The sequence below is a fragment of the Planococcus citri genome, chromosome 5 (genome assembly GCF_950023065.1).
Source record: "Planococcus citri chromosome 5, ihPlaCitr1.1, whole genome shotgun sequence".
Taxonomy (NCBI): domain Eukaryota; kingdom Metazoa; phylum Arthropoda; class Insecta; order Hemiptera; family Pseudococcidae; genus Planococcus; species Planococcus citri.
Genome location: NC_088681.1, coordinates 66,879,890 through 67,984,741, shown reverse-complemented (window position 1 = coordinate 67,984,741; position 1,104,852 = coordinate 66,879,890). Strand labels below are relative to the sequence as shown.

Sequence of the window (1,104,852 nt, the reverse complement as noted above, 5' to 3'; positions counted from 1 at the left end):
ACAGATATTCCAGATTGCGTTTCTATGATCTGAAAAAAAAACCTTGGCGACGGCGAAAATAATGATGGAAGGAATTACTATAAATAGACTGCAATTTATTAAAAGTAAAGCTTCGCCGAAAGAGCTAACAACGGTATGAACTTAACGGCCCTGTCAGGGTACAATAGACTCGCTTGTACAGAATAACCTTGAATGCAAAGCGATATGCTACTAAATTGCCTTTTAATCTGCACTCCGAGTCGTGAAAGTAAAATATATTGCCGAATGTCTTTTTTTTTTTTTAACTGGAGGAGATAAAATATTGAAAATGAATTGTTTTGGTCCCCCCTCCACCACAGGTCGAATGTATACCTTACTATCACCTGAAGATTTTGGTAGTTTTTAGTTGAGTTTGATCAGTGTTTACTGAAGCCCTTGGGATAGTTTTTGGTTGAATCGATGTTGTCATCGCGCTCGGGCCTGTTTTCTTTTCTTTTTGTATTTTATAATTAAAATGTTCAATATTCAAAATAGGTATTAAAATTGTAGAGCCAAAAAATGGATAGACTCATCTTTAAAAACATATCCCTCAAAATACGAATTTTTAAAAGCTTTTGCCCGCTCTACGTTCGGGCTCCTGTGTTGTTTTTTAAAATTGAATTTAAAAAAAATGTATTATTGAAATGTTAAGCCAAAAAACGCACTTTTCTCCTGAAAAAACTTCACTTCTCCAAGCAAGCTTTTGCCCTCGCTGCCAAAAATAGCTAAAAATCTCATCTTTTGTCATCAAATAGCCTCGTTTCTTGCCAAAAGTTGTCACTTTTTCGTGAAAAAATTCAAGAATTATCCATTCCCCTTCCTAAAAATTACCTAAAAACCCCGCTTTTTTTCCGAAAAAAAATGTCAACGACCAAAAAAATGTCCCCATTTTCAACCAAGATTGCGAAAAAGTATCATTTTTTTGACCAATAATTTCCAAAATTTCGTGCTTTTCCCCAAAAATAGCCAGTCTTGCTTTTCGCTTAAAATTGTCAAAATTCTCGGTTATGTGCATAAAATTCTAAAAAGTTATTTTTTTCCCAAGAATTGTGTCCAAAAGTCTTCCCTATTGCTGAAAATTCTAGCTTTATCGCGATTGAAAAGTCTCGATTTTTTACGTAGGCCCAAAAATGCCATAAGTTGCAAGTGAAAAATCTCACTTTTCAAAAAAAATTGCGAAAAAATGTGCTTGGTTTTTTTTTTAAAAAAGTTAGGTATAGGCACTGATTTTTATTAAAATCATGAAATTTTTCTTTAAATTTGACCGGTTTAGGCAGGTAAGTACTCGTATTTGCCAGAAATTGTAAAAGTAGGTATCTCTTTTTGCCAATAATTCTCACAATGTTTTTCTTTTTGCTAAAATTGTCAAAATCCTGTTTTTTGCTAAAAATTGTGAAAAAATCCTCGCTTTTTAATAAAATTTCTAAAAATAACAGTTTTTTAAAAAAATTTCGAATTTTTAATTTCTTTGAAAAAAATTGTCCAAACTTCTGGCTTTTTTTCCAGAAATGGTAAGAAATTGTCAGTCTCGTTTTATTTTTCCAAAAAAAAAAAATGAAAATACCAGATTGACCTAACAGGGAACCTCTTGAGGTGTCCGCCTCCGATTTGAACGGGACCGCGATTTATGGAAAGAGCATGTTCTAAAACCCCCAAATCCTAATTTTCAGCTGCCCAAGTTCGTTTTTCGATTTTTGGCGAATTTTTGAAAATCCAAAATTGACTATTTTGGTGATTTATGCTTTTAAAAATGATTCAAAATAAGTTCTAAAACTCATATTAACCCTCCAAATCCAAATTTCGCCATTTCCAGTCATTCTGGAGCCTCCAGCGCTATTTTTCAATTTCTCCAGAATTTTGAATTTGCTCCAGAAGGCGTGAATGTGAAGTTGGGCAGCTAAAAATCGAGTTGTGTATTATACTCGATCAGTTTAACGAGTTTATCCACATTTGAGTCGATTCTGGACCGGTCACCTCAAGAGTGGTTTTTTGACCAGCTTTTTTCATAATAAGAAATCCAAAAAAATCCAAATTTTACCGTTTGCGAGGAAATTTTCGAAATTTGCGCGAATCGCTGTATTTCGAACACAACAAACCCCCTGAGGCCGAGTTCCGCCATTTCCAGCCATTCTGGAGCCTCCAGTGCTACTTTTCAATTTCTCCAGAATTTTGAATTTGCTCCAGAGGGCGTGAATGTGAAGTTGGGCAGCTAAAAATCGAGTTGTGTATTATACTCGATCAGTTTGTAGTATAGGTCAAGTTAATTGCCTGAATTTATTTAGGTAGACTAACCTATCTACATATTTTTTCTATGATCTTGGGCTTAAGTGATGAGAGTGGGGAAAAATTGAACTTATGGACGTTAGGTAAGTCCTACCTAACGTAGTAGGTATTATTAGTAATTCGAATGCTGATTAGTACGTACGTTTTGTAGTGTTACGCGATCGCGTTGTAATTAATCATTTTCTTTTTCTCTTTTTATTTTTTCAATTATGTTTCGAGTAAGAATAAAATGAATTAATTTCGTGTGTTCATTATATTTGAATTTTCGATAATGATTTCGCGTTTATTACGATTGAATCGAGCCTAATTATGGAAGAATAAACCTGTGTCACGTAAGCCAGTAATGGCGGTGCTTAGGCACACGCTTAGATAATGGTGTGAATGTAGGGTAAATTCTTCTTAGATAGGGCTTCTATATAGTCATGGAAATTGACTCAGTCTTAGTTTAATAAATCAAAATTGTCAAGGTAATGTCAGGTTTAGAAACTAATAATTAAATATATCAGGTATGATATTTTATTAGCTCTTAGAAATTTAGATAATCGAGTAAACGATTCAATTTCATAATGTGTTTAACATAGTAATTATTCCTTCGAATAATATTTAATGATCGAATAAATATCTATCACCTAAAAGAGGTTACTATCTCAACTTAACATTTTGGAACTTTGATAGGTATTTACCTATTTGTAAATAGTCCTGTTTGATTAACCCTTTTCGATGATAGGAAATAAATTACTCTCATGTTTAGACATTTTAATTATCTGGAGTATAGGCAGGTTCCTCTTTGTTACTTTCCTGTAAAATTACCCACTTATCCTATTTAGTTATACCAGTCTAACTCCTTACCTACCTATTTGGACACGCCAAACTTTCCCCAAAAAATGATTCCTTCTTAAAATTATTTAATCCTATACCACAAGTTTAACGAGTTTATCCACATTTGAGTCGATTCTGGAGCGGTCACCTCAAGAGTGGTTTTTTGACCAGCTTTTTTCATAATAAGAAATCCAAAAAAATCAAAATTTTACCGTTTGCGAGGAAATTTTCGAAATTTGCGCGAATCGCTGTATTTCGAACACAACAAACCCCCTGAGGCCGAGTTCCGCCATTTCCAGCCATTCTGGAGCCTCCAGTGCTACTTTTCAATTTCTCCAGAATTTTGAATTTGCTCCAGAAGGTGTGAATATGATGTTGAGTAGCTAAAAATCGGGTTGTGTGTTACACTCGACCTGTTTAACGAATTTATCCATATTTGAGCCGATTCTGGAGAGGAACCCTCAAGAGTGGTTTTTTGACCAGCTTTTTTTCAAAATACTTAAAAATATCCAAAAAACAAAAATTTCCCGTTTGCGAGAAAATTTTTAAAATTTACGCGAATCGCAGTATTTTGTCATGAACTAAGCCCACGAGTGCGAATTTCGCCATTTCCAGCCATTCTGGAGGCTCCAGCGTGATTTTTCAATTTCTCCAGAATTTCTTATTTGCTCCAGAAGACGTTAATATGAAGTTGGGCGGCTGAAAATCGAGTTGTGTGTCATTCTCAACCAGTTTAACGAATTCATCTACATTTCAGCCGATTCTAGAGGGGACACCTCAAGAGTGGTTTTTTGACTAGCTTTTTTATGCTAAAAATATCCAAAAACCAAAAATTTCTCGTTTGCGAGAAAATTATCGAAAAATGCGCGAATCGCTGTATTTCGTCATTAATCAAGCCCACGAGGGTGAATTTCCCCATTTCCAGTCTTTTTGGAGACCCTGGAGAAATTGAAAAATCCCGCTGGAGGCTCCAGAATGGCTGGAAATGGCAGAACTCGGCCTCAGGGGGTTTGTTGTGTTCGAAATACAGCGATTCGCGCAAATTTCGAAAATTTCCTCGCAAACGGTAAAATTTTGATTTTTTTTGGATTTCTTATTATGAAAAAAGCTGGTCAAAAAACCACTCTTGAGGTGACCGCTCCAGAATCGGCTCAAATGTGGATAAACTCGTTAAACAGATCAGGTATAACACACAACACGATTTTTAGCTGCCCAACTTCATATTCACGCCTTCTGGAGCAAATTAAAAAATTCTGGAGAAATTGAAAAATGGTGCTGGAGGCTCCAGAATGGCTGGAAATGGCGAAATTTGGATTTGGGGGGTTAATATCAGTTTTAGGACTTATTTTGAACATTTTTACTGATCAAGTACGTACTTTTTTAAAAAAAAGCATAAATCACCGAAAGAGTCAATTTTGGATTTTCAAAAATTCGCCAAAAATAGAAAAAAGAACTTGGGCAGCTGAAAATTAGGATTTGGGGATTTTATAACATGCTCTTTCGAAAAATCGCGGTCCCGTTCAAATCGGCGCGGAGGCGGACACCTCAAGAGGATCCCCTGTAAGAACTAAAATTTGGTTTGTATCCCATTTTCCACCGATCGAATCGATTGGTGATGGTTTTATATCGTTCTACAGTCTTCGAAAATTTTCTGCAGCTTCTTCAGTTTTCGAAAAAAAAAAGTTGTGTAAATAAGTAGGTGCGAGTAGGAATAGGACGAAAGTAAAATTCAACACATGTCAACTTTGATTTCCCATCTTTGTGAATCTTTGTGACCGGAAAGAAGCTGAAACTAAATTCGTATCCTATTTCGACCTCACAAGCAGATTTGGTTTCAAACCGGTCAGGCGCCTCCTATGGATTTTAATTTTTTCTTTTTTAGTAAATCGGAGGTAACAGTTACTAAATTTCATTTTCACCCCACTCGTAGCTTTTCTTTCGAAAACTGGAGACTCTGGAAATTCGCTGAAGGCTCCAGAATGGTTTGAAATCATCACCAATTGACTCGGGAGGTCGAAAATAAGGTAAAAACAAACCTTCAGCATCTCTACGTCAATTTGGTAAAATTTTGATTTTTGCCAATTCTTGGCCCAAATTTAGGTTTAAAAAAATTCGCCAAAAATTGAAAAATGAATTTCAGCAACTAAAATTGTAGCTGGTGCGGGCCTATGCGTTTTCATTTCATACTTTTCGGCTATCGACTAACCACTTTCAAGCCAAACTGTTCTGCAGTATTGAAATACCTACTCTTACTCTCAATTTTTTTTGAGGGGGAGATTTTGAACCTAAAAAATTACCCATACTAAGTGAAAACTATTGAAAATAAGACCTTCTGTACTGTTGTTGGTGTTGTGAAAGAAACAACCATCATCGACGCGTCTTGTCTTCTCGATAGATACTTGTTTACGAGTATTATCGACGATAAACATTCAAAAAAAAAAAAAAAAAAAAATACCCCTACGTCGTAACCAAAAATTTCGCTACAAAAAAAAGGACGGAAAAACTCGCGTAGAATTTCGTTAGAATTGAAAATCCATATAAAATCACTTGCAAGGCATTACGTAGGTTGACAACAACAACAACAACAACAACAACATCAAACAGATGAACAAAATCGCACAGCGTCAAAAAAAATCATACGTCGTAGTACATATTTGTATAGTTGTTCGTCCTGCCCTCCTACTCAAACACATCGCATATATAAGCGCGATTTTCCATCTATAGCAAAAGCGAAATTCCAAATTCCATCACGCTATATACGAGCGAATAGCTTTTCTCATTCGATAATCGAAATTACAAGGTTAATATTACAATATCATCCGACGAAGGTGAGAGAAATCATTCCTATTAATAAAAATTTCCAATAAAATACACTCGACAAAAGCCAAATATAATAATGTGATTTGGTTCGTTTACTTTGAATGCAAAAAAAAAAGAAAGAAAGAAAGAAAGAAGAAAACACTATTTTATACGTATAATGCGACGATAGAACCCTTTTTCACGTCATCTCTTTACAGTATAGGTAGGTACCGTACACTAAATCATAATGATTTTGCATTGAAATATGAAAAATACACCCTTACTTAAGCGGTTTATTGAATTTTTATTACGTCGAATAATTGCCACAACATTATGGCGACGACGACGGCGAAAAAAGAATTCCGCTGAAATTTGCATTTAAAAAGAATTCCGTATGTACGAGCAAAAGTAGGTACCTATACTCTGTAAGAGTTCCCAAGTCGGTCAATGTACTTATGGATGGATACGATTTAAGTAGAATCGCTGCACGTACTAAATTCCATCGTTCGAATTTCGAAAAGCACGAATAGGTATATAGGTAAGAGAGGTATTTAGGATGGGGTATCAAATTTCAATTTGTACGACGAATAGTGTCTTAAATTATACGCACTATATAAATCGAGGTGGAAATGTATACGACAACGTGATGCCACTGCGATTGCCTTGCCAGCCTCAAGCAGAGAGCAGAATCACGACCCATTGAAATTTTGACATGAAGATTAACCTAAATCCGTAGAATAATTTCAATGCTACGAGAAAATATCGAATGTAAAACAAATATACGATGAATTTGAATAGGTGTAGGAAGATAAGATAGGTAACGTATAGAATGATAATAACGGAGCGAGGGAGGAGAGAAGGGCGAATACTACGAAAAGTAAACTTTGACGGACCAATTTGTAGCGTAATCGAGCATTGAAAATTTTCGAGTGCTTATTTCTATCATCGCATCGTCAATTTTGCCAAGGACGAGAGCGATGAAAATTGGAATTTCGAAAATTCAGCGAACTCGAACGTTGTCGTAGTAGGGTCATTTCACGTCAATTCGACCAAGAAGTGGTAAGGGGGGAAGGCGATTTTTTTGAAATTTTTTCTGTGGAAAGACCTTTCGAAGGGATGACCAATGGCGCAAATCGCAGCCCTCTAGCTCATTTTTAAAGGCAGCCAGGGGGTGTCAAAGTTTTCAGTGATCCTAAAATATCATCCATTTCAGCAGTGGATAGTTCCATAACCGCGATACCCACCGAAATAGAACTTTTTCTTATAGTTAGTGGTTTTAAGAGGATTTTTGGTGATATCATAAAAATCAGTGTTGCCACTTTTTTTCGTACGAAAAATTAGCTCGAAAAGTTTCAAAACGTAGTTTTCATATCGTTCCGACTCATAAAAATTCTGAAAAAAATATATTATGGACAACTTTTTATGCTGGACAACATATTAAAAAATTGGGATGACATTATTCGGTAAAGTCGCGATTTTAAAAAATGAAAGTTTGCGAAAAAATGTAATTTTTTGATTTTAAACGTGAAAAAAAGTTTTAATTACTGAAGTTGACCCTTTCGACCCCTATTTTTACGTATCCGTTAAAAAAATTAAAAAATCTCTTTCACTCGATAAAATAAATTCATCAGAAAAAAAATCAAAATTCGAAAAAAATTCAATTTTCAATTCCAAACATTAAATGAAGTTTTTTATTCAGTTGTCTTATTTTAACCTTTTTCTGACGTATTTCATGAAAAAGTTGATGAAAATTACACTCGTGGAAAAAACATTAAAATTCGTTAATTTTTTCAATTCACTCAGAATTTTGATTTTTTTGTGACGAGTTCATTTCATCGAGTGAAAGGGCTTTTTCAATTTTTTCAACGGAACTTCAAAATAGGGGTCAAATGGGCCAATAATTCACCAATCAAAACTTTTTTTCACGTTTAAAACAAAAAATCTTATTTTTTCGCAAACTTTAAATTTTTTTTATCCCAATTTTTAAATAATGTTGTTCAGCATCATGAAAAGTTGTCCATAATATATAGTCCGGCATATGACAATAGGAGTAATTGCCCCCCCCCCGGCCGATCCACTGGGACAACTTTTTTTTAAGGGGACATCCTAAGGAACATTTTAAAGCAAACTTGCCCAAAAGAAAGTTGGCCTTACTTACAAAATGGCGGCCATTTCGATTGACAGGTCAGCCGAAATCGCAGATTTTGCGTTTCAACGTAGGACTTGCACGAAATTTTTCAATGCAAAAATTTATCACCTGTCAAAATTTCAAGTGCTGAAGTGCGTTTTTCGATTTTTGGTGAATTTTTGAAAATCCAATTTAGGCCAAAAATAAGGGAAAAAATCAAAATTTTACAAAATTGACCAAAAAAGCTTAAATTTGGGATATACCCTATTTTCGACATGCCAAATCGATTGGAAACAGTTTAAACCCGTTTTGAGCAGTTCTGGAGCCTCCAGCAGATTTTTGGAACTCGAAATTCCCACAGAATTCCATCAAATTGAAGTTGATAAAGCTGAAATTTATTCTAAAAACTAATTTCAATACGCTACGAAGTACTGCACGTAAATTTCAAGTCGTTTTGGAGCCTCCAGCGACTTTTTGAAAATTCCTGAAGCCTCCAGCAGATTTTTGAAACTTTAAGGGTAATTCTCAGAAAAAGGTAAAAATCGTGTACCTGTGCAAATTTCTCAAAGGTTTTAGCATGAATTTTTTTTTTTTTTGGTCCATTCAAGGATCATCCCCCACACATTTCACATATGGTATTGACATTTTTAGCCCCTCCTTTCATTGGTGTACATTCGATTTTATACCCCAAATGTCCTTCGACTTGGCTGTCACACACCATGTTTTTGAAAATGAATGTTATAAAGTGTCATGAACTTCATTTTTTTGGGGAAAAATTGGCCACGTTCTCATTATCATAGAACACGAAGGTCCATTATTGTGCAAATTGCAATTGGAATAAGTCCATAGGAAGCTCACATTTCACATTTGAAAACTGTCACACACTTTTTGCGCAAATTTTTCGAGCAATTTTCAATTATTTTTGGTAGCTTCCCAATCCAATATTTTTTTCTGGTGAGTGGCTGCACTGGTTCACTGTCTTCATAAAAATGTTACCCCGCAATGTTATTCTCATAACCTACGCAATGGCTCGTTCTGATCGTACTTGTCTCTGAAAATATGATATTTCGCAAAATTGGTGTCCTTCGGCTTGCCTTTTTATTTACCCTGATGAACCCGCCAAAAACGATAATTGAGAAAGGGAAGTTATTCTACATGATAAGTACACATTTATTACGTGTTAAAAATCGAATAATGTCCAGTAGGTAAGGCTAGAAACGAAAAAACGTTGAGATTATCCTTCGGCTTGTCCAGCACTCATTTGTCCTTCGACTTGGCCAAATTTCAGACAGCTGTACTTTTATCGCGCTAGTCGACATATTACACGATAAAACAAGCAAAATTTGACATTTTCTCCCTCCCCACACCTCACCTTTACCCCTACCATAAAAATAAGTCCAGATTCGAACTTTGCGGCCTGAAAAACATAAATTGACATATTACACGATAATATAAGCAAAATTTGACATTTTCCCCCTCCCCACGCCTCCCCCTCCACCTCTACATAAAAAATAACTCCAGATTCGAATTCTACGACCTCGAAAACATATCAATCGACATATTACACATCGATGAGGGTCGAATCCTAATTATCGCTGTTTTAGGGGGGCCGGGGTCCACAGTGGGGGGGATTGAATTGAGGCCAACACTAGAACAGGGATCTGGGACACCTATACAAATGATTCCCACTTGAAATTTTCCAAAAAAATGATTTTCATTTTTCAAAATTATGCACATCAAAATTGACCTTTTTTCTGAGAATTACCCACATCGTTTTTTTTTTTCGAAAACTGGAGAAGCCGGAAATTTTCCGAAGACTATAGAATGATTTAAAACCATCACCAATCGATTCGAACGGTTGAAAATGGGATACAAACCAAATTTTAGTTCTTCAGGTCAATCCGGCAAAATTTTGATTTTTCAAAATTTCAAGTCCAAATTTGATTTTTTTAAAATTTATAAACAATTGACAGATTAGTTTCAGCATTTAAAATTTTTTTTGCGCTTGAATTTTGAATTTTTCAAAAAAAAATCATAATTTGAATTTTACAAGCAAAATAATACACTTATTATACCTATCTAAGTATTTTATCACACAGGAAAAAAAACATTGTTTTTTATACCCCTCGAAATACTGACTTTCGAGAGCTTTTGCCCTCGTTTCGTCAGGGCCAGTTTGTTTCTTTTTTCCGTAATTAAAAAATTTCAGAAATCAAAATTTTTATACATAGTCTATACGATGAATATTAGGCAAAATTATACCTTTCAAATGACAAATTATTATTTTATCTCTTACTTATTTTACTTTTAAAACTCGCCGTTTGATTTCGAAAAATTGGCATATTTTTCCTCGAATTTCATTCGAGTTTTCCATTAAATTTTTGTATTTATACTTATTTTGAAAAATCTTCATGTTGAAAAAACTTTTTTAATTTCCTAATTTCAGTACATTAACAAGAACTTTGAAGGTGGAAAACGAAATCAAAAATTTAAATGATAAAATTATATTTTCGACCGACATCCGCTTGCTTGAAAAAAATCTTGAGATTTTTGAAGACATTGGAAAAGCAAAAATTTGAATATTATGTAAATTTTTGCCTCGCTCACACCCTCCACTTCTTAAAAATTTCAAGTGTTTAAAAAAATGTCCTGCTAAAAGTCCTGCTTTTTTGTTTTGAAATTTTTTAACACACCCTGTATCAAATTATAAACAAACCAACAACATTGCTTGTAGGACGGAGGACATTTTTTTCCCTTGAAAAGGTGTTTTTAGTGCTCTGACCAGAAATGAAAAATTTTCGAAAAAGTTTTGTTTGACTTAAATTATTATGTTGGGGTACACCATACAAGTCGATCAAAATTATTTGGAAGCTACAAGTACCTATGTACATATTTAGAAGAATTTTCACTTGAAATGGGTCATTTTCGAAAAAAAAAATATTTCAACTTTGATTTGCTTATTTAATTTTTCTTGATTTTTTCCAGCACTGAGAGCTTTCATACAAATGTAAAAAACCAACTTGAGGAATTTGGGAGGGGAGCTGAAATTTGACTCGTTGAAAGAAGCTGATTTTTCGATTTTTGGTCTTTTTGAAAATGACCGAAATTAACGTGTTATTTTTTTTACAAGTTGAAAATTTTCAAGTTCAAAAAAAAAAATCAAAAAATCTTGAAGTATTGCAACAAATAACTCAAAACTTGGCTTCCTGAAGTGAACCCTATAAATCGATAGCACCAGATTAGGATTAAATTTTCTTTCAGCTACCAAAGTTCCGAAGTAGTGAAGCGTTTTGAAATTTCTGGAGAAAAAAAATTAAACTTAACTGGAAAATGGTGCCAATTGATTTGAGAGGGGGGGGGGGTCGACTTCATTGGATAGGTGAAATTTTAAGTAGGTATTTGACCTGAAAAATTTAAAATTTTGAAATTTTTTTTGTAACTTTCAACTGGTAAAAAAAGTCGCTGGAGGCTCCAAAACGACTTGAAATCCATCGGCAGTGGACTTCGTAGCGTATTGAAATCAGTTTGCAGAATGAATGTCGACTTTCCATCTCCGTTTGATGGAATTTTGGGGAAATTTCAAGTTTCAAAAATCTGCTGGAGGCTCCAGTAATTTTCAAATAATCACTGGAAGCTCCAAAACGACTTGAAATTCCCCTGCGGTTGACTTCGTAACGTATTAAAATTAGTTTGCAAAGTAAATTTTGGTTAATATCCAACTTCATTTGATGAAATTTTGTGGGAATTTCAAGTTTCAAAAATCTGCTGGAGGCTCCAGAACTGCTCGAAACGGTTTGAAACAGTTTTTAATCGATTCGGCGTGTCGAAAATAGGACATATCCCAAATTTCAGCTCCCTTGGTCAGTTTGGTAAAATTTTGATTTTTTCCCCCATTTTTGGCCTAAATTCGATTTTTAAAAATTCACCAAAAATCGAAAAATGCACTTTAGCACTTGAAATTTTGCGAGGTGATTAATTGTTGCATGATCTTTCGATCTACCTTTGTAAAGTTTGAAAAAGTTTGTGCAAGTCGTATGTTAAAACGCAAAATCTGCAATTTCGGCTGATCTGTCGATCAAAGTGGCCGCCATTTTGTAAGTATAGCCAGTTTTTTTTGAGTACAAGGGCTAGAAATGTTCCTTAGGACTCTCCCTTTAAGAAAAAAGTTGTCCCGGAGGATCGAGGGGGGCAATAGATCCTTATGCGGGCTCCCCGACTACAACGCCTTCAGGAACAATTTGAAGTTGCTATAGAAAATCCACCTTTAGCTAGAAGCTCCAGATCGACTGGAAAATGGTGTCAATCGATTTGTAAGGTCGACTTTTGTATTGTAAAACTAGTCTCACAAGGGAACCCTCCCACATGATAATCTCCGATTTGAATCAAACTTGGACTGGTGGAAAGAGGACCTCAAAAAACCCCCATCCCCCAATTTTCAGCTGCTGAAGTTGATTTTTCGATTTTTGACGAGCGTTTGAAGTTTTGTGTACACAGGTAAAGTTGTTCTGTAAATTCGAAAAATGGCCGTTTCTCCCCACTGCATGAACTTCAGCAGCTGAAATTTTGGTCAAAGGGTCTATCCTTGATACCTAATTGACTAATACTATCGCCGGCCGGATCTGGAATTATCATCAGAAATCGAATTTTTTGCCCAATTGCTTGTTTCTAAATGCCATTGAAAAATTTGAAAAATGAGTCAATTAAGCTCTTCTAATGAACTTCAAGGGCTCAAATTTTGGTCAAACAGTCTCTGCTGAATACCAAATCGACTCATGCCATCATTGGCCGGATCCGGCCATCCGTTCAGGAAACAAGATTTTTTACTGTTTTTTCCCATGTTATGAATGAATTCAAAAAATGGCCGTTTCTCCCCACCACATGAACTTCAGCAGCTGAAATTTTGGCCAAAGGGTCTCTGCTTAATACCTAATCGATAAGTACTACCGTCGGTCAAATCTGGAATTATCATCAGAAATCGAATTTTTTGACACATAACATGAGAAAAAGACGTATAAAAAATTACACAAAACTTCACACCCTCGCCAAAAATAGAAAAATCAACTTCAGCAGCTGAAAATTTAGGGATGGGGGTTTTTTGAGGTCCTCTTTCCACCTGTCCAAGTTTGATTCAAATCGGAGATTATCATGTGGGAGGGTTCCCTTGTCAGATTTTTATTTCTGTTTTCGCACTTTTTGTAGAAAATTAATGTATCAATAGGCTACTTCTGCCGTTTTCAAAATGTTGCCAAAAATCGAAAAATCAACTTTACCAGCTGAAAATAACTGCTTCCGAGGTCTGAGTGACATGCTCTTTCATGTGAGCCAAATTTCAGCTCGATCGGAGTCGTCGAGTTGTAAAGGTTTCCAAACTTTCCTTTTTTGAGGATTTTTTTGTGTTTCAGACCTAAAAGGTATTTTAGCCTAAAAATTTTGATAATTTAATTACTGCTCGATCAAAAATTATTTCAAAAGTCAAAAAACGCATATTTTCAAACGTTTTAATAGCACAGAGTTTCATCCTCTCGGGAGAGTTCCTCTTTACGCCATTACTTACCATTATTCCTACTTGGTATGCGTGTACATGCCGCATATCCGCGCAGACTGAGCAGATAGGTAGACGAAGAAAGGGTGAAAAAACTGCGCTTAAATTCATCCCGATGCGATGTGGATGTTGTCGGTTTAGCATACAGCGGAGAAAAATCCAGGCTTTAGTGCTTTTTAAAGGGCTCTTTTGAAAATATGGCCATTGTGCGAGATTTGAGCGCGAAAAGCGACTTCTTCGCACATTAGTACAAAGCTATTCGGAAACCTTTTCAAAAAAGCCGCTTATTTTCGAAGACCAATAAATTCGTGAATAATGAACGCGTTGTCGGTTCGCAGTCTATTGTGTAAAAGCGGTAAATGCCTGGCGGCGTTTGACGCGTGCAAATATTAAAGTAAATCTCGTTATTTATTGTTGCTTAACCTTTCACAATGACCTAGAAAATTCGCATATATAGGTATATACTACTCGTACACACCCTACGCGACGATGAGCCCGAGAAAGGGGTAAAAATACGCCAGAAAGACATAGCTTTAGCTATATAGCTAACGCGGCAGTGGAAGTATCATGGTCGTAGGGAGACATCGGAGGCAGGGGGAGGGGGTAAAACTAATGTGTTTTCGTGGTGGTTGTGCGACGAGTATGTTGTGTTTAAACGTTTCTGCGCAGGCTGTCGTCTCCCTCATGTAGGTACCTACGACGAAAGAGCAAAGACCGAGGGTTTTAATTTCGGATAAGTATTTTGTCGTCACCGCCACGCCGATGTGTAATTGAAAATTTTTCTTTTCGAAATTCTTATACTTACCTGTAGGTACGAGAGTTAAGGATGCGGTTTCTTTTTCAAAAACGCAAACGACGACTGCGAAGTGTTGCGAAACCTTTGAAAGGGGTTTTCACCTTTACGACGACGCGTATCTCTCCAGCAGAACCGCGATAACTTTGTATTAAAATTACGAGTCCTATAGGTACTCTCTTCCTCAGCACAGTGTGGCTGTGTGCAAATTTCAATGAAAACGCAGTCACTAAAAAGCTACACTACCTAAGGAATAATTCATATTTCTGTATCCGAGAGAGTTATGTATCGATCGCGTACCATATTATAATATATAACATTCGAGTTTTGAATACGAATAAACGATTATCTGTTGTATGCGGCACGACGTCGATGACTTGTCTCGGCAAGACGGCGTAAGTATGCGTGCGTAATACTAATTTGTGAATTTCTATACCTCCGCCTAAGACTATACAGTGTGTTCGTTAAGTCTCGATACTTTGGTGAAATTCTTTGTTGGCAGGGGAATGATCAGTGTAGCTCCAATTTTGAGAAAAGTGAAGGACCATCGGGGCAACGTTGAGGAATCGAATGTAAAAAAACACTCACGCATTCGGCATTATGCAGACTGACTTTTCGTCAAATGAAAATCTTTTACGAACGAGTAATTGATTTGCCTTTTGTTAAATGTTTGTATAGGAATTGATCTGTTTTTGAACGAACGAAACGAATCGAATCATTCACAAACGATTGGTGATTGCAAAAATTGATTTATTTCCAGGCGACTCGTTCAGGAACGGAATAATTGTTTTAGTGAATCATTCGCGAATGAATCGAATAATTTTTGACGAATCATTTGTAAAGGTTTGGTGAATCATTCGCGAACAAATTGAATACTTTATTTGCGAAATAATTTGAATAATTTTTAGCAGATTATTCGCGAACGATTTGATTCATTTGATTAATTTTTGGTGAATCGTTCACGAACGAATTGAATAATTTTTTTTGTGAATCATTTGTGAACGAATCGATTCATTAGAGTAATTTTTGGTGAATCGTTCACGAACGAATTGAATAATTTTTTGTGAATCATTCGCGAACGAATTGATTTGAATAGGTGGCTCGTTCGCAAACGAATCGATTAATTTATTCAATTTTTGGCGAATCATTCACGAACGCATTGAATGATTTTTGGTGAATTATTCGTGAACGAATTGATTCGTATAAGTGACTCGTTCGCGAACGAATCGATTCATTTGATCAATTTTTGGTGAATCATTCGCGAATGAACTGGTTAGTATAAGTGACTCGTCCGAAAAATAATCGGTTAATTTATTCAATTTTTGATGAATCATTCACGAACAAATTGAATCATTTTTGGTGAATCATTCGCGAACGAATTGATTAATGTAATATGTTCGTTTGAGAACGATTCGATTCATTTGATTAATTTTTGGTGAATCGTTCACGAACGAATTGAATAATTTTTTGTGAATCATTCGCGAACGAATTGATCCGTATAAGTGACTCGTTCACGAACGATTCGATTCATTTGATTAATTTTTGGCGAATCGTTCACTAACGAATTAAATGATTTTTGGTGAATCATTCACGATCGAATTGATTTGTTTAAATGAATCGTTCGCGAACGAATCGATTGATTTGATCAATTTTTGGCGAATCATTCACAAACGATTCGATTCATTTGAGTAATATTTGGTGAATCGTTCACAAACGAATTAAATAATTTTTTGTGAATCATTCGCGAACGAATTGATCTGTGTAAGTGACTCGTTCGCGAACGAATCGATTAGTTAAAGTAATTTTTGGTGAATCATTCGTGAATGAACTGGTTGGTATAAGTGACTCGTCCGCAAAATAATCGGTTAATTTATTCAATTTTTGATGAACCATTCACGAACAAATTGAATCATTTTTGGTAAATCATTCGCGAACGAATCAATTAATGTAAGTTAATCGTTTGCGAACGATTCGATTCGAATCATTTGATTAATTTTTGGTAAATCATTCACGAACGGATTGATTCGTATAAGTGACTCGTTCGCGAACGATTCGATTCATTTGATTAATTTTTGGTGAATCGTTCACGAACGAATTGAATGATTTTTGGTGAATCGTTCGCGAATGAATTGATTTGTACAAGTGACTCGTTCGCGAACGAATCGATTAATGTAATCGATTTCTGGCGAATCATTTACAAATGAATTGAATAATATAATTTCTAGTAAATTATTCGCGAACGAATTGATCCGTATGAATTACTCGTTCGCGAAGGATTCGATTCATTTTATTAATTTTTGGTGAATCGTTCACGAACGAATTGAATAATTTATTTGCGAGCTAATTTGAATAACTTTTATTAAATTATTCGCAAACGAACTGAATTTTTTAGGGAATCATTCGCGAACGAAGTGATTCGTATAAGAGAATCGTTCGCGAATGAATTGATTCATCCAAGTGAATCATTTGCGAACGATTCGATTAATTTGATTAAACTTTGGCGAATCGTTCGCGAACAAATTGGATTTCTAGTGAATCGTTCGCGAATGAATTGGTTCGTATAAGTAACTCGTTCGCCAACAAATCGATTAATTTAATCAATATTTGGCGAATCGTTCAGGAACGAGTTAATTGATATAATTTATTCGTTCGCGAACAATTCGATTCATTTAATTAATGTTTTGGTAAATCGTTCACAAACGAATTTAATCATTTTTGACGAATCATTCACGAAAGAATAGATTCATATGCGTGACTCGTTCGCGAACGAACTGAATTTTTTAGGGAATCATTCGCGAACAAAGTGATTCGTATAGGAGAATCGTTCGCGAACGAATTGATTCGTCCAAGTGAATCATTCGCGAACGATTCGAATAATTTGATTAAATTTTGGTGAATCATTCGCGAACGAATTGAATCATTTTTAGTGAATCGTTCGCGAATGAATTGGTTCGTATAAGTGACTCGTTCGCCAACAAATCGATTAATTTATTAATCAATTTTAGGCGAATCGTTCAGGAACGAGTTAATTGATATAATTTATTCGTTCGCGAACGATTCGATTCATTTAATCAATTTTTTGGTGAATCGTTCGTATGGGGTGAAATTGCACACGGATAAAGCGATTTCAAGGTAACAATAGTTAATCGAGTTATACCATTTCATTTTGAAAATTGGCGAAAATTGGAGCCCTTTGTACCCCACCTTTTCTTCTTCTTTTTATGAATATTCCATTTTGGAAATTAGTTTGTCGAAAGGAAGACCAAAAATGGTTTTGCTGTAATTTTTTCGAATTTTTAAATAGGTAAATTTCTAATTTTCAATTCTACCTATCGCGAAAAGTAACGATTTTTTTCTGCAAGGTCAGATTTTGAGCATTTGAAAATTTTGTGACTAAATTTGATTCTCCCATCTGTTTTTTTTTTTTTTTTTTTTTTTTTTGGAGCTTCAGGCACAAATTTGCTCTAAGTATAATCCATTCTTTAGGCATGAATGCGCCTTCGTTGCTTAAGAAAATCGTCAGAAACTCGGGTGTCGAAAGTATTGCATACTCAGTTTGCCGTAAATAATGCGGTCTGATTTTACGGCGAAACGACGAGGTATGCAATCTTATTAACACCATCCAAACATTATTTTTAAACCTATTCCAGGATATGAAGTGGAAAAATATGAGTGATTCGGGTCCTTCGATTTCGCTCATGATTAGACCTTTTATGAATGAAAAGTTGTCAACATTTATTTAGAATAAAATTTTTCTATTCCAAAAAAAAAAAAAATTTGAAATGGGGAGAAAATTCAGGCTCTGAATATTGACTTGTTTTACGATTTGATTCGTCTAAATTCCTTCTCAGGTCATTCCATATCAAATCATGCAGTCCAGTTCTAAGTTCAAGTATTACGATTTCATGCCCAATTTTTTTTGTAGGTTCCTCACTTAAGAAAGAGGGAAAATCGGCATCATTCCCTTTTTGGGTAGGTTGGGAGAAGAGGGGGAATGGTTAGTTTCTTAGCACTTCAAAATTTCTTATCACAAACGCACTGGAGAATAGTTTCAAAAATACTCGTAAAAAAATCTGTAAATTCAAGGTCATGCTTGGGGAAGGGAGAGGAAGGGTTTAAAGCCTCAAAATTTTGGTAAAACTTGGCGCAAAATGTCAAGTATCGTGTTTCTTACATTTCTGAAAGTGCTACATAAGAATCATTTTTTTGGTTTAGGTCATCTAAAAATCTTCACCGATCATCTCAAATTTCCTAAAAATTAAAAAAATGGCAGGTTTTTGAAAATTAGACTTTCAAATGAAAAAAAAACTCGACCTTGAATTTTTGAAATTATTTGAAACTGCTCTTAATTTTTGTTTGTGCTGTTTTTCACACATTTTGATCTGTTTCAAGCAATTTTTCAAAATTTCAACAACTTTTGTAACATAATTATTTACTCAATTTTCATATCACTTTCAATTAATTTGCAGTACTTTTCAAAATATTTTATAAAATTTCTTTGATTGAAAACAATTTGACAATTTTTTTTTGGAGGTTATGGTAAGGATTTTGCCATTATGTTTGTAGTTTAATGCTAGTTCAACTTGTACCTGTTAATGTTATTATGTCTACATATAGGATGAACGTCGGGTGTACCTGGCAAGGGGATGAAAATTTTCAACTTTATAAAATTGCTTCGAACCGAGCTGCTGGTAACTTTATCGTAGTAAGTATAACTTATATGTGCGTAGTGTGTAGAGACCTATATACCTACTCGTACTCATCCTACTACATACAATTTCCACTTCACATGTTCCGATGGTTGTGGAAATTCCACGTAAAATTGCAATCGGTTAGGGTTTTCTCGTCGCAACTTTTTCACACACTATCGACTAGGTCGAGCTTATCGTTTACCTTATTGCTATATATGTATACCTACTCGTACTACCTCTACTCTTAGGCTTACCTACCTATTTCACTCTGTGGAAGTTTTATCGTTCGACGATACACCATTAACCATTAGTCTCCGTATAGTACAACTTTGTGTGTGTTTTCGTAGTCCGGCCCGAAGCCGAATTTCGTCGTAGTATTTATTTTGAAATTCGACAAACTTTACTAACTTTTAATCCGTCTTCGGCCCAAGAACGCTAATTACATAGCTCCAATTGGTAAATATTTTTACTTACGCAACGATAAACACGCTTTATATGCGTGTATTGTCCCTGTCCCTGTCTCTGTCCGCGTGCTTGTGCCATGCCGATTTCAAGGTCGAAACGAAAGTATTGTCGTAGATGAAGTTTGCACTCGAGAGTCAAGATACTTACTTTACGAATTTCAAGTACCTTTGTATACCGAATCCATTCGTGTCGTCTTTATACTTGATTTCGATGTTTTAAATTTTATTTCACGTTATAAAGCTTCGCTGGACTCGTTTTTCGTACTTACCCAGTGTCTCGTTATTTGATGTAACTCTTTCAAAACGTCGATTTTGGGTGTGCCTATTCGGAGATTTATGTACATTTCCATCTTATATATTTTCAGTATTTACAAATTAAAGTTTTAAAAGATGCACAGTCGAAATGTGTTGCTCGAGAGTAATTTTATAATCGATTTTCTACGTAAAAATGATTTCAAGTTTATCGAGCAACAAATTATTTTTTATTTTTCACTTTTAAATGATTACGCTGATGAACGACTGAACCAATTTTTATGAAACTTGAAATCTCACAACTCACAAGCCCATCACCGTTCCTACAAGGGAACACAATCACCATCATTCATGAACGAATTGATAAAATTTTTTGAAAGAACCATTCGCGATCGAATTGATCAATTTATCAATATTTATGAATCAAACGAATGATTCAACAAAAATTATTCAATTCGTTCGAGAATGATTCATCAAAGGTTATTCAATTCGTTCGCGAATGATTCATCAAAAATTATTCAATTAGTTCGTGAACAATTCATCAAAAATTTAGAGAATTAATTGATTTGTTCACAAAAGACCAGAAAGGCGGAAATATGAAAAGAAACATGAAAAGACGAAAAGGCAGAAAGGCAGAAACTGAACGAGTCACTTATACAAATCAATTCGTTCGCAAACGATTCACTTGTACGAATGAATTCGTTCGCGAACGATTCACTAATACAAATCAGTTCGTTCGCGAACGATTCACTTGAACGAATCGATTCGTTTGCGAACGATTCACTTGAACGAATCGATTCGTTTGCGAACGATTCACTCGAACGAATCGATTCGTTTGCGAACGATTCACTTGTACGAATCGATTCGTTTGCGAACGATTCACTTGTACGAATCGATTCGTTCGCAAACGATTCACTTATACAAATCAATTCGTTCGCAAACGATTCACTTGTACGAATCGATTCGTTCGCAAACGATTCACTTATACAAATCAATTAGCTCGCGAACGATTCACTTGAACGAATCAGTTCGTTCGTGAAAGATTTACCAAAAATTATTTAATTCGTTCACGAACGATTCACTTATACGAATCAATTCGTTCGCAAACGATTCACTTCAACAAATCAATTAGTTCGCGAACGATTCACTTGAACGAATCACTTGAACGAGTCAGTTCGTTCGTGAAAGATTTACCAAAAATTATTTAATTCATTCACGAACGATTCACTATTCAATTCGTTCCCGAATGATTCCCCAAAAAATACAATTTGTTTGCAAATGATTCACCAACTGTTAATCAATTCGTTCGCGAGCGATTCACCTAGAAATTAATCATTTTGTTCGCGAGCGATTTACCTAGAAATTAATCAATTTGTTCAATCGCCAGTAGGTTGTGAATTGTTCGATTCGATTCGATTCGATTCATTTCGCTTGAAAACAGATCAATTCCTATACAATAGTTTTACAAAAAAAAAAAAACGAATCAATTGTAAATTAATTGATCCGTTTGTGAATGATTCACCAAGAAATCAATCAATTTTTTTAATCACCAATCGTTCGTAAATGATTCGATTTGATTGTAAACAAATCAATTGCTATACAATTATTTCAAAATAAGTGAATCAATTATTAGTTCGTAAAAGATTTTTATTTGAAGAAAAGCCGGCCTTCTCACGCATAATGCGTGAGTGTCACCCCCCCCCTATCTGTGAAAAAAGGTGCTAGTAGCCTCCCCCGTATAAAAAAAAAAACATTCAATTTATCGAAGTTTGTTGTTTCTGCGTCAGAATTTTCCCAAATAATCCCCTTTTCAAGGAAAAACTTTTCTCGGACCTTCAAACGATATTGACCCCTAATAAGGAGCCCCCCTCAAGTTAAAAAAAAATCAGAATAAATCAAAATCAGGAGGAATTTTCAGATAACATCTACATAATTTTCACATTAGGTAGAATTGTTCCACATAACACATTTTTTTCCGTTGGCCCCCAAGTTACGTTGGCTCTCTTGTGTAAAGCCCCTCCCTCCAAAGGGAAAAATAAAAAAATATGAAAAATTGATGTTCGTTAAAATTTTTTTTAAAATTTTTCATTTATGGGCAAAATCTTTCTAAATTAGCATATTTTCAAAAAAAAACTTCACCGATTTCCCAAATAATGTTGGCTCCTTATTTAATGCCCCACAAAGTCGAAATCTATACCACGTATGTACAACCGAAGCAATTTGTATGTAATTGAAATTTTCCATTTTCGGCCATTTTGAAGAACTTTAAAGCCCCACAGTTCCGCCAAAAAAAATCGAAAAAACGTCCGGTTTGCGTCATTCGTCATCGTTTGATGACCTCTACACGTGATCTGATTTTGGAAAAAATCGAAGACCCCTCGTGCAAAAATCCGCCGATTTGGCACAGAATAACCCAATAGGTAAGAATATCCAAAAAATCGAAAGTTTCCCGTTTGCGAGGAAATTTTCGGCGCGAATCGCTGTATATCGTCCAGAACTAACTCCCCAAGGGTGAATTTCGACATTTCCAGCCACTCTGGAGCAAATTAAAAATTCTGGAAAAATTTAAAGTCGCGCTGGAGGCTCCATGAATGGCTGGAAATGTCGAAATTTGCCCTCTCAGGGGGAGGGGGGTTAATCGTGGACGAAATACAGCGATTCCCGCAAATTTCGAAAATTTCCACGCAAACGGGAAACTTTTGATTTTTTGGATATTTTTACTGACTGATTTCCGGCTCAGAATGAAGGTTTCCACTGAATTTGATCAGAATCCTCCAACAGTACTTTTTTTCTCCTGTGATCCACCCAAATGTGAACTCAGTGTTTCAAGTTCTTCAACGTAGCTAAAACAATTTAAATGTTCGAATAGAAGGGACGGGCCTTACATAAATATTTGTATATGTAGCTTCATTTCAGTGGTTAGTGGTGCTCTACAATTCGAGGAATTGTTTAAATACAAGATGAATTCACCATAAAATACATTGTATGCCCACTGGCCCAGGTTAGCATTTACCTAGACGTAGCTACCTTTCTGGTAATTTTTTTCAAACCAGTAATGTTTGCAATATGTCCAAGGGCGTTAGAGACGAGTTTTTTAAAATTACAATGATATTTCGCATTCCGTTTGAAATTTCCAAGCAAAACATTATCATTTGGTTTAACGCACTAGACCCAAGTTATAGTAGGTAGGTCTAACTTGCGGTCGAACAAATTGAAAATTATTCTGAAAACGAGCGCGTACCAAATTGCCTATTTATTACCTGATAACCCGAAATATGAATTTTCATCCGAATAAGCGGGCTATGAAGGTATACACTTTCGACGATAATAACCGCATCGTCGACGCGGCGGCGCTATAATAAATGCCATAAAATAAGGAACTAAACTTTGAACTTTCATGTACCTAAAAAAAAAAAAGAAAAAACGAATAATATTCCAAATGCGTTCTCGCACCACGATATCAATTTTGGGTAAAATTTTCCACGTAGCTTGGCTTTTTAGAGGCAGATATTCGTGGAATGAGAAAGGTTCCGAGGATAAATTTTGTCTAGACTCGATATTAAAAAAAGATACTGCCAGACGAATTAAATTTCTGGGTTTGAGGTATTTCATACGTTTATAAACCTTTTTACTTATAAGAAACGTTTTAAGAATGCGGGCAACCTTCGAAGTTGAATTCGGATAGATTTTCAACTTTATTAATTGTTTTTATGTACGTTTAATCGTATTTGTGGCGGTTCGATTATTTAGATATTACTGGCTGGTAAACATATCATGTGATAAGTGACACGATTGTATTTACGTTTATCAGTTTATGATGTTACTTCAAATAATAAACATTGCAACTCTCTTGTATTTCCTACAAATTGGTGACCCCGACGTAAACATGGCCAATCCTGACGGTGACAATTTTCAAGATGCAGTTGGTCCAGTTGTAGCTCGCATTAATGTTAAATGCCCACCATTTTGGCGCGCCGATCCTACATTATGGTTTGTTCAAGTGGAGGCACAGTTTGCGAATGCTGGGATTTCTGCGGATTTAACCAAGTACAATACAATTATTGCTGCTCTTGAACATGACGTTATGTCCGAAATTACTGATATTGTCTTATCACCACCAAATCAAAACAAATACGATAATTTAAAAAACAAAATGATTAAACGGTTTTCAGACTCTGGTGATAAAAAAGTTAGCATTTTACTAAATGAAATTATTTTAGGCGATCAGAAACCTTCCAGTCTTTTCAGAAAAATGAAACAGTTAGCTGATGGTCAAGCTACAGATAATTTCCTGAAAGGTTTATGGCTGAAAAAATTACCAGAAAATGTACACACAGTTTTGGTGTCAAGAAACGATGGTATTGATGATTTACTCGAGGCAGCTGACAAAATGGTGGAGATTCCCAGAAATTACATAAATGCTGTTTCTTCATCGTCCTCTACTTCAACTCTGGAGCAAAAGGTTGAATTACTGACACAGCAGGTTGGAATACTTTTAAAAAGAGATCAAGATCGTTCTAGATCTCATTCGCGTTCACGTAATTCATCTAATTCGCGAGAAAATCGTAATCGTAATCGTAGTCGTAATTATTATTCAAAAAATGTTCGTAATCGTGAACCTACACCAGCTAAAAATAAGGATTTTTGTTGGTATCATGATAAATTTGGAAAGAAAGCTAAAAAATGCATACCTCCTTGTAAATATGAGTCATCGGAAAACTAGTTAGACAAAGCATTAATGCGGCCTCTTGCTTTGTCAATTCAACCAAATTTAAAAAAACTCGCCGCCTCTTTATTTATGATCCTATTTCTCATTTTAGATTTCTTATTGATCCTGGAGCAGATGTTTCTGTACTACCAGCCTCCATTTTCAAAGATAAAAAGTTAGCTCCTCTTGCACTTTATGGTGCAAATGATTCTCAAATCAAAACTTATGGTCAAAAAATATTACGTGTTAATTTAAATTTACAGCGCAATTTTCAATGGTCGTTTACCATAGCTGATATCTCCTGCCCAATTATTGGAGCTGATTTTATTTATCATTTTGGTTTATTAGTTGATTTAAAAGGAAATCAACTAATTGATTTAACTTCGAAATGTTCTTCTAAAGGAAAGATGTTTCAAACTGAAAATTTTAAAGTTTCAGTGATATCTGAGAAGTCATGTTATTCTGATCTTTTAAAAAAGTACTCCGCTATAACCAAGGAACGATTTTTAGATATTTCAAAAGTGAAACATTCTACCACACATTTTATTGAAACCGAAGGCCCCCCTGTATTCTGTTCTCCACGTCGTTTGAATCCTGAAAAAATGAAAATTGCCAAAGAAACTTTTGATTTTCTACAAAAGTTAGGTATTTGTCGACCCTCAAAAGGAAGTTGGGCAAGTCCATTACATATGGCTAGAAAAAAACCAAACTCTTGGCGCCCTTGTGGAGACTACAGAAATCTTAACAAAATAACAAAACCAGATCGTTACCCTCTTCCTCATATACAAGATTGCTCTAACCTACTATTCAATAAGACTATTTTTTCTACTATTGATCTTGTTCGAGCCTATCAACAGATCCCTGTAAACAAGGAAGATATTGAAAAAACTGCTATAACTACTCCTTTTGGACTTTTTGAATTTCCATTCATGCCTTTTGGTTTAAGGAATGCAGCTCAAACCTTTCAACGCTTTATGCATGAACTTACTAGGGGCCTGGATTTTCTTTTTGTATACATCGATGATATTATTGTGGCTTCTTCATCTGAAAGCGAACATCTCAAACATTTGGAAATTTTATTCAAACGGCTCGAGGAATATGGTGTTACTATCAATGTTGCAAAATGTTGTTTTGGTGTACCATTGGTGAAATTTTTAGGTCATGAAATTTCTGCCGAAGGTATTCGTCCTTTGAAAGAAAAAGTTGAAGTTATTTCAAATTTTCCAATTCCTACCCGAGTTGATCAATTGAGAAATTTTCTAGGAATGATAAACTATTATCATCGCTTTATTCCTTCTATGGCTGAAATCCAGATTCCATTGCAAAAACATGTTGCTGGAAGTAGGAAAAATGACAAATCACCCATTGTTTGGAATAAAGATTCAGACATTGCTTTTCAAAAATTGAAATCAGCTTTAATTTCCGAAGTGTTACTGGGACATTGCTCTCCCAATGCTCCTTTATCTATCATGGTAGACGCTTCTGACATTGGAATAGGTGGTGTTCTGCACCAACACATTGATGGTAAAATTCTACCGTTAGCATTTTTCTCCAGAAAATTATCATCCTCTCAACTAAATTACAGTGTTTATGATAAAGAATTGTTAGCAATATATGAGACTATTAGACATTTTCGTTACATGCTAGAGGGTAGAGAATTTCAAATTTTTACAGATCATAAACCATTAACTTTCGCATTTCAGCAGAAATTGGAAAAAGCGTCACCTCGTCAACTGAGACAACTTGATTTTATATCTCAATTCTCTACCGATATTCGCCATGTATCAGGAGAAAAGAATGTCGTAGCAGATACATTGTCTAGAATTGAAACTATTTCTCTGTCCAATAAGTTTGATTTGGATATTATTGCAAAAGAACAAAAGACTGATATTGAACTGTCTTCTTTTTTAAAATCTAAAAATAAAACTTCTTTAAAATTAGCTGCTATTCCAATTTCAGATTCTGTTTCTGTTTATGTCGATTATTCAACAGGAATTGATAGACCATTCATTCCCAAATCACTTCGTTATGAAATATTCTTAGCTTTTCATGGTATAAGTCATCCTGGTAGTCGTGCAACAAAAGCTTTAATATCCAAACGATATGTATGGCCTTCAATGAGTAAAGATTTAACGAAATGGACTAAGGAATGTCTATCCTGTCAAAAATCTAAAATTTTTAAACATAATCACAGCCCTTTTGGGGAATTCCCTATTACTTCAGAACGATTTGATCATATTCATATTGACCTGATAAAAGTAACTCCATGTAAAGGAAACTCGTTCGATTATTTAGATATTACTGGCTGGTAAACATATCATGTGATAAGTGACACGATTGTATTTACGTTTATCAGTTTATGATGTTACTTCAAATAATAAACATTGCAACTCTCTTGTATTTCCTACATATTTCATCGTTGGACGCGTTTAGGAAGATTGAGAAGTTATTAAAAGGATTTTTGCGGGAATTCGTAACATGAGCGTTAAGAATTTTCACATTCATTATGACCTAAATATTTTATGCGAAATTTGGCTTCTTTAATAGAGTGAACGAATCGTTCGATATTCGACAAGACATTTTCCGAATGAGTCGAGAGAAGTTTTCGAGATGGAGAATGAAATTTTTTTTATACAAAGCGAAAGTTTTTCAACAATAACACTCTCGTCGAGCTTGTAAGTTGACCTTTTTGAACTCACAATCTACGTTTTGAACTTTTCCAAAATTTCAGAATCTACAGTTGATTATTATGTTTTTGACGAATTTGTGAAAGTTCCACGTTAAAAACTCTAAAATGAGATTGAATTTAAAAAAAAATACACAGTAATTTAATTAATGTTTTTATTTTTCCAACTTTGCAAATCTCTGTCTCTATGTAGGTGGCCAACATTGTGGGAGGGACTGAATGAAGGAACGTTTTTCTTGAAAAAAGGATTATCTGGAAGTGTTCTGCTCAGAGATGAAAAATTTTCAAATAATTTGTACCTATACCTACAAATATCAATTTTTCATCTTTTTCGATATTTTTCAACTTTGAGGCTTCATAGAAGGGGACCAACATCATTTGGAGGACCAAGGGAGGGGTTTTCTTGAAAATGTGGTTATCTAAAAGTACTCTACCCAGAAATGAAACATTTTCAAAAAATTTTCACGGATATTAATTTTTAATTTTGATTTTTTTTCGACTTCGAGGGGCTTTCAAATAAGGAGTCAACATTATTTGGGAAATCAAGAGAAGGTTTTTCTTGAAAATACGCTTAGTTAGAAATATTTTACCCACAAATGAAAAATCTTTAAAAAATTTCGACTGATATCAATTTTTCATATATTTTTTTTTTCTGTTTGGAGGGAGGGGCTCCACACAAGAAAGCCAATGTAGTAACTTGGGGATCAACGAAGATTTTTCCTTCAAAAGGGGGTTTGTGGAACAATTCTACCTAATGTGGAAATTAGATGTTTTCTAAAACTTCTCCCTGATTTTGATTTATTCTGATTTTTTTCGATTGGGGGGGGGGATCCTTATTAGGTAGTCAATATGGCTTGAAGGGCCAGGAAAAAAAGTTTTTCCTTGGGAAGGGGATTATTTAGGGAAATTCTGACGCAGTAACAAAAAATTTCGATAGGCTAAATGTTTTTTTGATTTTTTTTCAATGGGAGTGGGGGGAGGCTACTAGCACATTTCTCCACAGATACTCAGATAGAGGAAAAATACAAAAAACTCACGCATTATGCGTGAGAAGACCGACCTTTCTATTGATTCTTTCAAGTGAGTGAATCCATCGCGAACGAATTGATTCGTATACGTGAATCGTTCGCGAACGAATTGATTCGTATACGTGAATCGTTCGCGAATGAATTGATTCATATAAGTGATTCATTCGTGAACGAATCAATTAATTTGCTCAATTTATGGTGAATCGTTCACGAACGAATTGAATAATTTTTGGTGAATCGTTCACGAACGAATTGATTAATAGTTGGTGAATCATTCGCAAACGAATTCATTCGTATACGTGAATCGTTCGCGAATGAATTGATTCGTCCGAGTGAATCATTCGTGAACGAATTGATTAATAGTTGGAGAATCGTTCGCGAACGAATTGATTCGTATATGTGAATCGTTCGCGAATGAATTGATTCGTCCAAATGAATCATTCGCGAACGAATTGATTCGTCCAAATGTACCATTAGTGAACAAATTGATTCGTTCAAGTGAATCATTTGCGAACGAATTCATTCGTTCAAGGAATCGTTTGCGAATGAATTGATTTGTCCAAGTGAATCGTTCGTGAACGAATTGATTTATATGTGATTCGTTTGTGAACGAATCGATTAATTTACTCACTTTTTGGTGAATCGTTCACGAACGAATTAAATGATTTTTTGTGAATTATTCGCAAACGAATTGATTCGTTCAAGTGAATCGTTCGTGAATGAATTGATTCACATGAGTGATTCGTTCGTGAACGAATCGATTTATTTACTCAATTTATCCTGAATCGTTCACAAACGAATTTAATGGTTTTTGGCGAATCATTCGCGAACGAATTGATTAATAGTTGGAGAATCGTTCGCGAACGAATTGTTTCGTTTGAGTGAATCGTTCGCGAATGAATTGATTCATTTAGGTGATTCGTTCGTGAACGAATCGATTAATTTACTCAATTTATGGTGAATCGTTCACAAACGAATTGAATAATTTTTGGTGAATCATTCGCGAACGAATTGATTAATAGTTGGTGAATCGTTCGCGAACGAATTGATTTGTTCAAGTGATTCGTTCGTGAACGAATCGATTAATTTACTCAATTTATGCTGAATCGTTCACGAACGAATCGAATGGTTTTTGCTGAATCATTCGCGAACGAATTGATTAATAGTTGGTGAATCGTTCGCGAACGAATTGATTCGTATATGTGAATCGTTTGTGAATGAATTGATTCGTCCATGTGAATCGTTCGCGAACGCATTGATTCGTTCAATAGAATCGTTTGCGAACGAATTGATTCGTTCAAGTGAATCGTTCGTGAACGAATTGATTAATTTACTCACTTTATGGTGAATCGTTCATGAACGAATTGAATGGTTTTTGAATTGATTTGTCCAAGTGAATCGTTCGTGAATGATTCGATTAATTTGATTAATTTTTGGTGAATTGTTCACGAACGAATTGAATGATTTTTGGGCCTGTAGGGGCATGCATATAGATAATTGATAAAATTGCATTCTTACATTAGTATGAATATTAATAAGATATTCATCCATATCCATCCATTAATCGACAATTCATTTTGTTGTTCTGTTTCACGTAAAATGAGTAATTGTAGTACCTATAGATTTCTTAATAATGGTTGGATAAACATTAGAGTAAGTCGATTCTTCTTCTTCTTGATTATTTTATAGAATAATTTATTATTAGATACTACGTACTTATTCATAAATTAAAATCGAATCGTCAGAGTGTACTCCAAATTGTGCTATCTCTGTAATTACCCCCTTTCCTTCCCTTTTTCCAATAGATAAATTTTATTAACTAAAATGCTACCTTAAATTTGTATTTGATGAGAATTATTACGAGTGAAGGATCCCTGCACTTTTTCATTGAGTAATGAACCCAAATACCTTTGAATAAATTCAGATGAACAAGTTGCCTATTTGAATATTGAAGGGACAAACACGATTTAAAATAACACACACCCCTCTCGTGAAAAATTTCTCATAGCAATCTCTCGTATTATTATTTGATATGAAATTCGAGATAAGCGAGCTCAAGTAGGATAAAATTTATCCCCAGGGGGTAATTCCTTTTCATCGAAAAGTCATACCAAACTATGAAATGAATTATACCTATCCGAGAGAACAATCATTTAGTCGAAATACGACGAATATTGGAGGAAAAAAAAGAAAAACAAATCCAACATAATCTCTAATCGAGGTGGAAAATTAAACGTTGATATCGGATTTGAATTTTCGCGTTCGTATAAGCGGACAAAAGAGCACCTTTTTTTTCGAAAAATTTTTTTTCATCGTTGTTCGTTATGCGATGGCAAAACAACACAACAACAAAACACATTCGATGATAGCATTCATTATCGATTACTCTCGCGTTACAGAGATAACGAAGCTTTCGAAGCTCTTTTTTTTTTATACCTGTTGAAAAAAAAATAATAATAAAAATCCGCTCATCGTAACAAAGGGATAAAAATGCCTCTAATTTATCACCGACATTGCAAAGTTTTAACCTTGACATAGGGACTTACAAAAATGCTTATCGATTTACCGTAAAGCTTCCAGTTTTAAAATGTTTAAAGAGGCATCGTTTCGTTAAAAATCAAATCGAGCGTTAACTTAAACATCGATTACGCAGACGATCGTTGACTTTACGGCCGGGCCCGGAAAGGATTACAAAAACGAGTTTTTTTCCTTTATCTATACGTGTCTCCCTCTCTCTCTTGCTTTCCGAATCGTTTTCTGCGTACTCGTATACGTTCTTCTTCTCACACAGCAGCAGCACCCAGCGTTGAAACGAACGCCTATAGCTACATTTTGACGGAGACATCATATTCTTGCAATTTGTCACGTCGCAAATCACCCAAAAGCGAAATAAAAACCTAGCCGAGAAATTTATTACATCCCTTCTTCTAAAGTGTCAAGTAAATTGTTGCGTTGAATTGCGCAAATGAAGCGTTTACCTGTAAAATGCGATCCGCGTACAAAAGCCACCAAACCGAAATAAAAATCGCATGGCGAGAATTTCATTCTGTGGCGTTTTGTTTGCTCTCTCAGTTTCTCTACGGTATGTTTGCTTCCTCGTATATATTGTAGTTTACGCGAAACACTGACGAACGCTGGTCAATTGACCTATCAGCACGTTCGACGAGTTGTTTATAAATTGAAGTTTCAAGGGGATCAACCTTGACATGATACATGATAAGCATAGACTTTTCGTGATCGTGAAAACACAACAGATATTTGGTCGTATTATCAAACATCCGGCCGCGATTTGCAAGTTGTAATGTGGGCTTTTGTGAAGACTCCATCATCTTAATTGACATATTATACGATTCGTTAAATGAGATGATGTGTTTTGTTTACGATTTTTCATGACAATAATAATATGAAGGTATTGAAGGTGGATCACAAAAAAAAAAAATGTCGGAGGATTTTAGTTGAAAGTCAGTCGAAAAACATTTTCCCATCTTAGGTGCCCCCGGAGGAGAGATATGGTTTCTCAAAGAGGGGACATTTTCGAAAAAATCGTGGTTTCATGGCTCTAATACCCAACCTATTTTGGGAATGAATGTCTCTGTTCCAAAAAGTGGTTTTTAAGATTCGGCATTCACCTAGGTCATTGCCATCAAAATCCAATTCTACTGTTAGCGCTTTATCAAGTAATTAGAAATTTACAAATCGCTTATTTTTGAACAAATTCGTGTTTTGAGAATTTTTGTCCTCAAAATATTTCGCGTTAATCAAGCCAAAATATCAAAATATGAAATTTCGGAAACTGAGGATATATACCTATGTGAGAATTTGGTGATGCCAATTTGCAGAAAAAAATGATAAATGACTGGTCATTTTCGCTACATTACTAGAAGTTTTTGACGAATTACTACTTACAAGGAAAGTTTCTCACCTGACAGAAAAATTTTTGAACTTGACAATAATCTAAAATCGATGAAGCATGCAAAAATACACCGACAGCCAAAATTTCAGGCACTTGAATTATTGAAAATTAAAGGAACCTCCTGCAACATTTTCAAAATTCCAGTTTTCTAAAAAAAAAATCTATAAAATTCACCAAAATTCAAAATGGTCGGAAACCATTCGCAATCACCTTGGAATGTTACAAATAAGGTGTAAACTGAATTTCATTTTTTTTTTTTTTTGGTAAATGGTGGAGAATAGGACGGATTGTCTCAAACTTTTTTTTTTGAAAATTGGAGGGAGGATTCGATAAAAAGTTATAAGGGAACTTCAAAAGACTACCTATAGGAAAAATTTTGGGATCCCATGGCTCGAACCACCATTTTTCTAGTGGTGTTTCAAATCATAATATTTACATTAGAAACAATAATAATAATAGAAAAACAGTTTTCTTGAATTTTTTTCTAGGATAAATGATCGATTATTTTGGACCTACCTATTTAAAAATTATGTAAAATGACCTAAAAATGAGAAAAAAATTAAAAAAACGTCAGTCTGATCTAATCTATAATTGTAAACATTTCCTGAAACTTCCGACTAAGAAACGTGACCAAATCAATAAAGAAATTCAAATCTTTTGTACCTACTATAAAACTATTGTTATTGACCAAGAATGATTTGACCACTTTTGTTTCCAAATCTCCCTCTCACGCAAAAAAGGTGTTCGACTTACCTCGGCCAATAAGTTACTCGTATGAGAATCTGGTGCAGGAAGTTGAGACAATTTCAATCCCAACCTCTTCCTCATCAACCATTCCCTTAACATATCGCATCGTCATGCACCTGAATAATTATATTTTTTTGAATGTTCAGATTAGCCACATTTTTCATTTTAGATTTCTTTCATCTTTTGTTGACAATTTCTGCACAAAATTATTATTTTTTTTTCAACTCCAAAATCAAAAAAGTACAATTTTAATTTTTTTATTGAAGGGAGAGGAGTGTGAAATATCCTTTATCTGGGTATTTTGTCTGCAAAAAAATCATGCAAAGTCATGCCAAAGTCATGGACTTGAATTTTCAAAATTTCAGCTGCTCAAATTTTTTTTCTTTTGATTTTGGAATTTTTAAAAATTTAAATCTGACCATTTGTGACGATTCGTGCTTTAAAAAAAAGGTACTTACGCCCATTTATTCAGTAAAAATGGTGGAAATTAGTGTTGCTATGTTAAAACTTCACCAGACGACTTGGAAATCAATTTGGGCGTGTAGAAATCCAGTTGTGGCTCATTGATTGAGCAACAGTCACCAATCAAACAATTCTGAAAAATTACCAGTATGTGAAAACTGAAAATACACTGGAAAGTGTGATTTTTTTTAGCCCCTTTCCAGATTTTAGCATCCCTTTAAAAGTTTATAAAGTGGATTTTGTAGTCGTTGTTGGGGTCAGAAGAATTTGAAAAATTCAAGGTCGTTACTTGCCTTCAAGTATTTTCGTATAACTCAAAATCAGGAATTTTTTTTTGAAAATATCTAATTTCCACATTAATTGTTCTACATAACCTTCTTTTCAAAGAAACCCCTTTATTGTACTCCCAAATCATGTTGGCTCTCTTTTATGGAAAAATGAAAAATTTCTCTTTTGTGGAAAAATGAACAAATAAATATGAAAAAATTATATCTGTAGACATTTTTTGAAAATTTTTCATTCATGGGATCGGTCTCCCAAATCACATTAATTCCCTATAAAGCCCCTCAAATTTGAAAAAAAAAATCAACAAAAAAATGAGAAATTCATATCTGTACACATTTTTTGAAAATGTTTCATATTTTCTTAGCAGAGTATTTTTAGATAATCACTTCTTCAAGAAAAACACCCTCTGATCCTTCAAATGGTGTTGGTCCCCTTTTATGAAACCCCCAAAATTGAAAAATATCGAAAAAGATGAAAAATAATTGATGTCAGTAGGTACAAGTTATTTGAAAATTTTTAATCATTCAGAGCAGAACACTTCTAGATAATTTCTTTTTCCAAGAAAAATCTTCCCTCAGTCCCCCAACAATGTTGGCTACCTAAATTATTATTTTTCTAAATGGAGGTGAACTCTCTTCTGCGAGGAAAGTCAAGTCATGGAAATCATGAATTTGTATTTTGCTTCAAACCTAAAAATTAAATCTCATTGATAGGGATTCTACACAATTTTTTCCAAGTTTTCAAAAAGTCTTACATTACAAAATGTCAGAACGTCAATAGGCCTTCTGTGAAAAACTTTTGACGGATTTAAGATCTAAACGTCCACTTCAATGTTACTCAATGTCAAAATGTCTGAAATTGGCCATTTTTCTACAAGATTTCTAAAGGCTTCCGTAGTGCTTTTCTGATAAAGATAGATCAAATCCAAGGATTAAAGTTTGGGGAAAAAATGTAAAAATATTCATTTTTTTTTTTTGTTTTTTGAAGACGGGGACAAGTTCCACTTTTTAATCATGTAGGTCAGAAATTCGTTTAACAGTATTTCTAATGAAAATGGGCCAAGTCTAAGGATTAAAACGTAAAAAAAAGTAAAAATTTCACTTTTTCGGATTTCTTATATATTTTGAGTTGGGGAGGCGGGAGGAGGGCTTACTAGCACTATATATTTTTACTAACATGATTGGAGAAATTTTTCTCATGAAACCCAACATCATTAGAGCGTCATAAAATATTTTTTTCACATGTAGGTATATAAATAAGAGCTCTCCCCTCTAATTCACTGGTTAGTCTTGGGTGGAGATAGGGGGCTAAAATTTGTACGTATATAAGTCGATTTTACTCGAGTAGGGACTTTACTGAGGTGTTAGAACTAGATGGTTCACAATTTTAAAGATTTTGTCTGATACTTCGCCTTTTTCACATTTCGTAAAATTGGTGGGTGGGGGGGGGCGTGTCACTGGCACCACTTATTTTTCACCGAGGGAGCTGAAAATTTCATGGCGTAATTTTCTCACCTGAGGTAACAACTTTAGAGGGTGGGAGCGCAAAAATACGTGAAGAAAATTCCACCATACCCAGGCTTTTTTTTTGTATTTCTTTTCTGAGGGGGACGCTAAATTGAAGTTGCAAGCCCCTAATTTTCATACCACCCCCCTCCCCCGACCACTGTACATAATTTGAACATTTGAGTCGAAGTTTCAAACTTTAAATTTTTACAAAATTTCATCAAATGGAGACGGAAAGCTGGTTAACACTTTCTGAAGACGACTTCAGGTGCGTTCAAGTAATTTTGGAGCCTCCAGCGACTTTTTGAAAATTACTGGAGCATCTGGTAGATTTTTTTGAAACTCGAAATTTCCACAAAATTTCATCAAAATGGAGTTGGAAAGCTGAAAATTATTCTGCAAACTAATTTCAATACGCTACGAAGTCAACTGCTGGTGGATTTCAAGTCGTTTTGGAGCCTCCAGTGACCTTTTGAAAGATCGTATGGCGTTTTTCGGAAAATTAAAGTTTCCAAAAAGCAGCTGAAAGCTTCAAAACCATTTGAAACCACCATGAAATTTTGTAAAAATTTAAAGTTTAAAAAATCTGCTGGAGCCTCCAGTAATTTTCAAAAAGTCGCTGGAGGCTCCGAAATGACTTGAACCCACCTGAAGTTGTCTTCAGAGAGTGTTAAAATTGGAGTGTAGAGTAAATTTCAGCTTTCCATCTCCATTTGATGAAATTTTGTAAAAAGTTAAAATTTAAAAAATCTGCTGGAGACTCAAGAATTTTCAAAAAATCACTGGAGGCTCCAAAGCGACTTGAAATTTACCTGCAACACTTTGTAGCGCATTGAAATTAGTTTGCAGAATAAATTTCAGCTTTCCAACTCCATTTGAGTTTCAAAAATTTTCTGGAGGCTCCAAAACTGCTCAAAACGGTTTGAAATAGTTTCCAATCGATTTGGCATATCGAAAATAGGGTATATCCGAAATTTCAGCTTTTTGATCAATTAGGTAAAATTTTGATTTTTTCCCTCATTTTTGGCCTGAATTTGATTTTCAGAAATTCACCAAAAATCAAAAAATGCACTATAGCACTTGAAATTTTGACAGGTGGTAAATTTTTGCATGATCTTTCGATCTAACTTTGTAAGTTTTAAAAAATTTCGTGCAAGGCCTATGTTGGAACGCAAAATCTGCGATTTCGGCTGATCTGTCAATCAAAATGGCCGATATTTTTTGAGTAGGATCACTTTTTTTTTTGAGTACAAGGGCTAGAAATGTTCCTTAGTGCTCCCCCTTTAAGAGAAAAGTTGTCCCAGAGGATCCACCGGGGGGGGGGGTGTAATAATTCTTGAGCGGGCTCCTCTCTTCGTGCAAGATGAGTACTGAGGTACAAACTTGAATGCTAAATTTTAGATTTACGAATTTTCATCGTAATTATGATCTCGTTTTCGCACTTTACTATTCTGATAATTCAACATTTTTTTTTAATAAAGTTACCAAAATTTATTCATGTTTTCATTTTTTTCTAATTCGTTCATTTTTTTAGGTTTTAAGGAAATTTTTCGATAATTTCGAACTTTTCTTTGGGGGGGGGGGAACGGCGTCCCTCTGCGTCCCCCCACAAAAAAAGCCCTGATCATACCTATATAAAAAGGTACCCAGACCTACACCCTGTACAAGATGTATAATTTTCAGATTGTTTTTCAAGTTTATTAAAACATTGAGTTTTATACTCATCCCAAATAACAAAAGATACCTACGTTTTATTTTTGATTTTTTTTTGCGGGGCTTTAATAAAAGCAAAAGCTTCTTATTATCCGTCGAACGTGTAATAGGTACCTAATCGTAATCTAGAAATTGAATGTAGGTACCTAGCTTGGTTTTCACACACATTCGAATTTTTCAATTATTCGTGACAAAATTTACAGTCTCATAGATGTCCGAAGAAACAACCTCAAAATCGTGTTATCTCGAATCAGTAATTTCCGTTTGGAAAAACATTCGCGGCAGGTCGCTGCGATGAAACATGATACATTACACCGTACATGTCCCCTGGACCGCGGCCATACTGCGGCAATTACTCGATTGGTAGTATAAATTTTGTCATTTTGCGAACTTTCGCTTTCGCTGCGTCTTTATAGTTCATTTTCACTTTTTCACCACACAGAACATCGACCGAGCTGCTCGTTTTGTTCGCCGTTTATTTCACATACGCTTCGGTTAAATTTCCCGTTCGAGTGAGTTCGAGTATAAGGTATCTTTATTAAATAATTCGACATCTCCAACGTCTTTTCGTTTTCGAAAAGTAAAAACAACTTAGGTTAGCGAGACACGAAACGAAAATCGCGAATTGTATAAAATCGCCGATGATGGTTTTCATTTAAAATCCAACCTCGTAAGCGACATTTGCCGACGACGTTGATATTAAAATTTTCAAAGCATTTTTATCTCGTCGATGGGAATCGCGAACGAGGTGTTTTAATTTAAAAGGTCATTTTTCAAACTTACTAGTCCACATACTACCTCTATCTACAACCTTGATGGTGATTAATCATTGGTAGAGCTACATAGATATAGACATCAGAGCTAACTTACGTTTATCATAATTATCTACAGCCATCAAGGTGAAAAACCACCTCGTCTTCGTTCCTGATAATATATTTGTACGACGCAACACCTTTTCTATATTAACAACCAAAATTACCTTAATGTCGTCTTAACCTTTTTACAACGATAAGCTGCAAAACGTGATTTATGTGTTAACAAATCCAAAGGCTCGAAAGCCGAAAAAAAATCTAGGTAACCATTGTCGATAGGTGAACTTTTATAAAATGTTTTCTTTCAGAACAATTCGCCACCAAAGTTATTTTCTTAACGATAGAAAAGATCAAATAAAATTCGCCATCTAGCGGATTACTCGGTATAAAAGTTTAGCCAGGTAAAGGCAAGATAAATGCTATACCAACACAACCAAGTCCGCGAAATTAAATAAATGTGGAAATAAAATTACACCGTGTCGAAACTTATCTCCACTATTCTCTCAAAGGTCTAATAAAAATACCGAGTCGTACCGACAAAATGGAAAATTCGTCCGAAAAAAAGCAAACGAACGAGGAACAACTCGAGACAGTGGAATAGGTTACATTTGCTGGGGAATTCCATTTTTAATAATTTGTAAATGCTCTTTCGCGTTCGATTCAAACAACCTTTGAAACACGGAGAAAAAATAAAACTAAATATTTCGTGAAATTTAATGCTCTCATGATCAACTTATATTTTTACTGAAATGCGAGCACAAAAAATATAAAAAAAAAAAACAGGAAAATTGTAGTCCAAAAAAAAAATCGACATCGATACAAAAATAATTCTATAAATAAAAATATATTTTTGAAAATGTTTGATGATTTGAAAAAAATGTATGCTTCGTTCAAATTATGCGGAAGCTGTCTTATTCGAATGTTTGTACTGATTGGTAATCGAACAGTATTTTTCCAAAGTCAGCTTAGCCCAAATTTTCCTTGAAGAAGAATTTTATTGCAAATTATTTCTCGATTTGTGACATCATAAATAATTATTCATTGCAGTTCTAACCAGGGAATTTTTCGAGGCGCCCATCGACTATTTAAACGGGGCCACGATCTTTGTAAAGCCTGAAACCCTCACAATCAAAATTAGACTTTTAGTCCGGCATATGACAATAGGAGTAATTGCACCCCCCCCCCACCGATCCTCCGGGACAACTTTTTTCTTAAAGGGGACATCCTAAGGAACATTTTAAAGCAAACTTGCCCAAAAAAAAGTTGGCCTTACTTACAAAATGGCGGCCATTTTGATTGACAGGTCAGCCGAAATCACAAATTTTGCGTTTTAACATATGTGACCGTCCGCGATAAAACCGACCATCCGTCGCAAAAAATCGAAAACGTTTTTTCGCCTATTTTTGGGCCTCAAATGGTTTAGGGAACAAAAATTCGCGAAAAAAAATTTTTGATTTTTTTGCGACGGATGGTCGGTTTTATCGCGGACGGTCACATATAATAGGACTTGCACGAACTTTTTCAAAATTTACAAAGGTAAATCGAAAGATCATGCAAAAATTTACCACCTGTCAAAAATTCAAGTGCTAAAGTGCGTTTTTCGATTTTTGGTGAATTTTTGAAAATCGAATTTAGGCCAAAAATGAGGAAAAAAATCAAAATTTTACCAAATTGACCAAGAAAGCTGAAATTTGGGATATACCCTATTTTCGACATGCCAAATCGATTGGAAACAGTTTCAACTCGTTTTGAGCAGTTCTGGAGCCTCCAGCAGATTTTTGAAACTCGAAATTCCCACAAAATTCCATCAAATTGGAGTTGAAAAGCTAAAATTCATTCTGAAAATTAATTTCAATACGCTACGAAGTACTTCAGTTGGATTTCAAGTCGTTTTGGAGCCTCCAGCGACTTTTTGAAAATTCCTAATGCCTCCAGCAGATTTTTAAAACTTTAAATTTTCACAAAATTTCATCAGTAATGAAAATGGAAAGTTGAAATTTACTCTATACTCCAATTTCAACACCCTCTGAAGACGACTTCAGGTGGGTTCAAGTAATTTTAGGGCCACCAGCGACTTTTTTTGAAAATAACTGGAGCCTCCAGCAGATTTTTGAAACTTTAAATTTTCACAAAATTTCATCAAATGGAGATGTAAAGCTGAAATTTATTCTAAACTTCAATTTTAACACCCTCTGAAGACGACTTCAGGTGGGTTCAAGTCATTTTAGAGCCTCCAGTGACTTTTTTGAAAATTACTGGAGCCTCCAGTAGATTTTCGCAACTTGAAATTTCCCCAACATTAATTTATCAAATGAAGTTGGCAAGCTGGAATTTACTTCGCAGACTACATGGTGGTTTCAAATGGTTTTGATGCTTCCAGCTACTTTTAGGAAATTTCAATTTTCCAAAAAACCGTCATACAACCTTTCAAAAAGTTGCTGGAGGCTCCAAAACGACTTGAAATTCACCAGCAGTCAACTTCGTAGCGTATTGAAATTAGTTTTCAAAATTAATTTCAACTCTCCATCTTGGTTTGATGAAATTTTGGGGAAATTTCTTGTTTCAAAAATGTACTGGAGGCTCCAGTAATTTTCAAAAAAGTCGTTGGAGGCTCTAAAATGACTTGAAATCCACCAGAAGTCGTTTTCAGAGGATGTTAAAATTGGAGTGTAGAGTAAATTTCAGCTTTCCATCTCCATTTGATGAAATTTTGTGAAAATTTAAAGTTTCAAAAATCTGCTGGAGGCATCAGGAATTTTCAAAAAGTCGCTGGAGGCTTCAAAACGACTTGAAATTTACTTGCAGTACTTCGTAGCGTATTGAAATTAGTTTTTAGAATAAATTTTAGCTTTACAACTCCAATTTGATGGAATTCTGTGGGAATTTCGAGTTTCAAAAATCTGCTGGAGGCTCCAGAACTGCTCAAAACGTTTTGAAACAGTTTCCAATCGATTTGGCATGTCGAAAATAGGGTATATTCCAAATTTCAGCTTTCTTGGTCAATTTGGTAAAATTTTGATTTTTCCCTCATTTTTGGCCTAAATTCGATTTTCAAAAATTCGCCAAAAATCGAAAAACGCACTTTAGCACTTGAAATTTTGAGAGGTGGTAACTTTTTGCATGATCTTTCGATTTACCTTTGTAAAGTTTGAAAAAGTTCGTGCAAGTCCTATGTTAAAACGCAAAATTTGCGATTTCGGCTGACCTGTCTATCAAAATGGCCGCCATTTTGTATGTAAGGCCAACTTTTTTTTTGGCAAGTTTGCTTTAAAATGTTCCTTAGGATGTCCCCTTTAAGAAAAAAGTTGTCCCGTAGGATCGGCGGGGGGGGGATGCAATTACTCCTATTGTCATATGCCGGACTATTTGTACGACATTTTCTACAGACGAAAACCAACATAAAATATATTTGAACCCCCCCTCCCATTAAAAATATAAAATTGGACCTTTTTTGATTTTGAAATTTCAAAAAAAAATAATTTGGTGTGGAAATTTTCAACGAAATTACATATATTTCTTCAAAAGAGATAAAAGAAATCTAAAATGAAAAATGTGGGTGATCTGAACCTTAAAAAAATATATCCAGATGCGTGACCAAGCGATATGTTCAGGGTGGGGAGGGTGAGATGGGATTACACATTTTCTCAACTTCTTGGGCCAGATTTTCCCAACTTCTTACATCAGATTATCTCAAATAATTGAACAAGGTGGTTCGAACAATTTTTTTTTGGGGAGAGGGAGGGAGATTCTTAAACAAAAATTATCAAATAATTATTTGCCAAAAACAATGGTTTTATGGTATAAAAGATTTGCATTTTTTTTATAGATTTGGTCACGTTTCTCAGCTAGAAGTTTCAGAAAATTTTTGCGATAGAATTTAGATCAGCCTGTCGTTTTTGATTTTTTTTTTTGCATTTTCAGGCCATTTTGCATAACTCAGGGTGTCCACTCATTTCTGGAAATGATTTTCCCTGACTTTCTCAGGTTTTCCATACCAATTTCTCCAATTTTTCAGATTCTTGAAAAATTAATTACGCATGCGATCAGGTGGAGGGGGGTTGAAACGTGAATCTAAACACAATGTGAGATTTCAAGTTTCATGAATAAAATTGCTCCAATCGTTCATCAGCGGACCAACATCATTTGGAGGATCAGAGGGTGTTTTTCTTGCAGGAGTGATTATTGTAAGAATACTCTGCTAAGAAATAGTTAAAACATTTTCAAAAAATTTGTACAGATATGAATTTCTCATTTTTTGTTGATTTTTTTGGTTACTTTGAGGGGTTTTATAGGGAACCAACAAGATTTCAGAAACCGGTTCCACAAAATGACAATTTTTCAAAAATTTCTGCAGACATAAATTTTTCATATTTTTTCATTTTTTGCAAATTGGTGGGGGGGGGGGTTCTTCATGAAAGAGAGCCAACATGATTTGGGGGTACAATGAAGGTTTTTTTCTTAAATATAGAACAATTATTCTAATGTGAAAAATGAGATATTTTCAAAACATTTTCCCCGATTTTGATTTATTCGAAAATATTATTGAAGGCAAGTAATAACCTTTCAACTTCTTCTGACGCCTACAAAGACTTCAAAATTCACTTTTAATAAACTTTTGAATGGGAGCTCAAAATTTAGAGAAGGACTAAAGAAATTCAAATTTTTCAGCGTACGTATTTTCAGGTTTCACCTACCTACTTACTGGTAATTTTCAGAATTTTTTGATTGGTGACCGCTGCTCAGTGGTCATAAAACCGTTTGAAAACACGATTTTCCGCCCAAAGTAGGTAAATTTTGTCAAATAATATGTATTTTGTTTCGGAATATAATCATAAAAGACGTCGAACTACACCATCAATCTGAATTAGGATCACGGGCCTGCGCTTTCTGGAAGGCCCGGCAAAAAAAGGGACCTGTTATGAAAAAAAACCTGTTTTTTTACATTCTCAAACCACAAATTTTCGAAAGATTTTACCCTCTCGTTTCACTCGAGCTCGTTTTCTTTTCTTTTTCATCTTCACCTCATTCACTCAACATGGATAAAATAGGTCCAGACATTAAACTGCGACGATATTTATCAAATATGATGAGGAAGGAGGGAGGAGGGGAATCCAGATTACATAATTTCTCACCATTAACCTTGAAAAAATTACATTATATGAAAAATCCCAATTCTTATTCGACATTTTGAGCTGGCTATAATGTTTTTTTAAGTCTTCGCTCGCGTCCGCGTCAACGTTTCACGCTGCTTCATTCCCTCTTAACTTTAAATCAAATGGAAAATTTTACGCTTGTTTTTAATTCGTTTTTCGATTCAAAATGTGGCGCCTATGTTCGCTGTTATAAGAGAAAAGCTCGCAGAGGCACGCACACACAAACACGTGCGCGTAAAAAACCAGATACCTACACGTTTAATGAAACAAATGTGCAAAAAGGTGTAAACGAAGATAACTTGGAAATGCGATTTTTCTCGACAATACTACGCGATTTTCTGGAAGAAAAAAAAAACTATTTTTATCTCGTTTTTAAATTCACGAGTTAGGTACACGGTACCGTAGTAGTACGAGTATTTTTCCTCTCGAAAACCGTAAACGAAGAAATTCTCGAAACTCGCGGGTAATTGGTTAAAAAGCTGAGAAAAAATCGCGTGTTTCTTATTCAATTTTGTATAAACATTTGTTACTTTTTCGAAATCGTTCGACGTGTGTTTAAATGATACGTACTGAACGTGAAAGATGTGCGGTATACGATATCAGAAATAGTTATCTGAGAAAAAATGAATGAGTTAGCGAGAACGTTTATTTCGAAGGGGAAACTTTCTAGAAAAATTTTAAATTCTCCAGTAAAGGAGGCTGAGCCGAAAGTCCTCAAAGTTGCTCAATTTTCGACACTTTTGGCCTTGGGTGATGTAGCATGAGCACTGAGCAGTGCCTCGCCCCCTCCCTGAAAAAGATCTCGGTTGGAGTTTTTGAGCCTCCTTAATCGACTGATGTTCTGGATGAAAATGAGAAAATTTCGATTTCTCATAAATTTTATAGCTTTTTTCGACCACAGAGATTTAGAATCTTAAATCGATATTTTTTAGGAAAGGAGGTTGACCGAGGTACTGCACAAGTTACAAGGCTCATACTTAACTGATAAAAAAAACAGTTTTGGCTCGGTCTCATGTGTGGCTAAGGGACCCAACATTTATCTGAAAAGTTTGTTTCCCACTTAAAGTAAACTTCCTTGGCAATTTTCTTCAAAATCCATTTTTTCTGCTAAATAGAAAATTAATTCAGAAATTGAGGCGGGATGGAAACCCGACAAAAAAGTCTCAGGTAAGCTGTTGAACATTTTCTACATTTTTAGGTGCTCGAAAACGAATGAAAAAAACTTCAAAAAGTTAACTACCATAGTTGTTTGGATTTTTGAGCCAATCAAACTGGGGGAATATTTTGGAAATTCCTTTTGTACTGTATTCGAGCCAAAAAGCTTCAAAAAATTTCAAATTCCTAGTTTGAAACTAAGAAAACCGTCTAGTATTTTTCTTCAAAATGTGAAACTAAACTCATTCTGTTTTTTTTTAATTTCATCTTCAAATTTTTTTGAAACTGTGGGTCAGGGTTAAAAATTTAAAGAACTAATTTTATGATGGGTTTTTCATTTGTTTCCGAACACATACTACGATAAAGTATAGAAAATATCTAACAGATCATTTAAGTCTTTTTTTGTTGGCTTTTGACCCCCCCCCCTCCTAATTTCCGTCGATAATTTTCTATTCAACTGAAAAGAACGTTAATATATTGTATTTTGAATAAGTATGAACAAATTCGTATGTTCATTAGGATGTGAATGAAAATAAAACATATCCTGGATCGGAAGTTGGCGAAAAAGTTTATTTCGAAGCAGAGACTTTCTAAAAAATTGTTAAACTCTTCAATACAGGAGGCTGAGCCAGGATTCTTCAGAGTTGGTCAGTTTTTAAAGGAAAAAAAACGGGTTCTTTTGACACTTTTGGGTGATGTAGCGCAATGTTTTTTTTTGTGATCCACAATTGTGATTCTTTGGCCTTTGTTGCGAGAGAAAATCACCAAGTTGGTTTGAAATTAAGCTCTGATCGATTTAGTGATAGAAAAAAATGTTGAAAAATCAAATATACCTATATTTAATACGAGCAGATATGACATACGTATCTGTGGTACAGAATAAATCTTAAATTACCTACGTGTACATATAAATAATTACCTGATAATGAATCGTTGATTATAGATACCTACGTAGTTCGTACTATATTATCCTTATAATATTCCTACGCATTTATAAGCAACGTTACTTTTTTTTGTTAAACACTTTTATCAATAGATCTTTACGATCCTCAAAAAATTGAACGTTGGTTCCGGGAGCTATAGGGTCTGCTTTGTATTCCACTACATCATTATACTGTTTTCCTTTACCTGCATATCGGGTTGCAAATTGTGAGTAATGGGTACCACCGCTAAAATCCAAAGGGTTTGGGTCGACTTCTTCCATAAATGTACAACGAATTAGTCGTAATGTAGTGTGTCGTGCGCTTTTACGTGTCGAGTCAAGATCCACAGCTATCGTCCTATTGTAACAAGTTGAAAAGCACAGTTTACTCGTATCCCATTTTCTCCGGAAATTATTCGCTTTGCCTATTTGGTCGCATATATCCGTAAAATAATTCGGCATAGCGCAGATGTCTGCCTGTGAATTGAATCAGTGTTATCGTTCATGGGTATAAAATGTAAAAAAAAAAGGGAGGAATCATGCTTGTAAAATATGATTTTGGCCTTCGGGTATCAGAGTTCAAGCTTTATAATTAAAGGTCGATCATCAGCCCTCAAATAGTGAGGTACGTAGTTAGTTGTTTCAAACTTATATTCCATTGCTGGAGGATAACTATTTCAATCGGATTATTTTTCGATTTTGTTACTTTTATTATTTGGGAGGGGGAGGGGGCGTGGCATGCGCATCTACATCAAAAATTTGTCTAAAAAAATAGTAATAATAATAAAAGAAGACAGTGTTGGGATTGTGTCCAAAATTTATTAGGGAACCTGTCCGGCACTCAGTTTCTAAGTTTGTTCATTTTTTTCCACCACATCATTGGGACTCATAGAGCAGTTCTCAAAAAACATTAGCTACCTGCGCCATAATTCCAAAATCAGAGAGGATACTACTCGTGAGATTGGAGGTCAAGCCAAACCCAATTGTGATAATTCAAGTGTATGCGCCAACAGCGGAAAGCAGTACAGCGGAAATTAACAACTTCTACAACAACCTAGAAGAAGTGATGAGCTGCATGAAAAACAATAATGATGTGTTTTTGATGGGAGACTTCAACGCCAAAGTTGGGAAGGATCATGGCAGCCAAGTTGCAGGGAGATATGCACTTGGAGAGCAGAACGAACGAGGTGAAATGCTGGTAGAGACCTGGTTCAAACAGAATGAAAGAAGATTATACACGCGGGTCAGTCCTGGAGATCGAGTCAGAAACCAGATAGACTACATACTCGTAAGAGAAACATTCCGGAACACAGTGAAGTACTTGTCACACATATCCTTGTGCTGACTGCAACACTGACCACAAACTATTGGCTGCAAAATGCCGGATAGTCTTGAAGAGCCAGAAGAAGAGCAAAGAACAATACCAACAAACTTGACATTGCAAAAATCAAATCAAAAGAAGTGCAAAAGAAATTCCTAGAAGAACTGGAAAAGCAAAAGGAAGACAAGTTGGATGAAGAACAAGGTATCGAGGAAAAGTGGCAAGCATGGAAGCAAAAGGTTAAAACAGCAGCAGAAAAGTCTATTCCGTTCAAAGGAAGAAGAAAACACAAACCATGGATGACTCAAGAGATACTGGATCTGATGGAAGAATGAAGAAAAGCAAACAGACCCAGTAGCGAATACATGGTGCTAAATAATGGGATCATGTGAAGGTGCAGAATGGCCAAAAACAAGTGGTATGAGGAGAAGTGCCAAGAAGAGCTGGAGAAAAGGCACAACTCTAGAGAAATGTATACTAAAGTGAAGCAGATGATGACAAGAAAAGGAGAAGTGGAATAGCATGTATGCGAGGAAAAGATGGAAAGTACTGTGTTAACAAACAAGAAACTGAAGAGGTCTGGATCAGCTACATAAGTACAAGAATTGTAGGGAGATGATACACGTCCGGCTCAAATGGAAGTTTCATCCACAGAAGAGGCACCACAAATTGAAATGTGGGAGCTGAGGAATGCGATGAAGCGAGCCAGAAACCACAAATCAGTGGGGGAAGATCTCATACCAGTAGACTTGATTAAATGTCTAACACCAGAGTATGAAAAGGAGCTGCTGAAGATAATAAACAAAATATATGATGAAGGTACGCTGCCTAAGGACTTCAAAGCAGTAAATTTTGTACCAATACCAAAAAAGAACAACTCGCAAAAATGCTCTAAATATGCTACTACTTTCCATCATAAATGCCAGAATTGAAAAGAAGATGGATAAAAATTTAAGTGAAACGCAATATAGCTTTGTAGTGAAAAAAGGGACGAGAGATGCAATTGCCCTACTGAAAGTGACCATTCAAAGAGCACTGAATGCAAATAGGGAAATCATTGCTTGCTTCGTCGATTATGAAAAAGCATTTGATCGTGTCAACCATGAGAAGATGTTGGAGATCCTGAAAAAATGCAATATTGATGACAAAGACCTGCGAATAATCAAGAACCTGTACTGGGAGCAAAGCGCTAACATCGAGATTGGATCTGAGTACTTGGAGAACGGATGTGCAATAAAGAGAGGTGTGAGGCAAGGATGCCCCCTCTCACCCAGGTTGTTCAATGTGTACGCAGAGCAAATAATGAGGGAAGCGGGAATCAAAAGAATGGGATTCAAGGTCAACGGCAAGAGAATAAATGAAATAAGCTACGCAGATGATAAAGTGATCCTAGCTGGGACAGAGGCGCAGATGTAGAAGATGATTGACAAAATTAACAGCGCAGGATTGAAATATGGTATGAAAATAAATGCAGGCAAGACCAAGGTAATGAAATTTACAAAATGAGAGGATAAAGAGGTCAAAATCAACATTGGAACACAAGAAATTGAAAATGTAAACCAATTCAGATACCCTGGAGCGCTGATAAACAACAATGGTAGAGATCATAAAGAAATTAAATCACGGATTGGGATGGCAAAACCCGCTTTCAACAACCTTACAAATGTGCTGGGAAATCGAACGATGAGTATAGGTCTGAGGAAGAGAATTATGCGATGCTACGTATGGACCATTCTGAAGTATTCCTGCGAAACATGGACCATGAGTGCGGAATGTGAGAAGAAAGTATCCGCTTTCGAGATGTGGTGCTATCGAAGGCTACTACGGATCTCATGGAAGGACTTCATTACCAACAAGGAAGTATTAGCAAGAATAGGAGAGGAGCGGAAAGTCGTAGTAGAAGATATCAAAAACAGAAAGCTAAAGTATTTAGCTCATAAAATACGAGAAAACGGTATTTTCATGCTAGCGGTACAGGGGAAAATCCAAGGAAGATCGACGAGAGGGAGGAAACGATCGGAGCTGTTAACAACAAACTCACCAGCCAACTCTCCCTGTAAGAACCTGAAAGAAACGATCAGATAAGCTAGAAACTGGCTAATATAGATGGAAATATACGCTATCTCCTGTAAAGGAGTGCGACTACAACGACGACTAACAAATAGGTACGATTAAAATTTTTAGAGATCCGATGTTTTTCAAAAATTGCTTCAAATTCCAAAAATGTAGTTAAAACATTAGAAATCTTCCTATGTAAAAATTGGTCCTTTATTCGAAATGGAACTAGATTTGAATCGGTGAGAACAGAAAAAAACATCAAAAAAAATTTGAAAGATCAATGTTTTGGAAAATTTGTTGCATTGTGAAAAAATATCAAGCATCTTCGAAAAGTATCATTTTTGCGGTTTAAAAAAAATCAAGATTTGAAAAACTGATCAAAGTACAACATTTTTGTTGCCGGCAAAGTGATGTATGTTGTGTGGGTATAAGTCCAAATCGAGTCTGAGCGAAAATCATATACTTGGGTGAAAATGGAGACTTTTTGGTGTTTGAGAATACAGTAAAAGCTCGTTATAACGCTCTTCAAGGGACCGGAGAAAAAGAGCATTATAAGCCGAAGCGCGTTATAACCGAAAGTCTCATTTTAACGCTGATTAGCGCTATACCGCGAATTCTCGTTTTAAAGCAAAAAGAGCGTAATAAAAGAAGTGGAAACGTGAACTTTATTTTGAATTCGAACAACTGTACCAGTTGGAAATAAAAAAATCTAAAATTTTACTTTGATTTTGAGGTCTGCCATAATAATATAAATGATTTTTTGACAAAATTTTGCCATAAAGGTTTTTTTTTGCTTTTTTAAAAATCAAAACTGCAAAAATTGCAAAAAAAACTGTTGTTACAGCCAAAATTTTCAGAAAGTGAGAATTTTTTACACATAAGTAAGCTTTTTTTTGCAAAAAATTGGGGTTTTGTTGTTAAAATTATGAAAAAATGTGATTTTTTCTGAATTTTAGAGCGTTATAACGCGATTTATAATCGCTCATGAGCGTTATATCGCGATTAATTTTACATTGCTTTAAATGGGGTTGTCTAGGGACCAGAGGAAATCAGCGTTATAACGAAATCAGCGTTATAACTGAAAGCGTTATAACGAGCTTTTACTGTAGTTAGGACTGGGTATGAATCATTATTTTTTCAATCAAAAATGCCTCCTGCGCATGCAAATATTTTTTTAACGATTGCACTGATAGTTGTGTTTTGGGCCCTTCATTCAATGACCGGAAACCTGTTTCTCGAAATTGTTTGGTTTTTAAATAAATCCAGTTATATGTGAGGGCGCATACGGAAAGGGACCTTACGACCAAAAGTAAAATTTCACAAGAGGAGGGTTTAAAGTTTTGCATTAAGTATTTCCCTTGTTTTAAGGTATGATTACATATGGCTATTCCAACTTCGAAGGTCCTATACATTATCACACATTCACACACACCCTCCAACGACCTGTACTGGCCAAATTAGGCACTACAAAGTTGATAAAGTGAGCAATTCTGTTGATATTATCAAGAATTTTAGGGTATTAGTTTTGATAAAAATCGTTTGCTGCTGATAGTGGCAGTGTTTTTCGGTTCAACTTGTGTTTTTTATATAGTTTCACATTAAAGTTAGTTATATATTGTTAAAAAATACATTTCGTAAATCGATACCGGTGGCTAGGTGTATGTACCTTGCCAAAAGTCTTTGATTCGAGTTCCGCTATCAGAAAATTTTTTTAATAATTTTTTCCACTCGTGTCTTATTAAAGTCACGAGTTTTTGTAAAATTTTCATTTTTTACGCGTTTTTACGTCTTTTTTCAATTTTTTTGCGTCATTATTCAACTTTTATGAATGATAAATGTATGCATGCTTCGCTTAAAAGTAAAAAAAATCGATGAGATAATAAAAATTGGGGCCTATGGAGGGTTCTACTCAATTTTTAAAGAGTCCCTACAAAAATTTGGCGAAGAAATAGAAAATTGATTTTTTGGTCGTAAGGTCCCTTTCCGTAAGTATGCGCCCTCACATATATTGTGTTTCTTGAAAAGTGCAGCAAAAAAGTGGACGAAGTTCTGTTCTACTCTCACCGATTCAATTAATCTTTTGCATGATAGTAACTACTAACTACATAGAAATTCAATTTTTTCAACAGTTTATGAAATTTTTGATCAATTTTTGAAGAATATCCATGTACCTATGTACTTGAACAATTTTTTTTGAACCTTTATCCAGATGATGGTTTTGGGTTTGAAATTTTTGTTACATTTTTTTTTTTTTTTGCTGCAAACTTACAACTTTTTATCAGCAGTTTTTTGTAATTTTTCAAAAAAAAAACCATTACGATTTTTGACTTAATACATTACATATAATTACTTACTCTTTGAAACTTGTTCAACTCCTGTAATGTATAATCTGGTGCACACGATATCATAATAGGGTAACAAAACATAATGAAACATATAATCAACGTATTGATGATTGAAATCATGACAACTAGGTATTTCTTGAATGAAAAAAAAAATTAAATTAATATCTCTTATAACTGATTCTCGCTTTCACGTATTACTCAGTACCGAGACTATGTATTCTTTCATGACTGATAGTGTAGCAAGAGGTTGCTTATATAAGCCATGGATTTTACGTACGAAATTTCCAAGTTCTTCGCCAATTTGTTGATACAAATGTGGTAGCACAAGTGAATGTACGTACCTACCTACGTAAAGCTGCTAGCTGGCGAGAAATGTGCAGATGTCGACAAATCGTTTTGCTATTTATCTTGTGTAAGACCCTGCCGTGTGCGGCATTCTATCGCATTCTTCAAAATTTTTCTCGCTTTCGAGGCATACTGTACTTGGCTGGTTTTATTGAGCTAAAGAGTATTCTACGGTAAGATAGGCGAAATGACCCTGTTCCCAGATTCAGAAAATTATGATAGAATATTGTTGGATACCTCCAATGAAAATTTTTGAGCGGAATTTCCGCCTCCCAACCCACCCCTCTTGGACAAGGAAAATTCGGTATCCGTGAGTAGTGAATAGAAAATTCTGGCACAACGCGGAATATGTAGGGGAAGTCTGGTCCTTTCAACACGATTTTTTTCAAAAATTTTTATCAGAGTGGTGGGGGTAAAATTTAGAGAAGAAAACTTTGAACCGCCACAGCTCCGGGTTGAATGGTTTATCATGAAAACTGTTTCCGCCAAAATGTGTCTTTTAACAAGTACTTTCTTCCTACCAATCCATAAAATTAGAATTTTTTCTGCAAAAGGCTCAAATTTGCAAAAAAACATGGAAATTACGCAGTTTTCGCGTTTTTTTGCAAAATTTTGCGAAATATAGGCAGGTGAAGAGGTGATTTTATTCCATACGTAGATTTTTTGCACGCGAAAGTATTTCGCAGGCATAACAAACTTTTACGTCAGCGTCTAGGCTGTGGCAGGTGCATGACTAATATTTCAGTATACTACGAGTGTGCGAATTTTTGTTGATGTAGGTGTGTGAACATCGTCGACCGAATTCATCGAAATCAAAAACACCAGCTTGCGTTTAGGTTTGATCGGATCGAATTTTCTGGTGAAATAGCGAGGAATGAAGAAATAAGTTGAAAAATTGCAGCTGTACTGAAAATTCATCCTTTAATGGTCGAGGCTTCGATCTGACTTTCGATCTACATAGACGTTACGTACAAATGAAGGCAGGGACGAAACTAAGCATTCTCTGTGGTGGTCGGGGGGGGGGGTCAACCAAAAATTTTACAGCTGATATGACAAAAAAGTATCAATTTTGCCGAATAAAAAAGTTAGCTTTTTAATGTGAAATAAAAGATGAGATGACGATTTTTTCAATTGATTTTGATACAATCTGTAGGTGATTAGGTTATATTCATAGCCTATTGTGACTTATAAAAAATCTTTGTTTTCATTTTCCAATTTTTAGAAGCCTTAAACGTAGAACTTTTTCGTTTTGTACGCTCGGGCAAAAGCTTTTGAAGATTCTTATTTTGATAAAGAGACAGAACAATGTTTTTTATAGGAGGATGTTGATTTTTTGGGTTCCAGAATTTCAGAATTTGAATGATTTTTTTTTAGAAATTAACCTTGCATTTGTTTCAACGTTTTTTGAATACGACAACCACGTTAAAATTCATTTCAAAAAGTTCAAATTTTCATGGATATGAAAATAGGGGGGGGGGGTCGTAAAAATTCTGGGAAAATATTAAAAAATCATTTTCACGTTTTTCAGAAATTTTCAGAATTCTTCCAGTGATTGTGAGTGACAAGGGAACCTTTTGAGATGTTGGACTCCGATTTGAACGGGACCGCGATTTTTGGAAACAGCATGTTCTAAAACTCCCAACTCCAAATTTTCAGCTGCCCAAGTTCATTTTGGGCGAATTTTGGAAAATCCAATATCTATTGACTATTTTGGTGATTCATGCTTTTTTTCAAAAAGTACGTACTTGATCAAAATAAGTCCTAAAACTGATATAAACCCCCCCCCCTCAATCTAAATTTCGCCATTTCCAGCCATTCTGGAGCCTCCAGCGCAATTTTTCAATTTCTCCAGAATTTTGAATTTGCTCCAGAAGACGCGAATATGAAGTTGGGCAGCTAAAAATCGAGTTGTGTGTTATACTCAATTTGTTTAACGAGTTTATCCACATTTGAGTCGATTTTGGGAGGGACACCTCAAGAGTGGTTTTTTGACCAGCTTTTTTCATAATAAGAAATCCAAAAAAATCAAAATTTTACCGTTTGCGAGGAAATTTTTGAAATTTGCGAGAATTGCTGTATTTCGTCATTGATTAACCACACGAGAGCGAATTTCGCCATTTCCAGCCTTTCTTGGACCTTCCTTTAATTTTTGGATAGGTATTTTTATAATGAAAAAAGCTGGTCAAAAACCCACTCTTGAGGTGTCCGCTCCAGAATCGGCTCAACTGTGGATAAATTCGTTAAACAGGTCGAGTATATCACACAACTCGATTTTTAGCTGCCCAACTTCGTATTCACGCCTTCTGGAGCAAATTGAAAATCCTGGAGGAATTGAAAAATCGCACTGGATGCTCCAGAATGGCTGGGAATGGCGGAACTCGGCCTCAGGGGGTTTGTTGTGTTCGAAATACAGCGATTCGCGCAAATTTCAAAAATTTCCTCGCAAACGGTAAAATTTTGATTTTTTTGGATATTTTTATTTTGAAAAAAAGCTGGTTAAAAAACCACTCTTGAGGTTTCCCCTCCAGAATCGGCTCAAATGTGAATAAATTCGTTAAACAGTTTGAGCATAACACACAGCTCGATTTTTAGCGGTCCAAATTCATATTCACGCCTTCTGGAGCAAATTCAAAATTCTGGAGAAATTGAAAAATCGCACTGGAGGCTCCAGAATCGCTAGAAAGGGTGAAATTTGGATTAGAGGGGGTAATATCAGTTTTAGGACTCATTTTGAACATTTTTACTGATCAAGTACGTACTTTTTTAAAAAAACATAAATCACCAAAATAATCAATTTTGGATTTTCAAAAATTCGCCAAAAATCGAAAAATGAACTTGGGCAGCTGAAAATTTGGATTTGGGGGTTTTAGAACATACTCTTTCCAAAAATCGCGGTCCCGTTTAAATCGGAGGCCGACACCTCAAGAAGTTTCCTTGTGAACTGCATCATCGTCACAAAACCATTAACCCTATTGGAGGTTCTCTAGGTTCCCATGTTTGGGGAACAAATTGCTTTGAAGAGTGTAATAGGGTACCCTGCCCAGTTGACCAAATTACAAAAAAGTTAAGCTTTCAAAGGAAAATTATTTTTGAAAATGAAAGTTTTGCAAAAGCTCAAATCTTTATTCCTCAATTTCCAACAAAACAAATGAGTATAAATTGAAATTTTTTTTCAAAAATAATTCAACAATATGAGTAAGAAACGTGCATTAAAAGGAAAATTCCCAATTTAAATCCATTTATTTTGTTGGCGACAAAGGATTCGAGCTTTCTCAAAACTTTCATTTTCCAAAATGATTTTTCTTTGAAAGCTCAACTTTTTTGTAATTCGGTCAATTGGGTAAAATGCTCTGTTGCGCCTTCAGAGCAATTTGTTTCCTTAACATGGGAATCTAGAGAATTTCGGAAGTGTTAAATTGAGAATTTTTAGTTTTGTGATTCGACAAGAATTCTTTTGGGGAGAGGGGGGGGGAATACGCCATATCTGTTAATAGATCTTCTGTTTCTTTTTATAATTATTTCATTGCATTGTAATGTGTTTTGGGTTTTTATTGAATTTTTCTCACCCATGGGGATTAATGACCTAGCTGAAAAAGAGTATGGAAGAAGGGCGAATGAAGGTATGAAAGATTAATACTGTGATGTAGTACTTACATCAACTTTATAGTTCAGCTCCTAAAAACCGCACGTTTACGGCGTGTTTTTACGAAGGGTTTATGACGATTTTGAACGACTCGAAAGTTTTTCGCATTTTACAAAATCCGCCACTTGTCCTCATCCATCGCCAATGATTGCAAGCGTGAGAACTACGATACGAAGTAATATATTTTATTTGGATTTTCGTTCTCGTCCTCGCAGTACCTACTACGTGTTTTTAATACGAACATGTGCAGTATCGTGTAACATCTGCATATAAGCTTTGATTGATGTAAAATTATTAAAGTAGTAAAAGACCAATAATATTACAGAGCGTAGGTGCTCGTAAACATGTAGGTAAGTACATACAACGTATGGTAGATATATGGACACGTGGTACCTAAATCAAGGTGGACATTTGTTGTTGCACCGTTCATAAATATATAGTTAGCTGTCTCGTATATAAAATTCTATTCCCAGATATTTCCTTTGGTAAAGGTAAACAAACTCTGTTAGCAGCCCCCCTAGGCGGTAATTTAATTTGGAATATCGCACTATTAAAAGGAATTAGGTACAGGAAACGATCCGCGAGTTTACATTTTTCGCTTGGTTCGTTCGTTTCCCCAAGATGGTATTTTTTATTTACAAGAAGACGACGCGAAACGTGTATAACCTTGTAGTCGATTTATTAAAATACGACGTTGAAAAGAAAATACAAAAAAAGCTCGCACCGACTTGATTGTACGACTACAACTTACAAGAACACGTTCGGTTCTCATTTAAGCTATTTTTTCTCGTTAAAGCGTATTTTAACCCTTGTAAATAAGATAATAGGTGTAGGTATTTGGTAAATCTTCAGATATTCGTCGCTAGCTTTTATTAAATTAATTTCGATACTTTAGCGCCCAGATTCGATATTCTTCGGTGCGGTTTTCATCGCTTTCATTTTAGTCGAATTTTTTCGCGATTCGTTTTGACGAGATTCGACATTTTGAGAGAACTCGAGATGAATAGGGTTTCTTTGTGTTACGTCGAGGTTGGCGATCTTAACCCATTGGGAATGGAATTGAAAGTGGGCTTGTTCGACGGTTTAAGTGCTGAAAAATTATGCTGGTAGATCATTATACGAGGCGAATCGTCTTTGATTGGTTAGAATACTATTGTGAATTGTTTCGCGAGAATACATATAAAAAAGATAGAAAAAACGCATACAAATGACTTGCTTTATTTTCACATACATAACATACAATGGATAAAAATGGACCGCCATGAGGCAGGGAAAATACTTGTCTTTCTCCAACCCGATGGAGTATATACCTTCTTTCCATAGCCCTGCAGTGAGCTGCTTTGAGAACACATGGAAAAAATCAAGCGCGCCCCTGCTAGTGCAAACCAAACGTCAGTCCGCAAAAGGTCAGTGAAAAGTCATGGGCTGCGTAATGTATGGGGGCAATCTATATATAGGGTAAATGTGCCTAAGTTTGCGCACCTAATTTTCAAACAGTCACTACTTTTTATGAAAAGGAGCTAGAATATTGAAATTTGTACAGAAGGTTCTTGAAACATTTGGCTATGATTTGCCCCAGAAATGAAATTTTTAATCGATTTAGTTTTTGATATTTTGACCAAAAACTAAAAAAAGTCGAATGCGCAAACTTAGGCATATGCCTTCCTAAGATTGCGCATTCACCTTCCTAAGATTGTGCACCAGTGAAAAACATAGAAATTCGTCAATATTGTTTAATTAATGATGAAAGCAAACAAAATGTCTCACGTGAACGTGCATTTGAAACTTCTGAGTGAATCACACTGGAAATGCGCTCATATCTGGTATTTACAGCATTACACCCATTTCTCCCTAGCTTTTGACAAGGAGTAAACTCTATACACATATAGAAGGTGTCATTTCATTCAAATAAATTGAATTCTTAATGAAAATTTCGAAAAGTATCATTATTAGTCTAGAAAAGTAACAAAAACTGAAAATCGCAATCTTAGGCACAGGGGTGCTTTTTTAAAAAATTGGAAAATTGAAACTTAATTAAAGCAGAAAATACTTGAAATATGTGCTTGTTATAATCCCCAGACAATGACGAATCTAAAAATAGCTTATTTAGATTTCTACAGCCATTTCCATAAAAATTGTCGAGTGTCGCTTTTATTGGAAAAATTATAAAAAAATTTGAGAAAAAGTTTTTCGCTTGTCAATTTGCAACACTTGGTGCTACCATCACCAAAGATCGTGAAGTATGGTCATTTTGATTCTTCTTTCAAGTAAAGGCGGTATCAAATGTTGTAACTCTCACTGGTTCTGAGAAATCGTTACTGCGCAATCTTAGGAAGCGCGCAAACTTAGGCACATTTACCCTACCTATATATATGTAATCCTGTATATGTGTAATACTGTGATACTGTAAAAGTGGAATCATGCAAATGTGTTAATGTGCAGTCATGCAAACGTGCAAACGTGCAGTCTTGCAAACGTGCAGTCGTGCAGTCTTGCAAATGTGCAGTTGTGCAAACGTGCAGTCGTGCAAACGTGCAGTCGTGCAAACATGCAGTTGTGCAAACGTGCAGTCGTGCAAACGTGGAGTCGTGCAAACGTGCAGTTGTGCAAACGTGCAGTCGCGCAAACGTGCAGTCGCGCAAACGTGCAGTCGCGCAAACGTGCAGTTGTGCAAACGTGCAGTCATGCAGACATGCAAACATGCAGACATTGTAAACGTGCAGAGGTGTGAAGGTGGGAACACCCAAACTTGCAGAGTCTTAATGTGCCACTATTTATTGGTTCTTTAATATAAAAACAAAAAAACATGGTAAACCAAAATTGAAATAAAATAGAACAATAACAAGAACCAAAAGGTGAAAAAATGTACACATTAATAATATACTCAAGCTTGATTCCGCATAAAAAATACAATTGGAATTGCAAATCCAATCTATGAAACTAGTGAGAAAACAAACAAGTAAACAGCGGTCGTGCAAACGTGTGGTTGTGCGAACGTGCAGTCGTGCAAACGTGCAGTCATGCAGTTGTGCAGTTGTGCAGTTGTGCAGTCGTGCAAATGTGCAGTCGTGCAGTCGTGCAAATGTGCAGTCCCGCAAACGTGCAGTCATGCGAACATGCAGTCTTGCAAACGTGCAAACGTGCAGTCATGCAAACGTGCAGTCATGCAAACGTGCAAACGTGCAGACGTGTGAATGTGGGAATACCCAAACTCACAGAATTAAAATAAATTTGCCTATACTTATTGACTTCAATTATTGCTTCACCTATGTGCTGGAATTGCAATTGCTTATTGGCTTAAGTAATTAAGCATCTTTCCTTATATAGTCTTAATGTGCCACTATTTATTGGTTCTTTATTATAAAAACAAAAAAATATGGTAAACCAAAATTAAAATAAAATAGAACAATAACAAGAACCAAAGGGTGAAAAAATGTACACATTGATAATATACTCAAGCTTAATTCTGCATAAAAAATACAAATGCCATGAAACTAGTGAGAAAACAAACAAGTAAACAATACATAATATAATATAATTGTTCACCTGATAGGTACTCACATGATCCTCTTATTTTATTCACCTAATCACCGCAAATACACACTCATTCTGACATTGGCCTGTAAAAAACAAAGAAATGAATTTGAAATGAAAACAATTTAAAAATGCACTCATTGTACTATAAATATTTATTAAAAAACACTCATACCCATATAATTACAAAATCTAGTCATGCAAACGTGCAGTCTTGTAAATGTGCAGTCGTGCAAACGTGCAGTTGTGCAAACTTGCAGTCGTGCAAACTTGCAGTCGTGCAAACGTGCAGTCGTGCAAACGTGCAGTCGTGCAAACGTGCAGTCGTGCAAACGTGCAGTCGTGCAAACGTGCAGTCGTGCAAACGTGCAGTCGTGCAAACGTGCAGTCGTGCAAACGTGCAGTCGTGCAAACGTGCAGTCGTGCAAACGTGCAGTCGTGCAAACGTGCAGTCGTGCAAACGTGCAGTCGTGCAAACGTGCAGTCGTGCAAACGTGCAGTCGTGCAAACGTGCAGTCGTGCAAACGTGCAGTCGTGCAAACGTGCAGTCGTGCAAACGTGCAGTCGTGCAAACGTGCAGTCGTGCAAACGTGCAGTCGTGCAAACGTGCAGTCGTGCAAACGTGCAGTCGTGCAAACGTGCAGTCGTGCAAACGTGCAGTCGTGCAAACGTGCAGTCGTGCAAACGTGCAGTCGTGCAAACGTGCAGTCGTGCAAACGTGCAGTCGTGCAAACGTGCAGTCGTGCAAACGTGCAGTCGTGCAAACGTGCAGTCGTGCAAACGTGCAGTCGTGCAAACGTGCAGTCGTGCAAACGTGCAGTCGTGCAAACGTGCAGTCGTGCAAACGTGCAGTCGTGCAAACGTGCAGTCGTGCAAACGTGCAGTCGTGCAAACAGGCAGTCATGCAAACAGGCAAATGTGTAAATAGGAAAACATGTAGCCAGGCGAACTTGTAAACAGGCAAGAAAATTTTGCAGATATTAGACACCTGTCAATTTGAAAAATCAAGCCAAAAAATAGCAAGAAATGAAGTAAAAGAAGTTTGGTAACAAAATTTGAAATTACTGATCTTTTGGAAGTCAAATAATTATCTACATAATATAGAACAAATTTACCATTCAAAAAGACACCTATGAGTAAGCAAAATTACATCTTCTGGAAGGTAGATTACTACCCACCTATAGGCTAGACTTGCCATTACCTACTGGCCTGAATCATTATGCCTATATTCATATGTACAGTCTAAACTTGCCACTATTCATTGGGTCTTGATTATAAAAACAAAAAATAACAGTAAACCAAAATTAAAATAAAACACAACAATAACAAGAACCAAAAGTTGAAAAAATGTACCCCTTGATATTAATATACTCAAGCTTATTTCCTAAAGAAAAAGTACAAATAAAATCACACATCCAATCTCTGAAACTAAAGATAAAACAAACAAGGAATAAATACATAATATAAAACACTTGCTCACTCATTAGATATGCACTTGATCCACTTATTTTATTCACCTTATCACTGCAAATACAAAGTCATTCTGACAAAAGCCTGTAAACACCAATGATGAGAATTTAAAATGAAAACAATTTAAAAATGCACACATTGTACTATAAATAATTTTTAAAACACTCATACCTTTATAACAGTCGTGCAGTTGTGCAGTCGTGCAGTCATGCAGTCGTGCAGTCGTGCAGTCGTGCAAACGTGCAGTTGTGCAAACGTGCAGTCGTGCAAACGTGCAGTAGTGCAAACGTGCAGTCGTGCAAACGTGCAGTCGTGCAAACATGCAGTCGTGCTAACGTAATCCAAACTACTTCTGACATAGCCTGCAAAAACTAAAGATATGAATTTAAAATGAAAACAATCTAAAAATGCACTTATTAGGTATAGGATAAATAACTTTTAAAAAACCCTCATTCCAATATAATTACAATATTTACTCCCCTGTCTGATACTCAACTGAACTGAATTACAAATGTGTGAATGTCTCAGTGGTGTTTGGGGCAGTTTGGGCTTGTTTGGGATTTGCACGAGTGCCCAAAGGTGTTCGGTGCAATTTGGGTGAGTTCAGAGTGTGCACAAGTGCTCAGCAGTTTTTGGGGCAGTTTGGGCGAGTTTGGGATGTGAATGAGTGCTCAGCGGTGTTCGGGGCAGTTTTGAGTGAGTTTGGGGTGTGTATGAGTAAAAAATCATTTTCATTTGAAAAAATTTTCGTTTGTGCAAATTGGAATACTATCTTATGCCGACCCCTGTATTTCAAACAGTGGGTTTTTTCAGACCCAGGTAAGGACCTGTTGTGTTTGAGACAAACACTGTGGTAGTTTCAAATTAAATATTTCCAAAAATTTCAAAAAAGTGAACAAGAAACCGACCTCACTTTCTAGCCAAAATCAAACAATCAAAAAAACATAATTTTTCAAAAAATTCCCAAAATTTTTTTTTGTACAATCAAATTTTGAGTTGATATGAAATACATGCGAGAGGGGGCAATTTTGAACTGCCATTTTTTTTTTTTTTTTTGATTCCTCTCCTATAAGCAGAGGTTGAAGAAAATAACGGAAACGATAAGTAAAATTTTCCAAGCAATAAATTCGGCTCTCGTAATAGCTGCTTGGCTACTACGCTCAATTTAAAATCCGTTTTCGTGCACTCGATACCTCTAATTTTACCTGATCGACGTGACTGCTGGGTAAAAAATTTTAATATCGTAGGGTACAGGAAACGTAGACTAATCCGCGGATTTGATTGCGCCAGAATTGCTAACGAAAAAAGTAAATATACAAAGGAATTCTCATTAGTTATTAATGATTGAATCGTGTTGAATTTGAAAAAGATCTCATTATCCAAAATAACTTTTGAAAATGTACATTGAGAAGTTCTCAAGGTGGATATAGCTATTTGCCTTTGCTACGAGAAATACTATACAAAGGTCGATTGGCGGAAAAAAATTAATTAATTGAAAGATTTGAAAGATCTTGTAATGAATTTTCGATTATATTATTATTTCAGCTATTAATTACTTTTCATAATTGAAATGTTAAAAAATATTCTGCGCAGATTTTTTTTTATTAAGAAAATATGTAAATGAAGGGCGTGTTGATCTTGAATCATCTTTTCCTTTCTTATCGACAGCGTTCAAGGTAGCTTTGTGTAAACGCAGTATTGAGGATGAGGGTGAATAAGGTAGCAGAAAGCAGAAGACTATTCCAATAGTTGGGTAAATAACTCGCTTGCCTGCGTTTGAAATCGGACGTTTTGTAGTATAAACTGACGTGGCTCTGTCAACACTTGTTGCATGTTCAATTTAACCGTTTTAATATCGCTCGTGCGAGTAACAATGGTCGAGAAATCTTTTGGAAAAACGAAGGCGATTATTTTGAAATAGTACGGGGATAAAATTTCAACAAACGTGTGATAATTCAGCGACTGGATTTCCTTTCCGAATTGATAGGTATTGTCGTCGATGAAAAAATTATACTTATAATCTCTTTTTAATGTTTCCAAATTTATAACCCTAACCCACGTTGAAAACGATTCAAATTTTTCCCTTACCTAATGGGATTCTATTTATCAAAGGTAGGTATGCGCGTATAGAAGTTTTACTTTTGTCCAAGAAATTGAAATATTTCCAAATACGAATACCATATACGTACGAAGAAATTTTCCAATTGAAACCTCAGCACATGCTTTATTAGGAACCTTGAACTTTTATACGCCGCTTTTGCTACATGTTTAACTTTTTTTCCCTACCCTTACGGCGCCCTCGTTCACCCCCTCATCCGCCCAGAATCGTATTGGTATATGAAAATTATCGAGTGGAACAATACACTTTTCATCCTATTTGTATTGTATCCTTGTCTCTCCTGCCATATTTCCTTCTCTTCTCCGTACCCTTTGCCTTATATTTGTGTACGAAACAGAGAAACGCGAAACGCGAAATATTGTGAAACTTCATAACTCGATGCTCGAAAAGAGAGAATTTCGCGGTTGCGGTTGCATGCATATTTGGATTTCCTCTTAGCAAAAGTTTGCCGAGTCGAGAGGAAAAAAAATTGATTTGGTAAAATTGAAAATTTTGCTCGGATGATGCGAGGCTGCGCTGGCTCGAGTTTTTATTTACGTTTCGGTGTTTTTTTTGGAAAAATTTCTTTGTTTGGGGAGTTTTTTTTCTCGTGTTGGAAAAGTCTTTTACGAGAGTAGTGTATTGTTGGAGGATTTCTTCACCTTTGTGTTGTGTTTGATTGGAAAGTTATAATTAGGTATTTTTTTCATGGAGTGAGACGATTTTTCAGAATGCGAAAAATATCTACATTCGATAGATCTATTGAAATAAATCAAAATTGTCAAATTGAAACAATTATTAGGTAATCTTATTGAATTGGATAAAATACTGAAGGGCCATTCCATATCAAATGAGCAAAAATTTACACGACGCGGATCACCGAGTTTTTTTTTTTGTATGGCAGAGATCATCAAACGATGAGAAATTGTGCCAAGTGGAAGTCCTCGCAATTGGGGGGGGGCGCAGGAGGGGAATTTGAAAATTTAAGAAATAGCTGCCAATGAAAATTTAAAATGTCTGTTGCGATGGTTCTGATCAACTTAACGGTTAAACTTTTTTCTCATTTTATTCTAAATTTCAAGAGCTGGGTATTTGCTGGAGATGCCAAAGTCAGTGTTACCACTTTTTGATATGTATGTACCTAATGTAAAAAAAATAAATCTGAAAACTTGAAATTGAAATCAAAATTTGAAGGCGCAAAATGAAAGTTCTGAAAAAACTCTCAAGTGCTTTTTTCGATTTTTGGTGAATTTTTGAAAATCAAATTTAGGCCAAAAATGAGGGAAAAAATCAAAATTTTACCAAATTGGCCAAGAAAGCTGCAATTTGGGATATACCCTATTTTTGACATGCCAAATCGATTGGAAACTGTTTCAACCCGTTTTGAGCAGTTCTGGGGCCTCCAGCAGATTTTTGAAACTCGAAATTCCCACGAAATTTCATCAAACGGAGATGGAAAGCCAAAATATACTCTGCAAACTAATTTCTATACACTAAGAAGTCAACTGCAGGTGCATTTCAAGTCGTTTTGGAGCCTCCAGCGAATTTTTGAAAATTACTGGAGCCTCCAGTAGATTTTTGAAACTTGAAACTTCTTCAAAATTTCATCAAACGGAGATGGAAAGCCGAAATTTAGTTCGCAAAGTAATTTCAATACGACATGAAGTCGACTACATGGTGGTTTCAAATAGTTTTGAAGCTTCTAGCTACTTTTTAAATTTCAATTTTCCAAAAAACTCTATACAACCTTTCAAAAAGTCGCTGGAGGCTCCAAAATGACTTGAAATCCACCAGCAGTCGGCTTCGTAGCGTATTGAAACTAGTTTGCAGAATGAATTTGGGCTCTCCATCTCCATATTATGATGAAATTTTGGGAGATTTCAAGTTTCAAAAATCTACTGGAGGCTCCAGTAATTTTCAGAAAGTCGCTGGTGGCTCCAAAACGACTTGAAATCCATCTGCAGTTGGCTTCGTAGCGTATTGCAATCAGTTTGCAGATTAAATTTCGGCTTCCCAACTACATTTCATAAAATGTTGTGGGAATTTAAAGTTTCAAAAATCTGGTGGAGATCCGACTCCAGTAATTTTCAAAAAGTCGCTGGAGGCTCCGAAATGACTTAAACCCACCAGAAGTCGTCTTCAGAGGTTGTCAAACTTGGAGTGCGGAGTAAATTTCGGCTTTCCATCCCCGTTTTATGAAATTTTGGAGAAGTTTCAAGTTTTAAAAATCTACTGGAGGCTCCAGTAATTTTCAAAAAGTCGCTGGAGGGTCATTCCATGTCAACTCAACCAAAAAAAGGTGATTTTGAAAGTCATGTCTTTCGATTTCGCTCAAATTTTTTTTACAATGTATATCCACCCAGTAAGTAAGAACCCCGCAATTAGTTTGATCCCAGCCCACTCAGGAGGCGGGTGGGGGGGGGGGCTTCCATTATTTTCACATTGTCTCGAGGTACTCAACTTCAGCAGCCCATTCCTCCAAAACTATGATAGTTTGATGAAAACTGATTTCACAGTTCGAAAGGGCATTGCATTTAAAACTTTTTAAGCATTTTTAAATTTTCAAAAGTTGAAAGTTCAAATTTCAAAATGGCGCTGTAAGTGGGAGCTACCATTTAAAATTTCGAAAAAATTTCCATGGATGTACCTTTTGATGTTTTTTTGAAATATTCAAGTTTCGAGATGGGATCTCTCAATGGAGGGGGAGCACCCCCACCCACAATTTTGGGCGAAACTTTCGAAAGAAAATCTGGGGCATGTGATATATCGAATTCTATGGTTTTGATGACGCTAAACACGAATATGACGTCAGATTTTTGATAGGACCCGTCCACGACCCCCAGCACCTCCCCAAAGGGGGTGACCCCCCAAAAAAGGTTAGGTACATTCGTGTGACACATGAAATAGTATGTTTTCGATATCGCTGAACACGAATATTGCCTTAGTTTTTCGAATCGACTTCACCCATGGCACCCAGAACATCCCCCAGTAGGTAAAAGTCCAAAAAAATTGTTGCGGGCCGTGGATGCGGTCCAATCAAAAATCTGACGTCATATTCGTGTTCAGCGTCACCAAAAACATAATATTCCATGTGTCACATGAACAAAACACTTTTTTGAACTTTTACCCCCGTTGGGGAGGTGCTGGAGGCCGTGTATGGGGTCCTATCAAAAATCTGACGTCATATTCGTGTTCAAGGTCACCAAAACCATAGAATTCGATGTATCACATGCCCCAGATTTTCTTTCGAAAGTTTCGCCCAAAATTGAGGGTGAGGGTGCTCCCCCTCCATTGAAAGATCCCATCTCGAAACTTGAATATTTCGAAAAAGCATCAAAAGGTACATCAATGGATATTTTTTCGAAATTTTAAATGGTAGCTTCCACTTACAGCGCCATTTTGAAATTTGAACTTTCAATTTGAAAGTTCAACTTTCAACTTTTGAAAATTTAAAAATGCTTAAAAAGTTTTAAATGCAACGCCCTTTCGAACTGTGAAATCAGTTTTGATCAAAGTATCATAGTTTTGGAGGAAGGGCTGCTGAAGTTGAGTACCTCGAGACAATGTGAAAATAATAGAAGCCCCTCCCCACCCGCCCCCTGAGGGGGCTGGGATCAAAATAATTGCGGGGTTCTTACTTACTGGGTGGGTAGGTATATATTGTAAAAAAAATTTGAGCGAAATCGAAAGACATGACTCAAAACTTCAAGAAAAAAGTTGTCCCGGAGGATCGGCAGGGGGGTGCAGGTGATCCTTATGCGAGTCCCCGACTATCAATCGATTGATGACCTCTATTGCAGAATTGGTAGCCTGTCGTGCAAATTTTGGTTGTTTCAATTGGAATGACCCATAACGATTTTACCCCTTCCTCTCCCAAAAATTGATTGGAAACGGTTTCGAATAGTTTTGAACAGTTCTGGAGTCTCTACAGAAGATTTTTCAAACTTAGATCAGATCAAATTGAGCGCATAATTATTTGAGCAAATGTGATCACTCAGATCAGATCAAATCATATCACCCTCTCTCATAAAAAAAATAATCACAGTTGATTTGGATCTATTCAGACTTGTTTTGGTCAGTTTGATAACATCAAGTCAGATTCGTTCAGACATATGTTTGATCAGATATGATCAGATCAGATCAAACGAACATTCCTTGCTCCAAAATTATTGGATCTGAACAAAACTAATTAGATTCAGGATGAAGTGCTGAGATATGATTAGAGTTTGCTGAAGGCTCCAGAACGACTCAAAATAATGCTGAAGATCTAACACAGTTGCAAAAGTATTTGTTTTGATGTACCTGTATAGCTCATTTTTCACCACCCTTCCCTACCCATTTCTAAATTTGAGACAAAATTTTAAAAATACATATATAAATATCTACCTACATCGAAGTCTTACGGTACCTATACTGAATTTTATGTGTTTCAGAGAGCAGAATACGAATGTCGAATATGGCTTTAAATTTTTCGATTCGACACTTTTTACACAATGGTGAAGCCCCTCACCCCTTTTCTCTCTCTATTTTTTTTTTTAGTAATGGAACAATTTATGATAATAAAATTTTGAAACGAGTATTTCCAATGGAGTACCTTTTAAATACTGAACGATTTCCATACTTAACAAAGCATTAAGTTTGTCTTTGAGAGAAAAAAAAAGGAATCAGTAAAATCCACAGGAGAAATTCTCTAAGAACCAAGGTACCTACAACAGTAGTAAGTATTTCATTTAAAAAAAAAACATTCGAAAAATTCAAACTCCTTATAACTAGATCTTCATTTCAAAAAGCAAAAGTGAAAAAAAAAATTAAAAAGAAACGTATAAAATTACCAGTGTAAAAAAGATACTCGAAAGATTTTTATAAAATTCACTGGAAAACTCTTCGGTATAAGGTACGCAGTTTCATTTGGAAAGTTTACCTTAGAGAATTTTTTTACCACTATTTTCAAATTAGCTTGTATAGAAGAAAAAAGAAAAGACATATTTCAGCTGGGAATTATTTTATCATCTTTGCCGTCAAAATTCGCTATAAACGAATTACCTTGACGAAAGAATTTAATTTCAAATAAAGCGTACCTCAGATTTTTCGACATTTGGAAAAAAAGTTGTTCGTTACCGCGCTAGCAAAAATTTTTCGAAAACGAGTGTTTCAGTCAAGTGTAGAGGTACTTATACTTGTCGTAGCTGTATAAAGCGAATTTAGCCAGATTGCAAAAATTTATCCCTATTGAAAAAGCAATCACGCGATGAAGTTCAGTAACCCTGCTTTATCGGATGTGCTCTCGAAACATTACACAGAGTGGAAAAATTATCCGCAATGCGTGCGAAAAAAAATTGAAAATTACTCGAATTTGTTTTCACATTTTTCCAAATAAGGGACGACGAAAGTCCTTTATGTCGAATTTCTCGCAAATTAAAATTCAACAAGTGGTTATTGGTACCGGCAGGAAGTGTTTTAATTTTATTTCGTGTCGTCGTCGTACAGACGAGAACGAATTGTACTACGTATACTAAGTAAGTAGAATGAGAAAAATCAAAGATGGTGAATTTTTAGCTCGGTGAAGGCGAAAATTTCGCCCGGAGATGTTAAAATTCCGTCTCGTTTGTATATTTTGAATTCGGCGCATAATCTAAATATTGGTAGATGGAATTTTACAACATTAAGCGAAGGGGACGCAGTTGTTAGTTTATTTGCGCGGACAAATTGCGAGAAAAGTGCTGAACCCTAAAGTTTTGCGGTTTTTACCAAAAAACTGTTATTTTAGTTTATTAAACAGTCTGCGAGAAAGTGTAGCTGCGTGAGTAGGCATATTAATGAAAGCGAAATACACGCAGAATACGGTCGAAAAACCTGCTGCTGCTATTGGCAGAGCAGAGCTGGCCTGCGAATGCGAAACTTGTCGACACATTTTACTATGCCATGGATATAGCGATACGTTTACAAATTTATTTATGTATTTTTTGCTCTCACAGTCTGAATTGTAACGGGTATTTTCACCTCCACCCTGGACGTAAATTAGCCACACAGCCACACAGGGTGTACTCTTATAAAATTGATTACATCACGAACCAAACCAATCTATTACCTATCAAACAAATGTGAAAAAATATTCCCTAATACGAATGGTCGGGGTTGACTTTACTCGTATAGTAACAAAAAACCTCTTCAACTATCCAGTTTCCATAATACAAAAGCATTACATGCGAGGTTCGTGTTTTACATTGAAAATAACAAATAAATTCCACGCGACCTATGCACATAACTTTGGTAGGTAGTAGGTACCTACCAACATATCTACCTAGCTACATTTAAAATAGCCGAAAATGATAAATGACCTAAATTTAAAGATGTTGAAAATGTAATACGGACTGCAAAACGAACAACGGAAATGGAATCGTGCATAACATACCGATCACCGTCCAGCACCGAATTTTGTTCCGTGACTGTCGTTTTCTTCGTCGTTTTTTAACTAAGCAGCCATTCCGGTAAAACGGGGCTCCTTTTTTTTCTAAACAAAATAGCTCGCAAAGTTATAAATTTCTATGCTCGATATGCTTTCTCTGGTGAATTTTCAGCGCCGATAAAGAGAGCAGGAACGGGTGACCTTGCCATAGAAATTCAATAGCTCGCTCGTTGCTCGATATATTGCACCAATAGGCTACCGGGAGAAATTTTTTTCAAATAGATTACCTATATCGATACGACGGTGAACGGTGAAAGGGTTTTTTGTATCGAGATATGTCAACCAGTCCTCTTTACTCTTATTGATATACTCAGGATGGATTTTTTTGCTTTTTTTTCAACCTGTATTCAACGTTCGTTCGATGACCGAACAATTTTCAAGGTATATTGATATGTCATTCGTCATCGTATAAGATTCTGAGTACCTACTACAGGGTAGGCATACAAGAAAATCCTCTACATTCGTTTTATACTCCTAGGTAGCTAATACAATTCTATAGAGAAGAAAGTAATTTTAAAATATTCGTCTTTTAATTGAAAAATATTAAACATCAAAGTATTTCTATTTCTCGTCTCGTTATACTTAATAAGATTCGCCTGCTTCATCGAGAGACCGTCTTCTTCGCGAAATATTTCTCGTTTCAAAATTTTAGTCGAAAATTTAATATCATAGGTAGGCATATTTACCCAGCGGTAAACGCAGAGTTCAAGTTTATTTGAATTCTCCGTTTTCATTCATTGAAAATTATGAATGAAAAATTACTTACCTAATTAAGATTCTTGAAATTCTAACAAACTTAGACGAGTATAGTTTACTTGAAGTTTGAAATTTTTATTAATTCGTGTGAAATCGAACACGAGCCTTAAGATACGTTCATATGTTTAAAAGTTGTCAAATAGAGGGGATGATTTGAAAAATTGAATTCAATTTAATAGATAGACACTCGACTTAATTATTCGTGTTCGTGTTTGATTTAATTAGCTCACTGAAAGAGCATGTCGCGCAAACCTTAGGGTCAAATTTTCAGCTACCGAAGTTAATTTCCTAATTTTTGGTGAATTTTTGAAAATGACAGAAATAGATACTCGTAATTGGTATCATATTAATTTTCTGTAATTGTATGTACTTAAGTCAACCCTTTGAATCGATCTGCATCATTTTCAAACCGATCTGAAGCCTCTAGAAAGAGTTCACTTTTCCTAAGCAATTTCAAGAAGCTCCAGACTTCAACAGCTGGAGATTTAATTCTGTGGTAAGTTCGACATTTTTAAATCGATTGAAGTGGAAGAATCGCAAATCCGAGATGAAGAGTTAAAAAATGTTCCTAAGTAGGTCTTTTGCTACTTACAACTTTGAACATCTCTTTTAAAAAATTCTGGAATCGTCCATTTTTGGCAACAAGTTTGCTCAAAGCTTCGTCTACCCCTTAAAGTAGACCTCTGGAATCAATTTTCAACATTTTCGAACTGATGTGGAGCCTCCAGAAAAAAATGGCTTCTCTCCAGCCAGGGTTGGCAAGTAGACTTCATAGTCTACTTTACATGCTTTGTCTACGTGTAAACAACGTTGCTGTAGACAACGATAGTTTACATGTAGACATTGTAGACTATGTAAACTACAAAGTAAAACGTTTTTTTGTTTTAGAATAAGCCTTTTTTACACGAATTTTGGCAGAAGATTTTGAAAATTTGTGGTTAAAATCCCAAAAGTGTTCAAAAACGAGATTCAAAAAACGTTCAAAAACTAGATTTTTGAGAATCTGCGTAAAAAAAACATACCTACTGGGTGAAAAAGTGAAAATCTTTAGCAATATTGTCGAGCTGAAAAGCGAGAATTTGAATCTTTCACAAAACAAAAGTGAATAATTTTAGCAAACCACAGCATTTTCCTAAATTTTCTCAAAAAACGATTTTTTTTGCATTTTTTGAACAATTCGTAGGAAATAAGTAATGATTTTAAAGTTTTTGCAAAAAATTCAGCGATTTGGTTGAAAAAACAAGAATTTTCATCAATTTTTGAAAAAAGTAAGAACTTCATTTTCGACCACTTTTGGAAAGAAAAAAACTTGAAAAAAGCAAAACTAACAATTTTAGCAGATGTCAATTATTAGTAAGAAAATTACACTTTTTCACAATGTTTGTTCTGAATACAAGATTTTTTTTCTTAAATTTTTCAGTTGAAAAGCAAGGGTAACTTTTTTGCAAAAAAAAAAAAAACAATTTTTAGCAAGAAGCGAGATTATTTGGGAATACACAACTTCGAAGTTGACATACATTACTCGTAGTCTACAGGAAGTCTACTTTACATGAAGTTTACATACATTACACGACAAACGTAGACTATGTAGACAAAGATAGTCTACGCATAGAGAACCAACCCTGTCTCCAGCACACTCTAGAAGGCGTTGAAATAAACTTCATCAGCTCATAATTCCAGACGAATTTTTGAAAGCTTTTGCTTCAGCTTGACTTGTTTGGGCCTCTGTGTTTTTTTTTTCAAATTGAACTTTAAAAAAAGAATCCATCGTTTAAAGTTTTTAAAAATGTTCAAACTAAACAAAATATCTAATTGTTTTTTACTTCTCGAGAAGCAAGCTGTTTTATTTTAGAAATTGCTTTGTGCTTCTTTTTCAAAATTGCGTTGTGTTTTTTTTTCAAAATTGCGTTGTACTTTTTTTTTTCAAAATCGGGTTGTGCTTTTTTCAAAATTGCGTTGTGCTTTTTTTCAAAATCGCGTTGTGCTTTTTTTTTGAAATTGTATTGTGCTTTTTTTTTGAAAACGTGTTGTGCTTTTTTCAAAATCATGTGTTCTTTTTCAATGTTGTGCTTTTTTCAAAATTGTGTTGTGTGTGCTATTTTTTATAATCGCGTTGTGCTTTTTTTTTTGAAATCTCATTGTGCTTTCAAAATCCAAATTGCATTCTGCTTTCAAATTCCAAATAGCGTTGTGCTTTTTTTTCAAATTCGCGTTGTGCCTTTTTTTTCAAATTCATGTTGTGCGTTTTTTTTCAAAATCGCATTGTGCTTTTTTTGAATTCTCCTTGTGCTTTCAAAATCAAAATCGCGTTCTGTTTTTGAAATACACACCGCGTTGTGATTTTTTTTCAAAATCGCGTTGCGCTTTTCTTTCAAATTTATGTTGTTTTTTTTTCAAATTTGAGTTGTGTTTTTTTCAAAACCACATTGTGCTTTTTTTGAATTCTCCTTGTGCTTTCAAAATCAAAATCTCGTTCTGTTTTTGAAATACACATCGCGTTGTTGTGATTTTTTTTCAAAATTGCGTTGTGCTTTTTTTTAAAAAATTGTGTTGTGGTTTTTTCAAAATCATGTGTTTTTTTTATGTTGGGCTTTTTCTCAAAATTGTGTTGTGTGTGCTATTTTTATAAAAATCGCGTTGCGCTTTTTTTTATAATCGGGTTGTGTTTTTTTTTGAAATCTCATTGTGCTTTCAAAAACCAAATCACATTCTGCTTTCAAAATCCAAATTGCGTTTTTTCAAAAACGTGTTGTGGTTTTCTTTCAAATTTATGTTGTTTTTTTTCAAATTCGTGTTGTTCTTTTTTCAAAATTGAGTTGTGTTTTTTTCAAAACCGCGTTGTGTTTTTTTTTCAAAATTGCGTTGTGCTTTATTACCAAATCACATTGTGTTTTTTTCCAAATTGGGTTGTGCTGCTTTTTCAAAATCACGTTGTGCTTTTATAACAAAATAGGCTATGCCAGGGCTGTTAAATTACCGTAATTTATTTGCTGGTAAAATACAGTATTTTATGGTATTAATGGTATTTTACTAATTTGGATATGAAGAGTTATTTTTTGTAGTTTGACTTCGAAGTTCTGAACTTCTGACCTGCCTTTGAAGTAAATTTTCATCTGTTTTAGGTGTTATTAAAGATTACAGAAAATTTTTCATAAACATTTTTTGGAAATTTATGGGGAAAATTTTTGGTAATTTTCAAATCATAAATTCCCATGGAAATTTGGAAATTTATGAAGGAAAGATGGAAAAAAAGTGTTAATTTGGCTTTTTGGTAAATAATGGTAAAATACAGTAATAAACTTTTGGTAAAATACGTTAAAATACCGCCGTAATTTACCAAAATAAATTACCTTACAGCCCTGACTCTGCCAGATATAAAACTCTTGGCGCTAGAGGAAGTTTTCTAACTTACCCCGAATTCTGACTTCCCCTGGTGCACCTTACAACTACGTCAACATAATAAACAGATCTATGCATCAAGTAGGCTCACAGATTCGCGAAATAATTAAAACACAGATTCGTTTCACCAATGTAATCATTGTAGTCAAATCACATTAAGTCTCTTAAATAATAAGGTTTTTTGAAACATACACATTCACTGCTATAAATGAGATTAGGAGAATATGCTATGTATGATTACCTAATCACGTGTCAAAATCACATTAACTATTCCTGCAAAGGAGATTGAATTGAAGTATACACGCTAGTTCTTGAGTACACCCTTTGAATTCGCGAGTACCTACTTCTTACCTTAATAAATCAAACGATCCCTAAGTTGTCAAGACCTAAAGGATTGATTTACCAAAACCTATAGGATCTCACCAACTTGGAGAATTGTTACATAATACTCTGCCAAGACAGAGAGGCCGTACTGCCACCTTATAGTACCAAAAATTACCAGTAATTTACCAAAAATTTCCAGTAATTTACCAAAAATTTCCAGTAATTTACCAAAAATTTCCAGTAATTTACCAAAAATTGCCAGTAATTTACCAAAAATTGCCAGTAATTTACCAAAAATTGCCAGTAATTTACCAAAAATGTCCAGTAATTTACCAAAAATTATCCGTAATTTACTGAAAAAAAATCAACAGTAATTTACTAAAAAAATTACCAGTAATTTACTAAAAAAAATTACCAGTAAAATTTACTAAAAAAAATTACCAGTATTTATAGGTAAAGGATGAACCAAAACTAAGGAGTCCAATAATTGGAAAAGAAAAAACTCTCTCCTTATTTTTAATGCTTTTGTTGCAAAGATCTTTTCAAAAAGTACATACAACTTCTCATCATCAGGCAAGAGATTAAAAATAAGGAGAGAGTTTTTTCTTTTCCAATTACCAGTATTTACCAAAAATTATCAGTAGTTTACCAAGTAGGTACATAGAATCACTTTTTAATTTGACAAAAAATTACTTTTAATTTACCAAAAATCGTTTTCCACTTGGCAAAAATTACCGGTGGTTTACCAAAAACAAAAAATATTGATAACAACTCTGTAGGATTTTTTTCAAGCAGAATATCTGACATTATTTTAGTAATCTGATTACATTTTGCTGATAGGGGTAGCACTATATCATCATTAGGAGGATGTTCAACTGTGGCCACCAATACCCTATAATATTATATTGTATTGTACGTGTAAATGCATTACCCACATTATGTAAAGATAATGTATTAATTCTTTCAATATTTTCGATCCGGGCAACACGATAAGAATGCGAAAGTTAGTATAAAAAGAGAGCAAAAAAAAAAAGGTTGAAACCCGAATCTGCTACACAGTCGAGACAGTGAAATGAGTTGGAAGAAGAGGTAAAAATAACGACGATAGAAGAAAAATGACAAATGTGTGTTAACATTTTAACAAGCAGATCACGTAAAAGCCATTGAAGCAAAACGATACCATTCTCTTGGTAATATACTTTGTATACAGGAATACCTATACTATACAATAGCGATGCGAAAGAAAAAAAGAGAAGAAAATACCTACGTGTATATCCTGCCAGAAAGAGAACAGAGTATATAGGGAAAAGACGCGGAAAATAATTAACCGTCGGAGAGAGAGTGCAAAAGCCGCAGCAAGGCAATCGCAGCCGTCGATAAATTTGGAAAAAATTGATAAAATATTTAAATGACGGCCATAAACGAACGGTAAAGTCAAGAAAGCTGCATATTCGTATTGGCTGTGGCCAAACTAAGAGTCTAAGACGCTCGCGATCTTTTATTTCCTCGTTATTTTTTATTACATTTACATTTATTTTATGTACACGTACAGTACGAGTTGCTGTATGTGTATAGTGTTACTATGTATTAGAGATGAGACGACGACGGTGTCTTGTCTGCACGTGGTGGTCGGCAAAGGGCAGCAGAAAAGATTGTCTTATACGTGGCTAGCCCAATAGTTATCTAGTATAGCTTTTGGAAAACGGTTTATATTCAGTTCGAAATACTACGTACGATAGGAATAAGGTAATGTGTATGAGTCGAGTACTACATTTTGTAGTACGAGGAGTAGGTATCTGTGCTGGCCACGAATCGTACGACTCGTAGTACGCTATACGTAAAGTCGTATACGACAGACGTGTACCTTGAAAAGGCCAAAATCGTCGCGCAAGCGCCTCTCCGACCAAATATACGCGCTGACGAGGTTTTGGGTGCTTTTTTTTCGCAATTTCCACATTTTGCGAGAGAAACGAACGAGATTTTTGCAACAGTAGCGTATTCGTACACTGGCTTGTCTTGACATGTGCTATATTTCTCATCCGAACGTTATCTAAACAGCGTGATGCTTAAGTTTCTAATAACGCATTCGTTCGCGCCTTTTTCGAATACCGGAAAATAAACTCAAGGTAAGATTTGACCACTTGTATTTTCTTATTTCTGGGGTTTATAGAGTGGTTATTTTTTTTTTTTAGATTTGGGAAATTCATTTTGGGGTATTTTTTTTATTTCGAAGGAATTTAATTTTCGGTGTTTTCGTTAAAATTGTGCATTAGTGTAATGACTATTTTTTTTATACTGCTGTATTACGTTGATATCGCTTTTATTCAGATTCAAAGTCGTAAATAACAAGCAATCGGTTTACATTGGCTCATTTTATATATTTACATTTGTGTAATTAATGCAAATGAACTCGACTAACGTGAATTTTTCTAATATATTCCTCCTTCTTTTGTGCGTATTTTTTAGAAGCTTACCTAATTTTCTAATGTCTCGAAGATATCGACGTTTTTTTTTTGTTTTTTTTGCAAAGTGAATGAAAATCACGAACGTTTTGTTTATTTTTCTTCGAGTAAGACGAGCGTATTCCTTTTTTAAATCAATTGTGACGGGTACTTACCTAAAAAAATATGAGAAGATTATGACCAAATTGAGTGAAAATCGTCATTTTGAGTTGAAAGTCACCTGGGAAATTTCAAACTTTGAAGGTAGGTACCTGTGGAGGAAATCGTGGTTTTTTAGCTCTAGCCCCTACCAATCAGTTTGGTTGGAGAAAATGGTCTAGTTCCAAAAGATATTCGAGAGTCTATGACGGATCTAAGCCATTAACATCAAAATCCAAGGCCACGTTCAAGGATTAGTGGTTGAAGCTGAGGAAATGTTTTGGAATACAGTGGTGCCAATTTTTTGTCCATTATCATCAATTTATTTAACTACAAAAAAAGAAGAAAAAAATTGATGATTTTTTGGCTATTTTTCTGGATTTTTTCAAAGTTGACGATCTGATTTCTTGAGGAGGATTTTTTTCCCTTCAAGTGGCCAATTATGATAGAAAAAAATTTTTCTTAATACGACGTAATATATCATGAAAGAGATCCAAGTACATCATTGACATGAATTTAGACCAAATTCGTCAACTTCTGTTACGTTTTATAATTTTTATTCAAAAAATGGAATCGTGATATGAAATTCAGTGTCTTGGTGTATTGTAAATTTTTTTCAAAAATTTCTACTATACTCCTTCTTTTGGATCTTAAGAATTATTGCCTAACTTTACTTCGACTCAATGCCTAGATAACCATTCTAAGAAGGGAGAGGGTAGGATTCCAAAATTTTTAATCCAATTAATTAATTTAGACCCTCCTTTTCACTGATTAAGTCGTTTATGGCGTAATTTTTTCAAAAGCTCAAAAAGGACCCAGAGAAGAGAGGGAATTGAGCAAAAAATGTTGAAAGTTCAGAACAAAATTTCAAATTAGGGAGGATGAGGAATCTTGCTTTTTAAATTGGGTAGGTACCTACCTAAGCGATTAACCAGATTGGAGAGTGATAAATTTTTTTCTGAGTTTTTGATTCTATTTTCTGTTTTCCATTTTTATTTTTCAGTTTTACTTTCAGGTTTTGATTTTTTTTTCAAATTTTTTGGTTTTACTTTCATTTTTGAGTTGCATTCGCAGTTTTTGGTCAAATTTTCAGAATTTTCAATTGAATTTTTTGATTTTATTTTCAATTTTCAAATTTCACTGTTAGTTTTTAATTTTACTTTCAGGATTTTTCAATTTCAGTTTCCGTTTCTGTTTTTATAGGGGTTGATTGTATTTTCTGAGTTATAATTAGCATTTTTGGCGAATTTTTGAAAACTCAAAACGTCAAAAGAAGATGACGAATTCAAAGATGTTTCATAACTACGTATGTTATGGGGAAGGGGGGGGGGGAGGTAATCATCTCATTTCAACACCCTGAAAATTGAAATGAAAAATAATTACTTTTTGAGTCGTTCTGATGCGGCTTTGGCAATTTTAGCATGAAGCAGGACTTTTTGACAATTATTGACAATGGTCATTCCACGTCAATTGGACCAAAAAGTGGTAGGTGGTTTCGGCGATTTTTTTAAAATTTTTCCTGTGGAAAGACCTTTCGAAGGGATGACCAATGGCGCAAATCGCAGCCCTCTGGTCCATTTTTAACGGCAGCCAGGGGGTGTCAAAGTTTTGAGTGAACCTAAAATATCATCCATTTCAGCAGTGAATTGCTCGATAACCGCGATACCTACCGAAATGGAACTTTTCCCAATAGTTAGGGGGTTTGAAAAGCTTTTTGGTGATATCATAAAAATCAGTGTTGCCACTTTTTTTTCGTACAAAAAATTAGCTCAAAAAGTTTCAAAACGTAGTTTTCATATCGTTCCGACTCTCAAAAATTCTAAAAAAAATATATTATGGACAACTGTCCATGCTGAACAACATATTAAAAAATTGGAATGGTACCGTGTTGCAAAGTCGATTTAAAAAAATTTAAACTTTGCGAAAAAATGCGATTTTTTGATTTAAAACATGAAAAAAAGTTTTGATAGGTGAAGTTGACCCATTTGACCCCTATTTTTACGTATCTGTTGAAAAAGTTGAAAAAACTCCTTCACTCGGTGAAATTAACTCATCACAAAAAAATCAAAATTAAAAAAAAAGCAAATTTTATTTTTTTTGCTGTGAGTGAGATTTTTATCAACTTTTTCATGAAATATGTCAGAAAGTGGTCAAAATAAGACAACTGAATAAATTTAAACTTTTTTTGATGATTGAAATTGAAAATTTTGAATTTTTTTGAATTTTGATTTTTTTGTGAGGAGTTCATTTTATTGAGTGAAAGGAGTTTTTTCAACTTTTTCAACAAATATGAAAAATAGGGGTCAAATGGGTCAACTTTACCAATCAAAACTTTTTTTCATGGTTTAAATCAAAAAATCGCATTTTTTCGTAAAAGTTTAAATTTTTTTAAATCGACTTTGTTACAAGTTACCATCCCAATTTTTTAATATGTTGTTCAGCATGAACAGTTGTCCATAATACATATATTTTTTTCAGAATTTTTGAGAGTCGGAACGATATGAAAACTACGTTTTGAAACTTTTTGAGCTAATTTTTTGTACGAAAAAAAAGTGGCAACACTGATTTTTATGATATCACCAAAAAGCTTTTCAAACCCCCTAACTATTGGGAAAAGTTCCATTTCGGTAGGTATCGCGGTTATCGAGCAATCCACTGCTGAAATGGATGATATTTTAGGTTCACTGAAAACTTTGACACCCCCTGGCTGCCGTTAAAAATGGGCCAGAGGGCTGCGATTTGCGCCATTGGTCATCCCTTCAAAAGGTCTTTCCACAGGAAAAATTTTAAAAAAATCGCCGAAACCACCTACCACTTTTTGGTCCAATTGACGTGGAATGACCCAATAAAGTGATAAGTACAATTATTTTGCTTTTTATCAAACTTTTAGGCAAAAAGTGAGACTTTCAGTAGTTTTTTTGAAATAAATCGTACATTTTGGAATTTTTGGCAAAAAATGAGACTTTTGGACAATTTTGACAAATTGTGGGACTTTTTGCTGTCTTTAGTTGAACGTGGTATTATAAAAATGTCAACCAAAGCAAGACTTTTTAGTAATTTTTGATGAGATGTTGAAACTTTTTATAGTAATTTTCAGCAAAAAAGTGACTGGCAATTTGCTAAAGAAAATGATTTTTTTGTGATTTTAGGTACCCTAAAAAAGATTCTTCAGCAATTTTGGAAAAAAAGTGATACCTTATAGTAGTAAAAAAAATTTTTCCAAAAAAAAAAACAATTTTCAGCAATTTTTGGCAAGAGACGAAACTTTTTGGAACATTTTACAAAGGACTAGTTTTTTTTTGCAATTTTTGGCAGAAAGCGAGACTTGAACAATTTAAATTATTGAAAATTAGATAGGTACTTAATCAAGATTTTGAAAATGTAACCTTGTAACTTGAGTGATTGTTCTCGCAGCGATTTCTTGATCATTAAAACTGCAAATAGTACAAATTTGGAGCTTTTATTCTGTTTGTAGGCTCATCAAAGGGGTTTTTCGAGGATGTGAAAAATCAGTGTTGCCACTTTTTTACCAAGCGAACCTTTTAAACTCACACCCTCATATTTGGATGAAACATAGCTATAGATCGAAAACATTCCTACCTCAAATCCTCGGAATCCAAAATTGCAGGTACCAAAACAAATTTTTGGATTTTTGATAAATTTTTGAAAATTTAAAAATATACGTATCCGTTATCAAAATTTCTAATACGAGTAACTAAGTACAGTCCTACACATATTAGCTCGAATTGGTGTATTTTTATGTTACGGTCACGATCTAATATCGAGTACCTATAATTCCTTATATGTAGAGAAATCTTCCCTTTAGATACGTATGTATAAAGTACACGCGTAATTTACGACAAAAGTTCAATCATGATAACGTTTTGAGGAATTTGTGCAAGAATTTCAGCAACGATCCAGCCCCTTCTCGCTTTTCCACTCTACTCGTATTTCAATCCCTCAAAGCTCTTAAATATGGTGCGTCGTACATCACGCAAGTTTCATAACGGAAACCAATGTAATCTCCGAATCGATCAAGGCAAATAGTTTTCAGCAAAGTAACACCGAAAGCATTCACGTCGCGGGCAAATTGCTTTTAAGATTTCGAAACATGTTCGATAATGGGGAAAACAATACGAAAAATAATTGACGCTCGCACAAGTTGAAATTAGAAATTTTTCACGGTTTGCTTACTCTTATAGTTGTATTTCTCATCGTAGTAGATATACCTATTCGAAGAAGGAAAAAAAAAGTTTTTATCATCTCGTTCTGCTTCAGCAAATTTTCCACCATTTGTGTAGTAGCTTTTTTTACCTCGATTCTCGTGCATTTCTTAAATCGTCGTCTTCGTCACTGCGTGTTCCTTCTCGTCGTACTTACTCGAGTTGTTTTGCATAAGATCAAGGTTAAATAAACAGATATCGGATATAAATAGGTAAACTTGGAAATGAAACCACGATCCGCAGCAACCGCCTTTATCAAACTTTACCAATTTTGAGTTCCGTTATGGTTTATGGTGAAAAATAAATTTCAAACGACCAATACCTGTCTAGGTGATGGAAAGAAAAATATCCTCCATAAACAACGCAGTAGTACCATCTGTTATTCAAATAGGTAGGTACCTATAGATGCAAAAAAATCAATGTTTTTCATAATTCGATTCCAATTAAAATTACAAACCCGTTTTGTAATATAATTTACTCGACCGATGTATAGCTAATACGTCGTAATTTTCGCAACGGAGCCTTTTTTTTTTATCGCTAGCCATATTCGATGATAAACATTTTGCAAAGCGTCACATCACGTTACAAAAAAGGTCCTCAATAAGCTTCAAAGTACACCGTCTTGTTCGATAAACGTACGCAAAATTTATTACTGCATTGAAATATTCTCAAGCAAAGTAGACAACCGAGATATTCAAACCTTCGAATTAATTTATCAAACGCGATCCTTTCCTTCCACACAGTTACCAAGTCAGTAATATAAACGATAAATAACTTATGCTCGTTTCTCTCGCCAGTAAAAAGCGCGTGTCTATGTTTCTACACTCGGTCACTATTCACGAGACCTTTTCTTTGTATACCAAAATTTGCTTTTCAATTTCTTATACCAACCAAAGTTTCGGTATGGTCTACAGTTCAACATTGGATGAAAATTTCGAATCAAAACTTTCGTTTTTTGCAATCCCAATAAGGTAAGCCTAGTTCATGAAAATGGTTTTTGGAATTTTCAAAATATTGCTGGAAAGTGAATATCAGCTTTTCAACTCTGCAATCCAAGATAGAAAAAGATCATTAAAAAAGTACCAAAAAAATCGCACTCTTGACAACCTCATTGATTTTAAGAAAAAAAGAGCTATTGCTCGCCAAATCAACTTATCTAAACATAGAGAAAGTTGGAATAATTTCATGTTGAGCATCACCCAAAGCACATCTACAAAATAAATGCGGAAAAAAGTTCAAATCCTTAAAGGAAGTTATATACCTACTGAAATACCCTACTTAGTAGATGGCAACACTGAAATAAACTCAATAGATGACATTGCAAACACCTTAGCTAGATCCTTTGCAAAAGCTTCTGCAACTGCCTCTTATAGCTCTGCTTTCCAAACACTAAAAACACAAATAGAATCCACCCCCTTAGACTTTTCATCTCAAAATCTAGAACCATACAACTCTCTTTTCTCTCTTGAAGAGCTAAATCATTGCCTAAACTACAACATTAAAGATTCATCCCCCGGACCTGATGAAATTCACCCTCACATGTTGAAAGTACCTTTCAGACACTGGAAAAGAAGATTTACTTCAGTTATATAACAAAATTTGGGCTTCTGATTACTTCACAAAATTGTGGAAAACTGCAACAATCATTCCAATATTAAAACCTGATAAAAACCCAAATCTGGCATCTATAGTTATCGCCCCATCTCCTTAACTTCAGTTCCTTGCAAAATACTTGAAAAGATGGTTATTAAACGTCTTAATTGGATTATTGATTCCTCAAACTCTCACAGCATTTATCAAAGTGGTTTCAGAAAGAAAAGATCTACCCTAGACTACCTCTTAAGTCTCCAAAAAGAAAGGGAAATATATATTTGAACGATAAAAAAGGTGGTTAGCACAATAACCATTTGAACGATAAAACGTGGCTTAGTAACGATAGTTTAGGTGGTAAACACAGCATTTTTCAACCATTGAAAAAGCTTGTTAGCCCGATAATTTTTATTGATAAACACGATATTTTTCATTGATTAGCATGATATTTTTCAATTTTTATTGACAAAAAAAAACGCTGGCACACAGTGGGACAGATTCATTTTTTAGGGTGTCAAAGATCATATTTCAGAAATGAATGCAAATTTGGACGTCAATCTTTTTGATATACAGGTATTTTGAGCCGCTGAATTCATTTTTGTTGTTATTTTGGTATGAAACCTCAAATGGGGGCCCCAGGACGAGGGTGCAAAGGGGTAAATATTTTGGAAAAGTCAAGTGGCGGGGTATCGATATTTACGTTTTTTGGGCTCCAGAATTCATTTTTGTCGTTATTTTAGTTCGAAGCCCAAATGGGGCCCCAGGAAGGGGGTGCAAAGGGGCAAATTTATGAAAAAGTCGAGTAGGGTATTGATATGTACGTTTTTTGGGTTCTAGAATTCATTTTTGACGTTATTTTGATTCGAAACCCAAATGGGGCCCCAGAAGGGGGGTGCAAAGGCCATCAAATAGGTAAAAAAATAGAATTTTTCGTAATTTTATTGAAAATCTGTGATTTTTCCAAGTCCAATTAGGGGAGAATCACTGAATCAGTACATTTTGAGAAAAAGTTTTAGGCTCAGGTGAAAATTTACTGAATTTTAATTCTCCCTTGGCAGCAGAATCCATCCCATTGGGTCAAAAACATAAACGAGGTCGTCCGGCATTATCTCGTAAAGCTTTATTGAAATAGGTACCTACTAGAACACTTCATTTTATATTCACTCGCAAAAATCTTATACTTTTTGTCGTTAATTTATCCTTATTTATCGTGGACATCACTTATTTATCGTTCATTCTGTAAACTTCTTGTGGAAATTGTTTATTTTTTATTGTTCTTTCTATCATATATATCGTGGATGCCACCTAATTTATCATTCGTTTTTTAAGAAATATTGTGAAATACACTTTTTTATCGTGCAATCCTCTTTTTCATCGTGAATACTTATTTATCGTGATAACCCACAACTGTTATTGTGCTAACCCCCTTTTTTAAAGTAACGTTAAATTGCACCCAAAAAGAAATTAGTTCGGCTTTCCAGAATAAAGAAAGTGTTCTTTCAGTCTTTTTTGATCTTGAAAAGCTGTTTGATAGAGCCCAGTGTTATAAAATTCTCCAAAAATTACATTCCATTGGAATTAGAGGACATTTGGCCTACTTTATTCAGAATTTCTTAACAAACTGTACTTTTAAGAGTGAGAGTTAACAATACATACTCAGAATTTTTGGAAATTGAAAATGGAGTCCTCCTAAGGTTCAGTTCTTAGCACAGTCTTATTTATGCTTTTGATTGATGACATTTCCAATGTTGTTTCTAGACCCATTTCTCTGAGAATCTTTGTCGATGATATAAACATTTCCTTTCGTTCAAATAATATTCAACATAGCTCTTCATGTAATCCAAGAAACCCTTGAAAAAATTGAATCATGGGCAGATTCTAATGGTCTAAACTTCTCAGAGTCAAAAACCCACTGTATACTTTTCACAAAAAAAAATAACATTCCTCCAGATCTCATTCTCAACTTCAAAGGACACTCTTTAGAATTCAAAACCACTACTAAATTTCTTGGCTTAACTTTTGATAGAAAACTGAATTGGACTTCTCATTTTCTAAAAGTACCCGCACAACAATTGTCAACGTCAGCATTTACATCTACTATGTTTTTTTCCAAAATAATGATGGAAAAGTGATCAATTAATTATTTAGTAGGAATCTTCTGTCTGTACAAAAGCCAGGTAAATGAAAAGTTTCAAAATTTTCTCATTATTTCTGATACCTCAGCATGCCATCTCGACATGTAGATGTTAAAGTTGATGCTCGAAATTTACATCTACAACTATGTCAACCAATTTTGCAGAATTAAAATTTCTGTTTTAGTGTGTAAAAGTTTAGTAAACATTCAAAAATATGATTTTGTTCAATGAGGAAAACAAATTTTTTAGGGCATTGATGAAATTATTCACTTTTCCACAGTTTGGAGTGGTAGATGATATGATGTTGATATTGTGGATGTATTTGTTGATGTCGAATTTCACATCAACATTAACATCGACATGTTGACATGAAAATGGATTAGTTTAGTACTCTTAGGTAAAGTTGTGGTGGTTTGGGAGGTCTTTACTTTGAGGGAGACCTCCGCAAGACCAGCGTGCATATAATAAGCCCAGGGAACCTAAACTTGCCCGATATCCTTGCGAAAGATATCAAATTGCAGTGATGTTGAGACACCTCATAAATGATCATAAGACCGCTAAATGTTCGTAATGTTTTATTCACTTCTCTGGTATAACACACGCGAAGACTTATAATAAAACACACTACACATTATTGAATAAAATACACTTGTAGTATCGATTACAAGCGGAAGCTCTGAACTTGCTACCTTACGCTAGCACCAGTGAAAATATACCTAACGAGCTTTCAAAGCTCAAAGCTCGGAGTGGCGCGTCTCGAACTACTTCGACAGAGTGCACTACTCGTAAGCAGTGCTGCCACTCCGACAGGAACACAACTTCCCTCTAGGTGGAAGCTGCGGGCGCATCCCCTACCGGTACATATGCCCCGCTTCCATTGAAACAGCGTGGACATCGGAGATGCTGGTACATTGAAGCCAAAAATTGGCCAATCGGACAACGGACGGTAGGGCCCCTCTGCCCCGCTTCTATGAACCCGCAGCTTCCAAGATGTTGAATAGCTAGGTTCTTCGGCATCCATCCATGACTTCCGCTAAGTCAAATTTCCAATTTTGAAACATCTCTGCTGAACTTTCACGGCACTAGCGACTTAAAATTACCTTAGGTGCAAACAATTTGTCGTACTAAAATAAATCACATCTTAGTCGCTAAAGTGCTACAAAATTCACAAACACAAAATATTTACACAAAGAGCAGAGATATGGTACGTAAATTCAAAAAATAAATCAAAAAAAACGCAATTGCATGAGAATTGCAATACAAATACGCGTTGAGCTGCATATCATCTAGTTCGACGCAAGGCCAAAAATGCGCAACTGGTAAAAAGCTCTGCCAGTGTGATAACAAACGTTTACCAACACGAAATCGACGAATTCATCTGCTGGAGTAATTAACAGGTACTTTTTAATTAATTACGCGTTCCAAGTTGTATTTCTTGATGTTGAGCTAAACAGGGACTTTCTTCTCTTTCCGCAGCAACTTTCCCGGATTCAATCGACATCGAAATAAGCTCACTGGAGCCGAACGGAGATGACTGTTTTCACCAAGAGCAGCTTCACCTTTGGTAAGTTTACGTTTTCTCTGTTTAAGTAGATTGATTGATTAATCTTGTATATTGAACGTTGCTAATTCTTTTCTTTATTATTCCAGTGATGCTGCATCAACTCCTTCTTCTTACGATGCATCAGAGAAGTTGCACTTCAACGCCAATCAGAATTCCATTAGAGATGATCCAAATTCCAACCTGCAGAATCCATATTGAGCAGACATACCGGAAAAATACTTCAATGACCGCAAAAGCATCGGATTGACAGGTACATTGAATCTTTGCTACGATTCATTTCACTTTCTCTAATGTGTTGGTGATATTTTTCAACCTCTCTGTTATCAGCAAGCTGACATTTTTCCAAATTGGAAGTTTTTTCGGAGCTGGAACCGGGACCCTTTTTTATCATCTCTGCTGCAGTAAGTACCCCGTTTACACATCTCTATTTACGTGTACAAAGTGATCTTCTTAGATTTAGTTCGTGTTGCGTTCGTTTTTCTCTCGTGTTGCATCTTATCAGTGTCATGTTATGGTCACAGACAGCTGGCCACTCGTCGCTATGTTCACACACAGCTGGGAAGATTTCGCTATTCCCACGGACAACTAGGAATATCGAGCTAATTTCACCGACAGCTGGCCAGATGATATTTTTTCCGAGTTCTGGTTTTGCGTTTTCTCTGATTTCTTCGCAATTCAGCAACTTCTCGCATTATTTTCGGCTCTCCCTCGAACTTGAATTTTGAACTTCTCTGATTTTTGCTTTTTATCACAAAAATTCCTCATTCAAAATTCCTTCAAGCACACTCAAACGAATTTTAAACTTCTCTAATAAATAAAAAAAATAATTTACAAAGAAAAATTCTAAAACTAGGTCAACTAATAGTTACGATTAGTCGAAAAATAAATTAAAATAAAATTAGTCACAGATTACACAAAACTAAATTTTATCCAGAGTGCAACTTGAAAAAAAAAAAAAAATTCTAATAACAAATTGAATAACAACGCCTAAATTAGCACTAATTACCACTATTGCGAAAAATACACATTACTACTTATCTGGGCACATCAAATCACGAATGAAAGCTTTAATATGTGCACCAAAAGTTTGCTATCAATAGGTGAGTTTTTACAAAATGGCAATTCTAATAATAAACTGTAACGTAGCTAAAATTATCTCAACTTTAATCTTATCAAAATGTTGCACTCGGAGATAGAAATATACTAAGCTACATACATGCTAAAAGTAGTTGGCCTTGAACGCAACAAAGGCTCATTTCTCACTTAGTTTGGCCTTGGGTTGATACTTTGTGAAAGCTTTCACAAAATATGCACGTTCGAAACTTTCCAACATCTCTAAGTGAATAAAATTCAAGGTCTTTTTTCGCTTCTTTTTGTTACGAGGATTATCAAGGCCATCCGGTGCATTTTTATCTCGCAAGTTCGAGCTTTCAGCGTTGGTAGGTACCTGCTTCGTTCTCGAACGTGTTTCATATCTCTCCCGCGCCGCTTCCCTCTTCTCTTTGTACTCATCTTCGTCCGGAAACGTTTGTTTGAGACAATCTTCGAGCTTTTTCTCTAGGAGGGGAGGGAGCTTTTTTCGTAATCTCTTTTTTATTTCGCGGAACTCTGCATCGTGTTTTGTAACATCTCTTTTAGGTCTCTCTGCTTGGCAATTTTGGCGAATTTTTTCCAGGGTTTTTTCAGGCTGTTTTCGCGAACCTCTTGGTAAATATTCCGGATCTCTAGGGTCATCGACCTCCTCCTCATCAGTATTTTCTTCTTCCATTTCAGCATTTCGACTTGTAGTTTTTTTCTTCGAAAAATCTCTGATTTTTTCCACCAAATCTCTGTTGTCGAATTTTGATCTCTGCTTTAGGTCATTTTTGAGCTCTTCCAACTGGTTTTTATTGAGGTATGACGTCATTTGGCGAGTGTTAACAATCTGCTCGTCGGTAGGGTCAGCTACATTTTTGACCATGTAACAATTGCTACCTACATGCTGTTCAACTGTATATGGACCATAGCGTTTTTGAAATAGCTTTTTTGAAAGTCCTTTTTCATATGATGACAGACGATGAGAAGTTAACATGACCAATTCACCATTTTCGAAAATGGTAGGGGGCCCATGTAATTTATTGAAAGCGACCTCATTATTTATTCTCTGCTGCATTCTTTTTTCGCGAATGAAATTCACTAAAGCCTGCTGCTGGGTCATATTTTCAATATTCTCATCAACCACTTCTTGGGTATATACAGCCTTTCTGGCCAATTTGTCAGCTACGAAATTATTATGATCGTATTTTCTCGCCCTTACATGTCTCAACTCGAACTCCTTGAATTTTTTAGAGAGTTCAATGACCTGCTGGAATGCTGCTTTGTGATGAACTGGTTTTTTGTTGGTGTTTTTCCAGTTATTTTCTACCCATCTCTTTGAATTGTGATTTACTGCAGTGACCAAGTAGTTAGAATCCGAAAATACTTTGAGCTTCTCTATCTGGTTTTTTAGGGCAATTTCCATCGCTTTTATCAACGCAATGATTTCTGCCAAATTATTCGAATTTTTGTATTCTGGGTGCACAACTCTTTCCGAAACGTTGAAGTCTCCACTAGGTGTCCAACTGATTCCGATACCCGCTATTGCTTCATCTGTGCCATTTTGGGAACAAGCTCCATCTACAGCTACCCAGACAAATCCTTTTTTATCAACAATGAGCTTTTTTTGATCCATTTTGAGTTTTAGAGCTTCTTCTGACGTTATAGATGGAACATTATTGGCACGTTGCTCTTCTCGTAATTTACTCAATTCGAATTTGGCATTTATTCCAATGTTAGGTACTGGCAAATCTTGAGCCAAGTTATCAGGAATTCCCCAAACTTCATTTGGCTTCACTCCGAATTCAGTAGGTGTATTATTTATTTCATTTTCCACCTGCTTGGCATATTTGTGCCAACCATGATGAGTATAATCGAAGTCCTCTGCTGATTGGTTGATTTTTACTCTCAGCCTATCGCCAATTATTCTCATTGTTCTTTCCACTAAGCTTGATTGTGGATTATACTTGGTAGTGTGGCCAATTTTCACACCGTAGGACCTGAGTAAATCGTTCCAAGTATCACTTACAAATTGAGTACCATTATCAGTGATCACTTTGCGCACCTTGTGCCCCAGTTTCTTTATCTCTTCGAGTATCTCTTTCATCGCTTTTGAGACCTCTTCTTTAGTAGCCACAATCAGGGTTTTGAGCCACACTTTGGCAGTGAATACACACTTTACTACTAGCATGTATTTTGGGTCCTTGGCTTTGTTGGCGATTTGGCCAATTAAATCAGCTGACAAGACATCTGCTATGCCATAAGACTCAATTTGAGCATACTCTAGCTTCTTTTTCTGCCCAAAGTTCTTATTGTGCTTGCAATCGAGGCATTCGCTTGTGGCCAATTTTGCAGATTTTGGCACATTTGGCGAATAATACATGCGTCGAAATATCGAGTCAATTTTGGCAGCTCCCACATGACCATATTCTTCATGTAAGTACATTATGGTATCTTTGTACAATTCATCAGGCATGCATGGCACTTTAGATCCATCTTCTCTGATTCGATGCAGTATTTTTACACCTTCTTCTTCTTCCAAAATGACATATTTTTTCTCGAGCTGTTTTTTCGCTTTTCTCTGCTTAGAAGTCATGTCAATCTCGTCTGCTTGGAGTCTCCGAATGACTTTTGACCAATTTTCATCTCTGTTTTGGTACAAGTCCAGCCTCTTGAGACAATCAATCAACTGCTCTTTAACCAAATCTTTGTAAACAACGCCAAGTGGCACCATATGAGTCCAATTCGTGCTGTATAAGGTCAATTCAGGTGCTTGTCTATCCCACCATTTTCCAACTCTTTTTGGCAGGTCATAAACAAGGTCGTGGCAGTTAAAATGCGTTATCCACGCCGCTGCTTTGCGATGTATTTGAGCCAATGTGTTAAATCGGTGCACAACTGACATTATGTCTTTTCTGACATGCACAGTATATCCATGAAGCCACATTTCGAGTTTTTTTAATGCATTCGCGAGCGAGTACATCTCTTTCTCTATTACTGTGTACTTCTTTTGGTGCTCTTTAAATGTGTTGCTCACAAACAGCACAACGTGATCTACGCCATCTTCGTCTTTCTGGTATGCCACCGCATTCATGGCATCTTGAGTGAAACTCGTTTCTAAGTAGAAATCTGCACCATCAATTGGAGTGGCTAATTTGAATTCTTTACGATACTCAGTTTCCAACATCTCTAATGCATTTTGCTGCTCTTCACCCCACTTGAAATTTTCTTTTCGAGTCACTTCATAAAGTGGCACTGCTAGCTGCTGATAATCTGCGATGAAGCGCTTGTAGAATCCAACAATTCCCAAAAATGCCATAACTTCTTTTTCATTCTTGAGTTTGAATTCGCCTTTCTTGTTGGTGTGCTTCTTTTTGAATTCATCAAGCTTTTGAAGCTTTTTATTCTGCTTCAAAATTGCCCCAGGCTGGAGTTGAAAACCAAGATGGTTGATGCTCTTCTTGAAAAACTTTGATTTTCTTGGATTGAGCCTAAGTCCATTATCTCTGATTATTTTCAGTGTATCAACGAGTAATTCCATCATCTCTTCGAAAGTCATCGCCTTGAGTAGCACATCGTCTACATACTTCGTTCTGCCTTTTTTTGTCTTCATGATGGTGTTTATCATTTTCACAAATAATGCAGATGACACTTTTAATCCATATGGCACCCTTATAAACTGGTGGACTTCTCCATCTACGATGAAAGCACAATACTTCCTATATGCTTCATGTAGTACCATCTGCCAAAATCCTGCCACAAAATCGAGGCAACAGTACATTTTGGCACGTCCGTCTGTTGTTATAATTCTATCGAGCAGTGGAGCTTCATTATAATCATTTTCGAGTATAGGGTTCAATTCCATAGGATTCAAGCACAATCTCACCTCGCCATTTTTCTTGATATTTGCTACTAGAGCATTGATGTAAGGTGAGGTCGAAGGTTCAACGATCTTTTTGGCTATCATCACTCTGAGAGCTTCTCTCACAAGTGGCATCTGTTTATTAGATGGAGTGTACTTTGGACCATGGAATCTTTTGATATTCTTGGGATCTTTGAATCTCAATTTCATCGGCGGTCCTGTCCATTTTCCAGGATATTTGCTGAACACACAGGCAAATTCTTTGAGTATGTCAAATGCTTTTTTAGCCTGTTTCTTCGTAATGGTTTCTTCATTTACAGCTTGCTCCAAATCCGACCTCAGTGTTTCCAAAAATATTTCTGGACCATCGTCCACGTCTTCAGGCTCCATTTCCTGGTACTTATCAGCTGTGTTAGCTCTTTTGGATATGTGATCGATTTGCTCAACACTCTTTTTCTTTACTCTGATTCGTCTGAGTGTAATCTTCTTTTTGTACTCTTCCTCGGTCATAAAGTTGAGTGTTTCAATCTTCTCTTGGCCTGGAGGGCAGCATGTGGCTCTTTTGTTTTCCACATCAGTCTTAATTCCAAGTACCTTCATGGTTTTGGTACCAATTATGAAAGTCTGGTTACACCCTTTCATAATGTAAAATGGAATTTTGAGCTCGCATTCTCCAAATTTGAGTTTTGGCACAATCACATTGAATCGTCAGCCAAACAGCACACAATAGGTTTTTTCAGCATGATGTACTGAATGCTATCGTAGTGATCTCTGAGCAGGGTGTTTGCAGTCTCTTCTGATATGACATTGGGAGTTGCCCCGGTATCGAGCTGCGCTGGATAAGTGATGCCATCCATCGTAAGTGGCACTACACACGTGTCAAATTTGTCTTTTTCTCTGAGGATTTGCTCTCTGACTCGAGCCTCAATTTCCTCTCTGCGCAGCGGTGGTTTAGGTGTAATGGGTTGCTGGATTAAATTCATCGAAGTTCCTACTGTCGGTTGTGCACTCTGAGTTGTATTTTGAGGCACATGTGTTGAGTTGGGGGGCTTAGGCGTTGCCCCAGTCACGTGATTGACTGTTATTTTTAACTTCTCCGATGCCCCAGCGGATTTAACAGGTGTTTGCAACGTCTCTGATAAGTTTCGTTCCTCCTCATGGGGGGAGGGGATTCCTATCTTGTTGAGTAGCTTTTGGAGCGCTTGAGGTTTCATGAACTTTTTTAACTTCTCTATTTTCTTTACAGCATCAGCGACTTCCTTTTCGATGTTTTTAGGAATGTCTGAGTTTTTCTTTTCGATCAGGGTTTTCTTCTTTACTATTTCATATTGCAAGCCATCTTCCTCAGTTATAACTTCTCTACTCTCTTCAGTCTGAGTGCCATGTTGCTCAGTGCCATTCTCAGGAGATTTCTTCTGATGCCAATCATAATTGTACATTTTATCCATCTCTTGGAATAACTCTGTTTTGCGTGCAAATCTTGGATAATATCTACCATTTTTTCTGCTTAAATGGAATTTATGCATCACTGGCATCATGTTGTAGTCTTTATCAACTCGAAATTGACGTTTAGACTGATCTTGTGAGTCTCTTTTCAAGTCCAAAAATAAGGCAGCAGGAGACCACCAAAATGACACAACATCATCTTCCAGTGACTCTAGCGCTCTTCTGTATGCAAAGTACTTGTCCATTGATACTGGATTACTTGCAGAAGTTTTTGGCTTTACCAGTGGAAACAGCAAAACAATTTTCTCAAATCCTTTCTGCTTTAAATTCTCCACAATTTGCTTTGCATAATTTTTCACAACACTCGAAGCCATGTCTGAGTAGTTCAGTTCATATTGAGCCAGTGATAGAATGGCTTTTTTCTTCGTAAAGGTGGCTGCTCTGATGGCTGTTTTCAGATCGCTGATGTTGATCTGTTCTTTGAGATAAGGCTGAGTGATTTCAGGCCTTCGTCGTGGTATTATATTTGCTAAAAATACAGCGAGTGAATCTCCAATGAGTTCAAACTCTTCTTGTGGTAGCTCATGGAATTGCTCCACTTGTGCTAATTTGCACGCGTCAGCTACTCGTTTCCCGACGGCAATCCTGCTGAATCAATTGATCCCTCAGGTGAGGTAGGGGGGGACTGTTGCTCCTCTGAGCTTTCATTCTCTGATGGTGTTTCTTCCTTGTTTATTTGATTAACACCATGTGTCTTTTCCTTCGGTTTTTTATACTTAGACTCATCTTTTCTGTCTTTTTGGTAAGTTTTGGCAGTCTCTGATTTGGTCTGACTTTTGTTTTTATCGTAGCTATGCTTTTTATACTTGTCAGTTGTGCGCTCGCCTTTGTTTTCATTGATATTATTCCGCACTGTTTGTGAATTGGAACGCCTATCAGTGCCGCCAAAACTGGATCGGCGATTCTCTGACCTTTGTTGCACATTTCGAGTCTGAGTAGCAGGCCTTTCTGGTTCAGGTGGTCTCTGAGCAAACTCTTCAACACGAGTCATTCCATTCAGTCTTTTCTCGAAAATGTTGATATCTTGCAATTCAATCTCAGTAAAACGTGGTCTGAGACTGGGTGTCATTTTGTAGTATATCATCATAATGATATCCTCGAATGGTGAATTCGTTGTTTTGAGCACTTTCAGCCATATCATCAATTCTGAGCATTGTGTGGTCGAAGATGTTTTGCACACTGGCATATTTCTGAAGTGATTTCTAGCCTCATTTTGTCTCTGAGGACCCCAAGCACAATCGATGAAATCTTTTCTCAATTGGTAATAATCAGTATTATTTTCTTGCAAATCTTTCCAAGGTGCCATATGAATCAGCTTATCATCAATCAGGACCATTAGGGCATCGCAATACTGGCTTTGGGATACTTGGTATGGCTGCATACGTCTTTCAAATCGGTGCAAGAAGTTGTAAACTTGGTACTTATTATCTTCCGAATATCTTACCCCAAATTCACGCAATCTGTCTGGTCTTATGTTGAAATTTGAATTCCCAAATCTGATTCTATAATTCAGTTTACGTTCTGGGGGGTTGTTTTGCTGCTCACGTTCAGCCTGAATCCATCTAGGATCAATCTGCACTTCTTGATCGTCGTCGTTTCCGTGTCGATCATTCGCTCGATCATCGCGTCGATCATCTCGTCGATCATCTCTGTTGTCGCGATTATAGTTACTGCTATTACTGCTGCCGTCGAAGCTGTTACGATTGTTGTTGTTATAATCACTGCTTCGATCGCTATTTCGATCATCTCTGTTATCTCGATCATTTCTGCTGTCTCGTCAATCACGGCTGCCTCGATCGTTGTTTCTATTATCTCTGTTATCTCGATCGTTGTTTCGGTAATCTCTGCTATCTCGATCGTTGTTTCTATCATCTCTGTTTGATCGTGATTCTCTTGACGATGATCTATCGCGATTAGGTCTGTTATCATGCGTTCGATAGCTATTGTTACTGCTACCATTGTTGCCACATCTCTCGTTACTGCGGCTGTCGTTATCGGTGTTGCCCCTGTAGGGGGCGGGGGACCTTGATCGATCTCTAGATCCTCTCCTTCCTCGGAAAAGATCTGCGCCTTTGCCTGGATTTACACTGCTGCGACTGGCAGTGTTATCGGCATTGCTACTGTTTACGTTGTGCACAACTGTCGGCACAACAGGGGGCTGGTAGGGTGGTTCTTCTGGATCATGAAGCTCTGCTATGAAACCGTCAACGTGATCTTTCCATGATAAATACTCGGCTCTTTCGATCTGCATATTTTCTTGATCTTCTAAGTACTGCATTTGAATCTGATGCATTAAATTACTCATGTACATATTTCTCTCTTTCATTTTGTTTATAATGAGCACGTGAGAGGTGAGTACTCGATCAGTAGTTTCCCTGTAGGCTCTGAAGGTTGTTCTCATCTCTGATCTTAGGTCATTGATCCTCTTCTCGTGATCTTTTTTGAGATCTGATTTCATTCTGGCCATTTGAGCACGTAGCTCTAGATATAAGTGACCTACATCCTCTCTGGTTCTTGAAATCGCCTTTTCAGAGTCAACTACTCGACTACTAATGGTGTCTTCATTTTTATCGTGATTATCAGATGCAGCATAGGCCCATTTTCGAAAAATTAACTCGTCCTGAGATAATGGTGCTGGATATTGCTCATCAGGCTTTTTCTCAATTTTCAAATCAATTTTCTTCTCAAAATTCACAGGATCGAAACTGCAAATTTGGGCCATTTTGGATTCAGCAATATTTTTTAAACATCTCTCTGATCGATTTATTTCATCTTCGAGTTCATATTCCAGTTCATTTTGGTTTATCGATGCATCAGGATTTTCGAATCCTGTCAGTAGTGCACTGCTTCCAGCTACAGCCTCGTCAGCACTATTCGCATCTATTTCGTCTAAGTCAGTTTTTAGAAAATCCAAATCACCGTCCTCGAGTGCTTCCTGATATTCCTGGGAATCGATCCGAATTTCAGCACTCCGCCATTCCCTTCTCTGATCCAAAATGTTCTCGTGCAAGCTGCGCAATAATTTTCGATCTCTAATTTTAGGTGGCTTCGATTTGGGTGTTTTTTGAATTCCTAATTGTTCACGGCGTCGAAAATCAGCATCTTTCGCAGCATTTCTGGTCGAACGTCTCAGCTGCTTTTTTCCGTTATTCTGATTTTCATTTAAACATCTCTGATTTTCATTTACACATCTCTGATTTACGCCGTCACTGTCGTATTCTCTGATTTTCGCAATTGTGTCACACGTGTATCCAAGTTGATCGATGGAAAACTGGATCGTCGCGAATTGTCAATTCCAGGATTTGGAGAATTATTTTCAGCCGTCATCTCATATAGTCGTCGCATCCGTTCAGGTAATAATTCAAGAAATTCATCCGATAAATATTCCAAATTATTCGTAGCCATTATCGAACTTTGTAACTTCTCTGTTTCAGGTACGTGGTACAAGCTTTTACAACGTTCGGCGCTTGACCTTGAGCTTTCGTGTCAAGCTTGTTCAACTGTGCTCGGTTTTTCCAAACCAAAGCTTGTCGAACTTGGTATGAAAGCTCTATTTGTTACGCGATTTTCGACACTTTTTCGCGATTTTTTCGAGAATAAAAACTCACGTACCTGTTCTGATGAACGTTGCGGTCGCCAAGTTGACCGTTGGTTGATTGTTGCAGTCGCCTGGTTGACTGGTTGGTCGCCTCGTTGACCAAATTGGACCGAAATTTTTCCGAATAAACGATAAAAAAAATTCGCGATTTCTTCGAATCGTCTCTGTGAGGTGAAACCTCAAATGGAAAACAAGTTTCCGATGCAATAAATTGCAATTTGTGTCTTACGAGCGCAATTGTAGGCTAGGCCTGAGAACACGCGGTGTGCCTCGTTTTCGACTAAAACGTCTCTGCTTGCGCCTAAATATTGCAATAAATGCAATTTTGAAAAGCCCTGGGTTAGAGAACCACGCTTGGGCGCCAAATATGTGGTGGTTTGGGAGGTCTTTACTTTGAGGGAGACCTCCGCAAGACCAGCGTGCATATAATAAGCCCAGGGAACCTAAACTTGCCCGATATCCTTGCGAAAGATATCAAATTGCAGTGATGTTGAGACACCTCATAAATGATCATAAGACCGCTAAATGTTCGTAATGTTTTATTCACTTCTCTGGTATAACACACGCGAAGACTTATAATAAAACACACTACACATTATTGAATAAAATACACTTGTAGTATCGATTACAAGCGGAAGCTCTGAACTTGCTACCTTACGCTAGCACCAGTGAAAATATACCTAACGAGCTTTCAAAGCTCAAAGCTCGGAGTGGCGCGTCTCGAACTACTTCGACAGAGTGCACTACTCGTAAGCAGTGCTGCCACTCCGACAGGAACACAACTTCCCTCTAGGTGGAAGCTGCGGGCGCATCCCCTACCGGTACAAAGTGTTGCACCATCTGTGATATAAGGAATTTCTGTTCACCTTTTTGATTATACAGACTTTTCCTCTGTACTTCTTCGGAAGTGGACTTTGTATCGATGCTGTTTTCAGCACGAGCAATAGCCACATCAAAGGAAATCATTTTTGAAAAAAAAATTAAAAATTTTTAACCTCAAATTTTATAATTTTACGAAGCGGGAGGTCGACATATATTTCGATGTGAATGTCGATCCATCCACATCCGTCACTTTTGGATATGCTCCATGTTGATGTGAATTTTGACCCTGTGTTGAGCCAATTGTCAACACAAATGCAGATCAACATCAATCGACAATTACATCGACAATTAGCTCGACACAGGGTCGAAATTCACATCGACATGTGGCATCCAAAAGTGACGGATGTGGATGGGTCGACATTCACATCAAAATTAGCATGGTCATTGTTGTATATGTAAAATCAGATATCATGAAACGCCTAAATCTGTTGAAAATAATCAAAAACACCAAGTATAAACCATCTCGCAAACTCCCACTTCACTTGTATAAATCTCTAATTTGCAGTAAAATTGAGTATGGAAGACCATGTTTTGCAAATATCTCAAATAAAACTTCTAATATCCTAAAAACAATTCAAAATTCAGCCCCAAGGATCTGTTTAGGAGCCCTCTATTCCTCTCCAATAGTTAGCCTATATTGTGAAGCAGCAGAATTACCCCCAGATTTTAGAAGAACTCTCATAACAAACAAATTCATCTCAAATGCATCCACCAACCCTTCCCATCCACTCCAAAACTCAATTAACCCACCCAACCCCCAAAATTTTGATCATATAGAAGGACTCATTTCTAATTTCATCACAATGTTGAATGATCTTCAAATCAATCCTAAAACTCTCATCCAAAAACCAATATTATACCCCCCTTGGCTTCTAAAACCTCCTCAAGTCAACCTACAGCTTATGAACTACTCAAAAAATAGCCACTCTCCATTAGTAATAAAACAAAACTATCTTGAACTCTTATCAGAATACAACAAATTCAATCTCTGCTTTACAGATGGATCAAAAATACCACCACTTCATTCAGGGTATGCCTACTCTATTAATGATAAGGTTTCAAATTTTAAAATCCATAACTGCTCTTCAATCTACACTGCCGAACTCACAAATATTTTCCACGTATCAAAATTCAGAATTCTAAGTGAATTTGAAGAAATTTCAACTGTTTCCCATTTTTAGTCTTTTAATTTCCGAAAATTCAAATAAAATTGAAAAATACACTTCAGCATTTGAAATTTTGAGACGGCCTGTTGATAGGTACCATAATTTTTCTGAAATTTTTAAACGCGCAAAAATGTCCTAAAATTAAATCTTTGAAACGTAGTAGGAGTCAATTAATTAATAATATCGTTTACCTAATTACTTTCGCAAACAGACAATTTTGAGTGAAAATAATTTATGCGCATTTTTGTTCTCAACTAAAACATGGTTTAAATTTTCAAGGCCACGGAGAAATTCTCGCGAACGTTACACCTGAGCTATGATTTCTGTACAGTATACGTAGGTACTTACTTCGATCTAGATAGGTAGTATAGCGTATGATTAAAATATTACGAAATAATTTACGAAAAAGGGCGTAAAATTTAAATTTCGACGTCTATTGTCGACGTTTTCGTTTTCGTTAACGAAGCTGTAGGTATAGCTAAGGTTCCAGGTGCGACTGTGGTGTTTAATGGCGTTTCATTTGTCGTATAAATAAAATTCTCCGGCGGTATTTTATTAAGAGAATGACAGCTTTAATATTTAATTCATAAAATTCAGCTGATGAGAAAGCAGGCTTGAAATTTCTAAAATATTTCTCTTTCGTATTGAAAGTTAGATTATACCTAAGAGTATGAGTAGGTACCTAAGTATGAAGAGAAAATATTAGTTAGAAATGTGATAGGAACTATTAATTACTTTTAAACGTAACTGGGTGGATTTTTTTTTCATTTTTATAAAGGTGAGATTTTCTTTTGTCACTGAAAGCTGCGAGAATTATAGAACCACGAAAATATGGTTGTCTTTTTACTATTTATAGATACCTTTATACTTAGTGTACGAATATACTTTAGAGACGTACCTAATCTTTGTAGGGAAAAGTCAACGATGAACTCGATATCAATCTTCCATTCAGAATTTAGACAGGTTAATCCGTATTGGTGAGATTTTTTGTGAAAAGTAATTGCGCATTCTGAATTCAATTTACCGTGTGTCGTATAAACGCGACTGAGTGGATCGAATCTCTCGATATGCTCGTAAATACGATTACATATAAGATACGATTTATGTGGTATACCTTGAGTTTCACTGAAGATATCTACCAGATAATTTGCCTCACAATGTGGTTGATCGAAATACTCGTGTGTAGATTGGTTTGTCAACGCTGTAAGCTTTGAGAGGGAGCGGAGAGGAGGAGAACAAATTATGAAACATCCCAAGTACGTATTAGTCATTCTATGCCAAATCAGTCAAAAATTGGTCGATCGGTCAACGTTTTTTTAAAAATATTTTGCATGTCGAAAGAGGCCATCAAACCATGAGAAAGACATTTGAAAATTTTCAAAATGGCTACTAAATGAAAATTTCAAATGCTTACGAAGGTGGTTTTGATTGACTATTCGGTTTCAATTTTTTTTTTCATTTTATTTTACATTCCCAAGGGGGTATTCGTTCATGGCGCCAAAATCAGTGTTGTCACTTTTGATGATGTTGAAAAATAAACAATTTAAAAACTTGCAATTGAAATAAAAGTTGAAAGAAAGGATTGAAAATTCCCCCCCAAAAAATCTCAAAAATAATGTGACTTTCGCTTGTGATGTGTTTTTGCATGATTTTTACGATTTTATTTCGCCAAGTTCAAATATTTTTCTGCCAGTTCCTTCGAAATATAGGCTATATATTTTTTTTTGTAAAAAAAAGCTCCCTGGAGGTATTCATATTTCAATTGGAACAATTTCTTTCATAATTTTTTTTTATATCAAGTTCAATAGAAAACTTTGTTTTAGTAATTTTTTTACGCATTAAAATGTTTTTATTACGTTTTATGAATTTATGGATTTTTGGAGGATTTTTCAAACTTTTTTGGTTACTAAAGCTACTTTTTTTTTTTTTTTGGAAAAATTGAGTATGAGTTTTGAGAAGCCATATGTTTTGGTTCTACCCCCTAAAAAAAATCAAAATTTGAAAAAGTAAAGAAAACTAAAAATAATGGATTTTAGCTGGAAAAATGTTTATGAAAATTGACACTATGCCACTTCTGGTCAGAATTCTTCTAAATAACTTCATTGATTAATTTTTAAAAAAAATTGTGGCCGGGGAGGGGGGTTAAGGAGGTTTTGTCTTGAAATTCAGGCTATTTAGAAAAATAATGTTGATCAAAAATGAAAAATATTCAACAAAGTTGTGCAGTCTTTAATTTTTTCATTCATTTTTTTTTTTTCATATTTTGCAACAAAAATAAAATTTCAGTATTGAAATAAAATAAAATAAAATTTCAGAATTCAGTTCAGTATTCTGTCCAGATCATCATGAATGAAAAAATAAATGAAAGAATGATTGAAAAAATGAACGAAAAAGAGTGAATGAATGAATGAAAAGATGAAAAGGCGAAAAGACAAAAAGACAAAATGACTTAAAGTTGTAAAGACAAAAAGACGAAAAGACGAGAAGGCAAAAAGGTGAAAAGACATAAAGATGAAAAGACGAAAAGACGGAAGGTCGGAAAGGAGAAAAGGGTAAAAAGCAACAAGATAAAAAGATAAGAAGACAAAAAGACAAAATGACAAAAAGACAAAACGACAAAAAGACAAAAAGACAAAAAGACAAAACGATGGGAAGTTGGAAAGACGAAAAGACAAAAAGACAAAAAGATGAAAAGGCAAAAAGTCAAAAACTACAGAAAGACGAAAAGTTGAAAAGATGAAAAGACAAAAAGACGAAAAGGCAAAATGGCGAAATGGCACAAAAAGACAAAATGACAGACAGTTAGAAAGACAAAAAGACGAAAAGATGAAAACACAAAAAGACAAAAAAACGAAAAGGGTCATTCCATGTCAATTCGACCCAGCTTTTTGAGTCACGTCTTTCGATTTCGCTCAATTTTTTTTTACAATATCTACTTACTCACCCAGTAAGTAAGAAACTGGCAATCAGTTTGGTCCCACCCCCCTTAGGAGGTGGGTGGGGAGGGGGCTTCCATTATTTTCACATTGTCTCGAGGTACTCAACTTCAGCAGCGCATTCCTCCGAAGCTATGATACATTGATCAAAACTGATTTCACAGTTCAAACGGGCATTGAATTTTGAATTTTTTAAACATTTTGAAATTTGCAAAAGTTGAAAGTTTTTCAAAATAGCGCTGTAAGTGGGAGCTACCATTTAAAAATCTGAAAAAATTACCATCGATGTATCTTTTGATGCTTTTTTGAAATATCTTATTTTCAAGATGGGATCTCTCAATTTGCGGGGGAATACCCTCACCACCAATTTTGGGCAAAACTTTCGAAAAAAAACCTGGGGCATGTGACATATTGAATTGTATGTTTTTGGTGACGTTGAACACGAATATGACATAAGATTTTGAATTGGACTCCATCCACGGCCCCCAGCACCTCCCCAAAGGGGGTAAAAGTCGAAAAAAATGATTTTATTTATGTGACATATGAAATAGCATGTGTTTGGTGATGCTGAATCCGAATATGGCGTCAGATTTTGAATGGGACCCCATCTACGGCCCTCAGCACCTCCCCAAAGGGGTAAGAGTCAAAAAAATGGTTTCATTCGTGTGACGCATGAAATAGTATGTTTTCGATATCGCTGAACACGAATATAGCCTTAGATTTTCAAATTTCCTCACCCATGGCCCCCAGAACTTCCCCAAATAGGGAAAGGTCCAACAATTTCATGTGTCACACGAATGAAATCATTTTTTTCGACTTTTACCTCCTTTGGGGAGGTGCTGGGTGCCGTGGATGGAGTCCAATTCAAAATCTGACGCCATATTCGTATTCAGCGTCACCAAAAACATACTATTTCATGTGTCACACGAATGTAATCATTTTTTCAACTTTTAATACCCTCTTTGGGGAGGTGCTGGGGGCCGTGGATGAGGGTGGATGGGGTCCAATCAAAAATCTGACGTCATATTCGTGTTCAACGTCACCAAAAACATACAATTCAATATGTCACATGCCCCAGGTTTTTTTTCGAAAGTTTTGCCCAAAATTGGCAGTGGAGGTATCCCCCCCCCCAAATTGAGAGATCCCATCTTGAAAATAAGATATTTCAAAAAAGCATCAAAAGATACATCGATGGTAATTTTTTCAGATTTTTAAATGGTAGCTTCCACTTACAGCGCTATTTTGAAATTTGAACTTTCAATTTGAAAGTTCAACTTTCAACTTTTGCAAATTTCAAAATGCTTAAAAATACAATATTCAATGCCCGTTTGAACTGTGAAATCAGTTTTGATCAATGTATCATAGCTTCGGAGGAATGCGCTGCTGAAGTTGAGTACCTCGAGACAATGTGAAAATAATGGAAGCCCCCCCCCACCCACCTCCTGAGGGGAGTGGGACCAAACTGATTGCGGGTTTCTTACTTACTGGGTGGGTAGATACATATTGTAAAATAAATTTGAGCGAAATCGAAAGACATGACTTTCAAAATCGCCTTTTCTGGGTCGAATTGACATGGATTGACCCAAAATACAAATAGACGAATAGACGAAAAAACGAAAAGACTGGATGAAATAATGAATTGCCCAATGAAAACATAAAATAAAATTGGAGGGCTCTATTCAAACTTTTAAAGGTATTAAATCAACTTTTGATTATTTGAAGTAGGTATAAGTTCTGATGTAAAAATGAAAAGCTTTCGGATAAATTGGATTTTTTTCCTTGAAAATATATGTTCATTAATTTTTTATCATACATTTAGATTAGATTTGGGTACAGCAGGATCAGATTCGACCTATATACTCGTACAATCAATAAGTAGGTAATCATTATTAAATTAAATCTTATTTTTTAATCTGACCAGATTCGATCCAAAAAATGGCGTGATCTGAACATGTCTTAAGAGATCTATTTTGAAATGTTTGAATCGCACCATTTTTTGGATTAAAATTGAACCTGATTAAATCTGATAATTTTGATCCCATCTGATTCAATTGGACCCAAATATGATCAAATTGCGAATAATCTAAAATCCGGATTAATTATTGTTGGCTACATTTGAAACTTTTTTCTTGGCTCTTGCCTCTCCAATCCTCACCCTCGCACCCCCCCCCACACACAACACGACATCGCTTCCAAAAAAAGCTGCAGTATTTGCAGCAAAAAAATTGTTTAGTTTCAAGCTCTTAAATTTTCTTGAGGAGCAAACCAGACTTCAGCTTTTCTGTTAGCTCGTTCGTAAATTGTGAATTTTTTATTTGGGGGGGGGGGGGTCAAAAATAAGGCAATTTCTAGAAAAAATGTTTGATTTGAACCAGTTTAAAGAAAATTTGAAACTATGTACCTACATGAATCGATACCAGCGTTACAAAAACAATAAATCCGATAATTTTAACCTCATTTAGTCGTTTTTTTTTTTAGCATTGAAGAATCCGAAAATCCGCTCGAGGCTCTAGAACGTCTCGAAACTATCATCAGTTGACTCAAAGGTCAAAAATAATAGTATTTAAACCAAAGTTCAGGCTTTTACATCAATTACGTAGATCAAATTTTGATTTTTTTCATGGAAAATTAGCCAAATTAGAATTTTTTTTAAATTCACTAAAAATCGAAAAATCGATTCCAACGACTAAAATTTACACTAGAAGTGTATTTTGGGACCCTGTTTCAATTCCTTTATTGTCTCTTTATCTCGTCCAAAATATTTCGTGTGGGTTGAAATACCTCTCTAAAGGTGATTCAGTCAACTTCAGCTACTAACATCTAATTGCCTACTCGAGTTAAGCTGACTTTAACTGAAATTCAACCTTAATGTTAACCCGGCTTATTTCGCCCAACTTTTGATGTCCTACGGAATAAGTCGATTATATTCCACATATTCTTAATATTCAAGAAGCTACTTACCTATAACTATAAGGTCGAATAAATTACATTTTGATGATACGTATCTTTGTCCCGTTAAGTAAATCCGACGACGATAGGCAAACCAATCCACACGTGTGCCGTTCCAAGTTGCCACATCGGTATATATGTAGGCAAATTATTCGAAACCTTTAATAGGACAAAAGGTATCTAGATAGGATAGATAATAAATAGGTTATTTTATACGCGTATTCGAATTTCTCGAACCCAACGGATACGAATCGAGTCGCGTGTCGCGATTTACAAGAGCTCGAATATTGATAAACACTTGTTCAAAAAAGGGTTTTAACCGAGCCATGGACTTGAGGGACGGACGCGTCCGTCGCGTCGTTATAATAACTCTTTATTTGTCGGCTTTAATTATCCGATTATGAGGATATTGTGCGACCGAGACCGCTGCTGCGCCTCGAGGTATCGATCCAAAAGGTAAACCTTCTCAACAGGTCGGCTCGTTGATGGGATTTTTTTTTAGCTCTCGTGTCGCGAACTTGGCGCGAGAATAGATACCCAAGCCGCAGGGCTGAATTTGCCGGATGTCATTTTCGATAGAATGATTTTCGCGAATGAATATAATAAATTTAAATCGCGAGACGTTTTCGATGAAATTTCTACAAAGATAAGATCGCAGTTTACCCGATGAAGCAGTATATAAGGGAGAGGCTCGAGAACGAATCTCGTCATCTTTATATCATCTTCCCGATTCGCGCAAATGGCAAAATATTTTGCCAATGCCACTAGGTGTACTAATGGCAAAAAAAAGGCAATATAATGGCAAAGCTCCAACCAATGAGAAGACAGCATTTTAACTTTGCCAATGTGGCAAAAGATTAAATTTTGCCAATAAGATTGCCACTGGTGGCAATCTCATTGGTAAATGTTTTGCCACCGTTTTGCCACTAGTGACAATTTAATTGGCAATTATTTTGCCTCTGTTTTACCACTGCTGGCAATCTCATTGGCAATTATTTTGCCAATGATTTTGCCACTCAGTGGCAATCCTATGGCAATTGATGTAGGTACCTGTAAAGAACACATTTGAAATTTGAAAATCGTTTATTTTAACGGTCAAAGTTGCAGGGAATGATGCAATTAATGTCTGAAGTCGAAAATCAATCTGTACCTAATTATATGTACCTGTATACATTCATTGTAGCATTAGTACCATATGCTTTGTTTTATCTTGTTGTAAGTAGGTACACGCATATTATGTAATTTGGTTTTCAAGTGATTCAGACGTTGTTACAGTATTGTTTTCATTAGACTATCATTATGGAAACTGCATAATCTAAAGACTTGGCTGGTACATGGTGAGCATAAATACACCCAAGTTATGATACCTACCAGATGATGTGATTTCCTCAACGATCACTGTAACATAACGTCTGAATCACTTGCAATCAATTCGCAAAATACATACGTGCATAGGTATAGGAAGTTACAAATACCCACACCAAGATAAAACAAAAGTCATGGTACCTATCCCATGATAGATGTATACAGATGTATGGTACTTACCGATTCATCTTCGACTTCCAGACGACATTTTCACGCATCAATTATAACCAAATTTCTGTACAACGTGTTCACTACTTCACCATCAACTGAAAACTGAACCAAAGTATGAAGTAACCAACGAGGCAGAGTAGAACATGCGCTCGACTCTGCCTAATCTCATCTTATCTTCCCCACTTCTGCGAATAGATTATTTTTTGAAATTTAACGGACAAAGTTTTGTCACTATTGGCAAAATATTGTAAACGTTGGCAAAATTTTGTCAAAACTAGCATAAGCAGAGTGTAATCTGTATTGTAGCAAGTTTTCAAAATTGCCATCACTGGCATTTTCGTCTGGTTTTCATTTCAATTTGAGCTTTACCACTCTTTTGCCAAGAATGGCAAAAAAAAGTGCCAATCAAATTGCCACTGCGCGAATCGGGTTTTCGACACGTCTTTCTCTCGTGTTCGCGTTATTGGATTTCATTACTTTAACGACGTCTATCGCTTTCCTTAAATAGGCGCAGTGTTTTCTCATCGTCGTCTTCATCGTCACTGCGCTGTCTACTTTGAACGAGAGATTTATCGTTTTCGTCGAATCGTCGTCGACGTCGTCTTCGTCGTTTTAAATGTGAAAGCGAAAATACATCATCAAAGTGCTAATTACCAATGTAAATGTACAACGAAAAATATTCCAACGTTGTACCCCTTTTTTCAACCCCTTTAACTACACACTAAATCGACTTCCAGCTAGCCTATCACAGAGCACCAGAGAGAGAGAGAGAAAAAGGGGCATGATAATGAAGTAGTGATTCTCGTCGTATTGTTTTCCCTTCAAATCCTGATACCTAGTACGTTTCGCTTTGGCGGCAAGAAAATCTCAAGGCGAAATGAAATCCTTCGCCAACCAGGAAAACATGGCTAAAAATATTCGTTTATTTTTCTGTTTACAGTTGTGCCGCGCGCCGAGCGAAAAACACTGTAAATGCCTGTGATAACGTATGAAAGTGAAAATCGCCCAACTTTTCAGCACCACCATTTGTGGAATTCGGAAAAAAACCATTCAAACTCGAGGTGTGAAATTACTATAAATTCCGACAATGAAGATTCCACATTTACGAGCACTTCTCATCATCGTATGAACGGATTCAACGGTAAACCGAGTCAGCAGATGAACGAGGAATGTCCAAATCAGAGGTAATCTTTTTAAATATCCTATTTTTATCGCACCCAACCCAACCCGCGAATGAAAAACAACCAAAATGCCAGCGGCGAAGTCAAGAACAACGCAGGCCTCATCCTCGTGCTATAATAAAACATTGCCAGCGTAATTGAAATAAATTTCTCAACTTACGATTTCCTCTCGCACAGTCTCTTCTCTTATACTTAATGCTTCGAACCCCGACGAACGAACTCTCGTTTTTAATCTTTTGACGTTATTAAAACGTTTTCTCATCTTGTGCTCTTCTATACGAGTATTCTCACCCAAGTCCAGTCTCCGAGCGTTAAATTTAATTCTGAACATTTGTAATATAATCTGTTTGCATTATTTATCGGTGTCGACGAATTTTCCTAATGAATATAATTTCTCCTTCTCCTTCTCCTTCTCCTGATATTTTTCTTATTCTTTATTCAAACACAAGAGGTCGTTGATACGAGATATACGACCTTTCTATCCAAGGTTAAATTCCAATCTTCGAATTAGTAAAATTTCAAGAAAAAAAAAGATTCCCAAGTGCCACCTTCTTTCACGTTCACGTTTCAGTCGAGATTATTAAAAAATTATGTACTCGTGAACTCGCTGAGAGAAGAAAAAAACGTTTTCTTCGAGAATCCTCGTGCCTTTATTTGAAGTGAGATGGACGTCAATTTGATTTATAAATTGTCGCACTCTCGTGTTGGTCTTGGATTTAATAGCAGACAGAGAAAATCTACTCGTGATTTGCATCGTAAGCAATTTCAACGCTACAAAAAAAAAGAAATGAGATGATGAAAAATTAGGAACTGATAAAGAAATTCAAGTTGGAATAATCAGAAATTGAAAAATTAGCGAAATTTTGATCCAAAAAGATGATCTTGGATAAACCCGAAAATTGACAAAATAAAAACAGAACTATTTGGAGTTGAAAATTCCAATTTCTTTGTCCAAATGGTAGATACTCTAAAAAAGCAAACTGGCCAGAAAGTTGATAATTCTGGAGCCTTTGAAAATTCTCTAGGAAAATTGATAACTCGCTAGGGGGTTCAAGAATGGTCCAAAAGTGATATTTTTCAGTGTTTGGCTCTTATTTTGAAATTCACTTTTTTGCCCCCCCCCCCCCGAAGTTCAGGATTTCATGAGAAAATGATTCTTCACTTTTTGATTGATTCCTTTGAGGAAGAAAAATATTTACCGAAGTAAAGTGGCTCTTCTTTTGAAGTTTCACTTTTTTGCGTCCCTCCCCCCCCCCCTCAAGACCAGTATTTTATGAGAAAATGATTCCTTACTTTTTGATTTTAGTCATGCCAAGAGTCAGGAGCCTCCAAGTAAAAAAAAAACCTACACATAATATAAAATTATAAAATTCAATTTATCCAAAAAAAATTATTTTTGCACCAGAAAATCTTTTAAATAATTTTCCTTTCAAGAAAAATCATCGTTTTCAGTTTCCAAACAAAGTTGTTTTTCTTAAGATCCCCCCCCCCTCCAAATTGGCAAAAATAAACCAAAAAAGTAAGATTTGCAAAATGTTGTTGAAAAGCTTTTGATGGTACTCAGGATTGTTTTGAATAGTCCTCTTGTTAATTTTTTCGTATAAAGTGCCAACCCCCTCCCCATTTCAAACAAATTTCAAAAATTTCAAAAATTGAAGTCTTTAAAAAAACTCTGAATCACCCCCCAGATCAAAAAAAGGACGTGTGAGGACTGAGGAGCCCCCCCCCCAAATGATAAAATCTAAAAAATGCAATTAATCCAAAACATTTTTATCTTTGCACCAGAAATTCTTCTACATATGATTTTATTTTCAAGAAAAAAAATATTTTTCAGTCTCCAAACAAAGTTGTTTTTCTTAGGAACCCCTCCCCCTCCAAGTTGGCAAAAATGAACAAAACTAGACAGCTAAGCAAAGCTTAGCTGCAAAGTGTGCGTAGCTAGCTGCTTTTTCTACAGCTATAACCGTTATTACATCTAGGTAGTGCATAAGTGAATCAACCATGTCACAGTAATGAGAATTTTTGAAACTCTCACTGCTTCAAAATAATAATTGTTTTTCGGTGTTTTCATATTTTCCAAATTACAATAGGTATTTCAGAATAATTTATAAGCTTGTATTGCTTCTAAATTAAGAAATTTCTAGTTGTTTTTCATAGTTTGCATTGTTTTAAAATTTACAAAATTTCAAATCAATTTCCCGAATTCCCCATCGCTACAATTTCATAAAGTTTTCAATAAATTTTCAGAATTTTGCATTGCTGCTGAGTTAGGAAATTTGCAATCAATTTTTAGAATTCACACTGCCTCTAAATAGTCAAATTTTGAATAATTTTTCAGAATTCGTATTGTCTTTAAATTAAAAAATTTCAAATTCAATTTTCAAGTTCATATTGTTCACAAATTGTAAAACGTTTACTCAATTTTTGGAATTTACATTGCCTCCAATTTTTCAGAATTCTCATCTTGTACATAAATATTACAATACTTATTTTATATAATTTTCAAGTTCACATTATCTGCAACTTACAGAACTTTTAATCAATTTTTGGAATTCTCAGCGTCTCTAAATACAAATTTTCATACTATTTTTTTTTAGAATTTCCATTGTCTTCAAATTTATAAATTTTCAAACCAACTTTCAGAACTTGCTTTTTATTCTAAATTAAGAATTAAATCTTATAAAATATGTTAAGAATTTGAATTGCCTCTAAATTACACGAAAAAAAATATGGGTAATTTTTACAAAAAAATTTAACTAAATACTGGTATTTAGCACAATTAAGTACCAGATCCCATTTAATAATTTTTACTGTAATCATTTAGTAAAAATTATCATTTTAATAAATTTTGCTATAGGTACCAATAGTAAAAATCATTTTGTTTTAATAATTTTTACTAAATCATGATAATAAAAATTTCATGTTTCAATTGTACAAAAATTAGTTTAATTACTCATTTTGAAGTAATTTTTAAATTATAAGTAAAAAGTTAAAAATTATTCATGTCAAGGTAATTCTTTCTATACTTATGGCTATAGGTAGACAAAAAATTAATGAAATGAATTTTTAGTTAGCAAATGACATCAGAATTCATAACTCAATTTCAGCATTATTTTTGCCCCATTATCATGTACTACGTAGGTAGTAAACTCCAAAGCATTTACCTATCCGATTTTCCTATGAAAAATCTGTCACCTACCTACTTACCTCACGGGGATTCGAACCTGGGTCCCTAAATTTCCTATTCCTACCTACATGCCCTATCCACTCAGCCACCACTTCACTACGAGGGTTACGGCATTAAAATAATATATTTGTTTGGTAAACACCCCACCAAGCCACTCCCACTTGAAATACACAGCTGGCAGACTGGGGGTGTAACAGGGTACAATGCAACGCAGCTGTTTATAAAATGATGAAAGGATAAGGCTGGGGGTATAGCAGGGTACAATGAGCGGCAGGTGGTTTACAAGTCCCCTTTCTCCTTTTTTAGGAATTTATGCATTAAAATAATGAACTAAAATTGCAATTACTCAGCAATTACCCATCCGAATTGAATGAAAAATAATCTATTCCCTCCGCCTTAATGATTCTCAAATGGTGTCCAATAGGTACAAAAAACGGTTGGATAGTTTAAGAGAACATTCATGTATAATGAAATTTCATTTCTCAAAGCGAAACCAATAGTGTGCTACGCACACTAAAAATGAAAAATTAATATCTGTAAAATGTTGTTGAAAATTTGTTGATATTAATCGGGATTTTTCGAAACATGCCTTTCTTGTTCATCTTCTTGTATGAAGCCCCTCTCCCCCTTTAGTTTGCAGAGTAAATTTCGACTTGCTAACCCTATTTGATGAAATTTTGGGGAAATTTCAAGTTTCAAAAATCTACTGGACGCCCCAGTAATTTTCAAAAAATTGCTGGAAGCTCCAAAACGACTTGAAAATTACCTGCAGTCGACTTCATAGCGTATTAAAATTAGTTTGTAAAATGAATTTCGGCTTTCCAACTCCGTGTGATGAAATTTTGTGAGAATTTCGAGTTTCAAAAATCTGCTGTAGTCTCCAGTAATTTTCAAAAAATCGCTGGAGGCTCCAAAACGACTTGAAAATCACCTGCAGTCGACTTCATAGCGTATTGAAATTAGTTTGCAGAATGAATTTCGGCTTTCCAACTCCATTTTGATGAAATTTTGAGAGAATTTCGAGTTTCAAAAATCTGCTGGAGGCTCCAGAACTGCTCAAAACGGTTTGAAACAGTTTCCAATCGATTTGGCAGGTCGAAAATAGGACATATCTCAAATTTCAGATTTCTAGGTCAATTTGGTAAAATTTTGATTTTTTTCTCACATTTTGGCCAACATTTGATTTTTGAAAATTCACCAAAAATCGAAAAAGGCACTTTAGCACTTGAAATTTTGACAGGTGATGAATTTTTGCCTGCTCTTTCGATCTACCTTTGTACCGTTTAAAAAATTCCGTGAAAGTCCTATGTTGGAACGCAAAACCTGCGATTTCGGCTGACCTGTCAATCAAAATGGCCGCCATTTTGTAAGTAGGGCCACTTTTTTTTTGAGGACAAGGGCTAGAAATGTTCCTTAGGACTTCCCCTTTAAGAAAAAAGTTGTCCCGGAGAATCGGCAGGGGGGTGCATGTGATCCTTGTGCGGGCCCCCCGACTAATTGCTTCACCAGTTCATATTTCGAAATACGACTGGTCTTACGCAACTAGTTTGGATAACTAGATTTACGCAAATATGAGAATAGGTACTAGCCTATCTCATCTCCAGAACACCGATATACCAATGTTATCTCATTGGGAGTCGCCAAATGACTGGTTTCTCTAGCGTTTCTCTTTCAACACAAAGCGAAGTTCTAAGGGCCAGTAGCACAATGCAGGTTTAAACCAGAGTTGTAGGTTAACTCTGGTTTAACTGAAATGCAGTGTAGCGCAATGGACGATTAAACTTTTTTTGCAGCTTAAACCAGGTTTTACTTAACTCCTCAATTTTCGGAGGTTAACCTAGGATTAACAAATCGGCGCGTGTTTATTGGTTGTTTCAAGTTGTGTGATTACTGATTATTTTGCAAATGGAAACTGATATAACTTCAAATAATACCAACTTTCGAGTATAATTACTTACATTGATGACAAAAAACAAGAATAATATTGTAGAATGTAAAATTTCGAATCACATCACCACCATACTGAAAAATTTGATGACTATTGTTCAAAATTGGACATTTTACCTCAAACAAATTAATTTCCTGCAGCAAAAAATTAAATCTAGTCAACTATATGTTCGAGAATATTTATTTTTTTTAATTTATTCAAAAATTAGAACTTTGTTTCCAATTGTAAGATATTTCTAATCATTAAAAATATGTAATCAAAAATCACTCCAAAACATTGATATCAGTGATATTACGGACATAGCCAACAATAATTGCGACAAAATTTGGTTGAATGACGCGTTAATCGAAGGTTTAGTTAGTCTAAACCTGAACCAATGTTGTGCAACGCTACAGAAGTTGAACCTGGTTCAAGATTTAAACTAAGTTCAGCTAAACCAAAATTTAAACCTGCATTGTGCTACTGGCTCTAAGAGAATTAACCTGCTAGAGGTCATATTATGGAACTATATTTAGTATGTTGACTATTGGCAGAACAAATTTCTATTGCTTACACGACTGAAAATACAGCACAATCTGTCTCTACATAATGAAACTCAGTACCTAAATTCTTTTTGAATTTTCAAGTTTTTGTGTCAGAATTTCTCTAGGTATATTCAAATGTTCATAACTCAGTGAGTGATAGGTATTCAATCATTTTTAGAAATTTAGAAGGGCTAAAGTTCCTTTTTTTACCATCCAGGGGAAATTAGAGAGCCAAAAATATCAAAATAGCTGGTGGTTCTTTTCTGACAAAAGTCACAAAATTTAAAGATCAGAATGTAAGCGACATGAAAATGTCGACTTTTTCAATTTTAGCCGTTTTTTTGAAGGGGTTGTGGAGGGGGGGGGGGTAGCTAAAGCTTTACTTTTTTATAGAAGACGGGAGTTATATGAAGCTATTAAATAGTACTTTTCTCAAGAAAATGGACCAAATTCAAGGATCAGAATAATTTTTTATGCTTTCTTATTCTTCAAGTGAACGCTCAAGTTTCACTTTCTCATCCTGTAAGGTAGTGAGGGGGGGGGGTGAGAATTATTTTTTTGTTTTTTCTTATTTTTCAAGTCAGCACTCAAGTTTCACTTTCTCATCCTCTTAGAGTGGTGGGGGGATGAGGGAGTTAAATTTGTCGAGCACTAAATCCAAAATGTAAAGTTGAATTATTACATTTTTTGGGGGTTTTGGATTTTGCTCATTTTTGCAGAACATGAGGGACTTCTCAATACGATTTTTTACAAATGTGTTCCCTGCCTGTGTCATTTTTGGTAAATTTTGCGTAATTTTACCAGATTTTTATCAATTTTATTTTTTGGTAATTTTCTGTGATTTTCTCGTTGATTTTACAATTTTACACAACATTTTCCTTATTCAGGCACACGCAAATATTGGATATTTTTTTATCTTAAGTATAGCTATTTTCAATAATTTTTCATTTTTCAGACTTTTTTTGCAAAAGTTTGTTCATGCTTAGGTATTTATTGCCTACTTTCAGCCACTTCCATCAATTTTTCACATTTTCATTAGTTTATGAAAAATTTTGTTGAATTTCACTGATTTTCGACTATTTTTTTTGACGATTTTCAAAATATTTTCAATAATTTTTCATTTATCAGACTTTTTTTTGCAAAATTTTGTTCATGCTTAAGTATTTATGGCCTACTTTTAGCCATTTCCATAAATTTTTCACATTTTCATTAGTTTATGAAAAATTTTGTTGAATTTCACTGATTCTCAACAATTTTTTTGAAGATTTTCAAGCTAAATTAAAAATTAATCAATAATTTGTATCACGCTTTAAAGCTATTTTGAAGGGTTTAAATATATTTTTCTTAAAATTCTATCGATTTTTTGTAATTTTATAGAAAACGATCGCAATAGGATGTTGGCCTCTCTATATTCGTACAGCCCATGTTTCAAGAAACGTGACAATATCTCGCTTTCATTAAAGTAATTTTTTGTCTCATGTTTTTCCAATTCTTTCGCACACTCGAGCTCTTTTTTATCCTTATATTAACTACTGAGTGGAGCTGGAAGAGAGTTTGAAACGCGTTACTCTCGGTAATTAAATGAATCGACAATGTCAAGTGCAAAATTCATACTACAATAGGGCAATGATGCGAGAATTTATTTTATGAATGTACCGCAGCAATACCTACGCAAAAAGCTTCCACGTCGAAAGGTTCGATCCATAATATTTACAAATGTCTGTAAGCGTGATAAAAATACCTACTACTATGTACTATACCCGCAACTAATCCATCTCTTCAACGATGATCCTCTCTCTCATTGATGCCAAATCCAACAAGTGTGTCATATTAAAATTGGCATCATGTGTTCGGTTGTCGACGACAGAAAAAAAAACTCCAAGATAAATATTGTCACGGAGGAAGAACTCGTACCTACCATTTTTCTTGCTTTTTTTTTCATTGCGGCGTGTGTTTTGTATAAATGTGGTATTTTCCTACCAAAAACCAAAACGACGACGATGATGATGAAGACAAAAAATACGAAAAAAAAAACGCAATTTCGAATGAATAAGATTTTATCAACGTTGTTTTGTCGTACGAATTACATCGCTTTTATTAATTTCTCTACTTCGGAAAGCGCGAATGCGAACGAATTTTTTGCCAGTCGGTAAATTTGAATTTCAAATTATTTCGGTTTCAAAACACGCTGTTTATCAAAGCTAACTTCATTTGTACGTAGCCAACTTTCCATCGTTTTATAAACTTGATAGTATATTTTTGTCAAATATTCTCGCAAAAATTTAACGAATTAATTACGTTCGTATAGTCCGAGCTTTTTTTATGGTCGACAAAAAAAAACAGTGATTAATAAACACTGAGACGTAATTTTTTTTTTACAAATTTTTTAATTTTGCTCGATTTTAAACCATTGCTTCTCCCGTGTATAGCTAGTTGAACTATAATAATGGGATTTTCATTGACTGGTTATTTTTTTTCCATCGTGTATAAAATGTAGACCTTCGAGTGATGACGTTTTCTTTATACATACTTTTCAATTTACAGAAGTCATTTAAATTATATTTGCCTCAGTAAATAGGTCTACAAATTTTGCGTAGGATATTATGTAGTAAAAAAAATCAGTATGCCTTCGGCAAATTTCCTATTCTGGTTGAAAACGCACCGTCGATTCAATTCATCCTTGCGAAGTAAACTTAGACAACATTTCAAACATTTATATCGCGTATAAATGTCGCATAAGTAAGTTTCTCCAAAACAGATTCCGTTTCAACAATCAAATAATAGGTACAATTAGTCGAAGAAAAGTTTTTCTTTGTAGATTGCTAACGTATCTCCTACGAGTACGAAACACGTTATTGTCTAAATACACATTATATATAGTCTACACATATATGAAATATACTTACACAATGTATTTCAAACCTTTAGTGATACTATAATGTATGGTACTTTAACTTCGAATTGAATTGTATTTTCAAACGACTCGATGTAGGAACAATCAAACTCTATTATTGTATAATTGGGTGTAATGATTACTCGCATTAAGATATCTGCAAACTTCTCAATAATTTTCCAATCTGTATTATTAGAATTGTGAAAGAGGAATTTTTCAGTTCAGCAGGTGTATTCTCTTATAGCACAAATCGTGACAACTCACGTCACGAAAATAACATTAGAACACGTTCTTGCCCTTCTCCTCCCCTCCCCCAAACTCCAAAAAATATTTTTTAGTCATCGTAATTTCTAAAGACTGCTCAAAATGGGATAAAATAGAAAACCTGAAACGAATTTTTTGTTGAAATCGCGCTAGACTTCATTGAAACGTATTAAAACGATCAAAACGATTAAAAGATTGCAAAAATAAATTAAAAATTTTTATTTTTGCAAAAAGCACTTTAAAAAATTTTATGAAAGTAATTGAAAAAGCAAAACCTTTCCGATAAATTCCCAAAATTTCAAAATAATTGGTAACTGGTTGGATAAATATTTAAAATGAATGAAATTGGAAAAACTTGGTTAAATTATCACAAAAACTGTAAAATCAACTTATAAATAAAATGGCTAAAAATTGACGGAACTGCAATAAAATTGAGCGAAACGTTGCAGAAATTGCCTAAAATATATTTAAATATCTTGACATTTTTAAAAAGATATCTGAAGTATTTAAAATATAATGCTATAGATTGATAGAAATCCATTGATTTTTATGATTTTTTTTGTGGAAGGGGTGTAGTTGAAGCAAGCTTCAAGCAAGTGACCCTGGCAAACATATAAGATACTCGTACCTACTAAGATCTCTCACAAAACGTTGCAATCCCTACCCCCACACACGCCTGTCTGAAAAAGCCCCCCTTCACACGTCCCTGGCAGATTAATACATTTCCACATTAATTTTTTATATTTTTTTAAAAATTAATTAAAAATATAAAAACATACAATCTTAAACTAGAATGGAACGGTCAGGAGCCAGCGGTGTCTTGCCTCCAGGCAGAAGGGGAAAGTTTGTTGGTACTGCTATGGAGGGCACCATTGCACAATATTACCTAAAAAAGAGTATCTGAAACACTTCGACATGTTTATTAGTTTCAAGCATGGTAGATATACCTACAACGTAAAATAGTAGAGGAGAAGGTACAATTATGGACCCCCCCCCCCAATGGCTTAGTGTACAACTACTAGCGCCACGGTCATGCTGATGAGTACTAAAAATTATACTAGTAGTGTAGTATTGATGATCCAAGTACTTATTTCGGATCCACATGCATACTTGGGTGTCTTTCATAAGTTTTTCATTCAGTGATTCATCAAATTCAAATAAAGTTTGGAAAAAAATTATTAGCGAAGTAAGTAGCTTATACAATGAGTACTTTCAAAATATACTTTCATATTTGCCTTTACTTCAACTGATTTTCATAATTTTTTTCATTTTTTGAAAACTGAGCCGATTTTTTGCATGGGTATAAAATATGGACCCCTAAATTTTTTTACCTAATTTTGATTCAATATTTTTAGAATGTCGAGAAAAGTGTTATTAACAAAGAAGACAAGTCCAAAGTGTCAAAAATGAGACCATGATTTTTTTCATTTTTCATCAACTTAGCCAATTTTTTGCATGGGTAATTGGGTATAAATATGGACCCCTAAATTTTTTTTCCATCACTAATTTTGATTCAATGGTTTTTAGAATACTGAGAAAAGAAGACAAGTCCAAAGCATCAAAAAACATCTTTAAATAAATTTTTTTACAATTTTCTGAAATTTTTATTCTTTTTTTGAGGGGGTCCATATTTGTACCACGTTATGTCACTTTTCTAAATTTCAAACTCTGTGAGTTTTCAACCAAAAAAAATTTTTTTACACAAAAAAATGGTAATTTTTTCTACCCCTTAACGCCAAAAAGCTAGAGGGGGTCCATATTTGTACCTTTTCCTCTAATATAGCTCAACAGTACCTATATATAGCACAATGTGGATTCACAGGCATGGACTAGGCAAGGCACTCTTATATTTGTCGTAGTCTGCTTTACATTAATAAGTAAATCAACGAGTTGTCAAAATTGAGATGGAATAGATGGACAGTGAGTTCCAGCACCCTGAAGGCCCCTGTTGCAGATCAGCCACTAATTTGGCACAAGGAAGGATACAAGTGTCTAAGAGTAAAGGAAACACTTTTGGATGTAAACACACGTATCAATGTGTGGTCCAAACAGCCAGAGCATAACCGCAGCAGAACCAGACACTGCCCAGATACTCGTAATAAACATGGTGTGGAAGGATGTAGGCCCCACTGTTACATCACAGTTGTAGTATATGTGACAGCGTACATCAAAATCGAGTCCCATCACGAAGCTAAACTCTTATCTGATCTCGCCCTCATCTTCCCAATCATAAAACCTACTGGAGTCTTAGCCAGACCAACAAAGGAAAATTATATATGTAGAATCAACGAGGTATAAAGAAGGAAAACTAGGGAAGGAGTGTCACTCTACATAAAATGAATAAAATAAAAAAGCATGGGAGTGACCTCTCGACTTGGAGAAGAGAAGAATACCTATTCCATACGCACCTCGGGAGTAATAAGGTCACATCTCAAAAAAAATTGATTTTGATGTTTTTGCATTTTTGGGGTTTGTATGACCCCCCCCCCTCAACCAAAAATTACACTTTGAGTTGGGTACATCATCTAGATCTTGTAAAAAACGCAAATGGCCTAACTCAAAATCTCAACAACATTGCAAGTTGTTTGGAGTTATCAGGGTACATCTCAAAAAACTCCACCCTTTTTGAGCAAATTTCGTACATACAAAGTGTTAACAAATAGTTTTGATTGTTTTGAATGTTTGTCAGTTATAAATAGTCACAAGGAATGCATTTTTTATTCGTTTGTACCAAAAGGAAATTTTTTTTTAAATTGATCACTTTTCAGAAAAATGAATTTGCACATATCATGAAATTTTAGTTTTTTGAGAAATACTCAAAAACTAAGCACTCTAGAAAAAAACTAACGACATTACGTCGATTGGAAATTTAATTCTCTACAACTTTGACATCATGAAATTTTTTTGGACGCTTCCTTTCGCCTCCACATCAACTTTAATGAAAGGTTATAACTCAAAATGTTTTCCAAACATTGAAATATTTCCTCTTTAAGATTTCATTTTTCAAAGTGTTCTTATGCTAAATGAAGGTAGGATACCAGATCTTTAAAATGAGGAGCTATTCATTCCTCACAATTAATTATAAGTTGATAAAAATAATGAATCAAGTTTTAAAAAAAAAGAAAATCACTCTCCTGTAAAATTTCACTTTTTTGAGATGTGACCTTATTACTCCCAAGGTGCGATATTAAGTCCTAATTGGGATACTAGCCACTGTCTGAGTCAGTTAGTTTTGCTAGTCTATGTAAATGTTGGGTACCAAGTCCGAAATTGTACAATTCGGGGTTGGTACAGCCAATTTTGTACCATCTCCGAACTGTCCGGACCAAGCATGAATATTACTTTTTTATCGGACTTGGTTTGTACCATGCCCGGAGGGTCCGGACAAAGTGTTCGACTTGGTACAATTGTGTTGTGCAAAGTCCGAAATATAGTTTTATAATGAATGAATTCGAATTTTACATCCTTTTATACCACAAATATTGAACCAAATAAAAGGAAATTTAAAGATGACTCTAAAATACACCACCAGCAAAATTTTCAGGTGCTGAAATTCATTTGTTGATTTTTGGGGAATTTTTAAAGATTCAAATATTGCTATGCTCACTTATCAAGAAAAAAAATAAAAAGATCAAATTGAGGTATGTGCTTACTAACTAAAATGCTGTTTTGGTTTTTACTCTCTATTTTTAACTTCCAGAGTCGTTTGGTGGTGGTTTTGAACAGGGCCGTATTTACGCACAGGCAACTTGGCAGCAAATTTTGAAGCATAATTAAAATTTAGCATAAACCCGGATTAGCCATCGATCTTTATGACCTTTTCAATTGATTTTTTCAAAACCATTTTGTATCTCTTAAAATCCAAAATTTTTTAATTTTTTAAAAAATTACTAGAGAAATCAGCTACCTACTAACGCAGAAAAATGATACAAACCAAATTTCAGCCTTTCACGACAATTTGGTAAAATTTTGACTTTGAAAAATCCATGAAGAAAAGAATTTGGAATCCAAGTTTTAGTGCATAGTTTTCAAATGAGTAAGGTACGAGAATTTCACGACTCGAGAAGTTGAAAATAGAGAGTAAAAACCAAATTTCAGCATTTTAGTTAGTAAGTACCTCAATTTGATCTTTTTATTTATTTTTTTCTTGAGAAGTGAGCATAGCAATATTTGAATCTTTAAAAATTCCCCAAAAATCAACAAATGAATTTCAGCACCTGAAAATTTTGCTGGTGGTGTATTTTAGAGTCATCTTTAAATTTCCTTTTATTTGGTTCAATATTTGTGGTATAAAGGGGTGTAAAATTCGAATTCATTCATTATAAAACTATATTTCGGACTTTGCACAACACAATTGTACCAAGTCGAACACTTTGTCCGGACCCTCCGGGCATGGTACAAACCAAGTCCGATGAAAAAGTAATATTCACGCTTGGTACGGACAGTTCGGAGATGGTACAAAATTGGCTGTACCAACCCCGAATTGAACAATTTCGGACTTGGTACCTAACATAAACAAGCCTCATATTCCGAGTTGAACCTATTGAGCCACCTAACCAATTCCTTAGCAAAATCATTGAACCTTTCATCAATTAAAGTAATCTTATTTGTTCGGTCTTTTGATTTTTATGATTTTTTTTGTGCTTTAATGATATTGCGACGTAGGTACTTTCAAGACTTTTTCATGAAATTAGTGCCAAATTTACTGAAATTTTTCAGTTTTTGATCATTACAGTCGATTTTCACTCATTTAAAAAAAAATTAAAATCCTTTATTTATTGGTGATTTTTATTCCCTTTAGGATTAATTTCGTATTAACATAATTTCAGTAATATTTTATGACATTTTTGGCAAATTTTACTAAAATTTTATTACTTTTGGGCAAGTATCATTTGATCATTATTCTTCATTTCAGTTTTTTTTGTCTTTTTGGTCAACTTTTTGGAAATTGTTGGTATTTCAATCGCCAAAGATTCAAAGTTTTTAGAAAATTACTTCAAATTTTGACTTTCTTGTGCCTGTTGTTTTTCCCATAAGTGTTTTTGCAGAAAACGAAAATTGTATTTTTTGAATTTAGGGGGAACAAACCCAAGAGTGACCAATGCAAAATTTTGAACAAAACCAACTTTTCATAACGAATTTATGTAGGTACTTTTTCCTTACGAATTCATTATTTTATGTAGTCGCTGCCTTTCTGCCACGCTACAATATCCTAAAACGTTCTTTAAGGTTTTACTCGATAAATAAATTTTTCCTTTATTCGAGCGTCTTCGTTAACAAAATCCTCAAAAGTCGACTGAAGTGGTAAAGATAACGAAATTAATTTTAGCCAATTTAATATTTTTTGCGTCGCCAAATCTTCTTGCTCTCTTTTCGCCGATGAATTTTTCCATCTCTGGTGTTTTTTTTCTTTCCTTTTTTTTTAGGTTAGGTAAGCTCTTTTCTTTTACGAATAACGCGTTTTCTCACTCGATCGAATAAATTGATGTGTAGAAGAATCCCGGTGCTTAACTCGAGGAGGGTTTTTTATTTTCGTGTGAATTTGCGAACAGGTCTGATTTTCGCGTGTTTTTGACCTTATTTGTTATCTTCAAGTTTTGAAATGAACTTTCATTATTTCTCGAACGAAATAACAACTAATGCGAAATGTATGCGGTGAAGTTGAAAGATTTGAGGTGCTACGTAGTAGTTTAAGCCCGTGTTGCACTCAAAGATGATGGTTCTTCTCCTCCCAAAATTCAACTCAGCCTATGATTTTGAAATTTGGCACGAAAGAAGAGTTGTTATTATATATTTTTTCATCTCAATAACGACCTTCTGAATCCACGTTGAAAAATTCAAATCCTCGAGTGGGCCCAAGCCTAAATTCTGACAAAAATTTGAAAAAAAAACAATTTCAGTATGAACCTTTTGGAGTATTGATATCAGACATTTTCGAAATTCAGATCTACACCCCCCCTGCACACTTTACCCCCATGGAGACCGAAGAACAAATACTCTGTATTTGAAATTGCGCACTATCGTGAAAGTTGAACAAAATCCCCCCCCCCCCCCACCCGGTCGTAAACATTGTGCCAATTGACGTAAGATCTGCTAAAAACAACCCGAATTTGATGAATTTTCAGTGAAATTGAGCAAAACTTGACAGGAAATTGCTCAAAACATCGTAAAAATTTCAGAAAATGTTTTTTTTTTGTGATGAGTGTTTTTTTGGCTCCACAATTTTAGAATTTGAATAATAGTGATAGGTAATTGAAAATTTTAATTTTTGGAAAATTCGTGTTTGGAGAAAGTGAAAATATAGTATGATTATATTTTTGGTTTAAACATTTGGTGTCTTGGGGCCGGTCCGCCTCTGACAAAAGAGAATGTACTAAGATTTCAGCGACCAAATTTTCAGAAGTAAAGAATTCAACACCGTCAATTGTGCATTACTAGAATACACAATATAGCCCGTCTGACACTCATTTGTACCGCACAACACAATTTGTAAAAAATAAATTCAAGGTCGATAGGCTGAAGCCTTATTAAATTTTCTCCCTTTTATACGAATACTACTGTATTATTACGATCCGTACGTAACTTAGATACTGTAGTAAAATACGTAAAAAAAATTGATCTTTTCCAAGGCAATTTTTCAGCTGATAATTGCCATAAAATTCTTACGGTTGCGTTCGTATCATCGCAAAGTACCACATGATTACACGTTTTGTGTATGAGTATCTCTCCATCTGCAAATGTTGGTAGTTGAAAATGCTCGCTATCATATCGTATGGAAAGCTATTAAGAGCGGATTACATCGGGATTGTTTTTAGAGTAATGCACACGACGGCGGCGGCAACACGACGTTTGTTTTTTGCACGAACAACTTTCGAGTCACGTGACATGACAGGATTTTGAGCCAGCACAACTTTTACAAATACAGCTTCATTACGAACAGCTAAGGTGATCTTTTAACTTTACGTGAAACTTTCAAATCTACTCATATTATTCCATCGTGATATTATCAGCGGTATCGTCGTCAGTATTTGTACTATATAAGGCAAAGCGAAAGGTAGCAGGGTTGAAAAAAGAACACACTTATTATACGCGAAGAGTCAATATACTACCTATATAGGAGAACTTTTCTAGCCACGTTTCTACTTTTTTTTTTCAATTCCAAATGTACGTCGTCGAATTAAAACTACATTTATGTTTTCTGATGCGTAGTTAAATTTTTTTTCAATTCGTTTCACGGGTGATTACTTCGCCATCTTGTCAAAAAGAATTACAATATGAAACTTTTTCATTTTATTGTCGTTGTTGACTGCGTGGATTTTGAGAAAAATTTCAATATTTTCCTTCATCGCGTATTATTTTCTATTGTATATCGAATATGAAGTATTTGGCCATTTCTATAATAATGGAATTTCCATCGCAGCTGAGACATGGCCTTGCTTCTTTGAATGTTGAACTCGATGTTTGGAATGTTCTCTAATAAAAAGTTCACGTTTAGTGATATAGTGATTATATCTAGCAAGAGAACCTTTTGAACGAAACCTAGCTAGCTGGGTTCCAAAGAGCATGTCCTAACACAACTCCCCCTTTCCTACTGTTTAACAAGTTCATTTTTGGTTTTTTGGCAAATTTTTGAAAATTTAAGTTTAAAAAAATTATTTTAAAAACAATGCAAGAACTTTTTCTTGAAACAGTTTGTGAATTTGTGAAAATTAAATTTAGGGGTGTAATATTGAGGAAAAAAATCAAAATTTTACCAAACTGGTCAAGAAATCTTAAATTTGGGGTATAGATACATACCCTGAATTCGACTCACCAAATTGATTGGTAATGGTTTCGATCTTTTTTTTTTTTTTTACATTGCCAGGATTTTTACGCCCAGTTTCGAGGGGTTAGTCTAGATTTGGTTTGAGAGATTGATTTCTTTGATGAATTCAAGAATGTTTCCCATCTGTTTGATATTGTCAGGAATTGTAGGGTTGAGGTATGAAATGTTTAAGGATTGGCGTTTTGTTTTCAGGGAAGGTCAATAGAATAGAAGGTGTTGAGTGGAGATTATTTCAGAATTACAGATTTGACAGGTGGGTTTAGGAGCTTTGATGCATAAAATGGTTATGGGTTAATTTGGCATGACCAATTCGGAGGCGGGTGATTATAATTTCTTCTGATCTATTTAGGCGACTAAGGTGTTTCCAAGGGAGGATTGATTTTTTGTGGGTAAATTGCAGTTTGTGATTTGTTTTTGAGTTCCATAGGTTTTGCCAATTGAAGTTTTGGATGATTTTCAGGATATTAATAACGTCATCATGGGTCACAGAGAAAATTTTAGAGGGGATAACAGCTGTTTTAACTGATTCATCTACTACCTAGTTTCCTTCAATGCCTACATTACTTGGGACAAACATAAACTTAATAATTTTGTCAGTAGTCTGAAGTTCATAAATGATTTGATGGATCTTATGAACAAGTTGATGTTCAGAAAATTTGTTTTGGATTGATAAAAGAGCAGAGAGCGAGTCTGATTGAATCAGGAATTTTTTGTTAGGGAGATCTTTTGTAGGAAATGGAGTATGGCAGAAAGTTCTAAATTGAAAATAGAAGAATATTTGTGATCTGTGAAGTTGATAATTTTACTATCAATAGAAAAAGCATAGCCTGCACGTTCAAAACTCATTTTTAGAACCATCTGTGAAGCATTACATGAATTCATGATATTCTACTATGATCTCAGCATATTTTTCTTTGATGAAATCAGATGGATACTCATTTTTTTTGTACTGGGATAAAGATAGATTGAATTCTGGTCAAATTAATTCCCACAGAGGAAATTAATTATATTCGGAAGTGAGGTTTTAGTACATTACGTGACAGGAGCGGAAAGTATGCGATTAACGAGTGCGAAGTTTAAGGAGCGAGGCAAAGCCGAGCGACTTTAATCGCACAATTTAATCGTGTTACTGTCCAATCCTGTCGCGTATACTATTTTAATTTCATATGAGAGGAAAATAAATGCTGAAATTTTAAAAAATGGCTACTTTCAAGATGCGTTAAAGACGTATTTTCCAACCACAAAACTGTCTAGGAAACTACTCATTTTCCAATCATATGAAATTAAAATAAGTTTACATAGGCGTAAGGCAGCATTTTGTATTACTTTAAGGATTGATAGGTTTTTATCTGATGCACTAATACATATAAACTGGGCAGCCATATTTTATTTTGCTTCTAATTAGAGATCTACAAAGGGGAAACGTGTCTAAGATGGCATACTTTGCACATTTTGCAATCTAGAGGGCGCTATAATGAATTATCCCAAAAAGTGAATAAACTACATATCTGAAACTTTGAACATTTGGCTACAAATTCCCTCCCCCTGGTTTTTAAACTTATTTCTAGTACCTGTAATTTGCATTTTTTTTTAAAAGTTCCAAATATGCAATCTTGGACAGGGGTATGGATAAGATGGCATATGTATAAAAATTTTTCAAAAAAGAAAAAAAAACTCGATTAAAAGGGGGTTTAATCACAAAAGCTGAAATAAAAGGTAAGTGCAGCTAATTGCGCCATGTTAAGGTTTGAGGTCATTTAGGGGGGTTAAAATGCATCTTTGGCAAAAATGTGAATGAACCATCTCAAAGTACATCTTATTGGCTACCTTTCACAAAAAAAAATTTCCTACCCCTCCCCCAATACCGCCCATCTCCTCCTGAAAATTATTCACAAAAGTGGTGTAATTATCAACACATGCAGGTAATGACGCCACCACCCCAAAAAACTATTTAAAATCAATGAAAACATTGGTAAAAATCATTTAGCATTTTGGCATTTTATTGGCTACCTTTCCCTAAAAAAAATAATTTCCAATACCCCTCCCCCTATCCCACCCCTCCATTTCTGAAAATTATTCACCAAAGTGGTGTATTCATCAACATATGCAGGTAATTTCGCCATTCTCTCCCCACCCCTCAAAAAATTATTTAACATTATTGATAAAAACATCGCTAAAAATTATTTCTTAGCATTTTGGTCAAATATGTGAAAGTCCTAAAAGAGTTTTGTTAAAGTGGTGTAATTTTTAACATTGGTTTTTTTGTGTATATTTCAACATTTTGATACTTACTTTGAGAAATGACAAAAAACTTGTTTATAGCACTAAGATCGGCGTTAAATTTACTACAGGAAACATATCTTCAAAAATTGTTTTCGCCCTTATTACAATTTACAGCACGTTTCCAAACTGTGATCAATTTAACATGACTTTTTTTTGGCATCAAATTTATGAAAAAGCAAGCCACAGCTCAGAAAATTGTCAGGTCCGGTGATATTTTTGCCTTTTTTGGTTTTCCTACCTTGGCTTTAACAGTACAACCACCTAAAAATCATCATATGGGGCCATCTACCTGTTTACCATGAGAACTGTGGTAGTGGTGTAATTGCCAACGTGGCGTAATTAGCTGCACTTACCTTACCTATGAAAATATTTCAAAAATTAAGAAAAACTCGATTAAAAGTGGTTTTTATTATGAAATTCAAGTACAAAAGATGAAATACCTATGAAAATATTTCGAAAATTGATTGAAACATAATTTTAACATTTCTATGAAAATACCATGTTGTTGGTACCATGCCATCTTGGACAAAAAATGCTATGCCATCTTGGCCAAACATGTTGATAATTTCAGAGTGATATTAGAAGCATATAAGGCGATGTTATTATTATGACTAGGTATTTAGCTCATTACTTTCCTTTTTTCTTACAACCCCCAAAATATTGTTTGTAATTTTTTTTTTTTTGATTTTCGGCTATTAACAATTTGTCAAATACCTGGATTCAATGTTTACAGTGTTGACAACATTCTAAGCGAAACAGTTTTTTTTTACAGTTTGTAGTTTTCGAGTAATCGTCACTATGGCATCTTGAACGGTGTGCCATCTTAGACACGCTTCCCCTAACTGAAGTAAAAGGGATCTTGAAGGGTTATATTTTAGATTTTTAATCACTTTCAATAGATGTAGGGTTTTCATTAAGCTCTGTTTAATGAATAAAAGTGAGGTGTCCATTTGAGCTTATAGTTAAAAATCAATCCAAGGAATTTTGTACTTGATTTGAATTCAAGGTTTTTACCTTTGAGAGTGAGGTAAGGAGATTCGATTTTGTTCTTTCTAGAAAAAAGAATGCAATGGGTTTATAGACTGTGAGAATGAGAGACCATTTGAATCAGCCCATTGGTTTCGATCTGTTTTGAGCAGTTTATGAGCCTCCAAAAAATTTTTGATACATATTTTCACCGAATGAACCTGGGAAGCCAAAATTTACTGTTTACCTCAATTTAAACATACGAAAAGGACTAAAGATGGTTTCATCCAGTCATTTTTGAATCTCCAATGACTTTCTGAAAATTTCAGGCTTCCAAAAAACACAACAAAATCCATCCATATTGACTTCAACATGTTTTTTTTTTTTGGGAAACTCGAATTTCTAGAAAATCACTGGAGACTCCAAGACAACTTGAAAGCATCTTCAGTTGACTCAGCACGTTGAAATTAAAATACAGAGTGAATTTCGACTTTTCAATTTTATTTGGTGGAATTTTATGTACCTAAATTTCAGGTTTCAAAAAAAAGTTCAAATTTCCATTTCATCTTAGATCATCTTTCAATCATTTTTTCTCCTAAATCAATACCTAGGTCAATCAGAGTAGTTGATTTTTTCTATTTTACAATTTTCATCGCCTATTCGAACCCATCCGCAGGTACCAAAAAAATGCTACATTTGGCAACATCGCTTCAGAAACCGATGCAAACCGATTTTTAAAAAATATCGTCGTCATTACATTACGCAAAAAAAAAGGCATCAAATTTATTTCTATTTTGAAAAAAAAATAGACCATTTAGAACCCCATTACACGTACATCTGGTGCCAGTACTACAATACGAACAAGGCGACATTTGGGCTCGAAAACAGTGAAGAAGGAAGGGCCTGAACACACGCATGCATAAAAGGGTATACAAATAATGCACGAGGGATGAAAACGCGAGTGAGAAAAGCAGAGGCAAATTTATCATTAATTTCGAATCGATTCCGTAGTAAATTTAAAATCGCTGCGAAACGAAGGTATCGAGTCTTGGAAACGTTTTAAAAAAATTATTGCGTCGATAAAATTTACGAACGAAAGAGTAGAAAACATCTGTTAAAGAAGTAAGACTACATTGACATATAAATTACTCGAAAGCTGTAAACGATCCGAGCTATAGGAAAAGCTGTATTTCATTCGAATTTACCTTGAAAACGTTGCCTGTTTACGTTCGCGTATACTTTCTCGTGCATTAAAAAAAAAAAAAAAAATTGAAGGCGAAAAAGGGATAGAAAATGAACGTGTAGCCAGACGATAAATTTATACAAAAGTATAACCAGTTTTAAAAGTTTTTCCCTTCAGATGATGGATTAAGCGAATTAAATTTTAATAGTTTATTTATTTAATTAAGGAAAATTTTCACAGACCAGTGTTGCGTGAAAAGTTTTTATTCGACCTAAAGGGGAACTTTTTTTTGCTCTTTTTTTCTGATTCCACAGTAAATTGAGCTATAGCGTTGTATTCGCACATGTGCATGTAGGTACGAGTAGGTGGTAGATACACGTTTATGATGAAAAATCTGCTGCTTGTAATGTTTCCGCTTGATTGAGCCTTTTGCGCAAGAAAAACAAAAGGTGTCGAGTCAATTACGTATAATTTAGTGTTGAAAAATAAACATCAAAAAGGCCGTAGGTATATTTAATTACATTCCAGGTGAGAGAATAAACTCGCATCATATACACAACACACACACTCACACATTCGATACGAACGAATTTTCGCCTTCGAATATTTTAAACCTTTTTTTTTTTTTCATCCAACGCCTTTTAGTTTTTTCTCATTTCTGTTTCTCTCACACATCTTCCTCTTCTCCATAATGCTCTTTTCGAGGTGGTTTTTGGTATCGCGAACGTTTTACGAATTTCAATCTTTACACGCTTCGCTGGCCCACGAAATGTTATTTTTTGCGTTTCGATTTGAAATAATCCTCTATACTATAATATGTGTTAAGCGGATATTAATCGAATTATTCGTATTTTTGCCCAACTCGTACGAACGCGAGAATTGGGATTTGTGGTCGGCTTTAAACGCCAACAAAAAATTCAATTTCACATCCGTCGTATTATTTTGAATTACGACCACTGAGGTGTTTAGCTTGCGCATTGTGCAGGTACATGTGGCCCATTCATCGAGCCGAACTTATGGTAAATCCTTCTTTTTTCTTTTGCCTTTTTATACCAGCAATTTTCGTATTTTAAAATAAGCCTTGGCCCAAGATCTGCCACAAAATTTAGCTTCTGCGGTTGTCAAATTTCTCAAATTTACTATTTCAAAGTCTCTCTCTCTCTCAAGCATGGTATTTAAAATACGTATAATTTGGAATTTATTTATATTTTAAGCTCGTGAATAGAGCGTAGGCAGATGGTTAGAATACTAAAAAGTAGCACGTAGCATTGAAAATGCTGACGACGACGAAAAAAAAATTTTTTTCGAAGGTTAAAGTGATGTGTTGCGAAAAATTGGAAAATTATATACTCAAGTAGATACTTATTGTGTTTTATGCTTCTTCGAATTATTTTTTTGAAAAAAGCTTCAAAATAAACAACTCGTTGAATAAATAGGTATCGATCCTGGAAAATTTGTAGTTTTTCCTCATAGGCACCGAAATCATGTTTTCGAAATGTTTATCGAAGGCCTTACAACTGCTAAAAATAGCTCGAAACTACCTTCTATTGAATCCGGGGAGAGCGGAGAGACAAGTTAGAAATAGTGTACCTGCCTGCATAGTTACTTTCGTTTTTCACTCTCCGAAGGGAGTTTTTGCATTAAAAGAAATAGTTTTAGTAGAAAATATTTTCAAATTTAGAATGAATTTGTTCTTCATTCTCTTCCGAGGGGGTGAGGGAGTGTCTATTTTTTTCACAATTTTGTGCGAATTTTACGATATTTTACATAAACTTTATCGAGCAATTTTCAACTTTTTTCCGATATTTTTACATAAATAAGTTTTTGAAGAATTTTTGCAAAAAATTTACTCAATTTTTGCTGATTTTTGATAATTTTGTAATTACACTGATGATTTTCAGATTCAAATCAAAAATACAAATTTTTGAAAACTTTTGCTCTCGCTTTGCTTGGGCCCTTGTGTTTTTTTTTCAAATTGAACTTTTAAAAAATTTATTCAAATCTCAAGAAATATTCAAGTCAAGAAATGCACTTTTCACATTGAAAAAAATATTTTTTACACCTCCAAAAAAGCTTTTGCCCTCGCTTTACTCGAGCCTGTTTGTTTCTTATTTTCAAAATTGAAATGTTTGAAAACTCATCTTTGGAATTCTAAAATTTTGGAGCAAACAAAAATAAATTTCATCAATTGTACAATTCGCATTCAAGTAGACTTATCTGACAAGGGAACCGCCTTAAGATGTCCCTCCCAAAATCGGTTCAAATGTGGATAAACTCATTAAACAGGTCGAGTGTAATATACAACTCGATTTTTAGCTGCCCAACTTCATCTTCACGCCTTTTGGAGCGAATTCAAAATTCTGGAAAAATGGAAAATCGCGCTGGAGGCTCTAGAATGGCTGGAAAGGGCAAAATTCGCCCTGGTGGGGGGGGTTAGTTCTGGACAAAATACAGCGATTCGCACAAATTTCAAAAATGTCCTCGAAAACGGAGAACTTTTGATTTTTTTGATATTTTTATTATGAAAAAAGCTGGTCAAAAACCCACTCTTGAGGTGTCCTCTCCAGAATCGGCTCAAATGTGAATAAATTCGTTAAACAGGTCGAGTATAACACACAACTCGATTTTTAGCTGCCCAACTTCATATTCACGCCTTCTGGAGCAAATTCAAAATTCTGGAGAAATTAAAAAATTGCGCTGAAGGCTCCAGAATGACTGGAAATGATGAAATTTGGATTTTGGGAACTAATTTTTAGGACTCATTTTGATCATTTTTACTGATCAAGCGGGTATGAATTTAAAAAAAAAAAATGATAAAAATAAATAAATCACCAAAAACATTCAATTTTTAATTTTCAAACGTTCGCCGCAAAAATTGAAAATTGAAGTTGTGTAGCTCAAAATTTGGTTTTAAAGGCTTTAGACTGTGCTCTTTCCAAAAATCGTGGTCCCGATCAAATCGGAGGGTGACACCTCAAGAGGTTCTCTCGTAAGAAAAAACAGGAGAAGATTCTGACGGGGGGGGGATGGGAAACTTTGAAGACAGGGCTGTCGAGAGACAACATGTGGGCTCAGGATAAATATAATTTGGCCCAAGTATACCCAAAGTATATGGAGGTTTTTTAAGAGGAGGTTCGAGAGGGGGTTCAACTGAAAATTTGACGACTGACTTATAAAAATCTTAATTTATTGTTTGTCAAATTAGAGAAATTTTCATTTTTCCCCCCAAAAAGTGCCTAATAAAACTAGTTTTTTTCAGAAAGTTATGAAAAAGTCTCTTTTGAAAAAAATTCACCTTGAAGCATCACTTTTGCCCAAAATTACTGAAACGTTTTTTTAGGCACCTGAAAAATTTTTCCTTTACTTTAATTAACTGCCAGAGTCACTTTTTTGCTGAAAATTGTTACAAAAAGTTTCACTGTTTCACTAAAAATAACTGAAAAGTCTGGCCTTGAGTTAAAATTTTTATCATATCGTGTTCATCCAAAGATAGCAAATAGTCCCACGATTTGCCAAAATTGTCTAAACGTCTCATTTTTTTGCGAAAAATTTTCGCTTTTTTTAGTCCGGCATATGACAATAGCAGTCAAATTGGAGTTGTAAAGCTGACATTTACTCTACACTCCAATTTTAACCCCCTCTGAAGACGACTTCAGGTGCGTTCAAGTCATTTTAGAGCCTCCAGCGACTTTTTTGAAAATTACTGGAGCCTCCCGTAGATTTTAAAAACTTTAAATTCCCGCAACATCAATTTATCACATGGTGGTTTCAAATGGTTTTGAAGCTTCCAGCTACTTTTAAGTGATTTTCATTTTCCAAAAAAACGCTATACAACCTTTCAAAAAGTCGCTGCATGGAGGCTCTAAAACGACTTGAAATCCATCGGCAGTCAGCAGTCACCTTCGTAGCGTATTGAAATCAGTTCGCAAAATAAATTTCGACTCTCCATCTCAGTTTGATGAAATTTTGGGGAAATTTAAAGTTTCAGAAATCTAATGGGGGCTCCAGTAATTTTCAAAAAAGTCGCTGGAGGCTCTAAAATGACTTGAACGCACCTGAAGTCGTCTTCAGAGGGGGTTAAAATTGGAGTGTAGAGTAAATTTCAGGTTTCCATCTCCATTTGATGAAATTTTGTGAAAATTTAAAGTTTAAAACATCTGCTAAAGGCTTCAGGATTTTCAAAAAGGCCCTGGAGGCTCCAAAACGACTTGAAATTCACCTGCAGTACTTTGTAGCGTATTGAAATTAGTTTTTAGAATAAATTTCAGCTTTACAACTCCAATTTGATGGAATTTTGTGGGAATTTCGAGTTTCAAAAATCTGCTGGAGGCTCCAGAACTGCTCAAAACGGGTTGAAACTGTTTCCAATCGATTTGGCGTGTCGAAAATAGGGTATATCCCAAATTTCAGCTTTCTTGGTCAATTTGGTAATATTTTGATTTTTTCCCTCATTTTTGACCTAAATGGGATTTTCAAAAATTCACCAAAAATCGAAAAACGCACTTTAGTACTTGAAATTTTGACAGGTGATAAATTTTTGCATGATCTTTCGATCTATCTTTGTTAAATTTGAAAAATTTCGTGCAAGTCTTATGATGAAACGCAAAATCTGCGATTTCGGCTGACCTGTCAATCAAATGGCCGCCATTTTGTAAGTAAGGCCAACTTTTTTTCAGGCAAGTTTGCTTTAAAATTTTCCTTAGGATGTCCCCTTTAAGAAAAAAGTTGTCCCGGAGGATCGGCGGGGGGGTTCGGTGCAATTACTCCTATTGTCATATGCCGGACTATTTGTATACCTAAAGTTCCGAAATGTCCGACTTATTTCCAAAAAAGTTGCCTAAAAGTCTAGATTTTTGCCCAAAATTTTCGCTCTTTTGTATAAAGTTCTAAAATGTCCAACTCATTTCTCAAAAATTGCCTAAAAGTCTCGATTCATTTTACCAAAAAATTTGATAAAAATTGTAAAAATGTTCTTATAACTTTTTTGCTAATAATTATCAAAAAGTCCTGCGCTTTGCTAAAATTGCCAAAGCTCGATCATGGTTCATAGGTACTTATTCAAATTTCAATTGGAACGATTTGTTTCGAACTTTTTTTTGCATCAAGTTCATCTAGCTCGGTCTTGTTCAAATCGGAGAGTGTCAGTTCGAAAGATTCCCTTGTAAGTATTAGGTTCCCTTCCCGTGAGATGAATCGCTTCAAAAAATTGTTGTTTTGAAATCCGAATGAAAAAAAGTGCAATTTGAAACAAAAGTGCTTCTTGTACATAAGTAAAAATTTCCATATTATTTCAAGTTTTAAAATCGCTTGAAATAAATTGGCAATTTTTCAATATATTTCTCATTCTTTATCGCTAAATAAAATTGAAAATTTCTCCTAATGGGAATAAAACATTATCGATTTGTTTTCACCTTGATTTCGCCTAAATACCAAAATCTTACGTTTTATGTCAAAAGAAAAACCAACCCAGCTCATTTAAAACCCCATTCGAAATCCAGAATAACAGAAGAGGTGGGGTAGCAACAGTTCAAACATACGTATACTCGATAATAAAGGTGATATTTGGCTCGGTTTTTCATAATGAAATTGCCCAAAGATAGGTTTATATGACTCGGTGTGGAATTTAGCGATTATTCGATGAACTCTTGTTTACTCGATTTGTTTATCGCGCTTTATAAAGACGCAGCATGTGCAGCTCATGGCTATACACGAAGTTGGCTTGATCGATGACAAAATAACGCTACAAAAATTAATTCTTTTTTTTTACGACTGTTCGGTTTATTGGACTGAAAAACACCTTGTTTTATTACCTCGAGGTTTGTTTTGTTTACAGAATGCAAAGAGCAGCCAGCATCGCGTACACGAGCGACACGCACCAATCGGAACAACCCCTGTTGCATTTCTTCTTACCGAATAAAGTCGAATACTATTGTAACACGAATCGAGATCAGTTTTCAAAAATCAACGTTCCGGCGCCTATCGCCAACCCCAGACGCCATTCATCCGGAAACTGTAATGCGGAAAGTGATTTTAAAAAGGTAAGCTTTTTTTTTTATTAACATTTTTGAGTATACGAGCACATCGTACTAGGTCTGCGATGTACATAACCTTGGCAAAAAAGGAAAATATTATCGAATTAGCGAGACGGAAACGGAAAAATTAAACGTTGTAGTCGTGTCGAGATTCTATTTTTTTTCTCACCCAGTTCGCGAAAATACTCGTCCTACGAAAAGTTTGTTTCACCTTGGCTTTTATTTTTCCTATAAGTAATAAAGGCTTTCAGTTTGTTCAGTCTGTTCGTTGAATTGTCACTTCGACTTAGCATAATCAGAAACGTGAATTTCGAGTTTTGCAACTTTTTCATAATACCGAGTTCTCTCGCTTTTGTAAAATAATATTTGACTCGGTTTGAAATACGTACCTACTTCGTGGTGAAAACGCTGTCAGCAAAATTTTTCAAGTACATATTTCCTATTAATTATCATTTTTTTAATTATTAGTATTGGGATTTTTGATTTTTTTTTTCTCTCGAGGTCAAGGATTTCTACGGGGAAACTTATTCAGCTTTCTTTTTAAATTGACATTCGGGGTAGAAAAAAAAACGAGAAAGGAATACTTAAAGACATCGTTAATTTGTTTGACACCAGCTTAGCAAGTTTTCCTCTTCATTGAACTTTGGCATCTTATACAACTTTTCGTATTCATTTTGTATTTTTTTTAAATGCTTAATTATTACGTATTTTCATTTACTTATTACTACAAATGGGAATTTTTTTCAATTGTTTGGTAATTTGTGGCTGATGATTTGTTTCTGAAGAATAATTTTGCAACTTGATATTAAACATGATGGGTTGCGAAATCACCCCATTTAACGCGGAATTAAGCTAAAAATCCCCTTATTTTGCCCCTATTTTTGGTTTTTTCAACCTTAAAAAGAGTGGGGATGACTTAGGAAGCTGCAATTTGGATATGTTGATCACAGATAAGGTACTGTCCGATGGTATGATTTTGGACCCTTTTCATCCATTTGGGGTCATGTTATGCCCCTCCAAAAAAATGACCTTTCTGTAATTTTCAACTTTGACCCTCCCCACTCCAGAGGTCAACTTCAGCTCCCAAAAGAATCCCATTCCCCAAGTTTGACTTCATTTTATCAATTAGAACAGGTTACAAGTCCCAAATCATAAAATGTAAAATTATTGAAATCACGTCACTTTGAGGGGTCGTAGCGCCACTCCCCTTAAGGCTAGGGAGTTGATCGATAGCTCATTTGATAGGTATTGGGGAGGAGATTAAATGATCACTGGGCTCATTTTACTCAAAATTCAATATTTCAGGAGTTCTTGATGAAAAACTGATTTTGAGGGGGCTTTGATACACTGTGGAGGGGTAGCTCGTGAGGTAGGGGTGGGGACTTTTAGCATGTTATTCAGCACACCACCCTAGACAATATTCACCAAAAAAACCTTTGTTTGTAATTATGTTTGGGTCAAATTGCATATTGACTGAGCTATTATTTTTTGATAAATTCGTGTTTTGAAAATTTTTTCTCCGCAAATATTTCGCATCAATTTGACTAAAATATTGAAAGATATCATTCCTGAAATTGGGGAAATGTATTTTGAACGCGGTGATGCCAATTTTCTGGTCATTATTGCCAACTTCAACAAATCGAAAAATTTGTAAGTTTTTTGGCCATTTTTCTGAACTCTCTGAGGCATTGACACAGATCGACGCAGAATCTCAAATACATACTATCTTTTGGAACTGGGCTAATCTTCCCAGAACAGGTTGGGTAAGGACCAAAGCGAAAAAACCACAATTTTTTTCGAAAATGCTCACTCTTTGAGGTACCATATCTTCCTTCCCTTTCAACTCAAAATAAGAGTACCGGTTGAATTTGGTCAAAAACCACCGACTCAAAAGAGGTAGGTATCTCAACCAGAACAAAAGTACCTAAGTACTTAATTGTTGAAACAGATGTAAGGAAATCAAAAGATGCCCTACAATACATCACCAGCGCAAAATTTTGCTGTTGAAATGTATTCCTCGATTTTTGAAGAATTTTTTAAATTTGAAATTTGTACTGTTTCCCATTAAAAATTCATAATTTGATGAAATTGACAAATTTACCTATAGATTGAAATTTAATTTTATGCTCAATTTTCTACTTTCCGAATTGATTGGTAATGATATGATGGTTTCGACCTGTTCTGGAGCTTCCGTGGATTTTCGAATTCTCCAGTTTCCGAAGATGAAGTGCTGCTTATATAAAGCCCAAGTTGCTCAGAAATTTTTTATTGACCGACCCCCCCCCCTTGAAAACCTTCTATGTGCGTAAAATATGAAATGAAAAACAATGAAAACGTTCATTTTTGTGTTTGAATTTTTCTAAACGACTATTTCTGAAAAAAAAACTTCTAGTACTGCGAAAAATATTTTCCTGTACCTCCCTCCTATCTTAAAATAAACTATCGAGACGAGGAAGGTTTTTTCTTGGAAAAGGGTGTTATTTTTAAATTTTTGATTTTGCTAGAACTTTTTCAACTGTTGAGGGACTTTATACAAGTACCTATACAAAATTGTTTGGAGGGCCAAGGAGACGGATTTTCTTGAAAAGGGAGTTCTCTAGAAAGATTGTGAGCAGAAATGAACAAATTTCAAGTAAATTTTCCTGTCTTCAAATTTTTTGTTTTTTTTTTTCAATTTTTTGAGGCAAGGAGAACAGAACGAATTCATTCAAAGAAATGAGCATTGTTTAGAAGCACAGCTAAGGAGGGGAGGATATTCCTTGAAAAGGAAATCATGGTACAATTCTGACGCAGGAATCACAAATTCCTGGATAAATAAGAATTTTTGAGGTTGGTTTTCAGGCACGACTTGATTTCAAAGTTGAGGGTTTCTTTGACGAGAATTAAAACAAAAAAAAATCAGCAACTTTGAAGGTGGGAGCAGAAAAACGCAAAAATAATTTTCACGAGTGTAAATAATAAGGCATCTCAGAGACTATATCTGAGAAGATTTATGATGCGATCTTTGGTCACCAATATTTGAGGATTGAAAATTGGCAATGCGTTGCCCAAAATTTAAATTTTTCAGAAATATTGATTTTGATGGTCTAAAACAAGTATAAACACCCTTAAAAAATGACGTTCTTATGTACCTAATTTTTTCAGCAGGGTGGTTCGATTTTTGAGCTTCAAAAATGAAATTTAAAAACAATCGTGATGGACCCCTCTCCATTTTTTTCTAAAATTTTTCAAAATGTTCACTTTCTCTCCCCCCTCCCCAACAAAAAAATCCACATGATCGCACCTTCACCTACCCATAATATAGTGGCTATTTTCTGTGAAAATTTCGAAACTTTTGGTCTAATCTCCATAGAGATAGAAAATATTGAATTACGAGCAAAGACAGTTACCTATATTATTTGGCTTAGGGGTGGGGTCGGGTTGGGAGATTCGCCTCAATCAACCTTTTGAGTGAGGTTCAAAAGAACAAAGGTTCCATAAGGAATTACATTGGAATTATTATTTCATCCAACTTAAACTCCAAAATTTTAAATCACTGAAAAAGATTTTCCAGTTGAGTGAGAGTTCGACTAAAATGTTCAATAAGAGCTGGGAATTTTTTCAAATATTTCCTTTTATAATTCTCAATTTTATAGCCTACGTCATAGCCCAGGCTAATAGCAGAAAAAAATGGGCGAACCCAAACATAATTGCAAACAAAGGTTTTTTTGGTGAATATTGTCTAGCGTGGTGTGCTGAATAACATACTAAAAGTCCCCGCCCCTACCCCACGAGCTAACCCCCCCCCCCCCCACAGTGGATCAGAGCCCACCAAAATCAATTTTTCATCAAGAACTCCTGAAATATTGAATTTTTAGTAAAATGAGCCCAGTGATCATTTCATCTCCTCCCCAATACCTATCAAATGAGCTATCGACCAACTCCCTGGCCTCAAGGGGGGCGGCGCTACGACCCCTCAAAGTGACGTGATTTCAATAATTTTACATTTTATGATTTGGGACTTGTAACCTGTTCTAATTGATAAAATGAAGTCAAACTTTGGGAATGGGATTCTTTTGAGAGCTAGAGTTGACTTCTGGAGTGGGGAGGGTCAAAGTTGAAAATTACAGAAAGGCCATTTTTTTGGAGGGGCATAACATGACCCCAAATGAATGAAAAGGGTCCAAAATCATACCATCGGACAGTACTTTATCTGAGATCAACATATCCAAATTTCAGCTTCCTAGGTCATCCCCACCCCATTTAAAGCGGAATTAAGCTAAAAATCCCTTTATTTTGCCCCTATTTTCGGTTTTTTCCATCTTAAAAAGAGTGGGAATGATCTAGGAAGCTAAAATTTGGATATGTTGATCACAGATAGGGTACTGTCCGATGGTATGATTTTGGACCCTTTTCATTCATTTGGGGTCATGTTATGCCCCTCCAAAAAAATGGCCATTCTGTAATTTTCAACTTTGACCCTCCCCCACTCCAGAGGTCAACTGTAGCTCTCAAAAGAATCCCATTTCCCAAGTTTGATTTCATTTTATCAATTAGAACAGGTTACAAGTTCCAAATCATAAAATGTAAAATTATTGAAATCACATCACTTTGAGGGGTCGTAGCGCCACCCCCCTTGAGGTTAGGGAGTTGGTCGATAGCTCATTTGATAGGTATTGGGGAGGAGATGAAATGATCACTGGGCTCATTTTACTCAAAATTCAATATTTCAGGAGTTCTTGATGAAAAACTGATTTTGGGGGAGCTCTGATCTACTGTGGGGGGTTAGCTCGTAGGGTAGGGGCGGGGACTTTTAGTATGTTATTCAGCACACCATCCTAGACAATATTCACCAAAAAAGCCTTTGTTTTTAATTATGTTTGGGTCAAATTGCATATTGACTGGGCTATCAGTTAAAAGTGGAATACTGTAGCATAAAAATTGAAATGTGATGCGATCTTTGAACATTTTTACTTTACATATTCCAAAACAAAATTTCATCAATCAAGATTTTTTCACTCTTCTTGCTTTAAAAACTTCCATTTTATTCAAAATAAAATTGTTTAGGATTAAAAATGATTCAAATTTCGATGATTTTCGAAAATTTTAGTTTTGTAATGTAGATATGTACCTACTTACTTATTAAATTACCTATTTCTGAATCTAAAATTTCAACATACCATGTAAAAAGTAAAAGCTTTCTTACATTCTGAAAAAATAAATTTCAAAAAATTATCACCTTTGAAATTTTTAAAAAATAATCACCTACTAGATTTTCAAAAATTGCCCAAAATCGGAAAATCAGATGAAATTTTTGTTATAAGGGTTTCAGACAGCGCTCTTTCTGATAATCGAATTTCCGTTCAAATTGGAAACGAGCAGCTCCAGTGGTTTCTTTGGAAGCTCTAATAAAATAAAATTTGAAATTTTTAACAAAAAAAATGGATGGTAAGGAAATTTACATTTTTACTTTTTGGGGGGGGGGCGGCTATCTCCAAATATTTTAGATTAAATTACCTACTTACTTTAGAAACAAGACTCATAAAATCAAAAAAGATCAATTATTATACATATTATATCTGAAAAATTTTAATGAATTTGGCACAAAGTCAAATAATTTTTTTAGGTGGTATTTTTGTAGGCAGGTCTGTATACCTACATATTGTTTAAACAATTAAGCAAGTCATTCCATGTCAATTCGACTACACGTCTTTCGATTTCACTCAAATCAGTTCCTTACAAAAAATTTTAATTTGCTCAAACCATCGTCTTACTTTAGCTCAAACTCTTCTTCAGAAAATGATTTTAATGGTAGCGAAATAAGATAAACCATTTTCAAAAAAAAAAAAAAAGGACAGTTGACAAAAATAAAAAAATGAAAAAAAAAAAAAACCTAAAAACTCGTTTGATGATTTAAACATTTCACGAGGTAGTTACCTACATCGTTTTCCACTCGTAACCAAAAGTTCATCAGATCTTCAAGTTTCGCTTTCATTATTTCATGGCGATGATTTCAGATAACTTTTCCACATCCTCCAACTCCCCTCTGTGACCCCTTCGCCGATGTGATTATGAAACTATACACAAAGCATATCTACCGAAATTTTCATAAAGTTTGTTGAACGTAAAAGTTATAATTATACGAGAAATAAGTTTTTTCATCGGGTTCAAAGGTATATAGAGACGTTGGGATTGTTTTTTTTAATTCATTATTTGTCTTACGACCGAATTATTTGAAATGTTTAATATTCTGTTGTACGAAAAGTCTGGGAAAACATAATTTTTGTCGTTAGGTATTATTACTTTTCATTAGTGTTTGGGATAATATTCATTACATAAGTATGTACTTTGGATGGAATGGAAACGGTTGAAAAGAGTACGAAATTAATTTTTGGACAGACTAATTATAATTTTTCGAACGAGCGAATGTTGTAGACAATGGAAAATTCTTATAAATTTCAAAACGTTGATTGGTTACACGAGTCAGACTGCGGGAGATTTTTGAGAAGCGTGGACCCAGCGATGGCGAACGATAAAAGCCAAAAATCGAGAAAGCAATTGAAGACCCCGCGGCAAAAAGGGTTCAGCTGCAGTTTTTAACATTTACTAGGTAATGACGGATTCTGATGTAAAATTACCTTCCGCGTCGAATGGTATACTCACAAAGTTCGATTGAAGCGATCCTACCGGAGTTTCGAGGCATTTTGTTTCCGTCGGGGGTAAAAAGGGTTCAGCTGAAATTGCAGCTGAACCCTTTTTACCCCCGACTGTAAACAATTGTGTGAACATGATAAGAAAAAATAATCGTTGGTCAAATTTTGTGTAGTTGGAGTATGATCATTAAAAATATTGTGTATAATGAGTGTTAAAATGAGTTCAAAAGAACAAAGCTTTCTATCCCTGATTTTTGTAATGTAGTGATTCATAATGTACTGATTTTCGATATTTTTCATTATTTTGATATCGTAATACCTTTTTGATCAAACGTTATGCATTCAATGACTCATAAATAATTTTTTATTCGCGTATAAAAACTTTCTACTCGATTTTCAGAAAAGGTGCAAAAGGGTTCAGCTGCACATTGAGCGTGCAGTTGCTAGGAGGTGTATTGAATTTTTTTTTTTTTCTTAAATGTTATTGTCATTACAAAAACTATCTTTTAGTACAGTTTTCATCTCCTAATGTGATATACTTTGGGCGTACACATTTTTTGCGATTTTCTCAGAATCATAAAAATTTCAGCTGAACCCTTTTTGCCGCGGGGTCTTCAATTTAAATTAAAACGTCGACCATAAGAACGAGAGATACCAGAGGATGGAGCTGGATGAAGTAGAGGTCTTATCAGTACCGCAGATAATGTCTATTAGATTCTCGCTCGTCTTACAGCCGGGTTCGATTTTAATTTAAATTACTCTCGGCGGTAAAATATACTGCTGTGTAGCAATAGCAGCCAGCAGGGGTAGGGGGTTGAGGTTTTATAAAGTTATTGGATCAGAATATAAACTAGAGATGAATCGAAATGAGCACAGGCATGGGGATAAATAATATACTTAGATATGGAAAACTTACGCGAGTATATCGCAGAACCGATATAGGTGAGATGAACTTTGATCAATGCTTCGGTACCTATTTTGAAATAATTATTACAATGTTTGTCGAATTGTCTGATGTCTGTGTTTGTTTCATTTCCAGTGTTTTTATGGGCTTTTTTTCAAGGTCGACCGTTGATAATATCTAGGTCAAGTTGAGAAGAAGCGAAAACAAAAACACACCAGAAGAAAAAGGTCTCATTTAGCAAAATTAATTTCTCGTTAACATCATAACATCGTAACAAAGTAGACGAGTCGTGAAAAAAAAATAAAAATAAAAAAAATAATGGAAGCCCTTTTTCTTTTACACTGCTAAAATAGGGATAACAAAGCTGTACGAGAAGGAGAATTGCGTGGCTACTCGTATAGTATATTTTCCTTCAACAAATAATAATTCTAGTTGGCTCGTTTCACGTACTTTAGGTACGGTACACCTTTTGCAAAACTTGGTATTCAAAATTCAAGACGAATGTTGTACCTCACTCTCGTATCGTTGCTTTATTATTATTACCTTGACTCTTTCACAAGGTAAACTTACTCGGTACGTGTAAAGTTTCATTTTGGTTGAAATTTTTCACCTGGTTTAACCCCTTTCGACGATGATATCTAAAGAGTAAAGATATCAAAATATTATAGACCTAGTGGTCGATGTTTATTTTTTTACCTTCCAAATGAATTCGCGTAACTTTCGAGTCGAATGATTCTGTCTTTATGAATGTCATAATATTTCCTCGAAGGCGGTGCCAAATTCCAGATTTAAAAAGATATTCGGTTCGCTTTTTGATAAACAACCTAATAAGCGATGAGGCTGTTGCATTTTCGATATTTTCTCGATACTGTGACGACAACTACGACGCGAGACGCAGATACCGCTTTCGTCGGAATTCAGAAAGCAAATTCTTTTCATCATCGAGTTTGTACGTCGAGATCAAATTGTTTTATACTCGATTCGAGCTTTCTATCGAGATGAATTACGTATACAGGCTTATCTTCGTCTTTATGACGTGTTTTTTTTCTTCCTTCAACAAAGCAAAAAATCCACTTTGAGAAATTTTCTACGTCTTTCGTCGAAAGAATTGGCCTAAGGAATAGCGGAGGTCGCGAAAAAGAACTTTTGCTGGCCAAGGTTGGACGTTGGAAATTTTTCTTCGTAAGTTTTACACTCCTGTTTAAATCAAATGCCTTATTCCTGTTGTTTTTTTTTCAAATTTATTTTATTAACATTAACATAACGAAATATAAACGTATTGTTTCGGTTTCTGACGCAGTTTTTTCCCTCGTTTATGAACAGGGATATCTTGACGAGACAGAAGTGATTGAATTAAAGCAAGGCTTAAATTTGATGCTGGAAAAAGTATTAAATGGAAAATTTTGAAATGGACTTGCCTGTAGTCTGTAACCAAAATTTCATATGCTAAAGTTCATTTTCAGATTTTTAATGTATTTTTAAAAATTTTATAAATTCAAACAAGCTATTTCAAAGACGATTTTTTAATTTTTTATGGAATATTTTTTCTTGAGCAAAGTGAACCAATGTGAATATTTCCTTCGATTCAACTACTACACATCAAAAAATATTGGTTTTAAACATTCTAGACCCTCCAGAAATTTTCTAATTTTCTCCAGAAATTTCAAAAAGCTGTAAAAGGTCCAAAAATGAAATTTGGGACCTGTAACTTTGGTCAGTGCTAATCAAGTATCCATTCGACTGAGGTGTTTTTTTTTTTAATTTTTCCCCAATCCGCACCAGGCGGTGGGGGTATTTTATTATTAAATAAAAAACAATCTTAGACTATTAAGGGTTACTAGAATAAACATGATTATGGGTAATTCTCAGAAAAAAGGTCAATTTTGATGTGCATAATTTTGAAAAATAAAAATCATTTTTTTTTGGAAAATTTCAAGTGGGAATCATTTGTATAGGTGTCCTAGATCCCTGTTCTAGTGTTGGCCTCAATTCAATCTCCCCACTGTGGACCCCGGCCCCCCTAAAACAGCGATAATTAGGATTCGACCCTCATCGATGTGTAATATGTCGATTGATATGTTTTCGAGGTCGTAGAATTCGAATCTGGAGTTATTTTTTATGTAGAGGTGGAGGGGGAGGCGTGGAGAGGGGGAAAATGTCAAATTTTGCTTATATTATCGTGTAATATGTCAATTTATGTTTTTCAGGCCGCAAAGTTCGAATCTGGACTTATTTTTATGGTAGGGGTAGAGGTGAGGTGTGGGGAGGGAGAAAATGCCAAATTTTGCTTGTTTTATCGTGGAATATGTCGACTAGCGCGATAAAAGTACAGCTGTCTGAAATTTGGCCAAGTCGAAGGACAAATGGGCGCTGGACAAGCCAAAGGACAATCTCTACGTTTTTTCGTTTCTAGCCTTACCTACTGGACATTATTCGATTTTTAACACGTAATAAATGTGTACTCATCATGTAGAATAACTTCCCTTTCTCAATTATTGTTTTTGGCGGGTTCATCAGGGTAAATAAAAAGGCAAGCCGAAGGACACCAATTTTGCGAAATACATATCATATTTTCAGAGACAAGTACGATCAGAACGAGCCATTGCGTAGGTTATGAGAATAACATTGCGGGGTAACATTTTTATGAAGACAGTGAACCAGTGCAGCCACTCACCAGAAAAAAATATTGGATTGGGAAGCTACCAAAAATAATTGAAAATTGCTCTAAAATTTGCGCAAAAAGTGTGTGACAGTTTTCAAATGTGAAATGTCAGCTTCCTATGGACTTATTCCAATTGCAATTTGCACAATAATGGACCGTCGTGTTCTATGATAATGAGAACGTGCCAATTTTTCCCCCAAAAAATGAAGTTCATGACACTTTATAACATTCATTTTCAAAAACATGGCGTGTGACAGCCAAGTCGAAGGACATTTGGGGTATAAAATCGAATGTACACCAATGAAAGGAGGGGCTAAAAATTTCAATACCATATGTGAAATGTGTGGGGGATGATCCTTGAATGGACCAAAAAAAAAAAAAAAAATTCATGCTAAAACCTTTGAGAAATTTGCCATGTACACGATTTTTACCTTTTTCTGAGAATTACCCTTATGTATCTAAATATAATTATAGCTTCACTCAAAGTCTAAACAGGGTGGGAAGAGGGGGAAAAGGGGGGGAGGTGAGACGGATTGTCCACCACGACCCAAACCCCTAGGCAGTTGCAGGGCCCAAAACTATAGAATTTAAATTATGTTTTTTTGAAGGAAGTTGATTTTGAAAAAGAAGACAGAACAGCCCAGGTGAGGGCGAAAGCTCTTAAAAATTTATATTTTGAGAGGGATGAAAACGATTTTTTTGTAAGAAGTTCATTTTTTGGCTTTAAAATATGTTTTTTTTATAGAAATTTCCATCTTGATCTTGAAGCGAAGCTAGGGCAACAGCTTTTGAAAATGAGTGTTTCGAGAAGTAAAAAATACTGTTTTTCTTTCATCATAGGCTCTTATTTTGCCAGGCCCTTAAAAAAGAGCGATGTTCTTTGTTGCGCTAGCGATGCATAATTTTTATGCATTTGCGCTAATGATGTATAAACCCATTTGCGCTTGGGATGTGTTTTTTTTCATTCAATGTGCGCTTGCGATGTATGCCCGAAGTGGTAGTTGCAACAAAACCCCGGGAGGGTGAGTTCGAATCTGAATTTTTGGATAACAAGGGAGGTATCCGAACTCGCACAAAAATTTTCGAACAGTGCAAACCTAGATTGAAAGAACATACAAAAATCTATAATCCGCCGGAATTTAAGGTGCTAAAATGAATTTTTCAATTTTTGGTGAATTTTTAAAAATTAAATTTGCTGCTGAAAAATTATGAAAAAAATAAAAATTTCACCAAACTGACCTGGAAAGCTGAAATTCGGGATGCAGTACCCTATTTTTGACTTTCCAAATCAATTGGGACCGGTTTCAAACCTATTCGAGCAGTTCAGGAGCCTCCAGAAAAAAGCATAAATTGTTGAAAAGGGTTATCTTTGATTTTCAAAGATTCGCCAAAAATCTAAAAATCAATTTGAGCTGGTGAAATTTTGGTTATGGAGGTTTCAGACCACGGTTTTTTTCAAAAATCGTGATTCCGTTCAACCCCACCCTTATCGTCATTCTTGCAACAAAAAAAAAAACAACTTCAAAACCCAGTATTTCAACAGTAAGTACTGAAAACAGAAGATATGAGATCAATGGGGATCGAATCGAATAAGTAAAGAAGCCAATATATTCGAACTCATTTTAGCCTTCGAATTAACAACAATAAATACGCCACATCACTTTCAATTTTTTTTTTTTTGCAGAAAGTTTTACTAAAATTTGGTATCCTTTCATCCCTCGAAGATGTCGAGATGCTACTTTGAAAATAAGTAGTTTGTTCAAAAAAAGGGCAACGAAAGACATTTTTTGTAATTTTTTTGAATTTTTAAACGGAAGCTTTCAACTTATGATTTCATCATAATAAAATGAGCTTCCAGTGAGAAAGTTGAGCTTCAAACATTTCAAATTTTAATCATGGATTTAGAATGTAAGGTTGCTATTTATTCTCTTTGAAACCCCTCAACCATTCTCGAGTGAGAGCCTTCGCAAATTTTGGCAGATCTAAAAAAAAATCACAAATGTGTGAAAACTACAAGTCCCCTCCCCGTTCCCTTCGAAATATTAGGGTGAGAATTGTGATCATCACCTTGAAAATCACTTGAAATCATTTCTACTCGCAGTTTCAGTTAATGAAGAATATTCAGTCGTGGAGGAAAGAAAATCGTGTATTTACGGCGAACTGGTTATGCAATTCTATTAACATCTGTGTTTGCGTATGATTGAAATTTACAGGCAAAATATCACCAGACTGTCGATTTTGATTCAACATTCAATCGGAGGTGCCCCTGGAGGGGAGATACGGGCTCTCAAGGAGGAAGGATTTTCGGAAAAATCGTTGTTTTGTCGTTTCAGTTCATACCCAACCTGATTTGGGAAGAATAGCCCAGTCCTCAATGAAAATATGGTTATACTGAGCAGTTGAAAATTGGCGTATCTGCCTCCTTTTTTTACGGAAAAGTGAAATTAAAAGTAAATTTCATTTTTCTGTTTTTTTTTTTCTGATTTTTTCGGAATAATTTTACATCCAATACTCGTATGAATAAGGCTCTTGTTTTTTCATTTTTTTTTTCGTTAAAAATTTGTTTTTCAACATTCGTAATTTTTTAATTAATGTTTTTTATGTAACTTTTCACGGCCATTATCTTTTACTATGTTTTCAAAGGTGTTAAAGCACAAATGAGATATTTCAACACCCACGACAATTAGACGCCAAAACGACTCGAAAATTAAAATTTCCACTCGAAAATTTCTATCCCTAGCGACGACTCTACTTCAGTGTCAATCTCATCTGTAGCAAAACACGAATTCGAAGCTGAGATTACACTTGGAAATTTCATTTCGTCCGGGTGGCTTTATTAAAGGTCAAAAAAAGCTCGCAGCTTTTCCTCCATTAAATCCTGGCCTTTGAGAATAAATTGTTTACGTGGCACATTACGAACGAAAATACATTGGGAAAAATTTCATCAAAGGGTAGCAGAAAAAGTTAATTAAGAAATACACAGTTCGTTAGGTACAGAGCAATGATCTCATAAAATAAGAAAACCAATTCGTCGGTATAAGTATATAACCTTGCCAGTGGCACCACTGCGCCACCTTCTCACCGACTTACATTCCTTTTCCGCCGATTAAATAACGAAAATATTTTAATATTTGCACGTAGCTAACGTTTCGTTTTGGCAAAAGTAGAAAAAAAACGAGATTTACATCTTAGACAGTGAAAATAAAATAAACAGGCTCGAAGAATTTGTAATTTTTCCTCCCTCCCTACTAGTGGAAATTTTTTGTAAAAGTAATTTTTCTCAATTCCGAGAAATTCTCGAGTCTACCAAGACTACTACGTGTATACCTACAGACAGCGAAAAACTAATAAAAACTCTCTCACACACACAAACACAGACAGAGCGAAAGAAAGAATAATACAAAGAGAAAAAATTCATTATTTTTTCCATAAAAAGTAACGAGTTTTGGATGGGTCCGCCTCCTTTGTAATATAACTACGTGGTACTATAAACGTTTAGCCAAAAAACAAAAAATACAAAAAAAAATCACCCAAAAAGAAAGAAAATGGAAAAGAATTCGGTTGTAAATTAAAATGGTGATTAAGAAAGCAGATGTTAATGAAGGGTAATTTGAAATTGAAAATTGCGTAGAACTTTTTATCATGCTCGAAGCGCTTGCTCTAACCGCGTGAAAAATATTCCGAATACGGTTTTTTAAAAAAAGTTGAAAAAATTTCACCTTTTTTTACGTGCGCGAGTACGTTTGAAAAATTGAACGTTGTTAAAAATATCGCGCGCGTAAACGAATTGATAAATATTACGAGTAATACGGACCGAAGTGAGCGCTGAGTGAAGTTCAGGGTGATGGGGATGGAGATTTGTTTTATACAGGGTGTTTCGTAAGTGATGAACATCCTCATTCGATTCGTTACGAGTACGTTCAGGAGTGCGACTTCAAATTTGATGGAAAACATCGATTTGCAGCCTCCTAGGAGTTTAATTATTTTCATACCTTTGGTTTGTTTTCATGAGAAAATAAATTCCCATCTCTTATTTTTTCTTCTATGAGAAGGGGGAGGGGAGATTCCATTTGAGGCCCAATTTCATTATTCTTAAGAAATCATAGTCGAATTGGTAAACAATTTTATTTTAACCTTTCCTCGTAGCTTTTTCCTCAGGCACCTAATAGTTCAAAAAATTGTAATTTTCGAGTTCCAGAATTCAAAATAGGGGGAGGGATTTGTTTCATAAGGTGGAGGAACAATATCTAATCTTCTTTTTTTTAAACGACAGATTGGAACTGAACTGTTTTTGAAGGGAAAGAAGTGAGTGAGCCGAATCTATTCAGTTTGAAGTACACAACTTCTACATTCCATTTGAGCAAGCTAAAATATTCTGAAGCCACTTGGAAGAATCAAACTAAAATTCTAGAAAATTTGGCAATTAAAAAAAAATTATGATTCAACTCCACTTTCAAAGTTTTTTTTTTTTTTTTTTTTTAGATGGTCCAGTAAAATAACCTCTTAGAAGAAATTATTGGATCTGATTAAATCAAATCACATCTGATCAGTTCCAAAACCCAATTTCATCCGAAACATATCTAAATTGGTCAGATGAGATCGCCTCTGCACATTTTTAAAATCAAATTATTCCATTTGACCAGATTCGATCAGACCAAAGTTCTGATCAGATTAGAGCTGTTCAGACCCGATCAGATCAGAATTGATCCAGCTATACCAAATTCTCCGGATATAATCAGATCTGTGAACTGATCCAATCACGTCACATCAAATCCGCACATTTTATAAATTAAGTTTCATTCGACCAGATCCAATCAGGTTAAAATTTTGATCAAGCCAGATTTGTTCAGGATTAATCAGATCTAAATTGGTTCGATAAGACCTGTTTTATCAGATCAGATTTTCACATTTTCTGAATCCAATTTTATCCGTAGATCCGTTCAGACCTGATCAGATTAGAATTGGTCTGATGAGACCTCTTTCATCAGATCTGATCCGATTATATAGACCTCGTTTGATCTGATCAATTCTAATCAGATCCACGTGTATTGATCAGATTAGACCAGATTACATCACATCACATCATATCATATCCGGGCATTCCTCAATTCGATTTCCTCTCCGACCTGATGTACTCAAATCAAAGTTTCAGTCGAATTAAATCTGTTCAGATCTGCTCGGATCTGAATTGGTCTGATACCTATTAAGATCTGTTTCATCAGATAAGATGCGATCAGACTTGATCATATCATGAACATTACACAAATCCAATTTAATCTGACCAGATCAAATCAAATTAAAATTTTGGTCAGATTAGTTCTGTTCAGACCAGATCAGACCTGAATCGATAAGATCACTCAAATCAGACCGGTTGTATCAGATGAGATTAGACCGAATCTGCGCGTTTTTTGAGCCCAATTTAATCTGACCAATCTGACCAGATGTAATCAGATCGAAGTTTTGATCGGATTTTATTTGTTCATACAAGATTAGATCTGACTTAGTCTGATCAGACATTTTATCAAATTAGATGAGAGTTGCACATTTCATGAATCCAATTTGATGACCGGATTAGATCTGTTCAGTCGCATTGATCAAATCTGGATTGGTCTGATAAGGCCTTTTTCATCAGATCATATGAGATAAGACCTGATCAGATCCGAGCATTCCACAAATCCAATTTAATCTGATTAGATCTAATCAAATCTGAACATTGATTGGATCAGATCTAAAAAGCCAATCTTTTCCCAATGTGTATCATCATGGTTATGCATGATGACTTTTGCTCCTGACAAAATATCAAAATAAACAACGTTAAATCTCCCCCCCCCCCAAATAAAAATTGTAATTTTTTTTGTTTTTTGAATTTCGAACAAATAGTGATTTCTTGCAAAAATTTCTCCAAAAGAATATAGTCTATCAATAAAATAAAAATTATAATTTTTGGAGAGAATGACAATGGGGGGGGGGGGAATGATTTATTTTCTAGTGAAAATGTGACAATTTTGGATGGACAAAATGTGACTATGTATTTTCAGAAGAAAATCAAAAAAATTCATTTTTTGAGGAAAAAAATAATATGTTTATTTTTATAAACAACCAGTTGTGAAAAAGTGTCAATTTTAGTGAAAAAGGCGACAATTTTAGGTGACAAAATTACCGATTGGTGAACAAAATGTGTGGTCATTTCGGGAGAGGGGGATATTTTTGGCAAGTAAAAATTAAAAATTGACAATTTTCGGTAGTAGTGCAGTCATTTTAGCAAAATGTTTAGTCGAACCTCGAAAAAATTGGAGGAAAGCTGAATTTTATATTATTTGTTTGGATTGGTCTCTAAGACAACCCATCAAAAGCTGCACCCCGCAACTTGAAGGCTACCCCCGCAAGAGGTCATTAACCTTTACAGATACAGGTTTTTCGGCGATGGAAAAAAGTGATTGAACTAAAATTTTTCCATGTCAAATTTTCTAAAAGCATAAGCAGTTCTGTTAAAATATATTTTTCGATTCTTGGTGAATTTTTAAGTATCAAATTTAGGCCAAAAATGAAAAAAATCAAAATTTTACCAAATTGTGCTAAAAGCTGAAATTTGGGACATACCTTATTTTCGACTCGTCAAATCGATTGGAAACGATTTCAGCCTCCAGCAGATTTTTGAAACTTAAAATTTCCACAAAATTTCATCAAATGAAGTTGGAAAGCGGAAACTTACGCAGCAATCCAATTTAAACACGTTATTAAGTCTACTGCTGGTGGGATTGAGTCATTTTGTGGCTGTTGGAAAGCTAAAATTCATTCTGTAAACTTATTTCAATACGCTAGGGAGTCGACTGCAAGTGGATTTCAAGTCGTTTTGGAGCCTCCGCTCCATTTTTGACACTATTCTGAGTTGGATCGCAGGCAGTTTTAATTTGTTTTGGAATCTCCAGCAGATTTTTAGAAACTTCTGTTTTTCAAAAAATGCCATAAAGTCTATCCGAATCAACTTTTGGCTTTCCAACTCCATTTTGATGAAATTTTGTAGAAATTGCAACTTTCAAAAATTTACTGGAGGCTCTAGTAATTTTCAAAAACTTGCCGAAGGCTCCAAAACAACGTGAAATCTACTTGCAGTCGACTTCTTAGCATGTTGAAATTAGTTTACAGAATAAATTTTACCTTTCCAATTGCTTTTGAGTACATTTTGTGGAAATTTCAAGTTTCAAAAATGTGCTGGAGGCTCCAGAACTGCTCAAAACCGTTTGAAATCGTTTCCAATCGATTTGGCTAGTCGAGAATAGAGTAGATATGTCCTTTTCAGCTTTATAGCTCGATTTGGTAAAATTTTGATTTTTTTTTTCTCAGTTTTGGCCTAAATTTGATTTTTATAAATTCACCAAAAATCGAAAAATATATTATTTTAACTGAACTGGTGATGCTTTTAGGAAATTTGACATGGAAAAATTTCAGTTCAATCATTTTTTTCCTCTCGGACCCTTCATTTCGGCGATACAGCCGAAAAACCTGTATCTATAAAGGTTAATGACCTCTTGCGGGAGCAGCCTTCAAGTTACGGGGTGCAACTTTTGATGGGTTGTTTTAGAGACCAATCTGAACAAATAATGTGAAATCCAGCTTTCCCTCAATTTTTTCGAGGTTCGACTGAAAATTTTGCTAAATTGACTGGACTATAAGTACTTTATGAGAAAAAAAAACGATTATCAATGTTGGTGAAAAGGTGTCGATTTTTTGGGTTGGAAGGGGGGGGGGGAGAGAATTTGATCATGATTGATTTTTTAAAAAATTAGAAATTTTAATTTCAGTGGGAAAAAGATGAAGTAATATTGTTAGTGAAAAATGTCAATTTCTAGTGAAAAAATGGTAATTTTTCATAAAAGTAATGATCAATAACTGTTACTGAAAAAAATACCAAATTCTCGGTGAACAAAATGTTGGTCATTTTTATTCAAAAATTTAAAAAGTTCCAGTACTGTAATTTTCAACTTTTTTACTACATTATTGACGTAATTTTCTTTTTTATAATAGGTATTCAAGATTTACATTTAAGTATATGAATAATAAAAATGAAAAATTGATTCATTTAAATTTCAAAGTTTATCTATAATTTTTTTTTAATATTTTTTTTCAATTTTTTTGACAAAGGCATGACTTTTGCATGATTTAAATCACCTACTATATAGCCACCTTATTTGTTGCATGAGCTCAACTTGGTCCATTTTTCAAAGTTGAAACATAAATCAAATGGGCAAAAATCTACCAACAGACGTTTCTACATATAAACTTTAAGTTCAAATATCCGCTCATTTTTTCTACATGGCTCATCAACGAATTCACAAAGCTCGTCAAGTTCATAACTATTCGCTTTCTCCCATAAAACCTCGATTAAAATATGTACCAAGTAAAGTGAAGCTGTGGCTATAAAAATGAGATTTTATAGACCTCGTTGTGACTCTTACCTATACAATTTGTAAATCAGACGAGCTTGTATGTTTATTTTTTTTATGTAGAAAGTACACGGGTGAATTATGACGCGATACGTTACTTCCTGGGGTTAGCGAAGAAGAGTCATCATTTACGAAACACCCTGTCCCTACATAAAACGCTTAACTCGGGATGTTTGTGCAATACGCGACGGGTGCAATTTTTAAAAAATAAAGACCAAATTATCTTCTTTCGCCGCCTTGTATAATAAAGGTACATTTGTCTTGGATGCGCCAACAATGTAGTCTGCTTTCTTGGCCTGATTATAGGATAGGGTGTCCTAGGTGGTGATATGCGGAAGAAGGCGACTATAAGTTTATCAAAAACGAAGGAGAAAAAAAAAGCAACGTATACACAATCCTTTGCCTCTTCTTTCCATCTCACTATAGCTTGCGAAGGATATTCCGTGCTAAAAATAAAAACACTGTATAGAAACGAACCGGGAGGAGGGGAGGGAAAATATCTACAAAGAAAACTACGCCGATATTTCTCTTTTAGTATTCTACCTGAGTTCTCAATCTCATCGAGTCAACAGTTCCATATACCGATAAAGTTTTATTGCTGCGTGACTTTTTTTTATCGTGCTTCGGAGTTAATCTAACTTTTAAATATTCGATGCGTCGACTCCTTCATCCGGCTGTTGTTTCTTTTGACTATGGTTGTGGAGTTGGATGATGAAGATTTACCCGAATGTAAACACGTGTAATCGGTGTCTTTGTGGAGGTCTTCGGTTCGAAAATAACCTAATCTGTTTACCATGAATTGTCAAAAGCTCTAATCGAGCTTTTTCTATTTCATTTTTTCCATATATCTTTTATTCTTTCGACGTTCGAGATTCGGTTTTACGAAAATGCAAAATCAACCTTTCTCGAAATGTTTCGACATTTTGTCAAATTTACCTTTACGTGTATTCTTCGTTTTGTTTGAGGGGCTTAAATCGTTGAGTTTTGAGATGTGGGCGACAGAGGCAATACCAACGACTAACTTATCGAATCAAAAATAGAAAAGTTTTCTATTTGAAGATCGAATGGAATAACAGGAGTGAAATTTCTAACCGTGTATAACCTCTGAGGGATTATTGTAAACAAATTTGTTACCTTGAACTCGATGTTGAATTCTTTATAAGGTAGGTGCGGGCGGATAAAAGAGTATTTCTTTTATTCCTCCATATATCGTGTCTTTTATGAAATATGAGCACTGCTGCGTAGATTACTTCGTTTGAATGAAACAAGAGTAGTCGTCTAACTCGAGTCAAAGGGTTAAGTATTTTGCAAAGTTGAAGTTAAATTGGAAAAAATCCATCAGTTTTTGCTGAACGTTTACAGTAGTTACTATACTCGTTTTACTGGGGAATTCCGCTCGATGATTTTGCCTACATATGAGTAAAGTCAGAAGTATTTCGAAAGTTTTCAAGTTTATCTCGAGTTTATTCGTAAACTGCGTCACGTCGAATGGAAAACTGAGAGATTTTCAAAATTACAACTTGCCAAAAAAGTAAATAAGACAGTATCTACGAGGTGGATATCGTTTCATCTTCATTTTGATCCGAACAAATAATCTACTCGAGATTTTGATACACAAAGTATCTTCGAGCAATTAAGAATATGCGTCATAATTGACATAGGTACAGAAGATTAATAGTATGTAGTTCGATATTGTTGAAAAGACACGCGTTTGTATTGATTTTCTACTCTTCTAAAAATGATACTTTTGGGGACGATTTAAAAAAAAATCAGTTTCTGTCAACAAGACATATGCGTGAAGATAATTTATATGCAACAAAGCGACGTATTCGTCGTCCTACATACGTAATTCAATAGGATAAAAATAATCATTCGAGGAATTTTTTATTTTTCGAATTCACTTTATCTAAGAAAATAATGGTCAATGTAACGAAAAATTTTCCGCATACGCAGAACATTCCTTTAAATTTCTCGATGCGATTGGAATTTTCCAGAGAGGGTGTTTTGTGCGTAAATGCTACAGTATTTGGTAGTCAAAATAGCTTGAAACTTTTTGAGAATTATTGGCAACAAAAAGATACGTACCTTAGGCAAATTCCTGGTAAAACAGGGCTGGGTTTGGATAATTTTTGAAAAAAAGAACTGAAAATCATCTTCTGACAACTTGACTGAAAAAATACCACTTTTTCAAAAAGGAAAAAATTGTCCATTTTAGGAAAAAACGTCAATTTTTGGCAAAGAAATTACATTTTGCAATTTTTTTTCGAAAGTGGCACTTTTAAACTCGTTTTAGACAAAAAACGACCGTTCTTAGTAATTTTTGGCAATTTCAGTTAAAAAGGAGAGATATTTCAATTAAGTATACGAATTATAAGTAATAGAAAACTAGAATTTTTGATATTTAAAAAATTGAACTTTTTTGGCATTTTTTTCAAAAAAAAAAAAAAAAAAAAAGAAGAACTCTGTCGATTTTTGAAAAAGCGAAAATTTTTGACAATTTTTGGCAAAAAGCAAGACTGACAATTTTTTTTAACGTCGGGCTTTTTGTTTTTGTTTTTTTAAAGCGATAGATGCGTTTGGGTAATTTTTTAAGAAAAATTATAATTTTTTGCAAAAAGCGACTGTTTTTAATAAGAAAAGATTTTTTATTATATTTGTATTTTGGCAATTCTTACAAAAAGTGAGATTTTTTGCTTTTTTTGGGCAAAAAAATCAAACTTTTATCATTCACAACCGATTGCCAATGGAACAAACTAATTGATTTATAGGTAAATCATTCGCGAACGAATTGATTCGTATAAGTGGTTCGTTTGCGAATGAATCGATTCGTATAAGTGACTCGTTCGTGAACGAATTGATAATTTTACTCAATTTTTGATATATCATTCGCAAACGAGTTCATTTGTATAAGTGACTCGTTCGTGAACGAATCGATTTATTTACTCAATTTTTGATGAATCATTCGCGAACGAATTGATTCGTTTAAGTGACTCGTTCGTGAACGAATTGATTCGTACATGTGATTCGTTCGCGAACAAATTGATTCATTTACTCAATTTTTGATAAATAATTCGCGAACGAATCGATTCATTTACTCGATTTATGAAATTTTTTTGTATAAATGACTCGTTTGCGAACAAATGGATTCATTTACTCAATTTTTGATGAATCATTCGCGAACGAATTGATTTGTATAAGTGACTCGTTCACGAACGAATCGATTCATTTACTCGATTTTTGATGAATCATTTGCGAACAAAGCGAATAATTTTAAGTGAATCATACGCAAACAAAATTTTTTGTATAAATGACTCGCTCGCGAACGAATGGATTCATTTACTCAATTTTTGATGAATCATTCGCGAACGTACTGATTAGTATAAGTGACTCGTTCGTGAACGAATTGATTCGTATATGTGATTCGTTCGCGAACAAATGGATTCATTTACTCAATTTTTGATGAATCATTCGCGAACGAATTGATTCGTACATGTGACTCGTTCGCGAACGAATTGATTCATTTACCCATTTTTGGATAAATTATTCGCGAACGAATTGATTTGTATAAGTGACTCGTTCGTGAACGAATTGATTCGTACATGTGACTCGTTCGCGAACGAATTGATTCATTTACTCAATTTTTGATGAATCATTCGCGAACGAATTGATTCGTTTAAGTGACTCGTTCGTGAACGAATTGATTCGCACATGTGACTCGTTCGCGAGCGAATTGATTCATTTACTCAATTTTTGATGAATCATTCGCGAACGAATTGATTTGTATAAGTGACTCGTTCACGAACGAATCGATTCATTTACTCATTTTTGGATAAATTATTCGCGAACGAATTGATTCATATAGGTGACTCGTTCGCGAACGAATCGATTCATTTACTCAATTTTTGGTTAATCATTCACAAACGTATTGAATAATTTTTGATGAATCATTTGCAAACAAATTGTTTTGTAGAAGTGATTCGTTCGCAAACGAATCGATTCATTTACTCAATTTTTGGTGAAACATTCACGAACGAATTGATTCATAAATTAAAGAATTGATCGATTCGTTGGCGAATGGTCCTTTCAAAAAAAAAAAAATGATGAATTCGTTCATGAATGATTCGCCAAAAATTGAGGGTCGTATTAGTGTGGGATCGTGCAAGCTTGGTGAGATTTCAAGTTTCATCGAAATCGCGGTTCAGCCATTTTCTAGTTAATGAGTTTTAAAAAATTTTTGTTGCTCGATAAACTTGGAAGCTTGGAGCCTTTGGAACTTGATGATGATGGCGAAACATCCGGCTGGTAGCCAAGGGGTAAAATTTTCAATTTTGTCAAAATCGGTTCAATGCGGTTCCTGATTTTGTTCATGACTTAGGAATTTGCAAATCGGTCAAAAATTCAGTTTTGAACCCAACACTCGTGGAATTTTGTGATTATACCACTTATGACGACTAAGAAGGTATCCGTCGACCAATAAACACCGACCAAAATTATACACCCCAAAGTTCATTTTTGGCCAATTCACAGGTGAATTTTCAAATAATTTTTTGTTTCAAAAAAAAAAACAAAAAAATCAAATAAGTATTCGATATGAAAGACCCTTTTTTATGGATTTGTTCAAATCTGAGGATGTCAATTCAAAAGGTTTCGTTATCAGAAAACAATTTTGATCCCATCAGGAACTTTTTATATGTGTAGTATGGCCCTGATTTTAAGCTTTCATTTTTTTCATCTTCTCGACTCCCGACCACTGAATTTGTCGCATTTAATGACCAAAAATAATGCTATATTTTTGCTTTCGAATTGCGAAGAATTAAATTTGAAGAAGAATTACGAGTAGAAGTAGAACAGAAAAGAAAAAAAGATAAGTTAACGAACGAAAATGCTACGATTTCGAGTTTTTTTTTATTTTTAGAAAAATAATAGAAACAAAGGGGGAAAAACCTACTCTCTAACAAAGCCCAGCGAGTCGTTAAACTCATAAAAATACACGCTCGAGCTCGAGGGAGAAAGTAAAAAAATACGCCGAATAATTTTTTCTATCTTTTCGCTATTTTTTAGGTGGAAAAATTTTACGACAAAATGTAAAAAAAATTTCCCTCCTCTGTCTGTAAACAAATTCACGTGATCGTCCCTAGGGCTTGACGACAACGACGACGAGTACCTGAGCATCTATATTTACCTGAAAATGGTCGAGAAAAATATCATAAAACGCACTCGTTCACCTTGAAAGAAGAAAAATTTGTCGTTAATGGAAGTTTTCGCAAGGTAAAAGGAGACGAGTGCTGCGTCGCGTGAGGTGAGACGGGTAAAAATATATATTAAACCGCGTAGCCGTAGGTAAGGTACACGCGGTAGCGCAATTATAACAAATTGTAGAAAAAAGGTTTACGCTAGCAGACTGCTTGCCTGTGTGGCAGTTGAGGAGAAAATTTCGTTGGCTCATAGTTTAGCGAGTTAATTTATAGCCATCGTTTCCACAACGAGCTGAGCTCATAAAAAACACTTCCCTTAGAAATCGTCTCCATTCCATCGAATTACCTTGGCTGAAGGCGATTTGTGTGCGGCCGTTGTGGCCGTCGTCGCGAAAAGAAAGAGAAAAACAAGGCAAAAAGTTACATAATTTAATCGTTTTATATTGTCGCCAAGATATAGCTTATAATACCTTACGGCTCGAGCTCGGCTTTAAATTGCGCTTTTCAAAAATGTCCAACAGATAGGATTTATTCAATTGGCTTACCGTTCGGTTTAAATTAAGGTTACCGAGGTGACAGTACGTTGCGGTTTAGCTTTGCTTTCGCACCACTGCGAGTTGCAGCCTTGAGACGGTGAAACGCAAGAGGCAGACTTATATCATCCAAATACTTCGAGTACCTATATCTGTATTATACTCGATAGAAATTCTCGAATCTCGACTTTTCGCCCGATTCGGGATTCTCTCGCATCGTCGTCGTCGTGTTGCCTTTGCTGCGATTTCCTCAAAAGCTCCGGCCCGGCCATACCACCATGTTGTTCTATTGTGTCGCATTAATGGTTTATTTGATTATAAATATACTTACGAGAATAGCTAAGGTGTACAGAAAGCGAATGAGCTTCTCTGCGACGATTAATTTTATTAGATGCGCGATTATGAAATGTTCTATCACATACAGTAACGTGTTGATGTCAACGTCGCTTTATAAGAAATTATATTTGACACAGATTCACTTGGGTACTTCCACCCACCAGCCCCAACAATACGGTAAATTTAACTTAAAGTAACGTAGATGTGGGTAGTTTATACGAAGTAACGGATGTTCACCTCGAAATGCACTATTATTTAAAACAAAAAAATCGGGGAAAAAAATGAAAAGAGGAAATGTAATGGCTGGTAAATTAAAAAGTTAAGGAGTCCCACCCCCTATCCAAATTGCTGGCTGTAAACTATAAATTAGATACCCAGTTGCTCCCCTAGATATTTGGAGAATAAAAAAGCTCATTTCTAACTAGAAACTTTTTTGAATTCAAAACGCTCCGAATTGAACGAAACCTATGCATGTATGTACGAGTAGATCAAAACTGCATGTTCTAAAGCCCCCATAAACATAATTTCAAATAAGCAGGCTACTTTAGTTAATTTTTGGATTTTCAGCAAATTTTTGAAAATTTGAAAAAAGTTCAAAAAAACTGTTTTGAAAGCTATTTTTGAACGTTTACATAAAAAATGTAAATTTCTTGAGCTAATTCCTTCAATTCAACTTCCAACACATTTACACCTCTTATCTAATTTTGAGACCATTCTGGAGCTTCCAGCTATTTTTTAATTTTATCCAAAAATTTCAAATTGCTCTGAATGGACAAAAAATTAACTTTTGGGCGTATAACTTTGGTCGGTGTTTATTGGTCGACGGGTACTTTCTTAGCCGTTTCAAGTGGTAACCGCAAAATTCCAGGAGTGTGGGTTCAAAACTGAATTTTTGACCAATTTGCAAATTCCTGACTAAAGTCATGAAAAAAATCAGGAATCTTTGAACTGATTTTGATAAATTTTAAAATTTCACCCCTTGGCTACACTAGCCGGACATTTCATCATCGTCATCAAGTTCCAGAAGCTCAAAGCTTCCAAGTTTATCGAGCTACAACATTTTTTTTTCAAAATTTTTTTAAAACTCTTTACCTAGAAAATGGCTGAACCGATTTCGAAGAAACTTGAAATCTCGCTAGGCCTGCACGATTCCTATGAAGTACTAACACGACCCTCAATTTTTGGTGAATCATTCGTGAACGAATTGATCAATTTTTTGGAAGAACCATTCGCCAACGAATCGATCAATTCTTTAATTTATGAATCAATTCGTTACGCTTGAATGATTCCCCAAAAATTGAGCAAATGGATTCGTTCGCGAACACATCACTTATATGAATCAATTCGTTCGCGAACGGGTCACTTATACGAATCAATTTGTTCGCGAATGATTTACCACAAATTGAGTAAATGAATCAATTCGTTCACAAACGAGTCACTTATACAAATCAAATCGTTCGCGAATGATTCATCAAAAATTGAATAAATGAATCGATTCGTTCGAGAACGAGTCACTTATACGAATCAATTCTTTCGCGAACAAGTCACTTATATGAATCAATTCGTTCGCGAATGATTTATCAAAAATTGAGTAAATGAATCAATTCGTTCGCGAATGATTCATCAAAAATTGAGTAAATGAATCGATTCGTTCACGAACGAGTCACTGGTACGAATCAACTCGTTCGCGAATGATTCATCAAAAATGGAATAAGTGAATCGATTCATTCGCGAACGGGTCACTTATACGAATCAATTCGTTCGCGAATGATTTATCAAAAATTGAATAAATCAATCAATTCGTTCGCGAACGAGTCACTTATACAAAACAATTTGTTTACGAACGATACACTAAAAATTATTCAATTCGGATCATTCCATGCCAAATCGGCGGATTTTTGCACGATGGTTCTTCGATTTTTTTCAAAATCAGATCATGTGTAAAGGTCATCAAACAATGACTAATTTTGAAAAAAATCGAAGAACCCTCGTTCAAAAATCCGCCAATTAGGCATGGAATGACCCATTCGTTCTTGAATGATTCACCAAAAATTGAGCAAATGAATCGATTCGTTCACGAACGAGTCACTTATACGAATCAATTCGTTCACGAATGATTCATCAAAAATTGAGTAAATGAATCAATTTGTTCACGAACGAGTCACTTATACGAATCAACTCGTTCGCGAAAGATGCATTAAAAATTGAATAAGTGAATCGATTCGTTCGAGAACGAGTCACTTATAAGAATCAATTCGTTCACGAATGATTTATCAAAAATTGAATAAATTAATCAATTCGTTCGCGAACGAGTCACTTATACAAACAATTTGTTTGCGAACGATACACTAAAAATTATTCAATTCGTTCTTGAATGATTCACCAAAAATTGAGCAAATGAATCGATTCGTTCACGAACGAGTCACCTATACGAATCAATTCGTTCGCGAATGATTCATCAAAAATTGAGTAAATGAATCAATTCGTTCACGAAGGAGTAACTTATACGAAACAATTTGTTTGCGAACGATTCACTAAAAATTATTCAATTCGTTCTTGAATGATTCACCAAAAATTGAGTAAATGGATCGATTCGTTCACGAACGAGTCACTTATACGAATCAATTCGTTCGCGAATGATTCATCAAAAATGGAATAAATGAATCGATTCGTTCGCGAATGATTTATCAAAAATTGAGTAAATGAATCAATTCGTTCACGAACGAGTCACTTATACGAATCCACTCATTCGCGAATGATTCATCAAAAATTGAATAAATGAATCGATTCGTTTGAGAACGAGTCACTTATGAGAATCAACTCGTTCGCGAACGAGTCACTTATACAAAACAATTTGTTTGCGAATGATTCACTAAAAATTATTCAATTCGTTCTTGAATGATTCACCAAAAATTGAGTAAATGAATCGATTCGTTCGCAAACGAGTCACTTATACGAATCAACTCGTTCGCGAATGATTCATCAAAAATGGAATAAATGAATCGATTCGTTCGAGAACGAGTCACCTATGAAAATCAATTCGTTCGCGAATGATTTATCAAAAATTGAGTAAATGAATCAATTCGTTCGCGAACGACTCACTTATACGAATCGATTCGTTCGCAAACGAGCCATTTATACGAATCAATTCGTTCGACAATGATTCACCTAGAAATCAGTCAGTTTGTTCAATTGCCAATCGGTTGTGAATGATAAAGTTTGATTTTTTTGCCAAAAATAGCAAAAAATCTCATTTTTTGTAAAAATCGCCAAACTAATTATTTTCTCATCGTCCATGTTTTGCTTCCATACAACAGCATTGGTCTTGCCAGCATATTGTAGATTCTTATTCCAGTTTCGGCTCTGCCTTTTCTTGGAGGAATGGCTCGGTTTATCGCTCCGCTTACTCTCAGGAATTTATTGATCTGAAGTCGTGTGTCAACTTCTCCTTCATATGATAGCTCACATCCAAGATATTCAAAGCTTCTGACTTGTTCTTCTGGCAGTCCATTTATAACAATTTTACTGCGTATTGGCTCTTCCCCCTCAAAGGCAATCACCTTTGTTTTTGACAACGAGATTCATATTCTGTATTTATCTGCTACTTTCTGTAGGCTGTAGTACATCGCTCTCTGCAAGTCATCTTTGTTGTCAGCAAAGGCCACAGGATCATCAGCGAATAGCAGGGTATTGACATGGGTGTCATTGATGTGTAGTCCTTTTGGCTTGGTTTTCAGCCATTCTTTAATCATGTCGTCAATGGTCAAAGTAGACGTTGAACAGGCTACATGACATTGGGCATCCCTGTCTTACTCCTCTTCCTATCTTCTTTGCTTCTGACATGTTTCCAGATCTTACCCTTATTACATTATCCATGTATACTTCTGCAATTAAGAGTACTACTCGTATTGGTTCATTCACTTCGATTTTCCTCGGGATTTTGAACAACTTCTTCCTTTGTACTTGATTGTACGCCTTCTCAAGATCAAAGAAGCACATGTGGGTTTCTAGGTTCTGTTTCAAGAGTAATTTTTATTGGGCTATTTCAGAGCTCCCATGGAGCTTTCAATTTTCTTCAGAAATTTGCTGGAGGCTCCAAAATAACTTGAACTCACCTGCAGCGACTAGATGGTGTGTTGAAAATGGAGAGTAGAGTGCATTTCAGATTTCCATCTCTGTTTGGTAACATTTTATGGAAATTTCAAGCATTAATAAATATGCTGGAGCCTCCAGTGATTTTTTGGAAATCGCTGGAGGCTCCAAAACGACTTGAAATTTACCGGCAGTCAACTTCATAGCGTATTGAAATTAGTTTACAGAATAAATTTCGGCTTTCCAACTGCATTTTTGATGAAATTTTGTGGAAATTTCAAATTTCAAAAATCTGCTGGAGACTTCAAAACTGCTCAAACTGGCTTGAAATCGTTTTTGGTGGATTTAGCAAGGTCGAAAATATGGCATTATGCCTAATTTCATACTTTTAGGTTAATTTGGAAACATTATGATTTCTTTTTCATTTTTGGTTTGAATTTGATTTTTAAAAATTTTCCAAAAATCGAAACTTGCACTTCAACACTTGAAATTTCGGCTGGTGATGAATTTTTGCATGCTCCTCTCTTCATCCAGCTTAGTTCATTCTAAAAAATTTCATGCAAGTCCTATGTTGGAAAGCAAAATCTGTGATTTCGGCTGACCTGTCAATCAAAATAGCCCCATTACATTGGTAAGACCAACTTTTTTTTTTGGCAAGTAGGCTTTAAAATATTCATTAGAATATACCCTTTAAGAAAAAGGTTATCCCGGAGGATCGGGAGCGGGTACAATTAATCCATATGCCATCAGAATATAAACAAAAATGAAAAAAACTCACCTATACATATTTACTAATAACTTGTACCTATGTTTTCTGATTTCAGCAAATCAGTCCGGTACCTCCTCCGGTTCCAGCCCGTGTCCAAAAAGCACCCGCCATACCTGAACGTAAAAACATCCGAAAATCACAAGACAGCCCTTCGCCCCAAACCCCACCACCAGCCAGCACATTCGCCAAAACAAATAATATCATTCCATCATCATCATCATCTTCCTCAACAGTATCAACAAGCGATCCTTCATCATCATCTACCACCAAAACCACCACCTCCACCACCTCCACCACCACCTGCAACATTACAGTCAAATTACCACCTCCACCCCAATCGACATCGAAACGAGGCTCATTCTCGCGAACCAACGCTACCGCTGCTGCCACCTCCAACGCTGCTGCTGAAACAAAAGAACCAGTAGAAAACTGTGATCAAACCGGCGCCAAGTTCCAGGCTCAAAGAACCGATCCGCAACAGAAACTGCAAAGTAACGCTTTCACCGAAGTCAAGACCTTGACCCCGCTTCAAAATGCAGCCCTGTTTAACAATTTACAAAACAAGTCCACCGCCGAAGAAGGCTACTTCAAGTTCCCCAAGGTATCAACGCCTACCAGTTCGAATCCAGACGATTCAGCCGAGACTTTCTCCAGCGTTAGGAGAAAAAGTGGCAAGAAGATACCTCCACCGATTCACACGTACACGAATCAAGTCATCGATGACGCAGATTCGCCCAATTTTGGTAGCATATCGAAAATGTCCGTTAGACACGACTCGACTTTATCTTGTAGCGATGGCGGTATCAGTCAAACGTCTTCTCCTAGTTATCTAATTAGATCGTTGGAGAGTCCTTTGCTGCCCAAAGTCAAAACACACTCGACCAATCGACACTCGAAACGTAAATTTATCACCGATAAGCTTTTCTCCGATATTAACGAATTCGCTATGCCTAAAGATAATAAAAACCTATCGCCTCCTGATCTCACTAAAAGCCAATCTACGCCCGGTGGTCTCCAAACTGTCGTCGATTATCAGCAAGGAGCCAATCTACCCTATCAGCATAAGGTAAATTATGGTATTTCTACCTATACTTTCTATTTATTTAATTTATTTAACTGGTATATCGAGCAAAAGAGAGAGAAAAAAATAGGTTTTTATTTCGAAATCGATTTTCTATACGATAAAAAGAAACCAACGATAGCGAAACTCGAAGCTATTCTATAGTTCGTAAATTCAGCTCGAGAGAAACCTTTCGTTGGCGGAAAAAGAAATAAAATTTTTTAACGACCTTCATTCATCTTCTTTTAAAAAATTTACCGAAATTGAAATTTCCACTATTTTTTTTATTCTTTTGCTTATTTCGTTTTACAATTCTAATTAAATTATCTCTACTGTGTGCTCGTTTCCTGTTCTTTATTTTATTTACCGTTATTTTCCTCTTCGTAGTATAAAAATTACGTATTTTTATCGTTATACGAAACGTATTTTTTTCTGCAGGGAGGGGGGAGGGGGAATCGAACTTGACAGAATTAGTAAAAAAAAATTCAAAGAGTGTATTAAAGTCGTCCCACAATTCGTTATTTTATTCCATTGCTGAGAAAATCTTCGTGCAAATAAATATCCTGATTGAATTTACCTTGGGAATTTCTCAGATTATTACGTTGAAAAAAATGGAAAATTTTTCAAAAAGAACGAAATAAAGAGATTTAAATTTCGTAATTGTATCTATATCACGTAGCATTATAGGGAATTATTTTGACTGAGAATTTTTTTTTTGTGAAAAAAAAGCAAATAAAGAGCGGGAAAAAAGTGCAATAAAAAGGAAATATTAATAGAATTTATAGCCGTCCATATAAATGGTAGCGCGGGGTATTAATTTAAAAAGAGATTCGCGGCCGTTTTTCTTCTTTTTTGAATGATTTATCAGTTTTCTCAATCCTTTCTAAGAAGATTAGTTTTCCATATTTATTTATTTATTTATTTTTTCTTCTGTGTGGCAGGTAATTAGAAACGAAAAAAGTACCTCGTATCTTTCGAGAAGCGAATTAAAATTCCAATTTGTGCAAATCGTGATCAACGTGATTGTTTTACTGGCGGTAGCCGGAGCTTTGGCGTGTTATTTCAGAGGTAAGAGAATTACTTACGTTTTCAATTCGAATATATATTTTAAAGTGACGAGATGGACTTTTCTATGTATTTTTCTTGAAAAGAGAATTTACTCTTCTCTGCCAAACGTCTGTTACTTTTTTTTTTTTTTCTGCGTCGCGATGAATTTACGTAGGTATACTAATCGTTTGCGACGGTCAGTCATTTTTCAACCGAGGTTTTCCTTTTCCTGCTTTTGTTGATTTCGTGATGAGCTGGGGGGAAAAAGACGTGCTCGACGGTTTGAAAATTAAGCCACGCAATTTATTATACTCGCGTATTGAAAAGAATTGCCTTTTTAATGATAATAAACAACGGTAACGGTTCCGCCGATCTTGAATTAGACTACTTGTTGAACACGCTTGTGTAAAACGAGATGTTTATCTATGGCTGGGTTTTAAAAATAGAGGTATTTTTCAGGTATCTGTGTAAGTGAGTCAGATGAAATTTGAAAACAACGCGTGTGATGTTTTTTTTGTCGTGAATTGGTTATTTTTAAAGCTGAGAGTGTAATCTACAGGGCCATATTTTTTTCATGATCTTTGGTTTTCAAAAGTGATGAAATACTTTTACGTTTCAGGAAAGTTACGGAATTTTGAGTCCTTTTTCATTTCACATAGTTTTGCATGTTTTGGTGGTTTTCATACATATTTCACGTGGTTTTTTATTTTCTTTGGAGCATTTTTTCACACTTTTCGCTATTTTTATGAGAATTCTCCAAAAATTTAATGATTTTTCGATTTTACAAGGTTTTTTCAAAATAAAAAACAAATATTTTGATTTTCAAAATTATATTTTTTTGGAAAATTTTATCTACCTAAGTTGCAAAAATGATGAAATTTTCTGTTTTGTAGTCATCTTTTCAGAAAAAAATTCAAAAATTGACTACAAAAATAGACAATTTCATCATTTTTACAACTCATGTCAATTTTTTTTTAACAATTGAAAAGTTAACTAAAAGTTGGCTAATTTTATGATGATGGCAAAATTATAGAAAATTATTCCATTGTTTTGAAGAAAGTTTGAAAATTGACTGAATTCAAAAAATTCCAAGGGAGGAAAAATTGACTTCATATTTTTAAAAATATGTAGGGTCACGGGTGGTTAGTTGTCAATAATTGTTAGTTGTCAAATTGCGTTTTTAAAAGGATACATGAACGCTATCCACACAAAACCTTCATAATAACTTCATGCTATACCTACTAATGTTCCAACATGCAAAATTGGCAATATAGCTTTTTATTTTTTTGGGGATACAGTTTTGAAAAAAGTGATTTTACAGGTGCGAAGTTACACATGTTAAATTGGAACTTTTCGTTTTTAAACATCAAAAATTTGTCAAAAGTAAATAAATTATACATCAATTTAAAGGAAATTTTATCACGGATTCAGTAATCACATGTTCAATTACAAAAAATTTTGAAATGAATAAAATTTTTTGGTACAATGATGAAAAACGAGAAGTTGTTAGTTGTCAAAAAAGGGAATATTGTTAGTTGTCAATGAGACAGTTTACCAAAATATGCATCAAAGTGGAACAATATTTTCAGAAAATTATCTATTGCATTATTGAATCATTTTTTTTCTGCCTTTCATTTGTATAAAACGAATAAAAAGTTGAATTGATCGATTTACCTATGCAAAAAAAAATTCAAAGAATGACCAGTCAATTTTTAAGTTGTTTATGGATATTCTTTCAAGTTCTTTGGTTTATCTATAAGTTTAGTCCTTCTCACGTGTTTTCTTTCTGAAAATTTTTGAAAATTGAATTGTAAGTTTTTTTTATCAATAATGAATGCGTGTTTGACAACTTACAACAGGGGTGGTTGTTAGTTGTCACAAAAAAGTATCTCACTAAATCCACCATTAACTATTCATCACATGAACCAAAATTCAATTTTAAAAAAAGAAAACACGCGCAAGGAATCAAGCTTTCAAATGAGCCCAAAACGGTGAAGAAATATTCATAAATGGCTTCAGAAACTTCAAAAAACTTTTTTTTTTGACAACTAACCACCCGTGACCCTACTTACGTAATCTTGTTGTTCTGAATTGAAATTTCTAAAAAACTGCCATTTAGATTCAGAAAATATTTAACTTGAAATAAACTAAATACGAATTCAGCTTTTAGAAGCTTTTACCCTCGCTTCGTTTGAGCCTGTTTGATTTTCAGTTTCACCATCTAAATTTCTAGAAAAAAATACATCATTCAAATTCTAAAATTTTGACTCCCAAAAATTATTAGACTACACCCCATTGTTGTAGGGACATTGGACTCCAAGTTATCCACCAGTGCTGGGAACTTTATGCTCAGGCGTAGGCTACACTGAGCTTTCTCTGGAAGCTCAGCGCCCTCTAGTGGTTTAGTACCATAGAGGCACAGCCTCGAGCCGGAGCCGCAGTTTGTGGCCTCTGTGCAGTTAGTTACTTCTCATATAGGAGAATGGTTGTTTTACGCTGTGGCCACAGGTCAGTAACAGACGCTCTGCAGATTCTGGCAATTGTCAGGTATACGTTCAGTACCCAGTGCACAACTTAGACCAATAAAGCATCACACCGGTTCTCTGTGTCTGTATGGTTTATTGGGGTTGTCTCACTTGTTGGACTTATAGTCCGGCATATGACAATAGGAGAAATTGCACACCCCCGCCGATCCCCCGGGACAACTTTTTTCTTAAAGGGGACATCCTAAAAAACATTTTAAAGCAAACTTGCCCAAAAAAAGTTGGCCTTACTTACAAAATGGCGGCCATTTCGATTGACAGGTCAGCCGAAATCGCAGATTTTGCGTTTCAACATAAGACTTGCACGAAATTTTTCAAACTTTACAAAGGTAGATCGAAAGATCATGCAAAAATTTATCACCTGTCAAAATTTCATGTGCTAAAGTGAGTTTTTCGATTTTTGGTGAATTTTTGAAAATCAAATTTTAGGCCAAAATAAGTGAGGGAAAAAATCAAAATTTTACCAAATTAACCAAGAAAGCTGAAATTTGAGATATACCCTATTTTCGACAAGCCAAATCGATTGGAAACATTTTCAACCCGTTTTGAGCAGTTCTGGAGCCTCCAGCAGATTTTTGAAACTCGAAATTCCCACAAAATTCTATTAAATTGGAGTTGTGAAGCTGAAATTTATTCTAAAAACTAATTTCAATACGCTACAAAGTACTGCAGGTAAATTTCAAGTTGTTTTGGAGCCTCCAGCGACTTTTTGAAAATTCCTGAAGCCTCCAGCAGATGTTTGAAACTTTAAATTTTCACAAAATTTCATCAAATGTGTCATTCCGTAGGTAAAGGGCCCATTTGGTCGTTTCTATTTATCGAGATAATTGTTTTTTTAGTGAAACAGTTGAAAAAATCGAAAATCGAGGTTTTGATGGATTTCGATGTAGAACATATCCGACTATCTCGTGTCGAAGTATCAAGGCCGCAGGTGCGCCCCAAGCAGAGAAAAACGGAACCAAAGTTTTTCTATAAAGGGCCCATTTGGTCGTTTTTGCTTTTTAGCAGTAAATTCGCTTCCAAAAAAATACCCTACAAATTATACTGCACCTAGTTGCGAGGGGCAACATGTATACCATTCAAAAACACGTTTTACGTTGGTGCAGCGTTAGCTGTGTGACACTGATAACGGATTGCGGAGCAAGAGGTCTGGGCTCGAATCGCGCCCGGGGAAGAAATTTTTTGAAAATTTTTTTTCATGATTTTTATTTTTACAAGTTGAATTTTGACAGAAAATGTAATTTAATCATTTTTTTTTCTGCTTTTGAACAGAGTAATGAATTTTTATGCAAAATTTAAATTTATTAATCATTGTTTTTCAGGCTTAAAATACTCATAAACATGAAAATATTGAGTAAAAAAAATCGCTATTGCAGGTGGGTAGTAATATTTGACATCAGAAACAATAATCTTCAATTTTAGGTATAAAGGTTTTCGGATTACGTGAAATTTCAGTTTTTTTCAGAAAAAAAACTTTGAAGGCAATTTTCTCAAAAGTTGAGTTTTTCAAATTTTTAGTTCTGGATTTTTTTTGGAGGTTTTTTTTGCACTTTTTGGGCTTCTATCCAGCTCATATGATTGCTCTGGAGGTCTACTTTACCCCCCCCCCCCACCCCTAACTCAATATCGACCAAATGGGCCCTTTACCTGCGGAATAACACAAATGGAGATGGAAAGCTGAAATTTACACTACACTCCAATTTTAACACCCTGTGAAGACGACTTCTGGTGGGTTCGAGTCATTTTAGAGCCTCCAGCGACTTTTTTGAAAATTACTGGAGCCTCCAGTGGATTTTTGAAACTTGAAATTTCCCCAAAATTTCATCAAACTGAGATGGAGAATCGAAATTCAGGGGGTGCAATTACTCCTATTGTCACATGCCGGACTATTATGTCAGAAGGCGTTAGCCTGTAAAATCCCAGGCTTAGAGACCCCATAGGGAACGGAAAGGACCAAATTCGGGGGGGGGCTAGACTGGGGAAAGACGTAAACACCCGCAACATTGGCGCCCAACGTGGGGCGCCAATGGTTGGGATAATTACGTATTTAACCGCCCAGTTACCCAAAACGACCCCACTTTCCCCAAGCCAAGGGTCTCCATAGGGAAAGTAGGGCCATTTTGGGTACCCGGATGGGTAAAGATGCATTTACTCCAACACTTTCCATAAAAAACACAGAAAATACTGTTTTTTTACCACTAGAAATTGGATTTTTCCAAAGCTTTTGTCCTCATTTCACTCAGGACTGTTTGCTTTCCTGTCTCCCTATTACAATTTCTAAAACAAAAACAATTAAAATTCTAAAGTTTTGAAGCTAAAAAAATAATATAGACTTAACTCCTCAAATTGATTTCATTTTATTTTTTACTTTTCAAAGTACAAATTTTGAAAAGATTCTGGCCTCGTTTCGCTCGGGTCTGTTTCCTTATAGTATGTTTCAAAATCAAAATTTAAAAAAAAACGTATTCAGTTTTTTTTTTATCAAAATTGCCAAACAGTCGCCTTTTTTGCCAAAATTGTCAAAATTAATTTTTTCATCTGAATTTTTCATAAATACTCGCTCTCTATCACCAAACCATTTCGTATTTCTGTCAAAATTGCAAAAAATTAGTGTTTTTCTCAAAATTGAATTTTATAAAATTTTATCATGAGCCAAAATTGCGAAAAAATTTTGTTTTTTGTCAAAATTTCTAGCAAGTTTTTTTTGCAGAAAAACTCGTTTTTGTGGTAAACAGAATCCATTTCTTGTCAAGATGGCCAAAGTTTCTACAAAGTGTTGCATTTTTACTGCAAAAATTTGCCTGTTTCGTCAAAATTACGAGTACAAAATAAAATCAGATTTTTTCCCCAAAATTACCAAAAAAAAATAATGACAAAGACCCCTTAAATTCTAAAATTTTCTTGCTAAAAAAATAAGGACTAAACTTCTTACATAAAAAACATTAATAGTGTTTTTACTTTTTTGAAATTGAAATTTTCACGTTTTTACCCTCGCTTCGCTCGAGCCAATTCATCTGTCTTTTCCAAAAATTAAAAAAAATGAAAACTCAAAATATTCGACCTTGTTCTTGAGTTTATGAAGCAAAAAAAACATTAGCAAAATTTAAATTGGTGAAGTTGGAAATTTTTGTTACAAGAGCTGGCATTTCCAGCGATTTGCCCCCCCCCCTTGAGAAACCTTTCCAGATCATTCCTGTCTTTTCGATCGATTTAGGCACATATTTATTATTTTTTAAATGAAAAAAAAAATTCATCGAATTCCACTTGAGACTCCGAACTGTTTGAATACCATCAGCAATCGACTCAGTTTGTTGAAAATGGAACACATGCCAAATTTCAGCCTTTTATAAACCAATTTTATCAAATTTTGTTGTTTTATTTCCTTTAGAAATGAGCCGAATTTGGGTTTGTTAAAAGGAGGAGTATCGATAAGGCCATTTTTTGGCCCTAGACATATCGACTGAACCACTCTTAAATGGTTGTAATAAATGCCCCAAATACGAATCTGTGGTTAGTTGACCCAAAATGACCATTTTTTGGGCTCCAGGGGTCCCCAAAGTTGCGAATAAAAAAATAATTTTTGGAACCACTGAGTATTATTTTCAAAAACTTTTTCAACGTAAAATATCTGCATGTTTGAACCCGTGTTAAACGTTATACGACACAATTTTTCCATTTTCAACCCTCAGGGGCACAAATTGAGGGGTTTTCATTTTTGAAAAATTTTTGAACCACTATTTTGACCCTACCCCTTTGAACCTTCCTAAAAAGCTTTTTACAGTTTATTAGTATCTGAAAGACCTCCATCGTACCAAATTTTGAGCTCAATAAAATTTTGCGCTGGTACTCAAAAATCCAAATTTTCAATTTTTTGTAATTTGGATTTTTTGGGAACCCCTGGATAGCTGGAAACCTGCGATTTGCGCCAAACGTAACGTTTTGAGGCATATATTCAATTACCTAGGTGAAAAAGTTTAATTAAGCTTCCTGTATATTCGTAATTTCGAACCCTTTTTCTAGAGCCCCCCATTTTGGGCACCCCTGAAAAAGACGATTATGCATATTTTTTCAAATAAATCGAAGAATTTACATTTGGAACACACTAGCAAGAGCTCGATGATTTTTCACTCGATTTTACCAGTAACTTTCAAAATTGAGGTTTTTTGGGCCAAATTCTGAGATTTTACTTCGGAATTTGGCCCAAAAAAGCTCAGTGGTTCCAAAAATTATTTTTTTATTCGGAACTTTGTGGACCCCTGGAGCCCAAAAAATGGTCATTTTGGGTCAACTAACCACGGATTCGTATTTGGGGCATTTATTTCAACAAATTTAAGAGTGGTTCAGTCGATAACTGTCTGGGGCCAAAAAATGGCCTTATCGATACTCCTCCTTTCCCAAAAATCATAAAATGAATTATTTCAGTGGCTGAAATTGTCATTTCTGGTGTAATTCAGGGCCCTTTTTCGATTTCCCTTTGCCTGATTCAAAAATTTTTACACAGGTTGAGAAGCATCCTTTGTCAATGAAAAACCCTGAAAAAGGTCTTTGATTTTGATGTCAATGACCTAGGTCAACACAGAAACTCGAATATTATTGAATAGGGACTAGAGCACACAAAAAAGCGTGATTTTTTCAAAAATCACCCTTCTGTAAGGATTCATATTTCTCCTTGAGGGGCACCTCCAGAGCTGAAATTTTTCTGACAAGAGCACCTTGTCACTCTGACATCTCCGATTGAGCTGAGATTTGGCTCACTGAAAGTTCATGTCATCCATACCTACCTCAGAACTAAATTTTCAGCTGCCAAAATTGATTTTCCGAATAATTTTGGCGAATTTTTGAAAATGGCTGAAGTGGCCAATTTACTGGTGAGGTTTTTGTAAAAATGGTAAGCCACTAAATGAAAATCTGAAATCTGATTTTAATACTACAATCGATCTCCCAAATCGATTGCAGCAATTATTTTTGAGACGATCAGGAGCCTTCAGCAAAAATTAGTTTTTCTCCAGCACACTGAAATCGCTCCAGAACACGTTATAATCAACTTCGGTGGCTGAAATATTAATCCTAACATGAGTTCGATATTCTTAATCAGTAAGGGTGGTTAAATCGCGAATCCGAGTTACGAGTTCACACGTGTATTTTTTTATAAGTTGAATATCCCATATTTTCAAAAAATCCAGTACCCTGTATTTCTGAAGGAAACTATTCGAAATTTCACCTATGCCCTAAAATTGACCCTCAAAATCGATTGAGACCATTTTCGAGTCAATCTGAAGCCTCCAGCAGAAATTAGTTTTTTTCCAGCACATTGGAACTGCTCCAAAAAACACTGAAATCAACATTAACTATTGAAAATTTGGTTCTGAGGTGAGAGTAACGTGAACTTTCGGTGAGCCAAATTTTAGCAAAATCCGGAGGTAACGAGTTGACAACGTTCCCTTGTGAATGACTTTCAACTCAAAACGAAGGTTTTGGCTGAATTTGGTCAAAATCCTTCAACTTTTTTTCCCTCCAGAGTTACCCTAATGTGACACATGATGTGTTATTTCATCAATAGGTGGAATTTTTCTCATTTGTATAGCTCTAATAATACAAGACACCCACCACAACAAAGAAAAAAAATTGCTTCAATTGATCATAAAAAATTACGACTGCATCGCACACTTCGTACTACACAACTCAGGAATACGAAACGAGTAAAAATATGGGCCGAAATCGAGTACCCAGTATCCAATATTCGCCACCAATATCGACACATCGTACTCTAACAATTCTTAAGAGAATAGTACACAGGTTTGGCGAACCGTATCGAAACCTGGTATCGTTGGTTTTGTTGATAAAAACTGACAGCCAGTGTTACCCAGGGATGGCTGGTAATACTCGTCATTGCACCGCTGCGCTGCTCCGCCTTGTTGGGAAAACGAATTCATTTGAAATCTTGTGACAAGGGTCGTGTAATAAAAGCTTCAATTATTGTAAATTGGTTTTACGTTATTTATACTTCGCTAACAACGACCATTACTTTTTTTTCCTCCTAGATGTCTTGCTCTTATTTCCTTCGTGTCGCAGGGTGTTGATTTTTATTCGAGCTCGTGTTTCTCGGTGACGCGTAACTTTTTTGTATAGGCGACCTTCACCTTCGTCGCCGCTTTGGAAAAATGCCTACCATTTTTTTCTCTCAGCTTCCGAGGGGGAAAAATTTGTTTATTTTTTTCTTTGTCGTGTTCCATTTCGATGGCCTTGATTGTGAAAAAACGTGCTCGTAAATAATTTCACAATGTAGACGATTTAAATTTGAAATTTTTGTCGCCATCGAATGGGAAAATTTTCCGAGGGGAAGTTGATTTTTAAAGCTAGCGAAACGTCGAGTCGGTAAATAAAAAATAATACTGATAAAATCCTCGGCGGAATGAGACGACAGTGGCCTTCTAGTCGCTCAACAAAAACATTTAAGTGATGAGGCAGAGGTAATGGCATTTTTATTAAAAAGGTCGTGGGGTGCAGCCTCGGTTCGCTGGCGTGTGTAGGTTTTCAGGGATGATGGAAAAGATCCTAAGTTCGGTTCGAAGGGAGAAGAGTTTAGTACAAATTCTTTCCAAATCCAAGTTAAATACCTACAATTTCCATAGACGTGTTATTTCATCGTATACTTAATTTTGTTTTGATTGTTTTTTGTGTGTGTTTTTTTTTGCAGCCTACCCGACAGTAACGACAGTCAAGTACATAAATTACACTACGATAAATGTACACAATATTTCGCATCGACCTGTTAATACCTACTACGCCGAATATCATCACGCAGTTAACGAATTCGGTAAGCAAACCGAAGACTCCGTATACTTGAGTGATTTAGATTACAAAGAACCTAATCTATTGGGAATTTTGGAATCTCCACGCTTATAATTTTGGCATGTGGCGTGAAAACTTTTATATTTTTTGACCACTGTGTCTGCGAAAATAAATGAAAATTTAATATTTATAAGTGGATTTTGGGTTGGAAAGAAGAAAGCAGGGAAGAAAGCAGGGTTGTATAGGTATTGGATGGGGCAATTGTGAAGAATTTTTTTCTCCTATATATGTACGTCTCAAAATTATGAGCTAACAAAATAATGGTGGTGTTATTTTTATTCCACAGGTTTCTACTGTTTTCCCTTAGCAGTTCGTTTCTGTCTAGATAATCACGTGCCATACAACTACACCATGTTGCCGAATTTTTTCAACACCGGAGAACATGAAGCTGAAATGGTAAACGAGATTACCTACCTACCTATCTAATATTTTGCTTTTTTTTTTTTTTGCATTCTTATAATTTAAACGTCCGGTAGTGAATCGATGAGGTATATTAAGGCGATGGTGGTGTTGGATTTTATAGGATTTAGAAAGTTTCGAAGCTATAACCAACGTCCGATGTTACCAATTAGCGTCGTTGTTCTTGTGCTCATTATATTCGCCAAAATGCGGTTTAACTGGAGAACGAGTCAAGCCGTGTAGGAGTTTATGTTTAGGTAATCCTTATATACCTACTTACTATTGCTTTATGTTATGTATGTAGTACATATTTGTAGTGTGTACCTATGTTAATGTTTTACTTGGGTACGTTGCCCTTTGATTCGAGTAACTACCTAATTTTGTGAATGAGATACCCCTACATTATGTAACAGAATTGTCTTTCACTAAGCAAAACTGGCTTAGAAAGAAATTATGTCCCTGGAGAAGCGAAACTATTTCACTTCACTTCTAAACTTTTTTCAAAGGATGTGTTGTAGGGTGGATCAAAAATCAAAAAAGATTTTTTGAAATAATCCCAAAAAAATTGCAACCCCCTACGGCTCCCAAAGTAGGGTCACTTTGAGAAAAAATGTTGTGTTTCGAATTTAAAAGCACCAGTCCATTGGTTTCTTGATTTGACACGCTTTAAAATTCGTGAATTGGCGTTTTTTTGGTTTTTTTGTGTTTTTTTTGCTATATTCCAAGTTAATTAGAAATAGAATCGAATTAAACGTCGAAGGCGATTTGATGACTGATTATTACTTTGGTGCCACCTTTGGGCCCCAAATTTCCAAAAACAATTTCCAAAAAAAGTCAAAATGTTTTTCACGTTTTTACGAAAAATTTGTAATCAGGAAACGTTCTCAGAAGTCACAACTAAATTACATATTCATTTTTCTTTCGCCCCAGCTTCGTTCATACAGCTCTATTGCCGAAAATTGAACGCTTATAACTTTTAAGGGGTTTCCAAAATGGAAAAAATTGAAAAATAAGTTAGTCCGGCATATGGCAATAGATGTAATTGCCCCCCCCCCGCCGATCCTCCGGGGCAACTTTTTTCCTAAAGGGGACATCGTAAGGAACATTTTAGAGCAAACTTGCCCGAAAAAAAGTTGGACTTACTTACAAAATGGCGGCCATTTTGATTGACAGATCAGCCAATAAATCGCAGATTTTGCGTTTCAACATAGAACTTGCACGAAATTTTTCAAACTTTTCAAAAGTAGATCGAAAGATCATGCAAAAATATATCACCTGTCAAAATTTCAAGTGTTAAAGTGCGTTTTTCGATTTTTGGTGAATTGTTGAAAATCCAATTTAGGTAAGTAGATATAAAATGAGGGAAAAAATCAAAACTTTACCAAATTGACCAAGAAAGCTTAAATTTGGGAGATACCCTATTTTCGACATGCCAAATCGATTAGAAACGGTTTCAACCCGTTTTGAAAAGTTCTGGAGCCTCCAGCTGATTTTTGAAACTTTGAATTTTCACAAAATTTCATCAAATGGAAATGAAAAGCTTAAAATAAATTTACTCTACACTCCAATTTTAACACCCTCTGAAGACGACTTCAGGTGGGTTCAAGTCATTTTAGAGCCTCCAGCGACTTTTTTGAAAATTACTGGCGCCTCCAGTAGATTTTTGAAACTTGAAATTCCCGCAACATTAATTTATAATATGGAGTTGGCAAGCTGAAATTTATTTCGCAGACTACATGGTGGTTTCAAATGGTTTTGAAGCTTCCAGCTACTTTCAGGAAATTTCAATTTTCCAAAAAAACGCCATACAACCTTTCAAAAAGTCACTGGAGGCTCCAAATCGACTTGAAATCCACCAGCAGTCAACTTTGTAGCGTATTGAAATTAGTTTGCAGAATGAATTTCGACTCTCCATCTCAGTTTGATGAAATTTTGGGGAAATTTCAAGTTCCAAAAATCTACTGAAGGCTCCAGTAATTTTCAAAAAAGTCGCTGGAGGCTCTAAAATGACTTGTACTTACCTGAAGTCGTCTTCAGAGGGTGTTAAAAGTGGAGTGTAGAGTAAATTTCAGCTTTCCATCTCCAAATGATGAAATTTTGTGAAAATTTAAAGTTTCAAAAACCTGCTGGAGGCTTCAGAAATTTTCAAAAAGTCGCTGGAGGCTCCAAAACGACTTGAAATTCACCTGCAGTTGACTTTGTGACGTGTATTGAAATTAGTTCGCAGGGTAAATTTCGACTTTCCAACTCCATTTTGATGAAATTTTGAGGGAATTTCGAGTTTCAAAAATCTGCTGGAGGCTCCAGAACTGCTCAAAATGGGTTGAACCCGTTTCCAATCGATTTGGCATGTCGAAAATAGGGGTATATCCCAAATTTCAGCTTTCTTGGTCAATTTGGTAAAGTTTTGATTTTTCCCTCATTTTATATCTACTTAAATTGGATTTTCAAAAATTCACCAAAAATCGAAAAACGCACTTTAGCACTTGAAATTTTGACAGGTGATAAATTTTTGCATGATCTTTCGATCTACTTTTGTAAGGTTTGAAAAATTTCGTGCAAGTCCTATGTTGAAACGCAAAATCTGCGATTTCGGCTGACCTGTCAATCAAAATGGCCGCCATTTTGTAAGAAAGGTCAACTTTTCTTTTGGTAAGGTTTGCTTTAAAATGTTCCTTAGGATGTCCTCTTTAAGAAAAAAGTTGTCCTGGAGGATCAGGGGGATGCAATTACTCCTATTGTCATATGCCGGACTAAGTGACATGTTTTATTTGTGTGCAATTTTGACAATACTTTTTATTTGAGTACAATATATTTTGAAACAAAACTTTTTATGAGAGAATAAGAAGGGTTCTAAATTAAATTTCAAAAAAATGTCCTTGCCATGCAGTTCAATTCTTTCAATTTCTAGGAATTACTTAACTCCAAAACACCCCCTCCCCTCACCTCCTCATCCTCCTCCTCCTCTCTTCACTCTCCCAAAATTGAAAAGTATAATATTTGGATGGTTTGGCATAATTAGTGAGAAATATTTGGGAGGAAAACAGTTTTCAAAACACAAATGTGCTCAAAAATAAAAAATTTAAGCAAATCAATCGCTCAGTAAAACCCTGAAAATGGTCTTGGATTTTTATGACATTGGTTTAGGCCGATGCAGAATCTCAAATATCATATTTTAGAACCCGATCATATTTCCCAAAACCGGTTGGACTATGGCTTGAGCAAAAAAAATCACGATTTCATTAGAATTTCCCTCATTTTGAGAACCCATACTTATCTCATCTCCAGGAACGCCTCTGAAGCTAAGAATTTTTCTGAGTGACTTTCAACTCAAAATTATGATCTTAGCTCACTTTGGTCGGAATCCTCTTTCCTTTTTCTCTGATCCTCCTTGATCTGCATATTTTTTTGCATATTTCGATTTATATGTATGGAAACAATTTTTTGAAAATTTTAGCTCTCCAACTTGAGATCCAGTCATGTTGAAAAATCTCCTTCTCCTCTGATTTGAAAAGAAAAACAAAAAATGACGATTAATTTAAAAATTTCCATCTCTGCTTAAAGTCATCCTGAATGATCCCTCTTCTGTACGAGAAACCCTTCTACGGTTCTGCATACTGCATATCTTAATCTCTTTGTGTGAGCCTCTATAAAGTTGTAAACAATTTTAAGAAATGGAATTTAAAAAATGGAATAAGTACCAAAGTCTAAGCTGGTGAGATTTTTTTGAAAATTTCTCATTCCTGCGTCAGAATTCTTTTGAGAAACCGCCGTTTCTAGAAGAAAATCTTCCTCGATCGCTCAAAAGATGATGGTATCTCGCATGAAGCCTCCTCTAGCCCCTCCCCCAAAAAAATTGAAATCGGATCAAATCCGAATATTCGATGAATCCAATTTCACCTGATCAAATTCAACTGGGTCCTCTTTCAGATCTAACAGGGAAGGTTCGATTGGATTTGACCACATCAGATCGAATCAGATCAGAGTTTTGATCTGATTAGATCTGTTCAGATCTGACCAGATCAAATAATTTTTCCTTCAGTAGTCATAATTTCTGTGAAGGGGAAGGGGTACGAAGAACAAAACTTGGAAAAAAATGTAAGCAACGTGATTTGAAAACCTCAAAAATGATGAAAACATTAATTGGGAAAAATTTAACAAAAGTTACCTACATAAAATGTCATTAAATATTTTTAAAATCATATAAAAATAGATAGGTACTTAAAATGCATAAAAATCACTGGAAAAAAAACTAGCAAAATTTTAGCAAAATTGGTCAAAGAGTAGGTACGACAAAATTTGCATAAAATATTGAGAATAAAACGTGTTGAAAATGAAAATAACATAAACGTAGGTACTTAAAAAAAGAAGAGCATTAAAACACTGTTGTTTATTCAACAAGAAAATATTAATGAAGGTAAATGTATTCGGCATTGTGAATGAATATTTAATATTATCTGAAAGTTGTTGGTTCGTAATTCGTATCCATCTCACGAACTGGCTAGAATGGAATCCAACCACGTAAGAATCTGCCAGCACTTCGTACTATAAGGGGTATAGTCCAACCGCTTCCACTTTCAGGGGCTGCAGGAGCTACAGAATCAGAGGTCAGTATAAGAACAGAATGAGGCCTCAAAAAATACTCCGCCGATTTCCTTTCCAAGTTGAAACTGAAAATTGTCGACAAGACATCGTTAATCTCACGATAAAAAAATTCTACAAGTTGATTAGATTGCATCTCCCATTTCTTACCCTCTTTTATATAAAGAATTAGGACTGGAAGCTGCTACAGTCAGCGTTTCTGGGAGATGCTTCATCCCAGTCCATTTAAGTGGTTCCAATTCCGTTCCCAAATTCATCATAGCGATATAAATGGTTTCCTTGTAAGTTCTGGTAAACGCTAATACCCATTCTGATACGATATAGAATTTCAGATCACCGTGTTTTATTGTATCTGTTTTTCGAGCGGTCATTAAATCTTTAAAAAAATTCAACACGCTGGTCTGTGTGCTTTTTTGACTTTTTACACTGGTGCTCCAGTAATTTGGATGTACAGGCAGCCAAGGCTTGGCGGCAGTGGTGAAACCTATAAAACAGTAATTTGATTATCTGCTCTACAAGGATGAGGTACCTAGTAGAAGTTGAATTAAGGTGAAATTAAATTACCAGCGTTAGTACTATCATCCCAGTGCATCGGTGTACGATGAAACAGTCTAAAGTATTTGTCCTTTTCTCGAACCATCTGGTTCTGCCCCATGCCCAGCTCTTCTCCATAGTAAAGTGAACACGTTCCCGGAAGTAGGGTGCACAATGCCAGAATAATAGTGCTATATTCGACACCTAAATGAAATGCAATTCTACCTTGGTCATGGTTACCTAACTGTAAAAAAAACAAGGTATTTTCATGACCAGAATTTCCCTATTTGAATTCGTAATATTGTTGCAAAATATAGTATGCATGCTGTAGCTTACACTCCAGTTTGATGTCATGCCTTCGGGAACAGCATCGAGCCAAGTGTGAAGCAAATTGTTCATATCTTGAGCATTATTAAATGTTTTCAAACCTGTAAGAAGGTAATTGTAAGGCACATGGAATTGTGGGGATTCCTTCGTTCCGTAATATTGGACGACTTTTTCTATGGTTCCGTATGTTTCTCCTGATAGAAGCCTGTGTCAAGAATTAAAAATTACTTTTATTTTACTGACTGGTCTGAAAAGTTTTACTGTTTTTGTGCAGAAATTAATACATATACAATTGAATAATTTGAAGGTGGAGGGATGGGATTACTGATTAATAAAATAATTGAAATCGTTGGTTTATCGAGTGAGGTTTCTTATCGACAGAGTACATATAACTTCACTTAAACCAGTATTTGTACTAAAGCTAGATGGATGGGGAGGGGAGCGGATACTTTGGATTTCATCTAGCCTCTGGGAACTTGTGGTAAACATATCTAGGATATATCTGAATAAAAGGAATATTTGACCATGTTGTGGGATCTATCTAACGCAACAAAAATTGTTGGGAAAACGGTTGCCAAAAATTTCCTCGAATACATACAATTTCTCAGATGAATGAATCTCGAGTTGATAATATTTTTCTGAATGACCAATTTTGCAAATCTTTCCAAGTGCAGAAAAGATCCAGCAAGTCTTGTTTTAAGGCAAAATCGCAAAAAAAAACTGTTTTTTTATAGAGATTTCCAAGAAAAATCTGTTTGTTGTAAGAATCATCGAAATTATTGTACTTTTTTAATCAAAATTGCCAAAAAAACCTTATTTTTTTGACAAAATTGCAAAAAAAAAACAACTGAAATTTAGTAAAAACTTGAAACTTTCAAAGGGAAACTGTTTTTTTTTTCTAAGTTACAAAAAATCCTACATTACTATCAAAATTGCTAATAAAAATCTATGTTGTTGTTAGAATTATCAAAATACTTACGTAATTCGTTTTTCGCGATAAAAATTGTCAAAAAGTACCTACAGTTTTTAGCCAAAATTGCAGAAAGAAACATTTTTATTGATAAAAATTTTTAGAAAATCAACTCGTCTTTTTTTGCAAAAAAAAACTTTTTTTTCAAAATTTCAAAAGATTCTACTTTTTTTTTGTCAAAATTGCCAATAAAACTTTGTTGTTGTCAGAATTTAACTAAAACATGTCAAAATTTCAGAAACAGCGTTCTTTTGAAATTCCAAGCATTTGCTTAAGCAAAAAGCATACTTATCGTACCCATCATTTGACTAAAAGCTAAAAGTACTAAACATCTCATGTTTTTGAATGAATTAAAAAAAATCCTATTACCTACCTAAATCAGAATTTTGAATAAAGATCTGTTTGTTGTCAGAATTATCAAATTGACTAATTCTTATGCATCAAAATTGATTGCCAAAAAGACATGTTTTTTTGTTCAGAATTGCTGGAGGCCATTTTGTTTGGTCATAATTTCCAGAAAGTCCTGCTTTTTCTGTCGCAAAAAATCAAAGAGACTGTTTTTTTTTCAAATTGCTAAAAAGCCTGCTTTTTTATCAAATTGCCAAAAAGTCTTCTTTTTAACAAAATTTTTAGAACCCCTTTTTTTTTAAATCAATGGTTCCAGAAAGTCTGGATTTTTTGTCGCAAAGAAAAAAAACACATTTTCATCATCCAAAAAATTTTACTTTTTTGCTGAAATTGTTAGAAGTGCTACTCTTTAAAATAAAAAGTAAACATGCCATGTTTTGTCAAAATAGCTAAAAAGTCTATTTTTTTCCAAAATGACAGGGAAAAAAAGTTTTTGAACATGAGAAAAATACTTATTTATTTTAACTTTTTTCCGATTGAAATTTCCAAAAGTATTGATTTTCTTATCCCGAAAAACGGATTTTTTGTCAACGTTACGAGTAAATTCGGGTTTTTCAGCAAAATTGCTTTAAAGTCTTACTTTTTTGGTCAAAATTACGAAAAGTCTTTTTTTTTGTAAAAACTGTAAAAAAGACCCATGTTTTGTCAACATTTCTTTCAAAAAACTGCCTCTTTAAAAATTACCATAATATGTATCTACTTTTGGCAGAAAGTCCCTTTATTTGGGTCAATCAGTAAGTCTAGCTTTTTAATCGCAAATAAATATGCTTACAAGGGAACCTCTTGAAGTGTCCGCCTCCGATTTGAACGGGACTGCGATTTTTGGAAAGAGCATGTTCTAAAACCCCCAAATCCAAATTTTCAGCTGTCCAAGTTCATTTCTCGATTTTTGGCGAATTTTTGAAAATCCAAAATTGACTATTTTGGTGATTTATGCTTTTTTTTAAAAAGTACATACTTGATCAGTAAAAATGTTCAAAATAAGTCCTAAAACTGATATTAACCCCCCAAATCCAAATTTCGCCATTTCCAGCCATTTCTGGAGCCTCCAGCGCGATTTTTCAATTTCTCCAGAATTTTCAATTTGCTCCACAAGGCGTGAATATGAAGTTGGGCAGCTAAAAATCGAGTTGTGTATTATACTCGATCTCCACATTTGAGTCTGTTTTGGGAGGGACACCTCAAGAGTGGTTTTTTGACCAGCTTTTTTCATAATAAAAAATCAAAAAAAATCAAAAGTTTCCTGTTTGCGAGGAAATTTTTGAAATTTGCGCGAATCGCTGTATTTCGTCCACAACAAACCCCCTGAGGACGAGTTCCGCCATTTCCAGCCATTCTGGAGCCTCCAGCGCTACTTTTCAATTTCTCCAGAATTTTGAATTTGCTCATAGAAGGCGTTAATATGAAGTTGGGCAGCTGAAAATCGAGTTGTGTGTCATACTCAATCTGTTTAACGAATTTATCCACATTTGAGCCGAATCTGGAGCGGACACCTCAAGAGTGGTTTTTTGACCAGCTTTTTTCATAAGTATCTAATAAAAATATTCAAAAATCAAAAATTTCTCGTTTGCGAGAAAATTATCGAAAAACGCGCGAGTTGCTGTATTTTGTCATTAATCAAGCCTACGAGGGTGAATTTCCCCATTTCCAGCCGTTCTGTAGCCCCTGGAGAAATTGAAAAATCGCGCTGGAGGCTCCAGAATTGCTGGAAATGGCGACATTCGCCCTCGTGGGGTTAGTTCATGACAAAATACTGCGATTCGCGCAAATTTCGAAAATTTTCTCGTAAACGAGAAATTTTTGGTTTTTGTACATATTTTTATTTTGAAAAAAAGCTGGTCAAAAAACCACTCTTGAGGTGTTTCCTCCAGAATCGGGTGAAATGTGGATAAATTCATTAAACAGATCGAGTATGACACACAACTCGATTTTCAGCTGCCCAACTTCATATTCACGTCTTCTGGAGCAAATTTAAAATTCTGGAGAAATTGAAAAATCGCGCTGGAGGCTCTAGAATGGCTGGAAATGGCGAAATTTGGATTTGGGGGATCATTATCAGTTTTAGGATTTATTTTGATCATTTTTACTGATCATGTACGTACTTTTTTGGAAAAAAAACATAAATCACCAAAATAGTCAATTTTGGATTTTCAAAAATTCGCCAAAAATCGAAAAATGAACTTGGGCAGCTGAAAATTTGGATTTGGGGATTTTAGAACATGCTCTTTTCAAAAATGGCGGTCCCGTTCAAATCGGAGGCGGATACCTGAAGAGGTTCCCTTGTTAGTCGAAACTTCTTTTAAAAAAAAAAAAAAAGATTTATCTTTATTTAAATTAGGGGTACCTAATCTTTTCTTTGAATTTTATGAATGGAAATAACGAATGAACACTTACGTTTGAATCGTTTTTTCGTTCTCTTGATCGTACTTCTGCACAAATGCGTTCAATTCGCTTACGTATATGAAAGTATCGGCATGATTGAGATTACGTTCGCATTCTGAAAATATGGTGAAAGGTGTCGCTGTTGGGCTAATTGGTCCATTATCTCGAAGTAGTGGGTCTTCCATGAAAGCCATTGGTACGTCTACACGAAACCCAGACACTCCTTTATCCAACCAGAATTTAATGATACTCTGCAAAGATCGGAAATCGAATGAAAATTTTTAAAATGGATGATCGTAAATTGAAATTTATAAAGTTGAAATCTTTTAACCAACCTCTACTTCTGCTTTTACAGCACCGTTTCTTAGATTCAAATCTGGTTGTTGTATGTTCTCTTGATGCAGATAGAATTGCTTTCTTTGGTCGTTCCATGTCCAAGCAGAACCATCTTGTTTCATAGCGAATAAACTGAACTGTAATTTGGGATTAAAAATCAGAAAATTAATGACTCGGTGAACCTCGTAATTGATTTAAAAAAAAATTGCTTGCTCTCAATCTTCACTCAATTTTTACCCAATTATTCGGTGGAATAGGTTTGTTGTCTTTATCGCGTCCTTTCGCATTGACCCATACATAGTAATCCGTGTATGGATGAACTTTATTAATAGAATTTTGAAACCACTCGTGCTGGTCGCTGGTGTGATTGATTACCAAATCGATTATACATCGTATACCTAACCAAAAAAAATCGGCTGAATTATTTTGGAAACCTGTAGGTGCAATAAGTCTTGAATCTCAGTGATTGTGCTGTGCTTAACTCAGTAGGTACCTCGTGACTTCGTTTCTCTCATCAACTCTTCGAAATCTTCCATCGTTCCATATATAGGATCTATCGCTTTGTAATCGGTTACATCGTAACCTCCATCGATGCCCGAAGAAGGATAAAATGGCTGTATGTAAACCGTATCTATTCCAGTTTCAGTCAGATAAGGCAGTTTGGATATTAATCCTTTGATGTCTCCGGCCCCATCGCCATCATTGTCTTTGAATGATTTTAGAAATATTTGATAAATAGTCGCGTGTTTCCACCATTCTGTATCCAAGGCTACAGCAGCTTCAAGTACGAAGAATAAGAAAGATACGATTCTCCACACTTCCATTTTTTTGCGAATGGAAAAATATTGTAAAACGGTGTGAAAATCTGTGAAAAAGTTCCCTTGATTACTCCAATTTCATCATTAAGGTAACAGTTGACCGAAAGCTGTGACTATTTACAATTATCTTGAGTAATTCTGAAGTCTCCAGCAGATTTTTGAAAGTTGAAAATGTTCTCAAAAAATTTACCCGATAAAAGTTGGACATCTAAAATTTACTTTATACTCAGATATTAATATGCTGAGTTGATTGGAGGTGGTTTCAAGCCATTCTGGAAGTTCCAGGTGTTTGAAAAGTGCAATGTTCAGTGGAGATTATAATTTCGAGTCGAAGGTCTTTCAGAAAAAACTTCTGGAGGAATTTTCGAAAACATAATGCATTTTTCGCTCTAGCCCCTACCAACTTTTTTTTGGGGAAAAATAGTCCAGTTCCAAAAGATACTTAGTATTTGTGATTCTGCGTCGACTTAGGCCATTGCCATCAAAATCCAAGACCTCTTTTACGGTTCTGCTGAGCAATTAAAAATTTTCAAATCGCTTACTTTCGAGTAAACTACTGTTTTGAAAATATTTCCTTCCCAAATTCGAAAGAATATCATTTCTGAAACTCGAGAAATATTTTGAAACGCAGCGATGCCGATTTTCTAATCACCATTAGGTATTGCAATTTTTAAAAATCCGAAAAAATATCCAAAAACATATTTCGGTCAAATGCGAACGAAAGAAACAATTAAACCATCGTCTTAGTGATATTATTACCTGAAGACACACTTGCTTCGTTTCAATGCACAAACTCCATTCGCACAGTTCAAATATCCATGTTCAAGAACTGTAACTATTAGAAGGGTCCTGCTGTATTTTATAGATACTTACTACCTACCACACCCATAATATATTTTCGAAACCACCGAAATCTCACTAATTGTCATACATATGTATAGGTAGTCGAAAATTTGAAAATTTATTAGCAAACGTCAAGAAGTTGAAAATTTATTTGATTTTTCTAACGTAAAGTGCACTCGAACGCGTGTTTTTATTGCTCATTTTTTCGTACCCAAGTCCATAGTGGGTATTGTTCCATCAGCCTATTATTGCTAATTTTTCATTAGTTTTTGTAAACCGTGTAGGTAGTCGTAAATATTCATTAATGTTACCTACTCGAAGAGTTTACTGGTGTCGTTTCGATCGAAACACACCTACAAGTTTGAGAAAAAAACGATAGAACAGAAATTTTATGTTTCTTATACCATTTTCTTTTCAGCGTCGCAAACTTATACTTATTTGTGACATTAAAAAATTAGGGTGTTCGATATATTTTGTGTGGTATTCTGTACATGGCTTTGATAGGTTTCTTCGTCTTTCAACTTTTTTTTTTTTTTTGCTTGACTAAATTAAGAGAAGTGAAATATCTGCACTACTCGTCATTACTTCTACCAATTATCGTTTTTCAGAAATTAAGTACATATTTTTACATGTGCTGAAAAATTAAGCAAACGTGCAAAACCGCTTACGATTGTTAACCTTACCTACTTACTAATTAGAAAATTGGTGTTTTTCAACACTTACCAGTGCTTTTGAAATTTATGCGAAAACGTATGGAACTAGGTAGGTCTGTTGTAGGTACCTAGTAGGCGCATTTGTACATATAATCATAGAGGTACCAATACCATATGTTCGTCAGCTCGTAATGTACACCTATACCTTTACGTAAGGTGGCCTGCAACTAATGGGGCCCTGCAAGGTTCAACTCAAAATTTTGTATCTGCGAATTTTACTTACCATAAAAAACAAAAAAATTCTCATTTTTGAGGGACCATGCCCTTATTTTCCGAGACTGATATTTCGATCCACTGCAATATAGCATCATCTTTCAATAAAAAATTCGGCTAAAAATCAATAAATTGTGGCAAACACTGGTAAAAGCTGCATAAATAAAACGTCATTGAAACGTGATAAAAATTTCATAAAAATACTCAAGAAGCATTAAGATGGTATAAAATTTCCAAAAGCTGATGAAATTTCTGCAAAATTCATCAAAATTTGTTCGAAAAATTGTTAATTACCTAAACATAAGTTACACATGACATAAAAACGTTGAAAATCAGCATCAGAATCATCCAAAATGCTCAAAAAACTGATAAAACTTCAATAACGTTTGTAAAATATTACAAAATATCACGTACAACGTCGTTGAAATTAAAAAGTTATGAAAATATTAAAATGCATTCAAATAAATAAAAATCGTAAAAAATTGATAAAATTTTAGGAAATATACCTACTGTCAGCGAAATTCAATTGGCAATTACAATATTTCAAAAATGCCATAAAAATGCTTAAAAAACATAATACATACTTACCTAATTTATTAAAAGGTAGGTATATGAAAAACTGATGAAATATCAGTTGGTCGGGCATATTATGACAATAGGAGTAATTGCACCCCCAGCAGATCCTCCGGGACAACTTTTTTCTTGAAGGAGATATCCTAAGGAACATTTTAAAGCAAACTTGCCCAAAAAAAAGTTGGCCTTAGTTACAAAATGGCGGCCATTTTGATTGGAAGGTCAGCCGAAATCGCAGATTTTGCGTTCCAACATAGGACTTGCACGAAATTTTTCAAACCTTACAAAGGTAGATCGAAAGATCATGCAAAAATTTATCACCTGTCGAAATTTCAAGTACTAAAGTGCGTTTTTCGATTTTTGGTGAATTTTTGAAAATCCAATTTAGGCCAAAAATGAGGGGAAAAAATCAAAATGTTACCAAATTGACCAAAAACGCTGAAATTTGGAGTATACCCTATTTTCGACATGCCAAATCGATTGGAAACAGTTTCAACCCGTTTTGAGCAGTTCTGGAGCCTCCAGCAGATTTTTGAAACTCGAAATTCCCACAAAATTCCATCAAATTGGAGTTGTAAAGCTGAAATTTATTCTAAAAACTAATTTCAATACGTTACGAAGTTGACCGCTGGTGGATTTCAAGTAGTTCTGGAGCCTCCAGCGAATTTTTGAAAATTCCTGAACCCTCCAGCAGATTTTTGAAAATTTAAATTTTCACAAAATTTCATCAAATGGAGATGGAAAGCTAAAATTTACTCTACACTCCAATTTTAACACCCTCTGAAGAAGACTTCAGGTGGGTTCAAGTCATTTTAGAGCCTCCAGCAACTTTTTTGAAAATTACTGGAGCCTCCAGTAGATTTTTGAAACTTGAAATTCCCGCAACATTTATTTATCAAATGGAGTTGGCAAGGTGAAATTTACTTCGCAGACTACATGGTAGTTTTAAATGGTTTTGAACCTTCCAGCTACTTTCAGGAAATTTCAATTTTCCAAAAAAACGCCATACAACCTTTCAAAAAGTCGCTGGAGGCTCCAAAACGACTTGAAATCCACCAGCAGTCAACTTCGTAAGGTACTGAAATTAGTTTGCAGAATGAATTTCGACTCTTCATCTCAGTTTGATGAAATTTTGGGGAAATTTCAACTTTCAAAAATCTACTGGAGGCTCCAGTAGTTTTCAAAAATGTCGCTGGAGGCTCTAAAATGACTTGATCTTACCTGAAGTCGTCTTCAGAGGGTGTTAAAAATGGAGTGTAGAGTAAGTTTCTCCTTTCCATCTCCATTTGATGACATTTGGTGAAAATTTAAATCTTCAAAAATCTGCTGGAGGCTCTAGTAATTTTCAAAAAATTCGCTGGAGGCTCTAAAATAACTTGAACCCACCTGAAGTCGTCTTCAGAGGGTGTTAAAATTGGAGTGTAGAGTAAATTTCAGCTTTCCATCTCCATTTGATGAAATTTTGTGAAAATTTAAAGTTTAAAAAATCTGCTGGAGGGTTCAGGAATTTTCAAAAATTCGCTGGAGGCTCCAGAACTACTTGAAATCCACCAGCAGTCAACTTCGTAGCGTATTGAAATTAGTTTTTAGAATAATTTCAGCTTTACAACTCCAATTAGATGGAATTTTGTGGGAATTTCGAGTTTCAAAAATCGGCTGGAGGCTCCAGAACTGCTCAAAACGGGTTGAAACCATTTCCAATCGATTTGGCATGTCGAAAATAGGGTATATCCCAAATTTCAGCTTTCATGGTCAATTTGGTAAAATTTTGATTTTTTCCCTCATTTTTGGCTTAAATTGGATTTTCAAAAATTCACCAAAAATCGAAAAACGCACTTTAGCACTTGAAATTTTGAGAGGTGATAAATTTTTGCATGATCTTTCGATCTAACTTTGTAAAGTTTAAAAATTTTCGAGCAAGTCCTATGTTGAAACTCAAAATCTGCGGTTTCGGCTGACCTGTCAATAAAAATGGCCGCCATTTTGTAACCAAGGCCAACTTTTTTTTGGGCAAGTTTGCTTTAAAATGTTCCTTAGGATGTCCCCTTTAAGAAAAAAGTTGTTCCGGAGGATCGGTGGGGGGTGGGTGCAATTACTCCTATTGTCATATGCCGGACTAAGTAAATGTTTGGTAATTTATGAAAATCTGCTCAAAACATTGTCGAAACGTGTAAAAAATAAGACTAAAACTCGCACAAGGGGCATTGAAATTTATGAATACTGCAAATAAATTGACCAAATTTTTACAATTATTGGTAACATCTGTAGTGAAATCAACTCGAAACATTATTAAAACATTTTTAAAATCACATTTAAAAAAAATCAAAATCATTAAAAATAAAAAAAAAAAACTGCTTAAGTAAATGTTAGCAAATTTTTGGCAAATTCAGTGGAAATTTCGCATAACATTGTCCAAAAACCTAACAAAAGTGATCTTACAACTTTTAAAAAAATTATTAAAATCTTTGAAAATTGTAAAAAAGTGACCAAACTTCAATAAATGTTGACGAAATTCTGTAAAAACTGCACAAAACATTGTTAAAATGTGTCGAGAATGGTATACTTAAAAATAAATTGAAAAGCTAGAGTATTAGTTTAAAAATATGTATACTTCGTTAAAATGTATTGAGAATGCCTTTATGGCATAAAAACACAAAAAAATGAGCATTCAAAATAGTCAAATTTGTTCTCCTTGTATGTATAAAGCCCCCCCAAGGTGGAAGAAATCAATGATATTGGAATTACTCGTATTAAGAAGAATTCTGACCTAAAAATGCACAATTTTTTAATACATAAATTGTTATTTTTTAGTTTTTTGATTTTTTAAAACCTGAGATGGACTGATGATTTTGCACAGGTGGGGAAGTTTATGCTGTGTAATTTTATTTCTCTACAATTTTGTTTGTTAGAATCTTTCTCATCCCCCCCTCCGCCCCCACCGCCACCAATGGTTTTCTTCAGTGAGAAGTTGAAAGCTTCTTTCAATATTTCGATCGTGAAGAATCAATTTTTGAATAAGCAATATTGAAGATTTTACAAAAAAAAAAAACGAAGAGAAAGCTAAATTACAAAATTTTGATCAGATTTTGGTTTTTGTTTTGAGGCTTCAATTTTGAGATATTTTGAGCTAAATTTTAGAAAGTTCATCTCAAATGGATTAATGATGGCAAAAAATTGATTTTTTTCAATTTTTGCACCCTAAAAAATGAATTTAAAAAAAACTTAAGATACGAAGAAAAAAAATTAAAAAATTTTCACCTGAACTGTGTGATTAGTTCATCTCCAGGCGGCTTTGTTTTTGGAATATTTCGAACAAAAATTAGAAATCTCAACTTCATTGGACAAGCTTACAAACAAAGTCAAGGGCAATATGAATTTTTCACATCCTTGAACCATTAGGTACCTACCATGAGTAAAATTTACCTAAAGAATAAAAAAAGGTTACTTCGGTACAAATATAACCGAGATGTTGAGAGAAAAATATGTAAAAGTGTAGGTGTATCTACTTAAAATGTAATGCATCAATGCCTTGAACATTTTTTTCTTATTTTTTCCCTAACTACCTATTTTTAAAAACAGATTGCAACCTTTTCTCTCGCCTACGCTTTATCCAAAATCAAATTCTGAATGTAAATTTAGTGAATGCCTGGAATATACGCCTTCTGGTATTCCTTTTCTCCCGATCAAGTGAAATAATACTTACACGTATTTAAAAATGAAGCATTTGGGGTACTCGAGTCTATTTTTTTTAAACAGAATTTGTTTTTTTAGAAACGTTATGATTTGATCGAAATATCGCCGTCTAATTTAATTTTTAGATTTTTGTTGAAGTTTATTTCTTTTCTTTGAAAATTTGCCATCATTCATTTTAGAATGACTTTTTTTTTTGAAGCCGAAATTAGGTAAATAGGTATTTTGTGGGAACATCGTATTACATTTCCAAATTTGCAAATCTATAAAAAATCGATTTTATTTTAATTTTCTCATTTTTGAAAATCATACTTAAAGACCTGGAATTACTTTTGGTACAAAAATCAAAGCTGAAGTTGAAAATTTTGCTCAAAAATATATTTATGATTTCCAAAGATTTTCACTGTAAAATAAAATCTTAGGTATCTAATTTGTATATTTTTTTGTTTGCAGAAACGCAAAGAAGATGTGGCATATTCTTAGAAATATTTGGACTGCAGTTTCCAGAGAAATTCGACTGTTCTTGGTGCCCATCTCATAACAGTACAGAAGAGTGTATCGGTCACAATGAAATGAAATTGTTCGAAGAGCAAGAAAGTATAGCAGGTGTGTATTTTCGCCACGAAATTCTTCAACAATAAACGAAACACCTCTTCATATTACAAATTAATTTTTGAATTAATTAGCCTGCGTCGACGGTTTCAAATGCGACCAACGCAGATGCATTCCACAAGATTGGAGATGCGATGGTCATATCGATTGCGAAGACGAAACAGACGAATTGAACTGCAAACAATGTCCAGGTAGGTACTTCTCTTTCCAGCTGAGAAAATTATCGTGTAAATATTGTACAAATGTCTCGACGATCTTGTTGATTAACAGGTCAATTACATTGCGGCATGGGACAATGTATCGCCACTTCTCATATCTGTGACGGAGTTCTTAATTGCCCTTGGGGTCAAGACGAACGAAATTGTGGTACGTTTCTTTTAATTCTAGGCAAATAATTTGGTACTGACTGCTTGTGTGATGAAACTGGGACTACTGTTTGATTAATTAAACATTTCGATATGTCACACAGTACGTCTAGACGAGCAAATGGGCGATGTAGGATCTGGTAACGTTGAAGTATTCGTAGCCGAAGACAAAGCCTTTAGAACAGCTTGCATCAGAGAATGGGATCAACAAAACTCACCCCAGCTGATCTGCGAACTACTAGGATACAAGTGAGCATATATAACGATCCATCTCCTCGACCAAACCGAAAGCGAAGGTACACGTACATGATATGTTAAAATGGTTTTTTATTAGATATTTGAATCATACTGATTTGCAAAACAAGAGCGAAAACACTCAGATCCAATACATTCAGTATAACAAAGAGAACGTGGAGAAAAATAAAATAATGTTATTTCACGATCTGAAAAATTGCCAAAACAATGGCCATTATCCGACTGTAAGAGCCCTTTGTTCCTCGTATGGTAAGCATTTTGCTTTTATTCGTTTTTTTTTTAAATTATTATTTTTATCTCACTCTCTCTCTATATAGTCGAGTGGGTATATGGGTTTCCAACGTGTTCGCGTTTTCCTGTCTGTGTTTTTTTTTCAAACGTGTAGGTACCTACCTTGTACGATTAATACGTTTTTGTTTCTTTGCAGCCTTAAAACAAACGTGAAACAGGGTTTGTGCCATTTTACTAATGCACTTTTTTGCACTTTTGTATAATATACGACGTGGCACGCTTTTGCACCCTTTTTTTTTCAATGTGTATTCTCTTAGGTACCATTATTGTACTGATACTTACTTATTACCTTCGTGGTTATATTTCTATAATGAACTCATCTGTATTCATCGTTGATGACGATGAGTTTTGTATTATGTAGATATAGGTACGTACTTTTAATTGATTGAATTTAATAATTATTGTGTGTATGGTTTTTTCTTCTTCTTCAAACGAATGTAGAATGTGGAGTACGTAAACAATCGTTAGGATATCCGAGTACCCGAATTGTTGGCGGTGTTCCCTCGAATCCAGGTGATTGGCCGTTTTTAGCTGCCATCTTGGGTGGACCTATGGAAATATTTTATTGCGCCGGTGTTCTGATAAGTGATCAGTGGGTCATGTCTGCTGCTCATTGTGTAGGACAGTAAGTATTGATATGACTTTATTTCCGTATTTTTGGTGATACGTATCTTCTAAATGAGTCTTCGGTCATTCCATGTTCAAATCAGGCAGGTTTTGGGTTCAGGTATTGCTCTGACTTCGCTCCACATTTTATTGTGATTCCCCTAAACTAAGAAAGATGGAGGGGAGGGGGTGTGGGAAGACTGAAAGTAGTTTCAAAATATTTAGTCAATTTTTAAAAGTTGGGGTAAGATGGATGAAATGCTCGTGTCCTCGGATTTTTGAAATTTTAATTAGACACTGCTGGGTACCTCTATAAAAAATGATTGACACCAAAAATTTTCCCCCTCCCCACCATCTTGCCCACATTGACATAAAAAAGGGTTTTTCAGTGGAAAAATCATGCTTCAACGATTTCTGAATGAAACATTTTGATATCTACCACCCAAAATATATAGAAGAGACGTGAGTCTAATTTTTTCAAAAAATTTTGGGCTCCAGGGGGGAAGGTTACCCTAAAATAGAGTTTTTCTTGAAGAATGCTTCAATATCTTACCCCAAGAATACCCTAATTTGAAAATTTGAAGTAAAAAAGCAAGAAACGTGACCTATTATGATATTTACAACTATGTATGGGGGGGGGGGGAGTATAGAGAAAGACCACAGAGCCCCAAAATTTTGGTCAACATTGAAAAAAATTTAAATATCGTGTGATATATCGTTTGATATGTCTTCAAAAACTGCATGAACATGAATACCAAGTCATTTTTTTGATTGGACCTCCAACTCCCCCCCTGCTCAGCCTTGATTACCTGAATTTTCTGAAAATTGAAAAAGTTATGTAACATGTGGTTTATTTACTTTTTGGGAGCGTTGAATACGAATATCAACGTATTTTCTGGATTGATCCCCTCCAACATCGTTCATTGATTTCCCCAAATTCCCAAAAATCTCAAAAATTTGAAGCTGGGCTTTTATTTTGAAGACTCAATTTTCAATAACTTGACAGATTTTGAAGCTATAATTTAAAGATTTGAAGGGGAAAAAATCCAGGAAGTTAAATGAAGCAAACATTTTAATGACATTGAAGGTTTTGTGATAGGGTATGCAAATACTTGGGGAAAGATGGGCGTACAAAGACCTTTTGGCCGAAACGTAAAAAAAAAAAAATGTAAAATGAGATGTGACATATATAGTTAGTATGTAGCTCAATTCAGTCATTCAAAGGAGCCAAGATACCACCCTCCTTTATTTTCTTAGCATTACATTCGAATTATTTCCATGCTGGCTAAAACTTGATTTACGCCACACGATTTTTTCAAAATGTTTAGAAAATTGTTTAGGTGTCTTTTAAAACGTATGAAACGAAGTCATACTTGATACCTATTTTGTTACATTTTGCCAAAAGATTGAGGCCCTGTTGCCCCTTCCCCTACGTTTTTGCGAACCACCTCACGAAAAGTTTATAGTTCTAAATATCATGAAAATTCATGCTTCATACATTTTTTTTTTTTTTTTACAAATTTTCAAAATATAACCTCACAAGGGAACCTCTTGAGGTGTCACACTCCAATTTGAACGGGACAGCGATTTTTGGAAAGAGCATAGTCTAAAACCCCTAAACCCAAATTTTCAGCTTCCCAAGTTCATTTTTCGATTTTTGGCGAATTTTTGAAAATTCAAAATTGACTGTTCTTGGCGATTTATGTTTTTTTTTTTTTTTTTTTTAAAAAAAGTACCTAGGTACTTGATCAATAAAAATGGTCAAAATAAGACCCAAAACTAATATTAATTACCCAAATCCAAATTTCACCATTTCCAGCCATTCAAGAGCCTCCAGCGCGATTTTTCAATTTCTCCAGAATTTTTAATTTGCTCCAGAAGGCGTGAATATGAAGTTAGGCAGCTACAAATCGAGTTGTGTATTATACTCGTCCTTTATAACGAGTTTAACCACATTTGAGTCGATTTTGAGAGTGACACCTCAAAAGTGGCTTTTTGGCCAGCTTTTTTCAAAATTAAAAAACCCAAAAAATCAAGTTTACTCCGGAAATCGGCTCAAATGTGGATAAACTCGTTAGACAGGTCGAGTATAATACACAACTCGATTTTTAGCTGCCCAACTTCATATTCACGCCTTCTCCCAGTTGACCACATGCTAGCAAAAAGCTAGCGTTTTATTCGCGTTTTGATAAGTTGCTAGCAATTTACTCGCTTTTTGTGGCCAGCAATAATTGTCTCGCTAAAAGTAAGCGATTTTCTTGCAGTTTTTTGCTAGCAAATTCAATTCTAGCAATTTTCGAGCTGTTTTCCAGCGACTCTCAGCTAGCTTTTACTTCACTTTAACTTGCTCGCCTTATGCTAGCGTATTACTGGCCGATACTTGCTCGCAGTTCTATGCTAGGACAGTTCAAGCAATATTCTCGCATATCGCAGCTAGCTTTTACTTCATTTCATACATGCTCGCCTGATGCTAGCGTATCACTGATGGATACTTGCTTGCAATTCTATGCCAAGAAAGTTCAAGCAATATTCTCGCATATCTCAGCTAGCTTTTGCCTCACTCTATACCTGCTCGCTTAATGTCAGCGTATCACTGACTAATATGTACCTGCTCACAGTTTTATGATAGGAAACTTCAGGTAATATTCTTGCATCTCTGAGCTAGCATTTACTTAGCCATCTGGCTCTAGAAAAATGTAAGCATATCTCTAGTTTCTGCATCTGGTGACTTGGCGTTTTCTTTGTAGTCAAATGATAGGAACGTGCTACCAGATCTTACGCATTTCTCACCAATAAACCTTTTTTTGCGTTATTTATTGTAGCAAAATGCGAGCAAGTATCTTTTCCATCCCTCAGCGCGCATACAAAAATCATTAAAAATATTCCTGCATATGACAATAGGAGTAATTGCACCCCCCCCCCCCCCCCGCCGATCTTCTGGGGCAACTTTTTTCTTAAAGGGGACAACAAAATTTCATCAAATGGACATGGAAAGCTGTAGTTTACTCTATACTCCAATTTTAACACCCTCTGAAGACGACTTCAGGTGGGTTCAAGTCATTTTAGAGCCTCCAGTAGGCTTTTGAAACTTGAAATTCCCACAACATTAATTAATCAATTGGAGTTGGCAAGCTGAAATTTACTTCGCAGGTTTCAAATGGTTTTGAAGCTTCCAGCTACTTTTAGGAAATTCCAATTTTCCAAAAAACGCCATACAACCTTCGAAAATTCGGTGGAGGCTCCAAAACGACTTGAAATCCACAAGCAGTCGACTTCGTAGCGTATTAAAATTAGTTTGCAGAATGAATTTCGACTCTCCATCTCAGTTTGATGAAATTTTGTGAAAATTTAAAGTTTCAAAAATCTGCTGGAGGCTTCAGGAATTTTCAAAGAGTCGCTGGAGGCTCCAAAACGACTTGAAATTCACCTGCAGTACTTCGTAGCGTATTGAAATTAGTTTTCAGAATAAATTTGAGCTTTACAACTTCAATTTGAGTTTCAAAAATCTGCTGGAGGCTCCAGAACTGCTCAAAACAAGTTGAAACCGTTTCCCATCGATTTGGCATGTCGAAAATAGGGTATATCCCAAATGTCAGGTTTCTTGGTCAATTTGGTAAAATTTTGATTTTTTCTCACATTTTGGCCAAAATTTGATTTTTGAAAATTCACCAAAAATCGAAAAAGGTACTTTACCACTTGAAATTTTGACAGGTGATGAATTTTTGCATGATCTTTCGATCTACATTTGTAAGGTTTGAAAAATTTCGTGCACATCCTATGTTGAAACGCGAAATCTGCGATTTCGGCTGAGCTTTCAATCAAAATTGCCGCCATTTTGTAAGTAAGGCCAATTTTTTTTCAGCAAGTTTGCTTTAAAATGTTCCTTAGGATGTCCCCTTTAAGGAAAAAGTTGTCCCGGAGGATCGGCAGGGGGTGCAATTACTCCCATTGCCGTGGACTAAAATGTTGTTCAAATGTTTTTGAAATTTTTCATTTTCATGGTTTGTTTGATACTTCATTTTCAAATTTTAAATTTTGACAATTTTTCTATTTAAAAAAAAAAAACTTCATTTTTTATTTAATAAAGAGATTTTTCAACCTAAGCGCTAGCATAATGCTAGCGAATTGCTAGCGTCGATCTCTCTCATGGTATAGTTTGCTACTCTTAGATAAAGTGTGTCATCAAGTTGAATATAAGCTCAAGGTGGTATCTTGTTGAAAAGTAAGAAGAGTGACATCACTCTTCTTATACTATCCCAAGATGCTAGCGTTATGCTACCTCTGAGCTGGGATAGTCGCCTAATTTTTGGAATTTCCTGGAAAACTACCACCTGTTAAAGGTAAACACCCAGAATTTTTAAAAATTAATTAACAGTAATTACTTTACTGATCAAAGTTTTTCTACGCTAGCAAAATGCTAGCTTCTTGCTAGCATAATTTGCGCTAGCGTAAATGGTGCCGGAATATGAGACACTTTTTGCAAAAATTGCTAGCAAATCAGTCGCGATTTAGTCGCATGTACGTAGCAGAATGCAGAGCAAAGTGCCAACAAAATGCTAGCTTTTTGCTAGCTTTGTGCCAGCTACGTGCTAGCTATTTGTGCGCAATTCTGCTACTCTAATGCGACCTAATCGCAACTGATTTGCTAGCATTTTTTTAAAAAAGTGTCTCAAATTCCGGCACCATTTACGCTAGCACAAAATTTGCTAGCATTTGGTCAACTGGGCTGGAGCAAATTCAAAATTCTAGAGAAATTGAAAATCGCGCTGGAGGCTCCAGAATGGCTGAAAATTTTGAAAAAAGCTGGTCAAAAACCACTCTCGAGGTGCAACTCCCAAAATCGGCTCAAATGAAGATAAACTTGTTAAACAAGTCGAGTGTAATACACAACTCGATTTTTAGCTGCCCAACTGCATATTCACGCTTTCTGGAGCAAATTCAAAATTCTGGGGGAATTGAAAAATCGCGCTGGAGGCTCCAGACTGGCTGGAAATGGTGAAATTTGGATTTGGGTAATTAATATTAGTTTTGGGACTCATTTTGACCATTTTTATTGATCAAGTACGTACTTTTTTTTTAAAAAAAGTATAAAAAGCGCCGAAAACAGTCAATTTTGAATTCTCAATAATTCGCCAAAAATCGAAAAATGAACTTGGGCAGCTGAAAATTTGGTTTTGGTGGTTTTAGACTATGCTCTTTCCAAAAATCGCGGTCCCGTTCAAATCGGAGTGTGACACCTCAAGAGGTTCTCTTGTCAGAATTTCACAAGCTTTTAAAAATTGAGTTTTCAAAAATAAAATCAACTTTGAACTTTTGGGAAATGACTGCTGAAAAAAAATCCTCCCTCACTTGTCCTTAGTGGAGTTGGTGATTTTCCTTCTTTCTTAATTCGATGAAATCAACAAATTTCGAGCAAAATCAGAAGATCTAAACCCAAACTCAGTCTTGTTTGACATGGAATTGGCTGAGGAACTGTATTGGGCTTTTTTCGGGACTTCCAAAGACTGCAGGTAAAATATTGGATCCCAGACTTGAACAATAACTTTTTTACCTGCTGCGTTTCAAATTTTAAAATAGACATTAAAAATAATAAAAAAAAGTTTTTTTCCAAAAAAAAAAATGGCGATGATTGATCATATTAAATTCATTTAGAAACGAGAACATCGTTCTTTTAGGTTATTTTATCTACACAACTTTCAAATAGATAGATCCAAAATCGTATCATTTTGGTAAGTTGAGCTCCCTGGAAAGCTCGAGAAAAATTCAAAAACAGTTTTCTCACTTTTAAGTGGGTAGGCATGATCAATTATCTCCCAAAAATTGTGTTCGAAATTTTTTTCATATGTGACGTAGGTAATTAAATTTTGTGAACCCCCCAAAAAAAGTGATGGTTCGGGACAAGGAATCAAAAATGAATAAGAGGGGAGCACTTCGAAGTAAGTTGAACGAATTAAGATGCAAAAATTTGCGGATTTTTCTTTTCTACAGGGTGCTCAAAAAATTACAAATAAAACTTTTCTTTCTTAGATAAATTTGAATTAAACGAAATATTACATACTTACCTGTTTTGAGTCGAGTTCAATAGGTCTTTTGAAATTCACTCCAGAGATTTGTCGACTTTTGTACACGGTGTTCAGAAAATTTTGAAATTACTATCCAAGAAACGTGAATGAAAAGAATGCCTGCATTTCTACTTTTGTATGTAAAATTGATCAAAATAGTCTGGAAAAATTGATTTCAAAAATTAACTTACCGATAGGGTGTTCAAAAAGGTCACATGACTTTTTTTTCAGGGAATATGAATATTGAGGGACTATTTTGAAGCGATGTGAATGCTTTCAGATGTTTTGAATCAGTGATGCGTGAGTTCTTGTCCAAACTTGGCGCAAAAATTGGTGATTTTTTTCTACAGAGTGTTCAAAAAATTGCAAATTTATTTTTTCCTTAAATAATTCGAATGAAAAAGACGAGCCGGTTTTAGATTGCGTACGATAGGTCTTTCGAAATTCAGCGTGAAGATTTGTCAATTTCTCTACAGGGTGTTCAAAAATTTTTTAAATCGTGTTTTTTTTCTCAAGAAACGTGAATGAAAGAAACGAGTGCATTTCGCGTTAAATGAAAGTTGATGTAAGTGGCTCAAAATTTGACGACGAAATTTCGTTCACTTTTCTACGAGATGTTCGAGAAATTTTTGAAGTATTTTTTCTGTCGAGTTTTCCTGCATCTTTGAATTGTTGTTGACAGGGAGGGAGTCGAATTCTTCGGCAAAAATGAATTCGAGATTTTCTATTTTATTCATCTTTCCGTCCTTCTCATGGAAAACAAAAAAAAAAAAGTCAAAAATGGCTCACCTAGGAATGACTCATAAGACTTCGATGAATACTTATTTTAAATTCTTTATTTTTTTTTTAAATACTAAAGGATTCTTTTTCGATCTAATTCCAATTTGAACGTTTTTTTCAGCTATAATTTATCGCATCCTCCTCTTGACTGGACCATACAACTTGGAATGACCAGAAGATCATCGCATTCGTATTTTGGACAAAAGTTGAAAATCAAAAGAGTGATTCCTCATCCTGAGTATAACGTCGGAGTACCTCATGATAACGATATAGCCTTGTTCCAGGTACTACATTACCTATTCCTAATGTAAAAAGTCAACTAGTACCTATCTGATTGTTTGCTGTTCTCTAAAATATTGTATTTTTTAAATTTAAATTTAGCTCAGAGATCGTGTAAAGTTTCACGATCATTTGTTACCGGTGTGTATGCCTAATGCGACAACCACTTTGGAACCTCCTCGAAACTGCACTGTCATCGGATGGGGCAAACGAGAAGATAACGAAAGTGAGAATAAGTTTCATTTTTGTAAATTACCTATTCTAAGAAGTACCTATTTCATTTTCGTACTAAAATACTAATTTATTAATTATCCAGTTTCCGATTACGAACCGACCGTGTACGAAGTCCAAGTACCAATACTAAGTCGACAATTATGCAATACCTGGTTACGTAAAAGGAACCTGAATGTCTCTCCTGGTATGATTTGCGCCGGTTACGAACACGGTGGTAAAGATGCCTGCCAGGTAATCCTTGGGCAATGCCCACTTCCTCCCATTGAACTGATAAAACTTCAAATTTAATAATATTTTAACAATTTCACAGGGTGATTCTGGTGGACCATTACTTTGCCAACATCGGAACCAACCCGATAGATGGTTCGTTGGAGGAATCGTCAGCTGGGGAATCAAATGTGCCCATCCTCATTTACCCGGTATCTATGCAAATGTTCCTAGATTTGTTCCTTGGATTGAAGAACAGATGAAAATGTATAAAGATGAACGCCGTTTTAAACATTAACTTAATTAAATATCAGAATGGATCTAACAAACGCACATATCTTGATGTGGATATGGTAACTTTACCTTTGAAATTTTCGATCTCAATATCTTTTGAAATAAATTTTCAATTCCTTACATATCTATTTGCTTCGTTTACTCGAACGAAGCCTTTGAAATTTTCTATTCAAATTTACGAGTACTTTCAAGATCAAAACCATAGTTGATGCTTGTGAGTGGTTCTTTTTTTTTTTTACATAATTCTGTGTATTTCGGTGGCAATTGATGTCGAATCCGTAGAAATTTCTTTTGCGGTTTTAGAATAAGCATAGGCTCGAAAAAAAAACCTTATTCATTGCCCAAAATTAAACGAGTACGTAGGTATTCGTAATGGTTACCGATTTGTTAAAGCAAGTTACCTATTTTGTTTCGTGAAACGAGTTTTTGAAATTAAAAGTAGGTCTGTTAGACTTAGGTAGGTAGGTTTTAAGTGAAAAAATTAATGTTGAGTAATGAAAAGCAAAATTCAGTATTCAATTTATCCAATCCAATTTCCTTTTTGTGTTTCTTTTTCCCACTGAAAATTGTAGTTATCTTCTCACTATAAAGTATTTGTAATGGATGTCAAATTACAATTAGAAAGAAATCTGTTAAATACTTAAAACTGTATTGAAGATAATAGCGTTAAATATGACTGGTTGTGGTACACAATGAAGGTTATACAGTAATTTTTCAATTGGACAATTATTTTGTTGTTTTTTTTTTTCGTGTGTGTCGATCGTAAATTTAATTTATTAAGACGTATGTTACTCGTATTTATACGACGAACGTATAAATAAAATCCCCAAAACTGTATGTCAAATTAGTTCCCTTTTTATACATATATGTTGAACGAAAGTACAAAAGAAGTATAGTGAGATGTTTAGAGAAAGAGAGATTGTGTGATCAGTAGCGGAGATTTTTCCCTCATCGATGTAATTAATAATTCTAACGCATGTGTGTAGATTTTCTATAGTCATTGTTGATAATATAGTAATATTTTTTCAAACGAGTATTTAGTACATCAAATGTATACTGATTTAAATTTACCTACACTTATCAAATTGTAGTTGATTCGTTTGGATCTGTTATATAGATTATCTATCTCAGACCTGATGAGGTAAATTTGAATCATACTCGAATAATTTTATCGTATTTCTGTACATTAGGATGTTTTTATTTTAAAAGCGTTTTGTACAAAATTAATTTTAGTTGCCCTTTAAATGTTCTCGCTGTGATTACTTTTCTAGATACTAATTTACGTATTGATGTGTATCGCCTTTAGTCAATGTGTTGTTTTTTTCCAACGATGATTTGTTTATCATAAAAAAAAAACTTTGTATATCTTCAGCATCATTTCGAAATTTTTTTTCTCAAATCTCATCTGAATCTACTTATATACGCGAAGAAAATTTTATATGTTTTAAAACTCTTTGAATGATGCTTGTTTTATACGCGTGTACAAAATTATGTGCCTTCTTAGATGTGTGTGATCTATTTGTGCTCACTTTACCGTTTGATTGCTATAATTCTAAATTATGGTCATTAAGAAATTTTATATTTTAAATTTTGTGTGTTGATTAACTAAAAATACAAATTTGTGTTTGCTATAATGAGGCGGTTTTATTCGAGTTTTTCGACGATTGATTAGTGCTTGAGATAAGAATAATTGTAAATGTGTGTGTGTTTTTTTTTGCTTGTAGGTAATGGAAAGCTTGAACCTAAAAATTAATCGTAATGATCATGTTGATGTAAAAGATTTCAAGTTCGAATTACCTACGTCGTCGAATACCACAGCCTATTTCTTTCCCATAGCTAATTTTGATGTTATTTTTTCACCTAGGTACCTAGTATTCGAAATGTTGCGTTTAATAATGTTCGAGGGCCATTTTCTTTGCTCTTTTTTCCAACATCAGACATATTTACTAAGTATGCTGAATGACTTCAGCAAGATTTTACTCAAATAAATTCGAGAACATTCCTTGTGTTGAGATATCTACCTACTTTATAAACTTTGAATGATGTTTCAAGCAATATATGTAGCCATAAGTTCTATAACTAAAATCATTTCATTACCGTACTAAAATCTTGAATTTCATAAATTTTCGGTAATTTTCTGTTATACTATCGTGATCGTTTTATAGTCGAATTCTCCAGTCAATAGATCAAGCGATAATACAGAAACTGAAATAAATGAAAAAACTCACTCTCAAACTCAAAAAATTGTTTCTACATTGGGTTAGACGAGGGTTAGGGATTTGACTGGCTAATAAATACCTACGAGTTTGGAAAAAATACATGAAACTTTCCAATTTGAGAACCCGTTCTACGTAGGTATGGAAGTAGGAACCTATGTGAATGTTCAAATTTCAACTAGACTAGTTCGAAGGTAGGAGAAAACAAAATTTTATTACCAACATCATTTTTCGTGGTTTCAGAATGAATTCAAAATTACCCTTTGGCGAAAAATTTCAAATCATTAGTAGCTACAGATGCTTTATAGTCCGGCATATGACAATAGGAGTAATTGCCCCCCCCCCCGATCTTCCGGGACAACTTTTTTCTTAAAGGGGACATCCTAAGGAACATTTTAAAGCAAACTTTCCCAAAAAAAAGTTGGCCTTACAAAATGGCGGCCATTTTGATTGACAGGTCAGCCGAAATCGCAGATTATGCGTTTCAACATAGCACTTGCACGAAATTTTTCAAACCTTTCAAAGGTAGATCGAAAGATCATGCAAAAATTCATCACCTGTCAAAATTTCAAGTGCTAAAGTGCGTTTTTCGATTTTTGGTGAATTTTTGAAAATCCAATTTAGGCCAAAAAAGAGGGAAAAAATCAAAATTTTACCAAATTGACCAAGAAAGCTGAAATTTGGGATATACCCTATTTTCGACATGCCAAATCGATTGGAAACGGTTTCAACCCGTTTTAAGCAGTTCTGGAGCCTCCAGCAGATTTTTGAAACTCGAAATTCCCACAAAATTCCATCAAATTGGAGTTGTAAAGCTGAAATTTATTCTAAAAACTAATTTAAATACGCTACGAAGTACTGCAGGTGAATTTCAAGTCGTTTTGGAGCCTCCAGCGACTTCTTGAAAATTCCTGAAGCCTCCAGCAGATTTTTGAAACTTTAAATTTTCACGAAATTTCATCAAATGGAGATGGAAAGCTGAAATTTACTCTACACTCCAATTTTAACACCCTCTGAAGACGACTTCTGGTGGGTTCAAGTCATTTTAGAGCCTCCAGCGACTTTTTTGAAAATTACTGGAGCCTCCAGTAGATTTTTGAAACTTGAAATTTCCCCAAAATTTCATCAAACTGAGATGGAGAGTCGAAATTAATTCTGCAAACTAATTTCAATACGCCACGAAGTACTGCAGGTGAATTTCAAGTCGTTTTGGAGCCTCCAGCGACTTCTTGAAAATTCCTGAAGCCTCCAGCAGATTTTCGAAACGTTAAATTTTCACAAAATTTCATAAAAAATGGAGATGGAAATCTGAAATTTACTCTACACTTCAATTTTAACAACCTCTGAAGACGACTACAGGTGGGTTCAAGTCATTTTAAAGCCTCCAGCGACTTTTTTGAAGATTACTGGAGCCTCTAGTGGATTTTTGAAACTTGAAATTCCCGCAACATTAATTTATCAAATGGAGTTGGCAAGCTGAGATTTACTTTGCAGACTACATGATGGTTTCAAATGGTTTTGAAGCTTCCAGCTACATTGAGAAATTTCAATTTTCCAAAAAAACGCCATACAACCTTTCAAAAAGTCGCTGGAGGCTCCAAAACGACTTGAAATTCACCAGCAGGCGACTTCGTAGCGTATTGAAATTAGTTTGCAGTATTAATTTCGACTCTCCATCTCAGTTTGATGAAATTTTGGGGAAATTTAAAGCATCAAAAATCTACTGGAGGCTCCAGTAATTTTCAAAAAATTCGCTGAATAAGGCTCTAAAATGACTTAAACCCACCTGAAGTCGTCTTCAGAGGGTGTTGAAATTCGTGTGTAGAGTAAATTTCAGCTTTTCATATCCATTTGATGAAATTTTGTGAAAATTTAAAGTTTCAAAAATCGGCTGGAGGCTTCAGGAATTTTCAAGAAGTCGCTGGAGGCTCCAAAACGACTTGAAATTCACCTGCAGTACTTCGTACCGTATTGAAATTAGTTTTTAGAATAAATTCCAGCTTTCCAACTCCATTTTGATGGAATTTTGTGGGAATTTCGATTTTCAAAAATCTGCTGGAGGCTCCAGAACTGCCCAAAACGGGTTGAAACCGTTTCCAATCGATTTGGCATGTCGAAAATAGGATATATCCCAAATTTCAGCTTCCATGGTCAATTTGGTAAAATTTTGATTTTTCCCTCATTTTTGGCCTAAATTGGATTTTCAAAAATTCACCAAAAATCGAAAAACGCACTTTAGCACTCGAAATTTTGACAAGTGATAAATTTTTGCATGATCGTTCGATCTACCTTTGAAAGGTTTGAAAAATTTCGTGTTGAAACGCAAAATCTGCGATTTCGGCTGACCTGTCAATCAAAATGGCCGCCATTTTGTAAGTAAGGCCAACTTTTTTTGGGAAAGTTTGCTCTAAAATGTTCCTTAGGATGTCCCCTTTAAGAAAAAAGCTGTCCCGGAGGATCGGCGGGGGGTGAAATTATTTCTATTGTCATATGCCCGATTATTACAGTTGAAAATTTCGGATCGCATCCCTGCATTTTTTTTCTTCATGTTATTTTAGGATTTTTCCTGGTGCAGTTTTTTTTCTTTGTGAAGTAATCGTTGAATTCTTGAACTTGGTCACATTTTTTAATCCATAAAACACCACCCAAATGACAACATTTTATTACAGAAATGAGAATAAATGAAAAAAAAAAACGGAATTATTGGAAATTCATCAGTTTGTAGTTGACCAATAGCATTTTAAAACTGGTATTTGTTAAGAACAGGTATGGGGTGCCTCATTCATTGAATAAAAATAAATTTTCGGAAACTTTCCGAAGGTTTCCGAAAGTTCCTGAAAGTTTCCAAAAAATGAAAGTTCCTGTAATTTTTCATCTCTAAATGATTTACCAATTTATTGCTATACCTATTATGAAATGTGAAAAAAATTTAATTCATCCACTCTTAAAATTGAAGTTACTCGACAATTTTTATGCACAGTGAAACAGTGATAACGTGATGTGGTTGTAAGAAAAATTATTCCAGCTGCCAACATTTATTCTTACTCTTTCTTTGTAAGTTCGTAGTTGCCATTTGTAATTTTTAGACTGCAGCGCTGCCAGCGTCAGCGGGATAAATTTTCCCTACACAAAACTTTCTTTACAGTTTCCGCTTCAGATGGTTGTCTTACTCCGCAGGGCAGGTCCAGTGTCTAGAGTCACAGTAGAATGAAATTACTGTAAATGGCGACCAATGTCTTCCAGTCTTCGCATGCGTTCAAGAGAAACTGCTATTGACATACGACTTTGTCTATAAGGTTATTATTATTATGTGCAAAATTAAAAATATTTGCTGTTTCGCTGCCATAAAAGCGTTTTCACAATGGTAAGTACATATTATTTAGTTTATAGGAAATGTACCTAATACTTATTTGGCTGGAGTTATACTTATTTTCAGTCTGGGTAATCTTTGTATGTATTTTTCTTTTGATTTCAGATTGGATGGTTAAAGTTGCAAAATTCAGCGGAAAATATCCCCATAAGGTACATAGGCCTACTAATAATGCATATACGAATCCGGTATGGCTATCCAAATCAAGTCCGCTTCTCGTACATATACAGTTAAACTTGAATACATGGAACTCATGTAAGTGAAAAACTTCTATCTATAATAGAAATAAAATTCGTTTCCTTAGCACTTCACTATCTAAACCTATTCTGATATATTAACCTCTGTAAATGGAAACGGAATCTATGCATAAGTGGCATTTGTTTTGAGTAGGGCTAGGATTTATATGCACTAAAAAATCGATTATATGCGCCTTAAAAATGCGCTAAAAATGATGAAAATATGCGAATATATGCGCTAAAATGACAAAATATGCGAATATATGCGCTATAAAAGTGCAGCATGTTGCATATCAAAATAAAGGTATTTTCAATCTGGAGCTGAAATTGCAGTGTATAAACAGAAAAAATACACCCATTCAGATTTATTTCATAAAATAGCATTTTCTTTTTACAAAAGGAAGAATTATACATTGGAATAACATCCGATTGTCAAATGCTGTTCAAGATTGTGAATCAAAACCGATTTCCGGTTGTCTCTGAGCACAAATAAAAATAAAACCATGGTTTCAATTTTTAAAAAGTTTTTTTTTTAATTTGAAAAGTTACATTTTTTTCTAAATTTTGCGTTTTTTGAATCAATTTTTGTGATTTTTTCCGAAATATGCGCTATCGACTCAAAATATGCGATAAATATGCGCTAAAAGAGCATTTTTTGACGAAAATATGCGAATATATGCATTTATACCTAAAATATGCGGAAATATGCGCTAAAAAATTTCACCATTCGTCTCAGAAATGTATGAATCGCAAAAGAAACAGTGATATGCGCTAACTAGTATAGCCAAAACAGATATGCGTTTGCATATAAATCCTAGCCCTAGTTTTGAGCATAGCAGACCTCTGGAACTGAAATGTTACTTTTTCACTTCCAGAAGTTCTGCTACTCAAACTAAAATTCCACTTACATGATTATTTTAACATACCTAGGTTAGGTAGGGAAGTGTTGAGAAAACGAAAACCTCCATACAAATAACTGGAATTCTAATTCATTCAAACTCTATAAAGTGAAACCTACATACTTTAGTGGAAAACGTAATCCCAGTTTGACTGTACATTAGGTTTACATTTATTTGATTATTTCGATGTTTTTTTTTCAGCTAAACCTCGCAGTGGCACGAGAAACTAATGAATTTGGTCAGAAGATGTCCGTTGTTATCAGGAAGGACGCAGTAAACCTGAACCTTGAATTTTCATCAGGTACCTAATCATCGCCTGGAACTGGAAGAGTACGTTGTTTTTATGTTTACATGTTTCTATCACCGGGCTAAATCTCCGGAAATTTATATGCAATTTTCTCGCAAACAATTTTACCTACGGCTAGACTTTAAGTTTCTTTCCTGCTTACTACTGACAAAATCTGATCAGTGATAGAAGAAATAAGTACGTTTGTCCTTCCTAAAAATATATTTCGTATTGTAGAATGACATTTTTAGACAATAGATAAAAAATTGAGCGAAATGTGAAAAGTTTGATACTCCTTAGTTTCGTCTATGGATGTTTTGTCAGCGTTCTTTTCATTTTTTAATTCGAAATTTCAAAACTTGGCTCTCATTTTTGAAGAAATAAACTAAAATTACTTTTAAAATGTTTAACTTTGCTACAGCAGAAGGTGTTTGGGAGGGAAAAAACTCGATCTCAAATTTAAAAATGCCCTAGCATTCGTAAAAATTTCAATTTTAATATTTTTTTTTTCTTTTCTGATAACAATTTCTTTGTTTTTTCCAAAACCTCCCAGCTTTAATCGTTTCTGAAACGAAATTTATCCCTATCACCTACTTGCGTGGGAATCAGTTTTCATATGAGTATGATTCGATTCAGGATTCAATGGACTCGCAATTCGCGATTCAATTTTACTATTTTCCAATGATTTCCAGCCAGCCAATAGCTAAAAGCCAAAAGCCAATAGCTAATGCAAGCCAATGGTATTTAAGCTAATAGCCAAAAGCCTGCAGCTTAATGAAAAATTGCCAGCCAATAGCTAATAGCTAAAAGCTAATGAACTTGAAGTGATTTTCGAATTTTCAATTTTTAAAATTTTTTTTTTCATATTTTTCATGTTTTTTCACTCACAAGTCACAACTCACGTCATACACTTGACGCCACAAAAATGAAATTGTCATTTTTAATAATCATCTACGCATCATAACGAGTATTTTGAGGGGTCACATGTATTTTTGTTTTTGTAAGCCAAAAGCCAGCCAATTGCCAGCCAATTGCCAGCCAATTGCCAGCCAATGAAATTTTGCCAGCCAATAGCCAGCTTTATTTAAGCTAATGAAAATCAAGCTAAAAGCTGATAGCCAAAAGCCAATCGATGATTGGCTGGAAATCCCTGCTATTTTCGGATTGAAACTGCCCGCATACCTATATACAATCCACCTCGAAATTAAGTTCAAAAGTAGGACGTAAATTTAGTTTAATTTTTCTACCTAAAACGGAGAAGGACGGGTATTTTCTGTTTGTAGGTACCTTTACCTAATAATAGCCTACTACGTGAGTGCTTTGTATTATCTGAAGAATTCTATCCTGACTATTTGTAATTTTCTTACTTGCTGATTTAAAACTTTTATCTATGTAGCTTGGCTTGATAAACGTGAAATGCTCTTATACGATATCTTTTTATTAAAACGATCGAAGATAAAATATTTCATCACGAAATCTTTTAGAAAATCACGAGTGTAGGGTACCTAGTGAGTAATTAATTCGAGGAACTCGATTTCTCCTAATTTTTCAGACAGATAAATTGTAATAATGTTTGATAAAAAGTGAAATCAAATGATTATGCTGCGAAACTAATCAGGATGTACCTACACATAAGATACAATATCTACTTGTATTTATTCAGTCTTGTATTGATCGTAAGTTATACGAAATTATGACAGTCTTGGGTCGTGTACTATAGTCCAGTCATTTTAGCAAAATTTTCAGTCGAACATCAAAAAAATTGGGGGGAAGCTGAATTTCACATTATTTGTCCACATTGGCCTCTAAAACAACGCATCGAAAGTTGCACCCCGCGACCTGCCGGCTAACCCCGCAAGAGGTCATTAACCTTTGCCGATACAGGTTTTTTCGGCTATATCGTCGCCGAAAAATGAAGGATCCGGAAGGAGAAATGTTCGAACAAAAATTATTCTACGCTAAATTTCCTATCAGCATGACCAGTACAGCTTTTCCCAAAATGGCGATTTCACCCTTACTGAGGAAGGGGTATAGTTGTCAATTTTATGAAAAATGTTTTTAAAAAATGAAAATCGACAATTTGAAACGTGTACTCGATTCACAGTAAACTCGAAAATATTTTGACCAAAGTTGCACACCGTAACTTGTCTGCTACCCCCCCCCCGAGGTCATTAACCTTTATCAATCTACGCTTTTCGGTTATATCGCCGAGATGAAGGGTTAGAGGGAAAAAAGTGATTCAACTAAAATTATTCTACGTCAAATTTCCTATAAGCATGAGCAGTTCGGTTAAAATATTTTATTTTTCGATTTTTGGTGAATTTTTAAAAATCAAATTTTGGCTAAAAATCAGAAAAAAACAAAATTTTATTAAATTCTGCTATAAAGCTGAAGTTTGGGACATACCCTATTTTCGACCTGATAAATCCATTGGAAACGATTTGAAACCGTGTTGAACAGTTCTGGAGCCTCCAGCGCACTTTTGAAACTTGAAATTCCCACACATCAATTTGAAGTTGGAAAGTGGAAATTTACGCTGCAATCCAATTTAAACACGCTATTAAGTCAACTGCTGGTGGGTTCGAGTCATTTTGTGGCCACCAGCAACTTTTTGAAAATTCTTGGAGCCTCCAGTAGATTTTCAAAATTTGAAATTTCCACAAAATTTCATCAAAAGCAGTTGGAGAGCTAAAATTCATTCTGTAAATCAATTTCAAAACTGCAAGTAGATTTCAAGTCGTTTTGGAGCCTCCAGCGACTTTTTGGAAATCACTGGAGCCTTCAGTAGATATTTCAAAGCTCGAAATTTCCATAAAAATTTACCAAACAGAGTTGGACATCCAAAATTTGCGGTGTACTTTAATTTCAATACGCGCTATCAAGTCGACTGCAGGTTTGGTTCGAGTGATTTTGGAGCCTCCATCATTACATCACTAATCTATGGATAATTATTGAAAACCAAAGAAACGCGACGTGGCGTAAGTTTAATAAAGTCGAAATTTTGTTCAATGCTAAATTACTTATAAATATTCTCTCGAAAATCTTCGATCGTTTCTTACCGACGCGACGAACTGACTTCTTATGTTTTTGAAAATTATCATAAAATGGATGAAAAAATCAGCACAAATCATCAAATTTTGCAAAAGTTGCATATTTTATTAAAAAGTCGTGGAAATGGTCGAAAAATACTGAAATTCGAGGAAAATATTCCACAGTTTCCCAAATATCCGATAAATTGTGGTAAGTTGTAAAAAACTGACGAAATACATATCAGTCAAGTTGAATAAATTTTCACAAAAATTACAAGTATCACAGAAAAACCGTAAAATTAGCATAAAAATCGTTGAAATTATCAAAAAAAATGTGGTCCAGCCTGATCAGGTAGGGAATGTTCGAATCTGATCAAGGGTTTGATCAGATCTGTTCAGTTCTAATGAAAGGATCCAATCTGGTCTCCCCCATTGTAGGTATTTTATCAGATCTGAAAACACCAAAAAAATAGATTTGTCCCATCCGAATAGTTTTAGGAGACTTCGACTGCAGGTGGATTTCAATTTTCGAGTCGTTTTGGAGCCTCCGCACTCTGCACTCCAATTTCAACACGTTATTATGTCAAATGCAGGTACGTTCGAGTCATTTTGGAGCCTCCAGAGGCTTTTTGAAAACTCTTAGAGTGTCCTACGGATTTTTGAAACTTGAAATTTTCACAACATTTTATCAAATAGTCGCCTTCAATGACTCGTCAATGGTGATATGTGACCAGAAGAAAATAATGATGATAAAAACCATTAGATTTTCTTACAGGGTGATACCTACTTTTAACTAATAATATGTTCTCTATGACTACAGAAACGAATTGACCCAAATGGTTTTGCTTGAAAAATCCCACATAATAGGCTAACACTAATAAAATTTGATTAGATGGAATACTAATTATTAAAAGAATATTGAAAAAAATGAATAGATTGAATGATAACCGAAGTTGACCAGAATTTTTCGAGGTTACAGGTCAAGGGTTAAGGAGGTTTCAATTTTTTTTTGATTTTGATTGCAGGTTACTGGGTAAAAAATTTTTCCCAGAAAATTTTTGGGCCAATTCCGGTTACGGTTAAGGTTAATAACTCTGGTTCGACTGCCTAGCGTATTGAAATTACTAGTTTACTGAATAAATTTTAGCTTTCCAACTGCTTTTGATAACATTTTCTGGAAATTTCAAGTTTCAAAAATGTGCTGGAGGCTCCAGAACTGTTCAAAACGGGTTCAAATCGTTTCCAATGGATTTGGCAGGTCGAAAATAGGGTATGTCCCAAACTTCAGCTTTATAGCTCAGTTTAATAAAATTTTGTTTTTTTTTCTGATTTTTAGCCAAAATTTGATTTTTAAAAATTCACCAAAAATCGAAAAATAAAATATTTTAACCGAACTGCTCATGCTTATAGGAAATTTGACGTAGAATAATTTTAGTTGAATCACTTTTTTCCCTCTGACCCTTCATCTCGGCGATATAACCGAAAAACGTAGATTGATAAAGGTTAATGACCTCTGTGGGGGGGGGGGGGGGTAGCAGACAAGCTACGGTGTGCAACTTTGGTCAAAATATTTTCGAGTTTACTGTGAATCGAGTACACGTTTCAAATTGTCGATTTTCATTTTTTAAAACATTTTTCATAAAATTGACAACTTTACCCCCTCCTCAGTAAGGGTGAAATCGCCATTTTGGGAAAAGCTGAACTGGTCATGCTGTTAGGAAATTTAGCGTAGAATAATTTTTGTTCGAACATTTCTCCTCTCGGATCCTTCATTTCGGCGATATAGCCGAAAAAACCTGTATCGGCAAAGGTTAATGACCTCTTGCGGGTTTCAGCCGGCAGGTCGCGGGGTGCAACTTTCGATGCGTTGTTTTAGAGACCAATCTGAACAAATAATGTGAAATTCAGCTTTCCCCCAATTTTTTTGAGGTTCGACTAAAAATTTGCTAAGATGACTGGGAAAATGGACAACCAAATAATCTTTCATTAATTCATTATGGTGATGATGAGTCAAAAATAAAAATATCAACAATTTTTCTTGTTGCGAAGTGGAAAATATTGCTCAAAATACCGAAAAACATGTAAAATCAACCAAAAATTACCAAATAGGCAACAAAAACACTGAAAATGATGAACAAGAAATCCGGAAGTATTCAATCAACCTTTAGAATAAATGACATAAAATTACATAAAAACTCAGAAAAGTATTATGAAACCACCTCAAAATTTCATGTAAGAAACGACAAAAAAATGATAAAAATTCATCGTAACTGCGTAAATTACTAAAATTAAGCAATATGTAGCTGTCTACATACATATAGATAAAAACCTTTGGCAGTAAATTACTGGGGTAATTAAAAAAATCGGTAAAAAATTGGTAAATTAGTGAGAAAATGTCTGGTAAATTACTGAAGTGAATGTTGGTAAATTGCTGGTGTAATTTTTGGTAAATTGGAAAATTGGTAAATTAGTGGATAATGTCTGGTAAATTACTGAGGTAAATGTTGGTAAATTGCTGGAGTTATTTTTGGTAAATTGGTAAATGTTGGTAAATTGGTAAATTTTAGTAAACTGGTAAATTTTGGTAAATTAGTAAATTTTGGTAAATTGGTAAATTTTGGTAAATTGGTAAATTTTGGTAAATTGGTCAATTTTGGTAAATTGGTCAATTTTGAGGTAATGTCTGGTAAATTACTGAGGTAAATGTTATAAATTGCTGGGGTTATTTTTGGTAAATTGGCAAATTTTTGTAGCAAAGTCGGTTAACCTTGCGAACTGCGCAAGATGTTTTTTCAAATTGTAGTACTTTAAGAGAGTAATCGACGAATGATGTCATAATCAGTGTTGCCACTTTCTAAAACCTAAAAAAAATCGATTTAAAAACTTATAATTTAAATATAACCACGATGTCTCCAGTAAAAATTCTGAAAAAATTCTCAGTTCTAGTCCTTTTCATGTAGAATAACGTATCAAAAAATTGGACTGGCATTTTTTTTCATTTTCGAGAAAAAAAATTACAAGTTTTATTTTTATTGTAAAAGTACCATCAGAAACCTAAAAAATGAAAATTTTTGCATTTTTGAAATATTTTACCAATGTGTAGACGAATATGTGAAAAAAATCCCCTTTCCTCCCAATTTGTCAACGAATTGACGAGAATGCCATTTTTCGTGCTATAATTTTATTTTATGAGTGAAATATATTGAAAAAATTTCGCCTCCGTTGACAAATTGGGAGAGAGGGTGATTTTTTTCACATAATTCGTCTACACATTGGTAAAATATTTCAAAAATGCAAACATTTTCATTGAAACCGTGGGAGGGCGCGGCGGGGTGGCAACGCTACCGCGTCGCCTGATTACATAGGTACGTACCAATTAATTTATTTTAGCGAGGATAAGTGCAAAATGGAAATAAAATTGCTTGTATGTAAGAATGTGAGAGCAAAATCTATTTTACATAAACATTAGTAAAAGATAAAATGATCATCTCTCGCTATGTGGGGGGTTCTTGTTATTACTTTGAGACTTTCGGAGGTGGTGGTTTAATATACTTGGTGTTTTTCCCGAGGTGGTTTTTGATTTTGTGGCCGGCGAGGTTCTCTGACTGGCGTCGTTGTTGGTGTCCGATTCGGTCGCGGCGGAGGTTGAACGTCTTGATTCGCCGTAAAATTCTCCGGAGAACGCGAACGTTCGCGACTTAAATTAGTCATACCTAAAATAGCTGATATTAAGCAAAATAAAATTAAAAACAGAACGGTCATAGTATAGCAATAATTGCTATACCATGACCGTTAAATGATTCAACAGAGAAGATTATACTTACTCGGTATTCTCTGCAAAAATAAATGTAAAACAACTCCTATCGACAAGTAAATAATTCGCAAGAATTACTACAGTACCTATTAAACCTTTGGCAAGATTCACATATTTTACTGAGTTGGTTAATATCCAATCCGTATCGTACGCATTCGTAATCGTTTCATCGTAAATGAAAATGAGAGTTTTTTTGAAAGTACTACATTCTGCAAACATGAAAAATGTACGAAAAACTGAATTATTTGCGAATATTTTGTGAAGCTAAACAACGCCTCATTTTTTCGTTTATATTTGTTAGAATATTCCACTTAATGTAATTAAAATCGAAGTACTTACCGTTGCAATTCAATGTTAGCAAAATGACGAAAATAGAAATAAATAAAATCATTTTGTGAGCACGATGCAATTTATGGTTTGTGTAATTTCTGAAAAGAAAATAGAAATCTTATGATTTGTGTCAATATGATCACTTATCAAAATTGGCGAGAATGGGTAAATTAGTGGGTTATTTAAACCTCATTATACGATCTAATTGAAGGGCTACTGGTGAAAACCGCCTTAGGCCAAGAAACGGCTAGAAAATTTTCAATCACTCAGTAGAACCCTAAAACTGGCCTTGGATTTTGACTAAAATAGCATAGATCGACGCAGAATCTCAAAATATACGTACATACTTATATAATACTGTCTCCGGGGAAATTTTTTTTGACCCCAACATTTTTTTTAAAGGTACCCAATAATGTTTCATCAAAATTTCAGAAATCCGAGGACAGGGGCATTTCACCTATTTTACCCGGGAATACCCTTTCAGCTATCTTGATATAAGCAAAAATACTTCTGGGCATGTAGTTTTACGATCGCGCGGTATAAATGAACTTTCAGTTACACATTGTGAAGTAAAATTTCACGCTGAACTCACGAATGAAAAATACAGCAAAAAACAGAACCTTAAGCAATTAAAACTTGAAAAATCACCTTACCTTTCAATGAAATTATCGGTAAAGCTACTAATCTGGCTTTAATAAGCGTAATTTTGTTTTATTGATTTCTTTTAGTACCCATTTACAAAAAATTCACCTGATATGAAATTGAAATAAAATCTACTTCAATAAATCTCCTAACTACTGTCCGATATAAGTAAATACTTCAAACAGAAATCAATGTATTATTGAAAGATAATCTCTATTCAAAAACGATAATCTATTTTGTATAAAATGCAGAATATCTCCTAAAAATAGCAAAAATATAAATGACTATAAACTAACGATTTATTTTCAATAAAAGGGTATTAGGTGAAATGCCCCTGTCCTCGGATTTTAAAAAAAAAGTAGACCCAAAAATTGGCCCCCCACCCCACCTCCCTTGACCACAATGACGAAAAAACATTGTTTTCGGGAAAAAATCGCACTTCAACGAGCTTTGAATAACAAATTTTGATTTTTACCTAAAATATGATGTACAAGAAGCACGGATCTATCCACATGGATTTTTTCGAAATTTTTCGGCCCCCCTGGGGGGAGATATTGACAAAAGAAAATTCGAAACCACCATATCTCCGAACCTAATTTTTGTGCCCAAAATTTTTTTTCTTCTGAAAATATGTTCAGGTCAGTACTATTTTTGGAAATTTTTTCACATTTTTTCTCCAAGTGGGTCATCTTCAAAAACTCAAAAAACTCTTCAAAATGTGCTTTTTGTATCATATAGCACCGCCAATTTCAAAAGTACTCATAGTGAAGTTCTGAAGCTTTGCACGTGAACCTTGAAAAACTGTAGAAGATGCAACAATTCCTCTAAAAGCTCATTTTGGGCCCATGGGCACCTCCCCACCCAATTTTGGATCTGAAAAATGTTGGAAATATGGGTGTCGTTTTCATATAAATCGAACCCCCTGAACACGAATATGAAGTTGGATTTACAGTTGGACCCTTCCAAGGGCCCCGTTTGGGGGGGACAGTGTCCCAACATTGAGTTTTTCGCAAAAAACGGGTTATTTTAGTGCTTGGGTACAAAATACACAAAAAAGAAATTATTTTACATGCATCAAAATATGACATAGGTAAGTAGAAACTAGTTTTTTAAGAATAAGGGTTCTTTAAATGGTCAAAAAAAATTATTCCCCTGGGGGTGAAGCTGTATCATCACTATCTTCTTGATCACAGGAACATATCGAACATACTAGATACATAATAAATCACTTCAACAGCTCACTCAACAATACTACAGTGATATCCTCTAGCTCAAGATGTAAATGTTCATTCCCACTGACCTACATACCAATCACCATGTGGCCTAACTTTCGAATGGAATGTACGTCCTTTGTAATTGTGTTCAGTGATTGCTATTGTGTACATCCTACATAGGGTAGTATGATGTTTGCAGCATGCCTATTGCGAAAACGACTTTTAGAAGTTTAGTGTGTTCTATAGGACAGCTTGTGATAGTAGACAACATAGGTAGAGGGGGTGTATAATGGTATTCTCCACAAAAACCAAGGTTCAACCTTGATTAAGGAAGTTACAGGACTTAGGTAATGCTGAAATAAACCATTTTTTGCGAAAAACTCAATTTTGGGACACTGTACCCCCCAAATGGGGACCTTGGAAGGGTCCAACTGTAAATCCAACTTCATATTCGTGTTCAGGGCGTTCGATTTATATGAAAACGACACCCATATTTCCAACATTTTTCAGATCCAAAATTGGGTGGGGAGGTGCCCATGGGCCCAAAATGAGCTTTTAGAGGAATTGTTGCATCTTCTACAGTTTTTCAAGGTTCACGTGCAAAGCTTCAGAACTTCACTACGAGTATTTTTGAAATTGGCGGTGCTATTATGATACAAAAAGCACATTTTGAAGAGTTTTTTGAGTTTTTGAAGATGACCCACCTGGAGAAAAAATTTGAAAAAATTTCCAAAAATAGTACTTACCTGGACATATTTTCAGAGGAAAAAAATTTTGGGCACAAAAATTAGGTTCGGAGATATGGTGGTTTCGAATTTTCTTTTGTCAATATCTCCCCCCAGGGGGGCCGAAAAATTTTGAAAAAATTCATTTGGATAGACTCATGCTTCCTGTATATTATATTTTAGGTATAAAATCAAAATTTTTTATTCAAAACTCGTTGAAGTGCGATTTTTTTCCCGAAATCGAAAACAATGTTTTTTTGTCATTGTGGACAAGAGAGGTGGGGTGGGGGGCAAATTTTTGGGTCTACAATTTTTTTAGAGGTACCCAACAATGTTCAATCAAAAAATCAAAAATCGGGGACAGGGGCATTTCACCTATCTCTGTTAATAAAGTCGACAGATTGTGCTACTTGTGTGTTGTCGTTCCGGCCTACGAGGTTGGTTGTTGGTTGATTGTCTGCGGCGCCGGTGGCCGAGGGTTGTTCGCCGGCGGAGAAGGTGGCCGGACGGCTAGTCTCGATGCCTCAGATCGGCTAGTTTGTTTCGAAGACATTACTATCTGAATAGAGAAGAAGATTTCGAATTGGAATTCTTGAACAGATATTGATATGTCAAAAGAAATAGTAATGGAATTTTCTATCTGGCTAACTACCTACGTATTTTTTATTAAACAGTAAAAAAAGAGAAAAGACATGAGAAAAGAGTTGAAATTATGTGGTACTTACTCAGAATGGATTTTAAATGTAAATTAATTACAAAAGTCGCGAAATAATGTTCAATGGTCGACACGTTTTCACACTACATAAGAGAACTGTATTGTGGTAGGTATTAAGAAAGAAATCGTTTGCTACCTATCTGTAATCCTTGTACTTAATAACACTGACTGCTGAGCTATCCTCATGTGGAGGGGGTGAGACCTCTCCAGAAAAGTGTTTTTTGCTAATAACTCAAAATTTCAAATGATGCTCACTACCACGAATCCATTGAAATAGGCTCTTCAATTCCACTTTGATCTCCTTGGGGAGATGATTGCAAGATTATCAGTATCACATTTCAGAGAAAAAAACTGATACCTAGGGCCTACATCATTTTGGAAATTTTTGAACTCGTCAAAAATTAATAATGAACTTTTCTACTTAACCCAAAAGCGGTGATATGCAAACACTGAATACGTCAAAAAAACACTTAAACATTTGAACAACGACAAAAAAAAAATGAAAAAAAGATCGAAACATTTTGAAATGTTTAAAATTTTTGAAAGAATAAAGTAGATGCCGGGGGTGAGGGAGCGAGTACTTACACATTGGTCCAAAAGTTTTGATTAAACTAAAAAGTGTTGGACAGATATTTTTATTTAAGGAAGTCACAAAACATTATCAATTATCGTCAATTGGTATATTTATTGCGATGTTGGTTTTCCATAGGTGCAAGTTTTTTTTTTACCGGTGGCAGCTGTTGAAATTGTTTGGCCGGTTTGCGAGGAGGGCGGCGATGTTCTACGAGTATGCCCCCGTTGCGGCGGCGGTGCATGTGCCGCGGCTGGTGGCGGCCGATAATCGTAAGAAAATTAAACGAGGATCGGATCGTTCTAAAGGCTAAAGGTTTCGAAAGATTCGATTGGGGAGTTCTAAATCTATTATATTTCAGGCAATTAGACGATTTCCAAAGTGGAGAGTTTCCAGTAACAGTGCACAAGTGTCTTAAAAAGAGGGCGCGAGCGTTGTAAACAAGACACCCAAGTGCTGAGTGAAGATAGATAGATAGATTTTATCAAACCTTATCGGGTAAGTTTTTTAATTACCAAAAGGAGTGAGAAATTAATTTGAATTTCAAGTTTTACCTATCAAGAATCGCTTGAAAAATAAATCACATGTAGGTAGAAATAATTGCCTATCTTTGAGAGAATGAAGGTAATATTTTAACCCTTTATAATTTTGAAATGAAATTGCAAAAAATGAATAAGGTGGAATGCAGTAATGATTTAGAAGTGAGATCGGTTAAAATTTCCAAACTGTGAATTAATCAAAGAAGAAGGAAAGAAAAATTTGGATTTTTCAAAGATAGGTATTTAGTACGTTGGTGGTTATACCTATGTTTCGAAACTTTAGGCGGTGGTGGTTTGTATGGTTGCTGTTTTTCCGAGGTGCATTTTGTCTCTGAGGCCGGCGATGAGGTTCTGTAATGGCTCGCGACATCGGAGGTCAAACCGGTTGCATTACTAACTTTAAAAAAATTGAAAATGAAGTGAATTGATGGAAAATATTATTGACTAGAATAAAATATAAAACGCAAACTCCAATTTCACCATCTTTATTCGATGAAACAACAAAACATATTAACAAGAAAATCTAAATTACAAAGTACAACTTAAAAGTTAAAGCTGTAGTCGGATACATTGTATGTACATAACGTTACAAGTAACAGAACGATAAAATAACGAAACAGTTACCTATAACAAACTTAAACCTAGATCTCTAAATTGGTAATTACCGCAGGTTACCGTAAAAAGGCACAACAGCTAGACGGCAGATGCTAGTTTTGTAGATGAATTTGTTGTAGCTTCCGCTGTGACATTTTCTAACTCACGTCTTTCACATATGATGTCATTCCTACACTGATATGTGCGGTAGGTGTAGGAGTGTGGTGTGGGTGGAATCGGGAAAACCGGATGATATGGATATGGCTCTGGATCGTCACTTGTTTCCGGGACATAATAATCCTCACTCGTTTCGGGGTGGTAATCCTCAGGGTCACTTGCTTCGACATCAACTGATGCCGTTGGGAGGGCGTACAATTTCGCTATCCCTAGGATTGACAAGACAAACACCTGAAAAAATGAAAAATTTCATTACCAGAAAAACTCATTTTATTTTCTTATCAATTGGGAACTGGGTAAACTAGGGTAAACTAGTAATCTGAGGTTAACCCTGAAAAATTGGCGGGTAAACTTAATCACAGATCAACTGTGAGTAAACAGGTAACTCCTGATGGTGCAATGATAAAACTTCCCTGATCTCGAGTTAAACTGTGATCTGGGTTTAACTCTAGATGGTGCAACCGGCCCTTAGATAAATAGATATAATCATATATTTTGTAAAGTAACGAGTGCTTATCATGAAATTAAGATTATTGTTATAGTACTGGATATGTTAAATCTTAAAATGACTTGAGCACGTCGGTTCATCGTGTAAAATTTTTTACCTGGTTCAATTTGAACATTTCAAACCTCACAAGAAAAGCATATTCTACACAATTGACTTAAACAACTGTACCTTCTACTTGCTTATTTTCAATTTTTTCAGTTCGACATTGAATTGTCCAATGAAATATTGAATAGGTAATAATACCTATGAGTGTATAAAACATGAAAAATATAAGGTGCACCGGGGCAAGTCAGAATGATTTTTCGCAATTTCAACTTTGAACAGCTGTTACTCCCCTTCTAATGAACCAATATGGATCAAATTTATTATGTAGGTTCCCATAAGGGTTCTTAACCTATGGTAAAAATTTGAGCGCGATTGACACAGTAGCTTTCGCTCAGTGGAATAAAATATAAACTGTCCTGACTTACCCCAATTGGGGGAAGTCAGAACAGGCTAAACTTTGCAGAGGCGTAGATCACAAACCAAGCGTCCTAGAAAAATGGCATAGAAACAAAATTGTAGAGAATTTAATTCTCTTTGAGATCACTCTCATCAGATTTTCACTAGGACGCACGGTTCGTCCGCTATATGCGAAAAACTAAGAAATAGAAAGTCTGTATTTTAGACCAAATTCAAAATAAGTTCAAAACAACAACAAAATACAATTGAACCAAAGACATCTAAAATGAAACTGAATCGCGAAAATTTTTACGCCGTGATGAAGTAGGGGTAGTACCCTCAAGTCACCTTTAGTGGCACTTCGCCAGATATAAACCTCTAGGCGCTAGAGCAAGTTTTCTAACTTACCCCGAATTCCAACTTCCCCCGGTGCACCTTAACTCAAACAATTTGCAATGTTGTTGGGATTTTGAGTTGGGCCATTTGCGTTCTTACAAGATCCAGATAATGTACCCAACTCAAAGTGTTATTTTTCTACCTAGTACCTACCTAGTTACCTGGTTATTTATGAAAATAGTGAAATTCTTTAAAATTAAAGAAAAATTGAATAAAATATCGACTACAACAACACATAAATTTAGAAAACAAATTGAAATAAAAATCAATAAAAAATGAAAAGAAATTGCTAAAATATTGAAGAAACTGGATTAAGTTGTGTAGGATTGACTATTATAGATTCCAGGATACCCACTTAAATAGTTGAAATTAAATTTCGGCTCGAAGCCTTGTAACTATTGGGTCAATTGGATGTTACCTTACACTTGGATTTGCAATTATAACCGTTCAAGTAGGTGTTCTGAAACCGATAGTAATCGGCGTAACACCTCATGGTTTCTGTGATTGTTTCTGGGATAGGCAGGGTATACTTACATTTCTCGAATAAATCACGACTGTCATACTGTGCATTCTGCACCATTTGTTCAAACATACTGTTGTAATTCTGCTTGTTGTCTCATTATTAGACACTTTAATTAATTTTGTGAACAATTCTGACCAACTTTGATTCGTCAGAATTTGGCCAGTATAGAATCCAGCATGATGAAAATCTATACTTACTCTTAAATTCTAACGTGGTTTCAGTGTTATCTAAATGACATAATGTATTCGTGTCATTTATCTCTGATTGTACCTCCAGAAAAAATGAACTTTTATCATTTTCATGTTGGCAATTTACTTTTCTTAATAAATTTTAATTTGTACAAAAATGTACCTATTATTCGAATGTTTAAAATTTTTAAAAAAATAAGTGAATTAATTAAGTCGGCGTCGTCTCATGTTGTTCGTTTGAATTTGTTCTACATTTTACGTATTGCAACAGTTCCGTATAGATCGCTATCTATTTGAATACTTCGAATTAATTGACTATCATTTAAGTAATGACGATTGAGTAGCCATTTTAAACAAAAATAAAAAATAACTTTAGGGCAAAAGGTACTATTTTACACTTTCCGTAAGAAAAGGAATTAATTGTAGGTACTTATCAGTGAATCGTCTGAATTTACTCGTATTTATGAAATCTCAAGATTGAAAATTTTCAATCGGAACTTGAGATGAGATTACAATCATGATTGATCGAGTTTCATCTTTTCACTTGACTTTAAGTTACGTTTGATATCTTAGGGTAAAAAATAGAGTCTTGATGGGATATCTTTTCGTATTTTCTGTATGCAGTGTGCTGAGACAGAGCTAAAGGGAGGCAGGGGCCCAGGTTTAGAGTTATCATTATTTTCTCTCTGTTTATTTCTGCATTAAATTCAACTGAAAGAAAATCGTACCTTACCATTAAATCATGAATTTGGCAGGTATAATACATTCCACCATGATCAAAATCTATACTCTTGAATTCCAATGTGGTTTCAGTGGTATCTAAATGACATAACGTATTTGTGTCATTTATCTCTGATTTTACCTCCTGAAAAAATGAACTTTTATCATTTTCATGTCGGCAATTTATTTTTCTTAATAGATTTTAATTTGTACAAAAATGTACCTATAATATTCATGTTCAAAATTTAAAAAAAATAAGTGAATTAATCAAGTCGGCGTCGTCTCATGTTGTTCGTTTGAATTTGTTCTACATTTTATTGCAACAGGTCCGTGTAGATCGCTGTCTATTTGAATACTTCGAATTAATTGACTATCATTTAAGTAATGGCGATTGAGTAGCCATTTTAAACAAAAATAAAAAATCACTTTAGGGTAAAAGGTACTATTTTACACTTTTGTACTCGCGTACATAAGAAAAGGAATTAATTATAGGTACTTATCAGTGAATCGTCTGAATTTATTTATGAAATCTCAAGATTGAAAATTTTCAATCGGAACTTGAGATGAGATTACAATCATGATTTATCAAGTTTCATCTTTTTACTTGACTTTAAGTTAGGTACATTTGATATCTTAGGGTAAAAAATAGAGTCTTGGATGGGATATCTTTTCGTAAAAGGTTTTGTTATCAGAGTACATATAAATCTATGTTTATTTTCGTGATAATTTTTTGTTATGTTTCATCGGTTTTGGCGGAGGAAGCTTCGTCTTTGGGTGCTTTTGAGGGGGTGGTGTTTGCCGTTGTGGTCTTCTTGGTGGATACATTGGCTGTCGCAGAGTTTGAGTTTGAGTTGTTTGAGATTGATTCGTCTGGGCATTCAAAATTGTACTAGCCGTAGCTACAGGCGGTATTTTATCTGGCGAATTCTCTCTAGAATGAGGCTTTTTAGTCGACATAATGATGGCTTAGAAACAGACAGATATATAACAATGACATGAGGTACTGTATTTTGAAAAAAAAAAAGCGAGAAGGACATCTATTTTGTATGGATGATAAAATTGACAAGGTAATGCTTACTTATTCAACCGGTTCAAATTGTCGCTCGAAAAGAAAAAAGAATGTTACAAAACTTAGATGAACGCTACGATATTAGTTAGCAAAGTCATCTGGCAAAAGAAAGCTTTACAATTACACACGATGGCAGGCTGGTTCATTCATTTGACATGTAAAGCCTTGAAAAACGACATAACAGTGTAGTACAATTGTACAACCTTCTAACAGAGATACTATGGATACCAGTGAGAAATATTTTGACGTAATTTAATAAATAGAATTTCGGCACAATAGAATGATGATTTCTCCATCAATGACGTATTTCTGGAAGTTAAAAGTTTCGAAGTGTTGAGTAGGTAAACGTTAGAAATGATAACTCCCTTTATACAGTGGCAAAAATTATCTGGAAAAAAGTGGATAACTCGGGACAAAACTACCCGCGGAACATTTAGTGTCATTTTACTGTCAACTGAGCGCCAAAACATCGTCAATTCTGTGTCAAAGAATTTCGACCAATTGGAATAGAGGTGGCTCCGCCTACTTTCCAGTTTCAGGTTTGACGAAGATTTGAAGCTGTCACTACTTGGTCAAATTACTGTCAAATTCGTGTCATGAAATCCGTGACACAAAGTTGGCAAAAATTTGACATATTATTGACAATTTTTCAAGGACTTTGAATTGATAAGTAAATGTTGTGAAATGACAATAGGTCTTTGACGTGATTTTGACCCTTATGTGACACTTTGATGACATATATTAAAAATTGAAATTTGTTGAGCAATTTTTTGATTTGTGATACTTAATTCTTGAGTTCTAATGCCCATCGAATTTGTTAAAAAATAAGCCTCATGTAAAAAAATGTTTACCTTACCAACATTTCGAAAAATTATATCAAAAATTGCAAGCAAGTACCTACCTAGGTAGGTACTTGGTAAAAAAAATGATACCGGCTTTAAAACTTTTGATTACCTAATACTTAGATATTTGAAAAAAAAAAATAAGAATTCAAGTTTGTAATACCTATACTACATTCAATTTTTTATAAAATTGAATAATATTATGCACAAAATTAAATTAATTTTAAATGTACACAAAAGGGTAACTTTGTGGAATCCATGAATATTTCATTTCGAAGTATTTTATCGTACATATTATTAGGCCTAAAAATGAATTAAAAATTTTATGTGATTTATTCTAAATGTGGGTTTATTTTTTTGATCATTTATTTACCCTGTTTTTTTAATATTATAGGTATTTTATTTAGACATAGAAAACTGATTAATTTTTTCAAAATCAAAAATTAATATATAATTATTTCAATTTATTGTTCACGCAAAAAATTTTAAGGAAATTAGTAGGTTAAATTTATTTATCTACCAGGCAGAGTTTTTAAAAAATGCACATTGAAAATTATAAGTACCTATCTAGCATCACTTACATATACATTGCTTTTAATGCGTACTTCACAAACACGTCGCGGTAGCCCATGCGTTAGGTTAGGTGTAGGTTGTAGGTAGAGATAAACATGTATAGGGTCGTGGGTTCGAATCCCCGTTAGGTAGGGAATTTTTCGGAGATAAATTCAAATTTCAAAGTTGCTACTCAATTCCTATCTGTAGCAGAAGGGCAATTAAAGTTGAAATACGTTCGCCAATTAATTACACGATTTTTAAAAATTAATTTTAATTATGTAAAAGTGTCAAAAAGTAGTCAAAATATCGTCAAAATATTGTCAGGTATTTGCCAAGAGATTGCCAAAGCAATGCAACACTGTGAAACGCTTGTCAAATACCCTAACGCAAAACCGGTTTAGTGGCACAGTATTGACGCGTTTTTGACAGTTTCAGCCTCTTTCATGATTGGTTGGAAATTGTCAAAATAGTGTCAAACGCACTGTCAAAATTATCACGTCAAAAAAGTGTCATTTCACACTCCTGCTTTGCACGGCGGGTATATTAAAACAAACAAAGTCAACAACAGAATTATGAATTATGATCATTTGAACAGGAAAAAAAAATCGGAATACTAAAAAGAAGGAAGAAGTTGAACAAAATTGATAACTAAGCACTTAAACAGGGGTTGAAATGAAACTGTTAAAATTTAAAAAACCACAAATGAAGGAGAAACCAAACAAAAATATAAATCTAGCTGTTTTGTGCAAAACTCAAAACCTAAAATAAAAAATATTTTATCAAAACCAATTAACCAAAAACCAAATATAAAAAATTTTAATCGTCAAAATATGTGTAATGTTTTGACTTCACCCAAAACCAAATAAAGTACCAAAAAACTATAAACCAGAAACCAATTATCAAAAGGCGAAAGCTGAACAATGAAACCAAAAATCAATTTATTTCAGTTTTCAACCCCTGCAATTAAGATTGTATTACGGTACCTTACTCTTTGTTTTGCAATTATAACTTTGTAAGTAAGTCTCCTAGAACCTATAATAATCCCCAAAACATTGCATTGTTTTGCTGACTGTCTGCAGATACTCACTCTGTTCATACAGATCACGACTATTGATTGTGACAATCTCATCATAACATGTCGTAGGTATTGCAAAACAGCATGGTACTGAATAACGCCAATCCCAACTTGCAGCTACATACCAGGGAATGTTCGGGAACTTTGGATCTGGTACGGGTTTTACATCGATTATAAACATTGGGTGGTCTCCTTTTAGGGTGACTCCCATCAATACATTTTGCTTTACTTTTGAAAATCTTGCTCGCCGGAAAGTGCATCTCTTTGGTTGGATTGATTTTCTCGCATGATAGCCTGTAATCACATGAATAAAACATAAAAAATTATCAAATTGGACATAATCACAATGTTATAGCAAGCAGACTGCCACGGGCAATTAGGTGAGAATTTCTGAATAATAAATAATGCAAAATAAACTAATGGAAACATAATACATGCAACAACGTACGCTACTTTTTGAGGGGAATTGACAACATATATAAGTAAAAGTATAATTCGCACATAAACACAGCTTAAATCAATGTTATAGCCAACTAGGTGAAGAATTTTGAACAATATTCAATTAATGAGATTTTTATATAATAAACAGAATTCTGAATAATTAATAACCAAGGAATCGTTAAATAACAAACAATCAGCGAACAGTACAAGGGAAGCGTAAGCTGCAGATAGAGGGGAAAACCCATAACTTTGGAATAGCCTTGGTGCATAGATAACAAATTAAGTTAAGAATTCCTACCTAATAAACAACCAGCCAAGTATAAAATACAAGTTGGTATACCAACTAAATACTCGTAGTTTCAAGAAGATTTTCCTTCAGCCTTTTTATTTCTAAAATTCTCTACCCTGCTTTTGAGGCGAATTTCAAGAGGAACATTGTTGTAGATTAATGGCAGTCTGTTCCAGTGATACATCGACTGCCACAATATGTCACCTTCTGTGATTACAGAAAGTGACTCCTGAGCTTAAAATGCGAACTTGGCACAGAAACTTATCCTAGCAGTTTCTTTCAAAAATAAATGGTATTGTAATTTGATGATAGTACAATAGTATGTACTTACCTATTCTATCAGTCTAACCTACAGAAAAAATAGTATCCGTCCTGCTACGTATAACAACAATCACAATACTCAATGTAATTGTTTATTTTTGATTGGCTGGAATCTTCTGTAAATTTGTTGTTTTGAATGGTGAGAGGTCAGAAGGGGTAGGTCCAACCCCCTTGGGACTGGAAAATTGATCAATGTGTCATCTGATGAGAAATTAGATGTAGAGCCGCATTCGTCCTAACCATTTTTGAGCTGGACTCAATACTTTTCGATATATTGGTCAAAACCCGATGGGGGGGGCTAAGATCCACAAAGGGGAAGAAGTGGTCACAATACGCTAAAACTGGTTTTTGAAACTCGTATCAACATTCCATTCGACAATTTTACATTTTTTTAGTGCATTTCAATTCATCTCACGTGCCTATATAGGCAAATAACTGATACGTGAAGGGGGAGGAGGGGGCGGGATGACATTGTGCTCCGCTCTGTACCTCAGAAAAACAAAGAAAACCACCCCCGTACCATTTTGGAACGATTGAAGGTATTACAATCAATATTAACCATCAACATTATGGCGACCGATTTTGGTGGGCTAAGATCCACAATTTAGGGGAAAGCTCACCCGGGACCGCAAGGGACTCCTCGGATTCGTTTTCAGGCAATCAAAATGGACCAGTATACAAAGAATCAGCTTGCCACCTACAGATTCACGATACCCCCTATTTTTTGCTTAAGTTACTGGACAATTGTTACATCACGTTTTTTGATGTTCCAACCCCCTCAGCTCGGCCCCTATCAATGCTAAGAAAAAAATGACACATTTTTGAAATCGTCGTAAAATTTCGCAACTTTTTATTTGGACTAGTTTTTGATTGCTAAATTTATTTACTGACAATATTCGTTTGAATGCGTGACTTTAAAAATTTGGAATACAAAAGTTCAACTTTGGGAACCACTGAAATGTGAGGTATCACTAAATGAGAACGGTCATGGGTAGATATTTCAAGAGTGATCCAATACGAGTTATTTGAGACCACAAGCACCCCCCCTACCCCCTTTTGGTCAGGATTTATGAGCCAAAATAGATGACAACGAAGGTGCTCAATTTTCACAACTTTGGGAACCCCTGGATCGGTTTTGCAATTCGATCTCAAAAATGTAATGGTGGTTTCGGGGTCGGGAAATGATCCCCTTTCGAGGAAATATCGCGAAAAAAGTATATCTTTCCGGTCCCACTCTTTTGCGATTTTGAAGCGATAGACCAACATGGTACCCGTACTATGTGATACTTAGTCTGATAATTTCAGCTCATTAGCGTTTTCTTCGTGGATATATTGATTTGCATTTGCTTCAATGATTTTGGCATTTATTAGCCTTGCCGTGTTGATTATATGGAATTTTACCTTTTCAACATCCTCAGTATTTCCCACCATACCATCAATTTGAGATTCTGAGGTATGTTATCGAATTGATAAGGGTAGTACGCTATTCTCATGATATCTAAGAACCCTATCAAAAGTATCAGTCATCTATCATTGAGGGTATTCTTTTTCCCGATATCTCCTGATTCCGAGATATTGACGACTAGCTATGTATATCTCTGTCAGGATCATACCACAAACTGTAACGTCCCAACGTTCTGAAAACGTATTCTGCACGATTGGGCTGGAACATTGAATGGTGGAACAAAAAATATGAGTCCAATTGGTCTTCTAGATTTTCGAACACGATTTTTAATAATCTTCTCTTCGTAATATGTGATCGATTGTCTGAATGCTTTCGAACATCTGTCATACTTTATTGTATGTATACTTATTTTGTGGTGCCCATTTGAAGTATACAGTACGTATACACATAGTCACTGTGGTGCCTGGTTTTGGGCTTGTGGTGCCTAACCACAAGGTTTTTTCAGATAAAACGATGCATATTATATGGGTAAAACTGAATGCCATGCACTCAAATGTGAACAGAAGAATTGTTTGATGGGTTCCATAAAGTTTTTTCATGTAAAATAACATAAAATAATGAATGACATGCATTTAATTGCGAAAAAAAATTTTGGTGGGCTCATAAGTACCAAGTTTATGTAGTGGGCACCATTATGACTAAAAACCCAAACTGCACCAAAACACCTTTATCATACTTGCATATACATATATGTGATCCTCTATATAAGCGGGCACCACAATTGCTATAAAAGACCCGGGCACCACAAGGTACATACTAAGTATGTGTATTCATATACCTACACTATACAGTTATGGACCAAGTCCGAAATTGTACAATTCGGAGATGGTACAGCTGATTCTGACCAAGCGTGAATATACCAATAGCAGTCATAAGCTTCTTCTGCTTGTTGTCTCATTGTTAGACACTGTAATTAATTTTGTGAACAATTCTGACCAACTTTGATTGGTCAGAATTTGGCAGGTATAGAATCCAGCATGATGAAAATCTATACTATTGAATTCTAATGTGGTTTCAGTGTTATCTAAATGACATGACGTACTTACTTATTCGTGTCATTTATCTCTGATTGTACATCCTGAACAAATGAACTTCTATCATTTTCATGACAGCAATTTATTTTTCTTAATAAATTTTAGTTTCTACAAAATGTACCTTTATTCATGTTCAAAATTTTAAAAAATAAGTGAATTAATTAAGTCGGCGTCGTCTCATGTTGTTCGTTTGAATTTATTCTACATTTTATTGCAACAGTTCTGTGTAGATCGCTGTCTATTTGAATACTTTGAATTAATTGACTACCTATCATTTAAGTAATGACAATTGATTAGCCATTTTAAACAAAAATAAAAAATCACTTTGGGGTAAAAGGTACTATTTTACACATTTGTACTCGGGTACTTACGTAATAAAAGAAATTAATTATAGGTACTTATCAGTGAATCGTCTGAATTTATTTATGAAATCTCAAGATTGAAAATTTTCAATTAGAACTTGAGATGAGATTACAATCATGATTTATCAAGTTTTGTCTTTTCGCTTGACTTTAAGTTACATTTGATATCTTAGGGTAAAAAATAGAGTCTTGGATGGGATATCTTTTCGTATTTCCTGTATCCAGTGTGCTGAGACAGAGCTAAAGGGAGGCAGGGGCCCAGGTTTAGAGTTATCATTATTTTCTCTCTGTTTATTTCTGCATTAAATTCAACTGAAAGAAAATCGTACCTTACCATTAAATCATACGTACCTACTTTGGATCTGGAACCGCTATGACATCTATTATGAACATTGGGTGGTCTCCTTTTGGGGTGACTACCATCAATACATTTTGCTTTACTTTTGAAAATCTTGCTCGCCGGAAAGTGCATCTCTTTGGTTGGATTGATTTTCTGGCATGATAGCCTGAAATCACATGAATAAAAAATGAAAAATTATCAAATTGGACATAATCACAATGTTATAGCAAGCAGAACTGCCACGAGCAATTAAGTGAGAATTTCTGAATAATAAATAATGCGAAATAAACTAATGGAAACAGAATACATGCAACAACATAAGCTACTTTTTGAGGGGAATAGCCAACATATATCAGTAAAAGTATAATTCGGACATAAACAGGTGAAGAATTTTGAACAATATTCAATTAATGAGATTTTTACATAATGAACAGAATTCTGAATAATTAATAACCGAGGAATCGTTGAATAACAAACAATCAGTGAACAGTACAAGGGAAACGTAAGCTGCAGACTGAGGGAAAAAACCATAACTTTGGAATAGCCTTGGTGCATAGATAACAAATTAGGTGAAGAATTTCTATGTAATAAACAACCAGCCAAGTACATATAAAATACAAGTTGGAATACCTAGTTTCAAGAAGATTTTCCTTCAGCCTTTTTATTTCTAAAATTCTCTACCCTGCTTTTGAGGCGAATTTCAAGAGGAACATTGTTGTAGATTAATGGCAGTCTGTTCCAGTGATACATCAACTGCCACAATATGTCACTTCTGCAATTACAGAAAGTGACTTCTGAGCTTAAAATGCTAACTTGGCACAGAAACTTATCCTAGCAATTTCTTTCAAAAATAGGTAAATGGTATTGTAATTTGATGATAGTACCATAGTATGTACTTACCTATTCTATCAGTCTAACCTACAGAAAAAATAGTATCCGTCCTGCTATAACATCAATCACAACACTTAATCGTCAATTTGATTATTTTTAATTTTTAATTTCATCCTAAGAATGTACTCTTCTTTTTATATCGAAAATTTAGTTGAGTTCAATCTTAAAGTTTTGAAAAAAGAAAGAAAAGTTAGGACTCATCTAGCCATAGACGTTACATTAATCACTGTTAGTTTGCTTCACCAGAAGGATGCTTTTATGTTTTGGAGTATCTTTTCCTATAAATTTTTAATGTGGAAAATTAGGTATAGCTATGAATACTTACATCAAATGGAAAATTAATTGTACCAAGCTTAAATTACGCATATACGTACATACTTAGTACATAGCTTAAATATAGGTTGCACGCATTCGTTAACAAATAAGTTTGAGCAGCTACAATTCGAGCAGTTTTTTCTGCTGAGAAAAACAATATTGATTGAAATAACAATGATAAAACATGCAAATTATACACAAGATCGGTGAAGAGAGTGAAGAAATTATATTAATATGTACTTACCATTCGTGTTAATTGTTAATGTTAAATGAAGTTCTGCTACATCAATCGCCAAAAAATTACAAGGTCCTCGTACATAGATTAATTCATTTACATGATCTTCAAGTTTGATCTATTCCACTAAAATCGTCTCGAAGATTTTCACTTTTTAATATCTTCGATGGCAAAAATACAAAAACATCGATCGCCAAGGTTTTTGGAATTGCAATGTGCAAAGCAAGTGAATTTATAGAGAATAAGACATTGCTGAAAAAAATAAGTCATTAAAAACTTTCTCGAAGTTTACTTTATATTGGTTTCTCTGTAGAGAATTTTTCGACAGAAGAAGAGAGAAGAAAAAGACTTTATCTATCGCGAAAAATCAACAATGAACACCATAATTCCTAACCAATATTTCTGCTTTTACAATCTGTTCTCAGACAGACAAAAAATCGTAAAAACCGTATTTATGGACCAATTTTGATCATTTAAAAACGAAATTGTACCTAGCCAACACATTGCTCTACACGTGGATTTTCAAAAACAAAAGGGTATTCCTGGTTAAGATAGGTGAAATGGCCCTAATCCCAGATTTGGAAAATCATGATGGATTATTGTTGGGTACCTCCAATAAAAATTTTCGAGCGGAATTTCCGCCCCCCAACCCACCCCCCTTGGTCAGTATAGCCAAAAAACGCGTTTTTTGCGCGAAAAATTCGGTATCCATGAGTGGTGGGGATAAAATTCTGGTACCACGCGGAATGTGTAGGGAAAGCCTGGGCCTTTCAACACGATTTTTTTCAAAAATTTTTATCGTTGTGGTGGGGGTAAAATTGACAAAAGAAAACTTTGAAGCGCCACAGCTCCGAACTGAAGGGTGCTACACAAAAACTGTTTTCGCCAAAATGTGTCTTTTTACAAGTACTTTCTTCCTACTAATCCATGAAATTGAAATTTTGTCTGCAAAAGGCTCATATTTGCAAAAAACCCTGAAAAATACGCGGTTTTCACGTTTTTTTGCAAAATTATGCGAAATATGCGAAAAATGAATAGAACAAAAAATGTTGAGCGTCGAATTTCACCCTAGAAAACGTGTTCATAAGGTTGTCAAAACGCTCATCTACTGAGCTAAGCGCGCGCACACATATCAGATCTTTGCAGCATGTCACATTGGTCATGTCGCTACATAGTATGGGGCGAAAAATCGCTACTGCAAACTTGTCAAAAATTCCTACTTTTGCCAAAATTATCAAAAAAGTCACTTTTTGGTGAAATAAAAAAACTCTAACTTCTATCGACATTATCAAAAAAGCACTGTTTTTGGTCATAATTGTCGAAAAATACGTTTTCTTCTGAATGACGTTACCAAAAAATCCTAATATTTTTTGTAAAAAATGAACGAAAAGACCTGTTGTTGTCCAAAATTTCAAAATTCCAATTTTTTTCCATAATTATCAAAAAATCGTGACTTTTTGTAAAAATTGTCAAGAAAGTACATACATGTTTTATGCCAAAATTGTTGAAAAAAATACCTTTTTTTGACATTATTAAGAAAGTCCTAATATTGCAGAAATGACCAAAAAACTTTGTTAATAGCCAAAATTTCAAAATTTCCTTCTTTTGCCAAAATGATCCTAAGAAGTCAGTGCTATGTTTTTTGCCAGAATTGTCTGCAAAGTTCTGTCAAAAAAATCTCGTTTGCGTCAGAATCGTAAATAAGTTCCTTGTTTGTCAGAATTATTAAAAAAAACTCCCAACTTTTGTAAAAATTGCCAAAAGAAAACTCCTGCTTTTGCCGAAATGTTCAAAAAATCTTGTTGCCTAAATTGGCAAGAATTCTTGATTTTCCCAAAATTATCCTAAAAAAATCCTGTTTTTTGCCAAATCATTGTCAAAATTTAATTTTTTTCTAGTTATATTTCAAAATAAATAGGTAAATTACATGCCTAGGTGTTGTAAAAAAAAACTTTTTCCATTTTTAAAATCAATATTTTGTAATTTTATATTTCTTCTCTTGATTTTCTTTTCTATTCATTTTTTCTAGTTCTCTTTAAAAATAGAAAAATTCTGACCCGAAAAAAATATTCAATTATACTTGTAAATAAAATGATAGGTACCTATGTTTATCATATCAATCTATGGGTAAGATACACAACGTATATTTTTTTTTTCAGGATATGTAGTATGGGTAAAGGATCTTCAAAAATGCTAAAAAATTGATTTTTCAAACGATTTGTCCCTCATGATGGGCCAATTTTGGTTGAAAATTGTTTTCCTCTCATTATCAAGCCTGGATTAAGTTTGTCAATTTTTTTATGGTTTGTAATAGTTACCCCTTGATTTTAGGACATCAATCTGATTTTGAACCAATCCATTTTAGATGACCTTTTAGTACAATTTTGGGATTTTTTTCAAAATTTTTGAATTTTGGTAAGATCGAAATTTGTACTCGTATTTTCTGCAAATACTGATTTTGAGTTAGATTTCTGAACAATTTTTGGGTAATTTGCCCATTCTTGGTAACTTTTTGTAAGTTTGACTTGCGATATTTTCATTTTTACGGATTTTTTTGACCAAGCATTGTAGAAACGAGTTTGAAATGAGAAGACTGTGAAAATTATAACCGAATCGCTCTTTCCTCAATTTGAATTTTTTTGGTATTTTTTTATTCACAGAGCTCATGATTACAATCAAAGCTAACTTCAGTAGATGAGCGTTTTGACAACCTCATGAACACGTTTTCTAGGGTGAAATTCGACGCTCAACATTTTTTGTTCTATTCATTTTTCGCATATTTCGCATAATTTTGCAAAAAAACGTGAAAACCGCGTATTTTTCAGGGTTTTTTGCAAATATGAGCCTTTTGCAGACAAAATTTCAATTTCATGGATTAGTAGGAAGAAAGTACTTGTAAAAAGACACATTTTGGCGAAAACAGTTTTTGTGTAGCACCCTTCAGTTCGGAGCTGTGGCGCTTCAAAGTTTTCTTTTGTCAATTTTACCCCCACCACAACGATAAAAATTTTTGAAAAAAATCGTGTTGAAAGGCCCAGGCTTTCCCTACACATTCCGCGTGGTACCAGAATTTTATCCCCACCACTCATGGATACCGAATTTTTCGCGCAAAAAACGCGTTTTTTGGCTATACTGACCAAGGGGGGTGGGTTGGGGGGCGGAAATTCCGCTCGAAAATTTTTATTGGAGGTACCCAACAATAATCCATCATGATTTTCCAAATCTGAGATTAGGGCCATTTCACCTATCTTAACCGGGAATACCCTTTATCACTTTTACATTTTATTTTTTTGTGGCTTTGTTTTTTTTTTTTTTTGAAACTTGCATCATCATACGTAGAAAAATTCTCCAGATACTCCTCTATCAGAAGAAAAAAATTAGGATCCGAGGCATAGACCATCCAGTAACATAACATTTTAAAGTGTTTATCTATCTTATTTTTTATCGAATCTCTCATTCCGGGTTCAAATTCACGATCTATTGGCCATTTTACTGTGCTGTTATGTTTATCTGCGATAGCATATTGCATATCTGATTTCGCATCTACCGAGAAGGTAATCTTTCTTTCCTTAACAAACTTGTCAAAATCGGCGTCTGAATTTGGAAGTGAATATACTTGAAGAGCCGTTTGCTCCGCTATTTCCCAATGGTGTCTGCAAATGGCTGCTGCCTCATCTTCTAAGAGTTGTACTCCCTAATCTACCTTAAAAAAAAAAAAACAAAAAAACATACTTAGGTATAATGAAGTGAATGGGTAAACTGGGTAGTGTACAGGCTACAAGCAGGTCAAGTCTTAGGTAAGCACCTAAGTGTAAAATTTTACCAACTTGAAAACAAAATAAACCTCCTACAAATGATACTTAATTAGGTACTTTTCAATTTCATTCATAATAAATCTATAATCTTCAGTACTTATGCACACAGTTAGATTCTGTACTCGTACTAAAGTAAATAGGTAGATACCTAATACCTATGCGTGAATTAAGAAATACCTACACACCTACCTACTCAACCAATATAGTGAGTTCGTAGTCAAAGCATTTAGTTTTATTAATTTGTTAATCTATCAATTGATAAGTTACTCACTGCATATGAAAAACTATTACCTACTTACCTACATATTTCCAGCTAGAATGAAAATAACAATTTTCGAAGATTCCCCTCCTGTTTGAAAAAATTGTCCCTTCGCATACATACTTATCAAGAACTAGGGAGAAAAAAAACTCAAAAAATGGGCGAAAATTGCGTTTATAGCTATGGTCGAGAAAATTTTGTATTTTCAGCGTGCCTGGATACCAGACTATCCATCCCTGGTCGAATTTTTTGTCCACCTCCTATGTCAAAAAATATGCCCCTTTTCACCTACTCCCCCCCCCCGTCATACAACCGAAAAATGTTGTTCGTTTTTGTAAATACTGAAGTGGTATCTATATGTTATGCCAAGTCAACTTTTTGTCCACAAAAAAATCCAGGTAGGCGAACACTCTTTACCTCGTGGATTGAGATGGTAGACTATTAGGCTATTCATTTTAAAGGGGGGATGTATATAATGTAGCGTCATATATTATTGGTTATTTAGCATTGGCGTTCTTACTGTTGTAACTTCGTGTATCACGTTAATAAATAAACATTCATTACGATCTTGATAATCAATCTGTTCATTACTAATGTCTTACATTTGGTTCTTATTCTCACTATAAATGATTTCTTTTAATAATAAAAACCCATTTGCAGAAAATTCACCTGGTATGATGTGTTCCTTAAAACTCTGTTCGAGAGTGTCTGCCATTTCTAGGATCAACATTTGAGCTGTACTTCGAATTTCTGAATATATTAAATCCGATTAATTCACTACGTTGGATTGAACTTCAACAGCACCTTGTAGAACTAGTATAACATTATTCATTCGGCCAGTTATTCGATTCTCGATACGTTCAATCGCAGTATACCCAACGTTACCTCATGAATGAGTAGGGCCTGAAAATAAAATGTCTTAAAATTAAGTGTCATAGTTTCATTTGCAAAACCACACATATGTATTTTTGTTTTGGAATAAGGATCACATCACATCACTCATTCCCAAACTTTGGTAGATGAAAATGAGGAGGTTGGTTACAAAGTTATGACAAATGCCACTTCTACAAAAATCGAGTTAGATATTGATTCTTATAGGATTTTTAACGCTCTTTTCATTGCCGGGGTCTGTTATTTTCAATATAGTATGTAAAAGGGTAAAAACTGCGCTCAAAGTTTTGCCTTAGTTTCAAACACAAACATGTGCATATTGTCCTAGTTTCAAAAACAGACATATCCAGGATATGTCTGTTTTTGAAACTAAGATGATAGGATCTGTCTCATTTTGAAACTAAGATAATGTTCACATGTCAGTGTTTGAAACTAAGGCGCAACTTTGATCGCGTTTTTTGACCTTTTACTCGTATGTACTATTTTGAAGCTAAAGGACCTCAGAAATGGAAAGAGGGTTAAAAATGGGTTAAACAACGAAAAAGAAAGACAAAAAGCACTACATATAAAAAACACTTGAAAGTAGGTATGGTAAGTATATTGTATGTAAAAAGATACAATTAAAAACCAAGTAAAACAAAGAAAAATAAAGTTATTTATAAACAAAGGAAAAAAACATAAGGAAAAGGGATTATCCCTACAATACTTTACCTATCCCATACCTCCTGATACAGGGCATGAGAGCATATAAATGAACCTTAAAATTTATTCATTATTTTATTTTAAAGGGGGGATGTATATATGTAGCGTCACATATTATTGGTTATTTAGCATTGGCGTTCTTACTGTTGTAACTTCGTGTATCACGTTAATAAATAAACATTCATTACGATCTTGATAGTCAATCTGTTCATTACTAATGCTTTACTTTTGGTCCATATTCTCACTATAAATGATTTCTTTTAATAATAAAAACCCATTTGCAGAAAATTCACCTGATATGAAATTGAAATGAAATCTATTTCAATAAATCTCCTAACTACTGTTCAATATTAATACTTGAACAGAAATCAATGTATTATTGAAAGAAAAACTCTAATCAAAAACGATAATCTATTTTGTATAAAATGCAGAATATCTCCCAAAAATAGCAAAAATATAAATGATTATAAATTAACGATTTATTTTCAATAAATTTGACTGTTAATAAAGCCGACAGATTGTGCTACTTGTGTGTTGTCGTTGCGGCCTAATGTTCGACACATTTTCATACTATAAGAGAACTGTATTGTGGTATTAAGAAAGAGATCGTTTGCTATCTGTAATCCTTGTACTTGATAACACCAACTGCTGAGCTATCTTCATGTGGAGGGGGTGAGACCTCTCCAGAAAAGTGTTTTTTGCTCATAACTCAACATTTCAAATGATGCCCACTACCACAAATCCATTGACATCCGTTCTTCAACTCCAATTTTATCTCCTTGGGGAGATGATTGCAAGATTATCAGTATCACATTTCAGAGAAAAAAACTGATACCTAGGGCCTAGTTACATCATTTTGGAAAATTTTTGACCTAGTCAAAAATTAATAATGAAATTTTCTACGTAACCCAAAAGCGGTGATATGCAAACACTGAATACGTCAAAAGAACACTTAAACATTTGAACAACGACAAAAAAAAATGAAAAAAATATCAAAACATTTGAAAATGTTTAAAATTTTTGAAAGAATAAAGTAGATGCCGGGGGTGAGGGAGTACACATTGGTCCAAAGCTTTGAAACTGCTCCTATCCTTATTGTCCTCATTTGGTAATGCTTTTCATAGAGCTCCATCAAAATTCAAAAAGAGTTGAAGATGGAAAATGACCCTCCAAGGTGACCATTATGGTTTTTTTGAAATTTTATGAAATTGGATATGAATTTCATTCTATTATGGAGCTGATAAGAAAATTTATGAGAACAAAAAAATGCTCCAGGTAAAATTTTCCAACGCATCTGAATCTTGTGTTTCTTAGGCATACAATTTTTTTGAAAATTCTGGGTTTGAGAAAGTGAACGTAGGTGTTAGTAAAAATAAAACCCACTACTCGACACAAAAACTAAAAAGTGTTGGACAGATATTTTTATTTAAGGAAACCACTAAACATTATTCACTATCGTCAATTGGTATAATATATTTTATTGCGATGTTGGTTTGGCATAGGTGGAGGTTTTTTTTACCAGTGGCAGCTGTTGAAATTGTTTGGCCGGTTTACGAGGAGGCGGCGGTGCATGTGCCGCGGTTGGTGACGGCGGCCTAACAGGACGAGTTTCGTGAGGGCACGCCATCATAACAAAAAGAGGATAATAATGTATTTTTGTAAATTGGTTGAAAAGGAATTAAGTTTGATGTCTTATCTGAGACGATTAAAATAAATTTGAATTTCAAGTTTTACCAATCAATAATCGTTTGAAAAATAAATCGCATGTAGGTAGAAATAATTGCCTATCTTTAAGAGAATGAAGGTAATATTTTAACCCTTTATAATTTTGAAATAAAATTGCAAAAAATGAATAAGGTGGTGCAATAATGATTTAAAAGTGAGATCGGTTAAAATTTCCAAACTGTGAATTAATCAAGGAAGAAGGAAAGAAAAATTTGGATTTTTCAAAGATAGGTATTTACCTATTTGACGAAAACAATCAGGAAATTTTGTACTTTTAAAAGCAATAAGGCATGCATTTTTTGCATGTTGAGGCATATGCAAGGGTATTTTGAAATTAGGTAAAGATGCTACAAAAAATTAAAAATAAGAATCGTAATTTTCCAAGTAGGTAGGTATGAACCTATCTAGAGAAGAAAAATGAAATGTCGAATCTTTTTTCTTGTGAGACACTGGTGAGGGTGTTTTTAAATTGAATAAAAGAGAAAAGAAGAAATTAAGACGAATCGTAATTTCTGATAGGTGGGTACCTATTTGAAAGAGAAATAATCAAATTTGAGGAAAAAGAACATTTTCTGATGGGACATGTCTAGGAGAGTTGATGAGATGATGCAAAGATTGAAGAAATGCCAACGATTGAAAAATTTTGATTCGGTAGGTATGTCTATGTATCCATTTGAGATAAAATGTAAGATTTTCAATCTAATTTTGAATGAAAGTATACTGAATCATAAAGAAATGGCTAATAGAAACGTAAATGAATATAATCTCACAATAGGAAAACATAATCGAATTTTGAGATAATAGGAAGGTATCACCTACTAATCGTTATCTACTCTGAAAAATGTGTTGTGAGTATGGAATAATGAACAAAAAGTGCCATATTTTGTTTTAAAAAGCATTTTGTACGACATCGACACATTTAATGAAAAATGAATGAAATAAAAAATAATCAAAAGGTAGGTAGTACCTACTTAATGATTTTTTACATTATGATTATGAGGAATTTTATCAGTTTAACCAACGTTCAGGTATCACTTTGTTTGGCAACATTGCATTGCTGATTGTCTCGATTATATTTAGCATTGGCAACAGGTGCTTGCTGATTACCAAAGTCCCTGATACGTGATTGTGGCGTGAGAATGGAGTGAAATTTTTCAGTTTTCTTACATGTATTGAGTATAATAAATTGAAACAATTTTAATTTAAGTCAGAGTGCGTCTTCAACTTGGAGAGTCTCGAATATTTCTTGAAGTGTTGAAATCATAATCATCTTTTTGGAAGAGAAGTCTTCAGTGGAAATTTGCACCTTCCGGGTATATTTAGTGCACTCTAATAACGTTATTTTTACGTTATGGTACTTCATGTTAACTTTTTATAAAACTTCACTATTTGAACACAGAGATACAAAGGTCAGTCAACAAATAAGTTTCCCTCGTTCAGAAAATTAGGAAGGGAAATACCTAGGAACTTAAAATTTTCAGGGAATCTTGATACAACCTTTGAGCACCACTCAGCAAAATTTTATTCGGATCCGTTCAGTAGTTCGTTTATAATGAGAGTTTGAAGATGTGATAGGAGTTGTATAGCGTGTCCGAGGTTCAAGAGGCTCAACCAGGAGTAAAAAAATTTTTAATTTCGAAAAAAATACGTTAATGGATTTTTACAGATGCCTACTGATCCTCCATGAAGAAAAAATTGTCCTAATTTGAACAATATGTGAGTGGTGCCGAAAATCCAGCGGTGAGCGCACGAGTGTGATAAGTGATCACAGGGTAGGTTGCACAACTAGTGTTTCAAAAACGAACTCAACAGCGAAAATTGATGAAATTATACACAATAATCTTGATATCAGTATCAAAAACATCATATGTGAGCATGATGCTTCATATTTGACTGCCTAAAAAACATTATTGAACTTTGAAAGTCATTTTCAGTACTGCAAAATTTGAATGTGCTGCGTCACAAACAAAATTTTGCTGTTCATGTTGCTGCATGTCAAAAGAATAGTCAGAATTTGTGTAAGAATGATGAAAACAAGTTCCTTAACACAATGGTAACCAAAAACAGGGTTGAGTGCATCACTATGCCTCGCAAATTTGGCACAATCCCCATCGTGAAATCAATTCAAGTTTCAACTCGGACCCGCTATAAGACTCCTACCACATTTTCAAACTCTTATTATAAACGAACTACTGAATGGATCCGAATAAAATTTTGCAGAGTGGTGCTCAAAGGTTGTATCAAGATTCCCTGAAAATTTTAAGTTCCTAGGTATTTCCCTTCCTAATTATCTGAACGAGGGAAACTTATTTGTTGACTGACCTTTGTACTTAGTTTCTTAAGACAATCGCGTAATCGTCCTTTGTATAGTCTGAAGACTAATCGGTCGTGTTTTCTATGTAGAAAGCACTGGTTTCTCATCATTATCATCATCATCAATCATCGATCAATATCGCCGAATGTTAATTACCTACTTACAAATAAAAAGTATTAGAGAAACTATGATAATAACAATAGAGATCAAACTACGTAATTGTGATGTGGAAAAATGTGGATAACAACTTATCAGGAAAAATCTAAAAAGATTGAAAAGTTCATGGTTAGAAACCAACAAGGGAACCTATTTTTTAAATTTATTTTGTACACATTTTTTTCACATTATACTTCCTTAATAAAAAAATTAAACTTCTTCGAATACCGTTGAATTTACTATTTGATGATAGTGGTGTTCTCTTAAATATGTTGCTGTTTTAGATTCATCATAACCAAAAATTTTTTTTGTAAAATTGTTCTGGTAAATGTATGATTTTCTTGTAGCCTATTTCTACCAACTCGTCTTCGTCTCGTACTTGATATGAAATTGTTTTGTGAAGAAATTGCCGAGAAAGATGAATTAAATGTTATCGGAGAAGTCGTAAAATTTGTGACTGCCGGGAAATGAAATGTTGACAATAACGGCATCGAATCATTACCGAAGGAGTAAATGGTAGACATTTGGAAAATTGGATCAGTCGTGCTGGTGGTGGAGGAGGTTGTCAGACTAAGGTTGAAAAATGATACTGTTGATGATGTAATTGGATCAACGATCGATGACAATGTTGAATTATTTGTATTTCTTGATGGGAGAACCATTTCTGAAGTTGAAGGAGTTGTGTAGGTTGAGGTGGCAGAGGTTATAGGTGAAGAAGTAATCGAAGTAACGGGTGATGAAACGGTTGATTTGGTGATATTTTTGGATGGGGTTGTTTCCGGATTTGAAAAATTTGAATGGGTTGGTGTAGTGGAGCTTGTTCGTTGAGTTGAGATCGGAGAAGATAATAATTTGTCTTCAAAACCTACAAAAATAGTTGGTCGATGGATATTACTCTTTTTTCCATGAATTTCACCAAAATACAGTAATAAAAACAACAATCATCTGAATTTTGCATATTAATTACTGCATGTTTGTTTTTTAATGCAGCACGGCGATGTAAGTATCACATGCCCCAGATTTTTTTTCAAAAGTTTTGCCCAAAATTGGGGGTGGGGGTGCTGAGATCTCATCTCGAAACTGGAATATTTCAAAAAAGCATCGAAAGATACATCTATGGAAATTTTTTCAGAATTTTTTGGAGGAATGCGCTGCTGAAGTTGAGCACCTACCTTGAGACAATGTGAAAATAATGGAAGCCTCCCCACCCACCTCCTAAGGGGGCTGGGATCAAACTCATTCCGGGTTTCTTACTTACTGAGTGGGTAGATATTGTAAAAAAAATTGAGCGAAATCGAAAGACAAATTGACATAGAATGACCCGTAGGTCATACCCTTGATTATGTAATACATAATCAAGGGGTCATACTAAGTACATACAAACATTCAAACAAAATTATGAACAAAAAAAATCTACGCAGAAATAATAATAATCCTTACGATTATGCTATACAAATTTAGATAAATCAGGCTTATCGTATTACTCGCAAGTCGGGGGGGGGGGGCTTTCCCAATATAAATAGCTGGTAGCGTAGTAAGTCCGTACTCTGTAGTTCTGTAAATAAATATATATAAATAACAGTGTTATGATAAAATCATTCAGAGCTAGTCAAGAGTTTCTTACATTAAGCTTTGTGATGTAGAATTTTTTTTGGGATCCCATTTTGTTATTCGTCCACCACCTACAAATCAACATTTTTTTGAGAAAGGGGGCATGGTTGGCTCTTGGTACCTAACTGTTTCCATTTTACTGGATTTAGTCTACCCCACCATAGTTGTATCCTACGAAAAATGATACCACTCAAATACCAGATCTTATATTACCGGTATTTAAAATGTTACTTTACTTACTCACGAATTGATTATTTTCATCGTATGATATAATTCATTTTCTACGGTGTTGATTGGTCGGAATGTTCTGTAAATTTGTTGTTTATGAATAAAAAAAAATTTATTAGGTAGGTACCTGCTTAATATTACCTATAAGCGGGTTTCAATTTGCTTACCTGTCATCCAACGGTGGATACAGGCCGACTAATCCAAAAACCTCGATGGCATCGAGGTAATTATATGTACCTACCATTGTCGGCGTCGTGTCATGTTGTTGGTTTCCTTAATTTCTATATTTAATGCAACTATTCCGTACTGATCGCGACCAAATTGGATTACTTACAAAAATTGACTATCTATCATTAGCCATTAAAAAAAAAACACTAAGTATACGTATACGGTAAAAATTACAAATACATACTTAATAATATGTATTTCGTTTTATTTTACACTTCTGTACTCGCATACATGAGAAAAGGAATTTGATCGTCCTTATCAGTGAATCGTCTGAATTTATTTATGAAATCTCAAGATTGAAAATTTGGTAAAAAAAAAATAGAGTCTTTCATGGGATATCTTTTCATATCTCCTGTATCCAGTGTGCAGGGACAGAGCTAAAAAGAGGCAGGGTGTCGCTAGCCTTCCCAGCGCAATTTTTCGTGTTTTGTTGGAAAAATTGACCATTTGTACCCAAAAGTTGAAAATTTCAACAGTTGCTTTTTAGACTTTCATTAATTTGTCGAAAGGTACTTGACATTTTGAGTGAGGAAATTTATGTGTTTGAGGTAAGGAAAATTATCTACGTTGAATTCTCTAGAAAATGGAGTGAAGCCCTAAGGAAGTACACTGGTTGCCTCACCAAAAATTAATGAACCGATATCTGTAAAGCTTAGGGATAAGGTCTCGGCTTCCCTCCTAGGCTCAATCCCCCTTCAAAATTTACTCTAAACTTAGAGACGGGTGTTGGGAATCGTGGCTATCCCTGGGCTAGTGCTGGCTAACACTTCGACCTGGTGGCCGCGTTTCTTGGCATTTGCCCAAAGGGCTTGGGTTGGGCGGACAACATGTCTCGCTCCCTCTTCTTCCTCTCCCCGTTCCGCCAACAGTTAGGATTGTACATGGTCTTATGGTAAATTATCTAGAGATATGATGTACATTTTAGCTGTAGGTGTATAATAAAATTTTTTGCTGATAAAATACCCCCGCCGCCTCGTGCGGATTGAGGAACAGTTGAAAAAAATGGAAATTTTCGTATTCTGCGTGAATGATGGAGTTGGTATCAAATTGAAGGATATGTAAACGACTAAACGTGGGGTAAATAAATGAATTAATAGGTATGCACTATGCAGTATTACCTCGATGATATAATCTCCTATGATTACGTGGAAATAAGTATTTGTATAGTAAGTAGAAGTACGTACATCGCATTGGTACTTAGGAAGTTCGGCAATTTGGTAGGTAATTAAGATTAATGCAAAATTGCGCGCGGATAAACAGTAAATTTTTATTGGGTTGCATTTTACATATAGGTACCTATGCCTACGCGAAATGTATCTCACATTTAAACGAATCACTTAAGTTATAACAAAAAAACTTTGATTTAAATAAATTATTCGGTAAATTTGTGACGTTGCAGACTTATCAATATACTACATACTTACACTTGTTATAATTATGTACTAGGGCATATGGGAGAACGTGAGTGATTTTAATGAATTAATATTTTAATCATTCCATGAATTTGCCTTAATTTAAAATAAAAAAAAAAACATACTTAAAAGTTTTATTGAAAAATTTCAAACTTTATCTGGAGAATTTCAGTTTGGTAATTACTTACCTACTTATCACAGTAAGTGATTGATATTATAAGTGTAGATACCGGTATCTTTTTTTTTCGTTTACCCAGCTGAGTGGAATTTAGAATATCGCTAGATGAGAGAGGCTGGGGTCGATATTTTAAGAGTGGTTCTGGTTCAATATGAGTAATTTGAAACCACAACCACTTTCCTATATCCCGTTTTGGTCGGGACTGCTGGCCAAAAGAGATGAGATGACAAGGAAAGCGCTCAGTCCTAACAGCTTTTAATGATTTTCTCGATGTCGTTATTAATATTTTGCTAGAATATATAATTTCGAGTGACTTTCTTCTCTAAACGATACCAGAGTGGACATCGCATACAATTGCGATAACATTTTTGATTGTACCTAGCGATTTTATCTGTTTGGCGAAGTGGACATTTCGCCAGTAAAAGAGTTAATTACTAGTCACTTAAAAGTAAATATAAGTATAGAATAATAGGAGAAAAAGGAAAGGAGAGAAAAGAAAAAAAATTGAATCGCAAAATTTTAGTTCATCTTACTGTTTTTAAATTACTACCTTGAAAGCTACCATGAATAGTGATGAAATTATATTGTGTTGTCAGCCAATGTATACGTATACGTATATTCGACTGACTTTGTGTTACTATTCAAAAATGTTCTGGAGGCTCCAGAACTGCTCAAAACGGTTTGAAATTGTTTCCAATCGATTTGTCTAGTCGAAAATAAGGTTTGTACCAAATTTCAGCTTTACAGCTCAATTTGGTAAAATTTTGATTTTTTTTCTCATTTTTGGCCTAAACTTGATTTTCAAAAATTCACCAAAAATCGAAAAATATATTTCAACTGAACTGGTCATGCTTATAGGAAATTTGACGAAGAATAATTTTAGTTCAATCACTTTTTTCCCTCCGACCCTTCATTTCGGCGATATGGCCGAAAAACGTAGATTGATAAAGGTCAATGACCTTTCGCGCGGGGGGGGGGGTAAGCAGACAAGTTGCAGTGTGCAACTTTGGTCAAAATATTTCTGAGTCTACCGTGAATCGAGTTCACGTTTTAAATTGCCGATTTTCATTTTTTAAAACAATTTTCATAAAATTGACAACTTTACCCCCTCCTCAGTAAGGGTGAAATCGCCATTTTGGGAAAAGCTGGACTTGTCATGCTGATAGGAAATTTAGCGTAGAACAATTTTCTTCGAACGTTTTTCCTCTCGGACCCTTCATTTTGGCGATACAGCCGAAAAACCTGTATCGGCAAAGGTTAATGACCTCTTGTGGGGGTAGCGGTCAAGTTGGGGGGTGCAACTTTTGATGAGTTGTTTTATAGAGACCAATCTGAACAAATAATGTGAAATTCAGCTTGCCCCTAATTTTTTTGAGGTTCGACTAAAAATTTTGCTAAAATGACTGGACTACCAAAGGGTTAAGTAAATTGAGGAGCACAGGGAAAGAACGATGTAACTGATATTTTGCAAACTTTACAAGAGAGCATTTTAAAGATTGAAATGTTTCTCAGTTTGAAAGTATAATGTTTCAGATATATTCTTCAAGTCTATTAGAAGAATCCTGAGCATGAAAATATCATTCACGAGTTATCAGAATACATTGAGAGCATTTTAAACCTAACGCGCAAGAAACTAGTTACACGTATCGTTCTTTCCCTGTGCTCCTCAAATGCTATAATAGCTTTTGGAAATTTCCCCGATTCACATTATGACGTATGAAAAAATTGAGAGATGAAAGTGAAGAAATTCAAAAGACGAACATGAATAGATTAAAATTACGAACATACAATCGAGTAGGTAGGTATGTACATAAAAGGTGTAAAAATCATAAACTTGATATTATTGTCAATCATAAACTTCTTATTCAATAGGTACCTACATTTCCCGGATCTAGTAGGTAAGTGGTGACAGGGTTACATTGATAATGACAATACATAGGTCTATAAACAAAGGTATGCTGTTTAACTCAACACGTTACTGTAGGTATTTTATTTATATCTACTAAAATGTTTCTAGATGTAGGTAGATATATCTACTCTTGATCTTGAAATTCATTTTATTGATTAATTTAAACACAATTATTAAATAAATTAATAATTTACGTCTAATCAATTTTAAAATAAATTATTATAGGTACCTACTTAATAATTTCATTAAATTAAATCGACAAAAAAATTTAATATTATGATTTATTCTTGCAGAAATAATATTTTTTATATCATTTTTATTGTATTCATTTTTCTATTTTTATTTTGATACTTAATCTATTTTCCAATTTTAATAATTAAAATATGTTTTGTTACTTGGTGTTGAACTTATTTTTGTGCATAAATTATAACTTTTCAAGTGTGTTTTTTTTTCATTTGTGCAGGTATACCTTACCTACTACCGACTACCGTGATCTTTAGAATAGTTCGTATTATGTACTTATTGCGCGCTGGGCAATAAGTAAAGTCTCTTTCCCGTCCAGGAAAAGCTTTAATATGAAAATCATTTTGTAAGAAAAAAGTTTTACCTTTCTCCAAGTTCTTAAAACTCAGACTTGATTATCTTGACTCAGAATATCGGAAATTGATCAATTTTTCCCATTTTTTGACATAGATACCTATGCCACGCGCGACGAAGTTCAAGTCTGTTACACTGACTTAAAAACGTGAAAATGATTGTTAAATCGTTATAAGCAACCATTGTGTCTCACGTTGAAAAACTAAAGGGAATTTTTTTTTTATCAATCTCACATGAGTAGGTATGAGCTGATTATTACCTTCTTTGTTCAACTTTTAAGAACTTGGAAATTTTTAAAAATCAATTTTAAACTCTCAGGACGTATCTAATTTTACAACTTTTTTTCGATTTTTAAAAACTTGAAAGGCTTTGACAAAAAGAACAAAATTCTAACATTTTGATATTATGTTACCCTATATTAAACGTGCATAAAAACTTGGAAAAAATTCCAGTGAATTTTTGACAATTATTATGTGGTTTTTGACCTATTTCCAGCTTCACGTGAAGGCAGGATTGGCTCTGGTTATGACGTCACCGTTTTACACTCGTCCGCGGTGTGAATGTTACATTGCAGGTTTATTAAATTAATTTTTGCTTCAATTATGCTATTTTATTCAATATATCGGACAGAGGTATTGCTGGGGGCTTCGCCCCCAGACCCCCATTTAATATAATCACTCCTTGGTGAAGCATTCAGTTGAAAAATGAAAAGTAATAACAGAAAAGAAACAAATGTCAGTTTATAAAAAAAAAACCGGCCGACAGGCCACTGCAATCCTCCCTCTGTTTCATTAATCGCATTTTATAATATTTAAAAAAAATTCACCAAACCTTAACCAAACTTAACCAAAAAAACATCGATTCATCATAAAAAAATTTTTGGCCTCACCGGGAATCGAACCCACGACCTTCAGCACTGTAACCCATCGCATCGAGCAGTACGCCACGAGGGCAGCTTGCCAGACCACCCATTTCAACGCAATACAGATCGCTAATCGCGTGTATTCATATAAACATTACGTAAACAAAGATATAATGACGTCATAAATATAGAGCCGATCCAGCTTTAACATAAAGCTCTATTAGCTTAATGAATAAAGGAGTTTATCACTTTCAATAATTGAGGAAAAAACTTCGCGAATGGTCCAGGTCTCTGATGCGTACAGGAAGACAGAGAAGACCAAACCAGCGCGTTGGCGAGTAGAATTTTCAGAGTCCTGCTTATCGCCATATCGCTCCATATTCGTCTCAAGCGAGTCGTCGTAGTTTTGGTGAGTTGGCAGCGGTGACGGATCTTGCTTTTTGATGATTGTTCAGACTTTTTGTTAATTTGTAGGTAATTCCACGTATTGAATGAACTTAGGTGAACAACATACGAGTAAGTACGTAGGTAGGTCTAGGTAGGAGGTACCCAGGTAGGTAACATTTTTTACCTTCAACCATACTTAATACGAACCATTCAGGAAGGTCGATGTATTCACAATTTCAGTTTTTCGTTAATTAAGTGAAAATTAAGATTCTTTATGAGGAAAAGATACAGAAATTAAATTATAGTATCGTCAAATAACTCACAATGCGTCGAACTGATTTTTAAAAACGAAAAAAATTTAATCGATTTTTCATATTTATGGTACGTAATCCAACTTTACAATAGGTAAGTATTTTGTCCAAGTTGTATGAACTTGGAAAGAACTGCGATCAATTTCTGCTATGTCATTCACTAGTCCGATTTTTGAAAACTTACAAAGAAGGTAAGTATCCCAACAGACACAATATTTTTTGAACCAGACGAAGCTAAATTGAATGGCAGACAGAAATACACCTCTTCCAAAAATTTCAGGTGCTAAGGTGCGTCTTTTGCTTTCAGGTGAATTTTAAAAAATCAAATTTAGGCACGAAATGGAAAAAAAATTTTACTGAGTTGATCTAGAAAACTGAAATTTGATACGAGTAAGTATATATCCTATTTATGACCCGCTGTGGTGTAGGAATTAGGAATAAGAGAGAATTTTAGAACTAGGAACAAATAACGAGAAGATAGGTATTAGGGAATTTTATGATTAGGAAATATTGGGATGGGTTTGGATTAGGATAAGACAAACCTACCTAACCACATAATACAAAAATGCTCTATTTTAATTCAAATACACGAAGATATGTTTCAACCAATACTCAATCGAAAGAAAGGGATTTTATTTACAAGGTAGGTAGAACCTACATCATACACAATCTTAGTTGGAACGTATCCCAGTGTGAAAATAAACTCGAAAAGTAAATTGAATTTACATACATTTCTAGACATTGCAAGCAAGTCGAAATAGTTGGAAATCTACTAAATCTATACCTAGATTATTCAGATTGAATCACTGTATTAAATCCTTACCTAGATTATTCAGATGAATTCTAACTACTTTACCATTAACCTAATCATTACCTTGACCATATCAATCGTAGTTGGACTGAATCTATTCATAGATTATATCGTAGCCCTATACTTTGAAATAAGAACCTAAATGCTGACCAACATATTGGCTAGAGGATTTACCTCAGCCCTGCCGGTAACTCGACCAGGAAACTTACTCCATTAGAATTGATGTCCAATTAATTAGTGAAATAAATTCATAGCAACACAAAATAACACTCGCGTTACCGGAGAAATTATATCATTTTAATAAGTTCAATTTTAAACAAAATACTCGAATTCAGTCATGTAATGACTGGTAAATTTAAAGATAAAAAATTACAGAAAAAATACGAGCGCACGTTCTTAATCGAGTGGAAAAAACATACTGAGGAATAGGTAGGTATTACCTATTGTCATAATCACTCGAGTTTCCCACCATAGATTTTAACCTTGAAATGGGCTCATTGAATTTATGTACTAAGTTTTGCCTAACTATTTCTATTTAGGCTCGTCTATAGCACATAATTTCTCCCCCTGCCAAAGAGAAAATCTGTGGAAGGGAAAACTCGAATGCAAGACTGAAAAATTACGTTAAACTATTGAAAAAATTAACAAGAACTATTGAAAAAACAGCTAATCTAGACTCGAGTATGATTAACAATGAAAATGTAAAAAACAAAGAAAAAACAATAACAAAAAGAATAACATGAGAACGACTATCGCCAGAAAACACACTATCCAAAAACGAAAAATGAAATTACAATACAATAAGATTCACAATGATAACGTAATAACTCGAAACGGAAAATACAAAAGAAAAAAAACCAAAAATTTACAAAAAGGAAAAAATTTTGAAATCGAATCTTATTTCTTCTTTTTAATAAGATATTCTTCTACCGGATAGAAGTTATCTCGTACTCTAAACCGATCCATCGCTCGAAGGCTTCTGAGAAGACCAATCATTCGAACTCGTGGCACCTTTTCTTTACACCTGACCGTTCTCGAATAGGGGATTCCCGGTGGTCCTCGAAGATTGATTGAAACAGCGACAGGATCATAACTTTTAATCAACGGACCGATGTCTCGTACGCCTAAGATTACTGTACCGTGATGCGCTTCTACTTTCTTCGTAGTCTTGAAATTAGCGACATAACACGGGAACCAATGAACATCGTTCTTGTTACGTTCAATACCGGGAGTCAATCTTAGTGGTACATTGACCTTTCGTCGTACTACTAACCGGAAATCATCCTTCCAAGGTACGTAAATAACCTTAGGATGGCGAAGGACTTCAAACTCGAAAGAGACACTCTTGTCGAAAAACTCGAGTGCAGCGGTGTTAATCAACGATACTTGAAGCGTAGGATCGATGATTATTTCGACATAATCGTTGGCTATTTTCCCCAGAACAGTGACGAGGTGTTTCATGTTGGTCTGATTCTGGTACGACCATCTGGGACGGAAAACATGCTCATGTGGGTAAACCTCATCACGATAAGTCGAGCGGACCAGATTCAGATGGTTACGCCAAATAGTGGCCTCGATTTCGATTCTTGGCCATTCGAATGACTGCCTTTTGTCATAATACTCGAATCTGGGAGTCACAATCTTAAAATGGACATACGTTCCTCGTATCAGTGCTTCCCATAGGTCAATCGCTAGATGTTCGAAAACTCGGTCCGAAGGATCCCACTCGAATTCATATGGTTGATAACTATCAGGCCATTGTTGTGGAACGTATGGTCGGAGGTTGCATTCAGGAATCTCATCGTCGCCTATCAACTCTTGTGTGAAAATTTGAATTCCATCGATTTCAGCGTAGTTCAGTCGAGGAAACTTGGCCGTGACATATGCTGGTTGTGGTGGTGGAAGAACGACGGGAACCACAGCAGCGACGGGAACAGCAGCAGCGGCGGCTTGAGAGGCTGTTTCATTTTTATCAGCTAATGGAGCTGTTTGCACCGATTCTTCGGCATTATTGTCGGTAACATTATCGACCTGCATCGACTCGTCGATGGATTGAGTTGCCGTTGCTGATGGAGCAAACGTTGAACTCAGATTAGCGACATCACTCTTAATAGTGGCAGAGGTGACATCAGCTGAAGTTGACGTAGAACTCGAGTCGTTTTCATTGAGAGATAACGTCGATGGTCGATTTTGCGGTGGAATAAGATCGAGTAGGTTGAGATCAGCCATAAGAGAGTTCTGACGGAGAGTTGCTAAAATACTCTCTACTGATGGATCAGCTTCGTTGGGTTTCGGTTGTTGAATTTTAAATGTCTTTGGCTCAGGAAACCGAAAACCAACGGTTTTCTTTTCACCGGTACTGTCTTCCTCAGTGTAGCTCAATTTCTTCGCCGGTGGTAGACCTTCGTCTGGGCTCTTCAGTGCACTCTTGAGAGGAGCTTGCAATCGAGTAAGCGATACAGATAATTGTTCGAATTCGGTGGAATGAGTTAGTCGGGCGGCGTCGTCGAAGGAAGAAGTCGATAACTGACGGTTTGTTCGGTTAAGTAGATCGATGTTGTTTTCGAATACGTCATCACTACCACTATCGGAGATGTTGATCGGTTCTTCATCTTGTGTTAGGTCAATCGCCGGTTCGCTCGAGTTCGATACAATTTCTTTGGGCTGTTTTTCTACGCAATCAAATGAAAAAACAGAAGGCGGCAGAACTAAATCGTTCTCGGAAAACGCTCGACGAATATGTGCAGTCACGTTCAGTCGCTGAATCGGTGTCGGAGGAGCGGGCGGTATTGGTCGATAGAGAGTCTCCATTTGCTCAAATAGAAATTCGGTTAGGCCTTCGATCTCGACAGCGATTAGAGATGGTAAATCGCATATATTCGGTGTCTCCTTCGGAATGAGGCACCTTTTGCAAGGAGATAGGCGATCGGCGGTGAAGATGGCTAGTAGGTACTCTCGAATATACAATTCCACACGTTGAATTTCAGCTTCCATGATGTGTCGAGATAAAGATGCGGGTAAATCGAGTGCGGAAACGGAAATCTCGATGATCTCGGCAATAGGGCATCTGACGTTTTGTTTCTTGATCGTAAGAGTGTCTTCCTGATCGTTTCGTATTACGAATACTCGAGTGTCGAGATCTTCAGCTGAGAACGTTTTCTTTAAATTCTCAGGACTCGAGTTAATGATCGGGTGTATGTGGCTCTGGCGACAGGTCGCGTACAAATCATTCTGTGAACATTTTAAAACCATACACGAAAATAGATTAGAGTAATTCTAAGAGAGGCTTTAAACTTTTTACATGCTATGAAAGAATTATAACTAAAAATAAATTAGAAAATAAAAGAGAGACAGACATAGAAGGCTTAGACAAGTAGACAAAGGCTCCTATTCTATCGGCGGTTGAACAGTGTCATCGGTGGCTGGATTGTATTTACGAAGATGACGGATATTTTCTCGAATAATATATCCTGGATTTTTTTCATCTTCGAGTTCGTAAACGTTGATGAAAGGCTTTGTGATGACTTTATATGGGCCTTTCCATTGGTGTGATAGTTTCGCAGCTACTCCTTTCTCTTTCGATGATACTGGTCTATTTTTTACAAACACTCGTTCACCAATATCCAATATCACAGGTTTATGAACTTTATGGAAATAGGCTTGTCGACGTTCATGATTCTTTTTCTGGTTTTCGAGTATTCGCTGGTTGATATCGAGTGGTAATTTTCGTTGTTTAATTATATCGACTAATGAATCGGGTACTAATCGTTTACGTACTGCTTCATAGGGAATGCAACCTGTTACAGTGCTTTCGGTATAATTCAATTTACGCTCGATATCTGGTAAAATACGACACCATGATTTTTGTTTATCAGCGATATACTTTCTCATACTCAAACCAATAGTGCTCATTATTCTTTCGGCAGGGTTACTATTCGGAGTATACCTTGATGTATACCGAATTTGAACTCCTCTTTTTAGCCAAAATTTTCTCCAATACCGAGAGGAAAATTGTGGACCATTATCACTGAGTACTATTTTCGGTAATCCAAACTCGTTAATCCAAAGAATCATACGTTCGAGTATATTTGCTGAAGTCACGACTTTTAATGGGTATAATTTGACGAATTTGGTAAAATGATCTTCGATCACGAACACAGTATCGACGCCAGCTGTACTACTTGGAATTGGTCCAAAATTATCCAAACACAAAATCTCGTTGAAACGTTCAGAAGCGAGTGTTTGGATTGGACCATACAATCGAGTTGTTGATCTCATTGAAATTTGGCATGAGATACAATCATTCACAAATTGGCAAACTTGCGTTGTTAAACCAGGCCAATCAAAATGTCTTCGTATAATGCGAATCAATCGAGTAATTCCAACATGACCGTATTCATAATGATAGTGTTGAATTATTTCTCGTTGTAAACTTTTTGGAATAAATATTCGCCATTCTTGATCATTGTGATTCTGATAAATAACCAAGTTCAATTTTTTATCAACTCGAGTACGTTCAGGGTATTTTTTGATACACGCTTGTACTATTTCGTCATTATTCTGGATTGATCGAAGTCGTCGAAATTCGGTGAATAAACACTTTGGTGTTCTGTAATCGAACAGAAAAATGGTGAAATTTTTGTCGTTTTCGGTAATGTTGAAAGTATACCTAGACAAAAAATCTGCAATCGAGTTATCAGCTCCAGCGATATGTTGAATATCTATTCTGAAGTTGTCTAAATACAGCAACCATTTCATGATCCGATTAGGTAAAAGTTCATTTTTCTTCAGGTATGTTACCGCAATGTTATCAGTGTATAAATGAACTTTATTTCCGGCCAAAAGATAGTAATTTTTGGCGAGAAGATGGATAATTGCCAAAAGTTCGAGTTCCATTATGGAATATGATTTTTCGTAGCCTTTTAACACTCGAGAAGTAAATGCAATTGGCATCATAAGGTCTTTATCGTTCTTGCGACTCGGTTGCATTACTACACCAGCGATAGCTTTCGTAGAAGCGTCGGTGTAAATGTAAAATGGCTTTTTGAAGTCAGGATAGGTCAATAGTGTTTCATTTGCAAGTTCTTTTTTAAGCAATTCGAAATGTTTGATATTTTCTTCTGTCCATACTATTGCACCTTTTCCAACCGTAGTCAATTCGTAAAGAGGGGCACACAGCACGCTGATTCTAGCCATATATTCTCGGTAGTACTGAAACATACCGAGAAATTGCTGGAGGCTCTTTACGTCTTTTGGCAATTCGAAATTTAAGATTGGCTCAATCTTTTCGGGATCCACTTGGACACCCTCATCGGAGAATATCATTCCGAGGTATTTTATTCGAGTTTTACACCATTGGGTTTTCCGAAGATTGAGTGTCATTCCAGCCGCTTTCACCTTTTCGAGGAAAATACGAATATGTTCGAGGTGTTCTTCGATAGTTTTCGAGTAGATAATGACGTCATCGACGTACACACCGGTGAAATCTTCACAACCACGTAACACCAATCGAAGAGCATAAACAAAAGCAGCCAAACTATCTTCGGTACCGAAACCTACAACCGTCCATAACGAGAGGAATACCATCGATGGTGAATGATAGAACGCATTGTTGATCCTCAGCTAATTTTATTTGGAGGAAACCATTATTGAAGTCAAAAATCGAAAAATACTTCATGTCCTTAAACTTCATCCGCATGTTGTTAATATTTGGCGGTTCAGTCGAGTGTCTGAGAATGTATTCATTTAATGGTCTTCCATCCAAACATATACGAACTTTTCCACCTCCTTTATCTACATAGACGAGACCTAACTTATAAGGTGATTGTCTTTCAACCACTTTTCCTTCTTTTTTCCATTTTCTTATAATTTCATGGACACCGTCTTCGTAGCGATGGGGAATAGGTCGAGATTTACACCATACTTTATGTGGAGGGGGAAGTTCGTTACCTACGAAAGCGAATCTATGTTCGTAACAGTTACACAAACCGATTCTGTTCTCAAAAGTTTCATAATTATTATGTATGTGTTTTCTTAACGTACCTTTATTTTTACTCGTGAGTTCTGTACCCTCGACAGCTTCTTCTATTTTATACAGCAGCTCGGTACAGATGACATAGGAGGGATTCTCACTGATCGAAAATATCTCTTCAGGTTTTGTAGACGTAATATACTGGACTTCTTGTAAAGGATATTGTTTCGGATCCTTTAGTAACTCGAAATTCATCGCGTTTTTTTCTGAATCGTTATAATGAATCTTGAATGTTTTATTCTGGAGAGCTGTTATCGTTGGATCGGTAAGCTCGATGTAATTCTTTGACGTGTGAATTACTAACTCGAATGATCTCATTAAATTACGTCCCAAAATCAACGATGTATTCAGGTCTTTGACGATAAATGCTTGAATATTGAACACACTTTTGTTAGGTTTTTGTGTTGGAAAACTCATCGGTACGTAAGCCATTTTCGTGATTTTTGGATGAGCTTTGGTAGCAGCTAGCGAAAACTTTTGACCCATACCGTCAGCTTTAACTTCGCTTTTCTTCAGTTCAGGGTAAGCTGCAACGATTCGCTCGTATACACTCTCATTCATAAGTACATGAGAGCATCCATTGTCAATTAATGCGTCGACGTCAATTTTACCAAATTGAACTTTTATTTTCGGCGACACGTCTTTATTCGAGTATTCAATATCGACTGGATCGAGTACGTCGAGAATACTATGGTTGAGATTGAATACAACTGGTTCATCAGTTTTACCGTACATGCTATCGAGTTTCTCGTCTTTCTTCGAATCTTTATAAGGTTGTGTTTTAAAAATGTTAACTCCGCAGTATTTCTTGAAGAAACTACACAGCTTGTAGTCCAATTTGTTCAAATTGAAGATTTCCCAACTTGCGTAATCTGGTTTCGATCCCGGTGATGCACCATTAGGCTTGTAGAATTCTTTTTTGATGTCGTAAAGAATAGCACCATCTGACGTATATTTGAACCATTTCTTTTCAGTTGGTACAAGCTCATTGCGTTTCACAAATGGAGATAATGCATTCCAAAAAAGACAATTGTCTTGTTTCGTTGCAGTGAAATAAATCTTCTCATTCACTTCTTCGAGATTCTTCCAATAATCAAGACTTATATTGGGAAAATTCACAGGAGCTATCAACGCAAATACGATATTTTTAATTCGATAAATATCTCGTAGCGTAACGACTAATTTTTTCAATTCATTTTGAAACTGAGAGCTATCAAAATTCTTGAATATTGATTCTTGAAGTCCAAGATGGATTAACGCATGTTCAGTACCAAAAGGTATGTCAAAGGTGTTTTCTTCTAATAATTGATTCACCTTTTTTGCCGTCAATTTATCACTAACTAATGAGTATTCGGCATGATCGGCGATATTCTTAAATTCGTGATATCTCAGAAATTTATACATGACGTTACTTCCAATATATGCAATTCCATCACAGAAAAGATACATCTTTTCTTTATTCGGAATATTAGGTACGACTGGAGGAATTACTGGAGCTTCTTTGTTGTGTACTATAGCAGCTTCAAAGGTCGGCTGGTCGGAATTAGAGGTAACACTGCGACCTTCGGTGTTACCTAATTCAAGTTTAAATCTTCGAGTGAAATGGAAATATCGCAAACAGAAAATTCCTCAAAATTCGGTGGATTTTTTTGATCATATGGTTGAAGGTTATGGTTCATATCCACATAATGAACGGTGAGACCAGGTTCATCGAAATTAATCTCATTTGCACTCGCCACTTTAGTAAATTGAGCTCTTCCATTTCGATCAAAACGTTTCAGGATTTGACCTTTATCGAATTTTGTGAAAGGATTTTCTTTCTTCGGAGGAGCGTTCGATCGATTTTCACCGGAACTGTTGCTTTTACTCGAGTTGGAATCTGATTTCGAATTTGATGACGATTTTGATGATGAAGATGATTTTACTTTATCTATCAATGGTTTCGCAACTTGGTTATAATACGATTTAGCATTGACGCTTCTTTTATTCGCTGTTCCAGAATTTTCCATTTCAGTAATCGCTTCGATAATTTCTTCGATCGTATCAGTTGGCTCGGTTTCTTTGAAAATTTCGCGATATTCTTTACCAATTTTTTCGGTCAAAACTTGTGCAACCCATTTTGGTGTAACCGAAGTATTCCATCGCATTCTTCTCAGCCAAAAAGTACAGAAATCAACCACACTCTGATGTTCGTTTTTCACTTCTTTTTTAAATTCTTCGATATCGAGTTGGTGATTCATGATAGTGGAAAATTGCTTAACTAATTTTATTGCGTTTAAATGCCACGGTTCGTCGATCTGTAACGCTTTTTTATAATTGATCAGATCGGTATGTTCGAGAAAATAATCAAGACAAAGGTTATATTCTTGATTAGTTTTGACCAATTGACGGATTTCGTTCTCGAATTCGATGAGAAATTCTTCGACTGTTCGGTAATCATCACCAGCTTTCCATTTCGTAACTCGAGCTCCTTCGCAGATTTGTTTTACATTCTTTTTACTGCCGGTGTTGTCAGTACTCGAGAATTGGACAGGTGAAATGACCAATAGTGATCGACAGTCTTCAATTGGAAAAACTAACTGTTCATTTTTTGCTTTTAAATGAAAATGTCGTTGTGGAATGGTTAAACATGATGGTTGAGGAACAAAATCACGACTTCCGTCGCCTCCACCACGACTTTGTCTCGAATGAATCGCAAATTGCTTGGCAATATTTTCCGATAACGTTTCATTATTTATCTCTATAACATCCATTAGCAACGCTGCAGATACTCCGCTAGGACCTGGACCAGTTCCATCTGACGTGGAAGCAGCAGTCGTGTTAGCGAGAGACATACGCTTGGTGACTTTTGTTTGTAGCTCTTCGTTTTTCTTTTTAATCGCCGCATTCTCGGCCAATAATCGTTCATAATCTTCTTGAGTGAACGACATTGTAGGTATAGGTTGGTTTTCGTCTTCGTCGAATACGTCAACTTCTTCGATTGGTATTTCTACTTTTATACCAGCAACGTCGTCGTCAGTTGAATCGAATGTCTTAGGAACTTTATCACGAAAACGGGATTCCTTAAAGAAACCTTCTGGAAATCGAGGTGATCGTAAATAATAGAGATGAGTTGGTCGAAATAATTTCGCTCGTCGACGCTCTTTTTTCTCTTCTGGATCTAACTCGAGTGAAGAAGATGAATCAGAATCGAAATTGTCGAATTGTCTTGATGTCTCGTTCAATCGATCTCGAATACCGCTTAACTCGTTGTCAATCGAATCGTCAGCTTCTTGATCAGGATTTTCGAATTCGTTCAAATCGTCGAGAGAGATTTCGAGTGCAATATTACTGCTATCGATAAAACTGATAACAGCTGGATCGTGAAAATGAGCACTCGCAGATGACTCGTTGAGTTCAATATCAGGTTCGTTTGAATTATTCACTGTTGAATAAGCTTGATTATTAAACACTCGAGTTACCATATGGCAATGTTGAGTCAGCATTATGGTCCCTAACTATCTAAAAAATCCCTAACTAAGGATCCCTAGATTCCCTACAGACCAAGGTAATGATCTCACAAGTAACACAACTAACACTAAATCGTTTGAAAACACTTGATTATGCATGAGAAAACCAAAGAAGAGTACATACCCACGCAGGCGCCAGGTTGCGTAATTACAACCAATTTTGGCATATCAAATATTTTCAAAACGAAACACAATACATATAAGAAGAATCAAAACAATGGTAAACAAAATAACTAGATCTAATTTTACCTCAAAGGAAGCCATAATCGAAAATAAACAAACGAGATAATATTCCAATATATTAATCAGCTACGTATTCGGCTGGAACATCAAAATACTCGAAATACGACAAGCTCACGAATCTTTTGAACTTCACTTCACATACGAAAGATTATTAAATCATTAAATAGAAAACTCGAATAAAAATACGATCGCAATAATCGAATCAATTTTAGCAAAAAGTAAAATACCGCACTAAAAAACCATACGCAAAACGCAAACTACTCGAGAGATGTTTACAGTACGAAGGAAAAGATAATACTCAAACCGAATGCGTTTCAGATTGCGATCGAAGACTCGACTAGAAAGATAAGAGAATAACAAAATGGCGATTTACAAAAATAATACAATAGCTAGAAACTACGACGAACGTTTCCTAGAAATTTTGTTCAGCCCGATGCCGATTCTTCTACACTAACACAAACACATATCTTTTTGTATTTTTTATTAATTTTCTTAGAAAAACACGCATCTTAATTCTAAAGGCATAAGCTGAATATGTGGATATCCAGACATATGCGGGAAAGGGGGAAGGAAATTTAGCGGCCTTTATCAAAAACCTATCCTAGCCGAAGCTTTACATAGTACCATTCGTAAAACTAGTTGCAACATGTTTTATTATACGTTAAAAATACTCGATCATTTTTCTGGTACTCGGAGGTCTTGATGCAATTACTCGATGTCGTTATCTCGTTGATGGTGGTACATTTCATTACATGTACTATACCAGAACGACTAGTACAATTCGAAGCTGGTTTCTTCGTGTATTTAAAATATGCTTTCTAACAAACTGTTCCCTAAGTGAAGTAGGTACCTACTACCTATTCGATACCTACTCACAGGCGGACCGTACTTCTCATCAGGCGAAAGCATAGCACAATAGATAACGCGCTCGAGTTACTATTCTAACGGCCATATTTTATTGGTTGAAAGAAATCTTCGTGTCCAACATGAAACACATGTGTAAAGTGGAATTTTGACACGAAATTTTCTGAAGATGAATTTTGAATAATTAATACCTAAACTCATTAAGCCCTAGCCCCACGTTGGGCGCCAATTTTTATATTATGTGGTGTAGGAATTAGGAATAAGAGAGAATTTTAGAACTAGGAACAAATAACGAGAAGATAGGTATTAGGGAATTTTATGATTAGGAAATATTGGGATGGGTTTGGATTAGGATAAGACAAACCTACCTAACCACATAATACAAAAATGCTCTATTTTAATTCAAATACACGAAGATATGTTTCAACCAATACTCAATCGAAAGAAAGGGATTTTATTTACAAGGTAGGTAGAACCTACATCATACACAATCTTAGTTGGAACGTATCCCAGTGTGAAAATAAACTCGAAAAGTAAATTGAATTTACATACATTTCTAGACATTGCAAGCAAGTCGAAATAGTTGGAAATCTACTAAATCTATACCTAGATTATTCAGATTGAATCACTGTATTAAATCCTTACCTAGATTATTCAGATGAATTCTAACTACTTTACCATTAACCTAATCATTACCTTGACCATATCAATCGTAGTTGGACTGAATCTATTCATAGATTATATCGTAGCCCTATACTTTGAAATAAGAACCTAAATGCTGACCAACATATTGGCTAGAGGATTTACCTCAGCCCTGCCGGTAACTCGACCAGGAAACTTACTCCATTAGAATTGATGTCCAATTAATTAGTGAAATAAATTCATAGCAACACAAAATAACACTCGCGTTACCGGAGAAATTATATCATTTTAATAAGTTCAATTTTAAACAAAATACTCGAATTCAGTCATGTAATGACTGGTAAATTTAAAGATAAAAAATTACAGAAAAAATACGAACGCACGTTCTTAATCGAGTGGAAAAAACATACTGAGGAATAGGTAGGTATTACCTATTGTCATAATCACTCGAGTTTCCCACCATAGATTTTAACCTTGAAATGGGCTCATTGAATTTATGTACTAAGTTTTGCCTAACTATTTCTATTTAGGCTCGTCTATAGCACACCGCCGATTCGGTTGGAAACCGTTTCGAACCATTTTGAGTACCTAGTCCTGAAGCCGCCAGCAGATTTTGGAAACTCAAAATTTCCACAAAATTTTACCAAACGAAGATGGAAAAGTAAAATTCTAATATTGATGCTGTGCATGCCACAATTATTACAAACATACTGCGTCGACTAGAGGCGGTTTCAAGCCTTTTAGGAGGCTCTAGCAAGCAACATTTTGGAAATTCCCCCTAAAAAGATGAATTCTGTAGAAATCAAATTGATGAATCGATCTCTGTTTTGGAGAAAACTCAACCAAAAACGGTTGAAATGAAGAATGAATGCAATTTTCCAGTCCAGTACGAAATTTTGCTACAGTTTGATAGTTCGCATCGATAGGTATTAATAATTTTGGATCGGCCCTCGGCCTAAAAAACACCCATGTCAAAATCTTCATTTCTTGTTGCGAAATCTTGTATTAGAAAATTCGGACATTTTCAATTTTCACCACCTTCCCTCCTCCATCTCCTTTAGCTTGACGATTCTGAAACAATCGATTGGTCGTTATGAATACAAAATTAATGATTAATCTTATTACAGAAATCAAACTATCAATCGAATGGGTAATAAAAAAAACGACAATACCTAATCGTAATTTAGTAGAAAATTTGAAAATAAACTTTCTTAAAAATTTGCGAATAGTCAAACATCATTTAACAACGAGTCTTTGGAACGGGTTTGTTTCTCGCGGAGAAAATTTTATATATTAATTATGTATTATTTTAGAACTCTTGAACGATGCTTGTTTTATACGCGTGTACAAAATTGTACTTATGCCTTCTTACAAGGGAACCTCTTGAGGTGTCACACTCCGATTTGAACGGGACCGCGATTTTTGGAAAGAGCATAGTCTAAAACCCCCCAAACCAAATTTTCAGCGGCCCAACTTCATTTTTCGATTTTTGGCGAATTTTTGAAAATTCAAAATTGATTGTTTTTGGCGATTTGTGCTTTTTTTAAAAGTACGTACTTACTTGATCAGTAAATATGGCCAAAATAAGTCCCAATACTGGTACATATTCATTACCCAAATCCAAATTTCACAATTTCCAGTCATTCTGAAGCCTCCAGCGCGATTTTTCAATTTCTCCCGAATTTTGAATTTGCTCCAGAAGGCGTGAATATGAAGTTGGGCAGCTAAAAATCGAGTTGTGTATTGCACTCGACCTGTTTAATAGTCCAGTCAAATTAGCTCATATGAGAACTCAACCTGGAATAAATTGGGGCGTTTTTTTCATTTTTTTATGCCTATTAACAATCAAGATTGCGAGGTACAATTTTACAAACACGTTTTTTGGATGTATTTTTGACCCCCAAACATCATGTAGTTCTTTCAAAAGTTTTGCTTTGGTGCGCCGTGCTGAAAAGTTGAAAAAATGTGTCTTAGGGGGGGTGGGGGTGATTTTGATATTTTGAGAAACATGAATATCAATGAGTAGGGTGTCGTTTTCTTATGATTCAATACCACTGAGCACGAATATGACCTCAGATTTTCTGCTACACTCATCTACCCCTCTCCAGAGCCCCTCAGCCCCCTCAATTATGACGATTTTCGAAATAAAGATATTTCGATGACATTGGTGTCGTTTTCATGTATGATTCGATACCGCTGAGCACGAATATGACGTCAGATTTTCTGCTACACTCGTACAGCCCCTCCGGACCCCTCAGTCTCACCCCTCAATTTTTAAGATTTTTAAAATAAACTTACTTTGATGATTTTTGTGACGTTTTCTTACCATTCGATACTGCTGAGCACGAATATGACGTCAGATTTTCTGCTACACTCGCACATTCAACTGCCTCCATTGGATGCAAGGGCTGGCCAATTACCCCCCCCCCCCCAAAAAAAAAAATAAATTGGAAAAAAATTTCCTTATAAGGTAAACATTCTGCGTATCATGTAAGTTAACATTGGATAATGTCTAATCGAATAACACCCCTTCTCCCCCAACAAAACAGTTGAAATTTTTTCTGCAAAATCTTATTAGGTAAATTTCATCTCGAATATCATGCAAGTTTATTTTCATTGATCTGTTGATTCTGTGATTTCGAGGTCATCATCAATGTCTTCTTCTTCTGAAACTTCTATACATTAACCGGATAATTGTTATGAGATGGAAGGGGGAGGGGTGTTAAACATACAGGCCTTTGTATCCCATGGAGACACTGGAACCTATAGTAAAACATGCTATGCCGAAGAGGCGAAGAAGTTATTGTTACTACAAATTTCAATTTGAAAATACCCTGGTATGTGACCGGGAGGAGGGGTGTCAATCGATTCCATTATGTTGTAAAAGTAGCTCAACTTCAAAAATAGTTGAAATTCAGGAGGGGGATGAGGGGTCCGGAGGGGCTGTACGAGTGTAGCAGAAAATCTGACGTCATATTCGTGCTCAGCGGTATCGAATCATACATGAAAACGACACCAATGTCATCGAAATATCTTTATTTCGAAAATCGTCATAATTGAGGGGGCTGAGGGGCTCTGGAGAGGGGTAGATGAGTGTAGCAGAAAATCTGAGGTCATATTCGTGCTCAGTGGTATTGAATCATAAGAAAACGACACCCTACTCATTGATATTCATGTTTCTCAAAATTTCAAAATCACCCCCACCCCCCCCTAAGACACATTTTTTCAACTTTTCAGCACGGCGCACCAAAGCAAAACTTTTGAAAGAACTACATGATGTTTGGGGGTCAAAAATACATCCAAAAAACGTGTTTGTAAAATTGTACCTCGCAATCTTGATTGTTAATAGGCATAAAAAAAATGAAAAAAACGCCGTTTTGAGAGGTAAATATAAGGGGAGGGGGTTTAAAATTTTTGTGGGGGTACCTACTAAGGATATACATAACTCCCAGAAAAATTTTCAAAATCGGTTAAAATGGGGCTGAGAAAAGTGTTATTGAAATTTCAGAAAAGGGGGGGTCACCAAAAAGGGGAGGGGATGTGGATCTGAAATTTTCCGCGCGCAAGTTTCTCCATCGTACCCACCTTCCATGCTGATATCAACTCGAACACTTTCGGGGACCATTTCACCCCTCTTAGGCGCCTATAGCCTTTATGTATTTTTCAGGAAACCCCCTTTTTTTGAATGGTTCCAGCCCCGCCCCCCTTGGGGGTAGAAGGGCAGTTGATACATCACTAGATCGGAAATTTGACGTAGAACACAAAAATAAAATTATTTTTGACGTAAAATCAGCTGCTCGCGAGAAAATCGCAAAAAACGGTGCTGGGGGACACAAATGTGGGTCTGGGGGGAGAAGCTCCGGGTGGATTTAGGGTGGGTTTTAGTGTGTCATTTAGGGCACCATCCTGAGCATTTTGGCGCAAAAAAAATTTTCCCCCAATTTATTCCAGGCGAAATCCCTATTTGACTGTATTATAACGAGTTTATCATCATTTGATCCGATTTTGAGAGTGACACCTCAAAAGTGAATTTTTGACCAGTATTTTTCAAAATTAAAAAAACCAAAAAATCAAAAGTGCCCGTTTGTGTGGAAATTTTCGAAATTCACGCGAATCACTGTATTTTGTCCAAAACTAACCCTACAGTTCCAAATTTCACAATTTCCAACCATTCTGGAGCCTCTAGCGCAATTTTTCAATTTCTCCCGAATTTTGAATTTGCTCCAGAAGGCGTGAATATGAAGTTGGGCAGTTAAAAATCGAGTTGTGTATTATACTCGACGTGTTTAACGAGTTTATCTACATTTGAGCCGATTTTGAGAGCGACACGTCAAGAGTGGTTTTTTGACCAACTTTTTTCAAAATCAAAAAATCCAAAAAGTCAGAAGATACATACCTAGGTAACCGTTTGTGAGGAAATTTTTGAAATTTGGATTTGGGGGTTTAGTTTTGCACAAAATACAGCGATTCGCGTGAATTTCAAAAATTACCACACAAACGGGAAACTTTTGATTTTTTGGATTTTTTTAATTTTGAAAAAAGCTGGTCAAAAAGCCACTTTTGAGGTGGCACTCTCAAAATCGGCTCAAACGTGGATAAACTCGTTGAACGGGTCGAGTGTAATATACAACTCGATTTTTAGCTGCCCAACTTCATATTCACGCCTTCTGGAGGAAATTCAAAATTCTAGAGAAATGAAAAATCGCGCTGGAGGCTCCAGAATGGCTGGAAATGGTAAAATTTGGATTCGGGTAATTAATATTTGTTTTGGGACTTATTTTGACCATTTTTACTGATCAAGTACGTACTTTTTAAAAAAAAGCATAAATCGCCAAAAACAGTCAATTTTGAATTTTCAAAAATTCACCAAAAATCGAAAAATGAACTTGGGCAGCTGAAAATTTGGTTTTGGCGGTTTTAGACTATGTTCTTTCCAAAAATCGCGGTCCTGTTCAAACCGGAATGTGACACCTCAAGAGGTTCCCTTGTTAGATGTGTGCCATCTATTTGTGCTCACTTACCGTTTGATTGCTATAATTCTAAATATTATGGGAGTAAATTTTGTGTGTTGATTAACTAAAATATATACAAATTTGTGTTTGCTATAATGAGGCGATTTTATTCGAGTTTTTCGACGATTGATTAGTGATTAGTGCTCGCAATAAGAATAATTGTGAATGTTTTTTTTTTTTTTGCTTGTAGGTAATGTTAATCTTGTGTAATAATCATTGTTGATTTAAAAGATTTGAAGTTCGAATTACCTACGTCTTCGAATACCACATATATCTTTCCCATCAGTAATTTTGATGTTATTTTTTCACCTACTTAGGTACTTATTCGGAATGTTGCATTCAATAACGTTCAAGGATCATTTTCTTTGCTCCTTTTTCCTTCATCAGACAAGATTACTAAGTATGCTAGTAATTGACTTCAGCAAGATTTTACTCAAGTAAATTCGAGAACATTCCTCATGCGAACTTCAAGATATCTACTTTATAAATTTTTAAAAAAGTAACTTTGGACACTTGGTTTTATTAAAAACAATAAGAAAATATATTTAAAAAAAAAAAAAAAAAAACAAGAACAAAATTCTAAACTTAGGTAATTTAAATCTTAAAAAAAAATGTAGGTAACATTCGAAATTATTTGTTTGTTGAAAAATTTGAAAAATAGTATCAACATTCAAAATTCGGTTTTATTATAAGCTAAAAAAAGAAACCAAGAACATCTACATTTATGGGTACATAAGTATCTAATATTAAAGTTTGAAAAAATCAATATTTAAAATTTAATTTAACTTTTAAAAATTTTAAACAACCGTTTTCTGGATTCAGCTTAGGAGAATTTCTTGATTAAATCATCGAATTAATTTTTTTTAATACGGTAGGTATTTTCGATTCGCAAGATGACAATTTACGTATTTTTTAGGTACACATCTCAAATTTAAAAAGTAGCGAAAAAAATTAAAATAAGATTACATAGCGCGGAGAGCATTCAAAAGTTGAAAATGAGCAAATTATTGAAATAACAAATTGATTATCAAAAACTTTGAATTTATGCAACACGATTCTAACTTTCAGCAAATACTACGTATTAGGTAACTCGCTCATCAATAAAAAAATTATTCCTTGGTTCCTCAAACAATGTTTACTTTCCAGTATGAAGTGCCAAAAGTTTTAAAACAGCCGGACTCTAGTACGTTCTCGAAGAGTTCGCGAGTGTCGTGAGCATTCGGTGAGAAAAACGTTACTGTGGCGAATATTTCATCGAATTCCTTATTCCCATTTCTCAATAATGCAGCGCAATAATTTACCATATCGCTGGACTCCATAATTCGATTCTTGAGTTGCAACTGATCGGCTTCTTCAGGCAAACATAAATTTAGGATATCGATGTCGTACTTCGAAACAATGTTAGATACCGGTTGAGCGAGATACAATTCTTTTCTGGTAGGTTGATTCGCCAATGGCAAAAATTTCAAGAAAAATTCGTAACCACTCGGTGAATACTTCTCACAAAACATGAAAGAATTGAATAGAATGCGAGGATGGTTTTCGACAATGTGTTTCTTGAGATGATCCGAGGCTGTATCCCAAACTATGATCAATCTATTCGCGTATTCTTCATAGTCATACTCCATCACACGATAGTCGGCGACATATTCCAGAAATTCAACAAATTGCTGCTTTGTAATTCGATCTTTTAAGAGGTTCCAAATTCTGAGAAAATTGCAGTATAGCATAGGCTTGCGGAATCCTGCGTTACTATAGGTGTCGAAAAAAGTACCCATCAATTTGTCAGGAATTTGATTGAGCAGCTGCAATTGCCGATCGCAAGACATCGTCGATACCATTATTTCAAAAAGTTCCCAAAACTGAGGCAGGTATTTAGCAGCAAATGCCATTTGTTCGTCTTCATTTAAACGATTCCAGAAATGTTCGAAAGAATGAAACAAAGGCGTGTAATGGACACACGCTTGGGCCATAGTGACATGGATCGAAGTATCTTCGAGACGAATCTCATCTATCACATCTGGCGTTTTAAGCCAAATCTCGCGCAAGTCGGGTCTGTAGAGTGAAATCCAATACCCGACCATCACATCAGAAATCCCTCGTACGCAAAAATCCTCCGGGAGCGAGTTCATAGGAAACCTTTCCAATTCTCCAGTCATGCCATATTGGCACATCAAAAGGAATTTCTGCTCTGCGTTCAATTCTCCTTCGGTTAACATCTTCGAAGCACTTTTTTTGTAATCGATTTTATGGTCGTGACGCCAAACGATGTGATTCTGATCGAAATAACCGGGGAAGGTACCGTCGAGCAGCTCATCATCTATAAAATGACATATCCACGTTCTCGTCTCCTCACAAATCGTCTTCAAAGATTTTTTCAACGTTTCTTCGATACGTTTAGGTAATTTCATTCCGCAATCTGCGAAAAAGCCGTACAGTTTCTCTAGTGTTTCTTTCCATTTCGCACGATAACTGGGATGATGATATGACACTTCTAGATCTTGTATTTCTTCCCATTTCATACGACTGAGGTGATGGTGCCATAATTGCAGAGCTACTTTTTGGCTGGATATATCCTGCAATGTTGATGCAGATTCGTAGAAAACGAAGAGTTCTTTGAGGATCAAATCCTCAGCGCCGACTTCCATAGTCACGAAGATTCAGCTTCGATACAATGAAAGATGGAATATCTGAAATGAGAATTTTCACAAAAAAATTAAGTAGGTAGGTACTTAAACATTAGCTTGCATTTGTGGTAATAGGTACCAAGGTAAAATTTATATTTATAGGTATGTATGTTGGGTAGCAGTACATGCATACCTATACAGAATTCGTGTCATACTACGTATTATGGTCATTGCTTATATCATTAAGTTCAATCCAATTGTGAATTGTGAATAAATAAATTATCTATCTCCGCATGAGAAATTTTGTTGAGAACATTTTTAAATCTAATCATTTTTTTGGTGAAATGCAAACTCCTCTTATTCGAGTAGGTAGTGGGTTATTATGTTGTTCAAGGGAGCATTATAGAAACAGATATTCGCAAAATAACCTTAACAGCCACTTTTTGGAAGGTAAGGTCAAAAATTGAGCTCGTTTGACAAGGCTAAAAAAACATCAGTGATTGATTTCAATCTGAATAGGTATTCCATCCAAAATTACGGAACTCCATCAAAACAGTGAAAAATTTCGCTGCTGCCTACTTTTGAGGTGCTCAACTCGAAAATACAGATTTAAAAAAATCTTTAGGCAAACATACACTAGTACATATACCTACGTAGTTGTTCATATACATACTCGTATGTACCAATTTGTATGAAGGCTACGAGTATTTGATTCTCTAAGGAACCTTTCTAGCCCTTGTACTAAAAAAAAAAGTGGCCCTACTTAGAAAATGGCGGCCATTTTGATTGACAGGTAAGCCGAAATCGCAGATTTTGCGTTCCAACATACATAGGACTTGCAAAATTTTTCAAACCGTACAAAGATAGATCGAAAGATCAGGCAAAAATTCATCACCTGTCAAAATTTCAAGTGCTAAAGTGCGTTTTTCGATTTTTTGGTGAATTTTTGAAAATCAAATTTAGGCCAAAAATGAGGAGGAAAATCAAAATTTCACCAAATTGACCAAGAAAGCTGAAATTTGGGATATACCCTATTTTCGACATGCCAAATTGATTGGAAACAGTTTCAAACCGTTTTCAGCAGTTCTGGAGCCTCCAGCAGATTTTTGAGACTTGAAAGTCCCACAAAATTTCATCAAAATGGAGTTGAAAAGCTGAAATTTATTCTGCAAACTAATTTCAATAAGCTACGAAGTCAACTGCAGGAAGATTTCAAGTCGTTTTCGACGTTCAGCGACTTTTTGAAAATTTCTGGAGCTTCCAGCAGATTTTTAAAACTTTGAATTTTCACAAAATTTCATCAAGTGAGATGGAACTCTGAAATTTACTCTATACTTCAATTTTATCACTCTCTGAAGACAAATTTGGGTGGGTTCAAGTCCTTTTGGAGCCTCCAGCGACTTTTTGAAAATTATTGAAGCCTCCAGTAGATTTTTGAAACTTGAAATACCCGCAACATTTTACCAAATGGAATTGGCAAGCTGAAATTTACTTCGTTTACTAATTGCAATACGATATGAAGTCTACTACATGGTGGTTTCAAATGGTTTTGAAGCTTCCAGCTACTTTTCGGAAATTTCAATTTTCAAAAAAACTGTGTACAACCTTTCAAAAAATTGCTGGGAGGCTCCAAAACGACTTGAAATCCACCAGCAGTAGACTTCGTAGCGTATTGAAATTAGTTTGCAGAATAAATTTCAGCTTTCCAACTCCATTTGGCGAAATTTTGGGGAAATTTCAAGTTTCAAAAATTTGCTGGAGGCTCCAGAACTGCTGAAAACGGTCTGAAACAGTTTCCAATCAATTCGGCATGTCGAAAATAGGGTATATCCCAAATTTCAGCTTTCTTGGTCAATTTGGTAAAATTTTGATTTTTTCCATCATTTTTGGCCTAAATTTTGTTTTCAAAAATTCACCAAAAATCAAAAAACGCACTTTAGCACTTGAAATTTTGACAGGTGATAAATTTTTGCCTGATCTTTCGATTAACGTTTGTACGGTTTGAAAAATTTCATGCAAGTCCTATGTTGGAACGCAAAATCTGCGATTTCGGCAGACCTGTCAATCAAAATAGCCGCCATTTTGTAATTAGGGCCACTTTTTTTTTTTGAGTACGAGGACTAGAAATGATCTTTAGGACTCCCCCTTTAAGAAAGAAGTTGTCCCGGAGGATCGACGGGGGGGGGGGTGCAATAGATCCTTAAGCGGGCTCCCCAACAATGAAGTGTATTTTTCGGTTTTTAAAAATCTTTTTTAGATCAAAGAATTCTAAACATAAAAATGTTACCAGGTTGTCCAATAAAGCTGAAATTTTACAGTATGTATGTATATTTTCGATTTTCCGAATTGAACGAATACAGGGCTCGTACTCAATTCGCCGACCTCCGCCTCGAAAAAACAACATAGCAACCAAAAAAACTCGAAAATGAAAAGTAGGCACTTGAAAAGTAATTTAAAAAGTGACAAAACGAAAACAAAATAATTTTAATGCAGAGAAAAATCGCCCCCCTCCTCGTAATAAACAAAAACTGAATGTTTTCGATTTTAATTTTAAAATGTTGAACTTGAAAAAGCGAGACTTTTTGAAAACAAAAAGGGAATCTTTGCAATTGTTGGCAACAAGTCAGTTCTTGGCAACGTAGGCTAAACTTTGACAATCTTGACAAAGGAAGGGGCTTTTTGGCAATTTCAGGTAAAAATGCAAGACTTGAACAATTTTTGAAAAAAAGTGAGACTTTTTGATAATGTTTGGAAATAAAAATGACAATTTTTAGCAATTTTGTTAAAAAGTGAACATTCTTTAGGATTTTTTGCAAAAAAGCTAGACTTTTGACAACTTTTTTTTAAATAGATACAATATTTTGAGAATTTTTGGAAAAAAGCAAGGTTTTGCAAAAAAACAAAAATTTGTTCAAAAATCCAAAATGTAACAATTTCAGCGAAAAGCAGCACGTTTTGAGAATTATTGGTAAAGAAATTAAGTAGGTAGGTAGGTAGGTAGGTAGGTACCAATTTTTTTATTGAAAAGTGACGCTTTTTTACATTTGTTAGGTGAAAAAACGAGACTTTTTAGCAATTCTTGGCAATTTCAAGTAAAAAAGTGAGACTTTTCAATTGCTAAATAGCTTTCGGCAAAAAAGGAAGACTTTTGGAAAATTTTTGGAAAAAAGTAAGAATTTTGGCTTTTTTTTTTGCAAAAAAACGAGAATTTTCATCAATTTTTGAAGATTTTTGAAAAGGCGAGAACTTCTGACAATGGGGGGGGGGATGATACCTACTATTTTGCAATTTTTGTTAAATATAGGTTATTTTCTTTCAATTTGTCGGGTAACAGACGAGACTTTTTGAAATGTTGGTAAAAAAGTGAATCTGTTGGGTAATTTTTAAGGAGTAAAACTTCAGACTTTCGGGGATTTTTTTGCGAAAATGTGTCAATTTTTAGCAAGAAACGACACTATTTGCTGGAAATTTTATCAAATGTATAGGGTTTGGTAACCACGCTGAAAATATTCGCAAATTATTCACTTTTTGACATTATAAGCATTTTTTTCTTCAAGAAAAAGGTATAAAAAAAGTTGAAGTTCTGAAAATTTGTAAAAAAAAAAAAAAGTATCTCTCGAAACTATGGTAGGTCTAGGTACTGAAGCAATACAGGGTGTCCAGAAATATCGAGTACCCCTAAGAAAGTTTTTCATTAAAAATATAGGTTGGCAACGTGAAATAGATGTATATGATTGGTGGAATGTTATCTCTCCAGTCCATCAACCAATCATGGCTATCATTACTATCATTCACTGTGACCAATCCAAAGTATTTTAGTAGAAAACTTTTTTAGGGGTACTCGATATTTCTACAATCAATTAGGTAGTCGAACACTAGGTAGATAGATATATGTACGACGTACGTGCTGTATACAGCAGACCTACATTTCCTGTACCCACTACCTACTTCGAGTTTTGACTGAGCAGAAAGTACATATGCACGTAGATATCATTTTTATTTTCGCTGATACGAAATGAACGAAGAACTGAACAAAACCTTGACTAGAATACTACATACAACAAACCATATTAAATCAAAACGTCATCATCATTTAGGTACACTTACCCTGCTGTTCAAGATGAAGATGTAAAAACCATATCGAAAGAAATCTACATTTATAATCCAAGTTTAAGGTACCGGCGAAGAATTATTTGAGTAATTTCTTATTTATGATGAGAACACACTAACGAAATAAAACAAACCGAATTACGACATGAAACATCATCGCACATGTGTATACTGACCGACGGCAATCTGACGCATGCTTTTGCTGATGTATCTTTCGTTTTCGTTACATACTTTTGTGCATGTTTTTACAAAGAATCAAAGATTCTAAATGCAATGCTGCCCATTGTTGAATATTTTAATTCTCTTAATATGTGCCTCAATTTAATTATGTTTGTACGTATGTATTTTATGTTTTATTAGAGAAGTTTTTAAACGGGTTGAAAACCTTTCGAAACAATCACCGCACATAAAACCACTTCCACCCCTCTCTCTTTGTTCAGGTGATATGATAACCAGAATCAATGGAACCGTTTGAAAATTTGGAAAAGAAAAATCCCAAGTGAACCACCATTCCGCCAATTTAAATTACCGACATACTTACGTAGTACGTACATTTACATAGTTATTCGGTGTAAGATTAATTGCCTGTCGTGGTTATAACTCATCCTATATTAATAACAACGCTTTTGGTCAAGCTGTTTAGATGATAAAACCAGAAGTAAACTGGGAACTATCTTGGTTGCATTTTGTAAAATTTCATCGAGACCTCTAATCTTTTTTTTGTTGTGGTTTTCATCGATTTTAATAATTTAACGCTTTTTTGAATGTTTTCTTAGCACATTTTTATGCATTTTTGGCAAATCGTATAGACTTGAATTGACATTTTTTATGCACAAAGGTGAGCAAATTCAGTTTTTTCTTCGATCAAAATGTTTTCTGGTAAGTCTTGTTTTTTTACCTAAATTGCAAAAAATCCTATTCCAAGAAAAATGTAATTTTGGTATTTTTTCATCAAATTTGTTAAAAAGATTTTTTTTTAATTGCAAAAAATCAGTCTACTTTTTAAAAAGACCCATTTTTTTTGTAAAAAAAAAAGCAAAATTGCCAACTCTTGTTTGCTAAAAATGCAAAAAACACTTTTTAGTTTTTTTGGGTCAAAATTTTTCACTTCTAGAAATTTCTCGTTTATTTTGTCGCAAGAGAAGTAAAATTTGCAAAAAAATTATTGTTTCATCAAAATCACCAAATTCTGCATTTGCCTATTTTACTTTTTAATAAAAATTGCAAATTAATTTTTGTTTGCCAGAACCAGTCAAGTCAAAATTGCGTAGAACATAATTTTTTAGAATCAAAATTTCCATTCCTAGGAATATTCTTGCTTTTTTTGTAAAAAAAAAAAAAAAAACTTTTTCAACATAATAGGTATTACAAACAAAACCCACTGTATACTTTTCACCAAAAAAAAATAAGATTCCTCCAGATCTCATTCTCAATTTCAAAGGACACTCTTTATAATTCAAAACCACTACTAAATTTCTTGGCTTAACTTTTGATAGAAAACTTTGGACTCCTCATTTTCTAAAAGTAAAATCAGATATCATGAAACGCCTAAATCTGTTGAAAATAATCAAAAACACCAAGTATAATCCATCTCGCAAACTCCTACTTCACTTGTATATAAATCTCTAATTCACAGTAAAATTGAGTATGGAAGCCCATGTTTTGCAAATATCTCAAATAAGACTTATAATATCCTAAAAACAATTCAAAACTCAGCCCTACGGATCTGTATAAGAGCCCTCTATTCCCCTCCCTTTAGATAGCATTTATTGTGAAGCAGCAGAATTACCCCCACATTTTAGAAAAACTCTCATAACAAACAAATTCATCTCAAATGCATCCACCAACCCTTCCCATCCACTTCAAAACTCAATTAACCCACCAAACCCCCTACATTTTGACCATATAGAAGGACCCATTTCTAATTTCATCACAATGTTGAATGATCTTCAAATCAATCCTAAAACACTCATCCAAAAACCAATATCACATCCCCCTTGGCTCCTTAAGCCTCACCAAGTCAATCTACAGCTTATTAACTACCCAAAAAATAGCCACTCTCCACTAGTAATAAAACAAAACTATCTTGAACTCTTATCAGAATACAAAAAATTCAATCTCTGCTTTACAGATGGATCAAAAATACCAACACTTCATTCAGGGTATGCCTACTCTATTAATGATAAAATTTCAAATTTTAAAATCCATAACTGCTCTTCAATCTACACTGCCGAACTCGCAGCTATTTTCCACTGCCTCTGTGATATATTCACTTATGAATCAGAAAATAAGTCTTTCTTAATTCAGAGTGATTCCCGTAGCTCACTAACTGCTATCCAAAATCTATTTTCTGACCACCCACTAATTCAAAATGTTCATAAAACTCGATTTGATTTACAAAATTCAAACTTCTCCATCCAGTGTATGTATTTATACCCAGCCACGTTAGAATCACAGGAAATGAAATTGTAGATAAAAATGCAAAATCCGCCGCTACTCTTTCTCCTCTCACATTTATCACAGCTGACGACCTTAAATCTATCTTCACCCAAAACACACTTAAGAAATGGCAAAACTTTTGGTCCCTCCAAACATCAAACAAGCTCTTTCACCACAAAAAACCTACTCAGCCTTGGAAAAACCTATCTCAACTAAGTAAATAGACTTGAAGAAATCATTATAACCAGACTGAGAATTGGCCACACAAAAATCACCCACAATCACCTCCATGAAAAGGTCCCAAAACCCACATGTCAGTTCTGCACGTCAGAACTTATATCTGTCCAACACTTACTATTTCGCTGTCCCTCCTTACATCAGCACGGACTATCCTTACGAATAGATGAATGATTGATCCCTGTTCATACCAGACGACCCTTCCGAAATTAAAAAATTCTTACACCTAATTGACCTTACCAACTCGATTTAAATCTCATACGACGGGTGTAATAATCAATTAATTACAAACACCCCCAAAAAAAACCCACTAATTTATGAAAATTAATAAAAATTGACAAAAAAATCTCATTTTTTGATCAGAAAAACCTGTAAAAATATTCACTTTTGTCAAATTGCTTACCTTATTTGTCTAAATTGCGAAAACCAGTTTTTTTAGATCAAAATTTCAAAATTCATGCTTTCTTGTAGCAAAAAATCTGTTTTTTTTTCAAAATTGCAAAAAATTAGTGTTTTATCAATATTTTTGTCAACAATGTCAAAATGACCAATTCTTGTTCTCTAAAACTGTAAAAAATGTTTTTTTTTTTATGGCAAAATTTCTTAAATAGGTAAGTTAATTTCATGTTTTTTTTGTTCCGCAAAATCTTTTTTCTTTTCAAAATTGCAAACTTGCAAAGAAAAGTGTTTTACAAATCGTAGGTACATACCTACTACGTACTTTTTTTGCCGAAATTGCGAAAAATCCGACATTTTTGTAAAATGAAACTTATGAAACAGATGTAAACAAGACTCATTTTAGTCATTTTTCGTCAGAAAATCAAATTTTCAAGTTTTGTTTGCCAAAATTAATTCTGAAAAGGTCCTACTTTTTTAAAATCAAAATTTATACTATTTAGGGAATTCAGTTGTCAGGAAAGAAATTCACAATTTGGTTCAAGTTTTCGATTTTGATTTTCCAGTGCGTCAGTATAAGTACCCTGGTTCCGTTCCAGATTCCGTTGTGCAGTCGGTTTAAAGTTATCAATCAAAGCTCGAACTCGAACTTTTTTTATCTAACAAAAGGTTTCTTGTTTTCTTTTTTCAAAATTGAAGCACACTGGTCATCAGTGTACATTTTTATTGTTCCATTTTATTTTATTTTTTCACTTTTCGAAAAATAGACCAAGTAATTATTCCTGAAAAATGAACCGGTTGTGCTCTAAAAATTGAAAAAAATTAAAAATAAAAGTCATCATCATTCAATTTGGTAGTAGTGTAATACTTAACTACCGCTGTTTTTTGCAGAAATCTTGTTAAAATGATGAGAAATAGTGTTCTGTCGAAGAATTTTTTCAAAATTTCGCGGACAAGTTGAAAAAAAATGGTAGTTAAGTTCTTATGAAATTCCGGACTTTTATAAGAACTTAACTACCAATTTTTTTCAACTTGTCCGCGTAATTTTGAAAAAATTCTTCGTCAGAACACTATTTCCCATGATTGTGATGTGGATTTTGCAAAAAAAAACGGTAGTTAAGTTTTAATGAAAGCGCAAACTTATTGAAACTTAACTACCACTGATAGCGCTATCACTTCGCCACTAAAAACGCTTCGAGAGGGTAATATTATACGTTGAATTGAAAGGTTTTTTAACTGAATGTTTCTTATGTTTCACCAAGGAGTGGATATACTAAATGGGGGTCTGGGGGCGAAGCCCCCAGCAATATTTCTGTCCAATATATTATTGAATAAAAGTAAAATAGCTTTGTAATTGAAGGTGAAGCAAAGAGAATTGGTAAAACCGCAATTTTTAATTTTTTATCAATTCATTTTGCTTCAATTAGGTATGCTATTTTATTCAATATATTGGACAGAAATATTCCTGGGGGCTTCGCCCCCAGACCCCCATTTAATATATCCACTCCTTGGTGAAACATTCAGTTGAAAAGCAAAAAAAAATCTTATTAAAATAATATTGTTATAATTTATTTTCAATAATTGAAAAAAGAATCAGCGTTGAAATTCGCATTTTGTAATATTTTTAAAAAAATTCACCAATTCCAGTAAACTTGCACAATGTACATGTAGATACATCTCCCTTCGCGAATATTCTCAGATCCCTTCAGAAAACAGGGTCTCAGAACCAGTAGTATTCGAGTTCTATTTTTATGAAAACTTGACTACTTACCGATTGTTTTTGCAAAAAACCAGAAAAACCTTTCAATTCATCGTATAATATTACCCTCTCGAAGCGTTTTTAGTGGCGAAGTGATAGCGCTATCAGTGGTAGTTAAGTTTTAATAAGTTTGCGCTTTCATTAAAACTTAACTACCGTTTTTTTTTGCAAAATCCACATCACAATCATGGGAAATAGTGTTCTGACGAAGAATTTTTTCAAAATTACGCGGACAAGTTGAAAAAAATTGGTAGTTAAGTTCTTATAAAAGTCCGGAATTTCATAAGAACTTAACTACCATTTTTTTTCAACTTGTCCGCGAAATTTTGAAAAAATTCTTCGACAGAACACTATTTCTCATCATTTTAACAAGATTTCTGCAAAAAACAGCGGTAGTTAAGTATTACACTACTACCTTTAATTTTTTTTTAATCCAAATGGCTGCCCTGATTTTGTGATAATATTTTTGAGTCACGTCACGTCTGTGTTTTGATTTTTTTAAAAGCCGGATTTCGCGTATCTTCTCTTTTCTCTTCGGATTTATTCGTTAATTAAAACAATTAAAATAAAACAATTATTTAAAAATTTATCGTTATTGCATCGTGAATGATTCCACGAATCTATTTGGTTTTCGGTTTTCTGTCATAATTTCCTACGCGGCGTCGATCTCGGTGTGAAGTGAAGTGGAGTGAATCTGTGTTTGTGAGTAAAAAATCAAATCATTTTGTTCTCGTTGATTAAAATAATCAAACTCGATCGATTAAACACTTGGTGTATTCTTATGAGATCGTGTAATGTATTCTTCGACAATTTCCGGTGAGTGAAGTTCATTCCAGTTCCTATGTTTGGTGACTGAAAACTCCAATCATTCCAAAATTAGTATGAATTTGATTGTCGTCGATGTTATTGGAAGTTCAGGTGAGTGTAAATTGAGTATAATACTTACAGTACATAATAGTAATATTTTCTGTCCAAGACTAGATATTAAAGTTGTATTATATCAGAGTTGAATTTGAGTTCTGATCTCCGGTCATCCGGTTCTGGTGATTCGAATCCTAGCTCACTGCCACTGCCACCGCCAGTATTCTGCCAACTCTCCGGAATTTCACTACCAGAACTATTTGATCCTCATTTTTCGAACGAATGATGTTATTCGATCAATTAAATATTCGCCAAACTGTGACCCAAGACAGTATCTGTCGCTTGTCGACCATAATAACGTTGACAATCTGAAAAGTGATCCGTAAAAATATGTTTTAACTATCGCATCTTTCGACGATCGAAAGTGAAAACTATCCAAAGTACGTAGTTATTCGGTGTAAGATTAATTGCCTGTCGTGGTTATAACTCATCCTATTTAATAACAACGCTTTTGGTCAAGCTGTTTATAGATGACCAGACCAAAAGTAAACCGAGAACTTGGCTGCGGTGGTAGTATAATTACGTCCCAACAAAACACACGGTCAATTTGATATCTGATGTGTACATCGTAGACTATTTATAACCCGTCTTGTATATCCTTATCAATCAAATATCCCTCACAATAATATAGTAGTCGCCCTTCTAGCTCCAGGTTCATAAGTATTTCGTGTTAGGTTGCCATACAGATGACGTGTTCTCGAAGCTCTTACATTCATCGTTATTAATAATTCAGCAATATTTTCCATATCTAACTACGATGAAAAGCAGTTCGCACTTATATTATCTACAGATTTGTGATAAAATCACCCCTTCGATAAATACGCTCATCGAATCATCGTAAACTGTTCTGCCATCGTCGTTACATGAAATGACATGATTCGACCAACTGATTATGTATTTTTTTCTCTTTTGTATTCTGTTTTGATGACATAATTTTACCAACAATAGTCCATCCTGTAGCGAATGCTTAATTTTCGCATCATTTACTTTTGCTACTACGAACACGAATGTTATCTTATCAGCGTAGGAATTATAAAGCTGTTGGAAATCAACGTCTGTTAGCTTTGTGGGGAATGTTTATTGTGTATTTTTTTTTTTTTTTAATACATACATAGATAAAATAATGTTGAACGATTAGTGTATGAATCATGGGAAAATTATTCGCTTTGCCTTTTTTTCTAAATCGAGATTCGAGTTCGATTTGAAATCCAGGGGTTTCGGTGCATCGTCGATACAATTTGAATTTTATGATTCATTGTTAAACGTTGATTGAATTTGACAATTTAGTTTCGATTTCTTCGGAAGTGTTTTAATCGTTGAATGTTTTGAAGTTAATTTTATGTGGTAAGTAGTAAGTACTTACCTTAAAAGTTTATAATGATTGACATGAAACAGTTTCCATAATTATGTAATTATAATTACATATTATACCTTAATGATTCTAAAGAAATGATAACGATTTCAACAAGAATTGTTTTTGAAACAACCTTAATGATATCACGATGACTATTGAATAAGGTGGTTTTTTCAGAAAAATATACTCGTAAGTATTGTGAAATGAGTTTCGAATTCTGAAAATTAATTATCAATCATTCCTACGATTTTGTTCCAAAAGTTTTTTCATTCACTTGGTATTATGGATGTACCAAATTCAACACGAATTCGATTTTAATTTTTTTGAAAGGGTCAGTGGTTACCAAAAGGCTTCTATGTATTTCCTATTCATAGTTAATATTATTATTTTTTAGTTGCGAAATGTTGGTTCTTTTACAGGAAGTATGTATGTTCAGAGGATTTGAAAATACTTTTCCTCAAACGACGTGAATCAAAGTGGCGTGTGCATTTTAGGTTTTGTTCAAGTTAGTCAATATATGTACATAAGTTGATTGCAATACTTACCTATGAAAAATTTTCTTATCTAAACAGGGTGTTGAATAAATCGAAAAATTTACTACAAAAGTTAATAGTTCTTTCTTCAGGATGTTTAGTTGTAAATCGTTTTCTTTTCTTGAGAAATTTGAAATGCATTTCAGATCATGTACGATGGGTTTTTCAAAATGTGTGCACTTTGTTTGACTTTTCACAGGGTGTTCAGAAATTTAATTTTTTTCTTTAAAGAATCGCGAATGAAAGAAACGTTTATAGGGCTAATTATATTGTTCAAGTTTTGTGCAAGTTGATCGCAGTGTTTAAGCTTCCTTTATAGTGGCCGTGGAATTTTTCTACAGAAAAGTCAAATGTGTACATTCAAATGGAAGCATTTATACTGGCTGTGGAATTTTATCAATTTTCTATGGAAAAGTCAAAATTTTTTAACTTTTCCATAGAAAAGTGATGAATGAGATGAAGATTGAAAACTTTTTATTAAAGTGAATAATCATCAGAATTTATAAGAAATGTTATTATTTTACAAGTTTAGAGGTTCAAAAGTGCTTAAAATTGAGTTTGAAAAAATTCCACGATTTTCTGTAGAAATTTTCTATTGCCAGCTTATCGCCACTATAAAGGAAGCTTTAAGGTTCATTAAAAATTGATTTAAAAATTCGACTCACCGGTAGGGTGTTCGAAAAATCATCGAACATTTTTCATTTTTATTCGGGAATTTGAATAAGAGGGGAGCATTTTGAAATAAGTTGAACGAATTCAGACCCTTGAATATTCAATGAAAAAATTCGTGGATTTTACTTTTCTACAGGGTGTTCAAAAAATTACAAATAAAACTTTTCTTTCTTTGATAAATTTGAATTAAAAAAACAAATACTATGTTTTAAGCCAAGTTCAATAGGTCTTTTGAAATTTACTCGTCGACTTTTCTACAGGGTGTTCGGAAAATTTTTGGAATCACTATCCAAGAAACGTTAGTAAATGAAAATAATGCCTGCATTTTCTAGTTTTGCATGTAAAATTGATCAAAATAGTCGGGAAAAATTGATTTCAAAAATCAACTTACCGATAGGGTGTTCAAAAAGTCGCATGAAGTTTTTTTTTCAGGGAATATGAATATGAAGGGACTATTTTGAAGTGATGTGAATGCTTTCTGCAGATGCTTTGAATCAGTGATGCGTGAGTTCTTGTCCAACCTTGGCATAAGAATTGATGACTTTTTCTACAGGGTGTTCAAAAAATTACAAATAAAACTTTTCTTTCTTTGATAAATTTGAATTTAAAAAAATACTATGTTTCAAGTCGAGTTCAATAGGTCTTTTGAAATTTACTCCAGATATTTGTCGACTTTTTTACAGGGTGTTCAGAAAATTTTTGAAATTACTATTCAAGAAACCTGAATGAAAAGAACGCCTGCATTTCTAGTTTTGTGTGTAAAATTGATCAAAATAGTCAGGAGAAATTGATTTAAAAAATTAACTTACCGATAGGGTGTTCAAAAAGTCGCGTGAATTTTTTTTTTCAGGGAATATGAATTTGAAGGGACTATTTTGAAGTGATGTGAATGCTTTCTGCAGATGCTTTGAATCAGTGCTGCGTGAGTCGTTGTCCAAATTTGCAACAGAATTGGGGATTTTTTCTACAGGGTGTTCAAAAAATTGCAAATTCATTTTTTCCTTGAATAATTCGAATGTAAAAGACGTGCCAGTTTTAGATTGGGTACGATAGGTCTTTCGAAATTTAGTGTAAAGATTTGTCGATTTTTCTACAGGGTGTTCTTAAATTTTGAAAATCGTGTTTTTTTTCTCTCAAGAAACGTGAATGAAAGAGACGAGTGCATTTTATGTTAAATGAAAGTTGATTTTGGTGGCTCAAAATTTGATGACGAAATTTTGTTCACTTTTCTATGTACAAAATGTTCAAAAAATTTTGAAATATTTTTTCTGTCGAGTTTTCCGGTATCTTTGAACTGTTGTTGACGGGGAGGGGGTCGAAATCTTCGGCAAAAATGAAGTCGAGATTTTCTATTTTATTCATCTTTCCGTCCTTCTTATGGATTTTTCTGAGAAATTGATAGATTTTTAGTGCAATTTTATAAGATTTTGCACGTTTTCATGTAACGTTGATGAATTTAATTGATTTAAATGTGATTTTAACAAAAATCCATTGATTTCTTGACTATGTTGTGCTATGTTTATTGTGCTTTTTGCCATTTCTACCCAATTTTACCCAGTTTTCGTAATTTTCATAGATTTTTACGTCAATTTAACAAATTTTTAATTCATTTTGAGCTGTTTTTTCGCAGGAAGATTTTTTTCTCACAATTTAATACAAAGTTTATGATGTTTGATTAATTTTTGCTTCATTTTCAAAATTCTAGATGTTATCTCAGTTGCAAACTTTCTGTAAATTTCAAGGTTTTTGTTTGCAATTTTGAATTTTCTCGCTTTTTTTGTAATTTGAGAAAAGTGGATGCATTTTGCCCTGATGGAGACTTCAAATTTTTGAATTTTCATCATAGTTTACCCTTCTTTTTTTAGGTTTGAAATTTTGAAAAATTCTTCGACTAATACTACATATTTTAGTTCTCTCGATCGATCGAAAAAACTGCCACCATCCTCGAAAAAAAAATCAACTTGTTCGTCCTTCGTGCATTGTTATACTTTCTGGCACATGAATGAATTCAATATTCAGCGAAAATCGCCACTACCACTCTCACAAAACACGATAAAAGATTATACACATCTACAGCATTGGCGCATTTATAGAAAAAGCGACTAGGGTGCCATCGTGTAAGTAGCGTTAGGCTAATAATTCGAAACTGTATTGAATACAGTTTCGAATACAATAATAGCCGAAGCAATTTCAATCTTGACCGACATACGGACCCATAATGAAAAAGCATCTCCGTTCTCCACTCTGTACATTTCGAACTTGCGAGTTTCGAGCAAACTAAAGAACACTTCCTTTTTAGCTATTCTCTCGATAAACCCTTCGCTTTGTGAAAGCAAAGATATACGTAGGTTGAAGGCTGCAGAGCGCAGGGGTGAGCTGCGAGCTTAATAAATAATTGGCAATCGAGGGATGTGGCTGTTATATAGTGAGTGGTGCTGCTACGTACAACCACGTTCTAACAACAATTTGTATCGAAATTAAATCTGCCTCACTTTGGTGCACTTTTGTTTGGATTATAAACTATGTGTACTTACTCGTATATACCATGCTTTAACGAGTTATAATCGAGCGATTAAATTTCGCTATTGCGTTTTTGTTTACTTAGCACCTTCGCTCGTCTTCATCGTTGCAATGATGCTGTACAGCTTTAGAGCTCGGTATCGTATGAAATTTTCCATCGGGGTCATAATTCTTGGTATAATCTGTGGGTAGCATATATGTAAAGCATATTGTGTTATTACGAGTAGATGTACTCCTACTAGTCGAGGAGCCCACTTAAGGATAAATTTCACCCCCCCTCCCCGGTCGATCCTCCGTGACAACTTTTTTCTTAAAGGAGGAGTCCTTAAGAACATTTATAGCCATTGTACTAAAAAAAAAGTGGCCCTACTTACAAAATGGCGGCCATTTTGATTGATAGGTCAGCCGAAACCGCAGATTTTGCGTTCCAACATAGGACTTGCACAAAATTTTTTCAAACTGTACAAAGGTAGATCGAAAGATCAAGCAAAAATTTATCACTTGTCAAAATTTCAAGTGCTAAAGTGCGTTTTTCGATTTTTGGTGAATTTTTGAAAATCAAATTTAGGTCAAAAAATGAGGGAAAAAATCAAAATTTTACCAAACTGACCAAGAAAGCTGAAATTTGGGATACACCCTATTTTCGACATGCCAAAATCGATTGGAAACGGTTTCATACCGTTTTGAGCAGTTCTGGAGCCTCCAGCAGATTTTTGAAACTCGAAATTCCCACAAAATTTCATCAAAATGGAGTTGGAAAGCTGAAATTTATTCTGCAAACTAATTTCAAAACGCTACGAAGTCAACTGCAGGAAGATTTCAAGTTGTTTTGGAGCATCCAGCGATTTTTTGAAAATTACTGGAGCCTCCAGGAGATTTTTGAAATTTGAAATTTCCTAAAAATTTTATCAAACGGAAATGGAAAGTCAAAATTTATTCTGCAAACTACTTTTAATACGCTACGAAGTCGTCTGCTGGTGGATTTCAAGTGGTTTTGGAGCCTCCAGCTACTTTTTGAGAGGTCGTATGGATTTTTTTTTGAAAAATTGAAATTTCCAAAAAGTAGCTGGAAGCTTCAAAACCATTTAAAATCATTTGAAACTACCACGTAGTCGACTTCATCTTCATATCGTATTGAAATTAGTTTGCGAAGTAAATTTTAGCTTGCCAACTCCATTTGGTAGAATGTTGCGGGAATTTCAAGTTTCAAAAATCTACTGGAGGCTCCAGTAATTTTCAAAAAGTCGTTGGAGGCTCCAAAATGATTTGAACCAACTTGAAGTCGTCGTCAGAGGGTGTTAAAATTGGAGTGTAGAGTAAATTTTCGCTTTCCATCTCCATTTGATGAAATTCTGTGAATATTTAAAGTTTCAAAAATCTACTGGAGGCTCCAGTAATTTTCAAAAAAGTCGCCGGAGGCTCCAAAACGACTTGAAATCCCCCTGCAGTTGACTTCGTAGCGTATTGAAATTAGTTTGCAGAATAAATTTCAGCATTCCAACTCCATTTTGGTGGAATTTTGTGGGAATTTCGATTTTCAAAAATCTGCTGGAGGCTCCAGCGACTTTTTTGAAAATTACTGGAGCCTCCAGTAGATTTTTGTAATTTGAAATTCCCGCAATATTAATTTATCGAATGGAGTTGGAAAGCTGAAATTTACTTCACAGACTACATGACGGTTTCAAATGGTTTTGAAGCTTCCAGCTACTTTTAGGAAATTTCAATTTTCCAAAAAAAACGCCATACAAACTTTTCCAAACTTGCTGGAGGCTCCAAAACGACTTGAAATTTACCTGCAGTACTTCGTAGCGTATTGAATTTAGTTTTTAGAATAAATTTGAGCTTTACAACTCCAATTTGATAGAATTTTGTCGGAATTTCGAGTTTTAAAAATCTACTGGAAGCTCCAGAACTGCTCAAAACAGGTTGAAACCGTTTCCAATCGATTTGGCATGTCGAAAATAGGGTATATCCCAAATTTCAGCTTTCTTGGTCCATTTGGTAAAATTTTGATTTTTTTCCCTCATTTTTGGCCAAAATTTGATTTTTAGAAATTCGTCAAAAATCGAAAAACGGACTTCAGCACTTGAAATTTTGACAGGTGATAAATTTTTGCATGATCTTTCGATCTACTTTTGTATATTTTGAAAAATTTTGTGCAAGTCCTATGTTGGAACGCAAAATCTGCGATTTCGGCTGACCTGTCAATCAAAATGGCCGCCATTTTGTAAGTAGGGCCACTTTTTTTCTGAGTACAAGGGCTAGAAATGTTCCTTAGGACTCTCTTTCTTAAAAAAAAGTTGTCACGGAGGATCGACGGGGGGGGGGGGTGCAATTTATCCTTAAGATGGGCTCCCCGACTATACCAGTTTTATTAGGGATCCGATTTTGTTATGGGATGTATCATCAAAAATTATTTTTTCCCTTTTTTCAAAAATATGTCCTGTGAGACTACGACAAGTGCCAGTGCCTGGAAATTGGGGATTTCAAAAGTAATTTCTTTCTAAATGAACTGAGTAATTTTGAATCTTGAAAAAAGTATAGCCATGGTCACTCTTCGACTTCGGATTTTGTACTGATTTCAAAATTATATTAAATGAATAGGTTCAGATACCTACTGACAAAGTACAATGCACTAAAAAGGACAACTCATCCTTTACCGCCATTGTGCTGATTAAATAACCGCAATGGCGAGGGGTGCGGTGCTACAATGTTTATTTATGGACAAAGCAGCTGTACTTTCCAGATAACTTAAATATTTGTTGTTAACTTGGGTATTAGCTGACAATATGTATGTAAGCGAGTGCAATAATTCTTTATCTGCGAGTCTGTAAATCACCTTCGTCGACGTCTTTCCGTATCGTGCCGTCTACCACACCAGGGTCTCAGAGATACTGTTTTGTTTTTTCTGGAGGTTTTCTCAATCTTTCGATGATCGTACTCGCGTCTTACTTATATGTATATATGTACTTCAGATACCTGTGTACTCGACGACGCGACGTGTGCTGTTGAATATGCTGATAATAAAAATTATTACTCTCACTCGCTCTGGTATCTATAGACTAAAAGATTTAAGCGAATTGTACCGCAAAGCGACGGCGCGAATTGAAATGGACGACGTAGGGCAATTTTTTATCCCGAGCTTGGGTCTTAATTGAGACAGCGACGTTTTTATATGTATGCGCCAATTGCACCATCGTCGGTATAGCTATAGCCTTCGTTAATCACTGATTGTAATCTTTGCCCGAGTTACGTCCAATTTAATTAATTTCTTCTTTGTTTTTCCTCTCTATTTTTTTTTCACTTTGACCGTGTTCTCTGTGTGTGTTGTGTTATTCTTTGTACGGAGAAATTTGGTTTATATCGGTACGACATTGTTTACTCGATTAGACAGATTGCTCATACGTGATTAATGTCCCGGAAATGCAGTCATCTAAAACACGAATTTGGCAGTTTTATGCGTCGTTGGAACGTTTTCGAAATAGATTTTCTTTGCACAGAGGTGTTTGAATTATTGCGGAGGGATATCGTAAGATTTATTCTATTTCAACTCGAAACAAAGAGGAAGCGATATCGGCTAATTTTTTCAACTGCCTGTATTTTTTTGCAGGGTAGGATAGGGTAGGGCTCATAATTTATGTGTTTCTGAATTTTAATAAATACATACATATCTTATCTTAAAATGTTCTAATTCCAACACTCTGAGTAGATTGGAGAAATGGAGATAGTTTATAGTTGTTCTGGAGTCTGCAGCCATGCTTCGGAAATTCCAAATTTTTAGAAAGTGCCCTAAAAATTTATACCCAAATAACTTTTTCAGGGCTAATATCCAGTAACTTTTCAAGTTACTTGCTAATGTACTGAAGTTAATGTTCAAAAATTCAATTTTTTCAAATCTTGAACCCATTTTTTGAAGAGGAAAAAAAATGTAAATAATGTCGCTTGTTGCATTTTGCTAAAACTATCCAAATCTTACTTTTTGCCGAAATTTTTCAAAAAAAAATAAATTTTTTACCAAAAATTTTCTAGTTTTACCTTTATGACAAAGATTTCATAAAGCTAAAAAGATAGCAGGTAACACTGAATTGCCTGAAATTTCCAAAAAAATCTGCTTATTTTGTCAAAAATTGACAAAAATTCCCGATTTCTTTCAAATTGTCGAAAAACTCTGGTTTTAGCTGAGGTCTGATCATCCAGCAGAACCGTCGAGAGCAGATACGGACCCGGGGCAAATATCATGTTGGATCCCATTTCTAAAGCAGAAGCTAGTATATTGATGTTTTTCAGAGGGAAGGGTGAAAGGGGGGGGTATCGATTGATGTGGGAAAAAATATCAATTTTGTCAAGTGATATTTTTATTTTATTTTTTTGAATTTTGAAGGCCTCGAATGTGGAATAATTTGTTTACTTACCTATTTTAAAAATGAGAAACAAATTGGCCTGAGCGGAGTGAGGACAAGACCTTTTAAAAACGAGATTTTTTTTTAATTTGAGGAATTTATTTTTTGGTTTTTCAAATTTTAGAATTTAAATTATATATTTTTTTTGGCAAGTTAATTTTGAAAAAAAAGAGAACAGGATCGAGCTAAGTGTGGGTGAGATCTTTTGAAAATTTTTATTTCAAGACGTCTAAAAACGAGTTTTTTTTTTAATTCGAGGAATTTATTTTTTGGTTTTTAAAATTTTAGAATTTGAATGGAAACGAGTGAAGTGTGGACGACAGCTTTTAAAAATTTGTATTTAGAGAGGCATAAAAACGAAATTTTTTTAAATGTAAAGACGATAAGTTTAATTTTTGGCTTTTAAAATTTTAGAAATTTTAATGATGTTTGAAAAAAATGTAATTTAAAATAAAACAAAACAGGCCAATGAGAGGGTGAAAGATCTTAAAAATTTGTATTTCCAGAGTGACTACCAGGTATTGAAAGTAGTGAAAAAGTTGTGATTTTCAGCAATTTTGCTTATAAGATAGTGAAAAATGAAAAAAGAGGAAAGTCCAATTTTCCACACAAGAAAAATTTGGTAGAAAATGGCTCATTTTTTGACTTTTTTAGAACATATTTTTGAAAGCTTTTGCCCGAGCGAACAAATTCAAGAAAATTTTTGAAGTTTCAATCAGAAAAATACTACCTTCGTAAAAAAACTTTTTTTTACTTCTTGAAACATGAATTTTTGAAAGCACTTCTTGGCCTCGCTTCACTCGGGCTCGTTTGCTTATTTTCAAGTTTGATTTTTTTTTTAAAAATAATCATTCAAGTTTTAAAATTTTGAAGCAAAAACAATAAACTTCTTCTTTCATCACCCAAGAAAACAACGTTTTATACCCCTCCAAATACTAATTTTCGATACAAAAAATTGGTATATTTTTTTCCAAAGGTTGTTCAAATTTTTTATTATTTTTTAAAAATTTTTGATTTTGAAAAAAGTTTTTTATTTGCCCAATTTCATTACAGTAACAAGAACGTACCTTAAAAGCGAAAATAAAATCAAAAATTGAAATGACAAAATTATATTCTCGACATCTGCTTGCTTGAAAAAATTTTTTGGATGTTTGAAGACATTGGAAAAGCGAAAGATTTTAGTGTGAAATTTTGCCTTGCCTCGTCCACCCCCTCCCCCACTTGAAAAATCGTCTTGTCAAAGTCCTGCGTTTTTATTTTGAAATTTTGTTAATTTCTGCTAAAAATTTTAAAAAAATCCTTCATATCTTTCATGACTTCATGAGAAATTGTGACAACTTGAATAAATGTAGCAGTGGTTATATTTTCAAATCGATGAAAACGTGTACTTATTTCAATGTAACAAATTACAAAGTTCAAACCAAAAAAAAAATGAAAAATCGTTCTAGTGGGGGGGGGGGTAAAAATATTTTGGAAGGCAGTATTTTTTTTGGAAAGGTAGTGATTTTCGGCCAAAAAAATTCGGTAGGCACCCTGATTTCGAGAGGCATAAAAACAATGTTTTTTTGTGAAGAGTTAATTTTTTGACTTTAAAACTTGATTTTTTTTTAAATTTCCATTTTGATCTTGAGAAAAAAATGAAAACAAGTCCGAGCGAAATGAGGGCGAAAGCTTTCAAAAATATTTGTGATTCGAATTTCGAGAAGTAAAAAATAAATCGCTGGCCCTTATTTTGTCTAGACTTCCAAAAAGCACGGGCCTGGGGTCATCTGGAGCAGGTTTTCAGGCTATTGACTCGTCTGTCTGTCTTTCTAGCCTCTTAAGATCATTGACCCGTGTTTCTGGACTCTCTAGGTCACCGGTCTACCAGTCTATCCTCCCAAAGTCTTCCATCAGCCTTGTCTGGTCTCTTAAAATCATCGAGCCGTCTGTCTTACCTCTCGAGGTTGTCTACATATGTGCATGTCTGTTCTTTTAAGGTCATAAACTCGTCTGTCTGATGTTTAAAAGTCGCCTTATTAAGGTCATTGACCCGTGTGTCTAGACTCTCATGGTCACTGACTTACCTGTCTAACTTTTCAAAGTCGTCTATCTGTCTGTCTGGCCTTTTAATGTCATTGATCTGTCAATATGGCTTTCCAAGGTCGTCTGTCCGCTTGTCGGGGTTCTTAAGGTCATTGACCCGTCTGTCTGGCCTCTTGAGTTCACTAACCCACCAAGTCTAGCCTGTCATGGTTCTGTGGCTTCCTGTCTGACTTCCGAGGTCGTCTGCTTGTCTATTTGTCTGACTTTTTAAGGTCATTGACCCGTGTGTCAGGACTCTCAGGGTTACTGACCTAGTTGTTCAGCCTCCGAAGTCCATCTTGCTGTCTTCTTGCCTGCCTGCGTGGTATCTTGAGGTCATTGACCCGTCAGTATGGCTTCCCTAGGTCTGTCTGTCTGTCTGTCTGGCCTCTCATGGTTGAAAATATCACCTTAGTTTTTTGATCTGATGAACTCTTTCCTCGTACCCTTATCCCAGGCACCCTAATTCGGTTCGAAGATGACAATGTTGTGTGAGGTACCATATATTTGATTTTTTCGGCTGTTGGGGAGAGAAGGAAAAACCTAGAAATCACTTCATTTTCACAGTCAAGCTCATTCCACCAAAAAATTTGAACTTCGACGATGAATCGTAACCAACGAGTTCTTAAAAAACCTGCACCTTCATGGTTCAGCCTTCTGGCACACCCCGAAGTCCTCCCTCAAGTGGCTATTAGACCAAAAAAAAAAAAGTTCTTCAACTCTACATACCTATTCAAAGCATTCGATCAAACCATGTTGCTGACCACCGTCCTGGTTAATTCGCCATTTTCACCGAGATACTTATTACAAGCACGTGTACTCTATGTAAGCAGCTTTCTAAGCTACACCGATCACGTGGTGGTTTTTTTTGGCCTGGCAGATCATTGTTGTGCGGTGGATACAGTACGAGTATACAGGACGAGGACGACGATGACGACGAATATAAGTAGGTAGGACGGCGGTGGCAGCGGTGGTCGCCTTCGTATAGCCGATGGCAATAATATAGAATTGTTTGTTCGTTGTATTGTGTTTAAGGACTCGTGCTCAGACTATAAGATGCGGCGTTATGGTATAAACGAAACGATAAGGGAGCTATAATATTCGTTTTAACCCCTGAGTGTGAAACGACCCTTTTAGCTTGTTTGCCATTTAGAATGTTTCCGAATAGATTTTTCATCTATCACATTTTCTCTTTAATGATATTTTTCAATAAACGAGCGAAAAAAAAGTATACACACGCGGCTTGCCAGACAGAGAGCGAAACCATCGTCGTATACTAAGAAACGCACTGAGGGCGATTTCTTTCGCGCGCCTTTATCGCTGTTTATCGCGTCTATATAGTTGAATTTTTATATAATATTTTGTACCTTCAGCTCTTTCTCCATCTAAGTGTGTGGTTCGTCGATATTACCCCCTTTTTTCCCCGAAACTTACTCTTTCTCCGGCTGTGACGACGACGTAGCCTATAGCAAGGGGTGCGCGGAAATTTGGTTAATTAAAAAATACTCCTTTTATATCGACAAATATATATACGTATGGTTGTCGGGCTTTCTATTCCTGTCAGTCCGACGGAGCTAGGGGTTCAAAAGTATGCTGTATGCGGCTGCCGATGCGACGCAGCTTTTAGCGTTTATTCCTCGTGTGTATTTGGCCTTTTTTTTCGCTCTTTCGTGTTCGTATAATCCCCCGCAGCGCGTCATAACCGTTATAGGACGTTCGTTTGGCTTCGTGTAATAAAAAAGTGTCGACTCACCGATGTCAGCGAGTAAAAAATATTCGTAAATTATTTGCACGTGGGTATACATATGTCGCGGTTTTTCCATAACTGCACCCGTGTTCTATCATTTTAGTCAAATTCTGGCCAATTTGATGTGAACGAATTTGGTTCTGGAAAAATTTCATCGCATATTTTTGGTGGATTTCATTTTCAAGAATGTGTTGTTGATCCTTGGTTGATTACTGATTGAACCCATTGAGGATGGAAAAAAAAAGCTGCGAGTTAATTATCACTTTTTCTAGTATTTTAAAATTGATGAAATTGGCATAAAAATAGTTCAAAACTTGAAAAAAATTTATAAAATGCAAAAATTGGTCCAAAAACTGTTGAAAATGACAAAAATTGGTGGATTGAGGAAAATTTTATAAAATGTGTAACGAAACATGGAACAAATTACCTAAGTTAATTGAAATAGTCAAAACAAAAGTTTAAAATTGACTTGTTAATTTGGATGAAATGATACCAAACTTTCCTGAAAATGCTCCAATTTGTCTTCGTTTTCTGAATAAGTATTTTCTCTATAAAGTTTTTACGATGTCTATCAACATCTGCTTCAGTTTCAATTGCTTACTAATAAATTTTCCAGAATTTTTTGCATTTTTTTTTACACTTTTTTGCATTATGTAGATACATTTTTATAGTTTTTTTTTTTTTTTTTTTTTAAATTTTAAATACAATTTTCAATCATTTCTATGTTAATTTCACTCATTTTTTGATATTTCACGCATTTGTTTATACAGATTTTGCGTCATCATTGCAATAAGTACCTATTTGACAAAACTTTGGCATTGCTCTACCAATTTTTAGTTGAATTTGCTTATTCTGTCCAAATGAATCATTTGAGAACGTCTGAATCTCGTGGAAATGAGTTCTGACAATTTACACACTTAGATAAAATGAAACATTCTAATCTGTCAATAAAAATTACGAATCATTCGTTCGCGAACGATTTGCTCAGAAGGGCAAATTCGTTCGCGAACGAATGAATCACTAAAAAATTAAATCAAGTGTAGACGACTTGTCAAAAGTCGAGGGGTTTTTTAGTCTTATTATCAAAAACTGGGCCAAACTCGTTCGCAAACGATTTGCTTAAAATGAGAAGAGCCGAATCTTTCTTGAATAAAATCTAAGGAAAAGAGACGTGGCCAAATTTTACATTTTTTAAGCCCATCAATAAGAAATAATTGAAAGATTCAGAAAAGAATTAATCGTTCGCGAATGAATCAATAAATCAGACTAGATGGAAGATCATTTGTACTTTGAAAGTAGACATTTTGAACCTCGCAATATTAATTGAATTGATCGTTTGCGAATGATTTGCTCAAAAATTATGAATCATTCGAGAACGACTGCATATGTAACTCGAGAATGAAATCAGATTATACACAAGAGCAAGACAAACGAAAATATTCTTTTATCTCCGATCTATCAATAAAATTTACCAATGGATCGTTCGCGAACGATTTGCTCACAATGGTAAATTCGTTCGCGAAAAAATTAATCGCTGACAAATCAAATTTAGCGTAGACTAAACAACGAAACTTGGGCGCTTTTAATCCTATCATCATTCAAAAGATGGACTAAATTCGTTCGCGAACGATTTGCTCTAAATCAACAAATCATTCAAGAACAGCAGAACTAAACTACTGGGAAATCTAATAAGGTAATGCACGACAAGTCAGCACAAAGTATTCTTCAATCTGTGAACAAAAATTGCAAATGATTCGTTCGCGAACGATTTGCTCAGAGTGGCAAATTCGTTCACGAACGAATGAATCGCTGGAAAATTAAATTAGGTGTTGGCGAAATGACAAAACTCGACTGTTTTAATTCCAATTATTCCATCATCAAAAATTTCAATTTGTATGTACTTACCTAATTGGTTCGTGAACGATTTGCTCAGAATCAACGAATCAACGAATCATTCGAGAACAACTAAACCGAATTCAGTTTAAAGAGAACGTGGCAAAATTTGACGTTTTTCAAATCCATTAATGAGAATCAAAGTTGATTCGTTCAATGAATGATTTACCTAGAAGAGAAAAAGTCGTTCGCGAACGATTCGTTCAGAAACGATGAATCATGTGAGAACGATTGAATCACGTGGAAATGAAACCTGATAAAACACGATTAAGCAAAACGAAACATTCTTCAATCTATCAATAAAAAATTACGAATGATTCGTTCGCGAACGAATTGCTCACAGGGGTAAATTCGTTCGCGAAAGAATCAATTACTGAAAAATAAAATTCGTTGTAAATGAAAATAACGAAACTTGGGTGTTTCAGTCCTATCGTAAATCAAAAACTGTACTCAATTCGTTCGCGAACGATTTGCTCAAAATCAACGAATCATTCGAGAACAACCGAACTAAACTACCACCTAGGAAATTTAATAAGATAGCACAAAATATTCTTCAATCTGTGAACAAAAATTGCGAATGATTCGTTTGCGAACAATTTGCTCAGAGTGGCAAATTCGTTCACGAACGAATGAATCAGTGAAAAATCAAATTAGCTGTTGGCGAAATGACGAAAATTTACAGTTTTAATTCCATCATATAGACACTGTACCTGTGCCCTCCGGGTAAGACACCGAACTGCAGGTAACGGGGAAAAGGGACGGTAGTAAAATCTTGTGTCATGCCAATTTCTCCCGCTGGGTGATTTTGGCTGCGCTGTACGTCAGTTTGCAGGCAACGGGGAAGAGGGATGGTAGTGATGCTCTTGGCTGCGCGCGCTGTACTTCGCAGTTCGCATGGTACTTCGTTCAAGAATTCGACACCAACGCAGCCAAAAGCACCCAGCGGGATAAATTGGCATAACACACGTAATTCAGCCAAGATGGCTGCCAGTTCGTTGTCTTCCCGCAGGTACAGTGTCTATATTCCATCATCAAAAATTTGTACATAATTGGTTCGCGAACGATTTGCTCAGAATCAAAGAATCATTCGAGAACAACTAAATCTCTTTTGAATCGAATTCAGTTACCAAGAAAATATTGCAAGATTTGACGTTTTCCAAATCCATCAATGAGAATTAAAGCTGATTCGTTCGATGAATGATTTACCCAGAAGAGAAAAAAGTCGTTCGCGAACGATTTGATCAGAAACGATGAATCATATGAGAACGATTGAATCACGAGGAAATGAAACCTGATAAAACACGATTAAACAAAACGAAACATTCTCCAATCTATCAATAAAAAATTACGAATGATTCGTTTGCGAACGAATTGCTCACCAAGGGTAAATTCGTTCGCGAACGATTTATTTACTGAAAAATAAAATTCGCTGTAGATGAAAATAACGAAACTTGGCAGTTTCAATCCTATCGTAAATCAAAAACTGTGCTCAATTCGTTCGCGAATGATTTGCTAAAAATCGACAAATCATTCGAGAACAACAGAACTAAACTACTCGGAAATCTGATAAGATGATTGATGCACTACAAGACAACACAAAATATTCGTCAATCTGTGAACAAAACTTGCGAATGATTCTTTCGCGAACGATTTGCTCAGAATGGGAAATTCGTTCACGAACGAATGAATCACTGAAAAATCAAATTGGCTGTTGGCAAAATGACGAAAATCAACTGTTTTAATGCCATTATCAAAAATTATACTCAATTAGTTCGCGAACGATTCGCTCAGAATTAACTAATCATTCGAGAACAACTAAATCTCTCTTGAATCGAATCCATTGGAAGAGAACGTGGCCAAATTTGGTGTTTTTATAATCCATCAATGAGAATCAAATCAACGCTGATTCGTTCGATGAATGATTTACCTAAGGGAGAAAAAATCGTTCGCGAATGAATCACCAATAAATCAGACCAGATAGAAGATCATAGGTACCTTGAAACTTAAAATTATAAATCCACGAACAAAAATTTATGTTGATTCGTTGGCGAACGATTCGTTTACAAGCCATATAAAAATAAATCATTCGAGAACGACTGAACTACTTGGAAATCTATTGCGATTTGAGATACCTGATAAGTACACGACAGGAGAAAACGAACCATTTTTCAATCCGTTACCATTGTTACGCTCATAGATGATTTTTAACCCTCCCCCCCCCAATCGAAAACAACTTTTTTTGAGTCATTTTGAGACAACTGGGTGTTTTTATTTTTCTCCAGGAATTTTGAGGGATTGTGAGAGGGATATATGCCGTTCCTGTAAGGGATATTAGGGACAGATTACCACCCTTGTGGTGGTAACACTGAACAGCGTCGCGAGCTGGACGTCGAGTCCGGTGATCGGCGCTGCGGCCGTTATTCGTCATGTACTACTGTGTAGTGTCGGGTCAGTTAATTTGAGTTTATTGGGCACGTTCGCGTGAATGGTTAATTTGAACTTATTATTTCTTTGTAATGTCAATTTGAGTTTATATGGTTAATTTGAGTTTATCAGTGTATTAATTGTGTTAAACGGTTTCGCCGAAGAAGGCAATTATTATATTATTGTTTCATTGTGAAATTGTGTTTAAATCGACATGTATCGTAATTGAATACATAATTCTACCAACACCGCGTGTCGTGTATTATTCTGTGTAATATTATTTACCAATCTAGCCGGGGTAAGTCTCTTCTTAATCCATTATAGGAAGTCAGCATAAAGTAATATTTCACATTGGCGCCTAACTGCAATCTGAAATTAAATTTAGTGCATTTTTCCTGCTTATACACGCATCCGCGTGAGCTTAATTTGGGCTCCCTGGCCCAATTTGCATGATAAATACTGCGCTAAATTTATCTAGATAATATTAGGAGCTTTTTTCGCTTTTGTTTGTGTGAATTTTCCGGAGAATAAGCGCCCACAAAAGGCCGAAGAAAAGTTCCCGCGTTTTTAGATAGAACAGTGCATCGTACAGTAGCAGCCGGCCCGCCAACGCCGCTGCTGCACCCGCTCGTTGCATCGAACATCGGACGATATCGCCGTAGCTGCAGCTGCCGCCGTCGTCTCAACGGTTAAAACGATTCCACGAGTTCGCGCCAATTTTTCAAGTGCGCGTCTCGTGTGAAGGTACCGCCGCAGTACCTACTAATTTTCTCTTTATTACTACCTCGTGAATATTCTTAACTTACTTCAATTATTTTATACAATAAAAATATTTTTCGAATACGTTTAGAGAATTTATTTTATGTCCAATACACCACTGCGCCGCAGTACTCGGACCACCACACGAGTAGATTATAACGAACGTGCGTTACAAGGAAAGAGTACATCGCGCCGTAGTGTGCCAAAATCTACTTTACAGCCAATCTCCGAAACTAAACCCGAAATGGCTGGGAATAATAACATTCCGAATATAAACTTCCCGGATCTACCTGAGGATGACGAAGCAATCAATTGCGCATACTTGAAAGCTACAATCCAACAAGGATTCGCGGTAGAAAGAGAACATTTGACAGAGCTGTACATTCAGCAACAACAATTTAATAACCAAGTGGCAACTAGCAGCCAAGCCGCTCAGAATTCGCGCCTTGCCGCGCAAGAAGCTGCTATATCAGCTGCGAATGCAGCTAATTTTGTTCGCAATGTCGACCCTAGACTAACATCATCGGAGACTAATCTCGCCGAATTGAGACAATCGATTAACAACATAAACACTTGGGCCACTGAGCACGCAGCTGAATTCGCTGAATTAAAAACAAGCACACAGTACTCGGTACTACAACTTACCGAACGTGCAGACAATACAGACGAAACATTACGTCAAAACATAATTGAAACTAAAAGGAATACTCGTAACCACGAAGTACTAACAACTGAATTCTTTCGTCTAAAAGATAAATACGACGCGGTGCCACCGCACCAACAATTTACAGCTATTCAAGGCAATATACAACCACCTCGTATTGACTTCGGTATCATGAAGAACGCCGGCATTACATACACAGAGGAGAATCGGTGGCACCCCCACGAATTCATTGAAGCCTTTGAAGATCATATGGCGATGTACAAAATTGAAAATCAGCACAAAGCGGCTGCGTTTAAGTCCGTAGTCATTACGAAGGACGCCGCCCAATGGCGACAAACGTGCCGCAGCACTGACACGTACGAAGCGACGAAAACCAGTTTCCTCAAATATTACTGGAATGCAACCATACAAGGTCAAGCTGAACTTCAGTGCGACAGGGTCAATTCCGCTAAGACTCTGCCAGAACTCGTAGCATTTTTAACAAGATGGTTAAAGACATTAGCGCAATCAAATCATCGCGGTACAGAATTCCTATTACAGATGTTTAGGACTAAAATGCCAAAACAATTCCACAGAGAATTACCTATAACAAACAACACGACGGTTACTGAATTTATTGAAAAAATGCAGAGCATTGCAGACGATTATCAGCGACTTTGGCACCAGGAAATTAAACTGGAACCATTTGAACGTGGACCAAACGGTAACCCTCGACGCACAAACATACCTCGAGATACGATACTCAACAACCGTTGGAATGCGGACATGAAACCGCCTAAAGACCAACCAAGCGGAAATTTCGCGCACCACGACATGCAAGGACGTGCAATAAATGGAATACCACTTAACCCTTTTACGATGGGGTACAAACAGATAGGAAATGGTTATAACATTCCTCCTCCCAATAGAGGTCCACTCGCGCTTACAGCCCCCCCTAAACCGGGAGTACTCGCGATAACAAATGGTAAAGCGCCAAATTTTCCACCACCCAATTTCCAAAATAATAAACACAGAGCAAAGCCTCTGGAAGTGAAATATTTAGCCTACGATGCTGAAGGTAACTGTCTAGGTGAATTTTCACCTCACTCAGGTCAAATTGAAGTACCTTACAATAATACACACTCAGTAAACGTAACTGATATCGATACGGAAACGGACAATACGGTGCCGGCTTATGTAATCGCATACGATCAATATGGTAATGTTGTTGACCTCGAAGAGGAGGAACAACAACAACAGCCAACGGCTACATTGCCTCAGGAAACATTTTTTACTGCAACACAAGTACAACAAATGTTGCAAATGCAACAAGCACAACAATCGCAAGCAGCGATGGCAGCCCTTGCTGCTAACGTAGCAGGTATCCAATTCAATACCCCGCCACCACCCACCACGCCCCAACCTACCACACAGGCTTCACAGCAGGCCCCAATTACGAGTCCATTTACACAAACTGGACCCATTCCGCAACCCACTGCGCCTAATACAACTGCATCTACCACCACTGGTACACCCCAGCCTAATACAACTAACACGGCGCAGGGAAACGCCAAGAACTAGGCGATCAGGAGTCTGCGCCTAGTACAAATGAGACTCCGATTAAGCCAGACTCGTCTATACTTGATGACTACATTTGGGTTGGCGACAGCCTCGTACACTATATTCGTAGAGGTACATTCAAACGACAATACAATCTACCTGCTTGCATACAAGAGCAAATTAAGCTCAATGACCTCCACGATATAATCAAAAAATCGAAATTTACACCTAACGCAACATTCATATTATCTGCTTGCCAGGCAGAATTAAATTTCTTCAACGAACCATTCGATAAAACAGAAGAGAAATTACGTAAAATTGTAAACATGATTTTCGATGATCACAAGGCTAAACACATCATACTCCTGATGCCTGTTGTACTACCTTACCGCAACCCGAAATACGGCGTCAAAATAGGCAAATATAGCAAAACTCGCGATATATTCGTTCGTATTGCGGAAGATCCGCGAATCACTTTTATACGCGACCTAGCGTACCAATTTTTACGCACTGAAACATGCGTACACACTGATGACACACATTTTCAACTACCGGAAGCATCTACGGATAACAAAATAATGCCATTGGAAAACACGTTCCATTTTTCAAACACAATGAACAGACATTATCCAGAAATGGCTATGTACCCAGTTATACTAGATATGATGTGCCAGCATCTACTCAAATACGAAAACATCCACCTATCTGACAATGAAAGAGTACATCCTAAGACTGAACAGTCTGAAGAATCCTCACATGAACATAAGGACGACCAAGTCCAAATAAACAGAAGCACAATGCGTGCTTTAGTACAATTATTAGCAGAACGAATTCACTGCAGTCCAATCTCCGGTGAATATGAACGAAGGGAATACATTCCCGACGGACATAAAGGTTCATTTCACAAAATTACGTACGATCCACCAGCAAAAGCTGCCAAATTTTCAAGACTCTACGATTACAATTCGCCACTAGGTCGAAAACAAATCGCTCAGGACGGCGACAAAAAACGTACAATCGTGAAAGACGAAGCGAAGAAGTCGCCTACAAACGACAGATTAAATGAATATTTGGTCAATATGGCCGACATAGAGGACCTATATACTCATACTGTAAAAATTGTAGACGATGGCACTAAACCACCAGAAATAAAATTAAGAAAATTAGTCGAAATACCAGTTTCGATGGCAAACATTGCTGACAATGCAAAATACTATGCATACGATTCGCCTTTAGGACCAAAAACAATAAAAATGTCCAAAGACAACAAAATAGAAATTTGCGACGACCAAGCATTAAAATGCGATCCCAATATCGAATTAAACAAAGCTATACTTGAGCTTGATGACATTATGAAACTCAATACTCACAACATCAGGTTTATTCCTCAAGAAACAAAAGGTGGTTTTGATCCGCCACTAGTAATGCTTGAAAAACATGATCCTAACGATGGAGAACATTACTACAACGTCGTAGAAATCACTAAACCTGACATTGAAAATATTAACGAAAACACTCTCGAAAATGACACTGACTCAGGGTTCGATGAACCCGACGACGTAGTTCCAACGTTTGAAATACACAATGTGGGTATAAACGTGATACCAACGGTCAACGAAGACAATGTTACACAGGACTCAGTTCCTCAATTGCCCAGTCTAATGAAGATTGACCATATTACAGCGATACCTATTTTTATTAACGACATGCCATTACCAGCTCAGTTGGATTCGGGGGCTCTCCCCAACGTAATGACGAAAACTCTCGTTGACTACATTACAAGAGAACACCCACAATGGATACGTTACGTAAAATTGAACAATCCTGTCAATTTACGCATGGCAGACAACTCACTAGTTAAAGCAATGACGCACTGCGTCGAGATATGTGTACGACTAGGTACCCATATGGTATGTATGCCATTTTACGTACTTGACACAACAGGTAAATCACTATTAATTGGCAGATTATCGATGCGCCACCTTGGCATAGTCATAAACCACCGCGAGGGGCATGAATATGCCGAGTGTCACCCTGAAAAGGCAAAGTCCTTTAAAATTCCATTTTTAAATAAAACTGAAATCAATGATATTTACCCAGTCAAAAAGATTGCAGTCCACAGAAAAAATAAACGTGAAGCTATTCGTTTAATCAGTCAAAACACATTCTACATGGATGAAGACTGGGCTCACGAACAAAACCAAGCTAGAGAGCTTTACCTAAAAAACATGAGAACTGATCTCAATAACCTAGTCATAAAAGGTGACATAACCTTACAAGAAGCTAATGACGCTTGGGACAAACTAAAAAACTACTCAGACATATTCAGCTTCAATGCTGGCCGATACCGTGGCGAAACAGTCAAATTTAAATTTAAAGATGGAAAAATCCCACCATTAGGCCAGTGGAGAGGTGAAAAGTTCAGACCCTCCCAAAAAATCATTGAAGCGCTCCGACGTACAATATCTAAAATGCTAAAACTCGGCATCATAAGACCTTCAAGGTCTAACTACATAAATACTACTGCACCTGTTATTAAGAAAAACGGTGACATACGACTATGTTTAGACGCCGACGAATTGAATAAAGTACTGCAAAAAGTGCTCACTGAGCCTAACACTGTAGAATACATTATCTACGAAAACCAAGGTGACAACCTTTTTTGCACGCTGGACTTCACTTGTGGATTTTGGCAATTAGTACTAGACGAAGCGTCTCGTCAATTTACAGCATTTCAGGTATGCGGCCAAGTCTACGAATTTTGTCGACTACCTTACGGCTTGAACATTTCAAGCGGCGAATTTGTCTACATGATAAATAAGGTTATACCTGACCAAAAAGGAATTACAAAATTCGTAGACGACGTGAAAGTGTCTGGCTCGACATTCAAGGAGACTCTAGACCGATTATTATACGTATTTGACAAAATACGCGAAAATGGATTAAAACTCAATCCAAACAAAACACAATTTTTCCGCAACTATGCAGAACACTTAGGATTCGTCTTATCTAAGGATGAAGTCGCTAAACAAAGCGAAAAGGTCAAAAAGTTCATGGAATTTGTTAACAAACACCAGAAAAATGACAAATTTCACATTACGACTGTGAAACAACTTCTACAATTAGTTGGCCTAACTGGCCTGTACAGAAACTTTATACCTAACTACATGCAAATTCTTGCACCTATTTATGCTACTACGCAAGGTAAAAATGCCAAAGATGGCAAAATTGAGTGGGGAGAACTCCAAGAAAAAGCTTTCGAGGAGCTCAAGACAGAATATTGCAAAGACTTTAAAATACAACCACCCCCTCCTACGGGGGAACTCTGCTTAGACACCCACGTTACAGACGACGCAATGAATGCGGTATTATTTTACACTACTATTGATCCTGTTACCGAACAGGAAATTAAACACGTATGCTTATACGTATCGATAGCTTTCGAGGAGCACCAAAAACATTTTACACCTTTTGACAAAGACATGATGGCTCTTGTACAAGTACTGAAAAGGCTACAAATGTGGGTACACGGACGTATTATCAACGTCAAATCACACTTACTAGCCACGATCAATCGGTATCGTGAAATGATGCAGACTCATCGCAAAGCTGCGTACTGGATCACGATGCTAAATTGCTTCGATTTACGTTTCAAATTAAATACATCAAACAGAATGCTATACGTGCTACAAGCACCTGAACTGGAAATAAAAAATTTCCAAACACTAATCACGACGTTTGACATAAATTTTCTAGATGAAAACGTTCCCATGCTAATTACTAAACTATCCGACATTGCAAGATACCAACAAAAAGACGATACTTGCGCTAAACTTATTAAAAAATTAAGAAAATATCATTCTCCTGACAAAAAAGCTGAGATTGAAGCTAAGAAAAAGCTATTAAAACGCTTTACCCTACGTGAAATGAAAACTACAGAAGAGATCTCATCTTCACCTGACACTCGTAGCGAATCTGATACGACTCAGAAAAAAGTTAAGATGAAGGTAATCCTAATGAAAACACTACCTGACAAAACTCAGGTGCCATACCTACCTGACGAACTCTTCTACGACACTGTAGATTTCTTACATACTGCATATGGCCACACAGGTGCCAATAAACTCGACATGGCATTCCGCCGAATTTACTACCATCCTCGATCGCTGGAATACATTCGCGAAATAACCAATGCATGCCTAGTATGCAAATTAAATAAAAATTACTCGCAACCTAAGAGTATAGAATTTGGCAAAGTCGAAGCCTTCGGCATTGGAGAAGTCCTATCTGTGGACTTATACGGACCAGCTCCGGCTATAGAAGGAAAACCTAAGTACCTACTTGTCGCTAAAGACATTTTTACCGGTAAAAACTGGATTCGCTCACTGCCTGAAATTAAGGCTGAAAACGTTTGTCGAGAGATGAAAACCATACTTAATGACATACTGAAAAATGCAGTAACAGTCAAAAAAGTTATCACTGATAACGGTAAACAATTTATAAGTGAAGAGTGGTATAATCTACTCCAAGACAGAAACATAAAAGTTGCGCATACAAATGCGTACAACCCGCAATCTTCGTCGGTTGAACGTACTATGCGAATTATAGGTGACAAATTGCGAACCAAAATAAACAAGGAACACGATCCTTACACAACACACGCAAACTGGTACACTTACGTCAATGAAATTGAAAACGAGATAAACAATACTCCAGGTATTTTTGGGTTCAAACCTAATGAGGCCTGGGGCATTTCAGATCCCATTTCGGAGAAATTACCTCATAAAAACAATATATTCAATTTCACTCATAGCTTACTTGAACTGCTGCAAAAGCTAGCAAAAACAAAATTACCCTCAATGACAATCCAGGAAAACTGGGAATACAAGCTAGACAAAGATGATGTTATCATCGAACCAGACGGTAGTGCACGCGTCACCGCGGACGGAGCTTGCTCCAAAAACGGTGACGACGATGCAGTCGCTGGAATCGGCATTTGCTTCGCTCCCGAATCAAATAAAAACATATCCGTACGGATCGGAGAGAAAGGAGACTTTCCTGTCTCCAACAACTATGCTGAACTCATAGCGATACTCATAGCACTTATGACGATGAAAAGAAATGGCTTTGAAAAAGTCAAATGCTTTTCTGATTCGAACTATGCAGTCAAAGCACTGAACCACACCGTCGAAAGATGGAAAAAGAATAACTGGCTAAACTCTAGGAAAAAACCTGTTTTCCACAAAATCATTTTCGAAAAAATTCTCAAACTCAAAGAGCAGTTTAAACGTTGTGAATTTATTCATGTATATGCCAGAAAATTGGAATACACTAACATTATTGCAGACCAACTTGCGAAGAAAGCAGTGTACACCACTGACTTACTTAGCCTAAAAGTTGACAACATGTCACAAAAACAGATTATAGAAACTTTCATACGTGAAAAACGTCGATTGAAAGAAATCGAGGACGAATATAATTTTAACAAGGAACACCCAGACCCCACTACATTACGTCTAGGTGACTTAGTATTACTCACAAATCACAAACTGTCCAACAGTGACAGGTTAACAGGTGAAAAATTTTACCCAAAGAAATCTGGACCTTACATGATCTTACAACGATCTGGAAAAAATTGCTATTTAATAGAACCAATTGACAACTCGAACGTAAATCGAGTAGCAAACGTGAGACAACTCACGCTTTTCATGACACAAGACGAAATAGACAGAATGAGGAAAGACCCTTGTTTACATTCGTACATCGATCAAGCAGACATGATTACTAAAATCAAAAACTTCCTAAACAATCACTTAACAAAAACCTACTCGTCTACTTCCACTGAAGACAGCGATTCGCGTGTACGACGTATACAAGGCATACCATTAGCCACTGACGCTGACAAAGCGGTATTTGACAAAGGTTCACGAATGATTATTAAAAAGGTAATCGACGTAGCGCGAGAACAGCGCTTAAATCTACGAAATTTGAAAAAATTTGACACACAACTTTATGAGTCGATCATGAGCTCAACCACCCACTCTTCTGAAGAAAAAACACAAAAACAAAAAGCTCGTATCAAACGCAAAAAGAAATATAAAAAACGGAAAAAGGCTGAACTCAAGCCTACACCCACACTTACACATAAAAAGAAAAAACCATCTGTCGCAGACAGAATCAAAAATACTGCACAAGCTACAAGCTTGATCACTAATACTAATAACCCTCCTCCTAGTACATCTAGAGCACAACCGACAGGGGCAGGGCACCCCGTTCCCACCCCCAAACAGGACAAAGTCCGTATTTCAGCTCGACTAGCTGCAAGACAGGCTAAAACAGGCTGGAAACCACAATTTACGAATTTTAATACTCAAAGTATTCATTTCGATGATCCAATCGATCAAGGCTACGAATCTATTTTTGATACTGAAATTACAAAAAAACCAAAATTGGACACTGGGGCAAGTAAACAAACCCCCAAACCCAACCAAAAAGAAATTCCTACTGTGGAAAAGAAACCTACAAAGGACGATATAAATACCGACTCTATGGTTGAAGAATTAAAAAATTTAAATTTGTTTCACGTCAAACAATATGACGCTTCGTCTGACACTGACAACGAGTCAGCTAAAACATCACGAAAAAAGAAAAAAGTGAAATTCAAATCAGACACTGAACCTGAACAAAAAGACCTAATTGAACTACTACAAAAACTCAAAGTCGACCCTACAGAGATCGACGATGCACTTTCGGAACCGACTCGAATTCGTAAAAGAAAACAGTTTTTGAACCAATATGCTGAATTGGCTAAAAAAGTCAAACCACGCTACAACGCGTGTATACGCGACATTGAAAAAAGAAACCTCGAACTCAGGAAGAAACAAAAAGACAAAAACAGCGAATCTTATTTGCGTTTAAAAGCTGACATGGCACAGCGTAAAAAAGAAAAAGAAAAATTTGACGAAAAGTGCAAAGAAATGGAAAAAGAAATGAAAAACAAACCCTACCTATTTCGGGGGTTGCATTAACCATCACCCACTGTGGAAAGACAAATCGAATACAATTCGAAATACCCTTACTTTGAAATTACTTTCATTTTCCAACTGAAAAAATTATTCGAACGAAGCTTCGTATACCTGATCTGACCAAATTACGCGTACTCGTGTAAAAAAACTACTACTGATTCGCGCCTCCGTGTTCGACTTCGAAACCGATTCGATCTTTACTCACGAGAAAGAAGTGAAAAGTACAGTGTTCGTGACGTAACGAAAATACAGACGACATTTTTCGCAAACCTGACCAACGTGAAATACAATTTTCACAATGAATGCAGTGATCGCATCAAGACACCCAGACTTCAACTTCACGTTCTTCCCAAGGTTCACGGAAAACCAACTACAGCTTACGCGCCGAGTGTACGAATATGAACGCACTGACCCAATCACAATCCAGCAAAAAGCGGAGATCCTGCAAATTTTACACCTCAGCAACGTTGACATTGATGAAGACGATCCTTTTACCGTTCATGTATCTACCAGCTATGCATACGCGGGAGTACGTCTACAGGTAACCCTTAACGGACAACGTCGACGATCCTTCAAGACCTCCATAAGTAAATTCCGCGAAGTATTGACATACCTATAAACGTCTCCAAATTGATGAAATACACGTTTGTTATACCTCAGCTACGTTGCTGAAATTACTCGAATTCTACCATCCTCGGTAAATTAATTAGAAATCAAGCTAAATTTACGATGATTTATTTTAACCACCTAGTTTTACTCAAAATATCAAGTACCGACTAGCAATACACATCGTTGTAAATTTATTACTAATAAAATACTCCAAATTTGGCTACTTGTCTAAATTTATTTACGAGTACGTATTTCGAAAAAGCGAGCATACCAGCCGAAACTGGAAATTCAAAACCTGACTCCTTTACCCAGGTACCTACTTGAAAAACCGAGTTACGTACTCGCATCAAGACTCAATCATACTAACGTAGGTATCAAACTTCAGGGTAAGTACACAATTTTTATACAGCTGAATTTTTAAATTCCCAACCCACACTTATCTACTTTTACCTACGAGGCATTTTTAAACACATTTCAAATGCGAAAAATCACTCTCGATCCATCTTGGGTAATTTATTCTGTAAAAAAATACATGACTGAAAACACGTACGTGTGTAATTTCGAACTCGAATATCCCAAATTCAAATACTTTCAACATACCCCCTTTACCAAAATAATACTATTTTCAAAGCAAAATTCACCTTTTTGACAATACGTCACACCTCGACGTGTTTGACTTCGAACACAGTTTTGACAAAGTCTGACAAACCTGAAATCTGGCAACTAAGCCAACAACACACCAACCTCTCTCGAATCGATCGAGCTAAAAATACCCAGAATTATCTACATGATAAAAAATCAGACAATAAGATATATTTCGCAGCAAATATAATACACATAACATTCAACGAGATCGTTCGCCACTCTCACACATACACACTACTACACTCGCAAAACTGTCAGCGATATTAGGCAACAAAGCCTACAACTCTGATCGAAACAAGCCAACGAAGCAAACATTTGCAAGCTCACAACGGCTTGATAGCAAAATTCCTAGAAATTCACCATCGCATTATACTCACACAACGACACACGTACGTATGTAACATGAGACGAACCGATCGTCGCCATTTTACTTTACGTCAACGGCACGTACACGACACTCGCCACAGGCAACTGCGGTAGAGAGGGGAACTCGATAAGCAGCTCTAGCCGGTTGCATCGAGGCGTACGCCGCTCGGCCGAACCATTATGTATGTGTTCGTCGTCTGTGTATGTTCTCTTCCTCGCAAGTTTGCAACTTTGTGCGGCTTTTCGTGCTTTTTCGAGCTTTTCTTTAACTTTTTCGTGTCTAATTGCGCTTACAGTGGCTAAAGCTATCCGTTTGTCCATTTTACGCGATTAAAATTCAGAAATTTGTTACTTTTCGGGTGTTTGAAAATTTCGCTCACGTGTTACCAACACGACCGCGTGTTGGCGTCCTGTGCGTCCCGAATCGGGTAATTTTCAGTGCCTTTTGGGCTAATTTTATTTTCTGGTGCTCGATTGTGTTCGAGTGTTTCATCATACTCCGTAAGTGGCCAAAATTTGGCAATTTGAGTATTTCACCGCCCACCAGAGGGTACAACAGTGGATTTATTTTTCACTCCACCTCAACCAACTAAATCCCGGTAGTTTAGAGTCCTACGATAAGGTGAGTTTTTAACTTTATTTTACTTTAGCTTACGACGCTTATTTTCATTTCGTATTCGACCACGCGTTTTTTCCAAAGTGTAAAATTCTCGAAATTCATTCGCGTCGTATTTTTTGCTTGCCTATTTTCACAGATGTCGGTGCACCCAACGTTGCTCTGCCAATTCTGCGGCGAGCCCATGTACCTCCCTTCGATTAACAGGGATATCGCTTCGTTCTCGGACGCAATGTCTGCATCTGCGTGTCGCCATCTGTACCACACGACCTGTGTGGACCGTATGTTCGCCGCGGACTCCGCTCCGGTCCCGGGCAGTACCACTCCGACGACCGCATGCCCGCATCCCCAGTGTCGTATTCGGTTACAGAGATCGCAGATCTTTCCAATGATGACCATGCTACGTGCTATGGATCTACGCGCAATCGCTGACAATGCGGTAAACGACGAGGCTACCTATTGGCACGACCAATTTACAGCCAGCAACGAGCGCGCGGCGGAATTGCAAGCACAGATAGATGCGTACGAACGCACAACCGCCGATTTACGCAGCCAACTTATGCAGATGACGCAATCGTATCAAAGCGCCATCAATCAAGCAGCGAACCTCGATTCGCAAGTCCGCAACCTTCGTTCCGGTTCTGTTACGGGCAGATCGCCGCCAAACAGCGTACACTCGCAACAAAGCAGCCGCCACAGCAGCCGCACGTCGTCCCCCGCTCGATCCGGAACACGTCAATCATACGTCGACAATCGCTCTACTTCGGGCACTTTACCTAATCAACCAGCTAGCGGTTCGCTAGTGAATTTTTTTCCGGTAGCCGGCGACATGTCATCGGACGTGAACAGGGGCGCCTCATCATCACACTCTTATGCTGCCGCAGCCGCAGCCCCAGCCCAACAAGACGACGCCGCTCGTACTAACCGCGCGTATAGACCGCAATTAGGATCAATGCAACAACGCAATACGTCTCCGATGCCAGGTACAGCAGCCGCAGCGCCGCAACAACAACCAGCGAATTATCAACCCCAATTCGCCGCTCCTGGAGCCGCTAATGTACGCATGCCTCGCGGCCAAGCTCCAGCACGTCACAACATGCCGCCACCGGCGCCCGTGGCACCTGCTTCAAATACACCACGTCAACGACGTGCGCTCCAAAATCAACAGGCTCAGCGTCTCGACAATGCGGTACCTCCGCAAGCCAATCCGAACGAACCAGTATTGGAACAACATAGACAGCAATATGACGCGCAAGGACGCGTAATTGTACCCAACGCAGCTGCACCCCCTCGTCAACGGCGTACAGTGGAAAGTACCCCCGCACGACCCGCTGCACCGCGTCAGCGTCGTGACCCGCTAGCTCAAACACGACGCAATCATAATCGCTTTAGAACGCGATACAATATCAATACGGACTATTTACGTCCGTTTTTCCCACTAAACCAATACCCACTGCGGTATACGTTACTCGGAATCCACAACCGCGACAGTACGGTTCAAACTGCGCTAGCTGCGCAAGATATTTTAATGCTCGGCGATGGATTTGTATTTGGCATGGTGCAATACATTTTGCAACGTAAACCCGAAATGCGCGACCTCCTCCACCCCTCGCTATATCGCAGAGACCTTACGCTCCAAGACCTTATCAATTACTTGACTTCATTACCACAGATCCCACGGCGGCTCATGATATCGATTGGAAATTGGGACGCATTCCATGGAACAGCAGCGTTCAATTTCGAACAACAATTTATTGCGCTACTTCGCCTATTGCAACGTAGACAAGTTGAGGAAATCTACGTAATGCCATTGATTCGCTACCGCGAACAACCCCAACAAGTCTTACAAGACTACGAGCGAGTTCTCCGCAGCACTTGGACTAGAACGTTCAGCGGTACCATCCAAATGATGGCACCACTCGATTTCTTCGTAGGTCTAGAACCTGAGATTGATCAATTCGGTCCAATGTACCGACTAGAAGACTTCACTGACTTCGTCATGACCGTACGCAACGAATTTATCATGATTCCATTAGACGTCACCGAACGTGCCAACGATGATAATGACAACTACGAAGGAAATGACGACGACAATGCGTCCAATGCGGGAAACGATGATAGCGATCGTGAACTCAACGCCTCAGTACAGCAGCAACTCGCTGCGAATAATAATACTCAGCAAAACCAGCAACCAAACGCCGTTGCTGGACCATCGAGCCAACCCGCTCCTACGCCACCTGCCGACAACGCAGCATCCGCTGGAGCTGGTATTAATCAACAAACTTCACAGAGCATACCTGCTCTCGGACAACAAACAGTGAAAATACCCGGAGGCACGGCTACTATCACAGTAAACTCTCGCATATTCTCTCCAACGCGTAATACTACGCAAAATGCCCCTACTTCGGGTCAAAGTGCGAATGAGATATTTCAATCGATCGATAGTCTGGCAACACCGCCAGCATCTCAAGCTCAAGCTACACCGTCAGCTCCGGCTTCACCGGCGCTACCTGCGTCAACTCAACCGATTGTCCAAGGGTCACCGCGATCCACTGCACCGAATTACCTCAGCTTCGCACCCAACCCGAGCCCACGATCGCTTGGAATCGAACACATGGACACCAGCACAGCGCCGAATACACCGACGCAACCTCAAACCTCATTCGCATCATCGGTGGCTACTACGCCAGCCAATACAACGTTTCAATCGCCGAACACATCGGCACAATCGACACTGTCCTCAGCGACAGACGAATCCAAAATGGAGGATGAGCCCAGCTTAGCTGAACTCAAATCTCCGATGAAAGACAATTTCGACGATTCGAAGAACGAGGAAGATTAAAAATTCCTAAAGAGGTTACATACCTAAACAATATACAAAAACTGGTGAAATTTTTATTCAACTTTTCCCACTGGGAAAGTTATTAAAAAAATAAATTTTGGCAATGTAAAAATGAACTTCAAAATTGTAGGTACCTACCCACCAAAAAGTAGGTACTGATAAATTCAAAAAAGGTTTCTAGACCTAGGGCCAAAATTTCACCAGTAAAACTTTCAAAATTCACTCGAAGTCGCCAATATTTTCGTAGTTTTGACCATTTTTATTTATTTTTTTTTTTTTTTTATCAAAATCGAGTGAATTAACGTAGTTTCAATAATTTAAAATTGTCCAAATTTTTACAACGCCTACATCGGCGTGATATTTTCCATATCATGTTACTAATTGCTATGGGTTTTCGCTTCACTTAGCAAATCATCGAATGTCGTAACGATTCCTGGCAACGTTAAAGCCAGTCGACTCAGCGTAGTAAAGGCGAGGGACTGTACCGCCTCAACGAAATTAATTTTCCATCTCGTCGTCGTACCATCACGTTATCTACGATTTTCATCCGACGGTTCCAGTATTTTCAATCGACTCTTCAAAGATAAAAAATTGTATACGATTCATTACGTCTTGCTAGTCGTTTTCTCGCACCTGTGTGTGCAATCGATGATTTTCTTTTGTGATGTTGATGTAAACAGTGTAATTTGTCCGATTTGTAATTCATTCAATGATGTTAGAATTGTGTAAAATATCATGTACCCTGTAGTAACTAGTTTACGGTTACGTGACCGTTTTTTCATTTTTCCTATCTTGTTGTTTATGTTTGTTTTTGTTTAATTTTCAATCTTTATTTTTTCTTAATTTTTATTTTTTCGAAACACGTGGACCAAAATTGTAAATTTTTTCAAAAGAGGTGCTCAATTTTTAATTTTTAAGCATTTGTTATTGTTTTTATATAAAGCGCCAGTAAAAGAAGATAAAAAAGAAGTCCACTATTAATTTGTAAAAAGTGTTTGTTTTATGTATTTTGAATGTTTTTTGACGTATTTTTTGACAGTTTTCATTTTTATCAACTCTTAAATTTTTTGATGTAATTTCGCCCATTTCTGCCACAGTGCAGTACAGCTGACCTGAAACAGAATCCACTGCGATTCGAATAACGGTTCGCTCCTCTTGGCTTTTGTCTTATCTCCAATTTTGACCGGAAGGGTACTCCAGCCACTGCGCTGAAACAGAAAAATTTCGAATAGATTAGGGAAAAGTCTTCTTTTTGGAAACTGTCTCGTAAGTATACTGTACATACCTGGTACACCTGGCTCATGTGAGCTGCTCGCGCTTGCCTTCGGTTCTGGATCGCTGGTGGGCAGTGCAGTGCACTGAGTTCAGGGGTGGTAGACGAGTGCAGTTACTTACGTACGTGGGTGAAAAGTGTATTTTCTCTGCTCCTACTTTCACACAGTGAAACACACGGGGGGCAGGGGACCGATCCTACATCGGGTCAATCACCTTACAGGTGCGTCATATAACTCTCATAATATCCGTATGTTCCTCTGTGGCTACTCTCACGAGTAAACACACGAAGGGGCATATGTGAGAGGGATATATGCCGTTCCTGTAAGGGATATTAGGGACAGATTACCACCCTTGTGGTGGTAACACTGAACAGCGTCGCGAGCTGGACGTCGAGTCCGGTGATCGGCGCTGCGGCCGTTATTCGTCATGTACTACTGTGTAGTGTCGGGTCAGTTAATTTGAGTTTATTGGGCACGTTCGCGTGAATGGTTAATTTGAACTTATTATTTCTTTGTAATGTCAATTTGAGTTTATATGGTTAATTTGAGTTTATCAGTGTATTAATTGTGTTAAACGGTTTCGCCGAAGAAGGCAATTATTATATTATTGTTTCATTGTGAAATTGTGTTTAAATCGACATGTATCGTAATTGAATACATAATTCTACCAACACCGCGTGTCGTGTATTATTCTGTGTAATATTATTTACCAATCTAGCCGGGGTAAGTCTCTTCTTAATCCATTATAGGAAGTCAGCATAAAGTAATATTTCACAGGATCTAAAATCAACTTCAGCACTTGTGACTTTGGTTGAAGCTTCTTATATGAACTATATTCGCTGGAAATCCATTTCCATATTCGCAAAATTTCGCGACTTCCAATTTTTGGTGAGAGTAAAAAAAAAGAGCCCCACATCACAAAACCACTTGGCACGTGTCAAACACATTTCTCCTCACTTACATAAGTACATTGTATTTTTCGAATCCTTTCAGCGAACTGGCCCATTGGTAATTTTTTCATGCTTCTGCATCGTCTGCAGTCGTGTCGCTCGTGCTGCCTGCCTATCGCATATGCTACAATGATGACTGACGACCACCTCCACGGTCGCAATTTCGTCTGTCTATTGACTTGTTTAAGTATCCGTCTTGATGATAAATACGGCGTAGCATCAATGAAATTATACCCTCTCGGATGTGCCAGCTATATAATAACGTATTATAAGTATCCATAAATGAACCGCCATTCACCCACAGATTATCTTTCCCTTCTTACTGCTGCAAACTGTCTACGTATTTAGGATCTCATTTTTACCTGTATCTCTATACCTCTACGTGTATAATTAACACCTTGTACTCGGTTTACGATACTATTTGCCGCCTCTCTAAAGATGGCTTTGCTTTGCTCTATGGTACTATACTCTGCTGGTCCATTGCCCAGCATCTATGGTATCTTTACATTCGAGAGTATTGAACCGGTTCGCTGCACGGTTACGTCGTCGTTGCTCACACTTTGTTACAACCAAGACGACGACGACGTCGTGTGTCTCTCATACATTTATACCTTGCTAGGTTCGGTATTAATGACTCAATTTACACGTATTTTATTGCGAAATAATTTTTCTTTGTTCTGCTAGGCTATCTAGTAAGCTATTTGAGTTGGAATTGTATAAATGTAAAGCAAAGAACAGGAGAGCTATAGAAAGCTGCAAAGTGCAGATACCTATACGACCATTCGAATAACTTATTTGAATATTACCCAAGCTCGAATTGCCTTGTCTGATGGCGATGACACGTTTAACTACTTTTATTGCCGACCTTCTGGGTATATAATGAAATATATTTTTATCGCATAAACGAGCCAAGCCGCCTGAGATGGGTTCAGATCGATAATGCGTTTATGTGGTTTTGCTGCTTCTCTCGGATTAACTGTTCATGTTGCGTCGAACAAGTGCATCCGATTCTACTCGTAGATTCGAGTCGAGTTTCGTGCACTTTGATTTATTACGAGAGAATTCTCGTTTTTTTTCCGAGCTAAATTTTTCTACTACTACTATTCGCCGGATGATGGCTGTGTTTTTTAATATTAATTAACTGACGAGTTTTTAGCGTGAATTGGTGAGAAAAATTCGATGGAGGAATATTCTTGATTTCTTGGGTTGTAGCCCAGCTGATCAACGTAGTTGCTAAAAGTCCCCTGGAAATAAGAGGCGAGCGTTAATTTCAAGTCGATATTAATTGATCATTTGTCTGCAGAGAAGACTTGAAAGTTTTCTTGATCTGTCCCACCTTTCCATGTCAGAAATTCAAAAATTGAGAATTAGTTAGGTTGGGGGCCCCTGACGGATGCACCGAATAGGGGATCTTTCATCTACATATTTGTAGGGGTAGTCTGTGCTGATGTAAGGAGGGACAGTGAAATAGTAAGTGTTGGACAGATATAAGTTCTGACAGGCAGAACTGACATGTGGGTTTTGGGGCCTTTTCATAGAGGTGATTGTGTGTGATTTTTGTGTGGCCAATTCTCAATCTGATTATAATGATTTCTTCAAGTCTGTTTAAGTGAGAGAGGTTTTTCTAAGGATTGACTGGTTTTTTATGTTGAAAGAGCTTGTTTGTGGTTTGGAGGGACCAGAAGTTTTGCCATTTCTCAAGTGTGCTTTGGGTGAAGATAGATTTGAGGTCGTCAGCTGTGATAAATGTAAGGGAAGAAAGGGTGGTGGCAGATTTTGCATTAATATCTACAATTTCATTTCCTAAGATTCCAACGTGGCTAGGTACATACATAAACTGTATGAAGAAGTTTGAATTTTTCAAGTCAAATAGAGTTTTATGAATATTTTGAATTAGAAGGTAATCGGAAAAAAGATATTGGGCAGCAGTTAGTGAGCTGAGGGAATCACTTTGAATTAAGAAGGACTTATTTTCTGATTCATAAGTGAGTTTATCACAGAGACAATGGAAAATAGCTGCGAGTTCGACAGTGTAGATTGAAGAACAGTTATGGATTTTAAAATTTGAAATTCTATCATTTATAGAGTAGGCATATCCTGAGTGAAGTGTTGGTATTTTTGATCCATCTGTAAAGCAAAGATTGAATTTTTTGTATTCTGATAAGAGTTCAAGATAGTTCTGTTTTATAACTAATGGAGAGTGGCTATTTTTTGAGTAGTTAATAAGCTGTAGATTGACTTGAGGAGGCTTTAGAAGCCAAGGGGGGTGTAATATTGGTTGTTGGATGAGTGTTTTAGGATTAATTTGAAGATCATTCAACATTGTGATGAAATTAGAAATGGGTCCTTCTATATGATCAAAATGTTGGGAGTTGGGTGGGTTAATTGAGTTTTGGAGTGGATGGGAAGGGTTGAAGGATGCATTTGAGATGAATTTGTTTGTTATGAGAGTTCTTCTAAAATCTGGGGGTAAGTCTGCCGCTTCACAATGAATGCTATCTATTGGAGAGGAATAGAGGGATTCTATACAGATCCTTAGGGCTGAGTTTTGAATTGTTTTTAGGATATTTGAAGTTTTATTTGAGATATTTGCAAAACATGGGCTTCCATACTCAATTTTACTGCAAATTAGAGATTTATACAAGTGAAGTAGGAGTTTGCGAGATGTATTATACTTAGTATTTTTGATTATTTTCAACAGATTTAAGCGTTTCATGAGATCTGATTTTATTTTTAGGAAATGATTTTTAGGAAATGAGGAGTCCAATTTAGTTTTCTATCAAAAGTTAAGCCAAGAAATTTAGTTGTGGTTTTGAATTCTAAAGAGTGTCCTTTGAAGTTGAGAATGAGATCTGCAGAAATCTTATTTTTTTTGGTGAAAAGTACTAGTATACAGTGAGTTTTTGACTCTGAGAAGGTTAGACCATTAGAATCTGCCCATGATTCAACTTTTTTAAGGGTTTCTTGGATTACATGAAGAGCTAGTTGAATATTATTTGAACGAAAGGAAATGTTTATATCATCAGCAAAGATTCTCAGAGAAATGGGTCTAGAAACAACATTGGAAATGTCATTAATCAAAAGTACATATAAATAAAACTGTGCTAAGAACTGAACCTTGGGGGACTTCGTTTTCAATTTCAAAAAATTCTGAGTAGGTATGTATTGTTAACTCTCATTACTCTAAAAGTATCGTTTGTTAAAAAATTTTGAATAACGTAGGCCAAATCAGCCAAATGTCCTCTCATTCCAATGGAATGTAATTTTTGGAGAATTTTATAACGCCAGGCTTTATCAAATGCATTTTCAAGATCAAAAAAGACTGAAAGAACACTTTCTTTATTCTGGAAGGCTGAACTAATTTCTTTTTGGAGACTAAACAGGTGGTCTAGGGTACATAGATCTTTTCTTTCTGAAACCACTCTGATGAATACTAAGAGAGTTTGAGGAATCAATATACCAATTAAGACATTTACCCGCACAACAATTGTAGACGTCGACATTTACATCGACTACGTTTTTTTCCAACATAAATGATGGAAAAGTGATTAATTAATTATTTAGTAGGAATCTTCTGTCCATACAAAAGCCAGGTAAATGAAAATTTTTGAAATTTTCTCATTATTTCTGATACCTCGACATGCCATCTCGACATGTAGATGTAAAATTCGATGCTCAAAATTTACATCTACACCTATGTCGACCAATTTTTCAGAATTAAAATTTCTGTTTTAGTGTTTAAAATTTTAGTAAACATTCAAAAATATGATCTTGTTCAATGTCAGGGTGTCTACCAGGTCGCTATAGCGTTAAAAGTTGCGAAAAGTCGCGATTTTGAAAATAGGGCGCTAAAGTCGCGAAAAGGTCGCAATTTTCGCCAAAAATACCAAAAAGTCGCTATAAATTGTCCAAACTTCAAATTTTAAAAACTTTTCTTATTTTTAGTTCATGGCGATTTGAAATTTTTTTGTTGGGGGGCGGGGGAGGTACTTTTAACTGAAAAAAAGTCGCTAAAAGTCGCGAAAAAAAATCGCTTAAAGTCGCGAAAAGTCGCTATTTTTGAAAATTAAATTTTGGTAGACACCCTGAATGTGGAAAACAAATTTTTTAGGGAATTGATGAAATTATTCACTTTTCCGCAGTTTGGAGATGTAGATGATATGATGTTGATATTGTGGATGTATTTGTTGATGTCAAATTTCACATCAACATTAACATCGACATGTCGACATAAAAATGGATTAGTTTAGTACTTGCAGATAAAGTATTGCACCATCTTTGATATAAGGGATTTCTGTTGAACTTATTGATTATACAGACTTTTCGTCTGTACTTCTTCGGAAGTGGACTTTGCATCGATGCTGTTTTCAGCACTAGCAATAGCCACATCAGAGGAAATAATTTTTGGAAAAAAAATGAAAAATTTTAAAACTCAAATTCTATAACTTAACGAAGCAGGAGGTCGACATAAATTTCGATGTGAATGTTGATCCATCCACATCCGTCACTTTTGGATGCCCCATGTCGATGTGAATTTTGACCCTATGTGGAGCCAATTGTCGACACGAATGTAGATCAACATCAGTCAACAATTACATCAACAATTAGCTCGACACAGGGTCGAAATTCACATCGACATGTGGCATCCAAAAGTGACGGATGTGGATGGGTTGACATTCACATCGAAATTAGCATGGTCATTGTTGTACGGGTAATAACCATTTTTTCAAGTATTTTGCAAGGAACTGAAGTTAAGGAGATGGGGTGGTAACTAGATGCAAGATTTGGGTTTTTATCAGGTTTTAATATTGGAATGATTGTTGCAGTTTTCCATAATTTTGGGAAGGAATCAGAAGTCCAAATTTTGTTATATAACTGAAGTAAGTATTCTTTTCCAGTGTCTGAAAGGTACTTTAACATGTGAGGGTGAATTTCATCAGGTCCAGGGGATTGAATCTTTAATAAATTATGGGGTTTTAAAAAGGGTGCAATTTATCGTTACTTTAAAAAAGGGGGTTAGCACGATAACAGTAGTGGGTTATCACGATAAATAAGTATTCACGGTGAATAAGAGGATTGCACGATAAAAAAGTGTATTTCACAATAAAAAAATATATTGCACGATTTCTTAAAAAACGAACGATAAATTAGGTGGTATCCACAATATATATGATAGTAAGAACAATAAAAAATAAACAATTTCCACGAGAAGTTTTTGACAGAATGAACGATAAATAAGTGATGTCCACGATAAAATAAGGATAAATGAAGGATAAATAAGTGATGCCCACGATAAATGAGGATAAATGAACGACAAAAAGTATAAGATTTTTGCGAGTGAATAAAAAATGAAGTGTTCTAGTAGGTACCTATTTCAATAAAGCTTTACGAAATAACGCCGGACGACCTCGTTTATGTTTTTGACCCAATGGGATGGATTTTTCTGCCAAGGGAGAGTTGAAATTCGGTAAATTTTCCCCTGAGCCTAATACTTTTTCTCGAAATGTCCCGATTCTCCTCCATTTGGACTTGGAAAAATCACATATTTTTAATGAAATTGCGAAAAATTCCATTTTTTTACCTATTCGATGGCCTTTGCACTCCCCCTTCTGGGGCCCCATCTGGGTTTAAAACCAAAATAACGTCAAAAATGAATTCTGGGGCCCAAAAAACGTACATATTGATACCCCGCCACTCGACTCTTCCAAAATATTTACCCCTTTGCACCATACTCCTGGGGCCCCCATTTGAGGTTCGAACCAAAATAACGACAAAAATGAATTCAGCGCCTCAAAATACCCGTGTATCAAAAAGATTGACGTCCAAATTTGCATTCATTTCTGAAATATGATTTTGACACCTTAAAAAATGAATCTGTCCCACTGTATGCCAGCGTTTTCTTTTGTCAATGAAAAATATCGTGCTAATCAATGAAAAATATCGTGTTTATCAATGAAAATTATCGGGCTAACAACCTTTTTCAATGGTTGAAAAATGCTGTGATTACCACCTAAACTACCGTTACTAAGCCACGTTTTATCGTTCAAATGGTTATCGTGCTAACCACCTTTTTTATCGTTCGATTATATATTTCCCTTTTAAAAATATCAATTTTGGAAATGAAAATCGTGAAAATGGTATATTTTTTTGGTTTAAACATGGCCTCGGAGGCCTCTTGGTGTCGCGGGGCCCCTGGTGATCGTCGTATAACATCATAGGCCAGTCAGCCCCTGATAGAATTTTCAAAAATTGGCCAAAAAATTCGGAAATAAACGTCGAAGCACGAAATATTGCGAGATGTTTACTTTTTCTGACCTTTGCCAGTGGTTTCCAACCTTCTCCAATTTTTGACATCCTTCTACACTAAAAATATTATAAATATATTTAGAACAATTCAGAATGGTAGTTTGCCTTTTCTCTTTTCCGAGTTTCGAGTAAACACCCAAAAAGTTGTGCTTGAAAATTTCGTATGGGGTTTAATTAAAACTGCTCGGTCTCGAGCTTCGAATAGTTTTGCATTAAAACTTTCGAAAGTCTCAAAAGAAGCTTTTTTAGGCCGATTGCGAGGTTTACATATTACGAATAAGCGTATACTTACAATTATTGCAAACGGTACTTTTTTTTTCTTCGGGCTACTCCCAGCCTCCCAGGTCCCAACTCGTCCCATTGCCTTCTAGGTTGCTGCTCTAAGGAACAGGCCATATCGAATTACCAAACATAAAAAAGTAAAGTACACGCTGGTTTTTTTTTTTAATTTGAGAAAATTTTCTTTGAAGTTGCAATATTATACTTTGGCGCGCTTTATACACGTAGAATATAAGGCGAAGGAGTGCGACGAGACGTACACGTCTCCGTGCTGAGAGTCTTGCAACCATGATAAACAAACGAAGATGTATTTTTTAACATTATTTACTTTTCATTAGAGAACGAGAACGACGGCGTAGTTGAATATTTCTCTGAGAATGAGAGAGAGAAAGAGGAAGCGAGCTTAGTCCTTTGAAACGCGCTCGCGCTTCTTCTGCAGGCGTTTCGTTAATATACCTTGTTTGCGGTGACGTTAGAGTCGCCGTTTTTCAATTATAATTTCATAGTGTACTTATCTTGGTTTCTTTACGATATGCTGGATAGCTGCTACATCGTATACTGTGTACCTCTACTTACTATAGGTATAGAGAGATATTACGAGTAAGTATACACTGTATGTACAGAACTGCATCAGCTCAGAGACGATGCACGATACCATATAGATGATGGTAGGTACTTGCAACCAAAAGTAAACTCATCTTAATCGAGGTAAATACATTAGACGATAAATAGCTGCCGTTGCTGGATAGCGTGAGGTACTATAAGGTACACAGTGATATGCCACACTTTGTGTATTAAGTACGAGAGTATAAGGCACACAGCACACGTATGTACTATCTATCTACCACGACGACCAGGCACATAATATGTAAGTACCGCAGATACGCGATCGAGATACGATAAGGTTTTTTTTATTTCTATTAACCATCTACCGTGCAGCATACTGCTCTTTACTGTGTTTAATATACCTATTCTATTGCTGATGACGTGATAACGTATCTTATTTACGTGTATAGTTACTTATCTAGGATGCAAATCACGATACTCACTGTCCACTTAATTTTATTTAGTCCCCTCTTTTTCTTTTTGAATCCGAGTCATCGAGGAAGTGATCGAGGTAGAGAAGAGAATAGTCTGATGTGGGTACAATTTCTTCCATTTTCATCTGTCTTTTCTCGTTTATTGTTTCATTTTCTACTGTTTTCGTGTATTTCAAGAAATTTTTAGACAATTTTTGCAAAGTTTTGTCGAATTTTCATCAATTTATGGTAAATTTTGAGGAATTTGTATTAAATTTATTTTGCAAGCAATTTTTTCCAAATTTTGTGAATTTCGGGAAAATTTTATCAATTTTTCGGTGATTCTATTTTTTATTGATTTTTTTGTGTCATTTATACTGTTTTTTAAACTTATGATACCTATACTTAACTTATTTTAATTTTTTTCAAAATTTGGTTCAAATTGATTTTTTTTCAACTTTATTTTTTTTTAGTTTTCAGGTAGTTTTTGTTTTAATTTTCAACATTTTTTTGTGAGATTTTTCTCAAATTTTGCGATAGGAGATCAACGTTCCTTGTTTTCATTATCTACATTTAATTATGTCAACTCGAGCAATTTTTACTGAATTTTGACCAATTTTTCTGATTTTTCATCAACTTATTGTAATTTTCAATTAGGTAGGTACAACTTGCATGATACTTAAAATTGTATTCGTTTTGATTTTTGATAACATCTGATTACTTTTCTGTTACTTTTATTAATGATTTTTTTAATGCAATTTTTGCTAAATTTTGCTTGATTTGATTGAAATTTCATCAAACTTTTTTTTTTATTTGCAAATGAATATTCTAAAAAAAATCAGACGTTTTTATGCGAGCTTAATAATAAGCAGTTCTTTTCTTATGATAATTTACGTACTTACCCTTTTTCAACATTTTTACTGTAGAATACCTTGGTTTTTGATGATGTAATCATCTTTTTGTAATTTTAAATAATTCAATCCATTTTGGCAACATTTTCTTGAAATTTTAAGATAAGTATTTCATTTTCATTTTGTTATTTTTAAATGTTTTAATATAATTTTAGCAAATTTTTACAATATTTTGTGCATCTTCTGCCAAATGTTGCTTAATTTTACTGAAAAGATCACTTTATATGCAGTTTGTAGTATGTAGTTACGAGTATTATGCAAATTTACTTGGTTTTTTTGGTACATCGTATGATTTTTTCAACTTTCGTACCATTTTGGTTTTTGTTTCATCAATTTTTCTTAATTTTCAAAATTTTTTGTCCTGATGAAATTTTGCAATCAACTTTTAATCATTATCAACTGTTTTCAAAAATATTTGAAAAATTTTTAGGTTTGGAATTTTGAGTTTTTTTCCCCTGATTTTTCATGAATTTATGTTTTTTTTTTTTACGAAGATTCTGAAGCATTCCATAATTTTTTGTGCGTAGTTCTTTTAATTCTTTGGATGCTGTATGTAGTAATAACGATATTCTGACCAATGTTTGCCAAGTTTTGGTCAATTTCTTAAAATTTCTTGAAATTTTCTTTACTTTTAGGTAATTTTTAATTATTTTATGCTGAATTTACAATTTAACAATACGATGATTGAGTTTTTCAAAATGTAATCGTTCTGATGATATTTAATCATTTCTTTTTTTCATTTTTGATTTTTTTTTTTTTAAAGTTTCAAGCATTAGGGAAGGTTTGCTCAAGCTTCATTATGGTAGATGTTTTCAATTATAGGCCTCCCGATCATCTTGAAAATATCAATCACTCCCAATAAATCAGAAATCGATCGATCACGATCAAAAATATCCATTTTCGAAGAACTGACTTCTGAAAACAAAATTCATGAGTTTTTTTTTAAAGCAAAAACAAACACGAATTCTTTATGAAAATCGCAGGGTGTCCACAAGCCTGGAAAACCTGAAAAACCTGGAAAAGTCAGGGAATTTGGTCGGTCTGGAAAAGTCAGGGAAATGTCAGGGAATTTTGTAATTTTCACTCAAAATCCCTGGAATTTTGAAAAAACGATCAATTGCAAATTTTGGATGAGTACCTGTGATGAAAGAAAAACATTATTTTTTACTTCTCGAAACGCAAATTTTCAAAAGCTTTTGCCCTCGCTCCGCTCGGGCTTGTTTTCTTTTTAGATAAACATTTCTTGATAATAAAAATCAAGTTTTAAAACCAAAAAGTGAACTCCTCACAGAAAAACCATTGTTTTTATGCATCTCGAAATGCAAATTTATAAGAGCTTTCGCCCTCGCTTGAGCCTGTTCTGTTTTCTTTGTCAAAATCAACTTCCTTCGAAAAAAGTATCATTCAAATTCTGAAATTTTAAAAGCCAAAAAAAAACTACTTCTTGTCCCCACATGAAAAAACCTCGTTTTTATGCCTCTCGAAATGCAAATTTTCAGAAGCTTTTGCTTGAGCCTGTTCTCTTTTCTTTTTCAAAAGTAACTTTTCTTTCAAAAAAACATCATTCCAATATTAAAATTTAAGAAACCAAAAAATAAACTCTTCGCATTAAAAAAAACTCGTTTTTAGGCATTTCGAAATGAAAATTTTCAAAAGTTCTAGCCCTCGCTTCGCTCGGGCCAATTTGTTTCTCGTTTTGAAAAGGACAAATTTCACATTTTCGGGCCTCCAAAAATCCAAAAAACAGAAGAAAATTTTTCATAAGTCATACGAATATTGTATCTATCAATTGGCCAAAATTGATGCATGTTTTATTTATTTATTTTTAATTTAAAAAGTTAATAATCGAAGTTTAGCTGTTGTTTTATATCCAAAGAAGTATTCAATTCGAAGAGAAGCTTATGAAATAGAATTACACCCCCTCTCCCCAAAATTCCTTTTTAATCAAAGTGTGGGGTAAGCCTAGAAAATAAAAAAAAAATGGTCTGGAAAAATGGAAAAATTGGCCTGGAAAACCTGGAAAAGTCAGGGAAAAATATCATTTCCAGAAATGAGTGGACACCCTGAAATCGATCACAGTTGATGATTGAAACGGAAAATGAAAAAAATCAATTTTCAAATCATCGTTTTTTTTGAAAATTGTAATTTTGGTCCGATTGATTGATCAATTTTGAAAATGATCGACCTTAAGAATCGGTAGGAAGTTGATTTTTAGATCTTATGACTGATCGATTTTCGAACATATTAAAATTTTTATCGGGAATTGTATTTTTAATGATTGATTTTTCAAATTGAACATAATCGATCAGGTCAATCAGGTGTGATCGAAAATCGCAAAAAATCAATTTTGGTGTTTGATTAATCGATTTACGGTCACGATTGGTTTTTTGATCAAGAAGTTTATTATTTTTTAATTATTGATTTTTCATCTCAGTCAGATATGATCGATCATATTGAATCGAAAATCGCAAATAAATATATTTTGAGATTCGACCAGCTTTTTGGGTTTGATCAATCAGTTTTTGGTCGTGATGAGGTTTTTGATCAAGAAGTCTACATATTTTGAAAGTTGAATTGACTTTTCATTTCGGAAGTGATCGATCATATTGAATCGAAAATCGCTAATAAGTCAATATTGTCGTTTCATTAATTAGTTTTGTAATTTTCGATCAGGAATTCTGTTATCGAGGCTATAAGAATAATTTTTAATTTCGAATATGATCGATCATGTGAGATCGAAAGTAGCAAAAAATCGGTTTTGGGATTCGGCTAATCGATTTTTGGACACGATTTGTGTTTTGATCAGGAAGTTCATTTTGAAAGCTAAATCGATTTTTCATTGCGGATATGAGATCGATCATATTAAATCGTAAATCACAAATAAATCGATTTTAATTAATCAGTTTTCGAGTTATTCGATTCATCGAAATACGTATTTCCGATTTTTCATCCATTTTTGGATGTTTTCGATGATTGATGTGCCAATTTGACTATTTTCATTAGACTTTCTGCACTTAAACAAGATTTCCAGTTTCCTCGAATTTTTATCATATGTACTTTATCAATGTTTGCAAGATTTTTCTCCAATTTTTAGGAATTTTATCACCTTCTAGTCATTTTAAATTATTTTGTGGTAGCCTTTATAAATTTTAACGAGGCTTCAAAAACAAGTTTTGCCACCTTTTTAGTTTTTTAATACATATTACTGAAAATTCATCAATTTTTGGTAATTTTCAACGATCTTGAAGTCAATGTACAGCTTGTATGTTGCCTCGAATAGTTTTCGCAATATTTCAGGCAAGTATTTGATTTTTCGCTCAAACTTTGCTTGTTGAATTAATTTTTAGATATTTTTAACCACTAAAAATACAAAAATTTGAAGTTGTTCGATTTTTCTGATTTTTCATGGATTTTTTGGCTTACTTTTAATCACTGATACGTCAGCTTGACGATTTTTATCCTACTTTATACAATTTCAACGAAATTTTATTAGATTTAAGTGACCTTTAGTCAATTTTTGCAAGATTTTGCTCAAATTTTAAGGCATTTTATCATCTTTCTGATCTTTTAATCATTTCCCATATATTGTTATGGTTCCATTTTCATACATTTTAATGATATTTCAGGCAATTTTTGCTAAAATTAATTCCTATTTCATGCACCTCCACTGCCTCCAGCCTCCTAATATCGATTTATTTTGCTTAAGTATTCGAACCATTGATGTTTCCTCAGCACACAAATTGAAAAAAAGGGGTATTGAGAGATGAAGGAATGATTCGATGTTCATTACACGTAGATATCTTTCACTTATTCAACGTTTTTGAACATTACAACTTCACCATTTCAATTTTTCCGTTTTTAAAATTCTTTATCAACTTCTATAGAGTGTTTTTTTGAATGAAATTTCATCATACTTTTTCAACCATTTTTAGTGAGTTTTCGATTTTTTACATCAGAACAAGCCCTTTCATCGTGTACCTACTTTTTCAATGGAATTATTTTTGAAAATGCGAAAAATTGGCAAACTTTGAATTTTGGGTCGTGAGTTGGCAAGAAATGAAAAATTCTGCAATGAAATTTTAAAAAAATTCTACAAATAATGAGGTGTGAATTGAAAAATTCGAAGTTGGATTGCAAAAAAGCAGGACGATCAGGTTACTAGTAGAGGAGCAAAGGAGGGGGGAGGTTGTACCCGAAAAATCAATGAATATTGGAATTCACTACCCTCAAATTGTTAACAATCAATATTTCTTTTGATTTTTTTTGTTGAATTTTGAATTTTGATTTTATGGTGGAGAGAAAGCTCTTGTACGTCTGAGGGATGTTGAAATCCCTTTTGAAAAATCAATTTTTCCAGTCACTCGAGTCCCTATTTCGATCCCTATTTTATAATTACCATAATTAAGTATGCATTGTGATGTTTATTTTTCGAACAAATTTCAACGACAATGTAATTCTCGAGCATGATGAAAATAACGAGAATAAATTCTTTTTAAAAAAATACTTATAAACGACTCTTCAGTTCACAAGCAAGCTAGAGAGCTATAGCAAGCATACCCACTATATACACGTACGAGTAATAAAGCGTAAGTACAAGAAAGATACGTTAATTGATGTGTGAATGTGTAATAAATGTCTGCAAGCCGGAGGATAAGTGTTAAGGAAGCGATACACCGCGCCGCGATGGTACATGGTGTAAGAGCGATGAAGAAGAGGAAGAGGACGCGAGCACTCGATGTAGGAGGCGGAGGAGCCGAAGGAGGAGACAATCTAATAGAATATGATCGACTCCGGTTATTAAAAACGTTAAAAGTATTATTTTACCAAACGTGTATCGTACTAGCATAATATTATACATTAAGCAGCGTCGCGTCGTGAACGTGAAAGACGAAGACGGAATGCTTTTCGGGGCATCTTGTGTCGGTCTGTACTAGAAAGAGATAGTAAACAATGTAATGGTGATACCTTTGCTAGTTGTATAGGATGGTCAAAGACGAGTGCGACGTGCGGTGTCACTATTTCACAAACACACACAGCAGACAATGTCTCGAATGCGCATGCGCACCTCTCCTCTATATACCGTGACGGTGACGCTATCTACACGTGGATGGAAATATATCGAGGAACTAAACATACCAAAGTGTTAGGGAAACACCGCTGGTTAGTTGTACGAGTTTAGGTGCGTTTTTTAGTCGGTGTTTTGGTGTGAATACGAGTCGAACGTATGCGCGAATCGCGTCCGCCATATCGTGTGTTTTCATATTTATTATTATTTTATTTTGTTGATTTGTGTGGTTCGTGTTCGCGTAATAATAATTAATAATAATAATCGCTAGATAATCATATCGTTAAACATTTTCGCGTGTTTTTCAACCCCTCGCCGATGATTTTGTGGGTTTTCAAATGTCTTGGTTCGTATAAAATACGCGGTGTGTTTGTGTAATAGATTTGTTTGTTTTTTTTGGTGTTTTTTTTGGATGAAACGTCGTTGAATTCATTCAGCACTTCTTGGCGACATTTACCTGGTCACCAGGATTTCTTTGCTGATTGTTTTTCCAGGCCAAATACCAAGACCACGGTGAGTTTCGAGCAGCATTTTTGGCTATTCTTACAACGTGAAGATCTACAACCTGGTGTTGTATGCCTTCGAAGGGTTGATTTCACAATATACGAACGAGCAGAATGACGAAGCTTTTGTAAGATCTCGTTTTAGAATGGCGAATGGAAATATGGCCAATTCGAAAAACACCGAACGATCTATCAGGCTTTGTTTACGTTTGATTTGACTGGTGTGTGCGTCTGTGTGTGAAAGAAAAGAGTGATAAAATGGTAAAGGGTGAATTACCGTACCGCAGCAGTAAGAAGGTTTAACAACCCTCATGATTTGAAATTCAATTCGCCTAAACGGTACCTTATATACTCTGATAATCGTTGTTTACTAAAATACACGTGATTGTAGCCTTCCTTCGAACCTTCGACGAACAAATTTCTACATACAAAGGTACTTCGAGAGTGTTGTACAGGATGTGTTTTGTATAAGAAGAAGAAGTCGCAAAGAACAAACAAAAAACACCGAAATTTTATCGAATCAAGATACATACGTAATGTTGCATTGCATTATTATTACACGACGTTGTACTTACAGGTTACAATGTCTGAAAAAAAAATATGCTAATGGGTTACAAGATAAGAATTTTGGACTCGTTAATCGATTAGCTAGCTCGCTAATTAAAGCGTATGGTATGAATGAATGTACGTCGGTCTTCGTCATCGTCGTTGGTTCGCTACCTAATTTACTAATTGTTAAATACCGGCGAAATACTCGTATTACATGTTACGAGGAGAGATGCGAGATGTGATTAAATTAGTAGTTGCATTTTAGTATCACTTTGTAAATTTGTTAGCGCTTTGGTACGTAGGTACTTTACCAAGGCAATGGCTAGTTGTACTATTTGCAATGTGCTGTGTGCCTATAATGATGGCGATGATGAGTACAGAGATGTGCAGAATGTGTGTGAGAGAGAGATGGAGATATTTACGATAAAAAGATGTATCAGCGAGAACGTCCTTAATTACCGAAATTAACTCGAACGTCCAATAGTCAATAGGTGCCCTTTTTTTTCCACGTCTTGGCTTAATTAACTCTATATGTGCGCAGTTCTCGTCGTTTATATTAATTAGAATATCAAGGCGTGAATGTCGATTGGAAAAATTGAGATTATTTGGCATCATTATGGGAGGAGGAGAGGGCTGCTTGAGTTTGAACTCGGAAATTTGAAAAGTTTAATATCCAAGAACGAAAACTTCAACAATTTTTGAGTATTTATTCGTCGAAATTAATTCGAGATATCTTCGAAGGTATTTTTTTAGTTTCGATCAAAGCCAAAATTTACACAGGGTCTAAGAGAGGGGGAGGAAAAAAGCACAAGTGGTCTCAGGTCGCGATTTCTTGAAAGATTCAAAAAATGAGAGAAAAAAAAAGAATTACCAATCTTTCACGTCTTCGAGTAAGTAGTTCAGTGAATGAAATTCAAAAATTTTCACGCGTGAAATTAATTGAAAAATTAGGTTGTGACATTTTGAAAAAATATTGAATTCGAGTCATCATTGACTTTGTGAAAATTGAGGATTCCTTCAACCTACCTCGAAATGATCCGAAGCCAAATTTAAAGACATAGACGCGGAAATAAAAAGCCAAATTGATAGGATTTTTCTATAAAATTTCATCCTTCGTAAATTTAAAAAAAAATCCAAGATCAGCGTTTCATTCTCTTTTTCTGACAATTTTGACAGCTCGTGAGCAAAAATGTTCACATTTGCGACAAAATTGGAATAAAATGGCGTCAAATATCGTGGAGGGTTTCTATTTCGAAAAAAAATCATTTTGGAGAAGCTGGTAACAATTTCTGAGGAGAATTGAAAACTCGTTAAAGACTTCCAAAATGGCTCAAAAGGGTATTTTCAAGTTCAGAGATTTAAAATGGAGTAATTATTTGGTCTGGTTCGTTTGTTCGTTCGTTGGCATGAAAAAAAAATTTGAAAATTCGTCATGAACACGGATGTTTGAGATTGCTGAAGAAATAATTTAAGACTATAAAATATTGCAAAATATTTACTAATTTGGTTTCCTCGACTTTTACTCGGTTTTCTTAATCAATTTTTTCAATTTTTCAGACATTTTAAACCATCAATTACTTACACAAATAATGGCGGAGAAGCGAAAGTTTGCAAACAATTTCACATTTCTCCCAGGAAAAAAAGTTTTATAAACTTGTATAGAATTCTATAAAAACTGCATAAACTTGTATAGAGTTCTATAAAAATTGCATAAAATTTTATAGAATTTCATCAAAATTGAAATAGTTTTTTATAAAGGTGTATCAAATATGATACAATTGTATGCAGTTTTATACATTCCTATACATTTTCATAAAAAGAAAAATAATTGCTTTGATAAAATTGCATAAAATTTTATAGAATTTCATCAAAATTGAATTAGCTTTTTATAAAGGTGTATCAAATGCATATAATTGTATACAGTTTTATACATTCATATAGATTTTGATAAAAAGAAGAGTAATTGCTTTGATAAAATTGGATAAAAATTTTTTCAGTAGAATGGATATTTTGCATTAATTGTATAAACGTTTATAAAATTGTTTAAAACTGTATAAATTTGTATAGAATTTGATTTGGGTGTATAAAATTTGATAAAAGTGATCAAATATGGTGTTAGTTTTTAAATTTTTTTTTTAATCAAAATTTATGTGATTTTATCAAATAGACAATATTGTATACATTTTTATATAAGTTTATCAAAAATGATACAATTGTATCAAATGAAATGGTATAGTTAGTACTCTTAGATAAAGTACTGCATCATTCTCTATATATTGATTTTATTGGTCTCTTCTAATTATTCCACTCAAAGTGTCATGTGTAGTGAAGTGACAAGCGTGGGACTTAATTTTTGATAAAAAGTGGATGCTTTGGAAGCCCACAATCCACAAAATGATCTTGCATTAATTCATGAATAATTTTGAATCAATGTTAAAATTTGTTTTCATAGCAACCACATATAAAATTTTATAAAAAATACCCAATTATTTTTTATACAAAATTTGTCTCTATCAAACTGTATACAACTGCATACAACTGCATAAAATTTTATACAGTTGTATACAGTTTGATAGAGACAAATTTTGTATAGAAAATAAGTGGGTATTTTTTATAAAATTCTATAAAACTTTTTTTCCCGGGTTCTCACATTTTTTTTCCAAAAATTATCCAAAAATCTCACAGCCATGCCTTTTTTACCAAAAAAAAAAAATGCGAAATTGCAAAAAAAAAGTCTTGATTTTATGTAAAAAATTGACAAAAATTTTTCGTTTTTTTTTCAAATTGTTAAAAAATCTTGCTTTTTTGCCAATTTCTGAAAACCATCGTTTTTTTGCACAACTTTTCAAAAAGTTTCAATTTTTTTCATCCAAAAATTGATTAAAAGTTTCGTTTTTTTACCTAAAATTGTCAGAAATCCTCAATTTTTCATCAACAATTCCCAAAAATGTCGTTTTAGTACCAAAAAGTTGCGAAATAATCTTCCTTTTCGAACAAAACTTTGGAAAAATTATAATTTTTTTACCACTGATTACTAAAAAAATCCTCTATATTTCATCGTTTTTTTTGTTTTTTTTTTAAAATTTTTTATTGCCCTCATCTTGTAACTTTTTTGGTTACCTCTATTTTTGCTCACTTTTTGGCTACTTTTTAAACTTTTTTGGTCAATATTAATTAAAGTGTGTGTTTTTGTTTATTGGAAAAAATTGAGCACAAGTCCTGCATTTTGAAATTGAAAGGAAAAAATGAAATGTAAAATGAAAATACCAAAATTTCAAAATCAAATTTCGTGAATTTTTTTTCTGAGGGGGGGGGTGTTATATAAATTATAAAAGTGCTCAAAAAATTGCTAGTCTTACAAAAAAATGACAAAATGAAATTTTTTCAAAGTTGAAACATCTTGCTTTTTTGCCAAAAAATTCTGAAAATGGTTGTTTTTTTGCAGATATTTTCACAAAGTTTCAATTTTTGCTTCCAAAAATTGCTTCAAAATCTCGCCTTTTAGTCTAAAATTGTCAGAAATTCTCAATTTTATGTCAAAAATTGCCAGAAATTACATTTTATTACCAAAAAGGTGACACAATCTCCCATTTCGAAAAAACCTATAATTTTTTTACCATTGATTACCAAAATGTCCTCTTTTTTACATTTTTTGATGGAATGTTCTATTTTTTTGTGATTTTTCTACATTAAAATATTTCGCTCCCATCTTGTAACGTTTTTGGTTATTTTTTGGTCCATTTTTGGTTACTTTTAAAACTTTTTTGGTCAATAATGTGTTTTTTTTTTTTTTAGAAAAAATTGAGCACAAGCCCTGAATTATAAAATTTGAAGGAAAAAATGAGATGTAAGATCTCATTTGTATGTAAAATGAAATTACCAAAATTTCAAAATCAATTGCTTTACAGATGGATCAAAAATACCAACACTTCACACAGGATATGCATACTCTATAAATGATAGAATTTCAAATTTTAAAATCCATAACTGTTCTTCAATCTACACTGCCGAACTCACAGCTATTTTCCATTGTCTCTGTGACATACTCACTTATGAATCAGAAAACAAGTCCTTCTTAATTCAAAGTGATTCCCTCAGCTCACTAACTGCTATCCAAAATCTTTTTTCCGATCACCTTCTAATTCAAAATATTCATAAAACTCTATTTGACTTACAAAATTCAAACTTCTTCATACAGTTTATGTATGTACCCAGCCACGTTGGAATCTTAGGAAATGAAATTGTAGATATTAATGCAAAATCTGCCACCATCCTTTCTCCCCTTATATTTATCACAGCTGACGACCTCAAATCTATCTTCACCCAAAGCACACTTAAGAAATGGCAAAACTTTTGGTCCCTCCAAACCACAAACAAGCTCTTTCAACATAAAAAATTAGTCCATCCTTGGAAAAACCTCTCCCACTTAAACAGACTTGAAGAAATCATTATAACCAGACTGAGAATTGGCCACACAAAAATCACACATAATCACCTCTATGAAAAGGCCCCAAAACCCACATGTCAATTCTGCCTCTCAGAACTTATATCTGTCCAACACTTACTATTTCAATGCCCCTCCTTACATCAGCACAGACTGTCCCTACAAATAGATGAAAGATCCTTATTCATACCAGACGACCCTTCCGAAATTAAAAAATTCTTAGACCTAATTAAAAAACTTGACCTTACCAACTCGATTTAAATCTCATACGACGGGTGTAATAATCAAGTAATTACAAACACCCAAAAAAAAAAAAAAAAAAAAAAAAAAAAAAATTTCGTAAGTATTATTATAAAAGTGATCAAAAATAGTCTTATACAAAAAAATGGCAAAACGAGATTTTTTTGAAATGGAAAATTCTTTGCAAATTTAATCTTGTTTAGGTACTCCAATTTTGTCGTGAGATCATGAAATGCTGTGCTTTGGAGCATACATTAATTTTTTTTTTGTGCTCTGTATAAAAAAGTTAGGAAGGAAAGAATCAAAAAAATTTTCAAATTATGAAATTTATACAGCAAATTTTTCATCAATTTGGCTTTTTGCTTCCATTTTGACCTTTAAGCTTGTTTTTGTAAATCTACAAACTCTTTTTGAAGAGTCTTAATTCTTCAGCACAACTTCTCTGGTGATAATATTTAAAACTTGCGCCTACTTTCAATATAAAATTTCGTGTTGAATTATATTTTCATCGAATACCTACATTTTTATGGGAAGGGATGGGGTAAGAGGGGTGAAGGGGGGAGGTTAAGCAACACGAGTATATTTTTCTGTGAAAATGTAATTTTTCTTCATAAATTTCATCTTGTTTTTCTGAAGCAGATAAGTAAATATCTGATGATCTAGATAAGTATATTTTTTAGAGAAAAAGTACAGATGCAGCAAAAAATAGATTAAATAAAAAATAATACGCACCAATTGGAATAGGTAGTATTAAAAATATAAGTTTCGAAGTTGTTGGTTTTCACGAAAAAAAAGTCACTGTAAATTAAATTAAATCGCGCCTCGTGACTCCTTAAATTTTTAAGGAAATTGCCCAACATGTGATGAAAAGATTTCCATTGTGAATTTTCAATTTCTGCATCAGAATTCTTCTAAATAATTCTTCCTTTTGGAAGAAAATCGTTACCGGGCCTTCGAACAATATTGGTTCAAACTTGAAAACATGAAAAAAAAATGTAATAAAACAAAAATCGACGAACATTTTTCAATTTATGTGTGATCATTTTTCTAAAGTATCCACTTTTTGAGAAAATTTCTCCTCTGATTTTCTCAGCTTATGTTGGTCCATTAAAAAACATCAAAATCGTGATTTCAACAATTTTTTTTTCTTTCTTGTGATTTCTCCGATAAAATGAAATAATCCTCCTGTTAGAAGGAACTATCTATGTACCTATGTATTTCTGATTATTAATTGGGCAGTGTTGATTTGTTTCGGCATTTCGAGTTTATTGCAAGTGTATTTTTATCTCCTATTATTTTTAAACTCTTTTTAAAAAATGACTCATTTCTTTGATATTATGTGGATATTTTGAGAGCGATTACGTAGGATGTGATAAGAATCATCGCTTTTTCGATAAATTCAATGGGTTAAAATAACTGATTAAGTACTATTCTCATTTGTTTTGAAATGTTTTCATAAAAGTCCCAATTAATATTTCAGTGAAGAATAAGCGTGAGGAAAATAAAGTCAAGATAAGAATATCTGCCTTTTTCTCTTACAATCAATATCGTTAGATAATTTTTTGATAAAAGTGCCAGTGCATGTGTTACTTGACGCTTTTGAGTTAGTTTACTGAATAAAATTATACGTGTTAGTGATTTTTAAAAAAAATAGCATTTCTCATGTCTTTGGATTTTTTAATTTTACATCTCGAGGAAAAGATCCCATTAAATGGAATCTTGCCACACACAGTAGTCAAATTTTCAGCAAATGAATCAAATTCAGAGTTTGAAGGGTTGAAAAAATAATTGAAAAAATTAGTAGCTTAATGAGAAAATCTAATTAAATGTCAAAGTTTCGAGACGCGCCGCGCTTTTCTGAGAATTATTTTTTTGACCTTGTAAAACGTGCTCCCCTTTTTTGCTAAAACGTGAACGCAGACGCGAAATTTGAAATTTATTAATTTCAAAGACACACGTGCAAACAATCGAAGTTGTCAAAATAGTTTCAGTTAGACAATCACATCGAGGCGTGTTTTTTTTTCTCGTATATTTTGAGAATGAATTCGAATTTTCAACACTTGAAAACTAACAAAAAAATATCGTTTATACTCTCATATATTTATACATTCACGATATAAAATGCTGTTGTTAATTCGAACATCTACATCTGCGTAATATTAATTTTTAGCCAATTATTGAAAGCGTGAACACTCTCTAGAAATTTCGTAATCGTACAATAATTCGGTAAAGATGAAAGACGTCGTCGTCTTCGCCGAAATCTATACTTTCATTATAAAAACGAATAAATTACGCCAATTAAAACTCTCGCTCGTAATTTGCCCTCCTCCGCCACCATCGCTCGTTCATCGCTGCTATAATTTCGTACAAATTTTCCAACTTCTCTATCCTCTTTTTAAAATCTAATATCGTAACTTCGAAAAACATTTTCGTATCGTCTTGGAACAGCAAAAAAAAAGAAGAAATTTTCTTTTCCTTTCGCAGAAAACCCCCTATATACTGAAACTCGCTAAATTCGTAAAACTTCACGTCTTACATAGTGATTTCTTGCCAAAACTAGCCGACAAAAAAGCCTACCCCTTGGCTACCCCCTGCGCTTATTTTTTTCACACCGCTTCGCTATAATTCGAGCCATCTTGTATAAACGCTATGCGGTTCATATACTTCACGAGATAATCACCCTAAAGACATATCCTTCGTTTAGATCCGAGTAAATAACCGGTGTTTTCTACTTTTTTTTTTTTTTTTTTTTTTTTTTTTATATACCAAGAGGGTTGTGTGAAATATGACGAACAACGAAGCGAACAGGAAAAAAGGATGAAAATTTCCTCGCGTGTGGGACGAAGTGAAACGCAGACACGACGTTGCAAGTGGCTAATTTTTTTATCTTCGCCAAATTTTTCTTTCGTGAAATAAATTTCGATGGTGCGAGGCCGGCTGAGTCTTTACAAGTGTAACCTGCAGGATATTTATGTATCTTGACCAATAAAAGTACCTATCTACAAGTTTTACGAACTTTTTTTTTTCTTTCTTGAAACGTGAAAATGTTGAAAAGCTCGCGAAAATATGTTCTCCGAAGAATTTTGAATGGAAAAAAAGAAGTATTTTTGGAGGTTTTTGATTCTAAATTTTTTAGAATCAATTTTCAATTCATTTTTGTGAGTTCAAATGTCCTGTCTTTTTGCCGGAAAACTGATGTGAGGTTAATTTTCAGTTCTTTTTCGATTTAAAGATTGCTAAGTGTGAGAAGAGAATATTTTTCTGATTGAAAATTCACGAAAAAAGTTATATTTTTAGACGTTCCTTTAAGGTGACTATAGTAGAATTTTTGGAGCGCGTTTTTACGGTCTCGCGTCAGGATGGTTCAGGGTTAGTGGGGGGAGGAGGGCAAATTTGAGAACAAATTTTACAGAATTTTAATCGAAGCCCGAAGTACTCCTCAATCTCTCATCCTACCAGATTTCTTGAATGACTCAGAAGTATTTTTTTGAGGCCCCAGTTGTGGAAACGTGGGAGGGGAGGGGGAGGGGGTACACTTTGAAAAGAACACGTGTTTTTACGAGTAATAATTTTCTGCAGAAATGATTGATTCTGTGTTTTTTTTTCAATTAGAGGTTTTCAACTGGATTTCCTGACGTGGGTATGTTTTTTTAAGGGGTAGGGGGAAGATGATTGTCCAAAATTTTGAAAATTTGAATTTTTTCAGGTCACTTTCTTTAAAATTTTGGAAAATCATCATTTTTCGATATTTTGAATTATTTTGAAGTTGACTTTCAGATCTTGAGTTTGACTTTCAAGGACTATCAAAAAAAAAAATCAATAAATTGCTACTTGTGAAGATTTCAAGAACGAATTTCTGAAATGTCGTCAGAATTTTGAAAATTGAAAACCCCCTTGTAAAGTAGTGTTTCAATCAACGACATTTTTATTAAGGAAATATTTTCATATCACGACGAAATACGAGTATAGGTAAATGAAACTTGGGGTCAAATGTTCCAAAAAAGTCTTTTCGAATTGGAAGAAATTTCAATTTCAATATTGAGAAAAATGTTGAAAAAACTGAAAATTTTGGGGAATGTTTTGTAATAAAAAAATTTTTATGTCTCTAAATTTGTAAACATTTCAATTCTGAATAAAATGGGGAAAAATTTGAGTAGAGAGCAAAATTTTGAAAAATTCAAATTTCATTTTGGAATTTATTTGAAGGAGAAAACAAAAATTTTGAAAAAATGGAGAAATCAAGCCGTACCAAATTTTTAAAACAAAGTTCCAAAAATAAATTTTTCAAATAGCTAAAGAGGGAAGAGTCGAAAAAATTTTCTGGTGATGAAACTTTTTATATCAAATTTTAATTAGTTTGGCCGTTTGTATTATTTGAATTTAAGGAACTCTCAATTATTTCGGAAATGAGCAGTAAAATAGTTTTTTTTTCAAATATCAAGATCCAATTTTTCAGTATGTATTTCGACAAAGGAAGTATTTCAATGACAGGAAATTTTTTGAACTGGACTCATCTTAATCGAATGAGTATGCAAAAAATACGACTTCAGCCAAAGATTTCAAGTAGGTGCTCGAGTGAAATTTTTGATTTTTGATGAATTTTTGAAAACTAAAATGGAAAAAAATCAAAATTTCACCAAATCTAGTTACAAAGTAAACCCTTTGGAATTTTCAAGAGGTTTTGGAAATTGATCAATTTACATAATACCCCGATTTCAACATTCTGAGTCGACTGAGATGAACTCGAGTCGTTCTGGAGCCTCCATTCGTATTTTGGAAAATCCAGTTTCTCAAAACGTGCCATGAAATCGCTTTAGAAATATTCGCTTTACAACTGGCAGAAACCAATTTAGAAAAATGACGAGTAATCGATCAAAATAGGTCACTTACAAGCTCCAATTACATGTATAAGTTTATTTGGACAATTTTTATGACACTTTTTGAAAATCAAAAATTTCCAAAATATAGCTGGAGGCTCCAGAATGACTTGAAACCACCTCCAATCGATTCAAAGTGCTGAAAAGTAGGATAATTATAATTTGCTTTCCACTACTTGCTTTGGAAAAATTTTGGTGTAAACATTTCAATCATCAAAAATCTGCTGGAGGCTCCAGAACATGCTCATCTGCTCAAAATGGTTCGAAACCATTTCAAATAGATTCAGGAGGTCAAACGCTTCAAATTTCAACTTTCTAGGTCCATTTGATGAAATTTTGATTTCTCCTTATTTTTGACCCAAATTTACTCGTCATTTTTCAAAAATTCATCAAAAATCGAAAAATGCACATTCGCTCTGGGTCATTCCACGTCAATTGGACCAAGAAGTGGTAGGTGGGTTCGGCGATTTTTTTGAAATTTTTCCTGTGGAAAGACCTTCCGAAGGGATGACCAATGGCGCAAATCGCAGCCCACTAGCCCTTTTTTAAAGGCAGCCAGGGGGTGTCAAAGTTTTCAGTGAACCTAAAATATCATCCATTTCAGCAGTGGATTACTCGATAACCGGGATACCTACCAAAATGGAACTTTTTCCCATAGTTAGGGGTTTTAAAAAGCTTTTTGGTGATTTCATTAAAATCAGTGTTGCCACTTTTTTTCGTACAAAAAATTAGCTCAAAAAGTTTCAAAACGTAGCTTTGATATCGTTCCGACTCTCAAAAATTCTGAAAAAAATATATTATAGACAACTGTTCATGCTGAACAACATATTAAAAAATTGGGATGGTAACTTGTCGCAAAGTCGATTTAAAAAAATTTTAAGTTTGCGAAAAAATGCGATTTTTCGACTTGAGACATGAAAAAAAGTTTTGATTGGTAAAGTTTACCCATTTGACCCCTATTTTTACGTATCCGTTGAAAAAGTTGAAAAACCCCCTTCACACGGTGAAATACAAAAAAATCAAAATTTCGAAAAGATTAAAAAAATGAACGAATTTTTATTTTTTTGTTGTGAGTGTGATTTTTATCAACTTTTTCATGAAATACGTCAGAAAGAGGTCAAAATAAGACAACTGAATAAATTTAAACTTTTTTTGATGTTTGAAATTGAAAATTAAATTTTTTCGAATTTTGATTTTTTTGTGATGAGTTCATTTTATTGAGTGAAAGGGGGTTTTCAACAAAAAATCGCCGAACCTACCTACCACTTCTTGGTCCAATTGACGTGGAATGACCCCTCTTAAAATTTTGGCTGATGATGTATTTTTGCATAGACTTTCAATTTTTTTTGTTCGCTTCAAAAAAATTTCTTTCACTTTTGGGACACCTCTTTGTGAGAAATTTTTCTGTTTTGGTAAATTTTCATCTTTGTGGCTACCTGTGTCCAACTTTTTCATGATTTTTTTCAATTCTGTACTCGTTAAATATTTTTTTGTTGATAATTTGAAAATTTAAATGGATGAAAAAATACGATTAAATTCGAGCAAAATTCATCCCAGTTTGTTATCTCTCCTTAGATAGCACAATTTTTCAAATTTATTCTCTGGAATGTTAATTTTTTTCTGACTCATTACAGCGTACATCCGCTTAAATAACTCCGCCCCTTGTCATCTCGTCATTTTTGTTTCTGATAAACTCTAATATCACGTTTAATTGACGTGATTTCATATGGCATTTTTATTCCAATATACAATTATATTACGCCATATAAAAAACACCTTGAGAAATCCATCGCGACTCCGACTCGCGCGGTGACTCAGTCTTTATTACCTTTTGTTCTTATGGCCGAATGGTAGTAAATTAGGAACAGGCACGTAGTAGATGCGGGCGCAATGCAGGATTAGCTTTGGTATATACCTAATACGATTAATGCTCCGCTATTAGCTGCGGTTAATTCTTCTACATACAATACGAAAGCATCGCCTCACACACAGTGTACGTCTACCCATAAGGAGTAGGTAAGGTACTCGTACTTGTACATGGAAAAGGAAGAAAGAAAGATGGAAAAAACGCTTCGCTTACCGACTACAGTGTGTCATTATTGAAATTATAATGTACTTGTGTAGTAATAATAATCGTTGGTATATATATAGGTACGTGCATTATAGATAAAAGGTATACCTACACGTAAGGTAAAGGTATATAAATGCGTGTACTTATGGCTTACCTGTTGTGCAGTTCCACGTACGCAGGATATTATAAAACGAATATCGGTTCAGCCGTAAAATAGCCTTCTCTAATCCAAACCATAATCGTAGTCCGAGTCATAAAAATCCATCAGCCGCAGCCGTGTGTTTTAACTCCCTTACCAGAGTTTAAATGAAAATTGTTGCACTGATTCGTCTTGCTTGGCTACGATTCGTGGGAATGTATAATTTTTTGCGTCTGGAGTTTTGATTGAATTGCGAATATTTCGAATCTATGGTCTATTTTTGTCACCCCCTGTTGTATTTTATGGCATTCCACGTGTTTTTCAGTGCCCTCCCCCCACCAAACTCTTGCTAGGTTTTTTTTTTTTTTTAGAAATTTTCAAGTTCTCCAAGATACGAGATACGCTGCAGCACTCGCTGAAATGTTACGATTTTCCTCGACGTATTTATCAAGTTACATTACATCGCTCCATTTATGTAGGTATCATATTGTGCTCTCTTTTTTCCTACAAAATGTGTACGATGGTATACCTACCTCTACCTAGAGTCTAGATATACACGAGTACGTAGGTTATGAGATAATTCAGCTCCATAAGTCTGCATCAACATCAACACGCCGAGTCGCTATCTTTTTTTCCTCTTCGCGATGTCTCTACTTTTCTCTCTACTCTACACGATATACTCGTACTTATGGTTGGGCTTACGCTTACACACATACACACGCTCATATGTACGAGTATGATAGGTATATTTTATCTCGTAATGTACATTTTATTTTGTAGTCTACTCGTTTCAGCTGTCAAATAATTCATCGCTTATCGTCGCTCATATATAAGAAGATGTATGTTTATTTACATATGTTTACACTTCTCTGTTTTTTTTTCGGGGTTCGGCGTGTGTTTTTTTTTACAATAATTAATACTGGCTTGTTTTTTTGGACTGGGTTGTGTATCAAGAGGAAGATTTTAGCTTGTAAAATTAGTAAATCTTGCTCCATAAGCTTGAAAATCTGTACAAGTAGAATGAGAAGGGAAAGATGGGGAGGGGGGAATTTCGTGATGTAAAATCCAATATATCGTACATACCAGGTGATGTGTGTGTATTAGAGTGTATGTACCTACCATATTTATTATGTGGTGGAATTTTTTTTTGTTTTTTACTGCTCCCAGCCCCTAAAGTTGTTACCTAGGGTGAGAAAATCATGTCATGAAATTTTCAGCTCCCTAATTTTACAAAATATCGTCGACCGTATATAATGGACGAATAGTTCAATGCTAAAACTGAGTTATGAATTATGATATCATTTGCTAACTAAAAATTCATTTCATTAATTTTTGTCTACCTATAGCCATAAGTATAAAGTAAGAATTACCTTGACATGAATAATTTTTAACTTTTTACTTATAATTTAAAAATTACTTCAAAATGAGAAATTAAACTAATTTTTGTACAATTGAAACATGTAATTTTTATTATCATGATTTAGTAAAAATTATTAAAACAAAATGATTTTTACTATTGGTACCTATAGCAAAATTTATTAAAATGATAAGTTTTACTAGGACGATTACAGTAAAAATTATTGAATGGGATCTGGTACTTAATTGTGCTAAATACCAGTATTTAGTTAAATTTTTTTGTGATTTTTTCGTGTAATTTAGAGGCAATGCAAATTCTTAACATATTTTATAAGATTTAATTCTTAATTTAGAATAAAAAGCAAGTTCTGAAAATTGGTTTGAAAATTTATAAATTTGAAGACAATAGAAATTCTAAAAAAAATAGTATGAAAATTTGTATTTAGAGACGCTGAGAATTCCAAAAATTGATTAAAAGTTCTGTAAGTTGCAGATAATGTGAACTTGAAAATTATATGAAATAAGTATTGTAATATTTATGAAGAAGATGAGAATTCTGAAAAATTGGAGGCAATGTGAATTCCAAAAATTGAGTAAACGTTTTACAATTTGTGGACAATTATGAACTTGAAAATTGAATTTGAAATTTTTTAATTTAAAGACAATAAGAATTCTGAAAAATTATTCAAAATTTGACTATTTAGAGGCAATGTGAATTCTAAAAATTGATTGCAAATTTCCTAACTCAGCAGCAATGCAAAATTCTGAAAATTTATTGAAAACTTTATGAAATTGTAGCGATGGGGAATTCGGGAAATCGATTTGAAATTTTGTAAATTTTAAAACAATGCAAACTATGAAAAACAACTAGAAATTTCTTAATTTAGAAGCAATACAAGCTTATAAATTATTCTGAAATACCTATTGTAATTTGGAAAATATGAAAACACTGAAAAACAATTATTATTTTGAAGCAGTGAGAGTTTCAAAAATTCTCATCACTGTGACATGGTTGATTCACTTATGCACTACCTAGATGTAATAACGGTTATAGCTGTAGAAAAGGCAGCTAGCTACGCACACTTTGCAGCTAAAAGCTTTGCTTAGCTGTCTAGTTTTGTTTTTTTTTCTTTTTTGAGGGTTCCCCAGTCCCAACATCTCGTGGGTGGGGCTAGTTTATTTGAATAATATGGGGGTACAGATGCGTCACGGGGGGGGTATTGGGGGGGGGTATTACAACTGTACAACCTTAGCACTAAACAATAAACTACAGTAGATTGAAGGGACCAGACATTTTGCTCGTTGTATGAGGTCTCTCGTACTAAAAGGTATTGCATTTATAACGAGTATCTTGTAATAACTGCATACAAAGAGCTTCTCGTTATAAATGAAATGATACTCATATAACACGTGTAGCAAAAAAATTGTCAATTTTACTACTATTTTTGACTTGTCAAATCGATTGGAAACAGTTTCAAATTGTTTTGAGCCGTTCTTGAGCTTCCACAACTTTTAAGAAAGTTCTGTTTTTCAAAAAATGCCACAAAATCTGTCTGAATTTCAAAATTTCACCAAATTAACCTGTAAAACTGGGGATTTAATGAATGTTTTTTGCATGAACACGTCTTGTTATAAGCGGAAGAAAAAACAATAAAGAACCCAAATTTCAAGAATTTCAGTTCGTACTATCTGGATTCCTTGTTATAAATGAGCTCGTTCTAACAGGTACCATATTGTACATGTTTAAATGGCGTTGTGCTCAGGACCGAGCATTTTGCTCGTTCTTGTTGTATCCAAAATCTCGTACTGACCGATCTCATTATAAGCGATTTCCACTGTAATTGGCAATGATACACAGCATAATTAAATGTTAAGGGTAAATGTTTGGATTGTTGATCTGGAACTGGTGCATCTTTCACAGATTCTGTGATAATTGATCTTGTTAATAAGCTCCCAGCGTGCATGAAACAAATGAACAATGTATTAGAATTGTTATAAAGTAATAATACTATGACTTTTGTGAATTAAGATCCCCTATTTCTCTCCCAAAACTTACTACTAAGATGTGTGCGTACATTTACAGTTTGGATACTTGTTTTAGGAGGGATAGGGTGAATAGGTAGTGATTGACTTACTTTTGAGGATAAGTTATAATTTACTTACATGAGGCAACAAGGTAGTCTGATTTTTGCGGCTTTCTCAATTTCCCACAGTTAGCGAATAGTTGCTTTCATGAATGTCAGGTAGTCTGGATTATTTCTTGAGATGAGTATATAGATCTAGTGGATGGTTTTCATCAAAATGTTGACATCAAAGTATTACACGTGCTATATGTCTTCTAGGTGGTTGTTGTGAGGACATTTCAGCAAGTTTTTCATCTCCATCCATGACTATAACCAGTAGATTAGAGGGAAGAGCTCTCACCCATGCAAAAAAATCATAGATTAGTAGTACTGCAGTAGTACTACAGTATTACTTTTAAAGTCATGAACAATTGGTATACTGGAAGTAGTACTGGTATTATACTTGAGTAGTATTGCAGTACTACTTTCAAATTCATGTACTATTTATTTTGTAGTTCAGTATTACTCAGTATTACAGTACTGGAAGTAGTACTGGTATTATACTTTAGTAGTACTGACTATAGTACTGAAATAGTACTGAACCTCGCATCAACCTACAACTAATGTAATTCAAAAATGGTCCATTAGTACTATAATAATACTATAGCATGTTTTAGATCCGTCTTCAGTACTTCCACAGAAGTTAAGCAGCATCGAGCCTGGCTGGAGGTTGGATGGGTGACCGTTCAGAAATTATTCTCTAGGAGTACTGAAGTTCAGTAGTAGTTGAGTAGTACTGTAGTAATACTGGGTACAGTACTGCTGCGTGCTACTATTTTTTCATAGGATCGATGAGTTACAGTACTACTGAAAACGTATTATTATGTAGTGTCACTTTTCAGTAGTACTGTGGAACTACTGTGTGATGGTACTGTAGTACTACTTGAAAAGTTCAAATTGTTACTACTGAAAGTAGTACTGCTTTAAGTATTAAATTAGTAGTACTATTTTTTTGCATGGGCATTTACACCTACTTGTGAAAAAATATTTGGTAACACCCAAAATTGTCGTGTTTCATGAGAAAAATTTCTCCAACAATGTTTGTGAAAATAAGTTGTGTTAGTTAGCCTCACCCCCGCCCATCATTCCAGTTCTCAAAATATTTATAGGAATTCCGGAAAATTGACATTTTTACTTTCTAATCCTTACCTCAAAAAATTAAAAAAATAATTCATCTAAATTTTAATTTTGGGATTTGGTCAATCTTCATTATAAAAGTACGATTTCATGTTTTTGATCTGCTCCCTCACATTCCATGATGAGAAAGTGGAACTTAGTCCCACCCCAAGGTTTCTAAAAATAATTTGATTTATGGACAGATTACTTTCATAAAACTTGGAAATAGTTCGACTGAAGTGTTGATGATTAGGTATTTCAGGCTTTTAAAAGTTTAGAAAGAATTAATCAATACAATTAATTATTTTGCAATTTCACAATATTTTGTGCAACTTTCAAGAACTTGGAAAAAATTTCAATGAATGTGTGACATTATTGTCAGACTTGTCAGATTTTTATTGTAAAAACATGTAGAAAATTGATTCAGACTTTTAAGAGCTTGTAATAAAATCATGTCAAATTTTCACAGATGACTTATTGACATTCTGACATCTTGTAATGTAAGATTCAGAATTCCTATCAATGAAATTTAATTTTTAGGTTTAAACCAAAACACATATCCATGACTTTAAGCTTTCCTCGCAGAGGTGACTTCACTTCATTTTTATTTTTTTTATTTTTTCAACTTTCAACGTCTCTGTGTAATGTAGGTGGTCAAAATTGTTAGGGAGGGGTGGGGGAGAGGACTGACGAAAGGGTTTTCTTGAAAAAAGAATCATCTAGAAGTATTGTGCTCAGAGATGAAAAATTTTCAAAAAATGTCTACAGATATCAATTTTTTATGAGTAGGTATTTTTTTTTATTTTCCCCAGATTTGGGAGCTTCATACAAGAGAGCCAATATCCTTGGAAAAGAGGGGGGTGGTCCAACAAAAAAGTTTTCGGGTTTTTCTTGAAAAAGTTCTTACTTCAAAAAAATCCTGCCCATAAATGAAAAATTTTCAAAACAATTTTACAGAGATATCAAGTTTTTGTAAGTATTTTTTCATTTTCCCCTTTGGGGGCTTCATACAAGAGAGCCAACGTCATTTGAGGGGTGCAATAAAGGTTCTTTCTTGAAAAGGGGGTTATGTAGAACAATTCTAATGTGGAAATGAAATAGGTAGTTATTTTCAAAACGTTTCTCCTGATTATTTTTTGTGATTTTTTTCAACTTTTAGAGGCTCTTTACTAAGGAGCCAATATGGTTTGGAGGGCCAGGGAAAGTTTTTTCTTGAAAACAGGATTATGATTATTTAGAAAAATTCTGGCGCAAAAACTAAGAATTTTCATAAATTAAACGTTTTTCTGATTTTTTTTCTAACCAAGCAAGTAAAATGCCAAAGATTGGCCAATTTTGATAAAATTCCCAAGAAATCGAAAAATGACTTCGGGCAGCTAGGCAAAAATGTTGTTTACCTGCCGGAGGTGGGGGGGGGGGGTTAGACCATGAACTTTCCAAAAATCGCGATACAGTTTAAAATCGGAGTCGGACACCTCGATAGATTTCCTTGATAGCGTGATTCGACATTTGGATGATTTTTACCCCTTGTTTTGTTTTCAAAAAGCTTCGATGGTACGAAAAATTATAATTTTCTTGGTTTTTCTCACTCAACCGAATAAAATCACTTCGCCCTAGTGCATGTGCTTGGTTTGATCTCGAACAGCGTTAATATACTATGTTGGATCGCGGGCTCTGTTGGTCGATCGTATTCGCATCTTCGGAACACGAAAGAGGATGATAACGATCTTTCGTGTACCGACAATTCGAGCCGATGAAAAATTCATAGTTGTTGTCTATTATAACGACGAGTAAATTGTATTGGCGCGATTTTCATCTCGGTTTACGGTACCTCACTCCATCTATTCATCTCTCTTTCTCCCCTATTTTCTTTCTCTTATATACCCTGAACGCGATGAGTCTTCTTTTATCTAACGATTGCGAATTTTTTCCCATAATTTCGCGTTCGGGTTCGGAGTGGCGGCGCAAAAAAAAAAAATGCATCGAACGAACGCGACACGATGTTTACTTTAAAATTACCATTTTGTACGGATTTACGTAATCACGACTTGAATTTAAATCCGGCTCGGCGCGGCGGGCACATGCAGACGCATCCTTATATACCCAACGTACGAGTATAGGGCAATTACCTATACGCGGTGCGGTGCAATGCGATCACGATCGTTGCTGCAGCTCGTCTCTGATCAAAGTATGTATATACGTGGTTAAGTAGGAAAAAAAAGAATAATAAGAAATCTTGACAAAAACAACAAGTACGAGTACACGAGATAAATTTTCCACCAATTGGCCAAGTCGAAGATGCTATGTCCATTCCATAGTGCACAGTACGGTACCATATACCCTTGGTACATGAACTTGCATTACGATATTGTTTTCATAAACGTTGGCTTTCGTCGATAATTACATACGTACCGGATAACGTGATGATCTGGTGCATAAATCCGGCGCGAATAATAGGGTATGGAGTTACCAATAATGGGTTACCACCGATTACACACATACACCTTCGCTCTCTGTCTCCTTTCTCTCTCTTTCTCACTCTCATTCTCAGTCTCAGGGTTCTGTTTCACAAATAAATCACATACTCGTACTTCGCCTCGGCCACAAATTATCTCCAGTCTTGGGGAATTGTGCAGTGCGGCGCGGCGTCTCTACCTAGATAGCTTCGACGACGACGATGCTACAGCGAGAACACTCTCTATAGGTACGTCGTACTCGCTGTATCGTACCTAATATCGAACAACAGATAAAACCCAAACGACAAGGTACCCGGTCGTAAATTACCCGCAGTTGCAGCGCCGCAGCAGCCGAGCACGGTTCACACGAGACCGTAAAAATTTCCATCAATTAGCAAAATACATACGTTGTTGCTCGTAAGTGCTAGATTCGATTTTCACAGCTAGCTGTTTCTCAACAGACAAACAGTATGTACGTATTTGCGTGAAATTGCATTGTTTGTAGTTGTTTTTGACTAAAATTAGAGAATTAGAAAGAAGTTTGGCAAGTTGAAAGCATTTCAGTGGAGTGAATGCTCAAGACTTTCGCTGTTGTTGACTCCCAAACTGAGAAATGAGTAACTAATTTGGAATGATTTTTAGAATAAATTTTTGATGGGTGGACGCAGCAAAAAAAAAAACAATCTCGATGTTGATGAAAGTTGGTTAGGAAGATTACCTACTTTGAATGTGTGAGACTGCTCAGAATAATTCTGAGTCTCGTAGTCGTATTGCAGGTTGAGCCAGGGATCATAAAAGTAAACCACCTTTAACAAAATATGTTTTTCGTTACTTTTTGGATACCTGTGTTGTCTATGCAGTCCCTTTTGGTACCCCCTCCCCCTCCTTCCCTCAACGAGATGAGATCGGGATTTATAAATCTTCTTGACTCATCAACTTTTAAATTCGATACCATTTGTAGCCCTCGAGCTTCATTTTTTTGAGGAGTAAATCACAAAAATTACAATTTTTCATCAATGTTGTGTCATTTTTCTGCCATTCAAAATTCAAATATAAAACTTGATGCAGGATTTTTGCTCAGCAGGTTGAAATACCTGATAAACATTTTTTAGCAATTCAGGTTACATTTTCAAAATTAATTTCTTCTCATTTGATACCTCCCATCACCAATGTTCCTTTTGTGCTCCCTTTCAAAAACCAACTGTTGAAAATTTATTATTACTTATTTTTAAACGTTTGAAAAATCTACAAAGAATCATTTTTCTTACCACGAAAAATTCTCAAAAAATGTTCACCCATTTCACATTTTTTCACCATAAACTAATAATTGTTTGAAGAACCGAGATTCTGACACAAAAATATACAATTTCAGGAAAATGTATCCAATTTTTATTCCACATTTTTTTCTTTATTTTCATGGGGTTACAACCGATGATGGGGGGGGGGGACGTTACTTGAAGGAGGGGAGCAGATAGATTATTCAGGCGAATAATAGCACTGAACTTGGAAATTTTTCACCAACAGATTTTTTGTTTTAGTTCATTTTACAGATTTTATGGCGTTTTTTGGATAACTGGAATTCCCAAAATGTCAGCCCAGCCTCCAAAATGGTCTGAAGCCACCTCCAGTCGATTCAGTGTATTGAATTAAGGTTCAGAGTGAATTTCGGCTTTCCAATTTTATTAAGTAAAAATGTTGTGGAAATTTCAAGTTGAAAAAAAAATTCTGGAGGCTCTAAAATTGTTCAAAACGGGTTGAAACCGTTTCCAATCGATTTGGGAGGTGGAAAATAAGGCATATCCCAAATTTCAACTTTCTAGGTGATTTTTATGAAATTTTAATTTTTTTCTCATTTTTGGCTTTTTGATTTTAAAAAATTCACTGAAGCTAATTTGAAGGAAAAAACATGGTTTTTCGTTAAGTACATAAATGTGTACTGACTTTTTGGATCCCTCTGTTACCTACATGTAGTCCGCTGTAACCCCCCCCCCCCGCCGAGATGAGATCTGGATTTCTAAATCTCGTCGACTCATTAACTTTGACAGCAATTTTACGAGGGGTAAATCACGAAAATTACAATTTTTCATCAATATTGTGTCATTTTTCTGTCATTCAAAATTCCAATGTAAATCTTTTACCAGATAACTTGGCCAGGTAAACAAAATTTTAGCTGCCCATAGTAATTTTTCAAAATTTACCAATTTTTGGCCAAAAAATATGCTTTTTGCAGAAATTTTGAAATTTCTAAGACAGTTGAAAATCTCGCCGGAGCTTCTCTGGAATGTTCAAAAATGACGAAATTTAGTTCGAGGAAGTCGATATTAGTTTTTCAAAACTGATTTCCATCATTTTTCCTGAACAAATTAGTTATTTATTGAAAAAAAACATGTTTCTGATTTGACTCAGTATAAGTTGAATTTTTAATGATTTATTGAAATGAACTAATCCATACTTTTATTTTTTTTTGTTTCAGGTGAGTAAAAATTTTCATCGTAAAAGAAGTCTATTTAATATGTGTCAATGCTGGGAATAATGAGTGAGTAATTTTATGATAATTTATAGAAGAATTTGGTGTTGTAATACACACGTACGTATGTATTATGATGGTTCAAAATTCAAAAACTCCAAATTTTCTGGACATACCCTAAATTCCAAAAATGTTTTAAAAATTTTTCATTTTGTTCTATGGCTTTCTTCTTTGTTTTTCAATTCGAAAAAAATATGTAAAATTTCATTCTCTGAAAACGTGGATTTTGGGTTAAATTTGTCTATCGAAGGAGGAGGGACTAAACATAACAAATATCAATAAATTCCAATTTTTAAGTTCGAAAAACTCCAAATTTTCATTTTTTCTGTGTTTGAAAATAGTTCAAAAAAAACAACAGAAAAACAAAAAACAAAAACAATTGTTTTCGTAACTTTTTTGACACCCACCTGTTCGATGTTCTCTTATTTAGATACCCCTTTCAGTCTTTTTCACATTTACTTCTACTCGAGTGAAAAAAAAAATAGGGCAAAGGCAATACCCAATTACCTACATAAATATGTAGACATCTTCAGTTCTGCTCACGACGAAGATAATTTCCTCGAGAAGAATTCCCAAAGTCTGTAGCATAACTATACTTACTACTCGTATTTTCCGCATCTCGATTTTCACTTTCGTCTCGTTTTACACGCCAAACTGCGCGCGGAAAAACTAAAGAGAGAGGAAAATGTAGCCCATAATTGGCTCTCGTTTTAGGTAATTATTTCCGGTATCGGGCACCCTTTGCGAAATTTCGCGGGAAAAAAAACCTCGTTATTACGTAGCAAAGCGACGAAACGGGGGGCGGGGCAGGGCGCGGCGAACAGAAAAAGGTAAAAAATCGAGTTTGATGTTTTGAAAAAGCATTAAGGCTCGTTGAAACAATGACTCGTTATGAGCCTTTTATGCGGCGCTTCGAGTGTATAGTTTTATCTTCCATTTTTTTTCTACTGCCTCTTTTTTTTCGCTGGCTTTTTTTTCGTTTTCTGTAGACTACGAGTACGACGATGCTTAATGGATAGCCTTTATTTCAATATACACGGCCACTTACACCTCGAGTGTATTGTTTACCTGCAATCTGGTGTTTTTTCTGCACCCTCTGGCACGGTGGACTCTTCTTTTATTGGATGGTTTTCGTTTGTGTGGTTTCGTGTGTTGGTTTTTGTTTTTGAACATCGAGTTATGATACGTATTATCTGCTCATAGTATCGATATAGCCATTGAACAAGGGGACTTTTTGAGCTTACAGTCTCCGATTTGAATGCAACCAGGCTAGATCGAAAGAGCATGTCTTGAAACCCCTCGTAACCAAAATTTCAGGTCCTCAAGTTCATTTTTGAATTTTTTGAAAATTTAAACAATTTAAAAACACTATTCGAGGGTAATTTTTAAACTTTTTCATAAAACATGATGGTCGGGGAGCCCATTTAAGGATAAATTGCACATCCCCCCCGGTGATCATCCGGGACAATTTTTTTCTTAAAGGGGGAGTCCTACGGAACTTTTCTAGCCCTTGTACTAAAAAAAAGTAGCCCTACTCACAAAATGGCAGCCATTTTGGTTGATAGGTCAGCCAAAATCGCAGATTTTGCGTTTCAACATAGGACTTGCACAAAATTTTTCAAACTGTACAAAAGTAAATCGAAAGATCAAGCAAAAATTTATCACCTGTCAAAATTTCAAGTGCTAAAGTGCGTTTTTCGATTTTTAGTGAATTTTTGAAAATCAAATTTAGGCCCAAAATGATGGGAAAAATCAAAATTTTACCAAATTGACGAAGAAAACTGAAAATTGGGACACACCCTATTTTTGACATGACAAATCGATTGGAAACTGTTTCAAACTGTTTTGAGCAGTTCTGGAGCCTCCAGCAGATTTTTGGAACTCGAAATTCTCACAAAATTTCATCAAAATGGAGTTGGGAAGCTGAAATCTATACCGCAAACTAATTTAAATGCGCTACGAAGTACTGTAGGTGAATTTCAAGTCGTTTTGTAGCCTCCGGCGACTTTTTGATAATTCCAGGAGCCTCCAGCAGATTTTTAAAACTTGAAATTTTCTAAAAATTTCATCAAATGGCGATGAAAAACTGAAATTTACTCTACACTTCAATTTTAACATCCTCTGAAGACGACTTCGAGTGGGTTCAAATCATTTTGGAGCCTCCAGTGACTTTTTGAAAATTACTGGAGCCTCCAGTAGATTTTTGAAAGTTGAATTTCCCGCACCATTTTACCAAATGGAGTTGGAAAGCTGAAATTTATTCTGCAAACTAATTTCAATACGCTACGAAGTGAACTGCAGGGGGATTTCAAGTCGTTTTGGAGCCTCCGGCGACTTTTTGAAAATTCCTGGAGCCTCCAGTAGATTTTTGAAATTTTAAATTTCCTAAAAATTTCATCAAACGGAGATGGAAAGTCAAAATTTATTCTGCAAACTAATTTTACGTAATACGCTACGAAGTCGTCTGCTGGTGAATTTCAAGTGGTTTCGGAGCCTCCAGCCACTTATTGAGATGTCCTATAGTGTTTTTTGAAAAATTGAAATTTCCAAAAAGTAGCTGGAAGCTTCAAAACTATTTAAACCATTTGAAACCACCACGTAGTCGACTTCATCTTCATATCGTATTGAAATTAGTTTGCGAAGTAAATTCCAGCTTGCCAACTCCATTTAGTAAAATGTTGCGGGAATTTCAATTTTCAAAAATCTACTGGAGGCTCCAGTAATTTTCAAAAAGTCGCTGGAGGCTCCAAAATGATTTGAACTCACCTGAAGTCGTCGTCAGAGGGTGTTGAAATTGGAGTGTAGAGTAAATTTTCGCTTTCCATCTCCATTTCATGAAATTTTGTGAGAATATAAAGTTTCAAAAATCTGATGGAGGCTCCAGGAATTTTCAAAAAGTCGCCGGAGGCTCCAAAACGACTTGAAATCCCCCTGCAGTTGACTTCGTAGCGTATTGATATTAGTTTGCAGAATAAATTTCAGCTTTCCTACTCCATTTTGGTGAAATTTGTGGGAATTTCGATTTTCAAAAATCTGCTGGAGGCCCCAGAGCTGCTCAAAACGGTTTGAAACAGTTTTCAATCGATTTGACAGGTCGAAAATGGGATATATCCCAAATTTCAGATTTTTAGGTCAATTTGGTAAAATTTTGATTTTTCCCCTCATTTTTGGCCTTAATTTGATTTTCAAAAATTCACCAAAAATCGTAAAACGCACTTTAGCACTTGAAATTTTGACAGGTGATAAATTTTTGCTTGATATTTCGATCTACCTTTGTACAGTTTGAAAAACTTTGTGCAAGTCCTATGTTGGAACCCACAATTTCGGCTTACCTATCAACCAAAATGGCCGCCATTTTGTAAGTTGGGCCACTTTTTTTTGAGTACAAGGGCTATAAACGTTCCTTAGGACTCCCCCTTTAAGAAAAAAGTTGTCCCTGTGGATTGACGGAGGGGGGGGTGCAATTTATCCTTAAGTGGGCTCCTCGACGACTATGAGTTTTTTTGGAACAAATTGAACTAATGTGAATGATTTTTTCAATTCAACTCTCATTCATCAACTTTCAAGATAACTTGATTGCATCAAAATTAGAATTGAAATTTTTTGAGAGCAACCAGTAGTATAGCATCTACGTAGACATCAGCTTTCAGCTCATATGTAGGTCTAAATAAATGCTGGAGCACTGCAGTAAAATCTACGCGCGACTATAAACGAGTATATAAGATTTCATCTGATCGCGTCTCATCTCTTCATCCAGTTCACAAACGGCTTGCGTGTATATTGTACGTATTATAGATTTAGATACAACGGGTATCCGTATTTGCTGCCTTAAAAAGCAATAAAAATATCTGATTACCGTTCATAATAGCTTCGAGAGACTCGGATGACCGGCTAATTAGCCCGCTTACCGATCTTCGAATGGATTAATTAACCATGGTCTATGTGGCATTAAATGCAACCCTTTTTGATACACTCTGGTTGACTGACTGAGAGATACCTATACCTATACCTATACCTTCATAATATTCTATATAGCATAGATATAAAATACTTATAATACACGAAAAAAGCAAGCGATACTGCAAACCGGTCGCTGAGATGCTGCCGCGCAAGACCACCTACAGTCTTTACCTACTGCTTATACATACGTATATTGTGGTACACACATACTCTGTGGAATGGTGAACAAGCGTGGTAATGCGTTCGGTGCTCTCGTCAACGAAAATATTAACCATAAAATACGTCGTCGTATACGATCGTTTAAAATCGACTTAAAAATGTTGAAAATTCCCTAATCGAGACATCCCTGCAGCGTCCCCTCGACCATTGCCGCCTTCTCGCAGGATGCTGATTGGGACCAGAATAGGTACCCGGAGATATAATCGCGCCGCTGCTGCCATCATCGTAGTCTTCCCTTCGTAAATTTTATAACTTAATTTGTTCCGTTCGTCTTTACAATCTTTTAATGGACACGGTTACGAGGTGCTTTGTTAGCATTATCGATGGTTACGAGTATGTTGTTGTGTGTGGCTTTTTACGAAAGAACTCGATGATATTTTCCGATGGTAATCTAGACTGCTTGCGTAATAATGATGTTGTTGTACCTCCGAGAAGTAGTGATATGTATCCTTTCGCGCGGTATCCAGATTTGTGGAACGAACGTTACGAATCGTAGGGTTTTAATTGGAACTGCCTGCAGAAGTGGACGAGCTACTGTAGACATTAGACGGTGTGGTGATGGCGATGTTATGTTAGAAGTCGAGAAAGATGTGTTGGCTGATTAGGAAGTGATGAAATCAAAACCCTATAGAAAAAGGATCGTAAATCAGACCTGATTGAAGTTTGCTAGCAAGGCACAGGTTGGGTCATTTCAGACATAATTTTAGTAAAGTTGGATTCAATTAGACAAATTTTAAAAATGTTTCAAAGAACTGATAAATATTCATTTTTTTTTTAAGTTTAAATATTCTGGTCAAGTTCGCCTGAAAATCGATATAAATGTAGATAAACTCTTCAAACAGGTCGAGAATAAGCCACAGCTCACTTCTTGGCTATCTAAATTGACTTTCAAACCTTCTGAAGAAATTTTAAAATGTTGAATGAACCAAAATTCGTGCTGGATGCTCCACAGTCCAGAATGACCGAAAAAGGTTCGCAAAAAATAATAAACTTTAAATTTCCAAAAATTCACCAAAAAATTTAAAAATTAAATTGAGCAGATATCTTGCATTTATAAACACCCCCCCCCCGTCCCCCCAAAAAATAAGCTAAAAATGAGGGGAAAAACAAAATTTTACACAATTGACCTATGATGCTGATATTTCGGATATGTCCTATTTTTAGATCTTCCGAATCGATTGGAAACGGGTTCAAATGATTTTGAGCGGTTCTGGAGCCTCCAGCAGGTTTTTGAAACTTGAAATTTCTCGATAAAAAGCAGGAATTTCTCTTAACTTTGCCAAACAAAGATGTTTTATTGTAATTTTGTCCCAAAATAGCACTTTTTGCAAGTTTGGTAAGATTTGACAGTAAATGCGATTTTTTCTGAAATTATGGGCAAAAAATAGTCAATTTTTACAAAATTTTGCTCAACTTTTTTTTTTCTAAATTTTGCAATGAAATAGTAATTTTTAGAAAATAAATTTTGATTAAAAAAGTTTTTTCTCTCAATTTTGATACAAAACGAACCTTTTTTGAGATTTTGGACAAGAATTTTTTTTTTCAATTAAGTATCTAAATTTTTGGAAATTTTATTCAAAAATAGGGACTTCTTGGCAGTTTTGTTCAAAAATTAGACTTTTTAAAAATTAGGTTCGAAAATAGGGTTTTTCCCCTTTTTGTCAATTTTGATTTTTGAAGAATTTTTAAAAAACCAAATGGCTAACATTTTCCCAAACTGACATAGAAATCTGAAATTCGGGATAAGTATTCCCTATTTTCGACCTGCCAAATCGATTGGAAAGGATTTCAAACCGTTTTGAGCAGTTCTGGAGTCTCCAGCAGGTTTTTGAATCTTGAAATTTCCACAAAGTTTCATCTATGGCCAAAATCTACTCCGCAAACTAATTTCAATACGCTATGAAGTGGACTGCAGGTGGATTCCAAGTGGTTTTGTGGTTTCCAGCTGTTTTTTGGACCTCCATGGCCAATAAAATATAGCCGTTATTTTTTTCAAATCGAAGTTTTTCAGTCCGAAAGATATTTTTGTCCATCGATTTTATATCTACTTCTTTGAAAATTCAAAAAACGAGAACTTTTGCTTTCGCAGGTCAATGACTTTGATTTCTAAAATTATTAAAAAATTACTGTTTGAACTTGGGAAATATCAAGCGCAAGCAGAATCGACGTCTCCACATAAAAAATAATACAATTCAAGTTTTCGATTAGATGAGTTTTCAGAAACTTCCTCCTTTGCATTAGGTATCTTGTTCAAAATTGAAATTTATAAAAAATTATTGTTCAAACTTGAAACATGCCAAAGCCAATAAAATAAAATTCTGACATCAGAAATAACATTGTTGTTGTATTCATTTCTTGAATTTTTATAAATTTCGAAAAGCTTTTGGCCTCGCTTCGTTTGGTGTTTGTGATTGATTTTTGAAAATTGAGAAACTTCACATCAAGGTCCAAAGGTGACGTTTTCTAAATGACACAGAAAAAGTTGAAAAAAAATGGAAAGGGAGGGTAAAAATTGTCTGGAAGTGTTTTTTAAATGGTAATGAAGAGGTAGTTCTCTTGAAAAGTTACGTTGGATACCCTGAAAATCGCGTCAGGAAAGAACATTCTCCTGATGTCCTGAATTTGATGTTTCTCGAGTTCATTATCCATTTTTGAAGTTTTTGTCCAGTACAGAAGCACTTTGAAACTGTTCAGCTTCATTTTTGATTTATTGGAACGGCGAAGGGCTCAGAACGGAACGAGGTATAAAGATGATGGTTTCCTTTCATTTTTCATCAGAAAATTCGTCTAAAAAAGGAAGGTACCGAGGTATGTAGCTGGTACATTTGCATGTATAACGTATCAGGCTTATGCGCGTATAACGACAGCATCAAATTTATGAGCATTGTGCAGTGAGAAAGAAAGAAAAATCATGCAGGAGGAGGAGGATAGAGAAACATAAGAAGTCGACACATGAAGAAAGATTTCTCACTCTATGCAAACTAGGAAGCTACGAGTAAGTATGAGGCAAAACAGCAAAAACTACCTATAGAATATTAAAGGCTGTCGATTGTATATTTGGTTGATTTTTTTCGCTATGCTTTCGTATCGCTTCTTCTTTTTCGTGTTGTTGTTTGTTATATGCGGCGTTTATACGTCAATGAAAATCTGTACCAGAAATGGTGTTTTTTCCTCACCCTCGCCGTCGCCCTGCTGGTCGTAGTCGTCGTCGTCGTCGTTGGCGTGTTGCTCGTGGTGGTATGAGTGAGTACTTTTGATATCGTCGGCGAAGAAAGCTCCCAAGAATAAGGAAAAGAGCAAAAGACATACCGCGAAGGAGAGAGAGAGAGAGTGAGAGTAATATGGGACGCAGGAGAGGCGGTTGTCAGGGTGCTCTCTCTGAGCACCGCTTCGGCACTCTTATCGACCCAATCAACCCTCAATATATCGTCAGTTATATCGTAAATTATTCGATGACGCTTATCATCGTCGTTGCCGTTTATTTATTTGCAAAGCTGGTGCTTTTCAGCAACGCTGCGCCCGCTCCGCTCCGGCTGACGCGGCCTGCGCTCCGTTCTCCGGTGTTGTTAGTGTGTCCTATATTTTGTTCGACGCGCGAGCGGCGCATCCTGTTGTAAATCTTTTCACGGCGAACGATAACGACGTCGTGGGTAGGTTTTTTATAGCGTATTTTTTTTCTTCGCTTTCCTTCTTCCCATCGCACGCGCGCGTTTCCCAGCACACCATGTATGTATATTATCATATCGAAGGCCCGAAATTTCCAGCTATTTCGCTCTTTTATACGGTGTTTTAACTCGGTATATTGCACAAGTGTATGGTACTGCAGAGGAGGAGAGCAGTGAAGACGTCCGCGAGCTTCTGCTCTACAGAATCTCGGGTACTTGTAGTTTTCCAGCTCTTAATGGCTTTCGAATCGTATATAAGTACACGTCGAGTACGTATCGAAATGATGGAGCTTCGTTGGTGCTCTTTTTTTTTTACTAGCGTGAAATACTCGGCCGCGTTTTCAACAACGAAACCCGAAGCAGGATTACCGATGGTCGAATAAAAAACCAGGAAATGGCCTAGTTTGATGAAAATGGTCGACTTTTTCATAGTCTGATTGCGGCGATGAAAGTAATGGCCTTTGCGCTAGATGAAGACTGCAATTCGAAAGAGCTACTCGTATATTCGAGCATGGTCTCGTAATCAGTAAAAGACCTACTTATAACTGATTATTATTTTAAGACTAGTATAGTCTGGCATATGACAATAGGAATTAGAGCACCCCCCCCCCCCGCAGCCAATCCGTTGAGGCAACTTTTTTCTTAAAAGAGACATCCTAAGGGACATTTTAAAGCAAACTTGTGTGAAAAAAAGTTGGCTTTACTAACAAAGTGGCGGCCATTTTGATTGACAAGTCAGCCGAAATCGCAGATTTGGCTTTCCAACGTATGTTGTACTAGGACTTGGCAACAAATTTTTTCAACTGGAAGAAGATTGATTGAAAGAGCATGCACAAATTTATTACCAATCCAAATTTCAAGTGCTAAAGTGTATTTTTCGATTTTTGATGAATTTTCAAAAATCAAATTTTGGCCAAAAATGAGAAAAAAATCAAAATTTTACCAAATAGAACTAAGTAGAAAGCTGAAATCTACAATATACCCTATTTTCGACCTGCCAAATCGATTGGAAATGGTTTCAAGCCGTTTTGAGCAGTTCTGAAGCCTCCAGCGGATTTTTGAAATTTGAAATTTACACAAAATCTCATCAAATGAAGTTGAAAATCCGAAATTCACGCTGCACTCCATCTTAAACACACTATTAAGTCGGCTGCTGGCGAGTTTAAGTCATTTTGGAGCCTCCAGCAACTTTTTGAAAATTACATGAGACTTACAGCAGATTTTTTGAATGCTCGAAATCTCCATAAAACATTACCAAACAGAGCTGGAAATCCAAATTCGTTCTACACTTCAATTTCAACATGCTATTAGGTCAACTGAAGGTGGGATCAAGTCATTTTGGAGCCTCCAGCGACTTTTTGAGGAGGGGGTTTATAATTTTGTCCAAAAATAGAACCGTCCCCCCCTTTTTTGAAATTGTTGTCAAAAATAGTGTATTTTTCAAAATAATTTTTTTTCCAAATCATGTTACGATAAAATAGTAGATAAGTTTTTGGAAATTTTGGCGAAAAACAGACTTTTTTCAGTTTTGACAAGAAACCAACCTTCTTTAAAATTTTTGACAAAAATTTATTTTGTTGCAATTTTGAGAAAAATACAGTTTTGTTATAGTCGGGGAGCCCGCTTAAGGATCTATTGAAACCCCCCCTTGCCCCGTCGAAAAGTAGATCGAAAGATCAGGCAAGAATTCATCACCTGCCAAAATTTCAAGTGCGTTTTTCGATTTTTGGTGAATTTTTGAAAATCAAATTTAGGCCAAAAATGAGGGAAAAAATCAAAATTTTACCAAATTGACCAAGAAAGCTGAAATTTGGGATATACCCTCTTTTCGACAAGCCAGATCGATTGGAAACTGTTTCGAACAGTTTTGAGCAGTTCTGGAGCCTCCAGCAGATTTTTGAAACTCGAAATTTCCACAAAATGTTATCAAAATGGAGTTGGAAAGCTGAAATTTATTCTGCAAACTGACTTTAATGCGCTACGAGGTACTGCAGGTATATTTCAAGTCATTTTGGAGCCTCCAGCGATTTTGTGAAAATTACTGGAGCCTCCAGTAGACTTTTTAAACTTTAAATTTTCACAAAGTTTCATCAAATGGAGATGGTAAGTCGAAATTCATTCTGCAAATGGTGGATTTCAAGTCGTTTTGGAGCCTCCAGCGACTTTTTGAAAGGTCGTATGGCGTTTTTTAGAAAATGGAAATTTCCAAAAAGTAGCTTGAAGCTTCAAAACCATTTTAAACCACCATGTAGTCGACTTCACATCGCATTGAAATTAGTTTGCGAAGCAAATTTCAGCTTGCCATACTCCATTTGGTAAAATGTTACAGCGGGAGTTTCAAGTTTCAAAAATCTACTAGAGGCTCCAGTAATTTTCAAAAAATCGGTGGAAGCTCTAAAATGACTTGAACCCACCTGAAGTCGTCTTCAGAAGGTGTTAAAATTGGAGTGTAGAGTAAATTTCAGCTTTCCGTCTCCATTTGATGAAATGTTGTGAAAATTTAAAGTTTTAAAAATCTTCAGGAAGCTCCAGTAATTTTCAAAAAAACGCTGGAGGCTCCAAAACGACTTGAAAGTTACCTGCAGTACCTAGTACCGCATTGAAATTAGTTTGCAGTATAAATTCAGCTTTCCAACTCCATTTTGATCAAATTTTGTGGAAATATCGAGTTTCAAAAATCTGCTGGAGGCTCCAGAACTGCTCAAAAGATTTGAAACAGTTTTCAATCGATTTGTCATGTCAAAAATAGGGTGTGTCCCAAATTTCAATTTTCTTGGTCAATTTGGTGAAATTTCGATTTTTTCCCTCATTTTTGGCCTAAATTTTATTTTCACAAATTCACCAAAAATCGAAAAACGCACTTTAGCACTTGAAATTTTGACAGGTGATGAATTTTTGCTTGATCTTTCCATCTACATTTGTGCAGTTTGAAAAATTTCGTGCAAGTCCTATGTTGGAACGCAAAATCTGCAATTTCGGCTGACCTGTCAATCAAATTGGCCACTATTTTGTAAGTAGGGCCACTTTTTTTAGTGAGTACAAGGGCTAGAAATGTTCCTTAAGACTTCCCCCTCCAAGAAAATGTTGTTCCGGAGGATCGACGGGGGGGGGGGAGGGTGCAATGGATCCTTAAACGGGCTCCTAAACTTTTAGCAATTTTCGTATAGGTAAAATAATGAGTATCTACACTTCTACAGTTTTGGAAACTTTACCTAAAAAATTTGTTTTTTTTTGGCAATTTTAGCCAAAAATAGTGACTTCTTCACAATTTTATTTTGACCAGAAAATAGGACTTCTAAAAAATTGGTTCAAGAATAGGATTTTTTGCTTTTTTGTCCAAAAATAGTACTTTTTTGAAATTTTGGCCAAAAAAACGACTTGTTCACAATTTTGGAAAATGAGTAGATTGTTCTTAAATTTTGACCAAAAATTTGAGATTTTATTCGATTTTGTTAAAAAATTATAATTTTATATTTATACTTGCATTTTTTGAATGTTTATCCAAAAATATATATTTTTTTGCAAATTTGACCAAAGTAGTAAAGTTTGACAATTTTGTCCCAAAAATAGCAACGTTTTGACAATTTTGGCAAAAAAACTGACTCTTTTGTAGGCCTTATTTTTGCAAAAAAATTGGAATTTTTCTAATTTTGCCAAAAATGCGAATTTATGGTATAACTTTGTTCCGAAAACAAACTCTTTTGCAATTTTGGTAAAAATATGAATTTTTTAAAAAAATTTTGTCAAAAAGAGCGTTTTTTTTGCAATTGTTGCAGAAATTAGTGATTTTGGAAATTTTTTGTCAGGAAGTGTCATTTTAGTCGAATTTTGGTTAAAAATATTGACTTTCTGGTTTTTTGCTAAAAATGAGACGGGAAGCAGAAAAATGAGGGAAAACATTTTGTTCAGCTTAAAAAATATATATTTTGCCCATTTGACATGAATCTTCTTTCCACAATTTGAGCTCTGAAGTATTCTTCGACAACCTTCGAGCATATACAAAGTGCTGTATGATGCAGGTGAGGTTTGCTCATGCTCACCCCTTCCTTCCATCTCCTCATATTAGGTATATTTATCTTCGTTAAATGTCGGTTTTTTAATACACAAATAAATTCCCCTCCGAAAGCTGTTGGTAAAAATAGAGGGGTTTTCATTTCAATCCCCCCTCCCTCATCACGACTTAGGTAAACGGTTCGAGCAATTATTAATAAATATTTTTTTTAATTTATAGCTTCGGCAATTTTCCGGTACCTAACTATGCGTCAACGATAAGTACATACGTCGGTGGTGGTGGCGTCGTCATCGTCGTGTGTAGATTTTATCAAAAGATTTATAAGTGTGCGTTGCGGCTCCCTTGTTTGCCTCATCTTGGCGTGTTTTCTTATACACATCGTACATAACGTGTATTATATGGGAGACCTGCAAGCATAGATTTTATTCACCCCATATTCGCATTATATGCGTAGGTTATATAGCCTACATATACCTACATACTTGCAAAAGCTCGGCTCGTATTCGCAATAAAATTAATTTACATTTTATTTTCCCATCCTACGTACCTGCCTTCGGGTGAAAGCTCGTAGTTTTGTCTGCATCTGAACCTGTCGTGTTGGTTCGACAACTAAACAGAAATTGAATTCATTTCTCTCGTGAGCTTTTGGAAGTCGTATCATAATAAAAAGATAAATAGACTCAGGTTAAGGTATTCCTCTGAAGAATAATTTAGTGTTTAAACTATAGGTGTACTTTTACTCGTTTTATGTAAATTATCAGCCGAAGATATTAGTTATGTTTACTCGAAAATGTACATACTTTGCCGGGTATTTATTGATATTTTGGTTTTGTTTTGTTTTCTCCCGGGTGTAAAACGATGGCCATCGTCAGTCAGCAAACTGCACCAAAATTTTGTGTACTTTTCGAATTATAATTTATCGTTTGTTTTGTGGCTTTAAATATATTTCGACACCTCGGAATCTATGTAGTGGCCGAGCCGAGAATGAGAAAAATAGTTTAATAAACCATCTTTACGGTGTGTTTATAATACGTCTATAGTTTGTTTTTGTAATTAACGTTTCGCTTCGCCTCGCCTCGAAAGTTTCTCTCTCACAAGTCGACAAACGAGAAGAGCGAACTCTTATATGTACTTATTTATAGGAAGGTAGGTATTTTGTAGATGTAGATATTCGAAGTTGTGCACAAGTCCGACCCGGTTGATCGTTTTGTATGTTTGTATAAAAGGGCATTTTGCGAGCAGCGACCCTTTGAAATTCGTCTTAATTCCTCTTCTCGGTGCGTATTATTATTATTATTGTATAGTTGGCGAAAGGCAGCCAGCTTACGCTTTCGCTGTGCGATATCTTCGCTCGCTTTGCGTTCTCTCGTCTTCTTGATATTAATAAGCTCATTTCGTCGACCTCTGCGCGTCCTCTCCAGTCTGCTTTCGCCATCGAGCTATTTAATTTTTAATTTTCCGACTGCGGAGCTCGACTTGGCATGGCACAGGGCTCAGGGCGGCAAAGTACAAGAGAGCAGATATCGCGAACGAGAGAACCTGCCTTGCCTCTGAGCTGCCGTTCGTTCTGTACGAGTAGCAGCGTACTTTAAAATTATTATAAGCAGCAAAAGGAAAACAGAAGACAGCAAAAGTTTTGACATGATTTGAAAAGAAAATTTTTTCGTTTATGGTATATTATTCCAGTGAAAAGAAAAACTTTCGGTCTTTATTTTATTTCCCCTTTATTATTATTTTTTCCTCATTTTTCCGCTTCGAAGTCGTTACTGTTATCGCTATTACATTTTTCATACCAAATTCTTTTTGTATTTTTACCCCCACCCCCTCCTCCTCCTCTCCTTACGTCTCTGTTTCGCGTTCTTTTTATATTTCACTTTTCGTTCGTTTTGCTTCTAGCTCGCGATGATGCGGCTGCTGCCAGTGCCACTGCCACTGCCGAAGTCTCTGCTTTTCTCGTGTTGCTTGCCTCGCTTCTTTCGTTTTCTTTTTAAATTTTATTTCTCTTTTTTCTGTGTATTTTTTTGATTCCGATTCGTTACCTAATATTCGCGTATACTTATATACTTTTTTTCTCCATATTTCTCACTCTGTCTCTCTCTTACGTTAGGTATACTCGTACAGCTCGCGACCTGGCTACATTCTCGTGCTTGGCTCGTCGTCCTCGTCGTCGTCGTCGTCATGGGCTCGCAAAAAGGCTAAAGCGAACGAAAAGAAAATTGCTGGAAATATCTTTACGCGACGAAACACGGCTTAAAGGACATTGTTTTATATTAAAATCATCGTGTGATGTCGAAAAGCCTCTCAACGATGCGACGTAAATATATCCGACGAGTTTTTTGATGTTATAAACCAACTTATGGTGCTGCGAGAGAGAAAAGATGCTGTTAGACCGCTTATTCGAATTATTAACATTTTTTGTTCTCCTTTTTTTTTCTTCTTCCATGATGAAAGTTGTGGAAAAAAACAGCTCGACGCTGTAATCACAAAAAACCTTGCGAACAAACTGAAATATTTGTGAAGAGATTTGCTGTGTGGAGTGCTGTTTTACCAGGTTATGAAAAATTCAAGGATTTAAATTGAATGGTTCCACCAGAAAAGGGCCTAAACTGAAAAGATGGCGATTCGAGAAAAACGCATTTTAAACTTTTGAATATGAATATCATATAGAAAATATTAGAACAACATGCAACTGATTATTTTTTTTCATTCCGCATACACTGAAGATTCAAAATCATTCTTTACTTTTACTTTTCTGCAATAAAATACAAAGAAAACACTGAAAATACAAAGTGGACAATTAGGCCCTTTCTTGTGAACCTACTTTTTCGATGAAAAAATGTGCTGAATCGCGTAATTTTATTATGTAAAAGGCAATATTTTATAACATTATAACGAAGTTGGGTTAAAATAGGTCATTTAAACGTTCTCAACAACTATTTTGTAGAAATTTATTTTTTCCTTAAGAAATTCCGCATCACTGAAAAATTACGAAAAAGTTACTTTTTTCTGTAAAAAATGGCGTATCACTGATAAGTTATGAAAACCAAGCGCAAAAAATAGTAATATCGCAAACCACCAGACTCCCAGAGACAATTTGGTGAGAAATCGGCGGAAGTGTCCGACTTTGGCATTCAGTTGTGGCGGCCTGACTATAGGTTGCGCTATGTAACGAAGTGTGGTAGGTGTAATTTCCACTGTAGAATCCATTTTTGCGATTTATTATGAAAGGGCCTAACTGAAGTTGAGCCCTTTTCTGATGGAACCATTCAATTTTAGGCAGCCTCAAATTTCTCAACTTTTATTCCCCTTCAGTTGCTAATTTTTTTTCAAAGTGGGGTCCTAAAAGCATACAATAATGTCGAATTTAAAAAATAAAAAGATAATCGAACTCAGCGACCTCCGTCAGTATCGATCCACAATTCCACACGTCACACCAAATTTTTGGAATTGAGTTGCTGAAAGGACACTGAAAGATAGTATTCAACAACTTGAGTGTGCATAATCAACCCCCCTCTCCTCCTCAAAAGGTCTTTGTAGCTCCCCACAGATTGGTTTGTTGCAATTAAGCTAAAGAGAGTGAAAGGAGATAGTTTTTTAAATTTTTAAATAGGTAGCTTTCAACTAGTGTATTTTTTGATAAAAAATTTAATTTTCTCGAGAATTCGTAAAAAAAAAAACGACATGAAAACCACATCGAAACGACGATTTTTGGAAATATAGTGATCTGACCCCCTCCGGCCCCTCCCCCCCCTCGGGCCCCCATTTAAGCCGCCCAAATTGATTTTTTGATTTTTGCAAAATTTTTGAAAATCTAGTGTTGACCACCGAGACTAATATGAACTCCCATACACGAATTTCACTTGTATTTACAGACATTCTGGAGCCTCCAGAATTTTAAAATTTCTCTAGAAGGCGTGAAAATCAATTTGGACTACTGAAAATATAAACGTGACATATTCTTGGCTTGTTTGAAAAGTTCATCCATATTTGAGACAATTTCCAAGTGGATATACCTGAGTGCATTTTTTTTTACCAGAATCAACTAAGTACATATTTTTCAATAAGGATAAAAATTTCAAAAAATCAAAAGTTTGTTGTTTGTGGCAAAATTTTGGATATTTTCACGAATTGCTGTATCTTGCTCAAAATCAACCCCCTCCCCCAATCCGAATTTCATCATTTCCAGTCATTCCGAAGCCTACAGCTTGATTTTCGATTTTTCTATAATTAGGTACCTACTTTAAAATTTCACCAGGGAGCTAAAAATCTCTTCATGCAGCTAAAAATCGAGTCGTGGCTCTTTTTGAAGTGTTTATGTACGTTTGAGTCGATTTCCTGGGGAACACTTCAAGTGCATTTTTTGACCAAAATAATTTTTTTCAAGACAAAATTTCTAAAAAATCAAAAATTTTGTGTTTTTTTGAGACATTTTTGATACTTGTGTTTACGAACTGTTATTTGGAATTTGAATTCTAAAATTATTGTAGATTCAAAAAAATACGACTCATCACAAAAAAACTCACTGTTTTTACTTCTCGAAATAGGAATCTTTGAAAGCTTTTGCCCTAGCTTGGTTCGGTTTTCTGCGTATTTTTTTTCCAAATTGAACATTTGAAAAAAATGGTCTGTTCGCTTTTCTTTTTCAAAATTGAAGTTTTTGAAAACTCAACATTCAGATTCTAAAATCCCCCCCCCCTTACGGGTGTAATAATCTTGTAATTATAAACACTCAAAAAAAAAAAAAGATTCTAAAATTTTGGACCCAAAAAAATTAATAACTTTTTCAAAAACACATTGTTTTTCATCTCTTGAAGCACGATTTCTATGAACGCTTTTGCCATCCTTGAAGTAAAAAAATCGTTCGATTATCATCAAAATTGTTGGAAATTTTATAAAAATAACCCGAAAGAGGGTGAAAAATTTGATAAAAGTGTGCCAAAATTTTCAAAACGTCAATATTATTATTTTTAAAAAAATAGATATAAGTATTCAAACTACCTTCAGAATTGTTCCAAACGATCCTTGCCATTTTGAACCCCCCCCCCCTCTCCATCACAATCAACATTATTATTTCATTTTTATCAATTTTGATTACATTTTTTCAAATGTTGACCCATTATTAACGATTTTTAACATTATTCAATTTTCGTAATAATTTCCTGAACCTCGTAGGTGACTTTTTCCCTGATTTTCAACTATTCTCATGCCATTTTATCATTTTCTGCACCTTTCCCAATTATTTCTTTGCATTTTTAACAGCTTTTGTAAAATTTCTCATGCTCGATTTTAAAGTAATTTGATGCCAATTTGACGACTTTTTTCACATTCCAAACAAAATTCTAAAGAAATTTTACAAATTTTTACGATATTTTCAACTCTTTTTGAAATAATTTAACGATTTTTCTCAACATTTTGGGACAATTTCTGGTTCCCAAAAAATTGATCAAAATTCATGAAAATCTTTAAATGTACATTCACACAAAAGGAATATTGATTGTTGTTGTTTTGCAGGCTCCCAATTTCGAACATTGACATATTTTATCAATCTGACCTCACAGCACTTCCTTTCCCTCCTCCTACTCCTCCTCCTTCTCACCTTTTAACTAAACATTGCATACAGTAGACATTTTTTTTGAAAACTCTCACTACTTTTTCACGATATTTTACAACGAAAAAAGGCACATATACTGGAAAAGAGAGGAAAAGAGCAGTCCAAATGTTCTACTATACTACACGTTAAGAGTAAAATAGCAAATCCATTTTGGTGTACTACATCTTGAGTGACATATTCAGGCCGCACAGCATTTCGCCTTTAGTCGAGTAGGTACCACAGAGTGGGACATTTTCGTTTTGGCGAATGGATGCGAGATGAAAGACGAAGAGAAGACCTGGGCCAAGGCAGGTCAGGCGTGGTCGATGGGTCTTGCTGGGCTCGGCGGTAATTCCTGCACAGTAACGAAAAACGCCATCGCTATAGCTGAGCCGATACATACAAAACCTTTTAATAAAATTCCATCGCTTTGATAACGTCGCCAAAGTTAATAAAAAATTACCAACATGCCAGCACAACACTTGGCGCGCAGAGGCCGCGCAAAAAATCCCGTCCGCCAAATTAAAGTTTGCCCGTCGTCGTCGTCGTCGGAGCAGTGGGCAGCGTGTAGAGACGACGGTCAAGACATGTTCACGGGATAAGTTGGCAAAATTACGCTTCTCTGGTCGAACTTTACGTCGTATTTTCGTGCCTTGGACGTCGTTTTTCCTTATCCTGCACTCGTCCGCTTCGTCTACGTATTTGCTTTTTCTCGGCTCGATGCTGTGAAAAGGATAAGGATACGAAAGCCCATCGGGATGGATGGGAAAAACGAAGGGGTTTAATCGTAAATGGTATGTGTACAGTATATTTCGCGTTGCCGACCACCGCCAAATTATACCCTCTGTCTGTTTTATGCCTTCTTTCGTACACTTCGACTTGGGCTGCCTATTTACCACGCTAACTTATCGTATCTAAAACTATGTTTTTGGGAAACAAGACGACGACAGTGGAGGAGGTCCGGGCATATATTTCCACAACGTCACCTCGCTTTTCAGTCATTTGCGCAGCTTTACGCCTTTCGAGATACACAAAACCGCTGAAATTTGCCCCGTAATTGAAATTTTTTTTCTCTCGGGTTCTCTCACGACCAACACCAAAGAACTAAATTCTTATGCGAACAATCTGCGAGCGAGTGTTTTTGTCAAGTTTTGCTCCATGGTGTTGGCATTTTCTTCGCTTCTTGTTTGACCGTATTGTAGATGTACTCGTATCTGCTGTATACACGATGATCGCACGTCTTACTCGAATGTGGCGTGCTTCAGCCATGGCACCTTGCTCCAAGTTGTTATTTGAAGGGAAAAAAGGAAAAAAACACGCATGTAGTATAGAGCTATGTGTAGTACATCGACTTATACACTCCATGTCCACGCTCCCATCGTGATCCACTTGGTTGCATCGTTCGCTACCGCTGCGTTCGACACGTTTGTAGAGAGATATTCCATCGTGCATGTGTAGAGAGATGGTATGTAAAACTACACATGAGTCCGAGTCACAGTCGAGTCTGCGGCCTCCCTCTTGCCCAGCATGATTATCCACTATTTACCAGTCGCACCGAACAACCTGTAACGGAATTACTGGTCTTTTCTTCATCTTCGCGACTGCAGGATGGAGAAGCGGGGATGTGCACGTTTAAATCGTGATTTTGGTTTCCTTTAGGTTCATTGAAATTGGTTATCAGTTTGCGATGATGAAAAGAGAGAAAAATTTGTTGAATTGTGATGAAAATTGTTTAAAAATGGAATTGAAATTAATGAACCATCGTAATCGTAAAAGTCAAAAAAATTATTCAAAAATGTAAAAATGGTCGAAAACGAAATATTCGATCAATTTCTGATAGATATTAGCAGAGTATCCCGTACATTGTTCATAATAAAAGAGAAAACATGTTGCAAATAATATTAATGTTGAAGAAACATTTTTACCAATTGAATAAATTATGAAAAATTTGTTGAAATGTGAGAAAAAATTGTTGAATTGGCTTTAAAACTCTTGAAAATAACGAAAAAATTAATAAAATTTGAAAATAAAAATTGTAAGATATGGTTCGTTGAAGTTTGTACAGTTTTCAAAAATTACGTACAGGCAAACATGCAAAAAGCTGGGCAAAAGTTGTATTTTCAGCCAGAAACTTTTTCAAAGTTTCAGTTTCAGAGAAAGGAGAGATCTGGTAAACATTCTTTGTTTTTATAGGAAAACTAGAAATTTTTTTGAAGAATCAAAATTCCGAATAAAAAAAATTAAACGAAAGATCTAAATGAAATTTCTGATTGCAAATGCCTATTCTTCTGATAATTCTGGAATCACCAGTGATTTTTCAATTTTCCCCATTCTGCAGAGGCCAAAAATTAACTTACTGGATTTTCTGTCCAGAAAAACTGAAAAAAGACAAATTTTCAAATATTGTGTATAACGAGAGCAGTTTTCTCATTTCTCAAGTTATCAAAAGCCGAATAATAAACTTTGGGACTTAAAATTTCAATTACCTACCAATCTTTTAGGAGATGATCTTTCGATCTAGTTTGGTTTCGCTCAAATCGGAGAGTGCCAGTTCGGAAGGTTCCCTTCTAAGATTTGGTTGAATTATTTTTTATTGTAATTTCGGCAAAAAACATTAGACGGAGGTTTGTTTTGAGTTGTTTTAATGTGAGGGGAAGTGGTTTAAAATTTTTTCCAATTAAGTTTTATATTTTTGAAAAAACATAGAAAAAAAATTTGGGAAAAATCAAAATTCTAAAAAAGAAAATATCAATGAAAAATTCCAAAGTTTGATTAAAAACAATGTAAAAAAGTCGAGAAAATTTCACTAGAAAAGTACAGGTTTCTAGCAATGTTGTCAAAAAAAGGCAGAACTTTTTGGCATTTTTAGCAAAAATAGTGAAACTTTTTCTGCAAATGTGGTAATAGACTTTTTTTTTTTTTTTTAGGCAAATAATCCAAACTTTCAGGCAATTTTTCAAAAAGTATGAATTGCAGGATAGCAGCACAAATTTGCAAAAGGCATGATAAATGCGGGAAAAGCGGTATTAAGGCACCCTAAAAAACTTCCAATTGGCGAAAATTATGACCCCCCCCCCCCCTCAGGGTTAGACTGAAAACATGTTATTTTTTTCAGATCATCGGAAGAATCTTGTACATAAGACTGAATCAAGTTGGTGGGCCCAACCAATGAAGAAACGGAGGGGAGGAGGGTGACACCCCCCGCCCCCCCGTTGTCAAATTTTGCCAAAGCTGACAAATTTTAAACATTTTTAGACTTGATAAAGAAACTACTTGCCGACTTACTTTACTTTCAGAAATGCTAAGTGTAGAGCCCTCAATTTGCTCGGGCTTGTTTGCTTTTTTTTCGATGTTGGAAGTTCTAAAAAAAACCATCATTCGAATTCTGAAATTTTGAAACCAAAAAAATCAAACGCCTCAGATTAAAAAAAAAACAAGCTCTTTCACCTATCAAAATACGAAATTTGATATAGTTAATTCTCGAATGACTATGGAAGAGAATATTATTAGAAATATTACTGAGGGGAGAAGGCTAAATATTACTACGTAAGTAGTTAATATTTCCCTATACCTGGCTAGTCTATGGGTGTCGGAGAGCTCAGAAATCATGCAGAAATACTATATGCATTTATGATCCGATGTAATAATAATAACACCAAAACGATACAACGTGTCTAATTGATTTATTATTATAATTCGATCATGTCAGGTGAATCAAGATATAAAAGAATTTACATAATTTTACATCATTAATATGGACACCGGTCCATATTATGCGTCTCGCGCTAATGAATTAAGATATAATACGCTAAAGTATTATTGTAATCGAAGGTGATGAATTATGCAGGGATGACAATAAACCCTAATTTTGCATACTTACGAAGAAAGAGATTACTTCTCAATACTCGTAAGTATGGGAAAAATTACCTTATTAAATAAATGATGAGGTTACTCACCAAGGTCCACATAATGTCCGCTTCTACTGTCTCTTTCAAGGTGGCTCACTCATACTAGGCCAGGCGACAGCAATGTATTACACGAGGTACCTATTCTACTAGCAGTAGGAGTGATGCCCGGGAAGATCTACTCCATACCCAATAATATCGCGATCGGATAGTTAACTTACTCGAATCACGACTTAATTTCATTTTAACCACTATATGTAGTGGGCAATGCCTGGATAAATAGGGGATAGGTACCCTTACGGGATACCTTACCTGCCTGTCACATCTACTAAGTTTCATATCTGAGGAAATGCGCGTTACGACGAAGCACCGGCGAGCTCGAGATACCTATGCTAAGTAATTTTGGTGCGTTCGCGATGCATTATATACGCATCGCGATCGATGCGTTGCTCGATGCGTTGCCTACGTCACGACCTTTGCGGAGTTAACACGTTCCCACCACTTACGTTCACGCTACCTAGTTATGCTTCGAATAACTACCTACGTAGTTGTGCTTCTAATAACTACTTACGTAGTTGGGCCATATCTCACCATATCATATGCCCCCCGTGGGGTTAACTCAATTGAGTAACAATCGAGGAAAGTCACGGTTATGACTTAAAAAAGCTATGGGAGATAGGCCTCAACTTCCCCCCTCTTCCCCTCCTAACCAGAAGCTAGACTGATGAGGCTATAGCTCACCCCTGCCCCCCGTTACTTGCTGCGATTGCAGACTATTTTGAGTTGACAAGAGAGGTCGAAAGATGGGTGGGGGCAGGCATTGTGGGAACAAGGGTCACCATATGATTCCTGCACCCCTCGATTACTTGATGTCAGTGAGCAAATTTGAAAATTTAGAACACAAACGAGCAATCGATCCAGGGGATACATTGGAAAGGTCAGTGACCCTAAACATATCCACTAGAGAGAGTAGTAGAGGTGGTGTGTTAACGTGTTGTTGTGGGGTGTATTTAGAATTTAAAGTTCAAAAAAAAATTTTGTTGAAGACACCTAAAGTGTAGAATACTGTGACAGAATCTAACTATTTGTATTGTTTTTTACAACTTCAAAATGGGGTCAGTCAAAAGAGGAGCTTACTTAGCACGGTATCTCCTATTTTAAGTACATGAGTACAGCAGGTAGGTGCATCGGTAAGTACATATGAAACTGATGTGTAGGTCATTTTTTGAAAATTGTAATGAATTTTTTGTATGTTTTTTCTTTTTGTTGCAGGTTTTTTGGTTTTTCAGAAATCCGGGATCTTTTATTGTTAGACTATGCGTTTCAATTTTAGTATAATTTTTTATATGAAGCTTCCTGCAACCTTATTAATTCATGTTTCTTTTATGTGTGTTTCAGATTCGGAGAATTCCAGAAATTGTTGAAAATGGTGAAAATCGAAAAAGAAAATGATACCAAGGGTCAGTGCTCATCGATATCATGAAAGGTAAGAGAATGGAAAATTTTTCATTATCCCTACTTTGATGCCAAAATTGTAGCTGTCTGTATTTTATACTATTTTCTCCTAATTGTATTTTGGTTTATAAACAGCAGACTGACCAAAGGTTGTTGACCTATTCATAAAGTGGCCTGCACGAAGGAGACGAAATCAACGGACAGTTGGACCAGTGTGCCTCCTCACCATTATTGAAAGGTAATTAGATGGTTTCGTACTGAGATAATTAATATTACTAAATACAACTAAATAAATAATTAGGTACTTTAGAGTAAAATTAGTATGGAGAGAGTAAAAGAAAAGAAAGATAGAGATAAAAATAATATGTAAGATTTAGATTGATTTGAAGGAGAGAGGTTGTTAACGGTTCTCAAAAAAAGAAAAAAAAATATTGAGGTAAATAGTTCAATTATTGAGAAAGAGAGAAAGAAAGATAGAGAAAGAATAATAATCATTCGAAAAAGAGAAAAGAAGTGAAAATAAAGAAGGGTCAAGAGACATTATATGAGAGAAAGATGAAGAAAGCGAGAAGTATTTATGCTAGGTTTACATTGTTGCCTATCTTATATTTATAAGGTACAATTGACACGTCAGTTTTTCATATAGAGTAGTTTTGCAGCTTATAGTTTAATATTAGTATTTATTTTTTAAAATAGATAGGAATATGTTGATCGTCCGCATATAATTGATTCAAATGCTTTATTGCTTTTATGTTTCACGCTGGAGGAAATACATGGTTCATTGTGTCAATTTTCATCGGAGGAGGTAGATGGATCATTGTGCTACGTCTCACTGGAGTCAGTTCAGTCGCATGTAGCATTGCAGTCAATTGGTCAAAATGTCATGGCGCTATGGGAGTGAAAACATAAGGTAAGTTTTGTATATTTTAACATATTACATACTTGTCTTTTTTGGGGTATATAATTTTGGAAAGAGAAAATTATTCAAAAAAAAAAATCTAATTTTGTTTGTTTTGCATGCTAAATGTATGAAGAGCAAAGTAAACTTTTGAGATTTCGATGCAAAATCAAACTTGATCAAACTATAAAATTCGCTAGAGAGATTGATTTTTTGGGGTAGATTGGTTAGGAAGTATCAAAAGATTTTAGTAATTATTGGAGCTTTATTACTTGTTTTTCCGATGAGTGTCTTTTAGTCTCTAGAGACTAAAACCATTACCGTTTTTCTGGACTGGCATATTTCTTGTTTTGGCTGTAGTTTGTATCTAAAAAGAAAAGACTTGATTATCTTGCAGTATAGCGATGGTATAATTGTAGTCAAAAAACACAAGTACAAAACAAAACGTAATATTTCAAAAAATAATAAAGATCAATAAATTAGCCGATATCTGTAAGGTAAATACGTTGATATTTAAAGGGACAATCAATATATCACTAAACGTCTATAAATAAATAAATTATAACACTAATTATCCTACAAAATTCACGATTATCGTCATAAGTACAAAATTAAATAATTGAGAAAAAATGGCAGGGGTACAAAATACTAAATTTTTGTACAAAATAACTTAGTTATTTTAAAGTAAATTATTCCTAATGGTTTCTAGATACGAGAGAATAATCAAACAATGTCTTTTTCGAAAATAAATTAAAGATTATACGAAAATTAAAGAAAAAATAATACGGATAGGGTATTAAATTCCATCATAAACGACATAGGGAGTATATTGTGAAAGCACGAAAGGGAAACATAAAATGAAGGGTTCGTTTTCGTCGATTTTCATAAGTTGTCATTTTTTCGCTGGTAGCCAGCGTCTTCAGGATATTCGTCATCGGATTTTTCGCTTTCTGAACCATATTCTACCGCTGTTTCAGCATAAAATTGCGCGTATCGTTCTTCTTCTTCCTCTTTTACTGCTTCATCGAGAAATCGATCGTTATTGGATTCTGTATCGACGTTTTCGCATTTTATAAATGCGACATCTTCGAGATATGGGAAGGGGTTTATGGAATCGTTAGGCGAGTTTTGGTTCAAATCCGACGTCGACGGCAATTCAGGCTTTAGAGCTGGGAATTCGGCTTTGTGCGGTGGTGACGTTATCGCTAACTTTGCAATCTTCGCTTGAACTTGTTTCTCTTCAGATTTTCGCTTATCAGCCAGTTTTTTCTCTGTAAGCTGTAGATGCGCTATTTGATTTGAAAATTTTGCAGCGTTTCTTCGTTTAATTTTGTCAGACGTAGACGTAGGACTACGTTCTGTATTTTTAGGTTCGAAATTATCCGTCGTATCCATATCCTCGATCGAAGAAGTCGCAGACTTAGAGCTTGAATTATTGATTGTCGCTTCGGAGTGTTCGGAATCGTTCGTCGATGTAGAACTTTGTTCGGTAATCATCTGTTCAATCGTCTCTGTTGTGACCGTAGACGTAGAACTCGGTTTTGGATTATTTTCGACAGATTCTGACGATGATGGAATTGAGGAAGTATTGTTCGGCGTTTCAGTAGTTTCTTCGGATGATGATTGATTTTGAGATTTAGAACTCAACACTTGATCTTTATCGGGAGGTGTTTGTGATGACGAAACCGTAGACGTGGAACTCGGTTCATTTGTTTTTTCTCCGTTGGACGATGATGGTTGGGATTGGGAATTTCTAAATTCTTCTACTATCGCTTGAATCGTCTGCTCCTGAGTTTCCATTGGCGTATCCTTTACCTTCTTTTTTAGTTCGGGAATAAAACGGCTCTTTAGGGTTCCAAATATTGGGGTATATTCTGAATTATCGTAGTAAGGTCCTATCTCATCGAAGTGGGCTTGACGTGAGTGTAGCTCGGAGAAATGATCGTCTATTCGGATCACGAGACCATTAAAATTTTCTATCCAATGACGATCAAGAGCAGCACAAATACGGTGGAAAGTTGCTCGATCAAATGACGGGTGGGGGATGAGAGGGACGATGATTGCTTCTCGCACCTTCAATTTGTTCAAGACGCTTCCTAATAATCGTAGGGTCTCCTTGAATTCCTCCTCCGGCGTTCTCTGTAATATATTCGCGTGACCGATGCTTATCATTATACGTCTTGGTAGGATTGTCCAAGAATCTAAGTATTCCATCAGGTCCTCGAGCAACAGGTCCCTTCGGTATAGGTCGCGATCCAGTATGCCGGCGAAAGGTCGATTAATTTCCAAAATTCTGGCTAACGCTTCAACGTGCCCGTCTCCGACCATTAATATATCAAACGTGAAGTATACGCTTCGGTAAATTTTTGGCTCGTGCTCGTATCCCGCTGCGGTGAAATACTTGGGGTAGGAATTAAGGGGGTAAAAGGGCTGGATTTCATTGGAGCTGGTATGCCATCTCAGCCAATATCTACGGTGGTGACTCGCTTTGTTGGCGCTCGTACCCTTAAGCTGTTCAAGCGGTAGAGATCGTTCTTCGGCTTGAGTGTGTTTTAAGATTGAAGGTCCTTTTTTGGGAAATCTCGGTTCACTTGATGACCGGTGTACGTGTGGTTGGTTGTACGTAGCTGAGTTGTTCGTGGTCATAGCACCTGAGCGACGATGGTTTATATGATTTCGTAGATCGAACGTAGGGTTGCCGGTATGTTGGTTCCTGAACGATATCGTTCTAGAACGATTATCAATGTCCGTGATGATCGGAGCTGGTGGAAAAATGCTTGATTGAACCATAAATGGTCTTCCATCTGTAGTATATTCAACATGGAACGTAGAGGCCGTGCGTATCGGGAAGTACGTCGGATTTCGCGGTGCCGGAAAATAGTTACCATTTACAGGTACGAAGTCGTTTGTTAGGTTGGAACGGGGTTTATATAGTGTCGCTGGGTTTCGCTCTTGATAAGGTTCAGCCACGTCACCTCGATGCTGTAGCACTAATTTATATCGTGCCTTAATTTCTTTATTTTCGACCGCTAACAACGCCATGCGATGTTTGAAAATCGCCATCTCGTCTTCTCGCTTGCGTGTCTCGTAGTCTTCGAGTTTAGGATTCGAGGATGAGGAAGGGCTTCTTCTTACTTGGGCTACATCGCCCATGGACAGTTTCTTAACGCAGCGGGGATGTGCGCAGGGAGTCACTGTTTGATTTCGCTTATTTCTTTCCGTTCTCCCTCTCATTATAGCTGCTAGGCAGCGGTGATGATAGAGGTGCTGGCATTGCGAGATGTAAGTCGGGTTTTCTTCATTAAACGGCACTACTGTCAAATGGCAGTAGTCACATCTTTCTGCAGCCATAGTGCCGGAAAAAACCTGTATTTGTCAGAAAATGAAAAAGAAATTTTTTGAAATGATGAACTCTAGAGTGTCTATTTTATATCTATAGGGTAATTTGTATATAAAGGAATATTCGAAGAAAAGTTCATACCTCTTTTCGTCGCTATATTACGTCGGTAATTTTCATAGAGTTACATTCAATATTATAAAATCGTACAATATTCAAAGCTACTACATTCGAAAGGAACACTCTTTTAGAACGGTTATCAGTGAATGTGTTTTGAAAAAATGTTGAAATGATATTTTGTTTATGTTTTTTGGTTTGGTAGGATTGTGCAGTATAGCCAATCCGTACGCGCGTGTGTCCTATGAACCGTAACCGTAACGTAACGAGTTGCTCATGCAACAAGTATCTGTGCATCAACAGCTGATTAGTTTTGGTTGGAAAAATGCCGAATTCGAATTTTTTACATTAATCATGGCCGAAAGTATTATTTTTGCTGTTTGTAGTGTTGTTACTTTTTTATTTTCGTGTAGCCGAATGAATGATTGTGTACGAACTTTAATAATATTACGCAGAGATGTTACAGTATACTTGAGTTTTGTACGTGTTAACGAAATAATACTAAGATCAGTGATAATCTCGTCTATATTTTCAAGTATCACGAGGGAAAGATACACAAACGTAACAACAATAGAAAAAATGTCATGTGTAAGTAAAGTATTAGGTATTCTTTTACGTAACTAAATTTACACAGTCGTTCTGTATACCATTTTTGTTATTCATTTCTTATGCTCTATGGCTAAATACAAAAAAAATTTACAAAACTAAAACAAAAATGCAAGAAACAAAAAAAAAATATAAGAAAAGGCATGACTTAGTTCTATAACATGAACACAGAATGTATGGTTGAATCGATATACAGCGTCAGGTTCGTAATACGAGATAAAATACAGGAAGTCATATGATGCGTGTGATGAGTTTTTTACTTCGACACTTTCGATTCTCATTCTTTTAGAAACTGGTAGCTTTTATTGTTATTGTGCCGGATTTTCTGCTTCGACAGGTGGTTCGTACGGCCTTACGTTTGCTGCCGCAGCCGGAGGCATCCCCAGCGAAATTAGGAACGAGATTATGTGCTGGCGCTCCTGCCAGGTAGCATATAAAACGCCATCATTGACGGTATGGATACGGTAATACCTTATGCGTAAGACGTGCTCGTCTCGTGCAAGACGCTGTACCGCGATGCCTGCAAACGTCAGGAGTGGAGGAGTGTCGTTATTCAAACCGGCGGCTACCATTTCCGGGTCCTCAAGTAAAGGTTCTTGATGTTGGATTACCTGGACGTTGTTGTGCGCCAGGTTAAGGAGCAAATCCGCGGCTTGGTGCACATCCATGATCATCCCGTTTTCTCCAATGTCGCCTTCCATATCTTGTGCTAAGTTGTTCTGGTCGTTCGGTAGGAAATTCGGTGGTAGAGGATCGAGTGGCGGCATTCTGGTTGTGTGTGGTGTAATCGAGTACTTGCAGGCAAATTTTTCGTATCACGTTAACCGCACTTGTCGCGAATGTTTATTACAAAGAAAATGATCCGCACTCTATATCGCGAATGTATATGTTAACGAAAAAATCCGCAGTCTATATTGCGAATTTGACTAATGTCGGTTCTAGTACCGGTGTTATGAACTCGAATTGAAAATAAGAAAAAATTAACGCGAAAAAAATGGCGAATTATAAGCGAGGCTTTCTAACACGAATTGGCTTATACCAATGTACGACTATTACTGAGCTGAGAATATGAGAAGTCGACAACCAAATCACGACAAAGTCGAGACAAGAAGTCGCTTGATAAAAAAGAAAAAAAATAAAATATCAAAAGATAGGTCCTTATCGCGAATTTCCTAGAATCGTATCCGTTCGGCTGGAGACGATCAAACGGGGGTGACGTAATTTTGGTACAATAATATTTTATTGCTTTGTTCGATGTTTTAACGATCGCCAAATTACTGCCTAGTTAACAATGTGTAATTTTTTGAATGTGCAGGTGTTCGATTTTTGGGGAAGAAAAATGCTTGTCGAAGATTTATGGTCATCCATCAAATAGTGGTCAAGTTTTCAGTGGTGATATTGGCAACATAGATTGCAACATTTTCGACGTGGGATCAACCGGTTTTTTCGTGAGTAAATTTTGAGTATTATTTTATCATGGATTATGAACATTTTAATTGATTTTTTCAATTCTACAGGGTGTTTAGAAATGATCGAGACGACAAGAAAAGGTTCAACTGGTATTGGATGTATTAGTCGATCTATATCGTGATCAAGCCTGAGGAGGATTTTTGGCATTCCTCATCCTAGAATTTGGAATTTTTCGGGATTGGATCGAGATGACAGGTGTGAACGTGTTCGTGATTTTTAAACCGTATTAACGACTGAAAGGTGAGTTACAATTTTTTACCAATATATTACGATTGTTCCTTTTTAATTTTGATCATTTTTGTAATCTCTTTACTTATTTCAGGTACGATGTTGAAAGTTGACTCGCGAAAAGGAATGACCTAAATCGATCGAGCTTTCAAGATTTATTTGAGGCTACGGGAGCTTCCCATTATCCTAGCATTTTTGGGAAAGTGAAATGGAATTGACGACTAGGAATGTGTTTTGTAACCATCATCGGGGGAAATTCTTGAATAACAAACAAGTGAGCTATAAATTTGGATTTTACGTGTGAATATTACTCCTATCTATTTTTCGAATGGTGTGTAATTTGAAATGATTTTAGATTTCGAAATTTTGAACGATATGAAGATGGATCTAGATCCTAATTTGCAATTTCATTCATCGTGTGAAAAAGAATAAAAAGCTTCAGCGGTGTGTTCTCTCGTCCCTGGATACTACTTCTCATATAGGTAAGAAGTATTCAAATGATTTTTAAGTAAATTTTTTGTGTACTAAAATTCTTTGGTACTTCTTAGATTTTTTGAAAAAAATATATGATCGTTTTGAGTGCACAAAAGGAGCAACGTGGGACCGAAGAATTTAGCGACCGGATTCATGCTTCAATATTGGGTGAGAGTTGATTGATTTATTTATTTAGACGCTGTTAATTTGGATTATGATCGAGAAGAATTTTTTGAAGAAATGTGGACACGGAAAATATGTATTCGAATCGAAGAAAATGAAGATTTCAAATTTCACGACGTGATACAGCTTGGGATAATGGTGACGGGTAACAAACGAAGGCTACATGTATTTTTGAAGTATCCAGCGTTTATTATCCGTAGCTGTTATTTCCTCACACGTTCGCCAAATATGGGTCTTACTTTATTTTCTTGTTTCTCATAATTTTAATTTAATAAATTCATTTTATTATGGGGTAGTGGTTATGAGTAAGGAGTATTGGCTACCTATGATGAAAGAGTATCCAGTACTCCTTATCCGTAGCTAATATTCCTTCAGGATCTTCCAAGTATGGTATGTGGATTTTGCTTAGCCGAAAATCAGAAACTTCCGAAGATTTATCGTGCTATTTCTCTGACTTGTGGTCATTCTAGCGGATATCGTCCAGCGGTAAAGAATGACGTACACTTATGTTTACGTGTGTACAGCATTCTTTACTGCTTGTCGCTATTTTGCGCAATCAATGGTCAGAAAAGTTATGAAATGCTTTCGTCTAGGTATTAGTTGGGGGTATTGGAGGTAAGAAAATGGTAGTTGCGTATTTTGAAAGCAACTCGCATTTTCTTCCCTTTAATAAATCTTCAAGGGAATCAAAGTACCAACGGGATCACGAATTTTTAGAAAATTGGTTATCGCGACAAATGGCAAAGAAGGCGAAGACCCAGTTTTATGTCGATAAACTGCCGCTGTTTCTTCCCCAGTAATTCTGCGAACTGATGGAAGTGGAATTTTGAAAAATGACCTATAATTTGTTTGAAGCAACGAGGGACAAAGATGATCCACTGAGTCAGTGGGTGCTCTCTGTCCTTCGTAGTTTTGGATAAATATTCTGCTTGAATTTCATCGTTAACAGGAATGATTTACAAAAAAAAATGAAGTTTTCTGACCTGAATATTGTAATGAGAAAAGAAGACGAAGTTCGCCTAATTTGTGAAGTCCTGTAGTCATTACCGTAAGATGTCGTATTTTTATCTATTTTCTAAGATTATTTTAGGCAAATTAGTTTTATTATGAAATAATCGGGGGTGTTTGTGTAAGAAAACGGTAGCCACGTGTTTTACGAAGTCGCTACTGATTTCTTATTCAACGCACACTCCTGATTAATATCAACGATTATTCTGCCATTTTAACTATGGGGCCTTTGAGGGTGTTTGCTGAAGGAAAGTGGCGGTCGCGAGTTTGTGAGTCGCCACCACTTTCTTATTTAGCAAATACTCCTAAGAAATGTCAACTATTTTGAGATTTTTGCGTGAAAAAGAAGAAAGAAGAAATTTGATAAATTTTCAATATAAGGATTAAATTTTGTTTTACGTAATCTGAATTAAGGTAATGATTTAGGCCTGAGTTAGGTTGTGATCTTTGAATAATTTCCGTCGATTTTGCAGTGAAATACTCAGAGAAGTGGGGTTAGTTTCTTTCGCTTCGCGAATATGCTTCATTATGTTTGTTATTTTTCTGAATAAGATTGTGGGATGAACGCTATGGTAATTTTTGTAGATGAGAAAAAAAAATTTTTACATGAAGAGTGATTTGGGTCTAATCATATTTTAATTTACGTAAACTTGAACTGAATGAAATGGATTCCTTAGAGACATTTCATGCAGTAAAAGAAAAATTTACCACCAATGAGTCGTAGAACTTATTGGGTGCATTTTGAATTAGTTTATGGGGGAGAATGAAGCATATGATTGCAGGGTATGGTTACTTTATTATCGCATTTCTTGTAATTTTTGGGACTAATTTTGTCACTTGTTGAGTGATAATTAAGTCAGAAAAGAACCACGTATTTTTTATCCTTAACGGAGATGCGAGAGCCGTATGAAGAGGGTCTATATTTTTACCTATGCAGGTAAATAATCGTATAGGAATGGGTTATAATAACAACACAGGTATAAAAAGGTGAACGACCGACCGCGGTGTAGTGTGTCAAGGTGAGCGTGGAAGTGTTTGTTTGTACCGCGTAATAAAGCGAGGTATGAACGGTTTCTTTTTACTGTATCTTTTTATACAGGGAATGATGGGGGTATAACGATACGTGAATTCTATAATTATTATAATTCTAAAGGATATAATTATTAACTAAAATTAGTACCCAACACCTAAGTTTCATTAACTACTACTTGTCATCCTGGGGTCGTATTATTGGTTGCTGGAGTGGAGCCTTTTTCTGGTGTTTTTCTTATCTTTTGTGTACGGTCCACTCTCTGCCTCCATTTTCAAAATTTCTAATGCGTCCGCGAGTTGATGTAACTGTTCTAGGGTGCCTAGGGTAGTACTAACGGGAGGAGTAGTGGGAGGGGTGTCGAAAACTGAAGCTCGTGCCCCTGAATATCGCATGGTCGATTGTTTTCTGAAAAAATAATTCTTGCGGCGTATCGCACGTTGTTCGTGCGCTATTTTGCAATTATTAATTTTATTTCTCATGAAAGTATCTAGTAAGTAATTAGGTACTTTAGTATATGCATTATAGCGATAGGGGAAAGTTTTGAACTCATAAATTTTACTATTATTGACCGATTTTTTCGTACAATTAGGCTCGATTTCGATATTTTCAAATGAGGATGGTAGATCTAGTTCCCATATCCCTTCTTGAAAATTTTTTATAGTGAAAAAGTCTTGGTCTGTTTTCATACTTTGTATCCTTTCAAAAATATTTAGTTCGGCTTCCTCAACTGTTGCTATGGTTTCATTCCAGTTTTCGATCTGTAAGTTGGTTTTAGCTGAACATAGAGTTGGCTTAAACATCCCTTCTGTGGAAATAAAGCAAATTTCCATGGGATGTTCGGGATCAAAATTACAAATTAGTTTTCTTTCATGTAAATTGAGCGATATTTTCCAATAATCCATAGAGAGTCTACCCATAATAAATACTTTTTCCGCGGAATCGATTATATAAAATGGGATATTTATTTCTCGATTTCCCAACATCAATCGTATTTCTATACAATGCTTTGCTATCGCGATTGTCTTGCTATCAGCCAAAGTCAAGGAGATTTGTTGTTTCAATTCTATGTAAGAAAGATCTTTGGGTGCGTAAGTTGTGAGGATATCGATTACTGGTTGAGAAATTATGCTGAGGATTGCCCCAGTGTCCAATTGTAGGGATATATACTTTGGGCCAACTGCCACTCCTACTATGCACGCTGGGTCTATTGTGTCTGGACGTAAGAGCTGTGCCATGGTAGATTCCTTAAGATTTTCAGGATCTTGTAGGTGGCGGAAGGGTTTAGGAGGTGAAGCAGGGGGTATTGGGGTTTTTGAACGTTTTTCTCGCCTTCTTCTTCGTTTGCGAGCACTCCTTGATGTAGTGGGTTCTTCAATTTGTTCCTCAATATTCCCTGCCATTAATGAACTGAGGGTGTTATCCATGGTTAGTTCTGCTGTGGTTAATGGGTCGAGTTGGATGTTTTGATAAATTTGTGGTGGAGAAGGTGTTTCTGAAGCCAGTGACATGAGTGGTGGAATTTGAGCCGTGATGAGTTCAACTTCCGGTGTGATCGACTCGGGATTTGAAGTTGATACCATCATGGGTGGTGGGGGTTTATCTCCAAGCTCGATTTCTGGTTCCTTATCCCCAGGGTGAATATAGGGTGCTGTCTTTGGTTCAAATAATCGTTTCGTATCTCCTTCTATATTCCTATCTTGATGATCAGTCTTGAACAAGGCAGCTTTTTCAATTCGTTTGAGTTCAGCTTCGATTAATTTTTCGGTTTCCTTATATTGCGAAATTGATGGAAAAAATCTTCGTAAAATTGGGACGAAATGGAATCTCTGACGTACGGGCAGAATTTCTCCATGGGGTCCTATTTTTGGTCTAAGAAACTGTTTTCCACCACGGCTAATAAGCTCAGTTTCTAGAAACTGCATAGATGGGCTCTGTACAAATTTAATTCTAGGATCAGCTGTAGCGCGGGTAAACATTTCCTTAAAGTCAATGTACCTAGAAATTTTGACTAACGGCTCTGATGATATGCGAGGTTTGAGCAGTGGGAATAGCAAAATAATACTTTCTGCTTTCTTTTGAAAAAGTAGATCGAGTACGTCAATTAATTGATCTTCAATGATTTTGTACGGTTTTCGAGAATAATTGAATTCAATTTGGCAAGCCGAGAGTATTATTTTTGAATTTTGAGGAATATCGAGTTGAGATATCCTGTTATGCAATTCCTCTAGAGTGATCTGGTCTCTGAGGTGCTCGGGTAAATGTGTCACTAGGACATTCTCGCCTCGCATCATATAATGCGCTAATCCATCGCCTATCCAAACATATTTTGAAAAAATATCCTCAATTGGGGCTGATTCTTCACTAGGAGCTGCCCCTGGAGCATCTAGTGTGACTCGTTTCCCGAAAGCGTGGATTCATCGTCGTCAGAGTCTTGCATAATTTCGGTGGTCATTAAATTCAAAGCAGCAGTTGTAGCTTGAGATTCTAATTCCTGAGGTGATTCCTGAATTTGAGCAATTGTTTTCTCGATTGTTTCCTCATCGATTAATTGACCAGCCATAGGTTTCGGTGACTCAATTTTTATCTTAATTACGTCTTTAATCACGGGAATTTCAAAAATTTTATTTTTGTCAAGTTGAGTTTCTTGAATTTCCATTTTTTCATCGATTGAATCAGCTTTATTTTCTTTCTTTAAGGGAATTTCCTGCATTTCAATATTTTCACTAGCTGATTCAGTGGAGGGAATTTGTGAATCCAAATTATTATTGAAAGTCAAAAAGGTTTGGGTTGCTACACTTTTGAACGATTCTCCAAATGGTGGAAGTTTTTCCGAATTTTCCACTTTTTCTGCGCATTTGGCTAATTTTTCCTCAAAAGATAGGGTCTCATTTTTGGCTTTTGAGTCCAAATAGCGACTTATTCTCTCGTCGAGAGTTTCAATGGGTATATCCGGGTGCAAAATTTCTTGAAAACTTTGAGGTTGATCTTTCACTTCGACATATTTGTCCAAATTTTCATCAAATTTATCAGTTTTTTCATCATTAGCATCAAATTTTTCCAATTTAGGCGGTTTTTCATCAGAAGGCTTGTCAATTTCTTTCTTATCCAAGTCATATATCGAAAAGGGTTCAGATTCATCAAATATTTTTCCTATTTCTTCCTCAGTTTCTTTTTCCAAAACTGTGTTTTTCATGTGATCTATTTCTGCCTCAGTTTTATTCTCTAAAACTACAACTTTTGCAGGTCCTAAATTTGGATCATATTGAGGCGATTTTGGGGTCAATATTTCGATCCTAGGTTCAAAAATAGATGTTGGGGGTTCCGATTCAGGTTTTTTAGTCGGTTCCATCGCGAAAAATAATGTTTTGGGTAACGAATTGCTTTCGAAATCCAAAAAACTTGTGCAATATTACCTTAGAGTAAGCAGGAGTTCACTGGATTCTCGAACAGATGAGTTGAGTAGGTAGCTGGATGCGTGAAGGAAGAAATCAAATAGGTAGCCGAGTACTTGAAGGAAGAGCTCCGCACACGTTGATACTTGTAACACGAATGATTTTTGTGTGTAATGTGGCGGAGCTTTTATTTGTCTAAGGTTCCGGCCAAAATGCATTATGATTTTTGAAAATCTTTCCCACACTCTAAGATGTGAAAAAGATGACATATTTATGGGCTTGGGTACAATGTAAATAAATATAGGATACCTATGTAATAATAGTTCCTAGACTAGATTACTCTATATGTTCTTATATTAATTATGTACATATGCATATAATAAATTGATTCTTTCTTAGCATCTCCGAGTATTTTAATTTGGAAAAAAGAAGCTATTGAGGTGATAAAAATGTCTTTGTATTCTAGAATACTCGTGACAGTTTTATCACCACGATAAAAAGGTAAACGAATTCTTATCTTGACGTTTTTATCACCTGTATAAAAGCGGCAAGATAATAGGTGATAATTTTCGTTACCTATATGATTATTTGACAGTTTTATAGCCCTAATTATTTTACTGTACTTAAGGCTAATACCTTTTGGCGCGAGCCTTTAATATGATTAGCATATTAAAGGTATTTTTACGTGTGATTTTTAAATGGGTTTGTTAAAAAAAAAAAATATTGAACATATTAGGTGACATTTATTGCTTCTCATTTTCGGATTAGTTTATGTTTATTTATTTTGAGAAAAATACGGTAGCTGAATATTTTATTGGACATTAGTGTCATCCAAAAAGGTGCATTTTTGTTAATTGGAGGTTGGTTGCTTTTGATTAAATCGTTTTTATAAGCATAAACAAAGCATATACTCGCGTGTATAAAAAGACTGATTTTTAATAGAAATCTACAGATCATAAAAATGTCAAAATATTTTTTCAATTATTCAGAACGAAATCTTTGAGTGACAGTTTTATTATTTCGAAATCACATAAATTTACTCTGTCTACTTAATATACACATTATGCGCCTAAGCAGTATAGCTTATTAGTGCATAATGTGTATGTTTTTAAATAGACAGAATTATTTATTGATTTCTTATGCTCGGAATAATTTTCCCATGGAAGACAAAGATTTTTATAGCTTGGTTCTCACGGACCATCTCTTTGTGCATTGCAAAGGCAAAAAGGTCTTTGGAATGTGGCTATGGAAAGTGTTTCGAAACGAAAACGAGAGTGTTGGTATATGAAGTAACCTGATAGTTTGGAGTTTGACTATTTTTTCGAGAAGAAATCTATGTAACAAAGAACTTCATAGGGGTAGATTTTGGTTTAGAAAGATTTAGAAAAGAAGGTGAAATTTGGTTTTTTCAGATCTATTGGGGATTTTTAGATTCTTTTCTGGTCCACTGTGTAATTTTACCAGCCAATACTTCGAGCATAAGTTTCATATTTTTTCGTTTACGAGACTTAAAACCTCAAAATATTGACTGGCATTTTTCCAGTATACAAGAAACGAATTCGTGAGACATAGAATTGTGTAAAGGATCCTATGTTGTGTATGAGATACTTTTTGGGACTTTCAAAATGAAATTTTGAAATATTTGATCGGAAGTTTTATATGGTTTGTTTTCCCTTCACTGGACACATCCTAGAATGTGTTTCAGTGAATAGAAGAAACCATGATTTTTGGAAAATATAATTATACTTGTGCTGACCTATTTTTCACTCAGCGAATATTACGGCATTTTTACCATAACCTGGTCTCTGTTGCACTCCAGATTGACACTTTTTCTTATTCACAATAATCAAACTCATTACGCAGTCTGAAAAATACAGAAAAATGTGTCGTCTGTATGAGCACAGGTAGAGTCCAGATTTCCATATTTTCGAGTATTAAAACTCCTAAAATATGTGATAGTCTAGTCATTTTGCAATTCGTAGGGGATGAATTGATTCAACTTTCAGTGCCTTTTTATTCACTTAGCAAATTGTTGGTCAATACATTGAAACCATTTGCCCCCTGAACCCCTGAATTTCTTCAAAGGAATACCAGACAAATTAGTTCATTTTATATTTCCAAAAGACTGAATTGAGAAATTAAATTTTTCTATTGTTCTAACTATCCTGCATGTGGATCTAGTTATTCGAAACAAAATATTTCAGAATTTTATGGAAAAATGAGGGTTATTTTAGAAATTTTAATTAGGGAATTTTGTCCAAAATTCAGTAAATTTGAATAGTTATGATTTTATAGTCATTCTTTGACTCCTATCCTGTACCTTTGCAAAGGCTTTTTGGCATGTATAGTTATCGTATACGAGACTATAGAACACCAAAATTCCAGCTGATATATTCTAGCAGACAAAGAATGGCGTGTTTTTAGTATCCGAAAACGTAATTTTTATCTAGTTAATTTGCATAAAACGGACTTAGAATTGTTTTTTATTTTAGATCAAAACTGTTTGAGACATTTTAAGTTTCCTATTATTACATTTTTGAGTATTTTTAGCTTATTAAATGTGATTTATTTTGGTTTAGAAACGGATTTTTTAGTTTTCAAAAAGTTAAGAATTTTTGTCAAAAAATTAGTTTATATTTATTGAATCTGAATTTTCTGTTAGAAATTTCACGGATGTGCTGGGACATATGAATTTAGCACTTGCATATCTTTGAATTTTGGTAAATTTTATTTTCAGAAAATGGTTTTCGGAAACACGTTGGGACATATGCAGGAATTTTAGAATTTTGCATATTTCCGAATTTATGGAAAAGGAGTATTTTTTCTGTTTTGAAAGTATAGCAGAGTATCTGAAATTCGAAGATACGTGGCATGTATGACTTTTTCCAAAAGAGGTTCAATCCACGTCAGGCGCCAGACTACATGAATAGTCAATTTAGACAGGCCACCTATCTTGGAAGATCGTATTTAAGATTTTGCATATTTTCAAAAATCAAAAAAAATCTTGTTAGGAATATTAGAGATTTACATTGGATTTAGGATTGTTTCGAATCATGTATTTTGAAATACATTGAAACATCTGAGACTTTTGAGACCTTTGCCAGCCTTTGCGCTATGAACAAAGAACCTAACAAAAAGATACATTTTGAGACTATTTTATGATTTAGAGCATAAAATAGACTATTTTTGTTCATTTTTACAGTTTTCAGACATGTATTTAGTGAGATTTTTAACACGAAATAGTTCGATTAAATCATTTTCAAAGTTATCTTCGGATCTAATTTTGACTATTTTTACATGAATTTTGCTCAAAAGTTGATTTTAGATGGATTTTATTAATTTTTTAGTTAAAAAGACTGCATAATTTTTGCCCCTTTTCTGACCTTTGCGACCTTTTAGAAGCAAACACTATGATTTTTGAGTGATTTCCGAGTTAAATAATTTGTCTATTTTCTGCAGTAAATGGGACATACGATTTTGGTAAAAAGAAATTTGTTATACTCGGAAATTTTTTAGAAGAAGTTGTTAAGAAAATTTTCATGCAATATTAGTATGTTAGTAAAAAAAAATCGCGAATTAGTATACTTTAACTCGTCACTATTTTTAATTTTAGAGGCAATTTAGATATCTTTTGAGTCAGATGAATTGCATACTTTGCCATTTCGTGGTGTTTTTACGAAAAATCATGAATGCAACTATCTCAGTCAAAAGAAGGTTATTTGCAATTTTTCAAAAAAGAAGTAGAAATTTATCTATCTCCTACAGAACTATCATTTGAGTACGGCTCGCTATGTTCTAATATTTGAATTTGTCACCATATTTAGTTTAAAAAAAAAAAAAAAAAAAAATTTGAAAAAATTTGAAAATTTTGAAATTAATTATTTTAAATTTATGGATTTTTTACGAGTATTTTAGCGAGTTTACTGAAGGTATTAGATTAATTTTTTCACTTGAATTGTGCTCTTGAAGAGAGCTTTTTGGAATTCAAGTTTCGGAAAAATTGAAAAAATTGAAAATTTTGAAAATTTTGAAAAAATTTAAAATTTTAAGGGTGGGTTTTTTAGTAAGTCGGACTGAAAATTTTGCAATTTTCAGGAGAATTACGCGGAAGGTGGGCGCCAAAATGATATAGTTAATTCTCGAATGACTATGGAAGAGAATATTATTAGAAATATTACTGAGGGGAGAAGGCTAAATATTACTACGTAAGTAGTTAATATTTCCCTATACCTGGCTAGTCTATGGGTGTCGGAGAGCTCAGAAATCATGCAGAAATACTATATGCATTTATGATCCGATGTAATAATAATAACACCAAAACGATACAACGTGTCTAATTGATTTATTATTATAATTCGATCATGTCAGGTGAATCAAGATATAAAAGAATTTACATAATTTTACATCATTAATATGGACACCGGTCCATATTATGCGTCTCGCGCTAATGAATTAAGATATAATACGCTAAAGTATTATTGTAATCGAAGGTGATGAATTATGCAGGGATGACAATAAACCCTAATTTTGCATACTTACGAAGAAAGAGATTACTTCTCAATACTCGTAAGTATGGGAAAAATTACCTTATTAAATAAATGATGAGGTTACTCACCAAGGTCCACATAATGTCCGCTTCTACTGTCTCTTTCAAGGTGGCTCACTCATACTAGGCCAGGCGACAGCAATGTATTACACGAGGTACCTATTCTACTAGCAGTAGGAGTGATGCCCGGGAAGATCTACTCCATACCCAATAATATCGCGATCGGATAGTTAACTTACTCGAATCACGACTTAATTTCATTTTAACCACTATATGTAGTGGGCAATGCCTGGATAAATAGGGGATAGGTACCCTTACGGGATACCTTACCTGCCTGTCACATCTACTAAGTTTCATATCTGAGGAAATGCGCGTTACGACGAAGCACCGGCGAGCTCGAGATACCTATGCTAAGTAATTTTGGTGCGTTCGCGATGCATTATATACGCATCGCGATCGATGCGTTGCTCGATGCGTTGCCTACGTCACGACCTTTGCGGAGTTAACACGTTCCCACCACTTACGTTCACGCTACCTAGTTATGCTTCGAATAACTACCTACGTAGTTGTGCTTCTAATAACTACTTACGTAGTTGGGCCATATCTCACCATATCAAATTTCAAAAGCTTTTGCCCTCAAGTTCGTTCGAGCCTGTTTGCTTTTCTACTTTCAAAGTTGGAATTTCTGGAATTTCTAAAATTTCTAAAAAACCGTTCGTCAAATTCTAAAATTTTGAAATCAAAAAAATCGAATTCCTCAGATAATATAAAAAAACAAAGCTTTTTCATGTATCAAAGTACGAATTTTTTTGAAAGCTTTTACCCTCAGTTCGTTCGGGCCTCTTTACTTTTTTTTAAACTTGGAATTTCTAAAAAATCATCATTCAAATTCTAAAATTTTGAATAGAAAAAAAATCAAACCCCTTACATGAAAAAACATTACTTTTTCACCTATCAAAATACGAATTTTCAAAAGCTTTTGCCCTCGCTAAACTCGAGCTAATTTGATTCTTTTTCACAAAATAAAGAATTCCATGTTCGAGGCTTTTAAAAATTTAACTCCGAAAACTAAAATTTGTTCAACTAACAAGGGAACCTCTTGAGGTGTCACACTCCGATTTGAACGGGACCGCAATTTTTGGAAAGAGCATAGTCTAAAACCCCTAAAACCACATTTTCAGCTGCCCAAGTTCATTTTTCGATTTTTGGCGAATTTTTGAAAATTCAAAATTGACTGTTTTTGGCGATTTATGCTTTTTTAAAAAAAGTACGTACTTGATCAATAAGAATGGTCAAAATAAGTCCCAAAACTAATATTAATTACCCAAATCCAAATTTCACCATTTCCAGCCATTCTGGAGCCTCCAGCGCGATTCTTCAATTTCTCCAGAATTTTGAATTTGCTCCAGAAAGCGTGAATATGAAGTTGGGCAGCTAAAAATCGAGTTGTACATTATACTCGACCTGTTTAACGAATTTATCTACATTTGAGCCCATTTTGGAAGTGACACCTCGAGAGTGGTTTTTTCACCAGCCTTTTTCAAAATTAAAAAATCAAAAAAATCAAAAGTTTCCCGTTTGTGTGTAAATTTTTGAAATTCATACAAATTGCTGTATTTTGTCCAAAACTAACCCCACAATTTCAAATTTCACCATTTCCAGTCATTCTGGAGCCTCCAGCGCGATTTTTCAATTTCTCCAGAATTTTGAATTTGCTCCAGAGGGCGTGAATATGCAGTTGGGCAGCTGAAAATCGACTTATATATTACACTCGACCTGTTTAACGAGCCGATTTTGAGAGTGACACCTTAAGAGTGGTTTTTTGAGGTGTCACTCTCGCTCCAAAACTGCTGGAAATGGAAGAATTTGTGCTCCGGGGGTTAGTTCTTGAAAAAATACAGCGATTCGCGCAAATTTCAAAAATTTCTTCACAAACGGTCATTTTTTGATTTTTTGGATTTTTTAATTTTGAAAAACGCTGGTCAAAAGACCACTCTTGAGGTGTCACTCCCAAAATCGCCTCAAATGCAGATAAACTCGTTAAACAGGTCAAGTATAATACACAACTCGATTTTTAGCTACCCAACTTCGTATTCACGCCTTCTGGAGCAAATTCAAAATTCTGGAGAAATTGAAAAATCGCGCTGGAGGCTCCAGAATGGCTGGAAACGGTGAAATTTGGATTTGGGTAATTAATATTACATAGTTTTGGGACTTATTTTTACCATTTTTATTGATCAAGTACGTACTTTTTTTTAAAAAAAGCATAAATCGCCAAAAACAGTCAATTTTGAATTTTCAAAAATTCGCCAAAAATCGAAAAATAAACTTGGGCAGCTGAAAATTTGGTTTTGGGGGTTTTATAAGACTATGCTCTTTCCAAAAATCACGGTCCCGTTCAAATTGGAGTGTGACACCTCAAGAGGTTCCCCTGTAAGTTGAATTTCATTACTTCAAACTCTAATAATATCTGAAAGACAAAGTCCACTAGAAAAAAATCACATCCACCCGGTTCCAAGACCACATCCTGTGCTTGAGTTATACGTAAAAGGACCCGAGTAGCTCTTGTGTTTCCTCTTTGTTCTTAATCTTGTCATTTTGTTTTGTTACCACTTCATGAGACAACCCTCTCCCCCCACCCGGCACTTTTGAAGACCTCCGGAGAGTCTTGCGGCTGCATCACTTTAGCTGGACGCATTATCAATATTTTTGAACATATTTGAAACAATGCTTTGGTCATCGAGGTACTACAAGAATATACCGTCACATTTGGCCAAACGTTGTTAACGCTTCATCAGCGGCAACTCTCCACATCTTGATATTTTTGACCACACTATCGACGTAGTTAGAAGAACCGAACATGCGAACCGATTACTATCAAAGCAAATCTGTTGCCATTGTCAAAAAAAAAAAAAAAAAAATACCCATAATATTATACGAGGATTCCTCGTTTATAACTTGACCCCTGCCTTCTTCTTATTTTAACACACGCATCTTAAAACCTCGTATAGCTTCAATGTAGCGTGGGTAATCGTCGACAATGGTCTAATTATGCGTTACCACCGAGTTCATCCCTTCACAATAAAAACGATTCCTTCAACACCTGATCTTTTACCATTATGGTTGCGTATGCCTGCTCGTTTTCTACCAACAATAATAATTCTCGACCAACTGGAACACAGGGATGGGGATGAGGGATGAGGGATGAGGACGACCCGAAATCACAACAACACGCACGCACATAAACGCATCAAATTCCGCAACACAAAGGCTAAATCCTCTTCGCTATTAGGCACATTCTCTGTATAGTACCCTGACAAAAAAGAAAGGGACCCTGGAAATACTGTTCTATATAGTACCTACAACCTTATATAGTACGTATGTGTACGAGTGTAATACCTTCGTATACCATCAGATTCTCTAAACCAGGACTCTAGTGTACCTCTACCCTTACCTCTGCCTTTTGCACCTACCTACCTATACACACAGTACTTTAGTACATATATGTATGTATAGCAAAACATAGCATCTCGTATACTACATACATATAAGGGTTGGAGGGATACGATACGGTGTGGTACAGGGATAGACGAAGATAGCACAACACGCTGCAGCCGAATCACCTTATCTCCATTTCGCTCTGTTTTTCGACTACTTCCCCTATTTAAAACCCTTGTTTGATCCGTTTTAAATTACCGTAGTGTTTTTCGGCACCGTGTTCGTCGTTCCGCTCCATAAAATCCTCCGAACCGAGTTCGAGTTTTTTTTTTCAGCTACGATCTGCTCGTCTATACGTATACCTTTCTCTGTCTCTTCGTTTGCTAAACGTGCCAGTGTCTGTTTCTCTCTCTTTAACTACAAATTAAACGCCATCAACAACTTTTTCCATGTTACTAGATTTGTGCTAGTTTTTAAAGTGTATAATTTCATCGTGTTTTGCACCCCCTTCTTCACGTGCTGGGATCGTTCTCTATCATCATTTCGCGATACCATAGTTAGAGTTGGCGTAAACAGTTAGGTAGGCAGTATTTTTGCACGTGTCTGGAAGCAAACGACGATACTTTTTCCTCGTTCTAACGCTCCTCCGCTTCTCCCCTATACCTCAATTATACGTATATAGGGCTGCTGCGACAATACTTAATTGAAAAATAAACAACAATAACGAAACAACAGAAATAAAAAATCTATATTCATTTTTCATTCGGCTTTTTGTACCGTTACCCTTCTCCTAGCCATCGTATAACTTTCACACAAAGACGTCGACTAATTTCGCGCGTATTTCCTTTTAATAGAATCATAATCGAGGTTTTTTTCCCCTCTCTGCCTATATACGAGTATGGCTTTTGCCGCACCCTAATCACGTATTTCTATAATGTCTTTTTTGTCGTCGTCGTCGTCGTCGCCTCATCTTGGAAAAATTTTCATTCTCGAACGAAGAGAATCCTGCTGCTGCTGCTGCTGATGCTGTTGGCAGAAAGACGTGTTTATGAGCGCAGAAACTGCAATCTGTATGGTATGTGTGTTGTTGCAAAGTGTAACTTTGATCAACTTTTATCACATATAGCCTTAATTTTTACACCAGTAAAGTTTTCCAACTTATAATAAATTTTCGCCCAGAGACAGCCCAGCACGCTGTGCAACGCAACGTGGCAGTATTTCCTCGTCTCTCGAAATGCTAAAGCGACTGTTATCTGCGAGTCTTCTCGCTTTTAAATAGGTTCTTTACGATCTTAGCGTAAACGATTTTCGTACAGATTACCAAGCTTACACGACAGATCGGAATGATTATTCGCGATAATTTTATTACCCCTTTAACTTAGTAGATCTCGAGCGACGTATACGCCCGACGAGTTGAACGAGCGCGAGAAAAGCCTCGTTTTTAAAAAGTTTTCGAATTAAAGATATCGATTGATGGAAAATTTTCTGCCAACGATTTCGATTTGAAAGTTTTTCAACACCGATGCGAAATTTCATTTGGTCTAAAATTATACGCGAATTGTTTTGTTTTTTTTTTTCAGAGAATAAATTAACTCGAAAGAATTGGGTGTTTGTGTGGTGGACTCGACTTGAATGAGAGAAAAATTTGAAAAAATCACAGTATGGAAATTTTCCATTCATTTTTTAAGGTAACCGAGTTTAAAAATTAGATTTTAACACCGGGGGGGGGGAAGGATAGGTATAGATAAGATCCGAAATTTTGATCGAAAATAAAAAAAAAATATTCGAGTGTAAAGTGGCCTATTGATTGTTGTTTATTCAAACATGGTGCTGATTTCGAATTGGTATTTATTCGTTTTTGTGATCCGATACCTCTGGACCCCCCCCCACCTTCCGGTCAGAATTTATTTTTGAAAAATTTATAACAAAGTGTGGCACATCATTTGATAGGTTTTTTCGGGTGCTGAGTTCGAATATTCGCTTATTGTTTGGATACGATACCTCTCGGTACATCCTGCTCCTCTGTAATTTTGAAAAAAGATCCCAAAAATTAAAAAAAATGATGTGGCATTTTGATTTTTATTAATTCTAAAGCTGATGCTGAATTCAAATACCAAAATATTTGTTTTCTTAGATACGAATTGCTCAATATAGGTAAAGGTATGCTTCCAGATTTTTGTCAAAAAAGTGAGTCTAATTTCGTAACTTTCTGGTAAAAAACGAGTTCTTATGGAAATTTTTGGAGAAAAGGTCACAGTTCTTGGATTTTTTCGTAGAAAAGTAAAAACCGAGACTTCAAGATAATTATGAAAAATGGAGAAACATTCTGATATTTTCGGCTGAGCAACAGGAAAGGCTTATTTGAGCAAGTTTGGGCAAAATTGCGATTTTAATTATGTAGCAAAACAGTGAGGGATTGGCAATTTATGGAAAAAATTTTGATAAAAAACGAGAATTTTTCCAAAATTTTGGCGAAAAGCTGGAATTTTTAACGGCTTTTGGAGAAAATTTCTTGGAATTGTCCTCCAAAAGACGAGACTTGAAGCGATTGCGATTTTTGGCGGAAAGTGAGACTTTGGCAATTTGAATTTTTGAACATTTTTGTTCAAGTACTTAACTTAACTTTTTTATTTAAAAAAAAAAAAAAGAAAAGGAACTCAAGTAACCAGAAAAACTTGAAAAAGCGACCAAAAAAGAGACAAAACTGGGGCAAAACATTTCAATGCAGAAAAAGAAATCACCAAAAAACCAGGACTTTTCGTTTCAGATTTAAATCTAAAAAAAACACAAAAAAAAAACGAGATTTGTTGGAAATTAAAGAGAGAATTTTCGCTGTTTCTGGCAAAAAGAGAGACTTTTGTATGTAAATTTCAGAAAATTAATAGAAAGTACTTTTAGCAATTTTTCGCTAAAAATGACTCGTTGGGACCATTTTTGGAAAAATGTGAGATTTTTTGAAATTTTTGACAAAAAATTAACAATTTTTAGCAATGACAAAAAACGAGGATTTTTGCTATTTTTGGCAGATAACGAGACTTCGACAATTATTTTAGCATAAGACGGAGCTTCTTAACAATTTTTGGCAAAAAAACGAAACTTTTTAGTGATTTTACAGCTAAAAAGTGGGAATTCTTGACAATAAATGGGCAAAATGCAAGATTTTGTCAATTTTTGCAAAAAATGGCAGTTTCTGGCAATTTTTGCTAAATTCCTCCTTTTTCCATCAAATTTCTTGAACTGGGGTTTGATTTGAATTGCAAAGATTAATGCCTTCCCTCCTTAAATTTATTGATGCAGAATTTGATTTGTTTTCGAAGGAAAATTATAACTTTTTCCAAAATTTATACGACTTCGGATTGCAAAATGAAAATTCTCCCCAAAATTTATTGAATTTCAATAAACTCGACTCAATTTCAATAGATAAATAAATCCCCTTTAAAATTTATTGGGTTAAAATTTCATTTCCATTGAATCATAAATGAAAAATCTTCCCAAAATTTGTTAAATTACGAAATTTCATGTCAACTCCTCCCCCCCCCAACTCAACGAGTTGCAAATAAAAATTCTCATCGAATAATTTTTTCAGCTTTTTTGGATCCTCGAACAATTTTTTTTGAAATTCCGGTCTTATTAAAAAGTAAGTACCATAAGACTTGTCGAAATGAATTACTCAGAAGTTTTCTGAAATGTGTTTCTGCTTGTTCAGAACCGTATACCTTTTTTTTTAAATTTTCAATATTATATTTCAATGGAGAAAAATGCTATTCCAAACCAGCAGAAACAGATTTTGGAAAACTGGTGTGTGCGTAATTGGTCAAATGGGTCATTAACATGCATCAAACGCCTTGATAAGGTACTAATGTTGATTTGAATGGTTTTTATGGCACTTTTTGAAAATCTGGAACCTCCAAAATACAACTGGAAGCTTCAGAATGGCTGAAAACCACCTCCAATCAGCTCAAAAAGTTGAAATTGGGGTATAACCCTTTTGCACCAAATATTGGTTTTGCAAGCCACCTCCGATTTTTGTCCATTAAATCGTTCCTTGGGCATCTCTAAGCAACATAAGTTTGTTACTGATTTTTTCCTCAACTCACCCTCAAGATATTGAGGTGGGAACACGTATGTCCCAGCTGTGGACTTTGAAAATTTGTCCCGGGACATCATATGTCCCATCAGTGTTTAAAATTTGCAAAAATTGCTAGGACAAGTGGGACAATACCAATAATATCATTCCAGTATGCAAAAAGTCATGTGAAAAATTTATATTTTGGATGCAAATGAGAAAATTTTTTTAAAAAACACACTTTTGCTAATAAAATCTCAAAATTTCAAAAAATCGACATTTTTATGAAATTTTACCAAAATTGAGACATCAGTTTCCTTTGACAGAGGATTTCCTCTGTGATTAATGCATTAAATTCAATGAAATTTGGACATTAATATGCAGAAAAACATTCCTGACAGACTGAAATCGTCCTTGTTTCGATTTCTTGAAAAAATAACACCCAAAACAGCTCAAAAATATTTAAAAATTATTGGATAAAACTTATTCACATTTTTCTTTTTTGAATTTGCTCCTTCAAAAATGAATCAATTTTTTTTATATACCAAAATGTAGCTTATTCTATCTATTTTCAAATATAAATTCGTTGCCGGGCCCAATCACTCCCTGTGTTTGCAATAAATTTTTAATTACTACCAACTAGTTGCTCAGATTTCACATTTTTACTAAAAAACACGTTTTTGCGGTGTAAATAATTCACAGTGTTGCTATAACACGAGTGAAAAAATTGCGAATGGTCTCAATCGATTCGTGACACTTTACTCTACTGATGGGACCCAGTCCGCGGGAAAAATGTGTCCCAGAAGTTCCCAGCAGATTTGTTCTAAGTTGCTGGGACATATGCTGTGCGAAAGGGATAAAGTTCAATTTCAACTTGGCAACGTTATTGGGTGAAATTTTGTGGAAATTTCAACTTTCAAAAATCTACTGGAGTCTCCAGAATTGCAGAAAATGGTTCGAAACCGGTTCCCCAATTGATGATATGAGGAATCGAAAATGTAGCTCATGCCAAATTTCAGATTTTTCTGCGTCTATTTGGTAAAGGTTCGATTTTTTCCTCATTTTAGGTCGAAAAATTTTCAAAAATTCACCAAGTATCAAAAAATGCATTTTATTGCTTCTCTGAAACATTCTTTTTCAATTTTTAAATTAGGTACGAGTACTTAGTATCAAAAGCATGAACTGTCCTGATCCTGAATCCATGTTTTTGTTTTGTTCAGAGAATTTCTCATCATAATAATATCTACCTTCACGTGTACGCTATACGAAAATATCCTCATTAAAAATCCGAACTGCGTGGCATGGCGTGACTTGTGCCGGAATTTTTGCCTATAATTCGCATACATGCATATTTTTATAGCTCAAAACATAACGACGACAAACGATCGCGATAACGCGAGGAATTAGCACATTCGTACAGAATTAACTATACGGTCATTCGAAGAACTCGCTGATAAGAAACGTCGTCTGAACTTCGTGATAATCAGCTCACACACGTGTAAATATGTATAGGTACACAAAATTCCCATACGTGGAGAAAATATTTGCCTGTGCTTATCCAGCATATTCACCTCTATCGTCCGATGTCCATCTACTTCCTTTTTAACAGTCGCAATAATCAAACCGAATAATCTCATGTCAGCAAAATAATTCCTTGAATTCAACGCGATCGTGGTCGGGTCGCCATCCATCGCCACATCAACGTTGAAATTCGAGATCCTGCCCCGTATTCGAATCTTATCCCGTTTCACAAGAGTACCTACCTTTCCAACCACATCCTTATTTTCCAGTCAGCAATCGCTCCGAAATCTTTTCAACCCCGTTGAAACACAGCACTTCCGCCACCCGCACCATAATCGGTGAAAAAAGATGCAACTGCGACTGCATTGCGCGGTTCAGCGACCTCGTGAAAATAAAAGAGTGGAAAAAAAACTTACTCGGCAACTCGACACCGTTCCAAAAGAAGCCGCTGGAGCGATACAGGAGCCCCCGCCAAGATGCATTCAACGTGCTGTAAAAAAGAGAGCCAGCAATAATGCACTCGCACAATCTCAGTTTATATGCATTTACAGTACATATACGTATAGTACGAGTCCACAGGGATCACGTTATAAAGGGATGTGAAGAAGGTGGATGAAGGGAAAATGCGTATACATGGTCGAGAAAGTCGGTTTCGCGTCTTTTTTTATACATATATGTACGTGCTGTATAGCCTGCATATGCCGCGAGGGTTTCGTCATTGCAGTACCATAGGCTTTTGCATATAAGTTTCTTCTTCTTCTTCTTGTTGTGCTGCTGCTCTGCTACCATGCTACTTCTCGTATGTAGCTATAGGTACCTACTACTATTAGGTTCGTCGTCTTCGTCGTAATTGTCACGCATGGAAGGGTTAGTATACGATGTACGCCACCGCAACTATACTATACGACCACTTCAATATTTCCGCATAGTACGCGATGCTGCACTCCCTGATCCCTGCCTCGACTTCACCTTCATCTTCACTGCTCCTCATCGTCGTACCCATATATACACACGCATACTTCGCAATTACCGAGTCATTAAAAAAAAAGCTTCGAGAGCGAGTACGTTCCGAAACAAAAGACCTTGCAAGCGTTGATTCCGTAATCAGTATGTTGGTAAGCTTTGTTTTGCGACCTTTTGGGGTTGCAAGTACATACGCATACGTACTATATCCATATAGAAGAAGAGTGAAGGTGCATCGCATGTATACGAGAGTTAGGGGTTTTTTTCTCTCCCTTTTTGGATCTTTTTTTTTTCACTCTGCATTCTCGCGTGTACTTCTTCCTTCCGTCCGCTGTTTTCCGTTGCATCCTATGCACTTTTCTTCCCCGATGCATTTTCCTTCTCATCTATACTGCTGTGGTACTGCTGACGTGTTTCGCAGCCCTATATGCACTATGCAGTTCTCTCTATCGCCTCCTGAATGCTATATTATTACACTCTCGCGTACTCGCACTTGTACTTGTACTTTTTTTTTCCTACCTTACCTATATATAGTGGATGATGTACTCGTCGATGCGTGTACGCTGCTGTGTGAATTGCAGTAAATTACTCATATACGACGTGTACGGTTCTATAGTGTGTAAGCATGCACTATGTGCGTCAGCGTTAACAACTATTGTACTAAGATGTACGGGTATCTTGATATAGGCCATCTGCGAGCTTTTCAACTGGTGCATACGACCAACGATGTGTCGATGCACTTACTCTATAGCTCACGTACGTTTACGTATATTATACGCGTAAATGCGTGTATGTACTTCTTCTTACGTGTATAACTGACAATATCACCACCCCAACGTTTCTATGTACCATCATCCACTTCCGACTCGTTTTTATTTTAAATAACTCCATCCTACATCTAATGATGTATCAGATGGGATACGTTATGAGCTTTCCTTGTTTTACGCGCATTTTGCTTATTACGATAGGTTTACCGGAAGCAATCGTGAAGTAAATGCTCGATGTGAGAATACTCTTACTATTAAAGAGCTACCTATCTCAATTGGCATAAAATTTATTGAAGATCCAACTGAGCGAAGCTAAATTGAAAGAGCGTGCAAAAATATGTACATCACCTGCCAAAGTTCCAGGTGCTAAGAGCATTTTTTTTTTTTTTTTTTTTTTTTTGGCAAATAGGTATTTAAAAATCAAATTTGAGAAAAAAATCAAAAAAATCAAAATTTTACCAAATTTGATCTGAAAAGTTGAAATTGACTATTTTCACACACACACACCCCCCTCCATCTCCAAATCAATTGAAGATGATTTTGAACCATTTTGGGCAATTTTGGAACCTCCAGCAGATTTTTGAAAGCTGAAATTTGAACAAAATTTTATCCAGTGAAATTGGATTGAAGAGCTAGAATTCAGTCTATAACCCTAATTTCAACGTGCTGAGTCGATGGGAGAGGATTTCAAGCAATTCAGGAGTATCTAATCATATTCTGGAGATTACAGATTGAGGTGGTTCTTATTTTCAAATTTGAGATTTTTTTGCCCCCCCCCCCAAGTTGTTCCATTTGGTGAGAAAATAATTCTCGAATTTTGTTTTTGCTCTCAATGAAAAAAAAAGTGGTGCCCAATCCATTTTCCAAAAAATAGAAAAATAGAAAACGATGCAATTTTTTTATTCTTGATTGCTTTTATGCTAATTCATCCCAATACCCCCCCCCCCCCTTGAACCAAAATGGCCTTTAAAATTTGTTATTCCTTCATCTGTAAGAAAACAATGATAACCAGGAGGGGGTTCAAATTTGCTATTTCGTTGTACAAGAAGATTGAAATTGGATCATATACTTAGCTGTGTTTCAATGAATTATTAGTATTAACAAATGAACCAAACAAAATAAAAGAAAAAAATCATTATGGCGATTTTATTGTTCAATAAATAGCAAATTTGAACACCTTCAATCTCTCACTTTTTTCCCACTAAGATGATTTTAAAAAATTTAAGACTGTTTTGGTTTAAATGGAGAATTTTGGGAGGAGACAGAATTTTAAAAAATCAAAAATTAATAAATGCTTCATTTTCCATTTTTTTATTTTTTAAAAAATGGGGGGGGGGGGTGGGCAATCTAGCACCACTTTTTTCGCTTAAGGGGTTGAAACTTAGGAGTAATTTTTCTATCAAATGGAACCACTTGAGGGGGCGGGGGCAGAAAAAAATCTGGAAAAAAATTTCCACCAAGCATAAAATAATAAGAACCACCCTATTACCTACAGATCTTCAAGGAGTGCCATGAGAAGTGTTCAAATGGACTTTCGCTCGCCATAAACGAGTTTTTGAAACAAAAATGTTTTGATTGTTGGTAAATTTTTGGGCTGAAATAGGAAAAAAGCAGGGATTTTAAATTGATCTGAAAGCTGAAATTTCACATGAATCCTTTTTTCTACTTCCAGGTTTTGCGCAGTCTTGTAGCCTAGCAGATTTTTGAAAATTGAAATTTAAACAAAATTTTACCCAATGAAGCCATTCTGTCTCGTAATCTGTTACTTTTCAAATAACCAATGTACTCAAGTTACTAAAAGTACATAGCTTTTGGTTTTTCGGAAAACTAATATTTTGCAAATTTCGGACCTACTTTTTAAAGATTACAAGAAAAAATGTCGAAATTGCTTCGTTTCTTGCTAAAAAATTTTAAAAATTGTGATTTCTCGGCTAAAATTCCAAAAGGTCTCATTTTTTTCTCGAAAAAATCTCACTTTTTTGCAAAGAGAATTGTGAAAAATTACCAAAAATAGAGAAAAGTATCGCTTTTTTGACAAAAATTACGAAAAAGTATCCACTTTTTTGTCAATTAGGTATTTTCATAATAGAGCGGGCAAATAGCGAGTTTAAAAAGGAAAAAATTGGCACATAAATTTTTTCTTCGGGAATGTGTTCAGATGAACCCCCTAAACTACCAAAAAAAAAACGATATCACTCGACTTTTTGATGATTTTTTGAAATTGTAGCCCCCTTGTTGGGGCCCAGAAGGACATTGGGGGGTGGGACCCGAAAAATAAGTTCATATTCGTACTCAGCGACCTCGGAAACATACCATTCGATATATCACTCGACTTTTCACGATTTTTCAAAATTTTAACCCCATTTTTGGGGCACAGAGGGTCTTTGAGGAACTGGACCCAAAAAATAAGTTGGTATTTGTATTCAGCGTCCTCAAAAACATACTATTCGATATATCGCATGTCCAGATTACATAGTTTTTCAAATGCATGATTCAGTTGTGTGTTACTTAAAAACTCAAGCACCCCCCCCCTACCAACCCCCGTGGAGGATTGAAGACCAATCGATAGTGGTGTAATTAATAGTTGAGTGAGTAGACTTTGTAAAAAAAAATTGAGTGAAAACGAATGATATAAAGTGGTAACTTTAATCAATTTATTGAACTGACCTTTTTTGAAACACGCTACTCTTTCCACCCCTTGAGGGATGGTATCGAGCGTAGTATCAAATTGTCGAAAATTTGAAGGGGAACATTTTTTGTCATGGTACTTTTTATCGTAAACCTAATATTTTCGGAGCAAATCGCAAAAAACGTGAATCGGAACCGGTTTTAGCCCCCTAAAAAAGTTAGCTCCAGGGGTAGAAGGTGCGGTTTTTTTTTTGTTAGTTCAGGGGGTTCATCTGAACACATTCCCGAAAAAAAAATGTATGTGCCAATTTTTTCCTTTTCGCTCTCGATTTTTTACGTTATTTTCCTGCTCTATAAATTCCGAAATGGCAACAAATCTCAATTTCAGAAAAATAAAATTGCTACGAAATCTCACTTTTTCTCCAAAAATTGAGTACTACTCAAAAGTTTTGCTTTTTCGACATAAATTACCGAAACGTCTCGCTTTTTATCGAAAAGTGGAAAAATATTTCACCTTTTTTTTTTTACAAAAATTGTTAAAAGAAATCACTTTTTTGCCAATTCGCTTTTTGCTCAAAGTTTTTATTTCTATAAAAAAAAATCCTCGTTTTTTTTTTTTAGTAAAATTGCACCAACTTTTACTTTTATCCCCCTCCCCCCATTTATCCAAAAAACCTCGCTTCTATGCCAAAAATGACCAAAACGTATCACTTTTGCAAAGATTGTCAAAGTTTTGCATTTTGAGTACCAGCCCTGAAATCCAAAAATTCGTCGGAGGCTGCAGAGTGGTTCGAAACCACCACCAGTCGATTAAGGTGGTCGAAAATAGGATTATAAATCAAATTTTCAGCTTCCTACCTCAGTTTGATTAAATTCGAGGTTTTCATCGAAGAAATCTCATGTCATTAATTAGAGACTATTCTTCTGACAGTTTTTCCTCCTTCACCCCCCTCCACCGCCAATTCAAGATGGAAAATAATTATTGTACTGAAACTTAATGAATATGTAATTGTAATATTGAGTAATTATTTATCATATTGTTGTTTTCATCTTTTTGCAGGTAAGTTCATAAAGAAGAAATAATTTGCGTGATTAGGAATACAAAATAATTATTTTGAAGTTTGAAGTCGCCTATGGGTAAGCTGAAAGAAAATTTTATTCACATAAGATTATGTACATACATGCAGTGATTAGAAAAAAGAGAGTGAACGTCAAAGATCTGTGCAGAGTGATGAAAGATGGCAACGCCACCTGGCACTCGAAGGATTGTTCTTTTTTGCTGAGCAGAGCAAGTTTTTTCCCGAAAAAATCGTAGAATTTATTTGTATTGTTGGGGGGAAATCCAACTTAGCCCTCTCAGTGCGCCACTCCCTGCGTTATCCACTCCGGGGGCGCCCCTAGTTCGGCTATACTACGTCAGACCCAACAAGTAATTAGGGACCCCAGTACCTAATAATCAATAACGAGGCATAGCACTGGTTATTATACGTTTATTAGACAAAGAGGTAACTTGGTCATACGTGCATACGTATGACACCATACGTGCATACGTATGACACCATACAATAGGTTACTATTCTTCTGCTGAGCGTTGTACTTACGACGGTAAGAGGCCAGCGTTAAAGCCTTGCTACGTCAATGAGATAAATACAACTGCACAGAGGCAGGAGCTTTCGGCAGGGTCTACCTCTGGATGGAACTACTCCACCAGAGGGCGCTAATCCAGTTAGCTTACCCCCAGCCTGGGCATAATTACCCCACTAGGTAGGTAACTAGGAGTCCCTAGTCCCCACTACAGTATCAAAGTTCTCCGTTCCTTTTAGACAATTTTTGAGTAAATTCGAGTTTGACCCCTTCTCTCCTACATCTGCCTGTCACATTCTACGCTGAATCCTCGTCGTTTGACTGCTGCTCTTTAAAAATGAATCACATCGAGGTATCTAAAAATGGAAGTGAATAGCTAGACACCACGCCAGCCAGAGAGACAGGTGAATGAAACCTCGAGACTACCACAAACTAACCCTCACAAATCCAAAAACCTAAATTGACCGTATGTTTTATAAACAGAATCAATTTCCCAGCTAATTCGACTCGACTAGACTACTCCTTCTTCCTGTATAGACTTGATCCACTCACAGGATAGGTACTAATAATACGACGCTAGACGAGTTTATATAAGCTAAGCAATACGATAAAAAAGACAATAACGAAGCTTTAAAAAAGTTCGGTCGTCGGTCCAGATCTGGGAGTCTGGGTCCGGGTGCGCGCAGATGTGATATTACGTACCTACCACATACACGACTACTATACTCGTACGAGGTGTACAATTGTACATGTTCGGTAGCTGTGAAAAATGAGTACTATAAAGCGTCGTCGTCGTAATCGTTATTGTAATGGTGTAATAACTTCTCTCAAAACAAATATAGGGTAAATCCAGAAAGAGAGAGAAAAAAAAAACGAGAACCGTAGAATACGAGTATACGCGGAGCGCCATCACACCGACGACCGTGTCGTATTATTCGCCGAGCTCTCTCGGAGACACTCTTTCCTCTCGAGCACACATACGTAGAATAATTCTTATTTCGTGTGGAATTTGAATATTCTCTCTCGGTTTGTATATTATACCTTTTTTTTCCATCTCGATGCTGCTGGTTCATCCAGCACCAGCAGCTACTCTTTTTTTCTCGTGCCATAATACTCGTCGTCGAGTCAAAATTGAAATTGTTTCAAAGGTAACCGATATGAGCGTGTTTCTCGTTGCCTTATATACCTACTTACTCTTTCCTTCTCGTTGGCGGTATTGCTGCAACCAGAGATGAAATTCCCAGCATTATCTAGTTTCGACTTTCGCCAGCCAGCGAGTCTTTTAGTATTTCATCTTTTTTTTTATCTTTTTCGTTTTTTTTGTTGTATTTTTCGAGCGGCGAAAAAAATCTCTTAGACATATTTTCTCCGCAACACGAACGCCTCCACGTCGAGGAACTATACTGCTGGCTTGTGCTGCTTGCTGCCGTTTCACAAATCATTTCCTACATTTGTGAAGTAGTATTTTTTGTGTGGATTCAGAGATGCTACCATATCGCACACTGTATTATGGTAAAGTTCTATCTACGCCTTTATAGGTACATATAAGAAGATCGTTTCTTATGAGCTCGATATACTGTATAACGAGTATATTATCATAACAATGATTACCTATGCCAAGTATAAATACAGACATATACAGAACCTGAACCTACGTATCCCTTCGCGTCGTAAAATCTGAATCGAAACTCGTATTGGTAATTGAATATAGATTTATCTGCCCCCGCATTCATCCTATTAGCGATACTTCGATTTTTCCCTCGATTTAAATACACGTCGAGCCAGATTTCTTGATTTTTTTTTTCTTCGTTCTAAAAATATATTGGAGTAGGATGGTCCATATGCGATGTGCGAATGAAAAGGGAAAAAGTCATTCGATCAAGTTCAGCTTTCTACTTCCTCTGCTCAAAATATTTCAAAAAACGAAGCATTTTTGGGGAAAGGGAGGGGGGAGGGTTTGAAGCCAAAATCCAAAATTTTGAGAGAAAAAAAAATGATTTTCTGCACAAGTTGTGACAATTAAAAATGGGAGAGTGACATAATTTTCAAATAGAAAAATTTTTTACTCAAAAATAAAAAGATTGACGTTGGGAATTTTCATTTGTAAAAAAAAAATATATTTTAAAAATTGAGTTTTTCAAGGTCGTTCCATAAAGAATTTCATTTTTTGTAAAAATGAGATTCCATAAATTTTGAAAATTTTTCATCGAAAGCTCGTACATAAATAGTCCGGCATATGACAATAGGAGTAATTGCACCCCCCCCCCCGCCGGTCCTCCGGGACAACTTTTTTCTTAAAGGGGACATCTTAAGGAACATTTCAAAGCAAACTTGCCCAACAAAAAGTTGGCCTTACTTACAAAATGGCGGCCATTTTGATTGACAGGTCAGCCGAAATTGCAGATTTTGCATTTCAACATAGGACTTGCACGAAATTTTTCAAACTTTACAAAGATAGATCGAAAGATCATGCTAAAATTTATCACCTGTCAAAATTTCAAGTGCTAAATTGAGTTTTTCGATTTTTGGTGAATTTTTGAAAAACAAAAATGAGGGAAAAAATCAAAATTTTACCAAATTGACCAAGAAAGCTGAAATTTGGGATATGCCCTATTTTTGACATGCCAAATCGATTGGAAACGGTTTCAACCCGTTTTGAGCAGTTCTGGAGCCTCCAGCAGATTTTTGAAACGCGAAATTCCCACAAAATTCCATCAAATTGGAGTTGTAAAGCTAAAATTTATTCTAAAAACTAATTTCAATATGTTACGACGCACTGCAGGTAAACTTCAAGTCGTTTTGGAGCCTCCAGCAACTTTTTTGAAAATTACTGGAGCCTCCAGCAGATTTTTGAAACATTAAATTTCCACAAAATTTCATCAAATTGAGATGGAAAGCTGAAATTTACTCTACACTGGAGTTTTAACACCCTCTGAAGACGACTTCAGGTGGGTTTAAGTCATTTTAGAGCCTTCAGCGACTTTTTTGAAAATTACTGGAGCCTCCAGTAGATTATTGAAATTTGAAATTTCCCCAAAATCTTATCAAACTGAGATGGAGAGTCGAAATTAATTCTGCAAACTAATTTCAATACGCTACGAAGTACTGCAGGTGAATTTCAAGTCGTTTTGGAGACTCCAGCGACTTCTTGAAAATTCCTGAAGCCTTCAGCAGATTTTTGAAACTTTAAATTTTCACAAAATTTCATCAAATGGAGATGGAAAGCTGAAATTTACTGTACACTTCAATTTTAACACCCTCTGAAGACGACTACAGGTGGGTTCAAGTCATTTTAAAGCCTCCAGCGACTTTTTTGAAAATTACTGGAGCCTCTAGTGGATTTTTGAAACTTGAAATTCCCGCAACATTAATTTATCAAATGGAGTTGGCAAGCTGAAATTTACTTCGCAGACTACATGGTGGTTTCAAATGCATTTGAAGCTTCCAGCTACTTTTAAGAAATTTCAATTTTCCGTCGTCTTCAGAGGATGTTAAAATTGGAGTGTAGAGTAAATTTCAGCTTTTAATCTCCATTTGATGAAATTTTGTGAAAATTTAAATTTTCAAAAATTTGCTGGAGGCTTCAGGGATTTTCAAAAAGTCCCTGAAGGCTCCAAAACGACTTGAAATTCACCTGCAGTACTTCGTAGCGTATTGAAATTAGTTTTTAGAATAAATTTTAGCTTTACAACTCCAATTTGATGGAATTTTGTGGGAATTTCGCGTTTCAAAAATCTGCTGGAGGCTCAAGAACTGCTCAAAACGGGTTGAAACCGTTTCCAATCGATTTGGCATGTCAAAAATAGGGCATATCCCAAATTTCAGCTTTCTTGGTCAATTTGGTAAAATTTTGATTTTTTTTCCCTCATTTTTGGCCTAAATTCGATTTTCAAAAATTCACCAAAAATCGAAAAACTCAATTTAGCACTTGAAATTTTGACAGGTGATAAATTTTTGCATGATCTTTCGATCTATCTTTGTAAAGTTTGAAAAATTTCGTGCAAGTACTATGTTGAAACGCAAAATCTGCGATTTCGGCTGACCTGTCAATCAAAATGGCCGCCATTTTGTAAATAAGGCCAACTTTTTGTTGGGCAAGTTTGCTTTGAAATGTTCCTTAGGATTTCCCCTTTAAGAAAAAAGTTGTCCCGGAGGATCGGCGGGGGGAGGGGGTGCAATTACCTGTATTGTCATATGCCGGACTAAAAAGTTCAAATTTTTCAAGATGTGAAAATTTACCAGATAGAGTCTTTCATTCTGTAATTTTGGTGAAAATTGGATAAAAAATTCTCAAACCAGTATACATTTTGGCCAATTGTGGTGTAATAAATTTAGCATTCCTAAGAAAAGGATTCTGTCAATTTTGAAAATTTTTCACAAAAAGCTTATAAGTACCTACAGCTTACACAAAAAACCATTTTTAAACTGACACTTTCCAATTTGAACGAAACGAAGCTAGATCGAAAGAGCATGTCCTCGAACCTCTCTAACCAAAATTTCATATAATCAGGTTCATCTTTAAATCAACAGCAAATTTTTGAAAATTTGAAAAATTCGAAAAAAAACTGTATTTGGACATGATTTTTTGATCTACTCGTACAAGCTTCGTTTCTTTCAAATCGGAGAGTGCCAGTTTAAAAGGTTACTCCACGAATCTTTTTTGTTTTTTTTCTCTTTTAAGATATTCCGAGCAAAAATTAGAAAGTTGAACTTTATCTCACATTGCACACTTTTTCCAAAGGGAGGGAACTGAAGAAGGGGTATTTTACGGTCCACGACGACGACGACGAAGCAGAAGAAAACTTCCAAATGATTCGTATACACAGATACACTACCTAATTACCGCCAGCAAGAACGAAGTTAAGGATAAACTGAAGAAGCGAAGAGGCACATCTTTCTTTCATACTGTACTTACCAGTGCACCGTTTCCTCTCCTGCAGCCTTCACCGTTCACTTTTTGTCGCCGCTGCCGCACGCCGGACTTTTCTCATCTCCGCTTTGCGCGATAATTTAATGAAGGAACTTTGGATTTGACAACGTTGTTGTTGTTCAAGATTTCGTTTTCGGTAGGTGAACGAGATACGTGTCTCGGGGTCAGTATACGGGTCAACGGCGGCGATACTCTTTATAGTACGCTATATATGCTACACTATCGGCTCCTTTTATTATACCGTCCGTCCGTTCGTCTGTCTGCCCATCGTCTACACACGTATAATAATATAAGAATATACGAGTTATTCTATGTGTTGCATATAGCGAGCGTAGCGTCCCATCGTCGTCGTCGCTTTTTAAATGCAATTATGTATCGCTTTTAATACTGCAATTAACTTTTAAAATGCTGCTGCTGTAGTCGACTCGACGATACGAGTAGATGCAACTTTTTTCAATACAGCAAACCAACCTGACGTCATTCCGTATTCATTAATCTTTTCCTAGAAGAAAATTTTTGTGCAGTGAGTGGGTTCGATTGAAGTAAATTAAGTTTAATAAGCGACTGTGTGACGTCAGTAGGATGTAAGTACAGTGTTTCAGAGAAATTATTTTTCACGAGTTTTCCGCTTTTCCTGACTATTTTTTCACATTTTCGAGCATCAAGTAGGTGAGAAGGGGGGGGGCAATTTTTCAAATTTCGAACAGATGGGGCGAGTTTTTGAATTGACCCACAAATTTTTGTCAGGTACTTATGAAGCTAAAATCATGTAGAATGAAGGTGGGAGGTCGAGGGAGGGAGGAGTGGATCTTGTCTGTCGTTTCCAAATCCCAAATAACTGAATCGTAACATTTTCAAGGGGTTTTTGAGTGAAAAAATCCAAGTGAAACCTCGAGATTTCACTATGAGTGAGCAAGGGAGGGAGGGAGGGGGGTTCAAATGCCAGGAACAAAAAGATTTTCTGACATTTTCTAGTTTTTTAAGTTTTCCAAAGAATGAACAGAGATCTTTTTCGTCAGAATTACCAATTTTTTGTTTCATCATAAGTGAAAATTTTGCATATTTTTTTTCTTTCAGAATTTTCAATCTCCTTCCATATTATTTTTGTGGTTCTCTTTGAAAAAATACAGATTTTGGTTTGAAGAAATTTTGACACCCCTTTCCTAAAAACGAAAAATCTTCAGATAAGGAATCCTCCGATGCTCTGACAAAAATTCTGAAGACGAAAATGTTTCGAGATGAAAAAATTTGGGGATCAAAAACATTTCGAGGCGTAGTAAAATCTCAAAAGAAAATTGTCATACAAAAAAAATAATTTATAAAAGTTGAAAGGTGACCAAGATTTAAAAAAATTATCGAATGAAATTTCAAAACATTGTATATGTTATAGACCAAGTCCGAAATTGTGCAATTCGGAGAAGGCAGTGCTGATTTTGTACAATCCCCGATCAAAATATCCAAAGACACTTGATCTATTCGTTTGCGAATGATTCACTGAAAATGAATCAATTCGTTCGTCAACGATTCACCAAAACTGAAAAAAAAATATTAAAAGAAACTTGATGTATTTGTTTGTGAATGATTCACTAAAAATTAATCAATTCGTTCGCGAATGATTCACTTAAAATGAGTCAATTCGTTCGCGAATGATTCACTAAAAACGAATCAATTCGTTCGCGAATGATTCACTAAAAATTAATAAATTTGTTCGCGAATGATTCACTAAAAATTAATCAATTCGTTCGTGAACGATTCACCAAAAGATTCACTGAAAATGAATCGATTCGTTCGCCAATGATTTACTAAAAATGAATCAACTCGATCGTGAACGATTCACCAAAACTGAATCAAAATATCACAAGAAACTTGATCTACCCATTCCTTCGCGAATAATTCACTAAAAATGAAATAATCCGTTCGCGAATGATTCACCAAAAATGAATCAATTCGTTCGCGAATGATTCACTAAAAATAAATCAATTCGTTCGCGAATGACTCACTAAAAATTAATCAATTCGTTCGTGAACGATTCACCCAAAGATTCACTAAAAATGAATCGATTCGTTCGCCAATGATTCACTAAAAATGAATCAACTCGATCGTGAACGATTCACGAAAACTTAATCAAGATATCACAAGAAACTTGATCTACCCATTCCTTCGCGAATGATTCACTAAAAATGAAATAATCCGTTCGCGAATGATTCACCAAAAATGAATCAATTCGTTCGTGAATGATTCACTAAAAATAAATCAATTCGTTCGCGAATGACTCACTAAAAATTAATCAATTCGTTCGTGAACGATTCACCCAAAGATTCACTAAAAATGAATCGATTCGTTCGCCATTGATTCACAAAAAATGAATCAACTAGATCGTGAACGATTCACCAAAACTGAATCAAAATATCACAAGAAACTTGATCTACCCATTCGTTCGCGAATGATTCACCAAAAATGAATTAATTCGTTCGCGAATGATTCACTAAAAATTAATCAATTCGTTCGTGAACGATTCACTAAAACTTAATCAATTCGTTCGTGAACGATTCACTAAAACTTAATCAAAATATCACAAGAAACTTGATCTACCCATTCCTTCGCGAATGATTCACTAAAAATGAAATAGTCCGTTCGCGAATGATTCACTAAAAATTAATCAATTCGTTCGTGAACGATTCAACCAAAGATTCACTAAAAATTAATCGATTCGTTCGCCAATGATTCACTAAAAATGAATCAACTCGATCGTGAACGATTCACCAAAACTGAATCAAAATATCACAAGAAACTTGATTTACCCATTCGTTCGCGAATGATTCACTTAAAATGAATCAATTTGTTCGCGAATGATTCACTAAAAATGAATCAAAATGAAATTGATTGATTGAAAAAAATTCCTTCGCGAACGATATTCGCCAAAATAATGAACCAATTCTCCCACATTGGCCTTTGTAGGCCATTTTAGCATCATCGTCGAGGAACTTTGGTTCGATAAGCTGTTCAATCAATCCGGACCTGATTGGAAGAATTTCCGGTCAATATATCTCTCCCCATCCTCTAAGTCTTCACCTTCATCAGAGCAGAAATATCCGCATCAGGATTTCAGGATTTTCCAGAAAAACGTCGATGGAAAATTTGCACTTTTCCGAAGGCAAAAAATATTTATATAGGTGAAGCAAAAGTCGACGATACGACGAACTAAGCAGATGTAGGGATCAGGAGGGATCTCCACAAGGTAAATGTTATTCCTTGGCTATTATTTTTCATTTGACGCTGACATCGGTGTATTCGATTTTCTCAGCTTAGTTTCCATTAAGCCTCGGTACCTATTTTTTCTTCCGCTCTCTTTTTTTTTATTTCGTATTTTTTTTCTCGCTCCAGCATCGTCGTCGACGACAACGTTATTATAAAATATCGGTATTTTTAAGGCAATAACAAGCGTGTTAGACGTGTCAACGAAGACGAAGAGGGATACATTATAAATAGGTAAAAAAAAGTCGACCGAGCGAGATAGCAAAATCACGTCAATCTAATGGCTGGGAAAATTTTCGCCAAAGGTACACTATACAGTATATTAGAATTGAAATGCGCTGATTTGAAATTAATTAAAGCCGACAAACGTACTTAGTCTATAGCCTAGCTGGCTGCAGGGAGTGCTGAGTATAGGGAAGAGAGCTCACACGATGGGTATCGTCTCTACGTCGTCTCTATCGCACACAATAAAATTATAACGGAGGACTTAATCGAATAAACGCGTATTAGATGGCGATGAAAGGGGCCAGGGGGACTCTAGTAAACGCGAGTCGAGCTACCATAGGAGGTTCTATAGGTACGTATACCAATAAGAGGTTGCATATATGCAGTATATGTATACAAATACGAACGAGACGACGATGGTATTATTTGTAATTAGAGAGTGTTTGACATACAATACGATTGTTTTATGATGGGGTCCCTCAGTCCTTTCGAGTTGTGTCGTCGACTGGTTGAAAACAACGTAGGTAGGTAATGTCTATAGCATACAGAGCTGAGAGTGTGTGTGTGTATAGCCTGTGTGCTCTCTTTTCATGTCAAAGTACCTTTAGGTTAGGCAGCCAGGACAGGAGGATATTATTGTATGACGGTTTTATACTCGTACAGAGCGACGACGACGATGACGATATGACAAGGAGAAAACCACGATGATGACGATGACGCAGGATCTCAACGTGACATGCTCCAGTCCTCGCTGATCGAGTATTATGCGACAGCCGAGTTAACCCCCTCGCCCATTCTCCATCTCAGCCATTGAATCGCTGTGTTTTTGATCGAGCTGATGCGGAGATGGGGAAAAAATGCTGTTCGACGAGCGATGGACCGCAGGGGTTACCTAAAATCCAGTTACCCCTTTTTTTTCTTTACATACAAGGTACTCTCAAGTGTGGCACGTATGGCGTTCGATATTGAACTCGGTGAAATATTGCTTATGAATGCGAAATGTAGAACTACCCCCGCAAATGTACGAATAACAGCAACCTGGATGAATACACGAGGAACATCGTGCAACAAAACATACAGCAAAAATTCGGATTCCTCTCGTATATGTGCAAGAAGAATTTTTCGGCCGACCTTTTCGAAAAAGATGGTATTCTGGCTCACTCGTACTCGTACCTACGTATATGAAATATCTGGGATATTTGCAGCCCTTCAACAACAACGAGCAACATTCTTGCCTAAAATTAATTTTCGTTTGTCGAGCTTCAACTTTTCAGCCCTCCCATTGTAAGTACGTAAGCACAGGTACAAAATACACTAGACCAGAGTAAGAACAAGTCGAGCAGCAGAAATACTGCTGCGACTTAGCGATGAAATTCGATATTTTATGAAAATCATTTCGTATAAATAGTAGGATTCGTTCGACGAAATAATACAGGTACGACGAGGTATACACCTAATACCTACCTCGTACGTACGTATGGATTGTAAACTTTTCAGAACACCCGGTCTCGCTCTTATAACGTAATATAGCATAAATTGAGTACAGTTCCGACTCGTTTCAGCTTTATAAATGCATTATGCAAATCAACTTGAAAACTTTTGAGGGTTGGTCGTGTACTAATATGACTGGCACTTCTACGAGTGCTTTAAATGATACGCCAGCGAGCAGCCGAGCACCTTCCACCGTATAATACTGCTGCAACTCTAAATTCTCTCTACCGCAACAAAGATTTCCAAGACGAGATTATACAGCTGTGACAAAAAAAAAAAAAAAAAAAAAAAAAGTAGAAGAAAGAGACGAGAGGTTTATTTTCTTCCCAAATGTCAAAAATAATAAAATGACTAATCTTTTTTACAATTTAAATTAAATATGCTGAAAGACGGGCGCGAATTTCGGCAAAACAGTGACAAGCTTCGAGGCGAGCGAGGCTTTTTAAAAAAAGAGGCAATTTAATGGTGTTTTTAATTTCGCGTAAAAAAAGGGTGAGATATTGGATTTTTTCACCGCGATTTCAATTTTATACGAATATATTTTTTTAAAGCTCGGTGTAATACGTGGGAATAATATTGTTGATAAGGGTGGGGGGGGGGGTGAATTTTCATGGGTGAAAAAAGTTGAAGCTTCAAGAACGATATCGTCGTCGTTTATGTGCTGTAAGTATAATTTGTAATTACACATTTGAGACTGAATTGATTGAAAAATAGTAGATATGTTTTTGAAACGAACGTGTGAAAAAACATATTTCGTAGACTAAATGAAGTTGATTCTAAGACCATAAACGAATTTTGGAACATGTCAACAATCGCCTTCTTTACCAAATTGTTCATATAAAAATTACAAATTCAATAATAATCTCCATAATTTTTTCGAATAATTAGTTCCTAGAATACTCGTATCAACACTTTTATTAACTCTCTTTGTGATACTAACAGTGGTTCTCAGAACAGAGGGCTAGGAAAATGAAGAAGGCACCATGCAAAATCAGGACAGAAGCACGACTTCCAGCAGGATATTTTCAGATTTTAATTTTGTTCGTAGAAGGTTGTTGGGGAAGGAAAGGGGTCAAAATATTCAAGAAAAAATTTCTTTAAATTTTTATTTATTTATTTTTTTTCAGTTTTATAAAAAATAAAATAGGAAAAATGAAAAAAAGAAATTGAAAAAGCAGAACTTTTTGGCAATATTTAAAAAAAAAAACAGAATTTTAAGACGAAAATTGATTTATTGTTTGGTATGAGAGGATATGGAAAGCATTGAAATTTGATTGAAAAACTGGAGAAAGCAGGACGTTGTCGAAAATTTTGAAAAAAAACAGGCTTTTTCGACAATTTGGTAAAACGTGAGACCTCTTTAGAAATCTTGGCGAGACAGTGCAATTCGTTTGTTAAAAATTTTGTAAAAAACGAGACTTTCTGGTAATTTTTGAAAAAATTTGGATTTTAAGGGAAGTTTTATTCACCTTTTTGGGAAGAACAGAAGTGGTTAAAAATAGAAAACTTCAATTTGATATTAAAACACGAAAAAAAAAACAAAACAAAACATGAAATTTTGGTTAATTTTTTTAAAAATGTTGGTAAAAAACAAAAATTTTCAAGAAACTTTGAGGAAAGAATGGAAAAATATTTTTCTATTGCCATAAGATCTCTACACTCCAATTTTAAAGTTCAAGTCATTTTAGAGCCTCCAGTGACTTTTTTGAAAATTACTGGAGCCTCCAGTAGGTTTTTGAAACTGAAATTTCCCCAAAATTTCATCAAACTGAGATGGAGAATCGAAATTTATTCAGAAAACTAATTTCAATACGCTACGAAGTTGACTGCTGGTGGATTTTAAGACGTTTTGGAGCCTCCAGCGACTTTTTGAAAGGTTGTATGGCGTTTTTTTGGAAAATTTAAATTTCCTAAAAGTAGCTGGAAGCTTCAAAACCATTTGAAACCACCATGTAGTCTGCGAAGAAAATTTCGGCTTGCCAACTCCATTAGATAAATTAATGTTGAGGAAATTTCAAGTTTCAAAAATCTACTGGAGGCTCCAATAATTTTCAAAAAAGTGGCTGGAGGCTCTAAAATAACTTGAACCCACCCGAAGTCGTCTTTAGCGGGTGTTAAAATTGTAGTGTAGAGTAAATTTCTGCTTATTCCATCTCCATTTGATGAAATTTTGTGAAAATTTAAAGTTTAAAAATCTGCTCGAGGCTTCAGGAATTTTCAAAAAGTCGCTGGAGGCTCCAAAACGATTTTAAATTCACGTGCAGTACTTCGTAGCGTATTGAAATTAGTTTTTTGAATAAATTTTAGCTTTACAACTCCAATTTGATGGAATTTTGTGGGAATTTCGATTTTCAAAAATCTGCTGGAGGCTCCAGAACTGCTCAAAACGGGTTGAAACCGTTTCCAATCGATTTGACATGTCGAAAATAGGGTATATCCCAAATTTCAGCTTTCTTGGTTAATTTGGTAAAATTTTGATTTTTTCCCTCATTTTTGGCCTAAATTTGATTTTCAAAAATTCACCAAAAATCGAAAAACGCACTTTAGCACTTGAAATTTTGACAGATGATAAATTTTTGCATGATCTTTCGATCTACCTTTGTAAGGTTTGAAAAATTTCGTGCAAGTCGTATGTTGAAACGCAAAATCTGCGATTTCGGCTGACCTGTCAATCAAAATGGCCGCCATTTTGTAAGTAAGGCTAACTTTTTTTTGGGCAACTTTCTTTAAAATGTTCCTTAGGATTTCCTCTTTAAGAAAAAAGTTGTCCCGGAGGATCGGCGGGTGGGGGGGTGGTGCAATTATTCCTATTGTCATATTATGTCGGACTATATTTTTGGTCAAAATTATCAAAAAGACATGTCGGTTTTTTCCTGCTAAAATTGCCAAAAAGTTCAGTTCTTTATTCCTTTAGAAATTTCAAATAAAATCCAGTTTTTTTTCATTTTTTTAGCCAGGAAGTTGGGTAAGAATGAAAGACTTAAAATTTGACTAAAAAATTAAAAATATACCTACGAAATACTTATCAGCAATTTTGGCCAACAAAAAAGAAATTCTTGTCAATTTCAGCAAGGAGAAATTTTGAGACAAGAAATGATTTTTTTCTTTAAAAATTTTGGCATGATACAAGATTTTTGGAAATTTTTGGGGAAAGTATGGCTTTAAGCATGAAATGTTTTCATTCATTGAAGGGGAGAGGGAAGCAGAGTCAATAATGGAAAAAATTGGAAACCTGATTAAAAAAATGAAGAAAGTAGGATTTTATTTGAAATTACAATTTTGGTCAAAAAGACTATTTTGGAAATTTTATTCATTTTTCTAAAAAAAAAGTAGATCTTTTTGGTAATTTTGCCAAAAAAAGTAAACAAAACTTCTCTTTTTGGCAAAATTTGAGACATTTTTGTAGAATCAGAGAAAAATTGGACTCTTCAAAATTTTTTGACAAAAATGCAAAACCTTATGGCTATAGAAAAATATTTTTCAAGAAGTGAATGGAGAATGAAGGAGGGTGAGAGGGGGGTTATCTTTCTCGTTTCGAAATTGACGTCCCAGATGGCAATGTTTCTCAATAATATTTCAACCAAATTACATTTTCAACGAGTTGACCATCCGTATATCTAGTATTTATTTATGTAGACTGCACGTTCGCCAAACATACGTTTTATATGGTTCAAGATGCGCATACAGTCGTATTTCCACGATATGTGTGGTAAAATCTGTACCATACCCTGATATAGGAACCGTGACTTTGCAAAGGCAATAAATTCGCCGTTTTGAATTCCAACGCTGATCGTAAAACTTTTGTCAATTTAGTGCGCGTCAAAAAGACGACAAATTCGTAAAAACGAACGCGCGTATCAAAAGGGCGTAAAATTTTTTACCAAATTATTTGCTCGTAGGCTTTAAAATTTACTATAGAAACGTTGACATACTTAAAGCACACATTGGTCCCACCCTCGAGCCATCTGCAAAGGGTACAGGTTGATGTTACCTTATCAACTGGAACTCTTAAGGCTCTCGTATCGTATATATGATTTTTATATACGTAACATACTACTACAGATAAATAAGACTAGGTGTACGAGGAGGTACGTATACCATACCTATACTTACTCGTATAATATAGCACGCATTTGCCTCGCAATAAGTAATAAAAACTCGAGTAAAGATGACGTCAAACGTCGATGCCTTTATCCTTAAAGTGTTCTTCTTTTACAACGCACCTCTTTATTAGCTAATAAAAGTCCAATTATGGTCAATGTCCGGTTCTAATAAATTGCCTCCAGTCTACTAGCCGGCGGCCTGGCGGGCTGGTCGAGGCGATTTCACGCGCAACAAATAATTAATTCCAAAAGCCGCAGCAGCGCCAGTTTACGATACACGAGGGATATTCTCTCGTTCGATTATTTTTCCAACTATATACTCTTTTGCTCATGCCATCGTTTGTGTCCTCATCGCGATGTGTTTTCATTTTCACTTTTATTTTTATGTTTTTTTTTTTTTCAACCGGGTATCAATTTTTTCATCCTTTTCTTTCGTACATTTATATTCGGCGTTATTATTATCACCACTCCACCTTCTAGCTGTGTGCTGTTTCTTCAATATGTTCTATAATATCCGAGTCGTATTCGTCACGCTTGTCAGTTACAGAATAAAAAATTGAATGCGTCTAGATGCGTGTCTCGATCGTAATGGGTAGCCGCTTTTGTTGCCAGCAACTGCGACAGATGAGACAGGGGCAGAAGAGTGGCATACGCAGCACAACCTACTACTATAGAAAGCCACACTCTTAATTCAATCCTTTAAAAAGAGTGTAAACTTCTGCGGTGTGTGCCTGTGTAATTTGGTGTTGTGCTCTTCTTCTTGTTGTATAAAGTGTATATTTATGGAGTAGATATATGTATAGGAAGAGGAAGACGACTCGACGGTTCGGGGTATGGGTATCTCGCATAATCAATTTCGACTTCCTTATTTCGTACCATTCTCATCGTCGTATACGTCGAACATTTTATACCAAAAACCCAACGAGATGTGGTTACACTCTTTGGGCGCATCTTTACGTATTCAAAGTGCTAGTCGTTGGATATATGTAAAGAAGACACCACATTTTGTACAAACGAAGCGTATTGTCTGCATAGTAAAGCGATACGCCGATGAACAAATTAAATTTAGACTCGAAATGTCCCAAAGCCTTCTGAAAAAGCAAAAATGTAGCAAAAATCGTCGATATTGTACTGCATAATGAGTGAAAATTCTAAAATCGTAGCGTTAGGATTGTTTTTCTGATGTTCTAAAAGGAGCCGGGCTAAAGTGAAGGTTTCTGAAGCCTTTCAGGATATGATAGTGAAATTGACACTTTTTTCAATTTTGACGAAACTCACCCAAAATGTTGGTTTTTATGTGAAACCATCCCAAACAATTTTTTGAATCACCCCCCCCCCTCCCCACTTCAACCCGTTGAGACTTTCGTAGAAAATAGTCACAAAAAAGTTGCGTTTGTAAAATTTTTTTCAAAAAAAATTTTCGTTTTTGGGTGGGGGGGGCTGAAAATTTTAAAAGTTCTTGAAAAAACGAAGAGGAGGCCCTTTTTTTTGCCAAAAAATTAATTGCGAAAAAGTCTCACTTCTTCAACAAAAAACGCAATAAGGTCTCTTTTTTTGGACAAAGGAGTTGCCAAAAATTTCTTTATCTACCAAAAATTCCCAACAAGCCTCACCTTTTTGGTAAAAATGACTAAAAGGTTTCGTTTTTTACCAAAAATTACTAAGAAGACAGCTGCCTTTTGTTGAAATTGTCGAAGTCTTGATTGTATGTAAATAAAATCAGCAAATAGTTTCGCCTTTTGTCAAAAATGCCAAAATGTCTGTTTTTTTGCGAAAAATTGTTTAAAATTTCCGCTTTTTGGCCGGATGTTTCCAAAAAGTTGTACTTTTTTCGTAAAAATTGCTAAAAGTTATGCTTTTTGGTAAAATATTCATTGTTCAGTATTTCTTTTTATGATCGCTCGTGTACCTATTATTTCATGCAGACCAGAGGACGAGACAGGCAAGAGCAGAATTTTCTCAAACAGAGGAAAAATACATATTCTCACTTTTTCAGCAAAAATTGCCAAAGTTTTTACAAATTCTTTAACAAAAATTTTAAAATAATCTCATTTGTTTTGCCATAAATTGTTGAAAAATAGAATTCGTTCTTCTGCTAAAATTGTATAATTTTTTTTACTAAAATCACAAAGTTGCTTTTTTTAAAAGTTGCCTAAACTTCGCTTTCCTAAAGTTGCCAGAAAGCATTGCCCTTCGCCGAAATCTCCAGTCAAGCTTTTAAGCCACAATGCCAAACGTTTAACTTCTTTGCCAGAAAATTACAAAATAATTGAAATTTCAAGACAAAAATTGCGACTAAGTATCCTTTTTTTTTTGCCAATTATTTCCAAAAAGTCCTGCTTGTTGAAATTGTCAGACTCGGTTATGTTTTTTTGTGATTTTTTTTTACAAATGTCTCTCTCGCGGTTTGTAACTTTTCCCAGGAACGATTGAAGCGAGTTTGATCAAATTTAAAGTCTCAGAACTAGGCTACTAGCCGGACATTTCGCCATCATCATTATGTTCCAAAACCTCAAAGCTTCCAAGTTTATCGAGCGACAACATTTTTTTGAAGCTCATTACATAGAAAATGGCTGAAACGATTTGGTTCGATGAAAATTGAAATCTCACTAGGCCTGCACGATTCCAACAAAGTACCAATACGACCCTCAATTTTTAGTGAATCATTCATGAACGAATTGATCAACTTTTTGAAAGTACCATTAGCCAACGAATCCGTCAATTCTTTAATTTATGAATCAATAAGTTCGCAAATGATTCATAAAAAATAATTCAATTCGTTCGTGAATGATTTACCAAAAATTCAGTAAATGAATCGATTCGTTCGCAAACGAGTCACTTATACGAATCAATTTGTTCGCGAATGATTCATCAAAAATTGAGTAAATGAATCGATTCGTTCGCGAACAAGTCACTTATACAAATCAATTCGTTCGTGAATGATTCATCAAAAATTGAGTAAATGAATCGATTCGTTCGCGAACAAGTCACTTATACAAATCAATTCGTTCGTGAATGATTCATCAAAAATTGAGTAAATGAATTGACTCGTTCGCGAATGAGTCAGTTATACAAATCAATTTGTTCGCGAATGATTCATCAAAAATTGAGTAAATGAATCGATTCGTTCGTGAACGAGTCACTTACATGAATCAATTCGTTCGCGAATGATTCATCAAAAATTGAGTAAATGATTCGATTCGTTCGCGAACGAGTCACTTACACAAATCAATTCGTTCGTGAATGATTCATCGAAAATTGAGTAAATGAATTGATTCGTTCGCGAATGAGTCACTTATACAAATCAATTCGTTCGTGAATGATTCATCAAAAATTGAGTAAATGAATTAATTCGTTCGCGAATGAGTCACTTGTGAAAATCAATTCGTTCGTGAATGATTCATCAAAAATTGAATAAATGAATTGATTCGTTCGCGAATGAGTCACTTATACAAATCAATTCGTTCGTGAATGAGTCATCAAAAATTGAGTAAATGAATTGGTTCGTTCGCGAACGATTCACTTATACAAATCAGTTCGTTCGCGAACGAGTCACTTATACAAATCAATTCGTTCGTGAATGATTCATCAAAAATTGAGTAAATGAATTAATTCGTTCGCGAATGAGTCACTTGTGAAAATCAATTCGTTCGTGAATGATTCATCAAAAATTGAGTAAATGAATTGATTCGTTCGCGAATGAGTCACTTATACAAATCAATTCGTTCGTGAATGAGTCATCAAAAATTGAGTAAATGAATTGGTTCGTTCGCGAACGATTCACTTATACAAATCAGTTCGTTCGCGAACGAGTCACTTATACAAATCAATTCGTTCGTGAATGATTCATCAAAAATTGAGTAAATGAATTGATTCTTTCGGAAACGAGTCACTTATACGGATCAATTCGTTCGAGAACGATTCACCTATACAAATCAATTCGTTCACGAATGAGTAACGTATACAAATTAATATTCGTTCGCGAATGATCACCAAAAATTGAGTAAATGAATCGATTCGTTCGTGAATGATTCATCAAAAATTGAGTAAATGAATTGATTCGTTCATTCGTTCGCGAATGATTCATCAAAAATTGAGTAAATGAATCGATTCGTTCGCGAACGATTCACTTATACAAATCAATTCGTTCGCGAATGAGTCATGTATACTAATCAGTTCGTTCGTGAATGATTCACCTTGAAATCAATCCGTTGGTTCAATCGCCAATCGGTTGTGAATGACTCGATTCGATTCGATTTGACTCACTTCGCTTGAAAACAGATCAATTCCTATACAATACAAGTTTCCCAAAAACCGAATCAATCGGTAATAATTGATTGATCCGTTTGCGAATGATTCAACAAGAAATCCATCCATTTATTTAATCGCTAATCGTTCGTAAATGATTTGATTCGATTGTAAACAGATCAATTGCTGTACAAATGTTTAAAAAAAAGTAAATCAATTCGTTCGTGAAAGATTTTTATTTGAAGAAAAGTCGGTCTGCGTGAGTGTTTTTTTAAAAAATGTTTTTGATCTCAAAATGAAAGTCTCTACTAAATTTTGTCAAAATTCTTTGATAATTTTTTTTTTTCGCAATCCACCATATTATTGCACGTTTCAGACCATGACTTTTTGAATTCACAATTTTTAGAGCCTGTGACGGCTGTGATCATTTTCAAGCCCCCCCCCCCCTCCAAAAAGAAAGTTGCCTCATTTCTACGAATGTGTAACTTAACTACTCTTATTCCAAACGTCATCATACCAAGTCCGCAAGGTGATCACAGTACGACATACACACCTTGGGTACTAAACACCACATAGAAAACTTATGTAACGTTGACTTTTGCGAGCTTTCCCCCCCCCTTCTTCGTGGCCCTGTTCTATTTCTTTTTTCTCTCTCACTCTCTCATACTCGTCCTTATGCTCGGTCGTATTCTCATTCTTGGCGTTCCTTCGAGGCACTTAAAAGTTTCGAGTTTTTAAAGACGAAGTGACGGTTATAAAGGAATGAAAATAGTTTGCAGAAATTGTTAAACTTTTAACCACGTTTTTATATTATAGGTACTCATTTTATCGAGGATTTTTGCTGCTATATTTTTCTCTCTCTTTCAGTCATGCCGAATCCCCATGCCTCTCGGATCTGCGCCACGCCGCCTTTACGCTATCGTCATATTATATAGGCGGCGTGCTCGAGCGAGCTTATTGTGTTAACATTGTGTCGTCGTGAGTAGGTTACCGAAATACTCTCTCAATATAAAATCTATATCGGTATTTACGCTTCGAATGAAAGTTATAAAATTTTATTTTTCTGCTATCATTTTAGGCACTTTTTGCTACACCCTTCGACTCGGCAATTCACTCCGCCATGCTAGTGCGACGCAGGCAGCTTTTTTGGCATATTTTTTTCTCCATTCATACTCAGTTACTCACTACACCGTATACTCTTTCACGTCTGGTATGGCATATAGGCTCGTATTCCATACTTACCATCAGAGCATGGGGAGGTGTAGAGGAAAGGAGGAGTCGAATAGAGATATAATATATGTATTTTCAGATACACATACGAGTATAGCATAGTCTACTCCTCACTCTATCTTTAAAATACTCACATACGCGAATTAATAACGACGTTTTTTGCTTCTCTACTATCTTCCTCTGTCTCTATATTATCGCGCTGTATGCACCACGTTCGTTTTGAATTATTGTAACGATCGCGAGCACCGGCTATATTTTTATTTATATAGCGTTTTTCTATCTTTTTTTGTTGCATGCATGTGGGTTACTCTTGTGTGCTTTTTTTTTTGCCAGCTCTAAACGAATATTTCGAAATTAATGTAACATTTATAAATGGCTTTCGATAATGGATTCTTTTTTACTCGGCTACCGAGAATCTGCGCCTTTTTCCGATACTTTTTCCACTTTTTTATGCCGCATCGAGGCAACGCGATGGTTTAAATTACCAAATGGGGCTCGAGTATTATACAATAAAATAGAAAAATAATACCACATCTAGCTACAATATTACGATTCGGTACGCTCAAAGAGGAAAAATGATGGGCGATATCGAAAAAATTGCGGATTTTTTCGCTCTAGCCCCTGCCCAACCTGTTAAAAAAAATTGATCAAATTTTTGGTTATTTTTCTAGATTTTTTGAAATTGGCAATAATGACCAAAACGTTGACATCGCAGAGTTCCCAAAATGACGAATATAAATAAGATACATCCTAATAAATTCCATCACTTTTCGGTACAATGACTCTTGGCCACCTCAGGCAACACTTAAAACATAAGAAAACCGTTTCACATACACTTCTGAGCACAATGAATCTAAAATATACCATCTTCAGTAGACCCAATTCCAAACACATTGCGCTTTTAAACTTCACATCGTCATTCAAAATTCCGTTATTAATGGCGAATTTGGAAATAGGTGCATTACTGCAGGGGATCTACACATTGGCCAAACGATTGGCTTTTGTTATGCAGTTTTTTCTTTTCTTTTGGCCGGATGAATGGATGGCTGGATGGGTACGTATTGTTCTTCTGCTACTCTACAATGACTCGGGGTATACAAACGATAATGTGGTTTGAATAACGCCACCGCCACCATCCGAGGTTAAGAAATAAGAACGCGGTGAATTTGTATAACGTGTTATATGATTTTTCACGTATAGCTAGGTATATGTATTGTAGGCCTACATGTGCTCCTTGGTTTGGTTAGTTCGACTATACATATACTCGTATACTAGGTTGACACTTCATTAATCAGAATGCCAATCATACAGCAATAAATTCGAGCCTACCTTGGTGGGTCTTTTTGTTCTTCTACTATCTCACCTTCGAGAGTAGTTTATTAAAGAAAAAAAAAATACTTCGCGTTAGGTGTTTCTCATTCTTTAGTGTTGCTTGCATTTTTCTTTCTCTCGGTCATTTTATCACATTGCAACCATCATTGTACCGAAGCGAGAAACGATGCTGAAGAATATGAGAGGGAAAAAAACGTAGGTACAGAAAATCTCGTCACCTTGTTCCATCAAACAACATAACGGCGAATTGCCGACAACAACCGTGCATGTCTTGCTCGGCTCTTGCAACAAGCACAGAGTTGCTATACGAACATCGCGAACATCGTATAACACTGGAGTCGTAGCCACAAACAGTCACGATTTTTAACTCGTGAACAAGTATCAGGAATTCGAGGAATAAATTCGAAGACTGCGTCCGATGCACTTTCAAAGAATACGAGTACGACTTGCAGCAGCACGCTCTTAGGTATAGGTTTTTTTTTCAAACTCTGGTGCATTCCTCCGCAGAAGAATACAGCGAATGAACTTTGAACAAAAGAAATGCCTGGGTAAAAAACAAAATAAGAATAATTTGAAAATGCGAATGCAGGATAAGGATAAAAGTGGGGATTTTGCGAGAAAATTTCAAATGGTTCGATGGGTGGGGGGGGGCTCAAGTCAAGATTTTCTGTTTCTAAAGAGAAGCAGAAATAATTGAAAAAAAATTAAAAATTCAGAAACAGAATTATGAATGGAAAATTTAAATGTTTGGTTTTAAGAAAACATCCAAGTTTTTTTCAAAAGTGTCTACAAATAGGATACATTATTTAGCTAAAATTGTCGAAAAGGTTCTGTTTTCTGTCCTAACTTTGGCCAAAATGGTCAAAAAAGTCCCATTTTATCGCGAATTTGTAAAAAATTATTGTTTTTTGTCAAAATTGCCAAAACTGTACAAATGCTTTTTTTGTCCAAATTATGAAAAAATTTCATTTTTTGGCAGGAATGTCGAAAAGTCTTGGTATTTTTCTTTAAAATGATAAAATAGATACATTTTTCTGCTAAAACTGTTGAAAAGGAACTGTTTTGTCAAAAAAACTTAATCTTAGCGAAAAATTGTCAAAAATTTTGGTTTTCATCTTGATTGTAAAAGAAGTTACCTATGATTGTCAAAAAATCATCGTTTTTTCTAAAAGCATGAAAAATTACATTTCTTGTTATGAAATTGTCGAAAAGGGATTGTTCTTTTTGTGTAAATTGTCAGAAAGATGCTTTGATAAAATTGTCAACAAAATAGTCTTGATTACATCCAAATACACAGCATTGATTTTTGGCTAACATGGGAACCGCTTGAGATGTTCGCCACTGATTTGAATTTGTAAAAAATTCGTACTTGATCAGTAAAAATGTCCGAAATAAATCCTTAAACTGATATTAACCCCCCGAATCCAAATTTCGCCATTTCCAGCCATTCTGGAGCCTCTAGCGCGATTTTTAAATTTCTCCAGAAGTTTGAATTGGCTCCAGAAGGCGTGAATATGAAGTTGGGCAGCTAAAAATCGAGTTGCGTGTTATACCCGACCTGTTTAACGAGTTTATCCACATTTGAGCCGATTTTGGGAGGGACACCTCAAGAGTGGTTTTTTGACCAGCTTTTTTCATACTTAATAAAAAATCAAAAAAAAATCAAAATTTTACTGTTTGCGAAGAAATTTTTGAAATTTGAGAAAATCGCTGTATTTTGAACACAACAAACCCCCAGAGGCCGAGTTCCGCCATTTCCAGCCATTCTGGAGCCTCCAGCGTGATTTTTAAATTTCTCCAGAATTTCCAGAATGGCTGGAAATGGCGGAACTCGGTTTTCGGGGGGTTTGTTGTGTTCGAAAAAGAGCGATTCGTGCAAATTTCAAAAATTTCCTCGCAAACGGTAAAATTTTGACTTTTTTGGATTTTTTATTTGAAAAAAAAATGGTCAAAAAACCCACTCTTGAGGTGTCCCTCCCAAAATCGACTCAAATGTGGATAAACTCGTTAAACAGATCGAGTATAACACACAACTCGATTTTTAGCTGCCCAACTTCATATTCATGCCTTCTGGAGCAAATCAAAACTTCTGGAGAAATTTAAAAATCGCACTGGAGGCTCCAGAATGGCTGAAAATGGCGAAATTCGGATGGGGGGGGGGTTAATATCAGTCTTAGGATTTATTTTGGACATTTTTACTGATCAAGTACGTACTTTTTAAAAAAAAACATAAATCACCAAATAGTCAATTTTGGATTTTCAAAAATTCGCCAAAAATCGAAAAATGAACTTGGGCCGCTGAAAATTTGGATTTGGGGGTTTTAGAACATGCTCTTTCCAAAAATCGCGGTCCCGTTCAAATCGGAGGTGGGCATCTCAAGAGGTTCCCTTGTAAGCTTCCGAAAAGTCTTCATTTTGTTCCAAAATTAGCCAACAAGTACTGTTTTTTTTCTACCAAAATTACTTCATAAAAGTTCTGGATTTTTTTGCCACAATTGCTAAAACTCAACTAAGCACCTTGAGGATCTAATATAATATTAGGTACTCGTAATACCCGGTGAAAAAAAGGCCAGATTGAAAAATACGTCCTTCTCAAAAGGTTAACGCTGAATTTTCCCTCCAGTATTTTGGTACCTATCTCCGGACTCGGGTGGATACCAAAATAGGCTTCGTTGCAGAAGCTGTTAATCCTGCCGAAACGAAGGAAAACACGTCTCGGAGAGCTTCGGCGACATTTTTTAAGCTTTCTTCGTCGTTTTCGAAGGGACGGGACACGGACGACGACGAATTCGTTTTCTCTTCTTTTTTTTGGTGCTTTCTCTGTTGATGTAATTAAACAAAGCGACGTCAATTAAGTACACTCACGCCTCGGTGTAACTTTCTAGCGCGTTTTCTAAGTTTTAAATAATTGTATCTGGAAGTTGGGAAAAAAAGTTTTTTAACCCGAGGCAGGGTGGTTGGTACGACGAACGACATTGTACGAATGGAAAAAAAGAAGTAAGAACGAGAGAAAAACGCCAACGACGACGAGACACGAGGCGAATGAATAAAGAAAAAATGCTCGAGTCGCAGAATTTCCCCTCTCACCCCCCTCACTGTTCTGTATTTTTCTTGGTATGGTGATGGAGTCGCGATACGATATGCCCCGAAAAGCGTATACTTAATAATGTCGCGAGAAGAGCGAGCGAGCGAATCGAAAGTCGTTGTTTACATTTTTAATGGGCTAAGTTAATTTTATTAAGATTAAGAAAGAAGAAGGAGAAAAAAAAGTCTAAGGAGAAGGTATTCGGTGTAAAATGCGGTTTTCGACTTTGCCGGTCACGGTTACGCCGCTCTCAGATGGCGGTGTACGACGTTTTGCTTACCCTAGTTTGTCGAATTCTTTAGGCGGAGTTTTTTGCCCCGAAAAATTGCACTCAATTAGTTTGAAAAAGTTTTCGCCGAGCTTGCCATTGTTACGGTGTTTTTCTTTGCCTCGAAACAATGAGCCGGATTTGAATTCATTTTGTTGTCGGAGATGTCGAGAATAATTACCGCCAGCGAGTCGGGGTTGGTTTTTGTTTTTGTTGGTGTTTTTTTTTTTCTTTTTCAAAAAAGAAATTAAACCATCTAAAAGAGCCATCGTAGATGGTGCATTTTGGTCGTGATGGGGATGTTTGTGGCAGATATGTGCAGCACGGCAAGGATTTGTATCCCTTGGGAGATGAGAAGTAAAGGTGGTTGAACGCAGTTTTCATTCTTTGAATCTTTGTTCTCGTACTAGTGAACTTGTGATCTGTTGAACTGATTTTAGCAGGAGATCGAATAGAAGCTGGATATAAGGGTACCACTGTGCAAAAGAGGGTAGCCCTTGCGAGCATTTTTTAAAGATTTTTTGTTGGTTTTTTGGGAAAAATTCTAAATATTTGAAAACATTTGCTGTTAATTGTTCAGAATTTTATTGTTCTTATTTTTTTATTTTTTATATCGATCAGTCTTTTAAAATGATTTTTTTTTCTTCAAAAATTGTCATTTCAAAATATTGTGGTGAAATATCAAGTAAGCCCCTTTTTACCGACTTTGCCGTGAAACGGAAAAGTGAGGTATTGTATTTGTCATGATGGTTCAAGAATTGGGTGGGGGTGGGTTTTCTTGACGTTTTGGAGTGTGCTGATCACGATAAGACGTATGGCGCAAAACGAGATAAGTTTACATATATATTTATTTATATATAGATATATAGGTATATCAATTTATGTATAAATTTATGTCACGCTGAACTCAAAAGCTCCGAACTTTAAGTCGAAACTGATGATGGCAAAATATTGCTTTGATACTGAACTAGAGAAATTTTTAATTTGGTCGAAATCGATTCAGCCGTTTACGAGATATGAACGTTTAAGTGTGTTTCAACGTTATGGATAAGCTGAAATTTGTGTAAACCATTATATCTCGCAAACGGCTCACCCCCAATAAACAGATGGGGTGGTTAGGGTGTGTAGGTTGCGGATTGGTGCGCCGGAGGTTGGGTGTTCGAACCCCGCGCGAGTCAAGAGGTGAAAATTTTTTGTCGATTTTTTTGTTAATTTTTTTGTTAATTTTATCCGTCCAAAATTTTTTTGCCATAAAAAATCAAAATTTCTCAAAAATTTCTAGTGTAATTTTTGTTTTAACAAACAAGATTAAGTTTTTGGTAAATATCCAGTAACTTTTGATAATTTTTTTTTTTTTTTTGGTAAATTAATAGTAATTTTCAGTAAATAAAATGATTAGTTATTTTTGGTGAATTACTCGTAATTAAAGTTGGTCGAAAATTTTGGTAAATTGCTTGGGTAATTTTTGTTTTGGTAAATTAATGGCGTAATTTTTGGTAAATTGGTATTCCAATTGGTAAATTTTCGTAAATTGCTGGCGTAATTTTCAGTTTTCCAATAAAGTTGGTTGAAAATTTTGGTAAATTACTGAGGTAATTTTTGGTAAATTGGTAAATTTTATTAAATTGCTGTGGTAATTTTTGGTATTGTTAAATTAGTGGGTTAATTTATTTTGTTGAATTGGTATCAACCCTTGGAAGTAAATTACTGGGGTAATGTCTGGTAAATTACTGAGGTAAATGTTGGTAAATTGCTGGGGTTATTTTTTTTTTTGGTAAATTGGTAAAAACCTATGGCAGTAAATTACTGGGGTAATTAAAATAAAAGTCATAGTCAGTAAAAAATTGGTAAATTAGTGAGGAAATGTCTGGTAAATTACTGAGGTAAATGTTGGTAAATTGCTGGGGTTATTTTCGGTAAATTGGTATAAATTTTGGTAAATTGGTATAAATTTTGGTAAATTAGTAAATTTTGGTAATTTGGTAAATTCTGGTAAATTTTGGTAAATTTTGGTAAATTGGTATAAATTTTGGTAATTTGGTAAATTTTGGTAAATTGGTATATTTCGGTAAATTGGTAAATTTTGGTAAATTGGTAAATTTTGGTAAATTGGTAAATTTTGGTAAATTGGTAAATTTTTAGGTAATGTCTGGTAAATTACTGAGGTAAATGTTGGTAAATTGCTGGGGGTTATTTAGAGCAAAGTCGGTTGATCTTGCGTACTGCGCAAGATGTTTTTTATATTAGGGAGGATGGAAAATCGTCATCATCGATTCCCAACCCCCCTCCCCTCTTCACTCATTGGGTCTGGTGGGATTGAGTTTCTTTTTTCCAGCAGTTGTTTCTCGTCAAAATGACCAACTTTGTTATTTGATCGATCGGAATTTCTGCAACTTGGCAAAAATTTGTTTGCTGTGTTTTTTTTTAAGTAATTGAAACTAATTTCAAAAATATTTCCTCAAAATTTCAAAAGTACAAATTTTTGGAGCTATAATTTGAAAATTTAAAAAAAAACAACCAGAAAGCGTACATTTTAATGGTATTTACAATTATGAAATTTTCATGATGGGACTCGTAAACCATGATGGTACAGGGTCACACAATTTTGGTCAAAATGTATAAAAAACGTCAATATCTTGTGACCTATTTTATTGTTTCATAGGTTTTTGGGGAGTGCTAAATACGTATTATATCAACTCATTTCAGCGCTCCCAAAGCACTAATTTTATGCGAAAGTTGCCAAAAAATTTTTGAAATTATTTTCTGACAAACTTTAGAATTTTTTACTTTTTTATCTTCTTTCAGAATTTTCAATTTTTTTCAATTTTTTTCACTCCTTTTTGAAAAATTTGGAAAAATCTGTTTCAAAATTTCTGCTTTATTGTAGAAATTCTTTTAAAATTGTGATTTTGTGCGCCAGTAACGAAAAATTGTTGTTTTTTTCATTTTTTCAATAGGTAGGTAGGTAGGTAGGTAGGTAGGTACCTAAAACGTTAGAAAGTTTTCCTTTATTGTCTTCTTTCAGAATGATGAATTTTGATTTCACATTTTCTGCTTCTCTGTGGATAAAAAAAATGTTTAATTTATAAAAATTTTCATTTTTTTTAGTGGTTTGTTAAAAAAGTATAAATGCCTATAAATTTTAACCTGGGCCCTTTTCTGTCTTCTCCTCCTCCCCACCGTTAAAGCATTTGAAAAAAAACTTGCTTTCAAAAGTTCTATTTTGTGAGAATTGTAAAAAGTTGTGATTTTGCGCGCAAGGTAACGAAAAATTGCTGTACCCTTGCCCGTTTTTCCAATCAAACTTTGTACGTTTTTCTTCCATCGTCCAATTTTCATTTTTTTTTATTTTTGCTGTTTTTGTTTTGAAAATTGAATATTTTGAACTTAAGAAATTCTACAGTTTGTTTGAAAAATAGAAAATTATTGACCCGAGCCTTCTTCCGCCTCCTCCTCCTACTCCTCCTTGAATGATTTGAAAAAATGTGCTTTCAAAACTCCTGCGTTGTTGCCAAAATTGCTAAAGTTCCTGTTGTATAAAAATTGCAAAAAATATTTTTTTCCATTCAAATTTCGAAATTCTCTATTTGTTATCTTCTTTTTTAATTTTTCCCCAAGTGTTTCAATTTCTCGTTGGAGAGAAAATTTTTTTCACTCGAATGAATTTTAATTTTTTTTGTTTTTTTTTTAGCCCCTCCTCCTTCTTCCAACCTCTCAAACATTAGAAAAATTGTGCTCCCAAAACGCCTGCATTATTGCCAAAATTGCTAGAGTTCTGCTGTTGTATAAAAATTCCAAGAAACATTTTTTTTTTCGTTCAAATTTTGAAGTTTTTTTCGTTTTTATCTTCTTTTAGGATTTTCCCGCAATTGTTTCGATTTCTCTTTGGAGAGAGAAAAATGTCCACTCGAATGTATTTTCATTTTTTTTTTTGGTCTTTTTTGAGCCCCCTCCCTCTCCCATATCACAAACATTTGAAAAATTGTGCTCCCAAAACGCCTGCATTGTTGCCAAAATTGCTAGAGTTTTGCTGTGGTACAAAAATTGCAAAAAATATGTATATTTTTTTCAATTCAAACTTTGAAATTCTCCATTCGTCATCTTCTTTTAGAATTTCCTCAATTTTTTTCGATTTCTCTCTAGAAATAAGTAGAAACATTTTCACTCGAATGAATTTTCACTTTTTTTTTTGGTCTTTTCTTACCCTTCCTCCCTCCAATCTCTCAACATTTTGAAAAAAATTGCTGGCAAGAGTCCTGCTTTTGTTCTACTTTTCCCATATTATTTTCCTTTTTGTTAGGAACCTTGCCATTCACCTGCTAAGCCCCGAACGAACCCTACGAACCCTCCTTCCTTGAACTACGAGTAGTTGGACTAAATAGCATTCTTGTACGTAAATAACTCGGTTTCAAACGCTTCATTGTCAACTTTATAATCGCATTTGTTTTTTATGTCAATCGATCTATTGATAATGATTTTTTTCAAATTCGCCATCGTCATTTTGAGACATTTTGATGAGAGAAAAAAGGACTAAAATGAGGGTAAGACTAAACCTAGATGGAAAAAATTATCGTCTACATTGATCGTTGTATTTTGATGGAGGCGCTGAACTCTGACGAAGCGATGATTTTTCGTTCGAACTTGTCGTCGTTTAGACAGGAAGTGCTGTGATGTTCGATCGGATGTAAAATGAAATAGAATTTACTTCGACGACTAGGTACTGGTACCCGATAAGATCGTAGGTGCTTTTCAATTAACGAATGAAGAGTATAAAGTATAATATGGATAGATAGATGCACGCGTACCGCGTCGTGCATCCCATCGCATCCCATCGCATCGCCTTCTCTCGGATATTTTATTGGTAAAAAAATTCAATTATACCGAAGTAATATATTATAAAGTCGCTAAAACTCGTTTACTTTATCGATGCGCGATCGTTCGTCGATAGGACTAGGAAGAGGAAGGGTTCGCAATGTAGCCGGAGAGTTCGCACTCGTATCAGGCGCTGCTACTCACATCATCGTACCTATACGAGAGTACACTAATATCGTTTATAATTCAACTAGTAGTACATATACGTATATAATGGTGGAAAATCCTATACATAATTAAGACGACGATGTACTCGTACGTTAGCTTTTCAATTATAAAATTACGTAGGGTATACGAACGTACATATTTCGAAAAGCTAACTCGCAGACGAGGTTTTTACTCGTTGTTTTTGTCTTATAGACGTCGACGTCGTCGTCGTTGCTGGGTCGACTCGCTCGTCCTCCAGTCTTCTTCTAGTCGTATTATATGCACTTGGCGATAAGTCGAAATGACGTCGATCCATTTACGATGCTGGTACATGCGACACGAGACGTAACTTATTCACAAATTGGAATTTTAATTTCCTCGGCACGTTACCGGCGGCGGCGGCACGACGGGCGGAAAAGACGTTGTTCGAGAGGTTTTCTCTCGAGCGTATTCGGCGACAACTACGACGACGACGACGACGTTCTTATACATAGTTCGAATATGTTTATTAACGATTTCCGACGAACTAAGTATACTAAATTTTAATGGATCCGGAGCTGTACGAGAAAGCATAGGTTTGCGAGCAATGAGCTCGAGAGAGAGGAAAGCAGGGGAGCAAAGTTCCATCTATACGTTACACGTGCAATGTATTATAAAATATAGGTAAAGTATACCTACCTATTCAGACCATAAACTGATCTCGAAACCTTTTAGTAGTGTCGAAGTAATTTACACGATGTACATTAGGCGATGAATATGAAGGTGTAGGGTATCTGGACAATATTTTACGCCAGAGATGATTTCAGCTCGAAACCTGCGGCTAAAAGGTGCAATACACTCTGTGTCATTGTGGTTTTCAGTCAATAAAGTACCCAGCGAAATAACAAATGACTCACTGGGGTAAATTTTTGGCCAAATTATCACCAGTGTACCCACTTCAGCGACTGACGTTCGCCAAAAATACCTCCTCATGTATTCGAAATTCGATCGTGGCTGTTTAAATATGCAGCAGGTGCAGTACGAAGAAGGCAAAATCGACTCGGTATGTGCGAGTGAGAATACGAGTAAGAATACCTACACGCACGTTTAGATGGATGAGAGACCCCCTGCGATGAAGTTTTTGGTAAATACAAATATTGGAAAAACTCGAATGGGAAATTTCGCGAGCTTATGCGAACGATAAAAACATGATAATCGTGGGATTTACTCGAGCGGAATTTTTCACCCCTACCGACCCCGACTCTGTTAGAGGTGACTTTTTAGCTCGAAAAATGTGAAAACGTCCTCGAAATTTAACGACGACGATGGCTTGATGTGCTATATGTGTGTGTAAGCTGATGTAAAGTTACGTGACATGACGTGCCGAGTAAAATTTTGGTGGCACGTGGCGTGGTTAATGTGTATTTTTGTGTGGTTTAAATTATCTAATGTTAATATTTTAAGGATTCGTATTTTTTATTCATTGCTTTATTTTAGTGTAATTTTTTTTTTCATCATTTCAGATTCAGAATGAAAATTGAGGATTTTCATCTGCTGAAGATCATCACGTGCTGGCTGGCGATATTCGTGCTACCTATCACGAGTGAGTAATTCATTATTTATTTATTATTATCATTAATGCTGGCTCGTTAATAGGTTAATTAGGTAATATTGAATTTTGGTAATAATCTGTTAATGTGATTCAATCGACTTTCGACCCACTAAAAAGTAATACCTCCGAGTAATTAATCGATTGCGAAAGTTATCATCTGTTAGCATTATTAATTTGTTGTATAAATTAGAGATTGAGTAAAAATTCATATTTTTGTCCAACGACCTAGTAACTAATAAATTGTCTGAGAAATTATCTACTGAAACACAACAATTAATGTATCTTGCTACTTATTTAGCTCTCTATTTTACACATTTACTGGTCAGCAGCACGTTCCAATAGATACAGTGCGAAAACACACGAGTTTTTTATAAAGACTACAGCATGGTGTCTCTGTCAATATCCAATAGTCCTGCTTATCCCAATTTTTGGCTCTGTTCTGTTATCCAGATCTTTTGGCAAAACTGCCAAATAGTAATTGTTTTTTTTTCTGTAAAATTTGCCCAAAAAAAGTAATCTTTGGTGCCAACATTGTGAAGAAGTTGTATTTTTGGCAAATTCCAAAGGAATGTCTGGGTTTTGTCAAAATTGTAAGAAAGTTTCAAAAAAATCTGCTTGTGTCAGAAAAGACAGAATTTTTTTGAAATTTTGACAACAGAGATTTTTTGGTAACTTTTACTAAGGCAAATTTTTTAAAAAAATCCAAAAAGTCCTGGTTTTGCCAAAATTGTAAAAAATTTCTCTTTTTCCATACTTTTAAAAAAATTTTATTTTCTCAAAGTTACAAAAAATACCTTTTTTTTGTAAAAAATTAAAAAAAAAACCTAATAGCGTCCTGTTTTTGCTAAAATTGTAAAAAATTCCTCTTTTTATAGGTACTTTTAAAAATATTTATTTTTTTCAAAGTTGCAAAAAAATCTCTTCTTTTGTCAAATTTTTTTTTAAAAATCCAAAAGTCCTGTTTTTGCCAAAATTGTAAAAAACGCCTCTTTTTCCATACTTTTAAAAACTCTGCTTTTGTGAAAGTTGCCAAAAAATCTCGGTTGTCAAAATTTCAAAAAAAATCCTGTCTTTTCCTAAATTGTTGATAAAAGTCCTGAAAAATTTTTCTCAAAGCAGCACAAAATTCCTTTTTTTTGTGAAAATTTAAAAAAAATCTAGAAGACCTGTTTTTGATAAAATTGTAAAAAATTCCTCTTTTTCCATATCTACTACTTTTAAAAATGTTTATTTTTTTCAAAGTTGCAAATGGAAAACATTCTTAAATACATCAAAGAAATCAATCTTTCAAACCAAATCTAGACTAACCCCTCGAAACTGGGCGTAAAAATCCTGGCAACTATACACGCCCAGTATAAAAAAATGTCAAAAAAATCTCTTCTTTTGTCAAATTTTTTTTAAAAATCCAAAAGTCCTGTTTTTGCCAAAATGTCGAAGAAAAGCATCTACTTTTTCAGTATTGCCAGTAGGTGTACAAAGTTCTATTTTCGCCAAAATTTCATGAGGTTTTTTTCTTAAAACTTGTAGGTGAAGAAGCCCTTTTTTCCAAAATCATAAAAAAAACAAATTTCCAACAAAATTGTTAAAAATTCTATTTTTCATCAATGCAAAAAAAAAAGTTTTTGTCAAATTTCCCCAAAAAAATCCTGTTTTTTCTAGATTTATTGTAAAAAAAGGCCAAAATTGAAAGAAAATTTTTGTTTTTTTTTTCGCCAAAATTGCAAAAAAGTACCCTATTTGCTGTTTTTTATACTTAATTGAAAAAAAAATACATTTTTTTGGTAAAAATTGCAAAAAAAATTGTAAAAAAATTGTTTTTTTGTCAAAATGGTAAAGAAATTGATCGTCTCCAAAATCATAAATAAGTAAGTCTTAATTTTTCCAGTGTTGAAAAAAAAAATAAAACAAAAAACAGTTTTTTTTGTATGTTGAAAACAAATTTTTTTGTTTTAAACCCAAATTAAAGTGTAAAATTTGACCTGTTTTAAACGTGTTTTAAACGTTTTTAAAACACGTTTAAAACAAAAAATTTCGTTTTTTTTCAATGTGTAAATGTGGTTTTAGATTCAGTTTTTTTGTTCTTTTTTTCAGACTTTTTTGGTACTTCGTAACTTTGTTTGATTTTATCGTTCTTGTTCAATCAAAAAATGTAAATAAAATTCAAAAAGTATATTGCCTTTAGGTACCTATGTTTTATACGTTTGACAGATATCAAAAGAAGTGATTTAAAGTATGTTTTTCTTACACAAATTTTGCATATGGATTGTCGAATTTATTTTTTTTACAAATATTATATAAAATAAGTTTTTGAAAATCCTTCTGTTTTTTTTTTACCGGATTGTACCTAAACAGATTAAAATTGAAAATCTATAATCTACTGGGGTAGTAGATTATAGGAATGGATTTTAGATTTTACTTTATCAGTAATGAACTGACAACCCTGCTCGAGTCCCAGAATTCAGATTATGGATTCTTGTGAAATCTGTGTAAAAAAAACATTATCATTTAAAAATTTTTTTTTTTGATAATTTATTCTATGGTCAAAAATCTCAAAATAATTGAAAAAAAAAACAAAAAAAACGAGGTCTCAAAAAAAAACAAGTTTTAAACAATAAAAACAGTTTTAAATAGAAATTATGTTTTAAACAACAATGTTTTTTTTCTCTGCATTTAAAATAGCTGTTTTAAACGATCGAGTTTTAAACAACCGCAACACTGAATTTTTCCAAAATTGACCACAATACTCTATTTTTATACATAATTATAATTAATTACGTACATGATTGCAGAAAAGATCTGTTCTGTCAAAACTGCGAAAAATCCTGTTTTTTTTTTCAAAATTACAAAACCAAAATTACCAAACTCATGTTTTTATTCTAAACTAGCAGTAAATATCTGTTTCCCCCCTCACCTTTCCTGTATGTTGATTATGAATAAATTCGTTCGTTTGTTCCTTTCTCTACTTCTCCTCCTCCCCTCTCCCCACCTACTGCATATAGAACTTGAACCATATTTTGTCAAAATTGATCACAAAAAAGTTTTTCGTTTCTTTCGCCAAAATCAGCAAGAAACCCCCTATTTTTGTCAAAACTGCTGAAAAAAGTCATGTTTTTCTTTACCAAGCATCAATCCCCAAGAAGTCCAGTTTTTCCTCAATTGCAAATTTTCATGTTTTAAAATCGTGCTCTGAAATTTTCCATACATTTTTCACTTCTTACGTGAATTCTGTTCTTTACTTGAAAATTAAAAATTTATATTTTACTGACCTGAATAAATTTGCATTTTCCTTACCTCATCCTCCCGAGCTCCTTGATCGAACTTCCACCATTTTATTGAAAAATCCTATTTCTTATTCAATTCTATTGAATAAAATTAAAAAAAAAAAAAAAAAAAAAAAACTCTTGTAAATTAATACCTTTCAAGAAAGTGGAAATAATTTAATTAATGAAAAAACAAAAAAAAAGGGAAAAATGAAAAAACCATTTCGTGGGGTTGCTTTTTGGTGGTCGATTGGTCACTATATACCTACGTATGCGAAGAATATAACCCCATCGTATGTACGACATCAGGTTGTATTTTCATGTACAGGACATACGCAATTACGCACGCAATTTCCTTTCTGGGTGGGCCTCACGTGCTCGTAAAAATTCACTTTGTAATTATGCAGCGGTGCTGGAAAACTACATATTAGGTTAAGTCCATAATACATACATAGGCTACGAACGTAAAATATACAACATGCAGAGGCTTGTGTAATATGTGTACACAGAATATAGGTACTCGGAAGGTCTAGCCGAGGTAATGCGATCGAGAGTGGACGCATTTGTAAGGATTCGACAGCGTGTCTGGCTAGATACTAGATACTGGTTCGCTTAATTCAGGCACGAGAGCTGTCGTTTACCTTATACCCATGTGTTGTACGTAGTACTTCTCGTCTTCATCATCATCATTAACCAAAGTACACGAGCACACGACACACACAAACATAATCTACAGGCTTGATCGGTGGAAATATTATGTATGTGTCATAAAATCAGATAGATACAGTATAAACTCGTATTAACCCGTCTTCTATGTGTCTGCAGAGAAAAAAGTACTCCACTAAGCATCGAACTAGTTCGACAGGAAACTCGCATACAACAACCAATGATATAAAATATTGGAATTCGATTAATCGATTCGAGCTATGACGTTTGATTAATCGGTTATCACCGATAGTCTTGACTGTGACTTGTGTTCTTCAGCATCGGTATCACCTTTTTGCCCTTAATGTATCATCGTTGTCTGCTTGTAGTAGAAATCTAATCGCACTATCGAAAGATGTGGCGTTATTTCTGTATACTAATCCGTGTATAATTGAGCGTATTTTTTTTTTACCTTCGTTAATTAGTTTAGTTGCATATATTCGAGAAGAGCAGGGAAAACAAGGGAGGGGGAATGGAAATGGGAAATGCGAATGCAAACGCGTCGCGACGTAATTCGATCCTTTTTTTTCTACGGATCGTTGCTCGATTATATAAAAATAATGCTATTAAAATCGATATAGCAGCTATATACCGCAGAATACTCGCGTATATACGTACCTACGTATAATTAAAGAGCATGTCGTCGATGTATTTCTCCTGCTTATTCGCGGTCGCAGTCGTAGTCGCGATTAAAGTACAGAGTTTAATGAAGGAGAATGAAACGATATTAAAGACGAGACGTTTTGGAATTATTTCTAATTAGGTATAGATTTTTTTTTTGTAAACTCGTTTTTTTGCCTTCTCTACGACGATGAATCGAAATAAAATATATGATAATTTGACCAGCGAACTCGTGTAGGCAGTTATAAGACCCGCAATAAAGATTCATATTACATAGGACGCGTAAATGCAATAGCCTGGGTAAAGCTACGAGTATAATACGAGTACTGTAACAAGTTTTGGCAAATAAGTACCAAAATCCGGCCAGCAATTTGATACCTAAGTACATGTATGGGCCTATGAGGTAGGTACGAGTACATTGTTCCAGGTGCAAAGCGTATACCTCAAAATTTACCTACCTCGAGATCCACGACCACCACTAAAAACAGCTTGGTTTCCGGTAATCCAAGTGTACCTAGAGTCTAGACAGACGAATAAGCCGCACACGCAGAATTCTGATATTTTTTTTGCAAGTTTGAATAAAAAAATAGGGAAGCTTTCTCTAATTTCCGGTTTGTATTGCGATAGTTCTTGGTCTCTGATTTCCGAAATTGAGGCGGAATTGAGTCGAAAAATTGAAACTTTGGTTACTAACGCGGATTGAACCTCTCAAATCCATTTCTAACGAATTCCAAAAATTCAGGAATGGCCCTGTAAGTCCTGCAAAAGTCCTGCTTTTTGAATGAATTTAAACTTTTTTTGATGTTTGAAATTGAAAATTGAACCTTTTCGAATTTTGATTTTTTTGTGAGTTCATTTCAACGAGTGAAAGGAGTTTTTCAACTTTTTCAACAGATACGTAAAAATAGCGGTCAAATGGGTCAACTTCACCTATCAAAACTTTTTTTCGTGTTTTAAATAAAAAAATCGCATTTTTTCGCAAACTTTAAATTTTTTAAAATCAACTTTGCAACATGGTACCATCCTAATTTTTTAATGTTTTGTTTGAAAACTTTTTGAGCTAATTTTTCGTACGAAAAAAGTGGAAACACTGATTTTTATGATATCTCCAAAAAGCCTTTCAAAACCCCCAACTATGGGAAAATGTTCCATTTTGGTAGGTATCGCGGTTATCGAGTAATCCACTGCTGAAATGGATGATAAGTATTTTAGGTTCACTAAAAACTTTGACACCCCCTGGCTACCTTTAAAAATGGGCTAGAGGGCTGCGATTTGCGCCATTGGTCATCCCTGCGGAAGGTCTTTCCACAGGAAAAATTTCAAAAAAATCGCCTATTTTATCGCGTTTTTAAAAAAATTAAAATTTCAAAAAGTCACTGGAGACGTCAAAACGATTAGAAATCACCTCCAGTCAGCTCACAAGGGAACGTCTTGAGGTGTCACCCTCCGATTTGAACAGGACCGCAATTTTTGGAAAGAGCATAGTCTAAAACCCCCAAAACCAAATTTTCAGCTACCAAAGTTCCTTTTTCGATTTTTGGCGAATTTTTGAAAATTCAAAATTGACTGTTTTTGGCGATTTATGCTTTTTTTAATAAAAAGTACGTACCTACTTGATCAGTAAAAATGGTCAAAATACGTCCCAAAACTAATATCAATTACCCAAATCCAGTCTGTTCTTAATGGTTATTGTGGCGTTCTTGAATAAATCTGTTGGTAATTTATCACTGTCCGGGGCTTTTCCATTTCTGGAGCTTTTCAAGGCTCCATCTAGCTCTTCCCAAGAGAATGGCTCATACTTGTTCTCCTCATGGTTTGCCGCTTCAATTTCATTGTTGGGATCACTCCATAAGTTTGCGTAGTATTCGACCATTTTTTCACTGTCTGGTAGGGCAGTGTTGGCTCTATGTACCTGGTCTTCCGATATTCTTTTGATTATTTTGTACACTTTTGGTTTCAGTTTATATGTATCCCTCTCCCATGTTCACCGAAAACTTTTTGTATTGTTCCTGATTGTGTTTCTCTTATCATCTTTTTTGTCTTGAGGCACTGTTCTTTGTAGCTTCCTATGTCTTGTTCCTTCTAACTCATCCACTTCTGGAAAAGGTTTTGTTTCCTCTTCACTTCTCTTGAGAGTTTGTCGTTCCAGATTTTCAGCTTTTTGTGGTTTTGTCTACTGTGCTGCTCTCTGTACAATAGTTTTCAGGCATATACCCACTCCTCTTCTACACCCTCTTTTATTAGTAAGTCTTTTTCAATGATCTCCATTCTTCTTTTGTACAGCCAGTTTGTTACTGGATTGTTTAATGAGTTGATGTTGAGCTGCATGTGTCTACATTCAGTTGTCTTTCCTATGTTGTTGACTCTAATGGCTGCTTCGACGAGATGGTGATCTGATCTGATCTTGAAATTAAGATAACCATTTTTGAATTTTTTCACCTTTCCAAGGGTTTTACATGACTTGCAAAAATTATTCAAAACTTGTCTAAAATGACTTGAAAAGTGAAAAATTTCAAAAACAGTTTTCTTATTTTCAAATGGACATAATCTTAATCAATTGACATAATGTAAATTAAAAAATTATACCTAACTCTGGTATTAAAGTGACTGTCCAAGTTGGAGATCCAAAATGTTTCCTACAGACTTTTTGAGGCCCCTCTATAATTTTTAATCAATTCCTCCCTCCAATCCCCCCCCCCCAAAAGTGACTGACGTCTACACAATTTATGTGCCATTTTGACGAATGATTTGCTCTGAAAATTGTTTGAGAATTCAACTCTTAACTAAGTATACCCAGCACATGAGCACACCTATCAATATTATTCTCATTATACATAGAAAAATCTTGTGTAAACTGTGAAATGATTTTCGTAAACCATGCAGCAGACTAATCTTTATTTGTATTTTTCTTTTCTGTTTTAGGTGAGTACCAATTTCCGCTTTAAATGTAATAGAATGTGTATCCCTACACTCATGTGTTTGAATAAGTGAGTAATTTTATGATTTATTTAAAAATTTCACGCTAGAAGAGAAGTGATATTTCAGCTTAGGGTATTTGCAGTGCTCAGAAATGTCTATGTACTCAGTTTGAACTGGAAACTGTTACGGAAATTTCTAATTTTGAAAACTCCTGTACACTTTTTGGGATGGTAAAAATTTAATTTTACAGGGTCTGCTCCTATTGAGGGAAAGGGGATGGATGGGAAAGGGAAGTTACAGGTTGCAAAAATCTATTGATTCTAAAATACCTAAGGGAACCTCTTGAGGTGTCCGTCTTCGATTTGAACGAGACCGCGATTTTTGGAAAGAGCATGTTCTAAAACCTCCAAATCCAAATTTTCAGCTGCCCAAGTTCATTTTTCGATTTTTGGCGAATTTTTGAAAATCCAAAATTGATTATTTTGGTGATTTATGCTTTTTTTTTTAAAAGTACGTACCTACTTGATCAGTAAAAATGGTCAAAATACGTCCCGAAACTAATATCAATTACCCAAATCCAAATTTTACCATTTCCAGTCATTCTGGAGCCTGCAGCGCGATTTTTCAATTTCTCCAGAATTTTGAATTTGCACCAGAAGGCGTGAATATGAAGTTGGGCAGCTAAAAATCGAGTCATGTATTATACTCGACCTGTTTAACGAGTTTATCTACATTTGAGCCGATTTTGGGAGTGACACCTCAAGAGTGGTTTTTTGTCCAGCTTTTTTCAAAATTAAAAAATCCTAAAAATCAAAAGATTACCGTTTGTGAGGAAATTTTTGACATTTGTGAAAATCGCTGTATTTTTTTATGAACTAACCCCCGGAGTGCAAATTCTACCATTTCCAGTCGTTTTGGAGCGACAGTGACACCTCAAAAAAACCACTCTGGAGGTGTCACTCCCAAAATCGGCTCAAATGTTGATAAACTCGTTAAACAGGTCGAGTATAATACACAACTCGATTTTTAGCTGCCCAACTGCATATTCACGCCTTCTGGAGCAAATTCAAAATTCTGGAGAAATTGAAAAATCGCGCTGGAGGCTCCAGAATGGCTGGAAATTGTAAAGTTTAGAATTGGGGGGTTAGTTTTGGACAAAATACAGATTTTTAGCTGCCCAACTGCATCACGCCTTCTGGGGCAAATTCAAAATTTTTGAGAAATTGAAAAATTGCACTGAAGGCTCCAGAATGGCTGGAAGTGATAAAATTTGGATTGTGGGTAATTAATATTAGTTTTGGGACTTATTTTAACCATTTTTACTGATCAAGTACGTACTTCTTAAAAGAATGCATAAATCGCCAAAACAGTCAATTTTGAATTTTCAAAAATTCGCCAAAAATCGAAAAATGAACTTGGGCAGCTGAAAATTTGGTTTTGGGGGTTTTAGACTATGCTCTTTCAAAAAATTACGGTCTCGTTCAAATTGGAGTGTGACACTGCAATCAGATTTGGTAGATAAAATGTTGAGAGAAATTTCAAGTTTCAAAAATTTTCTGGAGGCTCCAGAATTGCTCAAAACAGGTTAAAACCGTTTCTAATCGATGTGGGAGTTCTAACATAAGGTATATCCTAATTTTCAGCTTTCTAGGTCAATTTGGTAAAATTTTGATTTTTTTTAAACGACCGTAATTTTGTTAATAAAATCAACTTTTTTGGAAATCTTCGAGAAAAAAATGTTTCCCAGATGATGACCGGGGGGGGGGAGGAAGATGCAGATATCCTCTTGTCAAACTTGCTTAGCTCTTACGTGATGTATTACGGAGTCATAGCATACATATTACATAGAGGTCCTTCTGACCTCGTGTTGTTCTTATAGGCGTACATTTAATAGAAATTACAAAGTTCTACACTCCCCTTCTCCCGCATTTAAAACGCGAAATAACAAAAAGCCGAAATTTCTCATCCCCTTTTGCAACTCATCGCGCCCCGGGATATACAAACTCTCATTTCGTACCACACACTTTTCGCTCTCGAGCATCCCTACTGAACAACGTGCTCAAATTCGAAAACTGCGCTCGTACAACGAACTCTCCTCCTCCTGCCTTCGCCTCGTTTCGGCTCCTTTAAAAATGAGAAGAATATACCTTTACAAAATGTTATTTAATTAAACGACGACGCGCGCTGCTATTTCAAAGCAAGAATTTTCAATATTCTGAATTTGTTTAATGTGAAACATTTAACAAAGATAAAAAGATATACCTTTGAGCAACTCTGCCAGGCTTTCAGCTTATACACCCGCTCACCGCTCTCATTGCATATCTCGTTGGCTGCGCGTTGTGTGCCTCTCTCTTTCCAATATTTTCACAGACGAGAGAGCGTCGCCGAAATGAAAAATAAACCTCTTTTACGAGTACGACGAGTAGAAAACGTTGGGAGGATGAGGCGACGATTTCATCTCTCTCTCTCTCTTGCTGCAGGTTCTGTTTTTCGACGTGGTGCAATATATATACATATCTTTTCGGCGAGCGAGCACATTTTACAGTCGAGGCCCCCTCCCTGCCCCCTGCCCCTGGTCCTTTTCATGTTCCGCGTATTTTCCCATATCTTGTTATCATACTTTTCGTTTGGTCTTTTGACGGAGTTGAGATGTCGTTTAATGAATTGTTTACATAGCTTTGCGCTATTTTCTGACTTTGGTACTACGCTGGTATATTATTACTAGAGGAGGGAGAGAGACAGTAAAAAATCTGGCTGTGCCAAAGTTTATTTTGCTACTGGCTCGACTGCGACCGCTTCTCAGGTTATGAGGGTAGTGCGCGGTGGTAACGAGTATTTCGGGGAAAAAACACAACACCTTATCACAGCATACCTCTAGTTATCGGCCAATTTTAAACCTAGCAGGTATACTTTTTACGTCATTACCGCGAAATACATACTATACTCCGGTAATAAATCATGAAAATGTTGCCAAATAGAGAACATTCCCTCTTCGCCGAGCCTGGTTGGAATTTCCTCCTCGGGTTGTCATGGCGTATACCTAAGGTGGGGCATTGGGAGCAGGAGCACACAACGTAATAAATCTTCTTCAAAGTTGTAAAAGTTACAATTTTTTGCCCCTCGTGCTAATACACTTACGCCATCACACCTATCCATATATCCATACCGCCACCCACACGTATATTGTATTCTCTCCTCAGCTCACTCATCCTGAGAGAAACTAAAACTACATACATAAGCAATGCGAGAGTCGACTTAAACTATGTAGGTATACATACAAGTTACGGATGAGCATCGAGAGAGAAAAAAATAAATAAAAATCCGAGCCAGAGCCAGGTACATGAGCGACGCCGCACCTTTTACCTTATACTCTACCAAACACAATATATACGAGCGCGTAAAACTATATTACCTACACGAGTTTTTGGCCGCCGATTTGCGCGCCTGCCATGCACCACCTTAGCTAAATATCTCCCGAGGGTGTCTTGCGTGTAAAGATTTTAACGCGTTTTCCAAGTTTTAATTCAATCAGTTTCAATTTGGCGTTCGGTTCTTTTTACTGGTATAGTAAGCACATCGAACCGGAGCTCTACACCTACTTACATAGCGCTCAGTCAGCGTCATTTCGTTTTACCATCGTTCGTACCTACTTACACCTTTTTCGTTTCAAAATCTATTAATCAGTCGAATATCCTCTTCGGATCGTTGAGTACTTTACGGATGCTCGTCGTGTATTCATTTGCTGTACTATAATCAATTCTGGGGCAGGAGAGTGAGCTGGAATGATGATTAGTCCACTCTTCATAGTTGGGGGGGGGGCGCATAAGGATCACTTGCACCCCCTGCCGATCCTCCGGGACAACTTTTTTCTTAAAGGGGGAGTCCTAACAAGGGAACCTCTTGAGGTGTCCGCCTCCGATTTGAACGGGACCGCGATTTTTGGAAAGAGCATGTTCTAAAACCCCCAAATCCAAATTTTCAGCTGCCCAAGTTCATTTTTCGAATTTTGGCGAATTTTTGAAAATTTAAAATTGACTGTTTTTGGCGATTTATGCTTTTTTTTAAAAAGTACATACTTGATCAATAAAAATGGTCAAAATAAGTCCCAAAACTAATATTAATTACCCAAATCCAATTTTCACCATTTCCAGCCATTCTGGGGCCTCCAGCGCGATTTTTAAATTTCTTCAGAATTTTGAATTTGCTCCAGAAGGCGTAAATATGAAGTTGGGAAGCTAAAAATCGAGTTGTGTGTTATACTCGATATGTTTAACGAGTTTATCCACATTTGAGTCGGTTTTGGGAGGGACACTTCAAGAGTGGTTTTTTGACCAGTTTTCTTCAAATAGAAAATCAAAAAAAATCAAAATCTTACCGTTTGCGAAGAAATTTTATTAATTTGCCTAAATCGCTGTATTTCGTCCACAACTAACCTCCCGAGACCGAATTCCGCTATTTTCCACCGATCTGGAGCCTCCAGCGCGATTTTTAAATTTCTCCAGAACTTTGAATTTGCTCCAGACGGCGTGAATATGAAATTGGCCAACTAAAAATCGAGTTGTGTGTTATACTCGACCTGCTCAACAAGTTTATCCACATTTGAGTCGGTTTTGGGAGGGACACCTCAAGAGTAGTTTTTTGACCAGTTTTTTTCAAATACAAAAAAATGAAAATCTTACCGTTTGCGAGGAAATTTTTGAAATCTGCGTGAATCGTTGTATTTCGTCCACAACAAACCCCCCGAGGCCGAGTTCTGCCATTTTCAGCCATTCTAGAGTCTCCATTTGCTCCAGAAGTCGTGAATATGAAATTGTGCAGCTAAAAATTGAGTTGAATCAGCTCAATATGTGGATAAACTTATTAAACAGGTTGAGTATGATGCACAACTCGATTTTTAGTTCCACAACTTTATATTCACGCCTTCTGGAGCAAATTCATAACTCTGGAGAAATTTAAAAATCGCGCTGGAGGCTCCAGAATGACTGGAAATGGGGAAAGTTGGATTTGGGTACCTAATTAATATTCGTTTTGGGACTTGTTTTGACCATTTTTATTGATGAAGTACGTACTTTTTTTTAAAAAAACATAAAATCGCCAAAAACAAGTCATTTTTGAATTTTCAAAAATTCGCCAATGTTGGCCAAAATGTGAGAAAAATCAAAATTTTACCAAATTGACCTAGAAAGCGGAAATTTGGGATCTACCCTATTTTCGACCTGCCAAATCGATTGGAAACTGTTTCAAACCATTTTGAGCAGTTCTGGAGCCTCCAGCAATTTTCAAAAAATTGCTGGAGGCTCCAGTAAATTTTCAAAACGAAATTATGGATATGGAAAGCTGAAATTAACTGCGCACTCCAATTTTAACACCATCTGAAGACGACTTCAGAGTGGGTTCAAGTAATTTTGGAGCCTCCAGTGAGTTTTTGAAAGGTTTCATGGCGTTTTTAGGAGAATTAAAATTTCTAAAAAGTAGCTGGAAGCTTCTAACCCACCTTGAAACCACCATGCAGTCGACTTCCTATCATTGTATTGAAATTATTATTTTGCAGAGTAAATTTCGACTTGCTATAGCTCCATTTGATGAAATTTTGGAGAAATCTGTAATTTCAAAAATCTACTGAAGGCTCCAAAACGACTTGAAATTCGCTTGCAGTCGATTTCAAAGCGTATTGAAATTAGTTTGCGGAATTAATTTCGGCTTTCCAAATCCATTTGATAAAATTTTGTGAGAATTTCGAGTTTCAAAAATCTGCTGGAGGTCCCAGAACTGTTCAAAACGGTTTGAAACAGTTTCTAATCGATTTGGCTGGTCGAAAATAGAGTATATCCCAAATTTCAGCTGTCATGGTCAATTTGGTAAAATTTTGATTTTTTCTCACATTTTGGTCAAAATTTGAATTTTTGAAAATTCGCCAAAAATCGAGATAGGCACTTTAGCTTTTGAAATTTTGATAGGTGATGAATTTTTGCCCGCTCTTTCGATCTACTTTTGTACGGCTCAAAAAAAATTTTCCCCAGAGGATCGGCAGGGGGGTGCAAGTGATCCTTATGTCCCCCCCCCCCCCGAAAATCAAGACCATTTCCTAAAATCACGTGTCTAAAAAAAAAAATTGAAATGTCAAAAATGTTGAAAATGCATTAGAGGGATATGGCTCGACCCATCTGAAGAAATCAATGTGAAAAAAAGAATTCATGGCTCCAAAAACCAAAATTTCATATACTTTACAAATCCCGTCAAAAAACTTTTTTCTTGTGCTGTTTTTAACGATCCTGTTGTGATTTAAATTTCATTTCTCGTATCGTGGACAATGTTTTGCGAAATTTTACTCAAATATGAAGATATTTCATGGATGTTTTTTTTTTTTCAAAGAAAAAAAAGATTTTAGGAATCAAATCATCAATTTGTGCATCGTTGGGCTTCAAAGTAAAACACAAATCCGCTGAAAAATAATTCCTGGGAAGATTTAAGTCTTCCTGTGGTGATTCTCTCGCGTTACCAGCACAGAGTCGAGGAGATTTCGAGGGAATTGGGGAAATGCAAAACTATGGTCTTCATCGCCATCGTCGGTGTATAATGTACTATTCGGTATACACAGGCGAGAGTATTTTTACGCGTTATAGGTTTCTATTTTATTATGTTTCCGGGATTTTACCTTTTCTTGGGTCGCTTTTTCGGCGTTCACCATTACTATACCCTCGCACACTATTCCGGTTTGTTTTCTAATCCCATGACATCATCTGTAAAATCGTCTCCATGGTAACCGCGTGTACAAACATCGATAGTCTTAACTCTTCGTCGTCCTTACCCCTTTCCCAGCCCCTCCGACTGCTGCTTCTAACACCGAAAAACTTTCGGTCCTCTTAACCCGCATATACGAGTACGTCGAGTATGGTGTACGAGTAGTAGCCGGTACACGAGTTTTTTCACCCCCTGCAACACCCTGCGCGCCCTTGACCAGCTGTAATGCTATCAACGCGCGCTAGGTAATTAAGGCGCGTTTATTTTGTAATTAGTCCGAACAGCTGGTGAAGAATGGAAAATTTATAAAAGCTCGAACGTCGCTATCGCCCCCTTCGAAAGCCATTAGCCTCCGAGTACGAAGAATGGACGTCGACTGAGAGAAAAAGAGACGGACACGCGATTAACTGTTGCGCGATACGAGGTGATTTACTGCGGCTGGGTCCGGCCGCCGGCCGCCGTCTTCTTCATGTTCAACCTGTGCGAACATCATCTGTGTGCTTTTTACATACGTACATAGGAGTACAAGATCATCTAACTTATAGATTTAGATCTCGTAGAGAGATGTGATGTGATGAGGTAGAAAGGGTATCGCTATGAATTACAATATATCAAGATGATGATGGCGATGACTGTTTTATATAAGGAGGTAGCAGAATGCTCAAAATGTACGCGGTTCGGGTTTAATTTGGCGGAAATTTTAACCTCTTCACGAGCAGACTGATTGTGGCCAGGGGACTACTGTGGCATGGATGATGGTGGTACAAGTACTCGTACATATAAGTCGTTTTCGATGTTGCAGACACGTGGCCAGCTAACGGCTCGTATTGTATACGAGGAGTAGGTTTAATGGTTTCGAACGATTAGCGAAAATACGCACCCCATCTTTACTACGAAAGATTGCAATCTTCGATACGTCGTCGTCGTTGTTTATTGCTGAATGCTGATGAAGACCCACGTCATCAGGATGGAGGGATCCGAATCTTTTTTCAAACGATAAGCAAATTCTGATAATTTTTTCTTGGAACATATGCAGCTTTTTGAAAGATGAGACTTTGTGCATCTGCTTGTAGACTTTCTACGTATTATGTATTCCTGAGTTATGAATTTCAGATCTCCTCTTTGGAGCTTATTTCGTGGTTTCGGATCAAATGTTCTTCAAAAATGAATTCTGCACTCTAAAAAACTCTCACGTTCTGGCACCTAGCTATATTGTATTTTTTATAAGTTTTCAATTTTTTTTACCATCATTTTGGAAGCAATTTTGATGTTTGAGGTCAAATAGTCATCAAAAATGTCGGGGACCCGCATAAGGATCACCTGCACCCCTGCCGATCCTCCGGAGCAACAATTTTTTAAACCGTACAAACTTAGATCGAAAGATTAGGCAAAAATTCATCACCTGTCAAAATTTCAGGTGCTAAAGTGCCTTTTTCGATTTTTGGTGAATTTTTAAAAATCAAAAATAATGCCAAAAATGAGGGAAAAATCAAAATTTTACCAAATTGACAAAGATAGCTGAAATTTGGGATATACCCTATTTCCGACAAGCCAAATCGATTGGAAACTGTTTCAACCGTTTTAAGCAGTTCTGGAGCCTCCAGCAGATTTTTGAAACTCGAAATTCCCACAAAATTTCATCAAACGGAGATGAAAAGCCGACATTTACTCTGCAAACTAATTTCAATATGCTACAAAGTCAACTACATGGTGGTTTCAAATAGTTTAGAAGCTTCTAGCTACTTTTTAAATTTCAATTTTCCAAAAAACGCCCTACAACGTTTCAAAGAGTCGCTGGAGGGTCCAAAACGACTTGAAATCCACCAGCAGTCCACTTCGTAGCGCATTGAAATTAGTTTTCAGAATAAATTTCGGCTCTTCATCTCCATTTGATGAAATTTTGGGAGATTTCAAGTTTCAAAAATTTACTGGAGGCTCCAGTAATTTTCAAAAAGTCGCTGGTGGCTCCAAAACGACTTGAAATCCACCTGCAGTTGACTTCGTATCGTATTGAAATAGTTTGCAGAGTAAATTTTGGCTTTTCATCTCCGTTTGATGAAATTTTGTGGGAATTTCGAGCTTCAAAAATCTGCTGGAGGCTCTCCAGAACTGCTGAAAACTGGTTGAAACAGTTTCCAATCGATTTGGCTTGTCGAAAATAGGGTATATCCCCAATTTCTGCTGTCTTTGTCAATTTGGTGAAATGTTGATTTTTTCCCTCATTTTTGGCCTAAATTTGATTTTCAAAAATTCACCAAAAATCGAAAAAGGCACTTTCAAAAATCAAAATGTTGGCCAAAATGTGAGAAAAAATCAAAATTTTACCAAATTGACCTAGAAAGCTAAAATTTGGGATATACCCTATTTTCGACCTGCCAAATCGATTGGAAACTGTTTCAAACCGTTTTGAGCAGTTCTGGAGCCTCCAGCAATTTTCAAAAAATTGCTGGAGCCTCCAGTAAATTTTTGAAACTTGAAATTATGGAGATGGAAAGCTGAAATCAACTACGCACTCCAATTTTAACACCCTCTGAAGATGACTTCAGGTGGGTTCAAGTAATTTTGGAGCCTCTAGTGACTTTTTGAAAGGTGTCATGGCGTTTTTAGGAGAATTAAAATTTCCAAAAAGTAGCTAGAAGCTTCAAAACCACTTTGAAACCACCATGCAGTCCACTTCATGTTATTGTATTGAAATTATTTTGCAGAGTAAATTTCGACTTGCTAACTAACCCAATTTGATAAAATTTTGGGAAAATTTCAAATTTCAAAAATCTACTGGAGGATCCAGTAATTTAAAAAATATCGCTGGAGGCTCCAAAACGACTTGAAATTCACCTGCAGTCGACTTCAAAGCGTATTGAAATTAGTTTGCAGAATGAATTTCGACTTTCCAACTCCATTTGATGAAACTTTGTGGAAATTTCAAGTTTCAAAAATCTGCTGGAGGTTCCAGAACTGTTCAAAACGGTTTGAAACAGTTTCTAATCGATTTGGCTTGTCGAAAATAGGGTATATTCCAAATTTCAGCTGTCTTGGTCAATTTGGTAAAATTTTGATTTTTTCCCTCATTTTTGGCCTAAATTTGATTTTTAAAAATTTACCAAAAATCGAAAAAGGCACTTTAGCACTTGAAAATTTGACAGGTGATGAATTTTTTCCTGATCTTTCGATCTACGTTTGTACGGTTCAAAAAATTTCGTGCATTTCCTATGTTGGAACTCAAAATCTGCGATTTCGGCTGACCTGTTAATGAAAATGGCCGCCATTTTGTAAGTGGGGCCACTTTTCTTTTGAGGACAAGGGATAGAAATGTTCCTTAAGGACTCCCCCTTTAAGAAAAAAGTTGCCCTGGAGGACGGCAGTAGTGCAGGTGATCCTTATGCGGGCCCCCCGACTATGGAGCTTGTTTCGAGATTTGGGATCAAATAGTTCTCGAAAATGAATTGTGCACTCTTTATTAAACCTACAGATTTTGATACCTATATTGTATTTTTTCAAAAATACCAATTTTGGACCTCCTCTTAGGAGCTTATTTTAGAGTTTGAGGTCGAATGGTCTTCAAAATTGAATTCTGCACTTTCAAAACCCCAGATTTCAACATTTATGTTGTATTTTTTTCCAATTGTGAATTTTGGACCTCCTCTTTGGAGCTTTTTGGAGTTTGAGGTCAAATGGTCTCTAAAAATGAATTTTGCAGTCTCAAAAACTCACATTTTGATATTAAATGTCGTATTTTTTTAAAATTTTTGATTTTTCATCAGAATATTTGGAGCTAATTTTGACGTTTTAGGTCGAATGGGCTTCAAAAGTGAATTCTATGTTCTTGAAGTCCCAGATTCTGGCATCCGTGCTGAATTTTGTGAAAATTGTAAATTTTGTACCTTCACTTTGGAGCTTATTTCGGGGTTTAAGGTCAAATGGTCTTCGAAAATGAATTTTGAATTCTCAATTTCTCAAAAACCCACATTTTGGCATACCTGTATTATATTTTTTGAAATTTTTCAATTTTTTACGACCCTGTTTGGAGTTAATTTTGATGTTTGAGGTCAAACGAACTTTAAAAATGAATTCTGTGTTCTTGAAACCCCAGATTTTGACAACCATGTTGTATTTTTTGAAAAATGCCAATTTTGGACCTTCTCTTTGGAGCTCCAAACAATTCTTCAAATCTGACTCTTTTTACAGAATTTTGCGTTTTGTTCTTATTCATTTTGATTTGAAAATCGAAAAATAAGTGACTAGAATAAATTTTGATTTTCCTTCCCTCTGCCTCTTCTCCCTCTGGCCCTCCTCCTGCATTGAACTTCAACAATTTGAAAAAATTATCTGTTTGAAGTCCTGTTTTTTTTGGCCGAAATTGCAAAGTTCTACATTGTTTTGTTTAATGTTTAACCTGATTGTTGCTTAATGTGCCAGTTATCTTACTCTGTCTTTTTTTGCCAAACGTTCAAACATTACTTACTGTTTTTCTTGGTTTTTTTTTTTTTTTTTTTTTTTTTTTTTTTTTGTTAAATCGCCCCCCCCCCCCTCTTGACAGTAATGATTTTTTTTTGAATTGTAAAAAAGTCGTGTTTTGTCAAAATTACAAAAAAAATTCCTATTTTTCCAAAATCTCCAAAAGTCATGTTTTTTTAAAAATGGAAAAATAATTCTGTTTTTAGCAAGAATTTCTACAAAAAATGTACCGTTCCTGTCAAAAGCACGACAGCAGTTCATTTTGTCAAAACTGCGAAAAAAAGTCCTATTTTCGCCAAATTTCCAAAAAGGTTCCATTTTTGCCAACATTGCAAAAAAAAGGGTCACGGTTTTCCAAAATGCTTTTGTCAAAACTGCAATAAAAGTCTCCCTTGTGAGAAAATTTTCTGCAAATTACGCGTATACGAGTATTTTGTCAAATATGATTATTTTTTTGACAAGAAGTGCCACACGACGATGTGGAACACGCGCTCATACACCTGCTAGTGGCGGTTCTCGCTTCAAAACCGCGCCTCCTACACTGAATCCATTTTCAACCCTGTTCGTCTTCTAAATCCCTGGTCTAATTTAAAAATCGAATATAAATAAACTTCCATCATTTTAATACCTAACGACCTACGCGCACGCCGTCGTCGCCACCGCCGCCCAATCTCGACGAGCGACTGGTAATTTATTTCATCTCGAGGTATGTATATAAACAAAGCCTGGCGAACTGTTAGTATTTGTTGGTAGTATCCCGGAATGAAAGAGAGAGAGAGAGAGAATGAGCGAGAAAAAAATATGCGACCGAGACCGAGGGAGAAAAAGCCTGTTCGGTAAATTTAACATTTCTCGGCATTTTTCCTCTTTTCTCTTCAGCCTGCTTTTTGTTGTCGAATACACGTTCGGTAAACATTGCAAGATTTTTCGTCAAGCGTAAAGAACACGCGCGTCATCATCGTCTCGAGCAGCGTGAATTGGGAATACAACAGACAGTGCAGGATGGATGGTTGGATGTAAAGTAATATAGAGTTTTAACAAGTAGGCCAACTAGCGATGGGGAAATCACTATAACGATAACATTTCGTTTCGTCAACACCTGCAGCGCTAGTGAGTCATTTTACTCATGGTTTTATCACTACGCCATAAGTGTACATACAATTTTACGAGTTATAAATGCAATTTTGACAATTATTCTCGGATTTGGACGAACTTTTAAATGGTCTCAAATTAAAGACGACGAAATTCCGTGTCCATTGATGTTAAATTTATAACATTTCGCGCAAAAATAACGGTTCAATGAATACTTCTATTTAGTTCTATTACCACTGTTTTCATACTATGTACGTCATCTTTAAACCAAAAATACTCGAAATTTTCATCGAACACATATGTATTTTAATATAGCAAAATGTTCACAACTTTATCATCTTTAAAATGGTTGTTTACCGAAAGCTGTATCTTTCACCGTTCAAAAGTTTTCGAAGTTTGAATTTGCGAAAACTAGCTGCAAGAGGTAACTATTTATTGAACTTCAAACTAAAATTACTAAAAATTTTCATCGAACACAAAGGTATTTTAATATAGCAAAATGTTCAGAACTTTATCATTTTTGAAATGGTTGTTTACCGAAAGTTGCATCTTTCACCGTTCAAAAGTTTTCTAAGTTTGAAGTTGCGAAAACAAGCTGCAAGAGGTAAGTATTTATTAAACTTTGAACTAAAATTACTGAAAATTTTGATCGAACACCTAGGTATTTTAATATTGCAAAATATTCGTAATTTTATCCTCTTTAAACTGTTTGTTTACCGAAAGCTCTACATTTTATCGTTCAAAAGTTTTCGAAGATCAAAGTTGCGGGAAGTAGTCTCTGATCAACACTAAATGACATGATAATAACAGTGATTATAATTACACAATTTGACCACTTTCCGCAACTTTGATCTTCGAAAACTTTTGAACGATAAAAGGTAGAGCTTTCGGTAACCAAACACTTTAAAGAGGATAAAATTACGAACATTTTGCAATATTAAAATACCTAGGTGTTCGATCAAAATTTTCAGTAATTTTAGTTCAAAGTTCAATAAATACTTACCTCTTGCAGTTGCAGCTTGTTCTCGCAACTTTGATCTTCGAGAAGTTTTGAACGGTGAAAGATACAGCTTTCGTTAAACAACCAATTTAAAGATGATAAAGTTCTGAACATTTTGCTATATTAAAATACATATGTGTTCGATGAAAATTTCGAGTATTTTTGGTTTAAAGATGACGTACGTAGGATGAAAACATCGGTAAACAGAAGTATTCACTAAATCGTTATTTTTGCGCGAAATATTATAAATTCAACATCAGTGGATACGGAATTTCATCGTCTTTAATTTGAAACTATATAAAAGTTTGCCCGAATCCGCGAATAATTGTCAAAATTGCATTAATAACACGTAAAATGGTATGTACACTTATGGCATACTGATAAAACCATGAGTAAAATGGCTCACTAGCGCTGCAGGTGTTGCCGAAACGAAATGTTATCGTTATAGACAGTTTTCATTTAAACGCCATAAGTGATGGGCTACTTGTGTCAACTCTATATTACTTTAGTTGGATGGATGGAGCAGGAAAAAGAAACACCTTTTTCCGACGTCGTCGACGTCGACAACGACAACGTCCGCACATCTCCTACCCGCTGCCATCGTCGTCGTCGTCGTCGCCTATCTTTCATAATGGTAGTCAAACAAATTTCTTTCGCCAAATGAAAAGGGACTTTTAAATGCCTAAGCTTTAAATTGTTGCGAATTAATTTACATATTATCACTTTATGAGGGTTAAAATAAGCCTGTATATTTCAAGAAATATCTCTCGGGCTTGTAATTTCATTTTAAATATTCTTCATCTCGGTTCGCGCGTCTTCTTCCAATTCTTCCTCTTCTTGTTCTTTTCATCTTCGTAGCAACTTGGTCGTCGTTTCCACTTTGTTAGTCTTCGGGCTGAAAACGCGTCAAGGTTGCGTTCTTATTTTTCATCGATAAAAATGCAAGGTACGCGTTTTGAAGAGAAGGAAGGGGTAATTTGGTGGAGGAGGAGGATGATTCCAGCATAAAATACCGCAAAAATGCTGTATATTTGAGAGAATAAGGAAGGTTTAAAAAGCCCAAGTTCCTAAAAAGCACATCTGGTGCACCCTATTGATTCAAAATTTTGTGATTGAAACCCGTCTTCGATTCCTCATTGGTTCATTCATCTGTCAGCAGAGATTTTTGCACACTGGCAAAGTCATCCAAAAAATTTAATCTTGAAATAAATATTCAGCACGATCAACATCACTCTCCCAGTCCCACAATCCAACTACGTGATAACAAAAGAAGTGCGGTCAAGCAGACAGAGCAACGAAATTATAAATTTAGACAATTACCATCATTAGACGTAATCACAATGATACAGCAACTTTGCCGCAGGCTGGCGGCCCGACCGACCAGCCTGTGTAGTGTGTAATTCTCGACTACTAAAAATCATTCTTGGAAGTACGTATTAAGTGCCTAAATGAGAAAAAAAAGACCGTGCCTAAAACGCTACGTACCAATTAATTATCATTTAAGAAACAAATTATTATTGTAGTATACGAAGAACCTCTTCAGTGAGACCTTTTTCTTCTTATTCTGAGCAATGATAAGTGCACTTTGGGTTTTGGTATTCGTATTTCGAACGCATAACTGTTAGCTTTGTTCTGCCACAGACATTAAAGATGGACAGATATACATATACAGACAGAGTGACCTATTCCAAAGGTCACCAAAAAAATGTCTAGTAAAATTACGTATTGTGCTTTCTGATTTTTGCTCGAAATATCTCAAAAATTACAAGTGGGGAATTAGATGCCGTAGAATTTTGTTTCTCTTCAATTTTTGTAAAAAGACTCGGTATTTCTCAAAAATTATTTTTTGTGATGATTTTTCAAAAGTTGGTTGTTTGATGGAAAAAAAAGAAATTTTCTAAATATATATTTTTTTTTGGGTGGGGGGAAGGAAGAATCAGGAGCTCTAAGAAAGAAATAAAGAGAAATAAAATTTATTTTTCATGAGCAAAGCGTGATCATAAATTTAGAATAGCTCGAAATTGAACGTACAAAAACAAATGTAAGGTGAAAACTCAATATTCATCAATATTTGTATGTCTAAAGTTTTTGTTAAATGATTTTCTCTGACTTTGCCAAATTTTCTAGACCAATTTTTCCAATTTTTCAAACCCTTCAAATAGCATTAACTTCGCATAAAACAGGGAGGGGAGGGGAGGAGAGGGAAGGTAACTAGACGATTTCTGCCAAAAATGGCGGTCTTGGTCGGGTTTTTGTCAAAAAAGCCAAACAGAGTTTTTTTTTTTTGCCAAAATTCCTGAGAACTGTCGCTTGTGTTGGTACAAAAAAATCCAATCGTCTTACTTTTTTTCAAAAATTACTAAAAAGCGTTGCCTTTGTGCTAATATTGTCCCGGTTTTGATTTTTGCCAACATTTTCTGGAAAGAAGTCATTTTTTTTCATCAAAAGGTTGCAAAAAGTCTCACTTTTCCGACAAAAATTTGAATAAATCAAGTTCACTTATTTTGCGCTTCAACATAGGACTTGCATGAAATTTTTCAAACTTTACACAGATTATAGATCGAAATATCAGGAAAAAATTCATCACCTGTAAAAATGTCAAGTGCTAAAGTGCGTTTTTCGATTTTTGGTGAATTTTTGAAAATCCAATTTAGGCCAAAAATTAGGGAAAAATCAAAATTTCACCAAATTGACCAAGAAAGCTGAAATTTGGGATATACCCTATTTTCGACATGCCAAATTGATTGGAAACATTTTTAACCCGTTTTGTGCAGTTCTGGAGCCTCCAGCAGATTTTTGAAACTCGAAATTCCCACAAAATTCCATGAAATTGGAGTTGTAACGCTGAAATTTATTCTAAAAACTAAATTCAATACGCTACGAAGTACTGCATGTGGATTTCAAGTCGTTTTGGATCCTCCAGCGACTTTTTGAAAATTCCTGAAGCCTCCAGCAGATTTTTGAAACTTTAAATTTTCACAAAATTTCATCAAATAGAGATGGAAAGCCAAAATTTATTCTGTAAACAAATTTCAATACGCTACGAAGTCGACTGCAGGTGGATTTTAAGTCGTTTTAGAGCCTCCAGCGATTTTTTAAAAATTACTAGAGCCTCCAGTAGATTTTTGAAACTTGAAATTTCCCCAAAATTTCATCAAACTGAGATGGAGAGTCGTAATTCATTCTGCAAACTAATTTCAATACGCTACGAAGTTGACTGCTGGTGGATTTCAGTTCGTTTTGGAGCCTCCAGTGACTTTTTGAAAGGTTGTATGGCGTTTTTCTGAAAAATTGAAATTTCCTAAAAGTAGCTGGAAGCTTCAAAACCATTTGAAATAGTATGCGAAGTAAATTTCAGCTTGCCAAACCCCATTTGATGAAATTTTGGAGGCTTCAGGAATTTTCAAAAAGTTGCTGGAGGCTCCAAAACGACTTGAAATTCCCCATGCAGTACTTCTTAGCGTATTGAATTTAGTTTTTAGAATAAATTTCAGCGTTACAACTCCAATTTCATGGAATTTTGTGGGAATTTCGAGTTTCAAAAATCTGCTGGAGGCTCCAGAACTGCTCAAAACGAGTTGAAACTGTTTCCAATCGATTTGACATGTCGAAAATAGGGTATATCCCAAATTTCAGATTTCTTGTTCAATTTGGTAAAATTTTGATTTTTTCCCTCATTTTTGGCCTAAATTGGATTTTCAAAAATTCACCAAAAATCGAAAAACGCACTTTAGCACTTGAAATTTTGACAGGTGATACAAGGGAGGGGGAGGGGTTTGAAAGTTCTGATTTCATTTTTGACCAAAGTTCGACTCCAGAGCACAACCTCACACCTCAGAGGAGAGGAAAAACTCAAAATTTTGGAAATGTTCATGTGAGGCATCAAAATGTAGGTTTTTTAGGCTCCCAAGTTCATTTTTTGTATCAATTTTAGAGAATTTGCAATATTAACCCCTGGGAGAGGAGGCTAAAAAACTCAAAATTTTGGAAATTTTCATGTGAGCTCAAAATGTAGGATTTTTATGCTCCAGTGTTAATTTTTTGGTATCAATTTTCAAAAATATGCAACATTGACCTTTAAGGGAATCGTGCCTTTTCGATTCTTCTCCTATTTTGACAGAATGGGTTGAAAAATTGTGAAAATCTAGTCTGGCATATCTATTTTTGTGAATTTTAAGTCTCTTAGTTTGAATAATTTATTCAATTTTTTGAGTCAATTCCCCAGTTTTTGAAATTGTTTTTTTAAAATTTCATCAAGTTCAAACGTAAATTTTTGCAGCTCTGCTTTTCAAAACAAATTCAATGCTGTAATAATATTTTTTTTTTGTTGTCTGCAAAATTGCCAATTTTTAAGGAAAATTGAAAAAAATTAATAATGTTGAAGAGAGCCTATGATATGGTAGAATCTCTGGTTCCCTTTCAAAAAATTATTCCAAAAACCGTTTTAAAAAATTTCATTCCAAAAAATTGCCTTTTTTTGCTGGAAAAACTTTGTCATCAAAACTTTTAAAACGTTACCTATCGACTCAATTTGAAAGAAAAAAGAAAGCCAACCTGAAAAATATCGATCAACGAAGCACGTGAATTGTCAAAACCCCGCAGTTACCTACTTTTGTTTTGAAAAATGAAAAAATAAAAAACGCCGAAATACTCGCTTTGAGACCATTTTACCGCACTACTTGAGCCGTACGAAACGACCTAAAGCTTTATCATCGTTCGATCTGCCATCTCGTGGTTTCTTCCAAGCTGGCATATTATCCATATAGACATACAGAATACCCCCAGATATACGTAGATATCGGACGCATACACCGAAGCCGAGCCGAATCGTGCTGCAAAAGCCATCTATAGCTACGAATAAAATAGCGTACAGTATCGCGTGTGTAATCCACCAAACGGCGTTTTTCGTTTATCGTACGTGTCGCCACTCTCGTATAAAATTATACGTTTAAAAGTTGAAATGTTTGGTGAAAAAAAAAACACATACACACGCGGTGTTTCGAATTCCCTTTTTTTATTTTTTTTTACCCTGCGAAACATCTAATCCAGTTTTTTTTTTCAATGGCATACGAGTGCATACTTTCGTCGAGTATTCGCATCATCGCCTATAATACCTCGAATGAACTAAACTTATAGACGACGAATGTGAGAGGAAGGCAGAAAAAAGAGTCCGAACAAAAGAAAAAACCCAGCTATAGGTATGTATGTTGGATATATACACTCGCGCTAATAAAACAGATAAACGATAACCACCTTTTATTTCACTCGAAATATGATGGTGACTTCGCGATGGGCGACGTCGACTACGACAATGACGATGAAATTGTATTCATATACATATCTACTTTTCAAGTATCGTAAAATTTTACGAGAGCATTTTTTTCCACAGCGTCACCCTCCCCTCCCCTCCCCCCTATCCCACTCTACAGCATTTGAGCCGAACGGAACGGAACGTATCGTCATTCGGCAATTTTCAAATGTAGATGAGCCGGAGAAGTTTACCTTTTTGTATTTTTTTCCCTTCTCTCTCCCACTCTGTGTACAGGATGGCTGGCTGAGTGGCCTTTTTTTTTTTGTCACGCTGTTTTTAAATTGAGATCGTTAAATGAGCTGCGAGCAATATCGAAAAGTTTTCCCGTTTCGAGATACACCTAAATAAATGCTGGTGGATTTTCTTTCTGCGTATTCTACAACTTTTTGCGACCGTTTGCGAAGAGAAAAAAAACAAAGCAATTTAGAATTCGAAAAGAAAACCGAGTGCGAAATATTGGCCTAGATCGGGCGTGCGATGAACAGCGAATGGTGCTGCGAAATGCGAACCTTTGGGTATCGTGAAGTAAAAATTCACAAATTTTGCAACTTCTTCGAAAAAAAATTTGGTACGAAAATAGTCGATTTTTATGAGATTTTTTTAAAATATTTTTTCCTGGATAATCTGATTTTTTTGATATGTAAGTTTTGAGGAATTGTGAAGACAAGGAGATGGTGGGAAGAGGAGGGATTAAATGAGGCGTTGGAGAGAAAAGTTGAAGAGTTGATAATTTTCAGTCTTCAATATTTGAAAATGAATGTATGAAGAAATCAAATCCGCAAATTAGACTGTTTTGGGCATGTAACTTCTGTCGAAACTGAAAATATTTCGATCAAATCCTCATATTTATTAATTTCAGGTTCCCTGTAATATTTTAATGCCATATTTACGAATAAATTTTCATCTCACGCTGAAAATTCAAAGTCCTAATTTCTTTTCACGTGCTTTCAAAGTAGGTATCCAAAAATTTTTTGGCTACTCGTAATTGAACTGACATGAATATTCAAGGATTTCTGCTCGAAGAATCGTCCCAAGCAGTGAATTTTTTTTCAGTTTTAGCAGCTGGTGAAATGTCTACATTAAAAATTTACGTAGCGTAACGATATTTTCTCGCATAAAATATCGACGATTTTCTGCTATACCTTTACCTATACCTATCTAATATGCTCCAAACATACGTGTAGTTTGCCTAATACATATTTTCTCTTACCTACCTAATGTTTGCCTATACTCACACATACGAGTATGAAAAGTGTGGTCCTACATTATACGACCTCGATCGGTTTAGTTCGATTATTTTACGACCATTTTCGTTCTCTCATTTCACAAGTGCCATCCACTCGTTGGTTCAGAAAATATGTTGTATTTTATATTTTTAGTTTTTACATATTATAGGTGTAGGTTTTCAGGCACTTACGATACGTTTTTTTTTACTGCTGAGCAGCTTTTTCTTGAAATAAGTTAAGCAGGGAAGGGGATACATTTTTATATGACTTATGAAAAAGCAACGACAGGCTTCGATAGCTCGCCAGCAATGTGTTTCTTCGTATATTTGAAGTAATTTATTCTGAGGAACGTCGTAAAAGAAGGGAAAATTGCTGAAGTACTCGAAGATAATATTGTGAAGAGTGTTTTTACTCAAATATTTCGATGTTTGGGAAATTTGAAATATTTTCGTTGGAAATGAACAGCTGAATTATATCAAATATAGAGAAAGATTGTTGAACTAATAAATACTTATGTATGTACTTGATAAGAAGTGTGATGTGTGAATATGTCAAAAATACATCATCTTTTACCCTTAAGTGTTCTTCATAGGCTCTCAGGATGATGAATTAGCAATGCAGGTATCCCAAAAAACAGAAATTTTTTGAACCGGACAAAGTTAAATCGAAAGAGCATCCAAAATACATCACCAGCCGAAATTTCGTGTGCTAAAGTAAATTTTTCTATTTTTAGTGAATTTAAAAAAATCAAATTCGAGCCAAAAATGGGCATAAAAATTAAAATTGTACCAAATTTACCCAGGAAACTAAAATTTTGATAGATAAGGTACTACCTATACTTTCGACTCTTTTCCTTCCCCTCTCCCCCTCTAACCTTTTTGAACACTTAAATAGAACCTCCAGCTAATTTTTGAAAGTTGAAGTATTCAAAAAAAAATTACAAATGAAGTTGGAACACCAAAATTTACTTTATAAGTATTCTAATTTCAACATGTTGAATAAATTTGAAAAGAATTTCGAGCCATTCTGGAGCCTCCAAAATTTTTTTGGAAATTTCCAATTTAAAAAAAAGAGCTCAAAATCTGCCCAAATTCAGCTTTAGAATGGGATTTTGTTTCTAACTGGCAAGAACTAATTCTGGAAACATCGTTTTTACGTAATTTTGGTCAAATAGGTTCCTAACATAGGTCAGTTTTATGGCACTTTTTGAGAATTTGCAATTTTCAAAATACGACTAGAGGCTTCAAAACGACTTGAAATCATCTTCAATCCACTCAGCATACTTATTAAAATTAGAGTATATTTGAAGTAAAATTTTAAAAATTTAGCTTTTCAATTTCATAGGGTGAAATTTTGCGAAAATTCAAACTTTCAAAATTTACTGGAGGCTCCAGAACTGCTCGAAACGGTTCGTAACCGTAAACATTTGAAACCAGAATAGAAAAATGATGGTTCAAGTTGAGGATCTAAAATTTTTTATAGTTTTTTGAGAGGTCTTCTTAGAACTTTTTATCGAATGGCCCTTCCAATCCCCCCCCCAAATCACAGACGACCTATCCTAGTTTGGAAAATTGGAAAAATTAACACATTTCATTGAAATTGCTTCACTTCTTGGTAGGTAATTTATTTTCAGAAGTTTTAATGATTTTTCTGTTTTTTTATTTTGATTTTTTAATTAAAAAAAACATTAGGTACAAGTAAGTAATTTTTGCCAAATTTTACTACCTACTTTTTGGTCATTTTTGTCAATCTGGATGATTTTTTTTTACTTTCAACCCATTTTTGGGTGTTTTCAAACATTTTTCTTCATGCAAATTCAAACATCTTTTAATATACATTTATAAGGATCTTACAAAAAAAATACATTTCACATCTTGGTGTTTTAGAGTGTTTTCAAGTCTTAAATTTGTGTTCAGAAGAGGTTTCAACAATGTTTGTGTAAGTCTCGCGAAATCTTGTCAAATTCTTCAAATTTCGTTCCTCAATATTTTCACATGGAGATTGGGGGTTCCAATTTAAAAGAATTCAATTTCAAAAATGAAAAAAAAATCGTGATTTTGAAAATCATTACATTTTTTGCCTCACCTCCAGTTTATGGTTTCACGAAGAAAAATAATTTAGTTGGGAACAAGTTTTTTGAAATTTGATCCAACTACGAGTAGTTTTTCGATGAGTCGTGTTTGTACGCTGGTCAAGCAAAACCATCACCATTACACACACACTCGATGAAATTTCCTCAAACACGATACTGTACGTATTTTTCGATATCTAAATGCAAATTACTCGCCAACGCGTTATTTTCACCCCACATGGACGTTTCTTTTTAAGTAAAATAAAAACTCACTCGGTGTAAAAAGAAAAAACCCCCACAGCTCCTTTGGGAAAACCGAAGCACGCTCACATTTGGACACCCTTATATAAACGCCATCGCCATGTCGACCAACACCGATACCGATACTAATACGTGTTTTCCTTTTGCTCTCAACGCGCAACCAAACGAAAAGGAAAAAAATGAGAAAAATTATCAAATTCAACATAAATTGTTTCTTGTAGCGTACTCGTATACTAGTCTCGAACAACCTTAGTCCTTATATAGAAGAGAGAAAAAACACCACTCGAATAGAACACACGGGGAATACTCTCCTTTTTTTTCCTTCTCTCTCGAAAGGTGCGAAGAATGTTTAAGCGTTTTATCGAAACTTTTTGGATATCATCCATTAAACTTTTACCTAACTATATTCCTTCTCTTAGCAGTTTTACCTTCTACACATATCCGAATCCAAAAAAATAACTACGCTCTATCTTTTATTTTCCGTGCGGTGTTTTTTTCTTTTTTTTTTGAATTTTGTTTCCTAAATCACGAACGAGAAAAGGAAAACAATTTATCTCGCACGTATATTTCTTTTCTGCTGTACCAATTTAGTTGTATGTTCGATAAATGTGTGCACTGTGCAGTGTTGTGTACGTACTGTAATGTACGTCTACCGTACATATAATGATATATCTTGTATACAATATCTCTTCCTTTTTTTTCTTCTTTCCTCTTCGTTCGTTTTTCGTCGCAATTTTTCACCTACATCATTCTTTCGGGAAAAAACCATTCGCCATTCTCGTTTGACCTAACCTAACCTAAGCACGTACGTGGGATATTTGTTTCTTTATGTCGATATAATTACGACTAATTCGCGTATTCGTATCGCTAATATGGGTTAAGCGAACGTGATTCTATTCCAGAATTTTTATCTCATTAGCAGTTTTCTGAGATTTATTGGAAATTGGTTGTTTTCGTTTGTTTTGACGTATCTAATTGTGAAAATTTTACCATTTTCTGCAGAAAACATGGGTTGCTTTTTTTCGTTTTAGAAGTTCTTGATTTTTTATTGATTTAATTTACTTTTTTTCCACAATTAAAAATTGCAAAGGCGCAGACATGAAATTCGGCCACTTGAGCAGTGACTTGGTCACTATTTCACTTGCAAGTCACTTTTGTCACTATTTCGGCGAAAATGGACAAAAAAAGGGAAAAGATTTGTCGTGTATAAAATAAAAAGTGCAAAATTTTAGGAAATGATCAATATTTTTCATGATAATCCCTCAGGATCATCATTTTAAAAAAAATTAAAAATCAACTGTTCAATATTGAAATTGTAAGATGATGTGATTGAATAGAATCGATATTTTCTAAACCGTGCGAAGGTAGATCGAAGATCAGGCAAAAATTTATCATCTGTCAGAGTTTCAAGTGCTAAAGTGCCTTTTTCGATTTTTGGTGAATTTTGGAAAATCTAATTTAGGCCAAAAATGAGGGAAAAAATCAACATTTTACCAAATTGACCCAGAAAGCTGAAATTTGGAATATACCCTATTTTCGACAAGCCAAATCGATTAGAAACTGTTTCAAACCGTTTTGAACAGTTCTGGAACCTCCAGCAGATTTTTGAAACTTGAAATTTCCACAAAGTTTCATCAAATGGAGTTGGAAAGTGGAAATTCATTCTGCAAACTAATTTCAATACGCTACGAAGTGGACTGCAGGTGGATTTCAAGTCGTTTTGGAGCCTTCAGCGACTTTTTGAAAATTGCTGGAGCCTCCAGATTTTTTAAACTTGAAATTCCCACAACATTTTATCAAATGGAGTTAGCAAGTTGAAATTTACATAGCAAACTAATTTCAATACGATATTAAGTTGACTGCATGGTGGTTTAAAATGATTTTCAAGTTTCCAGCTTGTTTTTGGAAATTTAAATTTTCAAAAAAACGCCATACAACCTTTCAAAAAGTCGATGGAGGCTCCAAAACAACTTCAAACCCACCAGCAGTCGACTTCGTAGCGTATTGAAATTTGTTTACAGAATAAATTTTGGCTTTCCATCTCCATTTGATGAAATTTTGGGAAATTTCGAGGTTTAAAAATCTACTGGAGGCTCCAGTAATTCTCAAACAGTCGCTGGAGGCTCCAAAACGATTAGAAATCCACCTGCAGTGGTCTTCGTGGCGTATCGAAATTAGTTTGCGGAATGAATTTCGGCTTTTCATCTCCATTTTGATGAAATTTTGGGCAACTTTGAGTTTCAAAAATCAGCTGGAGGCTCTAGAACTACTCAAAACGAGTTGAAACAGTTTCCAATCGATTTGGCGTGTCGAAAATGAGATATATCTCAAATTTCAGCTTTCTAGGTTAATTTGGTAAAATTTTGATTTTTCCCCTCATCTTTGGCCTAAATTTGATTTTCAAAAATTCACCAAAAATCGAAAAAGGCAATTTATTGATCCTTATGTGGGGTCTCGACTAACATAATACATTTATATACTTTGCTCTCATTTCTCAAAATTTTGGTCACTTTTTTGCTATTTTTCAGTCACTATAAAGTCACTAAAAAAAATTAAATTGTGAATTTCATGCCTGAAAGGTGAGTATTCATCAAGATATTCCAACAGGCGCTAGAGTGCATTTTTCGATCGTTTTTTGGTGAATTTTTGAAAATCAACGGAATTATACGTCTGAAAAGTAAAAACGGAAAAAATTCAAAATGTCACCAAATTGACCTAGAATTTAAAAAGCTGAAATTTGGCGCATTTCCTATTTTCGATCCCTCAAATCGATTGAAAATCGGGGACATGAAAATCGAGGAACTGTACCGGAATCGTTCAAATTTACATTAAAATAATGAAAAAAAACAGTGATTTGTGCCAATTTTGAAAACTTCCTCGCGAACGAGAAACTTTTGATTTTTTGGATATTTTTATTATCAAAAAAGCTGGTCAAAAAACCACGCTTTTGAGGTGTCCCTCCTAAACTCGGCTCAAATCTGGATAAACTCATTAAACAGGTCGAGTATGCCACTTCGACTCGATTTTTAGCTGCCCAACTTCATATTCATGCCTTCTGGAGCATATTCAAAATTCTGGAGAAAATGAAAAATCGCGCTGGAGGCTCCAGAACGGCTGGAAATAGTGAAATTTGGGTTTGGGGAATTTGTATATTATATCAGTTTTAGATTTTATTTTGATCAATTTTACTGATCAAGTACGCACTTCTTTTTTTAAAAAAATATAAATCACCAAAAACAGTCAATTTTGAATTTTCAAACGTTTGCCAAAAATCGAAAAATGAAGTTGGGCAGCTGAAAATTTGGTTTTAGGGGTTTTAGACCACGCTCTTTCAAAAAATCGCAGTCCCGTTCACCCTTGTAAATATCATTTTTAATGGAATCCCCTTCCAATTCTCCAAAAAAGATCTGAAAATTGTTTGCGAATGCAACTCGCGTAAAGTACCCACCACACCTATTAATATTACTCTCATTATGAAAAAATTTTGTGGAAGCTATGATATGATTTTCGTAAACCATACAGCAGACTAATCTTCAATTGTATTTTTCTTTTCTGTTTTAGGTGAGTACCAATTTCCACTTTAAGAGTAATAGAATGTGTATCCCTACCCACGTGTTTGAATAAGTGAGTAATTTTACGATTTATTGAAAAATTTCACGCTGGAAGAGAAGCGATATTTCAGCTTGGGGTATTTGCAGTGCTCAGAAATGTCTACTCAGTTTGATCTGGAAACTCTTACGGATTTTTCCATTTTTGAGAACTCTTGTAACACTTTTTGAGATGTTAAAAATTTAATTTCTCAGAGTATTTTCCTGTTAAGGGAAAAGGGATGGATGGGAAAGGGAAGTTACAGGTTGCAAAAATCTACTGATTCTCAAATAAGTGGAGAATTTCGTATCTCTTACATCTCTCTGTAATTTCTATTTCTCTCTCCAGTGTCTTCAAGGAATACAATACCACAAAGTGAAAAGCCCTAAAATCATTGGCATCTTTATTGTTGCGGGCTTTTTAAAAATCATGACAACGCTGTACGACGAATCACCCTAGCTCATAGTCCATCCACATACACATGTACTCGTATTACGAAAATCTAACAGCATTTCCGCGTAAATATATAGTCTCATTTTCTACTCGGCTTATGTTTTGGAAAATCCTCGCTTACCTGCCAGAATACGAGTACATAGACAGGGTGAGTGTCAGCAACGAGAAAACCGAGCCATTAAAGAGACGTACAGTAAAATATAGAGCGTCGTCGTCATCATCGTCGTCTTGCCCTCATATACCACCTTTTCTCTGCATTTCTCTCTCTCACTCTCTGACGTTCTCTACCTCTACTATATTCGCACCACCTCCACTACTTCCATCATCTCCGCACACATTTTTTTTTTTTCGCTCTCTAAACGAACGAAAAATTACCATTTTAAACGATTCCATCTGACGTTGTGACCCTTGGTAAGACCCTGGCGCCGCCTCCTTTCTTCATAAGTTATTAAAAAGTTGTTTTTATAAGGACGGAGGCCGAGTTCGCGGCGTTAACGCGGATAACATTTATTTTTAATTTACGCATCTTCATCGCAGGCTACAGAGGCTTTTTCGCGTACCGTACCGTACCGTTCATCGCGAACCCCTCCGAAGCGCAATACGGAATTTTTAACGAGGTTTTACAGAATTTGATTATTTATCGTGATGCAGCGCAGCGTGACTGTGATGAGGTGAAGGGAAGTGATGTATTTTGAAATTATCGGCGTGTTAGACCGTATTAGAGATGTGGATTCGAATTCTGATTTGATTGAATGTGTTCGGAGTTCGAGTTTTCCACATCCAAGGCATCGGTGTTTATTTTGGAAATCTGGATAGAAAAAATGCCCGTTTTGAGCAGTTCCTCGAAATTCCAAAATGAAATTTTGACTGAACATCATTTTTTTTTTTAAATCAGCCTAACGAAGTTATACTCCTTCCCATTCATAATGAAATTTTTCAATTTTCATCCTTCAGATTCTTCTAGGATCTCGAAAGGTTAATAGTCCGGCATATGACAATAGGAGTAATTGCACCCCCCCTCCCGCCGATCCTCCGGGACAACTTTTTTCTTAAAGGGGACATCCTAAGAACAATTTTAAAGCAAACTTGCCCAAAAAACAGTTGGTCTTACTTACAAAATGGCGGCCATTCTGATTGACAGGTCAGCCGAAATCGCAGATTTTGCGTTTTAACATACGACTTGCACTAAAATTTTCAAAGCTTACAAAAGTAGATCGAAAGATCATGCAAAAATTTATCACCTGTCAAAGTTTCAAGTGCTAAAGTGCGTTTTTCGATTTTTGGTGAATTTTTGAAAATCCAATTTAGGCCAAAAATGAGGGAAAAAATCAAAATTTTACCAAATTGACCAAGAAAACTGAAATTTGGGATATGCCCTATTTTCGACATGCCAAATCGATTGGAAACGGTTTCAACCCGTTTTGAGCAGTTCTGGAGTCTCCATCAGATTTTTGAAACTCGAAATTCACACAAAATTCCATCAAATTGGAGTTGTATAGCTGAAATTTATTCTAAAAACTAATTTCAATACGCTACGAAGTACTGCAGGTTAATTTCAAGTCGTTTTGGAGCCTCCAGCAGATTTTTGAAACTTTAAATTTCCCCAAAATTTCATCAAACTGATTGTGAGATGGAGAGTTGAAATTCATTCTGCAAACTAATTTCAATACGGTATGAAGTTGACTGCTGGTGGATTTCAAGTCGTTTTGGAGCCTCCAGCGACTTTTTGAAAGGTTGTATGGCGTTTTTTTGGAATTTGAAACCACCATGTGGTCTACGAAGTAAATTTCAGCTTGCCAACTCCATTTTATAAATTAATGTTACTGGAATTTCAAGTTTCAAAAATCTACTGGAGGCTCCAGTAATTTTCAAAAAAGTCGCTGGAGGCTCTGAAATGACTTGAACCCACCTGGAGTTGTCTTCAGAGGATGTTAAAATTGGAGTGTAGAGTAAATTTCAGCTTTTAATCTCTATTTGATGAAATTTTGTGAAAATTTAAAGTTTTAAAAATCTGCTGGAGGCTTCAGGGATTTTCAAAAAGTCGCTGGAGGCTCCAAAACGACTTGAAATTCACCTGCAGTCAATTGCATACCGTATTGAAATTATTAGTTTGCAGAATGAATTTCAACTCTCCATCTCAGTTTGATGAAATTTTGGGGAAATTTCAAGTTTCAAAAACCTACTGGAGGCACCAGTAATTTTCAAAAAAGTCGCTGGAGACTTTGAAATGAATTGAACCAACCTGAAATCGTCTTCAGAGGATGTTAAAATTGCAGTGTAGAGTAAATTTCAGCTTTTAATCTCCATTTGATGAAATTTTGTGAAAATTTAAAGTTTCAAAAATCTGCTGGAGGCTTCAGGGATTTTCAAAAAGTCGCTGGATGCTCCAAAACGACTTAAAATTCACCTGCAGTACTTCGTAGCGTATTGAAATTAGTTTTTAGAATAAATTTCAGCTTTAAAACTCCAATTTGATGGATTTTTGTGGGAATTTCGAGTTTCAAAAATCTGCTGGAGGCTCCAGAACTGCTCAAAACGAATTGAAACTGTTTCCAATCGATTTGGCATGTCGAAAATAGGGTATATCCCAAATTTCAGCTTTCTTGGTCAATTTGGTAAAATTTTGATTTTTTCCCTCATTTTTGGCCTAAATTGGATTTTCAAAAATTCACCAAAAATTGAAAAACGCACTTTAGCACTTGAAATTTTGACAGGTGATACATTTTTGCATCATCTTTCGATCTACCTTTGTAAGGTTTGAAAAATTTCGTGCAAATCCTATGTTGAAACGCAAAATCTGCGATTTCGGCTGACCTGTCAATCAAAATGGCCGCCATTTTAGGCCAACTTTTTTTTGGGCAAGTTTGCTTTAAAATGTTTCTTAGGATATCCCCTTTAAGAAAAAAGTTGTCCCGGAGGATCGGTGGGGGGGGGGGGGGTGTTGCAATTACTCCTATTGTCATATGCCGGACTATAATCATACTCACTAGGGTGTCCGCCCCCTGGGCTGCTCCGCAGCCCCAACCTCGGCTCGCGACCCTCCCCCACAAAAAAGTTGAAAATATTTCCCCTGAAAGTTCAAAATTGTTGATGAAGTGGTTTTCTCCAATGTAAAAAATCCTTCATCTCAAGGTTTCCATTTTTAGTTTCAGTTTTCAATTCAATTTCAGTTTTTCTTTATTTAGATGTCATTCAATTTTCTTTGTTTAAATTCACATTTATTATTATAATTTTTTCTTTTTTTCATGTTTTACTTTCAATTTTTTGTCTTCAGTTTTATTTTTGTACTTTTTCTTGATGTCAGTTTTTCAATCAATTTTAGTTTTTTTTTTGTTTTGATATCCTTCAATTTTTTTCTCCAATTGTTTTTATATTCATCATCATCATCATCATTTTTTCTTGTTTTTATTCATCAATTTTTAACATTTATTCTTCTTCATTCCATTTTCATATATCTCATTTTTTATTGGATTTATCAAATTCCCATAACTTTTCTGTTATCATTTTTTTATTGTTTTATTTTTTGTTCATTTTTTTCATTTGTTCATCATGAATTCATTTTTATTCCTATTTCAACCATATTTGTTTTATCTCACTTCAATACATTTTTTTTGAGGGGGGGGGGCATTTTTTTCTCAGCTTTCATTTTAATTTTCAAATATTTAAATTTCCTTCATTTCTTTTTTTGTTTTTCAACGATTGAGTTTGTTTATAAAAAGTTAACTACGTTTTTGGTTTTACATTTTCTTTTCTTACAATTGATCTGATTTCTTTCCGTTTTCATTCAGTTTTTTCAAGATTGATGCGGTTTCAATTTAGATTTTGTTTAATTCATTAATTTGTTTCTTCCTTATGCATTTGTTTTCCATTACTTTTCATTCTTTGTTTAATGACTTTTACCTTACTTTTTATTTTTGTTTTAAATTTTTTCAAATGTCCATATTAATTTTCTTCATTCTTTCTGTTTTTTTTCTGGTTTACTTACTTTCTCAATTTATTTACCTATATACTTAGAAGTACATTTACTCTCATTCTCAATTGCTATCTTTTTCCTTTGTTTCATTTTATTCAGATTTCCTCACTTCTTCAAAATCAAAAATCATGAGATTTTCAAACCAAATGAGTAGTTAGAAGGAGAAATGGTCGGCTGCAAAGTATAAGCTGGATGTTTTGTTGTATTTTGAATTTTGATGATAAGAAAAATGCCTAGCAAATGAAAAATATTCGGCCGCGAAATGAAAGCTTAAAGTTACAATTGTCCAAAATTGTGCATTTTTAATTTTTTGGGGCTAAAACTAAAAAATTTTGAATTCTAAATGTTTGATGACATATCTACGCGTCATGAGGAACATTAAAAAAAAAAAATTAGCGAAATCGGTCCAGTGGGAGAGGCTCGCCGACTGGAACAACATTTTTCAAGATTCTTTTAATATATATAGATAGATTCTCATATACAGTACCACTAAAACGACACCATCTCGTCTACGTGTATTTTCATTACATTTCTTCATTGTTTTCACGTACTTCCTATGTACGATAGAGTACAACGTACCCAACCATATTTATAAGTACATAATCGTTCGGTCGTCGCCATCGTTTCAGGATCCTCTTCTTTTTTTCCCCATACCAATAATATATCCGTATTCGTCGTTGGTATTCTCGTAATATAGGTACCTCTTTCCGCATAAATACATAAGTACGTCTGTATTTATATGGAATAAACGATAAAGTACGCAATATGTATGTACACGATGAGTGTATTATTTGGCGAAAAAAAAGAGAAAAAAACGCTGTATCTGCTACGACAAATACCAGAATAAATTCGTTCGATTCACGTTAAGCAAACAAGCGCGCATTCGATGTAATATTTATTCGAGTATCGCCGCCCCTTGTCACGTTTTCATAAAATCAACACGTTTTCTAGCTTTTGACAATTGATTCGAGCGCCATACTATACATATACTTAGGTACCAAGAAGACGAGGTGCGGTTTTTTCCGGTCTCCCGAACTACATACATACCACCGGTGGTGTTTCTTCTCTTTTTTTTTTGCCCCATTTCTAGCATTCGAATTCGGAATTTATAAAATCACGTGTTTATCGGTATCTACGTGTGGTGTGGGTGCCACCTCACCCCCTAGTCCCCTTGTTTGTCTTCGCCTCTTTATCCGGTAACGTTGACGAAATGATAATGTTAGATGTGTGAATAACTTTTTTTTATTTTTTTATTTTTTGAAAAAAGATAACGTGTTGTGAAAGAGAAAAGAGCGAGAAACTACGAGTGTGTGGATTTTTTTAAACGAGTCATTTCTTTCGTAGAAAAAGGTTAAAGACCTGGGAAAACATAGCATTCGATTCTGATAGGATAAGATAAACAAAAAATCGTACGTGACTAAAACGAAAATCACAACGGAGCTGTAGACATAGAGAATCAGGAGACATTAATTTTTCAAAATTCAAAATTCACAATGAGTTTGTGGCTCAACAGTCAAAAATCAAGAGAGGATGATGAAATGAACTCCAGAAAGTTCAAGAACGTTGTACACTATCGAAAAATTACAATTTTTGGCTCGAGAACCCCGTAAAGAAGAATAGTTGGAATAGGTGGGGGGGGGGTCAATTGGAAATTTTTCTTACAGGGCAGGTATCCTAATAGACAAAGAAAATTTTCAACTTGGCAGAGTAAAATCGAACGAATATATACAAAAGGAGGAGGTGGGGGGGGGGGGTTGCGATGGAAAATTTTCTTTACAGGGAAGGCAGGAAAAAAATTCAAACCCTGGAAGAGCAAAATCGAGAGCATATGCAAAATTTCATCACCAGCCAAAATCGCAGGAACCAAACTACTTTTTCCGTTTTTTTTGTCAGCAAATTTTTGAAAATCAAGTTTCGGCAAAGAATGTGAAAAAGTCAAAGATTTTGCCAACTTGACCCAGAAAGCTAAAAATTATTGATGCCCGAACGGTTTGTCATAATTTCAACACGTTGAATCAATTGGAGGTGATTTCAATTCTAGCATTCCTGGAAAATGACCAAAACTTTGTCCAAAATAATTGTGGGCAATTTAGACAAATTCTGGAGCAAATAGAAAATTCTCATTAATTTTTTTCAATTTTGATTTATTTCATTATTACATAAGTATGTACATCGAGGGATCAGGAGCAATTTTTCTCGAAAAAAGAATTATTAAGTATTGGGAAAATTTGTGACCAAAATGGAAAATTTCAAAATCAATTGGATTTTTTTCCAGTTTTTGGAAAAATCAAAAAAATTTTCAGCGAATTTTGCTAGTTTTTTTTTTTTGGAATCTTACAAAAAACACACGAAAGGAAAACTTTTCAAAAAATAGAAACCTTATGGCAACTTTTGAAAAAAAAAAATTTTGGCAGTTTTGCAAAAAGCAAAATTTATTTGGTAATTCTGGAAAAAAGAAGGATTTCTCGACAATTTTTGAAAATGACCAAAAAAATGAAACTTTTTCACAATTTTTGGCAATTTCTGCAAGAAATCAATTTTTTTGGAAAGAAAACCTTTTTCTAATTCAACTAGAAAGAGTTTTTTTCAAAAAATGAAGGACTTCCCATTCGTAAAATTTATATTATGGGTGTTTTTACAGAAATTTCTTAATAACAAAACGAGTTATTTTTCTGGATTTTTTTTTGGCGGAAAATAATTAATTTTTTTGGAGGGGGTGGGGGTTACATTTTATTTGGACGTAGATCACATTTCATTTCATTCGTCTTTATATGAAATCGATTTTCTATTTTTTTGCTATTGGTGTAAATTTAATCAACTTTGATGAAATATTTCATAAAGAGGTTAAAATAAGACAACTGAATAAATTTTGTGTTTTTTTTTTTTTTACATTGCTCATCTACTAATAGACTGTCCTTCCTACCAAAATGAACGCTCCAGACTTCTAAATTCCAACCAACTTCAAGTCCTCCTTTCTGATGACCCCACTCATATAGACAATGTCATTAAATTTCTTTACTCTACTAAATTGGATAAAAAAATTTTAAATTTAAAAACCCAGGTAGCCCATTTCTTTGTACTGATTGTAACTTTATTTCTAGATATGTAAATACCCTAATCATAAGTTTGTCTTAATATAGGGCCCCTAGCCTAAGTTGCTGTAAATGGCTCTTAATAAATAAATAAATAAATAAATAAAATAAATTTTATTTTTTTCATGTTTGGAATTGAAAATTAAATTTTTTCGAATTTTGATTTTTTTGTGAGGAGTTTATTTTATCGAGTGAAAGGGTTTTTCAAAAAATTTTCAACAGATGCGTAGAAATAGGGGTCAAATGGGTCAACTTCACCAATCAAAACTTTTTTTCGAGTTTTAAATTAAAAAATCGCATTTTTTCGCAAACTTTCAATTTTTTAAAAATCGACGTTACGAAATAATGCCATCCCAATTTTTTAATATGTTGTTCAGCATGAAAAGTTGTCCATAATATATTTTTTTCAGAATTTTTGAGAGTCGATCGAAACGATATGAAAATTGCGTTTTGAAACATTTCGAGCTAATTTTTCGTACGAAAAAAAGTGCCAACACTGATTTTTATGATATCATCAAAAAGCTTTTCAAAACCCCTTACTATTGGAAAGTGTTTCATTTTGATAGGTATCGCGGTTATCGAGTAATCCTCTGCTGAAATGGATGATATTTCAATTTCACTGAAAACTTTGACACCCCCTAGCAGCCTTTGAAAAGAAGCTAGAGGGCTGTGATTTGCGCCATTGGTCATCCCGTCAAAAGGTCTTTCCACAGGAGAAATTTCAAAAAAAATGTCTAGCCCCTTACCACTTTTTGGTCGAATTGACGTGGAATGACCCTTCTTCTAAAAATTGTGAATTATTCGCTGTGAATCGTTCTCTCAACACCTGTAGCAGGTCATTGATCACAACAAACCAAACGTTGACTTTAAAATTCTAGAAATTATCAAAATGAGTGTCAGTATTTTTTCCTATGGGGGGGGGGGGGGGTTGTGATCAGGAAGGGGAGGGGTAATTTTAGACTTGGATTCCAATTTGGGGTTAGTCTAACTTTAAAGTTGAATTCCAATTGGTGGAGGGGTAATTTTACTGTTTGATTTCAATTTGTGGGAGGGAGGGGGGTAATTTTGCAGTTAAATTGTAATTTTCACGTTTCTCCGTTCCCTCCCAAAAATCGTTTTGATGAATCGTCCTCATGAAATATGTCTTCTCAGCACAACTGAAGAAGATTACCTGTGAGGTGCAGCAAAGGGGGAGGGTCTTTCCATTTATTGAACGTAAATACTTTAGAAAAAATACGGCCTCCGACCCCATTAATCGTTTTAATAACCAAATGATTAATTGTTCGGCACGAAACTTTGCTACAAAACGGTGCGTTATTCAACTTTTCGTGTTTCTTTTGTTTGTTTGCTTTTTTAAAATACTTTTTTATAGCTTAAATGCGACGATGCTGGTGATTTTTTTTCACTACCTCGCTGGCTCATCGTCAAAATATGTGCGGTAATAAGTTTTGTGCACGTTTTTACGTTTGTATACACATCATAATATAATATAGGCATTCGTCTGGTCTGCATGTGTTTTTCTTTTTTCGATGGGTAAGAGGTACCATTTTGGCTGTTTCTATTCTATTGTCATTGTACTCGTATCAAAAATGGTCGTTGGAGTTTTTCTTGTTTTTCACGGTGTAATGGCATGGCACGACGACGATGGAATGGAATGGAACCACATTCTAGAGGAAATTGTTTCGCCATTCGCCCTTTGATTAATGAGTACCTACTACGTACTTTGCAGCGCAAATGCTGCCTTCTGCGTCTCTCTTCCATGTACTCGCAGATGATCGTCTCCTCCGGTGTGCCTTTTTTTTGCCAATAAATATAGCGAGTTATGTGCGCGCGACTCGGTCTCGTTTTTCCAAAGTGAGAGCGAGCAAATGCTGCAGAGGAGCAGGTGAGGTGTGAGGTGTGAGGTGAAAATGGTACCTTCTACCTAGTATACCTATTTGGTATGTTAACTTAAATTCTTTCTCGTTTGTTTTCCTGTTTCGTACATATATATTGTACATGAGATAGGTACAGTGTAGGTGTTGGTGGGTCTGTCCTTCGTCGTCGTTGTTTCACTCGTTGCGGCGTTTCTTTTGCACTTTTTATTAGCTTTTCGACGTCGAATGGAGAGAAAGAGGTATCTCTACCTACCTACATCACTATACTATAGCAAAGAAGAAGGAACACGAGAGAGGAAAAAAAATGAGCCCGATGCTTGTAACTCGTTTGTCTCTCAAAAAGGTACCAACTACGTCGTATCACGTAATACGTGTGTATTTTGCCTTCGTCTTCATCTCGGTCGCTGTTATATGTGTTTTTTCTCCATCTCTCTCTCTGTCTTTCTCGCCTTTTTTCACTCTTCTTTCGCATACGCAAACACTAAAGTAGTATCTTCATAGTCTTGTATGTACGTCTTAGCAGGTATGCGGTAATCGTCGAGTATGCGTAGTGTTTCATCGAGCTGCGAACCGCCATCCATCGCCAGCACAAGTACGAGTATTACCAGTGCACAAGTGCATAAACGCATATACCTCTATAGTATGTGTTATCGATGATAATGAGTTAATGCGTCGAGAATTCCCGGCATTGTTGCGGCCATCGCTACCGCTCGAACATGACTCGGATATTTTTTCCTAGGTTCGTTTCGATTTAGAAATGAAAAATAAAAAATTCCAACTGTAATGGCAACAATGACTACGCGAGAAATATGCGACACTTCGATAATGTATAACGAATGATGAAATCCACCATAACCGATACTAATTAATAATTATTATCAAGGTTTGCAGCATCTCTCTGAACAGCATCGTAGTATTTATAGTGCCCACCGCGGTTAATACGGTATTTCTGGTTCGATTTGATGCTCGCACGCATGGTCAACCGGTTTGATCGCTTTAGAGCTAGTGGCCAACGAATGTTTTTTTTTTTTTTTTTGATTTTTCGTGATGGTTTTCCACCAATTTTTTTGTTTTTTTCGACAAATTTTGCAATTTTTCAGACAATTTTCGATCAATTCGAAAGGTCAAAAATATGGAGCGAACTAGATTTCAGTTTTCTAGTAGGTTGATTTGATAACATTTTGATTTTTCCCAATTTTTAGTCCCTTGACTACGTACTTTGAAATTCATGAAAAATCGAAAGATGCATTTTGCTTCCTAAGATTTCAGCTGGTGGTCTATTTTTATATACTCTTTCGATTTTGATTCGTTCAGTTCGAAAAATTTTCTGTCGCTTGGGATACCTTCTTGTTGAATCCGTCTCACATATCTTTGTGGTAGGTTTTCCATCGTAGTGTTATTTCATCGATAGGGATGAGAACCATCAACACACTGGGTATACCCCTGTCCTCCTTCACCGCCCAAGTCACAACCAACGTAAAAGGGGAGAGTTTTAATTTTCAATAAATATCCGCGAACAATACATTTTATGGTGCGGCGTTAATTTGCAAAACCAGAAAATGCGAAAATTTGCCATCACCGCGTACCTACCTACTAAAAGTGCCCCTCATCACAACACACGCGTCATCGTGAGCTTCGTTTAGCGCCATCGCAGCATCCAAGAATATAACACAGAGGAAGGGTGGGTTGGGTATAGATAGAGGTAGGCAGGCATCCGCACCGTAGAATTAAATGGTTTTTTGCAGCCGTAGAATACGCAATTAAAAAGTAGACGGAATGGAATGAATGCTGAAAAGCGACGCTATACAGCCCAAACACATGGGGAAATGAAAACTCTTTTAGTGGTCTTAAACCGTTAAGAATAGCCGAATTTTCCGTGTAATAAAATTTAAATAAAATACCGTACCGTTCTGCCGTAGTAGATATAATACGCGGTATTACGTACCTAAAGTTGGAGCCCCCCATTTGGACTCTCGTATATTATAAAAACAGTATAGGTGGAGTTGAATGAGCGTGAAGAATAGAGCTGAATTATGATAAATTTCCATCTGTATTCGTAAGTACCATTGATTGGAAAAAGGAGAGTTTTATTATGAGAGGGATATTTTATCGTATTCGAAGAGAGGAAAGAGGATTGTTTCAATGCGCATGAAGATTATTTCAATTTTTAACGCAGAAAAAAAGGCTATACTTACAATAAATAGAAATGTGTGCTTCAACGAACGTAAAAGTTGGCTCTCTAATTCCAGGATACCTGATACCTACACCTGTAGCAAACAAGAGCTAAAATTCCAGTTTCGAATGGTTTCACCATTAGATATTATTCTTTGAATTTATACAGGGTGTCCCATAACTTTTTCAGCAGAGATGTGAAGGGAAAGACAGAAAGACAGGATGAACAAATGAATTAATAAAAACATAAAATAAAATAAAATTTAAAATTTCAGTATTCTGTTCAGTACTTACTTAGTTCAGCATTCTGTTCAGCTCATCATTCGTTTCAAGTTCCAATGAAAGATGTTTGAGGGTTCAGCAAATAGAAATTTCAAAACGTTTTTGAAAAATGATGTTCTTCCATTGTGTCTATGCTTGAGAATTTTGAAAAAGTCACTCCATGTACCTGAGTACAATTTTTTATGCTTGGACGAATGGACGAAAGAATAAATGAAAGAATGAAAGAATAAATGAAAGAAAGAATGAATGAAAGAATGATAGTGATAGGATATTATCGATATTTTGGGATATCAATATTGTCAAAATATTAAAGGTCTCATATCGATATATATCGGAAGTTTTTGACATTCATTAAAAGACCATAAAACAGCTGATTTTTCATGAAAAGAGAAGCTAAATCAACTCTAAGCTGTTTCTATTCCTTATTCTTTGATTTTTCAGTATCTGGCTACTAGAGCTGAAAACAGTTACGCTACCCGCTAACTGGTATCTGGTTAAAATACCGGCTAAACCCACTAGTGGTTGTATCCGGTTGATTTGGTTATAGATAAAAGCGTATAGCGAGCACAACCCAAATGTTTTCGCACTTGGTCTGCGCACGCACCCCAAAATTTGATAACGCGTAAGTGGGAGGAGTTACGCTTCAACACCTGTCGTTCATATGTGTGATTGACGTTTGACATGATTGATGACAATGATGATGTCATGCCGGTACACCAGCTACGCATTCAATGCGCTACTAGTTATAACGTGACCCAGTGCGACATTTTTTCAACTCGCTACCCGCTACTAGCGAGAAGCGAGAATTTACGATACTAGAGACTTGATAATGACGCAATGTCAACATTTCACTATCATACAGATATGGCCCATGGCTACCATTAATAGCTATAATGAACAATATTTTACCCTAAAAGAGTCTGGAAATGCTCAAAAGAGCAAAAAAACACCTCCCACAATTCATTCACACAATTTTTGCATAATTTTCAAAAATTTTCCATTATATTGGATATTGGATTTTTCATATAGATACATATTGGTACATTCGCATATCAATATATGTGTCATTTTGTAGGTAATGGGCCCATTTGGTCAATTCTATTTATCAAGATACTTAATTGTGTTTTTAGTGAAAAAGTCGAGAGAATCAATAATCGAGGTTTTGATGGATTTTGATGTAGAACATATCCGACTATCGCGTGTTAAAGTATCAAGGCTGCAGGTGCGCCCCAAGCGGAGAGAAACGGAACTAAAGTTTTTCTAAGAAGGGCCCATTTGGTTGATTTTGTTTTTTTGCAGTAAATTCATTTCCAAAGACTTCTGAAAAAATACCCTCCGAATTATACTGCACCTAGTCGCGAATGGCAACATGTCGCACCTCGGGAGTAATAAGGTCACATCTCAAAAAAAATTGATTTTGATGTTTTTGCGTTTTTGGGGCTTGCATGACCCCCCTCAACCAAAAATTACACTTTGAGTTGGGTACATTATCTAGATCTTGTAAAAAACGCAAATGGCCTAACTCAAAATCTCAACAACATTGCAAGTTGTTTGGAGTTATAAGGTCACATCTCAAAAAACTCCACCTTTTAAATTTTGTACATACAAAGTGTTAACAAACAGTTTTGATTGTTTTGAATGTTTGTCAGTTAGAAATAGTCACAAGGAGTGCATTTTTTATTGGTTTGTACCAAATGGAAAATTTTTTTAAATTGATCACTTTTCAGAAAAATGAATTTGCACATATCATGAAATTTTAGTTTTTTGAGAAAAACTCAAAAACTAAGCACTCTAGAAAAAAACTAACGACATTATGTCGATTGGAAATTTAATTCTCTACAACTTTGTTATCCTGAAATTTTTTTTGGACGCTTCCTTTCACCTCCACATCAACTTTAATGAAAGGTTATAAGTCAAAACTTTTTCCAAACATTGACATATTTCCTCTTAAGATTTTATTTTTCAAAATCTTCTTATGCTAAATGGAGATAGGATACCAGATCTTTAAAATGAGGTGCTATTCATTCCTCACAATTATTTATAAGTTGATAAAAATAATGAATCAAGTTTTTAAAAAAAAGAAAATCACTCTCCTGTAAAATTCCACTTTTTTGAGATGTAACCTTGTTACCTACTTCCGAGGTGCGATATGATTGCTCCGGAGGTCTACTTCAACGCCCCCCCCTCCACCTATAACTCAATATCGACCAAATGGGCCCATCACCTGCGGAATGATACATATTTATCGATATAAATAAGTATTGATAATATCCCACCATAAAGAATGAGTTCAGGTTCAGTATGGATGAATTGATGAAAGAAAGAAAGAGAGAAAGATGAAAAGATGAAAAGATGAAAAGACGAAAAGACGAAAAGATGGAAAGCTGGAAATAGTCAAGAACCAATGTGAATTTTATAAGTTCAACTCCACATTAACTAGGTAAAAAAATGACGATCAGCTTAAAAAGTTGATTTTTAAAATTTTTATACAATTCTGAGCAGTAAGGCATACGAAGCAGACGCCTGAAAATATCCCGTTCCTGAAACTATCTTGCTCTCTGGAGCCCCTATGGTAACTCCAAAGTCGACAGTTTACCAGGAAATCATCACCTCGACTCACAGAGTGGTTTTTTCCCAAACATCATGTGACATTATCGCCTCGTGCTTATAAGCTAACGATAACGAATCCGCGATAATAAAACTGTAATAATTTCGACGACTGAAACGAAAATATGTACACGAGAAGTGGAGTGTTTAAATGAGTACCACGCAGGCAACCGGAGTAGTCGAGGGGATACTCGTTATAGTATGACGGATGATAGATTTATTATGCGATACTCGATTGGTTTGGTATGCCTACTTTATGTACCTATGCAGCCAAATGGTATAGGTAACCCTGTACTCGAGTATTTGTGTAAATATTTATCGATTTTTGATAATTATTATATACTCTTCGGTAAAATACATAGCTATTAGGAAAGGTGGTTTTACCGGATCGGCAGAAGGGTGCGGCGAGACAGCGACTCAAGCCATGCTATATGCAGTGTGGTTTGGCATAATGACGATGTTATATATTTAGAAGGCACTCGAATGTAATATACGTTCTACAAGTGTACATATTATCGATAAACACGAGCTCGAATCGTTTTTATATCGTTACAAATAAAAGTTAAAATAAGTATCAGAGTGATTCATAGCGTAGAATTTTGACGCTTCGGCATATCTCTTACTGATCTAATTGGATCGAGTTCAATTTTTTTCGATCCTATTTATGGTGATTTTACTCGTATCTCAAGTTTCGCAGTTATGGGGTAATTCAAAGAGGTGTTAAAATCAATCAAAAATAATCGGTGTTGCCTTGTAAGCATCATTACAAATGATGTATTCTAACTGCTTGAAGAGACTCTTGCTATTTTTTATTCTTCTTATTGAAAAATTTTGATCGAATTGTTGAAAATTTTTTTCGACGTTTGTAGGTACATAATTATTTACCAACCATTCTTGTTGAATACTGACAAAGGAACCTTTTGAGGTGTCACACTCCAATTTGAACAGGACCGCGATTTTTGGAAAGAGCATAGTCTAAAACCCCCAAAACCAAATTTTCAGCTGTCCAAGTTCATTTTTCGATTTTTGGTGAACGTTTGAAAATTCAAAATTGACTGTTTTCGGCGATTTATGCTTTTTTTTAAAAAAAGGACGTACTTTTGACCAGTAAAAATAGTCAAAATAAGTCCCAATTTCGACTTTCCATTTCCGTTTGATGAAATTTTGGGGAAATTTCAAGTTTCAAAAATCTGTTGGAGGCTCCAGTAATTTTCAAAAAATCGCTGGAGGCTCCAAAACCACTTGAAATCCCCCCGTAGTTGACTTCGTAGCGTATTGAAATTAGATTGCAGAGTAAATTTCGGTTATCCAACTCCATTTGATGAAATTTTGTGGGAATTTCGAGTTCTAAAAATCTGCTGGAGGTTCCAGAACTGCTCAACACGGTTTGAAACTGTTTCCAATCGATTTGGCATGTCGAAAATAGGGTATATCCCAAATTTCAGCTTTCTTGGCCAATTTGGTAAAATTTTGATTTTTTCCCCTCATTATTGACCTGAATTTGATTTTCAAAAATTCACCAAAAATCGAAAAACGCACTTTATCACTTGAAATTTTGACAGGTGATGAATTTTTGCATGACCTTCCGATCTACCTTTGTGAAGTTTGAAAAATTTCGTGTAAGTCCTATGTTGAAATGCAAAATCTGCGATTTCGGCTGACCTGTCAATCAAAATGGCCGCCATTTTGTAAGTAGGGACTCTTTTTTTGAGTACAAGGGCTAGAAATGTTCCTCAGGACTCCCCCTTTAAGAAAAAAGTTGTCCCAAAGGATCGACGGGGGGTGCAATAGATCCTTAAGCGGGGCCCCCGACTATATCGAGGTAAAGAGGTAACAACGTATAACGTTATAATTGACTGCAAGGAGAAAAAAAAGCTCCAAATTCGGAACTCTCTCCGACCTAAAAAAATATCCAATTACGATTGGTAAATTGAAAAAAAGAAAAAAACCGCAGCATCGGATTATCCAAACGAAACACTACCTCGGTAGTTGGTACGCAATTCGCGTACTTTTTTTTCTCCTTTAGCCCAACGACGTGCCGGCGAAAATAATTAAAAATTATAATAAGCGCCGAATTCGCGTCCTTCAAAAAAAAAAAAAAAACATAAAAGGAAAAAAATGAAAAGAAAAGTGAAAAAGCCTATATTTAAATAAGAACTTTGTAATTAGGTCAAATGGAGGAGAATTTTTCTCACCAGAGATATAGGTAAGGTACAAGGTACGTACCCAACTTACGGTAAAAATTCGACCGCAGCGAGAGAAAAAAAAATGAAAACCTCTCATCGTAACGTATCTTAAGTATTTTTCCTCCCTTTTTACAATAATGTTTCTCGGTCTTATCAAAAAAGCCATTTCGCCAGCATCTTACGAACATAAAAACACAGCGGAATAACGACTCGAGCGACGAAAATTATTTTAGACGAAGTACCTGCTCCTGCTTCTGCAGTACATCTAGAAAGGTGCGAGTTCGTTTTCTTTTTACCGGAAATCAACGTTTTCACTATCGTTTAATTTCAAACAGGTGGATAGAACAGGTGAGTGTAAGATTGCGCATTTTCAATTACCTCCTCGTCGTTAAATTTCAAGTTTATGATGGCTTCATTGCTGCGCGCTTCAATTATGCAGGTATTTGCATGGCTGGGTATCTAAAACTTCATTTCGTTCGAATATTAAAGCGAAAATGTGGTCTTTGAGGGGTTTTCATTATTTTATAATGATTTTGTAAAACATAAATACGAGATGTGTTCGGAAAGCACTCAACAAATTTTGGAGGATATAAATTCCTTTTTTGTAGGTTCCTTTCGTTAAGAAAGATGAAAAATCATTAGCATGGGCTCCGCTTAATTTATCACAAATTCTTTGCACCCCAAAATATGGGTGATTGGAGCACGTACTTCGATTTTTATTCGAAAATCTTTCGAAATTGAATGATTTAGTTTCGGGAAGGAAGGGGGGGGGTGTGATCAAATACGACAACATCAGAGCCACCTTGACCATCTACAACCAAAATTGAAATTTTATGACCTAAAATTTTGTTTCTCCTCGAAAAACTTTCATTTCACGTTCGAAAATGAGCCGAAGAAATATGTTTTCAACCACCCCCCCCCCCAATATATGACATTTTTTCTTCAACACAGAACTTGCTCCCGCCAAAATTTACGCACTTATTAACAATTTTTTGACTTCTTTGAGAAAACACCTGGCGCAGAAAAATGGCGTCAGTCGAACCGAAAAATAATAGTGGTAGATTACATGAAAAAGACTGGTAGTCGTCGTCGTCGTGGTACATTCTCCGCATCGCAGCTCCTCAGCAGTTAAAAGGATTACTCACGCCATCGCTGCCGCCAGGCCCTATTCCCTGCTCGCTCGTCTCACAGTCTACACTTCTCTATAGGGGCAGCAAAAGTAAGGAGAAGAGCAGAACGAAAATATATACTCCTAATACCGATGTATACACAGAGCGTAGAGATAGGTACCTAAACAGAAACCTGGAGACAGAAGCAGTATACAAGAGAGTGAGAGGGCACAGTGGCGGCGAAAAGAGCGCAGAAGGCGCATTGCCGAAAAATAAAACTTTTAAAACAGTTTACCCGGAGAAAAGAAGACGATGAAGAAGAAGAAGAAACGTTATAACAAATAATTAAACGGTTCTGTAAAAGTACATTATGAAAGTTTAAAAAGCTCATTATTAAAACAACGATTCAAATTTCGAGCTCTTTCTACGAAATTATTTCCACAAAATTCATCGCTCCGTTACCCTTCTCCTACCTATTTTCGTACGACGGGTTGGTGCTGATGGTGCAGCCGAACCCGAACCTTGAGCGTTCTTCTTCTCCTTTTTTTTTTTTTTTTTTTCATCGCTCGCGTATATATATAGTACTTACTTACTGTGCTAAAAGTAAAGAATTTTTAATACGATAACCTCGACAATTCTGCGGGAATATTCTACTGTGCGAAATAATTTAAGGTTTTTAAAGAAAATGTGCGACGATTCGAGTGTATAACGTTACGAAATTACGGCTAAGGATTATCGCCTCGCGTCGCCATTCCGAGTAACTTACTGTACGTATACTAGCTTTAGGGCTTTTTCGTTTGTTTGTTCGGTTGCTCTTGCTGGTTTTTTCATTTATTCGGACCGACTAAATTAGATGAGATTGCGATGTCGACGACGACGACGGTGGTGTTGGTTTTGCATGATATGGTGTTGTGGGAGCCATACGAGCAAGGGCATAATCCAGATTACCAAATTTCGAGGTTTTTTGAGGGAGGGGGAAGGGGGGAGGTATTGAGTAAATACAACCGAAGGAATTGTAATCTCAGCTATGTTTCGAACTTCTGACTGACCCTTTCAAGAACGGATGAGATTTTTGGAATCGATGATTGATATAATTTTTCAGAAATTTCCATTAAATAATGTAGATATGAGTAATTACATCCCGCCCCCGCCGATCCTCTGGGACAACTTTTTTCTTAAAGGGGACATCCTAAGGAACATTTTAAAGCAAACTTGCCCAAAAAAAGTTGGCCTTACTTACAAAATGGCGGCCATTTTGATTGACAGGTCAGCCGAAATCGTAGATTTTGCATTTCAACATAGGACTTGCACGAAATTTTTCAAACTTTACAAAGGTAAATCGAAAGGTCATGCAAAAATTTATCACCTGTCAAAATTTCAAGTGCTAAAGTGCGTTTTTCGACTTTTGATGAATTTTTTAAAATCGAATTTAGGCCAAAAATGAGGGAAAAACTCAAAATTTTACCAAATTGACCAAGAAAGCTGAAATTTGGGATATCCCCTATTTTCGACATGCCAAATCGATTGAAAACTGTTTCAAACCGTTTTGGGCAGTTCTGGAGCCTCCAGCAGATTTTTTAAACTCGAAATTCCCACAAAATTCCATCAAATTGGAGTTGTAAAGCTAAAATTTATTCTAAAAACGAATTTCAATACGATACGAAGTACTGTAGGTGAATTTCAAGTCGTTTTGGAGCCTCCAGCAGATTTTTGAAACTTTGAATTTTCACAAAATTTTATCAAATAGAGATGGAAAGCTGAAATTTACTCTACACTCGAATTTTAACATCCTCTTAAGACGACTTCAGGTGGGTTCAAGTCATTTTAGGGCGTCCAGCTACTCTTTTGAAAATTACTGGAGTCTCCAGTGGATTTTTGAAACTTTGAATTTTCACAAAATATCATCAAATAGAGATGGAAAGCTGAAATTTACTCTGCACTCCAATTTTAACACCCTCTGAAGACGACTTCAGGTGGGTTCAAGTCATTTCAGGGCCTCCAGCGACTTTTTTGAAAATTACTGGAGCCTCCAGTAGATTTTTGAAACTTTAAATTTCTCCAAAGTTTCATCGAACTGAGATGGAGAGTCGAAATACATTCTGCAATCTAATTTCAATAATATGCTACGAAGTTGAATGCTGGTGGATTTCAAGTAGTTTTGGAGCCTCCAGCGACTTTTTGAAAGGTTGTATGGCGTTTTTTTTGGAAAATTTGAAGTTTCCTAAAAGTAGCTGGAAGTTTCAAAACCATTTGAAACCACCATGTAGTCTGCGAAGTAAATCTCAGCTTGCCAACTCCATTAGATAAATTAATGTTGGGGAAATTTAAAGTTTCAAAAATCTACTGGAGGCTCCAATAATTTACAAAAAATTCGCTGGAGGCTGTAAAATGACTTGAACCCATCTGAAGTCGTCTTCAGATGGTGTTAAAATTGGAGTGTAGAGTAAATTTCAGCTTTTCATCTCCATTTGATGAAATTTTGTGAAAATTCAAAGTTTCAAAAATCTACTGGAGGCTCCAGTAATTTTCAAAAAAGTCGCTGGAGGCTGTAAAATGACTTGAACCCATCTGAAGTCGTCTTCAGATGGTGTTAAAATTGGAGTGTGGAGTAAATTTCAGCTTTTCATCTCCATTTGATGAAATTTTGTGAAAATTCAAAGTTTCAAAAATCTACTGGAGGCTCCAGTACTTTTCAAAAAACTCGCTGGAGGCCCTGAAACGACTTGAACCCACCTGAAGTCGTCTTCAGAGGGTGTTAAATTGGAGTGCAGAGTAAATTTCAGCTTTCCATCTCCATTTGATGATATTTTGTGAAAATTCAAAGTTTCAAAAATCTGCTGGAGGCTCCAAAACGACTTGAAATTCACCTACAGTACTTCGTATCGTATTGAAATTCGTTTTTAGAATAAATTGTAGCTTTACAACTCCAATTTGATGGAATTTTGTGGGAATTTCGAGTTTCAAAAATCTGCTGGAGGCTCCAGAACTGCTCAAAACGAGTTGAAACCGTTTCCAATCGATTTGGCATGTCGAAAATAGGGTATATCCCAAATTTCAGCTTTCTTGGTCAATTTGGTAAAATTTTAAGTTTTTCCCTCATTTTTGGCCTAAATTCGATTTTCAAAAATTCATCAAAAATCGAAAAACGCACTTAAGCACTTGAAATTTTGACAGGTGATAAATTTTTGCATCACCTTTCGATCTACCTTTGTAAAGTTTGAAAAATTTCGTGCAAGTCGTATGTTGAAATGCAAAATCTGCGATTTCGGCGGACCTGTCAATCAAAATGGCCGCCATTTTGTAAGTAAGGCCAATTTTTTTGGGTGCAAGTTTGCTTTAAAGTGTTCCTTAGGATGCCCCTTTTAAGAAAAAAGTTGACCCGGAGGATCGTCGGGGGGGGGGGGGGGGTGCAGTTACCCACTCCTATTGTCATATGCCGGACTAATGAGAGTGGAGGGAAACTGCAATTCACAACAGAAATAAATATTTCCACGTGTAAATGCAGTTCAAAGACCACCTAATTGTATATTTGAATGATGCTACATGAGTGTGTACGTATTTTGAAAAGTGTACAGGGGAGGATACAATACAAAGTAGAGAAAATTTCTGTATGTATGTATATTCATTAAGTATTCGATGGATAGTGCTTGGGGATGCTGAAGGTGCCATGTATGGCACGTACACGAGCTAGCTAATAATGATTTATACGAACGTATACCTACCTAAACGTATACGTGTAATAATAAACAAACGTGTACCAGAGAAGACGCGAAAAATAACACACGAATATTAGGTACGAGTAAAGTATTTATGAAGGATGAGAAGATAATGCATCGCGACTGTAGGTATACGAGAAAAGAAGAGAGCAGCGATAGAATATGACGACGATATTACTCGTATGTTCTTGATTTCGCAACGACGACTGGCTCTATACGTATATTACTCGGTAGTCGGTGGTAACGACGACGATGGAAGAAGAAAAAATACACCATGTTGATAAAAAGGTGGATCAGAAGGAATGGCTGGCTGGTGGTGGATGCAAATAAATCACATACGCGATACGTCGTCGTCGTACGCAGTACCTACCTAGCTATGTACGTATACGTATTCGAATCACATCAGAGAAGCGCATTAAAAACGCATTTATCACGTTCGAATAGCTTTGCCAAAGTATTAAAACAAAATCTGAATTTTATAATATTGCAGACGGGCGCGAAATGGAATATTCTGGTAATAAATTATACGCGTCATTAGAATATTGTGTACGTATAGTACGTACGTACTTTGTTGTATGATACGGAGCAGAAACGATATTCTACGAATGTGTGGCGTTATGATTTTGTTGCTGTTGCTTCTGAATGGTAGCGATGGTGGAGATTTTTTTCTTAGATTGTTCATTTTATTGTTATTTAGGAACACTTTGCATGAATGGTTGAGAAAATTGAAGAAAAAAAGTGAATTCGGACAATTTTTATCGAAATGATCGCCAGTCTGGTGGTAGAAGCTGAACTGGCAAAAAATGACTATTTTAAAAAATGATTCGAAAATCCTGCCAGTGGAGGAGGAGGGAGGGAGGGGGTAAATATCGCCATACTGAAGTGATTTTTATGAAAAACTCAATTTTATGTAGTACAATCCCCTTCCCTAATATGTTCCTTATGGGTGTCCAACTGTAAATCTGACTTCATATTCGTGTTCAGGGGGTTCCATATTGCCAATTTTCTTTTGCCCCAAAAATTGGAGGAGGGGGTGTTGAAGGGTCCAAAATGAGGTTTTCAAGAAGTTGTTTCATTTTCTGTTATTTTTGGAGGCCTGAATGAAAATTTCAGAACTACATAAGTAACTCTAGAAATGCATAACGCAATTCTTGTCAGAAATGAAAAATTTTCCACTTTTTTTTACAACCTTTAATGTTTTATTTTTTCTGTTTATTTTTTTTTTTTGGGGGGGGGGTCCGTAGAAAAAGATCAACATTGTTTGGGATACTGAGGAAGGGTCTTTCTTAAAATGGAGTTACTTTAAAGAATTCTGACACAAAAATGGAAAACAATTTGAAAATTTTATTTAGGTTGAGGCGTGAAGGGTGATTTTTTGGAATGATCTGATTTCGAGTTGAAAGACTAAACTTCTCTGGATTTTTTTGGCATGCAGATATTTTTTGCACCAGAGGGAAGGGAGTTCTTATTCATGTTTATTGCAAATGTCAGTCTTTTAAAAGCTCTGAAAAAAGCTTGATCAATTTCCAAGAGATTTTTCTTGGAATTTCATATTTGGCTCATTTCGGTAAAAAAATTAAAATTTTATCAAATTTTAAAGTCATCCACTGAAATATGGTTCACACCCTATTTTAAGGCTCTTGAATCGGTCGATTGGTAGATGTTTCGAATTGTTCTGGAGCCTCCAGCGGATTTTAGGATTCAAAGTTTGAAATTTTAAAAATTTACTTGACATCAAGAAATGAATTTCAACTGATAAAATTTGGCTTGGGGTACATATATTCAAAGTCGTCCTTCGATCTCCCTGTCCCCCGTCAAAAAGTTCTTATGCCAGCAGGGGAATCTCCCTTGTTGGGGTAGCGAATTTTACGAATGGTGAAAAAATAACCCTTCCATATAATTTCTTCTTACTCGCTTCTCGTATCAATACTCAGTATTCAACAAGAATTGTTGGTAAATACATACAAACACTCTGTCGAAAAAATTTGTCAACGTTTTTCGATTTTTGGTGAATTTTTAAAAATCAAATTCAGGCCAAAAATGAGGGAAAAAAATCAAAATTTTACCAAATTAACCAAGAAAGCAGAAATTTGGGATATACCCTATTTTTGACACGCCAAATCGATTGGAAACTGTTTCAAACCGTTTTGAGCAGTTCTGGAGCCTCCAGCAGATTTTTAGAACTCGAAATTCCCACAAAATTTCATCATGGAGTTGGATAACCGAAATTCACTCTGCAATCTAATTTCAATACGCTACGAAGTGAACTGCAGGGGGATTTCAAGTCGTTTTGGAGCCCCCAGCGACTTTTTGAAAATTACTGGAGCCTCTAGTAGGTTTTTGAAACTTGAAATTTCCCCAAAATTTCATCAAATGGAGATGGAAAGTCGAAATTCATTCTGCGAACTAATTTCAATACGCTATACGAAGTTGACTGCTGGTGGATTTCCAGTTGTTTTGGAGCTTCCAGCGACTTTTTTAAAGGTCGTATGGGGTTTTTTGGAAAATTGAAATTTCCAAAAAATAGCTGGAAGCTTCAAAAACATTTGAAACCACTATGTAGTCGACTTCATATCGCATTGAAATTAGTTTGCGAAGTAAATTTCAGCTAGCCAACTCCACTTGGTGAAATGTTGCTGGAATTTCAAGTTTCAAAAACCTGCAAGAGGCTCCAGTAATTTTCAAAAAGTCGCTGAAGGCTCCAAAATGACTTGAACCCACCTGAATTTGCCCTCAAAGGGTGTTAAAATTGGAGTGTAGAGTAAATTATTCAGCTTTCCATCTCCATTTGATGAAATTTTGTAAAATTTAAAGTTTAAAAAATCTGCTGGAGGCTTCAGGAATTTTCAAAAAATCGCTGGAGGCTCCAAAATGATTCGAAATTTACCTGCAGTACTTCGTAGCGCATTTAAATTAGTTTGCAGAGTAAATTTTGGTTATCCAACTCCATTTGATGAAATTTTGTGGGAATTTCGAGTTCTAAAAATCTGCTGGAGGCTCCAGAACTGCTCAAAACGGTTTGAAACAGTTTCCAATCGATTTGGCATGTCAAAAATAGGGTATATCCCAAATTTCAGCTTTTTTGGCCAATTTGGTAAAATTTTGATTTTTTTCCTCATTTTTGGCCTAAATTTGATTTTCAAAAATTCACCAAAAATCGAAAAACGCATTTTAGCCCTTGAAATTTCGACAGGTGATGAATGTTTGCCTGATATTTCGATCTACTTTTGTACAGGTTGAAAAATGTTGTGCCAGTCCTATGTTGGGACGCAAAATCTGCACTTTTGGCTGACCTGTCAATCGAAATGGCCGCCATTTTGTAAGTAGAGCCACTTTTTGTTTTATTACAAGTCCTATGAATGTTCCTTAGGACTCCTCCCGCCTTTAAGAAAAAAGTTGTACCGGAGGATCGACGGGGGAGGGGTGTGCAATAGATCCTTAAGCGGGCTCCTCGACTAATAGAAAGTTGATTTTGGAAAATTTTAGAGATTGAGATGATTTTTGAGGAAGGAGGAGGGAGAGGAGAATTAGAAAATGAGGTCGATGGAGAGAAATATGAAGTTGTGGGAGGGGTAGGGGGCAGAAACCTAATTTTCAAACACTCATTTCAGATCAATTCGATCCAACAAAGTCAGATCTTTCAATTTCGTTCAATTTTTGTACTCGTATTACACTATAGTTCTTTTTAATGGCGCAGTCAATTTACGAGTATCGTACATCATCTTTTCCGCCACAACTTCAGAGGAGAGGGTAATATAAGGAAGTGAGTTTCATAATTTTCAAATCTGCATATTTACTCAGTTTTAACTTTTAAGGCACATAAAAATAAAAATGTCGAAACAAAAATTTAAATTTAAATATTTTGAATTTTGAATAATATTTTTGATGAAAAATATGACCTTTTTTTGGGCTATAGATTAGCAAATATTGAGATTTTCTGGCTGTTTTGACTGGAATAAGGAGATCTTATTTGACATTATTTTTGGTGTGAGAAGTCAACCGAGCGAAAGTTTTTGAAAATTTATAATATTCAAGAATCAAAACCCATGGTTCTTGGAAATTCTTTGATTTTTCCAACTTACACGAATTCTTTGCAAATCTTCCCAAGTTTCCTAACCTTTTCTTTTTCTGTGTTGGGGGGGGGGGAGACTCCTCATCTTCCCTGTTCAGCTTGCTCATGCACCTTTAATAACCAAAGGAGCCCCTTTCACGTAACACAAAATACTGTGTATTAAAGACAAAAATGGAATTGGGTTGAAAAAATGTTCACCAGCTGTATCAAATTTCTTTTTCCTCTCAAAGATTCTCTCTGATTTCATACTTGAAGTAGTTTCGGAGAAATTTTCGAAGAAGTTAGAAAACCCTTAATTGATGAAATTACGAGATGAAAACTAAATACACGAGTCTAGTATGTTTCAACTTTCTCTAATAGGATATCCTTTGAAATTATATTACTTACTCAACCAAACACACAGATCATTGCAAGAGACAAACGATACACAATCGAGCTTGATTAGCTCATCTAATAAAATAAAAATGAAAAATCTCGATTCAATTAACCTCATACACGAGTGTATACGTATATAAATCTAATAAAATAAAATCATACATCGACGAAACTCATATCGATAGAGGAAATTAGCCAAGCTCGAGTTGGACGAATCGTATACCGCGTTTAACTACAAAGTTGGCTTTTATTCGAGTACAAATGGCGTAACAATATTCGATTACAAGATGAAATTTATTTACCAACGAGATCCGTTGTCGTTATTGCTAGTACATATATATGGCCAAGAGTAGCGTAGCTTTCGCAGCAAAGGCTACCAATACCATCACATGATGTCGTATGTTTGTAAAACTCAAAAATATAATACTTTATAGCTAATGAAACGTCGACCGACGTGTACCACGCGGAAAATTATATCCGATGAATTTACAAAGTTGAAATCTTCCAAGCGAAAAAACAAAAAGAAACAGAAACCAAGATATAGTACACGAGGGATCAAGGGGGCAAAGCTGGAGGGAATCGTATCCTAAAACATCGAAACGATACAAGTACATATAGAAACATTACTCGTACATACAGTATACACTAAGTACGTATTACAGGAACCGTGGAGGACGTCGTCGTCGCTGTAGCGGAAAATATTACTCGTATTATTAAGAGCAATAAAGAAATAAAGAGAGAAAAAAAAAAACTAGAAAAAGTATTCCAACGAGCGCGAAAATATAAATAAGAATTGCGTCGGCGCGAACCCGAACTAATCGTGAAAAAAATGAGTAAAAAAAGGATTACCTACTCAGGACCACATACACACGTGGAAAATTGATAAGGCATCGTCGTCGTCGTCGTTGCCATCTTAACCTGTAGAATTAGTCGAAGGTAATCGACGTGAAACTGTTTCCGTCGCAGTTACCTACCTACACAAAAGCCAACGAAATTTATGAACCGATGGCTTTAGCATGCTGGAAGGGTGGAAGGGTGTAAGGGCTGCAGTGTGAGGGATGGCATGGCATGGCATAGAGCTTCCTTTATGGAAGAAAAACAACATCCCGTGGCTCGCTCGCGCTGGGCAATCGAGTAAAAGAATAATAGACGTGAACACGAAAAGGTCGCCAGACCGTTCGCCTCACGTTGTACGACTTTTTAACCGACAACCTTGCCGATATGAGTACAAAAGAGCTGGGACGCGCGTGCGGTATGCCAATAAGCGATATTAATTTTCGAAAAGTATTCGCAGAATTGACAGAGTATAGACAAATACCGTAATGTTTGTCTACTTTGTATTTATTTATTTTTTCAATCCAAATAATAAACCGTATCTGTCATGATACGGTTTCAAGAACAAACACCTCTGAATAATTGATACGACGTACTGTCCACTTCTCAAATATTTCCATCATAACTATACTGGTAATGGTAACCTTGGTGTAAAAAAAAAAATCGATTATTATTATTTATATTTCCAACACGAGGGAATATATATATCGATTTCATCGCAGGTTCAATAATTTCTCCCTGCTTCTCCCTTTTCCTGGGAAAATACAAAATAAGTACATTACACTCGAGTATTAGGGAAAGAGTCATCTCCATCACGCGATATACCAATAGCAATTAAGACAATATAAGTATACACGACGACGAGTATTAGATGGTGAAATAAGAAAAGAAAAAAAAAAAGGAAAAAATTCCACTTGTGTCGTTCGGTAACTACAATAAATATCGGCAAAGCATATGATTAAATTGCGAAAGCTTTGGTTGACGCACGTCCTCCTATACAAATCCCCGGAGGCTTGTCGCTCCGTGTTCCATGTTTCGGGGTTTTGTGCGAATCGAGCACGAGCACAACAGCAGAAGCAGCAGCATCAGTAGCAGCAGCGAAGAGCGAAGGACTTGTAAATGGGCTCTTCGTCGCGAAACGAGCACAGGGAGCGGAGCCGAGAACTTAATTAAGTTTCAATGGAAGCGGCATGGCAGCAGAATCAACCGAGGGAAAATAATACACAGAAATGAAAGCCAACTCTCTTATAAAAACGAGTATTGCCAAATGAGAGAAAAACCTCGAGAAAAAGAAAATACCTATGCGAAAACGCAATTGCGATTGCCAGTGCGATTTTTCTAACGCGAAACAACCATTTGTTGTGGTGGATGGTACATTAGAGTGAATGCCGGGGGGGGGGGTGCAGAGTTTTTTATCAATTGGTGGGAAAATTTGTCTCGCCAGCTTCTTGTTTTGGAAAAAGGTGGATGGTGAAAAAAAAAACTGTCAGCGAGTTTAAATCAATTTGAGTAAAAATCTTCATTTTGAGTTGAAAATTATGCACAGAAATTTTTAGCTCTGGAGGGGTCTATGGAGGGTGGAGGGGTCTATGGAGGGAAAATAAGAGTCTTCAAGGAGGGACATTTTCGAGAAAAAAAACTCGATGGTTTTTTTCGCTCTAGCTCCTACTCAACCTGTATTGGGAAAATGGCCCAGTTCCATAAGGTAGTATTTGAGATTCTGTGTTGATCTAGGGCATTGTCATTGAAATCAAATACCACATGTGAGGTTCTACTGAGCGATTGAAAATTTGCAAATTGCTTCTTTTCGAGTAAATTTGTGTTTTGAGACCGACTTTTCTTCAAATAAAATCTTTTGCGAACGAATTAATATTCACTTTTATTGAAACATTTGTACAGCAATTGATCTGTTTACAATCGAATCGAATCATTTGCAAACGATTGTTGATGAAATAAATTGATTGATTTCTTGGTGAATCATTCGCGAACGAATCGATTCATTATACTCAATTTTTGATTACCAATCCGCGAACGAATTGAATAATTGTTTATGAACCATTCACGAACGAATTGAATAATTCTTAGTAAATCATTCGCGAACGAATTGAATAATTCTTGGTGAATCATTCACGAACGAATTAAATAATTGTTGATGAACCATTCACGAACGAATTGAATAATTCTTAGTAAATCATTCGCGAACGAATCGAATAATTCTTGGTGATTCATTTGCGAACGAATTGATTCGTATAAGTGACTTGTTCGCGAACAAATCGATTCGTTTACTCAATTTATGGTGAATCATTCACGAACGAATTGAATAATTCTTGGTAAATCATTCGCGAGCGAATTAAATAATTCTTGGTGATTCATTTACTCAATTTTTGATGAATCATTCGCGAACGAATTGATTTGTATTAGTGAATCGTTCACGAACGAATCGATTAATTTACTCAATTATTGGTCAATCATTTACGAACAAATTGAATAATTCTTTGGTGATTCATTCGCGAACGAATTGATTCGTATAAGGGACTTATTCGCGAACGAATCGATTCATTTACTTAACTTTTGATAAATCATTCATGAACAAATTGAATCATTTTTTGTGAATCAATCGCGAACGAATTGATTCGTATAAGTGGCTCGTTTGCAAATGAATCGATTCATTTACTCAACTTTTGGTAAATCATTCACAAACAAATTGGATCATTTTTTGTGAAACATTCGCGAACGAATTGATTCGTATAAGTGACTCGTTCGCAAACGAATCGATTCATTTACTCAATTTATGGTGAATCATTCGCGAACGAATTGAATAATTCTTGGTGAGATTCATTTGCGAACGAATCGATTCGTTTACTCAATTTATGGTGAATCATTCACGAATGAATTGAATAATTCTTGGTAAATCATTCGCGAACGAATTGAATAATTCTTGGTGATTATTTACTCAATTTTTGATGAATTATTTGCGAACGAATTGATTCGTATAAGGGACTTATTCGCGAACGAATCGATTCATTTACTTAACTTTTTTGATAAATCATTCATGAACAAATTGAATCATTTTTTGTGAATCAATCGCGAACGAATTGATTCGTATAAGTGGATCGTTTGCAAACGAATTGATTCATTTACTCAATTTATGGTGAATCATTCGCGAACGAATTGATTTGTTTAAGTGACTTGTTCGCGAACGAATCGATTCATTTACTCAATTTATGGTTAATCATTCGCGAACGAATTGATTTGTATTAGTGAATCGTTCACGAACGAGTCGATTAATTTACTCAATTATTGGTGAATCATTTACGAACAAATTGAATAATTCTTGGTGAATCATTCGCGAACGAATGGATTCGTATTAGTGAATCGTTCACGAACGAGTCGATTAATGTACTCAATTATTGGTGAATCATTTACGAACAAATTTAATAATTCTTGGTGAATCATTCGCGAACGAATTGATTCGTATAAGTGACTCGTTCGCAAACGAATCGATTCATTTATTCAATTTTTGGTGAATCATTCGCGAACGAATTCATTTGTATTAGTGAATCGTTCACGAACGAATCGATTTTTTGGTGATTCTTTTGCGAACGAATTGATTCACAAATTAAAGATTTAATGAATTCGTTGACGAATGGTTCTTTCAAAAGATTAAGTCATTGAAAACAGACCAAAAGCGCAGCATTTCCTCAAATTTTATTTGTTTGGAGGGGAGAGGGGGGTGGTCAGTATTATTACCATCAAATTTTTTCACTACTTGAGAAAACATTTTGATTTTTTTTATTTCAAAATTTTCAAGTGCTTAGATCTTTCCCTCAAATTTATCATCATTTTGGAGAAAATTTTATGATTCAAATTTCCAAATAAAGGACCTGAAATTCTTGATGAAACATTTTGAAATCAGAATAAAATACAATCTCAAAAATTTCCAAACGTCAAACAAATTTGGCGAAAATTACTTAACATATTAAAATACCTAGTATTTGATGAATTTCAGCCAGTAATTGCTTGAAACATTATTAATGTACATAGATAAAGTATGTACCTCACAATTCGAGTAAAATGAGCAAAAATCTAAAGAAACCCTGTCCAATGAAAAGAACGAGGGTCAAAAAAATGATTCGAATCACAGATCATGAATCGTGTTTGAAGGAATGATTCAAATCGTGAATTAAATCTCAACATTTTTGATCCGAATCGTGATCTGAATCGATTCATGATTCGAATCGATCATAACTATGCCAATCCCAATTGTCATGCCATCGTAATTTAAAGAGTAATTTTTGCAATTTACGAAGGCAAGTACCATAATTTACGAAGTAATTACCGTAACGTAATTTTTAAATTGGTTACCGTAATTTTTAAAGCAAGTACCGTAATTCAAGAAATGATAATGGTCGTAATTCTCGAAGTAAATACCGTAATTTCCAGCGTAATTTCTGTATTTTACTCTACGATTACCGTATTATGAGCAATTGAGCATCATTGCTCTTTGATAATGATAATCTCTTTAATTTTTGTACATTATATTACGATATTAATTATTCGTAGAAATTACTCGAAAGTACTCGTAATATTGTAATAGAATACTAATATCTCGGTTGTCGTTCTGTTTTGTTTTTTTCTAGGTAAGTAATTCCAATCAAGTTGGCGAAATTAAGCAATAAACATACATAAGAACGGTAAGGTAGAGTGAGAGTAGTAAAACGAAAACGAAAAAAAAGTGCAGACCAGTCAGAAAAACGTACACGATATGGAAGAAAAAAAAATAGCTGAAGAGTATATCTCTATACGTATAATAAAGCTGTGTGTCCGGCGAGTATGCTAATTTTATTACCGAGCTCGTATTTAGTTTTGCTTTGTTAATTTTTCGGAATGTTATTACGACGATTTCATTTAGCTGGCGAGTTGTTTTTTTCCTCTCTGTTGGTCGCGTTGTACTGCTCTCGGTTGCTATACGGTCGGAGTCGTCGGGCGAGCAAAGAAAAATTATTAACGTTTTATGTCAGATTAAGAAGTATATATTGCTTCGAGTTACATATTCTGTGTATGCGCAGGTACGAGTAGTAGGTACGGATTCCGAGTAAAATAAATTCGAGTTTTAATTATCGTCGGTTGTTGTTGTCGTGTGTGTTGGTCTTCTCTCTTATGAGTTGAGTGTATCGTATGAACTGGATATGGGAACTGGGAAGTAGTCTGGACGCCCATGTGATTTAATATTTTTTCTTTTTTGCTTTTCATTCGTTTTACTTTGATGATTGATGGCGCAAATGCACAGGTTGGTTATAATAGCGGCGTGTATTAATGCGTTAGTGCTGTTGGAAATGGTAGAATATGAGTGAGTCAGAGCGATGAAGGAGGCAAGATCGTTTTACCGAATCATTTTTCGATACTCACGTATCACGTCAAAGATGTATGTAGCATGGATATACTTTGAAATGTAATATATTTAATATTGTTGTATACGTGAAATATATCTGTGGTACTGTGTGCCCCTGAGTACCCATGTATCGGCGATCTTGAGAAGAATTAGCGAACACAAGCTGACTGAGACTGAGAAGAACAGTACGATGTGCGTGTATAGAGATGATTAGTTGATCGATCGACGCAACGTGCGCCCGAGTACAAAGAAGAATATGGATCATGTACATTTTCTAAATGTACCGTGAACTGGACGAGGTTTTTTATTACGTTCGGATTTTCAGTCTTCAGTCTCTTATGGTTCTTCTTGCATCTTGCTCTTGCTGGTCGTCCTCATCATCATCTCGAGTCGATCGTTCATCACCGGTTATGGCATGGTGTGGCTTGGGCAACTCACAAGAAAGATATTTTAATTAGAATCGCCGATACTGAAGTTGGAATAGAGGAGGGAGGTGTGAAGGTGTGAAGGTGTAGACTGTAGATACGCATTAGGTACGCGCGTATAAATGATGACGATTACAAGGGCGGGAGAAGCTGCGGTCATAGACTCGACGAAGCGTGTAAAATTATACCTCTAGATAATGTACTCGTAGTAATTCGGAGAATTGGACGATGACGACGAATAGTCGTCTAAATACAGCAATAAACTCTGGTAATGTTTGGAAAAAAGAAAGACCTTCTGCGCGATTATTCGCGGTTTTGAAATAGGTTTCGAGGTAATTGATTCCAAGTTCGAGATCTGTAGACTGATCCTTCCTCTCACCCCCCTCCCAACTGAGGTTCAAAAGTTTCCAATACTTGCGTTCTTGTATTTTAAGTCGATGCGATGGTGATTTTCAATCTCAAACATATTGAAACAAAATTGAGAGAGATTGAAAATTGTTTGTAAAATACAAGAGAGGCTGCCAAACCGACTGAAAATTTTTTTGAACTGGACAAAGCTAAATTGAAAGAATGAATATATCATTAGCCAGAATTTCAAGGGCGGAAGTGCATTTTTGGATTTTTGGCGAATTTTTAAATATCAAAGATCCAAAAAAGTAAGAAAACCAAAAGTTCATCGGACTTACTTACCTAGAAAGTTGAAATTTGGCATGTGCTCTATTTTCAACACTCTTAATCGATTGCAAACGGTTTAGGACCATTTTGAGTAGCTCTGGAGCCTCCAGCAGATTTTTGAATGTTGAAATTTTCATAAAATGTTGCCCAAGGGTCATTCCACGTCAATTGGACCAAGAAGTGGTAGGTGGGTTCGACGATTTTTTTGAAATTTTTCCTGTGGATAGACCTTTTGAAGGGATGATCAATGGCGCAAATCGCAGCGTTCTAGCCCATTTTTAACGGCAGCCAGGGCGTGTAAAAGTTTTCAGTGAACCTAAAATATCATCCATTTCTGGAGTGGATTACTCGATAACCGCGATACCTACCAAAATGGAACTTTTTCCCATAGTTAGTGGTTTTGAAAGGCTTTTTGGTGATATCATAAAAATCAGTGTTGCCACTTTTTTTCGTAGAAAAAATTAGCTCAAAAAGTTTCAAAACGTAGTTTTCATATCGTTCCGACTCTCAAAAATTCTGAAAAAAATATATTATGGACAACTGTTCATGCTGAACAACATATTGAAAAATTAGGATGGTAACTTGTCGCAAAATCGATTTAAAAAATTTTAAACTTTGTGAAAAAATGCGATTTTTTGATTTAAAACATGAAAAAAAGTTTTGATTGGTAAAGTTGACTCATTTGACCCCTATTTTTACGTATCTGTTGAAAAAGTTGAAAAACCCCTTTCACTCGATGAAATGAACTCATCACAAAAAAATCAAAATTCAAAAAAAATCAATTTTCAACTCCAAACATCAAAAAAAGTTTAAATTTATTCAGTTGTCTTGACCTCTTTCTGACGAATTTCATGAAAAAGTTGATAAAAATCACACTCACAGCAAAAAAATTAAAATTTGTTTATTTCTTGAATTTTTTTGAATTTTGATTTTTTTTGTGATGAGTTAATTTCACCGAGTGAAGGGATTTTTCAGCTTTTTCAACAGATACGTAAAAATAGGGGTCAAATGAGTCAACTTTAGCAATCAAAACTTTTTTTCATGTTTTAAATCAAAAAATCGCATTTTTCGTAAAGTTAAAATTTTTCTAAATTGACTTTGCGACAAGTTACCATCCCAATTCTTCAATATGTTTTTCAGCATGAACAGTTGTCCATAATATATTTTTTTCAGAATTTTTGAGAGTCGGAACGATATGAAAACTACGTTTTGAAACTTTTTGAGCTAATTTTTTGTACGAAAAAAGTGGCAACACTGGTTTTTATGATATCACCAAAAAGCCTTTCAAAACCACTAACTATGGGGAAAAGTTCCATTTTGGTAGGTATCGCGGTTATCGAGTAATCCATCCTGAAATGGATGATATTTTTGGTTCACTGAAAACCTGGACACCCCCTAGCAGCTTTAAAAAAGGGCTAGAGGGCTGCGATTTTCGTCATTGGTCATCCCTTCAAAAGGCCTTTCCACAGGAAAAATTTCAAAAGAATCGCCGAACCCACCTACCACTTCTTGGTCCAATTGACGTGGAATGACCCCCAATCAAATTGAAAAGCTCAAATTCACTTTATTAGTCTCGATTGATCGCAGAGGTAGTTTTAAGGGGTACTGCAACATCTAGTCCTACTTTGTTAATTCCATATTTCCCAAAATTGCCATAAAAACTGTCTAAATCAATCTTATTGGGAGAATCTTATGAACTAGCACTCTTCAATTTGAACGAGACCAATCTGTATCGAAAGAGAATGCCTTGAAGCCCTCAATGATCAAAATTTGAGGTCCTGAAATTCATGTTTACATTTTTGAAAAATTATCGAAAGTTCAAAAAATTTGAAAAAATTGTTTTGGGAAATTTTTGAACACTGTTTTATGAAATTTAATTACTAATTTTGGAGCGTTTTGAAGCTTCCGACGGTTTTTCAATTTTTTTTCAGAAGTTTCAAATCACTCCTTTGGTCGGTGTTTGTTTGGCCCTTTCTCAGTTGTTTTGGGCGTGAATTTTTACTAAAATTGACAAAATCTTTTTTTCTGCCAAAAACGAGAAAAAATTGCGCTTTTGCATAACATTGCTGATCCGATTTTTTTGCCCATAATCTCTAAAAAGTCCTGCTTTTTGCTGAAATTTTTAAGTTTTCCTTTTTGACGAAAATAAGGAGATTTTTTTAGTATGTAAAATTGCTTAAGACTTTGACTTTGACTCCAAAAATTACTTGAAAGTTTCGTTTTTTTTTTTTTTACCAGAAATTTCCAAAAAGTACGTTTTTATCCCAAGAAGTCCTGGACTTTTTACTAAAATGGCCAAGCCTGCTTTAAAGTTCATGCTTTTTCAAAAATTGACAAAATTTCTCAATTTTTTTTCTCAAACAACTGTTTGTTGCTTATTTGTCAGAAATTTTCGAAAAATCTGAATTTTTCTTCAAAAATTGCGAAAAAGTACTTATCTTTTTTTGCCAATAAGTACTTGATTGCCAAAAATCCCGCTTTTCACTGAAATTGACAAAATTCTGATTTTTATTAAAAATTACCAAAATTTCTCATACCAAAAAGTTGCAAAATAGTGTGACAAAAATTGAGAAAAAATAATTTTCTTGTCCTTATTGAGAGAAAAATTAGATACTGTTTTTGACTAAAATTGTAAAAGTTTCGCTTTATTGTCAGAAACTTAATATAAAAAAAAGTCTGCTTTTTGCTCGACTTCGTAGCGAACTGAAATCTGTTTACAGCATGAATTTTTTCTTTCCAACAGTCCAACTCCATTCTGATGAAATTATGTGGGAATTTGAAGTTTCAAAAATCTGCTGGAGGCTCTAAGGCTCTAAGAATTTCCAAAAAGTCACCGAAGGCTCCAAAATGACTTGAACCCACCTACAATCGACTTGATAACTGGTTGAAATTTGAGTGCAAAGTGAATTTTGTATTTCCAGCTCCGTTTGGTAACATTTTATGGAAATTTAGACGATTGAAAAATCTGCTGGATGCTCCAGTAATTTGCAAAAAATCGCTGGATGCTCCAAAACGACTTGAAATCTACCTGCTGTCGATTTCATAGCGTATTGAAATTAGTTTACGGAATGAATTTCGTCTTTCTAACTGCATTTGATGATATTTTGTGGAAATTTTGAGTTTCCAAAATCTACTGAAGGCTCCGAGCATTTTCAAAATATCGCTGAAGGCTCCAAAATGTCTTGAACCCGCCAGCAGTCGACTTAATGGCGTGTTGAAGTTGGAGTGCAGCGTGAAATTCAGATTCCCAACTTCATTTGATGAGATTTTGAGGACTGCTGGTAAGTTTAAGACATTTTGGAGCTTCCGCAGTGAATTTTTGAAAATTTTTACAACCTCCAGTAGATTTTTGATACCTAAAATTTCCACAAAATTTCATCAAATGCAGTTGGAAAGTCAAATTCAAGTCGTTTTGAAACCTCCAGCGAGTTTTTGGAAATTACTGGAGCCTCCAGTAAATTTTTAAAACTTGTAATATCTACAAAATTTCATGAAATGGAGTTGGAAAACCGAAATTCACTTTGTACAGTATGTGCTGAAGTTGATTCGGACCGATCTCGTGGCATTTTTTTGAAAAACCCAAGTTTTTAAAAACCGCTGGAGGCTCCAAAACGACTTGAAACCACCTACAGTTGACTTCATAGCGTATTGAAATTAGTTTACAAGATGAATTTCGTCTTTCCAACTGCATTTAATCTAATTGGTAGAAATTTCAAATTTCAAAAAATTTTCATTTTTTTCTTATTTTTGGCTCAAATTTAGTTTTCAAAAATTCACCAAAAATTTAAACAATTTACTCTTGCTGCTGAGTTCTTGTCTTTTCGTATGCTTTTTTGATCTATAGCTCTGTTCAGTTCAATTTTTTTCTATCAGTTTTTAGACCTCCCTTGTAGGGTTTTCTAGCTCTCTTTTGTGCAGAAATTGTCTGACCTGTTTTTTTGTTTTTTTTTTCAAGTCTGAGCTATTAATTTTTGGGATTTGATTTTCACGAATGCTATTTCTTAAAATGTCCTTCAATTTTATAAAAAGGTTATTATAAATTTCCATCCGAATATTTTCCCACAACGAGCATTTAGCTCGAATGAAAAATAAAAATCGTATTCTCGAAACCCTAGGGTGTTGAAAAAAAAAAGTACCTAGTATTCTAGCTTAATTGTTTTTATCCTCGTGGATTGAGAATTAATTTTTTTAATGGTATTCAACTTTTTTTCAATTTCACAAAACACGATGTTTCTGTAGCTGTAGCATTTCAAGTAGAATTTTTTATATCATTAAAGAGATGAATTTTTCATGTACTTATACACTTACCTAAAACGAAACGCTGGCGTGCAGAAAAAAAGAACAGAAAGATTTTCATTAAAAGTCGAAATAAAAACAAAACCGATGACAAAAGATTTGTTTTTGTTTAATATATCAGAAAAATAACAATTGTTTATGGCATTCGATTTGTAATGTAAAATTTATAATAATATTTCTATTCGATTTAATACCAGATCGTAAGACGACGACGACGACAACGGTGTATTCGACATCGTTTACTCGTATATAAACGCCGCAAAGAGAGTAGAGGGAAGAAACGAAGAAGAGAATAATAACGTAACTATGTAGTAGGTATATGGGACAGGGAACCAGAAAAAGAGAAAAAGGAACAAATGAAAAAAAAAAAAATCAAAAAGAACGAAAGAAAAAAAAAGGGACCCGTCGAGTATTACGAATAGTTCACCACACATACACACACGAGACGGGTGGAAAAAAAAACTCAAACTCAATCCATTTAAAGTTTTAAAACTTTCGCAGCAGCGTATACTCGTATTCCTATAGCGTCAAATACACGTACGTACGTACGTATTTGTACGTATGTGTGTGTCGTAGTATTTTAACGAAAACCGAAAAATCGTTTCGTATTTTGATTTTCGCAGGCGAAGAAGAATTTCCATTCAAAATGAAGGGACGAACGAAGAGGCAGAGGGAGGTTGACAGGGGGGATGGTTTGTTGGTTTGATGCAGATTAAGGCACGTTCTGGCGTTCTCTGACACACCGTCGGGTAATATATCTTCCACATAAGTCGGACGACTCTGCGTTTCTTTCTTTCTTTTTTCGTGTTAAACTTTTAAATAAATTGAAAACTTCCCCGCGTACGTCTTTTTGGAGAAAAACTCGACTGCGATGGCGGCGCGTAAATGAACGCGAGGTAAAGAGGCAAAAAAAACACGAAGAGAAGTTTACGCTATATACGCGAGGGTACGAAGGGCGAACACGTAATATCTTATAAATTTGTCTTCTTCTGTCGTAGACGTTAACTTTTTAATTTGTTATGTTATGTGTGTGTATTGAAATGCGCTAGCGAATGTTTGCATATGCATCGATACGTGTAGTCGTATAGTCGGATTGCCTCGCTTCGAATATTGGCGCTAAAGGGAGAAATATTTTTCGCGTTTTGCGAAAATATACAGCCGAGAGAATTGCACTTGAAGGTTATCAATGTGTTTTTTAAAGGGGATCGAGCATTCTCGTTGGTATACATTGCGAAGGAATACGAAATGAAGGCACGTATAGTGATAAATTAGTTTTAGTTTCGAGAAAAATAAGTCTTTTAGCATGAGTTCGGGATCATTGTTCGATGCATGTAGTGCGGTATATGACAATAGAGATAATTGCTGAACCCCTCTGATCCTCTGGGATAACTTTTTTCTTAAAGGGAATATTTCTGAGGAACATATTAAGGGCAAATTTTCAACAAAAAAAAAGTTGGCCCTACTAACAAAATGGTGGTCATTTTGATTGACAGATCAGCCAAAATTGCAGATTTTGCTCTCTAACATACGACTCAGAGTAAATGTTTTAAACTGGACAAAACTAGATCAAAACAGCATGCAAAGATTTATCATCAGCCAAAATTTCAAATGCTGAGGTGTATTTTTCGATTTTTGGTGAATTTTTGAAAATCTAATTTGGGCCAAAAATGAGAAAAAAAATCAAAATGTTACCAAATTGACCTAGAAAGCTGAAATTTAGGGTATACTCTATTTTCGACCTGCCAAATCGATAGGAAACGGTTTGAAACCGTTTTGAGCGGTTCTGAAGCCACCAGCAAATTTTTAAACCATGAAATTTCAACAAATCTCATCAAATAAAGTTGGATATCCGAAATTGACTCTGCACTCCAACATAAACCCGCCATTTAGTCGACTTCTGAAAAGTTTAAGACATTTTGGAGCCTTCAGTGACTTTTTGAAAAATTTTAGAGCCTCTAGCAGATTTTTGAAACTTGAAATTTTCACAAAATTTCATAAAATGCGGTTAGAAAGACGGAATTTATTCTGTAAACTGATTTTAATTCGCTATAAAGTCAACTGCAGGTAGATTTAAAGTCGTTTTGAAATCTTCAGCAACTTTTTGGAAATTACTGGAGCCTCCAGCAGATTTTTCAATGCTCAAAATTTCCATAAAATGTTACCAAATGGAGCTGGAAATACAAAATTTACTTTGTACTCCAATTTCAACCAACTATTAAGTCGATTGCAGGTGGGTTCAAGTTGTTTTGGAGCCTCTAACAACCTTTTGAAAATTACTGGAGTCTCCAGCTAATTTTCCAATGCTCGAAATTTTCATGAAATTTTACAAAACAGAAGTGAAAATCCAAAAATTGGCGAAAAATGAAAACTCAATTTTTCTGATTTTTTCATTTTTTTAAACGTCAAAATAAATATACTTGTACCCTCTAGTAGCGAAAAATTAAAAATAAATTACTACCTACTATCTATATTTGAAAAACTGTGATACCAATATCAAAACGAGACTCACTGATGGGAAGGAGAGGGGAGGGTGAGAGAGAGTGGCAGTAAGAAATTTTCAATAAATGCAATTTGGGTGTCGAAATCTTGTTTGGGGGGGGGGTGTCAGTTCTGCTTCTGAAATACTTTTTTTCTTAAATCTAAACGAGATTCACAGATTTGGGGAGGGGGGAGGGAGATGAGTGAGAAGGAAATGTGAGTTCGAAATTTCTGCAGTTCCCTAGTAGCACAATCGACAGATAATATCGACAGGGAATTTTATCGACCAAAAATCGTAAAAAAATCTTGAGATATGTATTCGATATTTCATAGATAATTTCTCGATATGTGGCGATCACATATCGAATAATTATCAGAAGTCAATCGAAATCGATATCCAGTAGATAAACTGACAATAACAATCACCAATATAACTGACAGAAAATCGTCTAACACTCGTTTCAGATTTCCTGTCGATTTCAACTGTTTATATGATCGACAAAAAATCATGAACTTATCTTTTTCGATAATGATACAATAATATAACGATATGTAGCGATCACATATCGAATTTAAAGTGCAGATCCTAGCATAAGTCAATACATTAGTCCGGTATACATATAACGATCGACAGGAATAAGTAAATCCCCCCCCCCCCTCATCTTTTGGAACAACTTTTTTCTACAATGAAATATTCAAAGAAAAAATATATTGAAGGAAACTTTCCAAAAAAAAGTTTACCCTAAAAACAAAATGGCGTCCATTTTGATTGACAGATCATCTGAAACTACAGATTTTGCTCTCTAATTTACGACTCAGAGTAAAGTTTTCGAAATGTACGAAGCTAGGTCGAAAGAGCATGCAAATATTCAACACCAGTCAAAATTCCAAGTGCCAGAATGCATTTTCCGATTTTTGATGAATTTTTGAAAATCAAATTTGTACTAAAAATGATAGAAAAAAATACAAAATTTTACCAAATTGACCTAAAAAGCTTAAATTTGGGATACACCCTATTTACGATCTGCCAAATCGATTGGAAACCATTTCAAACCGTTTTGAATGATTCTGGAACCTCCAGCAGATTTTTGAACATTGACATTTCCACAAAATCTCATCAAATGAAGTTGGAAATCCGAAATTCACACTGCTCTCCAACTTAAACACGCTATTATCTTTACTTCTGGCGAGTGCAAGAAATTTTGGAGCCTCCAGCGACATTTCGAAAATCCTTACGGCCTCCAGTAGATTTTTGAAACTTCCCTAGTAGCACAATCGACAGATAACATCGACAGGGAATTTTAACGACCAAAAATCGTAAAAAAATCTTGAGATATGTATTCGATATTTCATAGATAATTTCTCGATATGTGGCGATCACATATCGAATAATTATCAGAAGTCAATCGAAATCGATATCCAGTAGATAAACTGACAATAACAATCACCAATATAACTGACAGAAAATCGTCTAACACTCGTTTCAGATTTCCTGTCGATTTCAACTGTTTATATGATCGACAAAAAATCATGAACTTATCTTTTTCGATAATGATACAATAATATAACGATATGTAGCGATCACATATCGAATTATTATCGGAAGGTAATCGAAATCGATATTCAGTAGATAAATTGACTATACCATCACCAATATAGCTGACAGAAAATCGTCCAATACTCGTTTCAGATTTCCTGTCGATTTTGACTGTTTACCTATATGATCGACAAAAAATCGTCAACTTATCTTTTTCGGTAATGATACAATAATATCACGATATATATTTCAAGTCGTTTTGGAGCCTCCAATGACATTTTTGAAAATTACTGGAACTTATCGACAAAAAATCGTGAACTTATCTTTTTCGATAATGATTCAATAATATTGCGATATCTATTTCAAGTCGTTTTGGAGCCTCCAGAAAATTTTTGAAAATTACTGTACCTTCCAGTAGATTTTTGAAGCTTGAAAGTTTTACAAAATTTCATCAAATCCAAGTTGGAAAGCCGAAATTCATTCTGCAAACTAATTTCAACTTGCTATTAAGTCAACTGCGGGTGGATTTCAAAAGCAATTTTTCGACTACTGAATGTCCTATCACCTGCCTATCCTACTTAAAATCCACTTTTGAACTTTATAACTCAGGGGGGAGTTTTTGACCCAGGGGAGATTCGAACCCAGTTCCCCTAACACCTAAACCTATAACCTAACTAACTAAGCCACCTAGCCTCTGTAAGTGGTAGGCAAAACATATCATTTATATATTTGTGTGAGGAAAAAATCAAAATTGCACCATATAGACCTAGAAAGCTGAAATTTTGGATATATCCTGTTTTCGACCTGCCGAATTGATTGGAAACGGCTTCAAACCGTTTTGAGTAGTTCTGGAGCCTCCGGCAGATTTTTAAAGCATACATTTTTTTACAAAATGTCAACAAATGCAAGATGGAAAGCCGAAATTCGTTCTGCAAACTAATTTCAACACGCTATTAAGTCGACTGCGGGTGAATTTCAAGTCATTTTGGAGCCTCCAGCGACTTTTTGGAAATTACCAGAGCCTTCCGCAGATTTTCAATCATAAAATTTTACCAAACAGAGTTGGAAATCCGAAATTTACACTTCACTCCGATTTCAACACGCAATTAAGTCGACTGTTGGTAGGCTCAAGTCATTTTGAAGCCTCCAGTGAGTTTTGGAAAATTCTTGGCGCCTCCAGCCGATTTTTGAAACTTGAAATTTCTACAACATTTCAGCTCTCTGATTTCATTTGATGAAATATTGTGAAAATTTCATGTTTCAAAAACCTCCTGGAGACTTCAAAAATTTTCAAAAATTCACTAGAGGCTCCAAAATGACTTGAAATCCACCCGCAGTTGACTTAATAGCAAGTTGAAATTAGTTTGCAGAATGAATTTCGGCTTTCCAACTTGGATTTGATGAAATATTGTAAAACTTTCAAGCTTCAAAAATCTACTGGAAGGTACAGTAATTTTCAAAAATTTTCTGGAGGCTCCAAAACGACTTGAAATAGATATCGCAATATTATTGAATCATTATCGAAAAAGATAAGTTCACGATTTTTTGTCGATAAGTTCCAGTAATTTTCAAAAATGTCATTGGAGGCTCCAAAACGACTTGAAATATATATCGTGATATTATTGTATCATTACCGAAAAAGATAAGTTGACGATTTTTTGTCGATCATATAGGTAAACAGTCAAAATCGACAGGAAATCTGAAACGAGTATTGGACGATTTTCTGTCAGCTATATTGGTGATGGTATAGTCAATTTATCTACTGAATATCGATTTCGATTACCTTCCGATAATAATTCGATATGTGATCGCTACATATCGTTATATTATTGTATCATTATCGAAAAAGATAAGTTCATGATTTTTTGTCGATCATATAAACAGTTGAAATCGACAGGAAATCTGAAACGAGTGTTAGACGATTTTCTGTCAGTTATATTGGTGATTGTTATTGTCAGTTTATCTACTGGATATCGATTTCGATTGACTTCTGATAATTATTCGATATGTGATCGCCACATATCGAGAAATTATCTATGAAATATCGAATACATATCTCAAGATTTTTTTACGATTTTTGGTCGATAAAATTCCCTGTCGATGTTATCTGTCGATTGTGCTACTAGGGAAGTTTCAAAAATCTACTGGAGGCCGTAAGGATTTTCGAAATGTCGCTGGAGGCTCCAAAATTTCTTGCACTCGCCAGAAGTAAAGATAATAGCGTGTTTAAGTTGGAGAGCAGTGTGAATTTCGGATTTCCAACTTCATTTGATGAGATTTTGTGGAAATGTCAATGTTCAAAAATCTGCTGGAGGTTCCAGAATCATTCAAAACGGTTTGAAATGGTTTCCAATCGATTTGGCAGATCGTAAATAGGGTGTATCCCAAATTTAAGCTTTTTAGGTCAATTTGGTAAAATTTTGTATTTTTTTCTATCATTTTTAGTACAAATTTGATTTTCAAAAATTCATCAAAAATCGGAAAATGCATTCTGGCACTTGGAATTTTGACTGGTGTTGAATATTTGCATGCTCTTTCGACCTAGCTTCGTACATTTCGAAAACTTTACTCTGAGTCGTAAATTAGAGAGCAAAATCTGTAGTTTCAGATGATCTGTCAATCAAAATGGACGCCATTTTGTTTTTAGGGTAAACTTTTTTTTGGAAAGTTTCCTTCAATATATTTTTTCTTTGAATATTTCATTGTAGAAAAAAGTTGTTCCAAAAGATGAGGGGGGGGGGGATTTACTTATTCCTGTCGATCGTTATATGTATACCGGACTAATGTATTGACTTATGCTAGGATCTGCACTTTAAATTCGATATGTGATCGCTACATATCGTTATATTATTGTATCATTATCGAAAAAGATAAGTTCATGATTTTTTGTCGATCATATAAACAGTTGAAATCGACAGGAAATCTGAAACGAGTGTTAGACGATTTTCTGTCAGTTATATTGGTGATTGTTATTGTCAGTTTATCTACTGGATATCGATTTCGATTGACTTCTGATAATTATTCGATATGTGATCGCCACATATCGAGAAATTATCTATGAAATATCGAATACATATGAAGCAGGGAAATACAATGTCGGCTAAGTGCCAATCACGTTTTTTACGGGAGAGCGTAAACGAGTTCGCATAACAGGTACATCTTATAGAAAGCGCTATCTCTTGGTGTTCCATAGTACAACTTGGACTCCAAGTTGTACTATGGAACACCGAGAGATAGCGCTTTCTATAAGATGTACCTGTTATGCGAACTCGTTTACGCTCTCCCGTAAAAAACGTGATTGGCACTTAGCCGACATTGTATTTCCCTGCTTCATATCTCAAGATTTTTTTACGATTTTTGGTCGATAAAATTCCCTGTCGATATTATCTGTCGATTGTGCTACTAGGGAATTGCAGAAATTTCGAACTCACATTTCCTTCTCACTCATCTCCCTCCCCCCTCCCCAAATCTGTGAATCTCGTTTAGATTTAAGAAAAAAAGTATTTCAGAAGCAGAACTGACACCCCCCCCCCAAACAAGATTTCGACACCCAAATTGCATTTATTGAAAATTTCTTACTGCCACTCTCTCTCACCCTCCCCTCTCCTTCCCATCAGTGAGTCTCGTTTTGATATTGGTATCACAGTTTATTCAATTTATCGAATAACGTGGCCATGTCATGGTGAGGTGACCTCAGTGCTCTTCTAGTTTCCAAATTCTGGAAAAAAAACAGTGTGAAAAATGCCAAAATAATGAGATGAACCTCGATGCATATTGATTAAAAATAAAATCGAAAGTTCGAACAACCAACTCCACCATTCCGTCTGAAAAAATCGATTGGTAAATTTCGACATTCGACCCTCCTCTCTCTTCTCCCGCAGAAACGAATCCAACGATCCAATCACTTAATAGTCGAATCCTGCTGTACCTATACCTCGCAGCACGAGTAGATAATTTTTCTCGCAAGATTGATGGCCATCGCCACCGGTAACTTAATCTGCAGTCAAGAAGTCGCGTACACAGCGTACATCATACGGCTGGCAATCAACTCGAAAGCTGCGAAACCGATTAGAGAGACGCAGGCATTAATCACGAAGCATCACCACGGCGCAGATTTCGCTTTACTTTTTACCGCGGCAATTACGATTATTTATTCCGTCCGAAAGACGCAATCTGCGAACTTTTCGCTCCATATAGAACCGAAGCTATAGGAGTAGTGATACCCCTTGCGAAACCGAAATCCCGGTGCGAGAAAATCTTCGCCAACATTGTGTTTAGGGTTTGCCGCTGGCTGGTATAATCTTGTAAATAAAATTTAGCGTTTTTTAAAACCATCTGGCGTTCGAACGATGAAGAAGAAGCCTAATTGGTAAAAAATTTCCAACAGATTACACGCCAAGGACGCGTCGGTCGCGCTGCTCCACTCTCCGCATCCAGTGCAGCCAACACCACCGTTCGGCATGGCGTGGTCGTCGTTGTCGTCATCGTCGTCGAACCGGAAAACTCGTCGAAACCCTCTACTGTTATAAACAGTTTTCTTAATCTTTTACCGAGCTACATTTTCCCCCTGCTCTCTATACAGAGGAGAGACAGTACCTACCCAAAGTTCTCAAAAAACAATTAAGTTAAAAATTAAGATATACGATTTCGCGCCCCATATCCCCCACCTTTTTATTCGGATTTTCTTTCCAATACACCGAGAAAAGCATGGTGCGGTTTTTGCAAGACGTCATCTCCACCCTCGATCTCGGATCACCGCCTCCTCCTCTGCTCACCGCACCTTGTATCACTTCACAATTCTTATATTAGCTGGGTACTAGTTGAACGTCGTCGTCGGTCGTCGTTTACCTTTGAACATAAATCTTTCTTTCTTTTTTTTTCTGCCTGCCTGGCCTCCTTTCTTACTCTAGAACGACGTTTCTTTCTGTACTTTCTCGTGTTTCCCCACGTGGTTAAAAGAAAATAGAATTAGAGAGGCCTTTCGATATGAAAAAATTCCTCTCGCACGTTAAATCTCTTCTTTTCGTCGAGTAAGTTTTTCAATTTGTAAATACCCGCGTGTACTTAGCTCGAACGCCGGTCCAATGTACAGGGTGGTGCTAAAATCGTGCCAATTGTGTCTTTTTGCTGAGGAGAAATTGGCCATATTTCCAGATGAACTCTCTGTCTTGGTAGCTGGAGACTAGTTTGGGAAAATTTTCGAATTAAAATTGTTCTTCTGCAGGTGTTGAGATTTAAATTGCAAAAGTTGTTCAATTTTTTTTTAAAGGTTGAATTTAAGTGAAAGTCATTGTAAATTATTAAAAAATTGGCGAAACTGTTACAATTTTATCAAATAGTGTGAAAATTGAACAAAATATCGGAGGTTTTTTGATGGGGGAGTTCTGCGCCAGGAGGGTTTTCAAGCCAAAGGATAACTTGAAGTCAGCGACACCATACCTTTTTCATCTTTTTCTTAATCCAAGCAGTACAACAAGTCTAGATTTCGAACGTTATTCTCATCCCTCAGCCCTTTCCACACATAAGCATCTGCTGAAGGTGGCAGATTTTCGGAAGAAAAAATTCTCAAGCTTGAAATTAATACTTACATAATTCGTTTATTGGCCAATATACATTAAATTTTGAATATTTTTTTCATAAGTTTACCCATTTTGGCGAAAAATTGTTTTCAGATGGTCTGAAGTTTTCTCCAGACTATGTTTTCGAAAATTTCATATTCCTATCCATTAAAATTTAAAAAATGAGCAGTTAAGGGATGAAAAATTAGTGTTGATGCGTTTGTCTGGTTAAAATTTCTTTCAGTCTATCTCGTTCTTTTTGTTCTTCTGAAAATGTGCTGCAGATAAATCTGAAAAAAATCATCGATATCTATTTTTTTTCAGTAATTTTTGGGATGGACAAATTTTGAATATTGAAAAAAAGAGGTCGAAGATTTCTTTGGAAGGGGAGAAGGGTTGATGGCAGTATTTGCTGAAATTCGAAATCTGCTGCTGTGTATGTCTGGCCATTGGATCAGGTGGAAGCTGTCAAAAGCTACATTTTTGACCATACAGTTTTCATTTCATTTGGATGGAGTTCTGCGCCAGGAGCACCCTTAAGTAACAAGACTTTCTCTATTTTCAAAAATTTTTTAGGGTCAATGAGAGCGTGTTGGAGAGTTCGGAAGCGTCAAAAGCCACTTTTATGTTCATACAGCGTTGTTTCCATCTGGAGGGAGTTCTGCGCCAGGAGCACCCAAACGCAATAAGATTTCTTCGATTTTCAGGACATTTTGAGGTACAATAGAAACATTGGAGAAGTTAGAAGTGTCAGAAGCTACAATTGTGTTCATAAAGGTTCTTTTTCATTTGGATGGAGTTCTGCACCTGGGAGCACTGGCATTGAAAAGATTTTTTGGTTTTCAGGAAATTTTTGAAGGGCAAGGGGTCATTTGGATGGAGTTCTGCGTTAGGAGTACTCCTGATGGAAAGGATTTTTCGATTTTCAGTAAAGTTTGAGGGTCAACCGGGATAGTTGGAAAGTTCCAAGATGTCAGAAGCCGCGTTTGTGTTCATTCAGTTCTGTTTTCACTTGGATGGAGTTCTGCGCCAGGAGCACTTAAGTGTAAAAAGATTTTTTTAGATTTTCAAGAAATTTTGAAAGTTTGTGAGAGCATTGGAGAGGTTGAAAGTGTCAGAAGCCCCGAATATGTTCTTGCAGATTCTTTTTCATTTGAATGGAGTTCTGCGCCAGGAGCAGTTACATGTAACCGGATTTTTTCGATTTTCTGCGAGTTTTGAAGTTCAATAAAGACACTGGAATGATCGAAAATGTCTACAGCCACGTTTGTGTTCATGCTAATTTGTTTTAATGTGGACGGGTTCTGCGCCAGGAGCACTCTCGATTGAAGAGATTTTTTGATTTTGAGGAAATTTTGAGTGTCGAGGGGGGGGGGCGTTGGAAAAGTCGAAAGTGTCAAAAGTCACGTTTGTGTTCATGAAGCCTATTTTGTATTTGGACGCAGTTCTGCGCCAGAAGCACTCGTATGTAACGAGATCCTTTAGATTAGCAGGTATTTTAAGGATCAATTGAGGCATAAAAATTCATGCTAGTTTGTTTTTTTCTTCAGATTTTTAAAATTATAGCATGCGAGTAATCAATTTTGTTTCACAAAGGTTTTTCTATGCTTTTTCATTGAATTCTTGTAGGAAAGATTTTTTTAATTGGGCATAAGTTGCTGGAGTTATTGCTGGAAGGTTGTTGTATACATCAAGAGCTAAATCAGTGAGGTACATTGGGAAATATGCAAGTTGCTTAGCCTCATCCCACTCATTTGCTTTACTGCCACGTTCAAAATCTTTGAAAAATTTTTGCAAATTTGTATCAAAACCAGAGAATTTTTCTGGATGAAAAAATTTATCAAAAGGCATTGTGGTGGTTTGAATTTTTTTGTTTTTTGTGTTTGAGGAGGTTTGAGTTCCTATTTCAGAAGAAACTATCAAAGGTTCTTTGTCTTCACTGAGAAAAGGTTTTAGTTCTTGAGTGAGAAAGTAATGATAAGCTTTTTTAGCTTTTATATGTTGATCTTGATTTTCCTCAATGTATCGTTTGAGTAATTTTAGTTTTTGATCTCTAGTTAATTGTTGAGTGTTTTTTAAATTAATCGAAAATATAATAAAATCAACTGCTTCTGAAGGTAGGTTATGAACCCAGCCAAATGTGGTGAGTTGAGCAGTTTCTGAACCTTTCTCTGTGCTTTCAGTTTCACTTTCAGAGAGTAATTCGAATTTATTGGGGGATTTGGGAAGTTGACTCATTAAAATAAAAATATGCCTACAATTATATCTAAAACCACTTTTAAAATAATGTTAAAAGTATTGTAATAGGGTGACATAAAATTGATATTACCATTGAAAAAAATTTAAAGATGACTTGTGAGGATGGATCAAAGAATTTAAAGATGACCTTGAAGTTGGATCAGAGATTTTAAAGATGACTTGAAGTTGGATTCTTTAGTTCGGGCGCCATTTTGTGATGACAGATTCTCCGATTAATTAAAAAAAATTAAAAGTTTGAAAAAGTTCACTTTAAAAGTTTATTGTTGGAAATAAATTCACAACAGTATAAAAGATATTTGCAAGCAAGTAGGTACAACTTGAAACCACAAACTTTGATAAAGTAACACTAGATACTAGTAATACATAAGTCAGCAAAGCAAGAGGTGAAGTTGAACTCGGAGAGAACTCCAAGTGAACTGATAATTTGGTGTGCTGAGAGCTGAGTATTTATTGGGAAAAGGTTGCATTGTGAAATATGGAATTTTACATTTGGAAGCCGCTGCACTTTTTATGAAGTGGATTCCAAAGGAGAACTTTACTGGTCGCTTGTTTTTAGGTATAGGAAGGTATAGGATGGATTTAAGAAGCCACTAACGTTTTTATAGAAATCAACGGATGTATATTTTTAACAAGCAGCTCATTGGAAATGAACTTTGCGAGCCGCTTGTTTTTCTAAGTAGGAAGAAAACATTGGAAAAAAGTGGCGACACAGTAAACTCAGTTTATGATGGAAAGGTGTGGAAAAGGTATCGGATGGTTTAATAAGAGACCGCTCTTTCTTACACATGGTTTAAAAGTATTAAAAAGAAGTGATAAAACCGAAACGAAGTAATACATATTTTACAGATGGGGTAAAATTATAAAGAGGTGCAAGCACGAATACGGACAATTTTTTCGTCATTACACTTACCTTTGACGTTCAGTAAGATTTTGAAAATTAAGTAAGCATGCAAAAAAAACTCAACTTTGAACATTTGAAATTTCGACAAATATTTTTGAAACTGTAAGTGTACTCTCAATCGCAGAACCTCTTCCATTCTAAGTTGTCCATCGAGTCTCAAGTGCCAAAATTTCCAGCGTTCTCGTCTCTCCACTCTTCCCTCAATTCATTTCCAGCCAGTAAAGCGAGTCAGAACTGTCAAAAGCTACTTTTAGTCCATTCCAATTGATTTTTATCGGAGGAGTTCTGCGCCAGGAGGCTCTTTTTCTTCATGTTTGCAGCCTCGATTGCAACTTTTTTGTCCATCAACTCTTCTCTCGAGTGTCTTCACAGCGAATAAATTGAGTCAAATGTGTCAAAGGGCAATTTCAAGTTCATTCCTTTTCATTTTTATTTAGGTGGAGTTCTGCGCCAGGAGGCTCTTTTTATCATTGTTTCAGCTAGGTTAGTGTCATAACTCGATAATTTTTTGCTCACGAGACCTCAAATTCAACTCCATGGATGCTGTAAATGGTCTGAATTCCATCGTTTTCATCCATTCACCCATTGCTTTCAGTGATCGTTGGCATTAAATTGAATCAAAAGTGTCAAAAGGCAAATTTGTTTTCATTCTACTTCGTTTCCGTTTAGGGAGAGTTCTGCGCCAGGAAGCATTTCATGTCAAAATTACACCTAGTTTAGTTTTATCAAACAACAACTTCTAGCATCCTAAGTCGCCACACCACACCTATTCGTCCCCCCAAATACTTCTTTTACTCGTACAGGGAGTTCAACAAGTGAAGATTCAAACACTTCACAATTGTCACGCCTTATGTCAGCGGATTTATTCTCGTATATGGTTTCTGTTCGGTATTGGGTGATTTCTGATCGGATTTGACGTACGAAATTGAATTTGTAACTCGCTTTCTTTTTTCCGTCGTCGTCGTCGCGTATAGAAATGGTGAAAGTTCGATGAAATGTTTTAACAAAATAATGTGGGAATTGTGCGAGTGTGTGTGTATTTTGCTACACGTAAAAAGAATGACAGGTTGTCACGAGAGTTCGACATTTATCGTCAAAATACATACGACGTGAATCCTTTGACGAAGAGTTTCCACTGCGTTACCGTGCGAGAGCAGCCGTCCATTCTGTACGTCGTCGTTGATATAGTAATCCATCGAAATTTCGGAATTCCCCTCCCCTCCTCCATCACCTCACAGCACGATTACGACGACTACGACGTATCGTGTTGCATATACTGTACGTTGGTTCGTCGGTCGGTATATGGTACACGATGCGATGTGATTGGAAACACAAAATGATGGGGGAATTATAATGATTCTTGATGAAGTTCCATTCTTCATTAATTACGTGATATGGATACGAAAAATAAAAGGCTCATGTAAGCCGTTAAATATGGCAAACGTTGTGTATATAACATAGCGCAAGGGTCGCTGACATGTAGCACCCCTTCTCTGCCTGTACCACTCTCACATTTAGATATACGATGAGTACATATAGTAGAACGTTCGGTATATAAGCTTTTAAACCAGAGAGAGGTCTATCGAACAGTCGTGATGCTCTCGGACGATGCGATGAAGGTTTTCCGACGAGAAACGAAAGAGAGAGCTTCTGCATCGCCACCGCACTACCACCATCACCACCACCACCGTCGACGAAGCGAAATAGGTAATTAGGGATAATTTTTTAAGCGGAGATGTATTTTGAAAGTTTTATAATAGATAAAGCATATTTCGAGGGTGTTTTCATTTTGAAATCGGCTTACGTAGCAGCGATGTCGGCTTGTTGTGCTGTTCCTTCTTCGAGTTATATACCGCACGAGATAGAGGTAAGGCGGACGACGGAGGTAGAGGGGGGCATATTTCATCGGTTGCTAATTGGCCGTGTGTTTTGCTGATGCGAATGCGAAGGCGAATCTTAGCGTTGTGTAACCCTTTTTCTCTGTGTACGTCAAGTTTGATTCGGTTGAATGGGTACCCTTCCGGAAGCAAGCTTTCGTTATATAAGAGGATGCATTCGAGTCGGATTTTTCATTTTTATGTTTTCGTGCTCTTGCTCTCGCTCTTGCTCGTGTTCGTATTCGTATTCGACTTGTACCTACTCGTACAACGTTGTGTAGATATTACTTAGGTCCCTGACGATGATGCCTCCGACGATGCAGCTTTTTTCCTAATCAACGAAACGAGGTCGACGAGCTTTTCATGAAAACCTTGTTGGCGGGTACGCGTTCCTTCTACAGCAACTCAAAGGTCTTCGCCGGATATTGAACGAGATTACCGAATGTTTGAGTTATTGCTCGAATACGAGTACGACGTATAGCTAAGGTACCGGTACCTATTACGAAATGAATTATTGTCCTATTTGCCATACTGGTACCTGCTATCTGGGTTGATAGGAAAAACGCTGCGACGACGAAGGTTTAGCAGTACAGGGAAATTCATTACCTGTTGCGAAAAAAAGATCGTTGAGCAAATCGACCCGTAATTTTTTACCGACTTTTGAAGCGGAAAATTTCATTTGCTGGGTGTTTTGTGTAATTTAAGAGGGTTGTACGAGGAGAAAAAAAGGTCAGGTATTTGCAGATATTGACGTGTTGTAATATCGTACCTATAGTACTTTTTATTTGCTCTTTGTCTTTTTCAGCTTTTTTATCTGTGAGGTCAGTTTTATTGCTCACGATGGAGAAATTGTTGCGTTTTTTTTTCTGCATGACGAAACGCTGAAAAAACTGTGCTCTTCAGGTCTGAACTTTTTCGAAGAGGGGAGAGAGAATTTGAACCTGCAAATTTGGGGAATAAAAGATCTTATTCCAGGTTTGAGAAAACCAGATTGAAGGAGCGTACAAAAATACCATTTTGCCAAAATTTCAAGGGGAAAGGTGCATTTTTGGATTTTTGGTGAATTTTCAAAAAGGTAAAAAAATCAAAATATGACCTGAATGAGATAGAAATCTGAAATCTGGGCTGTATTATTTTTTGAAAAATTTGATAAATTAATTGGAGGCGATTTCGAGTTGTTTTGAGCAGTTCTAACGCCTCCAAATTTTTTTTTGGAAATTGCAGTTTATATAGAATTAAACCCAATTATGTTTAAAAGCTCAAAATTTATGGAGGTAGATACATATATCCCATTTTTCAATCTGGCAGATTGACTGAAGTCACTATTGAGTTGTTTTCGAGTCTTCCAAAGACATTTTGGAAACTACAGAATTCCAAAATACATATTGAAAATGTTATAAAATTTATTTGAACACAATTGTAGGTATTTCGGCCCATTTGGACAGATTTTTTTGGTATTTATTGAGAAAAGAGAATTTTCAAAAAAATTTATTTAATAGGGCAAAAATTGGGCACATTAACCAATTTTAATTGTTTAATTTGAATTAGCTGCAAACTTGGAGCCCCCACCCGATCGATCCTCCGGAACAACTTTTTTCTCAAAAGGGGAGTCCTAAGGAACATTTCTAGCCCTTGTCCTCAAAAAAAAGTGGCCCTTCTGACAAAATGGCGGCCATTTTTGATTGACAGGTCAGCCTTGCGTTCCAACGGAGGACTTGTACAAAAAATTTTAAACTGTACAAAGGTATATCGAAAGATCAGGCGAAAATTAATCACCTATCAAAATTTCAAGTGCCCAAGTGCGTTTTTCGATTTTTGGCGAATTTTTGAAAATCAAATTTAGGCCAAAAATAAAGGGGAAAAAAATCAAAATTTTACCAAATTGACCAAGAAAGCTGAAACTTGGGATATACCCTATTTTCGACACGCCAAATCGATTGGAAACTATTTCAACCCGTTTAGAGCCGTTCTGGAGCCTCCAGCAGACTTTTGAAACTCGAAATTCCCACAAAATTTCATCAAATGGAGTTGAGAAGCTAAAATTTATTCTGCAAACTAATTTCAATGCGCTACAAAGTACTGCAGGTGAATTTCAAGTCATTTTGGAGCCTCCAGAGATTTTTTGAAAATTACTGAAGCCTCTAGTAGATTTTTGAAATTTTAAATTTTCACAAAATTTCATCAAATATGGCGATGGAAAGCTGAAATTCATTCTGCAAATTAATTTCAATACGCTACGAAGTCGACTGCAGGTGGATTTCAAGTCGTTTTGGAGCCTCCGGCGACTTTTTGAAAATTACTGGAGCCTCCAATAGATTTTTGAAACTTAAAATTTCCCAAAATATCATCAAATGGAGATGGAAAACCGAAATTCATTCTTAGCTGTCCAAATTTATTTTTACGACTTTCGGAGGGCAATTATTTTCCAAATATTCTTCGTTGAAGTTGAAAACAAACTGAATTCATTCAATCACCCATACACGTGCTGAACGTCGAAACGCAATTTCGTTGTTTCAAAAATCGTATTATTTTCTTTCACATTGATCAAAATATAATTGAAAAGGTTGTTCGATAAGAATGGCTAAAAATTAGCAATTTGGCCGCGTGTGTGAAAGGAGTAAATAAACACGTCAACACGAGCCAAAAAAAAAAAAAAAACAGACCTAGAAGAACTTGTGGTCATTGCAAACATATTTTAGAACGTTGTGTATCACAAACGTACGTACAGTATCGTACGTGCTATGTACTCTATACATGAAAAAAATCATCTTATCGACGTCTGTTCGGACCTTTATTCGAAATAAGGTATGTAGTATGTGCGAAGTTGCGAGATGAAATTTTTATGCGAATTGTGTCGGCACGCGCTCTATAATGGTCGAATGATTGTACATTGGTAGGCTGTGATACATGTAAGTTATGGAAAGATGAAGAGTGAACCGAGGGGTATAAAAGGCCGAGGAGAAGCAAGCAGCGAGAAGACCAAACGTGTTGAAAAAGACAGTGGAACGTGTGCATCGAAATGCTGTAATATATTTCCTTCGTCGTCGTACGGCATCGTTATTTTTTCTGAGTTTTTAACGAGTTTTACACCGAACAAGTGAGAAAAAAGCAAGTACCCTCATATATGTGTGTCATTAGGGTGTACCATTTTGCAAAGTTGAAATTTTCTACCTCCCAACCATCAAAGTTGTTACCTTGGGGGAGAAAATGATTCCCAATTTTTATTTTTCCAGTTCGTGGAGGCCCATGAAAATATTACTCAGTTGCGGACTGTTGAGGTAGTTTAATAGACAAGAATATAGTCCGGCATATGACAATATGAGTAATTGTACCCCCCCCCTCCGCCGATCCTCCGGGATAACTTTTTTCTTAAAGGGTACATCCTAAGGAACATTTTAAAGCAAACTTGCCCAAAAAAAAAGTTGGCCCAACTTACAAAATTGCTTGAAAATTACTGGAGCCTCCAGCAGATTTTTGAAATTTTAAACTTTCACAAAATTTCATCAAATAATGGAGATGGAAAGCTGAAATTTACTCTACACTCCAATTGTAACACCCTCTGAAGACGATTTCAGGTGAGTTCAAGTAATTTTAAAGCCTCCAGCGACATTTTTGAAAATTACTGGAGCTTCCAGTAGATTTTTGAAACTTGAAATTTCCCCAACATTAATTTATCAAATGAGAGCGATATTCCGAAACGTCCTATGTCCATTTTTAAAAATTTAATTTTTAATCTGGTACATATTGGCTATTTTTAGGCGAGTTTAAAACTTTATTTGGGTGGATTTATGATGTAGGAGTGTAGCTATACATTTCATCCACCAGATACCGCTAAAAAAAGTTCAATAAAAATGGACAAAGTGCGTTTTGGAACACTTTTAATTTTTTAAAAACTCAATTCGAAAAAATGGACTAAGAGCGTTTTGGAATATCGCTCCTCAAATGGAGTTGGCAAGCTGAAATTTACTTCGCAGACTATATGGTGGTTTCAAAAGGTTTTGAAGCTTCCAGCTACTTTTAGGTAATTTCAATTTTCCAGAAAAAACGCCATACAACCTTTCAAAAAGTCGCTGGAGGCCCCAAACGACTTGAAATCCACCAGCAGTCAACTTCGTAGCGTATTAAAATTAGTTTGCAGAATGATTTTCGACTCTCCATCTCATTTTGATGAAATTTTGGGAAATTTAAAGTTTCAAAAATCTGCTGGAGGCTCCAGTAATTTTCAAAAAAGTCGCTGGAGGCCCTAAAATGACTTAAACCCACCTGAAGTCGTCTTCAGAGGGTGTTACAATTGGAGTGTAGAGTAAATTTCAGCTTTCCATCTCCATTTGATGAAATTTTGTGAAAATTTAAAGTTTCAGAAATCTGCTGGAGGCTTCAGGAATTTTTAAAAAGTTGCTGGAGGCCCCAAAACGACTTGAAATTCACCTGCAGTACTTCGTAGCGTATTGAAATTAGTTTTTAGAATAAACTAGCTTTATAACAACAATGTGATGGAATTTTGTGGGAATTTCGAGTTTCAAAAATCTGCTGGAGGCTCCAGAACTGCTCAAAACGGGTTGAAATCGTTCCCAATCGATTTGGCATGTCGAAAATAGGGGATATCCCAAATTTCAGCTTTCTTTGTCAATTTGGTAAAATTTTGATTTTTCCCCTCATTTTTGGCCTAAATTGGATTTTCAAAAATTCACCAAAAATCGAAAAACGCACTTTAGCACTTGAAATTTTGACAGGTGATAAATTTTTGCATGATCTTTCGATCTACCTTTGTAAAGTTTGAAAATTTTCGTGCAAGTCCTATGTTGAAACGCAAAATCTGCAATTTCGGCTGACCTATCAATCAAAATGGCCGCCATTTTGTAAGTTAGGCCAACTTTTTTTTGGGCAAGTTTGCTTTAAAATGTTCCTTAGGATGTACCCTTTAAGAAAAAAGTTGTCCCGTTGGATCGGCGGGGGGGGGGGTGCAATTTCTCCTATTGTCATAAATGCCGGACTAATAGTAAAATTCAAATTTTTGAGAAATATCTCGATACAAAGGATGTAGAGGAACCTTTATTCGTATCTCACCATCTTCTCTCGTTTACAATATTCTCAGTGAGACGAGTATCCAACTACTTATACTATACGTATCCGAGTATTCGATAACTGGTGTTTATGCTGATGCTGCAACAAACCGAGTTCGAGATACCTGTATCTAGACATTTTTGACATTTGGACATTTCGAAGCCATAGCTAGCTGAATAATTCCTGTTGTTTGGCGGCGGCGGCGACCCAAAGTGTCGAAAATGTAATCGAGGTAATCTACAATTTCAATTCTTGATGCTTTTGCTCTTCTTCATCATCATGACGAGGTCGGTGGGGGTGGGGGGTCGGTTTCCGTTCGACGTTTTATATTTAGTATACGAAGCATAGCATCGTTCGACACGACGACCGACGTGCAAAGTACATTGTACCTAATACCTATCCACCTACCTTCGTCGCGTTGTAGTTCTTTTGACAGAAAAATCGAATTTTCCATTAGCTGACTGCAGTGTAGACGAAGAGACATGATGGTTCGCGCCATAAGCCAGAGGGAGTAACTAAATGATGAACGAGAGAGAGAAAAAAAAACACCCGAAACAAATATGCAAATGAACCATTGGTACGTTTCGATACCTCTTTTTCTTCGGTATGGTATCGCGAGACTTGGCGAATGTACATCTAATATACGAGTACGAATCGTGTATATTAATGAAACTAACTTAAAATTCGCGTGATATCGTCTTTTTATTTTTTTCGTACCAGTTTGTTTGTCATTTTGACAGAACATACTACGTTGACTTCCCTGCAGTTCTTCGTGAATTCGTAATAAAATGTCGCTTGATTACTTCGCTTTTTTCATAAAGCTGGCAGGCCGACTAGTCGAGCTAAAATATTTCAGTCTTAAAAAGTTGTAGCTGCCGCTGACGCCGACATCGTCGTTACATTATTACTATTCATTCTTCTAATGGAGTGAATGACGACGCTGAATACAGAACGATGCGAAGTAATGCGTTAAGTGACGAGCGCCACTTAATCGAAGGCAGACGAGTAGCGAGGTGCAAAACGAATCAAATGTAAAATACACTATAAAGCTCGTCTAAATGGATAGTTATGATTGGAATTGGAAATTCGATTAAGTTCACTCCCCACCCAACTCTTCACGCTGACATTATCGCGCCAGCCAACGGTATTCGTATTTCGTACTATACTTTTGTATCATTTAAAATGAGACAAAACGTAAAATATCCTATTCGCGCTGTTCAATATCAATTTTCATTTCGTCGCATTTTCATCGTCACCGCACCGCTCACCTCACCTTGCTGTCTTCCTTCCTTTTCTTCCTCACTCTCTCTCTCGTGTCCACCCCAATAATCCTCTCCTCATCGTAAAATGTATAACACGTTAAATTGACTGGCTTTCGTGTTATATCGACAACGACTACGACGACCAAATGGACCGAGAGAGAAAGAGCTACGTCGATTGAGAGAGCACGACGACGACGAGCCACCAGAGAAGAAAAAAAAACACCACATAACGGATATGAAGCGCGACGAATGCTTTTAAAAACTTTTAATTTACTCGAGGTATTTTTTTTCATCTATTTCGCCGTTTTGATTTTCCCTGCTGTTTCCTGCCACTCTGTGCTATGTGGCTCGGCTCGATGATCGTGATGGGTGATGAAAGGTGGGGGTGGGGGGTTCGACTCGCGTAAACCATTAGTCGAAATAATTTTTATTCCTGGAGCATCCCGGAGCTTTCAGAAGGAGAAGGGGTGAACGAGATGGTTTCAATTTATGCTGAAACAGAACAGATGACTATATTATTTATCGAATAAAGTTGCAGAATTGGAATCGTATATTAATGAATTTACATTTTTATTTTCTCGAACTAGAAAACAAGAAGGTAAAATGTTTTTGGAAACGTATTTTACCCTGGAAGTTTTAACATCTTGAAAATTCAGAATTACTCTTTTCGGTTGCGCACTTCTATGAACCGTTTCTCAGTTTACCTCACAAGGGAATCTTCACCGACTGACTGTCAACTTCGATTGGACTGAAACTGGGCTCACCTTACTAAGGGTATCTTAAATAGCATAAGAATGTTGAACTTTAGCTCCTGAAATGTTGGTGGGGTTTGGAACATGCTTTTTCGATCTTCAAATCGAAGAATTTCAGTTCAAAAAGTACGAGATTTTCAAATACTTGTTCTATAGATCAAAACTGGAAAAGTAGAAAATAGCAAGCAATCGATTGAGAGATTCAAAAATATGCAAGTTTTAAACAAATTCCAGAATTTCAACCATACTTTGATCAAATATATATATACATAATATAGGTATTTTTATCATTGGAAGGATATAGGGTATGCCAAATTTGAATTGCTAAATGTTTTCCCAAAATCAAAAATGAAATTCAGCACCCAAAATATCACTGTACATTTATAATGAAATATCATCATTATCTGATAAAATACGATGTACAATTCAAAATAAAACGATGTATTCAAACATATTTACACGAATACAAAAATATGTACTTACATTAATCGAACGAAAAGAAAATCGCCATAATGCGAACAGAAAACGTAAAACGGTAATACAAATAATTATCAAATAGAATTTCGGATATTCGAATAGAAAAATATTACGAAGTCACAATTGATGTTTGTTGACTTCTCAAATACAATGTATCACAATAATACGAAGAATTACCAGTAAAAACGCCGTAATAAATAATTCGATGGCTTGGTATAAAAACCTCGCAAGTCCAGATTTTTTGAAAATGCTTTTTTTGTGGTTTCTTTAGTAAAAAAACAACGAGGAACCCGAATTTAAAAACCTTGTAAGTCTAAAACGCATCCTAGCGCTCTAATCGGCTCAAATACAACATTAAAAAACACATAAGTTCAACTTACAAGGTAAGTACACGAATTTCATCAATTGTAAATTTGAAAACCTCGTAAGTCGTTGTTAAAAACCATGTAAGTCATACATAAGTACGATGAAAATCTTGTATGTTGTCTCTAGAAACCTCGTATGTACTTCCAAAGCGCTTTAATCAACTAATTATATTTTATCAACCTATAAAGCATCATCAGGCCATACCATTAAGACCTCTCAAACATAATAATGCAATCTAAAACTGCAAATAACGAAATGTTTTAAACATTTTTTGTGTTCTCCTGAAAAATTTAGGATTTTGGACTTACGTGGTATTTATACCAAGCCATCAAATTACTTACTGATAATGACACGGTTTTTCATTATATTTTTAACACTTTCCCTAATTCGAGAATTATTGAGCAATAAATTGACAGCATAACTGCTCCATACAAACATGAAGAACGTCGATCATGTTTCCTCGAATTCGGTTGATGTTAAAGATGCTTTGTCAGCAATGATCAACTCGGATAAGCAACTTGATCAGCTACCTGGATCCACAATATTGCCGCATCAGCATTTTAGAAGGGTATGCCAGTTGTCAAGTGAAACAAACTCAGACATCCAGCGAAATTAGCATAGCTGGAATGTTGGAGCTGTCTTCGATTCGCGTTTTAGACAGCCGACTTCTTTGGTAGTAAAATTTTCCAGAGTTTGTGATAACACACTGGCTGCGTCGATGCGTGTGTCTTTGGTGACATAAAGCATTTTGTTTGCTGCTGCTCTATGCTTGATAGGGAATATTAGATGTAACAATGTCTGATCGCTTTCCCAGAGGTCTAAAACCTACATTCGGCGCGTCGTTAGCAACTATGGATTTCTTCGAATTATCCATAGTTTTGGAATGGTCGTGGCTTCGAACAGCTTCCGCGTACGACTTTGGTGAAGCTTCTATTTCAGCTGTGAAAATCTCAATTTCAACGCAATTGGCAAGATCGTTGGGAATCAGAGATTTCAATCGATTTTGGCCGCGTAATAATTGCCATTTTGTCAAGTCTGAACCATGTGCAGAATTGTCTTGACAATCGTCATTGAAATCGAGATTTTTAACAATTTACACACGCTTTGAATTTTTTTCTAACCATTCTGTACATTGAGATACTTTTCTAGTAAGATATTTCTTTACCCATTTCAAAATTTAGAAAGTGATAATCGACCAATTTTTCATCTACCAAGAGTCCATATTGAACTCTCGTATAGAGATGTGCAGTCTGAAAAGTGAAAAGTGAAAAGTACTTTTCTTTCAATGAAAAGTTGAAAAGAAAAGTTCCTACTTTTCATTTCACTTTTCAGTTTTCACTAAAAAAAAATCGAGTGACCAATCAATTTACTCATCAGAGATCACTGACCTCATTGATGAAGTCAAATATCAAGTTTCACTCTTTACACTCCTCCACCTTCGCAATTCAGCACCCATTTTTGGTATTTTTAACAACATTTTTTTCAAAACTGGAAAATCCAAAAATGTTAGAGGCTCTAGAAAGGCTCAAAACTGCCACTATTCGATTAAGTAGGTGAAAAAAAATGATTTTTGTTTTTTTGTGTTTTAGATATGCCAAAAATACATCAATTTGAAGCTCTTACAGAGAGCTTTAAAATGAGACTCACACGATTTACTTTTCACACTTTTCACAACTTTTCACACTTTTCAATGAACTTTTCACTTTTCATTTCACTAAAATTACTTTTCTGAAAAGTGCACATCTCTACTCTCGTATCACCATTTCGCATCTTTTGAAATACAAAAGAATTGAAAACGAAGCCTACGAGGCATCTTTCTACACGTGCAAGTGCAACGTTAGCATCTAATTCAATTTAGTCCACCGAACAACAATGCCTTCAGAATCATCTCTCGAGTACCCTCACTCCCATTCTAATAATTATACACCGCACACACGCATCTTTCGTTTATTTTTTCATTACTTCCTCTATCCGCATCCTTGGCTAATCCCTGTCGTTCGGGCACTTGCGGAAAAAAACACGCCAAAGCACACGTTCCGAGCTCGTAAATCAAAGGCGAACGTTGCCGAGCCATCGATGCCGATGCGCCGAATCCCTCGTCGAGTTATTTTTTTACACGCCGTACTCGTATTTGCACAGTATTATACAAATAAACTGCCCTTCCTCCTCCCACGCGGCTAATACAAAAAAAATGATATTATTACTCGGCGCTCAATAAAATCCTAACCCTCGAGTAAGTACATACACACTACAGCACCAGAATGAGAATCATAACCGATAATCACGTGACCAAAAACAATATCATAGCGAGGTTTTATATTTGTTATGTAATGCCATGCCCCTCCTCTCACATCTCGTTCGGTTTCGAATCTTTTTTCTCGTTGCCCGAACCCTGCTCCGCAGACCTCGTCCTATGTCACGTTGCTTGCTGCCGGCGTTCGTTCGTACTCGTATATGGAGCGCCATGCCACAGATTTTTCTCACCGTATAATTTGCCATATAATTCAGTGTCGACCCTTAAATTTCGATATTAACAGCTTCCCTGCGTGTGCACTGTGTACACACGTACCCCTCCATCTTCCGCCTTCCGTTATCAAAACCATATAACCGATGTTCAAAACGAAAAAAAAACCAACGAATTCGATTACATTGTCGTGTCCACCCCACCCTGGCCTGATTTCGTTGTTGACGCTGCGGTCCCACTTCATCTGCGAGTCTCATCTCGTCGTAATATTATACGGGCACGTAATTCAATTATAAGATTTAATATTACAAAATTTATGTCTCTTTTTTGTCGCGTTCGTGCTTTTTCTCACCCCGGTCTCTTCTACACGCCTCCATCTACGTACCATTATTTTTCCTCTTCACGTCCTCGCAGCAGCGAGCAGCCTGGCGTTGGCGAGAGGCGGTGGAGCGATTAATCGTTGTAAATAAATTACGTGTAGCAGACTATATTACTACAGGAGTATACCAGTGTATAAACGATGCGGTAGCCATCGTGGTGGCGATAGCGATGGCTATTTTCTCTCGCGTGTCATCGTATCATTTGACCAAACTCGTTCGCATGGCTCGCTCATGCACTCGCCGACGATGACGTGACGTTTTACATCTCGCCGCTGCCACTGACCCCCCCTGTCCCCCTCCCCTCGCACCAGACTGACTCGAACACGCTTCTGACTGCGCTTGAATTTTTAATGTTTTTTTGAAAAAGCACGATGCTGCACACCCCTCAGCTCCGCGCCCCACTCCGGAGCCAAATTGGTATTCCGATGTCGGCATTTCATAATCGTAACGAATAATAAGGGTAACATGGAGCCGGAGCCGCTAAAAATAGGGGGAACGAAAATAAAACAAACGTTGAATAAAAGGGTTACGATTATACGTGACGAGAGAAACAAAACGGTCACCATTTCCGAGTAAGAAATTTAATAAGAAAAGGCTCGCGCTTCTCAATTTCGAGTACGCTATGCTGCGACTGCGACCCGACCTCCTGCAATACTCGTTCGTCGAGTCACGAGTTGCCGAGCGAGCTGGGGAGGGGGGGGGGGAGAAAAAGAAAAAAGTCCGACGAAAAGGATGAATTTCAGCGTCCTTTCGCTGCTGGATGAAGGCTGCAAGCTATGTCCCCTTTCGACCACATATAGTAATCCATTTGTGTATACACCACATACTACATTACGTATTGTTGTGTTCTCTGTTTCCCCCTCCTCTCTGTTCATCTTTCTCACATTCGTCGTCGAAAAAGACGTGTGCGACGTGCACCCTTCTTTATGCCACTTGGGAAGTCGGTTGATGGTCGTGTGACTGCAGGACTCGGACTGACCATCGTACGAGCAACTTTTTTCATTTTTATTCATCCAAAGTAAATATACAATCGGCAGAACTCACGATGGGCGTTATTTGTATTCGTAAAATGATTTGGTTCATTCACAGTGTTGATCATTGTATACTTCCATTCAATTTGGAATGCTACGAAATAAGTGTGGAAAAACTGTTGTATTTTCATATTTTAGATTACTTCCTCGAAAAAGAAAATATCAAGAGCCATGTTCAATTTCAGAAAAAATTTTCCACCATCTCTGAAATGATATTATTCCTCTTGCATGGAGCCCCCTGCAATTTTGCTCAATATTTGTTTGTACTTGTAGATTCCTTATATGTATAGTGAGAAATAAAAGAATTCGCTGCGATTGGATCTCAAACACCCTTTGAGGCTGGTAAAACCAGAATAATTTTTCTTTTAAATTGAAATTCCTCGTCAGAATGTCAAGCTTCAAAGTGTATAATGAATGGAGACCGCAGAAACTTTGAGAGAATCTGTTTGCAACGTTTTAAACGTACTTACTCGAATTATAGTGATTTCAAAAAATATTCGACGACTATTTCAAAATTTAAAATGACAAATTTAGCCTCTCCTACCCTAAAAATTTTGGGTATCAGAATAATTCTTCTTTCAAAATATTCGCTAACAATTTTCATAATTTCTCTAACCCCGCCCCCGCCTGCAAAAATGTTGTGTATATAAACGTTCTTCTAAGAAAAATATTCACCAACAATTTTATTTTCAGAAATTCAAAATGATTCTATTGAATGGAGCCTCCCAAATCAGCAAAAAAAAATATATGAAAAAATTGATACATGATCACAATGTAGAAATTTTTTGAAAAATTTTCATTTATGAAGAGAATCTTTCGAAATACTTACTTAGGTAAGCACATTTACAAGAAAAACTCTTCCTTGATCCTCCAACTGATATTGACCCTCTTATATGAAACCTCCAAAATTAAAAAATATCAAAATTGAAAATTTTTCATCTCTAAGCAGAATACGTCTAAACAGACCTTTTTTTTCACTTTTAGAAAGTTGTAAGTACCTACATAATTTCTTGTACCCTCTCCCCACCGCAAACCACCAAAAAGAATGAGTTTTCGCCTTATCTGTTTAAAAAAGTCCTCTTTTCGTTCATACAGTTTTTTTTTTTTTTTTTTTTTTTGAAAACTTACTTACTTACTTATATGGTTCTGTTTTTTTTCCACCAAAGCGTACGTTAGTCAAAAAATGTCAAAAAAAAGTCAATTTCTGTAAAAATCATCACAAAATTTCCATTTTTGATAAAATTTTCAAAGGGACCAATTTTTGCTAAAATAATCAAACTATCTTGTTTTTGCCAAACTTGCCCAAGAACCCACCTCTTTTTCCAAAATTGTCAAAAAAAATTCCTGTTTTTGTCAAAATTGTCAGAAAGAGTCAATTTTTGGCGAGTTGACTAAAAGTTGTAATGTTTTTTCGTTGAAATTCTCATGGAAGTAATTTTTCGATGAAATAGTCAAATGAACCTAATTCTAACCAAAATTGATCAGAAATTTTTGCTTCTTTACGAAAACGTTCAAAACCATTGATTTTTGTCTTGCCTGCCTAAAAAGTCCTCTTTTTGTTTCATGATTATTTGCCAAAAAAAAGTCGCGGTTTTTTACAAAATTGCTTAAAAAGATTCTGTAATTTGTCTAATTTTATTCTTTCATTTGTTTTCAGTTTTTATGACAATTTTTCGATTTTTTTGAAATTTTTTCTTCCGCGTGCCCCCATAACACACTCTCTGCTTCCAAATAATTCTTTTTTTAACAAACCCCCCGAACGATATTGGCCACCTACATAGGGACCTCATAAGTTGAAAAAATCAAAAAAAAAAAATTAACAACAGTAAAAATTATTATTAAGAAAAACATTGAGTAGTGTTTTTCTGATGAAAATAAACTAAAATCTAGGATTGCAAATTTAAAAAAAATACAAAATATAAAATTATTCATTTTTTTAATTTTTGAGGAAGGGGAAAAGTTCCATTTTTTCATCATTTACATTGTTCAGGTGAGTTTGGGAAAATTCAAGTGTGTGAATGAGTGCTCAGAGATGTTCGGGTGTGTTTGGGAAAATTCAGGGGTGTGAATGCATGCTCAGAGATATTCGGGTGTGTTTGGGAAAATTCAGGGGTGCGAATGCATGCTAAGGGGTGTGAATGCGTGCTCAGAGATGTTCGGGTGTGTTTGGGAAAATTCAGGGGTGCGAATGCGTGCTCAGAGATGTTCGGGTGTGCTTGGGAAAATTCAGGTGTGTGAATGCATGCTCATAGATGTTCGGATGTGTTTGGGAAAATTCAGGGGTGTGAATGCGTCCTCAGAGATGTTCGGGTGTGTTTGGGAAAATTCAGGGGTGCGAATGCGTGCTCAGAGATGTTCCGGTGTGTTTGGGAAATTTAAGGGGTGTGAATGCGTGCTCAGAGATGTTCGGGTGTGCTTGGGAAAATTCAGGTGTGTGAATGCGTCCTCAGAGATGTTCGGGTGTGCTTGGGAAAATTCAGGTGTGTGAATGCGTCCTCAGAGATGTTCGGGTGTGTTTGGGAAAATTCAGGGGTGCGAATGCGTGCTCAGAGATGTTCGGGTGTGTTTGGGAAAATTCAGGGGTACGAATTAGTGCTCAGAGATGTTCGGGTGTGTTTGGGAAAATTCAGGGGTGTGAATGCATGCTCAGAGATGTTCGGGTGTGTTTGGGAAAATTCAGGGGTGCGAATGCATGCTCAGAGATGTTCGAGTGTGTTTGGAAAAATTCAGGGGTGCGAATGCATGCTCAGAGACGTTCAGGTGTGTTTGGGAAAATTCAGGTATGTGAATGCATGCTCATAGATGTTCGGATGTGTTTGGGAAAATTCAGGGGTGTGAATGCGTCCTCAGAGATGTTCGGGTGTGTTTGGGAAAATTCAGGGGTGCGAATGCGTGCTCAGAGATGTTCACTTTACATAGATGAGTGAAAAATACTTAACAATATTTTTCTATTTAAGATGAACCAAATTTAAGGATTATGTAAGTTTAGAAGATGAAAAAAACGTAAAAATTTTAAAATTTTCGGATTTCTTATATATATATTTTGAGAACGGGGGAGGGGGGTGAAGGGAGGCTTCCTGAAACGACTTATTTTTAATACACATGGTTGAAAAAAATTTGCTCATGAAATCTGACAACTTTTCAGCGTTAACAAATATTTTTTTGCAAGTAGTTATGAAAAGGAGCCCCCCTTCTAATCCAATCAGTTAGTTTTGGGTGAACATATGGGGCTAAAGTTGGTATACAAGTTGATTTCACCCAAGTATGGACTTGTCTGAGGGGTTGAAACTAGAAAGTTCGCAACTTTGTACAGTTTCTCTGATATTTCGATTTTTTCATTATTTTGTAAAATTTGGGGGGGGGGGCTCGCCGACATCAACTTATTTTTCACTGAGGAGTCTGAAATTTTAATGGCTTGATTTTCTCATCTGAAGTAACAACTTTAAGGAGTGGAATTGAAAAAAAGAAAAAAAACATTAAAAATTCCACCATGTATAAAAATAAGGTAGACCTGTTAGTGTGTCATATTATGTCTCGAAAATCTTCAACTGTTGCTGGACGAATTGAATTCTGCACTGAAAAATAACCCAAGTAGAGACGATGTTATCGACATGCCAACAATGTAGAGTCCACTTAATGGATGAAGCTTTCGAACGTGTATCATTATTGTATGTACGAACATAGAAACCCAGACTGTATGGCATAGTTTCGCGTACTATTATAGGTTTGTATTAAAATCGCTACGTTGTTGTATAAAAAAAAAAAAAAAGGCAGACAGCCTTTATTATTCGAAATAAATGACCCATCGAAATGGTGCGCTTATTACTATATACACGAACACTCGTGCAATTTTTGCCTCGCTCTCTTTACTCGAGTAGGTGCACAGTCAGTAGTCCTTGGCGTGTAAAGAACTACATAGCCATGTTCTCTTGAACGGACGATGGCCACTGCCCCCTGGTAACATGTGCTCGCGAGTGTTGTTCAAATCGTAACTATACTGCCTTGTCCCAGACACGAGAGAGTGAGAGAGTGAGAGGGACCGGAATTGAGCGTGTAATCGCGGTGTGTATTTAATGAGTTTATTGGATGATGATACAACCCCCTCTCCCCAATACCCTGCCCTTCTACACATTGTGTTAATAATGGCGAAAAGACTGCACCATCGCCATAAGAATTCATTGGCACTAATACAATCGGGCGCAAAATGATAACTACACACCACATGAGAGTGAGAGTAACAGAGAGAAGACGAGCAAGAGGTTAAAAAGGATCAATAAATACAAAAGGCATAAATAATGCAAAGGTTTCATCCCTTTTTCGCTGCTGTTGCTGTTGGTGTTGTTGTTGTTATGTTTCGCAGTCCAAATTCATCGGCAATAACGTAACGAAGCTTTTAATGTTAATGGTCTCCCCTTATCCTTCCTCTGTCTGACATTTATCGCGGTAAAATAAAAACTCGTACGTATAAATGGCTATCCGCATATATATGTACGAATGTACGTGGTTTTTGTTTTGTTTCTGCAACACATTATTGCGTATTTTTATACGGTTTTTTCCCACCCTCTTCCTCATCACCTCACCTTTGAATGTGTGTACGTATTAATGTACCTCTCTGTATACCTCTTTCTCTCTGTATAAATAGTACCGATCATCATCAACGGAAAATTAGATCATTAAGTGGATGTGTTATGTAATTGTGAGTTCGCATGATTCGGCGACGACGATGGTGGTGCTGACGGTGGTCGTCGTCGTCGTCGTTCTCTCTAAGCACCTAGGTAACTATTGTGTAGTACATACTATACCCAGTTGTCCGCACGAATGTAATTACCTCCTCTTAATTTTTTTTACTCTCTTTTTTTTTATTCCAAGAGTCGATTTAACGAACTAGTACGAGTAGCTAAGCAAGGACTGTAGATTGCTATGGCTAGAGTTCAGTTCTGGGAAATACACCAACGACTCGATGCGATGATAACGATTAAGTGTACCCAAAACGTGCTGTTTCGTGGTATTAATTAGTCTTCGTATGGTAAGCTTTTGGGTCCGGTGTGCTGTAATGAGAACTGGCTCGATTAGATGGAGGTTGTCGAAAGAGAGGTCGATTAAGCGAGTTGATAATACATATGTGGATATGGGTGCAGGGTGAGTGGTGACGAGAGAATGGTGCGAAAGGCAGAGTACGTTATCGTAGAGTTGAGTTCGTGTGGCTCGAGTCACTGCCGGAATTTTGGCTCAGGACTCAAAAACAATTGTATGGAATGAATTGTGAACATTGTTGCAGCAGAACTTAGATCACTTGATCCTTATCTTGAAATTTGAAGAAATGCTTGAGTTGATTTTTCAAAGACGAGCAGTTTTTTCGGGTGATGAGATGGACCTGAAAGCATTATAAAAGAAGGTTTCATTTCATATATATGTTATTTTTGATTCTTGATGGTGGGGGGGGGGGGTTCATGCATTTTTTTGACCAAACAGAGGATCGTATTGGTATTAGGTATGAAAATATCCAACGTCCTCTCAACTTTGTAATAACTAATAAGGATACTTGATGATAGGATGATCCATCAAACTCAACTAATCAATTATTGTAATTTTTTTGTTTCAGGTGAGTTTGAATTTTTGCAGTAAAAAGAGTAATAGATCAATTTACGAAAATGAGTAAGTCATCTTAAGATTTAAGCCTGGAAGAAGCTTTAATGATTTGATGGAATGAAACAATTGAATATCACTTGGCTTCCACCGGGACTTCTCAAGTCATGGAGGAAGTAAGGTAAAATGGAATTTTAGCGAATGATATTATTTGCAAAAAAAATCTTTTCAAGGAGGATTTTCCCACTGCCAGAAATATTTCTGAACCAAGCTAAATTGAAAGAAAGTGCAAATATACATCATAAGCCAAAATGACAGGTGCTAAAGTGTGCATTCGATTTTTGGCGAATTTTTGAAAATCAAGGGCCCAAGAATGAGAAAAAAATCGAAATTTTGCCTAATTGACCCATAAAGAAGCGGTGATTTAGCACGTATCAAATTTATGTTCGACCCTCCAAATTGATTGGAAACTCTTTCAAACACTTTTTAGCAGTTCTGAAGCTACCAGCAGATTTTTGGAAGTTGAAATTTCTAATAATTTTAACCGAATGAAGCTGAAAAGATGAAATTGAATGTATTGATTGTACAATTTCTTATTTTAACATGTCAAAGTCGATTAGAGTAAGACGTTTTGGAGCCGTCAGTCGTGTTTTGGAAATTTCAGATGTTCAAAAAGTTTTATAATTATCGTCTAAATTAATTTTAGCTTGAAAAAACATGATTTGTTGCTTATTAAAGACAGGGACGAAACTAAGGGGGGTCACCCCCCCCCCCACAGTCATTTTGGATATTCGGCAAATTCGGGAAAAATTGGCAATTGCCGACTTTTCCAAGATTTTCCGACTTTGCTGAGACTCGACAAAGTCGATAAGTTTTAAAAATTGTTTGTCCTAATAAAGAGACTTATTTGCCGACTTTCATGAATTTGGAATAGCACATTTTAAAAAAATTTTGCCCTCGCTTCGCTCGGACTGAATATAGTTCTTCTATTTCTAAATTTTTGCACCTGGGAAAAATCTGTTCTAGGTTGAGGTACTCTCCTAAATTTTAAGAATGTCGAATGTGATTAAAAAGTTGACTTTTCGTAAGAAAGTAATAATTTACGTATACCTAATAGGTACTTGAATTATGAATTTTCAAATACTTCAGCCCTCGCTTCGCTCAGGCGTGTTGTTTTTTTTTTATCTAAAATCAAACTAAGTATCTAAAAATCAACTATATATATTCAAACTTTAAAAAAATGTTTAATCCCAAAAATAAAGTCCTCATATGTCATATATATAGAAAAAAAATGTTTTTTCACTTCTCGAGATACGAAATTTTAAGAGCTTTGCCCTCACTTCGTTTGGACCTTTTTGCTTTTCTTTTTTGGAGCTGAATTTCTAAAAAAAATCATTCAAATTCTGAAAATTTTAAACCGAAAAAATCAACCTCCTCCCATGAAAAATCATTGTTCTTTTACTTATAAAAATGGAAATTTTCAAAAGCTTTTGCCCTCGCTACGCTCGGGTCAATTTGTTTGTTTATTTTCATTTTTATAAAACGAAAAAATTCAACTTAAGGCTTCTAAAAATTGAAAAATGAACATGCCTATGAATATAACTTAATACCCACATATGTGTTGAGCATATCAATTGGCAAACTTTTCTTCTCATCAGATTTTATTTCACATTAAAAAACTCACTGTTTTAATCGGCAAAATAGGTATTTTTTTGTCATATCAGTCAGCAAATTTTTGGTAGAATACCCTCCCCCCCCCCAAGAAAAAGTCCTAGTTTCGTCTCTAATTGGAGACCCACTTGATCGAATAAATACTATTTTTCAAGGTTCGATTTCTGCCAGTTTGAAATCGTGTATTTTTCCAGCGATTTCTTGATTAAAAATTTAAAAAATTTTAGTTCTGAAGTGGTTTCGTTTTTTCAGATTTAATGGAATTTTTTGGGATACTGGAAATCCCCCCTTCCCAAACAAATAATGATGGATGTTCTGAAATTATCTAAAACCAACTGCTGTCAACTCGGCATGTCAAAACCACTTACAATTAGGGTATAGAGAAACTTCTTTGGTTAAAATTTTAAGTTTAAAAAATCTTGGTGGAGGCTCTAGAACTGCTTGAAACGATTCGAAACTGCTTTAAATCGATTGGGAGGCTCGAAAATTCAGTGCTATGTAATTTTATCTTTTTTTATGTCCGCATTTCCAAATTGTAGGGGGTTTCTTCAAAAATAGACATACTTAGATAACTATTTAATTGCTGGAGAAAGTTTTGAAACTAAATTGGCATTAATGGATTTTAAAAATATAGCCAAACTCGATCGATGGGGTCAAAAAGATCTGCTGGAGGCTCCAGAACAGTTCAAAACCATCGTCAAACGACTCAAAAGGTTCAAAAACTGAAGCATTTGTAAACCAAATTTTAGCCTTTTGATTAAAATTTTGGTTTTTAATAAATAAGAAATTAACCAAATTTTAAATTTTAAAAATTTGGCAAAAACCGAGAAATGAATTTCAACCGATTAATTACTTACAAGGGAACCTTGTCAATTCATCACCTACGATTTTACTGAAATTTGGCTCATTGAAAGTTCATGCCCCCCTCTCCCCCCACTTCAGAACCACATTTTCAGCTATCGAAATTGATTACAGCATTTTTTTGGAACGATTCCGGTGTACTGGAGAAAAACTAATTCCTGCCAGAGGGTCCAGATCGTCTCGAAAATAGTCGCAATCAATGCAGAGGAATGAACTTCAAGGGTAGGTGAAGTTTTGAACAATTTTTTCCAGAAAAAATTTTCATTTTTTTTCTCATTTTTGGGCTAAAAATTTGATTTTAAAAAATTCACCCAAAAATCGAAAAACAAACTTTAGCACTTGAAATTTTGGCAGGTGATAAATTTTTTCATGCTCGATCTAGCTTTGTCCAGTTCAAAAAATGTTGCGAGTCCCGTGTTTCGACTGAGAATATCAGACTTATTATCGGGATTAATATTTCAGCTGCCTGAGTTGATCACAGCGTTTTCTGGAGCGATTTTAGTGTAACTGAAGAAACATTAATTTCTGCTGGAGGCTCTCTACAACAGACTTTTGGACTAAGCCCTGCTCTTTGGCCGTCATAAACCATCCCTCTATGAATCTCGTTTGGTTTTATTAATTTCGACAATACGTTTTTGCAATATCTTCTCCCCCCCCAATTTATCAAATAATAACATTTCGAAGCTGTCTTTTATAAGTATTATGGTGCTATCAGCACCTATATTTTGTCGGTTGAGTTTTTCAATTGCCAAAAGTTTTTAATAATTGAAAACTTTTCAACTTTCGGATTAGCATTTTCTTCCAGAGGTACTTACACTAAAATAGAAGTGCATAAAAAATGATATGTAGGGGCTTTTGCTCGTCTTAAGCACTCGTATATTTGTAGGTATAGTAACGCATTATACGTTCGACACACACACATACATACAAGTTTCACTTCAGCTCGTCTCTTCTCCATGGCATCGCATCGCCACGCTGTAAACCGCACTAAAAAGATTTAATTACCGAAATTCGGGCTCTAATAAATGTCGAGACTTTATTACCCAGTCGAATTAACTTTTTCGCCATATTCTCTGGGTAATGTTACGACAAGACGGTGCAGTAACCGCCCTCGAAAAGGATAGATGGTGCTCGCCTTATATACCATGCCATAAACTTGCACGACGATGCGTAGAGATGAGAAGCTGCGGTAAACGTTACACGCTTCTCTCTCTATGACCATATCTGCTCTTCGCAAAGGCTTACCGCATTTTCCTCCTGTAAAAATCACCTTCGCCTCCTACGTCATCGATCTTTCGACTTTTAGTCGTCCACGTGTACGTACAGTACGTTTACTTATTCCCCCTCTATTTCTACCAAGGAGGATTAAAAAACTAAAAAAAACAAAAAAACCTAATTAGTATAAAAAATTAAATGACCATTCGGTATTGTTTTTTAACACCTTTTTCGTGTACTCGTCGAGTAAATTTTATTACCGCACGAGCCGCATCGTGAGTGGTTTCGTTGGCCCTTAGGTACTTTCATTTTTTTTTCATTCGGTTCGCAATTTTTTTTTCCTTTCTGAATTAATTTTCTTACCGACCTTAGTGCTATAAGAAAAGCACGCACCATTATCTTATACGTCGTCGAGAACTTGCTATAGAAAAAAAAAGAATTTTACGACTTACCAAGAGCTTGAACCCTATAAGCTGAACTTGACATATTTACTTTACTCGGCTGCAGGTTTTCACGAAAGCAAATTTTCGGCTTGGGGTATAGTTAGTTACAATACATAAACAGAAATGCGAGTAGGTGCTATTGCTTATACCTCGTAAATATGTGCTTGGAAAATTCACGACGCTCCTGGGTCATCTAAAATCGATTCGTTTAATGATTTCATTATTAATTCAAGCCCATTCAAGTTCGACACACCTTCGCACCCCCGCTTGTCTATGATGTCGAGCGAGAGAATCCGATGAATTTTAAATGCATAATGTATACTTCTACATAGTAGGTATAGGAACATAGAAATTCGCATTGGAATAGCTGTGGGTAATACAATCGTTGAAATATTTCTAATTTTCGTGTAATTTTGAACGCAAACGTGTCTGTGTTCACTTCCCAGCTCTAGGAACTGTTTTAGAAAATCGTTTACTTTTTCACTTTTGTGTGTTCGAGTTTTTTTCTTTTTACTCATATTATTTGTGTATGTATATGGAGGGGTTCGTGTTTTATTTATTCAACAACTTGTGCTTCGCGTATCGGTCTTGAGAGTGAATAGGCAAATTATAAATCACTCGAGTGTTGTATGAAAAAGTATCATCGCTTCGTTATTGAAAATTTATGAATTTAATTCTTCCTTTAAATAAGATCAGTTCCAAATAAAAATGAAATTGACACCGTTTGAAAAAACTCAAAAATGGCGAATTTTTTGTTTTAAAAAATTGAAAGAACGTTACCAAAATTCTTTCAGCATAAGATCGATGGTCTCTGCAGAGTTGTTTTTCTCTAATGATGCTAGGGCGAAAACGCCTCAATTCTGCATGGCCATTACTCTCACAATGGAACCTCTTGAGGTGTCCTCATCCGATTTGAACGGGACTGAGATTTTTGGAAAGAGCATGTTCTAAAACCCCCAAATCCAAATTTTCAGCTGTCCAAGTTCATTTCTCGATTTTTGGCGAATTTTCGAAAATCCAAAATTGACTATTTTGGTGATTTATGCTTTTTTTTAAAAAAGTACATACTTGATCAGTAAAAATGTTCAAAATAAGTCCAAAAACTGATGTTAACCCTCAAAATCCAATTTTCGCCATTTCCAGCCATTCTGGAGCCTCCAGCGCTATTTTTCAATTTCTCCAGAATTATGAATTTGCTCCAGAAGGCGTGAATATGAAGTTGGGCAGCTAAAAATCGAGTTGTGTATTATACTCGATCTGTTTAACGAGTTTATCCACATTTGAGTCGATTTTGGGAGGGACACCTCAAGAGTGGTTTTTTGACCAGTTTTTTTCATAATAAGAAATCCAAAAAAATCAATATTTTATCGTTTATGAGAAAATTTTTAAAATTTGCGCAAATCGGGGTATTTCAAACACAACAAACCCCTTGAGGCCGAGTTCCGCCATTTCCAGCCATTCTGGAGCCTCCAGCGCGATTTTTCAATTTCTCCAGAATTTTCAACTTGCTCCAGAAGGCGTGAATATGAAGTTGGGCAGCTAAAAATCGAGCTGTGTGTTATACTCGACCTGTTTAACGAATTTATCCACATTTGAGCCGATTCTGGAGGGGACACCTCAAGAGTGGTTTTTTGACCAGCTTTTTTCATAATAAGAAATCCAAAAAAATCAAAATACCGTTTGTGAGGAAATTTTCGAAATTTGGGCGAATCGGTGTATTTTGAACACAACAAACCCCCTCCCACGTAGAAAAAGTACACTGGTGTCTATTGGAAAATCAGCAGTGTTTCTTAGTGAGGAATTGCCACTAGTGATTTACTTCTCCTACTCAAAATTATGAGTGATAAATCACTGCTGATTTCTCAGTAGAGTAGCACTACTGATCCACCTATACACAAATCAATGGTATTTCACTACTGTCTAGTATGTGTGTAGTAAATCACCACTGGCAATTCCTTACTGGGAAACACTACTCATTTCCAAGTGTGTGTCAGAAGTGTTTCACTACATGCTATCAGTATCAGTGGGTGCAATAATTTTCAAAAATCAAAAAAATAGGGTTGGGGAATTTTATTTTGAATTTCCGGATCATCGTTGTGATGCTCACATCATGTATGATTTTTCCTGCCTATAACATTTTAAGAAAATTCCTACACCTATACCTTGCGAGGATTCGAACCTGGGACCTACGGATGTCTGACTATACAACCCTAACCACCTGACTACTAGAGCACTACAGTAGGTAGGGCATTTAAAGAATATATTTGTTTGCAAATACTCAATTTCAACAGTTCATGATTTTTAATGTTAAAACTTGAAATTGAATAATTGGTGAAGTTCTCAAGATGTGTCAATTTTATGTTTGAAAACTATTTGATCCCAAACCCAAAATGAGCTCCAAAGGGGGGGAGGCACAAAATTGCAAATTTTTAAAAGAAGTGTGCTGTTGATGTCAAAATTTGAAATTTCAATGGCGCTGAATCAATTTTTAAAGACCATTTAACCCCAAACCCCAAAATGGGCTCCAGAAGGGGGTATACAAAAGTACAAAACCAAAAATTATCAAAAAAATATATATGGGTATCAAAATCTCAAATTTATGGGTTCAGAATTCATTTTATAAGACAATTTGACCTCAAACCCCAAAATGGGCACCAATGGGGGAGGTACAAAATTGTAAACTTTTTAAAGAAGTATGTTATTGATATCAAAATTTGAGTTTTCAATGGCACAGAATCCATTTTTGAAGACCATTCTACCTCAAATCCCAAAATGGGCTTCAAAAGGGGAGGTACAAAACCAAAACTTTTTAAAAATTTTGAAAAAGTATGTTATTGATATCAAAATTTGAGTTTTCAATGGCCCAGAATCAATTTTTGAAGACCATTCAATCCCAAACCCGAAAATGGGCTCCAAAGCTGGGGAGGTACAAAAATGAAAATTTTCCAAAAAAAAGTGCAATATATTGGTGTGAATTGAAAATTTGGATTTTCAATGGTGTAGATCAGACTTAATTTTTGAAAATCATTTGATCGTAAACCCCAAAACAATATCCACAAAGGAAATTCAAAACCAAAAATTAATTTTCTTATATATTTGGACACAGAATTCATTTTTGAGAACAATTTGATCCTAACTTCCCAAAATCAAAATCGGGATTTTCAATGCCCAGAAATTATGTTTGAAGATAATGTGACCCCAAAACCCAAAATGAGCCTCAAAAAGGTGTAAAATTGCAAATCTTCTCAAAAAAAAGTACAATATCGGTATCAAAATCTGGATTTTCAATGGCACAGAATTTTTTGTTGAAGATCATTAGACCCTAAATTTGAATCTGCAGTCCTTCATGTTCAAAATCGTAGGTATACATAATCTGATATCTGCATAGCATTCTTCAAAACTTTTGAATTTTTTTCCTCTTCTCCCACCCTAATTGGGGGATTTTTAGTTAACAGGGCAATTGGTTGATGTCATTACTGGTAAGGTGTACGTTTACTAGTAAATAACTATTAGACCATTACTATTCAGTAGGCAAACATGACTGCGGAGTGGTGCATTGTGTGGTAAATAATTATTGATGTGTAGTATAAAACTACAACACATCTACTGAGTTGTAGTAAGTAACAACTGAGCCATACTACTCTGTAGGTGAACACCATTGTTGAGTGGTGCATTAAATGGTGCATTGTGTGGTAAATAATTATTGATGTGTACTTAGTAAAAAACTACAACACATCTACTGAGTTATAGTAAGTAACTACTGAGCCACACTACTCTGTAGGTGAACACCATTGTTGAGTGGTACATTGAATGGTGAAATATTACCAATGTGTAGTTAAAAACTACTAATCTACCACTGAGCTGTAGTAAATAACTACTGAACCACTACTACTGAATAGGTAAACACCACTGTTGAGTGGTGTATTGAATGGTGAAGTATTATTGAGTACTACTAAGCTATAGTGAATTACTGCAGAAGTCATACTGCCCTGCAGTGCAACACTACTGTCCAGTAATGAATCAAGTACTGAAAGCACTACTGATGTGGTGTGAATTACTACTTAACACTACCTACTGTTAAGTAGTGAATTACCACTGCCCCCTGTAAGTTTTTTCTACGTGGGATGAGGCCGAGTTCCGCCATTTCCAGCCATTCTGGAGCCTCCAGTGCGCTTTTTCAATTTCTCCAGAATTTTCAATTTGCTCCAGAAGACGTGAATATGAAGTTGGGCAGCTAAAAATCGAGCTGTGTGTTATCCTCGAACTGTTTAACGAATTTATTCACAGTTGAGCCGATTTTGGTGAGAAACATCTCAAGAGTGGGTTTTTGACCATTTTTTTTTTTTTTTAAATAAAAATATCCAAAAATCAAAAATTTCTAGTTTGTGAGAAAATTTTTGAAATTTGCGCGAATCGCTGTATTTCGTCATTAATTAACCACACGAGAGCGAATTTCGCCATTTCCAGCCTTTCTTGGCCCTCTCTTTAATTTTTGGATATTTTTATTATGAAAAAAGCTGGTAATAAAAAACCACTCTTGAGGTGTCCCCTCCAGAATCGGCGCAAACGTGGATAAACTCGGTAAACAGATCGAGTATAATACACAACTCGAATTTTAGGTGCCCAACTTCATATTCACGCCTTCTGGAGCAAATCGAAAATTCTGGAGAAATTTGAAAATCGCACTGGAGGCTCCAGAATGGCTGGAAATGGCGGAACTCGGCCTCAGGAGGTTTGTTGTGTTCGAAATACACCGATTCGCGCAAATTTTGAAAATTTCCTCACAAACGGTAAAATTTTGATTTTTTTGGATTTCTTATTATGAAAAAAGCAGGTCAAAAAGCCACCCTTGAGGTGTCCCTCCCAAAATCGCCTCAAATGTGGATAAACTCGTTAAACAGATCGAGTATATTACACAACTCGATTTTTAGCTGCCCAACTTCATATTCAAGCCTTCTGGAGCAAATTCAAAATTCTGGAGAAATTGAAAAATAGCGTTGGAGGCTCCAGAATGGCTGGTAGTGGCGAAAATTGGATTTGGGGGGTTAACATCAGTTTTAGGACTTATTTTAAACATTTTTACTGATCAAGTATGTACTTTTTTCAAAAAAGCATAGATCACCAAAATAGTCAATTTTGGATTTTCAAAAATTCTCCAAAAATCGAAAAATGAACTTGGGCAGCTGAAAATTTGGATTTGGGGGTTTTAGAACATGCTCTTTCCAAAAATTCCGGTCCTGTTCAAATCGGAGGCGGACACCTCAAAGTGACACGATGAGTTGGTGGCAGAAAAAAGACGAACAATTTGTTCGAGAATACGAAAAAAATTCGACGATTTGCATCTGTCGTACGAATACGAAATGGTGATTGGTAAATTAGCCTCGTTGAAAGACGACATCGACATCAGCGAGAGAAAAAAAATCAACGTCTTTCTGTCGTCGATGTCTGTTGAGTGTTTACCACATAACGTGGAAATATAGAGATACACGGGAATACGAGAGATATGGTGCTAACATCGAGACTATAAGCGTATACTATTTTCGATGACAATATTCTGTGTGGATTTTGGACCCAGCTGTCTTTCGCTACCGCATCTAATGTAATCGGATTACTCTATGGAAGTAGTTTGATATCTGGGTACTTAACTGTGCCGAGGTAATTCGTCGTATAGACCGTATAGTTGTATACGATTTTAGTACACGACGACGACGACGACGACGACGACGACGACGACGACGACGACGACGACGGTATTGGTATTGGTATGTTCTTCTTTCTCACTCATATCGGCCTAACGTGTTTTCATTGTCATCGTCGTCGTCGGTTTCCTTTTATCGCGAATCGTTTGCCGTAACAATTTCCGTCGAAATACGACAACCGCGACTGCTGCGGCAAAGGCGTATGGTACTCGATAATTCGGTCGTCGTTGTCGTCGTCGATAAACGCCCGGCAAAGGCGGGTGCAAACGTGAAATAAACTGCTCGCATTTTAAATCCGATCATGTTTCGCATATTGAGAGAGACGTTCGGTTGGCGACAAGGAGTTGAAGGCCGGGGGTAGGGGGGCAGAAATCAGCGTTACGAAATTCTATTGTTGTACGCGATCACAGTTCGAAGGTATTTGCCAGATTAAAAGGATTTATTGTACGTTGACGCTGCTCTGCTCTGAGCTGTGCTGTGCTGTGCTTTTCTGTCAAGCAAAGCACTAAGCTGACGATGCAGATGTGATGGTATTTTCCATACTTATCATTTGCGTGTTGCGCTGCGAAGATGAGTTTGGTTTCCACTACCATGTCGTGTGAAGAGCTAGTCTGGAAAAATTGGGAGGGGGTAAAGTTTGGGAAGTTGGGATTCTTTGTGGTGTAAGAATTTTTTCCTAGATGTGATCTGTCGAAGATGTCAAAAAAATTCAATGAAATAACTTTATTTTATTGAGATATTGGTATTTCAATTTTTGGAAAATCCAACAGTGCAGTCGGTTTCTATAGGTACTGAAAAAGGCGATTTCTAAATCCCTCGTCAAGACTGCCTTCAACTTATTCTGGAGCCTCAAGCTCGAGTCTGCTTCTCTTCAATACAATGGAAGTTCTTCGGAAGAAGGCTAAGTTAGTATTCAACAGAATGTATAGGGGCAAGGCTCAATTTGAATATCTGAAACTTACGAAAAAAAATAGGAATTTCAGTGAACGAAGTTGATTACAACGCCTCCTGAGAGCTCCACATTGGCTTGAGATCGATCGCGATGGATTTGGGGAGTAGACTTGGAAGAATACAAGAAGTTTCGAGTGATTTGCTGCATTAATAGGCGATGTAAAAATACTGATTTTTAGGCTACAAATTTTTCCTCTCAAAATTTGGTACGTTTGATTTATAATTTTCCAAAAATCGAAGAATCATTTATGGAAATTGGAAACTTGACGGATAGAAAATGTTTTTGAGCATTCAGCCGCTTGAAGCCATTTTTCAATTTTTGGTGGATTTTTGATGATTATGTTTGGGTCAAAAATAGTAGGGAAGAACAAATTTTTTTGAGAATGTTTTCAACTTGTTTTGAGCATTTCTAAAACCCGGTTTCCGGAGATTCAGAACTGTATATTTTATTAATTTACCCTTCGAGACTCGAGAAGAATCTGACGGATGAAAATTGAAAAATTTCGTTATATGGGAAGGAGTATGACTTCGTTAATCAGATATTTTTTTAAAAATTGAGGTTCACTTTCTCAAAACTTGAAAAATGCTCAAAATGAGCATTTTATCCATTCCGATTTGCTAAATAAATTTTCGATGTAGGGATACGAAAATTTTCCGATAAGTTCTCCAGGTAATACCAACATAAAAATCAGAAAATCAAAATTTTTGAATCCAAAATTTTGAGAAAAAATGAAAAGTGATTTTCGGCACAAGTTTGTGACAATTACAAAATGTAGAAGTGATATAATTTTCAAATTAAAAAAAATTTTGGTCAAAAATAAAGAGATTGACGGTGGGGATTTTTATTGGTAAAAAAATACCTATATATTTTTTTGAAGGGAAATTGAGTTTCAAGGCCGTTCCATAAAAAATATCATATCTTTTTGTTGAAATGAGATTCTATAAATTTTCAAAAATTTTCACAGAAAGCTGAGATATAAAAGTTGGAAGAACCTCTAATGTGAAAGCTCACTTGCTGGGGTCAAATTTCATTTTGGAATTTTGGGTCAAAATAAGATACGAGTACCATAGATCTCACCTCAATACCAAAAATTGGACCGACGCGTTGCATTTAAACACCTGAAATCCCAAAATAAGCACATAAATTTTGAAAATTTTTCTCAAAAAACTTGTACGCAAAAGTTCAAACTTTTTAAGATGTCAATCGATTTCATTCAGGAATTTTGGTAGAAATGGGCTAAAAAATGACTTGCATTCCCAAAATATTTTTCATTCTTTAAAAAAATAAAAATCCTCATCGTCAATATTTTAATTTCAGACCAAAAATTTTTTGATTTAAAAAATAAAATAATTTTTCATTTTTTCTCAAAATTTTGGATTTTGGATTCAAAATTTTTTGACGTAAGTACCTAATTGTGTACATATTAAGTCAAAATTTTCGTATCCCTACGTCGAAAATTCATTTTGGAAATCGAGATTTAAAAAATGTCCATTTTGAACATTTCCTCAAATTCCAAAATGAAATTTCCAATAAACCTCAATTTTTAAAAAAATCCGCTGATTAAAGTTATACTTTCCCTCATAATTATAATGAAATTTTTCAATTTTCATCCGTGAAAAGTGTTAACGTTGAATTGGACAGATTTAAGGGCTGGAATTTTCATAAAATTGCTGAAGGCTCCAAAACAGCTTAAAACTGCCTCCAATTAATTCAGAATAAACATTGAAGTCGAGGTATGAAGTAAATTTTAACTTTAGACTATATTTGGTAAAATTTTGCGAAGATTTAAACTTTCGAAAGCCTGCTGGAGGCTCCATGAATGCTCAAAACGGTTCGAAACCGTTTTCAAACGATTCATGGTGAACGGGGGTCGAAATTGAAGTACATTATTTTCACTTTTCTATGTCAACTTGGTAAAATTTTCGCTTTTTTTAATGTTTGGAAGAAATTTAATTTCCAAAAATTCATCAGAACTCGAAAAATTCACTTCGGCGTCTGAAATTTTGGCTGATGATGTGTTTTTTTCATGCTGTTTTGTTATCTCATGAATTGAAAAACGATTAAGTACCACTTTTTTATTCTAAAATCTTCCACCAATCCACAGAATGAATTGAAATACTAATCTTGCCGTCGTAATAAAAATGTCGAAGTAGATATGTATCAATCAACTGTGGGAAAATTTATCTAAGAGAAAATTGATTGAATTCCAAGTATTATGAACCATTTTTATTGCTGGAAGGTAATGCGGGCTGATACGAGGTCGATTGACAGATTTGTAATTTTGAAATGTCCTTCGTATGATTGACAATCATCCCAAACGTGATTCAATCATTTTTCAATGACCAGCAAATCGGTTTAAAATCGAGTTACTCGTGTTTTTGTGAAAAAATTTATATAAGAACTGAATAACTTGAACATATTATTTTGATGGTCTCAATTTTTCTGATTTTGTTTTTCAAATTTATGAGTCCATTGGTTGGTTGAAAATTTTCGAGCAAAAAGCAATGTGAGGATTGGTAAGTATTTCAATCGGAGTAAGGGACTTTTTTTTTTTAAATTTTGGAAACCTTGAACAATTCTTGAAGTCAACTTACTTCGAGTAACTTTTCGAGAATGCGATCTCCTTCTTCATCCTCTGATGAATTTTTCAAAAAAGTCTCAATGTGAACTTCCTGAATTGATGGTACTAATTTTGAAAACCCTAAATCTATCGAATAAAATTTTGGCCATCACTTTCTCTACATATAACAAGATCGATCATATCTCGTGGAAAATGGCAATAATGATGTCTCATTGACATCTCGTTGTCGTTCTTATCCCTTCTTGATCGATGTGGAGTAGAAAAATACACTCAAGTATAACTGTAATTAGCCTTGTCGGCGTTTTTCCTTCTAATTAAATAGCGAATTAGGCGTTTTTTTCCCTCCTCTACTTTCGGTTAATTAGGACAAGTCGACTTTGATGATTTTCTAAGCTGTTGTAGTATGCGTTTGGCGGCAAGTCGAGTTTTTTTTCCAACATCCGTGAAAGGGGAAGGAAGACCTGAAGAAAAAAAAACTAGTCGGATGTTCGCGGAAATATATTTATACGCGTGTGTTATCATGGCTAGAAGATCTATCTCTCTCTCTGTACACACATCTGATATATTTACTTATTATGCGTAGGTATCGTGCAAGAATGAAAAACAGACCAACGATTTTTTTTTTCGATCATTTATTATTTTCGGTCTTCTCTATACAGTTAGACATCGTCGTTGAAACATTCGGCGTACTTTTTACGATTAGTTTTTAATTGCGAGGATGAATTAATTAACGACTATAGTGTCTACGTGATGAGGATGAAACCAGTTCGGTTTATACTCGTATTATACATAGAATGAATTTGAAATGTATCTACGAGTAAAGCGGGCAAAGAAATAGAATTTTGGTATATAATGTCAATCTTCGCCGCGTGTCGTCCTACGATGTGACGAGGTTTTGAGCTTTTTGTAATTAAAACGTCAGCTATTTGGATAAAAATTTTCGAAATACGTCCTGCATCTTGACGCAGGATTACGAGTATTTAATCCTATATCGTTCGTTCGCAGATAAGACGAAAAAGCCCCGATGATGCGTCAATTTTTATAATTAACGCGAGAACCCCGGCCGTCGACGACGCCGACGACGTTGTCAGGTTAATTCCGCCGCCGCGCTGCCGCGTATTTGCCAGAGAGATGATGGCTCATGATGAGGGTAGAAAAATCAATGACGTGGATTAAAATATTTGTACCCATAATTATTATCGTTGAAATTTCGGTGCGTTTGGAGGCAAAATGGAGATTCTGGGGGGGGGAGAGGAGGAATCCAATTTCGATGTTTTTTTTTGAAGAAGCAAGTTCACTGTTCTATGGAATTATTGTTGACTTGTTTCGTTGTTCTAAAAATTTTCATCGATAGTAAATCGAACGAAATTTCTCGACCTTTGAGGGGGGGGGGGGGATGAGGAGTGAAAAAATCCAACTTTGCAAAATAAGGTAAACCCTAGACTTTATTAAACGAGAAATATAAATTAATGTTTGAAATTGAATTCGACCCGATGAGGTACTACCTAGTCATGCGATTGACATTATTTGGCTTTGTTTTCGTTTCGAAAACGAGAACGCAAAGAATATAGGTAGAAGAAAACCCACAACAATTTTCCGAGTTGTACATTTCCGTTGAATTCGTGGGGTTTCTGTGTTGGTCGGTCTCTGTGTCTTTTATCGCTGCTCTGGTTTTTGGGGTAGGAAATTCGTTTCGTATTGGTTTACGATGAAGAGGAAGTGCTGCTGTGTCAGTGTGTAAACATCATGTCACAAAAGTACCTGCTCGGCTGCCCCCTCCCAACTCGACTTACCCTATAGAGGAAATTTCACCTTGATAAGTACAACTTGATTATGCGGAGAACCGCACAGGCCGAAATGAATTTGGTGTAATAAAGGTAAAGCTGCGAGCTGCATGTAGGCCTATTCGTAAATGGTGTATTGTGGTATGGTGCTGTGTAAAGGTCCATGCTGGCAACTGGTGTACGCGGACACGCTGATTGAGGTGTAAAGGATTTAGAGATGTAGAATGACCTGGTTGGAATTTGATAGCGACGAGTGGATAAGGGGGAGAGGGGAGGGGAGGGGCTGTGGCGGAAATACACGCCGTATTTTGCGGTGGATAAGCACAAGCAGCGACATGGCGTGGTCGAGATGCCAGACTATATAAGGTGAGATTAGTCGTCGTGTTTTCGCGGTCACCTTTTTGGAAAGCTACGTTGGTGATTTGAGGTTTGCCCGGTGCAGAGCGCAGAGTGGTGGTAATTGGTAAAAGCTGCAACGTGTTTCGAGGGTCGAGGGTGAAATCGAGTTTAGAAGAAGTGCAGCTTAGGTACTATTGTTGTTTAGAGTTTGGAAAAGTTGGCAATACCAACTTGGGTCAGCCCCCCATCCACGCTCGCTCCTAGAAGGCTGAAGAATGGAATGAGGGCTGCTGCGAAATAAATAATTTTTCAACTTTTTCGATTTTTTTAGTGGGAATGTGTACGTATTTTTTTTTCTTATAGGCTACGTCTTATTCCCTTTTTCGTGGAGCCGATTTTTGTTATATATATGTATCTTCGGTTCGGTGTTCACCCTGCGGCGCCGGACTTCGGGTCACGTTGCACCCGGTTATAGTAAATTACTGCGAGATTTTGGTAATTTAATGGACTCGGCCTCCCGAACATCAATCAATCTTTGCCATCAAAGTCACCCGAAATATTTTGTGTGCGACGACCTGCCCGACCAGTCTGACCATCGGACGTGTGTGTTATGTGCGGCTGCTAAAAGCTTCCCTGCCTATATGAACGTATAGACCACGTGATGGATTCGATTAATTCGTCCGCGTGATTATACAGTCTTACTCGTTGTCTTATGTATAGGGTGTTGCGAAAAGAAATTATATGTAATTGAGGAATTTCCCCCAAAGTATAAGTAATTGTAAAATGCTGATCCGAATAATAAAACTTCAAAATTTATATTAAAAAAAATATAGAAGAATGAAATTCCGCTCCTAAAAAATGATCTAGTTGTTGATTTCTAGATACTGTTTAATGTTTTCTCGGTCTAGTCCAAATTCTTTCAGGGGTAGAGGGTCTAGCGATGATTTTTAAAAAACTGCTGAAAAGAGCTCGAAAATCCAGAATTAAAAATTTAAATTCTCAAAAGGCACATTCAAGGTTCTTTCTACAGGTAACGTGCCCAATTTTATTCTCCTACGTTAGTTAGAGGGGGAGGGGAGGATGCTCTATCGACGAAACACGCATCTGGGGTACCCTTCTAAACATGCATGCCAAATTTCAGCTTCCCAGGTAATTTTGGAAGGGTGGAGGATGTGGCATTAGGTTTTTCAAAGGACAAAAACAACAAAAAATGCATTCTCCCCCCAAAATTTTTGGATTTCTACGGACAAAATCAACGAAAAAATTATCCATCAACCTCCTCCCCCCCCCCCTTGAATTGCTCACGATGCAACTTTCAATTTCCTATCGGTTGATTACTGTTGTAATCTCTTTAACCTTTTTCGTCTCTTTCCACCATTTTCGCCCAATATGTACTCGGACGCACTGAAATTTTAGGTCAAGGTTACTCCCTTTCAAACCCTCCTTTATCTAATCCAACACCAAGTCAAAGCATAAGTATTTACCAGAGTAAATTCCAAATTTCAGCAAATTTTATTGAAATTCTTCTAGCTCGGTTATTTTTTAAGCAACTAAGTTACCAACTTGAAGTTACATTCTGACAAAAAATGAAAAAAATGCAATGTTTTGTCAAAATTGTCAAAGAGTATCGTTTTGCTAAAAGTTGTTGCTTTTTTTCGTCAGAATTTCCAAAACACCTTGATTTTTTTTCAAAATATGTAATCTAAAGTGTGTTTCAAAAAATGTCGAAAAATATCGCTTTTTGACCGAAAAAATTGGAAAAAAGTGCTCTCTTTTTCGACAAAGATTGCAAACTACCTATCATATTTTGTTGCTATTACGCGCACGAGTAATTATTATGACAAAAAGTCCAAAATTATAGAATTTCAGCAATTTAAGAATCTCACTTATTTACCTGAAATCACCAAAAATTACCAAGAAAAAGTCTCGTTTTTTACTTGAAAAGTGCAAAAAATCTCAATTTTTGAAAAAATTGCAAAAAAATTTTCGTTGGCAATAATTTTCAAAAATTGCTGTATTTTGATAAAATGGTTAGATATGTTTTTTTACTAAAATTTTAAAAGTCCCGTTTTTTGTTGAAAATGTCAAAGTCTTAAAATTTTCTAAAATTCTCAGTTTCAATAAAATTTACCAAAAATTGTGGTTTTTTGCAAAAATTCTGAAAAGTTTCAATTTTTTTCCATAATTTTCCAAAAGTTTTACTTTCTTGCCAGAAATGGCCAAGAAGCCCTCCTCTTGCCATTTTTTCAAGTTTTTTGCTAGAAAATCCAAAAATGCTCACTTTGTTGCCAAAAATTATCCTAAAGTCTGGCTTTTTTGCCAGAAGCTGCCAAAAGTAGCTAAAATATCACTTTTTTGTCAATAATTCCGACAAAAGCCCGGAAATGCCAAAACACAGTTGCTAAAAGTCTGTCATTTTTAGCAAAAAAAAATACCAAAAAGGTTTCACTTTTTGTTCAAATTGCTGTTATGTCAGAAATTTCTAAAAAAAAACTTTTGAAAAAAAAATGGTCAAAACCGGTTTTTGTCAAAAATTGTTGCTTTTTTGTACCAGAAAGTTTGTAATTTTTTGCAAAAAAAAATATCCAAAAAGGCTCACACATTTTTCCAAAAATTGTCTAAATTGCCTTTTCGCCAGAAATTTTCAAAAAAAGAACTTTTTTATTTAAAATGGTCAAAACCTGTCTTTGTTAAAAATTGTTGCTTTTTTGTACCAGAAAGGTTTGTCATTTTTTGCAAAAAAAAATCCAAGAAGTCTCACTTTTGTTCGACAAATTGTCCAAATTGCCTTTTCGCCAGAAATTTCCAAAAAAAGAACTTTTTTATTTAAGAAGATGGTCAAAACCTGTTTTTGTTAAAAATTGTTGTTTTTTTGTACCAGAAAGTTTCCCATTTTTATTAAAAAAAAATCCAAAAAGTCTCACTTTTGTTCGGCAAATTGTCCAAATTTCCTTTTTGTCGGAAATTTCCAAAAAAACAACTTTTTCATTTAAAATGGTCAAACCCTGTTTTTGTCAAAAATTGTTTTTTTTGCCAGAAATTGAAAATAATTATGCAAGTAGTATTCAATGTTTTGAAACTATTTCAAACCAAGACATACTATCAATTTGTAAATATGTAGTTTTTTTGGGGGGAAGGAGGAGGGGGATTTTGTCTACATTAAAACGCTGTACTCACGTTTTGTCATTTTTTTGGTTACTGTTTGGTTATTTGGTTTGGTACTTTTTCAATGATGTCTCCACGAAAAAAAAACTAATGGTACATTCAGTTCAAAAACGGTTTCGTGAATTTAATTTTCTCTCACTTTGAACTGGCTTCGTTCTGCTTCCAGTGCCTTTCAAAGTTTTGAGCATCTAAATTCCAATTTGAGCATTTGTAGCTTTTTGCAAATACATATCTCGAAAATGAAGTTTCATAGAAAAAAATTTATGGCTCTACGCAGGCGATTAGAAATTAAATTTTACACAACTACGATCTTTATCAGTTTTGTCTTAAAGTTTTTCGTTTAGCCTGCCCTGCAGAGTGCTTCCAAGTTTCGAGTGTTTAATTTCTCAAATAGCCTTGTCGTGTCGTAATGTATCGAAAATGCCACATAATTCGCTTGTAAGAATTATTTATGAGCAAGAAAAAGTGTGATCGAAAAATGGAACGCTATGATTCATAGCCACTAGCCAGGTGCGTGGTTTATCAATTACGTCAACTCGAATGCAACCCTATTCGAAAAAGGTGCCTTTACCTACAGGGTGCCCAGAAATATCGAGTACCCCTAAAAAAGTTTTCTACTAAAATACTTTGGTTGGTCACAGTGAACGATAATAATTACAGCCCATGATTGGTTGTTGGACTAGAGAGATAACATTCCACCAATCATATGCATCTAGGTATTTCACGTTGCCAACCTATATTTTCAATGAAAAACTTTCTTTGGGGTACTCGATATTTCTGGGCACCCTGTACACCTCGCTTCTTATCTCGTTTTTATCGGATCGTTTACTATCAGTTCTAAGCCTGATTTCGGTGCGGCTATTTCGTTTCTTTTTCAGTACGTAAATATTATACCGTGTCGTAAAAAGTAAAAACATTTCCGGGTGCATAATTTTCGTTGTTGATTTCGTGGATTTCAAATTTCTTGCTGGAATTTCTTCAATTTCGAAACTGTTTTTAAGTCATCGTTCGATCGTTGACAATTATTTTTGTGTTTAAATTCGCAGCTGCTTCAAACAATTGCAAAGTAAATGGTACGATCATTAACACATTTTATTTGTTTCTAGTTTACATACATAGGTCTTGTGTGTAGTTCGTTACCCATTTCTTCATTTATTTTCAAAACTTCACAGACATTTTTTAACGACTTGATTTCGAAATTCAAAATCATGCCTTTTTCTTTTTAATATCGCATTCCATTTTTGAGCATTATATAAACTCGAACCTGTCAGGCCAGCTGAAAATATACATAGGTGGAAGCATATTACATACCACGAAACGTCTACTCGTACGAGCTGTCACTCGGACAGCAGTCGCGTCGTTAAAAATGCCGTCTAGCAGTCTGTGTTTTAGGTTCAGTCCTATTACTCGTATACATATAATATACGTAGACGTGCATCAGTTTTGACTTTGACGTGACTTTTTTTCTACACAAAACACTCTTCGGTTTATAATAACGATTTAGCGACTAATGACGAAGTTGACGCGACGCGAAAGTGTTTTAAAATTAACTCCGGAGAGTCGAGCGAGGAATGAAGACAGCGGGGCTGGTTTTATAGTATGGGTATCGGTATATGTATGGTATGTGTTCATTAAATGGTATGGTAATGTGATTGAAAGGACTAAAACAACTATAGCCACAGTATATAACCTCACCTCTCGCTGGGTATTCGTATCATAAAGTTTTGATATTGACAAGGAGTCAGCGGACGAAAGACAGAAAGGGGGACGATATTATAGGTGTGTAAATTGTTGTACGTTGTGGTGTGTAGTGGACAGAGACACACTGACACTGGACAGATGAGACGATGAGAGATGTTTAAATTAATATGCGAACGTAATGGACTAGGATTACTTCGTATAATGCTAACGCGGTTTTGTAAACGAGACGACAACGATGACACGATGATTGGCGATGGGCGATGGGCGATGAACGAAAGGCACGTCGAAAGAGTACCATTAATGAGCGTCGAGACTCGAGAGTAACTAAGTGTGTACTTAGAGAGCAAATATGTATGTGTATGGACTAATGTGTAGTACGAGTACGAGTAGTATAAGTTCCTTCATAATATAAGTTGTTAAATGATGACGATGACTTCGGTAATAGTACGTAATATTTTTAACAAGCTAACACAACGACGAGCCAAGTAACGCTTGTGTAAAGTTTTTGGCAATACGTTGCATGTTCGACTAATCGAAGTGCATGTAGTGTTATTATACATTGATGGCAGTTGAAAAGAGAGGAACAGGTAGACTACTTTATACTTAATATAAGAAGTAGTAACCGAAGAGAAAAATACTTAAAAGTTATACGAAAGTTTTGCCAATTTAAGATGAAATACGTAAACGTATGTACACGTGTTACATGTGCGAATAAAATGACACCCTATACACTTCATACGTATTATAAATGTACGCTGTATAGTGAAAAAATTCGATCGAAAAGTTACATCTGATGGAAAATTTTTAACAAGGATGGCGATAAATGTATAAAAGTACTGACGGTATGAGCGCAGTAATTGGAAAGCAAACTCGTTGGGTAAACGTTCAATTATGAACACATTTGAAAAACTTTTTTATCGAGATTTTCTGCAACTTTATCAAAATTATGTATCTACTAAACATATTTTTATTATCATTGTAGCATTTGTAATTTTGAAATACCCTAAAATTGCATCGTTGAAGTGTTTTTTTTTCTAATTTGAATTTTATTTCAATTTGAGCAGAGGGAATAATTTTTTGCCATTTTTGAAATTTTGATGGGGTTTCGATTAAGTTTAATTATAAATTTATTTCAATTAGGATGGATGTGTTTCATTTTTTTTCTCAATTTTTTCGGTTCGATATTTTATCACCCCCCCCCCCTCACTTTTCCAATGGAATTCGAAATATCAAAATGAGAATAGGAAACGTTTTAAAAATTTGCTTGTCCAAGTTCACCTTCAGTTTGATTGATTTTTAGAATTTATTGATAGAATTGAAACTATAGAATTTATTCGTTTGTGAAAATTATTTAAATGTGCTAATTTTCGAGTGTTTTGTGTTTCGTCCCTTCTGATTTTTTTAATTTTTAATTTTTTGTGACTTTTTACTCCTACCTCCGCCTTTTTGTAGTGTGTTCTTACCCTGACTTTTTCAATCGGCCTTTAGATTGACAATTACATTTGAATAAGAGACCGATTCGACATCAACTTGAACTGGAAATTAAATTGGATCCCTGTTAACTTATGGTTTTGTTACGATTTTCTTTCGAATGTGGAGCAAAATGACTGTTGAATCTTGAGGACTCGTGTCTTAAAACTAATTGAATTTTGAGTCAATCTGTTTGCAGCATTTTAAGGAGAACGAATGAAAAACTGAAAAATTTATAAGACCCTTAAAATTAAATTTTCAAAATAAAAACTCACTTTTCATGTATGTACATACATACAAAAATTGAAATCCACCATTTAGGAGAAATGTGGAGATTTTCTCTTATACCTGACTTCTTTTTTACAAATCATTTTTCAAAATAGGATCTCAAGAGTTGTAGAGAGTAAAGGATTGTCGATTGGTGCCCCTCGTCCCTAAAGCTCTCCCAATTTTGGAAAAACAATTTGGAAATGGTTGATTTCCATTGATTTGAGGGCTCCAAGCTGGAATGACCGTTCATTTTTTCTAGTTTCAAGCTCTCGATCTTCCATTTCCCCTTCTCTATCAATTTTAAAATATTTAGGTGTGATTCAAGGAAGGACACAGAGCCGGAGAAAAAAATTATTTTTACTTATGATTTCACTCCTCAAAGTCTCTACAATTTTCCTCGATGTAATTTTTTCTAGGATGCTTAGTTTTTGATTTTTTTTTACAAAAAACTAAAATTTTCGAAAAATTTGCAAGCTAAGTTTCATTAAAATTGATCTGGAGATGAAAAGAAACAGCCTACGAAAAAATTACATCGAGGAAAATTGTAGAGAATTAAATTTCCAATCAACGTAATATCGTTAGTTTTTTTCTAGGATGCTTAGTTTTTGATTTTTTTTTACAAAAAACTAAAATTTTCGAAAAAATTGGCAACTGAGCTTCATAAAAATTGATCAGGAGGCGAAAGGAAGCGTCCAAAAAAAATTTCGTGATAACAAAGGTGTAGAGAATTGAATTTCCAATCGACGCAACGACGTTAGTTTTTTTCTAGAGTGCTTAGTTTTTGATTTTTAAAAGAAAAACTAAAACTCTTAGAAATGAACTTTTGAAAATTTTTTCATAAAAATCATAAAGTCACAAAAATCGATCTGTAGGCGAAAGGAAGCGTCCAAAAAAAATTCCATGAAAACAAAGTTGTAGAGAATTAAATTTCGAATCGATATAATGTCGTTAGTTTTTTTCTAAGATGCTTAGTTTTTGATTTTTTAAAGAAAAACTAAAACGTGAAAATCGGGATACTGACTTTTGGGCCACTCTGTATTAGTTGTTTTTCACGTCTTCACAGAACTGTCCAAAATTAAAGAAACAACCAAAAAGTTTAATGAAAGAGAAGTAAGAAATTTTTTTCGAAAATTATCAATTTCTGCATCGAAACTCTGGGTAAATTACTTGTAGGTAAATAATTCTAATGAAGAAAAAACGACTCACGGTCAGCTGTTTATTTATTTTATTTTTTTGTATTGTTTGGAAAAATGCAGAAAGGCAGATTTTGATTTAGTGAGCCCCAAATTTAACAGAGGCGGTGCTAAAATCAATGCTTGAAAAACAGTTTTGGGAAAAAATTTTTCTCTAAATCGTATTTTAAACCTGTACTCAAAATCTGATCCACTTTGACTCTATTATTAGGAAAAGAGTATTTGACCCTAAAAAAAAATGAATTTTTATGAATTTCTCAGCTTCTTAACTAGAATTTTGAAGAAAAAAACGTACAACCATAGCATAATTTAGTGACGGTATTAGTGTCTTTATAGTAGATATTTTGTAAAAATCTGAATCTATTCGCGGGGAGGGGAGGGGAGGTAAGTGAGAAGAAAATGTAACAAATTTTCTTGAAGAAGTAATCCATTTTTATGCATATTTTAAAACTTTGTTCTTTTTTGAGGGCTTTATACAGGTTGACAAACATTGATCAGTGATGTTGGGGGAGGGGGGGGGGTGCTTGTGATTACTTTTTGAAAAATAAATTCTAAATCAAACAATCAGACATACTTGAAAAAAAGTTTGGATTTTTGTAAACGTATGTGCTTTATGCTGATGACCTATTTTACTTGGAAGGGGGAGGAGAGGGAGGTTCTTTGAAAGAATTCTGACGCAAAAATTGAAAACTATTGAAAAAAAATCAACAATGGGCCAGTTTTCATTTTCCTATGTTCTAGTTTTTTTTTTTGGGGGGGGGGTGTGCTCATCGCAGATAGACAAATATTACTTGGGCAATCGGTAAAAGTTTTTCTTCTCGAATGAGTGACATTTGAAAGAATTTTGACGCAAAAAAAATGAATAATTTTTTCGACAATTTTCACAGATTTTTTTTAAATTTAAGGTTGTTTATTTTGTGGAGAAGGATGGAATGAGTTTGGCTCTGTACAAGAGGGCTTGAATTATTGCTTGGAAGATCGATGGAGGTTTTCTTTTGAAATGAGAGCTGTTTTAAAAAAATTATGTCGCCAAAATTGAAAAATGTCGACAAAATTTTCTGTACCATATTTTTAAAATGTTTTTTTGTACTTTTTTTTTTAAAACTGAGAGTTGATTCAAAAAATATAAAATTATTTTCTAAATCAATACAACTGGAGGGGGGCTTGATAGCATAAAACGCGAATATTTAAAAAATGAGCGTCAATTTTCATTATCTAATATTTTGTGTTTCAGGTATTTGCCAGTTCCCTCCACAGTGGTCAGGAAATTGGTTCCAGTCCGGATTACAGCACGACGTCCAAATAAACACGACGAGCATACAATCGAAAGGAGTCTGCATCGAAACCATCGAAGACCGCTACCTCCTCGAAGACAAGTAAGTACCTTGCGGCTATTGATCTTTATTTTCGCGTTGTAGGTTACTCGAAATACCCAACTCTGTCTTGCATACGTATTATGTATTCTGGCTATGTATGTATCACGCATACGATGATAAGCCTGCTCATCTTTATCGCCGGATAATAATTATTACAAACGAAACGATCCCAGAAGAGAAACACGAATAATTTTGAAAATGTGAACGAGACGAAGTAGAAGGAGGGGGAGGAGAAGGGTTGAAGAAAACTAGTCACGTTTTTCTACATAGTTTTTGCTCACATGACGACGACGACGACGATGATGATGATGATGTTCTCGAGAATGCTGCGAATGGTGCGAATTGCAGTGTTCGTAATCGTACATATAGGTATAATGTACTCGTGGATGCAATGAAAGTGTATCACGTGTGTGGAGTCCTCGTCACGAAGACGACTCGAACGACCTGTGACCGGTTTATATGTTGTAATTCTGCTCGTGTATGGTACAGTACTACTACCTGTTTACTACCTACCTGTTGTTTCTTTCTGCAACTACGAGTAGATATACGTATAAGACTAGGACGATGATGATGACGTGTTGAAATGGATGTTGGGATGCTGGTCATCGAAGTCTAGATGGCGAATGAACTGCCGCCGTGTGGTCTAACCTATAGCTCGAGAGAGCAGAGAGCTGCCGATGCTGGTAGCGCGGGGGGGGGGGTAATTGTTTAATTAACTTTTTCCCCCAATCCTATCCCGCTGCTCGGTGAAAGAAAGCTATTCGTACGAGTGTCATAGGTCAGCGGCCAATGTTCTTTGAAATTATTATTGTGGTGTGATGTGCTTATAGAGAAGGTACCAACCATAAGACGAATAAGTGAACTGCAGTGTACTTTGAAGTAATGGTCTGTGCCGCGCCATCGCGAGCTGATCCGTCTACTACGCGAGCGATGAGCTGCGAAGAATATGTTTCTCGTATTATAAAAGGGTCATTAAGATGATTACCTACGATGATTTTCATCGAAGCGAAATTTTCAACACTTTTTAAAATGTTGGTCGTATTGGTCGCCAAGTCAAGTCTGTGCGCTCGCTGTGCTGCATCATTCGATGTAAACAAAGCGGAACCGAGCACGACTCGAGAAACCGTGTCGTAGACAACATCAAAGTGATCCTATATGTACGTTCGAATTTGTCATCAAACGATTACTTAATCGTACATATCGTTTGTCGGTGGCAAAGTACATACATAAAACGAGACTCGAAGCGGAGAAAAAAATAATGTCAAAATGTATCATCGTTGCGAAAAAGTGAGTTTTTTAGCAGCTTGACGTTGAAACCGATGTCCTGTGATCGCATATGACAGAAGTTTGGGCCAAAAAATTAAAAAATTGCAAGTTTAAAAAAAGACAATGCTCATGACTTTTTAAAAGGGGTATGTTTTTTTGAGCGAATGAGTTGATGAAAAATTTCCTTCGGCACACTGACTTTTTGAAAACTTGTAAAAAATATTTTGATTTTCAGTTTGATTTTCGTAGGTGCCTCTGGAAGGCAGATATCGGTTCTCATGCTCAAAGAGAGGGAATTCGCGAAAAATTGGTGATTTTTTTATCTAGCCCCCTACATAACCTGTTTTTGGAGAAATAGCCCATTTTCATGAGAGTACTTGAAATTTTGCGTCGATTTAGGCCGTTACCATCAAAATCAAAGACCACTTTGGGGTTCTACTGAGGGTTGAAAATTTGTAAATTGTTTTCTTTTTCGAAGAAATTTGTGTTTTGAAAATATTTTCTCTCAAATTCTTCGCATTAATTGTGGAAAAATATCGAAGGATATTAACTGAAAATGGGGAAACATTTTGGAAAACATTGGTACTATTTTATTAGTCATTATTTCCAATTTCAAAAAATTGAAAAAAATACCCGAAAACAACGAATTTTTCATTTTTTTGAAATTAGCCGCAATGACCAAAAAATTAGCGCCACTGTGTTCCAAAATATTCCCCCAACAGTTTCAGAAATGATATTTTAGACTTTTTTCAATTAATACGAAATACAAAAATAGCCGAAAACTGATTTTTCTCGTGAAAATGAGGTCGTTTCACTTCTCAAATCCCACATTTTCCAAAGCTTGTGCCTCGCTATGCTCCGATCAATTTCCTTTTCTATTCTAGAATATTTAAATTTCTAAAAAAAAAAAATATTGTTCCAATTAGAAAAATGTCGAAGCTAAAAAAAATTAACTTTTCACGTCAAAAATAAGCTTGAATATTTTTTTAATTTATAAATATCAGAGAGCTTTTCCCCTCGCTTCGTTCCAACCAATGGTTTTCTTTTTCAAAATTATTATAAAATTACTGTTTGAATTTTGAAAATTCCAAGCACTAGTAAAATTATATTTTCGCATAAAAATAATGCTATTCGAGTTTTCATTCAATCACTTTTCAAAAACTTTCCCAGTTTTCTTGTTTCTTTGTTGTTTAAAATTGAAATTCATAAAAAATTATTGTTCAAATATGAAACATCCTGAGGTCAACAAAATCATTTTCTGATATCAAAAGTAATAATTTGAGCTGTGTTATTTATTTCTTGAATTTGTCTACATTTTGGAGCGATTTTTGCCCTCGTTTCGTTCGATGTTTGTGATTGCTTTGAAATTGAAAAATGTCGCATCAGTGTTCAAAAATAACGTTCTCTGAATTACACGAAAAAAGTTGAAAAAAATTGTGCGTGAGAGGAGGGAGGGGGGTGAATGAAGGCATGTGCTGTGGGTATGGTCGAAGTCCTCTTTCGGTTTATTAATTATTAAGCATATGAACTTACAGTGGAGTTATTCCGATGGGATGGTGAAATTTTCGAACTAGATAAAGCTAAAAAGTGCAAAAATACATTCACAGCCAACATAAAAATACGTAAAATTTTGGCCAAAAATGAGAAAAAAATCAAAATTTTTTGAAATGAATTTACGAAGCTGAGTTTCCTCGTGTTGTGTTTACCAGTTCCTAAAGCATTCAGGGGATTTTTGAAAATTTAAATTTCTGCCAAATTTGAAGTTGGAACGCTTAAGTTTACCTACTTTATACGCTAATTTCAACATGTCGAGTCGATTAGAGTTGGTTTCAAGCAGTTCTGGAGCCTCTTGTCTCATTTTGGAAATTCCAGACTCTTGAAAAAGTGTCTTGAAATATTAGGTTGTGTATTTTTCCAAAATTTGAAACTTCCAGAAACTTGCCGGAGGCTCCAGAACAATTTGAATCCACTTTCCATCGAACTGAGATGTTGGATTTAAAGTATAAAATAATAGTAGATAAATTTTAATTTTCCAACACTTCATTTGGTAAAATTTTGTGGTATTTTCAAATTTCAAAAATCTGCTGGAGGCTTTAGAACTACTCAAAACAGTTTGAGCCGATTCTAATCAAAATTTGACAGATTAAAAATAAAATTCATACTAAATCTCAGCTTCTTGTTCAATTTGGTATCTAAAATTTTGATTTTTCCCATTTTTAGTCCAAAGATTTTCAAAAATTCACCAATACCTACTTGAATACAAAAGAGCACTTCAGCCCCTGAAATTCTAGCTTGTGCTGTGTATTTTTGATTTAGCTGTGTTCAGTTCAAATTTACTCGTATTTGAGAAATTTTCAACGAATTCTTGACATCATATCAGCCTTTTGCAACCTTTGAAAAAATGGTCAATTTTGACACTTTACGAGAGTAGGTTCAATGGTACATCTACACTGAAGCAAATTTTCAGATTTTGAATTTGACTTTTGAGAACAGTTGACATGTCATTCCACATTTTCATAATTTTTTGAATTTTTTTTGTTTTTCAAAATGAGGGGAGCAGAACTTAAAGGGCACCGGATCGACTCCCTATGTATGTATTTTGAATTCGTTTGGTCAACGAGTACCCGAACTCTTGAAGCGTAACATGTTATTTACGTTGATTGAACGAAGAGGAATACGAGAGACGAAAGCAGACTCGATGATGATCCAAAAATCATTACAATTAATACGTATTCAATTATGCTGGCAATGTTTCGTTCGGTTCGGTGTGAAAGATTTTGGACGTTGACGAGTCGTATTTAGGATGACAAAATGATAAATGCGTATGTTTGGAAATATACCTGCTGTATTAAATAGAATGAGGTAACTACCTTGTCAGACTCGCGCTTATACTGTACTATCCCTCGCCCTCTCCTTTTCGTAGTCACTTTGCCAATTGTACTAAATTTTTCGACGAGTGACGAAGAGCGAACCAACAACGATGACATTATAAAATAATATTTAAAAAAAGGTGGTGTTTCGTCATCGTACTCGTACGTTCAACGTTGTGTGCAGTGGTGTTCGTATTTCTGTATTAAAAATACCTTCAACATGGATACGAGCAGTTGCGATGAGTATTTGCTGGTACAGTATGTGCATAAAAATGTGTATTGTGTATGGTGTACCTACTCCAAGCTCGAACTGATACGAGTAGCTTGTGTGAGAGAAAGAGATAGAAAGAGGAAGATGGCTGAGGTGAGATGAAGTATGCAAAACGAACGATTTTAGTGTAATTGTTGTTGGCTTGGCTTGACGATGGCGTCGCGTAGCTTCGAGGTAATTTGTGTATTTCGCGCCAACACGGTTATACCATTTCAATGCTCCATTGTGTATCGTATATGTATGTACGTACGAGTATCTCTATATAAATGTCGTACCGACCTAGATTGATTCGTCAAATTATTGCATTTACACATATGTTGTGCCAGCAAATTTCTAGCATCGAAACGAATATCAGAGATGTTTAGGATTTACAAAAATGACAACGATCTTATGCTTGTTTAATAAACAGGTCGGGTATTAGCTGGAATTCGATTTTTAGCTGTTCTCATGAAATTTCCCAACCTTCTGGAGTGTTCTGAAGGTTTCACCAGAATGGCTCAAAATAGTGAAATTCGAATTCAGTAGATCGGTTTTAGGGTACAAGTTGTTGAATCGAAAATTCAAAAACAGAAAATCATGGGTTGAAAATGCATTAAAAATACAGACCAACTTTTTGACCCAGAACCCCCCCCCCCCTCCTCCCTCAGTATATTTCGTGCTAATTAGCCAGATATATGGTTCGAACAAATTTTGGAAGGAGAGCTGGGGAAAAAATGTTGAACAATTCTAAATGTTCGAAAAAAATGATTTTATACTTGACAAAAAGTTGAAATTGTTGTATAGCAAAGTTGGTACTGAAATCCAAAATCCAAAATTCGCAATTTTCTCGTGTTTTTTTTAGATTTTTGGCCAATCAAAGCGAGGGCGAAAGCTTCAGAAAATTTACAATTTGTGAGGTACAAAGAAATAATTTCTATGTAAGAAGTTTCAACGTCATAATTTTTATATTTTTTAAAAACAATCAATTTTGGCGAGAATTAGAAATTATTGTTTTTGAATTTTTGACGAAAAAGAAGATATTTATTTAGGGTAAATGTGCCTAAGTTTGCGCACCTAATTTTCAAACAGCCACTACTTTTTATGAAAAGCAGCTAGAATATTGAAATTTGTACAGAAGGTTCCTCAAACATTTGGCTATGATTTGCCCCAGAAATAAAATTTTTAATCGATTTAGTTTTTGATATTTTGACCAAAAACCAAAAAAAGTCAGATGCGCAAACTTAGGCATATGCCTTCCTAAGATTGCGCATTCACCTTCTCAAGATTGTGCACCAGTGAAAAACATGGAAATTCGTCAATATTGTTTAATTAATGATGAAAGCAAACAAAATGTCTCACACGAATGTGCATTTGAAACTTCTGAGTGAACCACACTGGAAATGCGCTCATATCTGGTATTTCCAGCATTACCCCCATTTCTCCCTAGCTTTTGACAAGGAGTAAACTCGATATACGTGTATAAGGTGTCATTTCATTCAAATAAACTGGATTCTTAATGATAATTTTGAAAAGTATCATTATTAGTCTTGGAAAAGTAGCAAAAAATAAAAATCGCAATCTTAGGCACAGGGGTGTTTTTTTAAAAAATTGAAAAATTGAAACCTAATTAAAGCAGAAAGTACTTGAAATATGTGCTTGTTATAATCTCCAGACAATGACGAATCTAAAAATAGCTTATTTAGATTTCTACTGCCATTTCCATAAAAATTTTCACGTGCGACTTTTATTGGAAAAGTTATAAAAAAATTAGAAAAAAAAGTTTTTCGCTTGTCATTTCGCGACATTTGGTGCTACCATCACCAAAAAACGTGAAGTATGGTCATTTTGATTCTTCTTTCAAGTAAAGGCGGTATCAATGTTGTAACTCTCACTGGTTCTGAGAAATCGTTACTGCGCAATCTTAGGAAGCGCGCAAACTTAGGCACATTTACCCTATATTTCAGGCATGAAATTCGGTCACTTAAAAAGTGACTTTCCAAGTCACTCTTTGTCAATATTTCGGCGAAAATGACCTGGTCACTTTTTTTTAAAGGTTTGTCGTGTAAAAAGCAAAAAGTGAAAATTTTAGGAAATGATCAATATTTTTCATAAAAATTCTTCAGAATCATAAGTTTGAAAAAAAAAATTAACTAGACAGCTAAGCAAAGCTTAGCTGCAAAGTGTGCGTAGCTAGCTGCCTTTTCTACAGCTATAACCGTTATTACATCTAGGTAGTGCATAAGTGAATCAACCATGTCACAGTGATGAGAATTTTTGAAACTCTCACTGCTTCAAAATAATAATTGTTTTTCAGTGTTTTCATATTTTCCAAATTACAATAGGTATTTCAGAATAATTTATAAGCTTGTACCTTATTGCTTCTAAATTAAGAAATTTCTAGTTGTTTTTCATAGTTTGCATTGTTTTAAAATTTACAAAATTTCAAATCGATTTCCCGAATTCCCCATCGCTACAATTTCATAAAGTTTTCAATAAATTTTCAGAATTTTGCATTGCTGCTGAGTTAGGAAATTTGCAATCAATTTTTAGAATTCACATTGCCTCTAAATAGTCAAATTTTGAATAATTTTTCAGAATTCTTATTGTCTTTAAATTAAAAAATTTCAAATTCAATTTTCAAGTTCATATTGTCCACATATTGTAAAACGTTTACTCAATTTTTGGAATTCACATTGCCTCCAATTTTTCAGAATTCTCATCTTCTTCATAAATATTACAATACTTATTTCATATAATTTTCAAGTTCACATTATCTGCAACTTACAGAACTTTTAATCAATTTTTGGAATTCTCAGCGTCTCTAAATACAAATTTTCATATTATTTTTTTTTAGAATTTCCATTGTCTTCAAATTTATAAATTTTCAAACCAATTTTCAGAACTTGCTTTTTATTCTAAATTAAGAATTAAATCTTATAAAATACCTATGTTAAGAATTTGCATTGCCTATTACACGAAAAAAATATGGGTAATTTTTACAAAAAAATTTAACTAAATACTCACAATTAAGTACTAGATCCCATTCAATAATTTTTACTGTAATCGTATAGTAAAACTTATCATTTTAATAAATTTTGCTATAGGTACCAATAGTAAAAATCATTTTGTTTTAATAATTTTTACTAAATCATGATAATAAAAATTACATATTTCAATTGTACAAAAATTAGTTTAATTTCTCATTTTGAAGTAATTTTTAAATTATAAGTAAAAAGTTAAAAATTATTCATGTCAAGGTACCTAATTCTTACTTTATACTTATGGCTATAGGTAGACAAAAAATTAATGAAATGAATTTTTAGTTAGCAAATGATAGGTATCATAATTCATAACTCAGTTTCAGCATTATTTTTGCCATTTTGCCCCATTACCATGTACTACATAGTAACTCCAAAGCATTTACCTATCCAATTTTCCTACGAAAAATCCGTCATCGTCACCTACCTACTTACCTCACGGGGATTCGAACCTGGGTCCCTAAGTTTCCTATTCCTACCTACATGCCCTAACCACTCAGCCAGAACTTTGCTACGAGGGTTAGGGCATTAAAATAATATATTTGTTTGGTAAACGCCCCACCAAACCACGCCCACTTGGAATTTACAGCTAACAGACTGGGGGTGTAACAGGGTACAATGAAACACAGCTGGTGATGGAATAGACTGGGGGTATAGCAGGGTACAATGAGCGGCAGGTGTTCTACAAGTCCCCTTTTCCCTTTTTTAGGATTTAATGCATTAAAATAATGAACTAAAATTGCAATTACTCAGCAATTACCCATCCGAATTGAATGAAAATTAATCTATTCCCTCCGCCTTAATGATTCTCAAATGGTGTCCAATAGGTACAAAAAACGGTTGGATAGCTTAAGAGAACATTCAGTTCCAATAAAATTTCATTTCTCAAAGCGAAACCAATAGTGTGCTACGCACACTAAAAATCAACTGTTCAATAATATTAAACATGTAAGACGATGTGATTGAATAGAGCTGATATTTTCTAAACCGTACAAAAGTACTCGTAGATCAAAAGGTCAGGCAAAAATTTATTTCCGGTAAGAATTTCAAATGCTGAAGTGCCTTTTTTGATTTTTGGTGAATTTTTTACAATCAAATTTAGGCCAAAAATGAGGGAAAAAATCAAAATTTTACCAAATTGACCAAGAAAACTGAAATTTGGAATATACCCTATTTTCGACACGCCAAATCGATTGGAATCTGTTTCAACCCGTTTTGGCCGTTTTGAGCAGTTCATGGAGCCTCCAGCAGATTTTTGAAACTCGAAATTTCTCAACATTTTATAAAATGGAGATGGAAAGCAGAAATTCATTCTGCGAACTCATTTCAATACGCTACGAAGTCGACAGCAGGTAGATTTCAAGTCGTTTTGGAGCCTCCAGCGACTTTTTGAAAGTAACTGGAGTCATCAGATTTTTGAAACTTGAAATTCCCACAACATATTGTCAAATGGAGTTAGCAAGCCGATATTCACTTCGCAAACTAATTTTAATACGAGGTGAAGTCAACTGCATGGCTGTTTCAAATGATTTTGAAGCTTCCAGCTACTTTTTGGAAATTCCAATTTTCCAAAAAACGCCATACAACCTTTCAAAAAGTCGCTGGAGGCTCCAAAACGACTTTAAATCCACCAGCAGGTGACTTCGTAGCGTATTGAAATTAGATTACAGAATGAATTTCGGCTTCCCATCTCCATTTGACGATATTTTGGGAAATTTCAAGTTTCGAAAATCTACTGGAGGCTCCAAAACGACTTCAAATCCATCTGCAGTCGACTTCGTGGCGTATCGAAATTAGTTTGCGGAATGAATTTCGGCTTTCCATCTCCATTTGACGAAAATTTGGGAAATTTCAAGTTTCAAAAATCTTCTGGAGGCCCCAGAAATTTTCAAAAAGTCACTGGAGGCTCCAAAACGACTTCAAATCCATCTGCATTCGACTTCGTAGCGTATTGAAATTAGTTTGCAGACTAAATTTTGGCTTTCCAACTCCATTCGATAAAATTATTTTGGAATTTCGAATTTGAAAAATCTGCTGGAGGCTCCAGAACTGCTCAAATAGGATTGAAACAGTTTCCAATCGATTTGGTGTGTCGAAAATAGGGTATATCCCAAATTTCAGCTTTCTTGGTCAATTTGGTAAAATTTTGATTTTTTCCTCATTTTTGCCTTGAATTTGATTTTTAAAAATTCACCAAAAATCGAAAAAAGCACTTTAGCACTTGAAATTCTGACAAGTGATACATTTTTTCCTGATCTTTTAATCTATCTTTGTATAATTTAAAAAAATTGCGTGCAAGTCCTATGTTGGAACGCAAAATCTGCAATTTTGGCTGATCTGTCAATCAAAATGGCCCCCATTTTGTAAGAAGGGCCACTTTTTTTGTGGACAAAGGCTAGAAATGTTCCTTAGGCCTCTTCCTTTAAGAAAAAAGTTGTCTCGAATGATCGTCGGTTGGGGGGGGGGGTGCAATAGATCCTTATGTGGGCTCCCCGATCAATATATATAGGTACTTTGCTCTCATTTCTCAAATTTTTGGTCACTTTATTGCTATTTTTCAGTCACTAAAGTCACTAAAAAAAATTGAATAGTGGATTTCACGCCTGTGTGAGGAGACATGCCCCCACCCTCTCCCGTTTGGCACAAGTCTGACTAAAAATAAACAGCTATACTTAACTTCATCCCTTCCTCATCTCACCCTTTGACTGGAATCTTCGATTACTCGCTACATTATAAAATGTAATTTACAAAACTCAACGAATACTTTCCGTTTATTTGATTTTTCAATAATTCATCTCAAACTCGTACATTTTGAAGAAGGGAAACATTTCGCAAAAATTTCCATTTCCTCGAAAAACGGCGAAGCTCCTTTGAAATGCACCTCGTTTCATTTCGTTTCGCGCGCGTATTGAAAAATGAAGGGAAAAATCGAGAAACCAATCGCACACTTTGCCAACAAAACCGCATCACGTTCGAAATTAATTCTCTTCCATTTCTTTGGCGTTGTAAAACAAAAAATTATTCGTATATTTCTCTCGTCTCTCTTCGTTCACACACAACACACCATAGAGCATATAATATTACACGGTGTGCTAGAGAGAAAAGTCATCTCTACCCACCAACCCGACCTGCCGAGGGGATCTACATTTACGTATACTATAATCTCGGCGATTGAATATTTCTTTGAAAATTTCCCTCATTTTGTAAACACACGGTACACGTTTCGATTTGGCAGCGTCAGCGCCGTCGGTGGTAAAGAAACATATTAGGGTTGCGCTTTTTTTTTTTTATCTCGCTCGTATCTGCAGGAAAAAAAATGAGTTTCCGAACGACACCGAAATAAAAAAAAAGGCAGGCAGGCAGGCAGGCAGGCAGGCAAGCCAGTCGAGACCTTTCGCGTGCAAATAGAAATCAAAGGAAAATACGGAAATTAAAAAATGGCAAAAAAACCAACAGCAACGAGAGAAATACGCGAGTATATCCCGACGCTGGCTGCGATGCTGCGTTTGAAATCCAAAACACGCCGATATGTCCTCTCGTCAACCCCCTCCCCTCCGCATCCCTCGACAATTCAATGACCGACACCATCGCTCTGGCGTGGTTTTTCCATCGACGACGATCTCTTCACGCTGCAAACAAAAAACCTCCCTTGGAAGCTTTTTGCTCGCGTTTGCGTCTTTTTTTTCGTTTTTCATCGCGGGTATATCTGCGATTATTTTTTCATCTCTTTTTTCGCTCGATTACGATATAGAGAGATGGAACAACGGAGCCTGAAAAAAAACCGGTTGCGCTTTTAATAACTCGTGGGAAAAAAATTATTCGTTCGTAAATTCCGTACGGTACGTAATATTCTTTTGAATTAATATTCAAAACTCTTGGAGCATAGAAAACGCTTCTATTATGCGCTAATGCTTTCACTTTTTTCCTGCTCTTCTTTTTTCTTTTTTTTTTCGCTCTCATTTTTTTTTTCAAGCTATTTTTATTCCTCGCTCTCTTTTAATTACCAAAGCTTTTGTTTCGTTAGTGAATTAACGTCGGCGTAACCGAGCGTGCGGCGCGCGGCAGCAACCGGCGATATGCGCGCCCAGAAAGGCGACAGAAAAAAAATAATAAAATGGGAGAAAAAAGAAGGGCGAAATTATCGAAACGTTATACCTGTGGGAGACGTTGTCGTCGTCGCTGTCTGACGTGAGCCAGCGAGCGTCCAACGCGAAAAAACGCCCGCACCAAGCCTCCTTTGTCGAAGGCAACCCGTCGCATTAAAACACAGAAAAACCTCGTTACAGATTCAATAGCCAGATAAACGCGATACGAAAACAGCCTGTTCATTGTTTTTCCAAGCCTTAATAATTAATCCCCTATTTTTCTCGTTCTCTCTTTACCCCTCGCAAAGCTATCGCCATCATCGTGGCACCGATGGGTATTCTTTTTCTCGCTGCTGATAGCACTATATAGGTAGAGAGATACAGCAGCCTATTGGTACCTACTACGTAATCCTCGAAGATGGTTATTTTTCTCCACTATAGTAGTATAGTTATAGGCAGGAGATGAGGAGATGCATACAAATCGTATAATACCCGTATAATGCCTCTCTTTTGATTTGTTGCTGTGTTTACCATAGATTACAATGGGTGTTTTTAAAACTAAGTTGTGTGTTTGCCTCGAATCAGCTCAGCTACCTACTCACTGTGTATTCTAAAGCGATAAAACGACGATCCTTGAATAATGATCTTTATCAAGGGATGAGAAGGATTGATCCAACAAAAATGCAAAATAACGAGTTGTGAGTTTTTCTTTCTTTCAAAAAAATTGAGGCTCGCTCGCCCTCTTAATTCATTCTGAGAAAAGAAAATGTTGCTAAATTCATAATTTTACGATTTTGAAAACAAACTTGAATTTGTGTCGTTCTAAAAAATTGCAGAATGAAATAATTTTTTCAGGTATACATATCTCTCCGAATCACGCCACCCCTCCCCTTCCCTTTTTCTTATGAAGAAATGTACAAATTCATAACCTATACGAGTTCGTTAATATTTACTCGAAGGTATCACTGCAGGGTATCCATTTTTTATGAGGGGTTTTCACCACTTTTCCTGAGATCCGGATCAAAGTTTTTAATTGTCCAAATTTTTTATTTGGAAGTTTTCTCTTCTTTGTGCTCATTGTTCTCTTAAAGTTGTTAGAAAATGATGCCCTGTTTTTTTATTTTCCTAAATATTTGTTTAAAAAAGTTGTGTATAAATCCCCCCCAATCCAGTTGAAAACGATTTTGATTAAATAGTTCCTTTTATGATAAAAAACTGCCCCCGATCTCTCAAACTATGTTTGTTCCCTTGTATGGATCCCTTCCCTTCCCTTCCTCCCCACCGTAGTGAAAAATCAAAAAAAGAAAGTAGGTACTTACCTACTTGAATTTAAATTTGCAAATAGTTTTTGAAAAACCTCCATTTATGTGCAAAACAATGTTGTTCCTTTGTATCATAATTGAGGTCTGTAAAAATATTTTGAATTTTTCGTCTCTGGTCAAAATTTTTTCAAATTCACTTGTAAATCACATTTTTTTTTTGAATGTAGAAATTTTCTTACAATTTTGACAAAAAACAGGATATTTTTGACAATTCAAGCAAAGGCATTTTTTAGTCAATTTTTACATGAAAAGATTGGTCTCTAAATCAACCCATCAAAAGTTACACCCCGCAACATGACCGCTACCTCCGCAAGAGGTCATTAACCTTTGCTGATACAAGTTTTTCGGCTGTATCGCCGAAATGAAGGGCCCGAGGGAAAAAATGTTCAAACAAAAATTGTTCTACGCTAAATTTCCTATTATAAGTATGACCAGTTCAGTTGAAATATATTTTTCAATTTTTGGTGAATTTTTGAAAATCTAGGCCAAGAATGAGAAAAAAAATCTAAATTGTACCAAATTGAGCTATAAAGCTGAAATTTGGTATATACCCTATTTTCAACCTGCCAAATCGATTGGAAACTGTTTCAGACCGTTTTGAGGAGTTCTGGAGCCTCCAGCATATTTTTGAAACTTGAAATTCCCACAAAATTTCATCAAATGAAGTCGTAAAGGGGAAATGTACGCTGCAATCCAACTTAAACACGCCATCAAGTTGACTGCTGGTGGGTTTGAGTCATTTCGTGGCCATCAGAAACTTTTTGAAAATTCCTGTGTCCCCCAGTAGGTTTTTGAAACTTTAAATTTCCACCAAATTTCATCAAAATGCAATTGAAAAGCCGAAGTTCATTCTGTAAACTAATTTTAATACACTATGAAGTCGACTGTATGTAGATTTCAAGTCGTTTTGTAGCCTTCGCGGCGAGTTTTTGGAAATTACTGGAGCCTCCTTTACATTTTTGAAACTTTCGATTTCTACAAAATTTCATCAAATGGAGTTGGAAAGCCGAAAGTTGATTCGGATAGATTTTGTGACAGTTTTAGAAAAACAGAAGTTTCTAAAAATCTGCTGGAGGTTCCAAAACGGATTGAAACTGTCTGCGATCCACCTCAGAATAATGTCAAAAATGGGGTGCCTCTGTTTGGTAAAATTTTACGGAAATTTTAAGCATTAAAATATATGCTGGAGGCTCCAGTAATTTCGAAAAAGTCGCTGGAGACTCCAGAACGATTTGAAATCTGCTGGCAGTCGACTCCCTAGCGTGTTGAAATTAGTTTACAGAATAAATTTTAGTTTGATGAAATTTTGTGGAAATTTCAAGTTTCAAAAGTCTGCTGGAGGCTCCAGAATTACCCAAAATGGTTTGAAATGGTTTCTAATCGATTTGGCAGATCGAAAATAGGATATATCCCAAACTTTGATCCTTCTAGGTCAATTTGGTAAAATTTCGATTTTTTTTTCATTTTTGGCTAAAAATTTGATTTTTAAAAATTCACCTCATTAATAGAACATTTAAAGGTGAAATAAAATTTAAAAAATGGAAATGATAAAGTTATTTTTGATATCCAAACCCTGGAAAAAAATCTTGGAAAATGAGTAATTTAATGTTAAATGTTAACACCCTTCCCCCTTCTTTATCCTAAAAATTCTAAAAGTGTTTGAAAAATATCCTGTCAGAAGTATCGCCGAAGTTCTGTTTGTCCTGCTTTTTCAGTTCGAAATTCTGTTACTCCTGCAAAAAATTTCCTTCGGTGTCCCAAACAGTGTTAATTCCCTTGCTCCAAAAATGTTGGAAAAATTGAAAAATGAAATGAAAAATAGGGTGTTGGGATTGAATTTTTTTTGAAAATTTTTCATATGAATGTACCTAGGTATTATCTATATCCAATCAACATTTTTCTGAATAATCACAATTCATCCAAATGAACCCTCCTTGACTCTTCCAAACAATGTCAGTCTCTCGGAGAAAATCAAAATATTTAATTCAATACTTGAGAGAAAGGTTTGAAATGTTATAAAATTTGAAAAATCGATGCTTCATTCATTCTTAAACTTTTATTGCTGGATTCACTCAGAGTACAATGTGATCTCCCATTCAGTGTTAGTTTTTAAAAAATTAACATAGTTAGTACGAAAATTTCTAAGATGGTGGAAATACTGATTTTCAAAATTGATAGAGAAATTTCGTCAAGGTCAAATTTTCACGAGAAATTTCCCAATGTTCTCGGAGATTAGTGACTTAGGTTCATTATAAAAGCAAATACAAGTACACCGAATGTGAAAAGAAGATAGAACGGAGGAATTACGTCGTTCCTCGTCTACTGTATAGGTACGCGAGTTTTCCTTCGAAGCTCGCATATGTAATGTACATAAAGGAATTATGTAAGAACACACGCAGCATCGCATTTTCTTCTCTTTTTTCCTGCTTCTTGTACCTCTACCTACTCGTGTATTCGAAAAAAATCAAACTCCACGTGTTTTAGATGCGACGTGATGACGACGAGGACGAGTGTGTGCGTTTCTCGACATCGCATATAGGTGGAAATTTCGACAAAAACGATCGCGAACGCAACGCACGAACGATAATTTTGCAGGTTAATTTCGTCTCGAGGCAGGCGTCTTCTCGGTGCTGTTTTTCCCCTCTTCTTGAGTATTCGTAGGTATGGAGAGACATTGAGGCAACGAACGAACGAACGAACGTACTCGTATTCCATAGGGTGACTTTTTCTTTCGTTTACTGTACAGTATTTCTTCATTCGATGTCGCATTTTGTCGTCGTAAATATTCATCGACAGTGGCATTTCGTTCTTCAACATCTCCTCCTCGTGAGCCGCGCGTGCTACGGAGAGGATCGCGATACAGGGGAGAAAAAATGCGCAAAATATTCAAACGAGCGACAGAGAGAAAAAGAAGGAAAGAAAAACGGCCAACAATGCTGAATACGTAAAAGATACGTATACGTAGGCGACTAGGATGATGACGATGATGATGATTTATATAAGGTAGCAGAGCCATAGTGTACTGCACGTTTTTAGGACGGTTAGCGTTGGTTGGCTGGCTGCTTGATGGTACCAGGCAAGCAGGCATGGCACCGATGTACTATGGAGGCAATTTAAAACGTCAATTAGGCGGTGACAAATGATAATCCGGACGAAAGTTGAGCTTTTCTTTTTTCCGAATATAAGCACGGTTGTTTCTTTAAATTGTATGACAGAAAATCTCGTTTGGAAAAAAGTTACGCCGTTAATTTTCATACTGTCTGAATGTTCGGGACGATGAGAGAGGGACGTCCAAAGGTCTGCTAGTTTCATTTATTATATTGCTCTCGCCGCGTATATTGTATAGATTCACGTCGGCGTTTTCTTCTTCTGGCAGCTGCAGCGGGGGGGGAGGAGGAAATTTAAATTTTGCACCAGCACAGCTTCGACACAGCGACGAGGAGCATAAGTATGTATATATTAATGTACGAGTACGAGTACGAGTAGGTATACGTACAGAACGAAAATGTTGGTTCGTTTCGATGAATTATAAATATTTATCGATCGAGCCACGCGGCCTGGCCCGGCTCGTCCGAATAACGAGGCATTTATAGGGCTATTTGCGTGAAATACGCGACGATATAGTGCGATACGATGCGATGGGCGTAAGGAAGATTTGGGAGTGGTAGAAAAAGCGACAATAAAACTTATCAACGTTTGTTTTTTTATTATTATGTATTTTCGCGCCGAGTTATTTTTTTCCTTCCCTCTTGATCCTCGTGCTCCACCTACATACAACTCGTTTTTCCTGCTACGATGGATGCCTATACATATATACTAGTATTCAGTTTGTTGCCCTTTCAACGCGAAATGGCAAAAAAAAGAGAAAGAAAGGGAAAAAGAACAAAACCCAAGTCGTATCGCGTCGCGTCTGCACTGCAACGTCCGAGTCGACTTTCCAAATTAACTTTCGACCGGTCTGATAATTAAGTTATTGTTGGGTTTTTGTTTGTCGTTGCTATAAGTATAAGTATTAAAACGGTAATGGATGCGAATTCGGCCAACAGACGAGAACAGCAGGATAGAAGCAGCGGGAAAAGACGCGTCGAGGTACCCGTTGGCAGTTGGCACTGCGTATTTTGTTTTTCTCTCTACTAAACGCACAGACATGAGCGAATGATTGAGCCAAAGTTGACGGAAGCTTTCGTTGAAAATTGGCCATTGCCGGTGAAAAATGTGCTACTTTTGATGAGATTTTGGTCTGAGAATATTGATCTATTGTGCTTACGTAATTTAAGTTTCCCTTTGTAACGTATTACTTGCTTCTCTGTAATTTTGATTTATTGAATTTTATGTTACTTACCTAATTGATTTTAGCTTTTTTGCCAAAACTACCAAAAAATCCGTATTCCTCCTAATTTCTAGAGGAGCGTCGGTACCTTGATTTTTTCCTTCAAAAATGTGTTGTTTTTTTTTAAAATTCTGCTTTTACGCCAAAATTTTTAGAAAATCTTGTCCTCTTCCCCCCTCCCACATTTCCAAAAAGGTCCAATTTTTCGACTTGTGTAACTCAAAAAAAAAAAAAATCTTGGTATTTTATCCAATGCCCGAAACCGAAATAATAATTATGTTGCTTTTCACCAAAACTGTCCAAAAAGTTGTTTTCTCCTTAATTTTCGAAAAAGTCACATTTTTCAATAATCATTGCGAAGCAATTGTTTTTTTTAAAAATACATAATATGTAAAAAAGTTTAGCTTTTTACCAAAACCGCCAAAAAGCTGGGCTTTTCGCATGAAATTCCTAATTTCCAAATTTGTCTCACTTTTTGACAAAAATTGTCCAAAAAACCCTAATTTTTTCAAATTATCCAAAATACTCGCGTTTTACTGAAAATACCAAAAAATCTTGCCTTTTTCTCAACATTTCCCAGAAGTTCTTGTTTTTTGCTCAGATTTCAAAAAAGGGCTCGCCACCTATTATGTCGAAATTTCCCAGAAAGTTTTGTTATTTTTCTTACTTTTTCAAAAAACTCAAGATTTTTAACATAAATTACACAATAAGTAATCTTCATTTTACCAAAATAGGACTCGATTCGCTAAAATTGCTCAAAAAACCATATTTTCTCCTCCGCTAAAAATTTTTCAATAAATCCTTGGTTTTTTTGTGCAATTTTCCAAAACAGTTTCTCTTTTTAACGAGACCAAAAGTCCCGCTTTTCACAAAAATGCAAAAAAATTCTTGTTAGTCGAGGACCCCGCTTAAGGATCTATTGCACCCCCCGGTTGATCCTCCAGGACCTTTTTTCTTAAGGGGGAGGGTCCTAAGGAACATTTCTAGCTTTTGTCCTCAAAAAAAGTGACACTACTTTCAAAATGGCGGCCATTTTGATTGACAGGTCAGCAGAAATCGCAGATTTTGCGTTCCAACCTAGGACTTGCACAAAATTTTTCAAACCGTACAAAGATAGATCGAAAGATCAGGCAAAGATTTATCACCTGTCAAAATTTCAAAGGCTGAAGTGCGTTTTTCGATTTTTGGTGAATTTTTGAAAATCAAATTTTAGGCCAAAAATGAGGGGAAAAATCAAAATTTTACCAAATTGACAAAGAAAGTTGAAATTTGGGATATATCCTATTTTCGACATGCCAAATCGATTAGAAACTATTTCAACCCGTTTCGAGCAGTTCTGGAGCCTCCAGCAGATTTTTGAAACTCGAAATTTCCACAAAATTTCATCAAAATTGAGTTGGAAAGCTGAAACTTATTCTGCAAACTAATTTTAATGCGCTACGAAGTACTGCAGATGAATTTCAAGTCATTTTGGAGCCTTCAGCAACTTTTTGAAAATTTCTGGAGCCTCCAGGATATTTTCGAAACTTGAAATTTCCCAAAATTTCATCATGGAGATAGAAAGACGAAATTCATTCTGCAAACTAATTTCAATACGCTAGGAAGTCGACTGCTGGTGGATTTCAAGTCGTTTTGGAGCCTCCAACGACTTTTTAAAAATTCCTTGAGCCTCCAGCAGATTTTTGAAACTTAAAATTTTCATAAAATTTCATCAAATGGAGATGGAAAGCTGAAATTTACTCTACACTCAAATTTTAACACCCTCTGAAGACTACTTCAGGTGGGTTCAAGTAATTTTGGAGCCTTCAGTGACTTTTTGAAAATGACTGGAGCCTCCAGTAGATTTTTAAAACTTAAAATTCCCGGAACATTTTACCAAATGGAGTTCGCAAGCTGCAATTTACTTCGCGAACTCATTTCAATACGATATAAAGTCGAATACATGGTGGTTTCAAATGATTTTGAAGCTTCCAGCAACTTTTTGGAAATTTCAATTTTCCAAAAAACGCCATATGACCTTTCAAAAAGTCGCTGGAGGCTCCGAAACGACTTGAAATCCACCAGCAGTCGACTTTGTAGCGTATTGAAATTAGTTTGCAGAATGAATTTCGACTTTCCATCTCCGTTTGATGACATTTTGGGGAAATTTCAAGTTTCAAAAATCTACTGGAGGCTCCAGTAATTTTAATAAAATCGTCAGAGGCTCCAAAACAACTTGAAATCGCCCTGTAGTTGACTTTGTAGCGTATTGAAATTAGTTTGCAGAGTAAATTTCAGCTATCCAACTTCATTTTGATGAAATTTTGTGGGAATTTCGAGGTCTCAAAATCTGCTGGAGGCTCCAGAACTGCTCGAAACGGTTTGAAACAGTTTCCAATCGATTTGGCATGTCGAAAATAGGGTATATCCCACATTTCAACTTTCTTGGTCAATTTTTTGGTAAAATTTTGATTTTTCCCTTCATTTTTGGCGAAATTAGATTTTCAAAAATTCACCAAAAATCGAAAAACGCACTTCAGCACTTGAAATTTTGACAGGTGATAAATTTTTGCCTGATCTTTCGATCTACATTTGTACGGTTTGAAAAATGTTGTACAAAGTGCTATGTTGGAACGCAAAATCTGCGATTTCGGCTGACCTGCCAATCAAAATGGCCGTCATTTTGAAAGTAGGGCCACTTTTTTTTGAGGACAAAAGCTAGAAATGTTTCTTAGCACTGCCCCTTTTAGAAAAAAGTTGTCCCGTAGGATCGACGGGGGGGGGGGTGCAATATATCCTTAAGCGGGCTCTCCGACTATGTCTTTTAGCCAACATTTTCAAAGTTTTATTTTTTTTACCTTTTTGAAAATTAAATACACTCGTACATCGTTATAATTTCTTCTTCGACCAACCAAAAACATAACAGAATGGGTTCGATGGGGTAAAAAGCTCGCAAAATAACGATACTCGACCGTAAACAACAATAAAACCACCCCACGATCCCCGACGCGACGCGTCGAAATTTTCTCGGAAATTCGCCTTTAAAAACTTGCGAAACACTTTCGTCAGCCAAACGTTGCGTTTCGTGAACTGATAAGGATGTGTGCGGCAGCAGCAAATGACTCGGTAAGGTAAGGTGAAGTAAGGCACGGTATACGTCAGTTGAAATAAGGCGAGACCTCACAAAACGAGAGCTTTTTCGCATTATGTACTTAGACCGGAGGGGTATAAGTGTTGACCTTTCGATCGTTTGAATTATTTCGTTTACTTTAGCGGCCATAAATTTCCAGATTAACGGCGGTATTAATAAATTAGAAATCGACTAAACGTTGCGTTGTTGTTGTTGTTGTTGCTGCTGCTGGGGATATAATGGGGGGGGGGTGTGGGTGTGAGCTAGTGCTCGATAAGAGAATCGAATATAAGTAAAGAGAGTGGAGAACCTGCAGTAACAGTAGCAACAACAACAACGACCAACCAACTTATACGTTTACGTATAATATAATTTGTTATTACACTGTGAATAGAGCGTATTGTGTACTAAAAACTTGGCCTCCGCCCCGCTCCCTGCGCCCTTGCAAGTATCGTATCCGCTTCTCTTCGCGTTTCGCACCCTTTTTAAACAATAATTACTAATTAACCGGCACCGGGTCGTTTTCGTTCTGCATTTAATTACGTGCGAAAACTGAAATTCGACAAAACTTTTCACCTCGCTCCTCGCCCCACGCGGTGTTCTCTGCTCGGGTCCTAATCTGCGGAAAAAGGCGGCTATAAATTTTTAATTTTACCAGAGCTGTGTGTACGCGGCGGTACCTACGTATACTACCGAAAGTCGCTGCTATACGAGCTTTTTCGCAGCTCTCTCGCTCTATCTCATCCTGTGGCATTAATTTCGTCGCTAGCTCGCTTCTCCTCCTCGTACATCTCGCCCAACGTTTCTTTCTTCTCTTGGTCGACAAGTGTGTTCTCCAAGTGGTACTATGTGCTGGGCACATAGCAACGCTCGCGAGCATAAACTTTTCGTCGTCGATTCCTTCGAGGGATATAAATTTAATAATTTGCTCTTTAAAACGTTAAGGGACACGACTGCCATGCTGCTGTGCTGCGACTTCGCCTCCAGCTCACACACACACACACAATTCGAAAAGTAACCGAAATTCGCGTCACTGGGCCTTACACCGCTTTCGTCACCCTACCTTGTACTCCTCCGAAGCATTCGCCATTCGGGGATATCCGAAAGATTTATTTTTAATCAACGCCAGCGCCGCGACTCGCTCCTCCTGGCGCAGAAGCCCCCTATACAGCGGCAGCGTGTATTTGACAATACCGTCCTCAACATAGTCGTATAGTCGCGATATTAAAAACTCGATTTTCAACTCGCCTGCTCCCCCTTCCCCCTCCCCAGGCTGTAATGCCTGTTTTAGCGTTCTGCGTAGATATTTAGCTGAATTACCAACGACCAAGCAACGTAGCTAATAATAATAGGTACGGTAGAATTCGATACACGATTAATACCTATACGAGTATAGCTACATAGTGCATAGTTTTCCTACATATCGACGAAGCTCGACAGCGAACCCTCCCCCTCCCATCTCCCTGGACCCCTTCGGCTGTAAAAATACACCGCTTTTCGGCACTTTATTAAAAACACCACCTCGTACCCCCCGAGTCATCACGGTTGCGGTTACTACACTCCACTGCATGTCAAGCCATATAACGCGACGTACCTACTATACTAAAAGTTCGTTCATTAAAAAGAAACGAGCAGAAAAGCTCGCATAGCATATAGGGTAAGAGACGAGTATACCCGCACGTTTCCCATATCAATTTCGATGTAACGTAATTTTTAATTATCCCGCAACAACGCGGGTAAATATTTATTCTCCAACTATATACCCCTCCCTCCTCTCCCCCTCCCCCTGCTCACCATCATATCGTATATAGTCGATCCCTTTTTTACGATCGAGCTCGCATCCACCTCCCCTCATCATGTGGCTGCGGCATGTACTGTACGTGCTTTTTGGAAGGCGAAGGCGAAGGCATACCCGAACCCATGCCCAGAGAACCTCTGTCGTGTCGTGTTTTCTTCTCGCTCTTTTTCGCGTCTCTCGACTAGCTGTGTCTGTATGCATAAAATTGCCAAACCACGTCACGTCTGCGACAACCCTCGCGCTCACCTCGCCTTCTATACTGCCTCGTGGCATATAGCATGGGATTCTTTACCTCTTTGAATCCGTCATTCCTACCCTCTGCTTTTTTTTTTTTTTTAGGTGGAATACTTTCACCTTGTGTACGCTTTTGCAATAATACCGTACTTGGAAACTTTCACAATACTTCTACCTTCCCACCTACAACATGACAATTCGCGGGTTCACGTGTCGTGCTGTGAGGGTGAGGGGGCAGATGCATATAAAACACGAGACAAAACTATCCCTGTACCTATACCGGAAGAGTAAAACTCCACAATGAGAATTCAAGCCTTGAAATGCCAAATTGCACCAACGCGAACGAAAAACGAGCTACTTAGGTACTTTTTTTTCTTGAATTCATCTGCAAAACTTAGGTTCGCTCGAGTCCCCTGGAAGAGGAGGAAACATATTCGGACAAGTAGAGGGGTATCGAAACAACCCTCAAAATACATCACTGAAGCGCACTTCAGCTGCTAAAAGTCATTTCTCGATTTTTGACGGATTTTGGAAATCTCAAAGACTCGTTTCCTAGAGGAAAAAATCAAAATTTTATCAAATCAGCGTAAAAGGCCAAATTTTGATTCATACTTCAGTCTATTTTCGAGTGGAAAAAATGAGAACTTCTTGAAAATTCAGGGTGGGGAGGGTGTCAAAATTATAAAAAAAATTCTCAACTTTTGTAAAAAATTGTCAAAAAAAAACTTTTGCTTTTTGCCAAAATGCTCAAGAAATCCTGCTGCCAAAATTGGCAAAAATTCTTGCTTAGGGGTCATTCTACGTCAATTGGACCAAGAAGTGGTAGGGGGGTTCGGCGATTTTTTTGACATTTTTCCTGTGGAAAGACCTTCCGAAGGGATGACCAATGGCGCAAATCGCAGCCTTCTAGCCCAATTTTAAAGGCAGCCAGGGGGTGTCAAAGTTTTCAGTGAACCTAAAATATCATTCATTTCAGCAGTGGATTACTCGATAACCGCGATACCTACCAAAATGGATCATTTTCCCATAGTTAGAGGTTTTGAAAGGCTTTTTGGTGATATCATAAAAATCAGTGTTGCCACTTTTTTTCGTACGAAAAATTAGCTCGAAAAGTTTCGAAACGTAGTTTTTATATTGTTCCGACTCTCAAAAATTCTGAAAAAAATATATTATGGACAACTGTTCATGCTGAACAACATATTAAAAAATTGGGATGGTAACATTTTGCAAAGTCGATTTTAAAAAATTTCAAGTTTGCGAAAAAATGCGATTTTTTGACTTAAAACAAGAAAAAAAGTTTTGATAGGTGAAGTTGACCCATTTGACCCCTATTTGTACGTATCTGTTGAAAAAGTTGAAAAAACCCTTTCACTCGATGAAATGAACTCCTCACAAAAAAATCAAAATTCGAAAAGATTCAAAAAATGAACGAATTTTCATTTTTTTGTTGTGAGTGTAATTTTTAACAACTTTTTCATGAAATACGTTAGAAAGAGGTCAAATTAAGACAACTGAATAAATTTGAACTTTTTTTGATGTTTGAAATCGAAAATTGAATTTTTTCGAATTTTGATTTTTTTGTGAGGAGTTTATTTCATCGAGTGAAAGGGGTTTTCAAAATTTTCAACAGATACGTACATGTACAAATAGGGGTCAAATGGGTCAACTTCTATCAAAACTTTTTTTCATGTTTGAAATCAAAAAATTGCATTTTTCGCAAACTTTGAATTTTTTTAAATCGACTTTGCAACATGCTACGATCCCAATTTTTTAATATGTTGTTGAGCATTAAAAGTTGTCCATAATATATTTTTTTCAGAATTTTTGAGAGTCAGAACGATATGAAAACTACGTTTCGAAACTTTTTGAGCTAATTTTTTGTACGAAAAAATGTGGCAACACTGATTTTTGTGATATCTCCAAAAAGCCTTTCAAAACCCCCAACTATGGGAAAAAGTTCTATTTTAGTAGGTATCGCGGTTATCAATTAATCCACTGCTGAAATGAATGATAAGTATTTTAGGTTCACTGAAAACTTTGACACCCCCTGGATGCCTTTAAAAATGCGCTAGAAGGCTGCGATTCATGCCATTGGTCATCCCTTCGGAAGGTCTTTCTACAGGAAAAATTTCAAAAAAATCGCCGAACCTCCCTACCACTTCTTGGTCTAATTGACGTGGAATGGCCCTTGGACATGATAATCCTAAAAGTCCTGTTTCTTACCAAATCATTATTAAAATTTATTTTTTTCGTAGTAATTTTTTTAGCCAAAATAAATGAATTTGCAGACTGATACAACAGAAATATTGATCTAGCATTCAATTGAAAAAATTGTGGAAAATTGCATTTAAATTGAAGTTCACAAAAATCTTTACCCTCGAACAACATTTTCTTCCAGTAATTCTTTTGTGATTCGTTCAATTGGACAGAGTATACCCTATTGCACTCTTCAAAGCAATTTGTTTCCCCGAAATGGGAATCCAGAGAACCTCTAAAGGGCTAAGAGGATCGTTTTCGAAAACCGGACAATTTGAAAATCCGTTGGAGGCTCCAGAACTGCTCTAAACCATTATAATTTATACCAATCAATTCAGGTGAATAAAAATAGGGTGCATACAAATCAAATTTACTTTTTTTTTCGTTCGCGAACTGTGAATTTTTTCTTTTTTTGAAAATAATCGCTGGAGAAAATTTCGGATTTGAGACAGAAACAGACTTGAAAAAATGCTTCAAAATCGATCGAAAAGGTCTCAACGACAGTAAATTCGAGTTTACAGGTATTGAATTTCACTTTGACCCTACTAATGTAACTTTTTCGAAATCTGAAGAACCCAAAAACCCACAGGATGCTCCAGAACGTCTCGAAATCATCACCAATCGATTCGAGAGGTTAAAAATGGACTAAAAAGCAAATTTCAGCTTTTTACCCTGATTAGATCGAATTTTGATTTTTTTTTCATAAAAGAGGGCCAAATTTGACATTTTAAAAATTTGTCAATGATCGAAAAATGAATTTCAGAGGCTGAACTTTGTGCTGGAGGTGTATTTTGGGATCATGTTTCAATTCTCTTATGCCCGGTCCAAAAACTTCTGTGTTAATTTATTTTCTAGTAAGAATTAGAAAAATTATTCAATTTATTGAATTAAACTAATCGACTTGTTTTTTTTTTTTCTTCTGTTTCAGGTGAGTACAATTTTTAGCATTAGAGTAATGTGTGCCCTTAATGCCCACCCTTGATACAACGATGAGTAAGTCATATTATAGATATTTACCACCTAATTAAGAAATCTTGTACTAATTGATGCCATCTTTCTCGATACATACAAACTTTGATATGAAGTTTATTTCGTGAAAATCAGCCTTTTTTTGGTCAGGGTGACAGAAGGTCCAAGGGGTAGAGAAAGGAGTTGGCTTTGACTGGATGGTCATACCTTTGTGGATTTAAAACGGGATGTCCATTTCTTGGAAAACTGAAAAAATTCGGAGATTGTGGAAGTATCGAGGAATTTTGCTATTTTCATTCCAAAATTAGGGAATTGTGTAGAATTTGAGGGGCTTAAAAGGGTTTGAGATGGATGACATTGATTTGAAATTAGCGTGTAAATAGTTGAAAACTGGCTGAAGGCTTTGAAATTACTTTTCGAGTGTGGTGGGGGGGGGGGTGTACAAATTAAACTCCACAGACAATATCCAAATGAACGACCCCATTAATTTATGGTGTGTAGTTTTAAAAGATGCCTTCTTTTGTATTATTTGTTTTTTTCTGGGGGGGGGGGGGAAGGAGAATGTACCAGCTGGTCAAATTTTACTTTTTTTTAAACTGACAAACTGGGAATTTTGCAGTAACGACTTGAGATGGTCGAAAGGGTTGTCGATAAAAATACTGACTGAAGTTACACAGGCTCTTTTCATTGTGGACTTTTCAGTTAAATCTGAAATTCCCGGAGAAAATTGAAAAATTCGGTACTGGAGGTTCGAAAAATTCTTTAAAAAAGTATCAGTGGTCCATATGAAACACTTTGATTAACGTAAAACCAATTTTTCAGACATACGAGTACATAGTAGACAATAAAAGATCGTTCAAACCAAAAAAAAAAAAAATTGAAAAAATGGTTTCAAATTTTTTTAATAATTTTTTTCAAAATTTTGGCATCGGCTTTGAAAATTGAACGTTTTCCTACGCCTTGTTGAGGTCATTTAACCACAAATCTTGCCAAGATCTGTCAAATTCCAAATGAAAAAAGAACTTTTGAAAAATGGCCCTACTACCTGTTTCCCCCTCCCAAGCTCTGAATTGAAAAATACTTCTGTGTTAAAAGCTGTTTTCACAAACTTGGTTTAAATTCGAGGTACCTATATTTTTAATTTTTAATTTCTCTCAAGTACCTACAAATGATCCAAATCCGATTACTTTGAATACTGCACCTTTCCATCACCATTCACCATTAAGTAATAAAGTTTATAAAAATTCCAAACAAAAGAAGTGTGTAGGAAAATTGACGCAGAAAGCGCCTAATAAGAAGAAAGAAAATTGTGTAGGTAAATAAGTATCTGGAAACAATAATGAAAGAACACGAGGAAAACGTCGAGAGAACAAAAAAAAAACGCAACAGGAATATTTTCTGACTTCTGTACATGGTACAATGTACACGAACTATACGTAGGTATAGCTAGGCTTTTGTACTAATTTATTCGTCGTATATTTTTTCTTATATTATTATTCTCTTCGTCGGTTGTTTTTTTCTCTCGGTTCTTTTTTGCTCTCCTTTTCGCAAACATCCGACTTCATTTCGTCTCATTTTCTATTCTAACGCCTTTATTGAACCGAGCTGGAAAAGTTTTTCATTTCGATTTCGTTGGCCTGTTTTTTTATTTATTATGTAGGTAGAGGTACATGTAGTTTGATATAATTCATCGTGGGTGTGTACATATAGTCATTTTTTTGTACCTTACAGAAGAGAAAAACCTCGAAGAGGCTTCTTACAGCACTATGCATAGTTGATAGGTACCTTCTCGTACCTTCGTATGTGCCTGTGTGCGTCTTACTATAAGCATACTAGAGAAGTAAATAGGTTATATTTTGGGTCGAAATACACACGCTGCAGAAGAAAGCAGCGACGACAGGACAGGACACGAAGGCAGGCGAAGGATTAGCAGAGAGAAACGTTATTACCTACTACTTATTAACAGGGTATATATAGAGTTGGGTTGTATGTATTGGCGAACACTATAGAGTACCTAACGCACACGTATACACAGCAAAGCTTGTCTAAAGACTCTCTCTCTCTCTTTCTCTACAGCGAGCAAAGTTATCAAACGGTTGTATTTCATGCAACTTTGAACTTTCATATCGTTTTAGATATGCGGTACCGGGTACCTAATTACGATGGTCTTAGAGAGACCGAGCGAAAAGCAACAGCGAAACGATATAAACATCTTAGCCTTTTAATCCCTGCTCGGCTGCTCGCTGGTATCTTTCTTTTTACTCTGTGAAACTCTCGTACTCGTACTGTGATGTTTGCGCAAATGCTGGTACCGTTCAGTTCAACTATAAGTTGAGAATATTTTAAATAATAAATACCTGTATACTCGTTCGTTTAAATTATATATCAACTACCTGCCAGTTGGTTTAATTAGCTGCTCGTAAATAATGAGAAATCGAGAAGAGGATTTGAGGAAAAGGAATCTGCACACGTCAGTCGAGTACGATGATAGGATCATGTTTCGAGTAATCAGGTCATGAATTTTCATTGATTTGAAATCAAGTTCATCCACCTCTCACTTTTCATCTCTGAAAAAGGAATCAATCTATGTACGTATGGTGAAGAAAATAAGAAAATAAGAACGAAAATCACCATCTTCGAAACCTCAATATATGTATAAGAAAACAACGCGGAAGCAATACGCGAAACTTTCATCGTTTTAGAATACTTTATTCCAAAGTACCTATAGACAAAGTGCTGAAAAAGAACCGGGGAAAAAAAGAAAAACAAAAAAAAAACGCTACGATAGTATAATTGAAATATTGTCGCGGATATTTGGTTGTGTTGTACTATAAGAGAAAATAAAAAAAGAGTAAAAAAAGAAAAAGAAGAAAAAAAGGAAAGAAAACTCTGTTCGAGATACTAATTTATTTAAACGACAAGACGAGAAGTTTAATTAAGAATTATGTCAATAGATGAACCTCTAAATAAAAGCTTTTAATTTAATTTTCTTATAAGGACTCTACAATTACGCTATTTTTTTTCTACCCTTCGTGTTCGGTTCCTCTTTTTTTTAATTTGTTTAATTTTTTTTTTTCGAATCCATTTTGGTGAATTATATTCCTTGAGAGTATTTTTTTTTTGAAATGGACGTGATGGGAAAGACTGTGAGGTATGATGAGGAGTCTCTTGGCGAGATGTTATTTTATTATGATAATATGTCTTGGGTTCGGTATGGAATATCAGCAGTGAAATATACTAATATAAAGGCAGAAAGTTTAAAAGGGGAAGGGGTGGAGAATTTTATTATTTTTCGAGCATTTTCGATGGTTTTGCCAAATTTTGACAAGATTTTTTCAGTGTTTGGTGATTTACGGTGTTATTAATGCTTTAAAAATTGTGTTTGGAAGAAATTTGTATTACGTTTTATGCCCTTTTTGCCAAATTTTTTCAAAGTATACTGAAATTTCATCAATTTTTCTTGGTTTACAACGATTTCAAAGATTGGAAAGTACACGTTTTTTTAGTCATTTTAACGATATTTTGTGCAATTTTTGACAAGTTCATTTTATTAAACTTCATTATGCTTTCATACTTTTTGGTAATTTTCAGATGAAGTACCTACATATTTTTATTCTCTTTTTTCTGTGCTTAAGTATAAATCATTTTTTTTTTTTTTTTTTTTTTTTTTTTTTAAATGTAATAAAATCAATAAAATTTATCTACCAAAACATTGAAAATTTTAGTATGATTTGCCAAAAATAGCATGAAAAAGTGTAAAAAAACATGTAAAAATGATAATATTAAAAAAACATTAAAAAGAGCAAGAAAATCAATGAAAATTACCAGTAGATAAGTATTGAAATTTTAGTAGAAATTGAGAAAAATTGTAATTTATATTGATTTTTGTTTGAAAGATCGCTGAATTTTTCGAGAACCTTGTTCCTTTGATGACTGAGGTGGTAACATTCCACCAATCATAAATGCATCTACTCGTATTTCGCGTTACCAACCTATATTTTTAAGAAAAAACTTTATTTGGGGTACCTAAGTAGTTGATATTTTTGCGGCTCCCTGTACCTACTAGATTTGAGTTTGAAAAAAATGCTCAAAACAGTTTCTTTCTCAATTTTTTGAAATTTTGAAAAATTCTACAAAAATTTAAAAATGAGCTTCTACAAAGTACAATACGACCCTCAACTTTTGGTGAATCATTCATGAACGAATTGATCAATTTTTTGAAAGAACCATTCGCCAACAAATCGATCAATTCTTTAATTCATGAATCAATTCGTTCGCGAATGAGTCACTTATACAAATCAATTCGTTCGCAAATGATTCACTAAAAATGATTCAAATTCAATTTGTTCGTGAATGATTCATCAAAAATTGAGTGAATGAATCGATTCGCTCGCGAACGAGTCACTTATACGAATCAATTCGTTCGTGAATGATTCATCAAAAATTGAGTGAATGAATCGATTCGCTCGCGAACGAGTCACTTATACAAATCAATTCGTTCGCAAATGATTCACTAAAAATGACTCAAATTCAATTTGTTCGTGATTCACCAAACATTGAGTGAATGAATCGATTCGTTCGCGAACGAGTCACTTATACGAATCAATTCGTTCGTGAATGATTCATCAAAAATTGAGTGAATGATTCATCAAAAATTGAGTGAATGAATCAATTCGCTCGCGAACAAGTCACTTATACGAATCAATTCGTTCGCGAACGAGTCACTTTTACGAATCAATTCGTTCGCAAACGAGTCACTCATACGAATCAATTCGTTCGCAAACGAGTCACTCATACGAATCAATTCGTTCGCGAATGATTCATCAAAAATGATTCAAAATCAATTTGTTCGTGAATGATTCACCAAACATTGAGTAAATGAATCGATTCGTTCGCAAATGAGTCACCTATACGGATCAATTCGTTCGCGAACGAGTCACTTGTACGAATCAATTCGTACGCGAAGCATTCATCAAAAATTGTGTAAATGAATCAATTCGTTCGCGAACGAGTCACTAATTCGAATCGATTCGTTCGCGAACGAGTCACCAATTCGAATCGATTCGTTCGTGAACGAGTCACTTATACGAATCAATTCGTTCGTGAATGATTCATCAAAAATTGAGTGAATGAATCGATTCGTTCGCGAACAAGTCACTTATACGAATCAATTCGTTCGCGAACGAGTCACTTGTACGAATCAATTCGTTCGCGAATGATTCATCAAAAATTGAGTAAATGAATCGATTCGTTCGCGAACGAGTCACTTATACTAATCAATTCGTTCGCGAATGATTCATCAAAAATGAAGTAGATGAATCAATTCGTTCGCGAACGATTCACTAATACGAATCGATTCGTTTGTGCACGAGTCACCTATACAAATCAATTCGGTCGCGAATGATTCATCTAGAAATCAATCAGTGTGTTCAATCGACAATCGGTTGTGAATGATTCGATTCGATTCGATTCAATTTGATTCGCGTCGCTTGAAAACAGATCAATTCCTGTGCAATAGTTTTACAAAAACCGAATCAATCGCAAATTAATTGATCCATTTGCGAATGTTTCACCAAGAAACCAATCAATTTATTTGATCGTCAATCGTTCGTTAATGATTCGATTCGATTGTGAACAGATCAATTGCGGTACAAATATTTCAAAAAAAAGTGAATGAATTCGTTTGTAAAAGATTTTTATTTGGAGAAAAGTCGGTCTTCTCAAGCTAAATGCGTGAGTGTTTTTTTTTTGTTTTAAAAGTTTTCAAAAATTAGCCAAAAATATAAAAATGAGCTTTAGCACCTGAAATTCTGGTTTTGTGTTTTTTTTGCTCCTAATTCGCTCCAGGTGGTGGACATTCCATTAATTCATTTTTCATATATAGGTACACATCTTACATATGTACATCTAAGTTTAAGACTAATCAATGCAATGTTTCTATTTACACATTCCAGTCGTAATACCAGATGTAGGGGGGAGGGGGAGGGGAGAGAAGGAGACAGGTTGTCCGCCCAACCCATATCCCCCTAGGCGATTACTAAGCGCCCCAGCTATCAGCTAACATTGGTCATTCACAAATGATTCATTTGGCGATCATGAACGTACTCGAACGATTCAGTCGAGTGATTCAATCGTTCGCGAAATATTTCCATTCTTGAATCATAAAATCAATCGTTCGTGAACGACTCATTTGGAGCTTGTGCGATTCAACAAAGAAATTTATTCGTTCAGGAAATCAATATGACGCGATTAACTTAGTATTGTCGGATAGAGGCTGAAAAACTTGGTTTTTGGGGCATATCTGCCTCTCTATGGGATCAGATTGGTTCGAATTTTGGATTAGGGGTTAAATTTTGATTCAGAAGACACGATTTTAAAACCTTTTGCAATTATTTTAGCACTCCCTTCTACAATTTGAAGGGCCAAAATTCGAAATTAGTTCTTCGTTATTTGTAATATTTTTCTTCCCTCCCTTTATCCTTTTCATGCGGACTCAACTGTGCACTGAATTTGCTAAACTGTAAATACGACGACGACGACGCGACGCACGAAAGACGTGAAAATTTAATAAATTTCGTTTCTCAGATGACAAAGGGTACGCTGGAAATGGCGTCAAGTTAAGTACGCAATATCTTATACAAGAAACGACGACGAAGACGACGACGAGGCGACGCTTCAAATTAGCACCTTTTTCTTAATTACGAGTACGATGCACGAAGGAAGGACTCGGTTTCCTTCTTGCAAATAGTCACCTTATTGCTTCCTATTCGGGGTTGCTGATACTTCTAGTCTTACGTTAGGTAGTAGAGGTAAAGTACCACGTCGCCTCTCGTCGTCGTGGTGGCGACGACGACGACGACGACGACGAACGACAAAATCCGTCGATGATTTATGACTATACCAACGACGACGATGGAGAAGAAGAAGGCTAATGCCAAGAAAATATGTATTTACTACGTAGGTGGGTAGGTGGCAAATAACACTGCTGCCTGGTTTCCATGGCTGTGTAGTCTCAAATTACGACTGATGATTTTTAATTTTAATCACGCTCTAATTTTTAATCACCGTTTAGAAGTTTAATATGAGTGCGCCGCGACGCGCGTTTTAGCCCCGAGCCACTGTGAGGCGTCGGGGTGTGAGCGTCGCGATGACGGTTCGTGTTGAAGAATTAGTACCCTGCACCCCTGTTGTGAACGAAGAGAGCGCGATGAAGCGTCACACGAGAGCAGGGAAATGCGCCATAACGACCTAATTACCTCGACATCAAATACGTCGTCGCTGCTCGTATAGTATGAGAAGGCGCTATGTATGCGGAAGCGTGCTGGATGCGAGGAAGCTTTATCAAGTAATTTGTACTCGCCATTAGAGCCCTTTTTGTGCGCGGGAAATTACACCATTCGAGTTGGATCGGGGCTGCGGTCATGAATTGTAGTATAATAGTGTATGGCAATCTGTCAGCGAAGTCGTTGTCTCAAAAATGACTACATGGTCCGTGGCTGGAAGCGGAATGCTGATGGTCGAGATGGTTGTCGCCTTACTGGAGAAAAATTATCATCAATTCGAATCGTGCCGGGGCTTTTCACGTTGTATGTATTTGAAGAATTTAGTCGTAGGGGCAGATTCGTTCTCGAACGAATGAATGTTACATTAATGAATTGGTTGTAGCTCAAGAATATTTCGCAAAAGATTGAATCACTGGACTGAATCGTTCGAGAATGTTCAAATTCTCCAAATGAATCATTTGTGAATTATCAATCGTTGGTTTGATCAAATAGTTCGTGGATGATTGGATTTTTCGGTTGAGCCGGTCGAGAACACTTCAGTACTGGAATGAATCGTTCGCGAATTATCGATTTGCCAATTCAGACAATCGAACAATCGAATCATTGAGCTGAATCGTTCGAGAACGATCAAGTTCCACTTGTACATAAATCGTTCTAGAACGATTCTCTGATCAATTTGAACGAATGTTATGTATCTGGGGGGGGGGGGTTGGATTTTCAGATTGAGTCGTTCAACGAATTTGGTTCACTACGAATCGTTAGAGAACGTGGAAGTTTCTCAAATGAATCGTTCGTTGATTTGAACAAATATCTTGTGAATGCGTCGTTCGAGTGTACTCTCGTAGTGAAATGACTGAAATGAGTCGTTCACGAACTATCGACATGTGGACTCGAATGATTCTGTGACCGATTGAATCGTTCGCGAATGGCCAATTTCTTGATTCGAATAAACGGTTTTGTGGTCGATTGAATTAGTTAGTCAAATCATTGAAAAACGATGGAAAAATATGAACCGAATCATTCGTGAACGACTAACTCATTCGAACCTACTTGATCTACATAAGATTGAGTAGCTGGATTGATTTCTTATTGTTAACCTTCAATGATTTCAAGTGAATCGTTCGCGAACGATCTGATGCTTCGAAGTTCGAATGAACCGCTCGCAACTGAATGAATATTCATCGATTCGGATGTATTGTCAATTACTATGTAAATTTTCTACCAGTCACTTCGTTACTTGATTGAATCATTCGTGAACGACTGAATGATTCGAGTGAATTGTTCGTGAACGACTGAATGATTCGAGTGAATCGTTCGTGAACGACTAAATGATTCGAGCGAATCGTTCGTGAACGACTAAATGATTCGAGCGAATCGTTCGTGAACGACTAAATGATTTGAGCAAATCGTTCATGAACAACTAGACGATTCGAGTGAGTCATTCGTGAAGAACTAGATGATCTGAGTGAATCGTTCGTGAACGACTAAATGATTTGAGCAAATCGTTCATGAACAACTAGACGATTCGAGTGAGTCGTTCGTGAAGAACTAGATGATCTGAGTGAATCGTTCGTGAACGACTAAATGATTCGAGCGAATCGTTTGTAAACGACTAAATAATTCGAGCGAATCATTCGTGAACGACTAAATAATTCGAGCGAATCGTTCGTGAACGACTTAATGGTTTGAGTGAATCGTTTGTGAACGATTGAATGAAGAATCGTTCGCGAACGACTAGATGATTTGAGTGAATCGTTCGTAAACGACTAAATAATTCGAGCGAATCGTTTGTAAACGACTAAATAATTCGAGTGAATCGTTCTTGAACGACTAAATAATTCGAGTGAATCGTTCGTGAACGATTGAATGAAGAATCGTTCGTGAACAACTAGATGATTTGAGTGAATCGTTCATGAACGACAAGATGATTCGAGTGAATTGTTCCTGAAAGACTAGATGATCTGAGTGAACGTTCGTGAAAAACTAGATGATCTGAGTGAACGTTCGTGAACGACTAAATGATTCGAGCGAATCGTTTGTGAATGACTGAATAATTCGTGAATGATCGTGAACGACCAGATGATTTGAGTGAATCGTTTGTGAACGACTAAATGATTCGAGTGAATCGTTTTTAAACGACTATATAATTCGAGTGAATCGTTCGTGAACGATTGAATGATGTGAGCGAATCGTTCGAGAACGACCAGATGATTCGAGTGAATCGTTTGTGAACGACTAGATAATTCGAGTAAATCGTTCGTGAACAACTTATCAATCCAAAGAGGTTTTTCACGAATCGTACGTTCGTTCGAATGATTTGCTTACAAATACTTTCTGAATTTACCCATTTGAGTCGTTCAAAATGAATCAATTCGTTCGTGAACGATAGATTTTCATCGAATCGATTTCATTTTTTGCTCAGAGTGCAGACTCGCTGATCGAGAAAAGTGTAAAACTGGTGAATATGTGCCTATACGATGAGAACGAGGTCACATCCTTCAAATGCGAAATATTGAGAAATTTATTCTGGATGAGACTCGCGTCACCGTAGTAGGTACCTATGTCCCATAAATACGACGTTTTTCGTACCTAAATCGAATCGTCGTCGTAAAAATTTCTCGCATTGAATTTTATTACGCCGTCGCCACCGCTGCCGCATCCAGAGCGTGGAAATTACAAAACGACATTACGAACCGAAGCCAAAAGTAACCTTTACCGGTGAAATTCGTCGTGTCTGTGGCGAATGCGAATGTGTACCTAACCTACCTAGTTCGTATAGTTACTTCTTCGTACCTCTCCTAACGCAAACTAATAAAAATTTTCCGAGTTTATCTGCGAGGTCGCCAAGTTTCTATTCGCGTAAATGTTAGTTCATCCCTGGCAGGTATTCCTGTTCTACCTACCTATACATCGAAACGATTTCGCTGTAAAATAACGACTGTTTTCTCAAGTGTTGTATGTACATCGTATGTATATAACCTCGGATAGTGGCTACGCGATGAGTTATATACCTTTAGGTACCTATCCGAGTACACCGACGACGATGGTAGCTTTAGCCACCGCCTTGGTTTGTGCCCGGAGATGCAAACAGTGTACGACGAGTAAGTATTACGCGGTGCCAGTGTAATTTAAAATTTTCAGACCGTTTCTCGCGTTTATTTCCACTTAATATAGTATCGTATCCAATTGCTGGATGTGTTTCCACCTAATATAATATTACACGAGCTCGATTCTCGATATTGTTTTGTACACTACCCTACGAGCAAGAGCAATGACTAGCGAGAGATTCACGCGAGTGTGAAATATCGTCGTTGTCGTCGTGGTCGTGGTCGTCGGGTATCAACGAGTTGCTATGTACATTCGGTTGATTCGATGCTGCATAAACTTCGACGATAAAAGTTTTTTTTTTTTTGTTTCTCGGGTTCCTGTAGGAAAAAAAAGACGGAAAAGTTGGTGAGATGAGATAGCAGGTCATTGGAATTGGAAAAAGAGTAAAGAAAGAGGAGGTGGAATTTTTTCAATGTTGGAACTGCTCGGAGTTTTTATGATAAACGATAGTAGCAGATTAATATTTTAATGTTGACGATAGAATAAAAGTACGAGTAAACAAATAATCGATTCTCCAACGATTTCACGATGGTTCGATTTTTTGCTAAAAATTGCCAAAAAAAACCTGCCTTCTACCAAAATTGTCAAAAAGTCTCATTTTTGAATAAAAATTTACACGTTTTTGCTAAAATTTCAGTCTTAATATTTTCCCCAAAAGTTGTCTAAAAGTTTCGTTTTTTTACTAAGAATTTCCAAAATTCCTCAATTTATAAGCCAACATTAACCTTATCAACAAGTTGTGAAATGGTCTCACGTTTTTTTTACCAATACATGATGCCAAAAAGCCAGGTCTTTTGCTAAGGTTGTCATAAAGTCTCGTTTTTTGCTAAAAATTAACGCCTTTTTTTGTAGAAAATGCCACAAAATCTGACCTTTTTCCATTTCGCTCAAAAAGCTCACTTTTTTTTAGATACCAAACATTGTCAAAAATCCTTACTTTTGGCAAAATCTAGGAGTAGGAATGGATTATTGACTCTTAGGAGGCTTCTTGGTGTGGAAGTGGACTATTCGACTCTTTTGGAGTTTTTGAGCTAAAGAGTGGACAAAACCATTCTTTTGGAAATTTCTAAAGATAGAAATACAAATAGAAAATAGAAATGGGTACCTATTACCTAATTTGATTCTTCAGAATTTTTTAGCATACAGATGGGTAATTTAACTATTTTGAGGTACATATTTGGGCTCATAGATGGGCAAAATGACTCCTTTGAAAGTTTCTCAGGGTAGGGATGGGTAATTTGACTCCTTTTAGTTTATTGAGCTCAAAGATGAGCAAAATAACTCTTTCCAAAGTTTTCTACCCTAGGAATAGATTATTGACCTTTCTGAGACTTCCTAGCGTAGAAGTGGGTTATCTGACTCTTTCCGAGTTTTTGAGCTGAAGATTGGGATTGGACAAAATCACTCTCAGTGTCTCAAAGTAGAAATTGGTAATGCGATTCTTCAGAGGGTTTTCAGCATATTAATGGGTTATTTGACTATTTTGAGGTATTTGGCTCAAAGATGGGCAAAATGACTCATTTGAAAGTTTCTCAGGGTAGGGATGGGTAATTTGACTCCTTTTAGTTTATTGAGCTCAAAGATGAGCAAAATAACTCTTTCCAAAGTTTTCTACCCTAGGAATAGATTATTGACTCTTCTGAGGCTTCCTAGCGTAGAAATGGGTTATCTGACTCTTTCGGAGTTTTTGAGCTAAAGAATGGACAAAATCACTCTCAATGTCTCAAAGTAGGCATTGGTAATGTGATTCTTCAGTAGTTTTTCAGCATATTAATGGATTATTTGACTCTTTTGAAGTATTAGAGCTCAAAGATGGGCAAAATGGCTCATTTGAAAGTTTCTCAGGGTAGGGATGGGTAATTTGACTCCTTTTAGTTTATTGAACTCAAAGATGGGCAAAATGATTCTTTTATTCGTTTCTCAGAGTAAAGGTGGGTAATTCAACTCCTTTGAATTTATCGAGCTCAAGGATGGGCCAAATGACTCTTTCCAAAATTTTTTACTTTTTCAGCCAAGGAATAGATTAGGCCTATTTACTTTTCTGAGGCTTCCTACCATAGAATTGGGTTATTTGACTCTTTTGGAGTTTTTGAGCTAAAGAATGGACAAAATCACTCTTTTGGAAATTTTTCACAGTAGAAATGGGTAATTTGATTCTTTAGAGGGTTTTCAGCATACAGATGGGTTATTTGACTCTTTTGTGGTGTTAGAGTTCAAAAGCTCAAGGATGGGCAAAATGACTCTTTTGAAAGTTTCTCAGGATAGAGATGGGTAATTTGACTCCATTGAGTTTATTGAACTCAAAGATGGGCAAAATGACTCTTTCCAAAGTTACTCAGTGTTGAGATGGGTGATTTGACTCTTTGGAGGTTTTTTTGCATATGGATGAGTAATTTGAATTTTGTTGAGGTTATTGAGCTCCGGGATGGGAAAAATGACTCTTTCCAAAGTTTTTCAGCATAGGAATGGATTATAGACTCTTATGACGTTTCCAGTGTAGAAGTGGGTTATTCGACTCTTTTGTAGTTTTCGAACAAAAGAATGGACAAAATGACTCTTTCGAGAAATACTTGGGATAAGGATGGGTAATTTCGACTCTTTTGAGTGTATTGAGTTCGAGGATGGAGTCTTTTAAGATGAAGCCGAGTAAATCATTTTTTTGGAGTTTCCAAGTGAAGTTTTCAATGATGCGCTCTGATAGTGAGTCTCTATTCAAAGTTCTAACAGATACGTAAAATAACGGGAAAAAATGAACCATATCCTGATTCTTGAACCAGAACTGGACTGAAATCTCAAAACCTCAAATCCTGATCCTCTAAATTCCTAACTCTGTCCCTGCGACAACATAATTATTCAATTACAAAGATTTTTTTTTGGAGAATTCGGCATCATAAATGCTATCTCTGGTGCTTCCATTCAAACGAATCTCATACAGTTTCCTAGTCTATGCCCCCTCTGCTCTCTCTACACGATCGTTCATTTTAATAAAGCAATGGCACGTACACGTATAGCACAGTCGAGTCGAGTCGAGTCGAGTCACTCGAGGAACACGGCGCGAATACACATTAGGAAAAGGTTGAGCAAAACGCGCCAAACTGCATGAGACCAGAAAGGCACGAGGCACGATGTAGCCAGGGCTGAGGCTATGGCATGGCACCGCGATTATATTTCACGCGAATAAAATACACATATAGTGTATAGTAAAATGGTAACTCTATGTGCACCCCTTATTCCTCGCTCTCTATTCGCGTCTCTTTTTCTATCGTACATATCTCTCTCTCTCTCTCTCGACTGTTCGCAAATAGAAACATTTATGAAATTGTTATGAGATGTACGTGACGGGTGAGTATACACGAGTCGCGAGTACGAGTACGACTGCTGTACTTACTAAAGCGAGAACTACTATATACGAGTATGGTTGCGTATAGGTATTCGAAGCATATACTATACAGTACATTACGTATACCTACCTACACTAGCTGTATCTCCAACTCCATCGTCATCCTACGTATACGAGTAGTAACTACCGTTGTCGCCATTATCGCGCAAATTTCTCCCTTTTTAAATCGTTACGCAAGGCCGAACGTCGAAAAGCATTCGTACTGCATTTCCATCGTCTCCTTTCCAGCATCCCCCATTGTATGTTGAAATATAGGTAGGTAGGTACGCGATAATCCGCGAGTATGCTTCCAAGCTATTATGGTGAATTCGTTTTTTTTTTTTTTTAGATTTTATATGATGCACATGCATGCGAATTCAGAGGGTATTTCCCTCATCTGAAATTTTAAACACCTAGATAATGAATTCTACGATGTGATATGAGCTTACTTCTCCTCTGAATTTCATTCGTCAAGTAATTACCTATACCTATGCTCGAGTCAAAGACTTACTTTAAAATGTGAGCAGATCAGTCGCCCTGTTTCTTGATCGACATACCTAAGTACAAGGTATCCTTCGTTGAAAAAAATATAGTTCATAACCGAAGAACGAGAGAAAAAAGTAGGATGATGAAAAAAAACCAAAGTAATATCTAGGTAGCTTCGCTTCTCGTACTTGGAGCTAGAATTCTCGTCGATCTAGCTACAAACATACGCTTTTTCGTTATTCCTAGCGCACTCGTCGACTATACGATGTGTATGGTGGGTAGTAGATACTCCATATTTACAACACTACGTATACCTTCGTATAAATATTACAAAGTACGTAGTACGTACATCCACGAATGCAATTGAAGATTACATGTATGTACCTGGTAGGTAGAAGTACCAACTTATATGAATATAAATATAGTACACAGCCCAAGAAAATAGTACTCGACTTATGTTTACTTTTATATGCGAGTAATTTTTTACGTCGCGGAATCATCTCTGGCAGTAGCATGCAGAAGTAATACCCCTTAGGTTACTCTTTATCGTCGTTTTCTGCAGCGTAGCTATACGTATAAGCAAGTTTCTACTTCTTCGAGTATTTTACATTTTTCTTTTTTCCTCCTTTATTCTGTCGATTTAGCTAGGTACTCTCATTGCTATCTCTTTGGGTATTTTCTTGCTTTTCAACTTTGGAAAATCTAATTAAATCTTTGTAGCGGAGGTATCTGCAGATATGAGATATATCTACTTGAGTATGATAGATATGAATTATGATGTTGCATTTGAAAAAAAAAATGCATGGAAAAAACACAAGACTGGCGAATTATTCCCTCTATACCGTTAGCTTCAAGTTATAATCGTCACGATGGCAATTTTCTTGACAAAATGCAAATTCCGTTGAAACCTTACTTACGCTTCTCGTCTATACGAGTACCTCATCCTCATCACAGCCCAAGGATTGGTCGCTTAGCACGCTTTTCGTCGCATTCGTTATTCGATAAACGTGGGAAATACGCTTATAATACATACTTATACGTCGTACGTCGTACGTAGGTACGTTAAGTTAAGAGGATTAGGTGAAAAGACTGAGACGAAGCGCAGCAGTGGCGATGGCGGTGTTGGCAGCGAACCGAGTGGAGTGCGCGTTACAGGTTTCGTTGATGCTCGGTCGTTATTGTGGTAATTTTACACCCTCGCCCGGTATTCTGCACCCGGCGACATGGGGCGGAAGCCGCGCATTTCCCGCAATCCATTATGACAACGACGACGACAACGACGACAACAACAAAGGCACACACGATCAAGTTCAAAACTCTGTTTACATATCGAGCCAACTTGTTTGACCTTACAATACCTTTTGGATTTCTTCTTGCAGGCGTTTCTGCTCCTCGCAGCCGACGTCGACCCGCCGCCGTCACCTTTACATACCCTCTCGTGTAAATTATGTACTTTGTGTACGTAACCTTTGTTACCTTCGTTTTAAGTTCATTCAAAATCATATATGTACCTGCAACTTGAGAAGTACGTTACATTGTACCTACCAAATAGGTATAGAATAAACTAGTTTCGATTCCAGTACCCCGAACATTAATGTAATTGACTGTTCGGCTCAAAAAAACAAATCAGAATAAGCGTACATGGTGTCTGGTGAGTAGATGGCAATGCAAAACCTAGGTACATCAAAATACGAATATAGTACGAGTAAATTCTTGAAAATTGAATTCAAGCCATAAAGTGAAAAAAAATCATAATTTTACAGTGACCCAGGAAAGCTCAAATTTGGTATGTGCTCCATTTTGAACCCTCATCCCTGTCCTGAGACGCTGCCAATCTCTAAGGAGTCATTTTGTCCATCCTTCACCTGGAATCTCAATACCTCCGAAAAAGTCGAATAACTCAGTTCTTTATTGGGAAATCTCAAAAGAGTGGACAATTAATCCATTTCTATGTTTAAAAACTTTTGAAAGAGTCATTTTGTCCACCCTTCCGCTCGAAAACTCCGAAAGAGTCAAATTGCCCATCTTTATGGTGAGAAGTGTCCAAACAGTGGATTCACCTGCTACATCGACCACCCTCCCCCCATGTTGAAAAAGTTCAAAAACAAAAAAATCAGAAGTTTTCATTTGCCCTTCAAAGTTCAATGTGCCATAAAAAGAATCGTTTGAAAGAGTCGATTTGCCCATGCTCAGTTTTTTGGTACAAATCGATTCCTTCCGTTCCCCTCGCCCTATCGTGAATATTTCAGCTCTCCATGAGACTTTTTTAATGTTTTTTGTTCGACTAGTTACCCTTAACTTAATGTGACATTGTGACATCATCCGTCAATTTGCCCTCAAGCCTTTATTGCCCCTAAAGTTGCTTGACCAAAAAACGTATCCATGTTAGAATGATTCGAATTTCGAACGACGGATAAGTATGGATTATTGGCATAGAAATGTCTCGAAAGTTTACAAAATGGAACATTGGTGAAATTGCGCAAAAGGAAAGGCTGAAATTTTCATACTGTGGTGACCCGAATGTGGGGGGGGGGCAGAAGGAATGTATTTGTGTCAAAAAATGAACATGGCCCAATCGACTCTTTCAAATGATTCTTTTCTGGCGCATTGAAGGTGCAAATAAAAATCGATACTTTGAACTTTTTTACGATGTGCTCACCTGGGGGGGAGGGGTGTGAGGAAATGAATTTGTGTCAAAAATTGAATGTGACCCAATTGACTCTTTCTTACAATTTTTTTCTGGCACATTGAAGATGCAAATAAAAATCAATAGGTACTTTGAACTTTTTTACGGTGTGGTGACAGTGACACTGCCACACTGGTGACCCGGGGTGGCAGAAGGAATGAATTTGTGTCAAAAATAAAAAAATTGAACATGGCCCAATCGACTCTTTCAAACTGATTCTTTTTTGGCAGATTGAAGGTGCAAATAAAAAATCGATACTTTGAACTTTTTTACGGTGTGGTGACCCGGGGGGGGGGGGGGTGAAGAAATGAATTTGTGTCAAAAGTTGAACATGGCCCAATCGACTCTTTCAAACGATTCTTTTCTGGCTCATTTGAAGTGCAAATAAAAATCAATACTTTGAACTTTTTTTACGGTGTGGTGACAGTGACACTGGTGACCCGGGGTGGCAGAAGGAATGAATTTGTGTGAAAAATTGTACATGGCCCAATCGACTCTTTTAAACGATTCTTTTCTGGCAGATTGAAGGTGCAAATAAAAATCGATACTTTGACTTTTTTACGGTGTGGTGACCGGGAGGGGGGGTGTCAAGAAATGAATTTGTGTCAAAAGTTGAACATGGCCCAATCGACTCTTTCAAACGATTCTTTTCTGGCAGATTGAAGTGCAAATAAAAAATTGTTACCTACGTTGAACTTTTTACGGTATGGTGATCCGGGGGGGGGGGGGGTGAAGAAATTAATTTGTGTAAAAAATTGAATGTGACCCAATCTACTCTTTTAAACGATTCTTTTCTGGCAGATTGAAGGTGCAAATGAAAAATTGATACTTTGAACTTTTTTTACGGTGTGTTGACCCGAGCGAGAAGGGGGCAGAAGGAATGACTTCGTGTCAAAAATTGAACATGACCTAATCGGCTCTTTCAAACGATTCTTTTCTGGCACGTTGATGGTGCAAATAAAAAATTGACACTTTGAACTTTTTTAATATGAGGGTGAATAAATCGACTCTTTGGGGGTTTCCCAGTATGGATGGGTAATTTGACTCTTTCTGAATTTTAATTTTGAGGATGGGCAAAATGACTCTTTCTAGAGTTTTTAAGCATGGAAAATGAAAAATTGAGAGATTTGGTCTGAATTCAGGTCAAGTAATGGTGAAACTTGACATCAATTTCTTAAAAATTTGTTAAATTATCATTAAAAATAGTTGTGAAATACTGGAATTTAACGAAATATCTCAACATGTGAATAAAATATCGAAAAACATAATGTATGTAGAAAATTACAAAACTACTCGCTCGTTCGAGACTCTTACGACAACGATGCGATGCTGCTGGGAGTGCTTTGCACCCTGATGCCAGAATATTTGTTACTTATGCAAGCCTCTATACCCAGTGTTGAGTGTGTACCTCTACCTATACAGCTAGGACGTAATTCACAACCACCTTCATCACCGCAGCAGCAGCCAACTTTATTTCATCGCAGCTTTCCGTACCGAAACCGAGTGAATTACGACGACGGAAAATTTCACCGTTATATTGCTGCAACTTTTATTTTTTTCCTTCGCCACTTTTTTTTTGCACCCTACACAATATCTCACGCCACCGCCATTGTTTTCTCGCTGCAGAGCTATAGTATTTATGTGGAAATTCGCGACCCGAACGCGACTCTCGAGTTTTCCAAGTTCAAAAAACGTGTTAATCAAAGCTACGTACACTATAAAAGTGTGGAGGTCGTTTTGTAGTAGGTACCTTCGCAGCATTCACTCGCTGCACGGTAGCTGCAAATCTTCTTTTCGAACGTTCTGGCAAATTTTCTCTTTTCAGAAGGATAGAAACAGGTGTGGTGAGGTGGGGAAGGGGTAGGGGGACGATATAATACCGAAGGTATTTTCAAATATACTAGATCTAAGTATTTTTGAGGCTTCATTTTGGTTGTAAACTGGAAATGAGAGAAAATGAAGGAGTGATGAAACTCGAATGTGCTTTTGAAAGCGTCAAGTCTCTATTTTTGAGGTATTCGAAATCAATTTTTGAGAGGAAAGAAGTGAAGAGAGGGGCGAAGTTGAAAACTTTCAAATTCGCCCTGTTAAATAATTTCTAGATATGGATTTTTAGAAATCCTGAAAGCATAATGTACTGCGTTAGAAGTCTGTGGCAGGGAAAATTTCTAATGTTAAGTACTCACGGTTTCAAGTATGAGGAAGAGCGGTTACGATTAGTCGTGTGACAGGTGGAGAAGCAAGTGCAGGAGTCTCGTATTCGTATCGTGCAGAAAGAGAAATGCCAGGTGGGATTGGAAGTCGACTATAGGCACGAGAGATGAGGAAGGGTCGACAATACTATAGTTACAGTTTATAGTTATGTACGTATAAATGTATGTGTACGGTGTGTGTAGTATATACGTAAGTCTTGTGTCAAAAACAGGTCTGACAAAAGAGATTTTGATTCGGTTAGAGCTCTCTCGTGTCGTATTTCAACTAGATTATCGTTTAATACGGAATTATGCAAATTAATGGCGCGCGGTGTAACAAAAAACCCGCGCGCAGTTTAGGAATTTTAATCTTATACAACGAGTATTTAGAGAAAATACGACAACGACGACGACATCCACAGTGCCACTCTGTACAGAACTGCTGAATGGGTGAGAAGGGTGAGGGGTAGAGGAAGAAGAAAGGGTATGTTTTTTACCTCGCTATATACTCTGTATAGCGTTCTGTTGATAGGGAAGAGGTGTGGGGAGGGCTGCAATATTAATTTCTGACGACGATGATGGCGATATGGTGGCCGAAGTAGTCGGAAATTATAAACAGGAAAGAGGCATAGGTAGGCCTACAGAAGCGTGTGTGGTCAATTTTAGTCTGTGTATAATGCTGCGGTGAAAACGTCTGCTAACCCGACTTCGCTGCATGAAAAAAATAAGGGCTAAACTTGCTGAAAAGGGTTCAACATGGACGTCTTATTGAATGTTAATTAAGAACGAGATTATAAGGAATTTTATGCTTTAGTTAGAGCTTCGTTCGTCTCGAAGCTGGTTCACTCGTGATGCTGGAATTGGGTCGACCTATAGATGTCGATGGATGATGATGGAGAAGAGACACGAGAGTCACACAGCTCAGCAGCAGTACCAAGAGAGACTTTTGAAAAAGACTAGCCCGAGCTGTCGTTCGTTCTGCGCTATACGTAAATTTCTAAATGGTAAATTTTATGAAAAACCATGTTCGATGGTAATACGAGAGCAAACGTCTAAATGGATCGGAATTAATTTTGCAAATTGAAATCTTGTCGGAAAAACGCTTAATCGTTTGAGACAGAGTCTTGTGCGTTCATTTGCCCCCTCAGATGCTGCGTTAGCGTTGTCGACTTGCCATGCCACCCCAACACTTCCTGCCCCCCGTCCGTTTATCTTTGTAGCATGAGCAATATCGCTGCTCGTTTAGATTAAAGTATGCAGATTTCTTGAAATGGTTGTCGTCTTCGTCGTCCTCGTCTTGCGTTTAGATAGTACACCCTCGTTGAATTTTGTTCGTAAGACGATGTAGAGTTGAATTGGGTAATGAATTGATCATCCGAAACGATGAGATTTTATTGCTAGCGAATTCCTGAGGAAGGGGGAGGAGGAGGATGCAAAGTTTGAAACTGCGAGACATATTGATGTTTTTTCGATAGGTTAATGGTATGATTTGTTTATTTTTCGCATCGTATTAATAATGTTTTGTTTTGTTTTTTCTGTGTTTTAGGTAAGTGAAAAATGAAGTTCTTTACGAATGATTGAAAATAGAAGTTTGTTCAGGTAAAATATCGATTATCTTGTAATGATTTATGATCCTGATGCAATCAAACTGGATTGAGGAAAATTAAAAAAAGAAATCCAAAAATGTCAGCCGGGTAAATTTTTGATGCTACTGACGTTCATTTTAGCCAAATTTTTGTGAAAAGTCCATAGCTATGGTATTGACCATTGGGGAAAGTTGGACTTAGTTTACATCTGAATATATCCTCATTAGAATTTTACACCTAGTCTAAAGGGTCAAATAAAGTCAACTTGGTGAGTTTTTTCTAAATTTAGATTTTAGATTTAGGATGCGTTGAAAAATTATTATCAAAACCCTCATAAAAAATTTCAAAAGTTGATTAGGGATAAATTGACAGTAATGGCATAAGTATTTCTGACATCACCACCCCCTCACCCCTTCTGAAAAATCGTACGTTGAATGTCCGAAGACGTTGAAAAAGTGAAAAATTGACGATTAAAATTTCCACCCTCCCTCTCCGCAAAAAAGTGAGGTGTTTGAAGAAATGTCTCACAAAAGTCGTGCCTTTACATTTTGAAATTTTATTAAACACATTGAAAACAAAAATGTTGTGTTTTTTCATCACCTTCTTTTCTGAACACAGAAATCTGGAGTTCAAAAGTTCTGAAAAACTTATTTATATTTTCATTTTTACAGTTGGTCATTATTTTTATCAGAATCCTTCTGAAAAATGAAAAAGAATCATTTCTTTTCCCTGTTTTTTTTTTTTTTTTTTAGAACAGAAAGTGAAGACCGGGGGGGGGGATTATTGGGAAAATGTTAGCCATTTTTTGAGATTTAAAAATTTTTTAAATCCAATTTTTTCCCTGATTCTCAATGAAAATTATTGGATAATTATTACAAAATTTCGTCTCTGCGACATGCTCCTAAATTGTTGGAAACGGTCAATAATCCAAGGTTATGGACCGACAACATTTTTTTTCAACTTTTTTAAAACTCATTAGCATTGCCTAGAAAATGGCTGAACCGCTTTCGATGAAACTTGAAATCTCACTGGGCCTGCACGATTCCTACAAAGTAGACCCTCAATTTTTGGTGAATCATTCATGAACGAATTGATCAATTTTTTGAAAGAACCATTCGCCAACGAATCGATCAATTCTTTTATTTACGAATCAATTCGTTCGCGAATGATTCACCAAAAATTGAGTAAATAAATCGATTCGTTCACGAACGAATCACTTATACGAATCGATTTCTTCGCGAACGAGTCACTTATACGAATCGATTTCTTCGCGAACGAGTCACTTGTATGTACAAATCGATTCGTTCGCGAATGATTCACAAAAAATGATTCAATTCGTTCGTGAATGATTCACCAAACATTGACCAAATGAATCAATTCGTTCACAAACGAATTACTTATATGAATCAATTCGTTCGCGAACGAGTCACTTATACAAATTGATTTCTTCGCGAATGAGTCACTTGTACAAATCGATTCGTTCGCGAACGAATCACCTATACAAATCGATTCGTTTGCGAACGAATCACTTATATGAATCGATTAGTTCGCGAATGATTCACAAAAAATGATTCAATTTGTTCGTGAATGGTTCACCAAAAATTGAGTAAGTGAATCAATTCGTTCGCGAACGAATTACTTACATGAATCGATTCGTTCGTGAACGAGTCATCTATACGAATCGCTTCGTTTGCAAACAAATCACTTATATGAATCGATTAGTTCGCGAATGATTCACAAAAAATGATTCAATTCGTTCGTGAATGATTCACCAAAAATCGAGTAAATGAATCAATTCGTACACGAACGAATTACTTATATGAATCAATTAGTTCGCGAACGAGTCACTTATACGAATCGATTCGTTTGCGAACGAATCACTTATATGAATCGATTAGTTCGTGAATGATTCACCAAAAATTGAGTAAGTGGATCAATTCGTTCGCGAACGAATTACTTACATGAATCGATTCGTTCGCGAACGGGTCACTTGTACAAATCGATTCGTTCGCGAACGAGTCATCTATACGAATCACTTCGTTTGCAAACGAATCACTTATATGAATCGATTAGTTCGCGAATGATTCACAAAAAATGATTCAATTCGTTCGTGATTGATTCACCAAAAATCGAGTAAATGAATCAATTCGTTCACAAACGAATTACTTATAATTATGAATCAATTAGTTCGCGAACGAGTCACTTATACGAATCGCTTCGTTTGTGAATGAATCACTTATACAAATCGATTTCTTCGCGAGCGAGTCACTTATACGAATGAATTCGTTCACGACTGAATGTTTATAAAAAAATTGGATCAATTCGTTCATAGATGATTTTTATTTTACAAAAAGTCGGTCTTGTCACGCTTAATGCGTGAGAGTTTTTTGATGCCTGTGATGATCCAAAAATTCAGCAACGGCTTCAGAAGTACTTGTAATCCATTCCCCATCAATTTTGAAGGATTGAAAATGTGGTATATACCTAAGGTAAAAATTTCAGTTTTCTATGTATCTAATCGTAATTTGATCAAGTTTTGGCTTTATCAAGGAAATAGTCCAAATTTGAAAATGTCAAGAGAATCAACAGAAATCTTAAAATGAAATTCAAAGCTTCAGATTTTATTTTTTAAAGTTTTCCACGCCGAGTTCCAGGATTTTTTGTTTGCCTTGGCTCAAAATTAAAGTCACCAACGTACTAATTAAAAATTTTGAAGCTGTTCGAATTTAGCATTTTTTACTTTTTTTCAAAACATTCGAGCTATTTTAATTACGAGTCTGACCCTCCTTTTTTTGAAAAATTTGTTCAGAAAATTCAAGCAAAAAACTCCCATGTCTTTTTAAAAACGGAAAATCCGGCTAAAAAGGACCCGGAAAAATGAAAAATAATACAACGCTATCGCATAACTCAACAGTCAACAGCCGTACACTAGTATTCGTGTATTCGGATAGTTTTTTTTTTCTCGAAAGCGATAAAACAACTTTCGAGTGTGAATAATTCGGTGGTTCTTTCGTCGTGGCGCGTACAAAACGCAATTCAATTTCTTCGGTTCGTTTTTTTCCCCGAACTCGATGCAATATTTTGGAAAATAAACGATCGTCGCAACAACGACGACGGCGACGGTGACATAAGCGACAAATTAAAATGACTTCTTCATTTTAATCTTCGTTTGTTTGGTTTTTTCCACACATACCTACTACATTCTAAACATAGAGCACTTGCCAAGATTGGAAAGACAAGTCTCGTAGCCTATCCCCTGGAGGAGTAGATGAAAAATAGCCTTTTTTGACCATCGTCAAAGAGCAGCACGCGAGCTAGCGAAAAAAGAAAAAAATCGAACAAGAGAAGTTGCGGCTGGATGTCCATTTTGATGGCATGTGGCTCGTGTGACCGCAGAGCTATCAAAATGATAAAAGTTTTTCTGGTTTTGTGGCGCAGGGTGCAGGGTGCGTCGTCGTCGGAGGAGACACCCGTTGCTGGATAAAGTATCCGTCCATCCGTTACTACATAGCTCGCTTTTAGATAAGTTGGCGTGATCTGTTCAGCTGCTTATCACGTTTCTTAGGTGTAATAGACGTACGGACGAAGCGGAGAGGTGGAAAAAAATCTAATCGCGGAAGCGTATTATTCCTTATACCGCTGCTCGAGCTCGAGATGACTGAACAGTGTTTTCTTGCGGTGTACAAGAAGTGGCGCGGGCGGGCGGAGATGACAGAAGCGTTGTCAAAACAAGCTTTATCGCCCCAAACTTTTTGAAACTTTCGTTCGAGCCAAAGTTTCGCTTCTTTTCAAAATACTATACGTACAACAAGCAGGAGCAGAGAGAGCGAGAGAGAGACGTAGACGCGCACACACAAGTGGTATTAGTTTGTCTATTAGCTAAAGCGCGTTACCGGTACAGCTCTTCTTGCCACATCTCTTCGCAACCCTTTCACTTCACAGCCAGAGCGGTGTGAGGGGCTGGGGGAGGAGGGGGTGCGAAGGCTATGTTTTGTTCCGCTTTTCGCGCGCTGCTTCTTGCTGCCTTTGCGTCGTTGTGTTACCTGATTACAAAAACACAAAAATACCTTTATCTCGACTTCACGAGACGATGAAGGGCGATAGGAGAGCCAGAGAGCGCAGCGCCAAACTACCCGAGTAAGTATTTTCTCTCTTTTTCGTCGAAAACTTTCTAATCTTTTTCAACATCCTAAATCCTTTCTTTGGTGCTTTTTTTTCGCTCCTTTTTTTTGGGGGTATTTTTTTCTCGGTTTCCGGCAACGTTCAGCGACTATGACCAAGTTCTCTCACATTACAAGTTTGCTCGGGCTAAGTAGATGCAGTCGTTCATTTATTATAAGGTACGTACGAGTGTATGTACAATTTCACCACTGCCCCTTCCCTGATTACCTAACCCCTTTTTTAACCCTGCATCTGGTGGAAACTTTATACTAGAGTGCTTGTTGAACTCGAATGTGGCGTGTGGTGTTGGTAAACGTGATGTTTTTCTGATATGGCTGTTGAAGATTAACAGGCGAAGATTGGATTCCACGGGGGTTTAACAGTCATGAAACAGTCATAAACTGAAAAAGTCATGAATTTGCTCGAAACACACTTGAATTTTTTTTAAAAAACCCTAAAAATAAAAAAAAATAGGAAAAAAGAAAAATTTGTTCAAAAAATCAGAAAAATGGAAAAACTGAAACATCTACTTGCCTACAAATTAGAAAAATTTTCCTCGCTGTCTCAAGATATCCAAATTGAGGGGTGAGGGGGGGGTATTTTCATGCGGTAAAAATGTGAAAAATAGATCATGAAAAAGTCACGATTTTTTGTCTAGGCGCTTTGTTAGGCACCCTGTACCAGTAAAATGTAGATATTTTTGAAAAAAATTCGGATGATTTTGAGCAAATTCGTTAGAGATGTTCATTTTGAGTTGAAATTTCGTCTTCCGAAGAAAATTCAACTCTAGAGGTGCTCATGAAGAGGAGATATGACCAGGTTCTCAAAGAAGGGAATTTTTCAAGAAAATTGTAGTTTTTTTGATTCTTGGTAATTTTTTTAAAATTATTACTACTGATATGTATTTTGTAAATTACTAGTAAATAACTAGTAATTTCTGGTCAATTACTGGTAATTCTTGATAAATTACTGGTAATTTTTGGTTAATTACCGGTAATTTTTGCTATAAATAACTGGTAATTTTTTTTGTAAATTGCTGGTAATTTTTTTGTAAATTACTGGCAGGGATGAAAAGCCTTAAAATGAAACTTCAGCTTTTGGCTTTTAGCTTGAAATTTCAAAATCAAAACTTTTGGCTTTAGCTTTTGGCTATCTCGATTTTTAAGGCTTGCTTTAGCCAAACTTTCGGCTTCCAATGGCTTTCCCTTATATGTTTAATTTAACAGCTTTCAGCTATATTTCATTGAGCTTTTAGCTTTAAACTTTTGGCTTTAAGCTTTTGACTTTAAACTTTTAGCTGATACACTATCAATTTACAAAAAAAGCAAAATAAAAATTTGATCAGGTACATTGATTTCATAATTAGTGATAGTGGAGAATATTCATTGCTTGAATTATTTTCCTTTTTTTTCATTTCACTAAATCGCATTAAAATAAAATTGAATGAAATTTTTTTCATTTCTTTGTTTTTTCTGAATTTAGAGAATTCAATTCTGCAAAAAAGCCTTTGAAAAAAGCCAAAAAAATGAAACTTTTGGCTAGCTTTTGGCTTGGAAAAAATGAAACTTGCAAACTTTTAGCTTTTGGCTTAGTGAGAAAAACTGCTCGGCTTTCAGCTTTCGGCTTTAAGCTTTCAGCTAGCTTTTCATCCCTAATTACTGGTAATTTTTGGTAAATTACTGGTAATTTTTGGTAAATTACTGGTAATTTTTGGTAAATTACTGGTAATTTTGGTAAATAACTGGTAATTTTCGGTAAATAACTGGTAATTTTTGGTAAATAACTGGTAATTTTTAGTAAATTACTGGTAATTTTTGGTAAGCTACAGGTAATTTTTGGCAGATTATAGTTAAGTTTTGTTGAATTACTGGTCATTTTTGGTGAATTACAGTTCTGGTAAATTACTGGTCATTTCTGGTAAATTACTGGTCATTTCTGGTAAATTACTGGTAATTTATGGTAAATTACTGGTAGTTTATGGTAAATTACTGGTAATTTCTGTTAAATTACTGGTAATTTTTGGTAAATTACTGGTAATTTCTGGTAAATTACTGGTAATTTCTGGTAAATTACTGGTAATTTCTGGTAAATTACTGGTAATTTCTGATAAATTTCAATACAGTAGTTTTTGGTAAAGTACTAGTAATTTCTGGTAAATCACTAGTCTTACTGGTAAATTACTGGGAATTCTGGTAATTGAGTGGTAATTTCTGTCAACTTACTGCCACTGGTGATTTCTGGTAAATTACTCGTTTTTTTTTTTTTTAGTAAAGGACTTGGTAACTTCTGGAAAATGACTGGTAATTTTTGTTGAATTATTTCTGGTAAATTACTGGTAATTTGGTGTTTTTTGTTGAAATTTTTTCTAGACACGGATTCTCGTATAGGTACAATTTTTGATAAATTACTACTTTAGTGATTTTGTTTGTAAATTACGCCTGAAAAATTAGAATTACTGATGATTTTTTTTGTAACTTATTAGAAGTAAAAACTTAACCCTCATTTTCGTTTTTATAGGTCATTTCCTATTTTTTTTTTTTCGGGCCGATCATTGATTTTTCTAAAATTATAATTGTCTTAATTTCGAATTTAAAGTTTGTTGGTAAGTCTTGTATTTTTGTTTTTTGTTTTTTAAGTATTTTTTCAACATTTAATTTACCTCGATCACTAGAACTTTTAAAGATGAATATACTGCAGTAGTCGTCTTTTCGTGTGAGAAAAAAATCATTACCATGAAAATTTTTAATTGAAACAGACATCCTATAGTTGATACGAAAACGTTGAAAAACTGAAAATAGTAACAGAGGAACTTCTGGACCAATTTTCCTCTAAATCGCAATGGGCTTGAATTTTTGTCGGAATCTCAGTTCATTAAGTCTATCATCGCTCGAGTTATCGTACACATGCTCCAAACAGCTCGAAAATTGGCTAAAATTCGAGCGAATATCGCAGTTGAAACACTTGTTTATAATATATTTTTTTTTTACCATAAACTAATATTCTTGAAGAAGGATTTCAAAAACTCCGAGGAAGTGAACAAGTGTTTAATTCAATTTCAAAGCAATTTAAAAGTAGACAAGTACGTGGGTGTTTATGACTAATTGTTGGCCCTATTTTCAATATCGACTCATTTGATTGGTCTGGCCCTTCATCGAGAAACTCTTCTTTCGTCAGGATGCTTTCAGCCTTATAGTTCGAACTTGACCGAAGAGAAAATTCGGCCCATAATGCCTTAGTTCGCTAACACCAACATTTTTTCCCACATATAGTGGGTATTTCAATTCTAGCGGTAAAAAGGGTTGGTAACTTTTGGCGCTGTTCCCCGCCTCCTTTCGTTTTCCATTTTTTTCTTTTTTTTGGCGCCTTCCAGAGTGTAGTATTCGCGTAGTATACGTAAAGTTGAGAACATAAATCAGACGAATTTACGGTCTTTACTCATTAGCAGCGACGTTAAAGTTTCGAGTTGTTTAACGTGTGCGAGTGCGTGTGTGTTGTAAGCTTCGTAGTTATACTGTAGTCTATCGTGTGCATCGAAAGCACGACGACGACGACGATGACGATGGACGATGAGGTGGTGTATTTTTTTCACTATACTGGATGGACTCGGTAATTTTACTCTTTTTTTTCCTGGTGCTTGTCTTTGCGCCAAGAAAACGAAAGCTTTTTGACGACGATTTGCGAGCAAGAAGTTGCTGCTGCGACCGTTTTAACGTAATTAAATATGTGTAATTGTATTGTTTTATTTTGGGATAATGGTTTATAGTTTCAGTTTGTAATTGGTTGATTATATTTTTAGTATAAGATGTTCTGGTCTCTTAATCATATTACATCGTATATTGTTGAACGAGAAATTATCGTGTGCATCTCATCTCTATACAACGTGAGGGTAGATAAATCTGAGTTGGTAAAAATAGTAAAACCTGCGAGAGTACTCGTATCAGCAAAACAAGAGAGAAAAAAGAACGGAAATGTAATCGCCGATGAGTTCGAATGAATGAAGTGCATTGTTTTTTTGTGACCGAGCTTCGCATTACGTATATTTGCCTCATCTGTCATACAGATAACGATCTGTGAAACAAAAATACGAGCTAGGTGTGTGTTTTTTTGTTTTTAATTTAGCCAGCGAGTAAGAGGGAGAGAGAGGAGAAAAAGGTACGTTATGTAAGCGTGAAGAAGAGTGTAGGTACTAGGTACATTTAACCATTAATTTAAATCAGTGCGCTAACGTATAACGCGACGATGGAGAGAAGAAGCGAGCTGGAAAAGCCACGAATTGTGGATGGTATAATATGTAGATATTTTCATAAATACTATACGAGTAAATAAGCAGCGAAGAGCACATGCTCATTTTTTGATGTAGGTGGAGTGCATGGGCACAGGAAAAAAACACCAACGTTTGTTTTTTTTTTTTTGGTATCATGAAATTCTGACAACTTTATATCAAATTTGAAGTAGGAGGGTTCTATCATAATGTCTAGATCTCGGTATGCTAGTGTGAGTGTATGGTCAATGATTGGATAATTACTACGTGGAACGCCGCGAAACTCGGTAAGAGAGACAGCCCGTGTCACTTGGGAATGTAATTCGAGGCAAACGCGATCATCGAGTTAGTCCCAGAGCCGTCAACATGAAAACCATATTAATGAATTTTTTCCCAAGCCGAATGTAAAGCATGCAAAGTGAAGACAGGAGGGGGTATGAGGAAGCAACGAGTACGGAAAGGAAAATCTTACGAACGAGTAGAGCTAGAGAGCTGCGAAAAAAGAAAGCAAAGCCAACCGTACTCGTACTCGTATACTACATATAAGAACGACCGACGACGATATTAAAAACGAGAAAATGTCTCCGGAACATTAAATTTTGTGCTAAACTATCCACCAAACACACATTGGAAACAGATGTCAAGATATATTACGAAACGACAACTCCGGCAAGAAATTGCGCTCTTTCTCTCTCTGTCTCTCGCTCATGGCTCTCTATTTCACTCCCTCGTCCGGAAAACTCTCTCTGTCTCTCGTTCGTGTTCGGTTTGTGCGACTTTTTTTCCTCTCTCGCTTGCTAGCTCTCGCGAAGTAAAGTAAATGGCTGTGTAGCAGCCGCAGCCCTGAACGTGTCGACGATCCGGGTACAAAAGCAGGGCAAGGGGTGAGCGGAGAAGAGGTAATAGGAAAATTCGATCGGCTGCGGCAGCAGTGTCGACATGGCAGAGTAGAGAGAAATTGGGCGACGATAGTAAGAATTAATCTTTAGGGTTTGTTTATACGACTACGACGACTACGACGAGCAAAATCGACCCGACCGCCCAGCGTCCTCTTAATGTACATGGAACGATGACTCGACGATGCTTAAAAGCCAACTCGCTTTTATTCGCATTCCATCTCACGAAACAGAGTGGGCTCCTAGACCGCCTTATGATGAGCTGAGGCTGGTCCCTGGCCTGGCCCCTGTTGGCTGTGTTGTACATGTATTGAATACTTACGATTACTATAATCTCTCGTACGATGACCATCGATGGTACATAATATTAAGAGAGAATGGAGTTTATGAACTTGCTATCGGCCAGCCAGCCAACCAGCCAGCCAGCGTCTGTATGAAAGTGAATTCACTTTTTGTAACCATCTAGTCGTAACGCTATTATGGGGTGAGTTGATTAAGGGTGTGAGGAATTCGAGCTCATTATAAGGGTGAAGAATTCGTCGTCGGCGAGCAGAAATTGTGTACGAATTTCGAGTCTGCGAGTTGAAAATATTTATGAGCGATATGTGTGACGAGTTTTTTTTTCGTTTTTTCCTTTACTACCCCTCCGGCCATTCCAATGCTGATGTGGTCATCTTAGCTCGTTAAGAACAGGTTGATATAATATAATGATGGTATTGTTGTATTATTCAAAATTAATGTGTGGGATGGATTTGCACATCCCATATGAACTTTTTGTTTTCATAATTTTTCCAACTTTCTTATAAAATTGGAGGCCTCTTCTTTTACATTTTAGATTTCAAAATAATTTTCTTCCACTGTAGAAATTCATCATTTCAGCCATTTGTCATTTTGAAAACTTTCAAGACTAAACAGCTTGAACTGAAAAAAGCCAAAATAGTATCCAAAAATATTCTATCAGGTCAAATTTAAGCTGATCAAAATTTCAGTTGCTCAAATTGATTTATAACGATTTTTAGAGAATTTTCAAAAATACAAAATTGACCATTTTAGACAATTTTGCTTCTTTTTTTGGTTGGGAGGAGGGGAGGGGGGTATTTATTCGATGAAAATGACGAAAAGCAGTCGTGTACAACTCTATAACGAATCGATTTTCACCATTTTTGGTTATTTTGGAGCCTCCAGTGCAATTTTCGATTTATCTAGAAATTTTTTGAACATCTGCGAAAAATGTGAAAATTAATTTAGCCAGTTTGAAATCAATTCGTAGCTTTTTCTCGACTGGTTTAGTGAGTTTATCCTCATTTGAGCCAATTTCCTGGTGGACAGACAGTCGCAGTTTTTTCATCATTTGTTCATTTTTTGTTTCATCAAGTAAAAAAACCCCACTCTCAAGTTGTCTGCCTAGAAATCAACCTAAATATGGTTCAACTCGTGGTGAAATCAAAAATTGCGCTGGAAACCCCAGAATCGCTGCAAATGGTACGATAAAATTTTGATATCCCAGTTAGAGGGAAATGTGATTTGTTTTTATGCAAGATACGACCATTTGCGCATATTTTGAAAATTTTCATACAAACATAAAATTTTGGATCTTTTGAATTCCAGCTCCGCCTCCCTCCAAAATAATTATTAGACTTGGCCAGTTGAAAAAAAACCACTCGTGATGTCCTGCTGGAAATCAATTCATTGATTTCAAACGGAGTCAAATTCATGCCTATGCCTCCTGGAGAAATTTAAAATTCTGAGGAAATCGAGCAAAATTTGGGGTTACTTAGGTCTTTCCAGTTTTTGTTGACTATTTTTGATACGTTTTTGAAAAATATAGTATTTTTTGTTAGGGCATCGGCTGAAAGAGTTTCGAATTCTGTCCATTGGACAGATAGGATTCTATGGTATGAGAATTTTTCAGATTTCTGTATACATGGGAATTGTGTTTTGATTAATGTTTTCAAGTTATCTGTTAGTTCGTAGTCACATGGTAGTTTTATTTTCATTGCACCGTAATGGTCTAGTGTAAAGTTAAGTTTGGTTTTTCCTTGAGTTTTTGCGTTGTTAATGTAGAGTTCCTGTTTAAGGTTTGTCAGTATAAATTCGGTATCATCTATTTTTCGTATAATAATTTTGTCATGGTTCTTTTCATACCTAAATCCACATATGTTATCAAGTTCGTTTCTAGATTTTTTCTTAAATATGGCTTCTATACATAGAGGAAATTCATCGGCTGTATCCTCATAGGATGAAATGTAACAAAGTCCTGAATTTTCATTGCAGTTTTTAATTGAGGTTCCTGTTAAGTATGATTTTTACATTTTCATTTTCATAGTCAAAAGATAAGTAAGATGGCTCAGTATGCATATAGCATATTTCATTTTCAAAAATAAAGGGTATCAGTAAAAATTCGAAAACTTCCCATAACGAATTTTTTGTTTTGATGGGGACTTTGATGTGCAGGGCGATTTCGTTTTCGGATATTGAACAGGTCGTTAAGGGATGGGTGTAATAATTTTGGATTTTTGATGTGTCAATTGCGAGGGAAAATTTACTTTTTTTCAAATTTTGTTCTAATTTTTCAAGGTCATTTTTCAAAGTTTCAATATCGACAAGGGTAGAAGGTAGTTTGTGGGCTTTTTTAGGGCATGCTCTATTTTGTTTTTGTTTTTTTGTAATGTTGAAAATGATTTTTGAAGTATAGCAGCCACCACTCGGAAAATTTTGAGAAAATTATCGGCAACGAAAAATACACTGAAGATTGTCTGAAATAATTTTTTTGGATTTTTCCAGATTTTGGACTTCAGTCCAAGTTGATTTGAATCTTTAAAACTGGATTTCGAGGTCGTTGTTAAGGTCAAATTTAAAAAAATAATTAGGGTCATAACCCTCAATCCAATTTTGTACCAATTATTAGAGGAGAAGGTACAAATATGGACCCCCTCTAGCTTTTTGGCTTTAAAGGGTAGAAAAAATTATCAACATTTTTTTCAAGTATACCATTCGAAAGGCCAAAGACTCTAGTATATTGTGTGAAAAAATTTATTTTTTTTGTTGAAAACTCGCGGAGAAATTTGAAATTTAGAAAAGTGACATAAAATGGTACAAATATGGACCCCCCTCAAAAAATGAATAAAAATTTATTTAAAGTTGTTTTTCGATGCTTTGGACTTGTCTTCTTTATTAATAACACTTTTCTCGGTATTCTAAAAACCATTGAATCAAAATTAGATGAAAAAAAATTTAGGGGTCCATATTTATACCCATGCAAAAAATTGGCCAAGTTTATGAAAAATGAAAAAATCATGGTTCCATTTTCGACACTTTGGACTTGTCTTCTTTGTTAATAACACTTTTCTCGACATTCTAAAAAATATTGAATTAGAATTAGGTAAAAAAATTTAGGGGTCCATATTTATACCCATGCAAAAAATCGGCTCAGTTTATGAAAAATGAAAAAATTATGAAAATCAGTTGAAGTACAGACAAATATGAAAGTATATTTTGAAAGTACACATTGTAAGCTACTTACTTCGCTAATAATTTTTTTTCCAAACTTTATTTGAAGTTGATGAATTATTGAATGAAAAACTTGTGAAATTTTCCATTGGCAAGGAAATAATGCGCAAAAAAAAACAATTGCTCATGAGATGAGAGACACCCAAGTTTGCATGGATCCGAAATAAGTACATGGATTATCGATACTACACTACTAGTATAATTTTTAGTACCTACCTACCCAGCATGACCGTAGCGCTAGTGGTTGTACACTAAAGCATGGGGGGGGTCCATATTTGTACCTGGATCCATAATTGTACCTTCTCCTCTATTATTATTAGATATTATTGTTTTTTTTTTGGGGGGGGGGGGTGAAATATGGACTATTGGATTTTTTAAAAAATCGCCATGAACTGAAACGTGAAAATTTTCCAGGTTGTGTATTCTCGGATGCTCTTCACATTTTTCTTTGTCTGGTCCAAAATTGTCGGTCAAGTTAAATGAACCGTACCTCACTGATGAAGTGATTAGTCAGCATCATCGAAAAATGGGCCGATTTAGCGACAGTGTTTGCCGAAAAATTCAACTCGTACTTGATTCAGGGCGTTGTGAGGAAGCGGGGTTGGAGAATTCTTCTCAAAAACTTGTAGAAATATCCAAACAAATACTTCGGTGACCGAATACAGCGAATAAAATGCTGGTATTCAGTACTCTTTTATTTTGAACTGAATTTGCCTTAGTTTTCCATTTACCCAGTTCGCATTATCCATACTTGGCATTTAAAATCGAAACATTTCGCAGCGAAAATGATTAACACTGCCTTTAACGTAAAAATATATCTAGCATCCCATTCAGAGCCTTTTAATTTACCTCTTACGACTCTCACGTCGACGTTTCCATTGAATCGTTTCCATCTTACACTATACTACTTACCAATCGTCTATGAGGCTAATTCATTCGATGCATAGATGGGAAAAAAAGCACACAGCGTGGTAAATTCAATACAAAAATCAAGTATCTCTCGGCTATAAGCGAGCTAATATTTCCGACATGTGTATTCTCCGTTTGGCTACATGCACACAATTTCTCTCCCTCCATCGTGCATTCTCGCGGGTCTATTTTAAAGGCTGCGAAGGGCTGGCGCGGAAGAGCGCAGAAATCCGTTAATCCGAAAAATATTGCGAAGAAAAACGTACATTTCACTGGGAGCACGGTTGAAACTAGCTTTAAGACAGCAACCGGACAGTTATAACCTTTGCCGATAGTTTATTACAGCGATTTTTCCATAGTAAACGGTTGGTGTTTTTTCCTCCCTCTCCCTCACTCTCTTTCACTGTCCGCAGCATGTTTTTCTCTATCGTCGTTTGGACTGTTTGAATCGTTGGTATTTTCCTATCGTACTTTCTTGCATGTATCGTATACATGGTGGAACTTTTTTTTTTCACGCGACAGCGGTGACGATGGCGAATTTTTCGTCGAGCATTGTTGACACGTTATATTTGGCCGGAGAGGACGATCGTTAACCGAGTAATGTGTGTAACTGTGTACTGCGTATACCTCATCGTCATCATGTTGTACTGTAGTACTCGTACTACATATATGTACCTTGTATAGTTGCTCTTCTCTCATACCATGTTGTATAGTACGTACGTATATATACGGAAAAGGATACAGATGAGAATGGGACGACGTTGCGGACCGATTGAATTGGCTCGTAGCCAAAATCTCATTTGTCTTGCGACCCTTTCTCTTGCACTTTTCTTGCCTTCTCTCTCTCGCATTTTACAACAAACGACACTGATAAGCAACTGATCCTTTCCATTTTAAAGGTATTCGTCTTTCTTTCGGTACTTTCGTTTGCTCTTTTCTCTCTTTCTTTTTGTTTCACTCTTCTATTTGTTCTCGTTGCTTTTTCTCATTTAAACCCCCCGAACCTATCGCCACCCAAATGGCAGCAATTTCGATTGCCGGCAATTTGCTGACCTTTCGTTTAAGGTAAACAAACGATTACCCTTTCGAATTGTTCTTTTTTCATTCGCTCTGATCATCCTTACGTAGGTATTCTCATCCCTGACCCGGACAGAAAATACCGCAGATACGCGTCCATCCATTCGTGATGTTTGAAAATTTATTCTATCCGCGCGATTTCACCACGTCTTCGATGTACGACGATGTCCATATTTCGAGATAATGGAAAAATTGGGATTGTTTCTGAGTTACAAATGCTTTCATCTCGATAGCTGTTGTATTACGTCGCGTCATCGTGTAACTAATCTGCTGAATTTAGATTTCAACCGAGCAGTAATTTGACGAATGGATTTTGTGTATTTTGACTGTGGGTAAATACATACAAGGCGTCCCAGAATTTCAAGGAAATTATTTTGTTGAGCTTTTCTCGGTTTTCTTGACCAATTTTTACTATTTTTACAAATTTTCCACTGCGCACAGTAATCTGGATAGTGAACTTGACTTCAATTCTGAGTCATTCCAAGTTAAATGAGCCCAGTTTTCGGTTCAGATGCTCAATTTCGCTAAAAAAAAAAAAAAAAAAAAAATGTAGAGAAGTAAAAAAATATTTAGCATTCTCTCGGGGTAGGTCGGGAAGGGTTTGTTTTTGACGTTATTATTCCAAAATAAGCGCCGGCTTGGTCCACGAGATGCTGAATTTTGAAAACTTGGATAAAATTCTAATAAAAACTCGGAGAAAAATTCTTCAAATACCAACTTCTAAAACATTTTGATGAATTCCTGACATTATGTGAGACTTCTTAAAACTGTGGATGAAAAATAACAGGCATCCCAATTAGGCTACTTTTGAAGTAACTTGGTTACTTTTGGTTAATATTTGCCTTCAAAACGTTCCTTTTGTTACTATTTTCAACCGAATGTTTACTTTTTCGAAATTCCACAATAAATTAGAAAAAATATGCCAGAAATTTCAAATAATCACTTTTTTTTGAAAACTGAAAAGAACTTTTTTGTTTTGTCACAAACCCAATTGTCTATTTCTTTTCATCGATAATTTTACCCCTTATAAAACATTCGTTTTTACGTATTGCCATCACTTTTTTCATGGCGATTGAAGTATGTACTTATTCGTTTTTCAAACAATAATTATTCTCAACTATTTTTCAAGTTTTTTTTTTGGGGGGGGGGTGAGACTGAAATTTTCCAATTTTTTCGCTAGATCTTCACAACTTTTTATCCCAAACGACCCCTCCATCCCTCTCTCCAGTATTTTCCATGCTAAGCCAGATGGGGTTCGAAAAAATTCTGGAAAGGGGGAGTTGAAAACAAAAATGTTGCAAATTCAAATCAGAAAATTTACAACTTGTGAGATACAGAAAAATGAAAATTTTGTGCTTTTTGGCATTTATGAATTAAATTTCGCACTGTTTTGCACTGATAGTACCACCCCCCCCCCCCCAGTATTGATTTTGGTATGTTTCTTGAATTTCTGAGGTTTTACTAATTTTTTATTCTTGAAAGTTTTCGAAGGCTCAGTAGAATAATTCAAATATACCCGAGCGAAGCGAACGCAAAATCTTTGAAAAACTGATGCATTAAAGTTGATTTGCATGCCTTCAGAATTTAAAAATTTTAACAATAGTTTTTGGGAAATTGTAATCTTTTCAGAAATAGGAATAAAGACCCGAGCAAAGCGAGGGCAAAAGCTGTAGAAAATTAATCGGGACGTAATTATTTAATTTTCAAAAACAACCAATTTTGGCAACAATTAGAAATTATTGTTTCCGAATTTTCTGCAAAAAATAGGGCTTCTTTGATATTTTCAGCAATAGTTTTGACTGAAAAACATTGGTCAGCCTTTTTTTTGGGAGGGGGGAATTTCAAGTAAACAAAAATATTTTTGATGTATTAAGAAGTGAATTTTTCTACACTCCAACTTTAGTTGGACAAAGTAAAAGGAAAAACTTTTGAAAATTTATAATTAAAGAAGTATAAGAACCCATAGTTTTTGGTAATTCTTTTTCTTCCCAACTTTCTCGATTATTTCGATCTAGTTTTTCCCAAAAATTCCTAATTTTTCGCTTAAATTTTTCTCACCCTCACAGCCCTTTGTTTGGTTTTCTTCTAGATTTGATTTTTCGATCTTTTATCGAACTTTTCCCTAAAAATATTTGCATACTTAACTGAAAATTTTTGCTTACTTTTGGTTACTTTTATTGTTGGGATGCCTGAAATAACCAATTTTTCACGTTTTGAGCAACATTAAAGTGGAATTTCAGATCTTTTTAACCCGATTTTTAGAAACTTGGAAAAAGTTCAGACAAATTTCCAACTTTGTGCAATGTTTTTGAAAACATATAAAAAATGGATAATTTAAAACATTTTGAGTGAAATTGTAGTAAACTTCTTGATCTTGAGCGTGACTTGAAAAATTTTGGACAAAATCAATAAATTATGTCAAACATTCAAAAATACCTTTCTGACATTTTGAAATTTTGTCAGACTGTGTTTGTCATGACATTTCCTTTTGTGAGTTCAAGGCAAAAACATAATCACAATTTGAAACTTTTATTGCAGAGGAGAATTTTTACCCTCCCCCCTCCTTCCCATGTCAAATAGTCTCATTTATCGCTAAACTTTTTCAAATTTCCAAAAATTGTTGTGTCTTATTAAAATTGACAAATTTTTTTTTTTATTATTATTTCATTTAATGAGCCATATACAGCAACTTATCGGCTAGAGGCTCGTATTTACGAGTGAAAAGCTTAAAATTAGGTTATACAGGAAATAAAGATAAGTATGTACATACAATTTTAAATTTTTTTATCTAATTTTGTTGAGATTAGAAATTTAATTACTTCGTCTGTGCGAGAAGGGTTGTCAGAGAGGAGGACCTGTAGTTGGTTAGAACTTAGGTGTCTGGAGCGTTCATTCTGGTAGGAAGGGCAGTCTATTAGTAAATGAGCAATGTTTAGGGGGATGTTGTTGCATTCTGGGCATAACAGAGGAGGCTGTTTGAGGAATATGAATTGGTGAGTGAGAAGGGAGTGGCCAGTCCTGAGTCGGGTGAGAAGAACCTCAGATTTATGTTGATGTTGCTCAGAAGTTTTCCATAAAGATGTGGTGTTTTTGATGCTTTTGAGTTTATTTGAACTTGGGACCTGAGACCATGAAGATTGAAATACTTCATGCATTAGTCTTTTGGAATGGAGTTTCAAATCAGATAGAGGGATTGGTGTGTCGGCAAGGGGGAGGTGGAGGTGTGCCTGTTTAGCTGTTTTGTCTGCTAGCTCATTTCCTTGAATCTGGGAGTGTGAAGGTATCCAACATAGTATGGTTGTGTTATTTTGGAAGAGTTGAAGGAGTTCAATGATCTAAAGTGATATAGGATGTGAATATTTTGACCTATAGTTTTTTATTGATAAAAGAGCAGATAAAGAGTCAGTAAAAATTATGACATTATTTAAAGAAAAATCAAGGGAATATGAAATTGCAGATTTAATTGCATATAGTTCAGCAGTAAGGATAGTGCAAAGGGAGGGGAGAGCTATGGGGATAGATACATCGCCATGAATGATTGCACATCCAGTGAATTGTTGAGTTTTTGAACCATCAGTATATATATGACTGAATTCTTCATACTTGTCAAAATGTCTTTTAAGTATGATGGAGTTGGTGTGATTTTTGTTAAATTCTGTCAAGGATAGGTCAATAATAGCGTTAAAAGATTGCCAAGGTGGGATAGGGTTTACTAACAAGTGGTGTATTTTAATGATATTTTCTTCAATTTGTTGGAGAAAAGATTGAAATTTTACAGATAGTGAACGTATAGGAATTATAAATATTCCAACTTTAAGTTGAAGTCAGGATTTGATTTTATGCTCAAGTATGTTGATGTGGAAATATATTGTCTACGTATGTCAAGTGGGCATTCAGAAGCATCATTAAGAAGGCTTACAGTGGGGGTAGTTCTAAAGGCTCCAGTGGAAATTGCTTTTTAGCAAAATTGATCTTTTTTTTTTACCAAAAACATCTAAAAATCTCGATTTTTCGCCAATAATTCCCGAAAAGTCTCGTTTTTCGCTGAAATTATGAAAGTCTTGCTTTTTGTCAGAAATTATATCTATTTTTTGCAATAAATTCCAAAAAGTCTCACCTTTTCCAAAATTGCTAAAAAATAACCTGATCCATCTGCTTCAAGAGATATTTCAGAGCCAGTTTATTTTTTAGCAAAATCGTAGTCAAGATCGAGCTGATTAAACGTGGAATGTCACATTTAGTTCCTTACTTCACTCAACCAAAACTTTACTCGAAGATTTAGATACCCGCTGAAATACCTGTATTCCAATACAGCCAACTTATAAAATAACCAAGCGACGACGTATTCGTCATGAACTTCCTTATAATATTATGAATTATGCTCGCGTATGTTTATATGGTTAGACGCAGCCATCGTTATCTTCACCACCGTGTCAACATCACACACTATACACTCGAAATCCACGTGTAGGTACTTTTTGATTTCGTCACACGACTCCCACCTCCCTCCCCTTCCCTCCCCCCACTGGATTTGCTTAACCTGTGCGAGCATATTATACACTGTTGTTCGTCTAGTCGTAAACTTTTGACAAGATTTTAATTAAAATTAATGGCTTTACTCGTATATCGTTCGCTAAGTTATATACTCTCGATCAACTGCGAAAAATTAATTATTCTCTCAATCGCTTCTTAAAATAAATTCGCGCGTCCCGATCGGAACGACTCCCACATTCGAACACGATACGATCGATTTGTCGTCGTTCATATACTCGTATAGTATAGCTAGAGCTACATATACGATACCTTTTCAATCTCTCTCACATAGTCTGAGATGAACGAGGGTTGAAAAATCTTTTTGCGACCAAAAAGAGCGAGAAAAAAAATTCATTTGGCGCCGTACCAACCCTCTGATGACGACGACGATGAAATCCGCAATATACGAGTTAGGGTACCTCATCATCCAGTAGGTACTAGGTACGTATTATGTGTCTATATATAGGTAGGTAGGTAGCAGGTAGGGTACCTGCTTCGTTGTCGTTGTCGTCGTCGTATTCGTAATTTAACACTAGAATTTCTCATTTAATTTACCAAACTCGTTTGATTTGTTTAGCGTAGTATACCTTCACATAGAGAGAAGGGTTTTGACGTGAGATGAAAACATTAGCACGTCGAGGCAGAGGCAAGCCGAGCACGTTCGAATATCGTACTAAGACGGATGGGTGTCAGTTTACTCTATATTTTCGCGCTGCTCTTCAGTTCATCTCCAGATAGTGCGTATTATATCATGTAGCCCTGTGTACGAGTACGAGTACTATACCCGGGCCTATCTATCTACCAACTTGGCTGCTTTTGCAGATGTTTTTCAAATGTTGCTGTACGCGGTGATCATCTTGCAAGGAAACTTTTCGAAAGTGCGAGTTTGAATTTCGCGAATGCTCGAGATAGTTTCCTTTCTCTCGCAAATCGTACATCATACGCAGACGTATTATGCATATAGGGGTATAGTTAAAAAAAATTGAGTGTAAATGTCTGAAAATGTGTGAAGTGGTAATTTCTTAAAATAAAATCGAAACATGAAAATAAAGTGAAAAACTCGAGATTATAATTCGAAAAATTAAATCAAAAACCGAGAATAAAATCAAAAATTGAAAATTCAATAGGTACCTTCAAAACTAAAATTGAAACCATAAACTGAAAATGATAGTCCGGCATATGACAATAGGAGTAATTGCACCCCCCCCCGCCGATCCTCCGGGACAACTTTTTTTCTTAAAGGGGACATCCTAAGGAACATTTTAAAGCAAAATTGCCCAAAAAAAAGTTGGCCTTACTTACAAAATGGCGGCCATTTTGATTGACAGGTCAGCCGAAATCGCAAATTTTGCGTTTCAACATAGGACTTGCACGAAATTTTTCAAACCATACAAAAGTAGATCGAAATATCATGTAAAAATTTATCACCTCTCAAAATTTCAAGTACTAAAGTGCGTTTTTCGATTTTTGGTGAATTTTTAAAAATCAAATTTCGGCCAAAAATCAGGGAAAAAAATCAAAATTTTACCAAATTGACCAAGAAAGTTGAAATTTGGGATATACCCTAATTTCGACATGCCAAATCGATTGGAAACAGTTTCAACTCGTTTTGAGCAGTTCTGGAGCCTCCAGCAGATTTTTGAAACTCGAAATTCCCACAAAATTCCATTAAATTGGAGTTGTGAAGCTGAAATTTATTCTAAAAACTAATTTCATTACGCTTCAAAGTACTGCAGGTGAATTTCAAGTCGTTTTGGAGCCTCCAGCGACTGTTTGAAAATTCCTGAAGCCTCCAGCAGATGTTTGAAACTTTAAATTTTCACAAATTTCATCAAATGGAGATGGAAAGCTGAAATGTACTCTACACTCTAAGTTTAACACCCTGTTTAGGGCCTCCAGCGACTTTTTTGAAAATTACTGGAGCCTCCAGCAGATTTTTGAAACTTTATATTTTCACAAAATTTCATCTAATAGAGATGGAACGCTGAAATTTACTCTACACTCCAATTTTAACACCCTCTGAAGACGACTTCAGGTGGGCTCAAGTCATTTTAGGGCCTCCAGCGACTTTTTTGAAAATTACTAGAGCCTTCAGCAGATTTTTGAAACTTTAATTTTTCACAAAATTTCATCAAATGGAGATGGAAAGCTAAAATTTGCTCTACACTCCAATTTTAGCACACTCTGAAGACGACTGCAGGTGGATTCAAGTCATTTTAGGGCCTTCAGCGACTTTTTTGAAAATTACTGGAGCCTCCAGCAGATTTTTGAAACTCGAAATTCCCACAAAATTCCATCAAATTGGAGTTGTAAAGCTAAAATTTATTCTCAAAACTAATTTCAATACGCTACGAAGTACTGCAGGTGAATTTCAAGTCGTTTTCGATCCTCCAGCGACTTTTTGAAAATTCCTGAAGCCTCCAGCAGATTTTTGAAACTTTAAATTTTCACAAAATTTCATCAAATGGAGATGGAAAGCTGAACTTTGCTCTACACTCCAATTTTAGCACACTCTGAAAACGACTTCAGGTGGATTAAAGTCATTTCAGAGCCTCCTGCGACTTTTTTGAAAATTACTGGAGCCTCCAGTAGATTTTTGAAACTTGAAATTATTTCCCCAACATAAATTTTTCAAATGGAGTTGGCAAGCTGAAATTTACTTCACAGACTACATGGTGGTTTCAAATGGTTTTGAAGCTTCCATCTACTTTTAGGAATTTTCAATATTCCAAAAAAAAAAAACGCCATACAACCTTTCAAAAAGTCGCTGGAGGCTCCAAAACGTCTTGAAATACACCAGCAGTCAACTTCGTAGCGTATTGAAATTAGTTTGCAAAATGAATTTCGACTCTCCATCTCAGTTTGATAAAATTTTGGGGAAATTTCAAGTTTCAGAAATCCACTGGAGGCTCCAGTAATTTTCAAAAAAGTCACTGGAGGCTCTAAAATGACTTGAACCCACCTGAAGTCGTCTTCACAGAGTGTTAACATTGGAGTGTATAGTACATTTCAGCTTTCCATCTCTATTTGATGTTTGTGAAAATTTAAAGTTTCAAACATCTGCTGGAGGCTTCAGTAATTTTGAAAAAGTCGCTGGAGGCTCCAAAACGACTTGAAATTCACCTGCAGTACTTTGTAGCGTATTGAAATTAGTTTTTAGAATAAATTTCAGCTTCACAACTCCAATTTAATGGAATTTTGTGGGAATTTCGAGTTTCAAAGATCTGCTGGAGGCTCCAGAACTGCTCAAAACGGGTTGAAACCGCTTCCAATCGATTTGGCATGTCGAAAATAGGGTATGTCGTAAATTTCAGCTTTCTTGGTCAATTTGGTAAAATTTTGATTTTTTCCCCTCATTTTTGGCCTTAATTTGATTTTCAAAAATTCACCAAAAATCGAAAAACGCACTTTAGCGCTTGAAATTTTGAGAGTGATAAATTTTCGCATGATCTTTCGATCTACCTTTGTAAAGGTTGAAAAATTTCGTGCAAGTCCTATATTGAAACGCAAAATCTGCGATTTCGGCTGACCTGTTAATCGAAATGGCCGCCATTTTCTAAGTAAGGGCAACTTTTTGGGCAAGTTTGCTTTAAAATGTTCCTTAGGATATCCCCTTTAAGAAAAAAGTTGTTCCGGTGGATCGCGGGGGGAGTGGGTGCAATTACTCCTATTGTCATATGCCGTACTATGAAATTGAATACTGGAAATTAAAAATGAAAAATTCACGAACGCAATAAAAATGTCAGGATCGTCCAGCACCGGATTGAAGAAAAAAATACTCTTAGAAGGATGCTGATATTTTGGGCACCAATATTTTTCCACCGATTATCCGAATGAACTATTGTAAGAGGGTAAAATGACTTAAAGCAGTGATAGGTAGATGTACTTATCGATTGTGGTTGCTATTGTGTTGTTTCCAAGAAATATCCCTTAGAGTATTTCTACTAAATACTCACCGGAATACCTCACATGCTCGGCTAGGGCGTGAGTAGGAAATGGTTGCTTTTACACTCTTAACATATGATCATACACACCATAAATAATAACAAGTTATACACGAGAATAATATTTAATGTGTGCAATATTAACAACACGTTACAAGTTTTACATAATCACATATTCTATGTATTTATGTACGTTAACAAGACACTTTCTTAAACTAACTATACACACGTTGGTGTTACACACTGTGGTGTAGGTTTGGATAAGTGATCTCCTCTGGCAAGGAGATCTAACTTATTCACACTGATATGTGCAAGTACTTACCCAGAGTGGCGACGAGTAGATCATCACTCCTTCTCGTCTATTAAATGGTTTCACTAATAACTAACTAAAACTAAAGCACTAAACATAACACTTAACACTCGAGAGTAAAAACTTATACTTAAATGACTGCATTAACCCATTAACCGTGAATAACATACCCGCGTGCACTCGGATACATTACTGGCGTTCTGTACTCTCGTCGCTTGGCTCGTATGGCTAGCTGACGAGAATACAACGCAGTGTTGCCTTAGTGCAACGCAGTGTTACCATGTGGGCGAGCCCTATACATACCACGTACGGCATAGTAGTATATCACATATGCCCCTCTGAGGTTTGCTCGATGGCGTAACCAGCGGAGAAAAGCACGGATAAAAACATGATATACTATGCATGTACGTGGCAGCGGAGCTGTCCCCCTGCCCCCCTGCGTTTCTACGATGAGAATGGCAGAGGCATACGGTAAAGAATAACTTAGACAAGAGAAAATAAATTAATCGACCATCAAGGCCCAGCAACAGATTCATGTGTGGGTGGTACCGCGTAATAATCAAAGAATGGTATTCAAATTTCAAATTTTGTGCTTGGTAGCCTCGCTGCATTGGACATACATATGCAACATCTTATATGTTGCGTCCATTTTTCGAAATCGCTTGCTGCGGCATCTGCAGAAGAAGCTGTCATCATTTGCGCTAATGCGAAAAATGGCACGTGCCTGCCAGATCGCAATTATCGATTTAACGCATACTCATCGAGTCAGACAATATGCGAAAAATAAATCGATATGCACAATAATGGAACAACGATTCCTGCAATTCTCGCAGGGATTTCGCAGGCTGGGAGACCTGTTATTATAGCATATCCTTTCTGCAGCGTTGTCCGTCTGAACATATTATAACACTTCAGTTTGTGTTAAAATTTGCATTTTTGATAACACGAAAGCTCGAACAACACCAACTTCGGGAAGATACTGGCTTCCTTAATTCAAGCTGTGTCATCGGTTTCGTGTGTGTCATGAATTGCAGAAAGGTAGTCATCGCTACATTTCCTGTTGGAACCCGTAACCGGTTCCGTGCAAGTCGTGGCACTTATCAGGCAGCGTACCTGTCTTTTTCGGTAACGTCACCACCGCGGAATCCTCCAGGACCACGCCTGATTTCTTCCAGATACGGGGTGCGTACCTTGGCAGAGTACCAATTATTAATATGTTCTTATGCGGTTCTTTTAATGGTTCGTAAACCATGCTACCAAGTTCCTCTCAATTCCCTAGGTGTCAGCATCCCATTCGGACATACTTGCAACATCTTCTATGTTACTTTTCGATTCCAATCGCCAAGTCGCTGGGACAAATACAACGATTTATTTTCCAGCGAATGGGCGCGTGGTCATTTTCGGTAACTTCACTATTTCAGTCACAGGCATTCGTCTACTGGCTGGATGGGAGTACCGGGGCAGAGCACCATCTTTTTCGGTGATTTCACCACTTGTGAGTCGTCTGGCCGGGAACCTGACCGACTCCAGATCAAGTGGGAAACACCGAGGCAGAGAACCGAAATAGTGCATGTCCTTTGATGGGTTTCAATTGGTTCAACGACCAAGAGTGCTGATCAGCGGTCTTCCTGATTTGAACATGCGTGTATAACACCTTATGTGTTACAGTTCATTTTTGGCTCACATCGCCAATAATTGTGAGAATAAACGTCCTGTCAGACGGTTCTTTCCATTGGCAATGGAGATGGCAATACCGTGCTCTCGAACAAGCTGCAGTAGCGCAGGGTTGTCGGCATGGTATGCCTCCATGGCAGAGGACCAATTAATAGCATGTCCTTTTTTCAGGGTGTTATGGGTTCGTAAACCTCGACCACTAATTTACCAATTTTGAACTTGCTGTAATTGTGAACCAGTTCGAATAATACCTTGCATCTACTCGGCGGTAGTTGCATTTACCAACACGGTAAAAATAAACTCTCCGAGCATACCAATATAACACCTAGTGTGTTACGGTCTATTTTCGGTAATATCATCTACACAGCCCAAAGGTGAAGAAGTCTTTGAGCACAAGTCTCCTCAAGATCTCGCGATTTGATGGTGACATGTCTCAATTTCTCAACATCTTGGCGCATAGATGTACCGTGGCAGAGAACCAATTATTAATATGCTCCTAGTGGAGGTGTTACGAGCGGCTTACAAAATCCGACCTGCGAGTCGATTAAAGCGCATACTTCAACTGGTTGTCATTACAAGCAAGGTGACAAGGCCGAAATGAGCTTTCAGATACGATTCGACGATCGTTTTCCTATGGCTCGAAAGACTCGATCAGTTTATCGGGTGAGAACTACACCGCGGTAGTTCTAATTACCATCGCGGTAATTGTGCTCCCTGAACATTGTATCACCTCGTGGAGATACTGTCTGTCATTTTTTGGTAATAACACCCAGCGTTGAAAAAATAGTGGGTGCTTACCCAGGCAGAGTACCTGTTGTCTTTTTGGTAATGGTCCAAAGTTTCCGAAAAAATCGTGCAGGATTTTAACAGCCACTTCGGTATTACTCAGGCAGAGTACCTGTTGTCGTTTTAGGTATCGACAAAACACGAGGAAAACAATGTGAATCCATCGCTTCGTTATATCCTGCGATACCAGGGCAGAGTACCTACTAAATTAATGTTCTTCTGGGAGTCTTGCGGCTTACATTTCCAACCTGAATGTCGGAGAAGGCGCTTTGCAACTGATCGTTTTTATTTGAGAGGAAAGTCAGTTTATCTTTTAAAGGGACTACACCGCGGTAATCCCGAATACCATCGCGGTAATTCATTTAGCTCTCTGAACATTTGTAACGTTCTTGCGTTACTCTTCAAAGCAGTACCAACAAGGAGCCATTGGAACTCTGTCCATTGGAACTCGCGCCGTCTCGGTGGGACGGCGATCCTTGATGATACCTCATTTTAGGTCACGTTCGGATGACGTGAACCCGCCTCAATCTAACATTGAAGAGAGACAGTGCCTCGATAGGTATCGCGTATCCGATTTCGTGCCTTGGCAGAGTACCTATTATTTTAATGTTCTTATAAGAGCGAGCGTCTTACATTTCCAACCTGAATGTCGGATAATGCGCATTCAACTGACCCATTGTTGCTTGATGAGGGCTGCGGTCCAATAAATAAATAAATAAACAGTTGCGTTCGACGACGCATCTTGTGTCAACCAGGACAAAAAAGAGTGCTCTTCAAACTAGCTACACCTACTGTGTTGCTTATGTCGTTTGAAGAGACTTTGCGGCTTACAGTATCAACCTGTTTGTCGATTCATGCGCCATCTTGTCCTGAGGTGGAAAAATATCTATTCAGACTGCGTGAAAATCGATTCTGGCAAATCAATTTTTCGAGTTTGCACGGGGTATGGAATACCAATTCAACAATTGGTGTTCACGTGAGATTACTTCAACAAGTATTCATCACGTTTAACAAATTGCAATATACGACGATATCGCAGTAAGGGTTTGCAGAACACAAAAGAGAAAATATAAAGCAAAAACTCTTCGAAAATGCAAACAATGATACTATTAATGCTAAAGTCGTTTTTACCTTCGACGAGGTAGTAACGACCTGTAGGAACTATGTACAAATACTCAAAAATTAATACTAGAACACACAAAAGTAAAAATACAAAATAACAAACAACTTAAAGTGAAAAACACATCACTGGGTGAAAATTCAAAACAAGAAATAATACGAAATGTTACAAAAGAAAATTAATACAAATAAAAGGAACAAAAACATCATCACCGTGATACATCAATCACGTAAAATTAAGTCTTCTAAAAGTACGTACAAAACAAAAATACAAATAACATAAAATTCATACACGTAGGTATGTAATTTGAAAACAAAAGAAAATTAATTTTAACATGATATTTACATAACAGCCATGATGAGAATGAAAACAATAAAAACTTTGAAATATCTGCACGCAGGCAGACTTAACAAAGAAAAGAGAAAAAACAAAAACACAAAAAAAAAAAATTTTAAAAGGAAATATTTACAGGAGTAGTATTGAAAAAACTGGTCATTGCGGAGAAATCCGAATATCATCGACGTAAGTGAGCGGCGGAGTGACGCGTTCTAATCGAATCGTAAATGGAGTAGCTGTCAGCGTTTCGTTGAACGGAAGACGGTTGAATTCCACACTCGGCTCGGGTTCGTATCGCGATTGAAGGATGTTATCGACGATAGCATCGTAGCGGTTTAGAGGACGCACCGTCGGTCGTCGATAGACCTGAGTCCATGCGATCTGTCGGTGGTCGTTGGAAATTGCCGGTCCCAGGATTGGTTGAAGTTGCGGCTCGCCGTTGGTGTCTCGAGTAATCTCATAATATCGCCGTTCTTCGCCGTTTGGTAGTACCGTTATTATATCGGTTGCTTCCGGAGTGGGCGGTCGGTGAGTGAGAATATTTGGCTCGGCGGTGTCGTCGTTCGGTGCAAGTAAACGCCGCAGCTCCGGGTGCCACGGTGGTACAATTGGCCACGGCCGAACTGGAACTTCGTTGTTTCGGACTGGCTCGTTTAACACGTCCAACGATGGTTTTCGGAACGAATGCCCTACTGGCATTTTCGATACGCAAACCATTTTTTCGACACTGTTGAAAAAATATAAAGTATTAGAACTGGCGGTAAAAAAAACTCAACAAACTACGACGAGTTTGTAACATAGAGAAAAGACCACCAATTCGACGATTGGGATAAAAATGTAAATTTCGATCAGTTCCTATTAGAAGAGTTCGAAATTTAAATATATTGAAAGTTTTCAACAATTCGACGATTTTGAGCTTTCAATCTGGTAGATTTGCCAAATTAAGTCTGTGTAGAGTAACAGCAGTGCAAACCACAGTATGAAATACTCTTTGTCGAGTTCAATTGAACGAGTTATTGTCGATACATAGAAGCAGTCATCTTGATTATGACATCTAATGCTTATGTGCGCAGTTTTTTCAGATAAGGCATACGTTACTGTGAATGCGTGCACCAATCTGTCGACAAAGCGCAATATATAATAAATATCGTTGAAGGCACACCAGCGTTCTTGAATATTCATTATTGCTGTAATCAAAATAATTTCGACAAAGTAAATAAAAGACATTGATTCAAAATCTTGTATTCTGATATCAAAAAGTCATACAGTATAACTTATTACTACTACGACAGTGTGTTTTGGCCAATATATGAAAACGAGAAGAAAAAAAAAAAAATTTAAACTATTTACAAAGAAAACGCGAGTTGGTTTAAAGATCTTCGTCGTCTTCATCCTCCTCGTCGTCTTCACCTTCATCGTCGTTTGAAGGTTCAATTGCCGGTACGCCCGTTTGCTGTACTCCTTCGTCGAGGAGCGCCGCTTCGGTACGTGGTGATACTGGTTGTTGAGATTCTTCGTCGTTGCGAGGACTCTCATCGGTCAGATCGTAGGTACCAACGAGGTGTGCCGGCTCAGTTGTTTCGATGACTTCAGTAGTGACTTCAGTGGTCACTACTTGTCGAATGGTGGTGAACTCATCATTCTCGACGGAATGTAGAGTTAGAGTCGTATCCTGTACCGCTGTATCAACCTTTGTGAGTATGCGCTGCTCGACTGACTGCGCTCCTCGAGGTAGTTCCTCCTCGGCGGAAGGATCTGCCGTATTGGTGAGGTCGATTGTTTTGAGCGGTTTATCCGACTCCGTTAGCGACGTTGATCCGGTTAAGTCGACCGTTTTAGGTGGTTTCTCTTGCGACGTTGACTCTGTAAAATCGAGCTTAGGTACTAGTACTTGCGGCTGAATGCTGGCTGTTCCTTCTGTTAAAGGATGTTCAACTTCAGCCTGTACCTTCTGTTGCGCTTGTTTACCAAATACCTTTTTTAGGACTACGTTGCGCTTAAGCGCCGCGTTTACTCGCAGCTGCTTTGCACGCTGCTGTCTCGGAATGTACGTCAGTAACGTTTGCGGTGGCGAGAGCTTAGTTTTTATCGGGCTGCGTGACTTGCGCGGTTTTGACTTAACGATTTTCGTTGTGTCGCTTTCCGATGCAGAAGCAGAGGTCGTTGAGTCGGTAGGCTCAGGTACGCCATCGGTATTGCCGAATATCTCATACATTCGTCGCTCCGTTTCGGTGGGAGGATTTCCCGATGGTGGGGTTTTTACCATATATCCGATGTATTTGTCCTCTTTATTGGTCGGGTTGGGTTTAAGATCGGTGTTGAGTACGGATGACTCATCTCCCGACTTTACCTTGCGATCTTTTGATTTATTTGACGATCGGTGCTCTGAGCGGGAGCGTTCTCTTGCTTTGGAGGTTGCGTGGGATGGAGTTTTAGACGAGCTTTGCTTAGACTTGTTTCTTGAATCTTCCGACGAGTTCCCGGATTGTTCAGAAACATTGAGAGCTGGTTTCTCCTTCGACGAGGAGATGCCAACTTTCGCATTGTCGGCTTCTTTTTTCCACTCCATCTTTTCCTTTAGCGATTCGCGCGATTTAGCATCTGCGGCTATTCGCTCCTGCTCTTTCGCTTTACTAGCTTTTACATCGGCTTGAATTTTAGTGAGGACTTTGGCGCGTTCGATCACCTCCTTATCAGTAAGCGGTTTCTGTTCGTCGTCAGAAAAACCTACATTTGTTAGGTGCAAGCCGCTGTATGGTGAAATCTCAACTTTCGTTGAAGTTGTTGATTTCGCCTTAGGTTTGCGCGGATCTAGCGGATGACATCCTGGTGCCGGTGTATCCACTTTGGAGTACGGCGGCGTACCGACTGCTTTATTTCCCAGGTAATTCGCTGTTGCCTGTTGCAACTGCGGGTTTACGTAGGATGGTGATAGGGTGTCGGTTGCGATGTCATTCGGGCTTTGCTGGAACGATGATTTGGGCAAATTGAACTGCGGCATCATTGGTGCGGAAGTTTGTTGCGAATCGACGTTCGTATCAAGCTTCGCTTTTGATGTTGGCGGCGTTGCAGGTGACGATGCTGCGCTATTAGCGTTATTCAACTCGACGGTTGAATCGCTTTTTTCGATGACTGGTTCCGGAATGAATACGGCCGCGATACAGTTTGCTACTTTTTGGTATGTGGCTTTCGTATACTTCGGTCCAAGCTCGTCCACAGATGCCAATTCGAGGTTCAAATCGTTGAGCAAATGGCTCGCTACCATATACTGGAATTTTCCGGTTCCCCAGTTGTACGAAAAGGTTTGTGTAATTTGCCGGAACGTGTTGTTGTGCAATCGGCCACTTGCGTTCGGTGGCAACATGATTACCTGTTCGACTTTTTTATCTCCTAAAACTTCGATGAGTTTCCGGAAATTTAAGTCGAAGGTATTCGGTGGCGTAAATGCGAAGATATCATACGTACCAATCAAAATCATGAGATTTTTCGGGATTTGTTTTAATTCGACGATTAACTCAATTAACTCCGAAATCTTCATGTCACGCTTATACATGCGTTTATCTATGTTGTCATGATATGGTTTGCCTTCCGTGATCGCATGCATAATGCCATGGGCATGGATGTCGCCTACAATCCAATATTTGTATGCGAACAGTGCCATAACCGGTTTTGCTTCGCCGATTTTCAAACCGCAGACCAAAAAGTGTTGTGGGTAGGCATTCGTTGGGTAGAATGGCGCTAACACTTCGTGCGTTACCTCCGGATATCGTGAATCGAAGGTGTCTCGATTTGCTTTCGTATTGGACTGTTTTCCAGGTTTTGCCCGCTTTTTCTTCTTCGGTACAACCGCCGGAGACTGGTTCGCCGTTGGTTGAGCGCTTTCGGCTTGATTCGCTACGTTCAAATTCGCGTTCGGATCAACGGAATTCTGCGCGTTGGCGGTATCAGGCGCGCTGGGGTTCGACTGCTCGCCACTTTGAGCGAGTGGTCTTCCCCAGTAGTCTGTTTCCTTCTTTTGCGGGAAATCCCAGTAAGATGAAATCGGCGAGTGGGAACTTGCATCCGGTACAGTCAGCGCTGTACCCGGTTGTACGAACGGGATTTTGAAACTAATGAGCGCCCCGTCGGCCGCGTCCTCGACGTGAGCGAGTGTCCGTGGGGCGGTTGTCGTAGCGACGTTCGTCGTGATGGTGCTCGTATTCGTCGTACCGCCTATTATCGTAGCGTTCGTCGTAGCGTCCGTCGCTGCGTTCGTCGTAGCGTTCGTCGCGGCGTTCACTGCGGCGCCTGTTATGATCGGGAAACCGGGCGGCGGGCGGTGGAGGCCTTGCGTAAGGTTGCTCGCGGTAGCGGCGTTTGTTTGAGGTATCCCTGCACCCACCGGCGTGGGCGCGGGGATACCTCTTTCCGCGTTTTTTGACGGCTTCGGAACTTTCGGCGTGACCTCTGGTGTGCCGTTGTTGACCGGAGGTGGTGGCGGAAACGGTGACGGTACAAACCCCTGGCAGGGTTCGTTTGTCGCCGTGGTGGATGCCGTGTTCGTCGAAATGGAAAACGTATTCGTCGGTAAAGTCGCCGTAGCTGTTGGCAGCGGAGCTGGAGTCGTCGCGTTCGAGCTGGTCGCGGATTGCTGGTTCAATTGACTGGCGATTGCTGTAGAGCTCGGGAACAGCGATGACATTTTGGCTTTACGTAGTGTTTCGTATTTTGCTGTGGTGGTTTCCAGTTGAGCTTTCAAACTCGCGATCATATTATTGGCATCAGTCAATTGTACTTCGAAATCTGACATTTTCTTGTACATGTCTTCGGACAAATCCTGTTGTAATTCCTTGTCGGTATGCAACTGAGCAATTTCCCTACGTAGAGCTTGCAACTCGCTGGTTACGGCTTCCGTAGGTTCAGGCGTCGAGATTTTAATGCGAGTTACCTCTACCTTGTAGCAGATGTCCTCGATCACATCTCGGTCGCATCCAATATGTGTACATTTAGTCAACTGCACGCCGGCAGGATTTCGAAGTTCGGAGTTTTTTATCGCTTTCATGATGCAGCTCTTATGGTAAAGATGCTGACACTTGGTTATGTAAATTGATTCGGGAACCTTTTTATCGCCTCCATACTGCTTGCTTGGTGACGTAATCACCAAACCGCATTTGTCGCATGCGAGATGCGTAGATTCTGCCATCACTGTACGTTTAGCTCCAAAAGCAACTTTCTGAATAGAGTTTGCTATGTTGTCGATTTATTCCAGTTTGAATTCAATTTTTTCTGATTACTTTTCAACTGCTACTTTCTGTATTTTCTACTTCTAAATGCTACGTCTGGCAACGTTGCTATATTCCATTTGTACCGCTGGCGGTATTTTATACTACGATAAAATTTGCTCGCCCTTCGTATACGATCTGGAATCTGAATTTGTATTTTATGTTGTTTGATATGTTTTCCATTTCAGCCTTCGTCATCGTATGTATCAGCTTTTCATTCTTCTTAGGTATTCGTAATGATCCGTATTTTCAGTCAGCTCGTCCCACCATTGCAGGAACTCTAACTTGATCCATTTCATCGTTTCTGGACCGTTACCATTTTGCACGTAGCATTTCCGATATATTTCGCCATGTCTTTTTGTAATTTTGCAGGTTTGACGGATTCGTTGGTTGGCGATGGTGTGCTCGTGGTTGTTATGGTGACCGTTGTTCATTTCCGCTTCCATTTTTTCGTTTCAATACAGCTGGCACTGTAGAAATCGCTAAAGAGTGTATTAACACGTTAGTTAATTTCAACGTAGCCTTTAATTACTCAAACAATCACGACTTTACTTGGAACAGTTTAAAATTCAGTCAAATTTTCCTTCGAAGTACTGAATTCGTGATAAGAGCACATTTTCGCCGGTGTTATTCCGTCTGAGTACATGCGGATGCGGTGGCTCACGTTTTTGCCCGTAACGTAACGCGTAACGTTTTGCGTAGCGTTATTTTTCGAAAATTCTGGATTTTGCTCAACTTTTTTCGTTTACGCTATCTAAACCGAGTATTGGCTGTTACGTGGTTATTCCCTTGTGGAATATTTACGTGTCTAGTGATTTTCAAAGTTAGATTTCAGTTTTTTACCGAATTTCAACTTTGAAAAAATTCCAAACTCAGCCAATATTGTAGTTAAATTTCAGTCTTTTACCAAATTTTAACTTGTTGAGACTTGTAATGGAGCATACGTGATTTGTGATTATTCAAAAATCTAATTATTTTCGAAATTGATCATTTTAAATGCCCCAGTCCGCGTTTACGTATATTTGGTTGTATTTTCAAATCTAATTATTCAAAATTTGCAACTTTTTCTCATATTTGTGCTTCATTCTGACTGTGTTAATTTCCTGTTTGAAATTTTGCCAATCAAAATAAATTTGTATTGTGACTTGGATTTCGGCGAATCCTAGTCCGTGACGTATTTTGGTCACTATCTGGTTATAGTGTTCAAAATTTCCAGTTATGAGTTTACCAAATAAAATGACTAATTTCAGATTTTATTGAGTAACCAGCCGTTCATGGCGTTGGTAATTGTACTCTTTAAGAATTGTGCAATTGCATTTTCATTTCTAGGTATTTCACATTGAGGTGGAATTTCAACCTTTATTATCTCCCCTTCCAGTTTATATTCTGGTGGGAGTGAAATGAAAATGTTGATTTCATTTTCCTCAGGATTGATCTCAACTGTGACCTTATTGACCTCTAGATTTCTCGGTTCCACAGTATAGACTTCTTGTAAGTCTTCTGTGGTCGATTGTTCTGAGTCTTCAATAAAATAACTTTTGTAAAGACTTTTCTCAGAGTAATGATATGGAATGATCTGATGGAAATCGTAGGTTCTAGGTGGGTCTTGACCCGTACGCATAAGGCGTGCCTTGATTCTTTCAGATTTTCTCTGAGATTTAGTCAATTTATTCGGATCTTTTGCCGGTTGTGCGCTACCTCCTGTCGTCAAATCTCCTGTTTGAGATTGCGACGTTGAAGGTTGCGGCTCCACGGCGTTTGTCACAATTTTGGGCGTCTTTGGAGGTCGACCTCGCGGCTTCCTAACAGAAGGAGCGAGTTGTGCACTTTGTTTAGGTGTGGCTGCGGATGCCCCAGTCGAAGTTGAGGATTCTAGTTGATCCTCTGTGCTCGTCTGAGTCTCCTCAGTGGCACTGGTATTTTGAGCTGAGTCATTTGGATCAACTTCCTCTCGTAATTCAGTGGATGTTGGTTCCGTAGACTGTTGGTTGGTTTTCACCTCACCATTTACTGCAGTTTCAGTAATCGGTGGGTTGTGCACTTCAACTTCCACTCGCAATTCAGTGGATGTTGAAGTGCTAGCTTGATCGCGTTTTTCAGCTCTTTGTTGAGCTCGAAGGTCGCGTGCTGTGTTTTCAAGCTGTCGTAAAATAGCAGGTGATGCTTCTGTAATGTCACGCTCATTAATACCGACACCCTGCGGTGCACGAGTTGGCGGATCGTCAACGTCTTCCTCACTGTCAGACATTGCTTCGCGAGCTTTGAATAAAAATTCTTTGATTTTTTCTTCAATCGAACGCTGGTCTAATAATGATTTGAGACAGTCGCTTTTTTCCATGTCTTCGATGTTTTTACTAGTTAGGAATAGCGTTAACTGTCTTATGTTCGAAATTCTATCTACATTTGTTCCATCTGTAGGTTTCAGAAGGTAACTGTTGAAACCTGACCATTTTATTACTATAAAAGGTCCATGTTTCTTTTGATAGAGTTTCGCCGCTGTTCGTTTTTCGAAACTTGACTGTTTGTGGTTGGTAATTAGTACCATATCGCCAGGTTGCAAATATGTAGGATCAACGTGCGTTTTGTTGAAGCAATATTCTTCTTCAATACGCTTTTGACGTCTTTTTTCTCTAATAAATGCTTCAACGGCTTGGCGGTCAGTCAAATTTCCGCTTCTGTCTTCTTGCCATTCACTCGTATACACAGCTTTTTTGGCTAACATATCAGCTATAATGTTAGTGTATTCTACTTTGCGTGCGTATACGTGCTGAAATTCTACATCTTCGAGCTCTTGCCTGATAGCAAGAATACGTTGAAATAGTTCAGCATGGTGAACTGGCTTATTTCGGGAGTTTTTCCAATTGTTGGTTTTCCATATCGAGCATGTGTTCGTTAGCGCTTTGATTACGTAGTTCGAATCTGATAACAATTTTATCTTCTTAACGCCGTTATCTCGTAATATTTCGAGCGCAATAATTATTGCCATTAGTTCGGCGTAATTGTTCGTAACCTGGAATTCTGTGCTTACAATCCTGTCAGATATGTTAGCAGTTGAACCCGGTTTGAAACAGATTCCTATTCCAGCGATAGCTTCGGGTGAGCCGTTTTTGGAACAGGCGCCATCGGCTGTAACTCTGGCATAGCCATTGTTGTCGATAAAGACTTCCTGTTCGTTGGACGGGACGTCAAATATCTTGAGTTCGCGGCTTCGGCATTCCTCAATAGTTATTGATGGAATTTGGTTGTTTTCGTTCTGATCGTGTAATCTTGCTAGCGCATCTCGAAAATTGAAAGTTCGTATTTCAGTTGGAAAACCTGGAATCGTCGTGTCTGGTATAAACCAAGCCTCGTTGGGCTTGAAACCAAACGACGTTGGTGTGTTGTTAATTTCGTTTTGGATTTCTCCAACGAATTTACTCCAACCAAGGTGAGTGCGATATGGATCATAAACTTCATTGAGTTTGACACGTAACTTATCGCCTATAACTCTCATTGTTCGTTCCACTGAAGAACTCTGAGGGTTGTAAGCTGTCGTATGTGCGACTTTGATCCCGCATTTTTCCAGCAAATTGTACCATGAATCAGAAATAAATTGCGTACCGTTGTCAGTGATCACTTTCTTGATCTTGACTTCGTGGATTTCAATTTCAAATAAAATTGATTCCATTGCGTTGCAAACTACTTTCTTCTGAATCCGGTGCATGTCTCGAAGCCAGACACGACTGGTGAAGATTTCTTTTGCAACTAGCAAATATTTCGGGTCGTTCTTCAATGCTGGAACTGGTCCATAGATATCTACCGATAGCACATCGCCGATGGCGTACGCCTCGATTTGAGCGTATTCCAGCACTTTGTGCTTCGCGTAGTTCTTGTTCACTTTGCATATAATGCAGGTATTTGTAATATCGCGAATGTAAGCGAGTGAGCTAGGATGGTAGTATAGTTGTTTGAAAATTGTATCCAATCTACTTGCCCCTGTATGCCCATAAGCACAGTGGAGGTAGTCAACCGTGTCATACAATAATCGATCAGGTAAGTAGGGTACTTGCGATTTGTCTGGCAAAATTTTCATCAGACGTTTCTTACCATCGCGTGTGTACATTATGTCATAAATTTGTTTTTTACGGAGTGACGTACCCTGTTGCTTCTTATTATTTGCTGGTACATCTTCTTCTAAGACATCCATTATTTTTTTGCAATGTTTGTCTGTAGCTTGTTCGTCTTCTATATTGGATAGTAGGTCGAACAATCTGGGTACGTTTTCGTCCATAAATTTGCAATCCAGAGGTGGTAGAGCGGTCTTTTTACTGGCACCTGTGAGTTCATGATTGTCTTCCTTGTGAAAACCTTTCGTGAACCTGGGTACCACTTGGTTACTCATCAATAGATCGAGCTCTGTTAGCTCTTCTATGACGATATTTCCGACTACCAGTTCTGGTGCTTTAATGTCGTATAAAGCTTTATTGGACAACTTCATGTCATAGATTAGATCGAAATTGCATATGGTTGTAACCCATTTTGCAGCTTTTCGGTGCGTTTTCGCCAGACTCTCAAATTCTTTGTAAATTGGGAGCAAATTGGCGCGCACGTGGACTCTCCTACTGAAAATCCACATCCAAATCTTTTTGATGACTGAGTACAGTGTTAGCATTTCTTTGTCGTACAGCGTGAAGTTCTTCTGGTGCTCTTTAAAGCCTACAGAAATAAACATAATGATTTGCTTTTGTTCATCCTCCTTGTAGAAGAGAACTGCATTCATTGCATCGTCTGTGTAATGCGTATCCAAGAATAAGTCGCCCTCACGTGGAGGTTGTTTCAACGTGAATTCCTTCAAGTACTCCGATTTGAGTATGTCGAAGGCCTTCTGTTGAGCATCCGTCCAGACTATAGGGTCGTCGCCCTTTGTCAGTTCGTATATTGGGCTCAGGATTTGCATGTATCGGGGAATAAACGGCTTGTACAGCACTGTGTTCCCAACAAGAGCTAACACTTCTTTGTTGTTCTTAAGTACGAATTTGCCATGTTTTGTATGGTCTTTCTCGAATTTCAGGAATTTTTCCTTTTTAAGATCCTGTTTATCAATGTTTTCTTTGGATAAGACGAACCCCAAGTGGTCTGTACGCCTCTTGAAAAAGTGGGTTTTGGTTGGATTCAATTTTAATCCGGCCTGTCTTATTTTCTCAAATACACTGAGTAATCTATCGAGTGTTTCTTTAAACGTAGTGCCAGAGACTTTGATGTCATCCACAAACTTGGAGATACCTTCTTCGTCTTTTAGCACTTGGTTTATCATATGAACAAACTCACCGCTCGAGATCTTCAATCCGTACGGTAGTCTGTTAAATTCGTATACTTGGCCATTTATTATGAATGCTGTATACTTTTTCGATTCTTCATCTAGCTCTAATTGCCAGAATCCGGACGTAAAGTCCAGCGTACAAAATAGACCATCAGGTGAACCACTGAATATTACGCTATCGATTGTAGCGGGTTCAGTTAGTACGCATTGTAAAAAGTTGTTCAACTCGTCAGCTGCCAAACACAGTCGTATATCGCCATTCTTTTTAATGACGGGTGCGAGTGTATTTATAAAAACTGAACGAGATGGCCGAATTATTCGCAAATCTAACATCTTTTGAGTCGTCATATCGAGGGCTTGTTTTAACCGAGCTGGAGGTCTGTATTTTTCACCTCGTGGCACCGCTAGATGCCCCTCACCGGGGATAAAGTTGAAATGTACTTTTTCACCTTTGTAACATCCCGGATTCAGACTAAATATGTCTTGATAAGCATTGATCTTGTGCATGGCATCGTCTACCTCCTTTTGAGGTGCAATGCCAAGCTCTCGTATTTCAGCTAAATCTTCGATGAGATTTTTCTGCATAATACGTACTGCTTTAATTCGGTCTTCTTCAGGCTCTTTTAGCTTGTCTCTTGTAGACATGCTTGTGGCCATTAAATCAATAGTTATTGTTGTGTGTTCAGGGATCTGCTCGATCTTAAATAAAGAGAGCGCGTCTTTGTAAACATCTGGGTTTATAAATGCAATTGTAAAATGATCGTCATCCTTAGGTTCGTGACTTACGCATCTCTGGCGGAAATGTAAGTGTAGATCCAAATGCTCCATGGCTACTCTTCCCAGTATGAAAGTGTTGCCAATGGTGTCCATTATGTAGAATGGTACTACAAATTCCTTCGGACCAAAATTGAATGTAATTTCGGCCAGAATTTGTGACGCTCGTTCAATTGCGTTATTGGCCATACGTAGCTGCACGATGCGATCCATAGCGATTTCGCGTACTGCATGTGGCACTTTCAACTTAAGTTGTTTCAGCACATTCCTTGAGATAACATTGGGAAGTGCTCCCGAGTCCAACTGAATGGCGACGATCTTATCACCTACTGTGATTGGAACGACGCAAGTTGGGTCATCGGTACCTTCGTTTACCACTAATGGTTTAGCTTTTTCTTTCAGCTGAGTTTCATCAAGGTGTGCGTTGTCAATCGCTTCGAGTGCTCGAGCTTCTTTAATTATTCGTTTTCGAAGTGCATGATGTCTCCATTTCTTGTCGGCAGGTAGGCCTCTTATGAATTTCACACGTGTTGTAGTCGTATCACTATTACACGGGAATGTCTTAATGCCATCCCTTGTCAACAATCTGAGTAATCTGTCTTTGGGAGGTTTCTTGATTATTGCATTTTTAACTCCAAAATCTCCGATTGGTCTTCGATCCTTCGCTCTATGGTGAATGTTCAAGACTTCAAAAGGAGTTGGAGAATAATCAAGTTCCGGAAACTCGTCTAATACAAGTTCTGGGTCCTCCATTATCAAACATTTGACATCCATCTCTCTTATGGATTTCTTAGTTTGATTTCCTCGTACTAAACCGTCGTCGTCAAGTTCTGTTAACTGAGCAGGACGGGTGTATTTGTCCGTGAATGTTTCATAGTACTCCTCTGGTAACATGCAACACGTTGGATCTCGTTGGCAATTAGGATTATTGCACGAGGTTCGATATTCCATAAATAAGGTTTTCTTTCTAGGTTCGACGACCTGACTACCTTTTAATGGTTCGTCCTTTATTTCTTCCTCCTGCTTAGGTTGCTGTTCAGGCGGAGCCATGTACGTGTACGGAGGTTGCGGACGTTGTTGGAGTATCTTTTGTACTTCGTCGTATGGAGATTTGAGCGCGTTTCTGCTTAAACGTACTCGTTTCCATTCTTCGAATAGTCTGTATATACCTGTACAAACCATGTCGTAAATCACACGGTACGTAGGTATAGCAGGGTAGTACTTGTTCCTATCCTTTTCGAATTTGAACTTTCGTTCACAAGGAATTACTCGTTGGTTTTTATCTGCCATGACGCCAATCGCTTCGACACCGGAGGCCGTTATCAATTTTTGCGTCTGCAAATAATACATGGGCGGTTCTTTCCAGAATATTACAATTTGGTCATCCGCCGCATTTTGGAATATTTTACGGTATTCGATATATCGATCTAGTTTAACGCCAATGCTTTTGGGGTCACCTGGAATGCAGGGTTTTACTATTGGGAAGATTAATATAATCAATTCCGCCCCTTTATCTTTGACTAGTAGATCTAAGAGTTTGTTTAGACTTTTCTTTATTTTGTCATAAGGTTGAGGTGAGTGATTCAATTCGAATTGCAGAGCTGATAGAACGAATTTCTCTCCTTCGGGGAATTCCGTTTTCTCTATACGTCTGTATAATTCTTCAATTGGTAATTGATCACGTAAATATGGTGGCACCGCTACCGGTAATGGCGTGTCTCCTCTTTTTAGGAAGTGCGCTATACCGTCGCCTACCCAAATGAATTCCGTAAAAATCGATTTACCGGGGACTTTGATGTTACTAGACCGTGCCCCTGTAGTGTCTAGTCCTTTTAGTTTTCCGAATTGTCATCGTTTCCTTGGTCTTGACTCTCGTTGGAATCGTGATCTAGGTCGATTTCTTCGATTTCTGCGCAGAAATCGGCGTTATCCGGAGTACCTTCTCCTACCGTACCATCTTCGTTTATTACGAAGAAGTGTACCGGTAGAGGTATCTGACTAGACACTTTCGGTTGGAAAGTCGAGGGTTTTCTGGCTTCATGCGGTTTTTCACCACGATTGTCGCTGTTCTGGGGTTTTGCATTATCGTTGCTGTTGTTATTACCACCAGAATTGTTCGAATTGGTATTAGAATGGGTGTTCTGTTTAACACCATTACTATTACTAGTTTTGTTCGAGTTGGGATAGAAATTGATTTTCTGATTCCCTTTGAAATTGTTACCTAAAGCCTTTTGTAGCTTTTGGTATGCCATTTGTAGTTGTCCTTCGTTTACATTTTTGTTCGTAACAGCTGGATACGATTTCTTCGGATGTTCCGGCGCATTATGTGGTGAGTTGGTGATCATGGGTTGGTTTGTCCAGTTCCCTGTTGGAATAGGACCTTGGGTTGAATTCCTATTCCTGTCAGAATTAGAATTCTTCGCATTCTTCTGAGAATTCCAACCCCCGTTAGGGTTGGTATTCTGGAAGTTTTGGTTGTTACCCATGTTCCAATTCGAGTTGGAGTTTTGATTCCAACTTATTTGCGGACCGAAATTCTGGTTTGAAGTCATCGGAGTCTGATTACCCCATTGATTCAAATTCCAGTTATTCGGATTGCCGGGTATTTGAGCCCACTGTCCATTTGCGGTGAGCATCCAGTACGTTGACTGAGGCAAACCATTTCCGTTATTCCAGCTATTGTTAGGCATTCTACCCCATTCGAATGATGGTGTTTGTTGCCATTGAATAGGTGTCAATGTGCTGTCACGAACTGAAATGCGTACATTATTTTTTGGATCAGAGTCGTAATTAGCAAATTCGTCGAGCTTTCTTATAAAGCCGTCTACTGTGGTGTGTTTTGCTAATTTCTTGTCGTATGGATATGGCAGTTTTTCAGCTGCCACTTCCAGCACTTTGGAAATATTTGGATGTTTGCGTTTGATTAGAGATAGGACCCATCTCTTTATCTCCAAGAACAGGCGTTTCTCCGTTTTGGTTTCGCAAAAATATTTCTGGAAATATTCCCATGCATCGTTTTGACACTGACTGTTCCAATAATGTTGAAGGAATCTCTGTTTTAGGTCTTCGTAGTCCGTTATTCCCACCATGTCGCCTTTCCACTCTGTCGCATCTTGAGTCTCAATTACTCCTTGGAATGCGTAAATTTTCTGAGTTTCGGCGGCATTGCTTTTGTTTACGTAGTCTTCAAACTGACGTACAAATTCATGAGGGAAGTAACGTTTCGATTCGTCATAATAAATGCCAGCACTTCTGACTAAGTTGGCATTTATTTTCAAGGTTGGGTTGGAATTAAGACCACTGTTGGGTCTACATCCACCTTCCTTTCTCATATCCGCAACTGCATGAGCTAACTGGCTGCATTCTGCCTTATGTTTTGTCATTTCATTTTTGAATAGGTTGGTCGCTTGGTCAAATTTGGTTTCACATTGCGTTGCCTTTTGCATCGCGCTGTCAGCTTTTTGTAAAGCTGCACCGGTAGTTTGACCTACATATTCTTTCATGCCAGTGGCCCATTGGGTACAGTGTTCACGAACGTCTTTTACGTCGTTTCTGTATCCGTCAATGTTGCGGTTCGTACTACCTGCATGGTCCACAAGATTAATTAGACAGTCTTCTATTCGGATAAGGCTGTGTTCTTGAACTGCTTGACCAATCTGTAGGTTCTCTATGGCACCTTCAGTGAAATCCCATGTTTGCTGAAACAACGATCTCAACGGATCATTTATTTCAGCATCGGTGGCGATTTCAGGTCGTTTCGGTTCAGTTTTGGATCTGCATTCTTCCCTTTTTGAGTCCCTGTAATTTTGCAGGTGACGTGTCCTCGCTGGGGGCGGGTCAGGGAGATCTGATCCATGTACCATGTTATTTTCTTCGGTAGGTACGTAATCTTCGTCATCCTCATCATCATCCTCGTCATATTCTTCGTCAGAATTGTTTGATGGCGGATGACTGCTGAACAATGATTCCACAAGGTTCTGCGGACTCGATTGTTGTTCAGGTTGTTCTACGTTTAAATCCTGCGTAGGTGGATTTTTTTGATTTTTCCGTTTGGATTTGTTATCCGAATTTTTCAACGTAACGCACGATTCTTCGTGCGTTTCACCAATACATAAGCAATGTACTTGGTGTTGCGTAAGGGCTACCGCTTTACTTCGGGTGCCTGCAGCTGGTCCAGTAAATGCCATTTCGTTCGAATTCAACTACAGCTGGGGTAATATTACGACGAATATTTTCCCTTTTTTGTGTGAAATTTCTATTAAATTTCGAACACAAATTCACGTGCAATGCTGGTTTTAATTCGCGAGTTGGTTCTGGTACACAAAAATATTCTATCACGTAAATTGCGCTTCACTAGCACTGAGCTATACAGTCGGTTGACTCAAGTCGCTAGATTACTACGGCGAGTAATCCGGACAAGATAAAAAGCGCTGAGTCAGGACGAACTGTTTCACACGTGCTCGAAACGTGTTTCTTAGCGGGATTCGAGTGCAAAGTCACTTCAGAGGTGACTCGGACAAGATAAAGAGCACTAGATCTCAGCTAAAAAATTAGCTTCGAATGAATCGCGAACACGAACACGAATTGCTGGAGAAAAAATTCAGGTGCCAAAATACCACCTTGGGTATTTCTGAAAAAATACAAGGACACTGAATTATCACTCAGCTTTGAGTGCTGGTTTGAAAAATACGCGAAAAATGCTTGCGATGTGTTTGCTTTGATTGAAAAGCCACTCGCGAAATGTACTGTAATGTTTTACGATATTACTTACCAATACTGCTGCAAAATATAGCTTCGAACAGAAGTTCTACTGCTGCTGATCGCGTGGTTGAAAAACAAACGCGGAGAAATTATGCAAATAAATTGCTTAGTATCAAAATTCACTTTAAAAAATAAAACGTGAAAAGATACCGGACAAGACACACACGGAGGACGCAAAAAATGCGCGCGAAAAAATAACACAATGACAGTCAAGCTGCTTCTCTAGAGGAGCGTTGCTAGAACCGTCGTCACACTTGAAAAGAAAAATATATAATGCGAGCCGCGGTAGCTATCAACTCGACGGTTGGTGGCTACACAGCTGCAGCGGCGACATCGCAAAGATGGCGGCTAGTGCGACGTGTGTGTCTGTCCTTGGGTGGTGGTAGGGGTCACGCAACAATGCGGCGGACAAGCTGGAACTCGCTTTTCACGTTTCGACGAACGGATTGAGTTCTGAGAAATTCTCAACGGATTTTTTATCCATCGATGGATTTCATCATCTACCACCACACATACACATGTAAAAATAAACACGTTTTCGTCAAATTCTGGCAAATTTGACTAGGTGTGTGTGTGTATGAGTGAAAGCAACTTAATACTTTCGTGATTATTTACTTTGAAATATTCACAAGTATTCTTTCCTTTCCTATTTTCGGACACGTTGGTCTGAGAATAGTTAAGAAGTGAATCGTAAGTACAATTAAAATCATACTGCAAGTATTATTTTCCAAAGTTTGGTCGCGATCTAAACTTTGTACTCATAACGATTTACTTCCTCCAAGCTCAGATTACGACGAATCTGTGCTTTTTGGACACTCGGAAGGGCGCCAATGTAAGAGGGTAAATTGACTTAAAGCAGTGATAGGTAGATGTACTTATCGATTGTGGTTGCTATTGTGTTGTTTCCAAGAAATATCCCTTAGAGTATTTCTACTAAATACTCACCGGAATACCTCACATGCTCGGCTAGGGCGTGAGTAGGAAATGGTTGCTTTTACACTCTTAACATATGATCATACACACCATAAATAATAACAAGTTATACACGAGAATAATATTTAATGTGTGCAATATTAACAACACGTTACAAGTTTTACATAATCACATATTCTATGTATTTATGTACGTTAACAAGACACTTTCTTAAACTAACTATACACACGTTGGTGTTACACACTGTGGTGTAGGTTTGGATAAGTGATCTCCTCTGGCAAGGAGATCTAACTTATTCACACTGATATGTGCAAGTACTTACCCAGAGTGGCGACGAGTAGATCATCACTCCTTCTCGTCTATTAAATGGTTTCACTAATAACTAACTAAAACTAAAGCACTAAACATAACACTTAACACTCGAGAGTAAAAACTTATACTTAAATGACTGCATTAACCCATTAACCGTGAATAACATACCCGCGTGCACTCGGATACATTACTGGCGTTCTGTACTCTCGTCGCTTGGCTCCTATGGCTAGCTGACGAGAATACAACGCAGTGTTGCCTTAGTGCAACGCAGTGTTACCATGTGGGCGAGCCCTATACATACCACGTACGGCATAGTAGTATATCACACTATCTGGAAGAAAATTGTCGACAATATGTTGCTGCTGGTTGGTTTACGATTCTATGTACAGCGAGAAAAAAATACTCATACTGCAACAAACTTACCACCAAGTACTGTACGAAAGGGATCAGCGACAGTGAAGGGTGAAGGGAATGGGAAACATCGATGACACGAAAGAATGCTCACTTCGAAGGGTAACAACGTTGAGAAGAAATTGAATGTAAATGAGCTAAAAAGGGTCATAAAAACGAACTTGTGTGCACGGTTTACTGCACGGAAAACAGATATTTTGGTATTATTTACACGAGTCCTATCCCTACATATTGCATATATTCGAATATAAGCGTGTTCTGTGGGCAGAAGGGGCAGATGGATATGCAGAAGAAGGAACAGGAAAAGGGGAACATTCTACATATAATACATTGAGAACTCGTCGAATAGTGAGGATGGTCCAAAACGACATGTACATTCAATGAAGATGCAGTTTTTTTTTTTTTTTTTTTGCATAAACGATGGAGTTTTGTCCTTTTGCATATTCTTTTTCTCGCCCTCTTGTATTTATACAGCATTCGATTAGAACGTGAGACGTCTGCATCAGTGAAGCCGGTATTCGTTCATTTGTAAAATGCAGAACAATTCCGTGATAAAGGTACATACGTATAAAAATAAGAAAGTCAAACAGATACTTGTAGAAGATCTTCGTACAGCTACAAAGAAATTGAAAACACAAGGAGTTAATGGACGAGCGACGCGAGATGTCATTTAAGATAAACATACTCGTACAGAATGCTGAAAACAAGATACATAGGTAGTTTTTCTCCTACCAAGACCAACCCCCCCCTCCCCTCCTATGCAAAATAACGAACTGAAAATTTCCTTTGAAAACTCCATCCACGTGAACCCGAGAATTGAAATAATTAACGACCGATCTTATTATATTGGTCGTGATACGAGTTCGCACGTTTTCGCAACTTCAAAAATGCCAAGACAGACACGACGACGCGATGGCAGCTTTTGTCGAACGATTTTCATAATTACAAATACGGTGTTCTTTTTAAAAAATATTCTCCGTCTTTCTGACGAGAGCTTTCTTGTCGCGAAGACGAGCTAGAAGGAGAACGACGACAGCAGCCCTCAATGTATATTAACATCACGATGAGAAACGTGAAAGCTCACTTGAAAGATGTCTCGCTTTTTTGAAAAAACTTCCCTCGCCCCCAGTCTTGTCATCCTCCGTCACCAAACGTGCAAACAGCGAGTGGTTTTAATTAGCGAAATAAAAGCAGCGTAAGATTCGCGAGAAACACCCTCTATTGTTTTAATTTTTCGCCCAGTTATATCGAAACTCATCGATGAGATTTAATAGAATATTGTGTACTACCTACTGTATACTCGTATAAAAACGTGTTTTGTGAAGGCGTTCTTGGTTGTTTCGTTATCGTTTTTTGTTTTGCTTTGTTTTGTTTTGTAGTAACGAGAGCATTATCGTGCTATAGCGACGACGACGACTATGATGATGATGATGGTGATTTTTTTTTGCAACGGTATTAATGCGATTAATTATTCATTTTATGGCGTTTTAATATTTTCTGGTGATGTAATTTAAAGGATTTTAATGAGGGAGGAGGACCAATTTTCACTCATTTTTGTAAATCTCACAAAGAAGGTAGAATTTTTTTTTTGAACGACATATCAGAATTTCTAACATTGCCAACAAATGCATACCTAATTTTTTCGAGTGATTCTGGGCTTGATTTTTCAAAGGCCATGTACTTTGATGATCAATTCGTTCGCGAATGAGTCAATTATACGTACCAAATCGTTCGCGAATGAGTCACAAAAAATGATTCGATTCGTTCGTGAATAATTCACCAAAAATTCAGTAAATGAATCGATTCGTTCGCGAACGAGTCACTTATACAAAGCAATTCGTTCGCGAATGATTCACAAAAAATTATTCAATTCGTTCGTGAAAGATTCATCAAAAATTGAGTTAATGAATCGATTCGTTCGCGAACGAGTCACTTATACGAATCAATCCGTTCGCGAATGATTAACTAAAAATTATTCAATTCGTTCGCGAATGATTCATCAAAAAATTAAATAGATGAATCGATTCGTTCGCGAACAGGTCACTTATACGATCCAATTCGTTCGTGAATGATTCACAAAAAATAATTCAATTCGTTCGTGAATAATTCACCAAAATTGATTAAATGAATCGATTCGTTCGAGAACAAGTCACTTATACAAATCAATCCGTTCGCGAATGATTCACAAAAAATTATTCAATTCGTTCGTGAATGATTCGTCAAAAATTGAGTAAATGAATCGATTCGTTCGCGAACGGGTCACTTATACGATCCAATTCGTTCGTGAATAATTCACCGAAAATTGAGTAAATGAATCGATTCGTTCGAGAACGAGTCACTTATACAAATCAATTCGTTCGCGAATGATTTACTATAAATTATTCAATTCGTTCGCGAACAAGTTACTTATACGAACCAATTCGTTCGCGAATGATTCATCAAAAATTGGGTGAATGAACCGATTTGTTCGCGAACGAGTCACTTAAACGAATCAATTCGTTCGCGAATGATTTACTAAAAATTATTCAATTCATTCGTGAACGAGTCACTTATACGAAGCAATTCGTTTGCGAATAATTCACAAAAAATTATTCAATTCATTCGTGAATGATTCATCGAAAATTGAGTTAATGAATCGATTCATTCGCGAACGAGTCACTCATACGAATCAATCCGTTTGCGAATGATCAACTAAAAATTATTCAATTCGTTCGCGAATGATTCACAAAAATTTATTCATTTCGTTCGTGAATGATTCATCAAAAATTGAGTTAATGAATCGATTCGTTCGCGAACGAGTCACTCTTACGGATCAATCCGTTCGCGAATGATCAACTAAAAATTATTCAATTCGTTCGCAAATGATTCACAAAAAATTATTCAATTCGTTCGTGAATGATTCATCAAAAGTTGAGTAAATGAATCGATTCATTCGCGAACGAGTCACTTATACGAATCAATCCGTTCGCGAATGATTAACTAAAAATTATTCGATTCGTTCGCGAATGATTCATCAAAAGTTGAGTAGATGAATCGATTCGTTCGCGAACGGGTCACTTATACGATCCAATTCGTTCGTGAATGATTCATAAAAAATAATTCAATTCGTTCGTGAATAATTCACCAAAAATTGATTAAATGAATCGATTCGTTCGAGAACGAGTCACTTATACGAATCAATCCGTTCGCGAATGATTCACAAAAAATTATTCAATTTGTTCGTGAATGATTCATCAAAAATTGAGTTAATGAATCGATTCGTTCGCGAACGAGTCACTTATACGAATCAATCCGTTCGCGAATGATTCACAAAAAATTATTCAATTCGTTCGTGAATGATTCATCAAAAATTGAGTTAATGAATCGATTCGTTCGCGAACGAGTCACTTATACGAATCAATCCGTTCGCGAATGATTAACTAAAAATTATTCAATTCGTTCGCGAATGATTCATCAAAAATTGAGTAGATGAATCGATTCGTTCGCGAACAGGTCACTTTTACGATCCAATTCGTTCGTGAATGATTCATAAAAAATAATTCAATTCGTTCGTGAATAATTCACCAAAAATTGATTAAATGAATCGATTCGTTCGAGAACAAGTCACTTATACGATCCAATTCGTTCGTGAATAATTCACCAAAAATTGGGTAAATGAATCAACTTGTTCGAGAACGAGTCACTTATACAAATCAATTCGTTCGCGAATGATTTACTAAAAATTATTCAATTCGTTTGCGAACAAGTTACTTATACGAACCAATTCGTTCGCGAATGATTCACAAAAAATTATTCAATTCGTTCGTGAATGATTCATCAAAAATTGAGTGAATGAATCGATTCGTTCGCGAACGAGTCACTTATACGAATCAATCCGTTCGGGAATGATTCTTAAAAATTGAGTAAATGAATCGATTCGTTCGCGAACGAGTCACTTATACGAACCGATTCGTTCGCGAACGATTCACTTATACGAACCAATTCGTTCGCGAATGATTCATCGAAAATTGAGTAAATGAATCGATTCGTTCGCGAATGATTTACTGAAAATTATTCAATTTGTTCGTGAATGATTCATCAAAAATTGAATAAATGAATCGATTCGGTCGCGAACGAGTCACTTGTACGAATCAATTCGTTCGCAAATGATTCAGTTACTATTGATTAACTCGTTCGCGAATCAATCAGTTTGTTCAATCGCCAATCGTTTGTGAATGATTCGATTCAATTCGATTTGATTTACTTCGCTTGAAAAGAGATCAGTTTCTATACAGTAGTTTCACAAAAACCGGATCAATCGTGAATTAATTGATCCGTTTGCGAATGATTCACCAAGAAATCAATCATCATTTATTTAATCACCAATCGTTCGTAAATGATTCGATTCGATTATAAACAGACCAATAATTGCTGTATGAAATATCACACCTCGGGAGTAATAAGGTTACATCTAAAAAAATTGATTTTGACGTTTTTGCATTTTTGGGGTTTGTATGACCCCCCTCAACCAAAAATAACACTTTGAGTTGGATACATTATCTAGATCTTGTAAAAAACGCAAATGGCCTTACTCAAAATCCCAACAACACAAAAAACGCCACCTTTTTTGAGCAAATTTCATACATACAAAGTGTTAACAAACAGTTTTGATTGTTTTGAATGTTTGTCAGTTAGAAATATTCACAAGGAGTGCATTTTTTATTGGTTCAGTAACAAATGGAAGAAAAAATTTAAATTGATCACTTTTCAGAAAAATGAATTTGCACATATAATGAAATTTTAGTTTTTTGAGAAAAACTCAAAAACTAAGCACTCTAGAAAAAAACTAACGACATTATGTCGATTGGAAATTTAATTCTCTACAACTTTTGTAACATGAAATTTTTTTTGGACGCTTCCTTTCGCTTCCACATCAACTTTAATGAAAGGTTATAACTCAAAATGTTTTCCAAACATTGAAATATTTCTTCTTTAAGATTTTATTTTTCAAAGTGTTCTTATGCTAAATGAAGGTAGGATACCAGATCTTTAAAATGAGGTACTATTCATTCCTCACAATTAATTATAAGTTGATGAAAATAATGAATCAAGTTTTTAAAAAAAAGAAAATCACTCCCCTGTAAAATTTCACTTTTTTGAGATGCAACCTTATTACTCCCGAGGTGCGAAATGGAATTCGACGAATATGTCTAACAAAAATTCAAAAAGAAAAAGCAGGACTTTTCTTATAACTTCAGTTTTCCTTCATCTTATACCCAGCTCAAAACAACGTCGTCGTGTTGCTTCGTCTTTAAATTCAGCCACAATTCAGGTACCTATGTATCTAACACACAATACAAGACGACGAGGAAGACGACACTATCGTTCAAAAAGAGAATACGCCAAGACGAAGTCGCGACGTCGTCGACGCTTTTATCCGCAAATTCACGTCGTTGAACGGCGCAAATTGTGGGGGCAGGCGGATGAGTAGTCGGGGCGACCTTTAAATTTTACAGTAGCCACTTAGACGAAGAGAGGTCACGTACAATGGATAAGTAGCGTAAACGGTGACATCGAGCGACGTTAAATTGAAACTTGCCGCACGCTGACGGTGAAAAAACCGACGACGGTACTCGAGTTCTTTTCTTCTTCGCTGTGCTGTGTGCGAGCTTCTTTTCTTCTATACTTATAGCATGAGACGAATAAAACACCAGCGCGTCGCACCGGTGCTAAAATCTTCGCGGACATCTTTACACAGAGAGAGGGAAAAAAACCTGCGACGACTCGCGTCGACGAAAATTAAAATCTCAATTTGCAACTATGCTTTTTTTTGCCCTCACCCGCCCTTTCTCGTACCATATCCTTTAAAAAGCATCGTAGTAGACTGACTGGCGTTGGCACTTTTCGAGTATTTTGTTTATTTTCTTGCTTTTTTTTTCTTCTCGTATACTTATTGTACCAAGTACCACACAGCCACACGTTAAATTGAAAGAAAGTCGCACTTTTGCCAAGACGAACCTCTTTTCATCGTATCTGCTACTCATTTCCCTTATTTCGCGCGCGCGGCGCGGTGCCCTTTTATATGTAGACCAATCTAAACACTTTCGAGTCGAGTTCCTTTTCTTTTCGATTTTTTTTCTATTTGCGTTTTTTTTCCTTCTTCTTTATTTTTAAAAGCAGAAATTACTAAGAATCTTCCTCTCTATGTATACGAAGCTCCAAAAAGCAGTCTAGGCGGAGGCTGCGGTGTGTATATCTTGAAACGTCGTCGTCGTCGTTGTGGTCTCTCGTTTTATTATTTAGTGCAACGTAAGACCCATTTATTCTTACGAAAACCCTCTTCTATTTTTTTTCCACTTTTGAAACTATTTTCATCGTTTCAAAGGTATCAAGATTAGGTAAGTACGTATTTCCAGGGTTGGCGAATTAAACTTAGGTGAGTAGTGAGATCACAATCGAGTTGCCAATCTAGTGAAACTGCCAGCTCGAAGATACGAGACCAGTCATTACATAAGAATATAGGTATGAGATGAATGAAAATGACGTAATGTGGATATTTTCGTCTCTCGCCATTAGCAGTATAGACTTTTATATCGTTTAATTAAAAACTAGAATATGATATAGACGCGTGACACGAAATAAATATTTTGAAAATGACGCGGGCGCGGTATTTGCCGGCGAAAGAGACAAGTGGCATGGCCAAAAAACCAGTTTATCGATCATTTGTTACGTGAAGAGTCCCGTATGAAGGTACGAGAGGACCAGGGGGTGGACTATTTCGACTAGAAACACCGGCGATTTAATTAAACTAGAATTAACAACGTTTTGTAGTTGTATATCCAGAGTTCAAAGGGCGCCGGTGCGAACTTGATGAAAGCTGAGAGGAGGGGAAATGAAAACAAAAAAAAAAACGTGATGTTTTTTCGAACCTATTTGTATTTCTCTGTACCTCGTACTATTTGAGTTGTGTAAAAGTGTAGTGTACCTAACCTATACGTAATCTGCGATGGAATGTAATTAAAATTAAGGTCTTGGTAGGATTGGTCGCTCCTCTGATCTCGTACCTACTCTAGTTAGAAATGGGTAGGTCTATACGTAGCGTGTTACGTCGGCCATAGGGAACCGACTGTATATCCGCAGATTGGAGACGAAGGCGGACTATTCCGCTACATAAATCGTATTTATTTGTTTTTCTCGTCCTATCGGTTCGAATAGAAACGAAGCGAATGCTGCTGCTAAAGCTAAAGTAGTAAAAGGTGCGGAAACCGTTGTTTATTGACATTTGGGCTGCAGCAGTAAGCGTAATCAGGCGTAAAAATACACGTTCCACTTTCACCTTGGCTGACATTCGCAGATAAATTGATCACCGGTTCATCGACAGAGGTGATTTTATCGAATGGCCCGTGCGTATAAGGGTGTGCTTCATTTTACGAAGTTGGAAATTTCCCACCCACCCCCCTACCGATGTTGTCATCTTTGGTGAGAAAATGATTCCCAATTTTTTATTTTTCCCCGACTGGGATCTACTAAAAAAGAGAGTTCCAATAGCCCAACAGCCCCACCCACTCCCACCACGTTGAAAAAAATCTGAAAAATTTTAAAAAACTCAATTTATCATAAGATTTTTCCTCCCCCCCCGCCCTACTCACAAAATGGAGGCCATTTCGATTGACAGGTCAGCCGAAATCACAGGTTTCACGTTGCAACATAGGACTTGCAAGAGATTTTTTAAACCGTACAAAGATAGATCGGAAGATCAGCCAAAAATTTATCACCGGTCAAAATTTCAAGTACTTGAGTGCCTTTTTCGATTTTTGGTGAATTTTTGAAAATCAAATTTAGGCCAAAAATGCGGGGGAAAAAATCAAAATTTTACCAAATTAACCAAGAAAGCTGAAATTTGGGATATACCCTATTTTCGACATGCCAAATCGATTGGAAACTGTTTCAAACCGTTTTAAGCAGTTCTGGAGCCTCCAGCAGATTTTTGAAACTCGAAATTCCCACAAAATTCCATTAAATTGGAGTTGAAAGCTGAAATTTATTCTGAAAACTAATTTCAATACGCTACAAAATACTGCAGGTGAATTTCAAGTCGTTTTGGAGCCTCCAGCAACTTTTTGAAAATTCCTGAAGCTACCAGCAGATGTTTGAAACTTTAAAGTTTCACATAATTTCATCAAATAGAAATGGAAAGCTGAAATGTACTCTACACTCCAATTTCAACACCCCGTGAAGACGACTTCAGGTGGGTTCAAGTCATTTTAGAGCTTCCAGCGACTTTTTTGAAGATTACTGGAGCCTCCAGTGGATTTTTGAAACTTAAAATTTCCCCAAAATTTCATCAAACTGAGATGGAGAGTCGAAATTCATTCTGCAAACTAATTTCAATACGCTACGAAGTTGACTGCTGGTGTATTTCAAGACGTTTTGGAGCCTCCAGCAACTTTTTGAAAATTCCTGAAGCCTCCAGCCGATGTTTGAAACTTTAAATTTTCACAAAATTTCATCAAATAAAGATGGAAAGCTGAAATGTACTCTACACTCCAATTTTAACACCCTCTGAAGACGACTTTAGGTGGGTTCAAGTCATACTACAGCCTCCAGCGACTTTTGGAAAATTACTGGAACCTCCAGTAGATTTTTGAAACTTGAAATTTCCTCAAAATTTCATGAAATGGGAGATGGAAAACCGAAATTCATTCTGCAAAGTAATTTCAATACACTACGAAGTCGACTGCTGGTAGATTTCAAGTCGTTTCGGAGCCTCCAGCAACTTTTTGAAAGGTTGTAAGGCGTTTTTTGGAAAATTTAAATTTCCAAAAAGTAGCTGGAAGCTTCAAAACTACTTGAAACCATCATGCAGTCGACTTCATATCGTATTGAAATTAGTTTTCGAACTAAGTTTCAGCTTGCTAACTCCATTTGATAAAATGTTGTGGGAACTTCAAGTTTCAAAAATTTGGTGGAGACTCCAGTAATTTTCAAAAAGTCGCTGGAGGCTACAATACGACTTGAAATCTACCAGCAGTCGACTTCGTAGCGTATTGACATTACTTTGCAGAATTGATTTCGGCTTTTCATCTCCCATTTGATGACATTTTGGGAAATTTCAAGTTTCGAAAATCTACTGGAGGTTCCAGTAATTTTCAAAAAGTCGCCGGAGGCGCCAAAACGACTTGAAATCCAGTTGCATTAGATTTCGTAGAGTATTGAAATTAGTTTGCAGAATGAATTTCGGTTTTCCAATTCCATTTGGTGAAATTTTGTGGGAATTTCAAGTTTCAAAAATCTGCTGGAGGCTCCAGAACTGCTCGAAACGGTTTGATAACGATTTCTAATCGATTTGGCATGTCGAAAATAGGGTATATCCCAAATTTCACCTTTCTTGGTCAATTTGGTAAAGTTTTCATTTTTTTCCCCTCATTTTTTCCCTAAATTTGATTTTCAAAAATTCACCAAAAATCGAAAAAGGCACTTTACCACTTGAAATTTTGAGAGGTGATAAATTCTTGCCTGATCTTTCGATCTGCCTTTGTACGGTTTAAAAAATTTCGTGCAAGTCGTATGTTGGAACGCGAAATCTGCGATTTCAGCTGACCTGCCAATCAAATTGGCCGCCATTTTGTGAGTAGGGTCAGTTTTCTTTTAGGACAAGGGCTAGAAATGATCCTCAGGAACTTCCCCTTTAAGAAAGAAGTTGTCCTGGAGGATCGCCGGGGGGGTGCAATAGATCCTTTTGTGGTCTCCCCGACTAAGAATTTTTCTAAATAATTCCCTTTTGAAGAAAACAGTTTCGGTGGACCTTTAAACCATAATATTGACCACTTAGTGAGAACTCACCCCCCCAAGTTATAAAAAAATCAGAAAAAATGTAAATGAATCAAAATCAGGGAACATTTTTTTGGAAATATTTCATTTTCAGAAGTCAAAAAGTGGCACTAAAAAATTTTTTAAAAGTGCAAATTGTTGATTTTTGATTTTAATACCTGCTCTGGTTATTAGGGGGGGGGGAGTCGAATGCCGATTTGGCCCTATTCCTGAGGACGAAACAATTTGGAGGTCTTCTGAAAGGGGGAGGGGGAGGAGGTTCGACTGAAAATTTTTCGTCTGATTATTCATACGACTTATAAAAAATTTTCATTTTCTGTCTTGGATTTTTATGGACCCAAATGTGAATTTTCTTATTTTAAAACAAGAAACAAGTTGCTCCCAGTGAAGCAAGGGCGATAGTTTTTGAAAATCTGTGGCTCGAAAACGAATTTATTTATTTCGAACGATTCAAATGGGTAATTTCAGTAGGTACTCGTATGTACTTACTACTTACATAGATGATTAGGAAATAGGAAATCTGGTCTTCAGAAGATTCGTTGCACACTCCATTGATTTGCAAATTTTATAAAGCATCTTCTGCCACGAGCAGACATTATGAAAACAGGAAATTATACCAACTCTTTGCAGATTCGAGTCAAAGAAATGCCCTACCTACCCTCTGAGTTGCAAAATTCCTCTCTATTAAGAAAAAAAAAATGTTTATGACAGATGCTTAAAAGTAAACGAGATAAATTCGACTACGATGCAACGTGGAGACGAAATACCTGGGGGCATTTTTTCAGTTCTTCACCAAAGACTCGTGCGTTTGGAGGGAAATTCCAATTTATCGCACGTTGAAGATGGTAAACCATCTCACTCCTCTGCATCGAGTGGGAAAAATACTGAGAACGGAGTTGAGGTCGGAGATGTACGCGCTATGAAATAAGGTCGCCCTGAAATTAATTTACTTTGGCAGAGCGCACCGCGACGTTTACGAGTATACAGCGAACTTGCCGCAGCCGGATTACCCCCGAGGGTCTATTATCGCACAGACGCGGCGGTGGCACCAAAACCGTGTGTGCGAGATAAAGACACAGAGATCAGATTTTCGGGAGGTGCGTAGTATAGTCGACTATTCGTATACGTGTATGTATGTGTATATGCAGAACGCAGCTAAAGCTTTGTGTAAAAGTGAGACTTGGAAATTGCAAAACAAACGAATACGTGCGGCGGCGTACCTCTAGTATATTCCGTCTGCTGGCATATACGATAGTACACCGCACCGCTATTTATGCCAGCTTCAAAGTGTATACAGATCAGAGATGGGGGGCTGAGGCAAGGCAAGGGCAGAGATACGAACGATGCGGTGGAATGGCGCTGGCATGGCGTATTTATGAAGGGTAAATTATCCCGCCGTAAACCGCCGCCCTCCCTCGGTCGTCGTCGAGCAGTAGTAATTTGTGAAAATTATTTACAAAAGCCAACGTAGTACGTCTACGTACTATACCTATACCTAGTCTGTTTTCACAAAAGCTTCGCTACACACCGAAGACCACCGCCAGCGCTGCTCGCAGAATTCAGATTTAATTTTCACTCGAAGGCTGATACGTGCCGAGCTTCCGGTTCGATTTGATATACACTATTGGAAAATACTTCCGGTTTAGAAGACATCATCACCGCAGCATCCACTATACCGAGTACCGAAAACGGTATCGGTAATGATTTATAATGAACGTAGGCTCTCGTCGGGTTTATTGTGGACTAACTGCGAGCTTATCGAGTGACTAGAAAAGCTGCCAAAAATTATTGGTTTTGACGAAGGTCAAAAAATATATCCACGTATTTTTAGGATCTAGTATCGTTTGGGTTTTCCATCTAGCTCAGTTATTGCAGAATTTATAGATTGCCAGATACGTAAATCGCGTCGTTGTTTGAATCTGAGATTATCAGATAACCAGTTGATGGAAAGAGGGGGAAGTGTGTGGAGGTATTTGAGTGAAATTCAAAATGTTTTTCTCCTCCTATATGTAAGGAGTACAAACTACAGAGTTTGATTTTTAAATATATTTGTAAATATGTATACCTAATGCTTGTGTCAATTTTTGTTTTGATTCGAGTTGACCGAACAATCAACTAATCCATAACTGTATTTTTCTTTGTTTCAGGTGAGTTCAAATTTTAAATAGAACGTCTGAAAAACTTGGCAGGTATCTAAACCCACGTTTGGAAAAAGTACGTAAGTAATTTTTTGATTAATGGAAGAATCTGACTAATTGACGAAGTGAAAAAATAGGCAACATTTTTGAAGCACCTATGTATGGTATCATAGAATCATTTGAAGGTTTATCGTCTATCAAGTCGATTAGGGTGGCCAAGTCCTGGTTTTGATTTCCTCATGGTCTAAAAGAAGTCGCGCCGGAATCCACCCCCCCCCCCCTGCTTAAAAAAAATAAAAAACTGAGAAAATCAAATTTACATGTACCAAAATTTTTGATTTTTACGTGCCAAATTCTTCAAATTCAAACCTTTTGCGGTGAGCTTCCAAGGTTGGAAGAGGTACAAAAATAAAATTTTATGAATCAAAATCGATAAATGATGTGTTTGAAAATTCTCCATTTCTATAAGTATGACAATTTTTCTAAATAATACACTTTCCGAGAGAAATCCTTCCTTGGTTGGCTCCTGAAAACTCCCCCCCCCCCTTGAAAATTCTCCATTTACATGTGAGAATTTTTCCAAATAATCCATTTTTCAAAAAAAAAACAACTTTCGTTGTTTGGTTCCTGACAATTGACCCCCCCTTCCCCCCTCCCAAAATGAAAAAATCAAAACTAGCCACAGAAAAATTTGGTTTGGAATGTTAAAAATGGCATAAAAGCACTTGAAAAAATTAAAATATATTTTAATTACCAAAAATCTAAGAAATTCCAGTAAAATTTGACAGAGCTTGGCAATAATTTCGTAAAACGTAGTTAATAACCTACTGAGCTCATAATCGATTACTTTACAAGTGATTTTTGATTATTAAAGTTGTCTACTTTTTTTTAAAAAAAATATTCGAAAATTCAATTTCTCCAACCGTTTTCTCTGCCTTTTCAGCGTTACATGTTACGAAGCCCTGCCTTTGGCTGAAATTGTCAATGCCTTACTTTCTACCAAAAATGGATCAAAAGCTCGAGTCTTGTCAAAATTGCCAATGTGTTATTTTTCCAAAAATTTCTAAAAAAAATGATCCGCTTTTTGCAGAAATTATCGAATGATGCCTCGCTTTTTTTTTAACTGAAAAATTGCAAAAAAGACACAAGAATTCACTTTTTTGACAAACATTTTCAAAAAAAAAGAAGAATTTCCAAAAAGTTTTACTTATTGCCAAAAATTAATAAAAAATCTCGCATTTTCTCCATATTTCTAAACAAATTTTGCTCTTTTCCTAAAAATTCTAAAAATTGCCAACACGTTTACTTTTTTGCTGAAAATTGTTAAAAAGGTTCACTTTTTTGCAAAATACCAAAAATGGTCGCTTTTTTGCAAAAAATTCTCAAAAGTATTTATTTTTTTTTTCAAAAATTGCTTAAAAATCTCGCTTTTTTTATTTTTCCAAAAATTTCCTAAAAAAGCTCTGCTTTTTGCTGAAATTTTCAAAATCGCACTATTTAGCAATATGTTGCCAAAAATTTTCATTTTCGTTTCGAAAATTCCCAAAAAATCTCGCTTGTGAAAAAGTTGCGAAATAGTCCCATTTTCCTGAAGAAAATTTGAAAAATGTACCATTTTCTTGTGCCAAAAATTGCCAAAAAGTCCTGCTTTTTGTTAAAATTGTCAAAATTTTAACCAAGTTCTATGATTACACATTAATTGGAATGTTTATTTTGTATTTTTTTTCTCGAAATTTTAGATTTTTAATTGAAATGTTTTAATTTCTTTTGTAAATTCACTGATAAAAATTTTTTTGGTGAAGAAATGGAAGGAGGAGGGGGGATCAGCACGAGCTCTAAAATTGCGAAAAAATATCTTACCAAAAACTCATGAATAAGTAATTTTAATTCAAATTCGATATTAAAACTTGTGAAAATAGCATTAAAGTACTTAGAAATCATTCATATGATTAAAAATTACGAAAAACTGACCCTAATTCTAAGAAAATTCAACGAAATTTACATAGAACGTGATTAAAATACGAGTATGTTGAAAATTAATTCAAAAACCATCAAAATCATTAAAAATCGCTGCAAAAACTGAATTAATTCGAGTAATATTTGAGGTCTGATGTTCAAGAACTTGGAAAAAATTTCGACAAATCCTTAAAAACTTGTAGAAAAATGACATCTTGTATTGTAAGACTTTTGAAAACTTGGAGAAAATCGTTCAGAATCCTTATCAATGGGATTTCATTATCAAGTTTAAAGTGATAAACATTTCCATGGTTTGAAAATTTCCTCGTGGAGGAGACCTTACCCCCTCCCCATTTTTTTAAACTTTAGAGGTCTCTGTGTAGGTAACCAACATTGTTGGAAGGACTGAGGAAAAGTTTTTCTTGAAAAATGAATTATCTGGAAGTAATCTACTCAGAGATGAAAAATTTTGAACAACATTTGTACCCACAGACATCAATTTTTCAACTTTGTAGGGCTTCATTATAATGGAACCAACATCATTTAGAGAACCAGAAGAGGTTTTTTTGAAAATGAAGTTATCTAAAAATACTCTGCCCAAAAATGAAACATTTTCAAAAAAATTGTACCGATAGGAGTAGGTAACTATCAATCTCTCATTTTTTGTTGATTTTTTTCGACTTTGAGGGGCTTTATAGGGGATCAACATCATTTGGGAGACCGGGGGAAGGGTTTTCTCGAAAAAGTGTTTATTTAGGAAGGAAAATTTCCAAAAAGTTTCTACAGACATCAATTTTTCATTTTTTTTTCAAATTTGGAGGGAGTCTCCATACAAGAGAGCCAGGAGGGTCCAAAAAAGTTTTTTCTTGGAAAGAGGCTTATGTGGAGCAATTGTAGTGTGAAAAGGAGATAAGATATTTTCAAAAAAATGTTCCTGATTCTGATTTAATCGTACCTATTCTCATTTTTTTGATTTTTCAACATTGGGGGGCTCTTTTCTAGTGGGTCGATGTAGTTTAAAGGGCCAGGGAATATTGTTTCCTGAAAAGGGGATTATTTTGAAAAATTCTAACGCAGAAACAATACATTTTGATTGATTGAACTTCTTTTAATTTTTTTCAGCCGTGAGGGGGCTATCGTCGCCATTTTTTTGCAGATGGGGAAAAATTAAAAAATATGGAATTATTTTTTTCATCCGTGGTAGCAACTTTGGGGTGGGGAGGTAGAAATTTCAACTTTGTCAAAGTTCCAGTTAATTTTTATGATTGTTTTGTATTTTCAATTGAAATGTTCTGGTTTCTTTTGTAAATTTTTTTGGTTACTAAAATTTTCTTCGGTTGGGAATGGGAGGGGGTGGGGAGTCAGCACGAGCTCTCAAATACGAGAATATTAAATCAAAAACTCGTGATGAGTTTCAAAGTACTTTAAAATCATTCAAATCATTGAAAATTACGAAAAACTAATCATATTTTACGTAAGAAAACTCAGCGAAAATTTAAAAATCGCCGGAAAAATCGAATAAATTGTAGTTATATTTTCTAAATTTTATCTGACTTTCAAGAACTTGGAAAAATTCAGAATCCTTATCAGTGATGTTTAATTTTTAAGTTTAAAGCGAAAAACATTCCCATGACTTGAAACTTTCCTCGCAGAAGGACTTCATGTCCATTTTTTTCAACTTTGGAGGTCTCTATATTCGTAGCTAGTGGCCAGTAAGTGGCCAACATTGTTGGGAGGACTCAGGAAAGGGGTTTCTTGAAACAAAAAAAATATCTAGAAGTAATCTGTTCAGAGGTGAAAAATTTAGAAAAAAGTTGTACCCACAGACATACATTTTTCATTTTTTTTTTTCGATTTTTCTTAACTTTGGGGGCTTTAGTATAATTGGACCAACATCGTTTAGAGGACCAAGGGGGATTTTTCTTGAAAATCAAATGCGATTATCTAGAAATACTTTGCCCAAAAATGAAAAATTTTTCCAAACTTTTTTTTTCAAATAATTATTAATTTCTCATTTTTTTTACTTTGAGGGACTTCATAAGAAACCAAGATTTTGCCCAAAAAAGAAAAATGTTCAAAAAATTTTCCCATATTTGGAGGGGCTCCGTACAAGAGAGCGAACATCATTTTGGGCGTCCAACGAAGGTTTATTCTTGAAAAGGGAGAACTTCAAACAAATTTTCCCTGATTTTGATTTATTCTCATTTTTTCTGATTTTTCAACTGGAGGGGGGGGGGGTGTAAATATGGTTTGAAAAACCAGATAAAAATTTTTCTTGAAAATGGGATCACTTAAAAAAATTCTGACATAAAAACAGAATACTTTGATTGATTGAACTTTCTTGATTTTTTTCAACTAGGGGGAGAGGGGACTGTCGGCACCACTTTTTTGCAGATGGGGAAAAATTAAAAAATATTGAATTATTTTTTCATCTGAGGTAGCAACTTTGGGGTGGGGAGATTGAAAATTTCAACTTTGCAAAATAAGGTACACCCCATCTACATACTTACCCTATTTATTGGAGAAAGTTTGCACTCGTTTGACTTTCATCTGCTATACGAGATCCCTACATTTCCGGTCTTTTAATCGACGAATCATATTGTGCGAGATGGTTATCGCGTAAATGGTGCGCAAAAATTTTGTAATACGTCGTGATTTCGCATATATGTAGTATACGAGTATCTACCACAAACATAAAGTTTCCAAAGTCAGAACGACGACGACGGATGCCATAGGGGAGATCAACCTCTACTGTACGAGTATATACCGGAAAGAGTGAAAAAATGCGGGAACACCCCAGAAAAACAAATTTCCGCAATATTAAAAACACTATTACGATAATATTCTCGCGAACGAATAAGAAGCAAGATTCGCAGCTTCCAAGTACTCGTACATACTCATCGTATACGTTAATAGTGCAAATACTCACGATGGTATTTGAATTTTTGGCGAAAGGGTGAGACGAAGATATCGCACTCTCTTACACGCTTCGTTTCTCGTATACTTATTTCGTTTCGAGCTGAAGAAGTGTCGGATTCCTCGACGACACCGATCGTTGAATCTTTTCCGTTATATGTGCGAATATTTTTCTTCGCTTGTATGTGTATTGTGTACTCGTACTATTTGGCGTATTTAAAAATGTAATAAACAACTCGCTCGAGATGTTTTTCGGTGTGTTGTTTTGAGAGCTCTCGCTCTCTCACTCTTACTCGTACTTTCTGAAAACCTCTTGTTTCGTATTACATTTCAACTTCTCAGTCAAATACGAGTATATGGCGCGTGGGTAACGCGAATATGCTACATATATGGACCCTATACTTTGATACAGTACATGTTATTACACTAACTTGTAATATGTGTATATTCGAATAACAGCAAACATGATTCGGCGTTAACATCTCGTGGCCGCGCCACCATCGCCTTGCTGAAAGGGGGACTTTTTGTAGAGAATCGCATTCATTCGCATCTCGACAAGTCGAGTGTGCGCGTGTGTAAGCGTGCGTAAGTATGGAAATATCCCCCTTTCAGCATGATAACACGTATTTCATGCATTTCACCGCCAGAGTGCAACACATGTTTGTTGACGCCGAATTAGGCGGCGTTTCAAGTGGAAAATCGTAGCGCGAAAGTACGAATTTGCAGGAAATAACATACGAGTATATTATATTTATGTACGTGTGTTGTACTTTACATGTATATTTTTTTCAATTTCCAACAATACGAATACCTTCGTAGGTACGTTTGATGCAGTCTCCTCGAGAATCGAGATGAATTCTTTATTACGAGAAGGTATCTGCAGGGAAATATTTCTTCTCGGTGAAATTTCACACTCTGCATATTTTTCTCTTTTTTTTTTGCCTCTGAATGAGAAAGTAACCCATCGTATTTGTACCTACGTCGTATATGAAATGTATTTTTACAGGTTATTGTCCTTTTATTTTATTTATAATACGTATGGTACTCGAATCGTAGATGAAGTGGCTAACTTTGCTGTTTGAAAAGGTGTCATTTTTCAGACGTAAAAGTTGTTGTTTTTTTTTGTCTGAGGTCTCGAAGGGGTTCGAGAAAAAAGAAGCTTATTCTAAATTTGTTCTCGGGGATGGAGAAGGAGGTGGGGGATTTTAATATTGAAAGATTTTCAATGGACTGAAAAAACGCCTGGAATCTAATCTCCTACTACTTGCGTTAATTTAAAAGTCTGGAAAAAAATCGACTAAAATAATTGTCTTCGTTTCCATTATTATAAGAAACATACCTAAACCTCCTACCTAATAACTTAATCGTGCGATGAGCCTGGATATCGAAGATACAATTAGTTAAAACGCCTCCAGCCGAAAATGGTGATGGCGGCGACTCGTTTAATTAAATCAACACCCTCGAGAACCTGTCATCGGCGGTAATTACCTAAATTACGTCTATATCCTTTTAATTATCTTCGGCTTCGGCGGCGTTGCCACAGCCCGATGCTGCCATTACAGTGATCGAGAGGGAAAGCATAAGGAGAGGGGCCAATCAATACGTGTAAATGGAATTTTCTTTTAAATATGCCTACCTACGGTTTCATTACGTAGGTACCGAGTAATAATTATACAATCGTGAGAGTGCAAAAGAGAAATACTTACTAAAAAGATTAAAGTTGTGGTGGAGATTGGATGAGGTGCATGAGTCAGTTCTATTTGGGAAATATTTTCTCAATTTTTAAATATTTCTGGGGACTTTTGTACCATGAAATGGATAAATCATGGGAGGGAGGGGGAGGGAAGGTCAATTTCAAAATAAGCCCAAGAATGAACTCTGGTATTTACAAATTCTCAATTTATTTTGTATCATATTAAACGATGGAATGAAGATTGAAAAAGGTACTACATTTACGAGGCAGCAGCAGGCTTCCAGGGCTGGTAAACATGTCCGCCATGTAAAAAAAAAAAAAAAAAAAAAAAAAGGCAACCGTTTAGCTCACTAATGACGCGACGTATTACTCTTTTTATGTTTTTCAACACGCGTTTTTTAATGTTAATCGACAAATGACGAGCGAAGATGGTATATTTTTTCCATAAAATAAATAAAATATGCACCCTCGAGTTTTAATGTCCAACTGGCGCTAACTTGGCAAGCGTAGTACTTGTTCTTGGATTTCGTTCCATCGTGTTTTTACAATAGATTTACCAGAAGAAGATATTAAAGTAGTTCTAGTACTCGTACATACATACGAGAAGAAATTCTGATCCAAACCGTCTAGATTCTATCGCAACCAGAAAATATCCAAGGCGGAGGCACAACCTTACCGAAATAAGGCGAAGTGGAAAATTTCGAGCTGAAGAAGGACAAATTTTGAGCCATAAAATAAAATAATAACTGTTGCTTTATTTCTCACGCGTTTATTTCAAAAAATTGTTTTTTTTTGTACGGTGGAGGGAGGGGGTAGGTACATATAATTGAAAGAAAATATTTGAAAATAGTTTTTGACCCCTTGCTCTCCTTTCATTTTTCAAATCGAGTTTGAAAATTCTCCATTTATTCACGACTTATATTTTCAGAAATATAAATGTTGATGATTTTTTTTTGCGGAGTGATGATGAAGAATTTGAAAATTTGGAATCTTGCATGCAAGAATTTGTTTTTCAGAATTTTCTATTCAATTTATTCTTTTCTTGTTCTGAATGAAATTCTTATTTTTTGGGAGGGGATATGTATAAATATGTTTTAAAATTGAAAGAAAATTTTCTCGAATAAATGTTGATACCTCTCCTCCTTTATCATTTTTTGAATCAAATGTGCAAATTTTCCATTTAGGTATTTTTGACTTTTTTTAGAAATTTGAATTTTCATTATTTTTTTCTGGTGTGTCTTTTTGGGGAAGGGGAGTGGGAGAGTGATTTAGAATCGAAATAAAACGTTTGAAAATTATTTTTGGTTCCCTTCTCTCCCCCCTCCCTCAATTTTTTAAAATCAAATATGAAAATTCTCTATAGGTACATATATTATTCTTGACTTTTTTCAGCAATTTGAATTTTCATTATTTTTCTCCAATTCCAATGTGCCTTTTTTTGGGAAGGGGGAGAGGGGTGGATGAAATAGAACTGAGAAAAAAAACATTCAAAAATAATTTTCAATTCCTCTGCTTCCCCACATTTTTCAAATTAAATTTGAAAATTCTCCATTATTTTATTCTTGACTTTTTTCAGAAGTTTGAATGTTAATGATTTTTTTGGTGGGGTGATGAAAAATTGAAAAAAAAGTTTTCAAGTTTTGCATTTGAGAATTTGTTTTTTGGAATTTTCTATTTCATCATTTTCTCCTTTTTTCTGAATAAAATTTTGATTTTTTCCATTTTGTCTTTTTGGTGGGAGAGGGAGATTTTTTAATCAGAAGAAAATTTTCTAAAATTAATTTTTTCTCGCCCCCTCCTCCCCTTCATTTTTTAAATCAAAAGTTGTAAAGATGGTTTTGGCACTTCATGCCATATACTCTTACATGGTCCACATTCCACCTTACTTCAAGGAAGTGAACCTTTACCTAGTGCTACGCAAGTAGACACTGGTAATTTACTGCCTCGATACCTACTCTTCGGTAATAGGACATGAATTAGATATAAATATAGAATGCATGATAAGAAATAGAAATAATTCAGATGACTATGTTATACCTGCTTTATTTATTCATTAAGCCATTATGGTATATACATAGTCTAATTATTTAATGTTACGTAAGTGAATTATGTTACTAAAGGATAAATAGGAAACAATACTAGGTAGGTATTCAAGATAATGTGCAAGTGCACCACCCAGGGAGGAAGGGTATGGTCAACGAATAGGGGAGGTCCATTGTCCATGACTCTGTTTAGAGCTTTTAATAAGGATGATAGTTAACATAACACCCGAGCCACCTTGAACTCCCTGTATTTGAATCCCAATTATATTTACGCACCAGATCACAAAAGAATAGTTCATGTTACGTAAATATGATGTCCAAAAAGACAAGGCTCCACACGTCAATAATTTGTCTTATCTTCTCAAATAGGAAGCCTGACATAGACCTTTTTTTTTTTTTTTTTTTTTTTTTTTTTTTTTTTTTTTTTAATTCCTACCCTAGTCCGGACTTGCCCGGTGGGGGAAGTATACAGGGGTCGGCATAAGTTAGTATTCGTATTCGAAAACTGATGCGTTCTTTTTAACACCCTGTTGTGTGTAATGAGTAGATAGAAGGTCTTGTAGGTAGTGCGTTGTGTTTGTGGAAGTCCCACCAACACTTTGGTAGTAATAGTTTTATCCCCCACTATGTCACTACAGAAAAAAAAATCATTTTCATTTGAAAAAATTTTTGTTTGTGCAAATCGGAATACTAACTTATGCCGACCCCTGTATTGTTATTTGACGGGACACAGCTTATTATTTACCGGAGGGGTTTATCTAATAAGTCTACATCTTAATAATAACAATACATCTTAGAATCTTAATTATCCAGGTTGCGTTATATTGATGTACGACACAAGCGACTTGTTGTTGATTGATGATTTGGTGTGTTGATTAAAGCAGTTGGCGAAACTGAATCAGCTCGGAAACAAGCGAATAGAAATAATGTATCAGAAATCAATAATGAGATTCATGTATGAAAAATGGAAGGAATCATACCTGATCCCACAGGGGGGTCGAGGAGGCAGCTGTTAAATGAAGCGCTGGTAAACTTGATTGACTGGTTGGGAAATTCTTCTTGGTTTGTTGCGGCAATCAGAACCTCAACCAACGATAGAGTGGAGTTACATTTCAGTTAGCTGATGATGATGTTACAAATAGTAATTGATTTGAGTATCGTACCTGAAGATCCCCCTCTCAACCACGCAAGGCTCACTACTAGGACCATATTTCAGGAGCATTTACCGTTCGGATACTTGCACTTGTGGGAGGAGGGGGGGAATGGATTATTTCGGCTTTATAGCTTATCTACAAGCGGCTGTGCTGAAACAGTGGACTGGTCTGCCGTAGCTGCTCTGACATAGACCTATCTTGGTGAATGGATGAAATACCCATGCTACGCATGGTGAGTGCGTGCATGACTGAAGTGTGGCTCAAAGCTCTCACAACACGTTCATCAAGAGAGAACTAATCCACCAGATGGCGCTCTTACATAACCAAACCGCCAGAATGCGCTTTTATGTAACTAATGTGGGAAGCAGCTGAATATAGAACAATTTTCGGTCACCTAAGTGATAGAAAATGCGCCAATTCCTCCCTTTACAAACTGAAAAATTTCCATTTATTCTCAACTTTTATCAGAATTATTTTTTTTTCTGGACCGATGGAAATTTTTTCAAAGATTTGATAGTTTGCATTCGAATTTGGTTTATAATGTTTTCTGCAGTTATGGGAAAAAATCTGATGATGTTTTAATCCCCTTCTCCTCCAAAAAATAGAACGTTTTGAAATGAAATAATATGTCGTGCTGACTGCTGAGAGACCTGCATTCATCATGGTCTTTTTCAATTATTGAGCTGCTTGTTAGACACGTAGAACTTTTTTACATTTTTCCATATTTATAATTTTCCACTGGTCTGAGAAACTGAAAATAATCGCTTAGGTAACTAAAATAATTTCTTCGAAAGGCTGGATACTTTGATATCGTTACTTTTTCGTTTTGTTTTATCCCCTTCTTGATTGGACAAAATAATTGGCCCAAAAACGCAGTTTTTCCTTTAAATTGAGTTTCAGCTGCAGCGAAAATTTCAAAATTTTAGAACTTTTGCATCACAAAAAATGAATAGTGTTTGAGAAAAAGTAAAGGTTTTTGGTGGTAAGAGTGGGGGGGGGGGGGGTGAAGAGAAACAAAACTGTAGAGCATACAATCAGTCATCATTCGGAGTTTCAAAAGTTTTCCCCTAAAATGGCTTGTTTCTGAGAAATGTTTAGCAAAAATGATAACATTTTTTGGGAATCTTACATACATAAGTACAGTTATAGATCACCCTGTACTTCACCTCCGAACCACTCCAATCTAAATACCGCCTCGTTTACATACCGAAGGTTGAATAATAATCAAATGGTCGTCGTATTCGTACAATTTTTTTCACCCCGGTCGAGTCGTCGTCGTCGTTAACCATTCATTGTTTAAAAATACGAATCTACGCCTCGCACAGCTTGGTATGTTTAATGCCCTGTACACAAAGGTTCGTAATGCCTAATAAATTTGAAATGAAAACGGAATACCAAATTTTTGTTTTATCTCTTTTCTGAATGTCTGCTTGACCGCAGCTTTGCGGGTCTGAGTACCATAGGCCCTATCCCAGTGCAACCTTTGCTACGGTCATCGTAATGTCCTCGTCGTCGTCCTTCTCCTCTTCACCGTTCTCCTTCTGCATATTATACTCGTTCTACCCTCTAATAAACGTGCGGTAGGATACGCGTAAAATACATATTTCTAAATTTTAAAGCATTATACGCGGTACGTCGTCGTCGTAGGCGTACATACGTATACGGTTAATGACTCAAACTACATGTACGAAACGTTCTGCTAGGAAAAATACATGCAAAAAGAGCCTCGTTCACATAGTATAATATACATTTCGCTGCGTTTGAAGGCCATCCAGACGTGTTGGTTTTTTTTCCCATTTCAACCACATTTATTCGAGCTTTTGAACTTTTTTCAAGCGAAAAAAAAATACCACTAGTCGACTTTTAAACGGAGTTTTGATTTACAAGCGTTGACCCAACAGCTACCACCCCTCCCCTGACGTCCCGCAGACCGCTTCCTGGGCAGGTGGTGTCTTTAACACGTGAAAAAAATTTCCTCTTCGGGAACGATGAGAGGCAATTGGGCTAGCCGAATGCGTTGAAATTTACACGCTAAGCCACGCCACGCTATACGCCACGTGCTGAGAACCTTTTTTCGCCAGAAACCACCTTTCGCATCTCGTCATCGTTGTGCCAGTAGCAGTGGCAGTGGCGGATAAATGCGAATAAAATTTGACCCGAAGTATGCTCCAGAGAGTGAGTGAGAGAGAGAATGAAAAAGAAGGGAAGGGAACCGTACAGGGGGAGTGAGCCTTTTTAAAATTCAACCGTCATAGTTTTATAACGCGCGTATTGTCTTTGGAGCTTTCGCCATTTTCGGCAACGTAACGTGCTTCGCTTATTCTATACGTATAAGTAGTATACGAGATACCATACCTAAACCTGTATTACCTGCCTTTGCCTACCGACGATGACGACGACGACGGCAACAACGGTGTGAAAAATATCGCTCTCGAAGCTCCCCCTCGCCCCATTGCCATATCCCCCTTGCCCAAGAAGCGTCATCAATCGATAACTCGGTTCGAATATTGTGTCGACGACAGAGACAGGCGACAGCGACAGCGATATTCGTCGACAAAGGCCAACAATGCGAAATTTTCCGTCATAAATGAAAGCTTAAGCCGCCGCGTGCATTAATCTTCTTATACATATACGTGTGGTATGGCCTGCGAGCAGCAGCCTTTTCCCCAAAATGACGAAATCCAATTTACCTACTAGGTCTACTGTACTCTGTCGTGTAGTTTCTACGAAACCTTTCCGGTGTCGGTGTCGTCGTCGTAGGTATAGGAGACGATGATATCGTATTGTTTCGAGAGTAGGTCTCAGTCAGAATTGATTCTCATATCTGTCGAATGCTCGTTGGCTCACAAATGGTGTGTCGTGATTTGTCGATTTTAAAGGTTTTTCGATGTGATTTTCATCATTTTCGATAGTTTTTACCTGTTTATTAATCTTCGGGCCATTGCCTGGCCCATTATGGTGGATCGTGAATAAAAAATTGGTAGAATTTTGGCTAAATTCAGTAGAGATCTTCATCTTTATTCAGAATTGGAAGACACAGAAAAAATTGGGCTTCTGGAAGTGTCTCTAAAAGGCGAGATATGAATGTGTGGAGGTTGAATTGAAGGAGTTATTCACATTGACCATATTATTGCTCACGAAAATTTTATGAGCACGTTTAAAAATGACCCTTGAAACAGCTTTTTTAAACTTTTTGAGGTTTCAAAAATTCTCCAAAAGGCCAAAATTGAACTTTAGCTTCTGAAATTTTGGTTACAGAGGTTTCATGATAAGATCTTTTGATCTACTTGTAGCTTGTGAGTGTGGTGGTTTTTTCAGTAATCAAACTTTATGCTCAAATTTGGAGAATCTGTATGGGCGTTTTAAAGGCAATTAAAAGCGGTTTCAAAATATTCGTCAAAAATTTCAAAAAAAATCTAGAATTGAATTTTTTCAAAAACTCGAACTTTTAGCAGATTTTTAAATTATTTAAAAATTTGAAGAAAAAAATCCAGGAAGCAGATGAATTTTTATGATATATTTTCTAGTACGAATTGGGGGGAAGGGGTAAAAATCCCCAAAGTTATGGTAAAAATATTGTAAAAATGTAAAATATCGTGTGACACGTCGTTTCATACGTTTTTGAAAACGCTGAATTGAATAAGAATATCAACTCGTTTTTTTTTTTCAATTTGACCGTTCCAACGCCTCCCACTGCTGCACCAATTTTTCTGAAAATTGAAAAATGAGGGTTATAGTCCGGAATATGACAATAGGAGTAATTGCACCCCCCCTCCCGCCGATCCTCCGGGACAACTTTTTTCTTAAAGAGGACATCCTAAGGAACATTTTAAAGCAAACTTGCCCAAAAAAATATTGGCCTTACTTACCAAATGGCGGCCATTTTGATTGACAGGTCAGCCGAAATCGCAGATTTTGCGTTTCAACATAGGACTTGCACGAAATTTTTCAAACCTTACAAAGGTAGATCGAAAGATCATGCAAAAATTTATCACCTGTCAAAATTTCAAGTGCTATAAAGTGCGTTTTTTGATTTTTGGTGAATTTTTGAAAATCCAATTTAGGCCAAAAATGAGGGAAAAAATCAAAATTTTACCAAATTGACCAAGAAAGCTGAAATTTGGGATATACTCTATTTTCGACATGCCAAATCGATTGGAAACGGGTTCAACTCGTTTTGAGCAGTTCTGGAGCCTCCAGCAGATTTTTGAAACTCGAAATTCCCACAAAATTCCATCAAATTGGAGTTGTAAAGCTAAAATTTATTCTCAAAACTAATTTCAATACGCTACGAAGTACTGCAGGTGAATTTCAAGTCGTTTTCGATCCTCCAGCGACTTTTTGAAAATTCCTGAAGCCTCCAGCAGATGATTGAAACTTTAAATTTTCACAAAATTTCATCAAATGAAGATGGGAAGCTGAAATTTACTCTGTACTCCAATTTTAACACCCTCTGAAAACGACTTCAAGTGGGTTCAAGTCATTTTAGAGCCTCCAGCGAAATTTTTGAAAATTACTGAAGCCTCCAGTAGATTTTTGAAACTTGAAATTTCCCCAAAATTCCATCAAACTGAGATGGAGAGTCGAAATTCATTCTGCAAACTAACTTCAATACGCTACGAAGTTGACTGCTGGTAGATTTCAAGTCGTTCTGGAGCCTCCATATCGTTGGATTTTGATAAAATTCTGGAGAGATCTTGATATTTATGTGTTGAAAGTCACTCAGAAAAATTTCAAGCTCCGGAAGTGCCTCTGAAAGGAAGCTATGGGTCCTCAAAAAAGGAAAATGGTTGGAAAAATTATGGGTTTTTCGCTCAAGTCCCTACCGAACCTTTTTTGGGAAAATGTCCAGTTCCAAAAGATTATATTTGAGATCATTACTATTAAAATCCAAGACCACGTTCAGGGTTGCATCGAGGTTGAAATTTTGAAAATCGCTTATTTTCGGTTGAATTCTTGTTGGTTCTAAGAAATTTTTTCTTCTGAAATATCTATTTTGCATTAATCAAGCCAAAGCGCGAAAAAATATCATTTTTAATACTAGAGAAACATTTTGAAAAACAGTGGTGTCAATTTTTAGGTCATTATACCTACTGCCAATTTCAAAAAATTGAAAAATGTTGGCAAGTTTTTGACTATTTTTCTCGATTTTGCAATTTGAACGACAAAAAATGATAAAATTTCAACAACATTTGTAATCACTTGGATCATCACTGAAATCTTCGAAATGCGTCAAAAACTGAGTTCCAGGAAAATTTTGAGAAATTCGCATTTATCGTCTTGAAAATGAATTAAAAATGACCTAAAAACACTCGAATATAACACAAAAAAAATAATTGAAAATGATCAAAAATTGATCGAATTTGACAAGGTTTGGAAAGGTAAAATTTCTGAAAAATTTGCAGAATATTTCATAAAACATTGTGAAGCCCCCCCCCCCCCCTACACAAGGGTCTTGAACTCTGTAAGAACCATCAAAGTTGAAAAATAAATCAGAAAAAATCAGCGAAAAATTTCAAAATGATTTTTTGGATTTTTTTTAATTTATAATTTTCCAATAGTTTGTTTTGTGGGTTTGAGGAATGGAGGGGGAAAGATGAGCTATTTAGAAGGATTTCCTGGAATTAAAAATGTTTGAAAAATGTTCATCGATCCTTTTTTCTGAGTTCTTTTCTCAACAGGAGGAGGTGAGAGGGGCTTCGCACAAGTGGGTCAATATTCTTTAGAAGTGGATTGGGGAGAGTTCTTCTTAAAAATGGGGCCATATTAAAAAATTCTGACATAAAAATTGAGAACTTTTTTGTTCATTTTTATTTTTATTTTTCCTATACTAAAGTTGGGGAAGGGTGTGCTAAAATTTTCAAGGTTTATTTTTTCGTATAAACCAACAGTTTTCAATTACAGTTCAAGCAGCAAAAATTTTTCAAAATATCTTTCTTCAGTCATCTTTGGCAGGAATTATTCGACTTACGTACTGTACGTAGGCCATCTTGACGCCCTGACCCTACTACGACCTCTGCTTTTTCTCTCTCTCCCTCCAATTGACTAAAGGCTCTTTCGTACTTAGGTCTAGGTATGCTATCCCTTGTCTACGAGGCTCGTCGTTAAAATTTCCCATTACCTAAAAGCTTTTTCTCCGTGTACATGTACAACTAGGATGGATACTTTACACGAGCACTGAGCACTGAGCAGCAACCTACCAGCAGATCGAATCGACTCGTCTACACACAAAAAAATATCAATCTACGAATGAAATTCTCTCGCCTTCTACCCCCCCCCCCCCCCGTCCTCCAACCGAAGTTGCAAAGCTAAGCCATGAGCCAGACAGTAACGTGTATGTGCCGCATATACACAAGGGTGTTATATAAAAATAAGCTTTTACACACCGGCCAGCTGTCAGCGACAGTTGTATTACACGGATACACATGATGGCATCTCTTTATCTCGCTCCTCTCTGCCACTGGCACATTCGTCGTGTTTTGCACACACGCACACATTTGCACTGTTTATCGGCCTCTTTTGACCAAATCTCACGAGACTGATGATGAGGGAGGCGAAGGATATACGTACTTGGTATAAATGAAATGTACCTGTTTACCTTTATGTCTGGTACTGATGATGATATGGTTTGTATGCCAACGAAAATTCTTCCCTCTTATCCAGCTCAGCACTGCAGTCAAGCAACTTCAATTATTATTCAATTATTATCTCCTGTCTCGTTTTCTTCTCCATCTTACTCCCACGTGTCATGAAAATGACAGTTCAGAGATGCTTTGACCAAATCAACATCACATACCTATACGAGTTCGAGTATAATACGAAAGTATAGGTAGCTAACTAGACGGCAGATCCACTTGGAAAATAAAACAACATCAAGTGTGTGAGTTCATCTCATCCTCTTATTGTCATTGCTCTTTCGAATTCCACTTTATCAACATCTACACCCTTCCGAACTTCATCCACATTTTCCTCGTGTAAGAAACAATTATTCTTTTGTTCAATTTTTTTTTTTGGTATTTCGCAATTCGAGACCGTTCAAGAAGTGGCAAAAAACTTGGCTTTTTTTCATCCTGGTTGAGAAGTAACACCCTCGCCTCCCTTATCTGCAAAATCTACTCCATCCTCGTATCTCGCGTGCGAAATTTTCCTCGATGAAGTGAAACACTATTTTATAAAGAAAACTTCGCCGAGCTGAAATAATAAACTAATTTCCAAACTAAGCGAATATCTATGAAAGTAATTTGGCGAATAAAATTCTAACACTTTATTCGATAGAAATAATTTTCTTTTTTCGAGATACGTCTCTTTTTATTCTCTCTTTCACCCCTCGTCGTATTGTACTCCGAACATTTCATCCATTTGGCTTCGTGTTGTTATTTTTTAAATCGTATAATATGTATTTCGTTAATTTTTTCTCGAAGATCCGCTCTTGTTGTAGGGTCATTCCATGTCAATTAGACCAAGAAGTGGTAGGGGGGTTCGGAGATTTTTTTGAAATTTCTCCTGTGGAAAAATCTTTTGAAGGGATGACTAATGGCGCAAATCGCAGCCCCCTAGCCCATTTTTAAAGGCAGCCAGGGGATGTCAAAGTTTTCAGTGAACCTAAAATATCATCCATTTCAGCAGTGGATTAGTCGATAACCGCGATACTTACCAAAATGGAACTTTTCCCCATAGTTAGAGGTTTTAAAAGGATTCAAATAAGACAACTGAATAAATTTAAACTTTTTTGATGTTTGAAATCAAAATTTGGATTTTTTCGAATTTTGATTTTTTTGTGAAGAGTTTATTTCGTCGAGTGGGAGGGTTTTTTTTTAAACTTTTTCTGCAGATAAGTAAAAACAGGTGTCAAAGGGTTCAACTTTATCTATCAAAACATTTTTTCATGTTTTAAATCAAAAAATCGCATTTTTTTGCAAACTTAAAATTTTTTTAAATCGACTTTGCAACACGGTACCATTCTAATTGTTTAATATGTTGTTCAGCATGAAAAGTTGTCCATAATATATTTTTTTCAAAATTTTTGAGAGTCGGAACGATATAAAAACTACGTTTTGAAACTTTTTGAGCTAATTTTTTGTACGAAAAAAAGTGGCAACACTGATTTTTATGATATAATCAAAAAACTGAAAACTTTGACACCCCCTGGCTGCCTTTAAAAACGGGATAGAGGGCTGCTGTTTGCGCCATTGGTCATCCCTTCAAAAGGTCTTTCCACAGGAAAAATTTCAAAAAAATTGCCGAACCTCCCTACCACTTCTTGGTCCAATTGACGTGGAATGACCCCTGTAGCTAATCGTATATGGTCAAAATCTCGTTGTTTTTCTCCCATAATTTTTCATTTTTCATTAAAATCAATAATTTACTGTTCTCCAACTTATACAAAGTGAACTTCTCAAATCAAAGGAGCCTCTTACTAATCGTTTTTCCTTCCTCATCTATCCAATCTCCATCCATGAAACACAACCTTCGACGTCATAGCTCATTTAACCACTCTTTCTCTCTCTCTAAGATTTTCAACTCATCGCCATTCCATCCTATGCAATCGTAATGATATCGAGCAACGGTATAGCGAGCAGCAGTATACATAGTACTCATTGCTGGTCACCGAGCTTGGGTGTCGAAGACGCGACGCTCTGGACCGATATTCTGCAATAAAAACCAGCCCGTTAAACATAATGACCCCCAAAGGCGTCATAATACTCCTACACATTCGACCCTTCGTAAAGCACCTCATAGTAAGCTATTCCTAGGAAGCTAGACCAGGCCACTTGCAAATGGACTCTTTTAAAATTATTTTCGCCATCGCCATGCTATTTGTTGTAAAGCTGAGGCACCTCACCACTTACCCCCTGCTATCGATGAGTATTACGAGTACATTACCACGAAAGGGTCGGACGAAAGGCAGGGAGCAAGGAGAGCGTGAATGTAGACCAACAGGAGGCATCTAACGAGCTCGTTTTCGCTCGATAATCGTTAATATCATAATTACACACTCTCTTGTATACTCGTACTTATCCGAGAAATACAAGAAATTGTGTGGTTGCATCGTTTAAAACGCGGAAACGAGTACGATGGCGATTTTCAATTAAACGTGGCCATATTTGTTTAAGCTGGGTTTTCAGCCAATTCTATCCGTACCTTTCAAACTCTCGGTCTCTCTCTACCTTTATCTTCTTTTATACACCGTGCTTTATTTTTTCTCGATATAAATTCGCAAAAATAAAGCTTTCGAAAGTAAAAAAAAAAATATATAAACCGAGAAAACTTCAAAAAAACGAAAAAAAAATTCTATAACTCTCACAATAAATTAGGAAAAAAAAAAATAAGAAGCCGTCCGAAAAGAAAAATAATAATAATAAAAAAACAACCTAGAAAGTCTTAAACGGAAATTGAATCCGTTCGTCAGCCAAATTGACAGAGTATTTTTCCGAGACTTAGATCAGATTATTAAAAAGATTAATGAATACTACGAAACAGGAAAGAAAAAAAATATACAACGACGACAACAAAAAGACGGGGTAAAAGAAAAAAACCTGCTAAAGAAAAGCAAAAAGAACAACCTCCACCACCTTCTTGGGAGAAAAACTTTTTAAATAATTCTATCGCAACACTGCCATGCCACTTTCTCGAGACGAGAAGTAACTGGCTATACCGAAGTACTTCTTTTTGCGAGAAAAAAAGAAACAACTCGGAATTTTCCAACTGATAAGTTTTTTTTTCTCTCAACTCGACTGATAAATTATTTTGTTTATACGCGTTAGCGCGCTTATCATAAATAAAAAGTGGTAAAGCTGACCTAAAAATCAAAAGTTACGGTTTGGTAAATTATTCGTTGATTTCTTTATCCCCTCTCTACGAGAAAGAAATGTCCGCCTTAGAATCGTTTCTGGTTTTCATTTTTGGCCCGTGTATGACCAATAAATTGCCACGTTCGGTTGGCGGTACCATTTTTCAAATCGAATGATAAATTTTACCGCCTCGAATTTATTATACACCTACAATAATAATAATAATATCCAGATCCACATACACATTACACACGTAAAACATCGCTCCCCGTTTCAAAGGTACCTATACAGAGACAGACACACACACACCTCTATTTATACAAGTTTTTCTACTTTAGTTATTGCCAAACTTTGCACATTACAACAATATTTCGCCGTAACTTTAATACCTTTTCTGATAAACTGCTCGCGTTCGCCATCGGCATTCGTTCTTTCATTTATACTACAAAAACCAAATTTAAAAACTTTGCCGGCGTTTAATTCGTCGGTGCTGCGGCTGCTACATCATCATCGTGGCGAGGTATAATAAACGATGGCCCTGGTTTTTCTAGGAGATAGCTATACCTACTGGTACTATTGTTAGTTTCGTCGATATCTATTGCGAAAATAATTTCCATTTTGCCAAATCTACGAGTCATCATTGTGTTGAAAATATTCCCAGTTCTCTGATTTTCCCAACACCACAAAAAAAGTGTCCTGAAATTCTCCCCCCCCCCCTCAATCGAAAAAACCAAAAAATACGAGTGAGTAATACTTAAAAATGTTTCCTAAAAATTCTCCAGTTCTGCGCTAAAATTCTCTCAAATCGCCTTGTTTCAAAAAAAAAAAAAAACATTTCTACACCCCAGGAGTCCCATAAAAATTCAAAAATCAAAAAAAAAAATAACGAGAAATAATTTGTAAAAATTTCCTACGGTTCCAATTTTGATTTTGACCTCTTTATCATCTCCTTTTGTAAATCTCATCACCTTGGTCTTGCCTACATTTATTTTCATTCTGTATTTTAATCCAGCACTGTTGATTCGGTAAATCATCTTTTGCATCTGCTCTTCTGTTCCATCAAGGATCACTTTGTCATCTTTGTAACTTATTTCATTTATTCTCTTGCCATTGATCTTGAATCCAATTTGTTCGATTCACGCTTCTCTCATTATTTTCTTCTGCATACATGTTGATTTGTTGAACAACCCAGGTGAGAGGGGGCATCCTTATCACACACCTCTCTTTATACCACATCCGTTCTCTAAGTACCTACTCAGTTCCAATCTTGATGTTTGTGCTCTGCTCCAAGTACAGGTTCTTGATTATTTGCAGGTCTTTGTCATTGATATAGTATTTCTTTAGGATCTCCAACATCCTCTCACGGTTGACACAATCGAATGCTTTCTCATAATTGATGAAGCAAGCAATGATTTCCCTGTTTGCATTCAGTGTTCTTTGAATGATCACTTTCAGCAGGGCAATTGCATCTCTTGTCCCCTTTTTTTGCTACAAAGCCATATTGTGATTTGCTTAGATTTTCATTTATCTTCTTTTCAATTCTAGTATTTATGATGGTGAGTAGTAGCTTCAGTGCATGGCTCATTAATGCAATGGTTCTATGTTCAGAGCATTTTTGCGAGTTGTTCTTCTTTGTTATTGGTACAAAATTTACTGCTTTGAAGTCCTTAGGAAGTGTACCTTCATTGTATATTTCATTTATTATCTTCAGAAACTCCTTTTTGTACTCCGGTGTTACCCACGTAGCACAAAAATGATGCCAAAGTCGATGGAAAAGATGAGATCTCTAATCTGTTACTTGTCAACATGATATTTGTTGACACCAATGTTGATAAATTACGAGTGAGAAGTTGATATCAAAATCAATACGCTCAGCAAGTTTGATCACGTGATTGGAGCTATTCACGTGATAATGATTGCAAGGAAATGGGAATTGCCCGTTTCCCTGCATATGACCAAGTTTTGACTTCAATTATGAACGATCTACGGTGAATTTTTTTAGTGTTGGAGTTTTAAATAGTTATTTGTGTCGTCCTGAAGAACAATGAACTGAATTGTACAAGCTAAGTACTTATGGACGGATTTTACAATCGTTTTAATGTCTCTGAGAGGTCAAAATTCGGTAAAAACTTACCAAATAATAGCGCAAATGCTTTCATTTCTTATGATATTGAATCCTTTCATTTCAGAAAACATTATTTTAAAACACGAGTTCACAAAAGTCGATCAATTGCAAAAATTACGCTCAAATTCACTCGTAAAATACAAGTTCCCGTTTGCCTGTTATCATTCTCACGAGAATTGCTCCAAAAAGTGGGAGTCACGTGATCAAACTTACTGAGCGTATTGGTGTCATTTTTTGAGTCTAAAAGAATCAAAATCAATTGGTGTCATTTTTTGAGTCTAAAAGAAGCAAATTTTGATTGAAAATGTGCAAAATGTGCCCAAAACTCTTTTTTTGCTTCAAGTAAAATTATTATTCTCAAAAATATTTCACCCTAAAAAATTTTTTGAAAGAAAAAAAAGTTGCCCTGGGTAGGGATCGAACCAAGGTTGCTATACACTTCTGATACATTCCCTAACCACTAGACCATTGCCGCTGTTGAGTGGAGAGGCCTTAAAAGAATATTCAGTCCATCTTATTCTGGACTTGGAAAATTTTTCTTCTTGTATTGTCGACTTGGACATCGACAAATGAGTCGGCAATACTTCAAAATTTCTAAAAATATTTTATAGATCTTGTAATCGACATCAACTTTCTCACCAATATTAACCAGATGGTTGATGTCAATTACAAGATCTACAGAAGTATCTACTTGATGTTGACATTTTGTAGATACTTTTGTAGACCCTGTCACCCTATAATCAATATTGAAATTCAGGTCGTCTTGCCGATGCCAAAGTTGTTGACAATTAAAAGTAACTATACATACAAGATCAAAATTTTGTAGATGCTTTTGTCTATCTTATAGTTGACATCAACTTCAGATTGACAAGATGACCTGAATTTCAATATCAATCACGGGTCTACAAAGGTATCTACAATATATCAAAATCTTGCACATGACTGTAGATACAAATGTAGACAGCAATGACGACCATCAGCATTTTCATCATAGTTTTTGAAGAAAGTGTCAATTTTTAATCAATCATCTTAAACGTAGTTAGATTAACCCCTTTGTGGATAATGTTTAGACTTTTTTCAATCAACAATCGTGTAAAATCATGTCAATACTTTTGTTGAGGTCACTGACGATCTCGTCAGTGCTACGCGGGTAGATATTTTAATTTCATATGATTGGAAAATGAATAGTTTCTTAGACAGTTTTGTGGTTGGAAAATACATCTTTAACACAGCCATCAAAACATGCACAGAAAACAGTTACAGTAAAAGCTTGTTATAACGCTCTTCAAGGGACTGGAGAAAAAGAGCGTTATAAGCCGAAGCGCGTTATAACAGAAAGTCTCATTTTAACGCTGATTAGCGTTATACCGCGAATTCTCGTTTTAAAACGAAAAAAGCGTTATAAAGGAAGTGGAAACGAACACTTTATTTTGAATTTGAACCACTGTTCCAGTTGGAAATGAAAAAATCTGAAATTTTACTTTGATTTTGAGGTCTGTTATAATAATATTACTGATTTTTTTGGCAAAATTTTGCCATAAAAGTGTTTTTTTTCTTTTTTTAAAATCAAAACTACTAAAATTGCAAAAAAAAACTGTTGTTGCGGGCAAAATTTTCAGAAATTGATAAATTTTTACACATGAGTAAGCTTTTTTTCGCAAAAAATTAGGTTTTTGTTGTTAAAATTATGCAAAAAATGTGATTTTTCCTGAATTTTAGAGCGTTAAAACGCGATTTATAATTGCTCATGAGCGTTATATCGCGATTAATTTTACATTGGTTTAAATGGGGATGTCAAGGGACCGGAAGGAATCAGCGTTATAACGAAATCAGCGTTATATCCGAAAGCGTTATAACGAGCTTTTACTGTACTTTCCTTCTTAGGGAAGAAAGTAACCATTTTCCGTGCATGTCTACAAATTCAAAATTAACAATTTAAACATTTCAGCAGGACCGTAACCTGATTAACTTGTGTGATTCAAGTTGCTCCGCTTCGCCTTGCTCCTTAATCTTTGCACTTGTTAATCGCATACTTTCCGCTCCTGTCACATCAGTACCATAATCAAGTCTACTGCTATGAGATATGAGATCTTCTCCCACTGCTTTGTGGTTTCTGGCTCTCTTCATCACGTTCCTCAGCTCCCACATTTCTATTAGTGGTGCCTCCTCTGTGGATGAAACTTCAATTTGAGCTGGTTGTGTGTCATCTCCATACAGTTCTTGTATGTAGCTGATCCAGACCTCTTCTGTTTCTAGATTGTTGACACAATACTTTCTGTCTTTTCTTCGCATATAAGTATGCTATTCCACTTCTCCTTTTCTTGTGGATGGCCATCATCTGCTCCACTTTGGTATGCATTTCTCTAGAGTTACGTTTTCTCCAGATCTTCTATTTCTTTGCACTTCTTCTCATACCACTCATTTTTGACCATTCTGCACCTTCCCATGATCTCATTATTTAGTGCTGTGTATTCACTACTTGGCCTGTTTTGCTTTTCTTCGTTCTTCCATCAGATCCAGTATCTCTTGACTCATCCATGGGTTGTGTTTTCTTTTTCCTTTGAGTGGAATAGACTATTCTGCTGCTGTTTTAACCTTTTGTTTCTATGCTTGCCACTTTTCTTCAATACCTTACCTTGTCCTTCTTCCAACTTGTCTTCCTTTTATTTTTCCAGTTCTTCTCGGAATTTCTTTTGCACACCCCCCCCCCCCCCCCCACCTCACGAAAATAAATCCACTATTTTTCAACGTTTCCCAATATCTACTTTAGAATCCTTTTGACTAATCTCGTTTTCAAGACCCCCTCCCCCTTTCCGCCAAAAACTCTATCCTTCATAGAGAACCTCCAAAGTTGCATATTTTTTGAAAAATCAATTTTCAATAAAAAAAAACTTTCCCTCCCCTTAAAGAAAAATACATAGATAAAATGTGAGAGTTTCGATTTTTGACATTTGGTAATCATTCCTATCAATTGAAAAAATTGGCAGAATTTTCTGCAAAAAATTTTCGTACTTTTTCATATAATTTCGTTTTAAAATACCTCTTTCTATTTCTAGTTTGTACATGGTATGGGAAATTTCTCAAAACATACCCCATTAAATTGAGTCACATAAGCAAAAAAAAAAAATTCTACCCACGCTACGTCGCTACGCCATCGCCATCGCGACGTTGAAGCGCAAACGCTGAAATACTACGTGGTTTGAGATTATAATAATGTTATTCCCTCGAGAAGAAAAAAATGTACTTACGACGAAACGAAGGTCGCCAGCTAAAAGGTGAAAATTTCAAAGCAGATTAACAGACCGTAAAATAAAATATGAAATTTTCATCTTTTCGTCGGAATTTTGAGAATTTTTCGCGCTAAAAGATTGGATGTAGAAACGTTGAAAAAAATTTCCACGTGACATTCCTAAAAGGTTTGTCGAGTAAAATCCTCGCCAACAGCCTTACTTTTCGTATACGACTTTGAAGTCGTGGAATTTGAAGAAGGAAAAAAAAGAAATCAAAGGAAAAAAAACAACATTAGGTGTAATTTGAAAAATTAATTTATAAAAGAAAAAAATTCGTAGCTAATTTTTGAAATAGTCATCTTAGCGAAAATTCGAGAGATGAAGATGAAGTAAAAAGCGAGCTTTTTTTTCATCCCCTTCATTTACAATGGTTAACCTCTGATTTCGGCTTTGTTTAAACGTGTCATTCACCCTTGGTGAAAATTATGCTAAAGAATTTCAGATTTCTCGATCAACATCCCACATAAGTACCCGAAAAACACCCTTATTCAGCGAGAACAATTGTGCAAAAATTGATTCATAAAAGAGGGAAAAATTCTCATAAAAAACGTATACACCCTACACGTTTACGTACGATATTAAATATTGTTTGTTTATACAAACGCACAGTCTATACGAAAGAGAAAAATTGAGCAAGGAAATTGCATAAATGCCAATTAAATAAACGTACCTAGCTACAGTAGCGTTGGAAAGTTGATTAGGTATATTTTTTCCCCCATCCTATACAGTCGTGCTCCGGCTTCGAAAGATTGATAGGTGAAAAAAATGAGTGTCAAAGGTTGAACAACCCCTCTTCACCGATCCCCTCGCGCCGCATCAGTGAATAATCCGCGAAGGTTATATATCATCATTACGTAGTATTTTCATTTCGCGTCGACGAGCAGCCAAGCCAGGTAATACCTGTAATATTACCAGCTCTGCTAGATGCGAATAAGGCGAGACAGGGTGTAGAAAAAATGAATAAAATTCGAGCAGTACATGGAGAAAAAAATACGAAGCTGGAGAGAAATACGAGGTTATTACAATCGGTTCAAAATATTCATTTTTTTCAATCCCCCCTATCCCCCCATTCTGTACCTATCAACTCTCTTTTTTGAAGCGAAATAAAAAGCTAGAGTATCATCTCATCTTTTCACGCGTGATTTTTATTTTTTTGCTGAAAGGTGATTTGCTTCGATTTTAATTGAAATCGTAACGTAGGTAATATCGTTATTAGTCGCGAGCTCTTTCGAGCTTATCTAGTAATTGAAAATAAACAGCGAAAAAAATTAATTAATTTTTATGCATGTAATTTATGTTCTCAAACGAGAACGATGTAGAGTAAATGTTGATTTATCAGAATGAAAATTCGTCCCAATATTGTTTGCTGTAATTCACCCGCTGCTCATCCCTTTTGGCGTAAAATTTATTGAAAGGATTTTTTGATCAACGTGGTGAAAAATAACAAAATTTGCTCAAATTGAGACAGAAATGTTGAAATTTGATTTGTGTGCCATTTTTGATATCCTGAATTCATTTTTATGGAATTTTTTTAAAAATAGGAAAATCCAGTTTGGTATATTTTTGCACTATCTTTGGATTTCTCTTTGTCTCGGACCAAAATTCGATTGCTCTTATTTTAAAACTAGAAATATTTGAAAAAAATTGATGTTTTCTGGTTTGTAATTTAGCAGCACAAATCCTCCCGCAAATTTGTGGTAGAATTAAAATGGTTTTCAGTTTTTGAAAAAACTACGGGGAAAAAAATGTACTTACCTTTTTCAAAATTAAATTTATTTTAGTAAGTAAATTGGACCATAGAATGTTTGTTATAGATTTTTCAAAATGTTTTCGACTGTATTAAAAAAAAATGATCGCGAAAATAAAAAATCAGGCGTTTAATTTGTAAAAATACAAATACCTAACCCATGGAACATGATTTAAAAAAAATTTTGCGTCGCAATTTTCCCTCGTTATTTTCTTTTCAGTTTTCACCTACGTAAAATTTTCATTCAAACAAAATGAAAAAGAAAAAAAGAAAATTACCTACTGAAAAATAAAAAAACCGATTTGTTTGTCGACGACGTTTGTGTATAATTTTTATTAAAAAATTGTGTGGGTTGAGGGGGAGGAAGGGAAGGGAAGGAAGAAAGAAAAAATGAACGAAGAAAAATCATTCGCCAATAAATAGCGATAAAATTATTCGCAATTTTTTTACCTGCGTAACGATGGATTGTTTCGCGCCATTTTGTAAAATGCGACGATTGAATAAAGAGGGAAAAAACACAGAAAATACATACGTAGTAAACCGATTAAATGGACTGCGCTCAAACGTCATAAATTCTTTTCCTATTCTATTTTTGTTTCGCAAATAATCATAATAATATGTACTTGTCCAGTCGCCCTTTGATGCGTATTTCGAGGTGACCGTTTTACGTGCATGTATGTATTTGTATTTCATTCGCTAATTTTCTCGCTTTATTTGTGTGCTTTCAGGGAGGATAATTGTCGTCGATGTGTTGTGATACACGAAAAACACTACAACGTTTTGCAGTACAAAGAAAGTAAGTGATATTCATCTGTTTATTTAATCGTACAAAAATAGAATTTATCGGTTTGAAATTTTGTGTAACTGTGGAAAAAAAACCTTGGTGAGACGTGACAATCGTACGATGTAATGAAACGTCGAATAATTAGTCCTGCATATGACAATAGGAGTAATTGCACCCCCCCCCCCCGCCGATCCTCCGGGACAACTTTTTTCTTAAAGGGGACATCCTAAGAAACATTTTAAAGCAAACTTGCCAAAAAAAAGTTGGCCTTACTTACAAAATGGCGGCCATTTTGTGAGTAAGGCCAACTTTTTTTGGCAAGTTTGCTTTAAAATGCTCCTTAGGATGTCCCCTTTAAGAAAAAAGTTGTCCCGGTGGTCCTGGGGGGGGGGGGTGCAATTACTCCTATTGTCATATGCCGGACTAAGTGGAGAACAATCCGCGGTAGTGGATTCTCGACGCCTTGGTAACGTATTTACGGCGTCTTGGGTATGCAATTTTATTAACACCAAAGAAATAGCATTGAACAACAGCGGTAGGTAGGTGGTGGTAAAACTGGCGGTGTTCAGGTTGAGTTGATACATGGTATGAGACGAATGTGAGATTGGCCCGAAGTGGAGGTGGAGATGGTGATGGTTATTTTTTTCAGCAATTGAAATTTTTCGTCGTGATTCCCAATGTTGGAGTCTGATTGCTACCCTTTAAAAAAAAGGTACTGCGAGTAGAGGCTAGAGGGAAAAACCTTGATTTTTTTCGAAAATACTCCCTCATTGAGGACCCATATTTTCTTTCCAGGATCATCTCCGGTGCCAAAAATTTTTCTGATTGACTTTCAACTCGGAAGTGAACGTCTGTACTGAATTTGGTCGAAATCTTCCAACATTTTTTTTTTTTTTTTTGTTTGTGATCCACCCTATAAATCTGGTCTTTAGATTTTTTTTTTGTATTTTATTACTCACTATCGATCTCAATTTTTTTGAACCACCTGATCCCATTGATCCCATCACGAGAAGCCCCGAGTTGTTAAATATCATAAAAATGCATGCTTCAGGATTTTTTTTTCAAATTTTCAACCAAATTTTTGAAAAAAGCTCAACTTTGACTTTTAAGGATTTAAACCCAAAACTATAAGTTGATGGTACTTGGATGACCCAGTCAACGATTTAACTCATTTTTTCAGAACAGGCGTAGAGACCTATAAATATGGAGATTGCTCGCCAAAAAAATGTTCGTTAAGCACTGGAAACTTTTCAAAATCTACAATATTATTCGAGTACTTTCGAAACACCCTTTTGTATCTGATTATTTCACTTCAGACGCTTCAGAAGCGACCTAGGTGAAAGCTGCAGCAAATTGCATAACATGAAAATTTTCAATTTTTTATATTTTTTGAGAACTTGGAAAGCTTACTGGTACCATTAAACTTCAAGCTGAAGGAGAAAGAGCAAAAATTCACGGTTGAAAAATACGATAGCGATTTCGTAACCGAAGACACCCGAGCTCAACATTGAAACGACACTTCTGAGAAATTTTAAATCTGTCCAGCATGGTTTTTTCACGGATTTAAAAACGATAAACGACTTCACCCCAGACCTACCTACCTACCTTCCTACCTGCCTGTATACAAAAGAGTGGTGCCTTTACTACTCGCAGCAGAACACTTCGCAGTTCGCAATCGTCGCTTTGTTTAATTTTCCAATCCATCGGATTCCAGATGAGCGAAAAAAAATTGAATATTAATGCTCGTTCGAAGGACGCGCGGACGTACGAGCGAGGTGGCAAAAGAGAGAGGAAAATTATCGTTAGCGTGCTGCAAGGGACAGGGGGGTCGACAGCTAGAAGAAGGATAGCAGTTCGTTGCTGGTGTTTGAGAGAGAATTATCGAAAAGAACGAACTTTCGCTTGTTCGCGCGCTCAGCGTTGGCAAAAATGAAATTAATTATACGTAACGAAGCGAACGACGATGAGGAGGAGAACGATGGAGGGATAATGTACTATATGCATGTACGGAGAAGAAGCAGAGTGTGAGAGGGTGGTGAGGGGTGGGGGGTGGACGAGGTTGTTCGTTCGTTTTTTTGATTTTTTTATTCATGAATAATGGAAAACGTTGTTGATTTTATTTTTATTCAAAAAATTTCGCCAACGTGAATGGCGTTCATTTGTTTGCCTATGCTGTGACCGAGTGGATTGTACGTTGTGCAAATGGCGCGCTATCAACTTTCTTAAAGGGGTAGTGCGTTTGTATCTGACGAATTATAAAGTATAAATAGGGTCATTTCTTCTTCCACTATACTTCTTCGTCTTTTTTTCTCATTTTTTTCTTTCCTCCTCCGCGCTTTTTTCCTATACCTACCTACCTACCTACCAACTATACGAATGTTTATATATATTTTAACCCTTATTTATAACTTTAATGATCGCGTCTTACAAAAGGTGAACCCATCGTAAGCCATCGGTATTAAAAATTTCATCCATCTGTTACACCAGCAGCAGTCTCGCCGAGCGAGTGCTTTTCCCTCCCCTACCCAGTACCCTTTGTACGCCCGTCTGCTGCAAGTTTTCTGCCTTATTTCTTGTGTACGTGTGTACTTTCCTATTAGGTACTCTGTAAGTATAGGTAGGTATAGTGGGCGAGTGAATGGATGAGTCGAGTACAGTACACAGGAGAGGTAGGTGTACGAGCAGAAGAGTTTAACCGAGCGAGAGCGATGTTTCGACGGTGAGCTAAAGTATAAGAAAAAATTTTCGGTAATAGGTCCACTCTGTTGTGTACTTGTAACGAATGGTTTAATTAGGCCAAAGTGCAAAGGGTATAAATTACAAAAGCCACTTTGTCGCCGTATGCGTCCTACGTCCATTCCAAGAGCAGCTATACGTAGTACGTACGGTAGAGCTAATCGAGAAAGCCTATTAGCGAGATTAAAATACCATACCACTGGCAATGGCGCTTACGCTGCGTAAAATGCGTACGTAATAAGAGAACATTGTGTTGGTTATTACCCGATTACCTAATACAGCACACGTACCACTCGTTCTGTGTACTTTGGCCAGCTTTTGGAACAAAATAAACGTCGAGCCGAGACGTTCTGATTGAGTGATAGTGAAATTAAACTCGAATGGTCATTTTTTCACGGCACGAAATTCTCGAAAATATTTTTGTTTCGTGTAATTACGTACTCGAACAGTATAAAAGGGCATCAGCTGAAATTAAATGTGGGGTTTAAAAATTCGTCTTCTGAGATTAGCACTTCATTTTGAGAGCTGGTTTTCTCTCGATGAAAATGCATCGATGAAACATATTTCTGAGCGAATTCGAACACGACGAATAATTTTGTACAAAATGAATCAATTAAGTACCCATACCAATTCACCTTGTACGTATATTTGCGCTGCTTTCGAACTTTTATCACTCCCCTCCCCTTCGTTCTCCTCTACCTCAAGCATGTACTTCGACGTCTCGAAATCGTACATAACACAGCTCAACACACGTTTCCTTACCGTCATCGTCATAGTCTACCACACATCCTATTTTATATATTCTCAAATACCCAACTTACAACTATACAAACATGCCCCCTGCCCCCGCCCTCGCCCCGGATATGCTCCACGTTCGCGTATTTTATCATCGGTTTTCCTCAATCCAAACAAATTACTTTGTTATTACACGCCGCGCTTCGTGGAATCCTCAAATTAACTCAATTTACTCTCACCCATCACCTACATATCTCCTTCTTCCTATCCCTAAACAAGGGTTCTTTCCATACTGTTTTCTGTATCTCAACACATACCTACATATCCCTCTATATAATACGTACAATAAACCTTTAAACCGAGGTTACGTATTGGCAGATTTTGTTTTTCGATCAACAACCTCGTCCCCCTCCCATCTTCGCCAGACTGGGGTTTTTCATCTCGTTCGCCAACAACGAATCAACTTTATGAAGTTTATGAAGCAAATATTGCGAGATGAGGTACGTGGTACGAGACTTCGAAACCGATAAAAATATGTTTTTATGAAAGATATTTAATTTTCTTTACGTACATAACCTCCTCGTCTCAGCTCCATCGTCTCTTCGTGAAACTATGATGAAATTACGAATTTATCTGTTTATCTACATTGCAGAGCATACGTCGTCGTGGTTCGTTCTCTGTAAAAGTCAGGTTTTCCTAATATGTACCTGTACCAGTACCTCGCTATACCTACTTATCACGCCAGACATTTAGACAATCGAATCAAAATATAACATTTTGTACAGGGTCCGCCAACGAAGTGTATCACATTATTTTGTTTTTCAAATAAATCGGCAACACTGATAGCTACAACGCTGGTAAACGCATCATTTGATAGCCAAAACTGCACATTTTTTATGGTAAAAATTTCATTTCTGCTGATTCACTTGTAACGATGCCTGAATGGAATTAACAAAAGAGCTTATTTTGCAAAATTTTTCAAAAGTTTATTGCAAAAAGTTTTAGTTTTTTGCCAAAAAATCAAAAACTAAGCATCCTAGAAAAAAACTAACGTCATTATGTTGATTGGAAATTTAATTCTCTACAAGTTTCCTCGACTTCATTTTTCCGTAGAGTGCTTTTTTCCGCCTCCAGACCGATTTTTATGTAACGCAGCTTGCAAAAGTTCATTTCAAAAATTTGCAAACTTTGTTTCATAAAAGTCGGTCTGGAGGCGGAACAAAGCACTCTACAAAAAAATGAAGTCGAGGAAAATTGTAGAGAATTAAATTTTCAATCGACCTAGTGTCGTTAGTTTTTTTCTAGGATGCTTAGTTTTTGATTTTTTGGCAAAAAACTAAAACTTTTTGAAATGAACTTTTTAAAAATTTGAAAACTGAGCTCATAAAAATCGATCTGGAGGAGAAACGAAGCGTCCTACGAAAAAATGAAGTCGAGGAAAATTGTAGAGAATTAAATTTCCAATCGACATGATGCCGTTAGTTTTTTTCTAGGATGCTTAGTTTTTGATTTTTTGGCAAAAAACTAAAACTTTTTGAAATGTGAAAATTGGAACAAACTTTTTAGCCATTCTGTATGTAATGACTGTAATGTTGTTCATTCCATTCAGGCATCCTTACAAGTGAATCAGCAGAAATGAAATTTTTACCAAAAAAAAAAAATGTGCAGTTTTGGCTATCAAATGATGTGTTTACCAGCATTGTAGCTATCAGTGTTGCCGATTTATTTGAAAAACAAATGTGATACACTTCGTTGGCGGACCCAGTATTTTAGGTTTCGAAAGGGATTCTGTAGAGCTCGCAATTTACTAAACCTTTTTTTTTTTTTTCAAAATAATGCCAGAGTAGGCAACATATACCTTCGATCAACTTATTATTCAAGTTTTCAAAAATGCTGAATGACTAAAATTTAGCAATTCTCAAAACACAGTCTAATATGTTACTATAAGAAGTTTTTTTTTTTCAAAACTCCCAAGTAAGTCCTATTTAATTGTCAAATGTCAAGAAAGAGTAATTTTTGCCGAAATCGTGTGGAAATAGATGTCTAAACATCCAAAATGGGTTCTGAAAAGCCTGGTTTTCTTTTTGCCAAAATTACCCAAGTGGTCTTGACTTTTTCTTGGTGAAATTACGTACTTAAAAAGTCTTGTTTTTTTCTTTTTGCAGAACCGTTAGAACTTTAGGGATTGTACTCGGTTACTTTCTAAATAACCAAGTTACTAAAGTTACTTATATGTAGTAACTTTTGGTTACTTTCTAAAATTTTCGTTACTAAAAGTTACTTTTTCCCAGTTTTTTCACCATTAATTCCCTTATTTTTTCAAAATTTATAACCAAAATTCTTGAAGAAAAATGTTCTTACTGCTTTTTCAGCGTTTTGAATTTTATTTTTCCATTTGGCGGGTTTTCTTTTGAAATTTTTCCAATTTTTTCTTAATTTTAACAAGTAGGTATTACTCATTCATTATTTTGGAATTTCTCGTTAGTTTTTGGTGCATTTTTGTTGAATCTTATCACTTCGAGTTCTTGTGATTTTTTCATAAAAATTTTCCCTTGGGCTTGTATGTTTTTATTATTGCTCAAATATCCCCGATTTGGTGTTTTTTTTTGTGGATTTTTGTAGTTTTTCCTCAGTTTTGACGTTTGACGTATATTATTATTTTTTTTTGTATTTTCGTAAGAAATTCTTTTTTTTTTCATTTTTCGATCATTTTTCTGGAATTTCCACTTTTTTTCTTTTCAAATTTTGTCAAAATTCTCCAGTTTTGATGTATTTTTCAAATTTCAATTAGTTTTTTTTCTAAACATGGTCATTTTTTTGCCTGAATTTTGACTGAATTTATTAAAAATGTCAACAATTTTTTTTCTAGTCTCGTGCTTTAAAAAATACTAGTAATTTTTTAGATAACGTTTTTGTGGAATTGTGATTTTTCTTCTTCCAAAAGTTACGATTTCCTTTAAATTTTGATTATTTTTCAAGGGAAGAGGGAGGGGGGACTTCTTCATGATTCGATGAGTTTGTTATTTTTTCATTTTCACTTTTTAAGGTGAATTTTTTCATTTCTGAGTCTAAATATCTTTCATTTGTTGATCGCTCTCTCCTTTCCTCTTCCCTCCTAGTTATAGGCAAGATCTTCATGATTCCCTCTCTTTTTAAACAATGAAGAGTGATATTCCAAAACTCGCTTTGTCCATTTTTATCAAAGTTGGGTTTTCAGTGGTACTTGGTAGATGAAGTATTAACTCACATTCCTACATCATCAACCTACCAAAATGAGGTGTTAAACTTACCTAAATAGCCAATTCACTAAAAATTAAAAAAAAAAATAATGTTCCAAAACGCGCTTTGTCCATTTTTATTGAAATTTTTGTCAGCAGTATTTAGTGGATGAAATGTATACCTACACTCCTACATCATAAATCCGCCCAAATAAAGTGCTAAACTCGCCTAAAAAGCCAATTTACCCGTTTAAAGGGAAACTGTTTTTCCTCTCTCCTGAAAAGTTGTGAAAATGGACAAAGCGAGTTTTGGAATATCACTCTTCAATTGTTTTTCAAGTTGAAATTATTTTTTTCTGTGGTATCTTCTTGAGTTTGGCTTTAAATTTATCGATGATTTTTCTTCAAAATTTTGACGATTTTTTCCGAATTCGTATTTGTACTTTTGATTTTCGCGAGTTCTTTGTTCTGAATTTTTAGTGATTTTTCCTCAAGTGATTTTTTCGAGAGTTTTCCATTTTCATCCCTTCCACGATTCTGATTTGAATTTTATCGTTTCGTTTTTCTGACTAAATTTTTGTTCTTGATTTTGACGAAACCCCTTTTTACAGTTTTTTTTGAGTTTTTGAGAGGTTTTTTTGGACTCCATGTTTTTATTTTGAATTTTTTTGGGGCTTTCTTGATTTTTTTCACGTTTCATTCGTTTAAATTCTCGTAGATTCTATATTCCAATTTTTCGGCAATTTTCCCCGAATTTTCGTGTTTTCTCTTGTGCCTAAATTTTTGTGAAGTTTCCGCAATTTTGTCATGAGTTAACATGATTTTTTTTTTTTATTTCAGAAAATGTTCAATATGTTTTTTCTTACATTTTATTGCTGTTATGTTGAATTTCGTTCTTGAGTTTTATGCTTAGGGCCTTATATGATTTTTGATGTTTCTCCACATTATTCTTTGACTAATTTTTCTCCTCTCTGGGTCTTGATCATTCTTCTGCTTCCTGTTTCGGTTATTTTCTCTCAATTTCAATATTTTTGTTGCATTTTTTTTTTTTTTTGGAAATTCATTGTGTCAATTTTCGTCAAGTTTTGATGTCTTTTCTCGCGAATTTGAGAATTTTTTTGATTTCTAAAGCACTGTGTATTTTCTTTATATTCGAATTTTTAAAATGATTTTTACAAATCGCTATTTTTCTCGAATTTGAATTACAAAAGCTTGCCTCCCCCGCCCTTTACCATTGATTTTAATGAGTTTTCTGTTCCATAATGATTCTCATTATTTTTTATGGAATTTTTTCCAATTATTGTTCATTCTTTCTCAACACTCGAATAATTTTTTCATCAATTGCTCGCTCGTGTCAAAATTTCTGCAATTTTACCTAGAACTGGTATTTTTGTGTTTAATTTTTCGAAATGATTTTGGATAAGATTAAATTTAGTTCCTCACTATTTTGGTAGAATTCTCCCCCCCCCCCCATCTTTTAATTTTGCAAGTTTTTTCGTTTTTAGAACCTGATATTTTTTTCATGATTTATTTTTTCCATTTTCACCCAGTTTACTTTCGAAGTGTTGATAAATGGTTTCTATTTGAATTTTGGTGATTTTTCTGGTTACTTTTTCCAGCTGTTTTGGTTACTAAAGTTACTTTTTTTTGAGAAAAATTTGAGTACAATCCCTGGAAGTTTTTTTTCCAACATTTCTAATAAAGTTCTATTTTATTTTATTTTATTTTTATTTTTATTTTTTCAATTAAACTTTGTAATTTTTCATTTAGTTATTCTCTTTTTTCAGAATATTGATTTTTTTCATTTCTTTGCTTCGCTTTGAAAATAGAATCATTTGACCACAAAAAATTCTGACTTGAATAAGTTCAACCCATCTTTTCTCCCAAATTAGAACATTTGAAACATAGCATGTCCTCCTTACCCCCTCCTCCTTTCCACCCTCGAAAGATGAAAAAGTTCAACTTACCTATGTAGGTTTCATCTAAAAAAAATAAAATAAAATAAAGAATTTCCGGATACCTAAATTGGATGGATAATTTCTAGAAGTTTGTCATCTACTTTGATTTTTTGCCCTTTTTTCATGGGTTTTTCCATTTGTAGGAGCTTCATGTGCGAAGGTTCCCCAACAAAACAATACCAATGTAGCATACACTTCTTTTTAGGTCTTGATCGTCATCACCATCGACTCGATACATCCTGCTTTTCTTCGCATTCTCTCTGCATCCGCACAGCAAAGAAGCAGCATTCGCGAAAACCTCGCTGCCGAAAATCAATTCGACGTCATGCCATAGTATACACGTTACGTAGTATAAAAGCTTTAAAACTTTCGCCGCCGGGATAAGTTAAAAGCCGAGCTTTTAATACGCTAACCGGTCAACTTGGTAAACAGATTACCTAATGACTCGGCGAACGAGCTGAAAATTCGTGTTGGAAAACGCCACACACATACACATCGGCACACGACCACAATAGAGAGAGTCTGTTTAGATAATATTCACGCTCTCTATCGGTTTAGTTACCATTTCTCCTCGTATGTATAAATTCCCTTATCTCTCTAACAGTCCACTATCATCCGAATGTGTATCATAACGTGTAAATATAGCAAGTATGCTTTAATGAGTATTTCTTTCTTTTTTACTCGAATATACGCCAAACAAATGGTCCTTCCGACCTGAATATCAGTTAACTCGATTATTAATCACTCGTTTCTCTCGTTTAAATCAATTAAAGTGCAATCGCGTATGTGTTTTAATTGATCTCGAACATCTCTCGGAAAACAAAAGTTTTCACCTCGTCACCTCGTTTACTCGCTCCTGTGTTCCTGTCAAGGAAAATCTACCCGAAACCAACTCGAATTCAACTCGTTCCAGCTTCATTCGAATCAACCTGTAAGTCTTTCATCGTAATTTACTTCGTTGTGCTGAAAAAGGCTGTGAATTTCTGCTGCAAAAGTGTGGAAAAAACCAAAAAGCAGCAAGCTTCGACAATCCGGTGCTGTTACATTGTTTCTCAACGCCAATACGTTCGAACCCCGCTCGCCGCACCCGCCAGCTCGCCGAAAATCATCGTACCTCGTCCTACCTCGCCTATCAACGTTCCTGCTACACACACGCTCGTCTCTCCGCACCCCGGACCTCGTATCAGCAGCAGCAACGCTCGTTTCTCATCGTCTCGACTCGGAAATCGCCGTACGAAGCCAGTACTCTGTGTTATCACGTACTGAAACGTACCCCTCGCCGCGCCTACTCCGTAAAAGGCTCACGCATCTCGTTCCTCGGAGTTTCTGCTGTTATCAACACAGAAAACACGTAAATATTCTCGTCACCTCGTATTCTCGACTCGCCTTGATCATTAGAATTATTCATCATGCCATCTGATGATGAAGATTTCGGAGATCTGACTTATGATCAGTGTACACGTAACAAACGACTGCTGACCAAAAATCTGAACTATGATCAAGCTGATGCACTAGCTAAATTGAATGAACAACCATCGCAAGATTTAGTTCATCAAATTGGTGCTATACTCGATTCGTGGTTGAAACAGCTTAGAAAATTAGAAGCTCTAGACCAGCAAATTCTCGACCTACTCGATCCTAAGGCCTACAAAGATGCCAAAGAGCTGGAAAAGGCTGAAGATGAAGTTGTGAAACCCTACAACGATTCTCGAAAGAAATTCAACGAAGCCAAAGGTTTGTTGAGTGCAATGGCAGCTCGCATCAACAAAGCTGATCAAGCTGCTCAGCAAATGGCTAAAGCTCGTAAATCCATGGATTCGTCATTCATTGGTGAAAATATGCTCGGAAACCCGCTCGCTAAACTACCAGACATCAAAGTGCCTAAATTCGATGGTGATATTACCAATTTCACTGAATGGCATTCGATGTACGTAGCATTGGTTCATTCGAACGATATGCTGCAACCAGTGCATAAACTCTTCTTCCTCAAAGGTGCTCTCATCAAGGATGCCGAATACCTCCTCAAGGAGACACCAGTGAAAGAAGGTATGTACGAACTCGCATACCAAGCGGTATTGACCGAATATTTCAACGTTCGAGCCATTATTGCTGCTCATTTCGGTAAACTACTCGATATGCCGTCAATTACGTCATCCACGTTACGCGATTCGATCAGTAAAATTCGAGCACTCATCAGAGGTTTGCAAACCTGCGATATCGATGTTGCGAAGATGTCTCCTCTCATAACGTTCATCACTGTTCGAAAACTACCCGAAAAACTTCGAATAGACTGGGAAAACAGCAATTTAGACTATTCCGCGTATCCATCATTTGACTCACTCGATAAATTTCTCAGCGCTCGTTGTTTTGCTTACGAAACAGCCAATCTGATGTCTTCTACCTCGAAAGCGACACCAGAAAAAACAAACGGCTCTTCGAAGAAGACAAAATCTACGTTGGCAGTCTCGAGTCCTTCCAGTACTTCGCCGCAGACTACTCAACGAACTCCCTCGACTGTGCTGAAATGTTTTGACTGCGGAGAAGCTCATTACCTCTCCCAATGTCCGAAATTTCAGGCAAAGAACGTGACAGATCGCGAACTGTACGTTACCTCGAAAAAATTGTGCAAAAATTGCTTGCGTCCTGGGCACACTAGCAACGTTTGTCGTTCCTCGAAATGCCGCAAGTGCGAAAAGAATCATCACACTATGCTGCATCCCGAATCGAAGCCCGAACCTGACCCGAAATCCGATGACCAGACCAAAGCAGTAGTAGCGATTCGTTCTGGTAAAGACGTACTTCTGCCTTCTGCTGTCATCAAAGTGCAAATTGGCAAAAAATTTGTACTCGCTCGTGCCTTAATCGACTCGTGTTCACAAGTCAATCTCGTTACCGAAGCGTTTGTGAACAAACACCATCTCGTTAAACGCCCATCTGCCTATAGTCTCGAAGGTATTTCATCTCAAACGGTACATACAAGCTACGTTGTTTCGTTTACAGTGAAATCTCGTTTCAATAAAGCTCAGCTGAAAATCGATGCTGAACTTATTGGCTCATTACCTTACACGATCGACTCGAAAATGCAACGACACGTTGCCACGCTCGAACCAGACCTCGCTCTTGCCGATTCGGAACTCGAAACCAGCCACGTTGACATTCTCATCGGTGCTGAATACGTCAGTCGTATCATGACTGGCAACAAGAAGTTCGTCGGTGATCTCGCATTCGAAGAATCGCTCTTCGGTTGGCTCACGATCGGAGCTGTCAAAGTTCCACCTCTCGAACGAAAATGCTGTTTGCTTAGTACAACAACGCACGATGTACTTGCTAAATTTTGGGAAATTGAAGAAGTTAATCCTCCCAAAATTACTCTCAGCGAACATGAGCTTTGGGAAAACCACTTCCAAAGCACACGAATTCGATTACCCGATGGCAGATTCCAAGTTCGATTACCTTTCAAGGATTCAACTGAGAAACTCGCTAACACGTACCCTCAAGCTCTCAGCGCCCTACTGAAGTACGAGAAATCGCCACTTCGACCTCGATATACCGAATTCATGCGCGAATATCTCAATCTCGGTCACATGCGTCTCGTTAAAGATCCAGATGCAGTTCAGCGATACTACATTCCGCACTTACCCGTATTACGCGAAGACAGCTCGACTACGAAGTTGCGTGTAGTATTTAACGCTTCTGCCAAAAACAAATCTGGTCTTTCTCTGAACGATATCTTGCTGAACGGTCCGATTCGTCAATCGTTTCTATTCGATATTCTCATTCGATGGAGAATTTTCCTAATCGCTTTTTCTGCTGACATCAAGATGATGTATCGTTGTATTGGCATGAACGAAGATGATTGTCGATTTCAATCTATCTTATGGCGTTTCGATCTCGATCAACCTGTCGAAGTATTCGAGCTCACAACTGTGACATACGGAACAGGTCCAGCCGCTGCCGATTCTACTGCCTGTGTCAACGAAGTAGCTGACACAGAAGTACCCGAAGATGAACCCGAAGTGAAAGAAGCGATAAAGGAAATGACCTACATGGACGATATTCTATCTGGTGCAGAAAACGTTCAAGCAGCTATCGTTAAAGCGCAAAAAATTCACAACGCGCTTATGAAAGCTCAATTTCCTTTGCGTAAATACGTCTCGAACTCGACTGAATTTCTCGCCTCGCTCGCTCCTGAACTCGTTGAAGAATTGAAACCAGTGTCGTTTGGCTCTGACGGTGTTGCAAAAATACTTGGTCTTCAATGGTACCCGAACGAAGATGTGCTGCGTGTTCACCATCAAACGGTGGATATTTCGAAAGTCACTCTTACCAAACGAGTGGTATCATCGTTAATTGCCAGCATCTTCGATCCGCTCGGTCTCGTAAACCCCATATTGATTCGAGGTAAAATCTTGCTTCAAGAAATATGGCGGCAAGATTTGGCGTGGGATGACCAAATTCCTCACAAAATTGAAAAAAGTTTTCGAGAATACTACCAAGACCTTGAAAAGCTGTTTTCTATTCAAATACCTCGCGCTTACTCGACATTTGCTCCTGATCGCTTCGAATTAATTGGATTCAGTGATGCAAGTGAAAAAGCTTACGGTGCTGTCGTCTACATCAAATCGTATTCTTCATCATCAATCTCGGTCTCGCTCGTTGCCTCAAAATCGAAAGTCACACCGATAAAAGAGCTCAAAGTTCATCGACTCGAATTACTCGGTGCTGTACTGCTTGTTAATCTACTCTCGAATATCTCCAAAATGCTGAAATACGACGTCTCGAAGTCACGAGTCTACTCCGATTCTCAAGTTGCACTCGCTTGGCTGAAAGGTCCAGCATCTCGATTCGATACCTTCGTACGTAATCGTATCGAACACGTCAACGCGATTATACCATATTCTCAATGGAGTTATGTGAACACGAAAGAAAATCCAGCTGATTTGGTCACTCGCGGTGTATCTATCGACTCGCTCATTGATAATCAACTTTGGCTCCAAGGACCTAGTTGGTTACAAACCGAAGATACTCCGAAAGTTGAAATTAGTTTACCCGAACCACCTGAAAAACGTCGAACTGTATTGCTGTTATGTCAAGCAACTACAGAAGCATTCATCAGCGAATATTCATCGTACGAAAAGCTGATTCGAATGGTTCGATTGTTTGTAACATTCTACGCTCGATTATCTCGTTACCAATTGCGAATTTCAAAGATCATGTTCGAAGATCCACGATTACCGATTTACGTCATCGCTCGAATTTCTCAGCTTACTTGGTTCAAGAACGAAATCGAATCAATCCAGAATCAAGTACCTTTGAAATCTCGTAACACGCTCGCTTCGATAAGTCCTTTTCTCGATCAGTTTGGAGTACTCCGGGTAGGAGGAAGGCTTCGAAATAGTCGCTTCTCTTACGATGTAAAGCACCCGATCATCTTACACGGACAGTCCGAGTACGCCAAACTACTCGCTCGACATATTCACGAAAAATATTACCACGCATCACAATCGTTTACTCGATCATTCATACTCAGTCGCTACTGGATAGTTACTGGAGTTCGGCGACTAGTGAAAAACACCATCGATAATTGCGTCTGGTGTACTCGAATGAAAGCTCAGACAGTTAGCCAAATCATGGGTGATTTGCCTACTGAACGCTTAACCATCGCTCGTCCGTTTACCAATGCCAGTGTCGATTACGGCGGTCCTTTCACGATCAGATGTACTAATCATCGAACACCAAAGTACATCAAATGTTATGCTGCGTTCTTCGTTTGCTTGGTGACTCGCGCTGTATTCATCGAACCTGTGTCCGATCTCTCGACGACTGCGTTTTTAGCCGCTTTTCAACGCTTCCGGAATCGCCGAGGTACTCCTGCGATAATGTACTCCGATAACGGAACGAATTTCGTTGGTGCTAAGAACGATCTCGAGAAAAATAATCCCGAACTCGCACTCGAATGGAAATTTATTTCTCCTAGAACTCCACACCAAGGTGGAGTCTGGGAAGCTGCGGTCAAAGCTGGGAAAAAGCATCTACTAGCTGCGACGAAAGGAGCTGTTCAAACTGAAGAAGAATTCCGAACAGTTCTCACCGCAGTTGAGGCAATCCTCAACTCTCGACCATTATATGCCTCTCGTAATTCGACCGATGTTGAGGAGATCGATGTCCTCACTCCATCTCATTTCCTGATTGGTTCAAGTTTGCTCGAAAAGGACGATCCTAGCCCATTCGATATTACATTGGGCGAAAGATTGACGCTTCAACGTCAGATTATCGAGTCATTCTGGCATAATCTGAAATCGAGCTATCTTGCCAAACTTCAGACTCGCTCAAAATGGAAAAAAGCCGAACCGAATCTTTCAATCGGTGATATCGTCATATTGAAAGAAAATTCGTCGCCATGTTCATGGCCCCTCGGAAGAATCATGGATGGCAAACCTGATGCCAAAGGCCACCTACGAAAGGTCTCCGTTAAGGCCAAAGGATCGATTTTCCAACGAGGTGTCCAGGAATTGGTCAAACTTCCAGTCGAAACGAAAATCGCTGGAGAATAACGTTCGAATAATTTTAAACTCGTTTTGGATGTTCGAATAATGTAAATAATTGTTCCTTTTCATGTAAATTATTGCATTTTATTCACTCGTTAATTTTTAAATTGTTTTTTGTTTTTTTTCTACTCGCTCGAATGTAAATATCATACGTAATCGTAATTTCTCGTTGTATAGTTTAAGTACTACTCGAATGTATATAATTTATTTATATTTATTTCTTAAGACCCCTGGTCTTCCTGGGGGAGCTTTGTTTAGATAATATTCACGCTCTCTATCGGTTTAGTTACCATTTCTCCTCGTATGTATAAATTCCCTTATCTCTCTAACAGTCCACTATCATCCGAATGTGTATCATAACGTGTAAATATAGCAAGTATGCTTTAATGAGTATTTCTTTCTTTTTTACTCGAATATACGCCAAACAGAGTCGCACAAGGGGGCAAGGCGACGCAGTGCTTTACCCATCCTCGATCCTCATCTTTGTCGACGACGGCATCGGCATCGGCATCGGCAGCACCCTGCTAATAGCGTATTGTAGTGGTCGCCAACAACAGAACAGCAGCAGCATCATCGGTGGACGTGGACCAGGACCACGTCGTCTTCTGAACTGGACTGCGGTTCTTTCTGCGCCTCTAATCGTAGCGGCGGCGGCGCTTTCTCTCTATCTGGCAGCGGTTGCGAGCTGCAAAGCACCGGCAGGTATCCGAAAGCCGGAGAGTTAAATCCTTTTGATGTTTTCGCTTAATTATGAAACGATGATAAGGCCGCTTTAGGGTTTCTCAAAATCTGTCCCTTCACCTACCATCCTCACCATCGACGTCACTATGGTGGTCTTCTTCTCATGGCTATATACTCGCTCGCGTCGTTCTTCTCTCATTCGAGCTCTTTGTCTGTGCGGGGCGTCCGCGTCCGTTGTGCTATATTTGCGCCAAATTACCATCGTCATCGTCTCGTATTTCCTCCTTCCCGTCTTCTGTATCTTGCTTCTGACCAACTCGGTAGTCGGTAAAGAAACTCGAATAATGTATTTATGACCTACTAACTGAGAAAATGTGCGTACGCCGAAGTTTATTATATCCCTTATGTTTTCCGAAATGTAGTAATATTGGACAGTGATTCAAGAATTGGAAAATTTTCGCGATTGAACATTTTAAAAAACTTAAAAAATAAGATTGTTTTCTGGTATTATTTTGAAAAAAAGTGGTTTTAGATTTTTATCACCCCACCTCCACGTTGAGATATTGTTTGGGAAATTGGTTCTCCTGAATTTCGATCTTGAGAAATTACAGCCATTCTGATCCTCTTCCCTTCATCCAAGGTCCATAAAAATCCTGTAAAAGTTCGTGGATTATTTGATAGACGAATTTACCGTTGCGTTGATGGTTTTGAAAACATTACCTCCTCACCCCCCCCCCCCCCCCCACCGAACAGGTTTTTTAAAGGTGGTTGGTTGGAACACTGGGAACATCAGCATAAAAATATGATTTCTCTAAAAACCTAAACTATCAGAAAATATGCAAAAAGACGAACGAAAAAAATTCTGGTGTCGGTGTGTGACTCATGCTAGATAAATGCATCGCTATCGATGCGTTTACGTGTAACTTGTACCTGAATAAAACACCTTTCGCAGCCGGTCGTTTCTTATCTCATTCTTATCGCTTGGAGTATCATCATTCATTGTAGGTCTATAGGTAGGCTCGATTTCGTAGTTTTTATTAGCAGTAGTCGTCTTTCGGCTTTCGTTTCATTTCGTGCTGTGTCGTTTACGTGTGATTTTTTTGATATTTTCGCGTTTTTTGGGTTAATTCATACTTAGATAATTGTCAAATGATCAGTTGTTGCGTTTTCGTGTTCGATTGTGGTGCAGTAAAATTTCATGTTCATTGTGAACGAACTAAGATAAAGTGTTATTTCGGAGTACCCTGAGGTAGCCCTTATTTCTAATTGGTGGGAAATTTTTTTGGTGTTTTGCCCCCCCCCCCTCCCTCCTTAGTTTGGTGGCACTGCATGAGAAAATAAGACATGAAAAATTTGAACTCAATCGATGCAATTCATCCAAAGTATCTTAAACGACTGAAGCGAAGCAATGAGGGCAAAAGCTTTGCAAAATTTATTATTCGAAAAAAAAGCGACTTCAATTTTAATGAAAAAAATACAACTTCGGTACCTAACCCAAAAATCTTGAAAAATTGACCAAAGTATGACCAAAAAAGTCACAAAACGTGATCGGTGAACAAAACACTTCAATCCATGAAAAGAAATCCCAAAAAAACCAAAACTTTTTGTTTTCAGTCAAAATCTAAAAATAAAACTTCATAGAAACTTGTACGATTTTAGCAAAAAGCAGGATTTCTTGGCAAATTACTGCCAAGAAAGCACTTTTTGCTAAATTTTTATCGAAGAAGATAATACCTATTTGAAATATAAGTATTGCTACTTTTTGGCAAAGAAAAAAATATTTTAGGGGTTTTTAGCAATTTCTGGCGAAAAAACGACACATTAGAACAATTTTTGGAAAACAGTGAGCGTTTTTGGATGCAAAATATAACACAATTTTTAGCAATTTTTGGCAAAAAAAAACACAAAAATTTTAGGCAATTTATGCAAAAGGTAGGCTTTTTTGCTATTCTTCATAAAAAACGAAACTTCGACAATAATTTCTGCAAAAGGCAGGGTTTTCTAAATTGAAAAATGAATTTTCGGCTAAAAAACCGAGAATTTTTGAGAATAAGTCAGCAAAATGCAAGACTGGACAATTTTTGCAAAAAGCAGAACTTTTCAGGAATAATTGACAAAAAGTAATTAGGTACCCACTATTTGCCAAATTTTGACCAAAAAAATCTAGATTTTTGGGCATTTTGAAGGGGGGCGGGAGGGGAGGGAATAGAAACTGGGTAATAATTTTACTAAAAAGCGAGAATATTCCGATAAAAAGAAGAAATTTTGATAATTTCAGCCAAATGCAAGGCATTTGAGCAATTATTGGCAAAAAAATGATAGTTTTTCTCAATTTCTGTTTTAAAAGTTGAACTACATGTTTTGCAACTTTTTTTTGTTTTAGCAATTTTGCTTTAAGAGCGAGATTTTTTGGTAATTATTTGCTGAAAGCAAGATTTTTGGACAATTATTGGCATAAAAAAAACGTTTTCGCATTTATTGTCAAAAAAGCGAAACTTTTTTCTATTTTTGGCAATTTTGAGTCAATTTTTGGCAAAAAAGATAAATTTTTGAGTATTTAGGGTGTCAAACAGTCTTTCCAATCCAGGGTCAGGAAAAATTTGTCTTTTTGCCTATGGGTCTTTTTTTTCAAAAAAGTCAGGAAAAAGTCTTTCTATTCGACCGAAGGTTCTTCTTTTTTTCGAATTTTCAATTGACCTTACCAACTCGATTTAAATCCCATACGACGGGTGTAATAATCAAGTAATTACAAACACCAAAAAAAAAAAAAAAAAAAAATAGTTCTGTCATTTACTTAATCAAAATCAAGCGAAAAATGAAAACTCAATTTTTAATTTTTTCAAACGTTAATATAAAGGCAAAAAATCAGATAAATATTTTGTTACTTAATCAACTTTTTGTTTAAAGTTTTTTTTTCCAATTTTTTGAACATGAATGGGAGGGGGTATCAGTATATTTTCAATTTTGAAAATTTCCTTCCTAAAGGTCCTTCCAAGGTCCTTCTTTTTAGTTTTCAGATTTTGTTAGTCACCCTGGTATTTTTCGATAAAAATTAAACTTTTTGGAATTTTTTGCCAGAACTCATAATTTTTGGCGATTTTTTAGTAAGAAACGAGGCTTTTTTGCAACTTTGAAAAAGTACAAATAGGCCTTGACAATTTCAGGTACCTACTTTTACATTATTCACTATTGATATTTTCAACGTTTTTTTTTTCTCTCTCTCTTCAAGAAGTAAGTAGGGCTGAGGTTTGAAAAGAAATGGAGTTTCGAAAAATTTTAAAAACTAACCAAAATTACTTATAGTATTGACTCGCTTACTTGAAAACCCCTGAAATTTCATTATTATTTTAATGAAAGAAATACATACCTACATTTTTCTGATCTCAACATTTCTTAAATTCAATCAGTGATTTTAAGAAATTTCAACGTTGAAGAAGAGAACCAAATTGGCCTAAATGAAACGAAGGCAAAAGTTTTCCAATGCAAGTTTTTACGATAAATGTGTGGTCTATCTGTGTCTGAAATAATTCCCGAACAAATAACGACCTTTACGATCAGGTGACAAAATTCAATCTCTGCATTACCTATGCAAATTAATAATAGGTACCTACTCATTTTTACCATTTTTCCTCAATTTTCTACGATCTTAGTGATTATTGTTTGTACATATTTGTATACTTGGTACTTTTTCAGTCTGCGTCAGGTGTTTAACGATACGTTGTATTTTTTTTCCCAGCTTACTGCTTTCCACGAGACTCTAAAGACTCGTTGGACGTTTTATGTGAGAAGATAACCGGAGATGCGCCGTTATACTCGATGTTTCGATTGGATGCGAAGGCGATAACGTGTCCTTTCAAAGGCGGACCTCCTTTTACATTCACCTATAATCGAGGATCCGGCGATTGCAAGTAAGTAGCGTGGAAAATGATACTATAGGTAGTTAGGTACATACTAGACTTGTTCAGCATATATACATACATACGATCAAAAGCGAAGATTTCGTTCGCTCACTTAAAATCGTACCAAAGCATGCGAAAGACGACGTGAGACGTGAACGTAGAATTTTATGTCGCGAGTATAGGTAATATCTTGGCAAAACATCGTCAAACGGAGATAGAAAAAAGGCAACTATGTCGCAGTTTCCAACGACTATTTTCTCTCTCTCTATCTCTCTTTCATACTACATACATTATGCAACCAAATGAATCCGAGAGCTAAAATCCATTAAACCTGTTAAAACGTCCATTCGGAAAATTCATCGAAATATCGCGTAAGTATAGATTGAAATGGAGTACTTTGCTGCCAGCGAAATGGATAATGCATCGGGGTGATTTTTTTGTGCTTTGCTTCAGTTTAGTTTGTTCATTTGGTCATACGAGGTGTACTGATGGAATTGAATCGCAGCAGGTACTTGGAATGACACGAACAAGAAGGCGTAGGTTGGTATAGGTGATGATCGAATGAAAATTACGACTTTTTTTTCTCTCTTTCGACTATATTTTTCACTTCGAAAAAGTGTATTTTCGTGTCAGCTCGAGCGAATCTAGCCTACTAGGTACGTTATAGTATCGTCTGGAACGAGATATCAACGTACGAGTGTATAAGAAAATTAATTTACGACGAGGTCACGTACGCCAGCGTAGGTCGACGTATCGACTCGGCTGTGAAAAGGTTGCAGATTTTGCGGCAATATTCAGATTTTTATAGCGTAAAATACATCACTATGAGTATAGAGTAGTAAGTATAGTATAATGTACGATATAGTGATGGGAAAATTTCTGAGGCGTTGCGACTACGACGACGACGTATGTGCTTCTGGTTCTGGGGGGAGGGCCGAAGGGGATGACAGAGATGGACTTTTGAGCCAAGATCGCGCCAAACACGCCGGATAGCGTTTTTACTAATAAGGAAAAAACGATAAACGTGAACCGAGCATTTTTCACGCCTTCGCGTACCATTTCTTTATTGCTTTTATTTTCAAGGGGGTTGTTTTATGAATCATTTTATTGCATCGTTTTTCTCGTTTTTTTTTCGCCCCTTCATCTCCGGTCTCTTCTTCTGCGTATTTTTTTTTCTTCTCTTCTGTTGGTACTTTGCTGTGTCGCTGTAGTTTTCCATCTGTTATGTCTCTCTGGTTGTATCTTACTTATCTTAAGAGATATTTCACTATCCGTTGGCGTTAGAACGCCATGTTTTGCCAGGGTATTGCCGTTTTGCGCTCGTTTTTTTATCGTGGAGCGAGCTAAATTTAAGGAAATTTTCGCGTATAGCGTCGTGCCTCGATTATACTGCGTTTGGCTGCATGAGAAGGTGACATAAGATAGTTTTATTTAGAGTGGGGGTTTCATGGTTTTTTTCTCTTTCTTTTTTTGCAGGACACCGGTTTCGAAGTCGGACTCGTGCACCGATGATTCCAGAATGCTGCTTAGGTATCAAGCTTGTCCGGATGTGCACAATAGCGAAAGTACTGGTGAGTGATTGGTGCATAGATTTATTAGTAGATATATCAGTATAGCTTATTCATAAGTGGTGGGGAGGGAGACTGTACGGATTTTTGTGGGTATTCGTTCGATGTGGGCTTAAGCTGCAGTTATGTATTCAATATCGAAGCTAGTGACAGAACGTCTCGAATTTATTTCCATCACCTTATACAGGGATGAAACGTGACATGAACCTGATTATCGAAATTTTCTTCGAATTGGTGGGAAATTCCTGGCTCAACGTTCCTAATTTCACGGAAAGGATTTGCAAAAATATCCCTCCGGTCAGAATGGGGGGGGGGGGGTAAGCTCATTTTTTAAATTTTTACGAATTTTGAAAATCAGTCGATTTTGAGCTAAAAGTGGATAAAACACAATATTTTACATTATTGAACTAGAAAATTATGAACTAAACTTTGGCAGGTATTTATATAGTCGAGGGGCCTGCATAAGGGTCAATTGCACACCCCTGCTGATCCTCCGGGACAACTTTTTTCTTAATGGGGGAATCCTAAGGAACATTTCTATCCCTTGACTTGAAAAAAAAGATGGCCCAACTCACAAAATGACGGCCATTTTGATTGACTGGTCAGCCGAAATCGCAGATTTTGCGTTCCAACAAAGGACTTGCACGAAATTTTTTAAATCTTACATAGGTACATAGATCGAAAGAGCAGGCAAAAATTCATCATTTGACAAAATTTCTAGTGCTTAAGTGCCTTTTTCGATTTTTGGTGAATTTTTGAAATTCAAATTTAGGCCAAAAATGAGAGAAAAAATCAAAGTCTTACCAAATTGACCAAGAAAGCTAAAATTTTGGATATACCCTATTTTCGACATGGCAAATCGATTGGAAACTGTTTCAAATCGTTTTGAGCAGTTCTGGAGCCTCCAGCAGATTTTTGAAAGTCGAAATTCCCACAAAATGCCATCAAATTGGAGTTGTAAAGCTGAAATCTATTCTAAAAACTAATTTCAATACGCTACGAAGTCAACTGCAGGTGAATTTCAAGTCGTTTTGGAGCGTCCAGCGATTTTTTGAAAATAACTGGAGCCGCCAGTAGATTATTGAAACTCGAAATTTCCCTAAATTTTGTAAAATGGAGTTGCAATGCGGAAATATACTCTGCACTCCTATTTTAGCACACTCTGTAAACGACTTCAGCTAGGTTCAAGTCATTTTGGAGCCTCCAGCAACTTTCTGAAAATTCCTGGAGCCTCCAGCAGATTTTTGAAACTTGAAATTCCCACAAAATTTCATCAAAATGGAGTTGGAAAGACAAAATTCATTCTGAAAACATTTTCGACCTGCCAAATCGATTGGAAATTGTTTCAGACCGTTTAGAGTAGTTCTGGAGCCTCCAGCAGATTTTTGGAACTTGAAATTCCTACAAAATTTCACAAAATTCCATCAAATGGAGATGTAAAGCGGAAATTAACTCTGCACTCTTATTTTAACACTCTCTGTAGACGACTTCAGATGGGTTCAAGTCATTTTGGAGTTACCAGCGACTTTTTTAAAATTCCTGGAGTCTCCAGCAGATTTTTGAAACTTGAAATAACAAAATTTTATAAAAATATGGAGTTGGAAAACCGAAATTTATTATGCGTTTCGCTTCCATTTGAGGTAGAAGGATGAAATTCAGTTGGCATCCATTCCGAAGTGGAATGCAAGCAGTTTCAATCCATTTTGGAGCCTCCTGCACCTTCTTGGAAACTTCAATTTTTTTTTAAATGCCACAAAATCTGTCCGAATTACTCAACTCTAGCACGCACTGTGCAGGGTGAATTTCATTTCAAGTTTCAAAAATCTGCTGGAGACTCCAGGAATTTTCAGAAAGTTGCTGGAGGCTCCAAAATGACTTGAACCTACCTGAAGTCGTTTACAGAGAGTGCTAAAATAGAAGTGCAGAGTAAATTTCCGCTTTTCATCTCCGTTGGATGAAATTTTGTGGGAACTTCAAGTTTCAGAAATCTACTGGAGGCTCCAGTAATTTTCAAAAAGTCACTGGAGACTCCAAAACGACTTTAAAAATCAACCTGAAGTCGATTTCGTAGTGTATTGAAACTAGTTTTCAGAATGAATTTTGTCTTTCCAACTCCATTTTGATGAAATTTTGTGAGAATTTCAAGTTTCAAAAATCTGCTGGAGACTCCAGGAATTTTCAGAAAGTTGCTGGAGGCTCCAAAATGACTTGAACCTACCTGAAGTCGTTTACAGAGAGTGCTAAAATGGGAGTGCAGAGTAAATTTCTGCTTTCCAACTCCATTTGACGAAATTTTAGGGAAATTTCAAGTTTCCATAATCTACTGGAGGCTCCAGTAATTTTCAAAAAATCGCTGGAAGCTCCAAAACAAGTTGAAATCCACTTTCTGTTGACTTCTTAGCGTATTGAAATTAGTTTTCGGCGGTTTTCCACCTCCGTTTGATTAAATTTTGGAGAAATTTCAAGTTTCAGAAATCTACTGGAGGCTCCAGTAATTTTCAAAAAGTCGCTGGTGGCTCCAAAACGACTTTAATTCACCTGCAGTTGACTTCGTATCGTATTGAAATTAGTTTGTAGTGTAAATTTCGGCTTTCCAACTCCATTTTGATGAAATTTTATGGGAATTTCGATTTTCAAAAATCTGCTGGAGGCTCCAGAACTTCTCAAAACGAACCTACCTGAAGTCGTTTACAGAGAGTGCTAAAATAGGAGTGCAGAGTAAATTTCCGCTTTCCAACTCCATTTGACGAAATTTTAGGGAAATTTCAAGTTTCAATAATCTACTGGAGGCTCCAGTAATTTTCAAAAAATCGCTGGACGCTCCAAAACGACTTGAAATCTCCCTGCAGTTGACTTCGTAGCGTATTGAAATTAGTTTTCAGAATGAATTTTGTCTTTCCAACTCCATTTTGATGAAATTTTGTGGGAATTTCGAGTTTCAAAAATCTGCTGGAGGCTCCAGAACTGCTCAAAACGGTTTTAAACAGTTTCCAATCAATTTGGCATGTCGAAAATAGGGTATATCCCAAATTTCTGCTTTCTTGGTCGATTTGGTAAGATTTTGATTTTTTCCCTCATTTTCGGCCTAAATTGGATTTTCAAAAATTCACCAAAAATCGAAAAAGGCACTTAATCATTTGAAATTTTGTCAGATGATAAATTTTTGCCTGCTCTTTCGATCTACCTTTGTAAAATTTAAAAAATTTCGTGCAAGTCCTTTGTTGGAACGCAAAATTTGCGATTTCGGCTGACCAGTCAATCAAAATGACCGCCATTTTGTGAGTAGGATCATATTTTTTTAGGACAAGGGCTAGAAATGTTCCTTAGGACTCCCCCATTAAGAAAAAAGTTGTCCCGGGGGATCGGCAGGGGGTGCAATTTATCCTTATGCCGGCTCCTCGACTAATAGGGGAAAAATAAAAAATATGGAACTATTTTCTCACCTTACGTAACAAATTGGTGGTGTGGGAATGGAAGGTGGAAAATTCCAACTTTGCAAAAGTGTATGTATGTATTTGGAAAAATATTGAAATCAAAGGGGGTCTTTTTACGAGCCGAAGAAAAAGAAGAGGAGGGTTGAAGGGTTCTAGTGTACCTATGTAATATATATATATATGCACGAAAAGGTATACCACCTAATATTATTGTGTATGTGTGAGGTGAAAGGGTGCGAAAGGAGGTGGTTCAATTTAATTATGAAAATCGTGTTTTATCGACAAATGGGTGTACACATACGTACTATACATATAGTATATACGTGCATAATAAAGGCGCCATATAGTACCTACAATATACATGGTATATTGTACCTAAACCTATACTAGCTCTATGAAAGTACCTACACACACACACACATACACACGTAAGCACGACTTATTCATCAAGCCTTTTACACGGGCTATAAAATTATCCCTATGGTTAAAGTAAATAACCGAGTCGAGACAGATGATTTATTGTCCATTTTGCGAAAAACCTTCTTCATCGCAGTACGAGGATAGGATACGGTTTATAGTCGTCGTCTGGCCTATATCTGGACTAAAGTATCTTTAAAGCTAATTTGTAATACATCGCCTCATCGTTCGTCGTTCTTCGTCCACCCCGCCGCCCTCGCCTCTCACCTTTTCCTGTTCACTCTTCTTTGCTGTTTACTGTATAGAGTTCTCTTCCCTGAAGCTTTCTGTTTGGAGTAAATATCGTACACAAACACATATAAGGTCGATCGTATATATCTCGAGAAAAGTCTCTCCTTTCTTTTCCCTTCCGCCAGTTTATATTGAGAAAAAAAATAGCGGTTGCGGGAAATGTCGAGGAAAACGAAGGAGAATTTACACACAAACAAAAATCTACTATATATATAGGTACTTAGGAAATTAGGTGTATTTGGTCGATGCTGTGTAATGTTGCATTATATGTACGATACGTGTATCGTTTGCCTAACCCTTGTTGTGTATTTTGCGTTTCATCTTAATGACGATGCGACCACAGAGTCGGTGTAAAGCCCTATATAGCCCACACATACGAGTATACAGGCCCCGTGTAAATGTATAAAGTATGGTGTACGCAACGAATTATCAAATATTAAGGATAGAAGAGCGGTCGGTCGTGGTGACAATGGCCGTGGTTTTTGTGATAAATTAATTTACCACGTGCGCGAGTAGGTATACTGGTATACGTATACTACGTAGTACTGTAGATGATGGTAGAGGCAGAGGCTGTGGACGTACCTTATTATAATGATGAAAAAATATGGAAAAATGGGATACAGCATGGCCAGTATTTTCTCATCTCGTGACTGTTGTGTTTTTGGCTAGGTTGAGAGTAGGTTTTAAGAGTTTTCATGTGTACCTACGCACAAATATTACAGGGTAATGAGCTTGGGAAAATATGGAGTGAATCAACAAGCAACAACGTTCTTAACGCGGATCGAGAGTGCAGCCCTACAGATGAACTTCGAGATATTTTATTCGATTAGGAAGGTAGGGTACCTATTCGGGGATTTAACCTCTAAGGTGTGTTGTGAAAAAAAATTGTCGGAAGATTTTGACCAAATTCAGTGAAGAACTTTTGTTTTTGAGTTGAAAAGCATTCAGAAAAAAATGTTGCTCTGAACGTGCCACTGGAGAAGAATAAATGGATGCCCAAAGAGAGGATTTTTTTAAAATGTGTTTTTTCGCTCTAGACCCTGTCCAGCCTGTTTGGAGAAAAATGGCCCAGTTCCAGAAGATGATGCTCAAAAAACATGTTCATCATCGAAATATTTAAAATTCTTGCGAAATTTCAACTGATTTTGATGATTTTCAATGCATTATTAAAAAACAAAAACTAAAATTATTATGACTCAATTTTGACGCGAAAATTCATCAGAAATGCTCAAAAAATATTTTTATAGTGCCTAATGTTTTATGTTTTGGCAAAATTTTGACCCACTTTGATGGGCCACATGACTCTAGTTTTTCAAAAATCTCGAAAAAACAGACCAAATGACATTTTTGAAATACCTGCCAAATTTTAACCCATTTTGATAGGTCGCATGAGACTTTTTTCAAAAATCTTCAAAATTATGATCCAATTTTGGGCTTGAAATTTCACAAACTTTTTTTAAAAACATTGTTGCCGAAATATTTGAATTTCTCTAGTAATTTAAACTCGTTATAACAGATCGCAATATTTAAAAAAAAAAAACAGAAATCATAAGTAACAAAATTTTAAAATCAAAATTCATAAAAAAATGCTAAAAAATATTTTTATTGTGATATTTGAAATTTTCGTGAAATTTTAACCCATTGTAATAAGTTGCGTGACACTTTTTCATAATTCCCGAAAATCAAATTTTAATTTTTGAGCTCATAACTCTTCAGAAAAATGCTCTAAAAACATTTTCACCGAAAATTTTTAAAATACTTGCAAGATTTTAATCCATTGTGAAAGGTCGACGACTCAACATTTTTAGAAATTCTCATTTCTCTTGAAATTTTAACTCATTTTGATAGATCGCAATTCGCAACGCACATTTTGGAAAATCATGTAGGTATCAATTATTTTGAGGTAAACAAAATCCTAAATACTCAAAAAAAATTGTATCGTAATATTTGAAACTTTCGCGAATTTTTAACCAATTTCGATAGAACACAAGGTCACCACTAACGTCATCAACCAATACGCTTAAATTGTTTCAAAATCACGTATAAATGCTCAAAAACGCTGAAAAAAACTTAAAACTTCTTTAAATTTTGAAAATTGTTCAAAAATTGTTCAAAGCTTTGAAAAGTGTTTGCGTTTGAAAATTTTCAAAATTAATAAATTGCTCGAAAATGGCCAAAAACTTTCGGAAATTTCTCAAGAGTTGCAACAATAATTGATTTTTGAATATGACAAAAACTGTTCAATAACGTCAAAACTTCTCCAAAACTTTGAAAATTGCTCAACAAATTCAAAAACTTCTTGAAATTTTGAAATTTGTTCCATAATTTTACAAACTTTTGTAATGTTTGTTGCATCTAAAAGTTTTAAAAACTGTTTATGTAGAAGTGTTGAAATTGTTTAAAATTGTACAGTTGTGCAGAATGCCCAAATATATGTATTATGTACCTATTATTGAACCTCGGATTTGTGAATGTAAAAGGACTTGTGCAACTAGAGACGCTTAAAGCCCAAACCATTGAGCAAAAATTTCCAAAAATCGTAAAAACTTCCAAAAAAGCTTCAAAAATTTCAAAAACTGCTCAAAGATTTTAGAAATTGTTTAGGAATTTTCAAAAAGTCTAATATTTAAAAAAACGTTCCAAAATTTTAAAAATTGCTCAATATTTGCGAATTCTGTTCAAAAAAGTTCTATAAAACTTTGAAAATTACTCAAAAATGTCGATGATTGTTTTAAAATTGATCGAAAATTTTTCCAAAATTTAAAAGTGTTCAAAAATGTCTCCAAATTACGAAATTTTTTTCAATATAATAGAAGTTTTACAAAACTTTCAAAGTTAAAAAGTTCAAAAATTGTCAAATCTTTCAAAAAAAGTCAAAGCTGCAAAAAATTTGTTTAAAAGCGTTGGAACTTCGCTCAAAAATTTCAATCAAAGTCTTGAAATTGTTCAACAACTTTCTAAAATTCGAAAAAAAAAACGCTGAAAAATTCTTCCAAAGTTGTAAAATTATTTGAAATTTTTCCAATTTTATTTTACAGCTCAAACTTATTTTTTATTTTAATTTAAAAAAATCTAATGTTACAAAAATCTATTTTTTTTTAATTTAAAAAAAGTCGAATGTTTCAAAAATCGTCGAATATTTATAAAAGCACGTAACATCTTAAAAATTGCTCAAAAGTTGCAAAAACCGTTCAGAAACTTCAATACTACTCCAAAATTAAAAACATTTTTCAAAAACCTCAAAAAAACTGAAAAACGTTTGAAAAAAATTACCGACTTTAAAATTATTTAAAAGTTCTCAAAACGATTAAAATTTTTAGGCATTCAGTCAGTCGGAAAACTGTCTTCAGATTATGAGTATTTCAGAGTTGAAAAAAAAAACATCTCAGGACTTTGGAATGTACGTGCCAATTTTTCTATCTCCTACGCTCATTTCCCTAGAGGAAGGGGAGGAGAGAAAAGAGTAGGGTATTTTTCCAGTCACGACACAAAATCAAAAAACCACGAAAAATTATGCGGAAATGTAATTTTTAGTAGATGTAGCTGGAAGGGAGCGGTGAAAGGTTGGAAAGTTAGCACAGGCCAATTTAGGGAGACTCCATGGCGATGACACAAAATCAAAATGATACACACTTCAAAATCAAAAAGTGTTTTTTGCTGATTGATCCTGATCCTTTATGAACCTAGATCCCTGCTAAGGAGAAACCAGTTTATCCAGATTTCGGGTTTGTCCTGAATCGTTTTCATTTAGAAAAGAAGATCTAGAAGACGAGCAGAAGCAAGCGAGCTGCATATTGTAGGTATGGGGTATATATACGTATAGGGTACGAGTATTATCAAAAAGCACCACACCACACCACACCACATCGCGTTCGTCGTGTGGCAAAAGCAGATAATTTTTTGTTTTCAATTTTCACGAAGAACCACCGTTCGGTTTAATTTCATGTTCAACGTCAATTAGTCGCGAACATTAACGTTAATAAAATTAACCCGCCTTTAGAATCCGGTCACCGTCGCCTCAACCCCCTACACCATCTCCTACATCGCCCTTACTGCAGAAAAACACAGAGCTGAAGTCTGGTATATACACGTATAATCAGCAGGAAACATTGATCCATTTTTAGGGAATGGAACGAAAGGGTGCGTGGAGTATGGTGGAACGATGATGTTGTTTTTGTTTTTTTAAATACCGTGTACGCGTAGTACCTACCCGGCCGCCGTGATGGCATCGCATTTGCCATATTCATTGCGAATTGTCACGAAAATTTCTACTCTGTCTGAGAGAAGGCTGGCGAGAGGTGTAGGAGAGGTAGAGCATTAATTATCGAATTCGATGCGCGTTTTTAAATCCCTCCTCCACCCTGTTTCTTCATAATAAGGCCTTCTCGTTTACCTAACCAATGGACTGAGGTGACACCTCAGTGAGCCAGGGGGGTTGCAATCACTCCCATTATCAAATGCCTGACTAACTCCGAATACAATCAAGTACATAAGTAAACGATCGCACATCATTGACTTGAAAGCAAATGTCACTTTTGCAAAATTCCAAGCTGCATGTACACTGTGCAGGTCTACGAGTAGGTAATGTGAGCCAACGTAGGTACTCGTATGTACTTGTGAAATTGACTGAAACTGAAAGAAGCTTCATATAAGTATACAGTGGCCATCTTTAGTCGACTTTAACCAAATTACGAAACGATGCGACGTCCGCCTTTAAAAATGATGGATGGTCCCAAGTCGAGGCGGATTTTCAAGTAAAGAAAAAAAAAAGTACCGAGGAAAAAAAACCACCTTCCTTCCGTCGCATACACGACCAGCTTACAACTCGTGCTTTTCGTACAACACACGCGAGAGAAGCGAAGTGGACACGCCAAAATGGTCTATTTTGGAGCATGCGAAAGGCCGCGGGGGTAGCGAATTCCCAACAGATTTCCAGCTAGACACATATCGTACGATTTAAGAGGATGATGTACTTTTAAAGTTTATCTTTCGCTATCTTTTTTTCTACGTATTCGTACTCGTGTATATACACATATATGAAGTTATGCGTTCGTTGCTGGAGCTGGAGAAGAGAACGCCAGCCATGCCGCAGCACACTGCGGAGAAGAAATACACAGCAGAACAGAGATAGAACGAGGAAAATATGTACGTATACTAAAAGAAGAACGTGTGTGTCTCCACCCGCATTTATACAGTACCTTCCTTCTCCACACATGTTCACAATTTAAACCGTAACTTTTCACTATGAACACGGAATTATTTGACGATTTCTAAATTACGTTTTGGTTTTTTTCTTCTTTTTTTTTCGTTTCGGAAGGGTTTTTATTCGCGGTATTCGTTTTTCGTTTGCTCTCTTGTAGTGTGGTAGGGTAGGAGTACTGCTTACCCTCCATTTTTTTTTTTTTGCAGGAAGCAGGAAGAGAGAGGGTTGTACTATAAGAAGATGCGTGAGTATGCGAATATGCGGGGAATTTCTTTAAGGCTTCGATGGTTTTTGTAGCACGACATGTTTTACGCTTCGAAGAGCACTAAAAAATGTGTACGAGATTTCTGCGTCGTTGGATATGTTTTTCTCGCAGTTGTTTGTTCGGTATGAGGAAAAACCACCAGAGGAGGAGGAGGAGGGATGGAAAAGTGCGACTTTAACGAGTCATTTTTTGGATTTTGTTCGCAATAAGGTACCTCTACCTACGGTGTCTTTTTTGAAATAATCTTCTTGAAAAATTAAGTTTATTACAAATTTGAAGTAAGTACTCCAATTGTACTCGAGTTATCATGGATCTTAAGACGAAACTGATGGGGAGGGGGAGCAGCACCAAATACCCTGAAAATTTTGAAAATAATTCTTCTGTGATTTTTGGATACTTTAGAATTGTGATTAGCAAACTAGGAAGAGGAGGAAGCTCAAAGTGGCTCTTATTACCTCCAATACCTAAACTAGGTATGTACAGTTTCATTCAGAGATTTTTTTTGAAATTAAAAAAAATACATATGTATGAGTAACATATTCATTTTTCAAATTTTCTGGAGATTTCTTTATATGTGATCTGTCACGAGAAAACCAGGTTAGTGTCCAAAAAATCGATATATTTTTTTTGATGGATATTGGTAGTACTCAGGGTGCAGAATCTGCATGTGGTGGTAAAAACGTTCGCGAACGATTTTTTTTACCCTAAATTTAAGGTTAAAAAAATAGAGCAACTACAAAAAAAAAGAAAAAAAATTTTTTTTCTTCATTTTCTTAAAATGTATGCCCGGAGGAGTCAGCATGCAAATTTTTGTGGATATCCGCTCACATTTGTAGGATTAAGGCCGTTTTTTTGAAATTTGAATGAGGCTTAAGCTGGAAAAATCAACTCTTTTCACCTTGAACAAGTAGTTTGAAAAAATTGAAAAACTCAATAATTCGATTATCGGCCTTTGGCAACCCTGATTTTGAAAAAAAATGTCAGGTTATGTTGGCATCCCTGGTGGTCAAAAATGGTCCAAGTTTCACGGACCTACGAATCATAGATCCACGAACACATAGATTCAAAACTTCAAATGCCCGTCCTGTAAAATTTACGTTTTGGACACTAACCTGGTTTTCTCGTGACAGATCACATATTTTGAAAATGGGAGGGGGAGGGAGGAGGCTTCCTGGCACGACTAATTCTTATTTCTTACTAACATGGTTTCTGAAAATTTGGTAATAAATTTGGGACAAAACATCTAAAAATTTTAAATTGAAAAAAAAAATCGAATTGCTTTTTCAAGTAGTGAATAAATAATACTGAACCCCTTCCCCTCCCTTCCCTTCCCTTCCCTTCCATTCAAATAAAAGTTTAGAAATTGTCCTGTTTTTGTCTTTTTTACTACGTTTCAATGTGTAACAAAAATTTGAGGACTTCCCTTTCTGAAAAATATTAGGTCACTTTTGGGGAAATAATGACGTGTTTTTTCATATTTTAAATCAACAATTTTGTCAATTTTTGAATTTCCCACTTATTCTTCCGTTATTATTATTTTTCTTCTTGATTATTACACCCGCCGTATGAGATTTAAATCGAGTTGGTAAAGTCAAGTTTTTTAATTGGGTCTAAGAATTTTTTAATTTCGGAAGGGTCGTCTGGTATGAATAGGGATCTTTCATCTATTTGTAGGGATAGTCTGTGTCTGTACTGATGTAAGGAGGGCCAGTGAAATAGTAAGTGTTGGACAGATACAAGATCTGACAGGCAGAACTGGCATGTGGGTTTTGGGGGCCTTTTCATAGAGGTGATTGTGGGTGATTTTTGTGTAGCCAATTCTCAATCTAGTTATAATGATTTCTTCAAGTCTGTTTAAGTGGGAGAGGTTTTTCCAAGGATGGACTGATTTTTTATGTTGAAAGTGAGCTTGTTTGTGGTTTGGAGGGACCAAAAGTTTTGCCATTTCTTAAGTGTGCTTTGGGTGAAGATAGATTTGAGGTCGTCAGCTGTGATAAATACAAGGGGAGAAAGGGTGGTGGCAGATTTTGCATTAATATCTACTATTTCATTTCCTAAGATTTCAACGTGGCTGGGTACATACATAAATTGTATGAAGAAGTTTGAATTTTGTAAGTCAAATAGAGTTTTATGGATATTTTGAATTAGAAGGTGATCGGAAAAAAGATTTTGGATAGCAGTTAGTGAGCTGAGGGAATCACTTTGAATTAAGAAGGACTTATTTTCTGATTCATAAGTGAGTATATCACAGAGACAGTGGAAAATAGCTGCGAGTTCGGCAGTGTAGATTGAAGAACAGCTATGGATTTTAAAATTTAAAATTCTATCATTTATAGAGTAGGCATATTCTGTGTGAAGTGTTGGTATTTTTGATCCATCTGTAAAACGAAGATTGAATTTTTTGTATTCTGATAAGAGTTCAAGATGATTCTGTTTTATTACTAATGGAGAGTGGTTATTTTTTGAGTAGTTAATAAGCTGTAGATTGACTTGATGAGGCTTTAGAAGCCAAGGGGGGTATAATATTGGTTTTTGGATGAGAGTTTTAGGATTGATTTGAAGATCATTCAACATTGTGATGAAATTAGAAATGGGTCCTTCTATATGGTCAAAATGTTGGGGGTTTGGTGGGTTAATTGAGTTTTGGAGTGGATGGGAAGGGTTGGTGGATGCATTTGAGATGAATTTGTTTGTTGTGAGAGTTCTTCTAAAATCTGGGGGTAATTCTGCCGCTACACAATAAATGCTATCTATTGGAGAGGAATAGAGGGCTCCTATACAGATCCTTAGGGCTGAATTTTGAATTGTTTTTAGGATATTTGAAGTTTTATTAGAGATATGTATTTGCAAAACATGGGCTTCCATACTCAATTTTACTGCGAATTAGAGATTTATACAAGTGAAGTAGGAGTTTTAGAGATGGATTATATTTAAAATTTTTGATTATTTTCAACAGATTTAGGTGTTTCATGAGATCTGATTTTACTTTTAGAAAATGAGGAGTCCAATTTAGTTTTCTATCAAAAGTTAAGCCAAGAAATTTAGTAGTGGGTTTGAATTCTAAAGAGTGTCCTTTGAAGTTGAGAATGAGATCTGGAGGAATCTTATTTTTTTTTGGTGAAAAGTATACAGTGGGTTTTTGACTCTGAGGAGGTTAGACCATTAGAATCTGTCCATGATTCAATTTTTTCAAGGGTTTCTTGGATTACATGAAGAGCTAGTTGAATATTATTCGAATGAAAGGAAATGTTTATATCATCAGCAAAGATTCTCAGAGAAATGGGTCTAGAAACAATATTGGAAATGTCATCAATCAAAAGTATAAATAAAACTGTGCTAAGAACTGAACCTTGGGGGACTCCGTTTTCAATTTCAAAAAATTCTGAGTATGTATTGTTAACTCTCACTCTAAAAGTACGGTTTGTTAAAAAATTTTGAATAAAGTAGGCTAAATGTCCTCTAATTCCAATGGAATATAATTTTTGGATAATTTTATAACGCCAGGCTTTATCAAATGCCTTTTCAAGATCAAAAAAGACTGAAAGAACACTTTCTTTATTCTGGAAGGCTGAACTAATAATTTCTTTTTGGAGACTAAAGAGGTGGTCTAGGGTGGATCTTTTCTTTCTGAAACCACTCTGATAAATGCTAAGAGAGTTTGAGGAATGGAAATATTGATTTATAAAAATGAGAAATTGTCCTACAAGTACTTTTGCTTTTTTTTATTTTTCAATCATGTAACAAAAATGTTGAGACTCCCCCTTCTAAAAAATATCGAGGTATTTCGGGAGAAATGACTTGCTTTTCATATTTTAAATCAAAATTTTTTGAATTTTCAATCCATTGTCCCCTTATTTTGAATATTTGAATTTTTGAAAATTCTCAAGTGATGATAAATTTTTTGGGAAAAAATCTAAACATCTGAAACTCTTGAATTGAAAAAAAAATCGAAATGCTTTCCATTTGTCCTGTTTTTTTCATGTGTGTCTATTTTTTGGACAACTTGTCATGTTGAAAATCACAAATAGAAGCAAGTAACATCCATTTGTGGAATTTGCGCGCATTTCAACACCAGAAGGGGGAGGGAGAGATCACTGGCACTACTTATTTCTCTCCAAGGTTGCTGAAAATTTCATGGCGTGGTTTTCTCACCCAAGGTAACAACTCTAGGATGGGGCAGGAGCGGGAAAAACAGAAAAAAATTTCCCCCACGTATAAATGCATACGTAGGTATATATAAGGTACACCCCAACATACACCTTCAGAAGCACCCTCATCGTCGCCCATTCGACTAATCGAATCTATTAACCAACTCGGTAATTATATATTTATAAACGTGTCGTATAGTCGACTATATTTTTTCCTGGTTTTTTTAAGCCGCCGGTGGCTCGAGAGGCATTTCCCAAAACAACAGCAGCAGCATACTGCAGAGAACGAGAGAGAGAAAGAGAGAGAAAAGACGACGCGATCACGCAAACTGTCACTTAAGAAATTTACAAAGTCAGCTTAGCGTATATACCGTACCTTTCTAGTTTCTCGTACTTACCGATGAGGAGTGTACGAGTAGGAGTAGGTATACCAACAAGAGGTACGTACGCAGCCAAGAGGGTAATCGTTTCTTTTAGTAAGACAGGGTGTCATTATGAGCTTTAAACTGCGCGCCAAACTGAATCGAAAATTCGGTTCTTACCGCGAACCAGGTTGTCGGAAGGCGAGCTCTCGTGGGCAGGGGGAGTATTTCACGCTCATATATTATGAATATGTTCCATTACCTTTCTCGATTTCTCAATGTACCTACTCTACTACCATGTAATAGTGTACGTTACCTACGTACACAATGTACCTATACGAAGACGGTAGGTAGGTATACTTGACTGTTTGTGTGTGTGTGTGTGTAGCATACCTTACCTACTCGACCCCGAATAAACTTCTGTTTAAATTAACGATCAATTTTACGCCAGTGCCACGCCGCCACCTCCACCGCCACCGCCGCCGCACATGCCTTTACCTCTTGACTTCTTAAATTGTTTCGCCTTCTTCATCATCTACCTACCCTCTGCTGCGCCATATCACGCTGTCGTGCGCGATGACGTCGTAGTCGTTGTCGTTGTTGTTGTCGACCCTGCAGGTTGCGCACCCCCGATGGATGATACGACGAGTCGGGTATCCAGGGGGCTGCAGGGAACACGAAACCTAAACTATCTCACGTCTGTTTTAAATTATAAATAAGCGTTAGCGTTTATTTCGCCTTGTTGTTTCTCACTACACAGTTCGCAGCGTCTTATAGTTATAGGTAGGTATCTATCTATCTACGTAGTTTCATCGTATTCGTAAGAAAGTACCTACCAACCTTTTCCAACAAACAGTGTACTTTACATTTTTCATTTTCACTCAATTTCAACACTTTTTTTTGACTGCTGAGACGACTTTACTTGGAAGTGCCTGAAAACCGTGTTTTTTTTTCAAACTTGAGATTTGACCCTTCTTTGAGGACCCCGGTTTAGTCCCCCTTATGATTAGAGTCTTTTACTCAAATTTTCGTCAATATCCAGTGTATGTGTTTCTTTATCTTCACTTTTCTTCCCTAATCCACATCAATCTTTTAACTTCCCTGAGAAAAAAGTTCGAGAAATGAATTCGAAAAATGTTCACGTGAAAAGTCAAGTTGAAAAACTAATTTGTAATGCTTGAAAAAAAATTGAGTGTAAGTTGAGCCAAAGCCATCAACCCCACTTTGGAAATTGAGAATTCCTTCAAAACGATTGCTAGGTTTTCGAAGTGAATTTGTGATGTTTTTTTTTGGAAGAGGGGAGGGGGACAAATATACTCTTGGATGAAATTGTATTTCCCGAAAATTTTCCATTTCCCCTCCTTCAATGCATTCAAGCCCTACAAAGAAAAAATGAAATGCATCAAAACGATGCCTTCGATAATACGTATAGGTAATTAGGTATAGCAAGAAAAATTTTCACATCTCCATGGAATTGGAAAGTAAAAGGGTCAGATATCACAGCGGTGTTTGATTTTGGAAATTTTCATTTCAGAATTTAAGATCTGAAACAATTTGGTGTAATGAGCTATTTTGGGTCATTTAACTCTTCGAAAAGACGATAAAATCACGTGTTCGCGATTTCAGCATAGTAAAAATCTCAGAATTTGACCCAAAATAGCTCCATTTTGAAAGTTACTGGAAAAATCATTCGAAAAATTATCGAGAACTTGCTAGTGTGTTTCAAATATAAATTCTTCAATTTATTTGAAAAATTATGCATAAACGCCTCTTTTAGGGGTGCCTAAAATGGGGGGGGGGCTCTAAAAAAAGGGTTCGAAATTACGAATATACAGGGAGCTTAATTCAACTTTTTCATCTAGATTATTGAATATATGCCCCAAAACGTTACGTTTGGCGCAAATCCCAGGTTTCTAGTTTTCCAGGGGTTCCCAAAATATCGAAATTACGAAAAATTGGAAAATTGGATTTTTGAGTAACAGCGAAAATTTTTATTGGGCTCAAAATTTCGTAGGATGGAGGTCTTTCAGATACTATGTAATAAACTGTAAAAAGCTTTTTAGCGAGGTTCAGACGAGTAGGATCAAAATGGTGGTTCCAAAATTTTCAAAAAAATTGAAAGTAAGAAAATCACCTCACATAACGTTTATCTGATTCAAAAAGATTATTTTACGCTAAAAAAGTTTTTGAAAATAATACTCAGTGGTTCCTAAAATTATTTTCTTAATCGCAACTTTGGGAACGCCTGGAGCCCAAAAAAATGGTCATTTTGGGTTAACTAACCACGGATTCGTATTTCGGACATTTATTACAACATTTTTAGAGTGGTCGAGTTGAAAACTAGGTGGGGCCAAAAAATGGCCTCATCGTAGCTCCTTTTTTTAAAATTTATGCTTTAAAAATGTTTTTGTAAAAGCACTCAATTTATGTATGTTCATCCACATCTTTACCAAGGAAGTTGGTGTACTGATACAGGATGCCTGATGAAATTTCAAACCAACTTCTCCCCCTCCCTCCCAAAAAAAAGGAACCTTAAAGGACCTTTGGAAAGATTTTCATTTTAAACTAGACAGCTAAGCAAAGCTTAGCTGCAAAGTGTGCGTAGCTAGCTGCCTTTTCTACAGCTATAACCGCTATTACATTTATCTAAGTAGTGCATGCCTCTAATTTTTCAGAATTCTCATTATCTTCATATATATTACATACAATAATTCATATCATTTTCAAGTTCACATTATCTACAACTTATAGAACTTTTAATCAATTTTTGGAATTCTCAGTGTCTCTAAATGACAAATTTTCATTTTTTTTTTAGAATTTCCATTGTCTTCAAATTTATAACATTTCAAACCAATTTTCAGAATTTGTCTTTGATTCTAAAATTATTAAATCATATAAAATATGTTAAGAATTCGCATTGCCTCTAAATTACACGACAAAAATATGGGTAATTTTTACAAAAAATTTTGACTATATATTTAGCACAATAACTGGATCCCATTCAAAAATACATAATACATATAAGTATGATAAAATTTGTTTTGAAAATCAGTAATTTCTAACTGTTCAGTTATAATAATAATTTTTACTGTAATCTTATAGTAAAAATCATCATTTTAATAAATTTTGCTATAACATTAGTAAACATCATTTTGTTTTAATAATAATTTTTACTAAAGCATGATAATAAAAATTACATAAACCAAGTTGTGTAAAAATTACTCATCTTAAGGTAATTTTTACTGTACTTACGGTGCTATAGGTATAGTAAAAAGTATTTGAATAAATGAAATGAAAATTCATTTAGCAAAATGATATCATATTTCATAACTTTGTTTTTATAAATCAAAATGAGGGGGCTACAGGGTTCAAAATTCGTTTTTTTTTGCACCAGCATCATGTACTCACTCCACAGTATTTACCTATCCAATATTTCCAACGAAAAATTCGTCACCTATACCTACCTACCTGATGGGGATTCGAACCTGGGACCCTACAATTCCTATTCCTTCCTACATGCCCTAACCATTCGACTACGACTTCACATGGTGGGTTAGGGCATTAAAAGAATATATTTGTTGGGTAAACGCCCCACCAAACCACTCCCACTTAGAATATACAGCTAACAGATGAGGGGTGTAACAGGGTACAATGAGACAGCTGATTTGAAAAGCGGAGATGGAATAGACTGGGGGTATAGCAGGGTACAATGAGCGGCAGGTGTTTTGCAAGTCCCCTTTCTCCTTTTTTAGGAATTTATGCATTAAAATAATGAACTAAAATTGCAATTACTTAGCAATTACCCATCCGAATTGAATGAAAAATAATCTATTCCCTCCGCCTTAATGATTCTCAAATGGTGTCCAATAGGTACAAAAAACGGTTGGATAGTTTAAGAGAACATTCATGTATAATGAAATTTCATTTCTCAAAGCGAAACCAATAGTGTGCTACGCACACTAAAAAATGGAACCATAATTTGAAATCTTTTAAGCTGAAAAAAAAATGAAATTGAAAATTTTGAACTTTGTATCGATTGGAAAACAAAAGCTATAATTGAAAATTCTAAAAATAATGAAAACAAAACCAAACTAATGAGACTTCTGTCAATTTTAACAAAAACAATACTTTTTTGGAAATGTAAGTAATTCTAAAAATAAAACCAATCCTGAAAGTCAAACTGAAAACTCTGAATATAAAATCGAAAATGAAATTCTGAAAATGAAACACAAAACAAACAATATAAATCCTTACTCACTTATAGGTAACTAAAAACTCTGAAACTAAAATTGAAATTTGAAAATAATTGAAAATCAAACACCGAAAATGAAATTATATCGAAAGTTCTGAAAATTGAGTCAAAATCACAAAGTGAAGTTGAAAACTCTAAAAATAAACTCAAAAACTGAAAGAAGAACCTAAAACTGGAAATTAGATTGAAAGTTGTCAAAATTGAGTGAAAAATTGAAAACGAAAAATTGATTTTGAAAATTACATAATGTACTTACAATAATGAATAAGATGAGAATAACGAAAATTCTGCAAGTGACAAGTAAAACTCTGAATGTACAGCGAGAGTGTCCGAAAATGGAATCAAAAACTCGAAAATGAAAATATAAAAGGCTGAAATTGAAATTCTAAAAATGAAATAAAAAACTAAAATGGAAATTGAAAATTTGTAATGAAATTTAAAAAATAAAAATAAAATCAGAAGGTAAAAAAGAAACTGAAAATATTGAAAATTTGATAAAAAAAAAAACTGAAAGTAAAATAGAAAAATTCAAAGTAAAACTGAAAACTCTGAAAATAAAATCAAGGTAATAAAAATAAATTCGAGAAAAGGTTGCAAAATTAAAAATATTGAAAAGGAAATTAAATGTATCCAAACCTCTGAAAATGAAGATAAAATCCACGAAAACAAGCTCAAAAATCTAAAATTAAATGAAAACCCAAAATTCCAATCGAAAACTGAAAATAAAATCAGTAATTAAAATTGAAACCAAAAATTCTGAAAAATATATTGAAAAAACTGACGATAAAATAGTTGAATAAATGCGAAATTGAAAATATGGTCTGATCAAAAACTGAGAGTGAAAAAAGGGCTTCAATCTGTAAGAAAAATTGGAAATTGATTTTGAAAAAAATTGAAGTCACTCACGAATAATTCATCAAATTTTGAATTTTTGGATCACCCTTTTTCATTCCAGGGGACCATATATTCGATCTAAAGTCTATACGAGTACTTTGGATTTTTTGGAAAAAAGCTCATTGGTTTTTCCGAGTTACGAGACAGTGTTAGGTTCTCCGGATATACGAAATTTCCATTTTGCAAACAACATTTATGTAGAATCGTGAATTTCAGTGGCATTTTTGCAGAATTCTAAACTCAGGGGGAGGGGGGTCACGAAAATGTCCCTGGATCATCCTAATCTTGGCTTTCAGTTTCATTTCTGAAGCTGAGCTTGGTGCACTATTGCAATTGGCCTATGTGTGCTTATTCATCTACTTGAAATTTAGTTCACGAATCTGAAATAGTCGACTTTTCACTCGCAGGCTCGTCATTGATGAGAAATTCGACTAAAAAGGAAAAAAAAGGTATTAAAAAAGGTAACGTGCAAAGAGAGTAATATTATGAAGAGAGAGAACGAAGAATAAAAAATAAATAAATGCGAAAAGTAAATGGCGAATGAGTGCTCGTGTATTATGAAGTTAGCAACGTTTCGTATTGCAGTAATTTCACCGCCACGTCGAGTAAAATTTTTTATACTTGTTTATTTTGGTACGCGTTGCTGTAGGCGTTCGCTCTCTATTCGTAGCTGCCGCGTATTTTTTTTTTTTTTCTAAAGGATACATTTACGTGGTACTACGCGAAACGACCTCTTTCCGCGTGCATAAGGTTTTTAATACGGATGAACGACGAGTAAGGTATTAAAGGTTTTTGAAAAAAAAAGAGGAAGAAGAAAAGCTAAGTGTTACTGCATAACGCCAAGTACCCTGTATTATTAGATTCAACATCGATCATCTTCATCGTCCAGTTACATAAATATGGACCTGTTTGTTCGAAATTACTCTACCTGTCCCAATTCTAGTACCAGCTAACAACCCCTCCCCCTTTCACCAGCTGCTCGATACATCTAGAATAGAATTTTATTGAAAAATAAATCTACTATGGCGGAAGAAGAAGAGCGAAAGTAGAGTAAAAAAAAAAAGGTCAACTCGTTCGAAAGATTTCAAGAATTCCGCGATGGTGGTATTTATTCGATATGGTGGCGTGGATTTCATCTATTATTAGTGCGCCAGGAGGAGTATATACTGCACTATACGTACACAGAGTAGGTAGAGGTACGTCGCTGCGTAAAAGCTAGCCCGAGCCGAAATTTAGCAAATTAAATTTATCCTCGGAGTGGTTTTCCTCTATATTCGTTCTCTTTTCTTTTCCTTTTTTTTTCTGCACGCGCGTCTTTTTTTCTTTTTCTCTTTCTTTCTTCCTTTTCATTCTTTCTACTCTGGCAAACCGAAAAAGAACGGACACGAACTGGAAATCCATTATGCCTTGGTCTTTTTAGTAACCAACTCTTTAAGTATTTGTATGCGTTGGTCGCTTTGTGTATGTGAGAGCGAAGAAAAGAATATGCGCGTGTAATATGACCTTTGCGAAGATGTGGCTTTTGGAAGAGATAGGTGGGGAGGGGACGGGGTTGAGGGAGATGCGGTAACTATAGCGTAGGTTTTGACGCTGTCGGAAGGTGCCATAGTGATATGTTGTTATTTACTGGGAAAAATGTACCTATAATATGTGTATGGAGTCCTAGCAGTGTTCCTATATGAACTATTCGAAATTGTTATTGTTTGTCTGTGAACAATTTGTTCAACTTTTCGTTAATGAAGTTTCAAGTTTCGTCTTACTGTCTTCGCCTAATTTGATTTATCTGTGATTCATTCATTCGCGAACGATTTTTTCGTCTCTGAGTAAATCATTCTCAAACTAATCATTTTTTAGGTTGCATGATGCGTTTGAAAAAAGTCAAATTTTGCTACTGTTTTTTTCCACTGAATTTAATTTAGTAGTTAATTCAATCGTTCTCGAATGATTCGTCAATTCGAAGCAAATCGTTCGTGAACGAATCGAGTCGAGTTTTTCAGGATGCTTGATAAGATTCGAACTGTGAAGTGTTTCATCATGCCATCAATACCTAATTTGATTTTTCAGTGATTCATTCGTTCGCGAACGATTTTTTTTTTACTTTTGAGCAAATCGTTCGCGAACGATTCATTCGTAGTTCTATTGTAAAATTGAATAATGTATCGTTTCATCTTGTCGTGTATTATCTGATTTGATTTCCAAGCGATTCAGTCGTTCTAGAATGATTCGTCATTTCTGAGCGAATCGTTCGCGAACGAATCAACTTCGGAATTTTGTTGGCGGATTTGTAACGTCAAGTTTTAAGAAATTTTCGTTTTTTTTGGTATAATGTATTGATGATTCATTCGTTCGCGAACGATTCTTTTTCCTCTGAGTGAGTCGTTTGCGAACTGTTCATCTCAGATCCTGATTGAAGGATTGGAATATTCGAATTTTGTTTCTTCCTCTTTTACTGGATTTGATTTAGAAGAGATTCAGTCGTTCTCGAATGACTCCTCGATTCTGAGCAAATCGTTCGCGAATGAATTGAGTCAAGTTTTTGATGATAGGGTCGAAACTGCCAAGTTTCACTATGTCATCTGTACAGTAATCTGATTCTTCGGTGATTCATTCGTTCGCGAACGAATCATTTACAATTTTTGGCAGATTGAAGGATGTTTCATTTTGTGTTTTCGTGAAATATCTGATTTAATTTTTCAGTGATTCACTCGTTCGCGAACGATTTTTCTTCTCTGAGCGAATCATTCGCGAATGAATTTTCCTGTCTGAGCGAATCGTTCGCGAACGAGTCTTCTTGTCTAAGCGAATCGTTCGCGAACGAATATTTTCCTATGAGTGAATCATTCGCGAACGATTCATCTACTTTGAACGAATCGTTCGCGAACAATTTTTCTCCTCTGAGTGAATCATTCGCGAACGATTCATCTGCTTTGAACGAATCGTTCGCGAACAATTTTTATCCTCCAAGTAAATCATTCGCGAACGATTTTTCTGCTCTGAGTGAATCGTTCGCGAACGATTTTTCTCCTCTGAGTGAATCGTTTGCGAACGATTGTTCTGCATTGTACGAATCATTCGCGAACAATTTTTATCCTCTGAGTGAATCATTCGCGAACGATTTTTCTCCTCTGAGTGAATCGATCGCGAACAATTTTTATCCTGTGAGTGAATCATTCGCGAACTATTTTTCTGCTTTGAACGAATCGTTCACGAACGATTTTTCTGCTTTGGACGAATCGTTCGCGAACAATTTTTCTTCTCTGAGTGAATCATTCACAAACGATTTTTCTGCTCTGAGCGAATCGTTCGCGAACGATTTTTCTGCTTTGGACGAATCGTTCGCGAACAATTTTTATCCTCTGAGTGAATCATTCGCGAACGATTTTTCTGCTCTGAGCGAATCGTTCGCGAACGATTTTTCTGCTTTGAGCGAATCGTTCTCGAACGATTTTTCTGCTTTCGACGAATCGTTCGCGAACAGTTTTTCTCCTCTGAGTGAATCATTCGCGAACGATTTTTCTGCTCTGAGCGAATCGTTCTCGAACGATTTTTCTGCTTCGGACGAATCGTTCGCGAACAATTTTTCTCCTCTGAGTGAATCATTCACGAACGATTTTTCTGCTCTGAGCGAATTGTTCTCGAACGATTTTTCTGCTTTGGACGAATCGTTCGCGAACAATTTTTCTCCTCTGAGTGAATCATTCGCGAACGATTTTTCTGCTCTGAGCGAATCGTTCGCGAACGAGCTTTCTCCTCTAAGCGAATCATTCGCGAACAATTTTTATCCTCTCAACGAATCTTTCGCGAACGAGTTTTCTGCTCTAAACGGATCGTTCGTGAACAAATTTTTTCTCAATTTTGTCAGTGGACTAAATATTGTTTTTTTCGCTTTACTTCTCGTGTATCATTTGATTTCATTTCGGAATGATTCAGTCGTTCTCAAATGATTCTATATTTCTATGAACTAATCGTCCGCAAGAGATCTGAGTTGATTGCAGTTTGGTAAGAGTTAACTTCAAAAAAAAAAAATCATCCTCATAAGAATCAACAATATTTTTCGTTACTTAATCGATTTATTATGTCAAGTTGCATGATACAATTTGTTGTTGGGTTTGATTTATTGGTGATTAATTTAGTCGCGAGCATTTTTCCATACCTGATTGAATCGTTCGTGAACGAGTGTAACCATTCGTAATGAAAACAGGGAAAAAGCTTATGAAAAGCTCTCATTATGAAAATTACTAGGAGTATTGAGAAAATAATTTCTACACAGAATCGTTTAGAAAATTTGTAAATTCAACTGGAAAAATTAATGATAAGCTAACGTAATGTCGAAGTTTTGTCAAACATTGGAATGATTGCTGCACAAAATATGAGCAAACTCGAGTGCAATTACTTATCGGAAAATCCTAAGAGAAGAATTGGAAAATAAGTAAAAATTTTCTGAAAGAAAACAAAAACTCTGGAAAATTTCTAGAAAGTGGGCAAAATTTACAGTAAATATGTTGGAAATTTGGCATCATGTATTTTAACTCAATTTTAAAGCTATTTTACATACTTACAAAATTTTTCTCAATTATCATCAATTTTCATCTCAATTTTACTGATTAACCATCTAATATTCATAGTTCCCTACTAATATAAGATGAGCAGCTATAATTATGTGCCTTTTTCCATTCGGCAATATTGAAGGAACGTAATTTTTGGTCTTTTTCAAGGAATTTTGTTGCAATTTTCGGAAATTTTTGAAAAATTATTTCAAATCTAAATTTTAAGAAATTTTTTGTTTTACGAGTGTTGTACAATTTTGTTGACATTTCATAAACTTTTTTCTTTCATTATGTAATTTTTTTGATTTTTTTACCATTTTAGGATCAATTTGGTCATTTATCGCATTTTTTACTATTTTAATAAATAATTTTTTTCATTTATTCCCACTCTCTTTTCTGAAAGTTTTCTTGATGTTCTGTCAACTTTGAGCCATTTTCACAAATTTTTGAATAAATAGCATTTTATCAATTTTTTCCTAGTTTTGAACAATTTTTGTGTTAATCGTATCAGTTTAAATCTCGATTAGGTAGTTGAAATTAATACGACTTGAATCAACTTTAGACAGCTCACCTAACAACGTTTTGAACTTTTGATGGGTGGAAAACGTTCAGAAAATTCAGTGATTCAGTTAATAGTATTTTAGAATCCCTATCTACCTATGATTATAATATGTAATGTGTATATGATAAAAGACGAATTACTAAATTATTTTTGTACATCTTTGTTTCCCCTGCAGTTGAAGAATTAACGTGCTTGGCTTCGTGGAGAGACGGCTCGATGAAATACATGGTCGGTAAACTGGAGCACAAGATGACCTCAACCGATGAAGATAGGTATCGGTGTTTTGTCTACAACCAAGGAGACAACAACGTGTACGACGTCGCTCAATCCGGAGATGCCACTTGTAACGGATTGCAATCAGCTACCGAAGGATCCAGAACCATGAAACTGACTAAAGGTAAGAGAAAACGATGAGATTAATTTCATTATGACAATACAAATGCCTCGCGAGTTAATTTTCTCGGTATAATCTTTGTTTGGGCTACTGATCCCCCTGATCCGGCAGCTCGATTATAAATCATAAATGTCTCGAGATTGTTATCTTCAAAGGCATCGTATCGTATCGTCGTCGCGATAACTATCGCGTGCTCGGTCTAATTTTATGTACCTCTATAGAATGTACTCGTACGCAAATGCGTCACGTCACATCAATCTCGACGAATGTAACAAGTAACATGGGCTCGGCTCATCTTCATTGCATCGGTCTCTTTGAAAATTTTCGTTAATTCTCAAAGCCGCATAGTTGGCAACGTATATTACTATACACGTACGAGAGTACGAAGAAGAGTCTTGATTTAATGTCTTCGTCGTCACCGTCACCATCACTCTGTCGTGTGCTGCTTTTTACACACATTTACCGTGTACTCGCTCTCGTAGAGTACCTACGTAATACGTATATCTGGTGTACGAGTAATATGCAATGCAGACTGGAGACGCAGAGGTAACCTCGCACGCCGCACATCTGCTTTTTATTATACACTAATAATTTATAACGTGTTAAAGAGCCGACATCGCCGCATTAATATTACCAGCAGCAGACATTTGACGGTAAATATTTCCATTCGGAATGTAATTGTCACACGTTAGCGAGATATTAATAATGTCTCAACGCGTATATAACGCGTTAAAATTAAGCGAAGAAATTAATTTCATCTCGGCCCCGAATATATTACCAGCGTGACGAATTCGAATACCTCTCTCTCTCTCTATCTACCTACCTACCTATCTCTAAGTTATACGTATATTAGAGCTCTTTAGAGATCCGTCTGTCGGAAATGTTCGAGTTTCATGACCTGTAGTGCGAGAAAAAGCTGATGTTGGTACCGAAGAATTTGGAAAAGAATAAAAAAGTCATAATTTTTTAGGGTTGCAATCGTGAAAGTCCAATGATTTGAGTCATCTGTCGTAAATTGAACGAAACTACGACTGATAACAATTTTGAAACAAATTGATCGCCAAATCCATCAAACAATTATGCCAGTATTTTGATAACATGACGAGTCTACAAAGTACCTACTCGTACACGATAGACTATGCTATGGTTATGAATTCATAATAATATGAGATATATTCATGTACGAGAGATGAGTGCATCGCTTCGTGCACTCATCGTTGCGTTGTCGTCTGTGTGTTGATTAATTATACTATATACGAAGGATTTATAATCGTCCGAAAAGCGCTAACGAGCCGCTGCAGGCTTAATTTACTCGTAATTGGCTGGTGATAAGAAGAGAGACCGGCGTCGTCGTCGGACTCGGACGTTGTAAATTGCATTGCTCGTACAGTACTCTATATTATGGTTCTATGGTACATACTCGTGTGTGTATATACTCGTACTCGTACTAAAATGCTTAATGCGTTATTTCGCGACGCGTCGATAGCGTTTCCATGTCCTATAAAGCCGGCCAGAGTACAGTCCATTAAGGTTTACGAGTACGACCCCCTCGATCTTCACCCATTCCCGGTGTAAACTATACGTTTATATACGTATTCGTAGGCCATGGGACTTGTCGTCACATTAAACGCGATAAAAAAAATTGGATATAAATGCATAATGAACGTAGACGTGCGAATTGATATCTAATACAAGATTCGGTTTCGGTTTATGGGGTTTGGTTTTCATGTAGATGGCAATAAAGTTTTCAAATTGAATAAATTTCGAGGCTTGATTGTAGAATTTGAGAGGTTCACGTTGAATAAGTAATTTGAAATTCGAATTTAGCATCTCTAAAAACCAAACAGTTCACAGCTCGCATACGTTTTTTCAATTTTTTTCCACAATTGGGCCTCAAAGTAGGGCCCAAAAGGCTTGTATCAAAAAAGTAACTTGAAATTTGGATTCAGCGCTATCGATAACGTAGCAAACGATATGTCACTCGATTTTTAGTTTTATTTTCGAAATTTGCTCAAATTAGGGGGGGGGGGGGATTTTGGTCAAATTTGGGGAAAAATTGAAAAACCATGTGACATATCGTTTGTTATGTTATCGATAGTGCCGATTTCAAATTTCAACTTATTTTTTTGATTCATGCCCTGCTGAGCCCACTGGGAGCCCAAAAATTTCAAAAAATTGGAAAAATACGTGTGACCTATAGTTTGTTGGATTTTCAAAAGTGCTGATTTCGAATTTCAACTTGGTTTTTCGATACGAGCTCCCTCTAAGAACCTTTTAAGCCATTGGTCTCAGGAAGTTTTTAATTTTTTTTTTGAAATTTTGAAGCCTGTTGTGGACTCTAAGGGGCCTCGTTAAAAAAAAAATAATTGAAATTCAAAATCAGCATCTTTAAAAACCTACACAGCATTGGTCATAAGAATTTTTCAATTTTTTTTTACAAGTTTGAAAGGCTGTTGCGAGGCTTTGAAGGGGCTTCTATCAGAACAGTAAGTTGGAAATCAAAATCAACGCTTTTTGATTTTTAATCCAGTAATTATAAACACCCCCCTCTCTCTCATAAAAATTAACCAATAAACGCTGAAATTTTTCTCTTTTTTTGAAATTTTGGGTCTTAGCGAGCTTTAGAGGGTTCTTATCAAAAACGTATTCCAAAACCTTTTAAACCATTGGTTCCAGGAATTTTTCTTTTCTTTTTTTTTTGAAATTTCGGAGGTTATTGTGAATCTTGAGGGGATTATTTTAAAAAATGAGTTATTTTTGTAATCCTTTGAGAACCCCTAAAACTTCTTTGTATAGGTCGCATCAATTTTTCAAGTTTTTTTTCAAGTTTCGAGGGCCCATCGTAAAGCTTGAAGGACTTCAATTGATGAATTAAATTCAAAATAAAAATTTAACACTTTTAATAATTCAAATAAGCATGGGTCACTCGAATATTACACGATTTTTTTTTAATTTTGAGGCTTTTGTGTGCTCTATGGAACTCTTATCAAAAAAGTAATTTGAAATTTGAAATCCACGATATCAAGAACCCTAAAAATGATGTTAAATTTTTGTCACAATTTTGGCAAAATGTGGGGGGGGGGGGGGGTAAGGGCCGGGGGACTGCATACAGAATTTTTTCAAATTTTTCATAAGAAGATTTTGAATTTTACTTGCATTTGAAAGCTGAAGTTTCATCTTATTATGTAACACAAATATGGATAATTGGATATACATACCTATATTATTTTGAATTTGGGATCTTATGTAGAAACTCCCTACCTCCCCCCTCCCCATCCCATCCCATTCAATTAAGCTAAAATTTTGAACAAAAAAAAATGAAAATCATGCGACACATCGTTTGTAATATTTTCGTAACTGATTGTGATTTCGAATTTCAGACCACCTTGAGGCCTACAATATGGACCTCAAAATTCCAAAAATTTTGGTTTTATATTGTTGATAATTTTGAACGCTTTTTAAAATTTCGCAGATTTATTTTGGCTTCTTGTGATTTTATTTTCAAAGTGTGACATTCTTTCGAAAATTAGAGTTGTGAGAAACCTTGAGATCCTCTTCACGTCTCTCTATATCTCTCTTGAAGCCAAAAGGAAAAGGGGTTGGGCATCAGAGGCGGGAACATCGCAATTCGTTGAGCTAAGTATTTCAAAAAAAGGTGGAAAAAGTAAGCCTAGAAACGGTTCTCACAAAAAATTCAAAATTCGAAGAAATTCAAAAAATGAACGAATTTTTATTTTTTTGTTGTGAGTGTAATTTTTATGAACTTTTTCATGAAATACGTCAGAAAGAGGTCAAAATAAAACAACTGAATAAATTTAAACTTTTTTCAATGTTTGAAATTAAAAATTGAATTTTTTCGAATTTTGATTTTTTGTGAGGTGTTCATTTCATCGAGTGAAAGGGTTTCTTCAACTTTTTCAACAGATACGTAAAAATAGGGGTCAAGTGGGTCAACTTCACCTATCAAAACTTTTTTTCATGTTTTAAATCAAAAAATCGCATTTTTTCGCAAACGTCAATTTTTTTAAAATCAACTTTGGAACATGTTACCATTCCAATTTTTTAATATGTTGTTCAACATGAAAAGTTGTCCATAATATATTTTTTTCAGAATTTTAGAGAGTCGCAACGATATGAAAACTACGTTTTGGAACTTTTCGAGCCAATTTTTTCGTACGAAAAAAAGGGGCAACACCTGGTGGGTTAGAAGGTGTTAGAATTTTTCTCGCTACTTTCATATTTTTCCCTCAAATGGTTTTTTTTTGTGAGGGAGGGGGGAGGGGGTTGCTTTTTAGAATATTTCTGCAGGTTTTTATGCTATTTCTCAAATCTTCCTACCTATTTGAAATTTTCGTTCTAATTTTGATGATTATTTTCAATGAGTTTTTTGTGTCTGTTTTATTTTTCAATTTGTTTCATTATTTTAGTAATTTTTTATCTCAGGTTGGATAATTTTCTGTAAGTTTGATTGTAATTTCTAATTATTTCCAACCTTTTTTTTGTCAGTATAATGCGAATAGCAACCCTCAATTTTTTCACCATTTATTTTGCTTTTCTAACGTGTTCGTGTTTGTGTGGATCGTGAACAAGAAAAAATTTCGGAGGATTTTGCCCAAATTCAGCGAACACCTTCATTTTGAGTTGAAAGTCAACCCAGAAAAAATTTTGAGCAAGAAGTGCCCCTGGTAGGGAGTTATGGGTCCTAAACGAGATAAATAAAGTACACCCTTATCGATAAACTTGTAATTCTGAGACATTTGGAGCTGGTATTTTGATACTAGTTTCATTCGAAAATAAATTGAGCATCGCAAGACAAATATGGCCACGCATTTCACATACACGAGGATAAAATTACACCGCGTTTTCATCCAGAGAAAATAGACGAAAAGCAGACACCGCATCCGGTTAGTAAGTTTTGTGCCATTTGCGGTGGTTGGTTTGTTGAAAAATTAATAACATATGTTAAGCGGCCACCCGCATCCCTTCGCACCTCACTCTTCCAACTTGGATGAGCTTTTATACATTCGTACACGTACCTAACATATACGAGATCCTGCTGTAAGACTATGTGGAGCGACTCGACCGACTCGACGATGAAGCTGAAGATAGACTGAGACAGACTACACCCGGAAAGAGATAAAACAGTTTGAAGAAATTAGAAACCATTAACGAAAGGCGATAGCGCGCACAACAGCAGACGTAGGGTACCAACTATACAGTAAGTCTAAGTATTTATCACACACACAGTCACACACACAGTGGCAATCTAGCGCACACTTTTTCCAAATAAATACCCGAACAGAACGTCCCCGCTATGCCTGTCTTGTTCCACCCTTCTAATCGGTTCACCAATTCCCATATACACGAGCAAACTTTGTACAAACTTAAGAACATATATAGCTTCGGTGTAAATTATGGTGATCTGGCAATACGCCATTCTCGTGTAATTTCACAGATAACCTATGCTTTTTGTCTCTTTCCTTTTCTGCGGAGCCGGAGGGAGGATGTTGGGATGGCGTCGCAGCGAGCGCGACCACAGCACAAATTCGATACCATTTTTCGCACCATTCGTACCAGAGAACAAAAAAAAAATTAACGAAATTAATGTCGACACCAAAAGCCACCTCGCGAATAAAAATAAAAATTTTCCAATAAAGGCAAAACATATAAACGTGTGCGAATACACGTTCGGCTTTTATATGTATTTGCCTTTCATAAAACACCCAACCCACCACCACGTCCCCTTATACCCTAGATCTTTGGCTGTCGCCATCATTTCCAGTTAAATCGCGCACATATTACGACATATGTACATGTAACTTATATAATACCTACCTACGTATATATAGCACGAGGTATGTATGGAAATGTACATCTAAAAACACACACGCGTAAAAACTATACTCGTACATATACGACGACCTGAGATAATAAACTGCTCGATAATACCTTGGTCGCTCGAGTCGCCATTTTTTTCATTTTTAAAGCTGACAGCGAAGCGCCTCCATAAAACCTTTAAATCGTTTTTCCCTATATTAATCTACGACCGAAAGCTTTCTTCTATATAGGTTTAGCTATATAGGTAGGTACTGCTGCTCCTACTCCTACTCCTACACCTCTCGCTTATGTTCAGCTTCACAGCTATATAATATAGCTTTCGCATCGTGTGTATTTTCCACGCTATCGCTTTTTATTACCGTCGCCGAGTTAACCATTCGTGTGTCCTGGTCACCATACAGGATGGGTCAAAAATCGAACATCGTTCATCTCACGTACCGACTCGAATGCTAAATTCTTAAATTACGAAGAAATCTATAAAATAGCGGAGTATAAGGTGACAATTTTTTAATAATTTTCAAAAATAACAAAAAAAATGAGCACATCAGTTCTATGAACATCTCCCTATGTTTCAAAGACTTACAAATAGCACAGCTCTTTATTCAAGAAACCCTTGATAAAATTCAAGAATGGGCAGACTCAAATGGTCTCTCATTCTCACAGTCTAAAACCTATTGCATTCTTTTTTCTAGAAAGAACAAAATTGAACTTCCTTCCCTAACCCTCAAAGGTAAAAAACTTGAATTCAAATCAAATACAAAATTCCTTGGATTGATTTTCGATTGTAAGCTCAAATGGACACCTCACTTTTTATCCATTAAACAGAACTTAATGAAAACCCTAAATCTATTGAAATTGATTAAAAATCCAAAATATAACCCTTCAAGATCCCTTTTACTTCAGTTATATAGATCTCTAATTAGAAGCAAAATATAATATGGCTGTCCAGCATATATCAGTGCATCAGATAAAAACCTATCAATCCTTAAAGTAATACAAAATGCTGTCTTACGTCTATGTATTGGAGCATTACCATCTTCTTCTATAGACAGCATATACTGTGAGGCTAGTGAACTCCCTCCAAACTTCAGGAATTTCTATATTACTAATAAATTCATTGTATCAGCAACAACAAATCCAACAAACCCAGTCAGAACTTTAATCAAAAAACAAATTCAAAATATTTCAAACCATTTTGAAAATCACTCCTGTATTCTCCAAAATTCTTTAGAAAATTACCATGTAAACCTATTAGACCTCACTTCCGAATACAATAAATTTCCTCCCTGGGAATTAATTTTACCAGAATTCAATCTATCCTTATCCCAATACAAAAAAAATGAGTATCCATCTGGTTTCATCAAAGAAAAATATACTGAGATCATAGCAGAATATCACGAATTTATTTTATGCTTCACAGATGGTTCTAAAAATGAGTTTGAATATGCAGGCTATGCTTTTTCTATTGATGGTAGAATTACCAACTTCACAGCTCATAAATATTCTTCAATTTTCAATTTAGAAGTTTCTGCTATACTCCATTGCCTACAAAAGATCTCTACTTTGAAAAGCCCTAACAAGAAATTCCTGATTCAGTCAGACTCACTCTCTGCTCTTTTATCAATTCAAAACAAATTTTCTGAACATCAACTTGTTTATAAGATCCATCAAATCATTTACTATAAACTTCAGACTACTGACAAAATTATTAAATGTATGATTGTCCTAAGTCATGTAGGCATTGAAGGAAATCAGGCAGTAGATGAATCAGCTAAAACAGCTGTTACCCCCTCTAAAATTTTCTCTGTGACCCATGATGACGTTATTAACATTCTAAAAATCATCCAAAACTCCAAATGGCAAAACCTATGGAACTCAAAAACAAATCACAAATTATTTACCCACAAAAAATCAATCCTCCCTTGGAAGCACCTTAGTCACCTAAATAGATCAGAAGAAATTATAATCACCCGCCTCAGAATAGGTCGTACCAAATTAACCCACAGCCATTTGTACACCAAAGCTCCTAAACCCACCTGTCAATTCTGTAATTCTGAAATAATCTCCACTCAACACCTTCTATTCTATTGTCCCTCCCTCAAAACAAAACGTCAATCCCTAAACATTTCAGACCTCAACCCTACAATTCCTGATAATATCAAGCAGATGGAAAACATTCTTAAATACATCAAAGAAATCAATCTTTCGAACCAAATCTAGACTAACCCCTCGAAACTGGGCGTAAAAATCTTGGCAATTATACACGCCCAGTATAAAAAAATGTCAAAAAAAAAAGTTCTGAAACTGGGGAAATATTTTGGAGCACAACGATGCCAACTTTTTAGTCATATTCCTACACATTTCAAAAAATCGAGAAAAATAGCCAAAACTTTTTGAAATTGGCAAAAAAATGATTTTAAAAATGGCACCGCTGCATTCCACAATATTTCCCCTGTTTCAGAAGTGATATCTTTCGATGTTTTTGGCATAATTAATGCGAAACATTTCAGAAGAAAAAATTTTCAAAACACGAATTTACCCAAAATAAGAACGATTTGTAAATTTTTAATTACTCCGTAAAACTCTAAAAGTGATCTTGGATGTTGATGGCAAAGACCTAGATCGACGCAGAATTTCAAATTCTATCTTTTAGAATTGGACCATTTCTCCCAAATCACGTTGGGTAGGGAATAGAGCAAGCTAACCAAGATTTTTTTTCATTTTTTCCGCTCTCACCCTCTAAAATTGCCAACATTGGGTGAGAAAATCACGTCGTGAAATTTTCAGCCCCTTCGGTGAAAAATAAGTGCTTCCGGTGAGCCCCCCTCCAATCTTACAAAGTATGAAAAAATCGAGTGTCAGATAAAATTTTTGAAACTGCGAACTTTCTAATTCAAACACCTCAGTCGAGTCTCTATTTGGGTAAAATTAACTTCATTTTTAGCCCCCTCCCCCCTCCATCTTCACTAACCAGTGAATTGGTAGGGAGAACTCTTATTTATAGCTACTTGTGAAAAAAATGTTGTCATTGCCTTAAAGTTGTCGGGTTTCATGAGGAAAAGTTCTCCAACCACGTTAATAAAAATAAGTCGGATCAGGAAGCCCCCCCCCTCCCAGTTCTCAAAATATACTTATCTATAAGAAATCCGAACAATTGAAATTTTTAGTTTTTTTTTACTTTCTAATCCTTTGATTTTGTCCATTTTCATTAAAAATACTGTTAAATAATGTACTTTTGACCCCTCAACATAATAAAAAAGTCGAACTTGTCCTCTTCTTCAAAAAAATGAAAAAAGATAGGCTACATACTTAAGGATGTTAGATGTCTACTAAAATCCAGAAAGCTGCATTGGTGCTTTTCTAGTGCCTTTTTTATACTCTCAAAATTAAATTTCGTACCGCGTCAATGTCGTCAAATCTTCCCATAGTTAGTCCCCCCCCCCAATCGAGTCATTAAGCAGTCCTCAGATTTTTCAAATACATATACCTACTCTAGTATGAGATTTTTTGATATTTTTCTCTGCGGGGGTACAAAAGTTGTTGGGTTTCATCAGACAATTTCTTGAAGAGAAATCATTTTTTTAAAAAGTCTAAAAAGACTAAGAATATTGAATTTTTATGAAAACGCGAGTTTATTTAGTTTTTTAAAATTTTTTTCAACTTTATTATTAGGGTACTGAGGAAAGGTTATTCTTGCTTTCTTGAAAAAAAATTGTCTAGAAGTATATTGCTCATTGAAAAAATTGTTAAATAATTCGTACCGAACTAAACACATCTTTTTTTTCATTTTTTTCTAGGTATATTTTTCAACTTCAGGGGCTCGTAGGACTAGGGGAGCTTTTTCTTGAAAATATTGTTATTTAAAACCTAGAAATGAATTATTTTCAAAAAATGATTTAGACAAATTCTGATGTAAAAAATACTAATTTTTAAAAACTGATTTAAATTTTTTTTTCAACTGGTGGAGGAGCTACCGGTACCACTTGTTGGTAAACAGGTGGGGAAAAATAGGAATTATCCCCCCCCCCCCGAGGTAACATCTTTGGGAGGTGGAAGTGGAAAATTCCATCCTCGCAAAATAATGCTTTTTTTGCGATTTTTTCACTCTTCCCAATTTTTTTCCAACTTAGAAAGTTATGTTAGTTTTACCAATTTCTTGTCGTTTTTATAATCTTTTTTGCCAGTTTTTTTGTTCAAAGTTTCAAATGCTTTCTCAGTTCATACGCAAATTTCACAAATTTTTTCTAACATTTTTGCAAATTTTTTCTCGGTTTAACCAATTTTTTTATCAGTTTTATTAACCTTAACGTAAGTTTTACCAGTTTTTCGTCAATTTTACTGATCTTTTTCTCAATATTAGTACTGTAAGCTTGACCATGCCCAATTCTTTGATTAATTCCAAAATTTGTTTTTTTTTTTTTTACAAATTTTCCAATATTTTTCGTCAATTTTACGAATTTTGGTACTTAGTTTTGGTCTTTTTTTTTTGTTTTTTTTGTTTTTGGAAAACTTGGTTGTCAATTTTGAGCGAAAATAAAAAAAAATTCCCTCTTTCTCCTAAAAAGCAATTTATTCTACTAGTTTTTCTTCAATGTTAGTTTTACATTTTTTTTCGGTATTCCTACTCATCATTGAAATTACAATTTTTTGATTCTTTTTCCATAGTTTTATCAATTTTTTGTGAACTTTGCCCATTAATCTCAATTCTGTCCATTGTCTCTAATTTTATGAATGTTTTTTTTTTTTTTCAATTTTACCATTTTTATTTAGCCAATTTCACAACGTTTGTGGCAATTTTTCAAAAAATGTCAATTCTACAATTTTTTCTCAGTTTTGCTAATTTTTTTTGAACTAGACCAAATTTATGTGATCATTTTTTATTTTCCCCTAATTTTTGGGGCCTTCACCATAAAAGAGAGCCAACATCATTTAGGAGTCCAATGAAGGTTTTTTTTTTGAAATGTGAAAATCAGATACGATATTTTCACAAATTTTCCTGTGATTTTTATTTACCTATTCAAATGTTATTTGATTTTTTTAAACTTTCGGGGGCTTCTTACTGGGAAGCAAATATGATTATAAGGGCCGAGGAAAATTTTTTTTGAAAGAGGGATTATTTAGAAAAAATCTCACACAGAAACAAAAAATGTTGGTAAACCCAATTTTTTTCAGTTTTTTGATTTTTTTTTCAACTGGGTGGGGGCTATGGACGCCACTTTTTTGCAGATAGGGAAACAAAATTAAAAATCTGGATTTATTTTCACACCCGTGGTAACAATTGGGGGGGGGCATTCCAATTTGGGCCAAGGACATTTTTATATTTTATGTAAAAGTATAAAAATAGCCATTAAAACAGCTTTTTTGAACTTTTCAAAAATTAGCCAAAATTCCAAAATGAACTTTGGCATTTAAAATTTTGGTTACAGGAATCATAGGAAAGGCTCTTTAGATCTTCTGAAATTTGCCTTATTATTTAATATTGTCTGATCACATTCAAGCTCTTGAGCGGTATTTCGCTCCATCGTACTTTTAATTTACTCGAGTAAGTATACCTATACTGACTTCGAGGTAAAAAGTAAAATTCGACTCCGCATATTACGTATCGAGAGATAGGCAATGATTTATTTCGCAGCAGCCGAATGACGCTGACGCGACGACGAAGAATCTGGTACACTTTTCGAAACAGGAAAACCCATTTATTTAGACTGCGAGAGTGAAAGGAAAGGAGAAATAAAAAGGGCACGAGTAGCAAAAAAAAAAAAAGATGAGAGAGCGACGCGAACGAGGACGATTTGTAGGAAATACTCTTTTTTTTTTTTTTTTTTGATCCGAACATCAAACCGGAACGAACATTCGTGACGTTTCGGAAATTCAAATCTCATCTGTAAATTGGATTTTTTTCTCAACGTCGCGTCGAGTGCAGCAGCCAAAGGTGTATGTTTTTGTTTCGACGGCATGGCAGACGGGACGGGACCAGTCGGATACGAAGGGCTGAGGGCAGCTATACCTACTCGTAAGCGCGATAAAAGCGGCATGGCATAGGGCACGAGCAACCAGCCTTTGCGGTAGCAAATCTCTCGCTGGCGGACGATTTGAATAATGTGTTTTCGCGCAGCCGATGATTAATTTTGCTCGCTTATATGCGAATTGCGAATATACACGTATATGTGATATGGCGAGATGAAAGCCTTGTTACTCGTGTGTGTGTGCGGTTTGGTTTATTTTTTAACGTTTGTTTTTTTTCACCAGTCTCTGTATGAAGCTTGCTTTTTGATTCCACTCTTTTTTTTCTCTGGATATTTTTTTTCATCCTTTTTTTTGGTGTGTGTGTTTTCATTTACCTTCGTATGGAATATTTAGACATGTGTCGACAGGGTGATTCGAAAGAAAGTTCTGAGCCTTTTCGAGTTACCATAAATGCTATGTAGGGAAAGATATTTTTATCCTTTTTGAGTTCGAACTTCGAGTACCTTAGTTTCGAATCACCCTGTGGATATAATGAAGTTTGCTTGGTCAGATTTTTGAATCTAAAAAAACCAGAACCCGAGAGGATAATTTTACCCCGTGGAGAATGTATCTTTTTTCTACTTTTTTTCTTTATCTTTTTCATCTTTCGTCTCTGTTTCCATCAGTATAAAGGTTCGTAATTTACATGGTAATTCGTATGACTACGAATTTCAGCCTGCGTGGTGCGTGGGTAAAAAGAGTTTCCATGTAAAGTGTGCACGAGAAATCATCTCGTGGCCGCAATGAATTCCTTTTATATTTGAACCGAATGATTTTTTTGACGCAGTTTTGCCTTTGGTGAAGATTTCTCCATTACTTGAAATCATCTCGCTGGATAAAAATGTAATCAGAATTAGTCAGGAACAAAATAATATCTGCAATGCAGACGTTACTTCAAGTCCTAAAATTGTTGATTTTTATTTAGGGAAAAAAAATCACTGAAAATATTAGCTCTCTGACTGAAAATTATATAGTGCTGAAGACCCTTCCTCCCTCCCCCCCAAAAAAAAAATTAAATTGAAAATTCTCACTTTATGCGTCGACATTTTGCTAAATACCTAACTCCTTTTTCAGAAAATACACATCTGGTCTTTTTGCAATGTTGCTCCCTACCTTAAATTTGAAAATTCTTCATAAAAATAATTCAAACCCAGAAATATAAAAATTATCCTCTTCAGCATTTTTGAAACGATTTTTTTTTTTAAAGGGAACTTTGTGAACAAATGGTTAATTTTTGATTAATCTGCAGCATATCTTTCGATTTCATTTTTCCTTGTTCGTGGACACGATACGAAAATTTCTTCTCGTGTCAATAAAATTGCATACTTGATTCGCCGTAAATAATTGAATGTTTTTTTTTAGTGAATGGGGGGGGGGGGATTTGATCTTGTATACTATTCGATTGGGCTACTAAACGTGATTTCGATGGTTAATTTTTATTCTGGATACTATTCCGAAGAAATTTACTAATTTTCAGAGGGTTTACTTCCAATTTTAAAAAGTTTAAGCACGTGTACTGTCTCCCCTTTTGGCCGCCGAAAAAAAATGCTGACAAAAGTCGTTTGTAAACTTTTCCTTTTTAATTTTGGTCCTTATAGAAATCTCCTTTAAAGCAACTGTAGTGGCTCAAATTTGAAAACTATCCCCTAAAAAATCACCAAAATTGTATTTTCATTCTTTAACGAAAAGTTTCAACAATTGAGCGGAATTTTTTCTCGCAAAATGAGTTCAGAGTGAAATTATTCGGAAAGAGTCACTCATGAGCCATGTTTACCTTCTCCTCCTTTTTCCTCCTCTTTCTTCTCCTCGCCGAACTTCAAATATGAAACAGTCTCACAAATTCAAACAATAGTTTTTTCTTGCATATATCTAGAACCTGTAGTACGTAATTTCAGTTATTTCGACAACTTATTTTGGAGCTTCTTCATCCTTGAAATTTGAGGATTTGAAAAAAAATTAATTAGATTTTTTGTCAAATATTTTCAATTAGAGGGGGGGGGGAGATTTTTTCCTGAGAATGAAATTACTTATTTATTTTGGAGAAATTCGTACGCAAAAATATTTCTAAAAATATTCGCTCGTTTCAATTTTTTTATTTTTCCGATATTTTTGGAGAAGGGGGGGGGGGCACAGTGGGCTGTGAGAACCCTCAAAACGGGCGTAATTCAAAAACTTACAATGAACTCTAAAACAATTGTACAATGATATCCTTCCTTATGTTTTTGGGGTCGCAGAATACGAATTTGACAATATTTTTTTTGTAGCGGTGGGGGGTGAGGGGGTGAAGGGGGCGAAAAATTCGAAATTTGACTATAATGATGTGTGATAAATCGAAATGTATGTTTTTGAGCGTGTAGATCACGAATCTGACAATATTTTTTTCATAGGGGTCAATGGTGGGGGCTGAAGGGGGTGAAATTGGTGAAAAATTCAAAATTTTAGTATAATGATGCGTGATATGTCGAAATGTACCGAATATGAATAATTCAACTAAAAGTGAGTAATTTTCATCAATTTACTCGATTTTAGTTGTTATAAAGTAATTATAGAGGTATAATTTACTCGTACATTGAAACTCCGTTTTTTGCCTACTCTGCTGCATAAATAGGAATAGAAAAAACTTTTGCACGTAGATGCACGGGAAATTCCAGTGGCTGGTAATACTTAAGATAGTGTATTTCAAGATGTTAATTGCAATTTTTGCCCTAAAGATGTGACAAATTTTCCTTCCAGGGACTTTGACGGCACCCCAATAGAAAATTCTTCACCCCCCACCCCTTCATCCCTTCTACACCCTCGAAAACGTACATTTTGACATATCACACGTAATTATGGTCAAATTTTGAATTTTTCACCGTTTTTACCCCCTTCATCCCCCACCATTCGCCCCTACGAAAAAAATATTGTCAAATTCGTGATCTACACCCTCAAAAACATACAATTCGATATATCACACATCATTATGGTCAAAATTTGAATTTTTCACCCCCTTCATCCCCCACCATTCACCCCTACGAAAAAAATATTGTCAAATTCGTGATCTACAACCTCGAAAACATACATTTCGACATATCACACATCATTATAGTCAAATTTTGAATTTTCAAACATTTTCACCCCCTCAGCCCCCACCATTGACCCCTACGAAAAAAATATTGTCAGATTCGTGATCTACACCCTCAAAAACATACATTTCGACATATCACACATCATTATAGTCAAATTTTGAATTTTTCGCTCCCCTCACCCCCTCACTCCCACCCCTACAAAAAAAATATTGTCAAATTCGTATTCTGCGACCCCAAAAACATAAGGGAGAATATCATTGTACCATTTTTTTAGGGTTCATTGTAAGTTTTTGAATTACGCCTGTTTTGAGGGTGCTCACAGCCCACTGTGGGGGGGTTGCTGTGCAATGTACATAGGGAAACCTTATTTTTTGGGACACTGGTGAGTGTTTTTCCCCAGAAAAAAGCTCATTTGAAAAAATTCTGACTTCAGTCTATCTAATTTTTTTTAAATTTTCGCCGACTCGCCTTCTGTTTCATTTTTGTTTTTTCTTGTTTTTTTTTTTTTGTGGATTAGGAAGGGGGAGATCTATACAAGAGGTTAACATTTCTTGGTAGATTATGCGAGGTTTGGTCTTGAGAGTGGGAGCGATTTAGTCAAGTTTTATTTCAAAAAATAACATCAAAATCGATTTATTACATTAATCTTCATAATATTTTTACTTTTTTCAACTCTTTTTTTTTTGGGGGGGGGGTGAGGGGTTGAGATGAAGCTCTCGCCACCAAAGAATAGGGAATTACTTTTTCATAAAATTGATTAACTTCAAGGGATAGGAGTAGGTATACCTCAAAAAAAAAAAGCAAAAGACCATCCTAAAACTTGCACACTTGATCATAAAATATTTCAAATGTTGCTCTAATATTTTGAATTTGAAGAAAAATTGATTTTAAAAATTCAATCCCGTATACGACGAGTAAATTTCCATTTTCATCAGTAGAGCAGGAGCCTGAAGAAGGGTAGGGGGTAGTGCTGTAAAAGCTGTGCCCCGGTATTTCGAAATTATTTTGAGAAACTTTACTCTCCACTTCTTACCCATCGTGATATGTATGAGGATGTAGTCTTGTAGTGAGATCATTTTGTTTCTCATTGATTGTTTTTTGTTCGGGGGGGGGGGGATCCTCGTTGAATATAAAATAGAAGAGACCGGCAATGAATGATGATGAGGTAGGAGGGCTCACACAATTACATAATTTTTCCGGTTCGTTTTTACGAGATATTTAAGCCGAAAAAACGAAAACTTGGAATTTGATTAGGATCTTCCGCATTTTTTGAGTTTTTTTTTCTCCCGAAGAAATGAAAATGAGTTGGCAGATCGGATTAAAATTTGAGAAAGTGAGATGCTGAAGGGGATGGAGGTTTAAATATTTCGTGCATTTGATTGAAATGATATCTTTTACACGAAACGACGATACGGCGATGTCAGGTGTGGGGGGGGGTGAAAATACACAAATGCAGATGTTTCTGCGACCAAAAATTTCCCAGTAGGTAGGTCGGTGCTTCAGGTGTGTGCGATGATATTTTTCAACCAACGTGAGACAAGCGTTTCTCTCTCTGTAGTTATTAATTTTTTTTCATCTCGCATATTGTAAAAAGAAAAGCTTTCTGAGAGTATTTCCCTGGGCTGTGTTGCCTTTTCTGTACTCGTTCATGTCTGTCGGTGCGAAAGAAGACTAATTTCACCTTGGTTGCGCTGCTTACCTACGTTAGCTGTACACTTGGCGTGTATTTTTCGGGCAATATGTAAGTACGTTAGTTCACACGCCATAGCGACGAAGCAGCAGACACTTCTCTTCTCGAAAGAATGAAACCGTCGAGAAAACGTGAAAGATAGAGAGAAAATTCGTCTCTGGAGCGTGTTTCGCTGCTGGAATAATTTGTAGGTAGATGGAGGAAGGATGACGCGGTAATGGCGATGGTGGTGGAGGTTTTCCACGTAACGATACGATACTATGTACGTATTTACCTGGCTGCTCTGCTGGTATGGCGGCGTGGCGTTTCTTACACATATTTCACTTTCTCCCGCAGCGCCAACGCCGCAAACCGCGGACGCTAACCCTTTTGTCGGAGAAGCAGGATAAGTTACACGCTAGCAGCGTTAACAATTCCACACAGGTAGCATCTTTCTTGTTGCGTGTGTCATTGCGCACGCCATCACCATCCCGTAGCCAGAGATGGCAGACAGCTCGACTAAGGAGACATATGGTTGTATCTTTTGAGTTTCGGGTTCGTGTGCTACGAGTGGCAATTTTTTGTGTTTTGGATCATGAACCGAGATATGGGATGAAGAGAATGAAGTATGGGGTTGGTAAAGTAAAACTAATCGTCTCGGAAAATGTCGTCGTGTTGTTCTTTTCTAGAGGCTTGAGCGAGTTTTACTCGTAGATTAAGGGAAAAATTTTCAGATTGCTCTGGAACGAACGATCAATTTGAGCCTCTAACAAGGTGAAATTTTGAACTCAAGCTCTCCGATTTGAACGAAACCAATCTAGATCGAAAGAGCATGTCTCGAATTTGAAGATGAAAAACCTATTCGAAATATTATTTCATCCTGTCGAGTAAAACATCTGCGTGAAATTTGATCGACGCGCTCAATACTATACAATATGTTACCTAATCTGCTGCAGACCTCCATTACCATTCCAAGTCATGCCTGTTGCAGACTCGGTGTTGCGAAAATAATTCACGAGACACTCGCTGAAACTACTACTTATAACTGCGTGTAATTACACCTTAATGAACGAACGAATTTCGCGAAGTTAATCCAACGTACCTTACCTACTCGTAGTAGGTAGACGAGATTTATACGAGAGTAATATCAAGGTTGCTCGTGTGGAACTTTACTATACTCGTACGCCAACTTTGCTCAACTTATTCAACGTGTATTCTCTCGCCTAAGGGTAAAGTAAACACTCGTATAATACTTGTATGTACATCTACTGTAGTACGTGTGTTCTTTCAAGAGGGGCGTACGATTACTTAGCCATCTTCATCGTCGTGAGATGTGTTTTCGACTCGATGATCGCCTGAGCCTGATATTAAAACGCCGCAGCGTCTAGAGCAAATGAGCTCGATTTACCTGCATCGTCGTCGTCGTCGTCGCATCGTGACACTTTGCTATTCCTTGCGGAGATAACTCGGTTGTGTAAATTAGCATCATTCGTATACTGCATTACTTCTCTGAGGGAAAGCAGACAATCAAAGAAGAAGGGCAGGCAGAATTGACCTCAATTATGCACAAAAATGCCAAAATTCTTCATCGATGCTGCCATGTTCCTCGATCTCAAAATATCGAGTCCCTGCGTTTGATGATAATCAACAACAAGTAAATGTTTCGCGATCGAGTTGGCTCGTATTCTCTCTTTCGAGTCCGAAGTTTTGCTCGACGTTCGCACGTGTTGTACTTCCCACACAGTCCGACCAATACTCAGCTGCCGTTTTGCTAAATGATATAGGTTCGTGCCCATTTAACAGATGAGAAGAGCGTGTTAGCTGCGTAATAATTACTCACTATGACGACTACGTTAACCACCTTGAGAAGACTGATTACTGTAGCGAAAATGTACGTATTTGTACGTACTCATTAGTCGGGGAGCCCGCATAAGAATCTATTGTACCCCACCCCCACCCAGTTGATCCTGCGGGACAACTTTTTTATTAATGAGGGAGTCCTAAGGAACATTTCTAGCCCTTGTCCTCAAAAAAAAAGTGACCCTACTTACGAAATGGCGGTGATTTTGATTGACAGGTCAACCGCAATTGCAGATTTTGTGCTCCAACACAGGACTTGCACGAAATTTTTTAAACCGTACAGAGGTAGATCGAAAAAGCAGGCAAACATTTATCACCTGTGCAAATTTCGAGTGCTGAAATGCTTTTTTCGATTTTTAGTGAATTTTTAAAAATCAAACTTAGGCCAAAAATGAGGGGGAAAATCAAAATTTTACCAAATTGACCTGGAAAGCTGAAATTTGGGATATACCCTATTTTCGACCTGCCAAATCGATTGGAAACTGTTTCAATCCGTTTTCAGCAGTTCTGGAACCTCCAGCAGATTTTTGGAACTCGTTGCCAAAATTTATTCTGCAAACTAATTTCAATACGCTACGAAGTCAATTGCAGGTGGATTTCAAGTGGTTTTGTAGCCCCTGGCAACTTTTTGAAAATTCCTGGAGCCTCCAGTAGGTTTTTGAAACTTGAAATATCCACAAAATTTTATCAAATAGAGATGGAAAGGGCGTTTTTTGGAAAATTTCCAAAAAGTAGATGGAAGCTTCAAAATTATTTGAAACTACCACACAGTCGAATCCATATCGTATTGAAATTAGTTTGCGGAGTAAATTTGGGGTTGCTAACTATATTTTGATGAAATTTTGTGGGAATTTCAAGTTCCAAAAATCTGCTGGAGGCTCCAGAACTGCTCAAAATGGATTGAAACAGCTTTCAATCGATTTGGCAGATCGAAAATAGGGTATATCAAAAATTTCAGCTTTCTAGGTCAATTTTGTAAAAATTTTATTTTTTTCCCCTCATTTACTCATTTATGGCCTAAATGTGATTTTCAAAAATTCACCAAAAATCAAGAAACACACTTTGGCACTCAAAATGTGGACAGGTGATAAATGTTTGCCTGCTCTTTTAGTCTTAGATTTAAGATGTAAATAAACATGTTTATTAGAGAAAACCCCCGGCACCTTGTGTGTCCGGGGAACCAAAAAACTAAGAAAAAAAAACAGAAATCGTCTTCAGAGGGTATTAAAATTGGAGTGCAGAGTAAATTTCGGCTTCCTATTTCCATTTTGATGAAATTTAAGTTTCAAAAACTACTGGAGGCTCCAAAACCCAGCAGTCGACTTCATAGCGTATTGAAATTAGTTTGCAGAATGAATTTCGGCTTTCCATCTCCATTTGATGAAACTTTGGGGAAATTTCAAGTTTCAAAAATCTACTGGAGGCTCCAGTAATTTTCAAAAAGTCGCCGAAGGCTTCAAAACGACTTGAAATCCACCAGCAGTCGACTTAATATCGTGTTGAAATTAGTTTGCAGAATGAATTTCGGCTTTCCATCTTCAATTGATGAAATTTTAAGTTTCAAAAATCTACTGGAGGCTCCAGAACTGCTCAAAACGGTTTGAAATATTTTTCAATTCATTTGGCAGGTCGGAAACAGGGTATATCCCAAATTTCAGCTTTCCAGGTCAATTTGGTAAAATTTTGATTTTTCTCCTCATTTTTGGCCTAAATTTGATTTTTAAAAATTCACTAAAAATCAAAAAAAGCATTTTGGCACTTGAAATTTGGACCTGTGATAAATGTTTGCCTGATCTTTTGATCTACCAAGTCATTTTGGAGCCTCCAGCTACTTTTTGAAAATTACTGGAGTCTTTACCAGTTTTTTGAAACTTGAAATTTTCACAACGTTTTATCAAATGGAGTTAGCGAGCCCAAATTTACTCCTCAAACCAATTTCAATGCGATATGAATTTGACTCTATGGTGGTTTCGAATAGTTTTGAAACTTCCATTTACTTTTTGGAAATTTCAATTTTCCAAAAAACGCCATAAACCTTTCAAAAAGTCGCTTGAGGCTCCGAAATGACTATAAATCCACCAGCAGTCGACTTCGTAGCGTATTGAAATTAGTTTGCAGAATGAATTCCGACTTTCCATCTCCATTTGATAAAATTTTGGGGAAATTTCAAGTTTCAAAAATCTACTGGAGGCTCCACGAATTTTCAAAAAGTTGCTAGAGACTACAAAACGACTTGAAATCCACCTGAAATTGACTTCGTAGTGTATTGAAATTAGTTTGCAGAATTAATTTCGGCTTTCCAACTACATTTTTGTGGAAATTTCGAGTTCCAAAAATCTGCTGGAGGCTCCAGAACTGCTCAAAACGGATTGAAACAGCTTTCAATCGATTTGCCAGATCGAAAATAGGGTATATTCCAAATTTCTGCTTTCCAGGTAAATTCGGTAAAATTTTAATTTTTCCCCTCATTTTTGGCCTAAATTTGATTTTCAAAAATTCACCAAAAATCGAAAAAGGCACTTCAGCACTTGAAATTTGGACAGGTGATAAATGTTTGCCTGCTCTTTCGATCCACTTTTGTACGGTTTAAAAAAATTTCGTGCAAGTCCTATGTTGGAACACAAAATCTGCGATTGCAGCTGACCTGTCAATCAAAATGGCCGCCATTTTGTACGTAGGACCACTTTTTTTTTGAGGACAAGAGCTAGAAATGTTCCTTAGGACTCTCCCTTTAAGAAAAAAGTTGTCCCGGAGGATCGAAGTGTAAAGGAAAAAAAGCTGAAATATCTCGTTTGGAATATAATGTTTCAGAAAATTTGCGCTCAGAATTTTTAGTTATGTACTCGAAAAAATAACGAACTCGTTACAGAAATTGGGAGAAAGGGATGAGAACCAGGGGGGAGGGGTAAAAAATCTGAAAAATAAAGTACACTATCGCTATGTCAACTTCATCGCGAATTTTTTGTTTTTTCAACTCATTCTTTGGCATCATTTTGAATTACATATGAAAATAATGAACTAGAGTTGTACAATTTGATGAAAGCCTATTTCGCTTACGCCTCCGGATCAAAAAAACGAAAAATGAAGAATAATGATCATAACAAAATAAATACATATTATAACTAGGAGCACTCTAACGAGATGTAGAAAAAAATTACACATCGATTTCGATGTACGTAGGTATTCAAATTTTCGAGTTCGTCCAACTTTTTTAACAGTATGTTAAGAGATGTTCTCTCTTTTAAAAATGTACACACGATTCACGCGAAATAAAAAGGTATCGAAAACGGTGTCAGGAGATGTACGAAGAAGCGAGGTCTGAGGAAGTGTAGAGGGAGAGGAAAAAAAAGTACAAATATGGCAAACCACACGATGAAACTATAATATGGAAGAAAAGAACATCAAACTGTACTGGAGGTGGTGGCGGCGGCGACAACGACGACAATGATGACGGCGTCGATATAACACGAAAATGATACCGAGTCAGATAATAACCGAGCACAATTCGCCGGATACACGAGCTATACGAGTATATTCGACTTTCGAGTACACGCTACACGCGCTTGAGCCGAGCAAAAGATAAATAATGCCCTTAAGGATATGGAAATTGAGTTATGCTCCCTTTTTTGAAGAGAGAGAGAAAAAGCAGGAAAAAAAAGACGAAGAAAAAGCGTTCGTATTCATTTTTTTCATACGCGAGATAGGTAGGTAGGTATTCCCGCAAAAGCTCGATTGGTTTGTTATCCCAAGTCTGATTCTTATTGACGGGAAAGCTGCTATTTCGATATTTGACACGTTATTCGGGTCGTTTCGTTACGTTTGGTGTTTGGTTTTTGTTTTTTTTTTTTATTTCATCGTCTACGAATTTTTTTTTTTACTCCTCGTGGGGATTTTTCTCTCATTAAATGTCAACATTTGCTCAAAATGGATGTGTGGAGTTTAGTCGAGATAAAGAAGTGAAAATGATTGCGCTTTGTGTGGTAATGATGTGTGTAAAAATGTACGAAGAGAGCCATAAATTATAATTTGGTTTTGATTTTTTTTTCTTTTGCTAGTGGATCAAAAAGGTGCTTTTAAAGTATGAATATTGTCCTTGGAAAATCCACAGGTTTTTTTCTTTTTATGTTAGTTTTTTGGGGGGGAGGGGTGCTGTTGGGTTTTCTATTTTTCATCTTCAAATCTTTTCAGCATCATATTTTTTTGTCTGGAAATTTTCTGGTTTTGAAGATTTTCCTATTCTTGATCTCCAGACATTTTTGTCTGGAGATTTTTCTGTTTAGGAATTTTCCTCTTTTCAATCTTCAAATTTTTCAGCTTCAGATTTTTTTTGTTTGGGCAGATTTTTCCTGTCTGAACATGTTTTTGTTGGAGCTTTTCCTATTTTTGATCTCCCTAATTTTTTCAGCTCCAGATTTTTTTTGTCTGGGGATTTTTCTGCTCAGAGATTTTCTAGTTTTTGATCTTCAAATTTTCAACACCAGAAAATCAATTTTTCTGGGGAGGCTTTGTTTTGGTTATATTTTAAGCCCGAATTGGAAGTTTCAACTTTATTGAATCGTCATTTAACTTTTTGAACCTTGTACAGTACATCTGAAAATTATTTACGTATTTTGTGAGAATATCCCTTACTCATCTTCCCTTCTGACGCTTTGTAAGCCACTTCATAGTGCTGCGATTTCAACAACATACTTGAAACGGTCATCCTGAGACAATAATTTTGTTTTTCTCTCAAGTCTACCTAATAATTTCTATCTTATCGCGATAATAATTATGAATAATTATGTTTAAATTTAAATGTTGTTAGGTTTTATTATACATATATCTCATTGGTTGATTAATTGACAATTTTTTTTTATTCTTCTGTTTCAGGTGAGTACCAGTTTTTCTTAATGGAAATGAAAAATTTTGAAATTTGTGGGTAAGCGAGTAACTTATTTCAATTCATTACGAAAGAATTTTCTTTCATTCATTGTTGCTCCCCTCCCTCCCCCGGGTGTACGAAAAACAAGTGTGGGCCTTTTTCTTGCTGAATAAGATTTCAAAATCCTTTAATTTCGATTTCTTTCGAGTTTCAGTTTAAAATCAGAAAAAACCTTATATTTAATACGTTTCTTAATTCAATACCCAAAATTTTCAGTTTTCATTTTCAATTTTTTATTTTTGATTCTTCATTTCAAGTTTTTGATTTGATTTTTAGTTTTCGGACCTATTTTTAGAATTTTTTTTCAGAGTTGTCAGTTTTATTTTCAGTTTCTAGTTTCATTTTTAGAGATTTTTAATTAATTGTCAGTTTATTTTTTTTTTTAATTTCAAATTCATTCCAGCTTAAAATTTTTTAAAGAAGTTTTGAATTCATTTTCTGTTTTTAATTTCATTTTTACAGTTTTCTAGATCATTTGTTTTATTTATTTTTTGAGTTTTCAATTTTGATTCAATGTTCAAAGTACGTCTTTTCAGTTTCGACTTCATTTTCAATATAGTCCGGCATATGACAATAGGAGTAATTGCACCCCCCCCGCCGATCCTCCGGGACAACATTTTTCTTAAAGGGGACATCCTAAGGAACATTTTAATGCAAAGTTGCCAAAAAAAAAGTTGGCCGTACTTACAAAATGGCGGCCATTTTGATTGACAGGTCAGCCGAAATCGCAGATTTTGCGTTATAACATAGGACTTACACAAACTTTTTCAAACTTTACAAAGGTAGATCGAAAGATCATGCAAAAATTTATCACCTGTCTAAATTTTCGATTTTTGGTGAATTTTTGAAAATCGAATTTAGGCCAAAAATGAGGGAAAAAATCAAAATTTTACCAAGTTGACCAAGAAAGCTGAAATTTGGGATATACCCTGTTTCCGACCTGCCGAATGAATTGAAAAATGTTTCAACCCGTTTTGAGCAGTTCTGGAGCCTCCAGCAGATTTTTGAAACTCGAAATTCCCACAAAATTCCATCAAATTGGATACGCTACGAAGTACTGCAGGTGAATTTCAAGTTGTTTTGGGGCCTCCAGCGACTTTTTGAAAATTCCTGAAGCCTCCAGCAGATTTTTGAAACTTTAAATTTTCACAAAATTTCATCAAATAGAGATGGAAAGCTGACATTTACTCTACACTCCAATTTTAACACCCTCTGAAAACGACTTCTGGTGGATTTCAAGTCATTTTAGAGCCTTCAACGACTTTTTTGAAAATTACTGGGGCCTCCAGTAGATTTTTGAAACTTGAAATTTCCCCAAAATGTTATCAAACCAAAATGGAGAGTCGAAATTCGTTCAGCACACTAATTTCAATACGCTACGAAGTTGACTTCTGGTGAATTTCAAGTCTTTTTGGAGCCTCCAGCAACTTTTTGAAAGGTTGTATGACGTTTTTTTGGAAAATTGAAATTTCCTAAAAGTTGCTGGAAGCTCCCTCTCCATTTGATGAAATTTTGTGAAAATTTAAAGTTCCAAAAATCTGCTAGAGGCTCCAGTAATTTTCAAAAAAAATCGCTGGGGGCCCTAAAATTACTTGAACCACCTAAAGTCGTCTTCTGAGGGTGTTAAAATTGGAGTGTAAAGTAAATTTCAGCTTTCCATCTCCATTTGATGAAATTTTGTGAAAATTTAAATGATTCAAAAATCTGATGGAGGTTTCAGGAATTTTCAAAAAGTCGCTGGAGGCTCCAAAACGACTTGAAATTCACCTGCAGTACTTCGTAGCGTATTGAAATTAGTTTTTAGAATGAATTTTTGCTTTACAACTCCAATTTGATGGAATTTTGTGGGAATTTCGAGTTTCAAAAATCTGCTGGAGGCTCCAGAACTGCTCAAAACGGGTTGAAACCGTTTCCAATCGATTTGGCATGTCGAAAATAGGATATATTCCAAATTTCAGCTTTCTTGGTCAATTTGGTAAAATTTTGATTTTTTCCCTTTTTTTTGGCCTAAATTCGATTTTCAAAAATTCACCAAAAATCGAAAAACGCACTTTAGCACTTGAAATTTGAACAGGTGATAAATTTTTGCATGATCTTTCGATCTATCTTTGTAAAGTTTGAAAAAGTTTGTGCAAGTCCTATGTTATAACGCAAAATCTGCGATTTCGGCTGACCTGTCAATCAAAATGGCCGCCATTTTGTAAGTAAAGCCAACTTTTTTTTGGCAACTTTGCATTAAAATGTTCCTTAGGATGTCCCCTTTAAGAAAAATGTTGTCCCGGAGGATCGGCGGGGGGGTGCAATTACTCCTATTGTCATATGCCGGACTAATATATTTATGGCAAATTTTCGATTTTATTTTTCAGTTTCTGCCCTATTTTCAGAATATTCAATTTTATTTCCAGTTTTAAATTTTCTTTTTAGAGATTTCGGGTTCATTTTCAGAGTTTTCGACTCTGTTTTTACTTTTGATTTTATTTCAAGAATTTTCAGTTGGATTCTGTTTTTGTGTTCAAAATATTGTGAATTTATTTTTTGATAATTTCGGTCTCATTTTCAGTTACAGTTTTGGGATTCATTTTTGGAATTTTCTATTCAAGTTTTTTTTTCTGATTTACTGTTAAAAATTTTCAATTTAATGTTCAGTTAGAAATTTTTCATTCGGTTTTCAATTTTATTTTCAGTTTCATTTACAGGTTTCAACTCTATTTTCAGCTTTATAATTTTATTTAAATAGTTTTCGATTTTCATTTTAATTTTTCAATTTTATTTTCGGTGTTTTAAACACTGTTCTTTCAATTTTCATTTTTTTCATTTTTGTTTTTATGATTTTATTTCACGATTTTTGGCTTTCTTTTCAGTTTTCAATTCTATTGACAGCATTTTTTGAGCTAATTTTCGAATATTTTCAATTTCGCGTCCTGACTGTAGTTTTCCCCCTCCAATTTGAGGACTTGAACGACTGATTTTCACGAACAGCAGATCTCCTGTAGACTTCATCATACTCGACGCGAATTATTATTTACTAATTTCCTTATAAAATATAAATAAAAGAAGAATAAGAGAGAAAGGGGCAAGAAGAAACGCGAATAATAATTTGTGTATCCAACTTTGGGCATTATTCACGGTCAATTAATTAACTCCTCCCTGTCGATGGGAGCATTTTTAGTCATCTATCTTTAAAAAAAGAACGAATTTGCCCATATCACGAACCACGCATTTTAACAATACTTGGTCGCTGAACGAATGGTCACATCGAGAGCACAGGTAGACACTAGACAGGGTATTCGCCGCACAAAATAAAGCCATCATTTGTCAAGTTCGGCATCTTCTTCTCGAAGAAGGGGATACGAAGAAATGTAATTAATCAGCTCGCCGATTGATTCGATTACAAACGACTCGATGCGAGAGAAAAAAAAACATCACGACGACGTAGTGCAAACGTATAAAAATAAGAAAATTTATAAAAAGAAAACAAATAAGCTTCGGCGACTGCTCCACTGCTCCCCTATCCTTCATCCATCTCCAAACAACCGAGGATTATTTATTTTACATTAATGACTATTAACGCCTCCGGTGCTGCTGACGAGGTCGCTGAGCAGCTCAGAAATGGCTACTTTTACTTCACATTTTAAAGAATTCTACAGTTTCCAGTTTCTCAACAAAAAAAAACGCACCCTATCGTCTTCGAACGTGGGGGTTGTTTTTTTCTTTCACTCGATTTAGAATTTTCAAAACAACGGTAACAGAATGAGAGTTTTTTTCCATTCTTTTTCAAAGCCAGGTACGAGGATGGTAGGTGAGCATTGTGTTTCGCAACGTAAGAAAAGAATTTTCCGATTTGCTGCTGGTTTGTTTTTTCCCCAAAAGTAACCCACTCAATGGTGAACAAAATCATCTTCGATCGAGGAGGAAGAAAAGACGAGAAGGAAAATCCACGTGTTTTCAAACGAGCAAAACACCAAAAGCAGGCGAGCATACCCAAAAAATTATATTTCCTCGTGCCCAAAGGCGTTTTTATACCGCAGCAAAGCGAACAGCAGTCGAATTAAAAACGCCACGATGGTCGCGGGCGGTTTGCTTTATACCCTTTGTCAGCTTGGTTCGATTTTACCATAGGTGATATCGTGTTAGTAAGGCCACACGACACGTGTTTGGCGTAGCGTCGTCGCTCAAGATACCAAAACAGGGTAAAAGATGGGATCCTTTGAGGTGTTTTTCTCTTATTAAAAAAAGACAGCGAAGAAAAAAGATAAAGGAGAAGCAAGAAATGAAAAACCAAAAAAAAAAAAAAGAGAGAAAAGGTTATAAAATTCAATATCGTGAATTACCATTAACCTGGTAAGCTTTTCGGTTCGTTTGATGTGGACAGGAATTTCTCATATTTTGTGAAAATTGATTGAATCTCCCTTCGGAAGACTATACGTTCGCTAGAGCTTACCCAGGTACCTTTTTTTTTGATTTTCAACGTCCTGACTTGAACTTTCACTTTTATTTATTTTTTCATCAATACGAGCATCGTTCTCTTTATCCAAGTCGAACATGTTTGATGATAGGGAAACAAACGATGAGGAAACCGAGAAAATAAACGTTTCGAAAACGTGCGTGGCTTGGCATTAATTCGCTGCAGTGTTAGACGGATTCGAGCTGTTATCGAAAAAATTTTCATGCTTCAGTTTCATCGCATCGTCTTCTGTTCCAGCTCTGTGAAAAATTCCACAAAAGCCTCTTCTCCGATAGATTCGAGGTACACCTACATCTTTTTTTTTCTTTTGGCTCGTTTAAGTATAAATTTTCAAACTTTGGTTAAACCGTTCGACCATGCGAGATGTGTAAGAGAGGGCAAAAAAAAGAGAAATTTTTCGCAACTCGCGTAGAAAAACCGGAGATATACGCGAATAAAAAGAAGCCCACGAGAGAGAGAAGGGGGGAAAAGAGCGCGGTGATGGAAAAGGAAAGTTTACACGATTTGAATTCACGATAAAAGCAAAGTTTCAGTATCGCAGACTCTCGGTAAATGATATGCATTTTGCCAGATTGCCGAATATCTATTCTCTAACACACCGATGGATACCCTCGACCCTCCTCGTTCGTCATCGTCCTCGTATTCCCAGCATAGCCTTATAGCCTGACAGCGATAGAGCGAAGCAGGGTGCGAGGTTCTTAATCGTAAATCTATATCGCGAGTTGAAATTTACGTGCTAGGTGTGGTACCTTACCTACTCCTACTACTTATGTATAGTTTTCTAGTCTACAGAACAAGCAGAGGGGGAGGGGAGGGGGGAACATGCGGGAAAAAAAACTTCGCTGTATACAACGATGCTTTCTCGAAGGAATTGTAGCAGATGCCATTTTGCTCGCCATATATATAATATATCTATACATATAATTTTTTTCTCTCCTAAAAACGAATAAAAGTTTGCAGGTGGTGCCCCCTCCCTCCCTTCGGGTTTTTTGCCCGTCATCGCCAACTGCGCGGCCAAAGAATTATAAGATTTCTCGACTAAAATGAAAACTTAACCGAGGATTACGAGATAATTACGATTTTCCTCTCTTCTCTCGTTTGTGTGAAGAAGGAGAAGAACCGACAGTAGAAAAAAATCCTTCTACAGATGAGAAAATACCCGCAGTTTTTTTTTTTTTTGAAAAAAATGAAAGAAAAAAAATAGAAAGCGATGCAAGTGTAGTACTTGTTGAATGTTGCGTTTCAATGGAATAATCTGAATAGCTGCGGAAAGAAGGGGTATAATAAAAAGTACCCGGAGAAAAAAACTTCAAAGCGTACTTGAAATTATACAACAGTCGCAAACGAGAAAGAAAAAAAGTAATGGAGTTGTTTTGTCGGTATTAAGTAATACATTACGCTCGGTCGCATTTAGTCAATCGAAAGTAATCGCATAAGAGAGGGAAAAGTGCCCCTGGATGACGAGAGAGAAAAAGGGCATTCGACGTGTTTAGAATTTTCGAAGTGTGTTGACGGACACCTAGAGATTAGAATTCTGATTTTTTTTTTCAAATCTAATTCGAATCTTACAGAAACCATTCTCAATCTCGTGAATCATATCGGTCATTTTTTGAATGCCAGTATCCTCGGACTAGATGAAGTATGAAACATTTTTTCACGAGATCAAATCACCTCATCAATGAAGAAAGCATGTCACCCCCTCCCCCTTCATGAACAAATCTGAATTAAAAGACCACGCAAAAATACATCTCCAGCCAAAATTGCAGATACCAAAGTTTATTTCTCGATTCTAGCTGAATTTTTTTGAAACGGAAAAATCGTCTGACAAAAAATCAGTAGGTGAAAAAGTTTGAAGATCGAAAATAAGACAAACTCTTAACAGAAAAATCTCTTGACAAAAAATCCAGGGGTCGGATTCATTTCGAAAAAAGACTCGAAAAAGTAACCAAAAAAGTGACAAAACGTGGATAAAAATATATTTTAACGTGGAAAAAAATTAATAAAAAATGCAAAACTTTCGTTTTCTAATTGAAATCTTGAAATGGAAAACGATACAAAACTCGAACACAATTTTAGCAAAAAGCAGAATTTTTTGGCAATCAGTGCCAGAAAAGTGATACTTTTTCGCAAATTATTGCCAAAAACGATGATTTTTCAACCTTTTGGGCAATTTGGGTCAACAAAGCGAGAATTTTACAATTTCAGACAAACAGCAAGATTTCAGACAATTTCAGCAAAAGAAAGGTCTTTTTAGCAATTTCTGGTAAAAAAGCAACACTTCTGGACAAATTTCTGGGAGAGAGTGATACTTTTTAAAATTTTTTGTCAAAAAACACAACTTTTAGAAATAGTTGGCAAAAAGTGAGTCTTCTTGGCAATACAAGACTTCGAGATGATTTTATGCTTACAAGGGAACCTCTTGAGGTGTCCGCCTCCGATTTGAACGGGACCGCGATTCTTGGAAAGAGCATGTTCTAAAACCCCCAAATCCAAATTTTCAGTTGCCCAAGTTCATTTTTCGATTTTTGGCGAATTTTTGAAAATCCAATATTGACTATTTTGGTGATTTATGCTTTTTTCAAAAAGTACGTACTTGATCAGTAAAAATGTTCAAAATAAGTCCTAAAATTGATATTAACCCCCCAGATCCGAATTTCGCCATTTCCAGCCATTCTGGAGCCTCCAGTGCAATTTTTCAATTTTTCCAGGATTTTCGAATTGCTTCAGAAGGCGTGAATATGAAGTTGGGCAGCTAAAAATCGAGTTGTATGTTATACTCGACCTGTTTAACGAATTTATCCACATTTGAGCCGATTCTGGAGCGGAAACCTCAAGAGTGGTTTTTTGACCAGCTTTTTTCATAACAAGAAATCCAAAAAAATCAAAATTTTACCGTTTGCGAGGAAATTTTTGAAATTTGCGCGAATCGCAGTATTTTGTCATGAACTAACCCCACGAGGGGGAATTTCGCCATTTCCAGCTATTCTGGAGGCTCCTGCGCGATTTTTCAATTTCTCCAGAATTTTGAATTTGCTCCAGAAGGCGAGAATATGAAGTTGGGCAGCTAAAAATCGAGTGGTATGTTAAACTCGACCTGTTTAACGAATTTATCCACATTTGAGCCGATTCTGGAGGGGACACCTCAAGAGTGGTTTTTTGACCAGCTTTTTTCAGAATAAAAGTACAAAAATCAAAAATTTTCCGTTTGCGAAAAATTTTTTTGAAATCTGCGCGAGTCGCAGTATTTTTTCCAATTTCCAGCCTTTCTGGAGCCCCTGGAGAAATTGAAAAATCGCGCTGGAGGCTTCAAAATTGTTAGAAATGGCGACATTCGCCCTCGTGGGGTTATTTCATGACAAAATACTGCGATTCGCGCAAATTTCTAAAATTTTCTCGTAAACGGGAAATTTTTGGTTTTTGTAAGTATATTTTTATTTTGAAAAAAAACTGGTCAAAAAACCATCTCTTGAGGTGTCCGCTTCAGAATTGGCTGAAATGTGGATAAAAATTCGTTAAACAGATCGAGTATGACACACAACTCGATTTTCAGCTGCCCAACTTCATGTTCACGTCTTCTGGAGCAAATTTACAATTCTGGAGAAATTGAAAAATCGTGCTGGGGGCTCCAGAATGGCTGGAAATGGCAAAATTTGGATTTGAGGGGTTAATATCAGTTTTAGGACTTATTTTGAACATTTTTACTGATCAAGTAAGTATGTACTTTTTTTAAAAAAACATAAATCACCAAAATAATCAATTTTGGATTTTCAAAAATTCGCCAAAAATCGAAAAATGAACTTGGGCAGCTGAAAATTTGGTGTTGGGGGGTTTAGAACATGGCCTTTCTAAAAATCACGGTCCTGTTCAAATCGGAGGCGGACACCTCAAGAGGTTCCCTCAGTAGCAACTTAGCTAAAACACGAGAATTTTTGTTGTAAAGAAAATTTTGACAATTATTTTAAAGACATTTTGGCAATTATTTCTAAAAAAGTCGTTCGCAAATTTCTGAAAAAAAATTGATCTTTTGCAACTTTTTGGTAAAAAAATCAAGACGTTTCGACAATTGTTGGTAAAGGAAGCTCAACTTCGAAATGCACAATTTTTGGATGAAAAATTTTGCTTTTTCTGCATTTTTTGCTAAAAAGCGAGATTTTTTCGTCAATTTTTTCCAAAAACCGAGACTTGTTGACATTTATTGGCAAAAAAGTAATACTTTTTCATAGTTTTTATCGAAAAAGCGATAGATAGGTACTTTTGTCTATTTTTGACATTTCCTGTGGAAAAAGCGAGACTTTTGGGATTTTTGGGGGAAAATGGCATTTTTCGAATTTTTTCTGGGAGAATACGATTTTTAGTAATTTTTAGCAAGAAACGAGGCTTTTTGACAAGTTTGAAGAAGGTGGGATGAGGATATGGGTAAAAATGAACCAAAATCTCATTCTAAGATTTGCTACATTTGTTAGAATTGCCCATTGACCAACTATACGACACAACCATTCGTCGCTGAGGCAAAAAAAAAATGACTAAATTTGGATGCATTTTTAAGGACCACGAGATTCTACCGTTCAGATGAAGAAAAAACAGACGTCTACAGCTTGGAGGAAAAAAATTACATCATCGACATTCCAAGGCTGTCCTTTTTTTTTCTCGTTGTGTTTCAAAATACGAGTAGGTAGAGGTACAGCCTGTACCTAGGAGTACGTTTCGAGTGAAAAATTTCTTCAAGATGAAGATGGCGCGACGCAGACGAGAGAGAGAAAAAAAATCGAAGGTATAGAGGCCATAATAGACAGTAAAGCATTACAAGAGGAGGTTTCCCATCGAACAAATTGTCAGATAGGTATACGAAAAGAGTTCTGTACGGTGGTATTCGCTGTTCGAAGATATGTAAGTAGTCAGCTAGGTAGGTAGATAGGGGCACGAGTGGGGTAAAATGAAAAATACCCGAATGCGTAAAATTTTCGCGTATTCAGCGTGTATGCGAAAAGAAAGCAGCTTCGGTGCGGCGTCTTCTCGAGTAAAGCAGCAGCAGAAACAGGCAAAAAAAGAGAGTAAGATGCTGGCATAGTGGCATATGGCATATGATGAGGAAACGAGCGAAGAGTATATATTTACGTGACTCGTACACGTACGTCAGGTTTTACAAATTGCGTCAATCTCGTAATATCATGGTTATCGTTCGATGGGAACGGCTCGTTTCTCAGCATGAGGTGCTCCTGGCGCAGAACCCGTAGATAGTATATTACCGCGAATAATACTCGTGATTGAATTTTTAATCCGCCGAGCCCGTAAACTGAACCCATATTATACATTGGGTGAAAGTGCGACCTTGTCGAGTCTGTCTGATGAGAGCATATTTCGTGTAAATTTCCAAACGATATACCTACTTATCTAGTTATATATCTGTAAAAGAAGTGGTAAAAAAGTCGAGAAACAATATGCATTAGTTGAACAACTGCCGCCCTTGGCACACGAGATCTCTGCGAAGGATAAAAGCCGAACTTGGAACCACCGTCATCACCGAACGAACGTAGGACTTCACCATAGCATCGCCGACGGCGATACCGTTCGTGTTCATTAATTTGATTATTTGTTTTGGGCGGTAGAGCCAGACTTCAGACCGCCATCGCCGAGTACGCCCTGCTTTTGACAACAGTCCATAAAAAGCTGCACGCGTCGCAACGATACCGCAGATAGCCAGAAAAAAGACCAAGATGAGGAGGAGGAATGCTTTGGCTGTGGGGCCTGTGCGTTGCCGTCACCGCCACACCACGCTGCAGGCGCCGCCGGCTACCATGAGGGTTTCTTTGCGATCTCCGGAGTGCTATTTTTCTCTATCCAGTTTATACAAAATTTGAGCGAAACTCGTCGTCGTGGATTTTTTGCAACGAGGGCGAGTTGAAGAACGAAAATGCTGTACTAACGTGAGCTAACCCAGTTGACCACATGCTAGCAAAAAGCTAGCGTTTTATTCGCGTTTTGATAAGTTGCTAGCAATTTACTCGCTTTTTGTGGCCAGCAATAATTGTCTCGCTAAAAGTAAGCGATTTTCTTGCAGTTTTTCGCTAGCAAATTCAATTCTAGCAATTTTCGAGCTGTTTTCCAGCGACTCTCAGCTAGCTTTTACTTCACTTTAACTTGCTCGCCTTATGCTAGCGTATTACTGGCGGATACTTGCTCGCAATTCTATGCTAGGACAGTTCAAGCAATTTTCTCGCATATCTCAGCTAGCTTTTACTTCACTTCATACATGCTCGCCTGATGCTAGCGTATTACTGATGGATATTTGCTTGCAATTCTATGCCAAGAAAGTTCAAGCAATATTCTCGCATATCTCAGCTAGCTTTTGCCTCACTCTATACCTGCTCGCTTAATGCCAGCGTATCACTGACTAATATGTACCATTGTACCTGCTCACAGATGATAGGAAACTTTAGGTAATATTCTTGCATCTCTGAGCTAGCATTTACTTAGCCATCTGGCTCTAGAAAAATGTAAGCATATCTCTAGTTTCTGCATCTGGTGACTTGGCGTTTTTTTTGTAGTCAAATGATAGGAACGTGCTACCAGATCTTATACGCATTTCTCACCAATAAACCTTTTTCTGCGTTATTTATTGCAGCAAAATGCGAGCAGGTATCTTTTACATCCCTCAGCGCGCATACAAAAATCATTAAAAATATTCCTGCATATGACAATAGGAGTAATTGCCCCCCCCCCCGATCTTCCGGGGCAACTTTTTTCTTAAAGGGGACAACAAAATTTCATCAAATGGACATGGAAAGCTGTAATTTACTCTACACTCCAATTTTAACACCCTCTGAAGACGACTTCAGGTGGGTTCAAGTCATTTTAGAGCCTCCAGTAGGCTTTTGAAACTTGAAATTCCCACAACATTAATTTATCAATTGGAGTTGGCAAGCTGAAATTTACTTCGCAGGTTTCAAATGGTTTTGAAGCTTCCAGCTACTTTTAGGAAATTCCAATTTTCCAAAACACGCCATACAACCTTCGAAAAGTCGCTGGAGGCTCCAAAACGACTTGAAATCCACAAGCAGTCGACTTCGTAGCGTATTAAAATTAGTTTGCAGAATGAATTTCGACTCTCCATCTCAGTTTGATGAAATTTTGTGAAAATTTAAAGTTTCAAAAATCTGCTGGAGGCTTCAGGAATTTTCAAAGAGTCGCTGGAGGCTCTAAAACGACTTGAAATTCACCTGCAGTACTTCGTAACGTATTGAAATTAGTTTTCAGAATAAATTTGAGCTTTACAACTTCAATTTGAGTTTCAAAAATCTGATGGAGGCTCCAGAACTGCTCAAAACAAGTTGAAACCGTTTCCCATCGATTTGGCATGTCGAAAATAGGGTATATCCCAAATTTCAGGTTTCTTGGTCAATTTGGTAAAATTTTGATTTTTTCTCACATTTTGGCCAAAATTTGATTTTTGAAAATTCACCAAAAATCGAAAAAGGTACTTTACCACTTGAAATTTTGACAGGTGATGAATTTTTGCATGATCTTTCGATCTACGTTTGTAAGGTTTGAAAATTTTCGTGCACGTCCTATGTTGAAACGCAAAATCTGCGATTTCGGCTGACCTTTCAATCAAAATGGCCGCCATTTTGTAAGTAAGGCCAATTTTTTTCAGCAAGTTTGCTTTAAAATGTTCCTTAGGATGTCCCCTTTAAGGAAAAAGTTGTCCCGGAGGATCGGCAGGGGGTGCAATTACTCCCATTGCCGTGGACTAAAATGTTGTTCAAATGTTTTTGAAATTTTCAATTTTCATGGTTTGTTTGATACTTCATTTTCAAATTTTAAATTTTGACAATTTTTCTATTTAAAAAAAAACGTCATTTTTTATTTAATAAAGAGATTTTTCAACCTAAGCGCTAGCATAATGCTAGCGAATTGCTAGCGTCAATCTCTCTCATGGTATAGTTTGCTACTCTTAGATAAAGTGTGTCATCAAGTTGAATGTAAGCTCAAGGTGGTATCTTGTTGAAAAGTAAGAAGAGTGACATCACTCTTCTTATACTGTCCCAAGATGCTAGCGTTATGCTAGCTCTGAGCTGGGACAGTCGCCTAATTTTTGGAATTTCCTGGAAAACTACCACCTGTTAAAGGTAAACACCCAGAATTTTTAAAAATTAACTAATAGTAATTATTTTACTGATCAAAGTTTTTCTACGCTAGCAAAATGCTAGCTTCTTGCTAGCATAATTTGCGCTAGCGTAAATGGTGCCGGAATATGAGACACTTTTTGCAAAAATTGCTAGCAAATCAGTCGCGATTTAGTCGCATGTACGTAGCAGAATGCAGAGCAAAGTGCCAACAAAATGCTAGCTTTTTGCTAGCTTTGTGCCAGCTACGTGCTAGCTATTTGTGCGCAATTCTGCTACTCTAATGTGACCTAATCGCAACTGATTTGCTAGCATTTTTTTAAAAAAGTGTCTCAATTTCCGGCACCATTTACGCTAGCACAAAATTTGCTAGCATTTGGTCAACTGGGAAGGATGAAATCCATAGACACATCGGTCTTAATTTTTTGAACTCCGATTCGTGGTGATGAATTTTTCATAGTTTTGGGTTTCATCTTTCGAGTTTTCGTATAGACTCGGTTTCATTTTTTTTGATTTTATTCGCAACATTTTTGGTTTTATTTTCAGAGATCTCGGTTTTATCCTTATTCTTTGATTACATTTTCAGTTCTTGGTGCAATTTTCCGAATTCCAATTTCATTTTCAGATTTTTTGGTTACATTATTTCTCAATATCGATTCATTTTTTTCATTTTTCGGTATTTTTTTTTCTAATTTTCAAACTAATTTTAAATCCTCAATTTCTTATAGCCAGTCGGTTTTCATTTTCAGTTTTTTCAGCTTTTTTCAAAGCTTTTCATTTTACTTTCATTTTTTTGATTTTTAGTTCAAGTTTCTGGAGTATGTAAATTCAATCATTTTTTATTTTTTTCAGTTTTTAATTTTACTTTTGACCTCTCAGAATTGATTCTAAACTGTTTCAAACCGTTTTGAGTAGTTTTGGAAACTCTGGCAGATTTTCGAACGTTGAGATTTTCTCAAAATTTTATGCAATGAAATTGAAATGTCGAAAAATTCACTTTTTACTCCAATTTCAATATGCTGAATGGACTGGAGATGGTTTCAAGTCGGTTTGGAGCCGATAGCGACTTTTCGGAGGTTCCAGTACCTGCTCCAAAAAAGTCATAAAATCTGTTCAAATCAACTTCGGCATATATGCTTGTGATTGGTGCTCGTTTATGACCCACATGGCCGATTACCCACAATTTTTTCAAAATCAGGACATGCTAAAGTAAATTTGAACATTAGGTATATTATAACACCTTTTCAAAATCTGCAATTCCCCAAGTATGACTTGAGGCTTCAGAACGACTTGAAGGCGTCTTCAACTGGTTTAGCGTCCTGAAATTAGAGTATATGAACTCCATTTTAACTTTTCATTGTTTTGATCGGGTAACATTTTGGAGAAATTCCAAATCTCAAAACTCTGGTGGAGGCTTTTGAAGGGCTCGAAACTGTTCGAAACTGTTTCCAATCAATTTTGCAGGTCAAAAATAGAGGGAAATACCAAATTTCAGCATTCTAGTTCAATTCAGTAAAATTTTGACTTTTTTACATTTTTATAACTCCAATTTGATTTTTTCAAAAATTCACCAAAAATAGAAAAAATGTATTTTTCACTTTCGCGTCTTTGCGAGGCTTTCCACCTGGCTGCCTGCAGCTTCCCCTTCTCCTCGCTTTTTGCTCCTGCTACGATAATTTTCGATTACGAAATTAAAAGTAAAAGAAAAGACCAAGAAACCGGGTTTTATTTTTCAAATTTACGAGTTACTGGGTTTCACTTTTTCAATTTTATTCGCAGAATTTCCGGTTTTATTTTCAGAGTTCTCGGGTTTATTTGCATTTTTTATATTTACATTTTCCGTTTTTGGTGCATTTTTCCAATTTTAAATTTCATTTTCACAGTTTTGGGTTACATTATACTTCGGTTTTTGATTTGAATTTTAGAGATTTCAATTCTGATTCTTGTTCAAAATTTTCAATAATTTTTTCCCCATTTTTTGGCATTTTTGTCTCAATTTTCAAATTCATTTTCAATCTCATTTTCAGAATCAATAATTTCATTTTCAATTTTATTATCATAAATTTCGATTTGATTTTCAGTTTTCAGCTTTTTTCAGAGCTTTCGGGTTTACTTTCATTTTTTGATTTTATGCTTACAAGGGAACCTCTTGAGGTGTCCGCCTCCGATTTGAACGGGACCACGATTTTTGGAAAGAGAATGTTCTAAAACCTCCAAATCCAAATTTTCAGCTGCCCAAGTTCATTTTTCGATTTTTGGTGATTTATGCTTTTTTTCAAAAAGTACGTAGTTGATCAGTAAAAATGTTCAAAATAAATCCTAAAACTGATATTGACCCCCCCCCCATCCAAATTTCGCTATTTCCAGCCATTCTGGAGCCTCCAGCGCTATTTATCAATTTCTCCAGAATTTTGAATTTGCTCCAGAAGGCGTGAATATGAAGTTGGGCAGCTAAAAATCGAGTTGTGTGTTATACTCGATCTGGGAGTGTAGAGTAAATTTTAGCTTTCCATGTCCATTTCAAGTTTAAAAAATCTACTGGAGGCTTCAGTAATTTTCAAAAAAGTCGTTGGAGGCTCTAAAATGACTTGAAATCTATCAGAACTCGTTTTCAGAGGGTGTTAAAATTAGAGTGTGGAGTAAATTTCAGCTTTCCATCTCCATTTGATGAAATTTTGTGAAAATTTAAAGTTTCAAAAATCTGCTGGAGGCTTCAGGAATTTTCAAAAAGTCGCTGGAGGGTCCAAAACGACTTGAAATTCACCTGCAGTACTTCGTAGCGTATTGAAATTAGTTTTTAGAATAAATTTCAGCTTTACAACTCCAATTTGATGGAATTTTGTGGGAATTTCGAGTTTTAAAAATCTGCTGGAGGCTCCAGAACTGCTCAAAACGGGTTGTAACTGTTTACAATCGATTTGGCATGTCGAAAATAGGGTATATCCCAAATTTCAGCTTTCTCAGTCAGTTTGGTAAAATTTTGATTTTTTCCCTCATTTTTGGCCTAAATTCGATTTTCAAAAATTCACCAAAAATCGAAAAACGCACTTTAGCACTTAAAATTTCGACAGGTGATAAATTTTTGCATGATCTTTCGATTTACCTTTGTAAAGTTTGAAAAATTTCGTGCAAGTCCTATGTTAAAATGCAAAATCTGCGATTTCGGCTGACCTGTCAATCAAAATGGCCGCCATTTTGTAAGTAAGGCCAACTTTTTTTTGGCAAGTTTGCTTTAAAATGTTCCTTAGGATGTCCCCTTTAAGAAAAAAGTTGTCCCGGAAGATCGGTGGGGGGGGGGGGGTGCAATTACTCCTATTATCATATGCCGGACTATCAGTTTTATTTCTAGTTTCCATAGTTCAATTTTTAGAGTCTTTCAATTCATTTTCAGCTTCAATTTTTCTCTTTAGAGTTTTCGAATTCATTTTCACAATTTCTGAGATCTGTTTTTTTCATTTTTTTTTTTTTGACATTTTTTTATACTGGGCGTGTATAATTGCCAGGATTTTTACGCCCAGTTTCGAGGGGTTAGTCTAGATTTGGTTTGAAAGATTGATTTCTTTGATGTATTTAAGAATGTTTTCCATCTGTTTGATGTTGTCAGGAATTGTAGGGTTGAGGTCTGAGATGTTTAAGGATTGGCGTTTTGTTTTGAGGGAGGGACAGTAGAATAGAAGGTGTTGAGTGGAGATTATTTCAGAATTACAGAATCGACAGGTGGGTTTAGGAGTTTTGGTGTACAAATGGCTGTGGGTTAATTTGGTATGACCAATTCGGAGGCGGGTGATTATAATTTCTTCTGATCTGTTTAGGTGACTAAGGTGCTTCCAAGGGAGGATTGATTTTTTGTGGGTAAATAGTTTGTGATTTGTTTTTGAGTTCCATAGGTTTTGCCAATTGGAGTTTTGGATGATTTTTAGAATGTTAATAACATCATCATGGGTCACAGAGAAAATTTTAGAGGGGGTAACAGCTGATTTAGCTGATTCATCTACTGTCTGATTTCCTTCAATGCCTACATGACTTGGGACAAACATAAATTTAATAATTTTGTCAGTAGTCTGAAGTTTATAGATGATTTGATGGATCTTATGAACAAGTTGATGTTCAGAAAATTTGTTTTGAATTGATAAAAGAGCAGAGAGTGAGTCTGACTGAATCAGGAATTTTTCGTTAGGGCTTTTTGAAGTAGAGATCTTTTGTAGGCAATGGAGTATAGCAGAAACTTCTAAATTGAAAATTGAAGAATATTTATGAGCTGTGAAGTTGGTAATTTTACCATCAATAGAAAAAGCATAGCCTGCATATTCAAACTCATTTTTAGAACCATCTGTGAAACATAAAATAAATTCATGATATTCTGCTATGATCTCAGTATATTTTTCTTTGATGAAACCAGATGGGTACTCATTTTTTTTGTATTGGGATAAGGATAGATTGAATTCTGGTAAAATTAATTCCCATGGAGGAAATTTATTGTACTCGGAAGTGAGGTCTAATAGGTTTACATGGTAATTTCCTAAAGAATTTTGGAGAATACAGGAGTGATTTTCAGAATGGTTTGAAATATTTTGAATTTGTTTTTTGACTAAAGTTCTAACTGGGTTTGTTGGATTTGTTGTTGCTGATACAATGAATTTATTAGTAATATAGAAATTCCTGAAGTTTGGAGGGGGTTCACTAGCTTTACAGTAGATGCTATCTATAGGAGAGGATGGTAATGCTCCAATACATAGGCATAAAGCAGCATTCTGTATTACTTTAAGGATTGATAGGTTTTTATCTGATGCACTGATATAGCTGTAACTTCTAATTTTGATAAAAAATTTTCTCTTTAGAATTTTTGAATTCATTTTCGCAATTTTTGTGTCTTTCAATTTCATTTTTAATTTCCAATTTTTTATAGCCTGTTTTCGATTTGATTTTTCATTTTCTGTACTGTTTCCCAAATTTTCGAATTCATTTCCAGTTTTAAATTTTCTTTTCAGGATTTTCGGTTTCATAAATTTTCAGGGACGTAAGCGGAGAAAAAAATTGAATAGTGATTTCATCTTAACCCCCTCTTCCCCCTTTTCCTCCACACCTTTTCCTACCACACGATAAAATAACTCCACCATTACCGGACTCTACTACGTATACGTACAAAACGTATAGCAGCGAGGAGTTTATTCGTATTCGTACTCGTACTCGTGACTCGTAGGATGACGTTTGATTAACGCAGCTCGAGCTCCGGTTTTGCTCGATTGCTGCGCTCGCTTAACGCACCATTTTGGAAAAAAGTTTTTATTTATGCCGCAATTTCCGCTGCTGCGGGCGGCTCTGTCGGTTCATTCGATGGTGAAAAATTTCGCTCGCGATAAAAGTTTGCAAACGAGAGAGTTGGTACTTTTTTTTCTCCTTCTTCACTTTTACACTGTACATGTTCGACGTTTTTTTTTTTTCACCCAGTCATTGTCGGTCCGCTTCATAAATCTTGATTTCGTTTAATATCGACAAAGACCTCACATACGTACAACTCGAACGTTCATATGGCTTTTATTCAATTTAGCCAGCTCTCTCTGTAACTCCTGTAGCTCTATATACTCTTTACTCAGTACGATATAAGCTCTTTTCATTTTACAAATATGCAACCTATAAAACTGCGTTTAAACCAAACAAGGTAGAGGTACATAATAGATATTCGTGTATAAGACGATAGCTGCAGCGGTCGAGCCGATGATGATGGTGGTGGCGTTGGCCCAATAAATCGCACACGCAGCATACTTAAACCTTTGGGAAGATGATTAAAACGAGTCCAAGGTCTATATAAGGGCGGTAAACCGAATATCTATACCATTAAAACCCTCGTCGATTGATTTACGACCAAAACGTCGCCAAGTCTCGTCACATCTTCCTATATACTACGAGTACTATAGAAAGCTCAACCGAGCCGGAGAAAGGCTCGACGCTAGCAAAAAATCCACTTAGTTCGCATTACACGATTGAAACAGCTCGGCTCAGCTTGACTCAGCTTTCTGCTCAGCTTTCTCGTTCTCGTATCTCAGCACCAGCCAGAAAACTGAAACCCTGCGCTCGCTGACGAGCTTTAGTACTTAAAAAAATTACTTTATTTTTACAACGTTTAAAAAGAAGTAGAAACGACACCATATTCTACGTCTTCGGTGAGCCTAAGTTTACCTAAAACGTAGACAATGTACGATGTCTTTGAATGAAAGAGAAAACACACCACAATGTACACGTGTGTGAGGACCTGAGATACTAACACGATCGTGAACGCTATATCTACGCATCTCGTATATACATCGTATACAGATGGAGTGCGGACGAAAATTAGGGCACGTATTGGTTTCAATTTATACCATTCATTCGACTACAAAAGCCGCAAAAGATATCGATTCCGTAGACCGGAAGAGAATACTAAAAAAAAGCCAACGAAAAAGGAGAAAAAAAGCCAGGCCCACGCTTCAGACACGTATACGTTTTAATTAAGCGCCCCTCTTCCCATCTCACCTCAGCATATCCGATTCGGGCAAACGTGTCTTAAAATATTAATACCGAATGAGTGGTTTTTTTTCTTCATTCTTCACTTTCACGTCGTCTTCATCGCGATGAGACTTTCGACCTGGCTGCCTGCAGCTTCCCCCTCCCCTTCCCTCGCCCCACCCTCGCTACCTACTATGGTAATTTTCAATTATGAAATTTTTTAATATTCCGCTCGAACGAACGTATCATCTGCCAAAAAGAAAAGGAAACGAAAAGACCGAGTATAACCAAAAAGAATTAAAAATCGTCTCGCCGCGTTTTTTCCCAAGTACGAGTAGCTTCCTCCTGGCGCAGAAACCGCCACCGTAGTCCACCTCTCGTAATACCCACTAAATTAAATTATTTTTAAAACTAGCGAAAAACGAAAAATGCACAACAAAGTATAGATACGAGAGAGGAGAGGGGGCGGAGAGCGAGGAAAAATCACAAAAAAAAAGGAACTCAGATGTTTTTTCCAAAACAATGTAAAAAGCTTTTCACTAATAAAAGAAAAATTCGTTGTAAAAGCTATTCGCAGAATAAAGAACGTTTTAGTCGATTTTTCTTTTTACTCGCGTACGTCGCCACCCCCTCCCCCCGCCCCATCCCTGTTTCTCACTTTCTCTGTTTCTTTTGCCCTCCACCCCTCCTCCTACCACTCCTGGTCTTTTTCTATCTTTCTCACACTCACACACACGCACAACACAGCACACGTTCGTCGGGTATATCTTTCTACCGTGATTTTTTGTACTTTCTGTTTGCCGCTGCTGATGCTGCTGCCTCTGCCTCTCTGCGATCGCGTTAACTCTACTTTTAGCATCCCTTTTGCTGCTACAACAGCAACACAACACAGAGAGAATCATGCTAGCCATTTTCAGATAACGATAATTGTATTATATAGTTGGAAAACAAAATGTTAGCTGCTTCGTACATTCATTTCAATTTCGCTCGACTGCCAAGTTTGCTTTCGCAGGAGAAAAAAAATTCAAACTTTAAGAGCTTCAACAATGAACTTTATATAATCTGCTTTATCGCCGCTGTTCGCGCTGCGTTGTACTTTCTATTGTTTTGGTTGGACGCGCGAGAGGCAGCTTTGCTTTTTTTCTCTCTCTCTCTCACTCACTCTGAGCTCGAGAACAAGTCGTTGCAGGAAGTGAGAGATACGATGGTGGAGGGATGAAGGATGGGAGAGAGTAAGGCAGTTCTATTGCTTACAGTCGAGTGTCTTCGTGAACGTAAATTATTATTGGGACTGAAATTCCCGCACGTACCAGTTGTCTGTGTCTTTGTGCAGATTGTTGAGTTGGATGGAAGTTCCCTCCCCCATCCTCATTATCTAGTTGTTTCCGATTTTATAGAGGAATTGTTGACTGATAAGTTGAATTATTGAGAATAGATTTTGGTCGAGATTTGTTCAAAATGAATTAATAATTACGAAAAAGTCATGAACTCATGAAAGTGGTTAGAATGATGGCGAAATAAAAATGAATAAAATATTGTTACCTTCGAAAAAAAATGCAACAGTTCCTTTCTGCTGATATTTTTGTCATCGAGATTTTTCCATCTCTGCAGATTATTTGTCGACAATTTTCGTCTAAAAGTTTCTTTGTCACAGGATTCTTGGTATCAATGTGTTTTTTCTCCTAATTCTAGTATGCAGATTTTACTGCTTTTCGATTTTTCCAGCTAAAGATTCTTCTCCGGATTTTTTTAGTCTTGAGATTTTTTCAACACCAGATTTTTCGCTGTGAAAATTTTAATCCCAAGTTTCTTTCATGTCCAGATTCTGGAGATTCCCATCTTAAGATTTTTTCAATCACCAAATTCTTGTGTATTTTTTTTTTTTTTTTTTTTTTTTTTTTGTATGAGTACTGTGTTGAGGGATATCTGATTTTGATGTGTTTTTTCTCCAAATTCTCGTCTCTAGATTTTTCCATCTGGAAATTCTTCTCAGGAATTTTTTGTCTTGAGGTTTTTTTGTCTAAGTTTCTGAATGTCTTTGGATTTTTCCATCTGTAGATTTTTTACAGGGAAACTTTTGTTCCCCGGGGTTTTTCCATATTTGATTTACTTTTTTTTTGTTTTCCAACTTTTATGCGGAGATTTTTTTCTTCTCTAAATTTCTCCGTTCAAGGATTTTTGGTTGTATAATAGGCATGTTTTTCTTTAAATTCTTGTTTCCTGATTTTTTTTACTTTTAGATTTTTCCATCTAGAGATCCTTCTACGGATTACTATTTCTCCTAAGGTTTTTCAGTCTCAGATTTTTTGCTTCCAAATTTTTTCTGCAGATTTTTTTTATATGAAAAGCTTTTGGACTCCGGATTTTTCAGTCTTTGGAATTTCTTGTAACTGGATTTCAGTTTTTTTTTCTCGGATTTTTTCGTCTCCACATTTTTTTTACAAAAGAATTTTCGCGTGGAAATTTTTTCATCTCACTATCGGATTTTTTTGCTTGAAAATTTTTGGTCTTGAAAGTTTTGTCTTCATATTTTTGTCCCAAGATTTTTCTGCCCTCAGTTTTTTCCATTTTGAGATTCTTTTCGAGATTTTTTGGAGATTTTTGCGTTTCAGAATTTTTTACCTCTAGATTTTTTTTCGTACTTGAGAATTTTTTTCTTCAGATTTTTTGGTTTCCAGAATTTTTGTGTCTCCGAATTTCAGTGTTTCTTTCACAGATTTTTCTGTCTCAAGATTTCTTCTTCCAAGATGTTTTTGGCACCAGATTTTCTTCTAAAAGGTTTTTTTTTTGATCGGAGAATTTTTTGGTTTAAAGATTTTTTACTTAGCTCTTTTTCTTTGACTTTTTGAATTGTCATTTCTTCTTTGCAGATTTTTCTTCTCCGGATTTTTTTGTCGTCAAATTTTTTGTCCAGAGATTTTTTGTAGTCAAATTTTTAAAAATTTCTCGTTTCAAGATATTTTGTCTTCTAATTTCCACAAACTCTTGTTTGAAAAGATCTTCGTCTTTGCGTTGATTTTGTCTGGAGATTTCAGTTTTTTTTGGCTTCCAGATTTCTGATTTCCTGATTTTTTCATTGTCTCAAAATTCTCCGATCTCAGAATTTTTTTGATTCAAGATTTCATCTGTCAAAATTTCAAGTGCTAAAGTGCGTTTTTCGATTTTTGGTGAATTTTTGAAAATCCAATTTGAGCCAAAAATGAGGGAAAAAATCAAAATTTTACCGAATTGACCAAGAAAGCTGAAATTTGGGATATACCCTATTTTCGACATGCCAAATCGATTGGAAATGGTTTCAACCTGTTTTGAACAGTTCTGGAGCCTCCAGCAGATTTTTGAAACTCGAAATTCCCACAAAATTTTACCAAAATGGAGTTGTAAAGCAGAAATTTATTCTGCAAACTAATTTCAATACGCTGCGAAGTCAACTGCAGGGGGATTTCAAGTCGTTTTGGAGCCTCCAGCGATTTTTTGAAAATTTCTGGAGCCTCCGGCAGATTTTTGAAACTTTGAATTTTCACAAAATTTCATCAAAATGGAGATGGAAAGCCGAAATTTACTCTACACTCCAATTTTAACACCCTCTGAAGACGACTTCAGGTGGGTTTCAAGTCATTTTAGGACCTCCAGCGCATTTTTTGAAAATTACTGGAGCCTCCAGTAGATTTTTTAAACTTGAAATTTCCCCAATATTAATTTATCAAATGGAGTTGGCACGCTGAAATTTACTTCGCAGACTACAAGGTGGTTTCAAATGGTTTTGAAGCTTCCAGCTACTTTTAGGAAATTTCAATTTTCCAAAAAAACCTCTTACAACCTTTCAAAAAGTTGCTGGAGTCTCCAAAACGACTTGATATTCACCAGCAGTCAACTTCGTAGCGTATTGAAATCAGTTAGCAGAATGAATTTCGACTCTCCATCTTAGTTTGATGAAATTTTGGGGAAATTTCACGTTTCAAAAATCTACTGGAGGCTCCAGTAATTTTCAAAAAAGTTGTTGGAGGCTCTAAAATGACTTGAAATCTATCAGAAGTCGTTATCAGAGGGTGATAAAATTAGAGTGTAGAGTAAATTTCAGCTTTCCATCTCCATTTGATGAAATTTTGTGAAAATTTGAAGTTTCAAAAATCTGCTGGAGGCTTCAGGAATTTTCAAACAGTCGCTGGAGGATCCAAAACGACTTGAAATTCACCTGCAGTCAACTTTGTAGCGTATTGAAATTAGTTTTCAGAATGAATTTCGACTCTCCATCTTAGTTTGATGACATTTTGGGGAAATTTCAAGTTTCAAAAATCTACTGGAGGCTCCAGTAATTTTCAAAAAAGTCGTTGGATGCTCTAAACTGACTTGAAATCCACCAACAATCGTTTTCACAGGGTGTGAAAATTGGAGTATAGAGTAAATTTCAGCTTTCCATCTCCATTTGATGAAATTTTGTGAAAGTTTAAAGTTTCAAAAATCTGTTGGAGGCTTCAGGAATTTTCAAGCAGTCTCTGGAGGATCCAAAACGACTTGAAATTCACCTGCAGTACTTCGTAGCGTATTGAAATTAATTTCTAGAATACATTTTAGCTTTACAACTCCAATTTGGTAAAATTTTGTGGGAATTTCGAGTTTCAAAAATCTGCTGGAGGCTCCAGAACTGCTCAAAACGGGTTGAAACCGTTTCCAATCGATTTGGCATATCGAAAATAGGGTATACCCCAAGTTTCAGCTTTCTTGGTCAATTTGGTAAAATTTTGATTTTTCCCCTCATTTTTGGCCTAAATTGGATTTTCAGAAATTCACCAAAAATTGAAAAACGCACTTCAGCACTTGAAATTTTGGCAGATGATAAATTTTTGCATGATCTTTCGATCTACCTTTGTAAGGTTTGAAAAATTTCGTGCAAATCCTATGTTGAAACGCAAAATCTGCGATTTCGGCTGACCTGTCAATCAAAATGGCCGCCATTTTGTAAGTAAGGCCAACTTTTTTTGGGCAAGTTTGCTTTAAAATGTTCCTTAGGATGTCCCCTTTAAGAAAAAAGTTGTCCCGGAGGATCGGCGGGGGGGTGCAATTACTCCTATTGTCATATGCCCAACTAATAAGCAATATTTATCCTTTAATATACCTACTATTAAATTCGTCCATCAACTCTCTTCACTTCACTGAACTTTGATTTTGGAAAAGCAACGCGAAATCTTGGCCCAGAAACCAACTACTGGTATTTTTCAGCATTCCGGTCGCATTAAAATTTCACCCGATTCGATCGAGCCCATCGTACTCGTAAGTCGCTCGGTCGGAAATATGGTTAGCGTTATTGAAAAATTTTCTCAAAAGCCTAGATTAGCCTACTGGCACGCCAGCTGTGTGCGATGCCGATGCCTACCTATATGCGGCCGCAAAAGCAAAACCATACCAACGAGAACATAGGTATAGAGGTACCGAGTACAGCGTTAAATAAATTACTACACCCTGGGCGTACAACAACGCGCTGGGACCGCAACTACGGCACAGAATAATAAAAATTATACCAAACCGAACCGAACCGTGAGGTGTAGAGCGCGGTGGGGTGGCAGCGTGGAGCTGAAAAATAAAAAAATCCACCGGGACTCGTGTGTAGTTTGCCAATTGAAATTTGATTGATATCTTATACGTAGTAGTTCCATCCCTCTACGTCTCCCTTTCTCCAGTCAAAAATCCAAACAAACTTCCTATTACATGCTGTACACTTCGGTATACTACACTACACGAGTAGGTACAAGTGTAGTACGAGATTTCTCTTATTTTTTTTTTTTTGCTTCTCTGGCGTTGCTCTCCTCGCCTCGCCTCTTGGCTATATGTTGAAATTCGCGTACCTATATACCAAACAACCGTTTTATTTCTCGGCTCACGTATGCAGCGTCCCCTTATACTTCCATACTTCCAGCTGCATGATGCCAATACCGATTCCGTACTCATCCGGCATCGCACCTCGGCCTACATATCTACACTTTGTAGAGATATGTAGGTCTATACGTGTGTATTACCGCATACTCGCTGCCGGGATTTTCTCATCGCCGCATCGTATCGCACCGTGCTAATATTTTCTTCGCGTCGAATTTGCCTCTCACCTCGGCTTGCCTTGGCTTTCCAGCACGTTAGCGCGATAACTTTGCCCAAAAAGCGAAAACTTTCTCATCTAAGTTACGTATGCGTCTCTTACACAACTCGCAGCTTGAGAACTTATCTATCGGAGTTTCGCTTTTTACTCGTGTATTCCATATCTAGATGGTTTAGGAGCGTTTCGCCTTCTCAAATATTGACGAAAGTTCGATGATGGGAAATTCATCTTGGATTTTGGGGGGTTCTCGTAGACTAAGATGGATGTCTTGTGGTTGCTGAGAAATCCAAATTGAACGTAGGTTTATATCGTGAGAGATGGGAAATTGTCTTCATTGGGCTTCCCAAACCGCCTTGGGACCTTGGGACTGGTGAGGTGGTATTCTGTTCTCTCAGCAGTTGAAATTTCGTCATAACGTAGGTACACATTTTGAGTTGAATTTGTTTGGGATTGCTGCAACTGTGAAGAAAATCGGTTTCCACGTTTAAAAAACCTACATTTTGATACGTCACACGAAAATTTACAAAATTTTGAGTTCCCCCCCTCCTTCTGGGGGTCAAAATTACAAATTTTTAAAAAATGGTGCCAAAAATGAATTCGAGAGCTCAAAAACCTACATTTTGATATGTCACACGAAAATTTCCAAAATTTTGAGTCCCCCCCCCCTTCCCATGGGGTCAATATTACACATTTTTGAAAAATTGATATAGTGAGATTAAGAATGATTGAGATAGATAGTTTTTATCAGAATTACTACCTACTTAGTTGAATCAAGAAATATTCCCTAAGGTAGTGAACATTTGCCTCGCCTGGTTAGCTCAATATATCGGAGAGGTCTCAGTCATACTACTCACTTTTCACAGAGATAATTTCCAATCACCAATCAAAAGCATACATACAAGATAATATGATTTATTGTTGCTCGGAAATAATATAAAAATACATATTTGAAAGATCAAACGAGTATAAAATGATTTTACTACCTTAGACTCGAGTTAGTAAATTAAGTAATAATTAATATTCGTTAAGAGGTAATGAGGGTGGTAATTGCTTACCCATTGAAACTGTACACATTTCCTAGAAAATGTGTGATTAATCTTGATGACTTACTCATCAGGTTCACAAGCTGTCCATTTTTCCTGCCTCTTCGGTATGTCCCTAATACTAGACATTTTCGGCAGGGGATGGTTATGTATTACAGAGGGTGCTTTTCCAGACGAGGAGTATGTTCCGATGGCCGGCATGATCGGAAACATATCCAATAGAGGGTAGACGCGATAAATTACGTACGATAATTTTAATCACGAAAGAAACGGAATTATCCACTTAATAAAGTGGGCGAGAACGGAGTAAATAGGAGATGAGTGTCCCAGTAGAGGGAACTCATCCGCTTCTAGCTTACATAAATACACTTTTAGACCAAGAACCTACCTTCGCGACGGTCGTATTCGAGATCTACGTGCATAGCACCTAATAGGTACTACACTTGATTATAAATTCAAATCATCTTAAAGGCCACTCAGTACAACCCGGTTGCACGAGCAGCTTAATTAGAAGAAAGCATCTTCTATGAAAATAAATACAACTACTCGGTAGTCTCGCGACTACCTCGTAGGTACAACTTGATTGGAAATACGATTTATCCGAAAATGCAACTAGTTTGGCTCGTGGCTGTGTTGCTCTATTTATAGTCGTAGGTGCATCGTTCGATGCGCTTGCCGCGGACATATCGAACATAGGTGACATTGAAATGTCACCAAAACGTAATAGTAGGAGTTCTCACATTACCAGACTTGCGCAGTCTTTGGGAATTATTATTTTAATCATCGCTACGGCGATGCTTCTATTCAACATCCCTTACGTGATGAAGGCATATTTCCTCATATCATATGCCCTTCCGGGGGTTGACCCCTTTACAGCAGGTCACGGGGGGAAGCACGGATCACGAAAAATAAGAGGAAAAATATGCCGTACCCCGCTTTCCCCTCCCTTCCAAAACAAGGGAGGATGCGCCACCCCTGCCCCTCCGTACTTTGCTGCGTTGATCTGCAGACTATTTTGAGGTGACAGGTTTTCACAAGATGGGTCGGAGGGTGGGAATTTTGAATAAAAATGCCATTGACTTTTTCCCCGCAATCAAAGACACCAATTACTTGATGATCAGAGATCGCAGTGTCAATCGACAGGATCGAAAATGGTAATGTTTTTTGTGAGAATAGTAAGAAAAATTCTAAAATTTTTGAGTTCTAAAGGTAGCCCTTCTGTTTTTTGTAGCCAAATGTGTCCTAATGGGTTCGATGGGAAGATTTTCTTTATCAATTTAGATGGAATAGATACGCGAAGTATGTACTCTGCCAACGAGAGTGGTTCTTGGTCATCTAGTAGTATTATGTCAATTTGGCCTATAAATTTAATAAACGTTCTTGCGAATATGATATTTACGAAAAGCCAGCATCTTTTATGACGAATTTTACGGTGTTCATATCGCAGATTTTAAGTTTTTGTTTCCCCATTTTTGAATTCATACCCCCATCAAAATGGAAGAAAATTGAAAAAGTTCAAAAGTTTGCAAATGTTGTGTAGTCTTGCCTTCCTATTCTCTAGAGAATGTATACAGTTTCAAAAAATTTGGCTTAATTCTAAAATTTTGCGTAATTCTAAGATTTTTATCTAATTCTAAAAGCATATTGTATGGCATAAAAATAAACGCAGAAAAATATGGATCTAACATTATAGAGAAAAGAAGTTGAATGTATAAAGTGATATAAAAAGATTGCGTGAAAAGGAAATTTTGCTTAATTCTAGAATTTTGCTTAATTTTAAGTGAGTAATATCTATACATAGCATAAAAAATACGCGCATGAGAGTAGAAATATTGATGCAAAAATTGAGTATGGATACATATAACATACAAAAGTGTAGAATGCAAAATCTGAACTGTCGAATAATGTGGATTTGTAAAAAGTTAATTGTTGAAGAATTACGGATATTTTGTGATGGGAAGATGTGGTCGTTTAGTCGCCAACAGTATTATTATTAACAAATCTCAGCTTTTCGAGTTATGAAATCTCTCGACATCGTCATTTAATATGGATCATTACTCAGGACTGCGTTTTTGTTGAGTCGTAATAATTCTGTGGGGAAACAAACTATTAGTGTGTTTTTCGAAAAATACTTACTTATTGTATCTTGTGTATAGGTGGGAGTCTGAAAAGTTAGTAATGCTCTATTTTTATACTTAACTCTAGGGTTAAATTGAAAAAAATAAATGATTAATTATGTACAGGGAAGATTCAATTTCACTTTTATTAGGCACTTCCAGTGATCCAGAGCTCTACTGGTTTCGGCTAAGGTAGTCGTTTTATTCATCGGCTTCCGTGTTGCTTATCTCCTCATCTTGCGATGGTACCCGTTGATCGTTATTGGAACACCTAGGATCAGAATAAAGCAGTGTCGCGCGCTCGCGTGACAAATTAATAGACGGCAAGCTGACTCGTTCTGCCTGTTCTATAGCCGCTTCTACCATACGCACGATTCGATCGGTGCGTCGGCGTACATGTCGAACTGAGCTGTCGTCATCTTCATTTTTGCGACGTTCTAGGCGACGCAGTTTACCCATCTTTCCGAGATTACTGTTTTCATTGGAGGAAGTTTGTGTGCTTTGTACTGCTACTGCCTTTGTCGTATTTGGGTGAGAAGAGGTTGAGGGTGTGGAAGGAGTTGTGGTCGAATGGGGAGGTATCCTTACAGGGGTCAAGCAAATCCTAGGGATTTTTAAATCAAGTGGTAGTAATTGAGGAGTGTATTCTGACGAAATATCTATGTCAGGTGTAGGGGGCCTAGGATTTAGGATTATTGTTTGCTTTCTTAGTACCTCGGGAATGAATTTATCTCGCATTGTCGGGATTATATTGGCATATAGGTTAGATGGGTAGAAGGGACCTTTTCGGTCCATTCCAGCCCTGTTTCTGTGGAGTTCTTCGAATATATCTGAGGTGTGGAAAACCCTTCCTCCGAGGGTCCGTTCCCAATCAAAATTTAGGGCTCGGTTGATTTCTGAGAAAGTCGTTTGGTTGATATCCTCATGTGGTATGAGGGGGAGGATTATGAGTTGTTGAACTTGTAATTTTTTCAACAACAGACAGATTGCTTGGAATGCATAAAAGAAGTGTTCATATGACGTGTTTCGTTCCACATCAAAATTTCCAATTGAAATCATTATTCTCTTTGGAAGTTCTTTAAACGTCCCGAGGTATGAGAGCAGTCCGGACGCTAACATGTCTCTACGGTACATTTTATTATCAATCAGGTTTTCATAGGGTTTAGACACACCTAGGTATTTTGCAATACCATTGGCGTGTCCATCCCCCATGATTAAGATATTGTATGCGAAAAATGCAACGTTGTATGTATCTTCCAAAATTTCGTATCCCGCAGCAGTAAAGCCGTGCGGGTAGGAATTAATGGGATAAAAGGGTTTTAACTCGGCTGAATCGGAGCCGAACCGTGCTTTATAATTTTTGCGAAAAAGGTTTTTGTCCGCAGATGTGCCCTTTTTCGGTTTTGGCGGGGGAATTTTCGATCTTAACCTCGTAGCATCTACGTGGTCTGAAATGGGATCTGGGGCCCTAGAGCTGTCAGACGAAGTTGACGGAATCGGCTCATTCATATTTACGCAATTGAGTTGCGATATTATGGGCTGGGTCACTGAATCATTTTGAATATCTTGGTTTCGAGGATTGATGATCGATGGGATCGGGGTCTCTGCTGGCTCCGGTCTTGGAATTGGTGCAGAGCCACAAGAAAGATTTTGTGGTTTCGCAAAGGCGGATTGTGATGATTCTTGGACTCGTCGCCGCAAGGGTGGAGGAGAAGTGTACTGAGGTATTCCTGAGTTGGAAATCGAAGGTTGTGGCAAGACGGGTTCCATTTGAGAGGAAGAAGGTTGGGACTTGGTAGATGAATTCATTCTCGGACGTAGATTTGCGAATAGGTTTCCTATCTGATGATCTAGGAGCCTATTATACTGAGTCGTCAATTTGGCGTATTCTTTTCGATAATCTTCCACCTGACTTGTTAGGGTAATATTGTCATTGACCAATACCATCTCAATACGTGTAATGTAATCTCGTTGTAATGCTAGTTGATTCACTAGAGACTGGACTCTAGAGTCGGTATTGAGCACTTCGAATATTCGTAGAGATTGGTCAACAAAGAAAGAATCGGATCCTAGGATCAATTGGTTACATGACGGATGGGGACATGGGACACACGGTGCACCTTGTTCTGTTTTCATAGTGGAGTGTATATACAATCGGTATAGGCACCCAAAATGAAAAAGGTGACGACACGCCGTTATGTAAATATCGTCATGAATGGCTCTTGCAAATGGTCCTGGCAAGGCCAAGGATAGCTTGCATTGGTCACAGATTATTTCGCAGTACGACATAATCGTGAGGGAAAATTGAAATGATGAGAAAATCGAAAAAAGGTTCTGAGAATTATTTCAAAAAAAAATAATTAACGACGTTTTGGAGAGTACTCAAAAATGAGTCGATGTCATTTGAAAATCCGGAAGATTCTATTGAGGTATGAAATTATTGGCAAGGTATTGGAAAAAATCGATCGAAGAATGATCTATTGGAGCTTTTGTCGAAGTCTTGTGGTTGAATAACGAGACTTTTAAAATAAGTTTGGAGAAATGGTAAAAGCACAGCAGTTTGGTACAAAGACACAAATGATCACTCGCGAATTCGATGCAAAAGAGATCCAATTGGCCTACTTAGATATGGGCCAACCAGATCAAGTTGTATTAAAAAGAGCAAACTTGGAAACGAATAGGTAAAGCAAAGTCAAAAACTTACCACAGCTAAGTCAAGAGATGTTGCGTGGAGCCCAGCACTACATATAATAAAGTTCGATTCGAAAAAAGGTAGCGCTTTTATTTTGATTGTACAAACTCTTCAGTTGATACAGATTATATGAAAAAAATCATTTCCACCTCCAAGTTTATAATTTTTGGGTGTATGTGACCGTAATGAGCACTTGTGCGTGAGAATCGATAAGAAGGCGAGGTAATTATCGAAAAATAAAAATAATCAAATAGGTGATAGAGAGAAAATACGTAATTTGAATGACAGTTATGTCCTCGTAAGTTGACGTGTTTATGGCCTTTGACTGGTTACCGAATGGTCTCTCTATAAGTGGTAGCATTTCGTCTGGACTTATGAATGAAATTTTCAAGAAGTGCTGACTATGTAAAAAATTCAGAATCGCCAGACGAGTCGAATGAAAATTTGCCTATAGTTCACTTTTCTAAAGTAGCAAATCCATAGAGATTGCTATGAATCGTCGAAGTAATGCATGTGTATCATTTGCATTGCCGGCAATTATTTCGTTTCTAATGCTGCTGGTCTTGCTTGAATATTGTACCTTACGTAGTATCTTAATGAGGTACTATGTAGCAGTGTTTCTAGTTGCCCATAACTGTCACATAACTTGCACCATTTTCTGAGTCTTCTGTATTGCGCTGGGAATCATTTAATTATCCACAATGTATCGATGATGATTTTGGGTTTGTTAGGGGGATTTGTGGCTTCGTATCCTATGGTAGCATAATATTTAGATCTCGTCGTTTGACTGTTGTCTATAATAGAAAAAATTAAACACGTTATATGTATTCTTACGTACAGGTTGTTGCTGTTGTTGAACTGTAAATGCGCATAGTAATGTGTTGATTAAACCTATACTATGCTTACGATTACGAGTAAGGGTTTTTAATTGGACAGAGGATGATTTTTGAATGGTGTGAGAAAATGCATCTTTTAGTGTACTGAATGACGGTGCCGTATCCAGATCGATTCGAAAAAGTTACCTTGTGATATACTGAGACCTAGATCTTGGTATATTTGCGAGTATTCGAATTCGTGTTTTGCAGGAAGAAAACAAGTATGTAGGGGGTGTTCAAAACATAAACCACAAATAAAAAAAAATAAAAAGAATATAACTATGCAATGAAATACTTGTAAATCGTGTTTATCACTTGTGAGGCGTATTCCTTTTCCCAAGTCATCTTGTGATGAATCTCGGACCAATGTGTGTACGTATTTATTCGGGTTCGTTTACGCATCTTCTCCAGCTGGTATATGCGGGTGTCTACGCTCTGTGTTGACAAGATGTAGCAGGGTCAATGTCACACTCGCTTACTGTGTCGCTGGAGTAACGAACTTAGGGTTGATGTCTGTATTCGTACATGGCACAGTGGAGTTCCGGTTTCGTCTACCTGTTATGTGTCTATTTTTACCAAGGGTGAGAATTACGAGTTGAAAACATCGTTCTTCGTCTGTATTTTAGAATACTTGCGTGTATAAAATGCACTGAAGACAAAAAAAAAATGAATTATTAATCAAATGTAATTCTAAGCGTTACATTAAAGGGGATATGTAGTTGCTGGGGAATATAAGAGGACATGTGATAAGATAATTTTGTATACTGATTACTTGGGAGTACGCAAGGACATATGATGGGGTAATTTCTGTGTACTCCCAAATAGTTTGGGTTGCGTATTTTTGAATTTATACTACTCGGAGCATTGTTGTCTGGAAATACACAAGGACATCTGATGAGGTATTTTCAGTGTATTTCCAAGTGATTTAGATCGTAGTTTTGTAGCTATACGAGTATGCATACCACTGTAGAGTGACAGAAGGGGGTTATGGGGTTTGAAAATATTTACACTTACTTATTCTTAATGCTTTACTTGTCGCATGTCGGTTGTGATAGAAGTAACATGTGGTTATTGTTGCAATCAGAAAATGTGTCAGGACATATGATAGGGTATTTTTCGCACATTTTCCAATTCGCAACAATAGAGTAGTGAATTTTTGCAAAGCATTAAGTTTTCCATGATGGATTTCCTTCATCATCTGATTTTTCATCAGGAACCATTTCGAAGAACCGAGCGATAGGCTCTTGATCGCTATCGGATACGTAATTTAGGAATTTTGTCTCGAGTTGTTTTTTCCAGTGAGTAGCGGGTTTAGTTCGTAATCTAGTGAGAACTCGCTCCGATCGTGTCCTGGTTGGCAAAGATGTAGGCCTTTGAGCACTTGCCCCTGCCCTAGGAGCGTTTAGAGTTTCGCTAGGTTGCGATTCTGGAATTGCAGAGTCAGGTGGGGTATCCAATGGGTTTTGAACATTGGAAAGGTCATTATCGGGTGAATTTTGGAGTGCTATGGGAGCATCCGAAAATATTTCATCGTCATAATCTTGGCTATCTTGACTGTCTTGGCTATCGTCCAAGGTTGAAATAGTTTCTTGGGACGAAAATTCAGTTGCCCTATTCTTACGTGGACGGCCTCTCGTTCTTTTTATCGTAGTAGGGGGTTCGTCCTGTGCCCCTGAAGTGGAAGGTTGGGATTGAGAAAGGGTTGAATCTTGAGACGCATGTGTTGTAGCTTGCGCCTTTTCAGGTCGTTTATTTCGTGCCTCAGCACGTTTTTCACGAGCTGATTTTGCTACTTCTTGTAGGACCACTTGAGATGCTTTTCGAAAATCTTTCCTACTGATTACAATTTCGGTGTCATCCTCGTGATCCGAATCGAGGTATAATTCATCATCTTCACTGTCGATTTCAGATTCATTTTGATAGTCAGTAAGAAATTCTTTGATTCTTTGCTCTAACGAGCGAGAGTCAATGCTAGATTTAAAGCAAACTTCGCTTCTCAACTTTTCTATGTTCTCCTTTGTAATGAAAAGGGTCAATTGGCGAATGTTTGCTACTCTGTTAATTTCGTCATCGTCAGTTGGTTCCAAAAGATAGCAGTTATGGCCATTTCTTTGGATAACGATGTAGGGTCCAGTTTTCTTTTCGTATAGTTTGCCAGAAGTCTGTTTGGCAAAAGATGATTGTTTATGATTGGCCATTAAGACCCAGTCTCCCTTTTTGAAGAATGTAGGATCTGGGTGACTTTTATTGAAGGTGTATTCTTCTTCAATTTTCTTCAACCTTCTTTTCTCTCGAATAAAAGTCTCAACCAGTTGACGGTGGGTCATTTCTTGGATTTTTAGAGTGTCTTGTTCAATAGTATAGACTGCCTTTTTAGCCAACGAGTCAGCGATGATGTTTGTAAATTCGTGTTTTCTTGCAAAGACATGAATAAATTCGACTTTTTCAAACTCCTTACGAAGTTCGAGAATTTCTTTAAATAGGTGTTCATGATGGACTGGTTTATTACGCGAATTTTTCCAATTATTGGTTTGCCATAATGAGCAGGTATTGTTGAGCGCTTTTATAGCGTAGTTCGAGTCACTCAATAATTTTACTTTTGTGATCTCATTTTCTTTAAGTACTTGCAACGCTGTACGAATTGCAATTAATTCCGCAAGGTTGTTCGAAATTGGGTATTGAGTGCTCGTTATACGTTCAGAAATGTTTAAAATTGAGTCTGGCGCAAAACAAATACCTATTCCAGCAATTGCATTCGCGTCACCATTTTTTGAGCAGGCTCCATCCGCTGTAACACGGACGTAACCATCTGTGTCAAATATTAGGTCAATATCAGGATTTAACGTTTCCTCAAGACATTTTTCAGTTGAGACAGATGGGATTTCGCGTTTGATCATTTTCTCGTGAATTTTGATGAGTTCTTTCTTGAAGTTGAACTTTACACTTGTCTGGGGTATTTGTAGTCCAATAACATCTGCGATGCCCCAGGCTTCATTGGGTTTGAATCCAAATGAAGTTGGTGTATTGTTCAATTCATCCTCAATTTCAGAGATTAAATCTTGCCATCCAGAATGTGATCGAAATGGGTTGTGATTTTTATTAATTTTTACTCGTAGTTTGTCTCCAATCCAGCGCATCGTCCTTTCCACGGATGAAGATTGTGGGTTGTATGCGCTAGTGTGAGCAGCCTGAATGTGATGTTCTTCGAGTAAGTTGTACCAAGAACTAGAGATAAATTGTGATCCATTGTCTGTTATTATTTTCTTGATTTTTACTTTATGACTTTCAATGTCGAAGATTATCGTAGCCATCTGCTGACAGACTGACTTTTTCTTGATGTTATATAATGTTCTTAACCATGTTCGGTTTGTAAAGACATCTTTTGCGACCAAGAGGTATTTTGGTTCATCTTTCATTGCAGGAAGGGGTCCAAGCAAATCAACAGATAGAACATCTCCAAGGGCATAAGCTTCTACTTGAGCGTATTCAATAGTCTTATGGTTTGCGTAGTTCTTATTGACCTTACAGACAATGCATACGTTGCAGATTTCGCGAATATACGCCAGTGAGTTGTTGTGGTAAAATATTCTGCGAAATATTACGTCGAGTTTGGTAGATCCTACATGGCCATATACGCAGTGTAGGTAGTCAACAGTATCGTAGAAAAGCTCATTAGGCAGGCATGGTACTTTTGAACCGTTTTCCAATTTTTTCATGAGAATTTTCTCCCCTTTGGCGTTTTTGAAAATTTCAAATTTCGAAAGTTTGTTTTTCTGAGCCTCTCTTTGCTTTTTATTGTTTGCCAGGATACTTTCCTCAAGAATTTCGATGAGTTTTTTGCACGTTATATCTGTCTGCTGATATGACGAAATGTTTCTGAGACGTTTATGAAGTTCAGGAATGTTTTCAGCAAGAAATTTGACTTCCAAGGGTGCAATTCCTGTCTCAAATTCTTGTGAATGAGGTTCTGATGGCTCAGTTTGAGGTTCGAATGGTTCCAGCTCTGTTGGATCTGAGTCATCTGGAATTTCAACATTGTGGACTTCTAGCTCAGGTGCCTTTATTTTGTAAAGGGTCTTGTTAGAAAAGTTCATATCATAGATAATATCGTAGCAATTTAAAACGGTTACCCAGTGAGCCGCCTTTCGGTGGGTTTGAGCAATTTCTCTAAATCGATTGATAATTGTTCATTTGATGGTGTGCCCTTGTTTGTGTATCGCGGATTGTTTATAGGCGTGGGAGTAGGGGAATCATCAAATTTACGTTTATAATTTCGTCGAAACATGATTGGTACTTCATTCTCTGGATCATGTTGCATTTTTGACAAATTGGCCAATTTTTCTAAGAATTGGTCCATTGTCTGTCCTTCTTCTCTTAGGCTGGGTTGGTGACTTTCTGGGGTTTTGCCTATGAGGATATCAATGATTTCGTCCTCACTTCTATGACGATGGTTTCGGAGTGATTTGGCCCATCTGGCCATTTTATTCGCCATATCTTTAAGGTCCTCCGCATATGCAAAGTCATATCTGTAAGCTTTCATTGCTTCATTCTGAGCTCTGCGATCCCAGTAAAAGTCCAGAAATTTATTTTTTAATTCACGGTAATTTTGTACGTTTCGTACAGTCTCGAGAAATGATTTGCGAGTTTTCGTATCAATCACTCCCTTAAATGCCAAAATCTTGTGCCTTTCAGCTGCATTTGTTTCCGAAAAATACGCATCAAATTCGTCTAAGAATTCATGCGGAAAATGCAATTGATCGTCTGTGAATATGATTCCTGCACTTTTTATAGATCCTGCATCAATCGCGAGAGATTTAAATTTTGAGCCACCACCCAATGAAGTACGTCGGAGTTTTTCCTTGATATTATTGATTTCTTCGACAAAATAAGCACAACCCTCGTCATGTTTTTTGGTTTCTTGACAAATTTTGTTAATTGTTTCAGAAATTTTCTGTACTTCCGAAGTGTTCTCTTTTGTCATAGAATTTGTCTCAATCAAAGCAATGCGAGTAGATCTTAATTTTTCTTTCAACTCGTCGACCCATGCTCCAGCTTCTTTCAGATTATTATGAGCTTGGGTTGCAAGTTCAGAAAGTTTAGAGTTGACATAAATTCCAATTCCCTTTGCCTCACATGCTACTTTTGTTGCATTTTCAATTTCATCTTTTTGCTTTTCAAAATTCTTTTTTGCTTCTGAATGAATTTCTTCATTCCAGTCCCAAGTTTTTCGAAAAATTGCATATACGTTCTCGTTAATAGTATCCTTAAAAAGCTCAGGGTCAAAGGGGCGAGTGTACGGTTGAGTACCTATCCCTTCGTCACTTGGCGTTTGCCGATCCATTTCCTCATATACAGGCTCTTTATTTGCCTGAGAATGATCACTGAAGAAGGAGTGAACAGAACCTTGGCTATTTTCTTGTTCCATTTCACTGATACTATTTAAACCCGATTTCCGATTACGTTTACGAAATTCGAAAAATTTAGAAGATTTTTTACTCACCCTACTGCGTGTATTCAAAGCTGGAGGAGTGTTCATAGAATCTCGAAGTGCAAGACGGAGGTCCGATGCGGAGGTCCGATGCGCGCAAAAGTACTGTCGAAACTAATGAAAATGCTCAGATAGTGAGAGCTTATATAGTGAGCTTGGCTACTCAATTTGGTATAAAAAGAGGTGGAAATTGTAGGGATTTGGTTGGAACTCTATTGTAATAATTTTCCCATGAAATTTGATGAGAATTAAGCTCTAAGTGCGTTCTCACGCTAGATTTCTCCGCTTTGGGTTATAAAAGTCTATTTTAAGTTCAAATTTATAGCTTTTGCTCATATGGCTCATTGTTTTACATTGGATCCTTTCTATTTTCACTCAATAAAACTGCCAAAATGTGACATTTTCGCCGGAAATCCTATCAATTAGTGCCTGGTACCTGCAATTTATTAGTGTGAAACTATTGTGAATATGTGGGTTTGCTTTACTGCAGGATAGATAAATCTGTCAAAAAGTATGGGAAAAATGTCAATTAAATGCACAAAAATGAATTGAACTATTTATCTATTGTTAGTATAAGCGTTTTTATTTGGTTCTTATTTGTAAATAACGAAATAAAACTGACAGAATTAATGACTTTGGGAAATTAATTGGAGCATTTTAAGGGTTGTTAGCATGTGCATAAGCATAGAACAATAAGGTTGACAGATTAATGACTTGAATTTATGAGTTTTGAAAAAATTAATCGGAGTATTTAGCTACTGTGATTATTTACATTTTTGTTTTCCCACACTCGAAAGTATGAGAAAATTACGTCAGAAAACTATTGAATGGTAATAAATTGTCAAAAACTGTCAAAAGCTGACATATTAATGGCCTGAATTAATAGATTTTAGAAAGTGAATCGGACTATTTATCTGCTGAGAATCATTATATTTTGGTTTTCTCATACTCGAAAGTATGAGAAAATTAAATAATAAAATTGTCAGAAAACTATTGAATGGTAATAAATTGTCAAAAACTGTCAAAATGTCAAGCAGAATGGTTGAATAATGGGTGAATATGTTCCCTAATTTCCTATGTGATCAGTATAGAAAAACAAAAAACATTAATATGCTACCTTTAAGAGGTGCATAGCTATTAGTATTGTTAATTTTTGGTAGGTATAAAACAAAAAAAACTGACAGATTAATGACTTGAATTAAATAATTGTAGAAAATTAATCGGAGCATTTAGCTGCTGTGAATATTTACGTTTTCATTTTCCCATACTCGAAAGTATAAGAAAATCAAGCAATAAAAATGTCAAAAAACTATTGAAGGGTAATAAATTGTAAAAAACTGTCAAAATGTCAAGCATAGTATTGAAATATCGCGTGTTAATATTCTCCAGTTTCCCACGTGCACATAAGAACAGAAGATATTAACATGTTAAATCAATTACCTAATTATATAGCTATTAGTACTGTTAGTTTTTACATGCGACGAAAATAAAAGTCTAAGCCCGTATGTATCTATGCTTAATACAGTAGTCTTTTACGTATTTGTTGCTGAGCATCTATGTGCCTTGTACCCAATTACTTTGTCACGAGTACAAATTAAATGGTGACATTTTTATTATACTGCAGCAAATAGGTGTAATAATGATCAAAATGAAGACAGTTTTATACTACTAATTAGATGTTCTCAGGTATCCGAGACGATTTTGTATGTGCGGCAGATAGGTGTAATAAAGTAACCAGAAAGTGACGTTTTTATTGCTAAGCAATAAATGTCAATGCATTTAACCAAAATACTCAAGTTGTTTGTATGTTAATTAGCTATCTACTGGCGCTATGATTTCGTGGGAATCCTTCGGCTCGGATGTTTAAGCCAATTAAATGATCTGTATAGCTGTGGCACGTGTGTGCAGCTATATGAGCTGTATACAAAGAAGATTCTTTATAGGGGTGATTTTTATGTGCTATATACACAGAATAGATCGAAAAAATCACGCACTTTTTTAACTGAGAACTTGGTTATTTTTTGTTTCGTAATTTTAAAAACATTTCATCGGAGATTTCAAGTCTTTCAACGATCTTTTTGGACTGGATTTTTGAGATTTTGAACTTACACAGATTCAAAATAGGGTGGTTAGAGAGGTACATTTTTATGGAGAAATGTAACCAGTGTGAAATTCGCTCAAATGGCCCAAATCATTCAGGCCATTTGATCACTTTCTCACTGGTAACTTGAGAAAATATTTTTACAAACAGAAAATTCAACGAACTATTTACAAGCTGAATTTGTCCTATTTTTCTACAGATTTTCGTCTGTAGAAGACAAGAAATAAATTCGTTCCTAGGTACCTACTTGAATAAAATGAGCTTAACTGCTTATTTTACCCATACACCAAATTGTTAAAATATTGCTAGGTACATAGAAAATAACTAGATTAACGTGGCCAAAAAATTTTCATCAAAATGAGACATTTTAATGATTTTAAAACTGGGTGGCCTCACTCAAGTTGTCATTGTACTCCATAGGGGAGGAATGAGTTTGAGTGAATTTTTTCTCAACCTAGCTTATACAGACGTTTTCGGAATTTTGAACACTTTGGTTATGAGCATAAAAAGATCAAAATTTTATGCTTTGCTTTTTAAGGGTAGTTTTGCATTTTTCTGTCAAGTTGTCAGATTTTTTATCTTCGGACTTGGCAGAAAACAGCAATTTCACCCTAATTTTAGGTCCGAATTCATCAGATGGCTAATTTGTTCCATTTGGAACAAAATTAACCTCGGAAGAATTTCTGCCTTGTTTGTGTTGTATTTTCAGATTTTCATCTTCGTAATTTTCACAGAAATGTCCGAAAATACACCACAAAGGGGTTAGTTAGGTCAAGAAGCAATTAAATTGAATTTATAAATATTTGAACTATTTTGATTCGGACCTGTGTTGCTACAATTTGCGAGTCAAAATGGTGCCTATTTGAATTTTTACATGTCCCTATTTGTAATTTTAGCTCAAGAGAGTGTCTGAAAAAATTCGTTCTATTTTTGTTCTAATTTATAGACGTTTTTCAAATTTTTACATTATTTAGTGAAAATTTAAGAATTTCATGTATTTGGTATTTGTGGGCAATTTTCTAGTTTTTCCAGTGAAGGAAAAACGAAAGACTCTCATGATGATAAAGAACTCACTTTAGGAGACAAGCTTACCAATCGCTCACGGGGAGTCCCATGATTCTCTGTGAGTTAAATGATTTTCATGAGAGTCAATATTATTGCAAACTATACCACAAGAAAATTGATTAAATTATCCAACTCTGATCTGTATTAAGCATGGACTTTCATGATGATAAATTACTCACTTTAGGAGACAAGCTTACCAATCGCTCACGGGGAGTCCCATGATTCTCTGTGAGTAAAATGATTTTCACGAAAGGTCATGAGAGTACAGATCATGAGTCAAATATTTCAGAATTTTATATTTTGGAATTTTCCAAAAGTACACGATGAATAAGGTAGCACAATTCTACTGTGATTCTTGAGATAATTATCTCCTTTGAGGCTAGTCAGGCTTTTGCCTTGCTCATTAAGGAGTTTTTTCTCAATTGGCACAGTATAGGCTGCGATCCCCTACTCACCATGTAAGTGAGAGACTAGCAATTTTTATGATATCAAAATTTTATTTAGATGAAATTTTGGTGATTATTTTAAGATTAAAATTCTCTGAAAATACACAGTAACCAGGGTACCACAATTCTACCGTGATTCTCGAGATAATTATCTCCCTTGAGGCTAGTCAGGTTTTACACCTTGCTCATGAGGAGTTTTTTCTCGATTGGCACAGTATAGCTGCGATCTCCTACCCACCATGTAAGTCAGAGATTGATTTTTTACGAAGCCAAAATTTTATGTAAGTTTAATTTTTTAACAGAATTAAATTATTTTGACTCGGACTTGTATTTCTAAGAATTATGAATCGAATAGTATTTTAGAATTTTTTCCTGCCCCTATTCGTAATTTATGGACGAAAAGAGTATTTGAAAAAATTCATTTATGTACATTAAAAGTATACTACATTATTTTAGCATAGTGTTAGTAAGCTGTACTCACTGAGACTTTTCTTACTGAAATATGAGCTATAATTTTGCCTGCATATCTACCTACGAGACTTCGAGGTAAAAAACGCAATTTTAATGGGGTATAGGAATTAAAAAAAAAATCAAAATGAAAAAATAAAAAAAATCAAAAAAAAATCAAAAATTTTGGAAGGTTATAATTTAGATTAATTCGAAACGTAATTTTTAGCTTGAATTATGCTCGTTTTTTTTTTTTTTTTTTTTGAGCTTTTTGGATTCAAGAAAGTTCAAAAATCAATTTTTTGGTAAATTTAAATTTTTAAGTTTATGAGTTTTCGAAGATCTGTGGCATGTATGATTTTTTCTAGAGAGGTTCATCCACGTCAGGCGCCAGACTAAGTGATTAGTCAATTTTGACATGCAACATATCTTGGAAAATCATGTTTAAAAAAAAATTCTGTCAAGGAGTCTAGAATTTTTGACATTGAATATTTTGGAATTATGGTTTTTTCACTCGAATTGTGTTCTTTAGGAGAACCATTTGGAATTCGAGTTTGACAAAATTTGAAAAAATCGGAAAGTTTGAAGATTTTGAAAAAATTTGAATTTTTAAGGGTGGGTTTTTTAGTAAGTCGGACTGAAAATTTTGCAATTTTCGGAAGAATTACGCGGAAGTTTGGCGCCAATATGATATAGTGAGATTAAGAATGATTGAGATAGATAGTTTTTATCAGAATTACTACCTACTTAGTTGAATCAAGAAATATTCCCTAAGGTAGTGAACATTTGCCTCGCCTGGTTAGCTCAATATATCGGAGAGGTCTCAGTCATACTACTCACTTTTCACAGAGATAATTTCCAATCACCAATCAAAAGCATACATACAAGATAATATGATTTATTGTTGCTCGGAAATAATATAAAAATACATATTTGAAAGATCAAACGAGTATAAAATGATTTTACTACCTTAGACTCGAGTTAGTAAATTAAGTAATAATTAATATTCGTTAAGAGGTAATGAGGGTGGTAATTGCTTACCCATTGAAACTGTACACATTTCCTAGAAAATGTGTGATTAATCTTGATGACTTACTCATCAGGTTCACAAGCTGTCCATTTTTCCTGCCTCTTCGGTATGTCCCTAATACTAGACATTTTCGGCAGGGGATGGTTATGTATTACAGAGGGTGCTTTTCCAGACGAGGAGTATGTTCCGATGGCCGGCATGATCGGAAACATATCCAATAGAGGGTAGACGCGATAAATTACGTACGATAATTTTAATCACGAAAGAAACGGAATTATCCACTTAATAAAGTGGGCGAGAACGGAGTAAATAGGAGATGAGTGTCCCAGTAGAGGGAACTCATCCGCTTCTAGCTTACATAAATACACTTTTAGACCAAGAACCTACCTTCGCGACGGTCGTATTCGAGATCTACGTGCATAGCACCTAATAGGTACTACACTTGATTATAAATTCAAATCATCTTAAAGGCCACTCAGTACAACCCGGTTGCACGAGCAGCTTAATTAGAAGAAAGCATCTTCTATGAAAATAAATACAACTACTCGGTAGTCTCGCGACTACCTCGTAGGTACAACTTGATTGGAAATACGATTTATCCGAAAATGCAACTAGTTTGGCTCGTGGCTGTGTTGCTCTATTTATAGTCGTAGGTGCATCGTTCGATGCGCTTGCCGCGGACATATCGAACATAGGTGACATTGAAATGTCACCAAAACGTAATAGTAGGAGTTCTCACATTACCAGACTTGCGCAGTCTTTGGGAATTATTATTTTAATCATCGCTACGGCGATGCTTCTATTCAACATCCCTTACGTGATGAAGGCATATTTCCTCATATCAAAATGATTCCAAAATTTGGGAGCTCAAAAAACCTACATTTTGATATGTCACACGAAAATTTCCGAAATTTTGAGTTCCCCCCTCCCCATGGGGTCAATATCACAAATTTTTGAAAAATGGTGCCAAAAATGAATTGGGGGGCCCAAAAAACCTACATTTTGATATGTTACACAAAAATTTCCAAAATTTTGGGTTTGCCCTTCCTCGGGGGGGGGTCTGGAGTCGAAATTTTGTCAAAAATGAATTCAGCACCTTCGAAAACCCCTGTACACCAACTTTAAGATTTTTGGCACACTGAAAATTCTGAGGGACCACTGCGTTTTCAAAGGTAGCTGGAAGTAATTCCAAAAATTTCATAAAGTTCAAAGTTGAGATTTTTTGAGAGCTCAGTTTTCAAAAGTTTGCCAGTCAGAAATTTGGGGATGAGCAGGACGTTGAAAATGACCACTTTGGCCCAATCAGGTGGGGAATTCTCGAGTTGATAGCATATTGAAAATAATTTTAAATTCGTGGTTTTTTAATTTATTCAACAAATCAAAATTTTTGTTTGCTAACGGGTCTAGATTCAACCAAGCGAGTAAAATTTCTTACGTTGCGATATCAGTATGTGGTCAAGTTTCATTAAATTTGCGCATTTGATTCGCCTTTTTTTTTTGCATTCAAAGCGTGCAGTTGAACAAAAATTATATTGTAAAAGAAGAATAAGTATATAAGAAGAATCGGAAAAGTGGAAAAGAAAAAATACATAGAAAGAGGAACGAAGTACGAGGGAGCGAGAGAGAAGCTTTTGTTTGTGAAAGGGTTATGTACGTATGGCATGTTACGCGGACATAAAAGCGTATATAGTTTCATGTTTGGCGTATCTAAAAATTGGAAGATTTTCTGCGTTAGTTGGTTCGTTCGTTGATTCGTTCTCTCTTTCTCTCGATTCAGGGGTTTCTACAATTTTGCTCGTTTCGCTACATATTTCGCGTTGGTGCCTTATTGTGTGCTCTGTGAAGGGAAACGAAGATCGGAGAATGATGTGGGTAGATATTTTATAAAGTACAGTTCACTTTGTGTTATGTTGGGGGGGGGGGGGGGTCAGAAAAGAAATATTATTTTTACTGAAGCTTGAACTAACAAGTTTGACCAAATTTGAAAATTTGAAGGAAGGAAGGAAGGATACGAAAAATAAAAGATTAAATTTTTAATAAATCTTTGCTTAAAAAGTTACATTTCAAAAAAAATTCCAAATTTCTTCTTGTTTTTGAATTTTTTATGCTTTCAAAAATTCTTCAAAAATCCAAAATTCAACTTCAAGTCCTGGACTTCTGGTTACAGATGTTTTAGGACAAATCTTTTTTGATCTAGCTTGATAAATCGAAGACTTTGAGCTCGAAAGAGATTCCTTGTTAGGTGAATATTTTTACAAAATCCGATCAAGGTGTACCTTATTTACATAAATGGTGGATTTTTTTTTTCGTTTTTTCTCGCTCTCATCCCTAAAATTGTAACCTCGGGTGTGAAAATCACGTCATGAAATTGTCAGCCCCCTCCCCCCGATGAATAATAAGCCGTGCCGGTAAACCCCCCCCCCACTATTTTACAAAATATGAACAAATCGAAGTATTGGACAAAATTTCAAAAATTTCGAACTTTCTAATTCCAACACCACAGTCAAGTCCCTGTACCAATTTCACCTCCCCATCTCCATCTTCAGTCCCCACGAATAACCTATGGATTAGAAGGGGGATAGCTCTTATTTATACTTGTTGAAAAATATTTTTTGACGCCCTAATGTTGTTCGGTTTCACAAGAAAAATTTCTGCACCCATGATGGTGAAAATAAATCGTGCCATGAAGCCCCCCTCTCTCCCTCCCTCACTCCCTCACACCTTCCTGTCCTCAAAATAAGTATAATTAGAAATCCAAAAATTGGAATTTTTACGTTTTTTACCCTCTAATCCTCAAATTTGGCCCATTTTCACTATAATTAATATGTACCTACTTTTGCGACCTCTTTAAATGATGAAAAAAGGCAACTTTTCGCTTCCTCAAAAAATAAAAAAAGTGAATAATTTTACGTTCTTGTTTTTCAATTTTGATACACACTTGGATTTGGTACATCTTCATCAGAAAAGCACTATTTTGATGTTTTCGACCCCCCCCCCCCTCTCTGACGAAAAAAGTAGAATTTTGTCTCTCACTGAATTGCCAATAGCCATAATAATAATTAAACATCAAATAAAACAAGTAAGGTATTTTTTGAAGTGAAGTCATTTTAAACAAAATTCTGGAAGGAGATTGAATTGAAAAAAATAAAAACAAAATAAAAATACTGATTTTTTCATTTTTTTTTTCAACTTCGAAGGTCTCTATGTAAGTGGCCAACAGTGTTGTGAGACTGGGGGAAGGGTTTTCTTGAAAAAAAAAATATAAATCTAGAAAGATTCTGCTCAAAATGGGAAATTTTCAAACACCTAATTTCTTGTACATACGATACAGACATCAATTTTTCATATTTTTTTGATATTTATCAACTTTGGAGACTTCATGAAAGGAGATCAACATCAGTTGGTCGATCAAGGGAGGGGTAGCTTTTCTTGAAAATGTGGTTAAGTATTTAAAAAGTATTCTACCCGGAAATGAACAATTTTCAAAAAAAAAAATTGAGCAGATCAATTTTTCATGTTTTTGTTGACTTTTTTCAATTTTTTGGGACTTTATTAAGGGAACCAACATCGTTTGGGAGACGGGTGAAGATTTTTCTTGAAAAGGTGTTTATTTTAGAAAATTCTTCCCATAATTGAAGTATTTTCAAAAAATTTCCACGTACATAATTTTTTGTATTTTTACTGTTTTCTTGAATTGGGGGGGGGGGGATTTCCCTAATTTTGATTTATTCCTATTTTTTAATTTTTTTTTATTTTAAGGGTTTTACGATTTATTGTTACGACAGAGCAGGCGACAGAAACACCTAATAAAAGAAAAGTTGGACAAAAAAATTAAACGACTGAAAAATAAATTTAACGACAAAATATATATCTATATTTGCACGATATTCACCCGACAATTGTAAAAAAAAATTACAACAGGTAGATCTGTCAACAAGTCTGCTTTTATTTTTTTTTAAAAATTGCAAATTGAATAAAATGAACAAAAAATTAAAAATTTAATGAAATGATATCACGTTATTAAAAATAAGTAAATAGGTACTGTATTACCAGTGCTTTTTTGTAGCATTATTCAAAAGTGATATTGCAACCTATAAAAATGAGTGAAATTTCGCAAAAAATTTGAATACAAATTATATCGACGAAAACGTGTTTGAACATTTCTGAGCCAACAACAGAAAATCAAAAATTCCTATCAAAATTTTTTCGAGCACCATTTAAACAATACCTATTTGAACGTTTCTAGTGTCTTGAATGTTTCAAATTCCAGGATGAACTTGATAAAAAAAATCAAAAATTTTCATCAAAATTTCATTTGCCTCATTTTTAAAGAATTTTGACCCGAAAACTGGATCGTCGCATTCTACATACATACCTACTTATTAATGTTGAAATTTTCTTCCTTTCGCCTCAGATTTGGTCTCAGCTCATTGCTCTCCCCCCTCTCGTATTTTTTAACGGATATTTTTACTACAAATAATCAATTTTTTTTTAATAGCCCAGTCAAATAGCAGAAAAAAATGGGCGAACCCAAACATAATTGCAAAGAAAGGTTTTTTTGGTGAATATTGTCTAGGGTGATGTGCTGAACAACATACTAAAAGTCCCCGCCCCTATCCCACGAGGTAACCCCCCCCCCCACAGTGGATCAAAGCCCCCCAAAATGAGTTTTTCATCAAGAACTCCTGAAATATTGAATTTTGAGTAAAATGAGCCCTGTGATCATTTCATCTCCTCCCCAATACCTATGAAATGAGCTATCGACCAACTCCCTAGCCTCATGGGGGGTGGCGCTACGACCCCTCAAGGTGGAGTGATCTTAATAATTTTAATTTTTATGATTTGGGACTTGTAACCTGTTCTAATTGATAAAATGAAGTCAAATTTGGGGAATGGGATTCTTTTGGGTGCTAGAGTTGACCTCTAGAGTGGGGAGGGTCAAAGTTGCAAATTACAGTTTTTTGGAGGGGCATAACATGACCCCAATTTGATGAAAAGGGTCCAAAATCATACCATCGGACAGTACTCTATCTATGATCAACATATCCAAATTTCAGCTCCCTAGGTTATCCCCACTCCTTTTAAGGTGGAAAAAACCGAAAATAGGGGTAAAATAAGGGGATTTTAAGCTTAATTCCGCTTTAAATGGGGTGGGGATAACCTAGGAAGCTGAAATTTGGATATGTTGATCACAGATAGGGTACTGTCCGATGGTATCATTTTGGACCCTTTTCATCAAATTGGGGTCATGTTATGCCCCTCCAAAAAAATGACCTTTCTGTAATTTGCAACTTTGACCCTCCCCACTCCAGAGGTCAACTCTAGCACCCAAAAGAATCCCATTCCCCAAATTTGACTTTATTTTATCGATTAGAACAGGTTACAAGTCCTAAATCATAAAAATTAAAATTATTAAGATCACTCCACTTTGAGGGGTCGTAGCGCCACCCCCCTTGAGGCTAGGGAGTTGGTCGATAGATCATTTGATAGGTATTGGGGAGAAGATGAAATGATCACTAGGCTCATTTTACTCAAAATTCAATACTTCAGGAGTTCTTGATGAAAAACTGATTTTGGGGGGCTTTGATCCACTGTGGGGGGGTTAGCTCGTGGGGTAGGGGCGGGGACTTTTAGTATGTTATTCAGCACACCACCCTAGACAATATTCACCAAAAAAACCTTTGTTTGTAATTATGTTTGGGTCAAATTGCATACCTATTGACTGGACTATAAATTCAAATGGTTCACATATTTTTACTTCTCAGTGTGAATTTAATTCGACCATACTCGTATATAAACTCAGTTTTGATAATTTTTGACTTGTCTGGTTCTTTCCATGTGGTCTTCAAATAATTTTAGTGAATCGAGCTTTTTCAATTATTTTAAATTTTTTCCAACTGGGGGGAGGCCTACCGGTACCACTTTTTTGTGGATATAGGAGGAAAATAAAAAATAGGGAATTAATTTCTCACCTAAGTAACATTTTGATGGGCTGTGGTGGAAAATTGCAATTTCGGAAAATAAGGTACACCCTAGTCTACGTATAGTCTCGAAGTTTTCCTACATTTTGAATACCACTGAACATAAATAATATACATATCGTGGGCGTCGGAATAAAAAATCAGAAAAAAAAATGATGATACAACCTCGGCGATGATAATTTAAAATACGTACAAACGAACGAACTTCGGTACGAATAAACGCAACACACCTACCTACACCTTCCATAACATTTATACCTACCCATGTATCGCGAGCAAAATTCGCCAGACAGGAGGACAGCAGGGTGATCCAAAGGTGTTTCGTTTATATTTTGATACGCCAACGAACGAACGAACGAACGAACGAGTGATCGAGCAGTATAATAAGGCGAAGAAGGCAACTCGAAGGATAGACTGATACATGACAATACACGTTGGCGAAATGATATTGAACCGGTGTGCATCTGTAATAATTCCCACAGTTTAAAAAAGTAAAAGAGATAGTTGAAAAAACGAACGACGAACACAAGGGGCATGGCACGGCACGGCGGGGCGAGGAGGGGCAGACAGACGGAAAATCGAGGAAAAAGTTGTATTTCGTAATATACCTAGAGCTGTATATCCGCGATGAAATTGTTGTATACGGTGTGCTGGGATGTGAGGGATAAGGGAGGGGGGAGGGGTTATAGGAAAAGAGTGTTGTAAAATTTTTCGCTTTTTAATGATACACGTAGGTATATATGCGAAAGTTTACGCGACCCCGGTACTACATGTACCTATATAGGTAGGTAAAGGTATACTCGTAGCTAGCTTTGCGTCGTCGAGCCGAAGTTTAAATAAGAAATATTTCTGCGCCAGGAGCAAGGCGAGGTGCGGTGTTGGCGTGGCGCATTCGTCGTCGTCGTCGTTGCTCGAAATATTCGCGCTATTTAAAGTTTTAAAACGAAACGAACGACGTATCATTATTCATACATATAGGACGAAATTTATTATATATAAACGTATACCAACGATACCGGGGCGTACCTCTACTCTATACATATACTGTGAAGGCGCAGAGGAATACTATGTATCGTGTATATGTATACGAGTAGTGTTGGAAGAAAGGATGGATGGATGACGATGGTGGTGGCGCTCGTATGTGAAATGAAAATTTGTAAAGAACGAGCAACTAAAAATGACAAAGAAAAAGAGATACGCGTTTATTAAAATAGACGATTTTTCTGCGCGTTCTCGCATTTATGTACGTGCACGGCGATGATTTTTCGCTTCACAAACACACACACATGATGTGTACGATATTATGTATTTATTATTGTATGTTCTCTTTCTCGTATATACGAATAAACGAAAGAACGTATTTCATTGGTGTTTTTTTTTTGGTTTGTTCCAGGCGATCTTTCGCACCACGAACGAGCAAGTTGTAAATTTCCGCCATGGCTGACGGAGCATCATACTTGGCATTTGCTAGACCATTCGAAGACCTATCACTTTTCTTCGCACAACGGCACCATACGAGTTACGTCCGTCAGAGACGGGGTAAACGTTTTAGAAATGCGAGCGGTGTGTAATTCGATTCTAGCATCGTCCGACGGACAAATTATTATATCCGCGCATATCACAGTAGGATGGTAAGTAAAGTAAAGTTGTGTTTGCCTGTAATTGTATCAACTTGTCTGCGCTAATCTAATTACTCGTAGACCTGCGTGGCTACTTTGCGCGCGCGGAATTCCATTAGCTGATGTGTTTTTTTTTGGGAGGCAGGAAAGATGAAGAGGGGGAGGGGAATGGGATTTTCTCTGAATGGGAGATTTTAAAACTGTAACTTATAATTATGTGGTGTTGGTGAAATGTGGTTTGCTGCGTCAGTGTGTGGTGGGCTCGTGACTTGAATTCGCGATTTCTTAATCGTAGAGGTTGCCCTACTGGTTGAAAAATTTTCGAACTGGACAAAACTGAATTGAAAAAGAAGATATGAGAATACATCACCACTCAAAATTTCACTTTTTGAAGTGCATTTTTCGTTTTTTGGTGATTTTTTGAAAAAATTAAATTGGAGTCAAAAATACGAAAAAATCAAAATTTTACAGAATTGACCTAGAACGCTGAAATTTGACATTGCTCCCTATTTGTGACCCACCAAACCAATTGTATACGGTTTTGAACCGTTTTGAGCAGCTCTGAAGCCTCCAGCAGATTTTTAAAATTTGGAATTTTCCCAAAATGTAACCCAACAAAGCAGGAAAAATTTAAATATCGTTTATACCCTAATTTCAAGATTCTGAATCAGTTGGAAGACGGTTTCAAGCCGTTCTGAAGTCTTGAGCCATATTTTCGGAATTTCAGATTTTGAAAAAGTGTCATGCAAATGCTCAAATTTACTTTAGCATGTCCTGATTTTGGATAAATTGTAGGTGATTGGCCACATGAGTTACTATAACAAGCACCAATCACAAGAATGCATACCGAAGTTGATTTGGACTGTTTTTATATGACGGTTTTTGGAGTACAAGCGGTTCCAAATCGACTTAAAACCATCTCAAGCCCACTCAGCATGTTGAAATTGGGGGTATAAAGTGGAACTTCAGCTTTTCGATTTCATTGGATAACATTTTGTGGAAATTTCGACGTTTTAAGATCTGCTAGAGGCTTCAAAACTGCTCAAAACGGTTCGAAACCGTTCCCAATCAACTCTGATGGTTACAAATAGGGTACATTGAAAATTTCAGCCTTCTGGGTCAATTTTATAAAATTTTAATTTTTTTTACATTTTTGACCATTGGATTTTCAATAAAAAAATCAACTAAAAAATTGAAAAATGCACTTCATTTTGTCTGAATTTTTGCTTTTGATATCTCGTTTGATTCAGTTTTGTATGACTTTGAAATTTTTCTTTTGGTTGGAATTATGAAAAGTTGACCTTCTACCTTGAAAGTTCGATTTTGAGGGTTTAGAATTTTAAAAGTCATGTCCAGTTTTATCCCAACTCTACTAACAATAAATTAATATGCTTCAATTCCCGCTACTTTGCAAGAAATTTCAAATGCTTGAAAGTTCAGAGTCGTTCTTCCCATTTCTCACCACCACTACCACCCTCTGTAAGTTCAGAACAGAAATAATAGTGGGACTTGACTACTTGGGTCTTGGCCATTGATAAGACCGCCTCAGAAAAAAGTTGCAAAATTGCAGAACTCAGATTAATTTTTGGTTCAAGTTTGAAGCTCGTGGATCGGATACAAAACACGTATCATTGCGTTTTTCGTATTTACGGCGAACCGAGTATGCAATTTTATTAACACGTGTTCGTCGTCGTCCGCGAGCGCGTCGATTACAACGTTCCCACGATAGCGTCGTGGAAACGAACCAAATGTTCGCGGGGCGCGTTTCGTATCGTTGACGAAATTGTTTTCGCAAGAATATTCTGACGATGATTTTATTGAATTTCAAATGCCAATCTAAAAAGACTCGGTTGAAATGAAGAGGTTCATTTGCGGGGGGGGGGGGGGCGAGCTTACACGTTAAATCAGTCTGATTTTGGGTTTGGGTCTCGGTCTTCCGAATTTACTCATATTTTTTATACAATGTTCATCACATTGGGAAAAAATAATAAATCGTTTAGCCCCCCCTCCCCCCCATTCCTCGAGACTAGAAAATTTTATTTCTGGTTAAATTCGTGTTTTGAAAATTTCTTCTGTTTTAAGATTTCGAAATAATTATGCCAAAACATCGAAATGTATGATTTCTGAAACTGATGGGAATCCAATAACGTTTACAATTGAAAATTTGATGAATTTCGAAAAAGAAATTGATGAATTTTGAAGAAAAAAAATTATGAGTATTGAAAAAAATCGACGAATTTTCAAAAAAAAATTAACGAATATTGAAAAAAAATTGATGAATATCGAGAAAAAAATTTGATCAATTTTGAAAAGAAAAAAAATCGATGAACATTGATGAAAAATTACATGAATTTTGAGAACAAATTCGATGACTTTTGAAAAAAACATTCGATGAACTTTGAAAAAAAATTGGTGAATTTTGAAAAAGTCGATGAATTTTGAAAACGAACTCGATGAATTTTCATCAATTTTTCTTTCAAAATTCATTGAATTCATTTTCAAAATTATTCGACTTTTTTATCAAAATTAACCAATTTTTTTTTTCAAAATTCATAGAATGATTTCTTTTAAAATTCATCGAATTCATTTTCAAAATTCATCGATTTTTTTTCAAAATTTACCATTGAAAACATTTGAAGAACTTTGAAAAAAAAATTGGTGAATTTTGAAAAAAAAGTCGAATAATTTTAAAAATGAATTCGATAGGTACATTTTGAAAAAAAAATTGATGAATTTTTAAAAAATATTCCAATGAATTTTCATCAAATTTTCTTTCAAGATTCATCAAATTCATTTTCAAAATTATTCGACTTTTTTAAATCAAAATTCACCTACTTTTTCAAAATTTACCAATGAAAACATTCGACGAACTTTGAAAAACAAATTGCTGAATTTTGATTTAAAAAAGTCGAATAATTTTAAAAATGAATTCGATAGGTACATTTTGAAAAAAAAATTGATGAATTTTTAAGAAATATTTCAATGAATTTTCATTAATTTTTCTTTCAAAATTCATCAAATTCATATGTATTCAAAATTATTCGACTTTTTAAAATCAAAATTCGCCTATTTTTTTAAAATTTACCAATGAAAACATTCGACGAACTTAGAAAAACAAATTGGTGAATTTTGATTTAAAAAATTCGAATAATTTTAAAAATGAATTTGATGCACTTTGAAAAAAAAATTGATGAATTTTGAAGAATTATTTTGATGAATTCTTAAGAAATACTTATTTCAATGAATTTTCATTAATTTTTCTTTCAAAATTTTTCGACTTTTTTTATCAAAATTCACTAATTTTTTTTCAAAATTTACCAATAAAAACATTCGACGAAATTTGAAAAACAAATTGGTGAATTTGATGAAAAAAAGTTGAAAAATGAATTTGATGCATTTTGAAAAAAAAATTGATGAATTTTGAAGAATTATTTTGATGAATTCTTAAGAAATATTTCAATGAATTTTCAGTAATTTTTCTTTCAAAATTCATCAAATTCATTTTCAAAATTAATCGACTTTTTTAAAATCAAAATTCGCCTATTTTTTCAAAATTTACCAATGAAAACATTCGACGAACTTTGAAAAAAAATTGATGAATTTTGAAAAAAAAAGTCGAATAATTTTGAAAATGAATTAAGTAGATGCATTTTGAAAGAAAAATTGATAAATTGTTAAAAAATATTTCAATGAATTTTTATCAACTTTTCGTTCAAAATTCATCGAATTCATTTTCAAAATTTATCGGTTTTTTCAAATCAAAATTCACCTATTTTTTTCAAAATTTACCAATGAAAACATTTGACGAACTTTGAAAAAAAGGTTGGTGAATTTTGAAAAAAAAGTTGATTAATTTTGAAAATGAATTTAATAAATTTTGAAATAATATTCATTCGATGAATTTTTAACTAAAAAAATTCAAAATTCAAAGAATTTTTGAAGGACTTAAGCGAATTTTAAACGCTGAAGTATTATGACGAAATTTCAAATGATCACGAACAATGTTCAAAAAGTCATCAAACTTTTAGTTTTTTTTTTTTTTTTTTGGCAATAAATTGACGTCATCGCGACCTGAAAACACTTTCTGTTTAAAAATTAATGGTTTACGAAAATGAAGAAATATTCTTAAAAAGCAGTGGTACCAATTTTATAGTCATTATTGCCAAATTCGAAGAATCGAGAACAATATTCAAAAACGAATCAAAACATAGAAAGACATTTACTTAGCTAGGTATATAATTTTTGAAACAGAAAATATTTTCGAGTCGCGAAGATGTCAATTTATTGCCAATTTCAAAAAACTAAAAAAATGGATAATTAATCTGAAATTTTTGGGAAGAAAAATTGTTTAAAACACGAATTCATTCAAAAATAAGCGATTTGTAAATTTTTGACCAGACCCCCCCCCCCCTCCTCCAACCCCAATAAAATCCTAAAAGGTGGTCTCGGATCGATGAAAAGGGTATAGGTTGACGCAAAATCTCAATAAGAGCATCTTTTCAAACTGGTCCATTTTTCCAAAAGCGAAAAAACTACGATTTTTTGTTGAAAATTTATCGTCTTTGATGACCCAAATCTCCCCGTAGTGTTGGATCTTTGGAGCTAAAATAAATTTCTAAGTGACTTTATTAAACTCAAAATGGTGTTTGCTGAATTCAGTCGAAATCCTTCAATCTTTTTGTTGCGATCTACCCTACCATAAAGTACGAGTATATAATATTTCTCTTAATTTTTACAGGTTTTTTAAAAAAATTATCAGAATTGTTGAGTCTTTGTACTCTCTGAAGGTGTTGAGATCCTATCTTAAAAACTAGTTTTCCGGAAAGAAGATAAAAAAGTGTTTCAAACGTGTTTTTTTTTTCAAATTTTCAAGAGCCATCCTTTTACTTTCGTATTCATTGAGAAAAGTTGAGAGCTTTCATATCGAAAGTCCAACTCAGGCTTACCCTCACCTCGAAATCCTTGGAAAATTGGGTTTATTTTACTACACCACTGATCTGAGAAGAACCTGTTGAGAAAAAAAATCCATAAAACTGAAGGACTCGAGACTCGACTTCATTTTTGGTTCATGATAGACGATGATGGCTTCTTAAATGCACATTTCACCTCACACAATCAGTATTAACCATTTAACCATGTAATAGTACATACTTACGCATATTTGTACTCGTATATAGTCAGTTCTAAAGAAAGCTTTCACCTTAATAAATGTATAACCATGTAACATGGTACGAAATGGGTAATTAGCTCGAAATTACATCGCTTATTAACGTGTTTCAGCGAGAGCGGATACCGTTGTATGGCATTCTACAGACGAGATGGACACGTCATCGAAATCCAGCAGTCGAGTAAGTATAATATCTGCGTACCTCATATATTTTCTCATTATATGTACTATACAGTAGCATAGGTACTTAAATACTTGGTCTTTACTTCCCCCTTCTTCCACCCCCTCATTCCTCACCCCATAAATACGACAAAGGTCCGTAATGCGATAGGTGCGTACTGCATAGGTACCTATTAAGCAACCGAGCCTCGACGTTTGTGTTTCTGTTTTCTGACCTTTGATTTATGAAATGAAAATTTTCCAAATAGCAGCTGAGGTGGTGAAAGCGACTCATGAGCGAGTGACAGAGGGGGCCAGAAAATGAAAAATGAAACCAAGCCGGCATATGCGCGTCGAGATTCACAAGGTGGCTGCAAACATGAAAGAGGAGGCAGGGAGGGGGGAATAACGAACGTATAGTATTTTCTTTTCCTCTTCGATGTGTGTGTGTATGTACAACTATATAGGGATGAGAGTGGAAATAACTGTCAGGAAGCGAGAGAGAGAGAAACTTAACAACGTCGGCATGATTGTGTATATAGAGTACCAGAAGAGTAGGTAGGTAGGTATATAGTATAAGAGGAATTTAGGTATTTTAAAGGGCGAACGGCGAAGAGTGGTGGGTAAAAGTATAGAGTACAGCCTTCAGCTACTATACACGTAACCCCTTTAAACTTCAACGCATTCCAGTGTATAACAATCCTTTTAAAGCTCAGCCATATCTACTCGTACTCCAGCAAAAGGTAATCTCGAGCTGGTCTGGTCTAGTCTCCTCTAACCGTACGTACGTATGTATGGCCAGTATAATTATTTTAATTGATACAAAATTCTAGCTTTTTTCAAATCTCCGCCTCGCTTCCTTGTTTAATTCTTTGTTGTTGCGCGTACCTGGAAGCTCACGACGACGGATGAAAATTCTCATTTAAATAGAGGAGCTGGCTTGACTGCTGGTGGTGGTGGTGGTGGTTTTTTGGAACGTGAATAATTCGTTTGCGGTTATGAGGAATAAGGGAGAGGAGTGAGGAGGGGGGATGGTTTTTACGAGTACCTACTCGTACTTCGTGCTGCGGAAGATGTTTATATTGGCGAGTTAGTCCGAGTTTATGTTTATGTAGATAGAGATGGAGATGAAAAGTGTACCTATCCGAGAGATTAAGTCTATCTGTGGCGAGCTTCTCTCTTCTGTGCTCGTGTGGAGAGTCTCGAAAAAGACTCCTCACTCGAGATGGATAAGAGTATCGATTTTTGAAAACGGAAGAACCACGAATAAATACTACCAAGATGATGGTTGGTCAGTCAGCTCTCAAATACATCTAAGCTCGCTCTTATTCGTACACTAAGACGAATGTCACGTGCAAATTATACTACCTACTTACCTAGGCCAGCTCGGATCATCCGGCAATTATGTGTTGAACTTTAAACCAAGCTCTCGATGTAGAAAGTTAGCCGCATTGCTTACATTACCTACCGCGTCACTCAAGTCAGCCAAAGTTTGTAATATAAATTTGAGTGACGTACTTGGCTGTGCTTTTTCTGACGAGAGAGCGAGAGCACGGGAGCGATGGTAAACACCCTTAAGGGCGAGCTGCCACGTTTACCTCAAATTTCATTACCTTCGCTAAGTTATTAAACTTCGAGACGAACGCGGTAGGTATACGGAGGCGAAAAAAATAGGTACCCTTGGCAGATGGGCGCGTTTTACATTTTGAGGTACTCGTACCTACCTATACCAACCTTGTTTAACAGCTCGACCTGTTTTACATTTCGTAATTTCAGTACAATGCTGCAGTATACGGAGGAGTTGGTACAATTTTTGCCTCTGAAAAGAAAAACTCCCCCTTTACGTAGGTAGAGGTACCTGTCGACAGACGAATAGAGTTTAATTTGTATGTAATAGGCAGTAGGCAACAAAGAGACTAACGTCGAGGCTCCGAGCTTTTTCAATTAACTAAATTTTCCAACGTGTTTAACTCGAATAAGTATAAGTTTTTTGAGTATTCGTCTGTTGTTTGACTTTTTGTCTTTTTTCACTTATGTTTTGTAGCACGAGAAGTACAAAATTCAGAAGACGCTTGCGCCAGTCAGAATTTCAATTCGCAGACGTTACCATATATTACACTTATAAGTGAGTACCTGTTTTCAATTTCTACACATATTATTACTTTATTACTCGTTGCCTTGTTCTGAACAGTATTGGTGATGGGATAGAGCATGCTGTTAGAGGTATGAGTGAGTGATGTTTTTGCTGGTGTGATTTGAGTGAGGCTATTTGGACTTACCTACGTCACCATTTACGAAACAGTTTGGAAATTCATGTATAAGAAATTGTGACTTTCGTTCTGTCTGGTTCAACTTTCGTCAGTCATCCAGATGAATTCACGAATTGATCGTAGAAACAGTTGTATATTATGTAGAGCATATTTGCATAATTTTCGGCAATTTCATTCGTAGTTTGGGTTTTTTAGGCAATTTTTTGAAGGATTTTTACTTATTTTTTTTTTTCGTAATCTTATATCATTTTTCAACGAATTTTATAAACTTTTCTCATGTACATACTTTGCTTATCAGAAATTTTTCCACCAATGATAACGAAATTTTTAATGTTTTCCTCGCTAATTTTATGCATTTTTTTTTGCAATTTTTTCGTGATTTTTCAATTTTTTTTGTCAATTTTACTAATTTTTCCTCGGTTTTACCTTTTTTATAATATATATATATTTTTTTTGTAAATTTTACAAGTTTTTTGTCAATATTTCAAATAATTCTTTCTCAGGTCAAGATAAATTTCACAAATTTTTTCATCGGGGTTGCAATTTTTTTCTTGGTTTAACTACCTAATTTTTTTGTCAGCTATCCTAATTATTAGTAATCTCTTTTTCTTTAGTTTACAGATCTTTTTTCTCAATTTTAGTACGTTTTTGTCAGCTTGCCCAATTTTTTGTTCAGTTTCAGAATTTGTTTTTTTTTTTTTTACAAATTTTCCAATATAGTCGGGAAGCCCACTTAAGGATGAATTGCACCCCCCGTCATCCTCCGGGGCAACTTTTTTCTTAAAGGGGGAGTCCTAAGGAACATTTCTAACACTTGTACTCAAAAAAAAAGTGACCCTACCTACAAAATGGCGGCCATTTTGATTGACAGGTCAGCCGAAATCACCGATTTTGCGTTCCAACATAGGACTTGCACAAAATTTTTCAAACTGTACAAGGGTAGATCGAAAGATCAAACCAAAATTTATCACCTGTCAAAATTTCAAGTGCTAAAGTGCGTTTTTTGATTTTTGGTGAATTTTTGAAAATCAAATTTAGGCCATAAATGAAGGAAAAAATCAAAATTTTACCAAATTGACTAAGAAAGCTGCAATTTGGGATACACCCTATTTTCGACTCACCAAATCGATTGGAAACGGTTTCAAACCGTTTTGAGCAGTTCTGGGGCCTCCAGCAGATTTTTGAAACTCGAAATTCCCACAAAATTTCACCAAAATGGAATGGGAAACCCGGAATTTATTCTGCAAACTAATTTCAATACGCTACGAAGTCAACTGCAGGGGGATTTCAAGTTGTTTTGGAGTCTCCAGGAGATTTTTGAAACCTTAAATTCCCTAAAAATGTCATCAAACGGAGATGGAAAGTCAAAATTCGTTCTACAAACTAATTTCAATACGCTACGAAGTCGTCTGCAGGGGGATTTCTAGTCGTTTTGGTGTCTCCAGCGACTTTTGAGGTCATGTGGCGTTTTTTAGAAAATTGAAATTTCCAAAAAGTAGCTAGAAGCTTCAAAATCATTTAAAACCATTTGAAACCACCATGTAGTCGACTTCATATCGTATTGAAATTAGTTTTCGAAGTAAATTTCAGCTTGCCAACTCCATTTTGGTAAAATGTTGTGGGAATTTCAAGTTTCAAAAATGTACTGGAGGCTCAGTAATTTTCAAAAAGTTGCTGGAGGCTCCAAAATGATTTGAACCCACTCGAAGTCGTCTTCAGAGGATGTTAAAATTGAAGTGTAGAGTAAATTTCAGTTTTTCATCGCCATTTGATGAAATTTTTAGAAAATTTAAAAATTCAAAAATCTCCTGGAGGCTCCTGGAATTATCAAAAAGTTGCCGGAGGCTACAAAACGACTTGAAATTCACCTGCAGTACTTCGTAGCGTATTGAAATTAGTTTGCAGAATAAATTTCGTCTTTCCAACTCCATTTTGGTGAAATTTTGTGGGAATTTCGAGTTTCAAAAATCTGCTGGAGGCTCCAGAACTGCTCAAAACGGTTTGAAACAGTTTCCAATCGATTTGGTGGGTCGAAAATAGGGTGTATCCCAAATTTCAGCTTTCTTAGTCAATTTGGTGAAATTTTGATTTTTTCCCCTCATTTATGACCTAAATTTGATTTTTGAAAATTCACCAAAAATCAAAAAACGTACTTTAGCACTTGAAATTTTGACAGGTGATAAATATTGGTTTGATATTTCTATTTTGGTTTGATCTTTCGATCTACCCTTGTACAGTTTGAAAAATTTTGTGCAAGTCCTATGTTGGAACGCAAAATCTGCGATTTCGGCTGACCTGTCAATCAAAATGGCCGCCATTTTGTAAGTAGGGCCACTTTTTTTTTGAGTACAAGGGCTAAAAATGTTCCTTAGTACTCCTCCTTTAAGAAAAAAGTTGCCCTGGAAGATCGACGGGAGGGGGGTGCAATTTATCATTAAGTGGGCTTCCCGACTAATAGTTTTCGTCAGTTTCACAAATTTTTACAGGTCTACTCATTTTTTGGTAAACTTTGCCAAAGTTTCGTAAGTCTTACTAATTTATTGTCGATAATTTAACATAGATTTTTTTCGAAATTTTACGAATTTTTTAATGCTAATCTTACAAAATTTCTTTTGATAGTTTTCCAAAATCAATTTTACAGATTTTTCGGTGAATTTTGACAATTGTTTGTCAGCTTTACTCCAATTTACTGTCAATTTCATAAATTTATTAGTCAGTTTTCCTATATTTTTTGGTCGTTTTTACAACTGTTTCCTCAATTTCACGAATTTATTTCAATATGAGTAAAAATCTTTTGGGATCCGTCAATTTATTTTTTTTATTTTCTCACTTGTATAAACTTTTTGTCAACTTTACCTAATTGATTCTAGTTTTACCAACTTCTTGTCAATTTTACAAATTTTTTCATCAATTTTATTTTTTTACAATTTTTGTCAACTTTACCAGATTGATTTTAGTTTTATAATTTCTTGTCAATTTATACTATTTTTCATCACTTTTACAAATTTTTTTTACAATTTTTGTCTTCACCAAATTGATTTCAGTTTAACGGTTTCTTGTCAATTTTACATAAGGTACTTTTCGTCACTCAATTTTGTAAACTTTGCCAAATTTTTATCAGTTGGATAAATTTGTTCGTTGGTTTTACCAAAGTTTTCTTCAAGTTTGCCCAATTAATGGTCAATTTTACAAAGTTGTTGTTCAATTTTTGGCATCTTTAACAATTTATTGTTAATTTTACGAGTGTTTACTTTAATCTACAAATTTTTAGTCAATTTTACAGTTTTTTTTTCTCAGTTTTATCAACTTATTATCAATGTTACAATTTTTGGACAGTTTTGCAATTTTTTTTAAGAGTTTTATAAATTTTTTTCATCAGTGTCAGTCTACTTTTCGTCAAATTTACAGAATTTTTCTCAATTTTACCAATTTTTTTTCATTAATGGCACTATTTTTCGGTCGTTTCACAATGTTTGGCAGTAATTTACACCATACATAGTTGATTTTACACAATTTTTCGGTCTTTACTTATAGTTTTTCTGTTGATTTTACAACTTTGAATTTTTTTCAAATATTTTGCTAGATTCACAATTTTTGAAAAAAAAATTTCTCAGTTTGTTTACCAGTGTTCGGATTTTGAGCAATTTTAAACAAATTTTGTTGAATAATATTTCATCAATTTTCTAGTTTTGTTTTTAAAAAGTTTAAACTAGGTAATTGGATATTACCATTTTGAAAAATTTCGATTTTTTTTTTCAATTTTACAAATTTTTTTGTGCTAATTCTATGATTTTTGAAATTTTTCATCTCGCATTGATATTGTAACGAATACTTTTCTTAGACTCCATAATTATTCAAAAATTGATAAACATGATTTTTTGGTGATTTTCTTGTTCACCTAAGAAGGGGGGGTTATATTTTTGATCTAAATCATTGCTCTTTCAACTCTACATTAAATTTCATTTCTGATACAATTTTTTTTGCATTTTTTTACCGAATTTTTTATCACAAAATTGGCTTTTGATAGTTTCTTGTTTGTTGAAAAAAAATGTTTGTGGCTTTTGTTCAAAATTATCGTGTTTTTTTTGTCATTTTTGACTAAGAATCGAATTCCTGTGATTTCATGACGTATTGAAATGGCTTTTGGCTGAACTTGCATGTCTTTTGATTTTTCAGTAAAACGCTACACTGTGTCAGTAAGTGAAGAATTTATTCATTTATTTGTAACGATTGGATGCTCAGTTTGTTCTCCTTCACATGCGAGTTACTCGTAATAAGGCCATTGTCCTTTTTTACGTGTCATTAGAATCATTCGAACGATGTTGGAACCTTGATTTAAACTCTGTTCTGTACATTCGAGTAGATTTTTCTCACTCTCGCTGTGTTAGGTATGTGTATTTTAGTCGGTTATTTTATCCAGTCGATATGCCGTTGTTTTAGGGTAAGAGATGGGGAGGTTGGGAAGAGGATGTAAATGGACGAGAGACAACTGCTCGGTGGTCGGTGTAGCCATTACATATTACATAATGCATTTCGAGGGAAAACGTTGACGAAGCGCGAATCATTGGCGGTTGGTTCGGTGGTGGCTTTGGCTTCGGCTCGACTGGCCTTTCTCTCTCTCTTCTTCGTACTCAGCTCTGGTTGCAGAGTAAATAATGAATGTTGTATGTGTATAGAGAGATGAGAGAGAGTGTAGGCTACTATGGTACGGTACAGTAGGCTACATGTAGGTATACTCGTAGTTGGAGTTGCATAGCAGCGGGCGTAAATAATATTCCATTCGATTAAATCTAGTATAGTTATAATATACTGTCAAAATATTAGTTAATATATTCCGAACAAGTCTGATTAACTTCCATATATATTAGTTCATTATAACGGATACAAACGTGTACATATCAACGATGCATTAATATGCATAAAGTCGTTCGATATTGGTTTTCGTGTAATCCGTAATATTCGTTCTGCAGTTTACGTCGTCGTCGTTGTAATCCAATCGCCGCACACCTTTGTTCATACCGCACTGGGACTTGTGTTGTGGGGGGGGTTGCCTTCATCATCGTACTACGTATAATACGACGACATGGCGACGTTTTCCAAGAGTAGCCTTTGCTGATGGATTGCATCGGGAATACGACCAGAGCTTTCCGTTCCATTTGGGTTATGATTTTGACTACCTAGCATAGGCTGGGTTGAGTGGATTTTTCTTTATGCGTCGTATGATTTCTGGGTCAAAGGGCGACTCGACTCGGCGAGAGAAAAAATTACCAACGTGGTCGCTTTCAGCATTAGCGTGTGGTTGAAGTGTATATGTGTGTGTAACTAATCAAAGAGATGAGCTGGAAATACTGTAGCTCGATGCGGGTTGGATTCGTTTTAGTGGGCTTGTATTGGAAAGTGGAAATTTCTCTTCGTAGATATTGAAGAGAAAATGAGAGTCAACGTGGAAGGAAATTTGTATTTTACGACGTTTCCTCTTCTTTATGCTTTTTCGTCGATTTCTCGTAATAATTTAATACCGAAATATCGCCGCCGTAGTTTTTCTATATTCGTGGTCGTAATTTTCGTTATTGTTTCCGTTTCTCGATTGATTTTCCGAGTGCATGGCTTTGTCTTCACGATGGTACGAATTTCGTGGCGGAGTCTTCTATAGCTCTAGAGTGAAATTTTGAGTTTTTGATAATTGTAAGATCCTGTTGAGCCCCCTCCCCCCCCCCCTCAAAAAGATCTTATAAATGGAATCGTGTCACACGTCGTAATTTTCGATTTTTAAATGTATTTTGATAATGTTCAAGATTAGAGAACCTGAAGTGGTGGGAAGTTCGAAGAAGTCGGATCGAAAAAATAAGCCTATATTCAAACCCAGTTCGATATTATAACGTTGTAAAAGTGACCAAAAAATTTATAAAATTGTTCAAAAATTGATAAAATGGAAAAAAGAAGCGAAAAATTGGCCAAACAATTGTAAAATTGACAGAGAAAATGTTGGAAGAGTTTATCAGGAATTGGTAAAAATGAACTTGAGTAATTGATAAAATTGAAGATGGTTGTAAAAATTCTTCTCTCCGAGGAGAGTTGTATGTAAAGCGGGAAAATAACGTAAAAAAGCAGAGGCAAAAACGAAAAAATTGGCACATACATTTTTTCTTCGGGAATGTGTTCGGATGGACCCTCTGAACCACCAAAAAAAAGCCGACTCTCCTACCCCTGGAGGAAATTTTTTTATGGGGCTGAAACCGGTTCCGATTCACGTTTTTTGCGTTTTACTCCGTAAATATTGAGTTTTTGAGAAAAACTACCATGACGAAAAATGTTCCCCTTCAAATTCTCGACAATTTGATACTACGCTCGATACCCATTGCTCAAAGGGGGTGTCCAAAAAAAGGGATGGAAAGAGTAGGTGTTTCAAAAAAGGTCAGTCCAATAACTTGATCAAAATTACCACTTAAAGTCATTCGTTTTCGCTCAAATTTTTTTTACAAAGTCTACTCACCCAACTACTAATCAAACTACCATTGGTTTGTCTTCAACCCTCCTCGGGGGTTCGTGAGGGTTGCTTGATTTTTCAAGTAACACACTACTGAATCATATATTTGAAAAACGAATCTGGACGTGCGATATATCGAATAGTATGTTTTCGAGGTCTCTGAATACGAATATGAACTTATTTTTTGGTTCCCACCCCCCAATGTCTCTCTGTGCCCCAAAATGGGGGTGAAAATTTTGAAAAATCGTGAAAAGTTGAGTGATATATCGACTTGTATGTTTTCGAAGTCGCTGAGCACGAATATGAACTTATTTTTTGGTTCCCACCCCCCAATATCTCTCTGTGCCCCAAAATGGGGGTGAAAATTTTGAAAAATCGTGAAAAGTTGAGTGATATATCGACTTGTATGTTTTCGAAGTCGCTGAGCACGAATATGACCTTATTTTTTGGGCCCGGGCCCAACCCCTCACAGCTCCCGACTGCCCCAAAAAAGGCCAAAATTTTGAAAAAATGTGAAAAGTCGAGTGACATATTGAATGGTATGTTTTTGAAATCGCTGAGTACGAATATGAACTTATTTTTTGCCTACAACCCCTCAAAGCCCCTCTGTGCCCCAAAAAGGGGGTTTAAAATTTTAAAAACCGTGATAAGTCGAGTGATATATCGAATGGTATGTTTTCGAGGTCGCTGAGTGCGAATATGAACTAATTTTTTTGTTTCCAACCCCACAAAGCTCCCAGCTGCACCAAAAAAAATTTCAAAATATGGATGAAATCTCACCTCTCAATGAGTCGAAAACGTTACAGGAAAACAATCAAAATAAAATCACTGACCCGGGAAAAAATGGATTAGATCTAATTATATATAAAATGGTTAGATCTAACTAGATATAGAAAATGTCTCTATCTAGATAGATCTAACTATATATAATTTGATCTAATTATATCCAGTTAGATCTATCTAGATAGAGACATTTTCTATATCTAGTTAGATCTAACCATGTTATTGGTCAATGTTCAGTTTTATTCATTTACATATAGAAGTGTTTTAGTCCAATTTGGATCCTCGCCCTTTAATATGTAGTTTGTCTCCAAAAAATGGGTAGATCGAATAATAATAATGAAAATTATAATTTTCAACAGAATATGTTTTACTCGATCAATTTTACTTACATAGATGGAACCATGAAAAGTTAATTTGGAAATTTGAGCCTTGAACCCTATATAGGATTCTGCTCAAGACTTTATCTGCGAGTAGCCAAAACGACACACTTTTCGAGCATTTTAGATCCAACTTGATCTTCATAGATCTAACCAGATATAATGAGATCCATTCAGATATAATTTTATCAAATTTGATCTGAACAGACATGTTTGCAAGAAATGCGTTTCAAACATTTTAGATCCAACTGGGTCTTCATTAGATCTAACCAGATATAATGAGATCTATTCAGATATAATTTGATCAAATCTGATCTGAATAGATATGTCCGCAAAAAATATGATTCAAAAATTTTAGATCCAACTGGATCTTCATAGATCTGACCAGATATAATGAGATCTATTCAGATATAATTTGATCAAATCTGATCTGAATAGATATGTCCGCAAAAAATATGATTCAAAAATTTTAGATCCAACTGGATCTTCATAGATCTGACCAGATATAATGAGATCAATTCAGATATAATTTGATCAAATCTGATCTGAATAGATATGTTTGTAAGAAATACTATTCAAACATTTTAGATCTAACTGGATCTTAATATATATGACCAGATATAATGGGACAAATTTATATCTAAGATGATCAACAATTCAGATATAATTTTATCAAATCTGATCTATGTTGATCAATTTTTAGATCTAATTTGATCACATTAGATATGATCAGATACAATTAGATCTGTCCCATTTTTTCCCGGGGAGATAGGCAAGAAGATTGACATCTTACCCACTAAAGACATTGAGGATAATTTTGGAGCGTTAGTAGGACGTTTGAATAGTAAAATGAGTGAAATGATAAAAATGAGTCTATAGTCATATTCAGCGATCTTGAAAACATACTATTCGACGCATTACACGTTTTTTGACGACTTTTCAAAATTTTATCCTATTTAGGGGGCGTAAGGGGATTTTGAGGAATCGTAAGTAGAGCAGGAAAAAAGTGCATACTCCAGTTCAGTGTCTCAAAAACATACAAGTCGATATATCACTCGACTTTTCACGATTTTTCAAAATTTTCACCCCCATTTCGAGGCACAGAGAGACATTGGGGGGTGGGAACCAAGAAATAAGTTCATATTCGCACTCGGCGACTTCGAAAACGTACCATTCGATATATCACTCGACTTTTCACGATTTTTCAAAATTTTGACCCCCATTTTGGGGCACAGAGAGACATTGGGGGGTGGGGTGGGAACCAAAAAATAAGTTCATATTCGTATTCAGAGACCTCGAAAACATACTATTCGATATATCGCACGTCCAGATTTGTTTTTCAAATATATGATTCAGTAGTGTGTTACTTGAAAAATCAAGCAACCCTCACGAACCCCCGAGGAGGGTTGAAGACAAACCAATGGTAGTTTGATTAGTAGTTGGGTGAGTAGACTTTGTAAAAAAAATTTGAGCGAAAACGAATGATTTTAAGTGGTAATTTTGATCAATTTATTGGACTGACCTTTTTTGAAACACCTACTCTTTCCACCCCTTTTTTTGGACACCCCCCCCCCCTTGAGCAATGGGTATCGAGCGTAGTATCAAATTGTCGAGAATTTGAAGGGGAACATTTTTCGTCATGGTAGTTTTTCTCAAAAACTCAATATTTACGGAGTAAAACGCAAAAAACGTGAATCGGAACCGGTTTCAGCCCCCTAAAAAAATTTCCTCCAGGGGTAGGAGAGTCGGCGCTTTTTTGTGTGGTTCAGAGGGTCCATCCGAACACATTCCCGAAGAAAAAAATTTATGTGCCAATTTTTTCCTTTTTAAAACCGCTATTTGCCCGCTCTAATGTCGTAGATAAGTATGTTTTTTACTTGAGTTGAATAATAACTCAATGCTTGAAATTCCAAATGAAAAGTAAAGTCTGACAAAGCATTATCAAATCATTTTTGAAACCAAAATTCATAATTTGAACTAGAAAATAACATGAGAATTTATGTAGGTACATTGAAGCATTAATGAAACATATTTCACTTACCTCTATTCGAACAGCTTGAAGTTGGAGTACGATTTGTTTGATCTCTTTGGAATGCAAATTGAAAATCACTGCTGTTTTTAGTACTTACCCAAAGTTGAAGTTGCAATTTTTTTACCCAATTTGAACCAAAAATCGAAGTTTTTTTTTAAAACCATGTTCCATCCAATGATAACCCGATTTTGATGTAGGTAAAGTTTCAAACCACGACATCTTCGGTCGTTTACAATTTCCATCAATTACCTCATACGATACTAATAGTGACTTATAACTAATAAGTATAAAAAATAACAGTTTGTAGGTAAAAACAAGAATGTATTGAGATCAATAAACAATATGTAGGTAGGTACTTGGTTATAGTTCGTTATAGGTTTAAAATTGAAAGTTAAAATAATTTAAAACAAATTTAAAAAACTAATACATGGTATTGACATAAAAAACAAATTAAAAAATAAGACTAAGGAAGAACCAGTCTTCGTCGAATAATTACTTACACTCTGGGATTTAACTCAATCACATGGTTAATTTCACGGTACAAACGAGAGTTATTTGCTTCGACCAACCATGTGTAGAAACTGTTATTGGAACCTGCGAAAAAACAAAAAAATGAGTTAGTATAAATTCATAAATTTTACTTTGGATTTTTACAAAAATTCAAGCCATTCGTAATTCAAAATTATTGGGAAAATCTTCTAATAGTGAAAATTGATTGATTTAAAAAAAAAACTCTGGTCACAAAAATGTTTTCAAGATCATCTTGGAACTGCAAAACTCGTTAAAATGGGTAAAAAAAAAATGTCCGCAAGATTTAAAAGTTTTCGTGATGATTTCATGCCAAAGGGAAAAAAACAAAAAATTTGATTTCATGGAATGGTATTTACCAGTTATAAAGCTAATCGGCAGGAACGATATCACAGCACGTCTCGGCGTATAAACGTCGCATAAATCAGCCAACTTGTCCCTCCATAAATCCAGCATATCGAGTTCCATGTCGACTAATAACAATTCATCGGGAGCGTTGAAGATGACCTGTTTGAACATTTGTCGCAGGACGCACAAAACATCGATATTGAACTGGGTTAATAACGGATATCCGATCAATTTGAAGTCATCTCCTTGCCGAAGGTCGAACAGTTTATCGTAAATCGTGCACAAGCTTTCTCTTTGCGCGGTGTTGTAATCTTTCTGCATATAGAGGATTGAGAAATCGCAGTAATTACGATAATTATCTCGATGGGTATTCGGAAGTTGGGTTGCAGCGATCCTGTAAAATATGAACAAAAAGGTTAGAGTCGTCGTCGAAATATGTACATATCACTATTATAGGTACATACATGGAAATTATGAAATAATATGGCAACGGTACTCACATGAATTTACGATATCCGTAGACTTTGATCATTTCGTTTCGTATGCGCATAAATCGGCCGTGGCAAAATTGAGAGCTGAGAACGACTTCGATGGGTTTGCCAAAAGTTATGTCGAATTCGTCGACGGGTATTTCGCATCCTCTTGGTAAACGGAGTTGGTCTTGTAGATTATTGCAAAGGTCGTCGTTCAGTTCTTCGTTGATTTTCTTGAGTAAATCGCTGGCTACGAGAGTAGATCTTTGGATACGGTCAGCGTGCGAGCCTTGTTTACGGTACTTGCTTTCGATCACTTGAGGTGGTTTTCTTTCCACCTGGACATAAGAAAAAACAACATAGATTAGAATACAACGTCTGCAGGTAAAGAAGGTATCAAGATTGAACTTTCATATCGCCAAGGAATTTTTTGGAGTGGAAGTCTCAGATTTGGAGAATTCAAGCTAGATCGTAACTGAATGTCTTAGAACCCCATAATAGTCCGGCATATGACAATAGGAGTAATTGCACCCCCCCCCCCCCCGCCGATCCTCCGGGACAACATTTTTCTTAAATGGGACATCCTAAGGAACATTTTAATGCAAAGTTGCCAAAAAAAAAAGTTGGCCTTACTTACAAAATGGCGGCCATTTTGATTGACAGGTCAGCCGAAATCGCAGATTTTGCGTTATAACATAGGACTTACACAAACTTTTTCAAACTTTACAAAGGTAGATCGAAAGATCATGCAAAAATTTATCACCTGTCCAAATTTCAAGTGCTAAAGTGCGTTTTTCGATTTTTGGTGAATTTTTGAAAATCGAATTTAGGCCAAAAATGAGGGAAAAAATCAAAATTTTACCAAATTGACCAAGAAAGCTGAAATTTGGGATATACCCTATTTTCGACATGCCAAATCGATTGGAAACGGTTTCAATCCGTTTTGAGCAGTTCTGGAGCCTCCAGCAGATTTTTGAAACTCGAAATTCCCACAAAATTCCATCAAATTGGAGTTGTAAAGCTAAAATTCATTCTAAAAACTAGTTTCAATACGCTACGAAGTACTGCAGGTGAATTTCAAGTCGTTTTGGAGGCTCCAGCGACTTTTTGAAAATTCCTGAAACCTCGATCAGATTTTTGAATCTTTTAAATTTTCACAAAATTTCATCAAATGGAGATGGAAAGCTGAAATTTACTCTACACTCCAATTTTAACACCCTCAGAAGACGACTTCAGGTGGGTTCAAGTCATTTTAGGGCCTCCAGCGACTTTTTTGAAAATTACTGGAGCCTCCAGTAGATTTTTGAAACATGAAATTTCCCAACATTAATTTATTAAATGGAGTTGGCAAGCTGAAATTTACTTCGCAGACTACATGGTGGTTTCAAATGGTTTTGAAGCTTCCAGCAACTTTTAGGAAATTTCAATTTTCCAAAAAAACGTCATACAACCTTTCAAAAAGTTGCTGGAGGCTCCAAAAAGACTTGAAATTCACCAGCAGTCAACTTCGTAGCGTATTGAAATTAGTGTGCAGAACGAATTTCGACTCTCCATCTTGGTTTGATAACATTTTGGGGAAATTTCAAGTTTCAAAAATCTACTGGAGGCTCCAGTAATTTTCAAAAAAGTCGTTGAAGGCTCTAAAATGACTTGAAATCCACCAGAAGTCGTTTTGAGAGGGTGTTAAAATTGGAGTGTAGAGTAAATGTCAGCTTTCCATCTCTATTTGATGAAATTTTGTGAAAATTTAAAGTTTCAAAAATCTGCTGGAGGTTTCAGGAATTTTCAAAAAGTCGCTGGAGGCTCCAAAACAACTTGAAATTCACCTGCAGTACTTCGTAGCGTATTGAAACTAGTTTTTAGAATGAATTTTAGCTTTACAACTCCAATTTGATGGAAATTTGTGGGAATTTCGAGTTTCAAAAATCTGCTGGAGGCTCCAGAACTGCTCAAAACGGATTGAAACCGTTTCCAATCGATTTGGCATGTCGAAAATAGGGTATATCCCAAATTTCAGCTTTCTTGGTCAATTTGGTAAAATTTTGATTTTTTCCCTCATTTTTGGCCTAAATTCGATTTTCAAAAATTCACCAAAAATCGAAAAACGCGCTTTAGCACTTGAAATTTGGACAGGTGATAAATTTTTGCATGATCTTTCGATCTACCTTTGTAAAGTTTGAAAAAGTTTGTGTAAGTCCTATGTTGTAACGCAAAATCTGCGATTTCGGCTGACCTGTCAATCAAAATGGCCGCCATTTTGTAAGTAAGGCCAACTTTTTTTTTGGCAACTTTGCATTAAAATGTTCCTTAGGATGTCCCCTTTAAGAAAAATGTTGTCCCGGAGGATCGGCGGGGGGGTGCAATTACTCCTATTGTCATATGCCGGACTATAACCGAAATGTCACATAATAAATAGTCGATCCACTTATTTTAGCAAAATTTTTAGTCAAACCCCGAAAAAATTGGGGGCAAGCTGAATTTTACATTATTTGTTCAGATTGGTCTCTGAAACAACCCATCAAAACTTGCACCCCCCAACTTGCCGGCTACCCCCGCAAAAGGTCATTAACCTTTGTCAATCTACGTTTTTCGGCTATATCGCCGAAATGAAGGGTCAGGGAAAAAAAAGTGATTGAACTAAAATTATTCTGCGTCAAATTTCCTATAAGCATGACCAGTTCAGTTGAAATATATTTTTCGATTCTTGGTGAATTTTTGAAAATCAAATTTAGGCCAAAAATGAGAAAAAAAATCAAAATTTCACCAAATTGAGCTATAAAGCTGAAATTTGGGACATACTTTATTTTCGACCTGCCAAATCGATTGGAAACAATTTCAAACCGTTTTGAGCAGTTCTGGAGCCTCCAGAACATTTTTGAAACTTGAAATTTCCACAAAATTTCATAAAGTGAAGTTGGAATACGGAAATTCACGCTGCAATCCAATTTAAACACGCTATTTGTGGCCACCAGCGACTTTTTGAAAATTCTTGGAGCCTCCAGTAGATTTTTGAAACTTGAAATTTCCATAAAATTTCATTAAAAACAGTTAGAAAGCTAAACTGTATTCTGTAAACTAATTTCAATACGCTAGGGAGTCGACTGTAAGTACACTTCAAGTCGTTTCGGAGCATCCAGCGACTTTTTGGAAATTACTGGAGCCTCTATAGTAAATTTTTGTACGTGTAATTTCTGCAAAATTTCATAAAAAGGAATATATTTTGTGGCATTTTTTGAAAAACAGAAGTTTCTAAAAATCTGCTGTAGACTTCAAAACGGATTGAAACTGCCTGCGATCCACCTCAGAATAATGTCAAAAATAAGGTGTCTCTGTTTGGTGAAGTTTTATGGAAATTTCGAGCATTGAAATATCTGCCGGAGGCTCCGGTAATTTCCAAAAAGTCGCTGGAGGCTTCAAAACGTCTTGAAATATACCGGTAGTCAACTTCATAGCATACTGAAATTAGTTTATAGAGTGAATTTTTGCTTTCCAACTGCCTTTAATGCAATTTTATGTTTCTAAAATCTGTTGGAGGCTCTAGTAATTTTCAAAAGGTCGCTTGAGGCTGCAAAATGACTTGAACCAACTTGCAGTCGACTTGATAGCGTATTGCAATTGGAGTACACAGTCAATTTTGGATTTCCAACTCTGTTTGGTAAATTTTTATGGAAATTTCGAGCATTGAAATATCTGCTGGGGGCTCCAGTAATTTCCAAAGAAAACGCTGGATGCTCCGAAACGACTTGAAATGTACTTACAGTCGACTAGCTCCCTAGCGCATTGAAATTAGTTTACAGAATACATTTTAGCTTTCTAACTGTTTTTAATGAAATTTTATGGAAATTTCAAGTTTCAAAAATCTACTGGGGGCTCCAAGAATTTTCAAAAAGTCCCTGGTGGCCACAAAATGACTCAAACCCACCAGCAGTTGACTTAATAGCGTGTTCAAATTGGATTGCAGCGTGAATATCCGCATTCCAATTTCATTTTATGAAAATTTGTGGAAATTTCAAGTTTCAAAAATGTTTTGGAGGCTCCAGAACTGCTCAAAACGGGTTGAAATTGTTTCCAATCGATTTGGCAGGTCGAAAATAAGGTATGTCCCAAATTTCAGCTTTATAGCTCAATTTGGTGAAATTTTGATTTTTTTCTCATTTTTGGCCTAAATTTGATTTTCAAAAATTCATCAAGAATCGAAAAATATATTTCAACTGAACTGGTCATGCTTATAGGAAATTCGACGTAGAATGATTTTAGTTGAATCACTTTTTTCCCTCCGACCCTCATTTCGGCGATATAGCCGAAAAACGTAGATTGACAAAGGTTAATGACCTTTTGCGGGGGTTGCAGACACGTTGCAGTGTGCAACTTTGGTCAAAATATTTTCAAGTCTACCATGAATCGAGTGCACGTTTTAAAATGCCGATTTTCATTTTTTAAAACAATTTTCATAAAATTGACAACTTCACCCCCTCCTCAATAAGGGTGAAATCGCCATTTTCGGAAAAGCTTGACTGGTCATGCTGATAGGAAATTTAGCGTAGAACAATTTTCCTCTCGGACCCTTCATTTTGGCGATACAGCCGAAAAACCTGTATCGGCAAAGGTTAATGACCTCTTGAGGGGGTAGCCGGCAAGTTGGGGGGTGCAACTTTTGATGGGTTGTTTTAGAGACCAATCTGAACAAATAATGTGAAATTCAGCTTGCCCCCAATTTTTTCGGGGTTCGACTAAAAATGTTGCTAAAATGACTGGACTAAAAGTTCATTTTTGGTTTTTTGATCAATTTTTGAAAAATTTGAAAAAATTCAAAAAATTCAAAAAAGCTGCTTTGAAGACTATTTTTGAACTTTTTCGTGATTATAATTTTTGTTGACTAAAATGAGAACCAATGTGAATAATTTTTTCAATTAAACTTCCACGCATCAATAATCACTAGTTTTGGACCATTTTGGAGCCTCCAGCGTTTTTTTGATTTTCTCCAGAAATTTCCAATCAACTCTGGAGTGGTCAAAAATGAATTTTGGAACGTATCATTTTGGTGGGTGCTTATTGAATTCCTTTTCGATCGTTTTAGGCAGTTTCCCTTAAATTCCACGAGGGTGAGTAAAAAAGTGAATTTGAAAAAATCATAATTTCAGAAGAAGACATAAAAAGAGTGATTTTTTTGACAAGATATCGTCAGGTGTGTTCACATGATCACTAAACTTGAAAACAATCTCAATTTGACATTTTTGGAGCCTCCAGCGATTTTTCAAGTTTCTCCAGAAATTTCAAATTGCTCTGGAAGGGGCAAAAATTAACTTTGGAACCTAAAACTTTGGTAGGTGCTAATTGGACCCCCTCTCCACTGTTTTAAATAGTTCTCGTGAAATTTTAATAGAATAAGTTCAAAAGTGAATTTGCTGTGACCAATTTGTAAATTCCAGAAAAAGTGAATAAAAAATCAAATTTCGGAAGAAGCGATAAAACGAGTGATTTTTTTGACAACACATCGTCAGTCATGTTCACACGATCACCAGATCCGAAAACAATGGAAATTTGACCGTTTTGGAGCCTCCAGTGGTTTTTTTAAGTTTCTCCAGAGATTTCAAATTGCTTTGGAAGGGCCAAAAATGAACTTTGGAATGTTGTATAACTTTACAGGTGTTTATTAGGTGTCCTCTCGACTGTTTTAAGTAATTAGAGTGAAATTTCAGAGGGATGAGTTCAGAAATTTTGACCAACTACGGTAGTAAATTTTAATAGAAAAAATGAAAACAATCAGATTTTAGAAAAAGACATAAAACCAGTGTTTTTTTGGACAAAGTCAATCTCAATTTAACGTTTTTGGAGTCTCCAGCGATCTTTAAAAGATTCACCCAAAATCCCAAACTGCCTCGAAAGGGCCAAAAATACATGGAAATTTAATTACCTGATATTTAAGCTTCGGCAGATTCACAATATTATCTTCCAACTTAATCGGACGAAGTTTATTCTTCTTGATATAATGCTGAACGAACTTCTCCTGCAGGAAATCGCAATGTTTTCGAAGTTTCGGATCTTCCGGATCGTTTTCATAAATCCGAATGTAACGTTCGATGGCATTCATCTGCTTGGAGGCGAATAGAGAAGCGCATCTGGTAATCTGACGATAAAACATCAGGTTGCATGTCACCAGTGGGAACATGGAGTACTTCTGGTACGTTTGCAAATCTGTGAAAAACGAAAGAAAAAAAAGTGGTTAGAATACGTGATTTATTACAAAATAATTGGATTTCGATCGATGTAGTTCTTAAGAGGAATATTTCATACCAATTTTGAGTAATTGGTCGAGACACGGTGCGATGGCATCTCGGCCTCGGTATTTTTGGCAAACGATGTAGCATTCGGAATTGCCCTCTTTGCTCGTAGCTGGTTTTTCGACGGTGATTTCTTGGAAGGCTGCAGCCAACAGTGTAAGCAGGCAAACGCTTTCGCATTCGAAAAACGTGAACATCTTGATGACGAAATTACCATCTACATAAGATCAAACAAAAACATATAAGGTTAGATTCGAATGAACACATACATTATGTGAACTAAAATGACTCTTAATTAGGAAAGGTACGTACTTTTTCGCAAAATATTCAAAGCGATCAGAGTTTCTTTGAGATGGAGCCAGGATACAGTGCTTTCCTGTTCGTTGGGGTTATCCTGACAATCGAAGCTACCATCAGCGGTGACCAGATGGGGAAGAGCATCGTCGAAATTTCGGCGCAGATACGAAGGATAGTCCGGATGAGTGATGTCGCCAGTCTGATCAGGACCAAAATCCCAACGATCGATGGTTTGCAGCATAAATCGGTCATCGTTGATCATTTCAGATAAGGTGTTTCCTTCGTAAAACGGATTCAAGGAGTTGGCCAACCAGTACCACTGTTGAAAAGAAATTACGAATGGGTTAGACAATGAATGGTATAAAAAATTATAACATGTAGAGAGAAGTTCACGAATATGGAATTATAATTACCTTCAAATCGGGATGATTGAGTTTCAAATAATGATTCAAGGAGGCTACGAAAGCACCTGGAGCCTCGCATAGATGGAACGAGTACAACGTGTTTGCAGAACGAGCTTCGGATGGTATCAGTTGATACTTATTGACCAATTCGTAAAATTTGCACCAAGCCTATCGAACAGAAAACAGTCGAGGTTAGAAACAAATAATTATAAATTGAGAATAATATTTTGAAACATTGTATCGTCGAATTGGAAATATAAATACCTGAGTTAAAAATTCGACTTTAACGTCTCGTCGTAAATGCCTCATGATTTTATCGGATGGATTCATGGCTTTGGTATGCTTATGCCACTGGGATAATTCGTATCGGTCCAACTTGGACTTGACAATGTTGAGATCACGTTTGATGTCTTGCAATTCGGATAATTGGTAATTCTGCAAACAAAACACACAGAAAAAGGTTAGAAGAAAATCGTGAAAAAATACATCGAGTACAGCAGTGACGTGGGGGGGGGGATCTAAAGCGAGGAAAAAAGCCTTCGAATTATTATTCTCATCATTTCCCTGAATGAATTTTCCCCAAAACTCAATTTCCAGAATTAGTGATTTTTAATGCTTTTTTTTTTGACAGATTTCACATCTTTTCAACACCTTCTTAATTCGCAAAATATTTCGAACACGTTTGAATTGAAAAGTAAAATCGATTGCAATTCAAGACGTAGATATCTAAAAAAAAGAGTGCGAGATCTATGGAATATTTTTCATGACAAAAAAAATGGTTTCACAGTCATTTAATCCGATTTTGGAAGAAAAAAATACAACCACCATGTTCCCGCCATTTTTGCCACGTGTCAAATCGGTCTCTGAAAATATGCACACAAATCGAGAAATAATTAAGAATACTACTTACATTCCACTTTTCTTCGGTAAATAATCGATCAGCGGATGGTAATCTGGCGCCACGTGTATCGAAATGGTAAGTTTTACTCTCGAAACTATTCTTGAGTAAAGCTGCCAAGTCTTTTCCGTAATAATCTTCCAAAGATAAACTCAACTCTTCTTCTTCATCTTCGGAATACAATAATCTAGGCGATCGCCTGTCACCGTTTTTATTATAACGATCGTTGGTAAAATTCCGTCTATCAGAACCATTCTGCGTGGAATTACGCGATCCGAAATTTTGACCACGTGGAATCGAATCACTGGAAAAAGTAGTATTCTCCATTTTGTAAAATTCGCGTATTACGAATAAAAACACGAATAATAAAATAAATTACGAAAATAAAAATATAAATACGTAAAAAGACTACTAATAAACTTATAAATCACGAATAATTAATAATCGAAGTAAAAATAAATGCGTAAAAATACAGATTAAAAATAGCACAACATAAAAATTTGCATAAAGTACAAGAACTTAGAGAGTGCAATAAGCAACGTGTACTCGAGAGAGCGACTAAAAAGAAACTGGGACGAGAAACGAGTTGCCAAACATCACGTAGCCCTTGCTAACGCGCGTAAGTGGTGGGGATAAAGGGTAGTTGGTGTAAACAACTTGCAACGGTTTAGCGCGGAACCGGTTTCCTGCCTACCTGGAACGACCCTTTTGCATACGTGGTAATGTTGTTTACGTGTAACATATAGGGTTGGTAACGTGTAAACGGCGTAAACAACATCTTTAGCTCGCCACCTAGGAACCGGTTTGCGTAGGTGTTCTATAGGGTTGCTTGTAAACAATAACATTGGAGTTAAGGTATACAATGCCTATTGTTTGCACGAGGATGAAAATTCCAAGAAATTTTGCAGAATGTCGGACGTTAACGATTTTCTATTTATTTATGCAAACGAATATGTCGTCGAGAAAATCATGGTTGGGGGGGGGGGATTGTCGTCTTATTAAAAATGCAATGAAGCAATTTAGAAAAATTAAAATTTTAAATAAAGATACCCAATTCTGGGGACTTGTTGATCTCGTATATAAAATGGATATCCACCAAGTTTTTTTCACGTCTCATTTCCCAATCCATAATTTTTTTATACCATATAGTCCGGCATATGACAATAGGAGTAATTGCACCCCCCCAACCCTCCGGGACACCTTTATCATAAAGGGGTCATCCTAAGGAATATTTTAAAGCAAACTTGCCAAAAAAAAAGTTGGTCTTACTTACAAAATGGCGGCCATTTTGATTGACAGGTCAGCCGAAATTGCAGATTTTGCGTTTTAACATAGGACTTGCACGAACTTTTTCAAACTTTACAAAGGTAGATCGAAAGATCATGCAAAAATTTATTACATGTCAAAATTTCAAGTGCTAAAGTGCATTTTTCGATTTTTGGTGAATTTTTGAAAATCCAATTTAGGCCAAAAATGAGGGAAAAAATCAAAATTTTAGCAAATTGACCAAGAAAGCTGAAATTTGGGATATACCTTATTTTCGACATGCCAAATGGATTGGTAACGGTTTCAACCCGTTTTGAGCAGTTCTGGAGCCTCCAGCAGATTTTTGAAACTCGAAATTCCCACAAAATTCCATCAAATTGGAGTTGTAAAGCTGAAATATATTCTAAAAACTGATTTCAATACCCTACGAAGTACTGCGCGTGAATTTCAAGTCGTTTTGGATCCTCCAGCGACTTTTTGAAAATTCCTAAAGCCTCCAGCAGATTTTTGAAACTTTAAATTTTCACAAAATTTCATCAAATGGAGATGGAAATCTGAAATTTACTCTACACTCCAATTTTAACACCCTCTGAAGACGACTTCAGGTGGATTCAAGTCATTTTAGAGTCTCCAGCGACTTTTTTGAAAATTACTGGAGCCTCCAGTAGATTTTTGAAACTTTAAATTTCTTCAAAATTTCATCAAACTGAGATGTAGAGTCGAAATTCATTCTGCAAACTAATTTCAATACGTTACGAAGTTAACTGCTGGTGAATTTCAAGTCGTTTTGGAGCCTCCAGCAACTTTTTGAAAGGTTGTATGACGTTTTTTTGGAAAATTAAAATTTCCTAAAAGTAGCTGGAAGCTTCAAAACCATTTGAAACCACCATGTAGTCTGCGAAGTAAATTTCAGCTTGCCAACTCCATTTGATAAATTAATGTTGGGGAAATTTAAAGTTTCAAAAATCTACTGGAGGCTCCAGTAATTTTCAAAAAAAAGTCGCTGGAGGCCCCAAAATTACTTGTGCCCACCTGAAGTCGTCTTCAGAGGGTGTTAAAATTGGAGTGTAGAGTAAATTTCAGATTTCCATCTCCATTTGATGAAATTTTGTGAAAATTTAAAGTTTCAAAAATCTGCTGGAGGCTTTAGTAATTTTCAAAAAGTCGCTGGAGGATCCAAAACGACTTGAAATTCACCTGCAGTACTTCGTAGCGTATTGAAATTAGCTTTTAGAATATATTTCAGCTTTATACAACTCCAATTTGATGGAATTTTGTGGGAATTTCGAGTTTCAAAAATCTGCTGGAGGCTCCAGAACTGCTCAAAACGGGTTGAAACCGTTACCAATCCATTTGGCATGTCGAAAATAGGGTATATCCCAAATTTCAGCTTTCTTGGTCAATTTGGTAAAATTTTGATTTTTTCCCTCATTTTTGGCCTAAATTGGATTTTCAAAAATTCACCAAAAATCGAAAAACGCACTTTAGCACTTGAAATTTTGACATGTAATAAATTTTTGCATGATCTTTCGATCTACCTTTGTAAAGTTTGAAAAAGTTCGTGCAAGTCCTATGTTAAAACGCAAAATCTGCAATTTCGGCTGACCTGTCATTCAAAATGGCCGCCATTTTGTAAGTAAGGCCAACTTTTTTTTTGGCAAGTTTGCTTTAAAATGTTCCTTAGGATGTCCCCTTTAAGAAAAAAGTTGTCCCGGAGGATCGGCGGGGGGGGGGTGCAATTACTCCTATTGTCATATGCCGGATTATAAGAAAGGAAATTTTATCCTCTTTCCATATTTTGTATGATTTTTTTCAAGATCCGTACACGTGGGTCTGCTTGAAAAAAGAAATTTTTCACCTAAAAACTGCTCACTGTTTAGAGACAAAGGTGGCCAGTGAGGAATTGAGCAATTTTTTTTGGTGTCCATGAAAAATTATTTTACATAATTTCCTTCATAATAAAGGTAATTTTTTTTTCTTCAAATTTTCGGACGTTTTATTCAACTAAAGCATCTCAGTCACAACTGAATGAAAAATTCAATGGATGGTCTCAAATTCGAGACAAGTTGAAAAAACGTTAAATTTTATCGAGAATTAGGCTATTATGATCATAATGTACACCATTTCAATTTATTTCAAAGAAAATTTCATTTTATATCTTCGTCTTTTCAATTTTTTTTCACTTCAAAGGTGCTGGATTTTCTCAAAAATACATTGAAATCAAATTTCGTATTCGAAAAGAGCATTAAAGATGACTAAAAAAATCTACAGTTTCGTAAATATTTTTTTTAAAACACCAATTCTATGTACCTGTTGTTATGTTTATGAGGGATTTTTTTCAAGCGAGTTTTTCTGGAGACATTGCAGCGCTCGAATATAGAAAAATGGTGGCTGTGAAAAAACTGTTGGGCGGATTTGAATGATTCAAGTTTTATTGTGTGGGTCGTGAAATTTCCCTTAGAATGGTATCCTTGAAAATTTATTTTTACTCAATTTTAAACATTTTATTCAACCAGAACAATTTGAAAATCAGTGAAAGGCTGAAGAAATGACCATGAAATTGAAATTAAGACCATTGGAAAGAACTTAAATTTCCTATTAAACAGAATCGGAAACTCGTGTCTTCAAAATTTGGCGAATACTCGCTTATGATTGGATAAATCATTCAGGAGCAAAGATCAGCTGATTTTGATAAAAGTCGAGTAAAAAGCTCACAAATGCAAGTCACTCGTTATGCTTCCTTCTTTCGGTTTCAATTATTTAATTAAACTGGCATTTAGAAGCTCACCTTCTTAATAAAATAGGCCACGTTTTTTTTGAGACGTGTTTCTCTGTACATTTTAATAATGTACTCGCGTAAATTTCCGATTCAATGTTTATGTATATTTTTTTTAAAATTTATTGCCCTTTGATGGAAAAAAAAAATCGATGAATTCCTGTCATTTTCTCATTTTTATACTTTTCAAAATGTAGGTATATTTTCTAAAAAAAAATTGAGGATCTCAAAAATTTTGGTGCAATTGAAAAAAAAACAAAAATTATGGGGTCCGCGAAATGGATTTTGAGAAAAACTCAAACTTATTATTATTCTCTATAACATAGCTTTTTCAAGGATGCGTGAGTGATAGAGATAGTTCAAGTAAACAACATCGCAACGCTTCAACATGGAACCGGTTACCTGCCTACCTGGAACGACCTTTTTGCATGCTTGGAAATGTTGTTTACGAATAACAAAGGGGTTGGTAACGTGTAAACGGCGTAAACATCACGACGCGCCAACTTGGAACCTTTTTGTGTAGGGTATTTTTGATGGTTACTTTTGAATACCAATGGGGGTTGGTGCGTATAGTTGAAAATTCGAAGAAATTTTGCAGGATTTCGGACTATAAGTGACTTTCTATTATTTATTTATGCAAAGAAATACATCTTCGAGAAAATTATGTTTAGGGGAAAGATTGCCATCTTATTTTTCGCTGAAATTAAAATGTTCGAATGTACGAAAATTGAAAACATGCAATGGAGCATTGTTGCCTGATGGTACAAAAAAAATTGAATTTTAAATATGACCAATTCTGGGGATTCTACCAAGATATGTACTTCTGAGTAGCCTTTTTTTGACGTCTCATCTTCCTCCAATTTATTTTTGGGATTTATTTAGCACGAATTCAACTTTGTAAAAACAATTCATGGAATTTAAATTTTAATACGAGAAAATTTCCTCCATCTATAGATCGCAAAAAAAAAAAAAAAATGCTCGTAAATTTTATTGCATTTTTTTAGCAATGCAATAGAAATTACATCTTGGAAGCATAAAATCACTTTTTTCATAAATGAACATGCTTCGAAAATTTAAGCTGCTCAAATTCATTATTAGATTTTTAGTGAATGTTTGAAAATTCAAATTTGACCATTTCTAGGGATTAATGCTTTTTTATCAAAAAAAAAAAAGTACATACCTACTTGATCAGTAGATAAAAATGAAAAAAATTGTTAACATTGATGCGAAAATTATTGAAAATTGGTCGTTAAAAAATTGGTAATACTGACTTTGAAATAATGAATAGGTGACCAAAAATTTTTGAAAGTTAAAAAAAGTGAAAATTTTTCTTAAAGGAGGTGAAACATTGGACCAAAAAAAAAAAGTACAATTGGCTAAAGAAAACTATCTCCTTCATGGAAGATACAGAAATATAGTAAAATTGATTTAAAATGGACGAAAAAGTTGGTGATATTAACCAAAAATGAGGCGAAGATTTGACTTTAATATTGATAAGGTTGAAGAAAAAGTGAATATAGCTGAAAAAGGTGTGAAATTGGCGGGAAAAATGGTAAAGTTGATCAGAAATATTGGTAAAAATGAACAGGAAAAAAAGGCAAGATCAACGTAAAATAAGTGAAATCGAAAATCAAAAAGTGTAAAATTTGCTTGGAAATTAATTCAAAGATGGAAAAGTTGGTAAAATCGACTTGAAACCCCCCCCCCCCCCCCAAATGATAAAATTCGAAGAATTGGTTAAAAAAAATTGTAAAATTTATTTTAAAAAATTAGTACACAGAATTGACCAAAAACCGATAAAACTGACTTGATTAAAAATTGAGCTGAAAAAAAAATGTAAAATTGGCGGGAAAATAGTAAAGTTGACCAAAAAAATTGGTAAAAATGAACAGGAAAAAAAAGGCAAGATCAACGTTAAAATAAGTGAAATAGAAAATCGAAAAGTGTCAAATTTGCATGGAAATTAATTCATAAAGAAATAACCAAAATTGATAGAAAAGTTGGCAAAACCGACTAGAAAAATCCAAGAAAATTGATAAAATTCATCAAAAAATCCGAAGAATTGGTCGAAAAATTGTAAAATTTATTTTAAAAAAATTGTTCACAGAATTGACCAAAAACCAATGAAATTGACTCGAATAAAAATTGAGCTGAAAAAAAATTGTAAAATTGGCGGGAAAATGGTAAAAATGAACAGGAAAAAAAGGCGAGATCAACCTAAAATGAATGAAATAAAAAAACAAGAAGCGTAAAATTTTCTTGGAAATTGTAAAAAGTGATAATGAATTCGTAAAATTGATGAAGAAATAGCCAAAATTGATAAAATTCATCAAAAAAATGCGAAGAATTGGTCAAAAAATTGTAAAATTTATATTAAAAAAATAGTACATAGAATTGACCAAAAACCGATGAAATTGAGTTGAATAATTGAAAAATGGTGAAGTGAATTGGAAAATTGGAAAAATTGATTGAAAATTGATGACATTTTTGTAAAAATGGATAACAATTTTACTTTAAAATAAATATGTGATCGAAAATAATTGATAATGTTGAACAAACCCCAAACAAGTGTAAAATTGGTAAATCAAAAAAAAAAAATGGTGAAATTACCCCCCCCCCCCAATGATAAAAACTGATTGAAAAGTTGGTAAAATTGACGAAAAAATTTGATGAAATTGACTGAAAGTTTTGTCAAATTTATCTACACACTTCAAAACGAGTCTAGTTGAAAATTTACGAAAATGATAAAAAAACGTGTGAAATTGCAGAATTGAAAAAATGTAGAAATTTGATTTAAAAAATTAGTAAATTCGACCAAAAATGGGTAAAATTGAAAAATGGCTCAAATGTGCTCAAGAATCATAAAAAAACAATCAAAAATGGTGAAATTGATGGCAAAATTTTGTAAAAGTGGTCAACAATTCTTTAGACTGGTTGGTTAAATTGCCATGAAGAGTGTTGAAAATTGTGAAAAATAGTCGGAAAAAAAATTAGAATGCTTAAAATCTACCAAAATTTACGTCTTATTGAGTAAATGTTGGTGAAACTTTGTCAAAGTTTGGGCAAAATGCCACTAAAACTGCATAAAATGCACAAAATAGTTATTGGTCAACATACGACAGCTGCTCAAAATTTTTCGAAAATTGACCAATAATTCCTCAGACTGGTTGGTGAAATTGCCATAAAGAGTGTTGAAAATTGTGAAAAATAGTCGAAAAAAAATTAGAATGTTTAAAATCTACCAAAATTTACTTTGAATATCTATAAAAATTGTTCAAAGTGAACGACTAGTCGGTCAAATCGACGTTAAAAATCTTTAAAACGCTGAAAAATGCATAAAAATTTATTATAAGAAGGCAAAATACGATGTGAATCGAGTCCAAACCGCACCTGATAGTACGATTCCGTATTTACGGCGAACCGAGTAGGCAATTTTATTAACACGTCATCGTCGTCGTTCGCGAGCGCGTCGGTTCGAACGTTCCCACGACAGCGTCGTGGAAACGAACCGAGTGTTCACGGGCAACATTCACAGCTCACTTAATTCATTTCGTTAACGTTTTATTTGCCTTACTCAATTGTAAGCATCCGAATGTTGATGTCTAAAATGGCCCACTGACTTCCCCTCTCCCTCTCCTTTAATTCTTTGATTCAAAAATTGAGGAAAATCTATGCACAATCGCTCGGCATCATTGATCTTAAGTATTTAAGTACAAAGTTCTTAAAATATTATGGACCTTCGAAACCTACGGCAGGGTATTACTTTTTCAAAAGACTGCTCCCCTCCTTTCCCCACCTCTCCTTGCTCCTACTCCACTCTCTCGATGCGCTTCTAAACCGCCGAAATGGTTTTAATGGAAGGTCGTAAAAGATTAATTTCTATAAATAAAGTCCAGCGATTTCTTTTTACTAGTACCTAGTACTATAAGCGTATTCGCAGAAGTTAGTCTGGAAAAATCTCGTGGACAACTTTCCTGCGGGTTCGCGTAATTTCCCGTAAAGTTTTTCGTTCGCTTTGCGATTGCGAAAGCGACGACGACGACGACGACGAGCGGAGACAAAGCCGGTAAAAAAAAAAGGGCAAAAAAAGAGTAAACCTTTTAAAAAGAAATATTAGCGGTAATTTCTGGCTATGATGGGAAAAAATTGTTGTAGCGAAGTTGGTAAAGTTGAGATTTTGCGAGGCAGCGGTGGCGGCGGCGGTGGCAGCAACAACTCCGGTGAAAGTTATCCCCGAAAATTCTTCGACGATTCTCAACAATTTAAAAACTACATTTAAAGTATTACAAAAGACCAAGTTGTAGTGGCTGGAGGAGGGAAGGAGGGGGAGAGAGAGGGGGGTTAGCTAAGGAAAAAAATTCTTCAACGACGACGACTACGACGTAATACGATGTATAACCCGCTCTCGCATCAAAAGAAGAAGACAACGAGAAAAATGTACAGATAGAAGGACGGAAGGAAGCGAAAAGGACGAAGAATTCCATATAAAAGGAAAAAAACTTGAGGAAAGATGGCATTTTTATGTAAACTTTATCGTTTTATAGGTTTTTTTTTTGTTTTTCGTTTTTCACCCTGTTGTGTCTCTCTTTCTCTTTCTCCGTTTCCCCCTTTGCATCTCGCTGTATGTTTAAATTTCTACACCGTTGTTAAGTTTTTTAATAGCGAGTTGTTGAAAAATTTATAAAATTGGAAATTGTGTAGTACGACGACGAGAATCTCAAGGCAACTTACGGCCATCTCTGCTGCTTAGCCGAGTTTGAAAAAGCGGGAAGGAATTCGCCGCATCGCGAACTTTGCTGGCTTGGGTTCTTCTTCTTCGTCTTCTTGGTTTTTTTCCTCTTGTGTGCTTTTACTTTTCTGGTTTTTTTTTGGCTCGTTACTATTTTATGATTAAAAGTTAATTCATGTTAATAAAGAGACGGAAATTTTATCGGTTTCTCGGTGTTATAACCTTTTTTATTATGGAATTATACTTTATCGTTGTCTATTTATCGTTTATTGTGTTTTGTTTCCCTTTTGTGCGTCTTTTTTGTTCTTCTCGTGCTGGGGTTTTTTTCTTCCACGAAGAGGTTGCGAATTATTATGCTACGTTTCCTGTGTCGAAAGTTTTATGCGTGCTGAATGATGAGACGAGGCGGTGTGGTTATAGGTTATTCTGGTGGTTGTGATTTGCATAAGGCCACGTTTCATGTACTAACATAAATATCATAAGACGTACATAATACTTTGGATAATGTTTTCTTTATTATTTTTTTCTGTTTTTAATGTGTTTTTGTTTTGCCTTTTTTTTTCATTGTGCAGCGCCTTATTTGCGAAGACGAAGATGCCCGTTTTTGGGACGATACACGGTCAGTAATAATGATCTGTGGAGACTCGCAGCCAGCACGAAGCAAATGCGAGAGAATATGCCCGAAGAGAAGGTGAATTGTGAGAAAGGCAAGCAAATGTTGTCATTGGGCTGTACCAAACCAGAAACCATGGAATTTCAATCCGAATGTAATTCGGATGTTACCGCAGGTAGGAATTTTCAAGATTGGATTTTTATTTTTATGATATTCGAGTTTTTCAACCCCCCCCCCCCAAAGGTGAAGAGGGCAGGAGAAAAAGGAAAATAAAAATTTGAAAAACAGGTTGCAATGTGATAAAACATTCCCCATTTTTATTGTAAGAAAATTCATTTCTCCTCCTCTCCACTTTTAATATGAATTTATTAGGTAGTTTTTGCAAGAAATGTTTTTAATTTACAAAAAAATTTGAATATTTTCACATATTTTGGTGATATTTATTCAATTTTCACAATAATTGACAAAATTGTCGCAATTTTTTTCAAGCCTTCTAAACTTTCACAATTTTTATCCAAGCCATTTTTTTTTTTTTTTTTTTTTTTTTTTTTTAATTTCCAAAGTTTATCTCACTTGCTTTTTGGTCATTTTGCGCAGTTTTGATCATCTTTCATAATTTATTTATCATTATCACAATTTTATGTTGATTTTGGCAATTTTGACAAGATTATAGCACACTACTTGTGCTATATTTTAGGAAATTTTACCTACCTATCATTTTGTTGCTATTGTTACTTACCAATTTTTTTAATCAATATTTCATTCTTGATTTTATTGAAATTTAAAACAACTTGCGCTGAACCTACCTTTTTTTCTAAATAAGGGAATTATTTATCGCTTTTTTGCAATTTTTACGATTTTGAAAATTAATTTTGAGTACCTATATTTTGTTAATATTTGCGACATTTTTCATTGTTTTTTAGTAATTTATGTATTCGTTTTATTTTATGAGCCATGTACACTGTACAGCATCATTTGCAATATATTTTGAAAAATTAGGGTACGATAATTTGAACAAATTTTGAAGCAATTCTTATGAGTGAATTTGGCGAATTTCATCTCAATTTTTGAATAATTTGTGCAATTTGATGCTGTTTTAAGTTTTATTACTTACTTGAGTATTTTTTCAATTGTTTCCCTTTCTAGTAACTAATTTTTTTTTTGTAATTTTGCTAATATTTCATTCAATTTTTAAAATAAGGAATTTTTCTATCATTTTAAATCAATTTAGCTATGCACTATTTTCAAATTTTATGCAAGTTCTAGGCAGTTTTTCAATAATTTTATCAAATTTTGATGATATTTCATCAGTTTTTTTCATAATTTTTAAAATAGTTTTTGAGTCAACTCGGAAGTTTTTGAAAATTTCTAATTTCAGATTTTTTTGGAATTTACTTACTTTTGTTTTTAATTGGTTTTAGCTTTGATGACAATTTAAATTTTTACCATAATTCTTATCAATTTCATGTCATTTTTGGCAATTTTCTCAAAATTTAGAACAACTTGTGCCCTATTTAACCTAATTTTAATGTTGTTTTATCAACTTTTTGATGTTTGTAACAATTTTTGGATTTGGTATACCGCTTTTTAAATAGTTTTAGGCACTTGATAATTGATTTAAAATACTTTCATGTGATTTTAGCAAATTTTAAGTAAATTTGGATCATGTTATTACTTGGTTTGTCTCAATTTCATGTCTTAAGTAGGTACCTACCTAATACTTACATAGGTATTTCGGTTTTTTTTATTATTTTCTGTGTTTCCAATATTTTCTCTGGAAATTTTTTTTTATATATATATAGATATATATAGGTATTAGTATCCAGACATGTCAACTATTGAATGGGTTAATTTTACTATACAAGTGGACTGACCAACTTCTCAACTATAGTTGACAAGTCATGGGTTAATTTTACTATACAAGTCAACTATGAGTTTTCAGAAACTTTCACCAGAGGGCGCATGGCTTAGAAATCAAGGCGCGAGGACGAACGCAGGGTCTACAGTCAATTTGTAGTGAGTAGAATGTGATGTGCTGGTGGAGATGTATGCAAATACATCGATCCTGAGTGTACACGACAACAAATTTGACTTGAAATTTTTCAGTATTTTATTGGCCTATAAAAAATTTAGAAACATCAAAAATTTTTATGCTGTTTAAGCTTTCTTTTGGTGTCTTAACTTTCTCAAAATTCAAATTACTTCAACTCCATTTTCAAAAATTTTCTTCAAAATTTAGCCTAAAAATCTGATTATTTTTTTCAAAACATAGATTTTTTTAATATTAGACTGAATCTGCAAATAAAATTTCAATAAGTGATTTAGAACAGAAATTATACCAATTTTAATCTTTTGTTCACTTTTCTGCATATATGCCAAGCATAGTTGACATGTCTGGTCGCTAGCAAATATATATATATATAAAAAAACTGCATACTTTCTAATGATAATTTTTTATGAACTTTTTGTTGCTTCTGTGCAATTTAATGGTCATTTTTATCAATTTTTTTCATCAGTCTTCTCGTATTCGTCCACTTACAGTTTTTTTATTTGTCAAGGTTAATCGACAGTTTTTTCCTTTTTTAATCCTGAGTACTACTTGTACTTAAATCTGAGTTTTGGTTCCTTTTTTTTTAACAATAGGTTTGTTCAGTTTTATTTTAATAATCATGCTCTGGCTCTTGAATTTTGAATTGATTAGAGGTTTTAAAATTGAGGAATTTGATATGGTTTTAGTTTCAGTTAAGTTTCCAAGGTTTTCATCAACTTTTTTCTAAAATCAAAAATAAGTTGATCAATGGTAGAATTAAATGTAAAAATACAGATATTTCATTTTTTGACATAATAGGTGTTGGTGTACCTTGCGCATGAAATTCAGTGAATAAAATTATATTTTGTATTACTTATACAGTATTTTATTTTTTGCATGAAATTGTATTTTGTACGCATAAAATATGGCTGTATTAATACAGAAGTAAAATACCCCACATCTCTGGTTAGAATTTGATGTTTTCATGTTTACCAGTTTCAATTTTAGTTTCAGTTTCACTGTTTCAGTTTCAGTTTTATTTCCTGTAATAAAGATTTAAAAATTAATTTAAGATTCAAAATTCTCAATTCTACGCAAAACCCAGTTTTTTCATTGAGAGCGCTAGGTGCTTACAAAATTGGTCTCTCCAATGTTCCTATTTGTCGACTAGCGCTCTCTATACTTCAAACTAAATGAAACCACTAGGCCAAAAATGTAAGGTGATACCAATATTGTTTGTTTACTATTTTCTTGGAAAGTTTCTCTGCCAGACCTAGTCAGTTTGTTGTTGACTGTCAAGGTGTGAACATCTCTCATTAGAAAATTGATCTCTTTCGCGTTAATGTTATAATAACTTTTGTTTTATTTATTTCATTTATTTGTGGATATTATTTTCAATGTTTAACTTTTTTATTCTCAATGTGATATGATTTTATGCGTGCAATTTAAATTACTTATACCTACCTACATATCAATTAGATTTATTCAATGTGAGTGTTTATTAATTATGAGACTGTATTCGAGTTTTCATAAATTGGTAATGTATTTTGCTATTGTTATATTTTAATTTACCCTGTCAGGTGTCACTTTTTTTTTAGATCAGAAATTTTGTTAAGAACTTCTTCTAATGGTATTTAATAATTGGTAACTTGTGATTGTTGATTAAATGAGTAAGATAGTGGTCCAACTTGTTTTTGCATGAGATATAGTGGGCAAAATTTATAGGCTTCATCCAAATTAAGTAATTAGCATGTAAGTAACTATATAATTTTGGTATGCATTTTTTTATCATGCCACCTTCACTTGCTTCTCTCTACACTTGATAATACTTACTCAAGCCCGCAACAATGGTGTTGATGATGATGTTGTAACAGTTTCAACATCGTTTAAAACTTAACTGTTGGTAATTGGTATCACCAAATGAAACCGAAACCTGTTAGTTGTTACAATCAGTTTTTATAGAACGATTATTTCAGTATCGCTTATGCATCGGTGAATAAATCCTTATTTGTTGTATGAATCTATGAATGGTTGCGCACGCTTATATTATGAGCATAGTGTGTGTCTGTATCCAAAAGCAATACCAACAGCAACAGTTTTATTCGAACGTAGAACGCGGAGTGGCTGAACTCTAGCAGTGAAATCGAAAAGGCATGAAAAGGTGAACAACAAACCTCCGATACGTGATAATAATTTTATTATCACTGATAACTACTGATGAATGTTAAAAAATAAAGTAAATCTATAATCGGAACCATTTATTTCTGAATGAAACAATGTTGTGATTGGTTGTCGACGTTTGTTGTTCACCTTTTCGTTACCTACTCAACAATATGCACACTAGCGCTCCATACCTATTCTACGTCCCAATTAACGACATTGTTTCAAATAAAATGGTTAGAAAGCAATGTGGATAATACGCTGATAAGAAAAACCTGTTACCAACAGTATTGTTAACAGTTTTTGGCAATGTTGTTGTAATAGTTAACACCATTGTTCCAGGATTTAGTACTTACTAAAGCCCGGAACAATGTTGTTAGTTGTTACGACGACATCGCTTAGAAGATGTTAACAATACTGTTAGTAACAGGGTTTTCTTATCAGGAATTACTGACATCACTTTCTAAAAGTTTATTTGAAGCAATGTCATTAGTATCGCTTTTGGTATCGCTATTGCTATCGCTTTTGGATACTGACTCACACACACCGTGCTCATACATGCTGAGTACTGTTAAGAATGTCAGTGTACCTGTTGTAGGTCATTAGGGAAGGGAGGGACACCGAACTTATTGGAAAGTGTGCGCGACCATTCATGCATTCATATAACAGATAAGGATTTCATGGCGATGAGAAAGCGTTACTAAGATAATCATTTTATAAAAAGTGATTGTAACAACTAACAGGTTTGGGTTTCAGTTGGCAATACCAAATACTAACAGGTATTGCTTTTAAGCGATGTGATAGTTTTTATAACTACATCACTAACGACATCATTCCGGGATTTAGTACTTACCTATCATTCAGTAATTAATTTAGTGATTTTATTATCTTCAATGTTGGAATGGTGGCTGAATCAATGAATCATTGAAACTTTTTAACAACAAAATTCAGATTATTTATTAGATTCTCAATCATCTTGAGGGTTAATTGTGGTCTTATTCACTTTTGTGCAAGATACAGTGATCAAAATTTACAGGCTTCATTCAAATTATGTAATTAGTGTGCGACTATAAATAAGTTTGGCATTCATTTTTTTGTGGTGCCATCTTCACTGGTTTCCCTCTTCACTTACTTAATGAGTTAATTTTGTGACTTTATCATCCTTTTTGGACAATCTGAAATTTGGAATACATATTATTGATTAGATTCTCAAACATGTTGAGGATTTATTTCTTATTTTTTCAGAAGTAAGTATTTTTTGGTATGGTGTTCAATGTTGGTTGCATAAAGTTTGTTACCTATTTGCAAAGCACTTTAGTAGTTTTTTTTTGGTATGATCTCCAGTATTAAACTTAGTTACCAGTTTGAGTTTAAATATCTTTTTAATCAAAGACATCATGGTTTCAGTAGTTGATTCAGAAATTTGTTAATATGTTACTTAGGTAATCAAAATTTCTTCTTGAATTAGATTTCATGTTCTGAAGTTTCAGTAGTTCAATTCATTGATTTTCATTTTCTTTAACGTTGGAAATTAAATGATTCATTTCATAAGTTTACTGTTCTGTATTATCAATTTTTTTTTTATTTAAAAATTCATTTTATGTACTTACTAATCTGTGAAATTTTAAGTCTTTGTCGATCCCTTTTCTAGGAAATGATTTCTAATTTTCATTTTTAGTTCTTGTATGTAATTACCTAAGTTGATTTTTTGTCTGTATCTTTTTGATTTTGTTTTTCTCGAGACTAATGCTATCTGTTTCTATTTGCAGGTTATTCGTGCCACGGAGACTGGATCGACAGCAACGGCACCAGCTATTTAATAGCGATACCGTTGAGCGAAGTATCCGCACCAACGGATAAATACTGTTTTGTAATATACAATTTACCAGAAACGTCAACCTTCGATGGATCCCGCCGAGGGCGTCGTTTGCAGCTGTATTCGTTAACCAAATCATGCAGAAGGGATCTGCATCAAGATAGTAGTGATCAACAATTGATGTTCAATATTACACATCATGGTAAGTTTTTCTTTACTTCTGGTACTTTATTATATTGGCTAAAGGTGGTGGTTATCTAATTGAAGCATACGTTTCCAAAAGGAAACGCACCAAGTCCAAAAAAATATTGCTGAAAAATTCATGGTAGGTACTTAGTACAATTTGGAAACGTAGAAATAGCCCAAACTGGCTGATTTTTTGATATACTGTAGCCAAGACCCTTGGGCACAACATATCAAAAAATCAGCCATTTTGGGCTGCAACTTTATGCTAGATGGCCTTGCAACCTCAGAATCTTTGAAAATGGACTTAGTGCAGTTTGAAAACGTATGCTTCAATTAGTTATCTCGTCTTTGGTGTTGGTTCTTTCTTTATTTTGTAAGCTAGTTTGGGATGTCTGTCTCACTCCTTCCTCTCTCCTTTCATTAGTTGTGAGATTCTCCAAAAATTGCTTCGAAAGCTGTTTTTAATTAATTTATTTCTTTTGGTGTAACACCGAGAGTATCGAAAGAATTAATTACAAATGAGCTGAGGTATTAGACTCGTGCTTCGGATTAGTATTGCTAAATAAGACGGAAACGATCTTATGAGAACGATTGTAAGAAATAGTAGAAAAAAGGAACAAGACGAGGTGTGAGGTAGAAGAGTATTAAAGTTATTAATGGAATTTTTTGGCCTTTTTTTCACGCTCAACATTTGAAAATAGTAAACTTTTAAATCAAATTAGCGACCGATAAATCGAATCGGGTCGAGAAATGTCTTTTAAAAGCGACGCGGCGGATAGAGCGTGTGCGTGTTACACGATATGGTACCTCACTACCTTTTTTTTTTTTTTCGCCATTCGCAATTTGCTATTCGCTGTTCCCCAAAGGGTTAATAAATTATTTTAATACTTTGTGTGGGTAGGTCCCCTCTCCTCCTCAATTCGTCAGATAGGGCTATGGCTGGACAGAATGAAAATATTGTGAACGATACCAGACAAAGAAAAATATACGTCTGTATCACGAATACCTTAGGTACTTTGGACTATTGAGGAAACGACATAAGTCGATCAGAGCTACCCTACCTACTCCCACGTAGGTAATATTAGTAAATTGCTATAGTGTTGTAAATTTTTTGGCTGTCTGGAAAGTTGCTCGGTAGTAATTCGTGTATTGTATAGTACGAGAGTATAATATAAGTGGCAAATACATAACACAACGAGTGTGTCAGGCAACACGTACTGCACTATACATTACAATTACTACACGATACATAACCTAACCTGAACGAAATGGCAGACAGGTATATAGGCAGAGGTACGAGAGACGAGGTTTTCGAAATCAATTTGCAATTTATAGAATTGCTACGGTTGCTTTGGGTTCGAGTAGAATATCGCGATATGAATTTTTACCCGATATTTTACTACTACCTAAACCAAATCGAACGGAAGCGTTTGCGTGTGCTGTGTGTGCCCTGAGCCACCGAGCAGCCGAGCTATTGTCTGGGGAATTACGAGCGTGCCTTGGCTGGTATTCGCCTTCATGCCCCTATCAGCTGAACCTGAATTAATGATTTTTCAAATTTAAAAATAGCCAGACGGGGGGTTGGAGTGGGGGGGTGATGTTTACTGGTGGCAGGTAATCGATCGAGTTTGAAAATATTGCTGTAGAAGTCTTATAAAATGTAAGGTAATGGAAGGGGTAGTTTCATGAGTTGTTTTTTTGGTGTTCAGATTTTGAGAGAAATTGACAATTACCCCCCCCCTCTCTCTCTTATGAATTTTTCAATGTTTTTATAACTGGGTTGAAATAAATCAAAATATTATTAAATTATTGAAATAAACCTCTTATCTGATTCAAGATAATAAATTCAAAACAATAAAAATTTTGCAAATTCATTCCAAATTCACCAGCATGGGGCATCTCTATTTACACCTGTCTGTCTTTTCATAAACTAAACAACAGATTAGAAATGTTTTACACCGCACAATAGCCGGCAGGTGGTCTTTTATTGATCTAAATAGGTACGTGATTGAGGGGAGGGGGGGGTCGTAAAAATTTTGAAAATTGTTTACAATAGACCAGCAGGAGGTTGTTTTTTTTTCTTTTACAAAGTGGACAGTTTTAAAATTTCATGACAGGTGAAAACGAGGTCTGTGTATTTTATACCTGAGAGAAAGCAGTGTGGTAAACCTATTTGACTTTTTGAGGAGGAGGAGGAGGAGGAGGAGGAGGGGCCAGTACCTGCCTACTTGTATTAGCAACCATCCGCGTTAGTGTGTTCGATCGAGTATTCAGATTGTGTTTTCGCGATTTTAAAAATTTGTTAAGGTTTCTAAATTTTTAATTGGCCATCATTTTTCGCTCGCGTCGCGTGTCCGTTTCATACTTTTTTTGCGGATTTAAAGATACTTCGTGTTTTTTATTTTTAAAAAGTTTTCAAGAAGTAATGTTGTTTGAAATTTTAGATAGTGGTCGCGTCGGTCGCGGTTCTTTGTGCAAATTTTAAAGATTGTAAATTTAAATCGATTCGCGGTTTTAGAAATTTTTCGGTCGCGGTTTTAAGAATTCGTTTGGCGATCGCGGTTGCCCTGAGGCTTGAGCGCATTGTTTGAGTGAGCTGGAAAAATTGGTAAGAGATATCAAAATTCTATTTTAATGCTTTAAGGGAGTGGGCTTTCAATTTCTCACGTTATGATATTTTTTTCTATACTGAATAGTTTTTTTTTTTTGGGTGAGCAGGCGAGCAGGCGAGTAGACCAGTAGACGATTGAAGGAGAGAGGTGAAGTACCTGCACAAAAAGCACATGTTTTCAGGGTTCCAAATCATTATTTTTGCATGCAAATTGTTGAATGTTTTATGTTTGCATGCAAATTATTATAATATTCGGTGTTGGAGAAGTGGTCTAAGAGGGAAACCAGTTTTTTAGGGCACAAACTTTTTTTTTTCTTTCGCTCCCTCATGTTTTTTTGCTTCTCGTTCTTTAGATAGTAGTTGTAAGGTTACTTTTCTAATTTTCACATCCCTTGTGATTTATGTTTTTCCCCTGCTGTGGCTTTTGTCTCTCCTTATTCCTCGTTCTTTTCAACTGCACAACTGATGTCCATTTGTGATTTTTTTTGCAATTTTTTGAGCCAGGGAAATTTTATGGAAGTTGATGGAATTTGAGTGAATTTTTTTTCAAAATTCCTTAGGTACCTACTTAAATAGTTCAGGTTTATTTTTGATATTTCAGTAAGTTCTCAGTTGGCTTTTTTCGTGCAGGTGGCTGCATATTTTTTAAAATATGGGGGCTCAATTTTTTTAATCGTGGGTTTTTTGATTTCTCACTTTCAATTTCTGATTTTTTTCATTTTTTTCACGTGCATATGGCGAGGATTTGGTGGAATGTAACCCCCCCCCTCTTAGCAAAATGTGGATTTTGGGCAACATAATTTTAATTAAATTATGGTATTTTTTCAGTATATTTAATTGTTTGTTTACTGATTCACTTTCTTTCTGAATCACCTTCAATTTTGTTTTGATTTTTTTAATTTTTAATTTTGCAATCGCGAGGCTAAATATTTTTTAAGAAGGCTTTTTTCTGAATCATCTGATTTTTTTCGTACACCTAAAGGTTTTGTGAAGAATTGTGGAACAAATTTTTTCAGCAGGTGGCTACAATTTCCATCACCTCCCTTTCCCCCTCCTCCGAATTTTCAATTTTTCGAAAAAAAAGTAAGTAGAGGGAAATACAGTAAAAGCATGATTTTCTTTGTTCGGAAAGCTCTCAATTTCGGCACGATCCATCAAATTTCAAAATTTTATGAGAAAATTTTACAAAGCCTCAGTAGGAGAACGAGGGATGAAAGGATTGTCACTTCTTCCAGAATTTTTGAAAACTTTCCAATTTTCAAAAATTTCTACAGCTCATTTGCCTAGCTCTTTCTGCTACATATATTCTATTTTTTCTTCGTTGTTTACCTGTTTGGCTTTCGAATTTTGAAACAGATTTTCAAATTTGACTAGTAACCCCGCCCCCTCCTCCACAATTTTTGTCTGAATAAACGTTTCAAATTTTCATTGCTTTCCTTTCTTCTCTTCGTCTCTTATGGTCCATCTGTCTTCAGGGGTGCATCTTCTCCCTTCCCCCGTGTTTGTTTTTGTCCTAATAAACATTTTCAATTTCAATTTCCTCGTTTTCACGTTTAAATTTTTCAAAAAATCTGAAATTAAAATTTTTGAAAACAAAATTCTTGAAAATTTCTCCACTTTTACTTTTTTGCGCAGTGTTCTTTTTATTTCTAATATCAAAATTTTGTAAACTAATTTATCAATTATTTCTTCCAACTCAATTGCTGTTTTCTATTTTTGTTTTGTTGTTCTTCTATTTGGCTTTTGCAAATTTGAAACACGAGTTTTCAAATTTGACTTTACCCCCTTCCCCTTCCAATGTATTTGGCTTTTGAATTTTGAAACAAGTTTTTAATTTCACTTTTGTGACCTCTTCCCCAGTATTCTTTTGAGTTTACCTCCCCACTTCCAATCTATTTGGCTTTTGAAATTTGAAACACTTGTTACCTCCCCTCCCCCATTTCTCAATTTTTGTCTGAATAAAAAGTTTTAAATTTTCATTACTTACCTTTTTTCTCATCGTCTCAAAATAATTTGGTTTTGGTTTGAATTTTCCAAAAATATCTAAAATTTAGATTTTCAAATTTTACTTCAGTACACCACCCCCCCATTCCACCATTTAAATTTTCAAATTTTATTTCAGTACACCACCCCCCCCCCCATTCCACCATTTTTGTCACACGAGTTTTCAAATTTGACTTTACCCCCTTACCCCCCCCAATCTATTTGGCTTTTGAATTTTGAACACTAGTCCTAAATTTTACTTCTGTTACCTCCCCCCTCCCATTCCTCAATTTTTGTCTGAATAAAAAGTTTTAAATTTTCATTACTCACCTTTTTTCTCATCGTCTCAAAATAATTTGATTTTGGTTTGAATTTTTTAAAAATATCTAAAATTTAGATTTTAAAATTTTACTTCAGCACACCCCCACCCCCCAGTCTACCATTTTTGTCACACGAGTTTTCAAATTTGACTCCCCCCCCCCCATCAAATCTATTTGGCTTTTGAATTTCGAAATACGAGTTTTTAATTTCACTTTTGTTACCTTACCTCCACCCCCCTTCCAAGCTATTTGGCTTTTGAATTTTGAACACGATTCTTAAATTTTACTTCAGGTACCCCCCCCCCAATTCCTCAATTTTTGTCTGAATAAAAAGTTTTAAATTTTCATTACTTACCTTTTTTCTCATCGTCTCAAAATAATTTGATTTTGGTTTGAATTTTTCAAAAATCTCTAAAATTTAGATTTTCAAATTTTACTTCAGCACAGCCCCCCCCCCCTCATTCCACCATTTTAGTCTCTATAAACGTTTTAAATTTTCATTACTTACCTTTCTCTCATTTGGTCCATCTGTCTTCTGCATCTTCTCCTTTGCCCTGTGTTTGCGTCCAAATAAGCATTTCATTACTTACCTTTTTCTCCTTTGTTTTTTAAGCATTTTTCTCTAGGATGATTTTTCATATTTTAATTTTTCAATAACTTTTGAACATAAATTTTTGTAAACGAAACGTTTGACTCCATTTTTATTCTTCTGTGCGTTTTTCTGTTTCGCCATTCTTTTGAAAACAGGACAATTTTTCACGTTTAAATTTCTCAAAAACTTCTCAAATTGAAATTTTTGAAATAATTTTTGAAAAAATTTTCAACTTTTGTACCTTTTGTTATTTTTTCTTCGTTGTTTATCTAATTGGCTTTTGAATTTTGAGTAACAGATTTTCAAATTTGACTTTAGCACCCCTCCCTCTTCCATCATTTTTGTCTGAATAAACGTGTTAAATCTCCTTTCCCCTGTGCTGTGTTTGTCCAAATGAATTTTCAAATGTCTTTTGCAACTTCCTCTCCACCATTTTTTTTCTGAATAAGGCTTTCAAATTTTCGTCACTTTCTCCTCGTTGCTAGTTTTGAAATTTTCAAAAACATGTGTGGCCCATCTTGCCTTTTGCATCGCCTCCCTCCCCTTAGTTTCTGTCCAAATAAACGTTCCAAATTATTCATTACTTACCTCCTGCTGCTTCTTCTGCACTTTTTCGTTGGGCATTTTTCTTTTTCATTCTTGCTCCAAACAGCTGATGATTTTTCACGTTTCTCATCAAGCTCTGGCCCTTCTTACCGTTGTTGCTGTTATTTTACCTAATTCTAGCTATTAATTTTTTTCGTTTGTCCGGTTTTTGTTGCAGCTGACTGTGATGGATTAGTAAACGGAGGTAGTTCGCCGTTAAGTAGAAACCATATCTCATTTTTAATGAGCATACTAGTACCTATGCTGGTAATTACGCTGGCTACTGCTGCTCTAAATAAACCCGAACATATTAGCAGATGATGCCAACGCGACGCACTAGCCCTTCGTATTAATTAAAATGGCCAAAGCGCGCGCCCTCTGCGTTTATTTTATTTCATTTTTTTTTCTAATTTTAACTCTTTTTTTTTTACTATTCAATGATTTTTATTACATTCGATACTACATACTACATATTATTGATGGAAAAAGTTGTGTAATATTTTTATGTGTTTTTAATTTTAATTTGATGATTTCGATTTCGAATATTTTTTTTTTTCGTCGATTTATATTCATTATAATACTTACTTTATTATTTATATGATGATAAATACCTGTTGCTTTGACCAACTTTGTCGAGATGACCTGTGATACCCTTTTTCTTTACCAAAAATCAGCGTCATCGAAATGTATTTTCATTTTAAATGTAAACGATTGTGATGTTTAGCTGAATTAATTTGATTTTATCGGTTTGTTACGTCGTGTAATTATTTTATTGTATATAAGTTACGTGTACTTTGGATTATTATTTATCTTGCCTATACTACACATAAGGGTAGTAATTATGATGAATTTTGTAATGTGTGTTTGTGCGATGCCGCCCCGACCCTCTTTACTACACTTTTGGCGGATTGTTTTTTTATTTTTCTTTATGTGACTCATCATTTTACCACGCCTAGTCTTAATTTTTTTTTTCAATGTGGTGCTTTTTAACTTTTTGTTTGTATGTTTCGTCGTCGTTATTTTCTTATGTTTCGTTTTTCGTGTTTGAGGCCTTGCCCAGTAAAATGTTGCATTCCAGGTTTGAAAAAAAAATGGCTAAATTAGGTTCCTAAAAGTCACCAGAGTGCGCAATAGTCAGGATAGGTGAGGTAAAGTGCCAGTAAAATGATGCAAAGGTTGGAATAACTTTTTTTTATGCTTTTTGAAATTTTTCAGTGGCTTTGGAATTTCTTAGAACGTGTGGGAATTTTTCATACATTTTTTTAAAGTCGAGGGGCTTCAGAAATTTGTTTTTGCTAAGATGTTTTGGCTTAGGGAGGAGGGGGGGATAAATTAATTTTTTTTGTAAATTTTATCATTATTTTGGAATCCACTGCAGAGTTTTACTGGCGTTTTACCACATTTTCAAATAAATAGACAGGCATACTTACGTGTTAAAAAGAAGAGTAAATTGATTCATATCTCCAATGATTTCCTTCCTTTGTCGTCGACATACGACGAAATTACTCCTTATTGTCGCGATTTTCTCACTTTCATCCCTCCTCCTCCTTACCCCATTCAATAGAAAAAGCATTTATCTGTTATAATAGAGTAGTTTGTAGCTTACACAGACACAATACACACGCAATTGGCGACATTATACAGATGAAAGGTCTCTTGAATCGTTATGTTTTTTCTTCTCATCCTTAGATTTAGTAATGTTTTTTCTTTTTCTTTGTAATGTTATTAATGCGATGAACGAGATGCAGGGGAGCACGCAAATATTCCTGTGATTTCTTATTGTATTGTGTAAGTTGTATAGGGTGTTATTGTTAAAATTTAGAAGATAAATATTGAGGTCGTTGGACCAAAAAAGAAGAAGAAGAAATTTAAAAGATTTGATTTTCAAATAATTTACGTGTATTGTGGACCCCTGAATATGTGTAGTGTATATGTATTTTTTGAATGTGACCTAGTCGAAAAATTGTTTTTTCCTCCTACTTTAAGAAATTCTTTTCACTTGTTTTTGTTTTTGAAAGACTGATGCGAGTTATTATGAATTTCATTGCATTGTTTCGATCGTCCCATCGTTCTTTTTTGGTTTTAATGAAAGTTACATTTGTTTTTTTTTGTTTTGATGAAAAATTTTCAATTTTTTTGACTTTTATGATTGTTTTTTTTTTTTTGGTTTTGATGAAAAATTTTAATTTTTTTGACTTTTAAAATTTTTTTTTGGTTTTGATGAAGATTTTGACTTTTTTTGACTTTTATCATTTTTTCTTTGTTTTGATGAACATTTAAAAAAATTTTGGCTTTTATGATTGTTTTTTTTTTAGTTTGATGAAAATTTTAAATTTTTCTGACTTTTATGAAATTTTAAGATTTTACTTACCTACCAATTTCTCATTTCTAAAAAAAATCTGAATTTTTTGGTTTTTCTTGTATTTTAATGAATTATGTACTATGGAAAGAATTTTTTTCTACGCTTATTTGTAATATGATTATACGAATTTTAATGGAATAGCTTAGACATATTTTCGATGTTTTTAGATTTGTTTTTTTTTGTTTTTGTTTCAATGTGTTTTTTTTTTTTTTTTTTTTGGTTTTATTAAGATGATGTACGTAGTTTTGTGTAAATTCTGTTTATATGTATCTCTTTTTTCTTTTTTTTTCTAATTTTTCTGTATATTTTGATGGTTGTAAGATAAATGTATGCTTTAAAATGATAAAGAAAATTATTTTCATGAAACGCGTCGTGTTTTTTTGCGAATGGATGCTAGAATTGAAATCTACGACGTCGAAAACCTCGTAATCGACCTGTACGCCTGAAAAAGTCGAATTTCAAATAATTCCCCCATTTTATCGAGAAATGTTTGTCAAAAAAAAACAACAAAACCCCCTTTAAATGGCTGAATATGCAACTTACAATACACCAGGCACCTAAAATTTATCCTGGAGGTCTCGATCAGCTGATCACAAGAACAACCCTCCTAAAAAAAATAAAAATGCCTTCATAGGTATCGAATATGCAACTCAAAATACACCAGGCACTATTAATTTATCCTGGGGGCTTCGATCAGCTGATTTTTCGATCAGCTGATTTCAAGGGCAAGCTTAACCTTAGCGGCGGCCATTTTGGAAGCCATTAGCGTGTGGCGGCCATCTTGGACGCCATTAGCGCGCGGTTAGCGAGCTAGATCAGCTGATTAGCTAAAAAAACATGGTCCTAGCAGATTTTAAGTTAAACTTTCGCACGGCCGCCATTTTGGACGCCATTAGCGCGCGATTAGCGAGCTAGATCAGCTGATTTCGCAAATTAGCGTGGTCCTAGCGGACTTCAGGTTAAAATTTCGCGCGGTGGCCATCTTGGACGCCATTAGCGTGCGATTAGCGAGCTAAATCAGCTGTTTTCGCGAGTTAGCTTGGCTTTAGCCCAAAAACAACACGTAGCCTCCGGGCACGATGCGGACCATCCGGGCTACGATCCGGACAGTCCGGGCATCGATCCGAACCATCCGGGCAACGATCCGAACCGCTTCATAATTCGATAATCGATTTTGTCGATTCGATAATCGATTTTGTCGATTCGATAATCGATTTTGTCGATTCGATAATCGATATTGTTGATTTATTTGAAATCAATTTTAGAAATTCCTACAAAAAAGTACTTATGCAACTCATATAACACATGCTTTTTGGACGATTCTGATTGGCTATTGAACAGCAAATCATGTGGCTAACTTTGTCAAAAATGTGCCAATTTCGTTCTCTGATTAGGCATTTTATTGTTCAGTTGCACTAATTTGTTTACAGATGGCGCTAATATTCGTATTTCATCGCATACGAGTGTTATCACCAAATTAAAGCCAAAAAATGAAGCAAACAACATTGTTCGTAAATTAATCGCTGGAATTCGGCTGAAAATTGATACAAAGTACATAAATAAATTCTAGGCCTGGAACTGTATTTTATTGATTACACTGGCGAGTTGATTAGTTAAAATAACAATTACACAATAAAAGAATGGAATTGAGAATTTGAAACAAACAACAATGTAAGTACCTATCGTTATAAACTATGCACGTAAGTACCATAAAACTACTACAAATTGAGGTTTTTAAGATGTTCTTATCTTCAGGTTCACCTCCTCCGCAGCTGCCAACTCGAAAACGAATGACCCTCAAAAAAATTGATACCTGGCAACAAGAACTTCTGATTAGAATAATAAATATTTTTCAAAACAAATTTTAAAACTGTCAACATAAATTTTAAAAAGTATTAGAACTAAAAAAATTATAGAAAAATTGTAAAATGATGGAAAAAAAAACACTTAAAAGCATTAAAATCCTTAAAAATCATCACAAACAAAGAAATTTCATCAATGTCAGGTAGAATTTACAAATACTACATAAAACAAATCTTACAACCCATTGGAATGGCAAAAAAATTGAAAGCAAGTGCCAAAATCATCAAAAATTGTGAAAAATCAACTGAATGTCTGAAAAAAATAGCATAAAATGCAAAAAACAGCATGAAATTTGAAAGAAGCAAAAGAATTATTAAAATTAACTGAACATTTATGAACATTAAATTCATCAAACATCATAAAAAAGCATAAGATTTGAAAGAAAGCTTAAAATTATGTTCAAGATCTAATAAAATAAATAAAATACCAAAAAAAATCATTTTTAAAGTGTCCAAAACTGAGGACAAAATGGCAAAAGTTGTATAAAAAACTGCAAGAAATCACATTGATGATATGAAAACAATTAAAATCATTTAAGATATTGAAAACTGAGGAAAAAATGACAAAAGTTGCATAAAGTTGTGAAAAAAATGTTGGTAACATTAAAACATTAAAATTATTGAAAAATACAAACACTGCTGAAGTTTCATTAAAATATGGAAAAACTTGCAAAAATGTATAAGGAGAACATTGTTGAAACTACTAAAAAAAAAAGTTTAAAAAATGTCAAGGTCGCCAAATGATAACTAAAAACCAACACAAAACATGAAGAAACATGTATTCACAGTAGTAAAACTTTAAACGCATTTTTCTTGAAATTTTTTTTTTCGCACACTAGGTCCCTTTGGTCAGAGCACATCACATATGAAGAGTGATATTCCAAAACTCGCTTTGTCCATTTTTATCGAAGTTGGGTTTTCAGCAGTACCTGGTAGATGAAGTATTAACTCACATTCCTACATCATCAACCTACCAAAATGAGGTGTTAAACTCACCTAAATAGCCAATTCACTAAAAATTGAAAAAAAAAATAATGTTCCAAAACGCACTTTGTCCATTTTTATTGAACTTTTTTTCTGTAGTATTTAGTGGATGAAATGTATACCTACACTCCTACATCATAAATCCACCCAAATTAAGTGCTAAACTCGCCTAAAAAGCCAATTTATCCCTTTAAAGGGAAACTGTTTTTCCTCTTTCCTGAAAAGTTGTGAAAATGGACAAAGCGAGTTTTGGAATATCACTCTTCATATGGTAAATTTTTTCTAATCATTTTTTCGTAGGACTCGCAAAAAATAAAAACAAAAAAAATGCAGAAAATTGATCGAAATTTGGATGTTGCTTCGAACCTCAGTAAAAACTCATTAACAGTAAAGAAAGATTATTGCATAGAATAATATCAATGAACACACCCAAAAACTAAAATAAGTTTAAACTTTCAACAAACCCAAAAACGTCTAAAGCGCTTAAATCAAAAATTTTCAAGAACTAAGTAGTAAACCTAGTAAAAGTTGGCAGTATTTAGCAAAAGTTGCAAGGGAAAACTCTCAGAAATTATGGAAAATTGGGTACTAATTAAAACCTAATTAAAACTCACAATGACAGAAAAACAAGGTGGAGGGGGAATTAAATTCATGCAAACAAAACCATCAGAAAAGTTCAAACTCACAATACAATAATAGAAAAAAGAACAAGGTGGAGGGGAGAATAATTAAAATTATACAAAACCAAGAGATAAAAAATGTTTATGGGGTAACCAAATTTCATTTGAACAAGAATAGTAGGTAAGAATTCATAAAACTGAAAATAGAATGGTAGATGAGGAAATACATACAATAATGATAAGTACATAAACAAAATACCAGATTTCAAATGGAAAATGATAACTTTTGAAGAATTTTGAAAATTACATACAAAAAACTAACCTCATTCAGATTGAAACACCTTCCATTGATCCCAAAAAAAATAATTCTACCCATTGTGTATGGTAATCACTCCTCACATGAGTTTTAATGGATCTGCCAAGATAGTAATACTCCTACAACCACTGTACTGAAAAAAAAAAGGAAAGATTACAAAGAAATAAATGTGAAAGTAGGTATTAAGACATCAATAGATTTAGATTATTAATTAAATAAAAGTTGATGAAATTTAAATAAGCTAAATAAACACCAAAAAAACTTGTTGAATAAAACATGAAATGTGCTCAAAAATGACCAAAAAGAAAAACTACTGATATAATTAATAAAAGCCATCTAATAACTGCTGAAATTCCAGCATGATTTGAAATACCCAGCTTTTAAAATCCAAGTATTAAAATTGCAGAAAAACAAGAATAATAAAATTATTGCTTAAAAAGTTAGCACATTTAAAATCACTCAAAATTACAAAGAAATAAGGAAATGAGTTACTTACCCTAAAGCTCCATGTTTTGCAACAATCTTTCCCATTTGCTTCACTATGATAAAAAGTATTAGGGCAAGTGCTTAACAAAGCATTTCTAGATCTTCTTGCTCAACAAAAACCTGAAAAATCACCCAAATCAATGAGACAAATGACACACACAAAAAAATGAATGAAATCATCTAGGTACAGATAAACTATGAAAGTAAAAAAATTACTAAGAAATAAGGAGTAACTTACCCCAAAGCTCCAAGTTTTGCAACAAAGCATTCTGGATTTTCTTGTTCAACAAAAACCTGAATTTCTGGATCTTCTTGCTCAACAAAAATCTGAAAAAATCATATAAATCAATGAGCCAAATAACACACCAAAAATGAAATGAGATATAGATGGGTACAGCTAACTTTGAACTTACATGACTTACTTACAGATTTAAATATTCTCAAGACTAAGGGCAAAGCAGATCACTGGGTATGAGATCCTCATAAGTTAAAGCTATTACAGTGAGATACATTCTTGCATAGGAAACTAGAACCTAAAATAAGAAACTAAATCAATACATACTAACTAAACGCAGACTAAAACAGGAAGAGGTGGCCTATGCCCACCCTTCTCATTCTCTTCAACTGAATCAGAAATTAAAATTTGAGGCACCACATTTTAGTATAATGCTATGCTTTGCAGTGTCACCTCACAATTTTTAAATCAAATGAGGTAATTTTAAACTGAACAGGAAAGAGAAATATAGCTGAATAAGCAACATACCAATTACCATAGTAAAATTAAACTCCTTAAAAAAAACATGGTTGCATGATCCCATAAATTAACCATATAGCCTAAGAGTGTAAAAGTTAGCAAGAAAATGTTGAGAAGATTGAAAATCAAACTAATTAAATGAACATGCATTTTGGAAATCACTTACCCTCAGCATGTAGAAAAATCACGTTGTTTGTATTGGTAGATATCACATTTGGAAACATCCACACCATCACACATTTCAATATTCAATAATTGCACAATGGAAACATCTACTTACTGATATTGAGATCTATAATAGAACAATAAAATCAAATAATCAAGGCAAAAGTGAAACACATCTGCACTCCACAAACTGCAGGTGTGAACTAGACAAAATCGGGGAAATATTTTTTGCACGCCGAAATAGGGCGTCATCACGACGAGCATTTTTTCGTTCATAAAAGATGAATGAACGACGAATAAAGATAACGTTGCACGCCAGATGAAGCCCGACAATAAAGTGTTTATGAACGACAACGATTTACTAACGAGATAAGCAGTATTCACGCCGAAATAATTTCATACACGACGAACCATTATCAGTTCAATTACTGTTCGTGTACCGACAACTTTACAGTTGTTTTTGTGTAATATTGTGATGGATTTAACGTACGTAGACGAATTTTATGAAAATAACAGTGATTCAGACGAAGATTTTGCCGAACCAACTGCAAAAAGACAAAAACGTTCACTTCGAGAATGGTCCAAGATGATGGAATTCGAATCATCAGGTTGGTTTTTTTTTCTGCTACAGTAGGTAGGCTTTCTCATTCAACTTCAACTTACCTAGCTCGTAATATTTTTTGCTTCAGAAGAGGCGGAAACTTATGTAAATGATAAAAAGATTTGGAGTAAATCGTCGACAAAGGCCTCGGTAGAAGGTACTAGAATAGATTATCGGTGCGTCGGTGGCAAGTACAGAAATAATGATTGTCCAGCTGGTGTGTATCTGTTATACCATTCCACTAGCATGAAAGTTACTTTGTTTGAAACGGTTTGCGGTCATGGTGACCACGATTCAGATCCACAGAGAGGTTTATCGCTTGAACTCAAAACCTTCGTTAAAGAGAAGTTTGAAGAAGGAATTCAAAAACCCAATGCTATACTTACTGCGATTCGACGAAAAAAACTTCCCGAACCTACCAAACCTAAATTGATCGCGTACTTGAAACGACTACGATACGACAAATATGGGAAGCCAACTATATCAGCTGAAGAGTTACGTACATGGTGTGGCAACAGAACACAAGTACCGAGTGATGAAGATGAACCATTTGTTATCGATCATTTGATATGTGCCGATTCATTAGACATCGATGACCAAGATGTCAGAATTGTAATTTCAACGGTGCGTTTATTGGGTAACCTTAAGAAGTCAGAAATGGTTCAAATAGACGCGACTTATAAGCTGATTTGGCAGGGGTACCCTGTCATGATATTTGGTACAAGTGATAAGAACCAAATTTTCCACCCATTTGGCCTAGCGGTGTGCAAAGATGAGACGACGGAACACTTTGCCTTTATATTTCAAGCTCTCAATAAATATGATCCAAACTGGAAACCAACAATTCTATTGGCCGATGGGAGTGAAGTAGTACCGCACGCCGCCGCGCCGAGCCGCCGCCGCCGCCGTCAAATAATGCGCGCCGTCGCCGCCGATGATTTTCTCAACCACGCCGGCCGCCGCCGCCGATGATTTTCTCAACCACGCCGGCCGCCGCCGCCGCCGATTTTGTGCGGCGGCGTTAATCGGCGTGGCGAATATTTTCAGTCCTTGAGTATAGAAAATTTCAATTTTGATCCACCCAGAAATGAAGTTTTCGGGGATTCAAGTACAAAAAATCTTCAAGAAAGTTTCGCCCTCGTTTTGCTCAAGCTACAACTTTGAACTTCTGTTGTCTGATCTAATTATAGCTGTGGTAAACTGGCCTATGAGGGCCTATAATATTAAAAACCTGTCATTCAAATTCTGAAATTTTGATCTAAAAAAATAAACAAATTTCTAAAAAAACATTGTTTTTTCATCTCTCGAAATACAAATTTTTGAAAGCTTTTGGAAAATTTTTCGATTTTTCTTCTCTGCTTTATAGCGTAAAAATTCAAAAAAATTCAATCATATCAGTTAAAATGACAAAAAGACATGCTTACATTGCTTACCTAGGTATTCTACTTTTACTTTTTTCTAGAAGTAGCCAACATGAAATGTTATTTTTACAAAAATTCAAAAATGTGGTCATTAAAATAATGCAGGATAGAATCTCAAAAATTGTAATATAATATTTTCATATTCTATGGGGAGGGGGGGGGGCAAAAATGAATGAGTGGTATTTTTTTTATAGATGACAAAAGAATTTTCCAAGGAAAGCTCTTTGAAATTTATTTCTGAAAAGTTTCAAATCCATGAAGAAAAATTGTTAGAAATGGAGAGAAAGAAAATGGCAAAAAAAACCGTTCAATTTCTGCAAAATATTGATAAAATTGTTCAAAATGAAAGAAAGAAAAATAGCTTGTAAATGATTGGAAATTTATTAGTTATTCATACGTAGTTGATAAAATGGCATTTTCAAACTGACATTTTTTTCAACGCCTGCTTCATACTTTGAAGAAATAAAAATTTCCAGTAACTTTCTGAAAACTTTCTGCAGTTTCTGCAAGTTTTCAAAATATAAATTTCTGGAAATTTATCATCCTTTGTATTTTTCAACTTTCTGACATTCACCTCAGAGATAAAAAATCTCATTCCTGAAATTTTTGGGATTCTATCCTGCTTCTAAACTTCTAAAAGCACATATAAAATTTTTATGGTCATGAAATTTCCTTTTGATCCTCCTCAGGGTCCAAGAAAAAACTAAAAAAGTAAAAATTTAAAGGTAACATTTTCATTTAAAACTTAAAAGTACAAAAAAATGGGTAATTTTTGTATTCAATTTTGCTCTCGCGCCGAGGGCGCCGCCGCCGCCGACAAATTTGAGGAGATTTAAGACGCCGCCAAAAATTGAATTTTTTGTCGGCGCGCCGCCGGCCGCCGATGAAAAATTACAAAACGCCGCCGCCTACAAAAAGCTCGTCGGCGTGCGGTACTAGAGTGAAGCCATTACAGGAGGGTTTCGTTGTGTCTTTGGTGAGCCAGTAGTCCGCATTATGTGTTTCTTTCACGTCTTGAAGAATTTAGAACCGTATTTCAAGGGACTCAAGAAAGGAAAGGAATGTGTGCAATTGAAGCTAGACATCCATTCCCTGCAAACATGCACCGATGAGACTTCATTCTTAAAAGCAACTGAGCTGTTCTTCCTGAAATGGAGAGGCAAACATGACCGTAAAGTGGACGACTTCCTTCAATACTTTGAAGACCAATGGATTAAAAAACGTATGTATTGGTTCGAAGGAGCTGCTCCAGGATACCCCTCGACGAATAATGGTATTGAGGCAACCAACGCCGTTATCAAAAACGAGCACACGCTACGAGAACGCCTACCAGTGGGTCAATTTTTGAACAACGTCGTCGAATTAGTTGCCAAGTGGTCAAAGGTGCGAAATCCCACATCTCCAAACTGCATTCATTTCAACGAAATTCGTTCGATTCCATTGGCTCAGTGGACCGCTGCCTACCAATGGGCATTAAAAAATGTCAAGGTCCTTCAAACTCCGAACAGTGAACCGAACAGTATTACGTTTTTTGTAAATTCATCGCTCTCTCGTTCTGAGAGACGTCCAAAAACAGTAACAACATACCAGGAATCGTTAAAACAGTGGGACACCTTTGATGAATTTCATCGAGTCCAGTATGGTACTTGGAAGATCAACATAAATAAAGAAACTTTGGAAAAGGAATGTACTTGCCCCCACTACATGAAACACTTGATTTGTAAACACGCTCTGGGAATGCAAATTCGATTGAAATTAGTGAATCCGCCAGCAGCTGCCAAATGTATCCCGTTAGGTCAAAAGAGGAAGAGGGGTCGCCCAACGAAATCAACGAAAGCTTTACTTTTATAAAAACTTTGTACATTTTTTTGTGTAATATTTATATTTTTCAAAATTTTATTTCTGTCGGTGAAATGCCTGTTTTTGATAGAAAAATGTCGTCGGGCATTGCCTTATATAGCAGTTAAAAGCAATAAAATGTCGTGAATTTTTTTATTCGTCGTTTGATACATTATTTTGTCGTTGGAGTACCTTTTATGTCGGGGTAAGCTCTTTATTGTCGGGAATTTCCAATTTAGTCGTGGTAATGACTTTTCTGGCGTGAAAGTGCCTATGCTTGGCGTGCTGACGCCCTTTTTTGTCGTGGTATTAAATCACACCCGACAAAATCACAGCCACAACAAAGCTAACCCTGTTTTATGCCCCACCAATAATCAACTGTGAAGTGAAACACAATTGCACTCCACTAACCACAGGTATAAACTGGCCATATCACAACACAAAATAGAGCAGACCTTGCTTCACACTCCACCAATAAACCTTCAACAGCTGTGTGACAAATTGCCTGATGACCTGTGGGGTAACTCATATGCAACAACTTTTTCAGCAAAGATAAAAAAAAACATGGAACACCAAAAACCAACACCTAAACTTGAGAACAAAAAATTTTGAAAAAAAAACAAACCTACATACAAGAAACTTCAAAAACTGGAAAGAAAGTAAGTAAATGATCAGCTTTACCCAAAACGCTACATGAAATTACACTGTAAATATATTACCAAAAAGAATTGATTTTTCAAAAAAAATTTACTAAGCAGGCATGAAATGAGTTGAAAATGCGTAGTAGCAGTATAAAAAAACTAATAAAAAAATATTAAAAATTACATAAAATCACAATTCAATATATAAAGCACAAATGAAATTACAATAGGTATAATTCAAAGAATACTTTAAAATAAAATGGTCTAAAGTACAAAATATCATTTACAATCCAAACTTATTGAAAGAATAAAAATTGATCAACCAATTTTAGAGAAAAAATTTTATGCTTACAATTACTTTAAAAAAATTCAATTTTAGCCTTTGCTGGTTCCTAATTAATTTCCTGAGGAATGTTATTCCTCTGCCCCAAGAACTTATGATGTGGGTGTTTTTATCAACCTCACCTCCTTGCTGTAACACACAATATTCCAAAACACACAGATAAGTAGGTTAAAGAATGAAGAAAGGAACAGACTGTTGATATAAATTAAAAGAACCTCTGAGAACCAAAGAAAAAACAATACCCATTCAATTTGGCATTTTACAATGTTTACATACCTTTCTCAGCTGCTTTAGTGCGCTCAAACCCTTTGAGGTACTTGAAGGCACTCAAACAGACCAAATCAGCGGCTCGTTTGAGTGAACTGGTTATGGTTCCATTATATTTATCTGCCAAATACATGTCTAGGAAGCTGCAGAAGGTTTCAACATCTTTCTTCTTGGTTGGTAGATGATATGAAGTGCATGTTTGCAGAACTGGTTCAACATATTCTTCAGGGATCAAGGAATGTACCATATATGCAGCACTGGCAAATTCTTCACAGCTCAGGTTTGACTGTTGAAGATCTGCACGGATTTTATCCAATATTGGAGTGCTGACCAGTTTGAGCACAAACACCCATTTCACATACCAATCCATGTCCGTACGTTTGTATAGGCCAGAAAAGAATGCAAACCTCTCCAGGACATGCAATGCTTTGCTGGTTAAACATGCGCGGAGTACTGGATCCAAAGCTTGTTTCAGACTAAGCCCAACAGTGTGCTAAGTAAACACATGAAACTAAACTCGTAGGACATTTTTTGACTTAAATAGGTCTGTAAACTACACACAAGGAAATCTGGTACCTATTTCTGTTATAGGTTACTAGAACTTACTTCTTTGCGAACTGTTTCATTAGCTCCTTGCCTACATACTTTTGCAACTACATCAATAAGCTCTTGCTTATGTGATACACGATCTTTGACCATCTTCTGAATTAAATATCTTATTTTATCGCTATCATTGGAATATGCCTTTAAACGTTCTTCAATGGACTCTTGCGCCTTGAAAATTAACATTAATAAGTATTCTACAGCTAAGAAGTTACATTTCTGCAGTTTAGTGCATAATCAAGGCAATGTTACCAATGAGGCACCTCAATATTCAAAAAAAATTAGAAGTATGAGTACACTTACCAAATCAATTTCAGATTTCACTGATGCACTCTCAATCCTTAAGACATAAAAATGAATTGAGAAAAAGAAACCAAATGTTCTTAATAGAACCATGATTCCCTGTTCTTTTAGATTAGATTGTCTATATGTACTAGACCACTAATTAAGTAAGCATATTATTGTATGCTACAACTATGTTCAGTGAAAATAAATTCTTATTTAAATAAGATTCATCTTCATGTTAATATAGAAGGTATTTACATTTAGTCAAAACATTAATCTGTAGATATAAATTTTATGATACCTAGGTTGGTGAAGTAGAGGAAAGGCGAGTACATAATGTACTTAACTCTATCAGTAGAACTTTCAAAGATATTGATTTTGCGCAGTGATAAGATGTTGATAATTAATTATTAATTTTCTCACTTTTCTGATGGCTTGGTGAAGTTCAATCTGATTAGATCCATACCTGATTGGATCTATGTAAATGTATCTGGACATTTGATCAGACCTCAGTTATTTTAAGGTTTTCATCAGATTAAATACCTATATGAACAATGAGCATGCATTATGTACAAAATATTACTTACCTGAAGTAAAAAATTTAATTAGTACATGCATACCTAACCAGAAAAAAAGTGTAGAACAATCAGGATAAATAAAGCACCACATTCTTAAGTCAAGCAGTCACTTAAAATGATTACTGAATAAATGTAATGTACCAATTAAGGTGCACCGGGGCAAGTCAGAATTATTTTTCACAATTTCAACTTTGACCAGCTGTTACTCCCCTTCTAATGAACCAATATGGATGAAATTTATTATGTAGGTTCCCATAAGAGTTCTTAACCTATGGTAAAAATTTGAGCGCGATTAACACAGAAGCTTTCGCTCAGTGGAATAAAATATAAACTGTCCTGACTTACCCCAATTGGGGGAAGTCAGAACAGGCTAAACTTTGCAGAGGCGTAGATCACAAACCGAGCGTCCTAGAAAAATTGCATGAAAACAAAATTGTAGAGAATTTAATTCTCTTTGAGATTACTCTCATCAGATTTTCACTAGGACGCACGGTTCGTCCGCTATATGCGAAAAACTAAGAAATAGAAAGTCTGTATTTTAGACCAAATTCAAAATAAGTTCAAAACAACAACAAAATACAATTGAACCAAAGACATCTAAAATGAAACTGAATTGCGAAAATTTTTATGCCGTGATGAAGTAGGGGTAGTACCCTCAAGTCACCTTTAGTGGCACTTCGCCAGATATAAACCTCTAGGCGCTAGAGCAAGTTTTCTAACTTACCCCGAATTCCAACTTACCCCGGTGCACCTTACAACAAAATGCATACTGAATAAGTACTTAATAGGAAAACCAATTACATACAACGAAATGCACAGAGAAAAAATGGACAAAACAAAACATGAATATTGAAAATGCTGAAATTTGCAACAGAAAAAAAGGAAGCAAATTAATCACATGTGACAAACTTTCAGTAAAATAATGTAAACCATCAAAAAACAGTGAAAAATAAAATTCGGCAAAAATGCGAGGAAAAGTTGTTGGAACCTGAATAACCAAAGTGAAAACGCCAATATATATGCCTAAGAATCATGAAAAATTGATAAAATTTCAAGAAAATTTTAAAAAATGCAGGAAACATTGTTTAAATTACTTTGGAAAGTAAATAAAGCACCAAAACTGATGAAATACCTATAAATTTTCAACTTTAAGTGTTGAAAAATATTGAAAAATTACCAAAAAATAGAATTTTCAAAAAAATTTACTGAGCATGCATGAAAATTTTGAGGAAACACGTTATAATAGGTACAAAAACATTAGAAGAAAAGTGAAATTTGCAAAAAGTGTTGAAAACATCTTAAATGACATAAAATTGTAAGAGTAGGAAGTATATGCCTTTAAGCCACTGCTAATATTAGTCAATATAAGTATACTCGTATGTCAACCCTTTACCAATCTGGTAACAATAGGCGTGGTCAAGGTGCTAATTTGGCTAGCTAGCCAAATTGGCTAAGTACTACAACCTGAAAATGAAAAACCAGTGAGATAAGTAAACAAAATACCAGTGATTTTAAAATGGAAAATAAAACTTCTGAAGTTTGAAGAATTTTCAAAATTACAAGAAACTTGCCTCACTCAGATTGAAACAAAACACCTTCCTTTGATCCTAGAAAAATAATTCTACCCATTGTGTATGGAAATCACTCCCCACATGTTTTTTGATGGATCTGCCAAGATAGTAAAACTCCTACAACCCATGTACTGGGAAAAAAAAGGAAAATAAAGATTACAAAAAGGAATAAATGTGAAAGTAGGTATTAAATTAAGGCATCACTAGATTATTAATTATATGAGAGTTGATGAAATTTTTGCTGAAATGTGCTGAGAATTGACCAAAAAGAAAAACCATTGAAATGATTAAAAACCATCTAAGAAGGTAACTACATATAACTGAAGTTAAAGCATGATTTGCACCAAGCAGCTTTTCCCTGAAATAATCAAAACCCATTTAATAACTGCTAGAATTAGAACATAATTTGCACCAAGCAGCTTTTAAACTCCCAAGTATTAAAATTACAGAAAAACAAGAATAATAAAATTGCTTAAAAAATTAGCACATTTAAAATCACTCAAAATTACCAAGAAACAAGGAAATGAGTTACTTACCCTGAGGCCTGAAGCTCCAAGTTTAGCAACAGTCTTTCACATTTGCTTCACTACAATAAAAAGTAGGGAAACTCCTTGAGCATTTCTAGATCTTCTTGATTAACATTAACAAAAACCTGAAAAATCACATAATCAATGAGACAAATGACACAAAAAAATGAAAGGAAATCATTTGGGTACAAATAAACTTTGAAGTTGAAAAAAGTCATGAAGGAATGTGTAACTTACTTACCCCAAAGCTCCAAGTTTTGCAACATTCTTTTGCATTTGCTTCACCACAATAAAAAGTAGAGAAATTCTTCAACAAAGCATTCTGGATCTTCTTGCTCAACAAAAACCTGAAAAAAACACCCATGAATCAATGAAACAAATGATACCACAAAAATGAAATGAGATCATCTAAGTAGGTATAGATGACTATGAAGTTTAAAAACATTACTTACTTACTTACAGATTTTAACACTCTGGAGACTACGGGCAAAACAGCTTAATGCGTGTGAGATTCTCATAAGTTACAATCCAATTTCCACAAAATAAAACTTTATAGTGAGATTCATTCTTGCATTGGAAACTATAACCTAAAATAGAAAACTAAATCAATACATACTAACTAAACACTGGCTAAGACAGGGAGAGGTGGTCTATGCCCACCCTTCCCATGCTCATCAACTGAATCAGAAATTAGAATTTGAGACACCACATTTTAGAATAATGCTATGCTATGCTTTGTAGTGTCACCTCACAATGTCACAACCTTTGAATCAAATGAGGTAATTTTAAACTGAACAACAGGAAATTGCTTCAACACAAAACACTTCAAAGAGAAAGATAACTGAATAAGCAATATACTAATTACTATAGTGAAATTAAACCCCTTAAAACATACAAGTAAACATGGTTGCAGGATCCCATAAAACAAATCAAACTACATACTTAAATGAACATGCATTTTGGAAATCACTTACCCTCAGCATGCAGGAAAAGCACATTATTTGCATTAGTAGATATCACATTTGGAAACATCCACACCATGCATTTCATATTTGATAAGTAATAATTGTAGAATGGGAACACATCTACTAACTGATATTAAGATCTGAAATTCAACAATAAAACCAAATAATCAAGGCAAAAGTGAATGAAACACATCTACACTCCACAAACTGCAGGTGTGGACTAGACAAAATTACAAGGTATAAACTTGGCCTCATCACATCACAAAATAGAGCAGACCTTGCTTCACACTATAAACCTTCAACAGCTGTGTGACAAATTCTGATAACCTGCGGGCGTAACCAATTTGTAGTAGGAATATTTATAAACAAAATAGGCATGCACCTACAGTGCTAATCAGCACGTAGGCACACGCCATAAGGCAATATAATGTATGAATATACTGTCCAATACATTCATTAGACCACACTGAGTCCTCTTCATTACAATATGCAATAACTTTTTCAGCAGCAATCCAACACCTAAACTTGAAAACTAAAAATTAAAAAAAAAACAAACCCACAAACTTCAAAAACTGAGAAAGAAAGTAAATGATCAGCTGTAGGTATCTAAAACCTAAATGAAATTACATTGTAAAAATATTATCAAAAAGAATTGATGTTTCAAAAGAAATTTACTAAGCAGGCATGAAATGAGTTAGAAATGTGTTATAACAGTGTAAAAAAACTTTACATAAAATCACAAGTTTTTTGTCTCAATTTTTAAAATGAGTAATCATTTGATTATCATCTACTAGCCATTACTAAAACTTCTATAATTTTTTTTTCAATGTATAAAGTACAAATTAAATTACAATATAATTAAAAGAATAGTTTAAAATAAAATGGATTAGAGTAGAAAATATCATCTAAAATTCAAACTTATTAAAAGAATAATAATTGATCAACCAATTTTAAAAGAAAAAATTGTATGCTTACAATTATTACTTTAAAAAATTCAATTTTAGCTTTTACTGGTTCCTAATTAATTTACTGAGGAATGTTACTCCTCTGCCCCAAGAACTTGTGATGTGGGTGTTTTTATCAACCTCACCACTTTTCCAGGGAACTGTACACTCAATTCGTGTTTTATCTGAAAACAATAGCAACTGCATTAAGAAAACTAAAAATATAATTTCTGCTGTTGCTGTGGTTTTATTATTTATGTAGGTAGGTACTTGTGTTGCTAGGTCATGCACCATTGACAAGGGTGGTTTACAAATGAGGAGAAACACTATGTCCATTTCATCTGAGCTTTGTGTATCCCATGTCTTTGCTGGTAATATACGCTTTGATTTTAACTTTGTTACAAGATCTTTATAAGTTTCCCCTTTGATAATCTGCAACATGTTATATTACAGACAAGTAAGTACAGTAATTGGAATTGATTTGCAAAATATTCACCAAGGAATGAGAAGTCTCCTACACTGATTTGGAGAGGCTTCAGCAACGACACACACAAAATTTAAAAACTGTTCTAAAATGTACAAAAGTTCACTCTTTGCAGCTGAAAAAAAGGCAGGAGAGGTTTAAACAGCCAAAATGCACATCTAGGGCAGGGCACCCTTTAGTTGTACATACATGTAAAACTGCAGATTCCTAGGTCAGTCAAGAGAAAAGGGAGTGGAAATAGGTATGTTATTCAAGGGCAAAAAAATGAAAAAACTTGTTTCTCCCCTCTGTAAGTACCTATCCTATAGTAACTGAATTTTGTTTGCAACCCTTCTATCAAAATACATATGTACCAAGCCATTTTTCACCTCTATATACCACACTTTGTAAACAATTTACATACTTTACATACCATCTTCAATGATGATAGTCGCTGCGTACCGCCTCGCTGTAACACATAATATTTCAAAACATACAGATGAATAAGTTAATTTGAAAAATGAAAATAGGAAGGACTGTTGATATAAATTAAAAGTACTGAGAACCAAAGAAAAAACAATACCCATACAATTTGGCATTTTACAATGTTTACATACCTTTCTCAGCTGCTTTAGTGTGCTCAATCTCTTTGTGGTACTTGAAGGTGCTCAAACAGACCAAATCTGCAGCTTGTTTGAGTGAACTGGCTACGGTTTCATTATATTTATTTGCTAGATACATGTCTAGGAAGCTGCAGAAGGTTTCAATATCTTCCTTCTTCGTTGGTAATGGATATGAAGTACACGTTTGCAGGACTGGTTTAACATATTCTTCAGGGATCAAGGAATGTATTTCATATGCAGCACCAGCAAATTGTTCATAGCTCAAGTTTGACCGTTGAAGATCTGCACGGATGTTCTCCAATATTGTATTGTTGAACATAAGGAGCGCAAACGCCCATTTCTCGTACCAATCCATGTCAGTACTTTTGTACAGGTCATAAATGAATGCAAACCTCTCCAGGACATCCAATGCTTTGCTGGTTAAACATGCGCGGAGTACAGGATCCAAAGCTTCTTTCAGACTAAGCCCAACAGTGTGCTAAGTTAACACATGAACATGAAACTAAACTCATAGGACATTTGTTGACTTACACAGGTCTATTGAGGCTGCAACCTCTGATGCCGTGCTAGTGTCGTTTTGCATGATAACAAAGGATAAGAGTTGAAATAGGGGTATAGTTCCAAAAGTTGCTACCTCAATTAAATGCAAATTCAGGTGCCGCGCTAGTGTCCTTTAGTTGAAATAGGGGTATTAGTTCCGAAGGTTGCAACCTCAATAGGCTACATGCAAGGAAATCTGGTATTTGTGTTATAGGTTACTACAACTTACTTCTTTGCGAACTGTTTCTTTAGCTCCTTGCCGACATACTTTTGCAACGACATCAATGAGCTCTTGCTTATGTGATACACGATCTTTGGCCATCTTCTGAATTAAATATCTTATTTTATCGCTATCATTGGAATATGCCTTTAAACGTTCTTCAATGGACTCTTGCGCCTTGAAAATTAACATTAATAAGTATTCTACAGCTAAGAAGTTACATTTCTGTAGTTTAGACAACAAGTACATATCAAGGCAACGTTACCAATTAGGCACCTCAATATTAAAAAAAAATTAGAAGTAAGAGTACACTTACTAAATCAATTTCAGATTTTGTTGGTGAGCTTTCAATACATAAAACACACAAAAGAATTGAGAAAAAAAATAAAAAATAGTTTGAAAACATGATTCTTTTTTTTTCAAATATTAAGTAACTACTAAACCATGTGGATAAGATGTGTGCTACAACAATGTTGAGCGCAAACAAACAGATTCTTATTTAAACTATAATTCATCGTCATGTTAATGTAGGAGGTATTCAGTCATGTAGGAGGTATTCAGTCAGAATAAAAATCTTTAGATGATAATTTTGTGATAGGTTGGTAAAGTAGAGGAAGGGCAAGTAAAAAAATGTAACTATCCTTAGGATTTTCAAACATATTAATTTGAACAGTGATAAGATGTTGATAATTCTTTAGATATTAATGTCCTAATTGGACTACTGTAGGAAAGAAAAAATTAAAAAAAGTGTTCTACAAAAAATGTATAACCAACGTTAGAATAATACCCTAAATAGGAACCGGTATAAAAAAAGTAAAGGTAACACTCAAAAAGCATTAGAATCATGAAAACCACTAAAAAGTAGTAAAATATTTGTACTAGAGATATTCGCCAAAAAAAAGCGCCCTTAAATAGATGAAAAAGATGAGCATTAGGTACATAAAAGTCAGACAAAATAATCATGTATTGCAATCAAAGTCCTAAAAGTATAATGATTTTCTTTCAAGGTTTCAAAAATCTGACATAATATCAAAAAGTCAATTGTCAACTAATTTTTTTTCAAATTGTACCTAAGTATAATATTTTGTATGATTTTCACCTGTGAAAAAGAGAATAAGAGAATCGCTCATAGTAGTTACCGAAAGTGCAATTCGTTCGCGAATGATTCACAACAAATGATTCAATTCGTTCACGAATGATTCACCGAAAATTGAGTAAATGAATCGATTCGTTCGCGAACGAGTCAATTATACGAATCGATTCGTTCGCGAACGAGTCAATTATACGAATCGATTCGTTCGCGAATGATTCATCAAAAATTGAGTAAATGAACCAATGCGTTCGCGAATGATTCATCAAAAATTGAGTAAATGAATCGATTCGTTCGCGAACGAGTCACTTGAACGAATCGATTCGTTCGCGAATGATTCAGTAACTATTGATCAACTCGTTCGCGACCGAATGAATCATTTAGAAACCAATCAGTTTGTTCAATCGCCAATTGGTTGTGAACGACTCGAGATGTAAAAACACACCCCCTCCCCCCTCCCCCCCAAATAACAAAAACATTAGAATCGTCGAAAAACACCAAAAAATAATGAAATTTTTTAGAATCCAATCCCAATCTAACCTGATTAGAATTGATCAGACTCCAGATCTGATTAGATCTCGGAATTTTCTGGATTCGATTTCACCTCATCAGATTCAGATCTGAAGTTAACTCAAAGTTTGCATCGGATTTGATCTGTTCTGGCTTGATTAGATTTCAAAAGGGAGGCCTCCCCCAGAAAGGTTCCCAAAATGGATAGTAGGGAAAGCTAACTGGTCTCTATTTAATCATTTAATTTCATTAGTTGATGATGAAAATCATGACTTGGATTCCTTTGTCCAACTTTTCACTGAATCTATAATTCAAGCAGCTACTTTAAGCATTCCTAAAACATCCAACAAACCATTTAAAAAAGTAGTACCATGGTGGTGTGATGATCTAAAAGTTGCCATTCAAGATAGAAAAAAAGCACTCAGAAAATATAAGAATAATTCTACTTTAGAAAACCTAATAAACTTCAAAAAGAAGAGAGCTATTGCACGCCAGATCAATCTGTCAAAACAGAGAGAAAGCTGGAATAAATTTATGCTATCTATTACCCAAAATATATCCATTCAAAAAATGTGGCAGAGTATTAAAATTTTGAAAGGTTCTTATACTCCTTCTCATATCCCATTCCTTCTACACAATGACACAGTGATCACCTCAGATGAAGATATTGCTAATATTTTTGCTACATGCTTTGCCAATGTTTCAGCAGATGAATCATATGACCTTAATTTCCAAAACTTTAAAGTAGAAACTGAAAAATCAACTTTAAATTTCAACTCAGATAACTTTGAAAACTACAACCTACCTTTTAATATGGATGAACTTGATTATGTTCTGAATCACAACATTAAAAATTCCTCCCCTGGTCCTGACAATATTCATCCTTTTATGCTAAAATACCTTCCAGAGCAGGCAAAGTTACAGCTTTTAAATCTCTTTAATAGAATCTGGCTTTCAGACTCTTTCCCTAACTCATGGAAAAATGCTGTAATAATTCCAATCCTAAAACCAAATAAAGAAAATTCGTCCCCTTCTAGTTATAGACCAATTTCTCTTACTTCTGTACCTTGCAAAATTTTAGAAAAAATGGTGAGTAAACGACTTGTATGGTTCATTGAATCTACAAACTCTCTCAATAATAGCCAGAGTGGTTTTCGTAAGAAAAGGTCCACCACTGATCATCTTTTTTCTCTTCAACAAGAGGTTTCCACTGCCTTTGAAAATAAGGAAAGTGTTATTTCAATTTTCTTTGACTTAGAGAAGGCTTATGATAGAGCATGGAGGTACAAAATTCTTGAAAAAATCCACTCAATTGGAATTCGAGGACATCTTGCTCTCTTCATTGCAAATTTTCTTTCTGATCGTAAATTTCAAGTTAGAATAAATAATACCTTATCACAAGTATATGAAATTCAAAATGGTGTTCCACAAGGCTCTGTATTGAGTACAACTCTTTTTATTCTCCTTATTGATAGTATTCATAGCATTATCCCTCCTCCAATGTCACTAAGATTATTTGCAGATGATATGAACATCTCCCTATGTTTCAAAGACTTACAAATAGCACAGCTCTTTATCCAAGAAACCCTTGATAAAATTCAAGAATGGGCAGATTCAAATGGTCTTTCATTCTCACAGTCTAAAACCCATTGCATTCTTTTTTCTAGAAAAAACAAAATTGAACTTCCTTCCCTAACCCTCAAAGGTAAAAAACTAGAATTCAAATCAAATACAAAATTCCTTGGATTGATTTTCGATTGCAAGCTCAAATGGACACCTCACTTTTTATCCATTAAACAGAACTTAATGAAAACCCTAAATCTATTGAAAGTGATTAAAAATCCAAAATACAACCCTTCAAGATCCCTTTTACTTCAGTTATATAGATCTCTAATTAGAAGCAAAATAGAATATGGCTGTCCAGCCTATATCAGTGCATCAGATAAAAACCTATCAATCCTTAAAGTAATACAAAATGCTGCCTTACGCCTATGTATTGGAGCATTACCATCCTCTCCTATAGACAGCATCTACTGTGAGGCTAGTGAACCCCCTCCAAACTTCAGGAATTTCTATATTACTAATAAATTCATTGTATCAGCAACAACAAATCCAACAAACCCAGTCAGAACTTTAATCAAAAAACAAATTCAAAATATTTCAAACCATTCTGAAAATCACTCCTGTATTCTCCAAAATTCTTTAGGAAATTACCATGTAAACCTATTAGACCTCACTTCCGAGTACAATGAATTTCCTCCCTGGGAATTAATTTTACCAGAAATCAATCTATCCTTATCCCAATACAAAAAAAATGAGTACCCATCTAGTTTCATCAAAGAAAAATATACTGAGATCATAGCAGAATATCATGAATTTATTTTATGCTTCACAGATGGTTCTAAAAATGAGTTTGAATATGCAGGCTATGCTTTTTCTATTGATGGTAAAATTACCAACTTCACAGCTCATAAATATTCTTCAATTTTCAATTTAGAAGTTTCTGCTATACTCCATTGCCTACAAAAGATCTCTACTTCAAAAAGCCCGAACAAAAAATTCCTGATTCAGTCAGACTCACTCTCTGCTCTTTTATCAATTCAAAACAAATCTTCTGAACATCAACTTGTTCATAAGATCCATCAAATCATCTATAAACTTCAGACTACTGACAAAATTATTAAATTTATGTTTGTCCCAAGTCATGTAGGCATTGAAGGAAATCAGGCAGTAGATGAATCAGCTAAATCAGCTGTTACCCCCTCTAAAATTTTCTCTGTGACCCATGATGATGTTATTAACATTCTAAAAATCATCCAAAACTCCAATTGGCAAAACCTATGGAACTCAAAAACAAATCACAAACTATTTACCCACAAAAAATCAATCCTCCCTTGGAAGCACCTTAGTCACCTAAACAGATCAGAAGAAATTATAATCACCCGCCTCCGAATTGGTCATACCAAATTAACCCACAGCCATTTGTACACCAAAGCTCCTAAACCCACCTGTCAATTCTGTAACTCTGAAATAATCTCCACTCAACACCTTCTATTCTACTGTCCCTCCCTCAAAACAAAACGCCAATCCTTAAACATTTCAGAACTCAACCCTACAATTCCTGACAACATCAAACAGATGGAAAACATTCTTAAATACATCAAAGAAATCAATCTTTCAAACCAAATCTAGACTAACCCCTCGAAACTGGGCGTAAAAATCCTGGCAATTATACACGCCCAGTATAAAAAAATGTCAAAAAAAAAAAAAAAAAATTTGACCTGTTGAAATTGAATCTAGTACGTAATAATAAGATCTGAATAGTTCTGATCAGAACTGATCAAATCTTCGAATATCTTGGATAGAATTATTCCTGACCAAACTGGATCACTTCGCTGTTCAAATTCTAAAATTTCCCTTATCTTCCTGTTACGAAAGAGTACCTAAAAGACGTACAGTCTTTAATCAACCTATCAACTCGTTACAAAAATCGTATTTTTATCAGTTGAAGTAGTAGATACGCGATCAGATTAGCGTCACTTCCTACGAGTACGATTGATGACGTTCTTTCGACGAATATATTTTCTTTAGGTGGTTCATTTTTACCTGGATCATATGATCACCTCAGTATGCCAAAGTAAGTTTTATTACAGTGCTTCTCTCTATGTAGTTTCAAAATCGATAACCTCTGCCTGCCGTTTCACATCAACTTCAACGTTAAAATATCTACATGAACACAAGCCTACGAGCGAATACTACTAATTAAACATTCCGACATCGATTTATACTATTTTTCATTAAAATTCAAGAACCCTTCCACATCTGTGATAATATATTTTTACTCGAATTGCAGGGCTCCATATCTGTTATTATTGATATTCATTTTGGAATACTCGATCACACTCCACGTATCATGCTGCGCCAACGACCCCAGCATTTCGACCGAATACAAAACCGCACTCAGCAAACAGACAAAACGACGCAGCGTGAAAATCACCGACGCCAGCGACTTCCTCGGACTGGTGAAAAACAGCGACGCATTCATCGACAAAACAATGCTGATTAAAGAAATCATGGATCACAAAGAAAAGGTCATCCTGATTACTCGACCTCACAAATGGGCCAAATCCGTCAACATGGACATGCTCAAGTTATTCCTTCAAATGAAACTAGACAAACGAGGCCGACCTTTGTCGAAGAAGAACAAAACCAAACAACGAATCCTCTTCGAATCCGGAGAGTACACTTTGCATTACACTAAAGGTCGATTACAGCAACCATTGCTCATCTCCAATTACCCCGAATTCATCCAAGAGCACCAGGGTCAATACCCCATGATACACGTGAAAATGGAGCTCACTCTCAGTCGAGGGTGCACGTTTACCAATTTTTTAAAAAGCATTCGAGCCATTATAAGTGGCACGTTTCGTTCGCACGATTACCTCAAGCATATCTTCGAAAAAGCTCGTAATGATACTCGACATAGTAAATCGCAGATGAAAAAATACGCCAAATTTTTACTCTGGTTTAAGAAAATGACCGCCAAAGATTACATGGCGCTGGATAAACTGCATTCGAGTTTCGTTCTGTTGTCGAAAATGCTCCACGATCATTTCGGTAAACCTGTCGTCATCTTGATGGACGATTACGATGCTCCTTTGCAATACGTATTACGTAACAAAGATGCACCGAATGTTGAAAAACAGAAATTTATCCAGTTTTATCAGAACTTTCTGCACGATACGTTCAAATTGAATCCTCATATTAAAAAAGGTGTTCTGGCAGGCAACCTGAGACTATACAAAGAAGAGTTATTCTACGAGTATAAAATACCTTACCCTAGGACCTGCGTCGACGACCAATTCTACGAATACTTCGGGTTCACAGCCATCGAAGCTGGTTGGTTATTCGACTATCGTAATGTTTCGAAAGACATCCGAGGTAAAGTACGAAACCTCTACTTCGGTTATCAACCTACCAACAACCCTTCTCTAAAAATCTACAACGTCCACTCGTTCTCCAGTTTCTTGGACGAGAAAAAATACAAAAACTACTGGTCCCAGAGCGACTTACTCGAATCATACTTAAGCCAATTCCTCAAAGCAGCCTCGTTCAAGGAAACATGCACAGCTCTAACTTACGGTAACGAAATCTCCATTCATAAGGCAGATCTCCGATTCAACGCCACCGATTTCCTCAGATTACAGAATTTCATGAACGATTACAACAAGGTGCCCGAAAATTTCCCAGCTCTGGCTTTATCTTACTTATTCAGCACTGGGTACTTGACCACAGACTATACTCAAGATGAAACAGTCTATTTGAGATTCCCTAACAGACAAATCGCCCAAGAAATAAGGGTCATCCTGTCTCGAAACTACAGACTCAAGTTGGGAGTCGCCGAAGCCCATAAAGCCAAACCATTAATAGAGCAATTCCGAAGATTCGTCTTGTACGATCAAAACAATACGAACGAATTAGCTGTAACGTTGACCAGGTTTCTGGCTCCGAGATCTCCTCGTAAAGTTGATCAATTATTGCTGCGTCAGACTATCAATTACCTCGCGATTTATATCGACTCGTGCGATAGGTTTTCCCAGCAATCGGACGACTTGCCTGATTTAATTTTACTCGATCGGGACGAAGCTATTATATTCAAGTGTACTGTCGATGCTTCCTCAGCTCTTATTGCTCTGGCTGAGGCGAAAATTTACGAACATGTTTTGCAAAATGTTCGTAATATTCAAACAGTCAAATACGTCGGGATTAATCTGAATCCGAGAAAACAGGTGCAGATCAAAGTTGAATCTCAGCCTAATCAATATTACGACCCGGATATCGAGCTGAAATGATCGAAGAAATTCCAAAACTTGTTGCAAAGTCTGACAGTGGTACTCCGAAATTCCTTCGAATGGGTCTAATAAAAATATTTATTCAAAATCAAAAAAAAAAATCGAATGAGCGAGCTAATGCAAAAAATAACTGAATTTTTCTTTTGAAAATAAATGAGAAGACGAAGGAAAACGAGAAGGGGGAGGCAGGTGGTAACAATTTCACAAGTCTAAAAAAATCATTGTTTTTACTTCGAGATGGTAGATTAAAGGGAGAGATAATTTTATGAGCCTCATTTTTCAAAATCAAAACATAAGGGACCAAAAAATCAAAAAATTTTGGAAAAAAGCATGAAAAAAATGAGGATTTCAAAAGTAAATGATCGCTTTCAATAATCAGTATTTATTTTATAATTATTTTCGTGTATAAAGCTGCATAATTTTTCTCGAGTAATAACTTGTATTTATTCAAAATGAAATTCAGGAAACGAGATCTTTAAAAATATTCATCAATTATGGTAGGTAGCAAACTCGAATAGCAAATACCTATCGACAATTATTCGATAATAATGAAAGGGAGCTCTGGGCACGACCTTTTTTGAACTTAGAGTAAAACTACAAACATAACGAATTACTTTCTCATAAAATCCAACGATTTCAAGGGAATGGAAGGGGCAGTCGGACAGTAGAAGAAAGTGAAACTTTAAAGTAGGAGCCACCCTCAACATTTTTACAATAAGTTTTTCAATTTTTTCAGAAGCTGGAAAGGTACTGAGGGATCATATCCAAAAAGGAAGTGGGTATTCGAACTTATAAGAGTCTCGAAACCTTGCAGACGACTCGTCAAGTGACATGACACTTTAAATTTTAAAATGACACATTTTTTTCAAAAAGTAAAAGTAAATAATAAAAATGCCTAAATAAAAAATAAACACGTGTACAAAACGTGAAAATATTTTTTTTGAATGTGATTTTTTCTAAAAATGGCCCCTTTATAAAAAAATAAACAGTTCTTGAAAAAAATCATTTTTTTTTTTTTTTTTTTGAAAAAATCACAGATGGTGATACTTTTTTAAAAAGTGACCCTCTACAATAAATGACACTTTTTGACAAAAAATGACTCTTTTCGAAATATTTACTCGTAAACAACTTTTTTCCCTAAAAAAAAGGGCATTTTTATGATGTAAAATTTGTAAAGAAAATTTCAATTTTTAAAAAAAGACACAAAGGTACAAATGACACATGAATCGCAAAAATGCACAAAAGAAATTGCAATTGTTTTTGAAAAAATGAAACAATTTGAGAAAAATTATACCTCATTTTTTCAAAAAATAGACTCTTTGAAACAAATAAAACTTTTTTTAAAAAGTGACACTCTTTTTAAAGAATGGTTTTTTTAAAAAAAAAATGTAGATCAAATGACATTGCACTTTTATAAAACACAAATTTTTAAATAAAATTGCTATTCTTTTTTAAAATGACAATTTCCAAAAATCAATAGTCCGGCATATGACAATAGGAGTAATTGCACCCCCCAACTTTTTTCTTGAACGGGACATCCTAAGGAACATTTTAAAGCAAACTTGCCCAAAAAAAAGTTGCCTTACTCACAAAATGGCGGCCATTTTGATTGACAGGTCAGCCGAAATCGCAGATTTTGCGTCTCAACATAGGACTAGCACGAAAATTTTCAAGCTTTACAAAGGTAGATCGAAAAAGTCAAAATTTCGAGTGCTAAAGTGCGTTTTTCGATTTTTGGTGAATTTTTAAAAATTGAATTTAGGCCAAACATGAGGCAAAAATCAAAATTTTACCAAATTGACCAAGAAAGCTGAAATTTGGGATATACCCTATGTTCGACATGCCAAATCCATTGAAAACGGTTTCAACCCGTTTTGAGCAGTTCTGGAGCCTCCAACAGATTTTTGAAACTCGAAATTCCCATAAAATTCTATCAAATTGGAGTTGTAAAGCTGAAATTTATTCTAAAAACTAATTTCAATACGCTACGAAGTACTGCAGGTAAATTTCAAGTCGTTTTGGAGCCTCCAGCGACTTTTTGAAAACTCCTAAAGCCTCCAGAAGATTTTTGAAACTTTAAATTTTCACAAAATTTCATCAGATGGAGATGGAAAGCTGAAAATTACTCTGCACTCCCATTTTAATACCCTCTGAAAACGACTTCAGGTGTGTTCAAGTCATTTTAGAGCCTCCAGCGACTTTTTTGAAAATTACTGGAGCCTCCAGTAGATTTTTGAAACTTGAAATTTCCAGAAAATTTCATCAAACTGAGGTGGAGAGTCGAAATTCATTCTTCAAACTAATTTCAATACGCTACGAAGTGGACTGCTGGTGGATTTCAAGTCGTTTTGGAGCCTCCAGCGACTTTTTGAAAGGTTGTATGACGTTTTTTTGGAAAATTGAATTTTCCTAAAAGTAGCTGGAAGCTTTAAAACCATTTGAAACCACCATATAGTCTGCGAAGTAAATTTCAGCTTGACAACTCCATTTGATAAATTAATGTTGGGGGAATTTCAATTTTCAAAAATCTACTGGAGGCTCCAGTAATTTTCAAAAAAGTCGCTAGAGGCTCTAAAATGACTTGAACCCACCTGAAGTCGTCTTCAGAAGGTGATAAAATTTGAGTGTAGAGTAAATTTCAGCTTTCCATCTCCACTTGATGAAATTTTGTGAAAATTCAAAGTTTCAAAAATCTGCTGGAGGCTTCTGGAATTTTCAAAAAGTCGCTGGAGGCTCCAAAACAACTTGAAATTCACCTGCATTACTTCGTAGCGTATTGAAATTAGTTTTTAGAATAAGTTTCAGCTTTCCAACTCCAATTTGATGGAATTTTATGGGAATTTCGAGTTTCAAAAATCTTCTGGAGGCTCCAGAACTGCTCAAAACGGGTTGAAACCGTTTTCAATGGATTTGGCATGTCGAACATAGGGTATATCCCAAATTTCAGCTTTCTTGGTCAATTTGGTAAAATTTTGATTTTTGCCTCATGTTTGGCCTAAATTCAATTTTTAAAAATTCACCAAAAATCGAAAAACGCACTTTAGCACTTGAAATTTTGACAGGTGATGAATTTTTGCAAGATTTTTTGATCTACGTTTGTAAAATTTGAAAAATTTCGTGCAAGTCCTATGTTGAGACGCAAAATCTGCGATTTCGGCTGACCTGTCAATCAAAATAGCCGCCATTTTGTAAGTAAGACAAACTTTTTTTCGGGCAAGTTTGCTTTAAAATGTTCCTTAGGATGTCCCCTTTAAGAAAAAAGTTGTTCCGGAGGATCGGTGGGGGGGGGGTGCAATTACTCCTACTGTCATATGCCAGACTACAAGCGAGGTAAAACACTTGAAAAAAATAACACTTTCTCAAAACGCTGAACTTTTAAAAATAAATTACACTCTTTGAAAAAAATGAATTAGCTACTTTAAAAAAAATGCCACTTCTTGACAAGTGCATCCTATAAAACGACAGTTTTTGAATACCTAACATGAAAAAATGGATAGAAATAAAAAGAAACGAAAAGAAAAATACGTTTCAAAAAAATTACAGTATTTAAAAGAAGTGACCCTTCTAAAAAAAATTAAATCTGCGGAAAAATCTGTCACTGCACTTGCAAAATTTCTTTCAAATTTAAGACTAAATAAACTTGAAATTTTCAAAATTATTCGTCCATTTACGAAAAACAAAAAAATGAAAAAGAATGAAAAAATTCTAATTCATAGAATTTTCTGTTTGTCTTTCATTACTCGAACACTCCAGAAAATCAAAACTGGGAGCAAACTGACCCCTTTCCCTTCTTCTCTTAACGATCTTGGGTTTTATTAAGTCAAAATCTCGAGGTAAATTTTAAAATTTGCAAAAAAAAAATCGCCTCCATGGTAATGTCAAGAACTATGTAGGATCACCGAGTACAATTTTCTACTAAAATTACGTAGAATTGGAAAATTCAAAAAAAAAAAAAAAAAACATCAACAACGACAAACCCATACCAAGCAATCTGATCCACTTCCATCAACAAATCACGTAATAAAATTCGATTATTTTTTTTCATCAACAGACAAAACTTACAAACAAATCGCCAAAATTCAATTGATTTAACTTTTTCAACTTCCATCAGGTTTCTAAATTGGAATTCCTGCTTTTATCAAATTCCTCCCCTCTCTTTCTTCTACTTTCGAAAAACGAAAAAAAAAATCAAAACAAAAACACGTAGAAAAAAAAGAAAAAAAAAACAATCTATTCGTCAAATAAAATATTTACAAATACAACTGGGTAAAAAATAACGAGACAAAATTCTCTTCGTTTTGAAGGGGAAAGGAAAAGGAAACCAGGATATTGAGCATCGACTACATACGAGTACATATTGTATAGATAAAGTATACGTAGGTAGGTAAATAGTTAGGATAGGTTATGAATTTATCATACTTATCCCAAAACGGATCACAACAACTGTGGTAAGATAAGTATACAGATAAGTAGATATTATATGTAATACACATCATTATGGTATGCAACAATTATTATGGCAGCATCTTCAACAACAATGAAAAACAAAAAATGAGGGCCTCGTTTCTTTTTTCCATCAGGTAGATAAATGCACACTTCGTCGAATAGGTAGATACACAATAAAAATGCCAATGAAAACAGCATAGCGATCTGCGAAGATATCATGAGAGTAGCAGATCAGAAAATCCAGTCTAACTCGAGGTGAAAAAATTACGAAATAAGTTTACTCACCTATTATTCCTTCTTCAGGGCAAGTTTCATTTGGGTTTGCTGCTCGATATAAGCTTTTCGGTAAAAATCACTGAACAGGTAGTAGAAAAATATAGCGTTGGGTAAGATGAAATACATCGTCCATCTGGGGTAATCGCAGTCGTAAAACAATAACTGGAACGAATGCAGGAAAGCGATACAAAATTGACTCTGTGAAAAAGCAAACAAACGAAAATCAATCATAAAAATCGGTTTGAAATATTCATGGCAAGTGCTGATTCAGCTCAAGAGATAAAAAATGAGAGAAGTTGGATGTTACTCATAATTTTAGTTAACTAAAAATGTAGATAGGTATAATATGTACGTACTAATTGTAAAGTAGTGATGTATTTTTTCCACCACAGGTACTTTTGGAATTCGGGTCCCAAGGCGGCTAATAAATAATACGAGTACATTATTATATGGACGAACGAATTAATGAATCCGATGAAGGTACCGTGTCCACCGGGGTAATACTTGGTGCATCCCCAAGATATGAGCGGCATCACGGTATGGTGATACATGTGCAGGAAGGTAATCTGGTTGTCTTTTTTTCTCAACACGAAAAAAACCTGCAAAATTAAAGGATGAATAATTAATCAAAAATCAACAAAAAATCAAGACGTCAAGAAAAAATCAAAAACAATGACATTAGGATATGTAAAACAAAAAAAAAATGAAGGATTTTGACTAAAATCAGAGAATAAGACCTTCATTTTGAGATTAAAGTTGGTAATTCGAAAAAAAAATGTTTTTCTTCTCAAATATTTCGTATTAATTTAGCTACAACATTGAAGGATATCATTTCTAAAACTAGGGAAATATTTTAAGATGCACTGCTGCCAAAAAGATCGAAGGAGCATGCAAAAATTCATCACCAGCCTAAATTTTAAGTGCTAAAGTTCAATTTTCAATTTTTGGAGAAATTTTGAAAGACAAATTCTGGCCAGAAATGAGAAAAAAATCAAAATTTTCACAAATTGATCTGGAAAGGTGCAATTTGAAAACATACCCCATTTTCGACCAGCTAAATCGATTAAAATGGTTTGAAACTGTTTTTAGCAATTCTGGAGCCTCCAGCAGATTTTTGAAACTTGGAATTTTCACAAAATTTCATCAAATTGAGTTGGAAATCCGAAATTTACGTTCCATTCCAACTTCAATACGCTATTAAGTCGACTGCTGATAGATTCGAGTGATTTTGGAGCCTCCAGCGACATTTTGAAAATTCTTGGAGCATCCAGCAGATTTTTGAAATTTGAAATTTCCAGAAAATCGCATCAAATGCTATTGAAAAGTCGAAATTCATTCTGAAAACTAATTTCAATACGCTACAAAATCGACTGCAGGTGAATTTCACGTTATTTTGGAACCTCCAGTGAATTTTTGAAAATTACTGGAGCCTCCAGCAGATTTTTCAATGCTCGAAATTTCCACAAAATTGTACCAAACCGGATTGAAAATCCGAAATTCACTCGGCACTCCAATTTCAAAACGCTATCAAGTCAACTGCAGGTAAATTCGAGTCATTTTGGAGCCTCCAGCGACTTTTTAAAAATTCGTGGGCGTCTCCAGCAGATTTTCGAAACTTTAAATTTTCACAAAATTTTAAACTGTGCAGAGTAAATTTCGGCTTTCCTATTCCATTTGATGAAATTATGCGGAAATTTCAAGTTTGAAAAATTTACTGGAGGCTCCAGCAATTTCCAGAAGTTTCTGGAAGCTCCAAAACGACTTCAGATCCACCCGCAGTTAACTTCATAGCGTATTGAAATTGCTGTCTAATTAAATTTGATGAAATTTTGTGGAAATTTCAGATTTCAAAAATCTGCTGGAGGCTCCAGTAATTTCCAAAAGTCACTGGAAGCTCCAAAACGACTTGAGATCCACCTGCAGTCAACTTCATAGCGTATTGAAATTGCTGTCTAATTAAATTTGATGAAATTTTGTGGAAATTTCAGATTTCAAAAATCTGCTGGAGGCTCCAGTAATTTCCAAAAGTCACTGGAAGCTCCAAAACGACTTGAGATCCACCTGCAGTCAACTTCATCGCGTATTGAAATTGCTGTCCAATTGGATTTGATGAAATTTTGTGGAAATTTCAGATTTCAAAAATCTGCTGGAGGCTCCAGTAATTTCCAAAAGTCACTGGAAGCTCCAAAACGACTTGAGATCCACCTGCAGTAAACTTCATAGCGTATTGAAATTGCTGTCCAATTGGATTTGATGAAATTTTGTGGAAATTTCAGATTTGAAAAATCTGCTGGAGGCTCCAGTAATTTTTCAAAAGTCACTGGAAGCTCCAAAACGACTTGAGATCCACCTGCAGTCAACTTCATAGCGTATTGAAATTGCTGTCCAATTGAATTTGATGAAATTTTGTGGAAATTACAGATTTCAAAAATCTGCTGGAGGCTCCAGTAATTTCCAAAAGTTACTGGAAGCTCCAAAACGACTTGAGATCCATCTTCAATCAATTTCATAGCGTATTGAAATCGCTTTCCAATTGAATTTGATGAAATTTTGAGGAAATTTCAAATTTCAAAAGTCTGCTGGAGGCTCTAATAATTCTCAAAATGTCGCTGGAGGCTTTAAAATGACTTAAACCCATCAGCAGTCGACTGAACAACGGGTTGAAGTTGGAGTGGAGCGTAAATTTCGCATTTCCAACTTCATTTGATGAGTTTTCAGAACTCTACTGGAGGCTCCAGAACTGCTCAAAAAGGTTTGAAACCGTTTTCAATCAATTTGGCAGGCCGAAAATAGGCTATATTCCAAATTTCTGCTTTCAAGGTCAATTCGGAAAATTTTTTATTTTTTTCTCATTTTGGCCGGAAATAAAAAAAAAAACAAAAATCGAAAAATGCACTTTAGCATTTGAAATTTTGGCTGATGACGAATTTTGTTGCCTGCTCTTTCAATCTAAGTTCGCCCAATTCAAAAAAATTCCGTACTAGTCCTACGAATGGCCGCCATTTTGTTAGTAAGGTCAACTTTTTTTGGCAATAAGTTAGCTTTGAAATGTTCTTTAGGTTATGTCCCCTTTAAGATAAGAGGTATCCAAGAGGATCGGTGGAGGGAGGGGTGCAATTATTCCTATTGCCATATGCCGGACTATAAGACATTTCTCATCTTTGAGAACTCATATTACCCCTCCAAGGGCACTTCCTGTTTTTTTGAGCAACTTACAACTCGAAATAAAAGTCTCCGCTGAATTTGATCAAAATTATTCGAAATTTTGACCTCATTTGAGTGGAAAAAAATAAAATAACTCAATGTTTCGAGGAAGGAATCAAATCGTGATCGAAATCTAAACGAGATAAAGTTTATCTATAGGGGACCTAATTATGTTACCAATATTTTTTAAAAATGACATTTTCAAAGTTGATAATGTACGAGATGAGTGCTGTTTGCTGTGAAAAATTCAAGTTGAAAACGTTCTCACAAAATGTTTGTGGTTTTATTCCTCAATTTCGTAACGTACCAATACAGTCTGGCAAACGATAAAGGTAAATTTCACCATGATTATCTCGTTTCCGATCCTCTAGATTATTCTGCTCCTCTCAACACACCCCAAATGGATCACAATACACCGGAAATGAAACTCTACACAGCGGAAATGGACCTCAACACAACCAAATTTCAGCCCAATTTACCACATGCGACGAAAACTGAACTCTACGCAACGCAAATAACCGCCGATCTCATCAAATGCACCGACTACTATCAAAACACAACTTGGTATTTCGAAAACAAGTATTTAGAAGATGAATTCGTAGGCACCCATCTACAACTCGCTAGCATTCGCTCAAAATACGTGGTACATTCGCTAAAAATGGGCGAATACACGAATGAAAACATGCTTCGCAAAAGTAAGATGAAATATCCCGAAAAATCCGGGTATTTCTTCTGGTTCGCTGAATGGATTGTGAACATGGATGAATGGCGTGATTTGAACGATGCCATCCTGTATGCGTTTCATGAATCGTTCAAGCGACAAAATACCAGCACCGTTGATTTCGCCAATGCCATCGTTATGGTGTTTTTTGACGCTACGCTCGTTTTCAAGAATATGGAAAATTGTTTACGAGCTCGGGCTTGCGCGGAAACATTGCAGACTTTTTTCTCCTGCGAAAGAGATGAACATCCGGAAGCGCAGTTTTGTACAAATGCTCTGATGAATGCTCTAGAAAACTGTCCTTATTGGCAGGGTCTTTTTAACCGAACGAATCAGATAGAATCGTTAATTAAATATGTTTCGTATAATTTCACTACGTTTTAAAGGTACGTATTGTTGCATTTATACATATTTTTAAAGAACTATCAAAACGATTTTCTAGTGAGATATCTTCCCAGTATTTATTTATTATAACTAATTTTTGAAATTAAATTGTTCGTTATTTTCACGAATGTTTTATTATTATTCTGAAGAAATTTTCTGCAAATTCACACCAGTTAGCAAAACTTCGAAGGATTTCACTTGAAGAGAGATATCTCAATCAGCAGAACAATTTTTAACCGGACAACGTTAAATTGAAAAAAATTTCAGGAGCTAAATCGTATTTTTATATTTTTGATTAATTATTGAAAATCAACGGGTAAAAATCCCAAGAAGCAGTCATCAAATTGACACAAAAGGCTTAAATTTCTTTGGTATCCTATTTTTACGCCCCTCCCCTTCTTCCAAAAATTTTAGAAAATAAAAATTACTTAAAGAAACCTGAAATTTTGAACGTACCCTATTTTTGACTCCCAGAAATGATTGCAAACGGGTTCGAACCGTTTTGAGCAGCTGAGCTCTGAAGCCTTCAGTAGATTTTTGAAAGTTGGACTTTCCACAAAGTTTTACCCAATAATAAAGTTGGAAAGCTAAAATTTTGTATTCTAATTTTGACGTGTTTAGTGAATTGGAGATATTTTTATTTCAATCAAAATGGTTCGAAAATTTTTACAATCGTTTTTTTTGGGGGGGGGGGAGAGGGCGTTGAAAATAAGTAAGGTACACAACAAATTTCAGCTTTCTAGGTCAATGTGGTAAAATTTGGATTTTTGGCATTTTTTGACAAAATTTTCTTTTTAAAATTTTATTTATTTTTCATTTTTTGAAACTTCAAAATTGATAAAATCATGAAGATTTGTTCTCGAACTAATATCACCTCCCTGGAATCAAAATTTTGCCATTTTTGGTCATTTTGAAGCCTCCAGAGCGATTTTTAATTTCTTCAGAATTATAAAATTTCTCCAAAAAGCATGGAAATTAGTTTCGAGTCCCTTAAAATCGGGTTGTGGCTCATTTTAGACCACCTTGGGTTTTCAATCTTTGACTACAATATTCCTGAGGGAAAAAATTCAGAAAATCAGGAAATCAGCAATTTTCTGCTCGTAGAGAAATCTTTGAAGTCTCTACAAATGTCTGTAGCTTGAGTAAAATCGACCCTTAAAATCTGAATTTCACTATTTCGAACCATTCTGGAGCCTCCTGCGTGATTTTCGATTTCTCCAGAATCTTAAAATTCCTGCAGAATGTGTGGAAATTAATTTTGACTGCTCCAAATTGAGTTCTGACCTATTGTCGACCTTTTTGAAAGGGCTCATATTTACATTCTAATTTCCACCTCGAGAGCTTGTTTTTTTTTTTTTTTTGGTTACCAAAATATTTATACCTAATTGAGGAAGAGGAAGAGACGCCAAGAGGGGGCCAAAAGGGGACAGTTTGTGATGAAAAAACCTGATTTATCACTTCTTGAAACACTAATTTTCGAAAGCTTTTCCTTCGCTTCACTCGAGCTTATTTTTTTTTCTTTTTCAAGATCAAGATGGAAATTTCTAAAAAAAAATCAAATTTTTAAGCCCAACAATTAATTTTTGACAAAAATCATCGTTCCCTTAGGCACATTCTGTTTTCTTTTTCAAAATCCACTTCCTTCAAAAAAAACATCATAAAATTTTAAGAGTCAAAAAATGAACTCTTCGTCCTCATATAAAAAAAACATCGTTTTTACCGAACCTGTTTTTTTTTCAAAATTAATTTCCTGGGGAAAAATCATTAAAATTCCAAAATTTTGAAAACCAAAAAAATAAACTCCTCGCATTGAAAAAAAACTCGTGTTTAGGCATCTCAACAAAAAAAATTTCAAAAGCATTCGCCTCATTCTAAAATAAACGAATTTCATATTTGAGACTTCCAAAAATCCAAAAAAGAAAATGAAAATTTTCATGAGTCATAATATGAATAGTGTATTATGGAAAAATCGATATTTTTCTCCCACATCAGCCGACAAATTTTCAGCCAACATCACGTCCCCCCCCCCCTCTGCAAGGGACCTAAAACTTGAAAGTTTCCTGCTCGAGGGGATATTTTTGAAATTCGCATGAAGGTCTGTAGCTTGTCTTAAATCGACCTTTCTTCCACCGAAATTCTCTATTTTGGTGCATTTTGGAGCTTATAGCGTGATTTTAGATTTCTCCAGAATTTTAATATTTCTGATGGAGACGCAGAAATCAATTTCGGCAGCTAAAAATCGAATTGTGGCTTATTCGAGACCCGTTTAAAGGATTCATTTACAATTGAGTTGATTTCCAGACGAACATCTCAAATGTATTTTTTTTTTAACAGAACATTTTCAAGAAAAAAAGGTCAAAATACGTAGTTTTCTATTCGCAGGAAAATTTGTACCAATCGCATGTCAGCTAACCTCCCCCCCCCATCACAATTTCATAATTTTGAACCATTCTGGAAGTTCCAGCGCGATTTGAGATTTCTCCAGAATTTAAAAATTTCCCCAGAAGACGTGAAAATTAATTTGGGAAGCTTAAAGTCGAGTTTTAGCTTATTTTCATCCAACTTAAATTTTTTAAAGCATAAATTGTCTAAAATGGTCAATTTTGAATTTTCACAAATTCTACGAAAATCGAAAAATCCACTAAGGTAGCTGAGATTTTGATTGAGAGGAGGGGAAAGGGGGTCAGACTATGCTCTTTTGAAAAATCGAGCACCTATCCAAATCAGGGCGTATTTTCAAACAACAAGAGTAACAATTTTGATGAACATTTTACATCTCCAGCGCAAGAATTTTGAGAATGGAGGCACAATGTAGTTCTTCACACCACCAGATTTCATTTTTTCGCCCTGTTCTTCCCATTCAACTTTTTCTTTGGCCCATTTCGGATGAGAATTTTGAAATTTAGCTGTTTTGAACATGGAATAAACTAGAAGGGGGGATTGAGGTCGTTTTGTCATATTTTGTTGCTTTTTGCGAGAAAATGTCTCCCCTAGCCCTTCACCTTCACCCGTTTATATCAAATAAGTACACTCGACAGTCAATTCATTCGCAATTAATTACTCAAACATGCTCACCGTATCCAACAATTCGGTTAATTTGGCGATAAAATATATATAGCATCCTCTGGCCACTCGCATAGCTTCGGGCGAATACGAGAAATCGACCGGTTGGCATTTCCAACTGTATCTTCTCAGCCACGCTCCGTCCAATGCCTGAAAAAACAAAACCAAAAACAACACGACATTTTCAGCTAATTGTAAACTAAACATTAAGGTGTTTGATACCTGCCGGTAGTACTTATAGTAACACATCGTACTTAAAATTTAAGTGAGGTTAACAACATGCATGGGCACTCTTGTTTAATGCACAACGAATGCGTGTAAGTTAAGTACCAACGTCGTAGGTAATATTTCTCAACATCGGCGTGTTTACGTGCTAGTAAAAAAAATACGAGTTCTTCGTAAAAGAAAAAAATTGCTCTCGAGCCTTGAGAGAGAGGACATGGTTTTTAACGAGTCGATTTAAATGGAAAAACAGTCGCTATTTTTTTACCATCCATTAGTACTTATTCTAAATCATTTTCCTACTACCCTCTTTACTTCACGCCAGGCTAGAATTTTTACCCGAATCTGGCACTTCGCCAACACTGCCGGGCTTTTCGTCCCTCAGTGAACCTCTTATACTCGTCGTTCGACCGATTTGTGAGAAGTGATACCTTAATATTCATGATGAATCGCCCTCTGCCAAAAAATTTTTTTCTCGTATTAATTGATGCTAATTCGCGAGCCCAGTTATTACGTAATGACTAAATACGACTCAGAGTGGTGATGGCGCAGCAAAGTATAGCTTTAAAAGTCAAGAACAAAAACACACAGAAACAGAAAGAGAGAGTTCGCCAGACGTGAAATTAATTTCTAACACTTCTTAACAATTTGTATACTTATAATCGTGTATGTATTCGACGAATACGACGATGACGATTGACGACTGATGGGATGACCTGTCATCATATGGTGGTGGTGGAGGTGCATTATACGTCACGTTAATGTCAATCGTGCTAACGAATTGTGTTCACATTTACTCTACCTTCCTTTATTGCTCAACTTCTAAGTATTCGAACAACGAAAAAAGATGCAATTATTGGCCAAATTATTTGATCAAGGAACAAAATACACGTTTTAATTTTTAACAAGAGAGGGTACCCAGTTAAGAAAGTGAACCATTTATCTACATGGTCAAGTACTACATACTTAAAGAGTCTAATTTGTAAACAAAGATGAAGAGAAATTATCAGCGAGAATCACGAAGAACTGAATGGATCAAATTGAAAAGTTCTAAATCATTTTTACTACGTACCATTTCATTTCCAGTGGAACTGAAGCCTCACGTAAGATTTCGTTTTGCATTTAAGAATTTTCAAAATTCCATCGAAGATGAGGAAATACATATTATATTTAGGCAGCTGAGAGTTTGGTTCTTCTTATTTGGAAAATGTACAGCCATAAAAAGTAATTTTTGAATTTGGTCGATGAGAGAGAATTTCCTATCTATCAAACAGTTAAACCCAAATGTTCTTTTTTTATCATTTTTTTTTGTTTTTTGTTTTTTTTTTGAATGGTCCCAAGCATAACAGAATGGGCAGCTATTCGTATCCAAAAAATTCACCCCTTATCCAACATCCTATTTATTATACTCGATGGAAAATTTTTCAGAATTTTTATTCCTCCAAAATGGTCAAACTGATTAATTTTGGATAAAAAAATGACCTCAACAGAGATCAATTTAGAGACAACGTTAGATGTTCCAAAATTTTTTAAAACAACCAACATTTTTCCGATTGGAGAATTTTTTTACTAAAAATTTCAATAAATACTCTAATCACTTTTAGGATATAAAATCTGGGGGGAGGGGGAGTGAGAAGAGGTGGAGGAAAAACTCGAATTCCTCAATAGCTTCGGCTTCTTTAGATTTCAAATTTGATAGATCGAAGTTTTGTGCCCCAAAAATTTTGCCAACTATAGAGATTTGCCCAAATCAAGAATTTTGAATTCACGATGAGCCATGGGGGGGGGAGGGGAATGAAAAATAATACACAAAAGCGAGCTCCAAAGGTTGGGATCTACCCGACCGAGATTTAGTTCCAACTGGAAAATCATACACGAAAAGTGTTCAGCATATATGCTGATCGCTGAGCATCGATAATTCTTATGGGAGGTGGAGGGGGAGTAATAGGGTCTTCATAGAGTATCCAATCAAAAAACAGAGTTCATATTCGAGTTCAGCGCATTCGAAAACATATCAATCGATATGTCACACGACCCAATTCTTTTCCTGAAATGTTACCCCAAATGGGGGGGGGGGTAGGGTTTCTCTAATTTGGGGCTGAAATTAAGAAAAAATGTCAAAATCATGCGACATATCGAATGCTAGGTTTTCGAAGATGTTGAACACGAATATGGTCTTATTTTTTCGATTCGGACCTTTCCACACCCCCGGTGACCTCTCATTGGGGTGAAAACGCCGAAATACTGACGGAAGGGTCTTCAGAGGGTATCCATCATCGGGTTCAGCGCGTTCGAAAACATATCAATCGATATGACACACGACCCAATTATTTTCCTGAAATTTTTACCCCAAATGGAGGGAGGGAGCTTTCCCTAATTTGGGGCTGAAATTAGGAAAAAATATCGATGTCGTGCGACATATCGATTGTTAGGTTCTCGAAGGTGCTGAACACGAATATGGTCTTATTTTATCGATTTGGACCTTTCCACACACCCGGTTGACCTCTCATTGGGTTACAAGCGCCGAAATACTGGCGGAAGGGTCTTCAGAGGGTATCCAATCAAAAAACTGAGTTCATATTCCGGTTCAGCACGTTCGAAAACATATCAATCGATATATCACACGACCCTATTCTTTTCCTGAAATTTTTACCCCAAATGGGGGGAGGGAGCTTTCCCTAATTTGGGGCTGAAATTAGGAAAAAATATCGATGTCATGCGACATATCGATTGTTAGGTTCTCGGAGGTGCTGAACACGAATATGGTCTTATTTTTTCGATTCGGACCTTTCCACACACCCCGGTGACCTCTCATTGGGTTAAAAACGCCGAAATACTGGCGGAAGGGTCTTCAGAGGGTATCCAATCAAAAAACTGAGTTCATATTCGGGTTCAGCGCATTCGAAAACATAACAATCGATATGTCACACGACCCTATTCTTTTCCTTAAATTTTAACCCCAAATGGGGGGAGGGAGAGCTTTCCCTAATTTGGGGCTGAAATTAGGAAAAAATATCGATGTCGTGCGACATATCGATTGTTAGGTTCTCGGAGGTGCTGAACACAAGTATGGTCTTATTTTTTCGATTCGGACCTTTCCACGCCCCCGGTGACCCCCTCATTGGGGTAAAAACGCCGAAATACTGGTGGATAGTAGTTATGCTTTCGAAAATATATACCTAATAAATATTTTCAGTAATTTAATGGGTCTAATCTCTAAAGAAATTTAAATCCTTTTACCTACGCCGTTCAATTGAATTTTTGGTAAATGACTAAAAGTATGATTCAATCGTATGATCCAAAATGGTGTTTTAAAATATCCAAATTTTGATTACAATTTACAACTACATTAAATATTTCGAGGTCCTAAATTTTATAGGTATAAATTCCTCTGCCATCTACATTTTGAAAAAAAAATCAAGCGGAAATGGCCTTTTTCCATGTTCATGTTTTCCATCTTTCTCATTTGAATCGCAAAACAATTACTACCTATACCTCGTAAAAACATTATAAAATAAGTTCTCAAAAAATAAAATATGTAGGACGAGGACAGTTGTAAAAAAAAATCACAAGGTGTCGAAAAAAATCCAGTTATAAAATTTGCCAGCTTTTTTAATGGTCATTTTTAATAGCACACGATTGTTTCTAAAAGGAAGCGTCTTCCTCCACCCCTCTCCCCACGATTGAATATTTTCAAGTAATTTGATGCGCATTCAAATGAGAATATTTCAGAAACTTTCAATATCTTGCTGTAAATGACTCAATTCCCCCCCAAAAAAACCACATTTCTACAGAATTCGGAATTTTTTACACACCCCATCCCCCACCCTCACTCCTTCTCAATTGAAGAAAGTACCCCACTTTCGAAAGTGACTAATACAATTTCCTCAAAAGCTTTGAACATTCCTTCTATAATAATCAAAGTCACAATCTCTCGTAAGTTATAGCTATCACAACTTCTGAAGTTCTGAGACATCGTATGTATGTATTAATCGATTAAGAATCAATTATTGCATGTTTAATCGCTCTTTAATCTGAAAATGTACTTATTCAATTTGGGTAAGACCATATTTTCGTATAGCGCATTCCTACCATTATTTATGCTTCTCTAGCTTAATATATAGAGTTCTCATATCATCTGAAAATTATAGAAAACTCACCTCTTGGAACAGCCACATGCTAACAATAACTTGGATAAAATTATAAACTATGAGAATATTCTTCATTTCGTACGGCTTCCTATTCTTCATGTAATTCGGTCCGATTTTCAACACGAATAAAAGGTAGCTGACCATAATAAAAATGCCAGGAAGTGGATTACCAATCAGCCACCAGTCATTGGTACGTGGATCTGTCATCAACAACAACGTTTATATGGTCATGATAAAAGTCAACATAGTTAGTCGCAAGTTGCTCGCTTCCGAGACCATTTCGATTTAAGTACACAAATTACGTAAACAATAAATAGGTAATGGTCTTATAGGTATTTATCAATCGCACAATCTTACCGGCCAATTCGACGAACAGGTAATCATAATATTGAACGATAGCCGATTGACTTGTATTCGTGGTATTGTGTAATGTCGACATTCTGCTGACTAAAACATACGACCGACGGTCTGGATGCCGCGAAGGCACCTCTTGTTACCTGCGAACAAATAAAATCATCGCAAATATTTATTATGTAGTATTGATTGATTGGGTCGTTAACGCGTACGAGTATCTCGTATGTATGCAGGTATATTGCTCCAGCGAAAAGCATTTATTTTCCCAAATATAACCGCAATCTCAGCTGTGTGAGCTAGGTGCTGGTTTCCCTTCTTCCTTGTACCATGCTTCATTGAAAAGTATTTCTCGTTTTAAAACACTTTTTTTTTTGAAAAGTAGGTCGACCCTGCCAAATATTTCTCATCGATGCCCTTGAGATGATTCATTAAAGAGTCGAACCGCCAGAGCTGTGAGGCGGTTGTTACGTAACCTAACCGGAGAATTTGTGTTTATGTTTCGGATCTAAGTAAATTTTACGAGACACGTCCGAATACACGCACTCGCACACTATATACCTACACCTGTCCTGTAAATTCCACGCATTAATAAGTGGCCACTTTTCGCGATGTATACCACAGACCTGTATTTATAAGAAGAATGCCTGGTAGACGGATAGTGCGAGTTTAAAAGCGAATCTGGTTGAACCAGTTGACAGCAAATGATCCGCAAAAAACGGTAGTAGCTCGATGATGGACGTATACAAGTTCGGGTAATGGCGATGCGTAGCAAGCATTAGGCATAGGACAGGTGACAGGTGTTCGGGGGTTCCTAAACTTAACAAGAGTGTTATATCCTGCAGAACTTGATTCTATGATAATCGAGGTTCATTACTGAAGGTGGCTGATTTCCAGATGTACGACGTAAGTATATCTCAAGTATCTGGTCTGCAAAAATGAGGAAGCCCCTTGAACTGAAACCTCTGATTTCGTCACAAGTAAAAGCTAGATTCAAAGAACATGCCCTGAAATGCAGCAACAAATATTTTAGAAGCCAGAGGTAATTTTTAAATTTCTGGTTTTTTAAACAATTCTGTGGGAATAATCAAGTTATTTGAACAATCCAACTGCACGAAATAAGCACTTTTGAGCCATTCTGAAGCCTCAAATAAATTTTCAATTCTCGGCGGGAATTTCAAATTATTTTTTCAGTGGGAGAAGGTTAGGGAAAGGGGAGGAGAGAGGCTCCGATGAATTCAGGCAAAATCGTTCGAATCGAAAATTGTAAAAAAAAAATCTGTTCATTTTGTAAATTTTTTGCAAATTTGATTCCATATATGCAATAATTGCATTTGATTGCAATTTTTACACAATTTTTCAAATCTAGAGCTAAAATTTAAAAATTTTCAGTACTTTGAGACTCGAATTATTTTGAATTTAATTTCTCGAAAATAAGTTTATCGAGAAGCACTCTTTCTCAAAAAAAAAAAAAAAAAAAAAAACATGTGACGTATCGAGCCAGCTTTAGCATTATTTGAACTCCACCTTCCCTTCCCTTCTCTGAAAATTCTTTATGAGATGTGCTGATTCTGAAAAGACACATGTGACACATTAAAATTACTTAAAATTTTGTATCATATTTTTGACTATTTTCTGTAGAAGTCCCCCCCCTTCTGAAACTTGGATTATTGGGGGGGGATTACTATTGTGCGCAGAAAAACTAGCCTGATTTTGTTGGGTGTAAAGATGATTTCAAATTAAAATTTCAAATGGGGGAGGGAATTTCATGGAGATGCGCTCATTTTGAAAAGACCCAAGTGACATTTTTTTTTGGCTCACCATAGTAATGCACCTTGTTTTATTTTCAATCGTTAACTGTGGATCATTGCCAGCCACTTATAATTTAACCTGACTTAATTCTAACAAAAACAAAATTTTCAATCTTCTTTGTAACTTAAACAAAAATAGGTAACTTCTTTTAACTCTCCGGTGGTTTGCAACTCAGTTTCCTCTCCGTACACTTTGCTGCTTGGATCTGCTTCGATGGGTGGTGATTGACTGGATCGGTGTTTCTGCAAGCTCGGCTTCCTCTTCATCCACTTCGCTGCTGGGATCTTCTTCTATGGTACGATGATTTGCAAGTCAGGGGTTCCATGCCTGGCCCATGCACACCAGAGAGTCAAAAGAAGTTACCTATTTTTGTTTAAGTTATGAAGAAGGGTGCATACAGGCAGTCTCATCATGAAGCCTGTCACGTCATCGCTGGCATCATGCCAATCAAACTGGAAATAGACTGGTGAAGGCAGTATGCACTACTGCCAGCTGCCACATCAAAGGCCATTTAGAAGAAGGGGAAAGAGTATTTACTCAACCTCGCAATCGATAAATGGCAGGTGGACTGGACAGATTCTGAAGTGTTTGAGACAAAATGATTTATACCCATCATCAGGAATAGACCCTGTAATGGACTAGTAGTTAATACGTAAGATAAGTGCAGCTAATTATGCCACGCTAAGGTTTGAGGTCATTTATTGGGGTTAAAATGCATCTTTGGCAAAAATGTGAATGCACCACCTCAAAGTACATCTTCTTGGCTACCTTTCACAAAAAAAATTTTCTTACCCCTCCCCCAATACCACCCATCTCCTCCAGAAAATTATTCACAAAAGTGGCGTAATTATCAACACGTGCAGGTAATTACGCTACCACCCCAAAAAACTATTAAAAATCTATGAAAACATTGGTAACAATCATTTGACATTTTGGCCATCTTATTGGCTACCTTTCCCAAAAAAAAAGTTTTCCTTTACCCCTCCCCCTATCCCACCCCTTCATTTCTGAAAATTATTCACCAAAGTGGCGTATTCATCAATATACCTATGTAGGTAATTCCGCCACTCTCCCCCACCCCCCCAAAAAATTATTTAATCTTATTGATATTGATAAAAACATCTCTAAAAATTATTTCTTAGCACTTTGGTCAAATATTGTGAAAGTCTTGAAAGAGTTTTGTTAAAGTGGTGTAATTTTTAACATTGGTACTTTTGTACATTTTTCACCATTTCGATACTTACTTCAGAAATAACAAAAAACTGTTTATCACATTGAAATCAACATTAAATTTACTACAGGAAACATATTTTCAACATTTTTTTTCGCCCTAATTACAAATTACAGCACGTTTCCAAACTGTGATCAATTTAACATGACGTTTTATTTTTTTTTAATTTACGAAAAAGCGAGCAACATATCAGAAAATTATCAGGTCCAGTGATATTTTTGGTTTTCCTACCTTGGCTTTAACAGTACAATCACCTAAAAATTGTCACATGTCGCCATCTACCCATTTACCATGAGAACTGTGGTAGTGGCATAATTGCCAACGTGGCATAATTAGCTGCACTTACGAGTACCTTCCCGATGCAGTTGCTGACAAAGCACGGGGAGTTGGGGACATAGGCCAATACCGATTTGAAATGCCCAAGAAGGGGGACTCCCCTACCTGCTTGAGATGCGACACTGGAGAAGCTGAAGATACTCCTCACATCATGTGGAGGTGTCCCAGACACACTGAAGCTCGAGACCGGCTCAAGCAGGCCCTGATGTTGGACAAACGGCCCTGATGTTGGACAAACGGCCCTGTAAACTGCCCAAACTGCTCAGATAGGGAGGAAGACCATTCTCAGTCTTCACCAGCAAACCATTAACCTTGAAGACACGCCAGCAAAGCAAAAGCAATGCTGCATGATCAAGCATCCGAACGCAGCAGGAGCTAGCTAGTAGTGAGATCTGGCCTATCAAGGACACATATCAAATTTGTTTGAAATTTCATGGTGAGCCTTAAAATCAGGTTTAATTTCAATTTTGATGCGTTTTGATGGAATTTTGCGCCCCACCTTCCCCTGAAATTCGGATTCTAGGTGGAGAAAATTTTGGTTACATGAGTTTAAGGGGGGCATGCTCTTTTTGATTTGATTCAGTTTCTTTGAAGGAATCAAAGGGTATTGGTTCAAGAGATTTCCTCATAAATTAGTCCATGTTTTGAAGGTTGTCGAGTTTTGGGACGATGGAGCAGCAGTCCCTCCCCTTGAAAAATTCTAAAAAAATTGGATCCACAAAAAAATTCCCTGCAAAAAAGTACCGGAACCCCCCTGTATTAATTTAATGTTTTCAAAATGAACTTTGGGGTGGTTGTTGAGGCCAATAAAATTGATTTAACAATACTCAAGTGAAAAAAGTCAAAATCATCGATTTCACATTTTCCATACCAATGTCACATTTGGGAAATTGTGAAAATTGAATCCTTTTCTCCCAAAGAGTATTTTTTGGAGGGGGGGGGGTCAGATTCGGAAACAAAGATGTCAAACAAAAGTGGAATAATTCAATTGCCTTTTTTAAAAATGTCAGTTTGACACCAAATAATAGAACTTTTTAGTGGATTTTTGATTAGATTTCTGAGATTTTCTTTCTATCTTCAAAAATTTTCAAAAATTCGAACATCAGAAAAACAGAGGGCAAAAGTGTTGGAAAATTCATAATTCAAGAAGTAAACCAAATACTCATTTCGAATGTGAGAAATACATTTTCCGCAAATTTCCAAAATCTGGTCCAATTTTAATTTTTAAATTCTTATGGTATTTTTCAAGAATTAAAAAATTCAGAATTCCATCAAAAATTTCAAAACGACCAGAAACCTATAATAACCGATTTTAGGAGGGAAATGGGGTGAGAAAATCTGATGTAGAGCAAATTTCAGCTTTCTTCATCTACACTCAATCTGCAGATAAAATTTTGATATTTTTCATCGATTTAGATCAAAAAGGGTATGAAATTTAAAAAATTCATCAAGAATCATCAAATTCAACGATCAAAATCTACCCCCCCCCCTCTCTCTCTCTCTTGGTTCCTCGTCAATAAATTCAATACGTCGATTTCCAGGTTCCACAATTCGTTCGAAACACAAATTGAGGATCTCTGCGGATCATCAAAAAATACAGCCATTTAGTCACGAATGTGCTCTTTCGCAGGGGAGAGGGGGAGGGGGAGCCGATCGTTGCAATAATTTCAACCAGTAGTCGAACTGGCTACTAAAAAATACGTCGAAATAGCCAAATTTTAAATTCCTACCCACGAATTTTTTATCAACATTTTATCATAAATTTGATCTTTGAAAAGATAGGCTTATAGAGGAAATTCGATTCAGTTAATCCAGGTGATTGGTACGTTATTTTTTGAGAACACATTGATGAGGGTTTCGAGTCGTTCAACAGCCTTGGGAAGATTTCCAAATTTTTATTCTGCCAATAACATTCGTGTACAATCTTCGATACATTTTTAAAAAAATTTTATCAACGGATAATAAAAAGAAACGCGTGATTACACATATTAACGTAGAAATCCGATTAATCTGTTCCGCATCCGATATCGAACATGAAAAAATTTTCATTAGGTTACCTACTTACAATTTTATTTTTTATTCTTTTTTAAATAAGTATTTCTCGAAAAAGCTACAACCGCAAACTTGACTGTTTTTCGTTCGAAATCCAAGCTATCACGCTACCGGAACTTCAAGTAAGTGGTATTTTCTCAAAATAAGTATGCATAAAAATGAACTTCGCAGCTTTTGAAAATATTAAAATAGTAGGTTTTTTACGTCACAGACCGAACACGATAAAAACATTGATATTTCTACCGCAGAGAAAAATTTAAAAAATCGAGTACCTAATTCCAACAAAGTTGAAATTTTCTCGCCGTATAAAATTTTTTTCAACTTGATCATTATTGGTTGGATATTTTTCTTCAGCGTTTTTTGCCTATTCTACAATATGATTTTTTATTAATACCTATAATAACACGAAATGGTTGATTTCAGCTATGGTAATAAGTACATATGTTCGTATGGTTTCTGCGTAAATTGCTCTTCTTCCTCTAACGTAAACAGTGTGCAGCGAGGGCAACGGATTTGGGGAATTTTGAAGAAAGAGAACATTGAATTTTAAAGCACCTAGATCTTGATTTCAGCCATGGTTGGAACTTGGCTCCTGTTCTTATTCGTAAAATTGACGAAATTTTTATCTAGAAGGAAATTTTAGTACACCTACAAGTAAGCATACTTGTACATTTGCTCAAAGCGATTTTCAGGTGGACACGTCGAGTGAATTTTTTTGACTGGAGTTTTTCAATTATGTTGATTATTAAAAAAAAAATTATCTGGATAATACAGCTAGAAATCTTAAATTTGGTTCAGACGCCATTTTCGACTGATTGTCTGAGAATCGATCGATGAAGATTTCGAGTTGATCAAAAGTACCTACTCGAGATATATTTCTGAATTTTTTAATTTCGAGTGTTTAGTCGTGTTCTCTCGATACATTTCGCAAGAATTCGTCAGTGATCCGGTACTAAAAAGTAATAAGGAATGTGTCTACTTAATTAGAACATTTACATTCGTAATTTACAAATTTATCTAATCTGTTCCGAACCTGTTATCGAATACTGAAAATATTCATTAGGGTATCTGTAATTTTTATTTTTCCTAGATAATGTCTTGAAAAAGCCTAAAGCAACCACAACCACAACATCAAAAATCAAATAATATTCACCTCGTGTTTTTTTTTTCGTTCGAAATCCAAGTTACCTACTGAATTACCACAGCTCAAGTAAGAGATATTTTCAAAATAAGCGTTTAAAATTAAATATGGCGGCTTTTGAAAAAATTATACTTAATTGTGCTCAACGTTGTTGACTGATTTCTCCTGCTGAGAAAAATATTTAAAATCCAGTGATTTCATAAAAGTCGAGATTTTGTCAGTGCACCAATAAATTTTTTCTTCAACTGGACTAATCTTGATTTTTCTTTTTTTTTTGGTCATTTGATGTCCATTCAACATGTTAATTTTTTCAAAATCCGCTAAGTCCAATATTTGGTGGATTTTAGAAGTTGAATTTTTAAATATACATAACTACATGATTACGTTGATTTCAGCCATGTTAATAGGTTTCACCCTCTTTCTTCTGTTCAAATTGTTCAAATATTTAAGAAAGTAAATCATCAGGTAACGTATGAAAATTTAAATACCAAAATTAGTGAAAAATTTTCATTTTTTTTTGGTTTCTGTTTTGTTGAAATAAATCAGTGATGAAGATAATTTCATGAAAATTAAAATTGCAGTAACCATGAAAAACATAAAGATGCGATGCCACCAATTGAAATCACTTCCACATCGGATACGAAATCGAACACGAAACCAACGTTAAGACCAACGCAAAATGATTATTCGTACATAATTTATCTATTATTTAACTGCAATTACAGACAAACTAATTATATCTACCCGTACATTAATCGAATCACTATTTTTCAACTTATCTACCTATTTTTAATGCAAAAAATTTAATAAAAGAAAAGTCCGCTTAAACATTCTTAAAATTTATTTTTGTTTTTTTTCTTAACTCTGCAGGCTCTACACAGATGGATGAAAACTACTCGAGAGACCAGGGATTGTTTTGTTTCAGTTTCTGTTTTTTGGATTTCTTCAAAATATGGTTATTCAAAAAAATTTTGACATGAACCTAAATATTGAGAATTTCTCCAAAAAAATATCATCACATTTTTTGATTTCTTATTTTTTTCAAAAATCGTTACAACGTTTTACATTAAGAATTCATTTTACTGAGAAAATTGAAATAAGCATTCCGAATGCATTCGAGTCAAACTGAGGGAAAGAGAGGGAAAGGAAATGGAAGATGATAAGCCCTGAAAATTTTCAAAACCATTATTCGAGTCATTTTTGTCCAAAAACCAAGGAATAAAAATTGAAAAATAAATTTTGGAGGATAAATTTTAACCTCGCGAAAAGTTCATTTAAGGGCATTTAATTGCACCCAGAATTTTTAATAACGCCCAAAATTCGTCCGATAGTACAATTTTTTTGACCAAAACTTGCAAACAGGAAATTTGTCAACAAAGTACGGACATTTGGGATCAATGGAGAGTTTAGAGGGAGGAGGATGGTTCGAAATTTTTGATTGCGATCAACAAAATGTTCATGTTTTTGAACTTAAAATAAAGCAAAAGCACGAAAATTAATTTTTGGAAAATTTTTTGAAATTTCATTTTTGGTTTAAAAAGAAAATCTCAAATGAAAGCATAGGTATCATTTCCATGTAAAAAATGAGAAATCCCAAAAGTTACAAAATGAAAAGAAAAAAATAAATTTTGAAAGTGATTAAAAACTTTATATTTTACGTTCAAGTTCGATGATAAATTTTTTCGATAAATAATTTTTATGCTGCATACATTGAGAACTCTTTTGACATTTTGGCCATATTTCATTCATATTTTGTCATGATGTGAAATTTTTCTTCGTGAACGGTCAAAATTTTGAAAAAAAAATCAATGAGATGTTGGGTTTTGAGGTATACCTACTCGTATTAAAACAGTCCTTTAAGTACAATGAAAAACTAAGCAGAAAACAATCGAAAAAATTTCACGTCATAGGTAGAAAATTTTAACTAAATATTAATTTTTCCTTTGGATTTCATACCTTTGCATCTTAAAATTTGGATTCAAAGAATCCACAATACACACTGATTTTGAGAAATCTGCATTTTCAAGAGACGAGTGATGACTCAAAAAACTATTTTCTCCAAATAGACATCGCGGTGTAATTTTTTAGTTCAACTTGCAGTATGAAAAATTTTGAAATTTATCCATTGAATTTATTCATAAAGGCACCAAATTGGTCTGAGATATTCCAACAAATAGAAAATTTTTCGAACCTGGAAAAACTCGCAAAAACTGATCGTAAGCCAAAATTTTAGAAGCTAAAAAACATTTTTCGATTTTCGGTGAATTTTTGGAGATAAAAGTTTGCCTCAAAAATGAGAAAAAAAATCAAAGTTTCACCAAATTAACCTGAAAGCTGAAGTTTTGTCTGCAGCCTATTTTTGACACCCCTCATCATCCCTTCTCAAGCAATAGAAAAACAATTTTGAACCATTTTGAACAGTTTTGGAGCCTCCAGCAGATTTCAGAAAAATACTCCAATCATAACAAAATTCATTAAAGTCAAATTCGGATGTACTCAAAGTGATAAAATTAAAAAGTCTCACCAACTATTAATCGCATTTTTATACGGTCTGAAGTTAATTTAAAGAGTTTTTAGGGCATTTTTTGAACTTCTGGAATTTTTAAAGTATGGCTGGAGGCTCCAGAATAATTTGAAACAATAACGTCCAATCGACGTGATTCAGAAGCGAGTGGTGAGGGGAGGAGTACGTACCAAATTTTAGAGTTTATAGAACACTTTTTGAATTACTCGTATGAACTGAAATTTTCAAAATATGACTGGAAGCTCTAGAACAATTTGAAACAATCTCCAATCGACTCTCAGCGTTTTGAAATTTTGGTTCTATAAGTACTGAAAACGATTTTAGACAGTTTTTAATTGTCTCGGTGGAGGGGGGGGAGGGTCGGTCGAAAAAATAGAACGAACCAAATTTTATAGCTTTCTGAGTTAATTTGGGGAAAATTTAGATTTTTTTCAATTTTTGAACCTTTGATTTTCAATCAACCACATTTTTACACAGACTGAAGTTGATTTGAAGAGTTTTTAGGGCACTTTTTGAATTATCGGAATTTTCAAAATATATGTAGCTTGATGCTTCAGAATGATTTGAAACTACATACCTCCAATCGACTCTCAGCGTTTCGAAATTTTGGTTCCAGAAGTGTTAAAGTTTTCAATTATAAAGCCTGGCATTATAAAATTCTCCAAAAATTACATTCCATTGGAATTAGAGAGGACAGTTGGCCTACTTTATTCAGAATTTCTTAACAAATCGTACTTTTAGAGAGAGAGTTAACAATACATACTCAGAATTTTTTGAAATTGAAAACGGAGTCCCCCAAGGTTCAGTTCTTAACACAGTTTTATTTATACTTTTGAGACGCATTTCTCTGAGAATCTTTGCTGATGATATAAACATTTCCTTTCGTTCAAGCAATAGTTACTTGTACTACATGTAAATCAGAAACAGAACAGACATGGACTTCTCTTGGCTAGAGGATAAATAGTCCCACTGAAGGCAACGCGAAACCACAGTGGAATCAATTCGCAAGAAACCCCCGATGACAAGTCCAATAAATCCAAATGGCCCCGAGTTCCGGCGCCCCTTAGATGGAGCAGGGGTGCTAAGAATATCCATTTGCACTAATCAGATTCAAATTGCGAAAATGCGCAGCAAGATAGGCACATGGAATGTGCGAGGCTTGAACTCAACAGGGAAGCTGACCATTGTGGAAAAGGAGATGAAGAGGCTGAACCTGATGGTGCTGGGACTCAGTGAGACTCATTGGAAGACATGAGGAGAATTCAGATCTTCGGAGGGAAATCTAGTTTTCTCTTAGGGGGCTGGCAAACACACTGGCGTAGCAGTAAAGCTATATGAGATACTACGCGAGATGGGAGTTCCAGAGCACCTAATTGAGCTGATCAAATCGCTGTATGAAAAGAACGAGATGATGGTGAGAGTAGGCGGAGAAGAGTCAAACACTTTTCAGTCAGAAAGAGGAGTATGGCAGGGCTGCATACTCTCGCCTCTGTTGTTCAACATCTATGGCGAGTACATCATGCGGAAAGCCTTGGAGAACTGGGAAGGCGGCATCAAGATAGGAGGAAGAAGAATCTCCAATCTCCACTACACTGATGATACCACCTTAACAGCCGCAAGTGAAGAGGAACTGGCAGAACTGATCAAGCGAGTGAGGATGGTCAGTGAAGACATGGGACTCCTCATAAATGTGGGGAAAACCAAGGTCATGGTAGTTGATAGAGCTGGACGCCTACCAGAATCTGAAGCCTTGAATGAATTTGAAAAAGTGAACTCATTTATTTACTTGGGCTCACTGGTGGATGCTGATGGAGGATCAGCCAAGGAAATTAGAAGAAGAATAGCTCCCGGGAAAGCAGCGATGTCTCGGTTGAGAAAAGTCACCACCAACTGGAAAATCTCCATAAAAACAAGGAAGAGACTAATCAGGATGCTAGTTTTCCCAGTTTTCTTATATGGAGCGGAGACCTGGACATTGAAGCAAGATGATCGTAGAAGAATCGATGCTTTTGAAATGTGGGTATGGCGCAGGATGCTGAGGATACCATACACTGCGCACCAAACAAATGCATCAATTGTGGAACAACTGCAAGAACCAACCAGGCTGAATAAAATATGTGAGACCAGGATGATGAGTTATTTTGGACACATAGCCAGAAGAGGACCAGAAAACATCGAAAAGGGAATTCTCTTTGGTAAGGTCCCCGGAACACTAGGGAGAGGAAGATCTCCAACAAGGTGGACCAATACAGTCCGGAAAATAGCTGGTTCAGTTGCGAATGCGGCCACGCTAGCTCAAGACAGAGAGGAGTGGTGGTTGTTGTTGGGGGCACACTAGTCGCTTGCGACTATGACGTTGATGATGATGATGATTTCGTTCAAACAATATTCATCTAGCTCTTCATGTAATCCAAGAAATCCTTGAAAAAATTGAATCATGGGCAGATTCTAATGGTCTAACATTCTCAGAGTCAAAAACCCACCGTATACTTTTAACAAAAAAAATAATAAGATTCCTCCAGATCTCAGTCTCAACTTCAAAGGACACTCTTTAGAATTCAAAACCACTACCTACTAAATTTCTTGGCTTAACTTTTGATAGAAAACTAAATTGGACTCCTCATTTCCTAAAAGTAAAATCAGATCTCATGAAACGCCTAAATCTGTTGAAAATAATCAAAAATTCCAAGTATAATCCATCTCGCAAACTCCTACATCACTTGTATAAATCTCTAATTCGCAGTAAAATTGAGTATGGAAGCCCATGTTTTGCAAATATCTCAAATAAAACTTCAAATATCCTAAAAACAATTCAAAACTCAGCCTCTATTCCTCTCCAATAGATAGCATTGTGAAGCAGCAGAATTACCCCCAGATTTTAGAAGAACTCTCATAACAAACAAATTCATCTCAAATGCATCCACCAACCCTTCCCATCCACTCCAAAACTCAATTAACCCACCCAACCCCCAACATTTTGATCATATAGAAGGACCCATTTCTAATTTCATCACAATGTTGAATGATCTTCAAATCAATCCCAAAAATCTCATCCAAAAACCAATATTATACCCCCCTTGGCTTCTAAAACCTCCTCAAGTCAACCTACAGCTTATTAACTACCCAAAAAATAGCCACTCTCCATTAGTAATAAAACAGAACTATCTTGAACTCTTATCAGAATACAAAAAATTCAATCTTTGCTTTACAGATGGATCAAAAATACCAACACTTCACACAGGATATGCATACTCTATAAATGATAGAATTTCAAGTTTTAAAATCCATAACTGTTCTTCAATCTACACTGCCGAACTCACAGCTATTTTCCACTGTCTCTGTGACATACTCACTTATGAATCAGAAAATAATTCCTTCTTAATTCAAAGTGATTCCCTCAGCTCACTAACTGCTATCCAAAATCTTTTTTCCGATCACCTTCTAATTCAAAATATTCATAAAACTCTATTTGACTTACAAAATTCAAACTTCTTCATACAGTTTATGTATGTACCCAGCCACGTTGGAATCTTAGGAAATGAAATTGTAGATATTAATGCAAAATCTGCCACCACCCTTTCTCCCCTTATATTTATCACAGCTGACGACCTCAAATCTATCTTCACCCAAAGCACACTTAACAAATGGCAAAACTTTTGGTCCCTCCAAACCACAAACAAGCTCTTTCAACATAAAAAATCAGTCCATCCTTAGAAAAACCTCTCCCACTTAAACAGACTTGAAGAAATCATAATAACCAGATTGAGAATTGGCCACACAAAAATCACACACAATCACCTCCATGAAAAGGCCCCAAAACCCACATGTCAGTTCTGCTTGTCAGAACTTATCTGTCCAACACTTACTATTTCACTGTCCCTCCTTACATCAGCACAGACTATCCCTACAAATAGATGAAAGATCCCTATTCATACCAGACGACCCTTCCGAAATTAAAAAATTCTTAGACCTAATTAAAAAAACTTGACCTTACCAACTCGATTTAAATCTCACACGACGGGTGTAACAATCAAGTAATTACAAACACCCAAAAAAAAGTTTTCAATTGATTGGGGGGGGGGTCGATCAAAAATAGAAAACGTGCCAAATTCTAGCTTTCCGAGTTGATTCGTGAAAAATTTGGATTTTTTTCCAATTTTCGGACCTTTAATTTTCAAAAATCCGCCAAAAATTTAAAAAAGCATTTTAGCACCCAAAATTTCTCATCAAAACCAAAATCATTTGCAGCTTGAAAATCCCCCGAGATAATACTCGTATTCTCAACCAGCAATAAAAAAAAAAAAAAAAAAAAAAAATACGTCACAAACAAACTACAAAGTTCTTGACCTAATACAACTTCCTGTTAGCCAAACTACAAATACCTACGTAGCTGCGTTTACCAATGCACTTAATCTTATTAGCCGAGTAAACAAAGTAATTACCGGTAAATATTTCGACGATTTTGTCGCCGGCGACATAATATTTATAGAAAGCGACACTGAAAGGAGAAAATATTTATGCAAACGTTTACATAACCGTAACTCTTAACAAGTGTATAAGTCATAAGTAGTATTTCCGTCGATGTCGATGTCGATGTACACGATGACTCTGTATGACATTATAGATCTTCTGCGGTATATTGTCTCCGACACATGTGGATCACACATTACATACGAGTAGATAGATTAGGTACGTATAAAATAAAGCTCCTTCAGAATTACACGATCGCTCGGTCCTCTCTCGGTCGCTCACTAATCAGATAAAACCATCTCAATGTACTGGATGGAACTCATCATCAAATTCATCATCATCAGCAAGAGAGAGAGAGAGAGAGAAAGATGAAAATCTTCTGCATATTATTACATTACATGGCACGATATTTGTACGCGACGACGAGACAAAAATGTGAAATATCTTGGCAAATTTTTGAATCACATTTTACACAAAAACGTTGTACGTTCGTTTCCGCAAAGCGATAATTTTTTGCGGTCTTTTTCTGTGTCTTGCCAGAGATGGCATCAATGTCACGAATCGCGATTCAACTTTTGCCTCCCAACACAAAAAAACACTCACTTTTTAATCACCGGTAAGTACAATTATTCAGATTTCGCGAACTGATTGTAATCAGATAAGTATATGTAAGTGTACCTAGGATGATTTAAAAATACACCTATCTCAACCCAGACCCACTTCTATGCATCAGCTGACGTGACTTATGGAATGGCATGGCATAGAATGGAAATGACTGGCACTGATGATAGTAGGAGCCCTGTAACTTTGCTCTCTGTCTATTCGTCCATCGTCCATTGTCAACAGCTCCGGCTAATTGACGCTTATTCTGCGGAACTGGACGTCGTGTCCACATCGACCCGATTAATTTTATACCTACATATGCGCCCTTAATGCGCCGAGACGCCGCTGTATGCTTACGAAAAGAAAAGAACAGAGAAAAATGAAGAAGAATGGAAAAAAAATCTTCGGCCGATCTTAACGATGCAGAAAACCTGTCTTACGTAAGATAATAAGTAGGTACATACGTGTGTATGTGCTGGCTAAATATAAGTACTATAACATTTGTATAGAGTTAATTAAATAAATATTTGCATCGCCATATATTATGTATGTATGTAGTACGAGTAGGTACCAGTTCGAGTGCGTGTTTCGGCAATCGTCGTAATTGACCGACAGCGTACTCCACCCCGCCCTGCCTGTTATCAAAGTATGTAGTTAATTAGTCTCTATAATAATTTTGCACGATATCCTCTACGTCTTTATAGGTACATTACGATGATTATCGCGCGAATTTCTTTCTTTCTTTTTTGTTTTGTTTTGTTTTCAGCAACTGGACGATAGGACAATGTATATTTGGCTGGTTTAATTTTTTTAAATTTTAACCCAAATTGTGTGTTTTTTTTTTGAAAATTCCAGGAAATGAATTTTTACACGTAAATGGATCGATTGAAGAAAATAGATATTTGGATTGGATCAAAAATATATATTATAGAGAATGCAAAAATACATCATTATATAAAATTTTAGGCACTGACGTGTGCTCAATTTTTGTACATTTTTCCGAATTTTTTGAAAACTTGAATTTGCTCCAGCAACTGAGAAAGGAAGTTGAAATTTCCCAGCCTACCCCCCCCCCCCCCTCACTTATAATCAAACGATGGCCATTTCCCTGCTACAAACTAATTGCCTCAAAAATTGATATTTTTGCACAGATGGGTTCTGAAAAATAAAAAATTAGGAAACTTATAAAATGAAGAGTTTTATCAAAGCCTCATCATGGATTTTTTTTTTAAATTGTAAAACACTAAAGATTCGCCGAATGGTTGAAAATATCATGAAACATTGCCAATTTGATTGATGAGGAGAAGGTGGAGGAGCAGGATTGGGGGGGTATTATAAAGCAGTTCGTGAGCCAGTTCTGAGCTTATATTGTCTCGCTTGCAAATTGGGTCCGAATTTTCAGAAAGTCACCATTTGAAAAATGAAAGGAGGATATTTTTCAGTTTTCCAGTTCTGGGCTAAGAAAAAATTCCAAGTCACGTGACACGACACATTGATTGGTACAGATTTAAAGACGCCAAGTTCAAATATCGGTTTATTTTTTCAATCCAACTTTTCAAATCAAAATAATACCAAAAAATCAAAACCCTTGAGTACCCCTCCAGCTTTCCAATCACTCACTTTTGAAAAAAATAAAATTCGAAAAATTATTCATGAAAATACAGAGCGACATATTCACTCTCACTACCTGATTCGAGTTCGCCCAGGTCAAATATCTTCTATTTATTTTTCGAATCAGACCCCTCAATGTCCCTCCAGTTCTGCGAATTCTTCCTATAATTTTGGAATGTTGAGTTCCATAAGTTCCAAAAATCCCAAGTCATTAAGCTCATCAAGTATGAATTCATTTTTTGGATTTGGTTTTCGAGTGTAATTCAAGCTCAACAAATTCACGTCCAACAAAACCAAGTTCAATCAGCTCAACCTTACCCTGTAACCACAAAAAACTGAGCCTAACAAGACCAAGTTACTTCCAAAAAAAAGTCCAATAAACATAAACCAATCAAAATAAAACTCAAAAAACATCAACCCGAAAATTTAAGCCCCTATTTTTTCAAAAATTTTGAAGCTTCCTGGGGATTTAAAATTTAAATTTGAGGGTAGAGAGGGCAGAGGGGAATTTTCATCATTTTTTGGATTTGGTTATTGAGTATAATTTAAGCTCAACAAATTCACGTCCAACAAAACCAAGTTCAATCAGCTCAACCTAACCCTGTATACCCCAAAAATTGAGCTTAACAAGACCAAGTTACTTCCAAAAAAAAAAAAAGGTTCAATAAACCTGAACCAATCAAAATCAAACTCAAAAAACATCAACCCGAAAATTTAAGTCCCTATTTTTTTTTAAATTTTGAAGCTTCCTGGGGATTTAAAATTGAAATTTGAGGGTAGAGAGAGCAGAGGGGAATTTTCTTTCAACTCCGACAAAAAGACGTATAAAATACCCAATAAAATTCAAGTCCAAAGAATTTGAGCCCAAAAAACTGACTCTATACAAAATTAAGCTCAATAGACTGCCACAAAACTTGACAAACCTGAGCCCAAAAATTTTGCCCTGAAAAATATAAGTTCAACATACTCAATTCCAACGAAACCACGAGCCCAATAAACGTATAAAACCATCAAAATTTATCTCAACAAATGTGAGTCGAAAAATCTCTGTTGAAGAAACTAAACTTGAAAAAAAACAATTCCTAGATTAATTTTTGTTTTTAAATGAAATTTGTTCAATTTTTTTGAATTTTTTCAACTCTGGAGCGTCTGGAGGTCTCTACGAAGGTGGCCAACATCGTTGGGAGTTTTCTCGAAAAAAAAAATTATCTAGAATTATGGGGACACGCGGAGACACACAGTGCTCCTAATCAAAACTTCACAAATGTCGAAAAATTGTCAAAAAAACTGAAAAAATGAAAGATTTTGAAAAAAAAAATGAAATTTGACAAAACAAAGAAGCTTTTAAAAGTAATTTTGCAAAAAAACAGGACTTTTTTTCAGCAAATTTCGAAACAAAAAGAAAACTTTCTAGGCAGACAAGGCAAAAATCAATGCTTTTTGGACGTTTTGAAAAAAAGCAAAAATTTACGATCAATAATTTTAGCAAAAATCACGACCATTTGGTTATTTTATCAAAAAATTACTTTCTGAGAATTTTAACGAAAAAAACGTTACAACTTTTCGTCAACTTGCCAAAAATTGACTCTCCCTGACAATTTTGACAAAAGCAGTGGTTTTTTTGGGCAACCTTGGCAAGAACGGAACTCTTTGACAATTTTACCAAAAATGGACACTTTTTGACACTTTTAACAAAAATGGACACCTCTTGACTAATTTATCAAAAACTGACACTTTTTGATAGGTAGGTACTTTTTGACTTGGAAAAATTTGGCAGAAGGAAAAACCAGGACCAATTGTAGGCCAGTTTGGCAAAAACTAAGAAATAAAAATCGGACTTTTTGAACAGATAAGACGAAAATCACTTTTTTTCGGTGGTTTGGAGTGGGGAAGGGGTGTGAAAAATTATGGACTTACAACTTCCAAGATTTAACCTCCCTCCCCCTTCTGCAAACTAATTTCAACACCCTCTGAAGACGACTTCAGGTGGGTTCAAGTCATTTTAGAGCCTCCAGCAGCATTTTTGAAAATTACTGGAGCCTCCAGCAGATTTCTGAAACTTTAAATTTTCACAAAATTTCATCAAATGGAGATGGAGAGTCGAAATTGATTGGGCAAACCAATTTTAACACCCTCTAAAGACGACTTTAGGTATGTTCAAGTCATTTTCGAGCCTCCAGCGACTTTTTTGAAAATTACGGAAGCCTCCAGTAGATTTTTGAAACTTGAAATTTCCCCAACATTAATTTATCAAAAGTAGTTGGCAAGCTGAAATTTACTTCGCAGGCTACATGGAGGTTTCAGATGGTTTTGAAGCCTCCATCTACTTTTAGGAAATTTCAATTTTCCAAAAAAACGCCATACAACCTTTCGAAAAGTCGCTGGAGGCTCCAAAACGACTTGAAATCCACCAGCAGTCAACTTCGTAGCGTATTGAAATTAGTTTGCAGAATGAATTTCGACTCTCCATCTCAGTTTGATGAAATTTTGGGGAAATTTCAAGTTTCAATAATCTACTGGAGGCTCCAGTAATTTTCAAAAATGTCGCTAGATGCTCTAAAATGACTCGAACCCACCTGAAGTCGTCTTCGGAGGGTGTTAAAATTGGAGTGTAGGGTAAATTTCAGCTTTCCATCTCCATTTAATGAAATTTTGTGAAAATTTAAAATTTCAAAAATCTGCTGGAGGCTCCAAAACGACTTTTAAATCCACCTGCAGTACTTCGTAGCGTATTGAAATTAGTTTTCAGAATAAATTTCAGCTTTACAACTTCAATTTGATGGAATTTTGTGGACATTTCGAGTTTCACAAATCTGCTGGAGGCTCCAGAACTGCTCAAAACGGTTTGAAACCGTTTCCAATCGATTTGGCATGTCGAAAATAGGGTATATCCCAAATTTCAGCTTCCTTGGTTAATTTGGTAAAATTTTGATTTTTTCCCTCATTTTTGGCCTAAATTCGATTTTCAAAAATTCACCAAAAATCGAAAAACGCACTTTAGCACTTGAAATTTTGACAGGTGATAAATTTTTGCATGATCTTTCGATCTACCTTTGTAAAGTTTGAAAAATTTCGTGCAAGTCATACGTTGAAACGCAAAATCTGCGATTTCGGCTAACCTGTCAATCAAAATGGCCGCCATTTTGTAAGTAAGGCCAACTTTTTTTTGGGCAAGTTTGCTTTAAAATGTTCCTTAGGATGTCCCCTTCAAGAAAATAGTTGTCCCGGTGGATCGGCGGGGGGGGGGGGGGTGGTGCAATTACTCCTATTGTCATATGCCGGACTAAGACATAGACAAAGTCACATTTGCCCTTTAAATTTGACCAGAGTATGCCTGTTTTGTCCTTGAAAAATGTGATTTTTTGATATTTGTAATTTTTTACGAGCCTTTTAAAAATGATATACTTAGTACGCCTTTTTCAACTAGTTCTCTTAAGACCCTTCTCTTCCAGTGACGGTCCAATATATTGAACTGATGACTAATGACTAGCTGATGAACATACACTTTTCTGAAGGGGAGGAGGATGGCAAAACGTCAGAATTACTCTATATCGATGTGAAATAATTTCGTAGGAAGCTCTAGCTGTAAGATATTTTTTCATTTATTCTTATCCGATAAAATTCCCCCCAATGGGGTTGATTCATCCAAATTCATTTTTGAAAATCCGATACATCTTCAACAAATAAGTCGGATTTCCACAATCAGAAGTTCACCACTATTGCCTAATCTGCCCGTATCACGACATAGAGGCTATTGCGCGACCAAAAACGAAACGATTTACGTATACAATCGCGTCAAACGAAAGTACTCGTACATACCTCGACGATGATTTACGATCATCATTCACACTAATAACTCCATTCGGTAGCTGCGACCGGAGACACCTCGGGCGAAAATGTCTGCAGCACATTACTCATGGAGTCAGTAGGTAGGAGGTATATGTACATGTACTTACTGTGCACAAGTCAAACAACACATATGTACATCAACATACGAGTACACTCACACACGTGTACCTACTTTTGCGACATCAAAATTCGCGAAAAAAGTAAAATAAAAAATAAAAATAAAAACCAGGCAATAAAACCTGGTCGTCGATTATAATTCGAAACGTAATTACCCGAAATTTTACGAATTATGTATTCGAGAGGCGGAATCATGGGCAATAGAAGTCAACCACACAGTCAACGCAGTGTCAACACTATGAGAACTTGGGTATCATTTTCTTCGTCCGTCGCTCGTAATCGTAAATTCGACTCGAATACCTATGTCGTAACACGATCGTCGAATATCCTAAAAAAAACACACTTTTCTCGCGTCCTTCTTTGATGCAAGTCTCCAAAAAAGAAGACGAGGAAAAACATATCTACGTTATTTGCTATCTTCTTACGAGCTTATCACTTCGATATCCACTTTTCCTTTCTTTTCTTTCAACTCCAGAACAAGGAAACTCATACCATAGATATATTAGATGCTGCTGCTGCCACGAGTTGAAGAGTCGACTGCCGAGCACCTAGTATGCCAATTTCGACACCATGCAAGATAGCATCTGTACTCGGTTGCTTTCTTGCAACTCACGCTAATTGATTAGAGTGGCTCACACATTCGAAACCTCACAAAGAAATCCGCATTATTGATATATGCGTTATGACAGATCGATATTGTCCTACCTATCCGAATAACTTATACCAATGCAGTCTGTTACAGTATAGGTACCTATTCCTTGTGTTTGTCTGTTTCTGTCTCTATTCTCACTCTTTAATTTTTTTTTCATCTGCTGGTAACATTCGCGTGCCCCATTTCCAAACCAATAGACGTCTAATTAACGTGGTACTTTTCTCTCTCTCTCTCATTCATACTCGAGAGTTTTTTGCACCAACAGAAGTGCCTAGTACCTAGAAGCAGAATCACTGACTACAAATAGAGTATAAAGTCTTGACGATATTAGAAAGCTATTTCCCTTGTAACTTGAACAAAATTTGCGTAATTTGTGGCCAGCGTTTGTATTTTTTCTTTTCGTCATCGTGTTCTGTACATATTTGTTCGATGTGCGAGGGTGCCATACGATTTGCAAATTCATCAGACGGTAACTTCGGAGCAAGGTCGACGAAAGATCGCGTACAGTATCGTCGTCTTCCATAATGTGTGGGAAATCATTGAAACGAAAGTGGTGAAATGATAAAAGTCCAAGTGACACATTCCAAGTACACGTAAGATGAATGATTGATAGTTTTATCGCCAGCGATTTGTACCATGTAAATAATTATGTATTTCCAAATTATCATATGCTTCGCAGAACGATTCTTAAAAATTTTAAACATCGACTCAGAGTCATTCGATCTTACAAAAATTTTGTATTTTTTAAAACGTAGTTTTCATATCGTTCCGTATCTCAAAAATTCTGAAAAAAATTTATTACGGACAACTTTTCATGCTGAGCAACATATAAAAAAATTAGGATAGTACCATGTTGCAAAGTTGATTTTAAAAATTTTTAAATTTACGTAAAAATGCGATTTTTTGATTTAAAAAATGAAAAAAAGTTTTGATAGGTGAAGCTGACCCATTTGACCCCTATTTTCACGTATCTGTTGAAAAAGTTGAAAAAACCCTTTCACTTGATGAAATGAACTTCTCACAAACAAATCAAAATTCGAAAAAATTCAAAAAATGAATGAATTTTCATTTTTTTGTTGTGAGTGTAATTTTTATCAAGTTTTTCATGAAATACGCCAGGAAGAGGTCAAAAAAAGACAACTGAATGAATTAAAAATTTTTTTGATGTTTGGAATTGAAAATTAATTTTTTTCGAATTTTGATTTTTTTGTGAAAAGTTCATTTCATCGAGTAAAAGGGTTTTTTCGATTTTTTCAACAGATACGTAAAAATAGGGGTCAAATGGGTCAACTTCACCTATCAAAACTTTTTTTCATGTTTTAAATCAAAAAATCGCATTTTTTCGCAAACTTTAAATTTTTTTAAATCGACTTTGCGACATAGTGCCATCCTAATTTTTTTATACATTGTTCAGCATGAAAAGTTGTCCATAATATATTTTTTTTAGAATTTTTGAGAGTCGGAACGATATGAAAACTACATTTCGAAACATTTTGAGCTAATTTTTTGTACGAAAAAAAGTGGCAACACTGATTTTTATGATATCACCAAAAAGCCTTTTAAAACCCCTAACTGTGAGAAAATGTTCCATTTTGGTAGGTATCGCGGATGTCGAGTAATCCACTGCTGAAATGGATGGTATTTTAGGATCACTGAAAACTTTGACACCCCCTGGCTGCATTTAAAAATAGGCTAGAGGGCTGCGATTCGCGCCATTGGTCATCTCTTCGGAAGGTATTTCCACAGGAAAAATTTCAAAAAAATCGCTGACCACCCCCCCCCCCCCACCACTTCTTGGTCCAATTGACGTGTACTTGATTCTAGTTCAACCAACTCATCATCAACGAGTCTTCTCTTTCACTCTTCAGTTGAAAAATCCACCGATCTAGCAAATTCCAACATGTTACCTTGAGAATGTTTTTTGACCTTCGAATCAAATTCTGATTTTTTTGTTTATTAGAATTAGTTCAAGAAAATGTCGCCACTCGATGTAAAAACAGATCTGATGACTAATTTTTAATCTAGAAGGTATTCGGAAAAAAATAAACATGGTGTCATTTTACTAGTCCCTTCCCTTCTTTTGGGATAAAAAAGTTATTTCTTAAAGGCTTCTCTACATTTTTGGTCACAACAAAAATTTCATTTGGAGCAACCCTTGCCCCCCACTCAAATCCGAAAAATCCACTTTAAAAAATACTCAGAATAATATTATTTTGTATGTATTTACCTCGAAAATTATTGAAAATAGTGCAAAAGTGATAATCACATAAAGAAATCAGAATGAAATTTCCTACCCAGAAAGATTCTCATCAATTCTCGCCTCAGACTTTCCCCTCTGAAGACCCCCTCCCTTCCTAGAAATGCACGTATCTCTCCTCCTATTAGACCCACTTGATTTTTAATTTGAATATATTTACACTTCATACTGGTTACTTTGGTAAAAAAATGGTATTTTTTCGAATAAATCGAAATAAACGTTGATAGAAATAAGGTAGGGTACAAAGCAGGTTATTTCAAATTCGATGGTCGAATGAGATTAAGAATTATCTAGTCATCACATTGACTTTTACATTCTGAGTGAGCGGATGACGTCATTCGACTAGACTAACTATCGAATGATGATCTCTGAGCACATGAGTGGTTTTCTATCCATATTCGGTAAGAAGGAATAGCTTTTCCCTCTTAAATAATGTGTTTTTCATCTGTGAAAACTTTTCTAAGATTTTTTGAAATCTACTTTTACGAAAACGAAAAATTCACTGAAAATTTTAGGAACCTCACACCTCTTTCAACTTGTAATCAAGTCATATCGGGAAGGCCACCAAGCTTTCAAAAAATAATAAAAAATCTTGCGTTCTTACAAACTAATCCTGGGATTTTATGCATTTTCATCAAAAAAGGACATATATTACTCATTTGTGTTCTGACTTTTCAGCCACCTTCTCTCTAGATGATGAAACAGTGAAACTTAAACCCTTTTAAATTTCCAGAAATAAGATGGATATGTGGAATCCAGACACAGAAATTGTGAATTGAAACACAAATTTATCGACTTTAATTTATTTCATTTTCCCCAAGTTTAGAGGTTTTTTTTCCAAGAGGGATATCTTCGTTTGCGAGACCGAGAGATTTTTTTTTGAAGAAGGACTCGTTTAGAAAAATTTTGAAACACAAATTAGCAAAATTCGTAAATGTTGGGAAAGATTTTAATTATTTTTATGTGGGGGAGGGGAATTCTCCAACTTTAGGGGCCTGTAATTTACTTAAAGGGGGGAGAACAATATTGTTTGATATGGGGAGTTTTTTCTTTGAAAAAAAAGCTTATTTAAAAGAATTCATAAACAGAAAATGTTCCACATTTTTTACCATCTTTAAGGCTCCATGCAAAGAATCAGAAAGCTTGCAAGACGAAGAAGTTTTTCCTAAAAAGAGGACTACCGAGAGGGATTCTGACCCACAAATAATTTTTATTTTTGGATAAGTTGATCATTTCTCATTTTTTCAACTCAGGAAAGGGAGGCATTAGAGGAAAAAATTAGCATTATTTCCGCAAAAAATCAAACAACAGGGTATCGGCTGAACTTTGATTAATAATTTTGTTAATTTAAAAAAAAAACGAAAAATTTGAACATGAAAAAAAACTCTCAAAGCTTTGAGATATATTTCATTACAGGAGTATTTTTTTAAAAATCCACGGATTTTGCGTGAAAATTACGAAATTTCCAGCCTTTTCCAGATCTGCAAAATCTCTGACTTTTCCCAGTTTTCCAAATTTTTCAGAGAATAAGACACCTTGAATTCAATCAATTTCAAAATAGTAAGAAGCTGAATATACCATATTATGACAATGACCCTGAACTTACCAACTACTTTGGCAAGTTGGAATCGCTGTGAAGAAGGATCCAAACTACATTGTTTTTTCAAAGTAATCAGCAAAAACCGTGATTTCATCTTTGTCTGTTATTGATGTTGTAGAGCCATTGTCAAGTGAAGGAATCGAAATGTTGGGTTTTGTGATGCGTTTTGTGATACGTATAAAATGATTTTCATGCTTTTCAGTGTTGTTTTTTTCACCAGTGGTTATCGCGTATTTTATCAGAATTTTTACATACCCATAGGTGGCCGCATGCTCCATCGCCATGAAGTATTTTAAAATGCGTTTTTCTCGTCAATTAATTATAGATATATATCTCTACTTACTAGGTGTCCACTCGAACAGACACCTTTCAAAGCGTATAAGTAGGTAAATCATAAAACCCTTGAAACCTTAATTGTCTGGGCTAAAATGAAATCCATTTTTGGATTTTTGAAAATAAAAAAATATAAAAAAAGCTACTATGGCGAATTTACAACTACTTCTTAAAACAACTACATACTTCATTTCAATCCTACCAACGAAAAAATAACCACTTCTGAGCGATTCTACAGCCTCCAGTAGGTGTTCATTTTTCAGCAGGTAAGTATTTCAAATCACTTCGGAAGGGTCAAAAAAATGAACTTTATAAGAACCTTACACACCAAAATCTTCGTGAAACCTAGTTATAGAGGTCACATTTAGGATGGCATTTCGTACATTTCAACGATCCAAATGAAATTTCACATTTTTGGTCAGTCAGTACTTTGAAAATGTAAGTGGAAAATCCAAGGCGGTGTTCCGGATTTCAGGGTAGTCATAAATAATGAAATAAATTTTTCAACGATGAAAAAAAAAGAGGTCAACTTCAAGAAGAAAAAATTCATTCAATATGACATTTTCGATGAAAAATCTCCATTTTTCTCGCAAAATATGGGAAACGATTTTGAAATTTCGTGAATTTTGCCAAAAATAAAATATCAATTGGCTAAATAATTTTTCTTGAAAATTTGAATGGATTGTATATGTTTTCCAATTTCAACGATTTCTACCATCCCTTCATTTAACGATTTTCTAAATGCTTCATTTAAACATTCCATCTTACAAGGGAACCACTTGAGGTGTCCGCCTCCGATTTAAACAGGACCGCGATTTTTGGAAAGAGCATGTTCTGAAACCCCAAACTTCAAATTTTCAGCTGCCCAAGTTCATTTTTCGATTTTTGGTGAATTTTTGAAAATTCAAAATTGACTATTTTGGTGATTTATGCTTTTTTTTTAAAAAGTACGTACTTGATCTACAAAAATGTTCAAAATAAGTCCTAAAACTGATATTAACCCCCCAAATCCAAATTTTGCCATTTCCAGCCATTCTGGAGCCTCCAGTGCGATTTTTCAATTTCTCCAGAATTTTTGAATTTGCTCCAGAAGGCGTGAATATGAAGTTGGGCAGCTAAAAATCGAGTTGAGTGTTATACTCGACCTTTTTAACGAATTTATCCACATTTGAGCCGATTCTGGAGCGGACACCTCAAGAGTGGTTTTCTGACCAGCTTTTTTTTTCAAAATAAAAATATTCAAAAATCAAAAATTTCCCGTTTGCAAAAAATTTTTTGAAATTTGCGCGAATCGCTGTATTTTGAACACAACAAACCCCCTGAGGCCGAGTTTCGCCATTTCCAGCCACTCTGGAGCCTCCAGTGCAATTTTTCAATTTCTCCAGAATTTTGAATTTGCTCCAGAAGGCGTGAATATGAAGTTGGGCAGCTAAAAATCGAGTTGTGTGTTATACTCGACCTGTTTAACGGATTTATCCACATTTGAGTCGATTCTGGAGCGGACACCTCAAGAGTGGGTTTTTGACCAGCTTTTCTCATACAAATAAGAAATAAAAAAAATCAAAATTTTACCGTTTGTGAGGAAATTTTTGAAATTTGCGCGAATCTCTGTATTTAGTCCGCATCAAACCCCCCGAGGCCGAGTTCCGCCATTTCCAGCCATTCTGGAGCCTCCAGTGCAATTTTTCAATTTTTCCAGAATTTTCAATTTGCTCCAGAAGGCGTGAATATGTACCTAGTTGGGCAGCTAAAAATCGAGTTGTGTGTTATACTCGATCTGTTTAACGAGTTTATCAACATTTGAGTCGATTCTGGAGGGGACACCTCAAGAGTGGTTTTTTGACCAGCTTTTTTCAAAATTAAAAAATCCAAAAAAACAAAAGATCACCGTTTGTGAGGAAATTTTTGAAATTTGCGCGAATTGCTGTATTTTGTCATTAATTAACCACACGAGAGCAAATTTCCCCATTTCCAGCCTTTCTTAGGCTTCCCTTTAATTTTTGGATATTCTTATAATGAAAAAAGCTGGTCAAAAACCCACTCTTGAGGTGTCCGCTTCAGAATCGGCTCAAATGTGAATAAATTCGTTAAAAAGGTCGAGTATAACACACAACTCGATTTTTAGCTGCCCAACTTCAAATTCACTCCTTCTGGAGCAAATTGAAAATTCTGGAGAAATTGAAAAATCGCGCTGGAGCCTTCAGAATAGCTGGAAATGGCGAAATTCGTCCTCTTGGAGTTAGTTCATGACAAAATACTGCGATTTGTGCAAATTTCGAAAATTTTCTCGCAAACGAGAAATTTTTTGATTTTTGAATATTTATTTTTATTTTGAAAAAAAACTGGTCAAAAAACCACTCTTGAGATGTCCACTCCAGAATCAGCTCAAATGTGGATAAATTCGTTAAAAAGGTCGAGTATAACACACAACTCGATTTTTAGCTGCCCAGCTTCATATCCACGCCTTCTGGAGCAAATTGAAAATTCTGGAGAAATTGAAAAATCGCACTGGAGGCTCCAGAATGGCTGAAAATGGCGAAATTTGGATTTGGGGGGGTCAATATCAGTTTTAGGACTTATTTTGAACATTTTTACTAATCAAGTACGTACTTTTTTAAAAAAAGCACAAATCACCAAAATAGTCAATTTTGGATTTTCAAAAATTCGCCAAAAAATCGAAAAATGAACTTGGGCAGCTGAAAATTTGGTTTTGGGGGTTTTAGAACATGCTCTCTCCAAAAATCGCGGTCCCGTTCAAATCGGAGGCGGACACCTCAAGAGGTTCACTTGTTAGCCACTCTTGGGTCATTCGAGAGCCTCCCTCAAGTTTTGAATTTTTTCAAGGAATTTCAAATTATTTCCGAAGGACCAAATGTGCTACAGTTCAGACCATTTTTTCGAATTTTTTTCAGCCTTACCCTCACTAATCAACAAAAATAATTTCAAAAAAAAACAACTCAAAATGTTTATCATTGTGATTTGACCTGAGTAAAAAGACAAAAAAAGACGTAGGTCTAGGTCTGGTACCTAAATAGTGAAAAAAATCAACACCTTCTTACCTGTAAAAAAAATCGAAAAAAAACACCTCTAATTCAAAAACACCACCACTAATCTCGAAACGTTTTTGCAAAACACCACACAATCGTGTACTAAACCATAGAGTTCGAAAGCGACGACCAATAAACACCACAAATAACACGTCGACAGAATGATTACCGCTTAAAATTCGGCTCACGACACTGATAAAACCGAAAAAGAAAAAAATTGAAAAATCACATACACACGAAACGAAATCTGAGAGCAGAAAAAATTAGTGCTTTTGTACGAAACGCTACGTACGAGTATACTACAAGCAGGTATTTTCTCAGAAACCACGTCGTCGTTCAAATCGCGAATCTCACTTCGAAGACAAGTCGTTGGTGACGAATATTGTACGCTGTGTGATCTTTGGTATCTGGCTTCACTATTTCATTCAGCTTTGTACCTACTCGTACAATCGATGAGTACTCGACGCAACAGGTTGTAGCAAAGATACTCGAGTACCTACCTAGGAGTACGATATTCGCACAGTAGAAGGGATTGTCCGGTTCTATGCTCGGTGCTTTCGAACTTTGTGATTTTTATTTGACCAAAAAAAAAAAAAAAAAATACTCTAGCGTTTAATACTCGTTTCCAGATTATTCGGCGTGTACGATATCTACCTAATGTAATTATACGTACAAGACAAGTAGAATCGCGAAACTAATAACTATCGTGGATTCGTAATTTTCGACTCTTTTTTTCGCTATATTCGACGACGAAGCTCACAATTTAATGTTTTATCGAAATTGCCAACGTACTCACGTATTTTACATAATAATTATACCTGCTATTATTTACCCTACGCTAACGTTCCGTATGGTCTACTGGTCGATGAAGCCTGTTTTCAAAATAAACCTCCCTGCTCAGTGCTCAGCTATACGTACTCGAGGCCAATTCGCCCAAAAGAAAAAAAATTTACACCGATGAGTGATCCTCTGCTCGTCCGCTGTGAAATTACAACTTGACCTTGATCTAGTACAATAACTTACTCGAAATTCCGAATCGGATTCGCGTTAATTTTTCAACTTGACATCGTGCCCCCTTCACCCTGCATTAATCAGCACTTCGATTCAAGACTGCTGAAACGTCTTTAAGTCAGTCGTAGCTTATTCTATATATTTCCAAATATTTTCACACGAGACGACTAAGTCAACGGGCTATGAAATTATATAAGATTACACGATAGGTAAAGGTACCTACGTGTACGATAAATTAGACATTCGTCGTTAAAATTTCATTAACGCGTATTTTGACACCGTCGCGTTGGACGTATTTCTCATTATAAAAGAACTGGAATTGTAACGCGTGTTTTTTGAGTTTTAATAAAAATACTGAGGCAATACATTACACGCAATTTTATTGATAACACATAGACGTATGACCGAACGTTTCAGCAAAACTTGTTGCCTTCTTCAGCGGTAACACGATACTAAAATACACAACGAAAAGCGAAATACAAAGTCGAGAATAGATAAGAGTAGGTAGGTCGAAGATGAACCAAGAAATAGGTTTCACTGGTGCACTTATTTTTTAAAAAAGGTAAAAATCGCATTTCGTGAGTTAAAGCAAATAAGTATAAAAGAACTGGAATTGTAACGCGTGTTTTTTGAGTTTTAATAAAAATACTGAGGCAATACATTACACGCAATTTTATTGATAACACATAGACGTATGACCGAACGTTTCAGCAAAACTTGTTGCCTTCTTCAGCGGTAACACGATACTAAAATACACAACGAAAAGCGAAATACAAAGTCGAGAATAGATAAGAGTAGGTAGGTCGAAGATGAACCAAGAAATAGGTTTCACTGGTGCACTTATTTTTTAAAAAAGGTAAAAATCGCATTTCGTGAGTTAAAGCAAATGTTACCGCTGAAGAAGGCAACAAGTTTTGCTGAAACGTTCGGTCATACGTCTATGTGTTATCAATAAAATTGCGTGTAATGTATTGCCTCAGTATTTTTATTAAAACTCAAAAAAAACACGCGTTACAATTCCAGTTCTTTTATACTTATTTGCTTTAACTCACGAAATGCGATTTTTACCTTTTTTAAAAAATAAGTGCACCAGTGAAACCTATTTCTTGGTTCATCTTTGACCTACCTACTCTTATCTATTCTCGACTTTGTATTTCGCTTTTCGTTGTGTATTTTAGTATCGTGTTACCGCTGAAGAAGGCAACAAGTTTTGCTGAAACGTTCGGTCATACGTCTATGTGTTATCAATAAAATTGCGTGTAATGTATTGCCTCAGTATTTTTATTAAAACTCAAAAAACACGCGTTACAATTCCAGTTCTTTTATACTTATTTGCTTTAACTCACGAAATGCGATTTTTACCTTTTTTAAAAAATAAGTGCACCAGTGAAACCTATTTCTTGGTTCATCTTCGACCTACCTACTCTTATCTATTCTCGACTTTGTATTTCGCTTTTCGTTGTGTATTTTAGTATCGTGTTACCGCTGAAGAAGGCAACAAGTTTTGCTGAAACGTTCGGTCATACGTCTATGTGTTATCAATAAAATTGCGTGTAATGTATTGCCTCTGTATTTCTCATTTCCAAGAACCATGTATCGTATACCTACATACCTAAACCTACTAAGCACATCATCGTCAAATTGGCAAATAACTCGACCGCAACGAGCAGCGAAAAATACCACTCTTTTTAAAATTAAAATTCGGACAAATTTCAATTTTCCGAGTCCCGAGCTCGACGATTAAATAAGGAATTTACCTACTCTGAGATTATTTTTCACACGTGATCTTTGGTCCAGAAAATTCGCTCAGATTCGCTTCGCAGATTTTGAAAAATAAAAATTTTTCCAAGCTCGAGATTATTTATCGACGGTACGAATATTCTAGAATGATTTGTCGGAATTTGGCCAATATTCCTGTTGGTTTGAAAAAAATTGGTGTAGGAAATTGTCCGAGGTGCTAGTTTTCAACTGATTGTGAGATTTCAATTTCACTTTTTTAGGAGGGAAGGAGGATGGGATGACGATCAAAAATTCAATCACTGTGGTTTTGAACCATAAGAAATAATTTTCGGTAGTTGGTTTCAAAATCTGAGGATCAGACTTCTCCCACAAATATAAACAGAGAAGTCTAAATTGATCTTCGACCACATCATGTGGACCGCTCAGTCATTTCTTTCTGACTTCCCCCAAATAAAATCGTCATCAGGCTCATACTAGCGTAGGTAAGGTATGGTACCTTAGACGATTCATAAAAATAATATCATAGTACCGAATCGATATAGGTAGTTGAGTAGTGAGAATTGTATTACGGATTCACTATTACGAGTATGGTATTCGTGTTATTTTTATAGGAACCTCATCAAGCCATCACCCATCATCCATCATCTCATGGTCATCGGCGTGAAAACAATATCTCATACGCGGATTTTTACAACAACACACGGACCTGGACACTACAGCATTGGTCGAATTTCCACGTGCAAACGACGCCAAAAAATTTCGACGATTATTTTTCCGGTTGTACAAACCGCAAAAAATAGTGTTATCAGACACGACATTTTTCTCCACATAAAATAGTGGATGCATCGATAGTGATAATTTAGACAAGAGATAGGTAATGCATACATTGTTTGCAATATGATGTATTTTATCAATAGGTACGAGTATCTACCTATTTTAAGAAACCTGCCATAAAAACCGTAAATAACTTACGAAATATTCAAAAATACATACAGACATCCACATCTTACGTTAGACAGGTCAGTTACCTACTTATGTTTTTTTATTTCTTTAATTGAAAGAGTCCTGCAACACACACTTTAAAAATGCGTTCGAGTAGTCTTAATACAGATTTGAGTCTCCTCTATCCCTTACGCTCATTAACTGACAAAATTCTTGAAAAAGCAATATCAGGGTGTCCACAATTGGCAAGACATTTTCCCTGACTTTTCCAGGTTTTCCAGACCAATTTTCCAAGTTTTCCAGACTAGGTTTTCCAATTATCTATACGTATCCCATGCTTTAATTCAGGAAGTTTTTTTTTTTTTTTTTGGGGGGGGGGTAATTTTTTTCATAAGTTTCTCTTCAAACTGGATACTTCTTCGGACAAAAAAAACCGCTACTTATACTTTAATCAACTGTTTTCATTAGAAAAAAATATGAAACTCTGAATGAAAAACTAAAAATGGAGAATAATTTATTGTTCTTGACAGAAGTATGAAAAATAGCAGAGCTGATGCGGATTAAAGACAGATATCATGTTGGGCCCATTTCTAAAATAAAAGCTATTTTTAGGTTTTTGTGAGGGGGTATGTTGAATGAAAATTTGTGGATTGATGTGGTAGAAAATCATCAATTTTGGCCAATTGATACAATATTCATATGACTTATGATAAAATAATATTATGTCGTAGATATCTTATTAATATACGTGCGTATATTCGATACCTACTCAGAATTACCTACTAGAATAAGCAGGTAATAATTGACGGAAATGCACTACTGTAATGATATTAAGCTATCACTTACCTTGGCTATGGGTTTTTGAGTACACTACCGAACACAATAAATTATCATACACAAAGTTCGTGTAAACGAATGTATTATTGTCAGAAATGACACAATACTTAAACCGACTTGGAGTAATAAAAAGGGTTCAATACAACGATTATTCGGGGGGAATTACAATACTGAATTATTACTAAATTATAAAATATACAAAAACACTTGAGGAGCTCATTGCAAAAGTAGCCCTTGTCACATGAACTTTTAGACCCTTTTCACTCGATTGCACCTATTGCCAACTGCGGAGATCATGTTGTAATGATGAAATGGCCGTCAAGTCGATCTACCCTGAGTAGCCCTGAGAGGAATTGCTTTTATAGAGTTTACATTCATGATACTGGGTACGCTCAAGGGAGAGCTTTGGAGATTGCATAGGTTCATGTGACAAGGGCTACTTTTGCAATGAGCTCCTCACTTTAAACCTAGGGCCGGAGCTCTAAAGAATTAAGGACATATTAACTTGGCAACTCGAATACTCACGGAAACGAACTACGAGTTGGTCCAGTTGCCAAAGAAGCTGGAAGGTTCATTTGGCACCTTGACCACTCATTGTTACCAACCACATCACCAAACGGTGCTGGAAGGGTTAATTTACCTGTTTTACACATACTTACGTGTTACCATTAAGGCATATCCGTCTAACACTTACGAATTTTTTTTTTTTGAATTTTTGGAGACATCAAAATGTGAAATTTGTTCATTTTAAAATGAGAAACAAATTGGCCCGCGCGAAACAAGGGCGACAGCTTTTGAAAATTTTAATTTCAGGATGCCCAAAAACGATCAGAGGTTTTAATAAGAGGAGTTTATTTTTAGACCGGGCAAATAGCAGTTTTAAAAAGGAAAAAATTGGCACATCAATTTTTTCTTTGGGAATGTGTTCAGATGGACTCCCTGAACTACCAAAAAACCCCGACCCTCCTACCCCTGGAGCTATTTTTTTAGGGGGCTAAAACCGGTTACGACTCACGTTTTTTGCATTTTACTCCGTAAATATCAGGTTTACGATAAAAACTACCATGACAAAAAATGTTTCCCTTCAAATTCTCGATAATTTGATACTACTCTCGATACCCATCCCTTAAGGGGGGTGCCTAAAAAAAGGGGTGGGAAGAGTAGGTGTTTCAAAAAAATGTAAGTCCAGTAAATTAATCAAAATTACCACTTAATATTATTCGTTTTCGCTCAATTTTTTTTTACAAAGTCTACACACCCAACTACTAATCAAACCACCATTGATTGGTCTTCAACCCTCCCCGGGGGTGGGTGGGGGGGTGCTTGATTTTTCAAGTAACACACAACTGAATCATGTATTCGAAAAACGAATCTGGACGTGCGATATACCGAAGAGTATGTTTTCGAGGTCGCTGAATACGAATATGAACTTATTTTTTGAGTCTAACCCCTGAAAGCCCCTCTGTGCCCCAAAAAAGGGGTCAAAATTTTGAAAAATCGCGAAAAGTCGAGTGATATATCGAATGGTATGTTTTCGAGGTAGTTGAGTACGAATATGAACTTATTTTTTTGGGCTAACCCCTCGAAGCCCCCCTGTGCCCCAAAAAGAGGGTCAAAATTTTGAAAAATCGCGAAAAGTCGAGTGATATATCGAATGGTATGTTTTCAATGTCGCTGAGTACGAATATGAACTGTTTTTCTGCTAACGATTCCTCGACACCCCCTTACGCTCCCCTAAATAGGATAAGATTTTGAAAAGTTGCCAGAAATCGTGTACTATTTTGTCGAATATTATATTTTCAAGATCGTTGAAAACAAGACCATGGACTTATTTTCAAATATATCACTCATTTTACTCTTTACACTTCCCACCAATTGATGATGTTAAAAAATAAGGTAATAAAAGCAGGGCAATTTCTCATATTTTATTTTAAAGGAAGGGGAGATGTTCAATATTATTACAATCGATTTTTTTCACTACCTACTTTAAAAAACATTTTGATTTTTTTTCAATTTAAAATTTTAAAATGTTTAGATTTTCCCTCCCTAATTTATCATTACTAGAGTAAAAATTTTTAGAAATTGAAATTTCCAAAATAAGGGAAGAATAAGTCGGAAATTGAAAAATTTTTGATTCAAAATATGAAAATAGGAGCCATTTTTTCAAAACTACCTCAATATTTTTCAGAAAGGGGAGGCCCCAAATTTTTGTTTTATAATTAAAAAATAGTAAAAAAGGCAAAGCAAGACAATTTCTCGAACTTTAGGGGTTCAATAAATTATTTTTTCACTATTTCAAAAAGCATTTCGATTTTTTTTCAAATCAAAATTTTCAGATGCTTTGATGTCTCCCCCCCCCCCTCCCCTGAAATTTATCATCATTTGGTAGAAAATTTTTAGACATTCATATTTTTAACAAAAAAAAAGAAGAAGAAGAAGAAGACGACGAAGAAGAAATAATAAATGAAAATAGCAAAAAATGTTAGTTATAATATGAAAAGACAAGTCATTTTCTCCCAAAAATACTTCAATTTTTTCAGAAAAAAGGCTCAAAAGTTTTGTTTCATGATTTAAAAATGGAACAAGTGAGTAGGCTACAAATTCGATATATCACTCGGCTTATCGCGATTTTTCAAAACTTTGACCCTCTTATTGGGGCAGAGAGGGGCTTCCAGGGGTTGACCCAAAAAAATAAGTTCATATTTGTACTCAGCGACCTCAAAAACATACCATTCGATAAATCACTCGACTTTTCCGGATTTTTCAAAATTTTGACCCTCTTTTTGGGGCACAGGGGGGCTTCGAGAGGTTAGCCCAAAAAAATAAGTTCATATTCGTACTCAACTACCTCGAAAACATACCATTCGATATATCACTCGACTTTTCGCGATTTTTCAAAATTTTGACCCCTTTTTTGGGGCACAGAGGGGCTTTCAGGGGTTAGACTCAAAAAATAAGTTCATATTCGTATTCAGCGACCTCGAAAACATACTCTTCGGTATATCGCACGTCCAGATTCGTTTTTCGAATACATGATTCAGTTGTGTGTTACTTGAAAAATCAAGCACCCCCCCACCCACCCCCGGGGAGGGTTGAAGACCAATCAATGGTGGTTTGATTAGTAGTTGGGTGTGTAGACTTTGTAAACAAAAATTGAGCGAAAACGAATAATATTAAGTGGTAATTTTGATTAATTTACTGGACTTACATTTTTTTGAAACACCTACTCTTCCCACCCCTTTTTTTAGGCACCCCCCTTAAGGGATGGGTATCGAGAGTAGTATCAAATTATCGAGAATTTGAAGGGAAACATTTTTTGTCATGGTAGTTTTTATCGTAAACCTGATATTTACGGAGTAAAATGCAAAAAACGTGGATCGTAACCGGTTTTAGCCCCCTAAAAAAATTAGCTCCAGGGGTAGGAGGGTCGGGTTTTTTTTGGTAGTTCAGGGGGTCCATCTGAACACATTCCCGAAGAAAAAATTGATGTGCCAATTTTTCCTTTTTCCCTTCGCTTTTTTACCTTATTTTCCCGCTCTATTTTTGGTTTTTCAAATTTTAGAATTGGACTGACGTTTTTTTGAAGGGAGTTACTTTTGAAAAAAAAAGAATAGGCTCCAGTGAAGCGAGAGCGAAAGTTTCTGGAAATTTGCATTTCGAGAGGCTTAAAAACGAGGTGTTTTCATGCGAGGACCGGCAGTTCTTTTTTGGCTTTTAAAATTTTAGAATTTGAATGATGTTCATTTTTAAGGAAGCTGATTTTGAAAAAGAAAACAGAGCAGGCCCAAGCGGGGGCGAAACCTCTTGTAAATTTGTATTTTGAGATGCATAAAAACGATTGTTTTTTTTTTTGTGAGAACTTCATTTTTTGACTTTAAAACTTGATTTTTATTATCTAGAAATTCTCATGTTGCCACCGAAAAAAAGAAAAGAATAACAAGTCCGAGCGAAACGAGGGCAAAAGCTATTGAAATTTGTGTTTCGAGAAGTAAAAAATAATGATTTCTTTCATCACAGGTCTTTATCCAAAATTTGCAATTGATCGTTGTTTCAAAATTCCAGGGAAAATTACGAAATTCCCCGACTTTTCCCTGACTATTCCAGACCGACCAAATTCCCTGACTTTTCCAGGTTTTCCAGGATTTCCAGGGTTGTGGACACCCTGAATATCTCGTAAAAAATTAACCATTGCAAAATTATTTTTGAACCCGCAAGCAGTTTTCCATCCACGTCCTTGGTGAGGGGGGATATACCGCAAAATACATATGTTTTTTCGATGAGGTTTTATTCTAAACTGTTTTCAAACGATCAGCTTAATAATTGGCACGAAAGCCGAACTACTAGACTACAAGGACCCTAAACCATTTAGAGTATTTATTAGACTTCAACAATACTTAACGTCCTCAGAATCCATTATGTAAAATTCAAATCACTGTAGAAATAAAGGTCCAGATTCTAGATCAGTTCCAAGTGAAAAATGAGGTTAATAACATTCGATTGATATGGTTTTCAGGGCAGCAAGTGTAATTTGTGGCATATCGACTATCTAGGTTGCATTTATCCCCCTCCCCCCCAAAAAAAACTTCAAGGTTGCTACATTTGGACACTTTACCTTATTCGGTCGGAAACCTCGTACTTAAGAAATTTTATCAACTCACCATGACGATACAGGATATCCAGCATTAAATCCCATCCTGGAACAAAACAAGATAAAAATAAAAATTAGCTCATTTTATTTTCGAAAGTTAAAATGATAAGAAAACGAACAATATTCCAAATTAAATAACGATTCTACTCGTGAGAGATTGGGGGGGGGGGCGAGAGGTGTGACGTAGAAACAATCCATTAAAAATATTTGAAATGTCACTATATAAGTTCAAAAAAATTATTTAGGTGTAATACACATGGTTAAAAATTTCTCGAAAAGTAAAAATGAAATTTTTAGATAAAAAAATGAGACTTTTTTTATGGAAACATACAGACGGAAGGCTTTGATAGGCTGGGCAGGTAGGTCAGTGACCTTGAAAATCCTGACACACAGGTCAATAACATTAAGAGGCCAGAGAGGAAAACAGATGACCTTGAGCAGCCAGAGAGACGGGCCAGTGACCTCTAAGGAATAGAGGACAGACAGATGAGCATGAGAGCTTAGACAGAAAGGTTACCTCTCAAGACGCCAGATAGAGATAGTTCAATGACCTTGGGAAGTGATACTGACGGGTTAGATAGGCACGCAGACAACCTCTGGATCAATTTCGAAATTTTGGAGAAATTGAAAATTGGGCTGGAGGCGCCAATTTGTTCTTGGAGGAGGGGGGTTGCTTCTGGACAAGATACAGCGATTCGTGCAAATTTCTACAGGACACATAATTTTTTGACTATTTCCTTTATAAAAAATATGCTCAAAAACACACTCTTGACGAGTGTCAACCTTGGAATAGGCTCAAATGTAGAGAAACTAGTTAAACAAGTCCAGTATAACTAACGTACAACTCAATTTTTAGTTGTCCAAGTTTATATTTACGCCTTCCAAAGAAAATTCGAAATTCTGGAGAAATTTAAAATCGCACTGAACGCTCCAGAATGACAGGAAATGGTAATATTTGGATGGGGGGGGGGTTAATATGTATTAGTTTTAAAACTTATTTTGATCAATTTTACTGAACGTTGCAAGTACAAATGGTCAATTGCCAAACATGTAAAAATGAATTTGGGCAGCTGAAATTATGGTTGTGAAACTTTCTTGAACAGGGTCATTCCACGTCAATTCGACCAAGAAGTGGTAAGGTGGGTCGGCGATTTTATTGAAATTTTTCCTGTTTAAAGACCTTCCGAAGAGATTACCAATGGCGCAAATCGCAGCCCTCTAGCCTATTTTTAAAGGAAGCCAGGGGGTGTCAAAGTTTTCAGTGAACCAATAATACATATCAACCATTTCAGCAGTGGATTACTCGACAACCGCGATACCTACCAAAATGGAACATTTTCCCATAGTTAGGAGTTTTAAAAGGCTTTTTGGTGATATCATAAAAATCAGTGTTGCCACTTTTTTCGTACAAAAAATTAGCTCAAAAAGTTTCGAAACGTAGTTTTCATATCGTTCCGACTCTCAAAAATTCTGAAAAAAATATATTATGGACAACTTTTCATGCTGAACAACATATTAGAACTTGGGATGGCGTTATGTCGTATTGCGGGAAAAAATGCAATTTTTTGATTTAAAACATGGAAAAAAGTTTTGATAGGTGAAGTAGACCCATTTTGACCCATATTTTTACGTATCCGTTGAAAAAGTTGAAAAACCCCTTTTCACCCGATGAAATATGTAAACTCATCACAAAAAAATCAAAATAAAAAAAAAAATCAAAAAATGATTGAATTAAATTTTTTTTGCTATGAGTGAGATTCTTATCAACTTTTTCATGAAATACGACAGAAAGATGTCCTAATAAGACAACTGAATAAATTCAAACTTTTTTTGATATTTGGAATTGAAAATTGAATTTTTTCGAATTTTGATTATTTTGTGATGAGTAGGGCTAGGATTTTTATGATAATGCTTTTTTTTTGTAGCAACACCCTATACGGCATAAATATATTTTCTTTGCGTTTCATTCCATTCTGAGGCGAATGGTGAAAGTTGATAGTGCTTTTTTTTGCTTTTTTTGGGTGTAAATGCTTTAAAATGCTTATTTTGGGCAAAAAAGGCGGAAATTTTGCTTTTTTGGGGCTTTTTTTCGTCGTTAGCGCTTTTTTTGGTAAAAAATTGGTAAAATGAAGAAATTTTCCAAAAATACAAAAATTTATCAACTTTTTGCACATTTTTGAAAAAAAGATAGTTGTTAAAAAAAGATGAGTTCAAAAAAACAAGGGAGGAAAAACTGAAAAATAACAGATTCAGTTTTCATTTTTCAATTTTTATTTTATTTTATTTTTTATTAAATTTTTAGTTTCAGTTTTTTCTTTTTTTTTCTCCTTTTCATCTTTTAGTTCATTTTGGTTCAAGTTGTACCTATATTTAAAGGAGGTATCTTGCTCGGTTTGAAAAAACCTTCATTTTGATACGTAACATGGTAGGATTTGATAGCGCTTGTTTTTGCTTTTTTCTTACATTTTTATTGCTTTTTTATAGCGCTTAAAACGTGTTTGATAGCGCTTAAAAATCCTAGCCCTAGTGATGAGTCATGTAGAACACTTCGTTTCACCTCCAAATTGATTTGGTACAATTCCAAAAATGGAAATAATAAAAAAATGAGCACACTCGTCATAACTGGGTGAGCACATACTAGATATCGTCTAATATCTAAAAATATACTTATCGTTACGATTCGCAATAAGCTTATCTAATGCGCAAATAATATTGCAAAAACGTAAGTGTAGATACATTGTACAACACGTCACATTTCGAGAAACAGGAAATACATCACGCAAATGGTCGAACTGTAATCAATAGCGAGAAAAAAAAACGGAAAAATTGAACGACTAATCAACAAACCTTACGATGTAGTGGTGAAATATGAGAACACATTTTTTCTAAAACTGTAACCATTTGGATTTTAATTTTTCACAACGAAATTATTACATCTGCGTGTTCGCGAATCAATGCTAGTATACAATTTTAAAATTTGACAAATTCTAATTCAACTTGCACAATTTGAAACGTTTTCGACGAGTGAAAAAAATTGGATTGTTTTTCGCGAGTATAATAATTTTATAAGCGAAAATTGATCCTACTTGGGTAAGTTAAACGAATTTATCAATATCCTTATAATATTATGCTTAGGTACTGCTTCATTGTAATGTTTTGCTGGGTACGAATACCTTCGTAAGTACCTACATATATAGGTAAACTTTCCTGTACATCCTAACCAAATCATTTCGTTCAAATTACCTAGATTTTTGAAATACGTATAACCACCAGTACAAAGGAAAAAGCATGGAATTAAACTTGCTGATCATATGTAACTGCCCAATCAACGTATTCTCGACAATTTGCATAATCGTTCATCTGCTCAAGTTTTTCCGTACTTCAACGCCACAAAATCTATCAACGAAGAACCTCACTTTCTACTCCTTTTTCTTATTGTTGATCTACGTGTTCACATGTATAATTGCGATAGCAGTACTATGGAGCCCATATTTTCCACACAATCAGACGTTTAACAAGACATTATTCTATATTATTATACACCTGATGATAACGGCGACGTTCATCAAAGTCGTAATTGCTGCAGATTTATTACACTACTTTTACAAAATTGACACCAATTTGCAAAACAACTCCTCTACGACTCCTCAAAATACAGAATTCATCTTGAATTGTCTCCTCGGTACGATTATTCCCTTAGTTTATTCGTTTATTTGGTTCGTACGTGAGGGTAATGAACCTACAGAAGAAGAGCCGGAGTACTTGGGACCATTAATGATTATGAAAGCTCTTCACATTGTGGCGTTCCTTTTGATTATTGGTGCAGTTTTGTGCGCTCGATCGAATACCGTAAATCCGAAAGATCTGTTGTCAAAACATGGTCTACATATGCGTATGCTTATGATATTCGGTGGATTTTTCCTTGTAGTAGGCATCGAAGAAGGTATTTTAACGATGTTAAACGCAAATACTAATACGTACTTGTATTTTGCAACTTATTACAGCGCATATAATCTAGAAGGAGTGCTTATTAGTGTATTGTGTACGTTAAGAAAAGATACTTCTGAATCGACTAAACTATTAGATGTGTTCTTTTAACGCGAATTTTGGCAGATTTATACAATCCACAAGAATCTGGTCGGGTAGCAGCTTTTGGATTTTGCTTCGAAAAAGGAAGGCTCGAGGTTTTGAAAAATTGGTGAATGTAATCTCAAAAGTGTTGAAAAAAAAGAGATTTTATAAACATTCAAAATCCAGATTCTGGAAAATCTGCCAAAATCCGTGTAAAAAGAACACATCTATTGATACCGCGATAGGACATCACATCGGATGAATTATACCGAGTGTCCATTCTAATAATACTTAAAAACAGAAAATTCAATTTCAATTTTTTCGAAAAAAAATTTTCACTTTAATGCGTTGACGACAGTGGTGAAAAAAAACAAGGCCGTGGAAATTCCAAAGTCAAACAACAACGCAAAACTTTGTGTAAAAAAAAAAAAAAAAATCGAGTTTTTTATTCAGTAAGTTACTTAGTTTAGGTTAGAATACTAATACCTTATCATTAATTGAATAATTATTATTCATGATAGATAAGCATACTTATGTTAAGTAATGATAATGGGCATCAATTGAATGATGACTAGGTAGGGTAGGTATGTGTAAGTGAGTAGGCATTTTATTTTACCGTAATGTTCAAGATTGTAATTTCAATTTGACGTGTTTTTTTGTTCTGTTAAGTATTGAATAAAATCACCTTCTAAAAAATTTTAAAACCGGCATTTTTCATCACCTTAAAACTTCAATGCTGGGTCATTCCACGTTAATTCGACCAAGGTGTGGTAAGAAGGGGGCTGGTCTGCGATTTTTTTGAAATTTTTCCTGTGGAAAGGCCTTCCGAAGGGATGACTATTGCACATGGTTGAAAATTTCTCGTTAGATAAAAAACAATAAGCATTTTTTTTTGTGGAAACATACAGAAAGAAGACTTTGGTATGCGAGACAGGTAGATCAGTGACCTTGAAAGTCAACCAGACGCATGGGTCAATCACATTAAGAGGTCAGATAGGAAAAAAGATGACCTTGAGCAGCCAGATAGACGGGCTTTCTTAACAATTTCATTGAAGAGTTCATAACTTTCTGGTATTGGCAGTAGGTTGTCTATCTCTTCTTCAATTGCCTGTTTAAAAGATTCCCAATTGGCCTTTTTGAAATTAAATCTTGGATGCGGGTTTTCACATTTAATTGGGCTAATGACTGCCTTAATTTAGCATATGATTGGCCGGTGTTGGGTTCAGGGAATTGGATCTGCTACTCGTTTGTGACATAGACTTGAGATTCGCCCCAGTACAAAAATGTTATCTGGGTTATATCCGCGATTTATCCGCGATTCCATCTTCCACTATTGAAGAATGAAGGCAGTTTTGCATCAAAGACTAAGCTCAGCTGCTGCTCTTCAGCCCATTTCTTCACTAGGTCACCATCTCGCACCTCGGGAGCAATAAGGTCAACTCTCAAAAAAAAAATTGATTTTGATGTTTTTGCATTTTTGGGGTTTGTATGACCCCCCCCCAACCAAAAATTACACTTTGAGTTGGGTACATTATCTAGATCTTGTAAAAAACGCAAATGGCCTAACTCAAAATCTCTACAACATTGCAAGTTGTTTGGAGTTATAAGGGTACATCTCAAAAAACTCAACCTTTTTTGAGCAAATTTTGTACAAACAAAGTGTTAACAAATAGTTTTGATTGTTTGCATTTTTTATTGGTTTGCACCAAATGGGAAAAAAATTTAAATCGATCACTTTTCAGAAAAATGAATTTGCACATAATATAATATGAAATTTTAGTTTTTTGAGAAAAACTCAAAAACTAAGCACTCTAGAAAAAAATTAAGGACATTATATCGACTGGAAATTTAATTCTCTACAACTTTCTTATCGTGAAATTTTTTTTGGACGCTTCCTTTCGCCTCCACATCAACTTTAATGAAAGGTTATTAGTCCAGGAAAAATAACATTCCATTGGGAAAAGTGAGGTAGAAAGCTGAATTTTGGTATACAGGTCCATTTTTTGGTGCTGAACACGAATCCGATGAGTCCCCGGTTGTCCCTGGTGAGCTTTCTCCCCTATTGTGGATCTAAGCCCCCCAAAACCAGTTTTTTGCAATTTTCTCCCCCGCATTGCATTTTAGCGAAAAATGAGGTTAGACACAAGAATCTACGTCAAATTTCCGATCTAGTGACATATCAACTTTTCTTCTACCCCCAAGGGGGTTGGAACCACAACCATTCAAAAAAGGGGGGTTCCCTGAAAAATACAAAACGTCTATAGGCGCCTAAGAGGGGTGAAATGGTCCCCGACAGCGTTCGAGTTGATATTAGCATGAAAAGTGGGTACCATAGAGAAACCTCCGCGCAAAAAATTTTAGATCCACACCCCCTCCCCTTTTTGCGGAACCCTCCTTTTTTGAAATTTCAGTATCACTTTCCTCAGCCCCATTTCAACCGATTTTGAAAATTTTTCTGGAGGTTATGTATATGCTTGATAGGTAACCCCACAAAAATTTTCAACCCCCTCCCCTCATATTTACCCCCCAAAATGGCGGTTTTTTCATTTTTTTAGGCCTATTAACAATCAAGATTGCGAGGTAAAATTTTGTAAACACGTTTTTTGGATGTATTTTTGGCCCCCAAACATCATATACTATATTAGAAATTTTTGCTTTGGTGCGCCGTGGTAAAAACTTGAAATAATGTATCGTAGGGGGGTGGGGGGTGAAATGGCAATTTTGAAAAAAACAACTATCAATGAGTAGGGTATCGTTTTCATATGATTCGATACCGCTGAGCACGAATATGACCTCCGATTTTTTGCTACACTCACCTACCCCTCTCCAGAGCCCCTCAGCCCCCTCAATTTTCACGATTTTCGAAATATAGTTATTTTGATGATGTTGGTGTTGTTTTCATATGATTCGACACCGCTGAGCACGAATATGACCTCAGATTTTTTGCTACCCGCACCTACCCCTCTCCAGAGCCCCTCAGCCCCCTCAATTTTCACGATTTTCGAAATATAGTTATTTTGATGATGTTGGTGTTGTTTTCATATGATTCGACACCGCTGAGCACGAATATGACCTCAGATTTTTTGCTACACTCACCTACCCCTCTCCAGAGCCCCTCAGCCCCCTCAATTTTCACGATTTTCGAAATATAGTTATTTTGGTGATGTTGGTTTCATTGCTATGGGAAAATTACATAAGTTCATTGTTATTGTACATAAAATTTCTCGTAGAATGAGCTACAGCACATGGCTCCCCCTCGAGGGGGGTGGACCCTTCAATTTTTTTCCACGCAGAAAACGTGACAATCTGTATGTGTACTGGACTGTATAGGTATGCGGAGCATATGTGGCATAATAATTATTCATGATAACTGTAACTTGAGTATGTATGAGTATGTATTTTATAATTCAATGAGTACCTACATAAAAAATCACAAGAATAAAATATGGTAACGAAATACTTATAAAAAAAAGTAAAAAATGTTAATTTGTGATTCACTTAATCGTCATCATCACTAATGTCATCATCTGTGGTATAACTTTCGTCGCTGGAATAGTTGTAATCGTCATTTTCTTTCGAAAATCGTGAAAAATGAGGAGGCTGAGGGACTCTGGAGAGGGGTAGGTGATTGTAGCAGAAAATCTGAGGTCATGTTCGTGCTCAGCGGTATCGAATCATATGAAAACGACACCAACATCATCAAAATAACTATATGTATTTCGGAAATCGTGAAAATTGAGGGGGCTGAGGGGCTCTGGAGAGGGGTAGGTGAGTGTAGCCAAAAATCGAAGGTCATATTCGTGCTAAGCGGTGTCGAATCATATGAAAACGACACCAACATCATCAAAATAACTATATTTCGAAAATCGTGAAAATTGAGGGGGCTGAGGGGCTCTGGAGAGGGGTAGGTGCGGGTAGCAAAAAATCTGAGGTCATATTCGTGCTCAGCGGTGTCGAATCATATGAAAACAACACCAACATCATCAAAATAACTATATTTCGAAAATCGTGAAAATTGAGGGGGCTGAGGGGCTCTGGAGAGGGGTAGGTGAGTGTAGCAAAAAATCTGAGGTCATATTCGTGCTCAGCGGTGTCGAATCATATGAAAACAACACCAACATCATCAAAATAACTATATTTCGAAAATCGTGAAAATTGAGGGGGCTGAGGGGCTCTGGAGAGGGGTAGGTGCGGGTAGCAAAAAATCTGAGGTCATATTCGTGCTCAGCGGTGTCGAATCATATGAAAACAACACCAACATCATCAAAATAACTATATTTCGAAAATCGTGAAAATTGAGGGGGCTGAGGGGCTCTGGAGAGGGGTAGGTGAGTGTAGCAAAAAATCGGAGGTCATATTCGTGCTCAGCGGTATCGAATCATATGAAAACGATACCCTACTCATTGATAGTTGTTTTTTTCAAAATTGCCATTTCACCCCCCACCCCCCTACGATACATTATTTCAAGTTTTTACCACGGCGCACCAAAGCAAAAATTTCTAATATAGTATATGATGTTTGGGGGCCAAAAATACATCCAAAAAACGTGTTTACAAAATTTTACCTCGCAATCTTGATTGTTAATAGGCCTAAAAAAATGAAAAAACCGCCATTTTGGGGGGTAAATATGAGGGGAGGGGGTTGAAAATTTTTGTGGGGTTACCTATCAAGCATATACATAACCTCCAGAAAAATTTTCAAAATCGGTTGAAATGGGGCTGAGGAAAGTGATACTGAAATTTCAAAAAAGGAGGGTTCCGCAAAAAGGGGAGGGGGTGTGGATCTAAAATTTTTTGCGCGGAGGTTTCTCTATGGTACCCACTTTTCATGCTAATATCAACTCGAACGCTGTCGGGGACCATTTCACCCCTCTTAGGCGCCTATAGACGTTTTGTATTTTTCAGGGAACCCCCCTTTTTTGAATGGTTGTGGTTCCAACCCCCTTGGGGGTAGAAGAAAAGTTGATATGTCACTAGATCGGAAATTTGACGTAGATTCTTGTGTCTAACCTCATTTTTCGCTAAAATGCAATGCGGGGGAGAAAATTGCAAAAAACTGGTTTTGGGGGGCTTAGATCCACAATAGGGGAGAAAGCTCACCAGGGACAACCGGGGACTCATCGGATTCGTGTTCAGCACCAAAAAATGGACCTGTATACCAAAATTCAGCTTTCTACCTCACTTTTCCCAATGACCCTTTTTTTTCATCTAATTTTCCTGGACTATATAACTCAAAATGTTTTCCAAACATTGAAATATTTCCTCTTTAAGATTTTATTTTTCAAAGTGGTCTTATGCTAGATGAAGGTAGGATACCAGATCTTTAAAATGAGGTGCTATTCATTCCTCACAATTAATTATAAGTTGATAAAAATAATGAATCAAGTTTTTAAAAAAAAGAAAATCGCTCTCCTGTAAAATTTCACTTTTTTGAGATGTGACCTTATTACTCCCGAGGTGCGATTTCTGATACCTTGACATGCCATCTTGACATGTTATAGATGTAAAATTCGATGCTCAAAATTTACATCTACAACTATGTTGACCAATTTTTCAGAATTAAATTTTCTGTTTTAGTGTTTAAAAGTTCAGTAAACATTCAAAAATATGATCTTGTTCAATGAGTAAAACAAATTTTTTTGGGCATTGATGAAATTATTCACTTTTCCACAGTTTTGAGTTGTAGATGATATGATGTTGATATTGTGGATGTATTTGTTGATGTCGAATTTCACATCAACATTAACATCAACATGTCGACATGAAAATGGATTAGTTTAGTACTCTTAGATAAAGTATTGCACCATCTTTGATTATAAGGAATTGCTGTTTAACATTTTGATTATACAGACTTTTCATCTGTACTCCTTTGGAAGTGGACTTTGAATCGATGCTGTATTCAGCAGGAGCACTAGCCACGCCAGAGGAAATCATTTTTGAATAAAAAAATTAAAATTTTCAAACTCAAACTTTATAACTTTATGAAGCAGGAGGTCGATATAAATTTCAATGTGAATGTCGATCCATCCACATCCGTCACTTTTGGATGCTGCATGTCGATGTGAATTTTGACCCTGTGTTGAGCCAATTGTCGACACAAATGCAGATCAACATCAGTCGACAATTGGCTCAACACCGGGTCGAAATTCATATCAACATGTGGCATCCAAAAGTGACGGATGTGGATGGGTCGACATTCACATCAAAATTAGCATGGTCATTGTTGTATGGGTATGGTTAGAATTTATTATGCCCTGTATTAGTCAATTATGCAATATGGGTTGATAATCTGGGGGGGGGGGGAAGCAGCTGAAACCCACATAAAGCCTATACACATGCTATAAAAATGGACAATATGAAGTATTATGGAGCCGAAAAAAGGGTATAGTACGAAGGTGGCTTTTGTCGAATTAAAAATGAAACTTTATCAACTGCGAGCTGTGGATTATGAATGTACTTACTACAAAGGAACAGAGGGAAATTTGGAGTGTATGTTTAGAGAGAGGGGTAGAAGTACTGGGAATTTGGTGGCAAAAACTCCAAGTTTTAGGCGGGTTCAGTCTGGCATGCAGGCCCTAGGGAAATTGCCAGAATTTTCAACAGAGCCACGAGCTCCATTAAGTCCCATGCAGAACACAATAGTGGCTGGCTGGAAATAGTCTCATCCCTAAAAACTGAACTATACCTTTGCTCTAGCTAAAGGTTTCTCTCAAAATCTAGGCTTTGTTCATTTTTATTTATATTGTACTTGTAGTACCCTATGGCATGTTTGTCTGCCTTTCATTTTGTCATACATTACTGTTGTGGTTGATTAGATGTAATGTCTTACCCTTTGTTTGCTCAATTTATAATAGTAAACTGTATTTATTTTACTGCTCCCTATTTAATATTACCTGTTCAGTACAGCCTGATTTGTTCTAAAAATATGTATTTCTGATCTCTTATGCTTATTTTCATTATTATTATTTTTTTCCCCATTGTTGGTTGTTCTAATTATGTAGTTTGTAACATGTCTATAATTGTTTTTGCTTTTTGTTTTTGCTTTCTACATTTTTTTTGTTTTATTTTTTATTTTTATTTTTTTGAATTATGTAACTGTTAACTGGAGCCCTGTGCCGCTCCTGCAATATTGCACATAGGCCGGGGAATTTTTTTTTTTTAAATGTACTTACTGCATGAATGAAATAAAAATTATTCTTCTCTTCTCTTGTATGCTCTTTCAATTCAGTTTGGTCCGGTTCTAAAAATTTTCCGCTAATTGGACTTGTACAAAGTACATACATATTTTCATATATTGGCAATATTTGAATTAAAAGTAAGTAGGTATAGTGCGTACCTATCGTAGATACTGCGTTTTGTTGCAACAATCAGCGATTAGGTATAAGATAGTCGCGACTCGTAAATCGACCATAACTCGACAAAAGGGGTAATTAACATTTATTAACGTATATGTATAGCTAGGTACAGGAAACCGTTCAAGGTTAAGAACACAAGAATTTCGGTAATGTTTAACTTGACTTTTTCGACAAATTAGCGTAGTGAAATCTGCCCTACTCCGCCACTCTTCTATACCTACAGTCTCTCTTTCTATCTTTCTCATTAAGTATGCCTAGTTCATTACGCGGATCTTTTAATAATCATATAACCAGCAGTGCAAATATTCGCGAGTAAAATGATCTGCAATTACGTCATAACTCGTACGTGTCCGAGAGATTTCACATAAATCAGTCTTTCCACCCCTTCAAAAAAAAATTCAAATCCGACATGGACACCTCTGTAGGTATAGGTAAGTATGTATTGTATTTGAAAAATGATAGGTCTGAGTACCCTACTATTTGTCAAATTGTGATAAATTTTTTTCTACTCGTATTGCGTCAGTAGGTAGGTAATACCAATACTTACACATCGAGAATTGTAAGGTAAGTACATATTGTAGGATTTTCCGAAATTAAATTCAAAAATCGTAATGTCACGATAAATTAACTTTTAATTTTCGTAGGTACATGTACATTACAATCATATATCACGCCAGAAAATTTGAAGAGTAATTTTACAACGTCTACACGCATCGTTCCTCAAACCAGTCGTCGAATTCCCAACTTGGTTAGGCCCTAGTATATCTATGCAGGTAGTACATGTACATTGCAAATAAAATTTCCATTATTTTTTTTTTATATAACTTAATAACTCGAATCGTACGAACGAGCGAGCGTATATACAATGTAGCAAGATACCTGTTATTTTCATAATTCGAAAATTTCAATTCCGGTAATTTGGAAAATTTCATACACGAACAACACTGTCAGTCGGAAAGACCAAATTATGGTACTAATTCTCTAATCGTTTGCAAGTGAGCACAATTGGATTATAATTTATCACCCTGTCTCGTCCTCTGACCGCCGTATACCTACTTCAGTGCTTTTTATCGCCAGATTAATTTTAATGACTACAAAAATGAGAAAAATTCAATAACATTAATGACTAACGAAAGTTGAACCCAAGAACGTTTTTCGGCAGCTCGCCTACAGCGCCTGTGTTACCTCCCCCCCCCCCCCTTCGAATTGAACAATTCCAGAATAAATGAATCATACTCTGAAAAAGTTGGCAATTAAAAAATATTGAAGTTAAAATTTTTAACTTCAGAGAAAAGTTAGCCAAAGAGAATAAATAAGCAGACTCATCTCCAAATACTTATATAGACATTGATATCGATGTTTTCAAATCAATTTTATGGAATAACAAGTAATTTGAAAATTCTTTCACTTCATTTTTTCATTTCAAAAGATAATATGTATCAGCGTCCTACAGCAACATGAAGTGGAAAAATCCGGTAAAAAATTCGACTTTTTTTTACCTTTGAAAAACCTGGACCCCCCACCCATCCAAATTCACAAAAAAGAACTGAAATTTGAACTGTATATGCCTATCTGCTTGTTCCAAAATGCTATACCTATCCTAAATAGTCTAGTCATTTTAGCAACATTTTTAGTCGAAACTCGGAAAAATTGAGGGAAATCTGAATTTCACATTATTTGTTCAGATTGGTCTCTAAAACAACCCATCAAAAGTTGCACCCCGCAACTTGGCCGCTACCCCCGCAAGAGGTCATTAACCTTTGCCGGTGCAGGTTTTTCGGCTGTATCGCTGAAATGAAGGGTCCGAGAGGGAAAATGTTTGAACATAAATTGTTCTACGCAAATTTTCCTATCAGCATGACCAGTTCAGCTTTTCTCAAAATGGCGATTTCACCCTTACTAAGGAGGGGGTAAAGTTTTCAATTTTATGAAAATTGTTTTAAAAAATGAAAATCGACAATTTAAAACGTGAATTTGATTCACAGTAGACTCGAAAATATTTTGACCAAAGTTGCTTACCGCACCTTATTGTCTGCAACCCCGCAAGAGGTCATTAACCTTTATCAATCTACGTTTTTCGGCTATATCGCCGAAATGAAAGGTCGGCCGGAGGGAAAAAAGTGATTCAACTAAAATTATTCTACGTCAAATTTCCTAAAGTATGACTAATTCAGTAGAAATTATACTTTTCAATTTTTGGTAAATTTTTTAAAATCAAAAGGCTAAAAATGAGGGGAAAAAATCAAAATTTTACCAAATTGAGCTATAGAGCTGAATACTCTATTTTCGACCTGCCAAATCGATTGGAAACGATTTCAACCCGTTTTGAGCAGTTCTGGAGCCTCCAGCAGATTTTTGAAACTTGCAATTCTCACCAAATTTCATCAAATGAAGTTGGAAAGCGGAAATTCATTCTGTAAACTAATTTTAATACGCTATGAAGTCGACTGCAAGTAGATTTCAAGCCGTTTTGTAGCTTTCAGCGAGTTTTTGGAAATTACTGAAGCCTCCAGTAAATTTTAAAAACTTGCAATTTTTACAAAATTACATCAAATGGAGTTGAAAAGCCGAACGTTGATTCGGATAGATTTTGTGGCATTTTTTGAAAAACAGAAGTTTCTAATAATCTGCTGGAGGCTCCAAAACGGATTGAAACTGCCTGCGATCCATCTCAGAGAAATGTCAAAAATGGGGTATCTCCGTTTGGTAAAATTTTATGGAAATTTGGAGCATTGAAAAACTTGCTGGAGGCTCCGGTAATTTCCAAAAAGTCGCTGGAGGCTCCAAAACGACTTGAAATCTACGAGTAGTCGACTTCATAGCATATTGAAATTAGATTACAGAGTAAATTTTAGCTTTCCAACTGCTTTTGATGAAATTTTAAAATTCTAAAATCTGTTGGAGGCTCTAGGAATTTTCAAAAAGTTGCTGGAGGCTTCAAAATGACTTGAACCAACCTGCAGTCGACTTGATAGCGCATTGAAATTGGAGTACGGAGTGAACTTTGGATTTCCAACTCTGGTAAATTTTTTTGGAAATTTTGAATATTGAAATATCTGCTGGAGGCTCCAGTAATTTCCAAAAAGTCCCTGGAGGCTCCAAAACGACTTGAAATCTACTCACAGTCGACGTCATAGCGTATTAAAAATAGTTTACAGAATTTACAACTGCTTTTGATGAAATTTTGTGGGAATTTCAAGTTTCAAAAATCTGCTGGAGGCTCCAGAATTGCTTAAAATGGTTTGAAATAGTTTCTAATCAATTTGACAGGTCGAAAATAGGATATATTCCAAATTTCATCCTTCTAAATCAATTTCGTAAAATTTTTATTTTTTTTTTCTCATGTTTGGCCTTTGATTTTCAAAAAGCTACCAAAAATAGAAAAATACACTTTTTTACTTGAAATTTAGAATAATTTGCCCCCCTTCTAAGGATGAAATTATATAAAGGTTTTGAAGAGGAGGAGGAGGGAAGGGGGGTTGACTGAAAATTTGCCGACTGATACAGACTCATATTACTTATGACTTACAAAAATTCTCATTATCTGTTTTGGATTTTTGGGGGCCCAAAAATGTGATTTTTTAAATTTTAAAGCAAGAAATTAAATTACCCCCAGCGAAACAAAGGCGAATGTTTTTGAAAATTTGATTTCGAGAGGTCTAAAAAGGATGTTTTCTCCAAGAAGTTGATTCTGGAAAAAAGAGGACAGACCAGTACGAAGCGTGAAGGCGAACATTTTTGAAAATTTGTATTTTGAGACAACTGAAAACGATGGTTTTTTCGATGCAAAAAGTTTATCTTTTGGATTTCAAAATTTTAGAATTTGAAAAAATTTTTTTTAGAGTATTGATTTTGAAAAAGAAAAGAGAACAGGACCACGTGAGGGGGAGAGCTGTTGAAGAAGCGTAAAAACGATACTTTTTATGCGAGAAGTTAATCTTGTCACTTTTATAACTTTAAAAATTGAATGATATATTTTTTTTAGAAATTTGAATTCTTAAAAATGAAAAAAAGGAAAACAAGCCTGAGCACAGTGAGGACAAAAACTTTTGAAGATTTATGTTTTGAGAAGTGAAAAACAGGGGTTTCTTGTAAACTGCCCCCACCCTCTTTGCCAGCCTCTCGACAGCCCTGAAAATATAAATTTTACTCTGTAGGTGCCTCAATTAGGAAGCAGATCGCCTTGTATCATTCGCAAATGCAACCAATATGGCAGATCTGTTCAATCCAAACATAACGCACCTGACATGAGTTCGAAGGCGCCAGAAGACTTGATTACAACGATAAGGAGCCCACCAGATGACAGCAACTCAGCTGACCTATTTCCATAAAAACACTCATGAACAATTCTTCTGCCTTTTTTGGAACGAGATATGCAACCAGAGAGCCACTTTCGCTATCGAAATTGCATCATAGTTTGCCGTAAATCGTGTAAACTAACAATACAGTAATTTTCGAACAAATATCTCATCAAATGGTTCGAAAAAACTCACAAGAGAAAATCCAGATATTCATTTTCTGCGTTTTCTTTCACATTTTCACTGTTTTTCTCGAAGCTTTCGCTTTTCTAGTAAGTATACAAAAAAAATTGCAGCTCTTTACATCTTCCTCCAATTCTGTTCTCCATTCAAGCATTTACAAACGCGATTCATTCAGTTTCAAATATATACATATAAAGACGAAGTCTTATCTTCCCTCTAAATTCGCAAAATTATACCTTAGTCGAAATCAGTTCATTAAAACCTACGAACATGATTTCAAAACGAGAAAAATTATTGAGAGCAAAGAAATTTCATTTTTCAGTTCCAAATTGAGACTAGCATCTAGTAACTAGGAAAAGTCCTGATTTTTTTCTGAATTGTCAACATTTCTTGTTTCTTGTCGAAATTGCCAAAAATCCTAGTTTTTTGTGAACATTCCGAAATGTCCCAATTTCGTGCCAAATTGTCAATTTTTTTTTTAAATTGACAAAACATTTTTTAATGGGATGGGGAATTTTTTCAAGTTTTTATTTTTGCCAAAAAGTCTTGTTTTTATTACGCTTATTTTTTTTTAATCACGGTGAATTCTTGACGTTATGTTGAACTTTTGGAAAAAGGTCTCGTAAATTTTGGTATTATGTCCAGCCCAATTCTATTTGAGACTTTCCAAATTTTGTTCAATTATTAAGAGCTTATAAAAAATTCTAAATTTTACAAAAAAAATGTTTACCATGCTGAACTAAAAAAAAAAAAAATATAATAACATTGAAAAAATGAGCAATTTTTCACGTTTTGGAGACCTTACCCTAATTCTTCCTAATTGTCAACCTTATTTTCAAAATTGTCATAAAAACCCTGTCTTTTTGTCAAAATCGTTACATGACTTGTTTTCCCTTGAAATCTCTTCTCAAAATTATCTAGGAGTCGTACTTTTTTGGTCAAAAGTGCAGAATAGTCTTGCTCAGTACTAATTTTTTGTCAAACTCGTCGTATAAAAAAAATTCCTAATTTTTCATAAAAAAATGCATGAAATCCTGCTTCTTTGTTAAAATCATTGCACAATAAAGAAGTCTACATTTTTCGCTGAGTTGCCATAATTTTCTTTTCTACATTTTCAGAAACTTTTGCTTTTTTTTCAAAATTGCTAAAAATTCATTCTCTCTCGTCAAAATTGCAAAATTGTTCGATTTCTTACTGAATTGTCAACATTTTTGTGCAGACTACCAACAAGTCAAAATGTCCTAAGTTTTGTCAAATTTGCACGCGATTTTTTTTGTCGAAATTGTCAACATTTCTGGTCAAAATTGTCAAGAAGTCATGCTTCGATAAACTTTCGAGTAAGTTGGGATTTTTTTGTAAAAATTTCCACAAAATCCTGCTTATTAATAAAAATTGTAAAAAAAAGATGCTGTTTGGCACATGCAACTACAAAACTTTTATTTTTTTTGTTTTTTTTTTTTTGTTTTCAATATTAATACTTTTGTGAGTATTATTTTTTAGTTCTCTATAAAAATAGGAAAATTCAGGGTGTCTAACAAAATTTCTCGGAAGAAATGCAGTACTTTTGCAGTACTTTTTGCAGTACTTTTTGCAGTACCTTGTTTTTTTAATCCAGCTTACACCCCCCCCCCCAAAAAAAATCTTTTTGAAACAGTTGGAATTAAGCAGTAATTTTTTAGTTTACATGGAAAAACTTGTTAATTTCAGTTTGTTTTCAGTTTTCAGTTTCAGCTATCATATCTTGAGGTTCAAAAAAATTTTTAAAAAAGATGAATTCCATTTTTTCAGGAGTTTTCAAACATCAATTTGCCACTTGGCAGCAAAAACTTGAAATTTCAAACACTAAAATTATGAAGAAATCCGAATAGTTGAATTTATAATTTGTAATTACAATTAGGGTATATATTCATAGCCTATCATGACTGAAAAAAAATCATTTTCATTTTTCAATAAAAAAATAAAATAATAACCATAAAAGCAAATAAGAAAGTAGCCCGAGCGTATTAGCGAGGGCAGAAACTTTTGAAAATTCCTGTTTTGATAAATGAAAGAACACGGTTTTTTATGGGAAGAGATTGATTTTTTTGGCTTAAAAATTTCAGAATTTTAACATTTTTTAAAAATAAATTTCAGTTCCAAAAAAGAAAAGCAAAAAAGCCCGAACGAAGTAAGGGCATAGCTCTCAAAATTTTCGTATTTCGAGCAATAAAAAAAAAATTTTTTCATGTGAGGAGTTTATTTTTGGATTTAAACATCTTTTTGAGTTTGAATGATGGATTTTTAGAAAGTTTGATTTTGTAAAAGAAAAACCAATAGACCTAGAAATTCAGAAAAAGAGAAACTGCATTCAGCCCGAGCGAAGCGAGGGCGAAAAATTCTTAAAATGTGCTATTCAAGTCTCACAAAAGTTGGTAATTAAACCTCTTTATTAAGACTAAAAATTTTCAAAATTTATTGACATTGACGAGTCCCAACACGATCAGCACATTTGGGCAAATTTGCTGACTTTTTATAATTTTGACAACTTTGGGTAGGTGGTCCGTTGGAAAAATTGAAAGGTATACACATAGATGAAAACTGACCAAACATAATGTGATTTTTATGAGTTTTTTTAAAATTCAGAAATATGAAAAGAAAATCAAAATATTGCCCGAGCAAAGCGAGGGCGAAAAAAAGTTTTGTGGAATTTTGTTTGAAAAATAGTGGTTTTTAACCATTTTAAGCACAATTTTCGCCAAAAATGAAATGAGTTTGAGAAAAAATGCAGTACTTTTCAGGCAAAATGCAGTACTTTACAGTACTTGCAGTACCTGCAGTACCTGTTAGACACCCTGAAAATTTCGAGTTGGATAAATTTTTACGCGATTTTCCTCTTTTCCTTCGTCCTGTGCAATTTGAATATTAGGTATGTATTTTGTTTTTTTCCAAAATTGCCAAATTTGGCTTGAGACGGTTTTGTTCTGAATAAATGCTTAACCGACCCTTCCTTGCCCAAAAAATTAATGCATGTTACCCCGTTTTTCAGACAACTTAAATTTAAAATTTATTGTTTGAGAACAAATCGCACCTCGGGAGTAATAAGGTTGGGTAATTCTCAGAAAAAAGGTCAATTTTGATGTGCATAATTTTGAAAAATAAAAATCATTTTTTTGGAAAATTTCAAGTGGGAATCATTTGTATAGGTGTCCCAGATCCCTGTTCTAGTGTTGGCCTCAATTTAATCCCCCCACTGTGGACCCCGGCCACCCTAAAACAGCGATAATTAGGATTCGACCCTCATCGATGTGTAATATGTCGATTAATATGTTTTCGAGGTCGTAGAATTCGAATCTGGAGTTATTTTTTATGTAGAGGTGGAGGGGGAGGCGTGGGGAGGGGGGAGGGGGAAAATGTCAAATTTTGCTTATATTATCGTGTAATATGTCAATTTATGTTTTTCAGGCCGCAAAGTTCGAATCTGGACTTATTTTTATGGTAGGGGTAGAGGTGAGGTGTGGGGAGGGAGAAAATGTCAAATTTTGCTTGTTTTATCGTGTAATATGTCGACTAGCGCGATAAAAGTACAGCTGTCTGAAATTTGGCCAAGTCGAAGGACAACATGGGCGCTGGACAAGCCGAAGGACAATCTCAACGTTTTTTCGTTTCTAGCCTTACCTACTGGACATTATTCGATTTTTAACACGTAATAAATGTGTACTTATCATGTAGAATAACTTCCCTTTCTTAATTATCGTTTTTGGCGGGTTCATCAGGGTAAATAAAAAGGCAAGCCGAAGGACACCAATTTTGCGAAATATCATATTTTCAGAGACAAGTACGATCAGAACGAGCCATTGCGTAGGTTATGAGAATAACATTGCGGGGTAACATTTTTATGAAGACAGTGAACCAGTGCAGCCACTCACCAGAAAAAAATATTGGATTGGGAAGCTACCAAAAATAATTGAAAATTGCTCTAAAATTTGCGCAAAAAGTGTGTGACAGTTTTCAAATGTGAAATGTCAGCTTCCTATGGACTTATTGCAATTGCCATTTGCACAATAATGGACCTTCGTGTTCTAAGATAATGAGAATGTGTCAATTTTTCCAAAAAAAAATGAAGTTCATGACACTTTATAACATTCATTTTCAAAAACATGGTGTGTGACAGCCAAGTCGAAGGACATTTGGGGTATAAAATCGAATGTACACCAATGAAAGGAGGGGCTAAAAATTTCAATACCATATGTGAAATGTGTGGGGGATGATCCTTGAATGGACCAAAAAAAAAAAAAAAAATTCATGCTAAAACTTTTGAGAAATTTGTCATGTACACGATTTTTACCTTTTTCTGGGGCGTAGGACGTTTGCGAACCACCCTATTGTTATTATTCCTCTTTTGTTGCGTTGATTAATGATCTAAAACTGAGACATTTGCGAACCAACGAGATTCAAATTAAAAATGAACTCCGAGCGAACGAGTGATTCATATTGAAGCCAATGTAAGACATTTGCGAACCAATACCAACCAGTTAGGTTTAAACATATCAACGCCTTTTTGGCTTAAAAATAAAAGTTCACCTAATACCTCACGTAACTCAGTGGTCCAGGAAACACCCCGTCCCCCAATAGCTACAATTCAATACCTCTGAACTATTTTTCAAAACTTTACATAACTTATACGAATATTCAAAGGGTCATTTCAAAACTAAGATTTCAACAGCAGAGTGACCTAAAATTGCAAATTTTTTCCCCACAAAAATGAGACGACCCCATCCTGTGGTAGGAAAATATGATATTTGAATCTATCTTGAGTGGAATGGGTCAATCAACATGCACAATTACGTACTTGGATAAAGTGAAGTTTAAAAAAAAATAGTACCTACATGCCTTGAACTGCTTGTATCTCAAAAATCACAATTTTGCAGTTAGGTCACTCTCACTTTACAGATGCTACCTATTGACAAAAAATCACTGTGGAGAGGGGAATGAAAATTCAAAATTTGAGTCCTAGCGTGTATAATAAGAACTCGAAATTTGGGCCTGAAATGCCCTGTGGGGACTTTTTCATACCAGTCGTGGGTTTACGAATTCCTCGGGGGAATATTCACATCCAAGCCAAGCGGGGCGTTTTTATTCCCGAGTCTCGGGTATAAGAAAGTCCCCCTGGGGCATTCGTAGATTCAAAAATTGCGATGAAAAAGTCCCTTGGGGCATTTGTAGACCTGAGTATAAAAAAAGTCCCCCTGAGGAATTCGTAGACCCGAAAATTGGTGTGAAAAAGTCCCTCGGAGAAAATGTAGACCACCAGCCTTGGGGGCTTTTCAGATGAAATTTTTGGATTGCCATCTTACCCTTCAAATGGAGCGAAATTGCAATATGATAGGTATTTTCCTACTTCTCATCATATTTACGCAAAAGGACAACAGAGTGGTTCGCAAAAGTCCTACTTTTGGGCCTTTGGGGGTTGGTTCGCAAATGGGTACATTTTGAATTAGAATGTATGAGCATAATGATTCTTTTTCTTCGCCATCTCTATTCTATTGTGGTTCGCAAACGGGTTGCTTTTCGGCTGTCAATTTTCCTATTCATGGTTCGCAAACGGGAACCGGCCCTTTTTCTGAGAATTACCCACCTATACAAAACTTTTATTTTTTTTGTTTTCAATATTATAATACTTTTGTGAGTATTATTTTTTAGTTCTCTATAAAAATAGGAAAATTTCGAGTTGGATAAATTTTTACGCGATTTTCCTCTTTTCCTTCGTCCTGTGCAATTTGAATATTAGGTATGTATTTTGTTTTTTTCCAAAATTGCCAAATTTGGCTTGAGACGGTTTTGTTCTGAATAAATGCTTAACCGACCCTTCCTTGCCCAAAAAATTAATGCATGTTACCCCGTTTTTCAGACAACTTGAATTTAAAATTTATTGTTTGAGAACAAATCGCACCTCGGGAGTAATAAGGTTACATCTCAAAAAAAATTGATTTTGACGTTTTTGCATTTTTGGGGTTTGTATGACCCCCCTCAACCAAAAATAACACTTTGAGTTGGGTACATTATCTAGATCTTGTGAAAAACGCAAATGGCCTAACTCAAAATTCCAACAACATTGCAAGTTGTTTGGAGTTATAAGGTGACATCTCAAAAAACTCCACCTTTTTTGAGCAAATTTTGTACATACGTACAAAGTGTTAACAAACAGTTTTGATTATTTGAATGTTTGTCAGTTGGAAATAGTCACAAGGAGTGCATTTTTTATTGGTTTGTACCACATGGAAAAATTTTTTAAATTGATCACTTTTCAGAAAAATGAATTTGCACGCATAATGAAATTTTAGTTTTTTGAGAAAAATTCAAAAACTAAGCCCTCTAGAAAAAAACTAACGACATTATGTCGATTGGAAAGGCTATAGGTGGATAAGTATGGCGAATTTGCCCCCAAGAGCTTCAGGGTTGATATTTGCATGGAAGGTGGGTACCCTTGAGCACCTTCCGTCACGAAAGTTTCAGACCCCCAGACCCCCCTGTTTTTGAGAAACCCCCCTTTTATGAAATTACAATAGAAATTTTTTTCCAGCCCGATGTGAACCGATTTTTTTCAATTTTTTGGTATGTTGTAAACATCCATAAGAGGTATCCCCACAAAAATTTTCACCCCCCTCCCCCCATATTTCCCCTCCAAAATGACGTGTTTTAGCTTTGTTTGCCCGTTTTAGCGATGATCATGATTCTGCACAAAAATAGGAATAGCATTTTTAAATGTGTTTTTGACCCCCAAAAAACATATATTTTTTTCAAAAGAAATTTTTTGGTGGGTCGTGGTCAAAAATTGAAAAAACTAACAGAGGGGGTAAAAATGAATTCTGGTGTAAATTATTGTTTTTGGTAAACGAGGTGTCGTTTCCATATGAATCGAACCCCCCGAACACGAATATGACGTCCAATTTAATGCTACCCTCAAGCACACTCCTCCAGTGCCTCTGCCCCCACCTCAATTTTTACTATTATTCTAAAAATTGAGCTATATAATAATATTGGTATCGTTCTCATAATTATGAATCAAACACCCCGAACACGAATATGAAGTCAAATTGTATGCTATCCTCATCCACACCCCTCAGGTGCCTCTGCCCCCAACAAAATGATTACTATACTGAAAGTTGAGCTATTTTCATAGTATTAGTGTCGTTTTCATATGAATCAAACACCCCGAACACGATAAGACGTCCAATTTAGCGCTACCTTCATCCACACCCCTCCAGTGCCTCTGCCCCCACTTCAATTTATACTATTTTAAAAGTTTTGATATTTTCATAATGTTGGTGTCGTTTCCATATGAATCAAACCCTCCGAACACGAATGTCGAATATGACCTCAAATTTTACGCTACCCTCATTCACACCCCTACAGTGCCTCTGCCCCCACCTAAACAGTACATTTTTTAGGTAACTCCGATCAATCCTCGACCAATAATTACTTCAAATCAAATCAATTACTATTAAAGGTATGTTTCGCGAAGGTTGAAAACTCAACGACATCGCAAGGGTCAAACTTTAATATTCTCGAGGAGCCGGCTGTAGCCTGGAAGAGGATAGATGCGAGTATAGACCTAAATTGGACTTCATATTCATGTTAGGGGTGTTTGACTATATGAAAACGACACCAATATTATTATATAGCTCAATTTTTAATATAATAGTAAAAATTGAGGTGGGGGCAGATGCACTAAAGGGGTGCGGTTGACGGTAGCATTAAATGTGACGTCATATTCGTATTCGGGGTATTCGAGTCATATGAAAATGACACCAACATTATGAAAATAGCTCAACCTTTAATACAGTAAAAATTGAGGTGGGAGCAGAGGCACCAGAGGGGTGTGGATGAGGGTAGCATAAAATTTGACTTCATATTCGTGTTCGGGGGGGGGGGGGGGGTTAGATTGATATGGAAACGACACTAATATTATGAAAATAGCTCAACTTTTAATACAGTAAAAATTGAGGGGGGTAGAGGCACTGGAGGGGTGTGGTTGAGGCTAGCATTAAATTGGACGTCATATTCGTGTTCGGGGGGTTCGATTCATATGGAAACGACACCTCGTTTACCAAAAACAATAATTTACACCAGAATTCATTTTTACCCCCTCTGTTAGTTTTTTCAATTTTTGACCACGACCCACCAAAAAATTTCTTTTGAAAAAAATATATGTTTTTTGGGGATCGAAAACACATTTAAAAATGCTATTCCCATTTTTGTGCAGAATCATGATCATTGCTTAAACGGACAAACAAAGCTAAAAAAACGTCATTTTGGAGGGGAAATATGGGGGGAGGGGTGAAAATTTTTGTGGGGATACCTCCTATGGATGATTACAACATACCAAAAAATTGAAAAAAATCGGTTCACATGGGGCTGAGAAAAAAATGTCTATTGTAATTTCATAAAAGTGAGGGTTTCTCAAAAACGGGTGGGTCTGGGGATCTGAAACTTTCGTGGCGGAAGGCGCTCAAGGGTACCCACCTTCCATGCAAATATCAACGCTGAAGCTCTCGGGGGCAAATTTGCCATACTTATCCACCTATAGCCTTTAATTCTCTACAACATTGTCAACATGAAATTTTTTTGGACAATTCCTTTCGCCTCCACATCAACTTTAATGAAAGGTTATAACTCAAAATGTTTTCCAAACATTGAAATATTTCCTTTTTAAGATTTTATTTTTCAAAGTCTTCTTATGCTAAGTGAAGGTAGGATACCAGACCGTTAAAATGAGGTGCTATTCATTCCCCACAATTATTTATAACTTGATAAAAATAATGAATCAAGTTTTTAAAAAAAGGAAAATCACTCTCCTGTAAAATTTCACTTTTTTGAGATGTAACCTTATTATGTACTCCTGAGGTGCGAAATTATCACGAATTTTCTCAAATTCTGCGGGATGAATGGCTCAAAAATATCACATTTTCTCTTTAAATGAACGTGAGCAGTTGTGAATAAGAATTTTTGAATTTTCGAAACTTCGCCAAAAACGGAATTTATGTAGATTTGAGTATCAAACTGAAATTGTAGGTTTTCTTCCTTCATTTTTCTCGAGCTTTTTGATCCTTTCTTATTTCAGTTTTCTAATTTGTGCTGTAGGTTAATTGAACCTACGTATAATATTTATTGTATTGAAAAAAAAAAGATAATTATGTAGGTATCTGTACTTAATTTATGGCGGATATTACCTTGGGTGGAATTCGTTTGGCATACGATGACCTATTTCTTTCGTACAAGATTGAAACCGGATCTCCGAATATAAGGGTAGATTTTCCCAGGACGAAGGACGACGATTGAAGGAGGAGATTTGGGGGGGGGGGGCTCCCAAGAGCATATAGGTACTAGGTAAGAGAGCTGGACGAAGATCGCGAACCAGCACCAAACAAGATAGCGTGTGTACGCGGTTCGACTTGGCGCGGTCGTTATGTAACGCCTATGGCAGATAGATACAGAGAGAGTAAGTGAGACAGAGACAGAAGTGTATGTGTACTATACGAGAGTCTTTATAGTTGTGTATATGATGGCTCTCGTTTAAAAACGAGTCAATTATTGACACACGACAACGCAATTGCCCGCTACGTGTAGCTTGCGACATAACCGCATACCTATCTCGGCATTTTATCGGTCTCTCTTTCTCTTTCCATCTCACTCTTTCTTTCTTTCTTATATTTAGCGAACGACCAGCGCACACTATCGTATTAGTGGCGTATCGGTTTTTAATTAAATGTTGACGAGGTGCGAGGCGATGAAGATGCCGAAGACGACGGCGACGAATCGCCTAGATACTATTTTTTGCCCCTATGCACGACAACCAGAACCTGCGGAATGAATCCTATTTTTAGGATACTCGTATCTCCTAATAGTAGATAATATGTAGCACTATAAATGAGTCGAAATTATACGGTAGTGTGATTTGAGTGGGTGGTCATTGGTCATCGTCGTCGTCATCGTCGTGAAATGAGACTGGGAGATGTAAATCTACGAGTCGGCTTCATCGCATTTATAGCAGATCTAGATCTAGATACCACCTTTTACATATTTACTGTAGGTGCATAAGTTTACTACTTTGTGTACTGTATACCGCACAAGTGAGCGATTATTGCGCCATCTTGGCGGCTGCTGCGGCAGTCGTGGGTAGTGTTATGCTACTCGTATTAATTATTCGTTAATAAAATCTCGAGCTCGGTGACGAGTCGAGCGTCAAGCTCAAGATATACAGTATCTGTGTATCGTATAGGTAGGTAAGGTACTACTAATGCCCAATGCCCATCGATGCAGTACATTCTGCTACCCCACTGGCGTTGTTATCAATGGCGAATAAAATATGCCATAAATTAATAATATTAGGTATTCGAGAATGTTCTTCGGATATGTTTACAAATATCTGCAGATATTGTTATATGGTAGGTATTGTCGAGTTTGAAGCAAAGTTTCCAGTCAATAGTGGAAAATTACTTGTGGAGCTTTTCCAAGCTGTGTGACTGGGTTGATGGGGTCAGATGTCATTTCGCAGTTGCATTCTTGCGAGTTGTCATTGTCATTTGGAGTCGAACTGGTGGCAGGATATTTGCAGGTGCGCGTGTAGAATGGAATGCGATGTGATGAGGCTGGATAGAATTGAGGAAAATATGGAATCGTAGATGAGACATTTTTCCAATTTTGTCAAAAAATATTGACAATATTGGAAAAAAATCTAACCTTGTTGCAATTTTTGTCTAAGTAAAGTACGAAATTTTTTGGCAATTTTGACTAACATTGTTCAACTTATTTGAAATTTAGTCAAAGAAGTAGGTCTTTGTCGTTATTCCGAAAAAGGACTTTTTGGTAATTTCATAGGGAACTCCAGGAGAAAACAGCAGTGACCTTTATAGCAATTTTTGGCAAAAAAAATAAATATATAAATTAGACATTCTGGGAAATTGAGCACGAATAAGCTTTTTGAAACTGTTATAAGAACCCAGGCATCTTTTTTAGAATTTAGGTGAACAACAAATTTTGGGGAAAAAAGCAAGATTTATTGCAATTTTGACGACATTTTTGTGGCAGTTTTGGTGAAATAGAGATTCCATTTTGCAATTTTCATAAGAAATCAAGACGATTTCGAGAAAAAACAAGGAGTTATTGGTAATTTAAATTTTTTGAAATCTTGACAAATGGAAGATGTACATATTTTCAAAACTTCGAATTCTCAAAAAATGAAAAAAGTAAATATCCATGCACTTCCTCTTTTCTCAAAACGAAAAATTCATCACTTTAGTTTTTCTTTCAAACAGATAATTTAAGATCACTGTTTTCTACACTCAGAAAAAGATTCACACACCTGAATTCACTTTGACAGCAAAACCAACACCGAAAATTATTACAACAGATAAAGTAGGTATTTCAAAATTCTTACCTTCCGCCATTGAATATGAACCAAAATTTAGTTAGAATCCAGAAAAAGAGTTCTTCAATCTGTAACATAAGAAATGAATAAAGAATATTATTATAACTGATGAGTGAATCACTTAATTAATTAAATCCATTTTTCAATATGTAAATCAGTCAATATTAAAATAAAAATTACTCGTCAATTTGAGTAGGTAGGTACATGTACCTATTTGAGCAAATAAGATGTAATGTAGATTAAAATAACGAAGTAAGTAAGTACCTCATCAAAAAATAAATGAAAAATACGATCAAGTGAGAAACTGATTACTTGATATTTGACGCACATATCGAATTTCTCAAGCGTGGGAGAACGAACGAGTGGAAAATAACCATAATGAAACGTTACTAAACATACCATTTTTTAAATGATTTTTTTTTCGTCAATTTCACAATTTCAATTTGTTCGAAATCATTTTTTAAACATTTTGAAAGTTGAGAGAAGGTGAACTTTCGGAATATGTGTACTTCTACGTCAAAAGGACCCATTTGGTCGGTGCCGAGAAGGGTATAGATTTTATTTTTCAAAAATCAAAATAAGCTTCCAATGTTCTCCAGTCGATTCCAACAGTGTTTGAGTGTGAAGCTGTCCATGAAAGCTTCACGTTCGCGCGCCATTTAAATCAATTGGAAAACTTTGGAAGATTGCACCGATTTTTGAAAAATAAAATCTACACCCTTCTCGGCACCGACCAAATGGGCCCTTTTGACGTAGAAGTACACATATGTTTCATTTTGGGATCTCGGTGTCTTAAAGGATATGGTACGTTCTTCCTACCTTGATGCATTGAGAACATTTTCAAAAAATTTACCCCCCCCCCTCGAAAAGAAAGGTAGAGAAAGAATGAAAAAATTTAAAACCGTAACCGTTGAGCCCAACTCTCCCCTCAAATTTGGGTTCTAATTTTGGAGATAAATAGTCATCAAATCGAGAATCAGTGTCCCTGAAAATTTACATTTTGAACCGAGGTCGCATTTTTCAAAATTCTGAGCTTCAACCTCCTGCTCAAAGCATCACTTAGGGGATCTCATTTTTTGTTAGTTTAGAAAGAAATTGTAATAGTTAATAAGGGATAAAGACTGTGATATGCGTTAAGGGGAATAATTAACGTATTAGGTATTTATTATCAGTCTATTCGCATATGTGAAGAATCCAAGAAATATTCCTTAGGGAGGGAATATTTCCTAAGAACCTGACTAGCTCAGTGAAAAGGCTCTTGGTCTTTCTACTATCAACCATACATTATAAATTGAGATTATTGCTACCAAATAAAACTCAAAACAACCAGTATTGACCTCCTGTATTAGGTTTATATTCAATACAAGTCGAAAATCTTATGAATAAAGGATGCATTATTCCTAATTATAAGAAGGGAGAATGCAGAGGAACAAATCTCTGCATCTCTAAAGAGGATAAGAAGCTTAACAATCATACAGGTATCGATCATTAATTAAAGTACAATTACGAAACGAGTCGAATATGACAGTGTTTAGTCATGTCGCTGTCATTTAAATTAATTACGATAAAGTTATAATTAATTCTAGTTGGAGGAACGCACTCCATAATTTAAAAGGCTTTTTCCATTACCTTAACTGTTCGCGTTAATTATCTCTTCGGTGGCTCACCAAAACTAGGCCGGTCGATAATTATGATTTACTCTTGTACATATTCATCTGGGTACACACTCCCATGTCCGGAAAATGGGGTGTGATCCTAAATACCGAAATAAGGGTCGATCCCTTTGATACGAACCACAAATTTACGTTAATAATACACAATTTTATCTGAACAAGCGGGTAATAAAAAAGATTGATCAAAGTGCGAGGATGGACATAGTCCATAGGTGACATAAAGTCGGTCGTTGACGAGAAGATCTATCGCGGCCGCGGATAAAACTTAAAGTGAGAATCGACCAGATTTCACATAGAGACAAACCCTATGCGAATCTGGGAAATATAGGTAAAAATCACCTCGTAACCTTCAAATCTCAACGAGGTAAAAAAGTAGTTTTCACGGGAAACGGGTAATATTTTAATATCTACGATACCTAGTTATTTTAAGAATAACTAGGATACGTGGTGAGTACAATAAGCACTACTATACGTAGTGGAGGCATTCCTGCTCATCACAAAATACTTTCCATAATCAGAATCAACGCCTTTGAAATCATGCACCAGTAGCGAGATATGTCATAATTTTTTTCGATAATTTGAATTTTCACCCCCCCCCCTACCTTCTCACCATCAATTTTGATCAAATTTATGGGGAAAAAATTTGAAAATCATGCGACATATTTTTTATGTTCTCAATAGCTCTGATTTTGGATTTCAGCATATTTTTTTGACACAAGCCCCCCCTCTCCAACCCTCCATTCACAGACCCCAAAATATAGAAAATATTGAATACCTATTTCAAGAGACCTGTGCTTCTGTGTTTTTAGAAGCGATGATGACAAATCTACCAATTGGTACTTTTATTTCTTTCACCTCTGTCCTACGCCCAAGAACTACACTTGCCCGAGGTTATTTATTTATAAGTATTTGCCGTTCGGCTTGTGCGATTAAAAATTACGAAAACATCGGTATAATATATTAAATTATTACCGGTATCGAATTTTTCCATTCGTTCGAGTGTCGTTAACTTGTGCAAATCACAGGAAAATTTGCATAATCGACTCACTCGCGAATGGTTTTCCATTTTTTGGCAGAGTCGTTGCCCTTTTTACTCGTATCTCGCCAGCGTGTCTCATCATGTCCACTTTATTGTTGGCCAGCCATCTTCATGTACGAATTTCGAAGGATAAAAAATTGTCTATTTTCACTCATCGAGCCAGATAAAAATTTAAAATCGAGCGAGTTTCAACTCTGTAAAATTCTAGAAAACTCATTTTAGGTATTCTGCCAAGTCTTCGTCTGTTCGAATCCATGTTCGATGGTGAAGCAGGCAAATTCTCGCGGACTCATAAATCAGCAGCAATCGAGCCAACATGAGATAGGAATTTTCTCTGGTATGTATTTTTTTGCACTTCTTCTTCATCGTCTTATTTTCTAGTCGACGAATTTTTCATCTCGAACCGGATATGCTCCAAGATTAACTCAACCTTGCCGATATTTATCTACTCACGTAAAAGGGAAGAAGAACATTGTTTTCTTGTTTGTTTTCTTGGCATATTGAAAAAGTGTAAAAGTACGTGAAGGCATCGATCGCCCGTCGTCGTCGGGGTGTGCGAAGATATCACAGCACAATAATATGTACATTTTGTATGGTGTACGTATCTACATATACGATGTATTTGGCAAGAGTAGCTACCTCCACCGCACCGTAAAAGAGGTAGATACGGCGAGTAGGTATTTCTAAATAATTTGTGTTTATTTCGATTTCGCGTATCCATACCATACGTACAGTTAGTGTCATTAATAGAGTGAATCTTTTGGCCGACGCGTCGGCCGCGTCCTTGAAAGTAGAAAGTGGTCTTTCCAGAATTATATCGTATTATTGTCGAAGCTCTGCATAGAACGCGTCGCGTAACAAAATCGCGCACGCGCGTCCGTCCAAACAATCCTTTTGCATGAGTAGATATAGTAATGTGGTACCTATGTGTGAGTGTGAAAATTGTTGCAAAAAAAAAAAACAACAACAACAACAGGAATTTGCGAACCCTCGTTAGAGAGGTGGAAGGCCAATGCGATTGGAAAATTTGGAAATTTGTTTCAAGGAGGAAGGGTAACATGTGGTGAACTAGTGACCTACAGGGGGGAGGGGTTGAAAAAACCTATTTTTTTTTCAATTTAGGAGGGATGATTTTGAGAAATTTTTCAAAATGCTTCAGTGATAAAACAAAACTGAAAACCACTGAAAAATATGCCAAAATACACTTTTTTGTAGCTGGAGACGGCCATGTACGAGTTTAAACTTCGAAACCGCCTTCAAAAAGACACATTCTGAGCACGCTCACGATACACAAGCCAAATTTCAGCCCCTCAGATCACTCACGAAAGACTTCAGAGATGGCGAAAAATCAAAACTCCTAAAAAGGAACAAAAATGCACTACAAAATTTCAAATTGGAAAAGCAGCTTTTGTGGCAGGACATTTTTCGAATACTCACTTTACGACGTCTTTATCTGAAGAAAGATGGGAGGGGAGGGGAAAGGTGAGGTGTCAACATTTTCCGCGTCATTTTTTAGCTTTTTCAAAGTCTTTGAACGTATAACGAAGATTGTGTCAGAAGTACTTATACAATTTGAATTTTTCATTGACGAGTATTCTGCAAACACTTCACGACTTTTTTGGAGACGGAGAAGAGGTCACAAAATTTTACACACTCGGGGCGTATTTTTTTTACCAATTTCAATTTTTCGATTTCCTGGCGTAATGCATCCTTTTTTGGATCCGAAAAAAAATTTTCCATTTTGAAAAGTTTAATAAAATTATGAGGCAAAAATCAAGCAATGGCTCAATTTTCAAGTTTTTGGATCAAGTACCTGGATTTTTTTTAAAAACAGACATTTTTTTTTTTTTATTTTGAAGGGGAAAGCTAAAACTAAGTACATGAAACACGAAGTACATACTTGGAAATATTTATACGAATTCGGGAGAAAACAGGAGTCATTCTAGGAAATGGAATTCGAGGAAATGATAGTCCGGCATATGACAATAGGAGTAATTGCACCCCCCCCCCGCCGATCCTCCGGGACAACTTTTTTCTTAAAGGGGACATCCTAAGGAACATTTTAAAGCAAACTTGCCGAAAAAAAAGTTGGCCTTACTTACAAAATGGCGGCCATTTTGATTGACAGGTCAGCCGAAATCGCAGATTTTACGTTTTAACATAGGACTTGCCCGAACTTTTTCAAACTTTTCAAAGGTACATCGAAAGATCATGCAAAAATTCATCACCTGTCAAAATTTCAAGTGCTAAAGTGCGTTTTTCGATTTTTGGTGAATTTTTGAAAATCGAATTTAGGGCAAAAATGAGCGAAAAATCAAAATTTTACAAAATTGACCAATAAAGCTGAAATTTGGGATATACCCTATTTTCGACATGCCAAATCGATTGTAAACGGTTTCAACCCGTTTTGAGCAGTTCTGGAGCCTCCAGCAGATTTCTGAAACTCGAAATTCCCACAAAATTCCATCAAATTGGAGTTAAAAAGCTAAAATTTATTCTAAAAACTAATTTCAATACGCTACGAAGTACTGCAGGTGAATTTCAAGTCGTTTTGGATCCTCCAGCCACGTTTTTGAAAATTCCTGAAGCCTCCAGCAGATTTTTGAAACTTTAAATTTTCACAAAATTTCATCAAATGGAGATAGAAAAAAGCTGAAATTTACTCTACACTCCAATTTTAACACCCTCTGAAGACGACTTCAGGTGGGTTCAAGTCATTTTAGGGCCTCCAGCAACTTTTTTGAAAATTACTGGAGCCTCCAGTAGATTTTTGAAACTTGAAATTCCCCAACATTTATTTATCAAATGGAGTTGGCAAGCTGAAATTTACTTCGCAGACTGCATGGTGGTTTCAAATGGTTTTGAAGCTTCCAGCTACTTTTAGGAAATTTCAATTTTCCAACAAAACGTCATACAACCATTCAAAAAGTTGCTGGAGGCTCCAAAACGACTTGAAATTCTCCAGCAGTCAACTTCGTAGCGTATTGAAATTAGTTTGCTGAATGAATTTCGACTCTCCACCTTAGTTTGATGATATTTTGGGAAAATTTCAAGTTTCAAAAATCTACTGGAGGCTGCAGTAATTTTCAAAAAAAGTCGCTGGAGACCCTAAAATTACTTGTGCCCACCTGAAGTCGTCTTCAGAGGGTGTTAAAATTGGAGTGAAGAGTAAATTTCAGATTTCCATCTCCATTTTTGATGAAATTTCGTGAAAATTTAAAGTTTCAAAAATTTGCTGGAGGCTCCAGTAATTTTCAAAAAAAGTCGCTGGAGGCCCTAAAATGACTGTAACCCACCTGAAGTCGTCTTCAGAGGGTGTTAAAATTGGAGTGTAGAGTAAATTTCAGCTTTTTTCCATCTCCATTTGATGAAATTTTGTGAAAATTTAAAGTTTCAAAAATCTGCTGGAGGCTTCAGGAATTTTCAAAAAGTGGCTGGAGGATCCAAAACGACTTGAAATTCACCTGCAGTACTTCGTAGCGTATTGAAATTAGTTTTTAGAATACATTTTAGCTTTACAACTCCAATTTGATGGAATTTTGTGGGAATTTCGATTATCAAAAATCTGCTGGAGGCTCCAGAACTCCTCAAAACGGGTTGAAACCGTTTCCAATCGATTTGGAATGTCGAAAATAGGGTATATCCCAAATTTCAGCTTTATTGGTCAATTTGATAAGATTGTGATTTTTTCCCTCATTTTTGCCCTAAATTCGATTTTCAAAAATTCACCAAAAATCGAAAAACGCACTTTAGCTCTTGAAATTTTGACAGGTGATGAATTTTTGCATGATCTTTCGATCTACCTTTATAAAGTTTGAAAAATTGCGTGCAAGTTCTATGTTGAATCGCAAAATCTGCGATTTCGGCTGACCTGTCAATCAAAATAGCCGCCATTTTGTAAGTAAGGCCAACGTTTTTTTGCGCAAGTTTGCTTTAAAATGTTCCTTAGGATGTCCTCTTCAGGAAAAAAGTTGTCCCGGAGGATATATGCCGGACTATGAGAGATTGGGGAAATAAACGTTCGGGGAAATGTTCGGGAAATACCAGAATCAAATTTTCAATTTTCCAAGTGTTTAGGATCGTCGAGAACCAATAATGCGGGCCCGAGGCAAATATAATTTGACCCCATTTCTAAAGATGAAACTATATTGAGGTTTTTTGAGAGGGGTAGGGGGAGGGAGTTCAACTAGTTCGTACGACTTCTGTTTTGGATTTTTGGGGGCCCCAATGGCTCAAATATGATTTTTTTTCACTTTGAAACAAGAAACAAATTAGCTCGAACGAAGCAAGGGTGAAAGTTTTTGAAAATTTGATTTCGAGAAGACTATAAAAACGATGTTTTTCTTAAAAAATTGATTTTGAAAAGATAGAGGACGGGACCGAGCGGATTGAAGGCGAAAACTTTTGAAAATTTGTATTTTGAGAAAAATAAAAACGATACCTTATGTATATTTTTTATGCAAGAAGTTAATTCCTTAAGATTTTTTCAGGATGTTAATTTTGGAAACGAAAACAGAACTGGCTGAAGTGAAGGTGAAATCTCTGGAAAATTTGTACTTCGAGAGACATTAAAAAAAATACTTTTTGTACGAGAAGTTCATTTTTTCACTTTAAAACTTTGAAAGTTGAATGATACATTTTTTTTTTGAATTTCAATTTTGAAAAAGAAAAAAAAGAAGTTCGAGCGAAGCGAGAACAAAAGTTTTTGAAAATTTGTGTTTTGAAAAGTAAAAAAAAAAATGGTTTTCTCGATGGTGTTTAATATCTTTACAAGTTTGAAAAAATGTCTCTATTTGGTAAATTTTTAATTCTTCAGTTATTGTTTCGCCAAAATTTGATTGTTGAAGATTGGTTCTCCGAAATTCCAAATTCAGATTTAGGTAACTTCTGAAATTTCCGCTGGTGGAGTATTTTCGCTGTCTCCAAGTATTACCTATAGAATTTCAAAGGGCTCGGTTTTGATAGTGCTTGGGAATAAAATGACCTTATGGCCATCCTATTACTTGACTTTAGGTTTGAAATTCGCATTTCAACGATAAAACCAGAAATTACGAATACTTAGGGTGAGATAGTGATACCATAAAAATATCGGAGAAGCCGTGAAATCAACCAATTTTCACTTCGAAGTCTGAACGAAACCGTTTCATTATGTAGAAAAATAATGCTAGAATCGTCGATTGTGAAAAGTCATTCCAGTATCGAGATTGTAACCAAAATTTTTGAACTGCGCAGAGTTCATCGATCTCCATAATTTTCAAACTGGTTCTTTAATAGTTTAATAACCGCTGCTTTGGTAGGTATATTTTCTATCACTATGAACGATAGAGATGGTCATTAAACAAAATCTCCAGCATTTTGCGTCTTTTCGTGTATTTTTTTTTCCGCCATAGGTATCTCGAAGCGGTTTCAAAGCAATGGAATATTTTTTTTAAAGCAAATAATTATCTCATAGATCGAGGAGATGTTCCCAAAGAATTCTTACTACGCCGTTTGTTTCGTACATATTTACACACTCACACAGCACAGCAAATAAAATAACGCCATCGTCAGCTTTTCGTAATTAAGTTTTGTAAGCAGATCTGCAAAACCTTATCTGTACTACCACTAGGAAGAGACTCGCAGACGTCTCAAGAGACGAGAAGAAGAGAAGTGGAGTCGAAAAATACTCGTGACTTGCCGAAATATAACACGAAGTAATACACATATCATCTGCCCGTCACAATATCTGGCAGCCACCTTCGCAGTCGCTGCGCTGCTTCCCTCACGATCCACATTATCGTAATCAATAACAAATGTCTTGGCAAGCGATTTCCCGATTACTGCACGTACGCGAGGTGTTTCTGTTTACAACCAATCGAAATTCTGTAGTGCTCTTTTACTTACCAGAACAGATGAAATATCGGAAATGAAAAAAACACGCGGACGTTATTACGTAGGTACATGTTGGCGCTTACTTATTTGTACTCCACTCGACGAGTAATAATCTCATTTTACTTTGTTCAAGGTCGATATCTAGCTACCTGTCGTTCAACGAAATGGAAAACAACACAACATGTTGACAAGACGATCAGCAGGAAAAATGCCAATTTTCAGATACATTTGCATCGCAGATGGCACGAAAAAATGAATACACCTTGGTGATTCACTTTTATTGAAACTCGTCGTTGATTTTTTTTTCCTTTTCAAAGACGCTGCTGGTGAAAGGGTTATATTCTTACCACCGCAGGAAAAAGACATAGAAAATTGATACGTTGATATTGAATCAGAAATTTAATGACAAAAAGGATGAATTTTTGATAAAGGTAATAATGCTATAGAATTATAAATAAAAATGAAATTGCTCGTAATATATTCAAGGTAATTTAGAGATAGGTAGAGGTACGTAATTGATATAAATGTTAAATTAATGGTAATTGATTATAACGTGATTTTTCGCTAATGTTCGTAAATTGGTGGTACTTTGTAGCGAATGAGTGGTAATTAAGGTATACACAAGTGGTAGGTTGGCAACTAAGTACCTACCTATTACCTACTCGTATCTTAGATGGTAATCATCATCGAGCAATTAGGTATAGGAATGTTCATCTTTTTGTAGCGATATCGCGAGTTGGAATGAATTCGAGTGATGAGTACTTCTATTTTATTGGTATACATATACTAAATTGAGTCAGCGGCCATCGATACGACGAATTGAGTAATAGTCGATGAAGTTCAATGGAAATCGATTTTTTATCCATTGATCTGTGTTTGATGAATTCCAATAGATTATAAAAATTATTAAAATTAACAACGAAGGAATCTAATTCAGGATTCGTTGATTTTAGAAGGCCGACTAATTCATTTGTTTTATACTTTTTATTCCATCTTAACGAGATTCGAAAACACCTCAACTGGAATCATTTCAACGAAATTCGTTCAATTTAGACTAGGTTTAGCGTTCGTTTGAAGGGCTCAGCGGGTATGTGACCTTTACCCAAAATTCACGCGAATTCGAATTTTGAAAATAAACGTAGAGAGCAGTGAAAATTATTTCAAAAAGTTGAAATAATGGTAACGTAATTTTTCACCCCCCCCCCCCCCCCAACTACCCTTACATGACGTAAAAGTCAAACTTAAGCACCCTCAAAAAATGAAAAAAAAAATTGAAAACGTAAAAATTTTCATGTTTTACATTCTGGTCCTTGACTTTGGTCCATTTTCCTCAGAACAGCATTTTACTTACATTTAATAGTTTTGACTCCTCTTTCTACATAGATGATGAAAAAGTGGAACTTGAGCCTACCTAAATTCCTAAAAATAATTATACACTTACTCGCATCGAAAATTGAAAAAAATACCCACTTGAATTCAGTTAATTTATTGATTTCTTCCAACTTGGAGGAGCTCCAAATAAGGGAACCATCACTTCTATGGGGCTGAAGGCGGTTTTTTGAAAAGTGGGTTAGAAATAGGAGGGGGGCATTTTCATGTTGTTTTATTCTTGATTTTTCCAACATTTGGAGGTCTTCTTTGGGGCAGGGCAGACCGAGGAAGGGTCTTTCTTGAAAACGGAGGTTATTCGTTGGAATTTTGAACATGAATGTAAAATTTTCAAAATTTATTTGCAAGACTTTAATTTTCCTTTTTTTTTTCAATTTAATACTTGTAAGGGGAGCTCTTCATACAAGGGACTCGAAATTTCTACAGGATCGAGGACGATTCTTCGATGAACAGAGGGTCACTCTTCAACAAGAAAATTTCCGACCAGAAATGACTTTTCAAAAAAAAAAAACAAAAAACAAGTACACTTTTCAATTTACGAGTACTTACAGGATGTTTTAAAGTGCATACTGCTTATCTTGCTAATCCTGTTTTTTGCCGATGTATTTTGATAGCCATGCAATTGTCCTGATTTTTATCAAAATGTCCCGCTTTTTTTCAATTAGATTTTCAATTTTAAATTTATTTTCCTTTTTTAATGGAATTTTGAAAAAATGACGTTATTTTTCAGAGCTATTTTGTCTAAAAACAGGTAGTCTTTAGCAGATGGTAAAATACAAAAAAGTTCAGAAAAGTTTCCGTCCTCACTTCGCTCGCCCCTTCTCACCAAAAAGATATTGGGCTTAGAGTACCCCTTAACACTTAGGCTATCGAGAGGAGGAGGGGGGCAAAGAGGCCAGTTTGTCCGGGTCCTGCACTTTCTGCAGAGCCGGCCGACAAAAGAAGGGTTCGTGATGAAGGAAAGACCTATTTTTTTACTCCTCAAAACACAAATTTTCAAAAGCTTTCGCCCTCGCTCCTTTTAAAGTATTGTTTTCGCGTCTCTATTCTCTTTTCTTTTTCAAAATTACAAACATTCCAAAAAAAATCTTTCAAATTCTAAAATTTTAAAAGCCAAAAATAAACTCCTTGCATAAAAAAAAACATTGTTTTTATAGATCTTTAGGAATCAAATTTTCAAAAACTTTCGCTCTTGCTTCGCTTGGGTCAATTTGTTTTTCATTTTAGAAATAGTAAAATTCACATTTGAGCTTCCAAAAATCCGAAACAGAAAAATGAAAATTTTTACGTATATAGTTATGATATTAATCGGTAAAATTAGTATTTTTACCTATTGGTCGGCAAATTTTTAGTCGAAGGCTCTGCCAGAACTTTTCAACGTTTAAAAAAGAAACACGAATATTCTAGAAAAAAATTTCCTCTTTAAATTTCTCTTCCTTGACGTTGAATTTTGGATGTGATGTAAAATTTTTGATTTCCTATCGATTGATTTCCATTTTTTTTCTCTTTGGAATTCCACGATTTCTTAGATTTGCTCAAAGTTCAATCAGTCTCAACATACAAATAGATAAGTATTTCAAGTTTTGCAGTTTCTCAAAATTTGTAAATTCGTGAAAATATCGGCCTCCCCCCGTCCATATACTTGTAGACTCGAACAAAGATGATATTGGCGTTTACAATTTTAATTACGTGCCTACCTATCGAAAGGAAATCTCCAAAGAAACCGCAAGAGGGTCATTCCACGTAAGTGGGACCAAGAAGGGGTAGGGGGGTTCGGCGACTTCTTTGAAATTTTTTCTGTGGAAAGACCTACCGAAGAGATGACCAATGGCGCAAATCGCAGCCCTCTAGCCCATTTTTAAAGGCAGCCAGGGGGTGTCAAAGTTTTCAGTGAACCTAAAATATCATCCATTTCAGCAGTGGATTACTCGATAACCGCGATACCTACCAAAATGGAACATTTTCCCATAGTAAGGGGTTTTGAACGGCTTTTTGGTGATATCATAAAAATCAGTGTTGCCACTTTTTTTCGTACAAAAAATTAGCTCAGAAAGTTTCAAAACGTAGTTTTCACATCGTTCCGACTCTCAAAAATTCTGAAAAAAATATATTATGGACAACATTTTATGTTGAACAACATATTAAGAAATTCGGATGGTAACATGTTGCAAAGTTGATTTTAAAAAATTTTAAGTTTGCAAAAAAATGTGATTTTTTTATTTAAAACATGAAAAAAAGTTTTGATAAGTGAAGTTGACCCATTTGACCCTTAATTACTTTTACGTATCTGTTGAAATGGTTGAAACCCCCCTTTCACTCGATAAAAAGAACTCCTCACAAAAAAATCAAAAATCGAAAAAAATCAATTTTCAAATTTCAAACATCAAAAAAAGTTTGAATTTATTCAGTTGTCTTATTTTGACCTCTTTCTGGCGTATTTCATGAAAAAGTTGATGAAAATGTACACTCACAACAAAAAAATAAAAATTCGTTCATTTTTTGAATTTTTTCGAATTTTGATTTTTTTGTGAGGAGTTTTTTTCATCCAGTGAAAAGGGTTTTTCAACTTTTTCAACAGATACGTTAAAAAAGGGGTCAACTTCACCTATCAAAACTTTTTTTCATGTTTTAAATCAAAAAATCACATTTTTTTGGAAACGTAAAATTTTTTAAAATCAACCTTGCAACATGTTACCATCTCAATTTTTCAATATGTTGTTCAGCATGAAAAGTTGTTCATAATATATTTTTTTCAGAATTTTTGAGAGTCGGAACGATGTGAAAACTACGTTTTGAAACTTTTTGAGCTAATTTTTTGTACGAAAAAAAGTGGCAACACTGATTTTTATGATATCACCATGTTCCATTTTGGTACCTATCGCGGTTATCGAGTAATCCACTGCTGAAATGGATGATATTTCTGGTTCACTGAAAACGTTGACACCCCTTGGCTTCCTTTAAAAATGGGCTAGAGGGCTGCGATTTGCGCCATTGGTCATCCCTTCGGTGGGTCTTTCCACAGGAAAAATTGTAAAAAAAGTCGCTGAACCCCCCTACCACTTCTTGGTCCAATTGACGTGGAATGACCCAAGAGCAAAGAGAGGTGACTTTTTTGAGCGGAAGAGAGGGGGCTTGAGTTGTTGTGGAATGTGACTTTTTAGCATTCTGTTCGCATTTCTAGACAATTTGGGGACTTTTTTGGACACCCTATGTGTGAAGTTGCAAAATTTTCTACGATAGCTAATGAGAAACTTGTGATCAGCGATAAAATCACGTTGGAATCACCAAAGGTCTGACTGATCTTTAAAGGGGATGAAGCAAACAAATTCTGCAAATACCTGAACATCAACTGAAGAACTTTTCGCATATAGCAAGCCATCGAGAGGATCTGCTACATTTTGCAGTAGGTACGTATCAGCATATCTGCTGACTTTGCAAACATCATCTATAAGCAATTCAAGATCGAGCCAACGGTACCCTGACCAGTGACCAGATTACGTCGAGGTACATATCTTGAGCATAATACGCTTATGTACATAGCAAGAGTTGAGATAGAGGTAGGGATGGAGGTAGGTAGAAGGAGATACTTTGCCGATGGTCGATATCGTCCGAAGCGTGAAAATAAATTATGGAAACGAACTTCGCAAGACCTAGAACCAGATAATTGTGTACAAAAATCCGGTTTTTAGTGCCTCGTGCTAATATTACCGCTGCTGGCTTCTGTTATAGCTCGACTTAGTCGATGTGCAGGCAGCGTCGCGTCGCCCAGCCCGTGCGCTGTTTCGGAATGCGACTGCGACTTCGACTTGGACTACGACGACGACGGTACCGTGGTACGTACCATACGTATGTACATACTACGACGACGAGGTATACGAGTATGTGTAAAAAAATATAGGTGCTCGTGCTAACTGCTAATGTACGTATTATGTAACGTTGCGCCGGAGAGCGTTATGGAGAAGGCGAGGCGAGGCGAGAGGTACGATACGAGCTCGGCCACAGTTCGGCACACAAAACCTACTTTTTTGTGTAGACGTTCCCCTTTTGCGCGATGTGTAACCTATATACGGATCTAGCTAGGACGCCGTGGTGGCCGTACGAGATATCGGCCGAGCTGCTTTGGATACCCTCGGCGGTAGTCGTACTTACGCCATCCCCGGCCCAACCAACAACAGGGCATTTCCTAGATTTTGACCTAAATCTGATCTGATATCGCCAACAACGACGCTACCACCGCGTGCTCGTCTATTCTTACAATTTTTTAGTACGCTGCCTGCAGATGCCAAGCAACCACCTGGGGCTGGATCACTACTCGTCAGTCCTCCAGGACTTGGTGATATTGAACGTACTTATTCCGAAACTTTCAGTGCATGGAAAAGGCCAAAGGACGAGGAATCCAAAAGCAAAGATGTGCTCTCGACATCTCCACTCTTCAGCATTGCCAAATATTCGGATCATCGGAGTGTGATCGAGTTTGCATAGAAACAGATTGATAGCAACAAACAGGGAGGTGAGGTAACACGACACCTAACTCAAGTTCGCCTCGCAAGAATAGCGACGCAGAACGCAGATAAGCTCGAGTAGTTCGAGGAATGCATCAACAACAAAGTTGTCACTATAGGTACTGCAGAGCATCAAGCGTGGTATTCAGCAGGATTTGCGATACGAATGGTTTCAAATTCGCTTTCGATCGAATCGTACGTACATACTTCGGTTCTGGGAGATTCGATACGGTACTTCCACGTTCCACGATCGTAGATGGTTCCTCCGAATACGTACACGAGATAATACACACCAGAAGAGTTGAGTTTCTGGTCCGATGGTAAATCAGTAGATATTTACGTACGTATAAAAAAGCAACCTGTACCTGTGCCATACCAGACCCTGATACCGTCGTCGCTGTGCGCCTCCTCTGTCTATTTGAAACCAGTCCAATGGTATCATTTGACGACCTTGCGACTTCTGCGGCGTATTTGAAACGAAACACGCTGTGTAGCGTCTATTTTTATATTACGTCATTCGTAAAGGACCCGGCACCTTGAATGATATATCGTAACAAGGAATTGCCCAGATCGTGGTTCACCAAGTTTGGATGAATTTTCTGGTATGTATTCGATGAAAGGCATTTTATAAAAAGAGAAAATTGTAGCCGAAAATTCTTCCCTTTCATTTACTCAAATGGAAAAAATAGAAAATGCTGTTGGTACACAGTCAATTTTTACGAACTCTGTGACCTTTATAGGAACACTGGTGGCGAATTGGCTTTCAGCCAAATATTCAAAATGGAAGTTGAAAAAATTTATCATCTTCAGGGTAGTCGAGAGCCAATGCAGGTCTGGGGCAAATCCATTTCTAAGAACGAAACTATATTCAGGGTTTTTGAGAGGGTAAGGGGGAAGGGGTTTGACCCATCAAAAATGACCTAAAAGAGGTTAAAATTTGGCATGTACTACATTCTAAGAGTTATCTAAATCAATCTACCTTTTGAAGGCTTAGCAAGGGAACCACTTGAGGTGTCACACTCCGATTTGAACGGAACCGCGATTTTTGGAAAGAGCATAGTCTAAAACCCCCAAATCCAGCTGCCCAAGTTCATTTTTCGATTTTTGGCGAATTTTTGAAAATTCAAAATTGACTGTTTTTGGCGATTTATGCTTTTTTTTAAAAAAGTACGTACTTGATCAGTAAAAATGGTCAGAATAATTCCCAAAACTAATACATTATTAATTACCCAAATCCAAATTTCACCATTTCCAGCCATTCTGGAGCCTCCAGCCCGATTTTTCAATTTCTCCAGAATTTTGAATTTACTCCAGAAAACGTGAATATGCAGTTGAGCAGCTAAAAATCGAGTTGTGTATTATACCCGACCTGTTTAACGAGTTTATCTACATTTTAGCCGATTTTGGGAGTGACACCTCAAGAGTGGTTTTTTGACCAGCTTTTTTCAAAATTAAAAATCCAAAAAATCAGAAGATATATGAGTATGTAATGAAATTTTTGAAATTTGAGCGAGTCGATGTATTTCTTTAAGAACTAACCCCCGGAGCGCAAATTCTACCATTTCCAGCCGTTTTGGAGTGAGAGTGACACCTCAAAAAGCCACTCTTGAGGTGTCACTCTCAAAATCGGCTCAAATGTAGATAAACTAGTTCAACAGGTCGAGTGTAATATACAACTCGATTTTTAGCTGCCCAACTTCATATTCACGCCTTCTGGAGCAAATTCAAAATTCTGGAGAAATTGAAAATCGCGGTGGAAGCTCCGGAATGGCTGGAAATTGTAAAATTTGGATTGGGGGGGGTTAGTTACGGACAAAATACAGCGATTCGCGCAAATTATAAAAATTTCTACACAAACGGGAAACTTTTGATTTTTTTGATTTATTAATTTTGAAAAAAGCTGGTCAAAAAGTCACTTTTGAGGTATCACTCCCAAAATCGGCTAAAATGTAGATAAACTCGTTAAACAGGTCGAGTATAATACACAACTCGATTTTTAGCTGCCCAACTTCATATTCACGCGTTCTGGAGCAAATTCAAAATTCTGGAGAAATTGAAAAATAGCGCCGGAGGCTCCAGAATGGCTGGAAATGGTGAAATTTGGATTTGGGTAATTAATATTAGTTTTGGGACTCATTTTGGCCATTTTTACTGATGAAGTACGTACTTTTTAAAAAAAAGCATAAATCGCCAAAAACAGTCAATTTTGAATTTTCAAAAATTCGCCAAAAATCGAAAAATGAACTTGGGCAGCTGAAAATTTGGTTTGGGGGTTTTAGACTATGCTCTTTCCAGAAATCGCGGTTCCGTTCAAATCGGAGTATGACACATCAAGAGGTTCCCTTGTTAGAGTCATTTTTTCTGTTTGAATCCTTCAGTAATCAGTCATCACGTCATCACTCATGAGTGTTTCTTCATTTTCAACTACGAAAAAACTGTGGAAGTATGAACTGCAGTAAGGTGAATCCTGAAAAAAAAGTCGCTGGATTTTGACCAAATTAAATGGAGACTTTTATTTTGAGTTGAAAGTCATCAAGAGGAGAGATCCTAAAGGAGGATGCATTTTCGAAAAAATCGTGGCTTTTTCACTTCTAAGCTCCAACCCAAAATTTTTTTTATGAAAAATAGCCAATTCCAGAGAATAGTAAGTAATTGAGATTAAGTATAAGTTGACCTAGGCCATTTCCATCGAAATCCCAGACCACTTACGGTTCTACTCAGCACTTGAAAATTTTCAAATAGATTGTTTTTGGGATACCTAATCCGTGTTTTTTAAAAATTTCATTTCTCAAATATTAGAGTACGTTATAATCATTTTCAAAACATCAAAACATATCGTTTCTGAAAATAGAGGAATATTGTGGAATGCAGTGGTGCAAATTTTCTTGCTTATTAATGTTGCCAAAAAAATTGAAATAATTTCTGCTCGTTTTTGTCGGTTTTTTGAAATTGATAATAATGGCTCGAAAAATTGAGACAACTCTATTCCAAAATATTCCCTTCAGTTCCGAAAACGATATTTTTGGATATTTTGGCACAATTAATGCAAAATTTTCGAAATACGAATTTACACAAAAATAAACGATACGGATTCGCATATTTTTAATCACTCAGCAGAGCCATCGAGAGACGGGGGGGGGCAAAGGAGGCAGTTTGCCCAGAGCCCCTAGCTTTCTGGAGGGTCCGGCAAAAGAAGGACATGTAGTGAAAGAAAATCCTGTTTTTTTTTTTACTTCTCAAAACACAAATTTTCAAAAGCGTTTTCTTTTCTTTTTCAAAATTGAAATTTCTAAAAAAAAAGTATCATCAACTTTCAAAGTTTCAAAGTGAAAAAATAATCATCTCGCAAAAAAGTATCGTTTTTATGCCTCTCGAAGTATACATTTCAAGGGCTGTCGCTCTCACTTGGGCTTGTTCTCGTTTCTTTTTCAAAATTAACATAAAAAAAAATTATTCAAATTCTAAAATTTTAAAAACCAGAAAATAAACTCCTTGTACATATAAAAAACATCGTTTTTAGTTCTCTCAAAGTACAAATTTTAAAAAGTTTTCGCTCGGGCTTGTCCTCTTTTTTTTCAAAATTAAGTTCCTAAAAAAAACATCGTTTTTGTGGGCCTCTCGAAATCAAATTTTCGAAAACTTCAGCCCCAGCAAATAGGTAAGCAAGTGCTAATTTTTTTCTTGTTTTGAAATGAAAAAAATCATACTTGGGCCCCAAAAATTCCAAAACAGAAGATTAAGATTTTTATAAGACATTCGTATTTTTCCCTATACATCCCCCCTCCTCCTCCTCCCAACCCTCCGCCCTCTCCAAAAACCTTAGAATCAGATTCTAATGTCAATGGTCTAGGTCGACGCAGACTCTCAAATACTATGTTCTGGAGCTTCAACATTTTTCACAAAACAAGTTAGGTTTGTGCTATAGCGAAAAAACACGATTTTTCTGAAAATATGTACCATATTTTTGAGGACTCCATATATCCTCTCTGAGGGCACCTCCGAGGCTAAAAAGTATTCTGAGTTTCAATTCAAGTAAATGTTCAAGCATTACTGAATTAGGGGAAAATCTTCCAATTTTTTTTGTGATCTTGCAGAGGGCTCAATGGACTTCTTTCGCGACTTGTTAAAAAAATTCACCTTGTGATTTTCAAACTTAGTTCCTTGATATCCATACAAAACATTTTTTCAGATCACCCTATTGTTCAAAATATCCACAAAATTCTGCTAGATCTCCAAAATTCAAACCACACCATCCACCTTATGTATACTCCTAGTCATGTCAGCATTGAAGGAAATGAAATTGTTGACACCTATGCAAAATCAGCCACTATCCCCCCTCCCTTCACCATTTTCACCCCTGACGATATAAAATCCTTCTTCAAACAAAATACTCACTCTAAATGGCAAAATTTCTGGTCATCACAGACATCAAACAAACTCTTTCAACACAAAAAAACAATCTACCCCTGGAAAAATCTTGATCACCTAAACAGAAGAGAAGAAATAATTATAACCCGTCTAAGAATAGGCCACTCTAAAATCACACACAATCATCTCTATCAAAAAATTCCGAAACCCCCCTGTCAATTCTGTGAAAATGAACCTATATCCATCCAACATTTACTATTCACCTGTCCTAAATTACAGCAAACAAGACTATCTCTCCAAATAGACCCAAATTCAATGACCATTCCAGATAACCCTTCCGAAATCCAAAAATTTATAACCCTACTTAAAAGCACCAACCTAATAAACCAAATCTAAACCCTTCTAGCCACGGGTGTAATAATCGTGTAATTATAAACACCCAAAACAAAAAAAAAAAAAAAAACAAAAAAAAAATTGGGCACAGTGAAATTCACAAGTGGAACAAAGTCTTCACCAATCACGCATTTTCTTCATCAATGAATGTTTCCCACACCAAATAATACCCTCTCCTCTTCTCGATTCAGGATTTTGGCAAAATTTCAAAATCAAAAAAGGGTTTTTGGGAGGTCGATGATTGTTGATGAAGAGGGGGGGGGGTGTGTCGAAGCCGACGTTTCTTGAAGCAAAATAAAATAAAAAATTGATTCAAATTTTAAATGAAAAAGGAAATAAAAACAATAAAGTTCGCCAGAAAAATAAACAGAAAAAAACACTTTTGAGCTGTATACAAGATCATTGCTGAACTTTCCTTCAAAAAATGGCGATGATTTGAACCCTTTAATAAGTTATATTTTACTTCCCCCTCCCCCTCTCAACACAGTTTGATGAGTTGTTGACTATATTTTTCGACTTTTTAAAAGTTTGTAATAGTGACCAAGAAACTGGCACCACTGCGAATTTACTTGAAAATGAACGATTTGAAAATTTTAACTTCATCTTACCCCCTCCTCCCCAGAAAAAGACTAAAATAATTGTTCTTGGATGTTCATGGTAAGGTCTACATCGACGCAGAATCTAAAGTAGGTACATATTATGTTTTGGGACTAGACCACATTTTTCAAAACAGATTGGGTGCGGACTAGAGCAAAAAAATCACGATTTTTTTCGAAAGCTCCTCCTCTTTGAGCACTTTATCTCTCCTCCAGGGGCATCTTCGGCGAGTCAGCGTGTTTTCTGACAGACTTTAAACTCGACACGAAGGTCTCCACCTGAATTCGGTCAAAACCCTGCAACATTTTTTTCCACAATCCATCCGAGATACCTACATATTTTAACAAAGTTGAACGGTGGTACAAACGAGGAAAAAAGAAATAAACCCTACAAATTCTCCACGCCATGGGACAGGTGACTGCAGGTCAATGAAGCTGTACATGTAATAAATCTCGCCCAATGGCCACTTTTGAGGGTGTGAGGATATATAATTTGAGCCGAAAGTAGACTAAGTTACGAGGACAAACTGTCAAGGCGATCGTCAAAATTTACAAACCTTGAAAAATTTTCGGTCCTTCCCACCGCGCATACTTTGTAATGTAGGTGAAGATTATCGAGGAATTTACGATACGTGCGAGATTCGTTGTCGCTATGTGTTATCATTATTAGGTACCTACACCTAGGTACCTCTACCTAGGTATTGATAAATATTTGTATAATCTTATATGTACGTATATGGCTGAATTGATTCTCGTTCTAGTCGTATACGAGTATGTACTCGTGCTGTGCAGGATTATTAAATATCATTTGGCCCGAATCCTTATTATTCAAACCTATTAATGATTGTGGGAAAGTATGCACATACACATAAGAGTACACACGTTTTTAGCTTTATGGCGATACACAGCATTAGTTTATTTGCATTAACAATTAAGTGTATCTATCTAATATCTATAATATAGAGGTTAGGTTAGGTTGTGGTATATAATCTCGGCTCGAGTTGCAGGATGGCCCCAGGTGGATGCGTATATTCTGCCACGATTAAATCATCGCGTTCGACCACATGTGTTCTTTATAAGTAGGTATATTCAATAAAGAAGTTTCGATACGATGAAAAAAAAAACTGAAAAAGAAAGAAACAGATGCCAGTGTGAGTGTAGAAAAAAACCCCCCAATGGCGGGCCATCTTATATACCTCTAGACCTCTACATAGGCAGTGTACAAATAAAATGTAGGTCACCTAGCACTACCTACTGGATTCCACAATCGGTATATTGAATTTATTATACGCCGAAATTTTTCGCATCGCCTACGATAATTATAATAGTCGCGAATAGCACCGCCAAAACAAATAATATATTCTTCGGGTCGAATCGAAAAGGAAGAAGAAGAGGTGCAGTGGAGAAAGAATCAGCAGTAAAGAAAGGGGAAGGGGAGGATAGAATACAGAATTAGTTATTCGTATTTACTTTACGTATGTATGTATTTATTACGAAACATCACGACGAATAAATAAATCAATCATCGAATTAGTAAATTTTTTCGTTACATGCGATCATCTTGGCTGTTTTTATTTTTTTTAGGTACTTCTTTCTTCAATCTTTGGAATTATTCGGGAATCCTTCAACCTTGCAGGTGAGCAATTGCGCGGTAGTTCGCGACGCGTTTATGAAGCGAGACAGGTGGAGAGGCGTGGAGAAGAGGAAAATTCCAGTAAAGGCCGTTTGGCGGACGAACGGGTTTGGTTGACTTGAGAGTATTACCTCTACAGCTGGTGAGCTGGTCATCTACGTACCTACGTGCTCGATTAAGCATACAGACGTCTTATATGATGATGATTGTCGACAGCGAGATAGTTTTCTCTTCATAGGGTAGATTTTCACGATCGATGGCATATAAGGGAAGTTTACAGAGGTGGTCATTGTACATAGGTAGCTTATGGTAGATCCCTGAAATGGTGGATTGGCGTATGTAAAAGACAGAGACATCGCTGTGTGTCCTAGAACCTGCGGGTACGCCAGATCGATTCATTATCCGAGCAAAGATTACAGACCAAAGACTAAAGAGTGGGCCGGTACGCGGCGCGATGATAAGGACCTTCGATGGAAGCATAACTCTCGGTGGCGTACCATACATATACCATACAATATTGTCGAATAGGTAGGTACTCCTCTCGTATGTGTATGTTTATATTATGTATGTACTTTTTTTTTTTTTTAATCGAGACCATGGACCTAATTAACTCTTCGGTATATTATTAATTTAACCACATATAGGTAATTATCGATAATAAGGGGCCATAGGGATGGCCTAGATTTGGCCCAGGCCCGGACGATCTTCTGCGTTGGCATTGCCCGTACCAGCCGCTGGACAAAGTCACGGATCTTCGTATTGTCGTCGTCGCTGGGTCGCTGCAGACATCGAAGCCCAGACCAGACCATCTCGGTCGTCGTCGTATCGTGAAATTCTCACGAACTCAGCAACAACAATGCGATCGATGCAAGTTGGCAATGCACGAGTAGCACGAACGAATGTCAATGGTACACCGCGGTTGCTCCGATGCCTAATGGTTTATTGTACTCGTAGTACCTGGCTACCTGACTCTGTCGATGGTGTTTATGTAACCTTCGATTGTATTGAAAAGAGTATTATTTGGTCGGTATAGTGCAGCTTGTATGTACCTCATAATGGCGCACGTTTTGCGAATTTGCAGACCATGGCAATGAATCAGATGCAGGGATATAGTTTTTAAACAATCAGACATTGTACTTGGAATTAGATGCCTAGAACCCTCACATTTTTCTATACAGAAGTTCAGATCAACTTCATTATTGACAAAGAAAAAAAATGCTTATTCCGGTTAATATAAAATATACAATATAATTAGGTATGATTATTGATTACTTAGGTAAGTACTTGAGAAATTTTATCAACTCACCGTACTCGTAATGCGCAGAATATCGAGGCATAAAATTTCATCCTGGAACAAAAAAAAAATGAAAACAAAATTAGCATATTGCATTTTCTAAAATTTAAAAACGAAATTATTAAAGTCAATGAGGGTAATTGTAAACCAGGGGAGGGGGAGGGTCATGAACAAGGTGTTTTGTTTTTCTTATTTCAAAAAATTGTTCGACTACATAAAATAGGCCTTTTATTAGTCTTTTGCGAACTTCCAAGCCTTCATTATTCTGTTCCTTTCATGTAAATATGACAAATTGGCCAATTAGTTTTCATCGAATCAGTTGCCCTAAATGAGAGGACATTTTGTATGTAGGTAATTTTTTTTACATAAATTCTTAAAACATCAAAAAACAGGCTTTCACGAGAACTGAATTCGTTCGTGAATGATTCACCAAAAAAAAATTAATTATACGGATCCATTCGTCCACAAACGAAACACTTTTGCGAATCAATTCGTTCGTGAATGATTCACTAAAAATTAATTATTCCATTCGCGAATGATTAACCTAGAAATCAATCGATTTGTTCAATCGCCAATTCGTTCGTGAATGATTCATCAGAAATTGATTAAATGAATATTGAATTGTTCGCGAACGAGTCACTTATACCAATCAATTCGTTCGTGAGTGATTCGCCAAAAATCAACTGCATGAACAAATCCTTTCGTCCACAAACGAGTCACTTATGCAAATCAATTCGTTCGTGAATGATTCACTAAAAATTAATTAATCCGTTCGCGAATGATTCACCTGGAAATCAATAGATTTGTTAAATCGCCAATTCGTTCGTGAATGATTCATCATAAAATTATTAGATTCGTTCGCGAACGATTCATCGACGACTGATCAATTCGTTCGTGAATGATTCACTAAAAATTAATTAATTCGTTCGCGAATGATTCACCTAGAAATCAATCGATTTGTCCAATCGCCAATTTGTTCGTGAATGATTCGTCAAAAATTAATTAAATGAATTGAATCGTTCGCGAACAAGTCACTTTCAATTCAATTCAAATTTATTATTGTAAGGTACCGCAAGCGGCATTTACATAGTCATTTACATCGATAGTCAAATCGATCGTGAATGATGCACCAAGAAATCAATCGATTTGTCCAATCGCCAATTCGTTCGTGAATGATTCATCAAAAATTAATCAAATGAATTGAAGCCGTTCGCGAACGAGTCACTTATACAAACCAATTCGCTCGCAAATTATTCACCAAAAATTATTCGATTCGTTCGCAAACAATTCATTGACGATTGATCGATTCGTTCGTGAATTATTCACTAAAAATTAATTAATCCGTTCGCGAATGATTCGCCAAGAAATCGATAGATTTGTTCAATCGCCAATTCGTTTGTGAATGATTCATCCAAAATTAATTAAATGAATTGAATCGTTCGCGAACGAGTCACTTATACAAACCAATTCGTTCGCAAATGATTCACCAAAAATTATTCGATTCATCGACGATTGATCAATTCGTTCGTGAATGATTCACCAAGAAATCAATCGATTTGTTCAATCACCAATTCGTTCTTGATTGATTCATCAAAAATTAATTAAATGAATCGAATCGTTCGCGAACGAGTAACTTGAACGAATCAATTCGGTCGCGAATGATTTGCCATAAGATTATTCATTTGTTCGCGAATGATTCATTCACAATTGATGAATGAATTCGTTCGTGAATGAATCACTAAAAATTATTTAATTGATTCGCGAATGATTCACCAAGAAATCAATCTATTTGTTCAATTGCCAATTCGTTCGTGAATGATGCATTAAAAATAAATTAAATGAATTGAATCGTTCGCGAACGAGCAACTTAGACGAATCAATTTGGTCGCGAATGATTCGCCATAAAATTATTCGATTCGTTCGCGAATGATTCACCTAGAAATCAATCAATTTGTTCAATCGTCAATTCATTCGTGAATGATTCATCAAAAATTAAATAAATGAATTGAATCGTTCGCGAACGAGTCTCTTAGACGAATCAATTCGTTTGCGAATGATTCACCACAAAATTATTCGATTTGTTCGCGAGTGATTCATCAACAATTGATCGATTCGTTCGTGAATTATTCACTAAAATGAGTTGAATCGTTCGCGAACGAGTCACTTAGACGAATCAATTCGTTTGCGAATGATTCACCACGAAATTATTCGATTCGTTCGCGAGTGATTCATCAACAATTGATCGATTCGTTCGTGAATTATTCACTAAAATGAGTTGAATCGTTCGCGAACGAGTCACTTAGACGACAATTCGTTTGCGAATGATTCACCACGAAATTATTCGATTCGTTCGCGAGTGATTCATCAACAATTGATCGATTCGTTCGTGAATTATTCACTAAAAAATAAAAATGAACTATTCCGTTTGCGAATGATTCGCCTAGAAATCAGTCGATTTGTTCAATCTGTAATTCGTTCGTGAATGATTCATCAAAAACTATTCAAATGAATTGAATCGTTCGCGATTCAATAAAAATTAATTATTCTGTTCGCGAATGATTCACCTAGAAATCCATCAATTTGTTCAATCACCAATTCGTTCGTGAATGATTCATCAACAATTAATTAAATGAATTGAATCGTTCGCGAACGAGTCACTTAGTTCATCTACGTAGAAATCAATCATCTGCGAGATAACTTTTGAAATTTAGACATTTTTAGGGGAATTTTTATATTTCGCAAAGTGTTCCTATCACCTCATTTCAATTGTGAGTACCGATCAGTAAATTGTAACTGCTCATTTCCAATTCACCAAAATTCACCATGGTACAGTTTTTACAAAAAACTACATCGTCAAATTCAATTTTTTTAAATTCCCTCACGAATTAAAAAAAATTTTAAATGTGAAAAAAATGTTTCGATAATATAATTTACATCATTGAAAAATTTTTCACAAAGTGGTAAAATTGAAATAAATCACACAAAAAAACATATAAATTTCGGATTTCTGCCATTTGTTTGTGAAGATAAAGAGGAGGGGGAGGAGGAGACAAATACAATGCAATCTTTATAATCTTGATAATTTTTAAAAAGATTTTTCGCGATATTTGGGTATTTTCATGCGAATCCCACGATGAGGGTCTAATTTTCAATGTTCTTCCAAGTACATAAATTGAAAACTTTTCGCAACAGGGTGAGTAGAAAGGGACAAAATTGCAGATTCAATTTTCTTCGTTTTTTTCCTTCTTCAATTTTGGCAATAATGACTGAAAAATTGGCACCACTGCGTTCAAAAGTACATATTTCCCAATTTCAGAAATGATATCTTTCGATATTCTGGCATAATTAATCCAAAATATTCGGGAAGAAAAAAATTTCAAAATACGAATTTACCCAAAAATAAACGATTTTTAAATTTTCAACTGATCAATAGAACTCCAAAAGTGGTCTTGGAATTCAATAACAATGGCCTTGGTTGATGCTGAATCTCAAAAACATATGTTTGGAATCGTGAAATTTTTCCCCAAACAGGTTGGGCAATGGCTATAGAGCGAAAAAACCACGATACCCTTTCTTGGGCACTTCAAGGGCACGTTCGGAGCTAACATTTTCCAACATGAATGTGTTTTTGGCACCGGGGATCATTTCGAAATTTGCGTGAAGCTGAAAAATTCAGTTGACTTCCTGACATTATGTTAGGCTTATTTGAAACTTTGAAAAAAATCGATGGATGGGCTCCAGCAATGACACAAACTCAAAATTCATTGAAAAAGGCACAACGATCTACTTTTTTGTAACCATGAAGAGGTGGGGCGTGGCTGAGAGCTCAAAGTCTCTCAAAAGGCACATCTGTAGACTTTCTCCGGACCTACATTTCCTACATTTCAGCCTCTTAGGTACATTTGAAAGGGTGGTGAGCATGACACAAAAGTTTTTTTTCAAATTTATTTTTATTTTTAGTTTGAAAAAAAACACGAGAAATCCAGTTTTCTCACCCCTCTTCTCTCTCATCTCCTCCGCAAGTAGGTATCTCAAATACTTTCATTTTTCCCAAAACAAAATTAGTAGCGACAGGAGCAAACAAAACACGATTTTTTTGAAAATGCACCCTCTTTGAGAGTCCGTTATTCCCAACCTCCTCAGGGACACCACCGGAGTTTAAAAAATTTCCTGGGTAACTTTCAATTTAAAATGAAGATCTCGGTTGAATTTGGTCAAATTCCGGCGACTTTTTTTGTGGGTGGGAGGAAGGGGGAGGGCGATCCACTCTAATACGCGAGAATGATCGAATTGGCCGCTTCATTACCCAGGTTGAGGGAGGGGGATGGACAGATTTTTTCTAGATGCAATATTGACCCAACAAAATCAAATTTCATATTTTCAAATAATCTGAGACCTTTCATCGATATTTCAATTTCGAAAATGAATTCTCCATCTATTCAAGAGAGGAGTACCTATACGAAAGGAAAAAGCAGATGTGGCTCAATTTTCACTAAAATTTTACATTTTCGAGTCCCTCTCGGTGCAAAATACGATAAAACGAACAATCCAGAAAATACCCGATAAAAAGGAACTGTAAGCCACGCTTCTGTACCAAATATCGGACGCGCGTACGCAATAAAAAAGCTCGCTGGCTCGCGCGCGCAATAAAAAATACTCGTATTCCGGGCTTGTGTGCGAGGTTATAGGTAGTTGTTAGCAGGCTACAGGTAGGTATTGGCGAAATATAAGAAAAAAATTACGATCCGCGTATTACTCAATAATATTGTCAGATGGACCGAACTGGTAAAAGATACTCGTCGTAGCATGTGTGTAGATATAGCTATACGCTAGGCTAACGCTTATGGGGCCGGAGTCTCCTTACAGATATACTATATCCATACAGTGTCACGCTTACGGCAGCCTCCTGGTCGTATATGTAGAGAAGGCATCCAGGGTGTACAGGGGAGTTGAGCAGTTCACCCAGTCAGTATAGACCGTTAATCGTCGAAACGCAACAAGCAACACCGGCTAAGCGAGTATTGGATTGGTGCAACAGAGAAAGCAATATGTGTAGATATCCCTTGTCTCCCCTCGATTAGCGTTGTATAGCTCGCTATGCTATGTATCGCTATTTCTTCTAATTATTGCATAGTACACATAGGTAAGGTAGTATATTACCTAGCTAACTCGATGGCTAGTGGTTGTAGTAGAACGAGAATTTTAATCTTGGAACGTGTGCGTGTGTTGTAGTGTGACTGCTTCTCAATTTATAGCTAACTAATGTCGACTCGAACTCGATGATCACGAAATCGCCGGCCGCGTAAACGTCGCTGGTGTTTTAATTACCGACCATAAGAAGGAAGCCGCAGCAGACAAAGATAGAGAGAGAGGTGAGGCACTCTATAATTAACCCATTATTGGAACACACAACACACCGACGAAGAGGTACGTGGGCGAGAGAAGGGAAAAGGGAGACGGTGAACACCCCCTTGTGTTGGGTTCGGGTCGTTCGAACTCTTCCACCAGAAGGAACCCCTTTAGGCCTTTAGGGCTCGAGTATCGAGCATCTCGATGACCAAACTACACCACCACCACCGTATATATCGGCGGGTATTTTGTTGTATAGCGTTCACGTTGTTGGTGTGCACGTAGCGGGCACCTGGGCGCGCTAACCGGCCATCGTTTCGCCATTTCTAAGTCACGACCTATTTGCCGAGTAACCTACAAATCAACGCATAAGGAAAATTTCAAGTTACAACTTTTTTCACAATCGTTGCTATTGCTATGTGTTATCATAACTATAGAGCGCCGCGCACTGCGCCGCAACTCGCGTCCGGTGCAATTACTGGGGCGAGCTTTGACGCCACCGTCATCGCTGTTTCTATTGCTGTTGTTGTCGTAGTCGTCGTCGTCGTCGTGTTGGAGAATGGTATGCTCCAAATTAACTAACGCACATATGTAATTCGATCGTCGTCGCCGATAATGTCATTCCTCGGGTTGCAGAAGAATCTGCCATGCTGAACGTCCGTCGTCGTCGTAGTCGTCGTTGCCAAAGATTCGCTGCAACAGGAAAACTCATTCATTGAAAACGCCACCACGACGAAGCGCTCGCTTATTCAAGGCTGATTGATACTGCTGCGTTAGCCAGCGTCGACGATGTTCCAGCGACCGTGACCTTCGAAGTGAAGAAAATACCGCCGTCAACGCCGTTCCATAAGCTAGCTTCGGATTCGCGAGAAGACCGCCCGTAGCTTGGTGAATTTCGTGTCCAGGCAATTACGCGCGAGTGCCGAGTGCCTACATCGACAATTTCCCATTGTCTTTTACCAGAATCCGGTGCTCGTGCCGGGCTATAAAGTACCACAGTGAGGAAAAATACCACGTATGGAACCGTTTATCAAAACGTAACGGTCGGATTTCCTCAATTTACCGGCGTAGATATGGTTTTGATTTGATACTTGAAGCGAAACTCGGTTGCATTTGGAATTACGAATTATAGCTAACGGAACTTTTCAAAACGGAGGAAAAAATTGCTCCAGAAAATGATGGTAAAGTCTCCCCCTGCAAGGAAAATTGGTATTCAACATTTGTCTGGGAAATTGATTTCCCAAAGGCAAAGCCTGCCACCGGTTTACCTATATTATCTAAAAATTTAGTATTTTACCATAAACTAACTCCCACACGACGGGATGTGGTAATCATGCCATTAAAAACACCCAAAATAATAATAATAATAATATACCAGAAATTTCCAACAATTTACTGAAAATTACCCACAATTTTCCAATAGGTACTCATCAGTACTTCAACAAAAAATGCAATTAGTACTTTGCCGAAAACTACCTGTAAAACATATAATGAGTTACGAATCACATAACATACTCAAGACCAGCATTATTATCAACGACTTGCCAAAAATTACCAGTAATATACCAAAATTGCCCTCAATTTACCAAAGTACCCATAAGTTACCAAAATCACCAGTAATTTTAAATTTGCCCAAATTACCAGTAATTCACCTAAATTACCAGTAATTTACCAAAATTACCAGTAAGTTACCAAAATTACTGTAATTTACACAAAGTACCAATAACTTACCAAAATTACCAGTAATTTCAAATTCGCCAAAATTACTGTAATTTACGAAAATTAGAGGAGAAGGTACAATTATGGACCCAGGTACAAATATGGACCCCCCCCCCATGGTTTAGTGTACAACTACTAGCACTACGGTCATGCTGAGTACTAGGTAAAAATTATACTAGTAGTGTAGTATCGATGATCCAAGTACTTATTTTGGATGCATGCATACTTGGGTGTCTCTCATCAGCAATTGTTTTTTTTGGTAAATATACCTATAATAGAATAATAAAAAAGGTGGTTAGCACGATAACCATTTGAACGATAAAACGTGGCTTATGTTAGTAACAATAGTTTAGGTGGTAAGCACAGCATTTTTCAACCATTGAAAAAGGTTGTTAGCCCGATAATTTTCATTGATAAACACAATATTTTTCATTGATTAGCACGATATTTATTTTTCATTGATAAAAGAAAACGCTGGCACACAGTGGGACAAATTCATTTTTTAGGGTGTCAAAAATCATATTTCAGAAATGAATGCAAATTTGGACGTCAATCTTTTTGATACACAGGTATTTTGAGGTGCTGAATTCATTTTTGTCGTTATTTTGGTTCGAACCTCAAATGGGGGCCGCAGGAGGAGGGTGCAAAGGGGTAAATATTTTGGAAGAGTCTAGTGGCGGGGTATTGATATGTACGTTTTTTGGGCTCCAGAATTCATTTTTGACGTTATTTTGGTTTGAAACCCAAATGGGGCCTCAGAAGGGCTGCAAGTGGTTTGCGCACAAATGGGGGAAAACATAACTCATTTGCGCACAAAATTAGAACTCGTTTGCGCACAGGAAACTTAGGGACATATAGGGACAATACGACTTGTTTGCTCACATATTTTCCTTCTCACTTTTACAGGCTTAGGACCGTCTGCTTTAGCACCTTGTCAAATGGAATTGATTTTCAGATCAGTCTCTTACTGTACTTCCAGTATAACATCAGTAACAGCATGAATATATGGATGTGGGTGGTAGAATTGACCATTGAAATGGGAGTGAAAACTTTCAACCGCATTTGTTGTTTGAGGAGACGAGTCTGGTTCCGCTGCCCAAATATCAGGTGGAAAAATCGATGATTCCGTAATGTAGTTGTCGAAAGGTAATTGGGAAAAGCCATTTCCATTGTTGGAGCTGCGGATATAAGTTTGGTGAAACCATCTGATACTTCATCAGCATTTAAATACGAAAGTCCAAAAAAATTTGTCAACCATTTTCCTACCTCTGATTCTTTGTTTTGGTACTCCTGCAGCAATATACGGTTTTTTTGAATGTGCCTGAACCAGGATTAGCCTAAATGGAACTTACAAGCTCTTATTTTACACTCCGGAAACAATGACTTGACAGCATTATGAGCAGCTTTTTCGAAATCAGCGCAGAAAATACGAATGTTCAAGGTCTTTCCCAAGTACTGATGGCACAAAGCACTAACCTTGTTCCACATGGTTACATATGTAATGTAGTGACCCATTCGATGAATCTAAAAAGCTATGAACTATATACATGTGCGCAAACGAGTTGTGGTCACTACAGCTACCCTGTGTGCAAACCACCTCTACCCGCTGCAGTCACTTTCCCCCATCTGTGCGCAAACGAGTTACGGCCCCCAGAAGGGAGAGTGCAAAGGCCATCGAATAGGTAAAAAAATAGAATTTTTCGTAATTTCATTAAAAATCTGTGACTTTTCCAAGTCCAATTGGAGGAGAATCGGGACATTTCGAGAAAAAGTATTAGGCTCAGGTGAAAATTTACCGAATTTCAACTCCCTTGGCAGCAAAATCCATCCCATTGGGTCAAAAACATAAACGAGGTCATCCGGTGTTATCTCATATAGCTTTATTGAAATAGGTACCTACTAGAATAATTCATTTGAAGAGTGTTTAATATCAACGGTATAAGTCAGATTTTGGCGATTTTGCGATTTTGACATTTTCTGATTCTGGAGACCGAGCTCTATCCAGCCATGTAAAAATTTTTCCAAAAATCAACACTGAATCATCAGAAATTCTACTTATTTCAATGGTACAGAAGTTCAAATTTGTTCATTTACAGTTTAATTTCAACAGTATAAGTCGAGTTATACCACCAAAATGATTGGTTTTCAATCAAGTATTAATGATATAAGTCAACCTATACCATTAGTATCGATTGGGTTCCGCATTACACTAAAACATCACCAGGCCTGAAATCTTATTTTTACTCTCCTGAAAAATTGCTCATTTTGACTTATACCATTAATATTCATGCTGTACTCTTGACTTATACTGTTAATATTTAACACTCTTCATTTTTTATTCACTCGCAAAAATCTTATACTTTTTGTCATTGATTTAGGTATCCTCATTTATCGTGGGCATCACTTATTTATCCTTCATTTATCCTTATTTTATCGTGGACATCACTTATTTATCGTTCATTCTGTCAAAAACTACTCATGGAAATTGTTTATTTTTTATTGTTCTTACTATCATATATATCGTGGATACCACCTAATTTATCATTCGTTTTTTAAGAAATCGTGCTATACATTTTTTTATTGTGAAATACACTTTTTTATCGTGCAATCCTCTTTTTCATCGTGAATACGTATTTATTGTGATAACCCACTACTGTTATCGTGCTAACCCCCTTTTTTAAAGTAACGATAAATTGCACCCAATTTTTTTACCTAATTTTGATTCAATATTTTTTAGAATGTCGAGAAAAGTGTTATTAACAAAGAAGACAAGTCCGAAGTGTCAAAAATGTAAGTAGTAGTAGTAATATTTATTCAATCTGTTACTTAAGTAACATTCAGAAAACACAGGTGAAGTGTGACCATGATTTTTTCATTTTTCACCAACTTGGCCAATTTTTTGCATGGGTATAAATATGGACCCTTAAATTTTTTTCCATCTAATTTTGATTCAATGGTTTTTAGAATACCGAGAAAAGAAGACAAGTCCAAAGCATTGAAAAACATCTTTACATAAATTTTTGTACAATTTTTTGAAATTTTTATTCATTTTTTTGAGGGGGTCCATATTTGTACCACTTTATGTCACTTTTCTAAATTTCAAATTTCTCCGTGAGTTTTCAACAAAAAAAAAATTTTTTACACAATATACTAGAGTCTTTGGCCTTTCGAATGGCATATTCGAAAAAAATGTTGATAATTTTTTCTACCCTTTAAAGCCAAAAAGCTAGAGGGGGTCCACATTTATACCTTCTCCTCTAATATGTAAGGGTAAGGGCACCAATTATGGACCAGTCCGAAATATGGTCCAGCGCCCACTCTAGTCAGTAATTAACACAATCTGTCAGGAAAAAATGTTTTCCAATGTATTTTTCATTTTAAAAAAAAAAACGAATGAGACAAAAATTACAACTGTAAAGTCAAAACTCGCTGAGAAATTTACAAAAAACTGTTTTGCGACACTGAAAATTTTTTTTAGTGTGTTTTTCAACTTTTATTAAAATATAATTCTGGTGTAATTTTCTAAGTGTTATTGACATTTATAATATCAAAAAAGGACGTAGTTTCTGCTGGAGTGATCAGTTTTTACTAAAAATGATGGTATGTACCTACAGAAATTTTTGGTGCAACGTTTTTTTCTTATGGGGTGCGCTAATATGGACCACCTCAAAGGGGAATGCTTGAAATACTTTTTTTTGTTCATTTCTACTACACAAATAGGTAAATATGACGTTTTGGAACGTAAAACTATGTTCATTTTGAAATTCTTTAGGTGGTCCATATTAGGCGTCCAAAATTTTGAATTGTCATTTTCACACTCGTCATTCAACAATTTAAAAAAAAAAATATTCAAAATTAACCTACACTGCTTAGAATATGTTTTTTTAATCATTTCTACAAATAAATATGACGTTTTGAAAAATGTAAAGGTATGTTTATTATAAAATTTTATAGGTGGTCCATGCGTCCAAAATTTTGAACGGCCATTTTGACACTCGCCACTCAATAATAAAAAAAACATACTTGAAGTTGACCTTCACCCCTGAAGTTTTGTACAGTGTTAGTGGAAGGGTGGATCTTCATTTTAAGCCTTTGTGGAGGTTTCTACACCCCATAGTTTTCAAGTGGCAATATTTTAGAGAATTTATATTTCCGTTGCACCTTCGATTTTTCGTTTGGCGACTGACAATCTTCTTTTGGGGGTGGGAAGGGGAGGAAGGCTGCTCTATGGGTCGTCATGCTTCGGAGAGAAAATGGACGAATTTGGTGAATGATTGATCCAGAAGTTCCCTCGTAAGTTCGAATATCAGCTAATTTTTTCTGTCGGACTCCTCTGCCCCCTCCTTGTAGCCTTAATAAACATGGCCAAAATTATGGGGAAAAAACCTGAAAAACACAAGAAGCTCGTCGTTTGTAAGGTTTTTGAAGGCGCTGCGGTCAAATTCCCATTTATCTGATTGGGTGTGTGTACCCTCAGAGACCCTCCAGCCGTTTCTTTCAATAAAAAAAAAAAAAAACAAAATCGTTCCAAGTCGATCAGGGCCTTCTGGTGTTCTTATAAAGCTCAGTAGCGTCAATTTACTTCACTCCGGGTGAAAAATCCAGTCAACAATAGTAGCTGAGAATCAGATTACATAATGACCAATATACAGAGATATACTCTGCGCCGCTGTGGTCGTCTTCACCAGCACGATTTATACACAATACTCCACTAATGTAGCCGTACCCAGTCGTCATATTATATCATACAAATTGGCAACGCGAAGCCAATACCTAGGACAACGATGGCGATGAATGGCGGCGGTGGCGGTATCATTAAACTTGACATTTATAGCTGTGTAGCCCCGATGCACTAAAGACATGCCGTTTATCCATTCAAAAAGCCGAGCAGAGTCGTGTAACTAATTTTCTCACACGTGTCATCGCGTCTATTCTCGCACTAATGCGGTGTATAAACACTGTGTACGTCGTTGAATACCTAATGACCCGTAGACCGTAGGTAATCTAGGGCCATACTCAACACTAAGTACTGTGGGCAAGCAGCAGGACTCCTCTTCTCGAATATGGACGAATGGTATGACAGCGTCTACCTCGGAATCCAATCCAGTGTATCCATATAGTACCTACCTACACCTGATTGAGGCTTTTGACAAGTAGGTACATACTATAACTCGCATCAATCGCACCTCTCTTCCGAGCTCACCTAGGTATTTTCCGGCACCGCGAATGTCAACTAGTACACAGGTAATTACAACTGATAGGATTTCGATAATCAGTCGCGCCATTCATCCTCCATCCTTCATTTTAATAACAAGACGGAAATTTAATAAAGCGTGGCACCCGCCGCCAAATGCGGTTTCCGGGCTAAAATCGTAAAAATCATTCGCTATCGTTTTGTCTTAAAATCGTATACACTCGATCGATAGATATAATGAGAATATCGCGAAGCTCGACTACAATTAAAATTAATACCTATGTCGTTTAAGTACCTCGGTATACTCATTTCAAGAGTCGAGATTCAGACCTAGCTGGTCGATCGCCTGCGCGGAAGATCCTTGGCTAGAGTGAATTTTCTGTTGTCGATGTTCGGCAACGAAGTACATTGTACAAGTCGTTGCCTACCTAAGTCTATCTAACGCAGATACTGTATAAGTATTTAAAAACACACTAATCAAATGTCAAGTACAGGTAAATGATGCAGCGATTTTTTTTTCAGCGCCCATAAATAATCTAAGGTATTATTATGGTCGTTATTTGTACCTACTACCTAACGTAATAAATTGAGATTTTATGTACGCAGTCAATATAGTCATATGGTAGTCGACTATTCGTGTATTTTTACAAATGCGCCATACCACATCGTTGTACTCGTAAAAAAAAAAAACACAACAACATCGAGTGCAATTATAATTATTTGTACTGCGCGCATTGCACGAACATACTCGTATTTGCTGTTGTCAGCATCGCTGCCATCGAAAAGATGCTCGTAATGGGGAAATTCCCAGGGCTCAAATAATTTTGCACACTTCCGTACTTTTGAGAGGTATATTTTGAAACTTCCTTTCCTTATTCTTTCAATAACGCATCCGCAGCATTTATCTATGTGTATTTGATTAAGTTCCAATTCTGACAGATTTCTATAGCCAGATCATTCCTCTGAAGAGACAGGAAGACACGATCAGCAGAGGAGCGAAAGGAAGGGGTGCAATAAATCATATTGATGGAGAATTGTGTCATAATTCCACTCAAGGTATTCGGGTCTGATTTTAATCGATAAAGTTACAGGGTGAAAGGGGAGAGGGCGAGAGTTTCAAAACCTCAACACTCGTCAAAAAAAAAATAGAAAGAACATCCAAAAATACACCAAACGTCCACATTTTTTAGGAGGGTGGGGGAGAAGGATCTATTAAATTTTTTGAATGCTTGGTGGCAAATTTTTGAATATTCAAAATGGTGCGCTGGATTCCCACAAAAAAAGTCAGAAACACCACAATTTAAGGCAACCAGGAAGGAAACAGGTTTTTGTACCAATCGAAGAAAGAAGGAAAGGTGCAAAATTGATGGAAAATTTCAAGACATGAAATCCGATTTGACTGATTTAAAAGTGATTGAAAAATTTTCCAAGAGACACTGTCTTTATGCAATGCGTTTAAAAATGGCTTACTTTTTTGCAAAAACTTCCAAGAAAAAATAATGTTTCTATGAAAAACTTTTAACAAAAATACTGCTTCTTCGAAGAACTTCATGTTTATTGAAATTGCAAAAAAAAACTACGATTACAACAAAAAACAAAAAACAAAGAAAAAGTTTCGTTTTTTTGTGAAATTTGCAAAACAGTTCTGTTATTTGTCGAGCATGAAAAAAGCCCTGCTTTGGTCAAAGATTTCTGTTTTTCTGTCAAAATTACAAAAAAAAAAGTTCAACTGTTTTACCAAACTCAAGTTCGTGAAATTTGTTGTTGTTGACTTTTTTTTTGGCAACAGTTTCAAAAGTGTTACTTTTTGTTAAAATTTTTTTAAGAAAAAGTTTTGTTCTTTTGCCAAACTTGAAGCAAAAATCTAGTTTTTTTGTGAAATTTCTAAAAAAATACTGTTTAAAAAAAAATAAAAGTACTGTTTTCTAGTCAAAGTCGTCAAAAAAAATTTCCAGCCAAAATAGCAAAAAGAATGATTATGTACTTTTTTTTCAAAATCAAAAAAAAAAGTTAAGCTCTTTTGCAAAATGTCCAAAAAAGTCCTGCTTTTTTTAGTCAACATTGCAAAGTCCATTTTTCTCAAAATTACAAGAAAAAGTTCAACTGTTTTATCAATTTCAAGTTCGTGAAATTTGTTGTTGTTGATTTTTTTTTTTTTAGAAACAGTTTCAAAAGCGTTACTTTTTGTCAAAATTTTAAGAAAAAGTTTTGTTCTTTTGCCAAACTTGAAGCAAAAATCTAGTTTTTTTTGTAAAATTTCTAAAAAAAAACTGTTTTAAAAAAAATAATAAAAATACTGTTTTCTAGTCAAAGTCGTCAAAAAAAATTTCCTGCCAAAATAGCAAAAAAGAATAATCTTACTTTTTTTCCGAAATAAAAAAAAAAGTCAAGCTGTTTTGCAAAATGTCCAAAAAAGTCCTGCTTTTGTTTAGTCAACATTGCAAAGTCCATTTTTCTCAAAATTTCAAGAATTAGTCCTTCTTAAAATGACCCCACTTTTATGCAAAAAATGAAAAAAATTACTTTTTTTGAAAAATGTCCGAAAAAGTCCTACTTTTTTCAGTCCACATTGCAAAGTCCTATTTCTCCCGAAACTCCGAGAGTTTAAAGTAAAGCTTCTTTGGGAAACTTGCAAAAAAGTTCTGATTTTTCTACTAAACAAAAATGTCTACTTTTTTTGCCAAATTCGCAAAAAAAAATCATGTTTTTTTTTGAATAACTACGTCCAAAAAAGTCTTGATTTTCAGCAAAACTACCACAAAAAGTACCAACTGCTTTTTTTCAAGTTATGCAAAAAATTCCCATTTTGTCAAAATTACTCAAAAAACTTTTTTTTGGCAAAATATCCAAAAATTGTTCTGTTTTTTGTCAAATTCCGAAAAATTGTTTTTTTTTTGTTTCAAAACTGCCCTAATAAAGTTGATCTAATAAAATTTCTAAAATGAAACTTTGAAATTTTACTCTGGAGCTTTGTTTTCGTTTTTAATCGTGTTTTTTTTTTGTAGATGGTAAAATTTTGCCTTGAATAAATTTTAAGCCCTCCTTCTTCACAAATCACCATATTAAAAAATCTGCAAACGTTTTCTGTCAAAGTTTCTACTTTTTTATATCATTTTTTCAACCAAACTTCAAAATTTTTTTCTAGATATTTTTTTCCGGAGGATAAATTTATGGAGATTAATTTCTAGCCTGTTAATATTTCTGTAGATACGTGTTTAAAACTTGATTTTTGAGCTTTAATTACCGTTGGGGGCGGGAGGGGAGGAGTTCCTTAGATCATTCGAAAATTTAAAACACAATTGGTCATATCATAAACAATGTGGAACACATGCAAAAAACCTGAAACTTTTTTTTTCTTTACACAAAAATCTTAAATTATACCTACTTATTACATAAACGACGAATTAGCGAATGAGACTAGTAACTGAATCATCAATGGCCCAGGTATCTTTAGCTTAGCCACCGATTACGACACGCTTCATTCAAATCTTATTCAATCGCTGGGCCATTAATGATTCACCAAACCATAATTCGCCTGCAACCGAACAAGATCCAGTTTCAATTTTACACGAGAATCGCCTTCCTTCTCGCTCTATCTCAAGATTTACTGCACACGAAGATCTAGATACGCTTGTTTGAAGTAAATACCTACATACCTATCTAATAAGTACGTACAATAAATTGTACAATCTGGAATTTACCTCTTAAGCATTATATGTAGTGTTTATTTGGCCAGTGACCAGTTTAAAAAAGTTATTTAAGAACCGAAAAAATTTAGAAGTTTAGAGATTTTTGAGAACTTATTGAAGTTCTCTTTTCTTTCAACGTATCTAGACTAAATTAGACTACCACCTCTTGAATTTCCGACAACTTGAAACTTTTCTTACGTTACCTCATCTTGGAGATTATCCACCTAAAACCTTCTGAGGTTCCAAAAATCGAATCGATAAATTCAGCAATAATTTTTCTCAACAAGTCATACTCTGAATTCACAGAATTAATTCCCCCTCCCCCAAATTCAGCTCAAGCATACCAATTATAAGGCTCAGAGAGCCTGCACAGAAAGTCCCCTCTTCATTAAAATCGATTTGTAAAATGATTAATAATATTTTCGGCGAATTTCGAAACACACTATCATCATTTTATCTTTCCATCAACATGAAAATCCTGACAAATAAGTCGAAAAAAAAACCAACGCTCATAAAAAAAAATGGTGTTTTCTTCAATAATTTTAATAACGCATCAATCACGCAGACACATTTCTTGATATCGTGTCATGAATGGTTCATTTTGTAGTACATCGTATATCTCGTTTACTCGGCCAAGGCGAAACGCAGGCTCCGCTTTGTTTTGCGGAAACTCTAATCAAAATCTTGACATAAAACATATGTCCGAGCCGCTATCCGATCCAATCAAAATACCAACATAGCGTACGCACGCGTGTATGTAATTACCTCTACCTCTGCCTCCTGCGCTCTTCCCCGCTTGACATCGAGCTTCGTAGAGGTACACGTAAGATGCTCACGTCGCTCAAAAGTGCAAACAAAATCAAACCTTGAACTCAAAAAGTAATAAAATATGGAAAAAAAGAAGGAGAGAAAGAATCGGAATTCAACAAATCCGCACCGAGTCGAGAGCGAACGATCACTCGAGTGCGAAAAAATCCAAGGATTGGATTCAAGTTCAAAATGATTTCGCAATGCAGACCAGAAGATGGCTGGAGCAGATACACAACATCTTATAGTCTTAGACTGAATTCGGCGAAGTCCTTCATTTTGAGTAGAAAATCAGTCAGAAAATGTTTAAGCTTTTGAGGTGCCCCAGGAAAGGAGATATGGATCCTAACAGAGTGCTTTTTCGCCCCAGGTTCTACCAAACCTGTTTTTGAGTAAATAGTCCAGCATATGACATCTTATGGAGTAATTGCCACCCCCCCCCCATCCTCCGGGATAACTTTTTTCTTAAATGTGGACATCCTGAAAAACATTTTAAAGCAAACTCGCCGAAAAAAAGTTGGCTCGATTGACAAAATGGCGGTCATTTTGATCACTAGGTTTTTCACCATCGGACTCGCAAGAAATTTTTCGAACTGGATAGAGCTAGATTGAAAGAGCATGCAAAAATTCATCATCGGCCAAAATTTCAAGTACTAAAGTGCATTTTTCGATTTTTGGTAAATTTTTAAATTTCCGGCCAGAAATGAGAAAAAAATCAAAATTTCTCCAAATTGACCTAGAAAGCAGAAATTTGAAATATAGCCTATTTTCGTCCTGCCAAATTGATTGAAACCCGTTTCAAACCATTTTGAGTAGTTCTGGAGCCTCCAGCAGAGTTCTGAAAATTCATCGAATGAAGTAGGAAATTCGAAATTTACGCTCCACTCTAACTTCAACACCCTATTAAGTCGACTACTGATGGGTTTAAGTCATTTTGGAGCCTCCAGTGACATTTTGAGAATTCTTGGAGCCTCCAGCAGATTTTTGAAATTTGGAATTTTCATAAAATTTCATCAAATTCAATTGGACAGCAATTTCAATACGGCTGTGAAGTTGACTGCAGGTAGATCTCAAGTTGTTTTGGAGCTTCCAGCAACTTTTGGAAATTACTGGAGCCTCCAGCAGATTTTTGAAATTTGAAATTTCCATAAAATTTCATTAAATTTAATTGGACAGCAATTCCAATACGCCATGAAATTGACTGCAGGTGGATTTCAAGTCACTTTGGAGATTCCAGCGACTTTTGAAAATTACTGGAGTCTCCAGTAAAGTTTTCAAACTTGAAATTCCCGCATGATTTCATCAAATGGAATAGGAAAGCCGAAATTTACTCTGCACAGTTTGAAATTTTGTGAAAATTTAAAGTTTCAAAAATCTGCTGGAGACCCCTCGAATTTTTAAAAAGTCGCTGGAGGCTTCAAAATGACTTGAATTCACTTGCAGTCGACTTGATAGCGTTTTGAAATTGGAGTGCAGAGAAAATTTCGGATTTTCAATCTTGTTTGGTAAAATTTTGTGAAAATTGCGAGCATTGAAAAATCTGCTGGAGGCTCCAGTAATTTTCAAAAAGTCGCTGGAGGCTCCAAAATGAATTGAAATTCATCTGCAGTCGATTTTGTACCGTATTGAAATGAGTTTGCAGAATAAATTTCGACTTCCGAACAGAATTTGATGAAATTTTGTGGGAATTTCAAGTTTCAAAAATCTGCTGGAGTCTCCATGAACTGCTCAAAACTGTTTGAAACCATTTCCAATCGATTTAGCTTGTCGAAAATGGGGTATATTTTCAAATTGCACCTTTCCAGGTCAATTTGGGAAAATTTTGATTTTTTTTCTCATTTCTGGCCAGAATTTAACTTTCAAAATTTCACCAAAAATCGAAAAATGAACTTTAGCACTTGAAATTTAGGCTAGTGATAAATTTTTGCATGTTCCTTCGATTTTTGGCACCACTGCATCTCAAAATATTTCCCTAGTTTCAGAAATGATGTCTTTTAATGATGTAGCTAAATTAATACCTTCGAAATATTTGAGAAGAGAACATTTTTTTTTTCTGAATTACCAACTTTCATCTCAAAATTAAGGTCTAGGACTGCAAGAAATTTTTTGAATTAAATAAAGCTAGATTGAAAGAGCATGCAAAAATTCATCATCAGCCAAAATGCTAAAGAGCATTTTTCGATTTTTGGTGAATTTTTAAAAATCAAATTCAGGTCAAAAATGAGAAAAAAAATCAAAATTTTACCAAATTGACCTAAAAAGCTGAAATTAGGCAAAACCCCTATTTTTCACCTGCCAAATCGATTAAAAACTGTTTCAAACCATTTTGAGCAGTTCTGGAGCCTCCAGTAGATTTTTTGAAACTTGAAATTTCCAGAAAATTTTATCAAATGAAGTTGGAAAGCCGAAATTCGCGCTGAATTCCAACGTAAACACGCTATTAAGTCTACTACTGGTGAGTTTAATTTATTTTAGAGCCTCCAGCGACTTTTTGGAGTCTCCAGTAGATTTTTGAAACTCGAAATTTCCACAAAATTGCATCAAATGCAAATGGAAAGTCGAAATTAATTCTGTAAACTAATTTAAATACACTACGAAGTCGACTGCAGGTAGATTTCCAGTCGTTTTGGAGCCTCCAGCGCCTTCTTGGAAATTTCTGGAGCCTCCAGCAAATTTTTCGACGCTCTAAATTTCCATAAAATTTCACCAAACAAAGCTGAAAATCCAAAATTCACTCAGCACTATTTTTGGCCACTATTGCCAATTTCAAAAATCGAGAAAAACACCCAAAAACTTGACAAAATTCGATTTTTTTAAAAATTATTGCAACACTGCATTTCAAAATGCTTCCCCAGTTTCAGAAATGATATCTTTCGATGTTTTGGCTTAATTATGTACTGCGAAATATTTGCAAAGAACAAAATTTCAAAAAACGAATATTTTTCGAAACTGGGTCATTTTACCCAAAACAGGTTGTTCGGGGCTGCAAAAAATCACGATTTTTTCAAAAAATATCCCTTCTTTAAGGACCAATATCTCCCCTCCAGCCCCTCCAGCGTTAAAAAAAATTCTGAGTGACTTTCCACTCAAACCGAAGTTTTCCACTGGATTTGATCAGAATCCTTCCACATTTTTTATTTCAAGATCCACCCTAATAAAATACGCAGTTGGATAAATGTATTTCTCGCAATGTGGTCCTTAATTGGCTAAAATAATACCTCATATGTATTCTCATATAGGCAGATAAGTAATGTCTTCCTCAAATCACGATATATGGATAGCCAAACTTAGCAATGGCACGTTAAATAGAAAATCCATCATTGTCAGTAACCTCAAACCATATACAATAATACAACTGCGATGATGAATCCGTAATTAAGGAAATAATTGAATTTAAAAAAAAAAAAAATACAACAGACGACGAAGAAAAGAAAAGGGTACCAACAGGACGGGGGAAGGGAACATGGACGGTACGCGGGGTCGCTCCTCAGTCCTCACAGCACCACAAAACAACAACAACAACATTCTGTACGACTCGCGAGTCGCGAGCTTACTCTAGAGCGAGGTACAGAGAGACAGAGACAGATACAGAGGAGGACCCACGGTGCAGACGAGGAGAGAGAAAAAAATTGCATTACGCAATTTTCATCATTATCCGTTTCTAAGGTTATGTCCCACCACTATCCGAAGGTTAGTCCAGAAACACTTCTATACCTGCTATCTGGAGAAATGATTCTTCAATAGCGCACTTTTACTTTCTTATATTGCAATACGAGCACACAGAGTACCGTCGATAGTCAGCTGAACAGGTTTACCATCTTTGACATTTTGTTGTTATTATTTTTTTTAATACGATAGCTATTTTTTTTCTTTTAATCGCTCTTCTCTCATTCTTTTTTCGTTCGCTTCGCTCTATTCAACGTCGTCGTCGTCGTTTTACTTACCTTTTTAATTTCTATCTCAAATTCCAACAGTTCGAGAATAATCGAGTGAATTTTGTCGGCTGATTGTCGCTTGTATATTAAATACATTTACGTATACGTCGTGTATGATTTTTATACGTGATTTTAATTGACCATATTATATGTACTTGATTATTTTTGACGCGAGTGTGCGATATTTTTTTATCGAAAAATCAATCGCGTATTCGGGTTTGCGATTTTCGCGATTTTTTTCGCACCACTGTAATCGCGAGATAAGTTACTTTTTTTTCTAAAAGTTTGCAAAGTGCGCCGCCAAAACGGATACCATAAGGATAACGGAGTTCGCCCACAGCAAACTCGCGCTTCAAGACGGATTTTTTAATTTTTCACAGGCTTTTAGCCATTCCGGCAAGCTGGATCAAAACGTGACGTAAGTACTGAATGATTAATAATTGTGCATTTTTGGTCCCTCAAATTAGGTACAAGGAACAATAGGGAAGTGAAAAGCTGAGATGGGAGGGAAAAAATGAATTAGAAGATCAGTAAGTTGCAGGGCCTTCTTCGAAAATTTTCATTTTTTTTTTTTATCGTCCCAGGCAAGCATACCTACTCATAAAACAGATCCTCAAAATTTTTCCAAAATATGAGGGGAAAAATTGAGAATTGAAAATTTTACATTTTTAAATCCTCGATCAAGTTTTTCAAAATATTTATGATTTCATCTTTCAATTGAAGAGTATTTTGTGAAAAAATCTCAGCTGAAAAAGAAAGGGCAGCTGGCCCAAAAAATTAGACTCGAACACAGCATCCTATCTCATTAAACCTGGAAAAATATCATTCGAAATTTTGATCTGATTAAGTAGCCAAAATAAGAAGATTACCCCCCCCCCCCATCATTCAAACAAAACATAGAACTTGATTTTGGCGCGTCCCTGAAAATATTATTCTAACCTTCATAAATTTTTTCCAAAATTCATTTTATAGTCAGCTCAAAATTTGAAAAATCAACCCCCCCCCCCACTCATCTACTGAAATTCCAACACTGGATTTTATTCCAACCAAAACTCAAATTTTTTCCTTTACTTTGAAAAATTTCACCCCTTTATTTTGAAAATTTTCACCTTGATTGGTTCCAAATTTGAAGGATCAATCTCCATGAAATCCCAGTTTTTTTCCATCACCTAAATTTTGATTGAGTGAAATTTTTCTCTCACCAGCTCAGAATTTTAAGGATCAATCCATCTTCTTCCTCTCACAATTTGATCCAAAAATCATCATTATATCCTCATCAAAATATTTACATCCTCAAAAAAAATCGCTCAAAATTCAAAGGGTCAAATAATTCCACCCAGGATTAGGAATTCATTCGTACTGAATCTGTGCTTTACTTCTTCGTCAACAAAAATTTCGTTCAAAATTTGCTCTTGTCAACTCAGAATTTGAAGGATCAACCCCCCTCCCCCTCTCACCCCACAAAAACCTATCATAATCGAAAATCTGTCAATCAGAACTTAGTACCCAATTCATTTCCGATTTTTCGATCCCATACGAATTTACGAGTACGATCGATTGTAGGTATTCGAAATGGAAAATAAATTTCAGCCTCAAAGTAAACCTTCCATTCAAAAATCGATTTATTTGCATTTTTCGACACGTAAATTTTGGTCTCCAATCGTTATCGAAAATTGATCAATCGGACCCCAAAATTTTCAAAGATGTTCAGGAAATTTACCCCCCCCCCCCTCCACTTCTAATTTAGAACTCTATATTTTTTCTTCATCGCCTGAAATTTTGTTCGAAATTTGATCTCTTTAGCTCGAAATGCAAAATAGCAATTCCTCCCCCCTCCCTTCGTCAAAATTCGACCCAAGCGTAGAATTATATTCCGGGACTTTAGTTTTTCCCTCCCCCCTCCTCATTAAGTCCCAAGTACAAAATAAAAAATTTCGTTCAAAATTCAATTAAGTCTCAACTAAGAATTTCAATAATCAAGGTCCCTCCCCCTATCCGATTCAGCCCTACACCAAAATACCATTTCAGCCTGGATTTTTTTTTCCTTCGTCGTGAAAATTTTCATTGAGAAGTTTACTCAGCGAACAATTCATCTTCCTTCTCCAATCCAGCCAAACTTAAAATTCCATTTTCATTAGATCCCTGAATTGGAATTCGAACGCTTTATCTATCCTCCTCTTCCTCCTCCCCCTTCAAAAATTTTTCCAAACTCGGAATTTTATTCCCATCGTAACCTTGGCTTTTTTTCTTTATCATAAAAAAAGTCGTTCAAAATTTGCTCCAATCAGCTCACAGTTTAAAGGATCAATTCCCCTACTTTTTCAATTCACCCCCCCCCCTCCAACTTCAAAACTGTTCCAAGCTCAGAATTTTATTACCATCGAAACCTTGGCTTTTTTCTTTGTCATCAAAAAATTTGTTCAAAATTTGCTCCAATCAACTCAGAATTTAAAGGATTAGCCCCCCCTCTATTTTTCTCAATTAAACCCAAGCATCGAATTCCATTCTCATTAAAAATCCTGACTTCTTCAGTCATCATTAAAAATTCCATTCAAAATCCACTTTGATTAGATTCGAATTCGAAGGATCAATTTTTCCCTTTCTTTTTCTGATTTCATCCAAATGCAGAATTCGACTGGCCTTTCATCGGGAAAAAATTTCACCAAAAATTTTTAGAAATTGAAAGCATCAAAACCTGCTCCTAGTTTACCATTTTATTATTCTCGAGTAAAAAATGAAAAATTGTACAAAAAAACATGCTCACATAATATTTTCTTCAACTTAAAACATTTTTCGATGCTCAATCGAACGTGGAAAATTTCTTCCTCACACATCTCTTTGAACTTTTTTCGATGCAGCTTTTTAGCCAGATCTTTTACAAACTCCTTTTCCAGCTGCCCCTTCAACAATATACATATTTTGATCGTATGAGTCAGGTTCTGGCCTCTGGGTAACCCATAAAAATAGATCCATCGACTACGATTTAATTATCCCATACGTAAGTTTAGGTACAGCAAGACGCAATTAGTCACAGTGTAGGGGCATCGGCAGTTGCATCTGACGACCAGCGACGATATAGTGACGAGTGTATGAGCGCATTCTTCAGTCGTCGGAACGTTTGCAACAGAGAAATACTACGAGTAAATTCGCCAATTTATTGGCAATTTCAGAATTATTACTCGGCGTTCTCGTTCGCCGGCCATAATTGCACGCGGCGCGGTTACAAAACTGCATAACAACTCGCCCGTGTGTTTATACCATACCGAACCGAACCGATCTTACCTACATAACACTGGGCTGAGAAATTGCCGTGTTATCATATATCATATGTACCCAGTACCCAGTACCAACTACTATGTTGTATGTATCGTAATATTATGTGTGTATCTCTCTCTCTATCTCTCTCTACCCACGTACGCGAGATGAATTCGTAATTTGCAGTGCTATTTGTAGACGTAGGTACGATTTCGTAGCCGATGACCACGTAATTTCATTTCATATTATTAGTGTTGCAGTAAGTAAGTAAGTGCCTACCACAGGTATTTTCTCGAAGAAAATACGACCATTGCTCGAAATTTGCGTATTTTTTACTACGAGTAGGTATACTGTATTTGTCTCGTTGAAATACGAATAGACCATGTTATGAGAAATTGTAGCAAGAAACCAATGATGAAGTCGCTGACTCTTCGTCGAAATGCGGACATCATTAGTACTACGAGATTTAAAACCTTGAACGGAAGCCAAAGAATTTTTTTCTCATATGGAAAAAAATGCACGTGGATCTTTCTTTCATAGATGAGGTTGCGAAGTGTATTGATCTGATCTACGCCTATGTATCTACGCCTCTGGATACTTTCATATGTATACGAGTATAGTTTGTAATTTATGTACGATATAGTATTATTTTACTCGCGCGAAATTCGAGTGAAAAAAATTTGGTGACGGTTTTGCAATTTAAATTTGAGCTTCGAATCGTTCATAAATTTTCACAGATACGTAATGCGTAGAAAGGTAGGCTATATACACCTGGTACTTATTCATGGAATTGAAAATAATTTTTTTTCACGTTTTGAGATAGCCTATTTCAACGAAAATGGGTTAGATTTACGCAGAATTATTTTTGTGGTTGGGGAAGGGGCAATAGTTCCTGGAACAGAATCGAATAAACTCGAAAAAAAATTCATTTTAATGTCAAATTTTAAAAAATATAATGGAAAATTTGAATCTTTGATTTTTTTAAAAGAAAAAACAACTTTTTGATAGGTAGGGCTACCCATTTTAATATAAATTTCGGTTTCTAACCCAAAAAATGTCAGAGGGTTTGATGAATTCAAAAATTGAAAAAAAAACGTACTAATCTCCAAAAGAGCATTCAAAATTTCATTCACTGAGGACTCAGTCTTACAAGGCTCTAATTTTTTTAACAAGAAGGAGCTTCAGACTGCAGTTTTAAAACTGATTTGTCAATTTTTCAAGACAGGATGTCTACAAAATTTCTGAACACGAAATTCTGAACGTGATTTTACATCTCCCCCCTCTCACTTCTTCAAAGGTCTATCAGAGCAAAACTTTTGAGAAATTGAATTCTCGAGATTCAAAAAATATCACTACTCTTCCCAATTTTTTTTATCGAATAAAAAATTGTTACAATTTTTAAACGAAATTTTAAACTTCCTATAACTTGGCACTTTTGTAAACTACAAACACATCTCTGGTCTGCTGCCCCCTTCCCCCCTCCCCCCAAAAAAAACTACAATTGAATTACCTACTCGGAAATGTGAACCATGCGATGCATTAAGACCACAGAAAATCAACAAAAAATAAGGAAAGCTCCGTAACATTTGGAAAAAGTTGCATGAAAAGTGTTGAAAACACGATCAATATTATAGAAGAAATATTCCAAAAAAGGATTCAAATCAATAAAATTTGCAGAAATTGCATGGCTAAAAAAATGGAAAATACGAAAAATCAGTGAAATTTCAGTGAAACTTGAAAAAAATTACATTAAAAAGTGTCGATTACACGACTAATTGACGAAAACACACGAAACAACATTGAAAACAATAAGTAAAAATTGGCAGAAAATGATGGAACTTTGACAAAATAAACCTGCTAAAATGACAATTAAAAAAAATCATTTAAATCGCTGAAAAATACAAAAAATTGCAATAAATTTTTGAAGAAGTTTGAGAAATATGTTGTAAATTCCATAAAACCTTGTAAGAAATTTCATTCAAAATGACATAAAACCACAAAAAAACATCAAAATCGCCGCAAATTCACAAGAAAATTTTTTTTTGAAACTACAAAAAAAAATTGTGAAAAATTGCTGAAACAGCACTCAAAAAAATTTAAATTTGAAAAAGTTGGCAAAACTGTTGAATTTTTTGAAGAAATAATTCGAAGTAAAAATCGCGTAAAATATTAAGGAAAACGCTTTTTGAAATGATACAAAACACGAAAAAGCATTTTGAATCTCTCAAAAATGCAAAAAGTTCTGAAATTGAAGAGGAAAAATCACGATATTCAAACAAAATTCGGTAAAAGTAGCCTGAGAAAGTGCTGAAAAAAAATGATTTTGATGAGAAGTAAAAAAAAAAAAAAAACATTAAAATTACCAAAAAAATGGTGCAATTTCAATAAAATTTGACGAAAAGGTAAACATTTGCATAAAAAACTTGGACCAGCCTCAAGCTGATTGATGACATTTCCAATGTTGTTTCTAGACCCATTTCTCTGAGAATCTTTGCTGATGATATAAACAATATTCAACTAGCTCTTCAAGTAATCCAAGAAACCCTTGAAAAAATTGAATCATGGGCAGATTCTAATGGTCTAACCTTCTCCGAGTCAAAAACCCACTGTATACTTTTCACCAAAAAAATAAGATTACTGCAGATCTCATTCTCAACTTCAAAGGACACTCTTTAGAATTCAAAACCACTACTAAATTTCTTGGCTTAACTTTTGATAGAAAACTAAATTGGACTCCTCATTTTCTAAAAGTAAAATCAGATATCATGAAACGCCTAAATCTGTTGAAAATAATCAAAAATACTAAGTATAATCCATCTTGCAAACTTCTACTTCACTCGTATAAATCTCTAATTCGCAGTAAAATTGAGTATGGAAGCCCATGTTTTGCAAATATCTCAAATAAAACTTCAAATATCCTAAAAACAATTCAAAATTCAGTCCTAAGGATCTGTTTAGGAGCCCTCTATTCCTCTCCAATAGATAGCCTTTATTGTGAAGCAGCAGAATTACCTCCAGATTTTAGAAGAACTCTCATAACAAACAAATTCATCTCAAATGCATCCACCAACCCTTCCCATCCACTCCAAAACTCAATTAACCCACCCAACCCCCAACATTTCGATCATATAGAAGGACCCATTTCTAATTTCATCACAATGTTGAATGATCTTCAAATCAATCCTAAAACACTCATCCAACAACCAATATCATATCCCTCTTGGCTCCTCAGGCCTCCTCAAGTCAATACACAACTTATTAACTACCCAAAAAATAGCCACTCTTCACTAGTAATAAAACAAAACTATCTTGAACTCTTATTAGAATACAAAAAATCCAATCTCTGTTTTACAGATGGGTCAAAAATACCAACACTTCATTCAGGGTATGCCTACTCTATTAATGATAAAATTTCAAATTTTAAAATCCATACCTGCTCTTCAATCTACACTGCCGAACTCGCAGCTATTTTCCACTGCCTCTGTGATATATTCACTTATGAATCAGAAAATAAGTCTTTCTTAATTCAGAGTGATTCCCTCAGCTCACTAACTGCTATCCAAAATCTATTTCCTGACCACTCCCTAATTAAAAATATCCATAAAACTGTATTTGATTTACAAAATTCAAACTTCTTCATCCAGTTTATGTATGTACCCAGCCATGTTGGAATCACAGGAAATGAAATTGTAGATAAAAATGCAAAATCCGCCACTACTCTTTCTCCTTTCACATTTATCACAGCTGACGACCTTAAATCTATCTTCACCCAAAACACACTTGAGGAATGGCAAAACTTTTGGTCCCTCCAAACATCAAACAAGCTCTTTCACCACAAAAAAAAAACTACTCAGCCTTGGAAAAACCTATCTCAACTAAATAGACTTGAAGAAATCATTATAACCAGATTGAGAATTGACCACACAAAAATCACCCGCAATCACCTCTATGAAAAGACCCCAAAACCCACATGCCAGTTCTGCACATCAGAACTTATATCAGTCCAACTTTTTACTATTTCGCTGTCCCTCCTCACATCAGCACAGACTATCCCTACAAATAGATGAAAGATCCATATTCATACCAGACGACCCTTCCGAAATTAAAAAATTCTTAGACGTAATTAAAAAACTTGACCTTAACAACTCGATTTAAATCTCACACGACGCGACGGGTGTAATAATCAAGTAAGTAATTACAAACACCCCCCCCCCCAACTGAATCATTGACCTTTTCCAGATCTAAAAAATGTTATTTTGCACTCCCCTCAGAGTAATCCTGGCTACGCTCTTGACTTCGAATAAAATCAACTTGCGGGAAAATTCTCAGAAACCTATTTCGAAATCTCACTATAATTTTGAGCCGAGCTTCGAAAAACGCCAAGGTATCTTAAACTAACAAGTAGGCCTACAATTTGATCGACTCTGTCCTTGATATCACACGCACATCGTTTCACAGTTCAATCGCTAACGACCTTTGTTCAATACCTCATTCTTAAATATCTCGAAAAAATCTTTCATCGACGAATTAGGAATGTCGAAAGCGCAGCCAGATTAGCTATTTTCGTCGAAAAACTACACCTAAATCTCCAAACCGAGAAAGGCTAATAGTAAGACACCATCAAGGTGTTCTTCACGATATCCACATGTCATCGCACTCTGGCTAATTTTAATCCTTCCAGAACATTCTACGAGCCGGATCGAAGTCTTGGCCGAAGACCATCGACATCGACTTTGCAAATCGCTCGTGTGCTCGTTAACCTGTTATTTGTTTATTCGCCAATCAGCAAGGGTACAAGAAGAAAATCTCGTATGTATCTGCAAAAAATCGTGCTCATCTCCGCAATAAACGGTACCCTACACGCAGCGACAACTTGGTAAAATCTTAGTCAACAACACCGAGAACCAGAATTTTCTCGAGGAAAACATTCCACACAACCCGACAAAGTATAGGAAATCTACTCGATGCATTAAAAATTTATGCAGATATCCACGGGCATTTGGCCAAAATCTCCCGCAGGCGGCAGCGGCTATTCGAACCAGTTTTGCTAAAAATAATACCCATAAGTTTAGGTATTCTCTGCTCTTACCTACGTTAAAGATCCGTAAATTGTCAACTCGCCAGTCGCGTGTGTTGTAGCATGTCCGTATTCGCGAAAAATATAGCCACGGTTTTCCCGAATAAGAGGTGATAAACGCTACTTTATGGTATCCTAAACTCGTACTTACAGATAGATTTTCAAGGTTCGCGAGATAAAGCCTTCCTACTAATTACAAGTGTAGAGTATATGGAAATTACTAGTACACTATCTGTCAAGATATCAATCGAAAATCACATCGTTATATCCTGTGTCGTCAGACCAGAGTTAAAATCAACCTTAACCCAACAGCACCGACGAATCAACGATCTCTCAGAGCCACATAGTGCAACTCGAGTATTTGATGACAACAATTAAACAAATTATCTAGGCTGATATTACAACGTTGGTAAATTAATTAACCAGGTAGGTACAACCTACAGCTATACGAAGACGAAATAACCGATTGTCGGGTTTTAACCATGAAAAAAACCTAGTGCCAAAATAATGTAGAAGACTAAGTACACATGTACTTCACGCTGTGGCATCCTATTCAATGTAATGTACTCGTAGGTACTATGTACTTGGGATATGAAATGAGACGAAAACATGCTCTAGGTATTCTATAAACAAATTGGGATGAAAAATGCCGTAGCATACGTTGCTGGTTTTTGAACTTGGCGAATTTTCGAGTAAAAGTTTACAACCCTATCAAAATTTTGAAACAATTTTTCAAATTTTTGAACAACATTTTTGAAATTTAAAAATATTTTGAACATTTTGAAGTGAATTTTTTTGCTTATTTTTGAACTTGGTGTTTTTAGATTTTTGGAAAATTTTAAAACAGACATTAAAATTTTTCAGCAGCTTTAAATTTGTTGAAAATTTTCACTTTTAGAAACTCTTTGACAAATTTTCAAACTTGTTACACAGTTTTAGAAATTTACCTTTGAAGTTTTGGGAAAATTGCTAGACTTTTTAAAAACTTTAAAAATTGATTAAGCTTTATCAAACATTTATAAATTTTGAAGTTTTTCAAATTTTGGAACCCTTGCTTGCGAAGTTTTTAACAATTTTTCCAAATAGTAAGCACTGTAAAATGTATGAGTAATTTTTGAAATTGTAAAAAAAGTTCATAATTTCAAAGAAGCTCATGCCCAAAATTTTTAATTATTTAGAGAATTTCAAAATAATTCTGAATTTTGTTAATTTTTGGTCAAGTTTAAAAATTATTTCTCAGCACTTTCGACGTTTTTGAAAAATTACGTGAGTACTTAAAATTTTGAAGTAGATTTGAAGTTTTTGCAACTTTTGAGCTACGTACTCGTATTTCCAAAATTTTACACGTTTTTGTAAATATTTGTAGATGCTAAACAATTTTGAACATTCGATTTTTTTTTTAATTTCAAAAAATCTCAATTGTAGAAAAAAATTAGAAAAATTAGGAGAAATTTTTGAGCACTTTTTCAAATGTTTTTGGAAAATTTTAAAACATCCAAAATTGAAAAATTCATTATCTTTATCGAGAAACATAACCTAGCAAACTCTATATAAAACTCCTCACGAAGGGTGTAATAATCTATGTAGTATGTTATTAAAAACACTCCCCCCCCCAAAAAAAGAATTCAAAACTTTTAGATATTGAAATAAAAGTTTCAATGCTCTTGAATACTTCACTTGTAAATTTTGACATTTTTTTGAAAGATTTGACAATTTTTTAACTAAGTAAGTGAACATTCATTTTTGAAAAAACTTCAGTAAGAAGACGTTTTTGAACACTTTCAAATTTTTGGAAAATTTTTTTATCAATTTTAAAACAATCATTGACATTTTTGAGCAATTTTCAAACCTTTGGAGAATGTTTTTGTACAGAATTCGCAACTACTGAGCAATTTTTATAATTTTTGGAAGTTTTTCAAAATATTTTGTAATTTTTAAAATATTTGACTTTTTGAAAATTTTTGAAAAATTCCTAAATTATTTGAGAGCATAACGGTTTTATAAACTTTTCAAAATTTTCGCGGACTTTTTTAATTTTTGAAAATTTTTGCTCATAATGGCATGGGCTTTAAGCATCCAAAATTCAATAATACCTACAGGGGCCCAATCTTTTGGGGCATTTAGTGCACAATTTTACACTTTTAAACACTTTTTCAACACTTCTGAACAGTTTTCGAAGTTTTTAAATTGTAGAAACATTATAAAATTTTAAGAAGTTTTTGACATCTTTTAGCAATTTTTTGACATTGTTGAATGATTTTAATGATTTTTAGACAGTTTTGATACGACTTTTCAGCAATTTTTCAAAGTTTTTGGGAATTTTAGAGCAACTTGGTAATTTTTAAAAATCTTGAACTTGAACACTTTTTAAAGTTTTGAACAAGTTTTGGACAATTTTTGTACAATTTTCAAAATTTTAAGAAGCTTTGAGACTTTTTAGAGTTTTTAGAGCATATATTCATGGCTTTGGTACAATTTAAGCACTTCAGTTAATGACTTTGCAAGAAAAATGCTGATATAAGCCAAGACCAAATTACAAAATTCACCAACTGAACGTCATAAAAAAGAGAAAATGCTATTTAAATTTCACCAATGCCTTTGAAAACTTCCAGAAATGACAACAGTTTTTTTGGAATGCAAATGCAACAACTCTCAGCTAATGATGCCCTAGAATAAGAGAATATAAATTTACAAGAAAGACACAGAGAGATCACATTAAACAAGAATGGGAAAAGGCTGATTGACATCTCAAGCTAAAACAACTTCACAATTATGAATGGGTTCTACCTACATAAGAAATGCCATAAAATCACATGGGCAGCTAGAGACCAAAAGGCAATAATCGATTATGTGGTGGCGAACATCCATGCCAAGAAGGCAATGCTAGATGTGCGGGTATTTAGAGGCTATGACATCAGATCAGATCGCCATCTCCTCAAAGCAGCCATTAGAGTCAACAACATAGGAAAGACAACTGAATGTAGACAGTAGTGATCTGCGCGGGTCGGGCAAGCCCACTGGCTTACCCAACCCGGCCCGAGTACTTGGGCAAAAAGCCCAACCCGACCCGAAAGCCCAAAACAAGCCCGACCCGACAATAATTTTTCAACACTTCTGATAAATTTTGTTGCAACGTTGGCGTGATGCAAAGAGATGGTTTTCCCAACAATAGGCATTGTTGTGACGTAAACATGGTGCTACACTTCTTTATTTACGAGTACTCGCAGCGCATGCGTTGAGTACCAGTTAGGTACTGAAACCAGAACCTGAGAAAGCCCAACAAGCCCGGCCTGACCCGACTCGACTTTTATTGGGCTCGGCTCACGGGCTTTCGGACAGGCCCGTGCAGACCACTAGTAAACAGATGCAGCACAACATCAACTCATTAAACGATTCAGTAACAAACTGGCTGTACAAAATGAAAATTGGAAATCATCAAAAAAGACTTACCAATAGAAGAGGATGTAGAAAAGGATTGGGTATGCCTGAAAACTATTGCACAGAGAGCAGCACAGGAGGCACTAGGAAAAAGATCAAGTAGACAAAACTACAAAAAGCTGAAAATCTGGAACGACAAACTATCAAGAGAAGTGAAGAGGAAACAAGACCTTTTTCTGGAAGTGGATGAGTTCAAAGAATGTACAAGACAAAGGAAGCTACAACGAACAGTGCCGTAAGACAAAAAAGATGATAAGAGAAACATGACAGGAACAATACAAAAGGTTTGTGGCAAACATGGAGAGGGACACATATAAACTGAAACCAAAAGTGTACAAAATAATCAAAAGAATATTGGAAGATGAGGTACACAGAGCCAACATTGCCCCACCAGACTATGAAAAAATGGTCAAATACTACATGAACCTACGGAGTGCTCCCAACAATGAAATTGAAGCGGCAAACCATGAGGTGGTCAAGTATGAGCCATTCGCTTGGGAAGAGCTAGATGGAGCCTTGAAAATCTCCAGAAATGGAAAAGCCCCAGGCAGTGATAAATTACCAACAGATAGACATGTGCGCCGTTAGGAAATTGCACGGCGGCGGCGTAAGGTCAATTTTTATCAGCGCGGCGGCGTTTCAACGGCGTGCGCTGAAATTCACGCCGGTTCTAAATTAATGGCGGCGCGGCGGCATGAACATGGCGTACAATGATTCTGATGAAATATTTAGTCCAACAAACCCATAGTTTTGCCTGTAAAATAGAGAAAATTTTGGTAACAGAGGTTTTGAGGGCCCCACTTTTATCTTTGATCTTTATTTGACCCAAAATATAAAACCATAAAAAGACTTCAATTGGAGAGAGTTGAAATTTTTTTTTAAAAAATTGACATTGGTACCAAAATTTGGGGTTTCAAGGGCTGTGGGATCTTTTTTAAGACCATTTTCCGCGCCGTTTCACGCCGATAAGACATCGGCGCATCAAAATTCAAATTATCGGCGGCGGCGCGCCGGCGTGAAATCGGCGGCGCACATGTCTACGTTGGCTTATTCAAGAACGCCACAATAACCATTAAGAAGAGACTGCTATCTTTCTACAATAAAATACTACCAGGTGTGACCATACCAGAAGACTTCTGCACTGCAATTGTAATACCCATCTTTAAAAAAGCAGACCGAAATGACCCAGGAAATTAGCCTACTAAATGCTGCTTACAAAATACTTGCAAAAATGCTAGCGAGAAGAATCGAGAGCCATGAGGAGCCAATAAAATAAGGGAAGATCATGCATAGATGGAGTATATGCAACAAAGCTGCTGATGGCAAAGAGAAGAGAATATAACCGAGAGACCCACATGTGCTTTGTTGATCTGGAGAAGGCATATGATCAAGTACAAAGGAAGAAGTTGTTTGAAATCCTGAGGAAAATCAAAGTGAATGAACAAATAGTACGCCTAATTGAAGAAATATACACGGATAATGTAATAAGGGTAAGATCTGGAAATATGTCGGAAGCAAAGAAGATAGGAAGAGGAGTAACACAGGGATGCCCAATGTCATGTAGTCTGTTCAACATCCACTTTGATGACATGATTAAAGAATGGCTGAAAACCAAGCCAAAAGAGCTAGACATCAACGACACTCCCATGTCAATACCCTGCTGTTTGCTGATGATCAGGTGGTCTTTGCTGACAACGAAGATGACTTGCAGAGAGCAATGTACAACCTTCAGAAAGTAGCTGATAAGTATGGAATGAGAATCTTGTCATCAAAAACAAAGGTGATGGCCTTTGAAGGGAAAGAGCCAACACACAGTAAAGTTTTTTTTTGGAACACAAATGCGCCATCTCTCATAAGGGAACCTTTCAGGATATACTCGTACATTCTTGATTTAAAAGAAACAGCGACTTTAGGAAATAGATAGCGTGTCTGAAACTTTCAAACTTAAAATTTCAGCTGATCAAAATGATTTTTTGATTCTTGGTGAATTTTTGAAAATTCAAAATTAACCATTTCAGTCAATAATACTCGTATAAGTATTCCGAGCTGAATCGTCGACAAGATAGGGAAAAAAACACATTTTATTCTTTTCAGAGCAGGTTTTTTTAAGGAGTTGAACAAAAGGTGCTATTTTAAAACTTCTTCATCAGAGTTTTGGCGAATTTTCAGCCCAAAAAGGAAGGGAAAAATCAAAATGTTACCAAATTAACCTGGAGAACTGAAATTTGGCACATACTTTATTTTCGGCCCTCAAATTCGATTGGAAACAGTATCGAATGGTTTTGAGTAGTTCTAAAGCAAAAGCCTCAAGCAAATGAGTCGACTATAGGGACAGTTTCAAACCGTTCTAAAGCTTCTAGCAACATTTTGAAAAATCCACTTATCCAAAAATCAGTATTTGCAGTTTTGAAGCGCCTAAGTATTGAGCCACAGTCATAAGTTTCACGTGCCTACATTTATATACGTTTAGACACCCGACTCACACCTATAGATACAAACCTATCACGCACGAATTCGACACATTTTATCAAGCAGACTCGCCACCTCATTCGCGTATTTTTACGACAGCATTGTAAATTCTTGTTGGCCGTTGAAAAATACGATAAAAATACCACAATCTCGACAACGGCGTAAACCGACGATTGATAGGTCTCTATGACCATTCGAACATTGTAGGTATATAGGTCGCAGTCGCATTTTTTTCATCGCTACTTTTCTGTATAGGTAGGTAGGTAGGTAAGGTACGTACTACGTACAATTTGATATTGATCTCGAAAGAGCCGATGACGATTATGCAATTCGCATCGCTATAGCATCGCCTGCTGCACAATACACGTTTTTTTTTTTTTAGCAGCGCAAGATCAACGATCATCGGGTATAAGGTAAGGGTACCTTACCTGTGTAGCCTATAATACAATCATTTTGCAACATATGCGTTCTTTTTGTCTCTCTCTTCATCTCTTGTTCCCCCCTCCCCCGTCCTTTCTTCTCGTATAGGTAATATGTTCGTGCTATACGACGATGCGGTTTTACCTCCTCTAAAAACGTTGCAAAAGTAATAAAAATAATATATAAAAATCAACAACAACGACTACACAGAAACGGCAATATAGGTATACGGCGACAACGACGACGACAACGTGAAATTAATACGTAAATAGAGAAAGAAAATGTAAACACACGACGGATAATACTTACATAATCGAGTACATCTACTCGTTATAGAAAATACACATAGGTAAGACCCATACACACACACACACCGCACCGTTCAGCAGAGTTACCCGGTGACCATGAAACGGAGAAATTATATAACGAATATTGCATCTTCATTCATTAGACGAGTCGAAGACGAAGACCATACCAACGACCAGTGAGCTTATTAAAGAAAACAGCATACTCGTAGAAAGAACAACGTACACACACAAGCACACACCGAACTACCAAACACGATGAAAGCAGCACAGCTACTTTAGGGCTTTGTATGTATGTGTGCGAATGTGTGAGCTTATATCCTATCTTTGTCTTATGGTTGTACCTTACCTATGACTGAGTGTAGTGTTGTTTCACTGTCACATGGTTATAGAATTTAAACAGGTTTGCGACCTGTGGTGTACCACCGCTGTGGCCGCGTTCTTTTTCAATCACCGAGTACCTCTAGTCCTCTACACACATACACAGTTAGTCTGCACTTATCTGCCTATTATATTATGACTATACATTTATGTACTTGTATCTATAGCTAAGTATGTTGACATTGTTCGCCAATAAAAATTGGCTCGCTGTGGAGTCGCGATCGAACACACAAAACGAGTATAGATTAGATGATCTTCGTGGGCGCTAAAATCAATTAATCTGGGCACGAGGTGAAGTTACAGGTAACCCTACCAATAATGCTTATGCGAGAATTTGCGAAATTTCTAGAATCACAACGGGTTTATTCAACCTTTGACCAAAACCAGTTGATTCGGAGGTGTTTACTATTTTTAGACGTACGAAATTTGCTAAGTTACGTGCAATTTTTATCCAACTGGTTTCCTGGAAGAGCGAGGGGTGCGATGAGGTATACTGAAATTTTCAACAGTCGATAACTCATTGAGGACGAGAGATGTGAAGAAATCGCATAGGTACCTCTCTAGACCTGTAATTCATTTGAAAAAAATCGATCGAAAATAGAATTAGTGGATTTTATCATCTTTTATTTGAACTTTTGAATTATTTTTTCAAAGTCTCGTATACTGAAAAATCATCCGAAGCACCATTATCAGCATAAGAAACATCATCATCATCATCATCATCATCATTCAGGGTGTCCACTAGGGCACTGGAATCCCGAAAACTAAATTCGTGCCTTTTCCGTACTCCCAAAATAAAAAATCGTACCGCGTCAATGTCATCAAATCTACCCGTTGTTACCCCCCCCCCTCCCCATCAAGTCTTCAAGGTGTTATAAGATTTTTAAAATATTCTAACAGGGCATTTTTAAAAATATTTTTCTCCATTTAAATCCAGAATCGAGACATTCTTGTGATTTTTGGAGCACTTTTTTGAAATTTGAAAAAAATCTATGCAATGACCTGCACAATTTTCATTTCTTTCTTTACTCAAAATTTTGTAAAAGTACCTCATTGTTTTTGAACAATCATTTTTCAGAAAATTTGAAAAAAAAAGTCAAGTTGCCCAAGCAAAGCGAGGGCACAAACTTTTGAATATTTATAATTATAGAAGTATAAAATAGAGGAAATTGAAAAAAAAAAAAAAAAAAATTGAAAACGACAACAGATTTTATAAATTTTTATATTATTTTCGCGCTTTTGCGCTACCTAAGTCAAATTCTCACTTTTTTCGTGTTGGTAGAGACCGTGATAATGAATTTCCAAGAGACACCTCTTAGTCCAAACTAATGGTCCTTATTTGCCTCTGCAACTGATCTTTTTATCGATCACAGACTCAGCCTGTCTACAGGGTCATCCAAAAAAGACTTTACCATTTCAAACGCGCGTATATAAGACAACAGTGCATTTTAGCGCCGAACTCTTGGCAGCACTGAATTCCTTGAAGAATTCCATTTTTAAAACACTCCCCACAAAGTCAGTTTGGTATAAACGTTCGGCTTTCGATTTTCAAAAGTTGTGACATGATAAAAATGAGCTTTTGTGCAAAAATGTACTTTTTTACAAAAATCGCTCTGGCAGCCGAACGTTTATACCAAACTGACTTTGTGGGGAGTGTTTTAAAAATGGAATTCTTCAAGGAATTCAGTGCTGCCAAGAGTTCGGCGCTAAAATGCACTGTTGTCTTATATACGCGCGTTTGAAATGGTAAAGTCTTTTTTGGATGACCCTGTATCTCATTGACGATCTTCCTCTGTCCCTATTGCTTATAGAACCTGAGAACCCAATTTAATGTTTCACTCGATTGTTACTCTACATTGATTTAGAATTCCATTTTTTGTAACTCAGCCAGCTCTACTGTTATTGATGCCTCAAAGCTCCTCGGAGGATTGAGCCTGAGTCTTTCTGGAGCCTCCGATAATTTTTCAATTTTCTCTAAAAATTTCAAATCGTCCTGGAAGGGCGGAAAATGAACTTTAGGACATATAATATCGATGAGCCTGAATTAGGCATCTTCTTAACCGTTTCACTGTTTCAGATCGTTGCCGCGAAAATTTCAAGAGTGTCAATTCAAAATTTGTTAATTTTAGAAAAAGTGAAAAAAAAAACATTGGAAGTAATTTTTGAAAACTCGCTGGAGCCTACAAAACGGTCAAATGTAGATCGTTTCAGAGTGACGTGATCCTATGAACCATCATACGATATCTCACTGGAAAAACCGCTTGTTATGAGCTTCATTTGAAAATTTTGATTTTATTCACATTTTCTGAAATTTATAAATTTTGGTCAAAAATCAATTTTTGAACTGACACTCCTGAAATTTTCAAGTATCCACCTAAAATAGCCGAAAGGGTGCCCAATAAGCATCAACCAGAGTTAATTTTCGGCCCTTCCAGAGCAATTTGATATTTCTGGAGAAAATTATAAAACCGCTGGAGGTTCAAGAACGACCCAAAAATCCTAATTGCTGATGAGTGATAGATAGTTGAATTAAAGGAATTATTCGCAGTAGGTCTGTTCTTTTTACAAGGAAACTGATAACAAAAATCCGAAATCTATTCGAAAATCTACCCCCCCTCCCAAATTCTAGTTTTACAAAAATCCACTCGAAATCCATTCAAAATCTGGTAAAAAGAACACACAAAATTTTATAAAATCCGAAATCCGAAACATGATTTGTTTTGTGCACATCTCCGTTGGAAAAATTTTATGCGTGTGTAAAACGAGTGCACAACTTATAATACTTGAATCTAATAAATTTGAAGTACCGTTCTTGGTGAAATTCACCAAATACACAGGCTCATGAATCGAATACTCGAAAATTTACCCCCCCCCCTCCCGCTCCCAAATTCTAGTTTTACAAAAATCCCCTTGAAATCCATTCAAAATCTGGTAAAAAGAACACACAAAATTTTATAAAATCCGAAATCCAAAACATGATTTGTTTTTTGCACGTCTCTGTTGGAAAAATTTTATGTTTGTGTAAAACGAGTGCACAACTTATAATACTTGAATCTAATAAATTTGAAGTACCGTTCTTGGTGAAATTCACCAAATACACAGGCTCATGAATCGAATACTCAAAAATCTACCCCCTCCCCCTCCCCAATTCTAGTTTTACAAAAACCCACTTGAAATCCATTCAAAATCTGGTGAAAGGAAGAGGAACACACATAATTCTATAAAATCCGAAATCCAAAACATGATTTGTTTTGTGCACGTCTCCGTTGGAAAAATTTTATATGTCCATAAAACGAGTGCACAACTTACATATACTCGAATCTAATAAATTTGAAGTACCGTTCTTGGTGAAATTCACCAAATACACAGGCTCATGAATCGAATACCTAACTGAATTTCGATGCCCTCCATAAATGGAAAAATGAATCAGGAATGTTACTATACGTTCATGTCCCAGACCCAAATACCTGCCTCAATAAATGTACGAATTTTTTCAACACTTCTCGTTACCAAACTTGCGAATCGTAAAAAAATAAAATAAAATAATCGAAACTGGTTGAAACGAAATGCGCCACAGGAATGCGTACAAGTTGAACAGAAAACACGATTCGGTTACGTACGGAAACATCCTTGACATTGGTTTTACTTACTGTCGTTCTTCGTCGTCGTCGTCGTATATTATGTAGTCGTCGGTAAATGACATAAACATATACGTAATGGCAATGGCTCGAGTATTTAGTAAAGTACAGCTACCTACGTGTGCATTTGTTTTTCTTTTAAGGAAATATAGGATTATAGATTAATGATCCATACGGATCTCTTATGCTAGAATAATAGGGGATATCCAGGGTATTGTTACGGATACTTGAGTCGAATTTTTCGTCAAAATAAACAACGCGTAAATATAATTTGGCTGCATTGGCGACTTGGCGAGCTACCGACGTCGACGAGTAATTACGTATACGAGTACTTATTGTACACTTAGATGGTCAATGGCCGGTGACGAAAGGTGCACGAGCACGTGGGAATTGCAATAGGTAAGAGTACGCTTCAGAGGTCTAGGTTGTGAGATATTTAGTCGTCGATTATGTTTTTGTTTGGTTTGTTTGTCCGTTTGTGTGTTATTTTCACAGTATGTTAAACGAGGAATTATGGTATCTGATTTTCCCGTCGATGGAATGCGGCTGTCGTGAAAGTTTTCCGGGGTTAAGGAAACTTGTATTATTGTTCCTTGCTTCAACGTTTTGCTACATATATTCGTTAAGGATGGATTTTTGAGTCGATTTTTCATTCAAACAAAATGATAGGATGGTCTAATTTTTGGCGGTCAATGCATATTTTAAAACAATGTTTTTGCCTTCGGTTCTGCAAAAATTAGATGCAACCTCGTATAAAATCCGTCAAAAAAATATGTGTCATGTAGCGACATTGATGAATTTCTTGCGAAGGTGCGAGTTTGGTATTCTCTCGGAATGTGCTAAAATTTCAATCATTCGACAGATTTTTCTACTCGAAGAATGAGTAAAATAAGTAAAATACATTTTACTTACAGAATTCCAGTAGATCGAGAAAAATAAATTTGAAATGGAAAGGATTTTTTTTTTGGCTACACGAAGAGCAAATTTTATTTGAATTGAGTTATTTTGAAGTCATTTGCTGATTTTTTTTAGGTTTTCAAGTTCGAATTCATTTTACAGTAGGTAGGGTAAGTCTAGTCTAGGTATTCGCTCTTTTCGGTTCTACCTACCTTCCTCACCAACCCTTAACTTAAGTTCCAAAGATAATTTTTGGTTAATCAACAACTAGGATTTTTTAGCCATTCTGGGATCTCCAGCAATTTTATAACTTTCTCCAGAAATTTCAAATTGCTCTGCAAGGGCCGAAAATTAACTTCGCCATACGTATAACTTTGATCGATGCTTATTGGGCCCCCTCTCGACCATGTTAGATGGTTACTTTGAAATTCCAGGAGTGCCAGTTCAAAAATTGATTTTTGACCGAAATTTATAAATTTCAAGAAATTTGAATGAAGTTGGAAAGCAAAAATTTACATTAAATCTCAATTTCAACATACTGAATTGCGACTAAAGACAGTTTCAAGCCATTCCGGAACTTTCAGTGATATTTTTGTAAATTTCAGATTTTTATAAAATGCCATAATAGAGCCCTAGGGTAAGTATACCTTATTTTGCAAAGTTTGGATTGTCCACCTCCCACACCCCAAGATGTTACCTCCGATGAGAAAATAATTCGCTCTGTTCTATTTTTCGCCAAACTGCACAAACAGTGGTGCCAGTAGCCCCCCACCCCCTTCAGTTGAAGAAAATTAAAAATTAAAAACAGTTCAATTTACCAAAATGTTTTGTTTCAGCGTCAGGATTTTTCTAAAAATAATTCCCTATATTCAATAAAAAATATTCGAGGCCCTTCAAATCATATTGGTCCCCTAACTAGGACTTCAGGAGCCTAGAAAATTTGAAGAAAAAAAAAACAGAAACACTGAGAATAAATCAAACTCAGGGAACCCTTTTCTCAAGGAAAACCTTCGTTGAACCCCCAAATGGTGTTAGTTCTCTTGTATGAAGCCCCACCCCCAATTTGGAAAAAATAAAAAAAAATTAAAAATTAATGTTTGTAGAAATTTTTTAAAAACATGTTCGGTGTGCAGAATCCTTCTAAATAGGTAAGCATCATTTTCGAGAAAAATCCTCTTTTGGTCTTCGTCCAAATGATGTTTACCCCCCCCCCCCTGAATGAACCTCCGAAAGTTGAAAAATATCAAAAAAATACGTAAAATTATTGTCGGCAGTACAAATTATTTTAAAATTTTTCAATCCGAGCATAATATTTCTAAGCAGGCATTTTTTTCACTTATTTTTTAGAGGCAGGCTAATTCTCGAAAGTTGTAAGTCCATAATTTTTTGCACCCCGCCCCCTCCCTTTCCACTCCAAACCACAAAAATAACTGATTTTCGACTTATCTGTTTAACAAGTCCTCTCTTCGTTCCAAAAGTTACGTTTTTTTTTTTTACCAATCTTGCTTACAAAGGTCTATTTTTTTCCTGTCAAATTCTCCCAAGTCAACGACGAGTGTGAAAAAGCATAAATTGTTGTAAAAATAGTCAAGAAGTGTCAATTTTTGTCAAAGTTGTCGAAAAGTGCCCATTTCAGGTAAAATTGTCAATGGGGCCAATTTTTGCTAAAATTTTCAAACAGTCTTGTTCTTGCCAAGATTGATCAAAAAACCACTGCTTTTGCCAAAATGTCAAAAAATTTCCGGTTTTTGTCAAAATTCTGAGAGAGAGTCAATTTTTGGCGAGTTGACGAAAAGTTGTGATTTTTTTCGTCAAAATTCTCAGAAAGTAATTTTTTGATGAAATAGTTAAGTGATCATAATTTTAGCCAAAGTTGATCTTAAATTTTTGTTTTTTTGCCGAAACTTCCAAAAAACATGGATTTTTGCCTTACCTGCCTAAAAAGTCCTATTTTTGTTTCACAGGTGATGTGGAGGGGGGGGGGGAATCAAAAACATTAAAATACAGTGCTTTTTTAATAAAGATTGTCCCAAATCGAGGATTACAATTTACATATAAGTAAGAAAAAAACGTGAAAATATTCATTTTTTGAGTGAGGGACAATAAGATCCACTTTTCATCATTTATGGAGGGGTCAAGAATATTCAACAGTATATCTCCGTTGAAAATGGACCAAATTTGGATTACAGGGTAAAAAAACGTAAAAATATCAATTTTTAGAATTTCTTAAGCTTTTTTGATCAATTTGAAGAATTTTCGTTCTCGATTGTTCAATTGGCTACTTACTTCTTAATTTTTGTAATTTTTTAAAATGGCCATTTCATGGAGAAAAATATTGAAATTTTCAAAAACAAAAATTTTGCTCGAACAATTTCTCAAGGAAAATCTGGAGAATCTGGTCAATTTCAATTTCCAACTATCCCCAGAATAGGTATTTACCAGTCTAGCCTTCCGAGGCCGAAGCTCTCTTGTCCAAGAATGCAATAATTCTACATACAATAACTCACTTAGCCTTTGACCACAAGTACCTCCTGTCTCATCCATCCTTGAGTACATAGGTAATTCCCATCCATCCGGCACAAGCTGGACCAGCAGACAATCACACAGAAAGAAATCGATATCGATCCTAGTACCTTGAAAAATTTGTCTATATCTATATCCTAATCGAATCAGAGAGTCAGACTAGCAGTCGAACTAATTAACCAGCTCATCTGCGAGAGTGTAACCTTGACGTCTGGGCCGAGGTTAGCGGTACACGCTTCCTTAGAAATTCGTCTCACAATCAGCGTCGGTATGCATGCAGGGCAAGCGGCAATACACACAACATCTTACATAACGCATCCTGCCCGGCTATAAGCTGCCCACTGGTGAGTCGGAATTCATAGCGACGAAATTTTTCGCATCATTAACGCAATGATAACAACAGAGTGAGAGCATACTAGATGCAAGAAGAACTGAACTCTGCAGTCTGAAGATCAGCAGCTCGACCCGTTCGACGAAGATAGACGATGATGACGTTGGGAACGCGCCCAACCAGTTAACTCTTTCTCTCCATCTCTCCATCCATCTCTCTCTTACTCTGCTTAGTTTTAGCTCACGTCAGGTAGAGTACTGTACAGTGTACAGTGTACTCGTCCCGTAAACCATCATCGATTACCTCATATAACGCTCTTGCCTCTTGGTATGGGTCAGCAACCGAACTACTCTTGATACTCGTAGTACGACCGGTTCTTTGACCACTTTACCACCTGTTCGCGCAAGGACACGTTTTTAAACAAATCATGCGCGCACAAATCGATCCTAGGATCACGCCCGTGTGTACTACTATTGCTTAATACTGTGGACGAGGTGAGGCGTGGCGGTGAGGCGGCGTGCTCTTTTATAATAGGCATAAAGATCGATGCTGCTGTGTCTACGAAAGTGTATGCCTACTTACCTTATTATACAATTTGTTTTTCTCGTTTATTTACTTAGAGGTACTGTATACTAATAGCTAGCTATGTACATACGATGCAGTTTGTTCGCATTTATCGATCATTTTTCCACCCATCTCTCTCTCTCTTTTCATCTCGTTTTGTATGTACCTACCTATGTACTCTCGTATATGTTATTAATTCGTGATTTGTTTTAATTGGCTAATTGCGAGGCAGCTTGCTATAGATAGATCTTAATGCACTAGCTAGGTAGGTATCCAATTACCTAAGTACGTAAATTATTCGATTTAATACACGGTATCTCGGCGAATGAGGGAGTGTGCTCGTTAAATGATTGGTAAGCCTATTTAATTTCAGGTATCGTTACGAGATTATAGTGTTCAATTAGCCAAGTTGGGGTAAGATTTTCAATACGTTTGAGAATTTCAGAAATAAATTACATTTTTTCACACGGTTTCTGATGGAGATTTTGAAATTGAGACGAACCAAAAACAAATTCTACGGTTTTCATGTCAAATTTCAGCCTTCTGAAAGCCAATCTAAAGCAGCAAGAGACGTAAAACAAGGCTCAACAGAGTCGAAAAAATGATGAAAATCTAGATTTTCTCATCCTCCCTCCCCCCTCATTGACCAAAGCTCTGATTTTTTTACCTCCGATTGAATGGTTTTTCGTAACTTTTCCTCTTTCAACCTCTATTAAAAATTTGGACGTGGGTAAATTTCGAACCAAAGATAAATATTTGAGCAAATTTTGATGAAATGGCTCCGATGGAGAGTTTCTTAGTTTCAGAAAGCGCAGAAAAAAAATGAAAACAAAATAGGTACCAGACATTCCAAAATACCCCCATAAATATCCTCACTTGGAAAAAACCCAAATCGGGCTTTTTAAAAACATCATCCAAATAAAAAAATTCGAAAAAAAAAAGTAAAAAAGGCTTCGAAAAATGAAAAGAAAACGTAAAAGAACAAACAGGAATCAGAACCTAATTCTATGTAATAATCTCAACTTTGAGTAAAGCCCAAGAAATGAGTATTTGCATGCATAAAAAATCATAAAAATTGTGAAATAATATCACTCAAAGATGGCAAAAATGGATGAAACATTAAAAAACGATCAACAGTATAGAAAATGTCGAAAAATTTTAATGAAATTTTGAATCGCTTGGATTAGTAAAAATTGCCAAAAATTAATCGAATTCTCGAAAATGCGATTAATATAAACAAATTTTTGAAATTGACCCCCCGCCCCCTCCTCCCATATCATTGAAATTGAGCAGAGCTCGCCATAAATAACCTGAAAATTTATTAAAATGTGAATGTGATGTTGATTAAAAATCAATGAAACGTAAAAATTAATTCAGCAAAGTATTGCAAAAAATGCTCAAGTCAAACACATGAAAAAATCGTTGGAAATTAAACAAAAAATTAATCAAAAATTTGTTAAGATGTGATGTTGATTGAAAATTAATGAAACGACGTAAAAAATTGAGCAAAGTATCGCAAAAAATGCTCAAACATATGACAAAAAATTGTTGGAAATTTTTTTAAAAATTGATCAAAAATTTGTTAACATAAAATGATGTTGATTAAAAATAACGAAAAGTCGTAAAAATTGAGCAAAGTATCACATAAAATGCTCAAACATATGAAAAAAAGTTGTTGGAAATTAGAAAAAACTGATCAAATATTATTGAAATGGAACGAAAATGTAAAAATCAAAATAAAGTATCATAAAAAACATAAAATTGACACCAAATCAACTTGAGAGTTATTAAAAATCAAAAAAAAATCAGAATAAGTAATAATCTACACTTTAGGAAAATAGTTTAAAATATCGTTAAAACTCTTTAAAACGAGGTAAAAATATCTAGAAAACGACAAAAACTCGATAAAACGCCTTGGAATTAGAGTAAATTCTAGAAAAATTTGCTAACTTTATCAAAAATTAATGAAATATCCCGAAAACTGCGAAAAAATTCATCAAAATTTACATAAAATATTTTACAATTGAGAAAATTTTCTGAAAATTTTTGTCAAAATGTACCGAAAAAATTGATGAAGCATCTCAAAAATTGAACAAAATATCGCAAAAATGCTCAAATATATATACAAAAAAAAATCACAGAAGATTACAAAAAATTTGATGAAATGTTATCGAAATGGAATAAAACCAAAAAAAACGTAACATAAATTAAAAATTTTAAAATTAGCATAGAAAACACTTCAAAAAAAAAACCAATCAAAATCGAAATTTGAGTGAAATTCTACCAAAAAATATTCTAAAAATTGTATGAAAATTCGTTAAAATGGTATAAAATATTTGGTAGGTAAAACTAATTCCTTAGATTATATTAAAAAAAAAAAAACGAAAGCAGTCGAGCCAAACTTTGAAAAAATTGCACAAAAATTTGGTTGAACTCCCATAAAAATATTTGGAAATGAGGAAATGACTAAAATTTGTTGAAAAATCTCAAAAAATATCAGAGAAATATCGCAAAAATGCCAAAATATCAAGCAAAGTGTGAAAAATCACAAAAAATTCATCATAATAATATTATTAAAATTGAACAAAATTTTACAAAAAAAAAATAAAATAACTTTAAAATTGACGTTAAAATACGTAGCTAAAAAGCACCAAACAGTTGATTGAATTTTGAAAAAAATTAGAGAAAATTGCATAAAACAACGATAAAATTCAATAAAATGGCATAAAAACAATTTTAAAAATAAAAAATCACCAAAAGAGCTCAAAATTTGAAGACAGTTATATAAAAATCTTGTAAATTATGGAACATTACATGACCAATAAAATTAATCAAGAATCAAATCACATTTTTCATCCAAATAACCCGGATTCCAATCATCACCAACTCTGAATCAAAGTAAATAGGAGACGATAGAAGGAGGAGGGGGGGGGGTAAATCGGGTATCTCATTTTTACGAAACTCCGAAAGTTGATTTTCCGCTTGGACTTGGAAACATTCCAAATTTCAATTCGAGAGAGTTCAACAGAAAACAGAAAATTCGCCACTTAAACGCGATATTTCTTCAAAATCATTTTCAACGTCTTCGGTACACGAATAAAATTCTCCCCCCCCCCCTCCTTCTTCTTCTCTTTCAACCTGAAAATATCAATTGTTCATTTTAAAATGATCATTGGTTTTTTGATAAATTTTCTGAAATTTTATAAAACTGTAAAATCAGCAAAGGGAGTTCTTGGAAAACGAACTTTGGGTTTTGAGAATACCAATCAGATTCAGTACCTCTCCCTTCCCCACCCCTGAAATATCCTAAATTTCTCACAGAACCAAAAACCATTCAATTTGACGACATTCCTTTTGAGTTTTGCGTTTTTCTAACGATTCATAAAAATGCTTCACCCCTCTACAAATTCATTCAGCTTAAAAAAAATCCAAATTAACCCATAGTAGGAGCCTTAGACATGCTTTGTGAAGGTTTTGACCTCTGAGCTCCACCCAAATCCTGTTTTTTCTCACTCTATCTCTCCTCAAGTAATTGTCAACCTTTAGTACCCAGTTTTTTAAATGATTTTTCAGAATTATACCAATTTGCAACTGAATAAAAGTTCTTTTCCAAATTTTTGCAAATTTTTATTTATGAGTAGGTTCTCTTTCAAAATGAAGAGGAAATGGTTAATTTTCGGAAAATCCTATCGTTGAATTTCCAGTCGGAAGTATTCGCAAAATTTTCTCTCCATCGTCATTAAAAAAATTTGCAATAAAAATTTTTCAAATTATTTTACTCGATAATCTTTGCGAAAAATCCAAGGTACAATACACAAAATTTCCCCACAATGTCCAATGTTTGTATACCTAATTAAGGGTTTACCCAACTCAGATTAGTTGTCAAAAAATTAGTTTGTCTCGAGTTCGATCTCATATGTCACCCAAACAAAATATGCGTACGTAGACGTACGTCAGCATTATTAATCACATCTACAATGAACTCGTAGGTAATACTATTGCAGAGCACCTTCAACATCTGAATTGTACAAATATCTATCTATCTACAGAAGAGATGATGGCGTGACTAATAACATGTTTTCGCTGATAAACAAGTTGATTAGGTTATATCACCGCGAAGACCAAAGCGGCCTAAAACACGCGCAGATCTTGCATTTCTTTCTCTGTCTCTCTCACTCGCACACTCTTTCTCCCACTTCGAATCTCGTTACAGATAAGTACAATATATAATATATAGAAATCATTGATAGAAAGACAGATACCTGCTGATGAAGGGAGACAAAAGGGCAGGACGTAAATTAAACATCGTATAATTACCACCTCGCCTCATTCTTCTCGCGTTGCGTCCAGGTCCAATATAATACGACATGCCATGCAATGAAATGTACGAGTAATGCAATCTTTAATAATAATTATAACTAGGTTATCTCTTTTAGTACCTGCGTATTTATGTGCCTATATTAGTGTATCTGGCACGATCCAGATAGGTGACAAAGACTTTGACATCTGTGTGTGCTAATTTTTTATATGCTTCTTTTTTTTTGTTGCAGATTATCGGAAAACACCACCGCCTCGGTGGTGTTATGTGGCGGGTTCACTCCGCCCCCACAGCCGGACTTCGAGTTCAAGATGTCCGGCTTTGTTCGTATGGCGATAGATCGATATGTAAACCTGGTTGATTCCATTAGCGGTAAGTACTATGAATACATAGTCTGATTATCACTTCTAAGACGTCTGTATAGTCATTTATTCGCGGTCGACCTCGTCAGCGAATTTACTTTGGCCAGATAAGCCCTTAAAACCCTCAACCTTGTGCATGAGTATGAGGAAATTATCCGTAAAAAGATGATCTATACGTTGATTTTATCTCGGAGAGTCTTCGTGTTCGATACCATGGGCACGTTTGTATGATTCAATATTTTCGTCGTCGAAATTCTCACGGACAGGGACAACAACAACAACAACAAAAACAACAGGCCAATTATGTCGAGATGGCACGTCCGTCGCAGCATCCAAAGCATCTCGTCATCTTGCAGAATGAAATTGGCAGCACTGAGCACTGAGAACTCAGCACTCAGCAGAGAGCAGTGAGCATCACCATCCGGTGCAAATAGATTACACCAGCCATGATTTCCACAACAACCAGATCTTCACCGGTGTTATCACAAAAATGCACCAACAACCAGATACTTAGACTTACAGCATTTTTATAGCTCGAGGATCTCGACTAAATGATTCCAAAGATGGTAGACCACGCGAACATCGAGATTTGTGCAATAAATGCATAATGCACAAGTCCCTCCTCTCCCTTCGCCACTCATGTACTCGCCCCATGTATTGGATTAGCTACATAAATTTTAATGATGTCACATCGAGAAGTCGTGTACGTACTGCTGATGTATAGAATTTCGTAAATATCTGCTCTTCTCTTGACCTAACGCTCGTCCATTACAACTTTCATCCATTTAGACAGTCGTCGTCGTCGATTCTCTCGACTCTCGAGCCACATGGCTTATAAGCTCTGCTCAGGTAGGGCAGGGTAACTTGTACCGAACAACAATTAAAACTACGAGCATAATCTCGAATATAGCGTACCATTTTGCTATATCTGAAGATAGTATTTCAACACGATACAGATATCGTGTGCTAGTTGCCATTTAGTCAAGTTATCGTTTTGTGTCATTTTTTTCCACATACGTTTGTCAAGGTCATACTCGTCAAGTCAACTCAAAGGTTACGTACTGAAAATAAATCAAAAACATTCGTGTACTTTGAGACATTTTTTTATCACTCTTCACCTTTTTCCAATTGGTTGGCCAAGCTATGACCCTATACACAGAGAGAATGTGGAAAGGGAGATGTAGAGAAGATATGAAAATACTTTTGAAAAATTCGAAATCGTTCAACGAAAATAAAAATGACCATCCAACCTCGGGACACTCGATAATTTATTCTGGCCTGCGTCAGCGTCACCCTTGTAAATTATATAACACTTTTAGCACCTCACAGTATAGGTATTTGTTGTTGGGTGGATATTATAAGCAATAAGCATATTATTTTTATAGACCTGTTTGTAAAATTAGGTCGATTACCCATACAACAAAATAATATCGAGTCATGTCAAAGTCAAATTCCACATGTCATTTGGTACTTAATATAGGCAAACTGGAGTTACCTACCTTAGATATATTTATAATATCGTACCGAGGGAGACCATTTTTAATGCATCTGATATCGTGACATGGAGCAAAAAATGCAAGTCGAATAATTATCAATTCTGTTTCGCAACATCTTTAGCTCTATAGAAACTATAGGTAGGTAATTGAAAATTAGATAAACAAAAAAAAAAAATCAAAATTCATAATTAGTAAGCGCTTTGTCACGCATTTTTTCAAATCCAACAGACAACAACAAATCACCAGTGTTGATGACTCGAGAAACCGGTATCTCATACTTCAAACAATAGCGAGATGCTTTGCGATGTGTACAAGCAGAAATTACTCGTGTTAAGGACTATAAATTTTAAGGGGGAGGGGGGGGGGGGGGATTTACAAAAAATTGAGTTTTGGTTTTGAGAAGAAAAAAAATCTGAAATCATCTAGAAGAATTTCAAACCTTAAACCAATTTTTGCATCGGATATGTAAATTTAACTACCTATATCAAAATCCCCCCCCCAGCCATTTCCCTCTCACGATTTTGGAGAACGAATTTTTATGACAAAATACCATTTTTGGCGATCAGGTTTGAAAATACTCCATTCGAAAATATGTACGTCTGTAAAATTCGTAACTCGACAGAGGTCGTGGGCAAAAAATTCTGTTTTGACGAGTAAAAGTTCAATAGCACACACAGCTTCCCCCTCCCCCTTCGTCTTCCCTCATAGAATTCCTTAACTCAATAAAATTAGCAAATTTGAGCCCTTTTACTGCAAGAAAAATTGTACTTTGAAATTTCGAGTAACTTTCACAATATTTTACAAATCCTGTTTTTTTTTTCTCGTAAAATACCATTTTTTTTTGAGATTTTAAAAACATAACTTTTTATCAATTTGAAAACCATAAAAGCAATTTTTTATACAGAATAGCAATCAAATTTGCCAGGAATATTTTGAAGAATTTCAAGACGATTCGGCAATTTTTCACGGTTTGAGCAATTTTCTTTCTACTTCGCTCCACCCAATACAGCACATACTAACTTCAAAATTGAAATTACCAGAAGAATTACCGACAAATTTTCTGCTGCTCGAACTGCAAATTGAAGGTCCAAAAATGGGTATTTCAATTTTCTAAAATAATCCAAAAGTACCATAACTTGATGAAAAAAAAAAAAATCAAAAAACCCAGATTAGTTCCCGGAAAAGACACAAGATTGCTAAAATTTGCATAATCCCCATCACATTTATAGGTACAATTTGAAAATAAGTGAGCATAGCAAATGAGCAGAATTTTTAAGATTTCACAATTTAAAAAAAATTGAAATTCTCGAATAAAAGTGTATTTTTAAATGACCAATTTTTTCAGAAAAATGTCCCAATAAGTTCTCGAAATGTACGATGGGATAGTTACAACTCTAAACAATCCAAATTTTCTCAAAAAAAAAAAAAAAAAAAAAAAACAAAATCACGAAGTCTGGAACTGGCTGCAACAACTCCGAAATTTCTTCAACGTCAAACTACAACTTTTTTTTGGAGAGCCAATCAAAAAAAAAAAACAACTCCAAAATTAGCAACTGAGTAGGCAGACTTTTAGAGAGTGTATTCTTGGAAGGACTATTTTTTCAACAAAAAAAAATCCTCAAAATCTTCAAATGACCTTTTTCAACAAAAACGAGAAAATGATTTTATGGGGACCCAATTTATCCAAAAAAATTCCAAAATTCCTATATTTATAAATTATGCAGTCATACAACTCTGGGCCGGGGATCTTTGTTCTCGGTCATATCCTGACTGTTATGCATTTTGAGAACCAATTTCGACGCGAATAATGTGAAAAAAATGCCAATTTTTGGTGGCTCAACTTTTTCAAAAGAAAAAAAATCCTAAAATGCACCAATAGATAGCCACCCGCATCTTTGAAATTTTTTTCAGGTCATCAAAAAACGAATTTTGAAGACCATTACAGACAGGAGCGAAAACAGGGCATTTTTTAAGATCCAATTTTTTCAAAAAAATCCAAAAATTACAATAAGTGCAATTGGGTGGCAGCTACAACTTTGGGAACTATATTTCTAGGTCATATCCCAATTCCCAACTTCCAAGACTTCCAATGCATTTTGAGGACCACTCTTGACACAAGTGAGAAAAGTGAATTTTTTGAGACCAAATTTCTGGGGGGGGGGAATGAATAAAAATATTGATGAAAACCTTAAAATGTGCGAGCTGCCTCAACTCTGAACTTTTTTTTAACTCAAAATTCTCACTACCAAAATTTTATTAGGGCAGCTGTAAGTGTACGTATAGTGAGAAAACCTGGCCATTTTTTGGAGAGGGTAGAACCAACATTTTTTGAAGAAATCTCCATAAAAGTTGAAATTAGGTAGCCATAACTCTGGAAATCCTCTTTTGTTCATTTTTTGACATTTTTGAATGTTTTTTGAAACACTTGAGCCTCCTACAAATACAAATTTCCCCACACAATTTTTTTAATAGATTTTCGAATGTGAAAGCATTAGATTCAGGTTCACTGAACGACTACTCGACGATTTAAAAAAAAAATCCTCAAGGGCCTTTCTTAAGTAAGCTATCACATATCTTCACCAAACAAAACGCAAATAATACCATAACACTTGACATTTAAGAAGTAAGTTATGTGATTTTTCAAACTGTCATGTCATCTGACGTAAAATCATCCCAAATGTCATATTGTGACATAGCTGTAATCGCTTCTCGCCAAAAAGGTACGCATGTGTATGTGTAAAATTTTCAAGGTGTCCCAGGCGTTGTAGTACCCAGGTAGGTAGAGGTACTGGTAGGCATAGTGCAATAATATACTCGTATTACTTACTTTATTCTTGACTTCGAATGATAGTACATGACACGACACTCATGTCAGAACAAGATGTTATGTCATAAGGGCAGCTGTAGCACAGCAGCATTATAATGAACTACAAAGCAAACATGGATATTTCTTTCAAGACACATATCATTGCATTTTTCAGTTTCCAAACCACATATGTACTTGTTTGTGTAGTGCCCATGGCCATCAGATTCTTCTTTTTTGATTTTCACTGCGTATGTACGAGTATGTTTTTCGTCTCGCAACTGAATGTTTCTTCTTCTACATTTTTTTTTTTTTACTTCTCATTCTGATTATCCAAGTTCAATGTCTATTGTGTCATTTCTTTGTATCTTGACTTTGGAGTGGCATCATTGTTGTCACATGAAATGTCAATTAAGTGTTTTTTCGCACTTATGGCGTCATTTTTCTATGGCCATGGCGTTGAATTTGTACAAAATGCATCGAATCAGTCCAAAAAGCTCAAGTTCGTAAACTTTACCGAAAAAACCCGAATTTTCAGTCATATTTTTGGCAAAAAAAAAAGTGTTGCCTAATTTTACGAATAAAATCCTTCTTTCTCCATTCTCAATATCCTACAAGAAATCACAATAAACAGTTGAACACATTCTCAAGGAAACTCAAACGTTAGAAATTGTTCGACAATAATCAAACCAAACTTCTTGATGCGTTAACGATGACATCCACATCGACCAGTTGTAGGAGTATACGACATATTTCTACGGATGGTCGGAAGTACCCCTTCTTCCTGGCCAGAGGGAACTTCGGTTCCGTTCATTCAACTACAAAACGACCAGGTCCGCGTTTTCCTCTCTATAACTTAGGTAATTATAATACATCTTCGTACCAAAACACCAGGTATAAATCCAGAAAAGTCTATATAAATCTACTCGTATACCTATAATACCTATGCACATGTTGCGGATACGATTATATCATCAAAACAGAAAGACCGACGATTCGACGACAAAATTACCTCTCCACATAATCCATAATCCATATAAAATGCATTACACGTATGTAATAATCAGTCGAAAATCACCTCAGCTTGCTCGATAATTTCATCAAAAAAAAAAATAAATAAATAACCATCTCCGTGTTCACGACCTGGACCTGGACCGGGTGTGTAAGGTATTACTTCAGAGTTCAGAATGCATGCCTTATTCGTATTGCAATATGACAAAATGTGGCATTGGGTTAAATAGTAAATATGGATTTGGGTGTACCCTAATTTATATTACACATGATGGCATTTTATCGAATTTCCCCCCCCCCGTTTTCTTCAACCATGTTCCAAAAAATAGGTCGTGCCAGGAAGCCCTCCCCCCAACCCTTCTCAGAATACATAAGGAACCCGAAAATTGAAATTATACAGTTTTTTTTTTACCCTAGCTCTTATCCCTAAATCTGGTCAATTTGCACTAAAAATACTCTTGGATATTTTTGACCTCTCTACAATAATGATGATCAAGTAAAACTGGCCCCTTCCTCAAAAAATGACAAAAATTAATATTTTTACGTTTTTTTTCTTCTAAATTTTAATCCTTGAATTTGGTACATCTTTATCAGAAAATCACTGTTTAACGTTTTCGATTTACCTTCCTGCCCCCCCACCTTCCACGATGGAAAAGTAGAACTTGGCCCCTCCGTAAGTTTCTAAAAATAATTTGATCTGTTGAAAAATTAATTTCATAGTTATAAGTTATTTTTATTTTTCGAGTTGTATTATAAATGTATCTGAGTGAGTTGAACTGGCTTAAGATTATTGCTTGAGAGACCAAGGGATAGATTTCAGGTGAATGTTCATTTTTGGATTTTGGCGTTAATTGCCAAAATGAAACATTAAACAAGTAAGGTGTTTTTCTCGGAAGAAAAGTAATTCACAAGAAATCTAAAAGATGAAATTTTTTTAAAAATAAAGTACTAATTTGTTCATTTTTTTTTATTTTTTCAACTTTGGAGGTCTTTTAGAGGTCTTCTCGAGCGAAGAATCATCCAGAAGCAGGGCGCGTTTTGTGGAGAACTCGGAGGCACGCAGCTCAGTGCTCCTAAAGAAAAATTTAAAAATACCGAAAAAATTGCCATAAAAGCTGAAAAAAAAAGTTGAGAATTCGTAGGAAAAAATTAAATTTGACAAGAAGCAATTTTGTAAAAAAAAACAATCTTTCTAAAATCCAAAAAAAAAAAATCAATCTAATAAATCAAATCTGAACCCCTCTTTCCAAGGATGTAATAATCTTCGAATTAAGAACACCCTAAAAAAAACTTGTTTGGCAAACTTTGAAACAAAAAGAGGACTTTTTAGGCAGGCAAGACAAACATCAATGCTTTTTGGACGTTTTGATTTAAAAAAAAAAAAACAAAAATTTCCGATAAATTTTGGAAAAAATTACGACCATTTGACTATTTTATCAAAAAATTACTTCCTGAGAATTTTGACAAGAAAAATCACAACTTTTCGTCAACTCGCCAAAAATTGTCTCTTTCTCAAAATTTGGACATAAAACGGGAATTTTTTGACAATTTTGGCAAAAGCGGTGGTTTTTTGTTCCATTTGTGCAAGAACAGGACTGTTTTAAAATTTTGATAAAAATTGGCCCCTTTGACATTTTACCAAAAATGGGTACTTTTTGACAATTTTGACAGAAATTGACACTTCTTGACTATTTTTACAAAAATTGATGCTTTTTCACAAAAATTATGGACTTGCATCATTCGAGAATTAGCGTGCCCAAGCCACCCCCCCCCCCCCGCAAAAAGTGAAAAAATACTTGTTTAGAAGTATTCTGTTCAAAGAGAAAAACTTTTCAAATAATTTGTACCTGCTGACATCACTTTTACTACATCTTTTTGATATTTTTCAACTTAGGAGGCTTCATACAAGAGGACCAACATCATTTGGAGGATCAAGGGAGGGTATTTCTCAAAAATAAACTTATTTATAGAAAAATTTTACTCGTTAAAAAATTTTCAAAAAATTCTACAGACATAAACTTTTCATCTTTTATTATTTTTTAACAAATTCGGAGCTCCATACAAAAGAGCCAACTTCGTTTTGGGGTCCAATGAGGGCTTTTTATTGAAAAGGGGCTTACGTATAGAACAAATTTTAATGTGAAAATGAGATATTTTCAAAAAAAAAATTCCCCGAATTTGATTTATACCTACTCATTTTTTGTAATATGTTTCCAACTTTGAGGAGCTCCTTACTAAGAGGCCAATATAGTTCGAAGGCCCGGAGAATTTTTTCCGAAAAAGGGACTATTTTTATAAAATCTGAGGGCAGAAACAAAAAATTTTCATAAATTGAACTTTTTTACATTTTTTTGTTTGTTTTTTTCGAGGGGGGTGGAGAAATCAGACACCACTTTTTTGCATATAATATGAGGAAAATAAAAAAATAGGGATCAACTTGCCAAAAATTGACTCTCTCTCAGAATTTTGACGAAAAACGGGAATTTTTTGACAATTTAGGCAAAAACAGTGGTTTTTTGGGCAATCTTGGCAAGAAGAGGACTGACAATTTTGACAGAAATGGACACTTCTTGAATATTTTCCAAAAATCAACGCTTTTTCACACTCTTTGACTTGGGAAGATTTGGCAGGAAAAAAAACAGAACTTTATAAGCGAGTTTGACCAAAAAACATGACATTTGGAAAAAAAAGTGGACTATTCAAACAGATTAAGGCGAAAAACAATTATTTTTGGTGGTTTGGGGTGAGGAAAGGGGTACAAAAAATTATGAACTTACAAATTTCTAGAATTGGAGTTCCTCCAAAAAAGAAGTGAAAAAAGCCTGTTTAGAAGTATTCGGCTCAGAGGTGAAAAATTTTCGAATAAATTGCATTGCTGACTGACGTCAATTTTACATATTTTTTGATATTTTTCAACTTTGGGGGCTTCATACAAGAAGACCAACACCATGTGGAGGACCAAGGGAGGGCATTTCTTAAAAATGTGCTTATTTTCAAAAAAAGTTCAACTCGTTGAAAATTTTTTAAAAAATTCTAAAGGCATCAATTTTATTTTTTCTCAATTTGGGGGGGTCCATACTGGAGAACCAACATCATTTGAGGGTCCAACGAAGGTTTTTGTTGAAAAAAAAAAAAAGGTTATGTTATACAATTATTTTATTCTAATATGGGAATGAGAAATTTTAAAAACATTTTCCCTAATTTTGATTTATTCTCATTTTTTTAATATTTTTTTTATTTGTTAGGTTCCTTACTAAGAAGTTAATTATGATTTGAAGGGTCGCAGAAAATTTTTTTAAAAAAGGGGATTATTTAGAAAAAATCTGACGCAGAAACAAAAAATTTTCATAAATTGAACTTTTTTCCATTTTTTTGATTTTTTATTCAGGGGGGATGGAGACTCCAGGCGCCACTTTTTTTTGCAGATAATACGAGGAAGAATAAAAAATAGGGAATTATTTTATCACTCGAGGTAACAGCTTTGGTGACTGGGAGGAGGAAAATTCCAACTTTGCGAAATAAGGCACACCCTAGAGTATGGATAAGGAATTCGTTGTTGTGATATTTACGTACGTATTCTCGTACAAATAGATTATTATCTCCACTCACTCGCACTCGACCACCAAGTGAATGCGCGTTCTACATGAGACATGAACAATTACGCAGGTAGATGCACGACTTGCCAGCCACGTGTGCGGATTGCATCAATTTTGATAAAGATTCGAGCAATTTTCGGCAACCATGTGTACGAATTCGCACTCAACACTCATCGAGCATCGCAATTCCATCGTTAGATGAGTCACTCGTGACTTCGAAGGAGCCCGAACCCATTGCGAGGTTGGCGCAGCATATAACTACATACAAAACTAATTTGAGCATTATATCAATTAGCAGCATCCATCGCGTGTAATGAGGATTCATTTTCGGTAGCGCACGAAATTATAATATCTACCCAGCCCAGAGCTACTTACTATAATAGAACTGCTCCACGGTACGAGTACATATTAGACGTAGAAGTACGCACTCTTCATGAGCTGACCTTCGTTCGGAAGACCATCATTGTACTGGCGAAATGACCGGCGCCTGTGGCCACACCGTTTAATTAGACCGATTACAACCAGAGAAGGATCACAAATGGAAAATTTCCTTCTTTCACCTTAGGGTGACTTTTTACAACATCGTAGGTATTCCAGCCTAGTCAGAGTCAGAGCCAGAGCCAGAGCCAGCACCGTTCGTGAAATTCGAATACAATATAAGAAATATTCCGCGGTTAAAGTACTTACGAAGCGGATCTTTGCGGTTTTTTCGTCATCTCTCTCGTCAATGAACAAATAGCTGACCGAGTTTGCACAACGATGCCCTAGCGTACTACAAAGTATTGGTACAGGTTCGGTGTTTGGTTTACGTTTGGTTGTACAGGTTCGTATACATAAAATGAATAAGAGAGAGAGAGACGAAGACAGACACAGGCACAGACAGACATCATAAATACTACGTGTACTGTATACACAGATTCGATAAAAATAGGAAAAATACATACATGCAATTACTCTTTATTGAGGTAGGCAGGTCTAGGTAAATCATGCTTCCTTCGACATCCAGCATAAAGAGGAGTTTCCTCATTACCAGCCGCAATTTTTTCTTTTTTTTTTTTTACCAGTTCTGGGTAAATATTCCATCGACCAACGGTCAATCCGAGCACCTCTGGGTCGTCAGCCCAGCGGCATCCGACCTAACCCATTACAATAATTACATAGCGTGCGTCTCTGCCGCGTATACTACTTGTACCTATGATGACGCAATGACCGATAGACTAGTCTTTGGGTATTATCGGTTATTGGGCCACATTACCATTTCAACCTATGTACCACTGTAGGTAGTAGGTACTCTGCGTGCATGTGTGCCCCTCTTCCTGCGTCGCCGCAAGAATGTCATTTCGCGAATACGCCACGCTCTTGACCAATATATCCACATACGTATGTATATCATGACATCGTCGACGATGAAGGGCCAGAATGGCAGCAGCCGCGCGTATTTGCCCTCAGGCGAGGCGAGGCGAGCCGAGCCAAGCCGGACGATGCGACCAGTGAAAGTGTGGTTTTTTCCTTCTTCTGTGCGGGAATTTTTCGATGCTCCTGCCAAGTTGACGTATGCTACTCAGATTACACCTTTGTGACTGACCAAAGAATAATTGCAGTGCGACGAGAATGATCTTTCTGAAGCTATTTTTTCAAGACAAGGAGAGGTAAGGGGTGGGGTTGGACTGAAATTGTTCCAAGTCTTTAAAAACCCTTATGAGAATTTCAGTCTCATGCTCAATCTTTCTTTTGATTGAAAAAATATATAGTTCAATCCTCGAAAAAATTCATGCTTTACCCGTTTACAGAAGAAAACTTGAAAAAATCATCAGAACGAAACTTGAGTAAAGAAATATCACAGGAATTAGTGAATTTGAAAAAAATCAGCGTTTTCGTCTTCTTAAGAATCAAAAATTGGCTCGAAAAATTGGAAAAATGATATTTCTCCATCATACTCATCATAAAAAATTCTGGAAAAAATAGGTACCTCAAGAACGATTTTTTATATCTACTGATCATAAAAGAAAAAATTCAAAACTGGGTAATTTGGTCTATTTTGATCAATTTTACAAAATCAAGAATAAAAGTTATTTTTAAGATGTGTAAAAGCATTTTGACTCCCCTCAAACGCCCTCAATAATTATCAGAAAAGACCTCTTATAAGGACTTTCGGCGTTATTTCGTCATTTTTGTATATTAAATACGTAAAAACTAAGACCTCTTGAGAAAGCACGATGATGACCAAAGTTGTGGAGAATTAAATTTTTTACAGTCGTTTATGTGTCATCAAATTTCCAATAAGCTCGACGAAACTCGATTAAAACGACTCTTTTTGTCCATTTTATACAGTTTTGGAAGAAACTAAGTTTGATGAATGAAAAACAATTTTAAAAAATGGGAAATAAGGCTGCAGGGTAGAGTTTAATGTTTTTAGATTCTCTTTACGAATAAATAATTCAGAAAAATTACTCACTCGACTCATTTGATTTTCAACGTAAGTTATATGTAGTATTTTACTGCAAAAATTTGCACTCACCTGAAACAAAAAACAAAATTGACACCAATAATTAGACAAATTAAATAATAAAATACCTACAATAATAATTCACAATGTCAAGGTTCAATGATAGAAAATGGATGCGAATGGGCTTTGAAAATTTGACAAATTCTGTCCAACTCCAGATAATGTTTTGATCATCATTAATTTGTATTGTGATCACTTCTTATTTGACAATTCATCCAGTTTAGACGATGTTCTAAAAAAAAAATATTGAGACCCCCTGAAAAAATTCGGATTTCCTCAAAAAAGATTTAAAAAACAATAGAATAAGAGTAAATTCTGTTGGAGGGGTCAAAACAGCTTTAAATTTGAAAAAAAATAATATGTAGTTTGCCAAGAGTAAAAATAGTGCCCAAAATTTCCAAATTTATCTCAAAACAAAAAATTAGGAGGCGAAGGAGGTGGTTTCAAAACTATCACAATTTTTGGGCTATTGATTCTTCAAAATTTCAAAAAAAAATCAACTGCAGCGAAAATTTTGTTAAAGGAGTTGAAACAGCTTGAAATATTCAAAAACAACTTTTCCAGACAAAATTTAGAATTGGAATCAAAATTTCGAAATTTTTTCTCAGAAAGGGAGAGGGGATGTCTACATAATTTTAAAAACGATTTTTAAATTGTTAAAAATCAGAATAAAATAGCAGCCAAATTTTTTTTTCGATGGTTTAATTTTCATAGAAAGGTTCAAATTGAAGGGAAATTAGCAACAGAGGTTTACTTCACAGCTTTTTTCAACAGACTCTTCTTTCTTGTCAAAAAACCACCTTGAGACTTTTCGTAACAGAATTTCTCTGGACAAAATCACACCTAGAACAACAATTTCCCCGAATTTTTCCATCTTGTAGACTGATTTTCCAAATCTTTTCACCGAAAAAATTCTTTTTTCTAGTCAAACTTTTCCAAAAACATTTTTTTTACCTCTCTCTTCGCCTTCTCTCTCACAAAAAAGACACGTGTAACCCTAAAACCGAACAAAAACTCTCGTGATAGTTTATTTTCGATTTTTTATGAATTTTTGAAAATCAAAAGTCCAAAAAAACGAGAAAAAAAATCAAAATGTTGCCCAAACTACACCAGAAAACTGAAATTTTGTACGCACTGAATTTTTGACATTTCAAATCGATTGGGAACGATTTTGAATTTCGAATCATTTTCAGCAGTTTTGGAGCCTCCAGTAGATTTTTGAAAGTTGGAATTTTTATTAAATACCAATAATGAAATTGGAAAACTAAAATTCACTTCTACTCTAATTTCAACGTGCTGAGTCGACTAGAGATGATTTTTCAAGTCGTTCTGGAGCCTCCAGCGATATTTCGGAATTTCCAGACGTTCGAAAAAAAATTCTAAAAAATGTTCAAATCAACTATAGCACGTTTAAACGCGTTTGATACTTGTTAATGACTTATTTGAACGATTACTTACTACTTAGGTACAATCTTTCCAAAATTTGCACCCCATCTATTTTACAAAAGAAGCTAAAAAATCCAACTTATGCTCAGGCTCTTTTTGAGCTTCCAGCGTTTTTCATTTTTTGGAAATTTCAGTGGTCCCCAAAAAATGTCATAAAATATGTCAAAATGAACATTGGCACCTATAAACACGTTTAGAGTAGGTATGTAAGTGACCCCTTTGACCAATTCAATACATCAATTTTTTCGAAATCGATTGGTCGGTTCAGAACCGTGAATTTTTCTAATGAAATCCCTGGCGAAATATGAAGATCCAAATTCTCAAAAACCGATTTTAAGATAATGTTGGGTCATATTAATATTGATCAAGTAAGTCACCAATAGGTATGGGTACAAGTCGTGTTTATGCGAGCGAAAGCCAATATGGCACTTTTTGAAAAATAAGGAATTTCTAAAATATGGCTGGAGGCTCCAGAATGGCTTACAACCATTTTCTGCAATCCCCTCAGCAAGTTGAAATCAGAGTCTGAAGTAAACTTCATCTACCTAACTTCATTGGGTAAAATTTTGCGGCAATTTCCACTTTCAAAAATTTGCTGGAGGCTCCAGAACTGCTCAAAATGGTTCAAAACTTTCGGGGAGGTCAACAATATGATATGTACACAGACATACCCAATTTTAGCTTTTTCGAGTTAATTTGGTAAAATTTTGATTTTGCAGCATTTTTGGCTAAAATTTCAAACTCAAAAATTCACCAAAAATCGAGAAAAACATTTTCGTACCTGAAACGTTGGCAGGTGATGTATTTTTCACAACCTTTCGACTTGAGTTTTGTCAGTCAACTCAAAATGAAGGTCTCCGCTGAATTTGATCAAAATCTGCTGACTTTTTTTTTGAAAGATCCATCCTGATGATAGTAAAAAAAATGCCTCCCTCAAACAGCTATAACAGCCCATTCGAGCTCATTTATCCATCTTTGTCAAACCGAGTCAATCATAAATTAGCTTTTAACCCAATTTATTGCTATTGCGACTAGACCAACTACTATTGTTGTTGTTTTCAGCAAAAGGAATGTGTTCCAAGCTAACCTATACCAACTAGTCAGGTTTTTTTCTCCATTGTGGTGCAATGAACGTATAACTTACAGGTACGAGAGGTACCTTATGCTTGTTTGTGATTTTGAAATGATCTAGTTGACTGCGAGGTCATCGCTGTGGCTGCTGATGCAGTTCATATAGCCGTTGTTTTTACTGCAGTGTTATCAACGAGCACGCACTTTATAGGGAAATGCGATACATGCATCAGTATACGTAGCTTCTGGTACGAGAGTATATGTATGTACAATGTGTAATTCGACTCCTTCTTAATCAAATCCCTACATCTGCAAATACAAATCTGCGCCTTATTTTTGTCTCTTATTCTTTTTTGCTTATACTCGCGTATGTTCTGTAGCATACTCCATAAGTAAATAGACAATAATATGTTTGCGCATATTGCATGCACATTGCACACGAGGAGTTTCAGCTATAGATAAGGTATGGCTATGTACATATTTGAGCTATCGAATTACCTACCCAGTATCCACTATCCGAATACACGCGTGTATTATTAAATTATTAAAACACGATTTTTATACAACAGATAATCACGTTTTTTTTTTCCTCTTCTTCTTACTACACATAGGTAAGGTACCTATATATTTTTTTTTTACTACAGAAACCAACATTTTACCAAACTATGTCAAGGTGTGTTAGCATCCGAAGAAGTTTTCTTTCTTCCTTTCTTTCGTTCGTATATTCTTTTGGCCAACGATTTTAATAACTTATGTGTGCCTAGACACCTGCTGTTGATAGGTTTGTGTACCTGTAGCTGTACCTGTACCATATCGATAATTTGTAGTTATACTTTTACGCTCGCATATACGACTATACGAGCACCAAAGGACACATAGCGAACATCTTTTAATCGAATTCCATATAGGTAGAGGGCTAACCAAACACCTTCGAACAGTACGTATAATAAATTTTTGTGATAGTCACCTTCGAAAATCAATAAACATCGAAAAATTCCGTCCATCGGGCGTCGCGAATAGTTCACGACACGAAGACGCAGCAGCGATCAGCTTCTATCAGCTAATTCGTCAGTCTCATATAGACTTGTACATAGATGCTGCACCGCGTGCTCATCGCCCATATATGGGACGACTTTGACTTTTTTTAGCTACGATATAGCTAAGTACGTAGGTATTTCCTCACAGAAGTAATCTGCGCTATTTATTATTTAGATGATGCGATGCGCGATGTACATCGCTTGCTCGAGACCTTGACCCGGTCTACTCTTATCAGTGTGTTACCTATAGGCCTTATTTGATGATAAATCATCGAACTATTAAAATTGGTCGAGATGTCTCCAATAATACATACACCGCGATTACTGATAAACAAAATATAAATCATAGTTCATGATCATGACGCGTCTCTGGAGGAAACAAGATCGATTTCTAGATTCCGAATACATAAAAACTCATTAAAAATAGGCATTCGTATGCCACGGCTTGACTCACTAGAGATAACGGTATCGTGCAAAATCGAGTCTTTTTTTCAAGACCAAACGTATTAGAGAACTTCTACATTCTAATAGGATCGGCTTGAAGTCAAATAAGATGTTTCTAGAAATCACTTTATTGGAAAATAAACAAAAAAACCCTCGAAGAATCATTCAAATTTTTTTCTGAAAGAGTATAGTAAGTTTGAAATAATGATTTCACGAAGGCTCCATAAGGCTGAAATATTGCAGAGTATCATGATTTATTCGCTTTATGCGATGAAAAGAGGGAGATGATCGAGTAAAAAATGGAAAAAGTCATGAAACGAAACAGTTGAAACGTGAATTACAACGTCAGGTATTGTTTCATTGTTTGACCTTGAAATTTTACCCCCCCCCCCTTCAATGCCCTGGAAAATTGTCAACTGATGGATTTCAAAATTCAAAACTTTTCGTGCAAAGGATTGGACTGGATGATCGTTGGGAAAAAAATTAATTCGAGTTATTCACTCACTATGAAAATTTAATATTTTCTCAGAATCAATAGGTAGGTAATGCAGATATCAAAAAAATAAAAATAAAAAATCTAGAAGTAAACAAAAAGTTAAAAGGAATAGAATTTTTTAAAAGAAAATTCACCTACTGAAATTTTTTCAATTTTCTCCCTTAGTCTTTTAATGCTCTACGAAGGAAGAAGTAATATTTTAAATGCTTTTTCAGAAACTCTTGGAAGCTGGCAAGAAAATTTTGTTCTCAACGCGACAAAATTGGGTGAGATGTCACAAGAGGGGAGGGGGCGTGTTGTATAAGAAATAGTACAGTGTACAGAGGGTGTCCTACTTTAATTCACTCACTCCTCAACCTATTCCTCGAATTTACTCTGACTCATCCAACTAGCTCACTCTCTGTACACTGTCCTATTTGTCATACAACAGGGCGGATGGGGTAGAATTTTTGGAAAATTTCAGGTTGAAAATTATAAAGACTGCCATAGAGTAATTTATTTGCCTATTTGACTTAATCACTGAAATTTTGGAAAATTGAAAAAATTACCTTAAGTAGGTACATATTGACAGAAAGTTGAGCTGAAATATTGAATAGATTCTCAGAATTTTTTCTTTCGAGGGAGAAGGGCTGTGTCTCGTAATTTTCAGTCATTGAAATTTTTTTTCCTTTGACGGTTTATCTCATGAATGGTTAATTGGTTATTTTGGTAAATTGTGCCAGTACAATTTCGGGTAATTTTTGGCGAATTAGGTAACTTGTATTATTTGTTTAGTGGTCATTTTCTGGTAAATTTAGGCAAATTTATAGTAATTTTTTTGCACCTTTGGTGTATTACTGGAATGTTTTTTTGAGAATTACTGAAAATTTTCGAAAAATTAATGAAAGTTTTCGGTATCTACTTAAATGTTTATTTTTTTAGTAAATTTCTGGAATTTTTGGTGTTTTAGATGACGCGTATTTTTTGCTAAATCACCCAACAGAACTGTTGGGTAAATTTTACGGTAATTTATGCTAATGATGAATTTATTACAAGTAATTTTTTTAAAGTAAATTTTTAATAATTTTTCTCATTTTTGATAATTTTTTAAATTTCTAATAATCGAGTGCTCGTAATTTTTGGTAATTTTTGGCAACTTTTGGTATTACTGGAAAATTTTTGGTAAATTACAGGAAATTTTTGTTACTAAGCTACTGAAATTTTTAGGTAAATTACCGAAAATTTTTGGTAAATTAGGTGTAATTGGTATTTTTGGTAAACTACCTACTGGAAATGTTTAGTAAAGTTATTGGTAATTTAAAATAATGATGTTATACAAGTAATTTCTAATATCTAAATTTCTGGTAATTTTCTGACAATTTTATAGCAATTTCTAGCAATTTTTTGGTGATTTTTGGTAAATTAAAGGTAATTTTGGGGGAATTGTTGGTAATCTTGATGAATTACTGTTGTTATTGTTGTTGTTGTTGTTGTTTTTTTACCTACCTCTTACCTGTTGGTTGGTCACCGTGCCATGTACAGCTGCAAGGCTGCAGGCACAGGTTGTTTTATGCTGTTACATTAGTGGAAGGGGGTTGGATTTTTGGAGAAAGGAGAGTAAGACTAAAGGGTTATGAGCTATTTCAGGTAGAGTTTTAGGGAGGTTGAGTGAGTTTCTTAAAGTGGTATGATCTTGACAGGTGAGTAAGATGTGGGAGATAGTGAGTTGGACTTCGCATGTAGAGCATATTGGAAGGGGTTCTTTTTTGAACAGATGAGAGTGAGTGAGGAGGGTATGGCCTGTACAAGTGTACATACACAGCATAAGGCAACTGCCTGCTTCCTGGATAAATCTTGAATGTTGGTGGTGAGGCTTTGGCTAGGAATTAACCGTGAACACATGGCTTCCATCACATCAGACACTGGAACAGGTATTTCTGGTACAGGTGAAATTCTTAGTGACTGCTTTGCTGCTAAGTCTGCTGTTTCATTTCCCAAAATTCCTGAGTGGGCTGGAATCCAGGCTATGGTAACATCCATGTCACATTGGAGAGATGAGATTTCTGAGGCAATTGGATGTTGCTTAGATTTAGATCTTAGTTGTGAGATGGAATTTAGTGAATCAGTGAAGATCACAACTTTGTTGAGTCTGGTCTGAATTGCCGTGTTTAAAGATGTAAGGATAGCATATAGTTCACATGAAAGAATACTGAACAAGCACGGAAGTGGAAATCACGAAACCTCACAATCACGAACGACCAAACAACCACAGCGATCCACGGATTTTGACCCATCGGTGTAAAATGAAATGAAATCATTATACTGAGCAATAAAGTTATCGATGATTTGAGTATTTAGTTGAGTGTGTTTGAGCAATGATGTATCAAATGAGAGAATATTATTCTTAGTTTTTATAGGATTTTCTGGATAGAATGGTGGAAGAGGATATATCATGAATGGAGTTTAGAATGGAAGAGGCTTTACGGAGATATGAGTCATAAGCATATGGAAGATTGGGATCAATTTTTGAGTCTATGGTGAGAGGGAGACCATCAACAGTTTTAAGGTGAATGAAAAATTTTGAAAGGATGAGTTTTGATCGTATAGAAGGGAAGATTTCGGATGCTTCCTGATATAATAATTGTATAGGAGTAGTTCTGAGGGCTCCAGTTGCCAGCTGAAGAGCTGTGTTATGAATAGTGTTCAGTGATTTGAGTGTTGACTGTTTAGCTAATGAGCAAGTTGGCAACCCATAATCACATTTTGAGCAAATCAGAGCTCTATAAATTCTGAGAAGAGATTGAGTGTCTGCTCCATATGTTGTACTAGATAGTTTTCTCAACAGATTTATTCTATTGTTACATGCTTAATTTAGATGGTTGATGTGGTTTTTCCAGTTTAGTTTGTTGTCAAAGCATAGACCAAGATATATGATTTGGCTTTTGCAAGGTAGCGGGGTATCCTTTAATTTAATTATGCTTTGGTGATTGCACCCTCTAACACGGCAAAAGTGAACTACTATAGATTTACTTTCAGACAGCTGAAGCCCTTTTGTCTTTTGACCAAGTAACTATTTTATTTGTTGATTGTTGAAGAGCAGCTTCAGCCAGTGTTGGATTTTTTGAGGATGCAAATATTGTGAAATCATCAGCAAATATTGAGAATTCAGTTAGGAAGTTGATTTCATCTGCTACAGAGTTTATGCCAACACAGAATAGTGTGGGACTAATGACTTCACCTTGTGGGACTCCATTTTCAATTTCAACAATTTATGAAACTATGTTTTCTAAACGGATATAATATGCAAGTTGGTGTATGAGGAAATTCTGGATGAAAGTTGTCATTTTCCCTTTTATTGGTAGATTGGTAATGTGACCTACCTAATCAGCACCTACTCGTAGCTTTTGAGATTTTCAAAGGATAGGTAATTTTGCCAAAAATTAGGTATTTATGCCAAGAAAAATCTCAACTAGGTTCACTTTCGTTAATTTTGTGTTCCAATAAATATTTCGATTGAAAAAAAAAAAGAATCATGGTGATAGATGATTAAATATTTTTCTCGCCAATATCAAAATAACTCAGCAATTTTTCGATATGTTGTTAGCTGAATGACAAAGAGTATTGTTGAGAATTTTTTTAGAATGTTATCTGATGAAGCTCATTCCCAAGTTTTCAAATTCAGTTTATCTACCTCATCAAAAAAGGCTATACTGATGTCGCCATCATGCACAAATTGCCTTGCAAATTTAGAACAAAATGAGGGGAAAAGTTCAAACTGCCAAGTTTATTAAAACCGACTGAAATTTTCATTTCAGGCAACCCATGTCCCTTAAATGGAAAAAATCCATCAAAAATTACTCATACCTACTGCACAGCAAAAATTCCAATAAAAAGTTTTCAAAATGAATTGTTTCTTCGATAGAATCACATACTTATCAGCCAGTTTCCACCTTCCTCCACCCTCCCTCTTCTCTGGAATCACAAACATTGTTCCTACGAAAAAAAAAATCAAGGAAGAATCTACATAGATGATTTCATTTCAACATCCCTCAGAGATCCAGACGATCTGACACACGTTGTCAAGTCAGCGATCGAACTCTTTCATCTTCATTCTTCACCTAAGTATTGAAAATCTCAGTCAAGGTACAAAATATTCGCCTAGGTCAGCCTTGATTAATTTGTTCGCGAGACGCTTTGCACGTAATGTGTTAGTAAAATGATTCGAGCAAATTATCGAACACTAATTAAACACCGCGGAGCATGAAACGCACGCGTCTATGGTGTTTTGAGAAGGCACGGGCACGGGCGTGCGGATATATTCATTAATACGTTCAACTCGGTTCGTTTATTATGTGTAAGACAATAGAGAGCTCCCCTGTAAAGAGATCCTATATACCAATAGGCTAGGTACCTCTAGGTAGGTACACGTCGTCGACTCTAATTTACTCCGAGTCAATTATTTCATTCGTTGAAGCGTCGAGTTTCTTTCTTCTTCGAGTCGATGTACGTAGTACGTACTCGTCGTATATATTTTTCATAAACGCATTGGACCATATTTTTAACGCCCTTGACACGGATTTTAGTACGCGAAAATTCCATAATGCACAACGCTATATTGTATATTAATTTTTTAATAATAATTTATGAATATGTATTTTGAACTTTGCGGGTTAGATATATTTTTCCAATGATTTTATTTTCGATTTTGTTTTGTTTTGTTTACAGATCCAAGAGTGAACGATTGGCCATTGATGGACAGTCCACTTCCTACAGTAGCCTTAGTGGTGGCTTATTTATACGTAGTCATGTTCCTAGGACCAAGAATGATGGCCAATAGAAAACCGTTTAAATTAAACGAAATATTGGTCATTTACAATGCCATTCAAGTCATATTTAGTTTACTTATGTTATGGGAGGTACGTATATATATACACTCAGGTACTATACATAAATCAATCACCTATTCTCATACACGTAGTAGCTCTCCTCCCCAAAAAAAGTTCTGCCATACTCGTAAAACACTTCAAAACGTACGATATCGTCACCGTGCAATCGCTCAAACCACCACCTTCCCACTTCCTGTATCTTGGGAAAACACAATCGACCTTGGCTAAATGAGCGATCCGATAAGAGATCAACGCGTCGCGTCCGCAGCAGTGACATCGTAGCAGTCGAGATATATCAATTATCCCAGCCGAGGGTAAACATCACGTACTTTTACTCGCATCAATAACAACGACCCAGGAGTTATACCATCTCAGTGCCTGTATTCGTATTAGTATCGTGGTACTAAAATTAGATGGATAAACAAAAATAGCCTTCGCTGCCGCCCGAACGATTTTACAAGCATGTCAGAGACTCACGTCAGTTCAAATTGCAGATAATTGCCATCCAATTAAAAACAAAGCGAAGAAAAACTCGAACGGTCTTCACAAAATAAAAAAAACCTCGCAGAAAAGTCATTCGTGAACTTGGGCGAGAAAATTATAATTTTTTTTTTTGGCAAACACCCAACGCAAAACATACTTTGACCCTTTTTTAAAACAGGGTTTCTATTTCTTTAGATTTTCTCAAGTAAACTTTCACATTTCAAAAACAATTCTTCAATAAAAATAACGAGAAAAAATTAGAAAAAAATCAAAATTTCGAAACAAGAAGAGAACGAGTGGAAAATATTGAAGTTGAAAATGAAAAAAAAAACAAAACAAAAAAAAACAAACAAAAACAAAAAACAGGACTTCATTGCTTTTTTAGTTTTAAAAAAAAACTTCAACAATAATTCCACAAAAAAAGTACAATTTTTTGACAATTTTGGTTTAAAAAAATGCAGGTTTACAAAACTGGACTGCTGAGCAGCTATGAGAAAAAATGAAGTTTTTAGGGAAATTTCAAGAAAAGGTCAAACTTAGTCTAAATCAACAGAAAGGACTTGCTTTGCAATTTCGGCACAAAGCAGGACATTTTCATAAACTTCTGGTAATTTTTACCCAAATGAGAAAAACTGCTTGACAATTTCAATAAAAAAATATTTTTTTTTACGATTTCACCAAACAAAACGAATTTTAACAGGAAAGCAAGACTGCTTAAAAATGTAGAACTTTCTGTCAAATTTTGCCAAAAAAGCAGACCTTTCTCGAAAATTTCTTTGAGAAAACAACTTTGCTAAAAAAGGATGACTGTTTTGCAGTTTCGGTATAAAAATACACAACTTTCGGGTGAATTTTTGTCCAATTTTGCCAAAAAAACAGTACTTTTTAGCAATTTATGACAAGAAACAAGCATTTTGTAATCACACAACAATTCCTGGTGGAAAAAATAAAATGTACTTACCAGAACTGTTGAAAATTTTGACGAAAAAATCAAAACGGTTTTTGCAATTTTGGCAACAATGTAGGATTTTTTGGTCAGAACCACCGAAGAAAGATCGTGAGGCAATTTTGGTAATAAGAAGAAAACGCACCAATTTTTTCACATATTCACTAAAAAAAATTTCGATAAAAAATCAAAACCTTTTTTCATCAAATTTTGACAGGTGAACTTCTTTTCTGCAATTTTGAAAAAAAAACCGAGCTTTCTGATGAATTGGCTGTCAAATTTTTCCAACATGACTTTGAAACAAATTTTTGAAAAAAAAATGGTCATGTTAATTTTGATTTTTTTTTTTAACAGAACTTTTTTTCCAATTCTGGCTCAACTGCGGAACTGATCGACCGTTAGGAAATTCTGACAACAATAAAACAGCTCAATTTTGCTTTTAAAAAAAGCATTAAAAAATAACGATTTTGGAAAGGCTGTTTTAAAGTTTCAGCAAAAATGCAGTACTCTAGCAAATTTTTGTCAAAATTTTCTCAAAAAACATGACTTTTTTTTGCAAATTTTTTAGTAATTAGCAAAAAAAAACAAAAATAAATGACTGTTGAGCAATTTTGGCAAAACAATTTTTGCGAAAACACGAAACAGAAGTCTGACATTTTTAGGCAACAAAAAAAATAATAAGAACACAAAGGACAGTTGAGCCATTTTGGCAAAAAGATGCTGAACTGTCTTGTTTTTTGGCAATTTTTAGAAATAGAAACAATTTTGGTAAAGAAGGGACACTTTTTGTCAATTTTCACAGAAATGAAATATTTTGTACTTTTTAGGAAATTAAAAAAAAAAAAAAAAGATTCGAGCAATTTTATCAAAAGTTTCAAAACTGAAATGCTGGACCTATTTTTGTAAGGGGGGGGGGGAGGAGTAACAAGATTCTTGAGCAATTTTAGCGAAAAAGTAGGACATTTTCTGTAATAGTTATCGGCAAAAAAAAGGTGACAATTTTTATCAATTTTGAAGAAAAAAAAAATGCCAAACAAGGCAAGTTGGGAAATTTTGGCCAAAAACGAAGCATTCTTTGCATCCAGAAAAGAAGGTTAAAATGGATCTCAAAAAACAGATCTCTTTTCTGCAAATTGGCCAATAAAAAAACAGTTTTTCAAAAAAGCAAGACATTTTAGCAATTGGCAGAAAAAACGAAAAATATGATTGTTTGGACATTTTGGCAAAAAATCTAATTGTGGTAAAAAATCTAATTTCAGCGAAGAAGCAAATCTCTTGAACCATTGTGACAAAAAAGAAAGGTTCTGTTTTACAATATTGGCGGAAAAGCAGTAGTTTGTTTGTGAAATTTCGCAAAAAATTAATTCTTGCAACAACACGACACAGAATTCTGGCGTTTTTGGTAAAAAAAAGAACAAAAAAGACATTGAACAATTTTTTGTACAAAAATACTGAACTTATTTTTTGCAATTTTTAGAATTAGAAGCAATTTTGGTAAAAAGAAACACTTTGTGGCAATTTTAGCAAAAAAAAAAACTTTCTGGGAATTTTTTTAAACAAGATTTTTCGAGCAATTTTGTTTAAAAATTTCATGACAAAAATGCTGAACTTTTTATTGAAATTTTTATGGGTTGATATCAAAAATAAAAGTAACTTTGGCAAAGAAGCAAGCACTTTTTACAATTTCAGCGAAAATGCAAAACTTTTTGACATTTTTCTAGAAGGAAGGGGGGGGGGACAAGATTTTTGAGCAATTCTGCCAAAAAAGACAGGACATTTTATGCAATAGGTAGGTATCGGTAAAAAAAAGGTAGCAATTTTTTATCAATTTAGAAGAAAAAAATCAAGCAAGGCTGTTGGGAAATTTTTGGCAAAAAGTACTTACTTTTTGGATGCAGAGAGAAAGTTAAAGGGGCTCTCATCATGAAAATTCAAATTTTATTGTCCTCCATTGCTAAATCGTGAAGTGCTTCGATCATATTTGTGGTATAAGAATCTTGAGACGAACTAAGAAGCAAGTTGGAGGTGGGGGTGGGGGAGGAGGGTTGAAATACCTCGAAATTTTCAAATAAGTAGTAGCAATTTCAGCAAGTTTTCAATATTTTGGCATTGCATTGACTTTTTCCACTCAAAAACCAAAAAATCAGGGAAAAAGTAAACCTTAGAATAATATTGTCCTTACGATGAGGCACATTTGAGCAAATTAGTACCTACTTGTCACAACTTTTAGGAAAAAGAAACAGCAAAATTTCGTCTAACTTGACAAATTTTTGATTTTTTTGTGCCCCAAAATCATACCTACTATTTAGGGTCACGGGTGGTTAGTTGTCAAAAAAAAATGTTTTTCGAAGTTTCTGAAGCCATTTATGAATATTTTTTTGCCGTTTTAGGCTTATTTGAAAGCTTGATTCTTTGCGCGTGTTTTCTTTTTTTAAAATTGAATTTTGGTTCATGTGATGAATAGTTAATGGTGGATTTAGTGAGACACTTTTTTGTGACAACTAACAACCACCCCTGTTGTAAGTTGTCAAACACGCATTCACCATTGATAAAAAAAACTTACAATTCAATTTTCGAAAATTTTCAAAAAGATAACACGTGAGAAGGACTAAACATTTAGATAAACCTAAAAACTTGAAAAAATATCCATAAACGACTTGAAAATTGACTGGTCATTCTTTGATTTTTTTTTTGAGTAGGTAAATCGATCAATTCAACTTTTTATTCGTTTTATAGAATGAAAGACAGAAAAAAAAAGATTCAATAATGCAATAAATAATTTTCTAAAAATATTTTTCCACTTTGATGCATATTTTGGTAAACTATCTCATTGACAACTAACAATATTCCCTTTTTTGACAACTAACAACTTCTCGTTTTTCATCTTTGTACCAAAAAATTTTATTCATTTCAAAACTTTTTGTAATTGAACATGTGATTACTGAATCCGTGATCAAATTTCCTTTAAATTGATGTATAATTTATTTACTTTTGACAAATTTTTGATGTTTAAAAACGAAAAGTTCCAATTTAACATGTGTAACTTCGCACCTGTAAAATCACTTTTTTCAAAACTGTATCCCCAAATAAAAAGCTATGTTGCCAATTTTGCATGTTGGAACATTAGTATAGGTACAGCATGAAGTTATTATGAAGGTTTCGTGGAGATAGCGTTCATGTATCCTTTTAAAAATGCAATTTGACAACTAACAATTATTGACAACTAACCACCCCTGACCCTATTCAAATTCACGAATCAATGAATCTAAAATCGAACAATTTTTTCTATGTGTACGTATTTCAAAACTTTTTGGAAATTTTGTCACTTTTTTTTGATTCCTTGCTTCTTTTTGACCCAAAATTTTCCTGCCTGCAATTGTCGCATTGCATTATCTTCTTTCAATGAAACCTAGCCACGAATGCATCTCTTCGTCATCCTCAATTAACCCAAATCTGCCAAACTTGCTCCACTCTATGTCACACGTCACGCGTCACGAGTTACGTACCTCACTCAACATCCAACGTCACACTAAATACGAGTATCGCTCAGACAGATCTTCAACTATATAGTCGTCTCGTCTACGACTCTATATTATACGAATGTGCGATACCGATACCGCTATCTACGCGTGCCTGGGCCCTTCTTATGCTCTATTATTTAATAATACTCTGCCGCCGGTCCGTATTACGGCATTTAGGTCGGTTTTTTTGTAATGTTCCTGGTTTGCAGCTCGAAGAGCGTCGCCATCGTCATCGTCGGTTTTACGAAATAAACAGTAATGTGCCCGTTGGCGTGCCAAGTGTACGTAAGCGTAGCGGTGCAGGCACACGACGACGACCCGGCCGGCGCAGCGCTGCTATTAGGTCACCCTGAACTTGTATCTGGTTTTCATGGAATATACCTAGGCTACCTATACCTAGATATGGCGAATAAATTTAGACATACGAATGCATAATATACGACGGTTGACGGGTTGATCGATAAGAGGCGGATACCTGGGTCATATTGTATAGTATACGACCGACATCTCGATGCGTGAAAAAAATATAATAATAATAAAGCCCTTACAAAATAATTAGCAATCGAGAACAACTCGTTACTGGAGCATACGTATGAGTAAGCCCTTAGGCAGTCGTCATCTTCGCCACCCATATTCCTAAATAAGTAAGACTTCCCTACAGACAGTCTGCAGAGAAGTCCCAACTTGTCTATATAAAAAGGGAGGAGAGCTCGACATTCTGTAAAACAACTGTACCTTATTAGATATTACTTACATTTATACATATGTTTCAACTTTGACGTAATCTGTCTTCTCAATGTTCATAGTTTTTTGTGTTTTTTCCCCTCTTTTGCAGCATTTAATGAGCGGCTGGTTATTAGATTACAGCTACAAATGTCAGCCAGTTGACTATTCGCATAATCCTACCGCCTTAAGGGTAAGTATCTCTACTGAGAAATAGTGCAAATTGAAATATTCAAACAGATATTTTCCATTCTGCAATCGATTGATTTCTATTATTATATGTAAAAAATGTGCACTAACATTGGCACACCATGATGGATTTTTTCCAGGCTCTTTAACTAGGAATATTTTTCTTACAGATGGCGAACTTATGCTGGTGGTACTACATTTCGAAACTAACCGAATTTGCTGACACGGTAAGTTTATCATTCTCCATGCAGAAATTTTTTTTAAAAAAAAAACCTCAACCCAACATGTACAGGTAGTTGTATCGCTCTCGAAATATATATACAAAAAAAGAAATCTCATAATTAGGTATCTATCTATTTTAAATACTCGTATAATAATACTTTCAAACACACATAGGCTTTGTACATATGTAAAATACAAACGTAGAAATCACCGTTGATTTGGCTCAATTTATACCTAATTTTCACAACGCCGTGTAAAGCTCTTCAAATCGAGTCTATAGGTGCTTTGAAAAATCTGTGTACTATAAAATCTACGAAAATTAACATCACGATGCATGTGTGTGTGTCGGTGTGTGTGTGTGTGTACTATGTCTTCTAATATTAGTGTATATACTTTTATCATTTTGAGACAGAAAGCTATATAGGTAGGAGTACATATTTTCAAGTGGAAATAATAATCAGGGTCTGAATACGAAGGTAATACAAGAGACGACGATATCGTTGTAATAACGATATAGGTACTTCTCACACATCAATTCATCAACATAATTAGGCCTTTTTACACCAACTCGACCAAGACCACGTTTCCCCTCCCTGAATTTAGAGAAAAAATGGTAACTAATTTGGAATTTTTTTCTCAATCTTTATTCGCAGTTGTTCTTTGTCTTGCGCAAGAAAGACAACCAGATCAATCTGTTACACTTGTACCATCACTCGTTGACACCGATCGAAACTTGGATTTGTGTAAAATTCATCGCAGGTGTGTATTTTTGATGTTTTTTAATTTTTCAAGCACCTTAAAAAGGGGAAAGGATATTCAAAATAAGATTCATAGCAAAAATTAAAAAAAAAACAAGAGATTAAACTTGATTATCAACACGAATCATTTTTGTCGTTTTTCAAGCTTTTAGAGGTGATCGATTATTTAATTATGCATTTTTAAATTTTCAGGTGGCCATGGAACATTTTCAAATTTGGTGAACAACATGGTCCATGTGGTTATGTACTGTTATTACATGATTTCCGCTATGGGACCTCAATACCAGAAGTACCTTTGGTGGAAAAAACACTTAACTAGTCTTCAATTGGTAATTATTTATATAATTTCAAAAATGTTCACGATATATCAAAACTGGAGGCTTTTCAGAATACCCATGAAGTACAATGCCCCTTCATTCCTCCAGTTCTGCAACTTCTTCGACACCGATCGTTGATTTGAAACACGCGAAAATAACATTCGGCAAAGAAAACGGGTGCAGGGACTTATAAAAATGTTTTCAATGACAAAAAAACGAAGAAATTTTAGACTCGAAACTAACACCACTCCCCCCCCCAAAAAAAAAAAATATTCTTCCATTTTAATTTCAGCAAAATCTGATTAAAAATCTATTGGGAGTATTCAACATAATTATCTGAAATAATTATTTTTTAAAAATGAATATCAATTAGGACTGAACTTATTCTAAAATATGGGAGGGGGAAATATCAGTATAAAAATCAAGAAACAAATTTGGGCACCTAATGCAAATTTTTTGGGGTATCCTTTTTTTCCAACCAAAAATCAGAAAATGAATATGTAAGAGCTATAGGCAGCTCTAAACATTTTTTGTAACTTTTGACCATACTTATTGTTGAATTTTTGGAGCCAATTTTTTTGGTTGATGAATTTTTCCATCGAAAAAATAAATTGTAAATGTAATTTATTAATTTGATGTAGCAAAATTTCTAGATTACCCCCTGTACCCTTCATACGAAGGGCATTTTTTAATCTTCAGGTCAAAATAAAACGCAAAACGGATTTATTCAAAGCCCACATACGAAAACTCGTCCTCAACAAGAGATGCTCTTCAGGTCTGAAAACGATTCTGCCTCCTCTCTTCCAGAATAAAGCTCAAAATCAAGAAATTTCAATTTTCAAAAACATTAGATTAGAACTCTTTTTTTGCTTTCGAGTGGGACACCCTGTACTATATTCTGTAAAAAAATGTCTCTTTCAACAGTTGAAAAAGTTCTCTGATTCTGGCCTTATCAAAAACTTACCCCAGAAAATAAATTTTCTCGAAAAGTAATGATATTTTGAATAAACAGAAGATCGCGAGGGGGTGGGGTTGGGTAGTAGGTACATCATAGATTTTTTTCAGAAACATTTTCTAATTATTTTTGAGTTTGAAATATGGTCTATATTTTGGAATTTCAATTTTTACGCTCCCATTTCGCGATCTTCTCCGCTTCAAAGCTGTCAAATTTCATCGTATTCCTTCAACTCCAAAAAAGTGATGCATGAAGCCACCCCCCCCCCCCTCATTGGGGAAAAATATAAAAATTCGAATGGAAAATGTTCAATAATAATTCGATTTTTGCCTCAAAATTCTTTCAAATGATCCCTATTTCAAGACCTCTCTGGCCTTTGCCTTTCAATAAGCAATGGCCAGTTCCTCTGTACATCAATCCCTCTCCCCCCCCCGCCGTTCCAATCCATCCACCATCCATAATATAAAATAATAAAAAAAGACATATTTTTTGAAAATTTTAAATTCTTGCGACAGAATTCTTTCAAATTACCCCTTTTTCAAGGAAAGCCATCATATTGAAAAAAGTGACCAAGTTACTCTATAAAGACAAGTATCTCCCATGATTTTATGAATTCCATCACGAAAAGTTTATGAAATTGTAAAATAGTCCTTTCATGTATGTACAAAACCCCACAAAATTCAAAAAACATTTTTTATTAACATGAAAGAATTTTTTTCACAAATTTCCATATTATGTGCCTGAAAACTGCTCCCCAAAAAGTTGAAAAAAATTGATGAGTTAAAAACAATTTTCAAAATTTTTTAATCTCAGTTAATTCAGCGAAAGTCTTCAAATGCCTCATTTTCAAAAACCTCTCCCCATTCTCCAAACAACGTCAGGCTACTTCGAGCCTTCTCACGGCAGCTAAAGAAATAAAATAGAGAACATTTTTGAAAAAAAAAAAATCAATCTGGTACTTTTTACCTAATAAGAAAATAATTCAAAGGTAGGTACACACAGAAAAAAACAATTAGGGGAGCTGGGGGGGGGGTCTGATAAAAAAGGGATATTCAGATGAATTTTCACACAGTCCATTAACGATTTTTTTTTTCTCTTGGATGCTCTATAGCTCCAGATAATGAAACCAAAATCATGAGGGAAGTGAGGGGGTCCCTTTCTTAAAAAAAGGTTCTTTCTAAAAAAAAAAAAAAAAAAAAAAAAAAACAAATAAACAAACAAACAGACAGACAGACAAAAAACAGAACTGTCTAGAAGAAATTCTGAACCGAAAATTTAAAATTTTAACCGCTTCTCTTTCATATTTTGCAAGATTGGCCAATTTTGGAGGGCTCTGTGCTCGGGAATTGACATGGTTTGAGGGGCAGAGATTGATTTTTTCAGAAAAATGGGTTTATAGAATTTCATTTTTAAATATTTCATCACATTTTTTAATATTTATTTGAACTTTAGAGAACTCTCAAGTCTCAGGGCACACTAAAATTTTAAGGGAATTATTTTTTCCACCGAGGGGATAAGAGCAAAAATCGTCGAAGACCAAATTTCAAATGTTTTAAAAATAAAAATACCAGAACTTCGAGTATTTTCTGGGATAGGAAGAGGAAGTAGGTAAAATTAAGAATTATTTCGAGAGCTCAAATTTTAATCCCATTTTCTTTCATTATCCCCCTCTCCCTCTCTGATTAATTCACTAACTGCAGATTTATTTAATACCTTTTATGTTTTGATCAAATTTCTTGATTTTGGAACAGAAAAGCTTCTAAATCAAAATTTTGGACTTTGGTAAGGGATTGGGCAATGAGCACAGTGCTTTTCACAATTTCTAACTCTTCCTCTTTTTTGTTTTGAAACATTCTCAACATTCGACAGTATTTTTCTAATTTTACTCCACCCCTTCAAAAATGGGCCATAAACGTTTTGAAGTGTTTCAGAGATAAAATCAGTGTTGCCATTTTCAGAACGAAGAAAAATATTACTAGAAAACAGTAAATCAGGAAAAACTGAATTTTTAATGAAAAATACACCACTTTTACGAACCATATGTTCAACTTTTGCAACTATTTTCCCATTTTTGACACAAATTTAATCAAATGCAGAACTTTTTCAACACTTGCCAAACCCTTCAGAAATATAATAGACTTGCCAAGAAATGAACTTTCCAAGCCGCATTTCCATTCAATATTGCTCTTAATTTCTAAATCGTGCCATCTCTAAAAAAAATTGTCTCTTTTTTTCGCAGGCGCAGTTCATGTTAGTCTTCATCCACTCGGCTCAAGTACTAGTCTACGACTGCGGCTACCCCAAGCTGATAGCAGCCTTGCTGCTCGTCCATTCGACCATATTCTTCGGCCTGTTCTTCGATTTCTACCAGCAAGCTTACCGAAGACGAAGAAGGCTCGAGGCGAAATTGGCTAAAATGCAATAAGCAAACATAGAGACTGGGGACTGACAAGAAGAATTTATTTATATCGATACCAAAAAAACAGAAATAACAACAAAACGAAGTATTTTAAACCACCACTACTACGAAGAAAATTCTCCGAAAGATAATAAGACGCGCTCGCCAAGACCAGCAGCGTGTTTCTATGTATACCTGATGCCGGGCTTAGCCTAAGTGTAACGAAAGGACGTGATAAGTTATTATGTAGTACGAAGTACTTACTCCAAGTACTGTACATGTATTAAAAGTGTGTAAAACGCCACGACGACCACGACTGGTTACCCATGTTACATTGTGATAGAGAAACTTACGTTTTTTACCAGTTTCACCCTTACTTATTGTGTGTTTTTTTTCCTCTCATGTTCTTATAAGTATAGAATAGTAGATGAAAAAAAATTGTTTTTAGTGTGTAGGTACTGTGTATGTATTTGTCATTGATGTTTGTAATGTATTAAGTAGGTAAGTCTACGTGTGAGAAAGTAAGAATGTATTTTGTTTCAAAAGTAAGTAGGTAAGGTAAGGCACCTACCTACTCAGGTACGTTGAATGTACCAGAGGATCTGAAGAGAACGAAAAATCAAAAATTAATCAAAATTTTATCGATTTATTTTTTTAAAAATAGCTTTAGATAATATTTTGTTTTATGTTTTAAGATTTTGTTTTTCCATCATTGAATTTTCAACGTTCTACTCGTATTTTATTCGCTACGTGCATTTTTTTATTTCCCTTCAATGGCGAAAAAAAACAATACCATTTTTTTTTTTTATTTTTGAAAAGACTTTTATCAGACGAACTAGAAGATGAGACTTTTTTCTACCCTTCTAGCTTCGTTAACCCATTTTCTTTCTTTCTTTTTTTTTTTGTTTTTTGAATTTCTTATAAACCAAATTTTTTATTGCGTTTACGGCTGTGTACAATGTTAGAGCGCCAACACAGGATAAGTTCTCGAGTGATATTGTACCTGAAAAATTCTGCCTCATCCTGATCACCATAATATTGCCAAATCGCCAACGTTTGTAAATAGTTGTAAACACATCTCGTACTTTAATAGGAAAGATAGCTGCGCAGAAAAAAAAAAGAAAATTAATGACGATGCGATATGCGATTCCATGACAAAAAACCAAATAAATTACCTACGTAGAACCCAAATAAGTAAGCCTACCGCGTTCCCGTGTCAAAAACTATTTTTATGAAAATAATTTTCTCATCAAATTAGCTAGCATTTAATTTAAAATATACGATTTTATTTGTTAAGTACTCTTGTAATTTATTTTATCGTTTTATAATAATTTTGATGATCATGATGAAAGAAAAGCTGATTTAAAAAAAGAAAATGAATAAAAAAAAACATTTTACATCTATGTATGATACGCGCGTAAACTGCTCAATAATTTGTAATTTGTATGCTGTTATTAGATATTATTCGTTTTATACTCTATAGATACGTACGTATGTGTTTAAAAAACAAAATGTAAAAAAAAAACGATATTTGTATCTACTGATGACGATACGAAACAATTTTGTGTGAGTCTATGTGTTGTGTAAATACATGTAATTGTGTCCATTTTAAAATGTGTGATGTAAATAGTATTATCAAAATATACTTATAATCTCGATATTTTATATATTCGCGCGTTCATGTTATTACTTTTCCTACATACTTGATAGGGCTACCAGCTTCTGCTAATTTTAGCTTTCAATTCGAAATCTCTGGTACAGAAAAAATGCAATCAATTATCAAAACTCTTTTGAATTGCAACTCAAAATTTGATAGATTTTTAGAAAATATCAAAACTACTCAAAAACTGGATTCAATTTTCATTTCAAAATTCTTCGAAAATGCTCAAAAAAAGTTAACTAGAAAGTACATTTGTTTTCTGTTATTTAATCCATTTTAATCCAAACCACATTGCAACTTTTTTCAAAAATTCTCAAAATTCACGACGCCTCCCCCCCCCCTATTTTGAAACAAATATCTTTCCAAACTGCTCAAAAAATATTTTTGACATTTTCAAAAATTCGGAAAATAATGACACAATTTTCAGCTGAAAATTCTTCAACAATTAATCTCAAAAACATTTTTTTGCTAAACTTTCGCCCATTGTGATAAGTCACACGACAACTTTTCGAAAATCTCGAAAATCTTGATTCAATTTGGGCTTAAAATTGCCCAATAATGCTGAAAAAGAGAATACGTAGAATAAGAAATTTCTTGGTTTCTGGTGAAATTTTAATCAGTTGTGATATAGTTATTGGATCACAACATTTTTCAAAAATTCTGAAAATCACGACTTCCACTTTGGGCTTCAAATTCTTCAAAAAAAAATACATCTAATAATTTGAAATTTTTCGTGAAATTTTAATAAATTTTGATTCACTGCGTAACACTTCAAAAAACTTGAAAATAATGACTCGATTTTGGACTTGAAATTCATCAAAAATGCTTTAGAAAAGTTTAGAGAAAAAATTCTTATTTTCGATGTCGAAATGTTGACCCGTTTTGATGATTATAATAATTTTAAACTCAACTTGCTTCAACGATCAACATTGCTCAAAAAGTTTTCTAGCAGAAATATTTGAATTTCTCGTTGAATTTTATCATCTTTTGATAGACCAAGAGGGACCTTTTTCAAAAAATTTGACAATCATGACCGAATTTCGGGCCCAAAATTTTCCAAAAATGAGCTCAAAAACATTTTTTGTCGAAGAATTTCAATTTTTCAAAAATTTTCACTCACTTTGATAATTTTGAAAATACAGACCTGGAGGATCAAATACTTGAAGAAAGTAAATAATAGGTCAAGATATAAATTTATGGGTCTCTGTCTGAATTTTAATCCATTCAGATAGATTACATTACAACATTGTTCAAAAATTCTGAAAATCTAGATCACCTAACCTCCCCATTTGGGTCTAAATATTCTTCAAAATTGCTCAAAAACTTTTTGGTCGAAACATTTGAATATTTAACAAAGTTTTAACACGTTTTGATAGGTCGCATGGCGGACTCAAAAATCCTAAAAATTCAGACCCAATTTTGAAGTCAAAAACTTTTTTAAAAAATCGGTAACATTTTTGTCGAAAGATTTGAATTTTTCGCAAAACTTCGACAACCCATTTTGAAAGCTTGTAAAAAATCTCGAGAATAATGTGCACCAACTTTGACTCATAATTCTTCAAACTTTCTCGAAAACATTTTCGTAGAGATATTTTGAATTATTCGCAAAATTTCAAATCATGTTGGTAGGTCACGAGGCAATTTTTAAAATATCTCGAACATCAAGCCAAAATTTTGAGGTTTACAATTTCAAAAACGCTCAAAAACTATCTCAGGAACATTTTTGTCGAGATACTTGAATTTTTTACAAAATTTTAACTCATTTTGATAGGTCCCGAGGCAATTTTTCAAATACCTCGAGCATCAAGACCAAATTTTGAAGTTCGAAATTTTTCAAAAATACTCAAAAAAAAGTTTACGACGAAACTTTTACACTTCTGTTGAAATTTTAATTCGTCTGGATTGCTTTTTAATCATAATTTTCATAAAATACCGAAAATCGTGACCCAATTTTGGACTCAAAATTTTTCAAAATAGTTCAGAAAACATTTTTGTCGAAATGTTTGAATTTTTCGAAAAGTTTTAATGCACTAGTATTTAGATAGGTAGAGAGGTACGTCGCGTCGTCGTATGATACTTTTTTTTCATAAATTTTGAAATTCTGATCCAATTTTGGGCTAAAAATTGTTCAGAAAAGATAAAAAAGATTTGAATTTTTTGTAAACGTTCAATCCATTTTGATAGGTCACATGACAATTTTTCAAAAATTTTAGGTGGAAACTTTTCAAAACTGCTCCGCAAAAAAATTTGAGAAAAATTTTTCGGCGTTTTGCAGAAATTTTAGCCCATTCTGAACACATTTTGATCATTTTGAATGACAATTTTTTCAAAAGTCCTAAAAATCACGACCCAATTTTGCGCTCAAAATTCTTTGAGAAATGTTTTTAAAAATATTTTCATTGAATTATTTGGAATTAGGGCTCGCAAAATTTTCACTTACTTGATTGGTCGTTCACACTTTTTAAAAATTATTTTAAAAATTATGGCCCAATTTCTGACCCAAAGTTTATTAAAAATCGTACAAAAAATAATAATTTAATCCGCTTACTTAAAATAAGTACATTTTGTAATTGAAACATGAATATTCGCACGCTCCTTGAATCCTCTTCCTTATCGGAAATCACCATCACAATCGCAAGTCCTCGGTGCCAATGACTTCAAAAACGTATGGACCAAATTCGTAAACGGAGAAAGTAAAGTGGGCTCCTGATGAGGTGCTCGAGAAGATCGAGTCGATATGATAATCGGACGACTATTCGAATCCACTCGATTGGGCAAGATGATCGGATTTGAACCTGGTACCCTCAAAGGCTTCACAATTCTAGGTTTAAGGTTGACGTTGCTTCTGACAGGGGGTTGTGATTGTTCGGCTAATGGTCGAGGATCTGCTGCGAAGCACTGTGATCCAAAAACGTATGGAGCAGGTGGAGGGTAGAATGGAAAAGGAAACGGAAACTGAGGTGGCGGAGCGTGCATTGCCGGAGACGAGGTGAAAGGAGGTCCAGGAGGGTAGAATACTCCGGGATATGGAAACTGTCCGCAGACTGATGCTGGGCATAATTCCTGCCAAAAAAAAAAACAATTTTTGTGATGTCAAGTCATATTTATACCTAAATATTCCAAATTTTCTCATCACACAAATAATTATGGGGTCATTCCATGCCAAATCGGCGGCTTTTTGCACGAGGGGTTTTCGATTTTTTTCAAAATCAGATCATGTGTAGAGGTCATCAAACGATGACGAATGACGCAATCAGGACATTTTTTCGATTTTTTTTGACTGAGCTGTGGCGCGGGCGCTTCAAAGTTCTCCAAAATGACCGAAAATAGAAAATTTCAGTTGCAAATTGCTCCGGTTGTACGTGGTATAGAATTTTCAACGTTTTTTCAAATTGTAGTACTTTGAGAAAGTAATTGACGAATGATGACAAAATCAGTCTTGCCTCAAAAACCTAAAAAAATTTATTTAAAAATTTATAGTTTAAATTATATAACCATGATGTCCCCCAGTAAAAATTCTGAAAAAATTCTCAGTTTTAGTCCTTTTCATGTAGAATAACATATCAAAAAATTGGAGGGGCATCATTTTTCATTTTCGAGAAAAAAAAATCTACAAGTTTTATTTTTATTGCAAAAGTACCATCAGAAACCTAAAAAATGAAAATTTTTGCATTTTTGAAATATTTCATCAATGTGTAGACGAATATGTAAAAAAATCCCCCCCCCCTAATTTGTCAACGAATTGACAAAAAATGTCATTTTTCGTGCTATAATTTTATTTTAAGAGTGAAATATGTACATGCATTTTTCGTCAATTCGTTGATTAAATTCGGGGGAAGGGAGATTTTTTCACATATTAGTCTGCACATTGATAAAATATTTCAAAAATGCAAAAATTTTCATTTTTTAGGTTTCTAATGGTACTTTTGCAATAACTGTAAAACTTGTAATTTTTTCTTCTCGAAAATGAAAAATAATGCCCCTTCAATTTTTTGATATGTTATTCTACATAAAAAGGACTAAAACTGAGAATTTTTCCAGAATTTTTACTGGGGGACATCGTGGTTATATTTAAGTGACAAATTTTAAATTGATTTTTTTGGGTTTTTGAAAGTGGCAACACTGATTTTGTCATCATTCGTCGATTACCTTTTCAATGTACTACAATTTGAAAAAAAGTTCAAAATTTTATACCACGTACACCCGGAGCAATTTGCAACTGAAATTTTCCATTTTCGGCCATTTTGGAAAACTTTGAAGCGCCACAGCTCAGTCAAAAAAAATCGAAAAAATGTCCGGATTGCGTCATTCGTCATCGTTTGATGACCTCTACACATGATCTGATTTTGAAAAAAATCGAAGACTCCTCGTGCATAAATCCGCCGATTTGGCATGGAATGACCCTAATACCAATTTACTATACCTACCTCAACAATAACAACGCAGAAGTAAACTAAAACCGATTTTTTCACGTTGAAGAACATCTTGATGCAGGTAAATCTACGTACACGAATCACTTTCGATTAACAATTGAAAAAATATCACCAAAAAATAACTCTTTTATACGAGCAACGCAAACCATTATCCAAAAAAAAAATCGAATCAGTACGGTCATCATGATTGATCTGAAATTTCAGCCTGATTGGGTAAAACTGACCTTCGCCAAAATAGGCACCTAACAGCTTATCTGCGATGAATTTTTGCACACACAAATGCAACTATAGACAATAGACATCCACCAGGTAATCACGTGTTCATCTTCAATCACAGTATACGATGTTATATTTACGTGCGAATCGATTGATCGATATTCGCTGACATGAATATCGTTGTCAAATCACATTTCATCGTTTTTTTCGACGTGTTTATAAATTATAAATACCTAATTATACAATTTTTTCAGGAGCATTGATTCGAAAATATACCTACCTATCTACTTGCGAATTTTCAGGAAATATCTACCATAAATCATAATTTGTTATCGCAGCTGCTAATGTGAAAAGCTAAACAAATTTTAAACAAATTTTCTCTCAGGCAGGATCGAAAAAGCATAAAGAAATATTCCACCAGCCAAAATTTCTGGTTCTTACAGTTATTTTTTGATAAATTTTGGAAAATCAAATTTGGACCAAGAAAGCAAAAAAATCAAAACTGTACCTACCAAATTACTTCAAAAATTAATTGGAAACGGTTCCGAACAGTTTTGAACAATTCCAGAATCTCCAGCACATTTATGAAAGTTGAAATTTCTGTCAAGTTTTACTATAAACATGAAGTTAGAAAACTAAAATTTCATTTAAATCCTAATTTTAACTTGCTGAGTCGAGTTGATTTTTTGTCAATTTTTGTGGTCATTTAAAAGAAAAGTTGGTTAGTGCAAAAAAACCTCTCCTCTTCCTCCTCTCCCTCCCCCCTTCCAACAAAAATTACTTTTTTCGTCCATTTGAGCTTTGTTTTACATTTTTTTTTTGCATTTTGTCAACCTTAGGAAACTCTGAAAAAAATCCTGCAAAAACTGCTTGATATTTCATTATCAATTTTTAAGCAAATTACATCTTTACACATGATTCAAAGACCAACCCATTTTTTTATACTATCTAATTTTTCACAAAATTCACAAAAAAAAAAAAACAAAAATTACAATAGTCGCATGAGAGAAATTTGTAGATAAAAAGGAACAACATACCTATTTTTGAATTAATGCTTCATCATTATTTTGTTCAAGCTTCAAAAAAAAAAAAAAAAAAAAAAAAACGAGTTCATTAGGTATTTTTATTTATTTATTTATTTATTAATTTTTTTGTTTCAAAATTTATCAAATTTTGTAAGCCTTTGAAAATCCAAATTTTAGACTAAAATTTTTATATCAAATAAATTTTTCAATCAAAACTTCAAAAGGCTTCCATTAATGTATTCCACGATTATAGTTATCATTCATCTTGGTTTCTTGTAAATTCCAGATGTATTTTTTTCCAAACCTCAAGTGCTTGTAAAATATGCATAGGTATTCAGATCACACCAAACTCACATCCGATCAAACAAATCTTAAATTCTCAGAATTTCTAACATACGTATCTATGCGATATCGTTCTCGTTGGAATGAATAATGCACACGAGCATAATTATCTCGCGCGAGGAAATCAGTCCATATCAAATACAAACATCGTTAACTCCACGTTATCCGTATGACGTTAATGCGATTTAGAACAACAACGTCACACTCGCCACCTTCACTTTCAAACAATCGGTGTTTAATTCGATAGGAATTTAAATTCAAAAACGAGTTGAATATTAATTTACAAATTTAGTTAGCCTACTCCTCAGTACTTATTTGTGATTTAAGCACTTTACAAATCATGAGGTAGCCTTACAAGCAGCCTAGACTGAATATCGAAACTTCGTAGCAACTTCATAAGCTATAAGCCACGTGCTCTCACATACAAAGAAATTCCGATAAAATTGTCATATCAAACTGGTGAATATTTTACGTGACCCATTCCTTTATTTGTATTTAATCTATTTCACATAAATTACGAAAGTATTGGATACTTCTCATCAGTAAGCCAAGCTTCCTTCAGAATGCAGCATTACATACCCTAACAATGAAATTTTTATCAACTACTAGTTTCGTATCATTATTCGTGACTCGGGTAAGATTTTTTCAAATTATTTTCGACAATTGTAGGTATTTGTTTTTTATGCATAATTCATTCAACTACGTAGGTAGGTAATTAAACATTTTAAGATATGAGTACAAAAATGAATAAAGATGGACAGGATTTATAATTCAAAATAACTCACCAAAATCTTTCTTCTTTTATCCGATGTCCGCAATGGTTCGACGAAAGTATCGGTCTCTGGTTCCTGCAACAGACAGAAGATTGCGTTAGCGATAACGTATTTACCAAACTAACTCCGTCAGTTCTTACGAATATTTAAGTATAGCAGAATACAGATGAATTGATTATTTCACAAAATTACTAACAATAGGCCTACATTTTTGTTTGATATATATTATCTATTCCTATCATCCCTATTTCGAATAAATACTCGTAGCTTAATAATTCACACATTATTTTATTTTCAGCCCATCTTCAGTTACCCATCACCTGACTACGAATTGTACGACTTTCTACCTCAAACATTTCGCATGAGCTCGAGCTCTACGTCCACTCGACATTTCACCAATCGGGGAAGAAGTCCCTATAGGGGTCACCACGAATACAATTACAACTTTCCACAAGTGGATTATCATCGATTCGGTGATAATCATAGATATCAAAGACGACGTAAAAACAATCAATCTGGTTTCAGGAGCGACAACGTGGTCATAAACGGCGGCCAGAGTCTTTTTAAATTCGTGCCGAATATTTTATCTGCGTTGATCAGTAGTCTTTTGCCTCCTTCGTTATCGGGAATAAATTTAGATATACCTTTACTCGGGCGATAGATCAATAATTATTGTAAATAAGAACATGTCAATAAAGCAGTATTTCGAATTTTCATTCAAAATTGAAATTCTATACTTATTCCTTTCACAGGTTTATAATATTATTACCATACTCTGCGAATCTTCATTTTCCTGCAATTTTCCTAGTTCGAATGTTGAAATTATCCGTCTACCAATTGGAAATTTTACATTTTACAAGTTCACTTTCCATAAATTTTTATCTAAAATGCTAATTTTTCATGAAAAATGATAAAAACGTAGAAAATTTAGAAATCGCGATTGGACTGAGGGAAATTCTAACAAACTATTAAGTATGAGTACTTAAAATTACGTTTTCAAGCTGGTTGCAACGAAAATTTTACAGGGAATCGAAGACTGGACATTTTATTTTCTGCAAGTTTGCTCCTTGGATGAATTTTCCTCTATAGAATCCTCATTTTTCGACTTCGAGTAGGTAAAATGTCCGCGTAATATAGAGAGAGTGGGGCGAGGCGGGAGGGGGAAGGGGTTCAATAACTTTTCGAAGAATTTTTTTCCTCCAGGTACTCTGTTTGGGGTGCATAAGAGCGCAAAATCGATCAAGGCTTCAGATCCCTCCCCCCCCCCCCCCCCTACCTAGACATTATATACCGACAAAAACTAAAAGTTTTCGCACATTTTGTCATAAAATTTCCGGCGACTTGAAATTATTTTTTTTTGAAAATTTCAGCCTTGTAGTACGTCAGTGAGGAAGGGAAGGGGGAGGGGGTAGAGTGTAACCCACAAGTACTGTAATTTTTTTAATGCATTTTTTTTCTTTTTAGATTTTGATCATACCAAAAGTTCATTCTTGGATTTTTGACAAATTTTTGAAAATATTAAAAAATTCTGAAAAAATTCCAGAGCAATTTTCAAACTTTTTTCATGAAATATAAACTTTTTTGGGAAAAGTGAAGAAAAGTGTAGAGTGACCTTTTTCAATTCAACTCCCATATGTAGGTATGTACATCAATAACTGCTACTTTCGACTTTTTGAACAATTCTGGAGTCTCCAGCTAGTTTTCAAATCTATTCAGAAGTTTTAAATCACACTAGAAGGACCAAAAATGAACTTGGTGAAATTCCAAAAGGTTGAGCTCAAAAGTAAACGTGTGACGAGTTTGTAAATTCCAGAAAATCCACAAAGAAAATACAATTTTCAAAGGAAGTAGGTACCTGTATCTGGAGAACAATTTGCAATTCGACTTTTTTGGACCCTCCAGTGAGTTTTCACATTTCTCCAGGAACTTCAAATCGCACTGGAAAAGCCAAAAATGATCTTTGGCACTTGTATAACTTTGGTCAGTGTTCATTGGGCTCCTTTTTGACCATTTTAGGCGATTACCATAAAATTTCAGAAGGGTTCATTTTTGACCCATTTTTATGTAAATTCCAGAAAAGGTGAAGGAAATTACATTTTTTCAAACCGCTCCGGAATGGTCAAAAATACGAGTAGATGCAGGACACACCAGCTGAAATCTTGGCGAAAAAACCACTCGTAAAATTAAAAGTACTTTTTCCAAAGCTTACAAATTGATCAAAAAATGCATTTATTTGAACCCTCATCTTCGTGGAATTTCGCGTTAAACCTTTAAAACGATTGAGAGGGTGCCAAAACAGCACTGAGATCAACATCACAGATGCTTAAATTCATTTTAAAACTAGCCTATACCAGTAGCACGTCTCGTTGATATATGGGAGTTGAATTAAAGCAATTATTCGCTTTGGTTTTTTTAAAACATTTTTACATTACTTGAAAAAAAATTGAGAACCACCCTCGAAATGGCTTTTTTGATTTTCTTTGGATTTTAAAAAATTGTCTAAAAATTCAAAAATCAAATTCAGCTCCTGAAATGTTGATTAGGGAGGTCTTAGGACAAGCTCTTTCAATTTAGCTTGGTTTCATTCAGTTCGAGAGTTGTAGCTCAAAGTACGTCCACTCCAAGTTTTTACGTAAACTTATTTTCAAAAAAACATCTTGTACTTGAGACCATACCCCCCCCCCTCCCCACTTGCAAGCGAAAATTTGAAATAAAACATACAAAAATAATGAGAAAAAATTTCTCTGTAATTTTAGCCAATCCCGTAACAAAATTCATAGCCTCAGAAATCATTCAAAAATAATTGAAAGGTTAGCGTTTTAGATACAAAAAATCCTTTTCTTTTTCACAAATAGGGATATTTTGGGGTACATAGCATGGCTCATCCCTCTCTCCACAGCTGTCGTAGGGGACAAAAAATATTTCTACAGGATGATATGAGTCTATGAAACAGTTTTAAAATGACTGAAACTTTTAAAAAAAGATCATCTTAAATCTTTTGATTGGGTCATTCCACGTCAATTGAACCAAGAAGTGGAGCGGGGTTCGGAGATTTTTTTGAAACTTTTCCTGTGGAAAGACCTTCAAAAGGGATGACCAATAGCGCAAATCGCAGCCCCCTAGCCCATTTTTAAAGGCAGCCAGGGGGTGTCAAAGTTTTCAGTGAACCTAAAATATCATCCATTTCAGCAGTGGATTACTCGATAACCGCGATACCTACCAAAATGAAACTTTTTCCACAAGTTAGGGGTTTTGATAGGCTTTTCAGTGATATCATAAAAATCAGTGTTGCCACTTTTTTTCGTACAGAAAATTAGCTCAAAAAGTTTCAAAACGTAGTTTTCATATCGTTCCGACTCTCAAAAATTCTGAAAAAATATATTATGGACAATTGTTCATGCTGAACAACATATTAAAAAATTGGGATGGTAACATGTTTCAAAGTTGGTTTAAAAAAATTGAAAGTTTGCGAAAAATGCGATTTCTTGATTTAAAACATGAAAAAAAGTTTTGATAGGATGAAGTTGACCCATTTGACTCCTATTTTCACGTATCTGTTGAAAAAATTGAAAACCTCCTTTCACTCGTTGAAATGAACTCCTCACAAAAAAATCAAAATTCGAAAAGATTCAAAAAATGAACGATTTTTTATTTTTTTGTTGTGAATGTAATTTTTATCAACTTTTTCATGAAACACGTCAGAAAGAGGTCAAAATAAGACAACTGAATAAATTTAAACTTTTTTTGATGTTTGGAATTGAAAATTGAATTTTTTCGAATTTTGATTTTTTTGTGAGGAGTTCATTTCATCGAGTGATAGGGTTTTTTCAACTTTTTCAACAGATACGTGAAAATAGGAGTCAAATGGGTCAACTGTACCAATCAAAATTTTGTTTCATGTTTTAAATCAAAAAATCTCATTTTTTGCAAACCTAAAATTTTTTTAAATCGACTTTGCGACAAGTTACCATCCCAATTTTTTAATATGTTGTTCAGCATGAACAGTTGTTCATAATATATTTTTTTTCAAAATTTTTGAGAGTCGGAACGATATGAAAACTACGTTTTGAAACTTTTTGAGCTAATTTTTTGTACGAAAAAAAGTGGCAACACTGATTTTTATGATTTCAACAAAAAGCCTTTTAAAACCCCTAACTATGGGAAAATGTTCCATTTTGGTAGGTATCGCGGTTATCGAGTAATCCACTGCTCAAATGGATGATATTTTAGGTTCACTGGAAACTTTGACACCCCCTGGCTGCCGTTAAAAATGGGCTAGAGGGCTGCGATTTGCGCCATTGGTCATCTCTTCGGAAGGTCTTTCCACAGGAAAAATTTCAAAAAAAATCGCCGAACCCACCTACCACTTCTTGGTCCAATTGACGTGGAATGACCCTACATGATGATATTGAGTCGATAAAAAATTTCTCATATCGATATCAACAGTTCAAAAATTATTGAAAAATTAAATTAGGTACCTACCTACTATTGTTAGAAAAATTCGTCTTGAATCTTTTGATCGCATAATCAGATTTTTTGAATTTTTTGTCCCGAAAATTGCATAGGAAAATCCCCTTTAGGAAAATTTCACAATTTTCTAAAATCCTAAATTTTTCATTTAAGAATCTGATACTTTTACTGAGAATCATCGTTTAATTTGAAAAAACCACCTACCTACCTACCTACATGCTTGCTTCAATCTAAACATAAGGTACGAGCTCACATATCTACAAATCAGATCGATTCAATTAATACCTAGTAAATCGAGATCTTACCGATACGAATTTTTTTAGCGCCACGCCACGCCACAACAATCTCGCTGATGAAAAAAACACCCACTTGTCATATCTATTTTAATTAAATACTTCTTCGAACCAATAGTCGGCTCGTTCAACTAAGCTAAAAAACAAACATACGGTCGGTAAAGATCATTGAACGAAAATCTGACGACTTTTTTTTCCAAGTCGAAGCTCACCAATAGATGGCTCAGCGCATTCAGCATCTTAACCCATCACCTGGTCGAGAACGTCGTCATCTAAAACGATGATTCGTGAAAAAAAAACTTATTGGTTCTATTAATCAATCGGCAATTAATCATTGTACTCGTACATTATACTATGACGAAGGTTCTCTATCTCAGCCTGCAACGTACCTATTCTATCTTCGACTAATTAATTGTTGCGTAGGTACACAAATCGATATAGATAACACGAATACGTAGACATTGAGCCTAAATCTATCTCCGAATATTTCGTGCGATCGACCAATACAACCAATCAATGCAGCCAGATATGTTTCCACTCGCGAGTCGTACGAGTATTTAAACTCGAGCACTGCAGCAAAACCATTCATACACCCACTGCACTCGCTCTCTTTGAACAAATATTGCCAGTTAATAGGTTCAAGATGACGACGAGGAATTTACTGATCATCGTGGCGACCATGTGGCAGGTTGGTGACAAGACTAGTTGACAAAACTTCTGCAACTTCTTGTAAAAGTATCCCAGAGACATTTTATTAACATTGGTTTAATTTTTTTCTATGTCAATTTTCAGATCTGCACAGCCCAAGAGAATTGTCCCGGAGTGAAACTAGCTACCGGAATTGGATCATTACTAGGAGACATACCCATCTCCAGCTGCGCTCCAGAACTGCCTCTTTTACCAGAGTTGGGATGTGGTCGAGGAGAGTTCCTCGAAGGACTTCCACGACTTCCACCTCTTTTACCGGAATTGGGATGTGGTCGAGGAGAATTCCTCGAAGGACTTCCAGAACTTCCAGGACTACCATGCGGTCCCAGTTTACCCCATTTACCATACTCAGACTTCGGCTGCTCGTCTTCATTGCCCTGCCTTCCAGAACTTCCCTGTCTTCCAGAACTGTCCCGCTTCGGAGGAGACTGTTTCGACTACCCGTTCTACGGTGAGCCTTTTCCATACCTAAAGAAAAAGGGTTGCGGCTGCTTTGCCAAGCCACTGTGTGCGAAACCCAAATTGTGTGGATGCGGACTGTCAGAATGCGGACTGAAGAAAAAATGCCTTTTGGAAGAGTGCGCTCTGAAGAAATCCTGTTTCGAGGAAAAGGAAGACTGCGGAGTAGGTTTGAAAATCGTACCGCTGATAAAACCGTTCCCTTTGAAGAAAAAGAAATTAGGCTGCTACGATGATGGTATCGAAAGCTTGCCCTGTGAAATACCATCTCTTTTGTCGGGCGTGGTTCGCGGATCGCTTTATAATAACGGATGTTATTAAACGCTGTCGCGTGTTTGTATTAATAATAAATACTCGTTGTAATAAGTACATACATACACTGTACGTGTGTGGTGTTTTTTTTATTCTGTTTTGTTCTAACAAGCTACATAAGGGTGCTCTCATTGTGTTCGGTATAGGTCTAGGTACCAGAGTCTTGATCCATCTGCAGATATTTAAGAAGGTACATTACATACTACGAGTGCATAGCACAATGTGATCTTGCTCGCTCCTCTCGAGTAGAAGCTAAATTCTGCTCCGGTGGTATGCTTCGAGTAGTAGGCACTTATTGGCTACCATATTACCACCGTACACGCGAACTCGAGTACGTTTAGGACAAAAATTATACCACCGAGGTTGTCAAAAAATTGAATCCTTCAAAGTACCAAAGAGACTCGTGGAGCTCGAAATTTCAAAAAATACAATGTGGACGTTGCATTGAATGATTTTTGAAGATACTGATTCTCGTTTCCATGATCTTATGACTCCAGAATCAGAACCAACTGCTTTCCAAAAAGACCAGTTCTTCGTACCTAAATTTTCAAAAAGTTTAATGTGTACATTGAATTAAAATAGGCTTTCTATTAAGGCGCTGATGTCTACTGATAATTCTGAGATCCAAGTTGCCTGACCTCGAAATCAAAATAATTCAGCTCTCTTGAGTCGAATTTTAATACTACGATCATTTTAGGGTGCCGAATTCCACCCCCCTCCCCCCCGCATAAGAAAGTTCAATTTTTATTTCAGAACAAACAAAATTTCAGAATCGGAATAAGTTTTTCTTCAAGAACTTGAAATTATTCGATACCCATATGTATCGCATTCCACGATACTTATTGGCCCATTTTGACTTTTGGGAATCTACAAAATTTCAGAATCAGAATCAGATTATCAAAATTTTTGGGGTTCAAGTCCCTGCCCCTCCCCCCAGGAAGTTCAATTTTTATTTCGAGATCGCCGAAACCTCTGGAGCAGGAACAATGTCTTTAAAAAAATCCATTAATTCAATAGATACCTAAATAGCATATTTTTGGGTCCCAAGATAGCTCCGATGGATTTAATACTCGTATTTTTGATTTTGAAGACAAACGAACGAATTTCAAAATCCGAATCGCAGCCTTCAAAAACATATAATAATTCGATGTTCATCATTATGTTTTACACAATTTTGGATTCTATATAAGCCTTCCTTTATATAGTATCAAATTTTGGGCCTCATTCCCGCGATTGGGGATTTCAGTTTCAATTGTGGGGGTCAAAAGAAATTTCAGAATCAGAATTGGTACCTTCAAAAACCAATACTTATTTCGAAATCTTTATTAATCGGTTCAAAATTTTTCACTCCCCCCCCCCTCGTAGGTAGAAATCTATTAATGGCTCAATATTTCGAAAAACACTCGAAAAATGCATTCTGAATTCGAATTTCAACTTGGCTGATACTTTGCAAGAATTCCATGCTTCACATAATAAGGTCTTAAATTTCAAAAACTTGAAAAATTGGTAAATCCCCCCCCCCTCCAAAAACCAAATTCAAGTTTCAGTGAACTAAAAACACTACTCCAAAGATGATTTCACATTCAAACAACCTGACTTCCTCTCCTCCCTTCCTCGATAGTCCTCGATTCATTATTCAGTGAATTGTTCGTGAGAGTATGGTATCAATTCATTTAGGGGAATCATTCACGAACGAATTGATTAATTTTTTGAAAGAAACGTTCGCGTACGAGTAAACTCATTTTTAGCGAATCATTCGCCAACGAATTCATAAATTCATTAATGATTCAAAAAGTTTAGTATTCAATTCGTTTGCGAATGATTTTCTAAAAATTATTCAATTCGTTCGCGAATGATTCGCCAATAATTAATCAATTCGTTCGCGAATGAATCACCAATAATTGATCAATTCGTTCGTGCGTAATTCACGAACCATTAATTAATTCGTTCGCGAATGATTCACCAACAATTGATCAAATCGTTCGTGAATGATTAAATGAATAGATTAGTTCGCGAACGATTCATAAATAAATCAATTCGTTTGCGAATGATTCACCAAAAATCATACATTTCGTTCGCGAATGATTCACCAGCAAATTGATCAATTCGTTCGAAAATGATTAAATGAATAGATTCGTTTGCGAACTATTCATACACAAATTAATTCGTTCGCGAATGATCCACCAAAAATTATTTACTTCGTTCGCGAATGATTCACCAACAATTGACCAATTCATTCTAGAACGATTATTACACAAATCAATTCGTTCGCGAATGATTCACTCAAAATTATTCATTTCGTTCGTGAATGATTCGCCAAAAATTAATTAAATGAGTCGATCCGTTTGCAAATGATTCACTAAAAATTAATCATTCGTTCTTGAATGATTCGCCAAAAATTGATTAAATGAGTCGATTCGTTTGCAAATGATTCACCAATAATTGATCAATTCGTCCGCGAACGATTCATATACAAATCAATTCGTTCGCGAATGATCCACCAAAAATTGATCAATTCATTCGTGAATGATTCGCCAAAAATTAGTTGAATGAATCGATTCGTTCGCGAACGAGTCAGTTATACGAATCGATTCGTTCGCAAATGATTCACCAACAATTGATCAATTTGTTCGAGAATGATTCACCAATAATTGATCAATTCGTTCGTGAATGATTAAATGATTAGATTCGTACGCGAACGATTCATGAACAAATCAATTCGTTTGCGAATGATTCACCAAAAATTATTCATTTCGTTCGCGAATGATTCACCAAAAATTAATTAAACGAGTCGATTCATTTGCGAATGATTCTCTAAAAATTAATCAATTCGTTCGTGAATGATTCGCCAAAAATTAGTTGAATGAATCGATTCGTTCGCGAACGAGTCAGTTATACGAATCAATTCGTTCGCAAATGATTCACCAACAATTGATCAATTCGTTCGCGAATGATTCGCCAACAATTATTCATGAATCACCAAAAATTATTCAATTCGTTCGTGAATGATTCGCCAAAAATTGATTAAATGAGTCGATTTGTTTGCAAATGATTCTCTGAAAATTACTCAATTCGTTCGTGAATGATTGAATGAATCGATTCGTTCGCGAACGATTCATAAAAAAATCAATTCGTTTGCGAATGATTCACCAAAAATTATTCATTTCATTCGCGAATGATTCGCCAACAATTGATCAATTCGTTCGTGAATGATAAATGAATCGATTCGTTCGCGAATGATTCACCAAAAATTATTCATTTCGTTCGTGAATGATTCGCCAAAAATTAATTGAAGGAGTCGATTCGTTTGCAAATGATCCTCTAGAAATTATTCATTCGTTCATGAATGATTCGCCAAAAATAATAGAATGAATCGATTCGTTCGCGAACGAGTCAGTTATACAAATCAAAACGTTCCCAAATGATTCACCATCAATTAATTAATTCGTTCGCGAATGATTCATCAACAATATTCAATTCGTTCGTGAATGATTCACCAAAAATTAATTGAATGAATCGATTCGTTCGTGAACGATTTTGTTCTTATACGAATCAATTCTTTCGCGAATGATTCACCAACAATTATTCAATTCGTTCGTAAATGATTCGATTCGATTCGCTTGAAAACAGATCAATTTCTATACAAATAGTGAATCAATTCGTTCAAGACATTGACAAATTTAAACCCCACCCTAAAAAAAATTCAAATTCGCGTACGTTTTATGACCATTGCCCATTAATCAACCACGAAATAAAATTCAGAACCATCATTTTTCAAAACGCAAGTCATCCACTGTTCTTAATTTCGAAAGAAATTTCAACCAAGCGAATATATACTCTATATACAGTCTACGATGATACAAAACAATTAAACTCGCATCCCAAAACACTCTCGGTACACGTGTGACTGACGGTGCTTTACCACATACCCTTAATTACAACCACTCGAGTATCATTCGGCGACTCTTTCATACACGGCGGCAGCGATAGCGAATTACAAAGCACACGCACACAATCGATATCAAATCGAGCACATACTGGAGAGCAGCAGATTCAGTCGATAAAAACATTGGCACGTCAGTCATTCAGTCAGCGAAAACAAAAACTAAAAAAAAAAACCACTATACCTATTCGGGCATCAGTACGGTAGCGCCGCTCAGCACGCGTCACTCTTCACGTGTGCCTCGGTCGCATCCCTTAGCTTGGCTGGCCAGGCAAAAAAAAACCATTCATTGTGTACAAGAGAAGCAGAGTGGGTAAAAAAAAAACAAATCTCCGTTACAAAAAACCAACAATCGCTTTTTTTATTTTGTTTTAAATGCCAAAGAAGAAATAAACAATAAGCTTTTGATTGATGCGGTCGGATTGTATCAGGGTTTTGACAGCGTTTGATGAATCGTGTTGTGCCGATGAGCGTAGAGTCCGTAGAACGTATTGTCGCTCTCTTCGTCGTCGTCGTCGTCGTCATCATCATCATCATCGTCATCATGATGGTAAAGTACTCACTCGATCGAATACTAGAGGGTATTTTTTCCTCGTTCTTCTGCGATCTGGGAGTGGACTCGCGCTTCAGATTTGCCCTAATGAAGCGTGCCAAGTGCGTATTATTTTTGTTTGTTGTTTTTTTTTTCAATTTCAAAACCCTTCGCTTCGTCTATGTCCTCTTAACTGTCCAGGTTTTATAGGTTCCTACGTACCTATAAAGGTATTGTAAGTATATCTACATACCTTGGCTTAGTTGATATGGCGCGGCCATTCGTCGTCGTCGTTCATTGTTAATAATAATGAGTTGTCACTTTATCGAATTCCAGCACCGCTACGCGAATGTTTTCGCTGTCATATTGATTAATTGAAACTCGACGAATAATTGAATACGAATATTAAGCGTACTTCTGCGCTATAGATAGGCAGGTACCTAAAGGTTGTGTACACACACGTAGCGAGTACCTTTACCTTTCCTTCTCTATCATACCCTTTTATTGGGCAGGTACTCGAGGAGTGAGACAAGCGTTGCTTATTTTTCTTCCACTCAAGTACCTACTTATTACGAATATCTATACCTAGATACTGTGTAAACAAATCCATATTATAGGTGACTGGTGAGCTATTTCTACAAATCTCCTCTCAGGTAGGTAGTTTATTATACAATAATAATATCGGACGACACGCGTGTTGTTATTTGTTAACCACCCTGCCGAGGATGATTTCCAACTGGCGCTGGACCGCGACCGTGCATGTGTCTGTTGTTTTTTATTTCACGTTCACGTGCTTTGGCAAGGTAAGGCTGGCAGGCAGTGAGTAGTGACTAGTGAGCCGTAGGTGCTCACAATCTATTCCGCAGTGAAATGATAAACGCACCATATAGACAGGTTATCTTTGTATCATCTGATGGCAGCATGTGTACGTACTACAGTCGAGCTCGCGAGATGCTTCCCGAGACGTTTTTAATCGATGACTTTTTCCGTCTCATCGTCTGACTGAGTCATTCGATAAGAATTCAACGAACGTACTCGTATATATCCTCAAGTAACGCACCGAGAGTGAAGAAGTTGATAGGATTTTGCTAGTCGTGGTTTGTGCTGCTCATTCTGTCATGTCGTATTGAACGTATTATGATATTGCTGGACTACAGCTGGGTCGTTCCACGCCAATTCGACTAAGAACTGGTAAGGGGAGTCGGGCAATTTTTTGAAATTTCTCCTGTGAAAAGACCTTCCGAAGGGATGACCAATGGCGCAAATCGCAGCCCTCTAGCCCATTTTTAAAGGCTGCTAGGGGGTGTCAAAGTATTCAGTGAATCTGAAATATCATCCATTTCAGCAGTGGATCACTCGATAACCCTGATATCTACCAAAATGGGACTTTTTCCAATAGTTAAGGGTTTTCAAAGGCTTTTCGGTGATATAAAAATCAGAAATACCACTTTTTTTCGTACGAAAAATTAGCTAGAAAAATTTCAAAACGTAGTTTTCATATCGTTCCGACTCTCAAAAAATCTAAAAAAAATATGCTGAACAACATATGTATTAAAAAATTGGGATGGCATTATGTCGTAAAGCCGATTTAAAAAAATTGAAAGTTTGCGAAAAAATGCGATTTTTTGATTTGAAATTTGAAAAAAAAGTTTTGACTGGTGAAGTTGACTCAATCGACTTCTATTTTTGCGCATCCGTTGAAAAAGTTGAAAAAACTCCTTCATTTGATGAAAGAAACTCATCACAAAAAAATCAAAATTCGAAAAAATTCAAAACATGAACGATTTTTTAATTTTTTTGCTATGAGTGTGATTTTTCTCAACTTTTTATTGAAATGCGCCAGAAAGAGGTCAAAATAAGACAACTGAATAAAAAACTTCTTTTGATGATTGAAATTGAAAATTGAATTTTCACTCATTTTACTTAGAAAATGGCTGAACCGATTTCGATGAAACTTGAAATCACCATCAATTATTAGTGAATCGTTAATGAACGAATTGATCAATTATTTGACTTTTTGAGAGAACCATTCGCCAACGAATCGATCAATTCTTCAATTTATAGATCAATTCGGTCTCGATGATTCACCAAAAATTGAGTGAATGAATCGATTCGTTCGCGAACGAGTCACTTATACAAGTAAATTCGTTCGCGAATGATTCATCAAATATTGAGTAATTCAATTCGTCCGAGAATGATTCATCAAAAATTGACTGAATGAAACGATTCGTTCGCGAACGAGTCACTTATACGAGTCAATTCGTTCGCGAATGATTCATCAAAAATTGACTGAATGAAACGATTCGTTCGCGAACGAGTCACTTATACAAATTGATTCGTTCGCAAATAATTCATCAAAAATTGAGTAAATGAATCGATTCGTTCGCGAACAAGTCACTTATACAAATCAATTTGTTCGCAAATGATTCATCAAAAATTGGGTAATTCAATTCGTTCGTGAATGATTCATCAAAAATTTAATAAATGAACCGATTCGTTTGCGAACGAGTCACTTATACGAATCAATTCGTTTGCAAATGATTCATCAAAAAATCTGTAAATGAATCGATTCGTTCGCAAACGAGTCATTTATACAAATCAATTTGTTCGCTAATGATTCATCAAAAATTGGGTAATTCAATTCGTTTGTGAATGATTCACCAAAAATTGAGTGAATGAATCGATTTGTTCGCGAACGAGTCACTTATACGATTCGATTCATTCGCAAATGAATCACCATAAATTGAGTAAATGAATCAATTCGTTCGCGAACGAGTCACTTACACAAATCAATTTGTTCGCAAATGATTCATCAATAATTGAATAATTCAATTCGTTCGTGAATGATTCATCAAAAATTTAATAAATGAATCGATTCGTTTGCGAACGAGTCACTTATACGAATCAATTCGTTTGCAAATGATTCATCAAAAAATCTGTAAATGAATCGATTCGTTCGCAAACGAGTCACCCATACAAATTGATTCGTTCGCGAATGATTCATCAAAAAATCTGTAAATGAATCGATTCGTTCGCAAACGAGTCATTTATACAAATCAATTTGTTCGCAAATGATTCATCAATAATTTAATAATTCAATTCGTTCGTGAATGATTCATCAAAAATTCAATAAATGAATCGATTCATTCGCAAATGAATCACCATAAATTGAGTAAATGAATCAATTCGTTCGCGAACGAGTCACTTACACAAATCAATTTGTTCGCAAATGATTCATCAATAATTGAATAATTCAATTCGTTCGTGAATGATTCATCAAAAATTTAATAAATGAATCGATTCGTTTGCGAACGAGTCACTTATACGAATCAATTCGTTTGCAAATGATTCATCAAAAAATCTGTAAATGAATCGATTCGTTCGCAAACGAGTCACCCATAGAAATTGATTCGTTCGCGAATGATTCATCAAAAAATCTGTAAATGAATCGATTCGTTCGCAAACGAGTCATTTATACAAATCGATTTGTTCGCAAATGATTCATCAATAATTTAATAATTCAATTCGTTCGTGAATGATTCATCAAAAATTTAATAAATGAATCGATTCGTTCGCAAACGAGTCATTTATACAAATCAATTTGTTCGCAAATGATTCATCAATAATTGAATAATTCAATTCGTTCGTGAATGATTCATCAAAAATTTAATAAATGAATCGATTCGTTCGCGAACGAGTCACTTATACGAATCAATTAGTTCGAAAATGATTCATCAAAAACTCAGTAAATGCATCGATTCGTTCGCAAACGAGTCACCCATACAAATCGATTCGTTCGCGAATGATTCATCAAAAATTGAGTAATTCAATTCGTTTGTGAATGATTCACCAAAAACTGAGTGAATGAATCGATTCGTTCGCGAACGAGTCACTTATACGAATCAATTCATTCGAAAATGATTCATCAAAAACTCAGTAAGTGAATCGATTCGTTCGCAAACGAGTCACTTATACAAATTGATTCGTTCGCAAATGATTCATCAAAAATTGATTCAATGAATCAATTCGTTCGCGAACGAGTCACTTATACGATTCTCGCAAATAATTCATCAAAAATTGAGTAATTCAATTCGTTCATGAATGATTCACCAAAAATTGAAAAAATGAATCGATTCGTTCGCAAACGAGCCACTTATACAAATTTATTTGTTCGCGAATGATTCATCAAAAACTGAGTGAATGAATCGATTCATTCGCAAACAAGTCAGTTGTACAAATCAATTCGTTCGCGAATGATTCACCAAAAATTGAATACATAAATCGATTCATTCGCAAATGAGTCGCTTATATGAATCGATTCGTTCGCGAATGATTCACCTAGAAATCAATCAGTAACTATGTTCAATCGCCAATCGGTTGTGAATGATTCGATTCGATTTGATTCACTTCGCTTCAAAAGAGATCAATTTCTATACAATAGTTTCACAAAAACCGAATCAATCGTAAATTAATTGATCCGTTTGTGAATGATTCAACGAGAAATCAATCAATTTATCTAATCGCCAATCGTTCGTAAATGATTCGATTCGATTATAAACAGATCAATTACTGCACAAAATATGTTTCAAAAAAAATGAATCAATTCGTTCGTAAAAGATCTTTTATTTGAAGTAAATTTTTTTTTTTTTCAAGAGCATGAATCGCCAAAAATGGTCAGGTTTGGATTATCAAAAAATTCCAAAAATCAATTTTGGGCAGTTAAAATTTCAGTACTGAGGGTTTTAAACCATACACTTCTAAAAAAATCGCGATCCCATTCAACTCGGATACGAATGCTTCGAGAGGTTCCCTCTTAATTGCATCTCGAATTCGGATCCGGGAAAGATTCAACCCTTGTCATTTTTCCAATCCCATTTTCTCCATCAAAATGCCATCCCTTTCACACAATACTTGACTATACCTACTCACACAATAGTAGAATTTACTGAACATAAGGTACCTGGTATCTAGGTACATATTATTATTATATTTTTACTCTATTTTTCTTGTACGTACTCGTACGTATATAACATGAATAGTAAACGTGAAACGACACCACACGTTATTCTAATTAAACTACCAGCTCGCCATGTGCTTTTTAATAATAAAACGGGTAGCTGGGAAAAGGGCGGGTGACAACTCTCTTTTTAATGCACCCCGGCGCCTTCGTCACTTATACGCCGCAGTTAATCTTACATAGAAAATTATTTTTCTCGTTACGACGATTCTTTCTGCCCTTCGCTTCATCGCGTCGGTCCCCTCTACATTCATAACTACATACAGCTCCTGTACATAATATTTTTTATTTATACCACACTATTTTCTAGATAAGGTATCATCAGATTTTTATAATATTATGATAAGGTCGTTGAAACGGAATAAGTAAACAGGATACGCTTTTCGCGTGTCGGTATTCTCTTTTCATTTATTTTTTTTTCTCGTTTGTTTTTTTTCGAAGCCTTTTAAACGCCGAGATTTACGTAAATTCTTGCGCCCGGAATTACGCGCCTACAGGCGATAATAAAATATGGTGTATACCAAAGTGCATCCCGTCGCGAGAGTCTAAATAGTTATTCTTTCTGGGTGAGCTCGAGTTAGATTATTGATGGTAATTTGCGATTTTTCAAACCACCGACGACGCGATGGTGTGCGGTGTATTTTGCTTTTTAAACAGAGATCGCGCCGCAGCAGACAGACGATCGGAAATTAGACTCCTGCTGAGAGGCATTTGTTTACTGTGGTTGCCCTCGCCCATCACCGCCTTGTGAAACCTTACGCCCTGCTTTAGCGCTGATGGCAATTGGCATTTGCCCCTTTGAAAGTACATATACCTACGTTCGATTGTCAATGTGTTTAAGGGGTAATTGGATGCAAATTAACGACCACACGCGCTTTAATCCTCGAATTGAGCCCTATGCCTTTTTTCAGATTATTGCACGGTAGCTTTTGTATCTACTAATTGTAAGGATTACAGGAATTAAGAATAGATATACCTATGCAGAGGTGATGAAAAAGTTCCAATCCTCAAAACACACCCACTTTTTACAATATCAAAACTTTGGCTAGAAAGTTGCAAATCGAGCGAGTTATTGGATGGATGAGCAGAAGGAGGGTCAGTTAGCAAATCACGAAGGGGACAAATTCATTGCAACTGCAGCCTGCGTTCTGCTCATAAGATTGTCACAAACGTGACAACATGATGTATCGTGGGAGGTGAGACTGAAAAATGCTCAACTTTTTTGCTAGATGTTCCCAGACCCCCCCCCACACCTTTCAGTATTTTTTTTTGGAAGGAGTAGTTGAAAACAAAAATGTTGAATGATCTTAAACGTTCAAAAACGATGTTGACCGAAAATCACTACCTGCCTTTTCACAACTTTTTCAACACCTTAAAAAAAATCAGTACCTTCTTCCACAATATTTTTACCCCCCCCCCCTCGGATACATTTTTTTCATTTTTTTTTTTGTTTAGACTTCGTAATGAAATTAATTCAACGATTATAAATATATCGATACATTTACTCGAGTTGTTACAATTTTTCATATGTACGTCATGATACCAGTGTTACCATTTAAATTCCGAGAATAACGTTTTTTCAAATACATACATACATATGAAATACGGAGGATTTTTTCCCCCATTTTTAGCTGTGATTTGTATACTTTTCATAAGTGAAAAATCAGTTTTTCCACTTTTTTTCATCACCTTCAAAGCAAAATTGTTGAAAATCACTATCTTTTCACTACTTTTACTACCTGTAGGCACCCTGTGAATCGTTCTATTGCAAGGTTGGTGGTACTGAAATCCAAAATTAACAAATTGCAACTTTTTTGTGTTCTTTTTAGCTTTTTGGTGTTTGAAAACCAAATTTAAAAAGAAAATAGAACATTTTCGATTTTGCCAGAGTGAAGCGAGGGCGGAAGCTTCAAAAAATTTACAATTTTTTAGGTACCTCTACCTGCATACAAAAGAAATCATTTTCAATATCAGAAGTTTCAACGTTAGAGTTTTGTTCTTTTTGTTATTTTTGAAATGAAATTTCGCACCTATTTTACGTTATTTTGCATTTTTTTAGGCACTCATATAGTCCGGCATATGACAATAGGAGTAATTGCACCCCCCGACCCTCCGGGACGAATTTTTTCCTAAAGAGGACATCCTAAGGAACATTTTAAAGCAAACTTGCCAAAGAAAAAAGTTGGCCTTACTTACAAAATAGCGGCCATTTTGATTGACAGGTCAGCTAAAATCGCAGATTTTGTATTTTAACATAGGACTTGCACGAACTTTTTCAAACTTTACAAAGGTAGATCGAAAGATCATGCAAAAATTCATCACGTGTCAAAATTTGAAGTACTAAAGTGCGTTTTTCGATTTTTGGTGAATTTTTGAAAATCAAATTAGGCCAAAAATGAGGGAAAAAATCAAAATTTTACCAAATTGACCGAGAAAGCTGAAATTTCGGATATACCCCATTTTCAACATGCCAAATCGATTGGAAACAATTTCAACCCGTTTTGAGCAGTTCTGGAGCCTCCAGAAGATTTTTGAAACTCGAAATTCCCACAAAATTCCATCAAATTGGAGTTGTAAAGCTAAAATTTATTCTAAAAGCCAATTTCAATACGCTACGAAGTACTGCAGATAAATTTCAAGTCGTTTTGGATCCTCCAGCGACTTTTTGAAAATTCCTGATCCCTCCTGCAGATTTTTGAAACTTTGAATTTTCACAAAATTTCATCAAATGGAGATGGAAAGCTGAAATTTACTCTACACTCCAATTTTAACAACCTCTGAAAACGACTTCTGGTGGATATCAAGCCATTTTAGAGCCTCAAACGACTTTTTTTAAAATTACTGGAGCCTCCGGTAGATTTTTGAAACTTGAAATTTCCCCAAAATTTCATCAAACCAAGATGGAGAGTTGAAATTCATTCTGCAAACTAATTTAAATACGCTACGAAGTTGACTGCTGGTGAATTTCAAGTCGTTTTGGAGCCTCCAGCAACTTTTTGAAAGGTTGTATGACGTTTTTTGGAAAATTGAAATTTCCTAAAAGTAGCTGGAAGCTTCAAAACCATTTGAAACCACCATGTAGTCTGCGAAGTAAATTTCAGCTTGCCAACTCCATTTGATAAATTAATGTTGGGGAAATTTCAAGTTCCAAAAATCTATTGGAGGCTCCAGTAATTTTCAAAAAAGTCGCTGGAGGCCCTAAAATGACTTGAACCCACCTGAAGTCGTCTTCAGAGGGTTTTAAAATTGGAGTGTAGAGTAAATTTCAGCTTTCCATCTCCATTTGATGAAATTTTGTGAAAATTTAAAGTTTCAAAAATCTGCATGGAGGTTTCAGGAATTTTCAAAAAAGTCGCTGGAGGCCCTAAAATGACTTGAACCCACCTGAAGTCGTCTTCAGAGAGTGTTAAAATCGGAGTGTTAAGTAAATTTTAGCTTTACAACTTCAATTTGATGGAATTTTGTGGGAATTTCGAGTTTCAAAAATCTGCTGGAGGCTCCAGAACTGCTCAAAACGGGTTGAAATTGTTTCCAATCGATTTGGCATGTCAAAAATAGGGTATATCCCAAATTTCAGCTTTCTTGGTCAATTTGGTAAAATTTTGATTTTTTTCCCTCATTTTTGGCCTAAATTCGATATTCAAAAATTCACCAAAAATCGAAAAACGCACTTTAGCACTTGAAATTTTGACAGATGATAAATTTTTGCATAATCTTTCGATCTACCTTTGTAAAGTTTGAAAAATTTCATGCAAACCCTAATTTATGTTGAAACGCAAAATCTGCGATTTCGGCTGACCTGTCAATCAAAATGGACGCCACTTTGTAAGTAAGGCCAACTTTTTTTTGGGCAAGTTTCCTTCAAAATGTTCCTCAGGATGTCCCCTTTAAGAAAAAAGCTGTTCCGTAGGATCGGCGGGGGGGGGGGGGGGGTGCAATTACTCCTACTGTCATATGCCGGACTATATGCTTTTTCAGATTATTGCACGGTAGCTTTTGTACTAAGGATTACAGGAATTAAGTATAGCGTGTACTAAGTAGGTATATATGGTATGGAAAGCTCATCTCTTCTAAAAACACACATGTATCTGTACATGCATAAATCAAGAAGCAAACGAGAGTGAAAAAAGCACACACAAATCGGTAGTAGGTAGGTACCCGAGAATAAAAATAAAAATAAAACCCAACACAGGAGAAAGTTCGTTGAACGCGGCGAAAGCTGCGGAATAGTGGCTCAAGCGAGCGAAGGCGAACATATAGCAATAGCATATAACTAAAATTTACAGTAAAAAGCGAAGGTAGCGCCCTCGTCACACCATCTCCACCACTCCACTCCTGCTCCACTATATCTCGTATATGTAGAGGCAGTGTACTTGGCGCGCGTGTTTTTACTCTTGCATCTCTCGATGATAGATAAATGCAAACATCGTTAAGGGAGCGAGTAAATGCGAGCATTGAATTATTAATAGGTAAATCTAAACACGGTAATTTTGCTCTCACTTTTTTTGCACTCGCCGTTATCTAAAGCTCATCTGTACATGTGCATAGATTCTTTGCATGTGAGTACCTCTCTGTCTCTACATAGGTTTAGGTACCTTTACCTTTACACAACGTGGACGTGGACTTTTTCATAGTGTAGGTACCTCGTGTACACAGTACGGTATGCGTACAGTGTACAGATAATAGGTGTGAAATCAAGATGGCGGTTTGGCTTTTGATGCGATAGAGCGATGCGATGTGGCGCTGGCTGGCGGAGGAGGAAAAAAAAGAGAAGGGTACCGCTCCCGTGACGTCATCCATCTTGCGATATTGATCGCGCGTACTACTGTGTTGAGAAGGTTGCCGCCACCGATGTTCTAAAGGGGTTGCGATGCGATAAAACGACGCCCATATCTCCCTAAACGATTCTCGTATCTGCTCCGATTTCGTGCGATATCCAGATTACCACCACACGCCAGCCAGCCAGCGTACTCCTCTACTCTACTCATACAAATACCTATACAGATACACACCAGCTCGAAAGTCGAAAGCTGCACCATCGCGACCAGCTTTATGCCTATATACAGGGTGTAATTTTTGCTAAAAACTGCGTGTTGTTGTACACGGCAGTACGTGCGTGCGGTACGTTGCGTACGTCCGCGTCCCCGAATTTTAGTACATAAAGTTTTCGCATCGTGAGGCGATCAAAACCTACAGTTCCCGAGCCCCTTTTCCCACACATATACGAGCTTTTGCAGCGTGTTTCGTTTCAAAGCTACATTACTGTACATAGGAGTGTGCTTGACGAATTCCAACCTCATCAGGTACAATATTTTCCTGAACCTCGCCATTAGTACCATTTTGCGACCAGGTCGAGCTAACGAGAAAATATACCGCAGTTGTAGTGATTTATAGAGGCTTGACAATGCTTACTGCATTTTTAAGCCAACAAGGGTTACATTACAACTGTCGAAAAACCACTTGAAATCTACCTGCAGTCGACTTCGCGTAGCGTGATAGAATTAGTTAACAGAATGAATTCCGGCTTTTCATTGAGAAAATTTCATCAAAAAAATTCTGTGACCGGGTCGTGGAATTCAATATAAAAAGCATACCTTCACATAATCATTCAATTTAAGTTTTACTTTCGATCTAAATTTTGTAGATCAGCTGGACTCTGGATGTAGCTGTTATCGCAATAATTATTAGGACTGTTTATCCCAGTGACATGATAGCCTTTATATTATAAGGCATACTTAACCCAGCTTCAACAACTTTTACCTCAATATGGCAAATTTTACCCAATTATTACGACTTCTCAATTTGTACCTACTATTTCATATTTTATTATTACATGGTCCTTTCATTTTTTTATTCTTTATTTCTTACCGTTTTGAATTTCATTTTATTATGTGCTTCAATTTTTTTTTCATCCTTTCATTTTCATTTTTCCCCCTCCTTTCTATTATAAAGTCTATAATGTGATAGCTTATCTTATCTATGAATTAATTTTTTTTTATTGCCAGCTGTCTAAATCTCATATGACTGTAGTTATTAATTTTCTTTATCATTATTGAATTCGGTCTTCTTCCTTTTGATATTTTCTGTAGTGGAAATACATCGAATTAGAATACATTTTTATGAAAAACATACTAGTCCTAAGTAGATAATGTACGTTATGGTGAAAATAAAAATGTTTACTTACGGATAAATTGGTATGGTTAATACTGTTACAATTCTGGAAAATGTCCAAGATATGTAATGTGTGTTGAATTTCCCCTTCCTGAAGCCTTCTACAATAAAAACACATCGAATTAAAATAGGTACAATCCTGTATTTTTATCAAAAATAACTAGTAGGTATGTATGTAGTAGGTCTAGGTAATAGGTGAGAAGATCAGAGTTGACGTACTTTTTGAACTTTTTCAAAGCTTTTTTTCTTATCAGAAGCTCTCAAGGAAGTCAAGGAGTACTTTCTACAGAGATAATAGATATTAAAAAACCAATTCTGATTAAAAGAGCCCCAAATTTGGAGGAAGGGATCCAAAAATCAAATTGAATTATAAACCTAGGGCCCCTAGCCTAAGTTGCTGTAAACGGCTCTTAATAAATAAATAATAAAAAAAAATTTGTAAAAATGCTTTTTTTCAATATTGCATTTTAATCTCAAATGGGTCATTCCATGTCAAATTCGACTAACGTTTTTGAGTCATGGCTTTCGATTTCGCTCAAATTCTTTTTACAATATCTACCCACCCAGTAAGTAAGAAACCCGCAGTCATTTTGAACCCAGCCCCCTCAGGGGACGGGTGGTGGGCCTTCCATTATTTTCACATTGTGTCGAGGTACTCAATTTCAGCAGCGCATTCCTCCAAAACTATGATACTTTGATCAAAGCTGATTTCACAGTTCGAAAGGGTATTGAATTTTAAACTTTTTAAGCATTTTGAAATTTTCAAAATTTGAAAGTTTAACTTTCAAATTGAAAGTTCAAATTACAAAATGGCGCTGTAAGTGGAAGCTACCATTTGAAATTTTGAAAAAATTTCCATAGATGCACCTTTTGATGCTTTTTCGAAATATCCAAGTTTCGAGATGGGATCTCTTGATGGAGGGGGAGTACTGCCACCCTCAATTTGGGGCAAAACATTCGAAAAAAATCTGGGGCATGTGATACATCGAATTGTATGTTTTTGGTAACGCTGAATACGAATATGACTTTAGATTTTTGATTGGACCCCATCTCCGGCACCCAGCACCTCCCCAAATGGGTAAAAGTTCAAAATAGTTTTTTTTCGTGTGACACATCAAATAGTATGTTTTTGGTGACGCTGAACACGAATATGACGTTATATTTTTGATTGGACCCATCGACGGCCCCCAGCACCTCTCCAATGGGGGATATCTAAAAAAAAATGGTTTCAATCGTGTGACACATGAAATAGTATGTTTTCGATATCTCTGAACACGAATATAGCCGTAGTTTTTCAAATTGACCTTACCCATGGCTCCCAGAACCTCTCCCAATTGGAAAAAGTCAAAAAAAATGTTGAAGGCCATAGATTGGGGCCAATCAAAAATCTAACGTCATGTTCGTCTTCAGCGTCACCAAAAACATACTATTCCATGTCTCACACGAAAAAAACCCTATTAAACTTTTACTCTTTTTGGGGAGGTGCTGGGGGCCGTGGATGGGGTCCAATTGAAAATCTAACGTCATATTCGAGTTCAGCGTGACCAAAAACATACAATTCGATATATC

General features: G+C 35.6%; 14 protein-coding genes and 5 long non-coding RNA genes across 25 annotated transcripts in view; 10 read left to right on the top strand and 9 right to left on the bottom strand.

The window, feature by feature from the left end:
* Positions 1 to 23,675: 23,675 nt before the first annotated feature.
* On the top strand, positions 23,676 to 24,512 carry LOC135848434 (uncharacterized). The gene has a single exon (XM_065368334.1). It carries the CDS (start codon positions 23,676 to 23,678, stop codon positions 24,510 to 24,512), a length of 837 nt encoding a protein of 278 aa, XP_065224406.1.
* A 50,094-nt stretch (positions 24,513 to 74,606) lies between these two features.
* LOC135846721 (uncharacterized) lies at positions 74,607 to 202,040 on the top strand. Its single transcript, XM_065365975.1, has 18 exons — positions 74,607 to 74,763; positions 105,199 to 105,442; positions 132,346 to 132,550; positions 162,167 to 163,177; positions 164,113 to 164,239; positions 173,459 to 173,578; positions 173,900 to 174,009; positions 174,137 to 174,269; positions 190,875 to 191,027; positions 191,108 to 191,224; positions 191,304 to 191,399; positions 191,503 to 191,647; positions 191,733 to 191,902; positions 192,386 to 192,569; positions 199,514 to 199,676; positions 199,774 to 199,897; positions 199,988 to 200,136; positions 200,216 to 202,040. The coding sequence occupies exons 2-18, from the start codon at positions 105,231 to 105,233 to the stop codon at positions 200,408 to 200,410; spliced, it is 3,414 nt and encodes a 1,137-aa protein (XP_065222047.1). The 5' UTR covers positions 74,607 to 74,763; positions 105,199 to 105,230; the 3' UTR covers positions 200,411 to 202,040.
* On the bottom strand, positions 178,514 to 184,395 carry LOC135846817 (maltase 2-like). Its single transcript, XM_065366109.1, has 8 exons — positions 184,065 to 184,395; positions 183,809 to 183,969; positions 183,571 to 183,708; positions 183,248 to 183,486; positions 179,485 to 179,680; positions 179,179 to 179,392; positions 178,765 to 179,098; positions 178,514 to 178,682 (listed from the first exon to the last, which is right to left on the bottom strand). Exons 1-8 carry the CDS (start codon positions 184,393 to 184,395, stop codon positions 178,514 to 178,516), a joined length of 1,782 nt encoding a protein of 593 aa, XP_065222181.1.
* Positions 202,041 to 205,775: 3,735 nt separating the features above from the next.
* Positions 205,776 to 208,920, top strand: LOC135847765 (uncharacterized). Its single transcript, XR_010559230.1, has 3 exons — positions 205,776 to 205,986; positions 206,098 to 206,247; positions 207,329 to 208,920. It is a non-coding gene; the product is annotated as an uncharacterized LOC135847765 (long non-coding RNA).
* Positions 208,921 to 267,064: 58,144 nt separating this feature from the next.
* On the bottom strand, positions 267,065 to 273,341 carry LOC135848627 (uncharacterized). The gene is made up of 2 exons (XM_065368568.1): positions 273,205 to 273,341; positions 267,065 to 269,160 (listed from the first exon to the last, which is right to left on the bottom strand). Exon 2 carries the CDS (start codon positions 269,116 to 269,118, stop codon positions 267,595 to 267,597), a length of 1,524 nt encoding a protein of 507 aa, XP_065224640.1. The 5' UTR covers positions 269,119 to 269,160; positions 273,205 to 273,341; the 3' UTR covers positions 267,065 to 267,594.
* Positions 273,342 to 327,321: 53,980 nt separating this feature from the next.
* On the top strand, positions 327,322 to 864,569 carry LOC135847000 (uncharacterized). The gene is made up of 13 exons (XM_065366376.1): positions 327,322 to 327,948; positions 435,590 to 435,669; positions 563,035 to 563,176; positions 694,082 to 694,149; positions 713,750 to 713,921; positions 715,389 to 715,483; positions 740,031 to 740,252; positions 813,446 to 813,683; positions 818,952 to 819,019; positions 821,042 to 821,122; positions 849,519 to 849,734; positions 855,518 to 855,766; positions 862,020 to 864,569. The coding sequence occupies exons 2-13, from the start codon at positions 435,597 to 435,599 to the stop codon at positions 862,160 to 862,162; spliced, it is 1,767 nt and encodes a 588-aa protein (XP_065222448.1). The 5' UTR covers positions 327,322 to 327,948; positions 435,590 to 435,596; the 3' UTR covers positions 862,163 to 864,569.
* LOC135846998 (cap-specific mRNA (nucleoside-2'-O-)-methyltransferase 2-like) lies at positions 831,260 to 840,906 on the bottom strand. Its single transcript, XM_065366374.1, has 9 exons — positions 840,188 to 840,906; positions 839,542 to 839,712; positions 839,287 to 839,445; positions 838,889 to 839,192; positions 838,590 to 838,793; positions 838,210 to 838,490; positions 832,323 to 832,633; positions 831,834 to 832,216; positions 831,260 to 831,540 (listed from the first exon to the last, which is right to left on the bottom strand). Exons 1-9 carry the CDS (start codon positions 840,500 to 840,502, stop codon positions 831,443 to 831,445), a joined length of 2,226 nt encoding a protein of 741 aa, XP_065222446.1. The 5' UTR covers positions 840,503 to 840,906; the 3' UTR covers positions 831,260 to 831,442.
* Positions 864,570 to 865,647: 1,078 nt separating the features above from the next.
* On the bottom strand, positions 865,648 to 869,599 carry LOC135847006 (uncharacterized). Of its 2 annotated transcripts, none has more exons than XR_010559064.1 (6): positions 869,392 to 869,599; positions 868,898 to 869,004; positions 868,710 to 868,798; positions 868,482 to 868,591; positions 867,992 to 868,118; positions 865,648 to 866,016 (listed from the first exon to the last, which is right to left on the bottom strand). It is a non-coding gene; the product is annotated as an uncharacterized LOC135847006 (long non-coding RNA). The 2 variants fall into 2 exon arrangements; XR_010559063.1 differs by having other exon boundaries at positions 865,649 to 866,016; positions 868,885 to 869,004.
* Positions 869,600 to 873,983: 4,384 nt separating this feature from the next.
* Positions 873,984 to 875,723, bottom strand: LOC135847290 (uncharacterized). Its single transcript, XM_065366756.1, has 4 exons — positions 875,409 to 875,723; positions 875,109 to 875,276; positions 874,512 to 874,995; positions 873,984 to 874,364 (listed from the first exon to the last, which is right to left on the bottom strand). Exons 1-4 carry the CDS (start codon positions 875,499 to 875,501, stop codon positions 874,354 to 874,356), a joined length of 756 nt encoding a protein of 251 aa, XP_065222828.1. The 5' UTR covers positions 875,502 to 875,723; the 3' UTR covers positions 873,984 to 874,353.
* A 4,053-nt stretch (positions 875,724 to 879,776) lies between these two features.
* Positions 879,777 to 882,446, bottom strand: LOC135847289 (uncharacterized). 3 transcript variants are annotated; one of them, XR_010559136.1, is made up of 6 exons: positions 882,138 to 882,446; positions 881,831 to 881,998; positions 881,056 to 881,539; positions 880,863 to 880,907; positions 880,246 to 880,407; positions 879,777 to 880,160 (listed from the first exon to the last, which is right to left on the bottom strand). XR_010559136.1 is itself a non-coding variant. In XM_065366755.1 (5 exons), the coding sequence occupies exons 1-5, from the start codon at positions 882,225 to 882,227 to the stop codon at positions 880,385 to 880,387; spliced, it is 801 nt and encodes a 266-aa protein (XP_065222827.1). In that variant the 5' UTR covers positions 882,228 to 882,445; the 3' UTR covers positions 880,243 to 880,384. The 3 variants fall into 3 exon arrangements, 1 of the variants encoding a protein (XP_065222827.1); XR_010559135.1 differs by having other exon boundaries at positions 879,780 to 880,160; positions 880,872 to 880,907; positions 882,138 to 882,445; XM_065366755.1 differs by lacking the exon at positions 879,777 to 880,160 and having other exon boundaries at positions 880,243 to 880,407; positions 880,872 to 880,907; positions 882,138 to 882,445.
* A 4,463-nt stretch (positions 882,447 to 886,909) lies between these two features.
* On the top strand, positions 886,910 to 889,461 carry LOC135846999 (uncharacterized). Its single transcript, XM_065366375.1, has 2 exons — positions 886,910 to 887,058; positions 887,275 to 889,461. The coding sequence occupies exons 1-2, from the start codon at positions 887,051 to 887,053 to the stop codon at positions 889,271 to 889,273; spliced, it is 2,007 nt and encodes a 668-aa protein (XP_065222447.1). The 5' UTR covers positions 886,910 to 887,050; the 3' UTR covers positions 889,274 to 889,461.
* Positions 889,462 to 893,481: 4,020 nt separating this feature from the next.
* Positions 893,482 to 993,006, bottom strand: sit (stuck in traffic). Of its 3 annotated transcripts, none has more exons than XM_065366378.1 (9): positions 992,988 to 993,006; positions 970,227 to 970,285; positions 942,915 to 942,950; positions 906,098 to 906,237; positions 905,750 to 905,940; positions 901,380 to 901,517; positions 894,352 to 894,594; positions 894,005 to 894,193; positions 893,482 to 893,923 (listed from the first exon to the last, which is right to left on the bottom strand). In XM_065366378.1, exons 4-8 carry the CDS (start codon positions 906,177 to 906,179, stop codon positions 894,008 to 894,010), a joined length of 840 nt encoding a protein of 279 aa, XP_065222450.1. In that variant the 5' UTR covers positions 906,180 to 906,237; positions 942,915 to 942,950; positions 970,227 to 970,285; positions 992,988 to 993,006; the 3' UTR covers positions 893,482 to 893,923; positions 894,005 to 894,007. The 3 variants fall into 3 exon arrangements, with proteins under 3 accessions (XP_065222450.1, XP_065222449.1, XP_065222451.1); XM_065366377.1 differs by lacking the exon at positions 992,988 to 993,006 and adding an exon at positions 971,847 to 972,170; XM_065366379.1 differs by lacking the exons at positions 942,915 to 942,950; positions 970,227 to 970,285; positions 992,988 to 993,006 and adding an exon at positions 933,739 to 934,185.
* LOC135847950 (uncharacterized) lies at positions 911,332 to 913,506 on the top strand. The gene is made up of 5 exons (XR_010559276.1): positions 911,332 to 911,644; positions 911,946 to 912,176; positions 912,613 to 912,732; positions 913,059 to 913,128; positions 913,245 to 913,506. It is a non-coding gene; the product is annotated as an uncharacterized LOC135847950 (long non-coding RNA).
* Positions 945,647 to 947,679, top strand: LOC135847483 (uncharacterized). Its single transcript, XR_010559181.1, has 2 exons — positions 945,647 to 945,994; positions 946,152 to 947,679. It is a non-coding gene; the product is annotated as an uncharacterized LOC135847483 (long non-coding RNA).
* LOC135848569 (uncharacterized) lies at positions 990,395 to 992,901 on the top strand. Its single transcript, XR_010559386.1, has 3 exons — positions 990,395 to 991,823; positions 991,898 to 992,209; positions 992,326 to 992,901. It is a non-coding gene; the product is annotated as an uncharacterized LOC135848569 (long non-coding RNA).
* Positions 993,007 to 1,013,470: 20,464 nt separating the features above from the next.
* LOC135847002 (very long chain fatty acid elongase AAEL008004-like) lies at positions 1,013,471 to 1,074,598 on the top strand. Its single transcript, XM_065366381.1, has 8 exons — positions 1,013,471 to 1,014,086; positions 1,041,517 to 1,041,656; positions 1,062,257 to 1,062,447; positions 1,068,203 to 1,068,283; positions 1,068,450 to 1,068,506; positions 1,069,155 to 1,069,260; positions 1,069,452 to 1,069,588; positions 1,072,771 to 1,074,598. Exons 2-8 carry the CDS (start codon positions 1,041,596 to 1,041,598, stop codon positions 1,072,954 to 1,072,956), a joined length of 819 nt encoding a protein of 272 aa, XP_065222453.1. The 5' UTR covers positions 1,013,471 to 1,014,086; positions 1,041,517 to 1,041,595; the 3' UTR covers positions 1,072,957 to 1,074,598.
* Positions 1,074,599 to 1,077,108: 2,510 nt separating this feature from the next.
* Positions 1,077,109 to 1,079,272, bottom strand: LOC135847005 (uncharacterized). The gene is made up of 2 exons (XM_065366383.1): positions 1,079,017 to 1,079,272; positions 1,077,109 to 1,077,652 (listed from the first exon to the last, which is right to left on the bottom strand). The coding sequence occupies exons 1-2, from the start codon at positions 1,079,071 to 1,079,073 to the stop codon at positions 1,077,200 to 1,077,202; spliced, it is 510 nt and encodes a 169-aa protein (XP_065222455.1). The 5' UTR covers positions 1,079,074 to 1,079,272; the 3' UTR covers positions 1,077,109 to 1,077,199.
* Positions 1,079,273 to 1,086,672: 7,400 nt separating this feature from the next.
* On the top strand, positions 1,086,673 to 1,087,692 carry LOC135847004 (uncharacterized). Its single transcript, XM_065366382.1, has 2 exons — positions 1,086,673 to 1,086,829; positions 1,086,934 to 1,087,692. Exons 1-2 carry the CDS (start codon positions 1,086,785 to 1,086,787, stop codon positions 1,087,627 to 1,087,629), a joined length of 741 nt encoding a protein of 246 aa, XP_065222454.1. The 5' UTR covers positions 1,086,673 to 1,086,784; the 3' UTR covers positions 1,087,630 to 1,087,692.
* Positions 1,087,693 to 1,103,296: 15,604 nt separating this feature from the next.
* Positions 1,103,297 to 1,104,852, bottom strand: part of LOC135847890 (uncharacterized) — a 7,789-nt gene continuing 6,233 nt past the window's right edge. For both annotated transcript variants that reach the window (XM_065367619.1, XM_065367620.1), the window contains exon 3: positions 1,103,297 to 1,103,384. In XM_065367619.1, the coding sequence (XP_065223691.1) occupies positions 1,103,322 to 1,103,384 (63 nt within the window). In that variant the 3' untranslated portion in view covers positions 1,103,297 to 1,103,321. The remainder of the gene's footprint in view (positions 1,103,385 to 1,104,852) is intronic.

What these genes read in the sequence shown, in the direction of transcription:
- sit (XM_065366378.1), bottom strand. Translation starts at nt 906,179, where the DNA reads ATGTCGACATTACACAATACCACGAATACAAGTCAATCGGCTATCGTT. An exon ending in GCATGTGGCTGTTCCAAGAG is followed by an intron (nt 901,518 to 905,749) that starts GTGAGTTTTCTA and finishes TTGTTTTTTCAG; the next exon opens with GCATTGGACGGAGCGTGGCT. An exon ending in TAACCGAATTGTTGGATACG is followed by an intron (nt 894,595 to 901,379) that starts GTGAGCATGTTT and finishes TTAATTTTGCAG; the next exon opens with GTTTTTTTCGTGTTGAGAAA.
- LOC135847289 (XM_065366755.1), bottom strand. Translation starts at nt 882,227, where the DNA reads ATGTTTTCAAACTATTTTTTATTTTTTTTCTCAATTCTTTTGTGTGTT. An exon ending in CAAAATCTGAAATTGATTTA is followed by an intron (nt 881,999 to 882,137) that starts GTAAGTGTACTC and finishes TTAATTTTCAAG; the next exon opens with GCGCAAGAGTCCATTGAAGA. An exon ending in GACTATCATCATTGAAGATG is followed by an intron (nt 880,408 to 880,871) that starts GTATGTAAAGTA and finishes AACATGTTGCAG; the next exon opens with ATTATCAAAGGGGAAACTTA.
- LOC135847005 (XM_065366383.1), bottom strand. Translation starts at nt 1,079,073, where the DNA reads ATGTTCTTCAACGTGAAAAAATCGGTTTTAGTTTACTTCTGCGTTGTT. An exon ending in TCTGCGTTGTTATTGTTGAG is followed by an intron (nt 1,077,653 to 1,079,016) that starts GTAGGTATAGTA and finishes TTTTTTTGGCAG; the next exon opens with GAATTATGCCCAGCATCAGT.
- LOC135846721 (XM_065365975.1), top strand. Translation starts at nt 105,231, where the DNA reads ATGCCTGTGATAACGTATGAAAGTGAAAATCGCCCAACTTTTCAGCAC. An exon ending in GAGGAATGTCCAAATCAGAG is followed by an intron (nt 105,443 to 132,345) that starts GTAATCTTTTTA and finishes TTTTGTTTACAG; the next exon opens with AATGCAAAGAGCAGCCAGCA. An exon ending in CAAACGAGAAGATAACGAAA is followed by an intron (nt 199,898 to 199,987) that starts GTGAGAATAAGT and finishes TTAATTATCCAG; the next exon opens with TTTCCGATTACGAACCGACC.
- LOC135846817 (XM_065366109.1), bottom strand. Translation starts at nt 184,395, where the DNA reads ATGGAAGTGTGGAGAATCGTATCTTTCTTATTCTTCGTACTTGAAGCT. An exon ending in CTGTAAAAGCAGAAGTAGAG is followed by an intron (nt 183,487 to 183,570) that starts GTTGGTTAAAAG and finishes CGATCTTTGCAG; the next exon opens with AGTATCATTAAATTCTGGTT. An exon ending in AACGAAAAAACGATTCAAAC is followed by an intron (nt 179,681 to 183,247) that starts GTAAGTGTTCAT and finishes TTCTTGACACAG; the next exon opens with GCTTCTATCAGGAGAAACAT.
- LOC135848627 (XM_065368568.1), bottom strand. Translation starts at nt 269,118, where the DNA reads ATGGAAGTCGGCGCTGAGGATTTGATCCTCAAAGAACTCTTCGTTTTC.
- LOC135848434 (XM_065368334.1), top strand. Translation starts at nt 23,676, where the DNA reads ATGGCCAATCCTGACGGTGACAATTTTCAAGATGCAGTTGGTCCAGTT.
- LOC135846998 (XM_065366374.1), bottom strand. Translation starts at nt 840,502, where the DNA reads ATGGAGAATACTACTTTTTCCAGTGATTCGATTCCACGTGGTCAAAAT. An exon ending in TTTGAATATTTTGCGAAAAA is followed by an intron (nt 838,794 to 838,888) that starts GTACGTACCTTT and finishes GATCTTATGTAG; the next exon opens with ATGGTAATTTCGTCATCAAG. An exon ending in TACGGATATCGTAAATTCAT is followed by an intron (nt 832,217 to 832,322) that starts GTGAGTACCGTT and finishes CATATTTTACAG; the next exon opens with GATCGCTGCAACCCAACTTC.
- LOC135847000 (XM_065366376.1), top strand. Translation starts at nt 435,597, where the DNA reads ATGAAAATTGAGGATTTTCATCTGCTGAAGATCATCACGTGCTGGCTG. An exon ending in GCGCATATCACAGTAGGATG is followed by an intron (nt 813,684 to 818,951) that starts GTAAGTAAAGTA and finishes AACGTGTTTCAG; the next exon opens with CGAGAGCGGATACCGTTGTA. An exon ending in ACCATATATTACACTTATAA is followed by an intron (nt 821,123 to 849,518) that starts GTGAGTACCTGT and finishes TTCATTGTGCAG; the next exon opens with CGCCTTATTTGCGAAGACGA.
- LOC135847290 (XM_065366756.1), bottom strand. Translation starts at nt 875,501, where the DNA reads ATGGTTCTATTAAGAACATTTGGTTTCTTTTTCTCAATTCATTTTTAT. An exon ending in TGAAATCTGAAATTGATTTG is followed by an intron (nt 875,277 to 875,408) that starts GTAAGTGTACTC and finishes TTAATTTTCAAG; the next exon opens with GCGCAAGAGTCCATTGAAGA. An exon ending in ATGAAACAGTTCGCAAAGAA is followed by an intron (nt 874,996 to 875,108) that starts GTAAGTTCTAGT and finishes GTGTTTACTTAG; the next exon opens with CACACTGTTGGGCTTAGTCT.
- LOC135847002 (XM_065366381.1), top strand. Translation starts at nt 1,041,596, where the DNA reads ATGTCCGGCTTTGTTCGTATGGCGATAGATCGATATGTAAACCTGGTT. An exon ending in TAACCGAATTTGCTGACACG is followed by an intron (nt 1,068,507 to 1,069,154) that starts GTAAGTTTATCA and finishes CTTTATTCGCAG; the next exon opens with TTGTTCTTTGTCTTGCGCAA. An exon ending in ACTTAACTAGTCTTCAATTG is followed by an intron (nt 1,069,589 to 1,072,770) that starts GTAATTATTTAT and finishes TTTTTTTCGCAG; the next exon opens with GCGCAGTTCATGTTAGTCTT.
- LOC135847004 (XM_065366382.1), top strand. Translation starts at nt 1,086,785, where the DNA reads ATGACGACGAGGAATTTACTGATCATCGTGGCGACCATGTGGCAG. An exon ending in TCGTGGCGACCATGTGGCAG is followed by an intron (nt 1,086,830 to 1,086,933) that starts GTTGGTGACAAG and finishes GTCAATTTTCAG; the next exon opens with ATCTGCACAGCCCAAGAGAA.